Source organism: Pristiophorus japonicus, chromosome 14 (assembly GCF_044704955.1).
Source record: "Pristiophorus japonicus isolate sPriJap1 chromosome 14, sPriJap1.hap1, whole genome shotgun sequence".
Lineage (NCBI taxonomy): Eukaryota > Metazoa > Chordata > Chondrichthyes > Pristiophoridae > Pristiophorus > Pristiophorus japonicus.
Window position 1 is genome coordinate 91550770 of NC_091990.1, and position 1153433 is coordinate 92704202.

The 1153433-nt window shown below is 46.5% G+C and overlaps 3 protein-coding genes, 2 long non-coding RNA genes and 1 pseudogene across 9 annotated transcripts; 2 read left to right on the forward strand and 4 right to left on the reverse strand.

The window, feature by feature from the left end:
• Window positions 1-111093: 111093 nt before the first annotated feature.
• LOC139279982 (uncharacterized) lies at window positions 111094-130688 on the reverse strand. Of its 2 annotated transcripts, none has more exons than XR_011596571.1 (4): window positions 129485-130688; window positions 129285-129385; window positions 121961-122142; window positions 111094-111211 (listed from the first exon to the last, which is right to left on the reverse strand). It is a non-coding gene; the product is annotated as an uncharacterized lncRNA (long non-coding RNA). The 2 variants fall into 2 exon arrangements; XR_011596572.1 differs by lacking the exon at window positions 111094-111211 and adding an exon at window positions 120641-121065.
• A 4428-nt stretch (window positions 130689-135116) lies between these two features.
• Window positions 135117-656304, forward strand: LOC139279980 (diacylglycerol kinase zeta-like). 3 transcript variants are annotated; one of them, XM_070899368.1, is made up of 35 exons: window positions 135117-135885; window positions 217825-217923; window positions 353169-353277; window positions 361319-361414; window positions 376068-376145; window positions 382924-382980; window positions 385996-386064; window positions 387043-387114; window positions 388434-388550; window positions 388624-388719; window positions 396131-396226; window positions 397591-397673; window positions 399935-399995; window positions 410124-410237; window positions 411980-412120; window positions 420988-421066; window positions 423119-423174; window positions 424252-424314; window positions 427488-427561; window positions 441313-441424; window positions 441964-442163; window positions 447263-447363; window positions 453522-453601; window positions 456547-456591; window positions 457786-457855; window positions 498161-498201; window positions 504185-504360; window positions 518560-518673; window positions 523896-524015; window positions 576341-576375; window positions 617128-617171; window positions 623675-623795; window positions 630984-631020; window positions 632610-632709; window positions 655453-656304. In XM_070899368.1, the coding sequence occupies exons 1-35, from the start codon at window positions 135707-135709 to the stop codon at window positions 655567-655569; spliced, it is 3252 nt and encodes a 1083-aa protein (XP_070755469.1). In that variant the 5' UTR covers window positions 135117-135706; the 3' UTR covers window positions 655570-656304. The 3 variants fall into 3 exon arrangements, with proteins under 3 accessions (XP_070755469.1, XP_070755470.1, XP_070755471.1); XM_070899369.1 differs by having other exon boundaries at window positions 388648-388719; XM_070899370.1 differs by lacking the exons at window positions 135117-135885; window positions 217825-217923 and adding an exon at window positions 347717-348745 and having other exon boundaries at window positions 388648-388719.
• On the reverse strand, window positions 237408-237526 carry LOC139280456 (5S ribosomal RNA; annotated as a pseudogene).
• On the reverse strand, window positions 426475-462737 carry LOC139279983 (uncharacterized). The gene is made up of 3 exons (XR_011596574.1): window positions 462521-462737; window positions 449066-449187; window positions 426475-427195 (listed from the first exon to the last, which is right to left on the reverse strand). It is a non-coding gene; the product is annotated as an uncharacterized lncRNA (long non-coding RNA).
• Window positions 656305-772416: 116112 nt separating the features above from the next.
• Window positions 772417-833554, forward strand: mdka (midkine a). 2 transcript variants are annotated; one of them, XM_070898557.1, is made up of 5 exons: window positions 772417-772501; window positions 824674-824762; window positions 829542-829715; window positions 830666-830824; window positions 832766-833554. In XM_070898557.1, the coding sequence occupies exons 2-5, from the start codon at window positions 824675-824677 to the stop codon at window positions 832789-832791; spliced, it is 447 nt and encodes a 148-aa protein (XP_070754658.1). In that variant the 5' UTR covers window positions 772417-772501; window position 824674; the 3' UTR covers window positions 832792-833554. The 2 variants fall into 2 exon arrangements, with proteins under 2 accessions (XP_070754658.1, XP_070754657.1); XM_070898556.1 differs by lacking the exon at window positions 772417-772501 and adding an exon at window positions 772572-772666.
• Window positions 833555-857190: 23636 nt separating this feature from the next.
• chrm4a (cholinergic receptor, muscarinic 4a) lies at window positions 857191-858657 on the reverse strand. The gene has a single exon (XM_070898558.1). It carries the CDS (start codon window positions 858655-858657, stop codon window positions 857191-857193), a length of 1467 nt encoding a protein of 488 aa, XP_070754659.1.
• Window positions 858658-1153433: the final 294776 nt, after the last annotated feature.

Genomic DNA, 1153433 nt, shown 5'->3' on the forward strand with positions numbered 1-1153433 from the left:
TCAGGCTGGCCCACTCACTGAATTCCAGTGGGGAGATGATGCACTCGCATTGCAGCCTGTCCAGCTCGATTCCACTCTCTCCCTCATCATGTGAGGTACCGCTCGCGCCTTGTGGTGAATGGGTTGTGCCTCTGGGACCATGTGGATCCGCACCTTCGCCCCGGAAAAGTTTCCAATGCCTGGCTCAAAAGGGGAAGGAAATTTGTGAAGAACCTGGGTACATGAGGACTCATCGACATGTGATAGCGCTCGGGTGTCATCCCAGTTCCAGCAGAATTTGCCCAGCCAGCTCCTTCCAAGCAGTGTGTGGCCATCGCCCGGAACAATCCAGAGTGGCAGTTCATGCACTATGCCCTCATATGTGACCTTGACCATGGCGCCGCCCAGGACAGTGATGAGCTCTTTGGTATACGTTCTCAGTTTCGTGTGGATGGGGCTCAGGGCTGGTCTCAGTGCCTTGTTGCACCACAGTCTCTCAAACATCTTTTTACTCATGATGGATTGGCTCGCGCCAGTATCCAGTTTCATGGCTATGGGTAAGCCATTCAATTTTACATTTAGCATTATCGGTGGACATTTTGTCTCAAATGTGTGCACCCCGTGTACTTCAGCATCTGCCTCCTCTCTCAAGTTCAAAATTGCTTTGATCCACCGTGGATTGATCTTCCTCTGCCACGTGGTGGTTAGCAGGTTTTGCAGAGCTTGCAGCTCATCTGCAAGCTTGTTGGAGGTGCTCCATTGTTCCACAGCTCTTGCAAACATACCCTTTGAAGCGGCATGAATAGGCTGAATGGAAGCCTCCACAATGCCAGCAAGGTGTGAATGGCATTCCATTCATCCTTTGTTGCAGACTCTGAGTCATCTGGGTAACCTGAGGCCTGCTGGCAGTTGCAGACTCATGGTTTCTGCCCTGTACATTTCTGCTCGCAAACACAGTTCCAGTTAATTTATGAACATTGCGAGCACTCATGTGCTCAGAGATTTGAGATCGCATGGATGAACTACAACAATTGTACATCCCTGTCTGGCGTAAAAATTAAAAAAGGGAAGGTGGCTCAATCGTGGCTATCAAGGGAAATCAGAGATAGTATTAAAGCCAAGGAAGTGGCATACAAATTGGCCAGAAATAGCAGTGAACCCGGGGACTGGGAGAAATTTAGAACTCGGCAGAGGAGGATAAAGGGTTTGATTAGGGCAGGGAAAATAGAGTACGAGAGGAAGTTTGCAGGGAACATTAAGACGGACTGCAAAAGTTTCTATAGATATGTAAAGAGAAAAAGGTTAGTAAAGACAAACATAGGTCCCCTGCAGTCAGAATCAGGGGAAGTCTTAACGGGGAACAAAGAAATGGCAGACCAATTGAACAAGTACTTTGGTTCGGTATTCACTAAGGAGGACACAAACAACCTTCCGGATATAAATGGGGTCAGAGGGTCGAGTAAGAAGGAGGAACTGAGGGAAATCCTTATTAGTCTGGAAATTGTGTTAGGGAAATTGATGGGATTAAAGGCCGATAAATCCCCAGGGCCTGAGGGACTGCATCCCAGAGTACTTAAGGAGGTGGCCTTCGAAATAGCGGATGCATTGACAGTCATTTTCCAACATTCCATAGACTCTGGATCAGTTCCTATGGAATGGAGGGTAGCCAATGTAACCCCACTTTTTAAAAAAGGAGGGAGAGAGAAAACGGAATTATAGACCAGTCAGCCTGACATCAGTAGTGGGTAAAATGATGGAATCAATTATTAAGGATGTCATAGCAGCGCATTTGGAAAGAGGTGACATGATAGGTCCAAGTCAGCATGGATTTGTGAAAGGGAAATCATGCTTGACAAATCTTCTGGCATTTTTTGAGGATGTTTCCAGTAAAGTGGACAAGGTAGAACCAGTTGATGTGGTATATTTGGACTTTCAGAAGGCTTTCGACAAGGTTCCACACGAGATTAATGTGCAAAGTTAAAGCACATGGGATTGGGGGTAGTGTGCTGACGTGGATTGAGAACTGGTTGGCAGACAGGAAGCAAAGAGTAGGAGTAAATGGGTACTTTTCAGAATGGCAGGCAGTGACTAGTGGGGTACCGCAAGGTTCTCTGCTGGGGCCCCAACTGTTTACATTGTACATCAATGATTTAGATGAGGGGATTAAATGTAGTATCTCGAAATTTGCGGATGAAACTAAGTTGGGTGGCAGTGTGAGCTGCGAGGAGGATGTTATGAGGCTGCAGAGTGATTTGGATAAGTTCGGTGAGTGGGCAAATGCATGGCAGATGAAGTATAATGTGGATAAATGTGAAGTTATCCACTTTGGTGGTAAAAACAGAGAGACAGACTATTATCTGAATGGTGACAGAATAGGAAAACGGGAGGTGCAACGAGACCTGGGTGTCATGGTACATCAGTCATTGAAGGTTGGCATGCAGGTACAGCAGGCGGTTGAGAAAGCAAATGGCATGTTGGCCTTCATGGCGAGGAGATTTGAGTACAGGGGCAGGGAGGTGTTACTACAGTTGTACAGGGCCTTGGTGAGGCCACACCTGGAGTATTGTGTACAGTTTTGGTCTCCTAACTTGAGGAAGGACATTCTTACTATTGAGGGAGTGCAGCGAAGGTTCACCAGACTGATTCCCGGGATGGCAGGACTGACATAGAAACATAGAAACATAGAAAATAGGTGCAGGAGTCGGCCATTCAGCCCTTCTAGCCTGCACCGCCATTCAATGAGTTCATGACTGAACATGCAACTTCAGTACCCCCTTCCTGCTTTCTCGCCATACCCCTTGATCCCGCTAGTAGTAAGGACTTCATCTAACTCCTTTTTGAATATATTTAGTGAATTGGCCTCAACTACTTTCTGTGGTAGAGGATTCCACAGGTTCACCACTCTCTGGGTGAAGAAGTTTCTCCTCATCTCGGTCCTAAATGGCTTACCCCTTATCCTTTGACTATGACCCCTGGTTCTGGACTTCCCCAACATTGGGAACACTCTTCCTGCATCTAACTTGTCTAACCCCGTCAGAATTTTAAACGTTTCTATGAGGTCCCCTCTCATTCTTCTGAACTCCAGTGAATACAAGCCCAGTTGATCCAGTCTTTCTTGATAGGTCAGTCCCACCATCCCGGGAATCAGTCTGGTGAATCTTCGCTGCACTCCCTCAATAGCAAGAATGTCCTTCCTCAAGTTAGGAGACCAAAACTGTACACATTACTCCAGGTGTGGCCTCACCAAGGCCCTGTGCAACTGTAGCAACACCTCCCTGCCCCTGTACTCAAATACCCTCGCTATGAAGGCCAACATGCCATTTGCTTTCTTAACTGCCTGCTGTACAAGCATGCCAATCTTCAATGACTGATGTACCATGACACCCAGGTCTCGTTGCACCTCCCCTTTTCCTAATCTATCACCATTCAGATAATAGTCTGTCTCTCTGTTTTTACCACCAAAGTGGATAACCTCACATTTATCCACATTATACTTCATCTGCCATGCATTTGCCCACTCACCTAACCTATCCAAGTCACTCTGCACCCTCATAGCATCCTCCTCGCAGCTCACACTGCCACCCAACTTAGTGTCATCTGCAAATTTGGAGATACTAGATTTAATCCCCTCGTCTAAATCATTAATGTACAATGTAAAAAGCTGGGGCCCCAGCACAGAACCTTGCGGTACCCCACTAGTCACTGCGTGCCATTCTGAAAAGTATCCATTTACTCCTACTCTTTGCTTCCTATCTGACAACCAGTTCTCAATCCACGTCAGCACACTACCCCAATCCCATGTGCTTTAACTTTGCACATTAATCTCTTGTGTGGGACCTTGTCGAAAGCCTTCTGAAAGTCCAAATATACCACATCAACTGGTTCTCCCTTGTCCACTTTACTGGAAACATCCTCAAAAAATGCCAGAAGATTTGTCAAGCATGATTTCCCTTTCACAAATCCATGCTGACTTGGACCTATCATGTCACCTCTTTCCAAATGCGCTGCTATGACATCCTTAATAATTGATTCCATTATTTTACCCACTACTGAGGTCAGGCTGACCGGTCTATAATTCCCTGTTTTCTCTCTCCCTCCTTTTTTAAAAAGTGGGGTTACATTGGCTACCCTCCACTCGATAGGAACTGATCGAGTCAATGGAATGTTGGAAAATGACTGTCAATGCATCCGCTATTTCCAAGGCCACCTCTTTAAGTACTCTGGGATGCAGTCCATCAGGCCCTGGGGATTTATCGGCCTTCAATCCCATCAATTTCCCCAACACAATTTCCCGACTAATAAAGATTTCCCTCAGTTCCTCCTCCTTACCAGACCCTCTGACCCCTTTTATATCCGAAAGGTTGTTTGTGTCCTCCTTAGTGAATGCCGAACCAAAGTACTTGTTCAATTGGTCTGCCATTTCTTTGTTCCCCGTTAAGACTTCCCCTGATTCTGACTGCAGGGGACCTACGTTTGTCTTTACTAACCTTTTTCTCTTTACATATCTATGGAAACTTTTGCAATCCGCCTTAATGTTCCCTGCAAGCTTCTTCTCGTACTCCATTTTCCCTGCCCTAATCAAACCCTTTGTCCTCCTCTGCTGAGTTCTAAATTTCTCCCAGTCCCCAGGTTCGCTGCTATTTCTGGCCAATTTGTATGCCACTTCCTTGGCTTTAATACTATCCCTGATTTCCCTTGATAGCCACGGTTGAGCCACCTTCCCTTTTTTATTTTTACGCCAACAGGAATGTACAATTGTTGTAGTTCATCCATGCGGTCTCTAAATGTCTGCCATTGCCCATCCACAGTCAACCCCTTAAGTATCATTTGGCAATCTATCCTAGCCAATTCACGCCTCATACCTTCAAAGTTACCCTTTAAGTTCTGGACCATGGTCTCTGTATTAACTGTTTCATTCTCCATCCTAATGCAGAATTCCACCATATTATGGTCACTCTTCCCCAAGGGGCCTCGCACAATGAGATTGCTAATTAATCCTCTCTCATTACACAACACCCAGTCTAAGATTGACTCCCCCATAGTTGGTTCCTCGACATATTGGTCTAGAAAACCATCCCTTATGCACTCCTGGAAATCCTTCTCCACCGTATTGCTTCCAGTTTGGCTAGCCCAATCTATGTGCATATTAAAGTCACCCATTATAACTGCTGCACCTTTATTGCATGCACCCCTAATTTCCTGTTTGATGCCCTCCCCAACATCACTGCTACTGTTTGGAGGTCTGTACACAATTCCCACTAACGTTTTTTGCCCTTTTGGTGTTCTGCAGCTCTACCCATGTAGATTCCCCATCATCCAAGCTAATGTCTTTCCTAACTATTGCGTTAATCTCCTCTTTAACCAGCAATACTACCCCACCTTCTTTTCCTTTTGTTCTATCCTTCCTGAATGTTGAATACCCCTGGATGTTGAGTTCCCAGCCCTGATCATCCTGGAGCCACATCTCCGTAATCCCAATCACATCATATTTGTTAACATCTATTTGCACAGTTAATTCATCCACCTTATTGCGGATACTCCTTGCATTAAGACACAAAGCCTTCAGGCTTGTTTTTTTAACAACCTTTGTCCTTTTAGAATTTTGCTGTACAATGGCCCTTTTTGTTCTTTGCCTTGAGTTTCTCTGCCCTCCACTTTTCCTCATCTCCTTTCTGTCTTTTGCTTTTGCCTCCTTTTTGTTTCCCTCTGTCTCTCTGCAATGGTTCCCATCCCCCTGCCATATTGGTTTAACTCCTCCCCAACAGCACTAGCAAACACTCCACCTAGGACATTGGTTCCGGTCCTGCCCAGGTGCAGACCGTCCGGTTTGTACTGGTCCCACCTCCCCCAGAACCGGTTCCAATGCCCCAGGAATTTGAATCCCTCCCTGCTGCACCACTGCTCAAGCCACGTATTCATCTGCGCTATCCTGCAATTCCTACTCTAACTAGCACGTGGCACTGGTAGCAATCCCGAGATTACTACTTTTGAGGTCCTACTTTTTAATTTAACTCCTAGCTCCTTAAATTCGTTTCGTAGGACCTCATCCCTTTTTTTACCTACGTCGTTGGTACCAATGTGCACCACGACAACTGGCTGTTCTCCCTCCCTTTTTAGAATGTCCTGCACCCGTTCCGAGACATCCTTGACCCTTGTACCAGGGAGGCAACATACCATCCTGGAGTCTCGGTTGCGGCCGCAGAAATGCTGTCTATTCCCCTCACAATTGAAACTCCTATCACTATCGCTCTCCCACTCTTTTTTTTTTCCTGCCCTCCTGTGCAACAGAGCCAGCCAAGTGCCATGAACTTGGCTGCTGCTGCCCTCCCCTGATGAGTCATCCCCCCCAACAGCACTCAAAGCAGTATATCTGTTTTGCAGGGGGATGACCACAGGGGACCCCTGCACTACCTTCCTTGCACTACTCTTCCTGCTGGTCTTCCATTCCCTATCTGGCTATGGACCCTTCTCCTGCGGTAAGACCAACTCGCTACATGTGCTACTCACGTCATTCTCAGCATCGTGGATGTTCCAGAGTGAATCCACCCCCAGCTCCAATTCTGCAATGCGGTCCGTCAGGAGCTGGAGGCGGATACACTTCCCGCACACGTAGTCGTCAGGGACACCGAAAGTGTCCCTGAGTTCCCACATGGTACAGGAGGAGCATAACACCCGACCGAGCTCTCCTGCCATGACTTAACCCTTAGATACACTTAAATTGGCAACAACAATGTTAAAAGTTACTGACGAATATAAAAAAGAAAAAGAAAAGCTAATCGCCAATCACTTACCCCCTAGGCTGTGATGTCACCTTTCTGTTTCTTTCTACTTCTTTTTTGCCTTCTTGCTGTAGCTACACAAGTACGCCTTTTATAGGCCTCTGCTGATCCCCGGACTCACGCCTCAGCAACCACGAACTCCCGCTGCCTCTCGCGGCCTTTTATAGGCCTCTCCGATCCCCGGACTCACGCCTCAGCGACCACGAACTCCCTCTGCCTCTCGCGGCTTTTTATAGGCCTCTGCTGATCCCCGGACTCATGCCTCAGCGACATATCAAGAAAGACTGGATCAACTGGACTTGTATTCACTGGAGTTCAGAAGAATGAGAGGGGATCTCATAGAAACGTTTAAAATTCTGATGGGTTTAGACAGGTTAGATGCAGGAAGAATGTTCCTAATGTTGGGGAAGTCCAGAACCAGGGGTCACAGTCTAAGGATAAGGGGTAAGCCATTTAGGACCGAGATGAGGAGAAACTTCTTCACCCAGAGAGTGGTGAACCTGTGGAATTCTCTACCACAGAAAGTTGTTGAGGCCAATTCACTAAATATATTCAAAAAGGAGTTAGATGTAATCCTTACTACGCGGGGGATCAAGGGGTATGGCGAGAAAGCAGGAATGGGGTACTGAAGTTACATGTTCAGCCATGAACTCATTGAATGGCGGTGCAGGCTCGAAGGGCTGAATGGCCTACTCCTGCACCTATTTTCTATGTTTTTCTATGTTTCTATCTGCTCCAGGTAGCCATCAAACTCACATTGTCCTGCAAGTCGCCTTAGCTTGGCGACGTAGCTCGCCACTTCCTGACCTTCAGATCGCTGGCACGTGTAGAACCGATACCTCGCCATCAGCACACTCTCCCTCGGGTTAAGATGCTCCCAAACCAGTGCACACAGCTCCTCATACGACTTATCTGTGGGTTTCACCGGAGCCAGAAGATTCTTCATGAGGCTGTAGGTCGGTGCCCCACAGACTGTGAGGAGGACCGCTCTCCTTTTTGCAGCGCTTCCTTCTCCGTCCAGCTCGTTGGCTACAAAGTACTGGTCTAGCCATTCGACATAGGTTTCCCAGTCCTCACCCTCCGAGAACTTCTTCCGAATGCCCACAGTTTGCTGCATCTTTGTGTTGGATTCGTATACTCGTCGCCAGTTATTGTGTTCCTAACACAGTTGAGACTGCACACAGGGAGGGTAAAGTAACAGTGACCTCAGCCTTGATTAAGACACTCCAGAGGGAGGAACAGGTCTTAAGGACCGGTTTATATACAGTGCTTCCAAGGGATGCTGGGATCCCTTGGGACGTCAGGGGATGCGCTCCCTGGTGGCGGAACATGGGAGTGCATGCTTTACAGATGCACAACATCACGCTGGTGGTGGAGGGAGTGAATGTTTAAGGTAGTGGATGGGGTGCCAATCAAGTGGGCTGCTTTGTCCTGGATGGTGTTGAGCTTCTTGAGTGTTGTTGGAGCTGCACTCATCCAGGCAAGTGCAGAGTATTCCATCACATTCCTGACTTGTGCCTTGTAGATGGCTTTGGAGAGTCAGGAGGTGAGTCACTCACCACAGAATATCCAGCCTCTGACCCGCTCTTGTTGCCACAGTATTTATGTGGCTGGCCCAGTTAAGTTTCTGGTCAATGTTGACCCCCAGAATGTTGATGGCAGGGGATTTGACATTTCATGGGGAGGTGGTTAGACCCTCTCTTGTTGGAGATGGTCATTGCCTGGCACTTGTAAGGCGTGAATGTTACTTGCCAATTATCAGGCCAAACTTGAATGTTGCTGCATGCTGGCACGGACTGTTTCATTACCTGAGGAGTTGTGAATGGAACTGAACACTGCAATCATCAGTAAATATCCCCACTTCTGACCTTATGAGGGAGGGAAGGTCATTGATGAAGCAGCTGAAGATGGTTGGGCTGAGGACACTGTCCTGAGGAACTCCTGCAGCGATGTCCTGGGGCTGAGATGATTGACTAACAACCACAACCATCTTCCTTTGTGCTAGGTATGACTCCAGCCAGTGGAGTGTTTCCCCCCGATTGCCATTGACTTCTATTTTACTGGAGCTCCTTGATGCCACACTCGGTCAAATGCTGCCTCTCCTCTTTTGTCCATGTTTTGAGGCTTGGAGCCGAGTGGTCCTGGCGGAATCCAAACTGAGCATGAAAAGCCTGAGGATGTTGCTTCTCTTAGGAGTTGATTTTAATGCTGCCCGTCTGGTGGAAACTGGGCAGGTGGGCAGTTAATAATCAGAAGGTTACTTACTGGCTTGTGATCACCATTTGCTATGTTAACCTGCAGGGCTCTTCAGGCAAATGAGGCAACTGCCTAAAGCAGGTGGGAGCCTCATGAATTTCTGCAAAATGGAGTCCTGGAGAGGAAAAATTTGTGTCCGCCAACAGAATTACCGGTGTCACCGGCAACTCGAGTTAACGAATGCTGAAAATGGCCGCAGCGCTGCCTGGGAAAAAATCACGCTGTGTGTTGGCAATGTGGAGCGCAGCGCTAACTTAGCATGCAACGCCCTCTTGGTGGCTTTAATGGAGGTCTTTGACCCGAAGTTATCGTCCACATTCGAGATTGCAGCTTCCTACAACCTCTGGGAGAGAGGCTGTGGAGTTCACAAGACATTGTGGGCAATTAAAGGGATTATGAGTTAAAGGGGCAGGGCATTCAGAATGAATAAAAATTACAATGCTTTGAAAACATGCATCTTTCAGCCCTTACTGCCTTTCAATAAAATAATTTACCATTTAAAAATAAAGTCCCAAATGGCATTCTTCAAAACTTAAAGCTGAATTCTCTTCAGAACCTCAGAAAATGGGAAAAGTGCTTCAACATCAACACAAATGGCTCAGCAAGCCAGGAATGGGGCACCCAGGGTCTCACAAGCAGCACCCCAGCTTTGTGCAGTGGGGCGGGGGGGGTGTCAACATTGCAAGTGAGGTCCTCTACCCACAGGGGCCAGGAGACCCTCCAGAAAGAGCGATGTAGGAGCAGATCACCGAGCCTGGCCCCAGTGGCCAAAGAAGCTTCATGACCTCAGACCAGAGGTCAAGATCAGTGAATGCATCTACAAAAGCCATCTTCTTCCAACTGCGCCACTAGCCTCCCACACTGCTCAATGCACGACTCCCCCGCTATCACTCACTTACCAACAATTTGTACCAATCACGAGGCACAGCTCCCATTCCTAGCCTCACCTCACCCCCTTGGGGGAGATGGTGCTGGTCATTCATGGCTGAGCCCTTGGCCAGCGGTGGGATTGGAAGGAGACAAGATTCTTGCATCCTCACACGTTATCCTCCTCCTCGCATGCATCTCTTGCTTTCCCGCCCTCCCCTCACCACAACCCCACCCTTATGTCTTCCTCATTTCACACTCCCAAGGAATGCAGCCTGTCCAGTGAGTGGGCGACAAGGAAAAGGGAGAGGAGAGTGAAAAAAAAACACCGTTACTCGATTCCACACTCCTAGCCACCAGCTCCTCAATGTTGACCAGCAAGTCCATTTGCACTGTCCTCCACTGAAAGTCAGCAGCCTTCCACCAGCCTTTATGCAGCCACCCCAGTACCACTGCGTGACATCAGTAGGAAAAGCAAAGGCAGTAACTGAAGTAATGCATAAGGGCAGTCCAACATCTCCTTCAGTGTGCCAGCGCAGCCTTTGATCACCTGAGGAAGAGAGTGTTTAAAGACCAAGACCTCAAACCCGGCACCAAGCTCATGGTCGACAGGGCAGTAGTGATACCCTCCTCCTATATGGCTCAGAAATGTGGACTACATACAACAGACATCTCAAAGCGCTGGAGAAGTACCACCAGTGCTGCCTCCGCAAGATCCTGCAAATCCACTGGGAGGATAGACGCACCAACATCAGTGTTCTCGCTCAGGCCAACATCCCCAGCATTGAAGCACTGACCACGCTCAACCAGCTCTATTGGGAAGGCCACATCGTCCGCATGCCCGACACGCGAATCCCTAAACAAGTGCTCTACTCAGAACTCCTACACGGCAAGCGAACCTCAGGTGGGAAAGGAAACGTTTAAAGGACACCCTCAAAGCCCCCTTGATAAAGTACAACATCCCCACCGGCACCTGCGAATCCCTGGCCCAAGACCGCCCAAAATGGAGGAAAAGCATCCGGAAGGGCGCTGAGCACCTCGCGTCTCGTCACCGAGAGCATGAAGAAAACAAGCGCAGACAGTGGAAGGAGCGTGCAGCGCTATGGGGAGAACCAAAATGGAGGACGTCATGGGGTCCACCACCAGCTGGCGAAAGAGTGACCACTGCTATTTCGCCATTTTTTTGACGGTAACAGGTGGCATAAAGCCCCCGAATTTTCTGCTCCTATTACACCAGATTATCCCCTTGACCTCGCTTTAACCTGAACCGAAGCCTGAGTGGGGAAGCCAGGCTGAAGCAGGTCTGCAGACAGAAGACTCCTTCCCAGGTAAGTATAAAACTTTCCTTTGTGGAGCCAGTAGGAGCCCAGGTCTGCCCGATCTTTCCCTACCAGCAGCCGCTCTGTGCCTTCTCCCAGGCGGGTACTGCAATGGCAGCACTTAAATGAAGTCCAGCAAGTTCAATGATGCTGCTGGTGGGTGGCAAATCAACTTTCCAGAACCATTTCTCCCTCCCGGAAACACTCTCCCAGCTAAAATCCACCCCCTAGAACGGGATTGAACAAAGCACTCCATCGAAAGATCTAGGTCAACAGTAAACTTGTTTCATTCCTGCTAGTTTCCTTTGAAGGGATCTCTCTGAGACTATCTCAAATAATAATTTTAGTGCACGTACATGAATGAAGTAAGGGAAATGCTCTTCCAATATTGTCAAATTACTCAGCTGGAACAAGTGGTGAAACAAAAACACCAGATACCCAATGAATCCAATAGCATATTGGGTGGGATTATCAAACAAGAATTGCATCTCTGACTGCTACGAATTCCTGACTCGAATCTTCTACATATTTAAACTGTACAAGTCTGCATACGCATCAGTAATTTAATAATTTCTGAGAGTGAAATGATTGGACGGCAAGCCTCAATAAAGGCCCACAGTCACCATGACCTGAACACAATGTGCTTAGAAGAGCTTTCAAAATACTGCAGGGGCAACAGGTTTGCTTGGCTTTATTCTAAGAAAAATTAGAGCAACTTGATCAGGTCAACAGTAATTTCAGTCTCAAAGTTGGCAGCAAATGCCTGGCCCCTAGATTGATTTATAATAGGCCATTATATAGTCTGGCAGGTGCAAAAAATGATTTGTTCATCAAAATCATCACACTCAAAAAGAAAAATTAACTAAAATATTATGTCCCAAAGAGAGAATTTGCATTTATACAGCACCTTATCACATCTCACACGTCACATATCAAACACCAGGGAGCCGAAATTCGGGGTCTCAAGGACCCATTACTGCCCGTTTGCGGCGGCCACGCGGCGGAATCCGTGGTCGCCGCTTTGTGATCAGCTGGCCAATCTGACCCAAATTCAGGCAGGGGATTTTTCGGCCAGGTCCTGATTCTGTCCCGATGCTGATGACCACCACAGGCGCGTCATCGGAACGCGCACCTCCGCTCTCCCTCATCTGAAAAATGCACCGACTGAAAGTCAGGTCAAAATATTGATGCCCCGCCACGCGGTGTCCCTGACAGCTTTTTCTGTCAGTGCACCGTCTGCTGACTGTGTGTGGCCCAGCAGTGCGGCGGCCCTTCAGTGGGAGGGCCCACTGCCGTGGTCGCCATGTTTTTTTTTCGACCAACTTCCCGATCGGCCGGAAAGATAATGCCCATGGGTTCGGCCAGGCCGCCAGTGGGCAGCCTGGCACCCCCTCTTGGGCCAGTGGCCGAAGATAAAAAATGACTTTCACAGAGGGGAGAGAGCGTGGTGATGCACAAGCGCTGTCACGTCACACCCCTCTGCCGCTAAGTGACAGCAGCGGAGTCCCGGTCCCGACCCAAATTCAGCCGGCCTTCCTGTCGATCTCCCGCCCTCACCCTGACTGACTTCCAGTGGGACTTTGAAAAAATTTCAAAGTTATGAAAATCGATCATGGATCCCTGTGGTAAAACCAGGTAAAAATGCATAGGTGGGCCAGCTTTCTGGTGAACCCTGAATTTCGGCCCCAAGTTCTCTCTCTCTTTCTCTTTCTTTATCTCTCTCTTCCTTTCTCTCTCTCTCACTTTCTCTTTCTTTTTTCTTTCTTTCTCTTTTTCTTTCCAATAGGAGCGCGTGGGCTAGAGAGCGAGAGCTACAGTGATGTAACCCTCATCGCTGGCTCAGGCTCGCTTAGACTGTGGCTTCACTGCGGAGAACGTGGGAGCACTGAACTTATCTTATAATTAATTACTTTGTCGCGCAATCAGTATTACGTAGGTGAACTCTGCAGACATTTTTGTGCACAGCAAGGTCCCACAAAGAGCAATGAGCTCGAATGACCAGTTAGTCTGCTTTTGTTGGTAGGAAGATAAAGAAATTAAACTAGCCAGTTTCATTGCATTATGAATATTTGGCCCAAACTACATTCAATGCTAGGCTGTAGCAGAAAGTCTGTCACAGTGTGAACTGCCCATAACATGCTTTATCTGTGCAGGGAAAGTAGTAACAGGGATTTTGGATATTGAAATTAGAGTTGCCGTCTTCACACTGGCAGGTTTGTGGTTGAATGGCACCAGCAGTCCCACAACAGGCATCACCTCGTTGGTGTCGGACTTGCCAAATAGCTGCCGGTGGGATGAAGATTCCAGGGAGATGCTGGGAAGCTTTCCTCACTATGAGAGCAGTATAAATGCTCCCCTGACGATGGGAGCTCTCTTGCTGTCAAGATTATGAAGTGAGGCTTTTACAAAATATAGTTTTCTCTGAGCAGAGGTTAATCAGAATACATGGAGCGTCTTTCTCTTCTGAAAATAGCCACAGGCTCTGTACATCCACAAATTATGAATGAGGTTAATGCATTTACCTCTAATGCACTTAGATCTGGAGAATTACAAAGAAATTGTCTGCTTGGGAAACTCGGGATGAAAGCATCCAATTTCTAAATCCTGGTCCCATTCAATCATCAACTTTGCAACCCAATGATTAACAGCAGCAGAAAGCACTGAACACCAACCAATATATCGTGCGCAATAGTGATTGCATTTTGAAAAATGTGTCCGGTTAAAAACTGAAGACTTTATTATCTGTGGTTTTGTGTTGCGAGCGACGATATTGGCTCTAATGAACAAAATGTTGAATCATTGTGAGTGGAGATTCGAGATAGTAAGGGGAAAAAGTCACTGGTGGGCGTAGTTTATAGGCCCCCAAATAATAACTTCACGGTGGGGCGGGCAATAATCAAGGGAATAATGGAGGCATGTGAAAAAGGAACGGCAGTAGTCATGGGGGATTTTAACCTACATATCGATTGGTCAACTCAAATCGCACGGGGTAGCCTCGAGGAGGAATTCATAGAATGCATACGGGATTGTTTCTTAGAACAGTATGTTACAGAACCTACAAGGGAGCAAGCTATCTTAGATCTGGTCCTGTGTAATGAGACAGGAAAAATAAACGATATCCTAATAAAAGATCCTCTCGGAATGAGTGATCACAGTATGGTTGAATTTGTAATACAAATTGAGGGTGAGGAAGTTGTGTCAGAAACGAGCGTACTATGCTTAAACAAAGGGGACGACAGTGGGATGAGGGCAGAGTTGGCTAAAGTAGACTGGAAACACAGACTAAATGGTGGCACAATTGAGGAACAGTAGAGGACTTTTAAGGAGCTCTTTCATAGTGCTCAACAAAAATATATTCCAGTGAAAAAGAAGGATGGTAAGAGAAGGGATAACCAGCCATGGATAACCAAGGAAATAAAGGAGAGTATCAAATCAAAAACCAATGCGTATAAGGTGGCCAAGGTTAGTGGGAAACTAGAAGATTGGGAAAATTTTAAACAACAGCAAAGAATGACTAAAAAAGCAATAAAGGAAAGATAGATTATGAAGGTAAACTTACACAAAACATAAAAACAGATAGTAAAAGCTTTTACAGATATATAAAATGGAAAAGAATGACTAAAGTAAATGTTGGTCCCTTAGAAGATGAGAAGGGGGATTTAATAATGGGAAATGTGGAAATGGCTGAGACTTTAAACAATTATTTTGCTTCGGTCTTCACAGTGGAAGACACAAAAACCATGCCAAAAATTGCTGGTTACAGGAATGTGGGAAGGAAGGACCTTGAGACAATCACTATCACTAGGGGAGTAGTGCTGGACAGGCTAATGGGACTCAAGGTAGACAAGTCCCCTGGTCCTGATGAAATGCATCCCAGGGCATTAAAAGAGATGGCGGAAGTTATAGCAGATGCATTCGTTATAATCTACCAAAATTCTCTGGACTCTGGGGAGTTACCAGCGGATTGGAAAGCAGCTAATGTAACGCCTCTGTTTAAAAAAGGGGGCAGACAAAAGGCAGGTAACTATAGGCTAGTTAGTTTAATATCTGTAGTGGGGAAAATGCTTGAAACTATCATTAAGGAAGAAATAGCGGGACATCTAGATAGGAATAGTGCAATCAAGCAGATGCAGCATGGATTCATGAAGGGGAAATCATGTTTAACTAATTTACTGGAATTCTTTGAGGATATAATGAGCATGGTGGATAGAGATGTGCCGATAGATGTGTATTTAGATTTCCAAAAGGCATTCGATAAGGTGCCACACAAAAGGTTACTGCAGAAGATAGAGGTACGCGGAGTCAGAGGAAATGTATTAGCATGGATAGAGAATTGGCTGTCGAACAGAAAGCAGAGAGTCGGGATAAATGGGTCCTTTTCGGGTTGGAAATCAGTGGTTAGTGGTGTGCCACAGGGATCGGTGCTGGGACCACAACTGTTTACAATATACATAGATGACCTGGAAGAGGGGACAGAGTGTAGTGTAACAAAATTTGCAGATGACACAAAGATTAGTGGGAAAGCATGTTGTGTAGAGGACACAGAGAGCCTGCAAAGAGATTTGGATGGGTTAAACGAATGGGCTAAGGTTTGGCAGATGGAATGCAATGTCGGAAAGTGTGAGGCCATCCACCTTGGGAAAAAAAACAGTAAAAGGAAATATTATTTGAATGGGGAGAAATTACAACATGCTGAGGTGCAGAGGGACCTGGGGGTCCTTGTGCATGAATCCCAAAAAGTTAGTTTGCAGGTGCAGCAGGTAATCAGGAAGGCGAATAGAATGTTGGCCTTCATTGCGAGAGGGATGGAGTACAAAAGCAGGGAGGTCCTGCTGCAACTGTACAGGGTATTGGTAAGGCCGCACCTGGAGTACTGCATGCAGTTTTGGTCACCTTACTTAAGGAAGGATGTACTGGCTTTGGACGGGGTACAGAGACGATTCACTCGGCTGGAGATGAGGGGGTTACCTTATGATGATAGATTGAGTAGACTGGGTCTTTACTCGTTGGAGTTCAGAAGGATGAGGGGTGATCTTATAGAAACATTTAAAATAATGATAGGGATCGACAAGATAGAGGCAGAGAGGTTGTTTCCACTGGTAATGGAGACTCGAACTAGGGGGCACAGCCTCAAAATACGGGGGAGCCAATTTAAAACCGAGTTAAGAAGGAATTTCTTCTCCCAGAGGGTTGTGAATCTGTGGAATTCTCTGCCCAAGGAAGCAGTTGAGGCGAGCTCATTGAACATATTCAAATCCACAGATAGATAGATTTTTAACAAATAAGGGAATTAAGGGTTACGGGGAGCAGGCGGATAAGTGGAGCTGAGTCCACGGCCAGGTCAGCCATGATCTTATTGAATGGCGAAGCAGGCTCGAGGGGCTAGATGGCCGACTTCTGTTCCTAATTCTTATGTTCTTATGTTCTTATGAGCTTTAAAAACAATAATTGCGGACAGTGTGAGTGATAGTCAGCATCTTGCATTGAAGATGTAACGAACAGGGTGGATAAAGGGGAACAAGTAGATGTCGTGTATTTGGATTTCCAGAAAGCATTCAATAAGGTGCCACATAAAAGGTTACTGCACAAGATAAGAGCTCACGGGATTGGGGGTAATATATAAACACGGATAGAGGATTGGCTAACAAACAGAAAACAGACAGTCGGGGTCAATGGGTCATTTTCAGGTTGGCAAACTAACTGGTGGGGCACCACAGGGATCAGTGCTGGGGCCTCAACTATTTACAATTTATATTAATGACTTGGATGAAGGGACCAAGTGTAATGTAGCCAAATTGGCTGAAGATACAAAGCTGGGTGGGAAAGCAAGTTGTGAGGAGGCCATAAATAATCTACAAAGGGATATAGACAGGCTCAGCGAGTGGGCAAAAATTTGGCAAATGAAGTATAATGTGGGAAAATGTGATGTTATCTACTTTGGTAGCAGAAAAAAAAAGCAAATTGCTATTTAAATGGGTGGAGACACTACAAAATGCTGCAGTACAGAGGGATCTGGGGGTCCTTGTGCATGAAACACGGAAAGTTAGTATGCAGGTACAGCAAGTAATCAGGAAGGCAAATGGAATGTTGGCCTTTATTGCAAGGGGGACGGAATATAAAAGTAGGGAAGTCCTGCTACAACTGTACAGGGCATTGGGGAGACCACACCTGGAGTACTGCGTACAGTTTTGGTCTCCTTATTTAAGGAAGGATATACTTGCATTGGAGGCAGTTCAGAAAAGGTTCACGAGGTTGATTCCTGAGATGAAAGGGTTGTCTTATGAAGAAAGATTGAGCAGGTTGGGCCTATACTCATTGGAGTTTAGAAGAATGAGAGGTCATCTTATTGAAACATATAAGATTCTTAGTGGGCTTGACAGGGTAAATGTAGAGAGGATGTTTCCCCTTATGGGGGAATCTAAAACTAGGGGGCAGATTAAGGGGATGCCCATTTAAGACAGAAATGAGGAGGAATTTCTTCTCTCAAGAGGGACGTGAATCTTTGGAAATCTCTACCCCAAGTAGCATTGGAGGCTAGGTCATTGAATATATTTAAGATTTTTGAATGATAAGGGAGTCAAGGGTTATGGGGAGCAGGTGCGGAATTGGAGATGAGGCCAGGCTCAGATCAGCTATGATCTTATTGAATGGCGGAGCAGGCTCGAGGGACCTTGGCAGCTGAAGGCATGGCCACCAATGGTGGAGCGACGAAAATTGGGAATGCGTAAGAGGCCAGAATTGGAAGAGCGCAGAGCACTTGGAGGGTTGATGGACTAGAGGAGGATGCAAAGATGGGGGCGGGGATTGGGGGGGCGAAGACCTGGAGGGATTTGAAAGCAATTATGAGAATTCTAAAATCGAGGCGTTGCCAGGCTTGGTGCCAATGTAGGTCAGCGAGCACGGGGGTGAGCAGTGAACGGGACTTGGTGTGAGTTAGGATACGGGCAGCAGAGTTTTGGATTGCAACTACATGTCGGTGTGACTCACTTGAGAGAGGTTTCATGCCAACACCTACGTGGATGCAAACTGGTATAAGCTGGGCACTGACTCACAACTAAATCTCACCTCCGTCCCCACCCCATGCCGGAGATACTCCATTCCTCCCTGCACTCACAGTATTCCCCAAGATCCCCATAACTGCATCCTGTGCAATCTGCCTGCTTTCTACCTTCATCAGAATTTTATTGAAGCCTACTTTTGCTTGTGTACACACACTATGTAAACAAACAGCATCTGCTGTACTCGCCTTTTTAAAAAAAAAGTCCCACAGCTACCCAGCAGTATAAAGTGGAAGCTTCATCCACTCAGCCTGCGCCGGTTCCATTCCAGAGCATGGGTCATGGGGCTTAACATAAACAAGGCTTGCAGAATTGCAGAGTGAATTTGTTCAAGGCACTGCAGAAGCAGCAAGTGTTTTACATGTGTATCTAACTCTTCTTGCGTACCTACATGTTGACCAGTAATTTAAAAAAAACACAGCAGGACGCCTGTAAGTGTATTTAAGGGTGCCTGACATGCACCTAAACCCATTATGCAATCTTCAAAGCCTCCCGTAGGGATGGGAAAAGAGCGGGAAAATGGCTCTATTTCGGAGTTATCACGGCTATAGGGATTCCTTCGGCATCGAAACGTCATTGATCCTAGAAGGGGGAAAAATAGGAGGAAATTGCATTTCAAATCATTTTAACCCATTCCGCCGGGCAGGTATGGGACAGCCACACAGTTAAAATCGCCTGTGGAAACGTGCCGTCCCATTCCCGCTTTACCTGGGCTCTGTTTTTAGGTGGCCGATGCACCCGCCTGACGGCCGCAGGAGCCTCTTTGACAAATGCGGATCGGGATTCTATGATGCCATCAGGAATTCGTTGACATTCTAACCGCCAAATGGGCGGGTACAATAGACACTGTTTGGATATCCTGCGATGGCCGCTGCTGCGATCATACTCCCCTGAGCTTCAGTGATATCGTTTGTTTGCCCTGCTTGTGGGAAGCTTTAACTACAGTGGGAAGCCAGCACTATGCTGTGGTTGGGAGCTGGTGCTGTTGTTGCAAGAGCAAGAGGAAACACTGAGATTTGTTCATTTTTTCTGACGCTTTTTTATTGTTGACAATGAATACAGTTCTACTAAATTCCCGCCTGTGACACAGTAGTGGCGATGGGACTGAGTGAGAGTTTGCTTTATTGTTGGTGGGTAAAACTAGCCTAGCCGCTTCAGTCAACTGTAGCCCTTGCTGTGACAAGTCACTCTTACTCCAATTGACTGTGACACCAAAATTGAACGACACGATTCTGGGATACCAAATATCGCCTGGATCCTCAGAGCTTACTATCCAATTCCAGAACGAGAGAAAGAAAGACTTTCATTTATATAGTGCCTTTTACATCCACTGGAAGTCCCAAAGCACTTTACAGCCAATGAAGTAGTTTTGAAGTGTAGTCACTGTTGTAATGTAGGAAACGCAGCAACCAATTTGCGCACAGCAAGCTCCCACAAATGGCAATGTGGTAACAACAACAACATGTATTTATATAGCGCCTTTAACATAGTAAAACGTCCCAAGGCTTCACAGGAATATTATGAGACATAAAAATGAGACACTGAGCCACAAAAGGAGAAATTACGCAAGTGACCAAAATCTTGGTCAAAGAGGTAGTTTTTAAGGAGCGTCTTAAAGGAGGAAAGCGAGGAGGAGAGATTTAGGTAGGGAATTCCAGAGCTTGGGGCCTAGGCAGCTGAAGGCACGGCCATCAGCGGTTGAGCGATTATTATCAGGGATGCCCAAGAGGGCAGAATATCTCTGGTGGTTGTGGGACTGGAGGAGATTACAGAGATAGTAAGGGGCGAGGCCATGGAGGGATTTGAAAACACGGATGAGAATTTTGAGATCCAGGCGGTGCTTAACCAGGAGCCAATGTAGGTCAGCGAGCACCGAGCACGAGGGTAATGGGTGAGCGGGACAGGCAGCCGAGTTTTGGAACACTTCAAGTTTACATAGGGCATTATGTGGGAGGCCAGCCAGGAGTGTGTTGGAATAGTCAAGTCTAGAGGTAACAAAGACATGGATGATGGTTTCAGCAGCGGATGAGCTGAGGCAAGGGTGGAGACGGGTGATGTTACGGAGGTGGAAATAGGTCTTCGTTATGGTGCGGATATGTGCTCGGAAGCTCATTTCAGGGTCAAATATGACACCAACGTTGCCAACAGTTTGGTTTAGCCTCAGACAGATGTTGGGGAGAGAATGGAGTTTGTAGCGGGGACCGAAAACAATGGCTTTGGTCTTCCCAATATTTAATTGGATAATGACCACTTTATCTGTTTTAGTGATGGTGGTTGAGGGATAAATATTGGCCAGGACACCAGGGATAACTCCCCTGCTCTCCTTCGAGATAGTGCCATAGGATCGTTTACGTCCACCTGAGAGGGCAGAAGGGGCCTCGGTTTAACGTCTCATCTGAAAGACAGCACTTCTGACAGTGCAGCACTCCCTCAGCACTGTACTGCAGTGTCAGCCTAGATTTATGTGCTCAGGTTTCTGGAGTGGGACTTAAACCCACAACCTTCTGACTCAGAGGCGAAGGTGCTACCAACTGAGTTGCAGCTGACATTCCATAGATTAAAATAATACCTACCTAAATGTTTTTGTTTTAAAAACTTTTTTTAAAGAGAGATCAGTTTTCGGGACATCTGTTGAAGAATATCCTTTTCCGTTCCATCTGTGTCTGATTTGCCAAGAGTAATATTCTGCTTATTAGAGCAAGTAGTCTGGGGACTGTTAATTAGTCTGATCATCTTATCAAAGGTACAAAACATGCCTCTGGTGAATGGCTCATCCATGTTTGATTTATGAGGCGCACGAGTGTATGAAAACTGCAAGTATTGAATCCTTGCAACTGTACTTTTCTCTCTGGGAACCTACATTGTTTTAACATCCCATAATGATATTTAGTCACATGAAAATACACGTGGTACTTGGGTGTATTTCACTCTACTTTATGTTTTTACCTTCATATGGTTGATTGAACCTTCACATTGATCTACTGAAAGTCGGTTAGTGGTAAATGGCACCTGATCAAATTTATTTTGATTGATTATTTTTATATTATCCCCTCAACAGGATTTTCAACGCAGTTTAATTTGGGGCCATATCGGGTGCAGCCAGTGCCCAAATGGGCATACTTTAGTCCTGCAGCTACTTCCGGGAGTGTATGCTGCATGAGGTTTTACATCGATGCGTCAGCTACTGGCAGTTGCCTGTTACCACTTGTCAAGAGGACGATTCCAATCTGGAATTAAGTGAAAATCCACCAATGCGAAAACCCGTCAATAACAGCGGCCGTTTGTTTGTGTGAGCTGGACAGGAGGCTTGGTTCTCCAAAAAACAAAATAAATTGGATTTTCAAACAAATTGAACCCATCGTAGAGTCCATGGGGGTGGATTGCACATGGTCTGTGGAAGCAGTGGGTTTGATGAGCAAAGGACCTTTTCTCATTCCAAGGATTCTTCTGTTCTTACTAGACCTTCGATGTGACACAATGTGTAGTTACCTACTGAGCCATCAGGTCTGGGTCTGTTGTAGGCTAATTGATAGCGATTGGTTGCTCTGATTAGTCAACAACGCCGTTATCATTGCATTATATGACAGGTTGGCAGAAGGTGAATTAGATGGACCCTAGACTTTTTTTGTCTTATCAATTTCTTTCTATCTGTGTGTCTGTCGATCGATCTATCCCTCGCCTGCCCCTTCTCTCCCCTCTCTCTCTCCATCCCTCTACTCACTAACCATGTACTATGTGTGCATTGCTGCAATGGCTCAGCTGGTTAGGTGAGTAAAAGAGTCATACAGATGATGACTCCCATGTTTGCTCCCCACCTCCCCGCCCATCTTATGTGTGCTGTTAGCTGATCTGAGTCAGCATGCTATAATTGGTTTGAGAACCCGGGAGTTCGGGAGGCGGGAGATCAGCCACGGTTCCTGCTCCTGGTTACTGCCCAGTCACCACTGCTGTAAGTGCCCGAGTGGACCTCAGCAACTGGGAATCCCAATGGTATTGCAGTGGAGCTTGACTTCCTCCTACCCCTACAATCGGTGTCCCCCTCCCAGGCACAGAGGGCACCCCGTGAGATTCCCGCTGCCAAGAGGCTTTACACTATTGCAAGGCCAGTGGTGCTGCAGGAAACTGGTAGGCCTCACTCATCCCCCACCCCTCCCCCCCCCCCCCCCCCCCATATTGGGGGAACCTGAAGTTGTTGCTGTTTCTCGGGGCCTAGTGCCCCATTCCATATGGAGGCCACCAGTAACTAGGGAGGGAAATCAGCCGGGGCCCAGGCCCCAGACCCCTGCTGCCATTTGCATGTGGCAGGTGGAGAAGGAGTGGCCAGAGGCGAATCCAGAGGGGCCAGTGAAGCAACAGTCAGCCTCATTGCCCAGAATTTCCTCCATTCTTCGTTGCTCAGGGTGACAATAAGATCAGCTTTAGGAGTAACCTCCTGCCAACACTCACTGTCAAGTCTCCCGTAATGAATGGCTACTTGGGTAAGGTACTAGAGGACACCTCTGATCTGTGGAACCCCCACGAAAAGTCAACATCTTGGAGAGGGGGAGAAATTACTGCGGGTTGCAGAAAGTTGGTGAGAAACCAAAACTACTGTTTAGATACTTCAAGATAAAATGATTCTTTTAAAATAGCACCAGTAGCTGTTTTCAATACATGATGACAAGAAAGGAAAATAAAGAAATTAAAGACTTACATTTCTATATCATCTATCACAACCTCAGGACATCCCAAAGCGCTGTACAACCAATGAAGTACAGTCACTGTTGTAATGTAGAAAACACAGCACCCAATTTGCGCACAGCAAGCTCCCACAAACAGCAATGAGATAATGACCAGATAATCTGTTTGGAATAAATGTTGGTCAGCACACCGGAGAGAAGTCTCCTGCTCTTCAAATAGTGCCATGGGATCTTTTATATACACCTGGGAGGGCGGTCATCACTCGGTTTAACGTCTTATTCGAAAGATGGCGCCTGCGACAGTGCAGCACTCTCTTAGGATGTCACTGAAGTGACACATGACCTTCTGACTCTGAGGTAACCACGGCTGATACATATTTAAAACAAACATGACAGAGACAGAAACCACGTATTTGTTTGAAATTGTACACCATTAAGTGGGTTGGGGCATGTTTTGTGAAGGAATGGAAAAGCATTGGTTTGCGCCCGTGATTTCCCACACCAAGCACACCTTCCACTCTGTGTTGCAGATGAACAGAGAACCGGGTCCAGGCCATCTCAGTTTGGAATGGTGAACGGTTGAGAGGGAAGGGACACCAAAAGACAGCAGGAGAAAATACCCCAAATGGGAGAGGAGGACCCAATATAAATGAAGTTGGACTCAAATCCTAGCTGTATCCCGAATCAAAAGCCAGTGGTTCCATCTATTGACTACTCTGCTTGTCATAAGTTCTTGCTCTAAATGCAATTGTAAAACTGTCACAATTCAAGCATATGTTTTAAAATCCGCATTTTGTGTGTGTGGGAGGTGATATGTATTCAGATCTTCCCACAGTTGAGTGAATCGCACAGAATTCTCAGCCTTTACCCGCTCTAGGCGGCGGAACGGTGAAGCCAATGTCCACCTGCTGTGACCCCCGCAGGCTCCGCCGGTCAGTGAAGTCCGGGTTGGTTTGGGCAGGAGCTCCGACTCAGTTCCCACACTGGAGACTGCCCGCAGAGAGAGGAAGCGCTGGGAGAGACACACCACAGCACCAAGGCTTCCTGAAGTCCTCCGTGGGGACAGAGGCTGAACATCGCCCATCAGTAAACACTGCATTGGGGGTTAACACGGTGTGAAGAACTGCCCAGAATAGCCAACATGTTTCATACCTTACACGCGCCATCTTTGGAACTGACTCTTCTGGTTCTGGCAAATGATAGCCTTATTTGCCCGGTATAAGCCGTGATAAGCGGGGACGTTGTAAATGGAGGGGACTGTTGTTGAGAAAGGAAATGAAAGGCAGAACTAATTTGAGATTAAAGAGCAAGGCAGTTTGGAATCACGGGAAATGCTATTAACTCTTTGAAAGTGCACAGAGTCATGTGTTCAAAGGAAGCAATAACCATAGCTGTGTCTGGGAGATTATTTCCTTCGTCAGATAGTTATTACACTTGTTTTCTGCATTACTGCCATGTATTTACACAGCTGCACAATATTAAGACTCTTTTGATGAATCCCAGTAACATGGCTTTTTGATCCGACATGAAAGCTCTAATTTTGTGCCAATATTTATCCTTTGAAATAGATTCTGAGTTTTCTAAAATGATCCTTTAATGCATTGATGTTTTCAGTCATTACGGTTCTTTGCTGATTACCTATCTTAGAGTGTTTATGAAAAAAAAATTATTTCCAGCTTTAAAAAAAACTGAAACAAGCAGGTCCAGTGCCCAGGTTGAACAGTGAATTTCACACAATACATGTAGAGCTGGAAATTTATACATGGTGACCAAAGCATATCCAGGAGCTACCTGGTAAATAGGTGAGGAAGGTGATGGATGCAGGCATATAATTCCAATCAACCAAATTCCTTCTCCTAAATTCCCATTGCGTAGAATCATACGAACATAAGAACATAAGAAATAGGAGCATACGGCCCCTCGAGCCTGCTCCGTCATTCAATAAGATCATGGCTGATCTGATCATGGACTCAGCTCCACTTCCCCTTCCGCTCTCCATAACCCTTATCGCCTTATCATTTAAGAAACTGTTTATTACTGTCTTAAATTTATTCAATGTCCCAGCTTCCACAGCTCTCTGAGGCAGCGAATTCCACAGATTTACAACCCTCTGAGAGAAGAAATTTCTCCTCGTCTCTGTTTTAAATGGGCGGCCCCTTATTCTAAGATCATGCCCTCTAGTTCTAGTCTCCCCCATCAGTGGAAACATCCTCCCTGCATCCACCTTGTCAAGCCCCCTCATAATCTTATACATTTCGATAAGATCACCTCTCATTCTTCTGAATTCCAATGAAGGCCCAACCTCCTCAACCTTTCCTCATAAGTCAACCCCCTCATCGGAATCAACCTAGTGAACCTTCTCTGAACTGCCTCCAAAGCAAGTATATCCTTTCTTACATATGGAAACCAAAAATGTACGCAGTATTCCAGGTGTGACCTCACCAATACCCTGTATAGCTGTAGCAAGACTTCCCTGCTTTTATACTCCATCCCCTTTGCAATAAAGACCAAGATACCATTGGCCTTCCTGATCACTTGCTGTACCTGCATACTATTCTTTTGTGTTTCATGCACAAGTACCCCCAGGTCCCGCTGTACTGCGGCACTTTGCAATCTCTCTCCATTTAAATAATAACTTGCTCTTCGATTTTTTTCTGGCAAAGTGCATGACCTCACACTTTCCAACATTATACTCCATCTGCCAAATTTTTGCCCACTCACTTAGCCTGTCTATGTCCTTCTGCAGATTTTTTGTGTCCTCCTCACACATTGCTTTTCCTCCCATCTTTGTATCGTCAGCAAACTTGGCTATGTTACACTCAGTCCCTTCTTCCAAGTCGTTACTATAGATTTTAAATAGTTGGGGTCCCAGCACTGATCCCTGCGGCACCCCACTGGTTACTGATTGCCAACTCGAGAATGAACCATTTATCCTGACTGTCTGTTTTCTGTTAGTTAGCCAATCCTCTATCCATGCTAATATATTACCCCCAACTCCGTGAACTTTTATCTTGTGCAGTAACCTTTTATGTGGCACCTTGTCACATGCCTTCTGGAAGTCCAAATATACCACATCCACTGGTTCCCCTTTATCCACCCTGTTCGTTACATCCTCAAAGAACTCCAGCAACTTTGTCAAACATGTACGTGTAGATAATCACAGCGATATTCCAGACAAAACTCCTGGGGACTCCTTTTGTATAGCCTTTGATTTGCGAAAGATAACCCAAAAGCCCTCGGAGCAGGCTCAGACTCGAGCTCCAAGCTTGGCAGTGTGCTTTGACCCTGCTTCTGGCTCCCTCATGTATCGTATTGCGCATGCGTGACTGGATCGAACACGCATGCTCAAAAGGGTATAAAAATGTTTAAGCTCATAATCACTGTGGAGCACAAGCTAACTTTATTGGACAGTAGGGAGGAGAAGAGAGTGTGGGGGGGAAAGAGAGTAGGGGGGGCGAAGAGAGTGGTGGAGGGAAAGAGAGGTGGGATGGGGAAGAGAGTGGGGGGGGAGAGGCAGGGGGTGGGCTAGTGAGAGAGTGGGGGGAGAGAGAGAGTGTGGGGGAAAAGGGGCAGAGGGAGACTGGGAGGAGGCAGAGAGGTAACTCAGGGAGAGGAGGTCAGAAATTCGGTTGGGAGGAGGAGGGTAAAGAGCACAGTGGGGATGTGGCAAGAGTATGATCCAAGTCTAACGGCCGGGGTTGAGAGTGAAAATGTGATCTGGATATTAAGACGGATCATGTTCTTCCAACCCTATCCCCTTTACATCCACACCACATTCTCCCTCTCCTCCCCTACACCTGGTTGAGTTCACTTCATACCCAATAAACCTGTTAACAATCTGTGACCCACACACAATGGCCCATCTATGGCTGGGGGGTGGGAGGGGCTAAGGTCAGAAACCTGTTGGGAGGAGAAGGTCATGAATCCGTGGGGGAATGGAACTTGGGCAGGGGGAGATCATCAGGAACTTGGGTGGGCGGGGGAGGGGACGTGGGGGGGGGGGGGGGGTGGTAAGAAGGTCAGGAACTTGGGCCGGAGGGCAGGGGGGGAAGGTCAGGCACTTGGTGGATCGGGGCAAGATCTTGTTTGAGGGGTGGGAGAAGGTCTTAACCCATTAGAGTGAACCCTTTCTGTTCTAAGTGAGCTCCATTCTGTCTGGAGTCGGCTCGAATGGCTCAAATTTGCAAAGTCACTGATTACGTCGGCAGGGTGGATCTAATTACACATTCCAGAGAAACCGCTGGGTGTGTCTTATTCTCCAAGGGGACCAATCAGCAATCAGCCATGTGATCAAGGGGACCCAATCAGAGCTTTAAGTGTTACAAATAAACGCGACCCTGTTTCTCATCTCTTTAATCAATCATAACGACAACGTGCTTATAAAAAAGATTTTGAAAGGTTTCTTTGGATTAAAATGGATTAACACGTTCATTATTCAAGTTAATATGTCGATGGTTTGTTCTCTCCTACAGTAACTCCTTCCTTGGGATTTTATTCAGCAAGTTACACTCCAGTGGGTTTCGTGCCTGGGGCAGTATTTCAACTGCTATATTTGATCAGAGCTGTAGCTGTACCTGCTGCTGTCCTCATGGATATATCATTTGTTTAATCAAAGCAATCAGTGTCGTTTCAGGCTCAGAGACTGTTCCATCTGCTGGCGGATACTGTCCAGAGATGGCCCTTCAAGTGATTAATGTTACTGCTGGGGATGGCTAAATATGGCAATAGTTCTAAACCAAATACGCCCGAAGGCCCAATTTTTATCTCCTGGTGGCAAACCGGCAGGAGTGGACAGCAATCCTGTGCGGGACTCTGCGAAGCGGTCTGGCAGCTTTCAGCCGCCGGCCCACGTTTGAACACCGCCAGTCAGCTGCTCGCCTGTTTGAGGCGGAAAGTGGCAGCAGGTGTCAGGGAGGTGGACGTTAGAGTAGCCCACAGGCCGGCCCCCGGCACCAGGAGAGCGGCTACCAGCAGCACGTAGGGGGAGGAGGGAAGTGGTTGTTGCGAAGGTCTCGGTGCTGGGGGTAGGGGAGGGGAGCCTGGGGCCACAGAGTGCTAGACTTCCCTGTGGGGCCTGGAGGAGCAGGAGGAAAGGGGTACTGACTGCCTATTATACTTCATCGAAGTTGCCATTCTTCATGTGCGAGTCTAGATAGTCGACCTACAGCTTCAGAAAATGCTGATGCTGCCCCCAAAAGGCAAACAGCTCAAACAATGGCTCTAAATAGAATATAATGACAGGTGCAAACAAGTCATTGCACTGAGAATGCAGTGGGCTATGTGCCAGTAACTTAAGGGGGGGGAGAAATTGGCCTCTTTTGCACTTCCCGTTAGCACCTCCAGGGGGCGAGAACAGGGCGCTACCGTCTCTGCTGCGCCCTGGAGATGGTGACATCATCACGGTGCGCAGTCCCCCCGGTACTGCCTCAGATGCAAACTTCAGTTCCGCCGTCTGCAGCATCACCGGGTGTCAACTCCGGCAGCTGCAGGAGGCATAAAGTGGGCCGGCCGCTAGTTAAAAGGGTTGCCGGTGAGATAAGTGAACATTTTTTATTGAGCCCTTTTTTAAAAAAAAATTTCTGCCACGATTGATCAGCCTTGCACTCTGTCGGAGTCCTTGGGGCTGATCGTCGCAGATCGCGGGTGCCATCGGTGAGCAGGGAAGTCGATTTATTGCAGAGCTTGCAGCAATGGCCCCTCCCTTTAAGGGAGGGAAGGAGCCTCTGATCCCGGCAGTGCTGCACTGGGTATTGTGCAACGCTCTGCCGCTGCTGCCCCTCCTGCTTGGTTTAGCGCTCCAAAGGAAGTGGTGGCACTTGATTTACAGCTCCACTTCCTTCCTGGAGCGCTAAACCGGAGGTTTGCATCTGGTAGATTTGGGTAGTGCTCCCGCAAAAGCTAGTGCCTCAGACGGGGAGCTACGCAATTTCTAGCCCAAGGTGCAGTCCTGTGCAATAAATGTTTAAGTCTGTTCACAGACTCCCAGGCAGCCTGCAATTCCTGCGGTCTGGAGGAGTCCTTGTTCCATGTGTATGTACAGTGTGCGAGATTGCAGCCCCTTTTCCATTATTTGAAGGGGCTGCTCTTCTATTTTTGGCTGCACTTCAGCCCCACATTCCTGATCTTTGGGCACCCTATGCGGAGGGGAGCGGGCAGGTCAGTGGGCCTCCTCGTAGCACTGCTCCTGGGCATGGCCAAGATGGCCATTAACCAGTCCAGGCAGCGGGCGGTCGAGGGGGTCATTCAGCCCGACTGCCTGCCTCTTTTCTGCGGCTACGTTTAGGCCAGGGTGTCCCTGGAGATGGAGCACGCGATGTCTACCGGTACACTCACAGCCTTCCGCGAACAGTGGGCACCGGAGGGACTGGAGTGCATCATCAGCCCCGGGAACAGAATTTTAATTTCAGTTGGCAAGGTCCCAGTTGATTTGGAAATTTGTGGGTTCTAGTGCCCTTACTAAAAGGGGTTATGTGATTTAAAGTTCTATCTAAAATAGTTGTAGAGCTGTTGAATTGTGAGTGGCTTAACCAGCCACGTGATGTTCACAATACTCAATAAAACCCCAGTCAGTTAGGTTAAGGGGATCCAGGATGAGGCATGTGGTTGTGAGCCTCGAGGATGAACTGGTAATGTGCAGTGTGATTGTCAGACCTTTGTTAATAAACCAACTATTTTGTAATAGCAATGTGTTGCTATGAATTCTTAAGCAAAGTCCTCATGAAGCAAATACATACAGGTTGAGACTGGTCTCGGGCGACAGCACAAAGCAGATTGTATTGCAACAGCTTTCCCGTTATACGCCACGCCTGATAGTCAGTCCTGTTGACTTTGCGCTGCCGCCCAAAGGTGAATTACCACCTTGTTAACCGAAAGGTTTTTTGCCGTGTTATCCTGGGCGTGTTACTGAGAGCTTCGGTTTGTGAAGCAGAAGTTTGAGAGCGGAAGTCGGAGGCTGCAGCTCCTTCTTAACACATCAGGGTAAAGTCTTGGCGGGTGATGGGGGCAGAGGGCAGGTGATGGGAGACGCATTGTGGCTGGGAACAATCAGATGAATTGTTTCATTGTTTAAACCTGTGTGTCCTTGTGGGGGATTAGAGGGAATATGCAAGAGGGGAGGATGAAACAAGACATGTTTGCCGATGATGCAGGAAAGGAAGCAACACCAGCAAAGGAGGATAGCAACTCGGGTCAAGCAACACAGGAAAAGGAAAGCAGTACTTCACTGTATATATAATCAGAAAAGTAATCATTGCTTTGAGATTGCGCTTAAGCTCGTGTCACTCTCGAGTCCAGATAACGTTTATAAATGACTCTGGCTTCTCTATCATGCTTGATATTGCCACTCAAACCTCTCAAGTGTAATCTTGCCTTGTCGCACAATCACAGTCATCACGCCCCGTAATCACACAGATTTATTTAATATAATTCAGTTGCACAGAGAGACTTTAATTTGACAACGGTATTGCAGTTCAGCATCTCTCTGTATGTTCCCAGCCACGTTGTGTGTCCCTCCGAGACTTCACTGAGAAGTGTTGGGAAGGAGCTGTAGCCTCCTTCCTCTCTCAAACATCTGCTCTGTAAACCCATCTGCTACTGGCTGAGCCAACTCAGTGAGCACTCCAATAAATAGTGCTGTCTCACTTAGTCTAATAGTGCTCATCTGTGTCCAAAGTAATCTAAACAGATTTCTAAAAGGCAGGATTTGAAAGCTTCTTTAATTCACAGTAACAAATACCATGTGTTTGATTTATAATATACACTACACACTCTAAGCTATTCCCAGTAGAGTAAGCTGTAATAAAAACTAACAATTATTTCTGATATATACTGATATATTTAATATATGAGTGAATCTTCCATTGTGTTGCCCATGGGAATTCCACCAATGTATTAAATAGAGTCCAGACCCTGCAGTAGTGTGCAGCACAATCATGATGTTTAGTACTAACATGGCTCCTCCCTTTAATACCGCTGATTAAGTACTTCCTGCAGGCCAGCTAAAAGGAAGAAAAGGACTTGCATTTCTAAAGCGCCTTTTACAACTTCAGGATTTCCCAAAGTGATTTACTTTTGAAGTATAGTGACTTTTTTTTAGGATGTGAAGCAGCCAATTTGTGCACAGCAAGGTCCCATAAACATTAGTGAGATAATGACCGGAAAGTTTGTTTTTTGGTGTTGGTTAAAGGATCAATATTGCCCCGATCACTGGGGAGAGCTCCGCTGCTCTGCTTTGAAAGAGTGCCACGGGATCTTTAACGTTCACCCAAGAGGGCAGACAGGACCTCAGTTTAACGTCTCATCCAAAAGACGGCACCTCCGACAGTGCAGCACTCCCTCAGTATTGGACTGAGGTGCCAGCCTAGATTTTTTACTCGGGTCTCTGGAGTGGGACTTGAACCCACATCCATCTTACTGACTCAGATGCAAAGGCATTACCACTGAGCCACAGAGGCTGAGTATTCTGTGGCGAGTGTCTCATCTCCTGACTCCCCAAAAGCCTTTTCACCATCTACAAGGTACAAGTCAAGAATGTGATGGTACACTCCAATTGCTTGGATGCGTGGTGGCCCTGACTTACATGGGAACATCAGCGGCAGGTTGGAGCCATAAAAGGAGCAGTGAGCGGTGGCCTAGGAGCAGCGTGGTCACAAACCACTACAGGGTACAGCGCAAGCTGGTGCAGGAGGGCAACGGCTGTGAGAAGGGTGACTGGATTGGACGTCACCATAACCCAGGTCGGTGATTGGCGCATGGGCAGGTACAGCAGGAGCAATGAGGTCGGGACGAAGGAGTGGCAAGAGATTGCAGAGTGATGTGATCAAGGCTCAGGAGAGGCATGAGTTTGGGGCCCAGAAGAGCCGAGGACCCAGGAGCAGCACGGGCCAGCCCACACTGTGATACGTGTGCGCAGTAGGTCCGTGCAGCAAAGCTGGTCTCCAGTCATCTTGGGTAATCTCTGCCACTGGACCAAGACCTAGCTCTGTCAAGCCCGTGTGGTGGCTGGTGTGCAGCAGCCACCACACGTTAAAAAAATCCACGCACAGGCATCTTCCACCCTTTAATATGCAGTTCAGGACCTGGAATATTAGGTCCTTCATTGAAACACCTGTGAACTTATTGAACTCATCTATTTTTGCTGTGGAAGCAAGTCATCCTCGATTCGAAGGACCGCCTAAGAAGAAGCTCCAACAACACTCAAGAAGCTCAACACCATCCAGGACAATGCAGACCGCTTGATTGGCACACCTGAAACATTCACTCCCTCCACCATCGCGCACCGTGGCTGCAGTGTGTACTATCTACAAGATTACAAGATGCACTGTAGCAACTTGCCAAGGCTTCTTCAACAGCACCTCCCAATCCCATGACCTCTACCACCTCGAAGGACAAGGGCAACAGGGGCATGGGAACACCATCACCTCCAAGTTCCTCTCCAAGTCACACACCATCCTGACTTGGAAATATATCGCAGTTCCTTCATTGTCGCTGGGTCAAAATCCTGGAACTCCCTCCCTAACAGCACTGTGGAAGTACCTTAACCTCACGGACTGTAGCGGCTCAAGGGCAATTAGGGATGGGCAATAAATGCTGGCCTTGCCAATGACGCCCACATCCCAGAAACGAATTTAAAAAGTGCTCAGAGGGAGCTGGCTGCACTTTGTTCTGCGTAGCCTGTTTCTTTTAATACGCCGTCCCATTAAATTTCTGCGCATGCGCAGTATTTACAACATAAACGCCGGTGGGCAGCCTGCGTGGGACCTTTCAGATTACAGCGTGGCTGTGCGTGCATGCACCCTGGCAGGAGCATCGCCCACAATCACTTTCTTCTCAAGGCAAGTAAGGATGGGCAATAAATTCGGCCTTACCGAAGTTGACCACATCTGAAGAAGAATTAAAAATAAAGACAGTTAAGGGACGTATCGTGTATAAAATGTAAAATAGACCCCTATGAAACAATCCATGGGCAGGGATGTTATGCTTCAGTTGTATAGAGCTTGTTCAGACCCTAACTGGAGCACTGTGTACAGCTCTGGGCACTGCATCTCAGGAAGGATATATTGGCCTTGGAAGTGGGTGCAGCACAGATTCACCAGAATGATTCCGGGGTTTAGAGGGTTAAATTATAAGGACAGGTTGCATAAACTTGGATGGTATTTAGTTGAGTACAGGAGGTTGAGGGGCGATCTGATCAAGTTATTTAAAATGTTAAAAGGATTTACTAGGCTAGACAAAACTATTTTCTCTGGTGAAGTAATCCAGAACATAATCTTAAAATTAGAGCTCGGTCATTGAGGAGCAAAATGAGAAGGCATTTCTTCATGCAAACTTTCTCCTGCAAAAGGCTGGGGATGCTGGATCAATTGGAGCTTTCAAGACCAAGACAGATAGAATTTATTAGGTATGGGTATCAAGGGATATGGAGCAAAGGCGAGAAAATTTAAGTACGGATCAGGCATGATCTAATTGAATGGCAGAGCAGACCCAAGGGGCTGACTGGCCTACTCCTGTTCTTGCTGTTCCTAAATGAATATTACAGTATTGTTGGTCATAAAAAATTATTTTATTTACAACAAAATACAGCAATTTGAAAAAAATCAATTTAATCCTACTGTCAAAACAGTTGAAATATTAGAGTCTAGTTGAAAGCCCATGGAATTGCAAACACAGAGTCAAGAACAAGTGCAGTATTGACATCGAGCAGGGTTAGCGAGCAAAGAGAATTGAACTGAGGCGGGATGGGGGAGATGGAGTGAGGAGATGAAGGGGAGTGAAAAGGGAACATTTTACCATCTCAAACCTCCTTGTTGGGTGCTCAATATACCACGCTGATGTTCTTCACAAAAAAGAGGGGGAGTGGGGAGGTCACTGTTGGTTGTCATGTGATCAACTAAAGCCCTTGGAAAATGTGAGTGCAGCAAGACTTTTAATTGGACACTGCACCTTGATTGCTGAAATATGGTTTCCCCATGGGATGTTGTGTGGGTTCTTGCTATGAGACAGCAGTAAATCTGGAACAAGTTGACAGGTAAAGAAAGAAAGAAAGATTTACATTTATATAACGCCTTTCATGACTACTGGGCGTCTCAAAGTGCTTTACAGCCAATGAAGTTCTTTTGAAGTGTAGTCACTGTTGTAATGTGGGAAACACGGCAGCCAATATACACACAACAAACTCCCACAAACAGCAATGATCAGATAATCTGTTTTTGCTCTGTTGATTGTATTGGCTCCCCTGCTTTTCTTCGAAATAGTGCCGTGGGATCTTTTACGTCCACTTGAGAGAGCAGATGGGACCTCAGTTTAACGTCCCACCCAAAAGACGGAAAGGTAAAACTTTACAGCAGTCTTGTCATGCCGGATTCTTTAAAGTGTGCCGTCTTATCCCGCACTTGTCCTCGGGTCCTACAGACTGCATTAATCCTGCGAGCCTCTGCCTGCCAGGTAACGTTCACTGTCATCCTCTGGGGAGGGTAAAATGGAGTTCCAAACATAGCAATCTCTTTTCGCCTATCTCAAGTAACAACATGTGCACTTTTCCAGCCATCAAACAGAGAAGTTGGGGCAACAGTATTCTGTTGTGTGCCCAAAGACTCTGTTTCATGCCTCTATTTTGTGTTGTCCATCCTTTCAGCTTCGCCTGTAATTTCTTTTACCGCCCATGTAATTGTTGCAAAAGGCTGAAATCTTGTGGGAGCCATGCTTGAGCCTTTAAATAGGCAGCCACATTTTTATCTCCTGCAGTAGCAATCACTTACCTTTGAGGGTTGCGGGCTTGTGTAACTTTGCAGATCCGCTTCATTACGCTCCCTGCCCAAGGCTCAAGTAAAATGGGGAGCGTATGATAATAAGAACATAAGAAATAGGAACAGGAGTAGATCATATGGTCCCTCGAGCCTGCTCCGCCATTCAATAGATCATGGCTGATCTGATCATGGAATCAGCTCTACTTCCCGCCCACTCCCCATAACCCCTTATCCCCTTATCGGTTAAGAAACTGTCTATTTCCGTCTTAAATATATTCAATGTCCCAGCTTCCACAGCTCTCTGAGGCAGCGAATTCCATAGATTTACAACCCTCTAAAGAGAAGAAATTCCTCCTCATCTCTGTTTTAAATGGGTGGCCCCTTATTCTAAGATCATGCCCTCCAGTTCTGGTCTCCCCCATCAGTGGAAACATCCTCTCTGCATCCACCTTGTCAAGCCCCCTCATAATCTTCTATGTTTCTATAAGATCACCTCATTCTTCTGAATTCCAATGAGTAGAGGCCCAACCTACTCAACGTTTCCTCATTAGTCAACCCTCTTATCCCCGGAATCAACCTAGTGAACCTTCTCTGAACTGCATCCAAAACAAGTATATCCTTTCGTAAATATGGAAACCAAAACTGCACGCAGTTTTCCAGGTGTGGCCTCACCAATACCCTGTACAACTGTAACAAGACTTCCCTGCTTTTATACTCCATCCCCTTTGCAATAAAGGCCAAGATATCATTGGCCTTCCTGGTCACTTGCTATCCTTTTGTGTTTCATGCACAAGTACCCCCAGGTCCCACTGTACTGCGGCAGTTTGCAATCTTTCTCCATTTAAATAATAACGTGCTCTTTGATTTTTTTTCTGCCAAAGTGCATGACATCAAACTTTCCAACATTATACTCCATCTGCCAAATTTTTGCCCACTCACTTTGCCTGTCTATGTCCTTTTGCAGATTTTTTGTGTCCTCCTCACACATTGCTTTTCCTCCCATCTTTGTATCGTCAGCAAACTTGGCTACGTTACAATGATATTCATGAGCTGTCCCAGCAGCATCTGGCAAGGCCAGCTGATCATTCTCGTGGCTTGGGCCTCAGGCTATTGCACAGATCCTGGCAGCTTGTCAGCCGGCACTGCTGCATTGAGCCTCAAGTTTATTTTCATTATCCTGTCAAATAAAAATCACCAATCACTTTATGAAGGACTGCGTTGCACTCAATGGCAGCTTATTTTCTGAATGAACCTTATGTCAAATATATACAGTCCCCACCACTTACACCGTCATATCGGGCAAATGGCGTCAACCATTTGCCAGGGCCATTAGAGTCAATTATAAACGTGCCACTTGTAACATATTAAGCGCTCCGGCTAATTCGGGCAGAATTTGACATGGAATTCTTCTTTGAACAGATTTTCCTGCTTCTATAAACCAGCACATTTTCGGGTCTCATCCATTTCTCGTCTTCTGGCAGGGCAGCTACTTGAGGGTTTGTTGTTTTCTTCCACTCCCAGCTTCCTGTTGCCACTTCAGTACTCACTTCAGTTGCTTAAAAAGGTAAAAGAAAGAATTGCATTTACATAGCGCCTTTCACAACCACCGGACGTCTCAAAGCGCTTCACAGCCAATGAAGTACTTTTCAAGTCCAGTCACAGTTGTAATGTAGGAAACGCGGAGGCCATTTTGCGCACAGCAATCTCCCACAAACAGCAATGTGATAATGACCAGATAATCTGTTTTTGTTATGTTGATTGAGGGATAAATTTTGGCCAGGACACCAGGGATAACTCCCCTGCTCTTCTTCGAAATAGTGCCATGGGACCTTTTACGTATACCCGAGAGAGCAGACAGGGCCTCGGTTTAACGTCTTATCCAAAAGAAGGCACCTCTGACAGTGCAGCGTTCCCTCAGCACTGCACTGGAGTGTCAGCCTAGATTTTTTGTGCTGAAGTCCCTGGAGTGGGATTTGAACCCATAACCTTCTGACTTAGAGGTGAGTGTGCTACCCACTTTCTTTAAAAATATTTATATTTACTGAACATGAACAACATCATGATCATTCCATTGTATCATACAAATCCATTCCATCCCTCTGCACAGCCGTTCCTCCAACACGTATTAACATTAAAACCTGAAGTTTAATTTGTCACCTGTAACATATAATAATCTATTGTACTTTACAAATTGATCATAAAATAATATCTTTAAATTCCTTTCTGAATAAAACATCCTCAGAGCCTTATAATGATCTTTTAGTTTATATTTAAAATACTCTTTTAGGTTTATTCTCCTCCGCTTAAATAAACAGAGCATTCCTTCTTTGTATATTCACAAATCTAGCCAAACTGAACATTAAATTAATTGCCGCTCCGCTAGACTCGGGCAGACTCTCCTGCAATCCCCAATTCAAAATTGAGTCCCACGGGATTCCCATTCTTGCTCTTCGGTCCTCACCCAGAAAGAAAACCTCACACAACTGTCAAACATAGTAGTTTAAATCCTTTAACTGCGGACATAACACCAGCAAATAGGACAGAGTCTCATCCCGTGTCCCACACACTGGGTAAGTTGCCACCTCTACTCGCCCAATCTTACATAAGACTATCATGGTGAAAATACGGTTATGAGCCGATTTGAAATCCAGTTCAATCCACTTTGGACATTTAAAATTCGCCCACACTCCCTTCCAAATCCTGTTGAAGTCCAGATGTGGGTATATATTCTGCCAAAACTCCTGACCAGCAGGTGTCTTAAATCTCCATTCTCTAAATACCCCATAGGAATCTCGAGTATTACAGTTGTCTATTTGGACCAACTCCTTCCCTTTCTCCAGCAGAAAGCTTGGAAAAGCGGGACGCATTATACCTCCTTTGGAGATTTGCGTATTTATTTCTTCCATCCAATCCACCAACTTTTTACAAACTCACTCCAACTCCTGCAGTAATCAGCAGTCCCTGCTCACTCCTAGCCCCTCCCACCTAGAGAGTGCTACCCACTGAGCCACAGTTGATACTGCTCCAGTCAGTGCCACAGGTCAGTGCTCCAGTACCACAGAGTTGCATGGCTTCCTCCTGCCTTCTTGCTACTAGTTTTACCGTCTATCGCGTACAGCGTCAAATCGCGTTAACACCAACCCGCTCGCTATAAGCGGTGGGAACTGTAGTTACATTCAGAAAAGCAGCAGAATATTAGAAATAAATTACTCAGTCACACTGCGAAAGTTGTGACTCAGCATAACGAGGGTGTGCCTGCACATTCATAGATTTAATGTTTATTTCCCGCTCCCCTCCTCCATGTTCTTTTAAGTCAGCAGTTACCGCACGCCTGTCTGGGTAACAGTGGTGAAACCTGGCCAAAATACCCTATGAATGGTGCTGAAATGACTAACAGTCGATTTGAAAGAAATCTCGAGGTTTTAGTAGACTCGGCGCACAATATGCCCAATCCCTGTGGAGCAGCAATCAGAAAAGTAAATAGAATGCTAAACTATATAACCAGAACAGTAAAGGAGAAGCTGGAGGGCTCTGTAATGCTCAGCTCAAACTGCATCTCAATTGCAGTATCCAGTTTTGTTTACCAAGATGCAAAAGTGACATCCAGCAACTGGAGGCAGTGCAGAGAGGAGCCACTGGTTCTTAGCATCAGAGGACTGAGCTGAGAGGAAAAAGTCTTCAGTCTTGAAAGAGGATGACTGAGAAGACAGCTTATATAAGGTATAGAAAAATGTATATCTGGAACACTACTTCAAGATAAACAATAACCATAGGAGAACTATGAACAATTCTATTGAGGCCAATTCACTAAATATATTCAAAAAGAAGTTAGATGTAGTCCTTACTACTAGGGGGATCAAGGGGTATGGCGAGAAAGCAGGAATGGGGTACTGAAGTTGCATGTTCAGCCATGAACTTATGAATTCAGCCATGAACGAATGGCCTACTCCTGCACCTATTTTCTATGTTTCTATGTTTCTAAGGTATCAAACTAGTGAAAAGCAAATTTAGGGCTGATACCAGGATGCTCTTTGTGATCAACACATGGAATGAGTTACAAACAATGCAATGAGTCAAAAACACTTGAATCACTAAAGAAATAATGGATGCTGTAATGTGGCCTACAAATTTTTCAGGGTGGATGAGCTTTATTTATCGGACCCTTAGCTCTGGAATTCCCTCCCTAAACCCCTCTGCCTTTCCTCCTCTCTTCCCTCCTTTAAGATGCTCCGTAAAACCTACCTCTAGTCACCTGTCCTACTATCTCCTTCTGTGGCTCAGTGTCAATTTCTGTCTGATTTATGCCCCTGTGAAGCACCTTGGGATGTTTTACTACGTTAAAGTTGTTATTGTGAAGTGAATCCTGACTTTGCTTTACAATGGCCCGGAGCTGGGGGGGGGGAGGCGGGGGTGGCGGGGTGGGGGGGGAGAATCAGTAGTCTGTTATGTGGGTGAGTCAACAGAGAAAAAGGGGAATGGCAGCAGTCGTCCTTTCATACTTTTACACTAACTCAGAATATTCGCTGACACCAGACTAAATGGGAGGTAGTACAGGACTAGCAGATACAGGGAGTGGAAACAGGAATAAGGTCAGAATAATCCAAGTCCATTTCCACCCAATGGTCATCTACAGAAACTTAAACCCACTACCTCAGGACAGTGTTGTAGTAAGGCAGCAGTGAACGGTTTTTAATGAATGCAGCAAGCATGATGCACATTTTTGAAACAATATATTGACATTAGAAACTGTTTTTTTTGAGAAAAACAGTGTTATAGATTTATATTTGACCTCGGGATGTGAATGTTGCTGGCAAGGCCAGATTTATCACCCATCCTCAAATGTCCTAAGAAGTTGGTGGTGGGCCGCCTTTTTTTGATTCAGAGCAATTATTTGTATAACTGAGAGGTTTTCAAGGCCACTTGAGAGGGTATTAAATTGGCCACATAGTGTGAGACTGGAGGTACATGTGGGCGAGCCTAGGCAGCTGGCAGGTTGGGTTTTAATGACAATCTGGAAGCTTCCATAATAATTTATTTTTTGGTGCCAGCCTAGAATTGAGCTGATTTATTGAATTCAATTGCATAAATTGCCTTGGTAGGAGTTGAACTCACTATTTCTGGATTGCTAGTCCAGTACCATAACCATGACATTCCTGTACCCAGATATTGACCCCCAAGCTGACGTCCTCTCCCCTCATTCTTCCCTTAGTCTCAGCTCTGGGCATCTTCTCTTCCTCAGTGATTAAAATTTCTGCCTCCAAATTCATCACCCCTTCTGTCCTTTCTCAATCTCATCCTTTATACAAACACTCCTACCCATATCCGCGGACACCCCCTTGACGTCAGTTCTCATAATTTCTCTGCCCCTGAGGTCTTAATCTCTGACAAGTCTGGCTCTGACCTCTTCCTTGTCTCCATTACCACCCACATTCCCTACTCTCCTCCAATCCCACTATTCCCATCACCTGCCCATGGAAAAAAACTCTGAGACCCCGCTGTCTCTTGAGAACATCTGTAGGCATATGGTCATCTTCCACATACCTCTCCTTTGCCTCACTTGAATCCCTTAACTGCCTGACATTAAATCTTGAATGATGGATAACCTCCACTAGCTCAACATCGCAAACTCTGCTCAGGTGAACCATTTGTAACACTGGCATCTTCTTTGATCCTGATCTTTAAATCCCACATCCTCTCCATTACCAAGACTGATTACTTCCACCTCCATAACATTGCTTGCTTCGTATACCTCAGCCCTTTTTCTGCCAAAACTCTTAAATATGCCTTTGTTGCCTCCAGACTTAACTCCTTCTCCAAAGCTCGTCTTACTGGCCTTCCATTTTCCATAAAATCTTAACTTACCCAAAACTCTGCTGCACATTATCTGTCCTGCACTGAGTCCTGCTCATTCAGCATCACCATCCTCGCTGACCTGCATTGACTTCCTATTCCCCCCATGCATCTAAATACAATCATTGTTCTCATCTATGAATCCCTCCGCATCCTCACCCCACCCTAACTTTGCAATCTCCTCCAGTTCCACATATCATGTCTACCCCACCACTTGTCTCTCCACCTTTTAGAACCTTCTCGAAATCCATCTTCAACCAAGCTTTTGTTCACCCTTTTTAATCTCTGGTTCTTCATCTGTTTCTTTAGGGTCATTTGTGAAACTCCTTGGAATACTTCCTTAAGTTAAAGGCACTATATTGTTGTTTTAAGTCGAATTTTGGAGACGCTAAACTGAGTATTAAACTAAAGCCCTGTCTGCCCTCTCAGGTAGATGTAAAAAATCCCATGGCACATTTGGAGAAGAGCAGGGGATTTCTCCCCAGTGTCCTGGCCAATATTTATCCCTCCATCAAAACAGGTTATCTGGTCATTAGCTGTCTGCTGTTTTTTGGACCTTGCTATGCACAAATTTGCTGATGTGTCTCCTTACATTACAACAGTGACTGCATTTCAAAAAGACTTAATTAGTTGTAAAGTGCTTTGGGAGGTCCTGAGGTCATGAAAGGCACTAAATAAATCTATCTTTCTTCCTTTTAAACTTGTCACAGTAACACTGACATAGCATTTGTCTCTTCTGTGTCTCATTCTGATTGGCTATTGACTCCTATGACTGTGGTGGTGATGCAAGCTGTCACTGTCGCGAATAGTGCCAGAATTACAGTAAGGACTCATTTTAAATGCTAAATAAGTACGGCTCAGGGCCAAGGTCTCCAGATTCTGAGTACAAGCCTCCCATGTTTATAATTAGCCTGACTTCAATGATTATATTTCCCCGAGCTCCTTGATGTTCCCCGCGAGAGAGTTGTACTGATTATTGGTGGCCACGGGCCATTTTAATGAGGCCGGTGAGTGGAAAGGCACAGACTGCCTCTGATCTTCTGCTCACCCACATCACTGACAAAAATCAATTTGATATTTATTCATGGCTCGCTTCCCCACCCGTCCTCATTCAGTCATATAACGGCTGCTGGAAAATTGTTGCAAATATATGTCCAGAGCCATAACAGACAGATAGATAATTTGATCTCACTTTAAGTTAGTGCCTGGAGGGAATTCTCAACTCGGAATCGAAATGTGATATCCAAGAGCAGACTGCGATGTAAAATGTTGATGAACAATTAAGCTATTCACTAAAGCAAATAATGTTTGCCATCACTCTGCAAAATGAAAGAGCAGACCAGGTACTGTAGTCATTAACTACTTCATAGAAAGAAAGAACTTGTATTTACGACCTTTCGCGACCTCAGGAGATTTCAAAGCGCTTCACAACAACAACAACAACTTTTATTTAGATAGTGCCTTTAACGTAGTAAAACGTCCCAAGGTGCTTCACAGTAGTGTTATAAGACAAAACAAATAAATTTGACACAAGCCACATAAGAAGAAATTACGGCAGATGACCGAAAGCTTGTTTAAAGAGGTAGGTTTTAAGGAGCGTCTTAAAGGAGGAAAGAGAGGTAGAGAGTCGGAGAGGTTTAGGGAGGGAGTTCCAGAACTTAGGCAGCTGAAGGCACGGCCACCGATGGTTGAGCAGTTATAATCAGAGATGTTCAAGAGGGCAGAATTTGAGGAGGCAGACATCTCGTGGGGTTGTGAAGCTGAAAGAGATTACAAAGATAGGGAGAGGCGAGACTATGGAGGGATTTGTAAACAAGGATGAGAATTTTGAAATCGAGGCGTTGCTTAACCGGGAGCCAATGTAGGTCAGCGAGCAGAGAGGTGATGGGTGAGCAGGACTTGGTGCGAGTTGGGACACGGGCTGCCAAGTTTCGATGACCTCAAGTTTACGTAGGGTAGAATGTGGGAGGCTAGCCAGGAGTGCATTGGAGTAGTCAAGTCTAGAGGTACAAAGTACTTTTTAAAGTGTAGTCACTGTTGTAATGTAGGGAAACATGGCAGCCAACTTGCACACAGCAAGGTTCCACAAATCGATTGATGATATGATAATATGTTTGAGTGATTTTGGTTGAGGGATAAATATTGGCCAGAACACCAGAGAGAACGCTCATGCTGTTCTTCGAAAAAGTGCCATGGGATCTTTTAAGTCCACCTGAGAGACCCCAGTATATCATCAGTGACAGTATGGGACCAAGCACTATGATTGACAGTTTGGGATCGACGGGACTTCGGTCAAACATCTCATCCGAAAGATGGCACCTCTGACAGTGCGGCACTTCCTCAGTACTGCCCCGGAGTGTCAGCCTAGATTATGTACTGAATTTTGCAGAATGGGATTTGCATCTCTGACCTTCTGACTCGGGAGTGAGAGTGCTACCAACTGAGCCATGACTAGCAACTTCATCGATTGTAAATTAGAGCAGGTGCCTCCAGGGTGTCATAAAAAAGCTGAGAATCCAGAGAGATGGGTTAAATCCCAATGTAAATAGCAGGGCATACCTGCTGGAACCTCTGCTGCTGATCCTGGGGAAATCTCTGGGGTTGCAGGATGTTTCCAATGAGAGCCAATGAAGGGCACCCGATCATGAACAGGCCCCTGCCTGCTGAGGATTATCTTGTACAACAATAATCTTGTCAAAAGAGCACATCGGCAGTAATCCATGGCAGTTGCCTTTAACTGTGCAGTCGTCATTGCTTGCAGCAGAACAGTGTTCTTTGTCGCTGTACAATAACCCCACAATGTCGCTGCGTATAATAGTCTGCCTGTAGCAGTACACTAATCTCTCCCTGCAGCTAGCTGTACAATAAACTCTGCCCGCAGTCTCTGCCTCTAGCTCTACAATAATTGCTCCTTGCGGCTGTACAATAGCTTTACGATTACAGAAATAATCAAGTCTGCTTTTTCAAGCAGTGCAGTTTGCTCCACAACAAAATATTGGCTTTGCATTTCAACTTGAGTAAGGCAGTGTGGAGCTCACAGTTAAAAATAATGGGCAAGTCAGCTGGGGACAACAATAATTACAGGTTTATTGCCAGTGTCATAACAGGGAAATTACTGGGTTCTACATTTCATAAAATCATCAGCATTTTCTCTGATACTACATACATACAAATAGCTGGGGGGTTTCTTAAATACATTATACTGAACTTTCGTAATTAGTGGCTTGTTTCTACAAACTACAGGACTTGTGACCTTTCACAGAACCCAGCAGTAACAAACCACAGCTCATCAAACCACACAGGAGACATAACGCAAAAGGCTGATTGGTGCGAGCATGGCCCAGTCCATTCATTAGCCTATGAAACACACAGCACAGCTCCCTGTGTAACACACTCTTCAGTCCATACAGTGACTCTCTTTTTGCCATGTGCATGACATGTTTTGTGTTGTGTGACTGAGTGCGGTTCATAATCTTATATTCCAGCCATTAATGACCCAAATCCTGATGGAATCCTATAAAATTGAAGCAATATGTTTCAGGATGCTATGTGCTGAGGCCTTTGTGTAATACATCTTTTGCTGCCTTAGACTGCTCTCGGTCCCTGTCACACGTTAATGATTTGTGTTGCTCTGGGGTCAACTCCAGATTAACAGGTGTCTGCTCCATCTTTTGAATTCAGTGCACCAAACAGCAAAAGGAATTATTGCAAATTAATCCACATCTTAATGTACAGCAATTCAGAGAATCAGTTGCTTCCCATCTATACCCACTGTGTAGAACTCCATCAGAGCAATCACTTTCTTATTCACTCCCATTGGCAAGTATTTGTGAATTTAATTGTACAGGAGCATCCTTCCCCCACGCTCCTAGAAACACAATGAAATCCTTGATATTTGTTCTGGCTGCATTTCAATCTCTCACTGTGGTTTTCACTTTTCATGCTATGGAGCAAATGCACAGAACATTTTATAGGGATTGTCAGTCAATCAATAACAGGTCTGCACTATTGTGGGATCAGTCTACATTGCATGGACTATTTTTCTTTGTATCCCTGTCTCTGTACTCTCCTCAAGCCCTACAAACTACAGAGCTCTTGCCCATTACCGATCTTAATCGCTCCACCACAGGCCGCTGTGCCTCCAGCTGCCAAGGGCCTAACTCTGGAATTCCCTTCTCAGCCTCTTTACCTCTCTCTGCTCCTTTTAAAAGGCTCCTTAAAACCTACAATGGATGAACTGGTAATATGTAGTGTGATTGTTAAACCTTTGTTAATAAACCAACTAGTTCTTAATAGCAAAATGTTTCTATGAATTCTTAAGCAAAGAACCCATGAAGCAAATACATTACACCTACCTCTTAGACCAAGCTTTTTGTCATCTGTACTAATATCTCCTGATGTAGCTCGATGTCAAATTTAGTTTGATAACGCTCCTGTGAAGACCTTGGGATGTTTTACTATGTTACAGGTGCTATATAAATGCAAGATGTTGCTGTTTCTATCAAAGATGTTTAATGATGTATTTTACCACCATCTAGTGGCCTGGCTCTTTATAACATCCCTATTCAATGAACTGTTGTTGGTGCTTCATGAGATATATGAGAGTTGTGTAGCTCAGATGTTCCCGTGCTGAATATCACATAGGAATAGAGCTAACTTTTTGCCAATTAAAAAGTACATTGTAATAAAGAACCCACACTTTTATCTCAATAATGGTGAATAAATCAACCCCCGTTGAGGAGGTTTGATGCTCATAAGAACTGACACTGGGACTTAGACCATGATACTTACATTTTTGCACCCACACTAATTTTTCCCACACACACGATTGTTTTTTTCGTCATTTCAGACTGAAATAGAAGTCTTGCTGTTGCTGTCAGGGGTTTTGTGAGTCATTGTGTTGGCTGCAGAAAAGCACGACCCATAGGGTGTCATTAAAGTCATTAAAGGGAGACGTTACACTGAGGCCCCATCTGCCCTCTCAGGTGGACATAAAAGATCCCATGGCACTATTCTGAAGAAGAGCAGGGGAGTTATCCCCGGTGTCCTGGTCAATATATATCCCTCAATAACAAAAAAAAGATTATCTGGTTATTATCACATTGCTGTTTGTGGGAGCTTGCTGTGCGCAAGTTGGCTGCCGCGTTTCCCATATTACAACAGTGACTACATTCCAAAAGTGGCTGTAAAGCACTTTGAGACATCCGGTGGCCGTGAAAGGTGCTATATAAATGCAAATCTTTTTTTCTTTCTGTTTTGTGATGACCAGCAGTGCATCATGCAGGTCTGTTTCCACTTGCAGTTGCCATGATGTTTTATATTGGCCCTAAATTCGCAGCTGGTATGACAGCCTTTGAAATGAACTGCAAGTTCGGGAGTACTGCGTGAACTTGCAATCTGTCAAGTTCTAACTGCTCAACGGGCTTCTCTGCACGTTTCACCTCCTCATACAAATGAATGTGCTGGTGAAAAGTTGGGCTTATTGCCCACCGACTGCGAATTAATTACCCTGAAAATGTTTACGTCTGGTACAAACACGCGCAGGAAGCATGCTGCGCGCCCAAAGAGGAGGGGGGAATGAGAAAATTGTATTACAAACTTGTTCCAAACATTGCTGCTGCCACACAAAAAGGTTAATTTGCATTTAATCTCCCATTCTCTTCCACATACAATGATATATCAAGGGAGTTCTTTCTGTTCATTATAGCAAATTTGTTTCCAGCAGATTAGGCTAGTCATACGGAAAGAAAGGGATTGTGTCCATTATCCCAGCTGTGTTTTGCTTTAAAAATAGCAATAACATCTTATCTTGATTAGAAAATAGAAAATAGCAGGAGAAAATTGAATGGGACTAATTTCACCGCTACCTTTTATTAATGGTCCATTGTTTTATGAGGTGAATCATGGCCAGGAGAGAGAGTCAAAATTTTCCCCTTTTGGAAGTCCTATGGCTTCGGACAGGATCACCTTACCCAACCAGCGGTTGAAGGTTCCTCGCTTGCGGAAACAAGTTGATCCCGGCAAAAGCTCTCTGCATTTATGACAGAAATAGTCTGAGTGAATACTTTCACTTCTGTAACTGAATGGCATGCTTGTTTCAATATCCTTTTAGAATCATAGAATGGCTACAGCACAGAAGGAGGTCATTCGGCCCATCGAGCCCGTGCCGACTCTGCAAGAGCGCTTCAGTGTTGTGGGCAAATCTGTGAAACATAGAAACATCGAAAATAGGTGCAGGAGCAGGCCATTCGGCCCTTTGAGTCGGCACCACCATTCAATAAGATCATGGCTGATCACTCACCTCAATACCTCTTTCCTGCTTTCTCTCCATACCCCTTGATCCCGTTAGCCGTAAGGGCCATATCTAACTCCCTCTTGAATACATCCAATGAATTGGCATCAACAACTCTGCGCGGTAGGGAATTCCACAGGTTAACAATTCTCTGAGTGAAGATGTTTCTGCTCATCTCAGTCCTAAATGACTTACCCCTTATCCTTAGACTGTGTCCTCTGGTTCTGGACTTCCCCAACATCGGGAACATTCTTCCTGAATCTAACCTGCCCAGTCCTGTCAGAATTTTATATGTTTCTATGAGATCCCCTCTCATCCTTCTAAACTCCAGTGAATACAGGCCCAGTTGATCCAGTCTCTCCTCATATGTCAGTCCAGCCATTGCAGGAATCAGTCTGGTGAACCTTCACTGCACACCCTCAAGAGCAAGAACGTCCTTCCTCAGATTAGGAGACCAAAACTGAACACAATATTCCAGGTGAGGCTTCACCAAGGCACTGTACAACTGCAGTAAGACCTCCCTGCTCCTATATTCAAATCCCCTAGCTATGAAGGCCAACATACCATTTGCTTTCTTCATCGCCTGCTGTACCTGCATGCCAACTTTCAATGACTGATGAACCATGACACCCAGGTCTCGTTGCACCTCCCCTTTTCCTAATCTGCTGCCATTTAGATAATATTCTGCCTTCCTGTTTTTGCCCCAAAAGTGGATAACCTCACATTTATCCACATTATACTGCATCTGCCATGCATTTGCCCACTCACCTAACCTGTCCAAATCACCCTGCAGCCTCTTAGCGTCCTCCTCACAGCTCACACCGCCACCCAGCTTAGTGTCATCTGCAAACTTGGAGATATTACACTCAATTCCTTCATATAAATCATTAATGTATATTGTAAATAGCCGGAGTCCCAGCACCGAGCCTTGCGGCACCCCACTAGTCACTGCCTGCCATTCTGAAAAGGACCCGTTTTATCCACATCAGTACATTACCCCCAATACCATGTGCTTTAATTTTGCACACCAATCTCTTGTATGGGACCTTGTCAAAAGCCTTTTGAAAGTCCAAATACACCACATCCACTGGTTCTCCCTTGTCCACTCTACTAGTTACATCCTCAAAAAATTCCAGAAGATTTATCAAGCATGATTTCCCTTTCATAAATCCATGCTGACTTGGACCGATCCTGTCACTGCTTTCCAAATGCGTTGCTATTTCATCTTTAATAATTGATTCCAACATTTTCCCCACTACTGATGTCAGGCTAACCGGTCTATAATTACCCATTTTCTCTCTCCCTCCTTTCTTAAAAAGTGGTGTTACATTAGCTACCCTCCAGTCCATGGAACTGATCCAGAGTCGATAGACTGTTGGAAAATGATCACCAATGCATCAATATTTCTAGGGCCACTTCCTTAAGTACTCTGGGATGCAGACTATCAGGCCCCGTGGATTTATCAGCCTTCAATCCCATCAATTTCCCTGACACAATTTCCCGCCTAATAAGGATTTCCTTCAGTTCCTCCTTCTCACTAGACCTTCGGTTCCCTCATATTTCTGGAAGGTTATTTGTGTCTTCCTTCGTGAAGACAGAACCAAAGTATTTGTTCAACTGGTCTGCCATTTCTTTGTTCCCCATTATAAATTCACCTGAATCTGACTGCAAGGGACCTATGTTTGTCTCCACTAATCTTTTTCTCTTCATATATCTATAGAAGCTTTGCAGTCAGTTTTTATGTTCCCAGCAAGCTTCCTCTCATACTCTATTTTCCCCCTCCTAATTAAGCCCTTTGTCCTCCTCTGCTGAAAGAAATGTGGTTTAACAAAGTCAAACATTGTTCGGTCCCATTGTTACTTGTGTAATCTTTAATTTACGCAATGGAAGACGACTGAAAAACGATCACAAGCGCCGGGATGTCTCCTCAGTTTCTTGATTGGCTAAGAGTCAGGAAGTGAAAGGAGCACCGCCCCACATGATCCCAGGTTCGCAGACGCAGAATGGCGTGTCGTGGGCTCCGTGGGCCACCACGCAGACAGCAAGAAAAGAAAGACTTGGATTTATACAGTGCCTTTCACGACCACCGGAAGTCTCAGAACTTTACAGCCAATTAAATACCTTTGGAGTGTAGCCACCGTTGTAATGTGGGAAACGTGGCAGCAAATTTGTGCACAGCAAGCTCCCACAAACAGCAATGTGATAATGACCAGATAAACTGTTTTTTTTATGTTGATTGATAAACATTGGACAGGACACCAGGGATAACTCCCCCGCTCTTTTTCGAAATAATGCCATGGGATCTTCTACGGTCCACTTGAGAGAGAGCAGACGGGGCCTCGGTTTAACATCTCATCCGAAAGACAGCACCTCCAACAGTGCAGTGCTCCCAAAAACACAGCAAGGTCTCGAAGGGGGGTTTGCACAAGCTAAGTGAGGATTTCCTTCGGATGTTGGCAGTGTACTCTTTAGCTACACTGCCGACTACAAATTCAGGGCCAATCATCTCCCTCTCCCTCACTGTTTGCCCCTGCACAGCAAGGTAAAGGCTGTCTGCTTGGATACAGGGGCTTCACTCTGCACACTTGACTCCTCTTAGGAATGCATGCTTGGCTGCTGAACTCTACTGCAGTCAGATTGATGGGTCAACTGAAGCCCACATAGAATGATCATTGCAGCTCTTAAGCAATGATTCAGATGCTTGGACAGGTCTGGTGACTTCCTGCAATACAGTCTGCAAAGGATGTTCTATGCTGGATGCTGCATAACTTTGAGCTGCAGTCTTGACAACACACGGAGTCCAAGAGTTACCTGCAGCCAGAGCTATTTAACAGCAGCTCACTGAAGAGAACTTCAGCTGAACAATCCATGCACCCCTGCATGAACAGGGTCAGTATGTGCCCTGGGCAAGTGTTTTCAACATTCATGTGTCTGCGAACCATCGTGTGCTTGATGACAGAAGTAGTTGTTTGTGGAGGCCAAGAGGGAGAACTCGTTTTGAGGGTAGTAGCAGTTGTTGAGGATGTGATTGCAAACTGAAAGGAGGTATAGTTAAGTTTTACCTGTTTTATGAGAGCCATAGAAAGTGGGCAAGGGAGGGATTGAGAGTGCTGAGGCAAAGATAGGGTCGGTGACGAGTTGTGCAGAAAGTATCGGAGATGTGAAGAGAAGTCTTCCTTGGCACTTGTGGTGAGATCATTAAATTTCTTACGGCACTGCAACCAGTTCCTGGCAATGGCATTAATGTGTTGAGCCATCTCTTGCCATGCCCGCTCACCAATTTGCCGCAGTACCCATCTACCATTCAAGTGGAAGAGCACCTTCTTTCTTTGTGCACTCATTCCACCAGCAAATTTTTGGCTGCATCCAGAAATCTCAGGACCCTCTGGAACTCATAATGTCTACAGGCATCTACCTGCGGCTCCATGATGTTGCTTCTCTGTTGTGCCGACAAAAGAAGCACCTCCCATTTAAGCTGCTGCAGGCCCTGTGCAGGCCCTGTGCCATTGATGACCATTGGTCACTATGCCCATGCCTTCAGCCGTCAAAACGTTAACCTCTGGAATTCCATCCCTTATTCACTCCCGTCTCCACCTCTCTTTCCTAGTTAAAACCCACATCTTAGACCACTCTTTTGGTCATCCCTCCTATTATCTCCTTGTTGCATGGCTTCTATTTTTTTGATTACACTATTTTTCTGAGTTAAAGGTACTACATCAATCAAAATTTTCCTTGTCTTGACAAGTCAATCAGCAATGGCAAGAGTGTATTTCAAAGAGCGTTAAAAGGATCGGATAGTTTCTAAGGGCCCGAGTTTGGTCGATTTACCGCCGGCTGCCGCCGAGTTTTCTCAGCGGACTCGATATTTTAGGGGCGTTCTTCCCTCCGAACGAGTTTGGTCAGGTCCTAATGCCAGCGGGGAGAGAAGACTGCTGGGGACTGCCCGCTGGCGTGTGCTGGCGTGTGCCGGCGTGCAATGCCTACAAGAATCCTCCCGCCCGTTCCTCCCCAGATTGGTCCGGGTGGTCCTCCGCTCCAGCAGCAGAAGAGACCACCGCGTTGAGGCAGGTCTTACCTGAATGGTAAGTATGAAGACCTGCAAGAAAAGGTTAATGTTCTTGTTTTCTTTATTTCTTTTGCAGGGATGGAAGTCGATGGGGACCCCTGAAGGATTTATGGTAAAAAAATTTTTATTGGTTTCAAAATTTTTAAATGTCGCCGTTTCCCCCTCCCTGAGCCCGACTCTATCCTCAGCGTTACTTTGCCAAGGATTGCATTTGCCACCCAGAATAGGATCTACCACTCGCTGCCGCCCAGAATCGGCCTATTTTTGCCGCCGGGCGGTTTTTCCCAGATTTTTCCACAAAACTTCCGCCTAAAGTACCGTCAGGATCTTAGTGGTCCTTTGGACGTTACTTGGACGGAACTTAGCTTGCACCAAACTCGGGCGCTAAGAAATGCAAGTCTATTGTCCTTTTGCAAGATCTACAAAGAAAGCCATTCACAGGAACTCAACTGGGTTTGTCTGTTTAACCCAATTGTGACCTGGCTCAAAGTAACTGTTGTGGGCACGGGTCTTACTTCAGTTCATGGAAAGGCCAGTCGGAGGGTCAGTCACCTGGATCGACTAACAGCCACCACTCAGGATCAGGCTCAAGAATATAATGAGCGAAGTTTTTAGTCAAGAAAGACTTGCATTTATGTAGCACCTTTCATTTCCTCAGGACACACCAAAGCACTTTACAGCCAATGAAGTACTTTTGAAGTGCAGTCACTGTTGTAATGCAGGAACTATGGCAGCCAATTTGTGCACAGTAAGCTCCCACAAACAGCAATGGGATAATCTGTTTTTTGGTGACATTGGTTGAGGTTAAATATTGGCCATGATTCCGGGCACAAACCTATGGGCCCAGAAACTGCAGTCGAAGGCTTCTCACGGGCAGGTGCCTCCGACCTGAAAAATTTCTACGAAGTTACCTGGTGGTCCGGGAGATTCGGAGACTTGCGGTCCTGGGTCTCTATGCGAAGGCCTGCGTAGAGGCCCACGTATTCCAGGGATGTAGGCGCTTCACACGTATCCCTGGGATCATGAGGGCTGGCTCAACCAATCAAAGTAGGGGTATTCCCATTCATAGTTGTGGTGAGTTCTGTATGTACAGAATCATCATAATATGAATGGCAGACCTGACCTGGGTGGGAGCAACAGAAGCAGGAGCGGAGATAAAGGAGGAATGCCCCAGGACCCAGTGCGGCATTGACAGACCCGACCTGGGTGGGAGCAACAGGAGCCAGCTGCTGCAGGGAGCAGCGCGAGCCAGCTCGAGAGTGCAACGAAGGCAAAGTGACGACAAACCGGACGTCACAACATCCCAGGTAGCGGATTGATTGGCGACTCTTGGTGCGAGGTCGAGCCCACCGGCGGGGTCGGACCCAGGAGAGGTCGGAGAGCAGTGGGTGGCCCGGAGGTCAGAGGATAGCGAGAGCCCAGAGGTCGGAGGGCAGCGGGAGGTCGCAGGACTGTGGAAGTCCACAGGTCGGAGGGTAGTGGGAGGTCGCAGGATAGTGAGAGGTCGGAGGACAGTGGGAGCCCAGACGTCGGAGGGCAATGGAAGGCTCAGAGGTCGGAGGACAGTGAGAGGTCAGAGGGCAACAGGACGGCAGAGGAAGGTCTTGTGGTCGACGAGGCCCGGAGGTCGGAAGCGGCGAGCAGCAGGGTCGTGGCCCAGGAGCAGCGCAGCACAAGTCACGACCCCGCTGCTGGTCCATGCTGCGCCGCTCCTGGTATTAAATTGAAAACAAGGGCATACAATATGGCCAAGACTGGTGGGAGGCCAGAGGATTGGGAAACTTTTAAAAGCCAGCAAAGAACGACTAACAAAATGATAGAGAGGGAAGATAGATTATGAAAGTAAACTAGCACGAAATATAAAAACAGATAGTAAGAGTTTCCACAGGTACATAAAAAGGAAAAGAGTGGCTAAAGTAAATGTCCCCTAAAGGATGAGATGAAGGAATTAATAATGGAGAACAAGGAAATGGCAGAGACGTTGAACAAATATTTTGTATCAGACTTCATGGCAGAAGGCATTAAAAATATCCCAATAATGGATAATCAAGGGGCTATAGGGAGGGAGGAACTTAATACAATCACTATCACTAATGAAGTAGTACTAGGCAAAATAATGGGATTAAGGCGGACAAGTCCCCTGGACCTGATAGCTTACATCATAGGGTCTTAAAAGAAGTGGCTGCAGAGATACTGGATGCATTGGTTGTAATCTACCAAACTTTCCTGGATTCTGGGGAGGTCCCAGTGGATTGGAAAACCACAAAGTAACACCCCTATTTAAAAAAGGAGGCAGACAAAAAGCAGGAAACTATAGACCAGTTAGCCCAACATCTGTTGTTGGGAAAATTCTGGGGTCCATTATTAAGGAAGCAATTGCGGGACATTTGGAAAAGCACAATTCAATCAAGCATGGTTTTATGAAAGGGAAATCATGTTTGACAAATTTGCTGGAGTTCTTTGAGGATGTAACGAGCAGGGTGGATAAGGAGGAACCAGTGGATGTGGTGTATTTGGATTTCCAGAAGGCATTCAATAAGGTGCCAAATAAGAAGTTATTGCACAAGATAAAAGTTCACGGGGTTGGGTGTAATCGATAGAGGATTGGCTAACTAACAGAAAACAGAGAATCGAAATAAATGGGTCATTTTCCGGTTGGCAAACATTGACTAATGGGGTGCCACAGGGTTCGGTCCTCAACTATTTACAATCTATATTAAATGACTTGGATGAAGGGACTGAGTATAATGTAGCCAAGTTTGCTGATGATGCAAAGATGGGTGGGAAAGCAAATTGTGAGGAGGACACAAAAAATCTGCAAAGGGATAAACAGGCTAAGTGAGTGGGCAAAAATTTGGCAGATGGAGTATAATGTGGAAAAATGTGAGGTTAATCACTTTGGCAGAAAAAATAGAAAAGCAAATTATAATTCAAATGGAGAAAAATTGCAAAATGCTGCAAGTACAGAGGGACCTGGGGGTCCTTGTGCATTGTAGGATTTCCGAATCTCTCTGGGCTTACATTTGACAGTGAGACGATTCTTTCAGAACAATTGGCACAGTTTATTAAAAACACACACATGCATTTAACAGCACTCGTCAAATATCCTATAGATCTACCTTAGTTACAACAGAGATACAAAGAGGTTATAATAAAAAGCGACATATGTTACGCCCCTTTTGCTGGCTGGTTTGAACACACGGCATCCTTCAACAGGAGGTCTTTTGCTGTGTGTCCAGCAGGGAGAGAAGAGAGAGAAAAGTTCCTGGCTTGCATTTTTTATATTCCTCAAGGCCATTGTCCTCAGAAAGCCTCCTGATTGGACTTTGGTTCGAGGGCAGCTTCTTATTGGCTCTCCTCACACTTGTAGCTGTCTGGAGGCCAAACACAAAAGCCATGCAGCATATCTGTGGCCTCTATGGGCATCCATTTTGTTTCAACACTAACAGGCCTTTCCGTATCTACATTTTCAACATTTATACATACACATAATCAATTTTAATCATTAATAAACACTTTTATTCTTACAGCCTGAATCACAAAAAGTTAGTATGCAGGTACAGCAAGTAATTAGGAAGACAAATGGAACGTTGGCCCTTTATTGCAAGGGGGATAGTGTATAAAAGCAGAGAAGTCCTGCTACAACTGTACAGGGTATTGATAAGGCCACACCTAGAATACTGCGTACAGTTTTGGTCTCCATACTTAAGGAAGGATATACTTGCATTGGAGGCTGTTCAGAAAAGGTTCACTAGGTTGATTCTGGAGATGAAGGGGTTGACTTAGGAAGATAGGTTGAGTAGGTTGGGCCTATATACATCGGAATTCAGAAGAATGAGAGGTGATCTTATCAAAACATATAAGATAATGAGGGTGCTCGACAAAGTGGATGTAGAGAGGCTATTTCCACTCATAGAGGAAACTAAAACTAGGGGACATAGTCTCAGAATAAGGGGCCGCCCATTTAAAACTGAGACGAGGAGGAATTTCTTCTCTCAGAGGTTTGTAAATCTGTGTAATTCTCTGCCCCGGAGAGCTGTGGAGGCTGGGTCATTGAATATATTTAAGGCGGAGATAGACAGATTTTTGAGCGATAAGGGAGTAAAGGGTTATGGGGAGCGGGCAGGGAAATGGAGCTGAGTCCCTAATTCAGATCAGCCATGATCTTATTGAATGGCAGAGCAGGCTTGAGGGGCCAGGTGGCCTACTCCTGCTTCTATTTCTTATGTTCTAACAGCAAATTCATGAGACTGCCATTGTGTCCTACAAACCCCAGGGATAGAAGTCCCGTGAGAATGAGGAAGGAGGACAGAGTATGTGTGTGTGTATGAACTCCAGTCATCTTGGATCCCCTTGCCACTGGATCAAGACCTTGCTCTGTCAAGCCCGTGTGGTAGCTGGTGTGCAACGGCCACTCCACATTAAAAGAACTCGTGCACAGGCATCTTCCACACATGAGATGAAGTTCGGGACCTAGAACATCAGGACCTTTATGGACAATCCTAATAGCAACAGACCGAAATGCCCAGGGACTCAGGCGCTTCAACATAGACATCGCCGCCCTGCGTGAGACTCGGTGGGCAGAGGAAGGCCAGCTCACAGAACAAGGTGGAAAGGTAAATCAGAAGAGTGATGCCGCCTCCATGGGGTTGGCTTTGCCGTAAAAAACGAGCTAGTTGGCCGTCTCAGAGACTCTCCATGCAGGATAAACGAACGCCTCATTACTCTTTGGCTCACCTTAGCTCGGAATCAGTGTGCTACAGTCTTCAGCGCATATGCCCCAACACTGGAAGCTACAGACGAGACCAAAGAGGAATTCTACTCCAGCCTCGAATAATCCCTGTCCCGAGTCCCAACAAGCGACAAGCTGATCCTCCTTGGCGACTTTAACGCCAGAGTTGGAAAGGACACAGACTTCTGAGGTGTGATCGGCAGAGAGGGGGTAAGGAAAGCTAACTCCACTGGCACCCTCCTCCTGATGAAATGCTTAGAACACAGCCTCATCATAGCCAATACCCTGTTCCATCAGAAGGACAAATATAAACCCTCATGGCAGCATCCTCGCCCCAAGCACTGGCATCTGCTAGATTACGTCATCGTCCAAACGAGGGACCACAAAGACGTGCACATCACCTGTGCCATGATAGGAGCTGACGACTGCTGGATGGACCACCGTCTAATTCGCTCTGTCATCACCATCAACATTGCCCCAAAACAGCGATGGTAACAGAAACAATGTCGCAGAAAAATCAACGTCGGAGCACTCAAAGATCCTGCTGAGAAAGCTCTATTCAGTCAGCGCCTCACTACCAACCTGACGACTCCCAGTAACCCAGAGACGCAGAGTGCCCACAGCACCTGGTCAACCCTCAAGGCTTCCATAATTAGCACCTGCGAAGAGACGCTCAGTCACTGGACCAGGAAACACCAAGAATGGTTCGACGAGAACGACCAGGAGATCCAGGAGCTAATATGCTGCAAGCACAAGGCATTCTTAGACTGGAAACAGCAACACAACTCGAGGGCAAGAAAGCAGCCCTACAGATGTCTGAAGGCCAAGGTCCAACAGAAAAACCTAAAGAACAGATGGTAGGTGGAAAGATCACAAGAAATCCAGCAGCTAGCCAACAACCACGATGTGAGAGGATTCATCAGCGCAGTGACGATGACCTACAGCCCAAGTACCCAAAGCCCTACCCCACTATCGGCCAAGAACGGAGAGGTGCTCATCAGGACAGATCAGTGACCGCTGGAAGGAGCACTTCGAGGATCTCCTTAACCGAGACTCTATCTGCGATGTGAGTGCCCTTGACTCCATCCCATAGCATTCCTCCTGCCACCATCTCAGTACAGACCCCAGCCCGGCATGAGGTTAAAAAGGCCATCCGACAACTGAAGAACAACAAGTCATCAGGAGCAGATGGAATCCCCACCGAAGCACTAAAACATGGCAGAAAAGCACTACTTGCGCGGATCCATGACCTCATTTCTCTTATCGGGAAGGAGGAGAGCATGCCAGGGGATCTCAGAGACGCTGTAATTGTGACCATTGTCAAGAAATGTGACAAGTCCGACAGCGGTAACTACAGAGGAATCTCCCTGCTGTCGGCCACTGGGGAAGTCATTGCAAGAATCCTCCTCAACTGTCTTCTCTCTGTGGCTGAAGAGCTCCTCCCAGAGTCGCAATGCGGATTCCGCCCACTAAGGGGCACAATGGACATGATCTTCACTGCGCGGCAGATAGAAGGGAAATGCAGGGAACAACACCAACCCCTGTATGTGTCCTTCTTTGACCTCACAAAAGCCTTCGATACTTTCAAACCATGAGGGATTATGGAGCGTCCTCCTCAAATTCGGCTGCCCTCAAAAGTTTGTCACCATCCTCCGCCTGCTCAACGACGACATACAAGTCGTGATCCTGACCAATGGATCCACCACAGACCCATTCCGCGTTCGGACCGGGGTCAAGCATGGCTGTGTCATCGCACCAACGCTCTTCTCGATCTTCCTTGCTGCAATGATCCATCTCATGATCCAATGATCCAAGCTCCCCGCTGGAGCGGAGCTAAATTACAAGACAAATGGGAATCTGTTCAACCTCTGCTGCCTCCAGGCCAAATCCAAGGTTGTCCCATCTTCCATCATTGAACTACAGTACGCAGATGACGCTTGCGTCTGCGCACACTTGGAGGCCGAACTCCAAGCCATTGTCAACACCTTCACCAAGACTTACAAGAGCATGGGCTTTACACTAAACATCCGTAAGACAAAGGGCCTCTACCAATCTGGCCCCGCCACACAGCACTGCCCCCCCAGTTATCAAAATCAACGACTGAGGCTTTGGACATTTTCCATACTCAGGTGCCTACTGTCAACAAGGGCAGACATCGATGATGAGGTCCAACATCACCTTCATTGCGCCAGTGCAGCCTTCGGTCACCTGAGAAAGAGAGTGTTTGAAGACCAGGACTTCAAACCCGGCACCAAGCTCAAGGTCTACAGAGCTGTGTTGATAATCACCCTCCTATATGGCTCAGAAACATGAGACCCGAAATTCATCGATGTCCCACCTGCAGCCGCCTAGATTCCGCCGGAAATGGCCGTTTTCTGGGCGATTCCTCTGGAACCGCCCATCTTCCGTCAATGATCCTTGGTGGGGAAGGGTTCTGCCCATGTCACAGCGTCCCGCCCGCCCATGCCGGAAGTTAGATAATCGCCATTTTGATCACTTTTGCTGCACTCCCGCCGACCTACCGCCCGCCAGAAGGACTGCTCTGGAAAAGCAGGTCTGAGCTGGGCGGCAATGGGCCAGCAATCGCACATCGGACGGGAGGCAGCACTATTAGCGGCTTGAATCGGGAGGGCAGGAGGGAGGGAGGGAGGCAGCAGTGTGAGCGGCAATTAATCGGGAGGCAACAATGAGGCAGCACTCACACATCGGGTGGGAGGGAGGGAGAGAGAGAGAGGTGGAGGCATTGGGGCAGCTCTGGCACATCGGCTGGGAGGGAGTGCTGGTGGCCATCACATCACGGCAGCCAGTCGGATTCTGCATCATATCAATGGGACTGCTGGAAAGAAGTTAGGTCAATGTTGCATTACTTTCTTGCTGATGGTGATGTTTAAATTGGATGTGATAAAACCGACTGAAATGTCTCTCAGCGAATGGAGGCTTTTTTGTTGCACCTTGTTGAAAGTCCTTCATTGGGAAGGCCAATGGCAAAGGGAAAATTATGAGTGTAATGAAAATTATGAAAAGTGTTCAGCATCTCACATGTTGTACATCCAAGCTGATTCATTCATTGTCTCGCACAATGAACTGCAATGTAACTGATGACATGTCATCTCAGGGGTGGCACTCCTCCATCTTTGGCCTCGCAAAAAGAGGGTTGAAATGCAAGCCTTAAGGTCTGCCCTGCAACTTGCCCTGCTTTCTCTCCATACCCCTTGATCTCTTTAGCCGTAAGGGCCATATCTTCTCTATCTCCTGTCTCCTCTCTTCTCTCCCCTTGTAGGTGCAATTGAGTGGTGTCCTTTTATGGCCCTGAGCACTTCCTCAAGGACCACAAAAGATCTACAACAGCCATCCGCAAAACTACAAAAAAAAGGTCTAAATCACGCGCATGCGCAGTGGAGGCCCTCCGAAAATACCCAAGGTGAGAGTCCTCCACCTGATGCGCCCTGATGACGCTTCCTGCTGAGTCCCGCCCCTGCCCACGCCCGCCCGCTCCCACTCACCGACTGATGCCAGCGGCAGCGGCCGCCAAAAACGGACCTCCTGCCTGGGCCCATGGACTATGTACAGCAGGCACCTCAAAACACTGGAGAAGTACCACCAACGCTGCCTCTGCAAGATCCTGCAAATCCATTGGCAGGATAGGCGCACCAACATCAGTGTTCTCCATCAAGCCAACATCCCCAGCATCGAAGCACTGACCACACTCGATCAGCTCCGCTGGACGGGCCACATCGCCTGCATGTCCGACAAGAGACTCCCAAAGCAAGCACTCTACTCGGAGCTCCGATACGGCAAGCCCATATGCCCAGGTGGGCAGAGGAAATACTTCAAGGACACCCTGAAACCCTCCTTGAAAAAATGTAACATCCCCACTGACACCTGGGACGAAAAGCATCCGGGGAGGCGCTGAACACCTCGAGTCTCTTCGACGTGAGCAAGCTGAAGCCAAACGTCGACAGCGGAAGGAGCACGCGGCAACCCAGGCCCCCCACCCACCCTTTCCTTCAACCACCGTCTGCCCCACCTGTGACAGTGACTGTAGGTCCCACACTGGATTCTTCAGTCACCTGAGAACTCATTTTTAGTGTGGAAGCAAGACATCCTCGACTCCGAGGGACTGCCTATGATGATGATAAATGGGAATATCCCCAAAAACACACAAACACTTAAAATAAATTTTAAAAACATCACATATTTAAAATTAATCAAAATTGAATTTAATTATTTAAAACTAAAATTAAATTTTTTGAAAAATAAATGTACATATTTTAAAGGGTCTTAAAATAAACTTACCTTATTTAACAGGATTTTAAATGTTTAAATTATTGAAAAAAATTTATTTTTCTGTTCTTTAAAAGTCTTACGCTGATAAAAGCAGGCGTAAGAATTTCACGGGCATTCGCCGGACAGAAGTTGGGCAAATGGCCCAACTCTCCACCCACAGAGGCCCTTTACTTCCGCTTGCGTGTGATCTGTCAAGAGGATTCTTGACAGTCCGCAAGCTCCAGGTTAAGTGCATATGCTTCACATGCCAAAGCCCGGAACTTGCGAGGCCCCTATGGGCGCATGCACATCTCATACATGCCCATTGGGGCCGCAAAATCACGGCCATGAAAATGGGCCAGAAAAGACCAGCTGGCCCATCAAGCCTACCCCAAACCACAATGGCTGGACGAGCATAGCTCCCCCAAAACCCCTCTTACCCCCCCCTCCACCCTCACATCCATCCTCGCAACCATGTAATCTCCTGGGAGAGGCAAAAAACAGAATAAACCCTGGGCCAATAACAACAACAATAACTTCTATTTATATAGCACTTTTAATGTCGTAAAACATTCCAAAGCGCTTCACAGGGGTGTTATAAAACAATATTTGACATTGAGCCATGTAAGGAGAAACTAGGGCAGTTAACCAAAAACTTGGTCACAGGTAGGTTTTAAGGAGGGTCTTAAAAGAGGAAAGAGGGAGAGATTTAGGGAGGGAATTTCAGAGCTGAGGGCCGAGGCAACAGAAAGCACGGCCACCGATGGTTGAGCGTTTATAAACAGGGGTGCTCAAGAGTGCAGAATTAGAGGAACGCAGATATCTTGGGGGAGTTGTAGGGCTGGCGGAGATTATAGAGAGAGGGAGCGAAATGGCTATGGAGGGATTTGAAAACAAGAATAAGAATGTTGAAATCGTGCGTTGCTTAACTGGGAGCCAATGTAGGTCAGCAAGCACCGAGGTGATGGGTGAATGGGACTTGGTGTGAGTTAGGACACGGGCTGCCGAATTTGGATGACCTCAAGTTTAGATAGGGTAAAATGCGGGAAGCCAGCAGGAGTGCGCTGGAGTAGTCAAGTCTGCAGGTAACAAAGGCATGGATCAGGGTTTCATCAGCAGATGAGCAAGGGCGGAGACGGGCGATGTTACGGAGGTGGAAATCGACAGTCTTAGTTATGCCACGGATATGTGGTTGGAAACTAATTTCAGGGTCAAATATGACACCAAAATTGCGAACAGTCTGGATCAGCGTCAGACAGAGGCTAGGGAGAGGGATGGAGTCAGTGGCTAGGGAACGGAGTTTGTGGTGGGGCTTTGATCTTCCCGATATTTAGTTGGAGGAAATTTCTACTCATCCAGTAATGGATGTCAGACAAGCAGTCTGACAATTTAGAGACCGTGGAGGGGTCGGGAAAGGGGGTGATGAGGTCGAGCTGGGTGTCGTCAGCGTACATGCGGAAACTGACACTGTGTTTAAGGGGAAACATACTCTAAAATTCCTTTCCAACCCCCTCAGATGATCAAAACCTATCCAGGAGATCACATGGATCAAGTATTACCTATAAGACATTTATCTTCTACAGGATGCAATCTCTGCCCCAGTCAAGAACCGGTCTAGCTCCCTCTTGAAGGCAGGCAGAGAGTCAGCACACACTGCACCAGCCAGCAACACATTCCAGAGCCTCACTACTCGCTGGGAAAAGAAGAACTGCCTAACATCCAGTCTATTCTTACTCTAGTTTAAACATGTGTTCCCTGGTCCACCCCAATCTGTTAAACTGGAAGTCTATCAATAGGCATGCTATCCAGCCCTTCACTTATTTTATAGGCCTCTATCAGACTAGCTCTAAGTCTATGCTGCTCTAAAGTAAATAGACCAAAGTCCTTGAGCCTATCTGAGTACCTGAGGTTCTTTAAGCTAGGAATCATTCCAGTAGCTCTTCTCTAGATCTTTTCCAAGTCCACTATATCGCCGACCATGTGGGGGGACCAAAACTGGGCACAGTACTCTCAAGTCGGTCAGACCAGTGACCTGTACAGTGTCAAAATAGTCTCCTTTGATTTAGACTGATTGGTTCTATTAATACAATCCAATACTTTAATTTCACTATAGTGCTTCCTTTTGATATCGCAAGGGAAATGGTTGTGGTTGTCGGAGGCCAATCATCTCAGCCCCAGGACATTGCTGCAGGAGTTCCTCAGGGCAGTGTCTCAGAGCCAACCGTCTTCAGCTACTTCATCAATGACCTTCCCTCCATCACAAGGTCAGAAGTGGGGATGTTCGCTGATGATTGCACAGTGTTCAGTTCCATTCACAACTCCTCAGATAATGAAGCAATCCATGCCCACATGCAACAAGACCTGGACGACCAGCCTTGGGCTTCTAGTGGCAAATAACATTTGCACCACACAAACACCAGGCAATGACTAACTCCAACAAGAGATCGTCTAACCAGCTCCCCTTGATATTCAATGGCATTACCATCGTTGAATGCTGCACCATCAACATCCTGGGGGTCACCATGGACCAGAAACTTAACTGGACCAGCCACATAAATACTGTGGCTCCAAGAGTAGGTCGGAGGCTAGGTATTCTGCAGCGAGTGTCTCACCTCCTGACTCCCAAAAGCCTTTCCATCACCTACAAGACACTGATCAGGGGTGCGATGGAATTCTCTCCACTTGCCTGGATGAGTGCAGCTCCAACAACACTCAAGAAGCTCGACACCATCCAAGACAAAGCAGCCCACTTTATTGGCACCCTATCCATCACCTTAAACATCACTCCCTCCACCACCGGCGCACCATGGCATCAGTGTGTACTATCTATAAGATGCACTGCAGCAACTCGCCAAGGCTTCTTCAACAGTACCTCCCAAACCCGTGACCTCTACCACCTAGAAGGACAAGGGCAGCAGGCACATTGGAATACCGTCTCTACGTTCCCTTCCAAGTCACACACCATCCTGACTTGGAAATATATCGTCATTCCTTCATCGTTGCTGGGTCAAAATCGTGGAACTCGCTCCCTAACAGTAATGTGGGAGTACTTTCACCACACGGACTGCAGCGGTTCAAGAAGGCGGCTCACCATCATCAAGCACAATTTGGGATGGGCAATAAATGCTGGCCTTGCCAACAACACCCATAGCCTATGAACTAATAAAACAAAATCTCAAATAACCCATTCCATTTTTTCCTTCTTTTGTCTAGTTTCAGAATGCTGAATTCTTCCTCCTGTGCGATTTCCTGATTTTCTGAAACGAGAAATTGTTTCCACTAAAAATAAAAAAATAAGACTTGGATTTATATAGCGCCTTTCATGACCACTGGACGTCGCAAAACACTTTACAGCCAATGAAGTACTTTTGGAGTGGAGTCACTGTTGGAATGTAGGAAACGCAGCGGCCAATTTGCGCACAAGCAAGCTCCCACAAACAGCAATGTAATAATGACCAGATAATCTGTTTTTGTTTGTTATGTTGATTGAGGGATAAATATTGACCAGGGGGCACAGATTTAAGGTAATTGGCAAAAGAACCAGAGGAGAGATAAGATTTTATTTTATGCAGCAAGTTGTGATCTGGAATACACTGCCTTCCATAGTAACTTTGAAAAGGGAATTGGATAAATACTAGAAAAGGAAACATTATGGGGATAGAGCAGGGGAGTGGGACTAATTGGATAACTCTTTGAAAGAGCCAGTGCGATGGGCCGAATGGCCGCCTTCTGTTCTGTACGATTCTATATTCTATGATTCTCGGGAAGGAATTTGAGGCGGGATCTAGTTGTATGAAGATTCTGTCCCTTTTTTTGTCATTGGCAAAATCATTGGATCTTTTACATCAACCTGAGAGGGCATACGGGGCCTCGACTTAACGTCTCATTTGAAAGATATATAATGAGTGGCTGATCAGACATCGCTCCTTTTACACTATCTCCCAAAGTCAAAAATTAATCCGAAGGTTTCAAAGTACTTCACACAATGCAGTGCAGTGACTGTTGTTATGTTAGCAAATGTTGCACTGCAAAAGGTGTACATGTATTACTGCAGTCTGTGCAATTCTTTAAAAAGGCCTCTAAATTCAATTTAATAACACTTGGCATAACATATGGAAGTTGAAAACACAAATTTTGAAATGTTCAACCACTTCCATTCACTCTTGTTGTGGCATTGTGTTCTGACACAACATGTTTCTCTGTAAGAGAGCTCTGTTTATTGTATATTATGCAGAGGATTGTGCACCAGTAGAGATATAGTACTGGATTTATTTCAATAGCACAAAAGCCTAATTGGTCATGAGTGTTGCAGATAGAAGTGAAATAAACCCATTATTGTACTTATTCCCTCATTAGTGCTTATAATGTGTATAAGGATAGTTTATTGCACTCACATGAATTTCCATGTACAATATAAATTAGATTAGTCATCCTAATAGTGGCTACACTTGAAATGGAGAAAGTAGAACAGTAAAGAAGAGTCTTAAAGATAAATATTTAGGCTGTGAAATTCGGCTCTGTGATGCCCAGTTTTTCGGCGCTTTGGGTGCCGTTTTGTGCCCAAAATAGTGCCTGCACCGCGCGCGCACACTTCTGGTGCGGGTCGCGTTGGACACCATTATGGTGAGGTGGCCAACACGGGCGTTGGGAGCGTGCACTGAAAGTATAAAGAGTACGCAGATCATGATGTCAGTCAGCGTGTAACCAATACGACACTAGCGCTGCCTTTTTCAACCTCAACCCAACACCCTCTCTTAAGAACGCCCAGCTGAACATGCGTTGAGCCGCAGGAAGGACCCCCACCAGTTCAATTTAAAAGTATCATCGCCTGCTTTCAGGTTAGTTATTGATTGGTTTGTACTGGCTCTTGGTGAATTTGTAGAGGTGATTCTTGGTTTGGTGTCTTATCTGAAGTGTCCAGGGAGTGGTGAGGCAGGTTACTTCAAGGCTTCTGCTCAGTACAGTTGCTCCCAGACACGGCTGCAGTAGCGTGTACCCCCACTTGGCCTGCAGCATGAGTGGGAGAATGAGTAAAGGTGACACAGAGGAGGGCAAGCTGCTCAAAGAGGGGGGGAGAAGGAGGGGGAGAAAGGCTCTCAGCAGGAGGCCATATCCACCCAGGGTCTTCCAGGACCTCAAGCTCAGCGAGGAACAGGAGGTCACTGCAGCTCTATATGCAAAGACAGGAGAATACATTTCATTCACCCCAGGATAGCAGGCTTCTTCATAATGCAGGGTGCCATTGACTGCACACATGTTGCTTTGCGGGCACCGCATGTGAATTTGAAGATGTACTGGAACCAGGAGGGATTCCACTCCCTCAATGCCTAGCTGGTGTGCGACCATACAAAACGCATCATGCAAGCCAATGCTCGGTATTCTTCATGATGCCTTCATTCTGCGGCAGTCCGCTGTGCCACCCACTTTTCAGCCATCACGACAAATCAGAGGGCGGCTACTGGGCGACAAGGGCTCTCCGCTGACCACCTGGCTCATGACTCTAGTGCGCAGCCCAACCAAATGTGGGCAGCATGCATACAACGAAAGCCATGGTGCCACAGGAATTTGACAGAGCAGACTGTTGAAGTGCTTAAACAATGCTTAAACTGGATCACTCTGGTGGATCTCCGCAGTCCTCGCCAGAGCATGTCTCAAGCTTCGTCGTGGTCTGCCACGCGCGGAACAACTTTGCCATCATGAGGACACAGCTTTTGCCACCAGGTATAGGTGAAGAGCTGAGGAGAAGGAAGAGGAGGAGGCAGCCAAGACAGCCCTTTTCTAGCCGGGCTGCCCGTGATCAACTGATCTGACGGTGGAACCAGTGAACGCATCTTTAATTCCCCATTTACCCACAGTCCCACACCTTACCTTCCCTCTGTTACTGGCCATCACAGTGTCTTCTTGGCTACAACAAAAGCCACCACAAAACAAACATTGCAAACCAACTTTATACATTAATCCATCCAATATTACATAACAAAATCAACTAATCAGCCTTGTGCATTCCCTTAGAGCTTGTCTTCCATGTGCCTGTCCTAGTGCTCCGACCCCAATGGCTGCAGCATGGCGGGTGGAAGGCTGCTGACTTTCAGTGGGGGAGACTGCAGATGGCCTTGTAGGATGACCTCGAGCAGCTCTAGCCCTAGAAGGCCCGGCTTTAGACCTCACCACCTCGGCATGGGCAGCAGCAGTCTGGGCTGGTTGGCTGTCAGGCAACAGCAAGGGCACTGGCGGAGTGGCAGTGGTGGGAGGCCGAATGCTGTGATCTTGAGAGAGGACAGCAAGCTCGTGCTCCACAGAGCCACTGGCACTCCCCTGGGGTGGCATCTCAGCGATCCTAATAATCTGTTGGAGGACAGATTGCTGGATGGCTGTGACATCCTGAAAGCCCCTTTTTAACACTGGTAATTGCAGCCATGATGGCAGCAAGCTGAGCTTGCATGACTTCAGTCTGAGCTTCCACTGCAGCGCTCAGACGTTGGATGGCTTCTGCTTGTGCTGCAAAGGAAGCTGAGACATCGGCTATCAGACTCTGGATCATGGTTGGCCATCACTTCCATGCTGAAAAACATGGGCTCCAAACTCTGCGCAAAGCCCTGTCCGAAGTTGGTGCCAGACTCCTCCATGCTCAACATTGCACTCAGGCTTTCTGGCAGGCCTGCCAATGCACCAAGCATTTCATTGTGCATAGCCATCAATCTTCTTCTGTAGGCCAGCCCATCAAAGTCCTCATCTGAGTCCTGTGCAGCAGAACCCATGTTCGACCTCGGGCACCATTGCTACCATTTCCCTTACACTGGCTGGAGGCTACATGTGCCCGGTGTCTCGCCACGTGCAGATCCCGCGTCTGTCCTGCACTCTAAAGTATAGTACAGTATAGTATCAGGCAGTCCCTCGTGTCGAGGATGACCCACTTCCACACTAAAAAAAGATGAGTTCACAGGTGTTTCCATGAGGGACCTGGCATTCCAGGTCCTAAACTACATCTTGAAGGGTGGAAGATGCCTGTGCGTGAATTATTTTAACGTGGGGTGGCCGTTGCACACCAGCCAACACCACTCTAAAGTATACGCAGTGTCAGTATCTGAGCTGGTGGCTGCGAGTGTGAAATAGAGTGACAGTACGTCTTTTGCACCACTTCCTTCTTCCTCTTGCACTTCCTGCTCTTCCACCACTGCCTGACCAGGTTGCAGTGCCTGCCTATCTGAAAGGAGAAAGACACAAGACTAGGATTGTGGTGAGGTCAGGGCAGGATAGCAGGAGGTGCTTGCTTACACCATCTGTAGCTTGTAAATCAAAAGAGGTTGTGGAGATGAGAGGGAAGAGGGATGCGAGAAGGAGGATTAGGTATGAGGATACCGTCACCTTGTATTGTTCAACCCCGCCGCTGACCACTCAAATTATCTCCAGCACCATCTTCTCCATGAGGGTTAGTTCATGCAGGCGCACCTGTCCCTCATCGGTTAGGTCCTGCTGCCTCCAGTTGTGAGCCACCTTGTCCTGCAAGGGCAAGGGAAGTGTGTCAGTGAGTCTCATGCAATGTGTTTGGGTGATGTGCCTGTTATGGTGGAATAGCTGACAATGTGTGCATGCTGCGAGATGTAGGTGTGAGGCTTGCAGCAGTGATAGGTGTGTGGGGGTGAGGTGGCGCGATAAATGTGAATCGTGTTTGATCGAGAATATTATTAAGTGAGTGACAGGGGTGTGGTCCATTGAGCAGTGTGTGACACTAGTGGTGCAGATGGTGGGATATTGCATTTGAAGATGAATTCACTGACCTTGACCATTCGTGAGGTAATTAAACTTCTTCCATCACTGCATCTAGGTACTCGGGGCTACACTGCTTGCATTGACAGCAACGGGTATCTGCTCCCAGTCCCTTCTCAGCATGTGTCCGGAGGGTCACTTGGCCTCCTGTGGATAGAAAACAACTCTCCTCCTGTCTGTCTCCTTCACCAGGGCATCGAGTGCTGCATCTGAAAATCTGGGAGCCCTCTCTCTGCCATGTTCACTCTTCCTGTAGGTCACACACTCCTCTACAATGACTTCCAGTACCTGCTGTAGCTGGAACACTCCTCCCCTTTAAGAAGTGCAGGCTGGCTTTAAGAAGTGCAGGCTAACTTTAAGAAGTGCAGGCTAGCTTTAAGTGGTGCTAGCCTCACACGAACTTGGGCCCCCTGCTGAGCATTCAGCCACTCACCAGTGCGTTTAGCATTGGGCTACACGCTGCTGTCATTTAAATTAACAGGCAGCATGAAGTTTGCGTGCTGCCCGCATCATAAGTAACGGGCATGGGTTAGTCGCGCATTGCGATACCCGTGCATGTTTACCGGCCTTATCCCATTTCTAGGCCAAAACTTCTGCATTGGGTACATTTGCTTTTGAAACAATCAATGCTAAAAATAGTTAAGTCTCAAACGGAATTAAGCCTAAAACTCTTGGCAGGAATCGGCCCAGGACTCTGGACAGGGATTAAATCCAGGGCTCAGGGCAGGAATTATGCCTGGGACTCTGGGTGTGGAAGAGTACAAAGCTATTGCCTTGGCCCACTGAGTCATCCTGTCAGCTGTGAGAAAATCTTATTCCTTTGAGCCCTCATCCCGAATGTAAAAACACAAGGATGTGTGAAACGATAAAATGCCGTTCAACAACAACAACGGCAGTTGCATTTATAGAGCATTTATATAACGTAGTAAAACATCCCAAGGTGCTTCACAGGAATGTTATCAAACAAAATTTGATGCCGATCCACATAAGGAGATATTAGGACAGAAAGGTGGAGGTTTTAAGGAGTGTCTTAAAGGAGGTAGAGGCGGAAAGGTTTTGGGAGGGAATTCCAGAGTTTAGGGTCCAGGCAGCTGAAGCACGGTTGCCAATGGTGGAGTGATGGAAATCAGGGCTGCACAAGAGGCCCGAATTGGAGGAGAGCAGAGATCTTGGCAGGTTGTAGAGCTGCAGGAGGTTACAGAGATAGGGAGGAGCGAGGTCATGGAGCTGGGAGGCTGGCCGAGAGAACATCGCAATAGTCGAGTCTGGTGGTAACAGAGGCATGGATGAGGGTTTCAGCAGCTGATGAGCTGAAGCAGGGGCGGAGACGGGTGATATTACGGAGGTGGAAGAAAGTAGGCAGTCTTGGTGATGGAGAGGATGTGGGATCAGAAGCTCAGCTCACGGTTAAATATTATCCCGAGCCTGCTGCTCCAGCTGTGACCAGTTAATTCATCGGTATCATTACAGACTGAGAATTGAAGCTGGGATCTTCTTGGTCTATCTGGATCAATAGCAGATGCCTTTATTGTACCAGGCCACTGGGAAACTCTGATATGGTGTAAATGGTAAAAGAAATGGTTCAATCTGAAACACTGAATGTTCAAATCCATCAACTTTTCAATGAAGTGTAGGTATGTCAAATTAGCAGTGGGCCTGAATTCCATCACTGGTTACATTGGTAGACTTGTAAAGCAACATAACATGAACAGGGGAGGAAAATATGGGCGAATGTATTACAATGATTGAAATGAGGGAATATGTAATACAATGAGTTGAGCATTATTTGCGCTCCGGCAACGCTGGATGCCAGGGATGCCTTTATGCCTCTGCATCCAGCGTCCCCAAGGGCCTCGATGCTAGCTGGGTTCCATTTTAAAACATCAGTTTCCCTAACGCATTGATCGAAATTGGATGAGAGAAATTGGAAAGATAAACCAGACACAATTTAAATCATTTCTTTCCTGTTGCCCCAGGAAAATGGTCCGCTTATTCTGCGGCCAAATATTGCTGTTGCCCCCCCCACACCCCTCACCCCTTCTTGAAATGGTGATGGCACAAATGGTCCTGGCACAAAATATTTGTACGCTCCAACCCAAGGAAATGTGCCAACGTCAGACGGGCAGGCAAGGTACGGGCGGAAGACCCACCAAAGATCACCTGCCATTGCGGCAGACAGGAAAGTCAGCACCATGAGTCTTCAATCACATCGTTTACGTACGTGACTGGAGTCTGTGATTTAGTCAGAGACAAGCCAGTTATTGACTTCAGGCATTTACCTCGTGGGTATTTTTTTATATAAACAACATTTTCGCATCATGTATCTTGTTAATTGATGGGCCCTGCTACAGCCTGTTCCGTCTGATTGACTGATACTAATTATTTGTGGATTAGCATGGTGCATTGAAATTCTCTATTGAACTATTTCTTATGTCCTTTTGTAAAAAAAAACTGTTTTCTAAATTGTAAATGTTTTTTCAGTTTATACCTTTAAAGGTACAGAGAACTCTGATAGTTTAAAATGGGCACGTTTGTTTAACCTTTTAAACTGGCCGCTTCCCATTATGCAAACACACAGGACGCTCGTCCTTAAAATGTGAATGAATGAATGAATGACCTACATTTATATAGGTCACTGTTCAAATTGTGACCATTCGAAGCAATGCACACTGAGGGCACATTAACACACGGTCCAGCAGCCCATGCCAAATATGGGACTCTCTGTAAAACATATCATCACACAGAAAAACTGCATAAAACCCCTGGATCAAAATATTCTAGCGATTAAAAATACTACGGGGGTATTTGTTCATGCATTCGACTACACATTTGTGAGTTAATGGATCAGGGAAAGGGGCAGGGGATCGCCAAATGATCTTGGTGCTTGAGTTATTAATCTGGCCCTGTGCACATTGTACAGGTGCATAGCTTCAGTTTGCTTAAAATGCTTTTTTTTTTGGTGAATTGTGAGCTCAGCAAGGTGAGGGATCGCAGCAACATTTATTTAGGGCAATGAATGTTGACATCGAACATTCTGAGGACAGGCCCAGCAGGCTAGAAATGGCCGCTCCATCCTACCCTGCCCTAACGATGCACCTCAGCTCCAATCTGAGGTAGCCTGTGAAAAGGGCACCATTCTCCATTTTCCTTGCCAACCATCCTATGATCTCTCTGCGTGAGGTAGCCCATTGGTGCTGAATCAGGAGCACTTTGATGTTGTGTGGCCTTGCCGGTTGGAAATTGGATGGCGATTGTTCATTCCGTGGTAGACCCTTACAGCCAACACCCAGCAGTCTGGGCTGGATTTGAACCCAGGTCCCAGAGTGACAGTCGAAGGCTGTGGAGAGAGAGACTGGCTTGAAAAAAAATTACTTTGATCCATCGTAACACGAGATCGAATAAAGTTGTCGGAAAAAATTAGGAACTATAATAAAATGGCTGCACAGTGCTGAACACTGGAAATGAACTGTTAGATTTTGCCATGAGGTAAAATTAGGCTGAATGTCGAACTTTTGTCATAACCTTATTTAATAGCACACTATTAAGTGTCATCATCATCATCATAGGCAGTCCCTTGAAATCGAGGAAGACTTGCTTCCACTCTAAAAGTGAGTTCTCAGGTGACTGAACAGTCCAATACTGGAATTACAGTCTCTGTCACAGGTGGGACAGACAGTGGTTGAAGGAAAGGGTGAGTGGGGAGTCTGGTTTGCCGCACGATCCTTCCGCTGTCTGCACTTGATTTCTGCATGCTCTCGGCGACGATAATCGAGATCTTCATCTGCTTGCATCTGCGCACATTCAGAGGCTGAACTCCAAGCCATCGTCAACTATTAAGTGTATTAACACCTGTTAAACCCACTGGTGTGAAACACCAATTTGCCAAAAAGAAATCATTTCATGTGAACAGAATCAAATGATAATAAGCTCGTATACAAAAGCAAAACACTGCGGATGCTGGAAATCGGAAATGAAAACAGAAAATGCTGGAAATACTCAACAGGTCAGGCAGCATCTGTGGAGAGAGAAACAGATAATGTTTCAGATCAATGACTTCTGACTGGAAAATGACTGGAAAAAGTTAGAGGTGTAACAGATTTTTAAGTAAATGTAGGGGCAGGGAAAGGGGGAGGGGAGGAAAGAACAAAAGGGAAGGTCTGTGATTGGGTGGAAGGCAGGAGAGATTAAATGACAAAAGGAGATGGTCTAGATGAGGTGTAAATGGGAATATAGCTTAAGAACAACAAGGCTTCGGGAGCGGATGGAATCCCTGTTGAGGCACTGAAGTATGGCGGAGAGGCGCTGTTGGCGCGAATACATGACCTTATCTCTCTCCTCTGGAGGGAGGAGAGCATGCCGGGAGATCTCAGAGATGCAGCGATTGTGACCATCTTTAAAAAAGATGATGTCCGACTGCAGCAACTACAGAGGAATCTCCCTGTTTTCAGCCACTGGGAAGGTTGTCGCTAGAGTCTTCCTCAACCGTCTTCTCCCTGTGGCCAAGGAGCTCCTCCTGGAGTCACAGTGTGGATTTCATCCCCTTCGGGGCACAACGGACATGATTTTTGCAGCACGACAGCTGCAGGAAAAATGCAGGTAACAGCACCAACCCTTATACATGACCTTCTTCGACCATACAAAGGCCTTTGACACTGTCAGCCGCGAGATTCTATGGAGCGTCCTCCTCCGTTTCGGATGCCCCTAAATGTTCATCACCATCCTCCGCCTGCTCCACGACGACATGCAGGCCGTGATCCTTACCAACGGATCCATCACAGACTCAATTTATGTCCGGACCGGGATCAACAGGGCTGCGTCATCGCCCCAACCCTCTTCTCAATCTTCCTTGCTGCCATGCTCCACCTCACAGTCGACAAGCTTCCTGCTGGAGTGGAACTAAACTACAGAACCAGTGGGAAGCTGTTCAACCTTTGCCATCTCCAGGCCAGGTCCAAAATCACCCCAACCTCTGTCGTCAAGCTACAGTACGCGGACGACATCTGCGTCTCGCACATACAGAGGCTGAACTCCAGGACATAGTCGACGTATTTACTGAGGCACATGAAAGCATAAGCCTTACGCTAAACGTCAGCAAGACACCAGCCTGTCCTTACCGCACAGCACTGTCCCCCAGTCATCAAGATCCATGGCGCGGCCCTGGACACCGTGGACCACTTCCCATATCTCGGGAGCCTCCTATCAACAAGAGCAAGCATTGACGACAAGATCCAACACCGCCTCCGTGCACCAGTGCAGCCTTCGGCCGCCTGAGGAAAAGAGTGTTTGAAGACCAGGTCTTCAAAAGTGCCACCAAGCTCATGGTCTACAGGGCTGTAGTAATACCCACCCTCCTGTATGGCTCAGAAACATGGACCATGTACAGTAGACACCTCAAGTCGCTGGAGAAATGCCACCAACGATGCCTCCGCAAGATCCTACAAATCCCCTGGGAGGACAGACGTAGCAACATTAATGTCCTCAACCAGGCCAACATCCCCAGCATCGAAGCACTGACCACACTTGATCAGCTCCGCTGGGCAGGCCACATTGTTCGCATGCCAGATACGAGACTCCCAAAGCAAGCGCTCTACTCTGAACTCCTTCCCGGAAAACGAGCCAAAGGTGGGCAGCTGAAACGTTACAAGGACATCCTCAAAGCCTCCCTGATAAAGTGCAACATCCCCACTGGCACCTGGGAATCCCTGGCCAAAGACCGCCCTAAGTGGAGGAAGTGCATCCGGGAGGGCGCTGAGCATCTTGAATCGCATCGCCGAGTGCATGCAGAAATCAAGCGCAGGCAGCGGAAAGAGAGTGCGGCAAACCAGTCCCACCCACCCCTTCCCTCAACAACTATCTGTCCCACCTGTGACAGGGACTGTGGCTCTCGTATTGGACTTTTCAGACACCTAAGAACTTATGTTAAAGTGGAAGAAAATTTTCCTCGATTTCGAGGGACTGCCTTTGATGATGAAATGGGAATGGCAGAATCATAAGCAACTGCCATTTGAAAAAGAATAGGGGCAGAGTTTATGGTCTGAAATTTGGAACTCGCTGTTAAGTCCAGAAGGCTGCAAAGTGCTTAATCGAAAGATGAGGTGCTGTCCCTCAAGCTTACAGTGAGCTTCATTAGCACAGTCTAAGAGGCCAGACAGAGATTACATATAGGATAACATAAGATAAATGGGCCAGAAACAGGCCATTCGGCCCATCCAGTCCATGCTGGCATTTATGCTCCACTCAAGCCTCCTCCCGTCTTTCCTCATCTAAATCTATCAGCATAACCCTCTATTCCCTTTTCCCTCATATGTTTGTCCAGCCTCCCCTTAAATGCATCTATAATATTCGCTTCAACCACTCCCTGTGGTAGCGAGTTCCACATTCTCACCACTCTCTGGGTAAATAATTTTGTTCTGAATTCTCTATTGGATTTCTTGGTGACTATCTTATATTGATGGCCTCTAGTTTTGCTCTTCCCCACAAGTGGAAACATTCTCTCTGTATCCACTCTATCAAAACCTTTCATAATTTTAAAGACCTCTATTAGGTCACCCCTCAGCCTTCTTTTTTCAAGAGAAAAGAGATCCAGCCTGTTCATCCTTTTCTGATACGTATACCCTTGCATTTTTGGTATCATCCTTGTAAATCTTCTCTGCACTCTTTCCAGTGCCAAGAAAGACTGAATCAACTGGGCTTGTATTCACTGGAGTTCAGAAGAGTGAGAGGGGACCTCATAGAAACGTTTAAAATTCTGACGGGTTTGGACAGGTTGGATGCAGGAAGAATGTTCCCAATGTTGGGGAAGTCCAGAACCAGGGGTCACAGTCTAAGGATAAGGGGTAAGCCATTTAGGACCGAGATAAGGAGAAACTTCTTCACCCAGAGAGTGGTGAACCTGTGGAATTCTCTACCACAGGAAGTAGTTGAGGCCAATTCACTAAATATATTCAAAAGGGAGTTAGATGAAGTCCTTACTACTCGGGGGATCAAGGGGTATGGCGTGAAAGCAGGAAGTGGGTACTGAAGTTTCATGTTCAGCCATGAACTCGTTGAATGGCGGTGCAGGCTAGAAGGGCTGAATGGCCTGCTCCTGCACCTATTTTCTATGTTTCTATGTTTCTATGATATCCTTTTTATAATATGGTGACCAGAACTGTACGCAGTACTCTAAGTGTGGTCTAACCAAAGTTCAATACAGGTTTAGCATAACTTCCCTACTTTTCAATTCTATACCTCTAGAAATAAACCCTCATGCTTGGTTTGCTTTTTTTTTATAGCTTTGCTAACCCATGTCACAACTTTCAGTGATTTGTGTATTTGTACTCCGAGATCCCTTTGTTCCTCTACCCCACCGAGACTCGCAGCCTCCAAATAATATAATTGGCCTTCCTACTTTTCTGACCAAAATGTAATATCTCACATTTATCTGTGTTGAACTTCATTTGCCAATTATATGCCCATTCTGCAAGTTTATTAACGTCCTCCTGAAATTTGTTGCAGTCCTTCCTCAGTATTGACTGTTGCCCCCAATCTGGTGTCATCCGCAAATTTAGAAATTGTGTTTTTGATTCCAAAGTCTAAATCGTTAATATAAATTGTGAACAACAGTGGTCCCAGAGGTCAGAATGGGAGTCAAGCAGAGAATTAAAGTGACAGGCGACCTGAAGCTCAGGGTCACGCTTCCGGACTGAACGGAGGAGTTCCACAAAGTGGTCACCCAATCTGCATTTGGTTTCCCTAATGCAGAGGAGACCGTACGGTGAGCAGCGAATGCAGTATACTAAATTGCAAGAGGCTCGACTTTACTAGTTGGGATGGTGGTTGTGTTACCTGTGTTCTTCAATGCAAGTGGAACCCCTCTACGTATTAGGTAACTTGTAGGACTAAAACTAGAAGGCAAAGGGGCCAATATTGCTCCTTCCAATAAGGCCTCTGAACGCCTGAAAGCGGCGGCCACGGGGCGGTGCAGAATGGCTGCCGACTCTCCGTGCAGGGGCTGCCATTTTGGAAATTGCCCTTCCTCAGGAGCGGAGCGGTGTACGGGACCTCTCTGCCTGTTTTCCTGCCGCGCCGACCACTTACCGTCTGGCGGGGAACCCCTTGCGAAATTGCCCCACCGGAGCGGTGCTGGGGCAGCGCCGCCACAGGCTGGTGCCCCGACAGCTTTTGTTGTCGGAGCATTCTATGTGAAATGGTGGCACAGCCGCCCTTAACGGGGAGGTGGAGCTGCCGTCAATGACATGTTTTTTTTTTGACGGCCAACTGCCATGTCGGGCCAACAGTTATGGCCGCGGGTTCAGCTGGGCTGCCAAAACCCTCCCTGGTGGCCCAGTGGACCTAACTAAAATGAATGCAGTGTTCGCAGCGGACCTCCCCTTTAACTGAAGGGGTGCGACGTTGTGATGCGCCAGCGCGATGACGTCATCAGCGTGGCACAGATGACTGACAGCGGGGGACACTCCGTCCCGCCCCGCTAATGACGGCCACTCCGCTCCGCCGCCACTTCCGCCCCATGATGATCCACTTCCGCCCCGCTGGAAAAAAACCACGAAGAGTTGAATTTCGACGGATAGACGGCCTCATCCATTGCGGCGGCCAGAACAGTTCAAAAACGGTCGGTGCGCCCCGTTTCGGGCGGAGGTGAATTTCTACCCCAAAGTATGAACCCTCCATGTTAAAATTACAGTTCATAAGCAGTTAGGATTAAGGGAATACTGACCTTAGCACGTTTGATGAAGAATTATTCTATGCAGTGTCCATTTGCATCCACCTGAGTACTGCATAAATAACTTCAACGCTAAAGGAACTGAACATGGGAGAATTTGACACACGATCGGCGGTCCACCTATATCAATTTTGCCTGCACCAGAACATAACCATGGTCTCGTATCTTCCTCAATTTGTAAGTCTATAACAGTCATCTAATTTTACTTCCCCTACCTCCTCTTGGGATAATCAACATCTTATTTGCAAATCACCTCCCACCCCCCCGCCCCCACCACCCCCCCTCCCCCCGAAGTCATTAGAGAAGAAAAAAAAACTATATATTTCTGTGGTTTATGGTGTCAGCAGGAAGTTTGAATGAGGAACTAACGAGGCATGACCAGTGAAACCATTGCAAAATAAATCGGGTCCCAGCATGGCTGAAGAATATTTATTTGATAGCGAGCTGCCAACGTGTGGAAGGCCCATGGACTGCTGGCAGCTGTGGTAGAGACCATCCACAACGTAAAGATCCAACCGCTGGGCAGATGTGGAAGAAGAAGAAGTGGCAAGTTCCTCCAACTCCGGCCACAACTCCTGGAGCAAGGTACTGAAGTATCATCCAGAACTGGGTCAGTCCTGTGTACCGGGATTTGCAAACAGCGGGGGCCAGGGGCGATAATTGCAACCCATTCTCCCACACACGAGAACAGTGCAGCTTCAGTCACAAGTGCACTTTTACTTGGTCCACAGGTCAGAGAAGTGACAGAGAGGATTTGAGACCAGTGATGTATAAATGAGGGGGAAACGGAATAAATTCAGGGTCTTATTTCCTATTTCCCTGAACAGACCAATGTCACTGCCTCAAGGTATCTGTGTCTTTGTGCACTGGGTTGCAGCTGTTTGTTTTGAGGCCATTCTTTGGCTTCCTTATCTCTGTCTCTCTCTCTCTCGCTCCACATTTTATTCATGTCATGGCCAGGCCCAGTGTGAAGCGCAGGAAGAACCGAAAGAGAAGGCAAAAATAACCTGGCCAACATTGCCTAACTTGTATCAGATTCAGTCGTTGCAGCAGAATATCTATTTAAAGGGGTACTTTTTTCACAAGAAAGTGTCTGGCAAAAAAGAAATGTTGTCGGGGGACAAGAAGTCTCAGAAGCATGTCATTTTCATCATGAAATCACTGCTGCTAATAAAATAATTGTGTTTCAATGTGGTGTACAATTAAAAGTTTTCCATTCTTAAGATAATTGGCAAAAGAACCAGAGGGGTGATTCTTCAGAGAAATGTTTTTTAAGCCGCAAGTTGTTATGATCTAGAAAGCATTATCTGAAAGGGTGGTGGAAGCAGATTCAATAATAACTTTCAGAAGGGAATTGGATAAATACTTGAAAACAAAAGATTTTCAGAACTTTGGGGAAAGAGCAGGGGAGTGGAACTAATTGGATAGCTCATTCAAAGATCCAGCACTGGCATGTGCCACATGATTCAATGATACGAAGCAAAGGATCCCTTTAAGAATCTTACAACTCTTATTGAATGTTTATTGATCTCACCAGTGTAAAACCAAATGCTGTAGGACAAGCTCAGTCAGAGAGCATCACATAGAGATATTGGGGCCGGTTTTCAATTATAGAAAAACTTATATTTATATAGCGCCTTTCACGACCACCGGATGTCTCAAAGTGCTTTACAGCCAATGACGTACTTTTGGAGTGTAATCACTGTTGTAATGTGGGAAGCACGGCAGCCAATTTGCGCACAGCAAGCTCCCAGAAACAGTAATGTGATAATGACCAGATTATCTGATTTTGTTATGTTGATTGAGGGATAAATATTGGCCAGGACACTGGGGATAACTCCCCTGTTCTTCTTCGAAATTGTGCCATGGGCTCTTTTACGTCCACCTGAGAGAGCAGACAGGGCCTTGGCTTAATGTCTCAGCACTGCATTGGAGCATCAGCCCAGATTTATGTGCTCAAGTTCTTGGATTTTGACTTGAACCCACAACCTTCAGACTCAGAGGCGAGTGTGCTGTCCACTGAGCCACGGCTGACACGTTCGACGGGCCGTGGAGGACAGAGCAATCGCATTGCCCACCTGATGGTACTAGCCATTTCCAAGGTTAGGCCCCATTTGGATTGAATCAGCAAACTACCAGTGCTCAGTGAGTAATGGTACATAGCTCGCCCATTAACGGGGTCGCGAAATTGGGCAGTTCCTCCACTGTGCCGACTGTAAGCTAAACCTTAAAGGTTGGGGTTGAGGGGGTATTGATTTGCCAGCAGTGGATAGGAAGTTTCTGGGGCCATGGCGTGCCACACAAATCAGTGACATCTCGATATTTGTCTGGTATTCGTAGGCGTCTCTACTGGCTCCATTACAGACGGTTGATTAGGCCACTCTACGTCCAGTACCACCGGGCGCGTTCCCATTGGCACCTGAAAATTTTGTCGGGGTCCTGCAATGCTAAATAATCCGATTGTAAATAAGGCTCTCGCCCGCCTCAGGTGATAGCACTGGCTTCACATTTCAAGGCCGACTCCTAAGTCCTAAGAGGCGGGCGGGCCTGGGGCAGCCAATGGATGGAGGATTTATGAGCCTATGAATTGAGGGCAAGTAGGGCCCCGTTTTAACATCTCACTTGAAGGTTGGCACGGCCGACAGTTCAGCGCTCCCTCAGATAACGCTCCTGTAAAGTGCCTTCGGACTTTTTTTAAACTATGTCGAAGGCGCTGTATCAATGCAAGTTGTTGTTGCTGTACTGGAGTGTCCGCCTAGATTATGTGCTCAAGTCTCTGGAGTGGGACCTGAACCTACAACTTTCTGACTCAGAGGTGAGACTGTGGCCACTGAACCACAGCTGACACATAGAACTGTGTGAAAGAGAAACAAATTTAGCTATTCCTTATGCTGCATTTGGTACACAGGGCTAAATATAAAATTGCTTGTGGTAGTCTGTAATAGTCGAGATTAATAAGTTCCTGGTTTGTAAAATGGTTTGAGTTTGGGGCATGTGTTCAGGGGCACTGAGCACAGCGAAGACTATAGGAGCCAGACTGTGATGGAAATGTTTCCGTTGCAATGGTTGACGCTGAACAGTGCTCGCTCAGATCTGTATACAGATGGAAGCTGCTCGTTCTCAAGATTTCAGATGACACCCAACTTAAAAGATTCCAGTGAATCAGTGTGGTTTGGCAAAGAATGGGCCGAACCAATCCAAGGGACCAGCAACAGTAAAAGAGGGACATGGACTAATGTCTAAACTGGCCTCAGAAAAATAGGAAGCAAGCTGTCAGTTACACGTTAATTGCAAATAGACATAAATATTACTCTTTGGTTTAAGATAAAAATCAGTGTGTGTTGCTTCTCTGGCGAAATGCACAAAGAAATACCACAGGCTGTTCGCCAGCTTCCACTCTAAATTTAGCTGCGAAGCTGGTTGTGTGAGAACAGCCCTGGGCCCAGTTTCACTATCTCCCCTTGCCTTTGAGTGGAGAAATAAAGGGGTTCTTTCCTACATTACAACAGTGACTACACTTCAAAGCTACTTCATTGGCTGTCAAGCGCTTTGGCACATCCTGAGGTTGTGAAAGACGCGATATAAATACAATCTTTCTCCTTCCTATTTTTCCTTTCCTCCCTCATAGCGTGACTGAGAATGGGAATTCTGTTTGTACGGAATCGCTGACAAAAGTCCCAGTCATTTGGAGTGAGATTCACTTCATTTGGTTTAAAAATGTAGCCCATAACTCACTCCTAAAGTGATCCAACCTCATTGGCCTGAAATTCATCGACATACTGCCCGCGTACCGCCCACTTACCGCTCAAAAATGTGATTTTGGTGAAAAAACATCTACATACCGCCGATATACCGCTCGGTGGAATATTCATCATTGACATACCGCCCAGCGGTATGCACACCATCCGCCATGCAGGACCGCCCGCATACCGCCCAAAAAGTCCGATTTTCATGGCATACCGCCAACAGACCACTGGAGCTGCATATCGTCCTGGAAACAGTGGTTTTACACGATGTTAAGTAGGCGGGAAAAGGCAGTAGTGCTCGGAACCGCCATTTTGAAATCGGGAACAGTCAGCTAAAGCAGCACCTCTGTATTTCTGAGGTGAACACTGACTTTACAGTGCAATTTATGATGGTAAAGGTATTTTTATTGGTACTGAGTAAATTATTAAGATCAAAGGCATTTTAGTTATTTTTTTTCATTGAAAAATACTCTGGAGATTTAAAAAAAAAGGACCCTGTACTATCGCAACCTGTATTGCTGACTACCTGTCTAATGGAGGATCCAGATGGGATATTGAGCAGAGTTATCAGGGTAATGGAGGAGGTCGCAGACTGATGAGGAGGAGAAGGAGGCCTTACCCACAAAGGATTTTCAGGGAGAAGCGTTCATACTTGGACCTGACCGATCAACCGTGCGTTCGAAGGCTGCGCTTCTGAAAAGAGGTGATCACTGAAATTTGCCAGCTCATTAAGGCAGATCTGCAGCCCAGTTCCACCAACATTACTGCACTCTCTGTCGAGGTGAAGGGGACTGCGGCACTTTCCTTTTATGCATGTTATGCCACCTCCAAGCCAGGTCCAAGATCACCCCAACCTCTGTCGTTGAGCTGCAGTATGCGGACGATGCCTGCATCTGCACACATTCAGAGACTGAACTCCAGGATATAGTCAATGTATTCAGTGAGGCATATGAAAGCATGGGCCTTACGCTTAACATCCGTAAGGCAAAGATCCTCCACCAGCCTGTCACCGCCGCTGAGCACTGCCCTCCAATCATCAAGATCCATGGCGCGGCCCTGGACAACGTGGACCATTTCCCATATCTCAGCAGCCTCTTATCAACAAAGGCAGACATTGATGTGGAGATTCAACATTGCCTCCAGTGCGCCAGTGCAGCCTTCGGCCGTCTGAGGAAAAGAGTGTTTGAAGACCAAGCTCTCAAATCTACCACCAAGCTCATGGTCTACAGGGCTATAGTAATACCCGCCTTCCTATATGGATCTGAGGTGATATATAGAAGTCACCTCAAGCCGCTGGAGATATATCACCAACGATGTCTCCGCAAGATCCTGCAAATCCGCTGGGAGGACAGGCGCACTAACATCAGTGTCCTCGACCAGGCTAACATCCCCAGTATTGAAGCACTGACCACATAGTTCGCATGCCAGATATGAGACTCCCTAAGCAAATGCTTTATGCGGAGCTCCTTCATGGTAAATGTGCCAAAGGAGGACAGCGGAAATGTTATAAGGACACCCTCAAAGCCTCCCTGGTAAAGTGCGACATCACCACTGACACCTGGGAGACCCTGGCCGAAGACCGCCCGAGGTGGAGAAAGTACATCCGGGAGGGCGTTGAGCACTTTGAGATTCGACGCAAGGAGCATGAAGAGGCCAAGCGCAGGCAGCAGAAGAAGCGCGCGGCAAACCAGCCCCACCGACCCCTTCCCTCGATGAACGTCTGTCCCACCTGTAACAGGGTCTGTGGCTCTCATATTGGACTGTTCAGCCATCAAAGAACTCACTTTGGGAGTGGAAGCAAGTCTTCCTCGATTCCGAGGGACTGCCTATGATGATGATTATGCATGTGGCTCTTTTCAGGCATCAGGTGGGGACATATGCTGTATTTTAAGTATGCTGCTCATCGGTGCATTCGACAGGTAACCGAAGCACACCGGATGGAATTTATAAACTTCCCAATGACTAGGGAGGCACAGAGTGACAAGGCTTTGGGATTTGCACACACTGCTGGCTTCCCCAAGCTGCATGGTGCTATTGACTGTATCCATATTGCCCTGCGAGCACCATTACAGGAGGTGGAGGTGTACCGAAACCGTAAGGGATTTCACTCCCTCAACGTGCAGCTTGTATGCGACCATACACAGCGCATAATGGCAGTGAATGCCAACTTTCCAGGGAGCATCCATGATGCGCACATCTCGCGTGGGAGCACTGTGTCTGACCTGTTGAAATCTGAGCCACAAGGTAAATGCTGGATGCTGGTGGACAAAGGGTACAGCCTCGCCACCTGGCTCTTTACCCCCCTGCGGAACCCTCAGACAGAAGCCGAGCAACGATATAATAAGAGCCATATAGCCACATGTAATATTATCAAAAGGACAATTGGAGTGCTGAAGCAGCGCTTTCGATGCTTGGACCACTCGGGAGGCAGGCTGCAATACTACCCTGAGCAGGTTGCTCAGTTCACAGTGGTGTGCTGCACGTTGCATAATTTAGCAATCATGTGGGGACAGGCATTGCCACAGGGGACTGCGGCACCACACGAGGAGAGAGTGCAGGAGACGGAGGAGGGAGAAGAGGAAAATGAGAGGGAGGATGATGAGTTTCCAGATGAACCCATGACTCCCCCAACCCCCCCCCCCCCCCCGCCCCCCAACACCACAGCGGAGGGCATGCGGAACATATGCCACTGCAAAATTGTTACATCAGCAGCTCATAAATGAATGCTTTGCTTGAATGTGGAGAGCTGTGTTTTGGGACCCTGATGACTGTTACCCCAAAGGTGTGACACTATACAAGAGTGCTTAAATTCAGCTCAAACGTTTATGTAAAAATTTAAAAAATATACAACAATTATAATACTTTGTGAAACTTATAACTTTAATAATGTCCTAGGGGGAGTGTTTGCGAGTGCTGTTGGGGAGGAGTTAAACTAGTATGGCAGGGGGATGGGAACCAATGCAGGGAGACAGAGTGAAACAAAAAGGAGACAAAAGCAAAAGACAGAAAGGAGATGAGTAAAAGTGGAGGGCAGGGAAACCCAAGGCAAAAAACAAAAAGGGCCACTGAATGTAAAGGGGCTGCAGGAGGGGTCAAAACTAAAAATCATGGTTTAAAAACTAGGATTAAAACACTCTACCTAAACGCACACAGCATTCGAAATAAAGTAAATGAGTTGACGACACAAATCATTACAAATGGGTATGATTTGGTGGCCATTACAGAAACGTGGTTGCAGGGTGGCCAAGCCTGGGAATTAAACATACAGGGGTATCTGACGATTCGGAAAGATAGACAAGAAGGGAAAGGAGGTGGGGTAGCTCTGTTAATAAAGGATGATATCAGGGCAGTTGTGAGAGATGATATTGGCTCTAATGAACAAAATGTTGAATCATTGTGGGTGGAGATTAGAGATAGTAAGGGTAAAAAATTAATGGTGGGCGTAGTTTATAGGCCCCCAAATAATAACTTCATGGTGGGCGGGCAATAATCAAGGGAATAATTGAGGCATGTGAAAAAAGAATGGCAGTAGTCATGGGGGATTTTAACCTACATATCGATTGGTGAAATCAAATCGCATGGGGTAGCCTGGAGGAGAAATTTTTAGAATGCATACGGATTGTTTCTTAGAACAGCATGTTACAGAACCTACAAGGGAGCAAGCTATCTTTGATCTGGTCCTGTCTAATGAGATAGGAAAAATAAACGATCTCCGAGTAAAAGATCCTCTCGGAATGAGTGATCACAGTATGGTTGAATTTGTAATACAGATTGAGGGTGAGGAAGTTGTGTCTCAAACGAGCGTTCTATGCTTAAACAAAGGGGACTACAGTGGGATGAGGGCAGAGTTGGCTAAAGTAGACTGGAAACACAGACTAAACGGTGGCACAATTGAGGAACAGTGGAGGACTTTTAAGGAGCTCTTTCATAGTGCTCAACAAAAATATATTCCAGTGAAAAAGAAGGGCGGTAAGAGAAGGGATAACCAGCCGTGGATAACCAAGGAAATGAAGGAGAGTATCAAATTAAAGACCAATGCATATAAGGTGGCCAAGGTTAGTGGGAAACTAGAAGATTGGGAAAATTTTAAACAACAGCGAAGAATGACTAAAAAAGCAATAAAGAAAGGAAAGATAGATTACGAAGGTAAATTTGCGCAAAACATAAAAACAGATAGTAAAAGCTTTTACAGATATATAAAACGGAAAAGAGTGACTAAAGTCACGACGAAGATGAGAAGGGGGATTTAATAAATGGGAAATGTGGAAATGGCTGAGACCTTAAACAATTATTTTGCTTCGGTCTTCACAGTGGAAGACACAAATACCATGCCAAAAATTGCTGGTCACAGGAATGTGGGAAGGAAGGACCTTGAGACAATCACTATCACTAGGGGGGTAGTGCTGGACAGGCTAATGGGACTCAAGGTAGACAAGTCCCCTGGTCCTGATGAAATGCATCCAGGGTATTAAAAGAGATGGCGGAAGTTATAGCAGATGCATTCGTTATAATCTACCAAAATTCTCTGGACTCTGGGGAGGTACCAGCGGATTGGAAAGCAGCTAATGTAACGCCTCTGTTTAAAAAAGGGGGCAGACAAAAGGCAGATAACTATAGGCCGGTTAGTTTAACATCTATAGTGGGGAAAATGCTTGAAACTATCATTAAGGAAGAAATAGCGGGACATCCAGATAGGAATAGTGCAATCAAGCAGACGCAGCATGGATTCATGAAGGGGAAATCATGTTTAACTAACTTATTGGAATTCTTTGAGGATATAACGAGCATGGTGGATAGAGGTGTACCGATGGATGTGGTGTATTTAGATTTCCAAAAGGCATTCGATAAGGTGCCACACAAAAGGTTACTGCAGAAGATAGAGGTATGCGGAGTCAGAGGAAATGTATTAGCATGGATAGAGAATTGGCTGGCTAACAGAAAGCAGAGAGTCGGGATAAATGGGTCCTTTTCGGGTTGGAAATCGGTAGTTAGCGGTGTGCCACAGGGATCGGTGCTGGGACCACAACTGTTTACAATATACATAGATGACCTGGAAGAGGGGACAGAGTGTAGTGTAACAAAATTTGCAGACGACACAAAGATTAGTGGGAAAGCAGGTTGTGTAGAGGACACAGAGAGACTGCAAAGAGATTTGGATAGGTTAAACGAATGGGCTAAGGTTTGGCAGATGGAATACAATGTCAGAAAGTGTGAGGTCATCCACCTTGGGAAAAAAACAGTAAAAGGGAATATTATTTGAAAGGGGAGAAATTACAACGTGCAGAGGGACCTGGGGGTCCTTGTGCATGAAACTCTTTTTGGAGTTCATCTGCAAAACAAAAAAAACATTAAACGGTGCCACCCGACCTGGGTGACACTCCAGACATTTACAAGGCCCTTTTTTCTTTTCCCCCTTTTTTTTTTTGTGTTTTTCTTTTTTTGGTTTTTTTTTTGGGCACTAAAATCACAATTTTCCCCAGTGCCCCCTATAAAAGGGAAGGGGGACACTAAAAGCACCGGCAATTAAAACAAATTAAACTTAAAAACGTAAAATCAAATTAAAATTTGGTTGCCGGGCGTGATGATGCACTCCAGTCCCTCCGGTGCCCACCTCTCGCGGAAGGCCGCGAGCGTACCGGTGGACACCGCGTGCTCCATCTCCAAGGACACCCTGGACCGGATGTAAGAGCGGAAGAGAGGCAGGCAGTCAGGTTGAACGACCCCCTCGACCGCCCGCTGCCTGGACCGGCTGATGGCACCCTTGGCCGTGCCCAGGAGCAGTCCTACGAGGAGGTCCTCGGACCTACCCGCTCCCCTCCGCACAGGGTGCCCAAAGATCAGGAGAGTGGGACTGAAGTGCAGCCAGAATTTCAGGAGCAGCCCCTTCAAATAATGGAACAGGGGCTGCAACCTTGTGCACTCAATAAAAACATGGAACACGGACTCCTCCAGACCGCAGAAATTGCAGGCGGCCTGGGAGTCCGTGAACCGGCTTAAAAATTTGTTGCACGGCACTGCTCCGTGCACCACCCTCCAGGCCAAGTCCCCGATGAATAGTGGGAGGACCCCTGCATTGAGTGCCCTCCATCGGGGACCCCCGCCTCCTCCGGACGGCAAGATGGTACGCCATGGCGTCTCCGGACGGCCGGCGAGGATGGCAAAGTTGAGGGTGTGCAGGAGCAGCCCGTACAGGAAACCCCTCCGCGCGGAACTGAAAGGCACGGAGGGGATTTCCCCGAGGCGGCTCAAGTTGTGAGGCGCCGACCCCCGAGGGAGGTTCCGGGGTTTGGCGCCGATGAGGAATTCCGTCCGGACGGGGGTCAGTTCGGACGGGATCTCCCCACGTGCTTGAGCCTCCTCGATGCACCTAACGGAGTCAGGGCCCAGAGCTGTTTTTAGCGACTCGATGGCATCGGCCGCGTGGCGGACGTTGGCAGAATTTAGGCGCCGCGCCAGCGTGTCTGGCGCCATCCAGCCCGCTCCTCCGCCATCGAGCAGGTCCCTGACCCTGGTCACCTCACCAGCCACAGCCCTCTCTTCCGACCGCCACATAAAACCTCGGCCGTGGAGGTACGGATTCCCGAGCAGCGGTTCCTGCAGGACGGCCGCCACTCCAGCCGGCGGAGAGCTGCGCTTGGTGGAGACTTTGTTCCAGACCCTGATGAGTTCCCTGTAAAAGACAGGCAGCTCCCGGAGGGCGGTCCTGGCACCCCCCAAGTTCACAAACAGGAGCTGCGTGTCATAATTGAGGTCGCGCTGCTGGCGGAAGAAATACCTCGCCAGAGCACACTACCTAGGAGGGGGCTCGACGTAAAGGTATCTCTGCAGGATCTGAAGACGGAAAGTCGCGAGCTGGGCGCTGACGCACACCATCGACTGACCGCCCTCCTCAAGCGGGAGACTCAAGACCGCAGCAGAGACCCAGTGCTTCCTGTTGTTCCAGAAGAAGTCCACCAGCTTCTTCTGTATCTTGGCGACAAACGCAGGGGGAGGGGTCAAAGTGATCAGCCGGTACCACAGCATTGCGGCCACCAGCTGGTTTATAACTAGCGCTCGACCCCTGTAGGACAGCACTCGGAGCAGTCCTGTCCAGCGCCCTAGGCGAGCGGCGACCTTGGCCTCCAGCTCCTGCCAGTTCGCCGGCCAGGCTCCCTCGTCGGGGCTAAGGTAGACTCCCAGATAGAGGAGATGGGTCGTGCTCCAGGCAAAAGGCCTGAGCTCCTCCGGCAGGGAGTCCACCCGCCACTGACCCACCAGGAGTCCGGAACATTTCTCCCAGTTGATCCTGGCGGAGGACGCGGCCGAGTAAATCTCCTGGCACTCACGCATCCTCCGCAGGTCAGCGGGATCCTCTACCGCGAGGAGCACGTCATCGGCGTAAGCCGAGAGGACGACCTCCAATCCCGGCCCTTGCAGAGCCAGTCCCGTCAACCTTGTCCGCAAGAGGCGCAGGAAAGGCTCCACGCAAACGGCGTATAACTGGCCGGACATGGGGCATCCCTGGCGCACCCCTCTCCTAAAGCGAAGGGGCGCCGTCAAGGACCCGTTAACCTTAATCAGACACTCCGCGGCGGCGTACAAAAGTCGGATCCGGGCGACGAAATGCGTCCCGAACCCGAAAGCGCGCAGAGTTCCGAGCAGATAGTCGTGATCCGCCCTGTCGAACGCCTTCTCTTGGTCGAGGGATAGGAAGGCGACCGACAGACCAGCCTCCTGGGAACAATGGATGAGGTCCCGGACCAGATGGATGTTATCGTGGATTGTCCGGCCCGGGACCGTGTAGGACTGGTCGGGGTGGATCATGTGGTCCAGCACGGCACCAAGGCGAGCAGACATCGCCCTGGCGAAGATTTTGTAGTCCGTGCTGAGGAGGGAGACCGGGCGCCAGTTCTTAAGGAGGCGGAGATCGCCCTTCTTAGACAGCAGGACGATGACTGCCCTGCGCCAAGAGAGGGGCATCTCCCCGGTCGCCAGACTTTCCCCCAGGACCCGCGCGTAGTCGCTCCCCAGGACGTCCCAGAACGCCCTGTGGAACTCCACGGTCAGCCCGTCCAGCCCCGGAGATTTTCCCCTCGAGAGCCGGGCGAGGGCACCGGTCAGCTCCGCCAGGCTTAGCGGAGCTTCCAGATTTTCGGCGCCCTCCGGGCTGACCTTCGGCAGGTCCTCTCACAAAACTCGACGCGCTTCCTCACTGGACGGATCCGGAGAGAACAGAGCCCCGTAATATTCACGGGCTCTGTTGTTGACGCCCTCCGGATCCGAGACGAGAGAGCCGTCGTCGGCCAGCAGCGTCAAGAGCTGCTTACGGACACTCTGCCTTTTTTCCAGCGAGTAGAAGAAGGGGGAGCCGCGGTCCAGATCCCGCAGGAACCGGATCCGCGACCTCACGAACGCGCCTCGGGACCCGACGAGCTGCAGGTCCTTCAGCGCGGCCTTCTTCGCTTCGTACACCGTCCGCAGGGCCGGGTCCTGGACGACTTGACCGAGACGGGCTTCCAGGTCGAGCACCTCTTTTTCTAGGCGCCCGACTCTGGCCGCCCGCCTCATGGTCGACCCCCTCGCGTACTCTTGACAGAAGACGCGGACTTGAGCCTTGCCCACGTCCCACCATAGCCTCAAGGAGGGGAAGCCCCCCTGCTTCCTTCTCCAGTCGGACCAGAATCGACGGAACGAGTCCTGGAACCGCACGTCCTCCAGCAGCCGGTTGTTAAAGTGCCAGTACGCGGACCCCGTCCTCGCGCGGAGCGAAGCGAGCTCCGCCCACACCAGGTGGTGGTCCGAACACGGCACCGGCCGCATGGAGGCCGCCGGGACGCAGGAAACGTACGCCCGAGACACGTAAAGGCGGTCGACTCTGGACCATCCTACTCTAGGCCTCACCCAAGTAAAGGCGCTGGAGTCGGGGTGGAGATTTCGCCAGACGTCCACCAAGTCGAAGGACCCGACCAGGTCCCTCAACTTCTCCATCGCCGTAATGCACTGCAGGGCACCGGAGCAGTCCCTCGCCTCGAGGGTGCAGTTAAAATCCCCCCCGAAGACAATGCAGTCGCCGACGTCGACGGAGCCAAGAAGAGCGGACACCTCTTCAAAGAAGCGCGTTTGCTGCGGGCCGGGCTGAGGGGCGTACACGTTCACGAGATGGAGCGGCACGTCCCCCAGGCGAACCGTTGCGTGCAGCAAGCGGCCTGGCATGGGCTCCTCGACCCCCAAGATCTCCGGCTGAAATTGCGGGCCCAGCAAGATGGCCACCCCACTAGAAATGGCGGTGAGGTGGCTCATGCGGACCTCTCCTTGCCATTCCAGGAGCCACGTGGCTTCGTCTCCCGGAACGGTGTGGGTTTCTTGCAGGAAGCACACCGCATATTTCCCCTCCCGCAGGAGCGAAAAATTGTCAAATCTACGGCGTGCCCCTCTGCCGCCGTTGATGTTGAGGCTGGCTATGGTTATCTTCATGACTAGAGCATAGTGCAACCTCTACCTAACCTATTGTGGGGGGGGAGTGGAGTCATTTGTTGACCTCCACTCCTTCAGCAGCCCAGCGAGGAACTTTTTGAGCCGGCGCAGCTCAAGGCCTTGAGCCTTTGATAAGGGCCCGCCCGCGGCCATGGTTTTAGCGGCAGCGCGGACGGACACGACGAGCAGCCCCGGCTCGGACCATCTTTCTAGGGCCAGACGGGCTTGGTCGCGGCGACCCCGGCACTGGACCAAAAAGTCCCGGAGTTCCTCTGCGGGAATGAGGAGGGTCTCAGTGGCGGCCGCGAGCAGATCCACCGCCTCACTGGCGATGGACTCGAGATCTTCACCCACGTCCTCCACCGAGTCCCCGTCCCCCTCCGGGAGGTCGCCGCTAGCAGCCGGCCCGTCGACCGCACGAGGTACGGCAAACGGCCCGGCCGCTCCATCTGGCCCTGGCTCTGCCCCGATCCCACCCCCAGGATCGTCGGCAGAGGAGTCCCCACTGGGCTCTTTTAAAATTGGTGCTGGGTCGGGAAGCGACAGCGGAAGGGGTTCCTCCTCCACCCCAGGAGCCGGGGAACATGGAGAGACCTGGTTTAGAAAATTCTCCAGGTCCACCAAGTCCCTCAGCTCCAAAGTAGGGGGCGAGGGTGGTTGTTCTTCCCCCTCCCCGCCGCCTCCCCCCAGCCCAGCGTGTATGGATTCATTAAACTTGTTCATATTTTCAGTTTCTACCGAGTCGAGCAAATCCCGGGGGAAGTTGGGTATTGGCTGGGCGGGCTCAGGTTCGGCCTTTTCGGCCCCGCCCGCCTCAGTCCCCGGGACGCTCGACCCGGCGGCTACGCATTCCTCCGCTGGCCCCACGCCCCCCACGACAGGCAGATCTTCCACGCCATCCCCAGGAGGCAGCGGCTGGGCAGCCTCGACTGTCTCACCCTCCCCGGGGACAGACTCCTCGCGCCTGCAGCGCAATTTGGGGGCGCTGGTGGGGGACGCGGGACACGCGGCGGGCACCGCCTCCTCCGCGGAGGGATGTTGTTCCCCCTCCGCCTCATTGGGGCGGTGCCTCTTTTTGTTCCTGGGGGTGCGCGAAGGCAGGGAGACCTCTATGTCTGCCGAGGCCTCCCGCTCCGCCCCCCCCTTTTCCTTTTCTTGCCCGTGCCCGGGCCCCTCCGCGGTATTGGTCAAGGGCTCAGGCACGGGCTCCGGGCACCCCGCGCTCGCCGGTGACGGGGTTGGGCTGAGCGCGGTGGTCAAATTTTCTGGCGCACTGAGGGGACCCGCCTCTTGATGTTTTGCCTTCTTCCGCGCCTTCTTTCCGGTCGGACGCTCTCCCTCCCCCCCGCCGGAGGCCCTGAAAACAAAGGCCTCCGACGATGCCCGCGCACCTACGGCTCCCGGCACGCGGACGCAACTAGGGGGAGGGGTGGCGGCGGCGCCAGCCTTGGCCGCCTTCGGTGGTTTGGCGGCCTTGGAGGCGGGGCAGTTCTTACGAACATGCCCCACCTCCCTGCAGGCATGGCACCGCACGCCGTCCAACGTCCAGAAGACGCGGTAGGCAGTTCCCTCGTGCACCACATTAAAATACCCCTCTGTCGTCTCCTCCCGCGCCAGCCGGACAAAGAGCTGGCGGCGGAAGGAGAACACGTGGCGCAGGCTGTTCTCCCTTAGGCCGAGCGGTATGGGGTTGATCCCTGACCTTACCTCCCCCAGTTGGTGTAGGTGAGGGAGGAGGAGCTCAGCGGGAACAAAGGGCGGGACGTTTGATATGATGACCCTCTGCGCAGTGGCCTCGAGAGGATCCACCGGCAGGAACGTCCTGCCCACCGTGAGCCCCTTTTCGAGGGCCAGGGAGACCGCCCGCTCCGACCCCAGGAAGAACACAGCCTTCCCAGACATCTTGGAGGCTGCAACAATGGCCGAGGGGCCGACTACCCCAGCCATCGCCCGCACGCACTCCTCAATGCTCATTGTGGGGTGAGTGTAGCTCTTGACCCCGTGTTTTTTGGTTATTAGTTTGAATGGTGGCAGGGCAGCAGGTGGTGCAGGAGGCACCGTGGATGTGGATGCCGCCTGCGCATATGTCCTTGCTGGCCCCGCCACCGGCGTGGATGGGGTCGCCATCACGGGGTCCCTTTAAGGGCCACACCCACCCCAAAGTCACAGGCCTTAATGATCTTAATTGGCCTCGTATATTAACTGAGCAGAGGAGCCCTTAATGAGGCACACCTCTCCCCTAGTTGGCAATTGGGGAGGGGCCTTGCTCCCTCTGCTCAGTTGTCTCAATTTTTTTTTTAATTATAAAAAATTAGGAGAAAGGGGCCTCAGAGAGAGAGGGGAGAAACAGAGTAACAGAGAAAGAGAGAGGGGGGTGGGAAGGGGGGGGGGAACTGCGAGGTCAGGTCTCCCCTCGCAGCTGTGGGTGGATGCAATCCCCAGATGGCAAAAGCACAAACACAGTCTTTGGGATGGTCTTCAGGTGAGGGGAGAAGATGTCTTCACCTGGGGCAGCTAGAGCCACCAGGCACACACTCCCAACGATGTTTAATTAGGTGATGAGATTCTTGAGCCTGGTAGCTCCAGCTATCCCAGGCTAGGCAATTGGAGGGGGGGGTTCAATTGTGTGTGGGGCCTAGTTGTAAGCAAGACCCCCACACACACTTTCCACACACACACACCCCCCGCGATGTTCCGGCCCTCAGTGGTCTTCTTTCCTCCCCCCACCGATACAACAAAGTCTTTTTGGGACTGCACCAATACACCCACCTGTAGAATGGTAGAGTCTCCCTCCTTCCACACTGGATGTTGTTGTTGGTTTTTCCCCCTCTCTCCAACTCTTTGCAGAAGTGGGAAATTGTTGTTAAATGTTTTCTGCTTCCTCCTCTCCCTCTGGGTGAAAGTTGGTGGTGAAGCCCCTTCCTTCCTTCTCTTCCTGGGCTGTTCTCAGGGCTCTCCAGGCAGGAGCTAAGGTCGATAGCTGCTCCTCTCTCTGCAGCTCAGCTCCAACTGTGCAGGACACGCCTCCACTGCTCCACAATTGGTCCTTGTGCATGAATCCCAAAAAGTTAGTTTGCAGGTGCAGCAGGTAATCAGGAAGGCGAATAGAATGTTGGCCTTCATTGCGAGAGGGATGGAGTACAAAAGCAGGGAGGTCCTGCTGCAACTGTATAGGGTATTGGTGAGGCTGCACCTGGAGTACTGCGTTCAGTTTTGGTCACCTTACTTAAGGAGGGATATACTGGCTTTAGAGGGGGTACAGAGACGATTCACTAGGCTGATTCCGGAGATGAGGGGGTTACCTTATGATGATAGATTGAGTAGGCTGGGTCTTTACTCGTTGGAGTTCAGAAGGATGAGGGGTGATCTTATAGAAACATTTAAAATAATGAAAGGGATAGACAAGATAGAGGCAGAGAGGTTGTTTCCACTGGTAGGGGAGACTAGAACTCGGGGGCACAGCCTCAAAATACGGGGGAGCCAATTTAAAACCGAGTTGAGAAGGAATTTCTTCTCCCAGAGGGTTGTGAATCTGTGGAATTCTCTGCCCAAGGAAGCAGTTGAGGCTAGCTCATTGAATGTATTCAAGTCACAGATAGATAGATTTTTAACCAATAAGGGAATTAAGGGTTACGGGGAGCGGGCGGGTAATTGGAGCTGAGTCCACGGCCAGATCAGCCATGATCTTGTTGAATGGCGGAGCAGGCTCGAGGGGCTAGATGGCCTACTCCTGTTCCTAATTCTTATGTTCTTATGTTCTTACTTGTGTATAATAACTTTAGCAAAACTTTAACAACTTTAATAAACTTTTAAAATCAAACTTGAATTATTAAATGATCAAGTACAACAAAAGACCCTTTATTGTCCTCGACCTCGACCGCTTGCTACACTACCCTTGGGATTATTCTCCCCTTTTTTACTCCCTCCCTTCCCTATCCACTGCCCCTGAGCCCGGACCTCTCCGTGGTGGTGCCAAGCCCGCATGCAGCACCATACCTCGAATGCTGTTGCTGTTGTTGAGGGTCAGATATTGCAGGCACAATGAATAGGGCCTCAGGGGAAGCTCGCGATGTGGAAGGCACGGCTTCAGGGCTGGAAGCTGCTGGCAGCTCCCCACCCTCAGGTGCTGTCGACCCGACTACTATGGCACGGGGGGATTCCGCGCCATGTCCCAATCCCGTCGATTGTCGCATGGCATCGATGGAGTTGGCGGTTCGCCCCATCGCGATCAGACGCGATATATCCTTCAACTGTCATTCTGATAGAGCCGCGATGTTTGCGGCTATCGTAGCAATGGCCTTGAGCAGCTCTCAACCTATGTCGACGCTGGCCTGTGACAGATGCACCATGTCCTGGTACACGCCTATCTGCAGCAACCGACCTTTCCTGCACCAAACTCCATCGCTGCAGCAAAGGTGCTGCAACACTGGGGGTGCCTTGCTGCACACCGCTTGGTCCCGCAAAATCAGAGGAGCGATGGGGGAATCCCCTGAATGCAGACTCGGTGGTGGAGGATGTTCTAGCTGGCCCACATGGAGCTGGTGTATCCTCCTCCGTTTCCACCCCTACCGCCACCTCCACTGGCTCCAGGCTCTTCCTCTTCCTCTTCGTCTTCCTCATCTCTGCCAGTGGTGAAGTCGGGAGAGGGCTGGGTGACGTCAGAGGTGGAGGCAGTGGGCCTGTTGTCTGGTCTCTCTGCGTCAGTGTGGTCTGAATCGTCCAAGTCTGGAAGTACAAAACAACATTTAAAAGTGCTTGGCACCAGGAGAGAGGTCAGGGTTACGTGAGCACACAGTATAGTGACTTATCGCAGCCTTGCTTAAATGTCCACCACTGCTGCAGTACTACATTACATATCGCAGACAGACAATACATATAGGCATTGCGTTACATGCCCCCAACATTGCAGTACGTCACATGAGGCCAACATTACAGTGCAATAAACTTACATTACATTACATCAGGCCAACATTACAGTTACAGTTATATTACATGACATGACAGGACCGCAACACAGACTGCATTTTATTCAACTTACCATCTTGTGTGAGTGGGTCGGCTCCAATGCCGGTTGTGACACGGTTGCTATCCCCAACCAGGGACAGGGCACGGATCTCGATGTCAGTCAGAGGCTCCTGGGTTGTGGGTCCTCCCCCCGTACGCCGCTGATCGGCTGCTATTGCAGATGTCTTCTTCTGCAGAAAGTAAAGTAAATGAAAGTAAAAATCTTCAATCCATTTAACATTGCAGACACAGAGGGTCACACGCACACACACATTAAAAAACACTGTGTTGATCCTCTTGTCATTGCCTGAAAGCACGAATACATCGCCGTAACCCGAAGATAAATAACATCATCCATGTGACACGGAACCTACATTTACATGGTACATGGCACATGGGCGGTGCATAAATAAAATCATTACTTACTCTTGCTACCCTCACCAGGTCGTTCCACCTCTTACAGCACCTTTCCCCGGGGCGTACCATGGTACTTGTGGAGGAGACAGCCCCCCCGATCTCGTCCCATATCCTGTTGTACTCCTTTGGGGAGGGGAGGCGCTTTCCACGACCACCTCGCCGTAATATTCTCCGGAAGGGCAGGTAACTCCGTCTCGTCGAAGGCGGGCGCCCTCAACCTTCCGTCTTCCGTCCTTCTCAATGTTCCTGCACTTTGACTTTATTTTAACATTTCCATAATATTTCTGTTATGATTTTTGCTTTGTAAAATACTTTTTATTGTTCAAACTGTAGAATTATTAGTTGTTATGAATATTTTCTAATTCTGCAAAGTGTTTTTAAAATAACTGACCGTCAACTAGCTTGCTGCTCCTTCTCACTCTATCTCCCTCCTCTTCAACTCACTGCGCATGCGCGGGTGACCCCTGACCCCTGAAATCACAGGTAAAACGCTTCTGTGAAAAACAACGGAAAAGAAAAATCGCGCATGTACCGTCCATCGAAAAGAAAGTCAAAAAGAAATTCAATCTGGATCGACTACTATATTATCTACCGCCCGCTGCAGCCTGCTGGTATACCGCCAACACAACACCAAAAAAAAATTGATCAATTTGTCAGTTTGGGTCTCGGCAGAATGCTGGCGGTTTGAAACGACACACCGCTGAGAAATGGGCGGACCTTATGCAACAACCAATTCCTGGCCCCATGTGTTTAAATAGGTTTGCATTCTCCCATGCTCTTCTTGATCATAAGTCCCACTCCTAAAATGTCACTGCCCTGTAAGCTCTGCATTTCACTGGTGTAAAAGACTCAGCTCCCAGAATAGTTAATGAGCTCCAACTGGCTCTACAAAACCCTTTGTTTGAATGAGCAAGCTACTGTTCAGCAGTGTTACAGGTGGAACCAACACCCAGTATTCGGATTTCTGAAGGTGTCAACAGGTCTGATATACAGAGGCCTTCCCTAGGTTAAGTGACACACTTTGCATTTACGCTTGTACAAGTTCCCTTACTTTGCATAGCTTCAAGCACTAGGAAGCATTTGTGTTTTAATGGCTTGCAAACCTTTATTTCCATCACTGGACAAAGCAGTGCACTGAATTTAAGGGTCTGGTAAAGTAACATTCATGTTACTGTGGGTTACTGACTAGCCCCATACAGTCTGTGGATTATGAGTTAGCCGTGTAACATTGGCTGGTTCTGTAGTTTGCAGCTTGATGCTTATATCGCTACAGATTGTTACAGATTGCTACATTCTGTGGCGAGAGGATGCTCACTCAGTGAAGCATATCATTCTTGTCTGGCGATTAGTTGTGGGTAGTTCTGATACTTATCATGAGAGGTTATGAGCTGAGGAGGTAAAAAAGAAAAATGGAAGGTGCTGAAACTCCGAAATGAAAACAGAAAATTCTGGAAATACACAACAGGCCAGCCCACCACCGCCTGTAAAGACAAAAGATAAATTAATGGTTCAGATGCAGATCTTTATCAGTTCTGTGTTCTGTTTTCAGATGCTGACAGAGGCGCTGTGTATTTCCAGAGTTAGTAAGCATTCAGGCGGAAATCTATTTCAGTGCAATAGACCATTCTTCAATAGCGTGACTTAGGGTAAACTCGGTTATCAGAAGCTTGTAGTGGAGAAGCTACGCTTGAAGTGAACATGGGTCGGAGGTGGGGCTGCACTGTAATCACACTTCTCTGACCCATTCTGCCTTTGAGCACAGCACCCCATTGGGAGCAGTGATTACTGAATTTACTCTTCTATATCCTGGCTGCGGGCCAGAAGGCAATTACAAGTATAAATTCTGTTTTGAAGTTTAATTATTTCTTCACAATCAAATAGTGAGAAAACAACCATTGTATATATTGACAATATGTAGCTTTTCCTATTACAAAAATGAGCGACCCTTTCTTCATTAGGTTTATGGCTGGTGAAATCAGACTTTCAAGGGTGCATAGAGGTCAAAATAAAGCCCTGACTCAGTGACGCGGAGCTAATTTAGCAAAGCCCACTCCTGTTCACACAGCAGCTCTGAATTACAGGTCTTTCACAAAGCTGTTTAAATGACTTTCTGTTCCTCTTTTATGCCTTAGATGATGAAAGACGGGAGGAGGTTCAAGTGGAGCATAAACATCGGCATGGACTGGTTGGGCCGAATGGCCTGTTTCTGTGCCGTATATCCTCTGTAATCCTATGTAATCCAATGTTGTGGGTATTTACCAGTCCAGATCTAGTCTGAAAAGTTGTGCTGTGAAATGCAGCGTCATCGTGTAGAGCAGGCCAAAATCAGTGAGAAAAGAGGGGGGAAATTAATCTCATGTCTCTAAGGTTTTGCAGCGAAAATATGTTTAAATAAACAATTAAACATTTTTTTTTAAACCAGAAAAGCTAAACTTTGGACCAAACCTATCTCAATAAAATGTTGGATGTTCCATTGATTTCGGAAGGGATTAATTCATCTTCTTCTTCTTAGGCAGTCCCTCGGAGTCGAGGATGACTTGCTTCCACACTAATATGAGTTCTCAGGTGACTGATGAGTCCAATGCGGGATCTACAGTCTCTGTCACAGGTCGGGCAGACGGTGGTTGAAGGGACGGGTGGGTGGTGTGTTTGGGTTGTCGTGCGCTCCTTCCGCTGTTTGAGCGTGGCTTCCACTTGCTCCTGGACAAGAGACTCGAGGTGTTCGGCGTCTTCCCGGATGCTTCGCCTCCAATTTGAGCAGTCTTGGGCCAGAGATTCCCAGGTGTCGGTGGGGATGTTGCACTTTGTCAAGGCGGCTTTGAAGGTGTCCTTGAAGCATTTCCTCTGCCCACCTGGGACTCACTTGCCGTGTCGGAGCTCTGAGTAGAGCGCTTGTTTTGGGAGTCTTGTAGAAGGCATGCGGACGATGTGGCCCGTCCATTGGAGCTGATCAAGCGTGGTCAATGCTTCAATGCTGGGGATGTTGGCCTGAGCGAGAACACTGACATTGGTGCACCTATCCTGCTAATGGATTTGCAGGGTCTTGTGGAGGCAGCGTTGGTGGTACTTCTCCAGTGCTTTAAGTGCTTGCTGTACATAATCCATGTCTCTGAAGCATATAGGAGAGCGGGTATCACTACTGCTCTGTAGACCACGAGTTTGGTGACGGGTTTGAGGTTCTGGTCTTCAACACTCTCTTCCTCAGGCGGCCAAAAGCTGCACTGGCACACTGAAGGCGGTGTTTGACATCGTCATCAATGTCTGCCCTTATTGACAGTAGGCTCCCGAGGTATGGACAATCTTGAATGCTTTACAATCCTATATGAATTGGAGCCGGGGTCAAGCAAGGCTGTGCCATCGCCCAACGCTCTTCTCAATCTTCCTTGCTGCAATGCTCCATTTCACCTTCAATAAGCTCCCCGCTGGAGTGGAGCTAATCCAAGGTCTCGTCATAGATCTTGATAATGGCGGGGGCAGGTTGGCAGAGGACCTTTGTCTTACGGATGTTTAGTGTAAGGCCCATGCACTCGCACGCTTCTGAGAAGGTGTTAACGATGGATTGGTGTTGTCTACGGCGTCGTCTGCGTACTGTAATTCAATGACAGAGGATGGGACGACTTTGGATCTGGACTGGAGGAGGCGGAGGTTGAACAATTTCCCATTTGTTCTGTGGATTAGCTCCACTCCAGCGGGGAGCTTATTGAAGGTGAAATGGAGCATTGCAGCAAGGAAGATTGAGAAGAGCGTTGGGCGATGGCACAGCCTTGCTTGACCCCGGCTCCAATTCATATAGGATTGTAAAGCATTCAAGATTAACCCGGAATGAAAGATTAATCTCCTGTTTACTGTTGCGAGCAACCCAAGAGAAAAATCATAGCGGCATTGAAAAAATTGTACGTTGTGTTAATTTTCTTTGAATGACTTCCATTTATTAGTTATACAAATATTGGGGGGGGGAGGTGGGCAGTGGTAAAGGGTGTTTGACTCGGCAGGTGGTTGGAGATGAGAAGTCTTGTGATGTAAAATTCAGGAATATGTCCAGAATTGGTAACCCTAAATTCAAACTTAAACAGTGTTTCACGTTGCCATGACATAAAGTTTAAATGGCAGAACATTGAAAACTCAGGAAAATCCATGTAACTTTAATCTGGGATTATAAACAGAGCCGTTAGTGTACGAAATTCCCTTGGCGTTCCGCTGGACTCTCTCTGTAACTCAGGCAGAACTCCGTCGGGTCCAATCGGTAAAAGGCCGCGACCTAATTGAGGGGCGGAGTCATAGGAGACAGGGATTCCCTCTTCTGGGAGATCCGCTGCCACTAAGGGGCTTGGCGTAAGAAGCCATTGTGGGGACTCCATGGGGTCTGCCGAGTGGGGTCTTTGTCATCCTTCCTCCCCAGTGGCTGCCAGTCACCGGAGTTTTCAGAAGCATCAGGCAGGCGGACGCCCATGGTGGCGCAGACCACATGCCAGCCCCAGCAAACTCTGATGCAGTTAGCGCTAGAGAGCACTGGCAGGCCTGATCCTGGCATAGATACTGGGACCCTGACCCACAGATTCTTGGGGTCATTCTGCTGAAATCAAAGCGGGTAATTTTGACTTTGGTCAGTCGTGCAAACCAGGTGATATCGGATTGGCAGCCCGTTCGACACCACTCGCCAAAATCTCAGAAAACAGTTTGAAGCTCCTGAAAGAGAGAAAAATTCAGTTTGAATTTCCAAGAAAGTTGCGTTTCATTAGGATCTCGTATTGGTCAGGAGTTCAAGGGAAGGTAACAACAACAGCTTGCGTTTATATAGCGCCTTCAATGTAGTAAAACATTCCAAGGCGCTTCACAAGAGCATTGATACTGAGCCACAGAAGGAGATATTAGAGCAGCTGACCAAAAGCTTAATCAAAAAGGCAGATTTTAATAAGCATCCTAAAGCAGGAGAGAGAGGTGGAGAGGCGGAGAGGGTTAGAGAGAGAATTCCAGAGCTGAAGGCACAGCCGCCAATAGTGGAGCGATGAAAATGGGTAATTAAAACACAGTATTATTTCAAAGTTATTTATAACAGTTTAGCTTATTTCTTAGAGTTGCAATTCCTTTATTATTTTGTACACTTGCAGAGTTAGGTGGAAGGATGTCTACTGTAAATATAGGACTATATTATGTGGCTGTTTTTTTATTTAATTGAATCACAGAATGTTAAAGCACAGAAGGAGTTCATTCAGCCCATTGTACCTGTGCTGGCTCTTTGAAAGAGCTATCCAAATAGTCCCAATCACCTGCTCTTTCCCCAGGGCTATGCAAATCTTTGCTTCTTCATCGTTCAGAAAATAAATTCACTTACTATTTTAAACATAAAACATGGTTTAATGTGATGCTTTACCAATTTCGAAGACTAAAATGGGATCTTATGGAGGTGTTGGATAAGTCTAATAGCTCAAAGTAATTGCTGGAGATTTGCTGTTGAACATTACCAAAGGCTTACCTAGATCTCAAGGCAGGGATAGACACTCTTGAACATATATAGGGAGTTGGGACTTGGCTATGAAAGTGATCTAGGATATGAGAGCTGAAAGAATCGAGAGTAAACATAAAAACATAAGAAATAAGAGCAGGAGTAGGTCATTTGACCCCTCGAGCCTGCTCCGGCATTCAGTAAGATCATGGCTGAAGTTTAGAAAAGATCCAAAAATGCTCTTTGGTAGCTGGTTTGGTGACTGCATTCCTTGGGGTAGTTTCGACTTTGGGTGATAGTGTAAAAGGGGCAATTTTGGATCAGTCACCCATTACACATCTCTCCCGACTTTCATTTCTTTGACTTCAATGGAAGTGAAAATTGGAAGAGATACATAACAGGCGGCTGAATCAATATCGCCCATTTTACACTGCTGCCCAAAGTCAACATTATCCTCCCTCATTCTATTGCAATGTCTGACATAACAATAACTGCATTATCACTGGGCTAGGGGCCAGTTGGGTGGTGGCTTAAGGTGCTGAGATGCTATACTTTCAAAGAGTGAAGAATGCATTCTTGATAGGCAAGTAGAAACGTACTTCAGGGATCTGCTCCCTTCAAATCACGGTGTACAGCTGCAAAGTAGCACTTCCAGCTGATACTGAATTTGCAAGGTGTTCTAGTTTGTTATTCTGTCAGTACTCATGGTCCATATATTTCTGTTAGTTACTTATTAACCTCATGAAGGCAAAGTTGAGTCATTTATGTGTTTTTTTTCCTGTTCCAAGGACTAATTGCTTCTCTTCTTTTGAGCCAGACCTTATACTGGAGCTGGAGTACTAGCACGCCATTATATATAGCCTATTGAGGCATGAAGCTGTTTGTAACATTTTATGGTCTCATTAAAAAAAAAGCACAGTGGGCTCCATTGACAAGTGGAACGGCCATACAAATAAGGTTCAGTACCTGCTCTCTGCTGAGTTAGTGGATCTCAGGAAAGAAGTGCCTTTCACAACCACCAGGCGTCTCAAAGCGCTTTCGAGCCAATGAAGTACTATTGGAATGTAGTCACTATTGGAAACGCGGCGGCCAATTTCCACACAGCAAGCTCCCAGAAACAGCAATGTGATAATGAGTCGATAATCTGTTTCTGTTATGTTGAGCAGTAGGAGTGGGAAATGCCGCAGCCAAATTGTGCACAGCAAGATCCCAAGACGAGAAGGGTTCAATTATGAGCACAGGTTGCATAGACCAGGCTTGGTCTAATTGAGGTGTTCAAGGTGATTAAAGGATTTGCTAGCGTAGATAGTGAGAAACTATTATTCTCTAGTGGGAGAGTCCAGAACAAGGGGGGAGTAACCTGAAAATTAGAGTTAGGCCGTTCAGAGGTGATGTCAGGAAATACTTCTTCATACAAAGTGTGGTGGAAATCTGTACTCTCTCCTTCAAGCTGTTGAGGCTGGGTCAACTGAAATAATTATTTATGTAGTGAGTTGTTATGATCTGGTATGCACTGCCTGAAAGGGTAGGGAAGCAGATTCAATAATAACTTTCAAAAGAGAATTGGATATATGCTTGAAAAGGAAACAATTACTGGGCTATGAGGAAAGAGCTGGTGAGCGGGACTAATTGGATAGATCTTTCAAAGGGCCGACACTGGCACAACAGGCCAAATGGCCTCCTTTTCTGTGTTGTATCATTCTATGATGTCAACAAGGGAGATTTTCAGATCTAACCATCAAAGATAGTAGCTTATATAAGGTGCCAGAGAGACTGGATAATTGGTGTGAATGAATGTTCTGTTCTTACCTCAGACCATGGGAGAAGATTGTTTTATCTGCTCTGTTTCAGTCTTACTGATAATCGATTTCAAAGTAGCGATGAGTGGCTGGTAGAAAAGTGTCAGTGCAACAAATACAGATGTTTTGGAAACATTTCTTGGACAATTACACAAGTGGGAATCTCTGGAGGAGCGTACACCCCATTAGCAGAGGAGAGTGAATGGTTGTGAAATTGCTCATTGAAAATAATGAGCTTCTACATCTTGAATGTTATATTTGACGCAATAAATCAAGCAAGGTCAATGTCACAATAACAACAACAACTTGCATTAATGTAGCTCCTTTAATGTAGTAAAACGTCCCAAGGCGCTTCACAGGAGCAATTATTAACCTAAAGTTGACACCGTGTCACATAAAGGAGGTATTAGGACAGATTACCAAAGGCTTGGTCAAAGAGGTAGGTTTAAAGGATGAGAGGGAGGGGAGGAGGTTTCGGGAGGGAATTCCAGAGCTTAGGGCTTTGGCAGATGAAGTCACATCCGCCAATGGTGAATCAAAGAAAATTGGGGATGCACAAAAGTCCAGAATTGGAGGTGCAAAAGTAAAATTAAAATACTGCAATACTGGAAATCTTAAATAAAAATAAAAAACGCTGCAAACACTCAGCAGGTTAGGCAGCATTGCAGACCTCTCCAATTTGTTCCTTTCCTGCCCCCCAAAATCATTTGCTGTCCCCCACCCCCTCCCCCCCCTCCCACCTCCCCGGGACCTGTACTTGTTTAAAAGCTATTTATCTCTAACACCTTCCAATTCTGATCAAAGGTCATGTTGGCGGTAATTTGAACCCCCCACGACCGGTGAGAGAGGTCGAGGGGGGTGTTAAATTGGTAAAAGTGCAAAACCCGACCCCAACCCATTGTGAACACACCCACTTCCGGTTTAACAGCAGCGCGTTTAGGGTCAGCTAAATACACCGCTCTGGAGAGATAGGTTGGTAATTATCTTTAAATGAGGTTCTGTTCGGATTTTGGGCTCGATTTGAGTGTAATGGCTGTGGGCCGGGTTTCTCAAGGCCTGGGAAAGCTGACAGCTGCAGGGAGGTGTGAGCTACCAGACCATCTTCTACAGTGATCTCCCCCGCCCTGCAAACTCTCCCCCTGCCACCTCTCCTCCCCACGATCTGCCCCCATCGCGATCTCGCTCTGTAATCCCTCCGCCCACGATCTCGCCCCGCAAATTATCCCGCCACAATCTTATCCCCTGCAATCCATCTCCAGCGATCCCTCCCTGCAATCTCTCCCCTCCGTAATCTCTCACCCCACGATCTCTCACTTCCCGCGATCTCTCACTTCCCGCGATCTCTTCCTTCTCCCGTGCTACCGCGCTCCAAGCCCCTCCTCCCCCACCTCTCCTGTCCACCACCAAGCTCTGATCTTTTCCGATTGCCGGGGACCATCCCCAATGGTCTCCGGCTGTGGCCTTGTACTGCAGGGCTTCCCCACTCAGCAGCCGACTAGACTGTCAATCTGGCCGGCTGCCGGAAAGGAAATGGGGCTTAAAAAAGGCTAATGAGGACCTGCCTTTAAATTAGGCAGGACCTTCGCGTTCCCAGCATTTCCGGGTTTCCCGGCCACAAACACGCGCCCCCACTCCCTCCCTGCGTCCCCGTAAATATCGGGACCGTTAGCGTGTTTCCCTCTTCACAGATGCTGCCTGACCTGCTGAGTGTTTGCAGCATTTTCTGTTTCTATTGTCACAAAATTAATACGCCTTAAGGCACTTGGTCACATGCCTATCTGTTGAGAACACACACCTGGATTCTGGGGAGGTCCCAGCAGATTGTAAAACTGCAAATGTAACGCCCCTATTTAAAAAAAGGAGGCAGACAAAAAGCAGGAAACTATAGACCAGTTAGCCTAACATCTGTGGTTGGGAAAATGTTGGAGTCCATTATTAAAAGAAGCAGTAGCAGGACATTTGGAAAAGCAAAATTCGGTCAGGCAGAGTCAGTATGGATTTATGAAGGGGAAGTCATGTTTAACAAATTTGCTGGAGTTCTTTGAGGATGTAACGAACAGGGTGGATACAGGGGAATCAGTGGATGTAGTGTATTTGGACTTCCAGAAAGCATTTGACAAGGTGCCACATAAAAGGGTACTGCGCAAGATAAAAGTTCACAGGGTTGAGGTAATATACTAGCATGGATAGAGGATTGGCTAACTAACAGAGAACAGAGAGTTCTCTGAATGGTTCATTCTCTGGTTGGCAACTAGTAACTAGTGGAGTGCCGCAGGGCTCAGTGCCAATTATTTACAATCTATATTAACGACTTGGAAGAATGGACTGAGTGTAACGTAGCCAAGTTTGCTGATGATACAAAGATGGGAGGAAAAGCAATGTGTGAGGAGGACACAAAACATCTGCAAAAGGACATAGACAGGCTAAGTGAGTGGGCAAAAATTTGGCAGATGGAGATGTTGGAAAGTGTGAGGTCATGCACTTTGCCAGAAAAAATCAAAGAACAAGTTATTATTTAAATGGAGAAAGATTGCAAAGTGTCGCAGTACAGCGGGACCTGGGAGTACTTGTGCATGAAACACAAAAGTATGCAGGTACAGCAAGTGATCAGGAAGGCCAATGGTATCTTGGCCTTTATTGCAAAGGGGATGGAGTATAAATGCAGGGAAGTCTTACTACAGCGAAAAAGGGTATTGGTGAGGCCACACCTGGAATACTGCGTGCTGTTTTGGTTTCCATATTTACGAAAGAATATACTTGCTTTGGAGGCAGTTCAAAGAAGGTTCACTAGGTTGATTCCGGGGATGAGGTGGTTGACTTATGAGGAAAGGTTGAGTAGGTTGAGCCTCTACTCATTGGAATTCAGAAGAATGAGAGATGATCTTATCGAAACGCATAAGATTATGAGGGGGCTTGACAAGGTGGATGCAGAGAGGATGTTTCCACTGATGGGGGAGACTAGAACTAGAGGGCATGATCTTAGAATAAGGGGCCGCCCATTTAAAACTGAGATGAGGAAAAATTTCTTCTCTCAGAGGGTTGTAAATCTGTGGAATTTGCTGCCTCAGAGAGCTGTGGAAGCTGGGACATTGAATAAATTTAAGACAGAAATAGACAGTTTCTTAAACAATAGGGGGATAAGGGGTTATGGGGAGTGGGCAGGGAAGTGAAACTGAGTCCATGATCAGATCAGCCAGGATTGTATTAAATGGCGGAGCAGGCTCGAGGGGCCGTATGGCCTACTCCTGTTCCTATTTCTTATGTTCTTATGACATTGAACTGACCATTTTATTTATATCTAAGAAGTATTAAACATTCAGTGCACTCTAAACATTATGAATAATCCTAGCTGCACCCCAGTGAATCCATGACACTGATCTTACAAAGTGACTATGCTTCGCTCTTGCTATTTAGAGTACTATCCTAATCCCTCTAATGGAGTGGATTACTGACCTACAATTCACCTCGGGTCAATCTTACTGCAGTTTCTACATTTTATCAGATTTTCAAATTCCATCAGTGCAGGAACTGCAGCAGAGGTCTAGTCGGAATTTGCTGATCCGAGCACCTGTACAATCCAAAATAAGGAGGTAATCACACAGAGGATGTATTTATATGTAAATGATAAAGGAAGAAAGACTTGCATTTATATAGTGCCTTTCACGATCAAAGGATGTCCCAAGCATTTTATAGCCAATGAAGTACTTTTGAAGTGTAGTCACTGTTGTAATGTAGGAAACACGGCAGGCAATTCGCACACAGTGAGCTCCTACAAACAGCAATGTGATAATGACCAGATAATCTGTTTTTAGTGATGTTGATTTGAGGGATAAATATTGGCCAGGACACTGGGGATAACTCACCTGCTCTTCTTCGAAATAGTGCCATGGATCTTTTATGTCACCTAAGAGAGCAGACGGGGCCTCGGTTTAACGTCTCATTCGAAAGACGGCACCTCCGACAGAGCAGCATGTAATCAGTACTGGAGTGTCAGCCTGGATTTTCGTGCTCAAGTCCTTGAAGTGGGACTTGAACCCACATCTTTCTGACTCAGAGGTGAGAGTGCTACCCACTGAGCCAAAACTGGCACATAGGAAAAGACCCACTGGTCGATGCAGCCTGTCACACACAACGACACTGCCTTGTGCATCACAATATATACACTCCCCACCCCACCCGGAACCATGTGATCCCGGGGAGATGCAAAAAAACAGATAAAAACCCAGGCCAATTAGGGAAAAGAAAATCTGGAAAATCCTCTTTGACTCTGATGATCGAAACTAGTCCAGTTTTAATTGCAAAAACAATTTAAGTGTCATTGATCCACGAGAACAGCAATAGAATGGATGGTATGTGACAAGCAGCTAGCTTGTCATCTTAATAGATTTTTGGTAAACACTGTACTCGCCTTCTACATCCCATCGAGATGGTTTATTGAGGATTAACTAAAAACTAAAATAAAGAAAGACAAGGGGGTGGATTTTAAATTGTATTGTCTGGCATTAAAGGGGTCAGTGGCCTTTACATCCCGTTAACCCCAACAATGCGACTGGCGCCATGCTGAAAAGGGTCTACCACTGATTGCCCAAAGTGCCTCCCTGATTGGACATGGTACAATGATGACATCACTGCCATGGCATCTGTCAGGCTGGGCCAATGGCAAGTCCTCTATGGAAAGAAGTATGGAGTCAGTCCCAGAACTATCCTCAGACTGTACAAAGTCTCCAACCTGTACGATCCTGGAACATGACCACCCAGCCTGGTACACAAGCAGTAAGGGCAGTGTATCGCTTTCCACATTTTATCTACTAAACCTAAAAAAGACCTTGCATTTATATAGCATCTTTCATGACCTCAGAACATCCCAAAGTGCTTTGCAGCCAACAAAGTACCTTTGAAGTGTAGTCACTGCTGTAACGTCTCATTCGAAAGAAGGTACCTCCAACAGTGCAGCATGTAATCAATACTGGAGTGTCAGCTTGGATTTTTGTGCTCAAGTCTCTAAAGTGGGACTTGACCCCACAAACCTCTGACTCAGTCCGAGTCTGCTACCACTGAAACATGACTAACACCTGTCTGCACAGGATCTGTGGACTCCCAAAGAATTTTCTGGGACTCCTGCAGAGGTAACTGCACAAAGCAAGGATTAATACATCTTTTTCAATAAATCTCTGCCCATCTTGGGCAGGACTACGTTATTTCTCCACAAAATGCAGTCGGCCTGGACGGATAACTCGTCCTTGCGCCGGTGAAACGGCTTAAAATCGCCATGCATCTCCATACGTGGTTGCCCAGTTTCCACTTAATATACAGTTTTTCACCTGGGACAACTGTGGGTCTTGGCTGGTCCAGATTCTCATCTGGTACGCCGTGACAGGTGACCCTTCGCCCTCAAAGGCTTCCATGGCCATGACCATTTTCGCGGGCTGCTCCGCTTCACCCTCGGTGGTGGTGTGCGGGAGCTGGCTGAGCACAACTGCGCAGTTATCGGTGCCTGGTCTGTGGCGGTAACATGTAGTCGTAAGCGGACAGCGTTAATGCCCATCCTGTGGAAGTGGCCCAATGAAGTCTATCTGGAGGTGAGTCCATGGCCCTTGAGGTGGGGGCGCACTTTGAAGCAAGGCTCGGTTAGTGCATGCAGGAGGATTGTGTTGCAGGCACAGTAGGCATCGTACCACGTATTGGTCAATTGTTTCCCTCATGGAAGGCCACCAAGCTGTGGATGTTACCTTGTAGAAAGTTGCCAAGGCTGAATAGTGCTCTGCTGTGGGGTTGGACTGAAAGAGGGAAAGCAGTCCCTGACCCACTTCTGGTGAAACACACGTTTGGCTTTCTTTTGAACATCAGCAACTGCTTATCTGAGTCTGGGGCAGTGGCTAGTATGGTATTGGGAGCCCTGGCCTTCCTCGTGCCAGGCGCTTACAACAGCATATGATCAGTATGCTGCTGAAGGGATTTTAAATCTAGGCGATCTGTTGGAGAAACCTTGCTAACAGCATTGCAGGGCTCAACAACTATATCCTCTATCTCCCCATCAATCGCAGCATCCTTGGCTGCTCTGGAATTTCCCTCACTATGTGGACCCCCTTTTCCATGGGCTGCTACCTTTCCTATGAAGCAGGGCTGGGATCGCTGTTTAAGGTATGACCAGGGCCTTACAGTCTATCGTACAATAGTCATTTTTGTGGTATAGGGGCAGGGAGAGCATGGTGTTTATAGCATAGGCACTATCAGATCAAATATTCACGGGTCTATCTGAAGTCTCCTTTACAGCAGTTAGAAGTGTGGCAATTTCTGCATATTGTGAAGACTGTCTGTTGCATCTTCGCTGGATGGTTCTTTCTTGCAATACCATTGTATATCCGGTGTGAGGGGATCCTTCAATGTGGTATGAGGACCCATCGATATAGACTTCTGGGGCACCCTGTATGGGCTCTTTCTGTACAGGATGGATCTCAAAGTTAATCAAGGGTAATGAACATTAATGCGGGTTCCCCCTCATAGATCAGAAATTGTGGCAGCAAGGTGATGGGTTTGGAAATGGTATCAATGTCTCTTTCCATAAATTCCAATGTCCATTTGCTGAGGCGCTGCGAGGAAACTAGCGAATCTCCAGGTTTCATCAGTAGTTTCAGAGATGTGTGTGTCCGCTGTGCAGGATTGTAACCTGTAACCCAATAATAAAGGTAAAGTGATGTACCACCCAGAAGACGGCCAGTAGGTGGCGCTCGCAAGCGGTATACGTCTTTTCTGCCCCCTGCAGGATTCAAGACGCATATGCAATGGACTGTAGTCGATCAGCTCGCATTTGCCACAGAACTGCACTGAGGCTTTGTTCTGTGGCCCTGATCTCTAAATGAAAGGGCTGTGTTGGATCAGGAGGGATCAGACATGTGGCCTGTATCACTGCAGTTTTTAATTTAGCCATGGACTGGGTGTGAGCATCAGTTCATGCCGGGTATATGTCATCACCTTGCAGTTTTATCAAATCATATAGGGGCTTTGCGCACCCTGCAAAGCCTGGGATTAGGTTCCCTTGGTACCCCACCAAACCCAAGAATGATCGTAGGGATGTTTTTGAAGTGGGTAATGGCAGTCACTGTATTATCTCCGTGGAGTTGGGTCAAGAACATCGATTTAAATTGTTCCTGATTCTTTCCTACTGCAGCATTTGTGGGTGCCTGGTTCTGGGTACGTTCATAGATATCATACAGGCGATTACTGAAGGCTCCAGGGGTCTCTTCTGGACCTGCTTGATCTGATTAAGCAGAGCCACTAAGTTCAAGTTTTGGATCCCTAAATGGTTTAGGATCTCGGTCATGACTGCATCGGCCGCTGTGCCAGGCTGGAGGACTGCGTCTGGCAGATTATCTTTTAGGGAAGTGGAACGGGCCAAGAGGAGGACTCGTGTTAAGTCTCTCTCTTCTAACTCGAGGTGACCCCTCCTGAAATCTACCCCCCTCCTATTAACTTCCAGTGGGTCATCCCCATCAATAATGGGCCCCAACTCGTGGCTACCCGCCGTGGCTTCAGCACCAGCTATGGGCCGTGAGTCGGTATGGTTACTGGTGATGTGACCATCCACATTACGTCGTAAAGAAGTGGTTACTATTGCTACAGTTGGCTCTCGTGTCTCCAAGATATCCCATCCTACACCACCCTCCTGGGATTATACTGACTGCCTTCCTCTTCCCAATCTGTCTCCCCCTTGTCCCCTTCTATTGTTTCTGTTACGGCTCCCCGTGTTGCTGTGGATACCAGGGCCTGCTGTTCCCCTAACTTACTTTTTAGTCTCGCTATTTCGAGTTGGCACTGGGAGAGGTTTGCCTTCCTATGTGACTTCTTAATTACTTCCCTTAATGCCCCCCCTAGCATCTTCTACCTCTTGCCGGAGCCCCAAGTTTTCCAATTTATATTTTTTTTAACTCTAATTTGTTTTCATTCACTTCAACGATGGCTGCTGTGGCATTTAAATTTGAAAGGCTTTGTTGCTGTAGCAATGAAACTGCTTGTTCGGCTCCTCTTTCTAATTGCTTAATACTGTGGTTTAATCGATCAATTTCTTGTCTCAAATGCTGTATTTTTCCCTCCTTTAACTGCCGAATAAGTTGAAGGCTTTCTTCCTTTTGTTCTTTTATATTTTGAATCTCTTTTTTGTTTAGCCGAACCTCTTTTACTTGCGATTCTTTTAAATTTTGTATCTCTTTTGCCATTTGGTATTTTAAATTTTGTATCACTTCCCTTGAATTTTGAATCTCTTTTGCATTCTGCCTCATTAATTCCTCATCTCTCTGAGCGCAGTAAAGTGCGCAGAATGCCAAGGGACTGTTTGCCCTTAGTTCTCCTTGATTTACTTTCTCCTTGATAAATGCCACAAACTCCCAAAGGACGCGTGTTGGCCCTTACGGAAGTACGGTGCCTGTGCCTGTAACTCTTGTATGTCCTTTATAGATACCTTCTTGTATACTTTCTCCTCATAGACTGTCTGTATATATTTTGCTAGCTTTCTGTAAATGACCGATCCCTTCATCCTGTGCCTCTTGAATTTAACTACTGGTGGATCCCCATTTAAACAGTTCTAACTATCGAGACTACTTCTCCTTAAGACGCAACTTCTCCTGATTCGTTTAAAAGTTTATAGTTTACACTTCGCAACACAGGTTAGAATCGCAACTCCGAGATTTCCAATTGTTCAAAAGAATGATCAAAAGCTGTCTCGCCAGATCCCAGACGAGGCCCCAATTTTCTAAGATTTCTAAATCCCTGGCATTAAATTGACAGCAAGACCGATTCTTTTAAAACAATTTGGAATAGTTTATTAAACACACACACATGCACATCTATCAGCAGTCATCAGCAATCCTACAGATCTACTTAGTTACAACAGATACAATAATAAAGGTACACTTCACTTCCCTCTGGCACATGGCCTGCTCCTTTGTCTGTAGAGGGAGGTCCTGCTTTTGCCGTGTGCTTAAGAAAAGAGAGAAGAGACTTAGCAATCTTTAGCTTGACTTATTATACCCCTTAAGGCCATTGTTGCTCAGAAAGCCTCAGGATTGGGTCTTGGTTCCAGGGCCATTCCTGATTGGCTTCTCCTCATACATGTGTCTGTCTGGAGGGCCGGTGCCATTCCTTGATTAGGTTAATGGTTTTCCAATTCACATCTTTTCTAGTTTGGTGAGTTTCAAAGCCATGGAGACATGAACTTGGGGAAGCCATCCATTTTGTTTCTTTCAACACTGCAGCCTTTCTGTATAATCTACACTTTTAACATTTATATATATATATATACAAAATCAATTTTATCATTACTAAACACTTTTATTCTTACAATGCCCCTGCACTGAGACACCCAGATAACGTGATCAGGAAGTCTATTGTCAGTCACTATTCACCTTTGAAGAGTGAATGGAAGTCTTATGGTGCCATAAGATAGTTCAGTACCTCAGAACCGTTAAAAAAAACTTGCTGTTTGTTAACCTGGGCCAATACTTAAAGCTTTCCTAGATATCCAGGTAAAGATAGACATTCTCATAGGCCAGGGTAGTTGGGACTTACCCATGGGTGTGGTCTAGGACATGAAAATCAAAACAGTCAAGGATTAATAAGGTGTGGAAAGTCCAAAATACCTGACAAATGCATATCAGAAATTGGGGCAAGGGCTGTGCTTGAGAAGCTGGATATCGGCCATGCTAGACACTTTTTGTAACTAGCTAAACTACGAAACAGGTTTATTCATGAATAATTATCTACAGAAGAAAGCATTAAAATGATTGGCTGGGAAATCATACGCAGCTTGCACATAAATACACTCCTGGTAGGTGAGCGAATGTGCTGGGCGTGAATGGGCATTACTCCCATGGGCAAAGAGTGCACTCTGCTGCTTCATCAAGTATTTGGAACACCATTTCTCTGAAAAATATTTGTCTTATTCCAACTTCTACAACGAGGAGATCCTGTACAAGTACAGGACCTCCTCTGGTTGGTTTGTTTACCTCTTCATGAGCTGGGTGGATCGCTCCCATTTTTAGATTAATTTCAGCATCTTGCCTTTTCTACTTGTTTCTCTCGATAATGATATATATAAATTAATCTGTTTAGTAGTTTAGTTTGTTACAAAGAGTATCTGGCACAGCTGATGTCCATCTTCTTAAGTGCTATGGGACTCAGTGGAATTTCTGCTGGTGATCGAGTAACAGTTTATCTCCACCGAGGGCACGCTATCCCAGATTACCTTGTGCATACAGTCACGGTCACAGGGGGCAAACGCTTGCCCACGGAAGCAGACTTTTGAGCTTAGCATTAGAATTATAACAAGGGTGCTAAATGGTTCCTGCAATATAAAGGGAACATTACAGACTCCTTTACAGTGTCTTTTAGTGCTTGTTTCCTATGTCTGTTTCTGCATTTCTTTCAGCGTAATAGCGTATTAATGAGAGCTAGTGAACCTATTGTTCTGCAATGGTCATTAATATCCTATTATCAGTCATCGCATGCAATTAAGGCACTTTTTCCTGAATGTCATTGCACATATATTATGTAGCATATATGTGCACAACAGTTACCAGCACAAGAAAATCCTACAAACAAAATAATAATAAAAAAACAATGTATATCTGAAACAACATTGCGTACTGGGGAATGAATTAAAGGGTGTGACATAAACCGGGGAGTCCAGAGAATGGTTATAAAGCTTGGATGTAAAGATGGTCGCCGGGATGGCATCTCCCCAGGGAGCTTCCCTGCTGAACAACTACCATCTTCTGCCATCCAGCAACTTTCCACCCCCAGCCTCCCCCCTCTCACTGTCTAAACCTCCCCTAGCCCTAATAGACCCTAATAGGGGGTCTTGGACACTAAAACCCCTGTTCTAAACCCAACCCTGCGAATTCCATGAGTTCAGGCCTACCTCTGGCCTCATCAGCGACGACGACCGGGTTCCTTGATCCATGACGATGCCCGGTGAGCAAGTAAGCCTCCGACCAGGACATCACACCCCTCCAGTGGCGGGCCTCCATCCCTCCAGCGATGGGCCTCCATCCCTCCAGTGATGGGCCTGCATCCCTCCAGTGGCGGGACTTCTGCCCTCCAGCGACGGACCTTCATCCCTCCAGCGGCAGTCCTACATCCCTCCAGCGGCAGTCCTACATCCCTCCAGCGGCAGGCCTACATTCCTCCAGTGGCGGGACTTCATCCCTCCAGCGGCAGTCCTACATCCCTCCAGCGACGGACCTTCATCCCTCCAGCGGCAGTCCTACATCCCTCCAGCGATGGACCTTCTCCCTTCCAGCGGCAGGCCTACATTCCTCCAGTGGCGGTCGGGCCTCTTCTCCTCGACGACGGCTGGACCTCTCCTTCCCCACTCGTGACCTCCCTCTTCTAACTGGTGAGCATCATGACTGTGACTCTTCCACTCTCCCACTCCTTACTAACCTCCCGCACCGAACTCCAGCGGACCACTGACCCTCCCAATACCTGCCCTCAACCAAGCCTTGGACTACCTACCATCAAGGGCGCTACTCGGCGCCGAGCTTGCGGTCAACATCTCGCCGTAGGCAATTAGGCTCATACAGCAGTGCCAGGTCTCCAGTCGTCTTGGACCCCCTTGCCACTGGACCAAGACCTAGTTCTGATAAGCCCGTGTAGTTGCCGGTGTGCAACGGCCACCCCACGTTAAAAGAACTCACGCACAGGCATCTTCCACTCCGTTAACATGAAGTTTAGGACCTGGAACGTCAGGACCCTCATGGACAACTCCAACAGCGACAGGCCGGAACGCCGCACCGCCATAGTTACCCAGGAACTTAGACGCTTTGACATCGACATTGCCACCCTAAGCGAGACCCAGCAGGCAGGGGAAAGCCAGCTCAAGGAACAAGGTGGAGGTTACACCTTTTTCTGGAAAGGGAAACCAGAGGAAGAACGCCGCCTTCACGGAGTCAGCTTTGCCATCAAAAACGAGCTGGTTGACCGCCTCAAAGACTTTCCCTGCGGGGTTAACGAACGCCTCATGATTCTTCGACTCACCCTATCCCGGAACCAATGCGCCACAGTCATCAGTGCGTCTGCCCCAACACTCGATGCAACGGATGAGACCAAAGAGGGTTTTTACTCTAACCTCGAAAAACAAGCGCAGGCAGCGGAAAGAACGTTCGGCAAACCTGTCCCACCCTCCCTTACCCTGAATGACTGTCTGTCGCACCTGTGGCAGGGACTGTGGCTCTCGTATTGGACTGTTCAGCCACGTAAGGACTCATTCTAAAAGTGGAAGCAAGTCTTCCTCGATTCCGAGGGACTGCCTATGATGATGATGATAAAGCATTATAATATTAACTGAACCCTTCGATTAGAATCGAGCCAGTAACACAGGTGTCTATTATTCTATATGTAAACTGCCTGAACCCCTCCATTAGATTCCAGCCTGTAGCTCACTCTAAGTTGTCCATTATTCTGTACATAAATGATTGTACCTCCCAGGTATCTTTTATTCTCTATATATAGAGCATATGAAGTCAGCAATGAGAAAAAGCTATTCAACCCATTGAAGTTCTACATTAACTCTCCAATCATGCATTTAATTGTATATTGAACAAGAACATTTTTAACTACATTACCTTGGTTGGTAAATTATTCCAAATATTAACTATTCTTTAAATAAAGATTTTCTTTTCTGTTATCTCTTCTGATTTTTCGCTAATTTCTATTTTTGCTCTTAGAGTCTACTGGCTCGGTTTGCTTCAAGTAATATTGTTGGTTATTTTGTATACCTCAATATGGTCCCCTCGTAATACCATCTTTCTGGAGTAAAAACATGGTTCATCCTCGTCACCCTTTGTCCAGCTGGCTGGGACTGGCTGCGTCTAGTTCTGTTCCTACCTATCCAGTCACAGCCAAAAAATCACCAGCAATGGATTCTCTTCCCTCTTCCACACCATTGCCTCTGGAGTTCCCAAGGATCTATCCTTGGTCCACTCCTAGTTCTCATCTACATGCTTACCCCTCAGCATCATCATCTGAAAACACATCAGGTTCCATATGTACGCTGACAACACCCAGCTCTACCTCACCACCACTTCTCTCGACCTCTCTACTGCCTCTGGTTTTTCATGCTGCTTGTCCGATCTCCACTATTGGGTGAGCAGAAATTTCCATTATCTTCTGTCCCCGCCATAAACTCCATTCCCTAGCCACCGACTCCACCCCTCTCCCTGGCCACTCTCTGAGGCTGAACCAGACCGTTTGCAACTTTGGCATCCTATTTGACCCCGAGATGAGCTCCAACCCCATATCATCTTCATCACCAAGGCAGCCTACTTCTATCTGCTGCTGAAACTCTCATCCGTACCTCCCCCGCCCCACCCAACCTGGACAGGAAATAATAATTAGTGAATATGAAAAAAAAGGCAGGAAAAAAACTTTGCATTTCCATAAAACCTTATGACATCTGTCCCAAAGTGCTTTGCAAACAATGAATTACTTTGGAAGTCAGTCACTGTTGTTACGTAGGCAAATATGGCAGCCAATTTGCATGCAGCAAGGTCTCACAAACAGCAAGTGAATAAATGGCCAGAGACTCTGCTTTTGATGGTCATGATTGAGGGGCAAATGTTGCTGTGGACAAAGAGAAGACTCCTTTTCCTTCTTCAAATAGGGTCATTGGATTATTCAGGCAGACTCTGCCTCGATTTAATGCTCCATCTGAAGGACGGCAAACCCTGCTACTGCACTGAGATATCAGCCTAGATAGTATGTGCAAAAGCAGAGTGTGGTGTTGTCAACTTAGCCAATGTTACATCTAATGGAAAATCCGCAATACTTAAGAACATAAGAAATAGCAGGAGTAGGCCACCTGGCCCCTCGAGCCTGCTCCGCCATTTAATAAGATTATGGCTGATCTGATCACGGACTCAGCTCCACTCCCCCGCCCGCTCTCCATAACTCTTTATTCCCTTATCACTCAAAAATCTGTCTATCTCCACCTTAAATATATTCAATGACCCAGCCTCCACAGCTCTCTGGGGCAGAGAATTCCATAGATTTACGACCCTCTGAGAGAAGAAATTCTTCGTCATCTCAGTTTTAAATGGGTGGCCCCTTATTCTGAGACTATGTCCCCTAATTTTAGTTTTAGTTTCCCCTATGAGTGGAAGTAGCCTCTCTGCATCCACCTTGTCGAGCCCCCTCATTATCTTATATGTTTCGATAAGATTACCTCTCATTCTTCTGAACTCCAATGTGTATAGGCCCAAACTACTCAACCTATCCTCATAAGTCAACCCCCTCATCTCCAGAATCAACCCAGTGAACCTTCTCTGAACAGCCTCAAACACAAGTACTTAGTCAATCACAGTGGGGTTTTTAGGTTCTGATTGGTCTACTGAGACCCTTGCACCTGCAATTAAGACCCTTGTTTTTCCATTTTAGAAATGAGATGTTCTTATTGAAAATATTGGCAGTTCAACTCTTGCTGGTCCCCCAGACCTGAAGCCCTGGTGCCACTGGTCTTCTAGTCCGAGGCTAGATAAACTAAAGCTCCGACAGGAGCAGTGTCTCATCCTGTTGGGTCAAGGGTGAAAAAAAAATATTAAAAAAGCTCAGTTGTGTTTTTATCTGCTAAATGCAACACTAAGCCTGGATTCCCACAAAAGATTCCTGTGGATATTCAAAAATGTGGTTAATGGGGAGTGTGGATAATTCAAAAATCCACTGTGTTAGCTTTTTGTATTGCATTGTCAGGTTAAAAGGGATTTATTTAACACACCTCGTTTCTAAGGCTTTAGGAATAATAGTTGGGATGCCACTATCAATGCCCAGAGTGTCCTGCCTCCAGTTAATATAGCCCCATGGAATCCCACCTCATCATGAGTCACTGCCTTTAGGGAGGTGTGCGGGGTAGAAAACTGGGGAGAATGGGTGAAAGAATGAAAATATTTATCTCTTTGGAGCAGAGTCAATTCTTGACTTTGAACAAAAAGAAAATAACATTTCCAACTCCCACTAATCCTGTGGTGTGTCTTGTCAGACCTGATTGTTGGACTGTAATAACAACAACAACTTGCATTTATATAGTAAAACGTTCAATGGTGCTTCAAGGACCGCAATCAGACATCATTTGACACGAGCCACATAAGATATTAGGAGAGATGACCCAAAAGCTTGGTCAAAGGGGTAGGTTTCAAGGAGCATCTTAAAGGAGGAGAGAGAGAGATGGAGAGGTGAAGAGGTTTAGGGAAAGAATTCCAGATCTTAGGGCCAAGACAGCTAAGGCAAGGCCACCAATGGAGGGGTGGTGGTAAGCGGGGGTGTACAAGAGGACACAATGGTACTGCAATTCAGACTGCGTTATTATCAAGGATATACTGAAAATCCAGATTTCTAAAATTAATTTTTAATCGCACAGTGAGACCGAGGTGTTGTCTCAGCTTGTGTTTCACTTTACAAGTCTGGAAATTGATATTGAGAAGTTAGGAGAGGAGATGTTAAGTAATTACTGTAGTTCTGTTTCCCATGGGTAATCCAGATTGCAGCTAAAAGGTTCTTCGGAAACTTCACAATTTAAGTAAAGGCCATTACCCCAGTACCATGTCTGGGAGGAGATGGGGAAGAAGATAATTATTTTCCACTTAACTACTTGAGTGTTCACTTTATGATCAATTATCTTTATTAAAAAAGTACATATCCTATCCTAAGCTATTTACTACCGGATTGATGTGCCGATATTTTAAAAGGTGTTGAACAAATTGATAGTAATTATGTCTCCCTTTAAAACTGGGGCTGTGCACAGAAAGTTATGTATTTACAGGCACATTGATGTCTGTATGGCTCAGCTACTTACTGGTAAACTCACTGAACCATCAATAGAGCTGTCTGCATTGGAAGTTAAACGCAAATCCTGTATCAGAGGTGGCGAATTGGTGTAGTCCATTGTAAGGTGACCAAGACTGGGAACGAAACATTCAGGGGTATTTGACAATTCGGAAGGACAGACAGAAAGGAAAAGGAGGTGGGGTAGCTCTGTTGATAAAGGATGGAATCACTGCAATAGTGAGAAACGATATTGGCTCAAATGATCAGGATGTTGAAACAGTTTGGGTGGAGATAAGGAATAATAAGGGGGAAATGTCACTGGTGGGCATAGTCTGTAGGCCCCCTAACAATGCCATGGTACTCGAATTGCTGGGACCTAGCTTGGAGGATTTAGTTGATCTTTGTGATCGAACATTTTCCATTAAAACTGTGTTAATGATAGCTATACAGTTGATTACACGGATGGAATTTGTTCACAGCAAAAGTTAGATATACAGAGATGTTGGTCTTACTGATGTTTAATGTAAGGCCCATACTCTCGTATGCTTCAGTGAAGGTGTCCACGATAGTTTGGAGTTCGGCTTATGAGTGTGTGCAAACGTGAGTGTCGTCTGCATACTGTAATTCAGTGACAGAGGTTGGGGCAACCTTCATGCTCGACTGGAGGCGACAGAGGTTGAACAATTTCTCGTTCGTCCTGTAGTCACTGTTGCAATGTAGGAAACGTGAATGTCATTTTGCACACATCAAGCTCCCACAATCAACAAGCAGTTAATCTGTTTTAGTAATTTTGGTTGAGGGATAAATATTGGCCAGGATACTGGTTAAAATTTCTTTGGTCTTCAAATAGTACCATGGGATCTTTTACATCCACCTGAGAGAGCAGTTGGGGCCTCGATTTAACGTCTCATCCGAAGACAGCACCTCCGACAGTGTAGCACTCCCTCAGTACTGCACTGGAATGTCAGCTTAAATTATGTGCTCAAGTTCCTGGAGTGGGACTTGAACCCACAACCTTCTGACTCAGAGGTGAGGGTGCTACCACTGAGTTCCCAATATCAGCCACACTGAGCGGGCAGGTTAGAACGAGAGTCTGGAGGAAGGAGCGAGGATAAATCAGAAATGTGTCCTTTCAGCAGGTCCTGGCATGTCAAGACGAGAAGTGGCAGTAGTCTGGCCATCCATTGATCCTGCCTGGCTATAAAAGAGAACGAACCAGGAGAGAGGAACTGGAAAGGAACAAAACTGAAAAAAAGAGGGTGCATTAACTCACTATGGGGAAAAATATCCTAAAACAATAAAAATAATAAATTTGAAGCCCCTACTATGATCAGGAACGTACACCTAACCATATTGTTGAGAATAAACACGGTCCTGGAAGGTAACTTATCATTAGCAAAACTGCTTCTTGTTAGAAACCTTGGGACTGTTACTTATGGTAAGAATAGGCATTAGAGAACGTTCTAGCGAACCTTTTGCTCATACCACAAACATAATTTTTAACTACATCCCATGGTTTTGGGATGACTTTCAACAAAATCTTTGCCTCTGCTGTGCAATTAGTTTTTATCCAAACCTCTCCTTGAGCACAACAGTTGTATTCTGTCTGTGTGGGGATGAAACACACTGATCACAGCACTGGTAATAAAAAGAAGTTATCATTTCAAAATACCATAACAACAAACATAATTGCCAGCCTGATTTTTTGTATTACATGGAAACCAAATGAGGCAGGTTCTGGAGGATTATGTAGTGATTTCACTTTATATATAATATGATACATCAAGGTTTTCCTCTGCATCTTGCGTCTATAATACGTCGATAGTTTTTGAATTGTTCAGATTCCACCAAACTCTATGAAGTTGTGAGGCTGGTAATTACACTGAACAATATTTTGTATGATCCCTTAATGTGATTATATCAAACTCCTTTCTCTATTTCAACAGAGCTCTTAACCGATTTCTATTACACTGTAACTATGGGGGTAATTTTAACCCCACTCACAACGGGCAGGAGAGGGTCGAGGGCCGTTAAATCATAAAATATGTGAAACCTAACCTCGACCCGTTACGAATGCGCTTACTTCCGGTTTAACGCCGGCGTGTTTGAGGGCGTCCAAGTAACCCGCTCTTGAGAGGCGGGTCTGTGATTATAATATTTAAATGAGGCTTTGTTCCCTAGATTTTCACAGTCATTTAAATTTAATGCTGGTCAGCCGGGTTTTCCAGGGCTTGGGAAACCCAGCAGCTGAAGGGAGGCCAGAGCTGCCAGAACCAGCAGGCAATTGCTTTTCTTTTAGGGCCAGGTGGAGCAGGATTGCTTCCCCGGCCCCTCAAGTAAATCTTCTGCCGTAATCCTTCGCCTCCCTGCGATCTTCCCACCCCCGTGAACTGCCAACGCTCCCCGAGATAATCCGATCCTCCCATGTTCTGCCAACCCCCCGCGATCTTCTGACGCCGTGATCTGCTGAGCTACCGTCCGCACCCAACCTCCGACGATCTGTCAATCACCCTCACTATGCCCCGATCTTTCGCTCGCTCCCTCCGTCCCTTCTCGCTGTAACTCTCTGAACCCCCTCAACAAGCCCCAGCCTCTTCGAGTGCCAGGGACTGTCCTCAGCAGTCCCCAGTGGTAGCCTTGTACCCACAGGATTTCCCATTCGGCAGCCGGCCAGCATCACAATTTAGCCGGGCTGTGGGCGGGAAACAAGAGTAAAAAATGTTAATGAGGTCCTGTCGTTAAATTCGACATGATTTCTGTGTTCCTGGCATTTCCGTGTTTCCCCTTCCCCTCCTTAAACACACGCCACCGCTCCCTCCTTGCCTCCCCGTAAATATCGGGGCACATGTTGCTTTTATGAGTGGGAAGCTGGGAGTCAGGTGAAGGTGGCGACTGTCTTTGTTTTTTTTTGTCTCATCTGATTGGTTTGCTTTGTGTAGAATGTGACTGGTGAATCAGAAACTGTTCATAGTAGAAGGTGATTGGCTGCTTTTGTGAAATGTCATTGTTGTGGGTAGCTATTGGAAAACAAAAAGGAAACAACCGATTAGAAAGGGAAAAATGACAAGGCATTACAGAGATTTAAAAAAATGATTGGAATAATAAATGTAAGAGGAGTTGTACAATGAGTTGCACTACTGTCCGTTTATCTGAGTTTGAATCCTGCCAGACTGATGGGATGAAAGATGCATTTGTTGCATCAATTTGCAGATGACATTATTAAGATGCAAAATGCGGCCTGGCATTTTAAGCTTCTCTTGTGCCACGCACCATTCCTCAACTAAGAGGCCAAGCAATTGTGCTTCTCCCAGGCCTTTGCGACACTTTAACCACCTGCTGGCAGGTGTGCATGTCTTTGCTGCTCCTTGCTATTTTTCCTTCCTGTGTTGATGTGCTTCTCTGCTTGTTTTTCTGTTGCGTTTGATTTCTTACAGCTGCTCCCCTCTCTCATTTTTGCCCTGTTGCAATCTGCCTCTCACTGCCTGGTCTGTGCATTTACTTACTCTCGCTCACTGCAGTTCCAGTCTGTGAGACATACACTAATGCTGCAAGTTCCACCCAAGCGCCCTGTAAATCCCGCAGGCCTGGCAATTTCAGTCGTCCCTTGAGTATCTTCATCCCTAATGAGAATTCAAGCAGCAGGGAGGCAATGGTGTTGGAGTAATATGGAGCTGCTCTCCTGGGATTGGGAGGCAGCTCACTTCTGGCTAATAAGTCTTTCATTCACGATGAGGTGGTGCTCTAACACCTTCATCTCAGTGCAGCAACGCTTGCTTGGCAAACTGAAGGTGAGGATAAGGGCCCCAAAGCATAGTGCCCAGCTATCAGCAAATCAAACTGGAAGACAATATGCCTCAACACAACCTCTTTACCTACATTCTGTCTCCATGCTGTTACCCTTTCCCAGGTTACCTGCATCCATTACCACGAACAGCTCGACCTTTGCAGAGAGTTCACTGTCACTTTCTGTTGTCCTCGGGTACCATCGCTTCCATCCCATCTTTCCTACTGTGGTTGCCACTGCTTCCATCCCAATGTTCAGCTCTGCCCCCCTCAACATTCTCCAGGGTTGCCATCCACTAAATTACAATGAGCTGGAATGAAAACAAGCATTAAAAACTCTAAATAGCTCATTAGCCACCCGTGGGACTTGCTGACGATGTTTTGAGACATACACAGAAAGAACCATCATGCTGCATGTGTGCATTTGCAGTATGGATGTCCTCGTTCACCACACATTAAAGAAAGACTTGCACTTATACAGTGTCTTTCACAACCTCAGGACATCCCAAAGCACTTTACAGCCAATTAAGCACTTATGAAGTGCAGTCACTGTTGTAATGTAGGAAACGTGGCAGCCAACTTGTGCACAGCAAGGTCCCACAATCAGCAGTATGATAAATGACCAGATAATCTGTTTTAGTGATTGAGTTGGTTGAAGGATAAATATTGGCCAAGACATTGGGTAATACTCCCCTGGCCTTTGTTCCATCTTTTATGCCCAACTGGGAGGACAGATGAAACCTCGGTTTCACTTCTCTGAAAGACAGTACCCTCGATAGTGCAGCGGCTCCTCATTACCACACTGGAGTGTCATCCTAGATTTTGTGATCAAGTCTCTGGAGTGGGACTTGATGCCACAACCTTCTGACTCAGGGCGAGAGTGCTACCCACTGAGTTATGGCTATGTCCATGAAATTAGGGACAGATTTCATCTTTGTTCATTAACTGGCTCGCTGGCAGTATGGGATGTACACATGTACTGCTGCGTAACAGACTAGAAGGATAAGGGTTTTTCACACTTCTGCATGTCACTTTTTGATGTAAAAATAGAGCGAAGCATAAATTTTATTTAAAGAAGAGAACTATTTATTGAATGGGACATAATGATAGTGAAGGCATTTCAAAGTGAAAGCAAAGCACTGTATATTTGTCTTTTTGTTTCTTTATAACCTCTTATAACCTATAAAAGTTGAAGATATTTAAAGAAACCTTTGAAATAATTACAAAAATAGCACTGCCATGAAGGTCAGCTTGATTATTGTGTTTTATAATGAGACATTCCCCTAGCTGTGCACTTCTGTTCAGTAATATCCAGTTTATTTTACAATAATTGCAAGTGACAGCAGTGAAATTATTCACAGGAGCATGGATAGGGCTCCTGTTTACTCCACATGAGTTATTTTAACTGCTGCCTTGGCTCAATGGCAGCACTCTTGCCTCAAGCTCCACTCTAGAATTAATCTAGATAGATACTGAGGGAGCACTGCACTGCAGGAGATGCTGTCTTTCGGATGAAATGTGTTCACAATTAATTGGTAGTAATGCGCATTGGGTCATCCTGAGAATGTGGAATATGCTATGTAACGCAAGTACTTTCTAATGGCTATGAACTGAATGCGGTTCCTGTTTATTCAGCAGGATAAGAGTTATTCAAGTACATAAAAATGTTATATTGAAGAGGCATGGGGGAGAAATTGCCCCCTTCTTTAAGGCCCGTTACCGACCGGGGGGCAGGTGGAGGGTGTGACCCATCCGGAATTTTCTCCGGGTCTGGGGCGGCAGAAACAGCTTTCCACCCCGCCTGGACGCTCCAGCCGCCGGTCAGTGGCCCCGGCAACTTCCAGCGGCGGGAAGCTGCTAGTGGCTGGGCACCGCCTCCGCCCTTAAAGGGGAGGGCGAACCAACAAGGCAGCCATTTTATTTTAATTGTGGGCTGACTCTGCAGTCGGCCGACAATGGCGGCCACATGTTCGGCCGAGCCACCAACAGGTAGCCAGGCACCCCCTCTTGGTTGCCAGGTCACTGGCCCGGCCGCAGCCCACTTTGGAGTCCCAGTGGGTGCCAAGAAGGCTTTGTAGCCTCCTTCTCCTTTAAGTGAAGGAGAGGGACGTCTGCATCGCGCTGACATCATCAGCATCGAGCTGGCGTGCTCAATGCGGCGCTGATGACACCGCCTGCCTTTCGCCCCGCTCCTGATTTGCTTCCGCCCCTCTGCTGCCCCCAACACCGCCCTGTTGATTTTTTCCGGCAAAAGTGGGCACTTTCCCTTTATTCCCCGCCCTGTCAATACTGGCGGTAATTTGCCAGTTAATTCATTTTATCTGCCCTGAACGGGGCGGGGAATTTTGGAAAGCAACTTCCAAATCCAAAGTGGCCTAATTAGGATCTATCCAGATGACAATGTATTTGTCCCAATTGATAGATTGAGCAGCATGTCTGATCCATACATAATCAGTGCACAATGCCAGCCGTTGTATGTTGTGTTCTGCTATTTCCGGCGTTGACAAATTGAAAATGAAATATCCTCTGTGATCATTTCTTCCTCTCTCTGCTTTCACTCTTTCTCTGTCTCCTTCTGTTCTTTCCATCCTCCAGTCTTTTATGGTGTGTTGCAGTACTTCTTTCCCACTCCTTTTCTCAACCCCATTTCCTTCTCCTGTGTATCCACTCCTAATAAACAGTGTTCAGCACTGCCACCAAATGAATTGTCACTTCTGCAGCTTGCAGTGTTCAGAGTAAGATGTTTAGCCCAAATTGGTAGCATCAGTTTGCACAAGAATGACATAGCCACGGGGCAATCCCACTCAGACAGTTTTCATAGCTTAGCCCTAACAAAATGTTAAATTTTTACATATATTGAAAAAAAGAACTTTTCACATCCTGAAGATGACTCAAACTTTGTTTCTCAGCCACTGCATTACTTCTTAAAGTGTAGTCACTGTTGCAATGTAGGCAAACACAGCAGCCAACTTGCGCACAGCAAGGTTCCACAAATAGCACTCAGATCAATGACCAGATAATCTGTTGGTTGGGGGCTAAACATTGGTCAGGACACCAGGGAAAATTCCCCTGCAATTATTCGAATAGTGCAGTTTAACATCTCATCTGACAGTGCAGAACACCCTCAGTACTGCTTTGAAGTGTCAGCCTAAATCTTATGCTCATTGCTTAAACCCACCATCTACTGACTCAGAGATGAGGGTGATTCTGACCAAGCCAAACTTAAAATAGCCTTTACATAATAAACAGGAACCTTTTCAACATTCTTCTGAATAATATAACTACTGTAATTATTAGTAGCCTAACCTGTGTTTGCTGAGAAGCTGTATTGGGGTCGAGGCTGTCGACAAAGCCTGGTAGGTAACTTTGGGCCATACAGGTTATTGGAGCATTTGGGTGATGGAATGGATGAGATTAAGAAAGACTTGCATTTATATAGCACCTTTCACGACCACCGCACGTCTCAAAGCACTTTACAGAGAATGAAGTACATTTGGAGTGTAGTCACTGTTGTAATGTGGAAAACGCGGCAGCCAATTTGCGCACAGCAAGCTCCCACAAACAGCAATGTGATAATGACCAGGTAAACTGTTTTTGTTATGTTGATTGAGGGATAACTATTGGCCAGGACACTGGCGATAACTCCCCTGCTCTTCAAAATAGTGCCTTGGGATCTTTTGCGTCCAATTGAAAGAGCAGATGGGGCCTCGGTTTAATGTCTCATTCGAATGACAGCATTTCCGACTGTGCAGCACTCCCTCAGCACTGCACTGGAGTGTCAGCCTAGATTTATGTGCTCAAGTCCCTGGAGTGGGATATGAACCCACAACCCTCTGACACAGAGGCGAGTGTGCTACCCACTGAGCCACAGCTGACACGTTTATGGTATATTTGTGTTTTTTAATGTTTATTTTACCATTTTATCATTAGGGATATGTAGTGATGTTGGTGAAGAACTATCATTGCAACCTTATTCCAGAGAAATTATTTTGGGGTAGAATGTGATTGCGCCATTCAAATAACAGCCAATCATATTGCAGGGTTGAAATAGTCCTGGGAGCTGGTTGGTTGAACAAGCGGGTTGAAACATAGAAACATAGAAAATAGGTACAGGAGTAGGCCATTCGGCCCTTCGGGCCTGCACCACCATTCAATAAGATCATGGCTGATTATTCACCTCAGTACCCCTTTCCTGCTTTCTCTCCATACCACTTGATCCTTTTAACCATAAGGGCCATATCTAACTCCCTCTTGAATATATCCAATGAACTGGCATCAACAACTCTCTGCGGTACAGAATTCCACAGGTTAACAACTCTCTGAGTGAAGAAGTTTCTCCTCATCTCGGTCCTAAATGGCTTACCCCTTATCCTTAGACTGTGACCCTTGGGTCTGGACCTCCCCAACATTGGGAACATTCTTCCTGCCTCTAACCTGTCCAATCCCGTCAGAATTTTATATGTTTCTATGAGATCCCCGCTCGTTCTTCTAAATTCCAGTAAATAAAGGCCCAGTTGATCCACTCTCTCCTCATATGTCAGTCCTGCCATCCCGGGAATCAGTCTGGTGAACCTTTGCTGCACTCAATAACAAGAACGTTCTTCCTCAGATTAGGAGACCAAAACTGAACACAATATTCCAGATGAGGCCTCATCAAGGCCCTGTACAACTGCAGTAAGACCTCCCTGCTCCTATACTCAAATCCCCTAGCTATGAAGGCCAACATGCCATTTGCCTTCTTCACCGCCTGCTGCACCTGCATGCCACCCTTCAATGACTGACGTACCATGACATCCAGGTCTCATTGCATCTCCTCTTTTCCTAATCTGCCGCCATTCAGATAATATTCTGCCTTCCTGTTTTTGTCACCAAAGTGGATAATCTCACATTTATCCACATTACACTGCATCTGCCATGCATTTGCCCACTCACCTAACCTGTCCAAGTCACCCTGCAGCCTCTTAGCATCTTCCTCACAGCTCACACCACCATCCAGCTTAGTGTCATCTGCATACTTGGAGATATTACACTCAATTCCTTCATCTAAATCATTGATATATATTGTAAATAGCTGGGGTCCCAGCATTGAGTCCTGCGGCACCCCACTAGTCACTGTCCGCCATTCTGAAAAGGATCAGTTTATTCCGACTCTCTGCTTCCTGTCTGCCAACCAGTTCTCTATCCACGTCAATACATTATCCCCCAATACCATGTGCTTTAATTTTGCAGACTAATCTCTTGTGTGGGACCTTGTCAAAAGCCTTTTGAAAGTCCAAATACACCACATCCACTGGTTCTCCCTTGTCCACTCTACTAGTTACATCCTCAAAAAATTCTAGAAGATTTATCAAGCATGATTTCCCTTTCATAAATCCATGCTGACTTGGACCAATCCTGTCACTGTTTTCCAAATGCGTTGCAATTACATCTTTAATAATTGATTCCAACATTTCCCCCACTACCGATGTCAGGCTAACCAGTCTATAATTCCCTGTTTTCTCTCTCCCTCCTTTTTTAAAAAGTGGTGTTACATTTGCTACCCTCCAATCCATAGGAACTGATCCAGAGTCTATAGAATGTTGGAAAATGACCACCAATGCATCCACTATTTCTAGGGCCACTTCCTTAAGTATTCTGGGATATAGACTATCAGGTCCCGGGGATTTATCGGCCTTCAATCCCATCAATTTCCCTAACACAATTTCCTGACTAATAAAGATTTCCTTCAGTTCCTCCTTCTCGCTAGACCCTCAGTCCCCTAGTATTTCCGGAAGGTTATTTGTGTCTTCCTTCGTGAAGACAGAACCAAACTATTTGTTCAATTGGTCTGCTATTTTTTTGTTCCCCATTATAAATTCACCTGATTCTGATTGCAAGGGACCTACGTTTGTCTTCACTAATCTTTTTCTCTTCACATATCTATAGAAGCTTTTGCAGTCAGTTTGTATGTTCCCAGCAAGCTTTCTCTCAGCAAGTCTCTGGGAATCGAAGCTGTGGATGTGATTGGCTGAAAGGAAATGGTCCCTGATTGTGTGACCTGATTAGTGGGACTTTGCAACATCAGGCAGACGTGAGGACCTGAGACTTTAATAATATAGAAGGAGATGCCATACCTTCTGCTATATTTGTATGTCTGGGCAGGAACTGAGCTGATTGTTGATACATGGACTTTTTTTTTTGATATCCTACCTCCTGTGGCTTGTTCAGTAGTAATCAGCAGGTGCAAAGCTCCACTTGATAAAGAATTTATGATCAGCAAGTGTGATGTGGAATTGCAAACCTATTTGGGCTAAAGTTGTGCTGTGATCTGATAGGCATAATGAATGTGTGCATCATGATCAGAGGCCGTCCCTCGAGCGAGAATGCCTTGCTTTCACACCAAAAGGAATGAGTTCGCAGAAGGACCCGATATTCCAGTGCTGAACTCCAGGGGTGGAAGATGCCATGCGTGGATTTTTTTAACGTGTGGTGACCGATGCACACCAGCCACCACACGGGCTTGACCGAGCTAGGCCTTTATCCAGTGGCAAGGGTGAACCAGGACGACTGGAGACCTGCTCCGCTGCACGGACCTAGTGCGCACACATATTGGAGTGTGGGCTGACCAGTGCTGCCCCTGGGCCCTCAGCTCTTCTGAGTGGCCTTGATTATTAGGGTCAAGATTAGGGCGCTTAGAGTTAGGGTTAGGAGTGGCGTTGATTATTAGGGTCAGAATTAGGGTGCTTAGGGTTAGGGTTAGGAGTGGCGTTGATTATTACGGTCAGGATTAGGAAGTTTAGGGTTAGTGTTAGGAGTGACGTTAATTATTAAGGTCAGGATTAGGTTGCTAAGGGTTAGGGCTAGGTGTGGCGTTGATTATTAGGGTCAGGTTTAGTGTGCTTAGGGTTCGGGTCAGTCCCCCATGAGTTGATTTATGGGCCGGTGATTCCCTGTGGTCATAGTTTGGGTTAATCCATGGTGGTTCAAGCCATCTACGTTTTAAGAGAGATTGTTGGGTTTCTGTCCGTCCCCTGCTTGTGTCTGCTTGTCATGATTCAGATCGCCCGTTAAAGTCCATTCATTGGGATTCTGATCGGTTGTGTTTTTAAAAATCCATATTGCTGAGGGGTGGGTCTGGTTTTTGGTCGCGTGTGTGGGAGGCTTGTGTGAAGAGAAAACAGTTTTTTTTGTTGATTTTGTTTAGCGGGTTCCTCGGTCCGCGTGGGGAAGAGGAAGGTTTATTTTTTGTTGTACAGTGCAGTCGATCGGGGCTCGAGCTGCGTGGGGGAGGAGGATGTTTGTTTACTGCTGCGTCGTATGATCGCTCGGCACTTGGGCCACGTGGTGGGGGGAGGGGAAAATGGGACTGATTGTTTTCCCTGGTGTGGGGGCTTTTTCCTCGGGATCTGTGGGTGGGGGGGTCAGAAGGAAGCTAGACAGAAACTCGTAGATGTGTAAGAAAGTCCTTACTCACTCGGGGGGGTTTAGAAGATGTGGTTTTCGGTCCATCGTTCAGTTGATCGGCGTGTGTCGTTTTCTCGATGAGGCCTGACGTACGTTTCGCCCTGACTTGGGCTTCATCAGAGGCCAAGGGAAAAGACGGGTAAGTAAGACAGAGTGGATCAGGTTGAAAACAGTCGGTAGAAAGCCACAGAGAATTCTCAGGCTGCTTACCTGCGGACAAATCAGTCATAGACGAAATTCCCTCGGGATTGATCTAGCTCCTCCCCATTGCGTGTTAGCATGGGAAGCCCTTGTTATGTCACTGCGTCCGTCCTGTCACTCAATTATTCGCGGTGTTATGGCAACCAGTCCTTCTAGGTTTGTTTATAAATTGCCCCATGTTCAGGTGTGGTCCCTGCTTGCTCGTGCATAAGTCTATGTTCCTTTCCTTTCTTTTTCTGTCATCATCATAGGCAGTCCCTTGGAATCGAGGAAGATTTGCTTCCACTCCTGAAGTGAGTTCTTTGGTGGCTGAACAATCCAATACAAGAGGCACAGACTCTGTCACGGGTGGCACAGACAGTCGTTGAGGGAAGGGGTGGGTGGGACTGGTTTGCTGCATGCTCTTTCCACTTGATTTCTGCATGCTCTCGGCAATGACCGACATGTACATATGCAATTGCTAAATCCACAAACCGTTAGCTAGGGGATTAATGCCTTCCTTATATTTCATATTGGGGCATTAGTTATGTTGTGTATCTGTAAAGCATGCACTCCCTTGTTCCGTAACAGGGAGCTCATCCCCTGAAGTCCCAAGGGATCCCAGCATCCTTTGGGAGCACTGTATATAAGCCGGCCCCCTAAGGCCTGTTCCTCACTCTGGAGTGTCTTATTAAAGACTGAGGTCACTGTTATTTTAACCTCCCTGTGTGCAGCCTCATCTGTGTTAGGAACACAATAACTGGCAATGAGAATACGAATCCAATGCAAAGGTGCACCAAACTGTGGGCATCCTGGAGAAGTTCTCGGAGGGGGAGGACTGGGAAGCCGATATCGAACGGCTAGACCAGTACATTGTAGCCAACGAGCTGGACGGAGAAGGAAGCACTGCAAAAAGGAGAGCGGTCCTCCTCACAATCTGCGGGGCACCGACCTACAGCCTCATGAAGAATCTTCTGGCTCCGGTGAAACCCACAGATAAGTCGTATGAGGAGCTGTGTACACTGGTTCGGGAGCATCTTAACCCGAGGGAGAGCGTGCTGATGGCGAGGTATCGGTTCTACACGTGCCAGCGATCTGAAGGTCAGGAAGTGACGAGCTACGTCGCCGAGCTAAGGCGACTTTCAGGACAATGGTGAGTTTGATGGCTACCTGGAGCAAATGCTCAGAGACTTTGTTGTACTGGGCATTGGCCACGAGACCATCCTACGAAAACTTTTGACTGAAGAGACACCGACCCTCAGTAAGGCCATTGCGATAGCACAGGCGTTTATATCCACCAGTGATAACACCAAACAAATCTCTCAGCACACAAGTGCGAGCAATGTTCATAAATTAACTGGAACTGTGTTTGCGAGCAGAAATGTACAGGGCAGAACCCACAAGTCTGCAACTGCCAGCAGGCCTCAGGTGACCCAGATGACTCAGAGTCCCCAACAAAGTATGAATGCAAGGCAATTCACACCTTGTTGGCGTTGTGGAGGCTTCCATTCAGCCTATTCATGCCACTTCAAAGAGTATGTTTACAAGAGCTGTGGAACAATGGGACACCTCCAACGAGCTTGCAAACGAGCTGCAAGCTCTGCAAAACCTGCTAATCACCACGTGGCAGAGGAAGATCGGTCCAGGTGGATCAAAGCAATTTCAAGCCTCAGAGAGAGGAGGCAGATGCTGAAGTGCACGGGGTGCACACATTTTCGACAAAATGTCCACCTATAATGCTAAACGTAAAATTGAATGGCTTACCCGTAGCTATGGAACTGGACACTGGCGCTAGCCAATCCATCATGAGTAAAAAGATGTTTGAGAGACTGTGGTGCAACAAGGCATTCAGACTAGCCGTGAGCCCCATCCACACGAAACTGAGAATGTACACCAAAGAGCTTATCACTGTCCTGGGCAGCGCCATGGTCAAGGTCACCTACGAGGACACGGTGCACGAACAGCCACTCTGGATTGTCCCAGGCGATGGCCCCACACTGCTTGGAAGGAGCTGGCTGGGCAAAATCCGCTGGAACTGGGACGACATCTGAGCACTATCACATGTCGATGAGGCCTCACGTACCCAGGTTCTTAACAAATTTCCTTCTCTTTTTGAGCCAGGCATTGGAAACTTTTCTGGGGCGAAGGTTTGGATCCACTTGGTCCCAGAGGCACGACCCATTCGCCACAAGGCACGAGCGGTACCTCACGTGACGAGGGAGAGAGTGGAAATCGAGCTGGACAGGCTGCAACGTGAGGGCATCATCTCCCCAGTGGAATTCAGCGAGTGGGCCAGCAATTTTGTTCCAGTACTCAAAAGTGATGGCACGGTCAGGATTTGTGGCAATTATAAAGTAACTATTAATCGTTTCTCGCTACAGGACCAATACCCGCTACCTAAGGCAGACGACCTATTTGCGACGCTGGCAGGAGGCAAGACGTTCACCAAGCTGGACCTGACTTTGGCCTACATGACGCAGGAGCTGGAGGAGTCTTCGAAGGGCGTCACCTGCATCAACACGCACAAGGGACAGATGCCCGTTTGGAATTCGGTCGGCTGCAGCGATCTTCCAGAGAAACATGGAGAGCCTACACAAGTCGGTACCACACATGGTGGTCTTTCAGGACGACATATTGGTCACGGGTCGGAACACTGCCAAGCACCTACAAAACCAGGAGGAGGTCCTCCAGCAACTGGATCGTGTAGGGCTGTGGCTGAAGAGGTCCAAATGCGTCTTCATGTCAACAGAAGTGGAATTTTGGGGGAGAAAGACGGCATTCGGCCCACAGACGCCAAGACAGAGGCTATCAGGAACGCGCCCAGGTCACAGAACGTCACGGAGCTGCGGTCGTTCCTGGGACTCAACTATTTTGGTAACTTCCTACTGGGGTTAAGCACCCTTTTAGAGCCCCTACATGTGTAATTGCGCAAAGGTGAGAACTGAGTATGGGGAATAAAACAAGTAATTGCTTTTGAGAAAGCCAGAAACATTTTCTGCTCCAACAAGCTACTTGTATTGTATAATCCGTGTAAAAGACTGTGCTAGTATGTGAGGCATCGTCATACGGAGTCGGGTGTGTATTACAACAAGCTAACGTAGCGGGGAAGTTGCAACCTGTTGCCTACGCTTCTAGAAGCTTGTCTAAGGCCGAGAGGGCCGACAGCGTGATTGAGAAAGATGCATTAGCATGTGTGTTCGGGGTAAAGAAAAAGTACCTGTTTGGCCTCAAATTTGAGCTGGAAACCGATCACAGGCCCCTCATATCCCTGTTTGCTGAAAACAAGGGGATAAATACTAATGCCTCAGCCTGCATACAAAAGTGGGCACTCGCGCTATCAGCGTATAACTATACCATCCGCCACAGGCCAGGCACTGAGAACTATGCGGATGCTCTCAATCAGCTACCATTGCCCACCACGGGGGTGGAAATGGCGCAGCAAGCAAACTTGTTGATGGTGGCGCAGCCCGCAGACTTGTTGATGGTCATGGAAGCGTTTGAAAATGATAAATCACCTGTCACGGCCCGCCAGATTAGGACCCTTGGACCAGCCAAGATCCTCTGCTGTCCCTAGTAAAAAGCTGCGTACTGCATGGGAGCTGGGCCAGCATCCCCGTTGAAATGTAAGAGCCAATCAAGCCGTTCCAGCGGCAAAAGGATGAGCTGTCCATTCAGGCAAACCGCCTGTTGTGGGGTAACCGCGTAGTGTTACCCAAAAAGGGCAGGGAGACGTTCATATCGGATCTCCACACGGGTATAGTAATGATGAAAGCGATTGCCAGATCCCACGTGTGATGGCCCGGTATCGACTCTGACTTAGAATCCTGTGTACGGCAATGCAGCGTATGTGCTCAGTTGAGCAACGCGCCCAGAGAGGCACCACTAAGTTTGTGGTCCTGGCCCTCCAGACCATGGTCGAGGATCCATGTTGACTATGCGGGTCCGTTTCTCAGTTAAATGTTCCTGGTGGTGGTGAATGCTTTTTCAAAATGGATTGAATGTGAAATAATGTCGGGAAGCACCGTCACCGCCACCATTGAAAGCCTGAGGACCATGTTTGCCAACCACGGCCTGCCTGACATACTGGTCAGTGACAGCGGGCCATGTTTCACCAGTGCAGAATTTAAAGAATTCATGACCCGCAATGGGATCAAACATGTCACCTCGGCCCTGTTTAAACCAGCCTCAAATGGGCAGGCAGAGTGGGCAGTACAAACCATCAAACAGAGCCTTAAATGAGTCACAGAAGGGTCACTCCAAACCCGCCTGTCCCGAGTACTGCTCAGCTACCGCACGAGACCCCACTCACTCACAGGGGTGCCCCCAGCTGAGCTACTCATGAAAAGGACACTTAAAACCAGACTCTCGCTGGTTCACCCCAACCTGCATGATAAGGTAGAGAGCAGGCGGCAGCAACAAAGTGTAAATGATGGTCGCGCCACTGTGTCACTCCAAACCCGCCTGTCCCGAGTACTGCTCAGCTACCGCACGAGACCCCACTCACTCACAGGGGTGCCCCCAGCTGAGCTACTCATGAAAAGGACACTTAAAACCAGACTCTCGCTGGTTCACCCCAACCTGCATGATAAGGTAGAGAGCAGGCGGCAGCAACAAAGTGTAAATGATGGTCGCGCCACTGTGTCACGGGAAATTGATCTGAATGATCCTGTGTATGTACTAAACTATGGACATGGTCCCAAGTGGATCGCGGGCACAGTGATAGCTAAAGAAGGGAATAGGGTGTTTATAGTCAAACTAGACAATGGACAAATTTGCAAAAAGCACCTGGACCAAACGAGGCTGCGGTTCACAGACTGCCCTGAACAACCCACAACAGACACCACCTTTTTTGAGCCTACAACACACACCCAAAGGATCAACGACACCACGCCGGACCAGGAAATCGAATCCATCACACTCAACAGCCCAGGAAGGCCAGGCTCACCCAGCAGCCCTGCAGGGCCAACAACACGCCAGCCCAGCAAAGGCACAGCCAACACACCAGAACAGACATTTGTACCGAGGCAGTCCACCAGGGAAAGAAAGGCTCCCGACCGCCTCACCTTGTAAATAGTTTTCACTTTGACTTTGGCGGGTGGGGAGGGGGGGGGGGCAGTGATGTGTATCTGTAAAGCATGCACTCCCATATTCCGACATCTGGGAGCTCATCCCCTGAAGGATCCCAGCATCCCTTGGGAGCACTGTATATAAGCCGGCCCCTAAGGCCTGTTCCTCACTCTGGAATGTCTTGATAAAGACTGAGGTCACTGTTACTTTAACCTCCCTGTGTGCAGCCTCATCTGTAGGAACACAATAAGTTACTCATTCCGCAGAGCAGCACCTCCACCTAAATTGACTTGTTGAAGGGTGGCATCCATCAGAGCAGGTCACGCTTTAAACCAAAGTGAGTGATTGGCATACCTTCAGCTCTAGTTGTATGCCTGGGCATAATGAGCCACGCTTGGCAGGTGAATGCACTCTGCTTGCCGCCTCCCTCCTCGGATAACGGTGTCAAATGAGTAAAAGATGGTGGAGCCGCCGGGGAGTGAGACTGGCGGTGGATGCGACAGCAGATGGCGGCAGCGCTCCCCATGCCCTCGTTCTGTCTGTGTGTGTGTGAAATCCGCCCTGAACTTTCATTCATTCTCCAGGAGGCAGATCAGCAGGCAACTATCAGGGTCCTGCCGCTCTTCTTACTACAGGCAATGAAACTTCCTGTTGTGGAGGTGCAGCATCCGATTGGTATTGCGGGAAGTGGCGGGCCGGGGCCGGGGCAGTCAGCCCAGCCAGTCCACCCATGAGCAGGAGCGGGGAGCGTGGGAACAGAGGACAGGCGACAGGGCAGCGCCGAGTCCTCACTCGCCACAACTCCAGCTGCTCACCGGTCGCCTCCGCGCGCACACACACACACACACACACACACATGTTTAAAAAAAGCAAGTAGACGCAGTTACTTCCGGGTGCAAGTCCTGCTGGAGCACAACTAGCAGCTTCGGGAGCCCTGTGGTTTTTTTTTTTGCAAATGATCTGCAAGACCCCGGCTCTTTCCAACTGGCTCGGCAAACCCTGGCTCCTGTTATGTTCCGACTCCTTCCTACCCGGAGACCCGGTCCGCTGGAAATCGGTGCAGTGAACTCGCCCTGTCCGTTTTGTGGATGAAGAGGTGACAGTGCAACTCAGTGTGGCAATTTGCAACCCACCCACACACACAGCCAAATATCCGGTAGTACTAATATTCAGAAGGACAAAGTGATGGACCAAGGGGGGGAAGAATTGCAACCAGAGCTGGAGGAATCCTCTGCGTCCGGATCGTCTTCCTCGGATGTGCCCACGTCCTGTGAGAATGACAAGAGCCCGGTGTCTCCTCACCACCACCACCACCATCACCATCAAAACAAACCCTTCACCGGCCTCAAGTTTTTCGGGCGAAGGTGAGTGAGCAAACTCCAAGCAGCTGGCGACAAAATGGTTACAAGTGTAAAGGATACATTGTTGGCAGGACGCGCTCCGGCTGCGGCTCCTTCCTTCCGTCCCTCTCCCTCTCCCCGGCCCGGGCTCGGCTCACCGCCCGCTGCTCTCATTTCATACAGTGACCGAGCGACGGGGGCAAGCGAGGAGAACGGCTAAAAACCGATCAGCCCCCCATAACATTCATTTTAATGTGTTGTATGCAAGAGAAAGAGGGTAGAGTCCAACTGCGCACACACACACACACACACACACTCTCACTTACACTTATGCACACACAGTCGCACATAGTCTCACACACACACTCACTCTTACACTCATTCATATATATATATACACTCTCATACAGTCTCACACTCTGTCACACACTTACACACACCTGTGTGTCTCATAGTCTCACACATTCTTGCAATCACTTATATACAGTCTTGTCTCTCTCATACTCTCTTACACACACATACATACACACTCAGTCTCTTACACTCACTCTTACACACGTGTGTGTGCATATATACACATACTGACACACAGTCTCACACTTACACATGCAAGTGTGTGTATATATGTGTATATATATATATATATTCATTTCATGGGCAGTCCCTCGGAATCGAGGAAGATTTGCTTCCACTCCTGAAGTGAGTTCTTTGGTGGCTGAACAGTCTAATACGAGAGCCACAGACTCTCACAGGTGGGACAGAAAGTGTTTGAGGGAAGGGGTGGGTGGGACTGGTTTGCCGCGTGCTCTTTCCGCTGTCTGCACTTGATTTCTGCATGCTCTCGGTATTGAGACTCGAGGTGCTCAGCGTCCTCTCGGATGCACTTCCTCCATTTATGGCGGTCTTGGGCCAGGGACTCCCAGGTATCTGGGGATGTCACACTTTATCAGGGAGGCTTTAAGGGTGTCCTTGTAGTGTTTCCGCTGCCCACCTCTGGCTCGTTTGCTGTGAAGGAGCTCCGAGTAGAGCACTTGCTTTGGGAGTCTTATGTCTGGCATGCGAACTATGTGGCCTGCCCAGTGGAGCTGATCACGTGTGGTCAGTGCTTCAATGCTGGGGATGTTGGCCTGGTCGAGGACGCTGATGTTGGTGCATCTGTCCTCCCAGGGCATTTGTAGGATCTTGCGGAGACATCGTTGCTGATATTTCTCCAGCGACTTGAGGTTCATGTCTCTGAGCCATACAGAAGGGCGGGTATTACTACAGCCCTGTAGACCATGAGTTTGGTGGTAGTTTCAGGGCCTGGTCTTCGAACACTCTTTTCCTCAGGCAGCCAAAGGCTGCACTGGCGCGCCGGAGGCGGCGTTGGATCTCGTCGTCGATGCCTGCTCTTGTTGATAGGAGGCTCCCGAGATATGGGAAGTGGTCCACGGTGTCCAGGGTCGCGCCGTGGATCTTGATGACTCAGGGGCAGTGCTGTGTGGTGAGGACAGGCTGGTGGAGGACCTTTGTCTTACAGATGTTTAGTGTAAGGCCCATGCTTTCGTACGCCTCAGTAAATACGTCGACTATGTCCTGGAGTGTAGCCTCTGTATGTGCGCAGACGCAGGCGTCGTCCGCGTACTGTAGCTCGACGACAGAGGTTGGGGTGGTCTTGGATCTGACCTGGAGATGGTGCAGGTTGAACAAGTTCCCACTGGTTCTGTAGATTAGTTCCACTCCAGTGGGGAGCTTGTTGATTGCGAGGTGGAGCCTGGCGGTGAGAAAGATTGAGAAGAGCGATGACGCAGCCCTGTTTGACCTCGGTCCGGACGTGAATTGGGTCTGTGATGGATCCATTGGTAAGGATCACAACCCGCATGTCATCGTGAAGCAGGCAGGATGGTGACGAACGTTTGGGGGCATCCGAAACGGAGGAGGACGCTCCATAGACCCTCACAGTTGACAGTGTCAAAGGCCTTTGTAAGGTCGAAGAAGGCCATGTATAAGGGCTGGCACTGCTCTCTGCATTTTTCTTGTAGCTGTCGCGCTGCAAAAATCATGTCCATTGTGCCCCGTAGGGGACAAAATCCACACTGTGACTCCGGGAGGAGCTCCTCGGCCACGGGAAGAAGACGGTTGAGGAGGACTCTAGCGACGACTTTCCCAGTGGCTGATAGCAGGGAGATTCCTCTGTAGTTGCCGCAGTTGGACTTGTCCCCTTTTTTAAAGCTGGTCACGATTACTGCATCTCTGAGATCCTCCGGCATGCTCTCCTCCCTCCAGATGAGAGATGAGGTCGTGTATTCGTGTCAGCAGTGCCTCTCCGCCATACTTCAATGCCTCAGCAGGGATTCCATCTGCACCCGTAGCCTTGTTGTTTTTAAGCTATATATTATACATACACACACATACTATCTCTCTCACACACTCTTAAACACACTCATACACACGAGAATATGTGCGTGTTTTATATTTTTTATATATATACACACGCGTACTGTCTCACACACCACTCTTACGTGTGTGTGTATACATACATTCTCATACACACACTTGTACACGCATGTCTATACTCATAGCCGTACACACACATACTCACTCAGACATACACACACACTCACACACTCATGTTGGAGGCACACAGTGCCATTTACTTGTTGGTTATCATTTCCATTTAGTCTGAGTTTATTGATTTCCTGTAGTAGGTGAAAGCCCAACAAAGTACAGGCAGAGCGGGGACACACTCGCATGAAACCATGTATAAATCCACTCACTTTATATAAGATGCACTAAATATCACTGACACTTAAAATCTATATCTGTACGTATGTATATAGTGGGGTGAAGTGTGGCTCGTCACAGAGCGCGCGCGCGCACACACTCACACACACTCTCACACACTCTCACACACTTTCCTGAAATGGGGTGCAGTGTGCATGTGTTGTCTGAAGCTAACCTTCCATGTTGTACGTAGGCAGTGTGCTAGGTGTTGTGTTGATGTGTTACAGAAAGGAACCATAATAGATCTGCTGTACAGGCACTTAAAGAATGAGGACCTGCTGTGTCTCATTGGGTGGTTATTTATATCTGTCACTGTCACCAGATACAGAAAGGTTTCTCTCCGGTTCCCATCGCTTTCTGTTAATACTTACAGGCTATAAGCTAGGTAGTAACTGGACAGGGTAAATGGAACCATGGCGATAGTAATATAACTGGCTGCTGGGGGAGAGGAGAGGAGAGGAGGGGAAGGGGAAGGCAGCAATCACCTTTTGTAAAATTAGAACCAGATTGTGAGATATTACCCCCATTTCCAGCTGTCTTCGAACCAAGGGCTATTAAGATCCCTGAAGTGGGTCACAGAAGATTGGGTGGCCTGTGGATTATCACATAACACACGCACACTTTCCTAAATGGGAATTAGTGCAGTAGTGGGCTGAGCAGTGCTGTAACCTCGCCTCCGCATTACCTTCGGTCACTGGGGCTGATGGTACGTTGTATCAGACCGTTTCTGTTCTGTTCTAAACAATGCAGAACCAGTTGCTATTTGAAGGAAGCCATGGTGAGATGTGATGACGTCCGTACTCTGGGCCCAGGGCCAGTGCTGTCCGTACTCTGGGCCCAGGGCCAGTGCTGTCCCCACTCTGGGGCCAGTGCTGTCCCCACTCTGGGCCCAGGGCCAGTGCTGTAGGTATTTAGGATATGTGTCTCGAGTGTGGCAGCATTCGTGTAATAACAGAAACAGTAACTATAATTCATCTCTTCTGCTTTATCACCTAGGCAACTGCCTTTTGTGCTGGATTGAGAGGGACTGTGAATTTCTGGGGTTATAATTAGTGGGATGCTAACATGTCATTGAATGTGCCGCTGATCATACAATTAACTGGAAATATATACTTTCGGAAAAAACACGTCGGAAGAAAACTGACTTGGTATCTTGGGAAATTGAATGAATCATTTCAATTAATACTGAATATTGGATCTCTCAGTTGGGTTGAATATTGGATCTCTCAGTTGAGTTGAATGTACCCTGTTGTTTTACATGAAAGAAAGGTGTACTGAGCCCTCCCCTGCTCCGAAGTTGCATTGGGAAATCATTGGCAATGCGGCCACAATGGGCGCAGGTCGGGAGTGAGGTATCTCCACTGGCAAAGTCTCTGAGCATTCGGCTACCCTGAATTTGTTGGGGTAGTTGTAACCAAAGCATCTAAGTGTGTACTTTAAAGACCATTGTTGACCTCCTAGCCTCTTGTTTAAAGCAAATAACTTGTTAAACTTTCCTGCTGAGATTCCACTGCTCCTTTCAGTTGTGCATGAAGCTGTTTTGAGATGTTTGCGACCTGATTAAAGTGGTCTGTAAAGCCAACTCTTTCTCCCTCGGTGAACTGACTGTCGGCTGATGTCACAAGCTGAACACATGATGTGAGCGAGGAGAGCAGCAATCCGCCCATGATGGGGAGTGGTACACGCTCTACAATGAATAGGGCTGCAACACTAGCCATTAATGAGGGATTACTTACTGCTCAGAATTTTTAAATGGTTTGCTGCAGGTAATTTTAGGCCCGGGATTGTTTTCAGTGGAATTGTAATGAGAGCAACAGCGAACTAATAATAGTCCAGTTAATGTTACTACCAGGCATGTAATTGTCTCGGCTTTAGGTGGATAATTTCCTGTGCTGTGTCGTGTCTCTAGATCCGATCCCCCCCGCCCCCACCCGGCTGTCTAATAATGGATTTCAGTTGGAAGAATACTTAGTTAGGAACAAATGATGAGGATAAGTGCAGATAAAGATGAGCAAATCCGAGTTGGAACATGATGGTTCCTGAGCTTCTGGGATCTTGCTAACAAATGTAACTGCCCAAGGATGTATGTTACAGAATGGAAGGTTAAATAGATATTCTGGACCTATTGCTTGATTTACCTTTTTTTTTTTGGCGGGAGAGAAATCGGGGAGGAAGCCCAGAATCTTTCCTCAGCAGATTGAATGATCCCTGATCAACAGCACCTCCCAAACCCCCCACAGCTTCTACCACCTAGAAGACTAATGGCAGCAAGTACACGAGAGCACCACCACCTCCAGGCACCCTTCCAAGTCACACATGGACATATATCGCCCTTCCTTCATCGTCGTTTGGTCAGGCCTTCCAGGATTTTGACCCATGTTCTTTCTAATTTTTCTTCTGTGCATGGCCCCTTTAAATTTGCTGTGCGGGCACCTCTTCCAGCGGCAGGAGCTGGTGAGTGGCCTGTGTGGGACCTCGCGATTGGAGCGTGGCTGAGCACCTTCGGGACAACATTGCTTTTGATCCAACGATATTGTGGGGAGCACCTTCATCACACTGACTGCAGCGGTTCAAGAAGGCTCACTACCACCTTCTCAAGGGCAACCGGGGATGGGCAAAAAATGTCTGCCTTGCCAACAACGCACACATGCTCAGAATGAATATATAAAAAGGATCAGATTATCCCTTGCCATGTGGCAATTATAAGCTAATGCCAGTATTTGGAATTGATTTCAGAGGGAAAGTGTTTGGCAATATATTTATCAGATAGAGTATTATTCTCAGCATGAGGCAGTGTTTGAATCTTGTTTGTGATGAGTTGGTTTCACAAATTAGTTCAGTTTGTGCTGTTGATAACCGGCAATGAATGACTGTGTAAATTTCCATTTGATCCCGAATAATTGGGTTGGTTTATGTGTATGTGGAAAGAGAGAGCGAGCAAGCATTTCCGTTCAATATATTTCCAGATGTACACAGTGGGATTGGTCAGGATTTGAGACCCTACTTCAGATCTCCAGATTGAAAGGTCCTCTTTCTCCATGTTGCAGCGGTCTCTCTGGTCCAGCCTCATCGTGCTTGAACTGGGGACCGAAGCTTCAGCTAGCTGGCACCTCCTGCAGCGAGCCCAGATCGGGGGAAGTGCAGGGACTGCACAATACCTCGGCAATGCAGCTTAATTCACCGGCGTTGTCTGCGGAAAGATTTGATTGATGAGACTCCATTTTCAAAAAAAAAACAATTTGTAGTTGAATCTTTCTCACAGTAACCATGACATATTGAACTTTTCAGCTTTGAGATGACTGATCTTCTGAATGATTCTGAGGATGGTTGTGGTATAGAGGAGCCTGCAGGGACTTTCCCTGATTTACATAGCTGAAAATCATGCAGTATCAGCACATACTGAGCAGAGTGAGAACCAACCACCAGAGCATGTTTTGATGTTTTCAGTACTCTTCTTTTTTTTGGTGGTTCTTTTGCAGTGCTGGGTATGAACGCTTTGTTCTACTTCCTTGTGGGTTCTCTGACTCTGTGCTCAAAGGCTGAGAAGGAAAGGTAGGCAGCCTATGAGGGGTTGAGAACCTTTTTGATCTAAAGCACTCTACCCCATAAACAACGATAACTTGCATTGATATAGCCTCTTAGAGAAGCCTCCCAGGGCGCTTTACGGAGGTATGCGGAACAAAAAAATGGATGCCAAGCTAAAGAAGGAGCTATTAAGGGGGGGGGGGAGGGTGGTGGTGATCGAAAGTTTGATCAAAGAGGTGGCTTTTAAGGACCGTGGTAAAGGAGGAGAGAAAGTGGGAGAAGCAGAGTGGTTGAGGGAAGGAATTCCAGAGCTTGGGGCCAGGATGGCTGTAATAGTGGGGTGGAGGTACAAGAGACTAGTATCCGATGAATGGAGAGTAAGGCGGTTGTAGGAATGGAGGAGGATAAATGTAGGGAGGGGTGAAACTATCAAAGGATTTATACACGAGGGTGAGAATTTTAAGTTGGAGGTGTCTGAAGCCAGTAGCCGATGTAGGACTGTGATGGGTGAGCAGGACTTGGAGCAGAGTTTTGGATGAGCTGTAATTTCCAGAGGGTGGAGGGTGGGAGGCCGACCAGGAGAGCAGTGGAATGGTCGAGGCTGGAGGTGACAAAGGCATAGCTGAGGGTTTCAGCATCAGATGGGCTGAGATCAGCATGAAGGCAGGTGATATTCCAGTTGGTGTTCTTTGACACGGAAGGAATGTGGGATCGGAAGCTCAGCTCGAGGTCAAATAGGACACTGAAGATGCAAATAGTCGGGTTCAACTTGAGACAGTAGCCAGGGAGGGGGATAGAATCAGTGGCAAAAGGTACAGAGTTTGTGGCAGGAGCTGAAGACAATTACTTTGGTTGGTCTTTCCCAATGTTTAATTGGAGAAAAGATTGGATGCCGAACATGTAGTTTGACAACACAGGTCGTGGACGAGTCAAGAGAGGTGTTGGAGAGGTGTCATCAGCATAGATATGAAAGCTAACCCTGTGTCTGGAAATTATGTTGCCAAGGGGAAGCATGTAGAGAGAAAGGAGGGAGCCAAAGGTGGATCCTTGGAGAGTCTCCGTAGGTAATAGTGCAGGGGTCGGAAGAGAAGCCATTGGTAGAGATGCTCTAGCTAGGATTGGATAGGGAAGAGTGGAACCAAGTGAGGCAGACCCACCGCGTTGGATATTGGAAGAGAATGGTGCAATTGACCATGTCAAAGGATGCAGAGGGCCAGCAAGGGTAATTTGCCACCGTTGCAATCACACAGTTACTTTGGTTAGGATTATTTTAATGATGTGCAAGGCATGGAAGCGTGATTGAGACATTCAAACATGGATTTGCAGGAGAGATGGGTACAGATTTGGGAAACAACAACACATTCAAGGACACTAAAGGGAGATTGGAGATGGGTGCTAGTTTGCAAGGACAGGGGGTTGAGGATAGGTTTGTTGAGGAGTAGAGTGATGATGTCCGTTTTGAAAGGGTGGGGGACAGGACCCATGGAGAAATAAACATTTACAATGTCAGCTAGCATGGGGGCCAAGAAGGGAAGTTTAATGGTCAGCAGTTTAGTGGGAATAGGGTCAGGAGTGGGTCTCGTGGACGATACACGTTCTATTGAGAAATAAAAACCCCATGGGAAAAGTGATTAATCCCTGGTTAACTAAAGAGATTAAGAATAGTATTCGATTAAAGGAAGAGGCTTATAATGTTGTGGAGAATAGTAGTAAGCCTGAGGCTTGGGAGAGTTTCAGAAACTAACAAAGGATAACCAAAAATTGATTGCAAAGGAAGAAAATAGAATACGAGAGTAAATTGGCAAAGAAATATAAAAACAAATAACAAAAGCTTCCACAAATATATAAAAAGAGAGTGCCAAGTAAAGGTTGGTCCCCTAGAGGCTGAGACAGGAGAAATTATAATAGGGATAAAGGAAATGACAGAGACGTGAAACAAATATTTTGCATCTGCTTTCACAGTAGAAAACATAGAAACATAGAAAGTAGGTGCAGGAGTAGGCCCTTCAAGCCTTCACCACCATTCAATTAGATCATGGCTGATCATTCCCTCGTACCCCTTTCCTACTTTCTCTCCATATCCCTTGATCCCTTTAGTCATAAGGGCCATATCTAACTCCCTCTTGAATATATCCAATGAACTGGCAACAACAACTCTCTGCGGCAGGGAATTCCACAGGTTAACAACTCTCTGAGTGAAGAAGTTTCTCCTCATCTCAGTCCTAAATGGCCTACCTCTTATCCTAAGACTGTGTCCCCTGGTTCTGGAGTTCCCCAACATCGGGAACATTCTACCCACATCTAACCTGTGCCGTCCCACCAGAATCTTATATGTTTCTATGAGATCCCCTCTCATCCTTCTAAACTCCAATGTATAAAGGCCCAGTTGATCCAGTCTCTCCTCATATGTCAGTCCTGCCATCCCGGGAATCAGTCTGGTGAATCTTCGCTGCACTCCCTCAATAGCAAGAACGTCCTTCCTTAGATTAGGAGACCAAAACTGAACACAATATCCCAGGTGAGGCCTCACCAAGGCCCTGTACAACTGCAGTAAGACCTCCCCGCTCCTATACTCAAATCCCCTAGCTATGAAGGCCAACATACCATTTGCCTTCTTCACTGCCTGCTGTACCTGCATGCCAATTTTCAATGACTGATGAACCATGACACCCAGGTCTCGTTGCACCTCTCCTTTTCGTAATTTTCCGCCATTCAGATAATATTTTGTCTTCGCATTTTTGCCCCCAAAGTGGATAACCTCACATTTATTCACATTATACTGCATCTGCCATGCATTTGCCCACTCACCTAACCTGTCCAAGTCACCCTGCAACCTCCTAGCATGCCCCTCACAGCTCACACCGCCACCCAGTTTAGTGTCATCTGCAAACTTGGCGATATTACACTCAATTCCTTCATCCAAATCATTGATGTATATTGTAAAGAGCTGAGGCCCCAGCACTGAGTCCTGCGGCACCCCACTAGTCACTGCCTGCCATTCCTGAAAAGGACCCGTTTATCCCGACTCTCTGCTTCCTGTCTGCCAACCAGTTCTCTATCCACGTCAGTATATTACCCCCAATACCATGTGCTTTGATTTTGCACACCAATCTCTTGTGCGGGACCTTGTCAAAAGCCTTTTGAAAGTCCAAATACACCACATCCACTGGTTCTCCCTTGTTCACTCTACTAGTTACATCCTCAAAAAATTCCAGAAGATTTGTCAAGCATGATTTCCCCTTCATAAATCCATGCTGACTTGGACCGATCCTGTCACTGCTTTCCAAATTCACTGTTTTCCAAATGCGCTGCTATTTCATCCTAAATAATTGATTCCAACATTTTCCCCACTACTGATGTCAGGCTAACCGGTCTATAATTACCTGCTTCTCTCTCCCTCCCTTTTTAAAAAGTGGTGTTACATTAGCTACCCTCCAGTCCATAGGATCTGATCCAGAGTCGATAGACTGTTGGAAAATGATCACCAATGCATCCACTATTTCTATGGCCACTTCCTTAAATACTCTGGGATGCAGACTATCAGGCCCCGGGGATTTATCGCCCTTCAATCCCATCAATTTCCCTAACACAATTTCCTGCCTAATAAGGATATCCTTCAGTTCCTCCTTCTCACTAGACACTCGGTCCCCTCGTACTTCGTGAAGACAGAACCAAAGTATTGGTTCAACTGGTCTGCCATTTCTTTGTTCCCCATTATAAATTCACCTGAATCCGACTGCAAGTGATCTACATTTGTCTTCACTAATCTTCTTCACTTCACATATCTATAGAAGCTTTTGCAGTCAGTTATGATGTTCCCGGCAAGCTTCTTCTCATACTCTATTTTCCCCCTCTTAAGTAAACCCTTTGTCCTCCTCTGCTGAATTCTAAATTTCTCCCAGGCCTCAGGTTTGTTGCTTTTTCTGGCCAATTTATATGCCTCTTCCTTGGATTTAACACTATCCTTAATTTCCCTTGTTAGCCATGGTTGAGCCACCTTCCCCGTTTTATTTTTACTCCAGACAGGGATGTACAATTGCTGAAGTTCATCCATGTATGTGATCTTTAAATGTTTGCCATTGCCTAACCACCGTTAACCTTTTAAGTATCATTTGCCAGTCTATTCTAGCCAATTCACACCTCAAACCATCGAGGTTACTTTTCCTTAAGTTTTGGACTCTAGTTTCTGAATTAACTGTGTCACTCTCCAGCTTAATAAAGAATTTTACCATGTTATGGTCACTCTTCCCCAAGGGGCCTCGCACAACAAGATTGCTAATTAGTCCTTTCTCATTATACATCACCCAGTCTAGGATGGCCAGCTCCCTAGTTGGTTCCTCGACATATTGGTCTAGAAACCCATCCCTAATACACTCCAGGAAATCCTCCTCCACCACATTGCTACCAGTTTGGTTAGCTCAGTCAATATGTAGATTAAAGTCACCCATGATAACTGCTGTACCTTTATTGCATGCATCCCTAATTTCTTGTTTGATGCTGTCCCCAACCTTACTACTAGTGTTTGGTGGTCTGTACACAACTCCCACTAGCATTTTCTGCCCCTTGGTATTCCATAGCTCCACCCATATCGATTCCACATCATCCAAGCTAATGTCCTTTCTTACTATTGCATTAATTTCCTCTTTAACCAGCAATGCCACCTCGCCTCCTTTTCCTTTCTGTCTATCCTTCCTAAATGTTGAATACCCCTGGATGTTGAGTTCCCAGCCTTGGTCACCCTGGAGCCATGTCTCCGTGATGCCAATTACATCATACCCATGAACTGCTATCTGCGCAGTTAATTCGTCCACCTTATTCCGAATACTCCTCGCATTGAGGCACAGAGCCTTCAGGCTTGTCTTTCTAACACACTTTGCCCCTTTAGAATTTTGCTGTAATGTGGCCCTTTTTGCTTTTTGCCTTAGGTTTCTCTGCCCTCCACTTTTACTTTTCTTCTTTCTATCTTTTGCTTCTGCCCCCATTCTACTTCCCCCTGTCTCCCTGCATAGGTTCCCATCCCCCTGCCATATTAGTTTAACCCCTCCCCAACAGTACTAGCAAACACTCCCTCCTAGGACATTGGTTCTGGTCCTGCCCAGATGCAGACCGTCCGGTTTGTACTGGTCCCACTGCCCCCAGAATCGGTTCCAATGTCCCAGGAATTTCAATCCCTCCCTTGTGCACCACTCCTCAAGCCACGTATTCATCTGAGCTATCCTGCGATTCCTACTCTGACTAGCACATGGCACTGGTAGCAATCCTGAGATTACTACTTGAGGTCCTACTTTTTAATTTAGCTCCTCGCTCCCTAAATCCGTCTTGTAGGACCTCATCCCGCTTTTTACCTATATTGTTGGTACCTATAGGCACCATGACAACTGGCTGTTCACCCTCCCTTTTCAGAATGTCCTGCACCTACTCCGAGACATCCTTGACCCTTGCACCAGGGAGGCAACATACCATCCTGGAGTCTCGGTTGCGGCCACAGAAACGTCTATCTATTCCCCTTAAAATTGAATTCCCTATCACTATAGCTCGCCCCCTCTTTTTCCTGCCCTTCTGTGCAGCAGAGCCACCCATGGTGTCATGAACTTGGCTGCTGATGAGTCATCCCCCTTAACAGTACCCAAAGCGGTGTAACTGTTTTGCAGGGGGATGACCGCAGGGGACCCCTGCACTACCTTCCTTGCAGTGCTCTTCCTGTTGGTCATCCATTCCCTATCTGGCTGTGTACCCTTTACCCGTATAAGACCAACTCACTAAACGTGCTATTCATGTCATTCTCAGCATCATGGATGCTCCAGAGTTCATCCACCCACAGCTCCAGTGCCGCAATGCGGTCCATCAGGAGCTGCAGGCGGATGCACATCCCGCACACGTAGTCGTCAGGGACACCGGAAGTGTCCCTGACTTCCCACATAGTACAGGAGGAACATAACAAATGTCCGAGCTGTCCTGCCATGACTTAACCCTTAGATAAACTTAAATTGGCAACAACATTGCTAAAGGTTACTTACTGATAAAGAAAATAAAAAGAAAAGCTACTTACCAATCACTTACTCCCTTGGCTGTGACGTCACCTTTCGATTTCTTTCTACTTTTTTGCCTTCTCTCCCTACTGCAGCTGCACTAGCTGGCCTTTATAGGCCTCTGGCTGTTCGAACTCCCGCCTCCTCGACGCACAAAAAACACACCAAAAATAGTAGGGAACCAAGGGGCTAATGAGGGTGAGGAATTTAAACTAATTAATATCAGTAGAGAAAAAGTACTGAGAAACTAATGGGACTAAAAGCCGACAAATTCCCTGGACCTGATGATCTACATCCAAGTTTCTAAAAGAGTTGGCTACAGAGATAGTGAATGCATTGGTTGTGATCTTCCAAAATTCCCTAGGTTCTAGAATTGTCCCAGGGAATTGGAAAGTAGCAAATGTAACCCCACTATTCAAGAAAGGAGGGAGAGCGAAAACATGGAAGTATAGACCAGTTAGCCTGACATCAGTTGTTGGGAAAATGCTGGAATCCATTATTAGCGAAGTAGTAACAGGGCACTTAGAAAATCATAATATGATTGGGCAGAGTCAACATGGTTTTATGATAGGGAAATCATGTTTGACAAATTAGTTCGTTTTTTGAGGATGTAACTAGCAGGGTAGATAAAGGGGAACCATGGGATGTAATATATTTGGATTTCCAAAAGGCGTTCAATAAGGTATCACATAAAAGGTTGTTGCACAAGATAAGGGCCCATGGGGTTGCGGGTAATGGCCCAGAAATCCCGGTTTCTCCTTCCCGGGGGCGTTCGACTGGATTCTTAAAAAAAAAAGATGAGCACCTACCTGAAGCTACTGCGCCCACGTGAGATCCCGGTCCGGAGGCCTCCCCTAACTGCACGTCGGGACGTGTGCAGGCCTGGAGCTGGAGTCACATGGCTCTGGCCAACCAATCAGGTATAGTATATTCTCATTCATAATAATGGGAACTCCGTAAATTGGAGTTCCCATTATTATGAATGAGAAACAGCCCCCAAAACACACACAACCAACAATAAACGATAGAAAACATGCACACCATATTTTTACTAATTTAAAGTAGTTACTTATGTATTTAAAAAAATATATATTTTTCTGATTTTTAAAAAGTTTTTTTAATTATGGTTTAAAATAAACTTACCGTAGTGGGGAGGATTTTAACAATAAAATGTGTTTAAAAATTTTTATTTTACAATGTTGTTGTGTGTTTTAAAACTCTTACGCCTGTAAAAGTAGGCTATGGACCTGCTTTTATCAGACGCAAGAGTTTTGAAGACATTTGCCGGGCAAGATATGGGCAAATCCCGCAATCTTGCCCGTGCGAATGTCCTCGCTCCCGATCTGCGGATCATAGGTCAAGCTCCAGCTTAACAGATCGGAAAAGCCGTTTTCAGCGCATACACATTGTGCACTGAAAGCCGGCTTGTCCGATGTCTTCCCGGGTCCGTAGACACTCCGTACGGACCTGGGGAGGCCAGAATTTCAGGGCCACTATATTAGGATGGCTAGAGGATAGGTTAATGGACAGAAAACAGAGAGTGGGGATAAACGGGTCATTTTCAAATTGGCGGGCTATAAATAGTGGTTTGCCGCAAGGATCAGTGCTTGGGCCTCAGCTATTTATAATCTATATTAATGAATTAGATGAAGGGACCGAGTGTAATGTATCCAAGTTTGCTGCCGATACAAAGCTAAGTGGGAAAGTCAGCTGTGAGGAGGACACAAAGAGTCTGCAAAGGGACATAGACAGGTTAAGTGAGTGGGCAATAAGATGGCAGCTGGAGTTGAATGTGGGGAAATGTGAGGTTACTCACTTTGGTAGAATATTTTTTAAATGGTGTGAAAGTTTTAAATGTTGGTGTTTAAAGAAATTTGGGCGTCCTTGTACAAGAAACACAAAGTTAGTATGCACGTACAACAAACAATTAGGAAGGCAAATGCCATGTTGGCCTTTATTGCAAGGGAGATGGAGTACAAAAGTAATTAAGTCTTGCTACAATTGTACATGGCTTTGGTGAAACCACACCTGGAGTACTGTGCACAACTTTGGTCTCTCTATTTAAGGAAGGAGATGGTGCAAAGAAGGTTCACTAGATTGATCCCTGGGATGAGAGTGTTGTCCTATGAGGAGAGATTGAGTTGATTGGGCATATACTCTCTGGAGTTTAGAAGAAGGAGAGATGATCTCATTGAAACATACAAGATTCTGAGGGGGCTTGACAGGGCAGATACTAAGAGGTTGTTTCCCCTGGCTGGAGAGTCGAGAACTAGGGGGCACAGTCTCAGTTTAAAGGGTTGGCCATTTAAGACTGAGATGAGGAGGAATTTCTTCACTTAGGGTTGTGAATCTTTGGAATTCTCTACCTTACAGGGCTGTAGATGCTGAATCATTGAGTATATTCAAGACTGAGATAGATAGATTGTTAGACTTTAGGGGAATTAAGGGATATGGGGATCGGGCAGAAAAATGGAGTTGAAGTAAAAAATGGTGGAGCAGGCTCAAGGGGCCGAATGGCCTACTGCTGTTCCTATTTCTTATGTTCTTGTGTGCTTAGGGAGGGTGTAGTGGGAAATGGGAGATAAACTAGAGAGGTTGAGGACTAGGGCAATGGGGAACCTGGGGGGGTTTGATCTCTGTATCTCTCGATCTCCCTAGCTCTGTAATCTCCTCCAGCCCACCACCTCCTGAGATAACTGCACTCCTCTAATTCTGCCTCATGAGCATCCCTGATTATAATCGCTACAACCTCGCCCCTGCCTAGCTCACACTCTTTGGAATTCTCTCCCTAAACCCTTCTTTATTTCTACCTTTCTTTCCTTTTAGAACTCTTCTTAAAACCCATCTCCTTGGGGCACTTTTCTGTATTAAAGGTGTTCTATGAATGCAAGTTATAATCATAGAATGGTATAGTACAGAAGGAAGCCATTCGGCCCATCTGCCAGTGCTGACTCTTTGAAAGCGCTGTCCAATTAGTCCCACTCCACTGCTGTTTTCCCAAAGCCCTGCAAATTTTCCAGTATATATCCAATTCCCTTTTGAAAGTTACATTTGCCAGCTTCCACCACTCTTTCAGGCAATGCATTCCATCTCATCATAACACACTGTGCAACTCCTCATCTCCCTCCTGACTTTTTTGACAATTATCAACATTATTGTTGTTCCTTTTTTCTGTTCTTGCCCTGAAGTTGTTGACTTTATGTTGAGTGTGGTTCCATGGACCCTGACTTCTCTCCCAGTACCTCACCCTAGTGGTCATGTGTCGTGTGTGAGTGTTGACTCTGAGTGTGGGCACGATATCAGCAACAACAACTTGTATTATATAGCACCTTTAACGTATTTTTAAATGCTTCCGTTTAAGTACTAGTGGAGCAAGTGGGCCTCTTTGGCACCACCGCCTACAACAACAACAACTACTTGTATTTATATAGCGCCTTTAACGTAGTAAAATGTCCCAAGGTGTTTCACAGCGGTGTTTTAAGACAAAACAAATAAATTTGACACCGAGCACATAAGAAAATAGGACAGATGACCCAAAACTTGGTCAAAGAGGTAGGTTTTAAGGAGCGTCTTTCCTCCTTTTAAGAGAGGTTTAGGGAGGGAGTTCCAGAGCTTGGGGCCTGAAGGCACGCTTACCGTGAAAGCTATCTTGTCCTCACCTAATGACCATGCAAGTGTACTTTCCAGCGATAAAAGGAACCCTGGCTAATTCTTGCTTTCACCCCAATATCCTTGATGATCAAATATTAAACTGTATGACATTGTTGACTCTGTGCAATTTGCCAGTTGATTTTTATTGGCTCACTATGAAATAAGGAGCACCCTGAGATCAGTTTCACACTGTCCACAATACTGGGTTGGTTGAAAGCTGCTTACTGCAGCAGGCTGACATTATGTGTAGCACCCTAACTGTTGCTCCAATCAGATCAGTTAGCTGAGAACAGAGCAAGACATTGAGCCATCCTGTAGTGATTCACATCTTTATAGGTGTTTATATATTAATAGTGTGCTGCGGGCACCAGATGTAGGATTCCCCGACTGATGGAACATTATCGGTACAAAGATAGCAAACTCCATCAATATAAAATGTCTTCTGTCTTCACGTGAATACTTTCACATTCATTTTGACAGGGAATTTGCGTTTAAAAATTGTAGACCGGCAAAGAAGCACGTATCTTAATGACCTATCACAGTGCTGGTTTAAATTCTATTGGTGTCCAGGGTGTTAGAAGAATGTCGATGCATTTAATTTGTATCTACAACATAGCGAGCTTTATCATTAACTGCACTTAGGGATGCCAATTTTAAATTTAGATTTTATGTACAGTGCCAATGAATTAGAGTTACAGTAATTTAGTGTGACAGATCTGTGTACAATTTCCAGAGTATTAACAGAGATGGTGGAGAGGCTTTGAGGGGGGCAGGAAAAAGAAAAAAGACTAGGATTTATATAGCGCTTTTCACAAACTCACATTGTCCCATAGCGCTTTCCAGCCAATGAAGAACTTTCGAAGTGTGGGAAATGTGGCAGCCACGTTTATGCGCACATCAAGGTCCCACAAGCAACAATTAGATAATGCCCAGATCGTCTGTTTTAGTGATGTCGGTTGAGTGATAAATATTAGCTAGGACACCGGGGGAAATTCCACTGCCTTTCTTCGAATAGTGTCATGGGATCTTTTACGTCCACTTGAGAAGGAAATTGGGGTCTTGGTTTAACATCTCATCCGAAAGGCGGCACCTCCAACAGTGCAGCACTCCTTGTGCTCAGGATCTGAAGTGGGACTTGAACCCACGACCTTCTGACTTAGAGGTGAGAGTGCTACCACTGAGCCGCAACTATGCTAAGCCACTTGATGTGTACCTAATCTCTGTTCTGCACTTAGAGATGGTGTTGAATATGGGTAGCCCAGTTAAGCTGATGATCAGTGATGATCCCCAAAGATTTTGCTGGTGGAGCATTCAGTGATGGTGGTGGCATTGAAGGTCGGGGCATGGTTGCTGGGTCTTTTCTTGGCGATGGTCATTACATGGTGCCTGTATGCCGTGAATGTTGCCAGGGCCTGGATATGACGATTGGACTTTGACTGGTGCAGTAATTGAAGATGGATGGGCTGTGTCAGTGAAGGGGGAAGTTAGATTCGGGTGGGACTCCTGAATAAATTGTGCAAATGAGAAATAACTGAACATGAGAAATCTGTTGAGCAGCCTGTAATCCCGATGATTGCTGGGATGCTGTTAATTTTTTGGAATTTTTATTCTCAATATTTTCCTTGGATTCGGCATCATTGACTGCTCCCATAATGAGGACTTAACACATCTCCTAGGAACCATTTCCTGTCCAATATCTAGTTAAATAATAGCAGGATCCAGGGTCAAATAAAGAAACCTTGTCACCGGCTGACTGGAGTTTATTGTATGCTGTATGTGATGACCTCCTCAGTATGAAGAGGTCTATACATTCGATCTTACCTGGGCACAGGCTATAAACCACAAAAGAAAATGGGTACCCGAGCAGCATCCAGTACAAATAATATATTTACAGTAATTATAAGTTTCACTTTTCTCCTTGAAATGTCAAAATATCAAAGCCATTTCTCCTTTGCTAATCTTTAACAAAAAACAGAATTACTTTTTACGTAGATGTCCGATACTGCAAAGTCTGATTTATCCTCATAACTGCTGATGGCCCCAGACAGACTGTGTGATCTTTATTAAAATTTAACCCAAGATGGACTTCCAAGTTTCTTCAAAGCTGTCCCAGCACTGACAGCATTTAAAAACAGTATTTCCCTCAACTGAGAGACGGTCAGTCATTCACGGGATTCTTGTAATTGAATAGAGTAGCATTACTCCTTCCCAGGGCACCCACTCAGCTGTTCCAACCAGGTGGGGCCCTATTCAAACACGATGCAGCAAGCCGATATCAGTACCTTCGATATACCACACCATAATGTGTTCTTAATGTAGAGACAAAAATACTTAATTTTGTTAGTTTAATGAGAGCCTTGTCATGAGGGGGAAAGTATAACGATAATTATTGGAACAAAGTGTTAATCTGATGGTGATTAGACTGGGGTAGAAAGAGATGTGCATGTGAGGGTGAGGGAGGTTGGCTTTTAGCATGGACCTGGAAGAACCACGTGATTGTTGAAGATAACAAAAAAAGGAAAGAAAGATTTGGGTTTATTTAGCGACTTTCACGACCATCGGACGTCTCAAAATAATTTACAGCCAATGAAATACTTTTGGAGTGTATTCACCGTTGTAATGTGTGAAATGCAGCAGCCAATTTGTGCACAAGCAAGCTCCCAGAAACCGCAGTGTGATAATGACCAGATAATTTGGACGTGTTTATTTGTACAGCAAAAATAGCCAACATGCCCCACCCTTTGTCTGATTGGTCCCCTTGGAGGATAAGCCACACCCTGAAGATTCCCTGGAATGTGTAACTGGAACTGCCCATCCCAAAGTCTCACTGCCTTACCCCAGTCCAAGTGCATCCCTCCCCCAGACGAAGTGCCTCCCCTACCTCACCATAGATGGGGCATTGTGTACGGATTGTTAACAGGTTTATTGGGTATGAAGTGAGCAGTGACAGTGTCTTGACTTCTGGTTATTATCCACTCCAATGATGTCCCCTGCAGGGGGTTGGATGAAAGTGATCTGTCTTCGCCCCCCCCACTCACACCCCCTCTCTGTCTCTCTCTCTCCCCCCAGCCTCTCTCTGTCTCTCTCTCTCTCCCCACAGCCTCTCTGTCTGTCTCTGTCTCTCCCCCCAGCCTCTCTCTCTCTGTCTCTCTCTCTTCCCCCCAGCCTCTCTCTGTCTCTCTCTCTCTCTCTCCCCCAGCCTCTCTCTGTCTCTGTCTCTCCCCTCAGTCTCTCTCTCTTCCCCCCAGCCTCTCTCTGTCTCTCTCTCTCTCTCTCCCCCAGCCTCTCTCTGTCTCTGTCTCTCCCCTCAGTCTCTCTCTGTCTATCTCTCTCTCTCCCCCCAGCCTCTCTCTGTCTCTCTCTCTCCCCCCAGCCTCTCTCTCTCTGTCTCTCTCTCTTCCCCCCAGCCTCTCTCTGTCTCTCTCTCTCTCTCCCCCAGCCTCTCTCTGTCTCTGTCTCTCCCCTCAGTCTCTCTGTCTATCTCTCTCTCCCCCCAGCCTCTCTCTGTCTCTCTCTCGCCTCCCAGCCTCTCTCTGTCTCTCTCTCTCTCTCCCCCAGCCTCTCTCTGTCTCTGTCTCTCCCCTCAGTCTCTCTCTGTCTATCTCTCTCTCCCCCCAGCCTCTCTCTGTCTCTCTCTCGCCCCCCAGCCTCTCTCTGTCTCTCTCTCTCTCCCCCCAGCCTCTCTCTGTCTCTCTCTCTCTCCCCCCAGCCTCTCTCTCTCTGTCTCTCTCTCTTCCCCCCAGCCTCTCTCTGTCTCTCTCTCTCTCTCCCCCAGCCTCTCTCTGTCTCTGTCTCTCCCCTCAGTCTCTCTCTGTCTATCTCTCTCTCCCCCCAGCCTCTCTCTGTCTCTCTCTCGCCTCCCAGCCTCTCTCTGTCTCTCTCTCTCTCTCCCCCAGCCTCTCTCTGTCTCTGTCTCTCCCCTCAGTCTCTCTCTGTCTATCTCTCTCTCCCCCCAGCCTCTCTCTGTCTCTCTCTCGCCCCCCAGCCTCTCTCTGTCTCTCTCTCTCTCCCCCCAGCCTCTCTCTGTCTCTCTCTCTCTCCCCCCAGCCTCTCTCTGTCTCTCTCTCTCTCCCCCCAGCCTCTCTCTGTCTCTCTCTCTCTCCCCCCAGCCTCTCTCTGTCTCTCTCTCCCCCAAGCCTCTCTCTGTCTATCTCTCTCGCCCCCCAGCCTCTCTCTGTCTCTCTCTCTCGCCCCCCAGCCTCTCTCTCTCTCGCCCCCCAGCCTCTCTCTGTCTCTCTCTCTCTCCCCCTAGCCTCTCTCTGTCTCTCTCTCTCTCTCCCCCCAGCCTCTCTCTGTCTCTCTCTCTCTCTCCCCCCAGCCTCTCTCTGTCTCTCTCTCTCCCCCCAGCCTCTCTCTGTCTCTCTCTCTCGCCCCCAGCCTCTCTCTGTCTCTCTCTCTCACCCCCCAGCCTCTCTCTGTCTCTCTCTCTCCCCCCAGTCTCTCTCTGTCTATCTCTCTCTCCCCCCAGCCTCTCTCTGTCTCTCTCTCTCGCCCCCCAGCCTCTCTGTCTCTGTCTCTCCCCCCAGCCTCTCTCTGTCTCTCTCTCTCGCCCCCCAGCCTCTCTCTGTCTCTCTCTCTTGCCCCCAGTCTTTCTCTGTCTCTCTCTCTCTCGCCCCCCCCCAGCCTCTCTCTGTCTCTCTCTCTCGCCCCCCCAGCGCCTCTCTGTCTCTTTCTCTCTCGCCCCCCAGCCCCTCTCTCTCTCTCTCTCTCTCTCTCTCTCTCTCTCTCTCTCCCCCCAGTCTCTCTCTCCCCCCAGCCTCTCTCTGTCTCTTCCCCCCCCCCCCTACCCCCAGCCTCTCTCTGCCTCTCTCTCCCCCCAGCCTCTCTCTGTCTCTTCCCTCCCCCCCCAGCCTCTCTCTGTCTCTTCCCTCCCCCCCCAGCCTCTCTCTGTCTCTCTCTCTCCCCCCAGCCTCTCTCTGTTTCTTCCCCAACCCCCCCTACCCCCAGCCTCTCTCTCCCCCCAGCCTCTCTCTGTCTCTTCCCCCCCCCCCAGCCTCTCTCTGCCTCTCTCTCCCCCCAGCCTCTCTCTGTTTCTTCCCCAACCCCCCCTACCCCCAGCCTCTCTCTCCCCCCAGCCTCTCTCTGTCTCTTCCCCCCCCCCCCCAGCCTCTCTCTGCCTCTCTCTCCCCCCAGCCTCTCTCTGTCTCTTCCCTCCCCCCCCAGCCTCTCTCTGTCTCTCTCTCCCCCCAGCCTCTCTCTGTTTCTTCCCCAACCCCCCCTACCCCCAGCCTCTCTCTCCCCCCAGCCTCTCTCTGTCTCTTCCCCCCACCCCCAGCCTCTCTCTGCCTCTCCCTCCCTCCAGCCTCTCTCTGTTTCTTCCCCCCCCAGCCTCTCTCTGCCTCTCTCTCCCCCCAGCCTCTCTCTGCCTCTCTCTCCCCCCAGCCTCTCTCTGTCTCTTTCCCCCCCCCCCCACCCCAGCCTCTCTCTGCCTCCCTCTCCCCCCAGCCTTTCTCTGTCCCTCTCCCCCCCCCCCCTCAGCCTCTCTGTCTCTTCCCCACCCCTCCCAGCCCCTCTCTGTCTTTTTCCCCATCCCCTCAGCCCCTCTCTGTCTCTCCCCCCCCCCCCAACTCCTCTCTATCTCTTCGCCCCCCCCCCCCAACTCCTCTCTATCTCTTTCCCCACCCCCCCCAGCCCCTCTCACTCGATCCACTTTGACTTGCTGAAGCGAAAGAGGACAGAGCTCCCCAGAAGAAAGCAGGGGCCGCCGAAGTGCCTTACCCCAGTCCAAGTACATGCCTCCCCCAGCCTGTCTGTCAAAAAAAGTGCAGTACAAATAGTTACATCGTTTTTTGTTATACCTGTATTGGTTGAGGGATAAATATTGGCCAGGACACTCCCCTACGCTTCTTCGAAATACTGCCATGGGATCTTTTACGTCCACTTGAGAGAGCAGATGTGCCTCGGTTTAATGTCCCATCTGAAAGATGGCACCTCTGACAATGCAGCACTCCCTCAGCACTGCACTGGAGTGTCAGTCTAGATATTTTGTGCTCAAATCCCTGGAGTGGGACTTGAACCCACAACCTTCTGACTCCAAAGCGAACGTGCTACCCACTGAGCCACAGCTGACACCCTGTGGCAAAATATGATCTTGCTTTGCACAGCTATGAGGGCTCATTCCCTGATCAGACTCTTTCAGGGAGAGCTGCTCCCGATGGGAATGCACGATCGGAGAATCTGCCTGTGGAGGCTCTAGCACAAATAGATGGCTGCTTATCATAGAATGCTCCAGCACAGAAACAGCCCATTAAGGCTGTGCAGTGTTCTTCACCCATCTGGTGATGGAGTTGCGATATTATTTTATTAATACCAACCACAGTACTGTACATTGCTGGCTGATAGTCTGCACTGACTGCTCTGAACATGTTTGGTTTTTTGAAGGGATCAGCACATTCCCGAAATCTCAGTTTGTAGATGTGGGAGGCTGAAGGACAGGCCCGAGTTTTCAAATATTTTTGATTGAAGCATTTCCCTCCCAAGACTAATGTTACAAAGCTTTTGACTGATGTAACATCCCTCTGAATAAAAATGGTGTACACTCTGGTAGATTTAGAGACCTCTGAGGTTTACAGAAGCTCAGAATTATTTTTGACGATGTTTGAGAGAAAGCCCAGCAAGATATAAAACCGGAGAGAAAGCAGTGAAGTTGGGAGACAGATCAGCCATTTAATTATCGCAGAGCTGGAGAAAATGTGCCGGTGGAAATGAGAACCAAGAGAGAGAGAAAATGTCAGCTGTCATCGCAAATACGTGAATACGACATTTCTGAGGCTAGAACCTTTGCAGTGTTGGACGACATCTTGTCGAGGGACATGTCAGCCTTGGCTTAGTGCTGGATCTTTCACCTCTGAGTCAGGAGATACTTGAATACATAATCTAAGCTGACACTTCAGTGCAGTACTATCGGAGGTGCCATCTTTTAGATGAGATTTTCAGCTGAGTCTGCCCTCTTGGGTGGACGTAAATGATTCCATGGCACTATTCGAAGAGCAGGGGAGTTCTCCCTGGTGTTCTTGCCAATATTTATCCCTCGATCACCAACAGTTTAAAAAAAAAACAGATTAACTAGTCATTTTTCTCATCTGTTTGTGGGATCTCAATGTGGGCAAATTAGCTACTGTAGTGACTACGCATCAAATGTACTTAATTGGCCGTGAGGTGCTTTGTATTATCCCGAGGGCAAATATAAATGCAAGTTTATTCTTTTCCTAGATTCTGGTGTGGAGTGGCGAGACCTTGTTTTATACACGGGTCCCCTTGTATCTGATTTACAAGTGGTATCTGGGTTAGCTGCAGAAATTCTTGCCATACCCACTTCCTTCACCAAATGGCAGATATTGTTTAAGTCGGTGAGGTTGCAGGAATTGGCTGCGCGCCCCCCGCTATTTCCCTTGCGAGTTGCCCGTTTGTAGGCTGGCATTGATTTGGAAGGTGCCAACTTTTATGTTGCAGGTGTTTGTGTGCATGGTGTGTTCTCTCGACAAGTGCCTGACTGATTGTCCTACTGATCGATTGTGTTGTATTGTGGGGGATGGGTAAGGGCCTACCACAGGAAGTCTGGTAGCGAAGCAGCTTATTGGTGCAGTCAGGCGCTGCTCCACCGAGTGCTACGAGTCTCTCCCCGCACTGAGTTTCAGACCTCAACTGGGAGAGGCTGACTGGCGGGTCCCGAAGGATGTGAAGGGAACCCTTCAGTGCTCTTGGTTCTCCTCCAAGGAGCTGGATGGAGAGCAGTGCTACCGGAAGCCTAAGGACAGATCGACAGCCTGCCCTCGTGGCCTAAAAAGGAATTTGAAAACCTAAAAAAAAATAACAAGGTGTTGATGATGGTGATGATTTTTTTTTTAATTGTTTGCCCACTTTCTAAACCATTTCACTTCAGCAGTAGCTGGAAACAATATATTTGGCCAAAATCTGGCTATCTGCGGGGCTGATTGGCACCATGAAGTAGTACTGAAAAAAAGCACAACGCAGGAGAATGTCAACCTGTCTACGCCCTCCCTCAGCGGTGGTACTCATAACATAAGAAATAGGAGCAGGAGTAGGCCATATGGCCCCTCGAGCCTGCACCGCCATCCAATGGCTGATCTGATCATGGACTCAGCTCCACTTCCCTGCCCTCTCCCCATAACCCCTTATCCCCTTATCGTTTAAGAAACTGTTTATTTCTGTCTTAAATTTATTCACTGTCCCAGCTTCCACAGCTCTCTGAGGCAGTGAATTCCACAGATTTACAATCCTCTGAGAAGAAATTCCTCCTCATCTCTGTTTTAAATGGGCAGCCCCTTATTCTAAGATCATGCCCTCTAGTTCTGGTCTCCCCCATCAGTGGAAACATCCTCTCTGCATCCACCTTGTCAAGCCCCCTCATAATCTTATACGTTTCGATCTTAATTTAGTAATAGATCTTACTCCTTAGCTCTTCCAATATTTCTGCTGCGTTCAGTGCACTTGATGATTATTCAGTCACTCACCCAGCAATCAAGTCGTTTCCACAGTGTGGGCTGACAGAACTGGATAGAAAGGGCTTGCCATCAAAGAACAGTGTGGGCTGAGTTTATACCAGACCAGGAATGCTGTTTGTCGTGGTATAGAAAAATTGGGGGCCAAGGTATCACAGCTACAGCCTATGGACCATATCCAGCCCTTGAGCCCTGGCAACTTGGTTTTATTTATGTATCTGTTTCTTGCTAGGCCTGGAGGTTTGGCAAGAACTGTTTGCATTGCAATATAACCTGGATGTTGGATAAATCCTGAATCCACGTGCCAAGATCTATTGATAAATGTAGCTTAAGATATAGGCAGAGTAACGGGAACTGTTGCGAATTTGGGTCTGTCGCAGGTATCCACTCAGGTTTGGTGGTGCCTATCAATTCTTTGTGCAGTCTGTTTGCCTGCTTTTTCGTAGTGAGACCTGGGTATGTAACTGCGGAACTCTCTTGTGACCTGGACTGAATTTCCATGTCTCAAATACCTGTCCTCCTTCAATGTTTCTTCGACTGTACCTCCCAAACCTGTGATGTCTACCACCTAGAAGGACAAGGACCACAGGTGCATGGGAACATCCCTCCAATTCACACATCACCCTGACTTGAACATATTTCGCCATTCCTTCATTGTCGCTGGGTGAAAATCCTAGTGCTCCCTACCTAACAGTACTGTGGGAGTACCTTCACCGCTCGGACTGCAGCGGTTCAAGAAGGCTCACCACCACCTTCTCCGAGGGCAACTAGAGATGGGTAATAAATGATAGCCTTGCCAGTGATTCCCACATCCAAAGAATGAATTTTTAAAAATCTCAGAGGACTTGACGCTAGGTGAGGCGTCGTTTGGTTTGGTTTGTAAGTTGCTTTATTTCCACAGTTAGCAAAACAAACTGAGTGTGATGGTCACTTGGTAAAATCAGTTCAACTTCTATTTGCGTACTGTTACAAAAATGAAGAGCATGTGTGCGGTGGGCCCTGGACTTGAAGTTAAAAGTGAAGACTCTTCCCTAAGCAGGGCAGAAGTTCTCCTCTTTCAGCCTGCCTCTACCTCAGTTACTCTTTGGTTTCCATCTCCTGGTTGTTTTTTTAAAGCCTCTCTTCCAAGACCTACACGAGGTTAAAATACCAAGGTGCTGTATTTCTTTCTGAATAGCCAGACACTGCTAACAATTTGCCGTTGTTTGAGATCAGTGCAAAGCAACTGCCGATCCAGCATTCAAACCACCATCTTCCTATGGATGGCCAACCCAGCATTGGGCTGTCCATCTGGGGAACTGTCTGCTCAAAACACGTCAAAATCACTTGGGAGCCCAAGTCATATTTTTCATGGAAACATGGTTGAAGAATTCTGAACCATGATGGGAACGTTAATTTAAACTCTGTGAGACCCTCAATGATCCATGGTTCGGACCTCCGTCGTCCGAGAAGATAAAAAGCATGGACACTCCTACTTTAGGTGGTCATTGTATTAACAAATGATTTGACGTGTAGTGACTAAAAATAAAATAGAAGGACAGATGGGACTCTGTTGAGAGTATTGCTCAGTATTGTTTGCGGAAATTATCACTGTTTTTTAATCACAGTATTTCAGAACTGTCCTTGTAAAATAGCTTTGCTTCACTCCATGCGACCATGTACCAGGGCACAGAGCGCTGCGAATTGGATCTGTGCCCAAGGTTGCCATATGCTGTTGAGTTGCCAGTCACTGCTGAGTCATGGCAGGGAGAATCTCATTGGGTTGACTTTAGGTACATGCAGGCAGTAGGACTGAAAGCAGCACTTGTAAAGGCCCTGTGAATAGGCCATATCCTGCTGTCCTCTCACCTGGGGAATTGTGCATGGTAACAGAAGATTGGAAAGGAAATTTCCCTCCAGTTTCCCACCGACTTCCATACTATCTAAGTTCAGTTAAGAAGCTGGAGTGATTCAGTTGTGAGTATCTCCACGGGTGGTGTCGATGAACTGTTAGATATCTGTAGATACACAACTATGAGTGATTTTCCTTTAAATAAAGTAATGCCATTTGCCAGAGCCACCATTCTATAACAGTATAAACTACAGATTTACGAACATTCCTCTCTGACCCCATCAGGCGATCAAAAACATTTTTTTCCTTGTTAAGTATGTAAGTGGAAAGAACACAGCGTATTTGTGTCCCGCTGCTTTGATTACTTGCTAGGTGTCCGCCTTGGCTCAGTTTGTAGTGCACTCGCCTCTGGGTCCGAAGTTTACGGGTTCAAGACCCACTCCAGAGACTTGAGCACATAATCCAGGCTGACACTGCACGGTCGAAGATGCTGTTGTTTTTAAACAAGATGTTAAGCTGAAGTCCCGTCTGCCATCTCAGACAGACATAAAAGATCCCGTGGCACTATTTTTAAGAATAAGTAAGGGAGTTCTTCCCGGAGTCTGGCTAATTTATCCCTCAACCAACATCACCTAAAACAGATTGCCTGATCATTTATTTAATTCCTGTTTGTGTGCAAATTGGCATTTCCTACATTAAACAACAGTGTCTACACTTCATAAGTACCTCATTGGCAGTAAAGCATTTGCAATGTCCTATGCAAGGCCCTATATAAATGCAAGGTCTTTTCTTGCACCTCATCGGTTGACTCGGTTAGGAAAGGGCACCTCCATTCTCCTTCTCCTCCATTGCACGGGAGCAATTGGAACTTGCCGTGTGGGAAGAACGGCCCTGCTGTTCTTCAAAATTTGCAAGCGCAGTGTCATCAGCCACCCAATGCCAATCCTAATTTGAAGGTATTGGGTACTGCGTGTGTGTGTGTGTGTGTGTGTGTGTGTAGTGAGATTGGTTCGTTGCAGCTGACCTGGCCAGGAGCAGCTGCTGGCGAGACCACACATGGGCAGTATTTTCTCTTTTGAAAAGAAAACAAGGAGAAAATGTTGCTGTGGTATTAATTTCTACTTTGTTTCTCGGCATTATCTAAAATCCAATCCACACAACGTTAGTGCTAACATGTGTTGTTTTCTTTGCTGTCCTTTATTACTTTGAACAAACCGTTTCATTAATGCACGGAATTTTCATGGTCTGTTAGAAGGGAATGGCAGAGGAGCCAAACACTTTACGAGCTTTGCTTTAATTTCCAAGAGCTTAACTCTTTCTTCCCTTCCAAATGTGAGGCTTTCCATCCCATCCACAGTGGGTAATTAAGGATCTGGCATTGTCTCCTGTGGGAGAGCAGAGGGTTCCAATCTGACTGCAACTCTGAAGGCCCACAACTGCTTAGATTTCAAATCAACCTGAGTTTACAAACCACCAAAGAAATCCTTCAAGGGTGTACCTGTCAAATCCTTCCTCAGATTCAAGAGTGGTTGATCCTTACCGCTCCCCCCCCCCACCCTGCGTTCCAAGCACAAAAGTACCGTAATCCTATTGAGCCGCAGAAAGTGTGCATCTTCATGGTGTGTCATGGATGTGAATTGGTGCCCGAGCACAGCGTTGTCCAACAGGAATTGCTGAATAACCACCGATCTGGCTACGGCGACACTGTTTTAGACGCAGGCACTAACTGTAGTTTGAATATTTGCACACTCCTACCTCTCCTTGTGAATGTTGGGAGGGTGGTGGGAGTGGTCGCGTGTCATTAGAAGGGTGCAGGAAGAGGGGCAACGAGCGTTGGGAGGGTGTAGGGAGAGGGACACCTAGTGTTGGGAGGGTGTAGGGAGAGGGGCACCGAGCGTTGGGAGGGTGTGGGGAGAGGGGCACCGAGCGTTGGGAGGGTGTGGGGAGAGGGGCACCGAGCGTTGGGAGGGTGTGGGGAGAGGGGCACCGAGCGTTGGGAGGGTGTGGGGAGAGGGGCACCGAGCATTGGGAGGGTGTGGGGAGAGGGGCACTGAGCGTTGGGAGGATGTGGGGAGAATGATTACCAGCACCTGCTGCTTGGAACATTGAGTTCAACAATTTCAGATCAATAGCCATTGCTCCCATTTCTTTTCGGACAACAGCAGCTGGTAATGACTCTGCTGTTGCCAGTTACAGCTCCTCTAGACCCATCTTTTATTTCTTTAGTTGTCCTATTACCATCCCCTATTGCCTTGCACCATCATCCCTTTAGTCATTTAATATCTCCTGCCTTCGACCCTATCATAGACCTTCCCTTTTGTTCTTTCCTCCCCTTCCTCTGCCTCTGTGCTTGCTTAAAAGCTGTTGCATCTTGAACATTTTCCAGTTCTGACGACGGGCCACAGGCCTGAAACGTTAACTCAGTTTCCCTGATCTTGCACTGCCTCACGGTAAGTTTGTGGAGAGTTAGCACTGTGGGTATGAGAGCTGATACGAGCGTGTCTGCCGGTTGCTCCCGAAATTGGCGTGGACTGGCTTTACATTGGATACCATGCCGGCAGTGGTGTACCGATTCGGTACTTGTTGAGCACCCAGCAGGCACTGAGTGCGAAGACATGGCGTCAATCATTGAGTTACTCCAGTTGGCTTGCCTATTGGTCAATAGCTGGTTAGACGCCAGCAGCAGCCCTCTACACTTTCGGGTTGGATAACCCTTGCCACTTGACCAAGACCTAGCTCTGTCAAGCCCGTGTGGTGGCTGGTGTGCAACGGCCACCCCACGTTAAAAAATCCACGCACAGGCATCTTCCACCCTGCAGGATGGAGTTCGGGACCTGGAATATTAGTTCCTTCATTGATACACCTGTGAACTCATCCTTCTTTGGTGTGGAAGCAAGTCATCGTGATTTCGAGGGACTGCCCATGATGATGATGACACTTTCAGGTCCCTAATCCCAGGCTCCTCTAACCCACACCCGAACTTTGGAATTGGGCAAGTGGGGTGCGTCCCAACAATGAGAGAGCGTACGTTGTTTAATCAGTCAAACACCACGTGTGGACTTTTGGAGATTGCTTCCTTTCTGTCAGGTAAGCTCAGCCAACCAAAAAAACTCACTGATTTAAAAGGTACCGTGCATTTCATGTGTGAGGAGCAGGTTCAGTTTTGGAGCCATTTTGTTTACAGTGGTGATGGCGGTGGATGCCTGACATTGATTTATTCCATCCACTTCCATGACGATGTTCCCGGCAAGGATCGATGGTTTATGATTAGTTATGTTGGAGAATCCTATTGACTGTTGGATTCTATCCAACTCGGCACTAAGTGGGTACAAATGTACCTTGAGCCTTGTGTTGCCTGTTTGCTACAACAGGCTGTCCCGGGAGCTTTGAATATCTGATGGGCTGTGCGTCCTTCTGCACAGTTGCTGACACCCGACTATCGTTGACCAACTTGGCACAGAGCTGACGATGTACTGATTATAGCCCAAGCACGCTTGTACTGCATGAAGTTTTTGTTTTGCAAAATGATTAATTTTAAAAGGCACGAGCATCTTGAAACTTTGTGGCTTTTGGATTCATCAAGTATGAGATCGCTAGATTTTTGTTCGGCAGTGGGGATCAAGGGATATGGAGCAATGGTGGGCAAATGGTGTTGAGGTATAGATCATCCATGATCTAATTTAACGGCAGAACAGACTTGAGGGGATGAATGGTCTACTCTTGTTCCTATGTTCATTCTATTTCCCCCCCTTGTCCTGCTGTAAAGTTGAAAGTCCTTTTCTGTGCAGTTAGTGATGTTAGTTGAAGGTTAAGATAGAGAGTAGCACATTAGGGTACAAACGGGCTGCCCTGTGGACTACTGGCACTTTCTCCCCTCCTGTTGCTAATGTCTGCCACCGGGTTTGTTGGCAGCAGGCTGATAGCAAAGGCACGACTCTTTGCCCACGTGGAGGGAGGGCAGTATCCAAAGGCAAGGCCACCTGCACGGTCTTTTTGCTGGCCACAGAGCAGCTTTATCAGAGGCTGCTTACTCTTCCTCGAAGTTGTGGCACAGGTGTAAAAGACCCACCGATCGCCCTGACACATGATAATGCAGAAAATTGGAGGTCCTGGTCAGTCTGATGTGGGTTTGCACAAGCCTTCCTCCACAGGCGACTTCCTGATCTGAGTGATGGGTAGGCATTGAATGGAGAGAATACGTATCTGAGTGTGAAGGGGAAGAGTAGTGGGACGGGGAGCAGAGAGAGAGTGTGTGTAGTGGGAGAGGAGAGCGGGGTTATTGCAGGGGAAGAGAGAAGAAAGTGGGTATGAGGGGCTTTGGAGAGCAAGGGTATGGGAAAGAGAGGAGATGGCGAGCATGTATATCCGAAAAGGTGTGCATTTCGGGGGAATGGCGGGAGTGGGGAGGAGGGCCTGGCGATGGTATTAATCTGCAGGGAGTGGAGAGTGTGCAATTGTGCTGAGGGGGGAGAAGCAAAAACAGGCAGTGTTGCTCGCTGAACACTGGCCAGTGGCTGACCATAGATCAGTATTGTTAGAGCAAGTGTCCAGTTGCTTTCCCAGAGATACAGGGAGATTACAGAAGGAGAAAAATAAATATAAAGGTTGTTTTAAAGCTGTCGGCAATGAGATTAACTTGCTCAGATTACCTTTTCTGCTCTTCAAACATGAAGTTGGAGAGGGGTCTGACTGTAGCCACAGAAAATGGCTACATGTAAGTTTAGGTCACACTCTGTCCATAGATCACTCTTCTTGAAGTGACCAATCGTGGACACCGGAGTCACTTTCATCGGCTATGGGCTTAAAACCTAAATGCTTTTGACTCTTGACTCCGAAGAGCCTTTGGAAAGTGGTTTGGAAGGTGTCGGAAAGGCACAGCATTTAGTAAAAGCAGCTGCTAGTACCTGGTACACTGGAAGTGTTGTAATTGGAATAATCAACACCAGTCTCGATGCCGCTCAAACCATTGCCTCCTGAGATATTTTCCACAGTCCATTCACCAAGAGGGCCACACTCTGTCCCCTCCATTTACTGATCACCTCACTCGAATATTGGCTGTGGGAGAGGCGGTCAAACCTTTTAAATTTGGAACAGAATTGATCTGATGAATTGTGAGCAAAAAGCACTTTGACTGGTGGAGAAGGTTGATCACAGCACTTTGCTGGTGCTGCTTATTTTGATTGATTTTTCAGTTGAGGCAGGTTATAGAAATGTCCAGTCTCTAATGTTGCGTGTAATCGGCTTGTTAGCACAGAGTTTTATAGCTGTGCTGGCTAATGGTGTGTGGAGATGGGTTCCTGTTGCAGGAGACTGCCTGAAGTCAGAGCAGTACGGCCATCTTAACACCTGAGCTCATGAGGCTTCGGTACCCATGATGCACAGTGGGAGCGTAATAGTGCAATGCATCACCAGGTGTCTCGAATGCGATAGAATGCTGTATATCTTTCTCTAATAAGATGTTTTAAATCCCTTGTCTTCAATGAGTGATTATCATGATTTAAGGCTGTTTAGCATGGATTACTGCAGTAATCATTCAATTTAACGATTAATTCTGCCGGAGTGCAGTAATTGCTCAAATATTTACAACAACGGGAATGCGTTTATTGCTTAATAGCCGAGGGAAAGAATTTAATTCTGTCTCAGTCTTTGGCTTTGAAATTACGCTGTGGAAAGAGTGGCGTGCCTTCATTTGTATTTCTTTGTCTAATTTAGCAGAGGTATTTAAAACAATAGACAAAGGAATTGCATACAAACATATTCAAAAACAAAGTCCCAAAATTGTGGGTGTGAAGAGTATTGTGGGATGCTCGTTATACATCCATGCAATGATATTTGCCTGAGGCCATTTTAGCAGGTTAGATTTTATTAAAATGGTCTGCGGAATTTCTTTATCACCCTCATAATCTGCTGGACAATGAATAAAACCTGTTTCAAAATTTCTGCGGTGCATTTGCCAAAGCCTGATGGCTACACTTGTAAACTAATTTTTATTTTGGAGGAGATGGTGTACTGAGGTCCCGTAGACCCTCATAGGTGGTAGTAATAGATACATACAGCACTATTTCGAAAAAGAGCTGGGGAGGTCTCCACGGTGTCCTGGACAATATTTATCCCTCAACCAACATCACTGAAAACCGATGAATTGGTCATTATCACATGCTGTTTGTGGGAGCTTGCTGTGCACAAATTGGCTGCCCCGTTTCCTACATTACAACAGTGACTACACTCCAAAAGTACTTCATTGGCTGTAAAGCAGTTTGGGACTTTGAGGTTGTACAAGGCATTATATAAATGCATGCTTTTTCTTTTTCCTTTATAATCATGTAAAGAATCCTTAGTATTGGGGCCAATAGCCAGAGATTGGAATCCGTTCAGTTTTTTAAAGCCATTGAATATACTGCCAGCTAATTAAAACTGACTTCTCTGGGTGGTATAGTATGCACCTTCACCCATGGTGCTCCATGTTCTGGGTTTGTGACCTTAGCTGCGTTGAGGCACATTGTTGGAAGTGGAACTATTCTCTGGGCAGAGGGCGGGGGTGGGGTGGGGGGGGAGGCTCTCAGACCAATTGTACTTCCAAGAGTTGCCAACCCTGCAGAATTGTCCTGGTGTCTTCAAGAATTGTGATTCATCTCCTGGACCCTGCTGTGAGCAATTCGGGGACATAATCGTAGGGGTATTCAAAACTAATTGCCTGTATTTTTTCATTATCTTTGAACACTACTTGTGTTTGTTCGTGATGAAAATATTGGAGCTGGGAGAAAAGGGCTGTTTAGAGACGTGAGGTCATGTGAAACCTCCAGGAATATGTCCAACCACAGTTGGCAACCCTGGGACTTCCCAGCATTTGGTTTCTAAATAACATTGGTGGAGACCCTGAAACAGCTGCTGACTGACTGACTCTTGATCCCAGATGGTGCTTGGCACAGGAGAGACTAGGAGATGAAAGCAATTTTCTTTTTGGTCTTTTTGCCTCATTTCTTGTACCAGTGTTCCATGCTGAATCTTTCATTAAATGAGATTCCATTTAAAAATTCCCCAACCGCGCAGCGTGTTACTGAGCACGCATGATGGGGAAGGCCCCGGGTTCAATCCCAGGTCTGGATTGGGTCGGGTCGGGTCAGGTGATCTCAGCCGGGGCAGCTGTGGGGATGCTGCAATTGTCCTGGGTTAGAGCAGAGTGGAAGGAACAGGGCTCCCACTCCTGATACTCTGCTGGAAGTGTGGAGGGCGGATGAGGATAAATAAACTACTGCCACAAAATGGATATCTACCTGGGGGAAGGTACCATAAATTCATAGATTATTAGGTAAGGGTATAGGGGACATGCAGCCAAGGCGGGTAAATAGAGTTGAGATGCAGAATGACGGAACAGGCATTGAGGTGTCAACTGGCCTACTCCTGTTCCTATGATCTGAGGATTACCACCACCTGGAACTGTACTATAAAGGTTCAGGTTAAAAGGCAAAAATACAGCTGCAGATTGTTATTGGTGCCTGCGATTTGCAATTTCTACTGGGTTACAGTTTTAATGTACAAAGGATTTTCTGAACCAAAGGACTTTGAATGGAGAAGCAAATTGTTGGGCAGCTCCAGCCTCCGTTTGGAGCATGAACTTTTATTTCCTGCTGCCAACGTGTCCCTTTGTTCGTGTGTATGTGTGTGTTTTATATTTTAAGTTCCCTATAGGCCATTTGCATTCAACTGCGAAAGAAAATTCCTGTTGCAAGCATGTAGAACAGGTTCTGTGACTGACTCAGTATTGGCCCGGAGCTCTGCTGGTGCTCTGTATCCTCTCGTCAGTCAGTCTTGTACAGCGAATGCGCTTGTGACTAGTTATAATAGTTCCTTTTGGGGGGGTTGGGGGGGGCGATGGGGAGGGGAGGGTATGGGAACAGGATTGAGTTCATCCTTGACTGGCCCTCATAGCCAAATAACCTACTTTCACGGGAAGAATATCAACTTGGGGACGATACGAGAGAGATCACCATACCTGTAACTGTACTTGGCATGAAACAGTTATCTTTAGGGAAGAAGGAATGGGGGAGAAAACAATAGTCCACTGACGTGGAGAAGCAATGCCCACAGGGAAAGCAAGTCAGGCAATGGTGTGCCCATAGCATTGATTTTTCCATCCATCCATTCACTTTAAAATTAATGAAAGCCGATGATTTCCACCCTGCATCGAGATACATAGAAGACAGTTATTCGGTTCAACCAGGCTGTGTCGGCACTTATCCTTTGCAAGCTAGCAAATCCCACTTATCCAACCTGTTCCCAAATCACATCAACCCCTTTTCCTTCATCCACCTCTCTGGTTTAATTTGAAAACTGACATAGTTTTTGACTCGACCATTAACCCTGGAAAACAATGTTACAGCCTTCCAACTCGCTGTGTAAAGAAGTTTCTCAGTTCTACACCTCTCGCATTGAACCTTGTTAATGGTGTCAGCCCTGGCTTAATTTGTAGCACTCTCGCCTCTGAGTCAGAAGATTGTGGGTTCAATCCCTACCCCAGAGATGTGAGCGCAAAATCTAGGCTGACACTCCAGTGCAGTGCTGAGGGAGTGCTGGAGGTGCCGTCTTTTGGATGAGATGCTAAACCGAGGCTGTGGCTGCCCTCTCGGGTGGATGTAAAAGATCCTATGGCACTATTTCAGAGAAGAGCAGGGGAACAGCCCATGATGCCGCTACTGGCTCTTTGAAAGAGCATTCCCCTGCTCTTTCCCCATAGCCCTGCAAATTTTTCCCTTTCAAGTACATATCCAAGAAAGGGTGGGGACCAATATTCCCTCCTCCAAAATTTCTCTTTTTTTCCGTGTGCGATCCCTTTAACTTGCTGCATGGCCCATTCAGATTCTCGCGAGTGCACGCCGGCTTCCATTGTAAAAGCCGGTGAGCGGCTCGCGCTGGACCACCAGACCACCGCGCAGCTTAGCGGGATTATTGGTAGGGACTGACTATCATGAAAAAAAAACCCTCCTCTAGTCCTTTGGATGAGACAGTATGCAAATTGGCTGCCACTTTTCTTACATTACAACAGTGACTACATTTCAAAAGTACTTCATTGGCTGTAAAGCGCTTTGGAACATCATGCGGTTATGAAAGGCGCTATATAAATGCAAATCTGTCTTTATTTCCTTCCTAGTGGCATTGCCTCAAGCCTTGGTGCACGTCAATGATAGCTAGTTTGGTGCATGGTGCGGGCAGACCCAAGAAAGGGGAGTAAGGGAAAATACATTCACGTAAACGGCATATTGCCCTGGACTGAGAGAGAGGGGAGTGGGAGGGGGAGCAATGGTTTTCCATTGCCCCTTTTTACTTTTTATTCTTTTGTTTTAATAAATTTGAACATAAGCAAAGGGAAACTTCTGAAACTAAATTGTAGTTCACACAACAATCCAGTTCTTGTGGGCCCACCGGTCACGGAAGGCCTCAAACGCATGTTCCTTCTCTGTGGAGCACACGAGTGAGGAGGTCTTCCACCAAGCATCTCCCCCCCCCCCCCCCCCACTCCGCTCCGCGTGGTCAAAGATCAGGTGCGTGGGATTGAAGTAGAGCCAGAAATTGAGGAGCAGCCCTCTTAAATAATTAAACGGGGGGCTGCAATCTCTTGCACTCAACATACATAGAGCAAACTAGCTGTTTCCCCCCCCCCCCCCCCCCCCCTTCCCCACCCCGGATTGCAAACCGCTCCGTGTCTGGATGCGCTGCCGCTGTGTTCTGTGTCAATTATCATTTTGGGGTGTGAGAGGAGATATTTCTGAGCTTTCGATCCAGGATGTAGGCAGTCTGTAGTTCCTGTCATTCCAAATAATATGTGGCTGTGACCTGCCTTGTAAAATGTAATGAGGTGCTGTTTTTTTTTTTAAATGTCCCAATTATTCTTTGTTTTCCTCTCGAGGGACCTTAGCTGAGCGGGCAGCCTGTGCTCGGGCAGTGACGTGAGGCTCCTGCAGTTTGGATCAGCGCTTAAGAAGATATAATTGAATAATGCCAATATTCCCAAAAGAACTAAAATACAAACTAATAATATATTTTAATTTTCTTTTTAGGTCACATTATTTTAGTTCTCTCCCCCCACCCCTCCCCCTCACCCCCGGTAAGGCTATTTTTGCAATGGCCGTTCAGATTTGAGTGAGAGCTATCTCCAGGATGTTTAGTCTGTATTCTCCTGCCCCCAACCCTCGCCACCTTGTCTCTGTTGGGGAAACACCTGGTTTCTATTTAAGGCCGAGTGGAAATGTGAAATTGAAAACTTTCAAATCATCTGGAGCAGTCCATGCCTAGATTCATAATTGCAGTTTTAACATTTGCAGGGCTATGAGAAAAGAGCAGGGGAATGAGACTTATTGGACCTTTCAAAGAGCCAGCACAGGCACGGTGGGCTGAATGGCCTCCTGTGCTGTAAGACGCTATAAGAAAAAAAGATTTTGTACCTTATTCCCGAAGCAGAATCTGCACTTTTATTGCTTGATGCAGGTACTTGCAGATAGGGAGCATATTGATGCATTGGAACTGACAATGTTGTGCATGAACTGAGGGTCAGGTTCCCCCAAAGGCCTGGGCCAATCTAGATATGGTCCCAAATATTCAGCTGAGGTGGGGGATTCCAAGCTATTTCCCACCTGGAGTGGCAGTCTCGGAACCTAGATCTGCCATTAACTTGTTTCCCTAGTTTGATGTACTTTCCCCCCCCCCGGCCCCTTGCTTGTAACTGATCTCTTGTGGGGCCCTCCTTTCCTGTTCCCTCCCCAGTTCACCATTCCCTGAGTTGGAGGATGACGAGGGGACTATCACCAACTCTGTCTCTGCCAACAGTGGGTCAGTGTCTTTGCGCCATTCTGACCTGAAATGGTGCAGTCAGCAGAATTGGCTCACGGATGCATTCCTGCTCTTCGCAAAAATAGCCTCTAATGCAAATTTGCCTCGTAGATAGAAATGGGCAATGCAAAACCATGCTGGGTGTGGCACTCGCAGCGGGCATCTGATATCCAAACCTCGCAGCAAAATTTTCTGGCCAACGATTAACCTCTTGTTATCCCTGGACATTCGTTGATTGGGTTCAATAGCAGAGATCTCTGACCAGGCAACCAGGGACAGTGGGCAGGGCCTAGGCCTTGGGGCGGGGCCTTGGGGGAAGGGCTTTGGGCCCGGGGCTGCTGAGGCGAGGCCTTTGCCCCAAACAATGGAGGCTGTTGCCATTTCTCTTCGGAAGCTGCCTTGTAATTGGCTGCTGACCAAAGAAGCGGGCTGGAACAATTCCTGCCTGTGACGTTATACCTGTTTCTTTTTTTGCTCTCCATCCTTGCAAGAAGGAATTTGGTTCTGCAATTCTTGTCCTCCCATCTTGACCACTCCACGGTGCAACTCTGCATGCTGTGCCAGTTCCAGCATTTTACAAAACTACCTTAATGTGGCTAGCAGAAGGCCCAGAGGGTTAGCAATACCATCTACACCGACCGCTCTTCAGATAAAGGTAGACCGCTAGAAGGTTTACTAGTGCCAGTTATAGTACGGTTATAAGGTTATTGAAAATACTAATTTGTTTTCTGAAAATTCATGAGACATGGCCTATTGTGGGAGGCCGAAGATAGAGGTTTATTTAGAGGATTTGAACACAGATTTGCTAATAAGATTAGAGTCGGAGATGCTTACCAGAGTGAGCAATGAGAATATTTTGTTATTGCTAACTCACTCATGTAGAGAAAGAGGGTCTTTTTGTGGGGAAAGGAGAGAATTGCACGGGTTGCCATATGTAGTGACACTGCAAATTAAAATTTTGCTGGTTAATATTTCTGACCTTGCTCTCGAGGTACATCAGTGTCCAGTATATTTACCTCGGAATTTAATCTTAAAACAGAGCACTGTATTAAAAGGCATCATTACTTGCCAGAATTTGAAATGTTTGACGCTGCTAATTTAAAGGGGTTGTGGCTTCTATCTGAACAGTTCTGTTCTGTTTCTCGTTTCACAATTTGACGGGAGAGAAAATTCTGCACAAGCTTCCCCTGCACAGTGTAGTTATCGGTGCATTTAGAGTAATACATGATAAAGACTCACCCTTAAGCAATACTCCTTAATATTGTGCCATTATGATTTTGCCACACAACTCCTTATTTCATTATCTTCAATTACTCCCACCACTGACAGACCTGGAAACCACCAGCTCTTCAATTTGGCTTGCATAGATCAAAGTAGAATCTCCAGCTACAGCCCGAGTTTAGAACAGTATCTCTCTCCATTCTGTCGTGGGGTTCCGGTGATCTGTTGTTCAATGAAAACCTCACATCGGGGGGACTGGAATGTGAGAAACATAGAAACATAGAAAATAGGTGCAGGAGTAGGCCATTCGGCCCTTCTAGCCTGCACCGCCATTCAATGAGTTCATGGCTGAACATTCAACTTCAGTACCCCATTCCTGCTTTCTCGCCATACCCCTTGATCCCCCTAGTAGTAAGGACCTCATCTGTCACCATTCAGATAATAGTCTGTCTCTCTGTTTTTACCACCAAAGTGGATAACCTCACATTTATCCACATTATACTTCATCTGCCATGCATTTGCCCACTCACCTAACCTATCCAAGTCGCTCTGCAGCCTCACAGCATCCTCCTCGCAGCTCACACTGCCACCCAACTTAGTGTCATCCGCAAATTTGGAGATACTACATTTAATCCCCTCATCTAAATCATTAATGTACAGTGTAAACAGCTGGGGCCCCAGCACAGAGCCTTGCGGTACCCCACTAGTCACTGCCTGCCATTCTGAAAAGTACCCATTTACTCCTACTCTTTGCTTCCTGTCTGACAACCAGTTCTCAATCCATGTCAGTACACTACCCCCAATCCCATGTGCTCTAACTTTGCACATCAATCTCTTGTGTGGGACCTTGTCGAACGCCTTCTGAAAGTCCAAATATACCACATCAACTGGTTCTCCCTTGTCCACTCTACTGGAAACATCCTCAAAAAATTCCAGAAGATTTGTCAAGCATGATTTCCCTTTCACAAATCCATGCTGACTTGGACCTATCATGTCACCTCTTTCCAAATGCACTGCTATGACATCCTTAATAATTGATTCCATCATTTTACCCACTACCGATGTCAGGCTGACCGGTCTATAATTCCCTGTTTTCTCTCTCCCTCCTTTTTTAACAGGTAGGCCAAGAGTGCAGCCTAGTGAGAGTTTCCCAGGCTCACCATCTCGTCACAACACTGTCCAGGCCCAGGCCTTTTCTATAATTACGATTAGGCAAGAATTTATGTAGAATGCACTTCCCCTTTAGGATCTTAAGCTTCACTCATTAATGCTCTGAGCACTGTTGGATCAATGCTGCTCCTTGCCTTGGGAGTGCTCCTCTCTGGGACCGTGTGTCAGTAAATTATGCTCTTCGAGCTGGTGATTTCATGTCTATTTAATGCTAATTTCCTGGTATCACCGCCACTCGGCTGGTGCGGTCTTATATCAGAAATGTTAAAGGGGAATATTTTACCCTTTGTATTTTTAGCATATGATTGAGATGGAGCAAATCATTTTGCTGTACTCTTCAGTACTTCTGGTCTGTGGCTAACACTTTTTTCTGATGCGGCAACTATTACTAATTGAAGGGATAGCCACAGGTGCAGTGAGAGTCCATGCTGGTGACACTGATCGTCAATCCCACCAAAAAAACCCTCAAGGTCCACAGTCACCAGAAGCAAAAGTGGGAAATGAACTGGTGATTACTGCCAAGAGCTCATCACATCCCGTGCCACCATGCCATGGCTACAGTGACCATGCTTCGCTGCAAAAGACATGAAGCTCCTTGCTTTGCAGTGCCAAGGCTGAGTGGACGCAGTAAATCGAGGCTGAGCCTGATGTGACATCCAGCGAGGCTGATCAATCCCAGGGCAGAGAGGGGTCGGTGACCCGAGACGGAGAAATTGCCTTCCATTTTAATGACGTTAGCAGGAGCCAATTAACGAGGCTCATAGCACTGGAATCGACAGTAGGGGTCACAGCACTGGAATCGACAGTAGGGGTCACAGCACTGGAATCGACAGTAAGGGGTCACAGCACCGGAATCGACAGTAGGGGGTCACAGCACTGGAATCGACAGTAAGGGGTCACAGCACCGGAATCGACAGTAAGGGGTCACAGCACTGGAATCGACAGTAGGGGTCACAGCACTGGAATCGACAGTAGGGGTCACAGCACTGGAATCGACAGTAGGGGTCACAGCACTGTAATCGACAGTAGGGGGTCACAGCACTGTAATCGACAGTAGGGGTCACAGCACTGGAATCGACAGTAGGGGTCACAGCACTGGAATCGACAGTAAGGGGTCACAGCACTGGAATCGACAGTAGGGGGTCACAGCACTGGAATCGATAGTAGGGGGTCACAGCACTGGAATCGACAGTAGGGGGTCACAGCACTGGAATCGACAGGTGTCACAGCACTGGAATCGACAGTAGGGGGTCACAGCACTGGAATCGACAGTAGGGGTCACAGCACTGGAATCGACAGTAGGGGGTCACAGCACTGGAATCGATAGTAGGGGGTCACAGCACTGGAATCGACAGTAGGGGTCACAGCACTGGAATCGACAGTAAGGGGTCACAGCACTGGAATCGACAGTAGGGGGTCACAGCACTGGAATCGACAGTAGGGGTCACAGCACTGGAATCGACAGGGGGTCACAGCACTGTAATCGACAGTAGGGGTCACAGCACTGGAATCGACAGTAGGGGTCACAGCACTGGAATCGACAGTAGGGGGTCACAGCACTGGAATCGATAAGGGGTCACAGCACTGGAATCGACAGTAGGGGTCACAGCACTGGAATCGACAGTAAGGGGTCACAGCACTGGAATCGATAGTAGGGGGTCACAGCACTGGAATCGACAGTAGGGGTCACAGCACTGGAATCGACAGTAAGGGGTCACAGCACTGGAATCGACAGTAGAGGGTCACAGCACTGGAATCGACAGTAGAGGGTCACAGCAGTGGAATCGACAGTAGAGGGTCACAGCAGTGGAATCGACAGTAGAGGGTCACAGCAGTGGAATCGACAGTAGAGGGTCACAGCAGTGGAATCGACAGTAGAGGGTCACAGCAGTGGAATCGACAGTAGAGGGTCACAGCAGTGGAATCGACAGTAGGGGGTCACAGCACTGGAATCGACAGTAGGGGGTCACAGCACTGGAATCGACAGTAGAGTTTCGCATTTACCAGCTAAATTGTATATTGAATAACTGCAGCATTCCCTGCCCCTCTCCACTTGCAACCCGGCACAGCAGGAGCATTTTGAGAAATCAGTGCTGCAGCAAGGAGTCTGACTGTCCAGCCAAATCGGTTGTTAGAAATGACTTTCATTTGCAGGTTCTGAAGCTGTGTTGCTGGAATCCTGGTTTGGGACTAACGCCTGTTGTAGCTCTATATTCGGAGGTTGTGCTTGTGTTGAGTAAGGTCAGCATGCTCACTGGCCCTAGTATGCAAGTTCTCTTCTTGTCCTAACTATGGGGGTTGAGGGGAGAGAGAGAGGGGGAGTGGGATGGAGGTAGAGGAGGGAAATTTGGAGAAATATTAAAACAAAACTGGATATATTATGAGCGGCTGCTTGATATTTTCTGTTTATGAAGGTAAGCAAGGTTTGTTTGTCTTGGCTGAGGTGATTTTCTGTTGGCCATCTCCGTCTCGGGTCACCGACCCCTCTCTGCCCTGGGATTGATCAGCCTCGCTGGATGTCACATCAGGCTCAGCCTCGATTTACTGCGTCCACTCAGCCTTGGCACTGCAAAGCAAGGAGATTCACATCTTTTGCAGCGAAGCATGGTCACTGTAGCCATGGCATGGTGGCACGGGATGTGATGAGCTCTTGGCAGTAATCACCAGTTCATTTCCCACTTTTGCTTCTGGTGACTGTGGACCTTGAGGGTTTTTTTGGTGGGATTGACGATCATTGTCACCAGCATGGACTCACACTGCACCTGTTGCTTTTCTGATGATTTGGTTTCAAACTGAATTTTTTTGGTTTTGATTTAAGATTGGGATTTCTCAGCTAGCTTTGTTAGATCCAGCTTCAGGAGCTGTATCTTGCCCCTGGGCATTGGGATTACCCAGACTACGACAGTGCTATGAGGATTATCAATGTCTCCCAAATAAATTCTAGTATATTTCTAGAATATACTTGGCATTGCAGGCCTCGCTTTGAGAAGTTGTTATATAACAAGGATATAATGAGTGTTGGGCCTAGGTTTTCTGATTGTGATGCCAATGATAACCCATTGAAATGAATGAGTTGCCATTGACCTTAATGATTGGAAAGCCTTGGTGTTCCAGCCACTGAGCATGGAGTGCTAGGATACTGGCTGCGCCTGTGATTCTGATCCTGACCTTGCCGGTGAGGTGTTGTATGGGACCACTCTTGGACTGAGGAGTGGTAACACAGATAGAGATACGTGACAGTTTGCATCACGAGATATTGGGTTCTACGTGGTTGGTATGTGTGTGTCCATCAGTAAACATCTGAATATGGTTTTGTGCATTAAATAGATAAAAAATGTGGTTGTGTGTAACTTGTTTTTAGTTATGGGCAGTAGATAGTCATCTGGTAGATAATTTTCAACCAATGAGAGATGACATCTGGGTCAGGTGTATGTGGACATACTCTGTGTGAGAAGTTGACTATTAACAAAAACATTGTTTCAAAATGTTTGTGTTTGCAGTTCCGAGGCGCCTGATCTTGTAGAAATGTGATACGGTTAAAGTTGGCCACATTTCAATTAAGTAAATGGTGGCCATCTACTGATCACTGTTGGAGCCCAGTGCTGATGAGATAATATCCCAAAGCTGATCTCCTGCCTCCATGTGTAAAAAGTGCAGAGACACCAGTAGAGAGCCTGAAGGTGTAAGGATAGGTCAGCACCCTGTAGAGTACCTGGAACATACATATGATTCCTGCTGGATCCTTGGTTCCTGTCATTGTGATGACTGAGGAGGTGAGCATTGAAGGGAAGGCATTTGGGGCTCAACATCGACTTCTTAAATTATGCCCACAGAATGAAGAGGGACAAAAATGGATGAAAGTGGAGTTTATTGGTGAAGGGGTGGACGTGAAGACTGAATTTTGTGTACCTGGGAAGTTGTGAGAAAGTGGTAAGGAGACATATTGCTCTGACGGACTGGAAGTGCTTTTGACCAGCTGTGGCGGTCATTCTGAGGGAGGAGAGATATATCATGGCAATGTGAAAAGGAGACAAGTGCAAGAGGTTAGTGAGTAGTCAGCAGTCCTGTAGGGTGCTGAGAGTTGACCGTGGCACACATTAGAGATACGTGGGTGGATGTTTTAAACACGAAGTGCAAGGAGGATGTTCAGTGTCAGCCAGGGTCGGGGATGGGGGGGGGGGGGGGGATGCAAAGTGAGCAAAACTGAAGTATTGCTGAGGACTGGCTTGCCTGCAGCAACAGAGCAGGCTACAGTTGAGAAGAATGGAACGGGCAGGGCTGAAGCTAATGGACTCCAGCGGGTAATGGTCACATGGAAGTCAAAACTGAGATAGTGGGACTGTGCAAAAATTTACATGGTGTTACATTGTATTTACAGCAACGGGCTATTCAGCCCAACAGATCCATGTCTGTATGTGTGCTCCAGGCAAGCTTTCTTCCACCCTTCTTCATCGAACCCAATCAACACATCTTTCTATTTCTTTCTCCCTCATATGTTTAGCTAGCTTCCCTTTAAATGCTATTCTCTCCAACTACTCCTTGCGGTAGCTAGTTTCACATTTTAACCACTCTCTCGGTAAAGAAATTTCTCATAAATTCCCTGTTGAATTTATTAGTACCTGTAGTTATGGTTTTGTATTTATGGCCTGTAGTTATGTTCTCTTCCCCCCCCCCCCCCACCCTCCCACAAGTGGAGACGTCTTCTCTATGCCTACCCTATCAAACACTTTCAGAATTTTAAAGGAGTAGATGATTTGAGAGACTTGGGGATTCTAGTACAAAAAATCTTTAAAAATGGAAGGACAAGCTGATAAAATTATTCTTAAAAAATAAAAATGAAAATGCATAGCGTGTTCTTTAAATACAGAGAAAAGTGATGAGGTAATGCTGAACCTACACAGATCATTGCCTGGACCGCAGTTAGAAAACTGTGTCCAGTTGTAAGCACCTTACTTTAGGAAAACTGTCCAAGACATGGAGAGGGAACGGAAGAGATTCACGAAGATGATACCAGGGATGAGAGGCTTTAGAGAAACTGGGGCTCTTTTCACTAAAACAGAGGAGATCTGATAGAAGTGTTGAAATTATAAGTGCTTTTGATAAAGTAAATTGAGGAAAACTATTTCCACTGGTCAGTGACTTGGTAACTAATGGGCGTAAGTTTAAGATCATCACCGAGAAAATGAAGGGAGGGGTTATGAGATTTTTTTTTACACAGAAGGTTGCTCTTCCAGAATCAGTGGCAAAAGTAGAATTCATAATCCCGTTTAAAATGGATGTAGATACCTATTTGGGAAAAAAGAATTAAAAGATTGTGATGAAAGGGACTGAGTGGCTAGCTCTCTGAGAGCCAGTACAGACACAATGGGCTGAATGTGCTGTAAAATTGTGATTCTATACATTGACCTGAATAGAAGACAGATAATGGGAGGACCTATGCAGTATTTATTCGAGTAGAGTACATGCTAGGGAGCTCGTGTGACATCTATAAAGGGCAGTCTGTTTAAGACAACTGACTGACTGACTGAGAGAAGTGCAAGTGTGCCACGATATCTTCACAAATGTGTGTTCTTGAATTTAATAAGTCTGTTACCGGTGATTCCACTCACACCGAGTTGAACGCAGAATGCTTGGATCTTAAACCTTGCTTTCTGATGCTTTAACTCATGCCAAACGCTCTTCTCTTTGCTCCTAATCTTTGCACTTTATGTAAGAAAACCTCTGCAAGAAATGTAACTACAAAGGTTATCTTAACAACTGCTTGATGTAATGTTTCAGAAGATTTTATTGGTTGTTCTTCTGTGGCCAGATCAAACATATTGGAACATTTTTTTTTTGCTCTGTGTATACTTTACGCCTCTGTGTGGGAGATTACAACAGTTGTGGTTCCACTTCCTGTTCAGTTGAGAGTTGACTTGATAAACACCCTGGGTGTTTGATGATGAATGCTTTGAGTTTGGGTTGTGACAGGAGCCATGGCTAGGGACTGAGATGCAAATACACTGGCAGCAGCGTAACAAAATTGCTGGGACTTTGTTGTGGCCCGATGGGTGGATAGAATATGGCTTCAAACTTCTGATTTCCTACTTGGTGAGTTCCCAGTCTCGGCACAGTACAGCAGGAGGGTGACCCACTGCATGTGCCCACCTGCTGAATGCTAAAATAGGTTGAGGCCTGGGAGCAGATAACCTGTTCATTCCCCTTTTTACTTACAAACTTATTTTTAAATTAAAAAGCCAAGTCCTTCCCCATCCCTTGCCCCACACACCTCTTATATTGGAACACACAAAACTAAAAAGAATGAAAGAGATGAGGTAACCCAGAAAGTAGTATTTAGGTGATGCTAATGGTGGATTTTACAAGCCTGAAGATTGTAGAAGGAAGGGAAAGACTGAGGGAATGCAGCGTTTCACAGTTCTGGAGGAGACTGTAAAGTGCGATGGGTCTTGATTCAACACCGTGAGAAGGCAAAAAGGTGGACAGCTCAGAGGACCATTGCCCATAGTAATATTACTGAAATAGAGAAAGACAAGATAGGTTGTGTTATGTATGTGAACCTCACCTGTGTGTAAGACTTGCCACTAGAGGGCACACCTGTGGGAGACCTATGGGTTACCTGTGTATCCTGGTATAAAAGACAGGCCACCACGTTGCAGCCTCACTTTGGAGTTATATTAACGAGACCAAGGTCACTATGATTTGAGCTTACAACACAGTCTCGTGGAGTTATTCTGAACATAACAGGTTGCATGAGATGGAGGGGACGGGGGTGGGGGGTGGAAGAAGAGCGAGAGAGAGAGAGAGAGAGAGAAGTTGGAGGCCAGTAGAGTGGAAGAAGGATTGCCTATCAGGAATGCCAGAGGGACTTAGAAGATCCAAGCGAAAATTAAAGTTTTAAATGATCTCTGGTTCAAAAAGAGTTGAGAGTTAATGAGCGGTAAACACATATTTTGCACGAAAGAGGAAAGCGAGCATCTTGGGAGACAGCTTTAATTTTTGAATTTAATTTGAGGAGATAGTGAGACCATAAATGTTGTGACATGAAGAAGCTCTAAAGGTGAAACCATCGAAGGTGGCAGCTGTTGCTTGTATTTGTGAGTGACGTGAAGACCCTGCTTTTGAAGAATTGAAAAAAGCAAGGGCTATAAATTTGGCGATTTTGCAATCGGGTTTTTGGTGCTATTATACCTTTTTTGGCAAAAACCCGGTCAGCAGAAATTTCCGAGATGTTTAGCGGCGGCACTTTTCATATACCCATGGAGAGAGGAGCAGGACTCAAAATATCGCTTTCACCAAAAATTTGGCTCTGTGCACACCCATATTTAGGACGAAAAAAACACCAAGGGAAAAGCTGTGGTGCAGCCCTTGGATCAGTGGTAAGTTTGCAGCGATTCGCTAGATAAGTGTCTTGTAAATGTTTTTTGTTAAATTTTTTTTTCTCTTGTTTCCAATTTATTTTCAGGTGTTTTTCTGCCCTCCCTCGGCCCGCCTCGGACTAAAGTTGGCGAGGATCGCAGTTTGCGCGCGAAACTTCGTGCAATGCCGATTTTTACTGCTGCGCAAATTAAACCTTGGATTTACGACCTCATAGCGATAGCGTTGCCATAACGGGAATTTTGGCAAAAAAATACAATTATCGCCGAGAACAGAGTTTCTAGCCCCAAGACTTTAATTTTGCATCGAAGGTCAAGATGTAGTGATTCAGCCACATCACTGGGTTGACTAGAAACAGTCATCACAAGAGGGTAGTTAGTCTAACGAGAAAGGGTGGATAGGAATGAATGAATGAAGAGTGGAAGAGATTATTGATATGGAGAAACTAAAATCAGAGTGGGAGAGAAGTACTGAAAAAAGAGTCACCATGAGTCATCACCTGCAGAGAAAAAACAATTGGAGAGGAAGCTAGAAAGTGATAAAATGGCTCGGTAGTAGGTGAACACAATATCCGGGGGGATGGTGTATCACATGGATCAGGTAAAAGATATAATGGGAGGAGAAGGAACAGTATTCTTAGATGCAATACTCTTGAGTGGTGTTGAACGATGTACTTTGTGTCATTGAGGAATCGAGTCGTCATATTGCAATTATTTGGCCATTCTTGGGAGGAATTAAATCATCTTGGGAGTGTATTCTGGGTTATAAAGTTACTTTCACTTCATACAAATTTATTTTGAGTATCTCGTTCTAATAAAAACACAATTTCTGGAATTACTGCACCAGTTTCTGTTCTCTTTCTGCAGTAAGCTGACTTACTTTGCGCATGATTGCGATCACTTCTCTTCCTAATCCTTCTATTTGTCGATAAACCGGCATCTGTGTTGGATAATGTGGTCCACTGAAAGTATCCTGACCAAATGCCGCAGCACAGCTCCAGAAACATTCATTCCATTCACTCGAGCATCAAAAATAAATTTTTATTCTGTTTGCAGAAGTAGGCCCCTGGAATCTGCATAGAACAGAGCAATCTTTAATCCCGTGTAACCCAATGTTTTTTTATTAAACATTGTGTCCCAATGACCTCACTAGGGGAGGGCGGGTTGAAGGGTTTAGTGAATCTGACTGTGTGTGAGTGAGCTGAATTGACATACAAGTACAGCAAGTAATTAAGAAAGCAAATGGAATGTTGGCCTTTATTGCAAGAGGGTTGTAATATAAAAGTAGGGAAGTCCTGCTACAGTTATACAGGACATTGGTGAGACCACACCTGGAGTACTGTAAGTTTTGGTTTCCATATTTAAGAAAGGATAGTCTTGCTTTGGAGGCAGTTCAGAGAAGGTTCAAGAGGTTGATTCCTGAGATAAAGGGGTTGTCTTATGAAGAAAGGTTGAGCATGTTAGGCCTATACTCATTGGAGTTTAGAAGACTGAGAGATGATCTTATTGAAATGTATAAGATTCTGAGGGGGCTCAAAAAGGTAGATGCAGAGAGGATGTTTCTCCTTGTGGGGGAATCTAGAACTAGGGGGCATAGACTCAGAATAAGGGGTTGCCCATTTAAAATGGAAATGGGGAAGAATTTCTTCTCTGAGGGTTATGAATCTGTGGAATACTCTGCCACACAGAACTGTGGAGGCTGGGTCATTGAATATATTTAAAGTGCAGATAGACAGACTTTTGAAAGATAAGCGAGTCAAAGGTTATGGTGAGCGGGCAGAGAAGTGGAATTGAGACCAAGATCAGATCAGCCATGATCTTATTGAATGGCGGAGCAGGCTCGAGGGGCCAGATCGCCTACCCCTGCTCCTATTTTTTACGTTATGTTCTTATATGCATGTGATTGGGTGACAATCAGCATTGTAAATAACACAGCACTGTGGAGTAGTGGGACATAGGAGCAAGGGAGGTTGAACATGATCCTACGAGAGGGTGTGGAAGAGGGTGATTCTCTCCTGGAATAATCTTCTCGAGAGTGGAACTACTGTCGTGTCTAACACCAAGGTTGTACCAGCAAGGGGAGACGGTGATTGGAGAAAGGGGACCCGTGCCCTTGGAAGCGGATCATAAGCCACAACTTTCAAGTCCCCGAGGAGACAAGTTACCTCATTCACTGCCGGCGATTTTGCACCAGACATGGAAGCAAGAAAGCACTGGCAACATGCCACAATTCCCCTTGAAGCACTGACAGCAAGTGAAATGCTAATGTGGACTTGTAGAAATTATCTCGGAGCTTCAATATATAAGGGGAGGAAAAGAGATGCACAATTGCCGCTAGCCCCAGGGTTAACAGTCGAGTCTGCTGATATTAGCTCATCTCTCCTATGTAATCAGATTGATTAACTCCACAAATTAGTTAAACTGAGGAAGCTATTGAACTTGCTGTTTAAACAAAACCATTCCCCTAATAACAGATAAGACAGGAATAAAATAAAGAAAAGGATGTTATTGAGTCGATGCTAATTGTCATGTAACTATGTTTTTAATAAATGAATCGGTCATAACCTCTATTTTGAGACTCATACCTTTAATGGACACTCAACTGGCACGAGGCTGAACTCATTGAATGGCGGTGCAGGCTCGAAGGGCTGAATGGCCTACTCCTGCACCTATTTTCTATGTTTCTATACAGTGTGAGTCCAGGGCTGGAGCAGTGTCTCGGCAATGTACGGTGTTGGTGAGGGGCTGGGGGAGTGTTTTGACAGTGTACGGTGTGGGTCCGGGGCTGGGGGAGTGTTTTGGCAGTGTACGGTGTGGGTCCGTGGCTGGGGGAGTGTTTTGGCTGTGTACAGTGTGGGTCCGGGGCTGGGAGAGTGTTTTGGCAGTGTACGGTGTGGGCCTGCAGCTGGGAGAGTGTTTCGCAGTGTGCGATCTGGGTCTGGGGGAGTATTTTTCGGTACTGTGCGGTGTTGGTGCGGGGGAATGTTTTTCGGTACAGTATGGTGTTGGTCCGGGGCTGGGGGAGTGTTTTTTGGTACAGTACAGTGTTGGTCCGGGGCTGGGGGAGCATGTTTGCTTGCGTGAGTTGCTGTAGCTTTGCATTTTATATTTGCAGATGTGGGTCCTTGCGTCATTACAGCCTATTTGTGTTCAATTTGTTTGCATTCAGCTCAATTTGGAAGAACCAGAGCAAACAAATGAGGTGGTAGGCAAATAGGAAAAGTCTTAAAATGGAACAGCCAAAAATATGGCCCGAGCAGTGCTTCCCCTATTGAATATGGCGTAGAACTTGGATTGGAGTTTGATCTTAACACCTTCTGATGCATCTCAGCAATGCACTCTGTGAATGTGTGACTTGTGTGTGTATGAATGTGTTGGGATTTTCCTGAATAGGCACCGCTCGAACCCAATACAATATCCTCAGACTTTGACTTCAGTGTGTGTAGTGGCACTGCCATGAAAGCACCAATCCCAGATTTCTGACCTCTTCACTCCTTGCAGCCCCTCCCCCCTCCCAAACTTCAGCCCCCCGCCCCCCCATATTCTCCCCTTCATGTATATCTGCCGCAAGAAGACGGCAGATCTATTTCTCGATCACCAGTGCAGCTTTTAGCTGGTAACCTGCAGGAGCTGTCCCCGGGAGCTGTGCCTACTTTGCTTCAGCGTTAGCTGTGGCTCCAGCTGGTAGCACTCGACTCTGAGTCAGAAGGTTGTGTGTTCAAGTCTCACTCCAAGGACTTGAGCACATAAATCTAGGCTGACATAACTCCCGTGCAGTGCTGAGGGAGTGCTGCGTTGTTGGAGGGTGCCGCCTTTCAAAGGAGATGTTAAGCTGAGGCCCCCGTATGCTCTCGGGGTGGATGTAAAAGATCCCATGGCACTATTTCGAAGAGGAGCGAGGGGGAGTTATCCCCGGTGTCCTGGCCAATATTTATCCCTCAATCAACATAACAAAAACAGATTATCTGGTCATTATCACATTGCTGTTTGTGAGAGCTTTCTGTGCGCAAATTGGCTGCTGCGTTTCCCGCATTAACAGATACTACAACTCCAAAAGTACTTCATTGGCTGTAGAGCGCTTTGAGATGTCCGGTGGTCGTGAACGGCGCTATATAAATACAAGTCTTTTCTTTCTCCCCTTCCACCTTTCCAGGAGATGTCCATGTAATACTGTAATACAATTTTATTCCCCCACCCTTCCTTAACGCACACAGGCTTGCAGTTCCTCGGGAAATGATCCCGGTGATTATGCCAGGCTTGTGTCCGTCGATGCTCTCCAGCTCTGGTGCTGCTGCTGTTTGAGGGATCAGCCTGCGGGCACCTGATCAGGTCTGGTGCATGACACACTCGGGGCTCCACCTGGTACTTGCACGTCCTATGTGGCTAAAACCCCCAGCCCCCCTCCGCCATTGCGATGGTCGCCGAATCCACCTCCTCGGGCAAGGGTAAAATAAAATGCCGAAACAAGAAAAACAGAACTTGCAAGGCACGCAGGGAAGCCCCAGAAATGGCAGAGAAGCAGGGGAAGCCGGTCTCTACCGTTTCCCGGGGGCTTCCACATCTGCTGCGAGAGAGCTCGTGGGAGCCTGCTAGAACCGCAACCCCCCCCCCGCCACCGAGGAATTTTGGCCTCAAAGAATCATGACCTGAGTGTTAAAGGGACAGTGACAAATGTAGTCTTGAAACTAATTCAATTGGAAAAATAATTAATTTAGGGTGTTGACTCAATTTTCTCCCGCACCCCAGTGTTTATTTTGTTGTGCTTCCAGCTTTTGCTCTCGCTCTCTCTTTCTCAGCGCTCCCTCTCTCTCAGCGCTCCCTCTCTCTCAGCGCTCCCTCTCTCTCAGCGCTCCCTCTCTCTCAGCGCTCCCTCTCTCTCAGCGCTCCCTCTCTCTCAGCGCTCCCTCTCTCTCAGCGCTCCCTCTCTCTCAGCGCTCCCTCTCTCTCAGCGCTCCCTCTCTCTCAGCGCTCCCTCTCTCTCAGCGCTCCCTCTCTCTCAGCGCTCCCTCTCTCTCAGCGCTCCCTCTCTCTCAGCGCTCCCTCTCTCTCAGCGCTCCCTCTCTCTCTCTCTCTCTCTCCCCCCGCCTGTCTCTCTCTCTCTCTCTCTCTCCCCCCGCCTGTCTGTCTCTCTCTCTCCCCCCGCCTGTCTGTCTCTCTCTCTCCTCCGCCTGTCTGTCTCTCTCTATCCCCCCGCCTGTCTCTCTCTCTCTATCCCCCCGCCTGTCTCTCTCTCTCTATCCCCCCGCCTGTCTCTCTCTCTCTCTCTCTCTCCACCCCCGCCTGTCTCTCTCTCTCTCTCACCCCGCCTCTCTCTCTCTCTCTCACCCCGCCTCTCTCTCTCTCTCTCTCTCACCCCGCCTCTCTCTCTCTCTCTCTCACCCCGCCTCTCTCTCTCTCTCCCCCCGCCTGTCTCTCTCTCTCCCCCCGTCTGTCTCTCGCTCTCTCCCCGTCTCTCTCGCGCTCTCCCCGTCTGTCTCTCGCTCTCTCCCCGTCTCTCTCGCTCTCTCCCCGTCTCTCTCGCTCTCTCCCCGTCTCTCTCGCTCTCTCCCCGTGTCTCTCTCGCTCTCTCCCCGTGTCTCTCGCTCTCTCCCCGTCTCTCTCTCGCTCTCTCCCCGTCTCTTTCTCGCTCTCTCCCCGTCTCTCTCGCTCTCTCCCCGTCTCTCTCTCTCTCTCTATCCCCGTCTCTCTCTCTCTCTCTCTCTATCCCCGTCTCTCTCTCTCTCTCTATCCCCGTCTCTCTCTCTCTCTCTCTCTATCCCCGTCTCTCTCTCTCTCTCTCTCTATCCCCGTCTCTCTCGCTCTCTCTCTCTATCCCCGTCTCTCTCTCTCTCTCTCTCTATCCCCGTCTCTCTCTCTCTCTCTCTCTATCCCCGTCTCTCTCTCTCTCTCTCTCTATCCCCGTCTCTCTCTCTCTCTCTCTCTATCCCCGTCTCTCTCTCTCTCTCTCTCTCTCTCTATCCCCGTCTCTCTCTCTCTCTCTCTGTCTATCCCCGTCTCTCCCACCCCTCGCTAGTTTGGGAGACCTCTGGCCTACTTGTTCCAGTCTTGCCACCCTGGTGCTGAGCGTCTCTCCTGTTGCTTGATTTTGCATCTTTAAAGTGGCTTAACCCTTTCTGCTCCTGCTCTTAATTATGAGATTCCAAGCTGATGAAGTTGCCTGTTAGCACAAATGAGAATAGACTAGTTTTAAGGCGCATGTACAGGTTGACCTACTTGTACCCCCTCTCCTCGGTTTACTGCGTGACCTTCCATCTTGTCAGCCTGTTGGAAGCCGGGTCTTACAATGGGGACCCAGCTGCCTTGGCCCTATGCTCTGGAATTCCCTCCCTAAATCTCTCCACCTCTCTCTCCTTAGTATACTCCTTAAAACCTACCTCTTTTACCATGTTTTTAATCACCAGTCCTAATATCTCCAAATTTTGTCCAATAGCCTTCCTGTGTAGCGGCTTGGGAGGTTTTACTATGTTTAAGGCGCTATATAAATGCGAGTTGTTGACGCATTTCTCTAAAATGGCAACTGCACATAGATGTCCACGCCATGGATATTCTGAATCTAGACAAGTTGCGGTTTGAATTTATTTTGGCTGTATACTTTTTCTCATTCTATTACCTCGTTATCGTGAAGTCATGATTGGGCGACATCAGACTTGGGTTTTAGGAGCTGGATGATTGCGGGAAGAAGGAAATAAGAAATTCTAGTTTTAAGGCCCTGGGAGAGAAACCGTTGGATGAGGAAACTCTGACCTGAATCTTGATTTCAACATGGTGGGGGATATCGAGAAGAAGAGGTTAGATGGGAAAAGAGAGGAAAGGTCAGAGAAAAAGTGCGCGTGGTAGTATCAGCAAAATGGAGAAAGACAAAATATAGTTGCTGTAGGGATAGAGCGCGTGGTCCATTAAATGGGAAGTCAAACCCTATTGATAATGCAACAGTATTGCTCCCATATATGCTGGCTGAGGTTGCAGCATTCAAATCAGTCATTCAAATATCTCATTTATTGCACTATCTCCCTCTCCCTCTCCCTCTCCCTCTCCCTCTCCCTCTCCCTCTCCATCTCCATCTCCATCTCCATCTCTCCCTCTCCCTCTCCATCTCCATCTCCATCTCCATCTCCATCTCCATCTCCATCTCCATCTCCATCTCCCTCTCCCTCTCTTGCACTGAATTACAGAGACAAATGAAGTGGATGGAAAGGGTCATTCCCAAGGCAAGTAGATATGAGGCCGGTTCACTGGACACTTTCTGCCAGTGGGACAACTGGGGTTCTATAACCGCTGTAGTGGCCTCCAGTGGCAGAGATTGGGAACAGCAACCCTACCCCTTTCCCGGCACATCCTTTCCACTCGGCATTTTCTCCTTCCCTTCACTAATAGCCAGTGGGCTCTCCTTGTCAGAAAAGGATGGGAAGAGGCATTGAACAGAGGCATGGCATTTCTCCAGAAGGAAGCAGAGCACATCAACAAGCACCCGCTTTTATGCAGTAGCAAGTAACATAGCAGAATTTGAGAGGATGGGATGGATGTACCTTCTCTCTCCCTCTGTCGGCTGAAAGGAGAGAAGGGAGAGAACTTTATCCGGTTTCACTTAACAGAGGGGCCTGCTGATCATTCATAGAGGCTTGCATTAAGAACAGAATAACAGAAGAATTAGGAGCAGGAGTAGGTCATATGGTCCCTTGAGCCTGCTCCATTATTCAATAAGATCATGGTTGATCTTTGACCTCAACGCCACCTTCCTGCCCAATCCCAATATTCCTTGATTCCCTCAGTGTCCAAAAATCTATCTATCTCAGCCTCAATGATTCAGCATCCCCAGCCCTCTGGGGTAGAGAATTCCAAAGATTCACAGCCCTCTGAGTGAAGAAATTTCTCCTTATCTCAGTCCTAAATGGCCAACCCCTTATTCTGAGACTGTGACCCCCTAGTTCTAGACACTGCAGTCAGGGGAAACAGCCTCTCCAGCTCTCTCAGAATCTGATATGTTTCAATGAGATCTCCTTTCATTCTTCTAAATTCCTTTTGTCCTCTTCAGAAGGTCGGGTGGGGGGGTGTGATTGCTCCAATGTACACCTGTCGCTTTGGATGTTGCAAATGCCTTTTCCTTAGTTAACTGTCCCTGAAGCATCTTAAGGCTATTGAGTTTCTAGATACCAAGATCCATAGCTGACAGAAGTAACTGACCCAGTTTGACAAATGTATCCAGGGCCATGAGTGTAACTGAAATGAAAGCTCTCCTTACTGCAAGAGGTTGTGGTGGTACGATTTGGTTACAACACTGTCCTTTCGACTGGCACCTGGATTAAAGTCCCAGCCCAGGCAGATGGGATGAACCATTCTCGCTCATGCTCGCGCTCGCGCTCGCTCTCTCTTTCTCAGCATGCTGTCAGTCAATAATATGAAATGAGTTTTCTCCATCACCACCCGGTGGGCACCAGTCCAAAGTACAAAGCCACTGGTAATTTAATTGCGCCTTGAAAATGGTGACTGCGAGAAATGAAATTTTTGCTTTACTTCAGTCGGAGGTGCTCATCAGGCACATTATTGGGTCAGCATGGAGGATACTTTACCTGTATCTATTCTATGCGGTACCTTCGCTGGGAGTGCTTGATGGGGCACTGGGTGCCCAATAGTGGAAAAATGTTCCGTTGGCCAGCGGGGATGTACCTGACATTGATGAATGTAAAATAAATCTCCTGAAACTATTATACGGAAAGTGGAAGTACTGGTCTCGCATTAACCGACCTGTGTTAAGGTTCAATCTTCAGATCATTTATTGTTTTAAATTTAAAGAAACCTCGGTGAAAGACCAAGGGATGAGTTATGTCAAAGTTTAGTGCAGTGTTAGAAACCGTACCCAACCTGCCATGGGTAGGCGGTTGTACGGGAGATTGTGACTAAGAAGCTGCAATGTTATTGAAGAACTCGACCTTTCATGTTGTTTTTCACTCAAACTGCCCACACCCGGCTATATTTCCACTTGCTCATTACCACTTGATAAATTCCCCAGATGATCTGTTGGTTAACACGGCATCATTTGTCCTTCTCCAATATCGCCTCGGGGACTCGCGTTGTCCTTGTTGTGGCTTGATCGAGTGAGCGTTATTTACCTCCATGGGTGGACAGCAAGAGTCTCATGCCATTTGACTGTGGGCGGCGACATTGCCGTGCTCGGCCATGTCCCCATCTGACCTGCACATTCCAGCAGGGATTCGTACATGGTGATCAGAAGCTGGTACCCTAGCTGATTCCCCCCACTGGTGCTGACTCCAATTGTTGCTGTACTGTGGTCCTGGCTGAGACCAAGTACTCTCTCAGGCCGGTCATTAAATCGATGCAGTTACCATTTGGCCATACTGAGCTATCCTTGCTTTGATGTATTTGTTAGAAATACAATGGTGGGTGGACAGATAGATAGACAGGGACAGTTTGGTGGTGCTGGAACACATGTAGGTTCGATTTTTCCCGAGATTGTCTTGGGGGTGGGAGGGGGGGGGGGTACTATTTGCAACTGATAGTATGACTTGGGTCCAGCAATCAAAGAGTTATGTATATGAATAAAAAATCCAGAGTAATGAGAGACATTTAACGTGCAGGTGGCACAAGGAGTGCAGTGCGTTTGTTGACCGGCTCCAGTTTCCTGTTGTTCGGCTGGCTGTCTTTCTGTCTGTCTTATCCACTTGGTGCTGAATCCCTTTGCTGGTATTTGTTTCCATCAACTCTTAATTTCCCCGCAGACGTGTTTTGCTGTCTATTTAAGAGCGCACTGTAGTAAGGAGGATACATCGAGTGCTGGCGGCCAGGCTGCCTGCTGCGGCTTTCACTTGTTGATGATGGCATGACAACAGTTACTCCATAACATTCCCCGGTGCTGCAGTAAACGAGTAGGAAAACAGAATGATGGCCTCAACGGTGGATGTTGGGAGCTGGGTTCACTGCTTTTACCCCAGGGTCCTTCCTCCCTATCAGCTATTTCACTGCAGTTTGGAAACAAAAATTGGATGCTGGGAAATTGTGTGCACTGTGACTGCGACATCCAGCGAATGACAGGCACAGATCGATAACTGTGGAAAATACCAACTGCAAACCCAGGCTTTTGAGTGCGGCTAAAGCCTCCAAGTAAAATCCTTAATGAAGGTTTAAAAAGACTTGAGACGATTTTATGGATTAAATTATTAAGTGAAATGTTTGTTTTATTTTTAACGTTTTATCGTGCCAGAAACGCTATTTTGAAGTATCCAGGTTGGCGGGCGGAGGAGGAAAAAGTGATGGATGGAAATCTATCAAAAGATTTTGAGTCATTTCTCCTTCAGGGTCAACCTTGGCCCAGTGAGTATGAGTCAAGTCCCACTCCAGAAACTTGAAGACACAATCCAGGCTGACACTCCAATGCCAGGGAGCGCTACACTGATGGAATGTTGCCTTTCGAATGAGACATTAAACTGAGGACCTGTTCTGCCTCTTCAAATGGACATTAAAGATCCCGTAGCACTATAGGAAGCTTTTAGAAACGATGGGCCCAACTTTGCCCAACACCTTTTTTCGGCGCACTTACCTGAAGCATGCCGACTTTGTGCGTTGGAAACTGCGCCAGAAAAAAGGGGCCCCATCCTGGCCGCTCTTCCGAGTCCCCGGTGTCCCAGCATGGCGTGCAGACTGATGGGGATGGGGGGGGAGCGGAGCAACAGGCCAGCACTGTAAACATTGCCGGCACCTGCGCGCATGCGCAGTGAAGTCTGCGCGCATGCTCCTGCCCTCCCACCGTGTCCTGTGGGCTGTGAGCAGGACCCAATGCTCCAGTCCCTATCCCCGTACGAAGGGACGTCCCAATCACTGCACCCTATCCCCGGCCGAGTGGCCTCCCGCGTCGGCCCGCTGAGTTCCCGGGTGAGGTAGGACTTCGGTTTTATTTTTTATGCATTGGGTGTGCTAGAGAGTTTTGATTGGGGGGGGGGAGGGGGGGAGAGTTTGGTTTGGGGGGAGGGGTGGGCGCAGAGGAAAGAGAAAGTGTTTTGGGATGGGGGGGGTGGGAGAAAGAGTGTTTTGTATACCAGTGCGCATGTACATTCCTTCCTTCCTTTTCCTTTTTCTTTTTCTTTTCTCCCCTCCGCCCCCCCCCCCCCCCCACAGACATCGCGGCCAGCAGCTCTCATTTCTCCGATGGTTCTGTGTAGCTACCTGCCCCCACCCGGTGACATCGCGGTAGGCTTTACTTCATTTTTATTAGTATTTGAATTGTTTGAGCTTTTCCTTGCACTGTTTGGTGCTTGGTTGTTGAGGTCCTCTCCAGTTCCCTTCCCTCTCCTAATGTCTGCTAAATATGTGCTGCTTTTTCTTCACTGCCCGCAAGGTTTTTCAGAGCTGGCCACATACGCTGACCTAAGTCGATTTGGAGTACATTTTTGCTTGCCAAAGTGGCATAAATGGGTAAGTGTCTGGGAACGCCCCCTTTTGGAAAAAAAAAACTGAACGAAAAAAAATCGTACCTAACTGACTTACTCTGGAGCAAATTTTGGGGTGAAAATGGCATTTTTTAAACTTATGCCAGAAAAAACAATTTACTCCAAAAAAATTGATGCAAGTCATGGCCAAAGTTGGGCCCGATAATCCGAGACAAAATTAACAGTCACTTGAACAAGTATGGATTAATTAAGGAAAGCCAGCATGGATTTGTTGAAGGCAAATCATGTTTAACTAACTTGATTGAATTTTTTGATGAGATAACAGAAAGGGGTTGATGAGGGCAATGTGGTTGATGTGGTGTGCATGGATTTCCAAAAGGCGTTTGATAAAGTGCCACATAATAGGCTCGCCAGTAAAGTTGAAACCCATGGGATAAAAAGGATAGTGGCAGCATGGATACGAAATTGGCTAAGTGACAGGAACCAGAGAGTAGTGGTGAATGGTTGTTTTTCGGACTGGAGGAAGGTATACAGTGGTGTTCCCCAGGGATCGGTACTAGGACTACTGCTTTTCTTGATATATATCAATGACTTCGACTTGGGTGTACAGGGCACAGTTTCAAAATTTGCAGTTGACACAAAACGTGGAAGTATAGTGAACAGTGAGGAGGATAGTGATAGACTTCAAGAGGACATAGACTGACTGGTGGAATGGGCGGACATATGGCAGATAAAATTTAACGCAGAAAAGTAAGAAGAACTAGGAGAGGCAATATAAAGTAAAGGGTACAATTCTAAAGTGGGTGCATGAACAGAGAGACCTGGAGGTATATGTGTAAAAATCCTTGAAGGTGGCAGGGCAGGTTAAGAAAGCGGTTAAAAAAATATACGGGATCCTGGGCTTCATAAATAGAGACATAGAGTACAAAAGCAAGGAAGTTATGATGAACCTTTACAAAACACTGGTTCAACCTCAGCTGGAGTATTGTGTCCAATTCTGGGCATCACACTTTAGGAAGGATGTGAAGGCATTGGAGAGGGTGCAGAAAAGATTTACAAGAATGGTTCTCGGGATAAGGGACTTCAGTTACGAGGATAGACTGGAGAAGCTGGGGCTGTTCTCCTTGGAGCAGAGTAGATTAAGAGGAGATTTGATGGAGGTGTTCAAAATCACGATGAGTCTAGACAGAATAGATGGAGAGAAACTGTTCCCATTGGCAGAAGGGTCATGAACCAGAGGACACAGATTTAAGGTGATTGGCAGAAGAACCAATGGCGACATGAGGAAAAACATTTTTACGCAGTGAGTGGTTAGGATCTGGAACGCACTGCCTGAAAGGTTGGTGGAGGCAGATTCAGTGGTGACTTTCAGAATTGGATAAGTACCCGAAGGGAAAAAAAATTGCAGGGCTACGGGGAAAGGGCGGGGGAGCTGAAGTGCATTTGCAGAGAGCGGCATGAGCTTGACTGGCCGCCTCCTGTGCTGTAACCATTTTATGATTCTACTATTTTGAAGAAGAGCAGAGAATTCTCCCCAGTGTCCTGACCAACATTTATTCCTCAACCAACATCATTAAAACCGATTTTCTGGTCATTATCTCATTGCTGTTTGTGGGACCTTGCTGTGCGCAAATTGGCTGCTGAGTTTCCATACATTACAACGGGTGACTACACTTCCAAAGTATTTTGTTCGCTGTAAAGTGCTTTGGAACCCCGTGAGGCTGTGAAAGGTGCTATATAAATGCAAGTCTTTCTTTGATTTTCAAAAGGGTGATGGAACATTTAATGATAGGAAGTAAAGTTTGTAGATGGGAGGTGTGCCCTATGCAAGATGTTCAATATATTGTTATATAGACAAATAAATGATGGTTTGGTGTGGGTAAACCCAGCGCACCCTTTGTACCATTGTGAAAATATCATTTTGGAGAGATTTTTAATGTATCATGAGGATTCCTGACCAATGGACATCATTTCCATTTTTTTCCTGCCCATCACAACCAGAGACTGAACATCTGCGTTTATGGACTTTTCAGCAGGATTTCCTGGGTGGTGATCAGGAATGTTGATCCTGGCTGATTTCCCCCCTCGCTCTCCCCACAATTGCCCAGTAGTATTTAGGCCAGATTCATGCTCTATTGCTGTGCTGGCTGAGATGAATTAAGACGGCATGAACCTGGGTCCAGCCCTAAAATCAATGTTGCCTATCATTATTTGGGGTGCATGGCCCCATTAACGTGCTGCTCAGCCCATTCAAAATACGGCGCGTGCAGAGATTTTCTGTTTAAAAGCCGGCTCTGTGGGACCCCTGCACCTCTGTGCAGCTTAGAGGGAACATTGCCTAATATCCTCCGTGAACTCTGCATTCCTCCAAGTCAGGCCTCTTGTGCATCTCCCACTTTGCCCCATCAGCCGTCTAGGCCATAAACACTGGAATTCCCTCCTTAAACCTCACTGCCTCACCACCTCTCCATCCTCCTTAAAAAGGCTGTTTGTTTGACCAGCTTTTGGTTATCTGCCATAACCAATGTTCCCTATAAGCTGCGTTTTGCTCTGCGGGGCCTGTTTTTTTTTTAAGTGCGCGATATTTATAAATGAAAAGCCAGTGAGCGGCCTGCGTGGAACCTTTCCTATTACGGCGTGGCTAAGAGGGAACATTGGTCCGACTCCTCACCTCTCCTTTGGCTCAGTGTCCATTTTTGTCTGATTCTGCTGCTGTGAAGTATCACGTCACAGCAGAAAATAAAAACTGGCAGAGTTGCGAGGACTGTTTCCACCAGTTTAGTTCCTTCCTCCTGTTCGTCTGCGGCAGTTGGGCCAATTGGGGAATGTTTTTTGTTGAGCGCAGTGTTTTATCTAGCACGTGGGTGGAGAGGAGATAGGTGGTGGTTTAGTGTTTGAACAATGAACACATTTGCGATCCCCATATGTGGAACAAAAATAGCAGAGCGACGGTCATGTGTCTTGGTTGTTTTCCCTCGGGACGAATAATGCAGCCTACGGCCTGGTTGGGTTTCAGTGCCGCGTGACGGTGCGTGTGGGAAATCTTCGTACTGTGTTCATTGAAAAAAATAGACAGAAATATAACTCGATTTTTCTGATTCCAAACATGTGCTGTGTCTGGAGTGAGTAATGTGAGCTGTGTATAACTCTGTAGTGATGGATACAGGTCACTGGTTGAGGTGGGGATTGGGCAACAATTTGACATAGTAAATTAAGACCATCGCAGAATAATATATTGGATTATTGTATTTTCTTTTCCAACAACAACTTGTATTTATATAGCACCTTTCATGTCCCAGGGCACTTTACAGGAGCATCATAAAACAAAATTTGACACCGAGCCACAAAATATTAGAAGCTTGGTCAAAGAAATGGGTTTTAAGGAGTGTCTTAAAGGAGGAAAGCGAGGCAGAGAGGCTTAGGGAGGGAATTCGAGCTTGGGGCACGGCCACCAATGGTGGAGCAATTAAAATTGGGGATGTGAAAGAGGCAAGAATTTCCTTATTCTACCAAATTGCAACCAATCTTCTAAATACACCTCCAGTGGAGCTTGCATGTCCAACATACGGAGGGGATCCCCCACCCCTCTCCAAATGTACAATACACACTGGTGGATGATGGAGCAACCTAATCAACTTGGTATGACACTGTAGAATTTTAGCTTCTGATTGGCCTATTTAGGTTACTTATCCTAGCTCCCAGCATCGGCAGATAAGATTTCAATTGGAAGAACTAAATATTCTTTGGGTTGGAGAAAAGTGATTGTACCTTGACTGTTAGATCTGAAGCTCAGACTCCCACTCGTCTCTTGATACAAAACAAAATATCAGAGCAGGCCCATATAGTAAAATCTGAGGTATGGGAGGGACAACCAGACAACTGCCAGAGGAAGAAAGATTTGCAGTTTATGTCGTACCTTTTGTATCCTCGGGGTGTCCCACAAAATCCAGAGTCTGTAAAAAGTGAATTTAAATGTTCAATTACATTTTAGCTGCAAAACTAGGCTGGGATTCCCACTATTGTGGATAATCAAGCTTGTGGACCCTGGTGTGTGGATAATCAAGGCTCTGCTATATAACAAGGATGCTACATATCGGCCCGGATTTTGTGGTAAAGATAATGGTGAGGCGATCAGCGCTCACTGTTGTTGGAAGGGTAAATCAGACAGCAACTTCCAGTGACCGCACTTGTGCAGTTAAACACGGAAATCAGGAAATTGCTGTCCGAGTTATCCTGCTGCTCCAGAAGCTTCGCTATAACAGTATCTCGCAAAGAGACTCGGCATTCAAATACATGGAACGTGTGAAGTTGGGATACTTACCCACTAAATATCCACTACACATGCCAGAAACAGTCAGGGCTTGTCCATTTTAGTGTAAGTGTATTTTTAATAGTGATACGTCTTAATTACTGCCAAACAACCTCTCTGGCACTGAAAATTACATTTTACAAATGTGGAGTCTCATTCCTTCAGATTTTAATTATGGAGATTTTTTTTTTAAATTACAATGTATTTAACTTTTTCTTTCTTCTCTTTTATCTCTCTCCATCCAATCTTTCTTCCCTCTCTATTTTGCTTTCTGTACATGATTTGGCATTCTAACTGGCACTTGCTGCGTGTCCCAGTGAGAACTCTTCAATCTAATTGATTAAGGAGATACCCAGTTGCTTGTCCGATTCCCAGATCCCCTGTCGAGGGGCTGTGGCCAAAATGGATTTCTGATTACAGCAAGTTCCAGTGCAAATTCCCACAAAGCCCACGGGCAAGTGCAACGAATGGCCAGCATGTTCGCTCGCTGTTGATCGCGGTATCCGGGCTAATATAAAACAGGGGTACCCATGATTTCTTGTCTTTTATAAAGAAAGACCTGCATTTATATAATGCCTTTCATGACCACCGGATGTCCCAAAGCACTTTACAGCCAAACAAGTTTTTTTTTGAAATGTAGTCACTGTTGTAATGCGGGAAACACGGCAGTCAACTTGTGCACAGCAAGCTCCCACGAACAGCAATGTGATAATGACCAGATAATCTGATTTTATCATGTTCTTTGAGGGATAAATTTTGGCCCGGACACCAGGGATAACTCCCCTGCTCTTCGAAATAGTCCCATGGGATCTTTAACTTCCACCTTAGAGAGCAGACAGGGCCTCGGTTTAACGTCTTATCCGAAAGACCGCACCTCTGACAGTGCAACTCTCCCTCAGCACTGCACTGGAGTATCAGCTTAGATTTATGTGCTCAAGTCCCTGGAGTGGAACTTGAACACACAACCTTCTGACTCTGAGGCGCGTGTGTTATCCACTGAGCCATGGCTGGCACTATGGGTCACATAGGTGCCGGCAAAGCTGCCATTGATTTGCATATCTCTCGAGCTGCTGAGATTAAGAGATCTCGGTTTTTTGAATTTAGGATTTCTCTTGCCAACAGTGCTAAGTAGAGCCCTTTCCAAACTTCTAGGCCCATGAGGTTTAATCAGGACAAACCAGCGGTTAAGAAATGTGCGCACAATTAGAAACAAGTGTCTTGGGTATTCATGGTCAGTTTGAACTGTGTATAAAAAGTGTACTATGGAGCATGCACTTCATTTCCTGGCAATCTGTTGCTAATTAATGCCCTCCTCCCCCTTATCCCTGATATTACTATGGTAACCAGCAGTGTGATCCCATATAACTTTGAGTCGCTTGGTGCCACCATCATTATTTCCTAGCCTAGGCTGTGCTGTGTCCACAGTGCGCTTACTGTCTGCCACATAATTGGAAGCAAACTCCAAAATATATATACATATTTTTTTAAATCATATCGAAAGCAAACGTCTGACAGCGAATTGAAGCCCATGAGGTGCTTCCCTGACCAATGAGATCATTGATGTGCTGCACTGATTCACAGGCAGACACAGAGTTCTATATAAAGCTTCTGTTACCATGTTGTGTGGAGTAACAGATGGCAGGGGATGGATTATACAGGTATGCACAGTTCAGAGGCCATGTCTCCTCCTGTACGTGTATATGTGGGAGGATCTGCCACAGCTGCAGCCCCTAGCGCTCTCTCCTCCTTTCTTTTAAACAATGGTTGTCTTGTCAGGTACCAATTTTCAACGACCTCCTGTTAGAGCTATTTTAAAAAAATAGTAAAATCAGCAGCCAGGCTGATTGTACCGACCGATATGGTCAATTTCTAAGATATCGGCTACAGGGCCAGGTGGAGGAGTGCCGATTGTAAGGTGGAGCCTCGGTACAATCCCTCGGAGGACAGGTGACCCTCTGTCAGTCTTTACCAACCCTTCCTCTCATGCAAGTCGGAGGTATTTTGCTGAGGCGAAACTCAGACCTGGTTCCAACTCCATTACAAAATCTCTGGAATATATCAAACTGAACATTGGAACAGCACAAGCTTAACGAACACTCACAGCAAACCAAATGGCAGGCAGATGATCTTCATTTTTACTTTAGATAGTTAATTTAACATGCAGTCGTTCTGCACACAGTACCCACTCATCTCAGAGGCTGGGTATTCTGCGGCGAGTGTCTCACCTCCTGACTCCCCAAAGTCTTTCCACCATCTACAAGGCAGGAGTGAGATGTAGTACTCTCCACTTACCTGGATGAGTGCAGCTCCAACAGCACACTAGAAGCTCGACACCATCCAGGACAAAGCAGCTCACTTGATTGGCACCCCATCCACTGCCTTAAACATTCACTCCCTCCACCACCGGCGCACCATGGCTGCAGTGCAGCAACTCACCAAGGCTTCTTCAGCAGCACCTCCCAAACCTGCGACCTCTACCACCTAGAAGAACAAGGGCAGCAGGCACATGGGAACACCACCATCTCCACGTTCCCCTGCAAATTACACAGCATCCTGACTTTGAAATATATTGCTGTTCCTTCATCGTCGCTGGGACAAAATCCTGGAACTCCCTCCCGAGCAGCATTGTAGGAGTACCTTCTGTGAAAAAGGAACGGCAGTAATCATGGGGGATTTTAACCAACCGATTGGTCAAATCAAATCGCACAGGGTAGCCTGGAGAGAATTCATAGAATGCATACGGGATTGTTTTAGAGCAGTATGTTACAGAACCTACAAGGGAGCAAGCTATCTTAGATCTGGTCCTGTGTAATGAGACAGGAATAATAAATGATCTCCTAGTAAAAGATCCTCTCGGAATGAGTGATCACAGTATGGTTGAATTTGTAATACAGATTGAGGGTGAGGAAGTAGTGTCTCAAACGAGCGTACTATGCTTAAACAAAGGGGACTACAGTGGGATGAGGGCAGAGTTGGCTAAAGTAGACTGGAAACACAGACTAAACGGTGCACAATTGAGGAACAGTGGAGGACTTTTAAGGAGCTCTTTCATAGTGCTCAACAAAAATATATTCCAGTGAAAAAGAAGGGCGGTAAGAGAAGGGATAACCAGCCGTGGATAACCAAGGAAATAAAGGAGAGTATCAAATTAAAAACCAATGCGTATAAGGTGGCCAAGGTTAGTGGGAAAATAGAAGATTGGGAAAATTTTAAACGACAGCAAAGAATGATTAAGAAAGCAATAAAGAAAGGAAAGATAGATTACGAAGGTAAACTTGCGCAAAACATAAAAACGGTAAGGAAAGCTTTTACAGATATATAAAACGGAAAAGAGTGACTAAAGTAAATGTTGGTCCCTTAGAAGATGAGAAGGGGGATTTAATAATGGGAAATGTGGAAATGGCTGAGACCTTAAACAATTATTTTGCTTCGGTCTTCACAGTGGAAGACACAGAAACCATGCCAGAAATTGCTGGTCACAGGAATGTGGGAAGGGTGGACCTTGAGACAATCACTATCACTAGGGGGGAAGTGCTGGACAGGCTAATGGGACTCGAGGTAGACAAGTCCCCTGGTTCTGATGAAATGCATCCCAGGGTATTAAAAGAGATGGCGGAAGTTATAGGAGATGCATTCGTTATAATCTACCAAAATTCTCTGGACTCTGGGGAGGTACCAGCGGATTGGAAAGCAGCTAATGTAACACCTCTGTTTAAAAAAGAGGGTCAGACAAAAGGCAGGTAACTATAGGCTGGTTAGTTTAACATCTGTAGTGGGGAAAATGCTTGAAGCTATCATTACGGAAGAAATAGCGGGACATCTAGATAGGAATAGTGCAATCAAGCAGACGCAGCATGGATTCATGAAGGGGAAATCATGTTTAACTAATTTACTGGAATTCTTTGAGGATATAACGAGCATGGTGGCTAGAGGTGTACCGATGGATGTGGTGTATTTAGATTTTCAAAAGGCATTCGATAAGGTGCCACACAAAAGGTTACTGCAGAAGATAAAGGTACGCGGAGTCAGTGGAAATGTATTAGCATGGATCGAGAATTGGCTGGCTAACAGAAAGCAAAGAGTCGGGATAAATGGGTCCTTTTCGGGTTGGAAATCAGTGGTTAGTGGTGTGCCACAGGGATCGGTGCTGGGACCACAACTGTTTACAATATACATAGATGACCTGGAAGAGGGGACAGAGTGTAGTGTAACAAAATTTGCAGATGACACAAAGATTAGTGGGAAAGCGGGTTGTGTAGAGGACACAGAGAGGCTGCAAAGAGATTTAGATAGGTTAAGCGAATGGGCTAAGGTTTGGCAGATGGAATACAATGTCGGAAAGTGTGAGGTCATCCAACTTGGGGGAAAAAAAACAGTAAAAGGGAATATTATTTGAATGGGGAGAAATTTACAACATTCTGCGGTGCAGAGGGACCTGGGGGTGCTTGTGCATGAATCCCAAAAAGTTAGTTTGCAGGTGCAACAGGTAATCAGGAAGGTGAATGGAATGTTGGCCTTCATTGCGAGAGGGATGGAGTACAAAAGCAGGGAGGTCCTTCTGCAACTGTATAGGGTATTGGTGAGGCCGCACCTGGAGTACTGCGTGCAGTTTTGGTCACCTTATTTAAGGAAGGATATACTAGCTTTGGAGGGGGTACAGAGACTATTCACTAGGCTGAGTCCGGAGATGAGGGAGTTACCTTATGATGATAGATTGAGTAAACTGGGTCTTCACTCATTGGAGTTCAGAAGGATGAGGGGTGATCTTATCGAAACATTTAAAATAATGAAAGGGATAGACAAGATAGAGGCAGAGAGGTTGTTTCCACTGGTCGGGGAGACTAGAACTAGGGGTCACAGCCTCAAAATACGGGGGAGCCAATTTAAAACCGATTTGAGAAGGAATTTCATCTCCCAGAGGGTTGTGAATCTGTGGAATTCTCTGCCCAAGGAAGCAGTTGAGGCTAGCTCATTGAATGTATTCAAGTCACAGATAGATAGATTTTTAACCAATAAGGGAATTAAGGGTTATGGGGTGCGGGCGGGTAAGTGGAGCTGAGTCCACGGCCAGATCAGCCATGATCTTGTTGAATGGCGCAACAGGCTCGAGGGGCTAGATGGCCTACTCCTGTTCCTGTTTCTTATGTTCTTATGTTCACCACACAGACTGCAGCGGTTCAAGAAGGTGGCTCACCACCACCTTCTCAAGGGCAATTAAGGATGGGCAGTAGATCTTTGCCAGCAACGCCCACATCCCATGAACGAATAAATAAAATATTTGGCTCATTGGATGCCTGCTTTTTATTCAGAAATCACAATATATATATATATATATATATATTAACATTTTGTTTTTTTGCCAGCCACTTTAGTCCCTGTAAGTAACCATTAATTGGGCACAGATGGCTTCTGCATATCGATTTGAGCAGTGACTTTCGAGAATGCTTTCATTCCTTCCATTTACCCCAAACGTTCGTCACCATTCTCCGCCTGTTCCATGACGACATGCAGGCTGTGATCCTTACCAACGGATCCGTCACAGACCCAATCCACGTCCGGATCGGGGTCAAACGGGGTGTGTCATCGCCCCAACCCCCTTCTCAATCTTTCTCGCCGCCATGCTCCACCTCACAGTCAACAAGCTCCCCGCTGGAGTGGAACTGAACTACAGAACCAGTGGGAACCTGTTCAACCTGCGCCGTCTCCAGGCCAGGTCCAAGACCACCCCAACCTTTTGTCGTCGAGTTACAGTATGCGTACAATGCCTGCATCTGCGCACAGAGGCTGAACTCCAGGACATAGTCAACGTATTTACTGAGGCGTACGAAAGCATGGGCCTTACACTAAACATCTGTAAGACAAAGGTCCTCCACCAGCCTCCTAACAACAAGAGCAGGCATCGACGACGAGATCCAACACCGCCTCCAGTGCGATAGTGCAGCCTTCGGCCGCTTGAGGAAAAGAGTGTTTAGACCAGGCCCTCAAAACTGCCACCAAGCTCATGGTCTATAGGGCTGTCGTAATACCTGCCCTCCGGTATGGCTCAGAGACACGGACCATGTACAGCAGACACCAAGTTGCTGGAGAAATATCACCAATGATGTCTCCGCAAGATCCTACAAATCCTCTGGGAGGACAGGCGCACCAACATCAGCGTCCTCAGCCCCTCTCAGCCAACGTACCCACACAGCTGATGATCAGAAGCCACTGAGGATCGCCGCCCTGACTGAGATCGGCTTTCTCGGCACAGACCAACAGTTGCACTGGGAACTTCTTAGTCCTCCTGGTTCCGCCTCTCGCTGTCTCAAGGAGCTGAGCCATTGAAGGGGCCACTGAAATTGGAGTAGGCCATTCAGCCGCTTGGACTTGTTCCGCCATTCAATTAGGTAATGGCTGATCTGTACCTCAACTTCATTTAACCACCTTAGCTCCACAATTCTTACAGGGCTTGACAGGGTAGCTGGAGAGTCTAGAACCAGGGGGTCACAGTCTTCGAATAAGGGGTCTTCACTCAGAGGGTGGTGAATCTTTGGAATTCTCTACCCCAGAGGGCTGTGGCGACTCAGTCGTTGGGTATATTCAAGACAGAGATTGATAGATTTTTGGATATTAAGGGAATTGAGGGATAGTGCTGGAAAGTGGAGTTGAGGTAGAAAATCAGCCATGTTATTGAATGGCGGAGCAGGCTCGAGGGGCCGAATGGCCTACTCCTGCTCCTATTTCTTATGTTCTTGTATTCTCCACATCCCTTGATACCCTTATCCAACAAAAATCCATCTTGAAAGCTTTAATTAACCCAGCATCCACAGCCTTTTGGGGAGAGACGTCCAGATTTCTGCTACCCTTTGTGCAGGAAAAGTGCTGTCTGATTTCAATGGCCTACGTGTGTTTATTTCATGCTGTTGTTCAGGAAGAATGGCCTCTTCTCCATGAATGGGAGCTTGCTACTTTGCACATGGGGTGGTGAGGACAGTGACTGAGATCTGACGAGACAAGAACTTGTGTGTATTTTCAAACACTGCTGCAGTGCTGCCAGTGCTTAGTAAATAAGGACAGTTAGTGCGGGGGGGGGGGGGGGGGTTATATCCGATTATATATTTCACTGATGAAATTAATACAGATTCTTTGGTTTCAAAAGTACCCACACGATCCTCTCTCTTGAAATGAAATCTGTTGAACGCAGTTATTGAAGTTAATAAACGAAGCGGAGAAAACTCGATTTACTCGCACCATTTAATGTGTTGCGGAGGCTCTAATTTTGGAAGCAGCTCTCTGGCCCAGTGCTCCCACGGCATTTGAAAGCACAGTAGCTTTCAGAGTTTTGATAAATTGTCTCCACAGGCCAATCGATGCAAGAAACAAATAAGTTTGGTATTTGAAGCTGTTTTTAAGAGCTCTGCAATTACAGTAATTAGGGCTGTTTTGCAGCTTCTAATCTGCAGCAGGTGTGCTGCTTTGTGGCTGCTGGGTGGTTTAGCTGGGCTAAAGACCTTCTTGGTCAATGATTTTGTGAATGCTCTGTTGCCAAACCCCATAATAGTCAGCAAAATATAAAAGGTCAAAGCCACTGCTGGACTTGGTGAGGATTCAGAAGCTCAGATGTCATGGGGAAGATGGCATGCCTTGCACCCACACCCTGAAGACATGGCCTAACCTAACCAGCAATACAGCAGCTCTTTGGGACCCTACCAGATAGAAGGGGATAACTGACCCAGTAATTGGGAGCCACTGGCAGTCTCGTGTAACAATATGATTCTTGTATATCTGTGGAGTGCTGCGTAACTGTGTGGAGAAAGAAAGACTTGGATTTATATAGCGCCTTTTATGACCTCGGGACGTCTCAAGTCGCTTTACAGCCATTGAAACACTTTTGGAGTGTAGTCACTGTTGTAATATGGAAAACGTGGCAGCCAGTTTGCACACAGCAAGCTCCCGCAAACAGCAATGCGATAATGATCAAATAATTTTTTTTTGTTATGTTGATTGAGGAATAAATATTGGCCAAGACACCGGGGATAACTCCCCTGCTCTTCTTCGAAATAGTGCCATGGCGTATTTTACGTCCACCTGAGAGAGCAGATGGGGCTTCGGTTTAACATCTCATCCGAAAGACTGAGTCCTGTACCGTGTAACTGTGTGGAGCCTGTACTCCCCGTGTAACTGTGGAGCCCTGTATTATTATGCAGTGACCTGTATGATGTGTCTAGTTCTCTATACTCCCATCTAACTGTGTAGTGTCCTGAATACTCGCTTAGTGCCCTGTAGCCCTGTACAGGTGGGCGCAGTGCCCTGTACAGGTGGGCGCAGTGCCCTATAGTCATGTATAATGACATAATAACCAACTGCCCAATAAAGATGTGTCCCTGTGAGTGGAGGAAGAGCATCTGGGAGGGCGCTGAGCACCTCGAGTCTCGACATCGAGAGCATGCAGAAAACAAGCGCAGACAGTGGAAGGAGCGTGCGACAAACCAGACTCCCCGCCCACCCTTTCCTTCAACGACTGTCTGTCCCACCTGTGACAGAGACTGTAATTCCCGTATTGGACTGTTCAGTCACCTGAGAACTCACTTTTAGAGTGGAAGTAAGTCTTCCTCGATTTCGAGGGACTGCCTATGATGATGTGTGTACACAGGCGTGCCTGTTCTTTAGTGCGCAGGATTGGACTATATTGTCTTGTGTGTTGGTGCCTAATCTCTGGGAATCTGATAACAAATGAAACAGACTAGTAGACTAGTAGCCATGAAGACTCGGCTGACACTTGAATTGACCTCTGATGTCTTGGCGGCACCATTGAATCAGTGGCTGATGCCCTCTGGTGTTGACTTGCAGATGGAGCTGTGTGTCAATCCGAACTTCACAACAGTAAACTCGGACTGACCCAGCCTCTGGTGATATTGGTTTGCACATGGGACCCTGGAGAGGAAACGCATCAAACCACATATTACAGATGGTTTGAGGTGTACAGTTTCAGTGGCAGATGCATGTGCCTTTGATTCATGCACCTTCCTTGCGTCTCGTACTAAATGCTGTTGCAACACAGGAACTGATATCTGGGGGACAGTTGATCCGTCTCTCTAGAAGTCAGTCTTTCTCTAGTTAGTCTTTATTTTACCTCCTTATTTATCTATCTATCGGACTGCATCTATGTGTTGTAACCTTGTTACTCTGTTATTGCGATAGTCAGTGACACCCACCCCCTCTCCGAAGCTGTAAATACCCCACCCATCTTACACACTTTTTCCTGTTCCTTGTACCCTCACTATGTTGCGGCTCAGACTGCTGGCACTGTTTCTCACTCCAACTTGTTGTTTACTCGGATCTCAAAACTAATGACCACCACCTTCTTCCAAAATCTCCAAGCTTTAAAACCCGTACTTGGTGTTACCTCACTGCCGTTTTGCGATTTGCCCCATCTTCTCTCCCACTCTCTTTAAACTTGCTTTCTTAATACTTTCAAAAAAATAATCTATCTGTGCTGCTGATGACTGAAGGGTGCCTGTTTGTGTCTCTGTCTCAGAGGTACAGTAGCTGTATGATCACATTCCTTGTGTGCACCTCTTTGGTATCTGGACTATACATCATTTGCTTAAAGATGGTGTTTGGATTGCCGATGTGACCTCAGTATTTAAAGGTGCATTGTCCTTTTTTCCGCTTTTACATATATTGTGAAATATTTTTATTTATAGATATTTTTTCACTGCAGCAGGAGACAACTTCCCTTTTGTTTGGTTCCCACAATATGTGTTCCCCATATATAGGAAAGTGACTGTCAGTGCTAAAAACTGTCACAGTGCTGCCGGTCCTTGCTGTGCTTGACAGCCGATGGCAATCTTCATCTAAAACAGCACCCACTTTAAGATTCTTTGAGTACTGACCCATTGCATGAATCCAGTCATCATTCTCCTTTCCTAAATGTCCTGTCACTAGTTAGAGTTCAGTCCCATGGCTCATCATTGGGGTCCAGTCCCATGGCCCATCATTGAGGTCCAGTCCCATGGCCCATAATTGGGGTCCAGTCCCATGGCCCATCATTGGGGTCCAGTCCCATGGCCCATCATTGGGGTCCAGTCCCATGGCCCATCATTGAGGTTCAGTCCCATGGCCCATCATTGGGGTTCAGTCCCATGGCCCATCATTGGGGTCCAGTCCCATGGCCAATCATTGGGGTCCAGTCCCATGGCCCATCATTGGGGTCCAGTCCCATGGCCCATCATTGGGGTCCAGTCCCATGGCCCATCATTGGGGTCCAGTCCCATGGCCCATCATTGGGGTCCAGTCCCATGGCCCATCATTGGGGTCCAGTCCCATGGCCCATCATTGGGGTCCAGTCCCATGGCCCATCATTGGGGTCCAGTCCCATGGCCCATCATTGGGGTCCAGTCCCATGGCCCATCATTGGGGTCCAGTCCCATGGCCCATCATTGGGGTCCAGTCCCATGGCCCATCATTGGGGTCCAGTCCCATGGCCCATCATTGGGGTCCAGTCCCATGGCCCATCATTGGGGTCCAGTCCCATGGCCCATCATTGGGGTCCAGTCCCATGGCCCATCATTGGGGTCCAGTCCCATGGCCCATCATTGGGGTCCAGTCCCATGGCCCATCATTGGGGTCCAGTCCCATGGCCCATCATTGGGGTCCAGTCCCATGGCCCATCATTGGGGTCCAGTCCCATGGCCCATCATTGGGGTTCAGTCCCATGGCCAACCATTGGGGTTCAGTCCCATGGCCCATCATTGGGGTCCAGTCCCATGGCCCATCATTGGGGTCCAGTCCCATGGCCCATCATTGGGGTCCAGTCCCATGGCCCATCATTGGGGTCCAGTCCCATGGCCCATCATTGGGGTCCAGTCCCATGGCCCATCATTGGGGTCCAGTCCCATGGCCCATCATTGGGGTCCAGTCCCATGGCCCATCATTGGGGTCCAGTCCCATGGCCCATCATTGGGGTCCAGTCCCATGGCCCATCATTGGGGTCCAGTCCCATGGCCCATCATTGGGGTCCAGTCCCATGGCCCATCATTGGGGTCCAGTCCCATGGCCCATCATTGGGGTCCAGTCCCATGGCCCATCATTGGGGTCCAGTCCCATGGCCCATCATTGGGCTTCAGTCCCATGGCCCATCATTGGGCTTCAGTCCCATGGCCCATCATTGGGCTTCAGTCCCATGGCCCATCATTGGGCTTCAGTCCCATGGCCCATCATTGGGCTTCAGTCCCATGGCCCATCATTGGGCTTCAGTCCCATGGCCCATCATTGGGGTTCAGTCCCATGGCCCATCATTGGGGTTCAGTCCCATGGCCCATAATTGGGGTTCAGTTCCACGGCCACGTGTTGGGCTACAGTCCCATGGCCCACCCATCATTGGGCTACAGTCCCACGGCCAATCGCTGGAGTTCAGTCCCACGGCCACGTGTTGGGGTGGGTTCAGTCCCACGGCCACGTGTTGGGGTTCAGTCCCACGGCCACGTGTTGGGGTTCAGTCCCAAGGCCACGTGTTGGGGTTCAATCCCATGGCCCATCAGTGGGCTTCAGTCCCATGGCCAATTGCAGCCCCCTGTTGCATTGCTGAAATGACCAATGATCATGCCTCATCCCAAACAGTGAATGTCTGCGGGCTATTAACGTGAGGGTCCACTCACCCCAGCCCCATTGCTCCCTTGGGCCTGACGGAGCGACCGGTACCTGCCATGGACGGGTGGGCTGGGACTGAGCTTTCTTGATGTCGTCAGGACTCAGACTGCAGTGTCACTGTGAGCCTGCTCTTCGATGATCGAGGATGCAATGGAGTCCGGTGACTATTTTTCCGAATGATTGTGGCCCACGTGTGGTTGTGAAATGCGAGCTGCGGAACATGAGATCAAATGGCACTTCTTCAAAGTCCTTCTATTTATAGAGATTCCTCGCTAATTTCCCAGGGCTGTTAATAATAGCTTGTGTTTGTAAAGGTCTCGGTCTATGAGTGTTGCAGCATTGTGTCTAGGCTTAACCCAGGCATGTTGAACCATGTTAGCTGTCAGCCCGAGGGCAGCTCAGCTACTGCAGAATTATACCTCTGAACTCTTGTTTTTTTTTAATGAAGACAAATATTCAATTTGCGGACTCTTCAGCAGTGTAACTTTCTGTCGGCTCTGGACGCAGTGGGTCCCATGTATAACATTTTAAATCTCATTAATTTACATAGATCTACATTTGCTGATATGGGCATTGCTTGCAAGGCTGGCATTTATTGTTTATTCCTAGTTACCCTGCGAAGAACATAAGAACATAAGAAATAGGAGCAGGAGTCACTCATTTGGCCCCTCGAGCCTGCTCTGCCATTCAATAAGATCATGGCTGATCTGATCATGGACTCAGCTCCACTTCCCTGCCCGCTCCCTCTAACCCTTTACTCCCTTATCGCTGAAAAATCTGTCTATCTCCGCTGTAAATATATTCAATGACCCAGCCTCCACAGCTCTCTGGGGCAGAGAATTCTATAGATTTACGACCCTCAGAGAAGAAATTTCTCCTCATCTCTGTTTTAGATGGGCAGCGCCTTATTCTAAGATCATGCCCTCTAGTTTTAGTATCCCCCATCAGTGGAAACATCCATTCTGCATCCACCTTGTCAAGCCCCCTCATAATCTTATACGTTTCAATAAGATCACCTCTCATTCTTCTGAATTCCAATGAGTTGAGGCCCAACCTACTCCACCTTTCCTCATAAGTCAACCCCCTCATCCCCGGAATCAACCTAGTGAACCTTCTCTGAACTGCCTCCAAAGCAAGCATAGCCTTTATTAAATATGGAAACCAAAACTGCACGCAATATTCCAGGTGTGGCCTCACCAATACCTTATATAGCTGCAACAAGACTTCCCTGCTTTTATACTCCATCCCCTTTGCAATAAAGGCCAAGATACCATTGGCCTTCCTGATCACTTGCTATACCTGCATACTATCCTTTTGTGTTTCATGCAAAAGTACCCCCAGGTCCCGCTGTGCTGCGGCACTTTGCAATCTTTCTCCCCTAGTTTTAGTTTCCCCTATGAGTGGAAATATCCTCAGCATCCACCTTGTTGAGCCCCCTCATTATCTTATATGTTTCGATAAGATCACCTCATTCTTCTGGACTCCAATGTGTATAGGCTCAACTTATCTTAAATCAACCCCCTCATCTGCAGAATCAACCTAGTGAACCTGCTCTGAGCAGCCTCCAATGCAAGTATATCCTTCCTTAAATACAGAGACCAAAACTGTACGCAGTACTCCAGGTGTGGCCTCTCCAGTACCCTGTACAGTTGTAGCAGGACTTCTCTGCTTTTATATTCTATCCTCCTTGCAATAAAGGCCAACATTCCATTTGCCTTCCTGCTTACTTGCTGAAGCACTGGTAACAGTTTAATACAACGGAGTGGGTTACTAGGCCTTTTCATAGAGGCTGTTAAGAGTCAGCCACATTGGTGTCGGCCAGGCCGGGTAAGAACAACTGGTTTCCTTCCCTAAAGGGCATTTGTTAACCAGATGGGTCTATACAATTTCTTGGTCACTTATTACTGATAGCTTTTTAATGCCAATTTCTTTTTAAACTGAATTTTAAATTCTCAAACTGCCATGGTGGAATTTGAACTCACATTCTCAGAATTACTAGCCCAGCAACAAAACCACTACACAACCATACTCCTTCGGAGGATTGACTCACCTCTGAAGTGATGGTGCCCTGTACAGCCTTCTCCAAACCTCCAGGCCCACGAAATCCGAGCAGGATTAAACCAGCAGATGAGAGATGTAAATGCACAGGGCCCTGAGATGCCTTGTGTTTTGAGAGCTTGATTGGCAGGGCAAGGGGGTCAAAGGGTGTAGTCTACACATCCATACAGCACAGGAGCAGGGCTGGCAACCCAAATCTTGCTTTTGTTTCTGGGGCTTCATTGTGTAATAGAGATCATTGTCATTGTACTCTTAAAATGAGAAAACAAGTGTTGCTGTTGGCTGCACCCAGGAACACTGCTCGAAACCCACCTTCAGTCCAAATGTGTTTTGCTTTTTTTAAAAAAAAGAAAAAGCAGTGAAGCCAAAGAGTGACTGTCAATTGGTGGGTGATTTTTGTCTCCTCTGTGGTTCAGTAGAGGTTTTCCTCACTTCCTTTCACCCCACCATTGGCAGCTGTACCCTCAGCTCTGAAATTCCCTCAATAAACCTCTCCGCCTCTCTCTCCTGCTTTAAAATGGTCCTTAAAACCTTTGAGCAAGTTTTTAGTCACCTGGCGTACTATCTCCTCCTTTGGCTTGGTGTCTATCCTTGTCTGATTTATGCTCCTGTGAAGTGCCTTGGGACATTTTCCTATGTTCAAGGTGCTATATAAATGTAAATTGCTGCTGTTTTAGCGTGTTTCCAAATTTCCTGCCTACGAGTTGGAAGATGAAATCTGTTCAGTCAGACGGAAGCTGACATTTTTTCCCGGCACGGAATGCTCTCCCGTGCTCTTAACAGTACCAAAGCAAGACACACACATTGTGTTGGGGGGGGCGGTTATTATACACAGATACTTCATATATACCGCTTTTGGTTTGGAGGTAAAATGTGGAAAAGGGGAAAGATACTTTGGAAATGTGCTAACTTTTTGTGAGTGTGAGTGTGTCTGTGTGTTGGGAGAGGAGAGACTGACATAGATACATTACTGATAGGGAGATTGATGAGAGTTCATCCACCTTCGCATTCTGCTGCACTTGCTCATTGAGCTGTGGGGGGGGAGATTGTGGGAGTTTCCATATTTGGGTGTGGCAAGGCATGTCCCTCAGGCATACTGCTAAACAACAACAACCATCTTTATTTATATAGCACCTTTAACCTAGTAAAACATCTCAGCACTTCACAGGAGTGTTATAAGACACACAAATTTGACACCGAGCCACATCATAAGAAATCACAGCAGCTGACCAAAAGCTTTTTTAAGGAACATCTTAAAGGAGGAAAGAGAGGTGGAGAGGCTTAGGGAGGGAGTTCCAGAGCTTAGGGCCCAGGCAGCTGAGGACAGGGCCACCAATGGTTGAGCGATTATAATCAGAGATGCTCAGGAGGGCAGAATTTGAGGAGCACAGACATCTCGGGAAGATGTGTGTGTGTGTGTCTGTTTTGTCAGACCAGAGCTCCCACGTGTCTGCGTTCCACACACTGCACCACTGGAACAAAGGCTCTCCGTTTGGTGACCCCCTCACACTGATGTTTTGCACTGGTTTTACTGTTCTTCGATTCCTGTCTTTCTAATCAGTTGAGGAGTGATAGGGGGCCGCATTCGTTCGGAAAGTTCCTGAACTGTGGAAAATGGCCCAGTCCCAGCAAGTCGTGTGCTCACTGAGGTTGAACTGGGAGAAATCTGTTGGGTACTTGGCTGAGTCGCAGTGAATAAATAGCATATTAGCAACACTTTGCATGGAGGTTAAATAGCATGCCTGAGGGTTACGTCACAGCCCGCCCAAATATGGTAACGCCCGAAGCTGCGGAACACAACCGCAATCTGCCCGACCCTGGCTCAATGAACAAGTGCAGCAGTTTATGTCACCACCACCACCACCACAACAACTTTCATTTATATAGTGCCTTTAACCTAGTATTCTGCCCGACCCTGGCTCCTATGGTCAAGTGCAGCATTGTGTCAACACACCATCACCATCCTGAGTCAATCCTTGGAGGCTTGATCCCCGTCACCTGTGCCATTACACTATGCCTGTACACTGTATCCTATTGATGTAATATGTAGTATGCAGTTGTAGTGCTCTCAGTGGGCAAGTCCGAGGCTGCTTAAACTTCAGGTGATTGAGGCAATGTCATGAGGAAAGCAGCCATGTCTTTATGTACATTATCCTGTGCTGGGTTAATCTGAATTGGAAGTTTACCACTGGACCACTGTTTGTGTGTGTTTAACCCTGTGTGTCTGCGAGCATAACAGTGAGAGGAAGTGTATGCAACAGTGTGTTTATGAATAACAAAGTCACTAGTGGGCTCAATTTTCCCCAGTGATTGGCACCGTTTTTTTTGACACAAGTTTTAAAAAAAAATACAAGTTTCCCCAGCGTAACTCAGTTACATTTGGTGGTGGGTGGGGGGGTGTATGTGGCCTCTGTAGAAAAACACTGGAAATTGGCGCAGCAAAGTAAATGAGCGCAGCAGGAGAGGTAAGGCGGTGGGGGTGAGCCTTTCGGGCATAGTTAGGAGCCGGGACTGGGGGAGGCCATTCGGCCAGGGATAGGTGCAGGAGACCAGGACCGATATCGAGAGGGGGTTGCGGGGGGAACTTTAATAATTTAAAGGAGGTAAGTTGCTGCAATGTGTAATGTGCTTGTGCAGGTTGCTGCGAGCTGGCGGTATGTTTCACTTTCCAGCCTCAGCCTGCATTATGTCCCTGGTTCCCGTGGCAACCCGATCTTTTTACGCAGATCTTGGGCTCCACCCGCACGCCAGAATGAATTAAAACGGGGGGGGGGGGGGGGGAAACGGGATGATTTTTTTTGCTGTACTTGGGGGGGGGGCCCCAAAAAAGGCGTAACTTTTCAAGTACGGCAAAAAAAACAGCTTTGTGGAAAATTGGGCCCTTTGTGTGTAACATGAAGTGCTGTGCTGAGCAAAGTGTGTCTCACAGGAACTTGTATTTTTATTGACTTTCCTCAGGCAGGAAGGAGTCACTGAGATTTCCAATGAGGAGGATGTGGTAGACACGGAGCATGGGGAAAGGGGAGAGGAATGGAGAGGCTAGGGTGGGAAACCTAAGGCACCGATGAGAAGGAAGCTGTTGAAAATGGGGCAGAAGGTGGTCGGGCAGAGAATTTCAGAGGACAGGAGGGACCGCTGATAGGGGAGCGAGGGGTGAGGGGAAGTCTGGCATTAAACAGCGAAGGGGCATGCAGGGATGCAAGGCGGGAGTGAGGCTACGGGGAAATTTAAAAATAAGGATCAGAAGCTCGTAGCGGGTTGAGGCAGAGGGGCGAGCTAAGAGGGCATTGGAGAAGACACGGATTGGGCTTCAGTTGCTGAAAAGGAGGGATCCGGCGGCAGTAGATAATGTTGTCGAGGAGCAAGAAAGCAGTTTGGTGACGGTGGACATGGAGCCTGGGGTTGAGTAGGATGCTGAGCAATCCACACTTCCTTGAGGCGGCAGCCGGGAATAAATGGAGTCCAGGCAAGTGGTTTGGCGATGCTGATGGGAGTGGAAAGGGAATGGTGTAAGTGTTCAGCCTGATGAAGTTTTGGCTCATCCAGCTCTTGCTGTAGATGGACAGTTTGGGAGTGCGGCAACAGCCTTTGGTGCAGTGATGAAGGCAGGAGATTGAGCTGGGCATCCTCAGCCGATCCATGCTTCTGGATAATGTTGTAAAGGGCTAGCATGGGGATAAGGAGGTGGAGGGGGCCAAGGATGGATCCTTGACGTACAATGGACAAAACTGATTGGAGGGACTGCAATCAGAAGTGGTGGGAGCATAGTTGCCAGGCGACAAGAATTTCCCAGACCCTGGAGGTGAAGGGAAGATTGGAGATAAGGTGATGAGAGAAAGTGATGGGGATTGGTGGCAGTGGTTTTGAAGGAGATGTGGACGAGAGAGATAGCTTGATGTTGTTGGGAGGGCACACAACGAGAAAAGTGAAGTTGGGTGGTGTAATGTATTTGCTTCATGGGTTGTTTGCTTAAGAATTCAAAGCAACACATTGCTATTAAGATCTAGTTGGTTTATTATCAAAGGTTGAACAATCACATTACACATTACCAGTTCATCCACTAGGCTCACAGCTGCATGCCTCAGCGTGGATGACCTAGACCCAACTGGCTGGGGTTTTATTGAGTCTTGTGAACATCACGTGACTGGCTAAGCCACTCGCAATGCAAGAGCTCTACAAACCTGTGAGCATACTCACTGGTACAGGTTCAACCTCCAAAATTCGGAGTTCCGGAATCCAGAATCCAGAATGTTTCGGAATCTGGACACCGGGCCGATCCATGGTGGGGTCGTCTGGAAACCGGAAAAGTGTTCTGAAATACGGACTCCCCCACCTCACTCAGCGAACCGACCTCGCAACGGCCCCCCCTCCCTCCCCTTTACCTCGGCTGCCCGACCCCACCTACTTCGAGCCAGACAAGGAACAGGTCGTCGGTGGCAGGGCCCCGCCCGACGACCTCATCGTCGGGGCTGGCGATCCGAACAGCTCCTCTGTGAGCACTCCCCCCTCCCCTTTCTGACGTTCTAAAATCCGGAAATACCTGAACCTGGGCTTGGGTGTTTCTGGATTTGTGACATCAGAAAGCTGTTCCGAATTCTGGAAAAATACGAAAACCGGCTCGGCCTCGGTCCCGAGATTACCGGATTCGGGAGGTCAAACCTGTACATACATTACAGGTAGTCAGTAGCTGGGATGGATTGCAAGGGATTGAAGGCGATGGTAGTGGCTTTCATGAACAAAATGGGGGAGTTGAGGGTAAGAACAACGTTAGATGGGGAGAGGTACTGGGAGTTCGAGCAGGAAGCATCCACAAAGCCGATGGCCTTAGTTTTGGATGGGGGGAAAAAGGCCACGTGTTCCACGCATTTTAGATCCGAAGTGAGGATGGGTGGGGGTGGGGTTTGAGCAAGTAGTTTATTAGTCGAGAAAAGGAGGGGAATTATTTCTGTTCCACAGGATGGTGTTGGAGTAGTAAGCTGTCAGGGACAGGGAGGGACAATACAACTCCACGTGTCCAGTTGAGTCAGTAAAGGACAGCCAGGCCGGATAACCCAACAGTGTGTGAAGTTTATGAGTGTGAAGTGTGTGACTGTGTAACATTGTGAACTGAGAGAGGTGCAAGTGTACAGAATTAAAATGGAGCCTTTGTGTAGGGTGGTGCGTGTTTGTGAAGGGGGTAACATTGTGTGTAACATGGAGAGTGGTGTGTGTGTGTCTGTGTGTGTGTGTGAAGTCCAACACCGAGTGTGGGGTTAAAGAGCCAAGTCCTCCTCTTTTGCGACATGGCAGGACATTACAGGACTGTGACGGGCAGCCATGTTCTCGAGGGCCGGTTCCCCTGCTGCGCATTGCACAGGGGAGCTGTGGGATCCGGAATGTTCCGCTACAACGACTGGTAGCACTTGGCCAACCCCCAGCCCCCTCTGCTTTCCTCGTCGCTTTATTTTTAAAGCCGAACCACTCTGGGCAGGAGCAGGCCGTTCGCCCTCTCGAGCCTGTTCCGCCATTCACTTAGATCATGGCCGACCTGTGGCTTAACTCCATCTGCCTGCCTTGGTCCCCTGACTCCCGCCCGCCCGCCCGCGTGTGTGCCTGTCCCGCCCATCCTCGCGCTCTGGAGCAGGATGTCCTGTAGCTGCAACGGTTGTGTCCGCCTCACCGGCACGCGAGCGGCTGCCTAGTGTTCGCGTGTTAACCAGATCAATTCTTTCCACCAGAATCGGGCTGCCGCCAAAGGGAGTAATTCCTTATTTGATGGGCATGCGGCACGGCCACCGTGGCTCCAGGAAGATAAAGCGCACTTCCGTCGTGTATAAGTATGTGGGTTTTTGAAATTCTCTGCTGGCGCCTCACGGCCTTGAAACCGCCACAGCATCCGCTTCTCTCCCGCACCGACAGGCTTGCTGCACGGGACCAGACCAGGTCATGGGCCTTTCCATCATGTCCCTCCGTCCCACCCATAGGAACAGGCGGAGGCCACTCAGCCCCTCGAGTCTGCTCCACCCTTTAATCAAACGATGCACCACCTGTATCTTCACTCCACCTTGGGCCCCGTAACCCTCGTTACCCTTGGCTAAAAAACAAAATCTAGCGATCTCCAATTGTCCCAGCATCCATATCTTTTTTTTTGGGGGGTGGGGTGGGGAGAGGAGAGAGAGAGAGATCCAGATTTCCAGCACCGTTTTGTGAAGAAGTGCTCTGTGATTTCACCCCTGAATGGCCTGGTTCTAAATTTAAGATTATGCCTCGTTGTCCTGGTCTCCCCCACCAGAGGAACTAGTTTCTATTTACCTGAGCAATTCCTTTCATCATTTTAAACAGCTCAATTAGATCACCCCTTAATCTTCTAAATTCAAGGGAATTTAAGCCTCATCTATGCAACCTGTCCTCATAATTTAAACCCTTTTAGCCCCGGTATAATTCTGGTGAATCTGCACGGCACCCGCTCCAAGGCCAATATACCCTTTGGTGCCCAGAGCTGAACGCACGACTCCAGATGTACTAAAGAAGCAGTTTTCCCACCATTATGCACGTGTCCCTCTCTGGCTCCAAATAGAGTTGGTCCTGCCCGGTTTCGGGAACAAGCTATCTGGAAATTTCTGAGCTGTAAACCAGACATTGAAAGTCAGGATTTTGCATATAAAGTTCCTTGTGTTTCCAATGAATGCTCATCAGCAAGCAGAAAACATCATAACTGCGGCTTTGTTTCCATACCCCCCCAGCCTGCCCCTGGACTTGGGTAGTAAGGGGCTGTGCTTCCTGCGAGGGGGGGGGGGGGGGGGGGGGGCGGGCTCTGGTCCCACACAGACTCTCTGTGCTGTGTCCATGTGATTTGTCCCAGGAGCTTGGGCCTGTGCAGGGGAGCGCAGCAGCACCACCTGGTGACATGCCGGAGCACTGCAGGCAGCTGCTGCACGGCCCGGCCCAGCGAAAGGGGAGGATTGGCAGCCTGTTCTTGACGCAAAACAAATTAAGTTGCACAAGAAATGAGACAGGAAAAGACCCATTGGTCCATCCAGCCTGTGTTCTCCCCCCCCCCCCCCCAAGTGCATGACGACACATCCGCTCCGCACCCTATCCTAATCTCCTGAGAGGCAAACAAACAATTCAGATAAAAAAACCAAAGTGAGGACAAACAACTTTCTATGAACACTGGCCCTGACCCCCCCCCTGCTAATGACCTGGCTCTATCTCCCCCCCCCCCCCCCCCATTGGCCAGGCTCTATCCTCTCTCACCCCGCTATTGGCCAGGCTCCTCCCCCGCCCACCCCAGCCAATGACCTGGCTCTATTTCCCCCCCCCCCCCATTGGCCAGGCTCCTCTCCCCCCCACCCCAGCCAATGACCTGGCTCTATCCCCCCGCCCATTGGCCAGGCTCCTCCTTCCCCCCCCCCCCTACCCCCCCGGTCCAATCCCATGGGCAGGCCTGCTCCTGATACCACACTAACTTGCTGTGCAAAGTTTAACCCTGATCGGCTTCTAATGCGAACGCAGTGTTTTGTGTGCTCCCGCACTCTCCTAAGCGAGCCTTGCCGCCCCACCCTGTGTATGTGCAGCACGGCGCCTGAATTAATGATGTTGCATTTGTTATCAATGATCAGTTTTCACCTGATGTAAAACTCGCCGATGTATTCTCTCTGGAATTGTTGAAATGTTTACTGACTCTGAGGTAGATCCACTTTTATTTCACACCATTCCGCTCCCTTTTGCTTTCCCTGTTTATAGATCCTTCCTAACCCTTCTCTTTCCCTGGATGTAGCTGATGCTGTTTAATAATGTACAATCCACGTTGAACATGAAACGTTGCGGTTTGCAGTGATGGTCTATTGGCCTCTGGGGCCTCCATTTACAGTGAATTCTGCCGTCAGATTCCTAACGGGACATCCTTCTCTCCTCCTTCGGCAGTCTCCCAGAGTCGAGGATGACTTGCTTCCACACTAACATGAGTTCTAAGGTGACTGATGAAACCAATGCAGGATCTACAGTCTCTGTCATAGGTGGGGCAGACGGTGGTTGGAGGGATGGGTGGGTGGGGTGCTTGATTTGCCGTACGCTCCTTCCGCTGTTTGTACTTGGCTTCCGCGTGTTCCCAGTGAAGAAACTTGAAGTGTTCGACCTCTCCACTTTGAGCGTTCTTGGGCCAGGGATTCCCAAGAGTCGGTGGGGATGTTATATTTTTTCAAGGAGGCTTTGAGGGTGTCCTTGAAGCGTTTTCTCGGCCCTCCTGGGACTCGCCTGCCATGACACAGCTCGGAGTAGAGTGCTTGTTTCGGGAGTCTAGTATCGGGGATGTGGACAATGTTGTCTGCTCACCGGAGCTGATCAAGTGTGGTCAATGCCCGGATGCTGGGGATGTTGGCCTGAGAGAGAACACTGACGTTGGTGCGTCTATCCTGCCACCGAACTGGCAAGATTTTGCGGAGGCAGCATTGATGGTACTTCTCCATTACTTTCAGGCTGTACATAGTCCATATCTCTGAAGCATAAAGGAGGGCGGGTATTACCACTGCTCTGTCGACCAAGAGCTTGGTGCCGGGTTTGAGATCCTGGTCCTTCGAGCACTCTGTAGGCGTTGTTGGACTTCGTCATTTATGTCTGCCCTTACTGATAGTAGGCTCCCAGGGTATGAGAAGTGGTTCACGTTGTCCAAGATCTCGTCATGGATCTTGATAATTGGGGATCAGTACTGTGTGGTGGGAGCAGGTTGGTAGAGAACCTTTATGTTATAGATGTTTAATGTAAGGCCCAGACTCTTGTATGCTTCAGTGAAGGTTTTGACGACGATTTGGAGTTCGGCCTCCGAGTGTGCAACACACGCAAGCTTCACCTGCATATTGTAATTCAATGACAGAGGTTGGAACAACCTTGGATCTGGACTGACGACGGAGGTTGAACAATTTCCCGCTTGTCCTGTAGATTAGCTCCACTCCAGCGGGGAGCTTACTGAGGGTGAGTTGAAGCATTGCAGCGAGGAAGATTGAGAACAGTGTTGGTGCGATGACACAGCCTTGCTTGACCCCAGTCTGCACGTGTATTGGGTCAGTGCCTCCACTGCATGACTCCACTGCTAGTAGGGTTGCTAGCACTCCAGGATTGTCTCCAGGAATCGAAGATTAATCCCTTGAGCAACCCAGCAGAAAAATAATGGGCATTAGAATAAATCTGTTTCTTTCTGCGCTTTTGCTTGCTGGTTGTAAAAATGTTGGAGTTGGGGAAAGAAAAGGCTGTGTGACTGACAACCAACGATCATCCAGACTCTTCACTCAGCAGTTGGCCTGGGAAGGCGGAGCATTGTAAAAATGGACATGTTGGACGACCAATAGAGGGAGTGTGGGGGTGGCACAGTAGGAGGGAGGAGGTCATGTCATGAAACCTCTGGGAATACACCCAATCAGAGTTGACAACACTTAACTACTAGTGGTTTTAAAGCTTTCCATGTACGTTTCTGTTCTTCAGGACCTGAACTCGTGTCTATCATGTCTATATTGCACATTCCTATTTATATAGCTTACATTATCACAGAGGCGCTGGGGTGTGGTGGCCCCAGTTAATTTTGGGTATAACTGTTAATGTGCCATCAGCCCCAGCTAGATTTGTATCCAGGTCCTAGAAAGGACACTCTCTGAGTCACTGAAGCACTGGTCCCTTCATCTACTCCTTCAATTTCAGTACATCCATTGTTTCCTCAAATGTACAAGTCTCCAGGCACAACTTAATGGAGTGGAATGGGTAGAACATAGGAGCAGGAGTAGGCTATTGGTTCAAATGGATTATTTTAGTTCTAATTCCTTGCCTGATCTCCATATCCCTTAATCTGATTGCCCGCACCTTTAGGAGCTGTTTTCATCAGAAGGGCAGAGATTACGGGGTGATTTGAGTGAGGGAACAGAATAGGTCGAAACAGACTGCTTCCAAAGCTAGAGATCAAGAATGAGGGGACCGAGATACAAGATTAAATGTAAGAGATTTAAGACAGAGAGCAGGAGAAGCCTTTTACACCGAGGGCTGTCGGGCTGTGGATTTCATGACTGGAGTTGGTGAATGAAGCAGAAAACATGTCAACACTGGTCTCCGGGAAGGGGGACATTCCAGGTAGTTTTATGGTGGGGCTGGGGGCAGGGAGAGTCCGGGCAATTTTACACTGGGTATGGGGGGGTGGAAATCATGGCAGTTTTATACAGCGCGGGGAGAGAGAGTAGAGGTTAAAGGGAGATTTGAGGGAAGTTTTCAAAGAATCATGAGCTGTTTTGATAGAGTACATGGAGAGAAAGTGTTTCCAATGACAGAAGGGTCGATAACCAGAGGGGATACATCTAATATTTTTGACAAAAGAACCAGGGTGGGAGACGGGACTATTTTTTTAATGCAGTGTATGATTCATGATGCACTGCCTGAAAGTGCGGAGCAAGCAGTTTTAATGGTAACTTTAAACGGGGAATTAGATATATAGTTGCAGGGGACTGAGACTAATTGGATAGCTCTTCCAAAGAGCAGCACAGGCACGATGAGTCAAATGGCCACCTTCTGTGCTGTAAGATTCTGTGGTTTGGGAAGTTGTTGGAATATTGATCCTCCTGTTTCAATGCTCTCGATGTGTTCCAAAGAATGTAGTGATTTTTGAGCAATGTCCACCAGGGGGCAGCAGTGCCCCACTGTTATGTTAGCTGGAGCCTGTCAGATGAAAAGTTGGATAAAGGCTTACATGAACCGAGACCTGGAGGTGAAACACTTGTTTGATTTGCACAAGGCCCTGACTATGTTAAAGAATTCCTCGGGGAGAGTACCCACAACAACCCATGAATCCTTTTATCCCAAAATATCCTCACCATATTTACTTTAGAAAAATGTTCTTTGACTTCTTCCAGCTTGAGAATTGGAATAGAAAGGCCATAAATTGGTGGCCCCTCCTCATCGCCCAGATCCTGGACCCCACCCTGTTCAATTCTTTCAGTAGAGTGGTGCGGGGATCTGCGACTGAGTGTTGAAACTTCATGGCATGCACTGATATCTCAATAATATTTATATATTTTTAAATATTGAAACATAGGGTTGGATTTTTGGCTTATTTGCGCCCCAGTTAGCACCTCGGCGGGGCACAAAATGATTTTTTGGGCACAACGAGGCGCACAAGATTTTGCAATGGGCGGAACTTTTGCCAGTGGTTTTGTGGTGCCGCTGTTTTGACCGTTTGGATGACGTCAATCGTCGTGCATCGCTGCGCTAGCGCTCCATGTGGAACTTTCGAGCATTTCGCCCGATTTAACCTCCTCCCGGAAACCCGCCCAGAAAAACCAGACAGACCCAGGGTGCACCAGGCACTAATGGCACCATGTTGAAAAGAGGAGAAAGTCGCAGTTCTGAGCGATTAAAAGCATTTGGAGAAGAATGCTGCGTTACTGCATACTTTTCATTGTGAATTTTATGTGAGTTTCTAGTTTGTTTTAAAGGACATTTAAGGACATTTTAAAAGATGGGGGCCATACTAGGTCAACCATTGAATGCTGGCTGCTACGTTTATACGGTGTCGAGCTGCCAGAAGGCTTATTGTTGATCATTTTCAACGTAATCGAAGAGGTCGCAGACGTATGAGGAGGAAGCCTTACCCCCCCCCCACCAGTTTACAGTTCTCTGAGGCATAGTGCGTTAGAAGGCTGCGCTTCTGAAAAGAGGTGGTCCGAGTTATGCCAGCTCATAAAGGCAGACCTACAGCCTACCAGCGGCAACAGGACTGCACTGCCCGTCGAGGAGAATGTGACTGCGGCACTTGCCTTTTATGCCTCCGGCTCCTTTCGGGCATCAGCTGGGGACATATGTTCCATCTCGCAGTACACTACACATTGCTGCATTCGCCAGGTGACTACTGCACTCTATGTACGCAGGATGGAGCTCATAAACTTCCCAATGACCAGGGAGACCAGAATCAGAGGGCTATAGGTTTTGGACGATTTGCTGGCTTCCCCAAGGTTCAGGATGCCATTGACTGTACGCACATCGCCCTGCGAGCACCTTTACAGAATGCTGAGATTTACCGAATCAAAAGGGATTCCACTCCATGAACGTACAGATCGTCTGCGACCATACTCCGCGCATCATGGCAGTCAATGCCCAATATCCAGGGAGCATCCATGAAGCTTTCATCTTGTGTGAGAGCAGTATCTCGGGCCTGTTCCAGCTTCAACCACAAGGCCAGAGCTGGATACTGGGGAACAAAGGTTACGGTCTCGCCACCTGGCTCCTGACCCCCCACCCCCCTCCCCCCACCGGAACCCTCAGACAGAAGCCGAGCATCGCTATAATGAGAACCATGCAGCCATATGCAACATCGTTAACAGACAATTGGGGTGTTCAAGCAGCGCTTCTGATGCCTGGACCACTCTAGAGGCTGCCTGCAATACTCCCCTCAGCAGGTCGCTGAGTTCATTGTGGTGCGCTGCATGCTACACAACTTAGCCACCTTGAGGGGACAGGAATTGTAATGGGGATTGCAGGACCACTTCAGGAGAGGTGTTGGGGGGTGGGGGGAGGGGAGGGGAGAGGAGGAGGACCAGGAGGAGGAAGAGGAGCCTGGCGAGGAACCCATCCATCCCCACCACCACCACAGAGGAAGCCTCGTGGAGCCTTATGTCAACAGCTCATAATTGAACACTTTGCTTGAAGAGTGAACGTCACGTTTGACCAATGCCTGCCCACTCCATCCCACCATGTTGACTATTCCCCCTCTTATTCTGCAAATGAGACTCTACACAGGAATGGTTAAGGTAAGCAAAATAATTTATTAAACATTGTAAACTTTATAAACGTAATAAAATAGCATAAATTAGCTGTATCCAGCAGTGTGATAATTCAACAACAACATTATCAACAACCTAATCCAGAAAAACATAATACCAACATAAACATAGGATGCATCCAGCATCAACAACATAACGCTGCAATCCCTGTCGCACTATTTTTTTTACCACCAGCTTTTTCCCCCCCCTTCCCCTTATCCCCTTCCCTTGCTTGCTGCTCCTAACCCAAGTGGTACCAAGATCGCGTGCAGCAACGTTGCCAAAGCCCTGGGGACACACTAGAACAGCTCGTGGTGTGGAAGGCCCGGCTTCTGACTGGCGAGTCTCTTCATTGGCGTCGACAGTCACAGGTGGTTTGGGTGTGACAGTCGCAACGCAGAGAGTATGGCGGACTACATCACCTGCCCAGGCTGAAGCTGAGCTTTGTGCCTGTGATGCACCATATTCCACAAGGGTTCGCGCCACACTCTTCGGGACTCCACTGTCACGAGTGGAGGCCACCAGCCTCGTGTGGGCATTGATGGTCTCGCAGGTATCACGGCTCGCACCGACAATCTGCGACCTTACCTCTGTAATGGTCGCAGTGAGACAATCGATGCTCGCGGGGATCCTACCCAAGCCATCAAGGATGCTCTCCCTGGACATTCCCACTATGTCCACTTCCACGTTTGCCTGTCAGCAGACCGACTTTGCCGACTCGCCCTCCGGAAAGATGGCATACGAGATTCGACCCCAGAACTGCATCGCTGCACACCACTAGTCCCAGGAGCCTTGAAGTTGTCGAACCCTGAGAAAATCACGTTGTCGTCTTCAGACAAGCCGAGTGCTGGTGGTAAAACAGGCGTGGATTGTAGCAGCCCCGGAGTTGGCTCATCGGTGTCGTCCTCCTCTAGACGATGGCCTGACGTGGAGTGGTCCCTTCAGGGATGCTGTGCCTGTGGCTGGTCATCTGGAGGTAGAAAGCAACAGACGAGAGGGGGCAGGGTGACATGAGGAAAGTCGCATAGCACAGGCTAATTTGAAGGAACGCCGCTACTCCATTACATCTAGTCCACAGACACTGAATCACATTGTCCCAATCTTAGTCCACAGACACTGCATGACATTGCCCCAATCTTAGTCCACAGATACTGCATGACATTGCCCCAACCCTAGTCCACAGACACTGCATGACATTGCCCCAACCCTAGTCCACAGACACTGCATGACATTGCCCCAACCCTAGTCCACAGACACTGCATGACATTGCCCCAATCTTAGTCCACAGATACTACATCACATTGCCCCAACCCTAGTCCACAGACACTGCATGACATTGCCCCAACCCAGCCCAGGGAGTGTGAGGACTTGCCCTCAGTATCCGAACGGGGGGATCAGCGCTCCCAATGGCAGTTGCCTGACCTGAGATGCTACATGTTCCTCCAGGTCCGTAAGTGGCAGGGTCTGAGGCACCTGTCCACACCTGCTCGCAGTGATTATGTGACGTCTTGACCTGCAAAGATGAAAATGGGAATGGTTATAAGATGGTCCATCTGCTCTTGTGGCACGGATAGCCACCAAAGCACTTATACCATACTGTTTGAATGTAATACAGTCCTCTGTTTAATGGCCTTGGAAATTACACGTGGTTCATCAGGAGGACAGCAAAGTCCTCGTATGTCATCCATATTTAAGAGGATCTGGAGGCAAATTGCTGAGGAGGTCTCTGCCTCAGACACTGTGGTCAGGGCTGGTACACAGTGCAGAAAAAAATTAATGACCTGACAAGGCTGGTCAGAGCGAGTACAATTTTAATTCATGCACTCCTTCATTACTTGAATTATAAATCGGATATACTATTTGTTTTCATGCTGTTGCTATCTCTCAGCACTCTGTGGGTTGCCTCCTAAAATGCATGACACATAGGTAGGCTTAGTTCAGCACCCTAAGCTAAACTAGGGTGCTGAACTAAGTATGAGATCTCAGAAAGCAATCTTAATAATGTGTAAAGATCATTCATGGCAAATAGGATGCTGAACTAAGCCTACCTATGTGTCATGAATTTTAGGAGGCAACCCACAGAGTGCTGAGAGACAGCAACAGCATGAGAACAAATAGTATATCCGATTTATAATTCAAGTAATGAATGAGTGCATGAATTAAAATTGTACTCACTCTGACCAGCCTTGTCAGGTCATTAATTTTTTTCTGCACTGTGTACCAGCCCTGACCACAGTGTCTGAGGCAGAGACCTCCTCAGCGATTTGCCTCCAGATCCTCTTAAATATGGATGGCAGTGGTCTAGATCCACCCCTAACATGCAGCACCTGCCATCTTCTCTTAACAGCCCCCATTAGAGCTTCATTAGCCTCCTGGCTGAATCGCCTGGCACGCTGTCTTGAATCATCGTCCACCATCATGATCTCAAAGTAAAATGACTGATTCAGCCCCAGGTGTACTGCTCATGTGCGCGGCCGCGCCCTGCATTAGCGTTTGCGATTAGACAGCACACCAGAAGCGCAGGAAGAAGAAAAAATTGCGCATGCGCAGAACGGACGATTGTTTTTTTTCTTTTACTGCCGGAACTTTCGGCTCCGGCGCACAAAGTTGGTGGTGAAATGCCGGAGTTAGTGCTGACCCTCCTCGTGAACTTGGTGCTAAATTTTTGATTCCGCCGTGATTTGCGCCCAGAAACGAGCGAAATCGCAAAAAGCCGAAAATGCAGCCCTATAATTTAATGGAGTAAATGAGCAGAAGCTGTCTCCAATGGCAGGGGGGTCAATAACTAGAAGACACACAATTTAATATATTTGACAAAAGAACCGGGGGGGTGGGGAGATAATTTTCCAATGGATTCAGGAGGGTTAGGGAAGGTAAAGAGAAGGGGAGTGGAGGTGGGAGTGACGATACGCATCAAGAATAAATTTACAGTTCTACAGAGGGACAATTTACTAGAGGGTTCGATGACTGAATCTATTTGGTTTGAGTCAAGGAACAGAAAAGGAGCTGTCACATTGCTGGGTGTTCACTGTAGACCCCCAAATAGTGAGGAGCAGATCTGTAGGCAGGCTTCAGAGAAATGTGAAAATAAGAGCAGAAAAGATACAAAGCTAGGTGGGAATATAAGTTGTGAGGAGGATGCAAAGAGACTTCAGGGGGATATAGACGGGCTAAGTGAGTGGGCAAGGACATGGCAAATGCAATATAACATGGAGAAATGTAAAGTTATCCACTTTGGTTAGAAAAGCAGAATATTTTTTAAATGGTGAGAGATTGGGAAATATTGGTGTTCAGAGGGACCTGGGTGTCCTTGTACACGAATCACTGAAAGTTAACATGCAGGTACAGCAAGCAATTAAGAAAGCAAATGGTACGTTGGTCTTCATTACAAGAGGATTTGGGTATAAGAGTAAAGATGTCTTACTGCAATTATATAGGGCCCTAGTGAGACCACACCTGGAGTACTGTGTACAGTTTTGGTCTCCTTACCAATGGAAGGATATACTTGCCATTGAGGGAGCGCAACGAAGGTTCACCAGACTGATTCCTGGGATGGGGGGATTGTCCTATGAGGAGAGATTGAGTAGACTGGACCTATGTTCTCTAGAGTTTAAAAGAATGAGAGGTGATCTCATTGAAACATAGATCATTCTTATAGGGCTTGACAGGGTAGATGCAGGGAGGATGTTTCCCTTGACTCGAGAGTCTAGAACCAGGGGTCACAATCTCAGAATAAGGGGTTGGCCATTTAGGACTGAGATGAGGAGAAATTTCTTCACTCAGAGGGTGGTGAATCTTTGGAATTCTCTACCCCAGAGGGCTGTGGAGGCTCAGTCCTTGAGTATATTCAAGACCAAGGTCAATAGATTTTGGGGTATTAAGGGAATTAAGGGAGATGGGGATAATGCAGGAAAGTGGAGTTGAGGTAGAAGATGGGAGTGATGCCACAGGATGGAGGATTGCAAACATTACACCCCTATTCAAAAGAGGGGAGAGCGATAAATTTGGTAACTACAGACCAATCAGTCTAACATCAGTGGTGGGGAAACTACCTCTCCATTGTCAAGGACAACATTAACGAAACATGGGATAATAAGGGACAGTCGGCACGGATTTGTTAAAGGCAAATTGTGTCTGACTAACCTGATTGAGTTGTTAGATGAAATGGCAGAGAGGGTTGATGAAGGTAGTGCAGCAAATAGACTTTCAGAAAGCATTTGAGTACCACACAGCAACAACTTGTACCTTTAACATAGTAAAACATCCCAAGGTGCTTCACAGGAGGGTTAGTGAACACAATTTGACACCGAGCCACATCAGGAGGTATTAGGGCAGCGTTTGGACAAAGAGATAGATTTTAAGGCAAGGGGGTTGGAGTATAAGAGTAAGGAAGTCTTGCTACAATTGTACAGGGCCTTGGTGAGACCACACCTGGAATACTGTGCACAGTTTTGAACTCATTTTCTAAGGAAGGATATACTTGCCTTGGAGGTGGTGCAACAGAGGTTCATTAGATTGATTCCTGGGATGAGAGGGCTGCCTATGATGAGAGATTGTGTAAAATGGGCCTATACTCTCTGGAGTTTAGAAGAATCAGACATACAAGATTCTGAAGGGGATTGACAGGGTAGATGCTGAGAGGTTGTAACCCCGGGCTGGAGTGTCTAGAACTAGGGGGCACAGTCTCTGGATAAGGGGAAGGCCATTTAAAACAGAGATGAGGAGGAATTTCTTCACTTAGAGGGTTGTGAATTTTTGGAATTCTCTGCCCCAGAGGGCTGTGGATGCTGAGGCTTTGAGCATATTCAAGGCTGAGATAGATAGATTTGTCTGCATTAAATTTCATGTGTCTCTGTTCTACCCCACATATATACTTTATAATTTGTGAGCTGTATCCTAGTTTGGTATATCCTCCAAATTTAACCAACTTGCATTTTTAAAAATCTAAGTAATTAAATGCAAATTAGAAACAGTAGTCGTTCCAAGTCCAAGTCCTGAGGCATCTATTCAGTACTTCCACCGACCCTGATATAACTCCTCCAACAAGTATCCGCTGTTTTTTGGACTCTAGGGGAATCAAGGGATATGGAGATCGGGCGGGAAAGTGGAGTTGAGGTCGATGATCAGCCATGATCTTATTGAATGGCGCAGCAGGCTCGAGGGGCTGTATGACCTACTCCTAATACTTAAGTTCTTATGAAACGGGAAGACACATGGTAGATGCAATTTAATGCGGATATGTGTGAAGTGATGCACTTTTAGAGGAACAACATTGGAGAGGCAATTATAATGTAAGGGTGTAAAAGCAGAGGGACCTAGGGATCTTTGAAGATAGCAAGGCAAGTTGATGGTAGTTAAGAAAGTGTATGGGATACTTGGCTTTGTGAATGGAGGCATCGAAAAGAAAAATAAACAACGTGTTAAACCTTTACAAATCACTGGTTGGGCCTTAGCTGGAGTATTGTGTACAATTCTGGGTATCACACTTTAGGATGGATGTCAAGGCCTTGGAGAGGGTACAGAGAGGGTTTACCAGGATGAAAACGGATATGAGGAACTTCATTTATGTGGACAGATAGGAGACAGCAGTGGCAAATGGAATTTAATTCAGAGAAGTGTGAGGTGATGCACTTTGGGAGGGCTAATAAAGAAAGGGTATACACATTAAGCGGTAGGTCACTTAATAGTGTAAATGAACAAAGGGACCTTGGAGTGCTTGTCCACAGATCCCTGAAGGTAACAGGCCAGATGGATAAGGTGTTTAAGAAGGCATACGGAATGCATGCCTTTATTGGCCGAGGCATAGAATATAAGATCAGGGAGGTTATGCTTAAATTGTATAAAATTTGGTTAGGCCACAGTTGGAGTACTGTGTGCAGTTCTGGTTGCCGTATTATAGGAAGGATGTGATTGCACTAGAGAGGGTGCAGAGGAGATTTACTAGGATGCTGCCTGGAATGGGGACAGATTGGATAGGCTGGGTTTGTTCTCATTGGAACAGAGGAGGTTGAGAGGAGACCTCATTGAGGTGTACAAAATATTGAGGGGCCTGGACATAGTGGATAGTAAGGGCCTATTTCCATTGGTGGAGAGGTCTATTATGAGGGGGCATAGTTTTAAGGTGGTTGGTGGAAGGTTTAGAGAGGATTTGAGGGGGGGCTTCTTTATGCAGAGGGTTGTGGGGATCTGGAACTCGCTGCCTGGAAGAGTGGTGGATGCAGAAATCCTCACCAATTTTAAGAGATGTTTGGATGGGCACTTAAAGTGCCGTAACCTGCAGGGTTACGGAACTAGAGCTGGTAATTTGGATCAGACTGGATGACCTTTTGTTGGCTTGCGCAGATATAATGGTAAGTACCGCAGGGAATAGATACGGCCAGGGTGATCTCCTGGACTAATTTCGATTGCCTGGATGGGGCGGAGAGGAATTTTCCCAGATTTTTTCTCTCTGAATTGGCCTGGGTTTTTATCTGTTTTTTGCCTCTCCCAGGAGATCACATGACTCCGGTTGGGTGGAATGTAGAATGTTTCGGTATAAGGGATGTCGCAGTTGTGTGAGACAGACTGGTTGGGCTGGGTGCTCTTTGCCTTTCTGTCATTGTTCATAGGTTTATGTGTAATCTTCAGGGCTGCTGACCAAGGGCCATGCAGCTCTTTGTCGGCCAGCATGGACACGATGGGCCGAAATGGTCTCATTCTGCGCTGTAAATTTCTATGTTTCTAAAGCTGGGATTGTTCTCAGAGCAGAGAAGGTTAAGAGGAGACCTAATAGAGATATTCAAAATCATTCCAAAGCAGACATCTCAAAGCGCTGGAGAAGTACCACCAGCTCTGCCTCCGCAAGATTCTGCAAATCCACTGGGAGGATAGACGCACCAGCATCAGTGATCTCGCTCAGGCCAACATCCCCAGCATCGAAGCACTGACCACACTCGACCAGCTCCATTGGGTGGGCCACATTGTCCGCATGCCCGACACGAGACTCCCAAACCAAGTGCTCTACTCAGAACTCCTACACGGCAAGCGAGCCCCAGGTGGGCAGAAGACACCCTCAAAGCTCCTTGATAAAGTGTATCATCTCCACCAGCGCCTGGGAATCCCTGGCCCAAGACCGCCCAAAGTGGAGGAAGAGCATCCGGGAGGGCGCTGAGCACCTTGAGTCTTGTCGAACCCAAGCGCAGACAGTGGAAGGAGCATGCGGCAAACCAGGCTCCCCACCCACCCTTTCCTTCAACCACTGTCTCCCCACCTGTCACAGAGACTGTAATTCCCATATTGGACTGTACAGCCACCTGAGAACTCACTTTTAGAGTGGAAGCAAGTGTTCGATTTCAAGGGACTGCCTATGATGATGATTTTCAAAATCATGAAGGATTTTGATAGAACAGGAGGGGAGAAATTGTTTCCTCTGGCAAGTCAGTGGATAACCAGAGGCCATTGAGTTAAAATAAGTAGCAAAAGAACTAGAGGGAAATGAGTAATTTTTTTGCACACGGAGGGTTGTTAAGATCTGGAACGCACTACCTGAAAAGATGGTGGAATCAGATTCTGTGGGAACTTTCAAAAGGCAATTGCATATGTACTTGAAGAGGACTAATTTTCAGGATTATGGGGAGAAAGCTGAGATGTGGGACTAAATTGGACAGCTCTTTCTAAGAGCCGGCACAGGCATGGCGGGCTAACTGGCCTCCTTCTGTGCTGTAAGATTCTATGATTATATCTACATGTGTCTCTCTCTCACTGAGGGGATATGGGAGAGAAACTAGAGAAAGACACGGGTCCTTGGCCCTCTCCTATTTCTCACCACGTGCTGTCGTTTGGTGAAGCATTTCAAAGACATCAGGTCATTTCCACATCTAAGCTGATGACGCCCAGCTTTACCTCACCAACACACCTCTCGACCCCTTCACCTTATCAGACTGCTTCTCCAATATCAAGTCTTAGATGAAATACTTTTCTCTCCAATTAAATATTGAAAGACCAAAGCCATTGTCTTTGGTCCCCGCTACCAACTCCGTTCCATGACCACTGACTCCATCCCCCTTTCTGCTGCTGTCCGAGGTTGACCCCGACTGTTCCTAACCTCGGTGTCCTACTTCACCCTGAGCTGAGCTTCTGACCCCACATCCTCCATCACAAAGACCTCCAACTTTCATCTTTGTAACATTCTCTGTCTATATCCGCTGCTAAAACCTTCATCCATACCTTTGTTGCCTCTAGACTTGACTATTTCAATGCCGTCCACCCATCTTCCTCTCCATAAACTTGAACTCGTCTAAAACTCTGCTGCTCATGTCCGAACTCGCATCAAGTCCCGTTCACCCATTACCCCTGTGCTTGCTGACCTACATTGGTCCACCAATGGCTCGATTTCAAAATTATCTCCCTTGTTTTCAAATCCTTCTGCTCCCTATCTCTGTAATCTCCTCCAGCCCCACAACCCTCCAAGATTTCTGTGTTGCCCCAATCCTGGCCTCTTGCGCATCCTCAATTTTATTTTTCCCTCCACCATTGGCGGCCGTGCCTTCAGCAGCCTGGAGACACACAGCTCTGGAATTCCCTCCCCAAACCTCTCGGCCTCTCTCTCCTCCTTTTAAGATGCTGTTTAAAACCTACCTGTTTGACCAAGTATTTAGGCACCTGTCAAATATCATCTCCTTTGGCTCGGCGTGAACTTTTGTCTGATTTACGCTCCTGTGAAATGCCTGGGGGTGTTTTCCTACATTTGAAGAAAATGTAAGTTATTGTTGCTCAGGGTTAGGGTGGGGGGGGGGGGAGAATGTAGAAGCGGTCGCTGAATGGATGGAAGGGATGAGGTTCAAAGTGTTGCCACCTAATGTTGCACGAGTTGAGATAAGAGGTTGAGATTTTAGTTGCCAAACTCGAAAGTAACAACAACCGACCCAACCAACCACCATTCACCACCGATCCACCCGATGGCAATTCATCAGTGACACACCCACCCACCCGCGATTCACCATCTGACTCGCCCTACCACGAGCCCATGGCAGCAGTCTCGCTCTGAGCTAGAAGGTTGTGAGTTGAAGCTCCGTTTCAGGTGCTGAGCATGTAACCTAGACTAACACTACAGTACAGTAGCGAGGTACCAGGGAACTGCTGTCTATCAGGTGAGATACTAATTGGGCTCCCTGTAATCTGGTTCAGGTGGATGTAAAGTTCCCATGGATGGCATTACTTGAAGAAGAGCAGTGCGTTCTTCCAGTGTGTTGGCTGACATTCCTCCTCCCAAATACCTCCAAAAACCGATGAACTGGTTGTGCAGCTCGGTTGCTGGGCACAAATTGCCACATAACTAACAGTGACTGTATACGAGAAGAAATCCTTCGGCTGTGAATCACTTTGGGGTGGACTCAGAAGATCTTTTATTAAAGAAATGACAGTGGAAATGTCTGCTGCCGATGTTTTCACACAAGTGCTTGATATTCTCAAATCATGTTCTTTTTCCCACTGTTTAAAATTGCAACCTATTTTAACGTTTGGTAATCCTGTCCAAATCTGCTGCACTGGCAGTCGCAGTTTCTTGCCTGTGGGGAGAAGTGTGTAGAAAAACACACATCAGGGGGTGGTGTATTGGCAGTGGGAGGAAGAGTGTCGGATGATGTTTTGCTGATGGCTCATCGGTGAAGGGTGAGCTGAGTGGAATTACCTCGTCCTGGGTTTTAAATGGTTTGAGAATGCGTGGGACTGTTTGTGAGTCTGCCTCTGGTTACAGGCCCATGAGCTTCCTATTAGCAGATTAGTCTGCGCTTCTCTGAGACCGTCCCTTAACTTCCTCGTGACCTTTTCAGCATTTTCCCCTCGTTATCTAAAAAATTATTAGTTTTTAAAAAATAGGGATGAGGTCCTACGAGATGAATTTAAGGAGCTAGGAGCTAAATTAAAACGTAGGACCTCAAAGGTAGTAATCTCGGGATTGCTACCAGTGCCACGTGCTAATCAGAGTAGGAATCGCAGGATAGCTCAGATGAATACGTGGCGTGAGCAGTGGTGCAGCAGGGAGGGATTCAAATTCCTGGGGCATTGGAACCGGTTCTGGGGGAGGTGGGACCAGTACAAACCGGACGGTCTGCACCTAGGCAGGACCGGAACCAATGTCCTAGGGGGAGTGTTTGCTAGTGCTGTTGGCGAGGAGTTAAACTAATATGGCAGGGGGATGGGAACCAATGCAGGGAGACAGAGGGAAACAAAAAGGAGACAAAAGCAAAAGACAGAAAGGAGATGAGTAAAAGTGGAGGGCAGAGAAACCCAAGGCAAAAAACAAAAAGGGCCACTGAATGTAAAGGGGCTGCAGGAGGGGTCAAAACTAAAAATCATGGATTAAAAACGGATTAAAACACTCTACCTAAACGCACGCAGCATTCAAAATAAAGTAAATGAGTTGACGGCACAAATCATTACAAATGGGTATGATTTGGTGGCCATTACAGAAACATGGTTGCAGGGTCGCCAAGACTGGGAATTAAACATACAGGGGTATCTGACGATTCGGAAAGATAGACAAGAAGGGAAAGGAGGTGGGGTAGATCTGTTAATAAAGGATGATATCAGGGCAGTTGTGAGAGACGATATTGGCTCTAATGAACAAAATGTTGAATCATTGTGAGTGGAGATTAGAGATAGTAAGAGGAAAAAGTCATTGGTGGGTGTAGTTTATAGGCCCCCAAATAATAACTTCACGGTGGGGCGGGCAATAATCAAGGCAATAATGGAGGCATGTGAAAAAGGAACGGCAATAATAATGGGGGATTTTAACCTACATATCGATTGGTCAAATCAAATCGCACGGGTTAGTCTGGAGGAGGAATTCATAGACTGCATACGGGATTGTTTCTTGGAACAGTATGTTACAGAACCTACAAGGGAGCAAGCTATCTTAGATCTGGTCCTCTGTAATGAGGTAGGAATAATAAACGATGATCTAGTAAAAGATCCTCTTGGAATGAGTGATCACAGTATGGTTGAATTTGTAATTCAGATTGAGGGTGAGGAAGTAGTGTCTCAAACGAGCGTACTATGCTTAAACAAAGGGGACTACAGTGGGATGAGGGCAGAGTTGGCTAAAGTAGACTGGAAACACAGACTAAACGGTGGCACAATTGAGGAACAGTGAAGGACTTTTAAGGAGCTCTTTCATAGTGCTCAACAAAAATATATTCCAATGAAAAAGAAGGGCGTAAGAGAAGGGATAACCAGGGAAATTAAGGAGAGTATCAAATAAAAAACCAATGCGTATAAGGTGGCCAAGGTTAGTGGGAAAATAGAAGATTGGGAAAATTTTAAACGACAGCAACGAATGACTAAGAAAGCAATAAAGAAAGGAAAGATAGATTACGAAGGTAAACTTGCGCAAAACATAAAAACGGATAGTAAAAGCTTTTACAGATATATAAAATGGAAAAGAGTAACTAAAGTAAATGTTGGTCCCTTAGAAGATGAGAAGGGGGATTTAATAATGGGAAATGTGGAAATGGCTGAGACCTTAAACAATTATTTTGCTTCGGTCTTCACAGTGGACGACACAGAAACCATGCCAGAAATTGCTGGTCATGGGAATGTGGGAAGGGAGAATCTTGAGACAATCACTATCACTAGGGGGGTAGTGCTGGACAGGATAATTGGACTCAAGGTAGACAAGTCCCCTGGTCCTGATGAAATGCATCCCAGGGTATTAAAAGAGATGGCGGAAGTTATAGCAGATGTATTCGTTATAATCTACCAAATTTCTCTGGACTCTGGGGAGGTACCAGCGGATTGGAAAGCAGCTAATGTAACGCCTCTGTTTAAAAAAGGGGGCAGACAAAAGGCAGGTAACTATAGGCCGGTTAGTTTAACATCTGTAGTGGGGAAAATGCTTGAAACTATCATTAAGGAAGAAATAGTGGGACATCTAGATAGGAATAGTGCAATCAAGCAGATGCAGCATGGATTCATGAAGGGAAAATCATGTTTAACTAATTTACTGGAATCCTTTGAGGATATAACGAGCATGGTGGATAGAGGTGTACCGATGGACGTGGTGTATTTAGATTTTCAAAAGGCATTCGATAAGGTGCCACACAAAAGGTTACTGCAGAAGATAAAGGTACGCGGGGTCAGTGGAAATTATTAACATGGATAGAGAATTGGCTGGCTAACAAAGCAGAGAGTCGGGATAAATGGGTTCTTTTCGGGTTGGGGATCGGTGCTGGGACCACAACTGTTTACAATATACATAGATGACCTGGAAGAGGGAACAGAGTGTAGTGTAACAAAACTTGCAGATGACACAAAGATTAGTGGGAAAGCGGGTTGCGTAGAGGACACAGAGAGGCTGCAAAGAGATTTAGATAGGTTAAGCGAATGGGCTAAGGTTTGGCAGATGGAATACAATGTTGGAAAGAGTGGGTTCATCCATCTTGGAGAAAAAAAAACAAAAAAAGGGAATACTATTTGAATGGGGAGAAATTACAACATGCTGCGGTGCAGAGGGACCTGGGGGTCCTTGTGCATGAAAAAAAAAACTCTTTTGAGTACTACTGCACCTGGTATTCCCAGGCAGTCTCCCATCCAAGTACTAACCAGGCCTGACTCTGCTTAGCTTCTGAGATCAGACGAGATCGGGCGTTTTCAGACTAGTGTGGCCGTAGGCAATCCTTGTGCATGAATCCCAAAAAGTTAGTTTGCAGGTGCAGCAGGTAATCAGGAAGGCGAATGGAATGTTGGCCTTCATTGCGAGAGGGATGGAGTACAAAAGCAGGGAGGTCCTGCTGCAACTGTATTCGGGTATTGGTGAGGCCGCACCTGGAGTATTGCGTGCAGTTTTGGTCGCCTTACTTAAGGAAGGATATACTGGCTTTGGAGGGGGTACAGAGACGATTCACTAGGCTGATTCCGGAGATGAGGGGGTTACCTTATGATGATAGATTGAGTAGACTGGGTCTTTACTCGTTGGAGTTCAGAAGGATGAGGGGTGATCTTATAGAAACATTTAAAATAATGAATGGGATAGACAAGATGGAGGCAGAGAGGTTCTTTCCACTGGTCGGGGAGACTAGAACTAGGGGGCACAGCCTCAAAATACAGGGGAGCCAATTTAAAATCGAGTTGAGAAGGAATTTCTTCTCCCAGAGGGTTGTGAATCTGTGGAATTCTCTGTCCAAGGAAGCAGTTGAGGCTAGCTCATTGAATGTATTCAAGTCACAGATAGATAGATTTTTAACTAATAAGGGAATTGAGGGTTATGGGGAGCGGGCGGGTAAGTGGAGCTGAGTCCATGGCCAGATCAGCCATGATCTTGTTGAATGGTGGAGCAGGCTCGAGGGGCTAGATGGCCTACTCCTGTTCCTAATTCTTATGATCTTATTATGTTTCTGTGTACTCAGATCTGTATACTGGAGCAGGTAGAGTGTGTTATGTGTACCGTTGCAGTACTGTATTAATGTACAGTAAAGCACATTGTTTAGTGCGCAGTTTACTGCTGTGTTATCACACAATCTGTATTTAGACATAATGTTTGAAAATTTAGTTCTTTGACTACTCTCAAGTAGCTATTACCATGTGCAATTGTCCAATCAGAATGTGTGCGAATATTTATACAAAAATTCAAGCCCTCAAGCACAGGAAATCCAAATATCCTTACACACAAAATAGGCAAGAACTCATGCATTTAAAATTAGATCCTTATGCGCAAACACAAATCTGAGCCCTATGCACATAAAATGCAAGAATACTAATACATAAGAATGGATTACAGGCTGGAATCTAATCCAGGGATTCAGAGGGTTTATATATAGAATAATGGATCCTCGGCGTCTGTTACAGCCTGGAATCTAATCCAGGGATTCAGAGGGTTTATATATAGAATAATGGATAGCGGGAGTGAGTTACAGACTGGAATCTAATCCAGGGGTTCAGAGGGTTTATATCTAATGAATTAAAAAAGAAACTGCCCCCAGAATCAGGTCAGGAGGGGTTAATGGTTGCTGTGAAACAGACAAGCAATCCTCATCCACCTCGAGCCCTGTAACTGAACCAGTGCACGGCACACTGTATCTCACATGTGTCACCCAAACCAACTCCAAATTGCTGCTTTACTCCTGGGAGCTTTGCTGGTTGAGCATCTTCTGCTCACATGGAACAGAAGGGGTGGGTGAAATCTTCAGCACCTCCAGGAATTTCTCAGCGAGCAACCAAAATGGCGAGCCAATGTTCCATAGTGCTGCTGGGGGCGTGTGGATTTTCCCTTTCTCTCTCCAAAATTGAACAATGACAACATGTGTGAAAATGAATTTATTTTTACCCATGCCCGGCATTCTGTTGCCATGGCATTGAGAAAAGTACGCTGTCGGTAATTGCAACATCGTCACGTGGTATAGACGCTGAGTAATGGGAGTCTCGATGGGTTGACGTGAAAGGTTGATGTGTGGCATGAGCTTGTTTGATGAGCTCGGGGAGAATCGGTATATTGTGGGAACAACCGACAGCTGCACTTCCTCAGGAACTGCACTTCCATCGGGCCAGAGTAAGACAGCACTGCAGGGGCGCTGGCTAAACACACCTCAGTCGCATTAGGGCAGAAATAAACCAATCTAAATGAAGGTTTCAAACTTAGTGCCACCCACCTTCCCCAACAGCCGGGATGGAGACCTGCTCCTCAGCCATTGGCTGTGTGTTAGCATCAAGTGGTCGAGGTGAGGTACAGCATGGTGTTAGATGCAGAAATATGTTCCATTGCAACAGTGTGTCCTCACCACAATCCAAGAGTGCCTCTTCCTGCACCAATGTGCGTTTTTCCACTTTCTACAGCAGCCATTCTTATAACCTGGATTTACCATTCCCAACCAAAGACAACTGTGTGTATGCTGCAACTCTGCACAGCAGTTATTAAGCTATAATTACCAGAAACTAGTTTCACATAACACCTTAACTGGATTTGAATCTATTCCAGACTTATGCAATGATACAACACTTTGTATCATTGCATCAGTGTGGAATAGATTCAAATCCAGGTCTAGACTTTCGGCATATATCCACCCATTTACCGCCCATATAACCACCAAGATTCAGTTTACCGCCCATACTTGATTATAAATGGAAACTGACACCCGATTATCGCTCATTTGTCGCCGGCAGAACTTTCGGCATACAATTACCGCCAGGAATGAGCTGAACCACCCGACCATATTTTTTAATAAAAGCTGCCGTCATCAGTCGTGTACCGCCCAGAAGACTGTTTGTAATGGAAACTAACGCCCAAATACTACCAAGATTATCGCTGAGCGCTTCTTTCAGCATTTCGCCCCCATACTGCCCAAATGATAGCTCGCCCAAAAAGCCGCTCAAGAAAAGCTGCAATCACCTGACCATAACCCAGCGGTATGGACCCCATTTTGTAAATCTGAGGACTTTTAATAAAAGGCTGCTTCAAGCTGATGGTAGCAGTGAAGTAATTCGTGAGTGATTTTAAGGGCGTTTTTAAAATCTTGACAATCATCTAATCACATTATGGTGAATTTTGAGTTTATATTGCATTTGTAGAGGACAGTTTAATAATGTTGAAGATATATTAGGGCATTTATAGTAATGGGGCCTGTAATTTCTCAGCCAGTATTGATGACCTCTCACATGCTGCAGAATAGGAGAGATGGGAGAAGGTCCATTGACGAGCATTATGTGCCCAATCAAAGAGGTGGCAGATTGCTGAGGAGGAGGAGACCTTACACCTAACGCATAACGGGATAAGCAATCATCTGGACTTGTCCGATAACACGTGCGTTCGGAGGCTGCGCTTCCGAAAGGAGGTCATCAGTGAGATATGCCAGCTAATTAAGGGAGATCTGCAGCCTACCGGTACCATCAGGACTGCACTGCCCGTTGAGGTTAAGGTTACTGCAGCACTTTCCTTCTACGCGTCGGGCTCCTTTCAGGCCTCAGCTGGAGACATTTGTAGCTTCTCTCAGCACGGCACACATTGCTGCATTCGACAGGTGACTGAAGCCCTTTACGCTTGCAGGATGGACCTTATAAACTTCCCTATGATCAGGGAGGCCCAGAGTGAGAGGGCTTTGGGGTTCTCGAGAATAGCAAACTTCCACAAGGTGCAGGAAGCAATAGATTGTATGCCCATCATCCTGCGAGTACCTTTACAGGATGCAGAGGTGTTTCGGAACCGAAATGCACCGCTCGTTGTCGACCACCAGCAAATAATCATGGCAGTAAATGCAAATTTTCTAGGGAGCATCCATGATGCGCACATCTTGCATGAGAGCTCTGTCTCTGACCTGTTTAAGAGTCGGCCACAAGGTCATGGCTGGATGCTGGGGGATAAAGGATATGGCCTTGCCAGCTGGCTTATGATAGTTATGCAGCTGCAAGACTTGCGTCAGCAGCTCATAAATGACCACTTTGCGTGAAGTTACGTTGGTGACAGTTATAGTTGCGTTACGTTACACTTCATCCTTGCCTGGCCTGGCCATTGTTTGCAACCCTTGTATTGATGTTTAACCTTTCTGTTATTAGAAGACACTGCACAACAATATTAAGTTAAATAAAAATATTTAATAATTATCTTTTTTTGTAATTTTTTTTAAACAAACTAAAGTGAAAAAACAAACATATGCATTAAATAAATAATTGAATATAAACACCCATCTCTCTTCCCGCCCATCCCAACAGTCAATACGTTTTTAATAATTTTTCAATAACAATTAAAACATAACAGGACACAAATGCCCACCCACTCAACAGTAAAAATAAAAAAGGGAAGGTGGCTCAACCGTGGCTATCAAGGGAAATCAGGGATAGCATTAAAGCCAAGGAAATGGCATACAAATTGGCCAGAAATAGCAGAGAACCCGGGGACTGGGAGAAATTTAGAACTCAGCAGAGGAGGACAAAGGGTTTGATTAGGGCAGGGAAAATGGAGTACGAGAAGAAGCTTGCAGGGAACATTAAGACAGATTGCAAAAGTTTCTATAGATATGTAAAGAGAAAAAGGTTAGTAAAGACAAACTTAGGTCCCCTGCAGTCAGAATCAGGGGAAGTCATAACGGGGAACAAAGAAATGGCGGACCAATTGAACAAGTAATTTGGTTCGGTATTCACTGAGGAGGACACAAACAACCTTCCGGATATAAAAGGGGTCGGAGGGTCTAGTAAGGAGGAGGAACTGAGGGAAATCCTTATTAGTCGGGAAATTGTGTTGGGGAAATTGATGGGATGAAGGCCGATAAATCCCCAGGGCCTGATGGATTGCATCCCAGAGTACTTAAGGAGGTGGCCTTGGAAATAGTGGATGCATTGACAGTCATTTTCCAACATTCCATTGACTCTGGATCAGTTCCTATGGAGTGGAGGGTAGCCAATGTAACCCCACTTTTTAAAAAAGGAGGGAGAGAGAAAACAGGGAATTACAGACCGGTCAGCCTGACATCGGTAGTGGGTAAAATGATGGAATCAATTATTAAGGATGTCATCGCAGTGCATTTGGAAAGAGGTAATATGATAGGTCCAAGTCAGCATGGATTTGTGAAAGGGAAATCATGCTTGACAAATCTTCTGGAATTTTTTGAGGATGTTTCCAGTAGAATGGACAAGGGAGAACCAGTCGATGTGGTATATTTGGACTTTCAGAAGGCTTTCGACAAGGTCCCACACAAGAGATTAATGTGCAAAGTTAAAGCACATGGGATTGGGGGTAGTGTGCTGACATGGATTGAGAACTGGTTGTCAGACAGGAAGCAAAGAGTAGGAGTAAATGGGGACTTTTCAGAATGGCAGGCAGTGACTAGTGGGGTACCGCAAGGTTCTGTGCTGGGGCCCCAGCTGTTTACACTGTACATTAATGATTTAGACGAGGGGATTAAATGTAGTATCTCCAAATTTGCGGATGACACTAAGTTGGGTGGCAGTGTGAGCTGCAAGGAGGATTCTATGAGGCTGCAGAGCGACTTGGATAGGTTAGGTGAGTGGGCAAATGCATGGCAGATGAAGTATAATGTGGATAAATGTGAGGTTATCCACTTTGGTGGTAAAAACAGAGAGACAGACTATTATCTGAATGGTGACAGATTAGGAAAAGGAGAGGTGCAACGAGACCTGGGTGTCATGGTACATCAGTCATTGAAGGTTGGCATGCAGGTACAGCAGGCGGTTAAGAAAGCAAATGGCATGTTGGCCTTCATAGCGAGGGGATTTGAGTACAAGGGCAGGGAGGTGTTGCTACAATTGTACAGGGCCTTGGTGAGGCCACACCTGGAGTATTGTGCACAGTTTTGGTCTCCTAACCTGAGGAAGTACATTCTTGCTATTGAGGGAGTGCAGCGAAGGTTCACCAGACTGATTCCCGGGATGGCGGGACTGACCTATCAAGAAAGACTGGATCAACTGGGCTTGTATTCACTGGAGTTCAGAAGAATGAGAGGGGACCTCATAGAAACGTTTAAAATTCTGACGGGGTTAGACAGGTTAGATGCAGGAAGAATGTTCCCAATGTTGGGGAAGTCCAGAACCAGGGGACACAGTCTAAGGATAAGGGGGAAGCCATTTAGGACTGAGATGAGGAGGAATTTCTTCACCCAGAGAGTGGTGAACCTGTGGAATTCTCTACCACAGAAAGTTGTTGAGGCCAATTCACTAAATATATTCAAAAAGGAGTTAGATGAAGTCCTTACTACTAGGGGAATCAAGGGGTATGGTGAGAAAGCAGGAATGGGGTACTGAAGTTGCATGTTCAGCCATGAACTCATTGAATGGCGGTGCAGGCTAGAAGGGCCGAATGGCCTACTCCTGCACCTATTTTCTATGTTTCTAACACATTTTTAATAACAATAACAACAACAACCCCGTCAACAATACAAAAACAAGAATAATGCACCCCCCTTACCTGCAGCCCCGGCTGCCTTCTGCCTCTTACCCCCCTGGGGAAGAGTGTGACGGTGGCAGAGTTACATTTTCTGGTGAAGCTGGAGAAGACGTTTCCAAAGAAACATCTTGCGAGCCTGAAGCATCTGCTTCTCTCCTGACTCGCATCTGTCGGCATAGGTGGTACGGCACCCTGGGGTGCAGTGCCGTATCCCGGGACCACCAGCGATTGAATTGGCCATTCTTCACATTGTCGCAACCATCTGCGCCATGTTCTCCGAAATACACGCAGTTAGTGCGGCAATGTTACCAACCAATCCACCCGTTGCCTGGAGGAGATCGTGACCAATGTCGATGCACATCCTCAACGGTGAAACCATGTCCAGGTTGACAGCCGCCTGTCATTGCGCAATCCTACCTCGCCGACCCAACCTCCGCAAGGGGTGCCCTGCTGCAAGAAGCTTGGCCCCGCTACTTCCTCAGTTGATGAGGACGTGGCCGCAGGAATATTAGAGCAGCACGCTTGAGGCTCATCATCCTCCTCATTAGTCTCCTCCATAGTCAGCATTACCTGCACCAGAAGAGATGACGCTCCAGGGACCTCCACGTTCCTGCCTTGCTCCTGGGGAGCTAGAAAACATAACTGAGGTTAGTAGAAGAGAAGGGGAGGCCAGGGTGTACGAGGAGCAACACTACTGCAATAAATATCACCAACAGACATAACACATAATTAACATGAGGGTACAGAAGCTACATGGCATTACAATGAGATTTCACGATCCCAGCATTAATTACATAACATTACATCATTCATATATTATACTCAAATGGCAATAAATTACTTTAAATCACCAATGGTTTATACATTACTCATGTGGCGCAACAACGAGAAAAGCACCACCACAGGTGGCCCAACAATTATGCACACCAGCAAGTGCTGAGGCCCACTCCTTCAAGTCTGGGTCTGTTAATTGGCAAAGTTCAGTAGGCCCTCCCCCTGTGCGCCTGTGCTGGGTGCTATTCTTAGATACTATTACAGAACACACAGATATTATAATCCACAATTAGTCATTGCCCATGCTATTCATCGTTAACGTTATATGCTAATATGCTTTGTATGTAATTGATGCATGGTTATATCTATGGTCGGAGAATAAATTTAATAAGATCATGGTTAGGAGCTAATGCATGACACCAAGATTGCCCAGCTTAGTTACAATCCAGCAGATTTACATTTTAATTAATGAGTCATTTAATCATTACAATTATAAATTTAATACTTAGTCTTCCAGACCCAACCAGGTCGTTCCAGCACTTGCGGCACTGGTTTGGCTCTCGGACATCGTGGGCCCGCTGATGATATAACTTTGGCGATCTTCGCCCAGATTCTTTGGTGGGGGGTGGGAGGAGAGAGAGATGTTTGTCACAACCACTCCAGGTTAATTGACCCCACCGAATTTCCACCTCATGGATGAAGGCAGCATTTGCTTCGTCAGAAAATCTTTTTGCTCTCCTCCTCCCTTCAACCTCCGCCAAATCACTCCCCCCACCCACCTCACCAACATCACTCACTCCCGATGACTCATAATCCATCTCTATTCTAGTATCAGGTTTTTATCTTTTCTCTCTGCTAGCCTCGACTATGTGATCTCTCTCTCTCCCTCTCTCTCAGTCTTCTGAGCATGCGCAGATGACCCCTGACCTCCTGAATCGCGGGAAAAATTAATTATCTAAAAAAAAAACGCATGCACAGAACGGCCATTGCTATGGACGCCGGCCTTGCACAATGGAATACATCGCTATCGCCCATTTCACATCGCTACAGTTATCGCCCAAATTAAAAAGGCAAAACTAGCATTTTGTAAAATGGCCGCTATTCCGGCGATCCCAAAAAATTATACAGCCACTAACGCCGGAAATATCACCCATTTTTGGGCGATAGCGATGGTAATGGAAAGTCTAGCCCTCAGCTATAAAAGAACAGTGTATTATCACATTACATTACTCAGTCCCATATGTCAAAAGACAGTATTTTAGCTCACTCCATAACTGTCCCGGATGTGTTTTCAACCAATAGTTAATATATAGAATAATGGATACTTGGGAGTGAGGTACAAGCGAGAAGTGAATTGAGAGGGTCAGATGGTTTTGACTGAAGGGTTAAATGTGATGTAAATGCAGGGATTCGTTTGATGAAATCAGCGGTGGTGTTTCTCTTTGTTAGGATCTGCGTTGTTCAATTGATGTGGCAGTTTTATTCTATATTGTAGCAGCAGTGGCCATCACTGCGAGGACTGACTGCTGTTGCACGCCTTGGCGGTGATGTTTTTTATTCGTTCATAGGATGTGAGCGTCGCCAGCAAGGCCGGCATTTATTGCCCATCCCAAATTGCCCTTGAGAAGGTGGTGGTGGTGTGTCGCCTTCTTGAAGCGCTGTTCTTTGTAGCGGTTTGGTACAACTGAGTGTCTCACTGGGCCATTACAGAGGGCAGATAAGAATCAACCACATTGCTGTGGGTCTGGTGTCACACATAGGCCAGACCAGGTAAGGGCGGCAGATTTCCTTCCCTACAGGACATTAGTGAACCAGGTGGGTCTTTATGACAATCTGGTAGTTTCATGATTACCAATATTGATGGTAGCTTTTTAATTCCAGATTAATTTAATTAACTGTAAATTCCCCAGCTGCCACGGGTGGGATTTGAACTCGCGTCTCTGGATTATTAATCCAGGCCTCTGGATTACTGGTCCAATAACATAACCACTATGCTACCGTTCCCGTTCTTGTGTGGTGACGTCACATGGTAGAATGAATGATCTTTGCTTCAGACTTATTGAGAAGTAATTCTGCTGCAAATTCCATCCAATTCTGCGAGCACAACATATACTAAACTATCTACGACAGAAACTCTTCATAAACACGCTGAACTGCTGTGATGAATGTCTTCAGGTTGTTGCTCAGAAGTACAGATCTGGAAGGTCCCAGGTTCGATCTCGGGTCTGTGCTGAGGTAGGTGATCTCAGCTAGGGAGGTAGTTGGGATGCTGCCATTGGTTTTGATGCTGCTGGATAAGCTGTGTAAAATCATCTGGAACACACTATCCAAATTGCCATCCAGCCCTGCTGGGTACTGTGCTGCTTGTGACATGTTGAGTGGTCTTGGGTTTGAGCTGGGATGTGATTTCACCCCCCCACCCCCGTGGTAGAGTGGTGTATTAAGACTGACCATCGAGACACACTTCAGTAATGGCCGAGGAACAGAGGGTGACTGACCTGTGGAACTGTGTCTCAGTTAATGCCTCCGATGGAAGAGAAACGAGAGGAGTAGTAAAAGAAGGGGAAACAATGCACACTGCCTTTTTGTTTAAATTCCCATCTTTCGCAGACCTTGCTGATATATATCTGTAAGTGTTTGTGTGTTTTTAAACCAGAAACTATTGAGGGAGACCCCACGAGTTGACTCATGTCGGACAATGGATGGCAGGTGGATGGCGTGTGCTGTTTTCGATGTGTGGGTTGGTGAGCCACACGTGTTGTTCACTGAGTCACCAGATCCCTCGCCCCCCCCCCCGCCCCCAGCATGGTAACATGGAAAGGTCGTGGTCATATTTGGGGACTCCCTGCAGTAGAAGAAAACCTAATATAACATAATTCAGTGTAATGAGAAGCACTGAGCCTTCTCATTCAGTGAAAGAGCTTCTGTCAGGGAAGTGTGAAGTTTAGTGGATAAGGGGCTGAGCCATGCTGCACCTGTGCCTTGCTGTATGACTGACTGTAGATCTGTGGAGCTGCATGGTCAGAGAGTGATGCAGGGCTCACAAAACTCCCACTGTATGCGACAGCATGTGCACTGATTATAAAACTTGTAATATTTGTGTATGTGTGTTTATATAAGACTTGCATTTATATAACGCCTTTCGTGACCTCCCAAAGTGCTTTACAGCCAATTAAATATTTTTGAAGTGTAGTCATTGTTGTAATGTAGGAAACACGGCACTGAATTTGCGCACAGCAAGCTCCCACAAACAGCAATGTGATAATGACCAGAGCATCTGCTTTTAGATGTTGGTTGAGAGATATATATTGGTCAGGACATCAGGCAGAACTCCCCTGCTCTTCTTCGAAATACAGGTGTAGCATCGAAAATCCGGAGTTCCGGAATCCAGACTCCGAACGATCCGAGGCAGAGTCGTCCAGAATCCGCAAAATGTTCCGGAATACGGACACCCTGTCAAACCATTATCGCCGCCAGCCAGGCCCAGGGAAAAGTCAAAAAATGAAATCCAGCTACTGTACAGTGACAAAAATTGCAAGAATAAAAACGTTCCAACTGTTCCAGGCCAGGTCTTCACAGTCACGGCCCCGCTGCTCCTGGTTCCGCACCAACTCTGCACAGCACACAAGTCCCCGGCCAGAACCAACACGGTGAAAATATACTACAGGTACAGGGCATCAGACTACTTTCCAAAACATACAGGTACAAAACAAGGAGAGGGACACTTACGGTGCGTTGGGAAGAAGCGACGATTGTAAAGCCTGTGAAGAGAAGAACTACAAAATGACATTGAAAAACCGGAAATATTGGAACCTGGGTCCAGGCATTTCCAGACGCTTCTGGCGTTCCGAAATCCTGAAATACCCGAACCTAGGCTTGGGAGTTTCCAGACTTCGGGCATCAGAAACACATTCAAACGTCCAGTAAAACACGAAGTCCGGAATGGCCTCGGTCCAAGGGCTCCGGATTTTAGGCGCTGCACCTGTAGTACCATGAGATCTTTTGCGTCCACCTGAGAGGGCAGACAGGGCCTCTGTTTAACATCTCATCCGAAAGATGGCTCCTACGGCAGTGCAGCACTCCCTCAGCCCTGCACTGGAGTGTCAGCCTAGATTTAGGTGCTCAGATACCTGGAGTGGGACTTGAACCCACAGCCTTCTGACCCGGAGGCAAGAGTGCTACCCACTGAGCCACAGCTTGACAGTGTTATAAAGTTGGAGCGTGAGGGCTTTCTTTTGTTAAACGAGACATTTTATAGTATTGAGAGAATTCCCTGACCTTTTTGTTTTTAATACACAGGTAGTTATTAAATGAGTTGAGCTCAGTGTGGTCACACTACAGGCTGCTGTCAGTGCCTGGGCCACTAAACAATGATGTAAGGTGGAAAAGCAGAAGAGGCTATAGGGAGCCGGCCTATGAACTTTCAATATACACAGCTCCTACCCACAGAAGATAAATTAATGTAATTAACGGATGAGAAAGAGAGCCCTGTGTTTCCGTGTGCTAGCTTAGCTTTTGTTTCATAAGGGGCTGCATGGGCTGCCGCTGCCTTGCTGAATAATGAAACAAAGAGGGTTGTCCGGCCTTAAAGAATCCCATAATGAGGGGATCTGGTTTGTCTGCTACCAGTGCTGCAGGCCCTCTCGCTCCTCCACACCTAAACCATGGCAACCAGAGGTAGCTTGCTGAATGAGCTGTTCAGATAACCTGGCTCTCTAATGATGTTCAGCACTTGCATCAGCAGCAGACGGTCATGTTCAAACCATCAGCGCAAAGGGCTATCTCGGGAATTCCATCCCTGTGACCATGGCCTGTGCTTGTGTGTGCGTCCATACTCTCTATTGATCCACCAGCAGACTGACTCACCCTGAACACATCCACTCCCAACACATCCTAATTACAGATTGCAAATAACTCAGCATTCAGAATGCTGGTTCATTTGTAGGAAAAAATTAATTCTCTTATGGTCAGATTGCATGCTACACACTACGGGTTTTGACAAGTCACTATGCTAGGGTTATAAGGGGATGATGCAGGGTTGAGAGGTCATTAGAATTGAGCCTGTCTCAACAAATTCTCTCTTTGATCATTTACTAGGTCATTACTTCTGTTGCTGTAAGCTAATCAAAAATCATTTGCAGCAAATGAGCACATTAGTAAATTAGCCGACACAGGCTCGCCGGGCTGAATGGCCTCCTGTGTTGTAACCATTCTATGATTCAAACATTCCATTATTTTCTTTTGGATGGCTGATGTTGTGTTTTGGAAGTTAGGGCAAGCGTTCTCTGGGAGTGTGGTAGTATTTGAGGGGTCCCTGGGAGTGCCTTAATATTTGAGGGGTCTCTGGGAATGTGGTAGTATTTGAGGGGTCTCTGGGAGAGTATTTGAGGGGTCTCTGGGAGTGTGGTAGTATTTAAGGGGTCCCTAGGAGTATGGTAGTATTTGAGGGGTCCCTGGGAGCGTGGTAGTATTTGAGGGTCTCTGGGAGTGTGGTAGTATTTGAGGGGTCTCTGGGAGTATGGTAGTATTTGAGGGGTCTCTGGGAGTGTGGTAGTATTTGAGGGGTATCTGGGAGTGTGGTAGTATTTGAGGGGTCCCTGGGAGTGTGGTAGTATTTGAGGGGTCCCTGGGTAGTATTTGAGGGGTCTCTGGGGCTTTAATAGTATATTGGGATATTGAGTCCAGTGACAAGAGCAATGATCATCGGACTGCTATGTCCTCGGTGGTGTTGAACTTCAAGTGTTGCAGCTGTGCCCATCCAGGAGTGGTGAGTATTCCATAACACTCCTGATTTGAGCCTTGTAGATGCTGGAGAGGTGTTGTGAGGTCAGGAGGTGAGCCACTCACCACAGAATACTGGATCTCTGGCCAGCTCTTGCAGTCACAGTGCTGCTGTGGCTGGGCCTAATCAGCTTTTTATCAATGGTGACCTCCCACAAAATGTTGATGGCGGGGTCACTACATGATGGAGGTGCTGCTGAAGGTCAGGGAGAGGTAGTTGGGCTTTCTCTTGTTGGAGATTCATTGCCTGGCACACGTGTGACATGAATGTTACTTTATATCTGTTAACCTAAGTCCAGATTCTGCAGTAGGCTGGTATGGGCTGTTCCTATTTCTTATGTTCTTATTAACATAAGAAATAGGAACAGGAGCAGGCCATACGGCCCCTCGAGCCTGCTCCGCCATTCAATAAGATCATGGCTGATCTGATCATGGATTCAGCATCACTTCACTGCCCGCTCCTCATAACCCCTTATCCCCTTATCGTTTAAGAAACTGTTTATTTCTGTTAAATTTATTCAATGTCCCAGCTTCCACAACTCTCTGAGGCAGCGAATTCCACAGATTTACAACCCTCTGAGAGAAGAAATTTCTCCTCATCTCTGTTTTAAATGGGCGGCCCCTTATTCTAAGATCGTGCCCTCTAGTTTTAGTCTCCCCCATCAGTGGAAACATCCTCTCTGCATCCACCTTGTCAAGCCCCCTCATAATCTTATACGTTTCGTTACGATCACCTCTCATTCTTCTGAATTCCAGTGAGTAGAGGCCTAACCTACTCAACCTTTCCTCATAAGTCAACCCCCTCATCTCCGGAATCAACCTAGTGAACCTTCTCTGAACTGCCTCCAAAGCAAGTATATCCTTTTGTAAATATGGAAACCAAAACTGCACGCAGTATTCCAGGTGTGGCCTCACCAATACCCTATATCAACAGATTTCCCTGCTTTTATACTCCATCCCCTTTGCAATAAAGGCCAAGAATCCATTGGCCTTCCTGATCACTTGCTGTACCTGCATACTATCCTTTTGTGTTTCATGCACAAGTACTCCTAGGTCCCGCTGTACTGCGGCACTTTGCAATCTTTCTCCATTTAAATAATAACTTGTTCTTTGATTTTTTTTCCCGCCAAAGTACATGACCTCACACTTTCCAACATTATACTCCATCTGCCAAATTTTTGCCCACTTAGTTTGTCTATGTCCTTTTGCAGATTTTTTGTGTCCTCCTCACACATTGCTTTTCCTCCCATCTTTGTATCGTCAGCAAACTTGGTTATGGTACACTCGGTCCCTTCTTCCAAGTCGTTAATATAGATTGTAAATAGTTGGGGTCCCAGCACTGATCCCTGCGGCACCCCACTAGTTATTGTTTGCCAACCAGAGAATGAACCATTTATCCCAACTCTCTGTTTTCTGTTAGTTAGCCAATCCTCTATCCATGCTAATATATTACCCCCAACCCCATGAACTCTTATCTTGTGCAGTAACCTTGTCAAATGCCTTCTGGAAGTCCAAATACACCACATCCACTGGTTCCCCTTTATCCACCCTGTTCGTTACATCCTCAAAGAGTTCCAGCAAATTTGTCAAACATGACTTCCCCTTCATAAATCCATGCTGAATCTTCCTGACTGAATTTTGCTTTTCCAAATGTCCTGCTACTGCTTCTTTAATAATGGACTCCAACATTTTCCCAATTACAGATGTTAGGCTAACTGGTCTATAGTTTCCTGCTTTTTGTCTGCCTCCTTTTTTAAATAGGGGCATTATACTTGCAGTTTTCCAATCTGATGGGACCTCCCCAGAATCCAGGGAATTTTGGTAAATTACAACCAATGCATCCACAAACCCTGCCGCTACTTCTCTTAAGACCCGAGGATGCAAGCCAGGAGTCCTTCGAGCTCGCGCAGCTCAAGGTGTTGCGCCTTTGTCAAGGGCCCGCCCGCGGCCAAGGTTTTGACGGCGGCGCGGACGGACCCCTTGATCAGCTCTGGCTCGGACCATTTTTCCAGGGCCAGTCGGGCTTGGTTGCAGCGACCCCGGCTCTGGGCCAAAAAGTCCCGGAGTTCCTTTGCAGGAATGAGGATGGCCTCGGCGGCGGCCGCGAGCAGATCCACCGCCTCGCTGGCGGTGGTCTCTAGGTCTTCACCCGCGTCCCCCACCGAGTCCCCGTCCTCCTCCGGGAGGTGGCCGCCAGCAGCCGGCCCATCGACCGCACTAGGTACGGCAAATGAACCGGCCGCTCCAACCGGCCCTGGCTCTGCCCCGATCCCAGGGGATTTATCTGCCTTTAGTCCCATTATCTTACTGAGTACCACCTCCTTAGTGATTGTGTTAAGTTCCTCCCCCCATAGCCCCTTGACTATCCACTGTTGGAATATTGTTAGTGTCCTCTACCATAAAGACTGATACAAAATATTTGTTCAGAGTTTCTGCCATCTCCATGTTCCCCATTACTAATTCTCCGGTCTCGTCCTCTAAAGGACCAACATTTACTTTAGCCACTCTTCCTTTTTATATACGTATAGAAACTCTGCTCTGTTTTTATATGTCGTGCTAGTTTACTTTCATAGTCAATCTTCCCTTTCATACTCATTTTTTAGTCATTTTTTGCTGGCTTTTAAAAGCTTCCCAGTCTTCTGTCCTCCCACTAGTTTGGGCACTTCTATGCCCTTGTTTTTAATTGCATACCGTCCTTTATTTCTTCAGTTAGCCACGGGTGGCTCTCTTTTCTCTTACACCCTTTGCTCCTCACTGGAGAGTTTTTTTCTTGAGAGTTGTGAAATATCTCCTTAAATGTACACCAGTGTTCATCAACCGTCCTACACTTCAATCTATTTTCCCAGTCCACTTTAGCCAACTCGGCCCTCGTACTTCATAGTCTCCTTTATTTAAGCTTAGTATGCTGATTAGAGATCCAACTTTCTACCCTCCATCTGAATTTGAAATTCAGCCATGCTATGATCACTCATTCCGAGGGGTTCCTTCACTAGGAGATTGTTTATTAATCCTCTCTCATTACACGGGACCAGATCTAAGATAGCCTGCCCCCTGGTTGGTTCCATTACATACTGCTCAAGGAACCCGTCCCTTATGCACTCTATGAACTCCTCCTCAAGGCTACCTAGACCAATTTAATTTGTCCATTCAATATGGAGGCTAGAATCACCCATGATTATTGCTGTTCCCTTTTTACAAGCCCCCACTATGTCCTGGTTTATGCTCCGACCAACAGAGTTGCTACTGTTCGGGGGCCGATAGACTATGCCCACCAGTAACTTTTTCCCCTTATTATTCCTTATCTCCACCCAAACTGTTTCATCATCCTGATCATTTGAGCCAATATCGTTTCTCACTATTGCAGTGATTCTATCCTTTATCAATAGAGCTACCCCACCTCCTTTTTCTGTCTGTCTGTCCTTCCGGATTGTCAAATACCCCTGAATATTTAATTCCCAGTCCTGGTCACCTTGCAACCACGTCTCTGTAATGGCTATCAGATCATACCCATTTGTCTCAATTTGTGCCGTCAACTCATCTATTTTGTTACAAATGCTACGTGCAAAGTGCCTTTAAATTTGTTTGTTCACCCGTTTTTCCTGCTTGTTTCCTCTCTCCTTCAAACTCACTTTCTTTATTTTTGCTTTCTAATTCCAGCTTTACTCCCCTCCCTACTGAATCTATTTTGAGGTTCCCGTCCCCCTGCCAAGCTAGTTTAAAGCCTCCCCAACAGCAGTAGCAAACCCCCCCCAACAGCAGTAGCAAACCCCCCCCGCGAGGGTAATGGTCCCGGCTCTGTTGAGGTGCAACCCGTCCGGCTTGTACAGGTCCCACCTCCCCCAAAAGCGGTCCCAATGCCTCAGAAAACTAAAGTCCCCCTGCCTGCACCATTTCTCCAGCCACGTATTTATCTGCTCTATCCTCATATTTCTGTACTCACTAGCTCGTGGCACTGGGAGTAATCTGGAGATTACTACCTTTTGAGGTCCTGCTTTTTAATCTCTCTCCTAGCTCCCTAACCTCTGCCTGCAGGACCTCCTCCCTCTTCCTACCTTTGTCATTTGTACTGATGTGGGCCACGACCTCTGGCTGTTCACCCTCTCCCCCCAGAATGCCTTGCAGCCACTCAGTGACATCCCTGACCCTGGCACCAGGGAGGCAACATACTATCCTGGAGTCACGTTTGCGGCCGCAGAAACGCCTGTCCGCTCCCCTGACTATCGAATCCCCTACCACTATAGCTCTTCCATTCTTCTTCCTCACCTCCCCCCCCCCGGCCCCGCGCAGCTGAGCCACCCGTGATGCCATGAACTTGGATCTGGCTGCACTCGCCGGAGCCACCATCGCCCCCACCGGCATTCAGAACAGAGTACCGGTTGGAGAGCGAGATAGACTCCGAAGACTCCTGTACTACCTGCCTAGTCCTCTTCTGTCTGATGATCACCCACTCCCAATCTGCCTGCACACTCTTAAGCTGTGGGGTGACCACCTCTCGAAACGTGCTATCCAGAAACGTACCGCAGTGACCCCAGCTGCCGCTCAAGCACCAAAACACGGAGCTCAAGTTGGTGCAGCTGGCGACACCTCCTGCACATGTGGTCGTCCAGGCTGCGCAAAGCATCCAGGATTTCCCACATGCCACAGGATGTGCAATCCACAGGACTGAGCTGCCCTGCCATCCCTCTAGTTATACTCACAACTATCGAGTAGAACTAAACTCTCAACCTTAGCACAACACACCCAGCCGCTACTCAGCAAACAGCTGATTTAATTAACTGGTTCTCCTTAGATAATAAAGATCACGTGTTTCATTGTAGTTCCTAATTTACAGCAATGCCCAAGGTTTCTGAAAGAAAAGAAAAATACTCACCAATCCACCAGCCAATCACCTGCTTGGCTGTGACGTCATACTTCGATTTTTGATTTTTTTACTTTTTCTTTTACCCTGCCGCAGCTGGCTGCTCCTTGTAAAGTCCTGTCCCCTCAGTACAGATTCACACGAGGCATGTAGTGAAATCAAGGTCACTCTGGACCTGCACCTTTATTTCACACTTCTGGAATGCTGCACTTGCCTGAGACCTGTCCTTAGATACCTGTCTCTTGCAAGTTTACCCCTGGTGGTAAATGCTTGTGGTTACAGGTCATATCTTATTACAGTCATGTATAGCATGTTAGGATACAGTTGTATATAATAATGTAAGATACATGACATCACCCTCCCCCAAGGTCTTATTGTCTTTATAGGTTCAGTCTCTCAGGTGGTCTACGCTTTCGCGTGGAGCGTCTGAGTTGTGGTTCAGTTGTTTGCCTTGGTGTCTGTTTTTCTTTGAGTGTGGTTGCTGGTATCTCGCCTGGGCTGTCTGTTTCGATTGGTGTGATTGTTGTTGACTCGCCTGGGCTGTCTGTTGGGATTGCCCTTTCCTCAGGTTGTTCCCTCTGTCTGTCCACCAGGTGTGGTGCGAGTTCCACATTGTAGTCTGCCTCTGGTTCCGCAGTGCTGTTGGTAAATCTGCTTTTGACTTGGTCTACATGCCTCCGGCAGGTTTTGCCATTGTCCATTTGTACTACCAGCAGCCTGTTTCCATCCTTGCCCGTTACTGTCCCTGCAAGCCATTTGGGACCCCTGCCATAGTTTGTACAAACACTTTGTCCCCTATCTTATTCCATCTGCCCCTCAAATTTCTGTCATGGTACTCAGTCAGCTTACGGCGCTTTGCCTCAACGATTTCGTGCATGACTGGGAGGATTAATGAGAGCCTTGTTTTTAAAGTCCTTTTCATCAACAGTTGCGCGGGGGGGGATCCCAGTCAGTGAGTGCGGACGAGATCTGTATGCCAGCAGCAGTCATGACAGGCGACCCTGCAGCGTGGGACCTTGGATTTTAAGCATGCCTTGTTTCATGATTTGCACTGCTCTCTCCACCTGGCCATTGGAGGCCGGCTTGAACGGTGCCGTCTTGACGTGATTTATGCCATAGTCAATTATAAAGTCTTGGAATTCTGCGCTGGTGAAGCACGGACCATTGTCACTGACCAATATATCAGGGATTCCGTGCGTTGCAAACATGGTTGTGAGGCTCTCCACAGTGGTGGAGGTTGTGCTCGAGTTTAAAATGGTGCATTCGATCCACTTTGAAAATGCATCTACAACTACGAGGAACATTTTGCCCATGAATGGGCCCGCATAGTCTACGTGCACCCGCGACCACGGTTTGGTAGGCCAGGGCCAGGGGCTCAGTGGAGCCTCCCTGGGGGCATTGCTGAGTTGGGCACAAATGGTGCACCTTCGGACGCAGAGCTCCAAGTCCGCGTCAATACCAGGCCACCAGACGTGGGATCTGGCTATGGCCTTCATGAGAACGATCCCCGGGTGCTCGCGGTGGAGCACCCGGACAAATGCCTCTCTGCCTCGCAAAGGCATGACTACTCGGCTGCCCTACATCAGGCAGTCTGCTTGTAGTGATAGCTCATGCATGCGCCTGTGAAAGGGTTTTAATTCCTCAGGGCAGGCATCGCGAGCCTCTGCCCAGTCACCGGTTAGAACATATCTTTTTACTAAGGATAACGTGGGGTCGCTGGCCGTCCAGGCTCTGATTTGGCGAGCCGTCATGGGCGAACCTGTGGACTCAATTGATTGCCATGACTATCTCACAGTCCTGTTCGTCAGACCCTTCCGTGGTCGCCAGGGGTAGCCTGCTGAGTGCGTCGGCACAGTTGTCTGTGCCTGGTCTGTGCCTTATTGTGTAGTCGTAGGACGCCAGCATGAGTGCCCACCGTTGAATTTGCGCCGAGGCGTTGGCGTTTATTGCCTTGCTCTCGGATAGAAGGGACATGAGGGGCTGTGGTCGGTTTCTAACGCGAACTTGGCCCCGAAAAAGTATCGGTGCATCTTTTTGACACCGTACACGCACGCGAGCGACTCCTCCTCTACCATTCCGTATCCGCGCTCCGCCCGCGAAAGTGACCTGGAGGCATAAGATATGGGTTGTAATTTGCCCGCACCATTGACATGTTGCAAAACGCACCTGACCCCATACGCTGACGCATCGCATGTGAGAACTAGCTTTTTACCTGGGTCAAAGAAAGTCAAAACACTGTTGGAACACAGAAAGTTGCGTGCTTTATTGAAGGCGCGTTCCTGGGCGTCCCCCCAAAACCAATCGCACCCCTTCCTGAGTAGCACGTCGAGAGGCTCCAGCAGCATGCTTAAGTTCTGCATAAAGTTCCCAAAGTAATTGAGTAGCCCGAGAAAGGCGCGCAGTTCTGGGACATTCCGGGGCCTGAGTGCCAGGTGAATTGCTTCTGTTTTGGACTCTGTTGGGCGGATTCCATCAGCGGCAATCCTTCTGCCCAAAAATTCAACCTCGGGTGCGAGAAACAGGCACTTGGATTTCTTGACTTGTAGGCCTACCCGATCCAACCGCTTTAGTACTTCCTCCAAATTACGGAGATGGGAGTCGGTGTCCCTGTCCGTGATAAGTATGTCGTCTTGAAATACAACCATCCCCGGGATGGGCTTGAGCAGACTCTCCATGTTGCGCTGGAATATGGCAGCTGCCGACCTGATGCCCAATGAACATCGATTGTACATGAAAAGGCCTCGATGTGTGTTGATGGTTGTGAGTAGCTTGGATTCCTCGGTCAATTCTTGCGTCATATACGCAGATGTGAGGTCTAATTTTGAGAAAAGTTTACCTCCAGCCAATGTGGCAAATAAGTCCTCCGCTCTGGGCAGCGGGTACTGGTCCTGTAGGGAGACTCTGTTTATGGTAGATTTGTGGTCCCCACAGATTCGTACGGATCCATCAGGCTTCATGACTGGGACGATGGGACTTGCCCAGTCGCTAAATTCCACAGGTGATATAATGCTTTCCCACAGAAGCCTGTCTAGTTCATGTTCAATCTTTTCCCTCATTACATAGGGTACAGCTCTGGCCTTGTGATGGACTGGTCTAGCATCCTGTGTGATGTAGATTTTGACTTTGGCCCCTTTGAAAGTGCCCACACCTGGCTGAAAGAGATGTTCAAATCGCTTTATAACTGTTGAGCAGGAGGTCCGTTCCTCTAATGACATGGCATGGACATCATCCCATTTCCAGTTTAGTTTTGCCAGCCAGCTTCTCCCCAGCAGTGCTGGGGGGTCTCCGGGGACAATCCACAGGGGAAGTCGGTTCACTGTCCCTTTGTGAGTGACAGAGAGTATGGCACTGCCGAGGACTGGTACGATTTCTTTGGTATAGGTCCTTAGTTTGGTGTCGACCCTTGTGAGTTTTGGTCTATCTCTTTTATGCGGCCACAGTTGTTCAAATTGTTGAGCGCCCATGAGAGATTGACTCGCTCCCGTATCCAGCTCCATGTTGACAGATATCCCGTTGAGTAGGACCTTCATCATTATAGGAGGCGTCCTGTTGTAGGAGCAGCGGCCATTGATCGTGTTGACCCGCTGTACACCGGTGTCCCGGGTACTGTCCCCACCATCTTCTGGTCCGCTTTCCGACCCATCCGATTCGTATACCAGCCGAGCTGCCGTTTATTTGCACATGCGGGCCAAATGCCCTGTATATTCACAATTTCTGCAAACAGTCTGCTGAAATTGACATCCCCTTGACGAGTGCCCACCTCCACACCTCCAGCACAGACGTGTTCTATTGTTTAAAGTGTTCCCAAAGAATGAGCTGCGTCTGGCTGATCTCTCTTGAGCTTCTCTCAGTTTGTAATTGATTGCTCGCATTGTGGGTTGATGAGGTGTGAACGGCCGTTCCTGTGGCCCTTGATGGCTTCTGTCTGCTGTCGAGAGCCTGTTCTCCCGGTTTTGTCTGTGTGTGGGGGTAGCAGCTGGTTTAGTGCTGTGAACTTCTTGTTCCAATATTTCGTTAGTTGTCGTACCTGCATTGTAAATCAACCTTGTTTCTTCTTCCCCTACCAAGAATGTCTGTGCAACCAGTGCTACTACCTCTAAGGCCAGGTTCTTGGGGTCTCTATGAGCTTTTGGAATATGCCTGCGTGGCCTATTCCTTCAATGAAAAAGTCTCTCAGCATTTCTCTCCTCAGTTCATCGGAGAACTCACATAAACTAGCCAACCTCCGAAGTTCCGCCACGAAGTCGGGTCTGCTCTGGCCCATACAGCGTCTGTAGTTGTAGTACCTGTGTCTGGCCATGTGTAGGCTGACTTCAGGTGGTCTCTTACCAGTGTGCTCAATTCTTCAAACGACTTGCTTGCTGGTTTCTCAGGTGCCAACAGATCCTTCATCAAAGCGTATGTTTTCGAACCACAGCTGGTCAAGAGATGGGCTCTTCTCTTGTCTGCCTTATCGTCGCCTAACCAGTCTTTGGTTACAAAGCTTTGCTGGAGCCTTTCTATAAAGTCCTCCCAATTGTCTCCCGCATTGTACTTTTCATCTGATCCGTTATTCGCCATTCTGTGGATTCTGTAATCCCGTAACCCATCGCCACTGTAAAGTCCTGTCCCCTCAGTACAGATTCACACGAGGCATGTAGTGAAGTCAAGGTCACTCTGGACCTGCACCTTTATTTCACAGTTCTGGAATGCTGCACTTGCCTGAGACCTGTCCTTATTTTCCTGTCTCTTGTAAGTGCACCCCTGGTGGTAAATGCTTGTGGTTACAGGTCATATCTTATTACGGTCATGAATAGCATGTTAGGATACAGTTATATATAATAATGTAAGATACATGACACTCCCGATCTGCCGCTGCTCCAAACTGCTGCCACCGTTTGTACTCCTGCGCCTGCTCAGGTCCCGCGATGCTGGCCGCTGCTCCCGAGCTTCATGTCAGATGTGACTCCAGCCACTCGACTGCTTTTCCTTTGAATCCCATTAAGATGAGTTTTGCTGGAGTTCCTGGGTACCATACTCGTTCAAATGCTGCCTTGATGAGAGCAGTTACACTTGTCTCTCCTCCAGCATTCAAGCTCTGCTGGTCATGTCTGGATTAAAGCTGTGACGAAGTCTAGAATCAGATGATTCTGCTGGAATCTGAACTGAGCATTGATGAGCAAATTATTGTGGCACTTTATGGTTACTATTGAGGATTCTCAGGCTGATTAACAAATATGAATTCTCCTTCCATGGCTGTAACCATCTTTATACCATCCGACAGGGTGGTTAGTACTTTACGGTGGAACGGTTTTATGGGCCCAGTTCTCTGTCGGTCCCGGGGGAGATTTTCCAATATTAAATGTTGCACATGCACGAAACTGAGGATGGATCGCGCAGCCCCTTAAAGGGGCCATACAAAAAAAAATTAGCTGCAACCTTGTCCTCACACCCATACGATTGCAGGGATAATGTGTGGGGGGGAGAAACATCCACACCCACTAGAGGGGAATATTCCCACTGATGTCAAACCAGGAATCCGAGCCGGAGCTCCGGGGATTGGCTGGGACTGTCTGGAGCAGTGGGACAAACCCAGCACCCGCTGACAGAGGCCGGAATGCTGCCACTGAGCCAAGGGGTAGGAAGAGGTGATCAGGGAGTTCCCTTGGCTGTGTTTGACCTGCATCCATGAGGTTGAACAGCTCCTAACTCCTGGAGTCGATGTTGAGGGCCACTTCCACTTGCATGTTTAACAATATGTCCCGCCCCCTTGGTGGCCTCGCAGGCTGGTGGTACAGGACATCTAATGGAAGGGATAGAATGCCCTATTCACAATATTATTACAGGGATTAGATGATCTGCAAACATTATACAGTATTAAGGACAATAGATTATATGGGATAGTATTAGATTATATGGGATAGAATATTTGCTATGATAGAGAGAGCACAATATTCCCCTGTATATATTCCACTAGGTAGAATATCTGTATATACTACATTGCAGGGTCGTATACCTGTTTCTAATATACAACAAACTGCAGAATACATCATATATATTACATTACAGGCTGTAGAATACCCTGTCTATACTGGAATAGAGGTATCATGTGCCATAGATATTGTATGATCGTGTGTAGAATTCCCTGCATATTATATTACATTATATGGGTAGGAATTCCCTGTATATTTTATGGGTTTGAATTGGCCCTATATATTACAGCTGATAGAATAACCTCTGTATTTTGGAATACCTGTATACAGCTGCAGTGCCAGTTATATGTTAGAGTTGACCTCTTCTGTTCTGTTTCCAAGCAGAATGGCCCCTTGCTATCAGCTGAGATGCGGAGAATCAGTATAGCTAAGTGGGTAAAGGCTGCGTCAATGCACTCGAGGAGCTGTCAGAAGTGGCTTAGATTTAAATTTAGCATAGGGAAGAGTGGCTGTGTGTATACTGTATAAGTACAAGCCGAGTGTTGCAGTGTCACATAGGGAAGGGATTCAGGTGAACGGCCTTGCTCCTGTAGTTTGGTATGCTCTTAATTCTTCACGTGTTCCTCTTCGTAAATCAATAGCTTGCTCACCTCAACAAAGGATATTAGAGATTCTTAGACTTTCTTCATGAAAAAAGTACTTTGGGCAGGAAAGAATTTGTCTCATGTTAGAAGCCCACCTTGACTCTCGTTCTGATAATATCAGACAGAAGTGACAAAGTATTGTGTATGATTTGCGCCATTGCGTTGTGCATTTGTGAAATGATTGAGAAAAGATTTGTTGAGCACTTTATTTTATCATTTATAAAGAACCCCTTTAAAAATTATTGCTTCCAGTTTACAAGGGACAGGGTGACTGGAATGATGAAAATCTGTACGATTATTAGACACAATCTGCTAAAAATGGTGAATGGGCAGATGATGCTGTGAACATAATCTGATTGGAAGCAGTGGAGTGCCATCTAATGTCATGTGATAGCATCACTGTAATAAATCACCTCTTCGCAACTAATGATTGTGTAAAGATACAGGAGTTTAAAAGTGACATATCATTGAACTGGACTTACAGGTACGGTCCTCTGGCTCCACTCCAAAGTATAGTGACGGAGAAAACATTAAATTACCTACCTTTTCCTCGCCCATATAGAGTAGTGGAGGCAAAAACCTTGAAATTCTTTATGAAACATGCTGCAATGCAGGGACCTTTGGGTCATTCTGGGTTGGATGAACAAAGGTGGGCTGAATTGCCATCCTCATCCGCAATTAACTTGTGAACACAAGGCTACACTTTCAAGTAGAAAGACAGGTTAATTTACTGATCCCAGTGAGAATTTTTATATTTTTCAATGACTATAAGCAGTTGCCAAAATTCGGAGAGACTTGGCGCCATATGCTGTCATCTACAGTGTTGTATTTTTACAGGGAGACCCATTGGATCGGTGTCCCTTACCTTCCTTATAGTGCACTCTTGGCCTGTTTCATTGCAGACTCTGAAATCTGGTGCCAAACGTGCAGTGGTGGGTACCTAGTAGCAACATATCGGAAAGCATTGTGATGATGCTGGTACTATGTGGAGCCAGCGCAGTATAACTGTGAGCCAGTCTTATTTCTAGCTTGCTTTCTCCTTAATGTAGCACACAATGATGCAGTAAAGCCGATGATATGATTGTGTTGTTGCACAGTACATTATGGGGTAACCGATACATGCATCCTGAAACTTGTGTTTTTTTTGTTACTGAGGCCAGGAGAGTGATCTGACCTCAATTAAATGGGCTTCTACCTATTCAGTGTCATTAATTTAACAGAGCTAGCACTGTCTGTTTCTCTTGTCCCTCTAACATTGCGACCTGGCCAATATTTATCCCTCAACCAACTGCCTGGGAGCACCATCTGCAAGTTCCCCTCCAAGTCACACACCATCCTGACTTGGAAGTATATCGCAGTTCCTTCATTGTCGTCAAAATCCTGGAACACCCTCCCTAACAACACTGTGGGAGTGCCTTCACCACACGGACTGCAACGGCTCAAAAAGGCAGATCACCATCACCTTCTCGAGGGCAATTGGGAATGGGCAATAAATGCTGGCCTTGCCAGCGACGTCCACATCCCGTGAATAAATTAAAAAATCATGTTATTTTCTCTCTCCTTTCCTTGTAGGGACGAACAGTGTAGTTTCTCGCGCTGCCTCCTTACTCCCCAGGCTGCTACTTGTCCTTGTCCGAATGAGAAGCACTTGTGCCATTTGGTGTGGGGGTTTTTTTGAAATCCAATTTTAAATTGTTTTTTAATTTATTATTTTCTCCTCCACTTCTAACTGTTGAGCTGTATGTACTCGATGAGTGATGATCGTCACAAGAAGGTATTAACATCATTCAATAATGGCAAACCGCTACACATGAGATTTATTCTTCTCTGAACATACTCTTGTTACCAAGATACAGCGAGCTCTGTTTATAATATAAAATTATCTCAATCCGTCATCATCCAGATGGATTCAAAGAGAACTATAAACGATCGAAATACCCTTTTCATTTTGTACTTCAGGCTCTCTTTGCATCTTTTATAAAACTAAATGTTTTACCAATTACTCCCCCCTCCTCTCCCCCCCCCCCCCCCTTGCCCCCCCCTTTCCTCAAGGTGGTGCCCTCTTGCTGCAGACCGATTCCCTGTTGACAGTCGGCCTTCTCTATTTCCCACATTGCAACAGTGACTACACTACAAAAGTACTTCGTTGGCTGTAAAGTGCTTTGAGGTCGTGAAAGGCGCTTTATAAATGCAAGGCCTTTGTTTTATATATCGGAACTACAGACTTAGAAAGTGCCAGAAATACACAACGAGGTCCCAAAAAGGGAGAAGACGAGTAAACATTCTGGAGCCTCTCGGCCTGTGACTCTGCCCGTTTTTCCATTTCAAACAATACCTAATGGATATGATTAGTGCTGGTGGTGAAGTGCTTCCGCCTCATCTATTCTTCAAATCCCTCCATGGCCTCTTCACTCCCTAATCTCCTCCAGCTCTGCAACCCTCCGAGATCTGCGCTCCTCCAACTCTGCCCATTGATGGCAGGGCCTTCAGCTGCCAAGGCCTTGAGCTCTGGAATTCCCTCCCTCGCCTCTGCCACTCTCTCCTCCTTAAAACCTACCTCTTTGACCAAACTTTCGGTCACCTGTCCAAATATCTCCTCCTTATGTGGCTCGGTGTCAAATTTTGTTTGATAATGCTCCATGAGAAGCGCCTTGCGGCATTTTACTACATTAAAGGCGCTATGTAAATGTAGTTATTTAACCTCAGGTCTGCTGCTGCTGTGCCCTCCTGTTTTATTGCAAAACAAAATGTTTGTGATTGAAACCATTTGTGCTCCTGTTGCGTGCGATCTTTGTGCTTCCAAACAAGCACTCCGGCAATTGAAATACTGCTGCTTATTCTCGAATAACATCTACTCCAGACAGGCATTCCGAGCAGGGCCTCTGAAAGTTAGTGAGTGAAATGTTATTGGGAGGGGATTCAGGCCACGAAGAGTTTGGAGCCAAATTAAACTTGAGCTCAGCTGTGTTTAAGCGTGTATTTATTTGTAAGCCGAGGACTGAAATTGTCTGGTCGTCTTAATAAAGTTTCCTCTTTTGTTAACCGTTCGAGATGTGCCAACTGCTCTTAATGTAAAACAAAGCTCTCTCCATAGCTCACTGTTTCCTATATTACAACAGTGACTACACTTCAAAAACTCTTCATTGGCTGTAACTCGCTTTGGGGTATCCTGAGTGAGGTCGTGAAAGGCGATGTATAAATGCAAGTCTTGCTTTCTTTTTCTTTCCTTTTCCTTTCCGATCTTTTCCTTTCTCTGGGTGGAAGCACTTTGGTGCTTCGAAAATTTGGGGGGATCAATGCGGTGGCAGTGGTGAAGTTCTCGAGTATGATATGGCGCTGTGTCACACACACCAGGATGGAGTACATGCTGTTTCTCATTGACTACCCATTGCCTCTTGGCCATTTCATGTGTTGCAGTCAGAAGGCAGTGTGGCCCTGGGTGCTGTAACTCAGATTCTGTGCTAGTATTTTAGGTTCTTCCCTGGTCCTCCTCTCTGTTGAAGATGTTGGCTCCTTGCTGAGATGCAGTCCTTCTCCGGTACCCAAGCCTAGTGCTCATCATTGACATATGAGCCTTATCGGCATGTCGGGAAGCTCTTCGACTCGGGGTGGCATCACAGCCTGGCCTGATCCTGTCCTCAGCAGATGCCCTTGCAAGTGTACTTTGGAAATAATTATGAGGAGTGAGGCCCCTGGATGTCTTGTAGCTCAGACGTGCTGATGATAGCTAAGCCCAGGCTGGTGATTGAACCGAGGACTTTGGTGTGGGTGGTCGCAGTGATTTCAGAATTTATGCTTTTCCTTTAGCTGGGTGTGAACAGCCTAAAGGGATGAATCCTCCACAATTCATCCGCCCGTGAAGTATTTTTACATGTAAATCAGCGTGTCAATTTTGAAAGTTTAGCTTTTGAAAGAAAAACCAGTAAAGCAAGAGAATTTTTTTTAAAGACATTAGAAACGGTGGAACAACCTTGGATCCAGTTGCAGCAACCCCTGTGTGTACGCCTCAGTGAGAATGAGGAGGGGGGGCGATGGCTTCTGACAAGCAGGCCCAGGGGATGGGGGATTGCCCTTTTGGTCGCTGTGGCGATGGAGGAAAAAATAGACAGCTTAACTCTGCATGACAGTCAGCTCTTGGAAACCAAGCCAAAAAGAGAGAGAGAGAGAGAGAGAGAGCGAGCGAGAGCAGCAATTGCTCAGTTGCTCAGTAGAGGAAGTGCCTTCAGCTGATAACAGTGTTACACAGCTTCCCTCGGGGACAAACAGCCCCCTCTCCCAGCCCCTTGGACCAGCCAGTGGGTGTACGCTGCAGGATTACTTTGCTGTAGACAACCTCTGTGTAGGCTCACAGGTCGTATTCATTACTTTAAAAAAAAATCTTGTTTGATCTGTTGTTTGTGATAGTGTGAGTAAGCCCGGCTATTTTTTTTTTCGTTACGCTCCAGCTCCTGCACGAGAAGAAGCAACTTTCATTTGTGCTGTTGGATGTCAGTTTCTTTACTCTCTCTCTCTCTCTCTCTCTCAGCAGCTTAACAAAGCTCTGGGCAGATGACTGCTGGCTTTAGTGGATTCTTGTGTGCCAAACCCACCAGGTTTTTGAGGGCTGGGGGGCTGGGGTGGGGGGGTCAGAAAGCTGCCTGATTTAATACAATTGCGTAATGGACAAACATAGTTCCTGATGTTTTGAGTCTGGAACTTTTAAAGATGTTCACTCATCTTTCATTACAGTCCTGCAAAAAAAAACCAAGGAGTGGGAGGAACAGGTACTGCGACTTCTGAAATGCTATCTCCCACGGCCTGGTGCCATCCCATCTCCTTCAGTCGGACGGGGTGAGCGAGGCTCACTGCTTACTCTACCTTCGTCGAACAAATCCAGAAGCCAGTTTCATTAACAGTAAACCTGTATGGATTTTTTTTTAAATGAGGCACAATTAATGAACGAACCTAACCACAAGATACGACTTTCAACGGAGCCTCAATCAGATCCCTGTCCTCAGCATTAGGGTTAGAGAGGAGAGGGGGAAATCCTGCCAGGGTTATGAATACTCGACAGCAAACCCTGCTGGAAGAGGCGCTGTACTCCCCAAGGTCGAATAGCCACAAGTCATTTACACAAGAGCGGCCACCTGGGCCAGGTAGAGGAAAGGCACCCAGTGCTGGTGGTACCTTATCCCACCTGCAAGTGAGTCAGCATCTTTGGGGTGGGCGGGGGGATCATTTTTTAAAAAAGAGATGAAAATGAAGCACAAAAGTCCTTCATCTGAAATAAGTATATTTATGTCTGTCATTTACTTTTTAATTGCATAGTTGTTGTGCGGGTAGTTCTGCTTTTTAAATAGTAATTGTTTACTTCAGCAGAAACGTTGCAGTGTGTTACAAATTAAAGCCAGTGAGTTAATGTTTAAGGTACTGAACTGAGTGCTGGATTGCCAGATTGCTACCTGAATTTTAAAAACAAATGTTTGCTCTTTAACTGTATGTGGCATTGATACTTGATTTAGCCTGGCAGCAGAATGATATGCAAACTGCGTGCTCGACAGTAATGTCATGCGTTTACATGCCATGTATGTAGCAAGGGGCGTACCACGGGAAATGTAAGACGAACAAATCGGCTCTCCTCTGTCCCTCGAGCAGCCTCCTCCCGTCCTGCCATGCAGCGAGAGCAGGCTGTGCTGAATGCCTGCAAACCCCAGCAAGCCCAGACCTGTGCGAGTAATTATCAGCCACCTAGAGCGTGTGCAATGGGTAAACAAGCTGCCCGCCACCGCTCACTCTAAATCAGCTTTGCGCCACGATAAGTCTCTCTGCGTTAACATGGGCTCACCACCTCCTCCTCCAGTGCCAGCAGTAACACCGATGTCAGCCTTAGATTTCAGCAGCCCACCTTTTGCCAACACTCCTCCTGTACACTGGGCTCCTGGCCCTGTCGACTCTCAGGGCTTCCCGTTCCTCCGAACTTTGTCCTCATGCTGTGTTTCACGATAGAGTAGATTCTTTTGCTACAGTTCCGATAAGCTTTTTCTGTCCCTCCTTGGAGGATCTAAAGGTAATCTGCCCGGTGACAGAGCTACTTATCGACTGCTTGTGAGTTTAAACAATCTCTTGCCCATAACTTGATTGTAATGTATGCAGGATTTGCCCTGACCCATGTCATGTTCTATGATGAGCCCCATGCTGAATGGTCCAGTCACCACGTGGTTATGGAGCATCTGCTACAGTGAAGGGTCAGAGCACAGACTGAGGTCTGAGTGCTGTGTGGTGCCAGAGGTTCCCAGTCTTATGAATCTAGTGAGTCTTCTGTGGCAGAGAATATGGTCTCTCTCAACTGTCTGCTGTCTTTATGGAACAGGTTGTCTAGCAATGTGTGTCTCTCTTTTCTCCTATCTCTCCGCCCTACACCCCCATCCTGCTCCTCCTTCCTGCATCCTCACTGTATTGAAATCAAGACTTACCACAGCATCTCCAACCCCCTTCCCAGGAATTCAAAACTTTGCAACTGCTTACGTCACTCCAGCTTCTCTCTCGTCTTCTCCCCAAATAATCTTCAGGCTTTTAAAAGCAACATATCAAGTCCCCTAACTGCTACTTTCTTCTTTACTGTCTTTTCTTTTACCGTTTCCAACTTTACTGATGTCTTGAACTAGTGGTTCAGTGGTATATCTCTCACCTCTGAGCCAGGAGGTTGTTGGTTCACTCCAGAGACGTGAGCACAAAATTTAGGCTTGACGCTCCCAGTGCAGTATTGAGGAAGAGCTCTACTGTCGGAGGTGCTGTCTTTCGGATGATACGTTAAACCGAGGGTTTATCGGTCCTCTCATTTGGACGTTTAAAGATCCCACGACACTATTTTGAAGAAGAGCAGGGGCGTTCCCTTGGTGTCCTGGACAAAAGTTATCCCTCAACCAACATCACTAAAATAGATGATCTGGTCATTAACACATTGCTGTTTTTGGGATCTTGCTGTGCGCAAATTAGCTACCACATTTCTTATATTACAACAGTGATTACACTTTCAAAGTATTTAATTGGCTGTCTTGCCAATAAATGCAAAAGCATTTGCATTTATATAGCCCCTTTCGTGTCCTTAGGACATCTTGAGGTAAGAAAGGTGCTATATAAATGCAAGTACTTTTTCTTTCTTTAGGGCTTGGTCTACCACTGAAGCTTCTCAATAAAGAGGCTATTGAACATGTCACTACAGCAATAGAATAAATTGGGTCACCTGATGTACAGGGGTAATTTTGCATGTACATGCTGGGGCCAAGGAACTTCACCTACTACCAGTGCAGACTGGAAAATTTCCCTTACCATTCTCACTTATGGTTTCAGATCGATGGAAGCTGTTTCCACTTGTGGGAGAATCCAAAACTAGTGACTAATAAACCCAATAAAGAATTCAGGAGAAGCTTCTTTACCCTGAGAGCGGTTAGAATGTGGAACTTGCTACCACAGGGAGTGGTTGAGGCAAATAGGACCGATGCATTTAAGAGGAAACTAGATAAGTACACAAGGGAGATAGCACTAAAGCGATGTGGTGATAGGGTGTGATGAACTGTTCCTTTCCTCCCCCTCCCCATCTTGCTCTACTGTCACTCCCGTCACTTTTAACCCTGCACCAGCTCTCACGCACTCCCACTTGCTCCCTCCAAGGAGTATTAACGAGAGGCCAGAAGCCTCTTCACCCCTCAACCTGTTTCTCTCCTCCCAACCCTCCTTCCTACTGCCCCCTCCGACCTGTATCCCTCCAAGGCTTCATTTGTTTCTGAAATTTAGCTTACTTGTATTTTTTTTAATACAAGGAAAGACAGTTTCTTTCTCTCAATCACACGCGCACACAGATACATTTAGCAATTAGGATCGCTGTCACACAGGTGTAAGGAATTAGTATTTACCTTTCCTAACTCGACAGTGCAGATGATTAATCCAACACTTTAAATGTTGAACGAATGTTAATGTGAATTCTCGCTCTCTCCCTCTTTTCTTTTTCTCTCTCTCCAATGCACTTTTCAGAACTTACAGAACACAAAAGAAATTAGGTCATTGTCATCGCTCTCCTCTCTCTCTCTCTCCCGCTCACGTTTCCTCACAGAAAAAAACATATTTTACCTCCAAGTTTTGTCCACTTGTTTCTCAAAATTATTTGCAGCAAAATTACTGAGTGCAAGTCCTCATTTTCAACCTTTAAGACATTTCAGTTACTGAGGGAAATAAATTTTCCAAAGCGTTTTGAGTGATTTGTCAGAATCCAGTGGCCAGGTTTCAGATCACAGGATGATGTATTCCCACCTATGAAATAGCAGCTCTTGTGTATTATACAACATGGTGCCTTTAACAGTGAAAATACAATACTACAACAACAACAACAACAACTTGCACTTGTATAGCGCCTTTAAGGTTGTGACACATTCAAAGGTACTTCATTGAAGCATTATCAAACAAAAGCCGCAGACCGATATTAGTCCTGTTGACTCAAAGCTTTGTCAAAGAGGCAAGTTTTAAGGAGCATCTTAAAGAAGGAGAGAGAGCCGGAGAGGTTTAGGGTCAAATTACAGAAGTTAGGGACTAGGCAGCTCAAGGCACGGCCACCAGTGGTGGGGCGATGGAAATCGGGGTTGGGCAAGAGGCCTGAATTAGAGGAGTGCAGAGATTTGGGAGGGTTGTAGGGCTGGAAGAGGTTACAGAGATAGAGAGGGGCGATGCCATGAAGGGGTTTGAACAAAAGGATGAGAATTTTAAATTTGCTGCCAATGTACGTCTGCAAGCACAGGGGTGATGGGTGAATGGGACTTGAGGCAAGTCAGGATATGGGCAGCAGAGTTTTGGATGAGTTGGAAGTTTACATGGTGGAAGGTTGGTGGTTGGCCAAGATAACATTGGAATAGTTGAGTCTGGAGGTAACAAAGGCATGGATGAGGGTTTCAGCATCAGATAGACTGAGGCAGGAATATAGACTGGCGATATTACGGAGGTGGAAGTAAGTGGTTATGTTGATGGAGAGCTCAACTCAGTGTCATTGAAGGTTGAGTTTGCGACCAGTCTGGTTCGGCCTCGGACAGCGGTTAGGGAGAGAGGTGAAATCGATGGTTAGGGAAGGGAGTTTGTGCCTGTATAGCCAATGTTTAAATGGAGGAAATTTCTGCTCACCTAAGACTGGATGTCGGACAAGCAGCGCAACAAAGCAATCGCAGTGGAGTGGTTGAGAGAGGTAGTGATGAGGTAGAGCTGGGTGTCTCAGCATACAGGTAGCATCTGACATTGTGTTTTCGGATGAGAAAGGGACAGCATGTGGATGAGAAATAGAAATACCTATCATAGTACCACCTACAGGAGTGACAGATACTTATGAGTTTCAATAAAACACATGCTGTGCACTCAGTGAATTTAATATATCATACATGCTCACAAAGTGTTGCATAGCAGTATCCACTTGCAGTTTGAATGGTTAAATCTTCTTTTGAATGTTTTTTTCAGTGTTTTCTCTGTGCGGTTACGTTATATTTTAATATTTTATTTTTGGTGCCTTACAGATTAATCCTGTTGGTGGTGTAAAATAGGAACTTCAGTCCGTGTATTTTATTAGTTATAAAGAATGATCCGAAGAATTAGTTTTATTATTCAACCCGTAGAGGGCTTTGGCACCATTTCCCCCTTTAAATCTCTAATCGTTATCTTCTTGTGAGGACATTATGAACACAGCAATGTTCTCCAGGTCACAACGTCCATTCCTTTATGATTCGCATTCATCACAGCACACACAGTACCTGTTTGGTACCTCATTAGCACATGTGACGCAGGTAAACTTGGCACAAAGCTTTAAACCTGGAATCGTACAAAACAGCAACTTGCATTTATATCGCGCCTTTAACGTAGTAAAACATCATATGGCACAAAAGGAGGCCATTCGGCCTATCGTGCCTGTACCAATTCTTTGAACAATTCCAGTTTTTTCAGTCTTTGAACTGAAGTCCCACATCCCTGCTACCATTCTAGTAAATCTTCTCTGCACCCTCTCCAAGGCCTTGATATCCTTCCGAAAGTGCGGTGCCCAGAATTGGACACAGTACCCCAGCTAAGTCCAAGCCAGTGGTTTATAAAGGTTTAGAATCACTTCCTTTTGTACTCTCTGCTTCTATTTATAAAGCCCAGGATCCCATGTGCATTATTAAAGCCTTCTCCACCTGCCCTACCAGCTTCAAAGACTTGAGTAAAGCCCGACTGGTATGTTGTAAAGGACTACAAGCCCGTGGGGATGTGCCATTACTAAGCAACGTTTTTTTAAGGGGGGGGTGGAGTGCGGTGGAAGTGGCTAACATTTTAATGTGAATTATCATCTGTAAACCAATTGATTGCTCTCACTCAGTTCTGGGTCTCTGTACAGTGACAAAGGACGACAAATGCTGCAAATGCAAACCAGCATCTGAAAGAGAAAGGGAATTTGACTCCCCCAAAAAAATCAAAATGTGATTTTCAAAAAATATACTTTCGGTTTTAAAGCAATGAGGAACTCTGTTTTTTGATTCGATTTTTAAAGTTCTGGCTGCAAGTTACACAACAGTGCGAGGCTTTATCAGAAACATGTGCTAATCTTTATTTAAAATGATTGCACCTTGCAGTGTGCCCTTCCAATGCTTCCATATTTTGCTTTATGTTATAATGGTTGGCTGGGTGGTCAATTCACCTGTCCCCTTGAGGCCTGTAACTCCGTGGTAGAAATATATGAGCTTTCGAAAAATATTTAAGGTAAATGCAAAATCTACAAGGAAAATCTATTGCAGGGCAAGCAGTTTGAGCAGTGGAATCCGGAGAATAACTATTTGAAACTCTTTTTTTAAAGTCTATTCTGTAATAATGATTAATAGTCATTTTTAAAATGTAATTTTTGAATTAGATAGCAATTGTTACAAAACTCCCGATTAAATAATATTCAAATAAATAAAGAAAAAAGTAATCGCTGTAAATAGAGCAGATTAGCAACATTAACGAGATGTTTGTCCTCGAGAAACATCTGAGGCAATATCGTTTGGGTTATTCAAAATCCAGTTGGACGTGGTGATGTGAGAGTTAATATACTGGAGGGATGAGTCAGGTGGCCTTTTCTCATCCTTCTACACTTTTTTTTAAATGCCAGCCCCTAAGTTACATGTTCTGTTTCTGTGAACATTTGTCTTTTCATTCAAAATTAAGATTTATTTTACCTTTCCTTATTCCCCTTGCCACATCTGTTTCCTTGCTTTCTGTTCCCTTCTATGGGATATTTCCTGTTGCTTCCTTTTCTAAATAACAGCACCACATTAAAATGGAGTCAGTGGATTTTTTTTTTGTATTATTAATCTTTACTGCAGAAATATAGGCTTCAAAAAAGTGCAAACATGAGACCCTGAGATAGCGAGGGCTCAGAACTATCTGTATGCTGCTTATTCTGGGTGCTGGCTGTGCATCTTATTCACTAATTTTTCGTTGCAATTTTAAACAATTTTGCTCTGTGGGGTTCACTTCCCCCGCCCCCCCCCCCCCCCCTCCCCACTTCCAAAATATCAATTGAGATTGAAAAATGCACACATTTTCTTCTTAAAATTACTGAGTTTAAATTGGCAGCACTTGACGTCATGAGATACTGAGACATTAACACCGTCAAATTGAACAGGTCAGTGTCGGAAGGACAAAAGCTCTCTAAAGTCAAAGAGCTGTGGGGGGGAAAAAAATGAACTATTTGCTCCATAACTATAAATTACACTGAGGGTGCTACTGACTTTTTTCCACCTATGATGCTGTGTTCCTGGTGGGAAAGAGTGTGTAGCACTCAGAGGCCTGGAAGGATTCACCCAGTTGCATTCTTGGCTGGAATATGCCATATTGTGCCATGGGACTTTAAGATGGGAATGGAAAGGAAAGGGAAAAATAGCTAAATAATACTTATTCCAGATAGTAGTTGGGACTAAGACTGGGAATTTTGCCATGTGATTTGCTCTGAGATTTACACTCCCCACTGGGACAGAGTCATATTATCAAATTGTCACTGTCCCTGTCCCCATACCTGACCCCTGAGACTGGCCACTAATGCTGTTGTTTAAAACCTATTTGTATAGTTTTCTCCCTTTGCTAATATTAGTGAAAAGCTTAGTACCAAGTATAAAATGAGTTTCCCATTTAATACTTGCAGACTAACCTTTTTACTCACATCAGCGACCAAAGGAAAACATAGCTGATTTTTTTTAGTTTTTTGTTGTAAAAAGTCTCGCCTATTTATCTGTTCTTTATCTTCCATGATTCCAGTTTAGGCCTCAAACTGGAAAGCCTCGTTGAATAAAACATGACGGCCTGTCCTTAAGAGTGCCTTCCTGTTCACTATTTGTAAATGTTGCTTTTGGAAGAAACTATTGGCATTTGAAATTGTGTTTCCGCCTTGACTGCTTTGAGATGCATTCACTTAAGGGGGGGGGGATGGGGGGGAAGAAGAAGGACTGGTGCTGGGGATGAAAAAGAACCTTGGGTCATTTTCATCCTCTTGGTGTGACGTGTGAGGGCACACTGATGTTCCTTGACACGATATTGATTCATGCCATTGTGTGCCGTGTTTGGGCAAAAGGTTTCCCAACACTTTTCCGACGACAACAATGATTATTCACCTTTTAAAAATGCATTAAACTGTGCAAGCAGATAGGAGATAAGAGAAGTCTGAATTAACCTTTAGTTTTACTCCTCTCTGACTTCTGCTCACACTATGGCATTGAGATGTTCCAGGCCATCCCTGACTTCAAAGTGCTTGGAACATTTTTTTATTTGTGGTCAAGTCTAAGAAAGTAAAATGTTTATAGAAAATATTTATTTTTGTTGAGGCGTTGCTATCGTTGTTGGGAATACTGAGATACTAAAATGTATTTTAAATCAGTAAGACACTGATGGGTTTGTGAGGATGGTACAGAGTGGGTGGAGTTGCTGATGGATTTATTTCAGCCAGAGAAACTCTTAAATCTGTGACAGATTTTCAACCTGATAAAGCGTGTGTTTGGGAGAAACTACATTTAACTCAGCAGGCATTTTAACCTTGTGTTTGGACTTTAATAAGGCACGAGTCATATTAAAAATTAGATTTAGATTTTTTTTTGCCTGGGTGCTTTTGAAACCCGTGTTTGGGTATTCACGTGATGAAAATAATTCCGATGACGGAATCTAGCCGAAAACTATAGAAATCACCAAACAAAATGACACATTTTTACACTGTTTAAATTCCGATAGCGATTGGATCACAAGATAATTACAGATGAGGGATGCCATTTAGCCCATCTTATTTCATCCAAACACAAGGATCTAACAGTTGCTCAATTGCAGCATCCAACTGGTTATAATATGATTCCAGGGTTGTCGCCTCCACAGCTCTATCCATGTGTTGATCAAGAATTCTCTGACATCAGTTCTAAATTTGCCTTTTACTAGTTTAAGCTTGTCGTACTCTCACATTTTAATTTGAAATCATTTTCTGGTTGACCATTCTCCGTACTGTTTATAATCTTGTATATTTCTATTAAATGAGCTCAGGCACCTCTTTTCCAGGCCCAAGAGCCAAGTCTCTTCATCCTTTCCTCTGAGAGCTCTTAAGGTTGGAGATCATCCTGTGGCTCTTCTCTGCAATGACTTGTGCCTCAGTGACCAGAACTGGGCACAGTACTTGAGGTACAGTCTGACCAGAACGGGGTGCAGTACTCGAGGTACAGTCTGACCAGAACTGGGCGCAGTACCCGAGGTACAGTCTGACCAGAACGGGACACTGTACGCGAGGTACAGTCTGACCAGAACTGGGCGCAGAACTCGAGGTACAGTCTGACCAGAACTAGGCGCAGGTCTCTAGGTACAGTCTGACCAGAACTGGGCGCAGTACCCGAGGTACAGTCTGACCAGAACGGGACACTGTACCCGAGGTACAGTCTGACCAGAACTGGGCGCAGGACTCGAGGTACAGTCTGACCAGAACGGGACACTGTACTCGAGATACAGTCTGACCAGAACTGGGCGCAGGACTCGAGGTACAGTCTGACCAGAACTGGGCGCAGTACCCGAGGTGGGACTGACCAGAACTGGACGCAGTACTCGAGGTGGGACTGACCAGAACTGGACACAGTACGCGAGGTGGGACTGACCAGAATTGACACAGTACTTAAGATGGGACTGACCAGAACACTGTACAGTTTGCTCATGACTTCATTTGACTTTTTATTTATTTATTTTGGCTGAATAGTTCACCATTCTAGTGGCTTTGCTGATTGCTGTTTTGTGGTGTTTGGACATTTTGAGTGTTGAGTCCAAGACTCCCAACTTTATCCTTTGCTATTTCAACACCCTTTGTGTGGTTGGTTTTTTTCCTTCCTATGTGTGGATTAAATTTCCTCCAATATTCTTTCCGTATACATATTTTTCCCAGCTCATTCAGAAATGTCCACACTGCCTCCTCTGATTCCACCACCACATCTAGTTTGGTATCATTTGCACATTTGACCCATTTCTGAGTCCAGGTCATTGATGTCAAGCAGACATAATGGTGGACCAGGACTGCAAAGACGGCGTTTCTATATTTAAGCTGTAACGTGTAATGCCGCAGTGGTTGGGGAACACTTGTTTGATCCCCGAGCTGCGGACTTGTCAATCTTGGCTGTGGTGCGGTGAAAAAGTGGCAGCAGACAGAGGCCAGGTACCATGAGGGAGCGAGAATCAAAGGAGCAGTTATCCTCAATACACCTTCCATCTTTGGATTCGTGGCCTGGTACCGGATAACTCGTGTTCAGGCAGCCAAATCTTGTGCGTAGCAGAAGAAAACCAGAAGCACTTGCTGAAAGAAGGAAAGAAAGACTTGCATTTATATGGTGCCTTTCACAACCTCAGGACATCCCAAATTGCTTTATAGTCAATGAAGCACTTTTGAAATGTAGTCACTGTTGTAGAGAATTGTAGCAGCAAATTTGTGCACAGCAAAGTTCCAGGAACAGCAATTAAGGTAATGATCAGATAATCTGTTTTAGTGACAGTTGAGAGAGAAATATTGGCCAGGGCACCAGGGAGAGCACCCTGTTCTTCGAATTAACACCAGGGTCAGGTGGATGTTAAAAAAAAAAAAATGGGAGTTTCTCCCATTTTGAGGAGAAAAAGATCAGATGTGTGGAAGTTACAAACCCTTGGTCCACTTTAATATCATGAGTGGGAGCTAGAAGGTACAGAGAGTTTTTTAACTTTCGATAGCACAAGACCCACTAACAAGCCGAATTTGAAATTAGTAATTTTTAGTTGTTGGATAATTGTAATGTCAATTTTGATCATTGTTAATGGGGCTTTTAAGGATTTGCTTTCTCCTACCCCATGCGCAGCCTCATGGTGGAGGGGGGTGAGCAATGAGACCCAGATATCATTATCATAGGCAGTCCCTCAGAATCGAGGAAGACTTGCTTCCACTCTTAACATGAGTTCATGGGTGGTTGTACAGTCCAATACGAGAACCACAGTCCCTGTCACAGGTGGGACAGATAATCGTTGCGGGAAGGGGTGGTTTGCCACACGCTCTTTCCGCTGCCTGCACTTGATTTCTGCATGCTCTCGGCGCCCTCTCAGATGCACTTCCTCCACTTAGGGCAGTCTTTGGCTAGGGACTGCCAGGTGTCAGTGGGGATGTTGCACTTTATCAGGGAGGCTTTGAGGATATCCTTGTAATATTTCTGCTACCCACCTTTGGCTCGTTTGCCGTGAAGGAGCTCGAGTAGAGCGCTTGTTTTGGGAGTCTCTTGTTGGACATGAGGACAATGTGGCCCGCCCAACGGAGCTGGTCGAGTGCTTCAATGCTGGAGATGTTAGCCTGGATGAGGACACTGATGTTGGTGCGTCTGTCCTCCCAGGGGATTTGTAGGATCTTGCGGAGACATCGTTGGTGATATTTTTCCAGCGACTTGAGGTGTCTACTGTACATGGTCCATGTTTCTGAGCCATACAGGATGGCAGGTATTACTACAGCCCTGTAGACCATGAGCTTGGTGGCAGTTTTGAGGGCCTGGTCTTTAAACACTCTTTTCCTCAGGCGGCCGAATGCTGCACTGGCGCACTGGAGGCAGTGTTGGATCTCGTCATTGATGCATGCTCTTGTTGATAGGAGCCTCCCGAGATATGGGAAGTGGTCCACGGTGTCCAGGGCTGCGCCGTGGATCTTGATGACTGGAGGGCAGTGCTGTGCAGTGAGGACAGGCTGGTGGAGGACCTTTGTCTTATGGATGTTTAGCGTAAGGCCCATGCTTTCGTACGCCTCAGTAAATACGTCGACTATGTCCTGGAGTTCAGCCTCTGTATTTGCGCAGACGCAGGCGTTGTCCTTGTACTGTAGCTCGATGACAGAGGTTGGGGTGGTCTTGGACCTGGCCCGGAGACGGCGCAGGTTGAGCAGGTTCCCACTGGTTCTGTAGTTTAGTTCCACTCCAGCGGGGAGCTTGTTGACTGTGAGGTGGAGCCTGCATCTGTGCACACAGAGGCTGAACTCCAGGACATAGTTAATGTATTTACTGAGGCGTACGAAAGCATGGGCCGTACGCTAAACATCAGTAAGACAAAGGTCCCTCACCAGCCTGTTCTCGCCGCACAGCACTGTCCCCCAGACATCATGATCCACAGCCACCCAGACATGGGCAAGAGCGATTTAAGTGTTGACTTGCTCTCTGATAATATGTGTCCTATGTCCTTGGTAATTTAAGATAATTGGCAGAAGGACCAGAGGCGATTTGGAATGCACTGCCTGATTAGGGTGGTGGATACAGATTCAATAGTAGCCTTCAAAAGGGAAATGGATAAATACTTGAAGGAGAAAAAATTACAGGGATATGGGGAAAGAGTGGGGGAGTGGGACTGACTGGATTGCTCTTCGAAAGAGCCGACCAAGACTCGTTGGGCCAAATGGTCTCCTTCTCTACTATACTATTCTATAGTTCTATACGACATAAGAAAATTCTTTCCTCAGCAAGTTGTTATGATCTGGAATGCACTGCCTGAAGGAGTGGTGGAAGCAGATTCATCAGTAAATTTCAAAAGGTAATTGTATATATACTTGAACAGATAAAATTTGTGGAGTTATGGGGAAAGACCAGGCGAAGTGAGATTATTTGGATAGCTCTTTCAAAGACTCGGCACAGGCCTGTTTGGGCCGAATGGCCTCTTTCTGTGCTGTATCATTCTATCATTGCAGCCACGAGAAATGGGCCTTTAAGCACCAACCTTACTCAAAATACTCTCTATACACGAGCTTAGGGGCAAGATCTATGATTGTCGTTCAAGTGGACATAGTACAAACGATTTACATACCCTCCATTACTCTGACTAGAATGCTAGTTACAACAGTGCTATATATATCTATCTATCTATATATATCTCTATGGGCCCAAGTTTCCACATGATTTGCACCTGATTTTTAGGAGCAACTGGTGGAGAACGGACTATCTTAGAAATCGCAATTCTCCACATTTTTTTTTCTGCAGTTCTAGTCAGGTAGAACAGTTCTACTTTGGAACAGAATTTTTTCTTCAAAAGGGGGCGTGTCCGGCCACTGACGCCTGATTTCAAAGTTTCCACAGTGAAAACGTACTCCAAACTAACTTAGAATGGAGCAAGTGAAGATTTTTGTAAAACTGAAAAAACCTGTTCTACACATTAAAAAATCAGGCGCAGGTTACAAATTAGGCGTGAGGTGGGGGGGAAGGGAAGTCATTAAATTCTACAATAAATCTTTAGTTATACTTATACAAATAAATCCAACCTGAATAAACATTTATAAGCAAAGAAAAGATTAAATAAACCATGTTCCTACCTGTGTGAAAGTTCTTCAGGCAGGCCTTTAGGAAGCGGTTTGCCGTCGGGACCGAAGGCTGAACGGGCCGGGCCTGAGATTTCGCGCAGGGCCCGTCCCCAGCACCAGAGGTAGGTGGCGTTGGGTCGGGCCAGGGAGAGAGGTTCGGTTCGGGTCGGTCGGGGAGGGAGGGAGAGAGGTTCGGTTCGGGTCGGTCGGAGAGGGAGGGAGGGAGGTAGGGAGGGAGAGAGGGAGGGTGAGGGAGAGAGAGAGGGGGAGGGGGGGGAGAGAGGGAGGGGGGGAGAGAGGGAGGGGGGGAGAGAGGGAGGGGGGGAGAGAGGGAGGGGGAGGTCAGGTCGGGGAGGGGGAGGTCAGGTCGGGGAGGGGGAGGTCAGGTCGGATGCAGTCCGGGGGCGAGAGTAGAGTCGGGTCGAGTCGGGTGGGAGCGGCAGCGGCAGACGCAGACGGGTCGAGTCGGGTCCAGTCCGGTCGGGGGGCGGGTGGGCGGAAGCAGGAGCGGCGGGGAATCAGGAGCGGCAGCGACAGGCGGGTCGAGTCGGGTCCGGTTGGGGGGGGAGGCGGAGGAAGGTGGAGCGGGAGTCGGCAGGAAGCAGGAGCTGGCCGTGGGAGGAGCCTTATTCACGCAGCCCCAGTGAGGCCATTCGGCCAAGGCTAGGGGCTGCGTGCTTCGGGCCCCTCCCACACAGTTTCGGGCGCCTGGAGCTACTGCACTTGCGTGCCCACTGTAGCGCGCATGTGCAGAGCACCCGACACTGTTTTCGGCGCAGGGTCCTAGCTCCGCCCCCTACAGCTCCTGCTGCGCCGCGCCGAGGGCCAGAGGACCTGCAGGGAGGTGGAGAATATGGAGGGTTTTTTTAGGCGCACTTTGTGGCGCGAAAAACGGGCACCCAGCTCGGAGGGGCGCCCGTTTTTTATTATGTGGAAACTTGGGCCCTATATATCTATCTCTCTATCTATCTCTATCTCTATCTCTATCTCTATCTCTATCTCTCTCTCGCTCTATAAATATGACAGCTTTAGCTGGCAATGGAGAATCTCTCTCTCTCTCTCTCTCTCTCTCTCTCGATTCTGAAATACCTTGTCTCCTTCAATTTCTCAGTTCTAAATGAACTGCCCTATTACGAGACTAGATTTTCTTCAGGATTTCCGGTTAAAGGTGTGACATGGTACAGATTGCATTCAGTCACACCAGGTTAATTAATGCAGGTAAAGGTGGGGAGGAGAAAATGAACAACCACTCTTTCAGACAGTGCATTCCAGGCCATAATAACTTGTTGAAGAAAGAATTTTCTTTTGTCGTATAGAACCATAGAATAGTATAGCAGAGAAGGAGGCCATTTGGCCCATCGAGTCTGGGCCGGCTCTTTTTAAGAGCAATCCAGTCACTCCCACTCGCCCGCTCTTTCCCCATATTCCTGCAATTTTTTCTCCTTCCCCATATTCCTGCAATTTTTTCTCCTTCAAGTCTTTATCCAATTCCCTGCCATGTGAGTCTCTCGCTCGCAGCTTTTTGGTTCTTTTATTACAGTTTCTGGTATTAAAGGGACTTTGACGTGAAAAGGGGGATGAAACGCAACTGAATTATTAGCAATTATTGGTGCATTGAATAAATGATCATAGGGCCATTGAATAAACATGCTTCTTCTGTGAGGGGAGGCATGGGCCTTACCTCTTCTAGTCGCTAAGCAATAAACTCCTACAGATGGAAGTCCTTTGTGGCTTATGCCAACAAAGAAAATGCAGATAAAAAGCTGCCAGAGTTCCATTCAATCCTCAGGGCGTCCTTTCAGTGTGAAGATCTGCAGGAGAACATAGAGCGTCACATCACCTGCCCCCTGTGTACCCTGCTCCTGCAGATGGCGCGCTGAAGGTTATTGTGAATGCAGCAGTGATAACACCAAAAAAAGCCAAACAACAGACTTCTGAAATTAGTTTGTTCATTTTCTTTCCCCCCCTCCCCCCACCTTCATTAGGTAATCCAGTGTGACTGTGTGGCTCAGTATGATAGCGAAGTAATGAGGAGTTTTGTGCCCTGGATAATAAAGCACCCACAGTGCAGCACGGGGAACAGAGAGAAAGGCTACCGTTTCTATAGCACCTTTCCAGGTATCAGTACGCCCCAAAGTGCTTTACAGCCAATGAAGTATTTTTGAACACTAGTCACGGATTTGTTTAAGGCAAATCGTGTTTTAACCGACTTGATTGAGTTTTTTTGATGAGGTAACAGAGAGAGAGTTGATGAGGGTAATGCGGTTGACGTGGTGTACATGGATTTCCGAAAGGCGTTTGACAAAGTTCCCCATAATAGGCTTGTCAGCAAAGTTGACACCCATGGAATTAAAGGGACAGTAGCAGCATGGATACGAAATTGGCTCAGTGACAGGAAACAACAACAACTTGTGTTTATATAGCGCCTTTAACATAGTGAAACATTCCAGGGCACTTCTTATGAGACATAAAATTTGACACCGAGCCACATAAAGCGAAATTAGCGCACTTGGTTAAAGAGGTAGATTTTAAGGAGCATCTTAAAGGAGGAAAGGGAGGCGGAGAGGTTTAGGCAGGGAGTTCCAGAGCTTGGGGCCTAGGCAACAGAAGGCACGGCCACCAATGGTTGAGTGATTATAAACAGGGATGCTTAAGAGGGCAAAATTAGAGGAGCACAAACATCTCTGGGTGGTGGTGGGGGCGGGGGATTGTGGGGCTGTAGATTAAAAGATGGGGAGGGGCAAGGCCATGGAGGGATTTGAAAATAAGGATGAGAATTTTGAAATCGAGGCGTTGCTTAACCAGAAGCCAATGTAGGTCAGCGAGCACAGGGGTGATGGGTGAGCAGGACTTAGTGCGAGTTAGCACACAGGCAGCCGAGTTTTGGATCACCTCTCATTAAAAGGGCTTCATAAATAGAGGTATAGAGTACAAAAGTGTGGAAATTATGATGAACCTGTATAAAACACTGGTTTTGACCCAACTGGAGTATTGTGTCCAATTCTGGGCACCACACTTTAGGAAGGATGTGAAGGCCTTAGAGAGGGTGCAGAAAAGATTTATGAAAATTATTCCAGGAATGGGAGGCTTCAGATATGTGGAGAGACTGGAGAAGCTGGAGTTGTTCTGCTTGGAGCAGAGAAGATTGAGAGGAGATTTGATAGAGGTGTTCAAAATCATGAGTCTGAACAGGGTAGATAGAGAATCTGTTCCTATTGGCGGAAGGGTCGAGAACCAGAGCACACTGATTTAAGGTGATTGGCAAAAGAACCAAAGGCAACATGAGGAAAGACCTGTTTACGCAGCGAGTGGTTGGGATCTGGAATGCACTGCCTGAGAGGGTGATGGAGGCAGACTCAATCTTACCTTTCAAAAGGGAGTTAAATAAGTATCTGAAGGGAAAACATTTGCAGGGCTACGGCGAAAGAGCAGGGGAGTGGGACTAGCTGAGAGTCGGTATGTGATCGACTGGCTGAATGGCCTTCCATGCTGTAACCATTCTATGATTCACTGTTGTAATGTAGGAAACCTGGCAGCTAATTTGTGCACAGCCAGATCCCACAAACAGCAATAACGTACAGATCATCTGTTTTAGTGATGCTTGTTGCAAAGCACATTGCCCCCTTTGATGCACCCCACTGCCCCATCCCTCCCATACACCAAACATTCTTTATTGTAAACAGGATGGCCGTAGACGTTCACTTGATCCACTCTGCGGTGATGGGAAACCATCCTCTCAACGAACAGACTTTACTGTCATAGATGTATCGCTGATGGGTCAGTCAGTGCACAGCTCACCGTGGAACTGAGCCGTACAGGAATAAAAGGCTGTACGTTTGATCTGTACCGAGTTAGTCTATCTCAACTGGGCTAACAGTGAGGGGACCAAAATTAACTTCAGCACCCTGCTCCAGATTGCTATTCGGTGATCTCTGCTGTAAGGTACGTGTGTGTGTGTGTGGACAGGGTTGGACTTTGTTGTGATGCTCTTTCATAGTCACATTGCCCGCTGGTTGTAGTTGCCTTGCACCTCACACGAAGCACGGCTAAAGTACTGGAAGGCTGCGGGAACGTTCAGAGCGAAAAGAAGAAAATGAGAGGAAGGAACGGAAACCATTGATGGCCGCAATTGCTAGTGGAGTTTGACTTTTATTCCTTTGTGCTTGTCCTCTTTAAGGAGCATGTCGCAGCTCGTTTAAAGACACAACATCTTGGTGCGGTTCTGCATGGTGTGGTGGCTTTGCAGACACAGCTGTGACTGCTGAAACGGCACGGAAATAATGAGGTTTTGCAGGAAAGAATCAGGAGTCCTACTGTATCACACTGCCCTAATTAGATGCCTGGGGTCCAGTACTTGAACATTACGTGCTCTCCAACTCCCTCGTGCTATTAGCGGACTGCAGTCAGCAACTTCTGGGAACAAATCTAATGGACATCAGTCGGTCGGTCTTCAGAAATCATTTACTGTAGGGATCCATCTTCCTTTGTGCCAGGTATGATTCCAGCTGTTGGAGTGTGTTCCCCCGATCCCTATTGACTTCACTTTTGCTCGCACTCCTTGGTGGCCCCACACATTCAAATGCTACCTTGATGTCCAGGGCTGCCACTCTCTCCTCACCTCTGGAATCAGCTCTTGTGTCCATGTTTGGAACAGGTCTGAAGTCGGGTGGTCCTGGTGGAACCGAAACTGAGCATCAGTTAGCAGTTTATTGGTGAGTAAATGCCACTTGGTAGAGCTGTCGACGATGCCTTCCATCACTTTGCTGAAGATTGAGAGTAGACTGATGGAGTGGTAATTGGCCTGCTTGGATTTGTTCTGCTTTTTGTTGTCAGGACCTACCTGGGCAGTCTCCCACATTGATGGATAGATGCCAGTGTTTTAGCTACACTGGAACAGCTTGGCTAGAGGTGCAGCTAGGTCAGAAGCGCAGGTCTTCAGCACGACAGCCAGGTTTTGCCGGCACCTGCAGCCTTTGCTGTGTCCAATACGCTCAGCCGCTTCTTGATATCACGTGGAGCGAATCGAATTTTACAATATTGTACAAGAAGAAAGTATTGATGTAAAAGATGTAATTGGATCTGTAAACTCTGGCTTTGACATCATCAATTGCTTCTCAAGACCTACTGCACTCCAGTGACTTACTCCACTGCAGTGCAGTCAGGATGTGTGTGTGGCATGTTACGTGACTGTGATTGAGGCAGTTCCAGAAAAGTTTATGGTCCAAAGCATAGTAGGTATAGGTGTGTGAGTATACATTATAGAACCATAGAATAATACAGCACAGTAGGAGGCCATCCAGCCCATCGAGCCTGTGCCAGCTCCTTGGTAGAGCTAACCAATTAGTTCCACTTCCCTTGCTTTTTCCCCATACCTCTGCAAATCTTTCTTCTTCAAGTATATATACAATTCCCTTTTGATACTATTAAATCTGCTTCCACCACCCTTTCAGACAGTGCGTTCCAGATCACAACTCGCATTGTAAAAAAAAAAATGTTTCCTTGTGTCGCTTCTAGTTCTTTTGCCAATCACCTTAAATCTGTGTCCTCTACTTATCGACCCTTCTGCCACTGGAAATAGTTTCTCCTTCTTTACTCTTATTAAAACCGTTCCTGATTTTGAACACCTCTATCATATCTCCTGTTGACCTTTTCTCCTCTAAGGAGAACAACCCCAGCTTCTCCAGTCGCTTCACATAAGTGAACTCCCTCATCCCTGGTACCATTCTCGCAAATCTCTTCTGCACCTTCTCAAGGTCTTGACATCCTTCCTAAAGTGCAGAATTGAACACAATACTCCAGCTGAGCCCTAACCAGAGTTTTATGAAGGTTTGGCTTAACTTCCTTGCTTTTGTACTCTCTTCTATTAATAAAGCCAAGGTTCCCATATGCTTTTTTTAAACAGCCTTCGCAACTTGCCCTGCCACCTTCAAAGATTTGTGTACACACACTCAGTGTTCCTTTTAAGCCATGCAGCTCTCTGGACCTCCCAAGCAGCTGGGTCACCTGCTATACCATGGGAAGAACTGCACATGCATGGTATTTTGAATGAGCCACGCACCCAAAGAAATTAATGGCAACGTTGCATACACTCCCAGGCCTTTCTATTCCTGGACCTCCTTTAAAATTGTACCATTTAGTTCATAATTGCTGCATCTCATTCTTCCTACAAAATGTATCTCTTCACACTTCTCTGCGTTATATTTCACCTGCCATGTGTTTACCCATTTCACTAGTTTACATCCTCCTGGAGACTGTAACTATCCTCCTCATTGTTTATTGCATTTCTGAGTTTCGTATCATCTGCAAACTTTGAAATTATGCCCTGTATACCCAAGTCCAGGTCATTAATTTATATCAAAAACAGCAGTGGTCCCAATACTGACACCTGGGGAACAACAACAATATCAACAACAACTTGCATTTGTATAAAGTGCCTTTAATGTAGTAAAACGTCCCAAGGCGCTTCACAGGAGCGTTGTCAAAGAAAATTAGACACCAAGCCAGATAAGGAGATATTTGGGTAGTTGACCAAAAAGGGGTAGGTTTTAAAAAGGAGGGTAAAGGAAGAATGAGAGGCAGAGAGATTTAGGGAGGGCATTCCAGAGCCTTGGCATCTGAAGGCACGGCCACCAATGTAGAGCGATTAAAATTGGGGTACTCAAGAGGCCAGAATTGGAGGAGCGCAGAGATCCTGGTTGGGGGTGGTGGCTCTCGGGCTGGAGGAGATTACAGAGATAGGGAGGGGGGCAAGGCAATGAAGGCATTTGAAAACAAGGATGAGAGTTTTAAAATTGAGATGTTACTTAACCGGGAGCCAATGTAGGTCAGCGAGCACAGGGATGATGGGTGAACGGGACTTGGTGCGAGTTAGGACACGGGCAGCAAATGTAGAATCAGCGATGCAGCGTTTGTTATGGTCAGTAATTCCACCCCCCCACCCCACAAAATCGGAACTGTTGTAACTAGTGCTCGTAGTCTCAAGCGCATTCGCTGTACGAGACTGACAGGAGAGGGTACAGAGCACCTGGAGAGCTCCAGGCCAATACTGAGAGTCAGTAACAGAACCTGTTCTACATGCTTGCAGCAGGAATTTCTTTCTCGGTTGTATTCAAATAACTTATAGGCCACTTAAAATATAAAACACAGACACACACGAACACAGGGCCATGTTGGCAGCAGTAAATAAACGTTCATGCTCCAAACGGAGTCTAGAGCAGCCCAACAATTTTCTTTTCCATTCAAAGTCCTTCATTTTTTGCGTTAAAACTGTAACCCAGTAGAAATTGCAAATCGCAGGCGCCAATACAAATCTGCAGAGTCATATTTCCTTTTAACCTTTAACCCGAACCTTTATAGTACAGTTCCAGGTGGTGGTGATCCTTGGATCATAGGAACAGGAGTAGGCCAGTTGACACCTCAAGCCTGTTCCGTCATTCAGTGAGACCATGGCTGATCTGCATCTCAACTCTATTTACCTGCCATGGCTGCATGTCCCCTATATCCTTACCTAATAATCTGTGAATTTATAGTACCTTCCCCAAGTAGATATTCATCTTGTGGCAGTAGTTTATTTGTCCTCATCCGCCCTCCGCACTTCCAGCAGAGTATCAGGAGTGGGAGCCCTGTTCCTTCCACTCTGCTCTAACCCAGGACAATTGCAGCATCCCCACAGCTGTCCCGGCTGAGATCACCTGACCCGATCCAGACCAGAGATTGAAACCGGGGCTTTCCCCATCATGCGTGCTCAGTAACACGCTGCGCGGTTGGGGAATTTTTAGGGAAATTTCATTTCATGAAAGATTCAGCATGTGATACTGATACAAGAAATGAAGCAAAATGACACCACTGTATACCTCCCTCCAATCTGAAAAACAACCGTTCACCTCTACTCTCCAATTCCTAGCCCTTAGCCAATTTTGTATCCATGCCACCACTTTTCCTCTAATGCCATGGGCTTTAATTATGCTACCAAATCGATTAGATGGTACTTCGAAAGTTCATCTACACAACAGCAGCTGCACCACTCTCATCAACCCTCTCTGTTTCTTCCATCAAAGAATTCAATCAAGTTGGTCAAACATGATTTGCCTTTAACAAATCCATGCAAACTTTCATTTATTAGCCCATACTTTTCCAAATGCCAATTAATTTTGTCCCGGATTATTCTCTTTCAATGTTTCTCTCCCGCCTACCCCCCAACTCCCTCCCCACCCCATCGACATTAGGCTGACTGCCCTACAGTTGCCGGGTTTATCCCCCTCCCCTTTTCAAAACAGGAGTGTAACATTTGCAATCCTCCAGGTATATGCACCAAATATATACATATGGAGTGTATATGTTTATGAACGTACTTGTGCAAACATAAAATGGTGACAGCACAGAAGGAGGCCATTTGGCCCATTGAGCCCATGCCAGCTCTCTGCAAGAGCACTTCAGCTAATCCCGCTCCCCCGCCCCTTCCCTGTAGCCGTGCAAAAAATGTTCCTTCACCACCACAAGCAACTCATTAATAAGTGAAGTTGAATGGACTTCCCATATCTGTGCGTGTCAGTCAGTCATGAGCAAAGAGGTTTTTGAGAAAATATGGGACAAGGTACTTATCCAATTCCCTTTTGAAAGCCACGATTGAGTCTGCCTCCACCACCCTTTCAGGATGTGCATTCCAGATCCTAACCACTCGCTGTGTAAGAAAGTTTCTCCTTCGCCTTTGGTTCTTCTGCCAATCACCTTAAATCTGTGTCCTCTGGTTCTCAACCCTTCCGCCAATGGGAACAGTTTCTCTCTATCTACTCTGTCTAGATCCCTCATGATTTTGAACACCTCCATCAAATCTTCTCTCAACCTTCTCTGCTATGAGGAGAAGAGCCCCAGCTTCTCCAGTCTATCCACGTAACTGAAGACCTTCATCCCTGGAATCATTCTTGTAAATCTTTTCTGCACCCTCTCTAAGGCCTTCACATCCTTCCTAAAGTGCAGTGCCCAGAATTGGACTCAATATTCCAGTTAAGGTCGAACAATGTTTTACAAAGGTTCATCATAACTTCCTTGTTTTTGTACTCTATGCCTCTATTTATAAAGTCCAGGATACGTATGCTTTTTTAACCACTTTCTCAACCTGTCCTGCCAACTTCAACGATTTGTGCTCACATACCCCCAGGTCTCCTTATTCATGTACCCACTTTGCGATTGTATCCTTTAGTTTATATTGCCTCTCCTCGTTCTTCCTACCAAAATGTATCACTTCGCATGTGTTATGCATTAAATTTTATCTGCCACATGTCCGCCATTCCACCAGTCAGCCTATGTCCTCTTGAAGTCTATCGCTATCCTCCTCACTGTTCACTATACTTCCACGTTTTGTGTCATCTGCAAATTTTGAAATTGTGCCATGTACACCCATGTCCAAGTTATGAATATATATCAAGAAAAGCAGTGGTCCCAGTACCAACCCCTGAGGAACACCACCGTATATCTTCCTCCAGTCTGAAAAACAACTGTTCACCACTACTCTCTGGTTCCTGTTAATTAGCCAATTTCTTATCCATGCTGCCACTGTCCCTTTTATTCAATGGGCTTTAACTTTGCTGGCAAGCCTATTATGTGGCACTTTATCAAATGCCTTTTGGAAGTCCATGCATTGCCCTCATCAACCCTCTCTGTTACCTCATCAGAAAACTCGGTCAAGTTAGTTAAACACGATTTGACTTGAACAAATCCGTGCTGGCTTTCCTTAATTAATCCACACTTGTCCAAGTGATAACTGTGTCCCGGATTATTGTCTCTAAAAGCTTCCCCACTCCCGAGATTAAACTGACTGGCCTATGGTTGCTGGATTTATCATTACACCCTTTTTTGGACAAGGCTGTGACAATTGCAATTCTCCAGTCCTCTGGCACCGCTCCTGTATCTAAGGAGGATTGGAAGATTATGGCCAATATCTGCACCATTTCCATTTTTATTTCTCTCAGCATCCTAGGATGCATCCCATCCAGTCCTGGTGACTTATCTACTTTAAGTACAGACAGCCTTTCTAGTACCTCCTCCTTATTCATTTTTATTCCATTCATTATCTCAACTACCTCAATTACAATATGACTGGCAATATTTTCTTCCTTGGTAAAAACAGATGCAAAGTACTCATTTAGTACCTCAGCCATGCCCTCTGCCTCCATGCGTAGGTCTCCATTTTGGTCCCTAAACGACCCCACCCCTCATTTATTATTTATCTGCCTATAGATGACTTTTAGATTTCCTTTTTATGATAGCTGCCAATCTATTCTCGTATTCTCTCTTTGCCCTTATTTCCTTTTTCACTTCCCCTCAGAACTTTCAGCCTAGCTCAGACTTGTATTCTCAACCTGACATATCATAATCCGCCCCTCCACCCCCACCCCTCTTCCTCCCCCCCTGCCCTTTCATCTTACTCTCTATCTTTCATTATCTAGGGAGATGTTAACCTGTGGAATTCCCTGCCGCACAGAGTTGTTGATGCCAGTTCGTTAGATATACTCAAGAGGGAGTTAGATATGGCCCTTACGGCTAAAGGGATTAAGGGGTATGGAGAGAAAGCAGGAAAGGGGTACTGAGGTGAATGATCAGTCATGATCTTATTGAATGGTGGTGCAGGCTCGAAGGGCCGAATGGCCTACTCCTGCACCTATTTTCTATGTTTCTATGCACTGCTCAACACTTCCTTAAAATAAAAAACCATACATTTGGGCAAATGTGCCTCAACGTGGAGACAGGATGGACCTGCAGTCATGTTTACATGCAAAAATATCAGGCTGAGGTTATTTAATTGAAAGGACATGCATTTTTACAGTGCCTTTCATGACCTCAGGAGGTCCCAAAGTAACTTGTTGTCTATGAAGTACTTGTAACGTGTAGTCACTGTTGTAATGCCAGAAAAATGGCCTTTCTTGGGGGAATATTAAAGCTTGGATCAGAAGGCCATGCAGAGAGAGTGGGAATGTGTAAACCATGTGGACTGAATCAGTATTGTCTGGAGTGTTTGTGGAAATGGAAACCCACCATGTGCCAGGCACTTAAAGGTGTCTCAGCAATTTTGTGTCATTATTTGAAGTGGGCAAAATAAACACACAATTTTCATTTTATGAAGATTGCCTGTTTTGCAACTCTCCAAAAAACCCAGGACTTTCAAGTCTCCAATGACCTCATGGTTTTGATGCACTCTTTGTTGCACTGAATCAGTCACTTTTTATACAAATAGGAATTTATCTGTCTTACAAAATTGCAGTTCACAGTAATATGTGACCTTCTGATGGTTACATAGGATTATATAGGATATAAAGCACAGAAACAGGCCATTCAGCCCAACCAGTCGATGTTGGCATTATGCTCCACTCGAGCCTCCTTCCATCTTTCCTCATCTAACTCGATCAGCATAACCCTCTATTCCCTTCTTGCTTATGTGCTTCTCTAACCTCCCGTTAGATGAGTCTATACTATTCCTTGCCACCACTCCCTGTGGTAGCAACTTCCACATTCTGACCACTCTTTGGTAAAGAAGTTCCTTCTGAATTCACAATTTGATTTCTTGGTGACTAACTTATATTGATGGCGTCTAGTTATGCTCTTCCCCACAAGTGAAACATTCTCTCTCTATCCATTCTATCAAAATCTTTCATCATTTTAAAGACCCTATTAGGTCAGCCCTCAGCCTTCTCTTTTCAAGACACAAGAGACCCAGCCTGTTCATCCTTTCCTGATGCATATAATCTTGCATTTCTCGTATCATCCTTGTGAAACTTTTTTGCACCCTCTCCAGTGCCTCTATATCCTTTTTATAATGTACGCACTACTCCCAAGTGTGGTCTAACCAAGGTTCAATACAAGTTTAGCATAATTTCCCTACTTTTCAATTCAATCCCTCTAGAAATAAACCCTAGTGCTTGGCTTGCTTTTTTTATGGCCTTGTTAACCTATGCCGCTACTTTCAGTGATTGGTGTATTTGCGCTCCGAGATCCCTTTGAAACACTTAAGCAGCAATAAACTTTCGTGCTACTCCCTCCCCACCCCCACAGTGGGAAAGCGGACAAAAATCCTGATGCTCCCTTTATTTTGATTTGCTTATGAATTTCAGGAACATTTAAAGTTGAGAAGCAGTAGTCAGGTGGCTCTGGTCTGGTTCTTGACCAAACCATTGCCGATGGTGCCCCCATTGTCCAATGACATTGACTCAGTCTCCGTATTACCACCTAAAGGATGGCCACTGGGTAAGGTTAGAGCCCATGGGACTGTATCCCAGCATGAATTGCTGAAATAACAGAGCAATGTGCATTGAGAAACCATAAAAGTGGCCAAGGCACATAATGCAGGACACTACCAAAGCTGAAAAGAGTGGAGGAAGAAGTGAGCCAATTGTGGGGTAGTGATTCGATAATGTTAATCGAAGATCATAAGAGGAAGGAAAGACTGAGGTTGGCAACCTTGGTTGTAATTTTGACGTCCTGGGAATCGAGTTGGAGTACAAGATGGTGTCGTGAGTCTGAGAGAATTCAGGGGTGGGAAGTGTGTGTAGGATGGTATATTTGAAGCTGAAGAGGAACAAGAGAGAATTTATTTATACTAGAAAGCATGTGTATTTTAAATTCTGCTTTCGATCTCGTATGCTTAGAAAGCTAGTTCAGAGGCTCTTATCACTGGCTCAGTTTTCTATTCTGTCAAAACCAAAAAGCTCTAAATTCTGTACATTAAATTCTACTATCAGCTTTAATCTCAGTCAGAAAGCAAGAGACAAAGGGTGAAACCTACCTTAGGCAGATAGTTGGTTTGAGTCTAGTCACCATCTTGCTTTTCATTTGGCATTGATGAACGAGTAAACCCATTGGTCAAAACAGCACGGTGGTGGATCATGCTTGGATTGCTAGCCCACTAGCACTGTTGAATCAGTCAGTTATTGGTCCAGGATAGCGTTAACTTTGATTATCATGCATGTTGACTTTCAGAACTACGAAAGAATTTTCTAGATTTCCACATTCCAGGGCACCATGCACTCAAACCATTACATCATCTCTGACCCAGTACTCGTGGGGGACACGAAAAATAAGAACACAACAAAAGTCAGGCATGACAAATAGCCATTTAGCTCATTGAGGCTCATGCCTCTGGTCCCATAAATTCCCCATCGTAGTATCCAACTGTATTTTCAACAATCCAAATATTTCCTGGGTGGATTTTAACTCTCAACAGATTTTCAGTGGAAAACCACACTGGTGAGTTAATTTTCTGCCTGCCGGCCGCAGAATGAGGCTGTGCTAGTTGGCCGGCAGTATGTTAATGAGGCCCAGAATAGGCGAGAAGGTAAGTTTGGGGACGGGGGCTCCCAGGGTGCCTTGTGATTGAGAAGGGGGGAGGGGATGCCCGCCCAGAGCACGGAAAGTTTAAACGTGCTAAGTGGAGCTTGGTGATGCACTCCTGCGCCTCCTCACCCCACAAAGAAGAGTAGAAAAGCTTACCATGAATGGTTTCTTCTGCTTCTGGCCCTCTTCCGATGGGTCGTTGCCCTCAACGGCCTTTCCTCTCAGGCTGGAGTTAAAATTGCCGTTGGGGCCCAATTATGTCATTGGACCCCGATCTGTATATTTAACGAAGGAGCCTGCAGCTTTGGGCGGGCAGTGTACCTGGCTGTAAGGATCCTAAACAAAATGAATGCAGGCAGTTCTCTCCCTGACTGAGTCCAGAGCGGATATCCAACCATAATCCTGAAATATTGGATGCGGGAAATGAAGCAGTCAAATTGCAGTGACAATTGATGCTTGTATGAGGTGGGCGTATGGTTGAAATGTGCTGTTGGGGCAGTGTAGCAGGATATTGTATCTTGCTCCTGAGCCATGATACAGCTGGTTAGGGAATCTTCGATGCCTTACTGCCGAATCTGAGGTGCACAAAATGCATATTTTTTAATCGATCCAAACTCCATTTAAAAAAAAAAATTGCTAGCATTGTGTGATAAGGGTGTGTGATATCAGATCTACCTGTTTTTGTGGCTTGTGATTATGTTTATGGTGAGTTGTTAAGTTTGATCAAGTAATGGCTCTTTCACAAAAGCAAAATATGCGGATGCTGGAAATCTGAAATAAAAACAGAAAATGCTGGCAATCTCAGCCGTTCAGGCAGCATCTGTGGAGATAAACAGAGTTAAAGTTTCAGGTCGTTGACCTTTCCTTTTGACCTCGCATCTTCCTGCACTTCCTGTGTAAAACAAAATGGGGAGAAAGGGGGGAAATGATAGCTCACAAAATGTGTCTGCTTCAGGTTCCCATCGTAACATACATCAGCCACTTTATTCATTTTTGCTATTTGCGAGAAAGTTATCACAACTGCACTGCGGATGTGTGGTTTCCATTGGGGTGACCCATAGCCTGCAGGGAGAGGTCGAGCTCAAAGGGCACAGATCAGGCCTAAGGTAGAAATACTTGCACCAAAGCTCCCACTATGACCAGGTTACTGTCTCGACAAAAGTCCAGTTATTGAAAATATACTGCGCAGGAAGGAAAGCCCTGTGCACTTAGATCGGCTTCTTTTCACCGTGGGTCTGGATTTAAAATTGGACTGGTGGGATGGCAGCCTCCCCTTTGCTGGCTGCAAAAGCACTTGCGTGCAGCGAGTTCTAGAGTGTTTCACTAGAGTTCCCAGAGGGTCGACTACAGCACAGAATTTACCCAGAGAGTGGTGAGAATATGGAGCTTGCTACCACATGCAGTGCTTGAAACCAATACCATCGATGTATTTAAGGGGAAATTAGATTAGTATATGCGGGGGAAAGGAATAGAAGGATATGTTGATAGGGTTAGATGAAGTAGGGTGGGAGGAGCCTTGTGTGGAGCATAAAAACTGGCATAGACCAGCTGGGCAGAATGACCTGTTTCTGTGCTGTAACTTCTATGGCTTGCCCATCACTTCACACAACTTTGTCAATCTCCCCAAGAGGCAGAGCCGGCGCCACAACTACATGTGGGCCTACTTAAGGGAACAGAAAGGGAGCCCGTGGGGGAGGACCACACAGGAGTTGCTGACACAGTGATACAGGGGCTCAGAGCTAAGCAACGGGGTTATCTGTAACCTTTGATAGAGGAGAGGACTTCATCAAGAAAACTGTAAATAAGTAAATCATGATAAGACAAACTGCACCTAAACTCCAGGAACCACACATTCCACAAGAAACATTGAGGCATGTACTGAGAATAAACTAAACTACACAGGTCAAGGAAGAAACAGGATTGCCGGAGAGTGGATGTTAGATATCAAGATGGCACCGGTACAGTAACTGAGATACCCTGGAACCAGCTACCAGCAACAGGCAAATGGCGCAGGCTTAAAAATGAGGCAAATGTACAGCGATGTGGGCTATAAAGAAGTTGACCCCTAGGGGGAACGACTGGAAATAACAAAACTAACACCGTAGCCGCCTTGATTTTCTTTTTGAGGAAGTAGATGGTGGAAAACCCATTGATGTAGCCTAGCTAGACTTACACAAAGCCTTTGTCAAAGTGCCGCATGAAATGCTGTTACTTCAGCTTAAAGTTGTAGGCATTCAAGGTAAAACTTGGGTAGGAAGCAGTACATACCTGTTAAAGCAGTGATGGTGGGTTGGAGGAATGGGGTGTCCCAGGGATCACCAGGAATGGGGGGCCTTTTCATTCCTGTTATCTCCTTTATGGGCAGTTATCCTAGTGTCCTGGCTGATATTTATTGTTCTACCAACACTACTAAAAGAAGTCCTTTAGAGCATCCTGAGATTGTGAAAGGTGCTGTACAGTGTTTCCATCGATACATTTGTGTCAGATGTGGCTCAGTGGGTAGCCTCTTGAGTCAGAAGGTTGTGGGTTCAAATCCCACTCCAGGGACTTGAGCACATGAATCGAGGCTGACACTCCAGTGCAATGTTGAGGGAGTGCTGCACTGTTGGAGGTACCATCTTTCAGACGAGGTGTTAAACCGAGGCCCCGTCTGCTCTCTCAGGTGGATGTAAAAGATCCCATGGCACTATTTTGAAGAAGAGCAGGGGAGTTATCCCCAGTGTCCTGGTCAATATCTATCCCTCAATCAATATAACAAAAACAGATTATCTGGTCATTATCACATTGCTGTTTGTTTGAGCTTGCTTGTGTGCAAATTGGCTACTGCGTTTCCTACATTACAACAGTGACTATACTTCAAAAAGTACTTCATTGTCTGTAAAGTGCTTTGAGACATCTGGTGGTTGTGAAAGGCGCTATATAAATGTAAGTATTTTTCTTTTTTATCCATATTGCCGCTACTTTAGGTATTTGCCACATGTGTGACTATTCCTCAAGAATAAGGTGGGACAGACATCCTGCACGTTGCCACACGATTTCAAACTGATGTGTTGAACTTCCTCTTGTGGAGCTTAAGCTGAATTTGCATCAGTAATTAAACTACAATGGAGGTCTGCAGCTCTTAAATGTGTTGCCATCAATTGGTTTCAGCCCAGAATCTCTCTCGATAGTTGGCTCAGTTAAGCTGCTTTAATGGCCGAGTTGAATTCTTATAAATAGATAGCTAGTTTGCCAAGATATTTAATACTTGCAATGGATTTATTTAAACTCAAGATAGAAAAGCACATTTGCAAATATTTGTCCCACAGCCCACTTGATGATTCAACCTCCAAGCAACTGAATGCAGCTTTATTTAAACACAATTCATCACAATTGTTGAACTTGTCTTGAGGTGAGTAAAGACAATAAATTGATAGTAATTTTATGGTGATCATTAAAGGCTGATGGTTTACAATTGCATAAGGAGCTCTACATCACTGGGAAGTAATTCCATTTACTGGGATTTTGTGCCGTGGAAATGAATGGGAAGAGGCTTGATCCACTGTAATTCTGTACAGTGCGAGTGAATGGGAATGCGCTTCATCGATTTAAATCAGATAATCATCAAAGAGAAATAGGAATCCCAAGTACCTGATCAGTTACTCAAATGGGATCTAACCAGACTTAATATTTCTGTAACTCCGCTATCGATTTTTTGGTGCTCATCAAGTTATGAATGTTGGCTCTTTGAGCCCTTTCTCTGGGCTTTCAGCGAATGTACTCCTTGTTTATGCCTCTTATCCAATATAAGTACAGGACAAGTTATCTTCATTTAATACATACAATAATACAGGTGCCAACTGTACCTTAAACAACATTCAAACAATGTGCCATTCAGCAAATAAACCAATAAATTAGTATAAAGGTTAATAATATGTAGTGTATAGTTCAATAGAGTATATAGTATACAGTATTTGTATAGTTAAATTGGATAATACAAAATCAGCATTGTTTCAAGCCAGTATGGCCCAGGTATGATTGGGATGACGTCTTGAACCATGATAGGAAAAGATGAGCAGCGCAGCCATCTCCTCTCAGCCCTTAGCCATGTTACTGCCTTGGAGCACTCTCCAGAGTATGTTGTCATTTATCCACACTTGACCACCTTTTCACCATTTTCAAATTTCTGCTTCTGGGAGCGTCATGGCGGACAGTCAGGTGGCGGCATCTGTGATGGGATCATGTGATCTGATGCGCAGCAATGTCAGGGGTTTTGTGAACTATCAGTGGAACGGAGGAATATCGCAACTGATGCAACATGTAGCCTATTGTGCTACATGACATGTTGAGTTTTATATGAGATAATATATATATATTATGAAAGCGAGAGAAAGAAAGACTTACATTTAAATAGCGCCTTTTATGACCATTGGACGTCTCGTGTGTGTACATATGAGATAATCTGATATAATTGAAGTCCAGTCACATGATGCCACGTATCTTTAGGTCCTACTGCACTACAACCTTTATCACCATCCCCTACTTGATATTGCATCCGTTGCACTCAGTTTGCATGGTAACAAACAATTAGCATAATTTTGAAAAGATAAGCCAGGCAACATGTTGCATTGAAAATGACCAATGTGTGTTGCTGAATTTCAGGCAATAATTCAATCCCGGGGCTGTGCTGATATTGCGTGAGATTTGCTCTTATGGTTTCAGAAAAATGCGATAACATCTGCAGCTCACTGCCAACATCTAACCCCCTTGATATACCTTGCTGCGGAGTGCCTGGCCTCTGCATCGTGCCTCCCATTCAAACGTGGCTAAGATCGACAAATCAGTATTGTGGGTGCGATCTGTATTCATTCATTCTTGTGTTGCCACATATTGGTGCTGCAGCTATTATCTTATTGAAAGGTGAAGTAAGCTCGAAGGGCCATATGTTGTGCTGGGGAGTATGAATATGGGAACCTATATCTTAGCACTCCGTGGTACAGTGCTCTGCACTGGTGTTGGGGGGGATGGTGGTTCTTCCCACATCTTGACCAGGGTACGGTGGGGGTGAGCTGCTCTCTAATCTCTGCCAACACCAATATGAGAGCGGTCGTCATGGGGACCATCAGAGCCTGCTGCGGGATGGCCCACCTTGCCTGGGTGAAATTGGAGCCTCATTGCAGCTGCATACGGTGAGATTGGAGAGTGTGACTAAGACTGTGTATGGGAATCTATAATCTTAGCACCCCGCAGTACTGTGCTCTGTGCTGTGGTAATATTTGTTTCAGTTTCTTGACACCCCCATACTTATCAATACTGGGTGAAGTGACCTATAACTGAGTCATTTCTATTCTTTTTAAATTATACCCAGTAAATGTGCTGGTTTCTGTTGTGCTAAATCTACCTCATTTAAACTGTAGAATGGATGATAAAGAAAGAATTTGCATTTATACAGTGCCTTTCACAATGCCCCAAAGCCCTTCATAATAAAGTGCTTTTGAGACGAACACCAAAGCGACGACTGACTGAATCTGTTTTACGTGTTGGTTTGATTGTCCAGGGTGAACTCCTCTTCCCCCCCCCCCCCTCCCCCTTCAAAGAGTACCATAGGATCTTGTATGTCCACCTGAAAGGGCAGAATGGGGCCTCGGTGTCAAATCTAAAGACGGCACCTCTGACAGTGCAGCACTCCCTCAGCATTGCACTGGTGAATCAAAAGAACATAAGAAATAGGAGCAGGAGTAGGCCATATGGCCCTTTGAGCCTCCTTCACCTTTCCATAAGATAATGGCTGATCTTTCGCACCCTATCTCCATAACCCCTTGATTTCCTAGATTTGATGCTCAAGTCTCTGGAGTGAGGTTTGAACTCTCTGCCTTCTGACTCCGAGGCGAGAGTGCTACCACTGTGGCACTTTTGCTAGTTTGGACGGGAATGTTACTGGATGTTGGGCGAAGGCCCGTGAAAGCGAGCAGTGTTGGACCACATCATTATCCCACACAAGGAGGCTGAGAGCTCAGACGATCAGTGCCCAGGCACAAAAAGAGCAGGCCCGAGCTGCTTTGCCACTGGCTATATCTCCTGGTGCTAGGAGTTTGGATTGGAGGCAGTGTGTGCAGAGCTCATTCCAGGAGGGTTCCCCGGCCTCTAACGGTGGGGAGAAAGGGTTGGTTATAGTGGAGGGTCCACTGTCGACTGCACTGTTTTTCTGTTGGACATAACTCTGTAGTATAAGGAGGCATACGGTAGAAAGTGTCGTGGACACCATCTCTGTAAGCATGCTGTTGGTTTCCTTTTTATATAGCGCATTTAATTATATTGAATTTTCAGCACAGAAACAGCCCATTCTGCCTAACTGGTCTATGATGGCGTTTATGCTCCACACGAGCCTCCTCCTATCTTACTTCACCACACCCTAGCAACATATCTTTCTATTCCTTTCTCCCTCATGTACTTATCTCGCTTCCCCTTAAATGCATCTGTGTTATTCATCTCAACCACTCCATGTGGTAGCAAGTTCCACATTCTCAGCACTCTCGCTTTAATGTAGTAAAATGCCTCACAGGTGGCGTAGTCAGAAAATAAGATGGACATGGAGCTAAAGAAGGGGATATTAGGACAGCTGACCAAAAGCTTGGTCAAGGAGGTAAGTTTTAAGGAGGGTCTTAAAACAAGTTTCAGTGTTGAGTGGGTGCAATACATTGTTGCAGTAATTATTTGATCTCAGTTGCTCCTTTCTCATGTTAAAGTGATGAGGAAGTTCTTTTCCCTCCCCTTGCACTTCTGAAGCTTGTTTATTCACAGCCAGCCCTTCGCCTTTCTCAATGAATGGGATTGGATTCATTAAAGACAAACGACGAAGGCGAATGCGTTTGCGGCTCTGTTGAGATCAAAGATACGGCAGCAAGTTTGATGGTCCATTTTGTGTCTCTCTCATTTAAATGAAGCAGGTTGCTGACAGTGGGAGCTTATTAAGAATAATTATGGGTGCTTGCGATTAGTGCATGTTAATTCTCTCACCATGGCTTTGATAGTTGCCTTTCTTAGTCTCATGTTCTGTGCACCTTGAAATGCGAGGCGTTTGAAACGCAAACGAGACAGTGTGTGGGCGCAAAGGTGCCGAGACCTGTTGGCTGCAGGCAGCACTCTCTGCTCCTGTAACCGCGGCTGTAATTCTGGGCACATGCTGAGCTCCTCGCTGCAGGGAGGGAGGTAGAGGTCAGAGGGTAGGTGATCCTGGGATCAAGTCTTTTGGCAACCTCCTGGTAGAAGCAGGTTAAAAACATGGGGGGAGAAGAGCAGCAGACATTCATCTGCGCAAAATGGGTCACGCATTATAGAAAGAAAGACTTGCATTTATGTAGCGCCTTTCAGCCAATGAAGTACTTTTGGAGTGTGGTCACTGTTATAATGTGGGAATCGCGGCAGCCAATTTGCGCACAGCAAGCTCTACCAGACATCAATGTGATAATGACCAGACAATCTGTTTGTCATGTTGATTGAGGGATAGATATTGGCCAGGATACCGGGGATAACTCGCCTGCTCTTCTTCAAAATAGTGCCTTGGGATCTTTTACGTCCACCTGAGAGAGCAAACAGGGCCTCGGTTTAACGTCTCATCCGAAAGATGGCACCTCCGATAGTGCAGCACTCCATTGCCGGCCTAGATTTTTTTTTTGTGCTCCAGTCCCTGGAGTGGGACTTGAACCCACAACCATCTGACTCAGAGGCGAGTGTGCTACCCACTGAGCCACAGCTGACACTATATATATCACATGTTGTACACCCCCACTTGATATTCCATTCTATTGAAGCCAGTGGAACTGAACATCAGGCGGGGTGTGTGACAGGCTGCCAATCGGATACCACCCACAATGCCTAGGTGTGTTCAGTCTGTATATGGTGCAACCTTAAAGTGGGGGGAAATGGCAGGGGAGAGGGAGGATGTTATTTTAAATGGGGGAGGGAGGGAAGTAAAATTGAATTTGTAACTTTAAAAAAATGTCAAATAATTATAGGGAGTAACTTAGAATTTCAAGACCCAATAGCCCCATGGTTGCCTCCACGGCATTCTGTCCAGTTCACTAATATCTCCGCTAATGCACACAATACTTCAGGTGGGGCCTAACCAGGGCCTTACACAGCAACATCACCACTTTTCTTATAAGTGACATGTGACCTCCCTACTGACATAAAATATGCTGAGCGTATGTACATGTAATTGTTTCCACACCCCAGCTATTAGCACTCCTTTGTAAATTAATTTGACATTTTTGGTCAGTTTTTAATGTGCTAGATTGAAGATTTATTTTCAGGAGGCTGGGACATTGCTGGGTGGTGTCTGTCACGTGTGAGTCTGTCTTTATCCTGTAGCAGTTGAGTGTGGTGCTTGTTGGTTTTGGAGTGGGGGCCGAGCTGGTTCTCCACCCCTGAGCAACGAAGGGTAACTGGAGCAATTTATTTGGCAGTTGGGGATGGGGGGGGTGCGCCTTCCCCATGTTCTTCATGAGGGTTGGGTGCCTTTGCTTGTGATTCATTGTTTAGAAAACTGCAACTTAGATTTGGATGAAGAAAAACTCTTTAAACCCATTTGAGCTTATCATTCCAGAATACCATCTCTATTACAGCAGTTTCTTAACTGAGTGCTGACTGTAACCATCATCATCATAGGCAGTCCCTCGGAGTCGAGGATGACTTGCTTCCACATTAGAAATGAGTTCTCAGGTGACTGAAGAGTCCAATGCGGGACCTACAGTCTCTGTCACAGGTGGGACAGACGGTGGTTGATTGGGTGGGTGGGGTGCTTGGGTTGCCGTGCGCTCCTTCCGCTGTTTATGCTTGGCTTCAGCTTGCTCTCGGCGAAGAGTCTCGATGTGTTCAGCGCCTTCCCGGATGCTTTTCCTCCACTTTGGGCGGTCTTGGGCCAGGGATTCCCAGGTGTCGGTAGGGATGTTACATTTTTTTCAAAGAGGTTTTGAGGGTGTTCTTGAAGCATTTCCTCTGCCCACCTGGGACTCGCTTGCCGTGTCGGAGCTCCAAGTAGAACGCTTGTTTTGGGAGTCTCGTGTCAGGCATCCGGACGATGTGGCCCGTTCTACAGAGCTGATCGAGCGTGGTCAGTGCTTTGATGCTGGGGATATTGACCTGAGCGAGGACACGGACATTGGTGCACCTATCCTGCTGATGGATTTGCAGGATCATGCAGAGGCAGCGTTGGTGGTACTTCTCCAACGTTTTGAGGTGTCTGCTATGCATAGTCCATGTCTCTGAACCTAATAGGGCAGGTATCACCACTGCTCTGTAGACCATAAGTTTGGTGCCAGGTTTGAGGTCCTGGTCTTCAAACACTCTCTTCCTCAGATGACCAAAGGTTGCACTGACACACTGAAGGCAGTGTTGGACCTCGTCGTCGATGTCTGCCCTTGTTGACAGTAGGCTCCCGAGGTTTGAAAAATGGTCCACATTGTCCAAGGCCTCGTCGTGGATTTTGATAACTGGGGGGCAGTGCTGTGCGGTGGGGGCAGGTTGGTAGAGGACCTTTGTCTTACAGATGTTTAGTGTAAGGCCCATGCTCTCGCACGCCTCGATGAAGGTGTTGACGATGTCTTGGAGTTCGGCCTCCGAGTGCGCACAGCTGCAGGCATCGTCTGCGCACTGTAGTTCAATGACTGAGGATGGGACGACCTTGGATCTGGCCTGCAGGCGGCGGAGGTTGAACAGATTCCCGTTTGTCCTGTAATTTAGTTCCACTCCAGTGGGGAGCTTGCTGAGGGTGAGATGGAGCATTGCAGCAAGGAAGATCGAGAAAAGCGTTGGTGCGATGACACAGCCTTGCTTGACCCTGGTCCGAACATGGAATTGGTCTGTGGTGGATCCGTTGGTCACGGCTTCTTGCATGTTATCATGGAGCAGGCGGAGAATGGTGACAAATTTTTGAGGGCAGCCAAATCTGAGGAGGATGCTCCATAATCCCTCTCAGTTGACAGTGTTGAACGCTTTTGTGAGGTTGAAGAAGGTCATGTACAAGGGTTGATGCTGTTCCCTGCATTTCTCTTGTCTCTGCTGCGCGGTGAAGATCAAGTCCATTGTGCCCCTTAGTTGGCGGAATCCGCATTGCGATTCTGGGAGGAGATGTTCAGCCGCAGGAAGAGGGCGAATGAGGAGTATTTCTTGCGATTACATTCCCGGTGGTCAATAGCAGGGAGATTCCTCTGTAGTTACCGCAGTTGACTTGTCACCTTTCTTGAAGATGGTCACGAGCAGACCGTAACCACCCTCACTGTAGGTCACTCTCTTTTGCATGAGGAAATACTTCCTGGTGTCGGCCCTAAACCTTTAACGTGCCTCTTCCTGCCCTGCTCCCCTAGCTGGACTGAATAGTTTGTTTTGGATTGACTTTCTCTATATTAAGTATCTGGTATACCGCTAGAAGGTTCTCTCTGAGATGTCACGGTTGGGAAAACCGTTGTGTGTTTGGGACCAGAGGTAGCAGTGAGTTTGTGGGATCCTTTTGTTAATCCTTCAAGAAGCGCAAAGTCAGATATTCCATCCGGGTTTCCAAAGAAAGATTTCAAAGAACTCAGTGCTACCACTATCACATCATAGCCTCGAGTATCGTCGCCGAGAGTATGCGGAAATCAAGCGCAGGCAGCGGAAGGAGCGTGCGGCAAACCAGGCTCCCTGCCCACCCTTTCCCTCAACAACTATCTGTCCCACCTGTGACAGAGACTGTGGTTCTCGTATTGGACTGTACAGCCACCTAAGAACTCATGCTAAGAGTGGAACCAAGTCTTCCTCGATTCCGAGGGACTGCCCATGATAGTCTAATTTATCTAACTCTGGAAAGCTGTGTTCTGCAGATAATATTCCCATGGTCCCAAGGTTCCTGGAACTGAAGGTCTGTGCCTGTGCCAACCTCTGTAATTGGATTGTTTTGTATTGTCTGGCCCGATGGCTGCTCTAAGACAGGAGTGGACAGAAAATAACTTGCACTGGTTTGATTGTTGTTAAACCTGCCTCCTTGATGTTCTGGATTTCCCTCCCTTAAACCTCTCTGCCTCTCTACCTCTCTTTTCTCTTTTAAGGCAGTCCTTTAAAACTTACCTCTTTGACCAAGCTCTGAGTCATCGACCCTACTATCTCCTTGTGTGGCTCGGTGTCAGATTTTGTTTGATAACGCTGTTGTGGTGCGCCTTGGGATGTTTTATTACATTAAAGGCGCTATATAAATAAAAGCTGTTGTTGTTGAGGTGATGGAAGTGATAACGATATTCTTACAGATCAGCTTAAGGTGTGAAGGTTCTGGTCTGCATTCCTGTAATAGAGACAGCCACCTGCATACTAAAGCTGGAAGCTGAGTTACCAAAACCGCCACCCACTGATTCTGATATGTGGTGAAAAATTAAAACGTCAGGTCGACGAAAATGAACAGAATCTCGAGTACAAAAGCAAAATACTGTGGATGCTGGAAATCTGAAATATAAACAGAAAATGCTGAAAATACTCAGCAGGTCAGGCAGCATCTGTGGGGAGAGAAACAGAGGTAACGTGTCGGATCGATGATCTTTCGCCACAGCTGGTGAAAGTTAGAGATGTAACCAGTCTTTAAGCAAGTGCAGTGGCAGGGAAAGGGGGGAGGGAGGAAAGAACAAAAGGGAAGGTCTGTGATAGGACTGAAGGCAGGAGTGATTAAATGACAAAAGGGATGATAGTACAAAGCAAAAGGAGGTGGTAATGGGACAAGTGAAGAAACAAGAGATGAGTCCAGAAGAGGTGTAAATGAGAATGGCAGAATCATCAACAGCTGACATGTGAAAAAACAGGGGCAGAGGGTCTGAAATATTTGAACTCGATGTTGAGTCCAGAAGGCTGTAAAGTGCCTAATCAAAAGATGAGGTGCTGTTCCTCGAGCTTACGTTGAGCTTCGTTGGAACCGTATAAGAGGCCGAGGACGGAGAGATCAGAGTGAAAGTGGAGCGGGGAATTAAAGTGACAGGCAACTGGAAGCTCAGGCTCGCACCTACGGACTGAACGGAGGTGTTCAGCAAAGTGGTCACCCAATCTACGTTTGGCCTCCGCATTGTAAAGGAAATCACATCGTGAGCAGCGAATACAGAATACTAAATTGCAAGAAGTACAACTAAATCACTGTTCCATCTGGAGTGAAACTCTTGAATCTGAAGAGTTTCTGGTTACTGCACTGCACTCCCACCAGCCGCTCACAGCGTAACATGGCACAATACATTTTAGCTGAACTGTCCCTTCCTTTCTCATCAGACACTCACTCTTTATATTCATGCCGCCTTTTGCCATGTGACATGAAACCATACAGCAGGCCAGGGTACCAAGTGATGGTCATAGCAGGACGAGTCAGTATGATCAATAAGCAAACCAAAGACATTGTCCTGCATACACTATGTACTTCGCACGTATATATTAACTGGCATCTTACATTAGGCTTCTAAAATGCTTTCATTAAAAGAACACAATTGTTCACGGAATTATACTCTCATATCTTTCTCTCCCATTGATGGTCTGTCTATTTTTGTCTCTCTCCCTTCCCCCTCTCTCTCTCTCTCCTATCGTTCCTCTCTCCCTTACCCCTTCTCTCCTGCCCCTCCTCCACTCTCTTTCTCTTTCCCCTCCCCTTCTCTCTTTCCCCTCCCCTTCTCTCTTTCCCCTCCCCTTCTCTCTTTCCCCTCCCCTTCTCTCTTGTGCAGTTCGGGAGGGAGTTCCAGGATTTTGACCCAGCAACGATGAAGGAATGACAATATATTTTCAAATCAGAATGGTGTGTGACTTGGAGGTAGTAGTGTTCCCATGATTCTACTGCCCTGACCTTCCAGGTGGTAAAGGTGTGGGTTTGGGTGATTCTGTCAAAGAAGCCTGAATGAGTTTTGCATTTTGTTGATGGTACATACTGCAGCCACGGTACGCTGGTAGTGGAGGGAGTGAATATTTAAGGTGGTGGATGGGCTACAAATCAAGCAGGCTGCTTTGTCCTGGATGGTGTCAAGCTTCTGAGTGTTGTTGGAGCTGCACTCATCTAGGCAAGTGGAGAGTATTCCATCACACTCCTGACTTGTGCCTTGTATATGGTGGAAAGGCTTTGGGGAGCCAGGAGGTGAGACACTCACCACAGAATACCCAGCCTCTGACCTGTTCTATTGCCACAGTATTTACGTGACTGGTTCAGTTACGTTTCTGGTAAATGGTGATGCCCAGGATATGGTTGATGGGGAATTCGACAATGGTAATGCTGTTGAATGTCAAGGGGCAGTGATTAGACTCTCTCTTGTTGAAGATAGTCATTGCCTCGCACTTGTGTGATGCGAATATTGCTTGCCACTTATCAACCCAAGCCTGAGTGTTGTCCAGGTCTTGCTGCATTCGGGCATGGACTGCTTCATTATCTGCGGAGTTGCGATTAGAACTGAACACTATGCAGTCAACAATGAGCATCCCCACATCTGATCTTGTGATGGAGGGAAGGTCATTGATGAGGCAGCTGAAGATGGTTGGGCCTAGGGCACTGCCCTGAGGAATTCCTGCTGCCATGTCCTGGGGCTCTGATGACAGAACCATAGAAAATAGGTGCAGGCGTAGGCCATTCGGCCCTTCGAGTTGGCTGATCATGCAACTTCAGTACCCCATTCCTGCTTTCTCTCCATCCCCCTTGATCCCTCTAGCTGTAAGGACCACATCTAGCTCCCTTTTGAATATATCTAACAAACTGGCCTCAACAATTTTCTATAGTAGAGAATTCCACAGGTTCACAATTCTCTGAGTGAAGAAGTTTCTCCTCATCTCAGTCCTAAATGGCTTACCCCTTATCCTTAGACTGTGACCCCTGATTCTGGACTTCCCCAACATTGGGAACATTCTTCCTGCATGTAACCTGTCCAATCCCTTCAGAATTTTATATGTTTCTATGAGATCCCCTCTCATTCTTCTAAATCACAGTGAATATAAGCCTAGTCGATCCAGTCTTTCTTCATATGTCAGTCCTGCCATCCCGGGAATCAGTCTGGTGATCCTTCGCTGCACTCCCTCAATAGCAAGAATGTCCTCCTACGACTACAACCATCTTCCTTTGTGCTAGGTATGAATCTGGCCAGTGGAGAGTTTTCCCCCTGAATCCCATTGATATCAATTTAACTAGGGCTCCTTGATGCCACGCTCTGTCAAATGCCACCGTGAAGTCAAGGACAGTCACACTCCAGCTCCCTTCTCCTCTTGCTCTTTTTCTCTCTCTCTCTCTCGCTCTCCCCGTCTCTCTCTCTCCTTCTCACTATCTCTTTTTCCCCCTCTCGTGGTCTCTTTTCTTTCCCCCTTTTCCTCTCTCTCACTCTTGTCCTCTCTCTTCCCCCCTCCCTTTTATGCTACCCTTGTTTCTAGCATTCACTTTATTATTTTACACAGAGCCTGTAGGTCCTGGCCATGTGTGCCGTGCGCTGTATTTTTGTCGGACAAGCAAGGCTTCTGTCATGGGCTTTGCACCCTTTGAATTTCACAATTCCAAATGTGTTCAAGAATCTCTGCAGAGACTAGTTTTGACTTGGAAGCAAATTTCCACGCCTATTGCAACATGAACATGAATTTTGGTTTCTGTTGCAGGAGTGGGGGTGGGGTGAGGGGGCGAGGAACTAGTTCATTTTTAAAGTTCAATTTTAAATTTTAGTCTAAATTTTCTCTCTCTCGCTCACCATTTCCTCTGGTCTCGTGCACCATTCCCAGTCCAAGCGGGGGACCTGTTCCTGATCACTGATCCCTGTCCGATGCCGATGTTGAGCGGGGCAGCAAGGTTAGATGGGCAGCTGGAGGTGGGGCTGTGGCTCGTGGGATCGTAGAATCTTACAGCACAGAAGGAGGCCATTCGGCTCCTGGTACCGATGCCATCTCTTTGAAAGAGCTATCCAATTTGTCCCACTCCCCTGTGCTTTCCCCAGAGCCTTGCAATGTTTTCCTTTTCAAGTATACATCCAATTCCCTTTCAGGCAGTGCATTCCAAATCATCATAACTCGGTGAGTAAAACTAATTCCTCTTCATTTCCCCTCCAGTTCTTTTGCTAATAGTCTTAAATCTGTGTCCCCTAGTTATCGACTCTCCTGCTAGTGGAACCAGTTTCTGCATATTTACTCTTCCCGTTTATAACTTCCTAAATGGGATGTGAGTGGCCTTCCTTCCCTCCCTTTGAGAAAATGCCCAGGATGGGTGGGATGGCTCCTTCCATACCCATGAGGAACTATAGGGGGGGGGGGCGAACTCCTGCCTCCCTTCCTCTGAGCAAGCACCGCATGGGTGGGGGAGGGAGTGCCTGGCCATATCCATTTGCCGCCTCAGCTCTGTGGCCCGGGCTGAAACAGTAAGCTGCCCACGTTTGGAGTACTGCAACCCGCCCCCAGTACTCCAAACCCTCAGCCCACCATTTCTATAGACTGGAGCTTACCCAGCAATGTAGGCGTGAGAAATTTCTGTGAGGCAAGTTGCTGAGAGTATAGATAGATCGCCTTTTCTTACATGGGGCTGTATGTTGCCCTGTTTTTTTTTAAATTAAAAAGCGTAGGCTTTATTTATTTTAGCACCAAACTATGCACAGGAAAAATGGAGGCAGCTGCAAAAAGCATCAGTATGAGCCTTACAGAGGGGAGGCATGGTCTGTAGAATTGTTGTAAATGTTTTGAGGGTGAAGTTTATGCAGTCTCCATTTGCCACTTGTTAAACTAAAAGCAGATATTTTATGTCGTCATAACATCTTGTGATCCCCCCCCTCCCCATCTCTGTGACTGGCCCAATAAAAGGACATGGGCTCTTTTGGTCCAGTTCGATGCTCCCAGGCACATTGGGACATCTTGAGTGGGCAGTGGGTAGTTAGTTACGAGTGCTGCAAAGACCCTGAGGGGCTGGTCTGGGCTCTGTGAAGGTGAAGATGTGGTCCCTAAGAAACGGGAGGTGGAAGTTAAAGATAAATAACCTGCATTTGCTTTCAAAGCCTCAGGACGTCCCAAAGCACCTTATAGCTTATAAATTACACTGAATTGTCGTTACTTATTTTGTAGGCAAAGGTGACAAACAGTATGCGCCCAGCACGGTGTTGCGAGTAGCATTTAGAGCAATGACTAGTTAATCTGTAAGTGAAGGTTGAGGGAGGAATATTGATCCGAACACAGAGAACTTCCTCTGCTCTTCTCAAAAACATGCCTCAGGATCTTTTACAACCCCCTAACTAGGCACTCAGGGCCTCAGATCTCGGACACTATACCCTCTTCATCACCAAGACTGCCGACTTCCACCTCTGATATCATCTGTCTCCGCCCCTGCTTCAGCTCATCTGCTGCTGAAACCCTCAGCTACGTCTTTGTTACCTCTAGACTCGACCATTCCAATGCTCTCCTAGTCCGCCTCCCACCTTGCGCTCCTCCAGTTCTGACCCTCTTGCGCATCCGATTTTCATCGCTCCACCACTGGCGGCTGTGCCTTCAGCTGCTTGGGCCCTAAGTTCTGCAATTCCCTCCCTAAACCTCTCCGTCTCTCTAGCAGTGTTCCCTCGAAGCTGTGCGGATGCGCAGTGTCTGTGAGGTTCCGCGCAGGCCCCTCACCGGATTTGGCATTGTAAAAACCGCGCATGCGCCAAATTTGAATGGGCTGTGCAGCAATTTAAAGGGACCGCGCACGGAAAAAAATTAAATGGAACATTGCTTTCTTACCCCCCCTCCTCATTTAAGATGCTCTTTAAAATCTACCTCTTTGCCCAAGCTTTTAACCACCTTTCCTAATATCTCCTTTTGCAGCTTGGCATCAAATTTTGTTTGATAATGCTCCTGTGAAGCGCTTTAGGACGTTTTAATAGGTTAAAGGCGCTATACGAATGCACGTTGTTGTCTGTAAGGAAAGCTAGGTGAGGAGGGGAGAAGACAGAGAGGACAAAGGACAGATTGCTGCTGCTGGTTCCTCATTTGTATCAATTATTATTAAATATGCTTTTGTGCATAATTGTGTTTAGATCTACCTTTTTTTCTTTCCTCCATTCCCTCGCCCTCTCTTGTGTGTGATTGGCCTATACTTTGCACAAGCAGCATTCTTGAGTTTTTTTTCAGAAGTAGACCCATAAATAGTTCTGCAAGTAGATAATTAAGTGATATTCCTGATGTAAGCTGACCCCTGTTGGGTCCGGGCTTCATTGCAAGTAGTGTGCCTCGTTCAATGTCTTCACGTCCTGCCGATTTAGTCTGCTGTGATGGAATTAAAGAACCGCAGGAATATCTTATTTGGCTGGGGTTTTAATTCCAGGCTCTGCTTCCCAGCTGATAGTTCCTCCTGTTACCTTATTTGGGACAATTACCTGGAATCACAGGAACTGGCCACACCCAGTCAGCCAGTTGGTGCTTAGTTCTGAGAGTGATGCACCGTCTTTTCCTGTGTTGCACCTGCTCACCTCATTCACAGCCCAGAATTAGGAGTCTGGCAGCTGACCCACTTCCTGGGTCTCTGCCTCCAATGCTTTGAAAGTGAAGAGATAGACATGAAAAGTCTCCCACTCATTCATCCCTGTAGGGAAGTGCATGGCCTCTTTGCCAAACAGCAACAGAGTTCGGCTTCAACTGGAGCACTGAGTCCAATTCTGGGCATCACACGATTGGAAGGATGTGAAGGCCTTAGAAGATACTGAAAAGATTTCCGAGAATGATTCCAGGGATATGAGACTTCAATTGCGTGGATAGCCTGGAGAAGCTGGGGTTGTTCTCCTTAGAGTAGAGAAGATTGAGAGGAGATTTGATAGAGTTGTTCAAAATCATGAGGGGTCTGGACAGAGTAGATAGAGATAAACTGTTCCCATTGGCAGAAGGGTCGACAATCAGAGGACACAGATTTAAGGTGATTGGCAAAAGAACCAAAGGCAACACGGGAAAACTTTTTACACGCAGCGAGTGGTTAAGACCTGACAGGGTAGTGGATGCAAACTCAATTTTTTCTTTCAAAAGGGAGTTGGATAACTCTCGGAAGGAAAGAAATTTTCAGGGCAACGGGGAAAGGGCAGAGGATGGGACTAGCTGAGAGTCGGCACGGGCTCGACCGGCCAAATGGTCGTCCGTGCTGGAACCATTCTATGATTCTGTAAGACTACTTTGTTAAAGATACAGCTTTGTACTGTGATCTGATGTATTGTAGTGTATCACTATCAGAACTAAGCACTGACTGGGTGTGGCCAGTTCTTTTGATTCCAGGTAACAGTTCCTCCTGTTACTGTATTTGGGACAATCAGCTGGGAAGCAGAGCCTGGAATTAAAACCCCAGCCAATTAAGATATTCCTACTGTTCTTTAATCCCACAATACAGGACCCAACACACAATACAGGGCCCAACACACAATACACACACAATACAGGGCCCAGCACACAGTACACACACAATACAGGGCCCAGCACACAGTACACAGTACACACACAATACAGGGCCCAGCACACAGTACACACACAATACAGGGCCCAGCACACAATATACACACAATACAGGGCCCAGCACACAATACTCACACAATATATGGCCCAGCACACAGTACACACACAATACAGGACCCAGCACACAGTACACACACAATACAGGGCCCAGCACACAGTACACACACAATACAGGGCCCAGCACACAATACAGGGCCCAGCACACAGTACACACACAATACAGGCCCAGCACACAATACACACACAATACAGGGCCGAGCACACAATACACACACAATACAGGGCCCAGCACACAATACACACACAATACAGGGCCCAGCACACAGTACACACACAATACAGGGTCCAGCACACAGTACACACACAATACATGGCCCAGCACACAATACAGGGCCCAGCACACAGTACACACATAATACAGGGCCCAGCACACAATACACACACAATACAGGGCCCAGCACACAGTACACACACAAAACAGGGCCCAGCACACAATACAGGGCCCAGCACACAATACACACACAATACAGGGCCCAGCACACACACAATACAGGGCCCAGCACACAATACACACACAATACAGGGCCCAGCACACAGTACACACACAATACAGGGCCCAGCACACAATACAGGGCCCAGCACACAGTACACACACAATACAGGGCCCAGCACACAATGCACACACAATACAGAGCCCAGCACACAGTACACACACAATACAGGGCCCAGCACACAGTACACACACAATACAGGGCCCAGCACACAATACACACACAATACAGGGCCCAGCACACAATACACACACAAAAAGGGCCCAGCACACAGTACACACACAATACAGGGCCCAGCACACAATACACACACAATACAGGGCCCAGCACACAGTACACACACAATACAGGGCCCAGCACACAATACAGGGCCCAGCACACAATACACACACAATACAGGGCCCAGCACACAATACAGGGCCCAACACACAGTACACACACAATACAGGGCCCAGCACACAGTACACACACAATACAGGGCCCAGCACACAGTACACACACAATACAGGGCCCAGCACACAATACACACACAATACAGGGCCCAGCACACAGTACACACACAATACAGGGCCCAGCACACAATACACACACAATACAGGGCCCAGCACACAATACACACACAATACAGGGCCCAGCACACAGTACACACACAATACAGGGCCCAGCACACAGTACACACACAATACGGGGCCCAGCACACAATACACACACAATACAGGGCCCAGCACACAGTACACACACAATACAGGGCCCAGCACACAATACACACACAATACAGGGCCCAGCACACAATACACACACAATACAGGGCCCAGCACACAATACACACACAATACAGGGCCCAGCACACAATACAGGGCCCAGCACACAATACACACACACACACACAATACAGGGCCCAGCACACAATACACACACACACACACAATACAGGGCCCAGCACACAGTACACACACAATACAGGGCCCAGCACACAATACACACACAATACAGGGCCCAGCACACAATACACACACAATACAGGGCCCAGCACACAGTACACACACAATACAGGGCCCAGCACACAGTACACACACAATACGGGGCCCAGCACACAGTACACACACAATACAGGGCCCAGCACACAGTACACACACAATACAGGGCCCAGCACACAGTACACACATAATACAGGGCCCAGTACACAATTGTGTGTGTGCTGGGCCCTGTGTTGGGTGCTGGGCCCTGTGTTGGGTGCTGGCCCCTGTGTTGGTTGCTGGGCCCTGTGTTGGGTGCTGGGCCCTGTGTTGGGTGTATTGGGTGCTGGGCCCTGTGTTGGGTGTATTGGGTGCTGGGCCCTGTGTTGGGTGTATTGGGTACTGGGCCCTGTATTGGGTGCTGGGCCCTGTGTTGGGTGTATTGGGTGCTGGACCCTGTGTTGGGTGTATTGGGTGCATTGGGTGCTGGGCCCTGTGTTGGGTGTATTGGGTGCTGGGCCCTGTGTTGGGTGTATTGGGTGCTGGGCCCTGTGTTGGGTGTATTGGGTGCTGGGCCCTGTGTTGGGTGCTGGACCCTGTGTTGGGTGTGTTGGGTGCTGGGCCCTATATTGGGTGCTGGGCCCTGTGTTGGGTACTGGGCCCTGTATTGTGTGTGTTGGGTGCTGTATGCTATTGTAGTGTTGCTCTACTGTTTTTTAAATGCATGATCAATTCTACATTCTTGGTCAGTTCAGTGTAAGTTATGGGCACTGAACATAGCTTAAGTGGTTTAAGAGCCTCATTTAATGGAGCAGAGAGCTCAAATCCATAATCTATTATCTGCATAATCAATGCTAAATTTTGGTACCTAATCACCCTGATTGACTCTACATAAAGTGATTGCACTAAACACATATTTTCGACAAAATATTAACGATCGTCCTGCAACAGTTGCATTAACCTGGCTGTTCAATCTTGGATATTGGTTTTGTGATTGTTAGTGTGACCCAGGTGATATGGTCACTATCTCCTTTAAATAATACATAAACATGAATGTACTAGAGCTTTCTATTGTATCTACTAGTTAATAGTATTGAAATAATTTTATTTTAATAGTTGTGTCAATGCTGCAAATGCCGCAACCCGTCTAATGGACATTTGTGTGTCACACATTTAACGACGGAATCAAACTGTCCTAATGTTCCCACAGACAAAGCAAGAGTTCTGATCTGCAGTCTGACCAGAAACTAACTCCAGCATATTTCCAGAATACAGAGGAAATTACACTTTGTATTCATGAAGGAGCACACGCCTTTACCGCAGCAGCCATGTCATCATAGGTGGTCCCTTGTATCGAGGGTGACTTGCTTCCACGCCAAAAAAGGATGAGCACACAGGTGTTTCAATGAAGGACCTAATATTCCAGATCCCGATCTACATGTTGAAGGGTGGAAGATGCCTGTGCGTGGATTTTTTTAATGTGGTGACCGTTGCACACCAGCCACCACATGGGCTTGACAGAGCTAGGTCTTGGCCCAGTGGCAAGGATTACCCAAGACGATTGGAGACCAGCTCTGCTACACGGACCTAGTGCGCACACATATCGCAGTGTGGGCTGGCCCGTGCTGCCCCTGGGCTCTCACCTCTTCTGGGCCAATAAGATCTCCCTGGGGGGTTAGCCCCAATGTACTGCACTAACTTCAGCAGCAGATTGGAGGAAATCCCTCACAAAAAAAAATGTTTATGAAGTTAGTGCCGTAGATTGGGGCTAACCCCCCGGCGAGATTTTATTGGCCCAGAAGAGGTGAGAGCCCAGGGGCAGCACGGGCCAGCCCACACTGCGATGTGTGCGCGCACTAGGTCCGTGCAGCAGAGCTGGTCTCCAATCGTCTTGGGCAATCCTTGCCACTGGACCAAGACCGAGAACATAAGAAATTAAGAATTAGGAACAGGAGTAGGCCATCTAGCCCCTCGAGCCTGCTCCGCCATTCAACAAGATCTTGGCTGATCTAGCCGTGGACTCAGCTCCACTTACCCGCCCGCTCCCCGTAACCCTTAATTCCCTTATTGGTTAAAAATCTATCTATCTGTGATTTGAATACATTCAATGAGCTAGCCTCAACTGCTTCCTTGGGCAGAGAATTCCACAGATTCACAACCCTCTGGGAGAAGAAATTCCTTCTCAACTCAGTTTTAAATTGGCTCCCCCGTATTTCGAGGCTGTGCCCCCTAGTTCAAGTCTCCCCGACCAGTGGAAAAACCGCTCTGCCTCTATCTTGTCTATCCCTTTCATTATTTTAAATGTTTCTATAAGATCACCCCTCATCCTTCTGAACTCCAATGAGTAAAGACCCAGTCTACTCAATCTATCATCATAAGGTAACCCCCTCATCTCCAGAATCAGCCTCGTGAATCGTCTCTGTACCCGCTCCAAAGCTAGTATATCCTTCCTTAAGTAAGGTGACCAAAACTGCACGCAGTACTCCAGGTGCGGCCTCACCAATACCCTGTACAGTTGCAGCAGGACCTCCCTGCTTTTGTACTCCATCCCTCTCACAATGAAGGACAACTTTCCATTCGCCTTCCTGATTACCTGCTGCACCTGCAAACTAACTTTTTGGGATTCATGCACAAGGACCCCCAGGTCCCTCTGCACCGCAGCATGTTGTAATTTCTCCCCATTCAAATAATATTCCCTTTTACTGTTTTTTTCCCCCAAGATGGATGACCTCACATTTTCCGACATTGTATTCCATCTGCCAAACCTTAGCCCATTCGCTTAACCTATCTAAATCTCTTTGCAGCCTCTCTGTGTCCTCTACGCAACCTGCTTTCCCACTAATCTTTGTGTCATCTGCAACTTTTGTTACACTACACTCTGTCCCCTCTTCCAGGTCATCTATGTATATTGTAAACAGTTGTGGTCCCAGCACCGATCCCTGTGGCACACCACGCGATGTTATGTACTGATGTGTGTATCGTCCTGGTACCTTAAATGTAATATAAGCACAATGGTACACCACAGAGGGCGCTGTGGTGGGAAACCTGGAAGTGCCTGCAACAGGCACTATAAAAGGCTGACCACTTGAGAGGCACTCTGGAGCTGAACAATAAAGGGCGAAGGTCACAGCAGTTAGATTAACACCAGACCGTGTGGAGTCAGTGATTTGTGTGCTACATACACCACATTGGCGACAAGGAAGCGGACGAACTCCACGCAACCATGGCTACTCTGGGCTCGCTAAAGGATTTTACCGTGGGCAATGATTGGGAGGCCTTTACGGAAAGGCTCGAGTACTACTTCACAGCAAACGACCTGACGGAGGACACGGACGCAATGAGCGATAAGCGTACGGCGATATTGCTCTCCAGTTGTGGAGATGAGATTTACTGTCTCGTCAGGTATTTGCTGGCACCCAGGAGCGCCAGGGACAAGTCATACGAGGAGCTGACTGAACTCATTCGTGACCAGTTGAAACCGAAGGAGAGCATCCTCACGGCCAGATACAAATTTTACCATCACTGCAGACCTGAGTGCCAGGATATCACCAAATATGCTGCGGACCTCAGGAGACTCGCGGCGCCGTGTGATTTTGGCGCACACCTTGACGAGGCGTTATGGGTCGTTTTCGTCATGGGGATTGGCCATGAGGGCCTCCTTCACAAGCTGCTAGCCACGGAACCCACAGTCACTCTGACAAAGGCCATCACCATCAGCTGGGCACAAAGCACCAAGCAAATAATCCACACAGTCTCGAACCCGGCAGGCACTGTCCACAGGATAGCGCCCACCACGGACAAAACTGCAGAATGTGGCTCTGCCCTAGGCAGAGAGCACGGACCTCGGGGTCCTGGAACAGAGTCCGCTGAGGGGGGCCAATCAAGCAGCACCATGCTGGCGTTGTGGAGGAAGCCATGGGGCTCACCGGTGCAGGTTTGCGGAATACACATGCAATACCTGCCACCTGAAAGGCCACCTTCAGCGTATGTGTAAAAGAAATCGGACTCACCATGTGGCTGAGGAGATGGGGGATGATCCATCATCCAGCGAGGAGCAGGCAGAAGATGGTGAGGTGTTGGGACTGTACACGTGTACTGACGATTCTCCCCCAGTGATAAGGGAAGTAAAAATCAACGGAGTCCCTGTGAACATGGCAGTGGACACGGGCTCGGGCCCGTCGTTGATGAGTCGGAGAACTTTTGATAAACTGTGGATTAACCCAGCTGCACGACCCAAGCTGGTCCTGGTCACGACGAAGCTGCGTACCTACACCAGGGAACTAATACCTGTTCTTGGCAGAGCGATGGTGCAGGTATCCCACGGGGATGAGACGCACGGTTTACCTTTGTGGGTCGCTGCAGGCGATGGGCCGACACTCCTCGGCCGGAGGTGGATGGGGACGGTCCGTGGGAGCTGGGAAGACTTCTTCACCCCACAGGCTGCTGCTCCCCGGGATGCTGCCGTGCCCCGGGTTCCCAGAGAGCAGCGCCGACCGAGCTGGAGCTGCAGCCTCAATCCACCCACAGTCAAGCAGAGCAAGCCCCAGGCCCAGACCTCAAGCCCCAGAGATCCTGCAGCCTTAGCCCCCACAGGTAAGCAGCCCTGCAGAGAGGGGCCTAGTGGGGGGGTGGGTGAGCCGGCGGGACGCTGCGGGCGGGGTGCGAGGGATCCAGGATGGCCGGCGGATCAGAGGGGTCCACGCAGAGGGAGAGTCGGGCGGTGGCAGCAGCTGGAGGTCGGCGGCCATGACGGCCGCAGAGGAGGCGGCTACAGTGGCCGCCGGAGAAGCAACGACGACGGCCGCAGGAGAGGCGGCAGGTCGGTGGCAGCGGAGGGGAGCGGAGGATGGGATTCAGAGCGGCGGAGAGCAAGATGGCGGCGGCATCGTGTCCAGAGCAGCAGAGCATCAAAGATGGCGGCACCCAAGGAGAAGCCTCGTGGAATCCTCCTGCATCAAAGATGGCGCCTTAAAAAGGAAATGCACCCGGGGGTCTTAAAAGGGCCTTACCATGAGGTGGTCCGCACAAAGGACTTCTGTAAGGCAGAGCAAGTCGACAATGAGCTATGTTAATGTGAAATGGTGAATTTGTAATAAGAATTAATATTTTAATGTTGAATGACCACTGTACTTGTGTAAAATAATGGATATGAAGTACAATTAATGATAAGAGCGAACAAGGAAATCAGGGATCCGTTACCAGTCAATGACTAGTTAATGTACCAGATAACATGTACCAGACTAACGCACTGTCTATGCCTACCTGCCTTCCGTTGGACAGGTGTGATGTTATGTATTGATGTGTGTATCATCGTCCTGCGTCCTGGTGGGGGGAAAGTGTGATGTTATGTATTGATGTGTGTATCGTCCTGGTACCTTAAATGTAATATAAGCACAATGGTACACCACAGAGGGCGCTGTGGTGGGAAACCTGGAAGTACCTGCAACAGGCACTATAAAAGGCTGACCACCACACCTGAGAGGCACTCTGGAGCTGAACAATAAAGGACAAAGATCACAGCAGTTAGATTAACACCAGACCGTGTGGAGTCGGTGATTTGTGTACTACATACACCACACTAACCACCGATTTCCAACCCGAAAAGGACCCATTTATCCCGACTCTCTGCTTTCTGTTAGCCAGCCAATTCTCTATCCATGCTAATACATTTCCTCTGACTCCGCGTACCTTTATCTTCTGCAGTAACCTTTTGTGTGGCACGTTATCGAATGCCTTTTGGAAATCTAAATACACCACATCCATTGGTACACCTCTAGTCACCATGCTCGTTATATCCTCAAAGAATTCCAGTAAATTAGTTAAACATGATTTCCCCTTCATGAATCCATGTTGCGTCTGCTTGATTGCACTATTCCTATCTAGATGTCCCGCTATTTCTTCCTTAATGATAGCTTCAAGCATTTTCCCCACTACAGATGTTAAACTAACCGGCCTATAGTTACCTGCCTTTTGTTTGCCCCTTTTTTAAACAGAGGCGTTACATTAGCTGCTTTCCAATCCGCTGGTACCTCCCCAGAGTCCAGAGAATTTTGGCAGATTATAACAAATGCATCTGCTATAACTTCCGCCATCTCTTTTAATACCCTGGGATGCATTTCATCCGGACCAGGGGACTTTTCTACCTTCAGTCCCATTAGCCTGTCCAGCACTACCCCCTAGTGATAGTGATTGTCTCAAGGTCCTCCCTTCCCACATTCCCGTGACCAGCAATTTTTGGCATGGTTTTTGTGTCTTCCACTGTGAAGACCGAAGCAAAATAATTGTTTAAGGTCTCAGCCATTTCCACATTTCCCATTATTAAATCCCCCTTCTCATCTTCTAAGGGACCAACATTTACTTTAGTCACTTTTTTCCGTTTTATATAGCGGTAAAAGCTTTTACTATCTTTTTTATGTTTTGCGCAAGTTTACTTTCGTAATCTATCTTTCCTTTCTTTATTGCTTTCTTAGTCATTCTTTGCTGTCGTTTAAAATTTTCCCAATCTTCGAGTTTCCCACTAACCTTGGCCAACTTATACGCATTGATTTTTAATTTGATACTCTCCTTTATTTCCTTGGTTATCCACGGCTGGTTATCCCTTCTCTTACCGCCCTTCTTTTTCACTGGAATATATTTTTGTTGAGCACTATGAAAGAGCTCCTTAAAAGTCCTCCACTGTTCCTCAATTGTGCCACCGTTTAGTCTGTGTTTCCAGTCTACTTTAGCCAACTCTGCCCTCATCCCACTGTAGTCCCCTTTGTTTAAGCATAGTACGCTCGTTTGAGACACTACTTCCTCACCCTCAATCTGTATTACAAATTCAACCATTCTGTAATCACTCATTCCGAGAGGATGTTTTACTAGGAGATCGTTTATTATTCCTGTCTCATTACATAGAAACATAGAAAATAGTTGCAGGAGTAGGCCATTCGGCCATTCTAGCATGCACCGTCATTCAATGAGTTCATGGCTGAACATGCAACTTCAGTACCCCATTCCTGCTTTCTCGCCATACCCCTTGATCCACCTAGTAGTAAGGACTTCATCTAACTCCTTTTTGAATATATTTAGTGAATTGGCCTCAACAACTTTCTGTGGTAGAGAATTCCACAGGTTCACCACTCTCTGGGTGAAGAAGTTTCTCCTCATCTCGGTCCTAAATGGCTTACCCCTTATCCTTAGACTGTGACCCCTGGTTCTGGACTTCCCCAACATTGGGAACATTCTTCCTGCATCTAACCTGTCGAAACCCATCAGAATTTTAAACGTTTCTATGAGGTCCCCTCTCATTCTTCTGAACTCCAGTGAATACAAGCCCAGTTGATCCAGTCTTTCTTGATAGGTCAGTCCCGCCATCCCGGGAATCAGTCTGGTGAACCTTCGCTGCACTCCCTCAATGGCAAGAATGTCCTTCCTCAGGTTAGGAGACCAAAACTGTACACAATACTCCAGGTGTGGTCTCACCAAGGCCCTGTACAACTGTAGCAGCACCTCCCTGCCCCTGTACTCAAATCCCCTCACTATGAAGGCCAACATGCTATTTGCTTTCTTAACCACCTGCTGTACCTGCATGCCAACCTTCAATGACTGATGTACCATGACACCCAGGTCTCGTTGCACCTCCCCTTTTCCTAATCTGTCACCATTCAGATAATAGTCTGCCTCTCTGTTTTTACCACCAAAGTGGATAACCTCACATTTATCCACATTATACTTCATCTGCCATGCATTTGCCCACTCACCTAACCTATCCAAGTCACTCTGCAGCCACATAGCATCCTCCTCGCAGCTCACACTGCCACCCAACTTAGTGTCATCCGCAAATTTGGAGATACTACATTTAATCCCCTCGTCTAAATCATTAATGTACAGTGTAAACAGCTGGGGCCCCAGCACAGAACCTTGCGGTACCCCACTAGTCACTGCCTGCCATTCTGAAAAGTCCCCATTTACTCCTACTCTTTGCTTCCTGTCTGACAACCAGTTCTCAATCCATGTCAGCACACTACCCCCAATCCCATGTGCTTTAACTTTGCACATTAATCTCTTGTGTGGGACCTTGTCGAAAGCCTTCTGAAAGTCCAAATATACCACATCAACTGGTTCTCCCTTGTCCACTCTACTGGAAACATCCTCAAAAAATTCCAGAAGATTTGTCAAGCATGATTTCCCTTTCACAAATCCATGCTGACTTGGACCTATCATTTCCAAATGCGCTGCTATGACATCCTTAATAATTGATTCCATCATTTTACCCACTACCGATGTCAGGCTGACACAGGACCAGATCTAAGAAAGCTTGCTCCCTTGTAGGTTCTGTATCATACTGTTCTAAGAAACAATCCCGTATGCATTCTATGAATTCCTCCTCAAGGCTACCCCGTGCGATTTGATTTGACCAATCGATATGTAGGTGAAAATCCCCCATGTTTACTGCCGTTCCTTTTTCACATGCCTCCATTATTCCCTTGATTATTGCCCGCCCCACCGTGAAGTTATTATTTGGGGGCCTATAAACTACGCCCACCAGTGACTTTTTCCCCTTACTATCTCTAATCTTCACCCACAATGATTCAACATTTTGTTCATTAGAGCCAATATCGTCTCTCACAACTGCCCTGATATCATCCTTTATTAACAGAGCTACCCCACCTCCTTTCCCTTCTTGTCTATCTTTCCGAATCGTCAGATACCCCTGTATGTTTAATTCCCAGTCTTGGCCCCCCTGCAACCACGTTTCTGTAATGGCTCTGTCAAGCCCATGTGGTTGCACAGGCATCTTCCACCCTTCAACATGTAGATTGGGACCTGGAATATTAGGTCCTTCATTGAAACACCTGTGTACTCATTCTGGGATTTCCACTGAAGTTATGGCAGGTGATGATACCGGGGCTCAAAGAGTTAAATTTTGATGACATAATTTGACGACAAGCGTTTGGTCACCTGTCCTATTTCCTTGCAGTTTGGCTCAGTGTCAATTTTTGTCTGATGACGCTCCTGTGAAGTAGCTTGTGATGGTTTACTACGCTAAGGTGCTGTAGAAATGCAAGTTGTTGTATTTCAATGACATTTGATGCCAGTTCCACAGTTAATTGACTTGGAGAGTGTTTGAAATGATTTTGCAACACTGGCTCTAACTTTTTAATGGGCAAAGGCGGGAGGGAAAAGGCAGGAAGCTTCCAACAGGTCAAATTCTTTACATAATTTGCTGCAAGGTAGTGTTGGTACCCTCTGAAAAGGCAAGAGCCATCTCCTGTTACTATGGGTAGTGTTAGACCTCGTTGTACACTGAAGTGCTGTTATTTGGATGAGACATTAAACCAAGGCCCCATCTACTCTCTTATGTGCAAGTAAATGATCCCTTGGCACTATTGCTGTGCGTAAATTGGCTGCTGGGCTTCCCTACGTTACAACAATGACTACATTTCAAAAGCATATCTTTGGCTGTGAAGCGCTTTGGAACATGTCGAGGTTGTGCAAGGCGCTGTAGAAATGTGCGTTCTTTCTTTACACTGAGAAGCAACTCAATGTGGGGGAGTGCAGTGCCATTTTACTCTACTCCTGAGGAAGCAGTGGATAAGTCGCTTGTGTAACTGTGATTCGTAAATCAAAGGCCTCGTGATAAAATTGGTAGTCAGCTTGTACCCTGGTGCGTGTTTACGTTCTGAGCTCAGAGGAACATCTTGCAAGAATCACCTGTTGGACTTCCCTGTTTCTCCACCAGCTAATGCCCCCCTTGAGTAAGGTCACTAATTGATAAATGCCAGCAGACCATTGTGAAATGTACTGTCTGGATCTCCGTGGCAAACGTGGAATTCGCTGCCTAAGCGATCTGTTGAAGCTGGGACATTGAATAAATTTAAGACAGAAATAGACAGTTTCTTAAACGATAAGGGGTTATGGAGAGCGGGCGGGGAAGTGGACCCGAGTCCATGATCGGATCAGCCATGATCTTATTGAATGACGGAGCAGGCTTGAGGGGCCGTATGGCCAACTCCTGTTCCTATTTCTTATGTTCTTATGTAAACTGGCTGCATCGCCCACTCTCTGAGATGGCTAAAAAGATTAATTCGCCAGCGGGCTGCTTTCTCTGTTACCCTATTTACGCAAGGATAGAATTTCAAGAGTTAGGCTGCTTTTTTGTTTATATCTTTTTTTTAAAAAAGTATATACTTTTTACTAAATAAGCAAAGAAAAATTGATATTACAATAAATAACAAACAGATAGAAATATGTAGAGAACCATCCTAAATCATTGCAGAATCATGAGATGGAAGATCTGGAACAATCGTTCCACAATGGCAGTGATTTTAGTCAGTCGGTACTTTTGCCCTTGCTTGTTTTAATTTTGAGCTGGTGGTAGGTTGCCAGTGACACGGTGCCTCGATTATCACACACCCACACAGGCAATGCTATTTAATTGGGTCGACGCTGGAGCATCTTTAGTTACATGGCTGAGGTGTTTGTAAAAATGATTTAAGCACGGCTTGAATCGTATTGGCCCCTGTCGTTCAAGGTGGCAGGCCATGCAACAGGTTTGATGCGCTCAGTGTAGGAGATGAACAGACTTGGGGTCGGACTTTGCGTGGGCGCTGATTTGAGAAGCACAATTGAATTGAATGCTAATTCTCACCTCCTTAGAAAGTTTGGGCCCAATTCCTAACGCAGCCTGGTCAGAAAACTCTTGCTGATTGGCTTAATGCCGGAGGTGCTCTGCGAACTAGCACAACTACCAACAGCAAGCGAGGGGTGAGGCCCTGGAGAGATTTTAACACAATAGACCAGCAAGTGGAATCATTCCAGTGTGTGGGTTCCGAAGTTAAATATTAAAATAACTAGTGCTGCATCGTGTACCCTTTATTAGATTTATCTTGTCTCTGCACCCTTTCTTTTCACCCATTGGTGATGGCCTGCACTTTAGGCCTTGCCCCTTCCCCTGGGTCTTGTCATTTAAAAAGATCCTGAGGCCTTTGTGGAATGTTTTTTTTAAAGCTGACTCACGCTGTTGGAGTAAGAGATTCAGCTCAAGTTCATTGATCTCAGCCATATGTCATCAACACTTAAAGCGCACAAAGCATTCTTTCAGAGCCTTTAGGAAATTAGAAATGGAAAAAGTTGATTGACTGACAACTGGGCTGGTAATGACTCAAAGTAAGAACAGAACATTCTGGAATTGCAAAGCAAGTCTGTCAGTACCCACAATACAACAGTGACTATACTTCACAAGTACTTCATTGGCTGTAAAGCTCGTTGGGTCGCCCTGAGGTCGTGAAATATGCTATATAAACGCAAGTTCTTCTTATCTGGGAAGAGAAAAGACAGATCAAACAATTTGGATATGAACCTTCGAAGGATTCTGATGAAGAGTCCAGATCTAAAATGTTAACTCGTCTTTTCTCTTTGCGGATATCGCTGGGCCTGCTGTGTATTTCTGGCATTTTCTGTTTTTAATTCCACCACTTGGTGGGGCCCTGCATTCCATTCAGGGTTATATATTGGTGTGATTTGTTTTTCCCTTCATATAATTTGGTGCGAAAAGCAGGGATTGACTAGGGTGACTCAATACTTTGATCGGGAGAGACTCTGTACTTTGACTGGGAGAGCTTTGACCGGGAGAGACTCGGTACTTCGACCGGGAGAGACTCGGTATTGAATTAGAGGAGCGCAGATTTCTCTGGGAGGTTGTGAGGCTGGAGGAGATTACAGAGATAGGGAGGGGCGAGGCCATGAGGACATTTGAAAACAAGGATGACAATTTTGAAATTGAGGCGTTTCTTAACTGGGAGCCAATGTAGGTCAGTAGCATTGGGGTGATGGGTGAATGGGACTTGGTGCAAGTTAGGACACGGGCAGCCAAGTTTTGGATCACCTCTAGTTTACGTAGGGTAGAATATGGGAGGCCAGGCAGGAGTGCATTGGAATAGTCAAGTCTAGAGGTAACAAAGGCATAGGTGAGGGTTTCAGTAGCAGATGAGCTGAGGCAGGGAGGAGACGGGCGGTGTTCTGGTCGTGGAAATAGGCTGTTTTAGTTATGCTACGGATAAGTGGTTGGAGGCTCACTTCAGGCTCAAATATGACACCAAGGTTGCGAACAGTCTGGTTGGAGATCGTTGCTGAGACTTTCCGGCAGTCTGGTCCACGTCTTAGAATGGGCAGATTGGGTTTATGGGGAGAAAAGCGTGAAGTTTCTCGGTAACGGTGGTTATCTGAGGGCTCCCACTGAGGAAAGAGATCTTCAGTTTTGGTCTCCTTACCTTAGGAAGGATATACTTGCCATTGAGGGAGGGCAACAAAGGTTCACCAGATTGATTCCTGGGAAGGGGATGAGGAGAGATTGAGTAGACTAGGCCTATATTCTCTAGAGTTTAGAAGAAAGAGAGGTGATCTCATTGAAAAATAGAAAATTCTTACAGGGCTTGACAGGGTAGATGCAGCGAGGATGTTTCCTCTGGCTGAAGAGTCTAGAACCAGGGGTCACAATCTCAGAATAAGGGTCGGCCATTTAAGACAGATGAGGAGAAACTTCCTCACTCAGAGGGTGGTGTATCTTTGGAATTCTCTACCCCAGAAGGCTGTGGAGGCTCAGTCTTTCAGTATATTCAAGACAGAGATCGACAGATTTTTGGATATTAAGTGATAAGGGGATAATGCAGGAAAGTGTTCAGGTAGAAGATCAGCCATAATCTTATTGAATGGTGGAGCAGGCTCGAGGGCCTACTCCTGCTCCTAGTTCTTATGTTCTATGGCCAGGGGAGACTCGGTACTTTGACACTGTATCACACTATCCTGTATTGTGAAAACGAACTCAAACACTGGGATTATTTACTTACTGAATGACAATTTCTGTACCATGAGCTGTCAGGTTGACTAATTAATAACTCGCATTTATTCTTAGGATTTGAAGGTTAGCGGTCACTAAACATATTAAAATAACGTGTTGAAGAAAATAAGAAGGCTAAATGAATATAATTCTTGTGTGTCCTTCACTATGAGAAGTGAGAATTAGTACCTCTGCCATTCCTCTTTTTACAGAGAACCAAACACCTTTCGGTACTGACGTTGTTCTCTCATTGTGACCTGATATAAGCATTGCCGAGCCACTCGATGAGAGAAGCTGCAGTTTACACTGGCCACAAGTCCATGGTCTCGACACCCTGACCCCGTAATTGTCTGTATGCTTGTGACCTTTCCCCAAGAGAGTTGAAACCAGCTAGAATTGTATTTTTGTGGTGCGTGACCCCTTTAAGGGGCTGTGTGGACTAGTCAAACTTCTGAGCATGTGCGGTTTTCCGTTCAGAAACCGACAAGCTGCCGGCGGGCAGTTTCAGACGGTCGAGCAGCTAAATAGGAACATTGCAGTGGACACATACAACAACAACAACTTGTATTTTTATAGCACCTTTAACATAATGAAATGACCCAAGGCGCTTCACAGGAGCATTATGCGATAAAAATTTGACAACCGAGCCGCATAAGTAGAACTTACCGCAGGTGACCAAAAGCTTGGTCAAAGAGGTAGGTTTTAAGGAGCGTTTTGAAGGAGGGAAGAGGCAGAGAGGTTTAGGCGGGGAGTTCCAGAGCTTGGGGCCTAGGCAACAGAAGGCATGGTCACCAGTGGTTGAGCGATTACAATCAGGCTTGCTTAGGAGGGCAGAATTAGAGGAGCACATTCATGTGAAATGCACCTTATTTTTTTTATAATTCAATCTCGGCATTTATTGCACATCCTTAGTTGCCCTGGATAAAGCCAAGTGGTTTGTTCCGCCACTTCAGAAGACAGCTAAGAGTCAACCAGGTTGTGCATGTGATTTATGGGGTCTCTACCTCAGGGGCCACTGGTGTTGCCACGTGTTCGGTGTAAAGAACCATTGCTCCATGAGACCACTTGTGGGAGATGAAGGGGCTCTGCCCAGAGGGGGCTTCTCTCGTGTGCAACGAGGCCAGTGATGCCTCTGTCCAGAGCAGGCCAATGTCCCCATAGAACTCAGGAGGGTGGGCCTTCCACCCTTTACCAACTGTCCCTCATCATCAATTCACCACCGCTGTTACCCCATGTTCACCAGTGCTTCACAACTCATCCTGTGCCTCCTCCCCAAAATCAGCAACGACTTCTCTTCCAGTCTGTCCTGGTATCTGATTTAAGTGGGTTTGGTGATGGCTAGTTGTCTTGGTGACTCCTTTCTCTGTGAAAAGGGAAAATAGTACATTATAAGCAAACTTATCGAGTTGGTGTGTATTTGTGTGTGTGTGGGCACAATCAGTGTTGTGCACCCGTTGATGTAACACAGCCTGTAAGTCACAGAATGAATACTGTACTTCTCACAGGTTCTGTGCTCACCTTCAATATCTGCGGATTTTACAACTTTCAAACGATTCTTCTTGAAGAGCTGTGTAATAGCTTGTTCTCGTGACATTATGGTTTACACTCCGCACCTGTTCCACATCCTGCCCTCCTGTGTGAGTTTTGCCTTTAAACAAAGGGCAGTGGCGATTTGGTCAATTAAAATACCCATCGGCAATACGTTTTTTTCCCCATCCTAGCTTGTATATTGCAGCTTGCATACTCCTGTATTTTCACTTCCATACCTTCTTTGGTACACCTTGCTGTTCCTGCTCAATATTAGTGCAGTTTTTTTGTTGCATACAACTGCTCCTTTCCTTTCCACCCATATGTCGTAGAATCATAGATGGATACAGCGCAGAAGGTGGCCGTTCAGCCCATTGTCATAGAATAAGGGGACACCCATTTAAAACTGAGATGAGGGGGAATTTTTTCTCAGGGTTGTAAATCTGTGGAATTCGCTGCCTCAGAGAGCTGTGGAAGCTGGGTCATTGAATAAATTTAAGACAGAGATAGACAGTTTCTTAACTGATAAGGGAATAAGGGATTATGGGGAGTGGGCAGGGAAGTGGAGCTGAGTCCATGATCAGATCAGTCATGATCGTGTTAAATGGCGGAGCAGGCTCGAGGGACCGTATAGCCTATTCCTGTTCCTATTTCTTATGTTTTTATTGTGCCTTTTGCTGGCTCTTTGGTAGAGCTACTCAATTAGTCCCACTCCCCTTCTCTTTGCCCATAGTCCTGTATTTTTTTTCTCTTCAAGTACTTATGCAATTCCATTTTGAATGTCACAATTGAGTCTGCTTCTACCACCCTTTCAGGCAGTCCATTCCAGATTACAACTTGCTGTGCAAAAAAATGTTTCCTCGCATCGTCCCTGGTTCTTTTCCCAATCTCCTTAAATCTATGTCCTCTGTTTATCGACTCTTCTGCCACTGAAAAGAGTTTCTCCTTACTTACCCTATCAAAACTGTTCATGATTTTGAACACCTCTATCAAATCTCCTATTAACCTTATTTACTCGAAGGATAACAACCCCAGCTTCTCCACTCTCTCCACATAACTGAAGTTCCTCATCCCTGGAACCATTCTAGTAAATCTCTCCTGCACCCTCTCCAAGGCCTTCATATCCTTGTTAAAGTGCGGTGCCCAGAATGCAACACAATACACCAGTTGAGGCCTAAACAGTGTTTTGTAAAGGTTTAGTGTAACTTCCTTGTGTTGAAACTCTCTGGGGCCAAAATTGCCCCTTTGCGCAGGGCCAGTTAGCGCTGCTGGCGGGCGCGAACGGAGCGCTAATGATTTAGAATGCGAGCGCGGCGGCCACATCGACCTGCGAGGAATTGCCCCCGGAGCTCCGCCGGCGAAAAGTGGTTTGTGGCGTGATTGGCGCACCAGTGCGGCGCACGCACGCCGATGATGTCGTCACCATGCGCGCCAACCCCTTATTGCTCCGCGCCGACCCCTTTGCGCTCCTTGAGGGAAGTTGCCCCATGGGACGCGAGGTCGGCGTGGAGCGATGCTATCCACAGCTTCTCGGTGCAGGTGGCTGTGGCGCCCTGCGCTGCCCTTAAAAGGGGCTGAGGTACACGACCGACACCCTCCCTGGTGGCCCAGTGGGCGCCACTAAAGAGGCTCCAGAGTTCGCAGCGACCCTTCCCTTTAAAAGAAGGGGAGGGACATTGCTGACATCATCCGCGTGGCGTTCCATTAGCGCACTAATCATTTTTTTTTTGTCAAAGAGGCCAAATCCGTGCTAAGGCCGCCGCTTCCCATGCCAGCTCAAAAAAACATCCAATTGGAATGATGCGCTCTAAAGCCAGAGTGGGGCATTTTCGGCCCCTATGGCTCTATTTATAAAGCCAAGGTTCCCATAAGTTTTTTTAACAGCCTTTTCAACCTTTCCTGCCACCTTCAAAGATTTGTGTACACACACCCCCAGGTCTCTCTGTTCCTGTACCCCCTTTAAAATTGCACCCTTTAGTTTATATTGCCCCCGCTCATTCTTTCTCCCAAAATGCACTTCACACTTCTCTGTTAAATTTCATCTGCCATCTGCCTGCCCATTTCACAGTCTGCCGATGTTCTCCTGAAGTCTGTTACTATCCTCCTCACTGTTTACTACATTTCTGAGTTTCGTGTCATATACAGTCTTTGAAATTATGCCCTGTATACCCAAGTCCAGGCCATTAATATATATCAAAAATGACAGTGGTCCTAATAGCAACCCCTGGGGAACACCACTGTATACTTCCCTCCATTCTTAAAAAAAAACACTCGCTCACCATTTCTCTCTACTTTTGTATCTTTAGCCAATTTTGTATGCATGCTGCAACTGACCTTTTAATCTCATGGGTTTTCATTTTGCTAACAAGTCTATTGTGTGGTAGTTTGTCAAACGCGTTTTGAAAGTCCATATACACAACCACTTGATCTATTTTTATCCTATCCAATTTCTCTACTGCCTCTTGCTTTACTGTGCCATTGGCAGCACCCTCTTCTCTGGTGAAGACAGATGCAAAGTACTCATTTAGAACCTCAGCGATGCCCTCTTCCTTCACAGGAATATTCCCTGTTTGGTTTCTATTCAGCCCCACCTGTCCTTTGTCTGCCCTTTGACTATTTATATCCTGGTGCTGCACTTTACAAGTGATAAAAATTCATTACTTTAAAAAAAGATGCTTCATATTCTTTCACTGCTTTCAGCTGGCCCTCTAAACTATTGTTACAATCTTAACTCTTTCTGTGCCAAGTTGTCATGCTGGTCGTCTCCCTTACATATTGGGGGTTCATCCTTGCCCGCCAAAAATGTGCTTCAGAAACAACAGTGCCTCTGGGATTACATCTGAAAATCAGACCAATTGGCCTTCACAATCCGGGAAACGACCAATGACCCATTACAGCAATGACCACAGCCTCTGGCATCACATCTGAGACTCGAGTCTAATTTCTGCATGACATTGACCCCATTTTACACACAAATGTTTTTCACTCTGTAGCTGAATTAACAAAGTTATTTTGACATTCAAACCTCTTGAATGCCTCCTCCGCTAACCGAAAGGTGATAAAGAATATTATTACAAGATTATTGTAAGTCGCTGCTATATTTTTATTACCTTTGTTAAAAAATCACACTCGCAGCAAAATTAACATTTTCAAATTTCCCTTTTCTACATTTTCGTAATTGGCGTGTGAAGTACTCAGAACAATTAGCATTTCTGCATCTTTTTCCGTACAGAGACATTTGGCCTTTTGCCTCCATTTAATGACTACGTTTGTCAGTTATTTCTTTACTTTTCTAGCCAATGAGCTCTGTAATTCGTGGTACGTTTTTTTTTATTGAAGCAAATGACACCAGCCGCAGGCTTGCATTTCCTGTGTGAAGTAAATAGCCTGTCAAGCCTTGAATGTGAGACTTAAAAGAGCAAGTATGAGGCTGTGGTGACATAACAGCTGTGAGTAAAAGTCGATCAGTGCATGTCTTCACGGTTCAGACCCGCCGAGTGAGGAAGCATATTTTAGAGCAATAAACAAGTGATCTTAGAAATGCTGAAAAATCCAGATTAATATGAATGAAAGAAAGACTTGCATTTAAATAGTACCTTTCACGAACTCAGGATGTCCCAAAGCGCTTTCTAGCAAATAAAGTACTTTTTGAGTGTAATCACTGTTGAAATGTAGGAAACATGGCAGAAAATTTGCGCACAGCAAGCTCCAACAAACAGCAATGTGATAATGACCAGATAATCTGTTTTAGTGATGTTGGTTGAGAGATAAATATTGGCCAGACCACCAGGGAGAACTCCCCTGCTCTTCTTCGAAATAGCACCATGGTATAATTTTTGTCCACCTGAGAGGGCAGGCATTTTTTATCCGAAAGTCGGCACCTCCGACAGTGCAGCATTCCCTCAGTACTGCAATAGAGTGTCAGCCTGGATGATGTGCTCAAGTCTCTTGGAGTGGGACTTGAACCCACAGCCTTCTGACTCAGAGGCGAGGGTGCTAACACTGAGCCACGGCTGATAACTGAGAGCAGTGGCCCATTGCAGAAACCTATTAGCAGTTTTTTTCCTCGAGTATTTTTACTGCCTCACGGTGGTTTTTGTGCAAGTTTGCACCTTGAATCAGGCGCTGCCCAAAGGGTGCCACGCTGGACTGTGACGAGGAAGGGGTGTGCTCCTTTAGACATTATTCCTGCTGTTGTGCAGACCTTTTCCAGGGCTTTTGATCTGATTTTTCAGCCACCAATAGCGTGATGACATTAACGGGGCACATATTTAGGCACTCCATTCTTAAAATAATTTGGTAATATTTATTTCACCGTGACAACTGTGATCCTATTTAAAAATGGGCTCAAGAGCTGTGCCTCCCGCTAGCTCACAACCCAGCAGATGACCGTGCAACAGCATGTTTCCATTCGAGGGTAACATGTCCCTAAATGACATTTGCAAAGCACTTCGCACCCTCCAAAGAGCTGGCAATTACTGGGATTTAGAACGTGTTGCAAAGCTGCCAAGTTCAGTCGCTCTGACCTGTTTTCTTTAAATACTACTTTATTTATTTCACCTGTCCCCATTGTAAATTATTTTCTGTTAACATGCATTAGTTTCCTTCACTTTCCTCCCTCCCCCTCCAAAGAGCACTATTCCACGTTCAACGGTCATGACCTTCCCCCTGTGTCTCTGCTGACCAATCACTGTCTGTTACCTGGAATTAAGGTCATTTGTAGAAACTTTTCAAATAATTCAATTTTGGAGCTTCCCTGCTGCCCAGCAGACAGACTGTACAGATGCTTAAGGGGTGATCAGATCGAGGTGTTTAAAATGTTAAAAAGGATTCAGTTAAGGTAGATATGTTGAAACTATGTCCTCTGGTTACAAGAATGTTGCCTGGACTGTAGAATTTTGGCTATGAGGAAAGATTGGAGATGCTGGGTCTGTTTTCTTTGGAACACAGAAGGCTGAGGGGAGACCTGATTGAGGTGTATAAAATTATGAGGGGCCTGGATAGAATGGATAGGAAGGACCTGTTTCCCTTGACAGAGGGGTCAATAATCAGGGGGACATAGATTTAAAGGCTCTGAGTCTCAATGCGAGGAGCGTTCGTAATAAGGTGGATGAATTGACTGCGCAGATAGCTGTTAACGGGTATGACGTAATTGGGATTACAGAGACATGGCTCCAAAGTAACCAAGGCTGGAACTCAACATCCAGGGGTATTCAATATTCAGGAAGGACAGATAGGAAGGAAAAGGTGGTGGGGTAGCGTTACTGGTTAAAGAGGAGATTAACGCAATAGCAAGGAAGGACAGTAGCGTGAATGATGTGGAATATATATGGTTAGAGCTGCGAAACACCAAAGGGCAGAAAACGTTAGTGGGAGTTGTGTACGGACCACTAAACAGGAGGTTGGGGATGGCATCAAACAGGAAATTAGGGACGCGTGCAATAAGGGTACAGCAGTTATCATGGGTGACTTTAATCTACATATTGATTGGGCTAACAAAACTGGTAGCAATACTGTGGAGGAGGATTTCCTGGAGTGTATAAGAGATGTTTTTCTCGACCAATATGTCGAGGAACCAACTAGAGATCAGGCCATCCTAGACTGGGTCTTGTGTCACGAGAGAGGATTAATTAGCAATCTGGTTGTGCAGGGTCCCTTGGGGAAGAGTGACCAAAATATGGTAGAATTCTTCATTAAGATGGAGAGTGACACAATTAATTCAGAGACTAGGGTCCTGAACTTAAAGAAAGGAAACTTCGACGGTATGAGACGTGAATTGGCTAGGATAGACTGGAGAATGATACTTAAAGGGTTGATGGTGGATAGGCAATGCCAGACATTTAAAGATCACATGGATGAAATACAACAATTGTACATCCTTGTGTGGCGTAAGAATAAAAAAGGGAAGGTTGCTCAACCGTGGCTAACAAGGGAAATTAGTGAAAGTGTTAAATCCAGAAAAAGCAGCAAACCTGAGGACTGGGAGAAATTTAGAATTCAGCAGAGGAGGGCTAAGGGTTTAATTAGGAGGGGAAAAATAGAGTATGAGGGTAAGCTTGTAGGAAACATAAAAACTGTGCAAAAGCTTCCATAGATATGTGAAGAGAAAAAGATTAGTGAAGACTAATATAGGTCCCTTGCAATCAGAATCAGATGAATTCATAACGAGGAACAAGGAAATGGCAGACCAATTGAACAAATACTTTGGTTCTGTCTTCACTAAGGAAGACACGAATAACCTCCCGAAAATACTAGAGGTCTAGCAAGAAGGGGGAACTGAGGGAAATCCTTATCAGTCAGGAAATGGTGTTAAGGAAATTGAAGGGGCTGAAGGGCGATAAATCCCCAGGGCCTGATAGTCTGCATCCCAGAGTACTTAAGGAAGTGGCCCTAGAAATAGTGGATGCATTGGTGGTCATTTTTCAACATTCCATGGACTCTGGATCAGTTCCTATGGATTGGAGGGTAGCTAATGCAAGCCCACTTTTTAAAAAAGGAGGGAGAGAAAACAGGGAATTATAGACCAGTTAGCCTGACATCGGTGGTGGGGGAAATGCTGGAATCAATTATTAAAAATGTAATAGCTGTGCATCTGGAAAGTAGTGACAGGATCGGTCCAAGTCAGCATGGATTTATGAAAGGGAAATCATGCTTGACAAATCATCTAGAATTTTTTGAGGATGTAAGTAGTAGAGTGGATAAGGGAGAACCAGTGGATGTGGTGTATTTGGACTTTCAAAAGGCTTTTGACAAGGTCCCACACAAAAGATTAGTGTGCAAAATTAAGGCACATGGTATTGGGGGTAATGTATTGATGTGGATAGAGAACTGGTTGGCAGACAGGAAGCAAAGAGTAAGAATAAAGGGTCCTTCTCAGAATGGCAGGCAGTGACTAGTGGGATGCCGCAAGGTTCAGTGCTGGGACCTCAGCTATTTACAATATACATTCGTGATTTAGACAAAGGAATTGAAGGTAATATCTCCAAGTTTGCAGATGACACTAAGCTGAGTGGCAGTGCGAGCTGCGAGGAGGATGCTAAGAAGCTGCAGGGGGACTTGGACAGGTTAGGTGAGTGGGCAAATGCATGGCAGATGCAGTATAATGTGGATAAATGTGAGGTTATCCATTTTGGTGGCAAAAACAGGAAGGCAGATTATTAGTTGAATGGTGACAGATTATGAAAAGGGGAGGTGCAAAGAGACCTAGTTGTCATGGTACATCAGTCATTTGAAGGTAGGCATGCAGGTAGAGCAGGCAGTAAAGAAAGCAAATGGCATGCTGGCCTTCAGAGAGAGGGGATTTGAGTATAGGAGCAGGGAGGTCTTACTGCAGTTGTACAGGGCCTTGGTGAGACCACACCTTGAGTATTGTGTGCAGTTTTGGTCTCCTAATCTGAGGAAGGACGTGCTTGCTATTGAGGAAGTGCAGCGAAGGTTCACTAGACTGATTTCTGGGATGGCACGACTGACATATGAGGAAAGACTGGATCGGCTAGGCTTATATTCACTGGAATTTAGAAAAATGAGAGGGTATCTCATAGAAACGTATAAAATAAGATTGGATAGGTTCGATGCAGGCAGAATGTTCCCAATGTTGGGGAAGTCCAGAACCAGGGGTCACAGTCTAAAGATAAGGGGTAAGCCATATAGAACTGAGATGAGAAAAAACTTTTTCACTCAGAGAGTTGTGAACCTGTGAAATTCTCTGCCACAGAAAGTTGTTGAGTCCAGTTCATTGGACATATTCAAAAGGGAGTTAGATGTGGTCCTTGCGGCTAAAGGGATCAGGGGGTATGGAGAGGAGGCAGGGGTTGGGGTACTGAGGTGAACGATCAGCCATGATCATATTGAATGGTGGTGCAGGCTCGAAGGGACGAATGGCCTGCTCCTGCACCTATTTTCTACGTTAAAGTAATTGGGGGGAGGTTTAGAGGAGATATGAGGGGAAATTTCTTCATGCAGAGGTTTGTGGGGGCTGGGACTCACTGCCTGAAAGGGTGGTAGAGGTAGAAACCCTCACCACATTTAAAAAATACTTGGATGTGCACTTAAAGTGCCGTAACCTACAGGGCTACGGACCAAGAGCTGGAAAGTGGGATTAGGCTGGATAGCTCTTGGTCGGCCAGTGTGGACATGATGGGCCAAAATTGCCTCCTTCCTTGCTGTAAATTTCTATGATTCTATGAAATCAAGACCGAGGGGGCACAATCTTAAAGTTGGAGCTCGGACATCTAGAAGTGAATACAGGAAGCAGCTTTTCACATAAATTATAGTGGAAAACTGGAATTCTTTGCCTCAGTAGGCTATGGAAGCTGGGTCAATTGGAGCTTTGAAGACTGAGAACAATAGAGTTTTGTTAAGTAAGGGTATCAAGGGATATAGTACCAAGGCGGGTAAACAGGGTTGATGTACAGATTAGCCATGATCTAATTGAATGTCGGAGCACGCTCAAAGGGCTGAATGGCCTACTCCTGCTCCTGTGCACTGTAGCGCGCAGGCTGGAAGGGTCCTATGCAAGATCCCAGACTGTGTTGGGTTGACTGACTTTAGTTGGAGCTATAGTATAGGCACTACAGTTGGCTTTAATGCACTTGAGTTAGATAAAAAAAAAACATAGAGATTTCCATTCTTGATTGCTAACCAGAATCTCTGCTGGAACCCGCATGTGTGGACTGATTAGTATTAACTGTAATGACCAGATGGTTGAACTGTCTGTCGACATTTGATAACCACTCGGATCAGGTAATAGAAAGAAAAAGAAAGTCTTGCAGTTATAAAGTGCCTTACATAAGAATTAGGAGCGGGAGTTGGCCCCGCCATTCAATAAGATCATGGCTGACCTGATCTTGGCCTCCACTTCCCTGCCCGCTCCCCATAACCCTCGACTCCATGCAGGAAATGCAGCAGCCATTTTTGCGTACAGAAAGCTCCCACAAACAGCAGTGTGATGATGACCAGATAATCTCTTTTTTTTTAAGTGATGTTGGTTGAGGGATAGCTATTGGCCAGGACACCTCCCCTACTCTTCTTCGAAATAACGCCATGGGATCTTTTACATCCACCTGAGAGGGCAGACGGGGCCTCGGTTTAACATCTCATCTGAAAGCCTTATGTAACCTCCGGACAACCGAAAGCGCTTTGGGAAGGAGTTGAAATGCAATCACTGTTACAATGTAAGAAACACAGCAAGCTCCCCAAAACCGGCAGTGAGATAATGATCAGACAATCTGTTTTAGTGTTGTTGGCTGAGGGATAAATATTGGCCAGAACACCAGGGAGACCTCCCATGCATTCTTCGAAGTAGTGTCATGGGAGTTTTTACATCCACTCGTGAGACGGATGGAGCCACGGTTTAACGTCTCATTCAAAAGGTGGCACCTGTGATAGTGCAGCACCCCCTCAGTATCAGCCTAGAGTATGTGCTCACGTAGCAGGAGGGGGATGTGACCCAACAACTTTCTGACTCACAGATGCGAGTGCTACCCTGAGACTCATTATTTCTACTTTCTATTTCTCCGTCGACCATTTCACTTACATAAAAGTTTGAGAAAACATGAGTGGCGAAATGTCCATTCAGCCCTTCAAAACTGCATCATCAACAAACTACATCATCAACAAACCACATACAAAATAACCCATCGGTCTTAGTCCCCTGTGAGTTTCAAGCATTCCTAACAAAGCAAAATGGCCAGAAATTCTGCCTCATCTTACAAGCTCCATTATTCAGTGCTGGTCAGTTGTTTTCCACACATTACTTTTGCAAAGCCAAGCAGTGCAGGTCCCACCATGCTCCACGTGGCATTTTGTCATCTCGATCCAACTCCTTTTGAATGGAACTAATTGACGCACCATTCACTGGCTTTAGCACACCTGCACTATTCTGTGATTAATGTGTAATTTATTAATGTACTTGAGTTGGTAAATGCTGTAACAGCCCCCCTAGTACTTGAAACACGATAATGGTAACATCTGTTCGTTCTTGTGCTGGAGGTGGTGCTGTTTTCTCAATAAACACAGCAAAAGTCCTACGGCTGCCTTCAATTAACTATGAGTAGTGCCATGGGAGGCTCATTAGTAATAAAATATAAAGCTTTCTAAACTGTCGCCTTGCTTGGAGCTGTTTAATTTTGTACCTGTGACCTCTAATTCTGTCCCAAGTTAAATAGCCTGCTTACATCAACATTATTGGTGCCCTATCATAAATACTTGGATCACGTCCCTTCTCAATCGTCTACTCTTCAATTAAAATAAGTTCAGGGTCTTTGTGTTTCACTTCATAATGTAAAGCCCTAACTCCCTTACAGATTAAATATTGCTGTCGGTGACCTTTTGTGTGCTCACAGCTATAATTAGGATCGGGTTGATGTTGAAAAACACCTGCAGTGACCAATATGGAAAGTTCCAGTGTCCAGTATCTCTATACTCACTCTTACATATTCATTCAGTAACCACAGCTCAGAGCCTCCAAGCGACCATATGTCATAACATAAGAACATTAGAATTAGGAGCAGGAGTAGGCCATTTGGCCCCTCGAGCCTGCTCCGCCATTCAATAAGATCATGGCTGATCTGATCACGGACTCAGCTTCACTTCCTGGCCCGCTCCCCATAACCCTTCACTCTCTCATCATTCAAAAAGGGATTCTCTGTATAGAAGCGTGAAAGGGAGAATAATGAGAGTCGAAAGGTTCAGGTAGCTTGCAGATGGTTTCGGAATCTGTTTCATATTCCGTGCAAAGATCTGCAAAAGGAATTGCATTTATATAGCGCCTTTCATGACCGCCAATGATGTACTTTTTGAAATGAGGTCACTGTTGTAATGTTGGAAAGGTGGCAGCTGATTTATAGAAACTTAGAAAATAGGTGCAGGAGTAGGCCATTCGGCCCTTCGAGCCTGCACCGCCATTCAATAAGATCATGGCTGATCATTCCTTCAGTACCCCTTTCCTGCTTTCTCTCCATACCCCTTGATCCCCTTAACCGTAAGAGCCATATCTAACTCCCTCTTGAATATATCCAGTGAACTGGCATCAACAACTCATCTCGGTCCTAAATGGCCTACCCCTTATCCTAAGACTATGTCCCCTGGTTCTGGACTTCCCCAACATCGGGAACATTCTTCCCGCATCTAACCTGTCCAGTCCCGTCAGAATCTTTTATGTTCATCAACCATCCTACACTTTGATCTATTTTTCCAGTCCACTTCAGCCAACTCATCCCTCATTCCTTTGAAGTCTCCTTTATTTAAGCTGAGTACACTGGTTGAATTCCAACTTTCTCACCCTCCATCTGAATTTGAAATTCAACCATGCTATGGGCTTTCATTCCAAGGGGATCCTTTACTGGGAGATTGTTTATTAATCCTGTCTCATTACACAGGACCAGATCCAAAATAGCCTGCCCGCTGTTTGGTTCAGTTACATACTGCTCAAGGAATCCGTCCCTTATGCACCCTATGAAATCGAGGAGGACGAGACCGGGGAATTAGCATTGGCTGTAATTTACCAAAACTCCCCGGACTCTGGGGAGGTCCCAGCAGACCGGAAAACTGCAAATGCAACGCCCCCACTCAAAAAAGGAGGCAGACAAAAAGCAGGAAACCACAGACCAGTCAGCCCAACATCCGCGGCCAGGAAGATGCCTGAGTCCACCATCAAAGAAGGAGCAGCAGGACACCCGGAAAAGCACAATTCGGTCAGGCAGGGTCACCATCGATCCATGAAGGGAAAGCCATGCCCGACAAACTCGCTGGAACTCCCCGAGGATGCAACGAACAGGGCGGACAAAAGGGAACCAGTGTATGCGGTGCACCCGGACCCCCAGAAGGCACCGACAAGGCGCCACACAAAAGATTACCACACAAGACAAAATATCATCGGGTTGGGGGGTAATATATTAGTATGGATAGAGGATTGCCTAACTAACAGAAAACAGAAAGTCGGGATAAATGGTTCATTCTCTGGTTGGCAATCAGTACCTAGTGGGGTGCCGCAGGGATCAGTGCTGGGACCCCAACTATTTACAATCTATATTAACGACTTGGAAGAAGGGACTGAGTGTAACGTAGCCAAGTTTGTCGACGATGCAAAGATGGGAGGAAAATCAATGTGTGAGGAGGACACAAAAAACCTGCAAAGGACACAGACAGGCTAAGTGAGTGGGCACACATTTGGCAGATGGGGTCTAATATTGGAAAGTGTGAGGTTTGGCAGAAATAAATCAAAGAGCGAGTTATTATTTGAATGGACAAAAATTGAAAAGTGCTGTAGTACAGTGGGAGCTGGGAGTACTTGTGCATGAAACACAAAAGATTAGTATGCAGGTACAGCAATTGATCAGGAACGCCAATAGAATCTTCGCCTTTATTGCAAAGGGGATTGAGTATAAATGCAGGGAAGTCTTGCTACAGTTATACAGGGTATTAGTGAGGCCACACCTGGAATACTGCGTAAAGATTTTGGTTTCCATATTTACGAAAGGATATACTTGCTTTGTAAGCAGTTGAGAGAAGGTTCACTAGGTTGATTCCGGAGATGAGGGGGTTGACTTATGAGGAAAGGTTGATGAGGTTGTGCCTCTACTCATTGCAATTCAGAAGAATGAGAGGTGATCTTATGCACAGCCAGATCCCACAAAGAGCACAGTAATAATGACCAGATAATCTGTTTTTGTGATGTTGGTTGAGGGATAAACATTGACCAGGATAACAGAGAGTGATAGTGTCGAGGGATATTTTACACACACCAGAGAGGGCAGACGGGGCCTTGTTTCAACGTCTCATCCGAAAGATGGCATCTCCGACAGTGCAGCACTCCCTCAGCACTGCACTGTGCATGACAGACATTTTCTTTTTTTGAAAAAACCCACAATAAATGTGATGCATTTTGTAAAACGATGAACATGGGACATCGGTCTGGCACAGCCGTCTCTATGAATGTGCTTTCCAGATGTTTTAAAATAGGCCTTATGTAACTTTGCATGGGTGGTGCACTAGGGCAGTGCTGTAAACGTTCTGAATCTGACCTTCTCTCACAAGCACCGCGTTTCAGTGTCCTTTGCAAAGATGTTTCACTGGTTACTGTGGTATTATATTTTAAAAAGGACTTTGACACTTCCCCGCCTCCAGGATTAACTGTGATATTTATTCTGCCTCTTGAAACCTCTAAATGTCAGTGCGGAGTTTGCTTTGATGGTTTGCAGACGGTGTGTTTTCAGTGAAGCTCTCTGAACTCCTGCGGTAAAATTACCGATCAACGATGCCGAGTATGGCCAGGCTCGCAGGAGTGTTGACCAGCGAACGGCTGAGCCGCACAGGCCCGTGTTAGCTTTCCTGAGTTGCCATGGTGATGGGGACGCCGCAGTTGGTCTCGGCACCTCACTGGGGAAAAGAGGGAAATTGGGACTCCTGATCGCTGCCTAATGAACCCTGCTGTGGGAGTTGGCGTAGGGTGCAGACACCTTCACGGTCAAAGTAACTTGTTGGCGGCCAAAGCCTAGACTGTCGGGATTGCCAGTGTTCGTTGAGCTGGGTGGCTTATTTACGTCCACTTGCCAGTTTTCGCTGCCCCCAGTGCATTTCAGGGGTCAGCCCCATTTAAAAAAAAAATGTTTGGCAAGCTGTGATTGCGACTTGGTTGGATGGACGGGCGGTGGGTAAGGGTGAATGGGATGAAATGGCTGCTGTAGGGCAGGAAAAGTCAGCCCACAGTTCCGCAGGGACTATTTAAAATTTCCACAGGGAAGGAGCGAGCTCACTCCTCGGAGGATTTTGCATTTGAAGAGCCTCTCGCCAGCTGGACACCAGTACCGTGCTGTGGTAACGGCGGGAAATGAGACGCACACATAATTGTTCCTGATTTCCCACCCCTGACCACCGAGTTATGCTACAGCTGAGCAATAAATCCGTCCCTCCACTGTGGGAGGTTATGGGGACAGTAGCTTAGTGGTTACGTTACTGGAATAGTAATCCAGGGAAGTGAGTTCAAATTCCACCACAACAGCTGGGGGATTTAAATCCAATTAATTAAATAAATCTGGAATCTAAAGCTAGAGTCAGTAATGGTGACCACGAGCCTTTGTAAAAACCCATCTGGTTCACTGATGCCCTTCAGGGAAGGAAATCTGCCGTCCTTACCTGATCTGGCCTACATGTTACTCCAGACCCACAGCAGTGTGATTGACTCTTAACTGCCCTCGGAAATGGCCTAGCTAGCTACTCCGTTGTCAAGAAGGCAGCTCGCCACCACTTTCTCGAGGGCAATTAGGAATGGGCAATAAATGCTGGCTTTGCCATCGACGCCCACATCCCGTGAATGAATACATTTAAAAAAGATAATTGTACGGCAAGCTCCCCTTGTGGATTGTTTGACTGGAGATATGGGCTTTGTTAATCAGCCACCTCTAACACAGATGTTTCACTGGTTACTGTGGTATTATATTTTAAAAAGGACTTTGGCACCCTTTCTCCTCATAAGTGCAGGTTATTCCTTCAAACGCTCCTTCAGGTAAATGAATGGTCTGAGAAGTGAGGGCGATTCTCAGAATATTTTGATTATTTGAACTCTACTTAGGGGAAAAAAATAGCTTTTTCTTTATTTGTTTAGACCCCCACCCCCAAAGCTGGTTGAGAGCACAGGCACCTGACCCTGACAGTGTCCGGTCCACCAACTCCCCAAATTTAAAATCAACATCTTCTGTTCAAATCCCCCCCATGGCCTCACCTCTCCCTACCTCTGTAACCTCCTCCAGCCCTACAACCCTCCGAGAACTCTGTGTTCCACCAACTCTGGCCTCCTTGTGCATTCACCACTCCTTTCAGCATTTGTGGCCATACCTTCAGCCATCTAGGCCCTAAGCTCTCCCCAAACTCCTCCTCCTCTCTCCTTTAAAGATCCTCCTTAAAACCTACCTCTTTGACCAAGCTTTTCATTGCCCCTCCTAATATCTCCTTCTTTGGCTCACTGTCGATTATTGTGCAGTAACTCCTGTAAAGTGCTTTGGGCTATTTTCCTACATTAAAGACACAAGTTGTTCACTGGGAATAGTTATGAGCACAATGCTGCAAACACAAACAAAAGCAAAATACTGTAGATGCTGGCGATCTGAAATACAAACAGAAAATGCTGCAAACACTCAACAGGCCAGGCGTGACTGGTTGAGTATTTCCAGCACACTTTGTTTTTGCTACAAACATTGAAGTGTGATCCGTTCCTGGTGACCAACACTGTGATGTGCTATTCCAGGAACAGAATGAGACCCAAAATGTTCCCACTTTCTCCTTTTAAACACACATACACTGTATCTCATGTGGCATTGATCGCAGTTTTTAAAAAAAATTTTGAATCAAGTGCACCTCAACGCTGACCTCTTTGAATTGGTCACGGTGCAGTTTATAAATTAAGTGCCAGGATTTTTATGAGGGGTAGGCCTCAGCACTGGTCAGTCATGATCTTGCAGTTCTCAGTGATCTACTTTAAAATGTAACTGAACTGGGCAAAGTCTGTCATTCCTTTTCACGTAATTGCCTGAAATCTAGTCGGCCGCTGGTAGTCTTATGGAAGGGAGGGCTGTAGTGATAGCTGACAAAGAATCGATTGGGCTTCTGCCTTGTCTTTCAACTCATTGAGTCATCATCATACGCAGCCCTTCAGAATCGAGGAAGACTTGCTTCCACTCTTAAAATGAGTCCTTAGGTGGCTGAACAGTCCAATACGAGAGCCACAGTCCCTGTCACAGGTGGGACAGACAGTGGTTGAAGGAACGGGTGGGTGGGACTGGTTTGCCACATGCTATTTCCGCTGCCTGCGCTTGGTTTCTGCATGCTCTCGGCGTTGAGACTCGAGGTGCTCAGCGTCCTCTCGGATGCACTTCCTCCATTTATGGCGGTCTTGGGCCAGGTACTCCCAGGTATCTGGGGATGTCTCACTTTATCAGGGAGGCTTTAAGGGTGTTCTTGTAGTGTTTCCGCTGCCCACCTTTGGCTCGTTTGCTGTGAAGGAGCTCCGAGTAGAGCACTTGCTTTGGGAGTCTTGTGTCTGGCATGCGAACGATGTGGCCTGCCCAGCGGAGCTGATCGAATGTGGTCAACAGTCCCGTTGATGGGACGCATTAGACCAATCCGCAAAAATCACCTTATGGAGACGCGATCAGTTGGAGCACTAGAGACTTGAAGTTGTAGATTATGTTTAAACTTTGTTTACCTTATTGTTGGGATGACTGTGCTCCAACCCGGTGCATGGCGGAGTCTGCATCAGCTCTCTAAGGGGTAATAATACTGCTGATTATGTAGTCTGTAGTCTGAATGCAATAAAACTGGCACTGCAGCTTCAGACTAACTAGTGAACAAATTCTGTTTTCAAATTCTTCTTGTAGAGAGCATTGAAGAGTTTTGTCAGTAACTGGAGAATTTTACCAATTGTTTCAGAATTAATAGTTTCAGAAAATGCTGGAAATACTCAGCAGGTCAGGCAGCATCTGTGGAGAGAGAAACAGGGTTAACGTTTCAGGTCGATGACCTTTTGTCAGAACAATTGCTGAACATATCCAGCATTTTCTGTTTTTATTTCAGATTTTCAGCGACTGTAATATTTTGCTTTTATAATTAATAGTTGGTGTGACTGTGGACATCACATTCTCAGTACGGTCACTAACTGGAATGTTAACCTTCGCTTGCTCTCTGGGAATACGGTTCAGTCTGACCCCAAAGAGCAGGCTCCCTGTAGAACTTAATTTTAGCATTGAAGCTTAGTCAGTGTTGCAGCTTTTCACACCCAAGTCTCATGACCTTCATTCTGAGAGAATAAATCCAGTCATTCTTCATGTGGAGAGATGAATTCATGCTCACTAATGTACACACAACATTCCAGAACTACACTGTCGGCTCATCTGCTTGTATAAAGGGAAAAGACGGGTTAAAGTTTGGAGTGTTGAACACCTCAGATGTTTTCTTTCCCCTGGTCTCAAACTTTGGGTTCCAATCTACCATTTGTGCCAGTTTTTACAGGGCTTATAGACGTTGTCAATGATATTCCTCCTCCGTTAACTTCAGAGCATAGAATTTTGGTCAGTTAAAGTAGAATTTTGTTTTAACAGTTGGTAGGCCAAATACAATTTTCAGAGTTTGTCAGAAGAAATCTGAAGAAAAACAATTTGTAGTAACATACGGTGTAGAATGATACAGCACAGAAGGAGGCCATTCGGCCCATCGTGACTTTGCCGGCTCTCTGAAAGAGCCACCCATTAGTTGCACTCTCCTGCTCAATCCCCTTAGTCCTGGAGATTTTTCCTTCTCGAGTATTTATCCAATTCCTTTTTGAAAACTACTATTGAATCTGCTTCCACCAGCCTTTCAGGCAGTGCGTTCCAAATCATCATAACTCGCTGCATTAAAAAACATTCTCCTCATCTCTCTTCTGGTTCTTTTACCATAATGTTTTGTGTCTGTGTGAGAGTATTAAAGAATCACAGTAGTACATTGTACTATCGGCCCCAAGTTTCCACATGATTTTCTCCTGATTTTTAGGAGCAACTGGTGTAGAACGGAGTATCTTAGAAATCGGAATTCTCGACATTTAGTTTGCTCCAGTTCTAGTCAGTTAGAACAGTTTCACTTTGGAACAGAATTTTTTTTTCAAAAGGGGGCGTGTCCGGCCACTTATGCCTGATTTCAAAGTTTCGTGAGTGAAAACTTACTCCAAACTAACTTAGAATGGAGTAAGTGAAGATTTTTGTACGCTCGAAAAAACCTTGTCTACACTTTAGAAAATCAGGCGTAGGTTACAAATTAGGCGCAGGGAATGGTGGGGGGGGGGGGGCGAAGGGAAGTCATTAAATTCTACAATCAATCCTTAGTTATACTTATACAAATATTATACAAATAAATCCAACCTGAATAAAAATTTATAAGCAAAGAAAAGATTAAATAAACCATGTTCCTACCTGTGTGAAAGTGCTTCAGGCAGGCCTTTCATGTTGGAGACAGGCAGTGGTGTGGCGTCAGTGTCTCGACGGCAGCGGCAGCAAGCTTCGAGCTGAGCTGCAGTGCTTGAGGCAGGCCTTCATTCTCTTCGTGGCTGGCTGCGAAGAAGCAGCACCGGACGGACCCGAGGCCATTCGGCCATGAGATATCAGCGGCGTCAGTGGCTGGCCGGCAGCCGAAGAATCAACGTAGGACACACGCAGCTCATTAAGGTTCTTGAGGCCATTCGGCCACGCTTTAGGGGCGGCGTCAGTGGCTGGCCGGCAGCCGAAGATACAGCAGCAGCCTTCGAGCTGTGAGGGGGACTGAGGCCATTTGGACAGGGAGAGGCAGCCGCAGCGACAGTTTTATATTTAAATTTGCAGAATGGGTGCTGCATTGTCAACACCACGTATTATTGCAAAGTTGAATTGGCACTCTTATTTCTCCAAACACACAGTCCTTAATTTGCATGCACCAATGCAGCACTGGTTCTGCAAGTTTAGCAGTGAAAAGCTGAACTCACTGATTTCAGCAGGTGATTTATTCAGCAGTGCTGCTAAAAGCACTCCCTCACACACAGAAATATCAAAAAAAATTAAATTACCAGCCTTTGCAGGGGTCCAATAAACAAATCTTCACTTTTTCTGCAGTATTTTTAAAAATGGCCGAGTGCCAATGTTTGTGTGAGACTGCACGTGCACGCACGCTCCAACGCGCACGCGCAGGGTTGCCGGCACCACGAACGCTAATTTAAATTGTACCCGCCCCCTGCTACTTAGAAAATCGGCCCGAGTGTTAGGCTCTGCCCCCTGCTGCGAAGAGCAGACATCGAGCTCCAAGGAGCTCGAGAATATTGGACTTTTTTTTAGGCGCAGTTTTCGGCACGAAAAACAGGCGCCCAGCTCGGAGGTGCGCCGTTTTTGCCGCGGGACGAAACTTGGGGCCATTGTGTGCATGAGTGTATGTAAGTACTGTAGAAATAATGCTCTTGATGTACTTTGCATTTACATGTCTGTGTATTTGTACTAAAGAAATATAGCAATACACTGTAGTGTTGGGTATAAAAGTACTAAAGAAGTATGCAACAATGAACAGTGTGATGTAGAGTACTGAAACACTGGGCAGCATTACACAGCACGCTGTGTGCAGGTATAAAGGTACCTGTATTGCAGTACATGAATCCAACTCATTGTTGTATTGTCTGTGTAGGGCATTATGTTAATGCATGGCGCATTTTGGGTTGTTACTGCTGGCACTTTAAAGAGGTGAATTACCCGCACTACCAAAAAGGAGGTCAACACATGAGAATCGCTTGGCCTATTTAACTGGCAGATCGGATCTCAAACCACTGGTGAGCAAAGCTACATTCATTGCCCATCCCTAGTTGCCCTATAGAAGGCAGTGGTGGACCTTCTGAAGTGCTGCCACCTTGTCTGTAATCCAGATTTTGCACTTGTTGAAAGGCAGAGGAAGCAGAAACACATGCGATACCTGAATATGGTCCATTACGGTTTGCTGTGTCCAGTCTAAAGGGATCTGTGCCTTGCCCCATGCAATGTGAGCAGTGTAGCAATGATAACTGCCTATGCCATTGCCCCTGCGGTATCGGCCTCTACATACATTCTTCAAGCTAACTTTAATCAAGGAAAGCGTTCTAGTGAGACTTTAGCTGCACAGCCTTCAAGTCAAAGATTTTCTATGAAAATTACACCATAAATTCTTCCAAAGTATTAAGAACATAAATTCTCGAACATGTAAAGGACACTGAGCCCACTTTCCAACGGACTATGATAGTTTGCACCGATCCTCTCCTCAGGTTCTTTTGCCAATTATATTAAATCTGTGTCCTTTGGTTACCGACCCTCCAGCCAGCAGAAACAGTTTATCCTTATTTACTATCAATACACCTCATAATTTTGAACACCTCTCTCAAACCTCCCCTTCACCTTCTCTGCTGTAACACTACAACGTTTTACTGGGCCAGCGTTGGATAACATTTAGCGGCAGACTTTCTAGCGTGAGCCTAATCTCTTTAAATCTAGTATGGGGATTTAGAGAAAACATTGAAAATTCACATTAGTTGATAAATTAATTGAATTGAGTGATCTGATTTAGTGGAGAGGATAGTAACCAGTGCACAGTAAAGTCAGCATGCCTGAAACGATCAGTGACGGTCAAAAGCCGCACTGCCCAGGATACAATGGCTCGTTTGCAGCTGAATATTACCAACGTTCTTGATTGGTTGCAAGAAATGCTCGGAGGTAACTTATTGCAGGAAATGGGGGAACGGAGAGCATATTTGATCGTGATAGCCAGGCAGTGCTTTTCACTATAAGTACAACTTTTATAATTCCAGTTGTGTTGAAAAGCTTTCTCAGAGGCTTAACAGCTTGTTTATCCTCTCACTAAAGTAATCTGCCACCCGTGCAGCAGACCTCACTGTGTGGGGAGCATTGTCGGTTTGCAGGACTGTATCTCATCTAGTTTGTCGCTCTCTCCTCTGATAAGCGTTGTGGAGGGAACTTGATCCAATGCTATTCTTATGCCTCATTCTCTGCCTTCAACAGCCGTCGGCGCATAAACGAACTCCACTGAGCTGCACCTCTTTTATTGACAAAAAAAAACACGGCCAGTCCGCCTGCCCGCCCCTCTCCTCAACAAAACAAAACAAAAGCATGGAGACTTTTTTCAAAAGACATTTTATCAAGACGAAATCTGCCACGTCTGACATCAAGTTGGCGAACCACTGCCAGCGGACAGGTAGGCGTGCGAGCGGGGCAGTGCCCGGCAGCAAAGTGAGGCGTCGTTCAAACGTCGGAATGCCGTCTGCCTTGTTGGTGCAGAGGCGTAGGTCCAGTGTCCAGATGCAGGTGCTGCCCCTTCACGCGAGCAGACTAGGGGCCGGACACGCCAAGGGCAGCACCACGCGCCGGAGGTCCAGCACCACCGCCCTGCACCTCAATCCGAGGTTCGCGGTCAAGCAGAGGCAAGGAGGCAAAGTACGGACTATCGACACCCACCTCCTGGGGCCCTCCATGCTGCTGGCCAGCTTGATTAAGATGGCTGAGGAAGAGGAGGGCCAGTCTGCCGGAGCCAAGGAGGATTGTGGGATGGAGATAAACGCCACTCTTGACGATTCCGAGAGCGAGAGCTGCTCTTTAGAAGGGTCCGAATCTTCCTCCACAGGCAACAGTTGGAGCGAACTGGAGCAGCTCGACAGCGAGACGGAAATTTCAGAGACTTTCCGACCCTCGGCCTTGTATTACCAGCCCATTTCCACCAAGTCTTTCATCTGGGCCCCTCGCTGTTTGAGGCGGAACTCCTCCCACCTTTCCCCTGCAGAGTCCGTCTACTTTGGGAAAACGGCCTACGGATTGTATGGGAATTACAGGAGGATCAGCCAGCGGCGGCGGTCTAGCGCCACCCTCCTCTTCGGCGCGTGCCAGGCGCCAGCGGCGGCCTGCAAGCCTCCTGTCACGCCACAGCCCTACGGCGTGGTGTCGGTGGGGAATAGGCGGCCCTCACTGAATGTCAGGCGGCTTTCCTGTAATCGTCTCCCGCCACGATGGAGGCACGGCGTTCGCAGAAATTCGCTCAGCTTGATGCACAGGAACTACGCTGCCAAACATCCCACGGCATGGAGCAACTTTCTGGCGTATGTATTCCTGTGGTCCGCTCCGTTATCTTTGGAGGAGGTAGGGAGGGTCTTACTGAGAGGGTGGGGCGGTGTAGAAGGGTGGTGTTGGTTTTTCTCTCTCCTCCTCCTCTTTCCAGGTTAGCTGCCTAACTATATGCACCATCCCTCCTTGGTTGTAGAGGTGGAAGAGCCCAGCCTGTGGTTCTCTGGAGACAGACAGCTCTAGCATTACCCCTCGCTCAACTGACTGGAAGTGGTGCCGGGGGTGGGGGCGGGGCAAAGGATGCCACCCTGATTGACGCTTGATGAAGTCACAGAGAATTCCAGGGCACTTTGGGTGAGGTTGTAGAATGATACGGCACAGAAGGAGGCCATTTGGCCCATCGTGTCTGTGTCGGCTGGTCGAAAGAGCCACCCAATTAGTCCCCACACTTCCCACATCCCCTGCTCTTTCCCCATAGCCCTGCAAATTGTCCCTTTAAACAATGTATCCAGGGTATAGCGTAAGACTGAATATACAGGAACTTTTTCTGTTTATTTATTAAATTAACTAAATCTGTATTGACATTGTTGATTTTCTTTTAATGAGTATTGTGTCATCATCATCGTGTGCCAAAAAGCCACAGTAGTTACTGGCTGCTCCTGCACTGTGTAAAGGATTCACTCTGAAACCTGTTTAGATGATGTAGGTGAAATGATGGTGTTGAGTTAGTTTGGACAATGAGCCAGTGCATTAGGTTCCCCTTTATTTAGACGGCATGTTATTCACAGAGGACTGCATGCAGCTTGGAGGATGTTTGAAGCAGATCATTTAATGTTATCTCCCGGGTCAATAGACTGCAGAAGTGAAGCGATCAGAAACTTCCTGAATCCACTTCCTTCTCTCCTTTCTCATTGATTCACATTTCATGCTGATGACACCTGCCAATTGCCTGAGCTCATGTTGGAGGGTTCACTACTCATTCCAGGGGCAGTCATGAGGGCAGTTGACGGCAGTTGGGCTGTTCCTAAAGGAGGGTGAGGAAAACAGTACAGTGTATCACAAGCACGTTCACTCTCTCCTCCTTTGCATTTTTGCTGGTGTATATTACACATTGGGGCTAGGAAAGCAGGGTATGATGAGGGGGGAGGGGGGGGGAGCGACCTGTGATAGGATAGAGGGGGTGGGGGGGGGTATTGTTGGGGGGAAGCAGGGTGAGCTGATAGATGGGGGGGGGGGGGGTTATTGGGGAGGGGGATAACAGGGTGAGCAGATAGATTGGAGGGGGAATGGGGAGGGGGTGAGCAGGGTGAGCTGATAGATGGGGGAGGTTATTGGGGAGAGGGAGAGCAGGGTGAGCTGATAGATGACTGGGGGTTATTGGGGAGGGGGAGAGCAGGGTGAGCTGATAGATGGGGGGGCTTATTGGGGAGGGGGATAGCAGAGTGAGCGGATAGATTGGAGGGGGATTGGGGAGGGAGAGAGCAGGGTGAGCTGATAGATGGGGGGGGTTATTGGGGAGGGGGATAGCAGGGTGAGCAGATAGATTGGAGGGGGAATGGGGAGGGGGTGAGCAGGGTGAGCTGATAGATTGGAGGGGGATTGGGGAGAGGGAGAGCAGGGTGAACTGATAGATGACTGGGGGTTATTGGGGAGGGGGAGAGCAGGGTGAGCTGATAGATGGGGGGGGGTGTTATTGGGGAGGGGGATAGCAGAGTGAGCGGATAGATTGGAGGGGGATTGGGGAGGGGGAGAGCAGGGTGAGCTGATAGATGGGGGGGGTTATTGGGTAGGGGGATAGCAGGGTGAGCAGATAGATTAGAGGGGGATTGGGGAGGGGGAGAGCAGGGTGAGCTGATAGATGGGGGAGGTTATTGGGGAGGGGGAGAGCAGTGTGAGCTGATAGATGGGGGGGGGTTATTGGGGAGGGGGATAGCAGAGTGAGCAGATAGATTAGAGGGGGATTGGGGAGAGGGAGAGCAGGGTGAGCTGATAGATGGGGGGGGGGGTTATTGGGGAGGGGGATAGCAGAGTGAGCAGATAGATTAGAGGGGGATTGGGGAGAGGAAGAGTAGGGTGAGCTGATAGATGGGGGAGGTTATTGGGGAGGAGGATAGCAGAGTGAGCAGATAGATTGGAGGGGGAATGAGGAGGGGGTGAGCAGATAGATTGGAGAGTGCTTTGAATGGTGCGGGTTTGATAGGGTGACCAAACTCAAATAAGTGGGAGTTGTTCAAAGGTCAAGTCTCGCAAATACGAAATATATGCAAATAAAGCTGTTCAATTAAGTGGGAGGTAATTAAATAGAAAAGAGCATGAGAGAAATTGTGATTTTTGGTGTTGATGCAATTAAGCATGTCATTTAGCTCAGTACATGGCGACTACAGAAAGATTTCACAGTCTGACATCCGGTAGCAATTTAACATGAAATGATTTGAATGCGAGTAACAGGCTGAGTACTGCATTTGGCAGTGCTGCTGGTATCATAGCTGAATGCCTGTCACATTCCACCTCGATTGGATGTTTGAGGTTCATTAGCATCACAACCTAATGCTCTAATTGGTGGGATTGCTGTGTCACATGTTAGACCTCAGCGGGACTCGGAGAGTTGACACATGGAATGATAATTTAACCTCTCAGAAAGCGAATGTCAAAGTGAGAAAGTGACGACCTTTATTTTAATTCATGGACTGATCCCCCTGCTCTTGAAATGGTGGGGTTTTAAAATTGGACTCCGTGAATGCTGCACAGGGGGTTTTATTTTGTAAGAAGAGGATTTTTCCCTGCTGCTCTCGCACAGAAGGGTTCTCCATGGGCAATTTCCTGCAACATTATCTCCCGATTTCTGGAACACTTCCCTTCTTACACACCCTCCATGTGGTGTGTCCCGGCACCTCTCTCAAATGCCCTTCTCAGAAGCTCAATGAGGCTCCAGGCCCTTTCAGTCAAATGTCTGTATGAGGTGTAGATGGGAGTGTATTCAATAAACCCCCACCCCCCACCAAGTAAGTAAAGTTCTTGATGTAATTCAAGAGAGCGCGGAGCAGAAAGCCACCAGCATCAGTGACAGGAAGGACGCAAGCCACAGTTCCCTAAGCTGGCTTTGGGGAATTGTAATAACTGTAGCAGGTCCTGTGGGAATATAACGAACAGATAAAAATTCCAATACTCCTTCAGGGATTTTCTAATGATGTTGTAATTTAATTACGTGATCGGAGCACTTCATGTTGAAAGCACTGATACTTGCCGCCGCTTTTATGGTCTATAGTATACATGCTGTGTCTCTGTAATTTTAAGAGATGCAAAGTGCTGTGTTCTTATGTTAAGAATGTACTTCATCTTTCTCGTGTTCTGTATTAAACCATGTATAATAGTATATGTATGGTACTGTATTTCAAATGCATACACAGTGGTATATTTATATTGAGTCGGAGGTACACATCCCATATCCCATTGTACTAATATAGAATATTGTCTGTTCCTTTGTCAACTATACAATGAACGATGTCCCTCTGCTTCAGTCGTGCATACAATGGTACTATCTGAAAGCGATGTTCCTGTTGATGTCGGCTGCTCTTCTGGCAGATGTATGAATTGTATTCCTGTAGATTTCTGGCCCGGGCATCCATTTTATTGTTGGAGTTGTGAGGTTGCTCAGTGCCCATTACCTGTTGCTAAAGAGCCTGTTGCCTGTGGCCACAACACTCCTCAGTTCAGCGCACTGGAAGTGGCGTGAGAAGGATATATGTGGTACTCAAGAGAACATGCATTCAGAGGTGAATTATTCTCATGTCAGGAACAAGCCACTTGTTTCCGTATCTGTGAAGACCACACACGTGTCTGTAATTCACAATGTCCGCCCACTATTGTGCTGAAAGTTTTGAAGTGGATTAATGCGATTGAGGTATTTCGCAAAATAATTTTTAATGATTTGCGATAGTGGGAACAGGAATGAAAAGCATGGGAGAGTATTCAGCTAATGCACTTTTTTAACCCATGCAAGAGGATGTGGGAGAGCATCTTAGTCTCTGTATTGGTGATAAAATGACACATTGGAGGTAATTGTAACCTAGCCCAGAAAACCAATGGGATCAGGTGCAACGCTGGCTTTACAAGCTGGACAATTTCATTCTTTCGGTCTGTATTGGGCGGGGTATAACCGGCGTTTCACTCAATCCCATTGGTTTCCTGCCTGGCAAATTAGCTTAAAGTGACCAGCGTTTTGTCTGTTACATCTGAGATTATGGAAAATCAGAGTGTTAGAGTGAACGATGCCTGATACAGGGATTGTTAGAATACATCCCGGAGTTAAAAGGTTGTTACATGTGATGTCGCCATGTATGAGGGAGTGTGGAAAGGTTGTGTTTCATTGCTGCTCTCTATAAAAGGGTCAACATTGCGTAAGTAGTAGGTGAAAAATTGAGACCAGGCAACAACACTGTTCTCTTTGGTTTATTTCAGAAAAGCTATCGCTAAATCTGGACTTCAGCACCTGGTGACTCAACCGAACCCGAGCGCTGCACTTCGGTACGATCCAGATCGAGAAGTACGCAGCACTGTAGACTGGACGGTGAGTACGTTGCCACTCACCTAAACACGTTCCTATTCACTCCCACTGTATACACTCCCACTGTATACACCCCCACTGTATACACCCCCACTGTATACACTCCCACTGTATACACTCCCACTGTAGACACTCCCACTGTAGACACTCCCACTGTACCCCCCCACTGTATACACTCCCACTGTACCCCCCACTGTATACACTCCCACTGTATACACTCCCACTGTATACACTCCCACTGTATACACTCCCACTGTACCCCCTCACTGTATACACTCCCACTGTATACACCCCCACTGTACGCCCCCACTGTATACGCCCCCACTGTATACACTCCCACTGTATACACTCCCACTGTATACCCCCCCACTGTACCCCCCACTGTACCCCCCACTGTACCCCCCACTGTATACACTCCCACTGTATACACTCCCACTGTATACACTCCCACTGTATACACCCCCACTGTATACACTCCCACTGTACCCCCCCACTGTATACACTCCCACTGTACCCCCCCCCACTGAATACACTCCCACTGTATACACCCCCACTGTATACACTCCCACTATACCCCCATTGTATACACTCCCACTGTACACCCCCATTGTATACACTCCCACTGTACCTCCCCCACTGTGTACACTCCCACTATATACACTCCCACTATATACACTCCCACTATATACACTCCCACTATATACACTCCCACTATATACACTCCCACTGTACCCTCCCACTGTATACACCCACTGTATACACGCCCACTGTACCCTCCCCCCTCTGTATACACCGCCACTGTATACATTCCCACTGTATACATTCCCATTGCACACACTCCCACTGTACCTCCCCCACTACTTACACTCCCACTGTACTCACCCCCCCCCCCACTGTATACACTCCCACTGCACCCTTCACTGTCTACACTACCACTGTACCCCGCCCCCCCCCCCCCCCCCATTGTATACACTCCCAATCTACCGAAGGACATGACATTCACTCCCATTATGTAGAATTTCATTATTCAGCTACCCATTATTCTGAACGTAGTCACTCTGGGATGTCAGTCCTACAATAATAGTTTCTGGTGAAATGAGGAGCCTTTTAAATGTTAACCCAAGATCAGCACAAGTTTTGAATTGGGTGTCAGGGAGGAAAGTTCCTGATTGATGACACTTTCCTGGTTATGGGTCGGACTGCCACTCTTGACATTGATGTGATCCGTACACAGATTTCACGGAGTGTGTTACGTGTGTTATGTCTCAAATAAAGCAATGTGACTGAGTACTGTAGACTTGAGTAAGTGTGACCTTACTCTGTATTCTGACTCCAGAGCGCTGGCACAGCATGGGAGACCTGTTTATATACAGTGCTCCCAAGGGATGCTGAGATCTCTTGGGACTCCAACATGTGCGCCCTCTGGTGGCGGTAGAATGCTGGTTACAAGGTGTTGCATACATAATATCACTCCCTCCTAAAGTCAATAGTACACTTATTTACAGGGTGAGACGATCTGGGGCTTTCTGTTCCCTAGTCGATCGTCTCGGTATAAACACAGGTGCAGGTGAGTTGGTTGGGCCTTCGCTGGGCTGCTGTGCAGCTGGCCTTGCTGGGCTGCTGGAGATGATGAGTTCAGCTTCGTGGTCAACCGTGATGTCGGTTGCCACTTGTATGTGTATCAGAGGGTCAAAGTTGGTGGTGTCCTCTTCAAGTTGCTTGTGGCTGTCTGTGAATCGCAGTTTGGTTTGGTCCAAATGCTTTCTGCAAAGTTAGTCCATTTGCAAGTTTGACCTCAAACACCCAATTCACTTCTTTGGCTACAACAGTGCCAGCAAGCTATTTGGGACCATGTCCATAGTTGAGTACAAATACAGGGTCATTGACTGCAATATCGTGTGACAAATTTTGCGCGATCATTGTACATGCTTTGTTGATGCCGCCTGCCCTCGATATGATCATGGAGATCAGGGTGGACTAGAGAGAGCCTTGTTTTGAGTGCCCTTTTCATGAGCAGTTCGGCAGGGGAACCCCAGTGAGCGAGTGGGGTCTTGTGCGGTAGCTGAGCAGGACTCGGGACAGGTGGGTCTGCAGGGAGCCTTCCGACACGCGTTTCAAGCTTTGCTTGATGGTTTGGACTGCCCGTTCTGCCTGGTGCTGGCTTGAACGGTTAGATGTGACGTGTTTGATCCCATTGCGGGTCATGAATTCCTTGAATTCAGTGCTGGTGAGGCACGGCCCATTGTCGCTGACAAGGACATCAGGTAGGCCGTGCATGGAAAACATGGCTCGTAGGCTTTCGATGGTGGCAGTGGACGTGCTGACAGACATTATTACACACTCAATCCATTTTGAATAAGCATCCACAACATCCAAAAACATTTTGCCTGGAAACGGGCCAGCGAAGTCAACGTGGATCCTAGACCACGGTTTGGAGGGCCATGACTACAAACTTAGTGGTGCCTCCCTGGGTGCATCACTCAGTTGAGAGCAAGTTTTGCATTGGCACACGCAAGACTCCAAATCTGAGTCGATGCCGAACACCACACATGGGATCTGGCTATAGCTTTCATCATTACTATGTCTGGATGGGTACTGTGTAAGTCGTGTATGAACGTTTCTCTGCCTTTTAGGCAAAACCACACGATTACCCCACAAAAGACAGTCCGCCTGTATGGACATTTCGTCTTTGCGCTGCTGGAACGGCTTGATCTTTTCTTGCATCTTGGCTAGTCCAGGTCCTGATCTGGCAGGCCGTAACGGGTGACTTTTCGTTTTCAAATGCATCCATCACCAAGAGCAAGTCTGCAGGCTGTGCTATTTCCACCCCAGTGGTGGGCAATGGTAGCCGACTGAGAGCATCAGCGCAGTTCTTTGTGCCTGGCCTTTGGCAAATTACATAGTTATATGCAGACAGCGTGAGCGCCCATCTTTGGATGCGAGCAGAGGCATTGGTATTGATACCTTTGCTCTCTGAGAATAGCGATATGAGCGGCTTATGGTCAGTTTCTAACTCAAACTTAAGCCCAAACAGATACTGGTGCATTTTTTTTACGCCGTAAACGCATGCCAGAGCTTCTTTTTCAATCCTGCTGTCGGCCCTTTCGGCCTTGGACAAACTCCTGGATGCATAAGCGACCAGTTGCAATGTTCCTGATTCATTTGCTTGTTGTAACACACACCCGATCCACTACAAAGACGCATCACAAGCTAGCACTAAACGTTTACATGGGTCATACAGGACAAGCAGTTTGTTGGAACATAACAGATTTCTGGCTTTCTCAAAAGCAGTCTCTTGTGAGTTCCCTCATACCCAGTCATCTCCTTTGCGTAGCAACATATGTAGAGGTTCTAGCAAGGTGCTTAACCTGGGTAGGAAATTACCAAAATAATTGAGGAGTCCCAGGAACGACCGCAGCTCCGTCACGTTCTGTGGTCTCGGTGCGATCTTGATGGCCTCTGTCTTGGCGTCGGTGGCTCTGATGCCGCCTGCCGCGATTCTTCTCCCTAAGAACTCGACCTCTGGTGTCAGGAAAACATACTTCGAGCGTTTCAACCTGAGTCCTACACGATCTAGCCGGCTTAGAACATCTTCCAGGTTCTGCAAGTGTTCGATGGTGTCCCGACCTGTGACCAATATGTCGTCCTGGAAAACCACGGTGCACGGAACCGACTTTAGCAGACTCTCCATGTTCCTTTGAAAAATAGCCATGGCCGATCGAATCCCAAACGGGCATCTATTGTAGATGAACAGACCTTTGTGTGTGTTGATGCACGTGAGGCCTTTTGAAGATTCCGCCAGGTCCGCGTCATGTAGGCTGAGGTCAGGTTGGGGAACGTCTTCTCTCCTGCCAGCGTCGCAAATAGGTCGTTTGCCTTGGGTAGCGGGCACTGATCCTGCAGCGAAAAATGGTTAATCGTTACTTTATAGTCCCCACAAATTCTGACCATGCCATCGCCTTTGAGAACCGGAACAATCGGACTGGCCCACTCATTGAACTCAACCAGTGCGATGATGCCTTCTCGCTGCAGCCTGTCCAGCTCGATCTCCACTTTCTCTCGCATCATGTATGGCACCGCATGAGCCTTGTGGTGGATGGGTCGTGTACCGGGAACCAAGTGGATCTGCACCTTCGCCCCAGAGAAATTTCCGATGCCTGGCTCAAACGATGACGGGAACTTGCTCAAAACCTGGGCACATGAGGTGTCGTTGATGGACGAAAGCGCTCCGATGTCGTCCCAGTTCCAGTGGATTTTTCCCAGCCAGCTTCTGCCGAACAGTGTGGGGCCATCTTCTGGTACAATCCATAGTGGTAGTTCGTGCACCGCTCCATCATAGGAGACTTTTACTGCAGCACTGCCAATTATGGGGATCAGCTCTTTAGTGCAAGTTCTCAGCTTGGTATGAATAGGGCTCAGCTTGGGCCTTTGTGCTTTGTTGCACCACAATCTCTCGAAGGTCTTTTTGCTCATGATAGACTGACTCACACCTGTATCCAATTCCATGGATCCTGGAATTCCATTCAGTTCAAATTTTAACATGATCGGTGGACATTTCGTGGTGAAGGTGTGTACCCTGTACACTTCTGCCTCCTCGGTTCGAGTCTCCAGTCCAGTTTGATTCGCCATGGATCGGTCTTCCTCTGCAACGTGGTGGTTTGCAGGGTTTGCAGCTCGTCTGCACATTCTCTGGTGGTGTCCCATTGTTCCACAGCCTTTGCACGTGCAGTGTTTGAAGCGGCATTAATGGGCTTGATGATCACCTCTGCAGCACCAACAAGGTGTTAACTGCCTCGCATTCACACTTGATGGCGGACTCTTGAGTCATCTGGGGTCGTGCAGCTGCAAGCGTGTACGTTCTGCCATATGCATTCCTGCCTGAAAACGACGTTACTTTATGTACAGTACTTGCCGATGCATCTTTATGCTGTGAAATTTGTTTGGTGTTATCGCTGGTGGACATAAATGCCTGGGCTATCGTTATGGCTTTGCTCAGGTTCAGTGTTTCAACAGTCAATAGTTTGCGAAGGGTAACCTCGTGGCCAATGCCAAGCACAAAAAAGTCTCTTAGCATTTGCTCCAGGAATCCACCGAATTCGCAATGTCCTGCAAGGTGCCTTAGCTCGGTAACATAGCTCACCACTTCCTGGCCTTCAGACCGTTGACATGTATAAAATCGATACCTTGCCATCAGAACGGTCTCCTTCGGGTTTAGGTGCTCCCGGACCAGCATACACAGTTCTTCATACGATTTGGTTGTTGGTTTCACCGGAGCAAGAAGATTCTTCATGAAGCCACAGGTGAGGAGGATCGGCCTTCGTTTGGCAGCGTTCCTGTTCCCTTTCAGCTCGTTGGCCACGAAGTATTGGTCAAGTTGTTCCATGAAGGCTTCCCAATCCCCACCACCTGACAATTTCTCCAGGATACCAACAGTTCTCTGCATTTTCGCATGATGGTTCGTTATCTGTTACTCGTCACCCGTTATGTCTCAAATAAAGCAATGTGCCTGAGTACTGTAGACTTGAGTAAGTGTGACCTTAGTCTCTTTATTCTGACTCCAGAGTGCTGGCACAGCATGGGAGGCCTGCTTTATCTGCAGTGCTCCCAAGGGATGCTGGGATCCCTTGGGACTCCAACAGATGCGCCCTCTGGTGGCAGTAGGTGGTTACAAGGTGTTGCATACATAACAATGTGCGTTTGTCTGCATCCGATGGTGCAAGTGGGTTATTTTATAATTTAGGTCTATTTTCACATTTATCTTGTTAATCAGAGACCAGCAGGAAGCCATGTCTCACTGGCAATTCTGGGGGATGCTTCACTTTGAGGTTGGTGTTTCCTCTTCTGAGAGAGCAGGGGAAATTATTTTTTGTTTTAGAAAGGCTATTTTTTTTAAAACCAGCTATTTCATGTATTCATCTTCCTGAAGAAGAGCTGAGTCTTTTGGCTAAGATTGCAGCGTAGAGCTGTGGTAAAAAAATGTCAGTGTTTCAGTGGTCTAATAATAACAGTATCATCGCCGAGCGCATGCAGAAATCAAATGCAGGCAGCGGAAAGAGCACGCGGCAAACCAGGGTCCCTGCCCACCCCTTCCCTCAACGACTATCTGTCCCACCTGTGACAGGGACTGTGGTTCTCGTATTAGACTGTTCAGCCACCTAAGGACTCATGCTTAGAGTGGAAGCAAATCTTCCTCGATTCCGAGGGACTGCCTATGTTGATGAATAACAGCCATGAATTCCAGGACAGCATAGCTGAAGGCTCGTGTCACCAGTTCACTACGTGTGCTGGAACACAGCTGTACCTGGGGTGGGAGTAGAGGAATGAGGGTAGAGACCGACGTGATGTGCAGCATTGATTTCTACTCTTGTGTGGCGGCTGTGGCTCAGTGGGTAGCACTCTCTCCACCGAGTCACAGGTTGTGGGTTCGAGCCCCACTCCAGGGAGTTAAGCGCAGGATCCAGACGACACCCCAGTGCAGTACTGAGGGAGTGCAGTACTGAGGGAGTGCGGCACTGTCGATGTGCTGTCTTTCGGATGAGGCGTTAAACCGCCTGGCCCCTCAGGTGGAAGTGAAAGATCCCTTGGCACTATTGAAAGAAGAGCAGGGAAATTCTCCCTGTTGCCCTCTCAACCAACATCACGAAAACTGGTCACTTATCAAGTCATTTAACTCACTGCAGTTTGTGGGAGCTTGCTGTGCACAGATTGGCTGCTGCGTTTCCTACATTACAACAGTGACTACAATTCTAAAAGTACTTCATTGGCTGTAAAATGCTTTGTAATGTCCTGTGTTCACAAAGGGCGCTATATAAATGCAAGTCCTTTATTTCTTTCTTACATCATGGTCGAGTTCTGTACATTTCTGCCACCTTCCCAACATCAGTCCAGCTGCTGGCCCTGCACTGCTACAGAGCCACTTTACACCGAGATTACATTGTGTTCATCAATTCAGTCCTGTCACAAATTATGGAAATCAGTACCGAGGTCACGATTCAAGTTAATACTTTAATGTATGTGTGAGCAGTTTGAAGCCTTTCCTGATACAGTGATGAGCAATTTCGGTGAGTTAGTCCTTCCTGGCTTCACTTAAAACACAAGTTGAATTCTGTGGTATGATGCTCACCGTCGGTATTTTGAAGCTGTGTGGTTTGTAATGAGAAGTTTCAGTCTGTGTGTGGTTTGAAATGATCGCAGTTGCCTCATTACTGAGCTCCAGGAGGGCGTGTTCAGAGAGAAACTGAGTGCTCTCCACCCCCCCACCCTCTGCTGAGCGCTGAGTTCCCCCCCCCCCCCCCGAGTGCTGTTTTCTCTCCTTCCTGAGTGCGCCCCCCCACCCTCGAGTGCTGTTTTCTCTCCTCCCTGAGTGCTGAGTTCCTAGATTTCAGAGCCCCCCGAATGCTGAGACCACCCCATACCAGAAACCCCTCCTGAATATCAGCACCCAAGATTCCAAAAACCTCCAGCCTCCTCCCGACTGAGCTCCATGCGCCCTCATCTCTCTGCAGCAGCGGTCGGGTGGTGTAATATAAATTAACTGGAGGTAGCGTCCCGGGGACATGAGCCCCTTTCCACCAAAGTACCGGCTGTTTGTGGAATGGTCAGTTTGATAGTGCCCAGATTCAGAGCAGCATTGGCAGAGGCCTGCCCACAGTGGATGGTGCTGAGAGGCCAACAATAAAACCTGAGAGACGTTGACTCCCCGATGGTTGCCTCACTGAAGTGACCATCATTCAGACGAGTGTCTTTGACTGTGAATGGCTGCAGCCAATTTGACCGTGAATATTGGCGGTCTCAATCAAGCCTATCCTGCCGTCTCCCAATACCCACCCAAGCATGTTGGATAGCGATCAGGAGCGGCAATTCTGGCAGAGGATTCTCTTCCTGAACTCTGGACCACTGAGGCAAGTAGTAACGGACTTTACCGCTCCTCATCCTCCCCTCCTAGGCACTGGCATCACCACACGCACATTACAAAGGGCACAGATGTATTTGGTAACTGTCTTAATCAGTCGTTAAGTTAACCCTGTCGTGTTACGTTTCTTAGGAGAATGCGCAGTATGGTGATCACATCTGGTTTGATTCTAACGTTTCTGGAGACTTCTGTTACGCTGGGGAGCAAAACTGTGTCGCAAAAATGCTGGTGAGTATAGGCAGCTGTTTGGCCGTGGCTATAGGGTAAGGGTTAACATGTGTACAGCTGCTCTGTAAACCCCCTCCCTATATTTCAGTGAAGGAACACTGGCACCCAGAGAAGCACTGAGCGCGCTCAGGTGGCCCAGTGTGTCCATCTTTAGATACTGCACCTATATAGACCTATGGGACAGTAATACAGGCAAAAAATGCTGGAAACATTCAGCAGGTCAGGCAGCATTTGTAGAGAGAGAAACAGAGTGAATGTTTCAGGCCGCTGACCTTTTGTCCAACCACAACTACAGGACAGCGTTACAGCCTTCTGGACTCGACATCGAGTTCAACAATTTCAGACCATAACCTCTGCCCATATTTTTTTCCTTTTTTTTAACAAACCCCCCGCCACCCCCATGCCCCTTTTGTTCTCTCTGTTTCCCAGGGCAGCTGGTGATGGTTCCACCATTCACACATTATCTAGACTCATCTTTTGTTTCCAAACTTGAGCCATTACCATCTCATTCTTGCCCATCATCCCTTTTGTCTCTAATCTCTCCTGCCTCCCACCCTATCACAGACCTTCTCTTTGGTACCAACGACATAGGTAAAAAAAGGGATGAGGTCCTACGAAACGAATTTAAGGAGCTAGGAGCTAAATTAAAAAGTAGGACCTCAAAAGTAGTAATCTCGGGATTGCTACCAGTGCCACGTGATAGTCAGAGTAGGACTCGCAGGATAGCGCAGATGAATACGTGGCTTGAGCAGTGGTGCAACAGGGAGGGATTCAAATTCCTGGGGCATTGGAACCGGTTCTGGGGGAGGTGGGACTAGTACAAACCGGACGGTCTGCACCTGGGCAGGACCGGAACCAATGTCCGAGGGGGAGTGTTTGCTAGTGCTGTTGGGGAGGATTTAAACTGATATGGCAGGGGGATGGGAACCAATGCAGGGAGACAGAGGGAAACAAAAAGGAGGCAAAAGCAAAAGACAGAAAGGAGATGAGGAAAAGTGGAGGGCAGAGAAACCCAAGGCAAAGAACAAAAAGGGCCACTGTACAGCAAAATTATAAAAGGACAAAGGGTGTTAAAAGAACAAGCCTGAAGGCTTTGTGTCTTAATGCAAGGAGTATCCGCAATAAAGTGGATGAATTAACTGTGCAAATAGATGTTAACAAATATGATGTGATTGGGATTACGGAGACGTGGCTCCAGGATGATCAGGGCTGGGAACTCAACATCCAGGGGTATTCAACATTCAGGAAAAATAGAATAAAAGGAAAAGGAGGTGGGGTAGCATTGCTGGTTAAGGAGCAAATTAAGGCAATAGTTCGGAAGGACATTAGCTTGGATGATGTGGAATCTATATGGGTAGAGCTGCAGAATACTAAAGGACAAAAAATGTTAGTGGGAGTTGTGTACAGACCTCCAAACAGTAGTAGTGATGTTGGGGAGGGCATCAAACATGAAATTAGGGGTGCGTGCAATAAAGGTGCAGCAGTTATAATGGGTGACTTTAATATGCACATAGATTGGGTTAACCAAACTGGAAGCAATACGGTAGAGGAGGATTTCCTGGAGTGCATAAGGGATGGTTTTTTAGACCAATATGTCTAGGAACCAACTAGGGGGGAGGCCATCTAGACTGGGTGTTGTGTAATGAGAGAGGATTAATTAGCAATCTCGTTGTGCGAGGCCCCTTGGGGAAGAGTGACCATAATATGGTGGAATTCTGCATTAGGATGGAGAATGAAACAGTTAATTCAGAGACCATGGTCCAGAACTTAAAGAAGGGTAACTTTGAAGGTATGAGGCGTGAATTGGCTAGGATAGATTGGCGAATGATACTGAAGGGGTTGACTGTGGATGGGCAATGGCAGACATTTAGAGACCACATGGATGAACTACAACAATTGTACATTCCTGTCTGTCGTAAAAATAAAAAAGGGAAGGTGGCTCAACCGTGGCTATCAAGGGAAATCAGGGATAGCATTAAAGCCAAGGAAGTGGCACCGACCCGGGGACTGGGAGAAATTTAGAACTCAGCAGAGGAGGACAAAGGGTTTGATTAGGGCAGGGAAAATGGAGTACGAGAAGAAGCTTGCAGGGAACATTAAGACGGATTGCAAAAGTTTCTATAGGTATGTAAAAAGAAAAAGGTTAGTAGGTCCCCTGCAGTCAGAATCAGGGGAAGTCATAACGGGGAACAAAGAAATGGCGGACCAATTGAACAAGTACTTTGGTTCGGTATTCACTGAGGAGGACACAAACAACCTTCCGGATATAAAAGGGGTTGGAGGGTCTAGTAAGGAGGAGGAACTGAGGGAAATCCTTATTAGTCGGGAAATTGTGTTGGGGAAATTGATGGGATTGAAGGCCGATAAATCCCCAGGGCCTGATGGACTGCATCCCAGAGTACTTAAGGAGGTGGCCTTGGAAATAGTGGATGCATTGACAGTCATTTTCTAACATTTTATTGACTCTGGATCAGTTCCTATGGAGTGGAGGGTAGCCAATGTAACCCCACTTTTTAAAAAAGGAGGGAGAGAGAAAACAGGGAATTACAGACCGGTCAGCCTGACATCGGTAGTGGGTAAAATGATGGAATCAATTATTAAGGATGTCATAGCAGTGCATTTGGAAAGAGGTGACATGATAGGTCCAAGTCAGCATGGATTTGTGAAAGGGAAATCATGCTTGACAAATCTTCTGGAATTTTTTGAGGATGTTTCCAGTAGAGTGGACAAGGGAGAACCAGTTGATGTGGTATATTTGGACTTTCAGAAGGCTTTCGACAAGGTCCCACACAAGAGATTAATGTGCAAAGTTAAAGCACATGGGATTGGGGGTAGTGTGCTGACATGGATTGAGAACTGGTTGTCAGACAGGAAGCAAAGAGTAGGAGTAAATGGGGACTTTTCAGAATGGTAGGCAGTGACTAGTGGGGTACCGCAAGGTTCTGTGCTGGGGCCCCAGCTGTTTACACTGTACATTAATGATTTAGACGAGGGGATTAAATGTAGTATCTCCAAATTTGCGGATGACACTAAGTTGGGTGGCAGTGTGAGCTGCGAGGCGGATGCTATGAGGCTGCAGAGCGACTTGGATAGGTTAGGTGAGTGGGCAAATGCATGGCAGATGAAGTATAATGTGGATAAATGTGAGGTTATCCACTTTGGTGGTAAAAACAGAGAGACAGACTATTATCTGAATGATGACAGATTAGGAAAAGGGCAGGTGCAAAGAGACCTGGGTGTCATGGTACATCAGTCATTGAAGGTTGGCATGCAGGTACAGCAGGCGGTTAAGAAAGCAAATGGCATGTTGGCCTTCATAGCGAGGGGATTTGAGTACAAGGGCAGGGAGGTGTTGCTACAATTGTACAGGGCCTTGGTGAGGCCACACCTGGAGTATTGTGTACAGTTTTGGTCTCCTAACCTGAGGAAGGACATTTTTGCTATTGAGGGAGTGCAGCTAAGGTTCACCAGACTGATTCCCGGGATGGCGGGACTGACCTATCAAGAAAGACTGGATCAACTGGGCTTGTATTCACTGGAGTTCAGAAGAATGAGAGGGGACCTCATAGAAACGTTTAAAATTCTGACGGGGTTAGACAGGTTAGATGCAGGAAGAATGTTCCCAATGTTGGGGAAGTCCAGAACCAGGGGACACAGTCTAAGGATAAGGGGTAAGCCATTTAGGACCGAGATGAGGAGGAATTTCTTCACCCAGAGCGTGGTGAACCTGTGGAATTCTCTACCACAGAAAGTTGTTGAGGCCAATTCACTAAATATATTCAAAAAGGAGTTAGATGAAGTCCTTACTACTAGGGGGATCAAGGGGTATGGTGAGAAAGCAGGAATGGGGTACTGAAGTTGCATGTTCAGCCATGAACTCATTGAATGGCGGTGCAGGCTAGAAGGGCCGAATGGCCTACTCCTGCACCTATTTTCTATGTTTCTATATTTTGTTCTTTCCTCCCTACCCGCTTCACTGCTCCAGTACTTCCCCAAGAATCTGTTACATCTCCAACTTTTCCAGTCCTGACGAAGGGTCACAGACCCGAAACGTTAACTCTGTTTCTCTCCACAGATGCTGCCTGATCTGTTGAGATTTCCAGCATTTTCTGTTTTTATTTCAGATTCCAGCATCCGCAGTATTTTACTTTTGTGTTGTCCAATACGTTGGCCATTTGCTACATGTGCCTACTTATAGCCCTGTAAATAATGAGTGGGCATGTGCCTGCTTTGCTGTATATGGCCTTGTCTCAACTGGTCACAGTGAACGGGAATAACACCATTAAGGACTTCTTTCATAATCTACTTAAGAAAAACGTGAGAATTCATCAATGTTTTTAAAAAAAAAGCTAAATTGTTATTTTGGAAACCTCATGTAATGAAGTTATATGCAGAATTGTCTTAACCCTCACAATATGCATTGTTCTCTCTGAGCAATCCATGCCTCATCTCTGTGCTCTTTCACTCTCTCACACAAGCTTTCTCTCCGTTTTATTATTCGTATTATGGTCAGTGCTTCTCTGACTTTCCTCTTTAGCTCCTCCAAGGCGGTAAATACACCATCCCACAAACTCTTGCATTTCTCTATGTCTTCGCTGTGTTGAAATGAAGACTCATTGTACAATCTCTTGCTCTCACTCATTCTTTTCCAGCCGCTTCAAATGTGGAACTCCTTCCCTCTCTTGCTCTTCCCTGACTCAGACAATCTATAATCTTTTAACTATGGTTTTCTGCACTGTCTGTCTTGGCCATTCAGGCAAATTTCTCAATATAACAACATACACCCCTGGTTAAGATAGAAAGTGTTATCATTTCCACTGTGCGCATACAAACACGCTCACTTGGGTGGGATGGGAAAATCATCATGATCAAATTTAAATTGAACTTTAATGGAACTTGACAATTTTCTCCGGCTGTAAACCCAGGACTGATTTCATTTTCCATTGGGTAATACTGCCCTCTGGTGGCCAGATCACACAGCTGCGATTGTTTGGAACGGTAAAAGATTCGTGTCGTTGAATTTAGAATTCAACCTTGTTATCCCGGCAAAATATTTTATTCATATCTCTTCACCAATTATTTTATTTTAACGAGATGAAGCTCAATTGAAAAGTAAAACTCGGAGGTTTTGAAACGAGTAGATAGGGAGAAACTGTTTCCATTAAGCAAAGGACTCAGATTTAAAATAATTGGCAAAAAAACAGGGAGGAGGATGAGGAGAATTATTTTTACGCAGCGAGTTATGATGATCTGAAATGCACTACCTCAGAAGGGTGGTGGAAACAGATACAATAGTAACTTTCAAAAGGGAATTGGATCTCTACTTTAATGTGCAGGGCTGTGAGTAATGAGCACAGGACTGGGACTAATTGGATGGCCCTTTCAGAGAGCCAGCACAAGGTACGATGGGGTGAAAGACCTTTTGTATCATTCTATATGGGGGTGAAATTCATTATCGCCCAATTTGGGGGCAGTAACAGTCGGGAGGCGTGAAACTTAGCGGCAGGCGCTAAAGTCTCGCCCCTCTCAAAAGATACGGGTTACCGGCCCCGGAAGGAAGTGGAGCGCTAAATCAAGCTCCATTTCATTTTTGGAATGCTAACGGGGCGGGCGCTTCAGCAGCGCCACACTCTGGGCCGTGCAGCACCGCCTCGTCCGAGAGGCCTTTCCCTCGCTTAAAGGGAAGGGCCCACGCTGCCGACTCTGTGGAAGATAAAGGGACCTACCTGGGCCACCGGGGAGCGCGGTGTTGCGCGATCAGCCCAGTGCTCGAGGACTGCTGGGCTGGGCGATCGCGGCCAGGACTCCGCGAAGTAAACAGCGAAAAGCAAAGCAAGTATTTTTTTAATTTTCCATCGGCCACCTCGCCTTTAATTACTACCCCGGTAGTGGCTGGCTGCCCGATCTACAACTCCTGCTGCAGGGGGCGATAGTGAATTTCGGGGCTGGGGCGATGCGAGCGGCGATGACGTCACGATCTCCGGGTGCAGGAGATCGAGGCACAAATCCGTAGCGCCGCCGCTAAACTCCGACCCAATATGGCGGGACTCATTGCCAGCATCACGCCCGGGCGGTAAGTCATTTGTGCCCCGGTGTGGGGGGGGGGGCACTAATGGGAGCCGCAAATGTGTTGCATTTCTAGCCCTATGATTCTGCTAGATTGAAGAATGGCCTGTCGAATTCTTCCTATTACCACACACTGGGCACGTTAAGAGGAGGATTAGAACATTCAATGTGTGGCTATGAGGCTGATGTAGAAGGGAAAGGTGCACATGCTTGGGGTATTGGAACATGGGTTGGATATACCTGTACTGAGGGGACAGCCTTCACATGATCCGAAATGGCACCAATATCGTTGTGTAGAGGGTAAATAGAGCAGTGAAGGAAAATTTAAACTAACGTGGCAGGAGGATGGGGAAAGGATAGGTTAGAGCCGAGAAGAGGGAGAGAAAGATTAATAAACCTGGGATGGATGTAGAAAAGTTAGCTGCAATAAATAATGACAAAATACGATGAGCGGAGAAAGATAGTGTGAGGAACAAGGGATATCAAAAAATTCAATGAGAACACAAGGTGAAAGAATAAGGGTCAAGGTTTAGAAAGAAGTCAGGATTGAGTAATATGTATATGAATGCATAAAACATTCAAAAATAGGTGAGTTAGAAGCATTAATAACCATGGGAGGGATATGATGCGATACTTATAATGGAGTTGTGGCCTAGATTTAGACTTAATGGGCCAAAATTTGAGTCCCTTACATGTGCATATGAGGTGCACACGCCCCCATAAGGGCCAAGCAAGTTCAGGATTTTGGCGTGCAAAGTGCAAGCACTAAATCCCGGAACTTGCAATGTCAAGAATCTTTTGACCGATCCAGCATATCCACGGGAAAAGAGCATTCGCGGGTGGATAGTTGGGCTATTTGCCCAGCGAATGCCCGTGAAATTCTTGCATAGAATCATAGAAATTTACAGCACGGTAGGAGGCCATTCGGCCCAACGTGTCCTGCCGGCCGACCAAGAGCTATCCAACCTAATCCCACTTTCCAGCTCTTGGTCCATAGCCCTGCAGGTTATGGCATTTCAAGTGCACATCCCAGTACTTTTTAAATGTTGTAATGGTTCCTGCCTCTACCACCCTTTCAGGCAGTGAGTTCCAGACCCCCACAACCCTCTGCGTGAAGACATTACCCCTCATATCTCCTCTTAACCTCCCCCCAATTACTTTAAATCTATGCCCCCCTGGTTGTTGATCCCTCAGCCAAGGGAAATAGGTCCTGCCTACCCACTATCTAAGCCCTTCATAATTTTATACACCTCAATCAGATCTCCCCTTAGCCTCCTCTGTTCCAAAGAAAACAGACCCAGCAACTCCAATCTTTCCTCATCGCCAAAATTCTCCACTCCAGGGAACATTCTTGTAAATCTCCTCTGCATCCTTTCCAGTGCAATCACATCTTTCCTGTAATGTGGTGACCAGAACTGCACGCAGTACACTGTATAAGTGTTTTATACAATACAAGGATAACCTCCTTGCTCTTCTATTCCATACCTCGACTAATAAAGGCAAGTATTCCCTATGCCACCTTAACCACCTTATCTACCTGGCCTGCTACCTTCAGGGACCTGTGGACCTGCACTCCAAGGTCCCTTTGTTCCTCTACACTTTTCATTGTCATACCATTTAATGTGTATTCCTTTGCCTTGCTAGACCTCCCCAGATGCATCACCTCACACTTATCCTGATTGAATTCCATTTGCCACTGTTCTGCCCACCTGACCAGTACATGATATCTCCCTGCAGTCCGCAGCTTTCTTCTTCATTATCAACCACATAGCCTATTTTAGTGTCATCTGCAAACTTCTTAATCATACCCCCAACATTTAAGTCCAAGTTATTGATCTATACACCACAAAAAGCAAGGGACCCAGCACTGAGCCCTGTGGAACCCCACTGGATACAGCCTTCCAGTCACAAAAACACCCATCAACCATTACCCTTTGCTTCCTGCCTCTGAGCCAATTTTGGATCCAGCTTACCACTTTGCCCTGGATCCCAGGGGCTTTTACTTTCGTGACCAGTCTGCCATGTATCAAAAGCTTTGCTAAAATCCATATACACTACATCATACGCACTGCCCACATCGACCCTCCTGGTTACCTTATCGAAAAATTTAATCAAGTTAGTCAGACACAACCTTCCCTTAACAAATCCATGCTGACTGTCCTTGATTAATCATGTCTTTCCAAATGAAGATTTATCCTGTCCCTCAGGATTTTTTCCAATAATTTTCCCACCACCGAAGTTAGGCTGACTGGCCTGTAATTACTCGGTCTATCTCTTTCTCCCTTTTTAAACAAAGCTACAACATTAGCAGTCCTCTGGCACCACATCTGCAGCCAGAAAGGATTGGAAAATGATGGTCAGAGCCTCTGCTATTTCCTCTTTTGCTTCTCTTAACAGCCTGGGACCCAATTCATCTGGGCCTGGGGATTTATCCACTTTCAAAGCTGCTAAGCCCCTTAATACCTCCTCTCTAACTAAGTTTATCTCGTCTAATATTTCACACTCCTTTTCCCTCATTGTAAAGTCTGCTTCGCCCCTCTCTTTTGTGAAAACAGATGCAAAGTATTAATTAAGAATCATACCCACGTCTTCTGCCTCCACACACAGATTTCCTTTATGGTCTCTAATAGGTTCTAGTTATCCTCTTGCTCGTAATGTATTTTTAAAACATCTTTGTGTTTTCCCTGATTTTATTTGCCAACATTCTTTCATGCTCTCTCTTTTCTTTCCTGATATCTTTTATTAATTGTACCTCTGCACTTATATTCCTCTAGAGTTTCTGCAGTATTGAGTTCTCGATATCTGTCATAAGCTTCCCTTTTTTTCTTCATCTTACCCTGTATGTCCCTTGACATCCAGGGGGCTCTAGATTTGTTAGCCCCACCCTTTTTTTTAAGGGAACATACTTGCTCTGAACCCTCAGGATCTACTCCTTGAATGCCTCCCACTGCTCTGACACTGATTTACCATCAAGTAGCCGTTTCCAGTCCACTTTGGACAAATCCCATCTCAGTTCAGCTTACGCCTGGTAAAAGCCTGTATTTACCAGCGTAAGAGTTTAAAAAACATAATAATAATTTATTTTCAATCATTTATACATTAAAAACCATGTGCAATAAGGTAAGTTTAATTTTATCCCTGTTAAAATATCTAAATTAATTTTTCAAAAAATAAAATTTTTGTTTTAAATATTTAATTAAATACCATTTTAATGAATTTTAAATACGTAATTTTTCATTTTTGAATTTGATGTCTAGATGTATTTTTGGGAGTATTCCCATTCATATTTATGGAGATTCCGTACATACAGAATCCCCATAAGTATGAATGGAGATTCCCTTTTATTGGTTGGGCCGGCCCACGTGTGGTGCTTGTGAACCGAATGGCCCCCTGGGATATGTGGGCCTCTACCCAGAGAGCCCCACGACTGCGAATCTCCGTAACACCGGACAACCGGGTACGCAGGCGATTTATTTGCGGATTGGAGGCATTTCCCCGCAGGAAGCCTCCAACCACAATTCAGGGTCAATATTCCTGGTTGAAGCATTTTCAGGAGAGGGCGAGGGGAACAAGGAAGGTGGGTGGAGTGGCTGTGTTAGCGAAGGATTGTACCACAGAACTAAGAGCGTAAGGATAACCTGGGGGTGGGGGGTGGGTGGCGCTTGTATAAGGATCCATACGGATAGAGTGAGAATTTGGAAGCAAAATTATACAATTCTCATTGAACATGACAGGTGAGATAGGGTAGAATCTGAAGACAATTCAAAGAAATATGTAAGTACGGTAGGGTAATAATAATGGGCGATTTTAACTATCCCAACAGAGATTGAAATCATGTGGTCAAAGTGAAAAATGTATTTTTAGAGAGCATCTGGGTCGGTTTCTAGATCAGTATGACTCTAGTCCAATAAGGGAAGAGGCATTGCTTGGATTAGTCCTGGGAAATGAAGTGGGGTAAATAGCTGATGTGAGAGAAGGAAGTTGGCAACTTGGCAATGGGGATCACAATATTTGAAAAGTCAAAGCTAAGGATTTTTTGAACTGTAAAAAGACAAAGGTCAGCGAGATGAGAAGGAACATGGCCCAAATTAACTGGACAGAAAAGTTAGGGAACAGGTTGACAGATCAGCAGTGGGAAATCTTCAAATATGAGATGAATAGAATGCAACATAAATATATTCCGATAAAGTAAAAAGGGGCGCACCAAACACTAAACTGAAACTTAAAAGGAGAAGTATGATAAAATTAGGGCTAACAATACGAAAGATCATAAGAAATAGGAGCAGGAGAAGGCGATACGGCCCCTCGAACCTGCTCCGCCATTTAATACGATCATGGCTGATCCGAACATAGACTCAGGTCCACTTCCCCGCCCGCTCTCCATAACCCCTTATCCCCTTATCATTTAAGAAACTGTCTATTTCTGTCTTAAATTTATTCAATGTCCCAGCTTCCACAGCTCTCTGAGGCAGCGAATTCCACAGATCCGCAACCCTCAGAGAAGAAATTTCTCCTTATCTCAGTTTTAAATGGACGACCCCTTATTCTAAGATCATGTCCTCTAGTTCGAGTCTCCCCTATCAGTGGAAACATCCTCTCTGCATCCACCTTGTCAAGCCCCCTCATAATCTTATACGTTTCGATAAGATCACCTCTCATTCTTCTGAATTCCAATGAGTATCCACACTGTTCGTAGATCACCATAACAACAAGTGTGAATATTTTGATTTTTATAAATGCTGCTGGAGGTGAGAATGTAGGTGTACTAGGGAAGGATACAAAACAATTGTTTGTGGTAACTGGAAAAATAATTAGTTCTGAATAAGTTAGCAGAACTCGGGGTGGATAAATCTCTGGGCCCTGATAGCACGCACCCGATGTTGTTGAAATAAATCAGAGAAAATAACAGGCTCTGGCCACAATGTTTCAGTTGTCCTTAAATATGCAGATTATGCAATTGGGTAACACTCATGTTCAAGGGAGAAAAGAGGATAAATAGTCCAACATCAGTTGTTGGCTAACTCTTTGAATCCATAATTTGATGTAAAATTAATGAGCATTTAGAAATTAATGAGTTATTCACGGACAGCCAGCATGGATTTGTTATACGCAAGTTGTGTTTGACAAATTTAATCGAGTTTTTGAAGAAGTGTCCAATTAGAAAAGATAAAGGAAAAGCAGTAGTGTGTCCATATATTTTCAGAAGGAACATAGGAACAGGAAGATGCCCTCGAGCCTGCTCCACCTTTCAATTGGGTCATGGCAGATCTGTATCTGAACTCCATTTACATACCTTTTCTCATATCCATTGATACCCTTACCCAACAAAATCAATTGATCTCAGTCTTAAAAATGGCAATTGCCCCAGCATCCACAGCCTTTTTGGGAAGAGAGTTGCAGGTTTCAACTACCCTCTCTCGAGATACAAGTGCTTCCTGATTTCAACCCTGAAAGGCCTGGCTCTAATTTTAAGATCATGCCCCCTTGTTCCGAATTCGTCCACCAGAGGAAATCGTTTCCCGTATCTACCCTATTGAATCCCTATATCATGTAAAATACCTTGATTAGATCACCCCTCAACTTTCTAAACTCAAGCAAACAAAAACCAAGTTGTCCTCATTATCTAACCCTTTAAGCCCCAATGTTCAATGAGGTGTCCAACTAGAGGCTTGTTAGAAAATATAAAACATGTGGTATAAGGGAAAATGTAGAACATGAACAGAAAGTTGGTTACTGGACAGGATAAAAAACATTTAGGATCAATGTGTTACACCGTATCCCTGCCACCAATTCCTTCCCCATCCTCGGCCACCGTCCCAAGCTGAAAACACAATGTTGATATTCCATTCTATCTTGAGCTGAGCTTCCAACCCCATATTCTCTCCATCGCATAGGCCACCTATTTCCACCTTCATAACATTACCCGCCTCTGCCCCTACCTCAGTGCATTTGCTGCTCCAACCCCCATCAATTCCTTTGTCATCTCCCGACTCTATATTCCAATGCTCACCTGACCGGCCTCCCATCTTCCACCCTCCATACTTCAACACATCCAAAACTCTGCTGTCTGTATGCTAACCTGCACCAAGTTCCATCATCCATCATCCTCTCTGATCTATATTAGCTCCTGGTCATCCAATGCCTTGATTTTAATATTCTCATCATGTTTAAATCCTTTTGTGGCATTGCCTCTCTCTAACCTCCTCCAGTCCCAGCAGTTTCCCCCGAACTCTCTGTTCTGCTGGCTCTGGTTTTTTATGTACACACCCCTCTGTCTCACTATTGACAGACAAGCCTTCCATGCTTTAGAATTTCCTCCCAAAACTCCTCTGCCTCTACACTTCATTCTCCTCTTTTAAGATGCTCCTTAAAACCCACCTCTTTGACAAACTTTTGGTCACCCTTCTTAATATCTCCTACTTTGGCCATTTTTGTGATCACACCTTTGTGAAGTATTTGGGACATTGGGCTACATTACAGGTGCTGTATAAATGCAAGTTGTTGTTGCTTGGGTAGGTGAAGTGATGTACCCCGTGGGTCAGTGCTGGGTCCACTTCTGTTCTCAGGATATATAGATGATTTGGACTCGGGAATAGGGATCACAGTATCAATATTTGCTAATAGCACAAAAGTTAGGAGCTTTGGCAAACAGCAAAGGAGGAGTATAAAATATTTCAAGAAAACTTAGTTAGCATAATGGGCAGACAGGTGGCAGCTACAGTTCAGTGTGGATAAGTGTGACGTCATACATTTTGGAATTCATCAGGCCAGGAATGGGAAACTATAATTAGGAGGAGAGACCTGAGAAACTGTAACTATTTCCATTGGAGGACAGAAGATTATAGGGAGATTTAATAGAGGTTTTTAAATTATGAAAGACTGTATAGTGAAAGACTATTTTTTCTGTTTGGGGACAGTGATGAGGGGTCCTCAATCTACGCAGAAGGTAGCACAGTGATTATAGTACTGGACTAGTAATCCAGAAGTCTCAACTAATGAACCAGAGATATGAGTTCAAATCCCACCACTGCAGCTGGGGAATTTAAATTCAATTAAATAAATCTGGAATAAAAAGCTACTATCAATAATGATGACCATAAAACTACCGGATTGTCGTAAAAACCCATCTGATTCACTAATGTCCTTTAGGGAAGGAAATCGGTCGCCCTTACCTGGTCTGGCTTATATGTGACTTCAGACCCACGGCAATGTGATTGGTTGATTCTTAACTGCGCACTGTGGTTCAAGAAGGCAGCTCATCACCACCTTCTCAAGGGCAATTAGGGATGGGCAATAAATGCCGGCCTTGCCAGCGACACCCATATCCCATCAACTAATAAAAAAAAAAGGTTGTACTACAGAATGCTTTTCCATAAGGAGTTGGGGTTGAGCCAGTACCATTGCATCTTTTAAAAGAAAATTAGATGAAAAATTTGAAGTAGCTGATGATACAGGGAGAGCAAATACACAATGGGCAGAATGGCTTCCTTCTGCACTATAAACTTGTATAGTTCTGTGTAAAATTTTAAATGCATTACACTGATAAATAAAAGATCTTTATGGCCTAAGCCTCTCAGCTAAGATTCAGAATCTTCTCAGCTACTTTAGTTAAAAGTCATGAGTGCATAATCGAAGCTGACAAGTCAGTATAGTACTGTCGGAGGTGCCATCTTTTTGATGAGGCATTAAACCAAGGCCCCGTCTTCCATCTCAGGCAGATGTATAAGATCACACAATACTATTTAAAGAGCAGGGAAGTTACCCTGCTCTCCTCGCCAGCACTGAACACTCATTTAAAAAAAGAATGATCTCATTTATTTCATTTCCGTTTTTGTGGGACCTTGCTGTGCGCAAATTAGCTGCCAGGTTTCTACATTACAACAGTGACTGCTTTGGGATGTTTTGAGATCATGAAAGTTCTATTTAAGATGCGGTTCAAACACAGGGCTCTCAACACTGACTAATTCGCAGTAAATATGCAGTGTTTAGCTGCTATAAAGATTTTGACATTTTATAAAAGAACATGACACTGAAGAAAAGCTTTTGTTTAATAAAGCAGGTACCAGGCACAAAACTCCTCTTTTGAAGTTGAGAATCCAGAGCTTTGAAACATATGACGTGTGCAAATATGATTCTGTAAGTGGGCCATTAGTTACGAAGAAAAACCAGCATTATGTTGTATTTTTAGTTGAAAAATAGGAATTTCAAATAGAGATGATGGAGGGGCACAGCACATTTCACAGCAACAGTCTACCCCAGATTAATCCATGGAAGTCTGGTGGGATTGTACCTGTGGTCTTCGCATGCAGAGTCCCAGTCTCAGCATTGCTGGATGGAAGGGAACAATACAACATCCCCAAAGGAAAGAAGGAAAATCAAATATCACAGTCCCCCTGGTTCTAACTACATGCTACCCTCGGCCAACCCCTCTGTTAGAAATACAACAGTTTGGGGAAGGTTTGAGAGAATGGTCAGTTCTTGGTATTCACAGCTGACAAATGTGGCTAAATGGTTCGGAGAAAGGTGTTGTAAAGTTTACATCTATTCAAAACGCCGCATTAATCACTCTTCTCATCTCTCTTTGCAGCAGAAGTCAGTGTCACGGAAGAAATGTGCTGCCTGCAAGATAGTGGTTCACACAGCCTGCATTGAGCATCTGGAGAAAGTAAGTCTCTTGCATCTCTTGAATCTGTGGAGATATACTTCCAATTACCACACGGCATTTAGTTCACATAGAAACATAGAAAATAGGTGCAGGAGTAGGCCCTTCGAGCCTGCACCACCATTCAATAAGATCATGGCTGATCATTCACCTCAGTACCCCTTTCCTGCTTTCTCTCCATACCCCTTGATCCCTTTAGCCGTAAGGACCATATCTAACTCCCTCTTGATAGATCCACTCTGCATTGTAGCAGATGTAAGTATCGTTGAGTATTCTTTGCTGATTAACTTCTGGATGGCCAAGGAGGGACTTTGCAGACCTTTCCCTCTGGTCCTTCCAAATAACCTTCCCTCATTTAGTGCATTTTTATGTTCTTCGGGATGAAATACCAATGAGCCAAGCTCCTTCCCATTCGCTCCCATTCAATAGCATTCCAACGGACCAAACCCCTTCCCAGTCACTCCTATTGTATGGTATCCTCGATATAAAGCAGGCACTTGATACTAAATTTTGGGTTAGTATTCCTCAATTGTGTTTTTTTTTTAAACATTTATTCAATCTACACCCAGATCATAGAATCATAGACTAGAAATTTACATCACAGAAGGAGGCCATTTCGGCCCGTCGTGTCCACACCAGCCGACAAAGAGCTATCCAGCCTGATCCCAAATCCAGCTCTTGATCCGTAACCCTGTAGGTTATGGCACATCAAGTCCGCATCCAAGTACTTTTTAAATGCGATGAGGATTTCTGTCTTTAACACCCTTTCAGGCAGTGGATTCCAGACCCTACACCCAATGGCTGAAAAATTTTCCTCGTCCCTTCTAAACCTCCTACCAATTACTTTAAATCTATGCCCCCTGGATGTTGACCCCTCTGCTAAGGAAATAGGTCCATCCTATCCACGCTATCCAGCCCCTCATAATTTTATACACCTCAATAAAGTCTCCCCTCAGCCTCCCCTGTTCCAAAGAAAACAAACCCAGCCTATCCAATCTTTCCTCATAGCTAAAATTCTCCAGTGCAGGCAACATCCTCGTAAATCTTCTCTGTACCCTCTCTAGTGCAATCACATAGATACCAGGCTTCACCTGGAGATAATACATTTCAAAAATCTCTGAATTTCATTTTTTTTGATTTCCAATGCATGTCGAGTCTATATTTGAGATGTTTCAGTCAGTTTTCTTCTTTCTCATTAGCTAAGTGTTTAAGTTTGTGTGTTTTTCCTTTCTGGTTGGTGAATTATGCAACCATGACAATAATGCATAATAATGCATAGTAAATAATCTCTCAGCTTCAACTCTCTGCAGCAAAAAAAATTCTCTCGAGACCCGTCCTCACCCAGGGTTAGACAGAGAGAATTGTGTCACGTTAAATATTGAGTGATTTATTATTTCCAGGAGCGATCTCGTTAGCTGGATGCTCTCCCCACTCATCCCCACGAGCTGTCCTATGTTCCCTGTATTCTGTATTTCAGGTTCAGCTCTCCCTCCCACCCTCCTCTGCCGTCTTCCAGGTGTGTCTTGCTGCGACACACTGGGACCCGTAGCCTCAAACGGTTGAATCGCAGAGGAAAGGGCTTGGAATCCTCGAGGGGTTCACCAGCTCTAATTCCAGTGTAACCATCTCAGTATCGATGTTTTCCTGCTGCCCTTCATTCTTCTGATGTAGATAGAAACATAGAAAATAGGTGCAGGAATAGGCTATTCGGGTCTTCGAGCCAGCACCACCATTCAATATGATCATGGCTGATCATGCAACTTCAGTACCCCATTCCTGCTTTCTCTCCGTACCCCTTGATCCCTTTAGCTGTAAGGGCCACATCTAACTCCCTTTTGAATATATCTAACGAACTGGCCTCAACAACTTTCTGTGGTAGAGATATCCATAGGTTCACAACTCTGAGTGAAGAAGTTTCTCCTCATCTCGGTCCTAAATGGCTTACCCCTTATCCTTAGACTGTGACCCCTGGTTCTGGACTTCCCCAACATCGGGAACATTCTTCCTGCATCTAGCCTGTCCAATCCCGTCAGAATTTTATATGTTTCTGAGATCCCCTCTCATTCTTCTAAATTCCAGTGAATATAAGCCTAGTCGATCTAGTTTTTCTTCATATGTCAGTCCTGCCATCCCGGGAATCAGTCTGGTGAACCTTCGCTGCACTCCCTCAATAGCAAGAATGTCTTTCCTCAGATTAGGAGACCAAAACTGTATTCAAGGTGTGGCCTCACCCAGGCCCTATACAACTGCAAGATCTCCCTGTTCCTATACTCAAATCCTCTCGCTATGAAGACCAACATGCCATTTGCCGCCTTCACCACCTGCTTACCTGCATGCCAACTTTCAATGACTGATGTGCCATGACACTCAGGTCTCGTTGCACCTCCCGTTTTCCTAATCTGTCACCATTCAGATAATATTCTGCCTTCCTGTTTTTGCCACCAATGTGGATAACCTCACATTTATCTACATTATACTGTATCTGCCATGCATTTGCCCACTCACCTAACCTGTCCAAGTCACCCTGCAGCCTCAGCATCCTCCTCACAGCTCACACCGCCACCCAGCTTAGTGTCATCTGCAAACTTGGAGATATTACATTCAATTCCTTCGTCTAAATCATTGATGTATATTGTAAATAGCTGGGGTCCCAGCACTGAACCTTGCGGTGCTCCACTAGTCACTGCCTGCCATTCTGAAAAGGACTGACAGTTTCCTGAACATGCTCTTCTACTTCAGGTGCATCTTCTGTCTCTTCCTGATGCGCAACATCTGCAAACATAACAGAGCAGATGATTGGTTAGTAGCAGGGAAGGAAGCGGAAATGTAGCTAACCCACGCAACACTTAACATTTAGTCAACCCAGACTGTGCAATTTGCAGTGCTTATTCTCTCTCGGTAACCTGGGCCTAGCGTCCACGTTGGTGATTGATCATCTCCTGTAAGATTTAGTCATAATAGCTATCCTCTGTTCCACGGCTGTTAGTTGCAGCCTACTTGCCGGACCTCCTCCACTTTGTGACCATTCTCGGTTGATCTGTGACACCATCTTCTGCAAAGATGAAAATAGAACTTTTTAAGGTCCTTCTGCACACACACACGCACACACACACGAATCACATTTACAGATGTTATTGCAGTGCATCAATATAAATATTAATTTTAATAAATTTAAATAAAAATATCACTTACAGTCACTGCTTGTTTGAGGTCCTGCCGCTTCTTTTTGAGCTGTGCGTCGCTTCTTGGGGTAATGGACAATGAATTAAAACTCTACTGCAACTTGGTCCCAAACTTTTGCGAGTACAGAGGGTTCCGTTTTTTTTTGGGCACATTCTTCCTTTGTTTTCAAGCACATCCCATCTCCTCTCACTGATGTCTACCAGGGACTCAATTTCTTCTGCTAGAAATCTCTTGGCCCTTACAGCTTCCCCTTCTCCTTCTCAGTCCCCTTCCCTTGCATCCATCTTTTGTTCGAAGCTGTATTTTCAATCTGCAAATCCAGCTCTGATACCAATAGGTTCTCACTGTTGATCTAGACCAGGCAGACCCATCACGTGTAGAAAGTGATTTTTTTTCCAGCGCATGAGCCGTGATTTTTTTTGCGCACACTACAAGCTCCGCCTCCAGAATTGTCTTCGGGTGTAGTGTAGCGCTAAAAATAACTTCTAATTTGTGGAAAGTGCCGGTTTTTTTTTAGCACAACTGGGGTGGCGGAGGGGGAGAAAACATACGTTATCGTACGTGGGCACCAAAAATCGTGAAGGTGGAAAACCGGGGCCTAACTTTTTGTGTTTTGTGCACAAGGACCCCCAGGTCTCTCTGTACTGCAGCATTTTGTAATTTCTCTCCTTTTAAATAATAATTTGCTTTTTTATTTTTCTGCCAAAGTGGATAACCTCACACTTTCCCACATTATGCTCCATCTGCCTAATGTTTACCCACTCACTTAGCCTATCTATATCACTTTGCAGATTTTTTGTGTCCTCCTCACAACTTGCTTTCCCACCTATCTTTGTATCATCTGCAAACTTAGTTACATTACACTTGGTCCCTTCATCCAAGTCATTAATATAGATTGTACATGTGCACCCCACTAGTTATTGTTTGCCAACCGGAAAATGACACATTTATCCCGACTCTCTGTTTTCAATTAGTTAGCCAATACGCTATCTATACTAATATATCACCCCCAACCCTGTGAGCTTTTATCTTGTGCAGTAACCTTTTATGTGGCACCTTATCAAATGCCTTCTGGAAATCCAAATACACCACATCCACCCTACTCATTGCATCCTCAAAGAACTCCAGTAAATTTGTCAAACATGATTTCCCTTTCATAAAACCATGCTGACTCTGCTTGGCTGTATTATGCTTTCCCAAATGTCCTGCTACTGCTTCCATAATAATGGACTCCAGCATTTTCCCAACAACAGATGTTAGACTAACTGATCTATCGTTTCCTGCTTTGTCTGCCTACTTTTTTAAATAGGGGCGTTACATTTGCGGTTTTCCAATCCGCTGGGACTTCTCCAGAATCCAATGAATTTTGGTAGATTAGAAACCAATGCATCCACTATCTCTGCAGCCGCTTTGTTTAAGACCCTAGGATGCAGGCCATCAGGCCCAGGGGACTTGTCTACCTGTAGTCCCATTATTTTACTGAGTACTTTTTCTTTAGTGATTGTATTAAGTTCCCCCCTCTCTTTAGCCCATTGATTATCCATTATTGGGATGTTTTTAGTGTCTTCTATCGTGAAGACCGATACAAAATATTTGTTCAAAGTCTGTGCCATTTCCTTGTTCCCCATTATTAATTCCCCAGTCTCATCCTCTAAGGGTCCAACATTTACTTTAGCTACTCGCTTCCTTTTTACATACCTGTAGAAACTTTTACTATCTGTTTTTATATTTCTTGCTAGTTCACTCTCATAATCTATCATCGCTTTATTTATTATTTTTTAGTTGGCCTTTTGCTGGTTTTTAAAAGCTTCCCAATCCTCTGGCCTCCCACTAATCTTGACCACTTTGTCTGCCATTGTTTTCAATTTGATGTCATTCTTTACTTCCTTAGTTAGCCATGGATGGTTCTTCCTTCTCTTAAAGTCTTTCCTTCTCACTGGAATATATTTTTGTTGAGAGTTATGAAATATCTCCTTAAATGTCCACCACTGCTCATCAACTGTCTTACACTTTAATCTATTTTTCCAGTTCACTTTAGCCAACTCTGTCTTCATACTTTTGTAGTCTCCTTTATTTAGGATCAGGACACTGGTTTGAGATCCAACTTTCTCATCCTCCAACTGAATTTGAAATTTAACCATGCTATGATCACTCTTTCCTAGAGGATAGAAACATAGAAAATAGGTGCAGGAGTAGGCCATTCGGCCCTTCGAGCCTGCACCACCATTCAATAAGATCATGGCTGATCATTCCCTCAGTACCCCTTTCCTGCTTTCTCTCCATACCCCTTGATCCCTTTAGCAGTAAGGGCCATATCTAACTCCCTCTTGAATATATCCAATGAACTGGCATCAACAACTCTCTACAGCAGGGAATTCCACAGATTAACAACTCTCTGAGTGAAGAAGTTTCTCCTCATCTCAGTCCGAAATGGCCTACCCCTTATCCTAAGACTGTGTCTCCTGGTTCTGGACTTTCCCAAAATCGGAAACATTCTTCCCGCATCTAACCTGTCCAGTCCTGTCAGAATTTTATACGTTTCTATGAGATCCCCTCTCATCCTTCTAAACTCCGGTGTATAAAGGCCCAGTTGATCCAGTCTCTCCTCATATGTCAGTCCAGCCATCCCTGGAATCAGTCTGGAGAACCTTTGCTGCACTCCCTCAATAGCAAGAACATCCTTCCTCAGATTAGGAGACCAAAACTGAACACAATATTCCAGGTGAGGTCTCAACAAGGCCCTGTACAACTGCAGTAAGACCTCCCTGCTCCTATACTCAAATCCCCAACCAAGAAGGCCAACATACCATTTGCCTTCTTCAGCGCCTGCTGTACTTGCATGCCAACTTTCAGTAACTGATGAACCATGACACCCAGGTCTCGTTGCACCTCCCCTTTTCCTAATCTGCCGCCATTCAAATAATATTCTGCCTTCGTGTTTTTGCCCCCAAAGTGGATAACCTCACATTTATCCACATTATACTGCATCTGCCATGCTTTTGCCCACTCACCTAACCTGTCCAAGTCACCCTGCAGCCTCTTAGCGTCCTCCTCACAGCTCACACCGCCACCCAGTTTAGTGTCATCTGCAAACTTGGAGATATTACACTCAATTCCTTCATCTAAATCATTAATGTATATTGTAAAGAGCTGGGGTCCCTGCAGCACTCCACTAGTCACTGCCTGCCATTCTGAAAAGGACCTGTTTATCCCGACTCTCTGCTTCCTGTCTGCCAACCAGTTCTCTATCCATGTCAATACATTACTCCCAATACCATGTGCTCTGATTTTGCACACCAATCTCTTGTGTGGGACCTTGTCAAAAGCCTTTTGAAAGTCCAAATATCCTTTACTACGAGATCATTTATTAATCCTGTCTCATTACACAGTACCATAGCTAAGAAAGCCTGCTCCCTGGTTGGTTCCCTTGTTTTTCCACTTCTGATTTTAAATTCATTTCTTGGAGGTGCTATGTAATCATCTGAAATTTATAAAAATCCTTTATAAAAAATGGATTGCAAAACAATTGTCTTGATGTCTGTATGTTCTTCTTAAAGATTAGACCAATTCTATGTGATGTTCCTTTTTAAATCTCCAGATAAATTTTAGATGTAAACCAACATTCCGGGAGTCTGGGTCACGTAATATTCGCGAGGTAAGTGAATACACGGGCAGTGATAAGGAAAAGGTTATCCCTGTGTTGAAGATGGTTGATGTTTGATATGAAGTCAGTTCCTGCCAGAATTAGCTGTGAGTCTTGCTGCAGTGTCTACATACAGCTCAGGCTGACATGCCCACTGTAAAGTAGATAGGTTTACAGAGACGGTAATAGGAACATCTTTTAAGGTTCCTTCCCCGTTGGTTGATATTTCTGACTGCCCCAGTAGGTATATCTGTTGAAATTAAGAACTATATTGATTTTGAGCAATGCCTAGCTAATATCTTGCCGCTTATTTTTTTTTAAATACATTTGGAGAAAATTGCAAAGCAAGTTATGAAATCTTTTTTCATTTTTAAATAAGTCTCAATATAAACCCTTACAGCTTCAATTATTGAAACCAATTTTCCAATGGGGCCAATTTAAAAAATAAGTAAAATTTCACAACTCGCTTTGCAATATTGGCCTAGTCTACTCAATCTTTCTTCATAAGGCAATCCCCCGCCATCCCAAATGTATTAAAAAAAAAATAAGCGATAAGATGTTGGGTCAAATCTGAGAGTTCCCATATGTTTAATTCTCACTGGTACATTTAAAACCACTTTCTGATGTCAAAATAGCAAGTCCAGTGATCACCCTTTTACAGTCTTCTTTCACCATATGCGATGGAACGACGTGAAATTAACAAAAGGACTAGCAGAAGTTTGTTTCAAACAACCTGTGGCTATTGAACTGTCAACCAAAGTTAGAATAAGGGCATAATGGTATCAGACAATTTTAATGAAAAGTGATATCCAGTACCTCCAATACTTCAAAAATGCTAATGTTGATACAATGTGCACTTGCCCAGTCACACAAGCATGTTTTACTGGAATTATATTGGGCCATGGTGAGACCACACCTGGAGTATTGTGTACAATTTTGGTCTCCTGACCTAAGGAAGGATATACTGGCCATAGAGGGAGTGCAACAAAGGTTCACCAGACTGATTCCTGGGGGGGGGGGGGGATTGACCCATGAGGAGAGATTGAGTAAACTAGGCCAATATTCTCAAGTTTAGAAGTATGAGAGGTGATCTCATTGAAACATACAAAATTCTTACAGGGTTTGACAGGGTAGATGCAGAGTGGATGTTTCCCCTGACTGGGGAGTCCAGAACCAGTTGTCACAGTCTCAGAATAAGGGGTCCGCTATTTAGGACTGAGATGAAGAGAAATTTCTTCACTGAGGGTGGTGAATATTTGGAATTTTCTACCCCAGAGGGCTGTGGAGACTCAGTCGTTGAGTACATTCAAGACAGAGATCGATAGATTTATGGATATTAAGGGAATCAAGGGATATGGGGATAATGCAGGAAGGTGGAGTTGAAGTAACAGATCAGCCAGGATCTTATTTGAATGGCGGAGTGTGCTCGAGGGGCCTAATGGCCGCCTCCTGCTCTTAATTCTTATGTTCTTATGTCCTTAACTATTGATTTGCTTTCTCGCACTGAGGCTGATCCTGCGTTCAGCTGGGAAGCGAAGTTTTCATTTATCACTATTCAGTTCAGCAAAATCATTTGCCTACTTCATATACATAATTTTATTATAAATTTTGAATGATATGTTGTACATATATGTAGATGTCTGTTATATAAATAATATATACACACATTTCAGACTATCTTTAAGCACAGAAACCATCTATAAACAGAATGGGGTGGGGGTGGGAGGGGGGAATTGTGGAGTTCCCTGTTTGGGGGGGGCGGTAAGAACTGTGAGGCGGAAGTTACTGCGCCCGACATGGCTGCCCCGTGCTGCTCGCAATATTGGGGTTACCTCCTCTGAGAGGAAGTGAAGCAAAAAATAATGCGCTCCACCACTTCTGTGGGGCGCAAGCGGGGCGGCAGCACAGGGAGAGGGGTGCAGCACTGCCCACTGGGGCGCGTAGCATTGCAGCGTAGAAGTGACCATCCTCTTCATTAATGGGGACGGCCAAGCTGCCGACTTTGCCGGTCCCTACCTGGACCATCGGGGAGCAGGGTGCTGTGCAATCAGCCCGGCACTCGAGCGTAGTGCCAGATCGCGGCACAGACCGGTAAAGGATGCAATGGCTGTGTTTTCTCTCACAGAGCCTTTGCTAATTTCACGGTTTCTGGAGCTAGAAACAGGGAAATTAGGAAATGGCTCCAGAAACAGGGATTAGGAACAGGCATCAGAAACATGGGAATTAGGAAAGGGCTACAGAAACATGGGAATTAAGAAAGAGCTCCAGAAGGAGGAGAATTAGGAAAGAGTTCTAGAAACTGGGAAATTAGAATTTCCAGAATGAGGGGAATTAGGAAAGGCCACCAGAAACAGGGGATCTCGGATCGCCAGAAACAGGGAAATTAGGAGCTCCAGGAACAGGGAAATTAGGGAAGTGCTCCAGAAACCAGGTGCATATTAGAAAAGGGCTCCAGAAACAGGGACATTAGGAAGCAGCTCCAGAACCATGGGAATTGGGAAAGGGAAACAGAAACAGGGTAATTAAGAAAGGGCTCCAGAAACTGAATAATTAGGAAAGGGTTCGAGAAACACGGGAATTAGGAAAGGGCTTCAGAACAGGGTAATTAGGAGAAACAGGGGAATTATGAGCTCCAAAGGTGGACAAAGAGCCCCTCTCCCGCGGTAGACCCCATCTATAGAATGTGTTGGTTAAGATTTTCTTTTTGTTGTACCAGCACAAGATATGAGTGATTGGAAGTGTGTTTTATAAATGTATGCCAGTGTGACTACACTTGCGTCACACAGAAATCTCGGATAATTTAGAAGGAAGAAATGGTGCCCACACAACAGCACAGCATGATCCAATTCCCACTCTTACTTAGGGGATTCCATCACTGTGTAGCATATGGGCCAGCAAACAACAGAGAGCCAAAGTGTGAATGAAAGCAGGAGGGATATTATCACCGTGACACCCGAATGGGTTGCCAGTTGCATACTGAATGAACTGTAACACTGACGTGTTTTTGTTTCCCTATTGCCCTTTCAGTCCACGTTTGTACGGCACCATTGGGTTCATCGGAGGCGGCAGGAGGGGAAGTGCAAGCAATGTGGCAAGGTACGAGGGGTCCGAGTGTGGCCTGCAGTGTAAACATGTTGTAGTGACGCAGAGAAGGGAATGAATCTTCAAGACAGCTGGGCGTGTATTCAATCCTGACGCCAATTGGGCTTCTCACAGGAACTCGAGCTTCAGAAGGCCAAATGTGAATTGTTGCTCATTTATTGTCGAGCATATGCAGCTGGAGTGAATCAGTGGATGGTGTTCAGAAGGTGACGGGTAACCAGAAGTAATGGCTGGGATTGAAAGGGGTATTTGAAACCAGGTGCACCAAGGCAGTCATACAGCAGGCTGCAGGAGAGAAGGACGCCAGGTTTGCATTGGGAACCAGGGGAGGAGGTGGAGGGCGATGATATTGGTGTGATCAGGTGATATGGCTAGGGAGCTATTTACTGTGGAAATGGACTCCTAACATTTCAGTGCTTGCTGAAGCTTAGATGCCCAGCCAGTGAAACTTTATTTTTGAGTATGAATGCATGATCCAGGTTTAATACTCCTTCAGGCATTCGATTCATCTACTTACATAGTCCATTGGAGCCTCCGAATAGACTCGTCACATTCATTATATAATCCATCGCCCACAAAAGAAACACTTGCCTACTGTTATAACAGCATATTTGAGAAGGAAAGACTGAGTATGGTTAACTGACAATGTTAAAGAGGAACATTACTCTGGGAGATGAATTCCTTTCAATCTGAAGGACTCTTCCATCCCACCTCCATCACACATTGTGTAAACTAGCAATGCGTGTCTCCTGCCTGAGAGGTTCTAAATATTCTGAGTGCTGGGCAGCCCACTGAGGATCTGGCAGGTTGGGTTTCTTGGCTGGAGGATGCTGTGCCAGTGATGTAAGTGGCTGGGCTCTGGGTAGGCGCCTGCTGTACTACTGGAGCGGCTCCCTAATGGCATGTTGGACTTGACTTTGGCTGCCTTGTGAATCACTTCTTACCACCGCCCTTTTCTCTTTTCCCACGCAGGGTTTCCAGCAGAAGTTTGCCTTTCACAGTAAGGAGATTGTAGCTATCAGCTGTTCCTGGTGTAAACAAGCGGTAAGTCTTAAATTTATAAGGAAATCGATTCTATCCCGAGCCATTAAGTGAAACACCACACCTTGCCATAGAAACACAAAATGCTGGGGCCACTCAGCAGGTTAGGCAGCATCTGTGGAGAAGGACACAGACTAACGTTTCACGGTGATGACCTTTATCAGGAGTTGAAAATGTGAGCGATGAACAGAGTTTAAGCAGAAACAGAGCCCGGTGGGGGCAGGGACAGAACAAACGGCAGAGGTCTGTGATAGGGTGGGGAGCAGCAGTGATTAAATGACAAAAGGGATGAAGTGACCAAACCTCGTCACACAGTTTACGCTCAGTTCATCCTTTGCAAATCCCCTCGCTCTCATAACCTGTTCTGTTTGTTCGACGCGTTTTGACTCCACAAACCTTCGGATATTTTTAGAAAGTTAAATTATATCTTAACCGAATGTTTGTTTGCCTCACCATCTTTCTATGCCGTGCCTTTTCTTTGGGCAATTTTGATGCAAAATTGAGTTTTTTTTTAAATGGATATTTAAGCCCTTAATTAACAAATATTGAAAACCAGCTCATAGTATCGAAAGACAACTGTGGGAGCTGGAGGCATTTGAGAGATCTGTGGTTGCAGATTTTACTCTGCCTTGGTTCCCGGGCTCTGGTGATGGCAAGGCTGAGGTTGGCGGTCTGAATGTGGTGCCCACATCCCATCGTCGCTCCTTGATGCAGTCTGGTGCCATGATGCACCGACAGCAGAACAGATAATGAAAAGGTTCATTCACTAGGTTGGTTCCTGAGATGAAGGGGTCGTCTTATGATGAAAGGTTGAGCAGGTTGGGCCTGTACTCACTGGAGTTTAGAAGAATGAGAGGTGATCTTATTGAAACGTGCAAGATTCTGAAGGGTCTTGACAGATTAGATGCATAGAGGATGTTTCCTCTTGTGGGAGAATCTAAAATAAGGGGGCATAGTTTCAGAATAAGGGTCGCCCATTTAAAACCGAAATGAGGAGAAATTTCTTCTGAGAGGGTCACGAATCTTTGGAATTCTCTTCCCCAGAGAGCTGTGGAGGCTGGATCATTGAATATATTTAAGGTGGAGATAGACAGATTTTTGAACGATAAGGGACTCGAGGATTATGGGGGAGCGGGCAGGGAAGTGGAGTTGAAGCCATAATCAGATCGGCCATGATCTTATTGAATGGCAGAGCAGGCTCGAGGGGCCAAATGGCCTACTCCTGCTCCTATTTCTTACGTTCTTATGAACCGGGGGAGGGGGAGGAAATAAAGTGACTGCTTAGCATTTTACTCAGACTGTTTCCTTATCCTCTCCTGCAGTATCACAACAAGGTGACCTGCTTCATGCTCCAACAGATTGAGGAGCCCTGTACACTGGGTGCCCACGCCGCAGTTATCGTTCCGCCAACCTGGATCATCCGGGTGAGACGGTCTCAGGTGAGGGGCACTTTGTGAATGATCTCTGCGCCTGAACCTTTCCAAGCTGGCGTCTGCTCACCACTGACTGCAGCGTCTTGCTCTTTCCTTCCTGCAGAATTCACTGAAATCGAGTAAAAAGAAAAAACGGACCTCATTTAAAAGGAAATCTAGTAAAAAAGGAGCTGAGGTAAGCGGCAGTGTGTTTTTTTTTTAACAATTAATTGCTCGACTCGTTATTACTGCTAGAATTTGGATTTGGTCACGGGACAAGAATATTTAAATTATCAACAGGATAATTGGGAACAAGAGGGGAGGAGGGTGGTGATTTAAAAAAAAAAGTGTCCTGGGAATGTTCGCGCCGCTAGCAAGGCCAGCATTTATTGGCCATCCCTAGGCACCCTTGAGATGGTGGTGAGCTGCGCGTTCTTTAGCTTCTGCAGTCTGTGCGGTGAAAGTGCTGTTAGGATGTGGCAGGGCTCCAATACTCTGCACTCTGGGTTAATGCGATGAGGGCTCTCCGAGCAAAGTCCAATCTCAGTGGTGCCATTGTCCGTACAGGTGAAGGAGCAGAGAACAGGCCGTATCGCCCTGGTGACCAGTTCCAGACCAACAGAGGCCTGGCGTAGGTCTGGCAGCATCTGTGGAGGGAAACAAGAGTTAATGTTGCTAACGAAGGGTCACAGACCCAAGACGTTAACTCTGTTTCTCTCTCCACAAATGCTGCCTGACCCGCTGAGATTTCCAGCATTTTCTGTTTTTATTTCAGATTCCAGTACCCACAGTATTTTGCTTTTGCCTGACGTAGTTCTGTTTGGGCTCAGGAATGATGCATGAAGCAAAGAAAGCTTAGGTAGGGGTAGACAAAATGCACTTTCTTTTTCATTAAAAAGAACCACAAGATACATTGCCTGCAGTTTATATCAACCGCGGTCGTATAAAACCTACCCCTTTGCCCATACCTCCCCTCAAACTCCTCCTCCTCCTCCTCTGTTCCTCTTTCCAGCTGGGAAGCGTCTTGGGACATTTAGCTATGTTAATGGCACTATGTTAGTGCAAGTTGTTCTTGGAAAGGGATAGCAACCACCTCGCTCTAGCTAGGGTAGTGTAAATCAAATAAACCCATCGCTTCAAAAAATAACTACATCTGTCTAAAACAATCTGTACATGTGGCATATATTTGAAAAATTGGGTGAACTATTAATTTGCCCCCCAACTTTTCCCAAGATGCAAAATGATTCTGCAAGAAAGTACAAGACCACTCAGCAGATGTGTGTGTATATACAGGCACTTTTGAATATTTGGCCAACTCTCCCATCTTCAGTCATGGCTCAGTGGGTCGCACTCTCGCCTGAGTCAGAAAGATGTAGGTTCAAGTCCCACTCCAGAGACTTGAGCACAAAAATCTCGGCTGACCCTCCAGTGCAGTGCTGATAAAGTGCTTCACTGTCGAAGGTACTGTGTTTCGGATGAGGACCTATCTGCTCTCTCACAAGGACATAAAAGATCCCATGGCACTATTTCGAAGAAGAGCATCAGAGTTATCCCTCAACCAACATCATTAAAACCGTTTACAGGCGCAGGGACGAAAATCTGGAATGGGCCAGAATTCGGACTCCAGGACGCTCCGTGGCGAGGTCGGCCAGAATCCGCAAAATGTTCCGGAATCCGGACACCCTGCCAAACCATTACCGCTGCCAACCGGGCCTAGGGAAAAATCAAAAAATGAAATCCAACTACTGTACAGTGACAAAAATTGCAATAAAAACACCAATCCTACCTGTTCCAGGCCAGGTCTTCACAGTCACCGCACCGTTGCTCCTGGGTCTGCACCAACTCTGCACAGCACACAAGTTCCCGGCCAGAACCAACCTGTATACAATTTGGCTGCAGCATTTCCTACATTACATAGAAACATAGAAAATAGGTGCAGGAGTAGGCCATTCAGCCCTTTGAGCCTGCACCGCCATTCAATAAGATCATGGCTGATCATTCACCTCAGTACCCCTTTCCTGCTTTCTCTCCATACCCCTGAATCCCTTTAGCCGTAAGGGCCATATCTAACTCCCTCTTGAATGAACTGGCATCAACAACTCTCTGCAGTAGGGAATTCCACAGGTTAACAACTCTCTGAGTGAAGAAGTTTCTCCTCATATCAGTCCTAAATGGCTTACCCCTTATCCTTAAACTATGTCCCCTGGTTCTGGACTTCCCCAACATCGGGAACATTCTTCCTGCATCTAACCTATCCAGTCCCGTCAGAATTTTAAATGTTTCTATGAGATCCCCTCTCATCCTTCTAAACTCCAGTGAATACAGGCCCAGTCGATCCAGTCTCTCCTCATATGTCAGTCCTGACATCTCGGGAATCAGTCTGGTGAACCTTCGCTGCACTCTCTCAATAGCAAGAACGTCCTTCCTCAGATTAGGAGACCAAAATTGAACACAATATTCCAGGTGAGGCCTCACCAAGGCCCTGTACAACTGCAGTAAGACCTCCCAGCAGCGAGAGGCGGCGGCAGTCCGAGAGGCGGGAGTTCCTGGCGTTGGTGAGGCCTATAAAGGCTCAGCGGCAGTGAGAGGCGGCGGCAGTCCGAGAGGCGGGAGTTCCTGGCGTTGGTGAGGCCTATAAAGGCTCAGCGGCAGTGAGAGGCGTACCTGTGCAGCTGCAGCGGGGAGAGAAGGCAAAAAAGAAGTAGAAAGAAATCAAAAGGCGACGTCACAGCCAAGGGGGTGAGTGATTGGCTGGTGATTGGTGAGTAGTTTTTCTTTTTTCTCTTCTATAACAGTGAGTAAACGTTAACATTGTTGTTGCCAATTTAAGTGTATCTAAGGGTTAAGTCATGGCAGGAGAGCTCGGTCGGGTGTTATGCTCCTCCTGTACCATGTGGGAACTCAGGGATGACTCCAGTGTCCCTGATGACTATGTGTGCAGGAAGTGTATCCACCTCCAGCTCCTGACGGTCCGCGTTGCGGAGTTGGAGCTGAGGGTGGATTCACTCTGGAGCATCCACGATGCTGAGAATGACGTGAGTATCACGTGTAACGAGTTGGTCATACCGCAGGGAAAGGGTCCACAGCCAGATAGGGAATGGAAGACCAACAGGAAGAGCAGTGCAAGGAAGGTAGTGCAGGGGTCCCCTGTGGTCATCCCCCTGCAAAACAGATACACTGCTTTGGGTACTGTTGGGGGGGATGACTCATCAGGGGAGGGCAGCAGCAGCCAAGTTCATGGCACCGTGGCTGGCTCTGTTGCACAGGAGGGCAGGAAAAAGAGTGGGAGAGCGATAGTGATATGGGGATTCAATTGTAAGGGGAATAGATAGGCGTTTCTGCGGCCGCAACCGAGACTCCAAGATGGTATGTTGCCTCCCTGGTGCAAGGGTCAAGGATGTCTCGGAGCGGGTGCAGGACATTCTAAAAAGGGAGGGAGATCAGCCAGTAGTTGTGGTGCACATTGGTATCAACGACATAGGTAAAAAAAGGGATAAGGTCCTACAAAACGAATTTAAGGAGCTAGGAGCTAAATTAAAAAGTAGGACCTCAAAAGTAGTAATCTCGGGATTGCTACCAGTGCCACGTGATAGTCAGAGTAGGAACCGCAGGATAGCGCAGATGAATACGTGGCTTGAGCAGTGGTGCAGCAGGGAGGGATTCAAATTCCTGGGACATTGGAGCCGGTTCTGGGGGAGGTGGGACCAGTACAAACCGGACGGTCTGCACCTGGGCAGGACCGGAACCAATGTCCGAGGGGGAGTGTTTGCTAGTGCTGTTGGGGAGGAGTTAAACTAATATGGCAGGGGGATGGGAACCAATGCAGGGAGACAGAGGGAAACAAAAAGGAGGCAAAAGCAAAAGACAGAAAGGAGATGAGGAAAAGTGGAGGGCAGAGAAACCCAAGGCAAAGAACAAAAAGGGCCACTGTACAGCAAAATTCTAAAAGGACAAAGGGTGTTAAAAAAACAAGCCTGAAGGCTTTGTGTCTTAATGCAAGGAGTACCCGCAATAAGGTGGATGAATTAACTGTGCAAATAGATGTTAACAAATATGATGTGATTGGGATTACGGAGACGTGGCTCCAGGATGATCAGGGCTGGGAACTCAACATCCAGGGGTATTCAACATTCAGGAAAGATAGAATAAAAGGAAAAGGAGGTGGGGTAGCATTGCTGGTTAAGGAGGACATTAAGGCAATAGTTCGGAAGGACATTAGCTTGGATGATGTGGAATCTATATGGGTAGAGCTGCAGAACACCAAAGGGCAAAAAACGTTAGTGGGAGTTGTGTACAGACCTCCAAACAGTAGTAGTGATGTTGAGGAGGGCATCAAACAGGAAATTAGGGGTGCATGCAATAAAGGTGCAGCAGTTATAATGGGTGACTTTAATATGCACATAGATTGGGCTAGCCAAACTGGAAGCAATACGGTGGAGGAGGATTTCCTGGAGTGCATAAGGGATGGTTTTTTAGACCAATATGTCGAGGAACCAACTAGGGGGGAGGCCATCTTAGACTGGGTGTTGTGTAATGAGAGAGGATTAATTAGCAATCTCGTTGTGCGAGGCCCCTTGGGGAAGAGTGACCATAATATGGTGGAATTCTGCATTAGGATGGAGAATGAAACAGTTAATTCAGAGACCATGGTCCAGAACTTAAAGAAGGGTAACTTTGAAGGTATGAGGCGTGAATTGGCTAGGATAGATTGGCGAATAATACTTAAGGGGTTGACTGTGGATGGGCAATGGCAGACATTTAGAGACCGCATGGATGAAATACAACAATTGTACATTCCTGTCTGGCGTAAAAATAAAAAAGGGAAGGTGGCTCAACCGTGGCTATCAAGGGAAATCAGGGATAGTATTAAAGCCAAGGAAGTGGCATACAAATTGGCCAGAAACAGCAGCGAACCCGGGGACTGGGAGAAATTTAGAACTCAGCAGAGGAGGACAAAGGGTTTGATTAGGGCAGGGAAAATGGAGTAAGAGAAGAAGCTTGCAGGGAACATTAAGACGGATTGCAAAAGTTTCTATAGATATGTTAAGAGAAAAAGGTTAGTAAAGACAAACGTAGGTCCCCTGCAGTCAGAATCAGGGGAAGTCATAACGGGGAACAAAGAAATGGCGGACCAATTGAACAAGTACTTTGGTTCGGTATTCACTAAGGAGGACACAAACAACCTTCCGGATATAAAAGGGGTCGGAGGGTCTAGTAAGGAGGAGGAACTGAGGGAAATCCTTATTAATCGGGAAATTGATGGGATTGAAGGCCGATAAATCCCCAGGGCCTGATGGACTGCATCCCAGAGTACTTAAGGAGGTGGCCTTGGAAATAGTGGATGCATTGACAGTCATTTTCCAACATTCCATTGACTCTGGATCAGTTCCTATGGAGTGGAGGGTAGCCAATGTAATCCCACTTTTTAAAGAAGGAGGGAGAGAGATAACAGGGAATTATAGACCGGTCAGCCTGACATCGGTAGTGGGTAAAATGATGGAATCAATTAGTAAGGATATCATAGCAGTGCATTTGGAAAGAGGTGACATGATAGGTCCAAGTCAGCATGGATTTGTGAAAGGGAAATCATGCTTGACAAATCTTCTGGCATTTTTTGAGGATGTTTCCAGTAGAGTGGACAAGGGAGAACCAGTTGATGTGGTATATTTGGACTTTCAGAAGGCTTTCGACAAGGTCCCACACAAGAGATTAATGTGCAAAATTAAAACACATGGGATTGGGGCTAGTGTGCTGACATGGATTGAGAACTGGTTGTCAGACAGGAAGCAAAGAGTAGGAGTAAATGGGGACTTTTCAGAATGGTAGGCAGTGACTAGTGGGGTACCGCAAGGTTCTGTGCTGGGGCCCCAGCTGTTTACACTGTACATTAATGATTTAGACGAGGGGATTAAATGTAGTATCTCCAAATTTGCGGATGACACTAAGTTGGGTGACAGTGTGAGCTGCGAGGAGGATGCTATGAGGCTGCAGAGCGACTTGGATAGGTTAGGTGAGTGGGCAAATGCATGGCAGATGAAGTATAATGTGGATAAATGTGAGGTTATCCACTTTGGTGGTAAAAACAGAGAGACAGACTATTATCTGAATGGTGACAGATTAGGAAAAGGGGAGGTGCAAAGAGACCTGGGTGTCATGGTACATCAGTCATTGAAGGTTGGCATGCAGGTACAGCAGGCGGTTAAGAAAGCAAATGGCATGTTGGCCTTCATAGCGAGGGGATTTGAGTCCAGGGGCAGGGAGGTGTTGCTACAGTTGTACAGGGCCTTGGTGAGGCCACACCTGGAGTATTGTGTACAGTTTTGGTCTCCTAACCTGAGGAAGGACATTCTTGCTGTTGAGGGAGTGCAGCGAAGGTTCACTAGACTGATTCCTGGGATGGCGGGACTGACCTATCAAGAAAGACTGGATCAACTGGGCTTGTATTCACTGGAGTTCAGAAGAATGAGAGGGGACCTCATAGAAATGTTTAAAATTCTGACGGGGTTAGACAGGTTAGATGCAGGAAGAATGTTCCCAATGTTGGGGAAGTCCAGAACCAGGGGACACAGTCTAAGGATAAGGGGTAAGCCATTTAGGACCGAGATGAGGAGGAATTTCTTCACCCAGAGAGTGGTGAACCTGTGGAATTCTCTACCACAGAAAGTTGTTGAGGCCAATTCACTAAATATATTCAAAAAGGAGTTAGATGAAGTCCTTACTACTAGGGGAATCAAGGGGTATGGCGAGAAAGCAGGAAGGGGGTACTGAAGTTGCATGTTCAGCCATGAACTCATTGAATGGCGGTGCAGGCTAGAAGGGCCGAATGGCCTACTCCTGCACCTATTTTCCATGTTTCTATGTTTCTATACTCAAATCCTCTAGCTATGAAGGCCAACATACCATTTGCCGCCTACACCGCCTGCTGTACCTGCATGCCAACTTTCAATGACTGATGTACCATGACACCCAGGTCTCGTTGCACCTCCCCATTTCCTAATCTGTCACCATTCAGATAATATTCTGCCTTTGTGTTTTTGCCCCCAAAGTGGATAACCTCACATTTATCCATATTATACTGCATCTGCTACAACAGTGACTACACTCCAAAAAAAAGTACTTAATTGGCTGCAAAGCAGTTTGGACATTCTCAAGTCATGTGAGGCGTTATATAAATAAAAGTCTTCCTTTCACAGCTGGGAGGCTGTTGTTGGCCCTTTGGTACTCTCTGCGCAAATCACTTTGCAGCACCGTGCTACCTCCCCCAAGGACCTACCACTTTAACCATGCCTTCATTCACGCTCCTCCTACCCCACCCTAATTTGTTCCTATTCTTTCCCCACCTCCCTCCATGAAGTGCAGTGAGATGCAAGCTGTTAGTCCTTTTTCTGTGTTGTGGACTCTCTTCCTGAGCGCGCATGGCCATCGGAGGGATGCAGCAAGACACACAGTGTAGGCACTTGGTTAAAATCTTTAGTAATGCAGCTTGTCAGCTCAGTGTCGCCCGTTGCTTTTGTACTCTCACTGTGCCTGGATCAGTTGGTGCAGAGTGGTAATTGCTGCAGATATGTGTCGCTGTTCTGGACTGACTCTTCTCCCTTTTGAAACAGGAAGGAAGATGGAAGCCCTTTATCATCAAGCCCATCCCATCTCCGCTGATGAAACCGTTGTTGGTGTTTGTCAATCCCAAAAGTGGGGGAAATCAGGTGTGTGGGTCCTCTATCTCATAGAGCAGTACATGTCATATTGGTCACAGGAATAAGAGGGGGCATCCCATTACACAGTAGACATGCTCCAACAGGAATCTACTGCAAAACTGTAGAGTGATGTCCACTGGAGTCAGCATCGCGACCATCTATCTATTTATTTACTTCTCTCTTTCCTTCTCCCTTCTTTCTTCCTTTCTTCCTTTCTTCCTTCCCTTCTTCCTTCCCTCCTTTCTTTCTTTCTTTTTCTTTTTGTCTCTTTTTTCCTTTCTCTTTTTTTTTCTCGTTTCTCTTTCTGAATCTTCTTTCTTTTTTTTTCTATTTTCTCTTTCTTTCTTTTTCTTGCTCTCTTTCTTTCTCACTCTTTCTTTCCCTGTTTCTTTTTCTCCTTTCTTTCTCTCCTATCTCTCTCAGTCTCTCTCTCTCTCTCTCTGTGATTTGGGTACATGGGGATGACTGGGAAGGGAGCATGCTTCACTGTGAAGGAGACTATATTGAAGAGTTGCGGTGCTACAATTGGACTCGATGCGCCTGAAATGAGGAGGGGCGGAAAAAAAGAAAATCTTCTCTGGCCTCTGCTATCCCGTGACCCAACGCCCACCCGCCATGGAAAGTGCACACGCATGCTGCTTCTGGCAGTTGAATAGTCTGTCGACACTCGGCGTCTGAGCTCACACAGGAAGATTGGTCACTGGACAAGTTGTGGGGGTGGGGGGCTACACGTAGAACCAGAACCCAGCATGAGCCAGCACCTTCAGGAGAGAAAGGGAGAAAAGAGAGAGAGAGAGAGAGAGAGAGAGAGAGAGAGAAAAAGAGTGCCCCAAGTATCCTGCAGGGTCCAAAGGAGAAAATGAGACGATCCGTCCTGACTCTGGCAGCAGCTCTCCTCCAGTTGCTGTTTTGCTTCCCTCCCAATGTACGCAGCCTTAATCCCGCAACACAGCTGGATAATAGAACAGATATTGTTGTAGGCAGCTGATCAGTTCGTGGTTAGTTATATATCGGTGTCTTGCTTTGGGAGTCACACATTCTGTGTGTACGAGAGATGAGTCTTGCTTTTCGGTATACGGCCCACTCTCTGGTTTTGACACGTGTATTGGACCCCCAGCTCCCAGTCCTGCCCGACTGTTATGCCGCCCGCTACAATACTGTTCTCCAGTAACTCTAATGCCCGTTTACAGCCTTTGAGACGGGTCTGCCACAAAGAGAATCTTGGCGGGGCACCAGGTCCAAGTCTGCAGTAAAATGCTGAATGAGCACACACTCCGTATCCGCACATAGCGTGCCTTTAACAGTACATCACCGGGTTAGAGCGATGTTGGATTTCACTGTGACGCTATTACATTTGTTTCATTCTTTTGCAGGGAGCGAAGATTATCCAGTCGTTCATGTGGTACCTGAACCCGAGACAGGTGTTTGATATGTGTCAGGGGGGTCCTAAGGAGGCGTAAGTACTGGCCCGGGGACAAGCGTTCAAGGCTCAAGATTTCAAACAGGAGCAGTGGGGATATTTTTGGGAGGGCGTGCGGAAAATAGTATTATTTTGTTAACCAGCAGAGTGCGAGCACACATGAGGTGTGGCCATAAGCACAGCAGTTTGACTGGGGGCAAGGGTGCTATTTTAAATGGAATATGCCCCTCAGATGGGATCCCGGGTAAAAGCTTTTCTTGAGGCTGAGATTCACTCTCTCTAACTTTGGAGAGGGGTCATTTCCTTCTCCATCCATGTGACATCCCTGGCCAAGGTGGCAGGTGCCCTGATCTATAGGGGGAGTGGGACTGTTGCTCTCCATCGCTCTCCCTCCCACTGCCTTTCTCTCCCTCCCTGTTCGAGATCGACCTGGCTTTCCACTCAGCATCTTCTCCGTGCCAGCTCGACTACGGGGGGAAGTAGGGTTACGTAACCCCATGGCCCATCGCTCTGTGTGCACAAGGTGCTGGTACTCCGCAGCACTGTACCACTGGGCTGGCCTTTGCGATCAGTTCTGCAACCTCGGGAAGAAAATCGTCACAGAGCACAGTCATTAGACACTCTGAATAAATGGGGACGGGCAACCGTATTCCTGGGTCACTGACGTGATTGCTGAGACCGAGGCAGCGCTGAGACTGTCGAGCTCCACTTCGGTTTAAAGTGGCACAGGGTGACACAGTATGTTGCAGCACGATTCTTTCACCTCTGGGGCCCTAGGTTCGCTCCAGCCCAAACTGGAGTGCATGCTCAATCCTTCCCTCTGCTGGCTGGATGGGTGTAATGTATGCACCTGTCAGTATGCCCAAGGGGGCCATCACCCGGTCCAGGCAGCGGGCGGTCGAGGGGGTCGTTCAGCCCGACTGCCTGCCTCTCTTCCGTGGTTGCATCCGAGCCAGGGTGTCCCTGGAGATGGAGCACGCAGTGTCCACCGGTACGCTTGCAGCCTTCCGCGAGAGGGGCGCCGGAGGGACTGGAGTGCATCATCCAAATTTTAATTTGATCCTTAATGTTTAAAGTTTAATTTGTCTATGTTTGTTGGTTTTAGTGCCTCCTCCCCCACTTTTAGCCAGGGGGCACTTGTATAATTTGTGTTTTTGTGCCCTCAAAAAAAAAGGGGCACTTGAAAAGTTCTTTGGAGTGTGCCCCCACCAACCCCCCCCCCGCCCTTTAATCAGGGGCCACTTGTTTAATGTTCACAACTAAAATAGTTGCAGAGCTTGTTGCATTGTGAGTGGCTTAGCCAGTCACATGATGTTCACAGGACTCAATAAAACCCCAGTCAGTTGGGTCTAGGTCATCCACAATGAGGTATGCAGTTGTGAGCCTAGTGGATGAACTGGTAATGTGTAGTGTGATTGTTGAATCTTTGTTAATAAACCAATTAGTTCTTCATAGCAATGTGTTGCTATGAATTCTTCAGCAAAGAACCCACAAAATATATTACAATGGGTGCTACATGAAATGAGTTTGGGATAGTCTGCTCCACGCAGTCCCTAATAGGCAGAGGCCCAATGCAACAAAATGAACCCAAATTTGACGCAAATTGTCAGTCTCGCTCAGGCTGAACGGCAAGGAGGACACTGAAATGTCACACCAGCACATTAACGGACGGTATTCTGTGGATGGGGTTAAGTTACATTGTTAGGGACAGTACAGAGGGAACTTTACTCTGCATCTGCCCCATGCTCTACTTGACTCGGAAGTGCTTAATGCTGACTTTAAAGATGGATTAAAAGGTTTGGTTCGTCTGGCTGACATCTCTCAGCCTGAGTGCAAAAATGTTATTCTTTGCAGAAGTTTTCATATTTATTGTTTCCTACCTGATGTAATATTTAATTAGGGTTTGAATGCTTCACCCTTAGAAGTTTTAAATAAAGAATGATCCATAGTTTGCAAGATTCAGTTAAACCTGCTGAAATGCATGAGGTATTCTGATCCAGTCACAAATATGTAAAGAATCAGACTGGAATCATTTTTTTAAGTTCCAGATAGGGTGAAGGGACGTTTAACCAAATACATTCAGAACTAGTTACTGCAAAGTCGGGAAGTGGTTGAGGAATTTTCCGTTGGGGATCACCTTGAGCTGTAGCTGGAGCCCAGGGACTGAGCTGTCCCTCTGTACTTACGGTTTCTAATCCCAAGAGATGAGCGCGCGATCACTTCTCTGAGACTAAGGAGTTCTGTGTTCCTTCCAAGTTTGTGTGTGTATTTTTAAATTCTTGTTTTGCTCTTTACAGGTTAGAGTTGTACCGAAAGGTTCAGAATTTACGAATTCTGGCTTGTGGAGGTGACGGCACTGTAAGTGTTTACACTCAATACACTCCTCTCGCCTTCTGTGGTTTCTGTAGTTTTCTCTTAGAATGCAAAATGGCAATTGTTTCCTGTGGTTCATTTCACAATAAAGGTTCCACTTGGTATTGAGGCCAAGACGATAGTGTAATTGTTGTAATAGTGGAACATCACGCTGTCATTATGTTTACTCCAGTGAAGCAGCGGGAAGACTGAAGCTATCTGCCTTCCCCACCACGCACACCGCTCCCTAGACACCGACTCTATCACCCTCCACTATCTCAGGCTGAACCAATCTGTTCGCAACCTCAGTGTTGTGATCTATCCTGAGCTGAGCTTCTGATCACATGTTCTCTCCATCACGAACGCTGCCACCTACCCCTACCTCCATAACGCTGCCTGCCCCCACCTCCGGAGATAGACAGATTTTTGAGCAATAAGAGAGCAAAGAGTTATGGGGAGCGGGCAGGGAAGTGGAGCTGAGTGCATGATCAGATCAGCCATGATCTTATTGAATGGTGGAGCAGGCTCGAGGGGCCAGGTGGCCTACTCCTGCACCTATTTCTTATGTTCTTATTACCACCCTCCCCTCCCACACTTTCTGTTCCTCTGAGCTTAGCCTCTTGTGCCACACCCGCCCCCCCACCCTCCCACATTGGAGGCTGTGCCTGCCTCTGCCGAGGCCCCACGCTCAGGAAATTCCTCTCTAACCCTACCTGGCTCGCCATCGCCCTCACCTCCTTTCAGACCCTCCTGTAAAAAATACACCTTTTTGACTGAGCTTTCAGCCACACCTCCTTATATCTTCTTCTTCAGCTTTGCGCCTGTTGTTTTCTCCGAATGCGTTTGTAACACTGGGACATTTTTCTACGTGTAGTGCAGACAGCGCGCGGCCGTTATGTGATTGTCCACAATATTGCTGCATCCACTGTGTCCACACATTCACCTTCATCTTTGATGTTGACGTCAGCAGCAACATTCTCTTGTAGTGAACGTACAGTAACATCAGGAGTTCCGGTCTCTGCTGAAGGCCCAGTGGGTAAAGGCAGTGCCTGCTGTAGGACTGAGCCACACAGCCCAGATGGTTGAAGATTTGATTCCCAATCATTGGCCTCAGTGCTCTCTCATGGGGAGAAGAAGAAATCCCCTGGAGTGAGTCTTGAACCCACAACCTTCTGACTCAGGGGCGAGTGTGCTATCCCCGAGCCACAGCTGACACACTATACCGACAAGAACATGATCTGGTGCTAAGGGAACGCATCATTTGCAAGTTTGGTTGGGCACTTGCCCTAGCCTCTTGGAAACAATAGTGTGAAAATACGGTTGGTGCTCAAGTGGGTGGAGCTCCAGTGGAACTTCTGGCCATTCTCCGCTCCAAGTACATCGGTGCAATGGGCGGTAAGGAACAGAGAGTCCAAGCTGTTTCAGCACTCGCACTCCAGAACCCCCACCCCCCACTCCAGATCCCCCCCTCCAAACCTCCCCCTCCAAACCTTCCCCCCCTCTCCAAACCTTCCCCCACCCCTCCAAACCTTCCCCCCCCCTCCAAACCTTCCCCCCCCTCCAAACCTTCCCCCCCCTCCAAACCTTCCCCCCCCTCCAAACCTTCTACCCCTCCAAACCTTCTACCCCTCCAAACCTTCTACCCCTCCAAACCTTCCCTCCAAACCTTCCCCCCAAACCTTCCCCCCCAAACCTTCCCCTCCAAACCTTCCCCCCCAAACTTCCCCCCCAAACTTCCCCCCCAAACTTCCCCCCCAAACTTCCCCCCAAACCTTCCCCCCCAAACCTTCCCCCCCAAACCTTCCCCTCCAAACCTTCCCCCCCAAACCTTCCCCCCCAAACCTTCCCCTCCAAACCTTCCCCCCAAACCTTCCCCCCCAAACCTTCCCCCCCAAACCTTCCCCTCCAAACCTTCCCCTCCAAACCTTCCCCCCCAAACCTTCCCCCCCAAACCTTCCCCTCCAAACCTTCCCCTCCAAACCTTCCCCCCCAAACCTTCCCCCCCAAACCTTCCCCCCCAAACCTTCCCCTCCAAACCTTCCCCTCCAAACCTTCCCCCCCAAACCTTCCCCCCCAAACCTTCCCCTCCAAACCTTCCCCCCCAAACTTCCCCCCCAAACTTCCCCCCAAACCTTCCCCCCCAAACCTTCCCCTCCAAACCTTCCCCTCCAAACCTTCCCCCCCCAAACCTTCCCCCCCAAACCTTCCCCCCCAAACCTTCCCCCCCAAACCTTCCCCCCCAAACCTTCCCCCCCAAACCTTCCCCCCCAAACCTTCCCCTCCAAACCTTCCCCCCCAAACTTCCCCCCCAAACTTCCCCCCAAACCTTCCCCCCCAAACCTTCCCCTCCAAACCTTCCCCTCCAAACCTTCCCCTCCAAACCTTCCCCCCCAAACCTTCCCCCCCAAACCTTCCCCCCCAAACCTTCCCCTCCAAACCTTCACCCCCAAACCTTCCCCTCCAAACCTTCCCCTCCAAACCTTCCCCTCCAAACCTTCCCCCCCAAACCTTCCCCCCCAAACCTTCCCCTCCAAACCTTCCCCCCCAAACCTTCCCCTCCAAACCTTCCCCTCCAAACCTTCCCCTCCAAACCTTCCCCTCCAAACCTTCCCCCCCAAACCTTCCCCCCCAAACCTTCCCCCCCAAACCTTCCCCCCCAAACCTTCCCCCCCAAACCTTCCCCCCCAAACCTTCCCCCCAAACCTTCCCCCCAAACCTTCCCCTCCAAACCTTCCCCCCCAAACCTTCCCCCCCAAACCTTCCCCCCCAAACCTTCCCCTCCAAACCTTCCCCTCCAAACCTTCCCCCCCAAACCTTCCCCCCCAAGCCTTCCCCTCCAAGCCTTCCCCTCCAAGCCTTCCCCTCCAAGCCTTCCCCTCCAAGCCTTCCCCTCCAAGCCTTCCCCTCCAAACCTTCCCCTCCAAACCTTCCCCTCCAAACCTTCCCCTCCAAACCTTCCCCTCCAAACCTTCCCCTCCAAACCTTCCCCTCCAAACCTTCCCCTCCAAACCTTCCCCTCCAAACTTTCCCCTCCAAACCTTCCCCTCCAAACCTTCCCCTCCAAACCTTCCCCTCCAAACCTTCCCCTCCAAACCTTCCCCTCCAAACCTTCCCCTCCAAGCCTTCCCCTCCAAACCTTCCCCTCCAAACCTTCCCCTCCAAACCTTCCCCGCCAAACCTTCCCCCCCAAACCTTCCCCCCCAAACCTTCCCCCCCAAGCCTTCCCCTCCAAGCCTTCCCCTCCAAGCCTTCCCCTCCAAACCTTCCCCTCCAAACCTTCCCCCCCAAACCTTCCCCCCCAAACCTTCCCCTCCAAACCTTCCCCTCCAAACCTTCCCCTCCAAACCTTCCCCCCCAAACCTTCCCCCCCAAACCTTCCCCTCCAAACCTTCCCCCCCAAACCTTCCCCTCCAAGCCTTCCCCTCCAAGCCTTCCCCTCCAAGCCTTCCCCTCCAAACCTTCCCCTCCAAACCTTCCCCTCCAAACCTTCCCCTCCAAACCTTCCCCCCCAAACCTTCCCCCCCAAACCTTCCCCTCCAAACCTTCCCCCCCAAACCTTCCCCTCCAAACCTTCCCCTCCAAACCTTCCCCTCCAAACCTTCCCCCCCAAACCTTCCCCTCCAAACCTTCCCCTCCAAACCTTCCCCTCCAAACCTTCCCCCCCAAACCTTCCCCTCCATACCCCATCCCGCTCCAGAACGTACACTTCACCGCAGATGCAAAAAGCAAACTTGAATAACAAAATGAAAAGCAGTCACTAATGCTGCATGCTTTTCACCTGCAGCCTGAAATCACTTCTAATCGTAGAACGATTACAGCACAGAAGGAGGCCATTCAGCCCGTCGATCCCGTGCCAACTCTCTGCAAGAGCACCTCAGCCAGTCCCACTCCCCTGCCCTTTCCCTGTAGCCTTGCGCATTTTTTTCCTTCAGGTACTTATCCAATTCCCTTTTGAAAGCCACGATTGAGTCTGCCTCCACCACCCTCTCAGGCAGTGCATTCCAGATCCCAACCACTCGCTGCGTAAAGACGGTTTTCCTCCCGTCGCCTTTGGTTCTTCTGCCAATCACCTTAAATCTGTGCCCTCTAGTAATCTTCAAAATTCCCTGACTAGACAACAAGAACCGTGATTGGGCTCAGCCTGTGTTTACTGAATAGTTAGAACACGTGGCTCTTGAGAGACACAGAAGCACCTCAGCTGCAGAATAATACATTGTATAACAGTCCTGTTATTACAAAACAGCGTCCCATCTGATTTACTTTGCTGATCTGTATAATATAAATATAGTTAGCTGACAGATTTGGAAGTTACCGAGCAGAGTGTCCCAGAATTCCAGATGTCACAAGTTCAGAGTCAACCTGCAGGGGGATGGATTATTAATTAATAATATGGAAACGTACAAGAACGTGGCATGCTATGAAGAGCAGTGACCACAAGATGGCGGTATTGGGCCGTGCCACCCTGTGGATGTCGATGCTTTCAGTGATTGGAGATACACTGGTTGGATTCAAGACTGTTCTCTTTAATCAGACTTTTTTTTGTGTTAGGCCTTACATTGCTCGGTGTTAAATGTCTTGTGCATTCCTACCTCCATCCCATTTAAAGAGGCCAGGTCACGTCCCCATCCCATTAAAAGAGAGGGTGAGCGGGGTGAAGGATTTTGATTAGATCGCAGTGCTGGCAGACAGCGATCTTCTTGTACTCTCTGTTCTGATCAGCGTGATTGAAAGAGTTGTGGGTGTGCTTCCCAGTCACTGACATGATGCTGTCATAGCAGTGCATCTGGAAAATGGTGACATGATAGGTCCAAGTCAGCATGGATTTGTGAAAGGGAAATCATGCTTGACAAATCTTCTGGAATTTTTTGAGGATGTTTCCAGTAAAGTAGACAAAGGAGAACCAGTTGATGTGGTATATTTGGACTTTCAGAAGGCTTTCGACAAGGTCCCACACAAGAGATTAATGTGCAAAGTTAAAGCACATGGGATTGGGGGTAGTGTGCTGACGTGGATTGAGAACTGGTTGTCAGACAGGAAGCAAAGAGTAGGAGTAAACGGGTACTTTTCAGAATGGCAGGCAGTGACTAGTGGAGTGCCGCAAGGTTCTGTGCTGGGGCCCCAGCTGTTTACATTGTACATTAATGATTTAGACGAGGGGATTAAATGCAGTATCTCCAAATTTGCGGATGATACTAAGTTGGGTGGCAGTGTGAGCTGCGAGGAGGATGCTATTAGGCTGCAGAGTGACTTGGATAGGTTAGGTGAGTGGGCAAATGCATGGCAGATGAAGTATAATGTGGATAAATGTGAGGTTATCCACTTTGGTGGTAAAAACAGAGAGACAGACTATTATCTGAATGGTGACAGATTAGGAAAAGGGAAGGTGCAACGAGACCTGGGTGTCATGGTACATCAGTCATTGAAGGTTGGCATGCAGGTACAGCAGGCGGTTAAGAAAGCAAATGGCATGTTGGCCTTCATAGCGAGGGGATTTGAATACAGGGGCAGGGAGGTGTTGCTACAGTTGTACAGGGCCTTGGTGAGGCCACACCTGGAGTATTGTGTACAGTTTTGGTCTCCTAACTTGAGGAAGGACATTCTTGCTATTGAGGGAGTGCAGCGAAGGTTCACCAGACTGATTCCCGGGATGGCGGGACTGACCTATCAAGAAAGATTGGATCAATTGGGCTTGTATTCACTGGAGTTCAGAAGAATGAGAGGGGACCTCATAGAAACGTTTAAAATTCTGACGGGTTTAGACAGGTTAGATGCAGAAAGAATGTTCCCAATGTTGGGGAAGTCCAGAACCAGGGGTCACAGTCTGAGGATAAGGGGTAAGCCATTTAGGACCGAGATGAGGAGAAACTTCTTCACCCAGAGAGTGGTGAACCTGTGGAATTCTCTACCACAGAAAGTAGTTGAGGCCAATTCACTAAATATATTCAAAAGGGAGTTAGATGAAGTCCTTACTACTCGGGGGATCAAGGGTTATGGCGAGAAAGCAGGAAGGGGGTACTGAAGTTTCATGTTCAGCCATGAACTCATTGAATGGCGGTGCAGGCTAGAAGGGCTGAATGGCCTGCTCCTGCACCTATTTTCTATGTTTCTATGTTTCTATGTTTCTAAATGGGCAGCTTGTTTCACGTTGGGTATTTATAGCTTGCAAGTGAGAAACTCTACTTAAGAAATCTCAAGCCTAAAAATAAATGTATAATTAGGTCTCCCTTAAGCCGGGCAAACTTTCTGCATCAAATGAGGCACATGGACAGTTTTCTTGCAGCCATTGCCAGTGCTGCTGTATAACCTGTTAGCAGGTGCACGAGCAACCTCACCCAGGCTTGTCGACCAATTATCTCTCTGTCCTTGTTGGGGGAGGCATGCTTGGTTGGCTTTACTTGGTGCCTTCCTTCCCTTGTTGCATTCTCCCTTCTCAGTGTGTCATTCCTCAAACAGCTACTCCCACCGCCCCCCCCCCCCAAAAAAAAAGAAGGGTCTGCGGGGGCAGCGGGTACATTGAACATTTCAAAATTGTCATTGCTAGATTTTTGTTAGGCAAGGGTATTAAGGGCCACAGAACCAAGGCTAGATAAAGTTAAGATACGGATCAGTCACGATGTAACAGGCTCGAGGGGATGAAAAGCCTCCTCCTGTTCCTGCGTTCCTACTTTAAAACAATATTTTTGAAAATTCTGCCAAGTGGATCACTTAATAAAAGCTGTAATGACCTTGTATGCCCTCAAACTATTTATTCCATGTTATAGTGATGTTAATGCTGCTCCCCTACTATCCATGGACTGTACCGGCACAATGTCCTGGGATACAAACAGAAAACTACATTTTAAAAGCTGTGAATAAGGAATGAGACCAGCCATTTTGTCACATAGTGTCTGCTTCTGCTGTCAGTCAATGTGCAATTTGTACAAACAGAAATTACACTAAGATTTAGTGAATAACTTAACAAAATAAAATGACATCCTGACCCTGCCCCAAAGTAGTTGAATAAAAGATGTGACATATATTTAGGGTTGCCAACTCTGATTGAATGTATCCCTGGAGGTTCCATCACATGACCTCCCATCACATGACCTCCAACCACCCCACCAACTCAGACAGCCTTTTTTCCCATCTCCAGTATTTATGGAACTAATTTAAAAACTGGGTTCAAAGAAAATGGAAATAAAAACACCATTTTTTTTAATGCACCTGTTTTTTCTCCAGAGTGGCTCGTGGTAAAGTCCAGGAGATTAATCTTTAATTCCTGAGACTCCAGGACAATCCTGGAGGGTTGGCAACCATGGATCAGTCTTCAGTAGTTCCTGGACATGCACTGTCTCATCGCCTTGTAACTGTAGCCACCCTCGCAGTCTGAGCATAATCTGATCGCTGTCACAAGTGGCCAGATGTTTAAACTCTACGTTCAGACGTTTGAACAGCTAGTTTTATTATGGCCAGAATTTTAAAATGACCATGATTTACTCACCATTTTACTTTAAATCAGTTTTCAATCCAGTACCACTACCTCTGTTTTGTGGCTTTCTCAATGCAAAAGTCCATCCAATATTCTAACCCGAGTGCCCCGTGACTTTCCTCTCATTTAAAATGTAGTCCAAAGCTACATTAAACAATAAGGGGATAAGGGGTTATGGGGTGCGGGTGGGGAAATGGAGTTGAGTCCATGATCAGATCAGCCATGATCTTATTGAATGGCAGAGCAGGCTCGAGGGGCCGTATGGCCTAACTCTTGTTCCTATTTCTTATGTTCTTATGACCGTGACACCATAGTGGGTAAAGGCATCACCTGGTGTTGCACTTGGCCATGCAGACCAAAAGGTCCCAGCTTCAGTCTCCGGAGTCTGGGCTTACTGATTCCAGCTGGAAGGGCATGTCAATTAGCCTTAGCACACTGAGGTTAGGGAGGGGCCACAGTTGGGTCCTATCCCTACTGGAAAATGTGAGTGGCAGATGAGACCTGGATCTGGCTTGGTTGTGATGCTTTCAGTGGTTGAACAGCCTGCTGACAAGCACGGTCCGGGCATAAATGTGGGCAGTGGCTACTGATGGGCTGTCTGGGCCAATAGGGGTCGCACTCCAAGAGTCGGTGCCTTCAGGAGACGAGGGGGATCATTTTCCTCACCATCTACAGTTCCCTGCTCACCTCCCTGTGCCACTACTTTCACCATCCACTCATGAAAATCTACCCCCCCACCCTCCCCAACAGACACTACTCTCCCCACCTCAACACCGTCCATTCACTCCCTCCCCACCTCAACACCACCCATCCTCCCTCCCCACCTCAACATCCTCCCTCCCTCCCCACCTCAACACCGTCCATCCTCCCTCCCTCCCCACCTCAACATCCTCCCTCCCTCCCCACCTCAACACCACCCATCCTCCCTCCCTCCCCACCTCAACACCGTCCATTCACTCCCTCCCCACCTCAACACCGTCCATCCTCCCTCCCTCCCCACCTCAACACCACCCATCCTCCCACCCTCCCCACCTCAACACCGCCCATCCTCCCTCCCTCCCCACCTCAACACCGCCCATCCTCCCTCCCTCCCCACCTCAACACCACCCATCCTCCCCACCTCAACACCACCCATCCTCCCTCCCCACCTCAACACCACCCATCCTCCCTCCCTCCCCACCTCAACACCACCCATCCTCCCTCCCCACCTCAACACCACCCATCCTCCCTCCCCACCTCAACATCCTCCCTCCCTCCCCACCTCAACACCACCCATCCTCCCTCCCCACCTCAACACCACCCATCCTCCCTCCCCACCTCAACATCCTCCCTCCCTCCCCACCTCAACACCACCCATCCTCCCTCCCTCCCCACCTCAACACCACCCATCCTCCCTCCCTCCCCACCTCAACACCACCCATCCTCCCTCCCTCCCCACCTCAACACCACCCATCCTCCCTCCCCACCTCAACACCACCCATCCTCCCTCCCCACCTCAACATCCTCCCTCCCTCCCCACCTCAACACCACCCATCCTCCCTCCCCACCTCAACACCACCCATCCTCCCTCCCCACCTCAACATCCTCCCTCCCTCCCCACCTCAACACCACCCATCCTCCCTCCCTCCCCACCTCAACACCACCCATCCTCCCTCCCTCCCCACCACAACACTGCCCTCCCTCCCCACCACAACACCACCCATCCTCCCTCCCTCCCCACCTCAACACCACCCATCCTCCCTCCCTCCCCACCTCATCACCACCCATCCTCCCTCCCTCCCCACCTCAACATCCTCCCTCCCTCCCCACCTCAACATCACCCATCCTCCCTCCCTCCCCACCTCAACACCACCCATCCTCCCTCCCTCCCCACCTCAACACGGTCCATCCTCCCTCCCTCCCCACCTCAACACCGTTCATCCTCCCTCCCTCCCTCCCCACCTCAACACGGTCCATCCTCCCTCCCTCCCCACCACAACACCACCCATCCTCCCTCCCTCCCCACCTCAACACGGTCCATCCTCCCCACCTCAACACGGTCCATCCTCCCCACCTCAACACGGTCCATCCTCCCCACCTCAACACGGTCCATCCTCCCCACCACAACACCGCCCATCCTCCCTCCCTCCCCACCTCAACACCGTCCATCCTCTCTCCCTCCCTCCCCACCACAACACCGCCCATCCTCCCTCACTCCCTCCCCACCTCAATACCACCCATCCTCCCTCCCTCCCCACCTCAACACCGTCCATCCTCCCTCCCTCCCCACCACAACACTGCCCTCCCTCCCCACCACAACACCACCCATCCTCCCCACCTCAACACCGTCCATCCTCCCTCCCTCCCTCCCCACCACAACACTGCCCTCCCTCCCCACCATAACACCACCCATCCTCCCCACCTCAACACCGTCCATCCTCCCTCCCTCCCCACCACAACACTGCCCTCCCTCCCCACCACAACACCATCCATCCTCCCTCCCTCCCAACCACAACACCGCCCGCCCTTGACTAAATAGGTTTGGGGTTTGTAACTTTAACCTCAATGGAGAGTGTACAGATATTCCAATTGATTGATTAATTTGATTCTACAAATGTGGCAGAGGTGCTCCATACAATAAATCGGGTGGATTTAATAAAAAACTTGAATTGCCTTTTTCTTGGTAGGTGGGATGGATTCTGTCCATTTTGGATCAATTACAGCTGAATCCCCAGCCGCCTGTGGCTGTACTTCCTCTGGGGACAGGAAATGATCTTGCCAGGACCCTAAACTGGGGTGGGGTAAGTGTGGAGGTTGAATGACTTTATTTCAATGCACTGGATTTTGAGAAATCTCCCATTTCGTGGATTGCTGGTGAGGAATTTCCCTCAAACAAACAACCCTCATTTCAGATTGGGTTTTGTTTTTACTGTGGTAAAGCCTCTTGCTTTTGTACATTACCAGCACACATACACTTTGCAGTATGTGGTGGGACCCCTTTATTGCTAGAGGTGGTGGTTCTCTCGAATCCATTTGAGGTAGCACCCAGTCACTGCTAAAGGTGTAACAATAAGTCGATCGCCAAGAGATCCAGTGCCATCACTGGATATGTTGTGCAGGAGCCCAGCCAGGGCCACATATTGGCACACCACATAATAACTGAGTGCAGTACCCTGAGGAGATGGGTAACGGAGGGTCCTATGGATCAGCTCCAGAATGGTGTGCAGTACACAACTGGAAGAGGTGGGACCCCAAAATGTGGAAGGAGAAAATGGCTTCTCCTTTTGAATGGTGGTAAAATATGTGAATTTTCTTGCTAGGTGATGTGATGGAGCAACAATGGGACTTAATCTTGGACATCAGCACTAAACGGGTGATATTCCATCGGGCGTCCGTTATACACCCTGCCCGATATTCAGTTTCATTGGAGTTACTGGAACTGAATATTGGGGCGGGGCTGAATATCGAGGCGGCTGAGTATTGGGGGCGGGGGGCCAAATATCGGAGAGGGGGGGCGCATATCGGAGGAGGAGGGGGGGCCGCATATCGGAGGAGTTGGGGGGGGGGGGGCGAATATCGGAGGAGTGGGGGGGCCCGAATATCGGAGGAGTGGGGGGGCCCGAATATCGGAGGAGTTGGGGGGGGGGCCCGAATATCGGAGGAGTGGGGGGGGGCCGAATATCGGAGGAGTGGGGGGGCCCGAATATCGGAGGAGTGGGGGGGGCCGAATATCAGAGGAGTTGGGGGGGGCCGAATATCGGAGGAGTGGGGGGGGGCCGAATATCGGAGGAGTGGGGGGGGCCGAATATCGGAGGAGTGGGGGGGGCCGAATATCGGAGGAGTGGGGGGGGGCGAATATCGGAGGAGTGGGGGGGGCGAATATCGGAGGAGTGGGGGGGGCCGAATATCGGAGGAGTGGGGGGGGCCGAATATCAGAGGAGTGGGGGGGGGCGAATATCGGAGGAGTGGGGGGGGGCGAATATCGGAGGAGTGGGGGGGGGGCGAATATCGGAGGAGTGGGGGGGGGCGAATATCGGAGGAGTGGGGGGGGGGCGAATATCGGAGGAGTGGGGGGGGGCGAATATCAGAGGAGTTGGGGGGGGGGGGCGAATATCGGAGGAGTGGGGGGGGCCGAATATCGGAGGAGTGGGGGGGGGCGAATATCGGAGGAGTGGGGGGGGGCGAATATCGGAGGAGTGGGGGGGGGCGAATATCGGAGGAGTGGGAGGGCCGAATATCGATAGGGAGGACCGAGTGTCGGAAGGGGGTTTGAATATCGGGCGAGGTGTATAACAGCGACCAATGCCTTGCCGCTGCTTCCCACTACCTTCCAAGACAAATTCCTACCCTAGTATCTCAAAGATTTCATCGCGAATTTAGTGCAGACCTTTGACATGATAGGACGATGTCACGGTAAGCATTGAGCTGTTCTGTATTAAGTTTATAGGTGACCATCATCGAAGCGGAAAAAAAATCTTTATCGGCAACTGGGGAAGAAACCATAGTTTATTTTTAACAGCATCTGTTTCTGTCCTTGATTCAGGGATACACCGACGAGCCAGTTTCCAAGATCCTGTCCCACGTGGAAGATGGAAACATTGTGCAGCTGGACCGATGGAACCTGCGTGTGGAGAGAAACGCAGGCGCAGTCCCAGACGAGCGCGACGAAACCGCAGCTGAAAAGGTGGGTGCACGAGGACCCCAGCCCAATAACCAGTTTAGCGCCGTGTGCCATTGTCCGGTCAGGACTGCCAGTGCTTTCCCCATGTGCTCGGTGTTTGTATCCGACAATGCTCGGTGTGTGTGCACCTTACACTGCCAGCACTGACCAGCCTTATTCCACACCATCATTCTTCACCCGTTGCAGTTTCTGCGAGTACTATTGTGGAAATGCAGCTTAATTAGCACCAATCTGAAAGCTAGTGTTATGCTGTGGGATTGTATTCATTGCTGGGATCACACCTGAGCAGAAAAAGCCCATCGCTCCCGTCCAGCGACAGGACAAGGAGCTGAACAGCCAGTCACAGTTCTGTTCTGTAAAAAGAAAGTCTTGCATCTATATAGCGCCTTTCACAAACTCAGGATGTCCCAAAACTCTTTACAGCCAATGAAGTACTTTTGAAATGTAGTTACCGTGGTAATGTAGGGATATATAGCCAGAAGAACGGAGATAACACTGCAGAGATTATCCTGAAGCTTGTCTCTGTACTTACCTCATTGCCGTGGCCCTGCCTTCATCACCTCCAGATTCAACTTCTCCAACACTGCGCTCCTGTGCTCCACCACACGTAGGGCTGGATTTTACCAACCTTGGCGGGTCCATGGTGGGCGACATTGGTGACAGGTCACAGCCTCACTGCCGGCTCCAGCCCGCTGTGTAGAATGATTTTCCCCTGATTGGGCTTGTTAAGCTCGACCAGCACATTTCCCGGCCAATTGAAGGAAGCGCCTGATGACATCATTTGATGACGTGTCATCAACTGGTTTCCTTAACGGGACTGTGTGTAAATTTATTTTGACGATTGTGCTGTCAGTGTTCTACAGCATTGAGGTGCTGCAAGCACTGACAAACACTGCACAGAGGTTCCGGGCAGCACCCAGGCTCTCCCATGAGCCACAGAATGCTGGGAGGTTCTTTTCCCTTCCAATGAGTGGAAGTGACCTCCTGGTTGCACATTATACAAGATGGCACAAGCAAGGATGTCGTCAGGAGGACCAGGTTGCAAGCGACGCAAACTTTTCAATGGTCTCAGTAGATCATGAAACGTTACTGCAAAGCCACGCTCAACCTCATCCTGCTGTGCTACTCATCACATCCCTACCCTACTCCTGCACATCTTTACTCACACCAACTTACCTTGCACCTCCACCCATCCCTCTCTATTTACATCATCACATCACCATCTCACTAGCCACCCCTCACACTCCCCCTCATCCAAGTGCAATCATACCAACTTACAACACTTGGGTGTTTTAGCAAATATTCATGTGAAGTTTCTATTAATGTACTGTCAAACATTGAATTCTTTATTTTCAACACTTTGCATTTTTGGACAGATTTGTGAGCACCTTTGGAAGTGGCTTAGTGAGTTGCAGTGAATGGTGAGACATAATGGTACACCCCGCAATGCCGATGAATGTGAAAAGAATGGCTTGAGCATTGCAGGGATGCTTTATGGTGTTGGTGTGGGGTGGTGCCAACCTGGCGCATCATGTGGCAGCATCAAGTGAAGTAAATCTGGCCATGGTGAGGCCATCCCTGGTGTCCCGGGCAGCAATGTGGTCGGATACTGATGCCCTGTGTCTTGTGCAGCATCAGATGATTGCAGAGAAGGTTGGTGTTGTCGGTGCTGCTGGTGTGCTTGGTGATGCTGGTGTTGGGGCTGATCATGGTGGGATTCTGAAGAGCAAGGTGAGGTTGTATAAAGTGCATCGATGCTGATGGAATAGATGGCAGGTGAAGTAGAGATAGCAGACGTGATGTGTCAATGGTGAGAGAGGTAATGAGATCAGACTGGATGGAGACTTGTGTAAAGACTTGCAGCATCCTGAATCTGTAGTGGAAAAGCAGTTTAGAGAAGCTAGTGGCTAGGGGAATATTTCTCAATCAGCTGGGAGCTTTGACTTGACATTTGAAGCTGTCAACTCATCAGCTGATTCAGTGGCCAGTGACCTCCCGCCTCAGCTTCACAGATAAGGTCCAGGCAAAGCAGGAGACCAGAGGGCGACCTGTCAAATTTGAAAACCAGGGAAAAAAAGCATTGTTAAGCGGCTGTAAACAAACCACTAATGACCTGAATTGCTTCCCCTGCTGCTGTGTGTCAGGCCTGCTCAGCGCTGGCAGATCCAACATTTTGTAAACTTTCCCACCTGACCTGCCACCGGTTGCATCCGCTGAACCCAACCCTCCGGCCGGAAAATACCCCCCTGTAGACTCTGACTCATTCAGATTCTGCGTCCTATCCAACACTAACTCATGCTGTTCCCCCTTTATCCTTGTGAGCGCCACACTTTCCCTGAGCATTTCAAAATCCTTAACAAATTCCTCTCCTGGCCTTCGTCCATCTGCCCATTGCAACCTCCTCCAGCCTTGTGTCCCTAATTGAACCTCTGGCTGACTGTACTTGTCATAACAACATAAGAAATAGGAGCAGGAGTCGGCCACCTGGCCCCTCGAGCCTGCCCTGCCATTCAATAAGATCATGGCTGATCTGATCATGGGCTCAGCTCCACTTCCCCGCCTGCTCCCCATAACTCTTTATTCCCTTATCACTCAAAAATCTGTCTATCCCCACCTTAAATATATTCAATAACCCAGCCTCCTCCACAGCTCTCTGGGGCAGAGAATTCCATAGATTTAAAACCCTCTGAGAGAAGAAATATCTTAAGTGGGCGGCCCCTTATTCTAAGACTATGTCCCCTAGTTTTAGTTTCCCCTATGAGTGGAAATATCCTCTCTGCATCCATCTTGTCGAGCTCCCTCATTATCTTAAAAGTTCCTCTCTCATTCTTCTGAACTCCAGTGTGTATAGGCCCAACCTACTCAACCTATCCTCATAAATCAACCCCCTCATCTCTGAAATCAACCTTGTGAATCTTCTCTGAACTGCCTCCAAAGCAAGTACAGGCAACTCTTGGTTATGCGAGTCCCTCGGGGATTGGGCTATTCCGGGTAAACGATTTTTCCGTTAGGGTGAATCTAAATTTTAAAGTTAAAACTTTAATGAATAAATACAATCATTAGGGCGAGTTTACATTTATAAGTTAAAACATTAATGAATCAATACAATCAGCTACAAACAGTAACAAAAGATGGACATTTCCAGCATGTATGTACAGGTTCTGTGCCTGGAACCCAGTGCCAGCACTGCCCCTTTTCCCAATGTCAGCGGCGGCCGCGAGAGACAGCGGCTGCAACAGCCCGCGCACACACACCAGCAAAGCAAGGGCAGAGGAGGATGATTTTTACGGTGAGTGAGAGTGTGTGGGAGAGACACAAATACAAATGAGCACAGTGTTTGGAAGGCGATTTTTCCAAATTATTTGGAGCTGTCTTTTCACTTGTAACGGGATCTAAAATTCTGTTGCTAACAACGGTTTCCCATTGGATCTGTGTACGGATAATCGAGAGTTGCCTGTATATCCTTTCGTAACTATGGAAACCAAAACTGCACGCAGTATTCCAGGTGTGGACTCACCAATACCCTGTACAACTGTAGCAAGACTTCCCTGCTTTTATATTCCATCCCCTTTACAATAAAGGCCAAGATACCATTGGCCTTCCTGATCACTTGCTGTACCTGCATACTAACCTTTTGTGTTTCATGCACAAGTACCCCAGGTCCCGCTGTACTGCAGCACTTTGCAATCCTTCTCCATTTAAATAATAACTTGCTCTTTGATTTTTTTCTGGCAAAGTGTATGACCTCACACTTTCCAACATTATACTCCATCTGCCAAATTTTTGCCCACTCAATTAGCCTGTCTATGTCCTTTTGCAGATTTTGTGTGTCCTCCTCACACATTGCTTTTCCTCTCATCTTTGTATCGTCGGCAAACTTGGCTACGTTACACTCAGTCCCTTCTTCCAAGTCGTTAATATAGATTGTAAATAGTTGGGGTCCCAGCACTGATCCCTGCGGCACCCCACTGGTTACTGATTGCCAACCGAGAATGAACCATTTATCCCTACTCTCTGTTTTCTGTTCTTTAGCCAATCTTCTATCCATGCTAATATATTACCCCCAACCCCGTGAACTTTTATCTTGTGCAGTAATCTTTTATGTGGTACCTTGTCAAATGCCTTCTGGAAGTCCAAATGCACTACATCCACTGGTTCCCCTTTATCCACCCTGTTCGTTACATCCTCAAAGAATTTTAGCAAATTTGTCAAACATGTCTTCCCCTTCATAAATCCATGTGCTGACTCTGCCTGACTGAATTTTGCTTTTCCAAATGACCTGCTACTACTTCTTTAATAATGGACTCCCAACATCTTCCCAACCACAGATGTTAGGCTAACTGGTCTATAGTTACCTGCTTTTTGTCTGCCTCCTTTTTTAAATCGGGGCGTTACATTTGCAGTTTTCCAATCTACTGGAACTTCCCCAGAATCCAGGAAATTTTGGTAAATTACAACCAATGCATCCACTATCCCTGCCGCTACTTCTCTTAAGACCCTAGGATACAAGCCATCAGGTCCAGGGGATTTATCTGCCTTTAGTCCCATTATCTTACTGAGTACCACCTCCTTAGTGATTGTGATTGTGTTAAGTTCCCCCCCCCCCCCCCCCATAGCCCCTTGACTATCCACTGTTGGAATATTATTAGTGTCTTCTACCGTAAAGACTGATACAAAATATTTGTTCAGAGTTTCTGCCATCTCCATGTTCCCCATTACTAATTCCCCAGTCTCATCCTCCCAGGGACCAACATTTACTCGAGCCACTCTTTTCCTTTTTATATACCTATAGAAACTCTTGTTAACTGTTTTTATATTTTGTGCTAGTTTACTTTCATAGTCTATCTTCTCTTTCTTAATCATTTTTTTAGTCATTCTTTATTGGCTTTTAAACACTTCCCAATCTTCTGTCCTCCCACTAGTTTTGGCCACATTGTATGCCCTTGTTTTTAATTGGATACTGTCCTTTATTTCTTTAGTTAGCCATGGATGGCTATCTTTTCTCTCACACCCTTTCCTCCTCACTGGAATATATTTTTCTTGTGAGTTGTGAAATATCTCCTTTACTGCCTTTAGTCCCATTATTTTACCGAGTACTACTTCATTCGTGATAGTGATTGTATGAAGTTCCTCCTTACCTATAGCCCCTTGATTATCCACTATTAGGATGTTTTTAGTGTCTTCTACTGTGAAGACCGATACAAAATATTTGTTCAATGTCTCTGCATTTCCCTGTTCTCCATTATTAATTCCCCAGTCTCATCCTTTAGGGACCAACATTTACTTTAGCTACTTTTTTCCTTTTTATGTACCTGTAGAAACTCTTACAATCTTTTTATATTTTGTGCTAGTTTACTTTCATAATTTATCTTCTCTCTCTTAATCATTTTTTAGTTGTTCTCTGCTGGCTTTTAAAAATTTCCCAATCCTCTGGCCTCCCACTAATCTTGGCCACATTTGTATGCCCTTGTTTTCAATTTGATACCATCCCTTATTTGCTTAGTTACCCACGGATGGTTGCAAGTTATGAAATATCTCGTTAAATGTGTTACTGCTCATCAACCGTCCCATTCTTTAGTCTTTTTTCCCATTCCACTTTAGTCAACTCTGCCTTCATACCTTTGTAGTATCCTTTATTTAAGCTTAGGACACTGGTTTGAGAACCAACTTTCTCACCCTTCAACTGAATTTGAAATTCAACCATATTATGGTCACTCATTCCTAGAGGATCTTTTACTACAAGATCATTGATTAATCCTGCCTCGTTACACAGTACTAGATCTAAGATAGCCTGTTCCTGATTGGGTCCGCAACGTACTGTTGAAGGAAACTATCCCGGATACACTGTATGAATCAACGTAAATGTTAAGATCACCCCCTTTACCGCGCAACATGTCACTGGTGTGTCCAAGCCTTTAGCCAACTCACCCCACATTCTGGAGCTCTGTTCCTGAACCTCTCTGCCTTGCTACATCACTCTCCTCCTTCAGAAGTCCCCATAAATTCTGCCTCTTTAGCCACTCCCATGGCCACCTGCCCTAACTCTTCTCCTAACTCCTAATGAGATGCCTTCAGATGTTTCGCTACATTAAAGGCCCTGTATGATTGCAAGGTGATGGTGTACGGTGTACCCAGGATAAAAGCAGTCAATTCAGCTTCTCCCTCACTCCCGTTACTTTATGAGTGAGGATTGATTTTAAGTTGGAAAAGGGTCCTCATTGAACAGGGCATTTGGTGATTATTACCAGGTGTCAGCTGTGGCTCAGTGAGTAGCACTCTCACCTCTGAGTCAGAAGGTTGTGGGTTCAAATCCCACTTCAGGTACTTGAGCACAAACTCTGTGTTGACACTCCAGTGCAGTGATGAGGGAGCGCTGCACTGTCAGAGGTGCAATCTTTCCAATAAGACATTAAACCGAGGCCCCTTATGCCCCCCCCAGTGGGCTTAATCGATCCCACAGCACTATTCGAAGAGGAGCAGGGGAGTTCTGGTGTCCGGTGTCCTGGCTAATATTTATCCCTCAAACAACACTACTAATAAAACAGATTATATGGTCAGTGTCACTAGTTTGCTGTTTGTGGGACCTTGCTGTACAGTCTCCTTTCAAACAGAATGAAAGACCAGCGGCTGTTTCAGCAGTGAAGACTGTTCAATCTCCCTGGACGAGTGCTTGAAAGTATTCATTCGTAAGTCCTCATTGGTAGCAGTTGGCAGGCCGAAGTTAGTATCACTGCATAAGAACATAAGAAATAGGAGCAGGAGTAGGCCATACGGCCCCTCGAGCCTGCTCTGCCATTCAATAAGATCATGACTGATCCAATCATGGACTCAGGTCCACTTCCCTGCCCGCTTCCCATAACCCTTTATTCCCTTATCGGTTAAGAAACTCTATCTCTGTCTTAAATTTATTCAATGTCCCAGCTTCCACAGCTCTCTGAGGCAGCGAATTCCACAGATTTACAACCCTCAGAGAAGAAATTCCTCCTCATCTCAGTTTTAAATGGACAGCCCCTTATTCTAAGATTATGCCCCCTAGTTCTAGTCTCCCCTATCAGTGGAAACATCCTCTCTGCGTCCACCTTGTCAAGCCTCATTTCGTTTCGATAAGATCACCTCTCATTCTTCTGAATTCCAATGAGTCGAGGCCCAACCTACTCAACCTTTCCTCATAAGTCAACCCCCTCATCTCTGGAATCAACCTAGTGAACCTTCTCTGAACTGCCTCCAAAGCAAGTATATCCTTTCTTAAATATGGAAACCAAAACCGTACGCAGTATTCCAGGTGTGGCCTCACCAATACCCTGTATAATTAGCAATTCCCTGCTTTTATACTCCATCCCCTTTGCAATAAAGGCTAAGATTCCATTGGCCTTCCTTGCTTTACCCATATACTAATCTTTTGTGTTTCATGCACCAGGACCCCCAAGTCCCGCTGTATGGTAGCACTTTGCAATTTTTCTCAATTTAAATAATAACTTGATCTTTGATTTTTTTTCTGCCAAAGTGCATAACCTCACACTTTCCAACATTATACTCCATCTGCCAAATTTTTGTCCATTCACTTAGCCTGTCTATGTCCTTTTGCAGGTTTTTTATATCCTCCTCACACATTGCTTTTCCTCCCATCTTTGTATCGTCAACAAACTTGGCTATGTTACACTCAGTCCCTTCTTCCAAGTCGTTAATATAGATTGTAAATAGTTAGGGTCCCAGCACCGATCCCTGCGGCAACCCACTAGTTACTGGTTGTCAACCAGAGAATGAACCATTTATCCCTACTCTCTGTTTTCTGTTAGTTAGCCAATCCTCTATCCATGCTAATATATTACCCCTAACCCTGTGAACTTTTATCTTGTGCAGTAACATTTTACACAGCATCTTGTCAAATGTCTTCTGGAAATCCAAATGCACCACATCCACTGGTTCCCCTTTATCCACCCTGTTCGTTACATCCTCAAAGAATTACAGCAAACTAAAACATAGAATGTAGAGCACAGGCACAGGTCATTTGGCCCAACTGGTCCATGCTGGTGTTTATGCTGGACAAGACTCCTCCCACTTTGCTTCATCTAGCATATCCTAGTCCTTTCTCCCTCATGTGTTTATCAAGCTTTCCCTTAAATGCATCTATGCTAGTCGCATCAACTCTTCTTGTGGTGGCGTGTTCCATATTCTAACCACTCTCTGGGTAAAGAGGTTTCTCCTGAATTCCCGACTGGATTGATCAATGACTATCTTGAATTTACAACCACCAGTTTTGGACTACCTCACAAGTGGAAAAATCTGCTCTGCTTCTACTCTATAAAAGCCCTTCGTATTTTTAACGACCTCTATTAGCTCACCTTCAGGTCTTCGCTTTTCTAGAGAAAACAGCCTCAACATGTTTCATCCTGATGGTTATAACCTCTCAGTCCTGGTATCATTCTTGCAAATCTTTTCTGCACCTTCTACAGCGCCTCTATCCTTTTTGTATCTGGAGATGAGCACTCTGCACAGTACTCTAAAATGAGGAATAGACACTGCCGTGTGTTACTCTCTGGATGAGCAGGCTGGGTCAGGGTGCAGGGATGAGTCACCAGCAGGTACAAGAGGGGTTTCAGTGTGGTGCACCCACTTTCTCTTTGCACCCATCAGAGAAGCGCAGTGTCCACTGCACACATCTAGCTGAGAGTGGCCCTTCCTGTGGGCCGATCACATGACTTACCACAGGAGCAAGGCACATTGACACAGTGGCTGGCAGTGCGGCTTTAACCCTATCCTGTTTTTGACACTGTGCGTTGTTAACCCTCTGGTAGCACCCAGTGGAAAGTTTGGTATTCACAGCAATGCTCCGCTTTCTCACGCAGATGCGTTTGCCTTTTTTTTCACAGCTCCCACTTGATGTCTTCAACAACTACTTCAGCCTTGGCTTTGATGCCCACGTGACGCTGGAGTTTCACGAGTCCAGAGGTATGTTGGAATGGTTAATGTTCCTTGCAGCCCGAGGTGAACTTGCATTTGTTCCTCTCATAGTCCCTCCCTCCAAACCCTCATCGATTTCTTAGACGATCATCTTTGGACAAATAAAAACCTCTATTGTAAATGAGTTTAGCCACTTTCCTTTTGTTATGATTTCCATTTTGTGTGCCGCCTGAGCTTTCCATGTTTCCACGGCAAACCAACTGAGGTTGGAGGCACCTCAGTGGCAACAGTAGTGGTTATGTTATTGGGCTGGTAATCCAGAGGCCCTGGACTAATGATTTAGAGACCTGAGTTCAAATCCCACCACGGCAGCTGGGGCATTTAAATTCAGTTAATTAAATAAATCTAGAATTTAAAAAAAAACGCTAGTATCCGTAATGGTGACTATGAACCATCTGGTTCCGTAATGTCCTTTATGGAAGGAAATCTGCCGTCCTTCCCCGGCCTATATGTGACTCCAGACCCCACAGCAATGTGGTTGACTCTTAACTGCCCTCTGAAATGGCCCAGCGAGCAACTCAGTTGTTCAAGGGCAATTAGGGATGGGCAATAAATGCTGGTTTTGTCCACCCGAGAATGAACTTTAAGAGAAAGCACCCACCTGGGGGCCTTTGTGAGAATCTGTGTCTGGCCACTCCATGGCACAGTACCCTGGATTTATTTGGAGTTCCTATTTTGATGTACTGTTTGCCTGTGTCACCCTCTATCCCTCTGTTTCCCCCCCCGAACAGCGCTGTGGGAGTATCTTCTCTATAGGGATCAAAGCGGTTCAAGACGGCAGCTACCATCACCACCTCGAGCGTAACCAAGGTTGAGCGATAAATGCCGACTGTCACGCCTTCTGATATTGTTGTTACTTGATCGCCTTTGCTCACTTTTTTGGTACTTAAAGGGACAGTGTCTCTGCTGACAGAACACTTTGTGGCATTTTGACTTTGTAGACCTCACCGAGCTGCAGAAACATCACTGTAACCAGAGCCGAGTGTTTTCCAGCTCCTGCTCACCCCCCACACGTTAGTGAAATCCCCACTCCGCTGGGCTGAGATGTCACATGTACTCTAGGTAACATGTTGCTAATTTAACACATGGGTCGAAATTTGGTTCCGCCGTTGTTGAGACAGTGTCACTGGCTGAGTGCTGATTTTAACGCCAAGCGGTAGGTACCGCCTCAAACTGCAAAATTCAGTTTTCCCGCCCGAAGATGATAGAGCAGCGCGCAAAAGGTGACATTGCACACTCACCCTCGGGCGCCAAAGGAGCGGCATCTCAGGAGGCCAACCGAATTTACCGACGGTAGGCTGCCGGCATGTGACATGAAAAAAGTTTCTGACAATTTCCCTCACCCACATCCACACTTCCCCACTGGTCCCATTAATAAATGCTAAAAAAACCATAATCACTTACCTTGATCCCTGGACGCTCCCGCCCCTAACCCCCGATGTCCCACCATCTTTCCCAGGCTGTACGGACTCCTGCCGGTAAGGCCACCATACTCACCAAATACCGCAATGGCGGCGGCAAGGGGGCGTTGCACGCTCGATGACGTCACCACGTGGGTGGGTGGCGGCCAAGCGCGGAGCGATACATCTTGGCACCGCCCCCCACCGCCCAACTAAATTGTCCGCCAGCCCAGGAACCCAGTCGCCACCGACGGTAAGCAATTAGTCGCCCATCTCCGCCGTTAGCTGATGGCATTGCCAATCGAATTTCGACCCCCATGTCTTTCACATCAACATTCTTCTGTTCTCCCGGTTCAGTGAAGCTGTGACAGTCTTCAGGTTTGAAATCCAAAGAATGCTCACAATGCAGAGTTTAAATAGCTGTCAGTTTAAAGTAAAAGATTTAGACAGTCTCAATTTTAATACTAAATCAGTTCTGGCATTTTATTTTTTAAAGGAGAGCAATATTTATTTTTAATCAGAATTGCGGATTGAAAGCGCACATGGCAGTGAATGGGGGATGATGAGCAGGCTCAATGCTGAGTGATTTATATTTCAGTTTGATTGTAAGCTCTCATTGAGGCTTATTTTCCTGTTTCAGAGGCCAAGCCAGAGAAATTTAACAGCCGATTTAGGAATAAAATGTTCTACGCTGGGGTAAGTAACGATAATGATTCAGCGTAAGCCTCTGACTATTGAATTTCTTTCATAGTTGGACAATACTAGGATCCCAGCCCTATTTGCAGCTTTTTAAAAGCAATGTTTTACTGCATTGCTTATCTGTGGTACCTCTGAACAGGAAGGTGCAACTTTCCCATGATTTATTTTTAAAATGAAATGGTTTGCTGCTGGTAGAGTATGCTGAGGGATAAAGTTATGAAGTAAAAACCGAAAATGCTGGAAACACTCAGTAGGTCAGGCAGCATCTGTGGAGAGAGAAACAGAGTTGTTAACGTTTCAGGTCGCGGACCTTTCGTCAGAACAGTATATTAGAGAGTTAACAGTTTTTAAGTAAGTGGGGGTGGGGTGGGGGGGGGGGGGGTGGTGCGAGAGGGGGTGGGGGGAGCTGCATAGGAAAGGAACAAATGGGGAAGGTCTGTGATGGGGTGGCGAGCAGCAATAATTAAATGATAAACGGGATGATGGTGCAAGACAAAAGGTGATAATGAGACAAGTAAAGAAACTGAAGATGGCTCCAGAGGAGATGTAAATGGTTACAGCAGACTAGCAGAGGGGGAGGGAAGCATGGGAAATCTGGCAAAGAGGAGAAAGGATAAAGTTGTATTTTATTTGCAGCATGTAACCCATGGAAGATTCAATGTCTCTTGATGGCCTGCCTGTGTGTGTACCAGTGTCCCAGGCTGTGCTGTATGTTAGTGAGATGTGCCCAGGACGTCAGGCCTGGGAAATGGCCTTGGTTCCTTGGGGAGCAGGCCAAGGCAGGAGGGAATATAGAGGCCCTGCCGCAATCGACCACTTTCGTGCATCTCTCGGTAGTTGAAGTGGTAGCAGCGTAGGCCTGGGAACAGGGTTCCCGCCTGCGTTCTCCAGGGATTGATGTGGGCTGTTGGCGAGGCGGGTGAGGGAAGGAGATAATTCATTTCAAAATGTGTTTTAATCAAAAAGCTCTGCGATGGTTTTGCTCTCGATTATTTGGGTGAAACATTAAATCCCATATTTTCTTTCAGTGATACTCACCCGTATAACTGTGTCACCCTCTCTTGTATTCTCCAGACGGCATTTTCAGATTTCCTCATGGGAAGTTCCAAAGATTTAGCCAAACACATCAAAGTGGTGGTAAGTGCACGGACATTATCTGGGAAACGCATTAGTTGAGGTGATGTCATGTCCCCAGTATCCTACGACATCTTGTGTGTCATATCTCAGTAACCTGTGAGGATCTGCTTCGCATCCCCAGTAAACTGTGAGGCCCTGTGTCATATCCCCCATACCCTGTGAAGACCTGTGTCATATCCCCCATACCCTGTGAGGACCTGTGCCACATCCCCAGTAACCTGTGAGGACCTGTGTCATATCCCCCTATCCTGTGAGGACCTATGACACATCCCAGTAACCTGAGAGGACCTGTGTCACTTCCCAGTACCCTGTGGGGGCCTGTGTCATATCCCAGTAACCTGTGAGGACATGTGTCATATCCCAGTAACCTGTGAGGACCTGTGTCACATCTCCAGTAACCTGTGAGGTACTGTGTCATTCCCAAGTAACCTGTGAGGACCTGTGTCATTCCCCAGTAACCTGTGAGGACCTGTGTCATACCCCAGTATCCTGTGAGGACCTGCGTCATATCCCCCGTATCCTGTGAGGACCTGTGTCATATCCCAGTAATCTGCGAGGACCTGTGTCACACCTCCAGTACCCTTTGAGGACCTGTGTCATATCCCCCGTATCCTGTGAGGACCTGTGACACATCCCAGTAACCTGTGAGGACCTGTGTCACTTCCCAGTAACCTGAGGACCTGTGTCATATCCCCCGTATCCTGTGAGGACCTATGACACATCCCAGTAACCTGTGAGGACCTGTGTCATATCCCAATGACCTGTGAGGACTTTTGTCATATCCCCAGTAACCTGTGAGGACCTGTGTCACATCTCCAGTAACCGGTGAAGACCTGTGTCATATCCCAGTACCCTTTGAGGACCTGTGTCATATCCCAGTACCCTTTGAGGATCTGTATCATAGCCCAGTGGCCTGTGAGGACCTGTGTCATATCCCAGTAGCCTGTGAGGACCTGTGTAATACCCCAGTATCCTGTGAGGACCTGTGTCATATTCCCCGTATCCTGTGAGGACCTGTGACACATCCCAGTAACCTGTGACGACATGTGTTACATCTCAGTACCCTGTGAGGACCTGTCACATCTCCAGTACCCTGTGAGGGCCTGTGTCATATCCCCCGTATCCTGTGACAACCTGTGTCATATCCCCGTATCCTGTGATGACCTGTGTCATATCCCCGTATCCTGTGATGACCGGTGTCATATCCCAGTACCCTGTGAGGACCTGTGTAACACCTCCAATAACCTGTGAGGACCTGTGTCACATCTCCAGTACCTTGTGAGGACCTGTGTCATATCCCCGTATCTTGTGATGACCGGTGTCATATCCCAGTACCCTGTGAGGACCTGTGTAACACCTCCATTAACCTGTGAGGACCTGTGTCACACCTCCATTAACCTGTGAGGACCTGTGTCCCATCTCCAGTACCTGTGAGGATCTGTGTCATATCCCCCATTTCGTGTGATGACCTGTGTCATATCCCAGTACCCTGTGAGGACCTGTGTCACACCTCCAGTAACCTATGAGGACCTGTGTCATATCCCCCGTATCCTGTGAGGACCTGTGTCACACCTCCAGTAACCTATGAGGACCTGTGTCTTAGGAGCGTTGAACAGGAAAGGGCCATTAAGCCCATCAAGCCTGTTCCGCCATTCAATTTGATCATGGCTGATCTATGCCTTAACTCAATCTACCTGCCTTGGTACTGTAACCCTTCATACCCTTGCCTAACAAAAGCCTATCAATCTCAGTTTTGAAATTTTCAGTTGAGCCTCAACAACTTTTTGGGGGTAGTTTGTCAGATTTTCACTACGTTTTGTGTGGAAAACATGCTTTCTGCCATCACCCCTGAACTGCCTAGCTCTAATGTTAAGGTTATGCTCCCTTGTTCTGGACTCTCCCATCAGAGGAAATCGTTTCTCTCTATCTACCCTATCAACTCCTTTGATCACCTTAATTAGATCACCCCTTAACCTACTATATTCAAAGGGACGTAAGCAGAGTCTATGCAACCCTGCCCTAATAATTTAACCCTTTTAGCCCAGGTATTATTCTGGGAATCTGCACTGTACTCCTTCCAAGGCCAATATACCCTTCCTGAGGTTCCCAGAGCTGAGTGCAGATAGGGTCTAACCCCATGGGTCTAACAAGAGCTCTGTATTACTGTGACATAACTGCCACCCTTTCCTATTACAGCCATCTTAAGTTAAAAATGAACATTGCGTGAGCCATTTTAATAATTTTTTTGTCCACCAATGTTCCTTCTAATATTTTTGGGGCTCGCGCAGCTCCTTCAGAATTCCGTGCATGTGCATTTTTCCTGTTCAAAAGCTGGCTCACCAGCTGTGCGGACCTGCAGAAAGGGAACCTTGCTGTCCACTAGCTTTTAATGATACCCCTAAATCTCCATACTCATCCACAGTTTCGAGCTTCTCGCCATTTAGGAAATACTCTGATTTACCTTCCTTGGGTCCAAAGTGGATGAGCTCACACTTTCCCGCGATGAACTCCATCTGCCACAGTTTTGCCCACTCACTGAATCTATCAATGTCCCTTTGCGACTTCCTGCTCCCACACCACACTATTTACTGGGCCACCTAACTTAGTGCCATCGGCAAACTTAGATATGGCTCTCTATTCCTTCATCCAAGCCATTTATAAATACGGTGGAAAGCTGAGGCCCCAGTACAGATCCCTGGGGGACAGCACAAGTCACATCCTGCCAATTTGAATACATGCATATTATCTCAACCTCCTGTCTCCAAACCAATTCCCTATGCAGCCAATAGGTTCCCTCCAATTCCATGCACCTTCATGTTTGTTGACAGTCTCTTGTGTGGATTGATCAGGGCTGCTCTGAGCTGGAGGCAATTTGCTTCTCCTAAGGGAACAAAGGAAAGTTCTGTAAGACAGGCTCAGTACATTGTAGCTATGTGTTTAAATTATGTTTTAATTACATTTTAATGAAACACTGAACGGTGGAAGCGGTTATTAACCACAGGGAAACTTGGCATGGGGAAGTGGAGTGGAGGGAGGCCATATTGTAAATCACCATAATAGGCATTTTAGACTCCAGCGGACTAGGGCTAAATGGTGTCCCAGTCAGATGCATCTCACACAAAAAATGCTGCCGTCCTTCAGGCTGATTCACAACCATCTCCTTGTTCTAACAGTGTGACGGGACAGACCTAACGTCAAAGATTCAGGACCTAAAGCTGCAGTGCATCGTATTCCTGAACATTCCAAGGTAAGGCCTTCCCGAATGCCTAACCTCCGCTGAGTCAACCTGCCTAGCGTGTAGGATGTAAAGATGTTGAAAGTAATGTCAGTGAATCAGCTGGACGACGCCTAGATATTTCATCAGGCCAGCTGAAGTGGTGACATTGGGACTTGTGGTGTTCAGTATCCCATCAGCTTCTACACAGGCTCTGTGCGTCAGTAGAAGGGCCTGGTTTACACAGCAGCCTCTAGCCATCAACAGCTCTTAGGAGGAAAAATTCAGTATCGCCCCGTTTGGGGGCAGTAACGGTCGGGAGGCGCAGGACTTGGCGCCAGGCGCTGAAGTCCCGCCCCTATCGAGAAATTCAGGTTACCACCCCCGGAAGGAAGTGGAGCTAAAAATCAAGGTCCACTTCCTTCCTGGAGGGGTTTACAGGGCGGGCACCTCAGCAGCGCTACACACTGGACCATGCAGCACTGCCACGTCCGAGGGGCCTTTCCCTCACTTAAAGGGAAGGGCCCACGCTGCCGACTCTGTGGAAGATAAAGGGACCTACCTGGGCCACCGATGAGCGGGGGCATCGCCCGATCAGCCCAGCACTCAAGGAGAGTGCTGTGCTGAGCGATCGCAGCCAGGCCTCCGCAAAGAAACCGGATCAGGAACGGCAACAGGAAGGTAAGTTTTTGAAAAAATTTTCACTCGGCCACCTCGCCTTTAATTTTCACCCTGGTAGCGGCCGGCCGCTTGATCCACATCTCCTGCAGCAGCTGCTTTTATCGCCCGCCGCTGCTGCAGGGGGCAAAGGATCATTTTGGGGCTGGGGCAATGCACGCAGCAATGATGTCACTGACTCTGGGCATCGGGGGCACAAAGCCATAGTGCCAATATGGCGAGACTCATTAACAGCGCCGCGCCCTGTTGGTAACTCATTTGCTCCTCGTTAGCGCCGCCCAGGGGCGCTAACAGGAGGCACTAATACACCCAATTTCTCCTCCTTAGTGTCTTAGCTTTCACATCAGCTGGTATTTCTTGAAATGACGGAGAGCAGATTGAGTCTGCTTAGAATGCTGACAGATAGGTGAGTGAGTGAGTGTGTGAGTGAGTACCACTGCACATGTAGGGAGTTCCATGTCAAATGGCAGTGGTGTAGGATCAGGCCTTAAAAGCTACCTTTGAGCCGAGAGATTACTGCCACTGAAAATCAGATGTTTTTATTTTCCCCACTCAGGAGACTGTACTCAATGTTTTGGGAAAACTCGTACTCTTCTGTATTTGAAGCAGACCGTTTGTTTTTCACCTGACCTCTGACCTCCACTCAACAGCTTCATTTATCAGTTATTGTTTATAATACCAACTTTTATTCTCTCACTTTACCGTCCAGCGCCCTAGCTGAGTGGGCTGGTTGGAGACTTGATTAGTTCAGCTCCTTAACTAACCCTAGGAGGCCGAGGAGAGCAGACCAGGGTGACTGATTTTCTCACGCACCCTGTAGTGAAACCTCTGGCCTATGCTTGGTACCAACCTGCAGTAACACGGCCGAGGTTAGGAACTCGCTCTGCTGTGAATTGCAGAGCGTGTCAGATCTTCAACATGCAGTGCCACCTGGCTCATTTTCAATGGAGGATGAGGGAGAGACATATCTGTGCCGTTAGCAGCAGTCAAGTCAGTCTCGGCTGCTCTCATGCACCATCTAGTGGACAGTTACAGAACAGCAGAGGCCAAGGAGCAGGTTCGCCCCCCATCACCTTCTCTACGTCTAGTGAAAGGGATGTAACCAATGTTACATGCAGCGCTCCAAGGATCCCACGCAGCCAGTGAGCCGGCTTTTAAATTGAAAAAGAAACGCGCATATGCGGATTTTTGAATGGGCCGCCCGTCCCAAAAAGAAATGACAGGGAACATTGGATGTAACCTTGGGATATCTGAGGAAAAAGAGATCAAAGGAAATGTCAAATGGTGACACCTGATTTGAGGGCTGTGCAGACATAGAAATTTACAGCGCAGAAGGAGGCCATTTCGGCCCATCGTGTCCGTGCTGGCCGACAAAAAGCCACGCGGCCCTTGGTCAGCAGCCCTAAAGGTTATATATAAACCTATGAACAATGACGGAAAGGCAAAGAGCACCCAGCCCAACCAGTTCGCCTCACACAACTGCGACACCCCCTACACTGAAACATTCTACACTCCACCCCAACCGGAGCCATGTGATCTCCTGGGAGAGGCAAAAACCAGATTAAAAAACCCAGACCAATTTAGGGAGAAAAAAATCTGGGAAAATTCCTCTCCGACTCATCCAGGCGATCGACACTAGTCCAGGAGATCACCCTGGCCGTATTCTATTCCCTGCAGTACTTACCATTATATCTGCGCCGTCCAACAAAAGGTCATCCAGTCTAATTCCAATTACCAGCTCTAGGTCCGTAACCCTGCAGGTTACGGCACTTCAAGTGCCCATCCAACCATCTCTTAAAAGTGGTGAGGGTTTCTGCATCCACCACTCTTCCAGGCAGCGAGTTCCAGATCCCCACAACCCTCTGCGTAAAGAAGCCCCCCCTCACATCCCCTCTAAACCTTCCACCAACCACCTTAAAACTATGCCCCCTCGTAATAGCTTATCCACCAATGGAAATAGGCCCTTACTATCCGATGTTGTCTTTTTTGTTTTCACTCTGCAGTTAAGGTGAAGCAGAAGCTGGGAGCCATGTTAGTTTAGGACGAGGGGGGCCGATTTTTGCCATACTGTGCCACTGATCTTGTGGGGGGTGGGGGCGGGGGAGATCGCGGGGTAGCACTCTGCTTTATTGAGCTGCTGTTCATTGAGTTTGCTGATGCGTGTTAATGACTTGGATGTGGGAGAACAGGGCACAATTTCAAAATTTGCAGATTACACAAAACTTGGAAATATAGTGAACAGTGAGAAGGATAATGATGGACTTCAAGAAGACATTGACAGGCTGGTGGGATGGGCGGACAAGTGGCAGATAAAATTTAATGCAGAAAAGTGCGAAGTGATACATTTTGGAAGAAAGAATTAGGAGAAGAAATATAAACTAAAGGGTACAATCCTAAAGCGGGTGCATGAACAGAGAGACTTAGGAGTATGTGTGCACAAATCGTTAAAGGTGGCAGGGCAGGTTGAGAAAGCAGTTAATAAAGCTAACGGGATCTTGGGCTTCATGAATAGAGGTGTAGAGTACAAAAGTGTGGGTATTATGATGAACCTTTATAAAACATTAGTTCGACCTCAACTGGAGTATTGTATCCATTTCTGGACACCACACTTTAGGAAGGACGTGAAGGCCTTAGAGAGGGTGCAGAAAAGATTTACAGGAATGGTTCCAGGGATGAGGGACTTCAGTTACGTGGATAGACTGGAGAAGCTGGGGTTGTTCTCCTTAGACTAGAGAAGGTTGAGAAGAGATTTGATAGAGGTATTCAAAATCATGAGGGGTCTAGACAGAGTAGATAGAGAGACTGTTCTCATTGACAGTTGGGAACCAGAGGACACAGATTTAAGGCGATTGGCAAAAGAACCAAAGGCAACATAAGAAAAAAACTTTTTTACAGATCGAATGGTTAGGATCTCGAATGCACTGCCTGAAAGTGTGGTGGAGGCCGACTCAATCACAGCTTTCAAAAGCGAGTTGGATAAGTACCTGAAGGAAAAAAAAAATTGCAGAGCTACAGAGAAATGGCGGGGGAGTGGGACTAGCTGAAGTGCTCTTGCAGAGAGCCGGCATGGGCTGCATGGCCACCTCCTGTGCTGTAACCATTCTATGAGTCTATGATCATTGCTGGCCCTGTGTGTCTCAGTGTGGTTTGGCAGAACAAATTGTGAGTGTTAGCACTACTTACGTCGATCAGTCTGTTCGGTGTCAGTCACTGTTCCGGAGACTGGAGCTGCTGCCCCTTGCCCTGTGTGCATCATCCACATGCAGTTATATGCATTACTCAATTTACCCATCTGTCTGCATCCAGAGGGAAAAATATCATTTGTCCGGAAAGGATCATTATTTTTTTTTAAACTCATAAAGAATTGAATTTAATCATTTAAATTTAACCATGTTGAAGAGATTAATTATCTAATTCATTTTGTGCTTTCCTTATCTTGACAAGTGTATGGGATTGTGCTTATCTTTAGCCCCTGTGACATTCCCGCTCGTTCAGACACAGGGACCATCCAGCCGATGGAAGTCGCCGCTAATCCTGTCTTGACCCACTGGGGGGCACATCCGCACGAAAGCGCTCTTTGGTTAAATATTTAGCCCTTTCCCCTCCATTCTTCTCCTTTCTGTATACCAAGGAGAGGGATGGGTAAAGCGATTCCGTCCAGGGAAGTTGCCTGATTGAGTGCCCTGTGTGTCCAGAGCTTGGCAGCCACATATGGATAGTTGTCCAGCCAGCACAGCTGCTTGTTCATCTCAGTGATCGGCAGATCCATGTCGACACATTCAAGAAAGAAAGAACCTACGTTTATATAGCGCTTTACACGACCACCAGACGTCTCAAAACACTTTACAGCCGATGAAGTACATTTGAAGTATAGTCACTGTTGTAATGCAGAAAACGCAGCAGTCAATTTGCGTACAGCGAGGTGCCACAAACAGCAATGAGCTAAATGACTACATAATCTATTTTTAGTGATGTTGGTTGTGGGATAAATATTGGCCAGGACACTGGGGAGAACTCCCCCGCTCTTCTTCGAAATACTGCAATGGGATCTTTACGCCCACCTGAGAGGGCGGACTCGGTTTAATGTCCCATCCGAAAGATGGCACCTCGACAGTCTCACCATCCCCCCGTGATCTCTGAGGCTCCAGCACACAGCTTAATGGATTTAAATAATGAAACGTGTCATAAAATTCTTCAACTGTTCAGAAAAGAGTTCAAAGTGAGTTACGCCAAACTAAGGATTTCCACTTGCTCATCGTTTTCAACGCTGCAGTTAAAGAGGTTAAATAATCTTTGATCGGTAATGAGTTATTAGAGAAGGGTGTTCCTGTGGAGAAACATAAGAACATATCATAAGAAATAGAAACAGGAGTAGGCCATACGGCCCCTCGAGCCTGCTCCTCCGTTCAATAAGATCATGGCTGATTTGATCATGGACTCAGCTCCACTTCCCCGCCCGCTCCCCATAACCCCTTATTGTTTAAGAAACTGTCTATTTCTGTCTTAAATTTATTCAGTGTCCCAGCTTCCACAGCTCTCTGAGGCAGCGAATTCCAACCCACAGATTTACAACCCTCAGAGAAGAAATTTCTCCTCATCTCTGTTTTAAATGGGTGGCCCCTTATTCTAAGGTCATGCCCCCTAGTTCTAGTCTCCCCCATCAGTGGAAACATCCTCTCTGCATCCACCTTGTCAAGCCCCTCATAATCTTATACCTTTCGATAAGATCACCTCTCATTCTGCTGAATTCCAATGAGTAGAGGCCATACCTACTCAACCTTTCCTCATAAGTCAATCCCCTCATCCCCGGAATCAACCTGGTGAACCTTCTCTGAATTGCCTCCAAAAGCAAGTATATCCTTTCGTAAATATGAAAACCAAAACTGCACACAGTACTCCAGGTGTGGTCTCACCAATACCTTATAAAGCTGTAGCAAGACTTCTCAGCTTTTATACTCCATCCCCTTTGCAGTAAAGGCCAAGATACCATTGGCCTTCCTGATCACTTGCTGTACCTGCATACTATCCTTTTGTGTTTCATGCACAAGTAACCCCAAGTCCAGCTGTACTGCAGCACTTTGCAATCTTTCTCCATTTAAATAATAACTTCCTCTTTGATTTTTTCTGCCAAAGTGCATGACCTCACACTTTCCAACATTATACTCCATCTGCCAAATTTTTGTCCATTCACTTAGCCTGTCTATGTCCTTTTGCAGATTTTTTTGTGTCCTCCTCACACATTGCTTTTCGTCCCATCTTTGTAGCGTCAGCAAACTTGGCTACGTTACGTTCAGTCCCTTCTTCCAAGTCGTTAATATAGATTGTAAATAGTTAGGGTCCCAGCACTGATCCCGGCAGCACCCCACTAGTTACTGGTTGCCAACCAGAGAATGAACCATTTATCTTGATTCTCTGTTCTCTGTTAGTTAGCCAATCCTCTATCCATGCTAATATATTACCCCCAACCCCGTGAACTTTTATCTTGTGCAGTAACCTTTTATGTGGCAGCTTGTCAAATGTCTTCTGGAAGTCCAAATACACCACATCCACTAGTTCCCCTTTATCCACCCTGTTCGTTACATCCTTAAAGAACCCCAGCAAATTTGTCAAACATGACTTCCCCATCATAAATCTATGCTGACTCTGCCTGACCAAATTTTGCTTTTCCAAATGACCTGCTACTGCTTCTTTAATATAGACCCGACTACCTAGTCGCACTACTGCAGGCAGGCGCGAAGCAATGTCGAGGCGGTAACCCAATGGGAGAAGGGCAGGCCGGGCTGGGCGGCTTGTGCATATCCCTGAGCGACTAGTCCCTCACCGGCACTGACAAGAGGCCTCTTAGAAAGTCTTCCGACTGCCTCTCCATCCCAGGAGGGCAGTCATCCGAGGGAAGTCCTGACTGCCTTTCCAAACCAGGAGGGAGACTTGGAGATATTAGTGGCAGAATAAATTAATTTTTAAAGGAAATGTGTTTTTTTACTCTCCATAAAATTTAGAAATAAACCCTGATTTTAATCTGTGGCCTGTGGAAAGTTGACATTTTAAATGATCAGGAAACGCTAGAAGTGCACTTAGCATTTCAAAATGTTGAATTTGTCCGCAATCATTAATGTTACCTTACGGAGTTGAAATTTAAAATGACTTCAAAACTCAGGCCCCAGCACTGACCCTACAGGAATTGTGGGGCAGGGAAGGGGGGGGGGGGGGGGGGCGCGGGAATGGGAAATCTCTTCCATAGATGATAACAGGTCGGCCTTAGGAAGACTCTGACTGGCTGGGAAGTGGCATGTGACTAACGAGAGACATAAAAACAGACTGTAAAAGCTTCTATAGGTATATAGCATAGAAACATAGAAAATTGGTGCAGGAGTAGGCCAATCAGCCCTTCTAGCTTGCACCACCATTCAATATCATGGCTGATCATTCACCTCAGTACCCTTTTCCTGCTTTCTCTCCATACCCCTTAATCCCTTAGCCGTAAGGGCCATATCTAACTCCCTCTTGAATATATCTAACTAACTGGCATCAACAACTCTCTGCGGTAGGGAATTCCACAGGTTAACATCTCTCTGAGTGAAGAAGTTTCTCCTCATCTCAGTCCTAAATGGCCTACTCCTTATCCTGAGACTGTGACCCCTGGTTCTGGTCAGTAACTTTTAACATTGTTGTTGCCAATTTAAGTGTATCTAAGGGTTAAGTCATGGCAGGAGAGCTCGGTCGGGTGTTATGCTCCTCCTGTACCATGTGGGAACTCAGGGACACTTCCGGTGTCCCTGACGACTACGTGTGCGGGAAGTGTATCCGCCTCCAGCTCCTGACGGTCCGCGTTGCGGAATTGGAGCTGAGAGCGGATTCACTCTGGAGCATCCACGATGCTGAGAATGACGTGAGTAGCATGTGTAGCGAGTTGGTCTTACCGCAGGAGAAGGGTCCACAGCCAAATAGGGAATGGAAGACCAGCAGGAAGAGTAGTGCAAGAAAGATAGTGCAGGGGTCCCCTGTGGTCATCCCCCTGCAAAACAGATACACCGCTTTGAGTATTGTTGGGTGGGATGACTCATCAGGGGAGGGCAGCAGCAGCCAAGTTCATGGCACCGTGGCTGGCTCTGTTGCACAGAAGGGCAGGAAAAAGAGTGGGAGAGCGATAGCGATAGGGGATTCAATGGTGAGGGGAATAGATAGGCATTTCTGTGGCCGCAACCGAGACTCCAGGATGGTATGTTGCCTCCCTGGTGCAAGGATCAAGGATGTCTCGGAGCGGGTGCAGGACATTCTAAAAAGGGAGGGAGAACAGCCAGTTGTCGTGGTGCACATTGGTACCAACGACATAGGTTTAAAAAAAGGAATGAGGTCCTACAAAACGAATTTAAGGAGCCAGGAGCTAAATTTAAAAAGTAGGACCTCAAAAGTAGTAATCTTGGGATTGCTACCAGTGCCACGTGATAGTCAGAGTAGGAATCGCAGCATAGCGCAGATGAATACGTGGCTTGAGCAGTGGTGCAGCAGGGAGGGATTCAAATTCCTGGGGCATTGGAACCGGTTCTGGGGGAGGTGGGACCAGTACAAACCGGACGGTCTGCACCTGGGCAGGACCGGAACCAATGTCCGAGGGGGAGTGTTTGCTAGTGCTGTTGGGGAGGAGTTAAACTAATATGGCAGGGGGATGGGAACCAATGCAGGGAGACAGAGGTTAACAAAAAGGAGGCAAAAGCAAAAGACAGAAAGGAGATGAGGAAAAGTGGAGGGCAGAGAAACCCAAGGCAAAAAACAAAAAGGGCCACTGTACAGCAAAATTTTAAAAGGACAAAGGGTGTTAAACAAACAAGCCTGAAGGCTTTGTGTCTTAATGCAAGGAGTATCCGCAATAAGGTGGATGAATTAACTGTGCAAATAGATGTTAACAAATATGATGTGATTGGGATTACGGAGACGTGGCTCCAGGATGATCAGGGCTGGGAACTCAACATCCAGGGGTATTCAACATTCAGGAAGGATAGAATAAAAGGAAAAGGAGGTGGGGTAGCATTGCTGGTTAAGGAGGAGATTAATGCAATAGTTAGGAAAGACATTAGCTTGGATGATGTGGAATCTATATGGGTAGAGCTGTAGAACACCAAAGGGCAAAAAACGTAAGTGGGAGTTGTGTACAGACCTCCAAACAGTAGTAGCGATGTTGGGGAGGGCATCAAACAGGAAATTAGGGGTGCATGCAATAAAGGTGCAGCAGTTATAATGGGTGACTTTAATATGCACATAGATTGGGCTAGCCAAACTGGAAGCAATACGGTGGGGGAGGATTTCCTGGAGTGCATAAGGGATAGTTTTCCAGACAAATATGTCGAGGAACCAACTAGGGGGGAGGCCATCTTAGACTGGGTGTTGTGTAATGAGAGAGGATTAATTAGCAATCTCATTGTGTGAGGCCCCTTGGGGAAGAGTGACCATAATATGGTGGAATTCTGCATTAGGATGGAGAATGAAACAGTTAATTCAGAGACCATGGTCCAGAACTTAAAGAAGGGTAACTTTGAAGGTATGAGGCGTGAATTGGCTAGGATAGATTGGCAAATGATACTTAAGGGGTTGACTGTGGATGGGCAATGGCAGACATTTAGAGACCGCATGGATGAATTACAACAATTGTACATTCCTGTCTGGCGTAAAAATAAAAAAGGGAAGGTGGCTCAATCGTGGCTATCAAGGGAAATCAGGGATAGTATTAAAGCCAAGGAAGTGGCATACAAATTGGCCAGAAATAGCAGCGAATCCAGGGACTGGGAGAAATTTAGAACTCAGCAGAGGAGGACAAAGGGTTTGATTAGAGCAGGGAAAATGGAGTACGAGAAGAAGCTTGCAGGGAACATTAAGGCGGATTGCAAAAGTTTCTATAGATATGTAAAGAGAAAAAGGTTAGTAAAGACAAACGTAAGTCCCCTGCAGTCAGAATCAGGGGAAGTCATAACGGGGAACAAAGAAATGGCAGACCAATTAAACAAGTACTTTGGTTCGGTATTCACTGAGGAGGACACAAACAACCTTCCGGATATAAAAGGGGTCAGAGGGTCTAGTAAGGAGGAGGAACTGAGGGAAATCTTTATTAGTCGGGAAATTGTGTTGGGGAAATTGATGGGATTGAAGGCCGATAAATCCCCAGGGCCTGATGGACTGCATCCCAGAGTACTTAAGGAGGTGGCCTTGGAAATAGTGGATGCATTGACAGTCATTTTCCAACATTCCATTGACTCTGGATCAGTTCCTATCGAGTGGAGGGTAGCCAATGTAACCCCACTTTTTAAAAAAGGAGGGAGAGAGAAAATAGGGAATTATAGACCGGTCAGCCTGACCTCAGTAGTGGGTAAAATGATGGAATCAATTATTAAGGATGTCATAGCAGCGCATTTGGAAAAAGGTGACATGATAGGTCCAAGTCAGCATGGATTTGTGAAAGGGAAATCATGCTTGACAAATCTTCTGGAATTTTTTGAGGATGTTTCCAGTAAAGTGGACAAGGGAGAACCAGTTGATATGGTATATTTGGACTTTCAGAAGGCTCTCGACAAGGTCCCACACAAGAGATTAATGTGCAAAGTTAAAGCACATGGGATTGGGGGTAGTGTGCTGACGTGGATTGAGAACTGGTTGTCAGACAGGAAGCAAAGAGTAGGAGTAAATGGGTACTTTTCAGAATGGCAGGCAGTGACTAGTGCGGTACCGCAAGGTTCTGTGCTGGGGCCCCAGCTGTTTACACTGTACATTAATGATTTAGACGAGGGGATTAAATGTAGTATCTCCAAATTTGCAGATGACACTAAGTTGGGTGGCAGTGTGAGCTGCGAGGAGGATGCTATGAGACTGCAGAGTGACTTGGATAGGTTAGGTGAGTGGGCAAATGCATGGCAGATGAAGTATAATGTGGATAAATGTGAGGTTATCCACTTTGGTGGTAAAAACAGAGAGACAGACTATTATCTGAATGGTGACAGATTAGGAAAAGGGGAGGTGCAACGAGACTTGGGTGTCATGGTACATCAGTCATTGAAGGTTGGCATGCAGGTACAGCAGGCGGTTAAGAAAGCAAATGGCATGTTGGCCTTCATAGCGAGGGGATTTGAGTACAGGGGCAGGGAGGTGTTGCTACAGTTGTACAGGGCCTTGGTGAGGCCACACCTGGAGTATTGTGTACAGTTTTGGTCTCCTAACTTGAGGAAGGACATTCTTGCTATTGAGGGAGTGCAGCGAAGGTTCACCAGACTGATTCCCGGGATGGTGGGACTGACCTATCAAGAAAGACTGGATCAACTGGGCTTGTATTCACTGGAGTTCAGAAGAATGAGAGGGGACCTCATAGAAACGTTTAAAATTCTGATGGGTTTAGACAGGTTAGATGCAGGAAGAATGTTCCCAATGTTGGGGAAGTCCAGAACCAGGGGTCACAGTCTAAGGATAAGGGGTAAGCCATTTAGGACCGAGATGAGGAGAAACGTCTTCACCCAGAGAGTGGTGAATCTGTGGAATTCTCTACCACAGAAAGTAGTTGAGGCCAATTCATTAAATATATTCAAAAGGGAGTTAGTTGAAGTCCTTACTACTAGGGGGATCAAGGGGTATGGCGAGAAAGCAGGAAGGGGGTACTGAAGTTGCATGTTCAGCCATGAACTCATTGAATGGCGGTGCAGGCTAGAAGGGCTGAATGGCCTACTCCTGCACCTATTTTTTATGTTTCTATGTTTCACCACCATCGGGAACATTCTTCCTGCATCTAACCTGTCCAGTCCCATCAGAATGTTATATATTTCTATGAGATCCCATCTCATTCTTCTAAACTCCAGTGAATACAGGCCCAGTCGATCCAGTCTCTCCTCGTATATCAGTCCTGCCATTCCGGGAATCAGTCTGGTGAACCTTCGCTGCACTCCCTCAATAGCAAGAATATCCTTCCTCAGATTAGGAGACCAAAACTGAACACAATATTCCAGGTGATGCCTCACCAAGGCCCTGTACAACTGCAGTAAGACCTCCCTGCTCCTATACTTAAATCCCCTAGCTATGAAGGCCTACATACCATTTGCCTTCTTCACCACCTGCATGCCAACTTTGAATGACTGATGTACCATGACACCCAGGTCTCGGTGCACCTCCCCTTTTCCTAATCTGCCGCCATTCAGATAATAATCTGCCTTCATGTTTTTGCCACCAAAGTGGATAATCTTACATTTATCCACATTATACTGCATCTGCCATGCATTTGTCCACTCTCCTAACCTATCCAAGATACCCTGCAGCCTCTTAGCATCCTCCTCACAGCTCACACCACCACCCAGCTTAGTGTCATCTGCAAACTTGGAGATATTACCCTCAATTCCTTCACCTAAATCATTGATGTATATTGTAAATAGCTGGGGTCCCAGCACTGAGCCCTACGGCACCCCACTAGTCACTGCCTGCCATTCTGAAAAGGACCCATTTATCCCGACTCTCTGCTTCCTGTCTGCCAACCAGTTCTCTATCCACGTCAATACATTACCCTCAATACCATGCGCTTTAATTTTTCACACCAATCTCTTGTGTGGGACCTTGTCAAAGTCCAAATACACCACATCCACTGGTTCTCCCTTGTCCACTCTACTAGTTACATCCTCAAAAAATTCTGGAAGATTTGTCAAGCATGATTTCCCTTTCATAAATCCATGCTGACTTGGACCGATCCTGTCACTGCTTTCCAAATGCGCTGCTATTTCATCTTTAATAATTGATTCCAACATTTTCCCCACTACCGATGTCAGGCTTACCGGTCTGTAATTACCGTTTTCTCTCTCCCTCCTTTTTTAAAAAGTGGTGTTACATTATCTACCCTCTAGTCCATAGAAACTGATCCAGAGTCGATAGACTGTTGGAAAATGATCACCAATGCATCCACTATTTCTAGGGCCACTTCCTTTAAGTACTCTGGAATGCAGACTATCAGGCCCTGGGGATTCATCGGCCTTCAATCCCATCAATTTCCCTAACACAATTTTCTGACTAATAAGGATTTCCTTCAGTTCCTCCTTCACGCTAGACCCTCGGTCCCCTAATATTTCCGGAAGGTTATTTGTGTCTTCCTTCGTGAAAAAAGGAAAAGACGTACAGGTGATGCCATGGTGAAGCCATGGCGAAAGTAACTGTGGGTCCCCTAAAGGCTGAGACAGAAGAAATTATAATGGGGAATAAAAAACTGATGAGAAATTAAACAAATACTTTGTGTTGTCTTCACAGAAGAAGATGCAAAAATCTTGCCAGAAATAGTGGAGAAGCAAGGATCTAGCAAAAATGAGGAACTGAAAGAAATTAGTGTCACTAAAAAAAAATGGTACTGGAGAAATTGAGCTGATAAATCCCAGGCGGCCACAATTTCTGCAAATATATAGGGCTCTGGTTAGATCACACCTGGAGTATTGTGTACACTTTTGGTCTCCTTACCTGAGGAAGGATATACTTGCCATAGAGGGAGTGCAACGAAGATTCACCAGACTGATTCCTGGGATGAGGGAATTGTCCTATGAGGAGAGATTGAGTAGAGTAGTTCTCTAGAGTTTAGAAGATTGAGAGATGATCTCATTGAAGCATACAAAATTCATACAGGGTTTGACAGGGGGAGATAGAGGTAGGATGTTTCCCCTGGCTGTGGAGTCTAGAACCAGGGGTCACAGTCTCAGAATAAGGGGACAGCCATTTAGGACTGAGATAAGGAGATTGTTAGATTTTGGGATATTAAGGGAATCAAAGGATGTGGGAATAATGCTGGTAAGTGGAGTGGATCAGCCAAGATCTCATTGAATGGCGGAGCAGGCTCGTGGGGCCAAATAGCCTACTCCTGCTCCTACTTCTTATGTTGTTATGACTTCACTCTACTCCAGAACTGAGAGCGAGCCTTTGGCTTTGTGGTAGCATTCCCGCCTCTGAGTCAGAAGGTGCAGCGTTCGAACCCCACTCCAGACTGTCCTGGCGAGTGAAGACAGCCATCAGGAACTTCTGCTGAACTTTGACCCATCTACACATAGGGTGGTTACTTGAATAAGTGTGTTCTTACCATACCAAATCTTTCTGCTGTAATGTACTTGCAGGTACTGTGCGGGCACTGTACCGTGGGGGAATCCAGGCGAGCACCATGATTTTGAGCCACAGCGACATGACGACGGCTGCATCGAGGTGATTGGCTTCACCATGGCATCACTGGTACGTCTCTGTTGCCTTGGGTCAGTCTGTGCTGACTGTAATTTAAAATGGAATGTTCACCCCTTCTCCCTTATATTTATTGGTCACTTCGGAACATTAGGAGGCCATTCAGCCCTTCGATCCTGCTCCGCTATTCTATTAGATCATGGCTGATCTGCACCTCGAATACATTTTCCTGCCTTTGCTCCATATTAGTGTGGATGCATCAATGTGCTGCATTCTCAAATTATTCAGTGCCTCATATTTGACCAAAGATTTTTTTTAGATACTGTCTGTTCTGATTTCCTGAATTGCCACAATTCCTGTTTCCTGCTCAGATTTCTGAGTGACCCCGCTTTTCCCAGACAGGAACCTTAATTTCTAGTTTCAGAGCAACTTGTATATTGTATATGCAAGCTGCTCTAGGGGTCCTTAACGTGACTGCTGCCTGTTTTAAGAAAATGTAACTTGATGCTGATGGTTTTCCTTTAACTCTTCCTTCTCATCAACACTTGTCTCTTTATCGAATTGACTTTCTCCCGATCTGTATTGTAACCAAGGCTGCTCTGCAAGTTGGCGGACATGGGGAACGGCTCAACCAGTGCCGCGAAGTGACACTAACCACGTACAAGTCCATTCCGATGCAGGTGGATGGGGAGCCGTGCAAGCTCGCGCCCTCCGTCATTCGCATCTCGTTGCGGAATCAGGCCAACATGGTCCAGAAGACCAAGAGGAGGACGTCCATTCCACTGCTCAATGAGTGAGTATTGATGCACGTGCACGCATTGAACTTAAAGGAGAAAGGGCTACACTGGAATTGTCATGTGATGTTAGAGCTTCTGAGAGGGGATGCCTCGGTTCCTAATTTTCTTGTTCTTTGGCCTACTCTTGCTCTTGTATATGATGTTTTCAAACAGCTAATTAGATGAACTTTCCCAGCAGAAGGCTTTGAGTGAGAAGGAAGGGTTATTCTATGGAAAAGGGTCAGGCGTGTCAGATCGAAGGGCCTTTTTCTATCACTTAAAAAAAAAACTCCTATTGAGAACCGCTGTGCAAGGCATCGTGGGAGCAGCCATTTTGTGAGAATCTCGTCCTTAGTAACAGCATGTTTAGTGAGCACTCCCATGGTCCACTGCCCCCCCCCCACAGTCTCAGCAGCAGCTGGGTTTGACACATTGTGCCTTCTCATGATAGAAGTTTAAACGAAACACAGGGACAGGAGAGTACCGTAAAACACCGTCATTGTAAAGTTGGATCGGGGCATTAGGGTGCCTCAGACTATGAGGGTTCGGAATTAACAATTGCACACCACAGGCTCAATGCGAACATTCTAACTTTAACCAGTAGAGCTGCCGTTCCTTAATGACTTCACAGCTTCCAGGCCTGGTTCCTCTTCCCAGCCTCCAGGCCTGGTTCCTCTTCCCAGCCAGATCACTGATGATCTCAACAGTGTTCGTAGTTAAAATAAATATATATATCAAGCAAACTGAAAGGGAAGGGAGGATATAGATATGATTGTGTTTTTAAACAATTTATCCTGGTGAAATCTTTCTTTAAGTCGATGACTGCTTGTATAAAGGTTGGTCTTTGGGAGAGTAACAAGTGATTATAACTCTTAATTCTGAGGCTTAGTCCATGCTGTATTAGAAACTGCCTGAAATTGGTAAGTGCATGATGAAATATGTGTAAGATGTATGAATAGATCTCCATAACATTCCTCACTGAGTTTACACTGTTTATCCCAAAAAATATACCATCTATTATCAGGACTGTTGATTTACAGCAAAGGAATAAATCAAACTCGGGTAGATCGTGACTTTGTGCGATAGTGTCGACAGCCCGTTTTACATCTCTCACAATTTCTATTTCCGTTGACTGCCACGGGAGAGATGTAGAAGGGGCTGTCGACTGGCTATCACCTGTCTGATACTATCACATAGCCAAACTGACCCTCAGTAGTTTTACTACATTGTATTGGAGGAGCGTGAATGGTATTTTCAGCATCACATTCCATGATCGTTCTGGAAGGTGCATGTCATATATTACTATTATATGTTCCTTTTTAGCTCCCTTTTTCTAAAGCCCACGATTAGAGAGGGAGGCACTGGGCAAATACAGTAATAGTGAACTTCGCACTCCGATCTGAGTGAAGTCGAAGACTCAGCCCATCCCTGGCTACCACACCTGTAAGGCTGGTGGGCAGAAGGGCCTAAACTGGGTCAGGGAGAGATCGAGGATGAACCAGGAGAGGTGGATAGGGGCTGGGGAAGAGGGAAGATGAGAGACCGCATTGGGGGAGGGGTCCGAATTATTTCCACCCCCAGCTGTCAGGGTAGTCGTTCTGTGAATGGAGAAAGAGCTGAGAGAAGTCAATGAGCGGCAAGTGTAATATGTACATAGGTCTCTAAACGTGACAGGCAGCTGTTCCACAGGTAGTGGGCGACATACATGTTTGTTGGAAATAGCATGATGGCAAAAGTGTTATTGGATGTGAGTATTACATTTATAGGAGCAAAATACTGCAGAAATTTGAGTACTTCTCCAAAAGTTGGCCGACTATCATATCTTTCATTTGTAGAAACTGATGCATTACATACAAGTGTTCCATCAAGACAGTGTCCCCAGAAGTAAAATACCCCACCTTCCATTGTGTGGGCCACAGCTGACTTTTAAGCTTTACAACCTTTCTTCACCAAATGGAGAGAGCAACAGAGTTAAAGTTTCAGGTTGGAGACCATTGACCAAAAACGTTTCTCCACAGAGGTTGCTGAGTATTTCCAGCAATTTCTGTTCTTAGTACATTTACAGGAAGAAGGTGCAGTTGGTGAAGAAAGGATGTAAAGCTTAAAGCTCTCATTCAGATAAAGTCAGCTGTCCCCCACACAATGGAAGGTGGGGTATTTTACTTCTGGGGACACTGTCTTGATGGAAGGCTTATATGTAATGCATCAGTTTCTACAAAGGAAAGATATCATAGTCGGCCAACTTTTGGAGAAGTACTCAGAAATTATGTATCAGATGTTAAAATGTATATATTGAGCCATGTGTTAAAAAGTTTTAATAGCTATGTAACACAAAGTGTTCAGTCGTTTGGGGAAATTAGTGTGTTTTTCCAAATTATGTTTAAATGCAGTGGAATAGAAATTGGTTTTGGACAGCAATGCGAAGTGGGCGGCGTCACATTGTCTGCCCTCCCTATCATCGTCAAATCCCTCCATGGCCTCGCCCTCCCTATCTCTCTAATCTCCTCCAGCCCCACAACCCCCAGACATGTCTGTGCTCCTCTAATTCTGCCCTCTTGAGCATCCCTGCTTATAATCGCTCAACCACTGGTTGCCATGCCTTCTGTTGCCTAGGCCTTCTGTTGCCTAGGCCTTAAGCTCTGGAACTCCCTGTCTAAACTTCTCCGCCTCTCTTTCCTCCTTCAAGACACTCCTTAAACCAAGCTTTTGCTCACCTGCCCTAATTTCTTCTTATGTGGCACAGTCAAATTTTTTGTCTTGTGATATTCCTGTGAAGCGCCTTGCGACGTTTCACTACGTTAAAGGCGCTATATAAATACAAGTTGTTATATGCCCTGCCCAATATTCAGTTCCATTGACTTCAGTAGAATTGAATGTCCAGCGGGTTGTGGAATGGGCGGCCCGTGCGATCCCACCTGCTTCGCACTGCCACCCAAGACCAAGTCCTACCCCAGTAAGTCCCTCTGCGTTCCTGCTGATGTTTCCCCTGCTCCCTTTTCCTGTCTAAAATATACTATTAATGGAGATGCTCTCTTAAATACAAGTTGGTGACAAAACCCTTCAGTGCTCTGCAGTGAAGATGACCAACGGTGAGTGGCTTTGGCAAATGAATTCCATACTGTGATTGATAATTTATATTTCTTCCTCATGTTCAATGGGGTTAAATTTAAGGTGACTTTTTTTTCCAAGAAGTGATCAGGTAAAATATATCTCGCCAAGCAAGCGTCAGCAGTATGGATTGAGTGTCGGCTTACTGTTGAACGGCAGGGTTTGGCTGACATGCCGCTCTTTAGTGCTGGGAATTGGCAGAGTGAGCAGGGCTGTCTCCACTCATTGCAACCGAGAGGAGAGCTGTCAGCGATATTCACAGAAACAGCTGCTTTACAGAGACTTGGAAATTGCGAATACGTCCATGTGTGTCTCTCTTTTCGGAGCTGTGTGTCTGCGTTTTGTTTATTTTATTTTTGTGGCTGAGCTGTGCCTAGAAGGAACGACCTGTATAAATTCGCCATGAATGTGTAATATTCACCCTGGCCTGTCGCCCCATCTGTGGCAGACAGCCAGGCACCTCCTCTCAACTCTTCTGAGATGCCACTAAGAAAGTGCCATTGACTGGCACCAGCATAGCCCAGAGTTACTCTGGAATATACTCTCAACATAAAATATACTCCTGCAGGAACCACCCTTTTATTTGGCTTGTATTCCCTTGAGTTTAGAAGGTTACAGGTGATCTAATTGAGGTGTCTAAAATGATAAACGGATTTGATAGAGTAAATAGGGAGAACCTATTATCTCTGGTGGGGGAATCCAGAAAAAGGGGGCTTAAAATTAGCGCATGGCCATTTAGGAGTGAAATGAGGAAACACCTTTTCACATAAATGGTCGTGGAAACCTGGAATTCTCTGCCCCAAAAGGCTGTGGAGGTTGGGTCAATTGGAGCTTTCAAGACTGAGAAGGATAGATTTTTGTGGGGTAAGGGTATGAAGGGATATGGAGCTGAGGCGGGTTAAATGATGTTGATACAGATCTGCCATGATCTGACTGAATGGCGGAGCAGGCTCGAGGGGCTGAGAGGCCTACTCCTGTTCCTATGTTACATTCTCAATGGAAATGAAAAGCAGACGTTTTCTATAACGATCCGCGACACGGCAGTTTTACGCCCAGACGGCAAGTTGAAAATCGTCTCCTCTCCAGTTTTCCCTCCCTCACTACCTGGCAGGACAAACGGTTGTCCAGCACCTCCATGTCGAGAACTCGTCATGGGGGAGAGGATCTCGCAAGCCTTGGTGATTGGAACTTATGAGGATTCACAGTATGGATGATCATGGGAAGCATTAACTGAGGAAACAGGCATAGCATCAGACCTCTGCCAGGACCATTGTTTACAGAATCAGAAACAAAGGAAGGAAGGTCAGGAAAGAACTAGGCTGCTGTGTTTCCTACATTTGTGCTTTACAGCCAATGAAGTACTTTTGAAGTGTAGTCATTCTTGGTAATATAGGAAATGTAGCAGCCAATTTGTGCACAGCAAATATTGGCCAGGGCACCGGGGAGAACTCTCCTACTCCTCTTCAAATAGTGCCATGGGATCTTTTACATCCAGCTGAGAGCAGAGGGAGCATCAGTTTAATGGCTCATCTGAAAGATGGCACCTCCGACAGTGCAGTACTCCCTCAGTGCTGGACAGGGGTGTCAGCCTAGAATTTTGTACACAAGTCTCTGGAGTGGTATTTGAACCCACAGCCTTCTGACTTGGAGGCAAGAGTGCTACCAATGATCTGGCAATAGGAGACCCAAGACAGGACAATATTCTACCAGGTTCTATGACTAATTATCTTGTGCTAATTTCATGGTGTAGTGCAGGAATACTTGTCCAATCCTCATGGGGATTAAAATGGAACTGGGGCATGCTAGACAGCCTCTCTCTAAAATCGAGAGAAAACATCACAAGACTTTCCTGACCATCTACATAAAAAAACATTTCTGAACCAAACATGTTAGCCAGCAGTGTGAAGCTGTGGTCGGTTGTTTTCAGCTTCGATGTACGGTTAAACTTTGACTCTCGACTCGAAAGCTTTCAGCTTGATCTAGTAAAATGATTTATTATCTGCTTCAGTCAGCAGACGGTGCCAGAACGCCTGAAGATACGTGTGAATCGGATCAGCATGCATGACTATGAAGCCTTGCATTACGACAAGGAGAAGCTAAAAGAAGCCTGTAAGTAGCCAGAGCCGGAGGGCCAGAGTACACACTGTCCTCCTTCATTTGTATAAAAAGCAGGAAGGCCTTGCATTTCTATAATGCCTTTCATGACCCAAAGCGCTTTACAGCAATGAAGTACTTCTGAAGTGTAGTCACTGTTGCAATGTAGGGAAACACGACAGCCAATTTGCGCACAGTAAGATACCACAAACAGCAGTAAGATAATGACCAACTAATTTGTTTTCTAGTGATGTTGGTTGAAGGATAAATATCGGTCAGGATACCAGAGAGGCCTCCCCTGCCCTTCTTCAAATAGTGTCATAGGATCTTTTGTGTCTACTTGAGAGGGCAGAGGGGGCCTCGGTTTAACATCTCATCTGAAATGCAACACCTCCAACTGTGCAACGCTCCCTCAATACTGCACATTTTTCAGTTGTAGGATGATACTGTATTGTAACTGGGTAATTATCAGAATAATTCACCACCTCCAATTATTAAGAAAGAATGAAAGACTTGGATTTATATAGCGCCTTTCACGACCACCGGACATCTCAAAGTGCTTTACAGTCAATTAAGTACTTTTTGGAGTGTGGTCACTGTTGTAATGTAGGGAACGCGGCAGCCAATTTGCGCATATTTGTTCTACATTGAACATATTTAGTATTGACGTCACCATTTCACCTTTATAGCGCATTACGGATTACGTCGCTCACGTTTGTCTCGCTGCTCTATCGGAATATAACGAAGGGATTGTCACTTCATCAGAACAAATGGTTCTGAGTTTTTTTTTTAACCCTTTCCTGAAGGTAGTAATCTGACCACAGAGGGGTTCACTCACTGTAAATGCGAGAGAGCTGGCGACATGCTGAGGAGATCACGCGTACTGGGTTTCACATTGCTCTGTCGTGCAGTAGGTATTGTCTACGTGGGTGGCACAGGCCATGGTAAGCAGCTCCGTGAGATTTTGTCAACATGCATAGGCATAAGGTGCCATCAGAAAATGTGCACAACCTCATGCCAGACTTCATCGATCAAGCACATAGCTGTGCGTTTTTGTTTTGAAGCCTAGTCTAAGGGGAGCACCGTTTTGTTCAACGTCTTCCCCCATTTCATACAGAACACGATAATGGTCCGTGCTGAACTCCTTTTGTGTTGTTTCAGCAAGAACTTCAGAGATTTCTTTCCCATCTTAAACACCCTGGGGTCAACTTTCTCCCTCTCTGCTAGAGTGGGATGGTGGGGTGGGATGGGGGGGGCAATACCAGGGAAGGGAGAATATGTTAGAAAATAATTAATAGAAATGTACTTTAAAAAAAGGTTTACTATGGGACCACTAGATGACAGTGTTGGGCAATTCTGAATGTCTACTTGCAAAAAAGCGGTGTCGAGAGGGTTTAATGCTGATCCCAACCTGACTTGTACTTAGTGCTGGCAAACAATACTGGAATTGCCTGTTGGGAGGGGGATTGAGTAGTCTGCTTCTCATTTTTCATAATATATCTTTGCAATTCCACCTTATGTTTTCAATCTTCTAAATGTGGTGCTCCTTCCTGTTCAGACAGTGACGGGCATCGCAATTAATTAGCCGCAAATTAGTCCTCTGTCTTCTACTCTCCCACCACTGTTGCTGCCTTTGTTTGTAACCATACCCAGTGTATTACAGGTGCTGAATTGTACTTGTACATAAAATATTGCAGTCACTGTCTTGCCTTTGTACCTGTACACACAGTATTAGAAGCACCATCCAGTGTCTGTGGCAGCGGACAGTGTATTGCTGTGTAGATAGATCCCTGGCGAGCTCTGCATTGTGTATTCTGTTTTGCTTTGCCCAGTGTGGACCTAGTTGAGGAAATCCAAGAAGTGCAGCATTATTCAAACCCTGGTTATAAACCCATCAGCAGCAATTTATTGAGTGTCTACATGTACCACATCACGGAGCCCTAATAACTATAAAGAGAGACATTTATTTCAACATCACTGTTTATTCTTTAATAAAATGTTACAGAAAATCCCCTCTCCAGTGTATGCTGATTTAAATGTTCCCACCCTTGCTGCTTAGCCCAGGCGCACAGGTAAATAACAGCTTCTGAGTGGGTGAGCTGCTGATATTAATTGGTCCGTGTCACTGTATCGTGGGAACCCTTGGAGAGCTCTTGCTCTTCCCTATCTCTCTCATCTCCTTCAGTCTGGCCTCTTCTGCATCCCCCACTTCCTTTGCCCCACTGTTCGCTGCCGTGTCTTTAGCCATTTGACCCTATTCGCTGGAATTCCCTCCCCAATCCTCTCTGCCACTCTCACCTCCTTTAAGACACTGCTTAAAACCCAGCTCTTTGACCAAGCCTGTCCTAATATCTCCTGCTTTGGCCCAGCATCAATTTTTGTCTGGGTACTCTCTTGTGAAAATGCCTTTTGACGTTTTAATACGTTAAAGGTACTATTTAAATATAAGTTGTTGATGCAGAATAGCCCAATCCCAAACTCCATTGTATCGACAACATGTTGGGCCTTGAGGGATGTTTATACTGCAACAAACCTTTTATCCCCCCCTCCCCCCCCCCCCCCCCAGTGTGACCTTTCACACTGCAGATTCCACGACCATTTCTTAGATTTAATTCAAGCTATGATCTGTTTTTTAATGTAACTATTCCACTGGGCCACGCCAGGATCTGAGCCCAGCCCAATGGCAGAGGCAGCAGAATCAGCCGCAGTGTTCCTGCACTACAGCAGGGCAAACTGAGCCAGGGTTTCTGCTCCTGAGCCACTGGCGTCTGGCCAGGATAGAGGGGAGGCCTGACTCCGATACCTCCCATTGCTCACACTCACTAAGTTGGTTTTCACATGAAAACCAGCGGCTTTGGACAACGGCTTGAGACAGACAGTCCCTATAGAAGTGTACACCTGCGAGAGATGGAGCCTGGAGGAGAGGGCAGATCTATGCAACGCCTGTCACATCTGCGGCGCGTTTCAGTGTTGAGACTGATGGAATGCAGGAGTTAATCAGCCTGAGGTTGTCCCACTAGGGCCAGCTCCTTTGATCTGATAGCTTCGGAGCAGAGCTGGTCAGCTGTATTTATGGGTCAATAATAAAAAAAATAACACTGCAGCCAGTCTGACTGAACTTTTGTCGAAAGCAGACAGAAGCTGTTTGGTTAAGACCAGAAAGTGTTTGTGTTGAGAAAGTTGATTTGTGACCGTTTTCAGCTTAAAGACTCAGTGGAGCAGGAGCTGCATGTTTATGTTGTTACTGAGGCTAATTTACTCCCCTTCAGCCTTTACTGCTGGGTCCCTTGAGACTAAACTACTTGCCTACGGGCTGGGGGAGAGGGAGAGCGTGGACAGAATTGCCAGTGAATTTGAAAAATAGATTGAAATTAAGTACCGTGTTATCTGGCGTACAAGTTACACCTGACTATAGGTCGCAGTCTTAGCATCAGGCATTGTTAATAAATCACCTGAGGATGCAATTACACCAGTAGTCATATTTTGCTCTGCATGTTGATGTTTATGTAATGTTAGCTGTCACGAAACAGGTAAAATCACTGACAGACTTTTTTTTCCATATTAGCCCAGTTCTCTCCCCCCGCCCCATCAAAAAGGAAAAAAAGCCAGAGTTGCTAGTAAAAGGCTTGTTACTGACTGCACAGCTGGTTAAGGGTCTCTGTTCAGAAACAGTTGTAGGTTTGCTTAGTGGGATAGATTGTTCTTTACTCGGGGTCAGAATGGGAGTCAGTTCGAATAAATATTAGCAGAGCTAGTAGTTACTGCTGTAAAATTACACAGTGATGGCGATGTGAATTCATCACTTTCATCGACGCCTGTAATTCACGGAATATTTAGGAAAATGTAATCCTTTATTTATTTCTCAATGATAGTACATTGGGGAAAAATGACATAAAACTGCACAGTACGATATATTGGCTCCCACCCTGCTGAGGTACAATATATTGATTATCTGCCCTGGTGAGGTGCAGTATATTGACTCTCCCACCCAGGTGAGGTGCAGTATATTGACTCTCTCACCCAGGTGAGGTGCAGTATATTGACTCTCTCACCCAGGTGAGGTGCAGTATATTGACTCTCTCACCCAGGTGAGGTGCAGTATATTGACTCTCTCACCCAGGTGAGGTGCAGTATATTGACTCTCTCACCCAGGTGAGGTGCAGTATATTGACTCTCCCACCCAGGTGAGGTGCAGTATATTGACTCTCTCACCCAGGTGAGGTGCAGTATATTGACTCTCTCACCCAGGTGAGGTGCAGTATATTGACTCTCCCACCCTGGTGAGGTACAGTATATTGACTCTCCCACCCTGGTGAGGTGCAGTATACTGACTCTCCCACCCTAGTGAAGTGCAGTATATTGACTCTCTCACCCAGGTGAGGTGCAGTATAGTGACTCTCCCACCCAGGTGAGGTGCAGTATATTGACACTCTCACCCTGGTGAGGTACAGTATATTGACTCTCCCACCCAGGTGAGGTGCAGTATATTGACTCTCCCACCCAGGTGAAGTGCAGTATATTGACACTCTCACCCTGGTGAGGTACAGTATATTGACTCTCCCACCCAGGTGAGGTGCAGTATATTGACTCTCCCACCCTGGTGAGGTGCAGTATATTGACTCTCCCACCCTAGTGAAGTGCAGTATATTGACTCTCTCACCCAGGTGAGGTGCAGTATAGTGACTCTCCCACCCAGGTGAGGTGCAGTATATTGACACTCTCACCCTGGTGAGGTACAGTATATTGACTCTCCCACCCAGGTAAGGTGCAGTATATTGACTCTCCCACCCAGGTGAGGTGCAGTATATTGACAACGCCTGTTCTGCTGCAGCCTCAAGCCCTAGCTGGTAAATCATCAATGCTGACTGATCACCTTGGGTACAGTCTGTGAGGTGTCAATGCTGTACACTCCTGGGCATATTCTGCATTGCTTATGTTACTGAAATCAAGTACAGAGTTAATGGGAAAATTGCAGTCAGAGACTTCTTTGGGACAAACGCCTCCAACCGGAAAACATTTTGCGAAAGAAGCTGGTGGTCCTTGAGGCGCCTTCGATTGCGGTCGGAGGCCTTCATTCGCTGCGCAGCGTACGGGGAGCTGCAGTCACATGGGCCGGGACCACCAATCACTCTGCAGTATTCTCATTGATAATAATGGGATCTCCGTTTCTCCGAGTTCCCATTATTATCAATGAGAATAACTCCCTAAAACAAGAAACACAACATAATAAATGTTTTAAAATACCTCACCTTTAAAATTAATTAACATTAAATATAATTAAAGGTTTTAGAAAAAAATATATTTTTTGGAAACATTTTTGTGTGTTTTAATAGGGTTAAAAATAAACTTAACTTAATTGACAGAGTTTTTAACATAAAAATGTATGATTAAATTTAATTTTTATACATTTTAAAACTCTTACACTGGTAAAAGGAAGCTATATGTCTGCTTTTACCAGCCATAAAAGTTTGAAGGAGATTCACTGGCAAGAGATGAGCACATAGCCCAATCTCTCCCGCGCGAATGTCCTTCTCCCGGGGATGCGGAGGATCTGTCAAGAGAAATCTTGACAGATCGGAAAAGCCAGTTTTCGGCACATGCGCATCTCACCCCGAGAACCAGCTTTTGTTAGTTAGTTGCTATCTGGTGTGGTGTCAGGCCTGGTTCCGGAGGTAGCACTCTCGCCTCTGAGTCAGAAGACTGTGGCTTCAAGTCTTACTCCAGGGACTTGAGCACATAATCCAGGCTGACACGATAGAGCAATACTGTTGGAATGCTGCACTGTCGGAGGTGAAGTTTTTCAGCTGAGACGTTAAACCGAGGCCCTGTCTGCTCTCTCGGGTGTATGTAAAAGATCCCATGGAGCAGGGGAGTTATCCCCAGTGTCCCTGGTAAATATTTATCCCTCAACCAACATCACTAAAACAGATGATCTGGTCATTGTCACATTACTGTCTGTGGAACCTTGCTGTGTGCAAATTGGCTGTTACGTTTCCTACATTACAGCAGTGACTAGACTTCAAAAAGTACGTCATTGTCTATAAGATGCTCTGGGATATCCAGAGGTCATGAAAGGCGCTATAGAAATGCAATTCTTTCTTTCGCTGTTACTGAACTGAGAGGATTTCTGACGTGTTTATTTAATTTAATTCCTTTTCCGTTCTGTCTCTCAGCGGTGCCCCTGGGCATCATCATCATCCCTGGGGACAGTGACCTGGAGATCTGCCGCACCCACATCGAGAGGCTTCAAGAGGTACGTCTCATGACATTTATTTTTCTCTCGGGATGGAAGGACTCACTGAAAGTGAAATATGCTCTTGTTGACGGAATGCAATTCGGTTTAATTGGGATTCAGAGAGAAGCTTCCGGAGAAGCAGAGAGGTTGAGCTCTGCATTACCCTCTGTCATGGCTGTCTACATCAATGCTACAGTGCCCAAAGTCATCAGTTTAATATAAAGCCGCCTCTCTCTGGGAATAGTGCAGCAACGTTAGAGATGGGAACAGTGTCGCCACACATTGGAGCCCCAGAGCGGTAAGATGTGCATTCCTGCCCACAGTTTCCCCACCCCGGACCAGATGCAGCGAGGTCACAGAGGACGATAGGAACAGGCATAAAAATAGAAAATGCTGGAAATCTCAGCAGGTCATGCAGCATCTGTGGAGAAAAAGCAGAGTTAACGTTTCGGGCATAGCCCATTCAGCCCCTCGAGCCTGCTCTTGATCTCAACCTGGCTGCTACGGAGAAGCCCTGAGCAAATGGCCAGGTGCTTCTCTGAGGGAAAAGCGTGAAGACCAAGGAGAGAGTCACCCCAGAGGCTGCTCTTGAGCACTGCCTACAGGCAAATGTCAGAGCAACATTGGCATAGGCTTAGGAGCGGGTAACTACGTGAGTTCTTGGCTGTTGATGGTGCGTGGCAAGTGGACACCAGATGGAGGGAAGGAGAGAAACCACCTTAAAATTTAAATGTAAAAAGAAAAATAAGTTTGCAAATTTAATTTAGAGTAACAACTTTGTTTTTTTTCCCGCCATCCATTTAAAATGTATTCCCTTCCACTTCAAATAATCCCCCAGCCCAGAAGGTTAGCAGCTGTCGTCTCCCAGATCTCCGGCTGATGATCACTTATAACTCGCTTGTCAAAATATCCCAGAAACAAAATAAAGAACCCAACAAAACATTTCACTCGCTGTGGAGAAGCTCCTGGCGTCTGCAAGCCAAGTCCAGCACAGGACGAGTAGGAGAGATTGTATCCGAGACCATCTCTCCTTCCCCCACCCACCTCCCCACACAAAATGTCTGCCTCTGGCTGGCTCTGAGCAGCATTTTGAAATTATGAAGTGCAGGAACAATGGAGAACTGAGTAATACCAGTCAGGAAACCATCTCCCTTTAGAACACACAACTTAATGCAGATGAATAGCAATACCCCCACCCTCCGGCCCAGAAAAATGTTGTTTGCCAATCTCTTGTTTCTGAGATTAATATTAATTGGCATTAAAGTAATTGAGGATTGATTCAGACATACAACTGTTAAATGTAGTTCCATGATCTTTATCAAAAAGCTTTTAGTATGACACAGTTCTAGCAACTCCAAGGTTTTGATTGATCTCCAGGTTTGTTTGATTTTTTTTTTTTAAACTGCTATCTTTGAAAATGCTTTGCTTTCATGTCTATGTGTTTTTATTCACACATCTAAGAAATTATAATGACTAGCCAGAATGAGAAAGAAAGCGGAAAGTAGTGGTGAATGGTAAATATACAGTGGTGCTCCCCAGCGATCGGTATTAGGATCACTGCTCTTTTTGGTATATATGAATGATATGGGGGGCACAATTTCAAAGTTTGCAGATGACACAAAACTTCAAAAAGTAGTAAACAGTGAGGAAAATGGTACTTGTAGCATTCTTCAAGAGGATATAGACAGACTGGCAAAATGGACAGACACATGACGGATTAAATTTAAGGCAGAGTATTGTGAGCTGATGCATTTTGGTAGGAAGAATGAGGCGATGACCAGATCTTCAGGCTTGCTGCTGGCCTGAGGTAACTGCAATATTGAGTCAGGATGCTGGCAGACTCCATCTCTTCCATACTGCTCAACTGGAGACATGCAGATTGGCGCCCACTTCACTGAAACCTTTCCTATTGTTTCTGTGTGACAGTCTGTTGCAGCTGGTTTTACAGTGTGTGTGGTGTGCAGTCTAGGCAGGATGCTGCCAAATTGCCACGGCGGGAACATTAGCGTTCCCAAGCCAGCCGTGGCTCCAGCTTTCCTCTCATGGATGCCAAGAGCCAAACTGCAGAATGGTGCCAGTAAAATACAGTCCCTGCACTGCCAATGCTGCTCTCTGATTGCCTGGGATTATCAGTTATCTGCACTTTCCACCCCCGCTCTGGTCATACATCTCCTATCACCCGCCTTCCCCCTCTGGTCACACAGTTCCCATTCCCCCCCCACCCCCCTCTGGTCACACAGTTCCCATTCCCCGCCACGCCCCCCCCCCCCCCCCCTCTGTCATACACTTCCCATCTCTCCCCCCCCCCCCCCCTCTGGTCATACACTTCCCATCACCCCACCCCGATCATACACCTCGATTGCCCCCCTTCCCCCCCCCCCCCAGTCATACACTTCCCGTTGCACCCCCCCAACCCTGATCATACACCTCGATTGCCCCCCTTTCCCCCCCACCCCCTCTGGTCACACTCTTTCCATTGTCCCGCGTCCCGTCCCCCCCCCCCCCCCCCAGTTATACACTTCCCGTTGCCTCCTCCCCTCTGGTCATGCACTTCCCATCCCCACCCCTCTGATCATACACCTCCGATTGCCTCTCTCCCCCCCCCCCCTCTCTGGTCTCACACTTCCTGTTGCCCCCCCCCCCCAACCCCCCCTCCCAATCTACACTTCACATCCCCCCGATCATACACTTCCTGTTCCCCCCTCTCCGGTCATGCACTATGAAGCATCCATTGGTGATAAGGTGGCCGGTTCGAGCTGCTGCACGGCTGGTTCCTGCGAGGTGCTCAAGAAAGCCTCAGCCTGATGACCTTTACCCTATCGCTGGTGGGAAATCTCTACAGTATTGTTTAGAAATGATTATTGTACCAGTGTCCCTCTTAAAATATCTAACTCCGACCGTGATGGGTCCAGCAGTTGTCCCCTGATTACTGATGCAATGCAAGATGTTCTACTCTCCCACAGGATTTGCCCCTGGTTCATCCCTCGCTCCAGCGTTTGGTGCTGCAGGTTTGTGATCCGGGAATGCTGTTTGATAGCATGCACTGACTCTCGTACGCTGCTCTCTAATGCAATTCCCGTTCCGAGCATGAAGCACACCTTTCTGCGCGCACGTCGTGACTGCTGTTGTGATTTATCCGGAGCATTCGCATGTAAAGACCTTGAACATGTGATCTGTGTGAGGTTTAGTTTGCTTCTGTTGTCTGCACCGTCAGTTCTGTGGTACAAAAACAACAACCACCTTGCATCATAATCCTTTAGGCCTTGTTGACCAGACTTCTATAACAGTAGAGTAGATTGCTGTAAAAAAAAAAAGCTAAAATCACAAACCAATCTAAAGGGATAAATTGACAGTCCTCTTTGCAAAGCTTCTTCCTCCACTGTGAAGAAGTATTAGGGGGTGAGCCAGTGACGCCATACATTGATGGACCATCTCACTAAACGAGTTTCAAACTCACCCTGACAGACAGGAAGAGGTGCAAACTGCAAGCCAGACTCTCTCTTCCTCCAAATCATGGGAATCTGATGATGGAAAAGTCAGGATCTGATTGTCCAGCCTCATGGATTCAGCAGCTGTTTTCTTCAAATGCACAGTTCTCATATGATGCACATATGCTTAATTTAGTCAAAATAGTTGTCCTCTTTTGCTCCCATGATGCATTGCACTGCCTGAGCATGGCCACTTTTTTGGTGACATTGATCATGTTTTCTTGCCCTTGATGTTTGTCTCAAAAATGATGATGTCTATCAATCACACTGTCCTGGTTTCTGAATGCTTGCGGAGTGTTGCACCCATTGTTGTTCTTGTGTCTCCATACTCATCCCCTTGGAGAACTGTATGAAGTAGTGGAAGGATTCACAGGCTGATTATTAACAGTCTGACGGGCTGCATCATGAGCGGCCCTTCCATGGCCATAACCATCTTTACGCCAGCCGATAGGATGGTTAGCCCTGTACAGCGGGAGGGTTTCATGGATTCCAAGGGTCCACTGGGCGTGATTATCCCGCTGGATGTCAAAGCAAAATTCAGAGCCAGTGTTCCACTCCCCAGGACTGCCTGGAGCAGAGTTTGAACCCTGCACCTTCTCTGACTTCGAGATGCCAATACTGCCACTAAGGCTCACTCTGTTGTACCCACGCGCAGTGGCTTCACAATCAAAGTTCTTGAAAGTGCTAATGGGTTTCTTTCAACTCCCTTTGCAGGAGGACGATGGCACCAAGTCTAGAACCTTGTCTTCGCAGAAGCTGTCCCCAAAATGGTGTTTTCTAGACTGTAAGTATCCATTTAAAATCGATTATAAATGTTAAAGAATTATAATTGGATCGCCCAGATACTTAAATCACTGTTACATTTAGTAGGCCCTTTAAAGAAGCGTTCCTATTTTATGCTCTCCAAGACACTGAGAATTCCAAAGGAATAAGCTGGTAGATACTGAGATCACCATTATAGTGCGCTGGCCCTTTAAAGGAGAATTCCAGTACAATAAGATGCTGGACATTGGAATCACAAATATAGTGTACAGACAATTTTCAAAGGTATATTATTTCCTGAATGAGTTCCCGGGCACCGCAATAGTGTTCTGGAAATAAACCTGTGGGATAAATCAGCAGTGTGGCAGTTGCTGCAACTGTCACCGAACATGAACCCAAATCACAGAACTTCTCATCATCATCATTTGCTCCATTGTCCGATTCATAACCAATCACCAATACTGCACCACGGGAGCACATGACTTTTCACACCGAGAGCAGAAAGGTACTCAAAGTCATAGGATTATTAGGGCATCGGTACAGAACACATTTTAAAAAAAAATAAAGCATAGAATTTATTCCAACACAGTGCAACTCATTCTTTCTCAGAGCCTGCTAACGGATGAGGGTATGAGAGAGTATTCCTCCGTGGCCACTCATGGAACTTGTTGAAAGGGGAATGTGGTGCAATACTTAGTCAGGTCCCTTAAAGAGTGTGACGCGGGAGGAATTTTGTGTAGTGTTTATTCAGGGTCTCATGGACCTTGCTAAGAGGAGGAGTATGATCAAATATTTACTCAAGGTCTTGCATACAGCCTTGTGAAAGGGGAATATTATGTAGTGTTCATTCAGGGTCAATCTCAGAACCTGATGAGAAAAAGATATAGTGCAGACCCTGAGAAGGGCAGGAGTATGATGCAGTATGTCTTCAGGGGTCGCTGATCGGGCCTGGTGAAAGGGGAATATGGTGGAGTATTTATTCAACCTGAATCTGGAGGGGGGATAATGGTGCAATATTTGTTCAGGGTCTTTTATAAAGTCTAATGGAAGGGGAATACAGTATAAAGATATTCAGTCTCCTCAAAGCCTGGACTGAGGAGAATATAGAATACAGAAGGAGGTCATTTGCCCCATTATACCTGTGCAATGACAATGCTAGCTCCACTTTGCAGTTATCTACCAGTGTTATTTCCTTGTTCTTTCTTTACACGTTTAACATTTTTATTCTTTAGGCATTTATCTGTTATAAATGCAGTGGTTGGCAGCGCCTGATTGCCACTCCTGGTATTGGGATTTCACATTCTACTAATGCTGTGTGAAAAATGTTGTTCTAATTTTTCTCTTTATGGTTTCAGAGCTAATCCTACATTTATTCTCCTTGTTACTGGTTCACTTTCACTGACTAGTGGAAATATTCTTTTGCTGTTTATCCTCTCAAACCCTTTCAAGACTTTGAACAGTACTGTTAGAACCTGCTGACCCTCCTCTGTTCCAATGAATACAACACTAGATGCTTAAATCTCCCATCACAACTATTATCTATTTTTTCCTGCTATCAAACTAGTGAATCAACAGTGCATCTATTTTCCATTGCTCTATTATCTGCCATTGCTCTATTATCTGCCCTGTAATGGGCAGGACTCTGACTGTGACCGAGCAAGTATCTTGTACACATTCATCACTCCCTTGCTCTGTAATCGGTTCCCCTTTAAAAAACCCAGGATCCCACTGACCCTTTTTTACAGCTTTTTCCACCTGCAAATCTTTTTTCAAAAATTGAGTGCCTGTATTCCAAGACCTCTTTGATTCTCCGCTGCGAGAAATGATAATTTTATTGCTGGGGTTATATTTCCATTCTCAGTTCCTTTCTTCATCGGTATCTATGTTGCCACATACTGTATTCCAACTCCTCTAACCGACATATGTCTTCCTTTAAGTCTCCTGTATTCTTCCTCACCAATTGCCATGTTTCCCCCTCCCTTCCTAAGTTGCTATCAATAGCTAATTTTGACATCATTCCCTTCGTGACCATTTTCCAGATGACTTATAAATATGGAGAACAAGCAAGCTCTTAACATAGTCACTGTTGCAATGTAGGCAAGCACAGTATCCAATTTGCACGCAGCAAGCTACTGTAAGCAGCAATGAGATAAATGGACACTGGGAGAAACCACTGCTCTTCTTCAAATATTGCTTTGGGATCTTTTACCTCCATATGAATAGATGGCCGGGACATCCATATAATGTCTCACCCGAAAGACGGCACTTCGGCCAATGCTACACTCCCTCAGCATTGCACTGGAGAGTTGGCCCAGATTATGTGCTCGAGTCCTTCAGCCAGGCTGAAGTTTCTCTGCCTTTGAGATCTCTGCTGGTGTTGCTGGCCTTCATTTTATCTCATGGCTCTTTCTTCAACTTTACTTTTAATTTAATCTCCTTAATCATCATGGAATTGCAGTCATGGCAGCAATCCCTTGAGACCTGGTTACAATATTGTTAGTTTGAACCCTATCCCTCTGCTGTTTTATCGAACAACTTTCCCATCCAATCAATCTGGCTAAATCCCCATTCATCTTCTAACATAGGATCTTCTGACAGGCATCGCTGGATAGCGATCAGGAATGGGGGATCCTGCCTGATTTATCTCTCTCTCCACCTCACACTCTTGCCCAGGGGTGCTGAGGGCAATTGTAATACCCCCCTACTCTTACCTCAGCTGAGATCAGGTATTTACCCCAACCAGGAATCAGACCACGGACATAAGAACATAAGAAATAGGAACAAGAGTAGGCCATGCAGCCCCTCAAGCCTGCTCCGCCATTCAATACGATCATGGCTGCTCTGATCATGGACTCAGATCCACTTCCCTGCCCGCTTCCCATAAGCCCCTACTCCTTTTATCGTTTAAGAAACTCTATTTCTGTCTTAAACTTATTCAATGTTCCAATGTCCACAGCTCTCTGAGGCAGCAAATTCTATAGATTCACAACGCTCAGAGAAAAAATTGCTCCTCATCTCAGTTTTAAATGGGTGGCCCCTTAATCTAAGATCATGCCCTCTAGTTCTAGTCTCCCCTATCAGTGGAAACATCCTCTCTGCATCCACCTTGTCAAGCCCCCTCATAATCTTATACATTCGATAAGATCACCTCTCATTCTTCTGAATTCCAATGAGAAGAGGTTCAAACTACTCCACCTTCCTCATAAGTCAACCCCCTCATCTCCGGAATCAACCTTGTGAATCTTCTCTGAACTGCTTCCAAAGCAAGTATATCCTTTTGTAAATATGGAAACCAAAACTGCACGCAGTATTCCAGGTGTGGCCTCACCAATACTCAGTACAACTGTAGCAAGCTTTCCCTGCTTTTATACTCCATCCCCTTTGCAATAAAGGCCAAGATTCCATTGGCCTTCCTGATCACTTGCTGTACCTGCATACTAACTTCTTATGTTTCTTGCACAAGTACCCCCAGGTCCCGCTGTACTACAGCACTTTGCAATCTCTCTGCATTTAAATAATAACCTGCTCTTTGATTTTTTCTGCCACAGTGCATGGCCTCACAATTTCCAACATTACATTCCATCTGCCAAATTTTTGCCCACTCACTTAGCTTGTCTATGTCCTTTTGCAGATTTTTTGTGTCCTCCTCACACATTGCTTTTCCTCCCATCTTTGTATCGTCGACCTTCTTGGGCTGCATGGCTCAGTACAACACCACGTGGTGAATATATCTACTGAAGTGGCAGAGGAGCTGCCGGCTTCAATTCTCTAGCACTGCGTAGATGCAGAGGTAGTGGAACACCAAAAGGTGTTTCAGCAACAACTTACAACAACTGTGGGAACTATAAAATAGTGGTTATGTTACTGGACTAGTAATCCTGAGGTCTGAACTAACAATCTGGAGACATGAGTTCAAATCCCACCACAGCAGATGCAGAATTTAAAATCAATTAATTAAATAAATCTGGAATTAAAAATCTAGTATCAGTAATGGTGACCATGGGCTCAATTTTCCCCAGGAGTTGCGCTCTGTTTTTTTGGAGTAGGCTGCTTTTTCTGGCCTAACTTTAAAAATCCCCAGTTACCCCAATCAATTTGCACCAGCATAACTCACTTAGTTACGTTTTTTTTAGGTTCGTTTTTTTCTCAAAAGGGAGCGTTACCAGCCACTTACACCAGTTCTGGCCATTTAGACAACTTTGGCCAGCTAATTGATACTCCATTTCAACTTAGGCCAGCGTATGTGGCCACTTGAGAAAACCCTTGCAGAGTTTTAAAGAAATCGGCGCAGGTAAGTACATCGGGGGCGGAAAGTGGGGAGGACGTGGACCTGAACCAGCCAAGCCTTTTTTTTTTCCTTCGCGCAATTAAAAGAAGAAGAAATAAAAAATTAAAGTCCTACCTTCAGCAGCAAACTGCAATTTACCTTTCTGCACTTGGCCCGGGAGGGCAGCGGGCCGGTGCAGGAGGCCACTCAGCCTGAGCTCGGGGCGGGAGGAAGCAATTCAATGGAGAGGCTGGTTTGGGAGAAGAGGAAGTCTGTGGTCTTGTAGCCTGTGTGTGGCGATCACACCTTCCTTGCACACTCAGCTCCAGTATTGGCAGCAGAGCTATCAGGCCATGCGGCACCAGACTGATCACAATTAGAAGCAACTCCGATTAAGAAGCTTCAGAATAAAATACTTACTGTTAGTTGCTTTTGAAGTCTGGTTTCCTTGCATGTCTGCAGCAGTGTCGTACCCAGCACAGAGAGACTGCCCTCAGCTCAGAGACAGGCTGGATAATACTCGGGTGCATGGCTAAGGTTTCTTCACTGCAGACCTGGTTCGTATGACCGTTCTGGCTTATCGCACTGCAAACAGAAGCCCAAAGAACGGCACTGAAGACTGCACTTCATGTGAGGGTTCCTCATATCTGCAGCATGGAAGGCACGCAGACTCAGAGCGCTACTGCGCATGCGCGGCCATCACTATTCTCCACTGCGCATGTGCAGACATCTCGGCATCTTTTCCAGCGCAGAACACAGGCTCCACCTTCCAAGGCGACTGGCCACGCTGCGCGGCAGCAGAGAAAAGGCCGGACAGCGGCCAAAGTTGGAACATTTTTTTTCTGGAGCATCTCCGGACGTACTTAAGCAGCGCAACTCGGGTAAGTACGCTAAAAAACGGACTCGGCCAAAATTGAGCCCCATGAAACTACCAGATTGTTGTAAAACCCATCTGGTTCACGAATGTAAATCTGCCATCCATACCTGGTCTGACCTATATGTGACTCCAGACCCACAGCAATGTGGCTGACTCTTAACTGCCCCCTGAAATGGCCTCACAAGCCACTCAGTTGTGTTCAAGAAGGCAGCATCACCACCTTCCCGATAAATGTCCGAAAAAGGGCAATAAATGGCGGAACCATCGTGAATTAATTTTTTTTTAAAGTTGTCTCTTTTAAAATTGCGTTTCCAAATTCTGCCAGATTCTTCAAAATAAGAAAAGCATATGCAGTTCAGATGAAAATGAGAGTAGTGAACATCAGCCTTCCCGGCAACATAAATGATATCAAAGCAAAGCAGAGGATGAAAGCTGATGGTTTATACTAGTGTAGGAGGGAGACAACCACCATGACTGAAAGCACAAAGGAAAAGGAAAGTAGTCGCCAGTGCAGACCTTTTGGAGAGAGGAGTAAATTTATGAGATACATGGGAACAAATGACTGATAACTGGAGTATGAATACCAAAGGGAGATTGCAGAGGCAGAGTGGAGAGAAGACATGTAGGGATTTGAAGGCAAGGATTTGAAATTTAGTGCAGTTGGATAAAGGGAACCAGTGAAGATCAGCCAGGATGGGAGTAATGGGCAAAAAATAATCAGTACAGGCCTCTGGAGATGGGGGTAAAATTATGAGGATTATGGAGCAAATGGGCTGACAATTTTCATTAATATAGCACCATTTAAAGTATCAAACATCGCAAAGCACTTTACGAGGAACAGAACACTGAGCCAGGTCAGAGAGTTTAGGTGGGGTGAATCTGGGTGAACGGATAGATGTTCAGAGGTTTTTTCAAGGGGGAGAGAGAGGTGGAGAGGCAGAGGAAGGAAGCTCCAGAGAACAAGGCTCAAGTGGCTTAAAGCTCTATGACCAATGGTGCGGCAAAAGAAAAGGAGAGATGCAGAGGAGGCTGCAGTCTGAAGACCAATGGGAGATTGCAGAGGGAGAGTGGAAAAACGATTTTAAATTCAGTGTAGATGGGCAGAGGGAAACGGTGAAGCTGAGCGAGGATGGGTGTAATGGGCTGGCAGGCCTTGAGTGTGTGACAGGATACAGGCAACTGCATTTTGGACACACTGGAGTTTATGAAGCATTGTCAGCAAGAGGTGTAATCATACCTGGATGTGACCAGGATTTCAGCAAACAAGGGCTGAGGGTGGAGTAGAGGTGGGAAATGTTGCAAGATGGAAGTAAGTGGTTTTGTGACTAAAGAGGATGTGGTGTTTGAGACAACTCGGGGTTATTCAGGTACATGAAGATTTCACATGGCCTGGGTGAATCTCAGTGAGAGGACTTGGTGGGGGAGAAGGATTTAGTGCCAAGGGAACAAAGTGTGTATCAAGCTGACGAATAATGGCTTTTGTCTTCCTGATGTTGAGTTGGAGGAAGTCATTACTCATCCATCATGACCTAATGTCAGAGAGGCAGTCTGATAACACAGAGGTGGTCCTCGGGTTGTGGGAAGAGGTAGAGTGCATCGTCGCGAGCACACATATGGAAGATAATGTGCAAAGTTAGAGCACATGGGATTGGGGGTAGTGTGCTGACATGGATTGAGAACTGGTTGTCAGACAGGAAGCAAAGAGTAGGAGTAAATGGGTACTTTTCAGAATGGCAGGCAGTGACTAGTGGGGTACCGCAGGGTTCTGTGCTGGGGCCCCAGCTGTTTACATTGTACATTAATGATTTAGACGAGGGGATTAAATGTAGTATCTCCAAATTTGCAGATGACACTAAGTTGGGTGGCAGTGTGAGCTGCGAGGAGGATGCTATGAGGTTGCAGAGTGACTTGGATAGGTTAGGTGAGTGGGTAAATGCGTGGCAGATGAAGTATAATGTGGATAAATGTGAGGTTATCCACTTTGGTGGTAAAAACAGAGAGACAGACTATTATCTGAATGGTGACAGATTAGGAAAAGGGGAGGTGCAACGAGACCTGGGTGTCATGGTACATCAGTCACTGAAGGTTGGCATGCAGGTACAGCAGGCGGTTAAGAAAGCAAATGGTATGTTGGCCTTCATAGCGAGGGGATTTGAGTACAGGGGCAGGGAGGTGTTGCTACAGTTGTACAGGGCCTTGGTGAGGCCACACCTGGAGTATTGTGTACAGTTTTGGTCTCCTAACTTGAGGAAGGACATTCTTGCTATTGAGGGAGTGCAGCGAAGATTCACCAGACTGATTCCCGGGATGGTGGGACTGACCTATCAAGAAAGACTGGATCAACTGGGCTTGTATTCACTGGAGTTCAGAAGAGTGAGAGGGGACCTCATAGAAACGTTTAAAATTCTGACGGGTTTGGACAGGTTGGATGCAGGAAGAATGTTCCCATTGTTGGGGAAGTCCAGAACCAGGGGTCACAGTCTAAGGATAAGGGGTAAGCCATTTAGGACCGAGATGAGGAGAAACGTCTTCACCCAGAGAGTGGTGAACCTGTGGAATTCTCTACCACAGAAAGTAGTTGAGGCCAATTCACTAAATATATTCAAAAGGGAGTTAGATGAAGTCCTTACTACTCGGGGATCAAGGGGTATGGCGAGAAAGCAGGAAGGGGGTACTGAAGTTTCATGTTCAGCCATGAACTCATTGAATGGCGGTGCAGGCTAGAAGGGCTGAATGGCCTGCTCCTGCACCTATTTTCTATGTTTCTGTAATTCTGTGCCTGTGGGTGACATCATTGGGAGGAAGCATCTGGATGGCAAAGAGAAAGATGGGAACTCTGTAAGGTGAAATAAGTTGCCATTGTTGGAGATGCCCTGGCTGAGGTGGGACAGGCGAGAGTCGAGCTATGCAACAGCAGTTCTATGCAGCTGGGTCACAGAAGAGAGACAATAAAGGAGGCTGGCAAGGCCAGACCATGTTGAATGCCACAAGGAGTGATGGTGCACTGCAGTCACAAGCAGTGAGAATGATATTTGTGACTTTGGCCAGCTGAGCATAGCAGAAGACAGACTGAAGGGACTTGAGCAGGGAGTGTTAGGAGAGGTCAGCAGAGAACTAGAAGGTAACATACTATTCAATATCATCGTGACCTTATACGCACTCCTCTTTTCCATCCTCTTCAATATAGGAGTCACCTGTAGACACTAGTGTCATTCCATCCAAATCCTGTCTTTCATTACCATATTTTGATTGAGTCCCCTCCAAGCATTGTTAAACTTTACCTTGTCAGATCTTCCCCCCCACTCCCCCCAAAACACACAGGTTTGGAAAAATGCAGGAATAATGACCCCGAGCCAGTGTGAATTTGTTGTACCCATGTGTGTAACTCTCAGGGAATCGACTCAAATCTCTGACAGTCTGGGTGACGACTTATGTTCTTAAGAAGTCTCTGCCAGATTTAAGTATAAAAGGGCTTGTTTTGACAAGAGAGCGAATGTTTCCAAAGTGGTTTGGCTGGTTTCCATTCTGTCCGAGTAAACGCACCATTGTTCTGACTAGGTTCTCATCATCTTTACCTCTCGCCTAAAAAGACAGAGGGGGTTGTATGTGGGGGTGGGAGCAGGAAGGAGGGAGAGTTGGGGGGAGCTTTCTCTTGTGTGAACCAAATGACCTTCTGAAGTTTCGAGCTGATATAAACAAAAGTATGATATCAGTGCTGAAGCGAGCCCAATGTCCAGACTAGCTGCTGACGTGACTCAGAGAGGTCCTTCATGTCACCGGAGGGATCAGGCTAACTGTTATTCCCCAACAGCTGGAGGGCCTGGGGGTGGGTGAAGAGAGAGGCGGGGGTGGGGCACGAGGGCACGGTGTGGGGGAGGGGCAGGAGCTCTGAATATACTTTGAACAATAGATCTGAATCACATGATGCTTTGTGAGGAGACTGCGGCTGTGACATGGTTAGAGACCATACTCTGTTCTCAGAGGGGTAAGTGTGGGATTTGCACACCATATTGCATTAGTCAGTCTACAGGAATGGGTCCCCAAGCTGCCTCTGCTACAGATTGAATCGTTTCAGCCGGTACCTCTTTGATTACATTCATTTTATTTTTTCCCCTGGTAGCTTTCTTCTCTTCATAGTTTAGCAGCTAGATAAATCTCAAGCTTGCCCATACAGTGTTGCCACAGGGTGGTCTGGGGAGAGGAGGAATGCTGACAGGAAGTGTGGTCCGTCCCTCTGTAAAGGTAGTTAGGAAAACCAGAGGGCAAGTAATCCCACGGCACTTCCACACACCTACCTGATGATGACTGCCTGACTCCTGACCAGTGAATGACTTTGTGCTGATAAGGGAGAAAGAAGAGCGATCGATATTTATTTTTAAAAGTCAGAAAAGTTGCAAAATTTGCTGTTGATTTGAAGCTAGAGATTGTAATCTCTCGGATTAAAGGCATTCGTATGAGCCATGTTCGCCAAAAAGATTTTTATCTGTTATCTTTAATGTTCTGAGGTGTTGGAGGACAAATCTGGATGATCATAAAGGCCATTCTTTTGTTTGTTAACGTTCTTTAATCATGTTATTGATATTGTAGAATGCATTTGCATTAAATTAACTTTCTTTTGTTGATTTCCATTAAACATCATTCAGTGCAGGATTGAAATGCAGGACACTTGGGGGGGATTTTTAACCTAAATAAACCAGTGGATTGGGGGCATGTGAGTAGTTAAAGTGTAAAAAATCTGAATCCCGACCAGAACCCACCTCCAACCCGCCCGATTCTGGTTTGAACCGGGGGGGGGCACCAATCTGCTTATAGGAGGCAAGTTGTCTATTTAAATATTATATGGATGCCTCTGATTTAACCTCCATTTTGAATTTAACTTTAGATAGTCAGGTTTTGCAGGCCTCGTGAAACCCTCCAGCTAAAGTAAGGTGAAGACTGCTAGAACCAGGAAGCAAGTGCCTTTACACATACCTCCTGGATCCAGCATCCTTACTTAACCCACCTTCCCATTGGAGACACCCCCATCAGACCTCTAATTTCTCCCCCTCCACCAATCCCCCAATACTCCTCCGGCCCTCCGATGTCGTCTGCTGCCTCCTCCCCCACCCCGCTTCTTCTGGTCCTCCGATGATGCTCCTAGACCCCCCTCGCCTGCTTCTCCTCCAGCCCCGATCGGTTATTCTGGCCCAGATCATTGCTGATCCCCAGCCCCCTCCTCCTGGCTCTCCGATGATGCTCTGAACCTCCACCTCTTCTCCACCGGCCCCCGATCTGTTGCTCTGGCTGCCGATCGTTATTCTTCAGGATTCTGAGGGAACAGAGGGGGGGCGTTGATGGTACAGCACTGTGGAACCATACTCTGGAAATCTCCTGATTTTTCCTATGGCCAGTCCGCCCCAGCTTGTTGCTTTCAAATACTCCACCAGTTGTGTCCTGCTCTCCCCTCACGATTAAACATCTATCTGGTGTAGGTAGGACCTTAAAATTAAAATAAAAATCAGTACTGCACACTCTTGATCTCAAGCTGCTGACCTCAGATGAGCTTACGGCCGAGGCAGCTAAAGGCACAGCCACCACTGTTGGAACAAAAGAAAATTGGGATGTGCAGGAGGTCCGAATTGGAGGAATGCAGTGTTCTGGAGGATTGTAGTGCTGGGTCAGGTTATAGAGATGGGGACACGCAAGAGCATGGAGGGATTTGAAAACAGTGCGAATTTTAAATCGAGGCGTTGCCGGGCTGTGGGTCAATGTAGATCAGCGAGCACCGTGATGAGAGTTAGAATACAGGCAGCAGAGTCTTAGGTGAACTTAAGTTTATGGAGGGTGCAAGAGGGGAGGCCAGCTAAGAGAGCATTGTGTATCAGAGTATATATATCAGCAGGCCGGCTCCGTGAGCTCTCTGTTCTCGTCATGTGCAAAGCTTCCAGGTATTTTTCCCAGCTGGGAAAAACTCCTTGTAGCACATCTGGCAGCAGCTGTAAATTGAGTGAGCACCCTGTTAATCCCAGCGCAGCCCGACTCGAAAGCTCACGAGCAACAAGGGCTGGTACTCCAGCCTCACTGGAGATTTTCTGTTACTTTCAAACACTGGGATTGGGAGTCAGGAGCAGGCTGCAAAGATGCCAATCCCCAGTCAGCTGGAAACAGATTTGCCGTTTGAGCAGATCCTTGAGGCTATGCTCTGACCCTCAAAAAAAAACTTTCGCCTCGGGGGAGGAGGCATTCTTTAAACTCTGATTTCCTCCGTCTTTTCTGGCATGAGTACTTGGAATCTAAGGCCTTGCACCCTCTGGGGTATTGTTTCCCTTTTGGCATTGACAAAATGGACGCCCTCATAAATTACCATAAACCTTTGACCTTAAGGGTCAGTCAGATAGAATCCTTTTAATGAGCCTGTGGGAAGCAGCCCTCCAGCTGAGTCTTTGTCTGCTGAAGAGCACTGGCTTTCTCCTCTCCTTCCATCTTTGTTCAGATCAAAAGGTAAAACACAGTAAGCTTTCAGAAACACGTCCTGTTTTGTTTATTTTGCAAATAAATAAATTAATTAACAAGCTACTCTTTACTGAACAGTTTTGATAAGTGTGCACAATACTAGCTTTTGCCCACGAACGAGAATTCGACACCCATGGAAACATTTGATGAAAATACCACACTTGCAGCAGATGAAATCTCAGCTGCTTGAGGAAACGACGGTGGTTAAAAGTGAGCGAACGTACCCGGTTGGGCCTGTGGTTCGTTCTGACTTCATCACATTTTTCAACCTCAAGTGTGTCTGGTCTTGAGCAACAGCTGTGCCTAATTACACGTCTAGCCCTGGCCAGACGGCAGGAGTTTCGCATTCACTAATTGCTGCTCTTTCACTCGACCTCGCTTCCCGTTGTCCTGAGAATCTGTGTTAGGGCGAATCATTGTCAGCAGCTCACCCTGGCGGTCTGTAATCACTTAATGCTTTCCAGAGTGTCTCAATAGTTGCTGACTTGTGATAATGAGATGCTGTAATCACTGCTGTGCCCGAATTCAAAATGATTAAAGTTACTCTCTTTTTTTAATGTGGGGGAGGGGGAGAGAGATGGGATGAAGGGAGACCTGCTAGCTGCTATGCTGATTTTCAGCCGAGCCCTCGCGGTCATGTGTGCAGCACAGGCTGTCGTTCTCATTCAGCCTACCCCCTCAAGTGTCACTTTCCATGGTCTTGGTCTGGAGGGAGAGTGCATTAGACCAGAGTTGTCTATTGCATTAGCCGCTAACCACATGTGGCTAATTGGGAATCCAATTCTAATTAGTAAATAAAAAATGAGTAGTAGATACAGCTGTTGAACATGTGATCTCAATACTCATTCACGCAGCGTTTGCATGTGAACTTTAACCTTTTTATACGAGTGTTAGTAAAATGATGAGAAGTGTGAGAGTGTTATTTGATCATTGGGAATGCTTTGCTTCCTTGGTTACTGATGCTGGTAATTGTTAAGTAAATATACACAAGTGAATTGCATTTACTTGTACAGGTGCAGTGTCGAGAATCCGGAACCCTCGGGACCGAGGCCGTTCTAGATTCTGGGCTTTTCCGGGCTTTCGATCGTTTTTCTGACGTCACGAATCCGGAAACAACCGAACCCAGGTTCGGGTATTTCCGGATTTCGGAAAGTCAGAAAGGATGGGCAGAGGCCGCTGCCAAAGAGCTGTTCGGGCGGAGCCCCGCCGTGGAGGAGCTGGTCGGGCGGAATCCCGCTGTGGAGAAGCTGTTCGGGCGGGGTCCCGCTGTCATGGAGGAGGTGTTCGGGCGAGGAGGCCCCGAGGTAAGGGCAGCGGCGGTGCGGTGAGGTGAGGCCCGAGTTCGGCAGGGTCGGTGGGTCCGGATTCCGAAACATTTTACGGATTCCGGACGATCCTACCACTGATCGGTCCGGATTCTGGAACATTCGGTTTCTGGAACTCTGGATTTTCACCGCTGCACTTGTATTGTGTGTAAGGCATTTTCTGCTAAAATTTGTGCACATGGCCCAAACGGTGTTGGCTTTGGCACACCTGTGGCCAGTCAGCAACTTCTGTCCAACAATACAGACCTAGTCAGGACTAATCCTTCCCGCACCTGGTAGAGTCAGCCCTCTGCAATAGAGAGCAACTAAGGAAGCGGATGATAAGGATTCAGAGAGGGGAAGTGAGATTTTAGAAGGAATGGGTTGAAAGCAAGGGAAATGGAAACATAGGAAATTTTGTGATTGGAGAAGCAGCAATTTGGACGAACAAACGTGCCCCTTCTTAGACTGATCTCAATTTCAATTTCCCCTCCACATTCCTCTTTACCACGTCCAATTTTCTCTTTTTCCAGGAATACATCTAGTTTGCCTCATTTAGTGCTTTAGTGATGTTCTCTAATTAATGGCAAGTTATACCATAGGGTATTACCCACTATGAAATAGTTCTGCCTGCGCTTCCTATTTACTCCTAATTTCCAAATAATAGCCTTAGTTTTGAACACTTTGTTAGCATGAATAAGGTGAGGGACTTGTTACTGTGTGATGTAAGTTACTGGAACTTTAGTCATTGCTTTCTATTTTATTAATTAAGGCTGAATTTTTATTAACGACGGTGATCTTCCATTATGCCTGTAAATCCCTCGTTATGCTGTGTGTTACCCTATTCTGTCTGTGTTCTTTACAATCATATTAACAGGCACTCTTTGTAACAGTACAACTGTGAAACACTTCAATGGTCAATGACTACCTCATTAAACTAAATGAGCTTTGCTCCTAATTACACAAAAACAAGGGGTGATGCCAAGTGGACTGATTTTGACTGAAGACATTTGACCTTATGGAGACAGATAATTGGAGGAGAGCATTTAGCTGCGGAATCACCAGAAACTTTTCCTCTTCCCTCTCGCCTCCCCATCTTGCGTTACGGTTGGATTTTTTCCCCCCTAAAATTTGTGTACCTTATTGACGTGCACATGCGGAGTCAACAAACGAGACGATCTCGATGATGTTCAGAGGGTTATGGTAGTTGAGGGGAGGGAACCATGCCCACTTTAGCGGCATAACCAAATGGAAGGAGGTGGATTGTGAACAGCAAAGACTTAGATTCCAGTCCCTTGAATCCATAACTCCTTTTCTTTTTACATCCTTGTAGCTTTCAGCAAAAACGCATTTATTTTCCAATTCTACCCACGGAACAATGACTGTAAAAATTGTCACAAAATTGGGCAGTTCTCAAATTTTGACAGGTCAAGCATCAAAATGACGTGGACTTGGGGGCAATTTTAAAATATCCTCACAATGTACAGCATTCTCTCTTGTGGAAAACAAAACGCTGTGTAAGAATTACATCAGTAAGATGCTAATAGCTTGTTCAAGGCTGAGATTGATTGAATTACCAGATGATGGTAGTCAAGATGGAGCTCTTTCTCTTAAATCTGTATTGTATGGCCATTTCCCCAGATGGTTCTGGGCTGTCATCTTTCTGTTGACATCTTTCAACTGCTCAGAGTTTGCTCCATGTCCTCAATTAGCCCTGCGTGTCTGAACAGTCTCAAACTATATCTCCCAGCACCCTTCACATTGATGTGACTACACGTTACTTGTTGAAACACTGCTTGTAATCACTTGTCCCACGACTGAAGTAATAATGGCTTTCATCAGTTGAGGCTGCACCTATTATACAACAACAACAACAACTTGTATTTATATAACATCCCAAGGCGCTTCACAGGAGTATTATGAGATTTAAAAAATTGACACCGAGCGGCAGAAGTAGAAGTTAGCACAGCTGATCAAAAGCTTGGTCAAAGAGGTATGTTTTAAGGGCCAACTTAAAGAAGGAAAAAGAGGCGGAGAGGTTCAGGCACAGAGATTCAGAGCTTGGGGGCCTAGGCAACAGAAGGCACAGCCACCAATGGTTGAGCGATTATAATCAGGGATACTCAAGAAGGCAGAATTAGAGGAGCGCAGACATCTCGGGGGAGAGTTGTGGGGCTGGAGGAGGTTACAGAGCTAGGGAGGGGCGACGCCATGGAAGGATTTGAAAATAAGTGAGAATTTTGAAATCGAGGCGTTGCTTAACCAGACGCCAATGTAGATCAGCAAGCACAGGGCTGATGAGTGAGCGGGACTTGGTGCGAGTTAGGCCATGCACGGGCAGCCGAATTTTGGATCATCTCTAGTTCACGTAGGGTAGAATGTGAGAGGCCAGCCAGGAGTGTGTTGGAATAGTCAAGTCTAGAGGTAATAGGCGTGGATGAGGGCTTCAGCAGCAGATGAGCTGAGGCAAGGGTGGAGACAGGCAATGTTACGGTGGTGGAAATAGGCCGTCTTAGTTATGCTGCGGATATGTGGTCGAAAGCTCATTTCAGGGTCAAATATGGAAACATAGAAATTAGGTGCAGGAGTAGGCCATTCGGCCCTTCGAGCCTGCACCACCATTCAATAAGATCATGGCTGATCATTCACCTCAGTACCCCTTTCCTGCTTTCTCTCCATACCCCTTGATCCCTTTGGCCGTAAGGGCCATATCTAACTCCCTTTTGAATATATCTAACGAACTGGCCTCAACAACTTTCTGCGGTAGAGAATTCCACAGGTTAACAACTCTGAGTGAAGAAGTTTCTCTTCATCTCGGTCCTAAATGGCTTACCCCTTATCCTTAGACTGTGACCCCTGGTTCTGGACTTCCCCAGCATCGGGAACATTTTTCCAGCCTCTAACCTGTCCAATCCCGTCAGAATTTTATATGTTTCTATGAGATCCCCTCTCATTCTTGAAACTCCAGTGAATACAAGCCCAGTCGATCCAGTCTCTCCTCATATGTCAATCCTGCCATCCCAGGAATCAGTCTGGTGACCCTTCGCTACACTCCCTCAATAGCAAAAACGTCCTTCCTCAGATTAGGAGACCAAAACTGAACACAATATTCCAGGTGAGGCCTCACCAAGGCCCTGTACAACTGCAGTAAGACCTCTCTGCTCCTATACTCAAATCCTCTAGTTATGAAGGCCAACATGCCATTTGCTGCCTTCACCGCCTGCTGTACCTGTTTGCCAACTTTCAATGGCTGATGTACCATGACACCCAGGTCTCGTTGCACCTCCCCCTTTTCCTAATCTGTGTGTACAGGTAGGATGTAGAAAGTTGGTGCGGTGCAGCAAGAATGCACCGCATCTCACAGCAGTAGGATGTGTCGGTGTCCATGATTTCCTACGTAGTGACTCCCCGGTCTCAGCACTGTCATATTGACAGATGAAGAGCATATGTGAGAGCTTCATCTTCAACCATAGATCTTCCAGCAACCAGTGATGGAGCAACATTGCCCAAGGCTTGCAAACAAGTCATCTGCCTGTTCGCTCGGCTTGGAATGACAGAAGAACGTAATAAATACCTTTAAAAATGTGAACGAATTCCCTGCTCCATGCGTATATGAGTCAAGGATCACGAAGCACTGCAGGGGGTACAGGGTTTAACTTTATTAAAACGTAATTCTAAAGTTAGAAATAGATGTTGCTAATGAGGGCAGAGGGGGACTTGAGCCGCCAATTGCAGGTAAATAACCAGGCTGGAGAAGGAATGGTTGGGGTACGGGAGGGGAAATGAAAGAAAAGAGCAGCACATGTGAGACTGTCAGGGCTGTGAAAGGATGACGGAGAGCCCGTGCACGGTAGCAATGGGTTGAATGTGCATCATGGACCTCGCTCAATGTTTCTGTGAATGCCGATGAAATTAAAACTCAAATGTTCCGTAGAATCTCGGCTCATCTGTAAAATCAGCATCGTGCAACCTCTGCCAATGACTCCGGCTTCAGTTGTGGGTTTTGTTAACAGTCCTCATCATCTCCGTCTTGATTTTAGGCATTTTGAGAGATCCCAAGTATCTAAATCCCATTTTTCTTGCCCTCTATAGCAATACCAGGTTTCCAGAATCATCCCGTCTTTTAGACACCATTCTTATTATTTACTTAAAATTATGCAGGATTTTCCACATCTGGTTTCACATTCAGAGGGAAGTGCTCTGAAAAACAAACCCCATAATAAAATCGTTACAAAGAAAAACTTATCAGTTGGGTTCTAAGCAGAAGCAGTTTGAAGCTGAGCAGTAACACTTGATGCTTTATTGAGTTGACCTGATGAAACACCAAGAGGTTTGAACTCCGCCTTTAAAAGAAAGCCACTGCACTGACCGACAGCTGCTTTTATTGTTATTGTGAGCAGATGTGCAAAGTTTGATGGGACACGATGCTGGATGGGAGGCCAAGATCCAGGCCTGTTGTTTCCCTTTAACTCAGTGCTAGATGGCCTGTGGCTCTTCCGCTGCGCACAATTGTTCTCCAAACCTTGCTTGAGCAGTCTGTTTTGAAACAATTATTTTATAAACTTAAAACACTCTTCTTTCAAAGGTTGCCTTGCTTGCTTCCTGTCAACCCTGAGGCTGCCATTTTGGAATCCCTGTTCTAAATGAATAGGCTACCTCGTCATACGGTTGTCATTTTTGGCATATTTCCAATGCATAATTGGGACAGGTCTTTTCTGTGGGTTCACTTGATCTGCAGCACCATCTCCAAATGCACACTACTTGTATTTTATTCAAACTCTTTTTTTTTTAAAGGGAGTTAATATGGTAACGGTTTTCATGGTTGAATGACCCTTGTGAGTTATCAGGGCTACATCCAACCAGTTAAAAATCTATTGATTGTATTACACCCCACCCTCCCAGGAATCCTCTGTGGTTTCGAACACGTAGTTTCAGAAATGAAAATGAAAGACGTGTGGAACTGCCGCCCGATTAACATCACGCAATCTAAGAACAAATGGGCCACAACCCATGTAGTACCAGTAAAGGAATCCCTGACCATTTCCCAGAGCCTCTTTGGAATTCCGTCTCTGGACGATACTTCCATTTTAATTTGAAGCTTTAAAATGGAGTATATCTCCAGAATTGGTTTCCCTGTATTCTGTGTCCTATAATGTACTAATAGCTGTTCATTAGATTGCAATGCATACTGAAACTTTGTATAAAGTATATTTTCTTTCAGAAATCACGTGTTGCCTGAGTTAACAGAGAATATCAATGTTGTCATAGTTTTAATCCACATTCAGCAGAAACAAAGGATCTTACATCCTCATTAGTAGTGAGTCAGTTGCTCCATTTGTAAGATTTTGCACCCATTTTGAGGGTGCTTTTCCTGTAACAAACAGAAAATGCTGGGAACACTCGGCAGACCAGGTAGTATCTGTGCAGAGAGGAAAGTAGGGTTAATATTTTGGGTGTGGACCCTTCTTCAAAAATGACATTTATGTTTTATGTCTTAGCTTTGTTTTTATGTGTGCCTGCTCATCAAATGAGAGAAGTTAATGCTGAGAATTGTAGCACTTTCCCTTTTTGGGCACCGAGTGTCAGCATCAAGCCCTCCCAGGTTAGGCCTAGCGCTGACCACAAACGCAATGTGTGTGCTGCCTCCCAACAATGTGCTTTAACGTTAACCCCTACCATCCCGTTGTAAGAGCACTCCGCTTCCCACATTAACTATCTCAGATGGACTGCCAATTGGCTGTGGATATGCACCCACGTGGATCCGCCCAAACTCACTTCAAATAGTACTCTTAGAGGTGGTGACAACAACAGCTTGCCTTTATATAGCCCCTTTAACGTTGTAAAAACATCTCAAGACTTTCACCCACTCAGTCAGAACAGTGCCCACTGAGTATTCCTTTTAAAAGGAATTAACATTTTGGGAGAAAAATGTTTGGACTGCTCGAGAGGTACGTTGGAAACTCCATTATATATGATGATGTGCGTTGCCCATTCCTTCATGAAACTTATCACCTCATTCCACAGCACTTGCTCAAATCAGATTTTCACTGAACTTGGGATCTTGTCATCCTGTTATCCCTTAAAGTGCTGCATAAGAGATGCCTGTGGTTAACATGACCGATTCTGTGATTAACATCTTAAAGGTTATGGGCATAGTGTGGACTGTGCGTCCTGTTTGGGTGTCTATAGACGAGATTTTAAATTGGATCTTTCAAACTTCTCCTCAGACTCGGTCTGCTGACTTCATCAGAGCAGGCTGTGAACCATCAGCATGTCGTACCATAACCTCCATAAATGCCCTCCTCACGCACTAATCCGTCTCATCAGTAATGTAAGGATGTCTCATTGCCTCGCTACCTAACTTTATGTGGGATTTTGAGGATTGATTGCAGAGGCACGTGACATCCCAGGTTGGTTTGAGGTTCAGGATGTACACAAGTGGTAAGGCCACCCATGATCCAAAAAGCCATTTCCCCAAAACAACACAGGAGCACGTGCACCTCGGAAATCCATCCTCTACCACCTGCTATTTCATATAATATGTATAACGGGACTTCTTCTTTTGTTTTTTTTTTATATACTTACCTTGTTTCTTAAAAGGTGGATTACGACACGGTGAGTACATGGGTGAACTGATACGCAATTTTACAAAGCACAATGAAAAATGACCGCTTTATTATACTGCACTTTCTGCCTTTCTACAAATCTGTTTACTTTGAAAAACAAAATCTAGGATTGTTGGAGTATATGTTGTGAATTTTAAATCAAGTGTTTTTCTCATACATAGAGGGCATGGTTGTGAATTCAAATTATGTTTTGGTACTGACGTTTATTTGGAGCTTTTAGTGACTCTTCTGGCCCAGTATGGGTCATACTCACAGAATGCCACAGTGCAGACCACATCAAAACTAACAGGAGCCCTTATTTCAAGAGTGCATTTCCCGTGTAAGGGACACCTACACTTGCATGTACAGGAGGCTGCGTACAATATGTATTGCCTCTCTATTCTGAGATGTTAGAAAAGTATACCGTACCTCTCCTCCATCATTAGTACTCCTAAATATGGTCTGCTGGATCTCAGTTGAGGTAGTAGTTGGGGTTCTGCAATTGGCGTCCGTCTTCCTGGGCTAGGGAAGGGGATCAATCCGCTTGAATTCCCAGTCATGATTGCAGTCCAGTGAGTCCTACTGGAAATTGGGAGCATTGAGAGAGGACCGGATCAGGCTCAGCGGTGATGCCGCTATGATGGAACAGCGTGCCAACACTCATTGTCTCGGCTATTCACACATGGCAACTGGCCATTTGGGTGAAATGCCAGAGAGCAGCCGGTGCCCAGGAAACCTTGGCCAGCAAGAATCATCATCTTGTAGGAAAGAAGAACGGTGGTGATTTGCAGGGCGGAATAAATGTTGCTTTGCTGTGGTGGGTAAATAGCTTACCTACTTTACATTAAGTGACTGCGAGCAACATACAAGTACCCCCTGCCTGTGTGCATGTGTGTGTACGGTGTGCCGTTTACATGATGTCCATGTGCGACTGTTAGATTCAACTGTATTTAGCATGACGTCTCGACAGGGAAGGGAAGTCACAGATGGATTTTGTCACCACCAACCTTCGGAAAAAGAAATCCTGGGTCACAACCTGACTTGACTAACCCGATGTAAAAAGGAAAGCAAGAATATTTTATAAATTAATTTGTTCATTTACTGCTTTGGTGGCTCTGAGAGGAGTTGGCGTTCCAGTAGGAAAAACATTTGGCGAGTGGGTTTGGCCTTCCAGTGTAGCGGGCCATTTACAGGGACCAAATCAGTCATGTATCATTTTTTATGCCGTAGAATTTTCTGGAATATTTCCGTGAACTGTATTCCACAGATCCATTCATAACTTCCTTGAAATTGGCAAATCCCTTAGCCATGAGATACGAACACCCTTAAGTGGACAATGGTCCTATCACCATTGGATACTGAAAATAAAATATTACTGGGTGGAGGAGGGATTTCAGTATAATGTTAACAATGCCCCCCCCCCCCCCATCACCGTTGCCAGGGTTTTCAAATATGCCTTGGACGCACCGAAACAAGAATGCTAAAAACGAAGAAAAGCTTGCATTGATAAAGCGCTTTTCACGCTCTCAGGACCTACCAAAGCACTTTACAAGCAGTTAAGTACTTTTGGAGGGTGGTCACTGTTGTACTGTAGGAAACACGGCAGCCAATTTGCGCACAGCAAGCTTCCACAAACAGCAATGTGATAATGACCAGATAAACTGTTTTTGTGATGTTGATTGAGGGACAAATATTGGCCAGGACACCGGAGAGAACTCTCCCGCTCTTCGAAATAGTGCCATGGGATCTTTTATGTCCAACGTAGAGAGCAGACGGGTTTAATGTCTCATCTGATAGATGGCACCTGCGACAGTGCAGCGCTCCCTCAGTACTGCACTGGGGATTTTGTGATCAAGTCTCTGGAGTGGGACTTGAACTCACAACCGTCTGGCTCAGAGGTGAGAAGTGTTGCCAACTGGTGGGTTGGGGATTTCAACCTCAGCGGGGCGCAAAAAGGGCTAGCAAATCAACCGCCCATTATGCAGTCTGCCCAATTTTCCATTCCATTGACTTCAGTCGGGCGGGGTGTGGAATTGGGTGGTCAATCCACTGCCTCCTGCTTTGCGCCCTCAGATGCCAAAGTTGGATTTTAACAGGAGCTCCATGACATTGAGTGAGCTGCATGTTAACTGTCACCAATTCTTTAATGAAACAATACCACTGCAATAGTACAGCTCTATTTAAAATAAAGCTTGGAATTCAAAAGTCACACCACTTTATTTTGTAGCAGATGATGCTACTACTTCTCCTCCTGTTCCCCTTGACACAATACTCACCCCACCCGAACAAACATACTGTAGTCTCTGAAACTCAAAACAGTGAATGTGACTTCTGCCTTTAGTCTTCATTCTTCTCCCAATAAAATCACAGCAGGAATTAACTCTGACAGTCAGGCAGTTACCACAGTTTGGCCAAAGCCAAGAGTAAGATTTAAGATGAGAAAAGCAGAGAGATGGATTGCAAACTGGCTGATATGAATGGAGCTGTATTCATTTTATACTGCACAGGGCGATAGACTGCAAACCCAGTGATGTTAATAGAGCCGTTTATTCTATCGGAGACCGATTGAAAACCCATTAGATGTGAATCGAGTTGGATTTACATTCCAATTTACAAAATTATGCCCATTGAAATCTGTATAATTGTTAATCACAGTGAGACATTCTGACTGAAACCTGTAGAGTTGGGTTTATTACAGTGGACCTGTGCTTGGACACTATTTGCTGTGCTTTTGAGTGATGGGCTGCATTATACCCTTGTAGTGAGTGTGCAATGTTTTCCACTCGTCAGATGGTTTAAAGTAAACATCAGACACATACATGTGGTGAGAGGGGTGGCCTCTCTATTTCCCCACAGAACAACTATCACTGCACTCCAAAAGTAGTTCATCATAAGCGATGCACTCCGAGTGATTTTGAGAAAAACATTGTTAACCCAAGGTGAAAGATTACCAATTGGGTTTTCTTGCTCCCTGTGCATTTAACAAAAGAGCAGTGTGTCCACTCGTATGGAATTCAGCTGTTTGGTCGGCATGACCCCTCAATCCCTGAACTGAGTCGTCTTATTAATGCTGGCACTACAGAGGAAGGAGCAGATGACAAATGCTGTGGTTTAGCTGGCGCCAGATTTACTGAATGGCTTGCTAGGACTGCAGCCTCTTTAATCTGCATCATCCGTTTGACGAATGACCTACCTCTCAATGTCAGACCGACATTTACCTCATTGGTTAGCCGCTGCGTGCTCTCTTTGGCTCGCACTGAAGACTGGTCTCGGAAAACAATAAACTAGAGTCTGTACCAGCATGCTTATATTTTAAAGAAAAACTATTGTGGATTTAGTCTGTTTCTGAAGAAGTTTTTTTTTAAAGTAGAAGTCTGAACTCGTACTTGAAGCCATTGATAGATTGACTTTGCTGACCGAATTGTACCACAAGTCCAGTGTTGAAATGCCCCGATAATATATTGTCAAATGAAAAGTGAAAACTGGAAATCTGAAATGCAAACAAAAAATGCTAGAAATACACATCAGGCCTGAAATCCTCTGAAAAGACAGGTCGGATGTCGACCCTTTTGGGAGAATTTATACCCTGAAATATTAACTTTTTTTCTCTTTTCATAAGAATATAAGAACTAGGAGCCGGAGTAGGCCATACGGCCCCTCTTGCTGGCTCCACCATTTAATAAGATCATGGCTGATCCACTTACCCACCCTATCACCATATCCCTTGATTCCCTTAGTGCCTGAAAATCTCAGTGTTGAATATACTCAACGGCTGAGCATTTACAGCTCTTTGGGGTGGAGAATTCCAAAGATACCCAACCCTCTGAGTGAAGACATTTCTCCTCATCTCAGTCCTGAATGGCCAATCCCTTATCCCGAGACTATGCCCACTAGTTCTAGACTCTCCAGCCAGGGGAAACAGCCTCTCAGTATCTACCCTGGAAAGGACTCTTTTTTAAAAAAAATGTATACGTTACAATAAGATCACCTCTCATTCTTTTAAACTCTAGGGAATATAAGCCTAGTCCACTCAATTTCTCCTTATAAGGCAACACCCCCCCCCCCCCCCCTCCCTTTGAGGAATCAGTCTAGTGAATCTTTTGTTGCACTCCTCCTAAGGAAAATATATGCTTCCTTGGGTAAGGAGACCAAAACTGTACAGCGTACTTCGCGAAACTATCAGCTGCACCGAGACTGTCGGTTGTGCCAAGGCTATCGGCTGCACTGTTCACTTCAATAGTATGGAAAATCGGACGGGGTATATATCCAATACCGCCAGTTTTACCCTCTCCCACTCCCCACTCGAGCCGAAGTACAAAGTCACGCCCTTTGTGTCTGTCCCTTGCTCTGTCTTTTGGGTAGGTTCACCAATCCTGTAATTTCAGAAGAGAGCTACGTGCAGAGTGCGGACCAGGGATCTAGCTGTAACACTGCAGCTCTGATTCTCCGACCCGCTCCCTTTGAGCAAGGCTCCCTGCTGGGGGCATGGGCTTGGCGAATGTCCTTGTTTGTGTCTCACTTCCAACTCATCATTTGCTCCCTGGCTCTGTCTTTCTCTCTGCCTCTGTCTTTCATTCCATCTCCATGTCACTAACTCTCTCTGATTCTCTTTTTTGTTTCCCTGTCGCACTCTGCTTCTGTGCATCTCCTGGTTAAGAGACAACTGTTGTGCTCCCATTGGGAAACTGCGCTGGCAGGCAGTGTGGGTCGGAGAATTGCGGCTGCAATATAATAGTCCAGTCCCTGACACACGCTGCCTGCAAGTTGCAGAGTCCCTCGTATGTGTGTCTCCTGCTTGGTTACTCAGCCTCTGTGCTGATGATATTTCCCCTACCCCTCCAATACACAGACTCTCCCTGCTTCTCTCTCACACACAAACATAAAAAAAAAAGCTTCAAAATCATGGCGTTCATTTTGCACTGCTCATTCCCCAGAATAGATAATTGCAATATCCTCTCCTGAAACCCACTGCAACAACAAGTCAACGCAGAGATGTGACCTATGCACCAGACTTTACAGAAATGTAGGTGGTTTTGTTGTGCTTGCTGTATGGACTGTTTGATTTTTTCCCTCAGAAGATTACTGGAGCAGAGAAAAGGATGTGGTTTAGTTGGACCATCTTTAATCATTGACTGGTTGGCTGTATGCCAGGGAAGTTTTGTAATGTGCATTTTATATATACTTTTGTTCGAGATGACAATGAACTGCTGTAAAAGCCTGGGGCACAAATCTAATATGCTCCTCTTGCTCATTCCTACCGTCTTCCTGCCTTTACCGTTAAAAGCAGTTAAGCACAGCGGCATGCATTTGTGAGGGGAAGGGAAACACAGAAAGAAAGACCTTGCATTTGTATAGCGCCATACACAATCTCTGGATGTCCCAAAGCTCTTTACAATAAATGAGGTACTTTTAAAGTGTAGTCATTGTTATAATGTAGGAAAAGGAGCAGCCAGTTTGCACACAGCAAGATCCCACAAACAGCAATGAAATAAATGACCGGATCATCTGTTTTAATGATGTTGGTTGAGGGATAAATATTGGCCAAATAGTGCTTGGGACCTCAGTTTAAAGTCTTAGTGGAAGATAACACCTCTGACAGTGTAGCACTCCCTCAGTACTACACTGGTCAGCCTAGATTATGTGCTCGAGTCTCTGGAGTGGGACTTGAACCCATGACCTTCTAAGGTCACAGTCCTACCACTGAGCCTCAGTTGACATTTAAGGAGAGAAGTGTTGCAACTACACCATATAAAGTATCTCAAGGAGGAAATGGGAGTGAATTTCCTCAAGGTGTCTCCCGCTCTACCACCATAACTGGTTAGCTGTTGAAATGGGGTTCTTGCCGAACTTCAACTGAAGATATGGTGGTAGAGCAGGAGAAACCCCAAGGACATTCTCAGTGATTTGGTCTCGTTGTAATGTAAGCCAATCATTTAAATGGCTGCAGAGTCATCTTGTCTCAGAAGAATTTCAACCATTTTCGGGGAGCTATCCAGAGTGGTAGAAAGTGGGAAGTGGTGCTAGGACCACTGTTGGTCACAATTTACACTTGCGATTTAGATTTTGCAATCAAAAACACAATTTCTAAATTTGCGGATGACACAAAATTGAGGGGGATAGTCAATACTGAGGAGGACTGCAACAAATTACAAGAAGACATTAATAAACTCGCAGAATGGGCATATAATTGGCAAATGAATTTCAACAGATAAGTATGAGATGTTACAAGAAAAATAAGGAAGTCACATGTTACTTGGAAAATAAGAATCTAAATGGGGTAGAAGAGCAAAGGGATCTTGGAGTACAAATATACACATCACTAAAAGTAGCGATGCAAGTTAATAAGTCCATAAAAATAGCAAACCAAACTAGGATTTAGTTCTAGAGGAATAGAATTAAAAAGTAGAGAAGTTATGCTAAACTTGTATCGAGCCGTAGTTAGATCACACTTTGAGTACTGCGTACAATTCTGGTCACCATATTATATAAAGGATATAGAGGGTGCAAAAAAGATTTACAAGGATGGTACCAGAAATGCGATGAAAGGAAATCAGGAAAGGATGAACAGGCTGGGTCTCTGCTCTTGAAAAGAGAAGGCTGAGGGGTGACCTAATCGAGGTCTTTAAAATTATGAAAGGTTTTGATAGAGTAGGCACAGAGAGAGTGTTTCGAATTCTGGGGAAGAGCAAAACTAGAGGCCATCAATATAAGATCATCACTAATAAATCAAATAGGGAATTCAGAAGAAACTTATTTACCCAGAGAGAGTGCTGAGAACGTGGAACTCGCTACCACCGAGAGTGGTTGAAGCAAATAGTATAGATGTCTGTACTAGCAGTCGGTGGGATTGGGCTGAGTGAATTGCAGTTAGAAAGAAAGAACTTGCATTTATAAAATGCCTTTCACGACCTCAAGCCACCACAGAGTTTTACAGAGTTTATGTTTTAAGTACTAAGTACTCATTGAAACATACAAAATACTTACAGGCTTGACAGGGCAGATGCAGAGAGGATATTTCCCCTGGCTGGGGTGTCTAAAACCAGGGATCACAGTCTCAGAATAAGGGGTAGGCTATTTAGGACTAAAATGAGGAGAGATTTGTTTACTTAGAGGGTGGTGAATCTTTGGAATTCTCTACACCAGAGGGCTTTGGAGGCTCAGTCGTTGAGTATATTCAAGACAGAGGTCGATAGATTTTTGGATATTAAAGGAATCAAGGGATATGGGGATAGTGCAGGAAAGTGGAGTTGAGGTAGAAGATCAGCCATGATCTTATTGAATGGCGGAGCAGGCTCGAGGGGCCGAATGTTCTTGTGTTTTATGAAATGCAGTCACGATTGTAATGTAGGAAAACATAGCAGCTAATTTGCACAAAGCAAGCACCCAAAACAGCGATGTGATAATGACCAGATGATCTGTTTTAGTGATGTTGGTTGAGGGATAAATATTGGCCAGGACTCCAGGAAGAACTAGCCGCCTTCAAAATAGTGCTATGGGATCTTTCACATCCACCTGAAAGGGCACCTCAGTTTAACGTCTCATCTGAAAACCAGCACCTCTGACAGTGCAGCATTCCCTCAGTACTGCACTAGAGTGTCAGCCTAGATTATATACTCTAGTCTGGAGTGGGACTTGAACCCACGACCTTCCAACTCAGAGGTGAGAGTGCTACCACTGAGCTGTGGCTGACACCTATATTCCTACTGACCTGACTCTAACATTATGGACTGTGTACGGAGCGCAATTGGGAACCTGGAACAATTTATATCAATTCATTATTGGCTGCCTTCGACAAAGGCACTACCATTTATAGGAAAATAATACAATGGTTTATAGGAAAAGTTGGAGTGAGACGAGGATACACACAGTCATCTGATTTACTGAATCTACTACTGGAAGCAATAATGAATCTTGCACTAAAAGTGATATTGGAGGAGTCTCCTTATGTGGCAGGATTTGAAACAATCTTAGATTTGCTGATGACATTGACCTTATAGCAACATCCAAAACAGATTTGCAGGAACTAACTATGCGGAGATTAGAAAATGTAGGTTACACATTAACAAAAAGAAGGCAATGATCATGTTATTTGGGAAGCATCAGCAATATGTAAACATTATGGGCCCAAGTTTCCACACGATAAAAACCGGGCGCCCGTTTTTCACGCCTAAAACGGCGCCTAAAAAAAACCGCGCTATTCTCGAGCGCCTTGCAGCTCCATGTCTGCCTGGCGTGGCATGCAGGGGGCGGAGCCTACCACTCGCGCCGATTTTGTAAGTGGGAGGGCGGGTACCATTTAAATTAGTTTTTTTTCCTGCCGGCAACCGTGCGCGTTGGAGCGTTGGCGCACGCGCAGTGTGAAGGAAACATTGGCACTCGGCCATTTTTGTAGTTCTTTGTAGCTGTTTAATTTTTGAACATTTTTTAATAAAAGCACATTGCCATCAGCACTGAGGCTTCTTGCTTCAGTGAGAAGACTGCAGGAAGCCTCAGAAGTTGAGCAGCCATTCCCGACGGCTCCATGCCGCTCAACTTCTGAGGCTTCCTGCAGCCTTCTCACTGTCTCCTTCCCGCCCGTCGTCTGGAACGGCTTCCTCCCCCCCCCCCCCCCCCCCCCCCCGTGAGGTCGGTCGGTCCCACACTCCCTCCCTCCCGCCCGCCCGCCGTCGGGAACGGCTTCCTCCTCTCCCCCCCCCCCCCTGCCGTCAGGAACGAACGAACTTGTGAGGCTGGTGAAGCACTTTCACACAGGTAGGAAGATGGTTTATTTAATCTTTTCTTTGCTTATAAATGTTTATTCAGGTTGGATTTATTTGTATAAGTATAAATAAGGATTTATTGTAGAATTTAATGAGTTCCCTTCCCCCCCCCTCCCCCCCCCCACCTCGTTCTGGACGCCTAATTTGTAACCTGCGCCTGATTTTTTAATGTGTAGAACAGGTTTTTTCAGTTCTACAAAAATCTTCACTTGCTCCATTCTAAGTTAGTTTGGAGTACGTTTTCACTGTGGAAACTTTGAAATCAGGCGTCAGTGGTTGGACACGCCCCCTTTTGAAGAAAAAATTCTGTTCCAAAGTAGAACTGTTCTACCTGACTAGAACTGCAGAAAAAAAAATGTGGAGAATTGCGATTTCTAAGATAGTCCGTTCTCCACCAGTTGCTCCTAAAAATCAGGTGCAAATCATGTGGAAACTTGGGCCCTATAGTTGGGGTAATTGCAGTTGAATTGGTAGAAAAAAATTGTGTATCTTAGTGGGTTAGTGTCAAAGAAAGGGAGTTAGGAAGAAGACATCAGAAGTCGGATTGGATTTGCTTCTGCTGCTTTTGGAAGATTAAGCAGGATAGGGAAGATTAAAGATACTTTGGTTAAAAACAAAGTTAAGAGTTTCTGAAGTGATGGTTATTCCCATATTATTATAAGGATCTGTGCTGGAGCTGAGAAAAGTTGATGAGCGGAAGATACTAACACCAGAGATGAGTTGGTTGAGAGGAATACTGGGAGTATCCAGGGTGCAAAGAATCAATGATATAATAAGAACATGACTTATACAGAAAATTCAAGAAAGAGTTGCAATGGTTTGGGAACATGGGAAGAGCTTGAATACGTTTCATGGCCCTGCACACACACAGGTACGTGGAGCAAGGAGCCGAGGAAGACCAAGGAAGTGCTGGATAGACAATGTCAAGTGTGACTTGTCACAGAAAGGGATACAGATAACTGAAGCGACCAGGCTAGTTCAGAACCAACAACAGTGTAGTGAATTCATTCAATCCCATCGTTGCTGCTGAGCACACGGATGGGAGTTTAGTAGTCGTAATAAGCAAGGGCACTGGTATGACTGAGTCATGTTCTTTCACAAACATTTATAGATGATCCATTGTATGAATAGTTTGTTGGTTCTCCCCTATACTGAAGCCCCTGCCCCATTTCACCACTTGTCCACCCATACATCTTATGGAAGTACTAAGGCCATTTGGCCCATCAAGTCCACTTCTCCATAGACCACTTACCGCGTCATAAATGCTACGCCGTCCATTTAATCTGAGGGACCATACTGCACAGATCTCTCATGACAATAGACATAGGAGCATGAGCAGGCCATTCAGCTCCTCAAGCCTGTTCCACCATTCAATTAGATCATGGCTGATCTGTATCTTAACTCCATTTGCCTGCCCCGGTTCCATAACCCTTGATATCCTTGCCTAACAAAAATCTATCAATCTCAGTTTTGAAATTTTCAATTGGCCTCCCAGCCCCAACACCTTTTTGGGGAAGAGTAAGTAAAGCAAAACTCCGTTTTCAACCCTGAGCTGGGGCCCTCCAAACAACATTGCTTATTTAGGAACACAGAGAATTGTGAACCCTGATCTGTGGCGAGGAATTAAGGAGAAATGCTGGGACTGCGTCACGTGCTCACTCCAGGAACCTGAGTCCATGTTTTTAGCATCAGACATGAAATGTGTTATTACTATGTGTGGCTCATGAACATTGTGTGTATACTTTCACTGTCTCTGTTCTGTCATCATTCATGGCAGCCACAACATGAGAGTACATTCAAGGGTTGAAATTGCACACAGTAATATCAAGCTCTGAACCATTAAAGTATTTGTCTGAAATTTCTCCACCTGCTAATTTAATGAAGGGTTAAACCAGTTAAATGAAGATGTTAATACCTTTGCTAACCTAGCAGTCGGGGGAATTGCGAGTCAGCATGTTGAGGCCAGCCGCGATTCTGAAGCCCCGGGGCCTCATTTGAATCGGACTGCTGACGCCAAGTGGATGTCCCAAGGCAGCTTGATGTTTTGAGCCACAGGAATGTTGGCCGAGGCCAGAGTTGCAGCGGCCCACAGTATGTTTGTGGAGCCCATGAGGAGTGTCCTGATCCTCCGGGCTTCACACAGGTCATTTAAAAATGACCTCTCCAGGGCGTCTTCAGCTTTGTCACCACTGGACCTGGTCAGAGAGTGCACGGTGCATGTCCTGACCAGTGAGATCCTAAAATGGCAATCGGGACACTACATATGTCATCGGAACCCAATTTAAAGAAAAGACTTGGATTTATATAACGCTTTTCACAAGCTCAACATGTCCCCAAGTGTTTTACAGCCAAACAAGTACTTTTGAAATGTAGACACTGTTGTGTGGGAAACGCAACAGCTAATTTTCTCTCAGCAAGGTTCCACAAACAGCAATGTGATAAATCTATGGATAATCAGTTTTAGTGATGTTGATCGAGGAATAAATATTGCCCAGGACACCGGGTAGAACGCTCTTGCTCTTCGTCGAAATGGTGCCATGGGATTTTTTGCGTCCACCTGAGAGGGCAGCCCTCAGTTTGACATCTCACCCGAAAGACAGCATCTCCGACAGTGCGGCACCTCCTCAGTCCAATGGTAGGTCCCTGAGAGAGTCACAGCGGGCCGATCGTCTGGGTTAACGGGGCAGAAAGGCTACCAATACCATTTTGAGGAGGTTACCGTGTCAATTTTGCAGGTTGAAATCTGACCCCGAGGAGTCTTTTTATTGAAGCACACTAGAGTTCAGCAGCTCAAGGTAGGCAGGAGGAGCCAAACCTAATGTTCTTGACACACATCTACACTTCCCAACCTGGGAGTCCAAATATCTGCGTGTATTCCTAGAGACAGTAAAGACAGCCCATGAGTTGTGATGCCTGTTAAAGGGTTAAGATACAAATGATTCCATCAATTGATAAAAGTGGGCTCAGTGGGAATAACTTAAAGCATTTGAAAGCAATGGTGACATTTTCTGAGGCTGGGATATCTCAGTCCTGCATTGAGATTGAGTAGATTTTCAATTAATGCAGTCTATAATAAATTTTCCTCAACAAAGATTTATTTAGCCAGGAAGAATGCCCAGTGGGCACTTCCCTTAATCAAAGAACCCACTAAAATTCCTCGAGAGCACTATTACCAATTTATGTAGAATTTTAAAAAAGCTTTTTTGTTTAAGAGGAGGTTATAATAGCAGTTTGAAACACTTCCTGTCCTTACAACCACTTTTAAAGTTGGAACATTTTTTGGTTGGCTTGAATTCTGAAAGCATTTCACTATCAGCTGTACAAGCAGAAAACCATTACCAAACACTACCATTAAGAGTGTCTGGAACACTAAAGTGAGGATGATAGAGGAAGTTTTTGCTTTAAAGGTCTATAATATATTCCCAATTTAGGAGAAAATACAATACTCTTCTTGTTAGTTTTCCAGTGCCCGTGTCACACACCATTACATTGGATCATTCTATCTGTAGTTTGCTTTTCTTTTCCAGTTTTCTCCTCTATTCTCTTGTAAAGTGAGAGCCTCATTCTGGGGTACAGCTTCCCTCTGGTATCTCTTACTGGTAACTGCTTTGATATCACACACTTGAGTGCTAGCAGGCTATTCTCTTGGACTTCTTATTGTGTGGCATAAGAAGTGGTTGGAGGGAGGGGAAGACATGCCACCTGTGGACCTCTGTCAATGTCGATGTGCAACCACAACCAAGAAGGAGAGAGTCAAGAGTGACCTCAGCCACCCTTCCCACCAATATTCCTCCCGTTTTTATGAGAGTGCTTGGCCTCCATTTGCTGGTCCCTTGCAACAGCACAGCAATCATAGTGGAGGGAGTCAGAGCTCTAGCACATTCTCTCCCAGTCACTTGTACTCCACGGAGAGATTCAGAGCTCTAGCACATGCCGTCCCAACCACTTACCACTTGCTCAGGAGATTTACATCATTTGCAGCACCTCTGCTGTGCTGGATACTTGTGTCAGGTCAGGTGTTAAAATCTGCTACCGTAACAACAGCAGATGGTGATTGGGCAACACCGAGTGTCAGCTGGCATTTAAGTAACCTGGCCTAAAAGATGGGAGCTGCTAATCCATGAATTAGTCAACAACATCCTATCCTGCAATCCGTGATCCGTCAATCAAAGAGGGACTCTGGACAGTCTGAAACACAGCACCAGGGGAGAAAAGCCCCTGCCTCAAGACCGCATACAACGTCTGATGACACTGTGCTGGTATACCTAGTTTATAGTGTACTCACACAGCAGCTGAGACCCAGGTGTGCACAAGCAGTTGCGGATGAATTGCATCCTTTCATTTTGACTTGTACAGCATATGTACATCTGAGAGACACACAAGTCGCACACTAAGCAAAAATTTTGTTTTTATCCAGTGTGTACGATAAATCTTTGTACTGATCGCTGAGTGATGAGCAACGGGTCAGGTCAGAGCTATTAATGTGATGTCTGTTAAAAAGCTAACAAACAGTATCTCAACCCCAATTGCACAAAGTGGGTTAAAATAAATATAATTCCTCAAGTTCAAATACCTCAGTAAATGGGAGCGGGGTCAGACTAGTTTACAGGCAGCCTACCAGCTCCTAAATGAGAGTTTTGTAATCGCTGCTGACCCCATTCTATCCAACAGCACACGTTGAGCTGGATTGGAGGGGGCAGTATTTGACCAGCAGTCGCTGTCCTATGTTAATGAAAAAGAATGAACTTGGATCTATATAGTACCTTTCATGTCCTCGGGACATCCTAAAGCACTTTATAACCAAAGAAGTGCTTTTGAAGTGTAGCCACTGTTGTACTGTAGGATAACACGCAAACCACTGTGATCACAGCAAGGTCCCACAAACAGCAATGTGATAAATGACCAGATAATCTGTTTTAATGATGTTGGTTGGGGGATAAATGTTGTCCATGTGACCAGCTTGATTTTCTTCGAATAGACCCATGGGATCTTTGACATCGACCTGAGACAACAGACATTTGAAAGATGGCACCTCCGACATTGGACATTGTGTTAAGCATGGCGTTATCTGATTTAAAGATGATAGCTTTAAATCAGTCAGGATTCTTGAGGTCAGTGCAGCACTGAGCCTATGCAGGAACTAAGCTTCTGGCTGATGGGACAGTTAGTCTTCCTGATGTTCATAGGGGTAGCTTTCTTTTAGTTCAACAAACCATTTCATCTTTCAGTGATCCACAAAGCCAACACTCCTAAGTTAAGGTCCTCACAGAGCCTTCAATATTGGGGTTCCTAAAATGGACAAGTTGGGATATGGAACACCACCACTATCAGCTGGGGTCTCAAGTTGGCTCGGCGTTAAAGTTGAACTGTTCTCTAGAGTGTTAATCCCAGACCTTCTGGATAATTGTTCTACACTATGCACTGCTTCCCTAATGATTCATCCATTATTCCAGCTGCAGGAAGGAGCAGTGCTCTATGACACTGAGAGTCTACTTGTGCTCTATCTGGAGCGCTATAGTGCCCCACTAATTATTCTTCCATGTGAGCATTTCCTTTACATCGTTTGCCATGGCAGCGGTCTCCTCAGACTAAGTTGTCACAAACCTCTGCCTGTGCAGTCTTTTACAGTATTGGATAGCGGCCTTGGCACCTCACCCACATCAATGAAAAGTCTTAGTTTAATAGACTGAAAATGTCAAGCTGGAGTCTCTGAGAAGGCAGAGCTTGGGAAGAGCCAGACAAAAGATTTATCTTCTTTGTTTATCCATTCAGATTGTTTTATTTACAATTTCATTGGCCCCAAATGGTTCAAACAAACCCAGCGAAGGAGCGGTTACAACATTACTGTCCGTAGCACCAGAGTGGCTTCGGCACACACCTGCAGCAGCTTTACATTAAAGGAATCCAGATGGTTGGAAGTGAATAATAGCATTCACAATTTAATTGATGGGCTCAAATAGGCCAAGTGTGGGTGGTTTGCAGACATCATCTCATTCTGAATATTAAATTACAGCCTTTTATTCATTCTCCCGCGTCTGGAGTAAATCATAATATATTTGCAGTGTGATGAAGTCAATGCTGCTGATGGCTCCCAGTAATAATGAGGTTATATATTAATCAAAGACCGTGAGGATCGATTGTGATATCATTGCTGTAGTGATCCATATCACATGATTTACAAGAAGATAAAAGATGTGATCAGTCTGCATTAGGGCTAGCAACTCAGTTTGGATGTATTCCTGGAGGTCTCATCACATCTCCTGCCTCTAAACATCCCACCCAGTCAAATAGCCTCTCTTCCATCTTCAATATTTATAAAACTAATAAGCAAAGGGTTCAAAGAAAATTGTGACTTTTTTTTAAGTCCCTATGATTTTTCTCCAGGTTGTTTGCAACACTCCCACCCTGGCCGTTCCCCCTGGTACGTCTCTCATCTTCGCTCCATTAAGTCCAAGGGACGCAAACTTGAATGTCTATGGCGGATAACTGGTTTAACCATTCATTGGCTGGACCACGTTAAGCACTATCGAGATCTGCTCTCCTCTGCCAAAACCGTTAAATATTCCAGGGTCGCCCTGGAATGCAAAGATAACCTGCAGCTTCTCTTATCCACTGCAGACTCTCTTCTTAAATCCCTCTCCCCCACCTTCTCCACACTCGCCTCCAACAACAAGTGCGAGGAGCTCATGGACTTCTTTGTCACAGAGGTTGAGACCATCTGATCAGCTGCCTCTACTTCCCTCCCCTCCCCTCCCCTCCCCCAGCCCACTGGGACAAACTTCTCTTAAGGTTTTCCCCTGCCCTAGCCCTGAACTTGTATCTTTCTGTAGTTTCTCTCCTATCTCCCACCTTGCCCTCTCCAAGCTCACCTTGTTCATGAGACCCACCTCCTGCTCACATGACCCTATTCCCAGCAAACTGCTGACCACCCAACTTCCCTTCATGGTCCCCATGTTAACTGATAATGTTAACGGTTCCCTTTCCACAGGTACTGTCCCACTCCTCTTCAAATCTGCCATCATCACCGCCCTCTTTAAACAACCCACCTTTGACCCCTCTGTTCTTGCAAATTACTGTTCCTTTTCCAACCGCCTTTCCCACTCCAAAGTCCTCGAACGTGTTGTTGCTTTGAAATCCGTGCACATCTTTTCCCCAATTCTGTTTTGAATCCCTTCAATCCAGTTTCTGCATCTGCCACAGTCCAGAAACAGCCTTTATCAAAGTCACAAATGACATCCTATGTGACTGTGACCATGGTAAACTATCCCTCCTCATCCTTCTCAACCTGTCTGTAGCCTTTGACACGGTTGACTACACCATCTTCATCCAATGCCTCTCCTCCGTCCTCCAGCAGAGTGGGACTGCACTCCATTCTTATCTGTACAGTTGTAGCCAGAGAATCACCTGCAATGGCTTCTCTTCCCGCTCCCGCACCGTTACTTCTGGAGTCCCTCAAGGATCTAACCTTGGGCCCCTTCTATTTCTCGTCTACATACTGCCTTTCGATGATATCATCCGAAAACACGCCAAGTTTCATATATATGCTGACGACACCCAGCTCTACCTCACCACCACCTCTCTCAACTCCTCCACTATCTCTGATTTGTCACACTGCTGGTCCAAAATCAATTACTGGATGAGAATTTACTCCAGCTAAGTATTGGGACGACTGAAGCCATTATCTTCAGTCCCTGCCACAGACTCCATACCTTAGCCACTGATTGCATCCATCTCCCTGGCAATTGTCTGAGGCTGAATCAGACCATTCGCAACCTTGATGTCATATATGACTCCGGGATAAGCTTCTGGCCACATATCCACTCCATCACCAAGACTGCCTATTTCCACCTCCGTAACATCGCCCGACTCTGCCCCTGTCTCAGCTCATCTGCTGCGGAAATCTTCATCCATGCTTTTGTTACCTCTAGACTTGATTATTCCAATGCTCTTCTGGCCAGCTTCCCATCTTCCACCCTACATAAACCTGAGCTCATCCAAAACTCTGCTGCCCGTATCCTAACTCTCTCAGCACCTCTGTGCTCTCTGTAGCCTCCTCCAGCCCTACAAGCCTTCGACTCCAATTCTGGCCTCTTGTGCATCGCCAATTTAAAACACGCCATCCTTGCCCTAAGTTCTGGAATTCTTAGCTAAACCTCTGCCTCTCTACATCCCCTCCTTTAAGATGCTCCTTAAAACCTACCTCTTTAAGCAAGTTTTTGGTCATCTGTCTTAATATCTCCTTTTATACTTTGGTGTCCATTTTTGTTTGATAACGTTCCTGTGAAGCGGCTTGGGACGTTTTACTACGTTAACGGTGCTATATAAATGCAACTTGTTATTGATGATATTGTCAAGGTGATTCATCTTTAATTCCCAGAGCATTGGCAACCCTAGTATGCACTCATGGAGAAAAATAATAGAGCTATAACAGCACAATACATACAGAGCAACACTGGCTGGAGTGTGTTACTAGCATCGCCTATGATCCGGACAGGGAGTGTACCTTTACTGCCCTATACATAATTAAATGATGGTTTTAGGAAGGGATTGTAATGTTACATAAATCACTCCTTGGGCCCAAGTTTGCCCCTCCGGTTAGGTGCACTGACTTTGTAGACGAAAAATGGTACCGAAAACTTACCTCGGTATTCTCCCTGCTCCTTGGAATGTCGCAGGCCTTGATGTGGTGCAGCACAAGCAATGGGGGGCGGAGCCAGGTCCCGGCACTGAAAACAGTGCCGGGACCTCTGCACATGCACATGCTGCCTTATCCAGCCACACCACTAAAAGGAGGTCTGGGAGAACCAGAACCCCAGCAGTGAAACCCTGCAGCTGGTTAGCATGCTGATGGTTTCCACAAGGGAATCAGTTTAGAAGAAGTAGATTGGGTTAGGTCAGGTGTCCAATGTCTGAAACAAATGGGAAACATTGAGACAAATCATGCTGGCAATGTTCACAAGGCCACACAATGGATGGAGTAAGTGCACTGCACTTGGTCTATACATTGTGCTGAGTATTTATATGCCATTAGTTAGAATAAAGTAGGAGTCAGCAAAAGAATGCTATTGAAGGTACTGAAAGGGACTGTGTAGGAGTAGTTTGAACAAGGTTACTTTGTTTTTATTTGTTATTGATTGATTGCTTATTACTTTGGTCTTAGTGCTTTCGATGCAGGGTTCCTTCTATTTTTTATTAATTTATTGTTTATTACTTTTTGTGCTTTGTCTGGTGCTTTGTAAGTCTTGGTGCTAAGTGCAGGTCCTCTCAGCTTCCTTGTATTTTTTATTTGTTATTGAATGCTTATTTTTGTACTTTGTTTAGTGCTTGGTGCTTTAAATGTACTTATGCTTCTTTAATGTTGTTGTGAAGGTGTTTAGTGCTTTGCAAGGTCCTCTCACTTCCCTTCTCCGCCCCCGGCCCATCTCTGGCTACCTGCGCTGATTTCATAACTCACCGCAAGGTTTTACTGTGCGGCCATGTATGCTGGCCTAAGTTCGTTTGGAGTAACTTTTAGCTGGCTAAACTTGCTTAAATAGCCAAAACAGGCTTAAGTGGCTGGTAACGCCACCTTTTGGGGAAAAAAAACGAAACTAAAAAAAAACCTAACTAACTCACTTACACTGGAGCAAATTAAATGGGCAGATTTGCGATTTTTAAGATACTCCCAAAAAATCTAGTTGCTCCAAAAAAAAACAGAGCAACTCCTGGGCAAACGTGGGCCCAAGCTTGTGTGTACTCAATACTTTGATCTTGCACATGTTGTCGCATGTGTTTCTCTGTCTTTAGAAGGTGGACTGAAAAGCACTCTAGTGAGATGAAGCTAATTTGTAAAGTATCGAACTGGTTTATATATTGTGTATATCTGGGAGTTAACCCTTTTGTAAGCTGAATCTAATTCTGCAGTAATATAATAATGTGAATTAACATAAATATCCCTTTCAGGACCATATACGTGAAAGTACCAAAATGTTACAATGCATACAGGATAGTACAGGCCTAAGTATGTTACATACAGAGTAAGATAGACTGGGATATGTTATATACATAGCGCACAGCTGGAGTATGTTCATGACTGGAATTTGTTACCTAAAGGTTAATGCTGTAGTTTGAATATTTACATACAGGGCAACACACAGATTGGAGTGCATTACATGTAGCGTAACACACAAGTGGGGGTCTGCATAATATACACAGGTGGAGCTTTTGGGCAGGAATGGAGTTGAACAGCAACAGGCAATAAGACAACTGTGATTCAGTTATGTGACTGGAACTGAAGCCTGTTTTACCATGTGATTTCAGCTGCACTGATACTTGGTTTTGCTTCAGTGCATGTTCCGGGGAGCAGAACACCTTGCATACATTATATATACATGCATGTCCTTTATACATTATAGAACAACAACTTGCATTTATATAACGCCTTTAACGTAGGAAAACATCCCAAGGCGCTTGGCAGGAGTGTAATCAGCCAAAGAAGGGGATATTAGAAGCAGTAACTAAAAGCTTGGACAAAGATAAAGGTAAATTCACCGATCCTACATTCCCAGCAAGTAACTAAAGTCAAAGGAAGTATGGACTGGAGATAGGACCACAACACTGTTCCCCAACCTTCACTCACATCAAATGCAGCTCATTGCTGAGAGTGCGGGGTCGCTAAATTTATCCTTAGTATATGTTTGCAGACTTTGTATATACATTATATATATATATATATATATATATATATATATATATATATGTACACCTTGTATTCTTTATATATATATGTACACACCACCTTACACTATATATAAACACACATTCTGCATATATTATATATACATGCACACCTCTGTGACTTATTTATATTGAATGAACATGGAAATTATGCGGTGTCTATGAAGGGCGGCCGATCGGCAAGGCCAGTTTTATGCCTGGGGCAGCAAGGTGATAATCTACTGCATGATCTCTTAACTACCTGAACAAACATTTGATGTTCTTATACTAGATCAACTGGTGGAACCAAACAGAATCCCAGTGCTGTGAAGAAAGTAAAAAAAATTGGAAAACAAAAACTTAGAAGTATAATTGAAGCATGTCAAGTGCAGGAAATAAACATCACACTCCCACGTTCAGACAAAAAAATTGGATGTAATAGATGGTCACTGCAAGTTCATTGTGTAGTCATACTCACAAACAGTACAGACAGATCTAAGTCGCAGTGCTCGGAGTTATCATTAGGCATTTGCTGTATAGTCTCTCAGTCCTTGGTGGTTGTCCTTTGGATAGTTACAAGTGAATCTCGAATCATACAGCACAGAGGAGGCTATTCAGCCTATTATGCCTGTGCCAGCTCTTTGCAAGAGCTCTCCAATTACTCCCACTCCCCTGCTCTTTCCTCATAACCCTGCAAATGTTTCCTTTTTGAAATGTATTATTGAATTGGCTTCCACCACCCTCTTAAGGCAGTACATTCCAGATCATCATAACTCGCTGTGTAAAATAAAAATGTCTCTTCATCTCCTCCCAGTTCTTCTGTGTCTTTTTTGGTTATCAAACGTGCTTCCAGTGGGAAGAGTTTCTCCCTATCCACTCTTATCAAAACTCTTCATAATTTTGAATGCCTCTATTCAATCTCCTCTTGACCTTCTCTACTTGAAGGAGAACAATCCCAGATAATTGATTTCATTATTTACACAGAATTGAAGTAAGACTCATTGGTTTGTAGTTGCCTATATATGCCTTGTTACGATTCCATACTTGTGGTACCTCCCCTGTGTCCAAGGATTCCATCATAATGATTGATACAAAGAAGCCACATAATGCCACTCACCAAATGATATATCCGAGCTTTGGTAGGCAACCTCCTGATTTTCTGACAAGTTCTGGCAAATGGTGTCATGCATAAAATGTTTGATTAGGAAAAGATATTCTTCTGCAAAAAATAGTGTTTGAATCGCTCCTGTACAGCGAACATTTAAACTGCAGGAACAGCCTGATTGAAGCCTAATTCTTCTTCTTAATTTCTCTTTGTTTTTTTTCAGCCACGACTGCTGACCGGTTTTACAGAATAGATCGAGCACAGGTAAGAATGGACTCCCAAGTGAATGGACTCCCAAGTACTAGCATTTGATGGTTAACAGCTTCATTGATTGTGACTACCAAATATTTTCTCACTTACACCCTGCTTGACTAAACACAGGGTGAGTTATGCAGGGTGACATTAGCTCAGTAGATGCCACTCTCCAGGAAATTTCTAGTCTCATCAATCTTTGGTTAATAATATAGTCCTGTCTGGAATCAAGTCATCATCATCATAGGCAGTCCCTCGGAATCGAGGAAGACTTGCTTCCACTCCTGAAATGAGTTCTTTGGTGGCTGAACAGTCCAATACGAGAGCCACAGACTCTGTCACAGGTGGGACAGATAATCGTTGAGGGGAGGGGTGGGTGGGACTGGTTTGCCGCAAGCTCTTTCCGCTGCCTGCGCTTGATTTCCGCATGCTCTCGACATGCTCTGGAGTCAAGTACAAGCTAGGGGACTGCGCACTGGTTTAGCATGCTGTACTTTCACCTCTTTGCTTCTGAGTCTAAATCTACACTGATAGTCTTCTCTCATCTGAAAGGTTTCTAAATGAAATGAGACCGGGGCAGTCTCAATCCAGAAGCATCTTTCAGAACCTCACAGCGACCTAAAGTACTTCACAGTCCATTAAGTACCTTTTGAAGTGTAGGAACTCGACAGACAATATTAACACAGCACGGTCCCACAAACAGCAATGAGATAAATGACAAGGTCATCTGTTTGTGTTGTTAATTAAGAGATAATTATTGGTCAGGAGTCAGGACTCACCTCTTTTATGTCCACCTGAGAGGCCTGACAGTGCCTTAGTTTAACATTCCATCTGAAAGGTGGCACCTCTGACAGTGCAGCACTCCCTCAGTATTCTTCACTTAACTTCCTCGACCTCTCTGTCTGCATTTCTGGGGATAGGCTATCGACCAATATCCACTATAAGTCCACTGACTCCCGCAGCTACCTTGACTACACTTCCTCCCACCCCAATTCCTGTAAGGACTTTATTCCTTTCTCCCAGTTTCTCCATCTCCACGCATCTTTTCTGATGATGCCACCTTCCATACCACTGTTTCCGATATGTCTTCCTTTTTCCTCAATCGAGGATTTCCCTCCACCATGGCGGACAGGACCCTCGACTGTGTCTGTTCCATTTCCTGCACTTCTGCTCTCACCCCTTCCCCTCCCTCCTGGCACCACAAGAGGGTTCCCCTTGTCCTCACATTCCAGCTTACCAGCTTCCACATTCAACGGATCATCGTCCGTCATTTCCGCCACCTCCTCCACCAAGCTCATCTTTCCCTCCACTTTCAGCATTCTGAAGGGACCGTTCCCTCTGCGACACTCGATCCACCCACAAACCCTTCCCCTTTCCATGACACCTTTCTGTGCAAGGGCAGGAGATGCAACATCTGCTCTTTTACCTCCTCCATTCCCACCTTCCAGGGCCTCAAACATCCCTTCCAGGTGAAACAGCGATTTACTTGTACTTCTTGCAATTTAGTATACTGTATTCGCTGCTCACGATGCAGTCTCCTCTACCTTGGGAGAGACCACATCGCTCAGTCGCCTGTCATTTTAATTCTGCTCAGCACTCCCACTCTGACCTCTCTGTCCTCAGCCTCCTATACTGTTGCCCTGAAGCTCAGCGTAAGCTCGAGGAACAGCACCTTTGTATTAGGCACTCTTCAGCCTTCTGGACTCAACATTGAGTTCAACAATTTCCAACCATAACATCTGCCCCATTTTGTCAGGCGGCAGCTGATGATTCTGCTATTCCCATTTGCACCTCTTCTAAACCCATCTTTTGTTTCTTTACTTCACCCATTACCATCTCCTTTTGCCTTGCACCATCATCTCATTTGTCATTTAAACTCTCCTGCCTTCCACCCTATCACAGACCTTCCCTTTTGTTCTTTCCTCTCCTCCCCCCTTTCCCGGCCTCTACACTTGCTTAAAACCTGTTACATCTCTCCTTTTTCCAGTGCTGACGAAAGGTCATCGACCTGAAACGTTAACTCTATTTCTCTCTACATGGATGTTGCCTGACCTGCTGAGTATTTCCAGCATTTTCTGGGTTTTTTTAGTCCCTCAGTATTGTACTGAAGTGTCAGCCTCATGTCAGTCCACAGTCTACTGGCTCCGCGGCATGAGCCTCACGAAGAAGAGGCTGACAGTTTCTAGTAGGATGCTCACAGCACAAAGATCCTACAGCTTGGCACCGACTATTGCTTAAATTTGTAGCCTCCTGCATCGAGACAACAGGATCAGCTGTGTGTACAATGGAAATGTCATACTACTTAAGTAGGAAGGCTCTTCTCTGCTTGAGACGAGCAAGACTGTCAATAACCATGGCCCCCTGTTCAACCTGAACTGAATTTCCGACCCCATTACAAAGACCGCCTACTTCCACCTCTGCAGCATCGCCTGCCTCTGCCCCTACCTCAGCCCATCTACCACTGAAACGTTTATGTATGCCTCGGCCACCTAAAGACCCAAGCATTACAATGCTCTTCTGACTGGCCTCTCAAACTCTACATAAAATTCAGCTCATCCAGAATTCTGCTGCCCGCATCCTATTCCATACAAAATCCCACTCAGCGATCACCCCTGTCCTCTTTGAACTACATTGACTCCTGGTGACTCAACACCTCGGGCTGGATTTTTGATCTTCTGCCACCCTTGTTAGCGCTCCGGAGGAGCAAAAATGGGGGCAGTAAGCACTTCCGGGCGGGCGGCCGGCTTCCAGCTCCCCGCTGGGACATTCAGTGCTGGTCTCGAGGGGGCGCGGAGCAGTACCGCCCAGAAGAGGCGAGCCAGTGTGCGACGCCCCTGGTTGCGACACTGCCTCAATCCGCAGCGCCCTCTAGTGGGAACTTTTTTTTCCAGATTTTCTTTTCCCACGAGGTCTCTCTTGGGCTGCTCCGAGGCCCGGCTGTTTAGCTGATGATTTTCAATTGCTCAGCCGGCCTAGCGCCCTATAAGAGGTGTGCAACGCCTCCCTTAGTGCTCCGCTCCAAACTCAGGGCCAAGTTGATGAATTTTGTGACGGCAACAGCAAGTCATTTGCCGGCGCAAAATTTACCGCTCCACCTGGATTAACAGCGCAACAGAGGTGCGACCGAATTTCCACCTCAAAATTCAATTTTCATGTTTAAAGCCCCCCACTCCCACTACCTTTCTCCTCCCTATCTCTCTCACCTCCTAGAACTCCATAACTCTGCTTCCCCCCCCCCCCCCCCCAGCTCTCTGATCCTCCGACAGTGGTCTCTTGTGCATCACTCTCTAAATCCATCACCTCTCCTCCCTTAAGACCCTCATTAAAACACACCTCTTCAATATACTTTTGTTCACCCCTCCTAATATCACTTCCTTTGCCTCAGCATCCATTTTTGTCTGAGTACTACACCTGTGAAGCCACTTGAGACATTTTTCTCAATTACAACAGCTAAAGAAATTCAAGTTGTTCTGTGACTGACATTAAGGTACGTTGCTGGGGCAGAGTACAACGAGCTTTACTCTGTATGCAACCTGTATAATACCCAACCTGAGGGAACTGCCTGATTGTTTTGTGTAGAGAGAGCTTTACATTGCGTCATATCCAAAGTTATTCTTGACCCGGGACTGCTTGCTAGACCAGAGTATTGGGCCGTTACTCTGTAGCTGACCTGGGCTGGGAGTGTTTGATGGTTTTGTGTGTAATGAACAGTTCTGCCCATACCTTTAGTCACTGACTACTCGGCCTGGATAAGCACGCAGTAAATATTCAAACAGCTATCAATGTAACGCAGCCTATGTTCCAATTCCCACCCTTGGTGATGGTCTAGGGTTGCCAACTCTGGTTGGATGTGTTCCTGGAGGTTTGATCACATGACCTCCCACCTTCAAACATCCTTATTTGTCCATCTCCCAATATTTTTAGAACTAATAAATGAAAGAGCTCAAAGAAAATGAAAAGAAAAAAAAACGATTTTCTTTAATGGCCCTGTGACTTTTCTCCCGGGTTGCCCACAGCAGCGTCCGGGAGATTAATCTTGAATTCCTGGAGACAATCGTGGAGAGTTGGCAACCCTATCTCAGACTGTTGAGCATCTTCTGACTCCTGACTGGCCAAGTGTTAAATTAGATAATGATTACCTGGCACAGCTACATGCTGGCATCCAGGAACACACAATACCAATCCACACGAGATCAATGGCAGCATTTACTGGCTGACCGTGTGTCTGATACCAGTTCAGCATCGCTGTGGGATTTTTTTCAATCTGAAATGGAAACTTTCCCAAGATACTGTGAGGCAGTAGTTAAAATGGTTTCTCTTACCTGATAGGAAATGTTTTTTACTCTGCAAACTCTACAGGGGCCAGCTTTATTTTGGATGTGCTTGCCGCACCCAACAGTAATGATCTTTCTAGTTTATCTACAACTAGTTGTCAGTTTACGATGTACTTAAGGCAGGCTGAATAGACGAGGATTAAACACTGATGCTGCGGTTGTAGAAATGATCGCAATCTAATTGTTTGTGGAGCTGATTGTTGCTTTGTGCTGATCCTCAGTGGGGTTCTGGCCAGCTGATGCTTTTGTTTTAAAATTTAGGTTTTAGATTTTGATTGCAGAGCTTAGCGTTCTGAATTTCTGACTGTCTCCAGCAATGTCGCTTCCAGAGGTTGCTCTGCAGGATCCTGCTTTTGGGGAAGCAGTTTTCACACCAGCCAGAATGATGGAGAAACACCAGTGCATGGTCCTTTTCCACTTAATATCTTCCTGACATGCTTTCTTGCAATGACTGGTGGTGTACTTACCTGAGAGGGTGGAGGAAACCGCTTTGGCAATAACTTTCGAAAGAGAATTGGATATATACCTGTGAAGGAAAAAATTGTCAGGCTACAGGGAAAGTGTATGGGAGTGGGATGCATTGAATGGCTCTTTCAAAGAGCGAGCACAGACTCAATGGACCAAATGGTGGCCTCCTGTGCTGTACGATTCTATGCAGTGAGCACTGAAAGTGGTCTGATCCACTTGTACACACCGGGGAACGTGGCTGCCTCTGCTCCTCACCCCCCCCCCCCCCCCGGGTGCTTATATGACTCTCGAGGGCAATGCTTCCTCTTTGGTGACCCCTCTTTAGACGTGTCTTGGGCACTCTGGAGACAGCAGCAGCTAGTCTTATTTACAGAGCCGATCCCCTGAAGAAGGCTCTCGTCAGTGAAACCAAGGTCAATGGGGTATGAGAAAAGGTCTTGGAGATGGATAGAAGGAACAGTTTGGGGATGCTATATAGGAGAATAGAGTACAAAAGCAAGGAGGTTATGCTAAACCTTTCTAAAACACTGGCTGGGCCTCAGCTAGGGTATTGTGTTCAAGGCTTTAGAGAGGGTGCAGAAGAGATTTAATAGAATGGCCTCCTTCTGTGCATCCTGTGAATGGAATGAATTATTAACAGCTGTAATGACTTATAAGAGCAGAGCTCAGTTCATCTAGACTGGCGTCTCGGTGTCAGTGGGAGGGTAGCACTCTCCGCTCTGAGTCAGAAGGATGTGGGTTCAAATCCCGTTCCAGAGACTTGAGCATAATAATCTAAGCTGACACTTCAGTGCAATACTGAGGGAGTGCTGCATTGTCGCAGATGACGTATTTCAGATGAGACGTTAAACCAAGGCCCCGTCTGTCCTCTCAGATGGATGTAAAAGATCCCACGGCACTATTCGAAGAAGAATACGGGAGTTTTCCCCTAGGGTCTGGTCCTATATTTATCCCTCAACCAACATCACTGTTTATCTGATCCTTTAATCCATTGCTGTTTTATGGATCCTTACTGTATTACTTTACCTACATTACAATAGTGACCACACTTCAAAAGTACTTAATTGGCTGGAAAGCACTTGGGGATGTTCTGAGGTTGTGAAAGGGGCTATATAAATGCAAATCTTTTTTTCCTTTCCCTTTTCGGCACAATTATGAGTTTGAATTATTATTTTCTCTGCACTCCCTTTCAGGAACACTTGCACTATGTGACTGACATTTCCCAAGATGAACTCTTCATCCTGGACCCCGAACTTGTAATCACAGAAACAGTGGGGACATCCCCAGGAATGCCTGATTTGGTTGGTTCGTCTGGCTCCTTCACGTTCCCATCCTGCTCTTCTTCACCGCCATTATCGCCAGTCCCAAGGTAAGAGAGCTGAGTGGATCCCTGCTGGATATACAAGATTTTAATTCTTTGTGGATTTCATTAATTAATATTTCCTCAGAAATGCTGTGTCTGGATGTAAGAACATTGTGCCTGGAGAAGTGGTGTGTTTGTGTGTGTGTGGGGGAGCGAGGTAGGGTGACTCCATTACACAGGGAACTCAACACAGTGTTAAAAAAAAGAACTATGCTAATCATACTCTGTAATTAGTTGCTCGGAATGCCTCCCCTATCTTGCTCCCATTGAACTCCTTCCTCGGACTGAGTTACGACACTCACTGTTTGGGGGGGCGGTGGGGAAGAGACCTTGCAGTTGACCATTGCAACGCCTCGGTGTGTAAACAGCCCGTGTCCCGTGACACCGTGAATGTAAATGAGACGTCTGTTTGAAAGCAGCTGTTACCCAGGAATGAAAGCAGAGGCTGTGGCCAGTATCCCTTTTATTTGCTCCTGTTGAAAGCTGTCCACCGGGTTAGTTGCATGAAAAAAATATCTTGCGGTGTTGCTGGTAAAATGACAGAGGGAAGTGGCAACTATTTCAAACAAAACCCACGGCCGTCATGAGCTCAGTATGAGAGATATAATGACCTGTCTCTCTCCAGCCTGTCAGCCTTGTCACAGGCAGTGGTCCAGCTTCCATTTGCAGAGTGGAAGGAGCTTTTGTGTCGCCTCCATAACTTAATAGCCAGTAAGCCGCTCAGAAACGGACACCTGTAGTGCCCGCTCTTGAAGGCAGTGGACTGATGCCAGAGTAAAATCATGTACTTTGTTCGGAGCTGCTATGAGACGTGGGCTGATGACAAGTGATCTAGCATGATTTCAGGTAATTATTTCTTGTCGACTCTTCCAATTTTTTCAGTAATTGCTCACCATCAGGAGAGCTTACCAAGTGAGCACTAGATGAGTGATGAGGGGAGGGTGACGGGCCGTTATGAAGCGAGGGGGAAGGGGGTGATGGGAGCAGGGAGGGGACAGCCGAGCTCTGTCATATCTCAACCAGTAAAAGACATTTCTGTGTTTATCTGTGTGCAGAGTTGAGAGAAAGTTGCATTGAGTTCGACAGTGGGCAGTAACTCCTCGATGGCGATGCGCTTTGACACTGGATTCCGCCGTTGTCCTAGAACCCGTGGTCTGCAAAGCTGCAAAGATTAGCCGCAAAAATACCCTGTTTCCATTTTTTTAAATAAAGAATTGTGAGCCACTTTCCCGCTAACGTTCTGTCCAATACGGGAATTATAGTCTCTGTCACAGGTGGGACAGACAATGGTTGAAGGAAAGGGTAGATGGGGAGTCTGGTTTGCCGCACGCTCCTTCCGCTGCCTGCGCTGGTTTTCTGCATGCTCTCGGCAACGAGATTCGAGGTACTCAATACCCTCCCGGATGCTCTTCCTCCACTTCGGGCTGTCTTTGGCCAGAGACCTCCCAGGTGTCGGTGGGGATGTTGCATTTTATTAAGGAGGCTTTGAGGCTGCCCTTGAAATGTTTCCTCGCTTGCCGTGTAGGAGTTCCGAGTAGAGCGCTTGCTTTGGGAATCTCGTGTCGGGCATGCGAACGATGTCGCCCGCCCAACTGAGCTGGTTGAGTGTGGTCAGTGATTCGATGCTGGGGATGTTGGCCTGATCGAGAACACTGACATTGGTGCGTCTATCCTCCCAGTGGATTTGCAGGATCTACCGGAGGCAGCGCTGATGGTACTTCTCCAGCGCATTGAGGTGTCCCTACTGTATATCGTTCACGTCTCAGAGCCATATCGGAGGACAGGTATCACTACGGCTCTGTAGACCATAAGCTTGGTGCCAGATTTGTGGTCCTGGTCTTCAAACACTCTCTACCTCAGGCGACCGAAGGCAGCACTGGCACACTGGAAGCGGTGTGGGACCTCATCATCGACGTCTGCCCTTGCTGACAGTAGACTCCCGAGGTATGAAAAATGGTCCACGTTGTCAAAGGCCGCGCCATGGATTTTGATGACCTAGGGTCAATGCTGTGTGGCAGGATCAGGTTGGTGGATGACCTTTGTCTTATGGATGTTTCGTGTAAAGCCCATGCTTTCATACGCCTCGATGAAGATGTTGATGATGACTTGGAGTTCTGCCTCTGAATGTGCACAGACGCAAGCGTCATTCGCGTACTGTAGCTCGATGACAAAGGATGGGATGACCTTGGATCTAGCCTGGAGGTGACAAAGGTTGAACAAGTTCCCATTGGTTCTATAGTTTAGTTCCACTCCAGCAGGGGGCTTGTTGAGCGTGATGTGGAGCATTGCAACAAGAAAGATTGAGAAGAGGGTTGGCGTTTGACCCAGGCCGGACGTGGATTGGGTCTGTGGTGGATCCGTTGGTCAGGATCACGGCTTGCATGATGTCGTGGAGCAGGCGGAGGATGGTGACAAACTTTTGGGGACAGCCGAAACAGAGGAGGATGCTCCATAGTCCCTCACGGTTGACAGTGTTAAATACCTTTGTGAGGTCAAAGAAGGCCATGTACAAAGATTGGTGCTGTTCCCTGCATTTCTTTTGCAGTTATCGCGCCGTGAAGATCATATCCGTTGTACTCCATAGTGGACGGAATCCGCATTGCGACTTAGGGAGGAGCTCTTCAGCCACAGAGAGGAGGATTCTTGCGATGACTTTCCCAGTGGCCGACAGACGGGAAATTCCTCTGTAGTTGCCGCAGTCCGATTTGTCCCCTTTTTTGAAGATGATCACGATTACAGCATCTTTGTGATCTGGCATGCTCTCCTCCTTCCAGATAAGAGAGATAAGGTCATGTATTCGTGCCAATAGTGCTACTCCGCCATACTTTAGTGCCTCGGTGGGAATCCATCTGCTCCTGATGCCTTGTTGCTCTTGTACCTCATACAGGGCTGGAGTTTTGCTGAGATGGTGGCGGGTAGCATGCTACGGGATGGAGTTGAGGATACTCCTGTCAAAGGCAGAGTCTCGGTTAAGGAGATCTTTGATGTTCTCCTTTCAGTGGGCCATGACTGTCTCGGTGTCCTTGATGAGTGCCTCCCTGTTCTTGGCCAGCAATGGGGTAGGGCCTTGGGTGCTTGGGCCGTAGGTGGACTTGGCTGCGGTGAAGAATCCTCGCACATCATGGCTGTCGGCCAGCTGCTGCATCTCCTGTGCTTTCTCCACCCACCATGTATTCTTTAGGTCGCGGGTTTTTTGTTGGACCTCGGCCTTCAGCCGCCTGTAATGCTGCTTTGCTGCTCCCGAGTTGGGTTGATGTTTTAAGTTCAGAAATGCCTTACGCTTGCGGCTTATTAAGTCCTGGATCTCCTGGTCATTCTCATCAAACCAGTCTTGGCTGGTTGACTGACCGAGCGTGGTTATGGTGGCCTGGAGGGCAGACCAAGCACTGTGGGCACTCTGTGTTTCGGGGTCGTTGAGGGTCGTCAGGTTGGCATTGAGGCACTGGCTGTATAGGGCTTTCTGAACTGGGTCTTTGAGTGCCCCGGCGTTGAATTTTCTGCGGCATTGTTTCTGTTGCCATCGTTGCTTTGGGGCTATATTGATAATGATGGAGCGGATTAAGCAGTGGTCTGTCCAGCAGTCGTCAGCTCCTGTCATGGCGCGAGTGATGCACACACCCTTGCGGTCCCTCGTTCAGATGATGACGTAGTCGGCAGGTGCCAGTGCTTGGAGCAAGGATGTTGCCACAATGCCTTGTACTTGTCCCTCTGACGGAACAAAGTGTTAGTGATGACAAGGTCGTGTTCTAGGCATTTTGTCAGGAGCAGCGTACCGCTGGAGTTGGTTTTCCCTACCCCTTCTGTGCGGATTATGCCTCCCCAGAGGTTGGTGTCCTTACCAACTCTGTGTAGAAGGGCAACATTTGTGGGGCCCCCCTCCCCACCCCCAGTGTTTGGACTCATTGGAAAGGAAATTTAATTTGGAACTATCTACCAAAAAGTTTGAAATCCTAGAGTGCACATGGAAGAAACTATGAACTTTAATCGAATTTGGGATTTTACAAGCAGATTGAACCTGTGTGGGCAGGGCTAAGGAACTATCCCTCAAAGAAGCCAGTTTGATTATTGAAACTGCCTGGGGCATTGAGATTAAAGTAAATTGTCTGGAAAATGGATACTCAAACCTTTCTCCACATGAGACAGTAACATTGCAATAATTAACTCAGAGATGGCCAGCCATCAACCTGAACCTGGAAAGCCATTTTCAGCCTATGCATAAAAACAAAAGGCCCATTCCAGCCTGCAAAAACCAAGTACAAAGAACATTGCAATTACCAAGCTAATATTTCCATCAAGAAACAGATTTAGAAGATCAGCCCACCCGAGACATATTAACTTTTAACGAGCCTGCCACAATATGACACAGAATTCTCTGGCCCGCCAAAATTAAACAAATAATTCTGGACTGATTTGGTGCGAAGATTAGGACAGCTCAAAACGTATTATTGGGCCCTGCTTTAAAAAAGGGGATGCTTATGCTACTGCCTCGAGAGACACTGCTTGTGCTAGTGCTAGTGCCATACTACGCCTATGCCATCAAGAAGGGAGAGAAACCAACGCGACAGTTGTAAACTAACTTCTCCAGCCTCAACGTCCTGAAATCGAAAAGGAACGAAGAGCATCACCATCGCGGCAGCAACCGACCACAGCCAATGTGGAACCACTAAAAACCACCGCGATCGACCAACCTCGAAACAAAACTTCACAAGGAAGAAACCAAAGAATCGAAAGTTTTCACTCTACAATCTAGGCCTGACTACCAACAGGTGAAAACGTTACCTAAAAGGACTTTGAAACCTATTTCTAACGAAAGAAAACAGGTACTTATCCCACAAATCCAAAACTCGCCCTACCGCATCAGCGGACTCAACCCAGCTGAAGATTGCGCAGTAAGAAGTCCTCTCCAACGTTCGGGGTATGGCAAGCAGAACCTACAGAATCCAACGAACCCCGAAACCGCTAACTGACCAGAAAGGATTGGTAAGCATAGTCCCTGTCTGCCCTGGAGTCTAACCTAGCTAGTATTAAGTATTTGGGAGGCAACCCCTTTGAATGTGTGATGTACTGTTCTTTATTAGTGTAATTATAAGTGTGACATTGTATTTTCTTATCCTTAATAAATTCAAAGTTCTTTTGCACCAAACCAATGGTCTTTTGCATTTTATCACATCCCCCAAATAAATCCAGAATCTAGAACCCAAGGGAGTGGGAGCGATTTGAACCGCTCAAGTAGGTCAGAGGTGAACCTGACCCCCGGGACCACCCCTTACATCTGGCCAGCAAGATAGAAACATAGAAAATAGGTGCAGGAGCAGGCCATTCAGCCCTTCTAGCCTGCACCGCCATTCAGTGAGTTCATGGCTGAACATGAAACTTCAGTACCCCCTTCCTGCTTTCTCGTCATGACCCTTGATCCCCCGAGTAGTAAGGACTTCATCTAACTCCCTTTTGAATATATTTAGTGAATTGGCCTCAACTATTTTCTGTTGTAGAGAATTCCACAGGTTCACCACTCTGGGTGAAGAAGTTTCTCCTCATCTCGGTCCTAAATGGCTTACCCCTTATCCTCAGACTGTGACCCCTGGTTCTGGACTTCCCCAACATTGGGAACATTCTTCCTGCATCTAACCTGTCTAAACCCGTCAGAATTTTAAACGTTTCCATGAGGTCCCCTCTCATTCTTCTGAACTCCAGTGAATACAAGCCCAGTTGATCCAGTCTTTCTTGATAGGTCAGTCCCGCCATCCCGGGAATCAGTCTGGTGAATCTTCGCTGCACTCCCTCAATAGCAAGAATGTCCTTCCTCAAGTTAGGAGACCAAAACTGTACACAATACTCCAGGTGTGGCCTCACCAAGGCCCTGTACAACTGTAGCAACACCTCTCTGCCCCTGTATTCAAATCCCCTCGCTATGAAGGCCAACATGCCATTTGCTTTCTTAACCGCCTGCTATACCTGCATGCTAACCTTCAATGACTGATGTACCATGACACCCAGGTCTCGTTGCACCTTCCCTTTTCCTAATCTGTCACCATTCAGATAATAGTCTGTCTCTCTGTTTTTACCACCAAAGTGGCTAACCTCACATTTATCCACATTATACTTCATCTGCCATGCATTTGCCCACTCACCTAACCTATCCAAGTCACTCTGCAGCCTAATAACATCTTCCTCGCAGCTCACACTGCCACCCAACTTAGTGTCATCCGCAAATTTGGAGATACTGCATTTAATCCCCTTGTCTAAATCATTAATGTACAATGTAAACAGCTAGGGCCCCAGCACAGAACCTTGCGGCACCCCACTAGTCACTGCCTGCCATTCTGAAAAGTACCCGTTTACTCCTACTCTTTGCTTCCTGTCTGACAACCAGTTCTCAATCCACGTCAGCACACTACCCCCAATCCCATGTGCTTTTGTCAGTTTGTCATCCGGAGGGACTTGGGACCGGGATTGTTCGAGGCTGGAGTAGAATTCCTCTTTGGTCTCATCTGTTGCGTTGAGTGTTGGGGCATACGCACTGATAGCTGTGGCGCACTGTTTCCGGGATAGGGTGTCAGAGAGTCACGAGACGTTCGCTAATCCTGCAGTGGAAATCTTTGAGGCGGCTGACCATCTGATTCTTGATGGCGAAGCCAACTCCATGGAAGCAGCATTCTTCTTCTGGTTTGCTTTTCCAGAAGAAAGTGTAGCTACCACCTTGTTCTTTGAGCTGGCCTTACCTGCTCGCTGGGTCTCGCTTAGGGCGGCGATGTCAGTGTCGAAGCACCCGAGTTCCTGGGCAACGATGGAGGGGCGACGTTCCAGTCTGTCACTGTTGGGGTTGTCCATGAGGGTCCTGACGTTTCAGGTCCCGAACTTCATTTTGAAGGGTGGAAGATGCCTGTGCGTGAGTTCTTTTAACGTGGGGTGGCCGTTGCACACCGGCTACTACACGAGCTTGGTCCAGTGGCAAAGGGGTCCAAGATGACTGGAGACCAGGCTTTACAGTATGGGCCTAGTTACCTACGATGAGATGCTGGGAGTTCTGAGGCATGGAAGGTGGGGGTAAGAGATTTGAGGTGATGCTTCCCTCTCTCAGGCATTGAGATGGCTAGAGGTCTACTATGTGGAAGGAGGAGAGGTCAGAGTGGCTGCAGCCATTGTGCGCACCACGTGCTCGCCAGGGGCTCCGCAGTTGAGTGGGATCAGCGGCCGGAGGGGTGGAGGCCCGGACGTCGCCGGAGGGAGGAAGGCCTGAACATTGCCAAAGGGAGGGAGGAGTGGAGGCCCGAATGTGAGGGCGAAGAGAGAAGGTAGGGCCCAAACCTATTATGGTTGGAGCTGGTAGGAGGCTCACCGCCATCGGGAAGGTAAGTCTTGATTGGGGGATGGGCAGTGGGCACAGGAAGTTGCCCTTGCAGCAGGGGTTTTGGGGTAAGGGAGATACTTTAGTGTTAGGAAGTGCTCCCAATATTAGGGCCGGGGGCGGGGTTAAAAAGTGAGGGGGGGGAGATTGGGGGAGAGAAGAGTTCTCTTCTCTCCCCCAATCCAGCAGATGGCCAGGGGGAAGTTTGTTCAGGGAGTACACCCTCGGGAGCTGCCATCCCATGCGCCATCTTGGAACTCCCTCTATCTGTTCTGAATTTTACCACACAGAAGGAGGCTATTTGGCCCATCATGCCTGTGCTGGCTCTCTGAAGGAGCTCACCACCTAAACTCAGTCCTCCGTTCTTGCCACGTAGCCTTTAAAATGCTTCTTTGTCAAATATTTATATAAATACAAGTTGTTGTATTTAGAAACATAGAAATTAGGAGCAAGAGCAGGCCATTCAGCCCTTCAAACCTGCACCGCCATTCAATAAGATCATGGCTGATCATTCAACCTCAGTACCCCTTTCCTGCTTTCTCTCCATACCCCTTGATCCCTTTGGCCGTAAGGCCCATATCTAACTCACTTTTGAATATATCTAACGAACTGGCCTCGACAACTTTCTGCGGTAGAGAATATAACAGGTTAACAACTCTGAGTGAAGAAGTTTCTCCTCATCTCAGTCCTAAATGGCTTACCCCTTATCCTTAGACTGTGACCCCTGGTTCTGGAACTCCCCAGCAACAGGAACATTCTTCCCGCCTCTAACCTGTCCAATCCCGTCAGAATTTTATATGTTTCTGTGAGATCTCCTCTCATTCTTCTAAACTTCAGTGGATACAGGCCCAGTTGATCCAGTCTCTCCTCGTATGCCAGTCCTGCCATCCCGGGAATCAGTCTGGTGAACCTTCGCTGTACTCCCTCAATAGCAAGAACGTCCTTCCTCAGATTAAGAGACCAAAACTGAACACAATATTCCAGGTGTGGCCTCACCAAGGCTCTGTACAACTGCAGTAAGACCTCCCTGCTCCTGTACTCAAATCCTCTAGCTATGAAGGCCAACATGCCATTTGCCTTCTTCACCGCCTGCTGTACCTGTATGCCAAACTTCAATGACTGATGTACCATGACACCAGGTCTCGTTGCACCTCCCCTTTTCCTAATCTGTCACCATTCTGATAATATTCTGTCTTCCTGTTTTTGCCATCAAAGTGGATAACCTCACATTTATCCACATTATACTGCATCTGCCATGCATTTGCCCACTCACCTAACCTGTCCAAATCACCCTGCAGCCTGTTAGCATCCTCCTCACAGCTCACACCGCCACCCAGCTTAGTGTCATCTGCAAACTTGGAGATATTACATTCAATTCCTTCATCTAAATCATTGATATATATTGTAAATAGATGGGGTCCCAGCACTGAGCCCTGCGGCACTCCACTAGTCACTACCTGCCATTCTGAAAAGGATCCGTTTATCCCGACTCTCTGCTTCCTGTCTGCCAACCAGTTCTCTATCCACGTCAATACATTACCCTCAATATCACGTGCTTTAATTTTGCACACCAATGTCTTGTGTGGGACCTTGTCAAATGGCTTTTGAAAGTCCAAATACACCACATCCACTGGTTCTCCCTTGTCCACTCTACTAGTTACATCATCAAAAAATTCTAGAAGATTTGTCAAGCATGATTTCCCATGCTGACTTGGACCGATCCTGTCACTACTTTCCAAATGCGCTGCTATTACATCTTTAATCATTGATTACAACATTTCCCCAGGCTAACCGGTCTATTATTCCCTCTTTTCTCTCTCCCTCCTTTTGTAAAAAGTGGTGTTACATTAGCTACCCTCCAGTCTATAGGAACTGATCCAGAGTCAATAGAATGTTGGAAAATGATCACCAATGCATCCACTATTTCTAGGGCCCTTCTCTTTTAAAAGATATTATGGATTCTGCTTTCCCCACTATATCTGGTCGAGCATTCCACGTCCTAACAACTCTGCTTTTTAAAAAAAACTTCTCCCTAATCTCTCCCTTTTGTTTTTCTGATGATGATCTCAACTCTAATTACCAACTCACCAACCAGTGTGCAATAGTTCCCCCACCCAATTTACCTTATCAAAACCCCCTCAGAATTTTGAATTCCTAAGCATTTCTTTCCGCTCCGGGATAATATTCTGTGGTTGTAGCTTTTGAGACATCTTTTGTAACATTCGGGTTTGTTCCATCACTGAAAAAGCCATTGGCCCAGGGATACTGAGATTCCTCGGAGCTGCCAATCAATTCATCAAAACCTGTCTAAGTTTAATTTTGATTTATTTTTAAAGATTTAGTCTCTTCACTTCCACCACCAGACATAGCTTAACAGCCACTTTATTTTTCCTCCTCCTCCCCTGAAGACGCCGACTCTGACTGAGGTGCTGTTGTGTGGAAAGCTGTAGCAAGTAGTGATTCGCTTTGAAACCTTGCCCAAAGCGCCTGGCCACCATGAGATGCACTGGAGGCAGCCATTTTGCTTTTCTCCCCTGGCTGCAGGGCAAGGTCTGGTCTCCACTCCTCCTCTTGTAGCGCTGTCTGAAATTTACCACAAGGGGCACTGCAAGGTCTAAATCACGTTCCACCGCTCTGACGCAGCAGTTTGAAGCACCGACACGCTGTGCTCTCTTCCTTTAATGCACATCTTCCTCTAAAATGTGGGCCTGGCTATATAATTTCCGAACGCTGATTTACTGGGTCTCCTCATCCAAAATTGTGTTTCTAATTTCTAAATGGAGCAGTCAGTTAGCGCTTTGTTTGCCTCTCGCAGGAGGTTGTATGGCTGCAGGGAGGAGGGGTAGGAAGTCATGATGGGGTGTGGGACAGGCTTGATGGACCAGCTGGTCTTTCCCTGCAGCCTGTCGTTTTTGTATGTTTTACACACATGTTTTAATCGCCAAAGCTCACAACCCCTCCTGCAGTTTGATATGTTCAATGTGCAAATAGATCAGAAATATGAGTTCACCTGAGGCTGGGGGGAATCCAGAGAAGCTTGAAACCGTGCCAGTGCCGGGTTTGCAAATGTCATTTGAGGCTTATTCCTGCTTCCTGCCTTGCATCTGATTCTCTGCCTCACTGTGGCTTTGCAGCTTCCAACTAAAATGTCCTTGTTTTTCTCCTGTGTTCTCTCCTCATTCTGTCATCCGCTCCTTTCCCCCACCTCTGCTTCCCCCCCCCCCCACCCCACCCACCAGTCCTACCAGCCCTCACTCTGACAGCGAAGCACTTGCCAGACGTCACAAGAAGTCTCTCTTCTCCTCACATTCTGGCTTCCCCTTTCCTGTGAAAAAGAGGTACTGTCATCCTTTTGCCTGTGCTTGTGTGTCTCCTTTCCATTCAGTTCTGGGCTTTCTTTGTACTAGGTGTATATGTGTTTGTAAGAGTCAGCGTTGGTATCGGTGATGTTTCATTAGCTCCAGACCTGGGCATCACCAGCGTTAAGAAGTGAAGATTTTTTTTTTAATTCATTGTCAGGCTGTGGGTGTTGCTTGTATTTATTGCCCATTCCTCGGTTCCCTTGAGAAGATGGTGGTCAGTCTTCTTGAACCACTACAGTCTGTGTGGTGAAGGTGCTCCCACAGTACTGCTAGGTAGGGAGTACAAGATTTTGACCCAGCCACGATGAAGGAACAGCGATATATGTCCACAGTCGGGATGGCGTGTGACTTGGAGGGGAAATTGGAGGTGATGGTATTCCCATGCACCTGCTGCCCTATTCCTTTTGAGTGGTGGAGGTAGCAGGTTTTGGAGGTGCAGCCGAAGAAGCCTTGATGACTTTCTGAATGAGTGGATTCACTTCCACTCTTGGACACATGGGGGTGTAGCAAAAATAGAATAATTGGCTTCCGAACCGTAAGAAATCAGCTGGGGTGCATGGAACGTGCTCCTGTTTCTTATTCATGGTCCCAGTGCTTCCCTTATTGTTGCCTTTATTGATTGATTGAGCCCTGCGCCAGTGATGCCATCATGAGACTCATGCAGCCGGCTACGACCCAGGAGGAAGCTTGGCCTGTGTGCTGCGGCAGGCCTTAGTGGGCTTATTCTTTGGGGGGTTAGTTGCAGCAATCTGACAGCACTAGAACAGGTCACCTTGTGAGTTAAAAGAAAGAAATTGCATTTATATGGCGCCTTTCATGACCTCGGGAAGTCCCAACACGCTTTACGGCCAATGAAGTACTTTTGGCGTGTAGTCACTGTTGTAATGTAGGCAACACAGCAGCCAATTTGCGCACAGCAAGCTCCCACAAACAGCAATGTGATAATGACCAGATAATCCGTTGTCATGGTGTTTGATCGTGGTGATAGGGATTGACCAAGGCACTGGGGAGAACTCTTCTGCTCATCTTCGAAATAGAGCCATGGGATATTTTACGTCCACCTGAGAGCGCAGACGGGGCCTCGGTTTAATGTCTCATCCAAAAGACGGCACCTCCGACAGTGCAGCACTCCCTCACTACTGCACTGGAGTGCCAGCCTGGATTACATGCTAAATGTTTGGAGTGGGCCTTGACCCCTCAACCTCCCGACTCGGGCGAGAGCACTGCCCACTGAACCACGCAGTGTTATTTTCCTTCATCCTCGGTGCTCCTTTGCATCCCTCAGTTAGACTGCGCTGCAGGGCAGACTTGATCGGTGCATATTTGTGTTAAATCGATAGGACTCGACAGAACCAAAACACTTTGGACCGGCAACTCATCACTGTGCAGGATCTCTAGCGGTTGTACGCCTCGTTCTTGTCACACAGAACCTGCTGCTGGTTCAGAGATGTCTGCAGCACATCCCAGGTGTCTAATTCTTTCCAAAATGCCTTCCCTATTAACCGTCCCTTCACACACATATCTCTTGATCACGCAGTGCCGTGGGTGCAGGTAGCTTTCAACTTCCTTGCCCAAGTGGCCACTATTGATGTGTGAGCTTGAGAGTGATGTCAGCGATCTATTTGACCACGGTGAGTATCACAACCACATCCTGTCTTCTCCCAATATCCAGCCATGTCTTGGCCTGTTTTGCCTAATGTCCAGTCATGCCCTGTCCTGTTTTGTCCCAATGTCCAGTCATGCCCTGTCCTGTTTTGTCCCAATGTCCAGTCATGCCCTGTCCTGTTTTGTCCCAATGTCCAGTCATGCCCTGTCCTGTTTTCTCCCAATGTCCAGTCCTGTCCTGTCCTGTTTTCTCCCAATGTCCAGTCATGCCCTGTCCTGTTTTGTCCCAATGTCCAGTCATGCCCTGTCCTGTTTTCTCCCAATGTCCAGTCATGTCCTGTCCTGTTTTCTCCCAATGTCCAGTCATGTCCTGTACTGTTTTCTCCCAATGTCCAGTCATGTCCTGTCCTGTTTTCTCCCAATGTCCAGTCATGTTCTGTCCTGTTTTCTCCCAATGTCCAACCATGCTCTGTCCTGTTTTCTCCCAATGTCCAGTCATGTCCTGTCCTGTTTTCTCCCAATGCCCACCCATGGGCCCATTTCAGTCTTGATCACACGATGAAAATCGGGACTGGGATTCCTGGCTGGTTTTCTTTTTCTTCCAAGGGCTCGTATAAATGAATTTAAAGAAATAATTGAAGAGCAGCAGACAGTTTGCTGATATAGAAACACAAAATGCTGGAAATACTCAGCGGGTTGGGCAGCATCTGAGGAGAGAGAAACAGAGTTTCAGGTCGATGACCTTTCATCAGAACACGAGGGCTTTTGCAGCCAGCAAAGGGGAGGCTGCCATCCCACCAGTCTGATTTTAAATCCAGACCCACGGTGAAAAGAAGCCTATCTAAGTGCACAGGGCTTTCCTTCCCACGCATTATATTTTCAATAACCGGACTTTTGTTGAGACAGTAACCTGGTCATAGTGGGAGCTTTAGTGCAAGTACTTCTACCTTAGGCCTGATCTGTGTCCTTTGAGCTCGACCTCTCCCTGCAGGCTATGGGTCACCCCAATGGAAACCACACATCCGCAGTGCAGTGGTGATAACTTTCTCGCAAATAGCAAAAATGAATAAAGTGGCTGATGTATGTTACGATGGGAACCTGAAGTTAGATACATTTTGTGAGCTATCATTTCCCCCCCTTTCTCCCCATTTTGTTTTACACAGGAAGTGCAGGAAGATGTGAGGTCAAAAGGAAAGCTCAAGGACCTGAAACATTAACTCTGTTGCTCTCCACAGATGCTGCCTGAACGGCTGATCATCCCCAGTATTTCCTGTTTTTATTTCAGATTCCCAGCATCCACATATTGTGCTTTTGTGCGAGAGTTTGCTGGTGTCAATTATTAGACTAGTAGGCAGGGAGATTGATGGAAGGATTTCACCTCATCTCACTCTACTTGGCACAGTGTGGGATAGATAGAGGGGAAGACTTGCATACAACAAACCGGATACACACTTCGGGCAGTTACTGTCTGGGAGAGGTTATGCCATTTAGCGAATAAGAAGGGGGGGGGTCAAGGCAGGGTCACCAAGGGAGCTTTTGAAATCATTTCTCAGAAACCTATTAGCAATCTGGAAGTCAATGAAGCTGTGGCAGCATGGGGTCACTGATAGTCACAAAACTAAGCATCAAGTTCATGACTGCAGATATCTCTGTTCTAAATCTTGCTCTCACTCTCTCACTTCCTATACCTCTCTAGCTTGCCCTGTCTCTCACTCTCTTTCTCTCACTCTTGCTCTCTCTCTCTCACTGTATCTCGTTATCTATCTTTTGCTCACTCACTCTCTCGCTTTCTTTTATTCTATCTGTATTACTTCCTCTTGCTCTCTTTCACTCCCTTGTGCCCTCTCTCAAAGTTTATAAGGGATTTATTTATTTTTCTTCCCATTGTAGAATTTTGGATTTGCAGAAAGCCACGCAGAGGAAGCGTATTTCTAGCGACAGTTCGGTTGCTGAGGCGCTCGCCCACAGTGAATCGCTCAGAGTCTCAAAGCCTTTGCTCAGCAGGTGAGGAAAAGCTTCAAAAGGAAACGGACACAAAACCTAAACAAAACGGCAGTGCCTGAAAGGAGGGGGAAACCGCAGGGAGAGCACGCGGAGCAGAGCTCGATAGAAACACTCCACAATACACCGCTTCAAAATGGGATGGAAAGTGACCAGACTCCCTGTTCTCCCTGAACCACATGGTTCCCATCCATCAGCGCAGCTATCCTGCTTTAAATGGCTCTTATTTGTCTTTTCTTAACCCCCCATTTCTCGAAAACAAGTAAATCCACTGTTCCAATTGGTTTAGGGGCATTGTTCAAATTCAAATAGAAGTGACCTGTATAGAACATTAATGGGGGAGAAATGTCAGATTCAAGGGTTTCGACGTGTTCTTCTGTAACTGAACCCAATTCAAGGCAGGGGTGGGGGGGGGAATAAAATGTGACCTCCCTCCCTCCCCCACCCTGCGGAAGCTGCCTGTTTACCGATGCCAATGTTCTAAATAAAACAAAAACTGCACGAGTTCTAAGACCGGCTCCTCCATTTCATGTCTGTCTGGCCTGCCAGCACCACTTATTGTGAGCGACACTCTTTGAATATATTTTTGATATATGTCACTGTGAAAAATAATCCCAGGTCTTTCCGTTCTTAAATGTCACTCTGAACATTTCCCTGATTGTGACAGGCACTATCAGTTTTACAGGTTCTGAATTTCATTGGCACTTAATCTGTCAGCAGCATCATCATCGTCATCATAGGCAGTCCCTCGAAGCGAGGATGACTTGTTTCCACGCCAAAAAAAGGACGAGTTCACAGGTGTTTCAATGAAGGACCCGAACTACATCCTCAAGGGTGGAAGATGCCTGTGTGTGAATTTTTTTTAACGTGGTGGCCGTTGCACATCAGCCACCACACGGGCTTGACCGAGCTAGGTCTTGGTCCAGTAGCAAGGATTGCCCAAGATGACTGGAGACCAGCTCTGCTGCACGGACCTAGTGCGTGCACATATCGCAGTGTGGGCTGGTCCGCACTGCCCCTGGGTACCTGTCCCCGAACTTGCGCCTCCCCTGGGCCCCGATCACGTCCCTCTACAGTCTCTCGCCGCTCCTTCGCCCCGACCTCGCCGCTCCTGCTGTACCTGCACACGTTCCAATCACTGACCTGGATCTTGATGACGTCACTCTTCTCAGCCGTCGCCCTCCTGCACCAGCTGGCGCTGTACCTTGTAGTGACCTGCCTCCACGCAGCCCATGGTCAATGCTCGCCGCTCCTTTTATGGCCCCTTTTATGAGAGAGTGCTGTACTGTCGGAGGGGCAGTACTGAGGGAGTGCTGCACTGTTGGAGGGGCATATCTGTCTGCAGCTCTGTGCTCGCTGACCTACATTGGCCCCCGATTGGCAACACCTTGATTTAAAAATTCTCATCCTTGTTTTTCCAATCCCTGCATAGCCTCACCCTCCCTATCTCTGTAACCATTTCCAGCCCTACAACCCTCCGAGATCTCTGCATTCCTCCAATGCTGATCTCTTGCGCATCCCCAATTTTCTTCACTCCACCATTGGCAGTCGTGCCTTCATCTGCTTAGGCCCTAAGCTCTGGAATTCTCTCCCTAAACTTCTCTGCAATTCTACCTTTCTTTCCTCCTTCATGACGCTCTTTAGAACCTAACTCTTTGACCAAGCCTCTTGTCTCCTGTTGTAATATTTCCTTATTTGGCTCTGTCAAATTTTGTTTGCTAACGCTCCTGTGAAGCACCTTGAGACATTTTACTATGTTAAAGGCTCTATATAGATGCAAGTTCTTGTTGTACAGATGCACTGAGAGTTGAATTCTCCCAACCTTCCCCAGCTCCCTCCCCATTCCCTGTCTTTCCCCCTCTCCCACAACCCCCAAACGCCTTCCAGTCCCATATACCACACAATGACAAATGCAAGCTATACTAGAAGAGGTATAAGGAATGGGAAAATGAACACGGTAATGAGGCGTCCAGTGACAATGGGGTTCATGGAGTCAATCCATCTGATTGATGGAGTCATCCCATGAGAGGTAGGTGACACAGGGAGAAGGTGGGATGAAAGTAAAAGGAGGAAACTGTTTGACCTCTGGGAGTCCTGCACAATAGGGTTCGATTGTTGAGCAGAGACTACAGGTCTCATTACAAAAAGAGAGAAAACCGATCATGGTCTCCTCACCCGGACTGCTATCAAATGATTCCTGCTGCTGGCCAAAGCACTTCATTAGCATTGGCATGCCCAATACTGTGTCATATGAGGGTAAACATAGAAAACATAGAAAATAGGTGCAGGAGTAGGCCTCACTGGAAAAACCCCCTTTGTCGTTTTGTTTCTAACGGGTGATTAATCCATTTCTTCAACCAGGCGAGAATGTAGAGCATTTTCTCACATTTGGTTCTAAAGCTCTAATCCAGCCATCATCCCCTGTCCGTCTGCAATGCAATCAATCAATCATTGCACAACATAAAAATAGCTCCACACAAATAACTCCAAAAGAAGAGATTTTAAACACCAACCGTTTCTGCAAAAGGACACCTCTCCAGTGTAGTCTTATTTGTATATATGCATGTGTGGGTCAGCTAAAGTGTCTCCTTGACCTTGTGTTTGTTTAGTGTGGATGGGGTGGGTAAGGGTGTTGGCAAGGGCACGGGGAGGGGTGATGGTGAGGGCATGGGGTGGGGAGGGGATGGGGTGGGGAGGGGTGTTGGCGAGGGCACAGGGTGGGGAGGGGTGGTGGCGAGGGCACAGGGTGGGGAGGGGTGGTGGCGAGGGCACGGGGTGGGGCGGGGTGGTGGCGAGGGCACGGGGTGGGGCGGGGTGGTGGCGAGAGCATGGGGAGGGGTGGTGGCAGGGGCATGGGGTGGGGCACTTTCTCCTATCTCCCTCCGTACTTGTCCGTGTGGGTGTGTAAGTGCTGTAGTTTCTCCATACTGTTCAATCTCTGTTCCAAATTGCTTTCATTGGGGATGGGGAGACTGAGATGCTGCTGTTGCTCTGCAACCCATAGATAGCTTTGTTTGCAACTGAGGAGACAGAAACAGGATTGGACCATTCAGCCCCTCAAGCTTGTTCCGCTATTCAGTTTGATCATAGCTGAATTGTACCTCACATCAATTTACCCACCGTTGATCCACATCCCTTGATACCCTTGCCCCACAAAAATCTATTGATCTCAGCCTTCAAAATTCCAATTGATGCAGGATCCACAGCCTGCTGAGAGAGCATACGGATTTACGCTTTCTTTTGTGTGAAGATGTGCTTCTTGATTTAACTCCTGAATAATTTTAAGATCATGCCCCCTTGTTCTGGAGTTCCCCATCAGAGGAAATCATTTCTCTGTATCTACCCTATTGAATCCTTTTGTCATTTTAAACACATCAATTAGATCACCCCTCAACCTTCAATACTCAAAGGAATACAAGCCAAGCTCATACAGCTGAGGCTCAGAATTTAAATCCAAGCATCATTCTGGTGGATCTGCACTGTACCCGTCCCTGAGGTGTGATTTCCAGAACTGAACACAGTGCTCCAGATGGGGTCTGACCAAAGCTCGGGATAACTGAAACATACCTTCCTCACTTTTGTATCCAGTGTCCTTGAGTTAAAGGCCAACATTCTATTAGCCTTTTCAATTACTTTTTGTACCAGTCCAACCAGTTTTGAGTAATCTATGTACATGAACACCCAAATCCCTTTGATTCTCCACAGTTCCTCGTTTCTCACCATTAACAAAATACTCTTGATTTATCATTCTTGGATTCAAAGTAGATGACATCACACTTGCTCATGTGGAACTCCATGTGCCACAGTTTTATCCACTCATTTAAGCTATCAATGTCTCTTTGCAACTTCTGCTCCCATCTACGCAACTTAATATCCCCCCCCCCCCCACCAAAAGAAAATGTAGTGTCATCTAAAAACGGATATAAAACTCTATTCCTTCATCCAAGCCCTTGATGCACATGGTGAAAGGCTGAGGCACCAGTCCAGATCTCTGGGGAATATCCCCCTTGGTGCAACCTGCCAAACAGAGTACGCACCCTTTTATCCCTAGTCTCTGTCTCCAACCCCGCAACCAATTTCCAACCCATGTCACAAGTTTTCCTATAATTCCATGCACATTCATTTTTGCTGATGACCTCTTGTGTAATCAGATGCCTTCTGGGAGTCCATGTAGATAACAATTCTCGACATTCCCTTATCCACCATGACCTCGGCAAAAAATCAACTTGATTAGTTAGGCACGACTTACCCTTCACAAATCCACGCTGACTCTCTAATCAGCTCATACCTGTCCAAGTGCTCAGTCACTCTGTCCCTGATGGCAGATTCCAGTAACTACTCCACAACTTACATTAGACGGACAGGTCTGTAGTTACGTGGTTTCTCTCTTCCCCCCCCCTTCTTAAATAATGGAGAGATATTTGCAATTTTCCAATCTAATGACACCACCATTCTAAAATCACTAATAAAGGCTACAGCACTGGGAATCAACTAATAATCCACGAGTCGCACCAAGTCCCACTCACCCATCACCTCTGTGCTCGCTGACCTACATTGGCTCCCCGTTAAGCCACGCCTCAATTTCAAAATTCTCATCCTTGTTTTCAAATCCCTCCATGGCCTTACCCCTCCCTATCTCTGTAATCTCCTCCAGCCCCACAACCCCCCAAGATGTCTGTGCTCCTCTAATTCTGCTCTCTTGAGCATCCCTGATTATAATCACTCAACCATTGGTGGCCGTGCCTTCTGTTGCCTCGGCCCTAAGCTCTGGAATTCCCTCCCTAAACCGCTCTGCGCCTCTCTCCCCCTTTAAGACGCTCCTTAAAACCTACCTCTTTAACCAAGCTTTTGGTCACCTGCCCTAATTTCTCCTGATGTGGCTCGGTGTCAACATTTTTGACCCATAATACCCCTGTGAAGCGCCTTAGGACATTTCACTACGTTAAAGGTGCTATATAAATACAAGTTGTTGTTGTAATAAACAGGTCAGACACAAATCTGCTCATAGAGGATATAAGACTGGGAATCCACTGAAATAGGTCAGTGCCAGGAATCCACTAATAAACGGTACAATGTTGGAAATTCTCAGATAAAGAGAACTTAAATGTAGCAGCCGGTCCAAAGATGTGAGTAAATTGTAAGCTGTTTTGTCGTCTCATTGTTACAGGACAGGTGCCTAGATAACCAATGAATTGTAACCTGTTTCTGTCTCCTCACTGTTACAGGGCAGGTGCCAAGATAACCAGCGTACATCGATCCAATACAACAGCAGCAGACTTTAAACCAACATCCACACCGACTGTGGCACAGGGACCAACGCCAACCCAGGCAGCAGCAATGTCACGGTATGGACTTCAGTGTGAGCTCCCTGAGAGTTTGGCATTTCCTTCTTAAACAGATTTTAGTAGCAAAGAGTGCAATTCCATCCCCTCCCCTTGTGTGTTTAATGTGCTAAAGCAGGCACCTCACACCTATGTCATCTCACTTATTAATGGTGAATTACCCGCAGTATCAACATGGACTTGGGGAGTCAGGAGTGCGAGTTTTCTCTTCAGTGGTTGGATGTGGAAGATTAATGTGTAGATTTTCCGCTGGATCCTCCGATCAGGCGTTAGTCGAGTAGTGCATTATTGCACCCACTATTATGTGCTGACCCTTTCAGCTTTCATGGAGGCAGCTTCATTTATGTAGCGAGAGTGAACTCCCTGCCCATCTTAGGTCTGCACTGGGAGCTCACCACAGGGGAATCAGGAAATGGCTGTAATAGATTTAAAGGCTGCTTATACCAGGGATGATGGCTAGATTTAAAGGCAAGTGGCTGTATATGCGGATACAAATGTTAAGAAAAAGGCTGCAGATATTTTAATGTATATATTTCAACTTTTGCAAAACCTGTTTGGGTAATAAAATGCCTGGGCAAATAATGAATATGAAGACATAAAAATAGAGTCTGATTATATTGTTATAATTCAAGTTTGAAAAATTATCATTGTCTGCATGTGTGATTTCCCCTGGGGAACGATGAAGTATACAGACAAGCAACACATGGTGACTGAGAGACTGAGCTGTAAATGAGGGCATTTAACTATTGAAGAGAATATTGACACCGCTTTTTCAGCCAATGAGTTGGAGGTTGAGCAGGACCTCCAGCGAGTTTTACAGCCAGCAGAGTCTATTTAAACAGAGTCTCTACAAACTAGAGCAAACAGAACTCGTGTCTGAAACGACAACAAAGCCTCCGGGTAAAAGCAGAGATATTTCTCCAATAAAATGCAGTGAGTGAAGGAGAGTTAAAAATAATACAAACTTATTATTACCCTCGCAAAATACAGTAAGTAGAGGATAGTTGCGTAACACAAATTATGTGCGCAAAATCATTCATAGTCACTGACAGCAGTACATGATTGATGGGCGAATTATCCAATCATCTCCACTCTGGCCGGGACTTGTGGTATCCCTATATGCACCCTTTAAATATCTACAGCAACTGCCCGTGAGCAGATGCAGCTGAGTGGTTTGAAGTGCCCTGAGCACAGAGCAGGGCACCCTGGTGAAAGTTGATGTTTTGTCTGTTTTCCCCTGGGCAGCCCTCTCTCCCAATGGTGCTGAACCAATAATGTGAAATTCGCACCAAAATCCAGACCGAACCAATACCGTGCCATCTCGTTTTACTGTTTGCATATGGGCTCAGCGCAGCCATTTCCAAAATGCCACAAGGTTCTACGAGCAGGTAGTTAACAAGGCCTCAATTGATCTTAACAAGTTAAATCAGATTTCTCAACAAGATCTTCTTAACTAAGGCATTTACTTTTTTTTAAGCAAATAGAACAGTGGTTAACTGGAAGTTGTGCCAAAGACAACAAAACCGACAGTTCCTGATCAGCACCCAGCTTTCTAACAGTTTTAACTTCCATTGGCCTTAAATAGTGATTGAACACTGGCCCCATCGTGGCCGCTTGTCTCAATGAGATCTTATGACAGGAAGCGGAAATGTTACAAGAAAGTAATGAGAACGCTACATCACAATTTCAGTCTATCATTCAAACCCACATCATTCAAGCCTGACAACAGTCACTCGACAGATGATCAGGCCCTTGGTCTCTGCTGCACAGGCAACTTGGCACTTTAAGATCCTGGGTCATGTCTTCTCTCAGTTTTGTTTTGTATTCTGTGAGCTTCTCTTCATAACTTCATGTTTTTAAGCTCCAGGATCATCCTTTCTTGTTCCTCTTCTACCTGCCCGAAATTGGACACAATACATGACTCATATGGGCAATGTTGCTTTAAATTTAAATAGTATTTATTCCCAAAGTGATCAGCAGCAGAATTTTGAGTGATGGAAAATTCACTGACTCTGCTTCGATGAGATGGGAAGACAAGCGTGACTGTGGATGAATGAAAATGTTTCTTTGCAGGCAGAGGCTGTGGGATTACTTAAAAACAAAACAAAAAGCAAGTGAGCTTTTGGAAGGTTGGCTCAATGAGGCTGTTTTAGCGAAGAACACAGACCATGGGCTGTGTGCATCAAATAATCGGCTCAGCACTCAATTGAATCTGGTTTAGAAGGCCATTTTTTAGAAAATTGATTTGAAATGCTGTTCTCTTAAATATTTTCAGATGTGTAAAGTTTCCTGTTGTGTTTTGAGTTTTATCATTCTAACCCCTCAGGATAAATGACGCTGAACATTGAGTTTGCAGTTGTGGTCATGAAGCCCCAATGTTATGGTCGTCGTTGCGCTTTCTCAAAATGTCATCTTTGACTGTTCGATTATTTCTATTTGCTAAAACTATCTAGAAACATCTTGCGTCTAGCAAGCATCCATCCCACTTGGGGTGCATTTATACTGCAACGTTAGCACTGCTGCCAATCAGTTTCCACTTCAGAGATAAAGGAAAGCACTTGTATTTATATAGTACCTTTCATAGAATCATAGAAATTTACGGCACAGAAGGAGGCCATTTGGCCCATTGTGTCTGTGCCGGACAAAATAAAGCTATCCGGCCTAATTTCACTTTCCAGCTCTTGGTCCGCAGCCCTGTAGGTTACGGACCTTCAAGCGCACATCCAAGTACTTTTTAAATGTGATGAGGATTTCTGCCTCTACCACCCTTTCAGGCAGTGAGTTCCAGACCCCCAACATCCTCTGGGTGAAAAAAGTTCTCCAACTCCCCACTAATCCTTTTACCAATTACTTTAAATCTATGCCCTCTGGTTATTGACCTCTCTGCTAGGCGAAATAGATCCTTCCTATCCACTCTATCTAGGCCACTCATAATTTTATACACCTCAATCAAGTCTCCCCTCAGCCTCTATTCCAAAGAAAACAACCCCAGCCTATCCAATCTTTTCTCATAGTTAAAATTCTGCCAAACTGGCAACATCCTCATACATCTCCTCTGTACCGTCTCTAGTGCAATCCCACCTTTCCTGTAATGTGGTGACCAGAACTGAACGCAGTAGTCTAGCTGTGACCTAACTAATAACTGCCTAGACTAATAAAGGCAAGTATTCCATATGCCTTCTTAACCACCACACCACCTTATCTACCTGTCCTGCTATCTTCAGGGATCTGTGCACATGCACGCCAAGGTCTCTTTTTGTTCCTCTACAATTCTCGGTATCCTACCATTTATTGTCTATTCCCTTGCCTTGTTCGCCCTCCCCAAATGTATTACCTCACACTTTTTCAGACTGAATTCCATTTGCCACTTTTCTGCCCACCTGACCAGTCCATTGATATTTTCCTGCAGTCTGCAGCTTTCTTCCTCAGGAATAGTGTTAAATCCAAGGAAGAGGAATATAAATTGGCCAGAAAAAGCAGCAAACCTGAGGACTGGAAGAAATTTAGAATTCAGCAGAGGAGGACAAAGGGTTTAATTAGGAGGGGGAAAATAGAGTACGAGAGGAAGCTTGCTGGGAACATAAAAACTGATTGCAAAAGTTTCTATAGATATGTGAAGAGAAAAAGATTAGTAAAGACAAACGTAGGTCCCTTGCAGTCAGAATCAGGTGAATTTATAATGGGGAACAAAGAAATGGCAGACCAATTGAACAAATACTTTGGTTCTGTCTTCACGGAGGAAGGCACAAATAACCTTCCGGAAATACGAGGGGACCGAGGGTCTAGCGAGAAGGAGGAACTGAAGGAAATCCTTATTAGTTAGGAAATTGTGTTAGGGAAATTGATGGGTTTGAAGGCCGATAAATCCCCAGGGCCTGATAGTCTGCATCCCAGAGTACTTAAGGAAGTGGCCCGAGAAATAGTGGATGCATTGGTGATCATTTTCCAACAGTCTATCGACTCTGGTTCAGTTCTTATGGACTGGAGGGTAGCTAATGTAACACCACTTTTTACAAAAGGAGCGAGAGAGAAAACGGGGAATTATAGACCGGTTAGCCTGACATCGGTCGTGGGGAAAATGTTGGAATCAATGATTGAAGATGTAATAGCAGCACATTTGGAAAGTAGTGACAGGATCGGTCCAAGTCAGCATGGGAAATCATGCTTGACAAATCTTCTAGAATTTTTTGATGATGTAACTAGTAGAGTGGACAAGGGAGAACCAGTGGATGTGGTGTATTTGGACTTTCAAAAGCCATTTGACAAGGTCCCACACAAGACATTGGTGTGCAAAATTAAAGCACGTGGTATTGGGGGTAATGTATTGACGTGGATAGAGAACTGGTTGGCAGACAGGAAGCAGAGAGTCGGGATAAACGGGTCTTTTTCAGTGACTAGTGGGGTGCCTCAGGGCTCAGTGCTAGGACCCCAGCTATTTACAATATACATCAATGATTTAGATGAAAGAATTCAGTGTGATATCTCCAAGTTTGCAGAGAACACCAAGCTGGGTGGCAGTGTGAGCTGTGAGGAGGATGCTAAGAGGCTGCAGGATGACTTGGACAGGTTAGGTGAGTGGACAAATGCATGGCAGATGCAATATAATGTGGATAAATGTGAGGTTATCCACTTTGCTGGCAAAAACAGGAAGGCATAATATTATCTGAATGGCGACAGATTAGGAAAAGGGGGGAGGTGCAATGAGACTTGGGTGTCATGGTACATCAGTCATTGAAGGTTGGCATGCAAGTACAGCAGGCGGTGAAGAAGGCAAATGGCATGTTGGCCTTCATAGCGAGGGGATTTGAGTATAGGAGCAGGGAGGTCTTGCTGCAGTTGTATAGGGTCTTGGTGAGGCCTCACCTGGAATATTGTGTTTGGTTTTGGTCTCCTAATCTGAGGAAGGACGTTCTTGCTAATGAGGGAGTACAGTGAAGGTTCATCAGACTGATTCCCGGGATGGCAAGACTGACATATGAGGAGAGACTGGATTGTCTGGGCCTGTATTCACTGGAGTTTAGAAGAATGAGAGGGGATCTCATGGAAACATCTAAAATTCTGACGGGACTGGACAGGTTAGATGCAGGAAGAATGTTCCTGATGCTTGGGAAGTCCAGAACCAGGGGTCACCGTCTAAGGATAAGGGGTAAGCCATTTCGGACCGCGATGAGGAGAAACGTCTTTACTCAGAGTTGTTAACCTGTGGAATTCTCTGCCGCAGAGAGTTGTTGATGCCAGTTCAAGCGGGAGTTAGATATGGCCCTTAAGGCTAAAGGGGTATGGAGAGAAAGCAGGAAAGGGGTACTGAGGTGAATGATCAGCCTCTGTTGATCTTATTGAATGGTGATGCAAGCTCAAAGGGCCGAATGGCCTACTCCTGCACCTATTTTCTATGTTTCTAACCACATGGCTATTTTTTGTACCATCTGCAAACTTCTTAATTATCTTGAATTTTAAATTATTGATATATATACCATAAATAGCAAGGAAGCTAGCCCTGTGAAACCCCACTGGAAACAGCCTTCCAGTCACAAAAACACCCGTTGACCATTACCCTTTGCTTCCTGCCACTGAGCCAATTTTGGATCCAACTCGCCACATTCCCTTATCAAAAGCCAAGCTAAAATCCATGTAGGCTACATCAAACACGCTACCCTCATCGATCCTCCTTATGTTGTCAAAAAATTCAATCAAGTTAGTCAAACATGACCTTCCCTTAACAAATCCATGCTGACTTTCTGAATTTTATGACCTCAAGATATCCTAAAGGACTTTAAAGCCAATGAAGTATTTTTGAAGTATTAGAGTTGTAATATAAATACTAGAGTCCAGGTTCCAACTTGCTTCTGGAGAGAAGTGGTGGTCTCACAGCTTGGGTTTGGCAACGCATGGATTGGTTATCCCAGTGTAGTGTGAACTGTGTTTAAAAAGATTCCGGGGGAGGGCCTGGATATTTCTGTTGCAAGGCTTTTGATTTTGGTATTTAGAAGGCAAAAACACTCACCATCCTCCTTCGCATCCGCTCTAAATTTTAACATTTAACCACTGGTAGTGGGCTGGACTCAGATGTAACTTCACTTTTACCTGCTAGTTGTCCATAGAAGTCAATGGAACCGATTATCGGGCGTGGCGTATGACAGACGGATGCATATTCATTTTGCGCTGGTGCCCAGGGGGATTTTCTCACCCCGTTATATCTCTCCCTCCCACTCTCATCTCCTATTTTGTTTTTTACAGTTCCATTAAAGGAACTCACACTCACCCTCAGTTTCTAATTTTGAGAGAAGGGTCATACCCAAAGGGTGGACCTCTCTTGTTTACTTCATACCGACAGACCTACAGTGCATTTCCAATGCTTTCTGTTTTAATGCCGGAAACTGCTGTTGCAGCACCTCCTTTAGCTTTGGTACGGAGCTTTGTTTACTTGGAAGAAGCACATATATGAAAGCTCTGGCATCTGTTTTATCCCTAATGATCAAGGGTGTTTGAAAGTAACTGGCAAAGACTCCTCATTTTATTTGATGCGCATCAAGCTCTGGCTTTCAGAAAGAACTGTTAATGATTTTTTTTCATAAATATATGTCCTTTAATGAGCCTCCGCCTGGCAAGCACATCTCGCATCACTCCAGCAATGATGGCAGTCAGTAGCCTGCGGGCACTATACCTCCCGTTGCCATGCTCTCTCTCTCTCTAGGCTTCTGAAAATCAGCGCACTGCGTATAATTACTAATGTCTACACAACTGCAGTAAAATCTCGCACAAATATCAAACAGGAAAGCGCAGGGAACATGCAAACAATTGGCACTAAAAATGCAGCTGAACCCTGTATACGGCTGTCTCGGGGAGTCGGGCAAAACGCTAATCATAAAAGGACTTTGACGAGTTATAAATATTCCTTGTTAGTGTGCAATCTATAGGCAATGCATATTAAATTCAAGATGTTCGTGCCAAGCTTGCATTAGAAAATAGGTGCAGGAGTAGGCCATTCGGCCCTTCGAGCCTGCACCGTCATTCAATGAGTTCATGGCTGAACATGCAACTTCAGTACCCCATTCCTGCTTTCTCGCCATACCCCTTGATCCCCCTAGTAGTAAGGACTACATCTAACTCCTTTTTGAATATATTTAGTGAATTGGCCTCAACAACTTTCTGTGGTAGAGAATTCATTGAACATGGTTGGAGCAGTGCGGGAGTCCATAATAAGGAGCGGCTGAAGCAGTAGCAGGATAGGGGAGTTGAAGGAACAATCCACAGGGAGGTCAGGGACATGCTTGTGGAGATGTTACGCAAATCTGGGAGAAAAGTGAACAAATAAAATATCACATCTAAACTGCAGTTCTTCCTTGTTACAACGTGCTACGGTCATTCCAGGACATGGGCACTCGGCACCAAGCAATAATTAACAGTGTGCATGATACAAGTAATATCAACTATAAAACTCCTAACCACCAATTTTCGCACAGCAAGGGGTCCCCGCCCACCCCCCTCCCAGTTCCTGGTTGTCGTGGACTACAGTTGCGTCTCATATCTCTGCCAATGGTCCTTTTGAAGTGGTTGCATGAAATTAGCCAGACGTGACGCAACAACAACTTGCATTTATATTTCGCCTTTAATATAGTAAAATACTTCGCAGATGCATTATCAGAAAAGTTTGTCACCAAGCCACATCAGGAGATATCAGGACAGGAGACCAAAATCTTGGTCAGGTAGGTTTTAAGGCGTGTCTTAAAGGAGGAAAAAAGATAGAGAGACAGAGGTTTAGGGAAGGAATTCCAGAGCTTAGGACCCGGATAGGCACTGATTTCAATCTCAGGATAGCTACTTTATGAAGTATCAGTTTGGCTCAGTTAGTAGCACTCTCATCTCAACATCAAAATGTTCTGGGTTCAAGCCCCACTATCGCTATTTTAATTTATGACTTTCTCCAGTGATGATCTATCCAACGATCTATCCAATTTCCGTCTGTACAGTATCTAATGGGACTGCACTTCGGGTAAGATATAAATTTGGAGCTTATTTTTTCCATAGCGATTCACTTTTGTAATACGCGTAAGCACCCTTTTGGGGTTTTGCCTTGTTCTGTAGGTTATGTTGATGATCTGGTCATTATTTCATTGCTGTGTGTGGGAGCTTGCTATGCACAAGTTGGCTGCCCTGTTCCCTTCATGACAACAGTGACTACATTACAAAAGTACTTCATTGGCTATAAAGTGCTTTGCGACGTCCTACAGTCATGAAAGGTCGTAAATGCAAGTTTGTTCCTTCTTTCACTCCACATTCCCTTACGTGTATGTACACTTCTTGAAGCCATGAGCTGTTTCTTAAAAAAAAAAACATGAGTGCTGAACTTTACAAAATAATTGAGGTTCTTTGTGTTGATCTTTTGATGGATGCAATTCCCCTCCCAAATCAGAGAGTTATTGTGTTTTGTAATTATGTGTTTGCTTGCAGTTGGGCCGTAACCTATCCCACATGCAGTCAGCCAGAGTTACAGTATGTTATCTATTTGAATGTTAATTGCACTGAATGGCACATCTGGAACAGAAATGTGGAGAGATGATTACAGCTCTGCTTTGAGGAAGTACTATAATTTTGTGGAAATAGCTGGGGGCATAATGTAAAAGGAGTAAGCCTGTTCTTGATATGAAGAGAGAATGGATTATATGTTCAACATGTTTTCAGAAGCTAGCTGTAAATATTGAGTCCGGGCCAATATTTATCCCTCAACCAATATCACTAAAACAGATTATCTCATAATTTTATCTCATTGCCGTGCTTGGGACCTTGCTGTGTGAAAATGGCTGCCATGTTTCTTACATTACAACAATGATTACACATCACAAGTAACTTCATTGGCTGTAAAGCGCTTTGGGACATTCTGAGGTCGTGAAAGACACTATATAAACAAAAGTAGTTTTTTTTAAATACCCTATACCACTTTAACTTGCATGTTGGTGAGTGAAAATCTGGGCAGTTGTTGTCAAGAATTAGATTGTAATGTTGCTTTGAAAATATTTCCAAATTAAAAATGTAATAGTTGGATTACTGCTGCCCAGTTCTTTGAAGAACCAAATCTAAAATATCCAGTATTTTTGCCAAGCTGGGTTAAGGTATAATGAATGGCTTTCATTCATGCTGTGTCAGCTGTAACCCAGTGGGTAGTACCTTTGTCTCTGAGTCAGAAGGTTGTGGGTTCATGTCCCACTCCAGGGACTTGAGCACACAAAAAATGTAAACTAACGCTGTGCTGAGGGAGCGCTGCACTGTCGGAGATGCCGTCTTTCAGATGAGACATTAAACCGAGGCTCCGTCTGCCCTCTCAAGTGGACGTAAAAGATCCGATGGCAATATCTCGAAGAAGAGCAGGGAGTTATCCCTGGTGTCCTGGCCAATATTTATCCCTCAATCAACATAACAAAAAACAGTTTATCTGGTCATTATCACATTGCTGTTTGTGGGAGCTTGCTTGCGTGCAAATTGACTGCCGCATTTTCCACATTACAACAGTGACTACACTCCAAAAGTACTTCATTGGCTGTAAAGCACTTTGAGACGTCCTGTGGTCGTGAAAGGCGCTATATAAATCCAAGACTTTTCTTTCTTTCCAGTGTGATGTAATGTTTGTGCATTGATGGCATGTCAAATTTCTATGTTGCATCAATGGTAGCCAAAGTTTACTTTATAAACATCCATAGGCATGCTGAGAAATATGAGTCCCTTGGGTGTTCTTGGACCAGCTTGTTTAGAACAGTGTTTATTATTTATTCCCACACCTTTCCGGAATAGTGGGAGTGATTTTAACCTAACCTGTCCGGCAGGAAACTAACGGGGTCAAATCAGGTGGGGTGTAAAACGGCAACCAATCCGGTCAGTTTTCCCCTGGGTGGGTGAGGTTAAAATCACCCCCAGTGTTTCTGTACTTCAGTTTATAGCATCAGTTCTTTTCAGTATGGATTGGTTTCTCATTTGTATTCAGATTCCCAGAGGTTACAACACGGCATTCTTGAATTACCAGAAATACTAAAAAAAATTAAATGTAAACAAACCTTGATCAATTTGGATTTTATCACATGGTGGTAAACAGGCATTAATAGAATGTTGCATCAGCACTGCTTTATGAGGCTCTTGTTATCTATTTCAGGAGTTTATGATCAATTTTCGAGAAAACCTAGGGAGAAATTTTTGAATAGGTCCCTCAGAGTGAGGAACATCATAGAAGTGGGCTCTTATGAAACTAACAGAGATCTCTGATCTCGCGGATTCATGGAGACTGCCAGTGAGGTTCATTGGAGAAGCCTTAACTGCAAATATTTTTTCAAAATCTGCTCCCTACATGATTTTTACTGTTATGGGAAAAACTCCATTAGTAAGTACTGAAAATGCTGATCAATGATGATGACCTCAATTGGTAAATAGCAATTGTTGACTGATAATGTGGAAAAGTACTGACTTAGTTGGTGAGTGCTAATTGACTGACACTGTGGGTAAGAACAGGTTGCTGACTGGCACTGGGGTAAATAGCGAATGTTACATGAGTACAACTCGCTGGAGCAGTGGGTAAATACAGATCAGTGATTGGATTTATGGCTGAGAACAGATCTTTGGCTCTGTAGGTAAGTACACATTATTGACTCTTTCTATGGGTGGGAACAATTCTTTGATTGGACCTGAAGTAAGTAGAGAACATTGGTCCTTTGGGTAAGCACAGATCTGACTGGCTCTATTAGCAAGTCCAGAATGTTGACTGGCTCTGCAGCTGACAACAAATCTTTGGCTCTATGGGCACCAATAATTGAATGCCTTTCTGCTTAAGTACCAATCTGGGGGATGGAGTGGAGTATTCACTTTGAACAAGAATCTTCCACTGGACCAGTGTGGGTTTTTTTTCTATTTCCTACACCAGTCATCCTTAGATACATTGCGAAGAATCTTAAGATTTTGAAATGGAGCTGCATGACTAATAATTTATCTGTCGATTTTTGCCGAGGAATATTTATTTAACTGTGTGACCTGAAGTTAAAGGTTAAGTGTATTATAAACGGATGCGTTTATTTGCACTGCCAAAATGGACGCCTTGTCTCTGGCTCTCCATTATCACATGACTTATTGCTGATTGGTCCCCTTGGAGGATAAGCCACACCCTGAAGTTTCTCTGGAATGTGTAACTGAAACCGCCCAGCCCAAGTTCTGACTGACTTTACAAATTGTAATTCGATCCATTTTGACTTCAGAAGCCACAGAGGACAGATCTCCCCAAAAGCCACCAAGTTCCAGCCGAAGTCCCTTACGCCAGTGCAAGTGCTGCTTCCCCCAGCTGAAGTCCCTTACCCCAGCACAAGTGCATCCCTCCCCTAGCTGAAGTACCTTACCCCAGCACAAGTGCATCCCTCCCCTAGCTGAAGTCCCTTACCCCAGCACAAGTGCATCCCTCCCCTAGCTGAAGTCCCTTACCCCAGCACAAGTGCATCCCTCCCCAAGCTGAACTCCCTTACCCTAGCGCAAGTGCATGCCATTACCCCCGTCCCCCGCCCACCATAGATGGGGCATTGTGTGTGGGTCACGGATTATTAACAGGTTTATTGGGTATGAAGTGAATAGTGACAGTATCCTGACTTCTGGATTTCATCCACTCCAACGACGTCCCTTGTAACACACGCACCAAGCTACCCGAGAAATCGGGTGTGGGTGTAAAGGGGTTTGGAAGACTGTGATCCATCTTCCCTGAGTTCCCTCTCTCCCCTGTCCCGCTTCCCTTTCTCTCCTTCCCCACCCCCCCCACCCCCGTGTCCCTCTCTCTTTCCCCCACCCCGACCACCCACCGCCCCGTCTCCCGCTGCCCGCAGGCTCTGATGAACAACATGGTTTCGGGTGGGGGGGCGGATTCGAGAGGGCGCAGGCGCAAAAGGACAGTACAAATAGATTCTGATTATAAACACACTCAAGGTCAGTTTGCTACTATATCCAGAAACTGCACCCTGGACTAACCTTAAAATCGTCCTCAAATTCAAACTAATCTTTTATTACATCACGGGCAAAATGGTGACATTTGGCATGTTCTCCTGGAGATGTGTACATTAAAATTCTTCTGTTACATCCATGGCTCCATTATTATGAATGATCTTAACATTCATGTGTGGAGTATAAACACCAGTACAGACTAGTTGAGCTGAATGGCCTGTTTCTGTGCTGTATATTGTGCAATTCTATGTTTTTACATTCTTCAGTTATATCCCATGTTCCATTATTTGTATTCCATTTCACCCCGGCTGATGATCAACACCTTGTTCCCTTGGTTTAGTTAATGTTTTGGCTCCAATGGTTAGCCCACTATTTCTGTAAAAGCCCAATACAGAGAGGGACAGAATTGACATGTATGGCTCTGACTCTTGCTATTAATCCTGTCCTGTCTTTTCCGGATCCAATGATGCATTACTAGTGCAATGCTTTTTATGATGGAATTTTCCTCTGCTCCTGATTCCACAGATAGGCACGGTGAAAACTGAGCTCCCACAGGCACGGTATTGAATACTCTTTAAGTTCACAAATTATCCAAATAAATAATGAAGTCCAGCTTCCTGGCAGTTTGACCTCTTGCAATCTGGTAGTCTGAACACAAGGAAGAAAAAAAACAAAAGAAGTTATCGCCCAATAACTCAACCTTTCTGTTTACACACTTTACATCATGGAGACGAGATGCAGTTTCAGTGTAGAGGGAGCAGTGATTTTTTTTTTAAGGAGGGAGTTCTAATACACAGAGGTGATGGGAAGAACTCATTGAATGAAGAGAACTAGTAGTAATGGTTTTTAAAGGGAAATGCCTGGCTAACTGCCAAATGCAAGTGAGCCAGAGAGAACATTTATTGAAAACGCATTCTGTGCTGCCTATGGTCTTTGTTGTTTAACGTCAGTGAGTGTTGATCTTATTTAATACCTGTTGATCAGTAAATGAATTGGTGATGGAAGGTTTGGTGTATGGTTGTCCAGCATTCAGATGACGTGTGTCTGCTATGTCTGTCTCCGGTTATAGAAAGAAAGAACTTGCATTTATATAGCACCTTTCACCATGTCAGGGTATGTTCCAAAGTTCTTTACAGCCAATGAAGTACTTTTTCAAGTGTAGTCACTGATAATATAGGAAATGTGGCAGCCAATTTGTGCATAGCAAGCTCTCACAAACAGCAATCAGATACATGACCAGATAATCTGTTTTAGTGATGGTGATTGAGGAATAAATATTGGCAAGGACACCAGAGAGAATTCCTCTGCTCTTCTTCGAATAGTGCCATGGGATCTTTACGTCCACCTGAGAGGACAGACACAGCCTCAATTTAACGTCCCATCTGAAAGACGGCAGCTCTGACAGTGCAGCACTCCTTCAGTACTGCACTGGAGTGCACCATCTGTTTTAGTCTCTTAACATACAAGAGCTTTATTAGTCTCTGTATAGTATGTAAGGGCTCTTTTAGTTTCAAGATAACATTCAAGGGGTATCTTCATTTTTATGATATAGGTGACCCACATTAGTTCCTATATAACATTCAGCGGCCACATTAGTCTCTGGATAACTTACAGGAGTTATATTATAAGAACATAAGAAATAAGAACAGGAGTAGGCCATAGCCTGCTCTGCCATTCAATAAGATCATGGCTGATCTGATCATGGATTCGGCTGCACTTCCCTGCCCGCGCCCCTTATCCCCTTATTATTTAAGAAGATATCTATTTCTGTCTTAAATTTATTCAATGTCCCAGCTTCCACAGTTCTCTGAGGCAGCGAATTCCACAGATCGAAAACCCTCTGAGAAGAAATTTCTCCTCATCTGTGTTTTAAATGGGTGGCCTCTTATTCTAAGATCATGCCCTCTAGTTCTAGTCTCCCCCATCAGTGGAAACATCCTCTCTACATCCACCCTGTCAAGCCCCCTCATAATCTTATACGTTTCGATAAGATCACCTCTCATTCTTCTGAATTCCAATGAGTAGAGGCCCAACCTACTCAACCTTTCCTCATAAGTCAACCCCCCTCATTTCTGGAATCAACCTTGTGAACCTTCTCTGAACTGCCTCCAAAACAAGTATATCCTTTCGTAAATATGGAAACCAAAACTGCACGCAGTATTCCTCACCAATACCCTGTACAACTGTAGCAAGATTTCCCTGCTTTTATACTCCATCCCCTTTGCAATTAGTCTCTTTGGGCCTGGAATTCTTCATATTACTGCCCACTTACTGCCCAGAAATGGGAATTTGATCAAAAAAAATCAATTACTGTCCACTTACCACCCACATTCCCTCCAGCGGGAAATTCATCAGATATTTTACCGCCGGCAGTAGTCGATACTGCCCATCCATCGGAGAAGGCCCAAAAACACAAATTTGATCAATAAGATCCATTTACTGCCCGCCCTAAATACCATCCTGAAAATTAAGGTCTTGCCTGATCTTAGCCGACCTCAAGCGGACAGTAGTAGTGTGCCTGAGCCCTAAGCTCTGGAACTCCCTCTCTGAACCTCTCCACCTCTCTACCTCTCTTTCCTCCTACAAGACGCTCCTTAAAACATACCTCTTTGACCAAGCTTTTGGTCATATGTTGTAATTTCTTCTTGCATGGCTTGGTGTCAATTTTTTTTTTTGTCTTATAGCACTCCTGTGACCGCCTTGGGATGTTTTACTATGTTAAATGCGCTATATAAATACAGGTTGTTGTTATCAGTAAAGAAGCTAAACTGTACTGTTTAAGGGTTTGGAAATTGTTCTAATGACTATTTGATACATGAACGGTTTACTACAAACAAGAAATTGGCTGCCATGTTTCCTTCATTACAACAGCAACTATACTTCAAAAGTAGTTCATTGACTGTAAAGCACTTTGGCACATACTGAGTCTATGCAAGACGTATATACTAGTCTGTCTTTCGTTTCTTTTTACTAAACTAGAAAGCAATTGCTTCCACTAACAAAGCTGATTAGCCTGCATTCTATGCTGTCCTACTTAAGTCAACCACCCCAGTGGCTCTCTGTTACTGAAGCTCCACATCCAGCTCCTGAAATTCCAAGGCGGCAGCTCCCTAAGGAGATCCGCTGAATATCTTTCCCCATGGCCAGCTCCACCCCTCGCCCCCCCCCTCCCCCCTGGCCCAGCATTGCACTCCGGGTCCTTTCGGCCAGCCGGCCCAACCCAACGACGACCACGTGCAGCAACAGCCAGACTAGCAAACGATGTCAACAGAAAAAAAATAATCGTGTATGCGCAGACCTCCGCCTCCAATCTTTGTCGAGTCTAATAACCTCCACCATCCGCTGCACCCTGCTCCCGCTACCGCCTGCTAAATAATCTTAAAATTCACGCTGCACGATCTTGCTAGTAGCTAGCGGTAACAAACCAAAGGGCCATCCAAATACCGCCGAGAAAATGGGCAGCAGCGGGAGATCATCAATTTCGGGTCCTATCTGACATACCTGGGCTGCATTCATTTTGGTTGAAAAATGGGAGCTGTGTTAGTTCCTGTATACTACACCAAGGCAGCATGAGTCTATATATAATTTACATGAAATTTATTACAGGAAACTCTCGATTATCCGAGTCCCTCAGGGATTGGGCTACGCCGGGTAAACGATTTCTCCGTTAGAGCGAGTTGACATTATAAAGTTAAAACTTCAATGAATAAATACTGTGCAATCAGCTACAAACAGTAACAAGGCAGTTAAGTATGGACATTACCAGCATGTATGCAGGTGACCTCGAGGAGGAGATTGTCTAGCCCCGGGGTTCCGGAGCGTGCTGCCTTCCCGGGCTGAAAGGACTCCGACATCAGTGGCGTCCGCGAGAGACAGTGGCTGCAGCAATGCGTGCACGCACGGAATTTTAAATGCCGTTACAACAGTTTCCCGTGTGCGGATAATCAAGAGTTGCCTGTACTTTAGAAACATAGACATAGAAACATAGAAAATAGGAGCAGTAGTAGGCTATTCGGCCCTTGGAGTCTGCACCGCCGTTCAATATGATCATGGCTGATCCTCTATCTCAACACCATATTCCCACTTTCTCCCCATACCACTTGATGCCTTTTGTGTCTAGAAATCTATCTATCTCCTTCTTAAATATATTCATTGACTTGGCCTCCACAACTTTCTGTGGTAGGGAATTTCACAGGTTCACCACCCTCTGAGTGAAGAAATTTCTCCTCATCTCAGTCCTAAATTTCCTACCCCATATCCTGAGATTGTGACCCCTTGCTCTAGACTTCCCAGCCAGGGGAAACATCCACCCCGCATTCAGTCTGTCCAACCCCTTCAGAATTTTATACATTTCAATGAGATCTCCTCTCATTCTTCTAAACTCTAGTGAATACAGGTCTAGTCAATCCAATCTCTTTTCATACGACAATCCTGCCATCCCAGGAATCAGTCTGGTGAACCTTCGCTGCACTCCCTCTACGGCAAGTATATCCTTTCTTTGGTAAGGAGAGCAAAACTGCGCACAATACTCCAGATGTGGTCTCACCAAAGTCCTGTATAACTGTAGTAAGACATCCTTGCTCCTGTACTCAAATCCTGTTGCAATGAAGGCCAACATACCATTTGCCTTCCTAACTGCTTGCTGCACCTGCATGTTTGCTTTCAATGACTGGTGTACAAGGACACCGCTTTGTACATCCACATTTCTCAACCTATCACCATTGAAATAATACTTTGTCTTTATGTTTTTCCTACCAAGTGGATAACTTCACATTTATCCACGTTGTACTGCATCTGCCATGTGTTTGCCCACTCACTCAACCTATCTAAATCGCCTTGCAGTGTCTTTGCATCCTCCTCACAACTCACAATCCCACCTAGTTTTGTATTGTCAGCAGACTTGGAAATATTTGGTTTCTATATATAATATAGTGAATAGCTGGGGCCCAAGCACTGATCCCTGTGGTGCTCCACTAGTCAATGCCCGCCACCCCGAAAAACCAATTTTCAATCCATGCCAGTATGTTACCCCCAATCCTATGTGCTTTAATTTTGCACATAAACCTCTTATGTGGGATTTTATCAAAGGCCTTCTGAAAATCTAAATACACTACATCCACTGATTCTCCCTTATCTATTCTATCAGTTACATCCTCAAAAAACTCCAATAGGTTTGTCAAACACGATTTTCCTTTCATTAATCCATGTTGACTTTGTCTAATCCTGTTGATATTTTCTAAGTGTCCCGTTATCACATCCTTTATAATAAACTCTAGCATTTTCCCTACTACTGATGTTAGGCTAACCGGTCTGTAGTTCCCTGTTTTCTCTCGCCCTCCTTTTTTAAATAGTGGGGTTACATTTACCACCCTCCAATTGGCAGGAACTGTTCCGTAATCTTTCGAATTTTGGAAGATGACAACCAATACATCCACTATTTCCATGGCTACCTCTTTTAGTCCTCGGGGATAAAGATCATCAGGTCCTGGGGATTTATCGGCTTTCAGTCCCATTAGTTTCTCCAGCACTATTTTCTTACTAATAATCATTTCCTTTAATTCCTCTTGCTCACTAGACCCTTGGTTCCCTAGCATTTGTGGGACGTTATTTGTGTCCTCTTCCGTGAAGACAGAACCAAAGTATTTATTTAATTGTTCTGTCATTTCTGTTTTTAAATAATGTATACAGTGTGTTTGTTTCTGTGTAATCTACAGTGATTATTTCCCCAAAATATATCTGTTAGTGGCCATTGATACCCCATGGTCTGATATACCCTCTGACCCTACTACATCCTGTTGGAAAATCTTTGCAGTGAACTCCAAAGTTCCACCAGACCTAACTCTTTGTAAGTACAAAAATAACAAAATAAATCTATCTATAATGCAGAATAACCAGCGTCTTAGCGTGAGTAACTAACTGAGCTTCTCAAAGTAAAATGAGGTTCATAAACTGCTTCAAGGTCACTTTAATAATTTTAGGAAATTGCACACCAGTGATGTTACCAGCTGACTACTATTTTCCTCATACACACACCTGTAAAGTAAGTGACCTATTGTTTTCAGTAGACCCTTAGCTTCATTAGGAATAGGAGTAGGCTATTGAGCCCCTCAAGCCTGCTCCGCCGTTTAATTACATCATGGCTGATCGGTTTTTTAATCCTATTTACCTGCCTCTTAATACTCTGTAACAAAAATCGATTGGTCTTAGTTTTGACATTTTCAGTTCACCTAGCCTCAACAGCTTGTAGGAGGAGATAGTTCCAGATTTCCACTACCCTTTGTATGAAGAAGTGCTTCTTGACAGCACCTCTGAACGGCTTAGCATTAATTTTAAGGTTATGCTCCCTTGTTCTGGACTCCCCCGCCACAGGAAATAGTTTCTCTCTCTCTCCCCCCTATCAAATACCTTTTGAACAGCCTTTTGAGTGGTGTCTCAGAGAAGGGACAGCAGCTCTGAAACTGGACTCCTGGCATCTGTTAATGCAGCTCCCTCACACTGCCACTAACTAACCCCAGTCCCCCTTATACCTGAGGGAGCAGGGCAAAATCCTCCAAACCGGATACTTTCCTTTAATCCCTTCAATATCTCGGATAGTTTGCAAGATGTGAAGCCCGTTGGAGCTGTGTTTGGCAAAGCTCAGCAGCTCGTCTGAAAGGTCTGGCTAGTCTGCAATCACAGAAAGGCACATTGCTCTTCTGAGTGAGTACAGCTTAGGTTGTAAAAATTAAACAGCGTGATGTGCAGGAGCCAGGTTTAATCCGATTTATGCAAATATTATAGTCTATTGTAGCTTCAGCACAAGAGAGGGCTGTTCTGATCAACTGATAATGATCATTAGGATGGTTGTTGTAACCCTTCTCTTGACTTCTAATTTATTCTATGATATTTGGCATCTAACAGATGACTTTTTTTAAAAAGCTTTTTTTTTAAAAAGAAAAGCTGCAGAGTACCTTTTTAGATTTCCTTTTATAATTCAATGCTTTTTAAAATGTCTGCATTTTTCTCCCTACTTGTCGCCCTCTGCCTTTAACGTGGCCTTGTTCACAGGCTCTTCTCATAGCCACTTGTGAACGAACAGACGTGTAGCACAGGACCTACCCTCTGGTTCTTTCCATCCTCATCTGTTCCCTGCTTTCCTCAGGGGAATTGTTTTCAATTGATTCTCCTTCGCCCCACAGGAACAACTGCGATTGGGAAGGAAGCTGTGGGTGAGCTCTACCCCTAGAAACCCCCCACCCCCCACGCCCATCTAGGGTGCAACATATTGGGGCCCAAGTTTCCACAAGAAAAAAAATGGGCGCCCCTCCGAGCTGGGCGCCCGTTTTTCGCGCCTATAACGGCGCCTAAAAAAATCCTCGGTATTCTCCACCTACTTACAGGTCCTCTGGCCCTCGGCGCAGCCAGCGCGAGCTGTGGGGGGGGGGCGGAGCCAGGTCCCGGCGCTGAAAACAGTGCCGGGACCTCTACACATGCGCGCTACAGTCGGCACGCAAGTGCAGTAGCTCCAGGCGCCGAACTGTGTGGGAGGGGCCCGAAGCACGCAGCCCCTAGCCCTGGCTGAATGGCCTCACTGGGGCTGAGTGAATAAGGCTCCTCCCATGGCCAGCTCCTGCTCCCCACCCCCGACAAGACCCAACACCCGCCCGACACCCGCTTCCGCCCCGAGACCCGCTCCCCCCCCCCCCGACTGACCCGACCCGACCCATGCTCCTGTTCCCCGACCCGACCCCCCCCCCCCCCCCCACTGGACCCGACTCCCGGACTGGATCTGATCCGACCTGACCTCTCCCTCCCCCCCCCCCCCCCGCTCTCTCTCCCTCCCTCCCTCCCCTTTCTCTCTCCCTCCCTCCCCCTTCTCTCTCCCTCCCTCCCCCCTCTCTCTCTCTCTCTCTCTCTCCCCCTCCCGCTCAGCGACACGAACGGCTTTCTCCCCACCCCTCCCGCTCAGTGGCACGAACGGCTGCAGAATTCTCCCTGGCTGAAGCACTTTCACACAGGTAGGAAGATGGTTTATTTAATCTTTTCTTGGCTTATAAATGTTTATTCAGGTTGGATTTATTTGTAGAAGTATAAATAAGGATTTATTGTCGAATTTAATGAGTTCCCCCCCCACCACCTCGTTCTGGACGCCTAATTTGTAACCTGCGCCTGATTTTTTTAATGTGTAGAACAGGTTTTTTCAGTTCTACAAAAATCTTCACTGGCTCCATTCTACTTTAGTTTGGAGTACATTTTCACTGTGGAAACTTTCAAATCAGGCGTCAGTGGCCGGACATGCCCCCTTTTGAAGAAAAAATTCTGTTCTAAACTAGAACTGTTCTACCTGACTAGAACTGCAGAAAAAAAAATGTGGAGAATTGCGATTTCTAAAATAGTCCGTTCTCCACCAGTTGCTCCTAAAAATCAGGCGCGAATCATGTGGAAACTTGGGCCCATTGCTACACCATACAGATCTGTATATGACCATCCACTGGCACAGGTCATTGGGGCATCAAAGGATTGCTCTACCTTTATACTGTTACTCTGGGCTGTATTGTAGAGAGATTGAAACAAAGTATTCAAACGCATCGCAGCCCCTCCCGCCTCCCACCCCATTCACCATCCCACTGATCCACTGTAGGGTATTCAACCTTAAATGCCTAATGCTTTTCTTGTGATCTGTGATCACTTTGTAACTCACTATCTTTACAACTCACAGCGTTTGAGCCTGAAGACTGTCGCCCGCCCCCCCCCCCCCCCCCTCGCTCGCCCGCTCATCCACTCACTCACCCTCCCTATGAAATATATTTTCAAATGAATGACCTGAAGAGACTGCCATTCTAACTCTAGAGCAACGTCTATGCTGCATTTGGCCATTGTCTTGCTGAATGGAAGTCAAGCTGGAGGTCAGAAGGACGGAATTAAGGGAGACAAAAAAGCAGATTTCAAATTGATTAAAAAAATTGCAAAATAGTTCAAGATTTCAAATAGATCTGCAATTGATTTTTTAGTCTCACATTCCTTTCTAACCCCAGGCTCCTGCTCCTTTGCTGTGCCATGCCCTACTACTGATGGAGGGAAGCGCTGATGATTTGTTTGTGTTGCTCAGTAACAAGCTGCTCACAGGCACGAGAGCAGCTGGAGCCAGTGATGTGCCCTCCGGTTTTCTCTCAGCTCCCCGACGGGAAACACTTGATTTCTGGCCCAAGGCTTTTAACTGCAGGGGAATCAGGCAAAATTTGACACTGACCACATAAGGAGATGTATTTGTGGGAACGGTAGCATAGTGGTTATGTTACTGGACTAGTAACCCAGAGGCCTAAAGTAATGGTCGAAGACTTGGATTTCAAAATTCCAACATGGCCGCTATGGAATTTGAATTCAATTAATTAAATAAATCTGGGATATAAAAGCTAGTTTCAGTTCAAACTACCGGGTTACTGTAAAAACCCATCTGGTTCACTAATGTCCCATAAGGAAGGAAATCTGCTGCCCTTACCCGGTCTGGCCTATATGTGACTCCAGACCCACAGAAATGTGTTTGACCCTTAACTGCCCTTTGAAATGGCCTAGCAAGCCATTCAGTTGTACCAAATCACTACGACAAAGTCACTGTGAGAGTACCTTTACCACATGGACTGCAGCGGTTCAAGAAGGCGGCTCACCACCAACGTTCTCAAGGGCAATTAGGGATGGGCAATAAATGCCGGTCTTGCCGGCGACACCCTCATCCTGTGAATGAATTTTTTTTAAATGAGCACAAAAGCAAAATACTGCAGATGCTGGAATCTGAAATAAAAACAGAAAATGCTGGAAATCTCAGTGGGTCAAGTAGCATCTGTGGAGAGAAACAGACTTAATGTTTCAGGTCGATGACCCTTCAGGACAGGTGACCAAAAGCTTGGTCAAAGAGCTAAGTTTTAAAGAGCACTTTAAAGGAAGAGAGCAAGGTGGAAAGGTTTAGGGAGGGAATTCCAGAGCTTAGGGCCTAGGTAGGTGGCTGAAGCCACGGCCGCCAATGGAGGGGCGAAGGAAATCAGGGATGCACAAGAGGCCAGAATTGGAGGAATGAGGTTTAACTGAATCCAGTCTACTCTAATCGTGTAGGTTGAAAGCGAGCTGTGGATGGGACGGGGTGATTAGAATGAAATGACTTAGATTGGGTAGCTACCTGTGTAGTCCAACAACAAAACAACCCTTTGTCTTTCATGTTGCTGGGGATTCAGCTCCTCGTGTCTTTTATTCTGCGGTCTCCTGTGATGCAAAGCGGATCAGGTTAATGCCCGCAGAGTTCTGATAATTCCTCTCCAAGTTAAGTGTTATTCAACTGTAATCCCAGGGAAGGCTGATTTGTTAGTAATGAACAAATCCTACTCGTAGTTCCTAAAGATAAATGGCACCGTGACTATCTCAAGAGACACACTGCAAATAATCCCAACAAGCCATATTTTGAAAATATTCTACCATTTTTGATGTTTTTGATTTTAATTGATAATAAACCAGGTGATATAGAGTAAATATATAGCTTTTTTTTAAAGAGTAAATAAAGGGAATCTGTTTCCAGTGACAGGAGGGTCGATAACCCAAGGACACAGAATTAAGATCATTGGCAAAAGAACCTGAGGCGAGATGAGAATTTTTTTAGGCATCGAGTTGTTTTGATCTGGAATGCACTGCCTGAAAGTGTGTGTGGTGGGGGGGAAGCATATTCAAGAGTAACTTTCAAAAGGGAATTGGACATGTATTTGAAAAGGAAAAATTTACAGGACTTTGTGGGAAGAGCAGGGGAGTGGAACTAGAACGGATAGCCCTTCAAAGAGCCGGCACAGGCATGATGGGCAGAATGGCCTCCTTCTGTGCTTTGGTCTTGCTGACTTGCGCCTACTCATCAAATAATCTATTTGCTGTCTCCCAAATTGTTCATCAAATAATCATTTTCAAATGTAACGATACTTCAAATTCATATTGTCACAGAAATCTGATCAGTCGTCAGTGAGAGAATTTAGCTCTGAAAAGATGCTGTAGCATAAAGGAAGAGTTTAAATCAAGCAAGAACTGGAGACTGTTGTTATCCAACAAATGGATGGTAGCGGACTGAACACAACATGGGCAGTGAAATTTATTGTCCTGTTTTATTGTCTGTTGGAGATTTGTTGGAAACAGACTTGTTTTTGTCTCTCGTCTTAGCTGAAGGCACACGAGGTGGGCCTGAAGGAAAAGGCTGAAAAATAAATTAAAAATAAGGTCTCACTAAATAAAAAGAAATGCAGTGTCAGCCGTGACTCAGTGGTAAACACTCTTGCCTCTGAGTTAGAAGGTGTAGGTTCAAGTCCTCCTCCATAATTGAACTCATAATCCAGGCTGACACACCAGTGCAATACTGGGTGAGTGCTGCAGAGTTGGGGTGTTATCTTTTGGATGAGACGTTAAACCAAGGCCCCGTCGGCCTCTCAAGTGGATGTATAAGATCCTATGGCACTAGTTCTCCCCGGTGTCCTGGCCAATATTTATCCCACAACCAGCATTACTAAAACAGATTATCTGGTTATTATCTTATTGCTGTTTATGGGAGCTTGCTGTGCACAAAGTGGCTGCTGCATTTCCTACATTACAATAGTGATTACTCTCTAAAAGTACATCATTGGCTGCAAAGCACTTTGATACGACCTGAGGTTGTGAAAGGCACTATATCAATGCAAGCTTTTACTTTTCTTTCTTTAGAACCACTGCCTTGTACCCCACAGCAGCCTGGCAGAGATGAGGGAGCAGGCGTCTGCCTCTCTACGTCATGGAGCATGGTGTGAGATGAGGGAGGGTGGAACCCAAAAATGGGAAGGAGGTGAAATAGAAAAATATTTTTATTGGTCTATTTCCAAACTAGCAGATTTTAAAAACTCCTCTGAGAGCAGAGTGAAATTGCATGGAATTAACAGCCCAGAATGGCACACTGCAGTGCCACTGTGTTCCAGTTCAATGTCCGTGTGGCAATCTCCCGAATATGCACATGTGCACCAAAAAGATAATTCAGACCCCTGATTTCAAGCTGGGTGAAGAGATGAACTATAATGCTGTTTTAAAAAAAAAAAAAAAAATTGTTTTTCTGGGAGCGAAATATTACTAAGTGTTTATAATTTTACGTCTCAATTTCTTTTGAGACCCTGCCACACTAGCTGTTGGACTTAACTCTATATTTTAATCACATTTCATGATTTTTGTAATATACAATATACATCTGTTCTGTACTGAGAGTCTAGCAGTGTATGCTCCTTTAACTCCAAGGGACGCAGATTTGAATGTCTATGGCGAGCAACTGGTTTAAGCATTCATCGGCAGATGTGGCAGAACCACGAAAAGCACCATTGGGTCCTGCTCTCCTCTACCAAAACTGCTCCCTATTCTTGGATCATCCTGGAAAACAAAGATAACCCCCAGCTTCTCTTCTCCACTACAAACTGTCTTCTTAAACCCCTCTCCCCTGCGTCCTTCATCCTCATCTCCAACAAGTGCGAGGAGCTCACGAACTATTTTGTCACTAAGATTGAGACCATGCGTTCAGCTGCCTCTGCCGCTTCCCTCCCTTCCATGGCCCGCTGGGCCAAATTTCCCTTACGGTTCCCCCCCTGCCCTAGCCTGAACCCCATCTTTCTCTAGTTTCTCTCCCATCTCCTATCATGCCCTTTCCAAGCTCACGTTATCCATGAGACTCACCTCCTGCTCCCTCGACCCTATTCTCACCTAACCAATATTTGCCCTAATTTTTCCTTGGGGTACACGGCCCTTCAAAGTGAAATTTCACATTTAAAAAGCCACTCCTGGACTGCGCGGGGCCAGCAGACAGCTGCATGGCCACGCAGCTTAGCGGGAATGTTGCCCCCAATGTCCCTTTCTGGTTCCCATGTTAGCTGACATTGTTAACAGTTCCCTCTCCTCAAGTACTATGTATCCCTCCCCTTCAAATCTTCCGTCATTACTCCTCTCAAAGAACCCACCCTTGACCCTTATGTTCTTCCAAACTACCACCCCATCACCAAACTCCCTTTCTTCTCAAGTCCTTGAAGATGTTGTCTCCTCCCAAATCTGTGCCCATCTTTCCCATCCTCCCACGTTTGAATCCCTCCTTATCATGTTTTCACCCCTGCCACAGTACTGAAACGGCACTTATCAAAAACACAGATTGCATCCTGTGGTAAACTATCCCTCCTCATCCTTCTCGACCTTTCTACAGCTTTTGATGTGGTTGACCACACCATCCTGCTCCAATGCCTCTCCTTCCTCATCCAGATGGAACTGCCCTCGCCCAGTTCCATTCTTAAACACAATGTCAGGTTCCACATGATGACACCCAACTCTACCTCACCACCACCTCTCTCGACCACTCCACTGTCTCTGATTTGTCAGACTGCTTGTCCGACATCCAGTACTGGATGAGCAGAAATTCCTCCAAATAATATTTACAGGTACAACGTCTCGAATCCTGCTGTCCGAAAACCGCAATTGTCCGAAAACCGAACATTTTTGAGGCGACAATGGGCGGCGAGGAACGAGGAAACCGGTAAAAAATGCAGCTGGGGAGGCGGTGGGTGGTGAGGAGCGGTGGATTGGCGGGCAGCGAGGAGCGGTGGATTGGCGGGCGGCAAGGATTGGTGGATTGATGGGCGGCGAGGATTGGTGGATTGATGGGCGGCGAGGAGCGGTGGATTGATGGGCGGCGAGGATTGGTGGATTGATGGGCGGCGAGGATTGGTGGATTGATGGGCGGCGAGGAGCGGTGGATTGATGGGCGGCGAGGAGCGGTGGATTGATGGGCGGCGAGGATTGGTGGATTGATGGGCGGCGAGGAGCGGTGGATTGGCGGGCGGCAAGGATTGGTGGATTGGCGGGCGGCGAGGATTGGTGGATTGGCGGGTGGCAAGGATTGGTGGATTGGCGGGCGGCAAGGATTGGTGGATTGGCGGGCGGCGAGGATTGGTGGATTGGCGGGCAGCGAGGAGCGGTGGATTGATGGGCGGTGAGGAGCGGTGGATTGGCGGGCGGCGAGGATTGGTGGATTGATGGGCGGCGAGGAGCGGTGGATTGATGGGCGGCGAGGAGCGGTGGATTGATGGGCGGCGAGGATTGGTGGATTGATGGGCGGCGAGGAGCGGTGGATTGATGGGCGGCGAGGAGCGGTGGATTGATGGGCGGCGAGGAGCGGTGGATTGATGGGCGGCGAGGATTGGTGGATTGATGGGCGGCGAGGAGCGGTGGATTGATGGGCGGTGAGGAGCGGTGGATTGGCGGGCGGCGAGGATTGGTGGATTGATGGGCGGCGAGGAGCGGTGGATTGATGGGCGGCGAGGAGCGGTGGATTGATGGGCGGCGAGGAGCGGTGGATTGGCGGGCGGCGAGGATTGGTGGATTGATGGGCGGCGAGGAGCGGTGGATTGATGGGCGGCGAGGAGCGGTGGATTAGCAGGCGGCGAGGATTGGTGGATTGGCGGGCGGCGAGGATTGGTGGATTGATGGGCGGCGAGGATTGGTGGATTGATGGGCGGCGAGGAGCGGTGGATTGATGGGCGGCGAGGAGCGGTGGATTGATGGGCGGCGAGGATTGGTGGATTGATGGGCGGCGAGGAGCGGTGGATTGATGGGCGGTGAGGAGCGGTGGATTGGCGGGCGGCGAGGATTGGTGGATTGATGGGCGGCGAGGAGCGGTGGATTGATGGGCGGCGAGGATTGGTGGATTGGCGGGCAGCGAGGAGCGGTGGATTGATGGGCGGCGAGGAGCGGTGGATTGGCGGGCAGCAAGGATTGGTGGATTGATGGGCGGCGAGGATTGGTGGATTGATGGGCGGTGAGGAGCGGTGGATTGGCGGGCAGCGAGGAGCGGTGGATTGATGGGCCGCGAGGAGCGGTGGATTGATGGGCGGTGAGGAGCGGTGGATTGGCGGGCGGCGAGGAGCGGTGGATTAGCAGGCGGCAAGGATTGGTGGATTGATGGGCGGCGAGGATTGGTGGATTGACGGGCGGCGAGGAGCGGTGGATTAGCAGGCGGCAAGGATTGGTGGATTGATGGGCGGCGAGGATTGGTGGATTGATGGGCGGCGAGGAGCGGTGGATTAGCAGGCGGCAAGGATTGGTGGATTGATGGGCGGCGAGGATTGGTGGATTGATGGGCGGCGAGGAGCGGTGGATTAGCAGGCGGCAAGGATTGGTGGATTGATGGGCGGCGAGGATTGGTGGATTGACGGGCGGCGAGGAGCGGAGGATCGGCGGGAAGCGAGGAGTGCCAACAGCAAGGTCTGAAATCGGAAAAATCCGAAAACCGGCACAGTCTCGGTCCCGAGGTTGTCAGACTTCAGACATTGTACCTGTAGTAAGACTGAAACCATTATCTTCAGTCCCCACAACAAGCTATGTTCCCTCGTCCTCGACTCCATCCCTCTCCCCGGCAAATGTCTGAGGCTAAACTAGACAGTTCACACCCTTGGTATCGTATTTTACCCCGAGATGACTACCTCCTTCCACCTCCATAACATTGCCTGGTCCTGCCTCAGCTCATCAGTTGTTAAAACCCTCATCCGTGCCTTTGTTACCTCTAGACTTGACTATTCCAATGCTCACCTAGCTGGCCTCCCATGTCCCACCATACATAAACTTGAGCTCATCCAAAACTCTGCTGCCCATGTCCTAACATGGATGAGGGTTTCAACACCGGATGAGCTGAGGCAGGGGCGGAGTCGGGCGATGTTACGGTGGCAATACATAAAGAGTAAGAAGATAACTAAAGAGAGAGTCGGGCCTATTCGAGACCATAAAGGCAACATGTCTGTTGAGGCAGAAAACATGGGTATGGCCCTTAATGAATACTTTATATCTGGCTTCAGAAAAGAGAGGGACGGTGAGATACTGGAGGACTGCTAACGTTGTATCATGTTTTAAAAAGGGAGAAAGGGACATACTGAGTAATTACAGGCCAATCAGCCTAACCTCTGTGGTGGGCAAATTTTTGGGGGAAAATTCTGAGGGACAGTATTAATTGTCATTTAGAAAGGCAAGGATTTGTTAAGGAAAGGTTGTGTCTGTCTAACTTGATTGCATTTTTTGAGGAGGGTCGATGAGGGTAGTACATTTGTTGTAGCTTACATGGATTTTAGTAAGGTTTTTGACAAGGCCCCACGTAGCAGACTGGTCAGAAAAGTAAATGCCCATGGGATCTAAGGGAAAATGGCAAGTTGGATCCAAAACTTGCTCAGAGGCAAGAAGCAAAGGGTAATGGCTGATGGGTGTTTTTGTGACTAGAAGGCTGCATCCAGTGGGGTTCAGCATGGCTCAATACCAGATCCCTTGCTTTTTGTGGTATATATCAATGATTTAGACTTTAATGTAAGGGGTATGATTAAGAAGTTTGCAGATGATACAAATATTGGCTGTGTGGTTGATAATGAAGAAGAAAGCTGTTGACTGCAGGAAGATATCAATGGACTGGTCAGGTGGGCAGAAAAGTGGCAAATGGAATTCAATCCAGAGAAGTTGGGGGGTGGTGGGGGATAGGTTAACAAGGCAAGGGAATACACAATAAATGGTAGGTCACTGAGAAGTGTAGAGGAACAGAGGGACCTGGCACGGATATGATGGGCTGAGTGCCCTCCTTCTGTGCCGTAAATTTCTCTGATTCTATGAGGTGGAAGTAGGTGGTCTTGGTGATGGGACGGATATGGGGTCAGAAGCTCATCTCGGGGTCAAATATGAATCCAAGTTTGCGAACAATGTGGTTTCAGCCTCAATCAGTTGCCAGGGAGAGGGATGGAATTGAAAACTAGGTAACAGAGTTTGTGGCGGGTACCAAAGACGATGGCTTTGGTTGTCTCGATATCTAGTTGAAGGAAATTTGTGCTCATCCAGGACGTCGGAAAAGCAGTCTGACAATTTAGAGACAGTGACGGGTTTGAGAGACGCGGTGGTATCATCGGCGTACAGTGTGGAACCTGACGCTGTGTTTTCGGATTGAACTGAGCATTATAATGAGGTTGGATGAGTGTATAATGGTAGATTTACAGCATAATGTGTGCCCTATAACTGAGAGTTAAATTGATTGTGGTTTATCAAAGCAAAAGTATTATAACATAACATTATAATGAAGGTGAGTATATTGAAGAGAGAGTGATAAAGAAAATAAAGCTGTCAGAAATATTTCAAAGTGGCTTACATACAATGGGTCGCTTAAAAGTACTGTCACTGTTGTTATTTAAACAATGGTGCAAGCAGCAATGAAGTGAATAACCAGTTCGGCTGTTTTTGAGAGATGAACATTGGGCAGGGTTGTTCTATATCTTAGACAACATTGTAACTGTGAGTAAATATACAACAGACAGTCCTCTAGTTGAGAGCCGATTAACCTCCCAATTACAGTGGCATGCTGACATCCCCACATAACACTGCTCCCGAGAGGTTGTCAGCAGGATTAGAATCATCACAATGATGAGTTTTCTACTTCCATTAGGCAGTCCCATAGCCTTAACCTGAACCTAATTCCTGGCACTTGATAGTGGCCAGCAATGACCTGGTTTCAGAGGGACAGTTTTGGTTATATTTAACTGCATGCTGTCCATGCCGGTTAGACAGATTCATGGTTCCTCGAGTGATTTATGGACCGTACAGTTATCTGTTCAAAAGCTTTGTTAAACTTGAATAAAGCTTTCACGATTTCTAAGTGAATCCTAACATCTGTTGTAGAACATCTGTTGTAGAACATCTGTTGTAGAACATCTGTTGTAGAACATCTGTTGTAGAACATCTGTTGTAGAACATCTGTTGTAGAACATCTGTTGTAGAACATCTGTTGTAAGGAAATCAAGGGATATGGGAACAGTGCAGGAAAGTGGAGTTGAGGTTGAAGATCGATCAGCCATGATCGTATTGAATGGTGGAGCAGGCTCGAGGGGCCGAATGGCCTACTCCTGCTCCAATTTCTCACCCAACTTCCTTTTCTGGCTCCCATGTTAGCTGACATTGTTAACGGTTCTCTCTCCTCAGGGAGAGGAGCTCCTTCAAATCTGCTGTCATCACACCTCTCTCCTCAAAACAACCCTCAACCCCTCCGTCCTTGCAAACTACCGCCCCATCTCCAACCTCCCTTTCCTCTCCAAAGTCATTGAATGTGTTGTCGCCTCCCAAATCCGTGCCCGTCTCTCCCGCAATTCCATGTTTGAATCCCTTGAATCCGGATTCCGCACCTGCCACAGTACCGAAATGGCTCTCATCTAAATTACAGCCTTTGTGACTGTGACAAAGGCAAACTATCCCTCCTCGTCCTTCTTGACTTATCTGCAGCCTTTGACACGGTTGACCACTCTATCTGTCTCCAATGCCTCTCCACCATCGTCAGTTGGGTGGGACTGCACTCTCCTGGTTCCATTCTTATCTATCTAATTGTTGCCAGAGAATCACCTGCAACGGCTTCTCTTCCCACCCCCGCATCATTAGCTCTGGTGTCCCCCATGGATCTATCCTCGACCCCCTCCTATTTCACATCTACATGTTGTCCCTTGGCGACATCGTCCAAAAACATTGTCAGTTTCCACATGTACGCTGATAACATCCAGTTCTACCTTAATACCACTTCTCTCGACGACTCCACGGTCTCTAAATTGTCAGACTGCTTGTCCAACACCCAGTTCTGGATGAGCAGAAATTTTCTCCAATTGAATATTGGGAAGACCGTAGCCATTATTTTCGGCTCCCACCAGAAACTCCGTTCCCTAGCCACTGACTCCATCCCTCTCCCCAACTTCTGTCTGATGCTGAACCAGACTGTTCACAACCTTGGTGTCATATTTGACCCTGAAATTAGCTTTCAACCATAATTTCACAGCATAACTAAGACCACCTATTTCCACCTCTAACATCGCCCATCTCTGCCCTTGCCTCAGCTCATCCGCTGCTGAAGCCCTCATCTAGACTATTCCAGTGCACAACTGGCTGGCCTCCCACATTCTACCCTCCGTAAACTAGAGATGATCCAAAACTCGGCTGCCCGTGTCCTAACTCACACCAAGTCCCGCTCACCCATCATCCCTGTATTCGCTGACCTACATTGACTCCTGGTTAAGCAACACCTCGATTTCAAAATTCTTATCCTTGTTTTCAAATCCCTTCATGGCCTCGTCTCTCCCACTCTCTAATCTTCTCCAACCCCACAACCCCCTGAGATATCTGCGCCCTCTTGAACAGCCCTGATTAATATCGCTCCACCTTTGGTGGCCATGCCTTCTGTTGCCCGGGGCCTAAGCTCAGGAATTTACTGCCTAAATCTCTCCGCCTCTCTACCTCTCTTTCCTCCTTTAAGATGCTTCTTAAAACATACCTCTTCGACCAAGATTTTGATCACCTGCCCTAATTTCATTGTATATAGCTCGGTATCAAATTTTGTGTCTTACAATAATCCTGTGAAGCGCCTTGGGACGTTTCACTATGTTAAAGGTGCTATATAAATACAAGTTGTTGGATCATTCAAGAAAAGCAATTTGCAATAGATTCACAGGCTGTTCTGTACTTCTCTGTACTTGGAGCCTTTCAATATGGTGAACTTACCAAGCAAAAACTGAAATGTTAATACTGAGGGGGAAAAGATAGGTGATTTTTACACTGAAGCTTCCTTACTCTGATAAATTTACCAGAGGAGGTCAGTTTGTCAAGAGACCTGTATTATATGAAGGTTGAAGGTATTGGAACTTCACTCCTGTGCCACAGATCCTCCCAATGTGTCGATTTCCCAACGTCCGGGCAGAAACCCATCATCATCATCATCATCATCATCCTCCACCTCCACCTCCACCTCCACTTCCTCTTCTTCTCTTCTTCTTCTTCTTCGTCGTCATCCTGGGGGAGGGGCGTGGGTGAGAGGCCACTCACACCACTGGTGGGCTACATTGACAGAGACTTGCGAGTGGTTTGCTCAATTGTAAATGGTCTGTCATGTGAGGAGGCCAATGATGGGAAGGAGCAAAAACAAATACTATGAAAGGGAAGAGTCATTGAAACAATATTTTTCAGCTGAATCAGACAACATGGCGTGCTTAGAGCATTGCAGGATGCTCGTAGCTTAGTCAGGAACTTTACTTGGCCAAAAGCTCTCCCAGTCTGGACTGCCCACCATCCCCTTATTCCGCAGGCTGATAGAAAAACTCCAGACTGGAACTGGAGCCTTTCTCAATGTCCTCCAGACATGTTCCTGGCTGTTTCCGATGCTTCATGAAGATGACCAGGAGCACCACTTCTGCTCTCCTCCCCTGAACCTTCCCTTTCAGTTTGATATATATTGGCCTCTGATAATTGCTTATCTCTGTTGCGTGCAGCAAGAGAACGATTTTTAAAAAAAATTAAAATCCCCAATTTTTTTGGGGGACTTCAAGTCATTACACTGAGTTGACGGATCTCGGTAACCCTGAGGCAGTGTCGCCTGAAATGAGAATTCGTGAGCAGGCGTAAGAATTAAAAGTCAGAGCGTGTATGATGTTGCTCCCGGCTGTTGTGCAGGTATCAGCAGGTGGGCCCGCTCATGTTTACTCAGCTGTGTTTGAGAGGGCCTTCATCTTGTGAGAAAACAGTGATGTAATTGATCAAGTGTGTGCAGTGTACTGCTTTGTGTGGCTGCCTTGCTCTCTCTAGCCTTTTTAGTGCTGTAGACGGCTGGGAACGTGATAATGGACAAACTGCGGGCGAGAGAGGGAGGCGCCATTGTTTTTGTTCAGTGTTTGGTTCCAGCACCTTCGGAATCAGTACCTAGTCTGGTCAGCTCATTGTTTCCATGGTAACACGTGTCAGATGCTCCTCAAAGGGGTGCGCATCCCAGGAGGCGGAATGCCCGAGGGTAGAAGGGCAAGAGGTCATACCCACAGTTCCCTACTTATTGCCCTCCAGGTCTCACCTGTGCTGTTAGAGGTGGGTGGAGGTACAAAGGAAATTGTTTCCCCTAGGGAGGCAGAGAGGGAGGGGTGATAGATACCCCAGACTACTCTTGTGCATCTCAGTGTTGCTGCTTACAGCATCGACAGAGGCTGAAACCAACTCCCTTTTAGCTAGAAAATTATTTGGGGAGGCCTAAAACGTGAAAGAAAATTGATTTTTTTTTTAAAAAGCAGGGAAGTAATGGTGATTACCTCCTTTTAAAAAGGCCGATACATGCGTGCTTTTAAAAGGGATTGAGGTTACAGGGGTAAATTTAACTGATCTGCAGCGCACTGGCTGCAGGCCTAGTGAGGGCATGGGAATGTCAGCTATGGAACGCGCGTAGCCTGGGCTGAGAAAACATTCCAGTGATATGCTGGAGATTTTCTAAAGGGGCCAGGTATAATGGAGTGTGCTGTTGTTGGAAGCCTTACTTGGACTCAAGACCATGACAGTACGAGCTGTTCATCGTTGGTTGAAAGATGTGCTCTCGATGGGTTGAATGGGCTTTTCTCATTCTACGCTTTATGTCCTACTTTTAACATCCAGTGGGCAGTCAGTACACACAGCTCTTAACATCAGAACAGTGAACATGAGACAGTGTGGAGCAGTGATTCCCCATTCCATCTAATAGATTATATCCAAACTCTGAACAACAACCTGCCTCTAACCTTGGAAAGCATCCCAAGGTGCTTCACAGCAGCACGTTGGGCAAAGATTGACACCTACGGGGTAGAATTTGCCTGGGGTTCCCCAGTCTCCAACCATAACTTTGGCTGAACTTTGGGGCAAAGAAATGGGTGGAAATAAATCAAACGCAATCCATTTGCCGCAAGCTGCTTGGAGATGTCCTGAGGGCGGGGAAGGCGCTATGGAAATGCAAAGTCATTCATTACTATAAAATGAAGTCCTGTGTATATCCTGTCTCTCTATGCCCAGTGATTTCAATAGCAAGTATTTCAGCCCGTGACGAGTGACCCTCAACAATTGAGAATCTCTGGGATATAAACACACTGCCCTATGCAGCAGGCTGCACACAGGCAACAACAAAGTATTGAAAGAGTTGTATTCTGGGAAGGACCCACATAATATGCAAGCTTATTCCAAGGTTTCGCTATTGGCTGGGGTTTTACTATTGACCCCAGCTGATTAGCTGTCGAAACACCTGTCCTCACCTCCCAAAATAAGACTTTATATTTATTCATTATACAATGTCGTGTGTGAGAGGGAGAAGGACAGAGCATCGCCACCCACAGTCAGCACCCTGTCAGTGAGGGAGAGAAACACTGCCCACAGTGAGAGCACCCTGTCAGTGAGAGAGAGAGAAACACTGCCCACAGTGAGAGCACCCTGTCAGTGAGCGAGAGAGAGAGTGCCCACAGTGAGAGCACCCTGTCAGTGAGAGAGAGAGAGAGTGCCCACAGTGAGAGCACCCTATCAGTGAGAGAGAGAGAAACACTGCCCACAGTGAGAGCACCCTGTCAGTGAGAGAGAGAGACTGCCCACAGTGAGAGCACCCTGTCAGTGAGAGAGAGAGAGAGTGCCCACAGTGAGAGCACCCTGTCAGTGAGAGAGAGAGAGAGACTGCCCACAGTGAGAGCACCCTGTCAGTGAGAGAGAGAGAGACTGCCCACAGTGAGAGCACCCTGTCAGTGAGCGAGAGAGAGACTGCCCACAGTGAGAGCACCCTGTCAGTGAGCGAGAGAGAGAGAGTGCCCACAGTGAGAGCACCCTGTCAGTGAGAGAGAGAGAGAGTGCCCACAGTGAGAGCACCCTGTCAGTGAGAGAGAAAGACTGCCCACAGTGAGAGCACCTTGGCAGTGATAGAGAAACACTGCCCACAGTGAGAGTACCCTGTCAGTGAGAGAGAAAGACTGCCCACAGTGAGAGCACCCTGTCAGTGAGCGAGAGAGAGAGACTGCCCACAGTGAGAGCACCTTGTCAGTGATAAAGAAACACTGTCCACAGTGAGAGCACCCTGTCAGTGAGCGAGAGAGAGTGCCCACAATGAGAGCACCCTATCAGTGAGAGAGAGAGACTGCCCACAGTGAGAGCACCCTGTCAGTGAGCGAGAGAGAGAGAGTGCCCACAGTGAGAGCACCCTGTCAGTGAGAGAGAGAGTGCCCACAGTGAGAGCACCCTGTCAGTGAGAGAGAGAGAGAGAGAGAGAGTGCCCACAATGAGAGCACCCTATCAGTGAGAGAGAGAGAGAGACTGCCCACAGTGAGAGCACACTATCAGTGAGAGAGAGAGACTGCCCACAGTGAGAGCACCCTGTCAGTGAGAGAGAGAGTGCCCACAGTGAGAGCACCCTGTCAGTGAGAGAGAGAGAGAGAGAGAGAGAGAGTGCCCACAATGAGAGCACCCTATCAGTGAGAGAGAGAGAGAGACTGCCCACAGTGAGAGCACACTATCAGTGAGAGAGAGAGAGACTGCCCACAGTGAGAGCACCCTATCAGTGAGAGTGAGAGCACCCTGTCAGTGAGAGAGAGAGACTGCCCACAGTGAGAGCACCCTGTCAGTGAGAGAGAGAGAGAGAGAGAAACTGCCCACAGTGAGAGCACCCTATCAGTGAGAGAGAGAGAGACTGCCCACAGTGAGAGCACCCTGTCAGTGAGAGAGAGAGAGAGAGAGAGACTGCCCACAGTGAGAGAGAGAGAGAGAGAGAGAGAGAGACTGCCCACAGTCAGAGAGAGAGAGAGAGAGACTGCCCACAGTGAGAGCACCCTGTCAGTGAGAGAGAGAGAGAGACTGCCCACAGTGAGAGCACCCTGTCAGTGATAGAGAAACACTGCCCACAGTGAGAGCACCCTGTCAGTGAGAGAGAGAGAGAGTGCCCACACTGAGAGCACCCTGTCAGTGAGAGAGAGAGAGAGTGCCCACACTGAGAGCACCCTGTCAGTGAGAGAGAGAGAGAGAGAGTGAGACTGCCCACAGTGAGAGCATCCTGTCCGTGAGAGAGAGAGAGAGAGGCTGCCCACAGTGAGAGCACCCTGTCAGTGAGAGAGAGAGACTGCCCACAGTGAGAGCAGCCTGTCTGTGAGAGAGAGAGGCTGCCCACAGTGAGAGCACCCTGTCAGTGAGCGAGAGAGAGACACTGCCCACAGTGAGAGCACCCTGTCAGTGAGAGAGAGAGACTGCCCACAGTGAGAGAGACAGACACTGCCCGTAGTGAGCATCCTGTCAGTGAGAGAGAGAGCGACACTGCCTACAGTAAGCACCCTGTCAGTGAGAGAGACACTGCCCATACTGAGCACCCTGTTAGTGAGAGAGACACTGAGCAATATGTGTATGTGTGAGAGTGAGAAAGCCAAATGTGTGTACGAAGGAGTGAGATTGTTGCATGTGTGTGGGAAAGAGTGTGTGTTTATGTGTGAGAGAGGGAGAGAGAGAATGAGAGCATGTTACAGCTGGGTGGGTGGGGATTTGTGCCAGTTGTGCACAAATTGAGTTCTAACTTTCACCACAAGTGGAGGGGGAAAAGGCTATTGAAAGGTTAATCAATTTAAACTGCTCTGACATGCGTTCCTGAGGACCATTGCAGAGGCCTGGCAGCAGTTCCCCAATCTGTCCTCTCCAGAGGACTTCAGGAGAGCAAAAGAGCAAGAAAATTGCACTGCTGCCTGAAGAAAGGAAATCCAGCAGACATGCAGTCTTCCAGATGTCTGTGAGCAGAAGTGGATCTTGGACGGCAAAAGAAAAAGCGAAAAAATGTCACAATCATTAATCCTGGAGGCTACAGTGACATATTTGATTTAATCATGACTTACAAGCACGACAGATAACAAAATGGATTCCGTGTGAGTTGTTGGTGTTCTTTGGGTGACCAAGCCAAGTCGTCTAATCAATTAAATTTGAACAGTGACTGCAGAGATGGTACGGGCAGAAGGCTATTGCGAGAGCCTCAGACATGTCTGAAGCTATTCGCATAATGGCTGGAAGTTTAAACAACCTGACACCCGAACCCTTTGGCACTTCATCCACTCTGACAGGATGATGTGGTTGCTCCGATACCTCATTAGAGTTAAAAAAGCCACTCGTTGCCAGACACACAAGCTGCCCCAGAACGTGTCGCCTTCAGCCCACGTTAGTCTGAAGAGAGGAACTTGCACAATTCGGCTGACAGTAAGTTACAGCGGTGAGGAAGGAGAAGATTTATTTTCGAGAGAGAGCTACAAGGACAGATGATGTTTTAGAGAGCCCAGGTCAGTAAAGTTTAATAATTGGAGGCAGTGATGTCGATTCTCATGGCCTGGTGGTATTTGGTCACGATGGTTTACAATTGGTAATAATGGTATCCCAGTTTTCTTGGGTCAGCTGATTTACACGATTATTCAGAGCTCCCAGTGGAGATTGGGTCTATTGCAGGTCACCTGCCTAATTTGGAGTGGAGGGGAGGGGAAGTTACAGTGCAGGTACAATTTAAAGAGGTGCCGTCAGTTAAAGGGAAGGGGCCAGTGGTTCAATAACAAATTTTTAAAAAGCGCACAGAAACCTTCGGATAATTGTATCCGTCTCTCTGTATTTCTGTCACCCTCAGTCTCTCACTTGCCGGCCCTTTATATTTTAAAAGCCTCCATCAGTTGCTGTCTGGCGCTTATGGATGTCTGCTGTGACTGGGTGTGGCTATGATTCCGTACGGAACCAGCATAATTGACCCAAAATCGCGGGGATGTCAAAATGGAATGATTTTTATTGAATGGTGGTGCAGCTCGAAGGGCCGAATGGCCTACTCCTGCACCTATTTTCTATATTTTCTATTCCCTCCATGAGCGTGTACTACCAAAGCCCCTGCCCAATTCTAGCAAGAGCTTCTATTGCTAACTTAAACGGCTTCCAGAAATACGTGTCGGGTGCAGAATGGATGGCAATGCATTCATCACTCAGTTTTCTGCTCCGTTGCACCCTTTTGTGTCGGAGATGGAAGTCAACCCTGTCGTTTTTACATTTTATGTTTTATAGCCTATCTAACCAGCTTTGAAAAAAAATTTATTTGTCTCAGGGGGGGAAAAAATACAGCTGTCTCCCATCTGAGAAGAGAGCTTGTTTGGCTGCATTTTTATTGATCAAACAATTGGAAATGCTCCCTTGTCAGTTCTCTTGACCAGAAAGGACTTAGTTGGAAGAAGTGAGTATTGGGTTTATCGCTCTGCTGTTTGTGGATGGGCAGCTTTCCTTGTGCTGGATGCCCAATCCTCCCATCCAAAAAACAGCTGAAAAGATCAGTATTGCTCAGGCTTTCCAGTGCTAGGACCAGCATCTGGATGAGGAAGAATGCTGATCCTTGCACGGGATGCATCAGCTGAGTTAGTCGCTTCCAGTCTCGTGAACAGACCTGCTGCATCCTCGTGAGACTGTGCTTTAAATGGCTGACCATTGCTTGACACCTATGTCCTTTGCTCTGATTTTCTTGGTTGTGGGACCACTTAGTTCTGTCTACAGCCTGTGCTTTTGCTGCTTAGTAGCATGAAGCACTGTTGCCCTTCAAGCGAGAAACCAACACTGGAAGGCAATCCTACCAGCTGGGACCAAAACCAAGAGGGCCAATCAGGAAAAGAGACAATGGCCAAAGGACCCTGAAGTCTACAAGAGAAGAAAAGAAATAACCTTGCATGAAAGGTTAAGTCACAGCTCATCCTGGGAGAGAATGAAAAACAGAGAGCCAGAGACACAGAAAGAAGGAAGAGAAAATGGCAATTTGCACCCGCTTCCTCATAAGAGCGTACCTTCAGACCGAGTGGGATAGGGCACCATGCTGGAAGGGGCTTTGATATCAACCCATATTTGGAGTAACTAAAGGAAAAAGAGGATCTCTACAGAGTTTCCTTTTTCCTTTTGTCCCTCGAAGAATGGGCTGGTTTGGTCTTGAAGCCTCTTCCAGCATGGTGCATTATTCTATGAGCATCGGTACATAATGTGAATCCGATCCCCGCCTCCCAGAATGAGCCTGTGTAGATGCAGGTGTTTCTGCTTTCTAATCCTAGCCGCCTACTTGATTTAGTGCCGAGTGAATTAAATTGGCACTTGTTGTTTAAAAAAAAAACATGAGAACCAAGGGCGAGGGCATGAGAGACGAAAGCAGCGATTTCTGGTCATTATTTTATTGTGCAAAATCTCTCCACCCAGACCCGATCATAAAAATTAAGCCCCGCATGAGAGATGTCTCTGGAGTATCGCATGAATGTGTATTGTGTGCAAAACCTAATCACAGGACCACTGGGGTGGGATCGAAATTCAGCTCTGATTGAATAGAGGGAATGTAAAAGCACAGCGGGAGAGGCACAGCGTAACTGAGGCATATCCGAGTGATGGAGATGGAAAATATGCAAACTAAGTACTACGGCTTATAATGATTGTTCCTATCACTATAAAGAAGAGGACAGGGAGCTGATTAAAGCACAAGACACAAATGCCTATCCTGCTATAAAGCATGCTCAAACTATGCTCATCAGCTGGTATAGGGTTTCAAAATCTGACCTTACAATATGCTAGCCTGCTAGCTATTAAGAATTCTCGGGCTGCTCAATCATGCCTGGTTTAAGAATGTGACACATTAATGGCATATCCTTTAGCCAGTCAGAACATTTACTAATTACTGCAAATTTGCATCAGGTCTTGCATTTCGACCAAAAGAAAAACAAAACTTCAAACACGGAGATGGAAATTCTTAACCTGTTATTTTAGGAATTACACTGGTGACTACAAAAAAACAAATTTTTTAGGGGATTTGTGCATGATCAAATATTTTCTTTGTGAATGAGTATGTGAAATGGCTTCTAAAAGCTTCGAATAGTGTTGCGGCTGCAAAAAAAGAGTTAATGCTAGACCACAGTTTTACAAAGACGGCAACTCTTGTTATTTCGAGATCTGCCGCTGCTGGGTTTTGGATCGGAATCGAGAGCAACAGTTTTTAAACCTCAAACAAAATAAAGATCAAAATTTGGCCAAAAAGAAACACCCTAACAATGGGAAGGAATAGAAATTAGCAGTGCTAATTCCATGACATAATCGTCTAAAAGCTTGAGCCTAATTAGACTGGTTTTCTGATGGGCAGCCTCAGTCCCTGCAGGAAATCTTATTCAAGTACAACTGTAATTTGCTCCCCTGATATCTCAGTAAGGTTAGCCATTGAGGAGCTGAGTCCTACAACTCAGGATGACCCTTGGCCTGATCGCCAGTCTGTGCGGAGTTACCTGAACTCAGCTGGCAGTAGCAGGAGCTGCAGTTGGGCTCAGCACCCCTGGACTACCAAGGTTCCTGCGAGGCCTGCAGGAAATGCGGACGTCGGGTGAGGGGAAGGCTGCGTTTGGCCTGCTGCCCTCTGCAGCCGAATAGCCTGCTAACATCCACCACCAAGGCTCAGGCTGTGGATATTAGTAAGCTATTTGGTGCAGACCCATTCGCATTGCAGGCACCATCTCGGGTGCCCATCTGTCCCATGCTGTCCGAATCTCTGACGCTGGGGCACCATTGGAAGGGGTGGTGCCATGATTTCCCTCCCCTCCCGCCCCAATCTCCGAGCCCATGGCAGCCCTCTCCCCTTTGCTGCCTCTGCAAAGTGGGCAAATTATAAAAGAAAAAAAGTCTGTTTTTAAAAAAAATTCTGGATCTTCAGTGTCTGTTATGATGTGTTCGGAGGTCAGACTGGCTCATCTCACTCAGCGTACCTGGTCCTTTAAGGGCAGAGGAAGTGGGAACTTGCCCGATAGCTGTACCCTCTCAGTGCCATCCTTGTAAATCTTTTTTGCATGATTGTTAAACCAAAGTGAGTCAGTTGCACTTGAAATAATATGACAGGACTGTCTCTCCACATTACACCCCTTCCTCAGGCTGAAAGGGCACAAATGAGTCTGAGAGGTGATCTTATAAAGAGACAGTTAAGGAGTGGAAAAAGAAAAATCTGGAGTATTACTTTAAATTAAACTGAGTGAAGCAAGGGGGAAACCGGTTTAAACTAGTAAAAGGTGAATTTAGGACTGATATCAGGAAGTTTCTCTTTATATAAAGTAATAAACACCTGAAATGAACTTCCAGATAATAGAATCATAGAATGGTTACAGCACAAAAGGAGGCCATTCGGCCCGTCAAGCCCGTGCCGGCTCTCTGCAAGAACAACTCAGCGAGTCCCACTCACCGCCCTTTCCCCGTAGCCCTGCAAATGGTTTTCTCTCCGGTACTTATCCAATTCCCTCTTGAAAGCCATGATTGAGTCTGCCTCCACCACCCTTTCAGGCAGGGCATTCCAGATCCTAACCACTCGCTCCGTAAAAATGTTTTTCCTCATGTCGCCATTGGTTCTTCTGCCAATCACCTTAAATCTGTCCTCTGGTTCATGACGCTTCCGCCAATGGGAACAAGTTACTCTGTCTACTCTGCATAGGCTCCTCATGATTTTGAACACCTCCATCAAATCTCCTCTCAACATTCTCTGCTCCAAGGAGAACAGCCCCAGCTTCTCCAGTCTATCCATGTAACTGATGTCTCTTATCCCTGGAACTATTCTTGTAAATCTTTTCTGCACCCTCTCTAAGGCCTTCACATCCTTACTAAAGTGCCCAGAATTGGACACAGTACTCCAGTTGAGGCCAAACCAGTGTTTATTACAAAGGTTTATCATCATTTCCTTGTTTTTGTACTCTATGCCTCGATTTATGAAGCCCAGGATCCTATATGCTTGTTTAACCACTTTTTCAACCAGCCCTGCCACCTTCAATGGTTTATGCACATATTGTTCCAAGACTCTCTGTTCATTCACCCCCTTTAGGATTGTACCCTTTAGTTTATATTGCCTCTCCTCATTCTTCCTACCAAAAGTATCACTTCGCACTTTTCTGCATTAAATTTCATCTGCCACGTGTCCGCCCATTCCACCAGTCAGTCTGTCTTTTTGAAGTCTATCACTATCCTCCTCACTGTTCACTATACTTCCAGGTTTTGTGTCATCTACAAATTTTGAAATTGTGCCCTGTACACCCATGTCTAAGTAATTAATATACATCAAGAAAAGCAGTGGTCCTAGTACCAACCCCTGGGGAACACCACTGTATACCTTCCTCCAGTCCGATACACAACCATTCACCACTACTCTCTGGTTCCTGTCACTTAGTCAATTTTGTATCCATGCTGCCACTGCCCCTTTTATTCCATGGGCTTTAACTTTGCTGGCAAGCCTATTATGTGGCACTTTATCAAACGCCTTTTGAAAGTTCACGTACACCACATCAAGCGCACTGCCCTCATCAACCCTCTCTGTTACCTCATCAGAAAACTCAAGTTAGTTAAACACGATTTGCCTTTAACAAATCTGTGCTGGCTTCCCTTAATTAATTCACACTTGATAAAGTAGTGGAAGCGAAAACCCTGAAATCATTTCAGAAACAATTGGATTGTAGGTTCTTTCTGGATTGATGAATTAAGATGGGCCAAATGGCCTTGCTCATCTGTAATAATGTTGTGAAACCAGCTCCAAGGTCTCCACAAGTCTCGGCCTATAAGCAGGCACTAGGGTGTGACAATCCTGCGTACTCTCTTTCATTCTCTCTCTGTCCCCACAATGGCACCGTTAAAATGGGTAACGCAGTGTGGGAGGATTAGCGAAATTATGAACCTGCTTAGAAAGAACAGGTTTATGATTCAGCGAGACTAAACCTACAAAGGAAATCTTCCCCCATAGCAGGGTATCATATAAGTACTGACCTGCCCCCTCCCACTCAGTGCTGCAAAGTGTTGGATACTCAGGGTACAATGAATGGAAAGGTAAATCGGGCAGGGTGCATCACAGGGTGCCTAGTCTCCACTGTCCATCATGTGCTCCTACTAAAGTTCAACTTAACCCCCTTGGTGTGGTGGGCCTTTCCTTTATCATGCTTTTATTTGCATGGGAACTGAGGATGTTATCATCACCAGTCGTACTTTTGCCAAGTTACCAAACCCAATACTGAAGTGATAACTGTTAAAGGTAACTGGTTAGCGGCTATATCTGTAGAGGTTATCTCCCCACATTCACAATCTTAAGATTATCCCCCCTTTCCGCTCCCCCCCCCCCCCCCCAGTTCTCTCTGCAATTTTCTCCCCTCCCAAAGGCATTGGCTCCTTGCTGAGGGACAGTTCCACCCTCGAGTACCTTGCCCAGCTGCCATGATTAAACTAACACTAAGTACCAGCAAGCAATTCAGCTTTGGTAGGTTTCACAGCCAAGGCTCAACATGTCCTCCCCCAGTGTCCGAAAGCACACACTCCCAACAGGGCTTCCTGGTTAGCATTAAAACAAACACGGGTATCATTTCTTCTGTTCACTACTTTAACCCAGAAAGTAGACATGACTAACGAGGCAAAACTGGTTTAAAAGAAAAGGGCAATTGGATTGTTTGTCATTAGAGCTGATCAGAGGATTCACCCCCACCCACACACACACACACACACACACACACACACACACACACACCCCACATCCCACACGCGCGTACACACACACACACACACACACACACACACACACAAACACCCCCCACAGACACACCCACCCCAGCACACACAACACAAACACACATGACTAAAAAGTCAGCCTTGTTACGATCATTAATGATAAACTTGTGCAACTGTGCTGTCAATTTGAAGTGAGTGTTTTACTCCAGGTCAGATCTGAATTTAACGAAGTGAAATTTTTACACGGTTTTGACGTATTGTTACAGCTGCGCAGACCTGTCGTTGGGAGTTTGAACTAAGTCTCTGAAGTTGTTAGATGTTGTCCTGTGGCCCTGGCTCATTGCACACACACCAGGCGCAGCCTCTGTATATTTTTATATTGTTATTCATCAATAGCAGGCCCCCAGGAATGTCAAGTCTGTTAAAATGTTATACCTTCTGTAACAAGGGAAGCCTGTGGAATTAAATAATACCCTGGGAATGTCGGACCTCGTGGGAGTTGTAAAGCATTAATTAGGCAAACGTTGGCAGCTGATTTAATTTCACTAACTACTTCAGGCTTGTCTCAGTTAAATTTCTGCAGGGTCGAATAATCACACGGAGAGTTTTTATTACTATTTAAAAAATGAAGTGTTTTGCTATGCTGTGGCTGCTCTTTGTTTCATTGACAATTCGATCAGTGTCCTAGTTTATGATTGAAACTGTAGGGGAAATCCCACAATCGCTCATTCCCAGTGGGATGCTGCGCTCCAAGGAAATTGTCGCCCCAATCCTGTGACCTACAGGAGCATGGAATTAACCCAGCAGCTTCAAATAGCACATCTCAACTCAATCCAATACATGGACTACAACAAAAGTAAATAAATACTTTCTGACTTCACCTGATTGTATTGTTAAAATTCCTGACAATTTTTTCATATATCTTATAGAATCTGCTGTCTGAGTAATCTACATATGAAGTGACTAACCATAGTGGTACAGTCAAAGAACGAACCAGATGCTTAATCATTAAAAAAATTACTGAAGGGAAACAAAGTACAGTACTGTCACTTTGTACATTTGATGCTGGTGAACCAACTTGCAAATAACTACAAAGGCTTGGATGTATTAACATTTCCTCAATTGTCTTTGAGCCGCTTAATAGAAACACTGTATAACTCCACAGCTGAGTTAATTAACTTTCTGACATTTACACTGGTTTAAATGCTTGAGAAACATTAAAACGATCATTGTTTTGGGTTCTTTGTGGTTGGTGGCTGAGAATTGCATCTCGGGCAGGGGACTTTTCAGCGACCTATGTTCCCACAATTTTGTTGATGGGACATAAATTATGAGGGGGAACCGGGCGTTTTTTTGTGTCTCTTATTTTCAGCCCGGAATTCCTCCCAAAAGAACCGAAGTAAAGTTAATGATGCTGCTTCCGAGATCTCTTTCAGTTTTCAAATAGGGCACTGTTCCTTCCTTAAAAACGACACCAAGTGCTCTAGGATGAATGATGGTTATTGCTCTCAAGCTCTGCAATGGAAAATTCAGCTCGTGGTGGTTTAGATTGTATCCCAGGCTTTAAATGTGATGCCAGAGGAGTGGGTTAGGGAGGCAGAGACACAGCTGAGAGCTTGGAGGATTGAAGCAGATGTGTTGCCAGTTGAGTGTGAATGGCACCGTGTGCCCACCGAGATAGGCGGCTTGGCAATGTTCGGCTGGGTTTGGAGTGTTTTCACTTGAACGTATCGGCTGCTCACAGCAATACTCACAAACGGATTAATGGTTTAATTTGGTGGAGCTGACAGTCCCGTTCCTGTTTTGGAACCTGTAATGCACAGCCTGGCATATGGAATGTTGGCCTTCATTGCGAGAGGGATGGAGTACAAAAGCAGGGAGGTCCTGCTGCAACTGTACAGGGTATTGGTGAGGCCGCACCTGAAGTACTGCGTGCAGTTTTGGTCACCTTACTTAAGGAAGGATATACTGGCTTTGGAGGGGGTACAGAGACGATTCACTAGGCTGATTCCGGAGATGAGGGGGTTATCTTATGATGATAGATTGAGTAGACTGGGTCTTTACTCGGAGTTCAGAAGGATGAGGGGTGATCTTATAGAAACATTTAAAATAATGAAAGGGATAGACAAGATAGAGGCAGAGAGGTTGTTTCCGCTGGTCAGGGAGACTAGAACTAGGGGGCACAGCCTCAAAATACGGGGGAGCCAATTTAAAACCAATTTGAGAAGGAATTTCTTCTCCCAGAGGGTTGTGAATCTGTGGAATTCTCTGCCCAAGGAAGCAGTTGATGCTAGCTCATTGAATGTATTCAAATCACAGATAGATAGATTTTTAACCAATAAGGGAATTAAGGGTTACGGGGAGCGGGCAGGTAAGTGGAGCTGAGTCTACGGCCAGATCAGCCATGATCTTGTTGAATGGTGGAGCAGGCTCGAGGGGCTAGATGGCATACTCCTGTTCCTAATTCTTATATTCTCCTGCTGAAAGTAGGAGACATCACAGGCTGATCACCTGTAAAACTTCCCATCATTGGGTCTGAATCACATTCCATTTCTAGTGTATGCGTTCTTCATTTATGGATAAAGCCAACTGAATCTAAAATAAAAACAGAAAATGCTGGAAATACTTGGCAACGGTGGAGAGGGAAACAGAGTTAACGTTTCAGGTCGATGACCCTTCATCAGAACTGGAAAAAGTTGAAGATGTAACCGGTTTTTAAGCAAGTGGGGCAGGGAAAGTGGGGGAGAGGAAAGAACAAAAGGGAAGGTCTGTGATAGGGTGGAAAGCAGGAGAGATCAAGAGACAAAAGGGATGATGGTGCAAGGCAAAGGAGATGGTAATGGGACAAGTTAAGAAACAAAAGATGAGCCCAGATAGGGTGAAAATGGTGGCAGAATTGTCAACAGCTGCTGTGGGAAAGAGGTAAAAAATAGGGGCAGAGATTATGGTTTGAAGTTGTTGAATTCGATGTCGAGTCCAGAAGCTGTAAAGTGCTGTTCCTCTAGCTTATGTTAAGCTTCATTGGAACAGTGCAAGAGGCCAAGGACGGAGAGATCAGAGTGGGAGAGGAGCGGAGAATTAAAGTGACAGGCGACCGGTAGCTCGGAGTCACGCCTGCGGACTGAATGGAGGTGTTCTGCAAAGCGTTCACCCAATCTGCGTTTGGTCTCCCTAATGTAGAGGAGATCACATCGTGAGCAGCAAATGCAGTATAATAAATTGAAAGAAGTACAAGTAAATCGCTGTTTCACCTGGAAGGAGTATTTGGGGGCCTGGACAGTGGGAAGTGAGGAGGTAAAAGGGCAGGTGTTGCATCTCCTGCGCTTGCACGGGAAGGTGCCATGGGAAGGGATGGGGGTGCTGAGAGTGATTGCAGGTTGGACCAAAGTGTCGCGGAGGGAGCGGTCCCTTCGGAATGCTGGGAGGGGAGGGGGAAGATGTGATTGGTGGTGGGATCACGCTGGAGGTGGCGGAAATGGCAGAGGATGATCCATTGAATGTAGAGGCTGGTGGGGTGAAAGGTGAGGATAAGGGGAACCCTGTCATGATTCTGGGAAGGAGGGGAAGGGGTGAGAGCAGAGGTTCGGGAAATAGAACGGACACAGTCGAGGGCCATGTCAACCACGGTAGAGGGGAATCCTCAGTTGAGGTAAAAGGAAGACATATCGAAAGCACTAGTATGGAAAATGGAGCCGTCGGAACAGATGCGACAGAGACGGAGAAACTTGGAGAATGGAATGGAGTCCTTACAGGAAACTGGGTAGGAGGAAGTGTAGTCCAGGTAGCTGTGGGAGTCGGTGGGCTTATAGTGAATGTTTGTCAATAGTTTATCCCCAGGTTGGATGCAGGAAGAATGTTCCCAATGTTGGGGAAGTCCAGAACCAGGGGTCACAGTCTAAGGATAAGGGGTAAGCCATTTAGGACCGAGATAAGGAGAAACTTCTTCACCCAGAGAGTGGTGAACCTGTGGAATTCTCTACCACAGGAAGTAGTTGAGGCCAATTCACTAAATATATTCAAAAGGGAGTTAGATGAAGTCCTTACTACTCGGGGGATCAAGGGGTATGGCGTGAAAGCAGGAAGGGGGTACTGAAGTTTCATGTTCAGCCATGAACTCATTGAATGGCAGTGCAGGCTGGAGGGGCTGAATGGCCTGCTCCTGCACCTATTTTCTATGTTTCTATGAAATGGAGGCAGAGAATTCGAGGAAGAGAAGGGGAGAGTCAGAGATGGACCATGTCAAGGTGAGGGAAGGATGGAAATTGGAAGCTAAGTGAATAAAAATTTTCTAATTCAGGACGGGAGCAGTTAACAGCACTGATACCGTCATCAATGTACCTGAAAAAGCGGTGAGGGAGGGGACCCGAGTAGGACTGGAACACAGAATGTTCCACATTTCCCTATCGAAAAGGCAGGCATAGCTTGGATCCATGCTGGTTCCCATAGCAACACCTTTAATTTGGAGGAAGTGAGTGGAGTCAAAGGAGAAGTTGTTCAATGTGAACAAGTTCAGCCAGGTGGAGGAGGGTGGTGGACTGGTTGGGCCTCTGCTCTAGGAAGAAGTGGAGTACCTTCAGGCATCCTGGTGGGTGATAGAAGTTAAGAGGGATTGGTCTTCCATAGTGAAAAGGAGACGTTTAGGACCAGGAAACTGTTAAAGTGGCAGAGAGCCAGGTGTGAATAAATTCTAGTTCTGTTGTTCCACCTCTGTCTGATTGGTTTCACCTTTGCATCAGTCGACTCTACTTGGAAAACCTTAAAGGTAGTTATTGTTCTTTCCAGTTGGTAGCGTCTCTGGGCTTTAATTATTGCATTGTGGATGGGTACAGTCAGTGAGGTTGGGCACACCACAGCGAAAACATTTCCGCTGTAAATCCCTTGCCCAAGTTATTGACTTTCCTCAGTGTTCCCAAGTCTGCTGTACACTTTGTGTGCTTGTAATACCAGGATTGTCAGATCCACTGACTGAAGTGGAATTTGTTTTTCTCATGGTAAGTCTTGTCAGAGTTACTGACATTTGATGGGTGTCTGCAGGGAGAAACTTCTTGTACAAATGTGACTCCAGCTATTGGTTTCTAGCTAGGGTTTACTGTAGGATAAGGCCATTCCATCCAGGGGCGGGGTTAGAATGTTTCTTGAAACTGTTTCCCCGTGGCAATCTGTAAACCGTTGCTGAGAGGTACCCCTTCCAGATAATAAAGGATTTGGGAAATTTGTCACTTTCAACCAGTCATTTGGAGATTGTACTCTTATTGTCTTATTCTATCTGACAGAGTAGTGATTTCCACAGTGGCATCTGTCACGTCAAACATTAAGTGTCTTCCAGGGTTGATACCTGCAGGGCTGCTGTTAAAGTAGTCATCACAGGGCTTTCCCTACCTAAAATGTCATTATTTAAATTTTTCCTTATACAGTTGCCACATCCTGAAACAATTAGTTTACACGTTCTGCCATGGGTGTAAGCGAGGTTTTCTAAATTTTTATGGGGGACGGCGGGGGGTGGGGTGAATTCTGTATCTCATATTAAATTTACAAAACCATCAGTTTGAAGAGATGTAATGGTTTGGACGTAGAAACGTAAATCAAAGAAAATGATGTCAACTCACCTCCGCATCTGTCCTTCAGTGTTAGGATAATTATAGTGAGTGATGCATACTTGTCTCTACAGGGATTAGAAAAGGGAGGAAGGTATGCTTCAGTTATATGCAGTCAGGCTGTCCCTCGAACGAGAATGACTTGCTTCCACGAGTTCACAGGTGTTTCGATGAAGGACCCGATGTTCCTGTCCTGAACTCCAATTGAGAGGGTGGAAGTTGCATGTGTATGAATTTTTTTAACGTGTGGTGGCCGTTGCACACCAGCCACCTCACGGGTTTGGCAGAGCTAGGTCTTGGTCCAGTGGCAAGGGTTAACCAAGATGACTGAAGACCTGCTCTGCTGCCCGGACCTAGCGCGCACATATCGCAGTGTGGGCTGGCCCGTGCTGCCCCTGGGCCCTCGGCTCTTCTGGGCTCCGTACCCTCATCTGTTGCACCTCCGCCACGATCTCTCGCCGCTCCTCCGCCACAAACATTCACCGCATCTCGCCACAAGCACTCGCCGCTCGTCCGCCCCGACCTTCCCACTCCTCTGTACCCGGGTCCTGCCGATGTTCTTGCCCACGGTCCAGAACGGCAACCAGGGTTTTGATGACGTCACCCAGTCGCCCATCTCAAAATTGTCGCACACTTGGAGCAGCTCCCGCTGGAGGTTGAAGTGGTACGCCGCTCCAGATCCTTTACTTCCTGACCTACGGAGCTGTTCCCTCGCAGGTCGGGGGGCCATGATGTTGTATAGAGTCTTGGTCAGACCCCATCTGGAGCACTGTGTTCAGTTCTGAACACCACACCTCAGGGAGGATATATTGGCCTTGGAGCGGGTGCAGTGCAGATTCACCAGAATGATACCGGGGCTTAAAGGGTTAAATTATGAGGACCGGTTGCATAAATGTGGCTTCTAGATTGTGGGGTGATCTGATCGAGGTGTTTAACTGTTAAAAGAATTTGATCAGGTAGATAACGAGAAACTATTTTCTCTGGTGGGAGAATCAAGAACAAAGGAACATAATCTTAAAATTTGAGCTAGGCCATTCAGGAGGGAAATCAGGAAGGACTTTTTCTACACAAAAGGTAGTAGAAATTTGTAACACTCTCCCACAAAAGGCTGTGGGATGCTGGGTCAATTGAAATTTTCAAGACTGAGATTGTTGGGATTTTTGTTGGGTGAAGGCATCAAAGGGTATGGAGCAAAGGTGGTAAAATGGAGTTGCAGTGCAATCAGCCGTGATCTCATTGAATGGCGGAGCAGGCCCGAGGGGCTGAATGGCCTCCTCCTGTACCAATATGACATATACTCAGCTGTACATTACCTAAGCCTTGTGTTTGTTTAGTACATCAATCTGACACTGTGCCAGGCCTCCCCTGGCTCAGAGAACAGGTTTCATTTTGTAGCTACTCGTATTGGTTTTAACCTGAGACAAGCTGAACAAAGCTACAATGTGCCAGTTATTAAGCAGAAAATTCTCACCTCTAGGGGTATCAAGTGCAGCCCCAACAAAAACCCTTCTGCTCTTTGACCTGAGCCAATCTGACATGGAGAGAAATAAGAACAGAAAATTCTGGAAGCATTATGATTCTGCCATCTCCATTTGCAACATTTAATCACTCCTGCTTTCCACCCTTTCACAGTTCTTTCCTTCACTGCCGCCCCCCCCCCCCCCCGCCTCTGTACCTGCTTAAAATCTGTTGCATCTCTAACTTTTCCAGTTCTGATGAAAGGTCACAGACCTGAAACGTTAACTCTGCTTTCTCTCTCCTGACTTGCTGAGTGTTTCCAGCATTTTCTGTTTTTGTTTAGGATTCCAGCATCTGCAGTATTTTGGTATTGTACTGACAGAAAAACACCCTGCCAACTAGTAATCATGCCCAAGTGTGAAGCACTGTATACAGGGCCGGATTAAGGCTAACAGGAAGGATGGGCCTATATATGTACTGGCACACATATTTAAATAACCTAACAGTAAATAATGTGTTGTCATTCTGATGATGTTATGAGGACAAATACTGTCAAGTTGATAAAACAAGGAGATGGTAAAGCCTAATCCTTGCATAATTACATGAACTGCAAAATTTAAAATTTAGAAAGCCAGGCTAGAGAGCATTTTAGTGAATTAGTTTTTCCCAAAGACAACAGTGTTGAGATGACTATCTTGACTCAAAAACTCCTACATGGCAAGCGAGCCCCAGGTGGGCAGAGGAAACGTTTCAAGGACACCCTCAAAGCCGCCTTGATAAAGTGCAACGTCCCCATCAACACCTGGGAGTCCCTGGCCAAAGACCACCCTAAGTGAAGGAAGAGCATCCGGGAGAGCTTTGAGCACCTTGAGTCTCGTCGCCAAGAGCATGCAGAAACCAAGCGCAAGCAGCGGAAGGAGCGTGCGGCAAACCAGACTCCCCACCTACCCTTTCCTTCAACAACTGTCTGTCCCACCTGTGACAGAGACTTTAATTACCGTATTGGACTGTTCAGTCATCTGAGAACTCACTTTTGGAGTGGAAGCAAGTCTTCCTCGATTTCGATGGACTGCCTATGATGATGACTTGACTTGAGAACACAGGTTAGAATAACAAAAGAATATAAGAAAAAGAGAGCAGCTAAGGGTCAAAGGGCTTATCGAAGCTGCCCTCCCCCCAAAAAACAAATGCATAATTCCAATATCTTCTTTCAGACTTAATTTGGAATATTCCTTTTTTACCCCGTGTCATTTCTAGTTGGATATTTAGGGGTATCTATGAGGGCATACATACTGTACTAAATACTTTTGACATTTGACTTTGACATCTACGTTTCCACTTTCAAAAGATAAAAGAAAATTCTTCATCCTTTTGTAAGCAATCACAATGATCAAACCTGATATTATTTATGCATTGATCCTATAAACATAACTCCCCGGGTGAATTTTATTTGGCTATTTACACATGTTTCAAGATTGTCACAGAATTTTATACACACTTTGAGCCATAAGGACGCAATATTTTGCACCTCTGAAGATATAATTATGCAGTTATATATGATATTACTTAACCAACCTTGTGACAAAGATTTATGGTTAATGATATAAAAATTAGGGCCTAAAAAATATGAGGGCCTAAGGCTACAGCTTTATTAGCCTATGGGTTAATCCAGCCCTGACTATAGTTGAAAAGGACCATGTATGTATGTACCAGTAGATTGATACTTCACAGCAGCATGCACCCTTGCTCTAAATTCCATGCCCTGAGAGTCTGTAAATCCCTGTGCAGTTCAAGCATACCAAATAAAAATATTTATGGAACTAAATTTCTCTGCTTAAGAAACTGCCTCGTAGGAGGTGTACAGACATGATAGAGATGGAAGGTTTATTTCATTTTTTGTGTGTTGCTCTTGAAGCAAAGTGCAAGTAAATAGATGTAATGACTGCTTCGTAATTTTTATTCTCATCTTGTATATTTTTTTTCCAGACCCGAGATAGCTGCCACATCCAGTACAAGTGCAGGTAAGGACTGCAGAATTCTATCGCTCACTGAGATTCCTTTGCAGATATTTATCTGAGGCTGGCAAAGCTTTGCTGTATCATTTTAATCACCAGCGCCATCAGTGCTATGTCAGTAACAGGGAGTCTCCTTTACCCTGCGGTCAGTAACACAGACTTCCTTATCCTGCGGTCGGTAACAGGAAGTCTCCCTTACCCTGCGGTCAGTAACACAGACTCCTTTACCCTGCGGTCAGTGACAGCAAGTCTCCCTTACCCTGCGGTCAGTGACACAGACTCCCTTACCATGCGGTCAGTAACAGGACGTCTCCCTTACCCTGCGGTCAGTAACAGCGAGTCTCCCTTACTCTGCGGTCAGTAACACTGAGACTCCCTTACCCTGCGGTCAGTGACACAGACTCCCTTACCCTGCGGTCTGTGACACAGACTCCCTTACCCTGCGGTCTGTGACACAGACTCCCTTACCCTGCGGTCAGTGACACAGACTCCCTTACCCTGCGGTCTGTGACACAGACTCCCTTACCCTGCGGTCTGTGACACAGACTCCCTTACCCTGCGGTCAGTAACACTGTCTGAAGTGGCAGAATTCACTCCCTTGCCATGGGAGCAGATCTGTTGTGTCCTTTACAATACCATATCAATACTGCTGTTGTGTCAGTAACACTAACTGTACATCGTGTCACATGAGCGAGCTCCAAAAATTAAATACTGAAAATTGGGAGTTGCCTATGGAAAGCACTGAGTCATACAGTGGTAATTTCTGCGCTGCCTATTTGTAACTGCAGGAGCTCTCAGTACAGCTGTCGGTTCGAGTTACTCTGTGCTGGTTTTGACTGTAGCCGTCATCTGTTTTTCAAGCAATCATTCGCCTATAATTGTGTTAAAATTTGTAACAAAATTGCATCTGTTTTCTATCCACTCCACTCCAAAGCTTGACATGTTATGTGGCTGAGACATTTTTTTCTGGTGTGGCGAGATGACTGGGCAGAGCGTCAGGAAAGAGAAGCTGGTGCTGTGCATCCGCTCAAGCAAAGCATGTGTACGTTTTGTCAAAGTGAAAGGGTTAAAGATTCATGTTCACTGCAGTCAAACAATTCCTTGGATATTTGTGATAAATGTCACACCTTCGGCTCAGGTTTTCAGTCCCTAACCAACATCTGAACTCTTTCTTTCAGCCATCCATCCTCATTCCTCTCGGTCTGAAGCTGACAGTCACCCAGTTATTTCAATTCCTGTTTGGCAATTTGTAGAGTTACGACTGGCATTTTAGGCAGACATCCAGGTTCTCTCTCGCATGACTGAGCAGCCCTAAAAATGGTTGCAGTATCAACCCTCCCCACTGCACCTCTGGGGCCCATCGCGGCTCCCCTTCAGCTTTAGAAGTTTTGAAGCCAGCACCTATTCTCCTTGGGTTCTAATTCAAGGGCGTAATACCAATCCTGTCTGACGACCAACGCACGACGCCAAGAGCCGTAAGGCAAGGAGTTACTGACTGACCTTTGCCACAGGAAGAGAAATATTAGACACCACCTGCTACTCTGAGAAACCCAGTCATAACATCAATGGCAGGTACCTGGGAGCCAATCGGCTGCAGTTTAGTGTCTGCCTTGCATGACGAAGATAAAGGGGGTGACGAGAGGGGAAGTTACTTGTAGAAAAAATAAAAAGTCTTGGGGTTAGGTGAATTTGTGTCATAGAATCTTACAGAACAGAATGAGGCCACTTAGCCAAGTGTGCCTGTACTAAAAGAGCTATCCAATTAATCCCACTCACTCCATTCTTTACCATAGCCCCCGTGTGTCTGAACTAGGCAATGGATCCGAGATTTTCCAATCAATGTTATTTTATTCATGTCTGCTAATCCCACTTTTCCTCCCTATCAATGAGGTGCTGTTTTGCCACCATTTGATGTGTCTTACAATACCATAGCCCAGATTGTGAACTCAGTGGGGTTGATAGAAAGAAAGACTTGCATTAAATTGTGCTTTTCAAGACCTCGGGATGTCCTATAGTGCTTTTCAATATGTGCTGCCACTCGGCAGAGTTAGGCTCAGATTTGACACTTTGCTTTGGCGCAGTGACAGCCTGAGAGAATTGAGCACCAAATCAAGGCTGACACTCCAGTGCAGTACTGAGGAAGCGCTGCACTGACAGAGGTGCCATCCTTTGGATGAGACGTTAACCTGAGGACAGGTGTGAAGTGCGAGCAGGTCTTGGTGCACATTAGGATGCGAGCAGCAGTGTTTTGAAACAGCTTATGTTCATTGTGCTGGGTCATGAGAGCATTGGAATAGTCAAGTCTGAATTTGACAAAAGCAAGGGTGAGGTGATTTGAAGGGTTGTAATGTAGAAAACACAGCAGCCAATTTATACACAGCAAGGTTCCTCAAACATCAATGAGATAATGACCAGATCATCTGTTTTAGTGATGTTGGCCAGGACACCGGCAGATCGCCTCTGCTCTTGAGGGATGATCTTGTGGCCAAGACTAGTGGGAGGCCAGAGGATTGGGAAATTTTTAAAAGCCAGCAGAGAACGACTAAAAAAATGATTAATAGAGGGAAGGTAGATTATGAAAGTAAACTAGCACAATATATAAAAACAGATAGTAAGAGTTTCTACAGATACATAAAAAGGAAAAAAGTGGCTAAAGTAAATGTTGGTCCCCTGGAGGATGAGACTGAGGAATTAATAATAGAGAACAGGGAAATGGCAGAGATGTTGAACAAATATTTTGTATCAGTCTTCACAGTAGAAGACACTAAGAACATCCCAATAGTGGATAATCAAGGGACTATAGGTAGAGAGGAACCTAATACAATCACTATCACTAATGAAGTAGTACTAGGTAAAATAATGGGACTAAAGGCGGACATGTCCTCTTGACCTGATGGCTTACATCCGAAGGTCTTAAGAGAATTGGCTGCAGAGATAATAGATTACAACCATTGCATCTATCAAAATTCCCTGGATTCTGCGGCGGTCCCAGCAGATTGAAAAACCGCAAATGTTACGCCCCTACTTAAAAAAGAAGGCAGACAAAAAGCAGGAAACTATCGACCAGTTAGCCTAACATCTGTCATTGGGAAAATGTTGGAGTCCATTATTAAGGAAGTAGTAGCGGGACATTTGGAAAAGCACAATTCAATCAAGCAGATTCAGCATGGTTTTATGAAAGGGAAATCATATTTGACAAATTTGCTGGAATTCTTTGAGGATGTAACGAACAGAGTGGATAGGAGGGTGTTGTGTTCCTAACACAGATGCGACTGCACACAGGGAGGTTAAAGTAACAGTAGCCTCAGTCTTTATTAACACACTCCAGAGTGAGGAACAGGCCTTAGGGGCCGGCTTATATACAGTGCTCCCAAGGGATGCTGGGATCCCTTGGGACTTCAGGGGATTCGCTCCCTGGTGGCGGAATATGGGAGTGCAGGCTTTACAGATACACAACATCACTTCCTCCCCCAAAGTCAAAATGAAAACTATTTACAAGGTGAGGCGGTCGGGAGCCTTTCTTTCCCTGGTGGACCGCCTCGGTACAAATGTCTGTTCTGGTGTGTTTGTTGTGCTCTCGCTGGGCTGGCGTGTTGTTGGCCCTGCTGGATGAGCCTGGCCTTGCTGGGCTGTTGGGCGTGATGAGTTCAGTTTCCTGGTCCAGTGTGGTGTCGTTGATCCTTTGGGTGTGTGTTGTGGGCTCAAAAAAGATGGTGTCTGCTGTGGGTTGTTCAGGGCTGTCTGTGAACCGCAGCCTCGTTTCGTCCAGGTGCTTTCTGAAAATTTGTCCATTGTCTAGTTTGACTACAAACACCCTACTCCCTTCTTTAGCTATCACCGTGCCCATGATCCACTTGGGACCATGTCCATAGTTTAGCACATACACAGGGTCATTCAGATCAATTTCCCGTGACACAGTGGCGCAACCATCGTTTACATTTTGTTGCTGCCGCCTGCTCTCTACCTGATCATGCAGGTTGGGGTGGCCCAGCGAGAGTCTGGTTTTAAGTGTCCTTTTTGTGAGTAGCTCAGCCGGGGGCGCCCCTGTGAGCGAGTGGGGTCTCGTGCGGTAGCTGAGCAGTACTCTGGAAAGGCGGGTTTGGAGTGAGCCTTCTGTGACTTGTTTAAGGCTCTGTTTGATTGTTTGTACTGCCTGCCCATTGGAGGCTGGTTTAAACAGGGCTGAGGTGACATGTTTGATCCCATTGCGGGTCATGAATTCTTTAAATTCGACACTGGTGAAACATGGCCCGTTGTCACTGACCAGTATGTCAGGCAGGCCGTGGGTGGCAAACATGGCCCTCAGGCTTTCAATGGTGGCGGTGCTTCCCGACATTATTTCACATTCAATCCATTTTGAAAAAGCATCCACCACCACCAGGAACATTTTACCGAGAAATGGGCCCGCATAGTCGACATGGATCCTCGACCATGGTCTGGAGGGCCAAGACTACAAGTGGTGCCTCTCTGGGTGCATTGCTCAACTGAGTACATACGCTGCATTGCCGTACACAGGACTCTAAGTCAGAGTCGATACCAAGCGACCACACGTGGGATCTGGCTATCGCTTTCATCATTACTTTACCCGGGTGTGTGCTGTGGAGATCCGAGATGAACGTCTCCCTGCCCTTTTTGGGTAGCACTACGCGGTTACCCCACAACGGGCAGTTTGACTGAATGGACAGCTCGTTCTTTCGCCGCTGGAACGGCTTGATTAGCTCTAACATTTCAACAGGGATGCTGGCCCAGCTCCCATGCAGTACACAGTTTTTTACTAGGGACCAGAGGATCTTGGCTGGTCCAAGTCCTAATCTGGCGGGCCGTGACAGGTGATTTATCATTTTCAAACGCTTCCATGACCATCAACAAGTCTGCGGGCTGTGCCACCATCAAGAAGTTTGCAGACTGCGCCATTTCCACCCCCGTGGTGGGCAATGGTAGCCAATTGAGATCATCCGCACAGTTCTCGGTGTCTGGCCTGTGGCGGATGGTACAGTTATACGCTGATAGCGCAAGTGCCCACCTTTGTATGCAGGCTGAGGCATTTGTATTTACCCCCTTGTTTTCAGCGAACAGGGATATGAGGGGCTTGTGATCAGTTTCCAGCTCAAATTTGAGGCCAAACAGGTACTGATGCATTTTCTTTATCCCGAACACACACACACACACACACACACACACACACACACACACACACACACACACACACGCTAATGCCTCTTTCTCAATCATGCTGTCTGCCTTCTCAGCCTTAGACAAGCTCCTGGAGGCATTGGCGACAGGTTGCAACTTCCCCGCAATGTTAGCTTATTGTAATACACACCCGACTCCATACGACGACGCATCACATGCTAACACAAGCCTTTTACATGGGTTATACAATACAAGCAGCTTGTTGGAGCATACAATGTTTCTGGCTTTCTCAAAAGCAATTACTTGATTTTTTTTCCCCATACCCAGTTCTCACCTTTACGCAATAATACATGTAGGGGCTCTAAAAGGGTGCTTAACCACGGTAGGAAGTTACCAAAATAGTTGAGTCCCAGGAATGACTGCAGCTCCGTGATGTTCTGTGGCCTGGACGCATTCCTGATAGCCTCTGTCTTGGCGTCTGTGGGCCGAATGCCGTCCACCGCGATCTTTCTCCCCAAAAACTCCACTTCCATTGCCATGAAGACGCATTTCGACCTCTTCAGCCGCAGCCCTACGCGATCCAGTCGCTGGAGGACCTCCTCCAGGTTTTGTAGGTGCTCGACAGTGTCTCGACCCATGACCAATATGTCGTCCCGAAAAACCACCGTGCATGGTACCGACTTGAGCAGGCTCTCCATGTTTCTCTGCAAGATCGCTGCAGCCGACCGAATTCCAAACGGGCATCTGTTGCAGATGAACAGTCCCTTGTGCGTGTTGATGCAGGTGAGGCCCTTCGAAGACTCCTCTAGCTCTTGCGTCATGTAGGCCGAAGTCAGTTCGAGCTTGGTAAACGTCTTGCCTCCTGCCAGCGTCGCAAATAGGTCGTCTGCCTTAGGTAGCGGGTATTGGTCCTGTAGCGAGAAACGATTAATAGTTACTTTATAATCGCCGCAAATCCTGACCGTGCCATCACTTTTGAGTACTGGAACAATCGGGCTGGCCCACTCGCTGAATTTCACTGGGGAGATGATGCCCTCGCGTTGCAGCCTGTCCAGCTCGATTTCCACTCTCTCCCTCATCATGTGAGGTACCTCTCACGCCTTGTGGTGAATGGGTCGTGCTCCTGGGACCAAGTGGATCCGCACCTTCGACACGGAAAAGTTTCCAATGCCTTGCTCAAAAAGGGAAGGAAATTTATTAAAAACCTGGGTACATGAGGCCTCATCAACATGTGATAGCGCTCGAATGTCATCCCAGTTCCAGCGGACTTTGCCCAGCCAGCTCCTTCCAAGCAGTGTGGGGCCATCGCCCGGGACAATCCAGAGTGGCAGTTCATGCACCGTGCCCTCGTAGGTGACCTTGATCATGGCGCTGCCCAGGACAGTGATGAGCTCTTTGGTGTATGTTCTCAGTTTCGTGTGGATGGGGCTCAGGGTTGGTCTGAGTGCCTTGTTGCACCAATCGCTCAGACATCTTTTTATTCATGATGGATTGGCTAGCGCCAGTGTCCAGTTCCATGGCTACGGGCAAGCCATTCAATTTTACATTTAGCATTATAGGTGGACATTTCGTCTAAAATGTGTGCACCCCGTGTACTTCAGCATCTGCCTTCTCTCTCTGAGGCTCGAAATTGCTTTGATCCACCATGGACCGATCTTCCTCTGCCACGTGATGGTTAGCAGGTTTTACAGATCGTTGGAGGTGCCCCATTGTTCCACAGCTCTTGCAAACATACCCTTTGAAGCTGCATATATAGGCTGAATGGAAGCCTCCACAACGCCAACAAGGTATGAATTGCCTTGCATTCATCCTTTGTTGGGGACTCTGGGTCACCTGAGGCCTGCTGGCAGTTGCAGACTCGTGGTTTCTGCCCTGTACATTTCTGCTCGTAAACACAGTTCCAGTTATTTTATAAACATTGCTAGCACTTGTGTGCTGAGAGATTTGTTTGGTGTTATCACTCGTGGACATAAACGCCTGTGCTATCGCAATGGCCTTACTGAGGGTCGGTGTCTCTACAGTCAAAAGTTTTCGTAGGATGGTCTAGTGGCCAATGCCCAGTACAAAAAAGTCTCTGAGCATTTGCTCCAGGTAGCCATCAAACTCACATTGTCCTGCAAGTCGCCTTAGCTTGGCGACGTAGCTCACCACTTCCTGACCTTCAGATCGCTGGCACGTGTAGAACCAATACCTCGCCATCAGCACACTCTCCCTCGGGTTAAGATGCTCCCGAACCAGTGTACACAGCTCCTCATATGACTTATCTGTGGGTTTCACCGGAGCCAGAAGATTCTTCATGAGGCTGTAGGTCGGTGCCCCACAGACCGCGAAGAGGACCGCTCACCTTTTTGCAGCGCTTCCTTCTCCATCCAGCTTGTTGGCTACAAAATACTGGTCTAGCCATTCGACATAGGCTTCCCAGTCCTCACCCTCTGAGAACTTCTCCAGGATGCCCACAGTTTGCTGCATTTTTGCATTGGATTCGTATACTCGTCGCCAGTTATTGTGTTCCTAACACAAATGAGGCTGCACACAGGGAGGTAAAAGTAACAGTGACCTCCGTCTTTATTAAGACACTCCAGAGTGAGGAACAGGCCTTGGGGGCTGGCTTATATACAGTGCTCCCATGGGATGCTGGGATCCCTTGGGACTTCAGGGGATGCGCTCTCTGGTGGCGGAATATGGGAGTGCATGCTTTACAGATATACAACAGGGGGAACCAGTGGATGTGGTGTATTTGGATTTCCAGAAGGCATTCGATAAGGTGCCACATACGCAGTTACTGCACAAGATAAAAACTTACGGGGTTGGGGGTAATATATTAGCATGGATAGAGGATTGGCTAACTAACAGAAAACAGTGAGTCGGGATTAATGGGTCATTTTCCGGTTGGCAAACAGTGACTAGTGAGGTGCCGCAGGGATCGGTGCTGGGGCCTCAACTCTTTACAATCTATATTAATGACTTGGATGAAGGGATCGAGTGTGATATAGCCAAGTTTGCTGCTGATAGTGGGAAAGCAAATTGTGAGAAGGACACAAAAAATCTGCAAAGGGATAGAGATAGGCTATGTGAGTGGGCAAAAAATTGGCAGATGAAGTATAATGTAGGAAAATGTGAGGTTATCTGCAGAAAAAAATAAAAAAGCAAATTATTGTTTAAATGGAGAAAAAATACAAAGTGCTGCAGTAGAGAGAGACCTGGGGGTCTTTGTGCATGAAACACAAAAAGTTAGTATGCAGGTACAGCAAGTAATCAGGAAGGCAAATGGAATGTTGGCCTTTATTGCAAGGGGGATAGAGTATAAAAACAGAGAAGTCCTGCGACAACTGTACAGGGTATTGGTGAGACCACACCTAGAGTACTGCATATTGGTCTCCATATTTAAGGAAGCATATACTTGCATTGGAGGCAGTTCAGAGAAGGTTCACTAGGTTGATTCTGGAGATGAGGGGGTTGACTTCTGAGGATAGGTTGAGTAGGTTGGGCCTATACGCATTGGAGCTCAGAAGAATGAGGTGATCTTATTGAAACTTATAAGATAATGAGGAGGCTCGAAAGATGGATGCAGAGAGGATGTTTCCACTCATAGGGAAAACTAAAACTAGGAGACATTGTCTTAGAATAAGGGGCTGCCCATTTAAAACTGAGATGAGGAGAAATTTCTTCTGAGGGTTGTAAATCTGTGTAATTCTCTGCCCCATTGAATATATTTAAGGTGGAGATAGACAGATTTTTGATCGATAAGGGAATAAAGGGTTATGAAGAGCGGGCAGGGAAGTGGAGTTGAGTCCATGATCAGATCAGCCATGATCTTATTGAATGGCGGAGCAGGTTCGAGGGGCCAAATGGCCTACTCCTGCTCCTATTATGTTCCTATGTTCTCCGCCCACCTGAAAGGGCAGACGTCATATTATCTTGGTTTAACCTCTCATCCGAAGGATGGCACCTCCGTCACTGTAGCACTCCCTCAGCATTGCACTGGAGTGTCAGCCTAGATTTGGCACTCAAGTCTTTGGAGTGGGACTTGAGCCCACAACCTTCTGACTCAGGTAGAGGGCTGCCACTGAGCCAAAGCAAAGTGACAAACCTGAGCTTATCCCCCACCGAATGGCACCGCATATTGTTGAAGCTCTGATAAAATAAGAACATAAGAAATAGGAAAAGAAGTAGGCCATAAGGCCCTTTGAGCCTGCTCCGCCATTTAATACGATCATGGCTAATCTGATCATGGACTCAGCTCCACTTCCCTGCTTGCTCCCCATAAACCCTTATCCCCTTATCGTTTAAGAAATTGTCTATTTCTGTCTTAAATTTATTCATTGTCCCAGCTTCCACAGCTCACTGAGGCAACGAATTCCACAGATTTACAACCCTCTGAGAGAATAAATTTCTCCTCATCTCTGTTTTAAATGAACGGCCCCTTATTCTAAGATCATGCCCTCTAGATCTAGTCTCCCCCATCAGTGGAAACATCTTCTCTGCATCCACCTTGTCAAGCCCCCTCATAATCTTATACGTTTCAATAAGATCACCTCTCATTCTTCTGAATTCTAATGAGTAGAGGCCCAACCTACTCAACCTTTCCTCATAAGTCAACCCCCGCAGCCCCAGAATCAACCTCGTGAACCTTCTCTGAACTGCCTCCAAAGCAAGTATATCCTTTCGTAAATATGGAAACCAAAACTGCAGTATTCCAGGTGTGGCCTCACCAATACCTTGTATATCTGTAGCAAGATTTCCCTGCTTTTATACTCCATCTCCTTTGCAATAAAGGTCAAGATACCATTGGCCTTCCTGATCACTTGCTGTACCTGCATACTGACCTTTTGTGTTTCATGCACAAGCACTCCCAGGTCCCGCTGTACTGCAGCACTTTGCAATCTTTCTCCATTTAAATAATAACTTGCTCTTTGATTTCTTGATGTGGTGCAATGTTTGTACAGGGTATTCTCTTTTTAAATTCTCTTTTTAAAAAGTAAGTGACTTTCAGTAAGTAACTGAAGCAAGTACTTCAGATGTATCTTTCTAAGTCAGTTCAATCCCACAATGTCCAGGCTGAGTTTTTCTGTGTGGCTCAGGAACAGCAGTCTGTCAGTTCCCATCACACGTATGGGCACAGGAATATTGTCAGACACGAGTAGTTACAGGCAATGAGCAATTCTTCTACCGTAGCTGACAGATCACAGCCTCTAGCAGGATTTTGACAGTTTCTGGACAAGCACGGCTCAGCTGAATAATTTCCAATCACATCAGCAATTGACAGTAAAATTAGCATTCTTTCTTCTCAGTCGGCACCTACTTGTGAGAGAGTTTGGGCACAGTAATCATTTCCAGTTCACTCTGGGAAGAGTCTTGAGTAAAACAGGATTGCACTGAGCCTATGGTATAGTTTGGGGGAGGGAGTTGGGCGATATTTCAGAAGCCGAGATTACGAAACGTGAACTGTCCACAGAGGTCATCAGGTTTATTGTATATAGTATGTGTCTGTGTCACTGATTACAATTTTAACACAGTACGTCTTTTTATTCTAAATTTCTCTCCTAAAATCTCTGATGTGCAGCTTCATTAACAGATATTTGCATTATATAGCACCTTTCATGTAGAAAAAAAAACATTCCTAGGTGCTTCACAGAGGCTTAAGGAGAAAATGATCGCCATTTCCTAAAAAGGAGATATCAGGAGGGATGACCAAAAGTTAGTTTGAAGAGGCTAGTTTTAGGAGTGATGTTGAAGGAGGTGGAGAGGTTTTGAGAGGGAATTCCGGAGTGTGGGACCAAAACGGTTGAAGGGACAACCGCCAATGATGTGGCAAAAGGAGGTGGGGTGCACAAGAGGCCAAAGTCAGAGAAACAGTGAGTTGGGGGAGACTTTAGGGTTGATGGAGGTTACAGAGATAGGGTAGAGCAAGACCATGAAGGGATTTAATCACAAGGATTGAATTTAAAATTTACGGTGTTGATCGGGAGCCCATGTAGGTCAGTGAGGACAGAAGTGAAGTGCGAGCAGGACTTGGTGCAGGGTAGGATACGAGCAGCAGTGTTTTGGATGAGCTCAAATTCATTGTGGCAGGCCAGGAGAGCATTGGAATAGTCAAGTCTGAATTTGACGAAGACAAGGGTGAGGGTTTCAACAGCAGATGGGCTGAGACAGGAGTGGAGACAGGCGATATTACGGAGGTGGAAGTTGGCGGTCTTTGTGATGAAGGGGATATGGGATCAGAAACATGGGGTTAAATACAAAGAAGAGGTTGCGAACAGTCTGGCTCAGTCTGAGGAAGTAGTTGGGAGGGGGATGGAATCGATAGTGAGGGGTACAATGTTTGGTAGCGGAGCCGAAGGTAATGGCTTTGATCTACACAATGTTTAGCTAGAGGAAATTGCAGCTCATCCAAGATTGGACATGCAAACTACACAGAGCAGTGGAGGAGTTGAGAGAGGTAGTGGAGATGTTGAACTGGGTACCTTCAGATTACATGTGACAGCTGGATGCTGATGATGATGTTTGCGGATGATGTCGCCAAGGAGGCAGCATATAAGATGAGGAAGAGGCGGATGCCAAGAATATATCCTTGGGGGACAAGAGAGAAATCCGAGGTGCCAAGCGAAGAAATATATCATCCCCCAATGGCCATTCTTTTTGTGAGCCTAGTCAGTGAGTGTCAATAGACTGTTCTCATGAGACAGTGTGGGGAGGGGGGATGGGTGGAGCTGCCACCATAGCCAACCCCAATCCTGTTCTCGCCCATTATCAAAATGCACACTTGCCAGCAGAGATTACTGCCAGAAGTCAAGCACAGGATTCCTTCCTAGCCTCAGGACATTGAGGATTATTTCAATGCCTCCACTACTACTCTGACTGAGAAAAGCTCACTCAATACAGGCCGTAATCAAACCTGATACCTCATTGATCTCTACAGGGCAGCACCAATACCATGGGCAGTATCAATACCACGGCCTCTACCCAGTTCACATAAGAGAAAGGAGATTTTAATGGACTTAATGCATGGCAGGTTACAGAGATTTATCTTACAGGTTTTGCAATTTACAGAAAGTAATTAATGGAAAATAAGTTACCGACTAACATCGGCAGCATCACTCTGGAGCCATGCAAGAATTATTTGGTTGATGGATTACAGAGTTGTCACCTTGGCTTATTTACACATCAGGAAGACATCAAACATAGCACATTGCACTTTAATGTTGTGTAGTGCGATGCTGCTAATTCATCAACACAAACTGCTCCCACCACCACCAGCCTCCAGTGACAGACCTATAATCACAGAGTACTTCACCCTGGTATTACACAGCTCAAAATGCTCCCTCTGTAGAGATAACCAACGGGGGAGGAGAAGATCTATTAATTATACTGTTGGGTAGTGTTTCTCACGAATCCAGTGAAAATAAGTGTGAAAATGTCACATGCCTGTTACACTTTATTTCGATGCCTCCATTGCACTCTGGATTACAACGGTTCATTGGTGCCTTTACATACCGATGATATATTGGCTTCATGTAGATTTGTGCCTCGAACTGATTTGTAATGTAAGGTGACCTGAAAACAATGTAGGAACATGTAACCTCTCCAGACGAGGCAGTTGAGGTCTGGAGATGCGCGGTACAAAGATTACAGCCCAATAAACCTACTAAACTCAACAGCTTCTCTTCTGCAATTTATTTTTTTTCTCCCTCCTGTGTCATTCAGTTTCTCCAGCAAAAAGGATGAGGAGGGAGACTTGCTTTTGGCCTCCACTGTTGCCGCCCCATAACCAGCCACCAAGAGATGTGCAAAAGCAGCCTGTGGTGACCCCCCACCCCCCCTTTATTTTCCCTCTCTGAACATGAATTGCCTTTATTTTCAAATTAGACTGAGGTGTTCTGGCTGTTGTAGTACTCAACTCACAGACTCAACTGATCCCCCAATCTCTCAAATCAGTGGGAGACACCGACATAATAGCCAGACCAAGTCGCATCTATTTTCTGGGCTGCCGCCACCAATATTGTATAATCAGGTCTTTTTTCTATGTATAAATTAACATTGAACAGTAAGATAAGTGGTAACAGTGTCAACCAACATCACTAAAACTAATCATCTGGTCATTTATCTCCTTGCTGTTTGTGGGACCTTGCTGTGCACAAATTGGCCGCCGGGTTTCCCTACATTACAACAATAACTTTTTAAAAAGTGCTTCATTGGCTGTGAAATGCCTTGGGAAGCCCTGAGGTCGTGAAAGGTGCTATATAAATGCAAGTCTGTCTTTCTATTGTGTCTTTCACAAAACAGTTTCTACAAGGCATTTATTTATAATTTGAAAATATAGCTTCATTATTTTCATGCTTGTGGGGCTTTTTTCCAACTGCTTTCACCTTTTGACTGCGCACTGGGAAAAATGTTTTGAAGCTACACTGGCATTTTGGTGAATGAGTGATCAGGATGCGCTGGCCCTGGCTGTCATGCAGTTTTTAGCTAATGTGCTTTTAAAATCAAATCAAACTGTGTGCACATCCCTTCATTGCAGACTAGCCTCATCTACAGCTTCCAGCTGAGCTATCAAAGCTGAACATGAGCTGAAAGTCTCCCAGAGGAACAGATAATAAACATTGCTTTCTAGTCCACAGGGACTCCCATCAAAGAGCACAAAGCTGCTGACGGAAAGCTTCAAAGACTGCCAAAAATAAAGCAAATTATCAGTGGTGTGTTTATTCAGAACCCCCACATCACACAGTGAAAAAAACTGGTAATGGCCATATTCATACTACATTCACTAGGAAATGCATTCATTCTCATGTAGTTCAGAATAAGCCTCGTTATACTTCAGCTTGTATCATATAAGCCTAAGAAATGTCCGTTGCAGCTTCACAAATCCCTCCGGTTCTATTTGACACATTCAATAAGGCTTCAAGTTCTACATTATTGTCCACCACAGAATCCAGGACATTGGATCACTCCAATCTGGTTTCCGCACCTGCCACAGTACCGAAACGGCTCTCATCAAAGTCACAAATGGCATCCTTTGTAACTATGACAAAGGGAAACTATCCCTCTTCATTCTTCTTGACTTGTCTGCAGCCTTTGACACGGTTGACCATTCTCTCCTTTTCTAATGCCTCTCCACCGTTGTCCAGCTGGGTAGGACTGCACTCGCCTGGTTCCATTCTTATCTATCTAATCGTAGCCAGAGTATCACCTGCAACAGCTTCTCTTCCCGCCCCCGCATATTTATCTCTGGTGTACCCCAAGGATCTATCCTTGGCCCCCTCCTATTTCTCATCTACATGTTGCCACTTGGCAACATCATCCGAAATCACAGCGTCAGTTTTCACATGTACACTGGTGGCACCCAGCTCTACCTCACTACCACTTCTCTTGACCCCTCCACAATCTCTAAATTATCAGACCGCTTGTCTGACATCCAGTTCTGGATGAGCAGAAATGTTCTCCAATTGTTTTCGGACCCCGCCACAAACTCCGTTCTCTAGCCTCTGTCTCAATCCCTCCAACTTCTGTCTGAGGCTGAACCACACTGTTTGTAACCTTGGTGTCGTATTTGACCCTGAAATTAGCTTTTGGCCGCACATCCACAGCATAACTAAGACCACCTATTTCCACCTTCATAACATCGCCTGCCTCCACTCTTGCCTCAGCTCACCTGCTGCTGAAGCGCTCATCCATGCCTTTATCAACTCTAGATTTGATTATTCCAACGCACTTTTATGTTTTACCCTATGTAAACTGGAGGTAATCTAAAACTTGGCTGCCCATGTCCTAACTCACACCAAGTCCCACTCGTCATCATCGGCAGTTCCTCGTGTCGAGGATGACTTACTTCCATGCCAAAAAGGGATCAGTTCACAGGTGTTTCAATGAAGGACCTAATATTCCAGGTCCAGAACTACATGTTGAAGGGTGAAAGATGCCTATACATGGAATTTTTAACGTGTGGTGACCGTTGCACACCAGCCACCACACGGGCTTGACAGAGCTAGGTATTGGTCCAGTGGCAAGGGTTAACCAAGACGACTGGAGACCAGCTCTGTTGTACGGACCTAGTGCACACACATATCACAGCGTGGGCTGGTCCGTGCTGCCCCCGGGCCCTCTTCTCTTTTGGGCCCCGAACTCACGCCTCTCCTGGGCCCTGATCACGTCACTCCATGATCATTCGCTGCTCCTACGACCCAACCTCGCTGCTACCGCTGTACCTGCCCACGCTCGAATCAGCTACCTGGACCAACAGCAAGTCGGGGCTTTCAAAGGAGCAGCGTGCGGCCTGACCCGGCATTCGGCACAGTGGCCCCGATCTGCAAGGATCATCAGCAGGTTGGGGCCTTCAAATTAGCAGCGTGGAGCATACCACTTTAAGGTACAACGTGTGCTGGAGGGCGACTGGATTGGACATCACCCATCACCCCTGTGCCCGCTGACCTACATTGGCTCCCGGTTAAGCAATGCCTGGATTTCAAAATTCGCATCCTTGTTTTCAAATCCCTCCATGGCCTTGGCCCTCCCTATCTCTGTAATCTCCTCCAGCCCCCACCCCCAAGATGTCTGCGCTCCTCTAATTCTGCCCTCTTGACCAGCCCTGATTATAATCGCTCAACCATTGGTGGCTGTGCCTTCTGTTGCCTAGGCCCTAAGCTCTGGAATTCCCTCCCTAAACCTTTCTGCCTTCTTACCTCTCTTTCCTCCTTCAACACGCTCCTTAAAACTTACCTCTTTCCTGCCCGAATTTCTCATTATGTGGCTCGGTGTCAAATATTTTGTCAAATAATACTCCTGTGAAGCACCTTGGCGTTTCATTATGTTAAAGGTGCTATATAAATATATGTTGTTGTTGTAGTTATTGGTTGCATTTTATCAAACGTTTGTCTGGCCTTCAAATTTGCGAGTTTGACTTGTGTGGTGCAAATGTGCAGCAAGCGTAATGAGTGAATGCAATACAGTAGTACTGATTTTCCGATATGATGGATTATTTTGTGGATTATTTCCTGCTGGTAAACAATACACACACAGTTAAAGCTGTAGGTACTGTTCATTTTTCAAGCTGTGGAGAATTTATATCACCTGGCTGATGTACATGTCTCAGGATAAAGCTTTGATATATGTAGGTTGATTGCTGGGATTGCCCTTGGATGGGGACTTGTCTCATAGATCATTCGACATGTTTGGAACTGATCAATGGGCTGTGCTATTCCATTCAATTACAAACATCCTTTGTGAGTGACATGCTGTGGCTCTTTTTAAAGTAATAGATTAGATTGACCACTATATCTCTGTTGTTTGAAGACTTGAGTTAGGTCCATGAGATGGACAAGGCCATAATTCTGTACAGAGATGGATTAAGCTTCCAGGAGCTTAAGGCAGGATGTCAGTTGATCTCCAGAATTAGATTCTTGCTATAATCGGTTAGTATTGCCCTTGGAAGTAATTGGCATATTTGTTCAGACACTGACCTGGCAGTGTTAGCTGTGAGGTGGATGCTAAGAGGCTGCAGGGTGACTTGGACAGGTTAGGTGAGTGGGCAAATACATGACAGATGCAGTATAATGTGGATAAATGTGAGGTTATCTACTTTGGTGGTAAAAACAGGAGGGCTGATTATTATCTGACTGGTGACAGATTGGTAAAGGGGGAGGTGCAATGAGACCTGGGTGTCATGGTACATCAGTCATTGAAGGTTGGCATACAGGTGCAGCAGGCGGTGAAGAAGGCAAATGGCATGCTGGCCTTCATAGCGAGAGGATTCGAGTATAGGAGCAGGGAGGCCTTACTGCAGTTGTACAGGGCCTTGGTAAGGCCACACCTTGAATATTGTGTACAGTTTTGGTCTCCTAATTTGAGGAAGGGCATTCTTGCTATTGAGGGAGTGCAGCCAAGGTTCACCAGACTGATTCCTGGGATGGCAGGACTGACATATGAAGAAAGATTGGATCGACTAGGCTTGTATTCAATGGAACTTAGAAGAATGAGAGGGGATCTCATAGAAACATATAAAATTCTGACAGAATTGGACAGGTTAGATGCAGGAAGAATGTTCCTGATGTTGGTGAAGTCCAGAACCAGGGGTCACAGTCTAAGGATAAGGGGTAAGCCATTTAGGACCGAGATGAGGAAAAAGGTCTTCACTCAGAGTTGTGGGCATGTGGAATTCTCTACCACAGAAAGTTGTTGGGGCCAGATCGTTAGATATATTCAAAAGGGAGTTAGATGTGGCCCTTACGGCTAAAAGGATCAAGGGGTATGGAGAGAAAGCAGAAATGGGGTACTGAAGTTGCATGATCAGCCATGATCATATTGAATGGTGGTGCAGGCTCGAAGGGCCGAATGGCCTACTCCTGCACCTATTTTCTATGTTTCTATGTTTCATTTTCTGCAGGCTAGTAAATGTGAAAATATTGTTCGCTGTGAGAATGTTTCCATTATAGATTGATATAGCACAGCAAGAGGCCACTCAGCCCACTGTGCCTGTGTTGGCTCCTTGAGAGAGCAATCCAATTAGTCCCACACCCCCACTCTTTACCCATAGTGCTGCACATTTTTCCTTTTGAATTATAGATCCAATTCCCTTTTGAAAGTTACTAATGAATCTGCTTCTAAATCATAACCACTCGCTACGTCAAAAATGTTCTAATAGAATCATAAAAATTTACAACACAGAAGGAGGCCATTCGGCCATTGTGTCCGTGCCGGCCAAAAAAGAGCTATCCAGCCTAATCCCACTTTCCAGCTCTTGGTCCATAGCCTTGTAGGTTACAGCACTTGAAATGCACATCCACGTACTTTTATATACAACGGGGCTTTCTGCCTCTACCACCCTTTCAGACAGCGAGTTCCAGACTCCCACCACCCTCTGGGTGAAAAAAGTTCTCCTCAACTCCCCTCTAATCCTTCTACCAATTACTTTAAATCTATGTCCCCTGGTTATTGACATCTCTGCTAAGGGGAATGGGTCCTTCCTATCCACTCTATCTAGGCCTCTCATAATTGTATGCACCTCAATCAAGACTTCCTTCGACCTCCTCTGTTTCAAAGAAAACAACTCCAGCCTATCCAATCTTTCCTCAGCTAAAATTCTCCAGTCCTGGCAACATCCTCATAAATGTCCTCTGTACCCTCTAATGCAATCAGATCTTTCCTGTAATATGGTGACCAAAACTGTACATAGTACAGAGGAGTCTCCCTGCTGTCGGTCACAGGGAAAGTCATCGCGAGAATCCTCCTCAATCGTCTTCTCCCTGTGGCTGAAGAGTCGCAATGCGGATTCTGTCCACTAAGGGGTACAACCGACATGATCTTCACCGCGTGATAACTACAAGAGAAATTCAGGGAACAGCACCAACCCTTGTACATGGCCTTCTTTGAGCTCATAAAGGCCTTTGACACTGTCAACTGTGAGGGACTATGGAGCGTCCTCCTCTGTTTCGGCTGCCCTCAAAAGTTTGTCACCATCCTCCGTCTGCTCCACGATGACATGCAAGCCGTGATTCTGACTAACGGATCCACCACAGACCCAATCCACATCAGGATCGGGGTCAAGCATGGCTGCATCATCGCACCAATGCTCGCCTTGATTTTCCTTGCTGCAATGCTTCATCTCACCCTCAGCAAGCTCCCCGCTGAAGTGGAGCTAAATTATAGAACAAATGGGAATCTGTTCAATCTCTACTGCCTCCAGGCCAGATCCAAGGTCGTCCCATTCTCTGTCATTGAACTACAGTACGCAGACAACGCATGCTTCTGCGCACTCGGAGGCCGAACTCCAAGCCATCATCAACACCTTCGCCGAGGCGTACGAGAGCATGGGCCTTACACTAAACATCCATAAGACAAAGGTCCTCTACCAACCTGTCCCCTCCATACAGCACTGCCCCCCCGGGTTATCAAAATTCACGACGAGGCCTTGGACAACGTGGACCATTTTCCATAACTGGGGAGCCTACTGTCAGCAAGGGCAGACATCGAAGACGAGGTCCAACACCACCTTCAGTGTGCCAGTGCAGCCTTCGGTCGCCTGAGGAAGAGAGTGTTTGAAAACCAGAACTTCAAATCTGGCACCAAGTTTATGGTCTACAGAGCAGTAATGATACCCGCCCTCCTATATGGCTGAGACATGGACTATATACAGCAGACACCTCAAAATGATGGAGAAGTACCATCAGCGCTGCCTCCGCAAGATCCTGCAAATCCATTGGGAGGATAGACACGTCAACGAGTGTAACGTAGCCAAGTTTACTGACGATACAAAGATGGGAGGAAAAGCAATGTGTGAGGAGGACACAAAAAATCTGCAAAAGGACATAGACAGGCTAACTGAGTGGGCAAAAATTTGGCAGATGGAGTATAATGTTGGAAGGTGTGAGGTCATGCACTTTGGCAGAAAAAAAATCAAAGAGCAAGTTATTATTTAAATGGAGAAAGATTGCAAAGTGCTGCAGTACAGCGGGACCTGGGGGTACTTGTGCATGAAACACAAAAAGTTAGTATGCAGGTACAGCAGGTGATAAGGAAGGCCAATGGAATCTTGGCCTTTGTTGCAAAGGGGATGGAGTATAAAAGCAGAGAAGTCTTGCTCCAGTTATACAGGGTATTGGTAAGGCCACACCTAGAATACTGTGTGCAGTTTTGGTTTCCATATTTACGAAAGGATATACTTACTTTGGAGGCAGTTCAGAGAAGATTCATAAGGTTGATTCTGGAGATGAGGGGGTTGACTTATGAGGAAAGATTGAGTAGGTTGGGCCTCTACTCATTGGAATTCAGAAAAATGAGAGGTGATCTTATCAAAACGTATAAGATTATGAGGGGGCTTGATGGGGTGGATGCAGAGAGGATGTTTCCACTGATGGGGGAGACTAGAACTAGAGGGCATGACCTTAGAATAAGGGGCCACCCATTTAAAGCTGAGATGAGGAGAAATTTCTTTTCTGAGGGTTGTGGAATTCACTGCCTCAGAGAGCTGTGGAAGTTGGGACAGTGAATAAATTTAAGATGGAAATAGACAGTTTCTTAAACGATAAGGGAATAAGAAGTTATGGAGAGCTGGCAGGAAAGTGGACCTGAGTCCATGATTGGATCAGCCATGATCGTATTAAATGGCAGAGCAGGTTCGAGGGGCCGTATGGCCTACTCCTGCTCCTATTTCTTATGTTCTTACGTAATGTCAGCGTTCTTGCTCAGGCCAACATCCCCGGCATCGAAGCATTGACCACACTCGATCAGCTCCTTTTGGGCAGGCCACATCATCCGTAAGCTCAACATGAGACTCCCAAAGCAAGCGCTCTACTCGGAGCTTTGACATGGCAAGCAAGCTCAGGTGAGCAGAGGAAATGCTTCAAGGACACCCTCAAAACCTGCTTGACAAAGTGCAACATCCCCACTGACTGCTGGGAATCTCTGGCCCAAGACCGCCCAAAGTGGAGGAAGAGCATCGGGGAGGGCGCTGAGAACCTCGAATCTTGTCGCTGAGAACAAGCAGAAACTGTGTGTAGACAGCAGAAGGAGCGTGCGTCAACCCAGGCTCCCCACCCACCCTTTCCTTCACCACTGTCTGCCCCACCTGTGACAGAGACTGTAGGTCCCGCATTGGACTCTTCAGTCACCTGAGAACTCACTTTTAGAGTGGAAGCAAGTCATCCTCGACTTTGAGGGACTGCCTGTGATGATGATGACTCAGTACTCTAGCTGTGGCCTAACGAGTATTTTATTCAGTTCAAGCATAACTTCCCTGCTCTTATACTCTATGCCTCAGCTAATAAAGGAAACCTACCGTGTTACCACCTCAAAAAATTCAGTCAGGTTAATCTGACATGACCTTTCCTTAACAAATCCATGCTGACCATCCAAATTTCATTAACTGCAATGTCTGCATCGTCCCTCTCCTTTGTGAAGACAGATGCTAAGTATTCATTAAGAACCATACTCATGTTTTCCATCTCCACACAAGTTATCTTTTTGGTCACTATCTCTGTCTCTTTAGTTATCATCTGGCTTTTTATGTAATTATAAAACATCTTTAGTTTTCCTTGATTTTATTTCTCCTCATCTCCCAGCTTTTATGTAACCCTCATATCATTAGCCAGCTTGTACTCTATGTAGCTTTTTACTGATAAGCCCACATCCTACTCCTTCGACCCTGTTCCCACTAAACTGCTGACCACCCAGCTTCCCTTCCTGGCCCCCATGCTAGCTGATATTAATGTTTCTCTCTCCTCGGGTACAGTCCCCCTCTCCTTCAAATTTGCCATGATCACCGCTTTCCTCAAAAAAACAACCCTTGACCCCTCCATCCTTGCAAACTACCGGCCCATCCCCAATCTCCCTTTCCTCTCCAAAGTCCTTAAACGTGTAGTTGCCTCCCAAATCCGTGCCCATTTTCCCCGGAACTCCGTGTTTGTATCCCACCAATCAGGTTTCTGCTTCTGCCACAGTATCGAAACAGCTGTTATCAATGTTGCAAATTACATCCTGTGTGACTGTGACACTGGTAAACTATCCCTGCTTGTCCTTCTCGACCTGTCTGCAGTGTTTGATGCGGTTGACCACTCAATCCTCCTCCAACATCTCTCCATCATCGTCCAGCTGTGTGGGACTGCATTCGCCTGGTTCCATTCTTATCTATACAGTTGTAGCCCGAAAATCACCTGCAATGGCTTCTCTTCCCACTCCCACATCGTTACCTCTGCTGTCCCCGAGAATCTATCCTATTTCTCATCTACATACTACCCCTCGGTGACATCATCCAAAAACACAGCATCTGTTTCCACGTGTACGCTGACGACACCCAGCTCTACCTCACCACCACCTCTCTTGGTCCCTCCACTATCTCTAAATTGTCAAACTACTTGTCCGATATCCAGTACTGGATAAGCAGAAATTTCCTGCAGCTCAATGTTGGGAAGACCGAAGCCATTGTCTTTGGTCCCTGCCACAAACTCCGTTCCCTAGCCACCGACTCCATCCCTCTCCCTGGTAACTGTCTGAGGCTGAACCAGACTGTTTGCAACTTAGTCTCATATTTGACCCCGAGATGAGCTTCCGACCACATATCCGCGCTATTACCAAGACCGTCTATTTCCACCTCCATGACTTCTCCTGACTCCTCCTTGCCTCAGCTCATCTTTTCCTGAAATCCTCATCCATGCCTTTGTTAGCTCTAGACCTGACTATTCCAATGCACTCCTGGCCGGCCTCCCATCTTCCACTCTGCATAAACTTGAGGTCATCCAAAACTCTGCTGCCAAGTCCTGTTCACCCATCACCCCTGTGCTCGCTAACTTACATTGACTCCTGGTTAAGCAACACCTTGATTTGAAAATTCTCATCCTTGTTTTCAAATCCCTCTGTGGCCTCGCGCTTCCCTATCTCTGTAATCTCCTCCAGCTCTTCAACCCTCCGCGAACTCTGCGTTCCTCCCATTCTGGCCTCTTGTGCATCCCCGATTTTAATTGCTCCACCATTGGAAGCCAGGCCGCCAGCTGCCTAGGCCCTAAGCTCTGGAATTCCCTCCCTAAACCTATCCGCCACTCTACCTCCCTTTTCTCTTTTAAGATCTTCCTTAAACCTATATCTTTGACCTAGCTTTTGGTCTCCTTATGTAGCTTGGTGTCAAAGTTTGCTTGAAAACAACAACTTTTATTTATAAAGCGCCTTTAAAGCAGTAAAATGTCTCAAGGCACTCCACAGCAGTGTTATAAGACAAAACAGATACATTTAACACCGCGCGGCTTAAGAAGAAATTATAGCAGATGACCAAAAGCTTGGTTAAAGAGGTAAGTTTTAAGGAACATCTTAAGGAGGAAAGAGAGATAGAGAGACGGGAGGTTTAGGGAGGGAGTTCCAGAGCTTAGAGCCCAAACAGCTTCTCTGAAGCGCCTCGGTACGTCCTATTCTGTTAAAGGCGCTATATACCTACAAGTTGTTGCTAAAAGTAATGATTTGACTGGGAAACACTTGGGAATGTCCTCACATTAGAAAAGGCACAATAGAAATGCAAGTTTGTTTTTTATGATGAATAAATTGTGCCATAGGTGTGGTGAGGTAAAGACTGTCGATCCATTCTTAGGGCTCAGGTGATGAATTAGCTACTCGAGCTTCTCTATTGCAGCTTACAAACTCCAAACTGTAAGAGCACACAAGATGGCCTTCAGTGTGTAGGAGATATTTATAACCTCATACTCTGAGGTTCCTTTGTTCATCAATTCTGTCTTTGGAGTTTCCCCAGTCAGGTAACAAGGTTATGAAGTAATGGCCAAAAGAACACATTCTTCTGTGGAGTGCGATGAGTGCTGATTGTATCCCTGCACAGTCAGAATTTGTCAGCTAGTTGGAGTTGGTGAGAGCAGTAGCCTTCTGAAGCAAACTCTTACTGTTCTTATCTTTGTCTTTCTTCCATCTTTCCCTCCCTTCCTTTGTGTCGAGAGTTCCCTTCTCCTTGCATCACTGGCTGAAATCTGTGTGCTTGCATCCCATTCCCAGCCCCCACTACCAGCTTTCCCTTCCCATCCCCCACTGCCAGTTCAGGCTCCTGCTGTCAAATCTCAGCATTAATTGGTCGAAAATGGATTTTAACTGGGGATAGCCTGAGGTTAAACATCTGGCGAAGGAATAGCCGCCTACACCAAGCAGTAATCAGGTGTGCTGTCAGTTTGAGGAAACTTAAACAGTAAAAACAATAGCTTCTCTCTTCCCATCACATTTCACAACCCCCATCTCAAAGTCACAATGCCAGACCCAGAGATGTTATTCCCCACCCCCACTATCCACAGTGTGTCACGCCTGCACATACTTGAAGGGACATATGGAGCATTTTCAATGGAGTTTGGCCAGAATCGGGGGAAAAGATATGTATAGAGGGAGACATTCTATTATGGAACTGTTTGGGATATAGAGTCAAGAGATTCTGGAAAATTCAGGAGCATTTGATACCTCTGGCTCCAGCATGGAAAGCAAAAAGGCAAAGAAGAATGTTATGTTGCATGGCTATTGTTGGTTGTAAAATATCAAAGCACAAATATACATGAATACAATCCAAATAAATAGTGCCCATTTACTGTTGTTAACTTGATGGCAATCATCTTATGCAGCAAATCATAATGGCCTATGGATTGTAGGGACGCAGGCGGTTCAGAAGCATACCTGGGATCACGTGGGCCCGGGCCTGCAATCACAAAGGAGAATTCCGTTGCAAACATTTACGAAAGGGGTTCCCCTAATGATATGCAATGGAATCCCTAAATGTAATAATTATACAAAGTACAGAATTGCAATTTTATTCATATGTTCCTTCATTACACCAACCTCAATAAACATTTTAATTTTTTTGGTAATTTTAAACGTTAAGATTGTAATATTGGACAATGTTTGCACAAACTCATTTAATAAAGAGTATGTGCATTATGTAGGATATAAAAATTTTTAATTTAAGGCTTAGATATCCCCTTACGCTGATGCAAGCAGGCCCTACACCTGGAGTATTCTTACGCTCTGCAAAATGAGGCCCTGCCAATATCTGAGAGAAATCCTGTAATGAAAATTCAGAAACTTACATTTGTGTAGGTTGGTTCTCAAACTCTTAGTAAATTTTACCTCCTCTTTTCCTCATCTCCATTTTTAATTATTTCATCCATCCCTTTTAAGATCCTCCACACATCATTCTGTGTCAACATGCAGAAAGGATGCAGGCCCCCAGGCATCTATCAGTGCCACTATGTGACTACTTTCTGGGAAATGTATCAGCGTGAAGCAGAGTAGCTTCTGGTCTTTCCCTTCCTTCCTTTAGAGAGGGCTGAGACCTGTAGGTTCCCGGTGCTATAACTATTTTACAAGGGCTCTCTTTCTGTTTTTCTTACCGCCAGACTATTTCAGTGCTATCCACCCTCCATAAACTTAAGCTCATCAGAAACTCTGCTACCCGTATTGTAACTCGCAACAAATCCCGTTCACCCAGTACCCGTGTGCTCACTGACTTACATTGGCTCCTGATCCACCAGCGCTTTAAATCCTTGTGTTCAAATCACTCCATGGCCTCGCATCTCTCTATCTAGGTAACCTCCTCCAGCCCGACAACCCTCTGAGAATTCTGTGTTCCTCCAATTCTGGCCTCGTGCATCCCCGACTTCTTTTGCCCCGCCATTGGTGGCCATGTCTTTAGCTATCCAGGCCTTTGCTCTGGAATTCCCTCCATTAACCTCTGTGTCTCTCCACCTCTCTCCCCCTCAAGACGCTCCTTAAAACCTATCTCTTTGACCAAATTATTGGTCATCTGTCCTAATGTCTCCTCTTGCTCGGTGTCAATTTCTTTAAGCTCCTGTGAAACGCCTTAAGATCTTTAGCTACGTTAAAGACACAATATAAATCCAGTGTGTTGTTTGTCTAAGCTGCTTTTGCATTTCTCGAGTGCTGTATTGGTCGCCAACTATACAAGACCTGCAGCCAGAGACAACACAAAAGTAGACTTGCTCTAAAATTCCGTTTCTTCCCACTGGTTCCTTCTAGCCGCTGGGCTTTAGCCAATCCTCGCATACACTGCGTATATCGAGATCAGGCAGTTTTAACATGGCAATTAGGAAAATTAACGGCAGATTAATTTTTGACCAATAGCACATTATCATAATTTTCGATCACAGATTAATATCTTGTAAGAGAGGAGAATTAGCTTCAAAACTCTGTGCAGCTCTCATGTTGCTGGGCATGAGAGGCCGGTATATTTGAATAACACTGTGGAGAATTGGTAGTAAACGGTTGTGTGAAACGGGAGCTCTGAGACAAGGTATGGATGGAACAAAGAAGGAGGTAGCATTTCAAATGAGAAAATTAGACCGGCCTAGACAGAAAGTACCAAGAGGTTGCAGGAGAATTGATATAATGTGGGCTGTACATGCGCAACGACCCTCGAGGCGTCTCAGGAATAATGTTGAAGGAAGAGCTAAAAGGCAAAGGTCTAAAAGGAAGCCAAAGGGTTGGGGAAATTCAGCAGATCAAGAGACAGAAAACTGGCAAGATATGAAAGAGATAAAAAGAGAATGAGTATTCTGAGACTGCAATTTGAGCCGGGCTTTGAATTTTTTACATTAATATTATATGTAAAAACATTTAAGCTAAATACCTGGGACTGATCAGGAGGCAACCATTTCCCAATCAGCTGTCCTTTAAGATTTACTTGAATAAGATCAGATCCCACTTAAAAACAAAAAGCTTCCATTTAGACAGCTGTTAGCATGCAGGTGCACGGCAAAGGATGTACAATCCCAACCCAGTGATTGGCACACACACAGTGCATTTCTGAAACTCTGAGGATGGTACTGAGTCACTTAACCATATGCAGAAAGAGTCATTGAGATAGGGCAGCTTGAACTGGAGCTGTGCCCTACTTACATTCTGTACAAAATGATTTATTGTTTGAGCAGTGGCTTTTAGCTATGGCACTGAGGCAACTCCACTAAGGTTGGCTTAGGGCAGCGGGGTGACAGTGTGACATCGTGCAGCAGAGCACAGAAAAGGTTCACAGCTACAATTGCTCCTTCCCCCACACGCTCACACCAAGCCCCCCATCTCAGTCTCGCCACCATGAATGATGTGTGGTGGCCAGGTAGAGTCCTCCTTGGGTCACTATTATACACATCCTTCAGAGTGACATTGACAGGTGGTCAAGTCATGTGGCATGAATGTCTGACGAACAAATCCCATAGAAGATCTTTTATGCTACATTGACAACTGGGATGCAATTTTGTGGTGGTCAACAAAAAAGATAGAAAAATTGCTTAAAAGTGACTGAAACAATGGAAAGTCCATAACTGGGAAAAACTTCCTCGAGATAAACATGGCAAAAAAAACATCCACAAAGGCACCTCGTACTATAAGTTTTGTTGCATTGCTGATGCTGAATGTAAATACCAGCTAAGGAAGTATCACTGGAAAAATCAAGATTCCCAACCTGGTATTTCCAGGATCCACTGTTCAATCTCTGATTGCTCATTCCGAGCAAAAATCGGTCTCACCAGTCATTACAAAAAATGAGCTGATAGTCTGGCAGTCTTCTTCGATATCGAAAGATGATGTCGGCCCACTCTGTCCTGTCCATGCACGAGAAGACAAAGGGTAGAGAAGTAAATCCTTTTAAAATGGAAGAGCTTCAACTGGGATATATTCTTATGACAACACTAACAAACATACTTTACAAGATGGCTCCAATACATCATATGACTTTTATTGTATTTACAGCAGCAGTTGCATTACCACAGTAGTCCATTAGGTGGTGCAGTAGTTCACTAGGCGGAGCTCTATATTACACTTCTCCCTCCTAAATGAAGAAGTAATCATAACAAAATCATCAACATACATAACTTGCATGTTTATACACACAAAAGATATGGACTTATTTTCCCATATTTACAAATCAAACTTAACAACTGGTTTTCTGTCTCGACGAGGATACCTTCGCTCTCAAAGAACTTTTCAATCTTGGTGTCGAACTTAGACTCATTCTAGGCTGAGCCTGAGGAGAGTTTTACTCCAAGGGATGCCCTTGATCTACATTTTGACTCTCTACAACTTCAGACTGTGTGTCTGCCTGACTCGGACTCAGACTTAAACTCTGACTTTCTCTTGGGCTTGTTTCTAGTACAGCTGATGTCGGATTTGCTACTGGTCTCTACTTGTAACAAGATTATCTGACTTACCAGAAATAATCGAATCATTCCAACTTTCAACTCCTTCCACATCTGTAGGTAAAGTATGATCAATGTGAACAAACCTAACTGTTCCATGATCAAAGATCTTGACCAAATATGTGCGAGCACCACATATCTTCACTATTCTTCCTGGTAACCACTTTTAACCATTTATGGTGATGGTGCTTCACTCCAACCTTCTGATTCAATTTCACACTTCTCACTCTTACTCTACCTCTATCATGATTCTCTTTCTGTCTTAATTGTTTCTCTTCTATTGACTGTGCCAGGTTTGGCTTTAACAACGAGAACCTAGTTCGTGGCTGTCGTTTGAGAAACAACTCTGCTGGTGTTCTACCAGTAGTTGTACGAGGAGTATTACGATAAGTAATTAGAAAATTTGCCAGTTTGTGTTCAACGACAACTGCCGTTTCTTTGGATTTGGATCCAGCATTTGCTTGATGAGGGCACGTTTTACAATTTGTACGATGCGCTTTGCTGCACCATTTGAAACAGGGTGGTATGGTGGAACCTTGTTATGTTTCACCATTTCTGCTTGTGAACTATGCAAATGCCTTTGAACTAAATTGCAGCCCATTATCAGACACAATTTCTTCTGGGAGGCTATATGAAGAAAACAATCTTTCCAAATTGTCATGTTATTTTCCGCATCTGCAACATCTCTACCCACTTCAAATGGCTATCAATCACAATGAACAATTGTTGTCCTCCTTGCTCAGCAAAATCTATATGTAACCTTTGCCACACTCTGGGAGGCCATTTCCATAGCTGTAATGGTACTGATGGTGGTTTCTTGCTTACCGATTGACATGTTGTACACTGACTAACGATGTACTCTTTTTCTTTATCTCGACCTAGCCACCATAAGTAACTGCATGCAAAACTCTTGGTCAAGCACATTCCCAGGTGCTAGTCATGAAGATCTCCTAATAATTTGGACCTAAAATTATTTGGAATAACTACTCTTGCACCCCACATGATACAATCTTTATCCACTGATAATTCATTCCTACGAACGAAGTATGGATGAATATCTTTCTCTGATACCTGGTTTGGCTAGCGATTTGCTATGTAATCATACACCTTTGACATAACTGGGTCACATTTGATTGCTCTACCAATCTCTTCAGGTATGACTGGCAGTTCATCAATGTATTTAAAATAGAACACTTCTACCTCCGAGATAATGTCCCCACTCTCTCGTCTTAAGTTCTTGCTCAAGTTTATCCTTGAGTGCATATGGTATGGGACGTGGCTTCCAGTAAACTGCTCTAGCATCCCTGTGCACTCTGACACTCACTTTGAAGCCTTGGATCAGACTGCCTGTTTTGCAGAACACCTTTGGATACTTCTTGATGACGTCATCTTTTGATTCAAATCTCGTTTCAACACGAAAAATCTCATTCCAATCCAGCTTCAGTGATCCCAACCAATTTCTATCTATTTTTCAGGGTTTCATACACCTTGGGGCCTGCTTCAGCCAAGACAATAGCCCATTTTCTTTCTAAAACCATCCAGTTATGGTTTTCATCATCGGGGACTTCGATGATACTATTTGCAGTGAAATACATTTCTAGCCGCTCCACATACACTCCGAATGCATCTCGGTCGTGATCAAACTCACCCAACCGCTCTATTATTCCCATAGGCGTGGCCATCTGGACTCTGGCAATGTCAACAGTGTGCTTGAAATTTACCTTGGATTTTTAGCTGTGCTGCAAAACAAAGATTCTCTCAGAGTCTCTGTTGTTTGGCTGGATAATCCACCAACAAAAATTTCAGCCAGGGAATCCGATTATCGTATCTTCATCGCCAATGTGATATATTCTTACGATATCACTAACAAACACACTTTACAGGAATGCTCCAATACATCGTGACTTATAGTGCATTACCATAGTAGTCCACTAGGTGGAGCTCTATTATATCACCCTAATACAGATTTGGTGTTGGGCCTTGAGTTTGGGGTCTCTATTCTTAAAATGGTGTGGCCTTGATTACAATGTTCTTGTAGGGCACTGGAAGGCTCAGCTAGAATTTATCATACAATAAAAGTGACAACTGTTAAATATTTCACACACAAACAAGACGAGAGAAAATTAAATGCCACTCATTAAAGATTAACCACTAGCTCCCCAAATAAACAGAAACAAAATCCGCCTTTGGTCTCAAAAGATCTAAGTTATGGGTTTTCAAAAAGAGACATATTATGGCCCAGATTTTTCAGTAGAAATAACAGTGAAGCTATCAACACTCACTGTTTTTATGGAACAAATTGGACAGCAACTTCCTACATTCACACATGCACAATTAAATGTGGAAATCAGGAGGTTGCTGCCCGATTTACCCTGCTTCTCCACAAGCTTCGCTGCACCGCGATCTTGCTAAGAGACTCATCATTAAAACACATGAAGGCGTGAAGTTGCGGTACTTACCCAGGAGATACCCACTAAATATGCCAGGAAAAATTAAAGTTAGCATTTGTTCATTCAAGTGTAAGTGAATTTTTAATGGTGTGATAAGTTTTAATTACTGACGACCTCTCTGATACTGAAAATTTACTTTTACAAGTGTGGAATCTCATTCTTCATATCCTCTCCCCCGCTGCATCTCCTTCCCGTTGTCGCTACTAGCCCTGGCCGGAGGGCCTCACCCTCCCGATACCTGCTACTAGCCCTGGCCGGAGGGCCTCACCCTCCCGATACCTGCTACTAGCCCTGGCCGGAGGGCCCCTCGATGCCGGTGCCGGTACCCGCTATTAGCCCTGGCTGGAGGGCCCTCCCGATGCTAGTGCCAGTTGCCACTCCTCTAACTCTGGCCGAAAGGCTTCCCTCCCATGCTGGTGCCGGTTGCCGTTCCTAAACCTGGCTAAAAGGCCTCTCCCCACCTCTCCTCTCTCCTCTGCCACTCTCTCTCCCTCTCTGCTGCTGCTGTCCGGGCCTGGAACTACATCTGCTGGGCTGATTTTCTTACCTGCCCCGATTTTCCTAACTGCCCAGAAGGTTTTTCCACAGCAGTCACATATGCTGTCCTAAGAAAAATTGGAGTAAATCGGAGTTGGCCATACTTGCTTAAATGGCCAGAATTGGCACGGGTGGCAGGTTACGCCCCGAATGAGATTTAAAAAAAAACTAAGCTAAAAAAATCATAACTAACTGAGTTACACTGGTGCACAATCTTTGGGGAAACTTGGATATTTTAATTTAGGCCAAAAAAAGTGGCGCGGTGCAAACAAACGGCGCAAATAACGGGAAAATTGAGCCCAATAATTGCGAATTGATGCAATTTAATAATCTCAGATATAGACTTGTTCAGATTCAGATCTGCTAATCAAAGCCATTTTACTTCATTTACCTATTAATTATGCATTAAATTATTGGATCACACTGTTTTACAGGGTTATGTAACTGTATAATTTACAGAGGTACATAAATGAACAGAGGACGAACACTATCATGTAAAAAATTTTCTATCTCAGTGTTTCACAGAGATGTGTAACAAAGCTGTACTGTGCTTTAGGAGTTTGATCAATGTCATAGCCTTGGCAGTGAAGCACAAGAGGGAGGGGGAGTATCTGATCAGCCAAACCCCGAGCGTCTTGTACCCTCGAGTACACTTTTTTATGTATTTATTTTTTTGTTAGAAGTTTTTCCCTTTCAAGTTCATAGCTTCTGGCGCTATTGTTAATGGCTTCCTTTGTAACCAATAGGTTTCAGAGTATGGCTTCATCCCATGACATCTGTGATATTTATTTATATGCTCATCTCAAAGATTTGAAACAGTAGACCAACGTTAGAACAGTGCCAACAGATAAGAAAAAAATGTTCAGTTGGATTATAATACTTGTGTCTATTATATGTCTGTAAGGAAGATTTAAGTAAGTGGATCTCGAAGGAACGTAAAATTGCATATCTACGGATCATTAACGAGATGTGTTTTGGTGACATTGAATTTTATCCAAAAATTCTGGTCTCCTCTTCTGAGGGTGCTGACTGTGCTAACTCACAGCTACACAAAAATGTCCATTTGACCTAAAGTACAGAAAAGGACAACACAAAAGATTCATGTGTGAAGTCAGTGTTCCATCCAGCCAAGTGCTGGACTGCATGCATTCTTCAGTCCATAGGTCACAGCATTGAATTTCGTGTTCACATCCTGAAACGGCCAGGTGTAAGCAGTTCCCAGACACTTTTCAGCCCTGATGGTTGAGCTGGCCTGTGCCAGCAGCTCAGCGGGTCAGCCACACTGTATTTTCCCGTGAGAGTCACTCGACCTAATTTGAGTGAGAGATGAAAGATGAGACAGAAGTCCAGATGAACTAATCTTTTCATGGATTCTACTGATGAAGATTCTATGTTGAGCAGACTTTGCTGAATCTGACATGGTGAATGGACTCTGGGCACTTCTGTTTCCATATGTTCCACCATGACCAATGTTTTTACAGAGATATGTCAGATACTGGTCATGAGAAGATCCTTGACTGTTCTGGTACTGTGCCTTGCTGTATATTTCTTCCTCCTTCTTCTTAGGCAGTTCCTCGTATCAAGGATGACTTGCTTCCACACCAAAAAGGGATGAGTTCACAGGTATTCCAATGGAGGACCTAATATTCCAGTTCCCGGACTGCATTTCGAAGCGTGGAAGATGCCTGTGTGTGGATTTTATTAACGTGTGGTGGTCATTTCACATCAGCCACCACACGGGCTTGACAGAGCTAGGTCTTGGCCTAGTGGCAAGGATTAACCAAGATGACTGGAGACCAGCTTTGCTGCACGGACATAGTGCGTACACATATCGCAGTGTGGACTGGCCCGTGCTGCCCCTGGGCCCATGCCTCTTCTGAGCCCCCGATCTCACGCCTCGCCTGGAATCTCTCGCTGCTCTCTCGCCGCTCCTGCTGTACCTGCCCACGCTCCAATCATTGTCTCTCACAGGTCGGGGCCATCAGCGGCAGATGGGGGCCATGAAAGGAGTAGTATGCGGCGGCCCTGGAGCTGCATGGCGGCCCCGACCTATGAGAGACCATCAGCGGCAGGCTGTATAGTAGTTACAAAATGAAATGTTAATAGGCTACTGAGACAGGAAAAGAGTTGTAAAAGGAAGCTTTGGTTCCTTAGAGGCTGAGAGGGGTGAAATTATAATGGGGAATAAGGAAATGGAAGAGAAACACATATTTTGTATCCGTCTTCACAGTGGAAGACAAAAAGCATACCAAAAATAGTGGGGAGCCAAGCAGCTAATACAAGTGAGGAATGTCAAGTAATATCAGTAGAAAGAGTACTTGAGAAATTAATGGGACTAAAACCGATAAATCTCCTGAACCTGATGGCCTACATCCCAGGGTTCTGAAATAAGTGGCTGCAGAGAGAGTGCATTGGTTGTGATCTTCTAAAATTCCCTAGATTCTCGAATGGTCCCAGTGGATTGGAAGGTGGCAACTGTAACCCCATTATTCAAGAAAGGAGGGAGAAAGAAAACAGGGTACTACAGGCGTACATAAGAACATAAGAATAGGAGCAGGTGTAGGTCATTTGGCCCCTCGAACCTGCTCCATCATTTAATAAGATCGTGGCTTATCTGATCATGGACTCAACTCCACTTCCCTGCCCACTCCCCATAACACTTTATTCCCTTATCGACCAAAATCTGTCTATCTCCGCCTTAAATGTATTCAATGACCCAGCCTCCACAGCTCTCTGGGACAGAGAATTCCACAGATTTCCAACCCTCTGAGAGAAGAACATCCTCCTCATCTCAGTTTTAAATGGGTGGCTCCTTCTTCTGAGACGATATCCCCTAGTTTTAGTTTCCACCATAAGTGGAAATATCCTCTCTGCATCCACCTTGTCGAGCCCCCTCATTATCTTATATGTTTTGATAAGATCATCTCTCATTCTTCTGAACTCCAATGAATATAGGCTGAAACTACTCAACCTATCTTAAGTTAACCTCCTCATCTCTGGAATCAACTTAATGAACCTTCTCTGAACAGCCTCCAATGCAAGTATATCCTTCTTTAAATACGCAGACCAAAACTGTACACAGTACTCCAGGTGTGGCCTCATCAATACCTTGTACAATTGTAGCAGGACTTCTCTGCTTTTATACTCTATCCCCTTGCAATAAAGGCCAACATTCCATTTGCCTTCCTGATTACTTGCTGTACCTGTTTACTAGCTTTTTGTGTTTCATGCACAAGGACCCTCTCTACTGTAGCACTTTGCAATTTTTCTCCATTTCAATAATAACTTGCTGCTCGATTTTTCTTTTCTGCCAAAGTAGATAACCTCACATTTTCCCACATTATACTCCATCTGCCAAATTTTTGCCCACTCACTTAGCCTGTTTATATCGTTTTGCAGATTTTTTTGTGTCCTCCTCACAATCTTTGTATCATCAGCAAACTTGGCTACATTATACTTGGTTCCTTCATCCAAGTCGTTAATATAGATTGTAAATATTTGAGGCCCCTACACCGATCCCTGTGGCACCCCACTAGTTACTGTTTGCCAAACGGAAAATGACCCATTTATCCCGACTATCTGTTAGCCAATCTTCTATCTATGCTAATATAGTACCCCCAACCCCGTGAACTTTTATCTTGAGCAGTAACCTTTTATGTGGCACCTTATCGAATGCCTTCTGGAAATTCAAATACACCACATCCACTGGCTCCCCCTTATCCACCCTGCTCATTATATCCTCAAAGAACTCCAGCAAATTTGTTAAACATGATTTCCCTTTCATAAAACCATGCTGACTCTGCTTGATTGAATTATGCTTTTCCAAATGTCCTGCTACTGCTTCCTTAATAATGGACTCCAGCATTTTCCCAACGACAGATGTTAGTCTAACTGGTCTATAGTTTCTTGCTTTCTGTCTGCCTCCTTTTTTAAATAGGGGCATTACATTTGCGGTTTTCCAATCCGCTGGACTTCTGCAGAATCTCGGAAATGTTGGTAGATTACAACCAATGCATCCACTATCTCTGCAGCCACTGTTAAGACCCTAGGATGTAAGGCATCAGGTCCAGCAGACTTGTCCACCTTTAGTCGCATTATTGTACCTAGTACGACTTCTTTAGTGATTGTATTAATTTCCTCCCTCCCTATAGCCTCTTGTTTATCCACTATTGGGATGTGTTTAGTGTCTTCTACCTTGAAGACTGATACAAAATATTTGTTCAACGTCTCTGCCATTTCCCTGTTCCCCATTATTAATTCCCTAGTCTCTTCCTCGAGAGGACCAACATTTACTTTAGCCACTCTTTTCCTTTTTATGTATCTGTAGAAACTCTTACTATCTTTTTATATTTCATGCTAGTTTCATCATCTATCTTCCCCCTCTCTGTTATTTTTTTAGTTCTTTGCTGGCTTTTAAAAGTTTCCCAATCCTCTGGCCTCCCACTAGTCTTGGCCACATTGTATGCCCTTGTTTTCAATTTATACCATCCCTTATTTCCTTAGTTAACCACGGATGGTTATCCCTTCTCTTACAATCTTTCATTCTCACTGGGATAAATTTTTGCGAGTTATGAAATATCTCCTTAAATGTCTGCCACTGCTCATCAACCGTCCCACACATTAATCTATTTTCCCAATACACTTTAGCCAACTTTGCCTTCATACCTTTGTAATCTCCTTTATTTAAGCTTACACAGGTTTGTGCCCAACTTTCTCACCCTCCAACAGAATTTGAAATTCAACCATGTTATGGTCACTCATTCTTAGAGAATCCTTTACTAGAAGATTGTTTATTAATCCTGTCTCATTACACAGTACCATATCTGAGAGAGCCTGCCAGCTTGTTAGTTCCACAACATACTCTTCAAGGAAACTATCCTGGATACACTCTATGAACTTTTCCTCAAGGCTACCCTGGCCAATTTGCTTTGTCCAATCAATATGAAGGTTAAAATCGCCCATGATTATTGCCGTTCCTTTTTTACAAGCCTCCATTATTTCTTGATTTATACTCCGTGCAACAGTGTAGCTACTGTTAGTGGGCCTATAGACTACACCCACCAGTGACTTTTTCCCCTTATTATTTCCTTATCTCCACCCAAACTGATTCAACATCTTGATCTTCTGAACCAATATCGTTTCTCACTAACGCACTGATCTCATCCTTTATTAACAGTGCTACCACACCTCCTTTTCCTTTCTGTCTGTCCTTCCAAATTGTCAACTACCCGTTAATATTTAATTTCTAGCCTTGGTCACCTTACAACCACGTCTCTGTAACGGCTATCAGATCATACCCATTTGTATCTATTTGTGCCGGCAACTCATCTATTTTGTTACGAATGCTGCGTGCATTCAGATAAAGAGCTTTTAAATTTGTTTTTTTTAACCATTTTTTCCTGCTTTGACCCCACTTTCTGATTTACTTTTATGTTTATACATTCTGTCCCTTCCTGTCACGCTCTGGTTTGCATTTCCCCCAGTGCTACCCTTCTCCTTATTCTTTGACGTTTAACATTTTCTCTCACCTGAACCCTCCCCCCTCATTAATTAGATTAAAGCCCCCTCTACAGGCCCAGTTATTTGATTCGCCAGGACCCTAGACTCAGCACGGTCTCAGTGGAGCCCATCTGAACGAAACAGCTCCCTCTTACCCCAGTACTGGTGCCATTGTCCCACAAACCAAAACCCATTTCTCCCACACCAGTCTTTGAGCCACATTGATCTCTCTGATCTTATTTACCCTATGCTAATTTGCTCGTAGCTCAGGTAGTAATCCAGAGATTATTACCTTTGTGGTTCTACTTTTTAATTTGACCCCTAGCTGCTCATAGTCTCTCAGCAGAACTTCTTTGTTTGTCCTACCTATGTCGTTGGTACCCACATGGACACGAATTCCCCCTCCCACTCCAAGTTGCTCTCCAGCCCAGAGGAGATGTCCTTAACCCTGGCACTGGGCAGGCAACACAGCCTTCGGGACTCACGCTCTCAGCTGCAGAGAACAGTATCTATCCCCCTAATGATACTGTCCCCTACCACACAATGTTTCTTTTTAATCCCCCCACTTGAATGGCCTCCTGTACCACGGTGCTGTGGTCAGTTTGCTCATCCTCCCTGCAGTCCCTGCTCCCGTCCACACAGGGAGCAAGAACCTCGAACCTGTTGGACAAGAGCAAGGGCTGAGGCTCCTCCATCACTACATCCTGGGTCCCTATATCTTCCTCACTCATAGTCACACCTTCCTGTCCCTGACCACGGATCAAATTTGAATTAATTAATCTAATTGGTGTGACTAGCTCCTGAATCGCGGCGTCCAGGAACTCTTCCCCCTTCCTGATGTGTCGTAGTGTCTGCAGCTCGGATTCTAGCTCATCAACGAGGAGCCAAAATTCCTCGAGCTGCACACACTTGCTGCAGATGTGGTCGCCGTGGACCTCAATGGTGTCCACCAGCTTCTGCATTTTGCAGCAGTGACACATTGCCTGCCCTGCCATCTATAAAGTATTTAATTAATTACATTTATTTTTCGATCCCAGCCCCTAATTTACAGCCCTTTAAATTAAGCAAGAATAGAGAGAAAAACTCTCCAACCAATTACTTCCCTGCTTTCCTGTGACGTTGAATGTAGTCGCCCTGTTCTCCTTTGTCGCCCTCTCTTACCTGCTCGCGCTGCTCCCTGCGGTGGCTGGCTGCTCGCTGCTTTAACTGCTGCCGCCGGTGTTGTTTCCTCACAGGTCCGGGAGGTCGGCGCTCTGTACAAGAGTAAGGAAGTTTTAAAACAATTACACGGCATTGATGAAACCACATCTGGAGTATTGTGCACAGTTTTGGTCTCCTTATCTGAGAAAGAACAAACATGCCTCAGAGGCAGTGCAACAAAGGTTCACTAGATTGATCCCTGGAATGAGAGAGTTGCCTATGAGGACGGATTGAATAGATTGGGCTTATAGTCTCGAGTTTAGAAGAATACGAGGTGATCTCATTGAAACATGTAAGATTTTGAGGGGGATTGACAGGGTAGATGCAGAGAGGTTATTTCCCCTGGCTGAAGAGTCTAGGGAGGAGAAGTTTGCGTGGTTTGCGCCTCCCATTGGGTACTAACGGGGCGCAAATAACTACACGTGTGGGGCTGCTACCGCCTGCCGTGAAATTCCATTGGAGTTAGCGGAGGCGCAAACCGGTAGCGTCCCGCTCCTGCCGGTAGCACTCCGGGCCGCTGCGCTGGCCCCAGAGCGAAAATTCGGTAGCAGGTTGCGAACCGGGCTTCACTCGAGGGGAGGTGTGGCGAACACTTAAATTAAAAAAGGCCAACTTACCGATCGCGGACTTGCCTTTTCCAATTCACGGGTTCCGTGCCTTGATGTTGCAGCTCGGCACTCCGCTTCTGTGCCAGACTGCTACCACAGCACCCCGCTCCCCAGAAGTGAAGTGGTGGCCCCTTCTCCCCAATGCAGAGTCGGCAGCATTCCCTCCCTTTAACAGAAGGCGATGGACCTGTGCTCCCACCAGCGCTCTACATAGCATTGGAAAATTCCCACGATTAGCGGCCCAGTCCCATCCCCAAGAGGAAGTGGAGCACGGGTCATTGTGCTCCATTTCTCTCGGGCGGTAAACCCAATTTCGCTGCCAGGCGTGACTTCTGTGCTGGGCGCAGAAAGTCCCTCCTCGCCTCGGTTACCGTATTTTGCCACCTCGAACTAGGGGACATAGTCTCAGGATAAGGGGTTGGCCATTTAAAACTGAGATAAGGAGAAATTTCTTCACTCAGAGGGTTGTGAATCTTTGGAATTCTCCGCCCCAGAGGGCTGTGGATGCTGAGTCTCTGAATATATTCAAGGCTGAGATCGATAGATTTTTTGGACTCTAGGGGAATCAAGGGATATGGAGATTGGGCGGGAAAGTGTAGTTGTGGTTGATTTTATTGAATAAAGGAGCAGGCTTGAAGGGCCGCATGGCCTACTCCTGCACCTAATTCTATGTTCTTATGAAAATCTGCCCAGAGAGCTTTGGCAACTTGTACCATTGTTAACAACCTTTTGTTCACACTCATTAAACGTGCCAAACTTGCAAGGCACACTTTTCTTGAAGCAGGCCGCCGGAATACAGCAAACCGGTGCTGAGGCATCCAATGAATAGAGCAGCTTTGCTCTCCCGAGAGCCATCCACCCAAAGCACTTGCATTTACATAGCGCCTTTCACGATATCAGGGCGCCCCAAAGTGCTTTACTTTTGAAGTGTAGTCATTGTTGTAATGTAGAAAATACAGCAGCAAATTCGCAAACGGCAAGGTCCCACAAAACGGCATGAGGCAACTAATAACCAGGTACTCAGTTTTAGTACACAAGTGGTTAAGCTGAACAGATCTCTTTTCTGTTAATATCTCCCCCCGCCCCCCCCAATCCCCCCCAAAAAATATGTCCCGTCTGCAACTTCTCCAAATGGAGAATTTCGATAAGTTTTGAAAAGCAGCCCAAAGAAAGCCAGGGTAGGGAGAACGGTCTTATTTCCAGGTTTGTTTATTTTGGCTCGTGCCCTGCTTTGAAGTCATTTTTAAACTGTGTGGATTTGGTTCACTGAGTTTCACAGGTGTCGTTTGTTGCATCTAAATGTCTCCTCGGTTAACAGCAAATTGCCAGCTATTTAGTTGCCAACCACTGAGCTGTAATTTTACACACAAATTTCAATTGTTTGGATTGCTTCTTGTACGTTGTATCTTGAGATGTCTGCACAACTGAAAACCACAAGTATTCAGTGATGTTGATCAAGATGTGGCTGCATTGGGCCCGTTGCTACTACATCCTTTTCTATTTTGCCCTTAGAGTTTGTATTTTCTATTGCAGCACTCATTTACTAACTGCTGATATTGTAGCTGCGAGTGTCATCACATGGCTTTGCAACACAGAATGAAAAACTGCAGTCTTTTACTAAGATGTAACAAATCTTAATGCATGCAACACTAAATGATCAATGATAAATTACACATTGTTTTGCATTTCATCTTTAGCATTAGGTCACAATGTGTATAAAATATAGACCTTTTCTCACTATACCATTGACCCCTGCCCCATTTCCTGGTGTCTTTTTTTTTTCTCCGTCTCCCCTATTGCTTTTTCCTCCCCCCCCCCCCCCCCCCCCCCCCGTTTCACATTCTCACTGATCCTTTCCTTCAAACTCTGCCCTCTCTAATTCTCTCTGTCACACTCTGTCTCTTTCTCTAACTCATTCATTGAATTCCTGACCCCTCTCTATTTCACTCTGCCTCTGACCCCTTTCCTTCATTCACTGACCCCTCTTCATTCACTCGCCCCCTCGCTTTCACTTCCCTGATCCCTTTCCTTCACTCACTGACCCCTCTCTCTTTCACTCTGCTCCCTCTCTTTAACTTCCCCGAACCCTTTCCTTAACTGATCCTTCTCTTTTTCACTCTGACCCCTTTCTTCCACTTGCCCTCTCTCTCCTTCACTCTGCCACCATCCTCCCTTTTCTCCTTCACTCTTTCTGTTTCACTTTTACTTTTAGTCCCTATATACTGTGAGGACTACTGCAGTGTTATACTACCAAGACATTTGGAATGCTATGAATAGAAGTCATTTAGTATTTCAATAACATTCACAGATAAGACTTTGAAAATGTGCCTATTTGAAAGGTAGCATAAGGCACTTGGAGTTCAGAAAACTGGATGATTGGGCCAAATAAAGCGGAGGGCCCTAAAATTCCGCCTGTGTTCGACCGATTTCCCCCCACAGCACCGTAGGAGGCCAGCAGAACCCCCAAGCAGACAGTGAGAGTGGCTGAAAATGGGCGTTCCCACTGTTTTTCTGGGGTTACGGCAGATCATCAGTAGAATCCCAGCAGAATTTCAGGGGCCCGTGTTTTCGAAGGGTAAACTGCTTGATACACTTGTTTTATTTTTCTGTGCTGCAGTATTCAGGAGTTCCCTTGTTAAAGTGATGGCATTTGTTCTTTTTGTGCAGACGAGAACCTTCTTCACGCAGTAAAGAACAATGACTTGCAGCGGGTAAGTCGCATCCTTGATAAAAAGCCTGTTGTATTTTATAACCGCAAAGCATCACTGCTATTTAATGAGCTTAAAGTTATGACTGATCAGAACAATAATGGGCACAGTCCCATGGGTCTAGACCAACTACTTGAGGTCCAGATTATGTAGCCTTGATCTGTATCACATTCAACAATAACTTGAATTTATGTAGCGCCTTTAACATATTAAAATGTTCACGTACACTTCAGAGGAGCATTATCAGACTAAACTTGACACCGAGCCACATAAGGAGACATTAGAACAGCTTGGTCACAGAGCGTTGTTATAAGGAGCATCCTGAAGGAGGAGAGAGAAGTGAAGAGGTTTAGGGAGGGAATTCCAGAGCTTAGGCGGCTGTGAGAGATAAAGGAAATTGGGGACGATTAAGAGACCAGAATTGGAGGAACGCAGACGACTTGGAGAGTTGTAGAGCCGGAGGAGGTTACAGAGGTAGACTGCAATTCGGAAAACTTAGATGGAACTTCAAGGTTCTACCATTCTTTACGAACAAAAGTTCTTTGTGGCTTCACGTGAAAACATCTGTTTGACTCCTGCGATTAAGTTAACCTAGCAATTAATTGGCTTTGTTACGGCACGATGATATCTGCAACATTCCTCTGAGTTGCCTGTGCTACTAAAAAAAACCAGTGCAACTAATGTCTGGGCCAATTCTCTCATTTATTATCCTCCAGATGTAATATTTGGAAACAATTTTTTGTGTGAACAAGAATGTTATATAATAGAAATCATTATTTCTCTTAGCAAAGTATAGGAGACAAGAAAGTAATTTGACCCATAGAGTCACCACCTTTCAGCAGACCAGACACAGTTTGTACTGTCGTGGACATTCCTGGTTTGTTAAGTCTCCCGAGGGGGGCGAATTACAGCAAGTAACATTAAGAAGAAAGCTCCAGAATAATTCCCTGACTGAGAAATAGCTCAACCTCAGGAAATAGCAGTAGCAACTCTTAAATATTCTCATTTGTATATCATAAATAATAATCACATAAACGTCATTATTTATACAGTCCTTTAAAAACTCTCTCCTCTAAATTGTGACAAGTACTTCAACGCTGATTTCTTTTAATGCTGCCATTTAAAAGAAAACGCTACTAGGATTTTTTTTTCTACATAGAATTCAAGTTAATGCACCACCCGAGCCTCCTCCCATCCTGCTTCATCTAACCCGTTTCTGTGTAAAATGTATTTTTTTCACGAATAAAATCTCATTTCTTTTCACGATTATAAGCATGACAGACTAAAACAACAAAGTCTGGGGGGATGCCTTTTGTAAGTATCTTGAACAAGTTAGCAAACCCATCAGGGAAGGTGTTCCCATTTGGAAGGAAAGACTTGCACTTACACAAGAGGCAAATTAGAGGGAAGTTTGCACAAGGACTCGTGTGGAATAGAAAAGGTTAAGTTGGAGCAGTTCAAGTTAAACCACAAATAGAGAATTAGAGGGCCTGGATATAAACTGGTGAAACACTTCATACCTGAATGGTCTTTTGGGAAGCTAGCCGAGGCAAAAACTCTGTAATCGTTTCAGAGGCAGTCAAGTGCTGCGAGGAAAAGAAAGAAAGAGACTTGTATTTATATGACGCCTTTCACGACCACCGGACATCTCAAAGCGTTTTACAGCCAATTAAGTTATTTTGGAGTGTAGCCGTTGTTGTAATGTGGGAAACGCAGCAGCCAATTTGCACACAGCAACTCCCACAAACAGCAATGTGATAATGACCACATAAACTGTTTTTGTTATGTAGGTTGAGGGATAAATATTGGCCAGGACACCGGTGATAACTCCCCTGCTCTTCGAAATAGTGCCATGGGATCTTTCACCTGAAAGAGCAGACAGAACCTCAGTTTAACATCTCATCCAAAAGACGGCACCTCCGATAATTTTTTCCCACTCTGTTAAATTTCTCACTGGGCTATCTCTATTTTATAACGAAAGATAGGCTTCCATTTCTACAAGTGCTTTATCACCTCTCCAAAAATGCTTTGGTTGATTGAAGTGTAGCAACTGCAATGACCATTTTGTTGGGAGGAAGATTCCACAAACAGCAGTAAGATGAATTAACCAGCTAATCTGGGTTTAGGTGATGGTGGTTGAGAGAGGAATGTTGGCCAGGGCACTGGCTGAACACCCCTGCTCTTCTTTGAATCGTGCTGTCGAAACCTTAGTTTAATACCTTATCTAAAGCATGGTTTTGCCGAATTTACAGTCCTCCCTCAGTACCGCACTGAAGTATCAGCCCAGATTATGTTGTCAGGGATCGGGATTGAGTGGGGAAGAGGCAATAGTGCTAACAGCAGAGTCTGTAATACGGCCAACGAGGATGGCAAAGGAGAAAAATCTTGACAGTTTTGAGATTAGAGGGGCGATTGAGCAAATACGGTGGCCTCAATGGGGAATAGCACTCACTGGCAGTGCATCTTGGATGCATTGTCCACGACATTCTGAAATGGGAGGGAGAACAGCCAGTTGTCGTGGTGCACATTGGTACCAACGACATAGGTAAAAAAAGGGATGAGGTCCTACGAAACGAATTTAAGGAGCTAGGAGCTAAATTTAAAAAGTAGGACCTCAAAAGTAGTAATCTCGGGATTGCTACCAGTGCCACGTGATAGTCAGAGTAGGAATCGCAGGATAGCGCAGATGAATACGTGGCTTGAGCAGTGGTGCAGCAGGGAAGGATTCAAATTCCGGGGGCATTGGGACCGGTTCTGGGGGAGGTGGGACCAGTACAAACCGGACGGTCTGCACCTGGGCAGGACCGGAACCAATGTCCTAGGGGGAGTGTTTGCTAGTGCTGTTGGGGAGGATTTAAACTAATATGGCAGGGGGATGGGAACCAATGCAGGGAGACAGAGGGAAACAAAAAGGAGGCAAAAGCAAAAGACAGAAAGGAGATGAGGAAAAGTGGAGGGCAGAGAAACCCAAGGCAAAGAACAAAAAGGGCCACTGTACGGCAAAATTCTAAAAGGACAAAGGGTGTTAAAAAAATAAGCCTGAAGGCTTTGTGTCTTAATGCAAGGAGTATCCACAATAAGGTGGATGAATTAATTGTGCAAATAGATGTTAACAAATATGATGTGATTGGGATTACGGAGACGTGGCTCCAGGATGATCAGGGCTGGGAACTCAACATTCAGGAAGGATAGAATAAAAGGAAAAGGAGGTGGGGTAGCATTGCTGGTTAAAGAGGAGATTAATGCAATAGTTAGGAAAGACATTAGCTTGGATGATGTGGAATCTATATGGGTAGAGCTGCAGAACACCAAAGGGCAAAAAACATTAGTAGGAGTTGTGTACAGACCTCCAAACAGTAATAGGGATGTTGGGGAGGGCATCAAACAGGAAATTAGGGGTGCATGCAATAAAGGTGCAGCAGTTCTAATGGGTGACTTTAATATGCACATAGATTGGGCTAGCCAAACTGGAAGCAATACGGTGGAGGAGGATTTCCTGGAGTGCATAAGGGATGGTTTTCTAGACCAATATGTCGAGGAACCAACTAGGGGGGAGGCCATCTTAGACTGGGTGTTGTGTAATGAGAGAGGATTAATTAGCAATCTCATTGTGCGAGGCCCCTTGGGGAAGAGTGACCATAATATGGTGGAATTCTGCATTAGGATGGAGAATGAAACAGTTAATTCAGAGACCATGGTCCAGAACTTAAAGAAGGGTAACTTTGAAGGTATGAGGCGTGAATTGGCTAGGATAGATTGGCGAATGATACTTAGGGGGTTGACTGTGGATGGGCAATGGCAGACATTTAGAGACCGCATGGATGAATTACAACAATTGTACATTCCTGTCTGGTGTAAAAATAAAAAAGGGAAGGTGGCTCAACTGTGGCTATCAAGGGAAATCAGGGATAGTATTAAAGCCAAGGAAGTGGCATACAAATTGGCCAGAAATAGCAGCGAACCTGGGGACTGGGAGAAATTTAGAACTCAGCAGAGGAGGACAAAGGGTTTGATTAGGGCAGGGAAAATGGAGTACGAGAAGAAGCTTGCAGGGAACATTAAGGCGGATTGCAAAAGTTTCTATAGGTATGTGAAGAGAAAAAGGTTAGTAAAGACAAACGTAGGTCCCCTGCAGTCAGAATCAGGGGAAGTCATAACGGGGAACAAAGAAATGGCAGACCAATTGAACAAGTACTTTGGTTCGGTATTCACTAAGGAGGATACAAATAACCTTCCGGATATAAAAGGGGTCAGAGGGTCTAGTAAGGAGGGGGAACTGAGGGAAATCTTTATTAGTCGGGAAATTGTGTTGGGGAAATTGATGGGATTGAAGGCCGATAAATCCCCAGGGCCTGATGGACTGCATCCCAGAGTACTTAAGGAGGTGGCCTTGGAAATAGCGGATGCATTGACAGTCATTTTCCAACATTCCATTGACTCTGGATCAGTTCCTATGGAGTGGAGGGTAGCCAATGTAACCCCACTTTTTAAAAAAGGAGGGAGAGAGAAAACAGGGAATTATAGACCGGTCAGCCTAACCTCAGTAGTGGGTAAAATGATGGAATCAATTATTAAGGATGTCATAGCAGTGCATCTGGAAAATGGTGACATGATAGGTCCAAGTCAGCATGGATTTGTGAAAGGGAAATCATGCTTGACAAATCTTCTGGAATTTTTTGAGGATGTTTCCAGTAAAGTGGACAAAGGAGAACCAGTTGATGTGGTATATTTGGACTTTCAGAAGGCTTTCGACAAGGTCCCACACAAGAGATTAATGTGCAAAGTTAAAGCACATGGGATTGGGGGTAGTGTGCTGACGTGGATTGAGAACTTGATGTCAGACAGGAAGCAAAGAGTAGGAGTAAACAGGTACTTTTCAGAATGGCAGGCAGTGACTTGTGGGGTGCCGCAAGGTTCTGTGCTGGGGCCCCAGCTGTTTACATTGTACATTAATGATTTAGACGAGGGGATTAAATGCAGTATCTCCAAATTTGCGGATGACACTAAGTTGGGTGGCAGTGTGAGCTGCGAGGAGTATGCTATTAGGCTGCAGAGTAACTTGGATAGGTTAGGTGAGTGGGCAAATGCATGGCAGATGAAGTATAATGTGGATAAATGTGAGGTTATCCACTTTGGTGGTAAAAACAGAGAGACAGACTATTATCTGAATGGTGACAGATTAGGAAAAGGGAAGGTGCAACGAGACCTGGGTGTCATGGTACATCAGTCATTGAAGGTTAGCATGCAGGTACAGCAGGCGTTTAAGAAAGCAAATGGCATGTTGGCCTTCATAGCGAGGGGATTTGAATACAGGGGCAGGGAGGTGTTGCTACAGTTGTACAGGGCCTTGGTGAGGCCACACCTGGAGTATTGTGTACAGTTTTGGTCTCCTAACTTGAGGAAGGACATTCTTGCTATTGAGGGAGTGCAGCGAAGATTCACCAGACTGATTCCCGGGATGGCGGGACTGACCTATCAAGAAAGACTGGATCAACTGGGCTTGTATTCACTGGAGTTCAGAAGAATGAGAGAGGACCTCATGGAAACGTTTAAAATTCTGACGGGTTTAGACAGGTTAGATGCAGGAAGAATGTTCCCAATGTTGGGGAAGTCCAGAACCAGGGGTCACAGTCTGAGGATAAGGGGTAAACCATTTAGGACTGAGATGAGGAGAAACTTCTTCACCCAGAGAGTGGTGAACCTGTGGAATTCTCTACCACAGAAAGTAGTTGAGGCCAGTTCACTAAATATATTCAAAAGGGAGTTAGATGAAGTCCTTACTACTCGGGGGATCAAGGGTTATGGCGAGAAAGCAGGAAGGGGGTACTGAAGTTTCATGTTCAGCCATGAAATCATTGAATGGCGGTGCAGGCTAGAAGGGCTGAATGGCCTGCTCCTGCACCTATTTTCTATGTTTCTATGTTCCAACTGTTATAATTAATGGATGGAAATCGTAGGCTGCAGGCCTGGAATTACCGGAGATGTGCTCCGTGGGTGGGGCACAGTGCTGAGAGCTCCTCAAATATCTTCGCAAGCTACTCAGCGTCAGCTGGTCAGATGAAAGCGTTGAGCAGAAATAGTCACAAAGAGCAAAAGTAGCTGTCCGTGAGCTAGCTTGAGGATCAGAAGCACCTCCTTTCACTCAGATGCCAGGACTGCGGAATATCGTGCCAAGCACTGAAATGACTGGTGGTGGAAAAGGAAAGGGGTGAAGGTTCAGTATAACCTCGTAATGTACTGTGGGGGAAAAAAACCTCGAAACTCATCAGCTGGAAGAGGAACAAACCCAAAGGTGGCGGATGGAAGAGATTGAGACTGGCAGCAGCTCTACATCCTAAGGGGTCTCGAGATGGACTGCGCAGAGTGCCACTGAACTAAACACCTTTCCTTTCACTCTTATTGTATAAAATTCCATTGTATAAAGGTCCACCTAGTTCCAATGGACTAAACCCCCTTTGCACTGCATAGAACGTCAGACCCACACTGTATATATTTTATTTTTGCAGTTACGGGAGTTGCAGAAATCGCGCGCTGATCTAATGGTGCGGGATTCTGCGGGCCGGACCCTACTGTATCACGCTGTCAATGTGGGAAGCAAAGAGATTGTGAAGTACATCCTCGACAATGGTAAGGGGGCTGACCAACTGCAAGGCAACGCTGACTGTTAACATCTCTTTTGCCACGTACCTCTCAATTGCAAAGTGACCCACCTTCCTATCGAAATTTCACTTTGCAAAACGCTCCCACCACCACTGTGGCAAATTGTGAATGTCATCTTCTCACCATCAGCTGATTTATTTTAGTTATTGGAGTCAGATCATCATAAGCTTATATTAAACACGTTTGATTCTTTCCTTAATCACATGGCAGGTTCATTTGGCACCCGTCAGCTTCACAATGCACTTGGGAACCATGCATCATGAAAAACAAGTGAACATAGGAACTGCTACACGCAAAAAGACCAAGGTCCATCTAGTTCGCCTTCTACTGTCCTGGCAGTCATGTGATACAATGATAATGGAGTTGTTGACTAATCAGAGCAATCAATCTCTATCAATTAGTCGACAACAGACCCAGACATGAGCCAAGGAAAACCTTAATGGTTGAGAGCTTTAGGAACCCGTTCCTCGCAAACATACTACACTTACCATATGTCATGTTTCAAATGACTCATATAGTAAGGAGGAAAGCTGTAGACTGCAGGAAGATATCAATGGACTGGTTAGGTGGGCAGATAAGTGGCATATAGAATTCAGTCTGGAGAAGTGTGAGGTAATGCATTTGGGAGGGCTAACAAGGCAAGAGAATACATAGTTAATGGTAGGACACTGAGAAGTGCAGAGGAACAGAGGGACATTGGAGTGCATATCCATTGATCCCTGAAGGTAGCAGGACAGATTGATAAGGTGGTTAAGAAGGCATACAGGATACTTTCCTTTATTAGCCGAGGCGCAGAATATAAGAGCAGGGAGGTTATACTAGAACTGCGTAAAACACTAGTTAGTCAAAGACAAAGAGAAAGGAGAAGGCAATAGAGCAGGGTAGCGATGGAGGAAATGATAGTCAGAGCATGACAGGAAGGGACGTAATGCATAAAAATAAGAGTGCATTCGAAAGTGGGGTCAAAGCAGGGGAAAATGGTAAAAAGACAACATTAAAAGCTCTTTATCTGAATGCACACGGCATTCGTAACAAGATAGATGAGTTGACAGCACAAATAGATATAAATGAGTATGATCTGATAGCCATGACAGAGACATGGTTGCAAGGTGACTAAGGCTGGGAACTGAATATTCAGGGGTATTTGACAATTCAGAAGGATAGACAGAATAAATGTTAATAAAGGATGGGATCAGTGCAGCAGTGAGAAATTATATTGGCTCAGAAGATTAAGACGTAAAATTAGTTTGGGTGGAGATAAGAAATAATAAGGGGAAGAAGTCACTGGTGGGCAGTCTAAATGCCCCCTAACAGTAGCTACACTGTTGGACAGTATTGATCAAGAAATAATGAAGGCTTGTAAGAAAAATATGGCAATAATCATGGGCAATTTTAATCTTCATATTGATTTGATAATCAAATTGGCCATGGTAGCCTTGAAGAAGAGTTCATAGAGTGTATTCGGGATAGTTTCCTTAAGCAGTACATTGTGGAACCAACCAGGAAGTGGCCTATCTTAGATCTGGTACTGTGTAATGAGACAGGATTAGTAAATGATCTCATAGCAAAGGATCCTCTCAGAAAGAGTGATCATAACATGGTTGAATTTCAAATTCAGTTGGAGGGCAAGTAATTTGGGTCTCAAACCAGTGTCCTGATCTTAAATAAAGGTGATTACTCTGTATGAAGGCACAGTTAGCTAAAGTGGACTGGGAAAATAGATTAAAGTGTAAGACAGTAAGCAGTGACAGACATTTAACGAGATATTTCATAACTCTCAACAAAAATATATTCCAGTGAGAAGGAAAGATTTTAAGAGAAGGGAGAACCATCCGTGGCTAACTAAGGAAGTAAAGGATGGTATCAAATTGAAAACAATGGCATACAATGTGGCCAAGATTAGTGGGAGCCAGAGGATTGGGAATTTTTTAAAAACCAGCAACGAACGACTAAAAAAAATAACCAAGAGAGAGAAGATGAATTATGAGAGTAAACTAGCAAGAAATACAAAAACAGATAGTAAGAGATTCTATAGGTATATAAAAACAAAGAGGTAGCTAAAGTAAATATTGGTCCCCTACAGGATGAGACTGGGGAATTAATAATGAGGAACAGGGAAATGGCAGAGACGTTGAACAAATATTTTATATCGGTCTTCATGGTAGAAGACACTAAAAACATCCCAATAATAGATAATCAAGGGGCTATAGGGAGGGGGGAACTTAAAACGTAATCACTATCACTAAAGAAAAAGTGCTCAGTAAAATAATGGGACTAAAGGTTGGATAAGTACCCTGGACCTGATGGCCTGCATCCTAGGGTCTTAAAAGAAGTGGCTGCAGAGATTGCATTGGTTGCAATCTACAAAATTCCCTGGAGTCTGGAGAGATCCCAGCAGATTGGACAACCACAAATGTAACGCCCCTATTCAAGAAAGGAGGCAGACAGAAAGCAAGAAACTATAGACAGTTGCCTAACATCTGTCATTGGAAAATTGCTGGAGTCCATTATTAAGGAAGCAGTAGCAGAACATTTGGAAAGTCAAGCAGAGTCAGCATGGTTTTTTGAAGGGGAAATCATGTTTGACAAATTTGCTGGAGTTTTTTGAGGATGTAACGGGCAGGGTGGATAAGGGGAACCAGTGGATGTGGTGTATTTGAATTTCCAGAAGGCATTCGATAAAAGGTTACTGCACAAGAGCTCACGGAGTTGGGGGTATATATTAGCACGGATAGAGGATTGGTTAACTAACTGAAATCAGAGAGTCGGGATAAATGAATCATTTTCCAGTTGGCAAACAGTAATTAGTGGGGTGCCACAGGGATCGGTGCAGGGACCTCAACTATTTACAATCTATATTAATAACTTGGATGAATGGACCGAGTGTAATGTAGCCAAGTTTGCTGATGATACAAAGATGGGTGGGAAAGCAAGTTGTGAGGAGGACACAAAGAATATGCAAAGGGATATAGACAGGCTAAGTGAGTGAGCAAACATTTGGCAGATGGAGTATAATGTGGGAAAGCGTGAGGTTATTCATTTTGGCAGGAAAAATAAAAAAGCAAATTATAATTTAAATAGAGAGAGATTACAAAATGCTGCAGTACAGAGGGATCTGGGGTTCCTGGAACATGAAACACAAAAAGTTAGTATGCAGGTACAGCAAATAATCAGGAAGGCAAATGGAATGTTAGCCTTTATTGCAAGGGGGATGGAGTATAAAAGCAGAGAAATCCTGCTACAACTGTACAGGGTATTAGTGAGACCACACCTAGAGTACTGCGTACAGTTTTGATCTCCTTATTTAAGGAGAGATATATTTGCATTGGAGGCAGTTCAGAGATGGTTCCGGAGATGAAGGGGTTGACTTATGAAGATAGGTTGAGTAGGTTGGGCCTATACTCATTGGAGTTTAGAAGAAAGAGAGGTGATCTTATTGAAACATATAAGATAATGAGGGGGCTCAAGAAGCTAGATGCAGAGAGGATGGTTCCCCTCGTGGGGGAATCTAGGACTAGGGGGCATAGTTTCAGAATAACTGGTCGCCCATTTAGTACTGAGATGAGGAGGAATTTCTTCTCTCACAGGGTCATATGTCTATTGAATTCTCTGCCCTAGAGAGCTGTGGAGGCTGGGTCATTGAATATATTTAAGGTGGAGATAGACAGATTTTTGAACGATAAGGAAGTGAAGGGTTATGGGGAGCAAGCAGGGAAATGGGGCTGAGTCCATGATCAGATCAACCATGATCTTATTAAATGGCGGAGCAGGCTCGAGGGGCCAAATGGTCTACTCATGCTCCTATTTCTTATGTTCTTAGGCCACAGCTAGAGTACTAAGTGCAGTTCTTTCTTTTTATTCCTTCATGGGATGTGAGCATCGCTGGCAAGGCCAGCATTTATTGCCCTTGAGAAGTTGGTGGTGAGCCACCTTCTTGAACCTTTACAGTCTGTGGTGAAGATACTCCCGCAATGCTGTTGGGGAGGGAGTTCCAGGATTTTGAACACATTACAGGAAAGATGTGATTGCATTCATCATCATCGTCATCATAGGCAGTCCCTCAGAGTCGAGGATGACTTGCTTCCACTTTAAAAGTGAGTTCTCTAGTGACTGAGGGGTCCAATGTGGGACTCTGTCACAAGTGGGGCAGACAATGGTTGAAGGAAAGGGTGGTCGGGGAGCCTGGGTTGACGCACGCTCCTTCCGCTGTCTACGCTTGGTTTCTGCTTGTTCTCGGCGATGGGACTCGAGGTGCTCAGCGCCCTCCCGGGTGCTCTTCCTCCACTTTGGGCGGTCGTGGGTCAGGGATTCCCAGGAGTCGGTAGGGATGTTGCACTTTGTCAAGGAGGCTTTGAGGGTGTCCTTGAAGCATTTCTTCTGCTGACCTGGGGCTTGCTCGCCCTCTCGAAGCTCCACGTTGCTTTGGGAGTTTCGTGTCGGGCATGCGGATGATGTGGCCAGCCCAACGGAGCTGATCAAGCGTGGTCAATGATTCGATGCTGGGGATGTTGGCCTGAGCAAGAACACTGACGTTGGTGCGTCTATCCTCCCAGTGGATTTGCAGGATCTTGCGGAGGCAGCGCTGGTGATACTTCTCCAGCGCTTTGAGGTGTCTGCTGTATATAGTCCACATCTCAGCCATATAGGAGGGTGGGTATCACTACTGACCTGTAGATCATGAGCTTGATGCCGGATTTGAGGTCCTGGTCTTCAAACACTCACTTCCTCAAATGACCGAAGGCGGTGTTGGACCTCTTCGTCAATGTCTGCTCTTGCTGACAGTAGGCTCCTGCTGTATGGAAAATGGTCCACGTTGTCCAAGGTCTCGTCGTGGATTTTGATAATCGGGGGCAGTGCTGTGTGGCTGGATCAGGTTGGAAGAGGACCTTTGTCTTACGGATGTTTAGCGAAAGCCCATGCTCTCGTGCGCCTCGGTTAAGGTGTTGACGATGGCTTGGAGTTCGGCCTCCAAGTGTGCGCAGACGCAAGCGTCGTCTGCGTACTGTAGTTCAATGACCGAGGATGGGACGACCTTGGATCTGGCCTGATGGCGACGGAGGTTGAACAGATTCCGATCTGTTCTATAATTTAGCCCCACTCCGGCGGGGAGCTTGCTAAGGTTGAGATGTAGTATTGCAGGAAGGAAGATCGAAAGGAGCATTGGTGCGATGATGCAACCCTGCTTGACCCCAGTCCGGACGTGGATTGTGTCTGTGATTGATCCATTGTTAAGGGTCACGGCTTGCATGTCGTCGTGGAGCAGGCTTTTGAGGGCAGCCGAAACTGAGGAGGACGCTCCATAGTCCCTCACGGCTGACAGTTTCAAAGGCCTTTGTGAGGTCAAAGAAGGACATGACAAGGTTTGGTGCTATTCCCTGCACTTCTCTTGTAGTTGTCGCGCGGTGAAGATCATATCCATTGTATTCCTTTGTGGGCGGAATCCACATTGCGACTCTGGAGGAGCTCTTCAGCCACAGGAAGAAAACGATTGAGGATTCTTGCAATGATTTTCCCTGTGGCCAACAGCAGGGAAATTCTTCTGTAGTTACTACAGTCGGACGTCCCCTTTTTTGAAGATGGTCACGATTAGGGTGTCGCTGAGATCTCCTGACATGCTCTGCTCCTTCCAGATAAGAGAAATGAGGTCTTATATTCATGCCAAACATGCTTCACCCCATGCTTTAGTGCTTCGGCAGGAATTCCATCTGCTCCTGTTGCCTTGTTATTCTTCAGCTGACGGATGGCCTTTTCTACCTCGTGCCGGTCTAGGGTTGTGCTGAGATGGTGGTGGGTAGCATGCAGCAGGATGGAGTTGAGGACACTCGCATCGAAGACAGAGTCTCGGTTAAGGATATCTTCTAAATGCTCCTTCCAACCGGCACTGACCACCTCTCTGCCCTTGGTGAGCATCTCTCCATTCTTGGCCTACAGTGTGGTAGGGCCTTGGGTGCTTGGGCCATAGGTGGTCTTGATTGCACTGAAGAATCCACACACGTCATGGTTGTCGGCTAACTGCTGGATCCGCCTGTGCTTTCTCCACTCACCATTTGTTTTTTTAGGTTGCAGGTTTTTGTTGGACCTCAGCCTTCAGCCGTCTGTAGAGCTGCTTTCTTGCTATCGTGTTGGGTTGCTGTTTTAAGCTCAGAAATGCCTTGCGCTTGCGGCTAATTAACTCCTGGTCGTTCTTGTCGGACCAATTTTGGTGTTTCCTGGTCGAGTGACCGAGCGTCTCTTCGCAGGTGATGATTATGGTGGCCTTGAGGGCAGACCAGGCGCTGTGGGCACTCTGCATCTCAGGGTTTTGAGGGTCGCCAGATTGGCAGTGAGGCACTGGCTGAATAGGGCTTTCTTAACAGGGTGTTTGAGTGCCTCTGCATTGATTTTCCTACGGCATTGTTTTTGTTGCCGTAGCTGATTGCACTAAAGGGTACAGAGGAGATTTACAAGGATGTTGCCAGGACTGGAGAATTTTATCTATATGGAATGATTGGATAGGCTTCTTTGGAACAGAGGCGGCTGAGGCGAGACTTAATCGAAGGGTCGAGATAAAGTGGATACGAAGGACATATTTCCCTTCGCAGAGAGGTCAATTACCAGGGGGCATAGATTTAAAGTAATTGGTAGAAGGATTAGAGGGGAGTTGAGGAGAACTTTTTTCACCCAGTGGGTGGTGGGGGTCTGGAACTCATTGCCTGAAAAGGGTGGTAGAGGCAGAAACGCTCATCACATTTAAAAAGTACTTGGATATGCACTTGAAGTGCCGTGACCTAGAGGGCTACAAACCAAGAGATGAAAAGTGGCATTAGGCTGGATAGCTCTTTTTCAGCCGGCTCAGACACAATGGGCCGAAGGCCTCCTCCTGTGTTATAGATTTCTATGATTCTAATACTCTATCCCAAAATGTTATTTTGTGCTGGCAGTGTTCTCCACATTGAATAAGAGACTGAGAGGTTTCATTTAAAAGATGAGTATCTGCACTAATTACACTGAGGGCACATCAAGACCATCGCTGTGGGGTCATGTGAGGCTAGGTTGCCTGATGAGGCTCCACATATGGATGTACGGAGGGATACAATGGAGCTGCGTTCCTATTGGGCTGCGTTCACGAGTGATTTTTGTGATATTTAACCTTTTCTCTCTTTTTTCCCCTCCCAGCCTCTCCAGAAATACTGGACCTAACCGAGAAAGAGAAGTAAGATTTGAACTTTGTTTTCTTCAATACAGGAGAGCTTTTAACCTTGGTGTTAAAATTAATTGCTTAATATATTTGTGATTAAATGCTGGAGTTTTAAGGAGTCACTTTGAAGCAATAATGGTCATTCCGTAATAAATAGTAGGACACAGTGCTTCTATCATCACTGCCAAACAAGATGTGCTACAATTGGTTGGGGGCTGCAGTTTGCTCTCAGTGATACGGGCCGAGAAATTTGATCTCGCCTAAGGGTTCGATCTAGCGGGCGACTGCTTCCATGTTGGAGATGCACCGCAAGGTCATTGAACTTTTTTCTGCATTGCAGCTATGTCCTGGGAGCTACGTTCCTGGCATTGAACTCCTCTGCAACCTCTTTTCACTGGCGTTGGAGGTGTTTCTTGGAGGATTTTCTTCCCTCTGGAGGGAACAGGATGTCCCTACTCCTAGGAGCCTACTGTAGCCATTTCATCTTACAAACTTTCTCTGCTGTCTGCAGCTAGTGTGCACCTCCCCTTTAAGAGGCGCTGGCAGCCTTTAGATGGCTTCAGTCAAGCCCAATTTCCCAGTCCCCCCCCAAACAGGTGCGCAGCCAACAAAGAGCATGCCTAACTCATTATAATGAGCTGGCATCACCATCTTCACATGGTTCCTATGGCCACGTGAATAGACAAGTGCAGCGTGCGCCCCCCATCCTCGCGTGCCCATTTTCAGGTGCAATCAAATTTCTAGGCCATAGCTGCTGCCTCGTTTACTTTGCAATGCTGATCCCAATTTTGGAAAAAAGCTATTGAACCAACTGGTTGTCTGACACGTTGGGACACTAATACACTGTACCAGAGCAGTGGGAGGCACTGGTTTGTTCCCCTGTGCTGATGAATTGTTGATAATCTGCTCTCCTGTTACAGGGAGGCGCTGACCAGAGGCCAGGTGGATGGGGACAGAATTGTAACCATGGTTACCCCTTAGTTTGCTAATCATGCACCTCCCAACAGCTGGCTCAGAGCAGGGTTGGCAGAGACCTCGGGGGAAGGATAATGAGAGGTTAATACCTCCAGAGGCAAATAATGAGCCAAAGTTCTATTGAAAGTGTAAGAGCTTTACTGCTGCGGCCTATGTTTGTAACTGGGATAATGGCAGCTTTTTAAAAAATTCATTCCTGGGATGTGGGCATCGCTGGCAAGGCTGGCATTCATTGCCCATCCCGAATTGCCCTTGAGAAGGTGGTGGTGAGCCACCATTTCAGAGGGCAGTTAAACGTCAACCACATTGCGGGTCTGGAGTCACAAAATGGCAGATTTTCTTCCCTAAAGGACATTAGTGAACCAGATGGGTTTTTACGACAATCGGGCAGTTTCATGGTCACCATTGCTGATACTAGCTTTTTATTCCAGATTTAGTTAATTAACTGAATTAAAATTCCTCCAGCTGCCATGGTGGGATTTGAGCTCAGTGTCTCTGGATAATTAGTCCAGACCTCTAGATTACTAGTCCAGTAACATAAACACTATGCTACCATACCCCATAAAATGTTGTGTTGGGAGAAATTGCTCTGTGGAGTATAAAGTCAGACATATGATTTCTGTTCGCAGCGGTGAGACTGTCCTACACAAAGCAGCTGCACTCCGACATCGAACCATATGTCACTTTCTTGTGGAAGCTGGAGCATCCTTGATGAAGACAGATTTGCAGGTAATGGTTGTAGCTTTAGTAACAGCATGGAGGGCCACATCTCTGTTTAATAATGACCGCGAATTCATTCCAAACGAACTCGGACTGTAAAGTGCCCAGTTTGAATGGTCCAACTGCCCATGTACTCGTCCATCAATGTATCGAGGTAGAAAAACAAACGCCTGATCCTAGTTATGTAATAACTGTGTGTTGTGCTTCGATTCCTGCTGCACCCCCTCTCCCCCGCCCCCCCCCCCTGTTTCAGCTGCCTGTAGTACTACAGAATCTTGCATATTGGCCCTCAATTCTTTTTTTCTTTGTTCATTCTCGAGACATGGGCATCACTTGCAAGGCTGGCATTTATTGCCCAGTCCTCAATGCCCTGAGAAGGTGGTAGCAGTTCAATACAAAAAGGCTACTTCCAAGGGCAGTTAAGAGTCGGCCATGTTGGTGTGATACTGGAGTCACATGTAGGCCAGACCGGGTAAGGATGGCAGGTTTCCTTCCCTAAAGGACATTAGTGAACCAGTTGGGTTTTTAACGACAATCCGACAACTTCATGGTCACTTTTACTAACATCGGCTTTTTATCCTCTCGATTTCCTAAACGGAATTTAAATTCTCAAACTGTCGAGGTGGGATTTGACCTCACAATCTCTGGATTATTCGTGTAGACTACTAGTTACTAATTTAGTAACAAAACCATCATACTTCTGTACCCAAGTTGCCAAATTGTCAAATTGCAATTTTTTACTTTTCTAAAGTACCTTTGCAAAGAACCCATTCCCCCCCAAAAAAAATGATGCAACTGAAAGGCATTTAACGCAGCATAAGTTTTAGTGCACATAACATCAGTGAATGAATCGTCGTGAATGATGACTTGGATCAATTTGAATTCTCAGAAGATGTGCCATTAGCCACAGATTGGGCCCAAGTTTCCACATGATTTGCGCCTGATTTTTAGGAGCAACTGGTGGAGAACGGACTATCTTAGAAATCGCAATTCTCCACATTTTTTTTTCTGCAGTTCTAGTCAGGTAAAACAGTTCTACTTTGGAACAGAATTTTTTCTTCAAAAGGGGGCGTGTCCGGCCACTGACTCCTGATTTCAAAGTTTCCACAGTGAAAACGTACTCCAAACTAACTTAGAATGGAGCAAGTGAAGATTTTTGTAGAACTGAAAAAACATGTTCTACACATTAAAAAATCAGGCGCAGGTTACAAATTAGGCGTAGGGAACGAGGGGAGGAGTGGGGGGGGAGGGGAAGGGAAGTCATTAAATTCTACAATAAATCCTTAGTTATACTTGTACAAATATTATACAAATAAATCCAACCTGAATAAACATTTATAAGCAAAGAAAAGATTAAATAAACCATGTTCCTACCTGTGTGAAAGTTCTTCAGGCAGGCCTTTAGGAAGCGGTTTGCCATCGGGACCAAAGGCTGAATGGGCCGGGCCCGAGATTTAGGGCAGGGCCCGTCCCCAGCACCAGAGGTAGGTGGCGTTGGGTCGGGTCAGGGAGAGAGGTTTGGTTCGGGTCGGAGAGGGAGGGAGGGGGAGAGAGGGAGAGAGGGAGGGAGAGGGAGGTCAGATCGGGGAGGGGGAGGTCAGGTCGGATCCAGTCCGGGGGCGAGAGACGAGTCGGGTGGGAGCGGCAGCGGCAGACGGGTCGAGTCGGGTCCAGTCCAGTCGGGGGGGTGGGGTGGGGGCGGAAGCAGGAGCGGCGGGGAAGCAGGAGCGGCAGCGACAGGCGGGTCGAGTCGGGTCGGGTCGGGGTGTGGGGGGGGGGGGAGCAGGAGCGGGAGTCGGCAGGAAGCAGGAGCTGGCCGTGTGAGGAGCCTTATTCACGCAGCCCCAGTGAGGCCATTCGGCCAAGGCTAGGGGCTGCGTGCTTCGGGCCCCTCCCACACAGTTTCGGGCGCCTGGAGCTACTGCACTTGCGTGCCCACTGTAGCGCGCATGTGCAGAGCTCCCGGCACTGTTTTTGGCGCAGGGTCCTAGCTCCGCTCCCTACAGCTCCTGCTGCGCCGCGCCGAGGGCCAGAGGACCTGCAGGGAGGTGGAGAATACGGAGGGTTTTTTTAGGTGCACTTTGTGGCGCGAAAAACGGGCACCCAGTTTGGAGGGGTGCCCGTTTTTTATCGTGTGGAAACTTGGGCCCAATATTTCTAACTTTAAAGCTTTTGGATTTTTGTCATTGATGATGGGAAAACATGTTTTTGTTTATGCCACCAGCTTTTAGGACTAATGTCCCTTATGTTCTTGTAGAGAAGGCCTCTTAGAAACATAGGCACAGAAGTAGGCCGTTCAGCTGCTCGAACCTGCGCCATCATTCAGTTTGATCAAAGAATCATACAGCACGGAAGCAGGCTATTCAGCCCATTGTGCCTGTGCTGGCTCTTCGAAAGAGCCATCCAATTGGTTCCTCTCCCCTGCTCCTTCCCCCTTGCCTTCAATTTTTTTCCTTTTCAAGTATATATCCAATTCCCTTTTGAAAGTTACTATTGAATTTGCTTCCAGCACCCATTCAGCCAATGCATTCCAGATCATAACTCATTATGTAAAAAAAATGTCCCCTCATCTTTCCTTTGGTTCTTTTGCCAATTAACTTCAACCTCCTGCCAGTGAAAACAGATTCTCCCTAGCTTCTCTATCAGAAAACAGCTCATAATTTTGAACGCCTCTATTAAATGTCCCCTTGACCTTCTCTGCTCTGAGAACAATCCCAGCTTTTCCAGTCTCTCCGCGTGGCTGATCCACATCTCAACTCCCTTTACCGGCCTTAGTTCCATATCCTTTGATACCCTTACCTAAAAAAAATAATCTATTGATCTGAAAGCTCCAATTATCCCAGCATCCACAGACTTTTGGGGAGAGAGTTCCAGATTTGTCATGTGCATATGGCTATAAGATTCCTGTAGACATGAGAGAACATTTTTGGGATTACATTTGCTGCACACAAGAGTGTCACAAGTGTTAAATCCAAAGATGTGACATGTCAATTGGACCCCAGATCAATATGATATAGAGGTTGATGCAACATTGTTGTTCTTCAAATAAGTGACAGTTATTTAATATTGCATCGTGTTATATTTGTGAAGCGTGGTAATGGCATCTAGAGACACAACATTGACATGAAAGAAATTAAATGAAATTCGGTTCTTAGCGATAACGGTATTTTTTTGCCAAAATTACCGTCATCGCAATCAGGCCGTGAATTCGGGCCTTAATTTGTGCAGCGGTAAAAATCGGCGTTGCACGAGGATTCACGGCGCAAACCGCGATCCTCGCCAACTTTAGTCCAAGGCCGATACCACTGCGAGTTGGCCGTTGGGAGGGCAGAAAAACACCTAAAAATAAATTGGAAAAAAAAATTCATACAACATTTACAAGACACTTCATCATCATCATCATCTTCATCACAGGCAGCCCCTCGAAATTGAGGAAGACTTGCTTACACTCTAAAAGTGAGTTCTCAAATGACTATAATTACAGTCCCTGTCTCAGGTGGGACAAACAGTGGTTGAAGGAAAGGGTGAGTGGGTAGTCTGGTTTTACGCATGCTCCTTCCGCAGACTGCGTTTGGTTTCTGCTTGCTCTCGGCGATTAGACTCGAGGTGCTCAGCGCCCTCCCAGATGCTCTTCCTCAACTTAGGGCGGTCTTGGGCCAGGGATTCTCAGGTGTTGGTGGGGATGTTGCACTTTATCAAGGAGGCTTTGAAGGTGTCCTTGAAACGTTTCCTCTGCCCACCTGGGGCTCGCTTGCCGTGTAGGAGTTCTGAGTAGAGCGCTTGTTTTGGGAGTCTCTTGTCGGGCATGAGGACAATGTGGCCCGCCCAACGGAGCTGGTCGAGTGTGGTCAGTGCTTCGATGCTGGGGATGTTGGCCTGATCGAGAACACTGATGGTGCGTCTATCCTCCCAGTGGATTTGCAGGATCTTGCGGAGGCAGCCCTGGTGGTACTTCTCCAGCGCTTTGAGGTGTCTGCTGAATATGGTCCACGCTTCTGAGGCATATAGGAGGGCGGGTATTATTACTGCCCTGTAGACCATAAGCTGGCACAAGACACTTATCTAGCGAATTGCTGGAAAATAATTAAAAAATAAAAACTTTAACTTACCTTTTGTGCGGGTCTTCATGCTTACCACTGATCCAAGGGCTGCAACACAGCTTTTTCCCTGTCGGTATTTTTTGCGCAAAATATGGATGCGCAGAGTTGGTTAAAGTGATATTTTGGGTCTTGCACGGCGGCGCTCCTCTCCAGCAGTATTTGAAAACTGCCGCCGCAAAACGTCAGCGAATTTTCCGCCGACCGAGTTTTCCGCAAAAAAGGCGAAATAGCACCAAAAACCCGGTCGTAAAATCGGCGAATTTCTAGCCCGTAGTAGTCTTTATTTTGACTCCTTGAATCTGCTATTGTGCTGCTGTTGACTGGTTATGGACATCTCAATGAAGCCCCAGATTCAGTATTGTAGCTGTGCGGTATTGAGTTGGTCCTGTCTGCCAGTTGATACCACCAAACCATGTCCGTGTCCAAATCCTTTTCTCCCACTTCATTGACGTGTGTTTAACGCTCCCACCTTCTCCCTGGGCTAGCAGTATGGGAGAGTAGGAGCAGCTGAAGGGATTGGAGGGGTTGAGAAATATTGCCGGGCTGTATGTTGGCACAGCGGAATGGCTCTCCACCACATGCTGGCGGCTGGTGTCCGCCCCACTGTGTCCCAGAGGTTAAGGTTCAAATGGCGGGATGGATCAGCATCACTTGCTCCCAACATGCCTTCGGCTAGTCAATTCTAGATGGATATAAAGCTGCAGCATCCAATATTGCAGAGGTAGCAGCCTCTGGCGATGTTGCAACCATATTTCAAAGGGAAGTTGACAACTTGGAAGGGAGTACATTTGGATACCATAGTTTGGAATTTGCACCCAATTAAAATCCAACATTTACTTCTTGTAGCAGCAGTAATCAGTGGATTGTTGACAATTCCCCCCCCCACCCCCAAAAAAAAAACAAATTGTTTCTGTGAAGGTGTATCTTCTGGACAAAGAGTTATTGTAAATAAAGTGAAAGTGCAGATGGTGCAGCACACCGTGCTGGTCCCTGTTAAGATCAACTGTTAGTCAACCTCCTTCCTTCTATGATTCACAACAACATGCTTCAAGACACTTGATGGTGGAGTATTCAGAACAACTTTATTCATATACAGCATAGGTGATCAATCTAATTGTATACAGACTGAAGCACTTCGGTTTCACTATCTTTCGAACCCCCCAAATAACTGTTGAAATGCATGTTCCTTTATATACCTTAGTTTTCCTACTTCCAAGGTACTCATCACTAATAAGACCTCGTGACGTATCTGTTCCTGAATTCTTTGAAAACAGTCTATTCACCTAAACAGTCGCAGTTGTTTACTTCAAAGATACTTTTCTCAAACAAGGCTTCCTGACCCTAACTGTTCTCGAATCCTTTGGGGAGTAGTTTTATTGACAGTTTATCTACCTAAACATTCTGCTATACTATAGTTAATGGACCCCGGTCCCTACCTATGTATATTACACCAGCCAGTAAAGATATACTTTAATCACCCATGGTTAATGTTGTCCCAGTCACTTATTTCATTGCACAAATATTTCTTGTAGCTAATACTCAGACATTAAAAGCAGAAGTTAAGCCATATGACTCATCAGGGGAGGGCAGCAGCAGCCAAGCTCATGGCACCATGGTTGGCTCTGCTGCACAGGAGGGCAGGAAAAAGAGTGGGAGAGCGATAGTAATAGGGGATTCAATCGTAAGGGGAATAGATAGGCGTTTCTGCGGCCGCAACCGAGACTCCAGGATGGTATGTTGCCTCCCTGGTGCAAGGGTCAAGGATGTCTCGGAGCGGGTGCAGGACATTCTGAAAAGGGAGGGTGAACAGCCAATTGTCGTGGTGCACATTGGTACCAACGTTATAGGTTTAAAAAAAGGGATGAGGCCCTACGAGACGAATTTAAGGAGCTAGGAGCTAAATTTAAACATAGGACCTTAAAAGTAGTAATCTCAGGATTGCTACCAGTGCCACGAGCTAGTCAGAGTAGGAATCGCAGGATAGCTCAGATGAATACGTGACTTGAGCAGTGGTGCAGCAGGGAGGGATTCAAATTCCTGCGGCATTGGAACCGGTTCTGGGGGAGGTGGGACCAGTACAAACCGGACGGTCTGCACCTGGGCAGGACCGGAACCAATGTCTGAGGGGGAAGTGTTTGCTAGTGCTGCTAGGGAGGAGTTAAACTAATATGGCAGAGGAATGGGAACCAATGCAGGGAGACAGAGGGAAAAAAATGGAGACAAAAGCAAAAGACAGAAAGGAGATGAGTAAAAGTGGAGGGCAGAGAAACCCAAGGCAAAAAACAAAAAGGGCCACTGTACAGCAAAATTCTAAAGGGTCAAAGTGTAATAAAAAGGCAAGCATGAAAGCTCGGTGCCTCAATGCAAGGACTATTTGGAACCCAGGAGAGGGCTCTGAGCTAGTTAGAGTGGGTGAGAACTCAGATGAACAGGACCCCAAGAAAGAATGCAAAAGGCAGGAGGCAACAGAGCAGAGTAGCACTGGAGTAAGTGTAAACCACAAGGTGACAGGAAGGGACAATATGTATGAATATAAAGGGACTGCAGGAGGGGTCAAAACTAAAAATCATGGTTTTAAAAACTAGTACTAAAACACTCTACCTAAACACACGCAGCATTCGAAATAAAGTAAATGAGTTGTCGGCACAAATCATTACAAATGGGTACGATTTGGTGGCCATTACAGAAACGTGGTTGCAGGGGGGCCAAGACTGGGAATTAAACATACAGGGGTATCTGACAATTCGGAAAGATAGACAAGAAGGGAAAGGAGGTGGGGTAGCTCTGTTAATAAAGGATGATAGGGCAGTTGTGAGAGACGATATTGGCTCTAATGAACAAAATGTTGAATCATTGTGGGTGGAGATTAGAGATAGTAAGGGGAAAAAGTCACTGGTGGGAGTAGTTTATAGGCCCCCAAATAATAACTTCATGGTGGGGCGGGCAATAATCAAGGGAATAATGAAGGCATGTGAAAAAGGAATGGCAGTAATCATGGGGGATTTTAACCTACATATCGATTGGTCAAATCAAATCGCACGGGGTAGCCTTGAGGAGGAATTCATAGAACAGTATGTTACAGAATCTACAAGGGAGCAAGCTATCTTAGATCTGATCCTGTGTAATGAGACAGGAATAATAAACGATCTCCGAGTAAAAGATCCTCTCGGAATGAGTGATCACAGTATGGTTGAATTTGTAAACAGATTGAGGGTGAGGAAGTAGTGTCTCAAACGAGCGTACTATGCTTAAACAAAGGGGACTACAGTGGGATGAGGGCAGAGTTGGCTAAAGTAGACTGGGAACACAGACTAAACGGTGGCACAATTGAGGAACAGTGGAGGACTTTTAAGGAGCTCTTTCATAGTGCTCAACAAAAATATATTCCAGTGAAAAAGAACGGCGGTAAGAGAAGGGATAACCAGCCGTGGATAACCAAGGAAATAAGGGAGAGTATCAAATTAAAAACCAATGCGTATAAGGTGGCCAAGGTTAGTGGGAAACTAGAGGATTGGGAAAATTTTAAACGACAGCATAGAATGACTAAGAAAGCAATAAAGAAAAGAAAGATAGATTACGAAAGTAAACTTGCGCAAAACATAAAAACAGATAGTAAAAGCTTTTACCGATATATAAAATGGAAAAGAGTGACTAAAGTAAAATGTTGGTCCCTTAGAAGATGAGAAGGGGGATTTAATAATGGGAAACGTGGAAATGGCTGAGACCTTAAACAATTATTTTGCTTCAGTCTTCACAGTGGAAGACACAAAAACCATGCCAGAAATTGCTGGTCACGGGAATGTGGGAAGGGAGGACCTTGAGATAATCACTATCACTAGGGGGGGTAGTGCTGGATAGGCTAATGGGACTTAAGGTAGACAAGTCCCCTGGTCCGGATGAAATGCATCCCAGGATATTAAAAGAGATGGCGGAAGTTATAGCAGATGCATTCGTTATAATCTACCAAAATTCTCTGGACTCTGGGGAGGCACCAGCGGATTGGAAAGCAGCTAATGTAACGCCTCTGTTTAAAAAAGGGGGCAGACAAAAGGCAGGTAACTGTAGGCCGGTTAGTTTAACATCTGTAGTGGGGAAAATGCTTGAAGCTATCATTAAGGAAGAAATAGCGGGACATCTAGATAGGAATAGTGCAATCAAGAAGACGCAACATGGATTCATGAAGGGAAATCATGTTTAACTAATTTACTGGAATTCTTTGAGGATATAACGAGCATGGTGGATAGAGGTGTACCGCTGGATGTGGTGTATTTAGATTTCCAAAAGGCATTCGATAAGGTGCCACACAAGGTTACTGCAGAAGATAAAGGTACGCGGAGTCAGAGGAAATGTATTAGCATGGATCGAGAATTGGCTGGCTAACAGAAAGCAGAGAGTCGGGATAAATGAGTCCTTTTCGGGTTGGAAATCGGTGGTTAGTGGTGTGCCACAGAGATCGGTGCTGGGACCACAACTGTTTACAATATACATAGATGACCTGGAAGAGGGGACAGAGTGTAGTGTAACAAAATTTGCAGATGACACAAAGATTAGTGGGAAAGCATGTTGTGTAGAGGACACAGAGAGGCTGCAAAGAGATTTAGATAGGTTAAGCGAATGGGCGAAGGTTTGGCAGATGGAATACAATGTCGGAAAATGTGAGGTCATCCACCTTGGGGGGAAAAAACAGTAAAAGGGAATATTATTTGAATGGGGAGAAATTACAACATGCTGCAGTGCAGAGGGACCTGGGGGTCCTTGTGCATGAGTCCCAAAAAGTTAGTTTGCAGGTGCAGCAGGTAATCAGGAAGGCGAATAGAATGTTGGCCTTCATTGCGAGAGGGATGGAGTACAAAAGCAGGGAGGTCCTGCTGCAACTGTATAGGGTATTGGTGAGGCCGTACCTGGAGTACTGCATGCAGTTTTGGTCACCTTACCTAAGGAAGGATATACTAGCTTTGGAGCGGGTACAGAGACGATTCACTCGGCTGATTCCGGAGATGACAGGGTTACCTTATGATGATAGATTGAGCAGACTGGGTCTTTACTCGTTGGATTTCAGAAGGATGAGGGGTGATCTTATCGAAACATTTAAAATAATGAAAGGGATAGACAAGATCGAGTCAGAGAGGTTGTTTCCACTGGTCGGGGAGACTAGAACTAGGGGGCACAGCCTCAAAATACGGGGGAGCCAATTTAAAACCGAGTTGAGAAGGAATTTCTTATCCCAGAGGGTTGTGAATCTGTGGAATTCTCTGCCCAAGGAAGCAGTTGAGGCTAGCTCATTGAATGTATTCAAATCACAGATAGATAGATTTTTAACCAATAAGGAAATTAAGGGTTATGGGGAGCAGGCAGGTAAGTGGAACTGAGTCCACGGCCAGATCAGCCATGATCTTGTTGAATGGCGGAGCAGGCTCGAGGGGCTAGATGGCCTACTCCTGTTCCTAATTCTTATGTTCTTATACTTTCTTCTCATGGGCCCTGCTGCTATTCCATATTGGAAAGCCTTTTGTTGTAAGGTACAAGGAAGTTCGATTAGTAACCCTTGACTCTCCAAGATGTCCAACATGCAACTCTCTGGGATGTCCAACAGTCCCTGCCCATGATCCTCCACCTGACCGAGCTCCTGATCTCAAGCCATGCCATCACCGGGAGGCACGGACCAATAGCAGGGCTCAACCTTGACAGGAGGGGGAAAGCCAAAGGGAGGTTATTGGCTACTTTATTGGGGCTGGAATCAGGTTGGCCCCTTTGCATGGATGGTGTGTGAATTGGAAAAGTACCGCTGCACGAGGAAACCTAAGAAAAATGAGGTGAACATTCCTTGGAAAGAAGCACTTCACCCATAAAAAAACCAGTGGAAGTGCCGTGCTGCAGTGAGCTCCTGATTGAGCCCTACTGAACTTCAGGAATAAACGGTTAATCAATTTGCTTACTATATTGCTGGGCTTTCTGATTTGTTTTCCCCCTTCAGCATGAAGCCTGCTGATTGCTGTTTCCCCTAATTAATCAGCTGTTTTACACAATGAGATTTCGCCTGAGGCAGTCCATTTGCTTTCAATGCCTCTCCCTACTCTGAAACTGAGCCTGTGGAAGTAAATGTGCTTCACATAATCCCACTGCAAACAAAAGCCAGGATATAATGAAACTGCAGTGTACATGCCAACCCTGGCTGCTAGTTGCTCTGCGTTGATATTTGTATGTTGATCATAGTACTGCTCTGGATCTATTTTCATTTGGAATTAGTTTTGCAGTCAGATCTCAATCCGAATTATTCTGATTTTGCCCATTATCAAATTTTTGTTTTGATTATTTTCCGAATTAGTCTAGAGCGGATCAGTTCAGATTTCAGATACTCACCACCAGCTTCTGAGGAAGATAAAATTCCCAGCGGAGGCAGTAAAACAAAATGATTGGCTTAGGAATGCAAATTCCGATTTACGGAGACCCAAACAGCATTGTTATTGGTGTGAAGCTGGGATTGGAATTCACTTGTTCCCTACCTCACCCGCTGACTTACCTGTGCTGTCTCCAGGAGGTCAGGCATTTCCCCACAAGGACGGAGGAAAGATTAAAGGGCGAGTTATGCCAGAGAGACAATCCGATACCCTAACGTTCGTTTTCAGTACAGGTCTGTGAGCACAGCACCCACTTATTTTTTCTTGCCCATTTCACAAAAATGTTTTACTGTCACATCGTGCTTGACTTAGCAGGTCAGATGACCTGCTCCCAATCTTCTGCTTGTTCTGCTCTTTAAGCAGCTACTGGGAGGATGTGTATGAAAGTGGGCCTGGGGTGAACCTCTATGTATTCTTGTCTGTCTCTTTCCATCTTCATCTTGACTGTCTGTCTCTCTCACTCTCTTTCTCTGGTCTATCTTTCCCTCTTTATCGCAAACCAGGCAGCTTAGACTTGATGCTTTTTCCTCCTGGAAGCTCAGGCTAACATTAGAAACTGCTTGAGACGTGATTCTGTGTTTTACTGCTCCACAGCTCGTTTGTCCACCAATGCAGGTGTCCATGGGAAAGAAGAGGCTTTGTGAACTGTCACTCTTCGTCCTCGCACAGAGTTTTATATTGTGCTGTGAACACTGAATAGCCTCATGTTGGGATGGGGTACAGGGGGCAGAGTCAGCTGCCCACATGATTTGCAGTGTGTGACAACTCCTTCCAAATAAATGGTTGGTATTTAGATTGCAGCCTGTAATCTGGAGCTGCCGCTAATTCAGAGCAAAGTCAAAGCGACAGCCCCTATATATAAAAAAGGGTTGGAAGTCTGACCTTCCATTAACAGACTGTACAACACTCGGGAAGGTCAAGGCCTTTTTCTGTGAGAACCCAGATGGCTTCGTGCAAGACAGCTAAATTAATGTCGATGTGACTTGGGTAGAAATGCCAAATGATGGGGTAAATATTGCGAGGACCATTTTGAAATTAGTTAGGAGCTATTATTAAGGAAGAAAATTGCCAGATGGAGTTTCGAAAACAAGAGGAGAGAAAAAAAAATCCCACCATCTGGAATCTGTACTGGCCCTGTTATTAATAACCCACCAGGTGGAAACAATTGGGAGAACTGATCCTTCAGTGTCACCTCCTCATAAACACTAATCTGTATGTGGATTCCACAGGTTAGCATTTCTGAAATCTCTGCTGTCTGTGAGGTGTCATTTTACCTGTCAGATGAGGGCAAAGTGTCATTGGGTTAAAGGTCAAACCAATTTTAATGTGTTGTGCTGGGTTTTAACATGTGGTAATCCCTTAACTCAGCATATATCATTGCCAGCATTGTAAGAGTTAAGGCAAAGCCCACTCTTTACTTACTTACCCTACTCCCAGCTACTGAAGGAGGCAGTATGATGATGATAATAAGTGGCACGCTCTGCCACGCACTGCACAGGCCGTCACGCAGAATTCCAGTCTTTCCTGATGTTTATCCACCCTGCCAATGTGGAGTTCATTTGGATGTTCCCAGAGGCTGCCATTAAATGGTAGAGCCACTATCGCAGTATCCTGTGTGTATTGTGATTAGTTCAAATGGCCGTTTCTGCCCTGTAGTCTGTTTGTACCCTGGCAGAATGACCCTACTTAGAAAAACAAATAGCTGAAGAGAAAATGTAGAGGCATCTCATCGTCATCATAGACGTACCCACAAACGAGGATGACTTGCTTCCACATGAGTTCACAGATGTTTCAATGAAGGACCCAATATTCCAATCCTGAACTCCAATTGAAGGGGTGGAAGATGCCTATGCGTGGATTTTTTTAACGTGTGGTCACCGTTGCACATCAGCCAACACACGGGCTTGACAGAGCTAGGCATTTATCCAGTGGCAAGGGTTAACCAGGACGACTGGAAACCTGCTCTGCTGCACGGACCTATTGTGCGCACACATCGCAGTATGGGCTGGCCCGTGCTGCCTTGTGCCCTTGGCTCTTCTGGGCCCCGCAGCCTCGTGCCCTTGGCTCTTCTGGGCCCCACAGCCTCATTTGCCACACGTAGGCATGTCTACGGGTACAACGAAAGTCGATTCCAAACACAATGCAAAAAAAAGTACCTAACCCAGGACAATGCTGAAAGAGAAGGCTAGTGGTCAAAGTGTTGCTATTGGTATCTATCAACACAAGAGTATTCATGAATGCGGAAAGGAAGAGCGAAACTAAGAGTCTCAGCCCTTGCCTCAATAGTCACGATAATACATATACAAAGTCAAACTATTATTCCATAAACTTTTGCACTACTCTCTTGTGTTGACCTACTTACACAATGTTTTGGGCCGGCACCATGCAGAACTCATGTATCCTGATCCTCAGTGATGCAGTAGCTTGCCATATGTTGCTACAGCATAGAAGCAAAACAACTCTTCACCCACACAAAGTTTACATTCTCAACCGCATCATTGTAATAAGCTGCCTCCCAACCCCAGGGTGGAAAGGAAAATAAGGGAGAATTGTCCTGGGCCCCTGCAACGCACCTAGCTGACAGCTAAGGACATGATTAGCACTGGTCTGGGAGCAGGTCCCATTGCCCATCCTCTTGATCCCAGTGAGTACATCAGTGAGGGTGAATTTCTAACCGGGAGAACCATGAGGGTGAAATTCGTCTGGGGTGGCAGTGCCAAACAGATGATAAATTGGCTACCTGTTTTACACTCTGCGCGATTTTTCTTACCTCTATGGTCAATGCTGCCGATTCGCTATTGGTCGGTTTGTATTGTTGCTCAAGATGAATTTCACCCCCCCATGTCCATATATTTGTAATAATGAGATTTGACTTAATGTATGTGTATACATGCATATGTATGTGCACATGTATGCATGCGTGCATATGTATCATGTATGTACGTACATGTGCATATGAGAGCGCATGTGCATTCCAATGTACGAGCTGCTGCAGAGTTCCTTATTAGCATTAGGATATGAATTTCTCTTTTGAATTTTGGTGCTTTATAAATAGCCTTTCTGATCCTCCAGAAAGGTATTTTGTGAGACCATCTGAAGAAAACTATTTAGAAATCTTTATTTGGATCTGATTTTTTTCCAGAAATCTCTCAGACTGGTTCAGCTGATCACTCCTCATTCAGGTCCACCCTTTAAGTAGCTTTGTTGGTTGCCCACAGTAACATAGAGACCTTAGTTCAAGATGCATCTCAATTATTATTGTAGGTTGTACCAAACTCTTCGATGTTTAGGATGGAGGAGGGCACAGAGATGACTTTTAGCATCTGAATTCAAGTCACTTCTCAATACAAAGTAGTGATCCCAGGACATCTTACTAAGGTTATACAGTGAAGGTGCTTTTGCTTCAGAAGGTTATTCTGTCTATCTTTCCATAATTTGCCTCACAGTTAGGTGATTAAGTTTCAGCTGTGGCTCGGTGGTAGCACTCTTACCTCTGATTCAGAAAGTTGTGGTTTCAAGTCCAACTCAAGAGACTTGAGCACAAAAATCTAAGCTCATACCTCAGTCCAATAGGGAGCAAGTGCTGCACTGTTGGAGGTGCCGTCTTTCCGATGAGACGTTAAACCGAGGTCTTGTCTGCCCTCTCGGGTGGACATAAAAGATCCCATGGGACTATTTAGAAGAAAAGCAAGGGAGTTTTCCCACATGTCCTGGCCAATATCTATCTCTTAACCAACACTATTTAAAAAAAAACAGATAGAAACATAGAAAATAGGTGCAGGAGTACACCATTCAGCCCTTCGAGCCTGCACCGCCCTTCAATAAGATCATGGCTGATCATTCCCTCAGTACCCCTTTCCTGCTTTCTCTCCATACCCCTTGATCCCCTTAGCCATAAGGGCCATATCTAACTCTCTCTTGAATATATCCAATGACCTGTCATCAACAACTCTCTGCGGCAGGGAATTCCACAGGTTAACAACTCTCTGAGTGAAGAAGTTTCTCCTCATCTCAGTCCTAAATGGCCTACCTCTTATCCTAAGACTATGTCCCCTGGTTCTGGACTTCCCCAACATCGGGAACATTCTTCCTGCATCTAACCTGTCCAGTCCAGTCAGAATCTTATACGTTTCTATGAGATCCCCTCTCATCCTTCTAAACTCCAGTGAATAAAGGCCCAGTTGATCCAGTCTCCTCTCCTATGACAGTCCAGCCATCCCTGGAATCAGTCTGGTGAACCTTTGCTGCACTCCCTCAATTGCAAGAACGTGCTTCCTCAGATTAGGAGACCAAAACTGAACACAATATTCCAGGTGAGGTCTCACTAAGGCCCTGTACAACTGCAGTAAGACCTCCCTGCTCCTATACTCAAATCCCCTAGCTATGAAGGCCAACATACCATTTGCCGCCTTCAGCGCCTGCTGTACCTGCATGCCAACTTTCAATGACTGATGTACCATGACACCCAGGTCTCATTGCACCTCCCCTTTTCCTAATCTGTCACCATTCAGATAATATTCTGCCGCCTTGTTTTTGCCCCCAAAATGGATAACCTCACATTTATCCACATGATACTGCATCTGCCATGCATTTGCCCACTCACCTAACCTGTCCAAGTCACCCTGCAGCCTCTTGGTGTCCTCCTCACAGCTCACACCGCCATCCAGTTTAGTGTCATCTACAAACTTGGAGATATTACACTCAATTCCTTCATCTAAATCGTTAATGTATATTGTAAAGTGCTGGGGTCCCAGCACTGAGCCCTGCGGCACTCCACTAGTCACTGCCTGCCATTCTGAAAAGGACCCGTTTATCTCGACTCTCTGCTTCCTGTCTGCCAACCAGTTCTCTACCCACGTCAGTACATTACCCCCAATACCATGTGCTTTGATTTTGCACACCAATCTCTTGTGCGGGACCTTGTCAAAAGCCTTTTGAAAGTCTAAATACACCACATCCACTGGTTCTCCCTTGTCCACTCTGCTAATTACATCCTCAAAAAATTCCAGAAGATTCGTCGAGCATGATTTCCCTTTCATAAATCCATGCTGACTCGGTCCGATCCTGTCACTGCTTTCCAAATGCGCTGCTATTTCATCCTTAATGATTGATTCCAACATTTTCCCCACTACTGATGTCAGGCTATAATTACCCGTTTTCTCTGTCCCTCCTTTTTAAAAAGTGGTGTTACGTTAGCTACCCTCCAGTCCATAGGAACTGATCCAGAGTCGATAGACTGTTGGAAAATGATCACCAATGCATCCACTATTTCTAGGGCCATTTCCTTAAGTACTCTGGGATGCAGACTATCAGGCCCCGGGGATTTATCGGCCTTCAATCCCATCAATTTCCCTAACACAATTTCCCGCCTAATAAGGCTATCCTTCAGTTCCTACTTCTCACTAGACCCACTGTCCCCTAGTACATTCGGAAGGTTATTTGTGTCTTCCTTCGTGAAGACAGAACCGAAATATTTGTTCAATTAGTCTGCCATTTCTTTGTTTCCCATTATAAATTCACCTGAATCCGACTGCAAGGGACCAACGTTTGTCTTCACTAATCTTTTTCTCTTCACATATTTATAGAAGCTTTTGCAGTCAGTTTTTATGTTCCCTGCAAGCTTCCTCTCGTACTCTATTTCCCCCCTCTTAATTAAACCCTTAGTCCTCCTCTGTTGAATTCTAAATTTCTCCCAGTCCTCAGGTTTGTTGCTTTTTCTAGCCAATTTATATGCCTCTTCCTTGGTTTTAGCACTATCCTTAATTTCCCTCGTTAGCCACGGTTGAGCCACCTTCTTCATTTTATTTTTACTCCAGACAGGGATGTACAATTGCTGAAATTCATCCATGTGATCTTTAAATGTTTGCCATTGCTTATCCACCGTCAACCCTTTAAGTATCCTTTGCCAGTCTATTCTAGCCAATTCACACCTCATACCGTCGAAGTTATCTTTCCTTAAGTTCAGGACCCTAGTTTCCGAATTAACTGTGTCACCCTCCATCTTAATAAACAATTCTACCATATTATGATCACTCTTCCCCAAGGGGCCTCGCACAACAAGATTGCTAATTAGTCCCTTCTCATTACACATCACCCAGTCTAGGATGGCCAGTAGTTGGTTCCTCGACATATTGGTCTCGAAAACCATCCCTAATACACTCCAGGAAATCCTCCTCCACCGCATTGCTACCAGTTTGGTTAGCCCAATCAATATGTAGATTAAAGTCGCCCATGATAACTGCTGTACCATTATTGCACACATCCCTTATTTCTTGTTTGTTGCTGTCCCCAACCTCACTACTACTGTTTGGTGGTCTGTACACAACTCCCACTAGTGTTTTCTGCCCTTTGGTATTCCGCAGCTCCACCCATACCGATTCTACATCGTCCAGGCTAATGTCCCTCTTTACTATTGCATTAATTTCCTCTTTAACCAGCAACGCCACCCCGCCTCCATTTCCTCTCTGCCTATCCTTCCTAAATACCCCTGGATGTTGAGTTCCCAGCCTTGGTCACCCTGGAGCCATGTCTCCGTGATTCCAATTACGTCATACCCATTAACTGCTGTCTGCCCAGTTAATTCGTCCACCTTATTCCGAATACTCCTCGCATTGAGGCACAGAGCCTTCAGGCTTGCCTTTTTAGAATTTTGCTGTAGTGTGGCCCTTTTTGTTTTTTGCCTTGGGTTTCTCTGTCCTCCACTTTTACTACTCCTTTCTATCTTTTTCTTCTGCCTCCATTTTATTTCCCTCTGTCTCCAGCAGTAGGTTCCCATCCCCCTGCCATGTTAGTTTAACGCCTCCCCAACAGCACTAGTAAACACTCCCCCTTGGACATTGGTTCCGGTCCTGCCCAGGTGCAGACTGTCCAGTTTGTACTGGTCCCAGCTCCCCCAGGACTGGTTCCAATGTCCCAGGAATTTGAATCCCTCCCTTTTGCACCACTCCTCAAGCCACATATTCATTTGAGCTATCCTGCAATTCTTACTCTGATTAGCACGTGGCACTGGTAGCAATCCTGAGATTACTACTTTTGAGATCCTACTTTTTAATTTAGCTCCTAGCTCGCTAAATTCGTCTCGTAGGACCTTATCCCGATCTGGCCATTAGCTCATTGCTATTTGTGGGACATTGTGCACAAATTGGCTGCCACGTTTCCCAACATTGCAACAGTGACTACATTTCACTGGCTGTACAACACTTGGAATGTCCTGAGGTCATGAAGGATATTATATAAATGCGAGTTCCTTCCTTGCTCTCGGGTACTTCTCCAACTTTCCATTCCAAAACAGGAAATACCTCTCCCCAAAGCACAATTTCCAGCCCCTGCCTACAGACGAATATTTCACTTCGACGTCTGACTGAAGTTGTGAACTCTGTCGCCAGAGCATCCAGTTGTGTTGAATGACGTCGTAGGGGGTGGGGGAGGGGGTGAGTGGGGCCGGGTATGCTCATACATTGATGCACTGCACCACCAGACTGCGTAGGTATGCCCACGAAGCTTTTAGTGTCATTAATCCTCGCTGTCTCGTCCAATGGAGGAACAGTGGGGTGCTTCACTCCACGAGCGCATTCAGAAATTCCTTCTATTACTGTAAGAATCAACACACATTGGTGGAGAATCAGTTCAGTTACTTGCAAAGTGTTAAATCCTACACCTCTGTGTGAGAAGGTCCATTGTAGGCCCAAATTTAGCCTGGCATGGAAAATTGTAAGCATTCACCACATTATAAACCTCTCTTGTATGATTGCTATAGCAACCACTGGAAACTGTGAGAAATCAGTATTAAGAGACAGTAGTTAGATAAAAAGCCTGTTGAGAAAAATATGGCTCTAGTGCCAGGCCTCACTGAAGCCTTGACTACCTTCTTTGTGGGTTCAGTATAGTCACTGTGGTGGGGGTGGGGCATAAGCACATAAGCTCTGTAGATGCTTTGTACAATGGTAGTTTCTGCTTCTTTGCACAGAGCCCAAAGAGCTGCAGATGCCATTGTAAGTCATGGGCACACATTTTACATTTTTATTGCAACCAGTCCCAAAACCAGAAACCCCAGGCGAAAGGAATAGGTGGCTGAACAGTTGTTCAGGAAGTTGTTTTCTTTTAGTGCTCATTCTCACACAATGTGTGGAGTTCACCTGCCAGCGTGAAAAGTTTCCATTTTGGGGATGGCGGTGGGGATATGTGTGTGTGGGGGAGGCTGGGAGGGAGGTGTGGTTAGATCCATCTCATTAATATAGTCAGCCAGAGTGGGGTTTCATCCCTGTCCTGGAGAGATTCTCGCTTGTTGACTTTGAAGCAGGCTAAAGCACTTAAAGGAAAGCAAGGGTGTTCCTCCACAGGATGGCTCTTTCTCACCTGTCACTCATTTGTCATGAGCTAGGACAGATGAATCCGTGGGTGGCCCGGTTCAGCGGCATTTGACACGGAGACTCCTGATACCTTGTGCGAAAAGAGAAAACAAAACCGTAGAAAATATCAGTAGCTTCAACACAAAAAGCTCTCTCCAGCTCCCGAATTCTTTTCATAACCAGCAAAAATAAAATAAGCAGCACAAGCATAGTTCAATGTTGAATTTAAATTATGAGGACCAATAAGCAAGTCTGCCCTAGAAATGTTAATGGAACCTTCCAGGGAACATAATTTGCCCTTTGTAAAAGTAATGAGCTTGGTGCTATAATTATTTACTGGATTTTGGTAAACGTTTGCAAGTTAGTTTCTTTTTGATTTCGATGGTACTAGGATGTTGCAAAAGGTTCTTGGACGGAAGTCAAGAATATTTATAGCAATTTAAGGAAGAACTGGAAAACCCCATAATGTTTCTAACCTTCGGGTCTATTCTGTATGACCGGGTAGTCATGCCACGTAATATGCAGGGTTATCCGATGTATGATCTGGGGTTTCCCCTCCAATTCATAACTGTAGGGAATGAATCGCTGAAAATGTCCGACTGTAGACTGCACAGTTTAGTATTTTGAACTTATTAGAGCAGCAGAAAGGGTTGCTGGAAGTTTCTGTGCTATAGCGATCATCAGTCTCAACTGGCAATTATACGGAAATCTGAAAACTGTTTGATGCTGGCCTGTTTTTTCCCCTCAAGCATTTCTTCAATCAAGTTAGCCCTAGTACAATATTTCAAACGTGATGTGGGCTAACAACAAGACTTTAATTTCTATGAATGAATTTTTTTTTTTCCAAATAAACCACAAGAAAATATTGCTGCTCCTTTTAATATTCTGCCAAAACACTCGAGAGTTACAAGGAACTTAGTTTAGTTTTTAAAAGAGAAGGGTTTTTTTCACTTCTCTAAAGTAAGGGATTGAGATTTGATTTGCTCCAATGGTCTGTTCCGTTGGCCTCTTGGAGGGAGAAGCATGAGGGTAATGGAGAGAGCCTAACAGATTTGAGGCTTTTTGAGAGCTATGGAGGCCGTTAATGGCTATTATCCAGCTGGCAGGGAGAATCGTTTGACCTCGGGCACTGGTGTCACAATGACAGGATCACAGCTCCCCCTATCCATACAAACTCCAGCTTTTACACCTCGTGCTGAATGCAGCTCAATTAAAGGACATTTCACGTAAACATATTAGTGCATTTCCTTCCCTAAATCTCGCTGCCTCCACCTTTCCTCCTTTGAGATGCCACTTAAAACCTACCTCTTTGAACAAGCTTTTGGTCACCTGTCTTAATATCTCCTTTGGCCAATTTGTCAATATTATTCTGATAATTGCTCCTGTGAAGTTGTTGTTGATCAGAGCTGAAAGGGTTGGTCATTCGTTTAAAAACTGAGGTGCCTTGATCGATATTCTCCCCTGCTTTGTAAGTATGCTCCCAGCATTCTAATGCTGATTTAGAATAGATGAGGAATGTTTTAGTCTTCGGCAGAAGTGCACAATGGGCGATCATGAATCGGCAGCTCCTTTTGTATCCCGCCCAATTTTCTTTACCATTAGCTTCAATTGAAAATAAAAAATCAGACCGGGTGTTCAATGGGCTGTCAATTCACTGTTGCCCGTTCTGCTCTACTAGCCAATGACTAATTTCACCCCCTTGGTATTTAAATGCCTCTGTGACTGAGGCATAGCCCGCAATTTGCACCTGTGCTACAGCGACCGGAGAAAATTTGGACTAGTGTCGCAGGCTATCTGTTCTGTATTACCATTATGACCAATCACAAGAGTCGACAAATTCAATGCAACCCTTGCTGGCCCCCCTTGTTGCACAAACCCGAACTTGTCCAAAGTTCTGCCGTGCGCATTCTGCCCCTGCATTAAGTCCCGATCATCCATCAGCTTGGCCCTCACTGACCAATGTCGGCTCCCAGGCCCGTAATTTGAAATCCGAATCTTCATCTTCAAATTCCTCCATGACCTTACCAACTCTATTCTCTGCAATCTTCTCCAGGCTTGTATCCTCTTCCAAACTCTCCATCCCCCTGATTCTGGCCTTTTCTATATCCACCTCTCTCTCCAACCCATTGGCCTGGGTCCTACTGCCTGGATTTGCCTCCCTAATCTCCGCTCCCCACCCGTTTTTTTACCTCCTTTTGAAAATCTTCTCAAAACCCATCTCTTGGACCAAGCTTTAATCCCGACCTAATCGCTCCCTCTCTGGCTCCGCCTCTGTTTTCCTTGTTTGTGATATGGCTTGCGATATTATTTACTTTAAAGGCACTATAGAAATACAAATGGTTGTCCTTTGCAAATCAAAAACACACTTTCTCTATATGTCAGCTGTGGCTCAGTGGGTAGCACACTTGCTTCTGAGTCAGAAGGTTGTGGATTCAAGTCCCACTACAGGGACATAAGTACATAAATCAAGGCAGACACTCTCGTGTAGTACCGAGAGAGTGCTACACTGTCGGAGGTGCCATCTTTCGGATGAGACGTTAAACCGAGGCCCTGTCTGCTCTCTCAGGTGGATGTAAAAGATCCCATGACACTATTTCAAAGAAAAGCAAGGGAGTTATCCCTGATGCCCTGGCCAATATTTATCCCTCAATCAACATAACAAAAACAGATTATCTGGTCATTATCACATTGCTGTTTATTGAAGCTTGCTGTGTGCAAATTGGCTGCTGCATTTCCCACATTACAACAGTGACTGCACTCCAAAAGTACTTCATTGGCTGTAAAGTGCTTTGAGACATCTGGTGCTCGTGAAAGGCACTATATAAATGTAAGTCTGCCTTTTCTTTCTATATTTCGGATTCTGTTTTCAGAGCAGTTTTAGCAATGCCAACACAAACATCCCCCCCCTGCTATAACTCTTTTTGGGAAGCAAAGTTAAACATTTATTCCCCCCCCCCCCTCCCTGCTACAATCTGGACGACAGAACACCAGATGTAAAAGAGTCTCATTGCTCTGTCGAGAAGCAACTTCCTCCTTGACATGTCCAGTGCTGCCGTTGAGAGCGAGGTGGAGGGGGTTGGAAACCCCGGCAACCAGTAAGTGGAAATAGCTTACTGTGCCAAGAGCAAGCTTGGGCATTGAAAGGTGCCATTGGTTTGTAATGTCACAGTCAGAGCAAACGAGAAAAGAAAAACTTGCATTTCCATAGCGCCTTTCGCAACCTCATGACATCCCAAAGCTCTTGCAGCCAATTAAGTACTTTTGAAATTTAATCACTGTTGTAATGTCAAACATGTTCCCCAATTGTGCACAACAAGCTCCCACAAACAGCAATGTGATAATAACCAGATAATGTTTTTTTTTAATGTTGGTTTAGGGTTAAATATTGGCCCGGACACCGGGGAGCACACCCCTGCTCCTCTTCTAAATAGTGCCATGGGATCTTTTAAATCCATCTGAGAGAGCAGACCGGGGCCTTGGTTTAATGTTTCATCTGAAAGACGGCACCTCTGACAGTGCTGCACTCCTTCAGTACTGCATTGAAGTGTCAACTTTGATTTTTGTGCTCAAGTCTCTGGAGTGGGTCTTGAACCCACGATCTCCGGCCTCAGAGTCAAGAGTGCTACCAACTGAGCCGTAGCTGACACCATATTACAAATAAGTCTAGTTTGTAACACCCCTGAATTGTCCTGATACTGGCGAGGATGTTATGGGAGCCATTGAGTAATACATAGGCAGAAAGTCACGGCTTCTTTTAGTCCTCTCTCAAACATTATCGCCTGTTCCTCTGGTTTAGTTAGCCTGCTTTTAGCAGGTGCACTGTAAAAATAGACGGTGGAACGCCATGCCGCGGACGTGCGCCCAATTCCTGACTTTTCATTCTCCCTTTCTCGCACTGCTCCTCAGGGGGACACACCGAAAAACAAAGCGGAGAAGGCCATGGACCTGGAGCTGGCGGCATATCTGGAGAACCGGCAACATTACCAGATGATTCAGCGAGAGGATCAAGAGACGGCTGTGTAACACCCATGAGGAGCTGACGGCAAACCTCCCCTTCCTCCTACCTCCCCCAGACTGCGCATGCCCGCTGCCATTTGTGACGATGTGAATCGTTGGTGACTCAGCCGTCGGCCAGCCTGTGTGTGTGTGCGTGTGTGTGTGTATTTTATCCCCCCAACCCCCGCTACAAAAAAACACAAGCTAGAGCAAGCAGAAGCCAAAACCAAAATGGCAACATGGCGGTTACTGCCAGCAAGCAGCAGTTCAATGATGGTAACAATCCTTCAAGTTGAGGCTCACCAATGTGATGGATGGAGAAATAAGGTCAACGGCTTTTAATGAAGTTGGCCACTTAGATACATCGGCTCTAGCATTAACTTTATGGTGTTTAACTTGCACGTTACACGGTGATACCACATTGCCGATACCTGGGATATGCCCGCTGCTGAGATGGAAGCAACTCGAGAGGTAATACAAAAGGCTCCAAAGTGAACGTTAACTACTTTGTAAAGGACTACTTTGTATAATGCAGGCTGAAAATGTTAATCTGATTTCTCTGTTTTACGGCTGCCTTTTTAAAAGAAAATTGTGTGGAAAAGTATACGTTTTTTGTGCACATTGGAACTTTTAATCGTAACGACATTTAATATTAACTCGAAATGATGTCTGCTGCAAACTCGCTGGAGTCCTAAGGCCTGTCCGTTCAGGCCATAATATTGTTTACAGTTGGGGGTGGTTGCAGTCAACATTCATCCATAATCACCGGGGGGAGGGGGGATGGGGTGTCCATAATGTCAGAGGGGCAGAGGAGGTTTGAGAAATTGAGACTGAGAGATGTATGGCAGGTGCAGATAAATGACTGTGTTTTCCTGACATCCAGGGCCTAACATTTCACCAGGTGGTGGATTTACTGGTGAGAGATGGAGGCAGAGAAAGCCTCCTGTTGCAGACATTTAAGAAGTACCCTAATCACTGTTGATTTTATTTTTTTAAACGACACACTGCTGTTATTGTTTACTTTTACCTGGGCATTTAGAAAAAAAGACTCTTAAATCTGTAGATCAACATTTTCAGGCAGATATTTAGACACCTGCAACCACCATACTGGGATGTGCACATGCATTTTAGTGAGAAAGCTATCTGAATGAGTGAGGTCAGTGCAAAAAGGCTTTAGTAGGGAGATCATTTTTTTTTAGCCCATTCATAGTTAATGAACAAAAATTCAAACCCATGAATTAAGTGTCACAGGTTGGCACTTGGGCCGTTGCCGTGAGTATGCCCGAAGGAGGATTCCAGTTCATTGAGAGTTTTTCTCAGCTCCCCTGCTGGCTCAGTTGATAATGCATTGGGCTGTGGTACTGAGTCCCACAGACTGGGCAGGTCCCAGGTTCCATTGACGGTCTGTGCTGTTCGCTCATCAGCTGGGACAACGGAGGTGCCACAGTTGGCCTCAGACCCCCAAGCGAGGGAGGAGGAAATAAAATCAGCCAGGTGTACTATTCCTGGCCCGTCAGAGAACTGCACCACCGCCCCTTCCCTGGCAGCCTTATTAAGGCACGCAGCCTTATTTCGGCATCATAGGCAACATCCAAACAGTTTGGCCAAACAAGTGGAATATTTTATTGCAGATTCCTGTGTTAATGCACCAATCTGTGTACATCAGAGCTATTTTTAAAGTGATTTCTGTGCTCTCTCATTGTGCTACGCCTTTCCGATACATCCTCTTTCAAATGAGGTAATATGGGATATTGTGGCAAAGCATTTTTGGGTGACCTTTTAAAATCCTGATTGGAACATTGACTTTTTAAGAAGCTGCACATTTTCAAGTGTAATTTGAGCAGCCCCTATAGGCCCTGACCTATCAGAAAGCACTGCACTGGGGTTAAGCAGTTAGATAGCAATCACTTTTAATATTGAACTTCTTTTTAATAATTGGCTTTCCATATCAAGGAAAGATACAATTTTCTATTTTGCGGTCTTCGCCCACCTTTCCTGTGTTTACACTGAAAAGCGACACAAAATTGTAAATAATCAAAACATGGACTTGTTGGAACAGATCTGAATGGTAACTCAGATTTAACAGAGAACTCGTAACCCCTCCACTCTCTTCCCCCCCCCCCCCCCCCCCCCGGCCTTTAGGACTCTAAAGAACTATCTCTGGTCACCTTTTGGTCACCGCTCCTTACCTCTGCTTCTTTAGCTCGGAGCCTGTTTTGCTTTTCACACCACTGTGAATCTTTTTGCATCGTTCTCCTATGTTAAAGGCGCTGTATAGAAAAGAAACATTTGCATTAATACAGTGCCTTTCACAACCTCAAGATGTCCCAAAACGCTTTACAGCCAATAAAGTGCTTTTGAAGTGTAGTCACTTCACTGTTGCAATGTAGGAAACGTGGCAACCAATTTACACACATGAAGGTCCAGCAATGTAATATTGGCCAGGGCACTGGGGATAACTCCCCTGCTCTTCTTCGAAATAGTGCCATGGGATCTTTTACATCCATCGAGAGAGAGCAGGCAGGGCCTCGGTTTAACGTCTCATCCGAAAATGCAGGTAGTTGTTGCTGTTGAGAATGTTAACTCTGAGGGGAGATAACAGGTGGTAAGTATTTGCCCCGAGATCAGTGGCAGGTAGTTACTTTTAAATTATGCAGGCCCAGCCATGAAGGCCATCAGTCTCAACTTCAAAAAGGGTTCCTTAGCTGGGCAGTGTGCACTGCAGTATGGTGGAGCAGGAAGGAAGAGGCCATATAAAAATCTGATCTATGTGTAAGGATGCTCAACCTAGTACACTGGTACTGTATGGTGGCACTGTATATAGTATGTATAAGTAAGGACTTAAACCAACAGTGCAGGACTTCCCTTTCAAAATACCCAATCAGATCATTGGATATTTGGTTCCGAAGATTCTGTTGATTGGTTTAGATTAATATATATTTTGTGACTTGACATCAACTGAACATCAAGATAATACTGTTGTACGATAAATGACATTATCATTGTTTGAATTATTGAGAGAAAGGGGCGATGACTTAGTGGGGCATCATTTTGACTTTTACTTCAATGGAAAGGAAAATCAGGTGGGCGGCCAACCCCATATCGACGGTTTTACACTATCACTAAAAGTTAAAATCACCTTGGTGTTTTTTGCTCAGAATTAGAAAGGATTTAATTACAAAACACAGGTTTACAGACTCTCTGACCTTACCTGGAAAACTAACACACAGCCAGGAGGAAGGTGGGGGAGGGGAGGGGGATTGAACTCTGCCACAGCATCCTCGAAGCTGTCACCCGGAACCTCCTAAATCCTATAGTGCTCTGCAGACAACAGGAAGAAAGACAAACTCCACACTAGTGGGGTGGAGACAGGCTGCTCCAGTCTCTGCTATCGGCTGTGTAAATAGGTTCTTTGAACAAAACAAAAGAATTCTGTATGGTTGTAAATTTCCCAGGATAGTACAATTATTGTAATATTCCAGTGAGGTTCTCTTGACGTATCCGACAGTTTGCTGTCTTATGTGGCATTTTTTTGTGTGTATAATTACTTAAATATGGGCCCTTTTTTGTAGATTGGTATATCTTCAGCCATTGGCACTTGTTTTTATTTTTGCATTTTGTGTGCGTGTATGTTTCAGAAACAAATGCCTTGATTTGCCTCTTGTCGAGTGAGTTGGATGCAGCCATGTTTGTTCCGACTTGAAACTGTGAACCGAGTCCCAGGCTGTTCCTCACTGGCGCGCTGTGAAGCCTGCCCGTCAGCGTGCCATCCAGCACAGCACATCCTCGGGACCAGGGCCCATATATTACAGGGGAGAAGATTTGCCTCACAAGATGGGAAGGGTTTTATTGAAAATGTTTACTACAGTGGTATAGGGCATTGCTCCCATTTTAATAAGGATAGCCTGCTGATCACACTGCACAAGGGCTACAGTAGTGTAGTGGTTATGTTACGGGACTAGTAATCCAGAGGCCTGGAATAATAATCCGTAATTCAAATCCCACCATGGCAGCTGGGGAATTTAAATTCAGTTAATTTAAAAAAAAAAATCTGGAATTTAAAAGCTAGACCATGAAACCCATGGATTGTCAGGAAAAGCCATCTGATTCACTCATGCTCTTTAGGGAAGGAAATCTGCCATCCTTACCCGGTCTGGCCTATGTATGACTCCGGACTCTCAGCAATGTGGTTGACTCTTAACTGCCCTCTGAAATGGCCCAGCGAGCAACTCAGTTAGTTGTACCAAACCGCTGTGACAAAGTCAGCATTGTGGGAGTACCTACTGCAGCGGTTCAAAAAGGCGACCCAGCACCACCTTCTCAAGGGCAATTGGGGATGGGCAACAAATGCTGAACTTGCCAGCGGTGCCCACATCCCTGTAAATGAATTTTTAAAACCAATATTGTCACAGGAACAGTTGAGCTATTTGTATTAAATTCCTCCCTATCCTGTCCTCATGGAGGCATTAACCCAATTAAAGAATGAGAGTAGCTGACAAAGGAATTAGACACCAGCACGTCAAACATTCACACCAGGATATTGCACAGCACCATTCCCAGGCTGATGCTCGTTTTTAAAAAAAAAAAGGATCCAAGGATTGTGTTTGGAATGGAGCCGGTAAATCAGCACTGTGGACGTCATGTTTTGTAGGATGTCCCAGATTGGGCCATGCAGTTTGTTTTTTGCAATGTGTCTTAGCCCCTTTTAAATACTGTCTTTGACTTTCACTCTCAGGTTTGCTGCCTTTTGTCCCAGGATCTAAATCCATTTCTTCCCTCCCCGTCCCCATCAGTCCCGTTGGTGGCATGCGTTTCCACAGATTTTAACAACTTTCAGTCCATTTCCTCTGTGTAACGTTTCCGATCTGATCAGATACATAATGGCACAAGCAAAAGAATTGCTAGGGAGTAAATGACAAAGTTTTGAACAGCTGGGAATTTGGGGATTCAAAGTAAACTGCTGGGGATGGGGAACTGGGTGGAGCTGCGTGTTAGGTACTTATCGTTTACCTCTGGGATCAAATTCAACCCATACTAATGAGACACAAATCTCCGCTGTGTACAGGGTCCTGAGTGAAGTGAGTGGGGCAAATTTAATCCAGCTCCAGTGCAGGCCTACAGCACAAAACGGTTCCTAATTCAGCACTAATGAGAAATATCTTATTCAAAAGAGGCCATGGAGGTGGTTGTGAGAAATGGGAGGTTGTGCTGAATCTCACCCTTATGTAAGAGGGGATAACAATTCTGAGTTGGGGCCAAAGTACAGTTTTGGGGCAGAGTGCAAGGGGCTTTATTCTGCATCGAGTACTGCTATAACTAACTTGGGGACTGCTGAATGGGTGGTCCGTTCCCGAGCACTGCTCTCTACCGCAACAAAAAACCCGACCTGGACCAAAGGATACGCGAGTTCAGATCATGGTAATATTTACTGACAGAAGTCCTTGGACCTGCTAGATTTGTATGTTACATATTGACGGGGGGAGATTTACAAAACGTGACCATAATAATGTTATCCTACACCTTGCTAGAGCATGCAACTCCCCTCCCGTACCACAATGATATCATGAAGTATAATGCCAGTCTGGACAGCTCCCCCCCCCCCGACGGTACTGAGGCGTGCAGACCTCCTGGCCTACATTGAATTAAGTTAAGCTATTCTCAGTACCCCTGTGCTAGCAACAGGATAAATCAGCCAGGATTCCCACTCATCCCTAACCAGTGACCCCTACTGCTATGTGTGCAGATGGGGATTGGAGGTGAGCTTTGACTGTGTCACCGAGCTCGCTGACACATGAATAGTGGGCACTTGGGTGTTTCTTTGGAAGGCTACCATTTTCCATGGAACAGAAACCCAGAGAAAGGATTAAAAAAATGTCTCCTTCTGGGCAACCACGACCCACCCCCTCCCTCCGCTGCCGCCGGCCTCCTCCTGATAGTTACAAACCATGGGAACAAGAGAAAGGACCAAGGGACACCAGTGATGTCTCTCCATAGTAGATGGGTTGGTTTATGTCAATGTGTTTTCTTTGACAGGCTGCCATTATTCAGGATATGACAAAAGGTAGCACTTGCAGCCAGATATACATGAAGTGAGGAATGGCTGTACTGTTGCTGACTTAGTGAGCAACAAGCTGGGACTTGGTGTAAATGTCCTTTTACTGGGTTGAATATAAATGGATTTGATTGTATTTGCATCAGACTGGACCAATAAAAAGAAGCAAAAAGAAAAAAGAGCCAATCAATTACTGACATAATTGTTTTCTGTCAGTTCATACTGGCATAGTTGATATTGAGTCCCTTTTATGCTACAGACAGAGCTAAGCAATCCCCCAATCAACAGATCAAATCAAAGTTCTGCAGTTCTGCCACAGTTAAACAACTAACGGGAGGAGGAGGCTCGTGAATATCCTCATCCACAATGATGGCAGAGCCCAGTACACGAATTCAAAAGACAAGACTGAAGCATTTGCAACCCTCTTCAGCCAGAAGCGCCAAGTGGATGATCTATATCGGCTGCCTCTTGAGGTCCCCACCATCATAGAAGCCAGTCTTCAGCCAATTTAATTCACTCCACGTGATATCAAGAAATGGTTGAGTGCACTGGATACATCAAAGGCTATGGGCCCCAACAACATCCCAGCTGTCGAGCTGAAGACTTCTGCTCCAGAACTAGCCGTGCCTCTAGCCAAGCTGTTCCAGTACAGCTACTACACTGGCATCTACCCGACAATATGGAAAACTGCCTGGGTATGTCTTGTCCATAAAAAGCAGAACAAATCCAATCCGGCCAATTACTACCCAACCATCTTCAGCTGCTTCATCAATGATCTTCCCTCCATCATAAGGTCAAAAGTGAGGATGTTTGCTGACTGCACAGTGTTCAGTTCCATTTGTAACTCCTCAGATAATGAAGTAGTCTATGCCCGCATGCAGCAAGACCTGGACAACATTCATGCTTGGTCTGATAAGTGGCAAATAACATTTGCACCACACAAATGCCAATGACTATCTCCAACAAGCAAGAATCTAACTACCACCCCTTGACATTCAACGGCAATACCATCGCTGAGTCCCCCACCACAACATCCGAGGGGGGGTCACCATTAACCAGAAACTTAACTGGACCAGTATCAGAAATACTGTAGCAACAAGAGCTGGTCACCTTCTGACTCCTGTAGCATAGAAAATAGGTGCAGGAGTAGGCCATTCGGCCCTTCGAGCCTGCACCACCATTCAATAAGATCATGGCTGATCATTCACCTCAGTACCCATTTCCTGCTTTCCCTCCATACCCCTTGATCCCTTTAGCTGTAAGGGCCATATCTAACTCCCTCTTGAATATATCCAATGAACTGACATCAACAACTCTCTGCGGTAGGGAATTCCACAGGTTAACAACTCTGAGTGAAGAAGTTTCTCCTCATCTCAGTCCTAAATGGCTTACCCCTTATCCTTAGACTGTGTCCCCTGGTTTTGGACTTCCCCAGCATCGGGAACATTCTTCCTGAATCTAACCTGTCCAGTCCCGTCAGAATTTTATATGTTTCTATGAGATACCCTCTCATCCTTCTAAACTTCAGTGAATAAAGTCCCATTCGCCTCCCTCTACAAAGCATAAGTCAGGAGTGTGATAGAATACTTTCCACATGCCTGGATGAGTGCAGCTCCAACAACACTCAACGACCTCAACACCATCCAGGACAAAGCAGCCCGCTTGATTGGCACCCCGTCAACCACCTTAAGCATTCACTACCTCTACCACCGACGCAGCGTGGCTGCAGTGTGTACCCTCTACAAGATGCATTGCAGCAACTCGCTAAGGCTTCTTTGCAGCACCTGCCAAACCCGTGACCTCTACAACCTGGAAGGACAAAGGCAGCAGGTGCATGACAACACCATCACCTCCAAGTTCCCCTCCAAGTTACACAACATGCCTTCATCATCGCTGGATCAAAATCCTACAACTCTTCCCCGCCGCCCCCCCACCCCCAACACCACTGTGGGAGTACCTTCACAACAAGGACTGCAGCGGTTCAAGAAGATGGTTCACCACTACCTTCTCAAGGGCAATTAGGGATGGGCAATAAATGCTGGCCTTGCCAACGATGCCCATATCCCAGAACGAATAAAAAAAGATTCTCTCTGATCACTAACCTTATCGCTTCCACACCACAACAAGCTGGCCTACTGTTGTGAAGCGCCATGGGACGTTTTATTACATTAACGGCACTATATAAATAAAAGTTATTATTACTCCCAAGACTTTGTCAACATGGAAAATTGTAGGAGTGAGGCGTGATCAAATGTGCGTCATTTGTAACAACCTTTAAACAGCTGGAGCTGTGTTTATAGAGTGCGATACATTAAAATTGATGATGTGGGGTGGGGGAATTTCCTCAGGCGACTCTCCCGATTGGTTGGTGTACCTTTGGTGAGTGATTTATTTACATAAAGTTACACAGGGTCTACAGCAAAAAACAGGTCATTCGGCCCAACTGGTCTACCCCAGAATTTATACTCTACTCGAGCTTTCTCCCACCCCACTTCCTCTAACCCTATCAACATAGCCTTCTATTCCTTTCTCCCTCATTGTTTATCTAGCTTTCCCTTAAATGCATCAATGCTATCTGCCTCAACTATTCCTTGTGGTAGTGCCTTCCACCTTCTTACCACTCTCTGGGTAAAGACATTTCTCTTTAATTCCCTATTGGATTTATTGATGACTATCTTATACTTACACGCCTAAATGGGATTTCCGCTGAAGATGTGGCGGTCGATTGGATATCCCCTGAGGAAATTCTCGGTGTATATTTTTACACCAAGGTGAGTGGGAGTGAGTCTTATTGGATTGCTCTGAAGCCAGCCATACATAAATGCCAACCTAAAAGATCAGCAGAAGCGAACATATATTCGAGTACAGTAGCATAGTGGTTATGTTACAGGTCTGGTAATCCAGAGGCCTGGATTAATAATCCAAAGACTTCTCCATCACCATCCCTAGATACATCCTGTCACCAGCAGGACAGACCCACCAGGGGTAGCAGGACAGAGGCCTTGAGAGTCTTCAACATTGACTCCAGACCTCATTAGGTCTCATGGCATCAGGAAACATGCTGATTACCACCTACCACCCTCAGCTGATGAATTATGTTGAGCACCATTTGGAAGAAGCACTGAAGCAAAGGCATAGAATGTACTCTGGGTGGGGGACCATCTTCAGCCCGAAGTGCCAAGTGGATGATCCATCTTGGCCTCCCCCTGAGATCTCCATCATCACATATCAATTTTCCGCCAATTCGATTCACTCCACGTGATATCAAGAAACAGCTGAGTGCACTGGATACAGCAAAGGTTATGGGCCCCGACTACATCCCGGCTGTAGTGCTGAAGACATGCTCCAGTACTAGCCATGCCTCTAGCCAAGCTGTTCCAGTGCAGCTACAACACCGCTATCTAACTGACAAAGTGGAAAATTGCCCCAGTATGATCTATCCACCCATGAACAGATCCAATATGGCCAATTATCCCCACATACAGCAAAACGATGAAAGGTGTCATCGACAGCGTTATCAAACAACACTTACTTACTAAAAACCTTCTCACTGATGCTCAGTTTGGGTTCTGCCAGGACCATTCAACTCTATAACTCATTACAACCTTTGTCCAAACATGGACAGAAGTGCTGAATTCTAGAGATGAGTGACTGACCTTGACATCAAGGACGAATTTGACCGAGTATGGCACTAAGGAGCCTGAGTAAAATTGAAGTCAATGGGATCAGGGGGAAAACTCTCCACTGGCTGGAGCCATACCGAGCACAAAGGAAGATGGTTGTGGTTGTTAGAGACCACTCATCTCTGCTCTAGGACATCGCTGCAGGAGTTCCTCAGGGCAGTGTCCTCGGCCCAACCATCTTCAGCTGCTTCTTAAATAATCTGTCCTCCATCATAAGTGCTAATTCTCCCTGGTGAATACACAGTGTTCAGTTCCATTCGCACTTTCACAGGTAAAGAAGCAGTCTGTGTCCGCATGCAGCAAAACCTGGACAACATCCAGGCTTGGGCTGGTAAGTGATCAGTAACATTCACGATCAGCTCGAACGAGAGACTAACCGCCTCCCCTTGACATTCAATGTTGAATTCCCAACCATCAACATCCTGGGGGCCACCATTGACCAGAAACTTAACTGAAACAGCTACATAAACACTGTGGCTACAAGAGCGGGTCAGAGGTTGGGCATTTTGCGGTGAGTGTCTCACCTCCTGCCTCCCCAAACCATATCACCATCTACAAGACACAAGTCAGGAGTGTGATGGAATACTCTCCACTTGCCTGGATTAATGCAGCTCCAACAACACTCAAGAAGCTCAATACCACCCAGGACAAAGCAGTCCGCTTGATTGGAACCTCATCCACTGTGTTAAACATTCACTCCACCACCAACTCACCGTGGCTGCAGTTTGTACCATCTACAAGATGCAGTGTAGCAACTCACCAAGGATTCTTCGGCAGTACCTCCCAAACCGCGACCACCACCGCCTAGAAGGACAAGGGCAGCAGCCACATGGGAACAGCACCACCTCCATGTTCCCCTCCAAGTCACACAATATATCGCCGTTCCTTCATCATCGCTGGGTCAAAATCCTGGAACTCCCTCCCTAACAGCACTGTGGGAGTACCTTCACCACAAGGACTGCAGCGGTTCAAGAAGGCGGTTCACCTCCCCCCTCAAGGGCAATTAGGGATGGACAATAAATGTTAGCGATGCCCACAACCCATGAACAAATACATCGTCACAATATCACTCCTTAAAAGATTTTCAATGGGCCTGTCCCTTTTCCACTGTCATTGTACAGAATTCCAATTTACCAAATCATTGTGCCAATGGACCAAACTCTTTTCATTGATCCCATTGGATCAATCCCTACTCTCATTCCACCTTTCCTTATTACAGGAATAGACCTCAAAATTGCTGCACCTGTTGCATCTCCTAGTAGAACCTACTTCCAACAATTTGCAGGCTTCCAGTGCTCAAGTCTGGCATCACCTCATCAGTACTTATTGATTTATCTCCTCTTCTCCCCTGTTCCTTTCAATATTGTTGATGTTCTCACACAAGTGGCCCTGGCCATTCACTCAAGTTTTAAATTACAATGGTTATTAGAAGAGTTTTCAAAGGGTTGCAGCTAGAGTCAGTCAAGGGTTGTTTCCTCTACATAATTTCCTTCTTTGTTAAAGAAGCACGGAACAATTATCAGATGGCCGTCTATAACCTGCTTCATATACGCATCTACATATCAGGGGGAAATATGATTAACCAGGTTAAAGGGTCCAGTTATTATAAAGAACACTTTAAATTCACCCAGTGTTCAGATGCAAGGATCAAAAATATACTATCCACAAGGTGAATATTGACACCACTGTGACAAAAGCAAAATATTGCGGTAACTGGAATCTGAAACAAACGGAAATCCCGTCCGAGGGAAGAGCAGAACTTCTTTAAGGTGGGCATTCTTAGAAGAGAAGTGAATGAAACACTAATACAAAAGCAAAATACTGCTGATGCTGGGTTAGCCAATGTGTTAGCCAATGAGTTGGAGGCAGGGGAGACTTGAGGTTTTAATTTACAGAGTCTTCAAATTCATAACCAAACCTACAGCAGACTGAGTCTCCTGAGCACAGCAAGATTATTTCTCCAGCAAAATTCAGTGAGTGAAAGATTGGGACATAATGCAAATGATGTGACTAAAATTAATCCCAGTCACTGACAGCAGTGTACTCTCTCGGCATGGTTGTTGGGGGAATTACCCAATCATCTCCATTCTGGCCGGGACTTGTGGTGGCACTATATGCAGTCTAACACCAATAACAGGTAAAACAGTGGAAATTATTCTAAGGCGAAGCTAAGGGAGTACCTTCATAATAACTTAATAAGAAGGAGCAGGCATGCATTTAGAAGGCTAAGATCCAGCCTGACAAACCGCTGTGACTTTTCTGAAGACATTATGGATCAAGTAGGTACAGTATTTGAATTCCATACGATATAATTTATTTTGATGAATTTCCACATGAAAGATTTCTGACTAAACTAGAAGCTACAGGAATCAATGGTTGAACCCTCCTTATCTCACAGAAAATAATAACTTTTATTTATATAGCACCTTTAACATACTAAAATGTCTCAAGGCACTCCACAGCAATGTTACAAGATAAAACCACAAAAAAAGAAATTAAGGCAGATGACCAAAAGCTTGTTTAAAGAGGTAGGTTTTAAGGAGTGTCTTAAAGGTGAAAAGAGAGATGGGGCCCAAGTTTCGAGCCGCACCTAGAACGGCGCAGTCCCGACCTGGACGCCTGTTTTTCACGCCACAAAGTGCGCCTAAAAAAACCCTCCAGATTCTCCACCTCCCTGCAGGTCCTCTGGCGCTCGGCGCAGCGCAGCACGAGCTGTAGGGGGCGGAGCCAGGTCCCTGCGCCGAAAACAGTGCCGGGACCTCTGCACATGTGCTACAGTGGGCGCGCATGTTCAGTAGCTCCAGGCGCCCAAACTGTGTGGGAGGGGCCGAAGTACGCAGCCCCTAGCCCTGGCCGAATGGCCTCACTGGGGCTGCGTGAATAAGGCTCCTCCCACGGCCAGCTCCTGCTTCCTCCCGACCCGACTCGACTCCCGCTTCCCGCCTCCGGACCGGACCCGACACCGACCTGACTCCCGCTTCCCCTCTCCCTCCGCCCCGGACCGGACCTGACACCGACCTGACTCCCGCTTCCCCCCCCGCCCCCGGACCCGACCCGACTCCCGCTCCTCCCCACCCCCGCCTCCGGACCAGACCCGACTCCCGCTTCCCACCTCCGGACCCGACCCGACCCCGACCCGACTCCCGCTCCCCCCCCCCCCGCCCCCGGTCTGGATCCGACCTGACCTCCCTCCCCCCGACCTGACCTCCCACTCCCTCCCTCCCCCCGAACAGAACCGACCTCCCTCCCACCACCCCCCCGACCCGCGCTCCCCCCGACCCGACCCAACGCCACCTACCTGTAAATCTGGTGCTGGGGACGGGCCCTGCCCGAAGTCTCGGGCCCAGCCCGTTCAGCCTCCCTCCCCCTTCTCCTTCCCCCCCCCCAATCTCCTTCCCTCCCCCCCCAATCTCCTTCCCCCCCAATCTCCTTCCACCCCCCCATCTCCTTTCTCCCCCTTCTCCCCTTTATCTCCTTCTCCCCCTCCCCCTTCTTCACCCCTCCCCCTTCTCCCCCATCCCTTCCCCTACCCTCCCTCTACCCTCTCTCCCTCTACCCTCCTCCTCCCCCTCCCCTCGCTGTCAGAAACACAGACACTGACAGACAGAGAATGAGAGAGACACAGACAGAGAGATAGAGACACTGACAGAGACACACGGGGGGGGGGGCATCCCAGCACGCTGTTGGAGGGCTCCCGGTGCTGCAGTCGGTAAGTAGAAAATGTTTTATTTATTGATTTTTTTAAAAATTATTTCTTATTAATTTTTTTTGATTGATTTATTGGTTGATTTATTGATGTATTTATCATTTATTATTAATGATGGCTCTTTATTTGTAAAACTGAAGTGTTTAATGTTTGTAAACTTCCCTTTAAACCCTCCCCACCATTCCCTACGCCTGATTTGTAACCTACGCCTGATTTTCTAAAGTGTAGACAAGGTTTTTTCGAGCGTACAAAAATCTTCACTTACTCCATTCTAAGTTAGTTTGGAGTAAGTTTTTACTCACGAAACTTTGAAATCAGGCGTAAGTGGCCGGACACGCCCCCTTTTGGAAAAAAAATTCTGTTCCAAAGTGAAACTGTTCTAACTGACTAGAACTGGAGCAAACTAAATGACGAGAATTCCGATTTCTAAGATATTCCGTTCTACACAAGTTGCTCCTAAAAATCAGGAGCAAATCATGTGGAAACCTGGGGCCATAGAGAGGCGGAGAGGTTTAGGGGGCAAGTTCCAGAGATTCGGGCCCAAACAGCTGAAGGCACGGCCACCGATGGTTGAGCAGTTATAATGTGCGATGTTTAAGAGGCCAGAATTTGAGGAGCGCAGACATCATAGAAACATAGAAACATCGAAAATAGGTGCAGGAGTAGGCCATTCGGCCCTTCGAGCCTGCACTGCCATTCACTAAGATCATGGCTGATCACTGTCTCAGTACCCCTTTCCTGCTTTCTCTCCATACCCCTTGATCCCCTTAGCCGTAAGGGCCATATCTAACTCTCTCTTGAATATATCCAATGAACTGGCATCAACAACTCTCTGCGGTAGGGAATTCCACAGGTTAACAACTCTCTGAGTGAAGAAGTTTCTCCTCATATCAGTCCTAAATGGCCTACCTCTTATCCTAAGACTGTGTCCCCTGGTTCTGGACTTCCCCATCATCGGGAACATTATTCTCGCATCTAACCTGCCCAGTCCCGTCAGAATCTTATACCTTTCTATGAGATCCCCTCTCATTCTTCTAAACTGCAGTGAATAAAGGCCCAGTTGATCCAGTCTCTCCTCCTATGACAGTCCAGCCATCCCTGGAAACAATCTGGTGAACCTTCGCTGCACTCCCTCAATAGCAAGAACGTCCTTCCTCAGATTAGGAGACCAAAACTGAACACAATATTCCAGGTGAGGCCTCACTAAGGCCCTGTACAACTGCAGTAAAACCTCCCTGCTCCTATACTCAAATCCCCTAGCTATGAAGGCCAACATACCATTTGCCTTCTTCACCGCCTGCTATACCTGCATGCCAACTTTCAATGACTGATGTAGCAAGATACCCAGGTCTCGTTGCACTTCCCTTTTTCCTAATCTGCCGCCATTCAGATAATATTCTGCCGCCTTGTTTTTGCCCCCAAAATGGATAACCTCATATTTTTCCACATGTTACTGCATCTGCCATGCATTTGCCCACTCACCTAACCTGTTCAAGTCACCCTGCAGCCTCTTAGCGTCCTCTTTACAGCTCACACCGTCACCCAGTTTAGTGTCATCTGCAAACTTGGAGATATCACACTCAATTCCTTTATCTAAATCGTTAATGTATATTGTAAAGAGCTGGGATCCCAGCACTGAGCCCTGCGGCACTCCACTAGTCACAACCTGCCATTCTGAAAAGGACCCATCTATCCCGACTCTCTGCTTCCTGTCTGCCAACCAGTTCTTTATCCAGGACAGTACATTACCCCCAATACCATGCGCTTTGATTTTGCACACCAATCTCTTGCGTGGGACCTTGTCAAGTCCAAATACACCACATCCACTGGTTCTCCATTGTCCATTCTGCTAGTTACATCCTCAAAAAATTCCAGAAGATTCGTCAAACATTATTTCCCTTTCATAAATCCATGCTGACTTGGACCGATCCTGTCACTGCTTTCCAAATGCGCTGCTATTTCATCCTTAACGATTGATTCCAACATTTTCCCCACTACTGATGTCCGGCTAACCGGTCTATAATTAACCATTTTCTCTCTCCTTCCATTTTTAAAAAGTGGTGTTACATTAGCTACCCTTCAGTTCATAGGAACTGATCCAGTGTCGATAGACTGTTGGAAAATGATCACTAATGCATCCACTATTTCTAGGGCCACTTCCTTAAGTACTCTGGGATGCAGACTATCAGGTCCCGGGGATTTATCGGCCTTCAATCCCATCAATTTCCCTAACACAATTTCCCGCCTAATAAGAATATCCTTCAGTTCCTCCTTCTCACTAGACGCACTGTCCCCTAGTACATTCGGAAGGTTATTTTGTCTTCCCTCGTGAAGACAGAACCGAAGTATTTATTCAATTGGTCTGCCATTTCTTTGTTCCCCCTTATAAACTCACCTGAATCCGACTGCAAGGGACCTACGTTTGTCTTCACTAATCTTTTTCTCTTCACATATTTATCGAAGCTTTTGCAGTCAGTTTTTATGTTCCCTGCAAGCTTCCTCTCGTACTCTATTTTCCTTCTCTTAATTAAACCCTTAGTCCTCCTCTGTTGAATTCTAAATTTCTCCCAGTCCTCAGGTTTGTTGCATTTGCTAGCCAATTTATATGCCTCTTCCTTGGTTTTAATACTATCCTTAATTTCCCTTGTTAGCCACGGTTGAACCACCTTTCCCATTTTATTTTTACTCCAGACTGGGATGTACAATTGCTGAAGTTCATCCATGTGATCTTTAAATGTTTGCCATTGCTTATCCACCGTCCACCCTTTAAGTATCCTTTGCCAGTCTATTCTAGCCAATTCACACCTCATACCGTCGAAGTTACCTTTCCTTAAGTTCAGGACCCTAGTTTCCGAATTAACTGTGTCACTTTCCACCTTAACAAAGAATCCTACCATATTATTGTCACTCTTCCCCAAGGGGCCTCGCACAACAAGATTGCTAATTAGTCCCTTCTCATTACACATCACCCAGTAATGCCAGCTCTCTAGTTGGTTCCTCAAAATATTGGTCTAGAAAACCATCCCTAATACACTCCAGGAAATCCTTCTCCACTGCATTGCTACCCGTTTGGTTAGCCCAATCAATATGTAGATTAAAGTTGCCCATGATAACTGCTGTACCTTTATTGCACACAACCCTTATTTCTTGTTTGATGCTGTCCCCAACCTCACTACTATTGTTTGGTGGTCTGTACACAACTCCCACTAGCGTTTTCTGCCCCTTGGTATTACGCAGCTCCACCCATACCGATTCCACATCATCCAGGCTAATTTCCTCTTTAACCAGCAACGCTACCCCGCCTCCTTTTCCTCTCTGCCTATCCTTCCTAAATGTTGAATACCCCTGGATGTTGAGTTCCCAGCCTTGGTCACCCTGGAGCCATGTCTCCGTGATGCCAACCACATCATATCCATTAACTGCTATCTGTGCAGTTAATTCTTCCACCTTATTCCGAATACTCCTCGCATTGAGGCACAGAGCCTTCAGGCTTGTCTTTTTAACACACTTTGCCCCATTTAGAATTTTGCTGTAATGTGGCCCTTTTTGTTTTTTGCCTTGGGTTTCTCTGCCCTCCACTTTTACTATTCTCCTTTCCATCTTTTGCTTCTGCCTCCATTTTATTTCCCTCTGTCTCCAGCAATAGGTTCCCATCCCCCTGCCATGTTCGTTTAACTCCTCCCCAACAGCACTAGCAAACACTCCCCCTAGGACATTGGTTCCAGTCCTGCCCAGGTGCAGACCGTCCGGTTTGTACTGGTCCCACCTCCCCCAGAACCGGTTCCATTGTCCCAGGAATTTGAATTCCTCCCTTTTGCACCACTCCTCAGGCCATGTATTCATCTGAGCTATCCTGCGATTACTACTCTGACTAGCACGTGGCACTGGTAGCAATCCTGAGATTACTACTTTTGAGGTCCTACTTTTTAATTTAGCTCCTAGTTCCCTAAATTCATCCTGTAGGACCTCATCCCATTTTTTGCCTATATCATTGGTACCTATATGCACCACAACAACTGGCTGTTCACCCTCCCTTTTCAGAATGTCCTGCACCCGCTCCGAGACATCTTTGACCCTTGCACTAGGGAGGCAACATATCATCCTGGAGTCTCGGTTGCGGCCGCAGAAATGCCTATCTATTCCCATACAATCGAATCCCCTATCACTGTAGCTCTCCCACTCTTTTTCCTGCCCTCCTGTGCAACAGAGCCACCTACTGTGCCATCAACTTGGCTGCTGCTGCACTCCCCTGATGAGTCATCCCCCTCAACAGTACCCAAAGCGGTGTATCTGTTTTTCAGTGGGATGACTGCAGGGGACCCCTGCACTACCTTCCTTGCACTGCTCTTTCTGTTGGTCACCCATTTACTATCTGGCTGTGAACCCTTTACCTGTGGTAAGACCAACTCGCTAAATGTGCTATTCACATCATTCTCAGTATCGTGGATGCTCCAGAGTTCATCCACCCGCAGCTCCAGGGCCGCAATGCGGTCCGTCAGGAGCAGGAGGCGGATACCCTTTCCGCACACGTCGTCAGGGACACCGGAAGCGTGCCTGACTTCCCACATAGTACAGGAGGAGCATAACACGTGTCCGAACTCTCCTGCCATGACTTAACCCCTAGATAAACTTAATTTGGCAACAACAATGCCAAATGTTACTTACTGATAAAGAAAAGAAAAAAGAAAAGCTACTTACCAATCACCAGCCAATCACTTACCCCCTTGGCTGTGACGTCACCTTTCAATTTCTTTCTACTTTTTTGCCTCCCTGCTGCAGCTGCACCAACTGGCCTCTTGTAGGCCGCTCGCCTCCCGAACTCCTGCCTCTCACGAACTCCCGCTGCTCACTGACGGGCCTCTTGTAGGCCGCTTGCCTCCTGAACTCCCGCCTCTCACGAATTCCCACTGCTCATGTGGGGTTTTGAGGCTGAAAAAGATTACAGAGATGGGCAGGTGCAAGTCCATAGAGTGATTTGTAAGCAAGGATGAGAGTTTTGAAATCGAGGCATGGTTTAACCGGGAGCCAATTTAGGTCAGAAAGCACAGGGGTGATGGGTGATCATGACTTGGTGCGACTTAGTACACGGGCTGCAAAGTTTTGGATGACCTCAAGTTTACATAGTGTAGAATATGGGAGACCAGCCAGGAGTGAGTTGGAGTAGTCAAGTCTAGAGGTAACAAAGGCATGAATGAGGGTTTCAGCAGCAGAAGAGCTGAGGCAGGGGCGAAGGTGGACAATGGTATGGAGGTGGGAAAAGGCGCTTTTAGTTATGCCGCGGAGATGTGGCTGAAAACTAATTTCAGGGTCAAATATGACACCTAGGTTGCGAACAGTCTTGTTCACCCTCAGATTGATGCTAGGGAGATGGATGGAGTCAGTGGTTAGGGAATGCAATTTGTGGCAGGGACCAAAGATAATGGCTTTGGTCTTCCCGATATTTAAAATTGGAGTAGCAGCAGGGATTGTGGATGCATTGGTTGTAATTTACCAAAATTCCATGGATTCTGGGGCGGTCCCAGCAGATTGGAAAACTGCAAATGTAACGCCCCTATTTAAAAAAGGAGGCAGACAAAAAGCAGGAAACTATAGATCAGTTAGCCTAACATCTGTGATTGGGAAAATGTTGGAGTCCATTATTAAAGAAGCAGTAGCAGGACATTTGGATAAGCCAAATTCGGTCAGGCAGAGTCAGCATGGATTTATGAAGGGGAAGTTATGTTTAACAAATTTACTGGATTTCTTTGAGGATGTAACAAATAGAGTGGATAAAGGGGAACCAGTGTTGTGGTATATTTGGATTTCCAGAAGGCATTTGACAAGCTGCCACATAAAAGGTTACTGCACAAGATAGAAGTTCATGGAGTTGGGGGTAATATATTAGCATGGATAGAGGATTGGCTAACTAACAGAGAACAGAGAGTCAGGATAAATGGTTCATTCTCTGGTTGGCAACCAATAACTAGTGGGGTGCCGCAGAGATCAGTGATGCAACCACGACTATTTACAATCGATATTAACGACTTGGAAGAGGAGACTGAGTGTAACGTCGCCAAGATAGGAGGAAAAGCAATGTATGAGGAGGACACAAAAAATCTGCAAAAGCACATAGACAGGCAAAAATTTGGCAGATAGAGTATAATGTTGGAAAGTGTGAGGTCATGCACTTTGGCAGAAAAAAATCAAAGAGCAAATTATTATTTAAATGGAGAAAGATTGCAAACTCCTGCAGTGCAGCGGGACCTGGGGGTACTTATGCATGAAACATAAAAGGATAGTATGCAGGTACAGCAAGTGATCAGGAAGGCCAGTGGTATCTTTATTGCAAAGGGGATGGAGTTTAAAAGCAGGAAAGTCTTGCTACAGCTATACAAGGTTTTGGTGAGGCCACACCTGGAATACTGCGTGCAGTTTTGGTTTCCATATTTGAGAAAGGATATACGGCAGTTCAGAGAAGGTTCACTACATTGATTCCGGGGATGAGGGGTTTGACTTATGAGGAACGGTTGTGTAGGTTGGGCCTCTACTCATTGGATTTCGAAGAATGAGAGATGATCTTATCGAAACGTATAAGATTATGAGGGGGTTTGACAAGGTGGATGTAGAGAGGATGTTTCCACTGATGGGAGAGACTAGAACTAGAGGGCATGATCTTAGATAAGGGGCTGCCCATTTAAAACAGAGATGAGAAATTTCTTCTCTCAGAGGGTTGTAAATCTGTGGAATTCGCTGCCTCAGAGCTGTGGAAGCTGGGACATTGAATAAATTTAAGACAGAAATAGACAGTTTCTTAAATGATAAGGGGATAAGGGGTTATGGGGAGCAGGCGGGGAAGTGGAGCTGAGTCCATGATCAGATCAGCCATGATCTTATGGCGGAGCAGGCTCGAGGGGCCCTATGACCTAATCCTGTTCCTATTTCTTATGTTCTTATGTTCTTAAAATTTCTGCTCATCCAGTACTGGATGTCGGACAAGCAATCTGACAATTTAGATACCAAGCAGGGGTCGAGAGAAGTGGTGGAGAGACAGAGCTGGGTGAGTTCAACGTATATGTGGAAACTGACTCTGTGTTTTCGGATGATATCGCCAAGGGGCAGCATATAGATGAGAAATAAGAGGGGGCCAAGGATAGCTCCTTGGAAGACATGAGAGGTAACGATGTGGGAGTGGGAAGAGAAGCCATTGCAGGAGATTTTCTGGCTACGATTAGATAGATAAGAATGGAACCAGGTGAGTGCAGTTCCACCTAGCTGGACGTTGGTGGAGAGGCGTTGGAGGAGGATGGAATGGTCAACTGTGTCAAAGGCCGCAGACAGGTCCAGAAGGATGAGGAGAGATAGTTTACCTTTGTCAGACTCACAAAGGATGTCATTTGTGACATATACAGAAGGCACATACGCCACAATACTGGATTGGTCTGTGGTGCACTTTCCATGAAGAGGCTGTTTATCTAATTAAACAACATTGTTATAATTGCTTTCCAATCAGCTGGCAAGTTGTGCATTCCTTTTACCACATCTGAGCTTCCAGAAGGTGCACAAAGTAAAGTGATGCATAAAAATAAAAGTGGACAAATCTTTTAGGGCCGATTAGGTAGTAGTCACGCAGTGCACGCTCAAAGTGCGGTTTGTTGACGCAATCTGATCTCTCCTATAACTGCAAGTTCTCTCTTTAGTTGTGAGTTCTACATTTCCATTCCATGCTGCACCTGTGCCAAACATGGAGCTTGGGGTGTTCAGAATCTTAAGGTGAGGTTTTCTGCCTCAGTGATTCTGGTTCATGTTGGGAGCTTGTATCAGGGAATTGCACAGCCCCCAGCTTGAGATGTTCCATCCAGGAGTGTTGAAAGGCAAAACTTCTCTAATCTGTTACTTTCAAACAATGTATTAATTGTCGAGTGTGGTCAGTGCTTCGATGCTGGGGATGTTGGCCTGGGCGAAAACACTGATGTTGGTGCGTCTATCCTCCCAGTGGATTTGCAGGATCTTGCGGAGGCAGCGCTGGTGGTACTTCTCCAACACTTTAAGGTGTCTGCTGTATGTAATCCATGTCTCTAATCCATATAGGAGGGCGGGTATCACTATAGCCCTGTAGACCATAAGCTTGATGCCAGATTTGAGGTCCTGATCTTCAAATGCTCTCTTCCTTAGGCGACCGAAAGCTACACTTGCACACTGAAGGAGGTGTTGGACCTCATCATCGATGTCTAACCTTGCTGATAAAAGACTCCCGAGGTATGGAAAATGGTCCACATTGTCCAAGGCTAAGCTGTTGATTTTGATGACCAGGGTCAGGTTGGTGGAGGATCTTTATCTTACAGATGTTTAGCGTAAGGCCCATGCTCTCGTACACCTCGGTAAAGGTGTTGACGATGGCTTGGAGCTCGGCCTCCGAGTGTGCACAGCTCCGTTGGGCGGGCCACATCGTTCACATGCCCGACACGAGACTCCCTAAGCAAGTGCTCTACTCAGAACTCCTACACAGCAAGCGAGCCCCAGGTGGGCAGAGGAAACATTTCAAGGACACCCTCAAAATCTCCTTGATACAGTGTAACATCTCCACCAGCACCTGGGAATCCCTGGCCCAAGACCGTCCAAAATGGAGGAAGAGCATCCGGGAGGGCGCCGAGCACCTCGAGTCTCGTTGCCGAGAGCATGCAGAAAACAAGCGCAGGCAGCGGAAGGAGCATGCGGAAACCCCCCCCACCTTCAACCACTGTCTGACCCACCTGTGACAGAGACTGTAATTCCTGTATTGGACTGGACAGTCACCTGAGAACTCACGTTTAGAGTGGAAGTAAGTCTTCCTCGATTTTGAGGGACTGCCTATGATGATGATGAATTGTATATTGAGAGGGATCTAAACTCCAAAGGATACAATAAAAGGTAAATCTCAGAACCCAGCCAGAGCACTGGTGAAGGTCTGGTTCCCTAATCAGCTAATGTATTGTACTGCCTTTGGAGGGGGTGGGGGGCCAAGATGGTTCTGGGTATAGGGAATCTTACTTAGGACTTGGGCTTGCTCGCTTCAGGAGAAAAGAGAGGCTCCAGGAGGAAATGTCCAAGGTTATGAAGGAGATTGACATATTTGATCCCGGCAAATTGTGAAGGATTCTGATGCCACGAGACATGAGCTTAAAATTAGGAAGTCATGCAAAAACTTTTGGCACAAAGAGGCTGATAGACATTTTGAATAAGTCATAAGGAAAGGCTGCTATTGCTGCTAATAGTGTAATTGGGTTCAAAAGGTAATTAGATGTGTTTCTGGAGAGGTAAGAAGACGGGGAAGGTAGAGTTGAGATCAAGCAAAAAGGGTTATGTGGATCTAACGACCTTTCTCGTTACTAAACATTCTTGTGTTCTTAAGTGCCTCTCCATGACCAATGTGATACCACATTTCATCGTGATAGAAAGGAATCTTAGCAGCATTGCTTGTTCAGTCGCAACTTGTGCTACAACAAGGGGGATTCCCTACGGGACGCTGTCCAGGCATTGCTTACGTCTGGCACATCATGATACATGGGCAAGTGCAATCTGCTCTGTGGAAGTAAGCAACCAAATGTTTTCCAAGAAAAGATCTTTTATTCAGCGAGAGTGTGGAGAAAATGAAGAAATAGCAAGAGTTTTATTTTGGCAGTAATTCTTTTTGAAAAGCATATTTGATTCTTAATATAACTTATTGATTGTAAATTATTATAATCTTCATAATTTGTAGAGAAGAATGTTTTTAACACTTACACTTAGTCATCTGGAATACTGTTGGCTCCACTCATTTGTATCTATAGTGATATATATATAATATATTGGGGTATTTACTGTATAAATAGTGTCTTGTGTCTGGCAAGTGTTTGCTAACACTAAGCAATTCTGATCTGATTACCTTCAATATTTAACTTATTGCTCTTACACTCAGCTTTCTTATCCATGCACCTGATATAAGGACAGCCTTTGTTTGATGTATTTATTTTATTTTTATCTGTCTTTCTCTCTGGTCTCCTCATGTCATGCACCATCACTGGCTGACTGTGTAGGTGAGCCAGTGAAATCTCCAGTCCTCAGGCATCCACCAATGCTTCCTGCATCTTGCTATAAGGAGGCGCACATAAGTGACTCGCCCTTGCTATGGGGGTTTAATGTCTGACCTCTCCTCAGTGCCATCCCATAATGTCATGGCTGAAATCAGAACTTCTTGTTGTGAGCAATCACAGGAGTGAATCCCCTGTGTTCCTCCTATCCGTAATTCAGTGCGTCAGACCACAAGGCACTGTATGCCAGATGTGTTGTCCTTCTAATGCTGAACCTAGGCCTGTCTGTCTGTGGCGGTGGTTCAGGTCCATGTTAAAGATCCTAGGATAGTATTCAAAGAACAGCAGGGAGTTCTCCTGGTGCCTTGGCCAGCTTTTCTCCCTCAACTAACACCAACAATAAATAGATTAACTGACCACTCATCTCGTTGTGCCATCTTGCTGTGCACAAAGCGGCTGCCATGTTGTCCTCCATAATAGCAGTTACTACCCTTTAAAGTAATTCCTTGCACGTGAAGCACTTTGGGACATTTTTGAGTTGAAAGACTCTCTTCTGCTGGCCAGGCCACTTTCCTGCATTGAGCCAATAAGAACCACTTAACCTTTGACTAACTCTGGGCAGAAAACTCCGGCCTCGCCGGGTCCCGTACGGAGTGCGCACGCACCCAGCGAGGCCTTGCAAAAGGCGGTTCTTGGGGCGCAATGCGCATGTGCCGAAAACCAGTTTTTCCGATCTGTCAAATTTCTTCAGTCAGATTCTACGCATCCCCGCAGGAAGGATATCCCCGTGGGAGAGATTGGGTTATTTGCCCAACTCATGCCCAGCGAATGTCCTTCAAACTCTTATGCGCCTGCTTTTACCAGGCGTAACTTACTTTTAGCAGCGCAACACTTTTAAAATTGAGAAAAATTTTATTTAATCATTCATTTTTATGTTAAATACCTTGTCCATGAAAGTAAGTTTATTTTTAACCCGATTAAAACACATTAAACAAAAATTACCCCAAATATTTTTTTTTCTAAAACATTTAATTACATTTAATTTCAATTAATTTTAAATATGTGAGGTTTTTTTATTCATTGTGCTATGTTTCGGTGTTTTAGGGGATTATTCTCAATGATAGTAATGGGAACTCGTACAGTCAGTCTCCCATTATTATCAATGAGAATACTAGATAGTGATTGGTGGTCCAGGCCCACGTGATTCCAGCAGATGCGTTTGTACATGGAATACATCTTCCCGCACGCTGTGCAGTGATTGAAGGCCTCAGACCGGAATCCTATGTTCCTCTGGGACCAACAGGTATTTTCGTAGATTTTTTTCGGGTTCGTATGAAGGAAGCCTCCGACTGCAATTTTCGCCAATTGTTTTCAGTAGTTCCTGCGATTATAAATGCTGCCTGATCAGAGCCAAATGCCAACTATGATAGTGCCAACCATGGTTCCGTGGTAGCACTCTCACCTCTGAGTCAGAAATTTGTGGGTTCACGTCCCACTCAAGTGACGAGCACAAAATCCAGGCTGACACTCCTGTAAAGTACTGAGGGAATGCTGCATGGTCAGAGGTGCCGTCTTTCAGATGAGACGTTAAACCTTTGCCTTGTCTGCATCTCGGGGACGTAAAAGATCTCATGACACTAGTTTGAAGAAGAGCAGGCGAGCTCTCCCCATATCCTGGCTAATATCTATCCCTCACCCAACATCACTAAAACAGATTGTCTGGTCATTATCAGATTGCTGTTTATGGGATTTTGCTGTGTGCATTTCCCACACATTATAACAGTGACTGTTTTTTTAAGATCCCACACATTATAACAGTGACTGTTTTTTTAAGATCCACGGCGCGGCCCTGGACAATGTGGACCATTTCCCATACTATGGGAGCCTCTTATCAACAAAAGCAGACATTGATGAGATTCAACACCGCCTTCAGTGCGCCAGCGCAGCCTTTGGCCGCCTGAGGAAAAGAGTGTTTGAAGACTAGGCCTTCAAATCTACCACCAAGCTCATGGTCTACAAGGCTGTAGTAATACCCGCCCTCCTGTATGGCTCAGCGACATGGACCATGTAGAGTAGACACCTCAAGTCACTGGAGAAATACCACCAATGATGCCTCCGCAAGATCCTACAAATCCCCTGGGAGGACAGACGCACCAACGTTAGCGTCCTCGACCATGCCAACATCCCCAGCATTGAAGCTCTGATCACACTTGATCAGCTCTGCTGGGCAGGCCACATTGTTGCATGCCAGACACGAGACTCCCAAAGCAGATGCTCTACTCGGAACTCCTTCATGGCAAACGAGCCAAAGGTGGGCAGTGGAAACATTACAAGGACACCCTCAAAGCCTCCCTGATAAAGTGCAACATCCCCACTGACACCTGGGCCCGACCTAAGTGGAAGAAGTGCATCCAGGAGGGCGACAAGCGCCTTGAGTCTCATTGTTGAGTGCATGCAGAAAACAAGCGCAGGCAGCGGAAAGAGCGTGCGGCAAACCTGTCCCACCCTCCCTTACCCTTAATAACTATCTGTCTCACCTGTGACAGGGACTATGGCTCTCATGTTGGACTGTTCAGCCACCTAAGGACTCATTCTAAGAGTGGAAGCAAGTCTTCCTCGATTCCGAGGGACTGCCTATGATGATGATGACTGATGACTGCACTTCAGTTGTACTTCATTGGCAGTAAACACTTTGGGACACCTAAGGTTGTGAAAGATGCTATATTAATGCAAGTCTTTCTATTTTTTTCATAATACGTGGTGGCTGGTGGCAGACTATCTGACGTCAAACCCTGCTACATAACATCTCTGACGGTCTTTGAAGTACAATATCTAGCCCCTACACCATATTCACAACACGACTACCCCGTGCACAATCTACAAGATGCACTGCAGCAAGTCATGAAGTTTACTTTAACAGACCTCTACCACCGAGTAGGATAAGAGCTGCAACGTCATGGAAACACCTTCACCAACAAGTTTGACCTTGACGTTAAACACCATCCTGTCTTGGACACATTGCTTCATCGTTGGATCTATTGCCCCATTGTAGGAGCACTATCAGCACAAGGATTGCAGCAGTTCACAGAGAAGGCCCACCACCACCTCCTCAGGTTAAACTAGATATTGGCAGTACATGCGGCCTTGCCAACGTCACTCACATCTTGAGAACAAATAAAAAAAGATCATTTTTAAAATGTCAAATACATCTATGTCCCTATCTTCCCTGTTGAGCGCATAATAAGCAGTGTGTATTGCACTTGCCTATGGGATTCACTGTTATGTATGTAACTATGTAATACTTGCCACCAGAGGGCGCGACTGTTGGAGTCCTAATGGTCACCTGCACACACGTGCAGGGCCAGTATAAAAGGTTGGCTGCCACGTTGTTTAGGCACTCTGGAGTTGTAATAAAGAAGACTAAGGTCACACTAAGTTTAGCTCACAGTACTCAGCCTCTTGGAGATCTTCTACAATTGGCGACGAGTAACAGAATACGAACCTTCGCACAACCATGGCTGCCATTGGAATATTAGAGAAATTCGTAGCGGGTGATGATTGGGAAGCCTTCGTCAAGCGTCTTGACCAGTACTTCGTGGCCAACGAGCCGGAAGGAGACACTAACGTGGCCAAGCGCAGGGCGGTTCTCCTCACCATCTGTGGGCCTAAAATATACGACCTCATCAAGAATCTGCTCGCACCGACAAAACCAACGGAGAAGGAATATAGAGAGTTGTGCACGCTGGTTCTGGACCACCTCAAGCCGAAGGAGAGTATCCTCATGGCCAGATATCGTTTTTACATGCACCATCGCTCCGGGGGCCAGGACGTGGTGGATTATGTCGCCGACCTGAGATGCCTCGCGGGACCGTGCGATTTTGGGGCTGCGTTGGGGAAAATGCTGCGGGACTTTTTCATGCTGGGCATCAGCCACGAGGTCATTCTTCGAAAGCTGCTGGCTGCTGAAACCCTAGACCTGAGCAGGACCATCGCGATCGCCCAGGCATGCATGGCCATGGACGATAACACCAAACACATATCTTCTCAACATCGAAGCTCACCGGCAAGTACTGTACATAAAATGCATCGCTAGCCGGCCGAACTGCATATGGCAGGTCCTATACGTCTGCGCTGCAGGACCTGTGATGACTCAGAGTCCGCCATCGGGGGTGAATGTGAATCCATTAGCACCATGGTGGTAATCATCGGGTCCATCAATGTCGATTCAAGCACTCCGTGTGCAAAGGCTGCGCAATGATGGGGCACCTCCAGTGAATGTACAAACGTGCTGCAACATACCACGTGGCAGAGGATGATCGATCCGACGCAGATCACGCAGCACAGGCAACTCAACCTGAGGAAGAAGTGTATAGGGTACATACCTTCACCACCAAGAGCCCTCCTATAATGCTGAAAGTCAAATTAAATGTAGTTCCAGAATCCATGGAGTTGGACACAGGTGCGAGTCAGTCAATAATGAGCCAGAAGGCTTTTGAGAAACTGTGGGGCAATAAAGCACAAAGGCCCAAACTGAGCTCGATTATTGCAAAGCTGTGTACCTCATACTAGTCATTGGAAGTGCGGCAGTGACGGTATCGTATGATGGAGCTGTGCATGACCTATCATTGTGGATTGTTCTAGGCAATGGCCCAACGCTGTTCGGCAGAAGCTGGCTAGAAAAGATTAGATGGAATTGGAATGACATCAAAGCACTATCTTCAGTGGATGACACCTCGTGTGCTCAAGTGCTGAGCAAGTTTCCCTCAGTATTCGAACCAGGCATCGGCAACTTCACAGGCGCCAAGGCACAGGTAGATCTTGGCCCCGATGCACGGCCCGTCCATCACAAGGCTCGGGCGGTTCCGTACATGATGAGGGAGAAAGTCGAGATCGAACTGAACAGACTCCAACGCGAAGGAATCATATCGTCAGTCGAGTTCAACGAGTGGGCCAGCCCAATTATTCCGGTGTTGAAAAGCGATGGCACGATCAGAATCTGCGGAAACTACAAGGTAACGATTAACCGAGTCTCACTACAGGACCAGTACCCGCTGCCTAAGGCAGATGACCTGTTCGCAACGTTAGCGGGGGGCAAGTCGTTCACCAAGTTGGACCTAACCTCCGCTACATGACACAGGAGCTGGCTGAATCTTCTAAAGACTGATGTGCATCAACACACAAAGGGCTGTTTATATACCACAGGTGCCCTTTCGGGATTCGCTTGGCTGCAGCCATTTTCCAGAGAAACATGGAGAGTTTGCTGAAATCTGTTCTGCGCACCGTTGTGTTTCAAGACAACATCCTGATCACTGGTCGTGACACCATTGAACATCTACACAACCTGGAAGAGGTTCTAAGTCACCTGGACAGAGTGGGACTCAGGCTGAAACGCTCTGTGTGATTTCCTGGCGCCAGAAGTTGAATTTTTGGGGAGAAAGATTGCAGCAGATGGCATCAGGCCCACGGACTCAAAGACAGAGGCTATCAAGAATGCACCCAGACCATAGAATGTGACAGCTGCGTTCGTTCCTGGGACTCCTCAACTATTTCGGTAACTTTCTACCTGGGTTGAGCACGTTGTTAGAGCCTTTGCACATGTTGCTACGTAAGGGTGATGACTGGCTTTGGGGCAAATCTCAAGACACGGCCTTTGAGAATGCCAGGAACCTGCTATGTTCAAATAAGTTACTTGTACACGATGACCCATGTAAACGTATAGTGCTAGCTTGTGACGCCTCATCGTACGGGGTCGGCTGTGTGTTACAGCAAGCCAATGTATCGGGCAACCTCCAACCAGTTGCATACACATCTAGAAATTTGTCTAAGGCTGTGAGAGCCTATAGAATAGTCGAGAAAGAGGCATTAGCATGTGTATTTGGGGTTAAGAAAATGCACCAATACCTATTTGGACTTCGGTTTGAGCTTGAAGCTGACCACAAGTCGCTCATTTTGCTGTTTTTAGAGAGCAAAGGTATAAATACCAATGCTTCGTCTCGCATCTAAAGATGGCACTATTATCCGCTTGTGACTGTGTTATCCGCCACAGACCAGGCACTGAAAACTTTGCCGATGCTCTCAGCTGGCTACCATTACCCACCACTGGGGTTGAAATGGCGCAGCCCGCAGACTTGCTACTGGTCATGGATGTTTTTGAGAGCGAGGGGTCACCTGCCAGGATCCTGTGCTATCATTAGTAAAGAGTTGCGTCCTAAATGGGAACTGGTCGGCCGTTCCCAGGGAAATGCAAGACGAAATTAAACCATTTCACCGATGCAAAGATGAAATGTCCATCCAGTCGGATTGTCTCTTATGGGGTAATCACATAGTTTTGCCAAAAATTGACAGGGAAACCTTTATATGCGACCTACACAGTACCCACCCAGACATTATCATGATGAAGGCAATTGCCAGGTCGCATGTTTGATGGCCCGGCATTGACTTGGACTTAGAGTCAAGCATGCATCAGTGCAACACTTGCTCGCAACAGAGCAATGCCCCAAGGGAGGCTCCACTGAGTCTGTGGTCATGGCCTTCAAACCGTGGTCCAGGATCCTCATAGATTTTGCCGGCCCCTTTCTAGGAAAGATGTTTTTAGTAGTAGTGGATGCTTACTCCAAATGGATTGAATGCGTAATCATGTCATCCAGCACATCCACAGCCACCATTGAAAGCCTCCGGGCCATGTTCGCCACTCATGGCTTGCCCGACGTCCTTGTCAGCGACAATGGACCGTGTTTCACCAGCTCGGAATTCAACGAGTTTATGACCCGCAATGGCATCAAGCATGTCAGGTCAGCTCCGTTTAAGCCCGTACCTAATGGTCCAGCGGAGCGGGCAGTCCAAACAATCAAGCAGAGCATGAAACGCGTGACGGACGGCTCCCTGCAGACCCGCTTGTCTCGCATTCTGCTCAGTTACCGGACGCAGCCCCACTCGCTCACTGGGGTTCCCCCGGCAGAATTGTTAATGAGGAGAGCCCTCAAAACCAGGCTCTCCCTAGTTCACCCAGATCTTAATGATCACGTGGAAACCCGGTGACACCGGCAGAACATGTACCACGATCACGCGGCTGTTTCACGTGACATTGATGTTAACGACCCTGTGTTTGTCCTGAATTACGGCCATGGTCTCAAGTGGGTTGCTGGCACTGTTTTGGCCAAGGATGGGAATAGGGTGTTTATAATCAAACTGTTAAATGGCCAAACGTGCAGAAAAAGCATTTAGATCAGACCAAATTACGATTTACTGACAAACAGGAACGACTTGAAGAGGCCATCACCATCAACGATCCACCAACACACACCCAACCAGCAATCGACCTCGCTGTCAATCACGAGGATGAACCCACCGTTCCTGTCAGTCCAGTCAGACCAGCCGCGGTGCAGTGCAGCAATGGTGCGGCCAACTCATACATGCCAGGATTTGAACTTAGACGATCTACCAGGGAGCGAAGGGCTCCGGATCGCCTCAACTTGTAAATAATTTGTACCGAAGACTTTGGGGGGAGTGATGTTATGTATGTAACTATGTAATACTTACCACCAGAGGGCGCGACTGTTGGAGTCCTAATGGTCACCTGCACACACGAGCAAAGCCAGTTATTTCGACACTCTGGAGTTATAATAAAGAAGACTAAGGTCACACTAAGTTTAGCTTACAGTACTCAGCGTCGTGGAGTTCTTGGAGTTCTTCTATACACAGCATTCACCTTAAAAAAAAAATAAAGTACCTCTTGATATCCGACTGCATAACCCACTTGCTCCTTGTAGATACAATTATTATGTGGCTCATTGTTACATGGTGGTCTAGTTTTTGGTGAAATGACTGCCCCTCCCCCCCCCCCCCCCCCCCCCCCCACCGCCTCACTCACCATGTAGTGAGGAATACTCCCCTCACATTCGGATTTCTGATCCCGTGCAACGCTTGCCCTGAAAGTAAACTTTCTGCTCAATTATTTCCAGAGAGCCCATTAGAGACAAAACAGAAATGTCTCATGCATGACTTGCCCATTCTGCTTCCCCTGTGCAGTTAGTGTAGATTTGTCAGTGTTGCATTGTGAGTCTGCCAAGAGAGGGGAAAAAAAGGAGAGAGAAATAGAAAGCTTTTGAAAAGCAATAATGTCCACTTCCATGACCGCCTCCCCCCTCCCTTCCCCACCACCACAGCATAAATCAAGCAGCTTTCACAGGCGCTGGGCTGCTTGTGATGCAGGAGATGTGAGAAACATTGCTCCCATTGTGAGGCTGTCCAGCACAATTACCTTCCGTTCAAATTAGGGCAGCCATTTGTTTTTGTTTTGTTCTTTTAATTTTGTCGGGGGGGGGGGGGGTGGTGATCAGGCCGTCTTTACTTTTTCTTGTAAAATGCAGTAAAAGTAAGTCAATTAATCCTACCCAGTTTTCATTGTGTGCTGGACATAATTTTCCTGTGTTTTTAGGAAAATTTCTTTCTATTCTACTGCCTAAGTTTTGGCCTGTTTCCCCCCCCCCCGCACCAAGGTAATTCCTTCTTAAACAGTAAAAGCAAACAGGTGACCTGTTGCCAGCCCAATGTCACTCTTGAACCAGGGGTTTCGGAGGTGAGCAAAGTGAGGCAGCATTAGCTCACTCTCTGATTTATTCTCCTGCATTTCTTTTATGAGAGCACATTAACTCTGCTCAGCGCTATTCCCAGATGGACTGAGCGGGATCAGCTTTTCACTTTGTGTGGAATCCTGAGGAAAAATCTGTGCCCTTCCATGTAAGACTATTTACACTGCGGCACTATTATAAATTAAACTTAAAATTCAACTACACCACAATGTTTGGACGAACTTTGTTCGAGGTGAGCTTATCGCCTTTCACTGGGCTTTCCTCCCTTTCACTACAAGTGTTGCTCCCCTTGCAGCATGAACATTAATGCACTTTGTTCTATATTGAAATGCACATTAAACATCATGGGCTAGAACCTCCACTTTTTTTGCATGCTTAACACGCATTTAACGTCCATTTTAACGCTGAAATGACGTATAACGCCCATATATCGCCCATTTTGGCACAAAATAGAAACTGACGGGCATTTTTAGGAAACTGATCGCCGAGCGTTACTTTTCCCATGTGCTTAACGGCGAGAAAAATTATTACTGCCTGCCCACTTTTTTTTGGCGGAATCATCAGAATGGGCGAAATCAACGCCCATAATATCGCCCAGCGTTACTTTCCGCACGGAATTAATGCCGAGGTTCAATAATACCGTCTGTCCATTTTTTTTTGTCGTAAAGAGCACATTCGGCGAAACTAACGCTCAGGAGATTGCCCACCATCACTTTCACCACCTTGCACACATATTGCCTACAATATTGCTCGCCCCAAAAAACACCCAGAAAAAGTGGAACTGTTCTGAATGAATGCCAGCGGTGTGGCTGGCATTTTTAAAATCGCAGGTAGCTTTATTTAAAGGGCTGCCTCAACTTCGGGGGAGTTTGCATTGACTCTGGAGTTCTTCTCAGGTGAAATGAACAACTCAACAAACATATTTTCAGACTCTGGACTACTGGGGCTTTACTCCAGGTGTATTTTAGTGAGAAAATCATTGCTTCTGATCAATCGCTATTATACTTTCAATGCAATGGGGCCATCAAACAATAACTGTGCTTAAGCAGCGCTTCAAATGTCTTGACTACTCAGGAGGGGAGCTACAATGCAACCCTGAGCAAGTAGCTAAATTCATGGTCGTGTGCTCCATGTTGCACAACCTGGCTATCAGGAGAGGCCAAGAATTGCCAGAAGGCACTGATACTCCACCTCAGGAGAGAGAGGAAGTGGACAAGGAGGGGCTGGATGCTGACCTAGGGCCAGACAATCAGGCTGGCTATGCAACCAAGGGCCCGTGGTGGCTACATAGCTGTGAAACGCTTTCTTACGTGAGAAGCTGATATCTGAACAATTTGCCTGAAAGAGCATTGATGCGAGTGACAACGCTGACACACTGCTATGTGTGTGCAGCTCAGACATCAATGGTGCCCATCAACTTGGTGCCAGTTAAAGTTTACGTTGATTGATGTTAAGATGTATTTGTCATGTATTCAACTGTCATTGTAATCCATGTATAAACTGACCTAAATTGTACACCATGAGAACACTGACCACTAGGTGGTGAACTTGTGGGAGACACTCCTAACCTGGACTTTCAGGTATAAAAGGGGAAGCTCCACCCAACTTCTCCACATCAGTGCTGGCTAATAAAGGACTGGTCACAGTGTGACCTTCTCTCTAGTATGGACCTCGTGTGCATTTGTACTGTATAGTAAGGACATATCATTGGCGACGAGAAACTGGGATTTAAACCACGTGAGCATAGCCACTAGCAGCACAGATGAGAGGTATTATGTTGGTGATGATTGGGACAATTTTATTGAGAGACTACAGCAAAGTTTCGTCATTAAGGAATGGCTGGGACAGGATTTGGCCGATAAGCGCAGGGCTTATCTCCTGACGGTTTGTGGATCTAGGACGTACTCCCTGATGAAGGACCTTCTAGCGCCAGAGAAGCCGGCGGACAAGACTTTGGAAGAGCTCAGTAAGTTGATCGGGGAACACTTTAAACCGGCGAGCAGCATGCACATGGCGAGACACCGGTTTTACACGCACCGGCGACGAGAAGGGCAATGCGTTCCAGACTTCGTGGCAGACCTCCGGCGACTGGCGAGCCTATGTAAGTTCCCAGATACATGCAGAGCGGAGATGCTGCGATACTTTTTCATTGAGGGCATCGGGCACGCTGAGGTTTTCTGGAAACTGATTGAGACCAAAGACTTGACCCTGGAAACGGCGGCTTTGAGGGCCCAGACATTTATCTCAGGGGAGGAAGAGACCAGAATGATGTTTGACAAAAATCTTGGTTTAAATGCAGCAAATGGACAGGGAGTCAACATTGTTAACGTGGCACACAGTTCTCCAGGCAGACAGGGGCAATCGGACATGCCCGAGCATGTAGTCGAACCCAAAGGGGGAATTCAACAGAGACAATGGCTAGCTGAACGGCGATTCATGCCATCGCAAGGGACAATGCGGCCAGTAATGAGGCCATCAACACCTGTCAATGGTGCGTTTAAGGACAGCTACAGAGACAGTCAGAGATGATCGACTGGTAATGGACCTTTTGTTTCCAACAATGGCTCATGTTGGAGGTGTGGAGGCAAACACACAGCCAGAGCTTGCAGGTATCAGCAATATACCTGCAGAAACTGCAACGTCAGCGGTCACTTGGCGCGTATGTGCAGGAAGCCGGCAGCCAGGTTGATGTACGAGGAGGACGGGCCCGATGTAAGCCCCACGAGGCCAAATGAATACTGGGGGAAATCGCTGGAAGCTCAAGTTCAGTGAGTTAATGTGGAGCACATATGCAGTTCATATACCAGGACGCCACCGATAATGATGAAAGTGCTCCTCAATGGCATCCCAGTATCAATGGAGCTAGACACGGGGGCCAGCCAGTCCCTGATGAGTATCAAACAGTTCGACAAGTTGTGGGCGTCCAAGGCCAGGAGGCCAAAATTATTGCCGATTGACACACAGCTACGGACATATACAAAGGAGATCATTCCGGTGCTAGGCAGCGCCACGGTAGTCGTGACCCACAAAGATTCGGAGAACAGGTTGCCACTCTGGATTGTCCCGGAGGACGGTCCTGCACTGCTGGGGAGGAGTTGGCTTGCTGTCATGAACTGGAAATGGGGCGATGTCAATGCAATTTCTTCTGTTGAGCGAATATCATGCTCACAGGTCCGGGACAAATTTGACTCACTATTTCAACCCAGCATTGGCACTTTCATGGAGACCAAGGTAGTAATTCACATAAACCCGGATGCCAGGCCAGTACACCACAAGGCCAGAGCTATGCCGTATTTGATGTGGGAAAAGATAGAAGGCGAATTGGACCGCCTGCTGAGGGAGGGCATCATCTGGCCAGTCGAATTCAGTGACTGGGCGAGCCCGATCGTGCCGGTGCTCAAGGCGGATGGGTCGGTCAGGATATGTGATGATTACAAGGCCACCATCAATCGGGTGTCACTCCAAGACCAGTACCCGCTACCGAGAGCTGAGGATCTCTTTGCGACGCTATCCGGTGGCAAACCTTTTTCAAAATTGGACCCGATCTCAGCTTACATGACCCAGGAGCTGGCGAGTGAGTCCAAGAAGCTGACCACCATCACGATACACAAGGGGTTGTTTGAGTACCACAGATGTCCGTTCGGGATTCGCTCGGCCGCCGCGATCTTTCAACGAAATATGGAAAGTCTCCTCAAGTCGATTCCAGGGACGGTGGTTTTTCAAGATGACATCCTCATCACGGGTTGCAATACTGAAGAACACCTCCACAACCTGGAGGAGGTGCTACGCAGACTGAACCGGGTAGGTCTGCGACTGAAAAAGGCGAAATGCGTCTTCCTAGCTCCAGAGGTAGAATTTCTGGGGATGAGGGTAGCGGCAGACAGGATCAGACCTACTGCGTCCAAAACGGAAGCGATCCAGAGAGCACCCAGACCCCGTAACACGACGGAGCTGCGTTCATTCCTGGGGCAACTGAACTATTTTGGTAACTTTATTCCCAAATTGAGCATGCTGTTAGAACCACTACACATGCTCCTACACAAAGATCGCGAATGGGTCTGGGGGGGACAGCCAGGAAAGGGCTTTTGATAGAGCACGCAACTTGTTATGCTCCAATAATCTGTTAATGCTATATGATCCATGTAAGAAACTTGATTTAATGTGCAAAGCGTCATCCTATGGGGTCGGGTGTGTGTTGCAGCATGTGAATGCCAAGGGTCAGTTACAGCCGGTAGCTTATGCCTCCAGAAGTCTGCCCCAGGCAGAAAGGGGCTACGGGATGGTAGAAAAGGAAGCGCTTGCATCTGTATATGCAGCAAAAAAAAGTGCACCAGTACCTGTTTGGCAGGAAATTTGAGCTGGAGACAGATCACAAACCCCTAACGTCCCTTTTGGCCGACAACAAGGTCGTAAATGCAAATGCGACGGCCCGCATACAGAGGTGCGCACTCACATTAGCCGCCTATGACTGTACAATTCGGCACAGACCGGGCACTGAAAACTGCGCCGATGCACTTAGCAGGCTCCTTCTAGCCACCACCGAGGGGGCAACCAAGCATGCTGCTGAGATGGTCATGGCTGTTGAAGCTTTTGAAAGCAAAGGCTCACCCGCGCAGGGCCCAAATGGCTTGCAGGCACTGTGATTGCCAAAGAGGGGAATAGGATTCTGGTAGTTAAACTTACCAATGGACAAATCTGCCGCAAACACGTGGATCAAACAAAAAGGAGGTTCAGCAACTCCATAGAAGAAGCAGAGGAAGAACACGATGTAGAGTTTACTCCTCCACAGGTGACCGAACACCGGAACCAAGTGGAGGAGAGACCAGTCACTGTGGGCAGTCCGGACAGGCCTGAGGCACCGCAAACAGCAGACACTCAGGCCAGTGCCCAACAACTGGAGCCCCATCTAAAGCGCTCTACAAGGGAGCGTAAACCACCAGAGAGACTTAACCTGTGATCCCAATAAGACTTTGGGGGGGGAGTTGATGTCATGTATTCAACTGTCATTGTAATCCATGTATAAACTGACCTAAGTTGTACACCGTGAGAACACTGACCACTAGGTGGTGAACTTGTGGGAGGCACTCCTAACCTGGACTTTCAGGTATAAAAGGGGAAGCTCCACCCATCTTCTCCACTTCAGTGCTGGCGAATAAAGGACTGGTCACAGAGTGACCTTCTCTCTAGTATGGGCCTCGTGTGTATTTGTACTGTATAGTAAGGACATATCAGTATTTAACCCTTTCATGTTAAGGAATCACCAGTGTGTAACGGTCCAGCTATCTGAGACAATGCGCAACAAGGTTATGTTCAATAAAAATATTTTTATACCAACATTGGTCTGAAATCATAAGTATTACAGGCAATAACACCTAACCCCCGCCCACACCCCACTTTTTCCACCATTGACATAAATCACATGTTCAACATGTCCAGCAACACAGAATACAAAGGCAAAGCAGGAGCGTGGTCCCAGCCCCCATACATTACAACAAATTGCATACACCCTGATGGAGATATAACACCGCCATCACCTGCAGACATGTACCTCACTTTCCTTCCCCCTTTCCCTTCTTCTCCCCACCTCTACCCCTTCCCCTCCTCATTCCACGGCGCCTAGCCGAGGAGCTCCTCAGGCGGTGCCTCATTGGGGGGGATGAAGGCAGATGCGGTGATTGCATGGGTACGGGAGTGGGGGGGGTGCCGAGGTGGCAACATTCTCTGATGCAGAAGCAGGATTTCAGTCCTTCCTCTCATCTGTCGTTCGCAGTGGTGGTGCAGAACCTAGGGGTGGAGTGCTGCGCTCGGGGACCACTGGGAAGCCTGTGCCAGCAGTGTTCCTGGCTATCACATCCAGGGCCTCCGCCATCCGTGGAATGTACTCGGTCATGGTGACCAGCTGTCGGGATATGCCCCCCAATGCTTCGATGAGCTGGTCACCAATGTCTACAGTTGTCCTGGACAACTGTACCATCTCTCCACTGTTATGTGGCGCTCGTGGAACCGACCTGTCGCATCCACGAGACGGCCACGGGGTCGTCGCCATCCTGGGGACAAATGGGATGCCCTGTGGCAAGGTGCTTGAGGTCGGTATCTCCAGAGTGGAGGTGGGAATGACCGGAGGACCACTAGGTGGCCTTGGGGTGGAATGGCTTCTGGAGCGTGGTGATGCAGGTTCCTCAAAGTCCGCGCTCTCATCCATGGAGAACAGACCCAGCGGATTGACGGGCGAGAATCGGAGCTCCTCAGCACCAGATGTAGGATCATCTGGAGAGTCGGGCCCCGCGCCCCCACTTTCTGGCCTCTGTGGTCTTGCCTTGGGACGCGCTGCTGGCTGAGCTGCAAAATACAAATGAGGTTATTAGAGGAGAAGGGGGTGCGAGGGTCACAAAGTGAGTCCAGCGCTACACACAGCATATGCACGACAAAAGCACCACCGTGATCAAAATCATCACAAACATCACATTTCATGACCATCAACACATTTGCATTGCAATGATTTTCATTCGGCCATCATTATTTCTATGACAATTTTAGAAATCATCTATCATATATGATTGTTCATCTATTGACTTTACATCACGCAATGGTGTAAACTTTACTTACGTCGCATCACTTCAGGGTCTGCAGATGTGTCCGTGACTGTCCGGGGGTGCTTCCCCACGAGTCTAAGCATCTGCTGCTCCATCTCTGTGATGTCGTTGGTGACTGGTGGCCCCCCACCCGTTCGTCTCTGCATGGACCTCATCGTCGATAGCTTCTTCTGTAAAAGGTGACAGGATGACATGGCATGAGATCATTGCTTGATATCATTGCGAGGTACTGTCACAGAACACATAACCGACAGTTGTAATCATGATTATTATGCCGACGAGACCACCTCTGCTATCTCGGTCCATATCCTCTGGTAGGCCTTTGGGGTGGGCTTCTTATGCCCTCTCTGTGTCAAATCACCCCAGAGTACCTCAACCAAATGCAGGAGGGAGGCATTTGCCTCATCCAAGAACCACCTGGCTCTTTTTCCCCCTCCAATGTGCTCCTCTCCCACCTCACTGCTCTCTCCAGCTTCAGTCTCCACAGCGTGCTGTGATGCCTCGTCCTCTCTCTCCATTATAGGCCAAATTCGGGCAAATATGTGGCTGGTAACAGCTAATTTTTGTTTGCCTACTTGCTGTGAAGCTCTAAAGTCTCCCTCCTTCCTCCCAATGCAGCCATACCACACCCAGACACATCTTCAGTCTCTCTGAGCTCCCTCTCTCTGTCTCCTCTTCTGCGCATGTCATGATGACCCTTGACCTCCTGAATCATTGGAATCGAGCGCTGCCATGCCGTTGTTAAGGAGGGCTCACACTTTATGGCAGAAGGTCAAAAAAATTTTACGGTACCGCCCATTACATGTCGCTCGCGGTAACGCCCATTTTCAAAAATGGAGACTAGGTGCTTTGAGAATGGGCGAAAAGCCGACGATCTGAAAACCCTTTTTTACTGCCCATGCTGGAAATAATGCCCATTTTTGGGCGATAAGCACAAAAGTGGAGGTTCTAGCCCCATATTATAAACACTCCAGTTCCTGAAACACTGTAGTAATACCTGCCCTCCTGTATGGCTCAGAGACATGGACCATGTACAGTAGACACCTCAAGTTGCTGGAGAAACACCACCAACGATGTCTCCGCCAGATCCTACAAATCCCCTGGGAGGACAGACGCACCAACATTAGCATCCTCGATCAGGCCAACATCCCCAGCATTGAAGCACTGACTACACTTGATCAGCTCCGCTGGGCAGGCCACATTGTTCGCATTCCATACACGAGACTCCCAAAGCAAGTACTCTACTCGGATTTCCTTCTTGGCAAACGAGCCAAAGGTGGGCAGAGAAAACATTACAAGGACGCCCTCAAAGCCTCCCTGAGAAAGTGCAACATCCCCACTGACATCTGGGAGTCCCTGGCCAAAGGCCGCCCTAAGTGGAGAAAGTGCATCCGGGAGGGCGCTGAGCAACTCGAGTCTCATCGCCGAGAGCATGCAGAAAACAAGCGCAGGCAGCGGAAAGAGCGTGCGGCAAACCAGCCCCTCCCACCCCTTCCCTCAACGACTATCTGTCCCACCTGTGATCGAGACTGTGGTTCTTGTATTGGATTTTCAGCCACCTAAGAACTCATTTTAAGAGTGGAAGCAAGTCTTCCTCGATTCCGAGGGATTGCCTATGATGATGATGATGATGATGATGAGTGTAGTTGAATTTTAAAGTGTCAGCCATAGCCCAGTAGTAGTACTCTTGCCTCAGAGACGTAGACCATGTACAGTAGACACCTCAAATCGCTGGAGAAATACCACCAGCGATGTCTCTGCAAAATCCTGCAAATCCCCTGGAGGGACAGACGCAACAACGTTGGCGTCCTCGATCAGGCCAACATCCCCAGCATCGAAGCACTGACCACACTCGACAGCTCCGTTGGGTGGGCTACATTGTTCGCACGCCTGACACAAGACTCCCAAAGCAAGCGTTCTACTCGGAACTCCTAGACCGCAAGCGAGCTCCAGGTGGTCCGAGGAAACGTTTCAAGGACACACTCAATGCCTCCTTGATAAAATGCAACATCCCCACCGACACCTGGGAGTCCCTGGCCAAAAACTGCCCTAAGTGGAGGAAGAGCATCCGGTAGGGCGCTGAGCACCTCGAGTCTCGTCACCGAGAGCATGCAGAAAACAAGCGCAGGCAGCAGAATGAGCGTGCGGCAAACCAGACTCCCCACCCACCCATTCCTTCAACCACTGTCTGTCCCACCTGTGATAGAGACTGTAATTTCCATATTGGACCATTCAATCACCTAAGAACTCACTTTTAGACTGGAAGCAAGTCTTCCTCGATTTCAAGGGACTGCCTATGACGATGATGATGATCTTACCTCTGTGTTAGAGGGTTGTGAGACTGAGCCTTGGGCACAAGGTCTAAGCTGACACTCCAGTGCAGTGTCCGAAGTGCTGACTTGCAGATGAGACGTTAAACCAAGGCCGCATTTTTTTTATTCGTTCTGAGATTTGGACGTTGCTGGCAAAGGCAGAATTTATTGCCCATCCCTAATTGCCCTTGAGAAGGTCATGGTGATCTGCCATTTTGAATCGCTGCAGTCCTTGGGTGAAGGTCCACAGGGAGGGCATTCCAGGACTTTGACCCAGCGAGGATGAAGGAATGCCGATATATTTCCTAGTCAGGATGGTGTGTAAGTTGGAGGGGAACGTGCAGGTGATGGTGCTCCCATGCGTCTGCTGCTCTTGTCCATCCAGATGGTAGAGGTCACGGGTTTTTGAGGTGCTGTTGAAGAAGCCTTGGCAAGTTGATGCAGTGCATCTTGTAGATGGTACACATTGTAGGCAGCCTTCAATACTCCCTTCAACAGGTATCTGAATTCATTGTGGTGTGCTGCATGTTGCACAGCTTGGCCATCATGAGGGGCCAGGCATTGCCAGTGGGAATTGCACACTCAAGAGGAGGAGGACGATGAAGAGGAGACTGGTGAGATTCCCATTGGATAGCCACCCCATCCACGGGGGAGGCAGCGTAGAAATGCTGCTGGACCAACGCTCGCACGTCGCCAGCTCATAATGGACCAACTCTTCTAAATGGAGGAAATTGAGGAATGCAGCTAATACTGGACACGCTATGTGCCCCCATAAAGGCACACCTCTGGTGAACATTGGAATGATGCACAATACCAATAGCCAATGATGAGTCATAAATGTTAGTGCAACAAAGTCACAAAAACTCCCCCCACCAAAATAAAACCATACAATATACATTAGATATTATATATTATATATGTTATGTTGCAGGGCAGTAATCAACAATGAAACTGCTTTACCATCGCAAATTTTGGCTAGGGCGCACAAAGTCCATTGTGTAAAGCCTGACTTAATGCCAACGTTCCTCCAACTTACATTTTCGCCGAAACTTGCAGTCGGAGGCCCAAACTATTTTAGGTGCTAACTTTCACGCTCCATCGCGATTAACGCCCCAGAATCCAAAAAGCCCCAAATCTAGCCCATATTGCCCTTGGAGAGGGTGCAGTGCTCAGTCACCAGAATGATACTAGGGCTTAAAGGGTTATGAAGACAGGCTGCATAAACTTGGTTTGTATCGAAGGTTGAAGGGTGATCTAATTGTGATCTTTCAAATGATAAAGAGATTGGGTAGATACAGAGGAATTATTTGCTGGGGAATCCTGAACAGGAGGGCACAATCTTAAAATGAGAGCAAGGCCATTTAGGAGTGAAATCAGGAAGCATTTTTTCATACATAGGATAGAGGAAATTTAGATTCTTGGTCAATTGGAGTTTTCAAGATTGAAATCAATAGATTTTTGTTTGGTAAGGCTATCAAGGGATATGGAGCAAAGGCCGGAAAATAGAGTCAAGGTATAGAGCAGCCAAGATCTAATTGAACAATGGAACGGGCTTGAAGGACTGAATGGTGCAGAGTTGAGTAATTTTCAGTTAATGTGCCCCATCGGGCGACTACAGCTACTGAGTGTAACGGGCAGCTGTGGCTTGAAATCTGTCTCTGCCTCCTTCCAGCCACACTGTACTGCAGACAACAGGGATGGTGGTGAACAAGACCAATATCCTTGCCACCACCTCATGTAGCGCCGACTGTTCACCAGCCCTTAGAGAGAGGTCAGACCCTTACTTGTTCTGTCACGTTCCTGCTCCTGAAATTGTCAGGCCTTCCACTTCATAAGAACATAAGAAATAGGAGCAGGAGTAGGCCATTTGGCCCCTTGAGCCTGCTCCGCCATTCAATAAGATCATGGCTGATCTGATCATGGACTCAGCTCCACTTCCCTGCCCGCTCCCCATAACCCTTTACTCCCTAATCGCTCAAAAATCTGTCCGTCTCCGCCTTAAATATATTCAATGACCCAGCCTCCCCAGCTCTCTGGGGAAGAAAATTCCAGAGAAGAAAATTCTCCTCATCTCACTTATTCTGAGACCGTGTCCCCTAGTTTTAGTTTCCCCTATGAGTGGAAATATCCTCTCTGCATCCACCTTGTCGAGTCCCCTCATTATCTTATAAATTTCAATAAGATCACCTCTTATTCTTCTGAACTCCAATATGTATAGGCCCAACCTTCACAACCTATCCTCATAAGTCAACCCCCTCACCTCCAGAATCAACCTAGTGAACCTTCTCTGAACAGCCTCCAATGCAAGTATATCCTTCCTTAAATACAGAGACCAAAACTGTACGCAGTACTCCAAATGTGGCCTTACTAATACCCTGTACAGTTGTAGCAGGACTTCTCTGCTTTTATACTCTATCCCCCTTGCAATAAAGGCCAACATTCCATTTGCCTTCCTGATTACTTGCTGTACCTGCATACTAACTTTTTGCACAAGGACCCTCAGGTCCATCTGTACTGCAGCAGTTTGCAATTTTTTTCCATTTAAATTATAATTTGCTTTTCTATTATTTCTACCAAAGTGGATAACCTCACATTATGCTCCATCTGTCAATTTTTTGCCCACTCACTTAGCCTGTTTATATCCCTTTGCAGATTTTTTGTGTCCTCCTCACAATTTGCTTTCCCACCCATCTTTGTATCATCAGCAAACTTGGCTACATTACACTTGGTCCCTTCATCCAAGCCATTATATAGATTGTAAATAGTCGAGGACCCAGCACCGATCCCTATGACACCCCAGTAGTCACTGTTTGCCAACCGAAAAATAATCCATTTATCCCGACTCTCTGATTTCTGTTAGTTAGCCAATCCTCTATCCATGCTAATATATTACCCCCAACCCCATGAACTTTTATCTTGTGCAGCAACCTCTTATGTGGCACCTTATTGAATCCACTGGTTCCCCCTTATCCACCCTACTCGTTACATCCTCAAAGAATTCCAGAAAATCTGTCAAACATGATTTCCCTTTCATAAAACCATGCTGACTCTGCTTGATTGAATCATGCTTTTCCAAATGTTCCGTTACTGCTTCCTTAATAATGGACTCCAGCATTTTCCCAATGACACATGTTAGGCTAACTTGTCTATAGTTTCCTGCTTTTTGTCTGCCTCCTTTTACACTTGCGGTTTGCCTGTCATGTCTTTCCCTCTCTCTCCAACCTTGGCAAAGGCTGCTAATGGTCAAAATGTATTTTGAGCCTTTTTAAAGAAGGATCTAATAAGTTTGAGTATTAGCCGCTTTGTAGTGTGACAATTGTTCTTAGTATGACTTACTGCCATTGCATTAGAAAGTTTTTACTACTTTTCTCATTTGTTATTCTGAGCAAAGTTTTTAGTGACTTATTATATTTAAATTTTTTTCATTCTCAAGATGTGGGCATCACTGGCAAGACCAGCATTTATTTCTCATTCATAGTTGTAATTGAGAAGATGGTTGTCGACATTCTTCTTGAACCGATACAGTCCGTATGGTGAAGGTGCTCCCACAGTGCTGTTAGGTAGGGTGTTCCAGGATTTTGACTCAGCGATGATGAAGGAACAGTGATATATTTCCAAGTCAGGATGGCATGTGACTTGGAAGGAAACTTGGAGGTGATATTGTTCCCATGCATAGGCGGTGGAGATTGAGGATCTGGGGGGAGGGGGTGATGCTGAAGAAGCCTTGGTAGGGTAGTGAAGTGCAGTGAATGTGGCCATCATCAATAACAACTTGGATTTATGTAGCACCTTTATCATGTTACAGGCACTTCACAGATAGTGATTGGGGACGAATCCAAACCCAGGAAGAGAGACACTGGGAAATGGGACAGAAGAGATTAGTTTTGAAAATAAATTTTAAAGGTGCGGGAGGGTGGGTGGGGCGGTGGGGGGGTCGAGGGCGAGAATTCCAAACAGCAGGACCAGTGTGACTGAAGGTTCTACCATTGATGGAAGGGGGATGTAGAGAAGGCCTAATTCATGGGTTAGCCTTCAGGATGAGTTATCAGGCCAAAGAGCTTGCAGAAGTCGGGTGGAGCAAGGCTGCGGAGACAAAGATGAGGTTTTAAATTTTGTGCATGAATGTAGTGAACATCAGCCAATGTTTTTCAATGAGTAAAGAATTCCTTTAATGAAAAGGTTAACAGATTGAAACATCTGGGTCACACTGATCTCTAACAACCCACGGCAGCCCTCCATTTGGTGTCTATAGGAGGGATTAACTACAGATGTGTGATTAGCCCTAAATCACCACATAACAATCTAAATTTAATAATGAGCCAAATGGTGATTAACCCCTCAGCTCAGACAGAACTATACTTGTTACAGTAGATGCAGAGGTTTGCTGTTTGTTTCAAAGTTGCACTGATTTATTTTGCTTTCAAAGTTAAAATTTGTACACTTATCTGCATAAAACAAAAAAGCTTATTATGTTAAGAAAAGAGAAGACAGAGTTCTACGTTACAGAGGGAGGTGTGATTCTCAACAGCGAACTTCAACATCTAACTGGATCCTTTGCAGCAAGATTTACATGTGTACAAGAAGTCATATCTACATTCATCAACACAAACACCTGACTTTTAAGAGAGGGAGTGAGTCATTCAGCAGGAGCCAAGGCTAAGCACCATCGGCCTGAGAGATCACAAGGAGTAAGCAAGCTAAAGAAAGACTATTAGGAACAACAGTCTGTAGTTGTCAGTTGTCTGTTGAGGTATGTCTTCCACTTTTGGTGCGAGAAGTATCAGTAACTCTAGTTTAGGTATATTAAGGCTTGCATTGTCAGTTGAAATTTCTCGTGTTTTACGCTGGGAGTAATCGCTCACCATCTTGGTAGCGCTATTAATGTCAGAAATCGAGCCAGTTCTGACTCACCTCTGATAATGAGGATCGTATACTTCTCAACAGACATAGAAGCCATTTACTGTTTTCCTCTTTCCACAGATGCTGCCTGACAATCTGACTATTTCCAGCATTTACTCTTTTTATTTCAGATTTCCAACATCCGCAGTATTTTGCTTTTGTATTTTCTTTATGTGTCACCCCTCAAAGTTAAATCAGCCAGATCTCATGCCCACGCCGGGAATCTAACTTGACTAAATTAAAGGTTCTTTGAAGGTAAGGACTATGTGATACACATACAATGCAAGAGCATGAAGTGGCACTGGAGGTGGGAAAGCTGCTCCAACAGGCCATCTACTTAAGTCTATCACCCACAAGACCCTTCTTAGGGGTCCCTGCCCCTAAGGTAAGTGCCTGCCCTATGTATATGCCATGTGCTTAGTATAAAATATTTGTGCCAACTATCACTGCATTCAGGGGTAAAGGAAGATATTCATGCAGCTTGTATCACTGTGAATGCACAATATTGGAGGGGGGGAGAGGAGCCCAGTGGAAAGAAATCTAGAAATCTAAAGAGTAAAGAAAAGGAAGCAATGCAGGAAAGTGATTGTGGTAAGGATAATCAGATTATGTCAGGAAGGAACAGAGCATACAAACAAATAGGGTCCAGGTAACAAAAAATAGCGGTAAGACAAATAGGACTATAGTACAAAAAAATGTTAAGATGTCTAATAATATTAAAAAGACAAATCCAAAAGCAATGTATCTGAATGCACGAAGCATTCGTAATCAGGTAGGCGAATTAACAGTGCAAATAGATGTAAACGGATACAGTATAGTTACAACTACGGAGACATGGTTGCAGGGTGACCAGGGTTGGGAACTGAGGGCCCAAGTTTCGGCCTCAGTTGCTCCTGATTTTTTGGAGCAACTGGTGTAGAACGGAGTATCTTAGAAATTCAAATTCTCGGCATTTAGTTTGCTCCAGTTCTAGTCAGTTAGAACAGTTTCACTTTGGAACAGAATTTTTTTTTCAAAAGGGAGCGTGTCCGGCCACTTACACCTGTTTTCAAAGTTTTGGCAGTGAAAACTTACTCCAAACTAACTTAGAATGTAGTAAATGAAGATTTTTGTACTCTCGAAAAAACCTTGTCTACACTTTAGAAAATCAGGCGTAGGTTACAAATCAGGCGTATGGAATGGGGGGGGGGGGGTTTAAAGGGAAGTTTACAAACATTAAACACTTCAGTTTTACAAATAAAGAGCCATCATCAATAATAAATGATAAAAACATCAATAAATCAACCAATAAATCAATCAAAAAAAATTAATAAGAAACAATTTTTTAAAAAATCAATAAATAAAATATTTTCTACTTACCGACTGCAGCACCGGGAGCCCTCCAACAGCGAACTGGGATGTCTCCCCCAGTGTGTCTCTGTCAGTGTCTCTATCTCTCTGTCTGTCTGTGTGTGTCTCTCACTCTCTGTCTGTTAGTGTCTGTGTTTCTGACAGTGAGGGGAGGGGGAGGAGGGGGGAAGGATGGGGGAGAAGGGGGAGGAAGGGGGAGAACGGGGGAGGAGGAGGAGAAGTGGGGAGACGGGGGAGGAGGAGAAGGGGAGGAGGAGAAGGGGAGGGGGGAGAGGAGAAGGGGAAGGGGGGAGAGGAGAAGGGGAAGGGGGGAGAGGAGAAGGGGAAGGGGGGTGAGGAGAAGGGGAAAGGGAGAGAGGAGAAGGGGAAAGGGAGAGAGGAAAAGGGGAACGGGGGGGAAAGGAGAAGGGGGGAGAAAAGGAGACGGGGGTAAAAGGAGAAAGGGGGAAGGAGAAGGGGGGAAAGGAGAAGGTGAAGAAGAAGGGGGGAAAGGAGAATGGGGGGAAAGGAGAAGTAGGGGGAGGCTGAACGGGGCCCAGCCGGGCCCAAGACTTCGGGCAGGGCCCGTCCCCAGCACCAGATTTACAGATAGGTGGCGTTGGGTCGGGTCGGGTCCGGGATTGGGAGCGCGGGTCGGGTCGGGGGGGGGGTGCGGGGGAGGATGGAGGTCGGGTTGGTTTGGGTATGGGGTGGGAGGGAGGGAGCGCGGGTCGGTTCGTGTCGGGGGCGGGGGGGAGGGAGGTCAGGTGGGTCGGGTCCGGTCCCGGTGGGGGTGGGGGGCGGGAGCGCGGGTCGGGTCGGGGGGTTGGTGGGAGGGAGGTCGGTTAGGGTCGGGGGGCGGGGGGGGAGCGCGGGTCCGGTCCAGTTCGGGGGCGGGGGGGGAAGCGGGAATCGAGTCGGGTCGGGAGGAAGCAGGAGCTGGGCGTGGGAGGAGCCTTATGCACGCAGCCCCAGTGAGGCCATTCGGCCAGGGCTAGGGGCTGCGTGCTTCGGGCCCCTCCCACACAGTTTTGGGCGCCTGGAGCTACTGCACATGCACGCCCACTGTAGCGCGTATGTGCAGAGGTCCCAGCACTGTTTTCAGCGCAGGACCTGGCTCTGCCCCCCCACAGCTCGTGTTGCGTCGCGCCGAGCGGCAAACGACCAGCAGGGAGCCGGAGAATCTGGAAGTTTTTTTTAGGCGCACTTTGTGGCGTGAAAAACGGGCGTCCAGGTCGGGCCTGCGCCGTTATAGGCGCGGCCCGAAACTTGGGCCCTGACTATCCAAGGATATTCGATATTTAGGAAGGACAGGCAAAAAGGAAAAAGGGGTGGTGTGGTGTTGTTAGTAAAGGATGAAATCAGAGCTATAGTGGGAAAGGATATTGATTCAGAAAATCAAGATGTAGAATCAGTCTGGGTGAAGCTAAGGAGCACCAAGGGGCAGAAAACATTGGTGGGAGTTGTCTATAGACCTCCAAACAGTAGTAGCGTAGGGGACGGCATCAAACAGGAAATTAGAGATGCATGTAACAAGGGTAATATAGTAATCGTAGGTGACTTTAATCTACATATAGACTGGCCAAATCAAATTAGTAATAATACTGTGGAGGATTAATTCTTGGAGTATGTACGAAATGTTTTTTTAGACCAGTACGTTGAGGAGCCTACTCGGGAACAGGCTATCGTAGATTGGGCATTGCGCAATGAGAAGGGGTTAATTAATAGTCTTGTTGTGTGGGGTCCTTTAGGAAAGACTGACCATAACATGATTGAACTCTTTATTAAGATGAAAAGTGAAGTAGTCCAATCCGAAACTAGGGTCCTAAATCTAAACAGGAAACTACGAAGGTATGAGAAATTCATTGGCTATGATAGATTGGGAAGATTCATTAAAAGGCATGATGGTGGATAGGCAATGGCTAACGTTTAATCAGCGAATGCATGATTTACAACAGCTATACATTCCTTTCTGGTGCAAAAATACAAAAGGAAAAGTGGCCCAACCATGGCGAACAAAATAAATTAAGGATAGTATTAGATCCAAAGAAGAGTCATAAAAGTTTTCGGAAAAAGTAGCAAGCCTGAGGATTGGGAGCAATTTAGAATTCAGCAAAAATGGACCAACGGGCTGATTTTCATCAAGGCCCCCGCCCGCCCAAGGGCCGCCCAAAGTGCCGCCGATGTTCGCCGAGGTACCGGACGGTACTTTCAGCGGGATATTCAGCGCCAAAGTCCCTCGAAGGTCGGCAGGTGGCAATGGATGACAAACGCCGCCAATCTGGGCAGCAGTGGGCAGGAGGTCTCATTCTCGGCGGCAGAGGCGCTTGCCGTCCAAGTGCTGTAGAGGATGGAGTCAGGCCCACGCAAGGTCAAAGACCTGAAAAAAAATACAGCAGTAAAACATTAAAAAAACTTTTGGAAGACCTCCAAGGGACCCCATGCTGGTAAGTCGCTGTTAAAATGTTTTTTAAAATGTTCACTTACATTTTTTTCAGGTTCTTCATACTCCCCGTTGGGGACAGACCAGCCTTCTCGCAGTGGTCCACCCCCGTTCTGCTGCTGACTCCCGTCCTGTAGGAATCCGGGAGCTCGGCGGGCGGGAGGTCAGTTGCGCCACTCGGTCGTCCGCTGACGTCAGCGGGCGGTTCCCGGCGGCTCTCCCCTCCCGCCCGCTCCAGGCCACCTCGAAGATGGCACTGGACGGATCAAGAAGAGCAATGTCGGCGGCAGTCAGCGGAAGCGGGCGGTGACGTGATGAATTTCAGCCGCCAAGAGATTGATTAAGAGGGGAAAAATAGAGTATGAGAGTAAACTTGCAAGGGACATAAAAATCGACTGCAAAAGTTTCTACAAGTATGTAAAAAGAAAAAGATTAGTGAAGACAAATGTAGTTCCTTCACAGTCAGAAATGGGATAATTTATAATGGGAAACAAGGAAATGGCAGAACAATAAATAAATATTTTGATTCTGTCTTCACGGAAGAGAACACAAATAATGTCCCAGAAACGGTCTAGTGAGCAAGAGGAATTAAAGGAAATGATTATTAGTAAGAAAATAGTGCTGGAGAAACTCATGGGACTGAAGGCAGATAAATCCCTAGGGCCTGATGATCTGCATCCCAGAGTACTAAAAGAGGTAGCCATGGAAATAGTGGATGCATTGGTTGTCATCTTCCAAAATTCTATAGATTATGGAACAGTTCCTGCAGATTGGAGGGTGGCAAATGTAACCCCACTATTTAAAAAAAGAGGGAGAGAGAAAACAGGGAACTACAGACCGGTTAGTCTAACATCAGTAGTAGGGAAAATGCTAGAGTCTATTATAAGTATGTGATAACGGCACATTTAGAAAATATCAATGGGATTAGACAAAGTCAACATGGATTAATGACAGGAAAATCGTGTTTGACCAACCTACTGGAGTTTTTTGAGGAGGTAACTAATAGAATAGATAAGGGAGAACCAGTGGATATAGTGTATTTGGATTTTCGGAAGGCCTTTGATAAAGTCCCACATAAGGGGTTAATGTGCAAAATTAAAGCACATAGGATTGGGGATAACATATTGGCATGGATTGAAAATTGATTAACTGACAGGAAACAGAGAGTAGGAATAAACAGATCTTTTTCGGGGTGGCGGGCAGTGACTAGTGGGGTACCACAGGGATCAGTGCTTGGGCCCCAGCTATTCACTATATATATAAATGATTTGGATGAGGGAACCAAATGTAATATTTCTAAGTTTGCTGATGTCTCAAAACTAGGTGGGATTGTGAGTTGTGAGGAGGATGCAAAGATGCTGCAAGACGATTTAGACAGGTTGAGTGAGTGGGCAAACACATGTCAGATGCAGTATAACGTGAACAAATGTGAAGTTATCCACTTTGGTAGGAAAAACATAAAGACAAAGTATTATTTAAATGGTGATGGCTTGGGAAGTGTTGATGTACAGAGGAACCTGGGTGTCCTTGTACACCAGTCATTGAAAGCAAACATGCAGGTGCAGCAAGCAGTTAGGAAGGCAAATGGTATGTTGGTCTTCATTGCAAGAGGATTTGAGTACAGGAGCAAGGATGTCTTACTACAGTTATACAGGGCCTTGGTAAGACCACCCCTGGAGTATTGTATGCAGTTTTGCTCTCCTTACCTAAGAAAGGATATACTTGCCATAAAGGGAGTGCAACGAAGGTTCACCAGACTGATTCCTGGGATGGCAGGACTGTCGTATGAGGAGAGATTGGGTCGACTAGGCCTGTATTCACTGGAGTTTAGAAGAATGAGAGGGGATCTCATTGAAATGTATACAATTCCGACTGGATTGGACAGACTGAATGTGGGGAGGATGTTCCCCCTGGCTGGGAAGTCTAGAACAAGGGGTCACAGTCTCAGGATGCGGGGTAGGAAATTTAGGACTGAGATGAGGAGAAATTTCTTCACTCAGAGGGTGGTGAACCTGTGGAATTCTCTACCACAGAAGGCTGTGGAGGCCAAGTCACTGAATATATTTAAAAAGGAGATAGATAGATTTCTAGACACAAAAGGCATCAAGGGGTATGGGGAGAAAGCGGGAATATGGTATTGAGATAGAGGATCAGCCATGATAATATTGAATGGCTTGAAGGGCTGAATAGCCTACTACTGCTCCTATTTTCTATATTAACATGCCCTCCAGTGTTCCATGTGATCTCTTCACAGGTGAAGGATCCAGAAGTCCCAAGTTCTGGCACTTTCTAGAGCAATCGGACTAGTAGCAGGAGGAGTTTTCTGATAGCACTGAGTTATCTACTTCATAGATAGGGAGGTACATCTCAGTGAAATTATAACACTATTGGTAAAGGCTGTGCACCAGGGGAGTCTTTAAGGTGTGACCACTCCCAATCCTCTTCTGATAAAGTAGGCCTCCCATGAGGAATCCTTTGAACAGAAGATGCTGGGCTCTCTGGGGACTACTGTTCAGCACAATCTGACTGCTCTAAAAGAAGTTTTGAATGACACGGGTAAAGCAATTAAAAAAGGCTTCTCCAGCCCAAGGTATGAAGGTGGGCGTGTGTCAACAGCTGTAGCACCTGCCTTAGCAGCCTCAGTAAGTGAGGCTATAAGCACAGTAAGTGACGCTCGCAAAGATGCTCTCACTTCAGCTTTGGAGCTTTGGCTGACAAATTTCAGCAAAGTGTGAAGATCTGGCTTTGGCTCATTAGCAGCAAGACCACAAACCACGCTGGAGAGGGATTGTAATAGCTCACTCACACAGCTGCATTGTTCTGTACTCTAACAGAACTGTGAGGTCATGCCCTCCTGCAGTGAGAGGTCGGTCTGCACAGATGGCTCTTACGTTTTTCAGCCCATCCAGCACTACGGCCACCTTTTCCCACCTCCACACACAACATGGCAGTTCAGAGAAGGTTCACTAGGTTGATTCCGGGGATGAGGGGGTTGACTTATAAGGAAAGGATGAGTAGGTTGGCCTCTACTCATTGGAGTTCAGAAGATTGAGAGGTGATCTTATCGAAATGTATAAGATTATGAGGGGGCTTGACAAGGTGGATGCAGAGAGGATGGTTCCACTGATAGGGGAGACTAGAACTAGAGGGCATAATCTTAGAATAAGGGGCCGCCCATTTAAAACTGAGATGAGGAGAAATTTCTTCTCTCAGAGGGTTATAAATCTGATGACTTTGCTGCCTCAGCGAGCTGTGGAAGCTGGGACATTGAATAAATTTAAGACAGAAATAGACAGTTTCTTAAACGATAAGGGAATAAGGGGTTATGGAGAGTGGGCAGGGAAGTGGAGCTGAGTCCATGATTGGATCAGCCATGATCGTATTAAATGGCGGAGCAGGCTTGAGAGGCCGTATGGCCTACTCCTGCTCCTATTTCTTATGTTCTTAATGTATCATTGACCACCTGCCCCCTCACTTAATCTCCAGTGCTGCCGAAACTCCTTAATGACACCCAGGCTCAAACCTGTCCAACATTCTTCCTAGTTGACCTCCTGAGTTCCATCCTACACAAACTGGAAACTTTGTCTGAAACTCCCATCAGCTGCATCCTACCTCACAAAAAAGTCTTGTTGGGCATCACTCTTGCACTCCTTTTCCTCTCCACTCCCAATGCATTGAATTCAAAATCCATGACCAAGTTAACAAGTCCTGCCATGCCTCACCCCTCCCTTGCTCTGCAATCTCGTCCAGCCCTAAGTACAAGCGGTGCTCTAGTCTTCTGACTGGCCTCTTCTACACGCCCCATCCCTCCGCTCCACCTCCAGTGGCCGAGCCTTCAGTCACCTCAGCTCCACACTCTACACCATGCTCCCTAAGTCCCTCTTGCTTTGCTGTCTCTCTCCGCTCCTTCAGGCTTTTCTCAAAACCTACCAGTAATAAAACCTTTGGCAACTACCGACCTCTTTTCGTCGCATCCGTGCTTTCCTCTGTGAGGCACTTTGGGATGCTTTACCATGCTAAGAGCACTATTTTAAATGCATGGTCTTGCTGTTCTTGGTGTTGCTGCAGTTGAGCTGGCTGATGGCACGAGATTACCTGTTTGTGCTTTGTAAGTGTGTGTTTATTCTGGATCCAGCATCCTGTCAATCAAATACACATCAATCTGCACACAGCAATCTATCATCCTCAGCTCGTGTGAGAAAGCTCAATAAATTAAATCACTACTGACTACTGACTGAGATGAGGAGAAACTTCTTCACTCAGAGAGTTGTTAACCTGTGGAATTCCCTGCCGCAGAGAGTTGTTGATGCCAGTTCATTGGATATATTCAAGAGGGAGTTAGATTATGGCCCTTACGACTAAGGGGATCAAGGGGTATGGAGAGAAAGCAGGAAAGGGGTACTGAGGGAATGATCAGCCATGATCTTATTGAATGGCGGTGCAGGCTCGAAGGGCCGAATGGCCTGCTCCTGCACCTATTTTCTACGTTTCTATGTTTCCTGTTCCTTCAAGTTATTTAAGTGTTTCCTATCCAAAATTGGAGACCGATTTAAAGATACAGGTACTACAGAAAAGGCACAATTGGTTGTTAACGTGAGGAGACAGCCCAGTGCTCAGTGTTCTGGTGTGCTGTCCTCTTATCATTCACATCGATACTGTACACGGAGTCAAACAAATATTTAACAAGTCAAGAGTTAGACGAATGCTTTTTAAATGTTGAATCACTTGGTGGATATATGTTGACATTGTAAATACTGCGATCAAATTGCAGTTGTAGTGCCAAGGAGTGCCAAGGAGTCTGACAACTTATCTGGAATTTCTGTCTATCAAGAGGTAGCTTCTATCAACAACTCTCACAATTCACTGGCTTAATAAATCCTTCAATGGAAAGCTCCATCCTATAAACTACATATTTATTGCATCCAATACTCCTCCAGTTTCTACTGCCTAGCGCTAATTCTTTTTTCCCTTTCTTTGTTGAATTCCTGTGCTCCTTGCTGTAAGGGAGGTTCAGTGCTGGGGAATGGATTGTACATTGGACACTTAGAGCCAATGTCAAATCGCCTCAGGTCAAATAAGGCCAGGTGTAGACTAAAGCTCCTTCTACACGACCAACCTCAGAGCAGTATTACTAATTTAGTGCAAATTAGTAAAATTATGAACAGTTTAGAAAGAACTTGATTTTATACAGTGCCTTTCATGCCGTAAGGGTGTCACAAAGTGCTGTACAGGTAATAAAGTATTTTTGAAGTGTAGTAACTGTTGTAAGGTAGGAAACATGACAGCCAATTTATGCATAGTAAGGTCCCACAAACAGCAATGAGATAATAACCTGATAATCTGTTGTTGCTGCATCAGCTGCTGTGCTGGCAACATACATTTCAAACAGCAGAACTTTGCATTAAAAGAAAGACCTTGCATTTATATAGTGACTTTCACAACCTCAGGATGCCCCCAAAGCTTTTTGCTGACAATGAAATGCTTTTGTAGTGTGCTCATTGTTTTAAAGTAGGAAATGTGGCAGCCAATTTACGCACAGCAAAGTCCCACAAACAACAATGAGATAATGACCAGATGTTGGTTGAGGGATTAATATTGGCCAAGAACTCCCCTACTTGTCTTTGAAATAAAACCATGGGATCATTAATGTTCACCCGAGAGAGCAGACGGAGCCTCAGTTAAACATCTCATCCCAAAGATGGCATCTCCAACAGTGCAGCACTCTCTCAGTACTGAGTCAGAAGGGTGTGGGTTCAAGACCCACTCCAGGAACTTGAGCATATAATAAAATCTAGGCTGACACCCCAGTGCAGTGCTGAAGGAGTGCTGCACTGTCGGAGGTGCCGTCTTTCGGATGAGACATTAAACCGAGGCCCCATCTGCCCTCTCAGGTGGACATAAAAGATCCCCGGCACTATTTCGAAGACGAGCAGGGGAGTTATCCCCAGTGTCCTGGCCAATATTTATAATCAACATAACAAAAAAAAAATTATATGGTCATTATCACATTGTTTGTGGGAGTTTGCTGTGCGCAAGTTGGTTGCCGTGTTTCCGACATTACATCATTGACCACACTCCAACAATACTTAATTTGCTGTAAAGCACTTTGAGACGTCTGGTGGTCGTGAAGGGCGCTATATAAGTGCAGGTCGGGGCAGCTGCACCGAATGCCAAGTCGGGCTCCACACTGCTCCTTTGAAGGACCATCAGCAGGTCGGGGCCTTCAAAGAAGCAGTGTGGAGCATCACGCTTCAAGGTACAGCGTGAGCCTATTCAGGATGGTGACGGCTGTGAAAGAGCGACTGGATTGGACGTCATCAAGGTCCAGGTCGCTGATTGGAGCGTGGGTACGTACAGCAGGAGTGGCGAGGTCGGGGCGAAGGAGCGGCGGCCCAAGAGGTGTGAGTTCGGGGCCCAGAAGAGGCAGGGGCCCAGGTCAGCCCACACTGCAATATGTGTGCACACTAGGTCCTTGCAGCAGAGCTGGCCTCCAGTCGTCTTGGATAACCCTTGCCACTGGAGCAAGACCTAGCTCTGTCAAGCCCATGTGGTGGCTGGTGTGCAACGGCTACCACACGTTAAAAAAATCCACACGCAGGCATCTTCCACCCTTCAACTTGTAGTTCGGGACCTGGAATATTAGGTCCTTCATTGAAACACCTGTGAACTCATCGCTTTTTGGCATGGAAGCAAGTCATCCTTGATACAAGGGACCACCTATGATGAAGATGCGCCAGTCTTTCTTTTTACTTCACTGAAGTGTCAGCCTAGATTTTGTGCTCAAGTCTCTTGTGTGGGACTTGAACCCACGACCTTCTGACTCAGATGCAAGAGTGCTATTCAGTGAGCCATGGCTGATACCTTATTATCAGCTCCTGATAGTCATCACTGCTAACACGTTCATCTCCTGTCCCACTGATGGACAACAGGCTGCTCGATTTCACTGTACTGCTTCATTTTGCAAAGTACACAGGGTCAGGTGGCCATCAGCCGTGTGTTCCTGCTGCCCCTCACTCATTGCTGCCTCCTAAAACCTCACGAGCTACATTTCTGAGATATCTGTAGCTGTGCTGGTGTTGACCATCTCTGGTGAGAGTGACGCAGCGTGTTGCGAGGTGTTGTCATGTTCTGGGCCACCAGAAGTGCTGACTGCTGCTCTTCCAGACTATTATAACAGAACATGCCAAGGCATGATGCACTGCTGTCCTATGGGGAGGACACCCTGGAGTTGCAAACAGAGCAACCCTCCTCACACCCACCTCATGCAGCAGATGCTAGTTTACTAACTAGAAAACAGGGTCAGGGATTGTGCCACTTCACATGGTGGAAATTTGGTCTGTGGCTGCCTCTGTTCACGCCCCAGAGGGGCAGTAATGGCTGTGGAAATGATTTCCGGCCGGGTGGTCTCCTTCCAGTGGCCAGTTAGAACATTTGGTGCTGGTTTTGCGGGGGCGCAGAGCAGTACCAGCCGGCAGAGGCGAGCCGGTGTGCAACGCCCCTGGTTGCGACACCGTTTTAAAATTTGTTTTCTGTGAGACACATAGCGCCTCGTAGCGCGCCCTGGTGGAATCAAGTGGGAAAGCGGGCGATCCGAGCTGTTCCAGCTGCAGTGATGAATACCTGAGGTAAATGTGATTGGGTTTTTTTGTTGCGATTTATGTTTATGTGGGGCAAGCAAGATATTGGGAATGCTTTTGATGATTTTTTTTGCCAATTATTTTTCACAGGGAGGCCTCTCTTAGGGCGCTGCGAGGCCAGCTCCTTAGCTCGGGATTTTCAGTTGCTCAGCCGGCCGAGCACCCTAAAAGAGGTGTGGAACCTCCCTTAGCGCGGCGCTCCACACTCAGGGCCCAGGTGCCGAATTTTGTGACTACAGGCGCAAACCGTTTCCCGGCGCAAAATTTACCGCCCCATCGTCATTAGTGGTGTAATTAGCCTCCAACCAAATTTCCACCTCCAGAACCCTTTCTCGCGACTCCACATTAGATTTTTCCTCACTTGTTTTTGCTGGACACTTTGTCTAAACCCAAGTTTGCCCAAAATTTGGACATGTGGGAAAATTGTCCCCAATTGAAACCATGTCAATTCCGATTGGTTCATTCCTGCTCTTGTCCTTTCCATTTCTGTGTAGCTCAATTTTTTTTCTCATGGAGTGCAAAGTCTGATATCTTGCAAAAATCCATGCAACCTTTCTCCTTTTCCTTCAGGTATTTTGTTCTCTTTTATATCTCAATGGTTGTCTGTGGCATAAAATAAGTCAAAAATCCCTTCCATCCTCAACCAGACCAGATAACGATAGCACAGATAATACAGGCCCAGATAACACCGGTCCAAATAAAACCAACCTACGTAGGCTCCCTGTTAATCTTAAGCACCGATCAACAGGTAGGCAAACATTTGCAGGAGGAACATCTGCTTTTATTGATGGTTAAGGAACAATCCCTTATCATTCCATTCTTGCTGAGGTACCACAATATTTACACTGCAAGGACTGAGTCACAGCTGCCAGTGAATATACAGGCACAGGTCAAATGTTTCCTTATCAAAGTAAAAAATGGATGAGATCAGAGTTGTTATGGCTGTATACAAAATAACATTGTGCATAATTGTCATTCTGCATGTAACCAAATAAGGATGTAACTGGGTATTAATGAACAAACCAAGGATGAGTAATTTTTTATTGCGTCCATTGATTCAGTTGGTCACCTGCCTAGATCAACCAATCATTAGCACGACTGAGTGGTGCAAAAGTAGAGCACAAAAAAACAACAGGATATACTTTCCAGTCATTCTTGCAAGAGTGGAACAGATGTTTTGGGGGAGGGAGAGTCAGCAAATCAGGTGGTGATTAATCACCCTGGTTCTTACACATGTTTAGACCAGCTTTACTGCAGGCCTAAGGACGTCCCACCACAAAACAGGAGCTTTATTTTCCTATCGTACTGGGATGAATGTTGGCGCAGGCACTATTTCCTGTGATCCTCAATGGGAATGTGCCTGGCTCTGAGCTTATCCACATAAAAATGAGCCCTGGTCAGGCACATTCTGGGCTGACAGGAAGTTGGCACTTAAAGTGGGAAGCTGTTGTATTGAGAAGAGTCTCATACAATGGCAAGAAAAATGCAGGTAACAGCACCAGCCCTTATATATGGCCTTATTCGACCTTACAAAGGCCTTTGACACTGTCAACTGCGAGGGTCTATGGAGCGCCCTCCTCCGTTTTGGATGCCCCTAAAAATTTGTCACTGTTATATATGTAACCTTGTATTTACTCTGTACAGCCATCAGAGGCTCTTCCCCTGGAGTCCCAAGGGATCCCATAATCCCTTGGGAGCACAGGTATTTAAGGAGGCTTCACAGATTGGAGAGGCACCACGGAGACCTGCAATAAAAGACTAAGGTCACACTTTAAAGCTCACAGTGTTCAGTTTGACTCTTTCTCCATACACAACAACTGGCGACGAGATACATATAGTGAACCCAAAGATGCAGAGGACAGTGGGCATCCTGGAGAAATTCTCAGAGGGAGATGATTGGGAAGCTTTTGTGGAGTGACTCAACCAATACTTCGTGGCCAATGAGCTAGATGGGGAAGAGAGCACTGCCAAACGAAGGGCGATCCTCCTCACCGTCTGTGGGGCACCAACATATGGCCTCATGAAGAATCTGCTCACTCCAGCAAAACCCATGGAGAAATCATACGACGAGTTGTGCACACTGGTCCGAGAGTATTTGAACCCGAAGGAAAGCATTCTGATGGCGAGGTACCAGTTCTACACCTACAAAAGATCTGAAGGCCAGGAAATTGCGAGTTATGTCGCAGAGCTAAGACGCCTTGCAGGACATTGCGAATTTGAAGGATATTTGGAGCACATGCTCAGAGACTTTTTTGTACTTGGCATTGGCCACGAAACCATACTTCACAAACTTTTGACTGTAGAGACTCCAACCTTGAGTAAGGCCATAGCGATAGCCCAGATGTTCATTGCCACCAGTGACAATATGAAGCAAATCTCTCAGCACAAAACTGCTGCTACAAATACTGTGAACAAAGTGATGTTGTTTTTGAATCGTAACGTACAGGGCAGGTCACACATACCTGCAGCTACATGTCCGCAGATATCTCAGTCCACCATCAAGGGTGATGAATGCAAGGCCATTAACACCTTGTTGGCACTGCGGGGGTGATCATCGTTTCCATTCATGCCGATTCAAAGAGTACGTTTGCAAGGGCTGTGGAACAATGGAACACCTCCAACGAGTGTGCAGGCGAGCTGCTAAGCCTGTTAAACCTGCAAATCACCATGTTGCAGAGGAGGACAGAGCCACGGAGGATCACGATGAATAAGAGCCTCAGATCGAGGATGCAGAGGTACATGGGGTGCACACATTCACCACAAATTGTCTCTCGATAATGCTGAATGTTGAACTAAATGGACTCCCAGTGTCAATGGAGCTGGACACGGGCGCAAGCCAGTCCATCATGGGCAAAAAGACTTTCGAAAGGTTGTGGTGCAACAAGGCCTCAAGGCCAGTCTTAACTCCAGTTCACACGAAACTAAGAACTTACACAAAAGAACTGATTCCTGTATTTGGCAGTGCTACTGTAAAGGTCTCCTACAATGGAGCGGTGCACAAGCTACCACACTGGGTGATACCGGGCGATGGTCCCACGCTGCTCGGCAGGAGCTGGCTGTGAAAGATACGCTGGAACTGGGACGATGTCCGAGCGCTATCGCCCACTGATGACACTTCGTGTGCCCAGGTCTTAAACAAATTTCCTTCGCTGTTCGAACCAGGCATCGGGAAATTCCAAGGAGCAAAAGTGCAGATACACCTAATTCAGGGGGCGCGACCCATCCATCACAAGGCGAAAGCAGTACCGTACATGATGAGAGAAAGGATAGAGATCAAGCTAGACCGGCTGCAAAGAGAGGGCATCATTTCACCGATCGAGTTCAACGAGTGGGCCAGTCCTATCGTCCCAGTCCTCAAGGGAGACTGCACCGTCAGAATCTGTTTACAAAGCGATTACAAAGTAACTATCAATCGTTTCTCCCTGCAGGACCAATACCCACTACCAATGTTCACGAAGCTGGATCTGACTTCAGCCTACATGACGCAGGAACTGGAGGAATCATCGAAGGCCCTCACCTGCATCAACACCCACAAAGGTCTTTTCATTTATAACAGGTGCCCGTTTGAAATTCGATCAGTGGCGGCGATATTCCAGAGAGACATGGAAAGCTTACTGAAGTTGGCCCCGCACACCATGGTCTTCCAGGACGACATCTTGGTCACAGGTCAGAACATAGTCGAGCAGCTGCAGAACCTGGAGGAGGTTCTTAGTCGACTCAACCACGTGGGGCTCAGGTTAAAACGTTCCAAGTGCGTTTTCCTGGCACCTGAAGTGGAGTTCCTGGGAAGGAGGATTGCGGCGGATGGCATCAGGCCCACCAACGCGAAGACGGTGGCAATCGAGAACGCACCGAGGCCACAGAACGTGAAGGAGCTGTGGTCGTTTCTGGGACTGCTGAACTATTTTGGTAACTTCTTCTCAGCACACTGTTAGAACCACTGCATGTCTTACTACGAAAAGGGGATGAATGAGTTTGGGGCAAAAGCCAAGAAAATGCCTTTGTAAAAGTGAGAAAATTGTTATGCTCAAACATATTACTTGTATTGTATGATCCACGTAAGCGTTTGGTACTAGCATGTGATGCGTCGTCATATGGCGTCGGGTGTGTATTGCAACAAGGTAATGATTTCGGGAAACTGTAACCGGTTGCCTATGCATCCAGGAGTCTGTCTAAGGCTGAGAGAGCCTACAGCATGATTGAGAAAGAAGCATTAGCGTGTGTTTATGGGGTAAAGAAAATGCATCAATACCTGTTTGGGCTAAAATTCAAATTGGAAACTGACCATAAGCCACTTATATCCCTGTTCTCCGAGAGTAAAGGGATAAATACCAACGTATCGGCCCGCATCCAGAGATGAGCGCTCACGTTGTCTGCATACAACTATGCCATCCGCCACAGGCCAGGCACAGAGGGAGTGCAGCGAAGGTTTACCAGACTGATTCCAGGGATGGTTGGACTGACATATGAGGAGAGACTGGATCAACTGGGCCTTTATTCACTGGAGTTTAGAAGGATGAGAGGGGATCTCACAGAAACATATAAGATTCTGACGGGACTGGACAGGTTAGTTGCGCGAAGAATGTTCCCGATGTTGCGGAAGTCCAGAACCAGGGGGCATAGTCTTAGGATAAGGGGTAGGCCATTTAGGACTGAGATGAGGAGAAACTTCTTCACTCAGAGAGTTGTTAACCTATGGAATTCCCTGCCGCAGAGAGTTGTTAATGTCAGTTCATTGGATATATTCAAGAGGGAGTTAGATATGGTCCTTACAGCTAAAGAGATCAAGGGGTATGGAGAGAAAGCAGTGAGGGGGTACTGAGGGAATGATCAGCCATGATCTTATTGAATGGCGGTGCAGGCTCGAAGGGCCGAATGGCCTACTCCTGCACCTATTTTCTATGTTTCTATGATGCTCTCAGTAGGCTACCATTGCCTACCATGGGGGTGGAAATGGCGCAGCCTGCAGATCTAGCCATGGTTATGGAAGCATTTGAGAGTGAGCAATCACCCGTCACTGCCAGGCAGATCAAAACCTGAACAAGCCAGGACCTCTTATTGGGGTCAAGTTTCAAGCTGCGCCTAGAATGGCGCAGCCCCGCGAGCCACACCTGATTTCCGTGCTCAAACTTACCTCGGTATTCTCCACTCCCTCAGGTCGATCCAGGACCTTGGCGCGGCGCAGCACAAGCTGTGGGGGGGCGGAGCCAAGACCCGGCGCTGAAAACAGTGCCAAGACCTCTGCACATGCGCGCTACAGTGTGCGCGCATGTGCAATAGCTCCAGTGCCCGAGGCTGTGTGGGAGAGGCCCGAAGCACGCCGCCCCTAGCCCTGGCCGAATGGGCTCACTGGGGTGCGAAGATCGGACTGCACCTTCCCTGCTCCAGCTCCTGCTCTGGCTGTGGCTCCGGCTCCCCCCCTGTTCAGCTCACGCTCCCTCTGGCTCTCTCGCGCTCCCCCCCCACCCCCCAGCTCCCGCTCCGCCGCCTGCGCTCCCACCCAGCCGCCCCCCCCCCCCCCCACCCGTTCCACTCCGGCTCACCCTTCTAGTCCGGTCCGCTCCCTCTTCCTTCGGTGGGGCCCGCCCGCCCGGCATCTTGTTGGGGGCAGGCCCCGCCCGAAGTCTTTGGCCAGGCTTCTTCACGTCGGCCAGGCCCGTTCAACCTCGCCCCTCTCCCCCTACTCTCCTCCGCTCCCCCCCTCCCCCCTCCCTCCCTCTCCTTTTCCCCCCCTTCCCTCCCTCTCCTCTTCCCCGCTCTCCTCTCCCCCCTCCCTCTCCTCTCCCCCCTCCCTCTCCTCTCCTCCCTCCCTTCCTCTCCCCCTCCTCCTCCTCTCTCCCTTCCTCTCCCCCTCCCTCCTTCCCTCCTTCCTCTCCCCCCCCTCCCTCCCTCCCTCCCTTCCTCTCCTGTCCTCTCCCTTCCTCCCCCTCCCTCTCCTCTCCCACTCCCTCCCTCCCTCCCTTCCTCTCCTCTCCCACTCCCTCCCTCCCTCCCTTCCTCTCCTCTCCTCTCCCTCCCACCCTCCCTTCCTCTCCTCTCCCCCCTCTCCTCTCCCCCTCTCCTCTCCCCCCCTTCCTCCATCCCCTCTCTCTCCCCCGCCCTCTCCTCTGCCCCCCTCCCTCCCTCTCCTCCCCCCTCCCCTTGCTGTCAGAAACACATAGACACTGACAGACAGAGAAAGAGACTCTGACACTTTCAGACAGAGAGAGAGAGAGAGACACTGACAGAGACAGAGAGAGACACACTGGGGGGTGGGTGGAGCCGTCCCAGCACGCTGTTGGAGGGTTCCCGGTGCTGCAGTCGGTGAATAGAAACATAATTTTCTATCTATTGATTTTTTAAAAAAAGTTATGTTATATTTTTTAATTTTTTTTGTTTGATTTATTGGTTGATTTATTGATGTATTTATCATTTATTATTGATGATGGCTCTTTATTTGTAAAAGTGATGTGTTTTATGTTTGTAAACTTCCCTTTCCCCTCCCCCCCTCGTTCCCTACGCCTGATTTTCTAAGTGTAGGCAAGGCTTTTCTGAATGTACAAAAATCTACACTTAGAAACATAGAAACATAGAAAATAGGTGCAGGAGTAGGCCATTCGGCCCTTCGAGCTTGCACCACCATTCAATGAGTTCATGGCTGAACATGCAACTTCAGTACCCCATTCCTGTTTCCTCGCCATACCCCTTGATCCCCCTAGTAGTAAGGACTACATCTAACTCCTTTTTGAATATATTTAGTGAATTGGCATCAACAACTTTCTGTGGTAGAGAATTCCACAGGTTCACCACTCTCTGGGTGAAGATGATTCTCCTCATCTCGGTCCTAAATGGCTTACCCCTTATCCTTAGACTGTGACCCCAGGTTCTGGACTTCTCCAACATTGGGAACATTCTTCCTGCATTTAACCTGTCTAAACCTGTCAGAATTTTAAACGTTTCTATGAGATCCCCTCTCATTCTTCTGAACGCTAGTGAATACAAGCCCAGTTGATCCAGTCTTTCTTGATAGGTCAGTCCTGCCATCCCGGGAATCAGTCTGGTGAACCTTCGCTGCACTCCCTCAATAGCAAGAATGTCTTTCCTCAAGTTAGGAGACCAAAACTGTACACAATACTCCAGGTGTGGCCTCACCAAGGCCTTGTACAACTGTAGTAACACCTCCCTGCCCCTGTACTCAAATCCCCTCGCTATGAAGGCCAACGTGCCATTTGCTTTCTTAACCGCCTGCTGTACCTGCATGCCAACCTTCAATGACTGATGTACCATGACACCCAGGTCTCGTTGCACCTCCCCTTTTCCTAATCTGTCACCATTCAGATAATAGTTTGTGTCTCTGTTTTTACCACCAAAGTGGATAACCTCACATTTATCCACATTATACTTCATCTGCCATGCATTTGCCCACTCACCTAACCTATCCAAGTCACTCTGCAGCCTCATAGCATCCTCCTCACAGCTCACACTGCCACCCAACTTAGTGTCAGTCGCAAATTTGGAGATACTACATTTAATCCCCTCGTCTAAATCATGAATGTACAATGTAAACAGCTGGGGCCCCAGCACAGAACCTTGCGGTACCCCACTAGTCACTGCCTGCCATTCTGAAAAGTACCCATTTACTCCTACTCTTTGCTTCCTGTCTGCCAACCAGTTCTCAATCCACGTCAGCACACTACCCCCAATCCCATGTGCTTTAATTTTTGCACATTAATCTCTTGTGTGGGACCTTGTCGAAAGCCTTCTGAAAGTCCAAATACACCACACCAACTGATTCTCCCTTGTCCACTCTACTGGAAACATGAAAAGGCCTCGATGTGTATTGATGGTGGTGAGTAGCTTAGACTTGTCGGGCAATTCTTGCATCATATACGCAGATGTGAGATCTAGTTTTGAGAAAAGCTTTCCTCCAGCCAATGTGGCAAATAAGTCCTCCGCTCTGGGCAGTGGGTATTGGTCCTGTAGGGAGACTCTGTTTATGGTAAATTTGTAGTCCCCACAGATTCGTACGGATCCATCAGGCTTCATGACTGGGACGATGGGACTTGCCCAGTCGCTAAATTCCACGGGTGAGGTAATGCCTTCCTGCAGAAGCCTGCCCAGTTCCTGTTCAATCTTTTCCCTCATCACATAGGGCACAGCTCTAGCCTTGTGATGGACCGGTCTAGCATCCTGTGTGATGTAGATTTTGACTTTAGCCCCTTTGAAGGTGCCCACACCTGGCTGAAAGAGATGTTCAAATTGACTTGGAACTGTTGAGCAGGAGGTCCGTTCCTCTGACGACATGGCATGAACATCATCCCATTTCCAGTTTAGTTTTGCCAGCCAGCTTCTCCCCAGCAGTGCTGGGGGGTCTCCGGGGACAATCCACAGGGGAAGTCGGTTCACTTTGTGTGTGACTGAGAGAATGGAGCTGCCAAGGACTGGGACGATTTCTTTGGTATAGGTCCTTAGTTTGGTGTCGACCCTTGTGAGTTTTGGTCTGTCTCTTTTGTGCGGCCACAGCTGTTCAAATTGTGGAGCGCTCATGAGAGATTGACTCGCTCCCGTATCCATCTCCATGTTGACGGATATCCCGTTGAGTAGGACCCTCATCATTATTGGAGGCGTCTTGTTGTAAGAGCAATGGCCATTGATCGTGTTGACCCACTGTACCTCGGTGTCCCGGGTACTGTCCCCACTGTCTTTTGTTCCGCTTTCCGACCCTTCCGATTCGTATCCCAGCCGAGCTGCCATTTTTCTGCACATGCGGGCCAGATGCCCTGTATAGTCGCAGTTTCTGCAAACAGCATGCTGAAATTGACACCCCCTTGATGAGTGCCTTCCCCCACATCTCCAGCACAGACCGCTTCCATTGTTTCCAAAGGATGAGCTGCGTCTGGCTGATCTCTCTTGAGCTTCTCTCAGTTTGTAGTTGATTGCTTGCATTGTGGGTTGATGAGGTGTGAACAGCCGTTCATGTGGCCCATGATGGCTTCTGGTGCCACTGCCTGCTGTTGAGGGCCTGCTCTCCTGCCTTTGTCTGTGTGTGGGGGTAGCGGCTTGTTGCACGCTGTGAACCCCTTGTTCCGATGTTTCGTTAGTTGTCGTACCCGCAGTGTAGATCAACCTCGTTTCTTCTTCTCCTGCCAAGAATGTCTGAGCAACCAGTGCTGCTGCCTCTAGGGTCAAGTTCTTGGTCTCTATGAGCTTTTGGAATATGCCTGCGTGGCCTATTCCTTCAATAAAAAAGTCTCTCAGTACCTCTCTCCTTAGTTCATCGGAGAACTCACATAAGCTAGCCAACCTCTGAAGTTCCGCCATAAAGTCGGGTATGCTCTGGTCCACACAGCGTCTGTAGTTGTAGAACCTGTGTATGGCCATGTGTAGGCTGCTTGCTGGCTTCAGGTGGTCTCTTACCAGTGTTAGTTAGTTTGGAGTATGTTATCACTGCCTAAACTTTCAAAACAGACATAAGTGGCCGGACACGCCCCCTTTTGAAAAAAAAATCTGTTCCAAAATGAAACTGTTCTAACTGACTAGAACGGGAGCAAACTAAATGCCGAGAATTGCAATTTCTAAGATACTCCATTCTAAACCAGTTGCTCCAAAACAATAGGAGCAACTCAGGCCGAAACTTGACCCCATTATCTCTAGTCAAAAGCTGTGTGCTTCACGTGAGCTGGTCCAGTGTCCCAGTGGAAATGCAGGAAAAGATAAAGCCGTTCTGGCGGTGCAAAGGTGAAATGTCTATACAGGCAGACTGCCTTCTGTGGGGCAATCGAGTAGTGGTCCTAAGAAGGGCAGAGAGATCTTCATCAATGACCTCCACAGTACCCACCCAGGCATCGTTATGATGAAAGCGATAGCCAGATCCAACGTGTGGTGGCCTGGTATCGATGCAGACTTAGAGTCCTGCTTTCACAGATGTAATACATGCTCGCAGTTAAGCAATGTATCCAGGGAGGCGCCGCTAAGTTTATGGTCTTGGCCCTCCAAACCGTGGTTTAGGGTACACGTCGACTATGCAGGCCCGTTCTTGGGTAAAATGTTCCTTGTGGTTGTAGACTCGTACTCCAAGTGGATTGAACATGAGATAATGTAGGCTAGCACGTCCGCTGCCACTAGTGAAAGCCTGCGGGCCATGTTTGCCACACACGGCCTACCCGATGTCCTGGTGAGCGACAACGGCCATGTTTTACCAGTGCTGAGTTCAAAGAATTCATGACCCGTAACAGGATCAAACATATCACATCTGCCCCGTTTAAACTAGCGTCCAATGGTCAGGCAGAGAGAGCAGTGCAAACCATCAAGCAAGGCTTGGAGAGGGTAACTGAAAGCTCACTGCAGACTCGCCTATGCCCGAGTCCTGCTTAGCTACCGCACAAGACCCCACTCACTCACTGGGATCCCACCTGCTGAACTGTTCATGAAAAGAGCACTTAAGACAAGGCTCTCATTAGTTCACCCAGATCTACATGAACAGGTAGAGAGCAGACGGCTTCAACAAAGTGCATACCATAATAGCGCAAATGTGTCACATGAGATTGAAATCAATGATCCTGTATTTGTATTAAATTATGGACAAGGTCCCAAGTGGCTTCCCAGCACTATCGTGGCCAAAGAGGGGAGCAGGGTGTTTCAGGTCAAACTTTCAAATGGACTCATTAACCGGAAACACTTGGACCAAATCAAACTCAGATTCACGGACTATCCTGAGCAACCCACCTTGGACCCTACCTTTTTTGATCCCCCAACATACACACCAGTGGCAACCGGCACCACGGTTGACCACGAAGCAGAACCCATCATCCACAGCAGCCGAGCAGGACCCAACACAACAGGCAGCCCAGCAAGGCCAGCTGCACAGCAGCCCAGCGAGGGCCTAACAAATGATTCAACAACACCAGCTTTCACACTGAGATGATCAACCAGGGCAAGAAGGACCCCAGATTGACTCACATTGTAAATAGTTACACTATTGACTTTGGGTGCAAGTGTTGTTATATATGTAAACTTGTATTTACTCTATACAGCCACCAGAGGGCTCATCCTCTGGAGTCCCAAGGGATCCCATAATCCCATGGGAGCACAGGTATTTAAGGAGGCTTCACAGGCTGGAGAGGCACTTTGGAGATCTGCAATAAAAGACTAAAGTCACACTTTGCTTTGAGCTCACAGTGTTCAGTCTGACTATTTCTCCATACAAACAGTCACAATCCTCCGCCTGCTCCACGACGACATGCAGGCCATGATCCTTACCAACGGATCCACTACAGACCCAATCCACGTCCGGACCGGGGCCAAACAGGGCTACGTCATCATCCTAACCCTCTTCTCAATCTTCCTCACTGCCATGCTCCACCTCACAGTCAACAAGCTCCCCGCTGGAGTGGAATTAAACTACAAAACCAGTGGGAACCTGTTCAACCATGGCCATCTCCAGGCCAGGTCCAAGACCACCCCAACCTCTGTCATCGAGCTACAGTACACAGACGACGCCTGCGTCTGTGCACATACAGAGGTTGAACTCCAGGATATAGTCGATGTATTTACTGAGGCGTACGAAAGCATGGGCCTTACGCTAAACATATGTCAGACAAAGGTCCTCCACAAGCCTGTCCTCACCGCACAGCACTGTCCCTCAGTCACCAAGATCCACGGCGCGGCCCTGGACAACGTGGACCATTTCCCATATCTCGGGAGCCTCTTATCAACAAGCAGACATTGACGACGAGATTCAACATCTCCTCCAGTGCGCCAGTGCAGCCTTCAGCCGCCTGAGGAAAAGAGTGTTTGAAGATCAGGCCCTCAAATCTACCACCAAGCTCATGGTCTACAGGGCTGTAGTAATACCCTCCCTCCTGTATGGCTCAGAGACATGGACCATGTACAGTAGACACCTCAAGTCGCTGGAGAAATACCAACAACGATGCTTCCGCAAGATCCTACAAATCCCCTGGGAGAACAGACACACCAACATTAGCGTCCTCGACCAGGCCAACGTCCCCAGCATTGAAGCACTGACCACTTGATCAGCTCCGCAGGGCAAGCCACATCGTTCGCATGCCAAACACGAGACTCCCAAAGCAAGTGCTCTACTCTGATCTCCTTCACGACAAACGAGCCAAAGTTGGGCAGAAGAAACTGATACACTCATAATAAAGGATGAAACTGAATACTGTGAACAATGAGCAAGTGGATGACCTTAGCTCCTTTAATAAGACTCCAGCGTGCAGGCATCTCGTGGGTGGCCTGCTTATATTCCATGCTCCCAAGGGATGCTGTGATCCCTTGGGATTCTAACAGGTAGGCCCTCTGGTGGTGGTGTGATAAGGGTTGCAAAGGATTAAATACATATCATCACTCCCTCGTAAAGTTAATAGTACACATATTTACAGGGTGAGACGATCTGGGGCTTTTCGCTCCCTTGTCGATCGTCTCGGTACAAATGCGGGTGTGGGTGAGTTGGTTAGTTCTTCACTGGGCTGCTGGGCAGCCGGCCTTGCCAGCTTGCTGAGGATGGTGAGTTCGGCTTTGTGGTCAACCATGAAATCGGTTGCCACTTGTGTGTGTGTTGTAGGGTCAAAGTTGGTGATGTCTTCTTCGGGTTGTTCGTTGCTGTTGGTGAACTGCAATTTGATTTGGTCCAAATGTTTTCTGCACGTTTGTCCATTGGCCAATTTGACCTGAAACACCCTACTCCCCTCTTTGGCTATGACCGTGCCAGCGAGCCATTTGTGACCATGTCCATAATTGAGTACAAACACAGGGTCATTGACCTCAATATCGCGTGACAAATTGGCGCGGTCATGGTACACACTTTGTTGATGCCGCCTGCCCTCGACGTGATCATGGAGATCAGGGTGGACAAGAGAGAGCCTTGTTTTGAGCGACCTTTTCATGAGCAGCTCAGCTGGGGGAACCCTGGTGAGTGAATGGGGTCTGGTGTGGTAGCTGAGCAGTACTCGGGTCTGCAGGGAGCCTTCCGACACGCGTTTCAAGCTTTGCTTGATGGTCTGAACTGCCCGTTGGATGCGGGCTTGAATGGGGCAGATGTGACGTGCTTGATCCCATTGCGGGTCATGAATTCCTTGAATTCAGCACTGGTGAAACACGGCCCATTGTCGCTGACTAGGACATCAGGCAGGCCATGTGTGGCAAACATGGCTCGTAGGCTTTCGATGGTGGCCATGGATGTGCTTACAGACATTATTGCACATTCAATCCATTTTGAATAAGCCTCCATGGCACCCAAGAACATTTTGCCTAGAAATGGGCCCGCATAGTCCACGTGGATCCTCAACCACGGTTTGGAGGCCATAACCACAAACTTAGCGGTGCCTCTCTGAGTGCATTGCTCAGCTGAGAGCAAGTGTTGCACTGACGCACGCATGACTCTAAATCTGAGTCGATGCCGGGCCACCACACATGGGATCTGGATATGGTTTTCATCATTGCAATGCCTGGGTGGGTGCTGTGCAGCTCACAAATGAGTGTATCTCTGCCTTTCTTGGGCAAGACCACGCGCTTACCCCACAAAAGACAGTCCGCCTGCAAGGACATTTTGTCTTTGCGCCTGTGGAACGGCTTAATTGCCTCCTGCATCTCCGCTGGGATGCTGGACCAGCTCCCATGGAGGACACAGTTTTTTTTTACCAAGGGCTGCAAAAGATCCTGGCTGGTCCAGGTCCTGATCTGGCAAGCTGTAACGGGTGACTTTCTATTTGCAAATGCATCCATTACCATGAGCAAGTCCGCTGGCTGTGCCATTTCCACTCCAGTGGTGGGCAATGGTAGCCGACTGAGAGCATCAGCGCAGTTGTCTGTGCCCGGTCTGTGGCAGATTACATAGTTGTATGCCGACAGTGTGAGCGCCCATCTTTGGATGCGGGCAGAGGCATTGGTGTTAATCTCTTTTCTCTCAGAACACGACGGAGCTGCTTAACTATTTTGGTAATTTCCTACCTGGGTTAAGCACCCTGCTAGAACCCCTACATGTGCTGCTGCGCAATAGAGTATGGGGGATTTCACAAGAGGCTGCTTTTGAGAAAGCCAGAAATTTGTTGTGTTCAAACAAACTGCTTGTCCTGTATAACCCGAGTAAACAATTAGTGCTAGCTTGCGATGCGTCGTCATACGGGGTCGGGTGTGAGCGGCTTGTGGTCAGTTTCAAGCTCAAACTTGAGGCCAAACAAGTACTGGTGCATTTTATTTTACCTGGTAAACACACACCAGAGCCTCTTTTTCAATCATGCTGTAGGCCCTTTCGGCCTTGGACAAACTCCTGGAGGCATAAGCGACTGGTTGCAAAATCCACGATTTGTTAGCCTGTTGTAACACACACCCGACCCCGTATGACGACGCATCGCAAGCTAGCACTAATTGTTTACTCGGGTTATACAGTTTGTTAGTTTGTTTGAACACAACAAATTTCTGGCTTTCTCAAAAGCAGCCTCTTGTGAAATCCCCCATACTCCCTTGCGCAGTAGCACATGTAGGGGTTCTAGCAGGGTGCTTAACCCAGGTAGGAAATTACCGAAATAGTTAAGCAGCTCCGTCACGTTCTGTGGTCTCGGCCCATTCTTGATGGCCTCCGTCTTGGCGTCGGTAGGTCTGATGTCGTTGGCTGCGATTCTTCTTCTCCGGCGCCAGGGAAACACACTTTGAGCATTTCAACCTGAGTCCCACGCGATCCAACAGACTAGGAACCTCTTCCAGATTCTTCAAGTGCTCAATGGTGTCCCGACCTATAACCAGTATGTCGTCCGGGAAAACCACGGTGTGAGGAACCAACTTTAGCAGACTCTCCATGTTCCATTAGAAGATTGCCCTGACCGACCGAATCCCGAACGGGCATCTGTTATAGATGAACAGATCTTTGTGCATGTTGATGCAGGTGAGGTCTTTCGAAGACTCCTCCAGCTCCTGCGTCATGTAGGCCGAGGTCAGGTCCAACTTGATGAATGTCTTCCCTCCAGCCAGGATCGCAAATAGGTCGTCTGCCTTGGGTAGCGGGTACTGGTCCTGTAGCGAAAAACGGTTAATCGTTACTTTATAGTCCCCACAAATTCTGACCGCGCCGTGCCCTTTAAGTACCGGGATAATCGGACTGGCTCGCTTGTTGAATTCCACCGGCGCAATGATGCCTTCTCGCTGCAGCCTGACCAACTCAATTTCCACTTTCTCTCGCATCACATATGGTACCATCCGTGCCTTGTGGTGGATGGGTCGTGTACTGGGAACTAAATGGATCTGCACTTTTGCCCCCGAGAAGCTTCCAGTGCCTGGCTCGAACAACGATGGAAATCTGCTCAGAACCTGGGCACATGAGTCGTTGTCGATGGATGAAAATGCTCGGATGTCATCCCAGTTCCAGCGGATTTTTCCCAGCCAGCTTCTGCCAAACAGTGTGAGGCCATCCCCTGGCACGATCCATAGCAGGAGTTCGTGTACTGCTCCATCATAGGAGACTTTGACTTCTGCACTGCCAATTACAGGAATTAGTTCCTTGGTGTAAGTCCTTAGTTTAATATGAATGGGGCTGAGCATGGGCCTGTGTGCCTTGTTGCACCACAGCCTGTCGAAGGCCTTTTTGCTCATTATGGACTGACTCGCACCCGTGTCCAGTTCCATAGATACTGGAATTCCATTCAATTCAACTTTCAACATTATTGGTGGACATTTCGTGGTGAATGTGTGTACCCCGTACACTTCTGCCTCCTTGGTACGAGTCTCCAATTCAGCCTAATCCACAGTGGATCGATCTTCCTCTGCAATGTGGTGGTTTGCAGGGTTTGCAGCTCGCCTGCACATTCGCTGGAGGTGTCCCATTGTTCTGCAGCCATTGCACACATAGTGCTTGAAGCAGCATTGATGGGGCCGATGATCACCTCCACAATGCCAGCAGGGTGTTAACGGCCTCACATTAACGATTGATGGCGGACTCTGGATCATCTGAGGTCGGGCAGCAGCAGTCGGCGTGTACGTTCTGTCATGTATATTCCTGCTCGAAAACGACGTTACTTTGTGCACAGCACTGGCCGAAACTTCTTTACTCTGCGAAATCTGTTTGGTGTTGTCACTGGCGGATATAAATGCCTGGGCTATCGTTATGGCTTTGCTTAGATTCGGAATTTCAACAGTTTGCGAAGGATTGCCTCATGACCAATGCCCAGTACAAAAAAGTCTCTCAGCATTTGTTCTAGGAATCCCTCAAATTCGCAATGTCCTGCAAAGCGCCTTAGTTCGGCGACATAGCTCGCCACTTCCTGGCCCTCCGACCGTTGACACGTGTGGAACCAATACCTCGCCATCAAAACGCTTTCCTTAGGATTTAGGTGCTCCCAGACCAGCATACATAATTCTTCATAGAATTTAGTTGTTGGTTTTACCGGAGGTAGAAGATTCTTCATGAGGCCATAGGTTGTTGCCCCACAGACAGTAAGGAGGATTTCCCTTTGTTTGGTAGCGTTCTCGTCCCCTTCCAGCTCGTTGGCCACAAAGTATAGGTTAAGTCTCTCCACGACGGCCTCCCAATCATCCCCTTCTGAGAACTTTTCCAGGATACCAACTGTTCTTTGCATTTTCGCTTGGTTGTTCATTACCTCATCGCCAATTGATACACTCATAATAAAGGATGAAACTGAGTACTGTGAACAATGAGCAAGTGTGACCTTAGCTCCTTTAATAAGACTCCAGAATATAGGTACCTCGTGGGTGGCCTGCTTATATACAGTGCTCTCAAGGGATTCTGGTATCCCTTGGGACTCCAACAGGTAGGCCCTCTGGTGGTGGTGTGATACAGGTTGCAAAGGGTTAAATACATAACAGAAACATTGCAAGGACACCCTCAAAGCCTCCCTGAAAAAGTGCAACATCCCCACTGACACCTTGGAGACCCTTGCCAAAGATCGGCCAAAGTTGCAGAAATGCATCCGGGAAGGTGCTGAGCACCTCGAGTCTCATCGCTGAGAGCATGCAGAAAACAAGCGCAGGCAGCGGAAAGAGCGTGCGGCAAGCCAGTCCCACCCACCCCTTCCCTCAACGACTATCTGTCCCACCTGTGACAGGGACTGTGGCTCTTGTATTGGACTGTTCAGCCACCTAAAGACTCATTTTAAGAGTGGAAGCAAGTCTTCCTCGATTCCGAGGGGCTGCCTATGATGATGATGATTATGATTTGAGGTAGATCAAATTGTACCTTCCTTTAACCACATAGTTGTATCTACAGGCAGAGACACACCTACGTTGCAATGTCAAAAGAAAACTATGTTTGCGGCTCCACTTCACTGGGGAGGCAGTGACTGAATTATATTACCTGCCGGAATTTGAACTCTACTAAAGGGACAGCATTGCCCTTGGATGGCTTGGTCATCACGGCCCTGACCTATTATGCAGCTGGCTCATTCCAAGCTCTCAGGGGACATAAGCAATATTAGTCAATCTGCAGTTCACTGATATAGCAAGCAGGTGACCATTGTACTTCTTGCCAGGGAAAACAATCTCATCGCTTTCCTCGTGAGTAACATCAGCAGCATGAGAAGGCCTTGCATTTTTTTAGATGTCAGGGCTCCCCAAAGTCCAGCATGTCACTGATGACACCCATGGGTCCCTAAATACCTCCCTCTTGTCTTCATGAATCATTTCATCAATGTGCAGGTCTTCTGTGCCCGTGGAAGTGAATGGCCATTCTTCAAGTAGCAGTGGTGGTGCCTTTATGATATTTAAGATAATCCACAATGTCAGAGTTATTTGAAGGAGTAAGGAACCCTATGCTACCCTCTTCAGTTCTTGCTTTGATACCTATGAGACAGTCATGTATAGCAGCGGCGTGCCCATGTGGTTATTAGGAATCATTATCAAACACACTAAAAGCACCTTGAAGCAGCACTTCAGATGCCTGGACAGATCAAGGGACATCTTAGGGGCTGTGAGGCCTAAGCAGTCTGCAGCATACACCACAATATTGTCATTCAAAAAATCAATAGCATGGAACAATCGGAAGAGGAAATTCACACATCACAGCAGAGCAAGACGAAGTCAAGGAGCTGGAAGATTTTACTGCTAAACCACCAGTATGGCTGGAACCATACTGCAGGCTCCCAATGTTGAGATCAGCACCTAAGTGCTCCATCTAACCCAACGTTAACAGTCCTCCTCATGTGCACACTGCTGTGGTCAAATGCACCCTCCCAAAATTGGCCTCTGCAATAACTGCAGTAACCCATGGATCCCTGTTCAGCTGTTATTCCTTATTCTAACCATCCCGAGGAAATTCTTTTGATACAGCTGAAATAAAGTGTATCCTAACGTAACATCCTATAAGTGATTCGTGCTTGTCCCCCTGGTGTGACCACTTGGTGAAAGTGCAGCTTCAATATTGCTCCCCCCCTTGGCCTGCGAGAAGCTGTGGTGCATCCACCTGAAAGTTTTTTTACAAGTTTTAGGCGCCGAAATTGGCCTTGGGGGGACATTGACGGGACGCAAATCTGTTTTCGCCCGGGTGATCGCCCCTAACAAAATTGGCCTCGGTTTTTGCAGAGGCGCTAGCAGGTAACGCCCCGCTCCTGCCGGTAGTGCTGCACTCGGGTGCTCCCAGCGAGGATGATTCGCCCTCTCCCCCTCAGCTCCCGCCTGGCGCTGACAACGAGAGCTTCAGGCGGGAGATGGCTGGAGAAGTGCGAATCAAAGGCGCCAACTTGTCAAAAACATTTCTGTCAGCCATTATTATTTCCAGTTCACCAACAGGTAGGCAGAATGCCTGTTGCAAAGATTGTAGCGGTTTTGACCTTAAGGAATGTTCTGCCTCTTAAGCATTAAGAACATAAGAAATAGGAGCAGGAGTAGGCCATTTGGCCCCTCGAGCCTGCTCCACCATTCAATAAGATCATGGTTCATCTGATCATGGACTCAGCTCCATGTACATAGAAACTTAGAAACATAGAAATTAGGTGCAGGAGCAGGCCATTCGACCATTCGAGCTTGCACCGCCATTCAATAAGATCATGGCTGATCATTCAACATCAGTACCCCTTTCCTGCTTTCTCTCCATACCCCTTGATCCCTTTGGCGTGAAGAGCCATATCTAAATCTCTTTTGAATATATCTAACGAACTGGCCTCAACTACTTTCTGCGGTAGAGAATTCCACAGGTTAACCTCTCTCTGAGTGAAGAAGTTTCTCCTCATCTCTGATATGTCCTTACCATACAGTATAAATGCCCACGAGGCCCATACTAGAGAGAAGGTCACTCCAGTTACCTTTATTACCAAGACCTCAAGAGATGAAGGTGGATGGAGCTTCCCCTTTTATACCTGAAAGTCCAGGTTAGGAGTGCCTCCCACAAGTTCACCCCTTGTGGTCAATGTTCTCAAGGTGTACAACTTAGGTAAGCTTATACATGGGTTACAATGATAATTGAATAAATGACATCACCTCCCCCCCAAAGTCTTATTGGGATCACAGGTTAAGTCTCTCTGGTGGCTTACGCTCCCTTGTAGAGCGCCTCAGTTGGGGCTCCGGTTGTTGGGCGCTGGCCTGAGTGTCTGCTGTTTGTGGTGCCTCAGGCCTTTCCGGACTGCCCACAGTGACTGGGCTCTCCTCCACTTGGTTCCATGTTCGGTCACCTGTGGTGGAGTAAACTCTATGTCGTGTTCTACCTCTGCTTCTTCTATGGGGTTGCTGAACCTCCTTTTAGTTTGATCCACGTGTTTGCGGTAGATTTGTCCATTGGTAAGTTTAACTACCAAAACTCTATTCCCCTCTTCGGCAATCACAGTGCCTGCAAGCCATTTTGGCCCTGCAGCATAATTAAGGACAAAAACAGGGTCTTTGACATCAATACATCGCGCCCCCGCATTCCTGTCATGGTAGTCACATTGTGACTGACGGCTGCTCTCAACAATTTCTTTCATAGTAGGGTGTATAAGGGATAACCTGGTATCGAGCGTCCTTTTCATTAGCAGCTTTGCGGGTGGAACCCCTGTGAGTGAGTGTGGTTGGGATCTATTGGCCAACAGGAAGCGTGATAAGCGGCTTTGTAGGGAACCCCCTTGGATTCTGAGCATCCTCTGTTTGATTATCTGCACTGCTCGTTCCGCCTGGCCGTTTGAGGCCGGTCTGAATGGTGCCGTTCTGACATGGTTGATACCATTGCCTGCCATGAAGTCCTGGAATTCAGAGCTTGTGAAGCACGGCTGATTGTCATTGACCAAGACATCCGGTTGACCATGGGCGGCGAACATTGCCCGTAGACTTTCTACCGTGGCAGAGGATATGCTTGAATTGAGAATGTCACATTCGATTCATTTGGAGTAGGCATCTACTGTAACCAAAAACATTTTTCCCATGAAAGGACCTGCGTAGTCCACATGGATGCATGACCATGGCTTGGCGGGCTAGGACCAGGGGCTAAGGGGGGCTTCCCTGGGTGCATTGCCCAGCTGAGCACATGTGTTGCACCTGCGAACACAAAGTTCCAGGTCTGCATCTATCCCTGGCCACCAAACGTGTGACCTGGCAATTGCCTTCATCATGACAATGCCCGGGTGCTCATTGTGTAGTTCTCTGATAAACAGCTCTCTGCCCCTCTGGGGCATGACTACTCAGTTTCCCCACAGTAGGCAATTGGCCTGAATCGAGAGTTCATCCTTGCGCCTATGAAACGGTTTAAATTCCTCAGGGCATGCCCCATACGTGGCTGCCCAGTCCCCATTCAGGACAAATTTCTTAACTAAAGACAGTAGCGGGTCTTTATTTGTCCAGACTTTAATCTGACGGGCTGTCACAGGTGAGCCTTTGTGTTCGAAAGCTTCAACAGCCATGACCATCTCAGCATCATGCTCAGTTGCCCCCTCAGTGGTGGCTAGTGGGAGCCTGCTGAGTGCATCGGCGCAGTTTTCAGTGCCCGGTCTGTGCCGAATTGTGTAGTCATAGGCGGATAACGTGAGTGCCCACCTCTGTATGTGGGCCGATGCATTCGCGTTTATGGCCTTGTTGTTGGCCAAAAGGGACGTTAGGGGTTTGTGATCTGTCTCCAGCTCAAATTTCTTGCCAAACAGGTACTGGTGCATTTTTTTTACTGCATATACACATGCTAGCGCTTCCTTTTCTACCATTCCGTAGCCCCTTTCTGCCTGGGACAGACTTCTGGAGGCATAAGCTATCGGCTGTAACTGACCCTTGGCATTCACACGCTGCAACACACACCCGACCCCATAGGACGTCGCATCGCACGTTAAAACAAGTTTCTTACACGGGTCATATAACATTAACAGTTTGCTGGAGCATAACAAATTGCGTGCTGTATCAAAAGCCCTTTCCTGGCTGTCCCCCCAGACCCAATCGCGACCTTTGCGTAGGAGCACGTGTAGCGGCTCTAACAGCGTGCTCAAATTGGGAAGAAAGTTACCAAAATAGTGCATATAAAACCGGTGTCTCGCCATGTGCATGCTTAAGGTGTTCCCCGATCAACTTACTGAGCTCTTTGAACATCTTGTCCGCCGGCTTCTCTGGCGCTAGAAGGTCGTTCATCAGGGAGTACGTTCTGGTTCCACAAATCGTCAGGAGATGAGCCCTGCATTTGTCGGACGAATCCTGTCCCAACCATTTCTTAGTGACAAAACTTTGCTGTAGTCTCTCAATAAAGTCGTCCCAATCATCACCACCACAGTATCTCTCTTCTGTGCTGCTAGTGGCCATGCTTGCGTGGTTTAAATCCCAGTTTCACATCGCCAATGATATGTCCTTACTATACAATATAAATGCACACGAGGCCCATACTTGAGAGGTCACTCTGTGACCAGTTACCTTTATTACCAAGACCTCAAGAGATGAAGGTGGGTGGCGCTTCCCCTTTTGTACCTGAAAGTCCAGGTTAGGAGTGTCTCCCACAAGTTCACCCCCTTGTGGTCACTGTTCTCAAGGTGTACAACTTAGGTCAGCTTATACATGGGTTACAATGATAGTTGAATACATGACAATCTTGGTCCTAAATGGCTTACCTCTTATTCTTAGACTGTGACCTCAGGTTCTGGAACTCACCAGTAACGGGAACATTCTTCCTGCCTCTAACCTGTCCAATCCCGTCAGAATTGTATATGTTTCTATGAGATCCCCTCTTATTCTTCTAAACTCCAGTGGATACAAGCCCAGTTGATCCAGTCTCTCCTCATATGTCAGTCCTGCCATCCCAGGAATCAATCTGGTGAACCTTCGCTGTACTCCCTCAATAGCAAGAATGTCCTTCCTCAGATTAGGAGACCAAAACTGAACACAATATTCCAGGTATGACCTCACCAAGGCCCTGTACAACTGCAGTAAGACCTCCCTGCTCCTATACTCAAATCCTTGAGCTATGAAGGCCAACATGCCATTTGCCTTCTTCACTGCCTGCTGTACCTGCATGCCAAACTTCAATGACTGATGTACCATGACACCCAGGTCTCGTTGCACCTCCCCTTTTCCTAATCTGTCACCATTCAGATAATATTCTGCCACCATTCAGATAATATTCTGCCTTCCTGTTTTTGCCATCAAAGTGGATAACCTCACATTTATCTACATTATACTGTATCTGCCATGCATTTGCCCACTCACCTAACCTGTCCAAGTCAACCTGCAGCCTCTTAGCATCCTCCTCACAGCTCACACCACCACCCAGCTTAGTGTCATCTGCAAACTTGGAGATATTACACTCAATTCCTTCATCTAAATCATTGATGTATATTGTAAATAGCTGGGGTCCCAGCACTGAACCCTGCGGCACTCCACTAGTCACTGCCTGCCATTTTGAAAAGGACCCATTTATCCCGACTATCTGCTTCCTGTCTGCCAACCAGTTCTCAATCCACATCAGTACATTACCCCCAATACCATGTGTGTTCATTTTGCACACTAATCTCTTGTATGGGACCTTGTCAAAAGCCTTTTGAAAGTCCGAATACACCACATCCACTGGTTCTCCCTTGTCCACTCTACTAGTTACATCCTCAAAAAATTCTGGGAGATTTGTCAAGCATGATTTCCCTTTCATAAATCCATGCTGACTAGGACCGATCCTGACACTGCTTTACAAATGTGCTGCTATTTCATCGTTAATAATTGATTCCAACATTTTCCCCACCACCGATGTCAGGCTAACCGGTCTATAATTCTCTGTTTTCTCTCTCCCTCCTTTTTTAAAAAGTGGTGTTATATTAGCTACCCTTCAATCCATAGGAACTGATCCAGAGTCAATAGAATGTTGGAAAATGATCACCAATGCATCCGCTATTCCCTGCCCGCTCCCCATAACCCTTTATCCTTTATCGCCCAAAAATCTGTCTCTCTCTGCCTTTAAATATATTCAATAACCCAACCTCCACAGCTCTCTGGGGCACAGGATTCCACAGATTTACAACCCTCTGAGAGAAGAAATTCCTCCTCATCTCAGTCTTAAATGGGCAGCCTCTTATTCTGAGACTATGTCCCCTAGTTTTAGTTTCCCCTATGAATGGAAATATCCTCTCTGCATCCACCTTGTCGAGCTCCCTCATTATCTTATATGTTTTGATACGATCACCTCACATTCTTCTGAACTCCAATGAGTACAGGCCCAACCTATTCAACCTATCTTCATGAGTCAACCCCCTCATCTCCGCAATCAACCAAGTGAACCTTCTCTGAACAGCCTCTAATGCAAGTATATCTATGTAAGCCCAGGTGGGCAGAGGAAACAGTTCAAGGACACCCTCAATGCCTCCTTTGATAAGTGCAACATCCCCACCGACACCTGGGAGTCCCTGGCCAAAGACCGCCCTAAGTGGAGGAAGAGCATACATAAGAACATAAGAAATAGGAGCAGGAGAAGGCCTTACGGCCCCTTGAGCCTGCTCCGCCATTCAATACGATCATGGCTGATCCGATCATGGACTCAGGTCCACTTCCCTGCCCGCTCTCCATAACCCCTTATTCCCTTATCATTTAAGAAACTGTCTATTTCTGTCTTAAATTTATTCAATGTCCCAGCTTCCACAGTCCCAGCTTCCTCTGAGGCAGTGAATTTCACAGGAGCACCCGGGAGGACACTAAGCACCTCGAGTCTCGTCGCCGAGATCATGCAGAAAGCAAGCGCAGGCAGCGGAAGGAGCGTGCGGCAAACCAGACTCCCCACCCAACCTTTCCTTTAACGACTGTCTGTCCCACCTGTGACAGAGACTGTAATTCCCATATTGGACTGTACAGTCACCTGAGAACTCACTTTTGGAGTGGAAGCAAGTCTTCCACGATTTCGAGGGACTGCCTATGATGATGATGATCTTTCCTTAAATATGGAGACGAAAACTGTACGCATTACTCCAGGTGTGGCCTCACCAATACCTTGTACAGTTGTAGCAGGACTTCTCTGCTTCTATACTCCATCCCCCTTACAATAAAGGCTAACATTCCATTTGCCTTCCTGATTACTTGCTGTACCTGCGTACTAACTTTTTGTGTTTCATTCATGCTTTGTTTAATTCAGGGCAGATTTGACTCACCAACATTTATCTCATTTCATGGGGGCTGTGTTGGCACCTGACCTCCTGCTGCAAAGTCACCGTCGGAGGTTACTTAGGCAGAAAGAAAGGCGGAGGGAAAGGCAGAGAGAAAGAGAGGCAGCAAGACAAGGGGAAAGGCAAAGAGAGAGGGAGAAAGACAGGTACAAGTCCAACAAGATGTGTCCAGAGGGAGAAGGCCCAATAGGTCTGGCAACAGAAGACCTGTCCCTCCTAAGCTATTCCGGCAGCAGTTCTCATATATCAATTTCACTGAGGAACAGTGTGTTCAAAGACTGCGCTTGAGCAAGGATGTGGTCACAGAGCTCTGCCATCTCCTGCAACCCAGACCTCGAGCCTCAGAACAGGGTGAGGACAGCTCTCTCAGTGATAGTCAAGGTCACCATCGCGCTCAATTTCTAGGCCAATGGATCCTTTCAGGGTGCAACAAGAGATATCTCCAATGTCTCCCAGTTTGCCGTCCAGTGCTCCATTCACAAGGTGACAGAGCTCTCTACAGAAGGAGAATGGACTACATTTCCTCTCCCAGAGAGAAGCAGGACAAGCATGCACGTGGATTCATCAGGATAGCCGGCTTCCCAACGGTGCAGGGCGCCATTGACTGCACCCACGTCACTTGCAGGCACCGCATCACATTCCTGAGATCTTTTGTAACCGCAAAGGCTACCACTCACTGAATGTCTAGTTGGTGTGCAACCATACACATAGAATCCTCACTGTCAATGCCTGCTTTCCTGGAAAAAGCCACAGTTTCTTCATCCTGCACCAGACCGGTGTTTCGGCTCTCTTCCAGCCACCACATCAAGCCCACGGCTGGCTGCTCGGAGACAAGGGCTATCTGCTCTCCACCTGGCCCATGACTCCCCTCCGCAACCCCAACACTCCTGCTCAGCACTCATAAATGAGACCCACACCAGGAACATCATTTAGCAGACCTTTGGAATGCTGAAGCAACGATTCCGCTGCATTGACCGCTCGGGAGGAATCCTCGAGTACTCGCCGAGCAGGTGCCCTATTCGTCGTCATCTGCTGCATACTGCACAACCTGGTCATCATGAGGGCTCAGCCATTGCCATCAGGTATAGCTGCACTACCTCAGCAGGAGGAGGAGAACCAGGAGGAGGATCAGGAGGAGCAGGAGGAGCAGGAGGAGGAGGAGCAGGGCGAGGATCAGGAGGAGCAGGAGGAGGAGCAACAGGAGGAGGAGCAGGAGGAAGGGGACCAGGAGGAGAAGCAGGAGGAGCAGGAGGAGGAGGAGCAGGGCGAGGATCAGGAGGAGCAGGAGGAGGAGCAACAGCAGGAGGAGCAGGAGGAGGGGGACCAGGAGGAGGAGCAGGAGGAGCAGGAGGAGGAGGAGCAGGGCGAGGATCAGGAGGAGGAGCAACAGGAGGAGGAGGACCAGCAGGAGGAACAGGAGGAGGAGTAACAGCAGGAGGACGAGGATGTGCAGGAGCAGTACACTCGCGATGGAGGAGGCAGCAAGGGAAGTCTGAGACCCTCTCATCAGAGCTCGTTTCCACTGATTTCCATCCCACTTCCCATTTCTCTGGACGTTCTCATCACCACATCAATTTGCTCTTCCATACCAAAGCCCCAAAACTGAAACGAGAGACAACAGCAAACATTAAATATTCCAATCAAAATTTATAAAACAATAAAATGTATAATTGTGAATTTATGAACCTTGTGCATTTCCTTATATCCCCTCTTTCGTTCACCTGTACAACTACTCCTCTGCAGTGTGTCCCCTGTGGCTGTAGCACGGCTGGTGGAAGGCTCCTGTGTGTCAAGGCCAGAGACTACAGATGGCCTTGCAGGATGCCCTCAACTAGCTCTGGGCCTGAAAGGTCTGGTTATAGGCTGAACCACCTCAGACTGGGCAGCGGCAGTCTGGGCTGGCTGGGTGACAGGCAGCATCAAGTGCAATGGCGAAGTGGCAATGGTGGGATCGTGAGAGAGGACAGCAGGTTCCTGCTCCACTAATCTAGTACCACTCCCCCGGGGCAGCACCTCAGCATCCCCACCAATCTGATGCAGGACAGATTGCTGGGCTGCTGCGACACCGTGAGTTCCCCAATAGACTGGTGAATCCAGCAGCGATGGTAATAGTCAGAGCTCACGTGGCATCCAGCTAAGAATGTTTCCAGGCCGCCAACCATTCTCTACATTACAGCACCAAGTTGTTGCGTTGCTTCCACCTGTGCTGCAATGGCAGCTGCCACATCGCCCATGACACGTGTCATGAGGTCTGGACCCCCACGGTCTCTCTGGGAATCCACCATCGTCTGCGGACTGGCAATGATGGGTTCCATGGAGCGCGCAGAGCTCTCTGCAATGCTGGAGGCAGAATCTTCCACACTCCTTACCACAGCCGAGAGGCTTTCAGGCACTTTTGCTATTGCACCTACCATGTCAGAGTGCATGGCCATCACTCTTCCCCAGCGAGATCCTCATCTGAGTCCTGTGAAGCAGAACTTGCGTGTGAATTCGCCCTGCGAGGAGATGGCTCCCAAGGTTCCCTTTCCCCTTGACCATGCTGCAGCCCGCTAGGCCCCAGTGCATCACCCAGTGCACGCCCCTCTACTAGCCTAACCTCTAAAGACCGCGTAGTGCCAGTATCTGAGCTGGTACTTGTGGGTAAGAGAAGCAGTGATGCATTGCTTGGCTCCTCCTCCTCCTCCCCCCTCGGCTCTTCATCCCCCTCTTCTTCTCTCTCATAATTCTGTTGAGGGGCTCAGGGACAGGCTCGTCATCTGCTTGCTGCTTATCTGAAAGCATAAATGGCACAAGAGTCATGTTAAGGTGAGGACAGGAAGGCAGGAATGGAGTAAGGAAGGCAGATAGAATGAGGAGGTGAAAGGTGATACGGTCTTCTGGTTTAACGGGGAAATGGGATGAGGAAAGGAGATAAAGATACCATTGTTGTCCCCAGCAGGTTCGACGTCTCCGCCGGCCAAAGGGTCCACCACCTGCTGACCAATGAGCCGCAGTACTCGCTCCTCCAAGTCACTCAGTTCATGCAGTTCAATTTCCCTACCCGCCCCCCACCCCAAGTCTGCTGCTGCATCCCATTATGTGCCATCTTGGCCTTCAAAAGAAAAGAACTTGTGTGAGTAAGAGTCCAGCTATGTGGAAGATATACCTGCCTTGATTGCATAGCTGTGAATGTAGGCAAGGCGTGAAATGAGGATGTGACTGTGAGTAGGTACAGATGCTTGGTGGTTGCATATTGGGTTTAGTGCTGGTTTGCAGAGTGTGCACAGACAGAGGCTCAGAGGCTGGTATTTAAGAGTTGTGGAAACATGTACTCACCTTGACTACCCGAGTGAGGTCGTTGAATTTTTCCTGGCACTGTGTTCAGGATCTGTCAATCACAGTGCTTGCTGACAACTCCGCGGCCATCTCTGCCCACATGCCCTAAAACCTGTGGTGTTGGCCTTCTCCCAGATGGAAGGAAACAGTGGTGTTGTTACCAATTAGGTTCATTTAAGTGTTAAGTCATGGCAGGAGACTACTGTCCCTGGAAACTACATGCGCAGGAAGTGTGTCCAGCTGCAGCTCCTGACAGACCGCATTGCGGCACTGGAGCTGCGGATGGATTCACTGTGGAGCATCCGCGATGCTGAGGATGTCGTGAATAGCACGCTTAGTGAGTTGGTCACACCGCAGGTAACCAGATAGGGAATGGGTGACCATCAGGCAGAGCAGTGGAAGGAAGGTAGTGCAGGGGTCCCCTGCGGATATCTCCCTCCAAAATAGATACACCGTTTTGGGTACTGTTGGAGGAGATGACTCATCAGGGGAAGGCAGCAGAGCCAAGTCCATGGCACCAGGGTGGCTCTGCTGCACAGCAGGGCAGGAAAAAGAGTGGGAGAGCGATAGTGATAGGGGGTTCTATTGTAAGGGGAATAGATAGGTGATTCTGCAGCTGCAAACGAGACTCCAGGATGATATGCTGCCTCCCTGGTGCAAGGGTCAAGGATGTCTCGGAGCAGCTGCAGCACAATCTGTAGGGTGAGAGTGAACAGCCAGCTGTCGTGGTACATATAGGTACCAACGATATAGGTAAAAAATGGGATGAGGTTCTACAAGCTGAATTTAGGGAGCTAGGAGTTAAATTAAAAAGTAGGACCTCAAAGCTAGTAATCCAGGATTGCTACCAATGCCACGTGCTAGTCAGAGTAGGAATTGCAGGGTAGCTCAGATGAATACGTGGCTTGAGGAATAGTGCAAGGGGGAGGGATTCAAATTCCTGGGACATTGGAACTGGTTCTGGGGGAGATGGGACTAGTACACACCAGACAGTCTACACCTGGGCAGGACCGGAACCGAGATCCTAGGCGGAGTGTTTGCTAGTGCTGTTGAGGAAGGTTTAAACTAAAGAGGCAGGGGGTTGGGAATTTATGCAGGGAGGCAGAGGGAAGTAAAAAGGGGGCAGAAGCAAAAGGTAGGAAGGAGAAAAGCAAGAATGGAAGGCTGAGAAATCAAAGGCAAAAATCAAAAAGGGCCACATTACAACATAATTCTAAAAGGACAAAGAGAGTTAAAAAAAACAAGCCTGAAGGCTCTGAGTCTCAATGCGAGGAGCATTTGTAATAAGGTGGATGAATTAACTGCGCAGATAGCTGTTAACGGATATGATGTAATTGGGATTACGGAGACATGGTTCCAAGGTAACCAAGGCTGGGAACTCAACATCCAGGGGTATTCAATATTCAGGAAGGACAGACAGGAAGGAAAAGGAGGTGGGGTAGTGTTACTGGTTAAAGAGGAGATTAACGCAATAGTAAGGAAGGACATTAGCGTGAATGATTTGGAATCTACATGGGTAGAGCTGCGAAACACCGAAAACGTTAGTGGGAGTTGTGTACAGACCACCAAACTGTAGTAGGGAGGTTGGGGATGGCATCAAACAGGAAATTAGGGACACATGCAATAAGGGTACAGCAGTTATCATTGTGACTTTAATCTTCATATTGATTGGGTTAACCAAACTGGTAGCAATACTGTGGAGGAGGATTTCCTGGAGTGTATAAGGGATGGTTGTCTAGACCAATTTGTCAAGGAACCAACTAGAGAGCAGGCCATCCTAGACAGGGTCTTTTGTAACGAGAGAGGATTAATTAGCAATCTGGTCGTGCGGGGCCCCTTGGGGAAGAGTGACCACGATATGGTGGAATTCTTCATTAAGATGGAGAGTGACACAGTTAATTCAGAGACTAGGGCCCTGAACTTAAAGAAAGGAAACTTCGACGGTATGAGACGTGAATTGGCTAGGATAGACTGGAGAATTATATTTAAAGGGTTGATGGTGGATGGGCAATGACAGATATTTAAATATCACATGGATGAACTACAACAATTGTACATCTCTGTGTGACGTAAGAATAAAAAAGGGAAGGTGGCTCAACCGTGGTTAACAAGAGAAATTAGGGAAAGTGTTAAATCGAAGAAGAGGCATATAAATTGGCCAGAAAAAGCAGCAAACCTGAGGACTGGGAGAAATTTAGAATTCAGCAGAGGAGAACTAAAGGTTTAATTAAGAGGGGGCAAATAAAGTATGAGAGTAAGCTTGCAGGGAACATAAAAACTGACTGCAAAAGCTTCTATAGATATGTGAAGAGAAAAAGATTAGTGAAGACTAATGTAGGTCCCTTGCAGATAGAATCAGGGGAATTCATAATGGGGAACAAGGAAATGGAAGACCAATTGAACAAATACTTTGGTTCTGTCTTCACTAAGGAAGACATGAATAACCTCCCAAAAATACTAGAGGACTGAGGGTCTAGCGAGAAGGGGGAATTGAGGGAAATCCTTATTTGTCAGGAAATGGTGTTAGGGAAATTGAAGGGACTGAAGGCCAATAAATCCCCAGGGCCTGATAGTCTGCATCCCAGAGTACTTAAGGAAGTGCCCCTAGAAATAGTAGATGCATTGGTGGTCATTTTCCACCATTCCATGGACTCTGGTTCAGTTCCTATGGATTGAAGGGTAGCTAATGTAACACCACTTTTGAAAAAAGGAGGGAGAGAGAAAACAGGGAATTATAGACCGGTTAGCCTGATATTGGCAGTGGGGAAAATGCTGGAATTAATTATTAAAGATGTAATAGCAGCGCATTTGGAAAGCAGTGTCAGGATCGGTCCAAGTCAGCATGGGGTTATGAAAGGGAAATCATGCTTGACAAATCTTCTAGAATTTTTTGAGGATGTAACTAATAGAGTGGACAAGGGAGAACCTGTGGATGTGGTGTATTTGGACTTTCAAAAGACTTTTGACAAGGTCCCACACAAGAGATTAGTATGCAAAATTAAGGCACTTGGTATTGGGGGTAATGTATTGAAGTGGATAGAGAACTGGTTGGCAGACAGGAAGCAAAGAGTGGGAATAAACGGGTCCTTTTCAGAATGGCAAGTAGTGACTAGTGGGATGCTCAGGGTTCAGTGCTGGGACCCCAGCTATTTACAATATACATTAGTGATTTAGAAGGAATTAAATGTAATATCTCCAAGTTTACAGATGACACTAAGCTGGGTGGCAGTGCGAGTTACGAGGAGTATTCTAGGAGGCTGCAGGGGGACTTGGACTGGTTAGGCGAATGGGCAAATGCATGGCAGATGCAGTATAATGTGGATAAGTGTGAGGTTATCCACTTTGGTGGAATAAACAGGAAGGCAGATTATTATCTGAATGGTGACAGATTAGTAAAAGGGAGGTGCATCGAGACCTGGGTGTCATGGTACATCAGTCATTGAAGGTAGGCATGCAGGTACAGCAGGCAGTAAAGAAAACTAATGTCATTCTGACCTTCATAGCGAGGGGATTTGAGTATAGGAGCAGGGAGGTCTTACTGCAGCTCTACAGGGCCTTGGTGAGACCACACCTTGAGTATTGCGTGCAGCTTTGTTCTCCTAACCTGAGGAAGGACATTCTTGCTATTGAGGGAGTGTAGCAAAGGTTCACCAGACTGATTCCCGGGATGGCAGGACTGACATATGAAGAAAGACTAGATCGACGAGGCTTATATTCACTGGAATTTAGAAGAATGAGAGGAGATTTCATAGAAACATATAAAATTCTGACGGGACTGGACAGGTTAGATGCAGGAAGAATGTTCCCGATGTTGGGGAAGTCCAGAACCAGGGGTCACAGTCTAAAGATAAAGGGTAAGCCATTTAGGACCGAGATGAGGAGAAACTTCTTCACTCAGAGAATTGTGAACCTGTGGAATCCTCTACCATAGAAAGTTGTTGAGGCCAGTTCGTTAGATATATTCAAAAGGGAGTTAGATGTGGCCCTTACGGCTAAAGGGATCAAGGGGTACGGAGAGAAAGCAGGAATGGGGTACTGAGGTGAATGATCAGCCATGATATTGAATGGTGGTGCAGGCTCGAAGGGCCAAATGGCCTACTCCTGCACTTATTTTCTATGTTTCTATCCCTCCTTCTCTCCACTGCCCTCACCACTGTGTCCAATGCCATTTCTTTGAAGCGAGTGGCCCTTGTAGCAGGATTTGGAGCAGCCATGTCAGAAGTTGCTTCCAGCTCTGAGTGAAGTCAAGCAATGATGCATTGAAAAGGTGCTGCCTGAAACACCATTCCCTTTCAGAACTGGAATGAGCTAGAGGCTGCTGATTGCTGAATGAATGTCACCTGAAATTGGGTAGAGCTCTGGCAATAGCACTGCAGCAGCGCCCCACTGAGGCCACCCCCTTCCTTCCTGAGGCGAAAATTCCCAATTTTCCAGAATTGGCAGCCCATCTTGCTGGGCGCTAACTGTTCAAAAAGTAAAACTTATTCGCCCGTTGAGTCTTTTTGTAAAACGTTCGCTCTACCATGACATTGCACATGGTGATTCAAGACCACGTGTTGTCTTTGGGTGAAAGGACAGGGAATAATTGGACTGGGGCAAGCAGTTGTAATTCAGTTATCATTTTTAAGTAATTCCTTCTGTCCTTTTTGTATATTTCCCATTATAAATTCCTGTATCCTCCTTTATAATGAGAACTGCCTATGTAAACATGTCATGCTATAATTATGCCCTGTGGTGGCTCTGCAATGTCTGCATCTAGGGATGGGAGGGGATATATAATTACAGCAAGGCAAATTTCACATAGGCAGTTTCCATTATGAAAGCGGAAGAAGGAATGTATACTGGGAATAGTTATTAGGAAGAGCGGCAGACGTAAAATTTTTAATCAATTTTCAGTGCACCTAGCTAACTCGACCCAGCGACATGAGAAATATAGCTAACAAGACTGGAACAGTGCACAGTAGGTCCCACAGCTGACTAGTTTGCTCCCTAGAGATATATTTTAGCCTAATTTGCAGTGCGCCAAACTAGGCTGGCCCAAGGACGAGAAATACTTGCAACAGAACTGAAACAGCATGCTTTGGGAATAATTCACAATCAACAGGTATCAGAAGATTGAATTTAAAAAAAAATTCTTTATGGAATATTGGTATCGCTGGCAAATCAGTATTTTTATTGGCCATCCCTAGTTGCCCTTGAGAAGGTGGTGGTTAGCCTTCTTTTTGAACCACTGCAGTCCTTGTGGTGATGGTACTCCTACAATGTTGTTAATTAGAGAGTTCCAAGAATTTGACCCAGTGACGATGAAGGAATAGCGATATATATGTCCAAGTCAGGTGAGTGACTTGATGGGGATCTTGGAGGTGCTGGTGGTCCCATGCGTGTGTTCCCCTTGTCCTTCCAGGTGGTGAAGATCGCAGGTTTGAAAGGTGCTGCCAAAGAAGTCTTGGTGACTTGTTGCAGTGCATCCTGTAGATAGGGCCCACTGCAGCCATGGTGTGCCGATGGTAGAGGGCGTGCTCTCCGGAAGCTGTCCTCACTGTGGCAATCAATTTAATTACAACATGTTTTTTGAAATGCCTTCTTCCAATATACTGTAGACTGATTATGTCCAATGCTTATTCAACCTGCTGTGCAGCAAACATTGGGTCAGCTCACTACTGGGACTCATGGCCACTGCCATTATGCAACAGGTAATGGAGAAGTTCTCTTCAGTGATAGCACTCTTGCCTCTTGAGTCAAGGTTGTGGGTTCAAGTCCCACTCCAGGATTTGAGCACATAATCCACAGCTGACACTTCAGTGTAGTACTGAGGGGGTCATTTTAACCTAACACGATGATAACTTCAATGGGAGTAAAATGGTGTGGGGTGTAAAACAGGAGGCCCCGCCCGATGGATTAGGTTAAAATTACTCTCAATGTGCACAGCAGCAGAAGCTCTCCCCACAGCATGAAAGGTAAATATAATATAAAACAAAGTTCCTGATATTTAAAAGAAATTACACAGCTTATTATAGAAATAAACTTTAAGTAATTTAAATTCTGGCACCTTGTTCTTCTACCCCACATGGTTTATTCCTCTTGCTGTGCTCCACAATTCTTCCAAAGGCACTTTGATCTACACAGCAGCCTGTCATGCAACATTAGCGGGGCTCCCACTTTTAAAAAATGAGTCACATAACGTGGCTCTCACAGCCCCACCTACACCAACAGACTGTTGTGACCACTCACCAGCGTTTCTTCCCATTTCACAGACACCAACTGGAAACACATATGTTTTTATTTGCTTTTCAAGTCTCTGGCAAACAAATGCTGTTTCTTTCATTGTGCACATTATACAACACTGTACTTTCCTTTTTTGTTCTGTGGATTTCCTCTGTACTTATATAGAAAGACAAATTTTAAATATAACTTTTGGATGAGGTTCTGCGCCTATCAAAATGATAGTGCTGTGGGATGAAATGAATTTCCCATGTTTTGTTCCCAGGATCAGCAGCAAGCACTGCCAGATCAGGAACAGGGTGACTAGAAGCAGAATAAAACACCCTCTACTCTCCTCCCAATGATGTATTTTTGTTTGGATTTTCCAATCAGTGTTACTTTGATGTTGGCAATTACAGTGGCATTGAAACTGAGGTTCTTAACTCCATCCTCTAGAAGACCACTGCTTACTGCACTACTATGACTTTTTCCATTTTCTGCACCTTGCGTGCTTATAACCTCTCTAAGTAAGGTTGCTAGCTTAGTGCCAATTGGTACTGACCAATGCTATCCTCCACAGCCATGGTTGGTGACACTTATGAAGTTTGCCAGGAGACAGGTTGAGCATTGTTATAATGAGGTCTATGCAGCCACCAGAGTCATGACTGAACACCCCAGCTGCCTGTTTTAAGGTGCACCTCAGGTGCCTTGATCAGTCTGGGGCCATTAAAGCCAATTATGGTCTTAAGAATTAAGTTTTTCTGTTGCATGTTGCACGACTTTGGCTTACTCAGAGGCATCATTATAGAGACCCCAGAGGAGGAAGACCATCACATACAGCAAGGGGGCCAGCAGCATGAAGAGGATATGGAAAATAAGCCATTGCTGGCTGAAAGAGAAATTTGTTCTTCCTAATGGAGGGTACCTTTTCAACTGCTCAGTCCTGTTCCTAGCTTCCCTCTTCCTCCTACAAAGGTACTATTATCTACAAACCCCTTCTCTGTGCTCAGCAAGTCCCAAAACTCCAATTCATGCTACCTGATGAGAGCAACTTCTACACCTTTCTAACAGCAACTTTAGTGATACCATAATGTTCTTATCAGCCAATACTCTGTGTGTGTATGTGTGTGTGTGTGTGTGTGTGTGTGTTTGTACCTAATGCTTCTTACTACTGTGATTCTCCTTTGATGCCAGTGTGTAAATTATGAGCTCTTAATCCAAATCTAGTTTCTTCTCCTAAGTGATACCGAAGTGGTAAGAGTGCATGAGATGGTTCATTAATGTATACTTAGACATACATGACTTAAATGTTGAGACAAGTGTGTGCTGATATCTGTAATGTATGCACCTGTGAGCATGTTGTTGCAGTGTGAGTGGCTTAGCCAGTCACATGATGTTCACAAGACTCAATAAAACCCCAGTCAGTTGGGTTTAGGTCATCCACGATGAGGAATGCAGTCGTGAGCCTAGTGGATGAACTGCTAATGTGCAATGTGATTGTTAAACCTTTGTTAATAAACCAACTAGTTCTTAATAGCAATGTGTTGCTATGAATTCTTAGGCAAAGAACCCATGAAGCAAATACATTACAATATTTAATCATCAAGTCTCACTGGGTCAGGTATGGAATGGATTGGCCAGTGACGAGCCACTTCTTTAAAGTGCTTTAAAAGTCTGCCTCAATCGCAAACTCAGAAGAGTGTTCCCTACTCTACCTCATTCAGGCACTTTGTCAGCCACCTGAGAGAGAGAAAGGAGACTTCTCTTCCTTATGTCTGTGTTAGATTCAAAGCCAGATCCCCCACACAGTTCCATTGTGAGACACTAACCCTGAAATCCAGGCCTCCCCAGGTCCGTATGAAGTTTCTAAGGACCCGGGAAGACATCGGAAAAGCCGGTTTTCAGTGCACAATGTGCATGCGCTGAAACCCGACTTTTCCGAGCTGTCAAACTGGAGCTTGACAGATGATCCGCAGATCGGGAGCGAGGACATTTGTTTGGGCAAGATTGCGGGATTTACGTATATCTTGCTCAGCAAATGTCCTCAAAATTCTTGCGCCTGAAAAAGCAAGTGCATAGCCTACTTTTACAGGCGTAAGAGTTTTAAAACATACAAAAGCATAACAAAATAAAATTTAACAAACACATTTTATTGTTAAAAACGCTGCCCACTATGGTAAATTTATTTAAAACGATAATTTAAAAAACTTTTAAAAAAATTGATACATTTTTTTGTATAAAACATTAATAAATTTAATTTAAATTAATCTTAAATATGTAGTGTATATTTTCTATTTTTTTATTAGTGTTTTTGGGTTTGGGGGCTTTTTCTCAATCATAATAATGGGAACTCCAACTTACGGACTTCCCATTATTATGAATTAGAAAATACTGTACCTTGATTGACTGCCCAGAGCCATGTGACTCCAGCTCCAGCTTATGGACGTCCTGACGTGCACGCGCTGCGATGCCCAGTGAGTGAAGGCCTCAGGACCAGGATCTCGAGTGGGCGCATTAGGAACAGGTAAGTGCGCATTTTTTTCCCCTTTTCAGTCGTTTGCCCACAGAACGACCTTGACCGGGATTTCTAGGCCACTATGTTATGCATTCTCTGTTACGGCATATCCAATTTTTTTGTTGTGATTGCATTTTATGCAATTTATAGGGCATTGATGGCTCTGACCTTCCCCTTACCCACAAGAAGGACTACAGGAAATCGGGAGGGAAATTCTTATCTCCGGGGCAGGGCTGGACTTTAACCTGCCTCTCTCATATCTGTCCTAGCCTCAACCCAGGAAACTGCCATGAAAATTTCCTGTGTCAAGGGTCATTAGATACGCACACCAGGATTCCTGTCATCAGGAGAGAGCCTGCCGGTCTAAGGGCAGAGGAGTATCGGTGATACTGCCTTGGGAACACTGGAGAAGATGTCCCACTGAAGACCTTGGCCAAGAAATGGGCCTTTAACAGGTAAGGGTTATAGCAAATGGAAGCAGAGAGGCCACAATTGGGCTCTCTCCCTTCATTGGGGCCACCTCAGAACCGTTATCACTGTTTCACAGGGCCTACCACCACCTTCCCCGCTGTGGGCGAGGGGAGGTGGGGAACTCTGGTCAGGCTGGTGAGAAGGCGGTAAACCTCATCGTCTAATTTCACCCTTTTTTCCACACGATCCCACCTGATTGTATAAGAAAATACTCCTATGTGTTGGAAGAATTTCTGAGAAGCCTCCAAATACAGGGCAGGAGAAAAGGAAGAATATGGGTGGTGAAAAATATATATTGTTTGACTGAAATGGAACCATTTCATATTGTGCTCCATTTATTGCACTTTTTCCATCAGTTGTCTGTAAGGAGCAACTGGTGAAAGTTACTGTAATGACTCACGCATCTCCATAGATATGGCAGACCGATAAAATAGGGTCATGGCTGGTCCAGATCCTAACATGTTGAGTATCCATTACTAACAGTAGACCTGCAGGTTGAGGCATCTCCATCTCAGTTATGGGTAAGGGCAGATGACTCAGTGCATCGGCACAATTCTCAGTACCAGGTCTATGATGGATGACGTAATCATAGGCAGACAATGTCAGCGCCCACCTTTGAATGCAGGATGATGCATTGGTATTAATACCTTGACAATGAAATGAGTGGCTTGTGATCTGTTTCTAGTTTAAAACGAAGACCAAACAGGTACTGGTGCATTTTTTTTTACCCCATACACACAGGCCAAAGCTTCTTTCTCTACCATACTGTAAGCTTTTTCTGCTTTAGACAGACTTCTCGAAGCATACACAACAGGTTGTAGCTTGCCCGATTCATTTGCCTGTTGGAGTACGCAGCCAACACCATATGATGAAGCATCACAGGCCAATACAAGACGCTTACGCGGATCATAATGAACAAGCAACTTGTTTGAACATAGCAGATTCTTGGCTTTCTCAAGGCTCTATCTTGAGATGCACCCCAGACCCAGTTGTTGCTTTTTCTTAGTAACACATGCAGTGGCTCTAGTAAAGTGCTCAATCTGGGTAAGAAATGCCTGGGCAGTCACGATGGCCTTTTTCAAATCCAGCATCTCTGCAGCCAACAGCTTCCTGAGGATCGCATCATGGCTGATGCCTATCACGAAGACATCACGCAACATGCCTTCCAGCATGTTCCCGAACTTACACGGCTCAGCAAGATGTCGCAGGTCGGCGACAAATCCCGACACGTCCTGGCCCTCAGCACGAACATGCGTATAGAAACGGCAGCGTGATATGATGATCCCCTCTTTTGGCTTCAGACGGTTACCCACCAACATACACAATTTCTCGTACCCTTTTTCCGCCGGACGTACAGGCGAGTGAAGATTCTTCATGAGGCCATAAATTTTCGGACCACAAACGGTGAGGAGAACTGCCCTGCGCTTAACTGCGTAGGCCTCTGTCTCCATGCCATTGGCCACAAAATACTGATCCAGGCGGTCAACAAAATCCGCCCAATCCTCGCCCTCCACGAATCTCTCCAGGATTCCAACAGTGCCCATTGTGCATGCGAAGGCTCTTAAATTGCCTCGTCGCAAATTGTAATGACTCAAGAGGTCTGGTTACTGTAAACTCACTCAGGTGCAACCTTATCTATCTTTATTCCAGCCCAAGAGTGCCAGCGTGACAAATACACCCAGCTTATATACAGGTGACCAAGCACACATGCCACATGCATACAGCCCGATGACCTCCGACCACGGTGCCCTCTGGTGTCTGGTGACCCCCAAGCATTAATACATAACAGTTACTGGTAAGGAATAGACTGATCAGGCACTGTGCTACAGAATGCTATCACATTTTCTCTAAAGGTTCACTCACCATTGACATGGTAAGAATGGCTTTTATATCTGTGAGAAGATAACAAAGACCAAAGATTCTCTACATTTTTTTTCACAATATGAAATCCTTCCAAGTGGACCACCAGCAAGACTGGTCAAAAGTAGTCAATTCATAGGGGCCATGGTCAAGGTGAGAAGAAGCTTGCACTTACCACAGATACATTTATGAGGGCAGCTGCTGTAGCAATACTACATATATCAACATAAAATAATGAGGTATACAAGTGTAACTGTACAATTTTAAGAAGAAATAAAAAAATAAAGACTTGCATTGAGTTGTGCCTTTCATGATCTCAGGGTGTCCCAAAGAGCTTTACAGCCAATAAAGTACTTTTGGACTGTTGGAAAACGTGCCAGCCAATGTATACACAGCAAGATCCCACAAACAGCAATGAGATACTGACCAGATAGTTTGTTTTTAGTTGTTGGTTGAGGTCAGGATATGAGGATAACATCTCGTGCTCTTCTGCTAAATCGTGTCATTGAATCTTTTACATCTGCGTGAAAGGGCAAACAAGGCTTGATTTAATGTCTCATTCAAAAGACGGCTCCTCAAAAAAACTCGTATTTACATGAAATCTTTCATGAACTCAGGACATCCCGCAGTTCTTAACAGCTAATGACATACTTTATTGAAGTGTTGTCATTACAGTACTGTAGTGAAATGTGGTTGCCAATTTATGCACGGCAAGGTCCCTCAAATAGAAATGACCAGAAAATCTGTTTTTTAGTGATGTTAGTTTTACAATCTACAATATTAAAATTCTTGTACCTCTGTGAATACACGGATAAATTTACCAATATCTCACTCCCAGCGAGATCTCGGATAGAGACAGGCGACTACACTGTCGTATTGATTTCACAACCCCCACTTCCTTTGAGTGTGAATCCCGATTGAGAGGTGGGGATATCACTCGTAGTGTCATGTGTCATATTATTGTGGGATCACTTTGACCAATCAGATTGCAGACCAATTAGCAAAAACATTTTGACCAATTACCAAATTTGGATCAATCTGCTCCCACACGCTCTTGACTCTTCAGATCCCAGAGAAAGGTAGCAACTGGACCCCAGCACCATCTCTGTAATGTCATTTCCGACTGAATCAGTCACAAAACTAGCCTGCTAACTTCTACCACGATAATTTTATGCTGCCATAACAGATCTTTACAATCCTCTCTATCTACCCCCAACAATAAACAGATAAAATAATGCAATAATTCACCAAAAAAAATCAACAACTCCCCCATCCCAACTGCCAATTCCATCAACATCTTCCCCACCCCCCGATGAAAAAGCAACAAACCCGACCTGGGGTACCTGTTCCATTGCTACCATAATGTACCACTCTACACCACTGTACCCCAAAGCCCAGCCAACTCAGCTTCAAGGTCCTAAGGCCCAATGTGAAGAATGTATGCTCATACGCAGCAGACCAAGGACAATGCATGCTGATGACTCCATCCTTCCAAATCTCTCACTCATTCTCATTCAAGGAGCTCTGCTCTCCCCCCTGTCTCCATTACAGCCTCAGGTCCAGCTGGTCACTCGTGACCTTTCACCCTGAGAGCTGGCCGACACTTCTGCTTTACACCTACCCCAACTCCCCCTCCCCCGCCCCACCCACACTGCTCCTTCCTTTCCAGACTCTGGAATGCCAGCTCAGCTCCAACTTTTTCATATTTCCCTGCCAGCACCATTGGAGTCTTATCACAAGCTTGCACTCCAACAGGCTTATTCAACCCTGCAGTAACTCTCTTGTACATGGCCTTCTTTGACCTTACAAAGGCCTTTGACACTGTCAACCGCGAGGGTCTATGGAGCATCCTCCTCCGTTTCGGATGCCCCCAAAAGTTTGTCACCATCCTCCGCCTGCTCCACGATGGCATGCAGGCCGTGATCCTTAACAACGGATCTATTATAGACCCAATCCACGTCCGGACCGGGGTCAAACAGGGCTGCGTCATCGCGCCAACCCTCTACTCAATCTTCCTCACTGCCATGCTCCACCTCACAGTCAACAAGCTCCCCACTGGAGTGGAACTAAACTACAGAACCAGTGGGAACCTGCTCAACCTTCATTGTCTCCAGGCCAGGTCCAAGAACACCACAAACTCTGTCGTCGAGCTACAGTACGCGGACGATACCTACGTCTGCGCACATACAGAGGCTGAACTCCAAGTCATAATCAACATATTCACTGAGGCATACGAAAGCGTGGACCTTACACTAAACATCCGTAAGACAAAGGTCCTCCACCAGCCTGTCCTTGCCGCACAGCATTGCCTCCCAGTCATCAAGATCCACAGCGCAGCTCTGGACAACGTGGACCATTTTCCATACCTCTGGAGCCTCTTATCAACAAGAGTAGACATTGACGATGAGATTCAACACCGCCTCCAGTGCGCCAGCCTGAGGAAAAGAGTGCTCGAAGACCAGATCCGCAAATCTGCCACCAGATTACACGGTTGTAGTAATACCCACCTTCCTGTATGGCTCAGAGACATGGACCATTTACAGTAGACATCTCAAGTCGCTGGAGAAATACCCCCAACGATGTTTCCAAGATCCTGCAAATCCGCTGGGCGGACAGATGCACCAACGTTAGCGTCCTCGACCAGGCCATTGAAGCACTCACCATAGAAACATAGAAACATAGAAAATAGGTGCAGGAGTAGGCCATTCGGCCACACTTGATCAGCTCCGCTGGGCAGGCCACATTGTCCGCATGCCAGACACGAGATTCCCAAAGCAAGCGCTCTACTCGGAACTCCTTCATGGCAAATGAGCCAAAGGTAGGCAGAGGAAATGTTACAAGAACACCCTAAAGCCTCCATGATAAAGTGCAACATCCCCACTAACACCTGGGAGTCCCTGGCCAAAGACCGCCCTAAGTAGAGGAAGTGCATCTGGGAGGATGCTGAGCACCTCGAGTCTCATCGCCGAGAGCAAGCAGAATCAAGTGCAGGCAGCGGAAAGAGCGTGCAGCAAACCAGTCCCACCCACCCTTTCCCTCAGCGACTATATGTCCCACCTGTGACAGGGACTGTGGTTCTTGTATTTGACTGTTCAGCCACCTAAGGACTCATTTTTAAAGTGGAAGCGAGTCTTCCTCGATTCCGAGGGATTGCCTATGATGATGAACTCTCAGAAAAGGGTGACAAAAGCAGATTCAATAGTAACTTTCAAAAGGGAATTAGATATATACTTGAAAAGGAAATATTTGCACAGCTATGGAGAAAGACCAGTGGAAATGGATTTGGCGCCATGGGCCAAATAACCTCCTTCTGTGGTGTATGATTCTATAAAATCTTAGCTCAATTTTCCCAAACTAAAATGTAGCACAGAAATAAATATTGTGAATTATATGATTAGCATAAAATAATTGCGGGGGGGGGGGTTCAAATACTAACAGAGTACCTTAAACATATTTAAGCTTTGACATTGGCCAAACAAATGGCTTACACCATAAATGTAATGGGTTACATTTTTTCCAATGGAAAGTATTTGTAATTCAACAAATTCCAACCCATATATAATAATCCTGAAATATTAGCCAAAAGAGCAGCGGCAAAATGCAGAATAGAAACCTTCGCAGATGTGGCTCTCTGAAGACAAAAGTATTGTAGACACAATGTGAAGAGTAGATTAAAAGGGAGCAAATGAGTGAAAGAAGACAAACTAAGAAAAGGAAAAGGAACAAGAAGCATTTCCAGGAAGAGAGTCATTTAAAAATATATTTTGCCTGAGAGCAACAAGCTAGTTTATATTGATAGTTTCCGTGTCATAAAAATCGATCCGGAACTGTGTGCTTGCTCCCTTTGGTCTTCTTCTCTGGAATGTTATCTTTGTTCTTTTTTCAAATTGAGCCATCTCCATCCACATGCTATCCATATCTGCTGCAGAAAGCCACATCCATGCCTTTGTTACCTCTAGTTTAGACTATTCCAACCCTCTTCTGGCCGGCCTCTCATCTTCTACCCTCCATAAACTTGATCTCAGCCAAAACTCTGCTGCCCATGTCCTAACTCGTGCCAAATCCCGTTTACCCATCACCCCTGTGCTCGCTGACTTCCATTGGCTCCTATTGGAATGCCTCGATTAAAAAAATAACCATCCTTGTGCTCAAATCCCTCCATGGCCTCGCCCCTCCCTATCTCTATAACCTCCTCCAGCCCAACAACCCTCCGAGATCTCTGTGCTCCTCCAATTCTGGCCTCTTGCGCATCCTGGATTTTCATCGCTTTACCATTGGCGGCTATGCCTTCAGTGGCCAAGGCTCTGGAATTCCCTCCTTAAATCTCTCTACTTTTCTCTCCTCCTGTAGGATGCTCCTTAAAAACTACCTCTTTGACCAAACTTTTGGTCACCTGTCATAATATTTCCTTGGTGTTAAAATTTGTTTGAAACGCTCCTGTGAAGCACCTTGGAATGTTTTTTAGTACATCAAAGGTTCTATATAAATGCAAGTTATTGTTGAGCTCTAAATCATAGGGTTTTTATTTGATTATCCACCTAAATGTATCGGTTTATTCCCAGCAGGTTGCTGGTATTGGTTTCCTGCTTTCCATTCTCCTCCTCCTTGTCTTCCTTAATGTCAGTATCAGGAAATGATGAGATACCACTTCTACTATGCTCCTCAATCAGCTCAGTGGCTGACATTTCCATATCTGAGTTGTGATCTCTTGATTGTCTGCAAGTCTAACCCCATACAATCCTTAGCCTGGGTCAATACATGCTGTATTTCAACCAGAGGAAGATCTTTATCAGGATATTTATTTTCTACTGCCACACCACCAATTTCAACCTTGGCAAAGCATTTCTGGGCTTGATTAGTAGCATGGCTTAGTAGTTAGTAGTTATGGTGCTGGCCAAGCAACCCAGCGCAGGAAGTTGTCTGGCAATTGGTAGTCTGATGAAATGAGCCTGAAAGATGCTGGATTGTTGTACAAATTCCAACTGGTTCACTAATATTCTTCAGGGAAGGAAACCTGCCACACCTATCTGAAAAGGCTTGAGGGGCTGAATGGCTTACTCCTGTTCCTATGTTCCTATCTGTTGTCGCCACGTAACTCCAATCCGACACTATTAATGCCGTCCGAAGTAATAAATGGGCACTTGCCAGTTTCACCCACAAACCAGGCTGGGACCAGCATCCTGGTGAATCAAATAACTAGGGCTGTAGATAGGACTTTAAACTAAAGAATGGGGGGTATGGTGGGTGGGGGAAATCAGGTGTGGGGAAATTTAGAAACTTCAAGAGAAAGGACAAGGCAATAGTGCAGGGTAGTGATATGGGTAATGATAACCAGAGTGTGACAGGAAGGAATAGAGCATACAAACATCAGAGTGCACCAATAAATAGGGTCAGAGTATGAAATATGGTAATGGTAAAAAGACAAAAGTAAAGGCTCTTTATCGGAATGAACACATCATTTTTAACCAGATAGATGAAGTGATGGCACAAATAGAAATAAATCATCCCTTTTGTCTCTCGAATCTCTCCTGCCTTCCACCTATCACTGACCTATCCTTTAGTTCTTTATTCCCCTCCCCTTTTCAGTGCTTGTTAAGAATGTGTTCTTTCCGAACACTCTCCAGTTCTGACAAAGGGTCGTCAACCCAAAATGTTAATTCTGCTTTCTCTCCACAGATGCTGCCTGACCCGCTGAGATTTCCAGCATTTTCTTTTTTATTTCAGATTCCAGCATCCGCAGTATTTTGCTTTTGTAGAAAGTTGGAATTTGTACAACAATCCAGCATCTTTCAGGCTCATTTCGATCTCCCCGTTCCATCGTCGGAGAGGCGGAGCGGGGAGATCGAGGAGGCCTACAAGAGACCCAACGTCGGAGAGCAGCGTTGGGAGTTCGTCGTCAGAGAGGCCAGCTGGTGTAGCTGCAGCAGGGAGTGAAGGCAAAAAAGAGTAGAAAGAAATTGAAGGGTGACGTCACAGCCAAGGGGGTAAGTGATTGGCTGGTGATTGATGAGTCGTTTTTCTTTTTCTTTTCTTTATCAGTAAGTAACCTTTTAGCATTGTTGTTGCCAAATTAAATTAATCTAAGGGTTAAGTCATGGCAGGAGAGCTCAGCCACGTGTTATGCTCCTCCTGTGCTATTTGGGAAGTCAGGGACGCTTCCAGTGTCCCTGACGACGACATGTGCGGGAAGTGCATCCACCTGCAGCACCTGACAGACCGCATTGCGGCACTGGACCTGCGGGTGGATTTACTCTGGAGCATCCGCGTTGCTGAGGATGTCGTGAATAGTGTAAAGTCCTGTCCCCTCAGTACAGATTCACACAAAGCATGCAGTGAAGTCAGCGTCACTCTGGACCTACACCTTTATTTTACAGTTCTGGAATCTTGCACTTGCCTGAGACCTGCCCTTATATACCTGTCTCTTGCAAGTGCACCCCTGGTGGTAAGGTATGCTGGTGGTTACAGGTCATATCTTATTACAGTCATGTATAGCATGTTAGGATACAGTTATATATAATAATGTAAGATACATGACATCACCCTCCCCCAAGGTCTTATTGTCTTTATAGGTTCAGTCTCTCAGGTGGTCTACGCTCTTGCGTGGAGCATCTGAGTTGTGGTTAAGTTGTTTGCCTTGGTGTCTGTTTTTCTTTGGGTGTGGTTGCTGGTATCTCGCCTGGGCTGTCTGTTTCGATTGGTGTGATTGTTGTTGACTCGCCTGGGCTGTCTGTTGGGATTGCCCTTTCCTCAGGTTGTTCCCTCTGTCTGTCCACCAGGTGTGGTGCGAGTTCCACATTGTAGTCTGCCTCTGGTTCCGCAGTGTTGTTGGTAAATCTGCTTTTGACTTGGTCTACATGCCTCCGGCAGGTTTTGCCATTGTCCATTTGTACTACCAGTAGCCTGTTTCCTTCCTTGCCCATTACTGTTCCTGCAAGCCATTTGGGACCCCTGCCATAGTTTAGTACAAACACTTTGTCCCCTATCTCATTCCATCTCCCCCTCGAATTTCTGTCATGGTACTCAGTCAGCTTGCGCCGCTTTGCCTCAACGATTTCATGCATGTCTGGGAGGATTAATGAGAGCCTTGTTTTTAAAGTCCTTTTCATCAACAGTTGCGTGGGGGGGGGGTCCCAGTCAATGAGTGCAGACGAGTTCTGTATGCCAGCAGCAGTCGCGACAGGCGACCCTGCAGCGTGGGACCTTGGATTTTAAGCATGTCTTGTTTCATGATTTGCACTGCTCTCTCTGCTTGGCCGTTGGAGGCTGGCTTGAACGGTGCCGTCTTGACGTGATTTATGCCATGGTCAATTATAAAGTCTTGGAATTCTGCGCTGGTGAAGCACGGACCATTGTCACTGACCAATATCTCAGGGATTCCGTGCGTTGCAAACATGGTTGCGAGGCTCTCCACAGTGGTGGAGGTTGTACTCGAGTTTAAAATGGTGCATTCGATCTACTTTGAAAATACATCTACAACTACGAGGAACATTTTGCCCATGAATGGGCCCGCATAGTCTACGTGCACCCGCGACCACGGTTTGGTAGGCAAGGGCCAGGGGCTCAGTGGAGCCTCCCTGGGGGCATTGCTGAGTTGGGCACAAATGGTGCACCTTCGGACACAGAGCTCCAAGTCCGCGTCAATACCAGGCCACCAGACGTGGGATCTGGCTATGGCCTTCATGAGAACGATCCCCGGATGCTCGCGGTGGAGCACCCGGACAAATGCCTCTCTGCCTCGCAAAGGCATGACTACTCGGCTGCCCTACATCAGGCAGTCTGCTTGTAGTGATAGCTCATGCATGCGCCTGTGAAAGGGTTTTAATTCCTCAGGGCAGGCATCGCGAGCCTCTGCCCAGTCACCGGTTAGGACACATCTTTTTACTAAGGATAACGTGGGGTCGCTGGCCGTCCAGGCTCTGATTTGGCGAGCCGTCATGGGCGAACCTGTGGAATCAAAGACATTGATTGCCATGACTATCTCTCAGTCCTTTTCGTCAGACCCTTCCGTGGTCGCCAGGGGTAGTCTGTGCCTGGTCTGTGCCTTATGGTATAGTCGTAGGACGCCAGCATGAGTGCCCACCGTTGAATTCGCGCCGAAGCGTTGGCGTTTATTGCCTTGTTCTCGGATAGGAGGGACGTGAGGGGCTTATGGTCGGTTTCTAACGCGAACTTGGCCCCGAAAAGGTATTGGTGCATCTTTTTGACACCGTACAAGCATGCGAGCGCCTCCTTCTCTACCATTCCGTACCCGTGCTCCGCCGCGAAAGTGACATGGAGGCATAAGCTATGGGTTGTAATTTGCCCGCACTATTGACATGTTGCAAAACGCACCCGACCCCATAAGCTGACGCAAAGCATGTGAGAACTAGCTTTTTACCTGGGTCAAAGAAAGTCAAAACACAGAAGGTTGCGTGCCTTATTGAAGGCGCGTTCCTGGGCGTCCCCCCAAAACCAATCGCACCCCTTTCTGAGTAGCACGTGGAGCTTAAGTTCTGCATAAAGTTCGCAAAGTAATTGAGTAGCCCGAGAAAGGCGCGCAGTTCTGGGACATTCCGGGGCCTGAGTGCCAGGTGAAATGCTTCTGTTTTGGACTCTGTTGGGCGGATTCCATCAGCGGCAATCCTTCTGCCCAAAAATTCAACCTCGGGTGCGAGAAACAGGCACTTGGATTTCTTGACTCGTAGGCCTACCCGATCCAACCGCTTTAGTACTTCCTCCAAATTACGGAGATGGGAGTCGGTGTCCCTGCCCATGATAAGTATGTCGTCTTGAAATACAACCGTCCCCGGGATGGACTTGAGCAGACTCTCCATGTTGCGCTGGAATATGGCAGCTGCCGACCTGATGCCGAATGGGCATCGATTGTACATGAAAAGGCCTCGATGTGTGTTGATGGTGGTGAGTAGCTTGGATTCCTCGGTCAATTCTTGCATCATATACGCAGATGTGAGGTCTAATTTTGAGAAAAGTTTACCTCCAGCCAATGTGGCAAATAAGTCCTCCGCTCTCGGCAGCGGGTACTGGTCCTGTAGGGAGACTCTGTTTATGGTAGATTTGTGGTCCCCACAGATTCGTACGGATCCATCAGGCTTCATGACTGGGACCATGGGACTTGCTCAGTCGCTAAATTCCACAGGTGATATAATGCCTTCCCGCAGAAGCCTGTCTAGTTCGTGTTCAATCTTTTCCCTCATCACATAGGGTACAGCTCTGGCCTTGTGATGGACCGGTCTAGCATCCTGTGTGATGTAGATTTTGACTTTGGCCCCTTTGAAAGTGCCCACACCTGGCTGAAAGAGATGTTCAAATCACTTTATAACTGTTGAGCAGGAGGTCCGTTCCTCTAATGACATGGCATGGACATCATCCCATTTCCAGTTTAGTTTTGCCAGCCAGCTTCTCCCCTACAGTGCTGGGGGGTCTCCGGGGACAATCCACAGGGGAAGTCGGTTCACTGTCCCTTTGTGTGTGACAGAGAGCATGGCGCTGCCGATGACTGGTACGATTTCTTTGGTATAGGTCCTTAGTTTGGTGTCGACCCTTGTGAGTTTTGGTCTGTCTCTTTTATGCGGCCACAGTTGTTCAAATTGTTGAGCGCCCATGAGAGATTGACTCGCTCCTGTATACAGCTCCATGTTGACAGATATCCCGTTGAGTAGGACCCTCATCATTATAGGAGGTGTCCTGTTGTAGGAGCAGCAGCCATTGATCGTGTTGACCCGCTGTACACCGGTGTCCCAGGTACTGTTCCCACCATCTTCTGGTCTGCTTTCCGACCCATCCGATTCATATACCAGCCGAGCTGCCGTTTTTTTGCACATGCGGGCCAAATGCCCTGTATATTCACAATTTCTGCAAGCAGCCTGCTGAAATCGACATCCCCTTGACGAGTGCCCACCCCCACACCTCCAGCACAGACCTGTTCCATTGTTCAAAGAGTTTCCAAAGAATGAGCTGCGTCTGGCTGATCTCTCTTGAGCTTCTCTCAGTTTGTAGTTGATTGCTTGCATTTTGGGTTGATGAGGTGTGAACGGCCTTTCCTGTGGCCCTTGATGGCTTCTGCCTGCTTTCGAGAACCAGTTCTCCCATCCCGGTTTTGTCTGTGTGTGGGGGTAACAGCTTGTTTAGTGCTGCGAACTTGTTCCAATATTTTGTTAGTTGTCGTACCTGCATTGTAAATCAACCTTGTTTCTTCTTCCCCTACCAAGAATATCTGTGCAACCAGTGCTGCTGCCTCTAAGGTCAGGTTCTTGGTCTCTATGAGCTTTCGGAATATGCCTGCGTGGCCTATTCCTTCAATGAAAAAGTCTCTTAGCATTTCTCTCCTCAGTTCATCGGAGAATTCACATAAACTAGCCAACCTCCGAAGCTCCGCCACGAAGTCGGGTATGCTCTGGCCCATACAGCGTCTGTAGTTGTAGAACCTGTGTCTGGCCATGTGTAGGCTGCTCACTGGCTTCAGGTGGTCTCTTACCAGTGTGCTCAATTCTTCAAATGACTTGCTTGCTGGTTTCTCGGGTGCCAACAGATCCTTCATCAAAGCGTATGTTTTCGAGCCACAGCTGGTCAAGAGATGAGCTCTTCTCTTGTCTGCCTTATCATCGCCTAACCAGTCTTTGGTTACAAAGCTTTGCTGGAGTCTTTCTATAAAGTCCTCCCAATTGTCTCCCGCATTGTACTTTTCATCTGATCCGTTGTTCACCATTCTGTGGATTCTGTAATCCCGTAACCCGTTGCCACTGTAAAGTCCTGTCCCCTCAGTACAGATTCACACGAGGCATGTAGTGAAGTCAAGGTCACTCTGGACCTGCACCTTTATTTCACAGTTCTGGAATGCTGCACTTGCCTGAGACCTGTCCTTATATACCTGTGTCTTGCAAGTGCACCCCTGGTGGTAAGGTATGCTGGTGGTTACAGGTATAGCATGTGAGCATGTTAGGATACAGTTATATATAATAATGTAAGATACATGACAAATAGCATGTTTAGTGAGCTGGCCACACCACAGGTAAAGGGTATACAGCCAGATAGGGGATGGGTGACCAACAGGAAGAACAATGGAAGGAAGGTAGTGCAGGGATCCCCTGCGGTCATCCCCCTGCAAAACAGATACACCGCTTTGGGTACTGTTGAGGGGGATGACTCATCAGGGGAGAGCAGCAGCAGCCAAGTTCATGGCACTGTGGGTGGCTCTGCTGCACAGGAGGGCAGGTAAAAGAGTGGGAAAGCTATAGTGGTAGGGGATTCTATTGTAAGGGGAATAGATAGACATTTCTGCGGCCGCAACCGCGACTCCAGGATGGTATGTTGCCTCCCTGGTGCAAGGGCCAAGGATGTCTCGGAGTGGATGCAGGACATTTTGAAGAAGGAGGGTGAACAGCCAGTTGTCGTTGTGCATATAGGTACCAACGATATAGGTGAAAACGGGATGAGGTCCTACAAGATGAATTTAGGGAGCTAGGAGCTACCAGTGCCACGTGCTAGTCAGAGTAGGAACCGCAGGATAGCTCAGATGAATACGTGGCTTGAGGAGTGGGGCAGAAGGGAGGGCTTCAAATTCCTGGGACATTGGAACTGGTTCTAGGGGAGGTGGGACCAGTACAAACCAGATGGTCTGCGCGTGGGCAGGACCGGAACCAATGTCCTCGGGGGAGTGTTTGCTCGTGCTGTTGGGGAGGGGTTAAACTAATATGGCAGGGGGAAGGGAACCTCTGCAGGGAGACAGAGGGAAGTAGAATGGGGGCAGAAGCAAAAGATAGAAAGAAGAAAAGTAAAAGTGGAGGGCAGAGAAACCCAAGGCAAAAAGCAAATAGGGCCACATTACAGCAAAATTCTAAAGGGGCAAAGTGTGTTAAAAAGACAAGCCTGAAGGCTCTGTGCCTCAATTCGAGGAGTACATAAGAACATAAGAACATAAGAATTAGGAACAGGAGTAGGCCATCTAGCCCCTCGAGCCTGCCCCGCCATTCAACAAGATCATGGCTGATCTGGCCGTGGACTCAGCTCCACTTACCCGCCCGCTCCCCATAACCCTTAATTTCCTTATTGGTTAAAAATCTATCTTTCTGTGACTTGAATACATTCAATGAGCTAGCCTCAACTGCTTCCTTGGACAGAGAATTCCACAGATTCACAACCCTCTGGGAGAAGAAATTCCTTTTCAACTCGGTTTTAAATAGCTCCCCCGTATTTTGAGGCTGTGCCCCCTAGTTCTAGTCTCTCCGACCAGTGGAAACAACCTCTCTGCTTCTATCTTGCCTATCCCTTTCATTATTTTAAATGTTTCGATAAGATCACCCCTCATCCTTCTGAACTCCAACGAGTAAAGACCCAGTCTACTCAATCTATCATCATAAGGTAACCCCCTCATCTCCGGAATCAGCCTAGTGAATCGTCTCTGTACCCCCTCCAAAACTAGTATATCCTTCCTTAAGTGAGGTGACCAAAACTGCACGCAGTACTCCAGGTGCGGCCTCACCAATACCCTGTACAGTTGCAGCAGGACCTCCCTGCTTTTGTACTCCATCCCTCTCGCAATGAAGGCCAACATTCTATTCGCCTTCCTGATTACCTGCTGCACCTGCAAACTAACTTTTTGGGATTCATGCACAAGGACCCCCAGGTCCCTCTGCACCGCAGCATATTGTAATTTCTCCTCATTCAAATAATATTCCCTTTTACTGTTTTATTTTCCAAGGTGGATGACCTCACATTTTCCGACATTGTATTCCATCTGCCTAACCTTAGCCCATTCGCTTAACCTATCCAAATCTCTTTGCAGCTTCTCTGTGTCCTCTGCACAACCTGCTTTCCCACTAATCTTTGTGTCATCTGCAAATTTTGTTACACTACACTCTGTCCCCTCTTCCAGGTCATCTATGTATATTGTAAACAGTTGTGGTCCCAGCACCGATCCCTGTGGCACACCACTAACCACCGATTTCCAACCCGAAAAGGACCCATTTATCCCGACTCTCTGCTTTCTGTTAGCCAGCCAATTCTCGATCCATGCTAATACATTTCCTCTGACTCCTCATACCTTTATCTTCTGCAGTAACCTTTTGTGTGGCACCTTATCGAATGCCTTTTGGAAATCTAAATACACCACATCCATTGGTACACCTCTATCCACCATGCTCGTTATATCCTCAAAGAATTCCAGTAAATTAGTTAAACATGATTTCCCCTTCATGAATCCATGTTGCGTCTGCTTGATTGCACTATTCCTATGTAGTAGTCCCGCTATTTCTTCCGTAATGATAGCTTCAAGCATTTTCCCCACTACAGATGTTAAACTAACTGGCCTACAGTTACCTGCCTTTTGTCTGCCCCCTTTTTGAAACAGAGATGTTACATTAGCTGCTTTCCAATCCGCTGGTACCTCCCCAGAGTCCAGAAAATTTTGGTAGATTATAACAAATGCATCTGCTATAACTTCCGCCATCTCTTTTAATACCCTGGGATGCATTTCATCAAGACCAGGGGACTTTTCTACCTTGAGTCCTATTAGCTTGTCGAGCACTACCCCCCGAGTGTTAATGATTGTCTCAAGGTCCTCCCTTCCCACAGTACCGTGACCAGCAATTTTTGGCATGGTTTTTGTGTCTTCCACTGTGAAGACCGAAGCAAAATAATTGTTTAAGGTCTCAGCCATTTCCACAGTTCCCATTATTAAATCCCCCTTCTCATCTTCTAAGGGACCAACATTTTTTTTGGTCACTTTTTTCCGTTTCATATATCGGTAAAAGCTTTTACTATCTGTTTTTATGTTTTACACAAGTTTACCTTCGTAATCTATCTTTCCTTTCTTTATTGCTTTCTTAGTCATTCTTTGCTGTCGTTTAAAATTTTCCCAATCCTCTAGTTTCCCACTAACCTTGGCCACCTTATACGCATTGGTTTTTAATTTGATACTCTCCTTTATTTCCTTGGTTATCCACGGCTGGTTATCCCTTCTCTTACCGCCCTTCTTTTTCACTGGAATATATTTTTGTTGAGCACTATGAAAGAGCTCCTTAAAAGTCCTCCGCTGTTCCTCAATTGTGCCACCGTTTAGTCTGTGTTCCCAGTCTACTTTAGCTAACTCTGCCCTCATCCCACTGTAGTCCCCTTTGTTTAAGCATAGTACACTCGTTTGAGACACTACTTCCTCACCCTCACTCTGTATTACAAATTCAACCATACTGTGATCACTGATTCCAAGAGGACCTGTTACTAGGAGATTTTTTATTATTCCTGTCTCATTACACAGGACCAGATCGAAGATAGCTTGCTCCCTTGTAGGTTCTGTAACATACTGTTCTAAGAAACAATCCCGTATACATTCTATGAATTCATCCTCAAGGCTACCCCGTGCGATTTGATTTGACCAATCGATATGCAGGTTAAAATCCCCCATGATTACTGCTGTTCCTTTTTCACATGCCTCCGTTATTCCCTTGATTATTGCCCGCCCCACCATGAAGTTATTATTTGGGGGCCTATAAACTACGCCCACCAGTGACTTTATCTCTAATCTCCACCCACAATGATTCAACGTTTTGTTCATTAGAGTAAATATCATCTCTCACAACTGCCCTGATATCATCCTTTATTAACAGAGCTACCCCACCTCCTTTCCCTTCTTGTCTATCTTTCCGAATTGTCAGATACCCCTGTATGTTTAATTCCCAGTCTTGGCCACCCTGCAACCACGTTTCTGTAATGGTCACCAAATCATACCCATTTGTAATGATTTGTGCCGTCAACTCATTTACTTTATTTCGAATGCTGCCTGCGTTTTGGTAGAGTGTTTTAATACTAGTTTTTAAACAATGATTTTTAGTTTTGACCCCTCCTGCAGCCCCTTTATATTCATACATATTGTCCCTTCCTATCTCCTTGTGGTTTACACTTACCCCAGTGCAACTCTGCTCTGTTGCCTCCTGCCATATCGACAGGTTAAGTGAGTGGACAAACATTTGGCAGATGAAGTATAATGTGAGGTTATCCACTTTGGTAGGAAGAATAGAAAAGAAAAATATTATTTAAATTGAGGTAGATTACAGAATGCTGGGTGTCTTCGTACATGAAACACAAAAAGGTTGGCATGCAGGTACAGTAAGTAATTAGGAAGGCAAATGGAATCTTGGCCTTTATTGCTTTTATAGGGGGTGGAATATAAAGCCCTTATAGGGGATGGAATATAAAGCAGGGAAGTCTTGCTAGAGTACTGCATATAGTTTTGGTCTCTTTATTTAAGGAGGGATATACTTGCATTGGAGGCAGTTCAGAGGAGGTTCACTACGTTGATTTCTGGAATGAAGGCATTGTCTTATGAGGAAAGTTTGAGCAGGTTGGGCCTATACTCGTTGAAGTTTAGAAGAATGAGAGGTGATCTTATTGAAACATGTATGATTCTGAGGGGGATTGACAGGGTAGATGCAGAGAGGTTTCCCCTCGTGGGGGAATCTCGAACTGGGCGGCATCATTTCAGAATAAGGGGTCACCCATTTAAGACAGAGATGGGGAGGAATTTCTTCTCTTAGAATGTCGTTAATTAATAAATAAAACAATGTTAGAGATGTCAGGGCAGGTGGTGTGTCGTAACTGCAGCATGTGAGTGTCTGCAACTCGAGGAACTTCGGTTTAGAGTTGTTGAGCTGGAGTACGAGCTTCAGACATTGTGTTGCATCAGGGAGGGGGAGAGTTACCTGGATACTTTCATCCAGGAGCAAGTCGCATCCCTTAGGTTAGATAGTGGTACAGGTCTGGTTAGTGGTCAGGGACTTGAGGCTGTAACTGCAACTCAGGCAAATAAGGAGACCCCAGGTGTAGTGCCTCGGCCTTTTCTCTTGTCCAACAGTATGAGGTTTTTGCTGCATGTGTGGATGAGAGAAAAGCCTGCAGGATTGATGAGCAGGCGGACCATGCCTAGGAACTCATTTTAAGAGTGGAAGCAAGTCTTCCTCGATTCCGAGAGACTGCCTATGATGATGATGATAATGATGGTGCAGGAGGCCATTAAAATGGGAGGAGTGAAAGGGAATGAAGTTGTGGTAGGTGACAGTTTAGTCAGAGGGGTGGATACTGTTCTCTGCAGCCGCAACCGAGAGTTCCGAAGGTTGTGTTGCCTGCCCGGTGCCAGGGTTAAAGACATCTCCTTGTGGCTGGAGAAGATCTTGGAATGGGAAGGGGAGGATCCAATTGTCATGGTCCACGTAGGAACCAACAACATAGGTAGAACTAAGAATGATGTCCTGCTGAAAGAGTTTGAGGCGTAGGGTCCAATTGAAAAAACAGAACCTCAAAGGTAATAATCTATGGATTGTTACCTGAGTCACGCGCCAATTGGTATAGGGACAAGCAGATTAGAAAGTTAAGTGCATGACTCAAAGAGTGGTGTGTGGGAGGCAGGGGTTTTGCTTCATGGGCCACTGGCACCAGTACTGGGGAATGAGGGAGCTGTTCCGTTGGGATGGGCACCACTTAAACTGCGCTGGAACTAGTGTCCCAGCAAATCAAATAACTAGGGCAGTAGTCAGGGCTTTAAACTAATGAAAGGGGGGGTGGGGGAAGCGGAATCTTAGCTCGGAAAATCAAGAAGTAGAGTCAGATTGGGTGGAGCTAAGAAACAGCAAGGGACAGAAGACATTGGTGGGAGTTGTTTATCGGCCCCCAAACAGTAGTGGTAATGTAAGGCACAGTAAAAATCAGAAATTAGAGGTGCATGTAACAAGGGTAATACAGTAATCATGGGGGACTTTAATCTACATATAGACTGGACAAACCAAATATGCAGTAATAGTGTCGAGGAGAAATTCATGGAATGTATACAAGATGGCTTTCTAGATCCGTATGTTGAGGAACCAACTAGAAAACAGGCTATTTTAGATCTAGTATTGTGCAATGAGAAAGGGTTAATTAATAACCTTGCAGTAATGGGGCCTTTAGGGAAGAGTGACCATAATATGATGGAATTTTATGTTGAGTTTGAAAGTGAGTTAGTTAAAACCAAAACTTAAATCTAAACAAAGTAAACTACATAGGTATGAGGGCGAATTGGCTAAGGTAGGTTGGGAAACGACATTAAAAGGTACGATGGGAGACAAGTAACGGCTAGCATTTAAAGAATGAATACATAATTTAGAACAAACATACATTACTTTAAGGTACAAAAGCCCCACAGGCATAGTGGTCCAACCGTGGCTAACAAGAGAAGTTAAAAATAGTATTAGATCAAAGGAAGAGGTTTATAATGTTGTCAAAAAGAGTAATAAACCTGAGGATGGGGAGGATTTTAGAATTCAGCAAAGGAGGACCAAGACATTGATAAAGGAAGGGAAAATAGAATATGAGAGTAAAGAAGGAGAGACATAAAAACAGACTGTAAAAGCATCTATTAGTATGTAAAAGGAAAAGATTAGCAAAAGTAAATGTGGGTCCCTTACAGGCTGAGGCAGGAACAATTATAATGGGGAATAAGGAAATGGCAGAGAAGTTAAATAAATACATTGTGTCTGTCTTCACGGAAGAAGATGCAAAAAAACTCCTGGAAATAGTAGAGAACCAATGGTCTATAATAATTAGGAACTGAAAGAAATTAGTATTAGTAAAAAAATAGTACTGGAGAAATTAATGGGACTGAAAGCCAATAAATCCCCTGGACCTGATGGCCTACATTCTAGGGTTTTGAAAGAGGTAGCTATAGAGATAGTAGATGCATTGGTTGTCATCTTCCAAAATTCCATAGATTCTAGAACGATTCCCGCAGATTGGAAGATAGCTAATGTAACCCTGCTATTTAAGAAAGGGGGGAGAAAACAGAGAACTACAGACCAGTTAGCCTGACATCAGTCGTAAGAAAAATGCTAGAATCTAATATTAAGGACTTGGTAACAGGGCACTTAGAAAATAATAATAGGGCAGAGTCAACACAGATTTATGAAAGGGAAATCATGTTTGACGTATCTATTTTATGAGGTTGTAACTAGCAGAACAGATAAGGAGGAACCAGTGGATGTGGTGTATTTGGATTTTCAGAAGGCATTCGATAAGGTGCTACAAAAGAGGTTATTAAACAAAATTAGGGCTCATGGGATTGAGGGTAATATACTAGCATGGATTGAAGATTGCTTAATGGACAGAAAACTGAGAGTAGGAATAAATGGATCATTTTCAGATTGGCAGGCCGCAAGGATCAGTGCTTGAGCCCCAGCTATTCACAATTTATATCAATGATTTGGATGAGGGGACCAAATGTAATATATCCAAGTTTGCTGATGATACAAAGCTAGGTGGGAATGTAAGTGGTGAGGAGGATGCAAAGAGGCTTCAAGGGAATATAGACAGGCTTAGTGAGTGGGGACAGGGCAGGAAAGTGGAGTTGAGGTAGAAGATTAGCAATGATCTTATTGAATGGTGGAGCAGGTTCGAGGGGCCGAATGGCCTACTCCTGCTCTTAATTCATATGTTCTTATTCCTGCCCTAGGTTCTCCTTTTCCAGTTGAGTTTCAGCATCCATTATGGAGGCTGCCATTCATGAATCTTATTTGACTGATACAGTTGCCTGGTAGTTCATTCTTACAGATGATCTTGTAACTTTCAAATACATTATCCATTTTTGAACTGAGCCACACGCACTGAGAAATCTCAGGTTTGACAATTGGTGTTGAGTTAGCTGACCTTATCCAAGGTGGCAAAAGGCCAAGCCTGATCCTTTGTAACTTGACATCCACACATGTACCTTCTAATAAGAGTCTGTGAATAGAGGAACAATGGCACCTTGTGCTACTTTGGATAAGATGAACCAACTAAATACAGACCACAGATCAAATGTAAGAATTTCCAGTATATATGGCTGGGTATTGACCAACTGAGCCACCGGAATTGTCATACACGTTCATTTCAAGTTCTCCTGTTAAGTGCCAGCTGTGGCTCTTGACTGTGAGTTAGAAGGTTGTAGGTTCAAGTCCCATTGCTGTTTGTGAGACCTTGCTTTGCACGTTTGCTGCCCCATTTTCTACATTATAACAGTGATTACACTTCAAAAAACAGCACTTCATTGGCTGTAAAGCACTTTGGGATGTCCTAAGATTGTGAAAGGCGCTATATAAATGCAAGTCTTTCTTTTCTTTTTATCATAGGAATAGTCACTTTCATGTAAATGATTCCTCAGTACCACGTTAATGATATCGGATTTTGGTCTAAACCGCCAGATAGATGGATTACTCTGCAGTGCTGACAGGAACTATAGAAATCAACTGGGCTACTCTAGCCTCTCACCTGGAAGGAATGAGTGCACAAAGTCAGCGAATACCATTGTCAGAGATACAATTAGAGTCGAACAATACTGAAAGAAACCATGAGCCAAGGTGCAAAGGGCCTGGTTTCAATTGCTGTGAATTTAAGGATTAAAGTATGAGTGAAATCACCCAGCAGGCAGAAGTCCAAATGGAAACCCCTATGCTTCCTTTCAGCTTCCCTAAAGATTACAGCTAGCCATCCACACCATTATTAAATATACACTTGAGTTTCTGTTCCCAACTGTGTCAACTCAGGGAGGTGGCAATTGGGGGTCAGGAGCTTACTCTTAGGGAAGGAAATACAATTGGATCGATGTCACCCCAGGACACTGGGGTGCAGCTTCCAGCAACCATTCACAGAGTGCCATTCGCAGAGAGCAATGACATGTGGAATAGTAATCCGGGTAAACACCTCGCCAATTTTTTCTTCTTTCTCCACCATATTTTGTTGTTGGAAAAACTTTTTAAAAAATGAAAAAGAAACATATTTTCCCATTTTGACCATTCTTAGGCCTCTCCATGCCATACATTCACTATCCCCAGCTGAGAGAGAGTACAAGCACCCTGTGTTCCACCAGTACAGCTTGGAGATCAGTGTGGGGTATGAAGATGCAGTACTTACGCCATCCAATTTTCTCCATCTCCCTGGAGGGAAAGGAAAGAACCTTTCAGAATGTCTTTCACAATGTCCCAAAGCACTTTACAGCCAATGAAGTACTTTTCTGAAGTGCAGTCACTGTTGTAATGTAGGAACCGTGGCAGCAATGAGATACATGAACAGATAATCTGATTTAGTAATGTTGGCTGAGGGATAAATATTGGCCAGGTCACCATACCAAAAGCAGATTATCTGGTCATTATCACATTCCTGTTTCCAGGAGTTTGCTGTGTGCGAGTTGGCTGCCGTGTTTCCCACATTACAACAGTGACTACACTCCAAAAGTACTTCATTGGCTGTAAAGCACTTTCAGAATTCCAGTGGTCATGAAAGGGCACTATAAAAAGGCAAGTCTTTATTTTACATCCACCTGAGAGGATGGGCAGATGGGCCTCGGTTTAACATCTCATCCGAAAAACTGTACCTCCGACTGTGCAGCACTCCCTCAGTGCTGCAATAGAGAGTCAGCCTAGATTATATGCTCAAGTCTCGTGGGTTTGAACCTGCAACCTTCTGATGCATAGGGGAGAATGCTACCAACTGAGTCAAGACTGTTATCCACTAGTGTATGCCTTATTATTCCAGGGCACTTCAGTATCAGTCCACCAACTGATGACCAAGTATGTGTTAGGAGATTTCCCCCCCCCCCCCCCCCCACACTTATGATGACTGCATTGCTCTTAAAAGTACAAGCTCTTAACCTTCTGTTTATTCAAATCTTCGAACAAGAGAAAAAAAAGGGAAGCGGGGTCAGGTCAGACGCAATGACGATCGATGCAATGGTCAGAATATCAAATGAATGAAAGGCTGCACCCTGCGTTGAGCAACTCTCAAAGCCTTTGCTAAAGTTAACACTTTTCAACCCTTGTTTTGAAAGGTAAGTTTCTGTCACGTGAGCGTGACGTCGCTGTCGGGGTAATTTAAATGTTTTTCCAGCTCAAACTAGTTTCAAAAGACTTAGAGACACCGAAGAAGCAAAGAGAGAGAGAGAGCGAGTCGCGCCGAGACCCTGAGCTGAGGCAACACACCACAAACCCTACAAGTAAGTCAGCGATCGGGTGGGTGGCTTCATATTTGAAAAGAAAGCGAGTTCCTGCTGGATCTGCAGCTTTTAAACCAAATACTGAATGTGAGCGCTGAGAGGGGGGAGATTGCATGGCTTACATTGTGTGGGGCGCAGGGGATTAGCGAGTCGACATGGGCAAGAGCCCTTCAAAAGCCTCCAGATTCTCAATGTGAGCAGCGATCTGTTTGTGACTGGAGTTGGAAAATGGGACCAGGAACCGACCTGGGATTGGGAATTTGAATGGGAACCTGCCCTGGGAAAATTGGGGGACGGAGGGGCAAGACTCACAGAGAGGGTCGCTGATGGGAATGCATCTCTTCCAGTCTTCCCAAGGGAATCTCCCGGCTGGGGTGGAAATTTGGCGTCCGCTGAATTAGCAAGTGGACAAATGTGGGGAAAAGTGACTTGTGCTTTAGTTTTGGTCTTTGCAAGAGGGTATGATCGATCTCCGGAGTCTCTTCAGAGAGTTTATCTCAGTTGACTGCTGCAAGAAGTTGGTGAAGTAGTGTGGACTGGGGTGAGGACGGTACACCAGGGCAGGGAGATGTAGGCACTGCGGATGGTACAGGGGTGAGCGGAGCCTGGGCGGCACTGGATGAGACAGTGCTGGGGGAATGGATTTTCGGGGTCATTGGACGAAGCTGTTGGTGTTGCATTGGTGAGTGGAGGCGTGGAATTAGGAAGTGAAGGTGTTGGGACATTGGATGGTACGGTTTGAGGTAAAGGGCACTGGATGCGGAGGTCTTGGGGAGAGAAATGAGCGGGTTGAGGGGACATAAGATCAGAGGGTGTTGCGGCATTAATTGGGAATGTCTGGGTGACATTAGATGAGAAGGTCTGGAGGACATTGGACGAGAAGGTCTGGGGGACATTGGATGAGAAAGTTTGGAGGGGGACAGAAGACGAGAAGGTCTGGCGGAAGGTTTGGAGGGGGACAGAAGACGAGAAGGTCTGGGGGACATTGGATGAGAAGGTCTGGGAGACATTGGATGAGAAAGTTTGGAGGGGGACAGAAGACGAGAAGGTCTGGGGGACATTGGATGAGAAGGTCTGGAGGGGGTCGGAAGACGAGAAGGTCTGGGGAACAGAAGATGAGAAGGTCTGGGGGACATTTGATGGGAAGGTCTGGTTGGGGGACACATTAGATGTGGGGGAGTTTGGGGAAGACATTGGATGGGCGGGTCTAGGGAGGGGTCATCAGATGGGAGAAGGTGGACTGCGGTGTGCCTGTGGGTCCGATTCGGTTGGGGTGGGAGTACGCAGCCGATCAGTCCCAGCCCGGTTAGTTCAGCAGGACCCGGCCCCGCTCCTCTCCCCACCATGCCCAAACCCTTCCACCGGGCAGCTCGATCAAGTTCTCTGCACATTGTTGGATTCTTTGCTCCGAGATTGCCAAGTAATCGCTGCATTGAGCTATAGGAGCCCGCGGGTTGAATTGGTGTTCCGGCCCGCGGACCTCAAACTTCGGCAGAAACTTTGCTGAGGTGCGGTCCCGGGGATTGTGTTAAAGTCTATAGGTCGGGAGAGCGGTCAGCTCCAAGGTTGTCACACTGGGCTGATGCCACCCGATCTCTCTCAGCTCGGTCAGTTCAGCCCCGCTCCTCTCCTCTCACCACCGCCGCCCCAAACCCTCCACAGAGGGCAGCCCGATCCAGTAAATCATTCCAACCAACGGCGAGATAGAGGGAGATACATGGAGCAGGCACCGAGGGAGTGAGAGGAAATAGAGGGAAGGGGATAGAAGGGAAACAAATGGATAGGGGAGGGAGGTAAGATAAATGGAGAGAAGATACACCGGAGGGGGATGGACATAAATAGAGCAGAGGGAATAGAGGAGATCAGTAGGAGTAGAGGAGAATGTCCTGAGCTGGGACGACTCCAGCAAGTAAATGGTGACCAGGTGCGGGAGATGGCATGGACCTGGGAGGGAGAGGGGGCAAAGACATATCTAAGAAGAGCATGGTCAAGACGTAGAGAAGACATGGGGTGTGTCTTTTAATGTTGGACCTCTGTAGTCACTGGAACTGGATAGGAATTTGGGCTATTATGGGAATGTACTTCAGATGCTCCTTTATACCTGGCTCTTGAATCCAAATTAGGCAAAAACATGGACTCGGTCAAGGGTTTTACTCCACTGGACGAGTGAGAAGTTGCCAGTTTAGAATTTGAGGAGTGGGGGTGTTCTTTGATGACAGCCACTGACTAGCACCATTTTAACCGTCCCATAGCACTATTTGATGAAAAGCATTCGTACCTCAACGAATACCATCAGTAACTGGCCACTCATTGCTGTTTTTAGGACTTTGCTGTGTGCAGTTTGACTGCTGCAGTTGCCTATGTAAAAGCCGTGACTACACTTTACAAATAAAAAAATCAAATGTACGTGTACCACTTTGGGATGTAATAAGCTGATGAAAATGTTGCTTATTGTCTCCTCCCCTCCCAGAAATCAGTTCCCCCTGCTGGGGTTAGGCTCTACTGCTGCCAGTGGCTAAGCATCTTGTGAGGTCATAGATTATACACAATGGAGCCCAATCCCATCCACACTTGCACGTTTCAGCACTGTCACTGGGTAGTGATCAGAAGTGGGAGCCTTCTCTTATCCCATCTTCATTCCCATGGACACGTAGACCACTTCTGCCCCAATCCTACACTGACTTAGACCACTGCACAGACCAGGTACCTGAAGTGAGCCCTTTGATCATGCTATTGCAGCTGTGAAGGAAGTTCATGTATAACGGCAAGCTGAAAGTTACAGCTTTTTATTAAAAGGACAGCGAGTTTGAGAAAACACTTTTTAAATTAAATCCGTCTTTTTTGCAAAGCTATTGCAGTGAGCTCCTCTATTCAGATGGAATTGAGACTTGTCTATGTAATAGAAGGAAAGACTTGCATTTATATAGCACCTTTCATGATCTCAGGACGTCCTCAAGTGCGTTACAGCCAATGAAGTACTTCTGCAGTGTAGTCACTGTTGTAAAGTAGGAAATGAATGTGTTCTTTTGAGTTTTATACTCTGATGTGATTGAGAGTGTTTCAGCTGTGCTTTAGTACAGAAAAGTCTACCATTGTGTCTGGACAAGCTGCTTTTTAAAAAGTGCAAGCTATCAAGTTGTGGAGTGCTCTCAGTAAAGGAAGGTAGATGATACCGAAAGCTGTGGACGTGATACTTCATTTAGTGAGTAACCGTGAGCAGCCTGTTTTAAAAGACCTGCAACTTTATGTCAAATTAAATTGAAGGGTCTGTGATTAATTAAATACTAAATTTTAAATCGTTGATGTGCATTTTCTCTCCAACTGAGCGGGTGGACAGAGAATTGCTCCCTGTGACAATGGGAATCGAGCCATTTGGATGTGTTTGAGCGTTTGACATCTTATTTTTTTCCTGGTGGGAAGCTTGATCTTACATGGGCACAGTTGACAATGGGAGCTTGTTGTTAAAAAGAGATAACTCTTGAATAGCTAGCAGAAATCCATTGATTTTTTTTCTCTTAAATGTGCCAAATTTTTAACTTTTGAAAATTCACAAATGAAATTTGAATGTTGAATTAATTGGTATTGGCTGCCTTGTTGGCATGTTCTTACAATACCTCACAAATCCTTATAAAAACTTTAGGTTTTTGCATTTCTCAAGTTAGGAAATTCCAGCAAATTTAATCTGCTAAAGCAGTCCATCAACTGCAGGAAGAAAACACAAGTTAAAACTGGATTGAAGCAGAACCAACTGGATTGTGTACAGGCTTAAAGCTCCTTGCATCAACATGTATGCCAACCAGCAAAGTGAAGCTGTTCTCCATTCTTCTTCCCCTCCCCCTCCCATTGAATGTGTAAATCTAAACCTTTCACTCAGATAGCCACAAGCAAAAAATCTGTGCACAGGATGTTTGCCTCTTAGATGCTAAATGTAGGTCCTCTGTTCCAGGTTGAAATGTTGCGGAGTATAACACCATCCGTTGTGATATTCCAGTTTTTTTTTACATTCCATGTACCGTGGTCAGTATAGTGTATGTGTACTGAGAACTTACAGCACAGAACAGGCCATTCGGCTCAACTGTTCTGTGCTGGTGCTTGTGGCACTGAGCTCAGCCCCGACTCATAATTCTGTGATGGGAGCCAGGTTTAAGGAGCAATGAAGATGACTTTGCTGGGCATTGGCAAATCTATAACATCTTTCATGGATTACATAGTTACTTCAAAATATGCTTTTGTTGCTTCCTATGCTATACAGCACCTGGGACACTGCTGAGAACTAGGTTCTTTTACGGAAAAAAGCTATGTTACTTGTGAACTCTGCTCAGTATCCATTGCCTCCCTGTAGATAGCACCAACTGAATTACTTATGGCATCTAAAACAGCTGCAATTTTATTCAGTTTTTTTATTCATTGGCATCACTGGCAAAGCCAGCATTTATTGCCCACCTCTAATTGCCCTTGCAAACATGGTGGTGAGCCACCTTCTAGAACCGCCACAGTCCTTGTGCTGCCACAGTGCTGACTTTGTCATAGCGATTTGGTGCAACTGGATTATTAGTCCAGGCCTCTGGATTACTAGTCCATTAACATAACCACTGTGCTACCAGACCCCTATTGGAGGATGCTGCCTCTGCCTCAGTACATTTACCTTTTGCCTGTTGGAATTTATTTGAAAACCGCTTCCAAAGTGGTTTTCAATCCATTTTTTTTGGGTGGTGGTTGGTGGGAAAGGGTTCAAGGCACATTGCATAAATTCTATATAACCGTTGCTCTCTAGGACCGTGAGAAGCAGAGATGTGGAAAGAAAAACAATGGCAAATTTTTTTGTAGGCCTTTAATGATTGTCCTCCAGGCATCTAGGACCAAAAAACTCTAGGTTTTAAAACAGTTTTAAAACCTAAAGCTAACTATACGTTTCGTTAAGCCAGCTCTACAGGATGGGCAAATATTTCCAATTGCCTTGAAGTTGGGAAATAGTCTTCTGATTTTTCCCACCTCAACAATCCAGCTACAGTAGGATAGAATGTGATTTAGCAATGTCCAGCCTCTCTCTCAGTCTCTCTCCATGAGGCTGCGTAATGTCCTTTTGAAGGCTCCCAGCTGCCACCTGAGTTGTTGTCAATTGAATTAATCCTGGCTGCCCAGGGAGGTGCTCTGTGACTGACTGCAAGGGGACATCCATGAATAGGCTGCAGGGATTCCTTCTCCCATTGGGCAGGGGGTAGAAAGGGGCTGAACTACATCGGGACTGCTGAGCTACTTCCTTCGATTGCATAGCTGAGATTGGTAACTTGCTGTATGGGCGACTTGCGATTGCAAGTCAAAATCCTACCACTCTGGTACATTGCATTGGATCTTTACTTCTCGAATCACTCTGCTGGCTGTAACTAAACCTGGTTTGTCCCCTCTTCCAGCCTCCATTCATGAAGGCCAATTCATTACTGTAGCAGTTCAAAAGTTAACCTGTTGAGGACTGTGGTAGACACTATACTCCAGAATCCAATGTGGCAAGATTCTAGTGTCTTCTTGCTCAGAGGTTACAGTGAGTTAGTCTGGCTTTTTGGTTCTGCTCAACTCTCCAGTTTTCTTTTCATCAATTTACATAAAAGTAGACTTTGTACGAGTTCATGTTTACTGCTCAAACCAAGAGGTTGCTCAAGCGTTTGATGCATGAAGATGCTGTAACATCTAGTCTGGGCCCAGCCGTCATTTGAGAAGTGCTGCAGATTTGTAAGACCACCCTGATGAAATGTTCCTATTTTCTTTGTGACAGCCATGGAATGACCACATGTCCTTCACTTTTCATTTCTGGTGGTTTAGTTTTTGGAAAGGTACATTCAGTTGGGTGATTATAGCTGTAATAATGCTGTAGTCCTTCTGTCCACTTGCTGCTGTTCCGCACGTTTGCAGAAATCTAGCTAATGTGCCTGATGCAGGCTTTTCGAATTGCAAGCCATCTCCTCCCACCGAGGGGAGAAAAGGTGGTGTGGTGACATATATAAAGCCAGGTTACAGTAGAAGGGCCTGAAGGGCCACCTGGACTGATGGACTTAGCGAGAAGGGTTGGCTTAGCGGAAAGGTCTCTGTGGTTCTGACTTGCAATTCCATATAAAATCAAAACACCTGACAGTTAGCAATTCTGGGGACTACAGATACATTTAATTTTCTAAGTGGAGGATGATCTTTGTCATGATTTATGTAGCTTCAAAAGGCTGTGCAATTACAACTAATTTGACAACTCTCCTCAATACTCGGGCTCTGCAACGTGTTTTCCTTCACCGTAATACTAAAGTAAGAAGTTCTAGGTGAAAGAATGTTGCTGACCTATTGGAGTCCAGCCAAGCCCTCAGGATGGTGGGCATTAGGCTCGACTTAAACTCTAATGTGGAAATGTCAGAATGCCACAACCGTCTGCAGTGTATTTTTGTAAATGTCTGGGGCATGCTAGTGATTCATCCTATTGTCATAATACACGTCTCTGTGTTTACAATCTGGCAAGCTGCCTTGTAAGAGATTCTCCAGCTGACCATGGCCCCTTTAAAATCTGTTCCCTTCTACGCTGGCACTTTCAATTCGCCGGCCTGTAATTCTCTTTTTTTTTGAGTCTTTTGTTTACATCTGTCTTTGAACCAAAGTGCTTTCAATCATGGAGCCAGGATTAAGGTTGAAAGGTTGTCATTGACATCGCTGGCATGGTGGAGGTTTGCTTTAAAAAAAAGTAAACTAACTCTCGCGGGAGAATTATTGATCCTTGCTGAGAAAATCAAATTGCTATTTAGAAGGATTAGAGTCAGTAAAACATTTCAGAAAAAGAGCTCTAAGTATTCCCAATTGGGAAGCTTGCTTTGCTTATAATATCCGTCAGCTCGCTAAAGAAGCTGGATTTGAAAGGCGGTTGTAAGTTTTTAATGTGTGACTTACTTTTAAAATAAATGGCAAATCTCAGATTTTGACTTTTGGCGTTTCCAAAAGTGTCATTTAATCTTGAGTTTTGAAAAGATGCAGCCCGTGGCTGTTAGAAATCTTAAACCGTGGCAAAAATTGAAATGGCAGCGAGTAACTGGAGAAAGGCTTCAACTAATGTACTTCACACTCTGGCTTATCTTGGTGCAGTAGCTAACAGCTAAAGCTGATGTATTTGTTGTTTTACAATGCAGCTTGTTCTGGATGTTTTACCTTCTTTTACATAATATTACATAGTATTTACAGCACAAAACAGACCATTCGGTCCAACTGGTCCATGCTGGTGTTTATGCTCCACACGAGCCGCCTCCCACCCTACTTCATCTAACCTTTCAACATATCCTTCTATTCCTTTCTCCCTCCTATGTTTATCTAGTTTCCCCTTAAATGCATCTATACTATTCGCCTTAACTACTCCTTGTGGCAGCGAGGTCCACTCTCTGGGTAAAGAAGTTTCTTCTGAATTCCCTGTTGGCTTTCTGTTTGTAATCTGGGTTCTGCAGTTGGTATTTATGCAGTGCATTAGTGGAGTTGCCCAAATGTTTTTTCTACTTCCGACCACCTCCACCACAACATTTGTACGGCTGCTTTGAGATTGAGTTTCTGCTCTAGATTTTAAATCGGACTCTTAACCTGATGGGTGGGAAGAGGGTGAGTGATGAACTGCAGCCGAGCTCCGTCTGCTGCGAGCAGTGTGTATAATCTGCATGGATATCGTTTCCCAAAAGACCAATGAATTACAACTACCCAAATGAAAGTCCATCTGCAGCTTGGAGGTATACATCTAAGAGCATCCCACCCATAGTGGTGGTTGGAAAATCTCTTGCAGATCCGAGTAACTAGGAATGGACTTGCATTCCAGTTTTGAGAAAACATTGCATCAACCCGTTTCCTAAATAGTTTATGGACTTAAGCAATTAACTCATCTGATACTATTGAACTGTACAGTTTTGGCTGACACTTTCACTTAACCCAGTGTTGTCCAATAAAAATCGCTGGCGAGCCGGCGACTTTCTAGCCACGTGGATTCGTTTTGTTGGAAAACGCTGTACATTCACTCACACAATATAGGTAAATATACTTCACACGTGTATATTTAATTAACACACATCTAGCACCGTCCAGTAACCAAGGAAGTAAAGCACTCTCACAGTTCAAAAAACACTCTTACATTCTGCTTTATGTCTCACCATTTTACCAACAGATACACAAAAAGGTTAAAGTACACCTGCAAACGCCACACACGCAAACATGCAAATATGAGTATTGAGATCACATGCCCAATGAGTGTCTGTTACTCATATTTTAATTTACTCATCAGAAATGCAATTCGCCACATCTGGATTCCCAATTAGCCATATGTGTCTAATGCATCGGGCAACACTGACATAAAAATAACACATTTGAATCTTGCTGTTTTTGTGTCTGTTTTGCTTTTCAGTTGTCTAGAAATGAAAGTGTTAAAACGGCAGAAGATGGATGTAATTTGTTGAAAGCTTCTTTTGTCATATGAAGTGGCTAGAAAATAGGTCTTGTGCTTGTGTGTTCCTCCTCCCCCACTGCCCCCCCACCCGCTTGTCCCAAGAGATGCTGCTGTGTAACAGAAACTGTTTGCCTCTTGGAGCTGGAATTTCTCCTACATTAGGCAGGCCATAGCCCAGGGGTCGGGTATCGGTGTGGGACTCGGTGTAGTGTTTAATGATTTGTCTTAGAAGTGCTTTTAGGGGTTGGAAATGGGCTGGAGCTCCTTATCGGATGTATTTATTTTTCACTGGGGGAGGGGGAGAATGCAGATGTTAGAAGTTGCTTCAAGGTATTCAGTGCAAGAAGGATAAGACATCACAGTGCAAAAGTGAGGCCAGATTAATCGATTGTTTCCAAAAACAACCCACATTTAGAAGTCTTGGTTAGCAAAGCCGGAGCAGCCATACCAGATCTTTCTAACTTCAGGTGTGTTTTTTTTACATTTGTCATCTTCTGTTAATTGTTGAAGCTTTTTAACAGGTTCCAGTTGTGAGATTTGCTTTTGTTTTGCAGAGATCTACACTGTGATCTTTGAAGTTTGCACTCTATAGTCACGAGTGGAGCACAGTTTAGTGCGATAGTAGTGAAATTATTTATGTACACGGAAGAGAAAACTGGGCAACCTGGGTGATTGAACCAAAGCTCGCATTGCGATTTGAGTAAGACTTATTTGAAACACTTGTCTCTCCCAACTTTCCCTTCTATCGGTCATCTCTGCAGATAATGGTGATGAAAACAAACAGTGTTCTTGGAAGACAATATTGATTTGTGATATGATGTTCCTACTTGTGAGCTTACAAACAAGTCAAATAGTTTTGGCAAAACTACTTTCTTTCGTTGGGGCATGTGGATAAACAGCGTGCATGTTTTTTAAAAAATTGTTTAAAATCCGTGGCAAGGTTAGCATTTATTGCCCATCCCTAAAATGAGCGGCTTGTGAGGCCATTTCAGAGGGCAGTTACGAGGCAACCACTGGGAGTGTGGGACTGGAGTCACAGACTGGGTAAGGACAGCAGGTTTCTTTCCCTAAAAGATCAGTTGGGTTTTTCACGACAAAACGACAGCTTCATGGCTATTTTTACTGATACCAGCTTTCTTTATTTCCAGATTTTTAAAAAACTCAATTCAAATTCTAAAACTGCCATAGTAGGATTTTAACTCATTATTCCGGATTACTAAGTCCAGGAACACAACCACAAACTACTGTACCCACATCAGTAATGGTGGGATGTGCCAGGTGTCTGTTGGTAAATCTGTGTTCTCCTTCTTGTGGGAGATGTGGATCTACTTTTGCAAGGGGAGAGGGCTCTCTACTATACAGTGCAGTCTGAAAGTAGACTGAGGGCTAATTTTATGCATCTTGGGGGCATTTTTATGTAGCCTGTGCGTGCTTAAGAACAGTACCGATTTAGAGATAGCAGGATTTCTAAACTTCCTTCATCTTTCTCATGGTCCCATAAATATTTGAAAATGTGAGTTCTTCGCAATCCAATTAAACTATGGGCATTTGATATTTTATTCGGGCCTTACCAAGGAGACACCTGAGTTTTGAGGTAATGTCTTGGCTTGGGCCCACTGGCTCCACTGGGTCACTGGAGACCAGTTGTGAGTTAGGGAGAAAGCTACTTCATCATTTTTTTTCTCATCCAAAGCAGTGGTGTTGAGTGCTTCCAAAGAAGGCCTGAGGTTTTTTTTTGGGGGGGAGAAAGAAGTATCATTTAAATATTGTTGTCATTGGTATTCTCACCTACCATTTTGAATTCTACACGAAAAATGTTTGCAGTGGCCTGACTGTAATTCTCCAGCTTTGTGGCAGTGTAATAGTGACTACACTTCAAAAGTACTTCATTGGCCGTAAAGCGCTTTGAGATGTCCAGTGGTCATGAAAGGTGCTATATAAATGCAAGTTTTTCTTTCTTCAAATGCACTCTTCTGAAGTTACGTGGTTCTCCAGCAATGATTGCAAAATATTTCCTCCAAAAAATAAATAAATTGATGGGAGGGGGTGTGGGTGGCGGGGCGGGCGGGCGGGGGGGGGGGGGGGGGTGGGGGGTGGAGGTAAATATGTGGAGAATGCTCCCACATGTCTAAGGTTCCATAGTGCCAGCCAAGGCTCAGTGGTTCAATAGGGTAGATACAGAGAAACCATTTCCTCTGGTTGGAGAATCAAGAATGGGTTTGGTCATTTGGAAGGGAAACCAGGAAGCAACTTCTTCACACAAAGAGTAGTAGAAATCTGGACTTCACTCCCCCAAAAGTCTGGATGCTGGGTCAAAGGAAGCAGACAAAAAGCAGGAAACGATAGACCAGTTAGCCTAACATCTGTGGTTGGGAAAATGTTGGAGTCCATTACTAAAGAAGCAGTAGCAGGACATTTGGAAAAGCAAAGTCAGGCAGAGTCAGCATGGATTTATGAAGGGGAAGTCATGTTTGATAAATTTGCTGGAATTCTTTGAGGATGTAAAGAACAGAGTGGATGAAGGGGAACCAGTGGAGGTGGTGTATTTGAACTTCCAGAAGGCATTTGACAAGGTGCCACATAAAAGGTTACTGCACAAGATAAAAGTTCACGGGGTTGGGGGTAATATATTAACTTGGATAGAGGATTGGCTAACTAACAGAAAACAGAGAGTCGGGATAAATGGTTCATTCTCTGGTTGGCAACCAGTAACTAGTGGGGTGCCGCAGGGATCAGTGCTGGGACCCCAACTATTTACAATCTATATTAATGACTTGGAAGAAGGGACTGAGTGTAACATAGCCAAGTTTGCTGATGATACAAAGATGGGAGGAAAAGCAATGTGTGAGGAGGACACAAAAAAATCTGCAACAGGACATAGACAAGCTAAGTGAGTGGGCAAAAATTTGGCAGATAGAGTATAATGTTGGAAAGTGCGAGGTCATGCACTTTGGCAGAAAAAAAATCAAAGAGCAAGTTATTATTTAAATGGAGTAAGATTGCCAACTCCTGCAGTACAGCGGGACCTGGGGGTACTTATGCATGAAACACAAAAGGATAGTATGCAGGTTCAGCAAGTGATCAAGAAGGCCAATAGATTCTTGGTCTTTATTGCAAAGGGGATGGAGTATAAAAGCACGGAAGTCTTGCTACAGCTATACAGGGTATTGGTGAGGTCACACCTGGAATACTGCGTGCAGTTTTGGTTTCCATATTTACAAAAGGATATACTTGCTTTGGAGGCAGTTCAGAGAAGGTTCACTAGTTTTATTCCGGAGATGAGTGGGTTATCTTATGAGGAAAGATTGAGTAGATTGGGTCTCTACTCATTGAAATTCAGAAGAATGAGAGGTGATCTTATCGAAACGTATAAGATTATGAGGGTGCTTGACAAGGTGAATGCAGAGAGGATGTTTCCACTGATGGGGGAGACTAGAACTAGAGGGCATGATCTTAGAATAAGGGGTCGCCCATTTAAAACTGAGATGAGGAGAAATTTATTCTCTCAGAGAGTTGTAAATCTGTGGAATTCGCTGCCTCAGAGAACTGTGGAAGCTGGGACATTGAATAAATTTAAGACAGAAATAGACAGTTTCTTAAACGATAAGGGGATAAGGGTTATGGGGAGCAGGCAGGGAGGTGGAGCTGAGTTCATGATCAGATCTGCCATGATCTTATTGAATGGCGGATCAGGTTTGAGGGGCCGTATGGCCTACTCCTGCTCCTATTTCTTATGTTCTTATATTAATTGGAGTTTTCAACACTGAGATAGATTTTTGTTAGGTAAGGGTATCAAGAGATATAGAGCTAAACCTGGTAAATGAGTTGAGGTACAGATCAGCTGTGATGTAACTGAATGGTGGAACAGGCTCCAGAGGCGGAATGGCCTACTCCTGTTCCTATGTTCCTAATCCTTATAGAGGTGGCTGACCTTTTTTTTTGGCAACACATTTTAGCATGGAAGCAAGACTTTCAAACAAGTTAAAAGTTCATTGCTGCTTTCAACTGGTCTTGCTCCACAGTTTATTTGTTTATAAAATGAGCACTTGGTGAAAAATACGAGTTTGAACTCTGCATTACTGGCACCCTGGAGCTCCAGGTCAGTGGAAAGGTCTTGGGAGTCGAGGTGTTTCTTGTGACGACTTCCTGCAAACAGTGCACCAAGCTACAAAAATAGTGGCATTTTGCCTGCTTTCCCTTTTCTCTTCCTTCCCCCCTCGCCCCTCATTTGAAGGCACAGTGGAGTTTATCACCAGTGGTGCTGACCGTTTTATTGCCTAGAATATAATGCAGTCCATGAGTCTGCAAATCATCTTGCTTGGTCCAACACTGAGGAGATTGTGGGGCACTATTAATAATAGCAATGCTTATTAGATTGGGAGCTCTAATTAATCTTTACTCACCTCTGGTTCCAGAATCCCAGTATTGCACCTTTCCTCTGTGGAAATGGAAGTATTTAGTATTTCTAATAGATTCCTCTCTCTACAGCAAGCTTTCCTCCTTTATCTCTTAGCAGCTTTAACCCACTCTTGATTATCTACTACTAATGTTCCTATAGAAAGCCTTTTTGCTACCCTATTGTTTTTTTGCTCATTTTCCTCTTGGCTTGTTCTCTCATTTTGTAGCTTTCCTAATTTTTTCCCATTTATTCTGGTTTCCTCTTTGATTATTTAGCCTGTAAGCACTAATGCTTTTCATAGTTTCCTAAGGTTTGATCTAATTTCCCTATTCATTCATGGAACCCTTCAGCTTTCAACACACTCCTTTTTTTGTCTTTACGTGCTTGACTTAGACTCTTTCTGTCTCTTGTTTGAATTATTTCTCGATGCTGATCTATGACTCAATTTTCCAGTCTTTCTTTCCATGTAATCTGGCCAAGGTCCTTTTCTTACCTTGCTGTTTTTTTTCCAACCAAGTACTCTTGTCCTTTTAACGAGCCAAAGGTGGGCAGCAGAAATATTACAAGGACACCCTCAAAGCCTCCCTGATAAAGTGCGACATTCCCACTGACACATGGGAGTCCCTGGCCAAAAGCCGCCCTAAGTGGAGGAAGTGCATCCGGGAAGACGCTGAGCACCTCGAGTCTCATCGCCGAGAGCATGCAGAAATCAAGCGCAGGCAGCGGAAAGAGCGTGCGGCAAACCAGTCCCACCCACCCTTTCCCTCAACAACTATCTGTCCCACCTGTGGCAGAGTCTGTAATTCCTGTGTTAGACTGTTCAGCCACCTAAGAACTCATTTTAAGAGTGGAAGCAAGTCTTCCTCGATTCCGAGGGACTGCCTATGATGATGATGAGTGGTGCGACAGTTGGCTTCAGTGCCCCTTGTTTAAGGAATAAAGTTGCCCAACATTATTTTTGTGATTGCTATCCTGCAGCTGCTGCTGTAAGTGTGGTTATATACATGTTTGGGCTGAGGATAGGATCAGGTTCACCTGTAGGTCCACTCGAGTTGAATGGCTGCCAGTTCACTTGTGAATCACAACCATTTATGTGAGGTAACAGAGAGCATCGGGCACTTGTGGACCAGTATCCTAACGGAGGGAGGCAGTTTATGAGTTTTATGCCTTTAGACTACATTAATAACTTGTAGTTTTAATCCCTTTTTTTAACTGTTCTCCCTTTTTCCATCCCTTAAAAACTGTTTTCATATTTATGAACTGTGGGATTTCAGTAACAGCTCTTACTACTTCACTTCCAGGCCCTCCTCATTAATTAATGCAGCATATGTTTTGCTACCACAACTCGTATCCGAACGAATAAACCTGGAGCTTAGCACAGTCTGTTTTTCTAGTCTTCAAACACTGTTCTGTTGTTCTTCTAGTCTTCAAAGACCATTCTATCCTCCAGACATAGCCATTTCCGTTAGAAGCCTCTCAATGGAAAGGTGCTGAAGGAGGTGGAGGAACCGAGATCTATGGATCCAAAAGCATAATTCCCTGAATTATAACACCAATAACATTTTGGGTTTTATCAATGGAGCTAAAGTGCATGATGAAAGAAGCAATGATCTATTTGTGCAAAGCATTGGCTAGGCCACAGAGTACTGTGTGCAAATATGGGAACCCCCATTATAAAAGGGACAGCAAAAATGAGTGTACGGTGTAGATTGATCAGGATGATTGCAGGGAAGGGAAACTATGAAGAGAGACTCGAGATACTGGGACAATATCCATTGGAACAGAGAATGCTATGATGGAAATTAATAGGTATTTAAAATGATGAAGTGTTTTGATAGAGAGTTTCCTCGGGTTTGGAGGTCAGTCATTAACATCATCCGGGGTCATAAAAGGAGCGGCGAGTGGCGGCCCCGATCTGTGAGAGACCATCAGCGGCAGGGGTCAGTAACAAAGGGTTATCAATGTAACATTGTCACTAAGAGTGAAGTTAGGAGAAGTTTCTTTCCACAGCGGGTTGTTGGACTGTGAATGCATTTCCGCAGGGTAAAGTGGAGGTTAAAGAACTGAGGTAAGGGGAAAATTGGCTAAATATTGGAAGCAGAGGAAGATGCAAGGCTATGGGGAGAGGAAAGCCGAGAGTGTGGGGAGTGAGATTAGTTTTGAATTGCTCTGGCAAAGACTGGTGCAGACACAATGGAACAAATGACCACCTTGTTGTAAACATTTATGGTTCTAATTGGGGAAGGAAAGAAAGTAACTTCTAAAATTTACAGTTTCACATTTTTGTATTTATAGTGCTGATAACACATTTTGCCACATTATCTGTAAATTAGTGATTAAACCTATCCAGTGACTTCCTTATTTATTATTCATATTGCCAATGGAGCTACCCTAATCTTTATGTAGGTATTTATCAGACAACTACAGGCTAATTTTTACACTCCATTACTTCTGCTAATCTGTATTAACTAGTTTACCGCAACATTTTGTGTGCTCAATCTCCTCGTTAAAGTTCTTTTTTTAAGTGGCTGTGGAATAATGCACCTCACTAATTTGACTGGAGAGGTTACAGACCTAAATCAGATACTGGCCTCCTGTCTACTTTGTTCCTACGCTTTGAGGGAGCGTGGGAGTTGATGTAGCGAGCAGTTATGTTTTTCTTCAACTAGGAATATACCAAGTTGCCATCAGATCATCTAAATCCAAATAATATCCAATGTAAATAGCTGTTTTGGGGAGAGCACTTTGGCCTGAGGTCCCAGTTGACTGGTTATAATTTTGTAGATAAATGTTTGGACATGAGCTGCCACAGTGACCTGTGCAGAGTTAATGACATGGAGCAAGAGGAACTGCAGGTTCTGTGACTACATGTACATTTTCCTCTTGGCTGAATCCAATTATTCATTGTTCCCTATTCTCTGGCTTTTGATGCTCAGTACATCACTCTAGGCAATTTACCATCAAATGTTTCCCTAGGGAGACAGCAGGATGCTTTAGAAATCCAAGCACTTTGGTTAATGTGCGGTATGTTTTTTTTGTTTGATTTGTTTAATGAATGATTAACCAGGATCTAGAGTTGAAACTATGATTGAAGTATAATCTAAACTTGCTTTATCAAGATTTTGCACGTTTACAGATGTCGCGCAGGCTGTAGCTTGCAATAGCTGTTTGCACCTGAAATCTAATTTCCCCTTCTTGTGCATAACAACTGAAGCCTTGCTTTGTGGGGCATGACATTGCTGGGTTGTGGGACTGCTATCTGTCTTGTGGAAGCCTAAATTGAGTGCATCAATACAGAGGGTAAGGGAACCAACAGGTGAGTTGATAATAGGACTTGTCAAACGAGAGGAATTGACATCGGCACCATCCCCACACACCAGTTATCCTATTATGTATAATGTCACCAACCCTCCAGAATTGCTTTGGAATCTCCAGGAATTGAAGATTATTTCACCGGACACTGCTGTGAGCAAACCAGGAGAAAAAATATCACTGTGGCATTAAAATAAATTGTGTGTTTTTTTCCCCATTTTCTTGCAACATTTTCATTTATTATTTTGTTATAAATATATAGAAGATAGGGAAATAAAGATTGTTTGACTGGGTGGGGCAGTTGGAGGCAGAGGTCAAGTAAGGAAACTTCCAGGAATATGTCCAACCAGAGTTGGTAACCCGAATAATGTCATCTGTTGCTCTGTGTAAACGCACACAGAAGAGAAATAGAGCAATAATATTCAGCCTTGATAATTCAAAGTTATTTTTTATGGTGAGTTTGGAGTGGAGACTAGGACTGTATGCTTTCTACTTTATCAGGAGTCTTACTGCCATTGCTTTATTGCGCTAGAAATAATCGGGGACACCTGGCATTTCCACTGGCATTCTCCCACTCTCCCGTTAGAACGTTGGCGGAAGATTGCCAGAAATCTGGGGAAATGGTGTAGGTTTGGCAGGAGATTTGGAGGACCTTGTGGAAATTCTACCCCCGGAGCCCTTTGTGCGCGGTACCCTCTTGTCAATAAAGACGCGGCTGCGGACTCGTATCAAGTTTTATGTCAAAGAGCGAGCGTTTTTGCTGTAACGGGGCGTCCCTTGGCTGGTTCTGCCTTCGCCAAGTCTGCTGTTTAAACTTTGCACATTCTATCACGTCAGCATTTTGACCAGGTCCTGTTCTGCCTCTGGCGATGTGTTTGATCTTTTCAAATTTATTGCTCTCCGTGCATACTGTCTTCTGAATAACATTGTGCAGAGGGGTGTACAATGATGGTGTTTAATGGTGACTGCCTGTTTATTCCACTTTTTATCTAGTTGCATTTGGGTACTTTTGCCTGAGTCATTGACTTAAAACATGCCCCCTGAGGGGTAGTTACTGCTTTGTGCTGATTTAATTTGGACCTCTTAAGTTTTTCACCACCAAAGAAAGAAGAACCTGCTTCAAAATGAGATCAAAATAACACTTACCATCCCACTAAAATCTTGTCCTGTTGGAAAAGCCTGGTCTGTTGCGCTTAATTCTTCACAAATCGAACTTTGAGAAGAACCGAAAGGGTTGAATGTCATTTTGTACTGTTGATTTTGAAGTTAATTAAAATTGACTATTGTAATATAATTCACTGTGTGCTTGAATATACTCCTGACAGTCTCCAGATTAGAGAAGTGCTTTGAGCATGAAATGGTTTTCATCTGTCTCGAGGTTTCCCTGGTGCTGGTTTCCAAACCCTTGGAAGTTAACGTTGGAAGTTAACATTGCTGGCAGGGGCCCTATGGTTAAAATCAGCTTTTCCATCTTGGCGCTGTCACATTGTATCTAAGAGAAAGATGCAAAGTTTGAAATATCTATTCTTTGCAGATCCCGAGGCCTGCAGAAGATCTGTGGTCATGAGAAATAAAAGAGGACCTACCCTGGGACCATGTTAAAGAGAGACAAAAAGCAAGCCTGTAGCTGCTGCATTTTCAGTAGATTTTTGGAGGGTTGAATTGTGGGGAAAGGAAGAGGCACACGGAGGGAGGGGGAACGGGTGTAGAGTTAAGGAATATTGAAAGGTTTTCCAAACTAACTGCAACTATGCAAAATGCATTTAAGTTTTAGAGAACTGATTTAAGTGCAAGGTTAAAGGAGACTATTCTGTGCCGAGAAACCCCAAAGGGGACATGTGTGTGCGCGTTAGTTATATTTTTAAATTGAAAGGTTTAAGAAAAACTCCAGCCGGGTTGGGGTGAAATCGGTCTACACCAGCAGGCGGGAGGGGTGGGGTGGGTGGAGGGGGGGGGGGGGGTGGGGGTGAAATCGGTCTACACTAGCAGGCGGGAGGGGTGGGGTGGGGGGGGGGGGAGTGAAATCGGTCTACATCAGCAGCCGAGGAGTGGGGGGCGTGTGGCGGTGAGGGGGTGATGGGGGTGAAATTGGTCTACACCAGCAGGCGGGAGGGGTGGGGTGAGGCAGGGGTGAAATCGCTCTACACCAGCAGGCGGGAGGGGTGGGGTGGGGGGGGGGTGAAATCGGTCTACGCAAGCAGCCGGGGAGGGGGGGGGGGGAGTGAAATCCGTCTACACCTGCAGCCGGAGGGGGGGCAGGGGTGAAATTGGTCTACACCAGCATTGCGAAAAGGACTCATAGCGAATCTGCAGCCCGCTTTACACTGCGCCTAGTTTTCTTTTCTATTGAAGTTGATGGAAGAGAAACTGGGCGCGGTGTAAAAGGGGCTGCTGATTTGCTGTGTGCCCAGCTTGTGCTACTGGCGCAGACTGCTTTCACCCCTGCCCCCCACCGAGGTGTGCTGTGGTGTTTGCCACTGAGCAGATAACTTCTTAATATCTACTTCGTGAAGGCTGGTTGAGGTTTTTGTTGGATTAATCTTTGGTGTCAGCTGTGACTCAGTGGGTAGCATACTCGCCTCTGAGTCAGAAGATCATGGGTTCAAGTCCCACCCCAGAGACTTAAGCACAAAAATCTAGGCTGATGCTCCAGTGCAGTACTGAGGGAATGCTGCACTGTCAGAGGTGCTGTCTTTCGAATGAGACATTAAAGCGAGGCCTCGTCTGCCCTCTTGGGTGGATGTAAAAAATCCTATGGCATTATTTCGAATAAGAGGAGACAATATTTATCCCTCAACATCTAAAACCGATAATCTGGTCATTATCGCATTGCTGTTTGTGGGAGCTTGCTGCGCTCAAATTGGAAATATCGCCCCGGACAGCTTCTTTGGGACGCCCGTTTTCCCTGTCGGAATTAGCGGCAGGCAAAAGCATTCAATTTTGCGACCGCGATGCTAAGGGAGCGTTGCACACTCAGTGATGTCACCAAGTGGGAGGTGCTTGGTGCACAGCGCTGACTCTTAGCGCCGCTGGTAAACCTCCACTGAATGTCGCGGGAGGCGCTGCCAGTGCAGTGCTCGGTCGGTAGAGCTTAGCGGTCTGCTAGCGCCCCTAATGGCTGGCGCTAGGCAAATGAATTTTTAGCTCGGTGATTGACCCAGTGAAAGGGGCCTTTGTGTCAAATTTCAAGTCCCAATCTTGTCCTAGGTTGGTACAGAATGTACATAAAGAAATAGTTTAGAAGAAGCGTTATTTTAAAGAAGTGAAAACACAACAACTTTTTGATACAACTTGAGGACGGAATTTCTTTTGTCGTGTTTATCCTTTATGATTTTCACTAAACTTATCAGAAAGGAATTTCGCCCATTTAGTTTCAGGTCTTTTTAGTCTATGTTTATGGCGTAGTCTGTGGGTTCCTTTTATGGGAAGGTGACCTTAAATGTCCAAAGGTGAACTGAAAATAGTGACGTAGAGCTAATCTCAAGATTCTCATTAAAAAAGGAGAAAGCCCATGTCAAACTTCAAAGGTCCCGCCCTTACAGAGCGCGTTCCATCCAAATGGTTGGCTGCGTCCTTTTCAGCAAGGGTGGGCAATATTGTACTAATCCTGTTCCCTCGCCAAAAAAACGGGAAAGGCTTCAATTGAAATGAGTGTTTTTTTTTAACTGAAGCAAAGCTCTTGTTGAGAACAGGGTGTTCAAATCTCAGATCAGTGCACACAGCTCATTTCCTTCTGGAAGTGTAGAGCGTATTAACTACAGAGCATTTGTAGCGTGCTGTGCTCTGTGAATCTGTGTCTGTAATGCTGAGATAATATAGGTGGGTCATCTGACCTACAACCCAGTGAATAAAGAAAGCAACATAGTATGAAGAGAAATGGTCACTGACCAAGGTATTTTTTAAAACACTCTTACACCTGGACCAGACCTACATAAGCAGTGGCAGTTCAGTTTTTTAAAAGCTTACAAATCTTCTTGGCATCTCTGTCATGTATTCATCAAATTCCTCTTTTAATAGATATTGTTGATGCATCTTTTTTTTTCCATGGCCCCAGCCGATTTTTGGCACACTCACCCAAGGTGCGCTGACTTCCGAGGATAAAAACGGCGCCAAAAAGTTGTTCCCACATTTTGCCGCTCTGTGGCCTCTCCCATGGCTGGCGCGGTGTGGCAATTCAATTAGGGGGCGGGGCTAGGGCCCTGCGCTCAAAAGAGTGCCGGCAGCTCAACGCATGCGCACTGGAGGTTTCGCGCATGCGCAGTAGCTCCTCTGCAGCGTGGGACCCGATGTCCCACCCCATCCCAGGCCGAATGGCGTCATGACGCACGCCAGGCTGTTACATGCCATAGAGAGAGTCCCGCACCTATCCCCGGCCAAGTGGCCTCACACACCGGCCTGCCGGCCCGCTGACTTCCCGGGCCGAGGTAGGACTTGAGTTTTATTTCTTATTTATTGATGATTGTGCTTTGTTTAGTGAGGAGAGTTTTGATGGGGGGGTGGAGGGGGAGTTTTGATGGGGCGGGGAGGAGGAGAGTTTTGATGGGGGGTGGGGGAGTGATCATTTTTTCAAAATATCTAAATAAAAACAGTTATGTAAATATGTTTTGCCTCTTTACTTCTTTTATTTTTGTAGATTAAGCTTCCATGAATGCTTCTGTTGTATAGTAAGTTAATTTTGCGAAGTTTGTCATATGTCCTGTATATCTGTTTGATCCTATTCACATTCTTTAGTCAAGTCATTAAATACCTACCTGCGCTGATTTCTTAACTCTCCGCAAGGGTTTTCTGTGCGGCCACAAATGGCCACGTACGCTGGCCTAAGTTAGTTTGGAGCAACTATTAGCTGTGCAAAGTGGTTTAAATGGCCAAAATAGGCGTAGGTGGCTGGTAATGCCCTTTTTTGAAAAAAAAAACAAAACCAAAAAAAAATCCTAATTAACTCACTTACACTGGCGCAAATTGAATGTGAAGAATGGGGATTTTTAAAATTCTCCAGAAAAATCAAGTTGCTCCAAAAAAATCGGAGCAACTCCTGGGCAAATTTGGGCCCAATGTAGGTGGGTCTTCTGACCTACAACCCAGTGAATAAAGAAAGCAACATAGTGTGAAGAGAAATGGTCACTGACCAAGGTATTTTTTAAAACACTCTTTGACCTGAACCAGACCTACATAAGCAGTGGCAGTCCAGTTTTCTAAAAGCTTACAAATCCTCTTGGCATCTCTGTCATGTATTCATCAGATTCCTCTTTTAATAGATATTGTCGATGTATCTTTTTTTTCCCACTCGCTGTACTTCTAGAGGTAATACATAACATAAGAAATAGGCCATTTGGCCCCTCGAGCTTGCTCCGCCATTTAATAAGATCACGGCTGATCTGATCTTGGACTCAGCTCCACTTCGTTGCCCGCTCCCCATAACCCTTCACTCCCTTATCGCTCAAAAATCTGTTTATCTCCACCTTAAATATATTCAATGACCCAGCCTCTGCAGCTCTCTGGGGCAGAGAATTCACAGATTTATGACCCTCTGAGAGAAGAAATTCTTCTTTATCTCAGTTCTAAATGGGCGACCCCTTATTCTTAAACTATGCCCCCTAGTAATAGGAGGGGGAATAAACATTTCTAAAGCAAGTGCCAGCTGTTTGTCCAAGTTCCTCCTTTTTATTAATTCTCAGGATGTCAAGATCACTGGCAAGGCTGACGTTTACTGCCCATCCTTCGTGACCCTAATTAGCGGTTTGATACACCTGAATGGCTTGCTAGGCCACTGCAGAGGGAAGTTACGAGTCGGCCACATTGGTGTCTGACTGCAGTCACCTCTCGACCAAACCAAGTAAGGATAGTTGGTGTCCTTCCCTAAAGGATATCAGCAAATCAGTTGAGTTTTTTTTATGACAGTCTGGTTACTCTAACTGATAACCAGCGTTTTATTTCCAGATTTAAAAAATCAAAACTGAATTCAAATTCTCAAACTACCCTGGTGGGATTGTGAACTCACATTCTCTGGATCACTAGTCCAGGCCTCTAGATTACTAGTCCAGTAACATAACCACTACACTACCATTTCCATAATTCTTGACCGAGAATACTTGCAAGTGAGGAAGAAGGAAGAATTAAATTTAAACGGTTAGTAGAGGCTCAAATTGAGATAGTTCAATGGAAATTCTATTATTGACAGGGTTTACTTCTTTCAGTTGTGGGGACAATCAAATGCAGTTCGAACTCGTTTCAGAAAGCCCACCGCTAACTTTCCGCTAACACCTGAGAGACAGGAGTAGGGTTTAGAATCCGGTCCAATAACTCTCTGGTACTGGAGCAGCAATCCAGAGGTCATGAATTCCAATGCTACCAAGGCAAGCTGTAAAATTGAGTTCAGTAACTCTGGCTAAAACCCTATCTGGTCACTAATGTCATTCAGAGAAGGAAGCCTACCATCCTTACCTGGTCTGACGTAAATGGGAGTCCAGTCTCCAGTGGGTAACTTTTAATGTAGCCAGGGTTGGTCAATAAACACAGCCTTGCCAGTGCTCTCCACACCTCAAGACCAATTGTTTTTATAAAAAGGGCCAAGACAAAGAATCTATATTGTGCTCCAGAAGTTGCAGTATTTTACATAGTAGACAACATTTCTTTTCTCTTCCCTTCCCCCACCACCCTGTATACCCTGTCCCGAAAGTTTTGGTGAAGAATGCTTTTGTGTGTTTGACTTGCGTAAGGATGCAAAAGTTCAGGTTTTTTTGTCTGTGGTAAGACTGCTGGGGTGTCAGTTAATGATGAATCTACACGGTTTGTGCAATGAAGCTTGGCTCCTTTTTGTTCTCCATTTTCTTTCTTCTCCTCCCCCTCTCTCACCCACCCCAGCACTTGACACATATGCTTCATGGCGGTAACAGGAAATCTCTTGGTTAAGGCACAGTTCAGCTTTGCATGGTACAGTCACTAAATGGAGATTCCTTTGATGGATGTAATGTAGAATAGCTGCTCTGTCTGTTGGTTGCTTCACAGTGGAAAGAGTATATTCTGACCAGCTGAAATTAAAAAGCCCCCGGGTGCTCTCAAAGCTGCATATTGCTTAGTTGGAAAGTTTGACCTTCAATGAATTTTGCTAATGTGCCAGGGCTTTCCTTGATGAACCGTTTTTAAGCAAGTACTGTTTCTAACCCCATTTGTTCTTTTTCCACCTGCCCCAGCGTATTCACTAAAGTTCACGCAGTGATGTGCAAACCCATAGATGAATGTGTGTCCTTTAAATCCAGCTATCGCATCACTGCTAAGAAGAGATTAAGGCTAGATCTCCTCAGCAGGCACACAATTCATCTGTATGAATAGCCTCTATAACCACTAATATGGCCAGATTATTCATGGTACTTCCCCGCCCAGCTGATCTGATTATGCAGGAAGTGGTTTCGAGCACTGGGTCTGCCCCAGTAGATACATCTAATCTCTACCCATGCTCCCTCGTTTTTACATTTTTAAACACAAGTAGAAGCAGTCCTCCATTTCTTTATTTTATGGAGGAGGCGGGGGGGTGGGGGGGGGGGGCGGTGGGGAATAGCACTTGGGAATATATCCAGTTTGGTTCTAATCGGTCTACTGTATCCACTCATCACTTTCATCCTTCAAAAAGCACAGGATAATGATTAAAGTTGCAATTAGTCATTGAGCAAGACTTCAACTCTTCAGTTTGTGTTTGAGTATAGTTGAAGCCTTTAGGACTTTGGGGAGAAATTCACTGTCGCCCGTTGGGGCGTTAATTTTTAAAAGTTTGAAAAATTAGCAGCAGGCGCTAACGATTTTGAACTTTAAAAAAAAAATTGTTTTTTGCACTCCAAGAAGGAAGTGGAGCACTAAATCAAACGATGCACTTCCTTCTTGGAGCACTAACGGCAACAGGCGGGGCGGAGACTTCAGCTGCGATGCGCACTGGGCCGTTCAGCGCTGCCGCATTCAAAGGGCCCTTCCCTCCCTTAAAGGGCCTTCGCTGCAGGCTCTGCAATATGAAGGGGATCTATCTGGGCCACCCAGGGAGCGGTGAACCCGCGCAATCAGCCCAGCCCTCAAGCAGACTGTGGGGCTGAACGATCGCGGGTGGAAAACCCCGGGAAAAAACAATAAAGGTAAGGGTTTTTTTTACTTACCTTGGCTACCTCGCCTTTAATCATCGCCCCCATGGTGGCTGGCCGCCTGATCCAAACTTGCTGCAGATGTCAGTGCTTTCGCGCTGCTGCTGGGGGCGGAATTGAATTTCGGGACCGGGGTGTTATCGGGGCAATGCGGACGGCGATCTCTGGGCGTAGGAGATCAGGGTGCGATGGTGTAGCGCCGCCACCAAACTCCCGCCCAATATGGCGGGAGTCGCTGTCGGCGCCGCGCCCGGTAGCAAAGGCATTTGCGCCCCGTTAGCGTCAATGGAAGGTGCAAATATACCCAACTTCTCCCCCTTTGGTTCCAACATGGTGCCTTATTATTTGGATAGTATAGTATTTGCTTATATTGTCCAGCACCACTTGATGCATCCAATGCATCTCGTAATCCATGCCTGAGGGAAAACCTCTTCACTGGTGTTGACTATACCTTGAAGAAACTCCATTGACTAATCCGGATTGCACTCTGTCTGATTATGACTTTCCATTGTTCGTCTCTCCCAGGAGATTGGACGATTTCGAGTGGGGTGGAAAATGTCTGTATTGTGGTGCACAGGGCATCCCAACTCTATGGGGCAGGTTGGATGGATGAGTCGGTCTTTTGCTCTCCGTCATTCTTAGTATGTTCATACGGAAGAAAAATCGGGTGGACTGTCAATTATCCCCAGGCCTATTTTCACTTGAAAAGAAGGCTAAAACGTGTTTAAGATTATGAAGGGTTTTGATCAGGTGGATAGAGAAAGATTATTTCCTCTGGTTCGTGACAAGAGGGCATCAATTTAAAAGTGAATGAGGAGAGACTTGGAAGAAATCTTTTTATACAGCAATATGTTGCCATAGGGAGTTGTTGGGGCATCGTTACAGGGAAAAGTGGATTCAATATTGTGGGGGAGTGCAGGGCATAGATACTATATGCCACATGATCTATATGCTGTAAACATCGCTGGTAAGATTCTTTTTATATGTACAATTGAGCCGTATAAATTCTGTTGAGGTGTGCAATCCTATTCATCTGAAACTTCAGTCCAGATCATTGGGTGATTTGGGACCACAAAGATGCTTATAAACAGTGATATATGGAAAACAAGGGAACTGGGAAAGACGGAAAAAGCAAACCAGCATGAGAAGGTGCAACGAAGCAGATCAGCTCACGAAGAAATGCTCCCTTTGTCAGCTGTAGTTTATTAATGGGCTGGGTGCTAGGACTGGGGTTCAATAAATTAATGTCCATGACAGCTCTACTCGATGTGAACAGAAATCCAGAGCCGATGAGTTACAAAAGGCTTTCTTACTGTCTCCCCACCATAAACCACCTCAGATACAGGGCAGAACAGCCTGATCGTGAAGTGAATATGGACTAATGTTGTACCTTTTGTGGCAAAGTGCCTCTAGTATTCAGTCGTGCTCACAATGGGCATAAATTATGGTTGCACTTAATCGCAAATCAAAGCATCCTTTCTTAGAAAGAGACTTTAGCAGTAACCTTGCTGAATTTCATACTTTGCATTTTCTCAGAGGAATGCAAAATGCATCATGTATATCATTTACAGATTTCCTTGGGTCTTTGTAAGGTTTAATGCTGAAACCATCTCTCCCATCTTTTCTCTTTTTTTTCAAGGATGGCAAGATTGACATCCAAGAATTGCACTACAAGTGGTTTATGCCTTAATTAGTGAGCAGGATCTCTTCTAGGCATAGTAAATGGGATATGCTGCCTGTGGCATGTTTAGCACTGCACTCTATTCCCATTCAAACACATTTGTTTAAGGAGAAAAGGCCATTATCAGTAGATGAAAACACTAAAACTACTACTGGAAACAAGTTAGCGGGGATTTAAAAAAAAACACTCCTTGAAGAACCAAAGCCAGACGATGGCTTTCATGAGGGCTCATTTCCTCAAACACAACTTTTCTTTTTATTTTGTTTGAAGCCGTTTGACACATTTACATGTGACTAGGTTCAAGAATTGCTGCTTTCCGAAGCAGCACATCACTTCTTCGCTGTCAATTGAAAATTAAAAAGTACCCCCTGCCTTTTAAAAAAAGTAATAATCTGAGGCCTGATGGAAGGGCTTATTAATTGGTACTGGGGATCAATTCTAATGGGCCTTGTGATCTGCTTCAAGCCTGAAATGTTGGAATTTGTTGTAAGGACAACAGGCTCATCAATTCACACTAATATATCTTATGGTTTTGGGGTGGGGAAGGGGGCGGGGGAGGGGAAGGAAGAATGCTGTTGCAGAAGTCAGGTGGTGCAGAAAGTTGTCTGCCCATTAGTATTATTTCAGAGCGTGACATGTCCTTCAATTTAAATAGGAGTGTTAAGATTTGTGTAGTGGGAGGGTCTTTGTCCTGGCCAGCTGAGGTTTTGCCAATTGTTTACAGTGGGTAACTCCATTCAGTGCTGAAGATTTATTTGACTGGTGAAATGTTTGAGGACCGCATAGATGGAAGTGTGGTGTGTGGCTAGAAAAGTTCAGATGGATTGAATGTTGGGAGGACACTTGATTTGTATTCTTTCTGCCCTTCATTTTCATATGCTACCACAACTGTAACATAAGTTAATTTGGATATCATAAAATGCAATTCAGTTTGACTACTGTGTCAGTCTTACATTATTAAGTATTTATTTAATCCCCCAAATTTCCCTTCAAGGCCATAAATGATTGTAGATCTGCTCTTGTGTTGACCTCTACTTAACCCCTCATTTAATTGGCTATTCTACCCCCTCCCTTGCGCTGACTCTCTCTTGGGGTATGGTTCAGTAAGCTGATCGCCGCAGTGTCTCCTCTCAGCATCTCTGCGCTTTCACATTTTCTTTCCCAGCAGAAATCTTTGAACAATGATCAGGAGTGTCTCTTTTTGTTAATCCTATGTGCTGATGTGAATTTGAGTCCTTTGCTGAGCTCCATGAAGGCTGGTCTAGCAAACTGGCAAAAGGTTGGCCAACGGCTTAAATATAAAACCTGTCCCAACCCCCCTAAAAAAAAAAGCTGACCACTGAAGAACCAGCCCTAATTATAAGCTTATGACACAAGAGAACAAGTCATTAGTCGGGCTTTGTAGTTTATACTGTGGGTATACTCAACGTTCCTTCACTTGTATTGGAAGGCAACAACATACCTGAAATCCTGAGGCAGAAATCCAGATGATGAAAGGGGCAGAAATGGTGGTCAGTTTCCAGGGTTGGTCCCACAGCAAACTTGGTATTTTTATGTTAAAAATAATGCATTGTGGTTAATTGTCAGCATTTTGATACTCACAACTAATAAAAAAAGAGACATTTTGAATTTACAATCGATCAACTAAACCATCACTTCCCCGAAGGTTAACTCTCCCGTCACTGTTCCAGATTCAACCAGCTCCCCACTCTTTCACAGACGTGATCTTTCTCACTTGCCCCCGGCCTTCCAATTCATACTGATGATGCTCTGCTCCCTCCTCAGTGCAACCTGGCTACCCTCCCCGCCCTCTTCAAGCTAACACTTCTCTTCCAACTCCCGATTCTCTTCCTCCCCATTGGCAACGCACGGTTAGCCTTCATAACAGCAGGCATTGCTCTTCAGGCTGGCTCAGAGCATGGCCAGTGCTTTGGGATGGTTCTGATGGGGTGAGGTAGAGCTGCAATTCTTTGTTTTCTCTCACTTCAACCATTAAGTTAGCGGAAGGGGATTTTTAAGTTTGGTTGCTCCTTGTGAGTTCTGAAAGCGAGTTCTTGGAATTGATTTAATGGGGCTGAGTGAAGTACTGGAAAAAGAAAAGTCATGCAGTGGGGGCAAGGTGAGAAGGGTGATATTATTTTTGGAACGAAAGGCTGTGTGTGTGATGCTGGACTACAGGACCAAGAGCGACATTGTGCTTTTAATTTGCACCTCTGACCCTCTTCCAAGCTTTTCTTTAAACTCTGTTGAAGGGAGCTCTTGGAAGAGGGAATTTGGGGAGGTTGATTTGAATTAGTTTCCCACCCCTCTAAAGCTCTTTTTAAAAACAAAAAATTGGTCTGCCAAAGATTACTCGGCTCCCCTTGCTCTGATACCAGAAGAGTGCTGCCCTTCTGTTATCATCTTATAAAAATGTAAAACTCGAACAAGAGTCCCAGTTCCTTGTATTCAATGTTGCCTGTAATTGTTTTTGTTGCGAGGGGCCCTTTAACTGGCTGCGCCACCCAATCAATTTTTCATGCATGCGGTTATTTCCAATGTAAAGCCAGTGAGTGGTGTGCACGGGACCTCCAGACCATTGCACGGCCACGCAGCCTAGTGGGAACATTGCTTGTAATCCTGGCACCGCAGCTTCTTTGTCCGATCAGGAGCTATTCCAGCTGGGGTCGGCTGATGACATCAATCACTGCAACATGGCAGGGGGAGGCCAGTAAACCTGCTGATTTATTGCGAGTATTTATCTCAGCCTGAAGGCTCTAATGAGGTCTTCCTAGGCTATAGATGTGTTTGTCTTGAGCCATATGTTCCACATACATTGATCTCTGCATCTGCTGTCCTGGTTGGAAGTGTTCCGTCCAATGAAAGTGCTCGACGTACACCTGAAGGCTGGCTCAGTGTGGAACTTCATGCTCTGTGTGAAGGTACTTGCTATAGTGAAGCGACGTGACCTAGAGTTTCTGCTCCGGATTGCCATTGATTGACCTGCACACATGTGTGTATACAATTCAGGGTGAAGAGAATTCAGCTGGTGATTCATTTCTCCTTTTCCCTTTCCCTACTACCTCCGGTCAGTTGACTAGCCTACTCAAGTCTACTATTTGGGCTGCCATGAAGAATGGACATATATCCGAGATCTGTGAGAGCCTGTGGGGCAATGAGGCAACGGGATGAATTTTCATCTTTAGACAGAGCAGTAAAAATGCCCTTGACTTCAATGCAGCATCAGACCGAGTGTGGCACCAAGGAGTTCTAGTAAAATTAAAGTCAATTGGAATCGGAGGCGGGGGGGGGGAACTTTCTACTGGCTGGCATCATACCTAGTACAAAGGAAGGTGGTTGTTGGAGGACATTCAGGCTTGGGCTGATAAGTGGCAAGTAACATTTGCACCACACAAGTGCTAATAAGAGAGTCTAACCACCGCCCCATGACTCTCAATGTCATTACCATCACCAAATCCCCCAAGATCAACATCCTGGGGGTTACCATTGACCAGAAGCTTAACTGGACCAGCCACATAAAAACTGTGGCTACAAGAGCAGGTCACAGACTGGGTATTCTGCGGCGAGTGTCTCACCTCCTGACTCCCCAAAGGCTTTCCATCATCTATAAGGCACAAGGCAGGAGTGTGACAGAATACTCTCTCGTTGCCTGGATGAGTGCAGCTCCAACAACGCTCAAGAAGCTTGACACCATCCAGGACAAAGCAGCCCGCTTGATCAGCACCCCATTCACCACCTTAGCACCTCCCAACCCTGTAATCTCCACCACCTAGAAGAACAAGGTGCATGGGAACACCATCACCTCCAAGTTCTCCAAGTCATGTACCATCCAAGACTGCAGTGGATCAACGCGGCAGCTCACCTGCACCTTCTCAAGGGCAATTATGGGTGGGCAATAAATGCTGGCCTTTCCAGCGATGCCCACATCCCGTAAACTGAAAAAGTCGTGGATCGCCATGCCATTTACACCCTGCCCCGTTTGCACTCTGCCCGTTTTTGGTTTCCTTGAAGTCAGTGGAAGCCAATATCAGTGCTGTGTAGTATGGATGGTGGATCCACCCAGTGAAAGTGAAAATTCACCCAGTGCATTCAGGAGGGGAGAGGGGGGATCAACAGTGAAAGAAAAACCCACTAGTACAGTACTGAGGGAGCACTGCATTGTAGGAGGTGCTGTCTTTTACGTCCTGCCTGCTCTCTCAGGTGGACGTAAAAGATCCCATTGCACTATTTCGAGGAAGAGCAGGGAACTTATCTCCGGTGTCCTGGCCAATATTTATCCCTCAATCAACATAACAAAAACAGATTATCTGGTCATATCAGTTTGTGGGAGCTTGCTGTGCGCAAATTGTCTACCGCGTCTCCCACAGTACAACAGTGACTAAGCTTCAAAAAGTACTTAATTGGCTATAAAGCAATTTGAAACATCAAGTGGTCGTGAAAGGCGTGATATAAATGTAAGTATTTCTTTTTAGGATGCGTTTATTTGTACGAATTGAATTGCAGCCGTTTCTCTGGCTCTCCATTATCACATGACCTATTGCTGATTGGTCCCCTTGGAGGATAAGCCACAACGTGAAGTTTCTCTGGAATGTGTAAATGGAACCGTCCAGCCCAACGACGCACATTGTAACATCATCCATTTGGACTTCAGAAGTCAGAAAGGACACATCCCTCCCCCAGCCGAAGTCCCTTACCCAAACACAAGTGCACGACCTTAGCCCCCTCCCTCTGCCGCCGCCATGATCGGGCATTGTGTGTGGATTGTTAACAGGTTTATTGGGTATGAAGTGAATAGTGACATTGTTGTGATTTTTGGATTTCATCCACTCCAATGATGTCGGGTGTGGGTGTAAAGGGGGTTGGAAGAACGTGATTTGTCTTCACTGAGTTCCCTCTCTTCCACCCCCCCCCCCCACCCATCTCTCTCTACCCCCCCCACCCATCTCTCTCTCCCCCCCCCACCCATCTCTCTCACGCTCTTTCTCTTTCTCTCTCTCTCTCTCTCTCTCTCTCTCTCTCTCTCTCTCCCCCACCCATCTTTCTCTCTTGCTCTCCCCCACACCCCCGCCCCCCCCCCAACCAGGCTCTCTCTCTCCCCCCCCCTCCGGTTGTCCGCCGGTTCTCTCTGCCCTCCCCCCCCGCCCCCCCCCAGCTCGGGGCCCAGCGGAGGATTCAGCGGCCGGCGGGTCAGCAGGCACCGTGGTTTTCGGGTTTCAGATTGGGCGAAGGGGACAAGGAAGAGGAGGACACATGTGCAGAAAAGGGTTAGTGGAAATTGCGTTGGGGGAGCAGAGTCAACTAACTCGGGAAACGCATGCGTAGAAGCACGAGTTAGGACAAATAGTCACTCCGTTCTGTTTAGTAGTACAAGGTATTCCCATACAAAAGCAAAATACTGTGGATGCTGGAAATCTGAGATAAAAACAGAAAATGCAGCAAATACTCAGCAGGCCAGCCAGCATCGGTGGAGCGAGAAACTGAGTTAACGTTTCAGGTCAATGTCCCTTTGTCAGAACTGGAAAAAGTTAGCGTTGTAACAGATTTTTAAGCAAGTGTAGGGGCAGGGAAAGGGGGCAGGGGAGCGGAAAGAACAAAAGGGAAGATCTGTGATAGGTGGAAGGCAGGAGAGATTAAAAGACAAAAGCGATGATGATGCAAGGCAAAAGGAGATGGTGATAATGGAATAAGTTAAACAAAAGATGAGTCTAGATGAGGAGTAAATGGGAATGGCAGAATCATAACCAGCTGCCATGTGAAAACAAAATGGGGGCAGAGATTATGATCTGAAATTGTTGAACTCGATGTTGAGTCCGGAAGGCTGTAAAGTGACTGATTGAAAGATGAGGTGCTGTTCCTCGAGCTTACGTTGAGCTTCATTGGAACAGTATAAGAGGCCGAGAACGGAGAGGTCAGAGTGGGAGTGGAACGGAGAATTAAAGTGACTAGTAGCATTCCCGCAGTCTGCTTTGCATGCTTAACAGCTGTTGTTTCTTGGTGGAAGAATTCTTCGCATTTCTGTTTGAGATATGTGTCAAATGCACTGTGCCCCAGGATTTGAAATCTCCATTTGTGACTACTTTGCTCTGTGAAAGTAGTTCTCTTGTGGTTAGAAAAGGAAGCTAATGTTATAATGTTTTGGTCACCTTACTTAAGGAAGGATATACTAGCTTTGGAGGGGGTACAGAGACGATTCACTAGGCTGAATCACGGAGATATGATGATAGATTGAGTAGACTGGGTCTTTACTCGTTGGAGTTCAGAAGGATGAGGGGTGATCTTATAGAAACATTTAAAATAATGAAAGGGATAAACAAGATAGAGGCAGAGAGGTTGTTTCCACTGGTCGGGGAGACTAGAACTAGGGGGCACAGCCTCAAAATACAGGGGAGCCAATTTAAAACCGAGTTGAGAAGGAATTTCTTCTCCCAGAGGGTTGTGAATCTGTGGAATTCTCTGCCCAAGGAAGCAGTTGAGGCTAGCTCATTGAATGTATTCAAGTCACAGATAGATAGATTTTTAACCAATAAGGGAATTAAGGGTTACCGGGAGCAGGCGGGTAAGTGGAGCTGAGTCCACGGCCAGATCAGCCATGATCTTGTTGAATGGCGGAGCAGGCTCGAGGGGCTGGATGGCCTATTCCTGTTCCTAATTCTTATGTTCTTATGTTCTACCCGGGACATCCAGTGAATACAGGTGATGCGATCCCTATCTGCTGCACTCTTGCCCTTCTTTGCTTTCTTCAGACTTGTGCCATCCCTCCCCTCACTCCAGACACGATCTTCACAAGAAAACTCACCACCTGAAGCTGTTGCAGTGTGTTCAGGATTGATGGAAACTGCTGATTTCTACCACTCAGTTCTACCCTGGAACAGTTGGTTTCAATTCTGCTTCCCCTCCCACGCTTACCCCTTAGGTGAACTTACAAACTTCAGATCAGTGTCTAGTATCTCCTGCAGTGTCTCTGCAGTATTTAAAGTTGCCAGCTTTGGTTGGAAGCATTCCTGGAGGTTTGACCACGTGACATTCTGATCACATGACGCCTGACCATATGAGATCTGCAAAGGTTACTGTATTGATCTTATAACGGTTGGGTGCATGAATATTAAAGTACCCTTTGAGAAAGGCCTAACAAAGTTTCCTCACGTTGTTTCATGCACAGTTTGATTTTCAGTTTTCACTGCACCACTTGGATTGGTTTTAGGGAGACGGTTTTGTTGGGCCGGTGAGAGTGTGTAACAGTTTGCACGCCAGACTGTTCTGCTTGTCCAATTTGAACAGGATGTCCTCTATCAGGGACCAGCGTCTATATGGACAAAAGAGAGGCCCAAGTCCAAGCAAGTCGTAAATATTAGGAAAAGGGGCGAGGGAGAAACCCATTTTGACGACAGATTGCTGTTTTTGCTTTCGTGCCAGTGCAATGACCTCATTTGCCAGTGCCTACAGTCAGCGGGCTTGTGTCAAATGTCTCTAACAGGAGCTGGGTCTGCGCCTCATACCATTTGTAAACATTGAATGTCGGTAGCTCGCATCAAACTGTTCAGAGACATGAAAGACCAGGCCTGGCAGGACTGTTACCGGGGTTGAGTCAACATAGTTGGAGGGTTGAAAGCATTGCTCATACTTTAAGGCTTTCTAAATTGTATTTCTGTACATAATCAGAGCCTAGCATTTTCGTCACCTTAATAGTCAACAGCACAAAATTTGTTGCAGTCTGTTTTTCCTGAAGGCCTGGGGCAAGGAATTTTGCCTTGACGTGGCCTCGAATAATCACATTGACTTGCCAGTTATGTTGTTGCACTTTGCAAGTTTTGAGTTATTTCATTGTATAATTAAATGTGACAGGACTGTTTTGATGCACCAGCGGGACGACTGTAATCCTGACAAGGGGATGGGTCTACAATGCACAAAGAAATCCAATAGGCCAAGGGGAAAAAAGCTGAGTGACAGGACCAACCATTATCACTGGCCTTTCAGTGACCATTGAGTCTGACCTGCTAAACCATACTTGTGACCTGGTTTTTTTTTAAACTTGTACTTGCTAGCAGCGTTTTATCAGCTAGGTTTAATGTTTTAGAATTTGAAGGCATTTTGGCACAAGTTAGCAACCCAGAGCTGTAGCAAAGGATTTGCTCCAAGAAGTGTATTTGGCCAGTCACCAATTAAGGAGCCTGTGGGCTCAGAAGGTGTCCGTGGGTTATTTTTCTGGGTTTTTTTAATAGCTGGAATTCCAGATGATTGCATTGGTACTCACGAATCCTCCTCTAGATCCTTGGGTCCCTATAGTGTGATATGCTTCCCTTTGGTTTGCCACCAGGGTGAATGTCTGTGTCTGTGTGTGAATGTCTGTTTGTGTGTGAATGTGTGTGTGTGTGAATGTCTGTGTGTGTGAATGCCTGTGTGTGTGAATGTCTATGTATGTATGAATGTGTGTGTGTGAATGTTTATGTGTGTGTGTGAATGTGTGTGTGTGAATGTCTATGTGTCTGTGTGTGAATGTCTGTGTTTCTGTGAATGTCTGTGCCTGTGTGCGTGTGAATGTCTGTCTGTGTGTGTGTGTGAATGTCTATGTCAGTGTGTGTGTGTGTGAATGTGTGTCTGTGTGAATGTCTATGTCGGTGTGTGTGTGAATGTGTATGTGTGTGTCTGTGTGTGAGAGTATGTTTTTCGGTGTGATTTGATTTGGGATAGTCCTTAGGTATTGGTGTTTGGTATTGATGATCCGAGGTGACCTGAGGTGGCGGAGGAGCGGTGAGAGATCGTGGCGGAGGTGCGGCGAATGAGGGTACGGGGCCCAGAAGAGCTGAGGGCCCAGGGGCAGCACAGGCCAGCCCACAATGTGATGTGTGCGCACTAGGTCCGTGCAGCAGAGCAGGTCTCCAGTCATCCTGGTTAACCCCTGGCCACTGGATAAAGGCCTAGCTCTGTCAAGCCCGTGTGGTGGCTGATGTGCAACGGTCACCACATGTTAAACAAATCCAAGCACAGGCATCTTCCACCCCCTCAATTGGAGTTCAGGACTGGAACATCGGGTCCTTCATTGAAACATCGGTGAACTCATGTAGAAGCAAGTCATCCTCGTTCGACGGACCATCGATGATTGGCTCAGATGATTGTTGTTCGAGATTTCTGTTTTGTCGTGTGAATCCTTTTGAAAATTGCTCCCTCACCCCCACTGTCCGCTCGTATTTGAGATTCCGTTTCATGATTAAGCTGCTTCAACCATAAAGCACTCTAATTAGATAAAGTGGTGTTGTCAACACCTCGGAGGTGTCCTGTAGCCCAAAAGTGCACGCTGATGCTGCAACATGAATTACATGCAGTATCAAAACCGTGCCTTTTCAGTCTGCTCATGTTCCAATTCTTTCATTTTTTTAAAATAAATCAATTCGTCTTTGATCAAATGACTATATTATCCCCCGCCCCCCTTTTCTATAGAATGCAACTGCATTAATTGTCTCCAGTTCCTCACAGCTGTTGACTCGTTAACAATCGATTACATTGGCTCTTGTTGACTTTTCCACTTTCATCATTGATCACCGGTGAGTTAAGTGGGAATGTTTATTGTTCATTGTCATGCTCCGTTCCACAAGCACTTACACACACACACACACACACTCACTCACTCACTCACTCATTCACTCACACATTTTCACTCACTCACACACACACACGCATACACTCACACACACTGGCATTGATTGATGTCGGAGGCATTTTGCTTCTCTTTTTTTTAGTGGTTCTCGGCCTCTTCCACACAGGTGCTAGGAGGACATTCTGGTTTTAACCTCTTCACTACCAACAGCAGCTGGACTTTCACCAATCTTTCCTCTTCTTCTCCCACCACCTGCCTCTGTTCTTTTCCGATCATCTATTCTTGCACCATTCACCGTTCATTCTGCTAACGCCGCCCCCAGTGCACCAGTGCAGTTTTCATCCGCCTGAGGAAAAGAGTGTTTGAAGACCAGGCCCTCAAATCTGCCACCAAGCTCATGGTGTCTACAGGGCTGTAGTAATTCCCGCCCTCCTGCATGGCTCAGAGACATGGACCATATATAGTAGACACCTCAAATCGCTGGAGAAATACCACCGATGTCTCCACAAGATCCTGCAAATCCCCTGGGAGGACAGACGCACCAACGTTAGTATCCTCGACCAGGCCAACATCCCCAGCATTGAACCACTGACCACACTTGATCAGCTCCGCTGGGCAGGCCACATTGTTCGCATGCCTGACACAAGACTCCCAAAGCAAGCGCTCTACTCAGAACTCCTTCACGGCAGACGAGCCAAAGGTAGGCAGAGGAAACGTTTCAAGGACACCCTCAAAGCTTCCTTGATAAAATGCACCATCCCCACCGACACTTGGGAGTCCCTGTGCACCATCCCCACCGACACTTGGGAGTCCCTGGCCAAAGGCCGCCCTAAGTGGAGGAAGTGCATCTGGGAGGGCGCTGAGCACCTCAAGTCTCATTGCCGAGAGCATGCAGAAAACGAGCGAAGGCAGCGGAAAGAGCTTGCGGCAAACGAATCCCACCCACCCTTTCCCTCAATGACTGTCTGTCCCACCTGTGGTAGGGACTGTGGTTCTCATATTGGACTGTTCAGCCACCTAAGAACTGATTTTTAGAGTGGAAGCAAGTCGATTCCGAGGGACTGCCTATGATGATGAACACCACGCACCATGGCAGTACAGCTTAGTTTGTTAGCACACGGTGTCACCAGGACCTAAGCGAAGTCATGATGTTGCGGATAGGCAGGGTTGCTTTCAGTCCCCTGCTCCTCCATTGTATAAAGCCCCAGGATCTGCAGATCTTCAGCTTTCTATGGGATGTCTATATGCAGCCATGGTTCTTTGCTCCCTCCAGCAGAGTTTGAGATGAAGTCTCCAGCCTCTACATAATCAAGTGTCAAACATTCTATTAACATCGGATCTGCTTTCTTCTGCTGGGTAGTTTTAAAAGAAGTACAAGGATAAAACCTGAAAGTCATATACTTGACCCCTTATTTACATAGTACACTCTGATATTATGGCACTGATCAGAGCTATAGCCCTGCAGGAGTGATTTCTTCATAAGAAGAGGGAGGTTAAATGTTGTATCCAAGCCCAGAGATGTTCTGGTTGATGCCCCAGTTTATCAAAAGATAGATTAGGGTCTCCTGTTTTCATTGATTTAAAAACTGATCACTTTTCATTGGGCATCTACTAATTAAGCTGCTAACACAAAATGGAAGCGGATTTGTGGAATAGTGTTCTACTCCATTGTCTCCTGTGATGTCCCCCATATTCAGGAGTATCTCTGCCATTTGTTACTTTTGTTTAAAACTTCGCTCTAATTGAATTTGTGTTGTGGCCATTAGTTTTTCATGACCCATTTGTGTTTTGGATCAGTAGTGGATGACTTGTTGGCGTCCCATTTTATACAAAATATTTAGAAATACAGGTGCAGCGTCGAGAATCCGGAATTCCGGAATGTTCTGGAATCTGGACTCTGGGACGATCGGTGGCAGGGTCGTCTGGAATCCGTAAAATGTTTCGGAATCCGGACTCGACAACCCTGCCGACCTCGGGCCTCGCCGCGCCATCGCTCACCTCGCTTCATCGTCGCTGCCCTTACCTCAGGGCCTCCTCGCCGGCCCCCCCGCCGACCTCCTTTGCGGGGCCCCGCCTGACAAGCTCCTTGGCGGGGTCGGCCCGCCCGACGACGACCTCCTTTTGCGGGGCCCCGCCCGACAACCTCCATGGTAGGGCCGGCCCACCGACCTCCTCAGCAGAGTTGGGCGACCCGAACAGCTCCTCGGCAGGAATTCCCCCCTTCTTCTGTCATTCCGAAATCCGGAAATACCCGAACCTGGGCTCGGATGTTTCCGGATTCGTGACGTCAGAAACAAATTGAAAGTCCGGAAAAGCCCAGAATCCGGAACGACCTCGGTCCCGAGAGTTCCGGATTGTAGTGCACTGCACCTGTATATGACCATTTAGGCCGGCACTGGTATCCAATTGGAACCCTAATTTAGTTCATCACAGTTAGTGTACCCACGCTTCAAATCGCGATTAGACATGGGTTTTAAGCCCCTAATGTACGAAATAACACTCGAGGTTAATTTTGGCTCATGAATGTTAATTGGCTCAATGGTTGTACTCTTGCCCATGAGTCAGAAGGTTGTTGATTCAAACCCCACTCCAGACACTGGAGCACATAAACTAGGCTGGCACTTTAGTGCAGTACTGAGGGAGTGCAGTGCTGCAATGTCCGATGTGCTATCTTTTGGATGAGGAGTTAAACCAAGTTAAATCTGCATTCTCAGGAGGATGCAAAAGATCCTATGGCACTATTCGGAGATTTATCCCTTAACCAACATAACCAAAAACAGACCATCTGGTCATTTATCACATTGCTGTTTGTGGGACCTTGTTATGCGCAAATTGACTGCTGCTTTTTCCTACATTACAACGGTGGTTACACTTCAAAAGTACTTTATTGGCTGGAAAGTGCTTTGGGATATCCTGAGGATGTGAGAGGTACTTTGTAGATGCGAGTTCTTTCTTTCATTATTGTACATCAGTTGTATTCTGATGGGGCTGATCTCGAGTCTTTACCCAAGGTCAGCATCATTTAGGGTCAAGTAACTGTTGTCCCATCGGTTAGGATTTGGGCATTCTCCCAACAATTATATCTCTGGCTGAGTAGCAGTTTGTGTGAATTGAGATGCACTCATGTGATGTGAATGAGATTCAGGACTAAGAGTTGTCCTTCAAATACACACTCAAGACCACATGGGATGCCTACCACTTTCTCCTGCTCACTCCAAGAGGTGAAAAGCTGTCAGAGCATAACTATGAGATATATTTACAAGTGAGATCATTACAAAGAAGCAGAAAAGCATGGTCAGAGACCTGCCGTACAGTATTTAAATTACAAAATGCATAAACTGTTTCAAAACCGTAAGAGTATGAGATCTATGTAATTCTTTTCAGTAACTTCTGATCATCTCCACAGCACCTCTCAGTAGCCACATGTGGAATTAGTGTTGCTCCCCAGTACTTTTTGATTGTTGAAGTGGTCTCATTTGAAAGTGAAACTGATTCTTCTCGATGATCAGCCAATTACAACATTAACCATTTCTAAAACATCGTTAAATGAGAACAGCAGACACAGGACCATCTGATGGTTTTGCTTGTGACATCTGACTGCACAGAAACCACTCAATGTCTGACTTGTGTCTACAAATAAAGTATCTCATCATCATAGGCAGTCCCTCGGGGTCGAGGATAACTTGCTTCCACACTAAACATGAGTATTCAGGTGACTGATGAACTCATCTAAACCGTTTAAAGAATCTGCTGCCCTCCTGGAGGCCACAAATTCAGATATCCTTATGGAACAAAGCTGCTGTATCCTGGCTGAGTTGTGAATCAAATAGTCTGCCTGTTCTCCAGTAAACAGCTTGGGATAGGTTTGGACTTTGCGATAATGTAAAACGGGTACAGGTATTAGTAAGTCGGTAGGCTGTTTTACATCTCTCCCGATTTCTCCCCCTCCATTGGCTGAAAGATAGCAGATAAAGGATTTCTCAGGAAGAATAGCACCCATGTGGTCAGGAAGCACTTCTTCAAACAAAGGGTAGTGCAAATCTGGAACTTCTCCCCTCCACAAAGCCGTTGAGCCTTGGGACAATTGAACATTTCAAAACGTAAGAACATAAGAACATAAGAACTAGGAACAGGAGTAGGCCATATAGCCTCTCGAGCCTGCTCCGCCATTCAATAAGATCATGGCTGATCTGGCCGTGGACTCAGCTCCACTTACCCGCCCGCTCCCCGTAACCCTTATTGGTTAAAAATCTATCTATCTGTGACTTGAATACATTCAATGAGCTAGCCTCAACTGCTTCTTTGGGCAGAGAATTCCACAGATTCACAACCCTCTGCAAAAGAAATTCCTTCTCAACTCGGTTTTAAATTGGCTCCCCCGTATTTTGAGGCTTTGCCCCCTAGTTCTAGTCTCCCCGACCAGTGGAAACAACCTCTCCGCCTCTATCTTGTCTATCCCTTTCATTATTTTAAATGTTTCTATAAGATCACCCCTCATCCTTCTGAACTCCAACGAGTAAAGACCCAGTCTACTCAATCTATCATCATAAGGTAACCCCCTCATCTCTGGAATCAGCCTAGTGAACCATCTCTGTACCCCCTCCAAAGCCAGTATATCCTTCCTTAAGTAAGGTGACCAAAACTGCACGCAGTACTCCAGGTGCAGCCTTACCAATACCCTATACAGTTGCAAGTTGCAGCAGGACCTCCCTGCTTTTGTACTCCATCCCTCTCGCAATGAAGGCCAACATTCCATTCGCCTTCCTGATTACCTGCTGCACCTGCAAACTAACTTTTTGGGATTCATGCACAAGGAGGCCGGACAATCCACGATAACATCCATCTGGTCCGGGACCTCATCCATCATTCCCAGGAGGCTGGTCTGTCGGTCGCCTTCCTATCCCTCGACCAAGAGAAGGCGTTCGACAGGGTGGATCACGACTATCTGCTCGGAACTCTGCGCGTTTTCGGGTTCGGGACGCATTTCGTCGCCCGGATCCGACTTTTGTACGCCGCCGCGGAGTGTCTGATTAAGGTTAACCGGTCCTTGACGGCGCCCCTTCGCTTTAGGAGAGGGGTGCGCCAGGGATGCCCCATGTCCGGCCAGTTATACGCCGTTTGCGTGGAGCCTTTCCTGCGCCTCTTGCGGACGAGGTTGACGGGACTGGCTCTGCAAGGGCCGGGCGTGGAGGTCGTCCTCTCGGCTTACGCCGATGACGTGCTCCTCGCGGTAGAGGATCCCGCTGACCTGCGGAGGATGCATGAGTGCCAGGAGATTTACTCGGCCGCGTCCTCCGCCAGGATCAACTGGGAGAAATGTTCCGGACTCCTGGTGGGTCAGTGGCGGGTGGACTCCCTGCCGGAGGAGCTCAGGCCTTTTGCCTGGAGCACGACCCATCTCCTCTATCTGGGAGTCTACCTTAGCCCCGACGAGGGAGCCTGGCCGGCGAACTGGCAGGAGCTGGAGGCCAAGGTCGCCGCTCGCCTAGGGCGCTGGACAGGACTGCTCCGAGTGCTGTCCTACAGGGGTCGAGCGCTAGTCATAAACCAGCTGGTGGCCGCAATGTTGTGGTACCGGCTGGTCACTTTGACCCCTCCCACTGCGTTTGTCGCCAAGATACAGAAGAAGCTGGTGGACTTCTTCTGGAACAACAGGAAGCACTGGGTCTCTGCTGCGGTCTTGAGTCTCCCGCTTGAGGAGGACGGTCAGTCGTTGGTGTGCGTCAGCGCCCAGCTCGCGACTTTCCGTCTTCAGACCCTGCAGAGATACCTTTACGTCGAGCCCCCTCCTAGGTGGTGTGCTCTGGCGAGGTATTTCTTCCGCCAGCAGCGCGACCTCAATTATGACACGCAGCTCCTGTTTGTGAACTTGGGGGTTGCCAGGACCGCCCTCCGGGAGCTGCCTGTCTTTTACAGGGAACTCATCAGGGTCTGGAACAAAGTCTCCACCAAGCGCAGCTCTCCGCCGGCTGGAGTGGCGGCCGTCCTGCAGGAACCGCTGCTCGGGAATCCGTACCTCCACGGCCGAGGTTTTATGTGGCGGTCGGAAGAGAGGGCTGTAGCTGGTGAGGTGACCAGGGTCAGGGACCTGCTCGATGGCGGAGGAGCGGGCTGGATGGCGCCAGACACGCTGGCGCGGCGCCTAAATTCTGCCAACGTCCGCCACGCGGCCGATGCCATCGAGTCGCTAAAAACAGCTCTGGGCCCTGACTCCGTTAGGTGCATCGAGGAGGCTCAAGCACGTGGGGAGATCCCGTCCGAACTGACCCCCGTCCGGACGGAATTCCTCATCGGCGCCAAACCCCGGAACCTCCCTCGGGGGCTGGCGCCTCACAACTTGAGCCGCCTCGGGGAAATCCCCTCCGTGCCTTTCAGTTCTGCGCGGAGGGGTTTCCTGTACGGGCTGCTCCTACACACCCTCAACTTTGTCATCCTCGCCGGCCGTCCGGACACGCCATGGCGTACCATCTTGCCGTCCGGAGGAGGCGGGGGTCCCCGATGGAGGGCACTCTACGCAGGGGTCCTCCCACTATTCATCGGGGACTTGGCCTGGAGGGTGGTGCACGGAGCAGTGCCGTGCAACAAATTTTTAAGCCGGTTCACGGACTCCCAGGCCGCCTGCAATTTCTGTGGTCTGGAAGAGTTCGTGTTCCATGTTTTTATGGAATGCACAAGGTTGCAGCCCCTGTTTTATTATTTGAAGGGGCTGCTCCTGAAATTCTGGCTGCACTTCAGTCCCACTCTCCTGATCTTTGGGCACCCTGTGCGGAGGGGAGCGGGTAGGTCCGAAGGCCTCCTCGTAGGACTGCTCCTGGGCACGGCCAAGGGTGCCATCAGCCAGTCCAGGCAGCGGGCGGTCGAGGGGGTCGTTCAACCTGACTGCCTGCCTCTCTTCCGCTCTTACATCCGGTCCAGGGTGTCCTTGGAGATGGAGCACGCGGTGTCCACCGGTACGCTCGCGGCCTTCCGCGAGAGGTGGGCACCGGAGGGACTGGAGTGCATCATCACGCCCGGCAACCAAATTTTAATTTGATTTTACGTTTTAAAGTTTAATTTGTTTTAATTGCCGGTGCTTTTAGTGTCCCCCTCCCCTTTTATAGGGGGCACTGGAAAAAATTTGATTTTAGCGCCCAAAAAAAAACCAAAAAAAGAAAAAAAAAAAAGGGGCCTTGAAAATGTCTGCTGTGTCACCCAGGCGGGTGGCACGGTTTAATGTTTATGTTTATTTTCAGGTAAACTCAAAAGAGTTTCATGCACAAGGACCCCCAGGTCCCTCTGCACCTCAGCATGTTGTATTTTCTCCCCATTCAAATAATATTCCCTTTTACTGTTTTTTTTTCCCAAGGTGGATGACCTCACACCTTCCGACATTGTATTCCATCTGCCAAACCTTAGCCCATTCGCTTAACCTATCTAAATCTCTTTGCCGCCTCGCTGTGTCCTCTACACAACCCGCTTTCCCACTAATCTTTGTGTCATCTGCAAATTTTGTTACACTACACTCTGTCCCCTCTTCCAGGTCATCTATGTATATTGTAAACAGTTGTGGTCCCAGCACCGATCCCTGTGGCACACCACTAACCACCGATTTCCACCCGAAAAGGACCCATTTATCCCGACTCTCTGCTTTCTGTTTGCCAGCCAATTCTCGATGCATGCTAATACATTTCCTCTGACTCTGCGTACCTCTATCTTCTGCAGTAACCTTTTGTGTGGCACCTTATTGAATGCCTTTTTGGAAATCTAAATGCACCACATCCATCGGTACACCTCTATCCACCATGCTCGTTATATCCTCAAAGAATTCCAGTAAATTAGTTAAACATGATTTCCCCATCATGAATCCATGCTGCGTCTGCTTGATTGCACTATTCTTATCTAGATGTCCCGCTATTTCTTCCTTAATGATAGTTTCAAGCATTTTCCCCACTACAAAACTGAGACGGATACATTCTTGTTCGATAAGGATATTATGGGATATGGAACAAAGGCGGGTAAATGGAGTTGAGGCACAGATCAGTCATGATCTAACTGAATGGCCGAACAGGCTCAAGGGGCAGACTAGACTAATGCTATTCCTACATTCCTACCCAAAATACTAAGGTTATAGCGACTGTTAGTATGCTGTAACCAAACAATTCAAAAATAGTGCACCTGAATTTAGTTGTGAGCTATTAATTGCTCTGCGAGGAATATACTCAGGCCCTATTTTTATAGATAATAATGAAGATGTTAAAGTCGTTTCATGTTTTGCTCACAAGAATTAAAAAAGACAGCAAGACATTTATTTTAAGTCCATACCTTGCTCCTTAAAGGCATCTGTCCCAGCTGTTTCCTGATCGCTCCTCTCTAGCCTTGGGCAGCTGCTGTGGTGGTCATTACATTTTTTCTCTGCTCGGCAAAAATGTCCGAGGGCCTCAGATGCAGTTGTGTCGGAACTCCAATCCAGATGTGACACCCGGGCAAATTCTAGGTTGCTATTTACTGAAGCTCGAATATCATCGTGTAGTGTGATCAGCCACAGACATGTTTTCCAAATACAAGCTTCATTCCGGGGCATCACGCTTTTGGAGAAAGACTGAATTTGTGCTGTATCCTTCGGAAGAACGCACTTGGTCGGAACTAAGGAAGTTATTTTGGCCAGAGGGTGAAAACAGGTGGTAAATGGGTGCAGTGCTAATAAGACACGCCTGATTGAAAGTCTGGATTTCGCACACAATTTTGGTGATAATTGCTGATTACCGTAATTTGAATTTACCTGGAGGTGCTAAAACAGACACCTGCAGGTTTAGTACTCCAGTGCTGATTAGATGCAATTTTCGTGGAGCAGTTTATGTGGGCTCCAGTCACCCATTTCCACTGAAGGTGTGGAGTGTGCTGGCTGACACACAGCAACACACTGCAGGATGGCCCAGGGATGTACAGATTCTCGGGCGTGCACTGGAGATCCTGGTGGAGGAGGTCCAGGCGAGCAGGAATGTCCTGCATACTCATCATTATCATGAGCAGTCCCTCGGAATCGAGGAAGACTTAGAATGAGTCCTTAGGTGGCTGAACAGTCCAATACGAGGGCCACAGTCTCTGCCACAGGTGGGACAGTTGGTAGTTGAGGGAAGGAGTGGGTGGGACAGGTTTGCCGCATGCTCTTTCCGCTGCCTGCGCTTGTTTTCTGCATGCACTCGGCGATGAGACTCAAGACGTTCAGTGCCCTCCAGGATGTCCTGTACCCACAGGGGGGATGGTTGCCACTGTGCCCTCCTCACCCTCCTGCAGCATCTGGTGCTGCTCTGCCTGGCCTCCTGTCCTCCTCCCATTCCTTGTCCAGACCGAGGGGGACCCCTAACAAGGTGCCTGTGACCCAAGCGCTCCCTTTCTCCTGGTGACTCCGATAAGGTGGAGTAGCACAACACTTAATTTTATTAGTTGAAATCCTCAGAGAATTTCCGGAATAAATGTTGCTCAAGTGTTGGTGAAGTTTCAAAGTATCCCAGAAAGTCTCCAGATGTGTTTCAGAGGTCCTCTTCACAGCTCCAACAGCAAGCGAACATGAAATGGTGAGCATCCCCTTAAGTGGCGATTGAAATCACCATGAACGCCTTGTTCATTCCCAAACAGCTTTTCGCTGTTAGCAGAGGGCATTAACAAGTTGCATTTCTCCAACATTTTCTGTGAAGTCTGTACAGCACCAATGGGACATTTCAAATACAAACCATTTTTGTGACCTTTTAGTGATGAAATCAGACTCTGGGAATAAGGGTGTCTTTTAAATAAAGCAGAAGAACACTGTTTATACTTGACCCTGTGCAGTAACTGACTACTTCTGATAGAGAATTTTTCTTTTCAAATATTGGAGTATTGAAATATTTGGACATATATCGTTCACTCATCGTTGCTGGGTCAAAATCCAGGAACGATCAATCTAACAGCACTGAGGGAGTACCGTCACCACACGGACTGCAACAGTTTAAGAAAAAGGCTTAACACTACTTTCGCAAGGGCAATTATGGATGGGCAATAAATGCCGGCCTTGCCAGTGACGCCCACAACCCGAAAATGATTGTTTAAAAAATTTCACAGTCAGATGTTCACACTTCTGCACCTTACCAATGGCTTGTGTATGAAGTGTTCCATTGGTGCTGTATGGGGCTTACTGAAAATGTTGAATAAATGTAACTTTTAACAATTGGTCACTGCTGGGGAAATGGTTACTTTCTGCATTGCATTTTGAGACAGTTGGCTGTTTCACCCTGCTGGTGCTGTAAAATCGGCAAGAATTTTACAGCCTAAACAAGGTCCCAAGTTTCCTTCCAGGCTGTCAGTAAGGGAGTGCTGCACTGTCGGAGGTGCCGTCTTTCGGATGAGACGTCAAACTGAAGCCCCGCCTGCCCACTCAGGTGGACGTGAAAGATTCCACGGCACTATCTCAAAGGAGAGCAGGGGAGTTCTCCATGGTGTCCTGGCTAATATTCATGTCTTAACCAACATCAATTAAACAGATTATCTGATCACTATTTCATTGCTGTTTGTGGGACTTGGCTGTCGCGTTTCTTACATTACACCAGTGACTACACCTCAAAAGTACTCAGTTGACTGTACAGTGTTTTGGGACATCCTAAAGTTGTGAAAGATGCTATATAAATGCAAGTTCTTTCTTTAGAATGCAACATAAAATGGCTGCAGAACACAAGCAGTCACTGTATATAATGAATGTGCTTTAAGAATATAATTAGTGTCTGTGGGGAAAAGGATTCCATTCATGCATAAACTACATTGCAATTTTTAAGTAGTTTTACATTCTATATTAAACACCCATTGGCTCTTTTACTAAAAAGAAGGTTGCTGTATAAATCTCAAGTTAATTTGATACTTAATGCATCTTGTGGGGTCAATGCAACCTCGATAGTCAGCATTCCAAGAGTTAATCATATGTTATGTCCAGTTGCTGTATGGAGAACAGGATCATTGTGCGGTAAGGTCATTAGTCTCATTAAATGTCTTTTATGTTCAACCTTCTGTACTGAGCGTTACATTCCAGTCCTAAAGGTTAAGGATGTGCACCAGTAATGGACACTGAGCAGTATTTGTTAAATGATAACAGTTGAATCTGGAGGCAGGGGTGTAACCTGTTGCCACAGGCAAGCCTATTAGTGATGATTTCTGCCCTGAAATTCCAGTGGTTCAGGCGTTTCGAAGTCTGTATTTTTATTTTCAGCTTTAACGAGCACTAAATGCCATTATGCCTTATATGTGGAATAAGTCAGAGGTGAAAGTTCAGGGGTCACAGCTGTTGAGCATTTTGCTACAAGGCTTGTTTTAAGAAGACAAACTTGTAGAATTTGACAAAGTGGCTTGGTGGGGGGAGAGGAGGAGGAGGAGAAACCAAGGAATTTGGATCTGATTGTACAGTCTAGACTGGTCCAGCAGATTGCATGTTGTGTAGATAATCGGAGCTTAGATGTATTGGTGATATCTTGCTGCTTGAAAGACTGATGCCTACCTTGGGTATAGTGATTGATCTGATAGCAGTGTTTGTAGAAACACTGCTGAGGCTGGCTCTCTCTCCTGCAGCTGTGTGTACTGATAATATTTCACAGTGCTGTTGTAAACCTTTTTAATGTTCCTGCCAATGATTCATTATTGTCCATTAAGGGGGGTAAGCTGGAGGGGAGGGGAGGGGTAATGAACAAGAAAGAAAAAGACATGCCTTTATATAGTACCTTTCATGACCTCAGGATATTCCAAAACACTTTACAGCCAATGAAGTAGTTTCTTGAAGTGTAGTCACTGTTGTTCAGTAGGAAACGCGGCAACCAATTTGTGCACAGCAAGCTCCCACAAAAGGCAATGTGATAATACCAAGTCATCTGTTTTTGTGATGCTGATTGAAGGATAAATATTGACCAGGACAAGGAATAGGCTCACTTGTCTCTTGTGCTGTCTACAAGATTAACCCAAAGGAAGGGTTTGGAACCAGGTTCGGTTGGCGTTATTGTTTGTTTTTGTTCCATCTGAGTACAGATGCCAATTTCCCTGAATGTTTCTGAGCTACTTTACTGAGCATGACTGGTGAATATTGGTCTTGCTGCTCAGTATTTTAGGATATCATGAGCCAAGCCTCTGGTTGGGTTGGTTCACTGCCTTTTAAACGCCCATTCCAGGAGCCAAAAGCCGAGGTGACTGGGTGGAGCCTTCGATGCTCCCTTTTGTCTAGAAGGACAGTTTATCAGATCGACTTGCCGGCCCTTATAATCTGCAGGGGCTGCTTTCTGGAATAAGTGCTGGTATGCACTAGCTTCTGCTGACCCTGCCAAGATTCCTGGGCTTCTATTCTTCAGGGATTTGGGTTCCCCTACCCCTCAACACCAGATGCTTCCCACTTTGGCCTGGTGCGCCTGGTGAGACTAGACATACTTACTTTGATCGTATGTTAGTTTCCGACTTGGGGGAGTCCCAGCTGTGAATGCTCTTGCAGAGTTTACAACTGTTTTAGCAGATTCCTGCCAGACCGACAGAATTCTGGGCCCGGCATTGGTTCCCATTTTTCCATTGACTAAACATTTTGATGTCCCGTTTTGTCCTTGAGACAGGTAAAGTCACGGATATAGTCTGTAATGACTTCATGGCTACCTCAGTGTTGCTGTGTATTAAAACTGACAATTCAAACCAATTTTGTTTGCCAGAAACCATTTGGCTTTCTTTATCGCGTGACTGCCAAGTTCTGCCTGAGTTTGTGCCCCCATCTCCCACAGAATTCTCCATTACCTTAAATATTGTGTATTATTGTCCAGCTGAACTCTTCTGAAAGCTTCTTGCCTTGTCTTCATTTACCCCAATTCCCAACAAGTTTTATGCAGAAACTTTAGGAACAGGAAAAATCAATTTGGCCTAAATGTAAATGACAAGGGCCAGACCAGTAATTTCTCCAAACTTGTAACCAGTATTGTCCTCAGAATTTGCTGTTCAGCATCCTATTCAATCTGCTTTCTTTAATCAGCTTTCACGAAGCTTAAACATCCACTCCCTCCACCACCGGCGCGTCGTGGCCGCAGTGTGCACCATCGACAGGATGCACTGCAGCAAGTCACCAAGGCCTTTTCAGCAGCACCTCCCAAACCCGCGACCTCCACCACCTAGAAGGACTAGGGCAGCAAGGGGTGCATGGGAACACCATCACCTCCAAGTTCCCCTCCCAGTCACGCACTGTCCTGACCTGGACATTTACCTCCGTTCCCTCCTCATTGGTGTGTCACAATCTTGGAGCTCCCAACCTGAGAGCACTTTGAACTGCTGCAATCCGTGTGGTGAAGCTGTTCACAAAGAAAAATGCCCACCACCACCTTCTCAAAGGCAGCTAGGGATGGGTAATCAATGCCGGCTATGCCAGAGATGTCCATATTCCGAGAATGAATATGAGAAGCTTTCTGTCCTCGCTCCACAGTATTTTGAATCTCCATGTACCCTGCGCCATTCCTTGTGTGCGAGCTGCTGAACTGATGCACCTCAGGCCACTGCCAACGGCAGTCTGAAAAACTCTATCCTCTTCTTGGCACATCTTTAATGACATGACTTGTGTTCTTATTTTTTGCTGTGTTGGAAAATTAAGAGGCAAAAACGCATGGTATACAGCCCTTTTAATTTTGGTATGTGGCACTTTTAAGTAGGACAGATCCAAGTTGGACGGCCATTGACTGGAATGGAGCCTAAAGATTGTGCGACATATAAGATAGGCATTTGACTTGAAGTCCCCCTCGTTCTCGCTGGGGTGGGTTAGGTTAAAATAGGGGCTTGTGTGATTAGTGTGCCAAACTATGGCAAACTGCACGGCTTAAAAGTTTGGCTTGTAGCGAGCTTGTGAAGCCTGTAGTTTGAAAGCCGACACCATCAAATGTGTACGCAGCCCGGTTTCCAGTAGGAATATGAATCCTGAATGTTAGGAGGCAGTTACTGTATATGTACACCTCCCTGGCCCCCTTTTCCCTTGCTTCTGTGACTTCTTGACTAAGGCAACTTGTCAGTATTCACTTGTTCATTAATATGACTGAAGGGTACATTGTTTTTTTCCCCAAAAAAATCTGTCTGCTACCCCTGGTACTTCCAGCTGGCAAGCATTAAATCATTAAAACATCTCACCGGGAGAAAGGAGTGATGCAAGCTGTAGGATGATGTAGTAAATAGTCTCCTTTTTAAGACCGGGAATCCGAGCTGGCTGGTGCCAACTGGTCTTGCACCTGGAACCCTAGTGAATAACGGGCACTTGTTCAGGATCGACATGCTGAGGGGAGTCCTGGCAGAGCAGTTGCATACTTCATAAATCCTATCGGCAACTACTGCCGAATATATGCCCTTCATGTCTGCAAAACACGATTCCTATCAGCTCTATTGACAAGGACCCAGATGGGCTGATTATGAAAATATCCATTTCCAACGTCTGATCTGTTGTTTACCCATTTCCAGGTGTTTCAGAACAATCAGCACAGTTATTGTGCAAAGTCATATAGACAGCAATTGTTGGTAGTTTTATTTGTGGCCTCCACACTCTCTGCCATTTCTTGGCAACTGTGCATTCAGTGTTGTGGAGGGAGAGACCCCACTTGTGTGTCGGGGGAGCTGAATTTATCGCCTGCCATCTCAGCACAATGACCTCATTGGATCAGTGAAATATTTCCCTCTGCGCAAAGTCGGGAGACTTGCTGTTAATTTGATCTGGGCTGACATAAAAATTATTTTCAAACTCTGTTGTGGAGCTCTGTTGTGGAGCCTCCTTTCTGGGTGGCATTGTAATGACCACTATTGAAAGTCCATTGTAAATTCCGACCACTCGGTGCGCAAAAGCAAGGCTGTTGCTCAGCGTGAACAGTTTCTGGAATCTATTCAGCTTTCTTGGTTTAAATTGCCAACGGGTTCTGTAAGAAACTTAAGATGACAAGCTGGGCTTTTGTCGGTTCCACATTAACAATAAGTGCAACTGGTCTTGCAAAAGTTACAAATGAAATGATTCTTGGCAAATCACTGGTTAGTTTAAATGTAGGCTGGTTTTCTCTTAACAAAACAGTTTTAACCAGGGAGTTCTTGATATTTAACTGGCTCTAGTGATGAGTGGCACTGATGTATGGCCCTGAAGGGGGAGGTTGCATGAGGCCTATATTTAAACCACTAGCAATGACAGACTGATGATGGTAGAATCACAAATCATGTAACTTAAAAAAGACTTGTAACATAAGGGTAGCATTTTGAAGCGGAACAGTGTATAGCTTCCATTCTTGTCCTCCTGCATCCTGACCCATTTCCCAGGCTACATGTGCTAGAAAAGACCCTGGATACCCTTCCTCTTTGTTGCTCTGCTTGACCCGGTGACTAGAGGTGATCCAAAACTTGGCTGCCCGTATCCTAACTCGCACCAAGTCCCGCTCACCCATCACTCCTGTGCTCACTGACCTACATTGGCTCCCGGTTAAGCCATGCCTCGATTTCAAAATTCTCATCCTCGTTTTCAAATCCCTCCATGGCCTTGTCCCTCCCTGTCTCTGTAATCTCCTCCAGCCTCACAACGCCCTGTGATGTCTGCGCTCCTTTAATTCTGCCCTCTTGAGCAGCCCTGATTATAATCGCTCAACCATTGCTGGCCGTGCCGTCTGTTGCCTAGGCCCTAAGCTCTGGAATTCCCTGCCTAAACCTCTCCACCTCTCTATCTCTCTTTCCTCCTTCAAGATGCTCCTTAAAACCTACCTCTTTGACCAAGCTTTTGGTCACCTGCGCTAATTTCTTCTTATGCGGCTCAGTGTCAAATTTTTAATCTTTTACTACTCCACCACGTTAAAGGCGCTATATAAATCCACGTTGTTATTGTTGTGACTCAGGGAAGGGTAGAGCTGACTAATAGTCTGTATTGATATCACTGTGCCAACTTGTTTTAGCCACCTGTGACCTGACAAATGAGGCCAGCCTCGTTTGGCTCTTCCTTCCTTGAGTGTTTGGTGCGAAATATCATGAGGATGGTGCCCCTTTAGGAAGCCATTGTTGAAGATTTATATAAAGGAACAAAGGAAGGCTAATAACCTGGTTAACAGCAAAATTCTGGCACACTCCCTGACGTGGGGAACTCAATTCTTTCAGAAATAATGGTAAAATGGATAATATCTTTTTGCCTTAACCTTACGATGTAGTGGCTTAAATTTTCCTCCTTTCTGCTCTTGTGAAGGCGTTAATTCATTACTGGTGGGTGGTTCAATGATCATGGGGGCTCTTGGTGCCTTGCCTCAGTATCTATTATCCATGTACTTTGTCAGCAGGCTTCCAGGGTTGGGGGCAAGGCAAACACAGCTCTCGGCTGCGTCACTAACATAACTGAAAGGTGCTCTGTGTCCCCAGTAACCGCAGCAAGTCTACACTATTGACGTCATGTCCTTGGACCAATGGATCAACAAGGCAATGACTTTGCATTGTTTTTTTCTCCCCAGAATGCAGCTGCGTGTCCTGTTCTCGCTGGTACTCGTGATGATGGTCATCCTGATGGCAGGAAGCTCTGAGGCCGGAAGAAACAAAAAAGGTGAGTGGGACGTAACAACTGAACCAGACTTTTAGTGCTGGGTGCTGCGGATGTTTCAAATTTGGACACCAATGTCGACATAAAGAAAATTTCAGGTAAAATCTGGAGCTGTGGACCCTTGACGTACTTTGTTTGATCCTGAACAGAGTTCACTCCCAACATCTGTTACTTCTGAAGCTGCCCTCTTTTCACCATTTTTAACATTGTCTGACTTCACTCCCACCCATTGCTGCCAAAATCCTAATCCATGCTTTATCGCCTCAAACTCAACTGAGGTGTAATTGTAGTCCAACGCGCCCAGCGGGAATGGGTCAGGTTTAGGTCCTAACACTGTGATTTCCCCTGTCTGTCTAAACATTCCCTTCTTTCTCCTATTCCAGTGCTATTTCTGGGTGTGACCTGAGCGCTCGTGTCACAAGAGGTGGGGTACAAAGGGTTAATGGGAATGAGATGGCTTTGCACTAGCAGCAGCTTGCCCTCGGGACTAGGGAATGGTAGCTGGCTGCATCTCTGGAACTTCTGCATCGGCAGCCTGATGTCACTTGTGTGGTGCTCTGAGGTGGAAGGCCAGATGCTTCACAACTGCTGCTGTCCTGAGAAATGACAGCCTCATCCAGGTTGCCTCTTGCTGTTGCCAATGCAGTCGGCCCTGGATCTGTATATCTGCTAATCAGCAGGCTGGCTGGTGCAAAGCTAGCTATCAGATTCTGAAAGCCTTGCGAGATGGTGGTCAGTATCCTGGCACACAGGATCTGAGAGTTGATGTGAAGGACGCAGTCTGTTCAGTCCCCTACTGGCAGCAGGATGGCAATCTGTGCGTCCATGGAGGCAGAGTCACTAACCAGAACCTATGTCTGCCCGCCCCATTTAGAACTGGCCTGGGATCAATAAAGCTGCCATCCAAATTATTATATAAGATAAAGAGCTACTGAACCCTGCAGGACTCCACTAGTGACTGGATCTCATGCAGAGCTGCTTCTATTAATTACTACTATCTGCCTGCAAGAACGCAACCAATTTGCTATCCACCTGAGCATCTACCTACCAATCTCGCACAATGAAACCGTTAAAAATAAAGGGCTAGACTTTTGGCATATATCCGCCCATTTATCGCCGAGATTATGTTTACCGCCCATATTTGATTATAAATGGAAACTTAACACCTCATTATCGCCGGCGGAACTTTTGGCATTCAATTACCGCTGGGAATGAGCTGAACCGCCCGCCCATATTTTTTTAATAAAACCTGACGTCGTCACTTGTGCATCGCACAGAAGACCGTTTATAATGGAAACTAGCGCCTAAATACCGCCCAGATTATCGGCAAGCGCTAATGATCGCATGCCCAAAAAGCCACTCAAGAAAAGCTGCACTCACCTGACCTTAACCCAGCGGTATGGACGCCATTTTGTAAATCGGAGGACTTTTAATAAAAGGCTACTTCAAGTTGATGGGAGCATTGAAGTAATTCGTGAGTGATTTTAAGGGCTTTTTAAAATCTTGACAATCATCTAATCACATTATGGTGAATTTTGAGTTTATATTGTGCTGCTAAAGCACTCCAATTGTCTTTTCAACGATATTGCATGTGACTGCATGGCTTTCGTTGTAGCGCTTCTCGGTTTCTGTCGGAGTCTTACCCAGGGGGGTCATGAGCCAGCTGGCAAGGCCATATCCTTTATCCCCCAGCATCCAACCATGACCTTGTGGCTGACTCTTAAACAGATCAGAGACTGTGCTCTCATGCAAAATGTGTGCATCATGAATGCTACCTGGAAAATTTGCATTTACTGCCATGATTATTTGCTTGTGGTCAACAATGAGCTGCACATTCAGGGAGTGGAATCCCTTTCAGTTACGGTAAACCTCTGCAACCTGTAAAGGTGCTCGCAGGTCTATTGCTCCCTGTACTTTGTGGAAGTTTGCTATTCTCAAGAACCCCAAAGCCCTCTCACTCTGTGCCTCCCTGGTCATAGGGAAGTTTATAAAGTCCATCCTGCGTGCATAAAGGGCTTCAGTCACCTGCCGAATGCAGCAATATGTGGCGTGCTGAGAGATGCAGCAAATGTCGGCAGTTGAGGCCTGAAAGGAGCCTGATGCATAGAAGGAAAGTGCCGCAGTAACCTCATCCTCAACGGGCAGTGCGGTCCTGATGGTGCTGGTAGGCTGCAGATCTCCCTTAATTAGCTGGCATATCTCACTGATGACCTCCTTTTGGAAGTGCAGCCTCCTAACGCATGTGGTGTCGGACAAGTCCAGATGATCGCTTATCCCTGTAAATGCGTTGGGTGTAAGGTCTCCTCCTCCTCAGCAGTCTGCCACCTCTTTGATTGGGCACACAATTCTCTTCAATGAACCTTCTGGTGAATTTTGAGTTTATATTGTGTTTGTAGAGGACAATTTAATAATGTTGAAGATATATTAGGGCATTTATAGTAATGGGGCCTGTAATTTCTCAGCCAGTATTGATGACTACTCACATGCTGCAGAATAGAGATGGGAGAAGGTTCATTGAAGAGAATGAATGCTATTCATTGTTAACATTATATGCTCATATGCTTTTTATGCAATTGATGCATGGTTATATCTATGGTCGGAGAATAAATTTATTAAGATCGTGGTTAGGAACTAATGCGTTACACCAAGAATACCCAGCTTAATTACAATCTGAAAGATTTACATTTTAATTAATGAGTCAGTGCATCAATACAATTATAAATTTAATAATTTAATACTTACGCTTGCAGACCCAACCAGGTCGTTCCAGCACTTGCAGCACTGGTTTGGCTCTCGAACATCATGGGCCACCGATGAAACAACTTTGGCAATCTCCGCCCAGATTCTTTGGTATATCCGGTGGGGGAGGGGGTTTCCCACGACCACCCAGGTTAATTGGCCCCATGGAGTTTCCACCTCATGCACAAGGGCTGCGTTTGCTTCATCTGAAAAGCGTTTAGCTCTCCTCCCTCCAACCTCTGCCAAATCAATTTCTTCCTCACCCACATCTGCCACCTCACCAACAACACTCGCTCCTGACTCCTCAGAATCCATCTCCATTTTTAAATTAAGTATATGGTTTTACTCTTTGCCTCGACACAACCTCCCTGCTCAGCTCCAAAGACAAAATGCGGTCTTTCTCTCTCTCTCCCTCCCTTTGTCTTCAGAGCATGTGCAAATGACCCCTGACCTCCTGAATCGCAGGAAAGTTAATTGCCTGGAAAAAAAACTCGCGCATGCACAGAACGGCCGTTGCTATGGACGCTGGCGTTGCATGACTGAATACATCGCTTCGCCCATTTCACATCGCTATGGCTATCGCCCAAATTAAAAAGGCAAAACTAGCGGTTTTTAAAATGGGCGGTATTCCGGCGATCCTGAAAAATAAAACAACCACTAACGCCAGAAATATTGCTCATTTTTGGGTGATAGCGATGATAATGGAAAGTCTAGCCCAAAGACTTGAACTTACTTAATAGTTTAACAAATTTAAAAACTGATATAGATGATTAGGTACGTTTTGTAGTTGAGAGGACAAAGTCGGCTGAAGTATCGCAGGCTCTCTGAACTAATGCTTAAAACAATGAAGATTGTTCATCTAAAACAAACTCTCAAGATCACACAATGGACGTTACATCAGTTGGAAGGATTTATACTGCGCTGTAAACACTGCCGATCTTTCTCGGCTGACCTGCAGTCCACAGCGACACTTCACTGATGTTGCCCACAGATATACATTGACCCCGCTGCCCCGAGAGTTGGTGTCTCCCCCTGAAATGAACCATTACATTTAAAAACTTACCGGTACTGCTGACAAAGCTCCAACCCAACTGAGGAGGGAACACCAGAGGCAGCGGGGAGAAGAGGAGCAGCCAGCCCCAGGACACAGTGCGGGTCGTGACCCCTCGCCGGGAATGATGCCAGACAAGGGAGGTTGCTGGTTAAAGGAGTACCGGATAAGAGAGGTTCAACCTGTAATTAACTTTATCTTCAGTACTAAAAATATATGTAAAGTATCCATTTAGCAATTCCACCTTAATGTATGCTGCAGATTCTCTTACAGGCTCTTTGTGGTCCTTAATTACTCTCTGACTCTTGACATAACTGAAAAGACCTCACTGTCATTGCCACGTCTACTTAGAATCATCTTTTTTTTCTTCGCTGCTCTTTTGGCCATTCTTGTTCCCCTCAACTTTCACACCCGTCCCTAGTCTCCTGAATTATTTTCTTTATATCTTTGTTAAGAGTTAATTTGACTATGAACTTACGGTTATCCATTTGGGGTTTCACTTTACTACATACCGTGCTTTTAATCCAAACACTACCAGTGCCATCAGGAAGGACTGAGGATTATGTAGACATTCTCCAGACTCCGATTCTGAAATCAAGCTTCAAATGACAATGCTTCAGCATGTGGAATAGACTTCCAGGTAGGGTGGTGGAGACATTAAAACTCTGCAATTGTTAAGAAGCAGCTGGATATTGTGATGGAGCGATTGCAGGTTCCTTCTGGATGGATGGTCCCAGAGGGGCTGAATGGCCTTCCTCTTCTATCTGTCAGCTGATGTGATGTACTCAAATTACAGTAGAAAGTTACAAAGTGCAACTAGTTGCAAACTTGTGCCTGACCCAATGAATGGGCTTTGAATTCTCCCCCCAACCCCCGCCTCCCCCCCCCCCCCCCCCCCCACACACACACACATACACACACACCTTTCACCTCCTCTTCGCCTACCCAAAACAAAATCAAAAGTACACACGTGATATTGTATTCTCTTACAGAGAAAGGGAAGAAGGCCAACTCAACCTGCAAAGAATGGCAGTGGGGAACATGTGAGCCGGCCTCTGGTGACTGTGGCACTGGACTCCGTGAGGGAACCTGTAAGGAGAAGGAGAAGACGGAGAACAAAATCGTGAAGTGCAAGGTACCATGTAACTGGAAGAAGCAATTTGGAGGTGAGCATTTGGGCTTTTTTTTTAAGAGCTGGTTTTAACATAGCATTATCTTTTTCCGATCTTTTTCTCTCCCGTCCCCAAAAATGCATTATTCCCAAAATGGACAAAAGATCTACTCCCAGGCCCCAGCCTATGGCAATTTCTATCTGGTTACTGGAAGGTGCACAAGTACCACAGGAAATCTCAGGCTCTCTGGTGAAAACTGGCATAAACATGCATCAAGTACTGTGTAGTGCATCTTATTACTAGACCAGTTACCCCTGGCTCCTTTACTCAAAGTAATGTGTTTAATTTACTAAAGCCATATGTGCTCGGATGCAATTAACTACAGACACATAGACCCCTATTGTACATTATTTCCAGTGCAAGAGCTTTCATTGGCTGTCTTAAGTTGCTCAGTGCTGGAACAGTACAGCTTTGAGGCCAGTGTACAGTGCACAGCAGTTACTGTAATGGGATCATTTTAGGCTGTCATCACACCTTATTGTTCTTGGTCGGGCAAAATTATTTTATTATTTTTACATCCTCCTTCATGTAGGTTACTCCTATATTGAACAGTAAATGACTAAAATCAATCATTATCCTCTTTTTCTCTTGTTCTCTCCTCACTTTCTTTCCACGTGCTCTTCCTCACACACACTCACGCTTACTTACTCTCACTCCCGCATGCTCCTGCTCCCTTTGCGCACACTTTGCCTCACTTACTTCTGCGGTACACATGCTAACTTTCTTGCTGTTGGGAAATGTTTAAGAGGAAGCGAAGACCTGAAGGGGTGGAAAAAGTTATGTGAAAATATAAATAAGTAACTAGTTGCTGGCTGGAGACTGAATTCAGTCCATTAGAGTCTCTGACCGTTTTGGAGAGCTACCAAACTTAAGCTGCTGACCTTCCTAAGCTAGGGAATGAAACCTCAGGGATTGTGTTCCTGACTCCCAACGTATCTTCACAGGTGACTGCAAGTACAAGTTTGGAAACTGGGGCGAGTGTGACACCGAGACTGGCCTAAAAACTCGCAACGGAACCCTAAAGAAGGCACTGTTCAACGCAGAGTGTGAGCAGTCAGTGAAGGTCACAAAGTCCTGCGATAAATCCAAGACAAAATCAAAAGGTCAGTGCTTGCCCTTCTGAAGGAGGAAGGAGTTGAGCATATGATATCAGCTACCTTTCGTGAGTGTCTGAAATCTTGTGGGGAACTGCAATGATAACGAAAAATTTCAGAATCCGTGGCGGCCAAATGATAGCTAAGGGGTTTCTGTCTTTAAAACAGCTGGTGAATATCCATCTTCAAGAAAGTAGGTTTTGAGGAATTGTAGCTGTTCTTGTGTGAGAGTGTTTACATAGGATTACATGGGATATACGGCACAGAAACAGGCCATGCGACCCAACCAGTCCATGCTGGCGTTTATGCTCCACTCGAGCCTCCTCCCGTCTTTCCTCATCTAACTCTATCAGCATAACCCTCTTTTGCCTTCTCCCTCATTTGCTTGTCCAGCCTCCCCTTAAATGCATCTATACTATTCGCTTCAACCACTCCCTGTGGTAGCGAGTTCCACATTCTCACCACTCTCTGGGTAAAGAAGTTTCTTCTGAATTCCCTATTTGATTTCTTGGCCCATCGAGCCTGTCCCACACAATAGTGAGACCTTGTGAATCACAATATATACTCTTTCATCCACCCCCGCCCCCCTCTCCCCACCCGAAATCATGTGATCTCCTGGGGAAAAAAACAGGTAAAACAAAATCCAGGCAATTTAGGAAAAATATCTTGGAAATTCCTCTCTCATCTAGGCGATCAAAACTAGTCCAGGAGATGACCCTGGCCCTGAATTCCCTGCAGTGCCTACCTAGAGGTGATCTCCGCCACAGCCAGTAACAGGTCCAGCTCTCACTTGAAGGAATTCAGTGAATCATCATCCATCGCATGAGACACTAGACTGTTCCAGAGGTCCACTATTCTCTGGGAAAAGAACCACCTCCTGGCATACAACCTAGCTCTGGCCTTATATAACTTAAATTTGAGACCCCTGTTCCTCCCTAATCTATTTAATTGGAATAAACTGTCAACTGAAACAAAATCTATTCCCTTCATTCTCTTATAAACCTCAATCAGATCACCACTAAGCCTACACTTCTAAAGTATAGAGTCCCAACTCTTTCATTCGAGTGTACCTATTTTAAATCTGCTGCTGTGAGCTACAAACAGGCATTGTTGTCCATCTCTGCTGCAACGCAGATCTCCAGCACCGAAAAGCACTTTGAAGAAGATTACTTTGCCAACGTGGTGGAAATCGAGTGTGCGGACACAAATGAACAGAAGACAAAAATAAAGTTAAGGAGGGAGAAATTGGGTAGAGGTTACAAATTTCACTGCAACTTGAAGTGTTCTGACTGATCTCCAGCCAGAGGTTACGGTCTTGCATCTCCCTGTGGCTCAAGGTTTAACATCGAGCCTGAAGGCCCTGTACTGTTTTGGGTTTGCATGCTCTCCATGTATGAGCTGCACAGCTGGATAAAGTGCACACGATGATGAGATTTTTAGTTTCAACAAGAGGAGGAGGAAGAACCAACCACTTGATGCTGGTTACCTTAACCGTCTGAGCAGGGTTATCTTATGCAGGGAGGATGTTTCCCTTGACTGGGGAGTCTAGAACCAGGGGTCATATTCTCAGAATAAGGGGTCGGCCATTTAGGACTGAGATGAGGAGAAATTTCTTCACTCAGAGGGTAGTGAACCTTTGAAATTCTCTACCCCAGAGAGCTGTGGATGTTCAGTCTTTGAGTACATTCAAGACAGAGATCGATAGATTTTTGAATATTTTGGGAATCAAGGAACATGGGGAGAGTGCAGGAAAGTGGAGTTGAGGTAGAAGATCAGCCATGGTCTCATTGAATGGCGGTGCAGGCTCGAGGGGCCGAATGGCCTACTCCTGCTCCTAATTATTGCGTTCTTATGCTGCAGTCAGCAGGAGGTTACATGAGATAAAAGAAAATGTTGACTTTCTGTAAACATCTATGTACCAATCTTGTTCTTTTCTATCTTTTGGAACAGGTAAGAAGGGAAAGAAGGGCATGTGAAGAAGTTCCTAGAAACTTGACAGTATAACCCATCTTCTGTTTGATCTGAGCTGCAGCACAATCTATACAGCCGCCCCTCACCAAAATACCTTTTACCAAGCTTTGTTGTAATCTTCTAATCTGTAGAATTTAATGTAAAAGAACTGCCTTTTTAAATGATTGCTTTTTTTTCTAGTCTCTTATTGCTTATAAACCTGAGACATTGGCATGTGTACAGTACATTTCTGCAACTTTATAATTTCCATGTAGAATGCCTCACAAATCTCTAGGCTTGTAGTAGTGTTTTTGCCGTGTGTCAATTGTCCCTTTTTAACCCCATTCAAAATGTTTTTTTAGTTTCTCAGTGCCGACATCACCTGTTTTTGCAGAATTTTAGGGCATTCATTTGCCTCAGCCTCCTTGGCTTTCACACCTGAATGCATCCAGCATTCTTTTTGTAAGAAAAGTTAACTTTTTTAGATTTGAACAACACAAAAAAAAACATGTTTAAGCAATTGATGGCAAGATCAGAAGAGAAACACCCATTTTGCTTTGCTGGCAGCATTGTGTTCCTGACCGGGGATTGCGTTGCAACTCTGAAATCGTGTAACAAATGCAGCCCAACTAAACTCTGGAAACTCTTTATTTCAAAGCTGTGATTTTCAGATTTGGAAGGCACAATGTAATTCATGAAAAATAATGCATTTCCTGTCCTAAATGTTTGCCATTCACTGAAGAGATCTTGGACTAGAGGTTTTTTCAATAAAATCTTTTTATAAACTTATACATGTGTGCTTTCTGAGGTGACTGAGGGATGATTCCTTGCTCGTAACGGCTCAATGAAAGTTTGAGCACTGGTATATGGCCACAAAACGACACAAGCCATTGCGGTACCTAAAGAAGTTGGTTCATATACTAAACTTGATTCCGAGTACTGTGACTTTAAACAAATCTGATATTAATATTCACCGGGTGTTCTGATTAGTAGACTTGTATAACTCCCAGGATCAGCCATTTTGTCATTTTTGTAATTTTTAAAAAAATGCTTGCTTCATGTGGCTCAGTGGGTAGCACTCACACCTCCAAGTCACAAGGCTGTGGGGTCCAGTCCCACTCCAAGGTCTTGAGCACAAAATCTAGACTGACACTCCAGTGTTGTACAGAAGGAGTGCTGCACTGTCAGAGGTGCCGTCTTTCAGATGAGATGGCAAACTGAGGACCCGTCTGTCCACTCAGGTGGATGTAAAAGATTCCATGGCACTATTTCAAAGAAGAACAGAGGAGTTCTCCCTGGTGTTCTGGCCAATATTTATCCCTCAACAACAGATTATCTGGTCATTGTCACGTTGCTGTTTGTGGGACCTTGCTGTGCGCAAATTGGTTGCCTTGTTTGTAGCATTTCAACATTGACTACACTTCAGGGCTGCTTCGTTGGCTGTACAGCACTTTGGGATGTCCTGAGGTTGTGAAAGGTGCTATATATAAATGCAAGGTCCCCATTATAGAAAGCAAGTCTGCTGCCTGCTCCTCTCTCAATGGTGCTCTTGATCCAGCTAATCTAATAAACATTGCTGAGGAACTTACTATCCATTATGCCTTTAGGTCAAATCTTCTCCTTTCCCTGTGTCCTTGTGTTCTGTGCTGCCTCTCCTCAGGAAGCATGACAGAAACTAAGAACATGTGATGTGGAAATTGTGAGCATAAATCAAGACCATAGGACGTGTTGGGGCTCCCACTGCTTTAATGTTGGTAACTGACAAGTAAAGTACTGAGACTTATGAAGGGGAAGTCATGTTTGACAAATTTCCTGGAATTCTTTGAGGATGTAACAAAGAGGGTGGATAAAGGGGAACCAGTGGATGTGGTCTATTTGGACTTCCAGAAAGCATTTGACAAGGTGCCACATAAAAGATAAACTTTCACGGGGTTGGGGGTGGATTTCAGGCATGGATAGAAGATTGGCTAACGAACAGAAAACAGACAGTTGGGATAATTGGTTCATTCTCTGGTTGGCAATCAGTAACTAGTGGGGTGCCGCAGGGATCAGTGCTGGGACCCCAACTATTTACAATCTATATTAACGACTTGGAAGAAGAGACCGAGTGTAACGTAGCCAAGTTTGCTGATGATACAAAGATGGGAGGAAAAGCAATGTGTGAGGAGGACACACAAAATCAGCAAAAGGACATAGACAGGCTAAGTGAGTGGGCAAAAATTTGGCAGATGGAGTATAATGTTGGAAAGTGTGAGGTCATGCACTTTGACAGAAAAAAAATCAAAGAGCAAGTTATTATCTAAATGGAGAAAGATTGCAAAGTGCTGCAGTACAGCAAGACCTGGGGGTACTTGTGCATGAAACACAAAAGGTTAGTATGCAGGTACAGCAAGTGATCAGGATGGCCAATAGAATCTTGGCCTTTATTACAAAGGGGATGGAGTATAAAAGCAGGGAAGACTTGCTACAGTTATACAGGATATTGGTGAGGTCACACCTGGAATACTGGTGCAGCTTTGGTTTCCATATTTACGAAAGGATATACTTGCTTTGGAGGCAGTTCAGAGAAGGTTCACTAGATTGATTCCGGAGATGAGGGGTTGACTTATGAGGAAAGGTTGAGTAGGTTGGGCCTCTACTCATTGGAATTCAGAAGATTGAGAGGTGATCTTATCAAAATGTGTAAGATTATGAGGGGACTTGACAAGGTGGATGCGGAGAGAATGTTTCCACTGATGGGGGAGACTTGAACTAGGGGGCATAATCTTAGAGTAAGGGGCCGCCCATTTAAAACTGAGATGACGAGAAATTTATTTTCTCAGAGGGTTGTGGATCTGTGGAATTCGCAGCCTCAGAGAGCTGTGGAAGCTGGGACATTGAATAAATTTAAGACAGAGATAGACAGTTTCTTAAATGATAAGGGGTTATGGGGAGCAGGCAGGGAAGTGGATCTGAGTCCATGATCGGATCAGCCAAGATCGTATTAAATGGCGGACCAGGCTCGAGGGGCCATATGGCCTACTCCTGCTCCTATTTCTTATGTTCTTAAAAATGTTGGTGGGTCCTCTTAGACTGGACAAAATGTAACTAATAACCATTGTATATTTTGAGAATCTGTCAAAATGAATCCTTAATTGTTGAGTTTGATAAAGTAGTGAAGTTGCTGTTCATTCAATTTTTGAATTCAGTGCAATCTCTCTTTATAAATAGTCCTAATGTCTCTTCCATTGTACTGTTTCTTCTAATCCTGCTGTCACTTCAATGTTTCCAACTCTGCATAGATGTTTCACTTTATTGACCCATCAGTCAGTCAGATATAACTACTCACCGATTCTTCTAAATGGAGAATAATATCAAAAATTGAATCAAACTGCAGCTTGTACCAACTAAAGAGACAAGTGAGTTTGAAAAAGTTCACCCAGGGATGAGTGAATGACTTGAGCAGCCCATTAGAAGAGAAATGCTATTGTTCATACTTTGACTGTTTATTCGTTAGTGTTGACTTTATAGAATAATAACTCTTAGCTGGTTATCCCAGAGCTTTTTCATGGACCCATTGCCTGCAGTGGGGAGGGAAATTAATTATTTCAATATCTGCAGACTTACCACCTCCCAGTTAAGCAGGGGCCAAATCCCAGCCTTCACTGTAGGAGGAGGCTATCCTGTGTGGAGGTAGATAGTTCTAAGGCAGTGGCATATTTTTGTGGCAAATTGTGCTGTCCGGAATGCTTGGAATGTCCCCAGGCTAGATGCAGCTCCAGTTTTTGACTGGGAATTAGGGTTGTCAACCCTCCAGGATTGCCCACGAGTCTCCAGCAGTTAAAAACGAATCTCCAGGATACTGCTGCAAGCAACCCGAGTGAAAAGTCATAGGGACAATAAACAATTGTATTGCTTTGAAATAAAATTCTTTGAACACTTTTGTCCATTAATTATAAAAATTTGGACATCAGACAAAAGGTTGTTTGACTGTCCAGAATCATCCTTCAAGTAATGAAGATTATTAATTTTCTGGCTGGCATGGAAAGATGATGCGCTGTGAGGCACATGTCGGGCAACCAATGGCGGAATGTGGGGACGGAGCGATTGGAGGCAGGAGATCATGTGATGAAACCTCCAGGAATATATTCAACCAGAGTTGGCAACCCTAGTGGGAAAGTGATGTATAAAAGAAAGCTGGGCTTTTCTATTGGCTAACTAGAGAGGTGCCTATTGTTTAGGCCTTTCCACTCATGACTGAGGTGAATAGTGTGATGGTGGACAAGTTACCAATAGTTATTTGATGTGATGGAAATCCAACTCGAAATGCTGGAAGAAGAATAACAAAGGATTTTTTTTCCTCTGAAGATTAATGTTACTCCAAAATCTCTTCCACACATGCTGAAATGTTCATAGTGTTATACTGTGCAATACATGGGGAGAATACTGAACCATTGTATACCATGGCGTGATACTCCATTGGAGACCAATGAAATGTGCTATAAACCAACACTTTCCCATGTTCTGGAAGACATGCTCTAGTTGGAGCTATGATCTTAAGGGTAAATTGCTGATGATAACAGCTTTAGGAGACTCTGGTTTGGTTTGTAATAATTGGAAGAAAACCTTTTGGGGGGGGGGGCGGGGCGGTGGAGCAGGGGACAAATTATCTCAGAGTTGCTCTTTTATAAACTATCAATATAGTGGATTGGTTTTAATGAACTCAGTTTTGCAGCTCCCAATAAATTGACCTCATCCCATTGGATGCCTCGAACGCAAAAGCGAAATACTGCGGATGCTGGAAATACTCAGCAGGTCAGGCAGCAGCTGTGGAGAGAGAAACAGAGTTAACATTTCAAATTGATGCCCTTTCATCAGAACTGGGAAAAGTTAGAGATGTAACAGGTTTTAAGCAAATACAAAGGCAGGGAAGGGGGGAGGGTTGGGGAGGAATGAACAAAAAGGAAGGGCTGTGATAGGATGGAAGGCAGGAGAGATCAAATGACGAAAGGGATGATGGTGTAAGGCAAAAGTGGGCGGTAATGGGACAAGCAAAGGAACAAAAAATGGGTCTAGAGGAGGTGTGAATGGGAACGTCAGAATCATTACCAACAACAGCTGTCCAAAAAAATGTGGGCAGAGGTTATGATCTGAAATTCTTCCCTTGTTCCCTGGTACCACTCCAGTAAACCTCCTCTGCAGCCTCTCCAAGGCCTCGACATCCTTCGTAAAGTGTGGTGCCCAAAATTGGACACAATACTCCAGCTGAGATCATTCCACTTATGGGTGGACAAACACTTGCGACTGACGTAACCTAGGTTTGGAAATCTGTTTCAAGATCAAAGCACAACTAAGATAGTGTGAGATGAAAAGCCGCTTTTATTATTGTGCGGTGGCTCTCTCTGCATACCTCACACTTCTAAAGGATTCGGATGTTCAAATGTTTCTAATCTGCAGCTTTTGCCAGGAAACACGTTTTGAACTTTTCAGGTTTTTCTTTCCGTTGTGTTCTTTTTTCCCCAAGTCAATCTCTTGAACTGGAAACTGGGAAGCACAGTCGGAATATAAGGCTCTTTACTCTCCGGTGGCTAGATTCAAATCTGTTCAGACCCCAGGAGTGAAAATCTAATTTCTTTGTTGACTGTTAAGATTTTACAAAAAATCTGCTCTGGGCGCTTTGCAGCAATTTCCTATTGTGCGAGGCATAAAGCTATCCATAATTTGTCACTGAACTAGCTATCTCAATCAACAAATCCACAGGATGGCTGGTGTGGAAAATGAGATTCATATTGGAGTAGTAGGGAATGGTCGTCCAGATTAAGGGAAGAGGCAACAGTGGATCATGGTCGGGGGAACTGCATTCATCTAACCCATGATGCACAGAGCCTGGGATTCTAGAGATTGCCTTTTAATAAAAATTCAAGTAAAGAAATCCATCATTTCATCTAATTTCCACACACCAAGGGGCCTAGCCCTTCTGTTACATTTTCCCTTCTACTCCTGATTTGCCGACATGCTGCATTCATTGCAAAATGGAATTGCTCCATTCCCCTGATCTTTCTCCCTTCCCCCATCCCTTCTGCAGGCCTCTTGAACCTGAGATTGGTTCATTTGGTACCATAAACGAAACTCGCAAAATCGGATAGAGGGGTGACCTCTAATAGAGGTCTTTAAAAATATGAATGAGTTTGATAGGGTAGACGTAGAGAAGATGTTTCCACTTGTGGGGCAGTCCAAAAATAGGGGTCATACATGCAACATAGATTAATCCAATAAAAAATTTAGGAGAAAATTCTTTACCCAGAGAGTAGTTAGAATGTGGAACTCGATACCACAAGAAATAGTTGCGGGAAATAGCACAGACGTATTTAAGGAGAGGCTAGATAAGTGTTGGGGGGAAAACCCCGAGGTAGAAATAAATCTACTCCGAGATTACGTTAGAGAGTTTGAAAACACACACAGTTTATTACATACAAGGATCCAGGGGAGCTGTAAAGGCTACAACTCAATTTGGGATTACAAAAAATGAGTATTTAAAGCCATAAACTGCAAAGGTCACGCGTCACTGCTTATCCATCTGTCATTGCAAAAAGGTCTACTCAACAATTTTTTTTTCACCTTTGTCCGGGCTTACTTCCTCATCTTCGGCCAGTGTCTGGTGTTATTGGTTTCTTTCTTGTTCATCGTCTTGTGACCTTTTTGCAATTGCTTATCTCATTCTGTCATTAATTACATAAATACAAGCACAGCAATTTTGCACTACCGCGATTAACCCTTCAATCCCTCATTTGGCCGAAAAATTTTTTATATACATATTTCTAGGCCAACGTATACCCGGTCTTTATGCAGAAGTTGGTGATGTGATGTGCCGGTTCCTGAGCCCCGGGGTCTCCACTCCGGGGTCCAGGTTCCCATCTCCTGTCACACCTCATTCTGCTGCTTGTAAAGCCTCAATTTTGGGCGTGTGTACCACACCTTCTGAGACACCGCTTGGTTCTCGTAGTTTGAGGGCGGTTGGGTTACAGGTCTGCTCGATAGTAAAGATGACAGTACTTTGCTTGTACAACATTTAAGTAACATACATAGGCAATACAACATTATTACCACCACCACAAAGATAACCAGACCTTGGATTAGTGATGTTCCCATAGATCCTAACCACCCTGAGAACCAGTCCCACAATGTGGAGGCTGGTGGTTACTTAAGCTTTTTAACCTCTTCTTGGATATGCTCTGCCAGATTGGTAATTTCTTCCGAGCTATCCGGGATGTATGTACAACATTCGGCCCCGATGAGGGCACAGGTTCCCCCTTTTCTGCCAACACATAGTCAAGGGCCATCCGATTTTCCAGAGCTACTGTGCGGAGGGCTACCATCTCTACATTAACCTTAACTAGGGCTTCAGCTGTATCGTTGGCCACCTGTTCCAGGACGGAAGCCATGGTAATGGATTCCCTTGCCAATTTACCCGCTCCATACCAGGGAAACGCAATGGCCCAGAATCTTTCAGTCTCCGTGATGGCTCGTCTGGCTCTCTGGTAGAGGTCCTTCAGAGAACCCAGGTGATACATGTAGGGTACGATATAAGCCGATAACAAGAACCATTCTCTGGGCAACCAGGGGTAGGCCCTGTGACTGCACACAAAATGAGTCCTGTTGTAGGGTGTATACTTATCGCTGGGGGGTCCCATTGGACCGAAAAGTCACCATTTCCGTTTAATGATTGGAGTGTCAACCTACCTTCGGCAGGTAAGGTAAGGCTATATGTGCAGTTACTGTACCCCACAATAGGATCTTCCGGTCGTCCCTACCTTGTGAGACATAGCCCCCCTCCCTGTCCCTTCTTACACCTTGTTCTCAGGAATGATGGTAGATAGGAATCATTATAGGTTGATTGTCTCCACCCACTACACTGTTCTAGATTATACCCATGACTTTTAAGTTTTATTATGGTGCTGCCGTCTGCCTCTGTGGCATAAGAGCCAACGCGTGTGGATCCTATTCTAACTCCAAACATCCAACTGGCCATCTCATTATCACTAAGTGGGATTGATTGTAGGGGGATTCCTTCCTCCGAGTGTGTGGGGACATGGGCACAGACTCAACAGTTGGCAACATTGGCTTTCTTGGCATAGGTGTATGACATGTTCACATACAACTCTCTCTTGGCCCATGCGGGTACTCTGGCCTGAGTCCTCCTTAGGCTACATAGTACAATCACACAAAAAACAAACTGTACATAATATCGTGTAACATATTCATCTTGAATCGTCTTTATTTCTTCCGGCGTTTTCTGCCAATGTGTCCGCCTTCAGTTTCCTAGAATGTGTATGAAGACAGGGTTATTTGTTTTGTTCGCTTGTGCTGAGGTCGTTGGATTCATATTCTTTGAGCTGAGACCAATGTTTCCATCAGCCAACTCCTCCCATATCTATGCAGGCGCATGTATCTCCGCTAATTAGGACTTCAAATGGGCCAGACCAACGGGAGCAAACCCCGTTCGTCCTGGCAGACATTTTACCATTATCGTCGCGCCTACCTGCAGGACCTCCCCCTGGTCCTCCAATTCCTTCTGTTCGTCCCTGCCTGCTTGCCGTTCCCTCACTTCCTTCCTCAATTCCTTAAGTTGCTTACTCAGTTCCAAGACGTACTTTCTAATCCGATCCTCAGGGACCCTACATCAGATCCCCCGGTTATGATTCCTTCCGGCAGGCGCAACGCCCTGCCTGTCATCAACTCATATGGGGTTAATCCCGTCACTCATTTAGGAATTGCCCTTTGTCGCATCAAGATTGTGGGTAATAAATCCGCCAAGCTTGTCCTGTCTCTTGGATGGCCTTTGCTAGGGCTGTTTTAAGTGTCCTGTTCATACATTCTACCATCCCAGAGCTTTGCGGGTAGTAGGAAATATGAAACTTCTGTCTAATACCCAACATAGCACACACCTCTTTCATCATATTTCCGGTAAAATGGGTTCCCTGGTCGGAATCGATTTGGATAGGGACGCCCCAACGTGGGATTACTTCCTCTGCCAATATTCGGGCCACCGTGATTGCGGTGCAGTTTAACCCACTGTTTAAACTGATCTATTTTTAACTAGACAGTATTTCTTGCCCCTTGAGGATGGTAAAGGTCCCGTGAAGTCTATCTGAATACCTTCCCACGGCCCCCTTGGTCGTGGTTGGTGAGCCATTCTAACCTTAACAGCCTTTCCTGGGTTGTGCTGGGCACACGTGACACATTGCTGACAGAACTTAGCTACGTCCCGTCCCATTCCTGGCCACCACCAATCCCCAGTTATGTTTGTTATCATGATGTTCTGTCCGACATGACTGATGCCGTGATTATTTGTCTAATACAAGCCGGGGCTATCACCTTCCCATCTTTTCTCCATACAAAGTCGTCACCCTGGCTCCCTCCTTTTGTGCCCTAATCTTTCTTTTCTTCATCACTTATATCAGCAAGCAATCTCACAATGTCTATATCTTCCCTGGTAATGATACTACATACAACTTCTTCCTGCACTTCTAAGGATATACCTGCTTCCTGTGTCGCTTTATCCGCTGCTTCATTGCCCCGTTAGACATTGTTTACTACTTTCTGCTGAGCCCTAACCTTGATCACCGCTGCCTCTGCGGGTTTACTGGCGGCGTCTAACAGTAGTCTGATTCAGCCCTCATGTTTGATAGTCTCCCCGCCTGAAGTGATGAACCCTCTCCTTGCCCAGGCAGTCATGTAGTCATGGACTATCCCGAAGGCATAGCGGCTATCCGTATATATATTTGCCCGTTGGCCTTCCGCCAGTTGGAGGGCTTCAGTCAGGGCAGTGAGTTCAGCTACTTGGGTCGACAGTCCTCCGTCTAACCTTCCCTTTCGGACAGTGTTTAGCGCTTCGTCTACCACCTCCCATCCTGTATGCGGGGTCCCCTGAATGTATTTCCAGCACCCATCCACGTACAGGATCAGCTCGGGGTTTTCAAGGGGAATCTCACTTTTGTGTCCCGGTGAGTCCTCCCATTCCTGTGCCTAGCACTCATGAGGCTCACCCACGGATAAGCGGCCCTCTGCCGGGTTCTCCCACGTGTCTCGTACAATTTTTACGGACTCATCTAAGGGAAGTAATACTGCTTCCCATTTGGCCCGGCGGACGTTGGACACAGAGCGCAATTTCCCAGTGTTGAGCATTTCCACCAAGGTATGTTTGGGATGTAGTATAACCTCCCCTGTCATTACTACTGGCTTACTAACTTTCACCGCCCACGTTGTGCAGTCCAAGGCTGCTACACGTGTTGACAGACCTCCTGCCACAGGCGACTGTTGGGTGGAATACTAAGCTACTGGGCGGGCTCGGTCTCCATGCATTTGAGTGACTACTGCTCCGTAAAACCCGCCCTCGTTTTCACAATGAATGTGAAATGGTGCGTTCATATTTGGCAGTCCTAGGCCTGGTGCCGACATCAGGGCTTCCTTTATCTGGCCGTATGCTGTTTCTTGTTCCCACTCCATACTTTCTAGAGCTGGTTTTCCTCCCTTAACTAGTCTCTGTATGGGTTCCGCGATTGCCGCGAAGTTGGCTATAAAGTTCCTACAGTAGTTAAAGTGTTCTAATACCTTACGCACTCCTCGGACCATTTTCGGTCGGGGCATATTGCGAATTGCTTCCTTTCTGTCGTGGGGCATTGTTTTTGTCCCCTGCGACAGTTGGTGTCCCAAGTACTGTACCTCCTTCAATCCGATCTGAGCTTTCTTGGGGCTTACCTTAAATCCCGCTTTCTTTAAGGCTTCCAGGGTTTCTATTAGAGCCCTGATATGTCCTCTCTCGTCCTCTGAGGCAATCGACAGATCGTCCACATATTGGAGGATAGTACTTTGGTAGGGGGCTAAATCTACGGTCTCCAAGGCTCGACTCATAGTTCGGTGAAATATGGCCGGGCGGTTGTGAAAACCCTGGGGCACTCGTGTCCAAGTGTACTGCCTATCCCCGACCGTGAATGCGAATTTATCTTGGGACTCCTGGGCTAATGGTATGGACCAAAATCCATTAGCTATATCTAAGACCGTGAATATTTTATGTTCTGGTTTCAGTCCATTAAGTATGGTCACTGGGCTTGCTACGATGGGGTGCTGGTGGGGAGTTACTTTATTTAACGCCGTATAGTCTATGGTCAATCGGTATGACCCATCTGGTTTCTTTACGGCCAGGTTGGCGAGGTTGTAGTGCTTTCGGCTTACCGATGGACATCGCTCCGCAAGAGGTCCTGCACTATTTGTTTTACGGCCTCTCGGGCTTCAGGTTTAATGGGGTATTGCTTATGAGGAGGCTGTACGGGCCCAGGAATGACCACTGGCTTGGTCTTTACCAGCCCACAATCCTGCTTTGATTGAGCCCACACTTCCCTCATTTGTTTGCATAATGGGCCGTAGTCTCCTGCTGTATCCCAATCTCGGGTGGGAAGTTGCACACTTCTGACTTTTACGCGATTGTGCAAATTAGTCTGTTCCCCGTACGTCGTGATTTTGCGTCCTCCCTTATTTTTCCAAGCTATTCTCTTATTCTGTGGGTCTATTATTGCCCCTAACTGTTCCAGGAGGTCGTTCCCCTATATAGTCCCTTCTGCATTTGGGCATACATAAAATTGTGCCGGGATCAGAATACCGGCGATCTCCAATAGAATTACTTCACTCTGGTGGGCTTTGGTGGCAAATCCTCCCACGCCAGCTATATGGACTATATGTTTAGTTGTGGGTAAGGGAATATCTGTCATAGATACCGAGACTCCGGTATCCATTAACATATCACACTGCCGGCCCTCTAACAGCGCTGTTATGTGAATACGCAGATCCTCTCCCTGCCCCATGGGGGCCACTGACCTTCAGTCTCTTCCTAAGTCCCTCAGCGCTGTGATTAGCTGCTGTCGGTTCATCTCCTCTACTCTAAGGCCTGATTGACTATTTCTTTTCTCCTTGGGCGGCCAACATTTATCAGTGGCATGTCCCTTTTTCCCGCAATTGTCACATCGGATGGTTGGTCTTTTGGGGCCCCTACAGTCGGCAGCAAATTGACCCGTCTTGCCACAGTTGTAGCATTCCCCTCGGCCCGCACTCTTACTACACTTAGCTGCGGCCACTTCTTGTTTTATTCCCCCAGAGTTAATGTGGCATGTCCACTGGACAGCTTGGTCATAGGTGTCCGCGACTACCACCCCCATTTTTAAGATCTTTTGATGGTCGGCCAAAAGGCCATCCTTAAACATTTTCACAAAGATAGGGTCATCTCTGTTCGGGACCGCCTGTCCCGAGGATTCTTGGTATTGGACCCATAACCTCTCTCCATAGTCATTGGCGTTTTCTCCCTTTTTCTGGTGGGTCTGCATTATCAATTCCCAATTTGGAGTGGGTGCTCCCATTAAGGCCTGTACAGCCTGGATGAACCCCATTCTGGCAGCGTCCCATTGTGCCCTTGTGGCACCCACTCATATGCCGTCACTGTGAGGGGGTGCTAGCCCTGTCCATCGGTCCTTTGGACACTTAGTCCGAACTATTTGGTGGACATTTCGCTCATGCATATCGTGGGTCTCATACAATTCTTCTAACTTTTGCCAAAATTCTACATTTCCCTTCCGTGGTTATAGACTCCCCAAATCCTGATTCATCATTTGTTTCTCTGTGGGGGTGAAAGTATAGTATTGATATTGGGGGTTCCCTCCCTGTACGCTCTGGGTTACCCTAAGAGGGGCTGCCCTTTCTGTATTTACTGAATTTGACCCTTCCATCTCGGTCTCCTCATCAAAGGGAGGAGCCGAGGCCACTACTGCGGCAACATAAGTCGGAGGGAGGTCATAATCTGATCCCCCCCCTACTTGCCGGTTTGTTCATACCGCTCTCTCCATTTTTTATTCTCGGCTTCTGTCTCCTTACTTTTCTCTACTAATTGTTTGGTTTTACTTTGTAACACACATAACTGATATACTAAAAGTACTCCGACTTTCTTTGCCTTTTTCTGTTTCTGTTTCTCTCACCAATTCTTTTGCTCCTTGGGGACAGCCCGGGGATCCCACCCATCTTTAATCATTTTATCTATTAAGCCCTTCTGGTCGTCTGCATACAACCTACTAAGAGACCCTCCCGGCCCCCATTCAAGGTCTTCCCCCGATGCCATTATGTGATCTGACCTTCCCTCGCTTCCTCTGCGAATGAGTCTCTTCACACGGGCCTTCTTCAACTCCGTCACTTATTTATTGCGATGGGATTATCCCTCAACTCTCACACCAGTTCATGCGTATCACACAGTCACTCACAGGTTTTCGCCGTCACTTTGTACTCCCAGTGTTCCCTTTGACCTTAATCCTTGGCCATTACATGGGGCATTTGTCCTCTTAATTCCAGCTCAAGTTAGGTGGTTGAGATAGTTTGTGACAATTGAAGTGATGGGGACATTCGTTTCTCTTACACACCACTTATCTTACTTATATTCTACTTTATTTCTACTCACTGTGTCTGTTATCAAACCTCTCCAAGTCTCACTTGTTCGTTGGTTGTCCGGTAGCCTCACGCCTGCTGGTTCGACGTTCCAATTTCTGGGATGTCGTGAAATCCGACCTTATCCCTGTATGTTCGAGTCTCGGTCAGTAGAGCTTACCGATACACCCTGCTCACAGCACCAAAACTGTTGGGGGAAAATCCCGAGGTAGAAATAAATCTACTCCGAGATTACGTTAGAGAGTTTGAAAACACACACAGTTTATTACATACAAGGATTCAGGGGAGCTGTAAAGGCTACAACTCAATTTGGGATTACAAAAAATGAGTATTTAAAGCCATAAACTGCAAAGGTCACATGTCACTGCTTATCCATCTGTCATTGCAAAAAGGTCTACTCAACAATTTTTTTTTCACCTTTGTCCGGGCTTACTTCCTCATCTTCGGCCATTGTCTGGTGTTATTGGTTTCTTTCTTGTTCATCGTCTTGTGACCTTTTTGCAATTGCTTATCTCATTCTGTCATTAATTACATAAATACAAGCACAGCAATTTTGCACTACCGCGATTAACCCTTCAATAAGTATCTGAGGGAGAAAGGAATTGAAAGTTATGCTGATGGGGTTAGATGAAGTAAAATGGGAGGAGGCTCATGTGGAGCATAAACACCGACATAGACCAGTTGAGCCGAATGGCCTTTTCTGTGCTGTACATTCGATGTAAGGATAGGCAAGTCTTATTCAAAGTTAGTTGAAGCTGGAACAGCCAGGTCTGCAATACGAACATAAAAACAATAACGGGCAGGTGAAGGCCCTCTGGTCCATTGAGCCTGTCCCACACAATTGTGCTACTTTGTGTATCACAACATATGCACTCCACCCCGCCAGAAACCATGTGATCTCCTGGGAGTAGCAAATAAAAAACAGATTAAAAACCCAGGCCAATTTGGGGAAAAAAATCTGGGAAATTCCTCTCTGACCCATCTAGGCGATCGAAACTAGTCGAGGAGATAGCCCCGTTAAATGTGGGAATGAAGTGCTGGTGCTAACTTTTGGGTGCCAGAAGAGGTGTCTGTTAAATCCTTTCATTGGTCTTGGCTTGCCTCCCCTGATTCACAGGAATGGAATTGCTAGACCTGCAGGAGGCACTTTAACTGCAATTCCCAACCTGAGAGTCCAGGGCGGTACTGCTGAACTTACTGGGATTAGATGCCAAGAGTGCAGTGCTCTACATGCAGGAGTGATCGGAATCGATTTTGGATGATAGACCGGCAGAACATGCCAGCCGATTGGCCATACCCATGGCACAGAGGCAGCCTCATGAACATCAGGATGGTGAGCTGCAAGGCACCAAACGGGCAATTCGATGCAGTTCTCCAGATGGAGGCCTCCCATTTCACCGCCATCAGGGTGAGTACTGGGGCAGTGTAAGTGCAAGTGAGTCCAAATATAATCCCAAACTTTTCATGGCTGGGTCTCTTCGGCTCCATCGCCTGCGGAAATTGTCAGAGTGTGCAGGGCCCTCTCAAAATGCTGCCTAGCTCTTCGTCGGTGCTAACGGGGCGATAAGATTACTGACTCCATTTTATGGCCATTAGCACCAGGCAATGGAAGCGAAAATTGACCCCAGTATGTTGGGGGCCTGGGAGCCCAGTGTTGTACTGCTAGAGGTGATGCATGTTCTGGGCTGAATTTTAACTGTGATGACAATAGAAAATGCTGGTCATGGACAGCAGATCATTAAGCATCTGGAAAGGGAAATGACAGGTTAACGTTTTGGGGTATTTTTCTCCAACCTGAAATATAAGTAGGCTTGGGGGAAAAGGGGGTGGGAGTCGAAACTACAGATATTCCAATCTCAGATAGGTAATTAATGGCTGGAATGAGCTGCAAGCTGCTTGATAGAAAACAAATACGATAAAGGCTCATCTCAGTGAGACAATCAAAAGACACTAAACGAACGAGAGCACGTGCAAATAAGCCAAAATCGTGAAAAGACACAGAAAAGGGGGAAGAGGTTTGGTGGCCTGCGGAGCCTGGTGAAATCCTGGCCATGTGATTCAAACCCTATTTAAATGCTCCTTTCATATTCCCCAGTGAATCTCCCTCCCGTGGCCTGCCTAGTGAAAGGAATGCCACCATCGAAGAGGCATTCAGGGTTTCTGGGTAATAGCTGACGGACCGAAGTCCATGACAAGACTATGATGAGTTATTTAACCTTTTCCAAAACAATAGAACCTGAGCTTGAAGGGAAGAAAAGTTCAAAACGAGTCCATGATAACGGTGGCCTGATCTTGACTGGGGTGGGTTTTCCGAGTGGGAGAGAGGAGTTGTGGTCAGGAAACCTGTGGAGTTTTGACTCCATGGTGAGCATCTATTTTTCTAGCAGGTGCCCCTGCCCGGAAGCCAATCCGATTCTCAGGCTTGTCTCCCTGTTGGGCGGGGAATGCTCTGGAGGAGGCCACATCCAAGGAACAGGTCGGGAGCCTGGGGTGGGTTATGGTAGCGTGGGGTAGGGGGGGAATCCAGATTTTGGGAGTGGCTCCGATCTTGGGGTGGGGGGGCAGGGAGGGGTTCTGATCCTGGGCAGGGGAGGGGGGTCTGATCCTGGAGGTGGGGGCGGGGTCAGCTATCCTTTAGCGGGGAGGGGGAAGAGTTGGCAATCTTGAAGGGGAAAAAAGGTAAACATGGTGGACTGGGAGGAAGCACTTCTGCTCCACCTGGCTCACAAGCAGTGGTGGGAAGGCACTCGCCTCTTCCATGCAGCAGTCCTCATCTCCCGTTAGCTCCGTAGCGAGATGGTGGCAGCAGTTAGTATTGATTCATTCAAATGCAAATTAGATACATTTCTTTCAGAAATAACACTTTATGTTACAGAATATGTTTAATTTGAGACATGATATGTGGCAATTGTAGCGTGCATGGGAAGGAAAAGGCGACTTTGGACCTATGGTTCGCAAAGATCTCCGCCACACAGGTTTTCCTTGCATCGTGTCTGTTGTAGACTAATTGCTATAATTACCGATCAGGGCAGTGATACCTCTCTTCAGTAATTAGTAATGCTTATGAAGGCTAGGCTTATCTCATCAGGCAATAGAGGAACGTCAACTGTTGGCCCTGGACGGGGAACCACCTCTACCAAAGGCCAGTGTCAATTCAAATTATAACTGTGCTCAATATCTATTCTATTGGCTGCATTGTTAGGGGGTGTGGTCTACAGCCAATCGGCTGTCCACTGCTGCATTAAACAAGTAATGGACGCATTTTAAGCCCCCAAAACGAGTGGGCTGTGAAAATGTTTTAAATCTCAAACCCGAACCCGCCCGCTTACTGTTTTAATGGAGGATGCAGCTATTCGCACTACAAAATGCTCTGATTGGCTTGCCATGATCACATGACCTGATTGCTGATTGGTCCCCTTGGAGGATAAGCCATACCCAGAGGTTTCTTTAGAATGTGTAATTGGAACCGCCCAGCCCAAGTTCTGAGTGGCTTTGCAAAGTTTCATTCAAGCCATTCTGACTTCAGACCCCAGACAGCTTAGAGCTCCCCCATGTTCAGCCCGACTACCTGCCTCTCTTCCGCGGTTATATCTGCGCCAGGGTGTCCCTGGAGATGGAGCACGCGGTGTCCACCGGTATGCTCGCAGCCTTCCGCGAGAGGTGGGCGCTGGAGGGACTGGAGTGCATCATCACCCCCGGCAACCAAATTTTAATTTGATCTTAATGTCTAAAGTTTAATTTGTTTAAGTTGTTGGTTTGGTTTTCGTGCTCCCCCCGCACCCCACCCCCCCTTTTAGCCAGGGAGCACTTGTATAATTTATATTTTTAGTGCCCTCAAAAAAAACAAGGGGGCACTTGAAAAGTTTTTGGAGTCCCCCCCCGCTTTAATCAGGGGGGCACTTGATTACTGATGCAACTTAGCCCAAGTTCATACCCCCCAACCCAAGTTCCTTTCCCTCCCCCCAGCCCAAGTTCCCAACACCCTCAGCCCAAGTTCATGCCCCCTCCAGCCCAAATTCCTTAACACCCCCAGCTCAAGTTCATGCCTTCCCAGCTGAAGTTCCTTACCCCCCAGCCCAAGTTCCTGACCTTACCCCAACACCCCCCACCCCGCCATAGATGGGGTATTGTGTGTGGGTCACGGATTGTTAACAGAATTATTGGTATGAAGTGAATAGTGACAGTGTAGTGACTTCCGGATTTCATCCACGCCAATGATGTCCCTTGTGTGGGTGTAAAGGGGATTGGAAGAATGTGATCTGTCTTCCCTGAGTTCCCTCTCTCCCCTCCGATCTCCTCTCCCGCTTCCCCTCTCCCCCAGTCTCTCTCCCCTACAGTTTCTCTCTCCTCCCTAGTCTCTCTCTCCCCCCAGTCTCTCTCCCCTACAGTTTCTCTCTCCCCCCCAGTCTCTCTCTCCCCCCAGTCTCTCTCTCCAACCCCACAGTCTCTCCCTCTCTCCTCCCCAGTCTATCTCTCTTCCCCCACCCCCCCACCCAGTCTCTCTCTCCCCTCCAGTTTCTCTCTCTCTCGCTCCCCCAATTTCTCTCTCTCTCTTCCCCAGTCTCTCTCTCTCTCTCCCCGCTTTCTCTCTCTCTCTCTCCCTCTCTCTCCCGGTCTCTCTCTCTCTCTTTTCCCCTGAGTCTTTCTCCCCCTCCCCCAGTCTCTCTCTCTCTCTCTCTCCCCCCTGGTCTCTCTCTCTCTCTCTCTCTCTCTCTCTCTCCCCCGGTCTCTCTCTCTTTCTCTCCCGGTCTCTCTCTCTCTCTTCCCCTGAGTCTTTCTCCTGCTCTCCCAGTCTCTCTCTCTCCACCCCCACCCCACCCCCCAACGGTCTCTCTCTTTCTCTCTCTCTCCCCCAGTCTCTCTCTCTCTCTCTCCCACTACCTCTGATGTTTCCTCTCCCACAGAAGGTCGCGAAAATGTTCCTAATAATCCAAAAGCTGGAAGCAGCTGCACGTGGCTGTTTCTCTGTCTCGCGCCCAACTTCCGGCTTCCTCGTACATCGCACTGCACACGGGCGACCAAATCGTGGGCCCATGCTCAAAAGAGGGTGGAGTCCAATGCGCGCATGCGCAGAATTGACCTATCTTTATTTAACCCTGGCTAGCAGTGCTTCCTGGGCCTCGGGAAACCCGGCAGCTAAAGGGAGGCAAGGAATGCTGCGTGGAAGAGGTAAGTTCCTTCACAGCACTGCTTGTGAGCCAGAAGGAGTAGGAGTGCTTTCTCCCAGCCCACCAAGCTTACCTGCTTCCCCTTCTCCCAGGATTGCCAACCTCTCCTCCCAGATTGGACCCCCCGCCACCTCACCCCCAGGATTGAAGCATCCACAGGATCGGTCCCTGCTCCAGGATCGGACCACCTCCCCCCCAATATCCGGACACCTCCCACCACGCTACCACTAATACAGCTGAAGGCTCCCTACCTGCTCCTGGGCTGCGGCCTCCTCTGGAGCATTTGCTGCCTGACAGGGAACCAAGCCTGTTGATCAGGTTGGCTTCCGGGCGGGGGAGCTGCTGGAAAAAAACAGACAATCTCTTCCCGCGGGCCCCAAGCACAATGTCTTCCCCCCCGGCTCGGAAAACCCACCCCGGTCAAGATCAGAGCCATTGTTTGCGTGAATTACCCACTATATCATTTCCTGAGAGCATCAGCACGAGAGGGTTGTCAACTTTTACAGGGTGCTGGATATCCCTGGTTCACGGTGCAATCGACTGGTCCCTTGTCACCATGCGTGCCCCTTTTGAAGAAAGTGATCAGTTATCTCAATGGAAAAGTGTTTTATTCCATCAGTCAGTGTGTGACCAGGAAACATCTCATAATATATGTGAATGTTCACTCACCCAGAAGCTGCCATTATATTTTTTATTTTAAGATTAAAATTAAGATTTAAGACTGTACCAGCACAGTCCACAGGTGCAGTAGGTGATTGATTGGAGAGCTGCCCAGGAACGCCCTTTGCCAGCTGTGATATATCTGTGGGTGGAGGTCATAACAGGCATCTTCACCTAAATTATATCTGGGTCCACTATAAAATCAGACTTGCATTGGAGGCAGTTCAGAGAAGGTTCACTAGGTTGATTTCGGAGATGAGGGGGTTGACATGAGAATAGGTTGAGTCGGTTGGGCCTCTACTCATTGGAGTTCAGAAGAATGAGAGGTGATCTTATTGAAACATATAAGATAATGAGGGGACTCGACAAGGTGGATGCAGAGAGGATATTTCCACTCATAGGGGAAACTAAAACTAGGGGACATAGTCTCAGAATAAGGGGTCGCCCATTTAAGACTGAGATGAGGAGAAATTTATTTTGTCAGAGGGTTGTAAATCTGTGGAATTCTCTGCCCCAGAGAGCTGTGGAGGCTGGGTCATTGAATATACTTAAGGCGGAGATAGATAGATTTTTGAGCGATAAAGGAGTAAAGGGTTATGGCGAGTGAACAGGGAAGTGGAGTTGAGGCCAAGATCAGATCAACCATGATCTTATCGAATGGTGGAGCAGGCTCGAAGGGCCTAATGGCCTACACCTGCTCCTATTTCTTTTGTTCTTATGTTTCAGACCTACCGTCATAATCCCCCTTTCACATGCTGACAGTCAGCTCTCCTCCACAGTGACCCAGGCTCCCATTTTGGAGACATTCTGCAAGTCATTCTCTCAGGCATTCCTCCAATTTGCCCCCAAATCAATCCGTACCTGCAGCATCAGTACTAACCATTCTTTGATGAACAGAAACCTGTGTGCCATTCTGCCGTTAGTTGTCATCGTGCCTGTCCCTTGGAGCCTGAAGTTGTGTGCCCTTTCAGTCGCCCACTTCTCCTCGCTGCCCGCGCAGTGGCAGCAGGTTCTGACGTGGCTGTGATGTGCTTTCCATCATGAGCCATTGGGGCCCGAGGTGGCCCTTGTCACGGGGCAGCTCATCTGCTGCTGCATGGATAGCTTTGCCTTGGCTACTTTCTGTCGCATGTGCACGCATCTGAAGAGGTTGGCAGGAGGCCACAGATGTGGTACTGTCCCAAGATGCTGCACTGTCATCCAAGTGTCCCTCTGCCAGGCCACGAGTACAGGGCACTGATTGTGCTTGGGCACTGAACAGCGGAAAAGCAGACCGAATGGTACCAATCAGATCACTGAAGCCCTGAGAGATAGCCCTCTTCACTATGGTGCCCAAGGCATCTATGGCAGCTGCCATGCCTAAGCTGCGACTGGCCTTAATTCATCTAGTGGAGATGCCGAGGTGGTTTGGAGCTGCCATATGCATTAGGGTTAACTGTGTGTCTCTGAGCACATCCATCGTGGTGCCACGGATGCAGTTAGTGGACTTTTCCAATTTAAATCACAATCGGCAGTACCTTCTGGGACACTGTCTCCAGTGCCTGCACCTAAGTTTGATTTGACACAAACATCCTGCTTATAAATGAGACCTGGATCCCGAAGTTCCTCAGCCAAGGGTTGCTGACCCTCCAGTCAGAAATGAACAACTCTTCGTCTTCCACCTCCATCTCTTCTTGGCCACTCGTGTTCTGTGCATGACTCTGTGCACACCCCTCATTGCCACTAACTGAGCTGGTGGCCGAGGTAAAGAGGGGCCTCATTCCACTTGGTCCTCCCCCTCAGCTTGTTCCTTCAGCTTGCTCCTACACCAAGGAGAACAGCAGAAGGAGAGCAAAGATTGGGTCGATAAGCTGCACAATGGCTGTAGCTCCTTCAGAACAAGGTCCTCACAGTGTATTGTGAAAACAGATTTCATTTGTGCAACAGGCACCATGAGAAGATGAATTTCATAACCAATGTGCAACTGGTACATCCCATCCTCCTTCCCCTATATGTCTGCCTATGAGTTCCTTGTAAGGGGTGAGAGGCCGGAGGCTGTGGTGCCACCACCTGTGGCAGTTCTCTGCCTTTGGCTGTGGGCCACTTACTTCCTTAAGAAGAAAGTACACAGTGTGAAAGTCCTCCGCCTGCTGCCAAATGGAATTCAACCCAGGCGTGAGAAAGTATTCCTTAGTGGGAGTCATAACAGGTGCAGGAAAGGAGCAACTACCTATCACACGAGTCTCTCACTGCTTCTCTCCATGATCAGCGGTCTTGTACCTTGTGAAAATTTCAGGTAAGTAGCAGCTGGTGCTCAACATAGAGAGGGTGAAGTGGATGGATATGTGAAACATGCTTATTCTATTGTATTAGTTCAATATGTGATTGTCTCCTCTTACCTTATCTGCCATTGTATGATCATTTAGATTTCTGCTGACACGAATTAGCCTCATTGTGTAGGACACCTCCTTCCTGTATCAGGCTTTTATTTTGCCTCTTTCTTCAGTGCCAAATAATTGGTGCTTCCTCTATTTCAGATGTTAAGGTAACAGACTTAAACGTATTTAAGAACAAAAGAATGAAACAATTAGGAGCAGGAGCGGGCCATACGGCCCTTTGAGCCTGCTCCACCATTCAATAAGACCATGGCTGATCTTTGACCTCAACTCCACTTGCCCGCCCGATCCCCGTATCCCTTGATTCCCCTAGAGTCCAACAATTGGTTTCGCTGTTCATCGCCAGATCTGGCTGAACCACTTCAAATGATATTGAGCCTCACTGTCCTCTGCTAAAACCACCCACTACTCTCAGATCATTCTGGAGCGCAAAGATAATCCCAGTTTCTTTTCTCTACGGCCAACTATATCCTTAAACCCCTCTTCCCCACCCCTCACCCCTTGCCTTCGATAAATGTGAGGAGCTCATGAGTTGTATTTGCCACTAAGAGTGAGACCATCTGTCCGGCTGCCCCTGCTGCATCCCTTCTTCCTTCGCAGAAAACCAAACCTCCCCAATGGCTCAACCTTGACCTCGTCCTGAAACTGCATCGCTCTCTCTGGTTTCTCTCCCAGCTTCCCTCATACCCTCTTTGAACTCATCATCATAAAACTCATCCACTCTCCCTTGACCCCATTTCCACTAAAGTGTTAAACTCTATGTCCCTCCTTGACCTTTGCATGGTTGACCACACTGGCCTTCTCCAACACCTCACCTCCATTGTTCAGTACATTGGGTACTTGGCTCCACTCTTACCTATCCAATCATAACCAGAGCATCTATGCTGCTCATACCCATCCCAAGTCTGGTCAATCCATTACCCCGGTCCTCGCTGACCTACATTGGCTCCTGATACCCTAACACCTCCAATTTAAATGTTTTTAACATGTTTACATCCTTTCCTGGCCTCGCCCTTCCTATCTCTATAACCTCCTGCCCGACAACCTTCCCCCAAACTCTGTTCCTCTGACTTTGACCTTTTGTGCATCCCCTCCCTTCGCCCCCACCATTGGCAGCCATGCTTTCAACAGCCCACGCCCCACACTCTGCCATTTATACCATAAACACAAACCCTACCGCCTCTCCATCTCCCCCTTCACTTTCAAGCTCTTTAAAACTCACCTCTTTGAGCCAGGTTTTGGTTACCTTTCCTAAAATCTCCTTCTTTGGCTCTGTATCCATTTTTTCTGTACCACTCTGTGAAGTGCCTTGGGACATTTCTTTCTATGTTAAAGACAGGATAGAAATGCAAACTATTTTTGTTCTATTCACTAACATTAGCAAAAGGTTTAGCCTGAGACTAAAGCAGGAAGGTAATATACTGGTGTGGGTCTTTGGTAAAGAAGTTTCCTTTTCTGTAATGTTTTATTTTACACTTCCTGTAATGTGATGCAACTCCACATGGTATAACCTGGCAGCCATATTGATCTCTGTTTCGAAAATAATTCAACATTGGTAATGAAAAACACACAAACTCAAATGGTCAAACAGGCAAACTTATTACGATGACAAAAATGAAGACTGTACATGTTGAAATCTATCTGGGGTCTCATTCATTTGCAGTTACTCTCGGTGTAACACACCATGCGGGATTCAGATCTCTGAAGTTCAGGGTTGTAAAGCCCACTACCCAAGCCATGTCATTCTGGTCGGTATCTTTTGTCACTGCCAGGTTTGGTTGCTTGGCCACTCATAACGGGACAACATCTTGTGACAGGAGGCAACTTCTCACCAAATACTTGCTTCCTTCCAGATATTAATATCTGATTGTAATGAAGAAAATGAAATGTAGAAAGTGAATAAACTGTCCCATCACTCAGCCACAAAACACACGGCAGCATGGGCGAATGTTTTAAATATTTATATTGTAAATAATATTAAAGGATAAAAGTTACACCAGCTATAGCATTATTAGAAAGATTACAAGAAGTACATTGCAATATATACCCTGACGTCAACAGCTCCTTTGTTAAACAATACCATTATAAATAAATAATGGATATATAATTCCAATATAGTAGCTTTTGGTGAATCATGTGATTGTAAAATTCTGCAGTGACAGCATTACTGTATCTGCTCACCATTCCCTGTCAGTGCAATACCAGATCTCTCACGGGCTTGTTTGTTTTGTCAAGATCACATTACATTATTGAAAAGGCTGAGAGTGAGGGAAGGACTGTATTTTAATCTTGGGGTTTAGGTGATATCAAAAACCTATCTCGGCATCTTTGACATCACCCATTAAACTCCAGCTATAGCATTCACTCAGCCATGCCACAGTTGTCTAGATATCTTACACTTTTACTTAATTTATTTTGTAACAGTAATTTACAGATTTCTCAGCACGTCAAGCTTCTGCGTCCTGACACAATTGGAGTCGCTGAGCTGAAGCCGGACACAAGGAAAAGCACATTTCCGACTTGGTCTACCACTAGCACCTACACAATGTTGGGATGAGTTATGATTTTTTTTTTCCGCACAGTCATGTCTTTGATTATATGATATGTACATGCTTTACTTAAGGAGGAAGAGTAAAATTTTAAACCTAGAATACAAGCACAGTGCAAGTCTGGTATCTCAGAAAATACCACTTTACAACACTTCCATTTTTAAATCCATAGTAAATACAAATTGCAGAACAAGTAGCAGACTCTGGCATTCACTTTATCTTGCATTACCAATATTCTTGTATTTGCACAGTAACAAGTGTTTGAAAGTCTTCTTAAAGGTAATGTTGCAAAGGGCGTAACAAGCTGGGTTGACGGTGCTGTTGATGTAGCACAGCCAATACCCAATGACCCAAACAGTCTCGGGGACACAGTCATCACAGAAGGTGCTGATGAGAACCATGACATTGTAAGGAGTCCACGTGAATAGAAATGCCAGAAGGATTGCAAAGATTGTCCGCGTGACTTTCTTTTCCCTGGCAGCAACTTGGCGCCTCTTGCGCACTTGGCTTCTGGCAATGTTAGCGAATTTCCTGGCGACAATGCCGGGCTTGTTCTCCACGGCGTTGTTGGTTGCATTTCCTGGCATGATCTCGATGGCAGTGACACACTCGCTGCCGGCCTGTTTGGTGACTATCTTGATCCTGGACCATTTGGAGCTCTGCATTTTGGACAGTTTGGGCGCTTGTGCATGCTGTATGACATTGCTTGTGCTTTTCTCTTTAGGATTGGGTGGGATATTGCTGGCTGAGCTGGACTCGTTTGAAGTCTCCTTCTCCTCACGATGGCTTATGGACACGGGCTTTGTGGAGGAATTTTCCTCCACCTTTCCATTCCTCACGGTGTCACTGAAGGAATCTGCCGTTTGCTTGGGGGTGTTGTTGTTATTCTGCTGCTTGCTAAAGTGACTCTTGAGGAAGTTGGAAGATCGGGATGTTTTCTCCTTCTGACTTTCAGGCTTATGACTTCTTATTCTACTCCTGCTGGCGAAGGAGACTTGGATGTACAAAACAGTCATGATGACAACTGGCAGATAGAAAGCTGCAATGGCCGTGCCAAATGTTACAGCTGGGTTGGACAGGAACTGAATGTAACATTGTCCTTCTTTCACTTTGCGTTCGCCAACAATGAACTGCCAAAAGAGGATGGCTGGAGCCCACAAGATGAAGGAGAGTATCCAAGCTGCTGCTATCATCAGCCCAGCCATTTTGGTGGTCCTTCGAGCTGGATAGGTCAGTGGCTTAGTAACACAGAAGTATCGATCGAAACTGATAATTAGCAGGTTCATTACAGAAGCATTGCTCACAACATAGTCCAGAGCTAGCCACAGGTCACAGACCACAGCTCCCAGAGGCCAGTATCCTTTAATAATGTAGACTGTATATAAGTTCATAGAAAAGACCCCAATGATCAGATCAGCACAGGCCAAGCTGAATAAGAAATAGTTGTTCACAGTCTGCAGTTGGCGATTAACTTTGATGGATAACATGACTAATATGTTGCCCACCACTGTGACCAGGCTGAGGGACCCAGTCACGACAGCTATAAAGACAATCTCAACAGTCTTGTAAGGGCTGGCCCACGTCATTTCAAAAGTTGCGCTTGAGTTTATGCTGGCCCCAGCATTCTCAAATGTGACATTCTCCATTTTGAGCAGCAAGGTTTCTCCAAACGTGTTATACATAGAACCTGAAACACACAGAAAAGCATGATGAATACCCGCTCCCTCGCCCTGCTTGACCTACCAGTGATTGGCCTTGCTCTACTGAGCCTTCCAATTTCTCATCCCTTCTTTTCTTTTTTTGAGGGTGGTACAGTTGAATGCCAAAATCTTCTCTCACTGCTGTATATCAAACAGTGAGTGCTGTTGCTGTATATTGTGGCCTGTTTTTTGACTGTGTACTGCATGGATCTGGACTGTATTATGTGAGACATGTTAAAGGAAGGGCTGCCCCATGAAGAATATAGGAACATAGGAACAAAAGTAGGCCATTGAGCCTTTTGAGCCTGTTGCACCATTCAGTGATACCAGGGCTGATCTGTGTCCTAAATCCATCCACACGGCTTCGCTCCACATCCGTTAATACCCTTGGCTAGCAAAAATCTATCGGTCTCAGATTTTAAAGTATTTATTGAGCTGGCATCCGCTGCTTATTGTGGGAGAGAGTTCCACACTTCTACCACCCTTGGCATGAAGAAATGTTTCCTCACTTCTCTCCTAAATGGTTTGGCTCTGATTTTAATGTTATGTCCCCCTGTCCAAGACTCTCTCACCAACAGAAAAGGTTTCTCTCTATCTACCCCATCAATTTCAAATCCTGAAAACCTCAATCAAATCACCCTTAACCTTCGATATTCCAGGGAATACAAGCCTAGTTTATGTAATCTCTCCTCATAATTTAACCCCTGGAGTCCTGGTAATATTCTGGTGAATCTGCACTGCATTCCTTCCACGGCCAATATATCCTTTCTAAGGTGTGGTGCCCAGAGCTGTACACAGTACGACAGATATGGACTAACCAGGGCTTTGTATGGCTGTAGCAAAACCTCCTCCCCTTTATATTCTAGCTCTCTAGTTATAATGGCTAACATTCCATTAGACTTTTTGATTATTTTTGTACCTGGCTACGACATTTTAGTGATCTGTGTACACGGACTCTAAATCTCTTTGGACCTCCATTGTTCCTAACTTTTCACCATTTAAATAATAATCGGATCTATCCTTTACTGCTCCAAAATGGATGACCTCATATTTACAGGACATGGCAGAAACTCTGAACAAATATTTTGTATCAGTCTTTACGGTAGAGGACACTAACAATATTCCAACAGGGGATGGTCAAGAGGCTATGGCGGGGGGAGGAACTTAACACAATCACAATCACTAAGGAGCTTGTACTCAGTAAGATAATGGGACTAAAGGCAGATAAATCCCCTGGATCTGATGGCTTGCATCCTAGGGTCTTAAGAGTAGCAGCGACAGGGTTTGTAGATGCATTGGTTGTAATTTACCAAAATTCCCTGGATTCTAGGGAGGTCGCAGCAGATTGGAAAACTACAAATGAAATGCCCCTATTTAAAAAAGGAAGCAGACAAAAAGCAGGAAACTATAGACCAGTTAGCCTAACATCTGTGGTTGGGAAAATGTTGAAGTACATTATTAAAGAAGCAGTAGCAGGACATTTGGAAAAGCAAAATTCAGTCAGGCAGAGTCAGCATGGATTTATGAAGGGGAAGTCATGTTTGACAAATTTGCTGGAATTCTCTGAGGATGTAACGAACAGGGTGGATAAAGGGGAACCAGTAGATGTGGTGTATTTGGACTTCCAGAAGGCATTTGACAAGGTGCCACATAAAAGGTTACGGCATAAAATAAAAGTTCACGGGGTTGGGGGTAATATATTAGCATGGATAGAGGATTGGCTAACTAACAGAAAACAGAGAGTCAGGATAAATGGTTCATTCTCTGGTTGGCAACCAGTAACTAGTGGGGTGCAGCAGGGATCAGTGCTGGGACCCCAACTATTTACAATCTATATTAATGACTTGGAAGAAGGGACTGAGTGTAACATAGCCAAGTTTGCTGATGATACAAAGATGGGAGGAAACGCAATGTGTGAGGAGGACACAAAAAATCTGCAAAAGGACGTAGACAGGCTAAGGTGAGTGGGCAAAAATTTGACAGATGGAGTATAATGTCAAAAAGTGTGAGGTCATACACTTTGGCGGAAAAAAATCAAAGAGCAAGTTATTATCTAAATGGAGAAAGATTGCAAAGTGCTGCAGTACAGCAAGACCTGGGGGTACTTGTGCATGAAACACAAAAGGATAGTATGAAGGTACAGCAAGTGACCAGGATGGCCAATGGTATCTTGGCCTTTATTGCAAAGGGGATGGAGTACAAAAGCAGGCAAGTCTTGCTACAGCTATACAGGGTATTGGTGAGGCCACACCTGGAATACTGGTGCAGTTTTGGTTTCCATATTTACGAAAGGATATACTTGCTTTGGAGGCAGTTCAGAGAAGGTTCACTCGGTTGGTTCTGGGGATGAGGGGGTTGACTTATGAGCAAAGGTTGAGTAGGTTGGGCCTCTACTCATTGGAATTCAGAAGAATGAGAGGTGATCTTATCGAAACGTATAAGATTATGAGGGGACTTGACAAGGTGGATGCAGAGAGGATGTTTCCACTGATGGGGGAGACTAGATCTTAGAATAAGGGGCCGCCCATTTAAAACAGAAATGAGGAGAAATTTCTTCTCTCAGAGGTTTGTAAATCTGTGGAATTCGCTGCCTCAGAGAGCTGTGGAAGCTGGGACATTGAATAAATTTAAGACAGAAATAGACAGTTTCTTAAACGATAAGGAGATAAGGGGTTATGGGGAGCAGGCGGGGAAGTGGAGCTGAGTCCATGATCAGATCAGCCATGATCGTATTGAATGGCGGAGCAGGCTCGAGGGGCCATATGGCCTACTCCTGTTCCTATTTCTTATGTTCTTATGTTCTTATGTTCTTACCTGCATTGAAATCGATCTGCCACAGTTTTGCTCATTCACTTTATCTATCAGGTCTCTTTGTAATTTTATGCTCCCATCTACACTACTTACTATGCCACCAATCTTTGTGGCATTGGCAAACTTGGATTTATGACTCTCTATTGCATTATCTAAGTCATTAATAAATCTAGTGAATAGTTGAGGCCCCAGTACAGATCCTTGTGGGACACCACTGGTCACTTCCCTTCAATTCGAACACATACCCGTTATCCCTATTGTCTGTCTTCTACCACCTAATCAATTTCCTAAGCAGATCAATAATTTGCCTTCAATTGTATGAGCTTTAATTTTAGCTACCAAGATGGAACCTTATCGAATGGCTTCTGGAAGTCCATTTAAAGTCCATATCTGATCATTATCACATTACTGTTTGTGGGACCTGGCTGTGCGCAAATTGGCTGCCATGTTTCCTACATTACAACAGTGTAGGAAACGTGGCAGCCAATTTGCGCACAGCAAGGTCCCACAAACAGCAACATGATAATGACTAGATAATCCTTTGTTAGGCATTGGTTGTGGGATAAGTATTGGCCAGAACACCGGCGAGAACTTCCCTGCTCTTCTTCAAAATAGTGGCATGGGATCTTTGACATCCACCTAAAGAGTTTATCAACATTCATGAGGTGGGGAAGGCTCAGGCAGATAGTTTAAAGATTTTTAAAAAGAGATAAGAGCAACGTTCAGGTCATAAACGGTGATATAGATACTCCAGGTGAAGGGAATACTAAAATAACTAAAGTCGTTACAGCAGGAGTGACAAATAATGGGAGATGTTAATTCTCATATAGATTGGGAAGAACAAAGTTGTTCAAGTCTCAAAGGTAGTGAATATCTTGAGTGCATTCAAGATAGTTTTCTGATGCAATTTGTTCCAGATATTACTTCAAAATGAGTCGGGATAATATGTCAGAGGTTATAAATAGAAACAAGTCAAAAATAAATTCTGAACAAATACCAGAAGAACTTCATCACACAAATGGTCATAAGTGTCTGGAAGAATGTGCTGGGCAGGGTGGTCGAGAGGGAGACTTTAGGGACAGTCAGAGTACAGTGGATGCTCAGCTGAGAGAAGTGGAATGCTGAGGAATGAGCTTTGATGGGTTAAGTAGCTTTTGCTTATCCTTAAATCTTTTGTTGTGTATCTAGCCTGGACTAATGGGATAAAACTGTCCCCCTCTGCCTATAGGGAACTTTAATGGGAATCCCACTCTTTAACAACAGGATAGGGAAGACTGCTCTGCTGAGGGTTGTACTGAGCCCAGTGATACAAACATAAGTAAAATGACGGAGAGAAAAAGACCTAGTGGTCCATCCAGCCTGTTTCATACAGTAGTGATGCCTTTCGCATCACAATACATACACTCCCCTCCCACCACATGGACACCAGGTGATCTAGACCAAAAAATCGATACAATTTCTGGCTTTGCATGATAGATACAAGTGCTCTCTCTCCAGTGCTACCACCCCTCTCTGGGAGGGGAACAGCAAATTATCAAACAGGGAGAAGATTGTTCTTAATGGACATTAGCTTCCAGCCTACATTTTAACCAGAAAACATTCTGGGCCCAAATTTGGCCAGTACAGATTTCTGGAGCACTCATCAGAGGTGCGCCGCTTTTGTAGAACTCCAAGGCGCCAAAAGTCTTCGGGCCGAGTTTGGCCGCTCCCCAGCCTCTCCTCCATGGTGGCGTAGCGTGGCAACTGGATTCGGGGCGGAGCCAGGTCCCGGCGCTGAAAACAGTGCCGGGACTTCTGCACATGTGCGCTAGAGTGTGCGCGCATGCGCAGTAGCTCCTCACCCCCAGAACCTGAGAGCGTGTGATGCAAGCTGTGTGGGAGGGGCCGACGCTCGCTGCCCCTATCCCGGGCTGAGTGGCCGTTTGCACAGGCCGTCCGCTGTTTTCCCGCTCTGAAGGCTACAAGAGACAGGTTGGTGGGGGGGGGGGGGAAGAGTTTTGATCAGGGGTGGAGGGGGTGGGAAGACTTTCTTGGGGGGGGAAAGGGGAAGAGTTTTGATGGCGGGGGGAGGAAGAGTTTTGATGGCGGGGGGGGGAGGGGAAGAGTTTTGATCCAGCGGGGGTTTGGGTGGGAGGGGAGAAAAGAATCTTCAAAGATTTTCCCGTACATTAATATCTAGCTATCTTTGGAGATTACCTGCGCTGATTTCTTAATTCGCTGCAAGGTTTTTCTGAGCGGACAGAAGTGGCCTCATACGCTGGCCTAAGTTAGTTTGGAGTAACTTTTAGCTGGCTAAACTTGCTTAAATGGCCAAAACAGGCTGGTAACGCCCCCTTTTAAAAAAAAAATGAAACAAAAAAGAGACCTAACTAACTCACTTACACTGGAGCAAATTAAATGGGGAGAATTGTGATTTTTAAGTTACTCCAAAAAAATGTAGTTGCTCCAAAAAAAAACAGAGCAATTCCTGGGGAAACTTGGGCAATAATCACTACATCAGCTGCATGCTATAGCAGGGAGCTGTGTAATGTGTGCCTGCCTGCAATTTCTGCGGTCTGGAAGAGTCCGTGTTCCATGTTTTTATTGAATGTGCGAGGTTGCAGCACCTGTTCCATTATTTAAAGGGGCTGCTCCTCAATTTCTGGCTGCACTTCAGTCCCACACTCCTGATCTTTGGGCACCCTGTGCGGAGGGGAGCGTGTAGGTCTGAGGGCATCCTCGTAGGACTGCTCCTGGGCACGGCCAAGGGTGCCATCAGCCGGTCCAGGCAGCGGGCGGTCGAGGGGGTCGTTCAGCCCGACTGCCTGCCTCTCTTCCGCGCGTACATCCGCGCCAGGGTATCCTTGGAGATGGAGCACGCTGTGTCCACCGGTATGCTCGTGGCCTTCCGCGAGAGGTGGGTGACGGAGGGACTGGAGTGCATCGTTACCCTCGGCAACCAAATTTTAATTTGATTTTATATGTTTTAAAGTTTAATTTGTTTTAATTGCCGGTTTTAGTGTCCCCCTCCCCTTTTATAGGGGGCACTTGTAAAATATATGGTTTTAATGCCCCAAAAACAATCACAAAAAAAAATAAAATAAAAAATAAAAAAAACGAGGGCAGTTAAAAGTGTCTAGAGTGTCCCCCAGATCGGGGGGCACTCGATCTAATGTTTATTTTGTTCCCCCCCAAAAGAGTTGTGTAATGTGTGCCTGTTTGAGTATGCTTACAGGTTTGTAGAGTTGTTGAGTTGTGAGTGGCTTAGCCAGTCACATGATGTTCACAAGACTCAATAAAACCCCAGACAGTTGGGTTCAGGGAATCCACAATGAGGCAGATGGTTGTGAGCCTGATGGATGAACTGGTAATGTGTAGTGTGATTGTTAAATCTTTGCTAATAAACCAACTAGTTCTTAATAGCAGTGTGTTGCTATGAATTCTTAAGCGAAGAACCTACAATGCAAATACATTACAAGCTGGTCAATTCCCCAAGGTCTGTTGCCAGAGTAGCCCAGGAGCAATGCTCTGAGCAAAAATGGAAGGACTAAACTAAAAAGCACAGAATGAATAAAACCTGGCAAAGGTATTGACACTGAGCAAATGTCTTCCAGCTTTTAGCAACTGCTGCACTTTCAAGACTGGATAACATATGGCCCACCCACACTCTAGTTTCAATATCAGGCTGAATTACTGCAAGTATGCACCTTGCTGGAAAGCCAGCCAAGCACACTAGTTTAACTTTACCTGAAGCAGGAGTTGAGTTTTCAGTTTTGCAAAATCTGGTAAACTTGGTCTCCAGCCCCCAGTGAGCTATTTGTGCAGCCTGTGCCGCTCTGAACTACAGTCGTAGTGTTTGGACCACAATAACCGATAGCTGCCTCTTGAGTTCCTGCCTGGATTATCAGTAACCCGGAGGGTTTCTTTCGTACTTGAAATATGTGACTGGGGCTGATGAGAAGCCTCCATTAGTGGTCTGTCATCTTGGACATCTAGGACGTATGCCTACTCTTGCTCCTATTTCTTATGTTCTTATGTTCACAACCACTGGATGCCTCAAAGCGCTTTACAGCCTTGACTGAGTAAATAGGGAGTATCTGTTTCCGGTATCAAAAAGGTCGGTAATCAGAGGACACAGATTTAGGATAATTGGCAAAAGAACCAGAGGCGAGATGAGAATTTTTTTTTAACGCAGCGAGTTATGATATAGAAGCGCCGGGCGCTGGAACATTGTGGGCTGCCCCGACCTGTGTGAGAACACCACCGCAGGTCAGGGCTATAAATAGAGCTGGAACGCCGGGCCCTGGAACATCGTGGCGGAGGTGCGGCGAATGAGGGTATGGGGCCCAGAAGTGCCAAGGGCCCAGGGGCAGCACGGACCAGCCCACACTGCAATATGTGTGTGCACTGGGTCTGTGCAGCAGAGCAGGTCTCCAGTCGTCCTGGTTAATCCTGCCACTGGATAAAGGCCTAGCTCTGTCAAGCCTGTGTGGTGGCTGATGTGCAACGCTCACCACACGCTAAAAATATTCACGCACAGGCATCTTCCATCTCCTCAACTGGAGTTCAGGACTGGAACATCGGGTCCTTCATTGAAACATCTGTGAACTCTCGTGGAAGCAAGTCATCCTCGTTCGAGGGACCACCTATGATGATGATGTGTAAAATATATATTATTGTCAAGTGAACCCTCCAGTCAGTTCAAATGAATAGTCAGACCCCAAATTTTTAACAATTCTGCAGACCTACAACTATACTTTACTGAGATCCTGGTGGATAAAAACACGCAGGGGATCATTTTGACTTTGTGCGATACTGTAAACCGGGCAATAGCGAGTCGGCAGCCCCTTTATACACCTCTCCCGCTTTTTATTTCCATTGTAGTCGGCTGTGAAAATGTCATCTTCCCATCATTATGCTTTACTGCATTCTAATGATAAAGCTCAGAATGTGACTACAGTGTTTCTTGGAATTATGCGGATGTTTATTATAAACCTGCCTCAAACTTGCACTTTCATGCCATCGCTGCCTTTTACTTTCTGCTCTGCCCATTCTGTACATATTTAAAAATCCTTGGCCAGACTGTCTTTTCAGCTCTTCAGTCAGAACCCCGAATGCCCTTAGCTGGGCAATGTGGTACCCTCAACAAGTCAAAAGCCAATAAAGTTTGTTATGGATGAATGAAGGTGTGCTAGACTATGAATTAAACATGGCAGGTATAGTTGTGAGTGACAGCCTGTGTTTCTACCATTAGGCTAATGGTGTGCTCCCGCGATGGCTCAGTCGTCAAGTGCAGCATGTAAGTGATCCATATAATCAGAAGGTTGTCAGGTCAATTCACGGTCTGTGCTGAGTTAGCTGATCTCAGCTGGAGCACGTGTAGGGCACTTGGCCTCGGAAAGGAGAAATCAGCCAGGGTTCCTACTCTCAAATACTATCCCTGTGAGAAAATGTGACTGTGTCTGTGTGAGAAGAAGATTGAGCATTTGTCTGTGATGCTCTCTGTGGTCAATTAGCCTGCTTGACATTCAGTGTCTAAGCTCACGTAAGGAATGGCCATAAGGCCAAGATACCTGCAGGTCATGGGCATAAATGCTTGAGAGGGATGGGACGGGGGAGCGGGAAAGGAACTAATTCTGATTGGGGGTAAAAAAATAACTTGCATTTATGTAACATCACAGTTTCAGAATAAGGGGTCGGCCATTTAGGACTGAGAAGAGGAGAAATGTCTTCACTCAAAGGGTGATGAATCTTTGGCGCAGGGTGACTTGGACAGGTTAGGTGAGTGGGCAAACGCGTGGCAGACGCAGTATAATGTGGATAAATGTGAGGTTATCCACTTTAGTGGCAAAAACACAAAGGCAGAATATTATCTGAATGGCGGCAGATTAGGAAAAGGGGAGGTGTAATGAGACCTGGGTGTCATGGTACATCAGTCATTGAAAGTTGGCATGCAGGTACAGCAGGCGCTGAAGAAGGCAAATGGTATGTTGGCCTTCATAGCTAGGGGATTTGAGTATAGGAGCAGGGAGGTCTTACTGCAGTTGTACATAGCCATAGTGAGGCCTCACCTGGAATATGTGTTCAGTTTTGGTCTCCTAATCTGAGGAAGGTCATTCTTGCTATTGAGGGAGTGCAGTGAAGGTTCACCAGATTGATTCCCAGGATGTCAGGATTGATATATGAGGAGAAACTGGATCAACTGGGCCTCTATTCACTGGAGTTTAGAAGGATGAGAGGGGATCTCATAGAAACACATAAAATTCTGACAGGACTGGACAGGTTAGATTCAGGAAGAATGTTCCTGATGTTGGGGAAGTCCAGAACCAGGGGACATAGTCTAAGAATAAGGGGTAAGCCATTTAGGACCGAGATGAGGAGAAACTTCTTCACTCAGAGAGTTGTTAACCTGTGGAATTCCCTACCGCAGAGAGTTGTTGATGCCAGTTCATTGGATATATTCAAGAGGGAGTTAGATATGGCCCTTACGGCTAAAGGAATCAAGGGGTATGGAGAGAAAGCAGGAAAGGGGTACTGAGGTGAATGATCAGCCATGATCTTATTGAATGGTGGTGCAGGTTCGAAGGGCCGAATGGCCTACTCCTGCACTTATTTTCTATGTTTCTATGTTTCTATTCTCTACCCCAGAGGCTGTGGAAGTTCAGTCATTGAACATATTCAAGACAGAGATCGATAGGTTTTTGGATACTAAGGGAACCAAGGGATATAGGGATAGTGCAGGAAAGTGGAGTTGAGGTAGAAGATCAGCCATGATTTTATTGAATAGCAGAGCAGGCTCAAGGCCGGATGGCCTACTCCAGCTCCTATTTCTTATGTAACGCCTTTTCATGTCTCTCGGAAACTATCCAAAACGCTTAGTAGACAATGAATTACTTTTGAAATACAGTTCTGGTTATGTCGGCAACGTGGCAGCTGTAGTTTGCATAGCAATGAGATGAACAATCGGTTAAATTAGTACTTCATTATGAAGTCATGGGCCAATCTGATAACAGCGCAACAGTGAGCACATGCATTGAACAGATGCCCAGATTTTGGCTTTGTGTAAATGCTGCTCATTCACTCCCTTCTGTTGCTGTGTGGCTCGTGTACATCTCAGTAACCTCTACACACATCCAGAAAACATTGGGTACAAAGGAACAGTTATAGCTGAGGCCATATGGTGCAGTTCTGTGCCCAGGTGCTGTAAACTGAGCAGCCAATTTATTGACCATAGTAGTGGAACCGATTCTCGAGAGCAGGAGGAGCTGTGTTGGTGACAGAGAATCAGGTGTTTATCTAGGATGACAGCAGCTGTATAAATGACAGTCCTGTCCTGAATGTGTACATTGTCCATGATAGTGGCACTTAAACAGGATTGTAAAATATTCAGTGAGCTTGCTTTGGGACCTCCCTCCTCAAAGGACTTGCCATTTCCTGCAAGCTGATGTGTTAGTTTATTTGCCCTGGGAAAAGCATTTTTAATCGCCTTGCTTCCTCCACTCAGAAGGAATGAAGCCCATGGGAGATTGTGTAAGTACACATTCCATGCAGAACTAATGCGCAATGTTTAGATGCCAGTTTGTGCAGAACTCAAACAACACACCTTGGAGATTATTTTCCTTTAAATTATTTTATACTTTGTGCAAGACTAATTTTGTTTTGGGGAAGGGGTTTGGGGAGAGGATTGAAAATGTAAAATGAATCCAATGTAACCATAGGAATGTAAACAAGGCAAAGGGTGAAAAAAGACTGTTCAGTCCAATGAAGCTCATTCCTCTTGTACCCAAACTCTACCATAAGAAAAGTCAAGGAGGAGAAAAGTATTGATGGATGAGACAGTAATTCCTTACAGATCAATTCTTCTATAGCAATATGCACTTATATATAGCACCTTTTAACATGGTGAAATATCCTGAGTGAAATGGTGAGAGACTGGCAGCTCTGGAGGAGCAAAGGGATTTGGGTGTCCATATACACAATTCACCATAAGTTAGTGCACAGACACAAAAAGTGATCAAAATGGCTAATGGAATATTGGTCTTTATCTCAAGAGAACTTGATCACAAAAGTGAGCAAGTAATGTTTCGGTTGTACAGGGTCTTGGTCAGACCCCATCTGTACTGCTGCAAACCTCAGGAAAGATATATAGTGCTTGGATGGGGTACAGCACCGGTTCACTAGAATAATACCAAGAACATAAGAAATAGGAGCAGGGGTAGGCCGATCGGCCCTCAGAGCCTGCTCCGCCATTCAATAAAATCATGGCTGACCTTCTGCGACCTAGTTCTAGACTCCCAGCCAGGGGAAACATCCTCCCAGCAGCTGCCCTGTCAAGCCCTTAAGAATTTTATGCGTTTCAATGAGATCATCTCTCATTCTCCTAAACACGAGAATATAGGCCTCGTCTACTTAATATCTCCTCATAGGACAATCCCACTATCCCAGGAATCAGTCGAGTGAACCTTCATTGCACACTCTTTAAGGCAAGTATATCCTTCTTTAGGTACAGAGACCAAAACTGTGCACAGAACTCCAGCTGTGGTCGCACCAAGGCCCTATATAATTGCAATAAGATTTCTTGATTCTTATACTCCAATCCTTTTGTAATAAAGGCCAACATACCATTTGCTTTCCTAAATGCCTGCTGTACCCACATGTTAACTTTCAGTGATTCGTGTACAAAGACACACAAGTCCCTCGGAATACCAACATTTTGGCCCAGTATCACAAGTCTCTTCTCATTAACTGTAGTACCTTTCTTGATGTGACAAAAGTCTGTATGGGTCTTGAAACAATGACTTTAGTTACAACGCAATTGAGATTTTCTAAACAACAAATTCATCTTCCTATTTCTGATCTAGGAGCAGTGTTCTCGAGTTCACAAGACTATCCTCAAACCTATTCCATGTAAACCATCAGTTCAGATCCTTTATTCTCATGGTATAGTAACACTAACCTGAACTTTAATAGTGGGTGGAATATTTCAGAATTCAACAAATGCTTCTAATGGAGAATCTGACCACTCATAAAATGTTTAATTTTAGTTCACATGTGTTTCTTTTCCGTAACTGGGAGTGGACAGTGTCAGATTCTTCCACAATGGCTGACAATGCTGATCGGAATATTAGCAGCATGTGAGCCAAGTCAAGGCGTGTCATTTACTGAGTTGGAGCAGCCCCTTCCTGCGTGGTACCTCTCGAAGGCAATCTGAATGAGGAACTGAAGTGCAGCCTTGGACTGGCTGAGGCAGGAGAATTCAAGTGACAAGCAGCCCTGGGATTGACAGAGGCAGGGTTCAAGTGACAAGCAGCTGAGGATTCAAGCATTCAGCTATAGAACAGACTGAGACAGGAGGATTTGAAGATTCAGCTCTAGAACAGATTGGGTTAGGAGGATTCAAGCATTCAGCCCTAGAACACACTGAGATAGGAGGATTTGAATTAGCCTCTAGGCTACTGAGGTAAGAGGATTAAAAAAAATACTTATGTATTGAGGTAAGGTAAAAATATTTTCCCATTTAAGACCTATCCTGGAATAATGTATTTTTAAAACTTTACATTCATCAACATTTAGTCCATCTGACAGATGGCCAGAATCTGAGGGAGACCTAAGGCTTTGAAATGAATCATCCTGAAAGAATTTCCACACAGCATGTAAGACAGGAGTAAGAGGGAAACCCAATTTATGACTAAGAATCCTCTATCCTTTAACAAATATCGAAATGTATATAGAATAACAGATGTCTAGCAGTGAGTTACCAGGCAGTAATTCAATCGAATGCTTCTGATAACCATATCAGCTAAAGCTTGAGTGATTTATGAATGTCGGTGGAACCCTTGAGATTGAATTACCTCAAGCCAGATGTTTGTTCTTTATGTAATGTTGTTTATTCTTTACAAGTAAGTGCCTGGTTTCTGAGTGTTATATGTCAGGATGACATGTGTGAGGGGATGGAGGTAAACGTCATTGTGTGATAAACAATCCAGGAACATCTGCAGTACTAGCAGGTTATTACTGGGGACAATGTTCCACGCCAGAGCAAATTGGAGATCAACACACCATGTTGTAAAATGGGAGGATTTTAAATTCTTCTTTATCAGCCTGACATTAAATGGGGTCCTACATCACAATTGATATCAAAGCAGATATCCTGTGTGGTCCCTTGTCACAATTGATTTCCCATATCAGAGAAGATATGCTGTGAGGTGCCACATCAAATTAATCTTTTGAAGCCCTATATTATTTGGCATTAAATTCCACTAACAAAAGATGCAGCTGCTATCAAAAACTTCAAAAAGTTTCATTTTACCTGGAATACTAGGAGTGTGACAGGGAATTATAGTCTGTAATCCAACGCTGGACTGAGCCGTTTCACTGAGCTCAACTTGATGTAGAACCCCCAATTGTAAACCACTAGCAGCCAACCACTATCTATATAATCTGTTGTAGGGATGCCCATTATAAGGTTAGGTTTAGGTTCAATTCTAGGTGTTCATACATATCGGTATAAAGTATGCAGAGATCTGAAATGAATTTTTCAGAAGTGGAACTGGGTTGAGCTCACTGGGACATTTGTGGATTTATCAACTTTAAACAAAATGTAGCTAGTAGTTATTTTTGGTGGCAAAGCTTGATGTGATTAATTACAGATAACTTTAGGTTTCTTCCAAAGTGATAAATCATATTCCCGTTATTATTAATGAGACAGAAAGGGCTGACAAATCATCTACCAGACAGATTGGCCATTCTTCTGTGAGCGTAGAAGCCCCTGGATTAACTGCAGCAGGGATTTGGATTACCTTTGTCGGTCCTGAGTCAAGGGAAAAGGGTTACCTTGAGGGAAACCTCCAAACCCATGTCTCTGTAAACCTGCCTCTCAAATTAAAGACTGGTGTAAGTTAAAGAGGTGCATGGTGAGACCAAGCAGGTGGAGAACACTTCACTTCTCAAAAGGGGACGAAGGAAAAATCACAGGCCAACAGTACTCTCGGCTGCATCAGCAGAGGGCTTGTATAGTGCATGCATTGAAGTCAGTTAAATAAAAGTCAGGAGAGAAGTAAAACAGGTTGCCAATTCACTATCACCCATTTGACACTATCGCAGAAAGTCAAAATCTAGCCCCATGGTCTATTCGTGTACACAGGTGCAACATCCCAAATCCGGAATTCCAAAAACCGGACATTTCAGCGAGGAGCAGAGGATCGGCAGGCAGCGAGGTCCAAAATCAGCCAAAACCCAAAATTTGGCACAGATTCGGTCCACAGCGAGATCTGAAATCCGGAAAAATCCAAAATCCGGCATGGACTCGGTCCCGAGGATTCTGGATTTCAGACGTTGTAACTGTACAAATAAAAGTAAAACTAGATCATCATTTGGTTTGCCTCATCAATCCTGCGGGGAAGGGTATGAGAACAGTTTCATGGGAAGGAGATTCATAACTTTTCCAGCTCCGTCTGCAACTCGTGCATTACATACTGTGATTGCCAAACATCCCATAACTCCCTTGACAACATGCTTATGTGGGGTGTTAGGCTGCACCACAGAATGGGGTCTTCTTGCTGCCAAGAGTGGGGATACATTTTCTCAGTTTGTGTGAGGTGAGATATGTGTGGTGGAGGATTCCTAGTGACCCCCTCTCATTCTGCTCCAGGAAGCAGACAATACTGAGTGGTCAGTCTTGTACAGTCCTTTTGCACTAGATTCTAGGAAGCAGAGCAGGGCTCTGGATGAAATGGTGGATGTGGAGAAATTGTGTTTAATGATGCAATATTTACCAACCATCTGCTGGACGACACGATTTGGCCCGAGTGAAGCATCTTACCCAGCTCAAGAATGGCCTTTTCATGCTGTGCCTTAATGCCACTGACATGGATCCCCTGGTGCTCTGCAGCAGGGAGATGGACAACAGCCCCACTGACACCTTCTGTACACAGTATTACAGTACAGGAACAGGCCATTCGGCCCATGCCTGTGTCTATGTTCCACATGAGCTTCCTCCCACCCTTCTTCATCGAACCCCATCAACATATTCTTCTATTCCATTCTCCCTCATGTGCTTATCTAGCTTCCCTTTCAATGCATCTATGCTATTTGCCTCAACCGCTCCATGTGGTACCGCTTTCCAAATTCTAACCATTCTCTGGGTGAAAATTTTTCTCCTGAATTCCCTGTTGGATTTATTAGTGACTATTGTATAGCTATGGCCTTTAGTCCTGGTTTCTGCCACAAGTGAACACATCTTCTCCACGTCTATCCTATCAAACCCTTTCATAATCTTAAAGACCTCTATCAGCTTAACGTCAGACTTCTCTTTTCGAGAGAAAAGAGCTCAGCTTTACAATCTTCCTGATAGGTATAACCTCTCAGTTCTGGTATCATCCTAGTAAATCTTTTTTGCACCTTCTCCAGTGCCTTTATATCCTTTTTATAACATGGAGACGAGAACTTCTCTCAGTACCCCAAGTGCGGTCTAACCAAGGTTCTAACACAGGTTTAACATGCCAAGTTTAACATAACTTCTCTGCTTTTCAATTATATCCTCTTAAATTGAACCTTAGCACTGTTTGTCTTTTTATGGCCTTATTAAACTACATTGCTACTTTTAGTAATTTATACATCTGTAACCCCAGATCCCTCTGCTCCACTACTCCATTTAGACATTTATTTTCCGAGTATGTGGCCTCCTTATTCTTCCTAACAAAATATACCACCTCACACTGATCTATATTGAAGTTCATTTGCCAATTACATGGACTCTGCAAGTTTATTAATGTCCTCCTGTATTTTGTTGCAGTCCTCTTCTGTATTAACTACACCCCACAATTTGGTGTTGTCCACATAATTTGAAATTGGACTTCCGATTCCCGAGTTCAAACTGTTTATGTAAATGGTGAACAACAGTGGTGCCAGCACCGATTCTTGTGGAACACCACTTCCCATCTTCTCCAGTCTGAGTAACCTTTTAGCCTTTAACCCCTACTCTGTTTTCTGTTTTGTAGCTAGCTTGCTATCTTGTACCATCACCCCACATGTTCTGACCTTAGTCATGAGTCTACTATGCGGTACCTTATCGAAGGCCTTTTGAAAATCCAAATATATTACATTTACTACATTACACTTGTCTACCTTTACTGTTACTTCTTCAAAGAATTCAATAAGGTTGGTCAAGCATGACCTTCCCTTTTGAAATCTGTGCTGACAATTATTTATTATTCAGGTGGGCAGAGGAAACCTTTCAAGGACACCCTCAAAGCCTCCCTGATAAAGTGCAACATTCCCACCGACATCTGGGAGTCCCTGGCCAAAGACCGCCCTAAGTGAAGGAAGAGCATCCGGGAGGGCGCTGAGCACCTCGAGTCTTGTCACCGAGAGCATGCAGAAACCAAGTGCAGGCAGCGGAAGGAGCGTGCGGCAAACCAGACTCCCCACCCTCCCTTTCCTCCAACGACTGTCTGCCCCACCTGTGACAGAGACTGCAATTCCCATATTGGACTGTTCAGTCACCTGAGAACTTACTTTTAGAGTGGAAGCAAGTCTTCCTCGATTTTGAGGGACTGCCTATGATGATGATGATTATATTTTCAGTTTCTAGATTTGTTTCTACTACATCTTTGAGTAAGCATTCCATTATCTTTCCCAACACTTATATTAAGGCCACGATATCGCCTACTGAGGCGGGCTAAGTGTGGCCGAGTTAGGTGGCAGACTGCGACCCAGTTCCCGGTTCCATCACGCTCTGTTGAAGTGTTTTTCCCCTGATTGGGCTTGTTAAGCACGACCAGCGAGGTACCCGGCCAATTAAAATAAACTGGGTCTGGTGACATCATTTGATGACCCGTCATTAGCCGATTTCCTTAAAGAGACCATGTCCACATTCATTTTGACAGTTGTGCTGTCAGTGTTCTGCAGCATTGAGGTGCTGCGAACACTAACAATTACTATGGAGAGGTGCACAGCTGTAGCCAGGCTCTCCCATGACTCCCTCCATATACTTATGGAGGAAGTTACAGCAAGCAGTGAGGTTCTCTTCCCTTCCCTTCCAATGGGTGGAAGAGACCTTCCCAAGACACCAACGCATTGCACAGGAGGTCACAAGTAGTGATGTCATCAGGAGGACCTGACTCCAATGGCACAAACCTTTCAATGATCTCAGTAGATCATGAAAGTTTACTGCAAAGCCGCACTCAACCTCATCCTGCTGTGCCACTCATCACATCCCCAGCACTCTGCCTTCCCTACTCTACTCCTGCACATCCTTGCTCACACCAACCTATCTTGTACCTCCACCCATCCCTCGCTGTCTATCTATATTATCACATCCCCGTCTCACTGGCCACCCCTCACAGTCACCCTCTTCCTTGTCCAATCATATCAACTAACAACACACAAGGGTAGGCACTTGGGTCTTTTAGCCAATGTAGACTTTCTGCTAATGTGTTATCAAACATTGAAATCCTTATTTTCAACACTTTGCCTTCTTGGACAGATTTGTGTGCACCTTTGGAAGTGGCTTAGTGAGTTGCAGCGAATGGTGAGACATAAGGTTACTTCACGCAATGCTGATGAATGTGAAAGGAATTGCTTGGGAATTGTAGGGGTGCTTTATGATGTGGGACATCTTGTGGCAGCGAATGTCAAGGGAAGTAAATCTGGCCATGATGAGGCCATCCCTAGTGTCCCGGGCAGCATCAGTTGATTGCCGAGAAGGTTGTTGTTGTTGTTGATGCTGTTGGTGTGATCAGTGCTGCTGGTGTTGGTTCTGATAGTGGTGAGACTCTGAGGACCAATGTGAGAGAGTGTCAAGGACACGGATGCTAATTACAGTACGTCATTTTCTGTAAAGCGCTTTGAGACATCCGGTGGTCATGAAAGGCGCTATATAAATCTAAGTCTTTCTTTCTAATGTAATAGATTGCAGCTGAAATTGAGATGACAGAAGCGATCTGTCAATGGTGAGAGAGATTGTTCTAATTAGGTGACACTGGATCGAGGGATTGCTCCAAACACTTGCAACCTGCATAAAGCTCAATGTGCCTTCCAAATGCAGTAAGCAAAAGTTTCTGATCTTGGAAAGTGAACAGCTGTGAGATGGGATTTTTTATAGCATATTTGCAGCTGTCCAGTAAAGAAATGAATTCATGCTGACACAACTCCTGACGTCCTTACCTGATGTAATCCTCAAGAAGTGGGAACTTCATGGAAAACCTGGAAAATTGGTAAGTTCAGCTCAAAATTGTCTTAAACAGCCTTTTAACAAAGTTTTAATCACCTAAATTGCCTTCCTCCACCGTTGCGCATCGGGTCTGTTCGTTGACAGACCCGACGTCTGAGAAAGTAACGTGGCAGCGGGTTGACAGCGGGGTCCCGACCTGCTGTCAATAATTTGAAATTTAACAGCTGACCCGCCACGCATCCCGTCCTCCGAGCGCCGGCAAAATTCCGGCCAATGTGTTCATCGAGCCAACAGAACCGCTTAGGATTTTCTGAGCAAGGAACAGGTGTTTGGAAGAGAATGAGCAGATGGAAACCTCTCAACGCTTGTTCAGAACAGCAATTTGATCGAAGTCTAGTACTTTCTGTCAGGAAGAAAACTACAACTTAGGCAGTCAGTAATAGCATCTGCTCTTCTCCCATCCCTGACGTGCAACAGACTACAGCAATGTGATCACCACTATTGGGGAACAAACAGCACAGCACTAACGAAGGATCACTTTAAATCCAGTACAGGAAAGTTATAACTACATTTTAGGACATTCCAAATATATTTGCCTGTGCTTTAGATACTTGCGACCAGTACTGACTGCAGAAGGGTGCTATATCAATGAGAGTGATGGACATCCTCTCTCTTACCGGCTTCATATCAAAGCTTGACTCATATAAGACCAATTAAAGACAGACATTAACAAAGAAGGTGATTGGGGTTATAGGTCTAGATGTGTTGTGGTTAGTGATTGGCCAATGATCTGTTTCATTTCTTCAACAGGATTGGTTAAATGGTGCATGTGACAGGACACATTCCCAAAGACTGATAAGAAAGCACATTGCCCTCTAGTGTTTCTTAATTTATGTTACAGGAGAATTATAGCCTTCAGATCCATGACAACTGGTTGGCCCCGGCTTTTAAGAGTGGGGTAATCTCCTTATCGGAAAAGTTTTCAAAAATCAAAAAAATGGCAAACAAAATCAATTCCCATTTACTTTCTGTTATGTTTTGATTTTGATTTTGCTGTGACTTTTTGTTTTAAAGAGAAAGTGCTAAAATAGGGTCGTACAAAATTTATAAAAAATGTTAATTTAAACTGGAAAGTCTTCTCCCTGTCAGTGTGTGACTTTTCAGTTCATTGTTCAAAACTATTTTACAGCAGGAGCTCTCCCCGGGTGACCCACTGTATCGGTCCGTGAAGCATTAAAGCCGCACAGGCCAGGAAGGTTCCTTCTCCAGTCTGTGTCGAGTTTGCCGATCTCAGTCAGGGAGCCAGCTGGAGCCAGTACTCACCTGGCTGCTATCTAGTGACTGGCAAACGAACCAGGGGTCGGCTGAGGAGAATTAATTTTCATGTAGCGAGTGGTTATGATCCGGAACACACTGCCAGAAAGGGTGGTGGAAGCAGATTTACCAGTGACGTTCAAAAAGGAATTGGATAAATACTTGAAAAGGAAACATTTGCAGGGCGATAGGGAAAGAGCAGATTCAATAATAACTTTCAACAGAATTGGATAAATACCTGAAAGGGAAACAGTTGTAAGGTTATAGGGAAAGGGCAGAGGACTAATTGGATAGCTCTTTTAGAGAGCTGGCAGGATGGGCCAATCGGCCTCATTCTGTGCTGTATCATTCTATGATTCTAGGATGGAAAGTGCCTCCACGTGAACATTGGATATGAGCAATATTGGGGGAAAGGGTGTTGGTTGTGATGCTCTCCATGACAGAAGAGCTATTTGACACTGTCATGGCTCACACAAGAAGCTTAGCTATTCAGGAAGCTGGGGCCTGTGGAACCGTACTCTAACAGGGTATCAACACCCTCAATAGAGGAGATCAAAATGGAAGGAGAAAATTACTTAACAACATCCATTGTGCGAAGGTCATGAAGGTGAATGATGTCCAAGATGCAGCATAATGCAAGTGCCCAGGGTAACTGGAATATTCGGGCACACCAACAGATGAGGAACTGAAAAGACCAATAGCTAACTGTCTGGCACTACCATAATTTGACAATTACCAGACTCTGGAAAGTAAGTTAGGTCGGTGTGAGGCATTGTTAGGAGGTGTCAGATCTGAGATAGGTCATGAGGGGGGCATTTTTAGGAGGTGTCCGATCTGAGATATGTTGTGGGGCAGGGTGGGTGCATTGTTAGGATGTATCAGATCTTGGATAAGTCATGGAGAGGCGGGGGTGTTGTTTGGGGCTATTGGAACTGAGATAGGTCGTGGGTGGGGGGAAGATTGTTAGGGAGTGTTGGCAGAGGGTAAAAATGAATTTTTCCGATGGAGAATGTCTGGGGGGACAGTTGCTATGGTGATGGCCTTGCTAGGCTATTCCATACTGTCACCATACTACATGATGAATCTCTGTGTCGCAATGCAAAACAAAGTACAGCATTCCCAAAGTGCCTCGTTTAATTCTGGGAATGTGTAACATATGCCAAATCCAACATTTATTGTTACCTGAAACTTTCATTGATTAAGCTTCCCCCTCCCCTCCCTCGCTTTGAGCACTCTTTTGAGCAGCGAGTACAGAGATGGCAGCTCCTTAGTCACAACTTCAGTGGGGACAAGTGAGAGCCAACATGAACGGAGGGGTGGGGGGACCGAACTTGCCCAAAAATGCACACCTTCTGTTGGCCAACAGGGAGCAGCATTGATGATGGCTATGCTGCTCAGACTGTCCCATATTCCTGATGAAGGAACATGGCATGGGCACTAAGCAGCTGAATATAAAAATTACAGGAAAAGAAAAAGGCTGATCCATATTACATGCAGCAGGTCACTTTGAGACGTGATTACTTCCACTAAATAGAAATGAAATCCAGTGATTTTACTAAAACAAAATGTCTACGCTGCTGCTAACTATAAACATTTGGCATGGAGCCTTTCCCCCCAGCTCTGGCAGTTATTAGCCCTGGATTTGATCCAGTACCTGGGATTCATTATTTATTTATATTAGGAACTGTTAAGGCTTGTAACTGGTTCTTGGTGTGGAAATTCGATGGTGTGGATGTAGTGCCCTCCGCTGGAGACCCTGGACATGCCTACATGTCAGTGGGGACCACAATGGAGGGAGATGTCAGTCAGAGAGAAAATAAAATGAACCACAAAAATGGTGCTGCCAAGGGCACCTCCGGAGGACAACATTCAGAGCGTAAGGAGAACTCAGGATAGGGCAAGGAGTTTAGATCAATGCGGATTTAATCACCAGGGCAATAACATTGTTAAACTGCGCCTTTGAAAAATTTATAGCTGTGAAAACACAGCTGCACAACAACAACTTGTATTTATATAGCACATTTAATGTAGTAAAACATCCCAAGGTGCTTTACAGGAGCATCATTAAACAAAACTTGACACCGGGCCAAAGAAGGAAATATTAGGATGGAGACTAAAATCTTGGTCAAAGAGGTAGGTTTTAAGGAGCATCTTAAAGGATGAGAGAGAGGTGAAGAGATGGAGAGATTTAGGAAGAGAATTCCAGAGCTCGGGGTCTCGACGGCTGAAGGTACGGCTACCAATGGAGGAGTAAAGTAAGAGAAGAGATGCACAAGAGGCCAGAATTGGAGGAACACAGAATTCTTGGAGGGTTGTAGGGCTGGAGGAAGTTACAGAGATATGGAGGGGTGCAGCCATGGAGGGATTTGAACACCAGAGTGAGAATTTAAAAATCGCAGCATTTCTGGACTGGGAGCCAGTGCAAGTCAGCGAGTACAGGGGTGATGAATGAATGGGACTTGTTGCAAGTTAAGATACAGGCAGCAGAGTTTTGGATGAGCTCAAGCTTTTGGAGGGTGGAAAATGGGAGGCTGACCAGGAGAGTATTGGAATAGTCTCAACATTCAATACTCACTTTATGTAACTAGCTTAACTTCAGGAAGTTACTATGAACCATTGCACCAGGTAATTTCATTTCCAAAAATTGTCTTCTGGAGTAGAAGTTTTCACTAAGGAGATGGGCCTGGCAATAAACATTAAAGTACACTTTTTCAGAATAACAGAACTACGATATCATGGCATAAAAAGGTTTAAAGAAAGACTTGAATTTATATGGTGCACTATCACATCTCTCAGAAATACCTCAGAAATAAATCAATTGCACACAATGAATTACTTTGAGATGCAGTCACTGCTTTGTAGTCAAGTGCGGCAGCCACTTTGTACACAGGAAGGTGATGAATGACCAATTAATCCAGTTTTAGCGGTGTTGGTTTAGTGGTGCCAAGATGAAAACAGACATAATGTAGCACCTTCGCTGAGGGACTACCTGCTGCCGTTGGGAAATATGTAGGCTGGGACATCCTTATTTAATGGTGCACCAATACTACCAGGTATGCATTTTGAAGTGGTTGACTGCACAGGAGCCTGGAAACAGTAGCTCAGATATTCATCGTGGCATTGACGTCCACAGCTACCGGTGAAGCGACGGACGATATGTGTCAGCAAGAGCGTCCCGACTGAGCCTGAAGCAAGCTTTGCTGGTATACTCTCTGACGAGATTAATGCCTTATTTTCCAGAATCTCCTCTTTGTTTCTCTGTTATCCTTCTGCTGCAGAAATGGAAAGTCCACCAATGTGAGGCATGGCTGCTCTAGAATGCTCTGAAAGTGCTGATTAACCTTACTTCAAGCCCTACAGCAAGAATCCAGCACATAATCTAGGCTGACACTTCAGTGCAGTACTGAAGGCATGCTGCACTGTCAGAGGTGCCGTCGTTACAGATGAGATGTCAAACTGCCCTCTCAGATGGACGTAAAAGATTCCATGGCATTATTTCGAAGCAAAGCAGGGGAGTTCTCCCCAGTGTCCCTGCCAATATTTAACCCTCAACAGACATCAATAACTCTGAATATCCTGGTTATTATTACATTGTTGCTTTGGGGGCCTTGCTGTGCAAAGCACAAGAGACATTGTTTTAATACACAGTGCCTTCCTTCCCTTCAGTTTTTACACCATTCATTTTAGTAAGAAGTGAAATCAGAAACAATAAGGCAGATTTTAACCAAGTCAGATTGGCTTTATTGAGATGCAAACAGCCACAAATCGCAGTAGATTTATCACCCAATTAACGCTGATGTTCTGGCCACCGACATTTTTTAAGAGGCCGGTGAAGTGCCAGCCTGGTCCAGGAGGAAAATGCAAATTTTAACATTTTTTAATTTATTCATTTATGGGATGTGAATGTTGCTGGAGGGCCAGCGTTTATTGCCCATCCCTCATCACCCTCGAGAAGGTGGTGGTGAGCCGCCTTCTTGAATATAATTGAGTGGCTCGCTGGGCCTTTTCAGAGGGCAGTTAAGAGTCAACCACAATTGCTGTGTGTCTGGAGTCACACATAGGCCAGACCAGATAAGGATGGCAAATTTCCTTCCCTAAAGAAAGAAAACCATCGGACGTCTCAAAACTCTTTATAGCCAATGAAGTACTTTTGAAGTGTAGTCATTGTTGTAATGTGGGAAACGCGGCAGCCAACTTGCGTACAGCAATGTGATAATGACCAGATAATCTGTTTGTTGTTATGTTGATTGAGGGATAAATATTGGCCAGGGCACCAGGGATAACTCCTCTGCTCTTCTTCAAAATAGTGCCATGGGATCTTTTGCATCCACCTAAGAGAGCAGACAGGGCCTCGGTTTAATGTCTCATCTGAAAAATGACACCTCTGACAGTGCAGCATTCCCTCAGTACTGCACTGGAATGTCAGCATAGATTTTATGTACTCAAGTCCTTGGAGTGGGACTTGAACTCACAACCTTCTGACTTAGAGGCAAGTGCATTACCCACTGAGCCACAGCTAACATAACATACCACTGCCCCTCTCCAAAATCCCCTCCTCCTGTCTACAATTTCAGGAAGAATAATTCACCATCCTTGTGCAGCTGAACCTGTGCTGTGTCACACACTAACCAGAATAAACATGGTGGCCATTTCGCAGTTTGGTCAGTGACTTGTGGGGTGACAAGAAAAAACGATGTGTGTTATGTTACTGCTGGTGGTGACCATTTTAAGTGTGTTGGGATATTGTGAAAACCAGTGCTAATGTCATTAGATTTAACTTTAAAAATGACGAGCAAGTCTGCTTCGTTGATCTACAATGGATCTAGAGAAATGTGTTAAGTCCTTCAGAATCTGCTGAAATGCTGCTGATTTTAAGTAACCTGCTAAGGATCATCTAAACAGCTGCAATCCCCTCCTTCCTCAGGGGGGTCTGAACTTTCTCACTTCATCTGAAATGCCATTAGCTGAGGAATTTGACCAAGGCGCGACAGAGCTTGTGACAAAAGTGCCCCTGTATCTCCAATGGACCCATGGGAACAGGGTTCACGTGCAGCGCCAGTGAATAAAGGATTATTGGAGCTTAAAAGGAAGTTTCAAATAGATGCCTTTGCCTTTTTAGATGCTGCGTGCTGTTTTATCTCAGTTAATGGTCTGACCTTTATGGGATAACAAGAGCCTGTGACTCTTCAATCTACTAATACTACAGCATTTCAGCACAACAAACAGATTTCCATTGAGAATAGAGAAATAATCTGCTGTGGTTACATTTCTCTCCTATTTCTCATTAAAAGAAAACACCCAACAAGATAATAATTACCTGATGTCTGTTGCAAATGGCTCAGGTTTGGAAATCTACAAAGCATCTCTCTGGATTTAAAGGCAATGCAACAACATCAACAACTTCACATCAGTACACATTGGTATCTCCTTTCACACAGTGACAATGTCCCATAGCTCTTCACCAAAGAGGCTCTGACTGACTTTGAACAGACAACTCCAGAGAACATGGAATTCTCTCTTCCAAAAGGCTGTTGATGCTGGGACAATTAGAGCTTTCAAGACTGAGATCGGTAGACTTTGGTTCGGTGTGGGTTTCAAGGGATTATGGAGCTAAGGTGGTTAACTTGAGTTCAGGTACATATCGGCCATGAACTAATTAAATGGCAGGGCTGAATGGCCTACTACTGTTCCTACGTTCACACAAATCTGCCAATTTCTGATGCCCACCAGCTTTCCTTTGTGTCAAGTTTTAAAGGGGAATATCTCCAGTTTCCACGTACAGCCATAAACGTGTTCTGAAGATATCAGCAGCAGTCCTTTTGTTACTTCACTCTGAGGGCTTGCAGCTACTGGCTGGAAATTAACATGATCTCCGCGGGATCTGTCTATTTACAGTTCATTTCTTTCCTTTGGGATATTCCCAGCTCCTTGTTGGTGTGTGGCTCATTTTGAGTGGGTTCGAGTCCCACTCCAGAATCCTGAGCACAAAATCTAGGCTGGCATCTCAGTGCAGTGCTGAGGGAGTGCAGCACTGTCAGAGGTGCCATATTTCGAATGAGACATTAAACCGAAGCCCATCTACCCTTTCAGGTGGATATTAAAGATCCCATGGTACAATTCGAAGAAGATTGGGACGGTTCTCCCAAGTGTCCTGCCCAATATTTATCACTCAACCATTATCACTAAAGCAGATTATGTGGTTATTATCTCATTGCTGTTTGCAGGACCTTACTGTACACAAATTGGCTGCAAAGTTTCTGACTTTGCAACAATGATTACACTTCAGAAGTATCTAATTGGCTGAAAAGCACTTTGGGATGCCCTGAGGTCGCGAGAGGTGCTGAAAAATGAAAGTTTGTTCTTTCTTTCATATTATATTTAAGTTCTTTGGAAACTGAGGGCTGTTCACTGCTCTCTGTGCAACCAGTCTCCAGGAGTAACTTTGTGTTGTTACCCAAGAGGAGGTTTTGTTATACAAAAGGGGTGATTATCTGAGTACATGGCCCAGGATGAACATCGCCTGTAATCACCACCTATCTCTATGCTGACTCCTGACCAGAAGCATAAAACATAAAGGCCAAGTGCCAGTGGTAATTATGTTTATATAACATTTCAGATGAAAGAATTTCCTTTTTAAATTAGCCCATAGATCTTCAATGCCCATCAGAGACAGGCAGCTGTGAGTGGAGTTGCCTTCAATGTTGGCATCTGCCATTACTAGTTTACTGTAATATGCTAACAAAGGCCTAATGCAGTTAGTGAACACTTAAATGGGCACAGGAGACGTCGGGAATGGCTAATGTTTGAGCAGGATAACCATCTGCCTTTATGTACTGAGTAAATCACATCTTATTCCCCACATAAATTTCTGCAGCTAGTAATGACACTTTCTTTAGGATTGCTTTATCGAAGATGACTGAGGTGGCCTTCAAAATATACCCATTTAAAGGGGCATTGAATTGCTTCAGTGCATTACTGGCACTGAACATACAAAGAAGGCGTCAACAGGCACTTTAAGTATTTTTTTCTTGAGCAGTATTTATTGTTTATACTTGCGTTGCTTTTGCTGCTTGTTTCAATTGTGGATTACATTTGTTTTGTATTTTACAGCTTTCTAAGAACATTAGACCATAAGAAATAGGAGCGAGAGCTTGCTCTGCCATTCAATAAGATCATAGCTGATCATCGACATCAACTCCATTTCCCGCCTGATCTCCATATCCCTTGATTTCCCTAGAGTCCAAAAATCTATCTAATTCAGCTTTGAATATACTCAAAGACTCAGCATTCACAGCCCTCTGGAACAAAGAATTCCAAACATTCACAACCCTCTGAGTGAGGAAATTCCTCCTCACCTGGGTTTTAAATGGCCTACCCCTTATCCTGAGACTATGCCCCCTAGTTCCAGACATTCCAACCAGGGGAAAAAAACTCAGCATCAATCCTGTCAATCCCCTTCAAAATCTTGTATGTTTCAAGGAGATCACCTCTCATTCCTCTAAACTCCAGAGAGTATAGGCCCATTCAATTCAGTCTCATCATAGATCAGCTCTCTCAGCCCAGGAATCAATCTAATGAACCTTTGTTGCACCGCCTCCAAGGCAAGTATATCCTTCCTTAGATAAGGAGACCAAAACTGTGCACAATACTCCAGGTGTGGTCTCACCAAGGCCCTGTACAATTGTAGCAAGACTGCCTTACACCTATACTTACATTATACCAACATTGCATTTGCCTTCCTTATTGCTTGCTGTACCTGTATGCTAGCTTTCTGTGTTTCCTGCACGTACACACCCAAATCTCTATAAACACCAGCATTTAAAACTTTCTCACCATTTAAAAAATATTCTGTTTTTCTATTCTTCCTACAAAAGTGAATAACCCCACATTGCATCTGCCCACTTACTTAGTCTATCTATATCTCTTTGCAGACTCTTTGTGTTCTTCTCATAGCTTACTGTCCCACCTAGCTTTGTATCAACAAACTTGGATACATTACTCTCGGTCCCTTCACCTAGGTCATTAATGTAGATTGTAAATAGCTGAGTCCCCAGCACTGAACCAATGCATCCACTATCTCTGCAGCCACCTCTTTTAGAAACCAAGGATGTAGGCCATCAGGTCCAGGGGATTTGTGGGCTTTTAGTCCCATTAGTTTCTCTAGTACTTTTTCTTTACTTATATTAATTACGTTAAGTTTCTATTTTACATTATTGGTTAAAATGAATGAATTATCATCAATTTAAAAAGCTTTCAATGAGATTAGAAAAATGCATTTGCTTCTTTTGCTCTTAAATCGTGATCTTTGTGACCAATATAGTGCTTTGTGAGCTCTAGGCAAGAAACAGGCCTCAGGCCCCAAATACTTTCTTCACCCACCTGATCAGTGCCACTGACAAAATCAATTGCCATTCTTTGAAAAGCTCCACCAATCTTCTGTCAGGCATACATCAGGAGCCTGTGGAATTTCAGGGCTATCTTTAATATCTAGGCTGCCAAAAATAAGCCTTGCTTTCGCAAAGCTGGCTAGATGCACACGATTTCAGCAATAGCACTTTCTGGGTCCTCAGACATGAGAGCCCCAATTTAAACCTAACTTCCCCAGGGTGAAGAGGCGGTTTCAGGTCAGATGCCTGTTTTACACCCACCTGATATTACACTCCAATGAACTCAGTGGAGTGTAAAACTGGACCTAACCTGCCCTGTTAGGTTAAAATGAGGGTTTATGTGTCAGTGCTCATTAAAATGGAGTGTAATTATCTCCCATCATTGTATCTTTGTTCTGGCTTGATTGACAGGTTTGAATGCAGGGGCTTCTCGGGTTCAAATAAATAATGGAATATTTTGGCCATATTTTTAGTTCACTTGTCTCCACTGTTTAACTCCATGTCACAGTGCTGAGACAGAACCCCAAGAAACATCTGTGCCCATGTTATCCAAGGCCAGAGGTTCTGAAAAAAGACTCAATTTTTTTGAATATCTTGTTATTTTTATCTTAGATAATGGTTTAATGGTTAAAGTTACTATGTTGTACTTTACTTGCTGGTTTCATTTACTTCAGTACACATTTATATCTTACAATAAATTTGTATATATAATTTAGCCTGAAATATGCAGTCTTTCAGGGTGATATTTTTCTGCAGTCAGCAGAGCATCCCATAAATCCATTATGTAAGTCAGGAACTGGGTAAGTGTTGATCCTAGGGTGTGCTAACCCTATCACTGCAAGGACTAAGGGGCTGAATTTGGTCGCCGCCCATTTCTTGGCGGCCCCGGGCGGCACCTACCTTTATGCCGCCCGTTGCTGCCGGGTCCCATCAGGAGCCACTTTCGGCTGCATTCTGTGGGCGGCAGGCAGCGGCAGTCGCTGGGCGGGAGCGGGAGTGAGTGGCCGGCGTCATCAGTGTGCGACAGTTGGAAGCCTCTCCACTCGGGATCTTTGGAGAGCCTCCAATGCGCATACGCGAGACTTCGCGATTTTTGTTGTTGTTGTAGTTCTGTCTTTCGACGTGTCGTCATTTTGGGGCCATTTGAGACTGATTGCTGTACTGCACATGCGCATAAAGGCACATCACTTTATTCCACCTGTGAGTGTGAGAGAGGAGAGGAGAGAGTTGGCATTTGAGAGGAGAGAGTTGGAGGTTGGAGAGGAGAGAGTTGGAGATTGGAGAGAAGAGTGTTGAAGGTTGGAGAGGACAGAGTTGGAGGTTGGAGAGGACAGATTTGGAGGTTGGAGAGGGGGCAGTCTGAGTTGGAGAGGAGGCAGTCGGAGAAATTGAGACCCACAAACTGTTGAGCAGCCAATCGTTTCATCATTGATGATGAGTGGCCAGAAATCTGCCATGAAGACTGGCAAAACCAGGCCCAGAGCTCCCTGGTTTTATGAAGAGGAATTAGAGGAGCTAGTAACGGAGGTGGAGCGCAGGTACAAACACCTCACCTGGTCATGGCAGGCCTCCACCACCCCAATACCGATGCATTTGGAGGGAGATCGCTGAGATCATGTCCGCAATGGGCAACATTGAGCGGGCTGGGGAACAATGCCGGAAACGTTGGAACGTTTTGGTGGCGGCAACAAGAGTGAGTAAAAATATATTCACCCCCTCCTGGCTAACGGCAAAAGAGTTCTGCGCCAGATGTCTTTGTGTGTGGGAGTGTGTGTGGGGGGCATCAGCAAAGAAGCTAAAGGCTGCAACGTTTTTTTGTGCAGAAGAAAAATGCATCCAAGGCAACATCTTTTCCCGTGTTCCATACCTCATGTAATGCTCTTCTGACGATCAGATGCAGCGATGCGCTATATCTTAACATCTTCCACCTCTTGCTTATTCAGCCTGACATAATCCCATACCCTCTGTGCAGTCACAATATGAGCATATGTATACAGGTATAGGTTCCGCATTAAATGCTCTCATAACTCTTGGAGGGCGTCTCCACTGAGCCTTTACCATCTTTCGCTTCGTCCACCACACCTTCCCTTCAACACAGTCATATGGAGAAACATATCTGAACTCTTCCTGTGCGAGTTAAGGTCCATCACATTACTCTTTATGTGCTGTGAGAGTTATTCGATCTGTCAGATTTATTACATCACTCAGAATAGACTTATGTCCATCACCACAACAAGGCACGCTGGGTACAGGTCTTTTGTGATGAATCAGAACTGATTTTATGCAGTAATTTCCTTGCAGTACAAAGAAAGTCACATTAACAAGGTGATAGTGACAGTCTAGTCATTGAAACCTCAACGGCAGGCCACTGAGTCACCGCGACACTTGTCTCTTGCTGTGTTCTATTGACCGTAGTCCTTCCTCAGTTTGGTCTGTAATCGCGCTGCCCCTAAAGTTGACTAGCTGTAACTTTATACCCTTTTCCTCCCAGACAAATGTTGTCAGGGTATGCAGCTGTCTCAGGCGTACAATAGATAATTCTAACCCTAACCCTCTCACCCTCTGTTACATGTAGTGCCTCCCTGAGAACTTCTTGAAGGACTGTGTCACAGAATTAATTAATCAGCCTGGCTGCACAAAATGTGACATGCTGAAGACTTTTCACTTATTCATAATTATTTTGCCGTCACCATTGGGGCTTCTCAATGAAGGTCTTTCAGCAAGGTGAAAGAAAAAAGTTTCCATCAGCCTAGACACATTTCAGTCACTTTTATCACATCCAACTTAAACCTGACCATCAGCAATAAAGTAAAGCAACATCCACCGAACTTTTTCCCAGCAGTCCCACTCCTGATGGTCCAGTATCTGCACCATAGCCGCGATGTGCAGCGCTGCAGCACTCGGAGCCCTTCTCCCTGCCGCCCCACTCACGGCCAGCTCACACCTGCTTTATGCCAGCGGTCCTTCTGGCGGGCGGCAGGTCGATCTGAGGCCAGCAACCCTGACCAGAATGGGCGATTTGCAGCATCCGGCATGGGCGGGCGGCATGACGTCACGCCGGTGGATCCCTTCACGACCAATCTCGCGCCGGGCGGAATGTGGACGGCAGATGGGCGGTTCCGGAGGAATCGGCCAGAAAAACTACATTTCCGGCAGAACCACGGCGGCTGCGGGCACAACTTCCACTAATTTCAGCCCCTAAGAGTATAAGTTTTAGTTTTTAGGAGGTGTGAATAAAGAATGTTGGGGGAAACCCCAAATTGTAAACACATAGGAAACGGTCGGATTTCAGAATTAGAGAATGGAGTACTTTTTCTATTTCTGTCTCCAAGTGTCAGCATCAAGCAGTTAGTTATAGTACAGGTTAGATGCTGATTAAAGTGCCCTTTTCACTGTTCCAGCAACACACCTTTGCTTCAACCTCAGCACAACCATGGTCTGAATTTATTCACTAACCACACCGGCCATTTGACATTCTCTTTGAACTTCAGTGCTTGAAGGAGTAGTTTTGTGCTGTGGATCTGCACTCCCTCAGAACTAGAGGGTTGAACTTCCTCTGGGATATAAACCACTAGATTAGAACTGACCGTGTTCAATTCATTTCGGACTCCTGCGTTTGCAGACAGCAAACACACCCAGTGGTCTGGGGTAAAGAAGAAAAAAGAAAGACTTGCATTCATATTTGCCTTTCATGACCTTTCCAGCGTAGTCACTGTTGTTATGTAGGAAGCGCGGTAGACAAGTTGTGCACAGCAAGGTTCCACAAACAGCAATGAGGTCATCTGTTTTAGTGATAAATATTGACCAGATCGCTCCTCCTTTTCAAAGTAGCACCATGAGATCTTTTAAGCCCACCTGAGAGGGAATACGGGGCGGTCTTGGTTTAACATCTCATCCGAAAGACAGCATCTCTGACAGTGCAGCACTCACTGAAGTGTCAGCCTAGACTTATGCTCAAGTGTCCGTAGTGCGACTTGAACCCACAACCGTCAAACTCAGAGACAGGGTTGCTATCACTGAGCTGCGACTGGGTAGATTAAAAGCCATGTGACCAGTTACTAATGCAATGCCTCACCCAGTTTCCACTATAAAGAATTATAATTAAGTTTAATGTGCTGCATATATGTCTATTTTTTTCCTGATTATATTTTTTCATTACTGTGCCTGACAGCATGAGGAAATCCAATTAACTCCACCTGTGTACTTGTGGTCTAGTTCCTTCAACTACAATTTATAATATTTCAGCTGTTGTGCACTGACTGGCTCACTAACTCCACCCCTGCCTGTGCCCTGAATGATTTCATTAGCATTCATTATTTCAACAAATATTCATGTTAAAAAAACAGCAGGGAGGGAGTAGAAACTGAATGGAAAGTATTTTTCTCTCTGCAATATTCGTCACTTTTTAACTATTGCCCACGGGATGTCTTTCAGGGCCTATATTGAGGGGGAAATTCCCAGAATCCATTGCAACTGCCCAAATGCATAATATATGCCATAGGAACATAGGAATTGCTGGACGAAAAAGATCACGGTCCATCTGATTCACCTTCTATCTTCCTGGCAGTCGCCTAATACAATGATAATGGAGTTTATGACTAATCATAGCAATCAATCTCTATGTTAGTCTACAGCAGACCCAGACATGAAGCGAAGAAAACCCTGAGGTGGAGAGCTTTGGGAACCACAAGTCCAAAGCCAGCTGTGCCTCCCAAGCAGGTTACACTTACCACATGCCATGTCTCAAATTACTCATATACTGTATCACAAAATGTTAATTTTCATTTGAATAATTCAATACTAACTGCTTCCACCTTCTCACTAGTGAGCCTGTTCTCCAGATTGACCACTCGCTCACTGCAGCATTGTATCCACAGATTTGTTTTGAATTTACCCCCTTCAAGCAAGACCGTGTCCTCTGGTTCTACTCTTCTGGACAAGTTGAAATAAATGTCAATTATTATAGAACTCATTAGGTTAAATATAATTCAGAAACAATACATTTTTGGCAGAACTCTGCTGGATCAGGACTACCAAATCTTGTGTTGAAGTATCCTTGATAATCCCTTCCTAATTCCACCACCTCATGAAATGTCTCTCCTCTCCTCCGTGTTTCACCCAGATGATCAGTTGAGATTGGATACCATGTGAGGACACGTGGCTTCAAATCAGTGCCCTGTCACTCCATAATGTACGGTCCTTCTATACCAATGTATTACATTCCCCAGGCCGTCACACCTATGCCCTGTCACTTCATAATGTACAGTCCTTTTGTACTATTGTAATGCATTCCCAGACTTTTAGACTTTCCCAAATGATCTCAACATCAGTTTGTTACAGAGTAGAAAGTTTTAGATCTGGTACTGCAACAGAATCTGTGATTAATGACCATGTGTTATTAATAGGAACTGACTGCCTTCTATGAAGGCCCTCTGTGTATCACTAACACATACTTAATCTCCGTTTTGGAAGTAATCCAGGAATAATTGGGCCTGTAGTAATGTTTAAGCACGTTTAGCACAAAATATTTGTTTCAATGTCGTCATCCCTAATGTGCATTTATGCTGGTAAATTAATCACAGGTGTTATGCATCAATGTACAAATCACCAATTAAATCAATTATTATGGTTGGAACTGACTTAAATAAGCCAGTGACAATTTTGCATCACCTTTTCTCCAATGCTTTACCTGTATGCAGTTACGATATGATTAAACTTTCCAATATGTGCTGTATTTTTTCTGTTAACATGGAATGCTGTGATTTTAAAAATATTTATGATTGGTTGCCAGTTTCTATAATAAGGAGCAAGGTGATGTTTTGTAGTAAGTGATGTTTTATTGTTCAGATCTGTATAGAACCTAGCACTGTTTTTGGTTCCTTTTATAATGCAAAAATTGCATACTCCAGCAATAAGTTGCACTGTGCATAATAACTGCAGAAATTCAAAGGACGTTGTTCGTGCAAAGTCTTTTGATTTATCGATGATGCACTTATAGAAGAGTGTTAGGATTTGTAAGCAAAGCAGTATATTCTGTCAGGGATTGGCTGGCCATATGGGAAATCGGAACATTCCTGAGTGTCGCCGTGAATGGTTCCATAGTGCTGTATTATCGGTGCCCCCTCCTCTTTGGGGTGCCAGTCTGCCCCTGATTCAATGATATCATTTTGAAATCGTAGCTAGTTTCCTGGCATAGAGAGAATATGAACCTAGTTGCAGAAATAGTAAGAACAGACTTTTATTAAACAAGTCTTCAATAACAAAGGCAAAAAAACAATACTTAGACATGGGAGAAAAGTTAACGGATCATTGAGCAATATTTATGCAGAGTAATATAAAACTAATAATTCAACATTGAATATTTTTGTGGAAAAAATGGTAATTAAAATTGAATTTTGAAAGAACCTATTAGGAAAGCAAATATCCATGGTGGGTCAGCCTCGGATGTTGCTGTTTATGTATTTTCACACTCTTCCTTGGATGGATTCACAGGCTCATTAATAGTCTGACAGGACGTGACACGAATATTCCTTCTGTGGTGGTAACCATCTGTACACCAGCTAAGAGGGTGGTTAGTCCTAAACGGCGGGGAGGTTTCTGGGACCCCACAACCCATATGATCAGAGAGGGGTACCCACACCCACCGGACGCCAGCATCCCCGCTGAACGTCAACCCAGAATTGCAGAGTGGGAGCTCTGGTCTTCACTCACCGAGAGCGGGATTCCAACTCTGTACCTTCAGATTCAAGAGGCAGGAATGTGACCACTAAGCCAAAGTCTTGCTCCTAGCCTGCGATAAAAGTTACACATCAGCCAAAGTATTACAATTCTGCCTGAGATTCCAAGCAGAGGACTCAAAGGAGCTCTCAGAGCTGAAGAGAGGAGGAAGGGAAATAGATTGATGGGACGAGCCAACCTATTTAGCTGTTTGTGCTCAGCCAAATTCCATCAATATAATGTAAGGATGTGCTGTCCCTTTGCAGATAGCTGAACCTGATCTGCACTGAACCAACTTCAAGTTCAATACCCTGAGCCCCCACAGCAAACCCTGTCCTCATTGTCTCAAGTTGTGGATTGGAGCCTGAGGCCTATTTCTGATGGTTCATTGAAGGACAACTTTCTCTGAGGCAAGGATGGAGCTGCGATCATTGCCTCGCCCATGGCCCTCTGTTTGCCACCTTCTCACAACAGCAAGGCTGAGATCAGGAACATGCCTGTGTAGTATTCTGGAAGTGAATCACAATCCTCATCCTTTCTCTTCCATTAGTCACTTCATAACCTTCAGATCTTGGATGGCAGTCCACAGTGCCTGTGGAGACCTCCTCTTCCTCTGCTTCCACCTCCTCTTCTTTATGCCCCACCTCAGACACAACGCCCTCTTTGGAAGAATTAACCATAAATATTCGCATGAATATGAAAGTATTATTTCTGAACATATTTTCATTTCTGCATTATCTGAGGAGGCAATTTTAATAAAGGGCTGTGATCTAGGACTTGAACAATATTTTTTAATTGCAAATCTTGCAATTATAAGTTTGCAATTTTATGCCCTGTATAATGCTTTTGGCATCCACATTATATTAACGACGTGCTTAACAGTTTTAAACATGATCGAATGAATAATACAGCAATAACCTACCGGAGCGCAAGGACTCTGTGGGTGTCCTTTCTTCTTGCTTGCAAAATGGGACATTTTTTACTTTTTTTAAAGGAAGATTTGAAATGAGTTGTTAATGATTATCTAGGATGTGCATGTTCCTGATCTCAGCCTTGCTGTTGTGAGAAGGTGGCAAGCAGAGGGCCATGGGCAAGGCAATGATCGCAGCTCCATCCTTGCCTCAGCTTTGGCATGCTCTCTCCACCTTTTTTGATGTCCATAAGCAACTTACTGCAGTCTCAACAGCTCCCTTTGGTTCTTGAGTTGCACTCATATTTTGACCATAGTGATGTCCTCTTGGTGTTTGTTCACCTAAGAATACTCTTTACTCTCTGTAAATAGCTGCGTGAAAATATGAAGCTCATGCTCCTGGAAACATGGATTTTCACACGTCATTTAGCTTCTGTTGCTACAATTGAACTGAGTCATTAACAATGGTCAGGCGGTTCATTCCAGTTTTGAGCTATTCTATTGCACAGTTCCAGCTAACACCCCACTGGATAGATTAACCTACCACTGAGTAAATTAAGCGCTAAATCAGGTGTTCTCTCTTGGGTGCTAAGTGTGGGCAGCTGATCTGGCCCTTCCCATAGACATAAGCACTACGGACTGGATGATCCCATCATTCAAAGTACTCAGTAAATGCTTGAAGTAACACTGATGGTGGTGCAGTGGTGTAACACTGCATGACCGAATGGCAGGATGTGTGTCCATGCTTGCTGTGTGTGCCTGCTGAGTTCCTGATCTCGCTCGTGTTATTGTGAGGAATCACACAATGGGGTAGGGCACTTAAGAATATAGGGAAGCATGGAAATACGAAGTACCAATTGACCCATCAAACCCAGTCCCTCCACACCCAATATGCAATTTGGCCTGTGGTGAGATCTACCCAACCCACTGATCGCCAAAGCAGCCAGAACATTACCATGACATAATCCTATACGACATTTGCATGTCTACAGGTAGATCTGCGATATCTCATAAATGGCAGTCTTTAGAGACCAGACAAATCAATCATTTTGAACTCTCATCATTATTTCCAACGTTATAGGGCCAGAAATTTCATTTTTGGTGATAGTGGTATTTTGTTGCCAAAAATATTGCAATGACTCCGGTACCGCTATGAGGCCTAAAATTCGGGCTTCAGTTCGCCCAACGGTGAAAATCGTCATTGCACGAGGATTCGTGGCACAAACCGCAAATTTTCTACAACTTTTCTCTGAGGTCGATACCGCTGCGAGAGAGGCCCTGGGAGTGGGGAAAACACCCCCCAAAAATTGCAAAGAACAAAAAATAAAAAAACCACACAACATTCACAGGCCAATTAACTATTGAATCGCTGCAAAAGAATTAAAAAATAAAAACTTTAATTTACCTTTTTTGCAGGTCTTCATACCTACCATTGTTCCAAGGGCTGCAACGCAGGCTTTTCCCAGGCGTTTTTTTCGTCCTAAATATGGGTGCGCTGTGAGCCAAATTTTGGGCGAAAACGCTATTTCGAGTCTTGCACACCAGCAGTCGTCTTCCCAGGGGTACTTAAAAACCGCTGGCATAAGACTTCTCCAAATTTCCCAGTTTACCATTTTTCGCCAAAAACGGAGAAATATCGCCAAAAAAATGGGTGCAGGGTACGCAAATTTTTAGCCCATAGACTTTTGGGAGAGATTGTTTGAAAAATAAAAATCTATCACATTTTTGATGATTTATCATTTGTCTTTTCTCAAATGAGGGTGTGTTTTAAAATTAATTCTAATTCAGCTGTAAAAATATTATGGCGGTTTAATGTTAAAGCGGAGGTTCACACAAGTCCTTTATCTTTCTGTGCAGCTCGAGAACAGGGGTGTCCGCCCTCTTGGAGCAGGAGCTGGATCTATGCATCACGACTAGTGAGTGGGACTGGATCCACGTGATCACTAGTGAGTGGGACTGGATCAACGTGATCACTAGTGAGTGGGACTGGATCCACGTGATCACTAGTGAGTGGGCTGGATCCATGTAATCACTAGTGAGTGGGACTGGATCAACGTGATCACTAGTGAGTGGGACCAGATCCACATGATCACTAGTGAGTGGAACTGGATCCACGAGCCTCGACTAGTGAGTGGGGCTGGATTCATAAGCCACAGCAATTGTGTGAGCCTCAGCTGATTAAATCACTTATTGGTTTGGCCGAATCATAAACATGTGCCATGTCTGACACAATTGCTTTCCTTTCCAATAAACATTTCTACATTGCTGGAGCAGCATTCTAAATCATTCCATGCAAAACAGGACATGTTCATTAACACAAGTACAGTTCCCCACTTACATTCTTGCCCATAGAGTTAAACAAATACCCCGTACATTACAATTGACTGTCTCCCTGCCCCTTGCTTACCTTCCTGGCTGGATGATGGGCCCTGCCTGTTCTCTGTAAGCAGGGTTCAGCTGATGCTTCACTTTTCCTGACCTGGGATGTTGCACTGCCATCGGTTGTCCTCCATCAGCTGGTCTGGTCTGCTCGCTGCTGCTGGATCTGCGATCTCCGACATTGCTGTTTCTTCTCCTGTTAGTTACAATATTTTGAACTTTCCTGGGCCTGATAGCTAGGAAGACACTGTTTCCACATCAGTCTAAATCCACATCAGAATAACTCCATTAGGGAGTTATTCCCCAAATTTGCAGCCCATGAAACTGAAAACACTGTGACTAAATAAGAAGAAACTGAAGTGCATAAGTCGCAAATAGTAAAGGGCCAAATAATGGTTATCCTTGGGCCAGAGCTGGACCATTAAGGGATATATTGTTTAGTTGGCTCCCTAGGTCCTAGGTTCATATCTGCCTTTGGGAATGCTAAATGAGATTTGAGTTTAGGCACAATGTGCAATTCTTAATTGCAAAGGTTGGAAGTAGAAAATGTTGATTCTCCAGACAGGGTGAACTTTATATATTTTTAATTCTGTGTATTTCCTTTCAAAGGTTCAATGATGGTACACTAGATTGCTTCCTGGGATGAGAGGGTTGTTTTATAAGGAGAGATTGAGTAAATCAGAAAATCGTTCTTTCACAACTATTATCTGGGCCTATACTCTGGAGTTTAAAAGAATCTCAGTGACCTCATTGAAACATATAAGATTTTGAAGGGGATTGACAGGGTAGATGCTGAAAGGTTGTTTCCCCTGGCTTGAGTGTCTAGAACTAGGGGCATAGTCTCAGGTTAAGGGGTCAACCATTTAAAACTGAGATGAGGAAGAATTTCTGCACTCAGAGGGTTGTGAATCTTTGAAATTCTCTGCCCCAAAGGGCTGTGGATGCTGAGTCTTTGAGTATATTCAAGGTTGAGATAAATACATTTTTGGACTCGAGGGGAATCAAGAGATATGGGTATCGGGCGGGAAAATGGAGTTGAGGTTGAAGATCAGCCATGATCTTATTGAACGGCAGAGTAGGCTCGATGGGCCATAGGGCCTAGTCCTGCTCCTAATTCTTATGTTCTTAAATGATTCACAGAATTAGTTTGTAATAGGAACTGTATATATGTGTCCCTGGACGTGTCATTGTGTCTCCATTGGTGTTTGTGTGTTAAAGTATTGATGTCTGTTTAAGAATCTAAATGATTACTTGTCACTGTTCTGCAGTGATAAGGTTACCACGAAAGATTCAGAATCCATTTCTCACCTCAGGAGAAATAGCTCCATTTGAGATCACTCAACCTGTGTCTACTTACTAGCCCTGAGAGAGATAGTAGTTGTGAAAGAACGATTTTCTGATTTACTCATTTCCATCACTATGGGCAAAAGCAGTGTCTCTATCACATAATAAAGACTCCAGTCCAGCATCTTATCTTATCATGTAAAAGATTTGCATAAGACCTGTTAAATAAGAAGGTAATGAATGAATGTTTAACAACCAAACAGACACATGCAATTGATCATTTTCCATGTGCTGTTTCATGGCCAGTAATAAATTATATTGTCAGGCCAAATATCCTGCAAATTAATCAGTTTAGTGGCAGGAAATCAATCATCTATCCAATGCAAACTAAAGGGTACAATTCTAAATAGGGTACATAAACAGAGAAACCTGGGGATATATGTGCACAAATCGTTGAAGGTGGCAGGGCAATTTGAGAAAGCAGTTAAAAAGAGATATGGGATCCTGGGCAACATAAATAGAGCAGAGAGTACAATAGTAAAGAAATTATGATGAGCCTTTATAAAACACTAGTCTGACCTCAACTGGAGTATTGTGTCCAATTCTGGGCTCCGCACTTTAGGAAGGATGTGAAGGCCTTAGAGGGGGTGGAGAAAAGATTTACGAGAATGATTTCAGGGAAGAGGGACTTCAGTTACGTGAATAGACTGGAGAAGTTGGGGTTGTCCTCCTTAGAGCAAAGAAGGTTGAGAGGAGATTTGATAGAGGTATTCAAAATCATGAGAGGTCTAGAGAATAGATAAGAGAGAAACTGTTCCCATTGGCAGAATGGTCGTGAACCAGAGGACACAGATTTAAGGCAATTGATTCTATCTATTACGCCAGAACTTTCTGAGAAAGTAATGGCGTGTTAATGACGCATGCCATTATTAACGTGAAAATCAGCCAGCATGTTTAGGGTATTAAGAGATGCGCTATGAGTTATGAATCGCCAGAACTTGCTGGCCAATTTACTTTTTCTCACTGTTTGCTTGACACAAAAAATATCTCGGCCTCAATCTCCCAGGAATTTTTAAGAACTTGCTGGATTTGCACATTAATTGCCCATTAAACACAACACAGAAAATAAAGTCTGGTAATTAAGAGAATAAGTACCCTTTTATTGATTTGATCATTATAATGCAATACCAATCAACCCCTCTGGCCCAAAAAGGGAACAATTTAAAGTGTTCAGTCTCATTCCTGCATGTAGTAAATTGTTGTTGGAGATTTAAAAAAATTAAAATTTTACGTTTTTTTAAAACATTTCCTTTCTATCTCTTTTCTCTTTCTCCTAATCCAATCTTCTTTCCCTCTCTTTATTTTTCCTTCTGTACCTGATTTCACTCTAATTCACCTACCTTTTCAGTCATTACTCTTTTTCTTTCTCAATCCTCAAATGGTTAAGGTGGTACATTGTTGGTCCCACCGTTCACTAAAGTCCCAGAGGTCCTGTTGACCTTGCCATTATCAGCCGCTATCCGTTTGCACTTCCAACAAGTTACAGCGCAATTTTCTTTCAAGCTGAAGGTTGCAGGAAAAGGTTTAACAGCATACTCACTCCAGCAAAATCTGGCCCATTGTTCTTCAGTCACCATATCCTGATATATGGGTCTTGCTGACCGATGGCCAGATACATTCATTTCACAATTACAGAAATGTGATCCCGCTTGTGAAATCGCAGCGGAACGTCATGACTTCAGCATGTAAATACAAGCGGTGACACATTTGGTAAAATCAAGTTTTAATATACAACGGCCAAACTATCACAGCCAATCTGCACAAGCACAATTATGTTACATTGCAACCGGTTTACATGGAGATTGGTTTCAGCGTTGGAACGTAACCATGGGAGAACCATTTACTTAGATTGCTCTTTCTTTTGAGGCCTGACCACCAATACAAGAGTAGCTTTAATTTCCGCTTCAGGTATTGAAAGGAAAATGACATGCAAAAACACTATCAAGAAGTAAGTCATGTTTCTAGTGAGCATGAGGTTGATGCTTTAACAAAAAATATATATATATTAAGCAAACATAGGACCAAACAGCCAGATACAAACACCAACTGACCATTAAAATTGGCCAAAAAAAGAATGTGTATGCCAAAAGGGATTCAGAAGACAAGGAATTACCTGAAACCAGTAAAAATTGGACAATTAAACAATTTGGAGTCTAGGGGAATCAAGGGATATAGAGATTGGGCTGGAAAGTGGAGTTGAGGTCAATGATCAGCCATGATCTTATTGAATGGTGGAGCAGGCTCGATGGGCCATAGGGCCTACTCCTGCTCCGATTTCTTCTGTTCTTATGTATATGTTCTTAAGTAAGGTAGTACCTGTACTTGCATTTGAGAACCAAAAGGAACTGAATTACACAAGAAATTCCTTTTGTTAGCAAGAATAAATAGAGCCTTGCTGTTCCACATAATGGATACAGAACAATTAGATTTCTGAATCTGGAACATGTATATTATGGTAATCACCATTTTAAATTGCTGGGTAGATGTAATTTATGAAAATATAAAAATGCAAAAAGCACATGACAGAGATAGCACAAACAGATAAATCGTGTTCATTGTCCACATATTTATCTGTGATTCATAACCTTTTGTAAGAAAATGTACAGTTCAAATAAAAGAAAAACTGTAAATGCTGAAAATCTGAAGTAAAAACAGAACATGCTGAAAATGCGCAGTATCTCAGTGTTTGCTTTTTACAGATGTCGACTCGCTTCCATTTTCAGTTTTCTACAGTTCAATTTGTAATGGTGCAGGCATTAAAAAAATAACCGCCTCAGATGATACTGATTCTACAGTCGCAAGTTCTCACCTCACCTTCATATTTACGCAGAGAATTCATTCACTTGTGAAACCTCATGAAGAACCAGCATCATATGTGTGGACAAAAGGACAAAGATGGGGAAAGGAGAAAGGGGAATGGAGGACTGCTGCACCACGACTGAGGGCATAACACAGCCAAGACAAGAGAAAGCCTGTAGGGTCATAGGATCCTTCATAGGGAGCCCCCTCGGCAAAGGAAGAGACGATCATGAGTTTCATAAACAGGGACGCATCATGACATGGGCCAGGAGCTGACTTCCAGCTGCACATCATGACACAGCCGGGGCTGGTAAGTGCCCTGATTGCCCAAAGCACCAAAGATGCATTTAATGATATGTAAACTGGCATTACATCTTTGCAAGGTTAACTAGGCTGAATGTGTTAAGGACTAACTTTCTCAAAAATAAGCTAAATGCACAAATCCATCATTGACAATCTCCCATAGAATTCGCAGATGATACCAGTCATCAGCCCAATGGCATTATTCAGACGTACTCAAGTGTCGCTGCTTATTAAAATTTATGGTTCTTGGAGGATAATTTTCTCTTTCACAGGTCTCGTAAGCCGGCCTTGGGCTCTACGATCCAGATGATGGATTTTTATTCAATGATTTGGCATTGCAATGACTAATGATTAACAACATACTGGCGCATTCAAAAGATTTTGGCCCAAAATTCCTCGGGGGTTCCACTTATCTCTCCTGGTAACTCCAGTGGGAGACTGGGTGAACCCTCCCCAGGAAAACAGCCGACACTTAGTCGTGTTGAGTCTCTAGAATTTCTGGGTTTGTAAAAGTTGGAACTTCCATTCGCCCCCTTACAATGCCAATGACAGCAATGGAGTGGAACCAGGGCCAGCGATGCCTTTCATCGGGAATACTCCCTTCTTCGGCTGGATGGGTGTCTGGCATATCAACGTCGGCCAGGATGTCGAATGAATGGAGGTGTACCAGCCTTCACAAGGGCTGATGTGGGCCCGGCCAGTGGGCTCCAGGCTAGGAAAGCAGGCCGGACCCCCAATCAATTTTTGAGATAATTTGTGCAGCTCATCCCTTTTTCTCAGAGGCTACGTGGACCATGGCTGGAGTTGGGGGGAGTGGGGGGGGGGGTGCCTGAGAAGCCCCCCTTCCCCCTTCACTACGATCAGTTGAACAGCAGGGTTTCTGGCTAGCACAGAGGCAGGCACCAGCAACGCATCAGAAGTGATATCTGTGCTCACCTGTACCATGGTAATTAAATGTCTTCTCACTGATCCCGTGACGGCTACCACCAAGAAGGATAAGGGCAGCAGGTGCATGAGAACAGCATCACCTCCAAGTTCCCCTCAAAGTTACTTCCCGTCCCGACTTGGACATGTACCATTGTTCCTTCATCATCGCTGGGTCACAATCCTGGAATCCCAACCTAACAGTGTTGTGGGAGCACTTTCATCACACAGACTGCAGTGGTTCAAGAAGAAACCCCATCACTGCCTTCTCAAGGGAATCTAGGGATGGCTAATAAATGCTGGCCTTGTCAGTGACACTCACATCCCAAGAATAAATAAAACAAACCTCTGGAGAGCTCTGCCAGTTCGCAACCGATGTATTTGTGGATCTTTTTTTCATATCACTTTTGTTATTGGTCTGTCAATTGGAATCTAAATGTGCTCTACATAATGTAAGCTTCACATTATGCAGTCCTCCACATGACCAAATCCCAAAGCTCTGAATGGACTGCTGAATTTGAAACCTTAATTTCTAACCAGCTGCTTCTTTTGAAGTCAGAATTTCAGATGACTCACATAATTTGATTAGAACTGGAGATTATTTTTAGACACTTATATCTGGTTTGTTGCCTTCGCAGACAATGGGCCCGATATTGGTGGCCTTACCGCTCACTGCTGCCTGCTGCCGCCGACTGCCGCCGAATTTTGCCTCTGGTTTCCTCTCTCTCCCAGTTTCTACTTGGGCTGGATCGGGCGGGAGGGGAGTACCGCCAGGAACCACTCGCTGACGCCCTCTAGTGGTCAAGTAGCACAAATGGCCTCCCGTCCACCGACATGCCAGATTGGCGGGAGTCGGCGCCAGCAGGGGGAAGGACCGCTGTGTGGAGGCTGGTCTAACCCCGACGGTAGGTATGAAGAACAGAAAAAAAAGGTTAGTGAACATATTTAAAATTTTATTTTTACAGTGACTTATCTGGATGGGGTTCCCTGAAGGTGTTTCGTTATTTTTTTTTGTAATGCTTTTTATTTTCAGCTCTTCCATCCTCCCTGGGCCCGACTCCATCCTCGGCGGCACCTGCGCGGCAAAAGCTTTTGCTGCTGAGATTGAGAGCTCCAGCTCACTGCTGCCCAGATTGACGGCGTAAGCCATTATTTTACCGCCAGTCGGTACTGCCACCTCTTTTAGAGGAATCTTCCTGGCAAAGTACTGCCCAGTCTCTCGCCGGCCATCAGCAGTACTTTGGGCGGCACTTGGCCTTCATCAATTTTGGGCCCATAAATGTAATGATATTTCACATAATAAATGGCAATGGATGAAATGTGACACGGCGCAATGAGGCTGTTGTTATTAGACCCTTGAATAATTCGAAACAGGTAGCCTAGGTAACCTCAGTTGGGAAAGTTACATTGTGAGGGAGAAGTAAATGTTTATTTACTATATATTAAGACAATACCTAGTGTTTGATGGTATCATCCAATACTGCTTTAAAAATATATATACTGAAACATTGCTGGTTCAGTTTATACGTCACAATTAGTTACTGGTTTCTCAATGTTTCAACATTATTCCTTTACCTCTGGAACGTGGGGAGCACTTTTCACTTTCAGTGGGTTCAGAGAACTGCTGGTAATGGATCTGCCGCCTGTTACACACTCTGCCTGACCTTACTTTCCATTGACCTTTGACGGGTGAGGTGTAAGGTCTACCTTACCTACCGACTACCATCAGCTTCCCACTCCCTCGGAAACTGAATATTGTTCCCTTGGTTTTTAATCAGCGCAGTAATGGGGGAGTGCTGCAATATCTTTCAGATGAGATGTTAAACTGAGGCTCCATTTTCCCTCTCAGGTAGGCATAAAAGTTCCCATTATACTACTTGAAGAAGAGCAGGGAAGTTCTCCTGGTGACCTAGTTTATTTCTCAACTAACAGCACTCAAAACAGGTTATCTGGTATTTCATTAATTTGTTATTTGTCAGTCCATGCTGTGTGCAAATTGGCTGCTACATCTGCCTACAAAAGGACAGTGACTAAACTTCAAAAGTCTGGTGAAAGTTGTTCTGATGGCAGTTCACCGATCTGAAACGTTAACTCTGTTTCTCTCTCCACAGATGCTGCCTGACCTGCTGAGTGTTTCCAGCATGCTCTGTTTTTATTTCAGATTTCCAGCATCTGCAGTATTTTGCTTTTGTTCAAAAATAATGCATTGGTTGCGAAGTGATTTGGGACATCCTGAGGACATTAAAGTTTCTGTATAAATGCAAGTTCATTTGTTCTTTTAGCATTCGACAGATAGAATTAAGATCTCTTCTCTGAAGCATGTTAAAGCTATTTAGTGCAATGAGGCTAGGCAGTTTAATCTAGTTATTTGTGAACATAAATCCAGTTACAAAACTATGTTAAGATTGGTCATCAATTTGGCAGTAATTCACTAATCTCACTCTGACCCATCATGAAGAAGCTTTGCATTGCATCTGGTTTCTGCTACACTGGCCGCTGATGGGAGTACTGTTATCATCGAATCCCATAAAATCATAGAATCATACAGGACAGGAGGAGGCCATTTGGCCCATCGTGCCTGTGCCGGCTCTTTGAAAGAGCTAGCCAATTAATTCCACTCCCCTGCTCTTTCACCAGAGCCCTGCAGATTTTTCCTTGTCAAGTATATACCCATTCCGTTTTGAAAGTTACCCTTTCAGGCAATGCATTCCAGTTCATAATAACTTGCTGTGTAAAAAGAAATTCTCTTCATGTCCCTCTGGTTCTTTTGTCAATTATCCTTAATTATCTGTGTCGTCTGGTTACCAACCCTCCTGCCAATGGAAACAGGTCCTCTTTATTTTCTCTAACAAAACCCCTCATAATTTGGAACACTTCTTTAGATCTCCCCTTAACCTTCTCTGCTCTGAGAACCATTCCGGTTTATCTCGTCTCTCCACATAACTGAAGTCCCGCATCGTTGGTATCATTCTTGTAAATCTCCTCTGCACCCTCTCCATCTTATCAAAGTGTGCAAAGAATTTATTTTCTCTCAGCTACCACACATTGCTTTAATAAATGCATGGGCACACCACTGCACTCGCTCACTCACGAATGCAGACAACCTTATAAAGACACAAGTTTCTTCTGCTGCATTCTTGCCATCTCTATCTCTCTGATTATTTTCTTGTTTGTTGCTATCTTTATATAAGGTAATTGTAGGTCACTGCCGACTTTTCCCATTCTATTTTGTTGATTATCCGAGACAAATGAATTTCATACATTCATTCCTAGAGGTATCCGGAGGTTATCTTATATTTATTTTAAATAAATGATCTTGCCACAAGGTTTCATTTTTCACATGGCCAAAATTTGATCTTCAGTGACAGCTAATCATTAATTCTTATAGTAAGAGCAAAGATAGTCATCTCCCCTCCCCCTCTCACTCTCCCAGAAATTTTGCACGGACTGCAGCAGTTCAAGAAGGTGGCTCACCACCACCTTCTCAAGGACAATTAGGAATGGGCAATAAATGCTGGCCATGCCAGTGACATCACATCCCATGAACGAATTAAAAAAAAAATTATACTCACAAAATGGCAGTTTTGGAATAATAATATTTAACATTCAAAGTATTCCAAAATTTGGAGGGCTAACTTTCATGAAATGAGAAGGAAGTAATTTATCTATAATATTTCAAACCTCCTTCTTCCCATCAATAATACCAGCAACTCCTCCATAATGCAATGGTCTTTCATCACTCCTTCCACTAACCTCCCTGACAATGAGATGTGCTTTCCATTAATACTTGCACCAACCCCATCACAATAGAATGTCCTTCCCATTAGTACGTACACCAACTCATTTATCTTCACCATAGGCAACCCCTTTCCTATCAGTGCTTCTGTCAATGTCCCTCATGATGGGAAAGCATTCCTTAATTCCCTGTTCGTAAGTGGGTAATCGAATGGTTTCCTGGTGAGGCACTGATCAAGTACGTGGCACTTTTCTCCACAGCGCTGGGGGTGTATCAGAGGGATAATCACTGAAGGTGTACTTTGTGCCCTTCATAGAAAATGGTTGTAAAATGGCACTTGGCAGGTTGTCCTTCTCAGCTTGAGAAGTCTAGGTTTGACGGGACGACATGCAAAATTACTTGCAGACAAAAATAACAGTTTATGTTCACGTAGAAAATGTTTTCCATAGGGTGTGTGATATTAAATAGAAGATATTCCATACCATACACAGAGCAACAGTTAAAACAAGTGAACCTGACCATTCATTATATGAGTGAGCATGGGATAGATTTTGGTTCGGGCCCATTTTCAGGCCCCTATTTGGCACTGCGGAGTCAGCACACGTGCAAACCAAGAGCCCGGAAGAAAGCCAGTTGGTCCTCGGACCTCATCTACATACTCAAGGTGAGCTGCTGGCACTTGTCGTGTTTCCATGGGTAGTTCGCCCCATGAGAAAAATCTATCAGTTTTGGTCTCCTTACCTTAGGAAGGATATACTCTCCTTAGAGAGGTGCAACAAAGGGTCACTAGATTGATTCCTGGGATGAGAGGGTTGTTCTATGAGGAGAGATTGAGTAAAATGGGCCTATATTCTCTGGAGTTTAGAAAAATGAGTCATGATCTCATTGAAACATATAAAATTCTGACAGGGTAGAGTCTAGAACTAGGGACCATCATTTCAGGATAAGGGATCGGACATTTATGACTGAAGTGGGGGAAATTTCTTCACTCGGAGGGTTGTGTATCTTTGGAATTCGCTACGCCAGAGAGCTGTGGATGCTCAGTCGTTGAGTATATTCAAGATGGAGATTGATAGATGTTTGGACATGAAGGGAATCCAAGGATATGGAGATAGGGCAGGATAGTGGAGTTGAGGTAGAAGATCAATCATGATCTTATTGAATAGCGGAGCAGGCTTGAGGGGCCATATGACCTACTCCTGCTCCTATTTCTTATGTTATGAATTCGGAAGGAGGCCAAGTGGAATTTTCCACTTGGCACTCTTGGGTGAAGATGGTCATTGGACATCTCATCACTTGCTCTCGTGTACTGGGCTCCAGCATGGTTGAGGTTTATGATGCCAATAAGTTTGTCTCCTGTTTCTCTTATATTTGTGTTCTCAACAGTTTATTATACAACTGAATGGCTTGCTGGGCCACTTCAGAGGGCTGTAAGAGTCAAGCACATTTTGTAGGATTGGAATCATGTCTAAATAATGATGACAAATTCACTTCCCTGAAGGATATAAGTGAATCAGTTGAATTTTTTATGATGATCCAGCAGCTTTGAAGATAATTTAATCCAGCGCTAACCCATAAATTACCAAATGTTATTATATTCAATGACACAACTTATCATGATGGGATCTGAAATCCTGACCACCAGGTGCCATAAACACTACATTACTGTATCTATAGGTCATGTACACCTGCCCATCGACCATGCTTCTTCCACTGTTTCCCTCACCATTGCAATTGCTGCTGCCACCGTTTCAATCTGGAGTATCTCTACGAGCTGTGATTCTGCTGCTCTACCCAACGCTGGAGTTCCCAGCATTGATGCTGCTAAACACTACTCCCTGCACCTCCAAGTCACAAAGTATATCCAACCTTTCCCCCAGTGAATTCATTCACATACATAATCTTCCCAAACCCCTACTCTTCCCCCTTCAATCAAATTAAACCTCCACAAACTTAACTTAGGGGGCGGGTGGGCTTAATTATGAAATAAAACCACCGGGAGGTGGGAGAATGGAGATCAGAGGAATCTGAGCCCCACCACAACAGTGCTGAAAGAAAGGGAGAATGGAATTTAAAAATTACACGTGTACATACCAAAAAAATGGATTTTAAATCTGGGCCAATATTTTTGAAAAATTTTGTACCCACATTTTATTTTATTTTATTTATTCATTCCAGGATGTGGGCATCACTGGCTAGTCAGCATTTATTGCCCATCCCTTATTGCCCTTGAGAAGGTGGTGGTGAGCCACCTTCTTGAACCGCTGCAGTCCTTCTGGTGAAGGTACTCCCACAGTGCTATTGAGGAGTAAGTTCCAGGATTTTGATCCAGCAACGATGAAGGAACTGCGATATATTTCCAAGTCAGGATGGTATGCAACTTGGAGGGGAACTTGCAGATGATGGTGTTCCCATGCGCCTGCTGCCCTTGGGTCGTAGATGTCGCGGGTTTGGAAAGTGCTGCCAAAGAAGTCTTGGTGAGTTGCTGCAGTGCATCTTGTAGATGGTACACGTTGCAGCCATGGTGCACTGATGGTGGAGGAAGTGATTATTTAAGGTGGTGGACGGGGTGCCAATCAAACGGACTGCTTTTTCCGAGTGGTGTCGAGCTTCTTGAGTGTCTGCACTCATCCAGGCAAATGGAGAATATTCCATCACAATCATGACTTGTACCTTGTAGATAGTGGAAAGGCTTTGGGGAGTCAGGAGGTGAGACACTCGCCACAGAATACCCAGCCTCTGACCCGCTCTTGTTGCCATGGTATTTATGTGGCTGGTCCAGTTAAGTTTCTGGTCAATGGTGACTCCCAGGATATTGATGATGGGGGATTCAGTGATGGTAACGCCATTGAATATCTTGGGGAGGTGGTTTGATTCTCTTCTTGTTGGCTGGCACTTGTGTGGCGCGAATGTTACTTGCCACTTATGTCTGAATGTCGTCCAGGTCTTACTGCATGCTGGCACGGACTGTTTCATTTTCTGAGGAGTTGCGAATGGAACTCAACACTGTGTAATCATCAGTGAACATCCCCACCTGACATGATGGAGGGAAAGTCACTGATGAAGCAGCTGAAGGTTGAGCCGAGGCACTGCCCTGAGGAACGCCTGCAGCGATATCCTGGGGCTGTGATGATTGATCTTCATCCACCACAACCATCTTCCTCTGTGTTAAGTATGACTCCAGCCAATGGACAGTTTCCTCCTGATTGCCATTGACTTCAATTTGACTAGAGCTCCTTGATGTCACACTCGCTCAAATGCTGCCTTGATTTTATTTTTCTGAAAAGTAATATAAATTCCACTTTGACCTTGTGAAGTCAGTGTGACCTTGTACTTACGAAACCCAAAGGTTGCAGGGGTGGAGTCAAAGATTGTACAAGACTGGGTGGGGGAGTGTATTCGCTTTTTTTAAACAGATCCCTCTTTAATCACTGCCCTCACATCCATCCGACCCACCTTGATGAGCAAAAAGTGTGGCTGTCAATAAAATATTTTCAAAAGCACTTTTAAACATTGAGCTGAAACTTTAATCAAGTAATTAATGGAACTAAGGTGAGACATTCTGGCATTGAAGGTGATGGTTTATTAGTTGGATAACTTTGTTTTGACAGATGTGTTTTTATTGTGTCTCAATAACTGCCGACATGTGCCGACTTTAAGTGCCAACAGTACAGAGGAAGAAGAAATGTTTTCTTGTGACTGTGGTCAAATGAATCTCCAATGGTCAGTTAAGAACATCAATCTAAGAAATAACTGTTGCTGATCAGTTATTTCCATTATACAGTTATGTCTCAGTGGAAGGCATCTTATCACAATGCATCTATCGGAGAAAATCAATGTTTAGTTAAATCCGCTGAAAATCAATTATGTGTTCTTTCATCCTCTGCTATTCTAATGCATTAATCATTTCATTTGTTGTTCCAAAAAAATGCTTCAAGATCAGATCTGGACCAAAAATTACTATGTATTTTTCTTGTACCTTTATAGGAATTAAGCTGATTGCTTATTGCCAATGGCGAGTATTTTCCGTGTTATCCACACAAGACTATATTTAGGTTGGAGAAAACTGGTTCATTGGAGGATTGTGCTTAAACCTGCAGACTGATATGGCCCATTTTGGGTACAGCCTAGTTTGGAGCTGCACCCATGTCTGTTTCCACTGCTACAGACCTCAAACTTTAAAAGTGGTACAGGTATCAAATGAAGACACTAAAACAATGATACAACAACAATTTTCATTTATATAGCACCGTTAACATAGTAAAATATCCAAGGTACTTCACAGGAGCGTAAACTTTGACACCGAGCAACTTAAAAAATATATTAGGACAGGTGATCAAAAGCTTGGTCAAAGAGGTAGGTTTCAAGGTGCGACTTAAAGGAGGAGCGAGAGATAGAGATTTGGAGAGGTTTAAGGAGGGAATTCCAGAGCTTAGGCAGCTAATGATGGAGCGATGGAAATTGGGGATACACAATTTCCCTACGCAGAGGCCAGAATTGGACGAGTGCGGGGATCTCAAAAGAGGGCTGGCGGAGTTTAGGCGAGGTTATCAGCATGTTACATAAGAACATAAGATATAGGAGCAGGAGCAGGCATTACGGCCCTTCGAGCCTGCTCCGCCATTCAATACGATCATGGCTGATCCGATCATGGACTCAGGTCCACCTCCCTGCCCGCTCCCCATAACCCCTTATTGCCTTATCGTTTATTTCTGACTTAAATTAATTCAATGTCCCGGCTTCCACAGATCTCTGAGGCAGTGAGTCCACAGATCCACAACCCTGAGAAGAAATTTCTCCTCATCTCAGTTTTAAATGGGCAGCCCCTTATTCTAAGATTTTGCCCTCTAGTTCTAGTCTCCCCTATCAGTGGAAACATCCTCTCTGCATCCACCTTGCCAAGCCCCCTCATAATCTTATACGTTTCGATAAGATCAACTCTCATTGTTCTGAATTCCAATGAGCAGAGGCCCAACTTACTCAACCTTTCCTTAAAAGACAACCCCCTCCGGAATCAACCTTGTGACCCTTCTCTGAACTGCCTCCAAAGCAAGTATATCCTTTCGTAAATATGGAAACCAAAGCTGCACACAGTATTCCAGGTGTGGCCTCACCAATACCCTGTACAACTGTAGCAAGACTTCCCAGCTTTTATACTCCATCCCCTTTGCAATAAAGGCCAAGATTCCATTGGCCTTCCTGATCACTTGCTGTACCTGAATACTAACTTCTTGTGTTTCTTGCACAAGTACCCCTAGGTCCCGCTGTACTACAGCACTTTGCAATCTCTCTGCATTTAAATAATAACCTGCTCTTTGATTTTTTTCTGCCAAAGTGCATGACCTCACACTTTCCAACATTATACTCCATCTGCCAAATTTTTGCCCACTCACTTAGCCTGTCTATGTCCTTTTGCAGATTTTTTGTGTCTTCCTCACACATTGTTTTTCCTCACATCTTTGTATCAAATGACAACTGCAAGAAAATAAGCACAGGCATTCTCCGGTGTCACACCAAGTGTTATTTATACTGTGAATACCAGTTAGAAAAGGGACTAAGTTTTACAAAGTTTGGAGTTGGAGTTATGCAGCCAACTTCACTGTATATATGAACTTGGTATGGTACATGGATTAATAAAAAAACCACATGTATAACATTCTCAAACCTTAAAATAATGATACCCATCAGCCTATTGTGGTTACGGGTATCATTTGGTTATAATACAGTGACAACCCATCTGCTAATACATTAGCCATCGGCTCGCATCCCTCCTATTAGTCCTTCTGCCAGATTCTTCTATGGCCTCAAAAAAATGCAAAAGAAACACCTACATCAGTTATGCCAAATTAAAGGGGAAGATTTATTTCATAGCTCTGCCAATGTGTCAAAGCTCCTGTGGTGGTTATAAATCATTCAAGTTTTCTATCACGATTTGCAAGGTCATCTGAATCTCACAATATGTTATTTCCCCCAAACATTCTCCCAGGTATTAATTATCATGTACAAAATAAAAACACATATATGAAGGTGAAGTTACCATACTATCTAGCCCATGTGTCTGCAATCCAGGTCATTGCAGTAATCAGAATTATTTAAAATACTGTGTCTTAACTCCATTCCAGCTATGCTCTTCCAATTAAAATTTATTTCAAACAGCAATGCATGAATTAATTTAATCAGATCATCATATGAACTTTTAAATCTGTCTATCAATCTGCAATAACGATTTATCCAAGGATTTTTTAAAAAACGGTATCTACCACTATTGTAGCAATTATATTCATTAGCAATTTATTCTGTAGGTATTCCAGAATACTCATCTAGCTTCCTTTTACTTGATTGGGACTGTTATTCAATGGAAATAAATCTATTAGTGTCATTCATTTAAATATTATACAAGGGAATGAACGGGAAGTGAGTTCCGTGCTGGATCAGGATTGCATGTGGATCCAGGCATGTGGTTATCTGAGGTCAGGTGTGTGTATTTGTACCTATTTTAAATGCTGGAGTTGGGCATCTGGCAGGTAATTGATAAGAAATGGCAGTTATGATAATAGGAATAGTGGGGCCTGTTACTCCATATCATTGGCCTCGAAATCCCGGGATCCCCGGGTCCGTATGGAGTGTGTGCGAACCTGGGAAGGCATCGCAAAAGCTGATTTTCGGTGCACAATATGCATGTGCTGAAAACCGGCTTTTCCGATCTGTCAATTTAAAGCTTGACAGATCGTCCATATTCCCACAGCCAGGACATTTGCATGGGCAAGATTACAATATTTTCCCATATCTTGCCTAGCGAATGTCCTGGAAACTCTTGCGCTTGGTAAAAGCAGGCGCATAGCCCACTTTTAAGGGCATAAGAGTTTTAAAACATATAAAAACATAGTAAAATAAAATTTAAAAAACACATTTTAATGTTAAAAACCCTGCCCACTAAGGTAAGTTTATTTTAAACCATATAATTAAAAAACTTTTTTAAAAATTGGAAAAATATATATTTTTTATATTAACTTTCATTTAAATTAATCTTAAATATGTGGTATATTTTTTCTATTTTTTATTGGTGTTTTGGTATGGGGGGTGGGGGGGGTGTTTCTCAATCATACTAAAGAGAACTACTTACGGAGTTCCCATTACTTTGAGTGAGAAAATACTGTGCCATGTGACTCCAGCTCCAGCATATGGACATCCCGACGTGCACATGCTCCGATGCGCAGGGAGAGGAGGCCTCAGGACCGGGATCACTAGTGGGCACAGCAGGATAAGGTAGTTGTGCATCTTTTTTACCTTTCTCTGTCAAGCACCCGCAGGATGTAGAGGACTGGGATTTCTAGGCCATTATGTTAATTATTGCCTTCATTATCAGCATTGTCCTATTTCTGTGGCACCTATTAGAGGGCATTGTATTGGTTTACTTTTGAATAAAATATATGAAGCAAATGATCATTACCTATAATATACTTTTATCAGGATCTAAGCTTATTATAATCATAATATAGCTGTGAAACATTAGCTGTAATTTCCTGATACTATTAGTTGCTAATGATGAATGTAATTAAAACTTTTTTCTTGCTGTTGTGCAGTAAATGCACATGAAAATCAGATGATTTAATAAGTGACTCCATATTCTATTAACTAAAAGCTGCAAGATCCGATTTTGTTCAAATCCAATATACTTTATGTGAGAAAATCACAAACTATTCATTTGAAATGAGGAGAATTTACATGTAGGAGGCATGGAGAGCTTGGTGCTTTTAGTTAGACACGGAGTGTGGCTCTTGGTATTTGCTTTCAGAGAGGTACTGAACTTGATGTTTGAGCGGAGGGGAGAATTATTCCTTGTTAATTAGGGAGATTGTTTCTAGAGAGGAGCAGACTTGTTGCATAGGGAGATTTTTTTATAGATAGAAACTAAACACATGATTAGGAATAACCTCACTCTTTAGTTAGGGGAATTGTTTTGAGAGAGGAGCTGACCTCACTGGTTAGGGGAGAGTAATCAGATTGGTTCTGTTGTCCCCACCCCTACTTAGGGAGGTGGTATAAGTTGAGGGAGATGGGGTCATTCTAGAATGGGAAGTTATCTCTCTGTTCATTGGATTCCTTGTATAAGATATTAGACTGGATTTTGCTGTAGAAATATCTGAGGCTAATAATGCTTACCATTCGGCCCATTATGCCTGTGCCAAGTCTTTAGTAGAACTACCCAATTACTCTCTGCATTCAATCCCTTTACCAATTTAGTAACCATGCTGCCATTATCCCTTTAATCCCACGGACTTTAATTTTGCTAATAAGTCTATTGTGTGGTACTTTATCAAAGCCTTTTGAAAGTCCATATACGCAACATCAACATCATTAACCTCATTAACCATCTCCGTTATTGTATCAAAAAATTCAATCAAGTTAGTCAAACACGATTTGCCTTTAACAAATCTGTGCTGATTTTCATTTTTAGCCCATACTTTTCCATATGCCAATTATTATTGTCTCAAAGTTTCCCCACCACTCATGTTAGTCTGACTAGTCTGTAATTGCTGGGTTTATCCTTTTCCCTTTGGTTGAACAGAGGTGTAATATTTGCAATCGTCCAGCCCTCTGGCACCACCTCCAAATCCAAGGAGGACTGGAAGATTGTGGACAGAGAACCACAATTTCCACCTTTAATTCCTTCAGGAACCTAGGATGCATCCCATCTGGACCAGGTGACTTTTCTACTTTGAGGACTGTCAATCTTTTAAGTACCTCCTCTTTATATATTTTTTTATCCTATCCAAAATGCTACTGCCTCCTGCTTTACTGCTACATTGGCAGCATCCTCTTCTCTAGTCAAGACAGATGCAAAGTATTCATTTAGTACCTCACTCAGCCATGCCCTCTGCCTCCACAAGAAGATTTCCTTTTTGGTCACTAATCACCCCCACTTTTCCTTTGGCTACCTTTTTACTATTTATGTGTTTATAAAAGACTTTTGGGTTTGCTTTTATGTTATGTCTTATGTTTTCTTTTGGTCTCTTTTCACTCGCTCTATTAATCCAATCTTCTTTCTCTCTCCTTATTTTGCTTTCTGTACCTGGTTTGACATTGAATTCAATATTCCAACTTACACTTCCTGGTTCATACACTCTGCTTCTCATTAACGATTCTCCAATCTGATTGGTTAAGGAGATGCAAAGTTGCTTGTCCTGTTCACACCGGTCCCTGTAGAGGTATTGTGCTTTTTGGATGGTTGGCTGACAGGAACGTGTAGCGCAAAACCCCATAGAAAGTTGCCATTTGTTCGGTGCTCAGAGCAGTATCGGCCCAATGGCCCTAATCTTGTTCAATTATCAGTCAGAATTGCTGTGTTGTTATTCTGTGTGTGTCAGAGCAGCAAGGCTGATTATCCATCTAACATGGACAAACTATAAGAAGTTATCAGATAAATACTCAGGCAGATAATAATAGACTTCAAGAGGATAGAGACGAGCTAGTGAGATGGGCAGATATATGACACATGAAATTCATGCAGAGAAGTATGAGATAATACATTTTGTTAGGTAGAATGAGGGGAGACAATTCAAGCTAAATGGTACAATTTTAAAAGGGGTGCTTGTGCACAAATCTTTTAGGTGGCAGGACAGGTTAACAAAGCAGTTAATAAAGTATATGGGATCTAGGGCTTTATAAATAGAGGCGTAGAGTACAAAAGCCAGCAAGGTATGCTAACCTTTAAAAAGCACTGGTTTAGCCCCAGCTGGAGTATTGTATCCAATTCTGGGCACCACACTTTAAGAATGACGTGAAGGCTTTCGAGAGGGCAGAGAAGAGATTTACTACAATGGCTCCAGTTATGTGGATAGACTGGATAAGCTGGGGGTTTTCTCCTTAAAGAAGAGAAGGCTAAGAGGAGATTTGACAGAGGTTTTCAAAATCATGAAGGGTTTAGAGAGAGTAAATAAAGAGAAATTGTTTCCTAATGGCTTCGGTGGATAACCAGAGGGCACAGATTTAAGGTGGTTGGCAAAATAATCAGAGGCGGCATGAGGTCAAGCTTTTTCAGGCAACTAGTAGTTAGGATTTGGAATGCACTGCCTGATGGGGTGGAGGATACCGATTCAATATTAGCCTTCAAAAGGGAATTGGATAAATACATGGAGGAAAAATTGCAGGGATACGGGGAAAGAGCGGGCGAGTGGTGCTAACTGGATTGCTCTTCGAAAGAGTCCGCGCAGACTGCATGGATCGAATGGCTTCCTTTTGTGCTGTAGTATTTTATGTGTTGATAAGAAAAGTCTCCTTAGTCGTGTGAATGAAATGTCTCAGAAGGACCATTTGTGATTCCGTGTTATTTAAGGGAACAGAGAAAGTGAGTCCAGAACAAATCTTTCAACTACTCAAGACAAAGAACATATGTTGTGAAGGGCAACCATCTGTCAATTATTGCTGTACAAAGAGACTGGTCGATAGCAGGGCACTGGGATCATTTCAGTAAAAGCCAGATGCTATAATGGCGAGATAGCAGGGTTGATATGGACAATTGATATCAATTCGCGGGCGGGCCATCTCCGTCCGATCCTATCGTGTGCGTATGCAGATGAGATCTGATCTATGGGGTCTCCACGCAAGTTGATGTCTTTGCTTAGGGTCTAACTAGTCAATCTGATGAAATGTTACATGTGCATTCTGAAAATGCCAGAGGTCGGTGAGGCTGGTGAGAGGGGACACACACATCTCCATTTAAAGGACCAGCCTGTGAGCTCCGTGTAAATCGCTGCTCTAATCACCCGTATATCTCTTCCTCTCTTTCACTCTAACTATTTTTGTCCCCGTGTTAATCATTATCTCATTATTTATGCTTCTTTCCAATCTTTTTTTTGAGCGTGTCAGGCACTTACTTTATCATCCGTTGAGTTTTACCTTCCATCTTACTTTGCCTTTTTGAAGTTTGTTGGTCTATTCTGCCGATTCTCTTGTCTATGTCAGTCCCGCCTTGTATGTTTCCCATTATTTTTAAAACTCTAACGCTCTCTGTCCCCTGTACAGATAAGCAGATGCGTTCTTTCCATCCAACTTACTCCATTCACCAGTTCATTAATCCATGTTCTCACTGAATCCTCTATTCAATATCTGTTCTCGCCCTATTTATCAGTCTCTGATTTTCAACATCAGGCCAAATCCAGCATTTTCTTTTGACTGGATTTTCCACCCACCACGTTCACATTCCCTCGCTCGTTAAGTGTGACCTGTGTTTGGTCTCTTGTCACTTTCGGATGTTTTTCTGCCTTTCCCCCCTCTTTGCCGCTCTCCGATTTCCTTTCCCGCCTAAAGCCGTTTCCCCAACTCGCTCCCCCTTGCATTGGTTCAGCTCCTTTTATTGTCCGAATCTCCCAATTCCACCTGCTTACAAACTGGTCCCTTTAAGCGCCTTGGGACGTTTTACTACGTTAAAGGCACTATATAAATAAAAGTTATTATTATTTAATGACATGCATCATATAAAAGTGATCGCATCATATAACAGGTAAGTCGGTCATAGTTAACGTATGCACGGTCAGTGTGATCTTATGCACTGGATTCCTTCGTCTGAGGGGCGTGGAGGGGAATTTTCCATATTTTCTCCCCTTTAATTGGACCTCGGCTTTTTGGGGATTTTGTCTCTCTCAGGAAATTACATGGCCGGGGATGGTCTAGTTGTGATGCTTTGGACATTATGAGTGTGAGGCAGGCTTGCATCTGGTCATTTCCATATGTTCGCATATGCCAGGCTCTCTGGAGAACATCCTTTCACATTTAGCGCGTACACCTGCGGAGCAGGAATCTCTCCCAGATTTCAGCTCTTACATTCTTGTACAAAGATACATCTCTCGCAAAAGCTCAAAATGGCTGGCACTGAGCTATGGAAGGTCATTTGATCTTGGCTCCAGATTAAATCTGGCTCCAGTGCTCAGTTCACTAGTTATGTGGGAATTCCCATCCCATTAACCGAGAATGAATGTATATATTAGTGCATATATAGGGGGATCAACATATTGTACATATGACTTTGGAGAGCAATCATACTTCTGGTCACAACATGCATTAATGCAACGTTTATATAACCAACCAATCAATTCACATCTTAAAGTGTTTTTAGCAAACTTAAATGTCTGTTTAAATATATATTATTTTAATAACACAAAGTTCCAGAACTGATTAGTAATTTCCTGATGTGTCCATTATTGGATGGTTCTGTAGAGACTTGCGCTGCAGATATTATAGAAAAGAAGGTATCTCCAGTCATTTGCAGTAAGCTGTATGTGTCTGCACTTCGGAGTGACGAAGAGAAAGCGAACATAGCAAGTACAGGAATTTATTCTAAATTGCGTTTAATTATTTACAAATGCATCCTGTATGTGAGTTTAATATACTAAACTCATAGGTAACACACCAGCTTCACATCTATCCTTATCAGTATTCTATAGCTATGATGGTGTGAGCTGGGAGTGTTTCTCGCCAGCTTGTTTTGCCATGGTCTAATTCATGGGTTGTCTAACATGGATTGGTTTGAAGGTCCTACTGTTCCGAGAAGGCTGGAAACGTGTTAATTACAGTAATATCAGAGATAGGAGGCGTTTGCGGTAAGGTTAGATTGTCAATGGATTTTGAGGCGGTTTTCTGTTTGAATCCTTTCTGTGGTTATAATTTGATTACTTAAATTTAGTTCGGTTCCAGTGTATAGTATTTATCCATGGTTTGGCTGGAGAGAGTGTCTTTCCTTTCATTCCTAGGTTTATTGGTGGGTTTAGTGATTTACTGAGCGGGCGGGTTCATTGTTTTGTCCGTGGCTTCTCGATGTTAGTTTATTGCTTTCCTGGTTGGATCGGAGTTTTAGTTTATTCAATGGCTCTAGCACGGATTGATTTTGATCTTGGGTTCCTTTGGTTTACTGAAGTGAGGAGTTCGTTCGGGTTGGTTTATTGCTTGGTCATTAGAGTCTGTTTACCTAAGATTTGTTTGCACTACACGATAGATTAGAAACGAGATTCTCCTTAAATTATACTTGTTTGGATTTGATTATTAAGTTTGGACCCTACCCCCTCCCCCCTTCAACTTTGAAGTATAGAATTCAGTTAGGAAGCATTCTTTAAACAGATAATACATCATTTGTTAGTTGGCAAGGTTAAGGGAAGTTTTGCTAATGTTTCAGGTTGGGGAGCTTGTGAAGAGGAATCCGGGGCTGTTGGGCACTGTTCTAATTCCCCCCAACCCGGTTGTGATTGGAGACCTTGTGAGATGCTAATAAGGATGTAAAATAACTCGATTTACATCGTATCCAATAAGGATTGGATTTGTTACAGTTTTTATGTGATAAACTAGTTTTTAACTAACATACGAATTAAGAATAAAGGGGAGCGGTTGGAATATTACCTTCAGATTTATGTAATATGTTTCCAAAGATGATTGGAGGACGGGTGAAGTTACACGTTGTGTCGTAACTGAGATGGGTATACAACTAATAAAGGTACACTGACTTGATAACCCATTTATGTAAACGCCATACATCACTCAGATTGTTCCTCATACGCCTTCCCGTTACGTACTAAACACAAGGTTGAAATTAGCACGGGAGCGCCGTTTTAATGTCGTTAGAGGCTTGTTTTGACTTGCAACGAGACCAAATATTTAGCAATTACCAGAACATGAGAATGAGAAGGACAGACACGTTTTCCCGCGAGACAAACGCGGTTCCCAAGATTTTAGGAATGCTGTGCACCTTTTTCGCAAGGTCCTGAAGTTGCAATAAAGTTCTACTGGATTCTCATGGTGAATAATGGCATTAAGTTGAACGTAGCATCCGCCGAATGTCAATCCCAGGCGTGCTATTATAACACAGAAAGACACTTCAAAGAACGAGAAGAATTGTGTAAGCGACAATTCTAACTGCTGTTACATTGAGCGATCCTGTTCGATGTACGGCGAGTCACCGACGCGCATATTACCATCTCACTTTAAAGGCAACTGGCCGAACAAGACTTCAGAACTCTGTAATAAAGAATCACTTACCAGAAATCTTCCATAATCATCATTTCTGTTTCCTGAAAATTCCAAGACGGCGTTACAATCCTTGGAAGTATTTGAGCAGGAGTTTGGTGAGAGAGGATTGTATTTGCGGAGACGCTACCTGCCAGTATATCTCTGCTGGCTATGAGTTACCTTCAGATACTTTGAGTGTTCTTCGAATCTCTTTTTCCCATCATTTTCTGAATTGCCTGTGGTATCTGAGGGGTTTCCCCCCTACTTGATGTTTAGAGTCCGGTCCGGTTAAGTGACAAAAGGAGCGGAGCTTCCAGCTCCCATGAACTTGTGATCAAAGAGCTGGCAGACACTGAGCAAGATGTGATGCTGCTCCGCCAAGCACTGACTTTTTTTTCAGTCCATAGAAATACCGGCAAGCCACCAGAGGTGATGTAATGCAAATACAGCCAATCAACACGGAGCCTCCCGATCTCTTGGTTATAATATACATTAACCCCTGGAGGCTGTACTTTACATTGTACTTTACATTGGACATTGTCAGGTCAGAGTAGGTATAGAACGTTGAATCACACTCACCCAACTCCTGGATTTATGATGCTCTTTAAACAGCAATCGACAATTAAATCGCTTCCATTTCTTTCTTGGCCCCGCACATTGTTTTAAGGCTCTTTATCCATCCTTTGATCTCCTAGCATGGTACCGATGGGATGGGACTGGTGATTAATGTTACCGACAGAAGGAAAGTGGAGAGGCAGGGGGTTCAAGGAGTGACAGTAAGGGGGTGACCGTGTGATGTCCCACTGGCTCAAAGACCGAGATCAGGCTCAGCAATGTGCTGGCTCCCCATTCCTCACCGCTGGCACGACGGGAAATGGTTGGATTCAGCAAGGACACCTTCCATCATTCTGAAGCTGCTTCTTGCTTACAGCATGGTGGGTGCATGATAAGCATTTCACCGGCAAACTCTTGGCCCCCAGGTCCCCTGTTCCAGATGGGGTAAAACTATTGAACTGAAGTTACTGTGGGTATAGATTAGTCAATAAACCCGAGAATCGCAACAGTGGTCAGCTCGACTCCCTGTCTTGTCACTCCCCGCCCCCCCCCCCCCCCCCACTCCCCTTTTAGGATCTCTCGCTAGCACTGCGTCGGTGGCAGTGCCATAGCAACGGGGAATTAGATCGATGCCCATTGCCAAAATGATCTGAAACCTTGCATCACGGGGAGACTGTGATATGTAGCTGGAGAGCAGAGCATATGTTATAAGGCGGGAACCAAGCGCAGGAGCTGTAAGGCGAGACACTAGAGCTACAACTGTAACCTGCTCAGAACTGATGCCCGCTGCTCGGGTTAGAGGATTTAAACTGATTTGAGCTGGCGGCTGAGATTTATCCGCTCTTTGAAAGGTTTGCAGCTGTCAGAATCTTCAATATTTGCATCAATCGAGGCAAAAAATTATCCTATTAAGTTCTAGTGCTGGATCAGGCAGGATCCAATCGGGGAAATACCCGGGACCAACTCAACTTCATTCATGTCAGGCGCCCTCCAAATTACAGAACGTGGGGTAATTTAATGGTATGTTAGGTGGCAGTGCGAACAACGCTTCAACTTGTCTTGTCCTTAATGAGAAGTCTGTAAATTCCGTTAACCTGAATTTGAAAACGCAAACTGCTAACTGCAACCATAACTGTAAAATGCTGAATGGTAATTCTGCTCTTAACCCACACAGTAAACGTGCTGCTCTTGCTAATCCTACCATTAACCCGAATTCAAACTCCAATTCCCGTTGAATCGGCTGCAGTGCAGCCAGTTTCAGACAACGCTGATGCGACGTTCATCTGCTAAATGCATCTCTCCAGGTTGATACTGTTGGGATTAGAACGCCACAAATCCCTAATAGACATGGGGACAAGGAAGGAAGCACGATTCTAATTAGATTTCTGAGGTAGGAAGACATTTCTGAGGAATATATATCCCAATAAAATAGGCCTGCACCTTGTACTAATTGCAAGCTGTTCATTTAAACAATAGGGACCCTTTTTACAGGCGCAGAAAAAGGCCTTTCGGCCCAACTCATCAATGCTTTATGCTGCAAAGGAGCCTCCTCCCTCCCTCCCGACCTCACTTTATCAGCATATCCTTCTATTCCTTTCTCCTTCATGTACTTACCTAGCTTCCCCTTAAATGCCCTATTCGCCTCAATATTCCATGGTGGTAGCGGGTTCCACATTCTAACCATTCGGCCCAACCAGTCCATGCCGGCGTTTATACTCCACTCGAGCCTCCTCCCGTTTTTCCTTATCTAACTCTTTCTTTACAATTTATTGATGAATATGTGCATGATATATTCGTCAACTAACAAGTTATTATTACAAAGGGATCTAGGTATTTCTAAATAAAAAGCTACAGTTGAGGCCGACCCAGGTTAATGCCACAACAGTCAACAGATTACATACAAATAATTTGCTAAACCCAGCACTCCCAGTGCAGGAAAATTGTAATGTTCTTTGTCATTTCTGATTAACCCCCATGAATTTCATAGATAAAATTCTTGCAGGACATGTCTGACTCGGCCGTGCGTGATTCCAGAGAGATGTCCTCCATTCCATGCATGGTCACAGACATTCAGACTTCAAGTCAGCGAACCCTGAATAGTTCATGGTCGGGAATTTATTTCTCTGCCTCATGACTGGCCTCGTCTGTAATTTATTTACGAATCTGTAAATGATTCTGCTGCTTATTTTCCGCTGCCATACAGTGGCGTTCTGGGATCGGTCCCTATATTTTGCAAGTTAATTGTTTTGCAGACAGCACTTCAGCACCGGGACCAGAGCCGCCGAGAATGCGGTCTCTGGTGGCTGCTGTCCTCGGTGCTGAAACGCTGCTCATTACAGACGCTCACATCACCAACTCAAAATCGATATGCCCCAAACAGAGTTCCGTCTCACATACTCAATCAGCACAGCACTTTTTAATATCGCGTCGACCTCTACATTTGAGGCACACCATAAAGTCATATCCACAAGACTCCAGACAACATAATGCATAGGTGAATAGGTGTCAGCCTTGGCACAGTCACAGCACTGTGGCCTTTGAGTTAAATGATTGTGGATTCAAGTCTCACTCCACAGGTTTGAGCACATAATCCAGGCTGACACTCCAGTACCGTACTCAGGGAGTGCTGCATTGTCAGAGGTGCCGTCTTTCGGATAAGACGTTAAACTGTCCGACCTCTCAGGTGGACCTAAAAGATCCTAGGACATTAATGGAAGAAGAGCAGAGGTTCTCCCCGGTGTCCTGACCATTAATTACCCATCATACATCATCTAAAACAGATGATTTCTTTATTGTTTGTGGGAGCTTGCTGTGTTCAGCTTGGCTGCCACGGTCCCTACATTTACAATATCTACACTTCTAAAGTACTTCATTGGCTGGAAAACTTTTGGGCGTCTTGAGGCCATGAGAAACGCTACATAAATGCAAGTCTTTTAAAAAATGGGACAGTGATTTAAGGCGATAATTGATTAGAGAGGCTCTCTAGAATATCTACCCTTTTCCACACTTACAAGGTAAACGATAACTTTCCTCTCCACTTGGGCCGTGAGTTAGGACAGCGATGGGTGGTTGCTGTGTTTGTATATTGTGTGAGCAAAAAACAAATGATTGAGATTAAGAATATGGCTGAGTTGTGACATCCGTGGTCAATGTAATAGTGTTGTGGTACAGTATCTATCTTTAGCGCGCTCTTTCTCTCTCTCTCATTAAATGTAGTTCATATTTTAATGAAATGACCTAACCGTCAAGGTGGGTAAACAATCATTCTAAAGCACCGTGTCATTAATTTGGTGAGGTGGAAAACTTTCCAATGATCTTCTGCAAGCCTGCATTTGAGATAAATATGGTTTATTATAATCCAGCATTACTACGGGGCAAAGAAAATAAGATTTATTTTCTCTGAAAATTATTAAAAACTAATTCTTGTTAAAAAATTGTCCTTATCAGGATTTCGTTTTGTATAATTGGCGATGGATTCTATTAACCGTCTGGTGTACGCGAATGCAGGATAATCTATACACCTATCTGGCTGGGCAGGGCAGACTGCGGAGGTTACTCATTTCCAGGCCAAGGCAAAGAGAAAATAAAGAGAGAAATACAACTCTGTGTTTTATTTGAAGGTGAAGGTCAGTCAGCTGAACTGTTACTTTCGCCATGGCTTGATATTAAGGAACATCGTATGTAGTTAGAAGTCTAATGGGGCTAATGGGGTCGATAATTAATTGTAAAGGAAATTGGAAACTACTTCACAACTCATGATTTATTATTCCCGGACTTCTCCCAGTTTGATGTGCCGCATGCAGAAAGTTAAGAGTTCGGAACGCAGACTGCATGAGAGACAAACAGAGACATTCAGAGGTGACATACAGTGTAAACGGGGCTGGGGGATGTAGAAAGTGAGTGGGGGAAAATAACTATTGACAATCCTGGAGAAGTCAGGCTTGCAGACAATAAAAGCGAGAGATGTGGAAATGAGAACATAAAGTGCCAGTGCTCCAGAGACCGATGAAGGGAACAGTTTAAAGACAAGTATAGAAAAGGAGAGAGACCAGGACTACAGATAGCCTGTCAGTGAAAGGATAACGAGAGGCGGTGAGTGTGAGAGAGAAGATAACCCCAGACTGACAGTGAGAACGTTCCAAATAATGCATGAAAGGAAACAAAACAACACGTTGAGAAAGTTGAGTGAAGGGGCGAGACCCAGAGAGCTGGATCTCACCAAGGGTGGTCAAGCAAGCGAGAGTTAAAGAAACTGGAATTTCGTTCCCGATACAGGCATTATTCCAGTGCCCACCAACATGGCCAATAGATGGCATTGTAGCCATTCACGGGCCCCTTCCACCAACCGCTATAAACTCTCTGTGCCCAGTTAGAGCCAGAGCTGAAGGCATTAACCAGGTGCATCAGATTAGAACAAAGCGGACGAGAAGTAACTCACTCCTCTTAAACTAGTGGTTGTCTTAAAGTGTTCTTACATGGGAAATGTTATTTTCATAACACTGAATACTGAGAAATGAATAAGAAGTTAACATGCAAAACATCATCATTGTGTTAAAAGCGGTTGGGATTGAGACGTGCTCAGCAACTCAGATATTAGGAGTAAGATTCAGAAGCTGTCTGAGCTTTTCAAAGGCAAGCACAATCGGTCCGTTTCTTGGTCGCAAACGTCACTGGTTGCAGCAGTTACTTTCGCATTTGATTTCTGTCAGCACCGTCCAAAACACTTTAACTGTGAGAGGGAGTTCAGACTCCACACATTTCACCCGACTGGAATAAATTCTGCAGATTACCAGCATCACAGGTACCAATGGCCACCCAAAGGAGCCTCCTCTCACAATCACAAAATATATACATACTGCTGATACCACACAGATATATACACACTGCTAATAGGACACACATATATACACACTGCTAATACCACTATCACTATCACTAATGAAATAGTACGAGGTAAATAATGGGACTAAAGGCGGACAAGTCCCCTGGACCTGATCACCTTACATCCTAGGGTCTTAAGAGAAGTGAGTGCAGAGATAGTGGATTCATTGGTTCTAATCTACCAACATTCTCTGGATTCTGGGATGGTCCCAGCAGATTGGAAAACCGCAAATGTAACGCCCCTATTTAAAAAAGGAGGCAGACAGAAAACAGGAAACTATAGACCAGTTAGCCTAACATCTGTCGTTGGGAAAATGCTGGAGTCCATTATTAAGGAAGCAATAGCGGGACATTTGGAAAAGCACAATTCAATCAAGCAGAGTCAGCATGGTTTTATGAAAGGGAAATCATGTTTGACAAATTTGCTGGAGCTCTTCGAGGATGTAACGAGCGGGGTGTCTAAGGGGAGTGGATGTGGTGTATTTGGATATCCAGAAGGCATTTGACAAAGTGCTACATAAGCGGTTACTGCACAGATAAAAGCTCACGGGGTTGGACGTAATATATTAACATGGATAGAGGATTGGCTAACTAACAGAAAACAGAGAGCCGGGATAAATAGGTCACTTTCTGGTTGACAAACAGTGACTAGCGGGATGCCGCAGGGATCGATGCTGGGTCCTCAACTATTTACAATCTATATTAATGACTTGGATGAAGGGACTGAGTGTAATGTAACCAAGTTTGCTGATGATGCAAAGATGGGTGGGGAAGCAAATTGTGAGGAGGACACAAAAAATCTGCAATGGAATGTAATTGGCATCACGGAGACATGGCTCCAGTGTGGCCAAGGCTGGGAACTCAACATCCAGGGGTATTCAACATTTAGGAAGGATAGACAGAAAGGAAAAGGAGGTGGGGTGGTGTTGCTGGTTAAAGAGGAAATTAATGCAATAGTAAGGAAGGACATTAGCTTGGATGATGTGACATCTGTATGGGTGGAGCTACAGAATACCAAAGGGCAGAAAATGCTAGTGGGAGTTGTGTATAGACCACCAAACAGAAGTAGTGAGGTTGGGGACAGCATCAAACAAGAAATTAGAGATGTGTGCAATAAAGGTACAGCAGTTACCATGGGCAACTTTAATCTACATATAGATTGGGCAAACCAAACTGGTAGCAAAGCAGTGGAGGAGGATTTCCTGGAGTGTATTAGGGATGGTTTTCTAGGCCAAAATGTCGAGGAACCAACTAGAGGGCTGGCCATTCTAGACTGGGTGATGTGTAATGAGAAAGGACTAATTAACAATCTTGCTGTGCGAGGCCCCTTGGGGAAGAGTGACCATATTATGGTAGAATTCTTTATTAAGATGGAGAGTGATACAGTTAATTCAGAGACTAGGGTCCTGAACTTGGGGAAAGATAACTTCGATGGTATGAGATGTGAATTGGCTAGAATAGACTGGCGAGTGATATTTAAAGGGTTGACGGTGGATGGGCAATGGCAAACATTTAAAGATCACATGGATGAACTTCAACAATTGCACATTCCTGTCTGGAGTAAAAATAAAATGGGGAAGGTGGCTCAACCGTGGCTAACAAGGGAAATTAAGGATAGTGTTAAATCCAAGGAAGAGGTATATAAATTGGCCAGAAAAAGTAGCAAACCTGAAGACTGGGAGAATGTTGTAATACAGCAGAGGAGGACAAAGGGTTTAATTAGGAGGGGGAAAATAGAGTATGAGAGGAAGCTTGCTGGGAACATAAAAACTGACTACAAAAGCTTCTATGGATATGTGAAGAGAAAAAGATTAGTGAAAACAAACGTAGGTCCCTTGCAGTCAGATTCAGGTGAATTTATAATGGGGAACAAAGAAATGGCATACCAGTTAAAAAATACTTTGGTTCTGTTTTCACGAAGGAAGACACAAATAACCTTCTGGAAATACTAGGGGTCCATGGGTCTAGTGAGAAGGAGGAACTGAAGGATATCCTTATAAAGCGGGAAATTGTGTTAGGGAAATTGATGGGATTGAAGGCTGATAAATCCCCGGGCCCTGATAGTCTGCATCCCAGAGTACTTAAGGAAGTGGCCATAGAAATAGTGGATGCATTGGTGATCATTTTCCAACAGTCTATCGACTCTGGATCGGTTCCTATGGACTGGAGGGTAGCTAATGTAACACCACTGTTTAAAAAAGGAGGAGAGAGAAAACGGGTAATTATAGACCGGTTAGCCTGACATCAGTAGTGGGGAAAATGTTGGAATCAATTATTAAAAATGAAATAGCAGCGCATTTGGAAAGCAGTGACAGGATCGGTCCAAGTCAGCATGGATTTATGAAAGGGAAATCATGCTTCACAAATCTTCTAGAATTTTTTGAGGATGTAACTAGTAGAGTGGACAAGGGAGAACCAGTGGATGTGGTGTATTTGGACTTTCAAAAGACTTTTGACAAGGTCCCACACAAAAGATTGTTATGCAAAATCAAAGCACATGGTATTGGGGGTAATGTACTGACGTGGATAGAGAACTGGTTGGCAGACAGGAAGCAGAGAGTCGGGATAAATGGGTCCTTTTCAGAATGGCAGGCAGTGACTAGTGGAGTGCCGCAGGGCTCAGTGCTGGGACCCCAGCTAATTACAATATACAGTAATGATTTAGATGAAGGAATTGAGTGTAATATCTCCAAGTTTGCAGATGACACTAAGCTGGGTGGCAGTGTGAGCTGTGAGGAGGATGCTAAAAGGCTGCAGGGTGACTTGGATGGTTAGGTGAGTGGGCAAATGCATGGCAGATGCAGTATAATGTGGATAAATGTGAGGTTATCCACTTTGGGGGCAAAAACACGAAGGCAGAATATTATCTGAATGGCAGCAGATTAGGAAAGGGGGAGGTGCAACGAGACCTGGGTTTCATGGTTTATCAGTCATTGAAAGTTGGCAAGCGGTACAACAGGTGGTGAAGAAGGCAAATGGTTTGTTGGCTTTCATAGCTAAGAGATTTGAGTATAGTAGCAGCGAGGTCTTACTGCAGTTCTACAGGGCCTTGGTGAGGCCTCACGTGGGATATTGTGTTCAGTTTTGGTCTCCTAATCTGAGGAAGGACGTTCTTGCTATTGAGGAAGTGCAGCGAAGGTTAACCAGACTGATTCCCGGGATGGCGGGACTAACCTATGAGGAGAGACTGGATCAACTGGGCCTTTATACACTGGAGTTTAGAAGGATGAGAGGGGGTCTCATAGAAACTTATAAGATTCTGATGGGACTGGACAGGTTAGATGCGGGAAGAATGTTCCTGATAATGGGGAAGTCCAGAACCAGGGGACACAGTCTTAGGATAAGGCCATTTAGGACTGAGATGAGCAGAAACTTCTTCACTCAGAGAGTTGTTAACCTGTGGAATTCCCTGCCGCAGAGAGTTGTTGATGCCAGTTCATTGGATATATTCAAGAGGGAGTTAGATATGGACCTTGCGGCTCAAGGATTCAAGGGGTATGGAGAGAAAGCAGGAAAGCAGGAAAGGGGTACTGAGGCAATGATCAGCCATGATCTTATTGAATGGTGGTGCAGACTCGAAGGGCCGAATGGCCTACTCATGCACCTATTTTCTATGTTTCTAAACAGGCTAAGTGAGTGGGCAAAAATTTGGCAGATGGAGTATAATGTGGGAAAATGTGAGGTTAGCCACTTTGGCAGAAATGATAGAAAAGCAAATCCTAATTTAAATGGAGAAAAATTGCAAGTGCTGCAGTACAAAGAGACCTGGGGGCCCTTGTGCATGAAACACAAAAAGTTAGTATGTAGATACAGCAAGTAATCAGAAAGGCAAATGGAATGTTGGCCTTTATTGCAAGGGGTTGAGTATAAAAGCAGAGAAGTCCTGCTACAACTGTACAGGATATTGGTGAGGCCACACCTGGAGTATTGCTTACAGTTTTGGTCTCTGTATTTAAGGAAGGATATACTTGCAATGGAGGCTGTTTGGAGAAGTTCATTCGGCTGATTCCGAAGATGAGAGGGTTGACTTATGAGGATAGGTTGAGTAGGTTGGGCCTATACACATTGGAGTTCAGAAGAATAAGAAATGATCTTATTGAAACTTATAAGATAATGATGGGGCTCGACAGGTTGGATGCAGAGAGGATATTTCCACTGATAGGGGAAACTAAAACTAGGTGACACAGTCTTTGAATAAGGGGCTGCCAATTTAAAACTGAGATGAGGAGGAATTTCTTCCCTCAGAGGGTTGTAAATCTGTGGAATTCTCTGCCCCAGAGTGCTGTGGAGGCTGTGTCATTGAATACATTTAAGGTGGAGATAGACAGATTTTTGAGCGATAAGGGAGTAAAGGGTTATGGGGAGTGGGCAGGGAAGTGGAACAGGTTCCATGATGAGATCAGCCATGATGTTATTGAATGGCGGAGCAGGCTCGAAGGGCCAAATGCCTTAGTCCTGCTCCTATTTCTTATGTTCTTATGTTCACACAGATATATACACATTACTGATACCACAAGATATATACACACTGCTGATACCACACAGTTATATACACACTGCTGACACTATACACTGGTGCTTTCTTTTGCTATTCTTCCAGTCATAGTTCATGCTTAAGTTATACATGTACACAGACGATATGTAGTCACATAGATTTTTAGTTGGGATGTCTATATTTTTACCATAGTATGTCTATTAGCTCTATATCGACTGATCAATACACATTTGAGTTACTAGGTATGCAAAAAGGATCCTTTTAAATCTTCATGTTGATTCAGATGTGTGTTCTATAAAAAGTACCATTTTGCTTCTGCTGAGCTACTTCAAATTAAATGCGGATTGTAATAAAGCTGGATTAAAGTGTTGCAGGACTAGATGCGGGATTCTTTCAGAAGGCCTTAACTTCAATATTACTCTCAGCAAGTAACATGTTTTTTTAATTCATTCCGGGACGTGGGCGTCACTGGTAAGGCCAGCATTTATTGCCCATCCCTAATTGCCCTTGAGAAGATTGTGGTGAGCTGCTTTCTTGAACCGCTGCAGTCCTTGTGGTGAAGATACTCCCACAGTGCTGTTAGGGAGGGAATTCCAGAAATTTGGCCCAGCGGCGATGAAGGAACAATGATATATTCCCAAGTCAGGATGGTGTGTAACTTGGAAGGGAACTTGCAGGTAGTGCTCCTATGTGCCTGCTGCTCTTGTCCTTCTAAGTGGTGGAGGTCGCGGGTTTGGGAGGTGCTGCCGAACAAGCCATGGTGTGTTGCTACAGTGCATCTTGTAGATGGTACAGACTGCAGCCATTGTGCGCCGATGGTGGAGGGAGTGAATGTTTAAGATGGTGGATGGGGTGCCAATCAAGCAGGCTGCTTTGTCCTGCATGGTGTCAGCTTCTTGAGTGTTGTTGGAGCTGTATTCATCCAAACAAGTGGAGAGTATTCCATCGCACTCATGACTTGTGCCTTGTAGATGGTGGAAAGTCTTTTGGGAGTCAAGAGGTGAGACACTTGCCACAGAATACCCAGCCTCAGACCCGTTCTTGTGACCACAGTATTTATGTGGCTGGTCCAATTCAGTTTCTGGTCAATGGTACCCCCAGGATGTTGATGGTGAGGATTCAGTGACGGTAATGGCGTTGAATATGAAGGGGAGATGGTTAGACTCTCGCTTGTTGGAGAAGGTCATTACCTGGCACTTGTATGGCGCAAATATTACTTGCCACTTATCAGCCCAAGTCTGAATGTCATCCAGGTCTTGCTGCTTGCGGGCATGGACTGCTTCATTATCTGAGGAGTTGTGAATGGAACTGAGAACTGTGCAATCATCAGCTAACATCCCCACTTCTAAACTTGTGATGGAGGGAAATTTATTGATGAAGCAACTGACAATGGTTATGCCTGGGACACCACCCTCAGGAACTCCTGCAGCGATGTCCTGGGGCTGTGATGATTGACCTTCAACAACCACAACCATCTTCCTTTGTGGTAGGTATGACTCGAGCCAGTGGAGAGTTTCCCCCGTGATTCCAATTGACTTCAGTTGTACTAGGGCTCCTTGATGCCACACTCGATCAAATGCTGCTTTGACGTCAAAGACAGTCATTCTCACCTCATCTCTGGAATTCAGCTCTTTTGTGCATGTTTGGACCAAGGCTGTAATGAGGTCTGGAGCCAGGTGGTCCTGGCTTAACCCTAACTGAGCATCAGTGAGCAGGTTATTGGTGAGTAAGAGCCGCTTGATAGCACTGATGCTGATACCTTCCCATCACTTTGCTGATGATTGAGAGTAGACTGATGGGGCGGTAATTGGCCATCTTGGATTTGTCCTGCTTTTTGTGGACAGAACATACCTGGGCAATTTTCCCCATTGTCAGGTAGATGCCAGTGTTGTAGCTGTACTGGAACAGCTTAGCTAGAGGCTAACCAGATCCTGCTTCCTGATTACCAAGTAATCCATCCAACTTCTGCAAGGGAGGAAGGTGCTAAGAAAACTGACAGACGCTTTACTAACACCCCAACTTGGCGCCTGCCTCTCTGCCCTCCCTACCGCTCCTTTTCCGGTAGAGTTATTCCCTTTGCTCAGCAGTTGGACCGTAGGCTTTAGCAGATGGTCGAGTTTTGAGCGCAGCCATCTGTTGGAGACGTTTGGAGTCGGAGCCCAACATCTGGCTCTGAGAGCGGCGGGGACTCCTTGTCTTTCCCCTCGGGGTATGTGGGCTGTAGAAGTCTTATGTAAAGATACATAAAATATCAAAAAGATCTTAGCTGCACTGATCTCTCTGCCTCCTCGGGAGATTGAAGTCAGGTGAAAATGGCAAAAGAGTTCTGACAAGAACAGCATTAAAGGTCTAACGCGAGCATACACTAAACCAGTTAACTCAAGTTTACACAAATACAGCTGGTTAAACGCAAGAGTGGAAGGACGGGGACAATTCTGGACAGATGTGAGACATAACTAGTTTTTTTTAACGCGATATATTCCTCTCGTTTGGAGGGGAGCTTGTATGAGCGGCGTGCAGACATGGTTGGTACTGGTGCTTAGTGTGGTACTGTCCGAGAGCGATCAGTTACTGAATCTCATCGCCCTGGCGTTTCTCGCTTCAGCACAGGTTTACTATGGTACAGTTTCGTTGTTAATCGAATTTTTATTCTAACGATATTTTATGGAGGGGGAGGGGGGGGGAATAACAGTTTTTTTTCCCCATTTAACTGGGGCAACTCTTCCCCTCCTCCCTGAAAGATCAGCCCAGTTTGTATCCAAATCCTTGAATTCAATATAAGAGGGGCTGAGGTAGATCATTTCAATGTGAGATAAGGAGTAATAGGATTTCAGATGGAAACTCGCTTCCTGTGCAGTGGGCCAGTTCGGTGTTTTTACTTATTCCTTATGTAACTGGTCATAAAACCGCCTGCCCGCTGGAGATTGCCTAATGCCATTCGCTATAATGATCAATAATTCAGATTGCAACCTGAAATCCGTCCCAGCTCTGGTTTTAACAGATTAAACTCCACCCCAAAGGAAAGCGGGTTCTGCGATTTAATAGTCAGCGCGTGTTCTTTGAATGGATTTTATTTCTTTTATCAAAATTGCAGCCTAACCAATTTGGAAGTAAGCCCTGAACTTGACATATTTTTGTGCCTGATTCTCTTGATTCTTCCTCACTCCCTTTCAGCCAGGCAAGCGGATCAACAGATCGCAGAGCTATCTATCTCTCGCTTCAGACACCAGCCTTCCGGGTAGAATGACTGGAAGGCGCATCGTCATGGGATGGGGGAGAGAGGGAGGGGAGGGGGACAGAGGGGAAGGACAGGGGACACAGGTGGTGGTTTTGATTTTTCCTGCACTGGGGCAATGTTCCAGCTGAATATTGATTTTATGAGTGATGTAGGAAATCTCTTAAAGTCCTCTACACCTTCACTGAAACTGAACAAAACATGCCGGAAGTACATAGCAAGTCCTACAGCAATAAAAACAGAAAAATGCTGGAAATTTCAGCGGGTCCGGCAGCATCTGTGGAGAGAAAGAGAATTAATGTCTCGTGTCTGTGACCCTTCGTCAGGACTGGAAAAGTTGGAGATGTAACAGATTCTTGGGGAAGTACTGGGGCAGTGAAGGGGGTAGGGAGGAAAGAACAAAAGGGAAAGTATGTGATAGAGTGGGAGGCAGGAGAGATTAGAGAGACAAAAGGGACGATGGGCAAGAATGAGATGGTAATGGCTCAAGTTCGGAAACAAAATATGAGTCTAGTGTGCGAATGGTGGAATCATCACCAGCTGCCCTGGGAAACAGAGAGAACAAAAGGGGGCAAGGGAAAAATAGGACGTGTTTATTTGTACTGCAAAAATGGCCACCATGCTCCACCCTTTGTCTATGATTGGTCCACTTAGAGAATGAGCCACACCCTGAAGTTTCGCAGGAATGTGTAACTGGAGTCGCCCATCCCAAGGTCTCACTGACTTTGCAAATTGTAACTCGATCCACTTTGACTTCCTGAAGCGACAGAGCGCAGAGCTCCCCAGAAGACAGCAAGGGCCAGCCAAAGTGCCGTACCCCAGTCCAAGTGCATGCCTCTCCCAGCCGAAGTGTCTTACCCCAGTCCAAGTGTGTGCTTCCCCCAGCCGAAGTGCCTTACCCCAGTCCAAGTACATCCCTACCCCAGCCGAAGTGCCTTATTCCAGTCCAAGTACATCCCTCCCCCAGCCAATGTGCCTCCCCCAGCCGAAGTGTCTTACCCCAGTCCAAGTGTGTGCTTCCCCCAGCCGAAGTGCCTTACCCCAGTCCAAGTACATCCCTACCCCAGCCGAAGTGCCTTATTCCAGTCCAAGTACATCCCTACCCCAGCCGAAGTGCCTTATTCCAGTCCAAGTGCATGCCTCCCCAGCCAAAGTGCCTTACACCAGTCTAAGTGCATGCTTCCCCCTCCACCCCCCCATCCCATCCCCACACTCCATCATAGATGGGGCATTGTGTACAGATTGTTAACAGGTTTATTGGGATGACATGAATATTGACAGTGTCGTGACTACTGGATATCATCCACTCCAATGATATCCCTTGTAGGGGGTTGGAAGAATGTAATCCATCTTCCATCTACTTGTGTCTCTCCCCCACCCATGTCTCTCTCTTCCCCCAACCTCTCTCACTCTCCTTCCAATCTCTCTCACTCTCCCCCAACCTCTCTCACTCTCCCCCAACCTCTCTCACTATCCCCTAGCCTCTCTCACTCTCCCCCAGCCTCTCTCTCTCTCCCCAGCCTCACTCTCCCCCCAGCCTCTCTCACTCTCCCCCAGCCTCTCTCACTCTCCCCCAGCCTCTCTCTCTCTCTCTCCCAGCTTCTCTCCCTCTACCCCCAGCCTCTCTCTCTCCCCACCCCCCACCCCCCAGCCTCTCTTTCTCCCTCCCTCAAGCCTTTCTCTCTCCCCGTCCCATCCACCCCCCAGCCTCTCTCTCTCTCTCTCATCCCCAGCCTCTCTCTCTCCCTCCCCCCAGCCTCTGCCCCCAGCCTCTCTCTCTCTCCCATCCCCCCAGCCTCTCTCTCTCCCTCCCCCCCAGCCTCTCTCTCGTTCTCTCTCCCCCCAGCCGCTCTCTCTCCCCCATCTCCCCAGCCTCTTTCTCCCCCTCCCCCATCCTCCCTCTCTCCCCAGCCTCTCTCTCTCTCTCCCCCAGCCTCTCTCCCTCCCCCCAGTCTCTCTCTCTCCCTCCCCCAGCCTATCTATCTCTCCCCACCCCACCCAGCCCCCAGCCTCTCTCCCTCCCCAGAGCTTCTGTCTCTCTCCCCAAGCCTCTCTCTTTCCCACCCCCCAGCCTCTCTCTCTCTCCCTCCAGCCTCTCTCTCTCTCCTCCATCACCCCATCTTCTCTCTCTCCTCCTCCTATCCTCTCTCCCGCCCCACCAGCCTCTCTCTCTCCCTTCCCCAGCATCTCTCTCTCTCCCAGCCCCTCTCTCTCCCCATCCCCCAGCCTCTCTCTCTCTCTCCACCAGCCTCTCTCTCTCCCACCCCCATCCTCTCTCTCCCCCAGCCTTTCTCTCTCCCCCCAGCCTCTTTCTCTCCCCCACCCCCCCCCCCACCCCCACAGCCTCTCTGCCCTCATCGGCCTCTCTCTCCCTCCCCCCAGCCTCTCTCACTCTCCCCCCATCCTCTCTCTCTCTCCCTCCCCAGCCTCTCTCTCTCTCGCTCTCAGCTCTAAAGCCTCTGCTCTCGGCCCCACACTGGCCAGGGGGAGAGAGTCGGAGCCTCTGGTCCTGCTTCTTGGCACCATGGGGAGGGAATGATTTGGGCTAGGGCGGGGGCAGAGCTTGATAAGGGGCAGGGCTTGTACATATCTGTCAAAAAAGTGCAGTACAGGCAGGGGGCGGGGCTTGACAGACACCTGTCTGTCAAAAAATGTGCAGTACAAATAGTTACATCGAAAAAAATATGGGCAGAGGTTATGGTCTGAAGTTGTTGAACTTGATGGTGAGTCCAGAAGGCTGTTCTACAGTGTCTGGAAGGCAGGAAGTCCTAAAGTGTCTGTGAGACAAAGAGAGAGGTTAATGTTTCTCCTTTATTCAAAACTTTTTTTCCCTCACCAGACTCACTTATTTATGTACCACTTTCTGATACAATGATGCAGCTTGCTGTAATAGACTTCTCCTTAGTGTACATGTTGCAATTAACCTGTATTAAGAAAGAACTCACATATATATGTAGTGCCGTTCACATGCTCGGAATGTCCCGAAGCACTTCCCAGCCAATACATTGCTCTATTATTTTCTTGTTAGTGTAGTGTAGTTACTGTAAATAAATGTAGCAACTAATTTGTGCACCGCAAGGTCTCACAGACAGCTTAAATTATTAGTTAATCTGATATTGTTGGAGATATTGATTGGGGGACACCAGAAGACTCCCTTCTTTTCTTCACTAATGCCATGGGATCTTTTACATCAATCTGAATAGGCAGGTGGGGCACAATCATCCAAAAGAACATAAGAACATAAGAATTAGGAACAGGAGTAGGCCATCTAGCCCCTCGAGCCTGCTCCGCCATTCAATTAGATCATGGCTAATCTGGCCGTGGACTCAGCTCCACTTACCCACCCTCTCCCCGTAACCCTTAATTCCCTTATTGGTTAAAAATCTATCTATCTGTGACTTGAATACATTCAATGAGCTAGCCTCAGCTGCTTCCTTGGGCAGAGAATTCCACAGATTCACAACCCTCTGGGAGAAGAAATTCCTTCTCAACTCGGTTTTAAATTGGTTCCCCCGTATTTTGAGGCTGTGCCCCCTAGTTCTAGTCTCCCCGACCAGTGGAAACAACCTCTCCACCTCTATCTTGTCTATCCCTTTCATGATTTTAAATATTTCTATAAGATCACCCCTCATCCTTCTGAACTCCAACGAGTAAAGACCCAGTCTACTCAATCAATCATCATAAGGTAACCCCCTCATCTCCGGAATCAGCCCAGTGAATCGTCTCTGTACCCCCTCCAAAGCCAGTATATCCTTCCTTAAGTAAGGTGACCAAAACTGCACGCAGTACTCCAGGTGCGGCCTTACCAATACCCTATACAGTTGCAGCAGGACCTCCCTGCTTTTGTACTCCATCCCTCTTGCAATGAAGGCCAACATTCCATTCGCCTTCCTGATTACCTGCTGCACCTGCAAACTAACTTTTTGGGATTCATGCACAAGGACCCCCAGGTCCCTCTGCACCTCAGCATGTTGTAATTTCTCCCCATTCAAATACTATTCACTTTTACTGTTTTTTTCCCAAGGTGGATGACCTCACACTTTCCGACATTGTATTCCATCTGCCAAACCTTAGCCCATTCGCTTAACCTATCTAAATCTCTTTGCAGCTTCTCTGTGTCCTCTACACAACCCGCTTTCCCACTAATCTTTGTGTCATCTGCAAATTTTGTTACACTACACTCTGTCCCCTCTTCCAGGTCATCTATGTATATTGTAAACAGTTGTGGTCCCAGCACCGATCCCTGTGGCACACCACTAACCACCGATTTCCAACCCGAAAAGGACCCATTTATCCCGACTCTCTGCTTTCTGTTCGCCAGCCAATTCTCTATCCATGCTAATATATTTCCTCTGACTCCACGTACCTTTATCTTCTGCAGTAACCTTTTGTGTGGCACCTTATCGAATGCCTTTTGGAAATCTAAATACACCACATCCATCGGTACACCTCTATCCACCATGCTCGTTATATCCTCAAAGAATTCCAGTAAATTAGTTAAACATGATTTCCCCTTCATGAATCCATGCTGCGTCTGCTTGATTGCACTATTCCTATCTCGATGTCCCGCTATTTCTTCCTTAATGATAATTTCAAGCATTTTCCCCACTACAGATGTTAAAGTAACCGGCCTATAGTTACCTGCCTTTTGTCTGCCTCCTTTTTTAAACAGAGGCGTTACATTAGCTGCTTTCCAATCCGCTGGTACCTCCCTAGAGTCCAGAGAATTTTGGTAGATTATAACGACGGCACCTCCAACAGTGTCACACCCCCTCAGTACTGCACTGAAGTATTGAGTGTCTGGAGTGGGTTATGAAGCTATAAGCCTCTGATTCAGAGGCGAAGGTGCTGCCATTGGGTCAAGCTTACACCATGCAGCCAATTTTCCTAAAGCTAGACACTTTTGAGTAGCAAGGATGTAGGAACCAGAGGAGTAATTTAGCCCATACAGTTTTAACCATTTCCTTCAAGACCCATTATTCTTACTGCAAACTTCTATAATGAAATGCAGCTCAGGGCATCCAGTTCAGTTTTTAGTTGACGGAGCTTGGATTACAATGGCTGCCTGAGGGGTGTTGCTGAAAATATACTCAGACATTATTTTCCGTCAAATATAATAAAAGGCCAGAAAAACCACAGACTCTACCAGTGACATCCATTGGCGAACTTATAGGATTGACAGTTGGCTAATGTGGAAAGGGACTCCCTAATTGACTGAGGCTGCCAAGTATTCAACAAGATTTTGGGGGCATAAATTGAAAGAGAAAAAAAAAACTTTCAACAATTTTCTTTAATAACAACTCTTTTTTAGTTTGGCATCCTATTTATGCAGCCCTGCAGTGTCTGACTAGGGGGCCCCAATTTGAAACCAATGCCTGTTTAGAGCCTGTGAAGCTTTTTTGCTTCTATTTAAAAGTTTCAAAATGAAGTTTCAAAAGTTCCAAGCTGCAAAATGGAAGTGGTGCAGCTTGTCTTACCGGACAAAATATATTCAAGAACCCATCATCATCATCATAGGCAGTCCCTCGAAACGAGGATGACTTGCTTCCTCGCCAAAAAAGGATGAGTTCACAGGTGTTTCAATGAAGGACCAAATATTCCAAGTCCTGAACTACATCTGAAGGGTGGAAGATGCCTGTGCGTGGATTCTTTTAACGTGTGGTGCCCGTTGCACACCAGCCACCACACGGGCTTGACAGAGCTAGGTCTTGGTCCAGTGGCAAGGATTATCCAAGACGGCTGCACGGACCTAGTATGCACACATATCGCAGTGTGGGCTGGTCCGTGCTGCCCCTGGGCCCTCACCTCTTCTGGCCCTGAACTCACTCCTCTCCCGCATCCCGATCACATCCCTCTACAGTCTCTCGCCGCTCCTTCGCCCCGACCTCGCCGCTTCTGATATATCTGCCCACGCTCCAATCACCGACCTGGACCTTGATGATGTCCCTCTTCACTGCCATCACCCTCCTGCACCAGCTCGCGCTGTACCTTGAAGTGGTGCACCACCACACTGCCCATGGTCGCCGCTCGCCGCTCCTTTTATGGCCCCGACCTGCCACTGATGGTCTCTCGCAGGTCGGGGCCTCCACGCTTGAGTTATACCACACAGTTGTGAATGGATACCAAGCTGTCCATTGCTTCAATGCTCAGTATGCAGCATAATTGTCCTACTGGATTCAAAATATGAAGCCGGTGTTTAAATTCCAGTATTGATTTATATCTGGACTTGGGCTTCCACTGAAGCCAGCACACGGAAGGAAGGAGGGAGCGTTGGAAGAATAATTAGTGCAAGAAGGAAGGATGCTAGTGCACTAGAATCGTAGGGCCCAAGTTTTGGCCTCAGTTGCTCCTGATTTTTTGGAGCAACTGGTGTAGAACGGAGTATCTTAGAAATTCAAATTCTCGGCATTTAGTTTGCTCCAGTTCTAGTCAGTTAGAACAGTTTCACTTTGGAACAGAATTTTTTTTTCAAAAGGGGGCGTGTCCGGCCACTTACGCCTGTTTTCAAAGTTTCAGCAGTGAAAACTTACTCCAAACTAACTTAGAATGGAGTAAGTGAAGATTTTTGTACGCTCGAAAAAACCTTGTCTACATTTTAGAAAATCAGGCGTAGGTTGCAAATCAGACGTAGGGAATGGGGGGGGGGTTTAAAGGGAAGTTTACAAACATTAAACACTTCAGTTTTACAAATAAAGAGCCATCATCAATAATAAATGATAAAAACATCAATAAATCAACCAATAAATCAATCAAAAAAAATTAATAAGAAATAATTTTTTTTTTAAATCAATAAATAAAACATTTTCTACTTACCGACTGCAGCACCGGGCGCCCTCCAACAGCGTGCTGGGATGCCCCCACCTCCCTGTGTGTCTCTGTCAGTGTCTCTATCTCTCTGTCTGTCTGTCTGTCTGTGTGTGTCTTTCACTCTCTGTCTGTCAGTGTCTGTGTTTCTGACAGCGAGGGAGGGGGAGGAGGGGGGTAGAGGGAGAGAGGGGGGTGCAGGGGGAGGGGAGGGAGGGAGGCAGAGGGGGAGGGAAGGAAGGGGAGGGAATGGAGAGAAGGGGAAGGGGGGAGAGAAGGGGGGGAGCAGAAGGGGAAGGGGGGGAGGAGAAGGGGAAGGAGGGAGAGGAGAAGGGGAAAGGGGGGAGAGAGGAGAAGGGGAAAGAGAAGGGGGGGAGAAGGGGAAGGAGAGGGGGAAAAGGAAAGGAGAAGGGGGGAAAGGAGAAGGAGGGGAAAGGAGAAGGGGGGAAAGGAGAAAGGGGGGAAAAGGAGAAGCGGGGTGGGAAAGAGGGGCCCGGCCAGGCCCAAGACTTCGGTTAGGGCCCGTCCCCAGCACCAGATTTATAGGTAGGTGGCGTTGGGTTGGGTCGGGTCCGGGGTCCGGGGTTGGGAGCGCGGGTCGGGTCGGGGGGAGAGTGGGTCAGGGTCGGGAGCGCGGGTCGGGTCGGGGGGGGCGGAGGGAGGTCGGGTCGGGTCGGGGGGGGGGGAGGAGGGAGGTCGGGTTGGTTCGGGTGGGGGAGTGAGGGAGCGTGAGTCAGGTTGGGTCGGTTCGGTTCGGGTCAGGGGCGGGGGGAGGGAGGTCAGGTTGGGTCGGGTCGGGTCCGGGTTTGGGGGGGGGGGTGTCGGGAGCGCGGGTCAGGTCGGGGGGGGGGAAGGAGGGAGGGAGAGGGAGGTCAGGTCGGGTGGGGGGTGGGGGGAGAGCGCGGGTCGGGTCCAGTCCGGGGGGTCGGGTCGGGTCCAGTCCGGGCGGGGGGGGGGGAAGCGGGAGTCGGGTCGGTGTCGGGTCCGGTCTGGGGGCGGGGCGGGGGGGAGGGAAGCAGGAGTCAAGTCGGGTCGGGAGGAAGCAGGAGCTGGGCATGGGAGGCAGCCTTATGCACGCAGCCCCAGTGAGGCCATTCGGCCAGGGCTAGGGGCGGCGTGCTTCGGGCCCCTCCCACACAGTTTTGGGCGCCTGGAGCTACTGCACATGCGCGCCCACTGTAGCGCGCATGTGCAGAGGTCCCGGCACTGTTTTCAGTGCAGGGACCTAGCTCCGCCCCCTACAGCTTGTGCTGTGCTGCGCCCGTCTCCAGAGGACCAGCAAGGAGCCAGAGAATCTGTAAGTTTTTTTTAGGCGCACTTTGTGGTGCGAAAAATGGGCGTCCAGGTTGGGGCTGCGCCGTTCTAGGAAACTTGGGCCTGTAGAATGGTTACAGCACGGAAGAAGGCCATTCGGCCCGTTGAGCCCGTGCCGGCTCTCTGCAAGAGCACCTCAGCTAATCCCACTCTTTCAACATTTGAAATGAAAGAATTGTTTTCACGAATATAATACTCCTAATTTCCTTAAAATATATTAGTTCAAGGTAAAATTATCTTCCTGCCATAACTGTTATTGAGCATATTTTGCTTTATTCTGTAAAATTCAAGTCTTCCACTTTATGTGTCAGCTAAGTAGGCAATAGCAGCCTCAATACACTTAAGGAGAAGAGTCAATAGTGTAAGAATGACCACTCTGCACTTACATCACATAAACCAGAAAATGAATCAGTTTCATAAGGTTGGTGCACCCTCTTTGGGATGGGGTTGAAATTAACTTTACAACTGACGTGCTGTAAATTGCAGGCGATACATTAGGTAACTTTAGGCTGCAGTTTTCCTGCCATTTTTGTATTTCTGCAAAATACTTTTCACCTTGTAGTTCACACTTTGCAGCAAGACGAAACTGACGGTATAATTCCAGAGTTGGGCCTTACCCTGACTCCAGCATGCAGCGGCATAACTCCAGCAAGTGTCAAACCCAGCTTTAAAAGTGCACAGGATTCACTTGGACCTCCTAGATACGTCACAAGCTGAAAGAGAGCTTATGTAAATATATTCCACGTGGACATTTCTGTTTGTACATTCAATATACGAGCAGAGCTCGTGTGCGTGTAAGCAAGTGGGCACAGAGCCTACCCTGGCTGTGACAGCACAGCAGGCAGCGCGTTAAACTGGGTACCAATAGATGCACATCGACAGTGTAGCGATTGATCATAGATCAGGGGCTAAAGTCTAACCAATGTGATCAAAACTTTGCAATAAGGACGCACGCCTCTGAAAATTCTATTGCCCCATTCAAGAAATCACCTGTATTAGAAGAAATATCAGTATTAACGAGTGTTTTGGCGCGGAATAGTCCATCAGATTTGGCATTGTACAGTTTATGTATTTCTCTCTCAATTTCTGTCTATATACAGTAGACACCAGATAACTATTCAGTCACATCGGCACTGCACGTTTTCCTTATATCTCTATCTCAGTGTAGTCTATAAATTGGTCAAATCACAACAGAAGAGTGATATTAGTGAGCAAAGCAAGCTGTGTTGTTGATGAAGCTGCCTATGATTATTTTCTAAGCATGTCCGATAGGTGCACCGGACAGAGAGACTGTGTACGCTGCTTCTACACATAAGTGCAGGAGTAGGTCATTCAGCCCCTCGAGCCTGTTCCCATTCAGTTAGATCACTGCTGATCTGTATCTTAACATAAGAACATAAGAATTAGGAACAGGAGTAGGCCATCTAGCCCCTCGAGCCTGCTCCGCCATTCAACAAGATCATAGCTGATCTGGCCGTGGAATCAGTTCCGCTTACCCGCCCGCTCCCCATAACCCTTATTGGTCAAAAATATATTTATCTGTGACTTGAATACATTCAATGAGCTAGCCTCAACCGCTTCCTTGGACAGAGAATTCCACAGATTCACAACCATCTGGGAGAAGAAATTCCTTCTCAACTCGGTTTTAAATTGGCTCCCTCGTATTTTGAGGCTGTGCCCCCTAGTTCTAGTCTCCCCTACCAGTGAAATAACCTCTCTGCCTCTATCTTGTCTATCCCTTTCATTATTTTAAATGTTTCTATAAGATCACCCCTCATCTTTCTGAACTCCAACGAGTAAAGACTCCTCAATCTATCATCATAAGGTAACCCCCTCATCTCCGGAATCAGCCTAGTGAATCGTCTCTGTACCCCCTCCAAAGATAGTATATCCTTCCTTAAGTAAGGTGACCAAAACTGCACGCAGTACTCCAGGTGCGGCCTCACCAATACCCTATATAGTTGCAGCAGGACCTCCCTGCTTTTGTACTCCATCCCTCTCGCAATGAAGGCCAACATTCCATTCGCCTTCCTGATTACCTGCTGCACCTGCAAACTAACTTATTGGGATTCATGTACAAGGACCCCCAGGTCCCTCTGCACCGCAGCAGCATTGTAATTTCTCCCCATTCAAATAATATTCCCTTTTACTGTTTTTTTCCCCCCAAGGTGGATGACCTCACACTTTCTGACATTGTATTCCATCTGCCAAACCTTAGCCCATTCGCTTAACTTATCTAAATCTCTTTGCAGCCTCTCTGTGTCCTCTACACAACCCGCTTTCCCACTAATCTTTGTGTCATCTGCAAATTTTGTTACACTACACTCTGTCCCCTCTTCCAGGTCATCTATGTATATTGTAAACAGTTGTGGTCCCAGCAGCGATCCTTGTGGCACACCACTAACCACCGATTTCCAACCCGAAAAGGACCCATTTATCCCGACTCTCTGCTTTCGGTTCGCCAGCCAATTCTCTATCCATGCTAATACATTTCCACTGACTCCGCGTACCTTTATCTTCTGCAGTAACCTTTTGTGTGGCACCTTATCGAATGCCTTTTGAAAATCTAAATACACCACATCCATCGGTACACCTCTATCCACCATGCTCGTTATATCCTCAAAGAATTCCAGTAAATTAGTTAAACATGATTTCCCTTCATGAATCCATGCTGCGTCTGCTTGATTGCACTATTCCTATCTCGATGTCCCGCTATTTCTTCCTTAATGATAGTTTCAAGCATTTTCCCCACTACAGATGTTAAACTAACTGGCCTATAGTTACCTGTCTTTTATCTGGCCCCGTTTTTAAACAGAGGCGTTACATTAGCTGCTTTCCAATCCGCTGGTACCTCCCCAGAGTCCAGAGAATTTTGGTCGATTATAACGAATGCATCTGCTATAACTTCCGCCATCTCTTTTAATACCCTGGGATGCATTTCATCAGGACCAGGGGACTTGTCTACCTTGAGTCCCATTAGCCTGTCCAGCACTACCCCCCTAGTGATAGTGATTGTCTCAAGGTCCTCCCTTCCCACACTCCTGTGACCAGCAATTTCTGGCATGGTTTCTGTGTCTTCCACTGTGAAGACCGAAGCAAAATAATTGTTTAAGGTCTCAGTCATTTCCACATTTCCCATTATTAAATCCCCCTTCTCATCTTCTAAGGGACCAACATTTACTTTCGTCACTCTTTTCCGTTTTATATATCTGTAAAAGCTTTTACTATCCGTTTTTATGTTTTGCGCAAGTTTACCTTCGTAATCTATCTTTCCTTTCCTTTCTTTATTGCATTCTTTGCTGTTGTTTAAAATTTTCCCAATCTTCTATTTTCCCACTAACCTTGGCCACTTTATACGCATTGGTTTTTAATTTGATACTCTCATTTATTTCCTTGGTTATCCACGGCTGGTTATCCCTTCTCTTACCGCCCTTCTTTTTCACTGGAATATATTTTTGTTGAGCACTATGAAAGAGTTCCTTAAAAGTCCTCCACTGTTCCTCAATTGTGCCACCGTTTAGTCTGTGTTTCCAGTCTACTTTAGCCAACTCTGCCCTCATCCCACTGTAGTCCCCTTTGTTTAAGCATAGTACGCTCGTTTGAGACACTACTTCCTCACCCTTAATCTGTATTACAAATTCAACCATACTGTGATCACTCATTCCGAGAGGATCTTTTACTAGGAGATCGTTTATTATTCCTGTCTCATTACACAGGACCAGATCTAAGATAGCTTGCTCCCTTGTAGGTTCTGTAACATACTGTTCTAAGAAACAATCCCATATGCATTCTATGAATTCCTCCTCCAGGCTACCCCGCGCTATTTGATTTGACCAATCGATATGTAGGTTAGAATCCCCCATGATTACTGCCGTTCCTTTGTCACATGCCTCCATTATTGCCTTGATTATTGCCCGCCCCACCGTGAAGTTATTATTTGGGGGCCTATAAACTATGCCCACCAGTGACTTTTTCCCCTTACTATCTCTAATCTCCACCCACAATGATTCAACATTTTGTTCATTAGAGCCAATATCATCTCTCACAACTGCCCTGATATCATCCTTTATTAACAGAGCTACCCCACCTCCTTTCCCTTCTTGTCTATCTTTCTGAATCGTCAGATACCCCTGTATGTTTAATTCCCAGTCTTGGCCACCCTGCAACCACGTTTCTGTAATGGCCACCAAATCATACCCATTTGTAATGATTTGTGCCGTCAACTCATTTACTTTATTTCGAATGCTGCGTGCGTTTAGGTAGAGTGTTTCAATCCTAGTTTTTAAACCATGATTTTTAGTTTTGACCCCTCCTGCAGCCCCTTTATATTCAGTGTTCCTTTTTGTTTTTTGCCTTGGGTTTCTCTGCCCTCCACTGTTACTCATCTCCTTTTTGTCTTTTGCTTTTGTCTCCTTTTTGTTTCCCTCTGTCTCCCTGCATTGGTTCCCATCCCCCTGCCATATTAGTTTTCACTCCTCCCCAACAGCACTAGCAAACACTCCCCCTAGGACATTCGTTCCGGTCCTTCTACCCGATTTGGTGCTGTAACCCTTAGTACCCTGGCCTAACAAAAATCTAACAATGTTGGTTTTGAAGTTTTCAATTGACCCCTAGCCTCACAGCGTTTTGGGGAGAGAGTTCCAGATACCCACTACCCTCCTGCATGATGCTCTTACAGGGGAAGCACTCTACAGAGTCAATGCACTGGAGCAGAGTGGAGATTACTCAAACAGACATTTTTTATATTGCATTGACCACAGGTACTGTAAAATAATACTGCCTCCCTATACACACAGGCTGCGAGAATTTAAAATGGTTTCTAATTCATCTGTTGTAATGATACTCAAGCTTTTGAAACATAAGTCTTTGAGCAGATGTCACTGACTCTCATGGGTTCTAGTATCACATTGATCTAGATTAATGGTTAATATTGATTTGGAGTAGCATATTAAAAACATGTTCACAAATCCATGGTGGCAATCTTATCATTGTTCCTTAGTTTAATTGGAACTTATGTCTAGGTTATAGGTTAGCTTCATCGAGCTGAGATAGTTGCTGGTTTGAGTTGTGCATCATATATTAGAGGGGTGAGGTTATTTCAGTCCGACACTGTTTGGCTATTTTAGATCATATTGTTCCATCACCATTAGAAAGCTATCTTTTGTATTCCCATCTAAGCTACCAGAAACAAGGCCTAAAAATCAAAATTAAAAATCAGATAAACACTGCACCAGTACAGTTAGTAACCAGACATCCCTCCAGCCACCAGGAATATAAAAAAGCAAGTGTTGCATTTGTACAGCACCTGTCACAACCTCAGGACATCTCAAAGTGCTTTACAACTAATTAAATACTTTAGAAGTGCAGTCACTGTTGTAATGTAGGAAACACGACAGCCAAATTGTGCACAGTAAGCTCCCACAAACAGCAATGAGGTAAATGACCACAGATCATTTGTGTTAGTAATGTTGATTGAGGGATAAATATTGGCCAGGAGACTGGGAATAACTCCCCTGCTCTTCTTCGAAATAGTGCCATGGGATCGTTTACATTCACCTGAGAGGGGAGATGGAGCCTCGGTTTAATGTCTCAAAAGACGGCACCTCCAACAGTGCAGTACTCTTTCAGTACTGCACTGGAGTGTCAGCCATGCATTTCTGCTCAAGTCACTGGAGTAGGACATGCACCCACAACTTTCTAACTCGGAGATGGGAGTACTACCACTGACCCACTATTTTAACCCCAAAAAGGGTGGGTTGGGGTCAGGTAGAGGTTAAAAAGTTACAAATATAAATCCCAACCCCAACCCATCTCCAATCTGCCCACTTCCCATTTTAATGGTGGTGGGACAAGGAGAGGGCGGTGGGGGGGGAGCGGGGGGACCCAGTCCCCGACCTCCCTCCGAACGACCCAGCCCCCGACCTTCCCCCCAACGACCCAGCCCCCGACCTTCCCCCCAAAGACCCAGCCCCCGACCTTCCCCCCAACGACCCAGCCTCCGACCTCCCTTCTAACGACCCAGCCCCCGACCTTCCCCCAATGACCCAGCCCCCAACCATCCCCCCAACGACCCAGCCCCCGACCTTCCCCCAATGACACAGACCCCGACCTTCCCCCAATGACCCAGCCCCCGACCTTCCCCCCAACGACCCAGCCCCGATCTTTCCCCCCCAACGACCCAGCCCCCGACCTTCCCCCCAACGACCAGCCCCCGGCCTCCCCCCCAACAACCCAGTCCCCGACCCCATCAATGACCCAGCCCCCGGCCTCCCCATCAACGACCCAGCCCCCGACCCCATCAACGACCCAGCCCCCGGCCTCCCCATCAACGACCCAGCCCCCGACCCCATCAACGACCCAGCCCCCGGCCTCCCCATCAACGACCCAGCCCCCGACCTCCCTTCCAACGACCCAGCCCCGACCTTCCCCCCAACGACCCAGCCCCCGACCCCATCAACGACCCAGCCCCCGGCCTCCCCATCAACGACCCAGCCCCCGGCCTCCCCATCAACGACCCAGCCCCCGACCTCCCTTCCAACGACCCAGACCCCGACCTCCCTTCCAAAGACCCAGCCCCGACCTTCCCCCCAACGACCCAGCCCCCGACCTCCCTTCTAACGACCCAGCCCCCGGCCTCCCCATCAACGACCCAGCCCCCGACCTCCCTTCTAACGACCCAGCCCCCGACCTTCCCCCCAACGACCCAGCCCCCGGCCTCCCCCCTAACAACCCAGTCCCCGACCCCATCAACGACCCAGTCCCCGACCCCATCAATGACCCAGCCCCCGACCTCTCCATCAACGACCCAGCCCCAGGCCTCACCCCAATGACCCAGCCCCCGGCCTCCCCATCAACGACCCAGCCCCCGACCTCCCTTCCAACGACCCAGACCCTGACCTTCCCCCCAACGACCCAGCCCCCGGCCTCCCCCCCAACAACCCAGTCCCCGACCCCATCAACGACCCAGCCCCCGACCTTCCCATCAATGACCCAGCCCCCGACCTTCCCCCCAATGACCCAGCCCCCGACCTCCCCCCAACGACCCAGCCCCCAGCCTCCCCATCAAGGACCCAGCCCCCGACCTCCCCATCAAGGACCCAGCCGCCGACCTCACCCCAATGACCCAGCCCCCGACCCCCACCCAATGACCCAGCCCCTGACGCCCCCCCAACGACCCAGCTCCCGGCCTCCCCCCCAACGACCCAGCCCCCGGCCTCCCCCCCAATGACCCAGCCCCCGGCCTCCCCAACAACGACCCAGCCCCCGACCTTCACCCCCCCAACAACCCAGCCCCCGACCTTCCCTGCCAATGACCCAGCCCCCCCCGGCCTCCCCCCCAACAACCCAGCCCCCGACCTTCCCTGCCAATGACCCAGCCCCCCGACCTTCCCCCCAACGACCCAGCCCCCGACCTTTCCCCCAAAGACCCAGCCCCCGACCTCCCTTCCAACGACCCAGCCCCCGACCTTCCCCCCAACGACCCAGCCTCCGACCTCCCTTCTAACGACCCAGCCCCCGACCTTCCCCCCAAAGACCCAGCCCCCGACCTCCCTTCCAACGACCCAGCCCCCGACCTTCCCCCCAACGACCCAGCCTCCAACCTTCCCCCCAACGACCCAGCCCCCGACCTTCCCCCCAAAGACCCAGCCCCCGACCTCCCTTCCAACGACCCAGCCCCCGACCTTCCCCCCAACGACCCAGCCCCCAACCTTCCCCCCAACGACCCAGCCTCCAACCTTCCCCCCAACGACCCAGCCCCCGACCTTCCCCCCAAAGTCCCAGCCCCCGACCTCCCTTCCAACGACCCAGCCCCCGACCTTCCCCCCAACGACCCAGCCTCCGACCTCCCTTCTAACGACCCAGCCCCCGACCTTCCCCCAATGACCCAGCCCCCAACCTTCCCCCCAACGACCCAGCCCCCGACCTTCCCCCAATGACCCAGCCCCCGACCTTCCCCCAATGACCCAGCCCCCAACCTTCCCCCAACGACCCAGCCCCCGACCTTCCCCCAATGACCCAGACCCCAACCTTCCCCCAATGACCCAGCCCCCGACCTTCCCCCAATGACCCAGACCCCGACCTTCCCCCAATGACCCAGCCCCCGACCTTCCCCCAATGACCCAGCCCCCGATCTTCCCCCCCAACGACCCAGCCCCCGACCTTCCCCCCAACGACCCAGCCCCCGGCCTCCCCATCAACGACCCAGCCCCCGACCCCATCAATGACCCAGCCCCCGGCCTCCCCATCAACGACCCAGCCCCCGACCTCCCTTCCAACGACCCAGACCCCGACCTTCCGCCCAACGACCCAGCCCCCGACCTCCCTTCTAACGACCCAGCCCCCGACCTTCCCCCCAACGACCCAGCCCCCGGCCTCCCCCCTAACAACCCAGTCCCCGACCCCATCAACGACCCAGTCCCCGACCCCATCAATGACCCAGCCCCCGACCTCCCCATCAACGACCCAGCCCCCGGCCTCACCCCAATGACCCAGCCCCCAGCCTCCCCATCAACGACCCAGCCCCCGACCTCCCTTCCAACGACCCAGACCCTGACCTCCCTTCCAATGACCCAGCCCCCGACCTTCCCCCCAACGACCCAGCCCCCGGCCTCCCCCCCAACAACCTAGTCCCCGACCTCATCAACGACGCAGCCCCCGACCTTCCCATCAATGACCCAGCCCCCGACCTCCCCCCCAACGACCCAGCCCCCGGCCTCCCCATCAAGGACCCAGCCCCCGACTTCCCCATCAAGGACCCAGCCGCCAACCTCACCCCAATGACCCAGCCCCCGACCCCCACCCAACGACCCAGCCCCGATCTTCCCCCCCAACGACCCAGCCCCCGACCTCCCTTCCAACAACCCAGCCCCCGACCTTCCCCCCAACGACCCAGCCTCCGACCTCCCTTCTAACGACCCAGCCCCCGACCTTCCCCCAATGACCCAGCCCCCGACCTTCCCCCAATGACCCAGCCCCCAACCTTCCCCCAATGACCCAGCCCCCGACCTTCCCCCAATGACCCAGACCCCGACCTTCCCCCAATGACCCAGCCCCCGACCTTCCCCCAATGACCCAGCCCCCGATCTTCCCCCCCAACGACCCAGCCCCCGACCTTCCCCCCAACGACCCAGCCCCCGGCCTCCCCATCAACGACCCAGCCCCCGACCCCATCAATGACCCAGCCCCCGGCCTCCCCATCAACGACCCAGCCCCCGACCTCCCTTCCAACGACCCAGACTCCGACCTTCCCCCCAACGACCCAGCCCCCGACCTCCCTTCTAACGACCCAGCCCCCGACCTTCCCCCCAACGACCCAGCCCCCGGCCTCCCCCCTAACAACCCAGTCCCCGACCCCATCAACGACCCAGTCCCCGACCCCATCAATGACCCAGCCCCCGACCTCCCCATCAACGACCCAGCCCCCGGCCTCACCCCAATGACCCAGCCCCCGGCCTCCCCATCAACGACCCAGCCCCCGACCTCCCTTCCAACGACCCAGACCCTGACCTCCCTTCCAATGACCCAGCCCCCGACCTTCCCCCAAACGACCCAGCCCCCGGCCTCCCCCCCAACAACCCAGTCCCCGACCTCATCAACGACGCAGCCCCCGACCTCCCCATCAAGGACCCAGCCCCCGACCTCCCCATCAAGGACCCAGCCGCCAACCTCACCCCAATGACCCAGCCCCCGACCCCCACCCAATGACCCAGCACCTGACCCCCCCCCAATGACCCAGCCCCCGACCCCCCCCAATGACCCAGCCCCTGACCCCGCCCCCAACGACCCAGCTCCCGGCCTCCCCCCCAATGACCCAGTCCCCGGCCTCCCCATCAACGACCCAGCCCCCCCACCTCCCCAACAACGACCCAGCCCCTTACCTTCACCCCCCCAACGACCCAGCCCCCCCACTTCCCCAACAACGACCCAGCCCCTTACCTTCACCCCCCCAACGACCCAGCCCCCGACCTTCCCTGCCAATAATCCAGCCCCCCCCCCAACGACCCAGCCCCCGACCTTCTTTGCCAATGACCCAGCCCCCCGGCCTCCCCGTCAACAACCCAGCCCCCGGCCTCCCCATCAACGACCCAGCCCCCCCACCTCCCCAACAACGACCCAGCCCCCGACCTTCACCCCCCCAACGACCCAGCCCCCGACCTTCCCTGCCAATGACCCAGCCCCCCCGGCCTCCCCCCCAACAACCCAGCCCCCGACCTTCCCTGCCAATGACCCAGCCCCCCGACCATCCCCCCAACGACCCAGCCCCCGACCTTCCCCCCAACGACCCAGCCCCCGACCTCCCTTCCAACGACCCAGCCCCCGACCTTCCCCCCAACGACCCAGCCTCCGACCTCCCTTCTAACGACCCAGCCCCCGACCTTCCCCCAATGACCCAGCCCCCAACCTTCCCCCCAACGACCCAGCCCCCGACCTTCCCCCAATGACCCAGCCCCCGACCTTCCCCCAATGACCCAGCCCCCGACCTTCCCCCCAACGACCCAGCCCCGATCTTCCCCCCCAACGACCCAGCCCCCGACCTCCCTTCCAACAACCCAGACCCCGACCTCCCTTCCAATCACCCAGTCCCCGACCTTCCCCCCAACGACACAGCCCCCGAACTCCCTTCTAACGACCCAGCCCCCGGCCTCCCCCCCAACAACCCAGTCCCCGACCCCATCAACGACCCAGTCCCCGACCCCATCAATGACCCAGCCCCCGACCTCCCCATCAACGACACAGCCCTCGGCCTCACCCCAATGACCCAGCCCCCGGCCTCCCCATCAACGACCCAGCCCCCGACCTCCCTTCCAACGACCCAGACCCTGACCTCCCTTCCAATGAGCCAGCCCCCGACCTTCCCCCCAACGACCCAGCCCCCAGCCTCCCCCCCAACAACCCAGTCCCCGACCCCATCAATGACCCAGCCCCCGACCTTCCTCCCAATGACCCAGCCCCTGACCCCCCCCCCCCCAACGACCCAGCTCCCGGCCTCCCCCCCCAACGACCCAGCCCCCGGCCTCCCCCGCAATGACCCAGCCCCCGGCCTCCCCATCAACGACCCAGCTCCCGGCCTCCCCCCCAACGACCCAGCCCCCGGCCTCCCCCCCAATGACCCAGCCCCCGGCCTCCCCATCAACGACCCAGCCCCCCCACCTCCTCAACAACGACCCAGCCCCCGACCTTCACCCCCCCAACAACCCAGCCCCCGACCTTCCCTGCCAATGACCCAGCCCCCCCGGCCTCCCGCCCAACGACCCAGCCCCCGACCTTCCCTGCCAATGACCCAGCCCCCCGGCCTCCCCCCCAACAACCCAGCCCCCGGCCTCCCCATCAACGACCCAGCCCCCCACCTCCCCAACAACGACCCAGCCCCCGACCTTCACCCCCCCAACAACCCAGCCCCCGACCTTCCCTGCCAATGACCCAGCCCCCCCGGCCTCCCCCCCAACGACCCAGCCCCCGACCTTCCCTGCCAATGACCCAGCCCCCCGGCCTCCCCACCAACAACCCAGCCCCCGGCCTCCCCATCAACGACCCAGCCCCCCCACCTCCCCAACAACGACCCAGCCCCTGACCTTCCCTGCCAACGACCCAGCTCCCGGCCTCCCCCCCAACGACCCAGCTCCCGGCCTTCCCCCCAACGACCCAGCCCCCGGCCTCCCCCCAACGACCTAGCCCCCGGCCTCCCCCCCAATGACCCAGCCCCCGGCCTCCCCCCCAATGACCCAGCCCCCGGCCTCCCCATCAACGACCCAGCTACCGGCCTCCCCCCCAACGACCCAGCCCCCGGCCTCCCCCCCAATGACCCAGCCCCCGGCCTCCCCCCCAATGACCCAGTCCCCGGCCTCCCCATCAACGACCCAGCTCCCGACCTCCCCCCGAATGACCCAGCCCGCGGCCTCCCCATCAACGACCCAGCCCCCCCACCTTCCCATCAACGACCCAGCTCCCGGCCTCCCCCCCAACGACCCAGCCCCCGGCCTCCCCCCCAATGACCCAGCCCCTGACCTCCCCATCAACGACCCAGCCCCCAACCTCCCCATCAACGACCCAGCCCCCGACTCCCCCCCAACGACCCAGCCCCCGACCTTCCCCCCAACGACCCAGCCCTGACCTTCCCCCCCGACCTCCCTTCTAACGACCCAGCCCCCGACCTTCCCCCCAACGACCCAGCCCCCGGCCTCCCCCCCAATGACCCAGCCCCGACCTTCCCCCCCAACGACCCAGCCCCCGACCTCCCTTCTAACGACCCAGCCCCCGACCTCCCTTCTAATGACCCAGCCCCTGACCTTCCCCCCAACGACCCAGCCCCCGGCCTCCCACCCAACAACCCAGTCCCCGACCCCATCAACGACCCAGCCCCCGACCTTCCCATCAATGACCCAGCCCCCGACCTTCCCCCCAATGACCCAGCCCCCGACCTCCCCCCCAACGACCCAGCCCCCGGCCTCCCCATCAAGGACCCAGCCGCCGACCTCACCCCAATGACCCAGCCCCCGACCCCCCCCCCCAATGACCCAGCCCCCGACCCCCCCCGAATGACCCAGCCCCCGACCTTCCCCACCAATGACCCAGCCCCCCACCTTTCCATCAATGACCCAGCCACCCCACCTCCCCAACAACGACCCAGCCCCCGACCTTCACCCCCCCAACGACCCAGCCCCCGACCTTCCCTGCCAATGACCCAGCCCCCCACCTTTCCATCAATGACCCAGCCCCCCCACCTCCCCAACAACGACCCAGCCCCCGACCTTCACCCCCCCAACAACCCAGCCCCCGGCCTCCCCATCAACGACCCAGCCCCCCCACCTTCCCATCAACAACCCAGCCCCGACCTTCTCTGCCAATGACCCAGCCCACGACCTCCCCCCCAACGACCTAACCCCCGGCCTCCTCATCAACGACCTAGCCCCCCCACCTTCCCATCAACGACCCAGCTCCCGGCCTCCCCCCCAACGACCCAGCTCCCGGCCTCCCCCCCAACGACCCAGCCCCCGGCCTCTCCCCTAACGACCCAGCCCCCGGCCTCCCCCCCCAACGACCCAGCCCCCGGCCTCCCCCCCAACGACCCAGCCCCCGGCCTCCCCCCCAATGACCCAGCCCCCAGCCTCCCCATCAACGACCCAGCCCCCCCACCTTCCCATCAACGACCCAGCCCCCGGCCTCCCCCCCAACGACCCAGCCCCTGACCTCCCCATCAACGACCCAGCCCCCAACCTTCCCATCAACGACCCAGCCCCCCAACCTCCCCATCAACGACCCAGCCTCCGACCCCCCCCCAACGACCCAGCCCCCGAACCCATCAACGACCCAGCCCCCGACCCCCTCCAATGACCCAGCCCCCGACCCCTCTTCAATGGACTTCAGCCCCCAACCTCCCCTCCAATGATCGAGCACCCGATCTCCCCCCCACTAACAATCCAGCCCCCAAACCCCCTCCAATGATTCAACCCCTGACCGCCCTCCAACGACCCATCCCTTGAACCCCCCTCCAACAATCCAGCCCCCGACCCCCCCTCCAGAGACTCAGCCCCTGATCCCTCCCCAATGATCCAGCCCCCGACCCCTCCCAATGACCCAGCCCCCACCCCCCCAATGACCCAGCCCCCGACCTCTCCAAACGATCCAGCCCCCGACCCCCCCCAACGACTCAGCCCCCGACTCTCCCAATGACCCAGCCCCCGCCCCCCCCAATGACCCAGCCCCCGCCCCCCCAGTGACCCAGCCCCCAACTCTCCCAACGACCCAGCTCCCGCCCCCCCCAACGACCCAGCCCCCGACCCCCCTCCCACAATGATCCAGCCCCCAACCTCCCCACAATGATCCAGCCCCCGCCCCCCAATGATACAGCCCCTGCCCCCCCCAACGATACTGCCCCAAATCCCCTCTTCAATGGACTGCAGCCCCAAACCTCCCCTCCAATGACCCAACCCCCGACCCCTCCTCCAACGACCCAGCCCTCGACCCCCCCTCCAATGAGCTAGCTCTTGACTCCCCCCTCCAACGACCCAGCCCCTGACCCCCCTCCAACGACCCAGCCCCTGACCCCCCCCTCCAATGACCCAGCCCCCGACCCCCCATTCCAATGACCCAGCCCTCGAACCCCCCTCCAACGACCCAGCCCTCAAACCCCCCTCCAACGACCCAGCCCTCGAACCCCATTCCAACAATCCAGCCCCGACCTCCCCTCCAATGATCCAACCTCCGACCCTGACCCCCCCAACGATCCAGCCCCCAACCACCCCTCCGACGATCTGCAGCTCACGACCTCGCTGACAATCTCTGGCTTTCCGATTCCGCCCCCCTCCTCTTTATGGCCTCTTTTTCCTACATTTTTCTGCATTTTGCTTATTACACTCCAGATGATGGTTGAGAAAATTATGCCACAATATAAAAAATGGCACCAAGTATATGGAGGACAATTTTGTGCATAAAGGATAGATACCATTTAAAAAAAAAGGCAACTAATGCAAAGTCAGCATATTCAAACTGGGGCGGAGTTTTTAAATTTGACACATTAAACAGAAGGGGTCCAGATGAGCTTATTTCCCATCACCTGCTGGTGTTGTGCCCACCCTAATTTTTCCCTTTCTTCATTGGGAGTTTGATGAGGAAACAAAGCAGGTATTTTCATATTACAGCCTCCTTCTTAAGACAGTAACCTGAAGACATTTTTTTGTTGCTGCACTAGCTGAATTGAACAGATTTGCTCTGAAATGGATATTTTATGATGGAAAAGACTTTAAAGAACGAGGAGACAAATGTAGGAGGAAATTTAAGATGAGCACCACCTAATCAAGTTTAAAGCAACTTTTGAACATAATAGGCACTGTAGCAGATGTTACAAAGAACCTCGGACAGAGAGGTATGGAAGGACTTGAAGTACGAACAGAAATGAGTAAAAGATTGTTACAGTAATCTGAACATAAATATTGTTTACTGGTGAAAGATGAAAAGCCTCGTTACAATCTAAGAAACCAATACAAATGGGCAATTCTGTTTCAAAAAACATAAAACACCCCAGTGCTAGTTCAGTACAATTGTGCTTTCACACTAATGGCAGTATGTTAAACACTTGTCTTGTTTAGGGTGTTCAGTGTTCCTGGGCCATGTGCTTTAGTGAGCTATTTAACTCTTTTGTAATTCCTTTTTTTATGTATTACTATGAATTTGATGTGTTGTGATATATTATTGTGATATATGTGTGTCCTATAGGGGTTATTGACTACAATAATAGAAGAATGGATAGCCAATCTTAAAAGCTGTCTACATATAATAGGGAAGGAGAGTCTGCTGGGCAACAAAGCAGTGCCTGTGTCAGCTACCCTGAACGCAAGCTACTCTTTCAAAGATACCCTGCAAAAGTCTCCAGATTCATTTCACTTAGACCTTGCATATGTCTTGAAATGACCATTGCCTATATTGTGACATGACATGTTTTATTTGATTTGGGTTAACCCTTCTGTTAAAATGGCAGATGAAGAAATGTTTTGTGAAAACATTTTGTGAAAGCATTCATACTCCTAATATCACCTCTGGGCTTTATTCTTTGTTTTGAAAAATAGTAGCAGTCGATCTCCAGCCAGTTAGTGGTTTTTCATTTTACTATTATGTTCTTCCCAGCTGTACCACTGCAATTTTTGTAGCATCAGCCTCCCAAGACTTGCTGCGGAAGATGGACTTTATTTTATTTTGTGACTTGCTTCCTGCTGTGCGTTTGGAATGAATTTTTCCCTCAGTGGATCCAGAAAAGCAAAATCCTGGCCTTTTCATCTTGCAAGACCTGATTAGGATCTGTTTCAGACAGGAAAACCTTTTCCATCAATTATGGAAAATTAGAGCTTAACTCTGAGAAACTGTATCACCTTCAATTTTGCATTATATACATCAAGTATAGCCAGCTGACAATCGCATGGTTAATCCCAGGAGGCTGCCTAGCAAGTAACTATTCTTACTATCATTCTGAGGGAGCGGTTTTAACAGCGGATGTGGGTTTTCCTACCTTTCTTCGCATTCCCAAATATTAAAGAAAGAAAGACTTGGTTTTATATAGTGCCTTTCACCATCACCGGACGTCTCAAAACGCTTTAAAGACAATGAAGTACTTTTGGACATCCCCTGGGAGGACAGACACACCAACATTAGCGGCCTCGACCAGGCCAATATCCCCAGCATTGAAGCACTGACCACATTTGATCAGCTCCGCTGGGCAGGCCACATTGTTCACATGCCAGACACGAGACTCCCAAAGCAAGCGCTCTACTCAGAACTCCTTCACGGCAAACAAGCCAAAGGTGGGCAGAGGAAACGTTACAAGGACACCCTCAAAGCCTCCCTGATAAAGTGCAACATCCCCACTGACACCTGGGAGTCCCTGGCCAAAGACCGCCCTAAGTGGAGGAAGTGCATCCGGGAGGGCGCTGAGCACCTCGAGTCTCATCGCCGAGAGCATGCAGAAATCAAGCGCAGGCAGCGGAAGGAGCGTGCGGCAAACCAGTCCCATCCACCCTTTCCCTCAACGACTATCTGTCCCACCTGTGACAGGGACTGTGGTTTCCGTATTGGACTGTTCAGCCACCTAAGAACTCATTTTAAGAGCGGAAGCAAGTCTTCCTCGATTCCGAGGGACTGCCTATGATGATGATGACTTTTGAAATGACTTACTGTTGTAATGTGGGAAATGCGTCAGCCAATTTGCGCACAAACAAGCTCCCACAAACATCAATGCGACAATGACCAGATAATCTGCTTTTTTGTTATGTTGATTGAGGGATGAATATTGACCAGGACAGCGGGGATAACTCCCCTGCTCTTCTAAATAGTGCCATGGGATCTTTTACATCCACTTGAGAGAGCAGACGAGGCTTCGGTTTAACATCTTATCTAAAAGACAGCACCTCTGACAGTGCAGCGCTCCCTCAGCACTGCACTGGGGTGTCAGCGTGGAGGCCCTGACCTATGTGAGAACATCAGCGGCAGGTCGGGACCATAAAAGGAGCGGAAGTGCGGCGGCCCGGGAGCAGCGTTGGAGGCCACTTCAGGGAGCAGCGCGAGCTGGTGCAGGAGGGCAACAGCAGCGAAGAGTGATGTCATCAAGGTCCAGGTCGGTGATTGGAGCGTGGACAGATACAGGAGGAGCGGCGAGAGACTGTGGATGGATGTGATCGGGGCCCAGGAGAGGCGTGAGTTCGGGCCAGGAGCCCAGGGCAGCATGGGCCAGCCCACACTGCGATGTGTGTGTGCACTCGGTCCGTACAGCAGATCAGGTCCCCAGCAGTCTGCGTGGCCCCCGGTCTGTGAGCACCATCGGAGCAGGCCGGGGAGCGGAAGGAGCAGCGTGGTGGCCTAACACTCCAGGGAGCAGCACGTGCTGGAGCAGGAGAGCAACGGCAGTGAAGAGTGATGTCACCAAGGTCCAAGTCGGTGATTGGAGCGTGGGCAGGTACAGCAGGAGCGGCGAGGTTGGAGCGAAGGAGCGGTGAGAGATTGTAGAGGGACGTGATCGGAGCCCTGGAGAGGCGAGGGCCCAGGGGCAGCACGGGCCAGCCCACACTGCAATGTGTGTGTGCACTAGGTCCGTGCAGCAGAGCTGGTCTCCAGTCGTCTTGGTTAACCCTTGCCACTGGTCCAAGACCTGGCTCTGTCAAGCCCGTGTGGTGGCTGGTGTGCAATGGCCATCACATGTTAAAAAAATTCTCACACAGGCATCTTCCACCCTGCAGGATGTGGTTCAGGACCTGGAATATTAGGTCCTTCACTGAACCACCTGTGAACTCATCCCTTTTTTGGCGAGGAAGCGGGTCATCCTCGTTTCGAGGGACTGACTATGATGATGATGATGAGTGTCAGTCTAGATTTTTTAGGCTGGCAGACACAGGGATTCCAATAGTGTTGGGGACCCAGACTTTCATGAGTATCAACCATAGCTGCTGATAGGGTTAGATGAAGTAGGGTGGGAGGAGGCTTGTGTGGAACATAAACACCGGTATAGACCAGTTGGGTCAAATGGCCTGTTTCTGTGCTGTAAATTCTAGTTCTATGTAGTTCTGCGTATAGGTAGAGCGTCCAAAATCCCTAGGGAGGGGGGAAAACATCCCCCAAAAATTGTAAAAAAAACAAAAAAATAAAAAATCACAAAACATTCACAAGACACTTAACTATTGAATCGCTGTAAAAGAATGAAAAAATAAAAACTTTAATTTGCCTTTTTTGCAGGTCTTCATACCTACCGCTGTTACAAGGGCTGCAACCCCGGTTTTCCCGGGCGTTTTTTTCCTTCCTAACTACGGGTGCGCTGTGAGTCAAATTTTTGGCGAAAGCACTATTTTGATTCTTGCACGCTGGCGGTCCGCTCCCCAGCAATATTTAAAAACCGCCGGCACAAGACTTCTCCCAATCAATAGTCATCCAAAACAAGGTTAAGCGTAATAAAACAATTTCTTTTGAAACACCCCTGCCATTATCTGATTTTGAATCACCCACAGCCACTGTCCCTGTCTCCGCAATCCGGAAATACCCGAAACTCGGCCCAGCGGTTTCTGGATTCGGGACGTCGGATTTCTGTTCCAAAATCCAGGAAAACACGAAAACCGGAATGGTCCCGAAGTTTCCAGATTTTGGAAGTTGTATTTGTATAAAGCACCTCCTATCCCTGGCCAGTCCCATGAGCTTGTATTCTGACAATAGTGTATTCTTATGCATATCATTTATCTCCTTTATGAATGCTTTCTTATTTAATGATTATTTTTCTTATTTAATTTAACCTTTCCTACAATGGAGAAACATGTATCATGATATTGATACATTTTTCTGTTTTGGCAGAAGAAGTTGGTCCATCAAGCCGATTCTTCCAAATCTACCATCTGGTTCCTTACCATCATGCTGGAACTAATAGTCTTTCCTAATTGGAATTCATCCAGTCCTTTTTTAAACCCTGCCATGGTTTTATTTGCAAACAGATCAAAAATAAAGATGGGAAAGGACCCTCTGGTTCATCAAGCACCCCGCCCTGTCTGAACATGGTGCAGTGCTGTTTTGAGCACCATATGACCTGTCCACCCTTTAGTCACACAATCTTCTGGGAGAGGCAGAACATACAGAGAAAAAACTTGTAGGCAATTTTGGAAATTCCTGACCAACGGCTCTGAGGCAACTGAGCAAGTTGTAAAAGATTGTGGCTGTTGATCAGCCTTCTATTTTCAGCTAATGTGCAAGCTACCTTTTTAGAAATGTCCTTTTCTCTCAGGTTCTTGCCTTTTTGAAGGACTTTGAAATCCATGTTCAACCCAGGCTTCAGTAATCTGTTCCTGAGAGTAATGGTTCTCTGTTAAAATAAATACTTTCTAGTATCTACCCTAACTCTTTGCTTGCATATTTTATACTCACGCTCCTTAGTTCTCTCATCCTATCTATCTCAAATAAGCCATCCAGCCGCACAGAATCTATGTTCTTTATTTAAAAAACCTGAATCATATCTCCTCTAAGCCCATGTTTCTGTTCATCCACCCCGCTGGCAATCTCTTCCACATTTCTATCACTCTCTTACTAATAATTAAAAGTTGCCTTAATTTGTTTTTTTTGACACCCTTGACTTTAAGCTGCTTCCACGTAACCTTAAATCCTGTCACTGACAGAGAAATTTCCCTGGAGCTGAATTCTCCATATGTGCTAAAACATTAACAACGTCAATCAGGTTCCCCCTACCTCCCGCTTGTTCAGAGAGTGAAGTCCCATGGTAGACAATCTTTTCTGATAACTCAGCCCTCTAAATTCAGGAATCAGCCGCATAACCGCCCTCTGAACTCTCTGCAGTACTTATACCTTTTTGGAATCTCAAGAACGGCAGCTGATCAGAATTTAAATTGAAGAGAGTTGCACACAGAAGCCATTATGTTTCTCTCCCAACATCCAACTGCCAGTGCAAAAATGTCATTAAGATCCAGCAATTCTAAAAATTGGTCTCCAGAGAACCCACATGAAAGAGCACTCTCAGTACCTAATCTAAGACAAGTAAATCACAAACATTTCTAAACAGATAATTGAGGCATCGAAAAGTAACAGCTCATCTTGAAGAATGCTCCTGCTAATTGGAAAATCCTTAAATGACAATGCAAACCTAATAGTTATCATAGAATCATAGAATCATAGAATCATAGAATGGTTACAGCACAGAATGAGGCCATTTGACCCAATGAAGCTGTGCCGGCTCTCTGCAAGAGCACTTCAGCTAGTCTCACTCCCCTGCCTTTTTCCCGTAGTCCTGCAATTTTTTTTCTTTCAGGTACTTATCCAATTCCCTTTTGAAAGCAGTGATTGAGTCTGCCTCCACCACCCTTTCAGGCAGTGCATTCCTGATTCTAACCACTCGCGGCGTAAAACAGTTTTTCCTTATGTTGTCTTTGGTTCTTCTGCCAATCAAGGTTCTCGACCCTTCCGCCAATGGGAACAGCTTCTCTCTATCTACTCTGTCCAGACTTCATGATTTTGAACACCTCTATCAAATCTCCTCTCAACCTTCTCTGCTCTAAGGGTAATAACCACAGCTTCTCCAGTCTATTCACGTAACTGAAGTTCCTCATCCTGAAATCATTCTCGTAAATTTTTTCTGCTCCCTCTCTAAGGCCTTCATATCCTTCCTAAAGTGCGTTGCCCAGAATTGGACACAATAATCCAGTTGAGGCCAAACCAGTGTTTTATACAAGTCCATCATAATTTTCACGCTTTTGTACTCTATACCTCTATTCATGAAGCCCAGGATCCCGTAAGCTTTTTTAACTGCTTTCTCAACCTGCCCTGCCACCTTCAACGATTAGTGCACATATACACCTAAGTCTCTTTGTTCATGCACCCCAGTTTCATTGCAGTTTTATTGAAAGCAAGTACATAAGCTAAAATAACTCTAGGCAGTGAAAGAAACAGTCTGGAAAATTTCCACATAGTTCTGAAGGAAAAAATAAGGCAAAATCTCATTTCAACACATGTGCGTATTAAAATGAACAAATGCAAACGCTAGGATGAAGTACAAAGCTGGAGGGAAAGGGTTGGGTAGTGTGTTTGAAAAAACAGGGGCAATTCCATTCATAGGGGAATTCACATCAAGAAATCCATTGTAATTATTGGACGGAAAACCAGAGCAGCGTGCCCATGATTTCCTGCCGGAATCGCCCCCTTTGTCTTTCTTTCCTAGTAACCGGATTTGAATCCTGCTCCAGCAAATGGGATGAAAGTCTCCTCTGATGGATGCAAGGGGTTCTAAGTGAATTGAGTTAAGTCAGCCTGAATACAGTTCCCTGGGCATGTGAATTCACAGCACAGAACGTCCTGTAACTCAGTACGAATTGCAGTAAGCTGGCAGTGTCATTTAGTGAGGCCATAAGGGTGGCTGGTGTGAGAATTGGAAATACAGGTATCATTCTCAAACAGTAAGAATGCCTTTCTTCAAGCTGGGATTAAGTCCATTGCAGGTGTACAGATACATGTGAGGGTGGAAGCACTTCACTGTTTGATTCTACTGGAAACTGGCGACAGGTATACCTACCTCGTACTCATAACTGCATCAGTTTATTGCCTGAGAAGATTGGCTCGTGATCTGCTGTCAGGCGGAGGATTGCTACACTTTGCAAATGCAAGGAACTACTCAGCCACACCCATGTGTTGGAGTGTGTCATGTATCCTACATGGCTACTGTTGGTACTATCACAAGGTGTGCCATCAGAGGGCAAAGCAGTGGGAGACTTGTAGGTTACCTGTACAGGTGTGCCTGGCCTAGTATGAAAGGCAGGCCACCAGGTGTGATCCTCACTCTGGAGTAATCAATAAAGGACTAAGGTCACTACAGTTCAAGTACAACACGCTGCCTCATGGAGTCATTACTATAGCATCTAAGGACACAATTGGTGATGAGATTACGAACTTTCATGTGAAAATGGCTACTCTTGGTACGTTGCAGCAGTTCGCCGATGGTGATGACGCCTTTGTGGAGAGTCTCAAACATTTCTTCACAGCAAACGACCTGGCAGGAGACGACCCGGCCACACTTGCTGATAAGCGCAGAGCTATCTTGCTAACCAGTTGTGGGCCCGCCGTCTATGGCCTCATTAGGGATTTGCTGGCACCAGCGAAGACAACGGCCAAGACGCACAAGGAGCTCGTAACACTGAGGAGAGCATCCTCACAGCCACACACCGGTTCTACACCCACCCACGGACCGAAGGCCAGGAAATAGCGAAATGCGCCGTAGACCTCAGGAGGCTGGCGGCACCGTGTGAGTTCGGCGACCACCTTACCGAAGCGCTGCGGGATATTTTTGTCATTGGAATTGGCCATGAGGGCCTTCTTCACAAGCTACTGTCGGCGGATACCACAGTCACACTGCAGAAGGCCATCTCTGTGAGCCAGGCATTCATGACCTCGACCTGCGGCTCTATGCAGATGACTCACCCTCAGGACTCAAACCTGGCAGGTACTGTGCACAGAGTGGCGCCGTTTAGAGGTTGGAATGTAGAGTGCGAATCCTCTCAGGGAAGAGAGAACAAGCCCACAAGTCCCTTAACTCAGAGTCCGCCAAGGGGGACTAATCGAGTAGCACCATGCTGGTGTTGCGGAGAGAATCACAGGGCTCACCAGTGCCGCTTTAAAGACTATATATGCAAAGGCTGCAGCACAAAAGGCCACCTCCAGCGAATGTGTAAGAGAAATATGACCCACTGTGTTGATTAAGAGTCTGCAGATAACCATGAATCCAGCGTGGATTATGAAGCGATAGGCAGAGAGGCAGCCCAGCCCCATGGGGAGGTACATAGCATGTTTACCTGCACCACCGAGTATTCCCCGCTGAAGATGGAAGTCGAGATAGATGGCGTTCCAGTCTTCATGGAAGTGGACATGGGGGTGAGCCAGTCAGTGATCAATCAGGAAGCCTTTGAGACACTATGGGACAATCAAGCTGAACAACTCAAGTTGGTCCCGGTTCAGGCAAAGCTGCACAGCTACACCGATGAAATCATCCCAGTCATTGGTAGCACGAATGTAAAGGTACTCCATGATAATGCGGTGCACAAGTTACCTCTGTGGATTGTTGCAGGTGATGGACCAACGCTGCTCGGCAGAAGGTGGATGGAGAAGATCGATTGGAAGTGGAAAGACTTCACCCCTCCAGCGATCGACATCCTCTGCGCTCAGAGACAAAGCAAGCCCTCAAGTGGCAGGATTCCAGAGGAAGAAAATCGGATCCAGAGGCGACTTCCCAGCTTCGGAGGCAGAACTCAGGGAGAAGAGGGTCACCGCAGTCGACATCGTGGATGGAGGAAAGATAGCGCCCAAACCACAAGGTGAGGCGCTGAAGAAAAAGATGGCCGTGGCCAGACCACGAGGTGCAGCGCTGATGGAGCAACACACGTGGCACCAAACGGAGAAGAGGATTGGGTAAAGCAAGCAAGTCTTTCTTAAAGGAGACCTACAACCCACTACAATTAAAGGGACAGTTCCACTCACTTAAGCAGTGTAATAGCAACTGTAAGTCAGAGTCAAAATGTGTAATTGATCATGTAAAATGTGTAATTGATGATCTGAATTGTGCACATGCAACCAGTGAGGAAAAGTTGCGCAATCCCACAGAGTGTCCAGCATAAGTAATGAAAAGTTGTGTGATGTAGGTTTTCAACTGCATGCAGCCAATGCAGCGGGCAAACATCCATTGGGAGCACACAGGTCCAGTGAGCTACCCAGTGCTGTAGCCTACGTCCCGGGGACCAGAGTCATGCACCATGAAGTGTGGCCACAAGCAGCCAACACACACAAGCTGCAGAGCAAGTGACCTCAGCAGGACAATGGCACCAGTATCGATACCCTGCCCCTGATCGGCTCCACCTCTCAGGCACCCGACTGCACCCACTGTCACAAGCATGAAAGAGCAGACTTTGCCAAAGCGCAGTCCCCAGACCCTATTGCCGCCAAGGCCATACCTGTAAATGAAGGGTCACCTGCCACAGTTCTCCCAAAGGGGACCGGGACCAGCCAGGACCCCAAACCAAACAATGCCCAGGCCAGCAAATCAGCAGTCCCCTGTGCATTGCTAGACAACAGCGCCTCAGGGAGCAGCAGCGACCCAGGGCGCAAAGAAAGGACAGGGAGGTCACAGGCACCTGTGAACCAGCCCGACGCTAGGGACCACGGCAACAGCCCCAAGAACAGGCAACTTGAGCCAACCGGGTTCCCACTGCCAGCACTGGGCACTGCACTGCCACCAGACTGCAGAGACACCACCCAGCAGCTCTGGAACTAGTCTGTCCTTACGCACCGGTCACCGCATCGATAATACATCTCACCAGTCTAACGTGCTTGTCTCACAACGGAACCACAAATGTAATGCAAACCTGTTTTCCTGAACTTGAATGTATATGAATGCAATGAGTATCCGGCATAATCTATATGTGTGGATGGGGGTGGGCGGGAGGAGGGGGGGTGGATAATGGAGTGGTCAGGGTCACACACAAACAGCAACCATCAGCACTCGACTGCACCAACCACTCACCCTAGATTGAAACGACCTGCCAAGGGTCAACCAGATAGAGCCCACATAGAGTTAAGCCCAGAGCACAGCCAATGCAGAGGAGATTTGCACTAAAGGCTCAGGGGAGAGTCATGTCATGTATCCTTCATGGCTACTGTTGGTACTATCACAAGGTGTGCCATCAGAGGGCACAGCAGTGGGAGACTTGTAGGTTACCTGTACAGGTGTGCCTGGCCTAGTATAAAAGGCAGGCCACCAGGTGTGATTCTCACTTTGGAGTTAACAAATAAAGGACTAAGGTCACTACAGTTCAAGTACAACACATTGCCTCGTGGAGTCATTACGAGAGCATTTAAGGACACAACAGAGGTTGCTCTGTCTCTCTTCACAAGGACTCTGGCTCACACACTTCTGCTTTCCAATGGTTATTTAAATCATAGTTTTGGTGAGTAAATAAGGAGAAACTTTTTCTGGTGGCAAAATGATCGGTAACCAGAGGACACAGATTTAAGAACATTGACAAAAGAACCAGATGTGAAATGAGGAAACTTTGTTTTATGCAGCAAGTTGTTATGATCTGGAATGCACTGCCTGAAAGGATGGTGGAAGCGGATTCAATAGTAACTTTCAAAAGGGAATTGGATAAATACTTGCAAGACTATGGGGAAAGAGCAAGGGAGTGAGACTAATAGGATTGCTCTTACATAGAGCTGGCACGGGCACGATGGGCTGAATGGCCTTCTTCTGTGCTGTATCTTTCTATGATCTTACCATGAATTTGCTTTGTAGCCCACACAACAGGGAGAGCGGCAAAAAGGAAAACCTCAGGTTCCTTAAATGTCAGAAAATCCAACACCATTAGGATGACAAATTGCTGTTGGCATTCCTCTGCTGTAGATTCTGAAAAACGTTACATTTGTTTTGTTTTATTAATGCTGAGAAGAAGTGAACAGGGAAATGGCAGAGACTTTGAACAAATATTTTGTATCGGTAGAAGAGACTAAAAATATCCCAATAGTGGATAATCAAGGGGCTATAGGGAGGGAGGAACTTAATACAATCACTATCACTAAAGAAGTAGTACTTGGTAAAATAATGGGACTAAAGGCAGACAAGTCGCCTGGACCTGATGGCTTGCATCCTAGGGTCCTAAAAGAAGTGGCTGAGAGATAGTGGATGCATTGGTTGTAATTTACCAAAATTCCCTGGGTTCTGGGGAGGTCCCAGCGGATTGGAAAACTGCAAATGTAACGCTCCTATTTAAAAAAGGAGGCAGACAGAAAGCAGGAAACTATAGACCTGTTAGCCTAACATCTGTCATTGGGAAATGCTGGAGTCAATTATTAGGAAGCAGCAGCAGAATATTTGGAAAAGCATAATTCAATCAAGCAGAGTCAGCATGATTTTATGAAAGGGAAATCATGTTTGACAAATTTGCTGGAGTTCTTTGAGGATGTAATGAGCAGGGTGCATAAGGGGAAACCAGTGGATGTGGTGTATTGGATTTCCAGAAGGCATTCAATAAGGTGCCACATAAAAGGTTACTGCACAAGATAAAAGGTCACAGGTTTGGGGTAATATATTAGCATGGATAGAGGATTGGCTAACTAACAGAAAACAGAGAGTCGGGATAAATGGGTCATTTTCCGGTTGGCAAACAGTAACTAGTGGGGTGCCGCAGGGATCGGTGCCGGGGCCTCAATTATTTACAAACTATATTAGTTGTTATATATGTAAACCTGTATATACCTTGTATAGCCACCAGAGGGCTCATCTCCTGAAGTCCCAAGGGATCCCGCAATCCCTTGGGAGCACAGGTACTTAAGGTAGCCTCACAGGCTAGAGAGGCACTCTGGAGACCTGCAATAAAAGACTAAGGTCACACTTTACTTTGAGCTCACAGCATCCAGTCAGACTCTTTATTCATACATAACAACTGGCGATGAGATACAGATGACAAACCCAACAATGCAGAGAACAGTGGGCATCCTGGAGAAATTCTCGGAGGGAGATGATTGAGAAGCCTTCGTGGAGCGACTCGACCAATACTTCGTGGCCAACGAGCTGGAAGCAGAAGCGAACGCTGCTAAACGAAGGGTAATTCTCCTCACCGTCTACGGGGCACCAACATATGGCCTCATGAAAAATCTGCTTGCTCCAACGAAACCCACAGAGAAATCATACGATGATTTGTGCACACTGGTCCGGGAGCATCTGAACCCGAAGGAAAGCGTTCTGATGGCGTGGTACCGGTTCTACACCTAAAAAAGGTCTGAAGGCCAGGAAGTGGCGAGCTATGTCGCCAAGCTGTGACGCCTTGCAGGACATTGCGAATTTGAAGGACATTTGGAGCACATGCCAAGAGACTTCTTCGTACTTGGCATTGGCCATGAAGTGATACTTGGCAAACTTTTGACTGAGAGGCCCAAACCTTGAGTAAAGCCAGAGCGATAGCCCAGGCATTCATTGCCACCAGTGACAATACTAAGCAAATCTCTCAGCACACGAGTGCTGCTACAAGTACTGTGAACAAAGTGATGTCATTTTCAAATCGCAATGTACAGGGCAGGCCCCACATGCCTACAACTGCACATCCGCAGATGTCTCAGAGTCCACCATCAAGGGTGATGAATGCAAGGCCATTAACACCTAGTTGGTGCTGCTGGGGTGATCATTGTTTCCATTCATGCCGCTTCAAAGGGTACGTTTGCAAGGGCTGTGGAACAATGGGACACCTCCAACGTATGTGCAGGCGAGCTGCAAACCCTGTTAATCCTGAAAACCACCACGTTGCAGAGGAGGACAGATCCACGGTGGATCAAAATGAAGCAGAGCCTCAGACCGAGGAGGCAGAGGTATATGGGGTGCACACATTTACCACAAAGTGTGCCCCGATCATGCTGAAGGTTGAATTAAATGAACTCCCGGTGTCAATGGAGCTGGACACGGGCATGAGCCAGTCCATTATGAGCAAAAAGACCTTTGATAAATTGTGGTGCAGCAAGGCCTCAAGGCCAGTCTTGACTCCCATTCGCACGAAACTGAGAACTTACACAAAGGAACTGATTCCCGTAATCGGCAGTGCTACTGTAAAGGTCTCCTACGATGGAGCAGTGCACAAGCTACCATTTTGGGTGATACTGGGCGATGGCCCCATGCTGCTCGGCAGGAGCTGGCTGGCAAAGATACGCTGGAACTGGGACGACGTCCGAGCACTCTCGTCCGCTGACGACATTTCGTGTGCCCAGGTCTTAAACAAGTTCCCTTCGCTGTTCGAACCAGGCATCGGGAAGTTCCAAGGAGCAAAAGTGCAGATCCACCTAATTCAGGGGGCGTGACCCATCCATCACAAGGCGAGAGCAGTACCGTACATGATGAGAGAAAGAGTGGAGATCGAGCTGTACCGGCTGCAACGTGAGGGCATCATTTCACCGATCGAGTTCAGCGAGTCTGATTGTTCCAGTCCTCAAGGGAGACGACACCGTCAGAATCTGTGGTGATTACAAAGTAACTATCAATTGTTTCTCCCTGAAGGATCAATATCCGCTACCAAAGGTTGATGACCTTTTTGCAACGCTGGCGGGAGAAAAGACGTTCACGAAGCTGGAATTGACCGTGGCCTACACGACGCAGGAGCTGGAGGAATAATCGAAGGGCCTCACCTGCATGAACGCGCACAAAGGTCTCTTCATTTATAACAGATGCCCGTTTTGGATTCGATCAGCTGCGGTGATATTCCAGAGAAACATGGAAAGCTTATTGAAATCGGTCCCGCGCACGGTGGTCTTCCAGGACGACATCTTGGTTACAGGTCGGGACACAGTCGAGCATCTGCAGAACCTGGAGGAGGTTCTTAGTCGACTCAACCGCGTGGGGCTCAGGTTAAAATGCTCAAAGTGCATTTTCCTGTGCCTGAAGTGGAGTTCCTGGGGAGCAGAATTGCAGCGGACGGCATCAGGCCCACCGATTCGAAGACTGAGACAATCGAGAGCGCACTGAGGCCACAGAACGTGACGGAGCTGCGGTCGTTTCTTGGACTCTTGAACTACTTTGGTAACTTCTTACCGGGTCTCAGCACACTGTTAGAGCCACTGCACGCCTTACTACATAAAGGAGACAAATGGGTATGAGGCAAAAGCCAAGAAAGTGCCTTTGTAAGAGCTAGGAAATAGTTATGCTCAAACGAATTGCTTGTATTGTATGATCCATGTAAGCACTTGGTACTAGCATGTGATGTGTCGTTTTACGGTGTCGGGTGTGTATTGCAACAAGCTAATTAATCTGGGAAATTGCAACCGGTTGCTTATGCATCCAAAAGTCTGTCTAAGGCTGAGAGAGCCTACAGCACAATTGAAAAAGAAGCATTAGCGTGCGTTTATGGGGTAAAGAAAATGCACCAATATCGGTTTGGGCTCAAATTTGAATTGGAAACTGACCATAAGGCAGTTATATATATTTTTTCCGAAAGTAAGGGGATAAATATGAATACATCGGCCCGCATCCTGAGATGGGTGCTCACGTTGTCCGCATACAACTACACCATCCGCCACAGGCCAGGCACAGAAAACTGTGCCGATGCTCTCAGTAGGCTGCCATTGCCCACCACGGGGGTGGAAATGGCACAGCCCGCAGATTTAGTCATGGTTTGGAAGCATTCGAGAGTGAGCAATCACCCGTCACAGCCTGACAGATTAGAATCTGGACGAGCCAGGACCCCTTACTGTCCCAAGTAAAAAATTGTGTGCTTCACGGGAGCTGTTCCAGTGTCCCAGTGGAAATGCAGGAAGAGGTAAAGCGCAAAGATGAAATGTCTATTCAGGCAGACTGCCTTCTATGGGGTAATCGGGTAGTGGTCCCCAAAAAGGGCAGGGACACCTTCATCAGTGACCTCCACAGTACTCACCCAGGCATTGTAATGATGAAAGCGATAGCGAGATCACACGTGTGGTGGCCCGGTATCGATGCGGACTTAGAATCCTGCGTGCACAAATGTAACACGTGCGCAATTAAGCAATGCACCCAGGGAGGCGCCACGAAGTTTATGGTCTTGGCGCTCCGAACCGTGGTCCAGGTCCATGTCGTCTATGCAGGCCCGTTTTTGGGTAAAATGTTCCTTGCGGTTGTAGATGCATACACCAAATGGATTGAATGTGAGATAATGTCGGCAAGCATGTCCGCTGCCACCACAGAAAGCCTGCGGGCCATGTTTCCCACGCACGGACTGCCTGATGTCCTTGTCAGCGACAACGAGTCATGTTTCACCAGTGCCGAGTTTAAAGAATTCATGACCCTTAATGGGATCAAACATGTTACATCTGCCCCGTTCAAACCAGCATCCAATGGTCAGGCAGAGAGAGCAGTGCAACTATCAAGCAGGGCTTGAAGAGGGTAACTGAAGGTGTAAAGTCTTTACACAATACCACAAATCCACACAAGGCACATTCTATGGACAAGGTCACTCTATGACCTGAACCTTTATTCACAGGACCAAGAAGTGGTGGCCCTGCGTGGGGCCTCCCTTATATACCTGGATGACCAGGTGAGGAGTGTCTCCCACAAGTTCACCCCCTGTGGTCAAGGTGTGCATTTCTTACGTATACACAGTATTGCAGTGTTGTTACATAAAGGTTACATACATGACATCACCTCCCCCTCAACATCTTATTGGGATCATAGGTTAAGTCTCTCGGGTGGTCTACGCTCTCTCTTGGAGCGACGCAGTTGGGGCTCTGGTTGTTGAACCTTGGCATGCGTGTCTGTCACCTGTGGTGATTCTGGCTTGTCTGGGCTGACCGCAGAGACTGTGCATGCTGCTGAATGTTCTTGTTGTTCGTTCACTGGCGGTGGTGTGAATACCATCTCATGATCTTCCTCAGATTCCTGTGTCCATGCTGAACCTTTTTTTTTACTTGGTCCAGATGCTTGTGGCATATCTGCCCATTGTCAAGTTTAACCACTATGGCCCTATTCCCCTCTTTGTCTATTACAGTACCCTCAAGCCATTTGGGCCCCAAAGCGTGATTGAGAACAAATACGGGGTCATCAATTTCTATACATCTCCCCCTTGAATTTCGGTCATGGTACTCGTTTTGGGACTGGCGCTTGCCCTCAACAATGTCGGACAAGACTGGATGAATGAGGGACAGCCGAGTTTTGAGTGTTCGTTTCGTCAGTAGCTCCGCGGGCGGGACTCCCGTGAGCAAGTGTGGTCAGGACCTATAGGCCAGCAGGAGGCGCAATAGGTGGCATTGAAGGGAGGGTCCTTGAATCTGGAGCATGCCTTGTTTTATGATTTGGACCTCACGTTCCGCCTGGCCATTGGAGGCTGGCTTGAACGGTGCTTTCCTGACATGGTTAATGCCATTACCCGACATGAACTCCCGGAATTCGTCGCTTGTGAAACATGGGCCATTATCGCTATCAAGAATGTCTGGCAAGCTGTGGGTCGCAAAGACCGCGTGCAGACTCTCCACAGTGGTGGATGTCTTGCACGAATTCAAAATGATGCCCTCGATCCATTTCGAGTACGCATCAACCACAATGAGAAACATTTTTCCCATGAACGGGCCCGCGTAGTCTATGTGAATCCCCAGTCAGGACACATTTCTTAATCAAGCATAGGACGGGATCTCTGTTGGTCCAGATTTTGATCTGGCGGGCTGTGATGGGGGAGCCTGTGCTGTCAAAGGCATCGACAGCCATGACCATCTCGGCGCTTTCCTCAGTGGTGGCCAGTGGAAGCCTGCTGAGCGTGTCAGCGCAGTTTCTGGTGCCGGGCCGGTGCCGGATGGTGTAGTCATATGCAGCGAGCGTGAGAGTCCATCGCTGTATGCGAGCTGACGCATTGGCATTGACAGCCTTGCTGTCTGACAGCAGGGATGTTAACGGCTTGTGGTCCGTTTCTAATTTGAACCTCCTGCCAAAAAGGTACTGATGCATCTTTTTCACCCCATAGACACATGTGAGTGCTTCCTTCTCAACCATCTCATATCCCCGTTCAGCTTGAGAGAGCGACCTGGAGGCATAAGCCATAGGTTGTAGTTGGCCCTCAGCATTACCCTGCTGCAACACGCACCCAACCCCATAGGACGATGCATCACACGTCAGAACCAATTTCTTATGGGGGTCTTACAGGGTCAACAACTTATTTGAACAAAGTAGGTTCCGTGCCCGGTTGAAAGCCCGTTCCTGACAGTCCCCCACAAAACCAATCGCAACCCTTATGCAGGAGCACGTGTAGCGGCTCCAACAATGTGCTTAAGTTCGGCAGAAAGTTCCCGAAATAGTTCAAGAGTTCCAGAAATGAACGCAACTCCGATGTGTTGCAGGGCCTGGGCACTTGTCGAATCGCCTCTGTTTTGGATTCGGTGGGCCGAATCCCATCTGCAGCAACCCTCCTGCCCAGGAACTCAACCTCAGGAGCCAAAAACATACATTTAGACTTCTTGAGTCGAAGGCCTACCCGGTCCAGTCGGCGTAGCACCTCCTCCAGGTTGTGGAGGTGTTCCTTGGTGTCACGACTGGTGATGAGGATGTTGTCCTGAAATACGATTGTTCCGGGAATGGATTTAAGCAGGATTTCTTTGAAAAATCGCGGCCGCTGATCGAATGCCAAACGGACACCTGTTGTAAACAAACAGTCCCTTGTGCGTGGTGATGGTGGTCAGTAGTTTAGATTCATCGGCCAGTTCTTGGGTCATGTAGGCTGAAGTGAGGTCCAACTTGGTGAACAGCTTGCCGCCTGCCAGCGTGGCAAAAAGGTCCTCCGCTCTCGGGAGCGGGTATTGGTCTTGTAGGGACACCCGGTTGATAGTGACCTTGTAGTCGCCACAGATCCTGATCGAGCCATCTGCTTTTAGGATGGGAACGATGGGGCTCGCCCAGTTGCTGAATTCAACGGGCGAGATGATGCCCTCTCTCAGCAACCGGTCCAACTCGCTTTCAATTTTCTCCCGCATCACATACGGCACAGCTCTGGCTTTGTGGTGCACTGGTCTGGCGTCCGGGGTGATATGTATCACTACTTTGGTACCTTTGAACGTCCCGACGCCAGATTGAAATAGTGATTCAAATTGCTGTAGGACCTGTGAGCATGAACTTCACTCCACAGATGACATGGCATGTACATTCCCCCATTTCCAGTTCATCTCAGCTAACCAGCTCCTCCCCAACAGTGCGGGACCATTGCCCGGGACAATCCAGAGCGGCAGCCGGTTCACCGATGCATTGTGTGTGACCGCCAACATTGCACTGCCTAGCACTGGAATGATTTCTTTAGTGTACGTCCGTAATTGCGTCTCAATGCGTTCTAGTTTGGGTCTGCTGGCCTTGAGTGGCCACAGCTTTTAGAATTGTTGAACACTCATGAGTGACTGGCTGGCCCCTGTGTCCAGCTCCATGCGTACAGGGATGCCATTTAAAAGGACTTTCATCATCATGGGTGGCGTTTTGGTATATGAGCTGTGAATGTTTGCCACATGAACCCGCTGAACTTCAGCATCCATTGATTTGCCCCAAGCGTCATCCTGCCTCGCAGACCCCTCATCTGGTTCATCCACCTCGTATATTAGCCTGGTTACAGGCTTTCTGCACATTCTGGATAAATGGCCACTGAGGTTACAATTTCTGCAGACGAACTGTTGAAACCTGCAAGTCCTGGCAGCATGTCTGCCCCCACACCTCCAGCATGAACTGAGATTTACATTGTTGTGAACAAAAGAGTTGTTACAAGGTATTCCTCACTGATTGTCCCTTTGACTGCTCTTGAGCACCCTGTTAGTGGGTGTCAATGGCCCCATCCCGGGCCGCATTATCCACTGGGGGGGGCGTAAATGTCCGTTCAGTCTGCCATTGTCTCTATTGGAGACTTACTCTTGGGTCTATTGCTGCCTGGTGTGTGTCGAACTGCCCTTGCCTGCCTGCGGGGCTCTGTGTTGCATTTATGATATTGACTCCCTGATCCATTGCCACGTTGGAGGCAGAATTGCGCGCGTATATTATCTTGGTTTCCTCCTTCCCCGCCATAAAAGTCTGAGCCATCAACGCCACCGCTTCCAAGGGCAAGTCCTTGGTCTCAATTAGCTTTCTGAAAATCCCAGCTTGACCGATACCCTCAATAAAGAAATCCCTTAGCATCTCCCCCCTGCAGGCATCTGTGAACTTAGAGAGGCTGGCCAAGCGCCGGAGGTCTGCAACGAAATCCGGTATGCTCTGTCCTTCCCGACGTCAGTGGGTATAGAATCTGTGTCGGGCCATGTGTACGCTGCTCACCGGTTTGAGGTGCCCACCGGTTAGGTTGCTGAGCTCTTTAAAGGTTTTGTCCGCCAGCTTCTCGGGTGCTAGCAGGTCTTTCATGAGCGCGTAAGTCTTAGGTCCACAGCTGGTCAGCAGATGAGCCCTTCGCTTGTCGGCTGCTGTGTCTCCCAGCCAGTCCTTCATGACAAAACGCTGCTGAAGTCTCTCAATGAAATCGTCCCAGTCCTCACCAACACAGTACTGCTCATCTGTGCTGCCAGTGGCCATTTTCGTGGGTCGTTGATTCCCGTTTCTCATCGCCAATGTAAAGTCCATACACAATACCACAAATCCACATGAGGCATATTCTATGGACAAGGTCACTCCATGACCTGAACCTTTATTCACAGGACCAAGAAGTGAAGACCCTGCGTGGGACCTCCCTTTATATACCTTGATGACCAGGTGAGGAGTGTCTCCCACAAGTTCACCCCCTGTGGTCAAGGTGTGCGTTTCTTAAGTATATACAGTATTGCAGTGTTGTTACATAAAGGTTACATACATGACAGAAGGCTCACTGCATACTTGCCTATCCCGAGTCCTGCTTAGCTACCGCATGAGACCCTACCCGCTCACTGGGATTCCACCTGCAGAACTGCTCATGAAAAGGGCACTTAAGACAAGGCTCTCGTTAGTTCACCCTGATCTTCGTGTACAGGTAGAGAGCAGGCGGCTTCAACAAAGTACATATCATGATAGCGCAAATGTGTCACATGAAATTGAAATCAATGATCCTGTATTTGTGTTGAACTATGGACAAGGTCCCAAGTGGCTTCCCGGCACTGTTGTGGCCAAAGAGGGGAGCCTGGTGTTTCGGGTCAAACTTTCAAATGGACTCATTCACCGGAAACACTTGGACCAAATCAAACTCAGATTCACGGACTACCCTGAGCAACCCACTTTGGACCCTAACTTCTTTGACCCCCCCAACATACACTCCAGTGGCAACCGACACCACGGTTGGCCACGAAGCAGAACCCATCACCCGCAACAGCCGAGCAGGACTCACCACACCAGGCAGCCCAACAAGGCCAGCTGCAGAGCAGCCCAGCGAGGGCGCAACAAACGATTCACCAAAACCAGCATTTGCACCGAGATGATCAACCAGGGAAAGAAAGGCCCCAGATCGGCTCACCTTGTAAATTGTTACACTGTTGACTTTGCGGGGGAGCGTTGTTATATATGTAAACCTGTATATACCTTGTATAGCCATCAGAGGGCTCATCCTCTGCAGTCCCAAGGGATCCCACAATTCCTTGGGAGCACAGGTACTTAAGGAGGCCTCACAGGCTAGAGATGCATTCTGGAGACCTGCAATAAAAGACTACGGTCACACTTTACTTTGAGCTCACAGTATCCAGTCAGACTTTTTATTCATACATACCATTAATGACTTGGATGAAGGAACCGAGTGTAATGTAGCCAAGTTTGCTGATTATGCAAAAATGGGTGAGAAAGCAAATTGTGAGGAGGACACAAAAAATCTGCAAAGGGATATAGACAGGCTAAGTGACGGCAAAAATTTGGCAGATGGAGTACAATGTGGGAAAATGTGAGGTTATCCACTTTGGCAGAAATAATAAAAAAGCAAATTATAATTTAAATGGAGAACAATTACAAAGTGTTGTCATACAGAGGGACCTGGGGGTCTTTGTGCATGAAGCACAAAAAATTAGTATACAGGTACAGCAAGTAATCAGGAAGGCAAATTAAATGTTGGCCTTTATTGCAAGGGGCATAGAGTAAAAAAGCAGATAATTCCTACTTCAACTGTACAGGTTATTGGTGAGGCCACACCTAGAGTACTGTGTAGTTTTGGTCTCTATATTTAAGGAAGGATATACTTGCATTGGAGGCAGTTCAAAGAAAGTTCACTAGGTTGATTCCGGAGATGAGGGATTGACTTATGAAGATAGGTTGAGTAGGTTCGGCCTATACTCATTGGAGTTCAGAAGAATGAGAGGTGATCTTATCAAAACATATAAGATAATGAGGGGGCTCGATAAGGTGGATGCAGAGAGGATATTTCCACTCATAGGGGAAACTAAAACTAGTGGTCTTAGTCTCAGAATAAGGGTCCGCCCATTTAAAACTGAGTAATTTCTTCTCTCAGAGGGTTGTAAATCTGTGGAATTCTCTGTCCCAGAGAGCTGTGGAGGCTGGGTCATTGAATATATTTAAGGCGGAGATAGACAGATTTTTGAGCGATAAGGGAATAAAGGGTTATGGGGAGTGGGCAAGGAAGTGAAACTGAGTCCATGATGGGATCAACCATGAACTTATTAAATGGCGGAGCAGGCTCGAGGGGTCAAATGCCCTACACCTGCTCCTATTTCTTATGTTCTTATATTCTTAAGACACCAGCGAGGCCAGACAGGTGTCTTAGTTTTGAAGACATTTCAATTTATTTCAGATCCATCATATCCACACTGTACTTATTTTGAAATTGCTGATGGCAGATTGTGGGTTAGTTTTTAATCTGCCTTTTTACTGAGGTGGTATCTAATTGAAAAGTACCTGACAGGGTATGACAGATTTTGCCTGCATTAATACACATCCATGTGCAGGACTTACTGGCAGCAGTATATTCACCTATGAAAATATTTAAATTTGTGTAACATCAGCACACCGATTACTCATCATCATCATCAGAGGCAGTCCATCGAAATCGAGGAAGACTTGCTTCCACTCTAAAAGTGCATTCTCAGGTGGCTGTACGTCCAATACGGGAATTACAGTCTCTGTAACAGGTGGGGAGACAGTGGTTGAAGGAAAGGGTGGGTGGGGAGCCTGGTTTGCCGCACGCTCCTTCCGCTGTCTGCACTTGCTTTCTGCATGTTCTCGGCGACGAGACTCGAGGTGCTCAGCGCCCTCCCGGATGCTCTTCCTCCACTTTGGGTGGTCTTGGGCCAGGGATTCCCAGGTTCTGGTGGGGATGTTGCACTTTATCAAGGAGACTTTGAGGGTGTCCTTGAAACGTTTCCTCTGCCCGCCTGCTGTATAGGCGTTCCGAGTAGAGCGCTTGCTTTGGGAGTCTCGTGTCGGGCATACGGACAATGTGGCCTGCCCACACTGACCCATTTGCCCAGCTTATCTGCAACCTATTGATTTGATTTGAATTACTAGCCCCTGTACACATTTTTGTATAATCCATAAATTTAATAGTGCTTCCAATTAAACCAGCCTCTAGATCATTAATGAAAATAATACAGAAATGGTCTCGATACAGAGAAATGTGAAACTCTGATCATAACCACATCCCAATCATACATGCTCCCATTAATAATACTCTGCTTATGTAACTTCAATTAGCTACCAATCCAATGTAATAGCTGTCCTATTACCCTGCGGATACGAATAACTAATTACATGGTACTTCATCAAACACATTTTGGAAGTCGATATACAACATCAGCTAAACCATTTTCATCCACCAATCTGATCACTTGCTTAAAGAACATAAGAACATAAGAATTAGGAACAGGAGTAGGCCATATAGACCCTCGAGCCTGCTCCGCCATTCAAAAAGATCATGGCTGATCTGGCCGTGGACTCAGCTCCACTTACCCGCCCGCTCCCCGTAACCCTTAATTCCCTTATTGGTTAAAAATCTATCTATCTGTGATTTGAATACATTCAATGAGCTAGCCTCAACTGCTTCCTTGGGCAGAGAATTCCACAGATTCACAACCATCTGGGAGAAGAAATTCCTTCTCAACTCGGTTTTAAATTGGCTCCCCCGTATTTTGAGGCTGTGCCCCCTAGTTCTAGTCTCCCCAACCAATGGAAACAACCTCTCTGCCTCTATCTTGTCTATGCCTTTCATTATTTTAAATGTTTCTATAAGATCACCCCTCATCCTTCTGAACTCCAATGAGTAAAGACCCAGTCTACTCAATCTATCATCATAAGATAACCCCCTCATCTCCAGAATCAGCCTAGTGAATCGTCTCTGTACCCCCTCCAAGGCTAGTATATCCTTCCTTAAGTAAGGTGACCAAAACTGCACGCAGTACTCCAGGTGCGGCCTCACCAATACCCTGTACATTTGCAGCAGGACCTCCCTGCTTTTGTACTCCATCCCTCTCGCAATGAAGGCCAACATTCCATTCGCCTTCCTGATTACCTGCTGCACCTGCAAACTAACTTTTTGGGATTCATGCACAAGGACCCCCAGGTCCCTCTGCACCTCAGCATGTTGTAATTTCTCCCCATTCAAATACTATTCCCTTTTACTGTTTTTTTCCCAAGGTGGATGACCTCACATTTTCCGACATTGTATTCCATCTGCCAAATCTTAGCCCATTCGCTTAACCTATCTAAATCTCTTTGCAGCCTCTCTGTGTCGTCTACACAACCCGCTTTCCCACTAATCTTTGTGTCATCTGCAAATTTTGTTACACTACACTCTGTCCCCTCTTCCAGGTCATCTATGTATATTGTAAACAGTTGTGGTCCCAGCACCGATCCCTCAAACAAGTTAGTGAGGCAGGAATAATATTTCTTGTAGCAATGTTGTGAATCCCTAAAACTGCCGACTTCCCCAAATGATCATATATCATGCTGAGTAGAATATTTGCCAACAACCTGCCTACTACCAAAATCAATCGATTAATTCTATTTCTTGAATAGCTTCATGAGCTACCTTCCAATCCATGGAAACAGATATGGACCTCAATGAGCTACTGCATTTTTGAGCCAGTGGTCTCGCCCATTTCTTGAAGTACTCTGAGGTAAATGGCAAATCTTACAGTAATGTCAATTGTAAGCACACTAAACTTGGTCTAAACCATTGCGTTCTCACCTCTGAGTCCAAAGACAACGGCCGTAATTTTCTGGGGTCCATGCAGGCACGATTGGAGGAGGCTTGGGTGAGAAAATTGAAATATCGTGGAGCGGGTTGGGAACCTGCCATCATCCCACCCCCACGCGCCTTTCCCTCAGGCGGGTTTGTCAGCGCAGAAGCGACATGAACGGTCAGGTACGCTTAACTGCCTTTTTTAGCCTACCTTTCAAATTTCCCTGCATGACCATGGGATTCGCACAACTCGAGAACCACATCCGTCAACCTGAGGCGGGAGTTGAGTGGTCATTGATCCAGCTGATCAGTTGACAGCATGAAATTTACTGTAATAGTTCCCACCTCACAGCTGATTACTTTCCTCAGGCAGAAGCTGTTGCTGACTGCATTGCCAACACAGATTTAACTTCCTGGAGGCTGCAAGTGTTTCCAGCAAAGTCTCCATCCAGTGTCACGTCATTGGAAGAACCTCTCTCACCATTAACAGATTGTTTCTGTCATCTCTACTTGACCTCTCATCTATTCCATCAGATTGGGTGTAGTTTATACTGTCTCACTTCATCCTAAGAATTGAACCACGATGAGCCCCAACACCAGCAGCACCAACAACGCCACCAACTTTCTCCTCAACCACCCGAGGCGGTTCCCCCAGCACAGGGTATACGGGCAGAGGATGAGCTTCCTCAACATGACTGAGCACCAGTGTCAAAGGAGGTTCAGGCTATCACGGCAGGTCATTGCAGATATTTGTACATTATTGGAGCAAGACCTGTAGCTCAGAGAGCAGTTGTTCACCTTAATAGTGGCTGCCAAAGTCACCAGCACCCTCAACTGTTTCGCCTCAGGCTCCTTCCCGGGATCTGCAGCAAACATTTGCGACATGTCGTAGTTGGCCACCCACAGATGAATACACAGGTCACCGATCTTGTTCAAGTCAGCCAATTATATCAACTTTGCCACTGACGAAGACAATGTTACTGTGTGGGCACTCGGCTTTGCCACTCTAGGTGACTTCCTATGGGTGCAGGGCGTCAGCGACTGCATGCATATGGCCATTAGAGCACCCCATCATCACCCAGCAGTCTTTGTCAACCGCAAGGGTTTCCACTCCCTCAATGTGCAGCTGGTCTGCAACCATAGGAAGATCATCATGCACGTGTGCGCCAAATTCCCTGGCAGCTGCCATGACTCATTCATCCTTCACCAGTCCAGCCCCCCTCACCGCTTCGCTCCTCCAAACAGACTTTCCAGCTGGCTGCTTGAAAGTAAGGTCTATCCACTGAAGACGTGACTCTTGAGGAGGCCAGCTATGATGCTGAGGAAAGATATAATGAAAACCACGTCCACCAGATGTGTCCTAGAGCAGACAATAGGCATGCTAAAAATGTGTTTAAGATGCCTTGAAAGATCTGGAGGAGCCCTGCAGTACCCCAGCCAGGATCTCCAGAATCATTGTGGTCTGCTGCGCCCTGCACAACATAGCACAGCAGCAAGGAGTAGCACTGCATGAGGAGCAAGTCACTGAGTGCACAGGCTCTTCAGAGGAGGAGGAGGAGCAGAAGGAGGATGAGGAGCATCAACTGGAAGACGAGGTGGAGCAGGAGGAACCAGCGGTCCAGTTCCCACCAGCACCCGAGCACATTGCTGCCCGCGAGGCCAGGGATGGGCTCATCATGGCCAGATTTACTTAACTTTACACAGTACACATATATGGCGGCCACATGCTGAAACAGGTTGGCAGCACCCGACAGCAAAACCATCAAGCACCCCTACAATGACCAAACTATTCCTTTCACACTGTCCACCATTGCTGGAGGTAACGTTATGTCTCATCATTCACTCTAACTCACTAAGCCACTTCCAAAGGTGCACACTGTAATATATAGCCCCATCTAGTAGACTACTGACCCACCTAGTGGACTACTGTGGTAATGCAATTGCTCATGTACAATAAAAAAAAGTCAGGTCACCTGACAAGTTCCTGAGTTGAAGCCATTTTGTAAGTGTGTGTATTTGTGATGTCGTAGAGAATATACCACACACAAATTTGTCCAAGACCAGAACATGGTGAAAGTAAAGATTTTTATGTATGACATTACAGGAATGGAAGGTTAACACAAACAGTTATTTAAATACCAAAATGCTTACCCTTGTGCATCTACTTGTGTGTCATCTTTCTCTTACATGTGCTTCTATGAGGTGCTACCCCGTGACATCAGAAGAGGTAAAATAGCCTTCTCACTTCCCTGCTGCGACTGCTTAGACCCTCTTGGCGGACATCTTCTGGTTTTGCAGCCTGTGAGGGCCCCGCTAAAGTCTACCCCTCCTGCGACTGTGCAGGGGCAGATTCGGCCATTGCTGTCCACAGAGGCAACTAGGGCTCCGACTGAGGGAGTGGCAATGGGGGGTGAAGTGAGCGCGCTTTGAGAGGAGCCCCCACTTCCATGTCCCCTCTCACCATCGTCCCTGTCATGGGCCATCTGCACTTTCCTGCTAGCAAGGAGCTGGAGAGGTGGTCTATGAGTCTCTGCCATCTATTCTCCATGTGTTCCTGTGAGTGGCGCATTAGCTGCTCCATGTAGGTGGCCATCCTTTCCATGGAAGAGCCATCGCCTGTGACACAGTGATGCTCATGTTGGAGATGGGCTCCTCCATTCTCTGCACATTTGTAGACATCACGGTTGCAAAACCTGTAAAGTCTCCTGCATTTTTTGCTGCACTTGCAGGAATGCCCTCTTTCTGGATGGTCCCCAAGGCTCAGTGCCTGCATGCAGCTGAGCAGAGCTGGGAATGTCCTGCGCCCTCCACTGCTGACCTGGCTCCACCATCTTCTCTTGCTCGTTTGTGAGTTGTGAGACACCAGGTGACAACACTGCTCTATCTTGTGTGGGACCCACCAATGTGGTGCTGGGTGCAACTATGTCTGTTGAAGGTGTGCCCTCCGAAGCTGGAGGCTGCGTTGAGGAGTTGTCTTCCTCTTCCTCCAGGACACTGGGGGGGTTCTTAATGGACCTGTGGGAGAGTAAAGAGATGAGTTAGATATGTCATATGAATAATGGGTACAGATACCATTATGCACATAATGACTATTCAGTGACTGCTGACATCAGTCTCATATAAGGGACTGATGTATGCCATGTAGCTGTATGAGATGTAATTCTGTCACCAGGTTGCTGAGATGTCTCGCTATCTCCGTCTCCCACTTCCAGCTGATCGGCGACTCCCGAAACAGCCTCCTCTGCTGATGTTAGGGTCACATAAGAACATAAAAATAGGAGCAGGAGTAGGCCATATGTCCCCTCTAACCTGCTCTGCCATTTAATACAATCATGGCTGATCCGATCCACTCAGGTCCACTTCCCTGCATGCTCCCCATAACCTCTTATTCCCTTATCGGTCACCAATGATGGCGTTCCACCTCTGGTTTTCTCCCTCTCCCTCTTATTGTGGGCTCTCTTTTCCTGTAAGGAGGGAAAGAAGAGAATGTTGAGTGAGAGTCATGGAATGAGTGTGAGGAATGGATAGGTTATATCTTTAGAGAGAGACTATGATGGAGTGGGGTGCCGAAACCAAGTGGCTAGTCAGATGGGGATGTAAGAATTAGATAGAGATAGAGGGATGGGTGGACTTGCAAGGTATGTTGATGTGAGTAAGGATGTGCAGGAGTAGGGTTGGAAAGGCAGAGAGATGGGGATGTGATGAGAGGCTCAGCAGGATGAAGTTGAGTGTTGCTTCATACTCACCTTTCCTGATCTAATGAGATAATTGAAATGTTTGCAGCACTACACCTGGGTCCTCCTCACAACATCTCTGTTGTTGACCTCCTCAGCTCTTTGGGGCCAGGGGGCCGAAATTGCCCACCACTGGAAACACGGTGCACCTACCCTGTTTCAGCTGTTTTTACCGGCGCGATGGACGCAGTGGCCTCTTGAGCGAAATTCCACTCATTGTTTTTTTTTCCCAGCGGAGCGGAAGTCGGTCATATGGGGGCGGTAGTGCAGCGGTGGGCACACTAGAGGGGCGGAAGTTGAGGGCGTGGCACTGATGACGTCATCAAGGTGCCGCGTCACCATGGCTCTCCCCTTCACTTAAAGGGGAGAGCCTGCGCGATTGTTTAAGTTAGGCCCACTGGGTTTTTGGCTGGACCAGCAGCTTGGTACCCAAGAGGGGTGCCAGGCTACCTGTTAGCGGCCCGACCGAACCCAGGGACATAATTGTCGGCCCGACATGACAGTCAGCCAACAAAAAAAAACATGACTGCAGTGGCAGTAGGTCCTTCCCTTTAATGGGAGCCACACCGCCATTTTGCAAGGACTACAACCTCACTGCACCAGCAAAATAAAGTAGCTTTTGGCACCGTGCGGCGGGAGCAAGATTTTTTTCAGCGGAATTTCGCCATTGAGGGGGGAATATCGGTGGTGCGCACTCTTATGATGTACTTAGGACGGATCGGCAGCAGTGGAGCGATGGGGGGTGGGGGAGGGGGCGGGGGAGTGGGTCACTGCCGGGATACCGCAGGAGCAGAATTTTAAAAATGGCGGCCATTACATGAAAAATCGGCAGCCATTGCACTCCGCAGTGTGACCGCCGATTTCCAGCGGTAACAGACCATAAGGGGAGGGGAAATTTCAGCCCCAGGCTCTTTTGGTCTCCTGCGGAGGTCTCTTCTGCCAATTAAAAGGGATGAGGACCTCCCTGTTTGCTCTGACTCCCTCCACAAGCATATGGGGGGGGGTAATCGGGGAACCTGGGTGCAGCCCTCTGTCTCTGTGCAGTCATCTCTGCAAATGTTTGCACTACTCCAATGATGCAGTATATTACCTGCGCACTCCTAGATGAACCTTCAAATGTAATGTGGCCATGGTTCCTTTAAATATCTCAGCTGAAAACGTGTCATTGATGACGTCATCAGACCAGCACCATTTAATAGGGCCGGGTAATGCGCTGGGCGGGCTTATAGGCCCCATTAACGCAAAGTTGGTCTGAGGAGCGGGATGGAATCAACAACGGTGTCGCGACCTGGCACGGCGAACCCCCATACTCGACCTGCCCGGGTAAGCAAAATTCCAGCCAATGGGTTCAAGCCTCACTGCAGGACCCACGTATGTAGTTCAGGCTAACACATCAGTGCAGTACTGGGGCAGTACTGAATTGTTGCTTGTGCTATCTTTCAAATGAGATGTTACATTGAGATACTGTCACACTGTTGTAAAAGATCCCATAACACTACACAAAGAAGAGCAGAGGCATTCTCCCTGTGTCCTGGCCAACATTTATCCCACAATCATCACCAATAAAACAAATTAATTGGTTAATTATCTCATTGCTGTGGGATCTTGCTGTGTGCAAATTGGCTGCCACGTTTGCCTACAAAACAAAAATGACTACATGTAAAAAGTAATTCATTGGTGGCAAAGTGCTTTGGACATTCTAGTTGCATCCAACCCATTTCAACCCTCTCCAGCCAACCAATATCCTCTTCTTCAATCACAAGTTTACAAATAAAGTTACATCCCCTCCTTTGTGACCCAGTATGCCTTTACAGAATCCTCTGTTACCTTTGACTGCACTTCTGATCCATCACTATTGCCCAAGCAAATTTCACAGATAACAGTTACATCTAAATTGTCATTGGAATTATATTCCATTTACTTCTAATATTTGATTATTATATAATAATGCAGTATATCCTTGACTTGCCTTGAGAAACGCACAAGCGACCAGCTAGTATAATAAGTAAAATAAACACACGTTTGTTACTAATGTAGAATATACGCGGCCATCGAGATTATGCAAATTTTAAATTGCCATTTGCATGTCTCAATTCAGTTTTTATTTGCACTTTGACAGTTCCTTGTTTTTAGAGGCATATGGATTGTAAATACATGTTCAAGAAATGCAGCTTCCTTCTACTAGAAGGTGGCCAAGCTAGTCTTCGATTTTCTGCAGAACCAATGCCACTCCTTAGATTCATGTATTGTAATATTGTGACACAGTAGCTCCCAGCCAGCAGCCCAGCTTTCAAAAGGATGGATGCTCATAGTGAATGTAGCATTAGCTCCATGCAGCCTACTCCACTACCCTTCAATCCTCTGATTTAGAGGAATACACCATCTCGAGCAGATGATTGACAGCTGAAGCATCTGCTGTGGTTACCTTTTGCTAATTTGTGACTGCTTCTGTTTTCATTTTCAATTTATTCCATCTGAAATGATCCATATGGCTTCTTTCACACTAGACAGGCAGTGCTTTCTGCATCTGCTGAATTCTGGTAATCAGAACAGATGTATGATGGAGCAAAATATCCTTTGTATTACGGTAACTGGGGTCGATTCAACAGCATAAACATTTTAGGCAGTTGCCCTGAAACACTTCATTGATTTTCATGAATTCCATTTTCAAAAAGGGTACTTTACAGGGAATAGTGGATGGCCAATCAATGAAAATAATGCTAGAACTGGGTCAGGTACGGTAACCTAGTGTTTATGGTACTAGACTAGCAATCCCGAGGTTGTGCATTGGGGGGGTGGGGAAGGGAAGTGCGTTATATGGTAACATCGACTAGCCTAAAATCCACCCCCTCCACCACCAGCGTACCATGGCTGCAGTGTGTCCTCTATGCACTGCAGCAACTCGCCATGGCCACTTTGGCAGCACCAACGATCTCCACCCCCTAGAAGGATTGGTGCAGCAGGTGCATGGAACTACCATCACTTTCAAGTTGCCCTCCAAGTCACACACCATCCTGTTTTGGACATGTAACACCACTGAGTCATAATCCTGGAACTCCCTAGCCAACAGCACCTTCACCCCACAGACAGCAGCGGCCCACCCATAGAAAGATGATGGCCCACCACCACCTTCTCAGGGGCAACGAGCTATTAGCACTAAACGCCGCCTTTGCCAGTGGCGCCCACATCTCAAGAATCAATAATCAAAAAAGCGTATTGAGATGACGTTCAGTTGATCAACATCATATATCAATGTCATGAGAGTGCTGTGATGTATTGGTGCCTTGAAGCACATTCCTTTATAATAGACATGGCATTGATTGAACCATACAATTGGATCCTGTGAGTGAACCATATGATTCATACTATAGTGGGAAATTTTAGTTCACATGTTGCAGGGAATTAATGTAGCCAGGATGTGAGAGTGCATTATATCACTAACCTCAAGAAGAAATGCTGTGAAAATATTGATCACTTCCAGTGCCTGAGAAGTACTTTCAAATTTGTCCACGTGACAGGTGGGGCTGTTTTTGTGAACTTACCTGAGGTAACTTTTCATTCGCTAATGTTTTTTTTTTAACTGTTACTCAGAGGGATTAAACATTATAAAGGAAAAAAAAGATAATGCCAGTTTAATGCAAGTCATTGGGGGCAGGGAAGTGCTGCAATTGGCCACTATGGATCCAATTCAGGGAAGAGGGGGAATTGGCACTATATAAATGCAAAATGTTATTGATGATGTTGTTGATAATGATGAAAAAGATGATAAAGAATTAACAAAGTGATGCTGCTCATAAATTGCTGAGTTACGTTATTTTTCAACTTGGTCCAAGCTGGAAGCTAAGCTGTTCCAGGACTGGTTGGTAATGGACTTCTTGCACTCTGATATAGCATCTACTGCTTTTTGTGTGAGAGGCCTGGACTAATAATCTGGAGACGTGAGTTCAAATCCCACCACGGCTGCTGGGAGAATTTAAATTTAGTTAATTAAATAAATCTGGAATTAAAAAGTTAGTATCAGTAATGGTGACCATGAAACTACCGGATTGTCAGAAAAACCCAACTGGTTCACTAATGTCTATTAGGCAAGGAAATCTGCTGTCCTTACCCGGTCTGGTCTACATGTGTCTCCAAACCCACAGCAATGTGGTTGATTCTTAACTTCTTTCTGAAATGGCCTAGCGATCCACAGTTGTAAAAATCAGTACAACAAAGTCAGCACTGTGATAGTACCTTCACCCCACAGACTGCAGCGGTTCAAGAAGGCGGCTCACCACTGCCTTCTCAAGGGCAATTAGGGATGGGCAATAAATGCCAGCCTTGCCAGCGCTGCCCACATCCTGTGAGTGAACAATAAAATTGTGCTCAGTCGCTACAGGTCAAACAGGGCTCCTCGTCAGTGTGAGCGGAACATCACAGCTGCTGTCACTTCTGTCCTAAGCTTTTAGCCAATCAACCTCACACAATGTGTAGTCCCAGGTCTTCTGCTCGTAAAGATTGGATCCTATCCTCTTCTAACACAGCTGGAGTACTGTGTACAGTTCTGGGCACCGCACCTAGAAAGGATATATTGGTCTTGGAAGGATTGCAGTACAGATTCACCAGAATATTACCAGGGTTCCAAGGGTTAAATTATGAGAAGAAATTGCGTAAACTGGGCTTGTAATCCCTGGAATTTAGAAGGTTAAGGGGTGATGTGATTGCAGTGTTACTATTTTGAAAGGAATTGATAGGGTTGATAGAGAGAAACGTTTTCTGCTGGTGGGGCAGTCTAGGACATGGGGACATAACCTTAAAATCAGAGTCAGGCCATTCAGGAGGGAAATTAGGAAATACTTCTTCACACAAAGGGGGGTAGAAGTGTGCAACCTGTCATGTATCCTATATGGCTACTGTTTGTACTATCACAAGGTGTGCCACCAGAGAGCACAGCAGTGGGAGCCTTGTAGGTTACCTGTACAGGTGTGCCTGGTCTAGTATAAAAGGCAGGCCACCAGGTGTGGTCCTCACTCTGGAGTTATCAATAAAGGACTAAGGATACTACAGTTCAAGTACAACACATTGCCTTGTGGAGTCATTATCAGAGCATCTAAGGACACAACAATTGGCAATGAGATTACGAACTTTCACGCGAAAATGGCTACCCTTGGTACGTACAGCAGTTCGCCGATGGTGATGACGCCTTTGTGAGAGGCTCGAACATTTCTTCACAGCAATCGACCTGGCAGGAAATGACCAGGCCACACTGACTGACAAGCACGCGCTATCCTGCTAACCAGTTGTGGGCCCACCGTCTATGGCCTCATCAGGGACTTGCTGGCACATGCGAAGACAACAACCAAGATGTACAAAGAGCTCGTAACCTTGATCCATGAGCAACTCAAGCCCAAGGAGAGCATCCTCACAGCCAGATACCGGTTCTATACCCACCGACGGCCCGAAGGCCAGGAAGTCGCGAAGTACGCCGCCGCAGACCTCAGGAGGCTGGCGACACCGTGCGAGTTTGGCAATCACCTCAACGAAGCGCTGCGGGACATTTTTGTCATTGGAATTGACCATGAGGGCCTTCTTCATAAGCTACTGTCGGCGGATACCACAGTCACACTGCAGAAGGCCATCTCTGTGAGCCAGGCATTCATGACCTCGACCTGCGGCTCTAGGCAGATGACTCGCCCTCAGGACTCAAACCCGGCAAGTACTGTGCACAGAGTGGCGCCGTTTAGAGGCTGGAATGTAGAACGTGAATCTTCTCAGGGAAGAGAGAACAGGCCCCCCGAGTCCCTTAGCTCAGAGTCCGAGGGGGGCTAATCGATTAGCTCCATGCTGGCATTACAGAGGGAATCACAGGGCTCACCAGTGCCACTTTAAAGACTATGTATGCAAAAGCTGCAGCACAAAGGGCCACCTCCAGCGAATGTGTAAGAGAAATATGACTCACTTTGTTGATGAAGTCTGTAGATGGCCAGGAATCCAGCGTGGGTTATGAATCAATAGGCAGAGAGGCAGCTCAGCCCCACGGGGAGGTACATAGCATGTTTACCTGCACCGAATGATCCCCGCTGAAGATGGAAATCGAGATTGATGGCGTTCCTGTCTTCATGGAAGTGAACACGGGGGCAAGCCAGTCAGTGATGAATCAAGAAGCCTTTGAGAGGCTATGGGACAATCAAGCTGAATGACTCAAGTTGGTCCTGGTTCAGGCAAAGCTGCGCACCTACACCGATGAAATTATCCCAGTCGTTGGTAGCGCGAATGTAAAGGTACTCCATGATGGCGTAGTGCACAAGTTACCTCTGTGGATTGTTGCAGGTGATGGACCAACGCTGCTCGGCAGAAGGTGGATGGAGAAGATCCATTGGAAGTGGGAAGACTTCACCCCTCCAGCGATCGAAGCCCTCTGCGCTCAGAGGCAAAGCAAGCCCTCACCTGAGAGTGGACCCGGCACCCGAGAGCAGACCAGCACAGCACCCGAGACACAGACCACTCAGCACGACTGCGTGGAGATGATCCAGCTGAGACGACCCGAACGCACCTTTCAGGCTCCAGTGGCAGGACTCCAGAGGAAGAAAATCGGATCCAGAGGCGACTTCCCAGCTTCGGAGGCAGAACCTGGGGAGAAGTGGATCACCGCAGTCGACATCATCGATGGAAGAAAGATGGCGCCCAAACCACGAGGTGAGGCGCAGAAGAAAAAGATGGCCGTGGCCAGACCACAAGGTGCAGCACTGCTGGAGCAACACGTGGCTCCAAACGGAGAAGCGGATTGGGTTAAAGAAAGCAAAACTCTCTTAAAGGAGGCCTGCAACCCACAATTAAAGGGACAGTTCCACACACTCAAGCAATGTAATAGTAACTGTAAGTCAGAGAGAAAATGTGTAATCATGTAAAATGTGTAAGTGATAATCTGAATTGTGTACATGCAACCAGTGAGGAAAAGTCACGCGATTATGTAAAATGTGTAAGTGATAATCTGAATTGTGTACATGCAACCAGCAAGGAAAAGTCGCGCGATTATGTAAAATGTGTAATTGATGATCTGAATTGTGCACATACAACCAGCGCGATCGCAATCGGACCCACAGAGTGTCCATCATAAGTAATGAAAAGTTGTGTGATGCAGGATTTCAACTGCATGCAGGCAATGCAGCGGGCAAACATCCATCGGGAGCACACATGTCCAGCAAGCTACCTAATGCTGTAGCCTGCGTCCCGGGGACCAGAGTTATGCACCATGGAGTATGGCCACAAGCAGCCAACACACACGAGCTGCAGAGCAAGTGACCTCAGCAGGACAATGGCACCAGTATCGATACCCTGCCCCTGATCGGCTCCACCTCTTAGGCATCTGATGGCACCAACCGCCACGAGCCTGAAGGAGCAGACTGTGCCAAGGCGCAGTCACCAGACCCTATCGCCACCAAGGCCATACCCGTAGACAAAGGGTCACCTGCCACAGTTCCCCCAAAGGGGACCGGGACCAGCCAGGATCCCAAACCAAACAACGTCCAGGCCAGCGAGTCAGCAGTTTCCTGTGCACTGCTAGGCGACAGCTCCTCAGGAAGCAGCAGCGACCCAAGGTGCAAAGAAAGGACAGGGAGGTCACAAACATCTGTGAACCGGCCTGACGCTGGGGACCATGGCAACAGCCCCAAGAGCAGGCAACTCGAGCCAACCGGGTTTCTACTGTCAGCACTGGGCACCGCGCCGCATCAGACTGCAGGGACTCAATCCAGCAGCCCTGGTACTAGTTTGTCCTCAAGCACCGGTCACTGCATCAATAAGGCATCTCACCAGTCTAACGTACGTGTCTCACAATGGAACCACAAATGTAATGTTTTCCTGAACTTGAATGTATATGAATGCTATGAGCCGCCGGCATAATCTATATGTGGGGGGGTGGGGGTGAGGAGAATAGAGTGGTCAGGGACACACACAAACAGCAACCACCAGCACGCTACTGCACCAAACACGCACCCAAGATTGAAACGACCTGCCAAGGGTCAACCGGATAGAGCCCACATCGAGCTAAGCCCAGAGCACAGTCAATGCAGAGGCGGGATTTGCACTAAAGGCTCAGGGGAGAGTGATGTCATGTATCCTACATGGCTACTGTTGGTACTATCACAAGGTGTGCCACCAGAGGGCACAGCAGTGGGAGACTTGTAGGTTACCTGTACAGGTATGGCTGCCCTAGTATAAAAGGCAAGCCACCAGGTGTGATCCTCACTCTGGAGTTCACAAATAAAGGACTAAGGTCACCTCAGTGCAAGTACAACACATTGCCTCGTGGAGTCATTACTAGAGCATCTAAGAAAACAACAGAACCCTCTCCCACAAAACGCAATAGATGCAAGCTCAATTAATAATTTTACATCTGAAATCGATAAACTTTTACTAGCCAAGGCCATAAAAGGATATGGAACTAAGGCAGGTGGACACAGATCAGCCATGATCTCACTGAATGGCAGAACAGGCTTGAGAGGCAGAATGGCCTACTCCTACATTTTTTCCTTTTAAAATGTGCCTTCATCTCCACGTTTATTCCCCACATGACCATATTAACCAGGTTTGCCCTGTGATTAGCGAGGATACCCAACGTCACTCCATTCTCCTCTTCCAGTCATCAGCTGGAGATGACTTCATGTCCCCAGTTGCCATCTTGAGGGGAGAAGTTTTGTTTTCTCTGAGTGTAGGGGTAGCGACCACTCTTTCAGGCATCAAAGCCCCGTCTACATCTGTTTTCAGAGATTTCAGGCCGAGGAGAAACGAGTGGAGATGCTTCACACCTGGCTTCCATCCCATTAACGCTCAACATGTATTTCCGCTGATGCCATGGGTAGGAGGATGGTGTATCGCGCCCAGCTGCTGCGGTAACAAGCAATTGGCATTGAAACATGACCTAATTCTGTCCGTGGCTCAGGTCTGGAGCATGCCCATATAAAGAGTGCGTTACAGGTTACCTGACAGTGCCTGAAAACAGAAGTTTAAAGTGACAACCAGCCACTGTTTGCACTACTGAATTGCAGCACTTTTAAAAATGGCAGTGAATCATAATGTTTTTGACCCAAATCTTTAGCCTTCAGTGTGTGGGATCAAGGGATTTTACGGGGTATTTCGTGGTCAGGTTCTTACCCAATACAATGGGGTCTATCTTTCGGGGACTATTGAACACGTGTTGCCTGGAGGAAGGAGATGCTGGACACCAGCACATTGCAGGAGATGTGCTGCTAGCCACAGGTATCTTGTCAACCACAATGCAGTTATTTGGACCGCGGTGATTGGAGCATGGGCAGATACAGCAGGAGCAGCGAGGTCAGGGCGAAGGAGCGGCGAGAGATTGTAGAGGGATGTGGTCGGGGCCCAGGAGAGGCATGAGTTCGGGGCCCAGAAGAGCTGAGGGCTCAGGGGCAACACAAGCCAGCCCACATTGTGATGTGTGTGCGCACTAGGTCCGTCTTGGTTAATCCTTGCTACTGGACCAAGACCAAGCTCTATCAAGCCCGTGTGGTGGCTGGTGTGCAACGGCCACCACACGTTAAAAAAATCCACGCACAGCCATCTTCCACCCCTCAAGATTTAGTTTGGTACCTGGAATTTTAGGTCCTTCATTGAAACACCTGTGAACTTTTTGACATGGAAGCAAGTCATCCTCGATTCGAGGGATTGCCTCTGATGATGATGATGATTTGGACTTTACAGAGGAATAATTCCTTTACAGATGTAGATTGCTGATGTAGAACATGACTGATCTCTGCTGTAGGAGGAACTCATTTGGTCTAGTTGAGGCATTTGAGCCGTTTGTTCATACGACGATAATGAGCTGAACCAAGAAATACAGCCGCAGCCCACAACTTTGGAGTCGAGCACCACCTGATGTTTGCCGGGGCGATTGGGGGAAGGAGAAACATTGGGGCCATCTTGGTTCTTTCCCTGTTATCGTGGAGAAGATGACAAGACATAGGCACTCAGCTATATTCTGGCACTCAACTGGAAGTGAAAACGAACTGCTCACTTACTCTGCTGCTAGGAGGCAGCACACAAGGAAATCAGAAGGGGACTAAAAAGAGGCAAATATTAGATGGTAATACCCACAAAGGGAAAACAATACAAATCAATGTAAGACAAACATCGAATGAACCCATCTGTCAGTTGTGACTTTTTAAATTAATAATTAATTAGATGAATTACATAGGAGAAGCATACGGTCTGTGAGACTCCTGCTATGGTGTGTGATAACTGAGATTCTTCTCTTCAGCCAAATCATAAATAAAACCTGGGCACTTTTCCACCTATTACAATTGCGGCTTTGATCTATTTTCTGATTCCTGGGAGACCTCTTTCTGATCCCTGCCCCCCTTTTATTACTGTGCCTCTGTAGAAATTGCACTTTCATTGAATGCTCCACCAACTGTTGTGACAGTATGTCAATTCTCGGCAAGTAAATGAATGCATGCTTCGATAAGCCTAAGCTCCGAGACTTATGAATAAATTCAGCAATTCAATTTTTAACTGGCATCGAGTTTCTATTACCCGTGTCTTATGTATATTAAAGCAATAAGGAAACCAAATTCAGTCCAATGGAAAATCACAAGGTTATACAGTGCGCTCTCTTCACGCAAACATTACATCGATAGAATTATATAGAAATGACAACATGGAAACAGGCTGTTCGGCTCAACCAGTCCGTGTTGTTATTCATCTTCCACATGAACAGTGGTTCTAATCCCATATTCCCGCACTGTTCCCTTTATTCACAACCACCTATCCAACCTGTGCTTAAATTTTGATGTGGTCTCTGCTCTAATCACAAACTCGAATAATGCATTTCGCAGCGTCTGTGTAAAAAAGGTTTCTCCTGTTCCCTGTCTCAATTCTTCCATAAAATCTTGTATCTACGATCCTCATTCTAGACTCCTCGCTCATTGAGTCTTTACTAGTGACATCTAGGGGCAAGGCAAGACATCATTACAGTACTATATAAAACAATGTCCACATTTGAATCCAATACTGAACTCCTGTGAAGTTGACATGGAAAAATCAACAGTCTCCTGTTTCAGGATCCTAGACCTATAAGTAATACCAAGGCAGGCAGATTTATGGGGATCAGAGATCTCTATACACTGCGAGGACAATGTGCAAATGTGTTGACATCCAAGTGCTTTTTGGAAGACTGGGGAGGTTAGAAATTGGCAGCTGATGAGCGTAGACCGCATTTCAATATAGAAATGTGTTCAATTTCGACCCCATTCCTAAATCCTGTTAGACTAGTTGGAACTGGCGCTGCCTAAGCTCCGACTCATATTTATGGGTCTTAAAGGGCCTAACCAGCCGTCCTTAAAGGAGGTTGCTCAAATAAAGGCATCCAAAACCGGGCGCAATTCTAAAGCCCAAGGACTGTCCTAAATTGGCCATTGGGCCTCACTGTCATAATTCTGGAGAGCTGCAGACAAGACTTGGCCGTCCCGACACAGCTCGCCAGTCGAGGCCTAAACAAGTTCGACAGGCCAAGGTCCACGGATAAAGCTGCAGAGGGAAGGAGATGGTCGGGATGGGGGGGGTGGGGAGGATGCCGTGGGTGGGTGGGGGTAGGGGTGACGATGGGCCAGCAGCTGTTCCAACTCCACAAAAACAAAATTTTTCAATGTTTTAGGGCCTTTTTTTGAGCAACCTTCTTTAAGGACGGCTGGTTACGCCCGTTAAGACCCATAAATATGAGTCGGAGCTTGGGCAGTGCCAGCTCAAATTAGTCTAACTGGATTTAGGAATAGAGGTTGAAACTGAACACATTTCTATATTGAAATGCGATCTGCGCTCATCAGCTGCCTAAAAAAGGGCTCGACAATTTAGCAGTGGCCTGGACACCTCTGCCCTGCTAAATTGATTATCATTGTGTCCGTTTTACACCCAGAAAATGGGTGCATCAATGTTAAACTGATGCCCCTGAATGCCAAGTTTACAATCCTAGATTAAAACCTTCTCCACAAAGGGTAACTGAATATGGCTTGTCTATAAAAACAAAAGGGAAAGTTTACTTTTAAAAGTAATGACGTCAACCAGTCAGAATCCAGGTGTCATGGGAGACATTAACTGAGCCAAGTCTTGAAAGAAATCATCTCATTGGGCTTATTCTGTTCGGCAGATTCAATGTTCAGCGACTTCTGAAATACTTTAATACGACTACACAGTGAAGTTATTGAGTAATTTGTCAATCAACCCTCCATCCTGCTGTACATGCAGTTTGCACCCATGTGGCCTTCTCATAGTGAAAGTTCCAATTTGTCCAAGTAAATGATTCAGGTCTGTTATAAAAATTAGATATTCCTGATGTAACTGTCAGTGTGCATTGAGTCATCAGTGTCAGAAACCCACTGAGGGTTTGAAGAGGAATTAGATCTTACGCTACATCAAGGAAGCAACATTGAGTCACATTGCAGTAATAATAGTCAGCACTGTTAGGTATGGCATATCAATTGGGTCCAGGTCAACAGTAATGATCCTCACTCATAATTCATGGTAATGAGAAGCTAGTCAACCCACAGACTTCCAGTTAAAGGAGAACAATACTTTGTTAGTAGGGGATGTACTTCATAAAGTAACCCCCACCCTTTCCACCACCATAAGCATAAGCATAAGTATATTCGGCCTGAAATTCCAGGAGGCCGACTCCAACGCGGCGGAGTGGGAGTGGGAGGCAGGGGAACAGTACTTGATCCTCAGATGGCCACAGCAGCAAACGATTCACCGATTATGGATCGAGGTGGCACAGAATGTGTCTGCGAGGAACACGGTGCCCAGGACAACCACGCAGTGCAGGAAAAAGTTCAACGGCCTGACACGGATCCTCAGGGTGAGTATCTTTTACATTAACCTTAGCATGTCATCCTCTGAGCACGATGTACTGTGTGCGCGGTCTCTCAATCAGTATGTGTAGGACCCCATGCTCTTGTCGGTGAGCACAGATGCAAAGTTTGCGTTTGCAGCCTCTGCTAAATCCTGGGCCAGTATGCGCACTTACCTTCCTGCTCTGCTATTGAGATCCACCCCTCGTCTTGTTACCTTCTCAGTCTTCAGATGCGTGTGGAAGACGGTAGCCTCATCTTAACTCTTAGGTGCTGGCCCTTAAATCCCAGCATTGCCACATATGTGGTGCAGCTATTCCGAGTGAGATCGACATGTGAAAACTGCCATGCAGTAATATCTACTCAACTATGTAGGGCACTTCGGACAGCCACATAGAAGCACACTAACTCAGACGTTCTGTTTCTTCTTGCAGGTCAAGCTAGTGCATAATCGCCACGAGCAAATACCAACTGAAAGAGGAGACCCTGACCTTCAGGCCCTCAGTGAGGTGGAGGAACGCGTGCCCGCCCTCATGGGCGCACAAGTGGGTGTGGTGGTGGTGGGTGAGGCCGAGCCCCCTGGGGACAGCGAAGGTATGTTGAGTACCTTTGAATTTTCTATCACACCACTTAGCCCTGACACCACAATCCCTTCCCACTTTCCATGAAACTGACATTTCTGAACTCCTTTTCCAATCCTGGCCTCCTTCCCTGGAGGTAACCCTTATCGGCCTTTGTGCTTTTAGATAATTAACCAGAGGCCCATGAGCCTGTCCATGAGCCGCCCAGTGCTGGCAAGGGTGGAGACGAGGAGGAGGCATATGACATCTCTCTCCCAGTCACTGAGGAGCCAGCGGCCTCAGCGAGTGGGGACACCACCTCAGTGGATGAGGGCATGGTTGGGGAGTTGAATGTTCCGGGACCCAGTGAACTACAGCAACGCCAGGGGGGGAAGGGAAACATGGGGGCCAGTTCCCCGGAGGGTGAGTGCATGCTTGAGTGATGCTCAGCAGCATTCTGATGAGGACCCCAAGTTGCAGGTTGTCACAAGACAATCATTGCAGATGCACAGCGATCTATTGGGTGCATTGGCAAGGATGCCAACGAGCCTCAATGCACTTGCTGTGAGGATGGAGGAGTCCACCTCAACATTTGCATTGGCAACTCAGCTGCCCATCAAGCTCATCATTGATAGATGCCAACGAATGTTGGAAGCCACAAGTGACCATGGGATCCCAGAAAATGATGGCGCGGGCTGTGGCTGACATGGCAGTAGCCATTGAACACTAGGCCGAAGCCACGCAAGGATATACTTGCCAGGCTATCGGTAGTCTCTGCAGCACTGACAAAGCAACTTTCAACCAGCCTTGCTACAGGCACTGAGACCCTATTAAGGAGGAGCAATAGACGTGGGAGGGAGGAAAAGGGAAGGGGTGGGAAATCTCTGCAGAGGTCCCACTAAGGACTGGTACATCATGGTCATCTCTGGTGACTTTATTTGAATATTAAGGCATGTATATATTTGCACTTGGGTAATTATGTTTGCTGGGGTGTTGTTTCATTCATAATTTGCTGATGATGCTGGGTCTGTGTTTTGCTTTTTTACAGCACACTCTTGGTGATGTTAATAAAGTTGAATTTGCGACTTTACATTATTCTGCTGTGATTTATCTACTCAGAGGTTTGGAGGGTGGGGCGCGATGTCTTCAGCATATCACCAAGTGAATAGGCTGATCTGGCCTGTGTTGCGTCATTTACTGGAATCGCTGCACGATGAGTCTCTGCCGAGCAGCGCTTGCAGCAACAGTAGTCTCAGGCTGCCTCTTCCGTGGCTGATGCTCCTCGTCTCCCTCCTCATCGTCCTCATCCTCCTGAGGTGCAGCTGCTATCCCTGGTGGCAATAGCTGGCCCTTCATGATGGCCAGGTTGTGCAGCATGCAGCACACAACGTTGAACATGGAAAGTCTATCAGGTGAGTACTGAAATGTCTCTCCAGAGCAGTCAAGGCAGTGGAAACGCTGCTTTAGAACCCCGATAGTTTGCTCTATTATGGTCCTAGTTGAGGCGTGGCTGTGGTTGTAGCATTGCTTGGCAGGGGTGGTGGGGTTGTGGAGGGGAGTCATCAGCCAGGTGGCTAGACCATATCCTTTGTTGCCGAGCAGCCAGCCACGCCCTTCATGCAGTGGCTAGAAGAGTCATGGGCACACTGCTCTCCCGCAGGATGAAGGAATGGTGCCAGCTGCCAGGATAACAGGCATTCATAGTGAGGATCATCAGCCTGTGGTCGCACACCAACTGGATGTTGAGGGAGTGATAGCCCTTGTGATTGCAAAACACCTCTCCATTTTGGGGCGGGACCCGCAATGCTACATGCGTAAAATCAATGGCTCCCTGTGGTTGTCCCTGGACATGCTGAACTTTATGTAGTCCATGCGTCAACTCTAGAGAGCGTCGGTCATCTGGCAAATGCAGCAATGTACTGCAAACTGCAAAATGTTGCATATATCACCTACAGAAGCCTGGAAGGACCCGGTAGCATAGAATTTGAGTGCTACTGTAATTTTCACCGGCACTGACAGCGAGGTCTTGGTGCCGATGTCAGCTTCGAGGTCTGTGTGCAGGAGGTGGCAGAGCTCCGTGAGCACCTCCTTGCACTGCCTTCTTATGTACTGCTCCTTGGACATATCAAGGTACGAAGATTGCGCACGGTAACCCCTGGTGAGGGGGGCGAGCGGGGGTAAGGCCTCCTGCCCCGACGTCTATGGCCTTTCCTCAGGCGTGGGCCCACATTGACCATATCATGTCTGTGTAGCCAGCGCCTTCGAAGTAGTCGCCGCAGCATGACGTGATGTGCCAGCGCTGCCCTCATCAAGTTGCCGAAGTTAAGAGCGAGATGGTACTCATGAATGGATCCGAAAGGGTAGTTATCAAGGTAACCACTCAGCAGCCGCAGCACGCCAACACTTACGCAATCTGCTAGGGGAATACGTAGCACTCACCGCGACCTCCGTACCCCGGTTACTACTCCCTTTATATACCGCACCGGCATCGCAACCGTGAGCTGTGAGCCCCAGCTTTCTGTGGTGAGTTCACCGCCAGCCGGTAAGTGAGGCGCAAAACCCATAAGTCGCGTTAGCGGCCCTAACGAGACGTTGCACACGTACGGATGTTATGATTTCCCTGGTGGTAACGAGTAAGGCGGTAGTTCTTTGTGCCGCTGCAATATCTCAATGAAGTTTGCAGCAAGCGGTGACATCGCCGGACACGGGCTCTAAGCCATTAGCGGCATGGTAACGCCTCTGCGGGGTGCTGTCAGCTGGTGGTAACTGTTATAACAGTCTTAACTCCAGTTCGCACGAAACTAAGAACTTACACGAAAGAACTGATTCCTGTAATCGGCAGTGCTACCGTAAAGGTCTCCTACGATGGAGCGGTGCACAAGCTACCACTCTGGGTGATACCGGGCGATGGTCCCACGCTGCTCAGCAGGAGCTGGCTGGGAAAGGTATGCTGGAACTGGGATGACGTCCAAACGCTATCGCCCACTGACAACACTTCGTGTGCCCAGGTCTTAAACAAATTTCCTTCGCTGTTCGATCCAGGTATCGGGAAATTCCAAGGAGCAAAAGTGCAGATGCACCTAATTCCGGGGGCGTGACCCATCCATCACAAGGTGAGAGCAGTACCGTACATGATGAGAGAAAGGGTAGAGATCGAGCTAGACCAGCTGCAAAGAGAGGGCATCATTTCCCCAACTGAGTTCAATGAGTGGGCCAGTCCTATCGTCCCAATCCTCAAGGGAGATGGCACCGTCAGAATCTGTAGCGATTACAAAGTAACGATCAATCGTTTCTCGCTGCAGGACCAATACCCACTACCAAAGACCGACGACCTCTTTGCAACACTGGCCACAGAAGGCAGTCTGCCTGAATAGACATTACCCTCTTCAAGCCTTGCTTGATGGTTTGCACTGCTCTCTCTGCCTGACCATTGGACACTGGTTTAAATGGGGCAGATGTGACATGTTTGATCCCGTTACGGGTCATGAATTCTTTGAACTCAGCACAGGTAAAACATGGCCCGTTGTCGCTCACCAGGATATCAGGTAGGTCGTGTGTGACAAACATGGCCCGCAGGCTTTCGGTAGTGGCAGCGGACGTGCTAGCCGACATTATCTCATAGTCAATCCACTTGGAGTACGTGTCTACAACCACAAGGAACATTTTACCCAAGAACGGGCCTGCATAGTCGACGTGTACCCTAGACCACGGTTTGGAGGGCCAAGACCATAAACTTAATGGTGCCTCCCTGGGTGCATTGCTTAACTGCGAGCATGTATTACATCTCTAAGGACTCTAAGTCCGCATCGATACCGGGCCACCACACGGGGGATCTTCGCAAATTATCTAGTGTTCTACTTGTTGTTATTTTTCACATCGGAAACACCTCTACACACTTCGAATGGCTATCAAATACAATGAACACTTGTTGTCCTTCTAGCTCAGCAAAATCTATATGTAATCTTTGCCACATCCTAGGAGGCCATTTCCATGGCTGTAATGGTACTGATGGTGGTTTTTTGCTTACCGATTGACATGTACACTGACTAACGATGTACTCTATCGGGTCGAACTTGTTGGACTCATCACCCGCTGCCGCCACGTTTTCTAGGCGATCTCCCCTCCGAGCGAGTTTGGTGGAGGCCTCCTGCCAGTGATATGGAAGACTGCTGGGAACCGCCTGCTGATGTCCGCTGGCGCGCAATTCACATATGTGTCCTCCTGTCCACCGAGCTGCCAGTTTGGTCCGGGTGGGAGTCTGCTGCAGCAGGGGGAAGGACCACCGCGTGGAAGCAGGTCTAACCTTAACGTTAAGTAAGAAGACCTGCAAAAAAAAAGGTTAGTAAACTTTTCTTTTTTTTTTCCAGCAATTCAGGTGGATGGGGTCCCCTAAAGGATTACAAGGGTTATTTTTTGAAATTTTTTTATTTTATATGTTGCCCCCTCCCTGGGCCCGACTCAATCCTCGGCGGTATTTTGCCAAGGATTGCAATGCCGCCGAGATTGGGAACTCTCTCCTGCTGCCAGCCAGATTCAGGGCGTAAGTCACTTTTTTTGCTGCCGGGTGGTCTTTCCAGGACTTTCCACGAAACTCCCGTCCAAAGTACCATCAGGTATCTCAGCGATCCTTTGGGCGGCGCTTGGGTAGAACTTAGCTTCAACCAAGTTCGGAGCTTATATCTTTATCTAGACCTGGCCACCATAAGTAACTGCATGCAAATCTCTTGGTCAAGCACATTCCCAGGTGCTGGTCATGAAGATCTCATAACTATTTGGACCTGAATTTATTTGGGATAACCACTCTTGCACCCCACATGATACAATCTTTATCCATGGACAATTCATTCCTATGAACGAAGTATGGATGAATATCTTTCTCTGATACCTGGTTTGGCCAGACATTTTCTATGTAATCATATACCTTTGACGTAACTGGTTCATGTTTGGTTGCTCTACCAATCTCTTCAGCTGTGACTGGCAATTCATCAATGTATGAAAAATAGAACACTTCATCCCTATGTAACTTGTAATGGGGATGGCAACCTGGACATAACATCAGCATTACCATCTGACTTAGGTACAACAACAACGGGTGTAGCTCAATTCCTTAGATCTACCTTAGAGATAATGTTCTCAGTTTCTAGTCTTTTGAGTTCCTGCTCAACTTTCTCCTTGAGTGCGTATGGTACGGGACATGGCTTGCAGTAAGCTGGTCTAGCGTCCTTCTGTACCCTGACACTCACCTTGAAGTCTTGGATCAGACTGCCTGTTCCATGGAACAACTTCAGATATTGCTTGGTGACATCATCCTTTGATGCAAAGCTCGTTTCAACATGAAAAATCTCATTCCAATCCAGCTTCAGTGATCCCAACCAATTTCTACCTATCAAGGCAGACTTGTCTTCTGACACTACTAAGAGAGGCAAGCTCTGAAACTGATCTTTGTGTATCACCAACATCCTACCACAGGGATTTTCTCTCCTGAGTAGCCTCGCAGCTCTATCTTCAACTTCTCCAGTGGAAAATCACTCAACTTATCGAGATATAGCGATTCTGGTACTATGCTCACTGATGCACCAGTGTCGATTTCCATGGGTATCCTGGTTCCTGCAATGTCTACTTTGATGACGATACTTCGCAAATCGTTGTTAGATACCCTCGTGCTCTTGATGACGTGTATCTCCAAAACCTCCTCATCCTGTTGCTTCTCTTCAATGCTATGTAGCTTCTGACGATTTCTACTTATCACCGGTTTACTCTCAAGTTGGCATGGCTTCGCAAGATGCCCAGTTATCTTGCAGAAGAAATACTCTGCCTTCACATATGGACAACTTTGAGCAATGTGTTGTCCCAGACACTGATAGCATGACTTCAATGCGCTGTTACCGTGGCGAGTTTCTGATGCCTTGGGGCCCAACTGCCTTTTACTTTTAATCGGCAGGCATTTCACCTCAGTTGGCTAATGACTGAAAATGGCACAAAATCCTCGGGAGTATTGGTCGGCCATATCCATCGACATAGCTGTCTGACAAGCTAAATCAAAAGTCAAGTTGGGGGTTGTCAACAACTTCCTTCTGATTGCTTCATTTTTCATCCCAGAAACAAAGCGGTCACACAATGCTCGGTCCTGAAAGTTTCCGAAATGACAGAGAATGGATAGTTTTTTTAAAGCTACAATGTACTCACTGATACTCCCATCATTTAACTGCTCTCGTATTCTAAAACGTTAACTTCCAGCAATTTCCAGGGGCTCAGGACTACAGTGCTGTCTCCGTAGTGACCTGCCCTTCAGCTTGATGGGAACAAGCACATTTTTCACCTTGGGGCCTGCTTCAGTCAAGAAAATAGCCTGTTTTCTTTCTAACACCACCCGCTTGTGGTTTTCATCATTGGAGACTTCGATGATACTAGTTGCAGTGAAAAACATTTCTAGCCGCTCCACAGACGCTCAGAAAGTCTCTCGGTTATTCCCATAGGCGCGGCCATCTGGATTCTTTAGTTCAGCCAAGTGTGGTTCTAATTTACCTTGGATTTTTAGCTATTCTGCAAAACAAAGAATCTCTCAAAGTATTTCTGTCGGTTGGTTGAATCATTCACCAAAAGAAATTTCAGCTACGGATTCCTATTAAACTATCTTCATTCACCAAGTTAACATATTCTTTACGACATCACAAACACACACTTACAAAATGGCTCTACCGAAAACCTGGTCACATGACCCTTTTATTATTATACATCAGCAGTTGCATTACCACAGTCATCCACTAGATGGTGCTCTATATTACAACTACGTTTTTCTTGTTTCATTGCACCTCCTCATTACTTTTCCTGTCTATCCACTTTAATTTCTCCTTGCGTCTCTAAACCCACATCTCAAGGCTTTCTAAAACCCTGACCTCTTTCCTCAGCATCCATGTTTCAGAACCAGGTTCCATAAAAAGTAAACAGCGCTGAGAAATGCTATTGATTTCAAATAACTGCTGCAATTTTTTTTAAGGGACGCACAGGGATATTACAGTAAAAAGAGTATTTAGGATTCCTTTAAGAGCTGCGATATGATTCTAGCAGTGAAATAAGCAATTATTAGGTCATTTGTATAGCAAGAGTAGGTGTGTTGTAATTCAGACTTGCTCCCACCACATTTACTTGAGCTCATGGAAGAAAGGAAGTCTCCATGGCCAGAAAACATTCCCATACCAAAACCGTCACTGAGCTGTGAGAAGGACAACGTATCTTTGGACTAACAGTTATCCCTTAATGACAGTATATTGCACAACAGAATGTCAAATCGTTGTGTTCGGGCTAAAACAAATAGATTTATTAACAAATATTACATGGATGCAGTGAGGCACAGATGGTACAAATGCTTAAAAATGATCAATTTATAATTAGTCTAGACTTTCCAAATGCTGTAAGATACATGAGTAATGTAATTCTCAGGTTGACCTCCTGGAGTTCAGCTTTTCAGGGAATTGTAATTTGCCGCATACCCTGAGAGAGTGGCTTCAGTGCCTGTGTATAGGTGTGATATTCCTTGAATACCGTTATTTTCTGGAGTAGAACCCATGAGCCCTGAATCAGCTGACTCCTCAAACAAGGGCAGCCATCTCCGCCTCCTCCACTGGGGAACGGGTGCGTCTTCACCAAGTCCTCCCACCTCCGCCCTCCCCCATGTTGGCCTTTATTGCAAGAGGATTTGAGTACAAGAGTAAAGATGGCTCACTGCAATTATATAGGGCCCTGGTGAGACCACACCTGGAGTATTGTGTACAGTTTTGGTCTCCTTACCGAAGGAAGGATATACTTGTCATAGAGGGTTCACCAGACTGATTCCTGGGATGGGGGGATTGGCCTATGAGGAGAGATTGAGTAGACTAGGTCTATATTCTCTAGAGTTTAGAAGAATGAGAGGTGATCTCATTGAAACATACAACATTCTTGCAGGTCTTGACAGGGTAGATGCAGGGAGGATGTTTCCGATGGCTGTGGAGTCTAGAACCAGGGGTCACAGTTTCAGAATAAGGGGTTGGCCATTTAGGACTGAGATGAGGAGAGATTTCTTCACTCAGACATGCTGAATCTTTGGAATTCTCTACCCCAGAGGGCTGTGGAGGCTCAGTCATTAAGCATATTCAAGACAGAGATCGATAGATTTTTGGATATTAGGAGAATCGAGGGATATGGGGATAGTGCAGGCATATGGAGTTGAGATAGAAGATCAGCCATAATCTCACTGAATGGCGGAGCAGGCTCGAGGGGACAAATGGCCTACTCCTGCTCCTATTTCTTATGTTCTTATGCTCTATGAATCTCATAAACACTATCTACTTCCCCGAGGTGTAAGTATCTCAGGTGGTGTGCAGGATTGATACAAAGAGTGACAGAGGAGTTGAGATTTAAAGAGTTCAGGTAGGAGTAGATGGGGCAGGATCTGCTTCGGTTAGCTCATCAGTTTATTGATCATCATGAGCATCATCATCCTTATTGTGGTTGACTAGGAAGAAATGTATCTTTTTCATCACAGAAGGAGACTGTTTGGCCCATCGTGTCAGTGCCGGCTCTTTGAAAGAGCTATCCAATTAGTCCCACACCTCTGCTCTTTCCCCATAGCTCTGCAATTTTTTCCTTTCCAAGTATTAATCCCATTTCCTTTTGAAAGTTGTTTCCACCACCCTTTCAGGCAATGTTTTCCAGATCATAACAACTCGCTGCGTAATAAATATCTCCACACTGGTTCTTTTGTCAATTATCTTAAATTTGTGTCCTCTGGTTACTGACCCTTCTGCCAGTAGAAACTGTTTCTCTTCATTTACTCTATCAAAACCCTTCATAATGGGTGTGCAGTATCCAAGGAGAGTGAGGAGATTGTCAAAAGTTGATTTTTCAGTCAACATGGTGCTTTAAAGGGCTGCAACTGGTGCTGGTTAAGGTATCACTCACTTACCAGTTCACTGACCTCAACATCACCCATCGCTTCACAGTGCAGAATATCTCCCCAGTAGCTTCATGGTCTCCTTTGATGTCAGGGATGTAGTCTCAGTCTTCTGTCTTTCACGAGCAATTGCAAGTCACTTTTTCTTGCAGGTGCATTAGGTAAAGGCCAACATGAAGGACTGGATTTTTCTTTGAAGAGTGGGTTAGTGGCAGGGTGGAACATTTGCCCAGCAACATGACCATGTTGGCAGTCCCCTGATATTATACGCAGGGCAAGTTTATACTGGTGCTCATTGGTTTACCATCACTGCAAGGGAGGCGCTATCAGTGGTGCTACAGCACTTGAAACACAGCAGCTGATTAAAGGGGCACAATTTCTGGGGGCAGGGAGCAGCAGCACAAGGCATGAATGAGTTACTAAGGAGCGGTTTCAGGGATTCAGCAGATTTACTGATAGAGCAGTTGATGTCCTGCTTGCAGAAATAAGAGAGAGAAAGACTCCTGTGGACAGGAAGCTCAATCAGATGGTGCTTAAGACTTTATGAAAGGAGGTCCACAGGCAATGTGTGCAGCCTTCATAAACTGCCATACAGTGCATACTGACCTCACAAAGTTGGCCAAGATAAGCATTCCCGCTGTTCCCCATGCACATCCTATAGGATTGATAGAGATCTGACACCCCTCCTTACCCCTAATGCCCCCATTATCTGAGTGACAGGAAAACAAATCTATTCGCAGGTGAGCCTCTGGAAAAGATAATGCATCATGTTAACTTGAAACAACTGTGTGAACTTATGTTTCCTTCCAAACAGGGGCTGTGTTAGTTTTGAAGAAGTGTTTAATGTTAGCCTGTTCTCCTGTGAGCATTACAATCATGGGATGGATGCAGATATCAGGGTATAGAGAAGTGTAATTGCTGCTCAAGCTCATCACTGAGTTGTCTCCTCACAAAGGAAAAGGTTGCACAAAGAAACGTAACTGAAGGAGGCAAACCCACTTTCTGTAGTTTGACTGCCCATGTGGAGGAAACTGGAACATCCAGTCAAATGGAATCAAAGCATGATGATGTAGATCTTCATCTGTTGTTCGAGGGGTCCAAGGACCAATGGAAATCAATCCTCGGGTTTAATCAGCATATTTGGTGCAACTCAGAGTTAAGACATCACTCCACGGCCGCCTGCCTCGCCAGCAGCGGCCCTCAGGTAAGTCCCAGGAGGTAAAAGCAAAACACAGCGGATGCTGGAATCTGAAATAAAAACAGAGAATGCTGGAATTCTCAATGGGTCAGGCAGCATCTGTGGAGAGAAAAACAGAGTTAACGTTTCAGGTCAATGACCCTTTGTCAGAACTGCCGATTGTTCGAAAAGAGCACATTCCTAAGCACTGAAAGGGGGAAGGGGAAGAAAGAACAAAAGGGAAGGTCTGTGATAGGGTGGAAGGCAGGAGAGATTAGAGAGACAAAAGGGATGATGGGCCAAATTGAAATGGTAATGTCAGAGGTTAGAAAAACGTTAATCTGGATAGAGTGTGAATGGTATAATAATGACCAGCTGCCATTATAGATAAAGAGGAAAAAAAAAGAAGAAAAAAAATATTAGATGGGGAGAGGGAAAGAGAGCCAAAGATGGCTAGAGGTTATGCTCTGAAATTGTTGAACTCGATGTTGAGTCCAGAAGGCTGTAAAATGCCTAAACGAAAGCTGAGGTGCTGTTCCTCGAGCATGCGTTCAGCTTCGTTGGAACAGTGGAGGAGACCGAGGACGGAGATATCAGAGTGGGAGTGGAGTGGAGAATTAAAGTGACAGGCGACCGGAAGTTCAGGGTCACACTTGCGGACTGAACGGAGGTGTTCAGCAAAGTGGTCACCCAATCTATGTTTGGTCTCCCCAATGTAGAGGAGACAACATCGTGAGCAGCGAATGCAGTATAATAAATTGAACGAAGTACAAGTAAATCGCTGTTTCACTTGGAAGGAGTATTTGGGGACCTGGACAGTGGGAAGGGAGAAGGTAAAAGGGCAGGTGTTGCATCTCCTGCGCTTGCACGGGAAGGTGCCGTGGGAAGAGGAGGGGGTACTGGGGGTGACTGCAGAATGGACCAGGGTGTCGCGGAGGGAGTGGTCCCTTTGGAACGCTGAGAGGGAAGGGGAGGGGAAGATGTGATTGGTGGTGAGATCACGCTGGAGGTGGCGGAAATGGTGGAGGATGAACGGTTGAACGTGGAGGCTGGTGGGGTGAAAGGTGAGGACAAGGGGAACACTGTTGTGGTTCTGAGAGGGAGGGGAAGGGGTGAGAGTAGAGGTGTGGGAAATAGAACGGACACCGTCGAGGGCCATGTTAACCAAGGCGGAGGGGAATCCTCAGTTGAGGAAAAAGAAAGACATGTCAGAGGCAGCAGTTTGAAAGGTGGCATCGTCAGAGCAGATGCGCTGGAGATGGAGAAACTGGGAGAATGGAATGGAGTCCTTACAGGATGCGGGGTGGGAGGAAGTGTAGTCCAGGTAGCTGTTGGAGTCAGTGGGCTTATAGTGGATACTGGTCGAAAGTCTATCCCCAGAAATGGAGACAGAGAAGTCGAGGAAAGGAAGGGAAGTCGAGGAAGTCCCAGGAGGCGACTCCTGCTGTGGAGTGGGGGAAATATTCCTGCTCCTCTGGCTCCACAGGAATTGATTTAAAAAAAATCACTTATCTTTGCTTGACTGCCATGACAACCACTGAAGAATCCTATGTGGGTCAGACTCGACACCTGCCCTGCTCATCGGCAACACATTTCTAGATGGGGGTCCTTCAACAAGCATTAGGCCCCTAATTTACACATTTAAGGAGCCCAACGCCCGGGACGCCTAAAGAAAGGCTTCCACAAATTTAGTAGTGGCATCCATGCCTGCGCAGATAGGGAGCATGTTGTCCCACTGTTTAATGGATGGAGTTATTTGCACTAGAAAAATGCTCTGATTGGCTCTCCATTATCACATAACCTGATTGCTGATTGGTTCCCTTGGAGGATAAGCCACAACCAGAAGTTTCTCTGGAATGTGTAATTGGAACCACCTAGCCAAAGTTCTGAGTGACTTTGCAAAGTGTAATTCGAGTCATTCTGACTTCAGACGCCAGAGGATAGAACAAATGTTCCTGACCCCATCGCAGCCAAAGTTCATGCTGCCCCCAGCCAAAGTTCCTGACCCCATCCTACCCCAAGTTTCTGACCTTACCTGCCCCCCACCCTGCCATGGATGGGGCATTGTGAATGGGTCACAGATTGTTAACAGGTTTATTGGGTATGAAGTGAATAGTGACAGTGTCCTGACTTCCAGATTTCCAATGATGTCCCTTGTAACACACACACCAAGCTTTCCTAGGAATCGGGTGTGGGTGTAAAGGGGGTTGGAAGAACATGATTTGTCTTCCCCGAGTTCCCTCTCTCCCCTCTGATTCCCTCTCCCACTTCCCCTCTATCCGCCCAGTCTCTGCCTCTATCCGCCCAGTGTCTGTCTCTCTCCCCCAGTGTCTGTCTCTCTCCCCCAGTGTCTGTCTCTCTCGCTACACCCCCACCCCCCCCCGCTCCGTATGTCTCTCTCTCCACCCCACCCCCCACGTACCCCCACCCACCATGTGTCTCTCTCCCTCCCCCCCCCCCCACCCCCCCGGATCGCTCTCTCTCCAACCCTGGGTCTCTCTTTCTCTCCCGCCCCCACCCTGTGTCTCCCTCTCTCTCCCCGCTGTGTCTCCCTCTCACCCCCTCCCCATGTCTCTCTCTCTCTCTCCCCCTCCCCCCCCGTGTGTGTCTCTCTCTCCCCTCGTGTCTCTCTCTCCCCCCCTCTCCCCCCCATCCTAGTCTCTCTCTCTCTCCCCTGGTCTCTCTCTCTCTCCCCCCTGTGTGTCTCTCTCTCCCTCACCCTCCCACCCCATGTCTCTTTCTCTCCCCCACTCCCATCTCTCTCTCTCTCTCCCCCCGTGTCTCTCTCTCTCTCCCGCCCCCGTCTCTCTCTCTCTCTCCGCCCTCCCCCTCCTCCTCCGCATCTCTCTCTCTCTCTCCCCCCAACCCCCATGTCTCACTGCCCCCGCCCGGTGTCTCTCTCTCTCTTCCCCGCCCCCCATCTCTCTCTCTCGCCCCGTGTCTCTCTCTCCCCCCCCCCATATATCTCTCTCTCTCTCCCCGCCGCCCCCCCCGATGTCTCTCCCTCTCCCCTCGTGTCTCTCTCTCTCTTCCCCCCCCCCACCCCAGTCTCTCTCTCTCACCCCACACCCCCGATGTCTCTCTCTCTCTACCCCCAACCCCCGTGTGTCTCTCCCCCCCCACCACCCGGTGTCTCTCTCTCTCCCCCCCCCCCCCAAACCTGTGTCTCTTTCTGTACCCCGTCCCCGTCTCTCTCTCTCTCTCTCCCCCTGCCCGCCCGCCCAACCCCACCCCCACCCCACCCCAATCCCCACCCTATATCTCACTCTCTCTCTCCCGGTCCTTCTCTCTCTCCCTCCCCCTTTCCCAACAACCCCCCCCAGTGTCTCACTCTTTCTCATTCCCCAGCCTCTCTCTCTCTCCCACAACCTCCGATGCTTTCTCTCCCACAGAAGGCTGCGAAAATGTTCCAAATAACGCAAAAGCTGGAAGCAAATCCAGTTCCAGGCTCCAGCGGCAGAAAATATTTCAGCAGCAGACTCCACACGGACTCGTGGTCTGGAACCACTTCCGACTTCCTCGTACATCGCACTGCGCATGGGTGACCAAATCGAGGGCCCATGCTCAAAAATGCGGCAGAGTCCAATGCGCGCATGCGCAGACGGACACACAAAAAGCTAGTGCAAATAGTCACTCAGCTGTTTATTTGATATGCTTTACACCCATTTTAAGCCTGGAAACTGGTGCAATGCTCGCCCATTTCTACCTCTACTTGTCTGATCAGATGCTTAAAGTCAAGGTGTAGATAGATAGATCAATGCTGTAGACAGACAAATGTCTACTTTGAAAACTCGAGGGGAACTGATATATGGATAATCACACTATTAAAGAAAAAGATAGATTGCTAGATAGAGGCAGATAGACAAATTGAAAAGATGAGTAGACAGATCAACAAGATAGGTAGACAATGGAAGATATGCTTGTCTGCACAATGCCAGAAATGTAGGGTCAGTTTGAAGTATCATAATCATTTGATGTTCCCGAGAAATGCCAAATATTGCAGCCGATGTCTCCATACCTGTCAATCCTTGTTAAACAACCTGCCATCTTTGCCCAAGTGCACAGACATACAGAGCCTGATGTCAGTGTTGATCTGGGCTGCTGTTCCATTCCCAGCCACGTTTACAGTCCCTGCTCTTTAAGTGGCTCTGTTTGATGCTAGAAATGAAAAATAGAATATTTACTATCTCCAGTGCTTGAATTTATTGTAAATGGATTTTTTTCTGGCTGTACATTCCTGCTCAGGGGATTCATTTTGCCCAGAAATACACATTTAATAATATCTACTGTCGGAATGAATTCCACCCAGTTACCTCCTGCTCTGTCTGCAGGCAGTATTCTCAGTATTTGAATTTTACAATTTGTTTTTATTGGTTTTTACTGTGCTTTGTTACGCACAAGATAGCACATCACCACATTAGGTTACATTGATGTAAGAGAAATTACAACCAAGAGCTTGAAAGGCCAAGACATAAAACTGCATACTGCAATCTTCACTGGGTATTACCATGGTTGTGCTTTCGGTTCTGTTCCAAAGATCCAGCTTATTATTCAATGCTCAATGGATAAAGGAGCTCAACGGTCATTGGCCCCATGGAGGTATCTCCTGGCACAATGCTTCAGTGAGGGGAGCCAGATACTCTGGAGCTGGTGTAGGGGTAACAGAAAAGTGTAATACCTTGGTCCACTCAATGCACACAATGGGTGATGGTCCTTGGAGGTGAGAGGCTGGGGAGTGAGGGAAGAGCAGTTGCATACTCCAATTAAAGAAGATACACCTGTAGGCAGCTGAAAAAAGGCAATGAATCGAGTCCAAACTTGCATACATTATTTCTTAAAAGAAAAAAAGAAAGACTTGCAATTATATAGCGCCTTTCACAACCACCGGACGTCTCAAAGCGCTTTACAGCCAATGAAGTACTTTTGGAGCATAGTCACTGTTGTAATGTGGAGGAGTAGGAGGAGGAAGTGAAAGAGGAGGAAGTGAAAGAGGAGGAAGTGGAAGAGGAGGAAGTGGAAGAGGAGGAAGCGGAGGGAGGAAGCAACCCAGACAGCCTCTTTCTGCCCAGGCTGTCCATGATCGATTCATCCGACTGTGATACCAGTGAGTGCAACCACAATTCCCCATTCACCAACAGTCCCACACCTTCCCTTCATCATCCCTTACTGACAATCGCAGCATCCTCTTGGTCACAATCTGAAATAAAAGCCACCACAAAAGAAACATTCCAATCCTACTTTAAACATCAATATTACATAACAAAGTCAACTAATCACCCTTGTTCATTACCTTAGTGCATGTTGTCCAGGTGCCTTTTCCTGTCCCAGTACTCCTAGGAAGTGCTACCCCAGTGGCTGCAGCTTGGCTGTGGAAGGCTGCTGACCTTCAGTGGGGGAGACTGCAGATGGCCTTGCGGGATAACCTCGAGCAGCTCTGGGCCTAGAAGGCTCCGTTTCAAACTGCACCACCTTGGCATTGACGGCAGCAGTCTGGGCTGGCTGGCTGATACGCAACAGCAAGGTTAGTGGCAGAGTAGCAGTACTGGGAGGACGAATGCTGTCAAACTGAGAGAGGACAGCAGGTTCTTGCTTCAAGGAGCCACTGCCACTCCCCCCAGGCAGCGCCTCTGCATTCTTAGCCATCTGTTGGAGGACAGATTGCTGGACTGCTGAGACACCCTGCAAGCCCCTTTCCACACTGGTAAACACAACCACGATGCAGCAGTCAAAGCCTGCGTGACAGATGTCTGTACTTCACTGCAACACTAAGGTGGTTTCTGCTTGTGCTGCAATGGAAGCTGAGACATCAGCCATCAGACTCTCAATCATGTGCACTAGTGCACTATTGGAGTCGCCCATCACTTCCATGCTGGAAATCATGGGCTCCAAGCTCTGTGCAAAGCCCTGTGCAAGGCTGGAGCTGGGCTCCTTGACATTGCACACAGACTTTCTGCAGACCTGCCAATGCACCAAGCATTTTGTTGTGCCTACCCATCGGTGTTCTTCTGTAGGCTGACCCATCAAAGTCCTCATCTGAGTCCCCTGCAGCAGAACTAGTGTGTGACCTCAAATTCCAGGGAGCTGGCACCTGTGCTAAGCTATCTCCCTGCCCTGGCTGTAGCCCACTCGTGACTCACCACATGTAGACCCTGCCTCTAAGCTACCCTCTAAACTCCGTGCAGTGCCAATATCTGAGCTGGTGGCTTCGAGCAACAGATCGAGTGACTGTGTTTCTTCTTCATCATCACTCTCCTCTCCCTCTTCCTCTTGTACCATTGGTTGGTAAGGTTGGATTTCTTGGGTCTCTGAAATGAGAAGGGCACAAGGGTAGGGTTGTGGTAAGGGGAGGGGGGGGGATAGCAAGAGGTGCATTCTTACACCAGGTACAGCTTGTAAATCAAATGACATTGTGGGATGAGGAGAAAGTGGAATGTGAGAAGGAAGATTAGATCTGAAGATATCGGCATCTTGTATTCTTTCAGCCCCACCGTGGCCACGGGCTCAGTGATGCCCCTCCTAATAATGGACAGCACCGTTTCCTCTATGGGGATCAGGTTAAGTCCTGCTGGTACCGGTTGTGAGCCACCTCTTCCTGAAAGGGAAGTGTGTTAGTGAGTGTGGTGCAGTGTGGTTGGATGATGTGCCTGTCATAGTTGAATAGCTGGCAGTGTGTGCAAGCTGTGAGATGTGGTTGTGAGGCTTGCAGCAGCGGTAAGTGTGTGAGGGTGAGGTGAAGCTATGAATGTGAGGTATGGGTCATGTTTGGTAGAAATTGTTGATAGGTGAGTGATGGGGGGGGGGCGGGGGTTGGTACAAAGAGCAGTGTGTGAGGCTAGTGGTGCAGATGATGGGATATGGCATTTGAAGATGAATTCACTGACCATGACAACTCGTGTGAAGTCATTAAATTTCTTCCTTCACTGTGTCCAGGTCCTTGGGGTGACACTGCTGGCATTCACCACAGCGACTATCTGCTCCCAATTGACTTTACATATTTGCCTGGAGGGCCTCCTGGCCCCTTGTGGAAACAGCACCTCCCTCCTCCAGGTGACCTCCTGCACCTAAGCTTGCAGTGCTGCATCAGAGAATCTTGGTGCATGCTCTTTCCCCGTTGTGGCATAATTTTTGTTTTTCCCTTCTCTCAATCACTTCCTATGCCAGTTCAATGAGCTACAGCAGTTGGAATGCACCTCCATTTTAAGAGGTGGCGACGGACTCTAAGAAGTGCAGGATAGCTTTCCTTGGTGCTAGACTCGCACAAGCTTGGGCCCTCTGCTGAGAGTTCAGCCACTCAGTATCTAGTTCAGTATTGGGCTGAACGCCTCAATCATAATAATCAGCAGGCAGCAAAAAGTTTGTGTGCTGCCTGCAATCCTTTGAATGGGCGTGGAGTGATCACGCTTCACGATCCCTACGCCCATTTTTGGGGGCAAATACATTTCTAGTTCAACTAACTTTTGGGGGTATAATTTAGCTTCAGAGGGAGCACTAAATGGGCAGTAGCAACTAGGCAAAAATTAAACCAGGTCAGGTATATAATGGGTGCCGATCCACCACTACCGTCCATTTATCCTCCATTTATTAAAAAAAGACACAGGGCCCGATATTGGCGGCCTTACCGCCCACTGCCGCCGTCAACTGCCACCAAGCTTTGCTGCGGGTCTCCCCTCTTTGCCATTTTCCAATTGGGCTGGAGCCGGCGGGAGGGGAGTACCGCCGGGAACCGCCCTCTGACGGCTGCTGATGGCCAAGTAGCCAGTGGCCACCCACCCGCCGAGCTGCAGATTGGTGCGGACAGGAATCGGTGCCAGCAGGGGGAAGGACCGCTGCATGGAGGCTGTTCTAACCCCGACGGTAAGTACGAAGAACAGAAAAAAAGGTTCGTGAAAGTATTTTAAAAACATTTTTTACACCTGGATGGGGCCCCCTGAAGGTGTTGCGTTTTTTTTTTTGTTATGATTTTTATTTGCAGGTCTTCAACCCTCCATGGGCCTGATTCCATTCTCGGCCACATTTGGGCAGCAAGAGCCTTTGCTGCCAAGATTGACGTCGTAAACCGCTGTACTGCCACCTCTTTTAGAGGAAGATTCCTGGCAAAGTACCACCTGGTCTCTCAGCGGCCATTGCCGGTCCTTTGAGTGGCACTTGGGTTCGACCGAGTTCGGCCCAATAGTCAAAAATAGAACAAATTATAATAGGTTTGTCCTAGATTAGATAAAGTCAATGGGCTAGATTTTCTGCTAATTTGCGCACTGTTTTATGCCTCAGCGGGGCGCAAAAAGGTATTTCTGGGCGTCAAGCACGGCGTCCAGGATTTAGCGCCAGGCCGGAACTTTCGCTAATGGTTTTGCGATGTGCAAGGCTACGCTAGGGCCCCGGGTGGAACTTTCGGGCATTATGCCTGATTTGGCATCTGCCCCAGGACCTGACCAAAAAAAACAGGCAGTCCCAGGGTGTAGCAATATTTAAAGGGAGGCTGGAGAATGTTAGATCATAATTGCCAGTGACTGCCACGGTTGCGCGCAGAAAGCTGCATTAGTGGACACATTAAAGCGGCACTTTTATGTGAGTTAACTCTTTGTTTTCAACGTCAGCAAGAGATTTCAATGGGGCAATGCTAGTTAAGCGGCAAATCATGCTGGTTGCTATTGGCAGGCGGCTTCAAGCTGGAAGAAGGCTTATTGTCCATGGTTCACGAAGGAATCAAAGAGTTCACAGATGTTTGGGGAGGAGGCCTTACACCCCACGGATTTACAGGGAACATCGCTCATACCTACACATTTCTGATGTGCAGTGCGTTTGAAGGATGCGCTTCAGAAAATATGCTAGAGATATGGCAGCTCATACAGGCAGACCTACAGCCTACCAGCGGCAACAGAACTGTACTGCCTGTCGAGGTGAAGGTGACTGTGGTACTGGCCTTCTATGCCTCCTCTCGTTCAAGGCAGCAGCGGGGGACATATGCTGCATCCCGCAGCATGCCACACATTGCTGCATTCGCCAGGTGATAAGGACACTGTATGTGCGCAGGATGGACTTCATAAAGTTCCCAATGAGCAGGGACAGCCAGAATGAGAGGGCTATAGGTTTTGCATGATTTGCAGGTTTCCTCAAGGTTTAGGGTGCGATTGACTGTACACACGTCGCCCTGTGAACACCAACACAGAATGCAGACGTCTTCTGAAACAGAAAGGGATACCACTCCCTAAATGTTCTGCGACCACACTAAACACATCCTCACAGTCAATGCCCGTTATCCAGGGAGCACATATTATGCTTTCATCTTGCGTGAGAGCAGTGTCTCATGAATGTTTCAGTGACAAAGACAAGGTCAGAGCTGGCTGATCGGGGACAAAGGATACGGCTTAGCCACCTGGCTCATGAACCCCCCGCAGCAACCCTGCCGCAGAAGCCGAGCAACGGTATAATGACAGCCATGCAACATCACTTAACAGACAATTGGCGTGCTGAAGCAGTACTTCCGATGCCTGGACCGCTCTGGAGGCCTTCCGAGTTCATTGTCGTGTGCTGCATGCTACACAACTTAGCCATCATGAGGGGTCAGGCATTGATAATAGGGATTGCAGGACCACGTCAGGAGGGGGAGGAGAAGACAAACGAGGAAGAGGAACCTGGCGAGGAAGCCATACCACAACCACCACGACCACAGGGGAGGCAGCACGGAGATGCGGCCGCTGCAAGAGCCTTACATAGGCAGCTCATCATTGACCGGTTTGCATGAATGGGGAAGGGGAGGCATGAGCGTTGCCTCACCACTCTATGCCACCACGCTGCCTAATGTACAAATGATTGTGAAAATGAGACACAAGACATCAATGTCAAAGATCAAAGAACAATTTTTAGCAACATGAAACACTCTCAATATCCCCCCTCCCACCCCCCAACCACAGAACAAAATATAATAGAATGGTTGACCACTTATGGACGCATGACTGCTTCTTGCAATTCACAAGATATTTGGAGAAGAATAACTGCATTCTGCAGTGCACAAAATGTAAATAAAATATTAATTGCATCCTGCAAAGCACAATATGTAAATCAACCAGACTGCTTCCTGCAGTGCACAAAATGTTCCAAAAAAATTACTGCATCCTGCAGTGCACAAAATTAAAATAAAAGAATAACTGCAGAATCCTGCAGTACACAAAATATATGGAAAATAATAACTGCATCCTGCAGTGGACAAAATGTCAAGGCTCCATGATGACTTCGGAGCCATTATTGCGTCTAGGCGAGACTTCCCTCCCCACTCCCTTCCCCTTCAACCCCTCCCATGCCTACTGCTCCTCTTCAATGAGGCCTCAGGGCATACAGCAAGGCTACTAGAGGGCTGCTGTGTTGGGGGGGGTCAGAAAATGAAGACTGTCATGTATTCAACTATCATTGTAACCCATGTATAAGCTGACCTCAGTTGTACACCTTGAGAACATTGACCACAGGGGGCGAACTTGTGGGAGACACTCCTAACCTGGACTTTCAGGTATAAAATGGGAAGCTCCACCCACTTTCATCACTTGAGGTCTTGGTAATAAAGGTAACTGGTCACAGAGTGACCTTCTCTCAAGTATAAGCCTCGTGTGCATTTATACTGTATAGTAAGGACATATCAAAGACCACGTCTGAGGACGCACTGGACAAATTCCCTGGCCTAGAAGGCCCGGCTTTTGACTGGGGTGCATCTTCCTCGGCGTTACCAGTCACAGGTGGATGGGGTGTCAACCATCTATGGTGCATGGTTGGCAAGTGAGTGGTGGGATCCAGAGCGTTGTCGTGCTGAGGAATGACACCAGCTCCCATTTCACTGGAGCTACTCACTCTCCGACGGGGCTGGGCCTTAGCAACCGGACCCACACCTTGCTGGCCTGCTTAGGCACCATCACTTCTCCGTTGGACAGTGGGGAACGCAAAGCGTATGGATGCAGACATAGACTACATCACCTGGCCAAGCTCAAGCAAAGCGTGTGCCTGTGGTGCGCCCGAGTCTGCAGCGGATCAATGGCACGCGCCACACATTCTGGAACTCCACTGTCACTTCTAAAGGCCACCAGCCTCTGTGTGGGGGCAACGATGGCCTTGCTGGACTCCCGACTCGCAACGACAATCTGTGACGCTGCCTCCGCAACAGTCACAGCGAGATTGTCAATCCTCGCTGGGATCCGTCTCAATGCATCAATAAGATCACACTGCATCACTGCCTGGACATTTCCACCAGGCCCAGTTCAAGGTCTGCCTGCCTGTGAGCAGACCGACTTTGCTGACTCACCCTCTGGAGAGCTGGCCTGCAGGATTCCACCCTGGCACTGCCTTGCTGTATGCCACTGGGACCAGGAGCCTCCAATTCCGCAGACGCCGTAAATTCTGCTTCGTCCCCTGAGGACTAGTGGGCTCGGATGCTCCGCCGGAACAGTGTCCTCCAGTGCTTCGTCATCGTCCACCTGGCCTGAAGTGAAGGCCTCCCTCGAGGGATGGGGCGCCTCTGGTTGGTCATCTGGAAGTAGAAAACAACAGACGAGCGGTTAGAGGCAGGGGAGGGGGCAGGGTGGCATTGGGAGTTTGACATAGCACTGTTTTATTTGAGGGCTGCAGCTACTCCATTATATCTCGCAGTGCAATAGATTAAGTAGCACGATCCATGTACATACCCTCACTACCCGAGGGTGGCTCAGCATCGCCCCCGGCAACTGTCCAATCTGGCACTCCTACGTCCGTTAGAGGAAGAGTTTGAGGTGGGCCCCTGCCTGTCCACAGCTGATCCCGTTGAATGTGGGAGTGCTTTGACTGCAAGAGAAAAATAAGAAGGGTTCAAAAAGGGTCTCTCTGCTGTTGGGCCACATATGCCTACCACAGTGGAATAGGTGTTTATGTTGTATTGGCCTCGTTTCAATATGTTGCAATGTTGCATGTGCTTCGTGAGTATATCTTCGCTGGTTTCACGCATCTACTATGGGAGGTGTATGTGATCTTTCAAAAAGCGATAGGAGCAGGCGGAGTTCATTGACAGGGAAGATTTTAATGCAAGAAATAATTTGGATAGATCATTTAAAGCCATGGTTGCCGATGTAAGCCTCCATCTTTGTTATGCGTTGTGAAAGGCACCCCACTGAGTGTTGAGAGGGACTAGAGACATCGTAAATCATCGTGTGCGAGATTAATGTAGCAAGCAATGGAGGCATGCATAGATAAAAATGGCAATCGCCCTGATGATCCTTGTGAGGTCGTTGAATATTTTTCGGCACTGTGTGCCAGTCCCGAGCTCAATGTCTGCAGCAGAGACCTCCCTCCATATGCGTTTAAACACAGGAGGAAGTGGTCTGGCTCCCCCAGCACGATGGAGTGAAGCCACCTCCTCTCTACCGCACTGACTGAAGCCATACCAGCTTCCCAGCTGAAGCGCCTGGCACGTTGCCTTCCCTCCTGATCCTCCATCTCAGCAGAAGGACTGAAGTGGGCCGGTTTAAATGCGCATGTGCGCAGGAAGTTGCCACGACTTGCATTTGCGTTTGAAACCAGAAAAGAAAGTTAGAGGGAAAAAATATCCAGTGTGCATGCGCAAAATGGCCACCTCCTTCACCGCCGGAAGTTTTGGCTCCGGCGCACAAAGGAGTGCAACGCTTGACCTAACGCCAACGCTCCTCCACATCACTCTTTGGCCGAAAATACATGACGAGGGCGCAAACTATTTCCGGGTGCAAACTTTTGCGCACCACTGGGATTTACATCCCAAAATGTTAAAGCTGAAAATCCAGCCCAATGGCTATGAACATACAGGGGCCGAATTTGGTCAAGGCCTCCACCCGTCCAAGTGCTGCCCAAAGTGGCGCCGATGGTCGCCGAGGAAAACAATAACATTGTGGAGCTATGGGGAAAGAGCGGGGGAGTGGTACTAATTGGACAGCTCTTTCAAATACATGATGGGCCAAATGGCCTCCTTCTGTACTATAAGATTCTATTGGGGCAATTTTAACCTAACCCACCAGTCGGAAAACTGACGGGATCGGATGCGATGCTGATTGTACATCCTATCCTGGTTTTATTGTCCCTTGAAGTCAGTGGAATGTCATATTGTGCAGGATGTAAAACCGGCGTTCCATCGAATCCCGTGGGTTTCCTGCCCTGCGAGTTAGGTTAATATTAGCCCCCTATGATTCTATGAGCTGGTGCCGTCTGACTAGAGTACAGTTATTTAACTAGTACAGTAACGTAATGGATTGCTCTAAGGTTCATGTTTTGTAATTTGCAAAACCAGCTCCCCACTGATTCAAATGAACTGTAGCAGATGTTAACTCAACCTGGAACACAGGTCTTGAAAACAGGCTCATTAGAATTAATATGGGCAGAATTTGGCATTATGTGAAAAGTTAATGTGAGTAAAACACTGGCATTATGTACAAGATTCACATTGGTTGAGAACAGGTGTTCACTTGAAAGCTGAACATAGCTGGGAAAGAGGAACTAAGCAGTACTTTCACCTCTAGGACCTGAGTTCAAATCCAACCCAGACTAATGATGAATAGAAATATCTTTTCTACATCAGCTGTGAGATTCCTACATCAAATGTGAGCTGCCAGCACAGTGGACACAGGGTTCATATTCTGGTTGCAGTGGGAAATGGGGAATTTGACACATGAGCAGTGGGTAACTCTGCTGCCCTAATCCTAACACACACCAAGTCCCATTCACCCATCACCCATGTGCTCGCTGACTTACCTTGTTCCCCAGTCCACCAGTGACTTCAATTTAAAATTCTCATCCTTGTTTTCAAATCCTCCCATGGCCTCGTCCCTCCCTATCTCTGTAACCTCCTCCAGCCCTGCAAGCCTCCAAGAGCTCTGCATTCCTCCAGCACTGCACTCTTGCATTCTAGAGGGGATGAATGGCCTAATCCTGGTCCTATGTTTCTGAATCTTCTTGGATTGGTGGATGAGTAAAAAACAATTCCTATCTCCAGACTTTGGATTCATGTCCTGGGGTTAAGTAAGACTGCAGCCTGCTGTGGCAGTCAATGTCCCTGATGGTGAAGTTACTGGGATGACCCAGGTTAGTGGCTATTTTATCCCCAGGAGTTGAGGCTGTTGGAGAGAGGAAGAATCTCTGCTGATGTATTCCTGTTTGCTTATAAACTACTCAGTTACTTTTATATTCTTTGCAATTTCTTATTTACAACCTTGTCCTCCAACATAGTAAGATTTCTCTCTTTCTCTCTCTCTCTGTCTCTGGTGCCTTAGGCTTTCTCCATAGATTCACACAATTTACATGTAAACAGATGAGGAATCTATGTTGGGGATTATTATCAGCAATGCGACGGTTAGACGGTTCACAACCCCCCTTGGCATCCTATTTGACCCCGAGCTGTGCTTCTGATACCATATCCTCTCCATCACCATGCTTGCCAACATCCACCTCTGTAGCATCACCCACCTCCACCCCTTGCCTCGGCTCATGTGCTGCCGAAACCTTCATCCATGTCTTCATTACCTCTAGACTCGACTATTCCACCTTAAATCCTCTGTAAACTTGAGCTCATCCAAAACTCTGCTGCCTGTATGCTAACTTGCACCAAGTCCCGTTCACCCATCACTCCTGTGCTTGCTGACCTACATTGGCTCTCAGTTCAGCAATGCCTTGGTTTTAAAATTCCTCCATGGTCTCGCCTCTCCCCCTCTTCCAGCGCCGCAATCCTCCAGTTGCGATCCCAGATTCCAACTCATTGAATGACTTCCAGGTTTCGCCCATGGAATTCCACACACCCCCTCCTCCACTGGGAAGTTGCATTCATTTTAATGTTGGGTTCTTGGTGCCTGCTCCATCCCCTAGTACTGAGATCCTTCAGTTTGATGAGTAGTAAAAGACCCTAAGATATATTTAAGGCAACAGTTAATATAGACAAGATTAACATAGGTTATGTTTCTAACCTTACAGTCTTCACGCGGGGGTGTTACGGAGAGGAGCGGCAACCTTAAAACCAGTGTGGCGCCCCCGACCTGCGTGGAAATACCAGCCGCAGGTCCGGGGTATAAGAGGAGGAGCCACTTCAGGATACAGCGCGAGCCGTTCCAGGAGGGCTACGGCTTCGAGGAGGGCGACTGTGACATCACCAAAACCCAGGTCACCGATTGGAGCGTGGGCAGGAACTTTGGCGGGGCCCAGGTACAGCAGAGGTGTGGCGAATGACCGGGGCGGTGGAGCGGCGAGAGTTCGGGGCCCAGGAGAGGCGAGAGTTCGGGACCCAGAAGAGGCGAAGGCTCAGGGGCTGCATGGGCCAGCCCACATTGTAATATGTGTGCGCACTAGGTCCATGCAACAGAGCTGGTCTCCAATCGTCTTGGTTAATCATTGCCACTGGACCAAGACCTAGCTCTGTCAAGCCCGTGTGGTGGCTGGTGTGCAACGGTCACCACACATTAAAAAAGTCCATGCACAGGCATCTTCCACCCTTCAAGATGTAGTTCAGGATCTGGAATATTAGGTCCTTCATTGAAACACCTTTGAAGTTATCCCTTTTTGGCATGGAAGCAAGTCATCCTCGCCACGAGGGACCGCCTAAGAAGGAGAACAGTCTTCAGTTTTATAGCTTACTGTGTGTGTAGAAAATTCTGTTGATTGTAATCTAAAGCTGGTGGATGGGTTGCTGTCTGTACACCCGAGTTGATGGAAGATGATTTTTACAGTTTACTTTCTGCTCAGCGTTGGCTGTGTATTTGTGGAATGAACCCAGTAGCTTCCAGAAGTTTAATAGTATGTGACTGAGATTGTATATATACTTACAGAGCAATTTGGCTCTCATTTTCCACCTGGGAGGGTGGAGATAATGAGCCCTTCTACTCCAGTCAATGCAGCTCCTATTACATGTTATTATATTGCCATCGACAGAAGCACACTGAAATGTTTCACTTTCCCAATTTCTCCAAGCATGGGAACTGGCATAGAACAAATTGCCTGTGATGGGGCATTCTTTATGGATGATGCAAACTTTAAAGACAGTGGGGGCTAAATTTGATAGCCCCTGAAAATTGGCGTGGAGATCGCGATGTGCGATTGACCTGCACCCGTTCATTGAAATGCAGGCAACACGCCATTTTCGTGCTACCTGTTGATTAGCCTGATTGCTGCGTGCAGACAGTGCTAACCACACATTTCATTGTCTGCTCACATCAGTCTGCAAAATCGTAACTTCCTAGCACCACTTAAAGCTAGCCTGCACTGTTTAAAGCTAGCCTGGCACCTCTTAAAGGGGAGGTGCGTTGTGGTTGGAGCAGCTGCTGGGAGTCATGAAGGGAGTGAATCAGACCTGAGAACAGTGAAAAATGGCACAACATGGGAGAGTGCAGGCTCCAAGGTATTCAGACACTGCACTGGAGGTCTTGGTGGTGGAGGTGGAAAGGAGGAGAGGTTTCCTGTGTCCGCAGGGGCCCAGGGTGTCCTCCAAAAGGCAATGGGAGCAGATAGCCGTGGAGATCAATGTCAAAAGTCTAGCCCCAAGGACTTGGATGCAGTACTGCAAGAAGTTCAATGACCTCACATGAGTGGTCAAGATCAGTGAATGATTCTTCAAATGCCATTTCCTACCAACTGCATCACTAGCCTCAGACACTCCTACACCCCCATTACTCATCTACCAACAATCTCTATTAATCAGGACTCATACCTAACATTCATATGCTTCACCTCACCCTCACACACTTAGCACTGCTGCAAGCTACAAACCCACATCTTACAACTTTCACACACTGCCAGCTATTCAACCATGACAGCCACACCACCTAAACAGATTGCACGACACTCACTGACACACCTCCCTCTCTTGCAGGACAAGATGGTGCACAATCAGAGGCAGCGTGAGCTAACAGGAGGGGGACAGTTGTGCTGCATGTATTAACCCCCATGGAGGAATGGTGCTGACCATTGATGGAACAGCCATTGCTGAGCCTGTGGCCAGCGGCAGGGCTGAATCAATTGAAGATGACGGTATCCTCCTACTAATCCTACTTCTCACATCCCACTTCATCCTCTTCCCTCAAACTCTTTTGATTTACAAGCTGCAGATGGTGTAAGCCTGCACCTCTTACTTTCCACCCATCCCCTCACCACAACCTTGCCCTTGCGCCTTTCTCCTTTCAGATACCCTTGAAGTGCAACATGGCCAGGCAGTGGAGGAACAGCAAGAAGAGAGTGATGATGAAGACACAAGGTCACTTGATTTCACTCTCACAGCCACCAGCTCAGATATTGATACTGCATGTATCTCAGAGGATAAATTGGAGGCAGGATCAGCATGTGATGAGACACCGGGCACGAGTGGGCTGTAGCCAAGACAGGGGACAAGGATTGCACAGGTGCCAGCTCGCTGGAGAGCAAGATTGCACGTGAGTTCTGTTGCAGAGGACTCAGATGAGGACTACAATGGGGCATGTTACAGAAGAAGGCTGAGAAGGAGTGCAATAACTTCCAAGAAGCCATTAATAAACTTGCAGAATGGAAATATAATGTGTATATTCAACATATAATTGGGATACACAACATATAATGGGTATACGCAACATATAATGGGTATCGAATATATAAAGGGTACACTCAACATATAATTGGTATACTCAACATATAATGGGTATCGACAACATATAAAGGGTATACTCAACATATAATTGGTATACTCAACATATAATGGGTATCGAATATATAAAGGGTATACTCAACATATAATTGGTATACTCAACATATAATGGGTAAACACAACATATAAAGAGTATACTCAACATATAAAGGGTATTCTCAACATATAATGGGTATATAATGGGTATATCCACATCACATCAACATATAATGGGTATACGCAACATATAATGGGTACACACAACATATAATGGGTATACACAACATATAAGTGACAAGAAGCCATTTAAGAAAATATTTGTGGGTGACCCTTGCAAGGCCATATTTATTGCCCATCCATAATTGCCTTGAGAATGTGGTGGTGGTCCTTCTCCTGTAACTGCTGCAATCCTTGTGGCAATGGTGTTCCAGCAATGGTGTTAGGTAGGGAATTCCAGGATATCAACCCAGTGACGATGAAGGAATGGCAATACATGTCCAATTCAGGATGGTGTGTGGTGATATTCCCACAACGTTGCTATTCTTGTTCTTCTTGGTGCCAATGGTCACAGGGAAGGGATCTGCTGTTAAAGTAACCTTGTTTATTTGCTGTAGTGCATCCTGTAGATCACTAGTGTTCTTATGTTCTTATGTTCTTATTAATGTTGGGGAAGTCAGAACCAGGGGTCACAGTCTAAGGATAAGGGGTAAGCCATTTAGGACCGAGTTGAGAAGAAACTTCTTCACCCAGAGAGTGGTGAACCTGAAGAATTCTCTACCACAGAAAGTTGTTGAGGCCAATTCACTAAATATATTCAAAAAGGAGTTAGATGTAGTCCTTACTACTAGGGGGATCAAGGGGTATGGCGAAAAAGCAGGAATGGGGTACTGAAGTTGCATGTTCGGCCAAGAACTCATTGAATGGCGGTGCAGGCTCGAAGGGCCGAATGGCCTACTCCTGCACCTATTTTCTATGTTTCTATGTTTCTATGTTTCTATAAAGGGTACACAACATATAATGGGTATAGAAAACAGATAATGGGTATACACAACATATAATGGGTACACACAACAAAATTCTTGGTGCATTGGGAAGCCTGCCAGAAAGCCTGTGTTCAATGTCCAGGAGCGTGGAAGAGTCCGGTACCAATTTGACACAGGGCTTTGCGCAGAGCTTGGAGCCCATCCTATATAGCATGGAAATGGTGGCCAACTCCATTAACACACCTGTAGACCCAGCCATGGTGCAGCGTCTGATGGCCGATGTCTCAGCTTCAATTGCAACACAAGCAGTTCCACCAGAAGTCTGAGTGCTGCCATGCAAGCTCAGACTACTGCTATCATGGCTGCAGATACTAGTGTTCAAAGAGGCTTGCAGGGCATCACAGCAATCCCACAATCTGTCCTCCAACAGATTACTAGGATTGCCCCGGGGAGTGGCATTGGCTCCATGGAGCACGAGCCTGCTGCTCTCTCTCAGGATGAGAGCATTCGTGCTCACACCCCTGTCACTGTGTCAATGCCCTTGCTTTTGCCTGTCAGCTAGCCAGCCCAGACTGCTGCCGCACATGCCAAGATGTTGCAGTCCGAAGCCGAGCCTTCTAGGCCCAGAGCTACTCGAGGTCGTCCTCCAAGGCCATCTCTAGTCTCCTCCACTGAAAAACAGCAGCCTTCCACCAGCCATGCTGCAGCCACTGGGGTAGCAATGCGTAGGAGCACTAGGATAGGCAAAGGCACACAGAATACAGGCACTAAGGGTGATTAGTTTACGTTTGTATGCAATATGGCATGATTTGATTTATAAATTTGGTTTGGAATGTTTACTTCGTGGTGGCTTTTATTTTTTCATTTTTGTCAAGTGGACGCTGTGATGATCAGTGACAGAGGGAAGGTTGGAGTGTGGGATTGTTGGTGAATGGAGAGTTCGGGTTGAGGTTACTCCAATTAGTTCCTCATGTACAGCCTAGGTTAACGCCTCTCTTGCTCGTCCCCCTCCTCCTTGTCCCACTCCTCATGCTCCTGGTCCTCAGCTGCTTGCCTGATGGCCGGTGGCAGGGTATGTTCCCTCATGATGGCAAGGTTTTGCAGTGTACACCCGCTCAGCCAAGTACTGCAGGGCTGCTTCAGAGCGGTCCAATCATCAGAAGTGTTGTTTCAGCACTACCTGTGCTACACCCGTGTACGTGGGTTGCAAACAGGAGTCATGAGGTTTGTCGTCTGCGGATAGTTCTTGTCGCCCAGTAGCCACCCTTTGGTTTGCCGTGGTGCCTGAAATGCAGTTGACACAGTGGACTGGCCCAGAATGAAAGCATTATGACTGCTGCCAGGATACTAGGCATTGACCTGTATTATGCGCTGCCTATGGTCACACACCAGCTGGATGTTGAAGGAGTGGAATTCCTTTCGGTTCCGGTACATGGCAGAGATGACATGCGGCGCCCGCAAAGTGATGTGTGTGCAGTCAATGGCACCCTGCACCATAGGGAAGCCTGCAATCCGAGCAAACGCTCATACTCGCTCTACCTGCTTGTCTCTGATAAGAGAGAATAATGTAGTCAGCTCTCTTTGAATAGAGAGCATCAGTGACCTCCTTTATGCAACAGTGGATGGTAAACTGCGAAAAGTTCATCGCCACAGTCACCTTCACAGCCACTGGCAATGTGTTCCTTGCCCTGCTCTGAGGTTGGAGTTGTGGCTGCAGCAGTTGGTTTCAGTGAGTATATCCTTATTGAAGTGCAGACGACTCACACTGTGCTCCTTGCTGAGATTCATGTAGGAGAATTGATTCCTGAACACCCTGAGAGGATATCTCCTTCTACTGAGAGCCCTTCTCCCCCTCCACCTCCTCCCTCTTCCAGCAGCTTGTCCTGCTCTGCATGGCCTCTGCTCATTCTCCCAGTCATACTGCCTTCCAAGGGGAAGGCCTATTACTCACCCATGTCTGGAGCAACTCGTTTGTGAGGAAGCTTTGAAGTCCGCAAAAAGTGCTTTAGCACCTGCCAAACCACTCTCTGTAGACTGCAACCTGAAACAACTATAGAAAGCACCAATTTCTTGTAGAATTATAGCAACAGCCAGAAAAAAATCAAACAGCAACTAACCTGTAAGTAGTTGATGATCCCTTTAAATAGCACTGGTGGGGGTCCTTCCTGCTGCTGAATGTGTGTTCAGATGTGCGAGGTTAAGAGAGAGAGTTAGCTGGAGCGCAGCACTGGCATCAAATCAGCATTGCACACTGATTGACATCATGATCTGCCTGCCTGCATACTTCCAGCGGGTGCTAATACCTTCACCAAGATGATGTCCGGAACGATTCATGGCAGAAGTGCGTGTCCGTGCAACGAGCACAATTTTGGTACCTGAATGACATCTTTAACGCCCAAACAACAAGCACTACTGAGCTCATTATGCACCCAGTGTAGCACACAATGGGGGTAATTTTGACTTTGACTGATCAGATCAGCTGCACATTATACCTCTCTCCCAATTTTCATTTCCAGTGACTACAGTAGAAATGAAAATTAGACAGAAATATAATGAGTGGCTGACCCGATATTGCCCCTTTTACACTATCGGCCAAAATCAAAATGACCCTACCCACCCCCCCCATACAGCGTTGGACTTGCCATCCACAATAATGAGGAGATGACTGATGTAAAAGAGAGTGGTGACTGCAGTTTCCTTGGCTTTGTCTTTTGCTAATTGAGCTGCACTCTAACTGTAGAATATAATGGGTATATTCTGGATATTAACTGATTTGCTCGTTACAGAATTCCCTTGGGTACCTGCTGTGTAATCTAAACAAAACCTTTGTACTCTCAGACCCAAACATACACAAGTCTATCTATTAGTGGAAATTCATTTTTATGACCAGAGCTGTATAATATAAATATTGAGATGTAATGGCAAATCTATATAAACAACATTTTAAAAGAATATAGGGGAGAGATAGCACATAGTTAATAATTTGTTAGAAAAAGGTGAAGTACCAGAGGGCTGGCGAATAACTAACAAATACCTATATTAAAGAAGGGAGATTGAACATGTCCAGGGAACTGTAGACCAGTCAGCTTAATATCAGTGGTACAAAAAATAATGGAAACCCTACTAAAGCAGAAAATAGAAAAATATCTAGAAACCAAAAATATAATAATGAATAGTTGGCATAGATTTCAAAAGGGAAAGTCTTTCTTGACCAACCTCATTGAATTCTTTGAAGAGGTAACAGAGAGCGTTAACAAGGGTAATGCAGTAGATGTAATTTATCTAGATTTTCTAAAGGTTTTTGGTTAAGGTACCGCATAATACATTAATGAATACTACTTGTCAGGGGACAAGTAGCACAATGGATAGCTAACTGGCTTCAAGACAGAAAACAAAGAGTAGAGATAAAAGGTAGCTATACAGAGTGACAGAAAATGTAAAGTGGGTCCCACAAGGATCAGTGCTGGGTCCAATGTTGGTCACAACTTATATTAATGATTTAGACTTTGGAACCAATAACACAATTTTAAAATTTGTGGGTGACACCAAATTTGGGGTGGGGGGGGGGCGGGGGTAGAGAATAGTCAATTCTGAGGAGGACGGCAACAAATTACAAGAAGACATTCATAAACATGAAGAATAATTGGCAATTGAATTTTAACACAGAAAGGTGTGAGGTACTACATTTTGGTAAGAAAAATAAGAAGGTCACATATTGTAAAATAAGAATCTAAATGGGGTAGAGGATCAAAGGGATCTCGTAGTACAGTACAAATACACAAATCACGAAAAGTAGCGGCGCAGATTAATAAGGCCATAAAAAAAGCAAACCAAGCACGAGGGTTTATTTCTGGAGGGATAGAATTATGCTAAACTTGTATCAAACTTTGGTTATAATATACTTGGAGCACTGTGTACATTTCTGGTCGCCATATTATTAAATAGATATAGAGGCACTGGAGAGGGTACAAAAAGGAGTTATAAGGTTGGTACCTGAAATACAAGGGTATACATACCAGGAAAGGATGAACAGGCTGGGTCTCTTTTCTCTTGAAAAGAGAAGGTTGAGGGGTGACTTAATAGAAGTCTTTAAAATGATGAAAGGTTTTAATAGAGTAAACACAGAGAGATTGTTTCAACTTGTGGGGAAGAGCAAAACGAACGGCCATCAATATAAGATCGTCACCAAGAAATCAGAGGGAATTCAGAAGAAACTTCTTTACCCAGAGAGTGGTGAGCATGTGGAACTTGCTACCACAGGGAGTGGTTGAAGTGAATAGTATAAATGCATTTAAGGGGACGCTAAATAAGCATATGAGGTAGAAGGGAATAAAAAGTCATGTTGGAGTGTGGGCCCTAAGTGGCCGAAGGCACAGCCATCAATATAAAAACCTTTAATAAGATTGCAGTTAGAGTATTGTCTGCAGTTTTGGACTCCACACTATATATGTTCAATAGAATAGGAAGAAAGACTTGCTTTTATATAGCGCCTTTCACAACCGCAGGATGTTCCAAAGCACTTTACAGCCAATAAAATACTTTTATAAAGTGCAGACACTATTCTAATGTAGGAAACGCGACAACCAATTTGCACACAGCAAGGAATTAGATAAATGACCAGATCATGTGTTTTACATATTGGCTAAAGGATATGATATTGACTAGGACACTGGGGAGAACTCCCCTGCTCTTCTTCAAGACGTCCCATGGGGCTTCTATGTCCGCCTGAGAGGGCAGGCAGATGGGGCCTTGGTTTAACATTTCAAGCAAAAGACAGCACTTCCAACAGTGTAGCACTCCCTCAGTACTGCACTGAAGTGTCAGCCTCGATTTCAAAGAGAGTGTACAGTGCAGATTCAAAAGGATGCTGTCTGGTATAAAGAAATACAAATATGACAAAAGACTTCAAAAATTAGGGCTGTTTTTGTTAGAGCAGCATAGCTCATGGGGTGATTTGATCGAGATCTTTAAAGTCATTAAGGGATAGGCAGGGAAGATAAAAACAAAACCTTTCTAGTGGTTGCAAAATCTAGAACGAGGGGACATAGATAAATTATTAAATGTAAGAGATTTAGGATAGAGAGCAGGAGATACTTTTTTTTTTACACAGAGGTTTGTGAGGCTGTGGAATGTCAGTGATTGAAGCAAAGTCCATGTCAATAATTAAGAATAGGTTAGGCAGATGGTTGAAGGAAAAAGTGATAAAGGGATATGGGAACAGGGCGGGAACATAAGATAGAACTACTGCTCGTGTGGAGGAAAAATATCAACATGGAAAGGCAGTTTTAGTCTGTTCCCGTGTTGTAATTCTATGAAGTGTGGTGGCTCAGGTCTTTACTTCATACTGAACCATATGGCAAAATGAATCAGGAACTCTCCCCACCCCATCCCTTGATAAAACTCTCCAGCTTGTTTATTGGCCCAGAAATTGCGGTCGGAGGCTCCAACCTGAAAAATTTCTATGAATCTACCTGGTGGTCCGGGAAGAGCGCGGGATTCCGTTGGGGAGGCCTTCTCTTCCTGCGCTGCGAAGCGCGCTCCCGTCCTCCAGGTTCCCACGTAGAAGGTGCAGTCACGTGTGACTGCACAACCAATCAGGTACAGTATTCCACATCTATGAGTTCTCATTGCTATTAATGAGGAAAAAAAACGAACACACTAAACACCATAATAAAAAATAAAAAACACAACTCACATAATAGCCTTAGAAAAAAATATATTTTTCTGATTTTTAAAAAAGTTTAGTAATTAAGGTTAAAAATAAACTTACTTTAGTGGGAAGGATTTTAACAATAAAATGTGTTTTCTTAATTTAATTTCATTATATTTTTGTATGTTTTAAAACTCTTACGCCTATAAAAGTAGGCTATGTGCCTGCCTTTATCAGGCACAAGAGTTTTGAGGACATTTGCTGGGCAAGATATGGGTAAATGCTGCAATCTTACCCTTGCAAATATCCTTGCCTAATGTCTGCGCCGAAAAAATGATGCCTCCCTTCTGCACATGCGTGGGAAAAAAAGGACGTTTTTAACGTGATTGCTATGGGCGCGCATGCCCAGTACAGCTCCCGGTCTGCATTCGGCCATTTTTAAGGAGCCAGTTGTGTGTGAGAACTTTAATTCTCATTGAAAAAATCGGAGCTGCAAAACAAGCTACAACACGGCTCAAGGACCAAGAATTCCTTACAGGATGAAGTGGAGGCACTGGTTACTGTAATTGAGGCCAGATGGCATGAGCTGGACACCAGCAGAGGTCACATTAAAATGTTTCACCGAAAGAAATGAAGAAACGCTGGAACCAACTTGCAGAAGATTACTGTGCAATGGTGACCACTCTGAGGTCCGGAGGCCAGTGCAAAAAGACCTTGGTCAAGTAGTTAGTGTAAGTAATATTTTCATTTATTCAATGGAATTGCAATTGTAAATGTGACCAGCTGTAAATGTCCCACTCAGCAGAAAGACACCCTCCCTAAAAAGTTATGTTTGCAGAGGAAGGTGACACACAACAAACGGGAAAGAACTCAAACAGGAGGAGGCCCGGCAAATCTGCACCCACTGATACCCTTGGAAGAGAGGGTCGCTGCTTTGATGGGTCCTGCCTGGAGAAAAGCAACCACCACTGCACAAGCTGGGCCCACACTCAAGGGAGAGAGTAAGTTCTACAAATTTCACAGTCTGGCTTTGTTAAATGGAAGTACTGCGCAGGCTAGACATGCTTCGGTTCATGGGGCTGTCTCCGTCAGCTACGCTTCGGTTGATGCAATGTGCTATCTTTCATCGTGGTCTTTCAAATCAGCCTGCTGCCTGCGCTGTGTGTGCCTACTCATGCGATCCACCCTGCCCCTTTCTCTGCTGCTAACCATTTGTCTGTTCTGTTATATTTTGCAGAATTTGAGGCCAAGCCTGACGATGCAGAAGAAGATTCGGACGCGGACAAGCCTGAAGAGGAGAACATCTTCCAATCCCACCTTCCAGACCAAGAACATGGGGGTGAGGGGGAGGGGGAGGGAATAGATGAAGCTCCCACTGTTATACTCACTTTGGTTCAGGTGTCGCCCATTGAGGTGCCAGCCCCTTTCCTGAGTGGTACGAGTGTTGCTGGGACATTCCATGATTTCCCATAGTCTGAGGCTGGGGATCTAATGGGGTGCAGCGAGGCACTCCCAGGGCCCCACTGTCCGAGGCTGCGTGTCCCAGTGGGATGCAGCGAGCCACACCTGAGTGAGGAGAGGAAGGAGAGCTCGACAGCGCTCTCCTGAGGTGCAGGATCTAACAGATGTGGTTCAGATTATGGCAATATGTGCGTAGAGCATTGACCTTACGCGATCACTCCTGGACACCGTCATTGGCGGGGTGATGCGGTATCGGGACTGTTGGGAGAAGTAACAACACTCTCACGAGAAATGTGAACACTGTCCGGGCACATGAGAGAGGAAATGTCTCAGACAGCAGATACAATGTCGGCAAACATGAGGGAGGGAATGTTGGAGGTTGTTGAGACACTGTCAGGGCACGAGGGAGGGAATGTTGGAGTTAGCTGCTGCAATAAGGGAACACGTCCAGACCCCACGCTCATTGACAGAATCAACTGCCACTCTCTCTCCAACCCCTGACCAGCCTCTGAAGAGACCCAAGCCAGACCTGCCACATTACCGGCTGCACCCCCCTCCCCCCGCCCCCCCGCCCGCCCCACCATCAAGAAGTGCGCATTATCCGAGATGTTCGAAAGAATAAGCTTGGTACCAACCCGAGAAACACTGAGCCACCGCCTGCGGGCAGGGGTGGAGTCAACAAGACCAAGCGCAGCGGATGGTCTTAGAATAAGGTGGAGGAGAGATGGGTGCAGCCTTTCTTTGCTGCTGTTGTTGTTATTATTATTGTTGTTATTGTTGCAACGGTTCTCAAATTAAAAGTTTTTTGTAAGCTATGTAAATTTACAAGTTTAAAAATTTGTAAGTGATCTCAACATTTTTAAGTGATCTTAGAGTTTGTAAATGATCTTAAAGTTTGTAAGTGATCGTAACTGAAAACTTTAAAGTTTGAAAGAAGAATATTTTTATTAAAGTTAAGTTAAGTACAAACAAATGCTTGTTAAACTTTTGAATAAAATATATTTTAAATTATAACCAAATCATTTCCATTATTTGTTCCATTATTCACACAACTTTTTGAAGTAAACAAAAATCATTTCCATTATTTGTTCCATTAACACAACACAACATTACGAAACAGGTGCAAACAGTAAACATGGTCCTTGTGGAATAGTTGCCGCTGAGCCTTCAGGCAGCAAAGCGGTCATGGATGAGCTTCTGGCGCAAGGCTCGAGCAATTGTTAAAGGGGCATGATGGCCCGCCCTCCTCCGCCGTCGTGCTCCGGGTTCAGGTACTTGCATTGTCATGTATTCAACCAGCATTGTAACCCATGTATAATCTGACCTAAGTTGTACGCTGTGAGAACAATGACCACTAGGCGGTGAACTTGTGGGAGACACTCCTAACCTGGACCTTCAGGTATAAAAGGGGAAGCTCCACCCACTTCGATCACTTGAGTGCTGTGGAATAAAGGATAGGTCACAGACTGACCTTCTCTCAAGCATGGGCCTCGTGTGCATTTATACTGTATAGTAAGGATGTATCAATGGCGACGAGAAACTGGGATCTATACCACGCAAGCATGGCCACGAGCAGAACAGACGAGAGGTACTGTTTTAAGGAATGGTTGGGACAGAGATTCAACATTGTTAAAGCAGCACACAGTTCTCCAGGCAGACAAGGGCAGTCAGGCATGCCCCAACATGTAGTCGAACCCAGAGGGAGAGTTCGACAGAGGCAATGGCAAGTTGAACGGCGATTCATGCCATTGCAAGGGACAATGCGGCCAATAATGGGGCCATCAACACATGTTAATGGCGCACTCAAAGACAATAACAGGGGCAGTCAGGGACGATCGACTGGCAAGGGACCTTTTGTTTCAAGCAGCAGCTCATGTTGGAGGCATGGAGGCATGGAGGCACACACTCAGCCGGAGTTTGCAGAGATGAGCAAAATACCTGCAGAAATTGCAGAAATGAACGCTGGGGGAAATCGCTGGAAGCTGAAGTTCAGCGCGTTCATGTGGAGCACGTATACAGTTCATACACCAGGACGCCACCGATAATGATGAAAGTGCTCCTCAATGGCATCCCAGTATCAATGGATCTAGACACGGGAGCCAGCCAGTCCCTGATGGGTATTAAACAGTTCGAAAAGTTGTGGGCGTCCAAGGCCAGGAGGCCAAAATTATCGCCGATTGACGCACAGCTACAGACATACACAAAGCAGATCATTCCGGTGCTAGGCAGCGCCACGGTAGTCGTGACCCACAAAGATTCGGAGAACAGGTTGCCACTCTGGGTTGTCCCAGGGGACGGTCCCGCACTACTGGGGAGGAGTTGGCTTGCTGTCATGAACTGGAAATGGGGCGATGTCAATGCAATTTCCTCTATGGAGCGAGTATCATGCTCACAGATCGTGGACAAATTTGACTCATTATTTCAACCCGGCATTGGCACTTTCATGGGGGCCAAGATAGTGATTCACATAAACCCGGACGCCAGGCCAGTACACCACAAGGCCAAAGCGGGAAAGATAGAAGGCGAATTGGACCGCCTACTGAGGGAAGGCATCATCTCGTTAGTCGAATTCAGTGACTGGGCGAGCCCGATTGTGCTGGTGCTCAAGGCGGATGGGTCGGTCAGGATATGTGGTGATTACAAGGCCACCATCAATCGGGTGTCACTCCAAGACCAGTACATGCTACCGAGAGCGGAAGACCTCTTTGCGACGCTATCCGGTGGCAAACTTTTTTCAAAATTGAACCTGACCTCAGCTTACATGACCCAGGAGCTGGCGAGTGAGTCGAAGAAGCTGACCACCATCACGACACACAAGGGGTTGTTTGAGTACAACAGATGCCCGTTCGGGATTTGCTCGGCCGCCGCGATCTTCCAACGAAATATGGAAAGCCTCCTCAAGTCGATTCCAGGAATGGTGGTTTTCCAGGACGACATCCTCATCACAGGTTACGATACTGAAGTACACCTCCACAACCTGGAGGAGGTGCTATGCAGACTGGACCAGGTAGGGCTGCGCCTGAAAAAGGCGAAGTGCGTCTTCCTAGTTCCAGAGGTAGAATTCCTGGGAATGAGGGTAGCAGCAGACGGGATCAGCCCTACTGCATCCAAGACGGAAGTGATCCAGAGAGCACCCAGATCCCGTAACACGATGGAGCTGCGTTCATTCCTGGGGCTCCTGAACTATTTTGTTAACTTTCTTCCCAAATTGAGCACGCTGCTAGAGCCGCTACATGTGCTCCTACGCAAAGGTCGCGAATGGGTCTGGGGGGACAGCCAGGAAAGGGCTTTTAATAGAGCACGCAATTTGTTATGTTCCAACAATCTGTTAATGCTATATGACCCATGTAAGAAACTTGAGTTAACGTGCGATGCGTCGTCCTATGGTGTCGGGTGTGTGTTGCAGCATGTCAATGCCAAGGGTCAGTTACAGCCGGTAGCTTATGCCTCCAGAAATCTATGCCAGGCTGCAGGGCCCAAATGGCTCGCAGGCACTGTGGTTGCCAAAGAGAGGAATAGGATTCTGATAGTTAAACTTACCAATGGACAAATCTGCCGCAAACATGTGGATCAAACAAAAAGGAGGTTCAGCAGCCCCATAGAAGAAGCAGAGGAAGAACACGATATAGAGTTCACTCCTCCACAGGTGACCGAACACAGGAACCAAAGGGAGGAGAGCCCAGTCACTGTGGGCAGTCCGGACAGACCTGAGGCACCGCAAACAGCAGACACTTAGGCCAGCGCCCAACAACCGGAGCCTCAACTCAGGCGCTCTACAAAAGAGCGTAAACCACCAGAGAGACTCAACCTGTGATCCCAATAAGACTTTGGGGGGAGAGGTGATGTCATGTATTCAACCAGCATTGTAACCCATGTATAATCTGACCTAAGTTGTACGCTGTGAGAACAATGACCACTAGGTGGTGAACTTGTGGGAGACACTCCTAACCTGGACCTTCAGATATAAAAGGGGAAGCTCCACCCACTTCCATCACTTGAGTGCTATGGAATAAAGGATAGGTCACAGACTGACCTTCTCTCAAGCATGGGCCTCGTGTGCATTTATACTGTATAGTAAGGACGTATCATGCATGGCTTCCTCGTCCTTGTCCTCCTCCTGCATCTTCCTCCTCATCATTAGCCACCCACACCTCAGGTGGGTCTTCCACTATCAGCTGCTGCTGCCTCATGATGGCTAAGTTATGCAGCATGCAGCACACAACAGTGAACTGACTGACAATCTCAGGGAAGTATTGCAAGTATCCTCCGGAATGGTCAAGGCATCATAAACATTGTTTCAAAATGCCAATGGTCCTCTCTATTATGCTGCGCGTCGCAATGTGCGACATGTTGTATTCCTGGTCAACTTCCGTTCGGGTTACACGTATGGGGCGAGGCCGTATACTTTGTCTCCCAGTAGCCAGCTCTGCCCTTCTAGCTGCTGTTGAAACATGGCAGATATAGTGCTCTCGCATAGGATGAATGCATCATGAGTGCTCCCAGGGTACCTTGCATCAACTGACATGATGCAATGCATGTCGTCACACACGAATTGCACATTAACGGAGTGGAAGCCTTTTCTGTTCCTGTACATCTCGGAATCTTCCAAAGATGCTCGCAAGGCGATGTGGGTACAATCAATGCAGCCCTGTACCTATGGGAAGCCAGCAATCCTGGAGAAGCCCATAGCCCTTTCACGCATTGCCTGGGCAGCCAAGGGAACTTTATGTAATCATTCCTCCGGCCAGCCACCTGCTGAATGCAGATATGTGTTGCATGTTGAGAAATGGTGCACACATCCCCAGTTGTGGCCTGGAATGATCCAGATGCATAGAATGAAAGTGCAGCTGTAACCTTTACTCCAACTGACAAAGCAGTCCTCCTGACGCTTCTAGGTTGCAGGTCTGTTTTTACTAACTCACAGATCTCAGTTACAACTTATTTGCGGAAATGCAGCTTTCTGACAGTCTACCTCACTCAGGTGCAGGTATGTCTCGATATAGCCAATGTGGGTATGGCTTCCTGCCCATCATCCTACGTGCTCTGAGGTTCCTCATCTGATGCTGTCGAATCAATTGTCTCCTCCACAGCACCATCATGCAGAAGGCTTGCATGAAGTATGGCATTGTCAGTATGGCCCCCATGATTAAATTATACCTTTGCAAGATGCTCAAAACGGCAGGCAGGACAAGCTTCTTTGTTGTCTCTCTCCCCAAGGTCGACACCCAAGTATGGATCACACCCAGGTCTGAGCATGCGCAATGGGCTTGCTTAGATTGGGAAACACCGCCGCCCCCCCGACCCCCACCATCCCACCCCACCAGGCTTCAGTTGATGCTACTTGCTGCATAGTGGCATAGTGTAGGGTTCTCACCCCTTCAGTTCGGCTTCCACACCCCCCACACACCGCCCCCCCCAATCCCGCAGGCTTCATTTGATGCATAGTGGCATAGTGTAAGGGTTCTCATCCCTTCAGTTCAGCTTCCACACACCCCCACCCCGCTGGGCTTTTTTTCAAGCCGAGCCCCGAACCCGTGTCTGGGTGAGGGACCGATTTGGCCGGCCGATGCTCCAACCCTCGAGCCCGGTTTGGAGACATCAGTCATGGCGTGGCACTTTAAAAAAAAAATTTAAAGAATTGCAAGAAACTTCCATTTTCTGTGTCTTCAGTTGGAAAAATTTAAGCTAGTTGATGCATATTTATATGTTCTTGACTCCCTCCAAAACTTTGCCTAAAAACAATGGCGTCTTTCTGCGTCGATTATTTGATGTGCGTGGTTTTTCTTAAGTACCCAGAAGGTTTTTTGGTAGTGGTCACATATGCTGCCCTAGGAGAAACCTAAGTTGGCCAAACTTGCATAATTGTGAAACACTGGCGCAGACATCAGGTTACACCCCTACGACGCAAAAATAAATTAATCTAAAAAAAATCATAACTAACTGAGTTACGCTGGCGCACAATCTTTGGGGAAACATGGATTTTTAAATTTAGGCTAAAAAAAGCGGCGCGCACCAAAAAAATGGCGCAAATCACTGGGGAAAATTGAGCTCTAAGTCTCACAACTGAAAAATGCCTCATTAAACTTCAGATCATCCTTAAACCGGAAAGTCAGGAGTGCCACTCATGCCTTGGGGGTAAATTGGGATATTCTCAATTTTCATTGAGTATTTACGAAAAATATTTGCTCTCGTCGATGTTAAAAAATAACTTTTCAACAGTTATGCCATTAAAGTAGCCCCCTCCTTTCTTCTTATTTGCATGATATCTCAGTGAAATCATCTGTAAAGCATGGGGTCTGCTTCTATATGTACTGATGATCCAACTGTGCTATGCTGTCTGACTTCCTGTTGGACAGCAAATTGTGGGTGACCCAGAACTCCCTCCAATTAAATATTGGGGGGAGGGAGGGGAAATTTGGTAGTGTCCCGTTTGGGGCGTTAACTTTATAAATTTTGAAAATTTATTGCCAGGCTCAAAGCAATCTGAAGTTCTTCTAAATTGGGTTTTAGCTCCCCAGGAAGGAAGGTGGCGGTAAATCAAGCACTAATGACCTTAGTGGGGGGGCTACAGGGGCGCTAACACCAGAGCAGTACCGAATTTCACGTGACTTGCATTCAGCAATCATCCTTCAATCCTTCACACTGGCTCATTCCAGTTCTTAAAGGGGAGGTTCTATCAAGCTGCAGCTGCTCATTTTCACCATTCTTCCAATTGAACTCTACCTGAGACCAACCGAGAGACCTTATGGCTATGGCTGCTCCTCGACCAGATCGAAGGGAGAGAGCTCGTTGGTTTAACAACGCTGCATTGGAGGCATTGGTGGGGGCAGTGGAACAAAGGAGGGAAGCGCTCTTCCCGACAAGTGGAAGGAGGTCATTGCCCCAGGTCTTCAGGGCAAAGTGGAAGGAAGTGGCAGAGGAGGTCTCGGCCAGTGGTGTCGTGGAACACAGCCTCACACAGTGCCGTAAGAAGTTCAATTACCTCAGTTAGGTGGTCAAGGTGAGTATATGCTTCAACAAGTCCTACATACCAGCATCTGAACCTCTGTCTGTGCAAACTGCACAAACCACCACTCCCCCACCACTCACTCATCAACCATCTGCAACTACTCAAACTCACATTCTCATCTCATGCCCTGCCTACATTCACAGCTATTCAGCAACGGCAGGCATATCTTCCAGACACATAGCTGGACTCTGACTCACAAACATTCCTTTATTTTTCAGGCCAAGATGACACACAATAGGAGGGAGCAGCAGAGGACAGTCGGGGAGGAACCTCAGCTCCAGCAGCTCTCAGACCATGAGGAGCGAGTGCTGCGGCTCATTGGACAGCAGGTGGTGGGCGCCATGGCCATTGGCGACGGCAACCCCACTGGGGGCAACAACGGTATCTTTATCCCCTCTCCTTTTCTCATTCCACTTCCTTCTCACACCAGAAGGCTTTATCACTTTCCAGCTCCTGATACTGTCTGCCTTCCTTTGCTCCATTCCTGCCCCCCTGGCCTCACCTTAACGCAGGTCTTGTGCCTTTATACTTTCAGATAATCAGCTGGCAGATGACCAGCCTGTCCCTGAGCCCCCCAATGAGAGTGAGGAAGGACAAGAGAAGGAGGACCCAAGCATCGCATCACTGCATCTCTCACCCCCAGGCACTACCTCAGATACTGACACTACGCTATCGTTAGAGGCAAGTTTAGAAGAGGGGTCTGCACTGGGTGATGCACCGGGTCGAGCAGGCTACAGCAAGGCCATGGGGAAAGGGTAGCTCAGGGGCCAGATCCCTGTGGGGAGAGTTCAGGCAAGAGTTCTACTCCACAGGACTTAGATGAGGACCTCGGTGGGGAGGCATTCACAACAAGGGTGATGGCCATGCACTCCGAGATGATAGGTGCAATGACATGGGTGCCCGAGAGCCTCCCGGCAATGGTAAGGCGTATGGAGGAGTCAACCTCCACTATTGCACAGAGCTCTGCGCACACCATGGAGTCCAACATTTCAGTCTGTGGACGATGGTGGACTCCCAGAGAGACCGTGCGGATCCAGACCTCTTGACGCGTGTCATGGGAGATGTGGTAGCCTCCATTGCAGCACAAGCGGAAGCAACACAATATCTTAGTTTCAGACTGCTCTCATGCAGTCTCAATTGGATGCGACTTTGTCGCAGTGGCCACCACAGTCAACCGTGGATCACATGATGTCACAGCAGCACACCAATCTATGCTCCAGCAGATTGATGGTGATGCTGAAGTGCTGCTCCAAGGGAGAGGCAGTGGGTCAGTGGAGCAGGAGCCTGCCATCTTCTTTCAGGATGACTATATTCCTGATCCTACCACTGCCACTCGGCCATTGCCCGTTACCCAGCCAGCCCAGACTAACGCCGCCCAGCCTGAGGTGGTGCAGTCTACAGCCAGGCCTTCCAAGCCCAGAGCTGGTATCCTACAAGGCCATCTGTAGTCTCTGGCCCACCAACCGTGCTGCAGCCACTGGGGAGACACAACAACGGAGCAGCAGGATAGGTAAAGGCAGTGTTAAGAGGGGATATAAGGCTTTGCAAAAGCGTGATTAGTCAATTTAATTGTTTTATATATATATGTGGTTAATGTTTTTTGATAAAAATTTAATTGGAATGTTGCGTATTTGGTGCTGTCTCGCATTTCAGTTTTGGGGAATTGATGTACTGATGGGCATGTGCAGACCAACCGGGATTTACATGGAATTAATTGGAACTGAACTCTGATGGGGCGTTTGTGGACCGCACCTGCAGAAGGCCGATTGAGTGCCTGCCTCCTCCGTCGCTGCTGCTGCTGCTCCTGTTCCTACTCCTCCGCCTCCTCCTCCTGTTCCTCCTCCACCGACTCCTCCTCCTCCTCCTGCTCCTCATCCTCCTCCTCTTCCTCCTGAGGTGGTGGAGCAATGCCTGGTGGCAATGGCTACGCCCTCATGATAGCCAGGTTGTGCAGCATGCAGCTGATGACGACGAACAGGGGCATCCACTCAGGCAAGTACTGGAGCACTGAGAGAGCCTTCCTCACATTGGTCTGAGGCTCGTGGTCTGGCTGCAGGAGGTGTCGGAGCTCTGTGACCACGTCCTTGCTAAAGCGCAGCCTTCGAACACTCTGTCCCTCAGTGCAATTGATAGAGGAGAACTGCTGCCGGAATACCCGGGGAGGTAAGGTCTCATGTTGAGAGCCCTGTGGGGCCTCCACCCTCTGGCCATATTTTGCTGTCTTTCTCTCTGCCTCAGTTGCCTCCGACGGTGACGCTGCAGCGTGAGGTCCAGTGCCAGCACTGCCCCCATGGGATGATGTAAATGTTGCAGTTTCAAATCTGCCCACAATGAAACTCACGAATATTTAAGAGTCAGAACAATCCTTCAAATGCAAATCACTCAAATCGGGCGAAACGTCTGTCTGCCTCTATGAAACTAAGAAGGAAACGTTATTGACCGACTAAAACTTCACCGAATGCTGGTGCCTTTTAAATAGCGCTCCTCCAGCCCACATCCGACTGAAGCCCGACTGCCGAAGCTGTCGTTGTCAGTGCCAACGTGCCAAACCAGGGGGCGGGAGCCAATTTTTGTTCGGGGGAGTTGCACAAGGTGATGACATCAGCATCGCCGAGCGCAACAGAGCGGGCCGTAAAAACCTTGCTCAATTCACCGTGCCCAGTCACAAACTCATTTGTGCTCCGGGGACGCTAACGGGAGGTGCAAAGTAGCCCAATTTCTCCCCCTATCATTATAAACCACCGTGTTCATTACTCGCCAGAAACTGTATATCTTTGACCCCATTTCCTCCTCTCGCCCCAGACATTCACTCAAGTTGAACCCAATAGTGCACAACCTTGGTGTCTGACTGAGCTTCAAACCCCATATTCAGTCCGCAACCAAGGCCACCTGCTTCCACCTGTGGAACGACATGGAGTAGTTGAGGTGAATAGCATTGTTGCATATAAGGGGAAGCGAGATAAGTACATGAGGGAGAAAGGAATATAAGGATATACTGATAGGGTGAGAGGAAGTAAGATAGGAGGAGGCTCATGCGGAGTAAAAACACCAGCATAGATCAGTTGGGCTGAAAGGCCTGTTTCGGTGCTGTAAATTCTATGTAATTCTATGTAACAATAAATCAGCGGCTCTGTTCCAACCCCGCCTGCACTTCCACTGAGGCCCTGTGTTACTCCATGTAATGTATGCACCTGTGAGTATGCTCACAGGTTTGCAGAGCTGTTGCTCCCGCTTAGGGAGGGCAGTCAGGCGTTGGCGTGCATGAGCACCCAGGCTGTGACTTTCCGTCTTCAGACCCTGCAGAGATACCTGTACGTCGAGCATCCTCCGAGATGGTGTGCGGTGACGACTTATTTCTTCCACCAGCAGTACTGCCTCAATTATGACACGCAGCTCCTGTTTGTGAGCCTGGGGGGCATACGGATCGCCATGCAGGGGCTGCCTGTCTTTTATCAGGAACTCATCAGGGTCTGGAACAAAGTCGCCACCAAGTGCAGCTCTCCACCGTCTGGAGTGTCGGCTGTCCTTCGGGAGCCGCTGCTCAGGAATCCGTACCTCCATGAGCACAGTGGCAGGCAGACAAGAGGGCTGTGGCTGGCGAGGTGACCAGGATCAGGGATCTGCTCGATGGCGGAGGAGTGGGCTGGATGGCGCCAGAGGAGCTGGCACGGCGCCTATCCTGGGCCGACGTCCGGCGCGCGGCCGATGCCATCGAGTCGCTAAAAACAGCACTGGGCCCTGAATCCGTGTTGAAGATGCTCAAGCACATGGGGTGATCCTGTCCAAACTGACCCCCGTCTGGACGGAATTCCTCATCGGCGCCAAACACCGAAACTTCCCTCGGGAACCGGCTCCTCTCAACTTCAGCCTCCTCCGGGAAATCCCCTCCGTGCCTTTCAGTTCTGCACAAAGGGGATTCCTGTACGGGATGCTCTTGCACACTCTCCACTTTGTCATTCTCGTCTGCCATCCGGACACGACATGACGCAACATTTTGCCGTCTAGAGGAGGCGGGGGTCCCCAATGGAGTGCTCTCTACGCGGGAGTTCTCCCTTTATTTAATGGGGACTTGGCCTGGAGGGTGTTGCACAAAGCAGTCCCGTGCAATCGGTTTTTAAGTCGGTTCACGGACTCCCAGGCCGCCTGTAATTTCTGCAGTCTAGAGGAGTCCGTGTTCCATGTGTATGTAGAGTGTGTGAGGTTGCAGCCCCTATTTCATTATTTGAAGGGGCTGCTACTCAAATTCTGGTTGCACTTCTGTCCCACACTCCTGATCTTTGGGTATCCTGTGCTGAGGGGGCAGGTCGGAAGGCCTCCTCATGGGCCTGCTCCTTGGCGTGGTCAAGGTGGTCATCAACCGGTCCAGGCAGCAGGCAGTCGAGGGGATCATTCAGCCCGACTGCCTGCCTCTCTTCCGCGGTTACATCCGAGCCTGGGTGTCCCTGGAGATGGAGCACGCGGTGTCCACCGGTATGCTCGCGGCCTTCCGCAAGAGGTGGGCGCCGGAGGGACTGGAGTGCATCATCACCCCCGGCAACCAAATTTTACTTTGATTAATATTGTTTCAAGTTTAATTTGTTTAATTGCCGGTTTTAGTGCATCCCCCTTTTACCCGGGGGCACTTGTAAAATTTGTGTTTTGTTTAGTGCCCTAAAAAAGGAGGGCACTTGTTTAAAAATGTTTGGTGTGTCATAAGAACATAAGAACATAAGAATTAGGAACAGGAGTAGGCCACTAGCCCCTCGAGCCTGCTCCGCCATTCAACAAGATCATGGCTGATCTGGCCGTGGACTCAGCTCCATTTACCCGCCCGCTCCCCGTAACCCTTAATTCCCTTATTGGTTAAAAATCTATCTATCTGTGATTTGAATACATTCAATGAGCTAGCCTCAACTGCTTCCTTGGGCAGAGAATTCCACAGATTCACAACCCTCTGGGAGAAGAAATTCCTTCTCAACTCGGTTTTAAATTGGCTCCCCCGAATTTTGAGGCTGTGCCCCCTAGTTCTAGTCTCCCCGACCCGTGGAAACAACCTCTCTGCCTCTATCTTGTCTATCCCTTTCATTATTTAAAATGTTTCCATAAGATCACCCCTCATCCTTCTGAACGCCAACGAGTAAAGACCCAGTCTACTCAATCTATCATCATAAGGTAACCCCCTCATCTCCGGAATCAGCCTAGTGAATCGTCTCTGTATCCCCTCCAAAGCTAGTATATCCTTCCTTAAGTAAGGTGACCAAAACTGCACGCAGTACTCCAGATGCGACCTCACCAATACCCTGTACAGTTGCAGCAGGATCTCCCTGCTTTTGTACTCCATCCCTCTCGCAATGAAAGCCAACATTCCATTCGCCTTCCTGATTACCTGTTGCACCTGCAAACTAACTTTTTGGGATTCATGCACAAGGACTCCCAGGTCCCTCTGCACCGCAGCATATGTAATTTCTCCCCATTCAAATAATGTTCCCTTTTACTGTTTTTTTTCCCAAGGTGGATGACCTCACATTTTCTGACATTGTATTCCATCTGCCAAACCTTATCCCATTCGCTTAACCTATCTCAACCTCTTTGCAACCTCTCTGTGTCCTCTACACAACCCGCTTTCCCACTAATCTTTGTGTCATCTGCAAATTTTGTTACACTACACTCTGTCCCCTTTTCCAGGTCATCTATGTATATTGTAAACAGTTGTGGTCCCAGCACCACTAACCACCGATTTGCAACCCGAAAAGAACCCCTTTATCCTGACTCTCTGCTTTCTGTTTGCCAGCCAATTCTCGATCCATGCTAATACATTTCCTCTGACTCCGCGTACCTTTATCTTCTGCAGTAATCTTTTGTGTGGCACCTTATCGAATGCCTTTTGGAAATCTAAATACACCACATCCATCGGTACACCTCTATCCACCATGCTCGTTATATCCTCAAAGAATTTCAGTAAATTAGTTAAACATGATTTCCCCTTCATGAATCCATGTTGCGTCTACTTGATTGCACTATTCCTATCTGGATGTCCCGCTATTTCTTCCTTAATGATAGCTTCAAGCATTTTCCCCACTACAGATGTTAAACTAACCGGCCAATAGTTACCTGCCTTTTGTCTGCCCCCTTTTTAAAACAGAGGCGTTACATTAGCTGCTTTCCAATCCGCTGGTACCTCCCCAGAGTCCAGAGAATTTTGGTAGATTATAACAAATGCATCTCTATAACTTCTGCCATCTCTTTTAATACCCTGGGATGCATTTCACCAGGACCAGGGGACTTGTCTACCTTGAGTCCCATTAGCCTGTCCAGCACTACCCCCCTAGTGATAGTGATTGTCTCAAGGTCCTCCCTTCCCACATTCCCGTGACCAGCAATTTTTGGCATGGTTTTTGTGTCTTCCACTGTGAAGGCCGAAGCAAAATAATTGTTTAAGGTCTCAGCCATTTCCACATTTCCCATTATTAAATCCCCCTTCTCATCTTCTAAGGGACCAACATTTACTTTAGTCACTCTTTTCCGTTTTATATATCGGTAAAAGCTTTTACCATCTGTTTTTATGTTTTACGTAAGCTTAATTTCGTAATCTATCTTTCCTTTCTTTATTGCTTTCTTAATCATTCTTTGCTGTCGTTTAAAATTTTCCCAATCTTCTAGTTTCCCACGAACTTGGCCACCTTGTATGCATTTGTTTTTAATTTGATACTCTCCTTTATTTCCTTGGTTATCCACGGCTGGTTATCCCTTCTCTTACCGCCCTTCTTTTTCACTGGAATATATTTTTGTTGAGCACTATGAAAGAGCTCCTTAAAAGTCCTCCACTGTTTCTCAATTGTGCCACCGTTTAGTCTGTGTTCCCAGTCTACTTTAGCCATCTCTGCCCTCATCCCACTTTAGTCCCCTTTGTTTAAGCATAGTACGCTCGTTTGAGACACTACTTCTTCACCCTCAATCTGTATTGCAAATTCAGCCATACTGTGATCACTCATTCCGAGAGGATCTTTTACTAGGAGATTGTTTATTATTCCTGTCTCATTACACAGGACCAGATCTAAGATAGCTTGCTCCCTTGTAGGTTCTGTAACATACTGTTCTAAGAAACAATCCCGTATGCATTCTATGAATTCCTCCTCAAGGCTACCCCGTTCGATTTGATTTGACCAATCGACATGTAGGTTAAAATCCCCCATGATTACTGCCGTTCCTTTTTCACATGCCTCCATTATTCCCTTGATTATTGCCCGCCCCACCGTGAAGTCATTATTTGGGGGCCTATAAACTACACCTACCAGTGACTTTTTCCCCTTACTATCTCTAATCTCCACCCACAATGATTCAACATTTTGTTCATTCGAGCCAATATCATCTCTCACAACTGCCCTGATATCATCCTTTATTAACAGAGCTACCCCACCTCCTTTCCCTTCTTGTCTATCTTTCCGAATTGTCAGATATCCCTGTATGTTTAATTCCCAGTCTTGGCCACCCTGCAACCACGTTTCTGTAATGGTCACCAAATCATACCCATTTGTAATGATTTAATTAGAGGGCACTTGATTTTCTGTTTTTCTATAAAAATAGATGTAGAGCTGTTGTGCCCGCTTAGGGAGGGCGGTCAGGAGTTGGTGTGCGTGAGCACTCAGGCTGCGACTTTCCGTCTTCAGACCCTGCAGAGATACCTGTACGTCGAGCATCCTCCGAGATGATGTGCGCAGGCAACGTATTTCTTCCGCCAGCAGTACTGCCTCAATTATGACACACGGCTCCTGTTTGTGAATCTGGGAGGCGTCCGGACCGCCATGCAGGGGCTGATTGTCTTTAACCAGGAACTCAACAGGATCTGGAACAAAGTCGCCCACCAAGCGCAGTTCTCCCCGTCTGGAGTGGCGGCTGTCCTTCGGGAGCCGCTGCTCAGGAATTCGTATCTCCATGAGCACGGCAGCAGGCAGACGAGAAGGCTGTGGCTGGCAAGGTGACCAGGGTCAGGGACCTGCTTGATGGTGGAGGAGCGGGCTGGATGGCGCCAGAGGAGCTGGCACGGTGACTATCCTGGGCCGACGTCCGGCACGCGGCCAATGCCATCGAGACACTAAAAACAGCACTGGGCCCTGACTCCGTTAAGTTTGTCGAGGATGCTCCAGCATGTGGGGCGATCCCGTCCAAACTTACCCCCCGTCCAGACGGAATTCCTCATCGGTGCTAAACCCTCAAAACCTCCCTCGGGAGCCAGCGCCTCTTAACTTGAGCCTCCTCCGGGAAATCTCCTCCATGCCTTTCAGTTCTGTACAGAGGAGATTCCTGTATGGGATGCTCTTGCACACTCTCCACTTTGCCATTCTTGTCTGCCATGCGGACACGCCATGGCGCACCATTATGCTATCCAGAGGAGGCGGGGGTCCCCAGTGGAGTGCTCTCTTCGCAGGAGTCTTCCCTTTATTTAATGGGGAATTGGCCTGGAGGGTGTTGCAGAAAGCAGTCACATGCAATCGGTTTTTAAGTCAGTTCACGGACTCACAGGCTGCCTGTAATTTCTGGAGTCTAGAGGACTCCGTGTTCCATGTGTATGTAGAGTGTGTGAGGTTGCAGCCCCTATTCCATAATTTGAAGGGGCTGCTCCTCAAATTCTGGTTGCACTTCAGTCTCACGCTCCTGATCTTTGGGCACCCTGTGCGGAGGGGAGCAGGCAGGTCGGAAGTGAACAAGGTGCAAAACTCACAAGAAACCCCCGCTATGTTTGGGCTCATTCATGAAAAGGAAATTTAATTTGGAACAATCTACCGAAAGGTTTGGAACCCTTAAGTGCTTATGGAAGAAATTACAAACTTTAATAGAATTTTGGATTTTAAAAGACAAATTCAAGGCTATGGGCAGGCCTAAGGAACTAGCAGGGGGCAGTCTGATTGAGGCTACCTGGGTGTGATGATTAAGTTAACCTGTCTGGAGGAATGAGTATTCAAGAATCCTTCCCCCACAAGAGACATTAACATCACAAAATCACCCAGAGATAGCTACCCATCAACATGGGTCTGGACAACCATTTCAGCATATATATCACAAAGAGGCCTAATCCAGCCTGTATGCGAAAGACTAAGCACAAAAGGACATTGCAATTACCAAACTAATATTTCCATCGGGAAACAGTTTTCGAACATCAACTCACCCAAGGGGGAGGGGGGAGAAGGGGGGAGGAGGGGGAGGGGGGAGAAGGGGGGAGGGGGGGGAGTGGGGAGAAGGGGATAAAGGGGAGCAGGGGGAGAAAGGAGATGAGGGGAAGGAGATTGGGGGGAAGGAGATTGGTGGGGGGGAAGGAGATTGGGGGGAAGGAGATTGTGGGAGGGGAAGGAGATTGGGGGAAGGAGATTGGGGGGGAAGGAGATTGTGGGGGGGAAGGAGATTGGGGGGGAAGGAGATTGGGGGGGAAAGGAGATTGGGGGGGAAGGAGATTGGGGGGGAAGGAGATTGGGGGGGGAAGGAGATTGGGGGGGGGGGGAAGGAGAAGGGGGAGGGAGGCTGAACGGGTCGGGCCCGAGACTTCGGGCAGGGCCCGTCCCCAGCATCAGATTTACAGGTAGGTGGCGTTGGGTCGGGTCGGGGAGAGCGCGGGTCAGGGGAGTGGTGGGAGGGAGGTCGGTTCGGTTCGGGTCGGGGGAGGGAGGGAGAGGGAGGTCAGGTCGGGGGGAGGGTGGTCAGGTCGGATCCAGTCCGGGGGCGGGGGGGTGTGGAGCGGGAGTCGGGTCGGGGTCGGTGTCGGGTCCAGTCCGGAGGTGAGGACGGGGCGGGGGGGGAGGGAAGCGGGAGTCGTGTCGGTGTCGGTGTCGGGTCCGGTCCGGAGGCGGGGGCGGGAGCGGGAGTCGGGTCGGGTCCGGGGGCGGGGAGGAAGCGGGAGTCAGGTCGGTGTCGGATCTGGTCCGGGGGGGGGGGAGGGGGAAGCGTGAGTCAGGTCGGTGTTGGGTCGGGTCCGGAGGCGGGAAGCGGGAGTCGTGTCGGGTCGGGAGGAAGCAGGAGCTGGCCGTGGGAGGAGCCTTATTCACGCAGCCCCAGTGAGGCCATTCGGCCAGGGCTAGGGGCCGCGTGCTTCGGCCCCTCCCACACAGTTTTCGCCGCCTGGAGCTACTGAACATGTGCGCCCACTGTAGCACATGTGCAGAGGTCCCGGCGCTGTTTTCAGCGCACGGACTTGACTCCTCCCCCTACAGCTCCTGCTGCACTGCGCCGAGGGCCAAAGGACCTGCAGGGAGGTGGAGAATCTGGAGGGTTTTTTTAGGCGCACTTTGTGGCGCGAAAAACGGGCGTCCAGGTCGGGACTGCGGCATTCTAGGCGCGGCTCGAAACTTAGGCCCATAGAAAATAGGTGCAGGAGTAGGCCATTCGGCCCTTCTAGCCTGCACCGCCATTCAATGAGTTCATGGCTGAACATGCAACTTCAGTACCCCATTCCTGCTTTCTCACCATACTCCTTGATCCCCCGAGTAGTAAGGACTACATCTAACTCCTTTTTGAATATATTTAGTGAATTGGCCTCAACAACTTTCTGTGGTAGAGAATTCCACAGGTTCACCACTCTCTGGGTGAAGAAGTTTCTCCTCATCTCGGTCCTAAATGGCTTACCCCTTATCCTTAGGCTGTGACCCCTGGTTCTGGACTTCCCCAACATTGGGAACATTCTTCCCGCATCTACCCTGTATAAACCCATCAGAATTTTAAACGTTTCTATGAGATCCCCTCTCATTCTTCTGAACACCAGTGAATACAAGCACAGTTGATCCAGTCTTTCTTGATAGGTCAGTCCCGCCATCCCGGGAATCAGTCTGGTGAACCTTCGCTGCACCCCCTCAATAGCAAGAATGTCCTTCCTCAAGTTAGGAGACCAAAACTGTACACAATACTCCAGGTGTGGCCTCACCAAGGCCCTGTACAACTGTAGTAACACCTCCCTGCCCCTGTACTCAAATCCCCTCGCTATGAAGGCCAACATGCCATTTGCTTTCTTAACCGCCTGCTGTACCTGCATGTCAACCTTCAATGACTGATATACCATGACACCCAGGTCTCGTTGCACCTCCCCTTCTCCTAATCTGTCACCATTCAGATAATAGTCTGTCTCTCTGTTTTTACCACCAAAGTGGATAACCTCACATTTATCCATATTATACTTCATCTGCCATGCATTTGCCCACTCACCTAACCTATCCAAGTCACTCTGCAGCCTCATAGCATCCTCCTCGCAGCTCACACTGCCACCCAACTTAGTGTCATCTGCAAATTTGGAGATACTGCATTTAATCCCCTCGTCTAAATCATTAATGTACAATGTAAACAGCTGGGGCCCCAGCACAGAACCTTGCGGTACCCCACTAGTCACTGCCTGCCATTCTGAAAAGTACCCATTTACTCCTACTCTTTGCTTCCTGTCTGACAACCAGTTCTCAATCCACGTCAGCACACTAATGTGCTTTAACTTTGCACATTAATCTCTTGTGTGGGACCTTGTCGAAAGCCTTCTGAAAGTCCAAATACACCACATCAACTGGTTCTGCTTTGTCCACTCGACTGGAAACATCCTCAAAAAATTCCAGAAGATTTGTCAAGCATGATTTCCCTTTCACAAATCCATGCTGACTTGGACCTATCATGTCATCTCTTTCCAAATGCGCTGCTATGACATCCTTAATAATTGATTCCATCATTTTACCCACTACCGATGTCAGGCTGACCGGTCTATAATTCCCTGTTTTCTCTCCCTCCTTTTTTAAAAAGTGGGGTTACATTGGCTACCCTCCACTCCATAGGAACTGATCCAGAGTCTATGGAAGACTGTAGAAACCTATTTCTAACGAAAAAAAACAGGTACTTACCCCATAGATCCAAAACGCACCTTACTGCATCAGCGGACTCAACCCAACTGAAGATTGCGCAGCTAGAAGTCTCCTCCGACATTCGGGGTACGGCAAGCAGACCCTACCGCATCCGGCAAACCCTGAAACCGTGATTTACCGTTAACTGTCAAAAGGATTGGTAAGCATAGTCCCTGCATGCCCTAGAGTCCAACCTAGCTAGAATTAGGAATTGGGAAGTGGGAGGTATGATTCTACTGTAACCCCCTTTGAATGTGTAGTATATCGTCCTTTATTAGAGTGATTATAAGTTTGACCTTATACCTTTCCTTGTATTGTCCTTTATTAGAGTGATTATAAGTTTGGCCTTGTATTTTTCTTACTAGAGTAATAAGCTTGTATTACCTTGACTGTAATAAAACCAAAGTTCTTTTGCATCAAACCAGTGTCCTTTGCACTTTGGTCACCCCCCCCCCAAAATAAATCCAGAGTCTAGAACCCAAGGGAGTGGGAGTGATTTGAACCGCTCAAGTTGGTCAGAAGGGAACCTGACCCCCTCATAGCGATCACCCCCCCTTACAAGAATTGTAATGAATGTATTCGCCTGTAGATTACATTTGCAGTTCAACAGAGATGCAGGTTAATGTTTAGCTAGTATAAATGCAGGGAATGTTGACTCTCGGGAGCATGAATTTTGCTTATCTTGATTGACACTCCAGAATGTGAAGGTGCAAAATTCACAAGAAACCCCCCTGTATTTGGGTTCATTCGAAAGGAAATTTAATTTGGGACAATCGACCAAAAAGTTTGGAACTCTAAAGTGCTTATGGAAGAAACTATGAACTTTAATAGAATTTTGGATTTTAAAAGACAAACTCAAGGCTGTGGGTGGGCCTAAGGAACTAGCAGGAGACAGTCTGATTAAGTGAGGTTACTTGGGTGTGAGGACTAAGTTAACCTGTCTGGAGGAATGAGTATTCGAGAATCCTTCCCCCACAAGAGACATTAATATCATAAAATCACCCAGAGATAGCTACCCATCAACATGGGTCTGGAAAACCATTTCAGCATATACATCACAAAGAGGCTCAATCCAGCCTGTATGTGAAAGACTAAGCACAAAAGGACATTGCAATTACCAAAGTAATATTTCCATTGGGAAACAGTTTTCAAACATCAACTCACCCAAAGCATATCAACTTTTAACGAGCCCGCCAAAATATTACAAAGAAGAGCTAAGCCCGCCAAAATTATACAAAGGATTTTGAACAGATTTGGCGCCAAGATTAGAACCACTGAAATCGTATAACTGGCCATGGTTTTCAACAGAGGGTGTGACATACTTGGGTATACAACTGAGACCACGCTTGTGTCATCAAGACACGAAGAGAAACCAACACGACAGTTGTAAACTAACTTCTCCAGTCTCGAAATCCTGAAGTCCTGAAGGAAGGAAGAATATCACCATCGTGGCAGCAACCGACCACAGTCAACGTGGTATCAACGGAAAAACCACCGCGATCGACCAAACTCGAACCAAATTACAATGGGAAAAAAACCGTGGAATCGAAAAGTTTCCACTCTACAATCTAATCCTGACCTACCAACGGGTAAAACATTACCTAAAAGACTGTAGAAACCTATTTCTAACAAAGAAAACCAGGTACTTACCCCATAGATCCAAAACGCACCTTGCCGCATCAGCGGACTCAACCCAACTTATGATTGCGCAGCTAGAAGTCTCCTCCGACATTCGGGGTACGGCAAGCAGACCCTACCGCATCCAGCGAACCCCGAAACTGCGATCTACCATTAACTGTCAAAAGGATTGGTAAGCATAGTCCCTGCCTGCCCTGGAGTCCAACCTAGCTAGAATTAGGTATTGGGAGGTGGGAGGTATGATTCTACTGTAAACCCCTTTGAATGTGTAGTGTATGGTTCTTTATTAGAGTGATTATAAGTTTGACCTTGTACCTTTCCTTGTATTGTCCTTTATTAGAGTGATTGTAAGTTTAGCCTTGTATTTTTCTTACTGGAGTAATAAGCTTGTATTACCTTGACTGTAATAAAACCAAAGTTCTTTTACATCAAACCAGTGTCCTTTGCACTTTTGTCACCCCCCCCAAATAAATCCAGAGTCTAGAACCCAAGGGAATGGGAGCGATTCGAACTGCTCAAGTTGGTCAGAAGGGAACCTGACCCCCTCATAGAGACCACCCCCATACAGAAGGCCTTCTCATGGGCCTGCTCCTGGGCATGGCCAAAGTGGTCGTCAACCAGTCCAGGCAGCGGATGGTCAAGGGGGTCGTTCAGCCCAACTGCCTGCCTCCCTTCCGTGGTTACATAGAAACATAGAAAATAGGTGCAGGAGCAGGCCATTCAGCCCTTCTAGCCTGCACCGCCATTCAATGAGTTCATGGCTGAACATGAAACTTCAGTACCCCCTTCCTGCTTTCTCGCCATAACACTTGATCCCCCTAGTAGTAAGGACTTCATCTAACTCCCTTTTGAATATATTTAGTGAATTGGCCTCAACTACTTTCTGTGGTAGAGAATTCCACAGGTTCACCACTCTCTGGGTGAAGAAGTTTCTCCTCATCTCGGTCCTAAATGGCTTACCCCTTATCCTCAGACTGTGACCCCTGGTTCTGGACTTCCCCAACATTGGGAACATTCTTCCTGCATCTAACCTGTCTAAACCCGTCAGAATTTTAAACGTTTCCATGAGGTCCCCTCTCATTCTTCTGAACTCCAGTGAATACAAGCCCAGTTGATCCAGTCTTTCTTGATAGGTCAGTCCCGCCATCCCGGGAATCAGTTTGGTGAATCTTCGCTGCACTCCCTCAATAGCAAGAATGTCCTTCCTCAAGTTAGGAGACCAAAACTGTACACAATACTCCAGGTGTGGCCTCACCAAGGCCCTGTACAACTGTAGCAACACCTCCCTGCCCCTGTATTCAAATCCCCTCGCTATGAAGGCCAACATGCCATTTGCTTTCTTAACCGCCTGCTGTACCTGCATGCTAACCTTCAATGACTGATGTACCATGACACCCAGGTCTCGTTGCACCTCCCCTTTTCCTAATCTGTCACCATTCAGATAATAGTCTGTCTCTCTGTTTTTACCACCAAAGTGGATAACCTCACATTTATCCACATTATACTTCATCTGCCATGCATTTGCCCACTCACCTAACCTATCCAAATCACTCTGCAGCCTAATAGCATCCTCCTCACAGCTCACACTGCCACCCAACTTAGTGTCATCCGCAAATTTGGAGATACTGCATTTAATCCCCTCGTCTAAATCATTAATGTACAATGTAAACAGCTGGGGCCCCAGCACAGAACCTTACGGCACCCCACTAGTCACTGCCTGCCATTCTGAAAAGTACCCGTTTACTCCTACTCTTTGCTTCCTGTCTGACAACCAGTTCTCAATCCACGTCAGCACACTACCCTCAATCCCATGTGCTTTAAATTTGCACATTAATCTCTTGTGTGGGACCTTGTCGAAAGCCTTCTGAAAGTACAAATATACCACATCAACTGGTTCTCCTTTGTCCACTTTACTGGAAACATCCTCAAAAAATTCCAGAAGATTTGTCAAGCATGATTTCCCTTTCACAAATCCATGCTGACTTGGACCTATCATGTCACCATTTTCCAGATGCACTGCTATGACATCCTTAATAATTGATTCCATCATTTTACCCACTACTGAGGTCAGGCTGACCGGTCTATAATTCCCTGTTTTCTCTCTCCCTTCTTTTTTAAAAAGTGGTGTTACATTGGCTACCCTCCACTCCATAGGAACTGATCCAGAGTCAATGGAATGTTGGAAAATGACTGTCAATGCATCCGCTATTTCCAAGGCCACCTCCTTAAGTACTCTGGGATGCAGTCCATCAGGCCCTGGGGATTTATCGGCCTTCAATCCCATCAATTTCCCCAACACAATTTCCCGACTAATAAAGATTTCCCTCAGTTCCCCCTCCTTACTAGACCCTCTGACCCCTTTTATATCCGGAAGGTTGTTTGTGTCCTCCTTAGTGAATACCGAACCAAAGTACTTGTTCAATTGGTCTGCCATTTCTTTGTTCCCCGTTATGCCTTACCCTGATTCTGACTGCAGGGGACCTACGTTTGTCTTTACTAATCTTTTTCTCTTTACATACCTATAGAAACTTTTGCAATCCACCTTAATGTTCCCTGCAAGCTTCCTCTCGTACTCCATTTTCCCTGCCCTAATCAAACCCTTTGTCCTCCTCTGCTGAGTTCTAAATTTCTCCCAGTCCCCAGGTTCGCTGCTATTTCTGGCCAATTTGTATGCCACTTCCTTGGCTTTAATACTATCCCTGATTTCCCTAGATAGCCACAGTTGAGCCACCTTCCCTTTTTTATTTTTACGGCTTCCCTTTTTTATTTTTACATCCGAGCCAGGGAGTCTCTGGAGATGGAGCACGCAGTGTCCACCGGTACGCTTGCGGCTTTTCGCAAGAGGTGGGCACCGGACGCACTGGAGTGCATCATCACCCCCGGCAACCAAATTTTAATTTGATCCAATAATGTAAAAAGTATAATTGGTTTAATTTGTCGGTTTTAGTGTCCCTTTTAAGGAGGGGCACTTGATTTATAGTTTTCACTAAAATAGTGTAGAGCTGTTGCATTGTGAATGGCTTAGCAAGTCACGTGATGTTCACAACACTCCATGGGCTCAAACCTCCACTTTTTTTGCATGCTTAACACCCACTTAATGCCCATTTTACTGCTGAAATAATGTATAATGCCCATATATCGCCCATTTAGCCACAAAATAGAAACTGACGGGCATTTTTAGGAAACTTATCGCCGAGCGTTACTTTCCCCATGGGCTTAACGCCAGGAAAAAATATTACTGCCCGCCCACTTTTTTGGGCGGAATCATCAGAATGGGCAAAAACAACGCCCATAATATCGGCCAGCGTTACTTTCCGCACGGAACTAACGTCGAGATTCAATAATACCGTACGTCCATTTTTTTTTATCGTAAAGAGCACATTTGGCAAAACTAACGCCCAGGAGATTGCCCACGGTCACTTTCAGCACCTCGCACACATATCGCCCACAATGTCACTCGCCCAAAAAAACACCCAGGAAAAGTGGAACTGTTCTGAACGAATGCCAATGGTATGGTTGGCAATTTTAACATCGCATGTCACTTGATTCAATTGATTCAAAACTCCCTCAACTTCGGGGGAGTTTGCATTGACTCTGGAGTTCTTCTCAGATGAAGTGAATAACTCAACATACATATTTTCAGACTCTGGACTATTGGGGCTTTAATCCAGGTGTATTTTAGTGAGTAAATCATTTCTTCTGATCAATCGCTATTATACTTTCAGTGCAATGGGGCCACCAAACAATAACTGTGCTTAAGCAGCGCTTCAGATGTCTTGACTACTCAGGATGGGAGCTACAATACAATCCTGAGCAAGTAGATAAATTTGTGGTCGTGTGCTCCATGCTGCACAACCTGGCTATCAGGAGTGGCCTAGAATTGCCAGAAGGCACTGATACTCCACCTCAGGAGAGAGAGGAAGAGGACGACGAGGGACTGGACGCTGACCTAGGGCCAGACAATCACGCTGGCTATGTAACCATGCCCATGACCTCCTCCAGACTGCAGAAAAGGGCCCGTGGTGGCTACATAGCTGTAATACTCTTATGTGAGGAACTGAGATCTGAACGATTTGCCTGAAAGAGCGTTGATGTGAATGACAACGCTGACACACTGCTGTGTGAGTGCAGCTCAGACTTTAATGGTGCCCATCATCTTGGTGCCAGTTAAAGTTTATATTGATTGATGTTAAGTTGTATTTAACCCTTTCATGTTAAGGAATCACCAGTGTGTAACGGTGCAGCTATGAGACAATGCGCAACAAGGTTATGTTCAATAACAAAAATTTTATACCAACATTCGTCTGAAATCATAAGTATCACAGGCAATAACACCCAACCCCCACGCACACCCCACTTTTTCCACCATTGACATCAATCAAATGTTCAACATGTCCAGCAACACAGAATACAAAGGCAAAGCAAGAGCGTGGTCCCCAGCCCCCAAACATTACAACCAATTGCATAGACCCAGATGGAGATATAACACAGCCATCACCTGCGAAAATGCACCTCGCTTTCCTTCCCCCTCCCCTTCTTCTCCCCACCTCTACCCCTTTCCCTCCTCGCTCTACAGCACCTGGCTGAGGAGCTCCTTAGGTGGTGCCGCTTTGGGGGGGGTGAAGGCAGATGCAGTCGTTGCATAGATATGGGAGCAGGGGGTGCCGAGGGGTAAACATTCTCTGATGCAGAAGCAGGATCTTGGTCCTTGCTCTCATCTGTCGTTCGCAGTGGTGGTGCGGAACCAAGGGGTGGAGTGCTGCGCTCGGGGACCACTGGGAAGCAGTGTTCCTGGCTATCGCATCCAGGGCCTCAGCTATCCGCGGAATGTACTCGGTCATGGTGGCCAGCTGTCGGGATATGCCCCCCAATGCTTCGATGAGCTGGTCACCAATGTCTGCAGTCCTCCTGGACAACTGTACCATCTCTCCGCTGTCATTTGGCGCTCATGGCACAGACCTGCCACGTCCACAAGGCCTCAGCGGGGCCGGCGCCATCCTGGGGACAAATGGGTGCCCTGTGGCGAGGTGCTTGAGGCCAGTACCTCCAGAGTGGAGACGGGAATGACCAGAGGACCAGTAGATGGCCTTGGGGTGGAATGGCTTCTGGAGCATGGTGATGCAGGTTCCTTGAAGTGCGCGTTCTCATCCGTGGAGAACAGACCCAGCGGATTGATGGCCGACAATCGGAGCTCCTCAGTACCAGATGTAGGATTGTCCGCTGACTCCTGCCCCACGCCCCGACCTTCTGGCCTCTGTGATTTTCCCTTGGGACATGCTGCTGGCTGAGCTGCAAAACACAAATGAGGTTATTAGAGGAGAAGCGAATGCTAGGGTCACAAGGTGAGTCCAGCGCTACACACAGCATATGCATGACAAAAGCACCACCGCTCTCAAAATCATCGCAGACATCACATTTCATGACCATCAACACATTTGCATTGCAATGATTTTCATTAAGCCATCCTTATTTCTAGGATAATTTTTGAAATCATCTATCATATATGATTGTTCAGATATGAGTGGGTGTGGCATCTATTGACGTCACATCACGCAATGGTGTAAGCTTTACTCACGTGGCATCACTTCAGGATCTGCAGATGCATCCGTGGCTGTCCGGGGGTGCTTTCCCATGAGTGTGAGCACCCGCTCCTCCATCTCAGTGATGTCGCTGGGGTCTGGTGGCCCCCCACCAGTTTGCCTCTGCATGGACCACATCGTCGAAAGCTTCTTCTGTAAAAGGTGACAGGACGACATGGCATAAGATCATTGTGTTATATCATCGCTAGGTACTGTCACAGACACTGATACAACACATAACTGACAGATGTAATCATTATTTTTATGAAAATTATCATTCTTTACTGAAAAACGTACACAATGACCACAGGCTTTGAGTAAAACATTCCCAGTAAAAGTGCAAGACTTCACATCTGCTGATAGTCACTCATGACTGTTACAAATTAAATTATATAAATACATAAGTACATGTAAATCAATGTAATACTTACGCTTGCGGATCCCACAAGGTCGTTCCATCGATGGCGGCATTGGTTACCCTCACGAACTTCGTTGGCCGCCGATTAGACTACCTCTGCTATCTCGGTCCATATCCTCTGGTAGGCCTTTGGGGTGGACTTTCCACGCCCTCCCTGTGTCAAATCACCTCAGCGTGACTCGATCTCCTGCAGGAGGGAGGCATTTGCCTCATCCGAGAACCTCCTGGCTCTTTTGTGCCCTCCAATGTGCTCCTCTCCCACCTCACAGCTCTCTCCAGCGTCAGTCTCCACAACGTGCTGTGATGCCTCCTCCTCTCCCTCCATTATCGGCCAAATTCAGGCAAATACGTGGGTGGTAACAGCTAAGTTTTGTTTACCTACTTGCTGGGAAGCTCTAACTTCTCCCTCCTTCCTCCCAAAGCAGCCTCACCACACCCAGACACGCCTTCAGTCCCTCTGAGCTCCCTCTCTCTCTGTCTCCTCTTCTGCGTATGTTATGATGACCCTTGGCCTCCTGAATCGCGAGAATCGAGCGTTGCCATGACGTTGCTAAGGACGGCCACACTTTACGGCAGAAGGTCAAAAAAATGTTATGCTACCGCCCATTTCATATCGCTCGCAGTAACACCCATTTTCAAAAATGGAGACTAAGTGCTTTGAGAATAGGCGAGAAGCCGGCGCTCGGAAAACCCTTTTTTAACGGCCATGCCAGAAATAATGCCTATTTTTGGGTGATAAGCACAAAAGTGGAGGCTCTAGCCCCATAAAACCTCAGTCATTTGGGTCTAGGTCATCCATGATGAGGTATGCAGTTGTGAGCCTAGTGCATGAACTGGTAATGTGTAGTGTATTGTTCAACCTTTGTTAATAAACCAACTAGTTCTTAATAGCAAAATGTTGCTATGAATTCTTAAGCAAAGAATCCATGAAGCAAATACATTACACTCCAAGGCTTTGACTTTTCCAAAGCCATCCTAGCCAGACCCCCTCTAAGCTCCACCCTACACAAAGTCCAGTTCATCCAAAAATTCTGCCAGCTGTATTCTGCCCCACTCTAAACCACCCTTCTCATCCCTCACCCTCACTGGCTCCTAGTTCCCCCAATATCCTGATTTCAAATTTCATTTTAAAATGCCTGTTGGATGTTAATAGAGTTTCCAACCCGAGGAACCCAATCTCAGGCTGGTGAAAGTTCAGCCATGACTCTGAAGCCATACAGTGTAGCCAAAATGTTTGGAGATTCTGTTTGGTTTAAAATGTACTGGGCTGCCTGGCAATCAGGAAGCCAAGTTACAAGAGAAATGTACCTACATGTAGAGGTGCAGATAATTGATTCAAAGTTGGCTTGTCTCTGTCTGAATGAGGATGAGTTGGGAAGTCTGTTAATGTGTCTATGTGACAGCAGACTTCTTTTTTATAGTTACTGTAATATATTTCAAATAAAGTGCAGCTTAATGTAATGCATTTCAAAATACGGCCCACAGTGAACCCTGAAAGGCCTTGCAAATATGTTGGTTCAATTAGACAGTTATGCAGTTTAGCAGAGACTGTCTCTACCTCAGCCCAGGTCCCCGCTGTTGCCAACAGTGAGAACTGGAAACTGCCAAATTGCCTCATTTGAATATCCATCAGTGAAGAGCTCCTCCACGGTGCACGACAAGCCGAGATTGCTATGTAATTAGTCCCAAAGATTAAGACAGCAAAACCAATTAGACAGCCAGGAGCCATCAACAGCCACCATGGGGGATTGTGGTATAGCTGCCTTGAGCTGTTTTTTGAGCGAGGTTAACATGGTGAGGCAGAGCTAACAAGCTAAAAGAAGTGGACCTAGTGCCCTGGAAGGAAATCAAATCTCTCTCAATGACATTTCATATCATTACAACGCGCTGTGTAAAACAATTTCTCCCCATCTCCCCACCGATTCTTTTGCCAATTATCTGAAATCTGTGCCCTCTGGTTAGCAACCCTCCTGCCAGTGGAAATAGTTTCTTCCTATCTACTTTATCAAAATTCCTCATAATTTTGAATATCTCTATTAAAATTCCCCTGATCCTTCTCTGCTTTAAGCAAAACAATCCCAGTTTCTCTACTCTCTCCATATAACCCAAGTGCCTCATCCCCAGAAACTTTTTAGGGCATTTTCTTTGCACCCTCTCTAAAGCTTTGACAGCCTTGCTAAATTTTGCAAACATATGGGGCAAGAGCAGCAAAGTGGGGCTATTTGGATAGCTCATTCGCAGGCACAATGGGCCGAATGGCCTCCTTCTGTGCTGTATCATTCTATTGCCACGATCTTAACGGGGAGACGGGGTGCACGGGGGTGGGGTTAGGATGTGTAGTGGCCAGGAAACCCGAAAGTGTGAATTTAACAGCAGGGCCTGTTTAAATATTTTGGAATTGTTTCCTGGCCATCAGGAAGTGGGGGGGGGGGGGGGGGGGAGGGGGGGGCGGGGTGGAAGGGGCTGTGGTGAAGGGACTTGGATAGATTGGAGGGTGGGACTGTGGATAGATTGTGGAGCAGATAGATCGATGGGGGTGGGGCCATGGAGAGATCGCTCAGAGGCCAGAGCAATCTGAGGGAGCTGTGGATAGATCAGAGGCCAGCTAGACTGGGAGTGGGGAGTGCTATGGATAGGCCCCGGGGCTCTGATTGCCTGGGCGGGGTCCATGGTGGATCCGACCATGTGGGGGGAGGAGTTCCGATCGCGGGGGTCTATGATTGCGGGGGGAGCATTCAATTTTGAGCGATATTGGTTGTGGGGTGGGGTCCGAGCACAGGGGGATAGCAGGCGGGTCCAATTACAAAGGGGGGGGCGATCACAGCAGGGGTCTGCTTGTGGGGGTGGGGGTCTAATCGTGGGGGGCGTCCGATCACAAGGGAGGTTACAATCAAGGGACGTTATGATCACGGGGAGTAGATTGCTGGGATGGGTCTGATTTTGGTGGGGGCGGTCCAAGGGTGGGGGAGTCCGATCACAGGGGGGACTGATTGCAGTGGATTGGAGGGACGATCACAGAGGGGTCCGCTCGCGTGAAAGGGGAGGGGTCCAACCGTGAGGGGGGCGTAGGATCACAGAGGAATTCCAATCATAGGGGGTCTGATCGCTGGGGGTCTGATCGGGGTGGGTGGTGTACGATCATGGCGGTCTGATTATGGGGAGGGAAGCAGGTTAATTCGGGGGACCAAGGGGAAGCAATCCTGCTCCTCCTGGTCCACAAGCAGTGCTGGAAAGGCACTTACCTGATGGATCCGGCCATTCTTGCCTTCCTTCGCTGCCTGGTTTCCCGAGCCCTGGGAAATCCTGCCCACAGCCATTAAACTTAAAACACAGCTGCAATTTGAGGCATGCAGCCTCATTAAAATATCTAAATTAGGGACCCACCTCTGGAGAGCAGCTTAGTCGCTTGCCCCCAAACCTGCCTCTATTAAAACCAAAAGTTAGAGTCGGGTTGAAATCGGGACCCCCATTTTAAAATTTTTAACTTCTCCTGCCCATCCTGTGGGGTCAATATTCCCCCAATAACTCTATGACATATGTGGCCCAAAATTGTCCTCAGCAGAAAATTGGGGCGAGCACTTTGAATTAACTGGAAATTTGCCACTTGGCGGGAGTCAGAGGGAAGAGCTGGAAAATTGGACTCTTTAACTCTAACACCGCCTCCCAGTGCTTTGGAGTGCTGTTTGAGGTGGTGTCGGGGCGGGTTTGTGAGGGAATGGGTCGGTGTCCATGTCAGCATGGCGGTGATGACGTCAGTGCGACACGGACATGCCACTTCGCGCTGACGCATTGCAGCGTCCGTCCGCTTCACTTAGAGGATAGGGACGCTGCAAGGCCGGTGTGGAGCCCACTGGGCCACCAGGGCGGGATTCGGCCAGGCCTGTTGGCGGCTCAGCTGAACCAGCGGCCGCCATTGTCAGGAAAACTCAGAAGTCAGCTGACAATTAAAATAAAATGGCAGCCACGGCAGTGCGCCCTCCCCTTTAAGGGCAGCCACACCGTCCAACCACTGGCAGCTTCCCACCACGTGAAGCTGTCGGGGGCACCGACCGGTGGCAGCCGCGTTCCCACGGGGCAATTCCGCCCGCGGGGCAGTAAGGGCTCGCCGCCGGGCGGTAAGGGGTCGACTCACCGGGTGGGGCAGAAACTCGGGGCCTGGCGAAAACCTGTTCCTGCTGCCCCCGGCTCGGGGGCAATTGCGGATGGGTCGGCCCCGCCGCCTGCCCCCGAGCCCCATTAGAGGCGGTAACGGGCCTTAAAGAAGGGGCAATTTCCCTCCCATGGTCTGCTGCGAATGAGAATGTGAGCACTTCGTTTTTCGTTCTTACATTTGTGCACATTTACCTCCATTTTATCAAAATGATCTCCTTCCAATCCAAGTCGTTCTACCTACCAATGGAAACTAACTTGGTACTTATATGGTCGTGTGTTCAAGTCCCACTCCAGGAACTTGAGCACATAAATCTAAGCTGACACTCCAGTGCAGTGTTGAGGGAGAGCTGCACAGTCGGAGGTGCTGGCTTTTGGGTGAGACCTTACACCAAGGCCCCGTCTGCTCTCTCAAGTGGCTGTCAAAGATCCTATGGTTCTATTTTAAAATAAAGCAGGGGAGTTATCCCCAGTGTCCTGGCCAAATTTTATCCCTCAAGCAACGGAAGAAAAACAGTTAATCTGGTCATTATCACATGTGGGAGATTGCTGTACACAAGTTGGCTGACGCGTTTCCCACATTACAATAGTTGCTACACTCCAAAGATACTTCATTGGCTTCAAAACGCTTTGAGACATCTGGTGGTCTTGAAAGGTGCTATATAAATGCAAGTCTATCTTTATTTTATTAGGAAACTTATCAGCTCTAGGATTTAACTTAAAATATATATATAAAAACAAAATACATATTGTTGCTTCTCTCTGACTTACCCTTCTAGAGTTGGAAAGAGGAGGGGGAGGGTTGGGGGCATGGAGGATGGGGAACAGATAGGCTTTCTCTTTCTTAATAGTCAGGCATGGACTGTTTTTGATGTAAAGTTTCCTTGCTAAAACATGTTAAGGTCCTTGCATCCCTGCTCAATTTTTATTAGCTAGGCCCCTCAGAATAAAGCTCAGCAAATGTACTTCAAGAAATAAAGAGTCACTGCCCTTGACATCAAGGCAGCATTTGACCGAGTGTGGCATCAAGGAGCCCTAGTAAAGCTGAAGTCAATGGGAATCAGGGGGAAAACTCTCCACTGGCTAGAGTCAGACCTAACACAAAGGAAGACGGTTGTGGCGGTTGGAGGTAAATCAACACAGCCCCAGGACATCACTGCAGGAGTTCCTCAGGGCAGTGTCCACGATCCAACCAACTTCAGTTGCATCATTAATGACCTTCACTCCATCATCAGGCCAGAAGTGGGGATGTTCACTGATGACTGTAAAGTGTTCAGTGCCATTCACAATTCCCCAGATAATGGACCAGTCCATGCCTGCATGCAGCAATACCGGGACGATATTCAGGCTTGGGCTGATAAATGGCAAGTAACATTCACACCACACAAGTGCCAGGCAATGACTATCTCCAATAAGCGAGAGACTAACCAGCACCCCATGACAATTAACGGCATTACCATCGCCAACCATCAATATTCTGGGGGTTACCATTGACCAGAAACTTAACTGGACCAGCCACATAAATACTGTGGCAACAAGAGCAGGTCAGATGCTGGGTATTCTGTGGCGAGTGTCTCACCTCCTGACTACCCAAAGCCTTTCCACCATCTACAAGGCACAAGTCAGGAGTGTGATGGAATACTCTCCACTTGTCTGGATGAGTGCAGCTCCAACAACACTCAAGAAGCTCAACACCATCCAGGACAAAGCAGCCCGCTTGATTGGCACCCCATCCACCATCTTAAACATCCACTCCCTCCATCACCGACGTACCATAGTTGTAGTGTGTACCATATACAAGATGCACTGCAGCAATTCGCCAAGGCTTCATCGGCAGCACCTCCCAAACCCACGAACTCTACCACCTAGAAGGACAAAGGGCAGCAGGTACATGGGAACCACCTCCACGTTCCCCTCCAAGTTACACACCATCCTGACTTGTCAGTATATTGCCGTTCCTTCATCATCACTGGATCAAAATCCTGGAACTTCCTAACAGCACTGTGAGAGTACCTTCACCACACGGAATGCAGCAGTTCAAGAAGGCAGCTTACCACCATCTTCTCAAGGGCAATTAGGGATGGGCAATAAATGCTGGCTTTGCCAGCGATGCCCACATCCCATGAATGAATTAAAAAAAAGAAAAAACAGAGATGGGGATAAAAGACCAAACGGGGAAGGGGGGGAATTCATCCCTTTAACGCTTTCCATTAGTGCCAGCAGATGGCAGTAACCGGGCACCAGAGCAGCACCGCCGGGGCGAGGCGAATCCAGCGCCCCTTGGCAAATCATGCCCTCCCGTACCCCCCCTGTGGTTGTAGCCCCCTTGATCCTATCCCCCCACAATCCTACCCTCTGCGATTACTGCAGAAACCCTAGAGGAGTATAGAACGTGCAAGGATGAAATGTAACAGGAAGTTAGGAAAGCAAAGAGAGAGCATGAAGACATTTTGGCAAGTTAAAATCAAGGAAATGCAAAGATGTTTTATAAATACATTAAGAGCAAGAAGATAACTAAAGAAAGAATAGGCCCTATTAGAGACCATAAATGTAATCTGTGTGTGGAGGCAGAAGATGTGGGTATGGTTCATAATGAATACTTTGCATCTGTTTTCACAAAAGATAGTGGCGATGCAGACGTTGTAATCAGGGAAGAGGAGTGTGACATATTAGATTAAATAAACATAGTCCGAGAGGAAGTAGTAAGGGGTTTAACATCTTTTAAAGTGGATATATCCCCAGGCCCGGATGAAATGTATCACAAGCTGTACAGAGAAGCAAAAGAGGAAAAAGCATAAGCTCTGACCATCATTTTCCAGTCCTCTCTAGCTACAGGTGTGGTGCCAGAGGACTGGAGGACTGCTAGTGTTGTACCTTTGTTTAAAAAGGGAGAAAGGGATACACCGAGTAATTATAGGCTAGTCAGCCTAACCTCGGTGGTGGGAAAATTATTGGAAACAATTCTGAGGATCAGGATAAATCTTAATTTACAAAGTCATAGATTAATCAAGGACAGTCAGCATGGATTTGTTAAGGGAAGGTCGTGTCTGACTAACTTGATTGAATTTTTTGAGGAGGTAACAAGGAGGGTAGTACATTTGATGTAGTCTATATGGATTTTAGCAAGGCTTTTGATAAGGTCCTGCATGGCAGACAGGTCAAAAAAGTCCAAGCCCATGTGATCCAAGGCAAAGTATTAAGTAGGATCCAAAATTAGCTCAGTGGCAGGAAGCAAAGGGAATATCGTCGATGGGCATTTTTGTGACTAGAAGGTTGTTTCCAGTGGGGTTCCACAGGGCTCACGACTCGGTCCCTTGCTTTTTGTGGTATATATCAATGAGTTCGACTTGAATATAGGGGCTATAATGGAAAAAGGGAAATGAAAGTGACTTTGAACAAATACTTTATATCGGTTTTCACAGTAGAAGACACTAAAAGCGTCCCAATAATTGATAATCAAGGGGCTATTGGGAGGGGGAAGCTTAAAACAATCACTATTACTAGAGAAAAAGTACTAGGCAAACTAATGGGACTAAAGGTGGACAAGTCCCCTATAAAGGGGAACCAGCAGATGTCATGTATTTGGATTTCCAGAAGACGTTCAATACGTTGCCAGATAAAAGATTACTGCACAAAATAAGAGCTCACGGGGTTGGGGGTAATATGTTAGCATGGCTTGAGGATTGGCTAACTAACAGAAAACAGAGTCGGGATAAATGGGTCATTTTCAGGTTTGCAAACTATAACTAATGGGGTACCACAGGGATCAGTGCTGGGGCCTCAACTATTTACAATCTATATTAATGATTTCGATGAAGGGACTGAATGTAATGTAACCAAATTTATTGATGATACAAAGATAGGTGGGAAAGCAAGTTGTGTGGAGGACGCAAAGAATCTGCAAAGGGATATAGATAGGCTAAATGAGTGGACAAAAATTTGGCAGATGGAGTATAATGTGGGAAAATGTAATGTTATCCACTTTGGAAGGAAAAATGAAAAAGCGTATTATTATTATTTAAATGGGGAGAGATTACAAAATGCTGAGGTACAGAGGAATCTGGGGGGCCTTGTACATTAAACACAAAAGGTTAACATGCAGGTACAGCAAGTAATCAGGAAGGCAAATGGAATGTTGGCCTTTATTGCAAAGGGGATGGAGTATAAAAGTAGAGAAGTCCTGCTATAACTGTACAGGGCTTTGGTAAGATCACACCTGGAGTACTACGTACAGTTTTGGTCTCCTTACTTAAGGAAGGATATACTTCCATTGGAGGCAGTTCAGAGAAGGTTCACGAGGTTGATTCCTGAGATGAAGGGGTTGTCTTATGAAGAAAGGTTTAGCAGGTTGGGCCTGTACTCATTGGAGTTTAGAAGAATGAGAGGTGATCTTATTGGGACATATAGGATAATGAGGGGGCTCGACAAGGTAGATGCAGAGAGGATGTTTCCCCTCGTGGGGAATCTAGAACTATGGGGCACAGTTTCAGAATAAAGGGTCGCCCATTTAAAATGGAAATGAGGAGGAATTTCTTCTCTCAGAGGATCGTGAATCTTTGGAATTCTCTTCCCCAGAGAGCTGTGAAGGCTGACTCATTGAATATATCTAAGGTGGAGATAGACAGATTTTTGAATGATAAGGGAGTCAAGGGTTATCAGGAACGGGCAGGGAAATGGAGTTGAGGCCAAGCTAAAATCAGCCATGATCTTATTGAATGGCGGAGCAGGCTTGAGGGGCCAAATGGCTACTCTTGCTCCTATTTCTTATTTTCTTATGTTGCAGATGATACAAAAATTGGCTGTGTGATTGATAATGAAGAGAAAGCTGTAGACTGCAGGAAGATATCAATGAGCTGGTCAGGTGTGCAGAACAGTGGCAAATGGAATTCAATCCTGATAAGTGTGAGGTAATGCATTTGGGGAGGTCTAACAAGGCAAGGGAATACACAATAAATGGTAGGACACTGAGAAGTGCCGAGGAACAAAGGGACCTTGGAGTGCAGGTCCACAAATCCCTGAAGGTAGCAGGCCAAGTATATAAGGTGGTTAAGAAAGCATTCGGAATACTTGCCTTTATTAGCCGAGGCATAGAATACAAGAGCAGGGGGACTTATGCTTGAACTGTATAAAACACTGGTTGGGCCACAGCTAGAGTATTGCGTGCAGTTCTGGTCATCACATTACAGGAAAGATGTGATTGCATTAGAAAGGGTACAGAGGAGATATACGAGGATATTGCCTGGACTGGAGAATTTTAGCTATGAGGAAAATTTGGATAGCCTGGGGTTGTTTTCTTTGGAACAGAGGAGGCTGAGGGGAGACCTTATTGAGATGTATAAAATTATGAGGGGCCTAGATAGGGTGGATAGGAAGGACCTATTTCCCTTAGCAGAGGGGTCAACAACCAGGGGTCATAGATTTAAAGTAAGTGGTAGGAGGTTTAGAGGGGATCTGAGGGGAAATAATTTCACCCAGAGGATGGCGGGGATCTGGAACTCACTGTCTGAAAGGGTGGTTGAGGCAAAAACCCTCATCACATTTCAAAAGGACCTGGATGTGCACTTGAAGTGCCGTATCCGACAAGGCCACAGACCAAGAGCTGGAAAGTGGGATTAGGCTGGATAGCTCTTTGTCGGCTGGTGCGGACACGATGGGCCGAAATGGCGTAATTCTTCAAGTACGGCAAAAAAATGCTTTGGGGAAAATTGAGTTCTTTGTGAGGACTTGTTGAGTTTATTGAATGGGTGCCAATCAGTCTATATATTGGTTAAAAAAAAGTGCTTATGCCGTTTATTGATAAAGAGTGCTCAGTCCCATAAAGGACTGTCTTATCTCCCAGTTTCCAGTTCTGATGAAGGGTCTATGCCCAAAACCTTAACGAATCTTTTTATTTTCCCTTTCCTGATGCTAACAGAGCTGCATCATTTGCTGTGTTTGATTCTTATGCTGGTAACGTTGGTTGGAAATGCCGGCGTTTGCAAACGATGTAACACATGGTACTGTACAGTGGCACGCTCAAGCTCGAATGTGACAAAGAGCAATTTGATGTTAAAAGCAGCAGACTTTCTCCCTTGAGCAACTTTTTCCCAGGATACAGTAGAGAGAAGGAAAAACTCCTGCCTACTTTCACACAGTCTGTCAAAAATTAAGAGGCACAGAAAGTCAGGGTAAAGAGTGACTTTAAAAAAAAGTGGGCTTGGGTTGATAAAAGTGAAAGATGAGGACCACACGTTATTAAACAGGGTACAGTAGCCTAGTGGTTACGTTACTGAAGTAGTAATCCAGAGACGTGAGTTCAAATCCCACCAAAGCAGCTGAGGAATTTAAATTCAGTTAATTAAATAAATCTGAGATTAAAAACAGCATCAGTAATAGCATCAGTAATGATGACTATGAAGCTACCGGATTGTCGTAAAAACCCATCTGGTTCACTTATGTCCTTTAGGGAAGGAAATCTGCTGTCCTCTCCCGATTTGGCTCGCAGCCTGCCCTTGCCGTTAACGGAAGCAGAGGAATCTGTGATCGCGTCAGTGCCTACGCGGCGAGGCTGCGTAGCGCTCTGACATTCCCGAGGTTAGCGCCCCAGACCCGCCGCTGAGAGAAAGTGGAGTGCCCGACATTGCGGGACTTCTGCGCCGGGAGCAGGAAGTCCTACCTCGCCATGGTTACCGCCCCCAAACGGGGCGCTCGGCCCCCACACCCCCTCTCTCCAGTGTGGCTGCAGTGTGTCTTATCTACAGGGTGCAGTGCAGAAACTCGCTTCTTCAGCAGCACTTACCAAACTCCTGACCTCCAGCACCTGAAGCGACAAGGGCAGCAGGGTCATGGGAACACCATCTCCTCCATTCGCCATCAGTCATTCACAATCCCGACTTGGACATATATTGATACCTCTTCATTGTCACCGGGTCGCATTGTAGGAGCACCTTCACCACACGGATTTCAGCGGTTCAAGAAGGCGGCTCACCACTATCTTCTCCGGGGCAACTAGGGATGGGCAATAAATGTTAGCCTTGCCAGCGATGCCCACATCCCAAGAATTAATTCTTTAAAAAGCTGACTTGTTTTTTCGGCACGTTGAGCTATCCGGAATGGATCCTAACTTGTTGGAAGTAGGTGGTCAAAATCAGGGGCTGCAAAAGCCTTAAGGGTTAAATTTTTTGTTAATCATTAATGTGATGGACAAGGACTATGCTTGAGTGTTAACACTGAATGAGGGAAAGGTGCACTTCAAAGTATTATTTCAGCCCATCCTAGTAAAGCTTCTATGGTTGTCTTTTTTCCTGCAACACTACTCGTCTCTTATTATTATGCGGATGAATTCCTGACAGCCTGTGTGTGACCTCCTGCAGCAAAATTTCCTTTCATTCCTTGTGACGTTATTAGTGGCTTTGGGATTACTGAGGAGTTTTCGACTTTATTAGTGAGTAGGTTAAAAATGGAGGGCATGTGAACACATCCTGCCTCAACATCCAGTGACAGCGCGCTGCCCTCAGGGGCCGAATTATCATGGCGATGAGGAGGAAGCGGGAGGAGTCACAGCTAATAGCGACCTACAATTAGAGACATCCTTCGACTGGTTGTTAGTGTATTCAGAAAGTGTATACTTGAGTTTAAAAAAACATGTTTAAATATGTATCATATCAGCTGCCAATGACAGATTCTGAAGCAAGAACGGTAAAGGCAGTGAACATGACCTTTTCAATAATGCAAAATTATTTTCAGTGGTTTCCCTCCATTTTAATTTCGTGCTCATTAGCCTGAGGGATGTCAGTGCTCGGGGCTGTAATCCACCTTCCCCACTTTTCAGCACCCTCAGGTCATAGAAACAGGAGAAGGTCATTCAGCCCCACGAGCCCTCGAGGTTAGGTATCATAAGGGTGCAGAGCAGAGCTTCATCCAACAATGTGGCTGAGCTCTAACCTCAGAACAATCCTTTACTGCACATGTTTGAAATTCCTGTTTCACACAAGAGCTATCCTTGCGCTCTCTCTCAGTGATAGGGTCACCTTAATGCTGATTGAGTTAGAAACTGTTTTATGCAGTGGAATCGCATACTGGAAAGCCAATTGAGAGATAGAAAATAGAAACATAGAAAATAGGTGCAGGAGTAGGCCATTTGGCACTTCGAGCCTGCACCGCCATTCAATGAGTTCATGGCTGAACATGCAACTTCAGTACCCCATTCCTGCTTTCTCGCCATACCCCTTGATCCCCCTAGTAGTAAGGACTACATCTAACTCCTTTACTAGGCTTCTTGATGCCTTACTCAGTCAAATGCTGCCTTGATGTCAAGGGCAGACACTCTCACTTCACCTCTGGAATTCAGCTCTTTTGTCCATGTTTAGACCAAGTGGTCCTGGCAGAACCCAAACTGGGCATCGGTGAGCAGGTTATTGGTGAGTAAGTGTCGCTTGATAGCATTGTCGACGACACCTTCCATCACTTTGCTGATGATTGAAAGTAGACTGATGGGGTGGTAATTGACCGGATTGGATTTATCCTGCTTTTTGTGGACAGCACATATCTGGGCAGTTTTCCACATTGTTGGGTAGATGCCAGTGTTTCAGCTGTAATGAAACAGCTTGGTTAGAGGTGCGGCAAGTTCTAGAGCATGATAGCCGGGATATTTTTGGGGCCCATAGCCTTTGCTGTATTCAGTGTGCTCAACCATTTCTTGATAGAGCATGGAGTGAATCGAATTGGCTGAAGACTGGCTTCTGTGATGGTGGAGACCTCAGGAAGAGGCCGATATGGATCATCCACTCGGCACTTCTGACTGCAGATTGTTGTAAATGCTGCAGTCTTGACTTATGCACTTATGTGCTGGGCTCCCCCATTATAGAGGATGGGGATATTCATTGAGCCCCCTCCTCCCGTTAGTTGATTAGTGGTCCACCACCATTCATGACTGGATGTGGCAGGACTGCAGAGCTTTCATTGATCTCTTGATTGTGGGATTGCTTAGCCCGGTTAGAAATTAGGGATACCTAAAAACATATGGTTATGCGAACAAAACTGTGATGCGAATAATGCTGTGTTTATATGATCGTGTTAGAGGTGGAGACAAGGGGCCCGAAATTGGTTTTCTCGATGGTCTCCCTGGTTTCTTGGCGGCCTCCCCTCCGAGCGAGTTTGGTGGAGGCCTCCCGCCGGTGGGGAGAGAAGACCACTGGGTACCGTCCGCTGGTGTGCGCCGCCCTGAAGAGTCCTCACGCCCGCCGAGCTGCCAGTTTGGTCCGGGCAGTCCTCCGCTGCAGCAGGGGAAAAGATCACCATGTGGAGGCGGGTCTTACCATAACGGTAAGTATGAAGACCTACAAAAAACGGTTAGTCCACTTCTTGTCTTTACTTTTTTTTTGCTGGGATTCAAGTGGATGGGGTCACCTGAAGGATTTGTAGTGTTTTTTTTATGTTTTGAACATTTTTTTATTTCAACAGTTCCCCCCTCCCTGGGCCCAACTTAATCCTCAGTGGTACTTTGCCGAGGATTGCATTTGTCGCCGAGAATGGGAGCGACTGCCCGCTGTCGCCCAGAATCGGCGCGCAAGTCCCATTTTTGCTGTCGGGCGGTCTTTCCCAGATTGTTCCATGACACTTCGGCCCAAAGTACCGTTAGGATCTCTGCAGTCCTTTGGCAGAACTTAGTTTTCACCAACTTCGGGCCCAAGGAGTCTCTTCAGGCCAGTATGTTTCGGTTTCCTGTGGATGGAATAGCATTCTGTATTATATACAATCTCCCTGTTGCTAAGCAATTATCTGTTGTCTTTAAGTTAAGACTTAAACCTTGTTTATATATTTTATGTATACTGCTAAGTTAGGAATTGAATTTAGCTTAACGAAGATAAGTATAGATTCATTAGTATAGAAAGACTTAGAATGGAAGGAAGTTGGGCAAGTTAATGCAATTTGCTAGGTTGTAAAGAAGGTAATGGCCGATTGAAGTGAAACAGCTCTGGCTTTGGGCCTCAAGGTTGAGAGTGTACAGAAAGGAAGAGAGGCCACTCAGAGAACTGCTCCATCTGTCCGATCAGATCGGTATCAGCTACTTGTCACGGTTGTATATTTTTGCTGTATAACTAATGTGTTATATTCCGTCTTAGACTGCTACAAACTAACTTCACATAAGGAGGTGAGGACACTATCCCATCCTATTCGCCCACCAATTGTCATCAGTCCTCGTCCTGTTCCTTTCGATACAGCACAGTCAATCATAGCTGAACTTTAAGCTAATCCTTTGTATGGTAGTTATTTTTGGGACTGCTGTAAAACTAAGATTACATATCTGCACCAATGTATAAATTTCTCCAGCATTGTACAGCTACTGCTTTGTGAAAATTATAAACTTAAGGGCCAAAACCACAACTGGGTGGCAGGGTGAGGAGCAGAGGGTCAAACTTGGGGTAGAATCAAGTCCCTTAGGCATTTCACCCCAAATAAACCGCCCAGTAATAAATAAACAGAAAATGTTGGAAATACTCAGCAGTTCAGGCAGCATCTGTGGAGAAAGAAACAGAGTTAATGTTTCAGGTTGATGAGCTTTCATCAGAACTGGAAAAAGTTAGAGATGTTACAGGTTTTAAGCAATTACAGAGGCAGGGAAAGGAGGTGGTGAGGAAAGAACAAAAGGGAAAGCCTGTGATAGGGTAGAAAATGAGAAATTCTGTGGTGGTGGGAGATACCAACCAGGATGAACTATCCACATCATAGCCAACAAGGTCATCAACGTCACCACTTCCCTATGGTCTCCTAGTGAAGATTATTTGATTGGTGCCACAAGTAAAGTCATCTGCATCCAAGCATGGCTACAAATAGTATCACCTTTGAGAGGGAATACCTGGTTCAGTGCAAAATCAAGCATGGCCAGGTAAACATTTGGCTGTTTCCTTTGTGTGTGCTGTGCAAGAATCTATGTGAGTAATAATTCACTATGGTGGAAAGCGGATGGATAGCAAGGATACTAAACTGAGGTTTAGGGCTACATAAGGAGGAACAGATAACTTAGCTGAGAGTTCCAAAGCAAGGTAGAGAACTTGTAGTGGAGCATATGAGGAAATCACAAAGCGGGCTAAAGAAGGGTTTACAGAGGGGGAAAAAAAGGGTTTGTAGCAGAGCTTAACACTGCTCTCTTCAAGCAGTGACCAGACTGACTGGCATCCTGGAACAGAAGGCTTACTCAATCTGGTGTATATGCCTCAAGCCACAGAAGGGGGTTCTCAATGTAGGGCTCTCTTTGAATGAATGGAAATCCTCCCAAGACAAAGGGACCTCAAATTATGTTCAGGTATATATGCATGTGTGTGTGTGTGTGTGTGTGTGTGTATAAATATATATACAAATGCAACATCCCAAATCCAGAACTCCGAAAGTCGGAATTATTGTCCGAAAACCGGACATTTTTGAGGCAAAACAAAAATCCGTCACGGATTCAGTCGAGGATTCCAGATTTCAAACTATTGATTTTCTTGTCTGAAATCCGGAAAAACCCAAAAAGGACTCGGTCCCGAGGATTCTGGATTTCGGACGTTGTACCTGTATATATGTACATTTATATATATAATTAAATGCATGTGTACATATATAAATAATACAACAAGACCATTCAAAATTTACTTTTATATCTTTAATGTGTAAAGACAACACATTTCATGTTATAACTTGCTTGGAAATAATACACTGCTTATTCATTACAGTGCATTACGTGTAGGAGTGTAACTGTTGTGTCCAATTACTCGAGTAACTAGTGAATACCATTGATGGCATCCCCCAGATCTCTGGCAGCTGCATAATGTTGTTACTGAGTCCTGGAGCGGGATGTCCACCTCCTCCATCCATCATTGTTGCCCTGCAGCAGGGGGATAGTAACAACTCAATGTGTTGGTGTGACGTACGGATGCAGCAAGGCAACAAAATACTCAATAAATCACCTTAGGCTTGATTGTGATGTGTGTTCCAATATAATCTAATAAACAGCTTTTCACTTTTCAAACCCCAATCATGTGCTCTGTAACTGTCCTCCTGGCAATTATCGGCGGGAATTTCCTTGGAGCCTCTCAGGATTAGCTACCTCAACTTTGATGAAAGATTGGCAGAAACTGAGTTTGCGGCTCAGAATTTGCTGGAGCAGAGAATCTCGTGACATATCCCATTAGATTTTTCATATAATCATAGAAACAGAAGGAGGCCATTCGGCCCTTGGCTCTTTGAAAGAGCAGTCGTGCTTAATCCCACATGCCCACTTTTTGTCCGTAACCCTATAAGTTCTTCATCCTCAAGTACCTGTTCAACTCCCTTTTAAAATTATTTATGGAATCAGATTCCACCAACTTTTCAGGTAAAGCGTTCCAGATCCTGACTACTCTACAAGTGAAAAAAAAATCATCTCCTGTCTACATCTTTTGCCAATGTTTTTAAATCTATTACTTTTGGTTATTGACCCACTTGGCAGATGAAATAGTTTTTTTCTATCTACTCTATCAAAACCTCTCATCACCTTGAAAACCTCTATTAGGTCACCTCTTAACCTAGTCTGTTCCAATGAGAATAGTCCTAACTTTTCCAACCTCTCCTCATAACTGAAGTTCCTCATCCCTGGTAACATTCTGGTAAACCTTCTCTGTACCCTTTCTAAGGCCTTTACATCTTTCCTGAAGTGTGGTGCCCAGAATACTCCACAATACTCCAGCTAAGAAACCAGTGAGTTATAACGTTTTAATATGTTCTCTTTGTTTATAATCTATTCCTCTATTTATAAACCCAAGTAACCCATATGCCTTTTTAACCACCTTATCATCTTGTCCTGCCACCTTTAAGGGTTTGTGTATATGGATACCAAGGTCTCTCTGCTCCTCTACACTTTTCAAAATCATGCCACTTGTAGTATATTGTCTTTCCATATTAGATCCTCCCAAAGTGCATCACTTCTCTGCATTGGACTCCATCTGCTATGTTTCTGCCCATTTCACCATCCTGTCTATGTCATCCTCTTTTCCAGCATCAGATTCCAGCATCCGCAGTATTTTGCTTTTGTATGCAATCCTGAAGTCTACAAATATCCTTATCACTATCATGTTGCCAAGTTTCGTATTATCTCCAAACTTTATAATGCTGCTCCCTAAACCCGAGTCTAGGTCATTTATAAAAAATGAAAAGAATAATGGATCGAAAACTGACCCTTGGGGAATACCATTACAAACCACCACACAGTCTGAAAAACATCCATCCACCATCACCCTTTGCTTCCTGTCATTGAGTCAATTTCGTATCCATACTGCCACTCTCCCTTTAATTCCATGTGATTCCACCTTCTTAACAAGCTTCCTGTGTGGCCATTGTCAAATGTCTTCTGAAAGTTCATATATATAACATCGACTGCACTATCTTGATCAACCTTCTCTGTTGCCTCATCAAAGATTTCAATCAAGTTAGTCAGTCACGATTTGTCTTTCGTGTGTTCCGTAACTGTCCTTGTGGCAATTATCGGCAGGTATTTCCTCAGAGCCTCTCCGGATAGGCCACCTCAACTTCAATGAAAGTTTGGCGGAAACCGAGTTTACAATCCAGAATGTGCCTGAGCCGAGCAGCTCGTGCCATACACCGTATGGATTTTCCAATATCCTTCAGCTCAAAAATAATTTGCTGGAAGTGTGAGCTGACAACAGGAACAACAGGGCATCTTGGACTTTGGTGAACGATGTGTAAGATTAAACTAAAAACAGAAAATGCTGGAAATACTCAGCAGGTCAGACAGCAACCGTGGAGAGAGAAACAGAGTTAACGTTTCAGGTCGACGACCTTTCGTCAGAACTGGAAATAGTGAGAGATGTAACAGGTTTTTAAGCAAGTGTAGGGGCAGGGAAAGGGGGTGGGGTGGTGGAAAGAACAAAATGGTAGGCCTGTGATAGGTTGGAAGGCAGAAGCGATTAAGAGACAAAAGGAATGGTGGTGCAAGGTAAAAGGAGTGGGAAATGGGACAAGTTAAGAAACAATTGAGACTCCAGGATGGTATGTTGCCTCCCTGGTGCAAGGGTCAAGGATGTCTCGGTGCGGGTGCAGGACATTCTGAAAAGGGAGGGTGAACAGCCAGTTGTCATGGTGCACATTGGTACTAACGATATAGGTAAAAAAAGGGATGAGGTCCTACGAGACGAATTTAAAGAGCTAGGAGCTAAATTAAAACGTAGGACCTCAAAAGTAGTAATCTCGGGATTGTTAACAGTGCCACGAGCTAGTCAGAGTAGGAATCGCAGGATAGCTCAGATGAATACGTGGCTTGAGCAGTGGTGCAGCAGGGAGAGATTCAAATTCCTGGGGCATTGGAACCGGTTCTGGGGGAGGTGGGACCAGTACAAACCAGACGGTCTGCACCTAGACAGGACCGGAACCAATGTCATAGGGGGAGTGTTTGCTAGTGCTGTTGGGGAGGAGTTAAACTAATATGGCAGGGGGATGGGAACCAATGCAGGGAGACAGAGGGAAACAAAAAGGAGACAAAAGCAAAAGACAGAAAGGAGATGAGTAAAAATGGAGGGCAGGGAAACCCAAGGCATAAAACAAAAAGGGCCAATGTACAGCAAAATTCTAAAGGGTCAAAGTGTAATAAAAAGGCAAGCATGAAAGCTCGGTGCCTCAATGCAAGGAGTATTCGGAACACAGGAGAGGGCTCTGAGCTAGTTAGAATGGGTGAGAGCTCAGATGAACAGGATCCCAAGAAAGAATGCAAAAGGCAGGAGGCAACAGAGCAGAGTAGCACTGGGGTAAGTGTAAACCACAAGGTGATAGGAAGGGACAATATATATGAATATAAAGGGGCTGCAGGAGGGGTCAAAACTAAAAATCATGGTTTAAAAACTAGTATTAAAACACTCTACCTAAACGCATGCAGCATTCAAAATTAAGTAAATGGGTTGATGGCACAAATCATTACAAATGGGTATGATTTGGTGGCCATTACAGAAACCTGGTTGCAGGGTGGCCAAGACTGGGAATTAAACATACAGGGGTATCTGACAATTCGGAAAGATAGACAAGAAGGGAAAGGAGGTGGGGTAGCTCTGTTAATAAAGGAAGATATCAGGGCAGTTGTGAGAGACGATATTGGCTCTAATGAACAAAATGTTAAATCATTGTGGGAGGAGATTAGAGATAGTAAGGGGAAAAAGTCACTGGTGGGCATAGTTTATAGGCCCCCAAATAATAACTTCACGGTGGGGCGAGCAATAATCAAGGGAATAATGGAGGCATGTGAAAAAGGAACGGCAGTAATCATGCGGGATTTGAACCTACATATTGATTGGTCAAATCAAATCGCACGGGGTAGCCTTGAGGAGGAATTCATAGAATGCATACGGGATTGTTTCTTCGAACAGCATGTTACAGAACCTACAAGGGAGCAAGCGATCTTAGATCTAGTCCTGTGTAATGAGACAGGAAAAATAAATGATCTCCGAGTAAAAGATCCTCTCGGAATGAGTGATCACAGTATGGTTGAATTTGTAATACAGATTGAGGGTGAGGAAGTAGTGTCTCAAACGAGCGTACTATGCTTAAACAAAGGGGACTACAGTGGGATGAGGGCAGAGTTGGCTAAAGTAGACTGGAAACACAGACTAAATGGTGGCACAATTGAGGAACAGTGGAGGACTTTTAAGGAGCTCTTTCATAGTGCTCAATAAAAATATATTCCAGTGAAAAAGAAGGGCGGTAAGAGAAGAGATAACCAGCCGTTGATAACCAAGGAAATAAAGGAGAGTATCAAATTAAAAACCAATGCGTATAAGATGGCCAAGGTTAGTGGGAAACTAGAAGATTGGGAAAATTTTAAACGACAGCAAAGAATGACTAAGAAAGCAATAAAGAAAGGAAAGATAGATTATGAAAGTAAACTTGCGTAAAACATAAAAACAGATAGTAAAAGCCTTTACAGATATATAAAACGGAAAAGAGTGACTAAAGTAAATGTTGGTCCCTTAGAAGATGAGAAGGGGGATTTAATAATGGGAATTGTGGAAATGGCTGAGACCTTAAATAATTATTTTGCTTCGGTCTTCACCATGCCAAAAATTGCTGGTCACGGGAATGTGGAAAGGGAGGACCTTAAGACAATCACTATCACTATCACTAGGGGCGTAATGCTGGACAGGCTAATGGGACTCAAGGTAGACAAGTCCCCTGGTCCTGATGAAATGCATCCCAAGATATTAAAAGAGATGGCGGAAATTATAGCAGATGCATTCGTTATAATCTACCAAAATTCTCTGGACTCTGGGGAGGTACCAGCGGATTGGAAAGCAGCTAATGTAATGGCTCTGTTTAAAAAAGGGGGCAGACAAAATGCAGGTAACTATAGGCCGATTAGTTTAACATCTGTAGTGGGGAAAATGCTTGAAGCTATCATTAAGGAAGAAATAGCGGGACATCTAGATAGGAATAGTGCAATCAAGCAGACGCAACATGGGTTCATGAAGGGGAAATCATGTTTAACTAACTTACTGGAATTCTTTGAGGATATAACGAGCATGGTGGATAGAGGTGTACCGATGGGTGTGGTGTATTTAGATTTCCAAAAGGCATTCGATAAGGTGCCACACAAAAGGTTACTGCAGAAGATAAAGGTATGCGGAGTCAGAGGAAATGTATTAGCATGGATAGAGAATTAGCTGGCTAACAGAAAGCAGAGAGTCGGGATAAATGGGTCCTTTTCGGGTTGGAAATCGGTGGTTAGTGGTGTGCCACAGGGATCGGTGCTGGGACCACAACTGTTTACAATATACATAGATGACCTGGAAGAGGGGACAGAGTGTAGTGTAACAAACTTTGCAGATGACACAAAGATTAGTGGGAAAGTGAGTTGTGTAGAGGACACAGAGAGGCTGCAAAGAGATTTGGATAGGTTAAACGAATGGGCTAAGATTTGGCAGATGGAATACAATGTCAGAAAGTGTGAGGTCATCCACCTTGGAAAAAAAACAGTAAAAGGGAATATTATTTGAATGGGGAGAAATTACCACATGTTGAGGGATCTGGCGGTCCTTGTGCATGAATCCCAAAAAGTTAGTTTGCAAGTGCAGCAGGTAATCAGGAAGGCGAATGGAATGTTGTCCTTCATTGCGAGAGGGATGGAGTACAAAAGCAGGGATGTCCTGCTGCAATTGTATAGGGTATTGGTGAGGCCACACCTGGAGTACTGCGTGCAGTTTTGGTCACCTTACCTAAGGAAGGATATTCTAACTTTGGAGGGGGTACAGAGACGATTCACTAGGCTGATTCCGGAGATGAGGGGGTTACCTTATGATGATAGATTGAGTAGACTGGGTCTTTACTCGTTGGAGTTCAGAAGGATGAGGGGTGATCTTATAGAAACATTTAAAATAATGAAAGGGATAGACAAGATAGAGGCAGAGACGTTGTTTCCACTGGTCGGGGAGACTAGAACTAGGGGGCACAGCCTCAAAATACAGGGGAGCCAATTTAAAATCGAGTTGAGAAGGAATTTCTTCTCCCAGAGGGTTGTGAATCTGTGGAATTCTCTGCCCAAGGAAGCAGTTGAGGCTAGCTCATTGAATGTATTCAAATCACAGATAGATAGATTTTTAACCAATAAGGGAATTAAGAGTTATGGGGAGCGGGCGGGTAAGTGGAGCTGGGTCCACAGCCAGATCAGCCATGATCTTGTTGAATGGCGGAGCAGGCTCGAGGGGCTAGGTGGCCTATTCCTGTTCCTAATTCTTATGTTCTTATGTTCTTATGTTCTAAAAGATGAGTCTAGATAGGTTGTAAATGGAAAAACCATCAACAGCTGCCATAGGAAAAAGAGAAAAAAACAGAAAAAATAGAAAAAAAATAGGGGCAGAGGTTACGGTCTGAAACTGTTGAACTCGATGAGCTTCGATGGAACAGTGTAAGAGGCTGAGAGCAAAGAGATCAGAGTGGGAGTGGAGTGGAGAATTAAAGTGACAGGCGACCGGAAGCTCGGGGTCACCGTTACGGACCGAACAGATTTCAGTTTTCCAGCATTTGCAGTATTTTGCTTTTGGATGTGTAAGATTTACATGTTTTTTTTTCTAGTATATAAAATTTATGTTTAGATTAGGTTTTATTAACATATAAACCATTCACATTTGGGCATTTTAGTACATATAACCAGCTCACACTTCTAGAAATCAGATTAAGCATTAACACCGCCTAAAATTACAGAAATGGTCAAGTTAACCCTTCAATAAGGGATATAGCTAACAAAGGATGTTTCCAAAAACTTGTTCATACGGCAGTCTGTTTCAAGGATGAGGAACAAGCACTGAGGGCGTTCAGGCACTGATAGGGAGGTTGAAACATTCCACAGCCTGGAACAAGTGAAGATAAGCGACAGGCAACTCTGAACAACAATTTATGTGTACATTAAAGACCACTGTAAAAATGGGGCTTTAGACAGCATAAAGATGTAGAGGAACAAGATGTGGATCCACAAGGTTACTTCCCTCTACCCGAGGAAATAACTGGGTAATTTTGTTTTATCCTTTGTTGTACTGTTGCTCGAACATTGTGTATACTAAGACCTATGTTAAGACACGTTGTCACACAATAAGTGGACATGCTGCAACTATATTGGTATCAGATTCAAATTCTTTTACAATTGGCGACCCAAACAGGACAACGGTGGGACCAACAGTCTGTCTCCTTAATCAATGAGATTTAACGATTGAAAAAGAAACAGAGGAATGGTGGAGAAGGAAATAGGGTGAATGAGAGTCAAATGAGGTACAGAAAGAGAAATTAATAGAGGGAAAGAAAGGTTAGATTAAGAGAGAAGGAAAAAAAATCAGAAAGGAAATGTAAGAAAAAACATTTAAAATGTACAATTTTAAAAATCTCTAACAACAATTTACTACCCGTAGGAATGAGTTTTACATTTTACATTGTTCCCTTTCTGCGCTGGAGAGATTGAGTGACATTGCAGTAACATAAATCTCACCATGAAAAATATACTTACGCTGTTAAATACCAGCCGTAACTATTTGCAGCGAGTTTAATGGACAATTAACGTGCAAATGCAGCAACTTCATGAAACTTATGGGAAGGTTGAGGGCAAACTGCCAATTTCGCAAGACGAACAGTGGAGTAGCACAAATCATCTAACAACTTGTGACAATTCGCAATTCATGGGGTATCGCTTCCTTGCTACAAGTTGCAGGACGATTTAACCATTAATAACGGCATGCGCATTAAACTCACCGTCATCTTGGCAGTAAATTCGAGGCCAATGTAAATGGATGCCTAAGTCTTTCAGATGAGATATTAAACCGAGGCCCCAACTGCCCTCTCTAATAGACACAAAAGATCCCACGGCACTATATTGAAGAAGAGAAGGGGAGTTCTCCCCAGTGTCCTGGTCATATTTATCCTTCAACCAACATCACTAAAATAGATGAGTTATTCATCTCACAGCTGTTTGTGGGATCTTGCTGTGTGCAAATTAGCTGCCCCGTTTCCTACATTACAGCAGTGACTGCACTTCAAAAGTACTTCATTGGCTGTAAAGTGCTTTGGGCCATTGTAAAAGGTACTCTATAAATGCTAGTCCTAGCATATAAATTAATCCAAATGATTACGCTTTATTGTGTACAGGCTTTGACACCGAGTCGATAGTGCAAAAATGACATTTGAGCTGTTCGATTGACAAGCTTAAGCCCGCAAAACATGTACAAATCATGAATAATTATGTTATGCTTGAATCAGGATTACACATTTATACATTGTGCTCAGATAAGGAATTCAATGTAGTGGAAATGAGCTGGAACTGATTGGACATTATGCATTTGATTCTGTAGAATGGGTGTGAATGAGATGTGACAGGGTAGTTAGTAGTTATAAATACTGGTGAATGGGGTGGGGGGTGTTTGTACTGGGGTTTATACAGGTTAAGAAATTGGCACTGTCACACCATCCCTGGATTGGAGGGTAGCTAATGTAACCCCACTTTTTAAAAAAGGAGGGAGAGAAAAAACAGGGAATTATAGACCAGTTAGCCTGACATCAGTAGTGGGGAAAATGTTGGAATCAATTATTAAAGATGTAATAGCAGCGCATTTGGAAAGCAGTGACAGGATCGGTCCAAGTCAGCATGGATTTATGAAAGGGAAATCATGCATGACAAATCTTCTAGAATTTTTTGAGGATGTAACTAGTAGAGTGGACAAGGGAGAACCAGTGGGTGTGATGTATTTGGACTTTCAAAAGACTTTTGACAAGGTCCCATACAAGAGATTAGTGTGCAAAATTAAAGCACATGGTATTGGGAGTAATGTATTGACGTGGATAGAGAACTGGTTGGCAGACAGGAAGCAAAGAGTAGGAAATAAGGGGTCCTTTTCAGAATGGCAGGCAGTGATTAGTGGGGTACCGCAAGGTTCAATGCTGGGACCTCAGCTATTTACAATATACATTAATGATTTAGACGAAGGAATTGAATGTAATATCTCCAAGTTTGCCGATGACACTAAGCTGGGTGGCAGTGTGAGCTGTGAGGAGGATGCTAAGAGGCTGCAGGGTGACTTGGACAGGTTAGCTGAGTGGGCAAATGCATGGCAGATGCAGTATAATATAGATAAATGTGAGGTTATCCATTTTGGTGGCAAAAACAGGAAGACAGAATATTATCTGAATGGTGACAGATTAGGAAAAGGGGAGGTGCAACGAGACCTGGGTGTCATGGTACATCAGTCATTGAAAGTTGGCATGCAAGTACAGCAGGCGGTGAAGAAGGCAAATGGCATGTTGGCCTTCATAGTGAGAGGATTTGAGTATAGGAGCAGGGAGGTCTTACTGCAGTTGTACAGGGCCTTGGTGAGGCCACACCTTGAATACTGTGTACAGTTTTGGTCTCCTAATCTGAGGAAGGATATTCTTGCTATTGATGGAGTGCAGCGAATGTTCACCAGACTGATTCCCGGGATGGCAGGACTGACATATGAAGAAAGACTGGATCGACTAGGCTTATGTTCACTGGAATTTAGAAGAATGAGAGGGGATCTCATAGAAACATATAAAATTCTGATCGGATTGGACAGGTTAGATGCAGGAAGAATGCTCCCGATGATGGGGAAGTCCAGAACCAGGGGTCACAGTCTAAGGATAGGGGTAAGCCATTTAGGTCCGAGATGAGGAGAAACTTCGTCACTCAGAGAATTGTGAACCTGTGGAATTCTCTACCACAGAAAGTTGTTGAGGCCAATTCGTTAGATATATTTAAAAGGGAGTTAGATGTGGCCCTTACAGCTAAAGGGATCAAGGGGTATGGAGAGAAAGCAGGAACGGGGTACTAAAGTTGCAAAAATGATCAGCCATGATCATATTGAATGGTGGCGCAGGCTCGAAGGCCGAATGGCCTACTCCTGCACCTTTTTTCTATGTTTCTATGTTTCTGCTCTGATGTTGTGCTTCATAGTGATTGTTTTTACAACAGAGTGGCTTGCTTGGCCACTTGGAAGGGCAGTTATGTAATGTGAGCTAGAGGCCCGCATTGGTCAGATGAGATAAGTGTGGCAAGTTCCCTTCCCTGAAGGATGCTACAACAATGTGCCTTTATATAGCTCCTTTAATGTAGCTAAACATTGCAAGTTCTTCACAGAGACGTAATCAGATAAAAATGGACACCGAGCCAAAGAAGGAGATATTAGGTTGGGTTATCAAAGGCTTGGTCAAAGTTGTGGGTTTCAAGGGGGTCTTAAAGGAGGAGGGGGAAATAGAGCAGTGGAGAAGTTTAGGGAGAGAATGAGTGGCAAAGGGAGGGAGGGGTACACAAGTGGCCAGAGTTGAAGGAACGGAGAGTTTGGGTGTATGGAGGTTGTAGGGCTGGAGGAGGTTATGGAGATAGGGCGGGGCGAGGCCATGAAGGGATTTAAACACAAGGATGAGAATTTCAGTTTGGAGGTCTTGGGGGACCTGAAGCTGGTTTAGGTCATCAAGGACAGGAGTAATAGATGCATTAGATTTGTTGTGGGATAGGGTATGGGCAGCAGAGTTTTGGAATGGTTGGAATGGTAAGAACATAAGAACATAAGAAATAGGAGCAGGAGTAGGCCATACGGCCCCTCGAGCCTGCCCCATCATTTAATACGACCGTGGCTGATCCGGTCATGGATTCAGGCTCACTTTCTTGCCCGCTCCCCATAACCCCTTATTCCCTTATCGGTTAAGAAGCTGGCTATCTCTGTCTTAAATTTATTCAATGACCCAGTTTCGAAACACAGCTCTCAGAGGCAGTGAATTCCAGATTTACACCCCTCTGAGAGAAGAAATTCCTCATCTCAGTTTTCTAAGACTATGCCCTCTAGTTCTAGTCTCCCCTATCAGTGGAAACATCCTCTCTGCATCCACCTTGTCAAGTCCCCTCATAATCTTATATGTTTCGATAAGATCACTTCTCATCATCTCTTTATAAACAGGACTATCTCTGCCGGCCAATTCCAGTTCCACCATCTCCCCTTAACCCCAATTTTGCTCCCCTTGTCCAGTTTCTACCCCAATGACCTTTGAGTTTCCCGAACACATGGATGACCCTGATGAAAAATCCTGCTGAAAGCACTAACCTACCGTTTCTCTTTCAGATGCAGATCAATTAGACATATGTTCATATCACTTTCTGGTTTCAATTCATGTTTTTAAAAAAAACACAAATTTCTGCTTTATCTTCAGAATGCAAAATCGGTACTTCAGCTGGCTAGCGACTGGGAGTTGTTATTTTAACTTTCTTAAGAACGCTGTAAAATAAACCTACAGAGCATGAGGAATGGGTGGCCGGCCAGAAGAGCACTGGAACAGTCGAGTCTGGAGGTGATAAAGACATGGACAAGGGGCTCAGCAGCAGGTGTGGAGATGAGCAATGCTAAGCAGGAGGAAGTAGGTGACAGAGATGATATGGGAAGAGAATCTCAAACCTGGGTGCGGATCAGGGGTAGTGGGAACTCCTGGTCTAGGGATTACCCACCACTGGCCCTGCCTCTTAAATGTCATTTACCTTGTAAGGAACAGACAGAAGTTCCACCCCTTACGTGGCATTGAGGAAACTCCTGGAAATGGCAGAGACCCCAGAGTAACGAGGTGTCTGTCATTCTTCTTGTTGTTCCACTGGTCCCCACCAGAGTTATGAGAGGAGATCAGCAGGACCCTTGTGGACTTTTAGGCCCAACATGTCACTCAAAGATCACACTGGTGCAGATATCACATCTGCTGCAGAACAAGCATTACCTACAGATAATACTCTAGCTCCAGAGTAGGTGGGAATTGAGTCCAGGCGGCCACCTTCCTGAGAGATTTGTATTATTTCAATGTCTCTAATGTTTCCACATGCTTTTTATTATTGACAACATGTGGTCTGGGGATGAAATGCACTTTGGAGTAAGGTATGGGACTCGTGGATTGATGAATTTAATAAATATTCTAAGATTAGTTAGATTTTCTCTCAAAATGTCGCCACAAAATCTTAGAGAAGTTCTCAAATTTCCACCAATGCTGCACATGTTCTGCTTGCATCAGTAATTCTGTAACCTGCTGCTAAAGTAGCTCATTGACAACTCTTGGTTCCCCAGTCTACTCAATCTTTCTTTTAGGCGTTCAACCAAAACAACAACAGAAACCATTCATCTTGATCCATATTTTATACGAACTGATTAGATTGCTGAAATATCCTCACATATCTGAAGGCATTTGGACTGATCATATTTATTGTGCTGAACATCTTTCTCTAATCCTGTAGTTTTACAAGTACTGGATTTTTTTTTACCAGGATTTAACATACAATGGAAGTGAATGGGATGGGGTTTGATTTATTGGAATTCTATACAAAGTGAGTGAATGAGAAGGGGTTTTGTCCATTGTAATTCTATAGGGTGATTTGATCCATTGGAATCCTATACAAATGAAGTTAAAAGTAAGTGCTCCAAATTCTTTGCCATGTAGAACCCACTCCTGAAGACAAGGGGTATGTATTATTGTTCAACCTGGAGCACAGAACTAGTCTTGTCTAAGGCAGAACCCATATTTGTCCTGGAATATAAAGAGCTGTGTAACAGGTTATAAAATCCTTCTAGCATAGATCAGTTGTGCTTAAACAAACCAAGGAGCAGTAATGGGAACTTGATTTCACTGCAGGAATGTTTTCTGTTTGCAGAGCAAATTGGTGCTGCAGAACACTCCCAGTAACAGAAGCTTCATCATTGGGTCCATTTTCATCCAACAGAAATTGTGTAAGCTCCCAGTGGGTAAAGTGTCAGTGAGATGACGTCCTTCAGAGAATACCGCTGTGTGGTTCACAGGTAGTGATGTAACAAGCTGAGAATTGAAGCATAAATCTCTGTTGGACCTGTCAACCAACCATCTGACTCTTAGAAGGAAAGAAAGAAAGCCCGCGGGGGCTAGGTCGCGACGAGTAGGAGGGCTGCTGAGATGAGCACAGAAGCCCAGGGCACGGGCCTGGGTGGAGCCGCCGCAGGTGCAGATCTTGGTGGTAGTAGCAAATATTCAAACGAGAACTTTGAAGGCCGAAGTGGAGAAGGGTTCCATGTGAACAGCAGTTGAACATGGGTCAGTCGGTCCTAAGAGATAGTTGGAATATGCTGTACAAGAGTTTAGCTAAAACACATCAAACTGCAGGCCATGATGTATCCGCCATATATTAATATATACTGCATCGAAAAGTTTAATTACATGTGACAAAATCATAATATAGTAACATACCATAGACTCTAAGATTTCCTCTGTATGCTACATAGAATAAAATTATAAATCTGTTTTTATCAAAGAATAGACTTAGGCGGCAAAATTGCCTTGCAACCCGATTGGGGACTGTAACCTTCTGGGGCCGGGAGTTTTAGTGCCCGGCACAGAAGTCCCGCCCCCGCCGCGGAATTGCCCTTACTGCCCCTCAAGGGAAGTGGAGCGCAATCTCCTGCGCTCCTCTTCCTTTGGGGGCGGTAACCGGGATGCTACACGAATGCACTTCAATGCCCCTTCCCTTCGATTAAAGCGGAGGGCCGCTGTGCACTCTGCAAGGCCTCTGATGTACTCCACTAAGCCACCAGGGCAACGTGCGACCGGGCCAACAGCCTGGTACCCAAGACGGAGTGCTGCGCTGCATGATGGCAGCTCAGGCCGCCATCGTTGAGCCAACCCGAGAGTCGGCCAACAAAAAAAGATGACGGCCCAGGGTGCTGGTGCCCTCCTCTTTAAGCCCCGCCCTGAGCACGAATGTCGACCAGCTTCGCAACCTGCGGAGTTGCCGTTGACATCTGCTAGCACCAGCATCGCGGCTCGTGGGGCAATTTCCTCCTCGGGGCGTTAAAGGGTCGGCACGGGGTCGCTGCGCACGGCAATAATGTCACCACCAGTTCCATGGCGTCCCAGGGCGCTAACCATAGGGCGTGGTGATGCCATGGCAAAACCTTTGCAAACTCCCAGGCAATTCCCCAGAAGTGGTAGTGCCCCCCTCCCCCGGAGATGCTAACGGGGCTATAAAAAGGGGCATTTTTGACCCCTTAGAATTTTGCTGCACATTACACACAGAATCTTTGCATCATATAGAAGTATCTTTATAAATAAATCTTTGTCCATATGATCTTCTGGATTGGTTTTGATCATCTGAGTGGGTTGGAGAGGAATTTTCCAGAATATATCTTTCCTTATTAATATTGGATTTTTTCTGTTTTTTGTCTCTCTCGGAAGATTACATGGCTGTGATGGGGGGTTGGTGAAGGGAAGAACTGTCTAGTCATGATGCTCTGGCTATCATGCTGTGGGGCAGGTGTGATGGACCAACCCATCAATTAAATGTTCGTTTGTTCAGCATCAGCTGTGCCTCAGTGGATAGCACACTCACTCTGAGTCAGAAGGTTGTGGGTTTAAGTCCCACTCCAGGAACTTGAGCACATAAATCTAGGCTGACACTCCAATGCAGTGCTGAGGGAGTGCTGCACTGTTGAAGGTGCCATCTTTCGGATGAGACTTTAAACTGAGGCCCCGTCTGCTCTCTGAGGTGAACGTAAAAGATCCCACGACACTATTTCAAAGAAGCGCAGGGGAGTCCCTAGTGTCCTGGCCAATATTTATCCCTCAATCAACATAACAAAAAACAGAATATCTGGTCATTATCACATTGCTGTTTGTGAGACCTTGCTGTGTGCAAGTTGGCTGCTGCTTTTCCCACATTACAACAGTGACTACACTCCAAAAGTATTTCATTGGCTGTAAAGTGCTTTGAGATGTCCTTTGGTCGTGAAAGGCACTATATAAATACAATTCTTTGTTTCTTTCTTTCTGTTCGCAATCTCTTCCATCCCATGATCCCTTTGCTACTTGTACCTGGCAATTTCAGATGAAATTTTTGTGCTTTTCAACTTGAGGGTTGTCGTTGCTGAGAATGGAGCATGTTCCATTTCTGGCGCTCAGCGCGAGCATCACACCATCTTCATTCCGGTACAGCACAGCCGGTTGCAGAACAAAGCTTCCTTTATTTTTACTTCACAACCAGTCTTTTCCCACGTCCTGCAACATGTCCATTTCTTCACAATTGCTATCCTTGCAGTCTCTCTGAGAGAAATTGCCAATTGGTGCAAAGTTATCAGCAGTTTTGTGCTGTAGACCAGTGGGCGATAGGAAGGGGCACAAGCTCATTTCATGTCGGTCTTCTCAAGGTTGGCTGTTTTCACCCCATCGATCTGGGATGAACTTTGAATCCCAGGTATCAATAGTAAAAGGAATGGGTGGTGTTAACCACCTACAACACTCAGTACTTCTTATTATCTACTTTATTCCCCTTTCATCTGAATCAAACGATGCAGTTCTCCTGACTGCTTCATTCCCTAAGTGCAAGCAAATTGTACACTTATATTTAAAAATAAACCATGTGCTCGTGAGACTCAATCGATACTTCAAGTCTCATAGGTTAACTGCTTAATCACACTTGCAGCGATGTGGCACTTTCTAATTATACCACTACCTCTCACTGTAACATTCTCCAATATATCATCATCTTCACGGCATCATGATTATGCCTCACACATCTCACCTTAACACTTCTAATATACCACAGCTCCTTCATTAAAAGAGAAAATACATCACACGTCTGTCTCTATTACACAAGTTATGCATGTCTCGAAAGACAATGGCCTAGAAATCCAATTCTGCCCAAAAATGGGCGCTGTGCAGATGGGTTTCGAGGCCAATGGCTACACATTGTTGTACCTGACACATCTGGCTCAGGATGGGTGTGATGATGTGGGTGTGACAAAAATGCAAGAGTTTGATCTATGATATAGATGATATTGGCTTCTTTCTTTTAATCACTTTATACATGGGGTTAGAAGCCAGATCCACTCACAGAAAATGACCCAACTTGTTTCGATAGGGTAGATAGTCCTCTACAGATGGCCAACAGCTGCAGCGCAATTACAGGGGAGCACACGACCTTCCTGCCCGGGCAACTTGTGCAGTCTGGACATATTCCAGGTTCAGATCCACCCCCTGACTGGGCCTGGAGTGCAGCCAGAAGGTCCAAAGGCCCCAAGATTGCCGTGAGTTGGGCGTGGACGAATCCTACCTCCAGCCTGTCCAATCCATGAGGTCCTGGAGCAGACCCTTGTGCCAGCTTCTTTCAGGAACGCCTGCGCTGGAGGGGGTCCAATGGACAGAAGCGCAGTAAGGTGAGGCTCATTAACAGAGGATCGCTGGGCCTGTATCTACGACAGTCAGATGCCCAGTAATTAACCAGGCAAGAGCCACAGGAAGTCCTAGCGATATGGTGAAGCGGAGAGGTGAGATGTGGGGAACGCTCATTTTCCAGGCGCAATAAAGAGGAAACTATAATTGCTGTGGAATACCGACTAGTTGTCTGATCAGGTACTTAAGGGAGGGAGAGATGAAGTCAATCAGTTGCAAATCAAGCATCTTGAGGATTTCTACGTGTGATTCGCCTCCTTTGATGGTTGTACAGTTGAGTTTTGAAGCATTAATCGGAGGAAACGCTTTACAGTAATATATATACTCATTTGTTTCCACAAACTGGCTCGTTAACGCTCTACTGGGTAAATGCACCACCCAGCTTGGTACTCAGAAGATTCCAGGTTTGATTCCTGTTCCATGCTGAGATAGTTGGTCTATGCCAGGGTGATCAGTAGAGCAGGAAGGAGGAGTATGAAAATTTGATTCAGGAGCTCAGGAAGGGAGAAATTAGCCATGGTTCTCATTTCTGAGCCATTTCCAGTGGGACATCCTGCTGGAAAAGTATACTGCCTTGGAAGTCCAGCGAGTGCAGGATAAGGTCTTCCCCCCCCTCCCTCGCCATACCCCCACCACAATCAAATTGCTGACACACAATCTTGGATATTCCAGTGGTGATATTTTAACACCGTTGGTCACCCATAAATGGGTTGCTGCCGATGTTACTTGGCTGAAGTCATAACCTTCAGTAGAGAAGGGGAGAAAATGTTGTATTTTCCCTTTGTATTAACATACAATACCATGGGTAGCACTAGTTATTGGCAATGGCACAATTTAACAGAGAATGACTTCAACCGCTTCCATTTTCTGGCACTGCGATTCCTGGATTTCTCCGTGAATATCAGGCTGCATCAACGGTTTGTAGGTTCAGGGTAGTACATTGCAATGAAATTGAAAAGATTTTTGGGTTTAAATTCTACTCCAAGCCCTATCTGTCCTCTTAGTTGGAAGTAAAAGATCCCGTGACATTATTCGAAGAAAAGCAGTGGAGTTCTCCTCAGTGTCCTGGCTAATAGTTAACCCTCAACCATCATCACTAAAACAAATGATCTGGTCATTATCACATTGTTGTTTGTGGAACCTTGCCGTGCCCAAATTGGCTCCCGTGTTTCCTACATTACAACAGGTGACTACACTTCAAAAGTATTTAATTGGCTGCAAAGCACTTCGGGACACCCTAAGGTGCTATACAAATGCAAGTTCCTTCTAACTTTGTCTGGAGATATGCTGTTTGCCTGCATTTGCCCCTCTTATCGTTACTCAGTCTGATGCCAGCGCTGCGGGACCTGAATGAATGAGTCGTGTAGAATCAATGCATTGGAACCAAAATCATCTTCCATTTGCAAACAGAAAAGCAGATTTGAAGCAGAAAATTGAATTATCGGGGATAAATTGACATTAACAAGAATGGATTGGAAGCTGTTGAATAACACCCGGCTGAGGCGGCATGTGATTTTTAACAGGTTTGATCTGATTCCATTCTCCAGATGAAAACAAGGGTTTTTTAATCGAATTCTTTCAGACTTTCTAAAAGAAAGTCATTGGTATCAAATCATTGAGCATATTTGTCACATTGAAAACTTAGCTGTTAACTTCTTCAGCAATGTAATAAGAGAATCAAGATACTTCAGTCCTCAACAACCTGAGAATACAGAGGTAGCTGCCAAGCAGAGTTCTGATTTATTACTGACCTGTTACTGTAAATCCTGTATATAAAGTGCATCTTTGGAAGGATTTTCTAAATGGCAAATGGAAGAATGACAAATCTTTTAAATGGGGCGGAAAGAAATAAAGCAACTGGGGACCAGCGAGAAATATACTTTGTGAAGCAATAGGGAGAGAACAAGAGCATAGCATAGACCTGATGGGCTGTATGGCCTCCTTTGGTGCTACATAATTCTATGGTCGTATGGTGTATTTAACTACTGGAAAGAGCTGTGGTTTACAATGACCATGGGTGGAAGTCACCTAGGCATCTTTAATACAGTGAAATATTGGTGAGTTAAAGGCTCAATACTCTATTCTACAATCCTCCTCTATGGCCTTGCTCCACCCAACCTCTGTCGACTCCTCCTCTCTATACGCCGGCTCTCACACTGTGCTCTGATAGCTCTAGCTTATTGTGCATCCCCTCCCTCCGTCCTACTGTTTGTGAGAGAACCTTCCACACCTGCTCCCCCGCACTCTGAAACTCCCTTCTAAAGCTCTCCCTGCCTTCAGAAGCCTTCTCAAATCCCAGCTCTTTGACCTCGCCTTCAGTCACCTCACTTAAACTTCTCCAAATCTCTGCTTCCTAATTTCCTCCCCCTTCCCTCCCATGAAGCAGCTTGGGATGCTATATGAATGCAAGTATTTCAGTCTGATTCGAAGCATGTTTTGGAATCGACTCCTTTGAAGGTCCTGGTGTTTTAAATGTTAATTTAAGTTTGAAGGTTTCGGGTTCCTTTTCAAGCTACTTTTGCTGTTTCTTGACTCTGGCCTTGCTCACTCGCCGCATACCCCACCGACAACGATCATCAGATAAGTCGACAGGTTAGGAGCCACTACTGCCTTAGCTGCAGAATGTAACGTTACCGAAGGGATGGGAAGGAGCAGTGCTGGAGGAAGAGGGTAAAGAATGTTAATAAGGGAATACAATGAGTGAAATAAGGTTCATTCATATAGCATGTTGTTAGAGGAGGGGTTCTTAGTCATAATATATTCCTCAAATCAATAAAGGTCTTATATATTGAATATCGCATGTCACAGGTTTATTAAGTATACAGCACATGTATTAGTACTTAAACATATATTTACATGGTCATACTTACAACCAGACTTAATGAATGATGGTTGGGTGGGGATTCAAATGTGTTATAATTATGAGCTCAGTATCTTAAACTTTTACAAATCCAAATACTCATTACAAATACCCAATTTTTATACATTTCTCCATGTGACAATACACACAACTCTATATTACATAATTATATAAAAGTTCAACTACAAATCCATATAAGGATAATTAAATTGACTTATCCCTTATCAATAACTTTAATTTTAATGAGTTATTTTCTCGTAGACCGGTACAACTCTCCTACTTTGAAACTTTATCGTAGTTTCACTCTTGTTACATATAATTGCAATCGCACCAAGTGAAACTTTTAATTATAATTCTATCTGATTCAGTACCATTTCATAACAGTCAACGCAAGTGTTTCTGCTTTGCGGAAAGAACTGTTTTTCCTGTGATTTTAATCAACTGATTAAAGTTCTCTGAAATCAATGAATCAGTATGCACTGACTTGTCTTTTAATTAGGATTACTGAAGTGACTAAACTGATGACTGCTTTAAGGTCAGCCTCTACTTCAATAGTCCAATAATACTTTAAATTGATTACATTTCCCAGCTAAACAGGCAAAGGCTAAAGGTTACTATTATTATAATATGAAAAGAAATGAATAAAATTAGTATAAAATTAGTAGATTTCAGGACAGTCTGATTAACTCTTTCCTTACAGCATGCCAGAAGTCCCACTTTTTTATATATCACACCCCCTTTACTAATCGCATGCTTTTAAGAGATTCCCTCTCAAAGTAGATACATTTTCTCCGTCCTCTCCGAGATCAAGCTAATTTAAATCAAGCAGCGATTTCCAAGGAACTGAGCAGCTCTATCTTGCGATCCCTGCCTGCAGTCCATTGCTCGCTTGTTGTCGATGGCCCAATTCCCTTGCAGCGGAGGAATGAATGAGATGGGAGGTGGGAGATTGACAGCTTTCGAATGTGGCACTGGCAGCCGAGCCTGTTGAGTAACAGCACCACATGCAGGGGTCAAGTTTTGGCCTGAGTTGCTCCTATTTTTTTGGAGCAAATAGTTTAGAATGGAGTATCTTAGAAATTGCAATTCTCCGCATTTAGTTTGCTCCAGTTCTAGTGAGTTAGAACAGTTTCATTTTTAAACAGATTTTTTGTTTTCAAAAGGGGTCGTGTCCGGCCACTTACGCCTGTTTTGAAAGTTTAGGCAGTGAAAACTTACTCCAAACTAACTTAGAATGGAGTAAGTGTAGATTTTTGTACGCTCAGAAAAACCTTGCCAACACTTAGAAAATCAGGCGTAAGGAACGAGAGATGGGGGGGAGTGGGGGGAAGGGAATTTTACAAACATGAAACACATCACTTTTACAAATAAAGAGCCATCATCAATAATAAATGATAAATAAATCAATAAATCAACCAAGAAATAAAAAAAAATTTAAAAATTAATTAAAAAAAAATAAAATAAATAAGTTTCTACTCACCGACTGCAGCACCGGGAGCCCTCCAACAGTGTGCTGGGACGGAGCCCCCCAGTGTGTCTCTCTCTTTGTCTCTGTCAGTGTCTCCCTCTGTCTCTGTCTGTCAGTGTCTCTGTGTTTCTGACAGCGAGAGGTGGGGGGAGAAAGGGGGGATGGGGGAGGAGGGGGGGAGGAAGGGGGGAGGGGCGGAGGGGGAGGGAGGAGAGGGGGAGGGGGAGGGAGGAGAGGAGGGAAGGGGGAGGGAGGAGAGGGAGGGAGGGGGGAGAGGAGAGGGAGAGCGGGGGAGAGGAGAGGGAGAGCGGAGGGAGAGGAGAGGGAGGGGGGGGGGAGGCTGAACGGCCCGGCCAACGAGAGGAAGCCGGGCCGAAGACTTTGGGCGGGGCCCGCCCCCAGCAAGATGCCAGGCAGGCGGGCCCCACCAAAGACATGGGGGGTGGGGGGGGGGGAGTGGACCGGACCGGACCCTGAAGGGGGGGAAGCCGGAGCGGAGCGGAGTGGGAGCTGAGGGTGGATGGGGGGTGCGGGAGAGAGTCGGACCGGGAGCGGGAGCGGGAGCTGGTGGGGGGGGGGGGCGGTGCGGGAGCGAGCCGGACCAGGAGCGGGAGCTGGGGGGCGGGCGGGCAGGAGAGAGTTGGTCCGGGAGCGGGAGCTGAGGGGGGGGGGCGGTGCGGGAGAGAGCTGGACCGGGAGCTGAAGTGGGGGTGGGTGGGCAGGAGAGAGCCGGAGGGAGCGGGAGCTGAACAGGGGGTGGGAGCCAGAGCAGGAGCTAAAGAGGAGGAAGGTCCAGTCCGATCTTCGCCACCCCAGTGAGCCCATTCGGCCAGGGCTAGGGGCGGCGTGCTTCGGGCTCCTCCCACACAGTTTTGGGCGCCCACACGGTTTTGAGCGCGGAAATCAGGCGTGGCTTGCAGGGCTGCGCCGTTCTAGGCGCGGCCCAAAACTTGATCCCGCAGAGTGCTGGGAGCTGTGTAGATGCCAACTGTCCAACGTTTGGAGTCAGTGTCCACCTCCGCGGTCAGAAATCAGCTTCAACCCAGCGCCGCTCCAGGCGTGGACCCCAATCTACACCATGCCGTCAATGGAAATTCTCACAACAGCTTCAGACCACCAGGAACGCGTGTCCACACAGCGTGAACCAGGGATCCAATCCTAGTGCAGCAGCACAAGGTAGAAGCTGGGGACAATGTGAATTGGAGAGGTTGCCAGCATGAGCTGAGGGCGGGGTGGGGAAAATTGGAGAGCCATCAAGAATTAAGGTGGGGGATTGAGCAGATAGAAATCAGGTAGCATTTAATATGGAGGAATGTGAGGTGATATATTTGAGAGGAAGCGAAAGCAGATGATATACATGGCAAAACTTTACAAGGAGTAGAGGAGCAGACAGAGACATGGCATGTCTGGAAAAGTCTAACATTTTAAAAGCCCTTTTTAACCTAGAACTGCAACTGAGTCGTTGGCTTGTCAACAACTGGTTCCAACACCCACAATTGATTGACACACTTGCTTTGTCTGTGATTTTTTTGGGGACATTAAAATCATATAATTTACAAGTGCCCCCTATATTGTCTGTGTCTGGAACCTAACATATGCAGGTGTTCACAATGATCTCCAGCTGGCCTGGACTCATTGCTATGGTGATCTGCCCTCTGCTGTGTGGTCTTTTACTGTGTAACCAAGGCAGGTGTTCAAACCTAAGAGTCATTTTTGTGAGACACACTGGGGCCGATTTAGTATCAGGCTTTTATCACTACATGTGGCTTTCACTATAGGGACAATAGGCGAAATGGTCTCCTTCTTAAAAATTCGATGGGGGTTGAATTATGTGGGAATTCTCCCAATCGTTCATTGTAACTTTGTCAGAAAACCCGTGGAAAACTCAGAGAAATTAGATAGAGGGAGAAGAGTGGCAGTGTGAACTGGAGTGGGAAGGAGGTAGGAAAATGGGAGAATGAAGTGGGAAGAGGAGATAGCAAAGTGGCACTATGAACTGATGAGGGCATGGGACAGGGAGCAGGAGAAAAGTGCCTCCATGTCACTGTGCTAACCATATAAACAATGTAACAATCAGATGTAGTAGCAGAGGGGTAATAATATGTATTCACAATAGCTTGCAATTTCTCTGCAAGAAACGGTGTAAAAATAAGATATCAGCAGGGCAAAGGATGTGCCTCCATGGGAGTGTAAGTGGTGCAGAAAACATTGTTGGTGAAGGATTATTTGGGCAGTGCATAATGCCCATGGCTAGTTCTGACAATTAGGTGAATGTATCTTCCGTGAGAGGCTGGTATTTCTGCAGTAATATCCTCTGGGCCATCGTCTTCATCTGGCCTCGGTTGTGGAGCCTCTTCCTGCATCTCCTCCATGGTTAGGCCTATTTCATTGGCAATATTGTGTGGCAGACAGCAATGATCTTGAAGACCTTGGTGGAGATTTACAGTGAGACACCCCGATCTGTGCAGGCATCCGAAGTGCTGTTTCAGGAGACCAATAGTCTGTTCTGTTTTTATCCTGGTATGTGCATTATCCTGGTTAGATTTCCATTCAGCTTCTGCCCGTGACTCTCGCAAGGGTATCAATAGCTTGGGCTGCAAGGATTAGCCAATCCGGTTCCGTGACCCTTAATATCCTTACCTAATAAAAACCTAGCAATCTCAGTTTTGAAATTTTTGGTTGACTCCCCAGCCTCAAAAGCTTTGTGGGGGAGAGAGTTCCAGATTTCCACTACCCTTTGTGTAAAGAAGCGCTTTCTGACATCACCTCTGAGCAGTCTAGCTCTAGTTTTAAGATTATGCCCCCTTGTTGTGAACAACCCCACCAGAGGAAATAGTTTCTCTCTAGCTACCCGATCAAATCCTTTAATCATCGTGAACACTTCAATTAGATCATCCTTTAACCTTCTACATTCAAGGGAATTCAAGCCTAATCTATGCATAATTTAACCCTTTTAGCTCCGGTATCATTCCAGTGAATCCATGCTGCACCCTCTCCAAGGCCAATATACTCTACCTGAGGACCAGCACCCAGAACTGAACGCATGATTCCAGATGGGGTCTGACCAGAGAAGGAAAAGAAAGGCTTGGATTTATATAGCGCCTTTCACGACCAACGGACATCTCAAAGCACTTTACAGCCAGTGAAGTACTTTTGGAGTGTAGTCACTATTGTCATGTAGGAAACAAGGTAGCTAATTTGTGCACAGGCAAGCTCCCAGAAACAGCAATGTAATAATGACCAGATAATCTGTTGATTTTGTTATGTAGATTGAGGGATAAATATTGGCCAGGACTCCAGGGATAACTCCTCCTGTTCTTCTTCAAAATAGTGCCTTTTACGTCCACCTGAGAGAGCTTAACATCTCATCCGAAAGACGGCACCTCCAACAGTGCAGCACTGCCGCAGCACTGCACTGGAGCGTCAGCCGAGATTTTCTGTGCTCAGATCCCTGGAGTGGGACTTGAACCCACACCTTCTGACTCAGAGGCGAGTGTGCTGCCCACTGAGTCTCAGCCGACACAGAGCTCTGTATAGCAGGAACATATCTGCCACTCCTTTGGAACATGGGGCCGTAGCAGCGATTTGTTGAGGTGTTCCTCAGCTATAGCACTCGGGCAGAACCGGGGTTTGTTCAAAGGGGGGCCTGGGAGAGGGCTGGCTCGCTCGCTGCTAAGAACTGTGTTAGACCAGATCCGTCCTTCGAATAAAATGCTGCTGTCAATTAGGCACATCCGTTAACGACATAGACATCGATCCAGCCACAGCTCCAGTCAATTCCATCGAGCTATCGCTATTCTTCTTGTGAAGGATCCAGCAGCAGGGACTGTTGCTGAAGGAAGTGCTCCCCAGTCTCAGGCTCTGCACTGTCAAATCACCCCCAGGGCCTTATATTACTGATGGTTGGAACGGCGGCTTCTCACCGCGGCTCTGGATCGACTGGCAGCGACCGCTGGGGAATTCATTCATTTTCAATCATACAACCTACTGGTCTTTAAAATTAATAGGAAACTATCAAACTCATTTCACTAAAACAATTCTTGGTTCTTGTTATGTATGAACAAAGAGTCTGACTGGATACTGTGAGCTCAAAGTAAAGTGTGACCTTAGTCTTTTATTGCAGGTCTCCAGAGTGCCTCTCCAGCCTGTGAGGCCTCCTTAAGTACCTGTGCTCCCAAGGGATTGTGGGATGAGCCCTCTGGTGGCTGTACAAGGTATATCCAAGTTTACATATATAACAGTTCTCAGTTTGACGGTTGGAGAAATGGCGCTTTGTTATTGCAGCGTTTAGATTTATGACCAGTGGTTTCCAGGGGATTCATCCACAGCCACCAGCGGCTGTCGTGTCTTCATGTAGAAGTCTAGACACCAGCTGTTTCATCTATGGACACAGGAAATATTTAAATTATTGGTCTGCCTGACCAGTAGCCTCTGGTCGCACTCACCTGTTGATACCTGGACATCGGTTCGTCGCTGATTTCATCCAACTACACCAACTTTATCATAGCTCTGTCTTTACATCTGCCATTCCCACGAGCTGTCTCCTCACTACTCCCCGTGCATTTCAAAGCATAGTTATCTTGAACTAGCATGTAACCACTCCTATGTAGCTTAGTTTCCCCATGTCCATTCAGTTGTGCATTTTGGCTGCCGCTCCGAACCCGAGTCCATCACTTCCAATTCCTCTTTTTCCTCTTTTCACTTTACCCCTCATATAATCATTCCTTTTCTTTTCTACTCTCCTGCTGCCGTCCCAGGCTTGACCCTCTTAAAATAATCCTACAACTTCCCTCTGTGCCGATCTTGGCATCCTTGGAAAGGCCCACCGTGACTCTCATCGCTGCTTCCTAACAAACCCCAATTGCCCCATCCTACACTCTCCCCGCCCTGCGTGCCTACCGAGGGCTAATGTTGCCAACGTTCCTCTCATCAACCCCAGCTCTGATCCTGTCCACTCTGCCAGCAGCTCGGCGACCATCACGCCGCTCCGTATCTCCCTCCACAATGTGCATTCACTTGTGAACAAGGCCCATGCCATCCTCGAGCTTACTGTGGATGATCACATTGGCATCATGGTCCTGATGGAGCCATGGCTGAGGGATGATGGTACCTTTCCCCTTAATGAAGCTTCCCTGCCTGGCTATACTTTCCACCGTGTCCCCGCTCAAACCGCCACCGTGGTGGTGTAGTCCTTATTTCTAAATCACTCCTTGGTCTGTCTCCCTGCTCCTCTGGAAGTGTCTCCTCCTTTGAGCATCACACTTTGTTCTGCCCCTCATGCCTCTCATTTAAAATCCTTGTTCTGTATCGCCCACCCAAATATCACACCAAGTTTCTCACTGAGGTATATTTTCTGCTTTCCTCCATCAGCCGCGGCACCGAGCGACTTCTCATCCTCGGTGATTTCAACCTCCATTTCAACTCTTCTTGCTCTCTCTCCTCTAATTTCACTGCCTTCCTTTCCTTCCTAATTCTCTCCCTCCATATAAACTCTCCTACCTACATACACAGCCATCCCCTCGATCTTGCCATCTCACCTGGCTTTGCTACTCCCATCGTAACTATCACTGATAAGGCAATCTCTGATCATTTTCTTGTATCACCCTCTACCCATATTCCCCTTCCCCCTCACAACTCCGTATCTTTCTGTATCCACTCCTGGAAAAAACTCTCCCTCAAGTCACTTACCACTGCATTTTCAAATTCCCAACTCTCTAGTGCTTGGCCTACAATTCATCATGATTTTTCTGCAGCTACTAATTTTCTAAATCACACCCTCTCAATCACCTTTGGTGCCCTTGTCCCCATTAAAACCATTACTCTCTCTCCCCCTAGTCGTTCCCCTGGTATATCCCTTATTTCTGTTCCCTTAAATCCAAGGGACATAACATAAGAAATAAGAACATAAGAATTAGGAACAGGAGTAGGCCATCTAGCCCCTCGAGGCTGCTCCGCCATTCAACAAGATCATGGCTGATCTGGCCGTGGACTCAGCTCCACTTACCCGCCCGCTTCCCATAACCCTTAATTCCCATATTGGTTAAAAATCTATCTATCTGTGATTTGAATACATTCAATGAGCTAGCCTCAACTGCTTACTTGGGCAGAGAATTCCACAGATTCACAACTCTCTGGGAGAAGAAATTCCTTCTCAACTCGGTTTTAAATTGGCTCCCCCGTATTTTGAGGCTGTGCCCCCTAGTTCTAGTCTCCCTGACCAGTGGAAACAACCTCTCTGCCTCTATCTTGTCTATTCCTTTCATTATTTTAAATGTTTCTATAAGATCACTCCTCATCCTTCTGAACTCTAACGAGTAAAGACCCAGTCTACTCAATCTATCATCATAAGGTAACCCCCTCATCTCCGGAATCAGCCTAGTGAATCGTCTCTGTACCCCCTCCAAAGCTAGTATATCCTTCCTTAAGTAAGGTGACCAAAACTGCACGCAGTACTCCAGGTGCGGCCTCACCAATACCCATAGACCTGAATGTCTTTGCCAGACAACTGGTTTCACCATCCATCGCCAGGTCTGGCCGGACCACTTAAAGCACTATCGGGTCCTGCTCTCCATTGCTAAAATTGCTCACTATTCAAAGATCATTCTGGAATACAAAGCTAAACCCCCAGACTTCTCTTCTCCACCACAAACCGTCTTCTTAAACCACCCTCCCCTGCCTCCTCTACCCTTACCTCCAACAACAAGTGCGAGGAGCTCATGGACATTTTTGTCACAAAGATCGAGACCATCCGTTCAGCCACTTCCCTCCTTTCCCCTAGCCTACCGGGCCAAACTTCCCCTAATGTTCCCCACTGCCCTAGTCCTGAACTCATATTTTTCTCTAGATTCTATCCCGTCTCCTGCAAAGCTCTCTCCAAGCTCATCTTATCCACAAAAACATCTCCTACTCCCTCAATTCTATCCTGACCAAACTTGTTGAGCACCCAACTTCACTTCAGGGCCCCATGTTAGCTGATATTGTTCACTGTTTCCTCTCCTCAGGTACTGTCCCGTCCCCCCCCACTTTAAATCTGCCATCATCACCCCACTCCTCAAAGAAACAACCCTTGATCCCTCTGTCCTTACAAACTACCACCCTCCCTTTTCTTTCCAAAGTCCTTGAACATGTTGTCGCCTTTCCTTTTTGCATCTTTCCCGCAATTCCATGTTTGAATCCTTCCAATAAGGTTTCCGTCCCGGCCACAGTACTGAAATGGCCCTTATCAAAGTCACAAATAACATTCTTTGTGACTGACTGTGATAAACTATCCCCCCTCATCTTTCTCAACCTCTTTGCAACCTTTGACACGGTTGACCACAATATCCTCCTCCAATGCCTCCCCTCCATCGTCCAGCAAGGTGGAACTGCTGTTGCTTGGTTCCATTCTTATCTATCGAATCGTAGTTGGAGAATCACCTCCAATGCCTTCTCTTCCCACTCCCGCACCATTACGTCTGGAGTCCCCCATGGATCTATACTTGGCCCCTGTCATGTATCTCTACTGTACATAACTGTATCTTACCATGCTATACATGACTGTAACCAGTGATGACCTGTAACCACAAGCTTACCTTACCACCAGGGGTTCACTTGCAGGAGACACTGCATACCTATCCCAGACAGGTATATAAGGACAGGTCTCAGGCAAGTGAGGCATTCGAGAGCTGTGTAATAAAGGTGCAGGTCCTGAATGACCTTGACTTTAGTATGTGCCTCGTGTGAATCTGTACTGCAGGGACAGGACTTTACAGTGGCGACGAGTTACAGGATTACAGAATCCACAGAATGGCGAACAACGGCTCAGATGAAAAATACAATGCTGGAGATAATTGGGAGGACTTTATAGAAAGGCTCCAGCAAAGCTTCGTAACCAAAGACTGGTTAGGCGATGATAACGCAGACAAGCGAAGAGCCCATCTCTTGACCAGCTGTGGCTCGAAAACATACGCCTTGATGAAGGACCTGCTGGCACCCGAGAAACCAGCAAGCAAGTTGTTTGAAGAGTTGAGCACACTGGTAAGAGACCACCTGAAGCCAGCGAGCAGCCTACACGTGGCCAGACACAGGTTCTACAACTACAGGTACTGTGTGGGCCAGAGCATACCCGACTTCGTGGCAGAACTTCGGAGATTGACTAGCTTATGTGAGTTCTCCGATGAACTAAGGAGAGAGGTACTGAGAGACTTTTTTATTGAAGGAATAGGCCACGCAGGCATATTCCGAAAGCTCATAGAGACCAAGAACTTGACCTTGAGGCAGCAGCACTGGTTGCACAGACATTCTTGGCAGGAGAAGAAGAAACGAGGTTGATCTACACTGCGGGTATGACAACTAACGAAACATCGGAACAAGGGGTTCACAGCGTGAAACAAACCGCTACCCCCACACACAGACACAGCAGGCCCTCAACAGCAGGCAGTGGCACCAGAAGCCATCATGGGCCACATGAACGGCTGTTCACACCTCATCAACCCACAATGCAAGCAATCAACTACAAACTGAGAGAAGCTCAAGAGAGATCAGCCAGACGCAGCTCATCCTTTGGAAACAATGGAAGCGGTCTGTGCTGGAGATGTGGGGGAAGGCACTCATCAAGGGGGTGTCAATTTCAGCATGCTGTTTGCAGAAACTGCGACTATACAGGGCATCTGGCCCGCATGTGCAGAAAAATGGCAGCTCGGCTGGGATACGAATCGGAAGGGTCGGAAAGCGGACCAGAAGACGGTGGGGACAGTACCCGGGAGACCGAGGTACAGCGGGTCAACACGATCAATGGCCACTGCTCTTACAACAAGATGCCTCCAATAATGATGAGGGTCCTACTCAACGGGATACCCGTCAACATGGAGCTGGATATGGGAGCGAGTCAATCTCTCATGAGCGCTCAACAATTTGAACAGCTGTGGCCGCACAAAAGAGACAGACCAAAACTCACAAGGGTCGACATCAAACTAAGGACCTGTACCAAAGAAATCGTCCCAGTCCTTGGCAGCACCATGCTCTCAGTCACACACAAAGGGACAGTGAACCGACTTCCCCTGTGGATTGTCTCCGGAGATCTCCCAGCACTGCTGGGGAGAAGCTGGCTGGCAAAACTAAACTGGAAATGGGATGATGTTCACGCCATGTCGTCAGAGGAACGGACCTCCTGCTCAACAGTTCTAAGTCATTTTGAACATCTCTTTCAGCCAGGGACTAAAGTCAAAATCTACATCACACAGGATGCTAGACCAGTCCATCACAAGGCTAGAGCTGTGCCCTATGTGATGAGGGAAAAGATTGGACATGAATTGGACAGGCTTCTGCGGGAAGGCATTATCTCACCTGTGGAATTTAGCGACTGGGCAAATCCCATCGTCCCAGTCATGAAGCCTGATGGATCCGCACGAATCTGTGGGGACTACAAATCTACCATAAACAAAGTCTCCCTGCAGGACCAATACCCACTGCCCAGAGCAGAGGATTTATTTGCCACATTGGCTGGAGGAAAATTTTTCTCAAAACTAGATCTCACATCTGCGTATATGACGCAAGAATTGACCGACAAGTCTAAGCTACTCACCACCATCAACACACATCGAGGCCTTTTCGTGTACAATCGATGCCCATTCGGCATCAGGTCAGCAGCTGCTATATTCCAGCGCAACATGGAGAGTCTGCTCAAGTCCATCCCAGCGACGGTTGTATTTCAAGGCGACATACTTATCACGGGCAAGGACACCGACTCCCATTTCCGCAATTTGGAGGAAGTACTAAAGCGGTTGGATCGGGTAGGCCTAAGAGTTAAGAAATCCAAGTGCCTGTTTCTCACGCCCGAGGTTGAATTTTTGGGCAGAAGGATTGCGGCTGATGGAATCCGCCCACCAGAGTCCAAAACCGAAGCAATTCGCCTGGCACCCAGGCCCCGGAATGTTTCAGAACTACGTGCCTTTCTCGGGCTGCTCAATTACTTTGGGAACTTTATGCAGGACTTAAGCACGCTGCTGGAGCCTCTCCATGTGCTACTCAGAAAGGGGTGCGATTGGTTTTGGGGGAATGCCCAGGAACGCGCCTTCAACAAGGCATGCAACCTTCTGTGCTCCAACAGTGTTTTGGCTTTCTTTGATCCAGGTAAAAAACTAGTTCTTACATATGATGCATCATTGTACGGGGTCGGGTACGTTTTACAACATGTCAATAGTGCGGGTAAATTACAACCCATAGCTTATGCCTCCAGGTCACTTTCGCAGGCGGAGCACGGATACGGAATGGTGGAGAAGGAGGCGCTCGCATGCGTGTATGGTGTCAAAAAGATGCACCAATACCATTTCGGAGCCAAGTTCGCGGTAGAAACCGACCACAAGCCCCTCACGTCCCTACTATCCAAGAGCAAGGCAATAAACGGCAATGCCTCGGCGCGCATTCAACGGTGGACACTCTTACGATTACACCACAAGGCACAGACCAGGCACAAACAATTGTGCCGACGCGCTTAGCAGGCTACCCCTGGCGACCACGGAAGGGTCTGATGAACAGGACTGAGATATTCATGGCAATCAATGCCTTTGAGATCACAGGTTCGCCCATGACGACTCGCCAAATCAGAGCCTGGACAACCAGCAACCCCATGTTATCCCTAGTAAAAAGATGTGTCCTAACTGGTGACTGGGCAGAGGCTCGCGATGCCTGCCCCGAGGAGATCGAACCTTTCCATAGGCGCATGCATGAGCTGTCACTATAAGCAGACTGCCTGATGTGGGGCAGCCGAGTAGTTATGCCTCTGCGAGGCAGAGAGGCATTTGTCCGGGAGCACCTGGGGATCGTTCTCATGAAGGTCATAGCCAGATCCCACGTCTGGTGGCCTGGCATTGACGCGGACTTGGAGCTCTGCGTCCGACGATGCACCATTTGTGACCAACTCAGTAATGCCCCCAGGGAGGCCCCCCTGAACCCCTGGCCCTGGCCCACCAAACCATGGTCGGGGGTGCACGTAGACTATGCGGGCCCATTCATGGGCAAAATGTTCCTCGTAGTTGTAGATGCATTTTCAAAGTGGATCGAATGCACCATTTTAAACTCGAGCACCACTTCCACCACTGTGGAGAGCCTTGGAACTATGTTCACAATGCACAGTATTCCTGACATATTGGTCAGTGATAATGGTCCGTGCTTCACCAGCGCAGAATTCCAAGATTTTATGAGTGACCACGGCATAAATCACGTTAAGACGGCACCGCTCAAGCCAGCCTCCAACGGCCAGGCGGAGCGAGCAGTGCAGATCATTAAACAAGGCATGTTCAAAATCCAAGGTCCCATGCTGCAACTGGCATACAGATCTCGTCCGCATTCATTGACTGGAGTTCCCCCCACGCAACTATTGATGAAACGGACCTTAAAGACAAGGCTCTCATTAATCCTCCCAGACATGCATGAAATCATTGAGGCAAAGCACCATAAGCTAACTGAGTACCATGACTGAAATTGGAGGGGGAGGTGGAATGAGATAGGGGACAAAGTGTTTGTGCTAAATTATGGCAGGGGTCCCAAATGGCTTGCAGGGACAATAACAGGCAAGGAAGGAAACAGGCTACTGGTGGAACAAATGGACAATGGCCAAACCTGCCGGAGGCATGTAGACCAAGTCAAAAGCAGATTTACCAACACTGCTGAACCAGAAACAGACTACAATGTGGAACTCACACCACACCTGGTGGACAGACAGAGGGAATAACCTGAGGAAAGGGCAATCCCAACAGACAGCCCAGGTGAGACACCAACAATCATACTGAACTAAACAGACAGCCCAGGCGAGATACCAGCAATCACACTGAAAGAAAAACAGACACCAAGGCAAACAACTGAACCACAACTAAGACACTCTACGCGAGAGCGTAGACCACCTAAGAGACTGAACCTATAAAGACAATAAGACCTTTGGGGAGGGTGATGTCATGTATCTCACACTACTGTACATAACTGTATCTTACCATGCTATACATGACTGTAACTAGAGATGACGTGTAACCACAAGCATACCTTACCACCAGGGGTGCACTTGCAGGAGACACTGGATACCTGTCCCAGACAGGTATATAAGGACAGGTCTCAGGCAAGTGAGGCATTCGAGAGCTGTGTAATAAAGGTGCAGGTCCTGAGTGACCTTGACTTCAGTATGTGCCTCGTGTGAATCTGTACTGCAGGGACAGGATTTTACAGCCCCCTTCTATTTCTCATCTACATTTTACCTCTCGTCGATATCATCTAAAAACACAACATTAGGTTCCACATGTACACTGACAGCACTCAGCTCTCTCACCACCACCTCTCTGGACCCCACCACTGTTTCTGCTCATCCAATATTGGATGAGCAGAAATTTCCTCTGACTAAATACTGGGAAGATTGAAGCAATTGTCTTTGGTTCAAGCCACAAACCTCATTCCTTGGCCACTATTTCCATCCCTGTCAACTGTCTGAAGCTGAGACAGACCGTTCACAACTTTGGCGTAGTGTTTGGCCCTGAGATTAGCTTCCAACTACATATCCACTCATCACCAAGACCGCCTACTTCCACCTCTGTAACATCTGACCCTGCTTCAGTTCATCTGCTGCTGAAACCCTCATCCATGAATGTATTACCTCCAGACTATTCCAATGCTCTCCTGGCTGGCCTCCCATCTTTCACCCTATGTAAACTTTGCTGCCCATATCTTAACTCGCTAGTTCGCCCATCACCCCTGTGCTTACTGACATACTCTGGCTCCCGGTCCGACAATGCCTCAATGTTAAGATCCCTCCATGGACTCGCCCCTCCCTATCTCTCAAACCTCCTCCAGCCCCACAAGCCTTCCAGATCTCTGCGCTCCTCCAATTCTGACCTCTTGCGCATTACTGATTTTAATCTCTCCACCATTGGCGGTCGTGCTTTCAGCTGCCTGGGCCCTAAGCTCTGGATTTCACTCTGTAAACGTCTCTACCTTGCTATCTCTCTCCTCCTTAAAACTTACCACTTTGATCAAACTTTTGGTCATCTGTCCTGATATCTCCTTCTGTGGCTCGGTGTCAAAAATGTTTTTATTGATATCGTTCTTGTTAAGCGCCTTGGGACGTTTTGCTGCATTAATTGCGCTATATAAATGTAAGCTGTTGTTGTATTCCAGTCCTCTTGCGATAAAGGCCGCCATTCCATTAGCCTGCTTCATTATTTTGTGTACCTGTCCACTATCTTTTAGTGCTTTCTGTACTTGCTTCCCTAAAACTCTCTGCTCATCCACAGTTCCTAGCTTCCTGCCATTTAGAAAATGTTATTTTTCCCCTCAGGAATGGAATGAAGTTTTCTGCCCCAGTGAGCAAAGCATCAATGACTTGCTTGATATATCCATGCATTGTCTATTGACTGATGTTACACACATTGCCAGTGGTAACTTGGCAGGATCTGGAGGTATAAATATTCAGGATAGTAGTGACCTATACTGATACTGGCGGTGCAGGGCCTGTGGGGGAGGCTGTCTACAGGTCAGTTTGCAGCTGACCGCACAACTCTTGTCACTGGCTCCCTGCTGAATCCTAGCTTATGAAGACAATTTTCTTCAGGCATTCCCAAGTTGGTGTTCCTGGGTCTGTAAACATGGGCACGTGGGTAATGGTGGTTGGGGACAGTCGCATGTGGTGCAACAGCATCTTCTTAAATCAATTCCCTTACAACAACAACAACTTGTTTTTATATAGCACCTTTAACATAGTAAAATGTCCCAAGGCGCTTCACAGGAGTGTTACAAGACAAAACAAAGAAATTTGACACCGAACCACATAAGAAATTACGGCAGATGACCAAAAGCTTGGTCAAAGAGGTAGGTTTTAAGGAGCCTCTTAAAGGAGGAAAGAGAGGTAGCGAGGTGAAGAGGTTTAGGGAGGGAGTTCCAGAGCTTAAGGCCCAGGCAGCTGTAGGCACCGCCACCAATGGTTGAGCAGTTATAGTCAGGGATGCTCAAGAGGGCAGAATTTGAGGAGCGCAGACATCTTGGTTGTAAGGCTGAAGGAGATTACAGAGATAGGAAGGGGTGAGGCCATGGAGGGATTTTTAAACTGAGACAAAGAGGAATTTTTTCTCAGAGAGTTGTAAATCTATGGAATTCTCTGCCCCAGAGAACTGTGGAGGCAGGGTCATTGAATATATTTAAGGCAGTGATAGACAGATGTTTGAGCGATAACGGTTATGGGGAGCGGGCAGGAAAGTGAAGCTGAGTCCACGATCAGATCAGCCATGATCTTATTAAATGGCGGAGCAGGCTCGAGGGGACAGGTGGTCTACTCCTGCTCCTATTTCTTATGTTATTATGTTCTTATGTAAACAAGGATGAGAATTTTGGAATCGAAATACCTTCAAAAAAAACCTCAGCATAAAGAGCACTAACTACAATACCTATTTTAGCTATTTTTGTCACAACAACCCAAAATACTCAGCTCCCTTTTTAAAGGAGTCACTTCCTGGAAGAGAACAGGATGCTTCTGACCTTCGAACCCACTATTTTTGGGCATTCTATGCGCAAAGTGAGATCTTGTCACAGAAGGTTTGAGTTGACGCCTGCCCTGATTTACAAGCAATTCCTATGGAACTGCCACTTGAAATGATGTCCTCACGCATTCTAAGCATCACCAGTTTAAACTGACCAAAATTAATTGATCTGATTTAAGCAGGGATCCAGCACCCTCAATCCGCACCGACTAGAAATTTTACCCATGCATACTTCCAACCATTGATTGTCAATTGGTGGAAAATCTAGCCCAAAATTTTGACCAAAAACTTTCATATTCTTCCCCTGTCTATTTTCCTTCACTGAGCAGTACACCTAGTGTAACTTGAATACAAATCAGCAAGTATTAGATTACAACTAAAAGCAGATCCCAGGTGTCTGACCTCAGGGCTTCCAAATGACAGAAGGACGAGGGACTCGTGAAATGTGATATTGCAACTCCGGCTGTTCGATGTCCAAACCTCTTTTATCCGCAAGTCAGAGACAGCTCTGCCTGCTTTTAATTCAGCTTTTCAATATACTCTCAGATCTGTGCTGTTGCCAGGGTAACGGGGGGAAGGAGAGCGGGGAGACAGGTTGATTGGAGAGAGGGCAGTATCACTTTTGCTAGTGTAAATAGGCTTTACATCAAAAATATTTATAAGATACATGGAGCAGCGGAAGAGAGATATAGAATAAATAAACCATGTCTGAGTAGAAAGAATGATGCAAATAGGAGCCCTTTTCTAACAGCCTGTTCCCATTTTGGATTCTTCTGCTCTCGTGCCTTGACATCCATCCACATAAATGCTTTTGTTTCTCATTGACTTTATGAGCAATTGTAAACCTATATTATATATATATAGTTTAATTACAATGGAATCTTGCCTCACTACCACTTTTAAGAATCAAAATATTAAGAATATAGTCAAATTAACTTTAACATTCATTTTTGATGCATTGTACAGTTCAATTTATTTGGTGTTTTTTTTATTTATTCACTTTACATCACTGGCAAGGCCGGCATTTATTGCCCATCCCAAGTTGTTCCTGAGAAGGTAGTGTTTGACCTTCTAGAACCAGTGGCAGCTTTTGAAAGAAGCGTTAAATCCATCTGCCCTCTCAGGTGGGCGGAAAAGATCCCACGGCACTATTTGAAGAAGAGCAGATGTGTTATCCTGGTGGCCTGGCCAACATTTATCCCTCAACCAACACCTAAAAACAGATGATCTGGTCATTCATTTCATTGTTTTTTGTGGAACCTTGCTGTGCGCAAATTGGCTGCACTTCAGAAAGTACTTAATTGGCTGTGAGCTGCTATGAGACCTCCTGAGGTCGTGAACGGTATTATATAAATGTAAGTTTTTCTTTCATTTATGGTAGCAGTTTGATATAGCTGAGTGGTTTGCTAGGCCACTTCAGAGGCAGGTAAGTATCAACCACATTGATGCAGGACTGGAATCACAATAGGCTAGACTGGGTAAGCACGGCAGACTTCCTTCCCTACATGAGTTTTTGCAACAATCTGATAGACTCAGGATCAGTTTTACTGATACCAACATTTTTTAAACTGGATTCAAATTCACAAACTACCATTATAGGAATTGAACACGTGTTCTCTGGATTACCAGAAACAAAACCCTACTCTATTGTACCTGTTTAATATTTCTGTTCAGCAGTAAACTTCAAACCCCGTGACACCGCAACAAAAAAGTAAAGTTTGTCTGTCTGTGCTGAATTGGCCGATCATTTGGGAGCTGATCTCCCAGAGCACCAGTTAGAAACTCCAACCTACAACCTCATGCACACCATTTGTGATGTGATTCAATCTCCTGATACACAGGGGGGAATTTCCTGGGGGGTTCAGCAGGGGTGTCCGCTGGGGTCGGGACCTCACTGTCGACCTGTCACCGTTCGCAAATGTTGGATCTGTCAGCGCTGAGCAGGCCCAACATGCAGCGGCAGGAGAGGCAATTCAGGTCATTGTGACCTTGTTAACAGAGGATTAACAACTATTTTGAGCTCACCTTCAGAGTTTATCAGGTCGCTGACAGGGTCCAGGCTGCTCAAGGATCAGGTCAGGTAAGCAGGGCGGGAGTTGAATGGCCGTGGATTCATCTCATTACTTGACAGCTGCAAATATGCTATAAAAGCTCCCATCTCACAGCTGTTCACTTTCCAAGTTCAGAAGCCGTTGCTTACAGATTGTGGAAGACAGGTTGCAAGTGTATGGAGCAAACTCCCTATCCAGGCGCACCTCCTTGGAACAATCTCTTTCAACCTCTCTCACCATTGACAGATTGCTTCTGTCATCTCAAGTACACCTGTGTAATGTATTTGCTTCATAGGTTCTTTGCTTAAGAATTCATAGCAACAGATTGCTATTAAGAACTAGTTGGTTTATTAACAAGGGTTTAACAATCACTCTTCACATTACCAGTTCATCCACTGGGCTCACAACTGTATGCCTCATCATGGATGACCTAGACCCAACTGACTGGGATTTTATTGAGTCTTGTGAACATCACGTGGCTGGCTAAGATACTCATCTTGTACAGCAGGCCGGGGCCATTGGAGGGAGCAGCATGTGGCGGTGGTTCGGCCCGGAAATCGCCGTAGTCCCGGTCTGCAAGACCATCAGCAGGCCGGGGCTATTGGAGAGAGCAGCATGTGGCAGCATACCACTACAGGGAGCAGCACGTGCTGCTGTAGGAGGGCGACTGTTATGAAGCCAGGTCGCTGACTGCAGGAGGGGCAAAGGAGCAATTAGAGTCCATAGAGGGAAATAACTGGGGCCCAGAAGAGGCGAGGGCCCAGGGGCAGCACGGGCCAGCCCACACTGTGATATGTGTGTGCACTAGGTCTGTGCAGCAGAGCTGGTCTCCAGTTAGTCTTGGGTAATCCTTGCCACTGGACCAAGACCTAGCTCTGTCAAGCCCGTGTGGTGGCTGGTGTGCAATGGCCAAATCACATTAAAAAAAATCCAAGCACAGGCATCTTCCACCTTTCACGATGTAGTTCGGGATATGGAATATTAGGTCCTTCATTGAAACACCTGTGAACTCATCCCTTTTTGGCGTGGAAGCAAGTCATCCTCACTTTGAGGGAGTGCCTATGATGATGATGATCACAATGCAACAGCTCTACAACTATTTTGGTGTAAAACAATAAATCAAAAGCCCCCTTATTAAAGGGGCACTAGAACCAACTAATTAACCAATAAAACTTTTAAAACAATAAACGGTCAAATTAAAATTTGGTTGTCGGGGGTGATGCTGCACTCCAGTCCCTCCAGTGCCTACCTCTAGGCAACAGCTCTACAAACCTGTGAGCACACTCACAGGTGCATATATTACAACCTGCCATCTATATCAGAATGACTACGGTTTACACTCTCTCACCTTGCTCCTCAGAATCCCACCACAATCAGCCCCAACATCAGCAACACTAGGCACACATGCAGCACCAACAACACCAACCTTCTCCGCAATCAACTGATGCTGCACAGGACAGAGGGCATCAGCACCCAACCACATTGCTGCCCGGGACATCAGGGAAGGCCTCACCATGGCCAGATTTACTTCACTTGATGCTGCACATCCTGGCGACCACATAATGCGCCAGGTTGGCACCACCCCACATCAACAACATAAAGCATCCCTACAATGCCCAATCCATTCCTCTCACACTCATCAACATTGCAAGGGATAAGGTTATGTCACATCATTCACTGCAACTCACTAAGCTACTTCCAAAGGTACACACAAATCTGTTCAAGAACGCAAAGTGTTGAAAATAAAGATTTAAATGTTTTGACAGTACATGAAGAGAAATTTCACATGAACATTGGCTAAAACACTCAAGTGCCTACCCTTGTGTGTTATTAGTTGCTATGATTGGACTAAGATGAGTGTGAGGCAGGGATGGATTGGGAGGGGTGGGGGTAGATGGGGCAGTTGCCCGGGGCCCAAGCCTAAGAGTGGGATCCATACAGGGTTGGATTAAGGGTAAGGGTAAACAGTATTAACATAAGTGACGTAGCAAGAGCTGGATGAAGCCACGAGGGCTCAGGCGCATGTTATTCTCAACTTGATGTAAACAGACTCTAGATGCCCTTTTTCGAGAGATGCATTCTACACACAAATCGGGGGCGAAAAAAAGGAAAGAGTACCAGCTACGCGAGGAGCAAAAGAGACAAGAAATGTCCAAACTGCTTAAACTAGATAATCTTTTCCAACTAAAAACTCAAGATCATGAAGATAAAGGCCAAGACGATGCTGTGCAGTCAACTTCAACAATGAAAACACTAGAGGCACCGGACCCGGAGTTAGCCGAGTTGGAGCTCCCAAGTCCAAAAAGTTGAAGAAGATGAAAACCAACTGCCGCATACTGAGCTGAAAGAGTCGCAACTTACGAGTGACATTGGGCTGTGGGGAGACAATATCTCAGAAGACATGCAAAGCCATTGGATTGCAAAAGGTAGTTAGAACTGGCAAAACTATGATAAAGACTTCCAAAACTCCGGCGTGATTCATGTCAAGGAAGGATGGTGCCGATACTGCTTGAAGTCCTTCACAGGTGTGCACCCACTGACAGGGGAACGTGTGGGGCAAACGTGGCTCTGTTATTCACCTTCAAACAGTAGAGTATACTGCTTTGCTTGCAAGGTCACAGCACAAACAAGTAGCCACTGTACTCATGGGTTTAATGACTGGAAGCATGGAGATGAGAGGATTTCATCTCATGAAAACAGCCAACAGCATACAGAAGCCATGGCAGTAATGTGCACTATTCAAGCAGGTACTGAAGAACATAAGAAATAGGAACAGGAGTAGGCCATATGGCCCCTCGAGCCTGCTCTGCCATCAATAAGATCATGGCTGATCTGATCATAGACTCAGCTCCACTTCCCCGCCCGCTGCCCATAACCCCTTATCCCCTTATCATTTAAGAAACTGTCTATTTCTAACTTAAATGTATTCAATGTCCCAGCTTCCACAGCTCTCTGAGGCAGCAAATTCCACAGATTTACAACCCTCTGGGAGAAGAAATTTCTCCTCATCTCTGTTTTAAATGGGCGGCTCCTTATTCTAAGATCATGCTCTCTAGTTCTAGTCTCCCCCATCAGTGGAAACATCCTCTCTGCATCCACCTTGTCAAGCCTGTAGGGGTTTTTCCTTCTACGGTTGCTGGTGACCGGGCGCAACCTTCAGACTATGGTGATTTGAGTTGCTATCATCAGTGGACCTTTTTCTTCCTGCTTATACCCAATTACAGCTAGTGATATGTTTGATACCACCAATATGACTGAGGCTGCTTATATCCAATTACAGCTTAGTGATATGTTTGATACCACCAATATGACTGAGGCTGCTTATATCCAATTACAGCTTAGTGATATGTTTGATACCACCAATATGTCTGCGGCTGCTTATTCCCAATCACAGCTTAGTGATATGTTTGATACCACCAATATGTCTGCGGCCGCTTATATCCAATCGCAAACTTGACGTTTTTGAGGCGTCCTGTACCCCTATCTGGTTCTGACCTCAGAATTTAGGTGGATAGTGAGCTTCCCACAATAAAACACTCAGAGATGCAAAAGACAAGAAATGTTCCTGAAAAATTCATGTAAGTCCTACTTTATTAAAACCTAGGTGAGCGTTTAAACAAGGTTACATTGCTAAAACCACACAAAGGCTAATACACACATGTATATTTGGTACGAGCCCCCAAAGTGTGGACCAGGTGAAATACAAGGTCGACGCACTGGCTTGTTGAACCACCTTGAACTAAGAAAAGGTCTATGGGAGGAACGGACACATCGAAGGTTTTACACAAGTTTAAAATCCTTACACCCACTCTATCACCCACCCCCTCCTTTACACCTAACTAGCCTAAGCTGACAGTTGGGAAAAGACTCCAGGGTGATACTCACAGTTTCCCTTTTGACAGGTATAGTGGGTGCCACCTTAAATCGGGCTTCTCCAGTCGTCCTTGGAGGTTTTATCTGCTGCGAGGCTGAGTCCCTCTTTCCTCCTTCGAGGTGTCGCCGGGTCTCTGTCTCTGTCTGAGTGTGTCTCCTTCCGAGTGTGTGTCCTTCTTGTGTGCGTCTCCTTCTCCGCCTGTGTGTCCTTCTTGCTCTTGCCTTTATATCCGGTTCAGTCCCGGCCCCTTTGCGCCCAAACTGAATCAATGTCTCATTGTTTGAGTCGAGGTGGGGATGAGGTGTTAAATGTAAAGCATTGTTTCTTGTGCACCTCGGTGCCTAATCGTCTGGCTGGCTATTGTGTCAGGGTCGGGATGTACTGAGGTGTGAGGCTTTCCTATTGTCTTTATGTACATGGGTAATGGGCTGGTAATAGGCCCATCTCCTTGATTAGATCCAGGTAAGCTGTTCTTTACAAAATGGACCGCGTATTCCCCATTGGTCGACGATTTCCCTGCTTCTGGCCCGGCTCGATTCACTGATTGGCCGGCCCAGGATGCACTTTCCCGGGATTGGCTGGCTTCTCAGCCTGCCTGTGGTCCCCGAATTCACATAGCGTTTGGCCACAGACATATTTCCCAGCCTGCCTTTCTTCTTGCGGCCTGCCTTGGCCAAAGTTCGATTAAAAGGGTGTATAGAATGGTCCCATGCTGTTTCCTTGTTATCGGGTGCCTTTTTTTTGTGTAGCACTGGATTTTCGACCCTTACACTCCCCCATCTTGACACATCCGGAAATAAACAGAATGTGTCAAAGGACTGTAAGAAAATCCTGCCAAGTCTGCCAAGTGTCAGCCTTCCCCAATAATTATCTTCGACTATGGGCCCGTTTACTCCCAGATGCACAAACAACATTCTTACTATGTACAGTAACCCCGCTTTCTTGCAGGTAAATTACAAAACAGGTACCTCTTTGTCTTAGTTACATAGAGCTTTCAAACCCAAAATTACACTATGTCACGTGGTTCTTGCACTTCTTGCGCCATGTTTCAAAACACTGCAACACACCAACAAATATAGTTACTGCACAGAGAATATCCATGGTTTACGAGTCCATGATGTGCCTCATGTGACAGGGTTGGTCTGTCTCCGGGTGCGACTTCTCGGGATGTTACGGCAGCCAGAGTGTCCGTCTTTGTTTCTGAAAAAGGGAAGAACACCTGGAAACAAAGGGCGTTCTTAATGATCAGACGAGGCTATGTTGCTGCTGTCTCTGGAACATTACGGAATAGCCCTGTGCCCTCTGAGCCTGCCTAGATTTACAAGCGCTGGCTAGAAGATACAGGACAATAATTAACTGTGCAATAACCAGTGCGTGGAAGGCCATACGGAGCCAAACAGGGATGTCCAGTCGGTTACCACAGTCCCACCATGCTGGTGACTGTATGTTTGCAATCTCGAGGGCTATACTCTTTGTCCTTTGTTCCAGGGTGTAATAATGCTTTTGGCTGAGTTCCACTGCCTTCAACAAGGCGGTGAGCTTCTCAGGGAGTAATGGTATAGGATAACCAAAATGGACAGCGTACTTCTGCAGGTCACTCGCGTTGTATTGTACCGTGAGGTGAACTGTGGAGGGTTCTGGGATTGGAATGATCCTTTCCTGGGCCACTTGAACTTCCGACTTGGGTTTAAAGCAAAAATTGCTGTCCAGAATATCACACCACTCACTCGGGCCATGTCTATACCGGTGGGCAGTCGTGGCGACACAATATGTCCCACGATCTACATATGCTATCTGTGGAGGTACATGGCCTGGTGCCATCACCTCCATCATGCATTTATAGATTCTGCCCCAGCAATGCTAAACCTGCACTGTGGCCTCCCGAAGGCGTTCAAGTGCTGGGGACACAGGATGACCTGTGTTCCCTGGCTACGGCAACCAGCTAAGTCTGTCCCTGTCATTGCGCGTTCCCACATAATGACATAGGGTGGGACCGTTGCGAAACGGACGTGCACCCCCCCCTCGAACGACTCCTATATTTTCCACAGAGTACAGGGGTGCTGGTTTGGCGGATGGCCCCATGACTGGCATCCGCACGACTATGCCCATGATGGTGTGGTTAGATTTCCCGCAGTCAACCGGGACAGGGTAGGCCTCGGACGCGACCCGGAGTTGACAGGGGCTGAAGGTGCTGCTATAGGGGTGTAGTGCCTCTAGGTGTCTGTTACTGATCCAGGAGAGGACCCGACCTTGCCTAAGGTCCTCCAAGTTACTCCGTCCCTCTCCCAGCAACCAGGCCCCGTAGAGTACACACACCTCATTCTGCGCAGCTTGATCGGAGGCCAGCCGGTCCTCTCTGATCAGGGTGTTTATGGCTCAGGCATGATTCTCTATCTGGGTACTGATTTCTTTAAAGTGTACCGTCATAGCTACCCCCTCATGCAGTGAGGAACCCAATATGTGGTTCTCCTTGCCAAGGATGCTGCACAGCTGTGATTTGAACCCATTAATCTGTAGGGCCAGCTGCACATTGTCCAGGCTGTTCATGGCAGAGGCCCCAGTATTGATCCCCATAAAAACGTTGTTCATGACACCCCTGCGTTGCCTGCCTCGTTCGGTGATGTCTTCCTGCCTATACAAGTCTGCTACATCGAAGTCCCCAAAGACCAGATCGTAAAAGCTCCTGAACATTTCCTTCAGTAGAGCTTGATACAACAGCTCGGTTTCTCTGGGGCAGAAAGCAGATAGGTGAACTTCTGTCAGGTTTAGAATTACTGAAGCAACTGCATAATGTACTCCCTGGTATACTAACTTATCTGTCGGTACTAACACTAACCCATTCCCATGTCCCCTAGTGGTGGACGGACATCCATAACTGTCAATGGGCTTGGGCGTGGGCAGGGGTTTCTTCACCTGAGCCAGCAGCTCAGTGGCGTTGACCGGTAACGGGAAGCGAGGGAGCACACAGTCTTCCCTGCTGCGATGCCATTCCATCCCCTTCCCCGAGTCCTTCCGCCATCGGGTTAAAGCAATTGACAGCCCAGCTGGGCATATTCGGGTTGACCCCCATAAGCAGGTGTAGATTCCCTGATCATAGGCCCACCATATCTCCCAACACACAGTGACCTCCCCCCGGTGACCCCGTGATCGTTCGGTAGGTGTCATTGCTCAAACGTTCCCAATCTGAGCTGCTGTCCTCGATGTCCGCGCTCAGTTTCCTGAGCCACCACCAGCGTCCCAAAGGTATGTCCCCAACACACGTTAAACACACTCTCCTTCCCTCTGTCACCCTAACCCGGGACGTGGCCATCTCGATTTCGGGGCAAGGGATGGAGGCCTCCCCATAGATAAAACTCTCGTGGCTCGAATTCCGGTTGGAATTCGAACCCAACCACCCCGGCCATCTCCCCTTGTGGAAGTAGGTGGCCTGGCCTTCTGCCTCCATGATCCCTTCTCCCGTGGTCACGATTGGCGCCCTGCCCCCGGAGCACCCGTATGTCAAAGACATCTCGATGTGGAGTTTCTGTCCGGTGCAGGTCCCCAGGTAGGTAAATAACATCGCGATGGTCCGGAGCATCTTCTGGAACACAAGATTGAACACAGTCCTGCCTGAGGCTTCTTCAGGTTCGACTGGAGTAACATCACAATATAAAAACCACCATCACCTCACTTTAAAATCCCCCTAAACTATATACAGAACACCGGGCTATATACAATGCCACCTGTCTCCTGGTGGCCTGGTCAGTCTCTGATACTGACTTGGCTTGGTTGGCCATCTTGCTGACCTTGCCCCAGGAGCCAGACTGCCCCCTTTTGTAGGGCGTGCAGGAGGACTTCTTTTAAGTGTCCTGCTTCAATTTCTGTGGGCCCTTCAGTGTCTGGGATCTTTCCCGAGTCTTTCGGTGGTGTCCCTTTTACCGCACAGAGTCTGCCACTCTTGTGCTTCTTTTCTCGTCTGACTCTGGGACAGGCGGGAAGGTATACGGGGGACCAAGGCATCCTAGGCTGCCTCACTCTGGAACTACGCGTAACCAGGGGCATGGAGTCCCATGTTACGGGCTGCACCCCTTGGTCCTCCCACTGGTCTATCCCTTCCTCTACCTGCCCTGTCGTTATACTGCACAGGACTCCCTTCTCCTGTGCTAAGTCCCTTTCCTGCCTATCAGGCTGTGCCACTTCACTCTGCTGTGTGATGGTCTTACTGTGGCAGTGGACTATTCCAGGTTGTGGGGCTTCGGGGCCAGGGTTGACCTCTGTTACAGCCTCCACATCCACTGGAATGTCCTCTGTCTCCCGTGAGGTTTCTTTACCTGTGGGAGCCTTCCCTTTTCCTGCCCTAGAAGGGTTGAACCGCTTGCATTGGTTTATGTGGTATCACTTTACCCGGCGCGGTAATTGGACCGCATAAACCATAGGGCTTGCCTTGTCCACTATACTGTAGGGCCCCATGTACAGTGGCTCGAACACCCCCACCCTGGCGAAGTTGCGGACCATAACCTGGTCGCCTACTTCCCAGTCGTGGTGGCTGCGGGGCTCCAGCAGCAGCTTGTTGCTAAAGTGCTGCTTTCCCATGTTGGTGGCTGCCTGCCAGTGAATCTGCTGCAGCTGTTCCAGCAGATTCCTAGTAAAATGGTCCCGGTTAGCTTCCTGAAGTTGCCCTTCTCTGAGGCTCAGCACCAGTAAGTGTACTGGCGTTCTCATGGGCCGCCCGGTCATTATTTTGTGGGGCGAATACCTTGTGCTTTTGGACTGATCGGCCTGGATACCCATGAGGACTAGGGCCAGGACCTCTACCCAGCGATTGGGGAAATTCCCTGGTTCATTGCGGAGCCTTTCTTTTATAGTGCGGTTGAGGCGTTCTACAGGGCCTGAGGACTGGGGGTTGTAAGCCACATGCCACCGTGCTTTAGTCCCCAGTACCTTTAAGGTAGCCTGCATCACCCGGCGGGTGAAGTGACTTCCCCGGTCAGACTCCACAAACTGTGGCAGACTCCATCTTGAGAACACTTCCCGGACCAGGATCTTAGCCGTCCCCCATGCAGTAGCTGTTCGGCAAGGGAAGGCTTCCACCCACTTGGAAAACATATCCACCAGGATGAGGCAATATTTAAAACCACCCTGGGCGGTTGGTAGGGGCCCTATATAGTCGATTTGGATCGACTGCCATGGTCCCTCTACCCGCCTGATGTGCCCCATAGGTGCCTTCCTTTTCTGGGTTGTTGGCTGCACACACCAGACAGGTTGCTCAGAAATCACTGACGTCGTTCCGGAGTTCTGGCCACCATGCTGCCTGTTCCACCTTCTGCCAGGTGGATTCTGTCCCGGGGTGTCCCGCACCTGGACCCTCATGGGCCAGTTGTAGGAACTCCCGCTGGTGTTGTGCTGGAACCACCCACTTATCCCCTTTGAACAGCATCCCCTCCTTGACAGCTATATCAGTGGCACAGTATGGTCTCTCTGCCTTTCCTCCACTTAGGATGGTTGCTATGGCAGCCTTGAGGACGGGGTCCTGCACCTGAACCGTTCTCAGGTCCGGGGCCACTGCTACCCCTGCACTTCCTTGTTTCCCTGGCTTGCCTCTAGCTGCTATCACCCTGCCTTTCTCATACGGGTCCCAGAAGCGACCTGTCTTGGCTCCTTCTCTGGCCAGGAGGTCCACCCGCTGGTTACCCTCTACCCTGGGCTCTGTCTTAGCATGTGCCTTAACCTTATGGATGGTGACGTCCCTATTGTTCCCTAGGGCTGCCACTATCCTTACTAGCAGGGGCTTGGTTACCAGGGGCTTCCCATCTGCGAATGTGTACCCCCTGCGTGACCAAATAGCCAGATACTCTGTACACGAGTTGCAAGTAAACATATTGTCCGAACAAATCGTGTACAGGGTGGGGAATTCCTCGGGGTTGGTCACCACGTACATCGCCGCCGACAGTTCAGCCTGCTGGGCGCTCAGGGTGCTGGGGAGTTTAAGCACCAAGGCTACGCCTGTCTCGGGGTCCCAAACTCCGCAACCGGTGAGTCTTGTACCCGCGGACACTGAACTGGATCCATCGACGTAGATCTCACGGCCTGTGGGATGTACCCCTGCCTGAAATCCAAAGTCGGTGTCCCAAACCCCTTCTACTGAGCATCTGTGTGGCTCCCCTGCATATGTGAGGTTAGCTGCGAGCCTGGGCTCACAGAGGCCCCTGACCCTGATGGCCATTTGGGAGAGGAGGAGGGTCCAGCGAGTGATCCTGGCACTGCTGACTGTTCCATCCTTTATTCTCCCATCTAACAACATCTGGGTCAGGGTATGATGGGTGAGGAGTGTGATAGGGGATACTCCTGTGAAAACCTGTGCTCTTTTCACAGCCCAGTGAGTGGCTAACAGGTGCCTTTCACAGTTGGAGTACTCCTTCTCCACCTCTGCAAGGACTCTAGAGGAGTACACCACCGGTCTCAGCTGTCCGTGCCTTTCCTGTAAAAGCACTGCACTCAGACTGTCCCTGCTGGCTGCTACTTCTAAATAGAAATCCTTTCCCCCATCAATAGCCCCCAGTGCAGGCCCCTTCTGCAGGTTCCGTTTCAACTGAAGAAATGCAGCTTGGCAGCCTTGGTCCCACTCACACTCGACCCCTTTGTGTAGGAGCCTGCGGTTGCTGCATAATCTTCTATGAAATCTCTACAGTAGCCTGTGATCCCTAAAAAAGATCTGACTCTGGATACGGCGGTCGGTACCGGGATTTCCTGCAAGGCTTGCCTTCGGGCCTCATCTCTACCTCGTTCCCCTGCTCTGAGTGTTAGACCCAGGAATTTTACTTCCGTTAACCCTATCTGGGCCTTCTTGGGGCTGACCTTAAAACCCCCCTCCTTAAGCACAGCCAACAGTTCTACCAGCAGGGGACCATGCTCTTTACTGTTGTCAGTGAAAAGGAGCAGGTCGTCCACATACTGCACCAACTGTTGCGGCTGGCTGAAGCTCTTCAAACAGTTCACCATACACTGGTGGAAGATGCTGGGACTGTTGTGAAATCCCTGAAGGAGACAGCTCCAAGTATATTGCTGTTCCTTGAAGGTGAACGCAAACTTATACTGGTCTTCTCTCCTTACAGGGATAGACCAGAAGCCGTTGGAGATATCCAGCACTGAAAAGGTAGTGGCAGAAACAGGGATTTCCCTGATCAGGTCTGCCACTGCGGCTACTGTGGGAGCACAAGCCGGAATGTTTTTATTGAGCATTTGATAGTCCACAGTGGCTCTCCACGAGTTGTCCGGTTTTCTGACTGGCCACAGGGGAGAGTTCACGTGCGTGGCTATGGGTCTCAACACACCCTGCTCCACCAGTGAGCTCAGTGCTACCTCCAAGTCGGCTTCTGCCTCTCTCGGGAAGTTATACTGCCTCTGAGGATGGGACATGGGATCCCCATCTACCCGGACTTCGACTCCGGTGACTCTCCCACAATCGTGTTTGTGGTTGGCAAATGCTGCGAGACTGGCTCGCACATAGGCCCTGTACTCGGCCAGGGTGTTCCTGACCAGAAGCTCCAAATCGTAACCGACCTTTCAGCTTCGCAGTACATAGGGTCCCTTTGTCCTGCACTTTCTTAATAATCATGACTTCGTTATTCTCTCCCGGATCTACTGTTCCCCATAAACAGTGATTTCGTAAATCCACCAGAATCTGGTGGGCTTTTACGAAATCTGCCCATGGTATCGCCTTGTTAGCCTGCTCCCATCGCATTAGGACGCACTTCCACTTGGTTGTAAGTGCTCCCAACTTGACGGTCAATGGGATTGAGAAGTACCCTGCCCTCTCGTCTCCTGTGAAGCTGACCAGCTCGTAGGGTTCACCATTAGACAGGGGTGAGGAGGCCGGGTCCTCTGTGTGGACAAGGGTGCTTGAAGCCCCGTGTCCAACAGGTAATTACCCTGGCTCCCCTCCACCTCCATCTTTACCCACGGTCTTCCCCATGAGTCGTAGTCCAGCGGACACAGGTAAGCGGGCTTGGTGGGGCCTAGTCACAGCTTCTGCTGTAGGGGAGCTGTTGGGATCTCCCTGCCTACAGCTATGTTCACCCGGCCGGAACCTGCCAGCAGCTGCCTGAGGGTTTCCACTGCAGTCTCGAATGCTGCGGTAGCCCCAGGTTTCTCGCCGCCCGGTTTCCCCTCCGGGGGTGTTTTTACTTCTTTGGTGCGGTACGGGTTGGTCCGGCAGTTGCTGCGGAAATGGTCCGGCTTGCCGCACCCGTAACATACCCCCCTCTTATCGGAAGGATATCCCCCTTCCTGATGCCACTCTTTCTTGGGGGTTTGGTTGGGTTGCACCATGTGCACCCGACCCTTTATAGGTTTTTCAGGCTTCTCCTCCTCCTCCATTCGCCGTGTGGCAGTCAGTCTGCCTATAATGATGTCCTCTGTGAGGTTGGGGTCTGCGGGGATAAACCAGAGGTCTGCCCTTTCCTTTACACTGGGCAGGCTGATCGCGATTATGGTGCAAAATCACGCCTCCCTCTGCTCTACCGTGAGATTAGCCCTGTCGAGCAGGCCCCCGCAGGCTGCGCTATACACCAGCCACAGCCTGTCCACATAGATCTGTGGGGCCCCTCCGGTTAGCCGACGGGTCGTTGCTATCTTTTCAAAAGGGTTTCCCTCGTTCCACCCCACGGCTTCCAGGATGGCCCTTTTCAGAGCCTCCAAGGTACAGTGTCCCCCTCGACAAACAGGGGAAGAGCCTGATAGATTCTTCCATCTATTGAGAATAGGAGCACTTTAACTGCTTCTGCATAATCGCAGCCATTGAGATCTATAGCCTGCGCTACTTCCAGGAAATGGGCGTACGGGTCTCCTTGCCTAGTCAGCTTGGGGATGTGCGATACCATAGCCTTTAGGGCTTGCACCCCATGCGGGATAATAAACTCGCTGTCGAGCGGTCCCTGTGGGGGGCCGTACTTTCTCTGCACAGCTGGGCACAGCGGTCCCGCTGCGGATGTTACTACTGGCTCCCCTTGTTCTTCAGCCGTGATCAAACTGACAAGACTCGACCCTTTCTACGGGTGTCCCATACCCCTTTGGCTGGGTCGGCTCCACCTGGCCGGTCCCATGCCCTTTTGGCTGGACCGACTCTCCCTGGCCGGTCCCATGCCCTGTGGACTTCTTGGTCTGTTCCTCCCTGAAGCCTGCCAGACACACTACCGGCGCCTCGGGAGGCGGTTGACTGGCTTCTGCCGTCGGATCCTCCTCCACTCCCCATTCATTGGTAGCCTCCCTGGGACAGAGCCTGGAAGAGGGATTGGATCCGTTTCTGGCAGTGCGCATGATCTGCCTTCTCACGGCTGATTTCCCTGTTGACTTTATAGGCAACACGCAAATCCTCTAGCTGGCCCTGCAATTCCTGTACTTGCTTCGCATAGGTTATACTTTGTTCCCTATGTTTCTGCTCCACAGCCCGAGACACTGTAACCTGACTCTGCAGGTACTCCTGATGGTTATGGAAAGTCTCCTCCAACTGTGCCCTTCTATTCCTTTCCTCTATTAACTCTTCTGTGACCTTAGTACCAACTGCACTGCTGGCTGCTGAGGTTATTACTGCTTCTTTGAGTTCATCCTGTAACCTCCCTAACTGGAGGTCTAGCTCTCTAACCTGCCTTGTCAAGCAGATTAGCCAGATCGCCTTCTCTATATTCTTTCTATAGGTTGGGCCCGCAGTCCACTGGGCTGCCGTGTCTGCCGGACGCAGCGCCCTTGTCAGGCTCTGAACCCAAGCCTTAGAAAAATTAACTTTAGAAAACACATAATCTTTCATTCTTTCCTCCATTTTGGAATGTTCCAGGATCAACTGCTCTGAGATGGTGAGCTCATTTTCCCACTGAGGTTCCATCTGGGTCGCCATTAGTTGTAGGGGTTTTTCCTTCTACGGTTGCTGGTGACCGGGTGCAACTTTCAGACTATGGTGATTTGAGTTGCTATCACCAATGGACCTTTTTCTTTCTGCTTATACCCAATTACAGCTAGTGATATGTTTGATACCACCAATATGACTGAGGCTGCTTATATCCAATCACAGCTTAGTGATATGTTTGATACCGCCAATATGTCTGCGGCCGCTTATATCCAATCGCAACCTTGACGTTTTTGAGGCATCCTGTACCCCTATCTGGTTCTGACCTCAGAATTTAGGTGGATAGTGAGCTTCCCACAATAAAACACTCAGAGATGCAAAAGACAAGAAATGTTCCTGGAAAATTCAGGTAAGTCCTACTTTATTAAAACCCAGGTGAGCGTTTAAACAAGGTTACATTGCTAAAACCACACAAAGGCTAATACACACATGTATATTTGGTACGAGCCCCCAAAGTGTGGACCAGGTGAAATACTAGGTCGACGCACTGGCTTGTTGAACCACCTTGAACTAAGAAAAGGTTTAAGAAAAGAAAAGGCCTCTGAGCTGAATTGTACTTGTTGTGTGGCCACAACAAGTACAATTCAGCTCAGAGGCGCATCCGGGTATGCAACCACCGCTATGACGATGGAGATGCTAAAAACATTGTGCTGTCACCCAAGGAGAAATTCAAACTTGAAGTATTCCTTGTCATCATTGATCAACTAATCAATACCTTGAAACACCGCCTTGAAGCATACAAGTTTGGATTCCTGTTCAAGCTAGCCGTTCTCTTGACTCATGAGATCAAGCAAGCCACAGCAAATCTTGCCCACTCCTATCCTAAAGATCTAGAACCTGTGATTAAAAGTCAATTCATCTAGTTTTCTAGCTTGGTGGCATCCTCAACAGAGCTTCAATCCTCAATTTGTGTCAAACTAAGTCAGCAGAGCTGAGAACATACCAACTCCTCCACACACACGCCCTCACCCAAACCTTTTCTAACATTGAAATAGCTCTTCGGATATATCTGTCGATGATGGTATCAAATTGCAGTGGTGAGCGGTCCTTCTTGAAACTAAAATGCATCAAGGATGAGATCAGGAACCGAATGGGACAAGATCGACCTAATCGTCTTTCAATCATGAGCATCGAGAGCGAAGTACTGAGAGAATTTGACTTCTCGAAAATCATTGATGAATTTAGCCGACAAAAATCTAGGAAAGGACCAATGTATGTTATACTTGTCGTTGCCTCTGTGGAGAAAATGGAATGAAATGACAAATGATGGTCTTCCAAAAAAATTCTGCTGTCTTCTTCTAAATTGTTGTCATTGTTGACTTAGTTTCAAAATGTAAAGATTTTTTACGCTATACACAGAGCTAAGCAATCCCACAATCAATGGATCACATCAAAGTTCTGCAGTCCTGCCACATTCAGTCATGAATGGTGGTGGACAATTAAACAATTAACGGGAGGAGGAGGTTCCTTGAAAAACCCCATCCCCAATGGTGGCAGAGCCCAGCAAAAGACAAGGCTGAAGTGGTTGCAACCATCTTCAGACAGAAGTGCCAATTGGATGATCCATCTCAGCCTCCTCCTCAGGTCCCCACCATCACAGAAACCACTCTTCAGCCAATTCGATTCACTCCACGTGATATCAAGAAATGGCTGAGTGCACTCGATATAGCAAAAGCTATGAGCCCTCACAACACCCTAGCTATCGTGCTGAAGACATGCACCAGAACTAGCTGCGCCTCTGTCCAAGCTGTTCCAGTACATCTACAACACTGGCACCAATCCGACAATGTGGAAAACTGCCCATATATGTGCTTTCACAAAAAGGACAAATCCAATTTGGTCAATTATCGCCCAATCAGTATACTTGCAATCATTAGCAAAGTGATAGAAGGTCGACAATGCTATCAAGCAGCACTTCCTCATCAACAACCTGCTCACCAATGCTCAGTTTGAGTTCTTCCAGGGCCACTCGGCTCCATATCCCTATGTTCTCCTCTCCGTATCTCTGTAATCTCCTTCAGCCTCACAGCATCCGCCCCCCCTCCCCCCCGAGATATCTGCACTCCTCTAATTCTGGCCTCCTGAGCATCCCTGATTTTAATTGCTCAACCATCGCCAAATCCCCTACCATTAACATCTTGGGGGGGTTACCATTGACCAAAAACTTAACTGGACCAGCCACCAGCTGTGGCACCAAGAGCAGGTCCGAGGCAAGTGTCTCACCTCCTGACTCCCCAAAGCCTTTCCACCATCTACAAGGCACAAGTCAGGAGTGTGATGGAATTCTCTCCACTTGCCTGGAAGAGTGCAACTCCAAGAACACTCAAGAAGCTTGACACCATCCAGGACAAAGTAGCCCGCTTGATTGATACCCCTTCCACCACCTTAAACATTCACTCCCTCCAGGAGACCAAAACTGGACACAATACTCAAGGCGTTGTCTCACCAAGGCCTTGTGCAATTGCAGTAAGACCTCCCTGCTCCTATACTCAAATCCCCTCGCAATGAAGGCCAGCATGCCATTTGCCTTCTTTAATGCCTGCTGTACCTGCGTGCCTACCTTCAATGATTGATATACCATGACACCCAGGTCGCGTTGCACCTCCCCTTTTACTAATTTGTCACCATTCAAATAATAATCTGCCTTCTTGTTTTTGCAACCAAAGTGGATAACCTCACACTTATCCACATAATTCTGCATCTGCCATGCATTTACCCATTCAACTACCCTGTCCAAGTCCCCCTGCAGCCTACTAGCATCCTCCTCGCAGCTTGCACTGCCACCCAGCTTAGTGTCATCTGAAAACTTGGAGATATTACATTCAATTCTTTCATCTAAATCATTAAGTATATTGTAAATAGCTGGGATCCCAGCACTGAACCCTGCGGTACCCCACCAGTTACTGCGTGCCATTCTGAAAAGGACCCGTTTATTCCCACTCTTTGCTTCCTGTCTGCCAAGCAGTTCTTTATCCACGTCAATACATTACCCCCAATACCATGTGTCTTAATTTTGCACACTAATCTCTTGTGTGGGACCTTGTCAAAAGCCTTTTGAAAGTCCAAATACACCACATCCACTGGTTCTTCCTTGTCCACTCTACTAGTTACATGCTCAAAAGATTCTAGAAGATTTGTCACGCATGATTTCCCTTTCATAAATCCATGCTGACTCGGTCCGATCCTGTCACCACTTTCCAAATGCGCTGCTATTACATCTTTAATAATTGATTCCAACATTTTCCCCACTACCGATGTCAGGTTAACCGGGCTATAATTCCCTGTTTTCTCGCTCCCTCATTTTTTAAAACGTGGGGTTACATTAGCTACCCTCCAATCCACAGGAACTGAATCAGAGTCTATAGAATGTTGGAAAATGACTACTAATGCATCCACTATTTCTAGGGCCACTTCTTTAAGTACTCTGGGATGCAGACTATCAGGTCCTGGGGATTTATCGGTCTTCAGTCCCTTCAATTTCTCTAACACCATTTCCTGACTAATAAGGATTTTCCTTAGTTCCCCTTTCTCGCTAGACCCTCGGTCCCCTAGTATTTTCGGGAGGTTATTCGTGTCTTACTTAGTGAAGACAGAACCTAAGTATTTGTTCAATTGGTCTGCCATTTCCTTGTTCCCCATTATGAACTCCTCTGGTTCTGACTGCAAGGGACCTACATTAGTCTTCACTAATCTTTTTCTCTTCACATATCTACAGAAGTTTTTGCAGTCAATTTTTTATGTTCCCTGCAAGCGCCCTCTCATACTCTATTTTCCCCCTCCTAATTAAACCCTTAGTCCTCCTCTGCTGAATTCTAAATTTCTCCCAGTCCTCAGGTTTGCTGCTTTTTCTGGCCAATTTATATGCCTCTTCCTTGGATTTAACACTTTCCCTAATTTCTCTTGTTAGCCACAGTTGAGCCACCTTCCCTTTTTTATTCTTACGCCACACAGGGATGTACAATTATTGTAGTTCATCCATGTGATATTTAAATGTCTGCCATTGCCTATCCACCGTCAACCCTTTAAGTATCATTCTCCAGTCTATCCTAGCCAATTCACATCTCATACCGTCGAAGTTTCCTTTCTTTAAATTCAGGACCCTAGTCTCTGAATTAACTGTGTCACTCTCCATCTTAATGAAGAATTCTACCATATTTTGGTCACTCTTCCCCAAGGGGCCCCGCATGACCAGATTACTAATTCATCCTCTCTCGTTACACAACACCCAGTCTAGGATGGCCTGCTCTCTAGTTGGTTCCTCGACATATTGGCCTAGAAAACCATCCCTTATACACACCAGGAAATCCTCCTCCATAGTATTGCTACCAGTTTGGTTAGCCCAATCAATATGCAGATTATAGTCACCCATGATAACTGCTGTACCCTTATTGCACGCATCCCTAATTTCCTGTTTGATGCCATCCCCAACCTCCCTACTACTGTTTGGTGGTCTGTACACAACTCCCACTAATGTTTTCTGCCCTTTGGTGTTTCGCAGCTCTTCCATACCGATTCCACATCAACCACACTAATGTCCTTCCTTACTATTGCGTTAAGCTCCTCTTTAACCAGTAACGCTACTCCACCTCCTTTTCCTTCCTGTCTGTCCTTCCTGAATATTGAATACCCCTGGATGTTGAGTTCCCAGCCTTGGTTACCTTGGAGCCATGTCTCCGCAATTCCAATTACATCATATCCGTTAACAGCTATCTGAGCAGTCAATTCATTCACCTTATTACGAATGCTCCTCGCATTGAGACTCAAAGCCTTCAGGCTTGTTTTTTTTGCACTCTTTGTCCTTATTTGACCAAGCTTTTGCCCTAATTTCTTCTTACATAGCTCAGTGTCAAATTTTGTTTTATAACACTACTGTGAAGCACCTTGGGACATTTTACTACATTGAAGGCGCAATATAAACACAAGTTGTTGTAATAAATGGGAACACGACAGGTAATGTGGTTTAGTAGTCATTCTCTTGTCTCCGAGTCAGAAGATTATAGGTTCAAGTCCCACTCGAGAGACTTGAGCTCAAAAATCTAGGCTGACACTTCAGTTCAGCACTGAGGAGATGCTGCACTGCCATGGGTACCATCTTTCCAATGTGAAGTTAAACCATGGCCCCTTCTAACCTATCAGGTACTTATCACTCAACCAAGGTCACTAAAAGCAGATGATCAGGTCATTATCGCATGGCTGTTTGTGGGTCCTTGCTGTGTGCAAACTGGCTGCCGTGTTTCCTATCTCACAATGGTGACTATATGATCAGTGTTGTCAGCACTGAACTCCTTTTTCTGATCCTCTCCCCCACCCACCACTCTTGGTTATCAGTAAAGGTTGTACAATGGCAAGCATTTACAAGGATCCCTGCATGATATCATGATTGAACCTATGTCTGAGACAGAGACATCAGTACCATTGCAGACACCACCTACACTGACAGAACGGAAGATATGCGTAGTGAGCTGTGTGGCTGCAAGTTACAAAGCTGAGTGAGCTAGCAGCTCTCAAAGGGCTGCTTCTCACCCTTAGATATCCTCCACCTGGCTTGGCAGTGCGCAGGTGACTGAGTTATGTGGCGTCACTTTATGGTTTATTTTTCATTGTTTTTCAGCTCTCAATACATCCCAGCTCTGACAATACAAAGATGGGAGAAAAAGCAATGTGTGAGGAGGACACAACAAATCTGCAAAGGGACATAGACAGGCTAAGTGAGTGGGCAAAAATTTGGAAAATGGAGTATAATGTTGGAAAATGTGAGGTTATGCACTTTGGCAGAAAAAAAATCGAAGAGCAGATTATTATTTAAATGGAGAAAAATTGCATTAGTGCTGCAGTACAGCGGGACCTGGGGGTACACAAAAGGTTAGTATGCAGGTACAGCAAGTGATCAGGAAGGTCAATGGAATCTTGGCCTTTATTGCAAAGGGGATGGAGTATAAAAGCAAGGAAGTCTTGCTACAGTTATACAGAGTATTGGTGAGGCCACACCTGGAATACTGCGTGCAGTTTTGGTTTCCATATTTAAGAAAGGATATACTTGCTTTGGAGGCAGTTCAGAGAAGGTTCACGAGGTGGATTCCGGAGATGAGGGGGTTGACTTATGAGGAAAGGTTGAGGAGGTTGGGCCTCTACTCATTGGAATTTAGAAGAATGAGAGGTGATCTTATCGAAACGTATAAGATTATGAGGGGGCTTGACAAGGTGGATGCAGAGAGGATGTTTCCACTGATAGGGGAGACTAGAACTAGGGGACATAATCTTAGAATAAGGAGCCGCCCATTTAAAACTGAGGAGGAATTTCTTCTCTCAGAGGGTTGTAAATCTATGGAATTTGCTGTTTCAGAGACCTGTGGAAGCTGGGTCATTGAATATATTTAAGACCGAGACAGACAGTTTCTGAACCGATAAGGGAATAAGGGGTTATGGAGAGCGGGCAGCGAAGTGGACCTGAGTTCATGATCAGATCAGCCATGATCGTATTGAATGGCGGAGCAGGCTCAAGGGGCCGCATGGCCTACTCCTGCTCCTATTTCTTGTGTTTTTATGTTCTCAACCCCGCAACCTCCACCGCTCGAAGGACAAGGGCAGCAGGCCCATGGGAGCACCATCATCTCCAAGTTGCACTCCAGGTCACACACCATCCTGACTTGGAAATATATCTCCGTTCCTTCATCATTACTGGGTCAAAATCCTGAGCTCCCGACCTAATGGAACTGTGGGAGTACCTTCACCACACAGACTGCAGCGCTTCAAGAAAAAGGCTCATCACTACCTTCACAAAGGGAAACTAGGGATGGGCAATAATGCCAGCACTGCCAGCGGCGGCCACATCTGAGAATTATTTTTTTAATTATAGCTCCTGATCGTATATTATTTTTATGAATCATAGAATCATACAATGGTTACAGCACAGAAGGAGCCCATTCTTCCCGTTGAGCCCATGCTGGCTCTCTGCAAGAGCAATTCAGCCAGTCCCACACCCTCGCCTTTTCCCCGTAGCCCTGCATTTTTTTCCTTCAGGTACTTATCCAATTCCCTTTTGAACGCCACAATTGAGTCTACCTCCACCACCCTTTCAGGCAGTGCATTCCAGATCCTAACCATTTGATGCGTAAAAATGTTTTACCTCATGTCGCCTTTGGTTTTTCTGCCAATCACCTTAAATCTGTGTTCTTTGGTTCTCTGGCTCCTTTCCTCCAATGGCTACAGTATCTCTCCATCTACTCTGTCTAGACCCCTCATGATTTTGAATACTTCTATCAAATCTCCTCTCAACCGTCTCTGCTCTAAGGAGAACAGCTTCTCTAGTCTATCCAGGCAACTGAAGTCCCTCAACCCTGGAATCATTCTCGTAAATCTTTTCTGTACCCTCTCTAAGGCCTTAACATCCTTCCTAAAGTGCGGTGCCTAGAATTGGACACATTACTCCAGTTGAGGCCGAACCAGTGTTTTATAAAGGTTCATCATAACTTCATTGATTTTGTTCTCTATACTTCAATTTATGAAGCCCAGGATCCTGTAGGCTTTTTTTTAAACCTCTTTCTCAATCTGCCCTGCCACTTTCAATGATTTGTGCACATATACCCCCAGTTCTCTCTGTTCATGCACCCCATTCAGGATAGTACCCTTTAGTTTATATTGCCTCTCCTCGTTCTTCCTACAAGATGTATCACTTCACACTTTTCTGCGTTAAATTTCATCTGCCACGTGTCCGCCCATTTCACCAGCCTGCCTATGTCTTCTTGAAGTCTATCACTATCTTCCTCTCTATTCACTATACTTCCTGTGACATCTGCAAATTTTGAAATTGTACGTGCTCCCAATTCTAAGTCATTAATATATATCAAGAAAACCAGTACCTCTGCGATTTCCTCATTAACCTCCCTCAGCACCCTAGGATGCATCCCATCTGGACCTGGTGACTTATCAACTTTAAGTACAGCCAGTCTTTCTAGTACCTCCAATACTGGCTCCGAAAAACAACCGTTCACCACTACTCTCTGTTTGGCTGTCACTTAGCCAATTTTGTATCCATGCTACCACTGTCCCATTTATTCCATGGGCGTCAACTTTGCTGGCAAGCCTATTATGTGGCACTTTATCAAATGCTTTTGGAAGTCCATGTACACCACATCAACTGCATTGCCCTCATCAACCCTCTCTGTTACTTCATCAAAAAACTAAATCAAGTTAGTTAAACTCGATTTGCCTTTAACAAATCCGTGCTGGCTTTCCTTAATTAATCCGCACTTGTCCAAATGACTGTTAACTTTCTCCCTGATTATTGTTTCTAAAAGCTTCCCCACTACCGAGGTTAAACTGTCTGGCCTGTAATTGCTGGGTTTATCTTTACACCCTTTTTTTTGAACAAGGTTGTAATATTTCCAATTCTCCAGTCCCCTGACACCACCCCTGTACAGAAGAGGATTGGAAGATTATGACCAGTACCTCTGCGATTTCCTCCTTAACCTCCCTCAGCATCCTAGGATGCATCCCATTTAGACCTGGTGACTTATCAACTTTAAGTACAGCCAGTCTTTCTAGTAGCTCCTTTTTATCAATTTTTATCTCATCCAGTATCTCCACTACCTCCTCTTTCACTATGACTTTAGCAGCATCTTCTTCCTTGGTTAAGACAGATGCAAAGTATTCATTTATACCTCAACCATACCCTCTGCCTACATGCGTAGGTCTCCTTTTTAGTCCCTAATTGGCCCCACCACTCCTCTTAGTACCCGTTTATTATTTATGTGTTAAAAGAAGACTTTTGAATTCCCTTTTTATGTTAGCTACCAATCTATTCTCAGATTCTCACTTCGCCCTTCTTATTTTCTTTTTCACGTCCCCTCTGAACTTCAGCCTGATTCTCACTTGTATTCACAACTTGACATCTGTCATACGCGCTCTTTTTCTGCTTCATCTTACTCATTCAGGGAGCTCTGACTTTGGTTGCCCTACCTCTCCCCCTCGACTGTACCTGAACCATCTCCTTTTTAAAGGCAGCCCATTGTTTGATTACAGTTTTGCCTGCCAATCTTTGATTCTATTTTACTCGGGCAAGATCCATTCTCAACCCACTTAAATTTCCTCCAATTAAATATTTTTACTCTAGCTTGCTCCTTGTCCTTTTTCCATAGCTAATCTAAACCTTATGATACTATGATCACTGTTCCCTAAATGTTCCCCTACTGATACTTGACCCACCTCATTCCCCAGAACCAGATCCAGCAATGCCTCCTTCCTCATTGGGCCAGAATTGAACTGATTAAGAAAGTTCTCCTGAGCACACCTCAGACATTTTTCCCCCTCTCTGCCCTTTACACTAATACTATCCCAGTCTGTATTAGGATAATGAAGTCGCCCATTATTACTACTCTATAGTTCTTGCACCTCTCTGTAATCTCCCTGCACATTTGCTCCTCTATACCTTTCCCACCAGTAGGTGGCCTATCAAATACATCTAGTGGTTTAATTGCACTTCTATTATTTCTTAACTCTAACCAAATAGATTATGTTCTTGATCCCTCCAGGACATCCTCTCTCTCCAGCACTGAAATATTCTCCTTAACCAATACTGCCACCCCACCTTCTTTCTTTCCTCCCTATCTTCCCTGAACATTTTATATCCAGGAATATTTAAAACCCAAACCTTCTCTTTTTTGAGCCATTTCATTTGAAGTGTAGTATAGAAATGCTTTAATCCTTCTTTGTAATTTGAAGGTTGCCCATTCAAGATAGAAGTGCGCAGATGTGACTTCAGGGACTTGTCGACCAGGCTAAGCACTAGTCTTAGGCCATGGTCCGTGGAGTACTATTGGATACACATCTGAACTTTAATACAGAGCACTGCACCAGACAGGGTTTCCTGACAGCACTGTGTTGCGAGGTGCGGCTAAGTATAAGTGATTTGCTGTCAGTTTGAAGGCAAGTGTGTCTGAAGGTAATTACAAAAGTATGTCTTTGATCCAGGTGGATTAAATTGTTGTCCACATTCCTCCTGTTTGACATTTCACTCCGAGTGTTCAAACTACAACCAAAGGCAGCCTGTGTTTCTGGGGCTTTTCTCCTGTTGGGTATAAGCTGCTTGATACTCGGGGGGTGGGGGTAGGGTGTGGAAGGATGTCTTAATAGCTTGCAGGGAGAAAATATTGTCCCATTAAAGAGAGTTGTGGGAAATACAATATTCTCTCAACAAACGAGAATTTAGTTTTAGTAAGAAGCATTTTTGTTTTGGTTAGTTGGAGGAGTACAAGTACAAATAGGTAAACAATGACAGGCGGCGCCAACCGAACCTGGTTGGAGACACCAGCAACGTCGGGGATAAGAGGACCAAGGCCCCGCAGGGGGCAGCACTAGGAGGGGGGCAACATCAAAGTGTGATGTCACCGGAAACCAGGTAGCTGTTTGGCTGCGTATTTCGTAGCAAGGTTGGGACCCAGGAGCGAGGTCGCGGCCCAAGAGCGAGGTCGAGGCCCAGGAGCGAGGTCGGGAGAAGCAGGGAAGGTGCAGCAAGGTCAGGGCCCAGGAGCGAGGTCGAGGCCCAGGAGCGAGGTCGGGAGAAGCGAGGAAGGTGCAGCGAGGTTGGGACCCAGGAGCGAGGTCGGGACCCAGGAGCGAGGTCGGGAGGAACGGGGAAGGTGCAGCAAGGTCGGGGCCCAGGAGCAAGGTCAGGAGAAGCGGGGCCCGGAAGAGGTGCAGCGAGGTCGGGATCCAGGAGCGAGGTCGGGATCCAGGAGCGAGGTCAGGATCCAGGAGCGAGGTCGGGAGGAGCGGGGAAGGTGCAGCGAGGTCGGGATCCAGGAGCGAGGTCAGGATCCAGGAGTGAGGTCGGGAGGAGCGGGGAAGGTGCAGCACCATCCAACAGCGAGGTCGGCGGCCTACACTGCAACTATGAAACCCAAGGAGAGAGGACCTGTGGGAAGGAGGGAGGAGAACAGTAGGAGTATGTGTATGTGTATGTACTTGGCCCATGCAGCGGAGCCTGGTCCCCAACTGTCTTGGATTCCCTTGCCATTGGACCAAGACCTTGCTCTGTCAAGCCCGTGTGGTAGCTGGTGTGCAATGGCCACCCCATGATAAAAGAATTCCACCCTTTAAAATGAAGTTCGGGACCTGGAATGTCAGGACCCTCATGGACAACTCCAACAGCAACAGACTGAACATAGAAACATAGAAAATAGGAGCAGGAGTAGGCCATTCGGCCCTTCGGGCCTGCACTACCATTCAATAAGATCATGGCTGATCATTCACCTTAGCACCCCTTTCCTGCTTTCTCTCCATACCCCTTGATCCCTTTAGCCATAAGGGCCATATCTAACTCCCTCTTGAATATATCCAATGAACTGGCATCAAAAACTCGCTGTGGTAGGGAATTCCACAGGTTAACAACACTCTGAGTGAAGAAGTTTCTCCTCATCTCAATCCTAAATGGCTTACCCCTTATCCTTAGACTATGTCCCCTGGTTCTGGACTTGCCCAACATCGGGAACATTTTTCCTGCATCTAACCTGTCCAGTCCCGTCAGAATTTTATATGTTTCTATGAGATCCCCTCTCATCCTTCTAAACTCCAGTGAATACAGGTCCAGTCGATCCAGTCTCTCCTCATATGTCAGCCCTGCCACACCGAAAATCAGTCTGGTGAACCTTCGCTGCACTCCCTCAATAGCAAGAACGTCCTTCCTCAGATTAGGAGACCAAAACTGAACACAATATTCCAGGTGAGGCCTTACCAAGGCCCTGTATAATTGCAGTAAGACCTCCCTGCTCCTATACTCAAATCCCCTAGCTATGAAGGCCAACATACCATTTGCCTTCTTCACCGCCTGCCGTACCTGTATGCCAATTTTCAATGACTGATGTACCATGACACCCAGGTCTCGTTGCACCTCCCCTTTTCCTAATCTGCCGCCATTCAGATAATATTCTGTCTTCGTGTTTTTGCCACCAAAGTGGATAACCTCACATTTATCCACATTATTCTGCATCTGCCATGCATTTGCCCACTCACCTAACCTGTCCAAGTCACTCTGCAGCCTCTTAGCATCCTCCTCACAGCTCACACCACCACTCAGCTTAGTGTCATCTGCAAACTTGGAGATATTACATTCAGTTCCTTCATCTAAATCATTAATGTATCTTGTAAACAGCTGGGGTCCCAGCACTGAGCCCTGTGGCACCCCACTAGTCACTGCCTGCCATTCTGAAAAGGACCCGTTTATCCCGACTCTCTGCTTTCTGTCTGCCAACCAGTTCTGTATCCACGTCAGTACATTACCCCAATACCATGTGCTTTGATTTTGCACACCAATCTCTTGTGTGGGACCTTGTCAAAAGTCTTTTGAAAGTCCGAATACACCTCATCCACTGGTTCTCCCTTGTCCACTCGACCAGTTATATCCTCAAAAAATTCTAGAAGATTTGTCAAGCATGATTTCCTTTTCATAAATCCATGCTGACTTGGACCGATCCAGTCACTGCTTTCCAAATGTGCTGCTATTTCATCTTTAATAATTGATTCCAACATTTTCCCCACTACTGATGTCAGGCTAACTGGTCTATAATTACCGTTTTTTTCTCTCCCTCCTTTCCTAAAAAGTAGTGTTACATTAGCTACCCTCCAGTCCATTGGAACTGATCCAGAGTCGATAAACTGTTGGAAAATGATCACCAATGCATCCACTATTTCTAGGGCCACTTCCTTAAGTACTCTGGGATGCAGACTATCAGGCTCCAGGGATTTATCGGCCTTCAATCCCATCAATTTCCCTAACACAATTTCCCGCCTAATAAGGATTTCCTTCAGTTCTCCCTTCTCACTAGACACTCGGTCCCCTAGTATTCCCAAAAGGTTATTTGTGTCTTCCTTCGTGAAGACAGAACCAAAGTATTTGTTCAACTGGTCTGCCATTTCTTTATTCCCCATTATAAATTCACCTGAATCTGACTGCAAGGGACCTACATTTGTCTTCACTAATCTTTTTCTCTTCACATATCTATAGAAGCTTTTGCAGTCAGTTTTTATGTTCCCAGCAAGCTTCCTCTCATACTCTATTTTCCCCCTTCTAATTAAACCCTTTGTCCTCCTCTGTTGAATTATAAAATTCTCCCAGTCCTCAGGTTTGCTGCTTTTTCTGGCCAATTTATATGCCTCTTCCTTAATTTCCCGAGTTAGCCACGGTTGAGCCACCTTCCCCATTTTATTTTTACTCCAGACAGGGATGTAGAATTGTTGAAGTTCATCCACGTGATCTTTAAATTTTGTCATTGCCTATCCACCGTCAACCCTTTAAGTATAATTCGCCAGTCTATCCTTGCCAATTCACATCTCATACCATCGAAGTTACCTTTCCTTAAGTTCAGGACCCTAGTCTCTGAATTAACTGTGTCACTCTCCATCTTAATAAAGAATTCTACCATATTATGGTCACTCTTCCCCAAGGGTCCTTGCACAACAAGATTGCTAATTAGTCATTTCTCATTACTCATCACCCAGTCTAGGATGGCCAGCCCTCTAGTTGGTTCCTCAACATATTGGTCTAGAAAACCATCCCTAATATACTCCAGGAAATCCTCCTCCACCGCATTGCTACCAGTTTGGTTAGCCCAATCAATATGTCGATTAAAGTCACCCATGATAACTGCTGTACCTTTATTGCATGCATCCCTAATTTCTTGTTTGATGCTGTCCCCAACTTCCCTACTACTATTTGGTCTGTACACAACTCCCACTATCATTTTCTGCCCTTTGGTATTCCGTAGCTCCCATCCATACCGATTCCACATCATCCAAGCTAGTGTCCTTCCTTACTATTGCATTAATTTCCTCTTTAACCAGCAATGCCATCCCACCTCCTTTTCCTTTCTGTCTATCCTTTCTGAATGTTGAATACCCCTGGATGTTGAGTTCCCAGCCTTGGTCACCGTGGAGCCATGTCTCCGTGATGTCAATTACATCATATCCGTTAACAGCTATCTGCACAGTTAATTCATCCACCTTATTACGAATACTCCTCGCATTGAGGCACAGAGCCTTCAGGCTTGTCTTTTTAACACACTTTGCCCCTTTAGAATTTTGCTTTAATGTGGCCCTTTTTGCTTTTTGCCTTGGGTTTCTCTGCCCTCCACTTTTACTTTTTTCTTTCTATCTTTTGCTTCTTTCCCCATTCTACTTCCCTCTATCTCCATGTATAGGTTCCCATCCCCCTGCCATATTAGTTTAACCCCTCCCCAACAGCACTAGCAAACACTCCCCCAGGACATTGGTTCCAGTCCTGCCCAGGTGCAGACTGTCCGGTTTGTACTGTTCCCACCTCCCCCAGAACCGGTTCCAATGCCCCAGGAATTTGAATCCCTCCCTTCTGTACCACTCCTCAAGCCACATATTCCTCTGAGCTATCCTGCGATTCCTACCCTGACTAGCACATGGCACTGGTAGCAATCCTGAGATTACTACCTTTGAGGTCCTACTTTTTAATTTAGCTCCTAGCTCCCTAAATTCGTCTTGTAGGACTTCATCCCGCTTTTTACCTATATTGTTGGTACCTATATGCACCACAACAAGTGGCTATTCACCCGTCCCCTTCAAAATGTCCTGCAGCCGCTCCGAGACATTCTTGACCCTTGCACCAGAGAGGCAACATACCATCCTGGAGTCGCAATTGCGGCCGCAGAAATGTCTATTTATTCCCCTTCCAATAGAATCCCCTACCACTATAGCTCTCCCACTCTTTTTTCTGCCCTCCTGTGCAGCAGAGCCACCCACGGTGCCATGAACTCGACTGCTGCTGCTCTCCCCTGATGAGTCATCCCCCTCAACAGTACTTAAAGCGGTGTATCTGTTTTTCAGTCATACTGCTATCGTTGCCCAGGAACTCAGATGATTCAACATAGACATCGCCGCCCTAAGCGAGACTCGGCGGGCAGGGGAAGGTAAGCTCACAGAACAAGGTGGTGGTTACACGTTCTTCTGGAAAGGTAAACCAGAAGAAGAATGCTACCTCCATGGAGTTGGCTTCGTCACAAAAAATGAACTAGTTGGCCATCTCAGAGATTCCCCCTGTGGGATAAACAAATGCCTCATGACTCTTCAGCTCACCCTAGCCTGGAACCAGTGCGCTTCGGTCATCAGTACTGTACGGTTACACAATTTCACAATCGAGGCACAGCAAGAGGCCACGGGCGAAAAAGGTTTAAAGAAACCTTTGGGACTGTTGGAACTGGAAAAAGGGCGCCAGCCTGGGGCAGGTGGTGACTCATCACTGATTAATGCAATTTCTGTGGTCAGGAGCGAGAGCCGATTAAACATCGAGACAAAGGATTTGATACAATCAAGCAGAGGAGCCCCTGGATTAATTGGCCTGAGGGGGAAACCAGTTCCCTATGGAGACTATGTCTGCGAAAACCCAGGACAACAAAGGATCCCACAAGGCGTGTATTTTTGAATAACAGGGCAGAAAAGATAAGGAGTTATCTTTTGCCCTGACGACTCCGTGTACAAATTGTGGCCATCCAAACCCATCATCACAGCCATCCAAACAGATCATCACAACCATCAAGACTGGTCCAGATGCATTAACTGAAAAGCAGTCCAGCAGGAGATGTATTCACCAAATGGATATATATGCAAGAGCTTAGAACAGCAGCTCATCAGAAGAAGAACAAGAACGGGTCGAGAAGGAGAACATCAGATGGACAAGCAGAACGAGGAGGAGGGAACATTGGAGAGGAACAGCAGGTCAAAGGAACTACAACTACGAGCCTACAATCGACAGCAGCAGCAACTGGTTGGATGGGTGATTGTATGTCTTCGGTCAATTCTCTAAGAAGTCGTGTTCTGTTATTTAAAGTTGTTTTTTGTGTAATAAACTAACAGTTGGGTTTAAGCCTAAACTTTGTGTTACGTGGAGTCCTTCCTGTAATTTCCGAGGCCTATGAATCAGAGTAGAGTGGAAAACAAATACTCTACATAAAATGGTGACCGCGGCAGGGCCTCGGAGTTTGAAATAGTATCACGGACACAAATCAAGGGCAAGAAACCCTGAGGAGGCTTGGTTAAGTCTCAGGTATCAGAAGTAATCGCAGATAGTCTGCAAAGGGGTCTCAGGGAGACCAATTTAATCTCAAGGGCAACTAGGGTAGTCGAAGAGCTCAGGCTGACTAGGGTAGTCACCGAGAAAAGTATTCGCAGGTAGTCTGCGAAGGGGTCTCAGGGAGGCCAGAAGTAATCTCACGGACGGCCAGGGCAACCGGAGGAGAGAAACAGTCTCGGATATGCTGGAGTAACCTCGGGTCAACTAGGATAGCCACAGAGAAAAGCCAGAGTAACAGTAACCGCAGGTCACTGGAGAGACCAAGGTAGTCAGGGATAATTTCTCAGCCAGAGGCATTGGAAATGGACTCACCGCAGCAAAACGTGGTAGAGCCAGTGGCTAAGAGTAGTCATATGGAGGCTAAGGTAGCTGCATATATATGCAACAAGCTGGGCATTTTGGAGCCATGGGCACGAGAAATGCTACACTCTGGGGATCTGCAGGAAAAAGCGGCAGAGTTGATAGTTAGTAGTCGCCACAAAGGGTCAAAAGAGAAGGCGATTTGGCTCATGTGCCTGCAGAAGCAAACGCAACTATTAAGGGAAAAGATAGGGCAGCTGGAGGATGAGAGTAGGGAATTAAAAGGTGAGATAAGCCATTTGAATAGAGAAAAACAGGACCAAACTATTAAAGATGAAATGGCGCGTAATCACCTAGAATATTTGCAGTGTCAGGTGACCGAGTGCAAAAGGCAGCAGCTAGCATACATCGAGCAAGTGAAAGGCACATAGAGAGAGCCAAAGAAGCAGAAGAACAGTTAAGAAAGATAAAAATAGCATTATCAGGTAGCGCAGAAACAGGGTTACGAGAGGGCAGATCACAGAACTTGTAAAGAAAAGATCCGCCAGTTAATGGCAGAGTTAGACGGGGCCAAAAGGATGGTTTGTCTCATGGCACCTGGGGAAGGCGAGGAAGGTTGGGACCCAGAAGAGAAGGAGCCAGACGATGAACCCCAGTATAGTGAGCATCGGTTAGCTCCCGAGGCACCGGGACCCCCCGAGACCGATGTGTCCCTTGAGACAGCAGAAATTTGGCCCACCCCCACCAAATGGTGGTCCAGCACCATTACAGAGTGACTATGTGATCCCATACATGCCGCTTCAGCTGCAGGAGATGCTGACGGGTATGACAAAATTAAAGCAAAGAGGGGATGCCTCCGTTCATTTTGCCAACATAGAGCAGATAGGGGGTATCAATAACTGCAGCGAGGAGGAGAAAGTGAAGTTAACACTGCTCTCCCTGGAAGGGAAGCTTTATCAGAGTTTGTCAACAGCCACCAAGTTAGGGGAAGGAACCCCACAGGGCTTAAAGAAGGAAATCTTGGCAGCGTTAGGGTACAGTCAAGGTAGTCCGTTCTGGCAGGTAATACAGACTAGGCAGCAAGTAAACGAATCACACAATATGTTTGCAGACAGACTGTGGCTATTTAAGGGCCACTGGAGGAAATCTGATACAGGCAGGCTCAATAGGGGAACCCGGAAACCATTGGCTGAGAACGATAATGGCTAACAGTTTACCACGGCTCAGAGCAAAGGTCGAAGCATGGTTTGACCCAGACAATCTCCAAAATACTGAGGCAGGGGTATTGAGAAGATTGACTCTAGCATTTAAGTCCAGACAAGGGGAAGAGGAGAAACAAAAAGGGAAAGCGCACGAAGTAAAAGGAGATGTTCGGGCAAAGTGAGAATGGAGACAAGAGGGAGGTAATGCGGGTCGATCCAGAGGGTGGTTTAACTGTGGGAAGTTGGGACACTGGAGCAAGGGTTGTAGACTCTGAAGAAGGGGGGAAGCCAGGTTATGAGGGTGCTGAGGCAGAAAAGGGCCAGAGGAAGGTAGCCGATGACCCAGTACAGGTTTTAGTGGCCGCATTACAGCAGGTTATGGGCAAAGGGGAAGGAAAGCTGAACGGTGCAGTGGGAGAAAAGGGACCCAATGCGTCGGCACCCCCACTTTGACATTGCGCCCAGCCAGAATACCTGTGTCTGCTCATCTACGATGAATGGGGCAGACCATGTGTAGATATAAAGGTGGAAGCAGTTAGGGGAAGGTATCTGGTAGATACAGGAGCCTCTAGCACGGTTGTCTAGTCACCGAATCCGATCACTTCCCCGTGGTCGAGCGGAGTCCCATTTAAACTGGCAGGCCTTACAGGTAACGAACAGGCTAGGGCAGTGTAAAATCCCTTAACCATAGAATTAGAACCTAACACAACAAAGTGGGAGTGCATTTTAATGAAGTAGGAACAGCCCGGTTCGGGAGTTCTCGGGGCCAACTACATGTTGGCACACCACACTATAGTGGATATGAAGAACAATTGTCTTTGGGGGGCAGTTGACGCAGATAGGATAGGGGAGATTGTAGTGATTCCCAGGGACAGTACAGATAAAGACAGCACCTGCACGATGAAGCCAAAAGGGAGTTATGACTCAGAAAGATTAGTCGATAACATTCCGGCCAGGTATCAAGGGCATGTACGGAAGAATATAGATGCATTTGCAACACATAAGCATGATTGCAGGAGAGTAACTGGGGTAGAGATGAAGATAGACGGGGACCCGATGATACAGCACCAGAAACAGTATAATTTTCCCCGGGAAGCAGAAAAGGATTTGGAAACTGCTATAAATTCCCTGGTGGATCAAGGTGTTAAGAACCATAACCACACATGTAAACTCACCCCTATGGCCAGTAAAGAAGCCCGATAACTCACGGAGGGTCAAGTAGATTACCGAGTCCTGAATAAAAATATTCCAACCTGTGTACCCACGGTAGCAGTGGTAGCTGATTTGATAGGGAATATCCCTGCGGCCTCAACAACTTTTACCGTGCTGGACATTTCAAACGGGTTTTGGTCCATTCTCCTGAGATGGGAGGACCAGTATAAATTTGCCTTTACCTTTAAGGGTCAGCAGTACACGTGGACATGTCTTCCACAAGGGTTTCCCAACAGTCCTTCGATCTTTCACCAGAGTATGGCCGAGACACTAAAAGGTTTTAGTCAGCTGAATCGGTTGGTCCAATATGTGGACGACCTGTTGTTATTCTCCAAAAATGCGGAGGACCACGGGCCATTAATGAGTGAATTGTTGCATTTGTTAAACATAGAAACATAGAAACATAGAAAATAGGTGCAGGAGTAGGCCATTCGGCCGTTCTAGCCTGCACCGCCATTCAATGAGTTCATGGCTGAACATGCAACTTCAGTACCCCATTCCTGCTTTCTCACCATACCCCTTGATTCCCCTAGTAGTAAGGACTTCATCGAACTCCTTTTTGAATATATTTAGTGAATTGGCCTCAACAACTTTCTGTGGTAGAGAATTCCACAGGTTCACCACTCTCTGGGTGAAGAAATTCCTCCTCATCTCGGTCCTAAATGGCTTCCCCCTTATCCTTAGACTGTGACCCCTGGTTCTGGACTTCCCCAACATTGGGAACATTCTTCCTGCATCTAACCTGTCTAAACCCGTCAGAATTTTAAACGTTTCTATGAGGTCCCCTCTCATTCTTCTGAACTCCAGTGAATACAAGCCCAGTTGATCCAGTCTTTCTTGATAGGTCAGTCCCGCCATCCCGGGAATCAGTCTGGTGAACCTTCGCTGCACTCCCTCAATAGCAAGAATGTCCTTCCTCAGGTTAGGAGATCACAACTGTACACAATACTCCAGGTGTGGCCTCACCAAGGCCCTGTACAATTGTAGCAACACCTCCCTGCCCCTGTACTCAAATCCCCTCGCTATGAAGGCCAACATGCCATTTGCTTTCTTAACCGCCTGCTGTACCTGCATGCCAACCTTCAATGACTGATATACCATGACACCCAGGTCTCTTTGCACCTCCCCTTTTCCTAATCTGTCACCATTCAGATAATAGTCTGTCTCTCTGTTTTTACCACCAAAGTGGATAACCTCACATTTATCCACATTATACTTCATCTGCCATGCATTTGCCCACTCACCTAACCTATCCAAGTCGCTCTGCAGCCTCATAGCATCCTCCTCGCAGCTCACACTGCCATCTAACTTAGTGTCGTCCGCAAATTTGGAGATACTACATTTAATCCCCTCGTCTAAATCATTAATGTACAATGTAAACAGCTGGGGCCCCAGCACAGAACCTTGCGGTACCCCACTAGTCACTGCCTGCCATTCTGAAAAGTCCCCATTTACTCCTACTCTTTGCTTCCTGTCTGACAACCAGTTCTCAATCCATGTCAGCACACTACCCCCAATCCCATGTGCTTTAACTTTGCACATTAATCTCTTGTGTGGGACCTTGTCGAAAGCCTTCTGAAAGTCCAAATATATCACGTCAACTGGTTCTCGCTTGTCCACTCTACTGGAAACATCCTCAAAAAATTCCAGAAGATTTGTCAAGCATGATTTCCCTTTCACAAATCCATGCTGACTTGGACCTATCATATTACCTCTTTCCAAATGCACTGCTATGACATCCTTAATAATTGATTCCATCATTTTACCCACTACTGAGGTCAGGCTGACCGGTCTATAATTCCCTGTTTTCTCTCTCCCTCCTTTTTTAAAAAGTGGGGTTACATTGGCTACCCTCCACTCCATAGGAACTGATCCAGAGTCAATGGAATGTTGGAAAATGACTGTCATTGCATCCACTATTTCCAAGGCCACCTCCTTAAGTACTCTGGGATGCAGTCCATCAGGCCCTGGGGATTTATCGGCCTTCAATCCCATCAATTTCCCCAACACAATTTCCCGACTAATAAGGATTTCCCTCAGTTCCTCCTCCTTACTAGACCCTCCGACCCCTTTTATATCCAGAAGGTTGTTTGTGTCCTCCTCAGTGAATACCGAACCAAAGTACTTGTTCAATTGGTCCGCCATTTCTTTGTTCCCCGTTATGACTTCCCCTGATTCTGACTGCAGGGGACCTACGTTTGTCTTTACAATCCTTTTTCTCTTTACATATCTATAGAAACTTTTGCAATCCGTCTTAATGTTCCCTGCAAGCTTCTTCTCGTACTCCATTTTCCCTGCCCTAATCAAACCCTTTGTCCTCCTCTGCTGAGTTCTAAATTTCTCCCAGTCCCCGGATTCACTGCTATTTCTGGTCAATTTGTATGCCACTTCCTTGGCTTTAATGCTATCCCTGATTTCCCTTGATAGCCACGGTTGAGCCACCTTCCCTTTTTTATTTTTACGCCAGACAGGGATGTACAATTGTTGTAGTTCATCCATGCGGTCTGCCATTGCCCATCCACAGTCAACCCCTTCAGTATCATTCGCCAATCTATCCTAGCCAATTCACGCCTCATACCTTCAAAGTTACCCTTCTTTAAGTTCTGGACCATGGTCTCTGAAATAACTGTTTCATTCTCCATCCTAATGCAGAATTCCACCATATTATGGTCACTCTTCCCTAAGTGGCCTCGCACAATGAGATTGCTAATTAATCCTCTCTCATTACACAACACCCAGTCTAAGATGGCCTCCCCCCTAGTTGGTTCCTCGACATATTGGTCTAAAAAACTATCCCTTATGCACTCCAGGAAATCCTCCTCCACCGTATTGCTTCCAGTTTGGTTAACCCAATCTATGTGCATATTAAAGTCACCCATTATAACTGCTGCACCTTTATTACATGCACCCCTAATTTCATGTTTGATGCCCTCCCCAACATCGCTACTACTGTTTGGAGGTCTGTACACAACTCCCACTAACGTTTTTTGCCCTTTGGTGTTCTGCAGCTCTACCCATATAGATTCCACATCATCCAAGGTAATGTCCTTCCGAACTATTGCCTTAATTTGCTCCTTAACCAGCAATGCTACCCCACCTCCTTTTCCTTTTATTCTATCTTTCCTGAATGTTGAATACCCCGGATGTTGAGTTCCCAGCCCTGATCATCCTGGAGCCATGTCTCCGTAATCCCAATCACATCATATTTGTTAACATCTATTTGCACAGTTTAAAAGAAGCAGGTTTTAAGGTGAATCTAAAGAAAGCCCAAGTTAGCCAAGAGGAGGTGCAGTTTCTAGGATTGACCATTAGAGCAGAAGAGAGAGAGCTATTGATGGAGCTAAGAGACAGGCAGTCCCCAGGAGCTAACCGTTCCTAAGGACGTGTCTGGGGTAAGGTCTTTCCTGAGAATAACCGGTTACTGCAGGGAATTTATCGAAGGATATGCAGACATGGCAGCTCATTTGTTGAGGCTTCTTAGGAAAGGAATAGAGTGGGAATGGAGTGAGAGTTGTCAGGAAACTTTCATTGGTTTAAAGGAGGTGTTACAGATGGCACCAGCATTGGGAGCAATAAATGGGACCAGGACTTTAGTCTGGAGGTAGCAGCTACTGAGGGCAGCTTGAGTGCAGTGTTACTCCAGGAGCTGAGACCGGTGGCCTATGCCTCCCAAGTTCTCACAGAAGTAGAAAAGAGCTTTTCGAATCGCAAGCGACATCTGTTCGCAACATTTTGGGCAGCAAAACATTTTCAGTCACTCACAGGGTTAGCTACAGTGACTACTGACCTGTCACATCCCGGCACAAATGTTACTGGATGGTAGGATGAAAGATGGGACAGTGAGTAGTAACAGGATTGCCCGCTGGACATTGTTGCTTACTCAGTTAGACCTGAAGGTAGAAAGGCCAGGAGAACCAAAGCTAGCCCCGAACCTGGTTGATCCGGGAGCAGCTCATATGTGTTCAGTGGAAGGAGTGTGGGATGTAGATGTGGGATTCCAAGCAGGGGAACATCCGACAGGCAGAGACATTTATGTAGATGGGTCTAGTTCAGTGACGAACGGAGAGAGAAAAACACTCTGTGGGATTTACGATCCAGCGGCAGGGATAGAAAAAGCCATAAAACTCCCCAACACTTTAAGTGCACAGCAGGCCGAACTGACAGCCGTAGCGTATGTGGTCACACACCCTAGTGAATTCCCAACTCCCATACGATATGTTCAGACTCCATGTTCACTTGTAACTCATGTACAGAGTATTTAGCAATATGGGCTAGGCGAGGGTTTAAGTCCTCAGACGGGAAGCCATTGGTGACGGCTCCTTTGTTAAAAGTCATTCTGGATGTCACCGGTAGGGACCAGAAGGATTGCTACATCCAAAAGGTCAAAGCACACTCTAAGACAGAGCCCCAAGTGGGAAAGGAATAAGAAAACTGACACACTGGCCAAAACAGGGGCAGGAGAAGGGACACCTTGGGACCCATATCACTGTGGACAGACCATGGCTGTAACAGGCAGAGAGGGGCCCATTGCCGCCTGATTTAAAACAGGCTCAGCCACAGGATGCAGACCTTAGAGTAGTGGTTAGAGACAAGGTCGATGGGAAGCCTGTAGCAAGACCTTTAGGAGCTGCAGACATAGCAGTAAGACAGAAAATGCTATTTAAAGGAGACAGTTGGATCGTGCCTGGGCAGTGCAGGGAAGAATTCTTGCAGCTAGCTTATGGGGGTCCAGGGGCTGGACATCCAGGGCCAGAAATGACGTGGAATAAAGTGGAGGGCGTGGGATGGTGGCCCGGGCTTAGAAACAATGTAAAGGACTATTGTCTGAATTGTCTGGTGTGTGCTGCAAACAATCCAGACCCCAACCGGAGGAAGGCTCCGTTGGGACACACGAGGAGGGTAGAGGGGCCATGGCAGTCTATACAGATTGATTTCATTGGGCCACTGCCCACCTCAGGCAGAGGCAATAAATACTACCTGGTGTTAGTAGATTTTTTCACGCAGTGGGTAGAAGCTTTTCCTTGTAGGGCGACCACCGTAGTAGTCACATCAAAGGTTCTGGTGCAAGAAGTATTTTCTCAATGGGGACTGACCCTGAGAATGGAATCAGATCAAGGGAGTCATTTCACCGGAGCGGTAATGCAGGCCACCCTAAAGCTGTTAGGGATACAGGAAAAATGGCATGTGGTGTATAACCCCCAAACATTAGGTCGAATAGAGAGGATAAACCAGACCTTAAAAGAGAGGCTTAGGAATGAGATAGGAGATACCCCAAAGAAACGGGATGAGCCCCTACCCCTAATACTGATGAATCACTGAGCCAGTCTCTCTAAAAGTGCGGGACACTCTCCGCATGCGCTGATGACAGGGAGACTAATGAGGATTCCAACTCATATTAGCACCAGTCCTGACCGAAACACAGGTTAAAGAGGTCACGCGGGACAGGTTTGTCAGAGATCTATATGATACTTTGAAGGGGCTGCATTGGGAAGCAGCTAACAATATGGGCAGGCAGCACCAGCAGGAATGGAGGGTCACCTCATCGGCAGTCCCTCGGAATCGAGGAAGACTTCCACTCTAAAAATGAGTCCTTAGGTGGCTGAACAGTCCAATATGAGAACCTCAGTCCCTGTCACAGGTGGGATAGATAGTCGTTGTGGGGAAGGAAGGGTGGGATTGGTTTGCCGTAAACTCTTTCTGCTGCCTGCGCTTGATTCCTGCATGCTCTTGGCGATGAGACTCGAGGTGCTCAACGCCCTCCCGGATGCACTTCCTCCACTTAGGGTGGTCTTTGGCCAGGGATTCCCAGGTGTCGGTGGGGCTGTTGCACTTTACCAGGGAGGCTTTGAGGGTGTCCTTGTAATGTTTCCTCTGCCCACCTTTAGCTTCTTTGCCGTGAAGGAGTTCCAAGTAGAGCGCTTGCTTTGGGAGTCTCGTATCTAACATGCGAACAATGTGGCCTGCCCAGCGGAGCTGATCAAGTGTGGTCAGTGCTTCAATGTTGGGGATCTTGGCCTGGTCGAGGACGGTAATGTTGGTGCGTCTGTCCTCCCAGGGAACTTGTAGGATCTTGCTGAGACATCGTTGGTGGTATTTCTCCAGCGACTTGAGGTGTCTACTGTAAATGGTCCATGTCTCAGCCATACAGGAGCCCTGTAGACCATGAGCTTGGTGGCAGATTTGTGGGCCTGGTCTTCAAACACTCTTTTCCTCAAGCAGCCGAAGGCTGCACTGGCGCACTGGAGGCTGCGTTGAATCTCGTCGTCAATGTATGTTCTTGTTGATAAGAGGCTCCCGAGGTATGGGAAATGGTTCACGTTGTCTAGTGCTGCGCAGTGGATCTTGATGACTGAAAGGCAGTGCTGTGCATTGAGGACAGGCTGGTGGAGGATCTTTGTCTTATGGATGATTAGCGAAAGGCCAATGCTTTCGTATGCCTCAGTAAATATGTTGACTATGACTTGGAGTTCAGCCTCTGTATGTGCGCGGACACAGGCATTGTCCGCGTACTGTAGCTCAATGATAGAGGTTGGGGTGGTCTTGGAACTGGCCTGGAGACGACGAAGGGTGAACAGGTTCCCACTGGTTCTGTAGCTTAGTTCCACTCGAGTGGGTAGCTTGTTGACTGTGAGGTGGAGCATGGCAGCGAGGAGGATTGAGACGAGGGTTGGGGGGATGACGCAGCCCTGTTTGACCCCGGTCCGGATGTGGATTGGGTCTGTGATGGATCCGTTGGTAAGGATCACGGCCTGCATGTCATCATGAAGCAGGCGGAGGATGGTGACGAACTTTTGAGGGCATCTGAAACAGAGGAGGACGCTCCATAGACCCTCGCGGTTGACAGTGTCAAAGACCTTTGTAAGGTCGAAGAAGGCCATGTATAAGGGCTGGTGCTGTTCCCTGCATTTTTCCTGCAGCTGTCGCACTGTAAAATTCATGTCCTTTGTGCCCCGTAGGGGATGAAATCTTCACTGTGACTCTGGGAGGAGTTCCTCAGCCACAGGGAGAAGATGGTTGAGGAGGACTCTAGCAACGAGTTTCCCAGTAGCTGATAACAAGGAGATTCCTCTGTAGTTGCCATAATCGGACCTGTCCTCTTTTTTAAAGATGGTCATGATTAATGCATCTCTGAGATCTCCCGGCCTGCTTTACTCTCTCCAGATGAGAGAAATGAGGTCATGTATTCATGCCAAGAGTGCCTCTTCGCCGTACTTCAGTGCTCCGAGTTACACAGGAATGGAGGGTAGGGGATCAGGTGATGGTCAGGAATTGTGCCAGAGTAGGGGCATTTGAACCATTGTACAAAGGACCATATAACATAGTAGACAAGGCAAGCACTATGGTCTATGCGTTCCAGCTGCCAAAACGAATAAATTAGTTTCACATAAACCAATGTAAGCTGTACAACCCCGAATAGAAACATAAAAAGCGAGCCAAGGCCCAAGGAACTGTGATGAGTTTGATTAATGTAAGTCTTCCAGCCATGCTGTGGGATGATGATGATGGAGACGTAAGGGATGGAGCATTAAGACCGAGTGGTCGGGTGTCGCGACCTAGGGTGCCCTGGATGGCTTCTCCATCTCCACCCCCGAGTCTCCAAAAGCCCAAGCATCGGGATAAAGGAAGAGGATAGCAGTGATTTTAAATCATGTAAATGTACATATGTGTATAACTGAAGGAGGACCTGAGAGGGGGAGACCCCTCACAGAGTAGAGTTATTTCTTTCATTTTGTCTTTATAGGAGTGAATCGAGCCAAGGATACGAGATGAGGTGGACGTTGTGGATGAGGATGTGGATGGCCCTGATTATAGCAGGACGGGGAGATCGAGGAAACACCGAGACATTCCTTACATACCGGTGTATGGGAGGAACCGGCCCCACCGCAACTCAAGGGGGAGAAATATGGAGCAATAACGCCTATGCACACACTGGGAGTTGGCCAGGGTGGTTAGGGTCAAATTCAATCAAGTAATCCAGACAAACTGAGGGTAAACTTGGGGAGGTATCAGTGTCCTGCCCGAGAGTAAACATCACGACCAGAAGGGCACGGGTGAAAGAGGGTAGACGAGTTTGTCTGGAATGTAAAGGAAGTACTCCGATGGGAAGGTGGTGGTGGTGGTTACGGAAAACCGATGCATCCACAGAATGGGAGAAATTGGGTAATAGTTCAAACAGGCGGACCACAGGAACAAAAAAAGGGCAAAACTGTGTTGGGAGAAATGGTGGAAGGAGGAACAAGGGATTTATGTCTGTGTGGTTGGATCAAGCCACAAGTGCAGGGGAGGTGTGGTGATTATTTTTAAATGACAATGGCAGGATTCTGGGTCGGGTTGGACTTGGACGCAGGGTTTTGATTTTTGTGTAACCTTGAACCCTCCAAAGACAGTCAATGCAACTGACCTGATCGCGAGCAGATTAAAACCTCTCCCTAAAATGCTGGAGATTCCAAAACAAGAAATTCCATGTCCTGTGCTAACACCCGGGCCTAAGAATGGGCTGGTGCTAATCCGAACAAGAAAAATGTTGTATCATACTGTGTATTACGAAGTAGTGTCGGTTATTCTGAATTTAACAAAGTTACAATTACCCCAGTGGTGCCCGCCAGAAAAGGAAAAGATATACCAACGATTGTTAAGAGAAATGTTTAAGCAATTCTATCAGAAGAATTATGGGGATGAAAGTCATGGGGAAGCATACAAACCGATAAGCAACAGCAAGACGTGCTGGGGGAGATGTAAAAGGGGACTGATGAATGATGTCGCTACAGCATTTAATACAGGGACGTCACTGATCAATAGTGTAGACAATGCGCAGTTGCAAGTCCAAGTAAATACCTGAAGGGACCAGTGAAAGAAAATACTGGGGGAGGGTAGTGACAGAGCGTCATGAACTACAGGAAGACCAGGTAATGACAATCCATTTGAAGGAGATGATAGCGGAGGTGGAGACACAAACTCAGACCATCAATGCTTTATTAAAGGAGGATAAAAAACACACCAGATCAAGCTGCTCAGAATGACGTGTGTCATGTATGGGGCTTGGTTGTTAAATGAAGGACGCAGTAATTTAGAGGATTTAAAACAAGGCCACATACCATCGTGGGTCAGTAACAAGCACTAAAAGCTTTGAGTGTCTACAATAACCTCCTGAATTCATGCCAGCTATGGTCAGCCTCCGAAGCGTAGCCAGTCTCGGTCAACTGTGGTCAGAGTAAACAGTCTATAATAGGGATAGTGCTTAGAATACTGGTGATAGATCAGTCGCAACGACACATACCGGTATACCGGGTGGAAAACATTGGGGTAACTCTGAACGGAGTACATGTGAAACATCATAAAATCCTCAGTATGTGGTGAAATTGGAAGACAATAACCGGTGCTAGTCTGGAGGGA

Excerpts from the sequence above, each read along its gene's own strand:
- LOC139279980 (XM_070899370.1), top strand. The coding sequence starts at position 347,766 with ATGGAGACTTTTTTCAAAAGACATTTTATCAAGACGAAATCTGCCACG. Across the intron at positions 382,981-385,995 it reads GGTCACGTAATATTCGCGAG|TCCACGTTTGTACGGCACCA; the intron begins GTAAGTGAATAC and ends TTGCCCTTTCAG. Across the intron at positions 388,720-396,130 it reads CTAGTAAAAAAGGAGCTGAG|GAAGGAAGATGGAAGCCCTT; the intron begins GTAAGCGGCAGT and ends CTTTTGAAACAG.
- mdka (XM_070898557.1), top strand. The coding sequence starts at position 824,675 with ATGCAGCTGCGTGTCCTGTTCTCGCTGGTACTCGTGATGATGGTCATC. Across the intron at positions 824,763-829,541 it reads GGCCGGAAGAAACAAAAAAG|AGAAAGGGAAGAAGGCCAAC; the intron begins GTGAGTGGGACG and ends ATTCTCTTACAG. Across the intron at positions 829,716-830,665 it reads CTGGAAGAAGCAATTTGGAG|GTGACTGCAAGTACAAGTTT; the intron begins GTGAGCATTTGG and ends GTATCTTCACAG.
- chrm4a (XM_070898558.1), bottom strand. The coding sequence starts at position 858,657 with ATGTATAACACGTTTGGAGAAACCTTGCTGCTCAAAATGGAGAATGTC.